Source organism: Symphalangus syndactylus, chromosome 21 (genome assembly GCF_028878055.3).
Source record: "Symphalangus syndactylus isolate Jambi chromosome 21, NHGRI_mSymSyn1-v2.1_pri, whole genome shotgun sequence".
Taxonomy (NCBI): Eukaryota; Metazoa; Chordata; class Mammalia; order Primates; family Hylobatidae; genus Symphalangus; species Symphalangus syndactylus.
In genome coordinates this window covers 28,982,011-29,981,627 of record NC_072443.2, presented here as the reverse complement: position 1 = coordinate 29,981,627, position 999,617 = coordinate 28,982,011, and the positions used below count along the sequence as shown (strand labels likewise).

General features: G+C 36.2%; 2 protein-coding genes and 3 long non-coding RNA genes across 29 annotated transcripts; 3 read left to right on the top strand and 2 right to left on the bottom strand.

The window, feature by feature from the left end:
• Positions 1–308,717: 308,717 nt before the first annotated feature.
• LOC134735474 (uncharacterized) lies at positions 308,718–310,089 on the bottom strand. Its single transcript, XR_010118627.1, has 2 exons — positions 309,871–310,089; positions 308,718–309,509 (listed from the first exon to the last, which is right to left on the bottom strand). It is a non-coding gene; the product is annotated as an uncharacterized lncRNA (long non-coding RNA).
• Positions 309,822–578,045, top strand: CBLB (Cbl proto-oncogene B). 17 transcript variants are annotated; one of them, XM_063630593.1, is made up of 20 exons: positions 310,176–310,480; positions 311,616–311,797; positions 325,502–325,752; positions 403,939–404,085; positions 427,611–427,767; positions 433,201–433,322; positions 438,676–438,813; positions 442,610–442,697; positions 445,991–446,122; positions 460,162–460,365; positions 476,537–476,722; positions 478,437–478,802; positions 487,598–487,692; positions 495,705–495,851; positions 499,360–499,454; positions 499,568–499,699; positions 502,617–502,757; positions 510,812–510,931; positions 549,565–549,683; positions 577,906–578,045. In XM_063630593.1, the coding sequence occupies exons 2-20, from the start codon at positions 311,630–311,632 to the stop codon at positions 578,023–578,025; spliced, it is 2,928 nt and encodes a 975-aa protein (XP_063486663.1). In that variant the 5' UTR covers positions 310,176–310,480; positions 311,616–311,629; the 3' UTR covers positions 578,026–578,045. The 17 variants fall into 17 exon arrangements, with proteins under 17 accessions (XP_055116442.1, XP_063486662.1, XP_055116437.1 ...); XM_063630594.1 differs by lacking the exon at positions 577,906–578,045 and adding an exon at positions 576,421–576,957; XM_063630592.1 differs by lacking the exons at positions 310,176–310,480; positions 549,565–549,683; positions 577,906–578,045 and adding exons at positions 309,828–309,886; positions 522,061–525,866.
• A 16,107-nt stretch (positions 578,046–594,152) lies between these two features.
• On the bottom strand, positions 594,153–804,308 carry ALCAM (activated leukocyte cell adhesion molecule). Of its 9 annotated transcripts, none has more exons than XM_055260233.2 (16): positions 801,021–804,308; positions 649,949–650,049; positions 646,408–646,627; positions 639,015–639,079; positions 637,369–637,456; positions 636,215–636,397; positions 630,945–631,072; positions 629,248–629,380; positions 625,392–625,504; positions 623,447–623,582; positions 623,201–623,338; positions 620,479–620,607; positions 618,553–618,591; positions 618,147–618,264; positions 599,103–599,215; positions 594,153–596,578 (listed from the first exon to the last, which is right to left on the bottom strand). In XM_055260233.2, exons 1-15 carry the CDS (start codon positions 801,091–801,093, stop codon positions 599,128–599,130), a joined length of 1,752 nt encoding a protein of 583 aa, XP_055116208.2. In that variant the 5' UTR covers positions 801,094–804,308; the 3' UTR covers positions 594,153–596,578; positions 599,103–599,127. The 9 variants fall into 9 exon arrangements, 8 of the variants coding, with proteins under 8 accessions (XP_055116208.2, XP_055116209.2, XP_063486667.1 ...); XM_055260234.2 differs by having other exon boundaries at positions 620,479–620,611; positions 623,205–623,338; XM_063630597.1 differs by lacking the exon at positions 801,021–804,308 and adding an exon at positions 798,923–800,337 and having other exon boundaries at positions 620,479–620,611; positions 623,205–623,338.
• Positions 804,309–906,894: 102,586 nt separating this feature from the next.
• Positions 906,895–950,065, top strand: LOC129471524 (uncharacterized). The gene is made up of 3 exons (XR_008653620.2): positions 906,895–906,971; positions 942,563–942,610; positions 949,917–950,065. It is a non-coding gene; the product is annotated as an uncharacterized lncRNA (long non-coding RNA).
• A 19,469-nt stretch (positions 950,066–969,534) lies between these two features.
• On the top strand, positions 969,535–971,955 carry LOC134735403 (uncharacterized). The gene is made up of 3 exons (XR_010118449.1): positions 969,535–969,563; positions 969,943–970,045; positions 971,922–971,955. It is a non-coding gene; the product is annotated as an uncharacterized lncRNA (long non-coding RNA).
• The last annotated feature ends 27,662 nt before the right edge of the window (positions 971,956–999,617 follow it).

The window sequence follows — 999,617 nt, the reverse complement described above, 5'->3', positions numbered from 1 at the left end:
ACAACCTGAAAATCAACATGTTCCAGACTGACCATCTCCTCTCTGGAAATACCATGATATTCTCGGCAAAATGATTAAAGTTTTCAGTATCATTTTCAACTTCTCCTTTAATTGGGGTATACAATAATTACATCTTTTTATTGTGCTCCACTTCTCTTCCTTGGTCCTTCATAGTGTAGCATCTTCTATAATGCACACAGGAATTTTGACCTTTTTGGAAGTCACAGACTCCATTCAATAATCAAAAGCTTATGTATCCATCCCCAGAAGAACTTTATTATGAATACATTATTTTATGGGGATTCATACTCTCTACCCTATAAAATGATGCGTAGCTAACTTCCTTTCCTCCAACACCTCCTGCAAATTGGTGATCAAATTTATCTTCCTAAAACACGGTCTTTATCAAGTCATTAGCCCACTCAAAAATTTTTATAACACTCAACTACATAGAGAATAAAATGGAAGAGTGGCATGATGTTTAACATATGTCAGGGTTTATATGGCTCAGCTACTTTATATATATTATTATACTTAATATTCATAATAAACTTATGTGATAATATTGTCTTCGTTTTATAAGGAAGAAATAGAGAGTTGGGATCCAAATCCAAGTTTGTCTTACTTCAAAACTTCTGCTTTTTCTCTTACTCCAACTTGCCTTCATTATGCCATTTTGTCTAAAATCCAAACAACTTTCTTAATCTGGCACAAAGGGTTATTTCCCAAAATTTCTTCCAACTTTGTCTTCCATCTTCTCTTTTTGTAGACCCTATTCTGACTGGAATTATCTTGTTATTCTCCCCTAAAACTTGCCTTTCATACACATGCTCTTTTGTTTGTTTTGTCCTCATCTTAAATAGGAAGGAAAACAAAGACCTTTGCTCCCCTAGTCCAATTCCTTGTTATTTTCTAGGGTCCAATTAAATCATGATTTCCTCTGTCATAACTTTCCCTACGAACATCTAGTTGGTACTTTTAATCATACACTATATTGTCATTTCCTTTCAGTATTTTTCCTACAATCGTTTTGTATTATTATGTAAAATGACAGTTTTTTGTATTCTCCCATCCCATTAAAATGTAGGCAATTGAGGGAGCTATATAATTTAATTTACAAATAGCAGGGGCTTTCTATATTTGTTGAATGAGTGACTGTGTATGTATTCATAAGTGACCCATTTTCCTGGCATTAACCCCAGCCACAATTATTTAATCTTTATTTTCTCTAAGTTGATCTGTTTGTGAATTCTTTATGAAGCAGAATAGCAAAGATTCTTGATTTTTCCTTTAAAATGGTATTAAAGCATTCACTTTAACCACACTGGAAATATATATTGAACTAAAGAGAGCCCTTCACTTAAAAAAGTGGAAACGGAAATTTCACTCAACTCTGTGGTTCTCAAATAGGCCATTAGGCTTTTCTTCTGTCAATACCAATGTTCCTCAATCAGAATAAGAGGTTGTTCAGGCTTGCCTTTAATAAACAATAGAAGTAGATCCTGTTCACATTTGAAAATCTGTTAAGTCATGTGCTTAACGTTAACTGGTTAGGACATTGACATGGCATGTTGAGAGCTTTGTCAAACATGCCCACAGGTTCACCATTTGCATAATCCTAAATGGAGTATTCCCATTAGGGGAGCTTTGTGTAGCTGTAAGCAGGAAATATGTTATAGTACTCTTATCAGAGGTATAGAAAAAGAAAACTTTTTTTCCCAGAAATCATATAGTAAATCAAGGACCGGGCCTAATATGTGAAGATTGCTTCTTTTCTTCTAATTTAAATGTCACAGAATTTGTTCTGTCCTTATATGTAAAAGAATTGGGCCCTCTAAAGAGAACCGAAAAACGGTAAATGTTTGACTCTTCTTTATTATTTTTATTTTTCAACTTTTATTTTAGATTTAGAAGGTTCATGTGCAGGTTTGTCACAAGGGTATATTGTATGATGCTGAGGTTTGGGGTATGAATGAACCCGTCACACGGGTAGTGAGCATAGTATCCAACAGGTAGTTTTCCAATCTCTGCTTCCCCTCCCCTTCCCCTTTTAGTAGTCCCCAGTGTGTGTTGTTCCCATTGTCCATGTATATCTAGTATTTAGCTCCCACTTATACATGAGAACATAAGGTATTTTGTTTTCTGTTTCTGTGTTAATTCACTTAGGATAATGACCTCCAGCTGCATCCATGTTGCTGCGAAGGACATAAATTTGTTCTTTTTTATAGTTTCATAATATTCCATGGTGTATATGTACCACATTTTTCTTAGCCAATCCGCTGTTGCTGGGCACCTAGGTTGATTCTATGTTGATTGTATGCTTTCACTATCGTGAATAGTCCATCTATGAACCAAGCAGTGTACACTGTGCCCAATGTATAGTCTGTTAACCCTTGCCACCCTCCACCCTTTCCCCTGAGCCCCCAAAGTCCAATATATCATTCTTATACCTTTGCATTCTTATAGCTTAGCTCTATGTATTAATGAGAACAAATGATGTTTTGTTTTCCATTCCTTAGTTACTTCACTTAGAATAACAGTATCCAATTCCATCCGGGTTGCTGTGAATGCCGTTATTTCATTCCTTTTATGGCTGAGTAGTATTCCATATATATATCACATTTTCTTTATCCACTCACTGACTGATGGGCATTTCGGCTGCTTCCATATTTTTGCAATTGCAAATTGTGCTGCTATAAACATGCATGTACAAGTGTCTTTTTCATGTAATGACTTCTTTTCCTCTGGGTAGGTACCTAGTAGTAGGATTGGTGAATCAAATGGTAGTTCTACTTTTAGTTATTTAGGGAATCTCCACACTGTTTTCCATAGTGGTTGTACTAGTTTACATTTTCACCAACAGTGTAAAAGTGTTCCATTTTCACTGCATCCCCGCCAATATCTATTTTTTTTTTTTAATTTTTTGCTTATGGCCATTTTTGCAGGAGTGAGGTAGTATCACATTGTGGTTGTTATTTACATTTCCCTGATCATTAACGATGTTGAACATTTTTCCATATGCTTGTTGGCCATTTGTATATCTTCTTCTAGAATAGTCTATTCATGTCCTTAACCCATTTTTTGATGGGATTGCTTGTTTTGTTCTTGCTGATTTGTTTTAGTTCTTTGTAGATCCTGGATATTAGCCCTTCATAAGATGTATAGATTGTGAAGATTTTCTCCCATTCTGTGTGAGTTGTTGGTTAACTCTGCTGATTATTTCTTTCGCTGTGCAGAAGCTTTTTAGTTTAATTAAGTCCCGTCTATTTATCTTTGTTTTTATTGCATTCACTTTGGGATGTTGGTCATGAAGTCTTTGCCTAAGCCAATGTCTAGAAGGGGTTTTCCAGTGTTATCTTCCAGAATCTTTATGGTTTCAGGTCTTCCATCTTGAGTTGATTTTTGTATAGGGTGAAAGATGAGGATCCAGTTTCATTCTTCTCCATGTAGCTTGCCAATTATCCCAGCACAATTTGTTGAATGGGGTGTCCTATACCCACTTAATGTTTTTGTTTGCTTTGTTGAAAATCAGTCACTTGTAAGTATTTGACTTTATTTCTGGGTTCTCTATTCTGGTCCATTAGTCTATGTGCCTATTTTTACACCAGCATCATGCTGTTTTGGTGACTATGGCCTTACAGTGCAGTTTGAAGTCGGGTAACATGATGTCTCCAGATTCGTTCTTTTTGCTTAGTCTTGCTTTGGCTTTGCAGGCTCTTTTTTGGTTCCATATAAATTTTAGGATTGTTTTTTCTAGTTTGTGAAGAATGATGGTGGTATTTTGTTGGGAATTGCATTGAATTTGTAGATTGCTATTCATAATTGTTTTATAAATTTGGGAGCTCCAGTGCGAGGTGCATATATATTTAGAATTGTGAAATTTTCCTATGGGACTAGTCCTTTTACCATTATAAAATGTCCCTCTGTCTTTTTTAACTTCTGTTGCTTTAAAGTTTGTTTTGTCTGACACAAGAATAGCTCCTCCTACTGTTTTTTGGAGTCCACTTGCGTGGAATCTCTTTTTCCCCCCTTTACCTTAAGTTTATGTGAGTCCTTATGTGTTAGGTGAGTCTCCTGTATACAGAAGAAACTTGTTGGTGATTTCTTATCCATTCTGCCATTCTGCATCTTTTAAGTAGAGCATTTAGATAATTTACATTCAATGTTAGTATTGAGATGTGAGGTACTATTCTATTCATTGTGCTATTCGTTGCCTAAATACCTTGTTTGTTTTTTCGTTGTTATTGTTAAATAGATTCTGTGAGATTTATGCTTTAAGGAGCTTCTATTTGGGTGTACTTTGAGAATTTGTTTCAAGATTTAGAGCTCCTTTTAGCAGTTTTTGTAGTGCTGGCATGGTAGTGGCGAATTCTCTCAGCATTCATTTGTCTGGAAAAAGACTATCTTTCTTTCATTTATGAAGCTTAGTTTTGCTGGATAAAAAATTCTTGGCTGATAATTGGAAGAGGTATCTGCACTTCTCTGTTCATTGCAGCATTATTGACATTAGTCAAGATGTGGAATCTAGCTAAGTGTCCATCAACAGATGAAAAGATTTTAAAAACTGAAATATATATGTTAGTGTGTGTATATATATGTATGTATGTATATGTGTGTCTGTGTATGTCTCTCTCTCATATATAATGAAATATTATTCAGCCTTCAAAAAAAGGAATGCTTTCATGCCTTCCACATGTGACAACATGGATAAATCTAGAGGGCATTATTCTAAGTGAAATGAACCAGAAACAGGAAGACAAATCCTGTGTGATATAACTTACATGTGTAATCTAAAAAAGTTGAACTCTTAGGCACCAGTATTTTTAAAGTAGGATAATTTCTTCTGATAATATGAATTTCCAGTTTTTCCAGAAAGATAGCAAGAATTACAATGCTGGGTCACAATGGCACAATAGTCTGAGGCTAAGGCCCCCTTCAGATAAAGCATGCATTCTTCTGTTTACCTCAGTGTCTGCTCAGCACAATTTATTCACTGCTAATACCCTCTTGCTCCCTGCAGGTACATCTGTGTGTGACATGTATGTGTGTTTTTCAAAGAGCAAAAGTCTTTATAACTATAGAAGCATATTGAGATAAAGAAAACTATAGCTTTTTAAAGACGGTAAGAGAGTCTTCAAAGGCTATTTCCTTTTGTGTTGCTGACTTGCTTGACTTAATAAAGTAGATATGAATGTGTAGAGAAATATAAAAAGAAAATAAATTCAAAGAAGAGTGAAATGAGAAAACCCCTTTTATTTTTGCTTCAAATTTTCCATTCCTATATTATCTAATTGAAATTATTACTAATAGTTTTATATACATCCTTCCATATAGGTTTCTAAGTGTGTGTGTAGGTACACACATACATGCATGCATCCACCGTTTACATTAATGGTATCAGAATACACGTCTTATTCCATGACTTTTTTTTTACGTAAGAATAGAGCCCTTTTCATATAAGTACATATAAATCTGCTCCAAATTTTGATGGCAACATAATATTTAAAATGCAAATTATTAGTTTATAGAACCATTCCATCACTGATCCACATTTAGGCTGTTTCTGGTTTTTTACTTTTTGAACAATAATAATATGACCATATTTATTCATATTTCTTGATGCACATTTGTCAGTGTGTATGCAGGATGAACTCATCTTAAGTTGTATTATGGGGTCAAAATAAGTGCATGTTTTAGAGTCTGATTGATATGGCTAGACAAAAGAAGTTAATCGTTAATCCTTGCCAAATGTTAAAGCCTTTCTTCTGATGTTTAGGTGAAGTATGGATCTGGTTAGATTTTGGTGAGGGCTCCCTAAATATAGTGTGACATTTTCATTTGATAAGAATATTTGTCTGGGTTATGTTCTCCCTGTGTGCAAATTTAAACTGTTTCGTGTCAAAAAGAACGGCATCCACTCCTAGCTTCTCTCCCCTCCTTCTGCCACACACATAAACTGGTATACCTCTCTCTGAAAAGTAGACTGGACATCTTTTACTTTTGATGAAGATGACAATAGAGACATAATTGATCTTCATTGCAACAAATCAGATGCCTAGAGGAGAAGCCAAACGGTAGAGATACAGGGCTCTGTGCCAAAAATCCTAAGAGGCAGGAAGTGCCCTAGGATATGCTCCAGCTGCAGCGGAAATGTGAGAAGCCTCAAATGGTTAAAAGGAAATAGCCTGCTGAAGGAGAGACGTGTGTGTAGCAGGATGTGTTGCTACAAAGAATTTCTCTAGCTCTTTGTTGTTAATTTAATACTGTGCATATCCATTTGCTTTTCACTGAATTTTACTGCATAAGACAAGAAAAAGGCTATGGTATATAGACATTCATTTCACCTCTTCTGCTGATGCCACACATTTGCATCTTACCTGTAACTTCCCTGTGAAAACACCACTGAAGAGGCAACGAGTTATAAAATGGCTACTTTTTTTCCTCCAAAATAATATTTCACTAATACCTGTGTTTGGAAATTCATATAGAATTCTAATTACACAGATTTATTATGAAATGTAATATTTATTCTAGGGGAAGGTATATCCTATTATTCAATAATAGTTTTGTCCAAAGGGCAAATATTAACAGAGATTAATGGATTCATCCTTTTAACATTTATACAGTGTGGGAAAGGGCAAATAACATTATTCTCATTAAAGATTACTATATTTGATAGGATAAGTACCAGTACGTTTTGAGCTTAACTGAACATAATTTATGAGTGTAGAAATCTAAACTATTCATAACAATAGCTTTTATTTGTGGAGTATCAGCAGTTCGTCACATACCCTAACTGGAGCAACATCAGCAACCTTGTGAGTTTTGCAGAATAGGTGCTAAATCTGATTTGCCAATGTTGCCTCAAGTTCATTTGTAAAAGGTCAGTATACAAATGAATTTAATAAGCAATTTTGAGATTAGAAACCTGAGAGGTTAAGTGTATTACCCAAGACCATATTAGTAACAGACCAAGGCCAACATTACCACAGAGCTCAAGGGCAGAACTACTTACCTCCTACTTGCTTTTATTTTCTTTCTTCAGAGAGAATGTGTTCTTTCTTGTGAGGTTTTTCTCTTGCCCACCCTGTCAGTAACTGGCATTAGAACTTCCAAACCACTCTCCACAATGAGAAACTTTTCCTCATACTAAATTATTTGCTCTGCTTACTGTCACTTGGCATTAGCTGTGTTGTTTTGTTTTGCTCTGTTTTTTGTTTTGTTTGAGACGGAGTCTGGCTGTGTCACCCAGACTGGAGTGCAGTGGAGACATCTCAGCTCACTGCAACCTCCAGCTCCCGGGTTCAAGCGATTCTCCTACCTCAACCTCCCAAGTAGCTGGGATTGCAGGTGCACACCACCACTCCCGGCTAATTTTTGTATTTTCAGTAGAGACAGGATTTCCCCCTTTTGGCCAGGCTGGTCTCAAACTCCTGACCTCAGGTGATCCACCCGCCTTGGCCTCCCAAAATGCTGGGATTACAGGTGTGAGCCACTGTACCTGGCTGGTTTCGGATGCACTGAAGAAATAGTATTTTGAAGTTGTAAATGATAAAATACACATGAAAAGTTGCAACAGAACTGAAACAAAAGTGAAGACAGAGAATAAAATACTAGCTATTAGTTTTTAATGAGTTCACACATCTACCTCCAGGAAAACTTGTTGGGGTGAAAAGAGTTGTATCCAACTTTGGGTTCAGTTCTGGGTTTTGCATTTCTAGCTGTGTGAAATACAAGCAAAATATTTTTTTAGCTGCTTTGAACCTTAGTGTCTTCAGTGATAAAATAGGAGTGACGATAACTATGTCATTAACATGTTTTTTTAAGAGTTAAGGTAATGTATGTAAAATCGTTGTACCTTGTGAGTTCTTAATAAATTGTAGCAGTAATTAATAAAGTATGAAACCAGATTGCTGAATTGATTTACATATCATATGATATCTAGAATACATTGTTAATTAGTAACTGATTTACCAAAATTTATAGGGGCAGGGAAACAGTGAGTACTAAGACTTAGCAAGTATTCACTTAACTCAAAGGATGCTATACAAATCTCATTTCCATTAGAGTGTGATGTTCGATCAGGGATCAGTAAACCACAGCACACAGTCCAAATCTAGCATGCTGTCTGTTTTTGTATTTCTGAGAACTAAAACTATTTTTTATATTTTTAAACAGGCAAACCAAAAACACAGAATATTTCTTCACATGAAAATTATACAAAAATCAAATCTGAGTCTTCATAATCAAGTTTACTGGAACATAGCCACACTTACGCATTTGTCATGCAAGGAAGCTTTGGCATCACAATGACAGTCCTTGGAACAGAGATCATATGATCTGCAAAGCCTAAAATCTTTACTTTCTGGCCTTTTATGGAAAAAGTTTGCAGATTCTGTACTAGAATATTAGGTCACAGAAATTTCCCAGACACATTATTTCTGTATTTAAGAAAGAATTCGACAAAGCAAACATGCCATCTGTCTAGCATAAGCGCTTCCTCTCCGTATGCTGAGCTAAATTCTGAAAGATGGCAGCCCACCATAGATTATATTCCCTAGGCCTCTCTTGTCTAGATGGGCCATATGACAAGTTTTGCCAATGGAATGCGAGTGAAAATGATGAGCATCCTTTCTAGACAGCGGTTTTAAGAAGCAGATGTTCCTTCCAGCTAACTGAAGCAGAAGACCCAAAGACCCTAAGAATGACAGAACCATAAAACATAAGGAGCCTGGATGCCTGGATCACATGTGGAAGAGAGATACGCACCTACTGAAAACATCTGGTTTGTACTGTTGAGTGGCAAATGAAGTTCTACTGTTTAATCATTGAAACTTGGGAGTTTGTTAATTATAGCTATTAGTATTTTCCTAACTAATTGACTTCTCAAGCTATCCTCCTAGAAAAAATACAGAAATATAGCTGAATAACAATACTTGAATGAATTCAGAGATGAATAACTGAGCCCAAACATGGTTGATTAAACAATTAATGCCAAAATGGGCAGAATAGGTATGCCACAGGGATTTTCTATCCTTGGCCCTATTCTGATGACCAATTCTATGAAAATTAACAAGAATTTAGAAATGTTTTGAAGGTTTTCTGCCTTTGGAAGAGTTATGTTTTTTTTAGAATCATTGGGACAAATTTATAAAGACTTAGTCAGCTTAGTATAAAGAATAATTAAAAACTAAAAAGAGAGACAGTTGCCTGAAAGGAGCTACTTTGCAATATAGTGTGTCCTCCACAAAGTGGTCAAGCAGTGTATGAAGAGCTTTCATTATTTTGGCAAAAGAGAGTTCATAATTACTCAGGAAGTTGAATTAATAATTCCTTCAATTCCTCCTAACTTTTGATTATTTAATTTCATCACTAAATGTTTTCTTGTTTTAATCATAGACTTACTATTTAGTTTCAGGAAATAGACAAATCGACAAGATGAAAAGACAACTCTGCCACTGATTTTCTGTAAATTGACTATATTCACAGGTCATAAATATATAATCCAGGAACTCTTGATTAAGTTATTCATTCTGTCATACAGTAAGGTACAATGGAGAAAAGAAAGATAATTCAAAGGACTGGCATATTTGTTATGATGTATTCATCTGCAAGCAAGATAATAGCAATTGTATTAAGTTGCTTATGTGATAAGATACTTAATAATTTCACATCAAAAAGGTTGACCCTAGCTGAAACCACATTATGAGAACAAAGTTAATATCATATGCATAAGATGTATTAGTAATTATGTATTAATAAATGTATATGACAACTGATATCATTTATATTCTGATATGATACACTGGGAGGGGATCATCACTTCTTTGTTTTTCTGGCCTAAAATGCATAGTCCATCATGAGAAAACACTGGATAAGCTCAAATTATGGGACATTCTAGTAAACAATTGACTAGCACTCCTCCAAAGTGTGAAGACCATAAAAGACAGTAATGATGAACAAATTGTTCGCCGGGCATGGTGGCTCATGCCTATAATCCCTAGCACTTTGGGAGGCTGAGGTAGGCAGATCACCTGAGGTCAGGAATTCAAGACCAGCCTGGCCAACATGGTGAAACCTCATCTCTACTAAAAATACAAAAATTAGCCAGGCATGATGGCAGGCACCTGTAATCCCATCTACTCGGGAGGCTGAGGCAGAACAATTGCTTTAACCCGGGAAGCGGAGATTGCAGTGAGCGGAGATGGTGCTATTGCACTCCAGCCTGGGCAACAAGAGTGAAACTCCATCTCAAAAAAAAAAAAATTGTCGCAGAAATAATGGACTAAGGAAACACAACAATTAAGTTATATTTGGGATCCTGCATTGGATCTTGGAACAGGGCAAAAAGAAAGATATTAGCAGAAAAACTGGTAAAATCCAAATATCTACAGATTAGTTAACATTATTATACCAATGTTAATTCTTACTTCTGTACTATGGTCATGCAAGATCTTAACACTGAGGGAATCTGGCCGAAGGCTATATAGAAACCCTCTACTAATTGTACGACTTTTCTGTAAGTCTAAAATTATTTCAAAATGAAAAGTTAAAGGAAAAAAAAGACAAAGTTGTCATTCCAGATACAGCATAATAACACAGGAACATCATCAGGGACCCAAGATTTTTTTCTACTTCTCCATTCTGCCACCTTTCCATGTTGCTTTTTGTCTCTAGGCTCATTTGCATACTGGATGCTTTGCTCTCCACTGTACTTCAGATCCACGTATCTACATCCTGTTCTGTTCCCTGGAAAACAGCCTTCTATGAGTTAAATCAATTGGACATCCCTGTCCTATGGCTTATGTTAAGGCAATGCTAGCAGATGAAAGTGCCAGAAGAGTCAGAATTTAGGTAGATTATTCCCCTGGCTCTTTCCATTTTAGGCTAAGGTTTGTAAGAGCCTGAGGTCCTTTACCTAAGACCCTGATATCAGGTCTTCCAGGGTACCCCTCTCCTAAAGCTGTACTCACATTTCTGGTAATCATTCTCTCCTCTTGCATCTTCAGCCCTAGGGTGCTATCTATTCCTGCAGTTCCCTTTTACCCTGCTCACTCTTTACAAAATTCGTAATTACCTTATTTGCATGTGCCATCTCATTCTTGCCTGATCATTCTCTGACTGATGCGTCGCCTCATAGTAACAAAATAGTCCATGTAGTTCCAAGCATCATGTCGTCTTTCATGTAATTAGAGAGGCAAGAACAGAAAACGTCTATGAGGCATGAAAAAAAGTGTCTGCTGTATATGGCTTCAATTCTAACTGTGTCACTCACTGGCTTTATCGTATGTCTGGCACACAGTAGGTATTCATATTCACTATCTTGTTAATAGAAAGTTAATCCTGTTGCTCAGCATAAATACTCTAGAATCATACTCACTGTCTTTCTGACCCCAAAGCCAGTATCAGCTCTGCCTCTAAATATGTCTACATTCATCCATCAGTTTTCATTCCCTGCACCATCACAGTCCTAGTTCACTATCTGTCCTTTTGATAATTGCATTTGTCTCCCTGCTTTAATGCTCCCTTAATGCTCCTCCTGCACTGCGCGCGCGTGTGCACACACACACACACACACACACACACACACACAATTTTCATAGTAGGCAGAGAAGTCTTTTAAAATGTAATTCAGATTATGTGACTCCTCTGCCCAGAACTCTCCCAATTCACTGACAGTAAAAGCCAGTCAATGGCTTGACAATGGCCACAAGATCCTGCAAGATCTGCCTCCTTCCACTCCTTACCTTCTTTACCTTATCGGCTATTGCTTTCTTCTTTATATGCTGTTCAGCCACACTGGGCTCCTGGCTGTTGCTGAAACATGCCAAGTGTGCTCCCACCTCAGGGTCTTTCCTATTTCCTCTGTCTGGAACTTTCTTCTACCAGATACCTTACTGATCTGCTCCCTCACTTTCCTCTGGTCTTTGCTCAAATATCAGCCTTTTCTGATCACCCTAAATAAAATAAGTCAAAACTCCATCCTTATCATACCACCGCCAGGACTTCTTATTCAGATTATTTGCTTGTTTTCATAGAACTGAACAAATTTATATATATATATATATATGTGTGTGTGTGTGTGTGTGTGTGCTATGTGCATGTGTGTGCATATACATATATACATGTGTATATACACACACACATTTTGTGTCTCTCATTAGAATACAGTATTCTTACCATCAAAGATTTTGTTCAGTGTTATATGCACAGTCCCTAGGATGGTGCCTGATACATAGAAGATAATAAATATTTGTGAAATAAAGGAATGTATGAATATTAATTGAATGCAAATCTGTACAAATACTTTTTAAAGGTTATTTCCCTGCTGGGATTTGGGAAGATTTCTTCATGTGAAATAAGCAGAGGGAATTTGAACTAAATAACTCCACTGCCTACTGAAGAAGCTGCCCAGAAAAGAGAAAGTTGCTGCTCATTAAATATTCTTTCAACGTTCCTCTCACAGAGCCAACTTGAATGGAGACTTCCTTAGACAACCAGAGAAAAGTTTTATGGCTACAGTAAATAAATTTTTATTGCTATGTAAGCCAAAATGTAAGCAGGAATGCTTAATGATACTCTAGATATACCTGGAGGAAACTTTTGCCGTACTTCATACATTGCTGACATGTCAGCTACAACACTTCACACTTGACTGAGGCACTATTAAAACAATTATCGAGTCATTAACAAGAGCTTTTAAGACCAGTTTTGAAATCACACTAGCAAGAAAATTTGCTTTGATAGTCATATTAGCCCCCAGTGTGGCCTGGACTTGGACAGTTTTCAACTTCAAGATTCTGTCTCCTGGCTTCTTATCTATTTATCCCTTTGATTCCTGAGAACACTCCAAAGGCAGGTATAAACTTTATTTCAAATGTCATTAAAACTTCACCCATCTAGGCCTGAACTAATGGAAAATTAGTTTGAGAATGTCTTTGATTTTGAGTGTCCACATTCTGACCATTCTGAGAGCTAACAGGGACAGAAAAATTGGAAAAACCAAAGGACAGTCCCTCTTTTATATTCTCAGGGACCCAAGGACAAGATTCAATAAATATTTATGTCCCATCTTCTAAAATCTTTTATAGCAATTACTATCACCTGAACCTCAGACACAGTTTCCAAGTTGGTATATAGTTGATCTTTTCATACTTGATTAACTTTATTCTGCTTACTCCTCTCAAACTTGGGGACTTCTCTCCTCTCATCTCTAACATCCTAATGTTCACCATCCTTCATGCAGACTATGGCTATCCTGAAACATCCAGTGAGACAGCTCACTCACCTTCCTCACCCACGATGCCACACCTAGTCCAAATTACCTTATAACCCCTACAGGCAAAAGTTCTATCTTTTCTCTGTTAACTAGGTATGTACAGAGAGGAGCATATACTCGTATCCTAATCAAAGTAACTTAGGCAGATTATAAATTACTATTAGGGCTAATCAGTGAAATACATATTTGCATTTTAAAGAGGAGGCCAACAAAAATGAATTACCTGCTGCATAACCTCCTATCTCTGGGGAAAATGGTACTTTTTTTTTTTTTTTTTGAGACTGAGTCTTGCTCTTTTGCCAGGCTGGAGGGCAGTGGCATGATCTCCACTCACTGCAAGCTCCGCCTCCCAAGTTCAATCAATTCTCCTGCCTCAGCCTCCCGAGTAGCTGGGACTACAGACATGTGCCACCATGCCCAGCTAATTTTTGCATTTTTTAGTAGAGACGGGGTTTCACCATATTGGCCAGGATGGTCTCGATCTCTTGACCTCGTGATCCGCCCATCTCAGCCTCCTGAAGTGCTGAGATTACAGGCGTAAGCCACCATGCCCAGCTGGAAAACAGTACTGTTTTGTGTTTTCTTTTACTCTGACAGAAATCAAAGATACACAATGACACAGAGCCTAGTTAGGAAGATTTTAATTCTCTCTTTATAAACAAAAAACTAAGCAATAGCCATTATTATCAGATCTGTTTATCCCTGCCTTTCCTCCCCTGCCCATCTAAAGTGAGATTCTTTACAAAACACCTGCCATATAGAGATACAGGGTGGATATACATGCCAAAGTGATTGAGTACAATGTGCCTGACACCTGACAGGAAGTGGGAAAGAAAGGAGGACATTCTGACCCCTCTAACGCTTTCAATAGGACACTCTGTTGTAACTTTTTTACTCATTTGGGACACTGAGGAGAAGTATCTTCTTACTTATTTATGGAAATGTGAAAAAATTGGCCAATGTGATTTCTAAACAGTCTTTTTTTAAACAGAAAATATATATCCATTATTCTCCCTTATTGCAGAGACACAGCCCATTTCAGCAGGGAGAAAAATTTTTGCAGAATCTCACTTCATTAAAAAGCAATAGTTGAAGTCTATTGCAAGTATGAAGACTCAGGCCCCATTTCGGTATTTTCCATAGACTCTTGCGAAACAGGTAACAAGTACATGCTTGAGTAGGAAAGTCTTTTTTTTCCCACATCAACTTTACTACCAGTACATTTTTTCCCAAAGAAAATAACTGGGTACGGCCGGGCGCAGTGGCTCACACCTGTAATCCTAGCACTCTGAGAGGCCAGGGCAGGGGGATCACCTGAGGTCAGGAGCTGAAGACCAGCCTGGCCAGCATGGTGAAATCCTGTCTCTACTAAAAATACAAAAATTAGCTGGATGTGGTGACGGACACCTGTAATGCCAGCTACTCTGGAGGCTGAGGCAGGAGAATCGCTTGAACCCAGGAGGCCGAGGTTGCAGTGAGCCAAGATCACTCCATTGTACTCCAGCCTGGCCAACAAGAGCAAAATTTCATCTCAAAAAAAAAAAGAAAAAAGAAAAAAGAAAAAGAAAAGAAAAAGAAAGAAAATAACTGAGTAGAAATCAAATCTTAATATTCTACTCACAGAGTCTTGCTGCAATCAATCTCAACTCTTACGGAAACTAATATAGCTCCCCAGTGCCATTTCATCCATTTCTTAGACTACCTAAAAGATCTACTTCAGTACTTTCAAACATACAGGTTGTTTAAAGTCTCACTACATTTCAGAGCAAGTGATTAAATTGCCAATGTAACAGTTGATTCTTAACTTCCACAATTGTTTACAGAAACGAAACATTTAAAAACATATCATTTTTAGATAAGAATGTTCCAAAATTTAAGAATCGAGTAGTTTTTTTTTTTATTATCGTTTTTATATCCTGGATGTAAACAAAAAGGTGGCATCCTAAAGTCTTTATAGTACACATATTTCTTTGTTATCCTTCAAAACACATAATTATTTGACACATGTTAATTATTTTTTTATGTGATAAAATAAGCTGTATTAATTATCTGGTGCTATATAAACATTATCTTAAATGTAATGGTTTAAAGCAACAGTAAATCTTTGTTCTCTCAGTTTCTAGAGGTGAAGAATTTAGGAGCAGACTAGATGGGTGGTTCCAGTTTGTGGTTGCAGTAAAGGTGCTGGCCGGGGCATAGTTATCTAATGTCTTAAGTAGGGGTCTCAGCAACATAGCCGGCAAGCTGGTGCTGGTTGATTATAAGAGGCCTTAGTTCTTCATTTTGTGGACATCACTATTAGACAGCTTAAGTATCCTCCTTAAATGATTGCTGCCTTTACTCTGAATAAATTGCTTAAGAGACAACAAGTGACAATGTCCTAGTTATGGACTGAATGTTTGTGTCACCCAAAAATTTATATGTTGAAATCCTAACCCTCAGCATGAGAGTATTAGCAAGTTTGGCCTGTGAGAGGTAGTTAGGTCATGTAGGTGGAGCGATCGTGAGTGGGATTATAAAAGGGACTCTAAGAGTTTTCCAGCTCTTTTTTCATCATGTGAGCATACCATGAGAAGACTATCTGCAGACCAGGAATTGAGTCTCTTAACATGTTCAAATATTATAGCTAACTAGAACAACCAGTTTAGAGAAGAACATAAATGACATGATGGAACTGAAAAACACAGCATAAGAACTTTGTGAAGCATACATAAGTATCAATAGCCAAATCAATCAAGCAGAAGAAATGGTATCAGAGATCGAAGATCAACTTAATGCAATGATGTGTGATGACAAGATTAGAGAAAAAAAGAATGAAAAGAATGAACAAAGTCTCCAAGAAATATGGGACTTTGTGAAAAGACCAAACCTACATTTGGTTGGTGTAGCTGAAAGTGACAGGGAGAATGGAACCAAGCTGGAAAACACACTTCATTATCCAGGAGAACTTCCCCAACCTAACACGACAGCCCAATGTTCAAATTCAGGAAATACAGAGACCACCAGAAAGATAATCCTCGAGTAGAGCAACCCCAAGACACATAACCGTCGGACTCACCAAGGTTGAAATGAAGGAAAAAATGTTAAGGGCAGCCAGAGAGAAAGATTGGGTTACCCACAAAAGGAAGCCCATCAGATTAATAGCTGATCTCTCAGCAGAAACCCTACAAGCCAGGAAAGAGTGGGGGCTAATATTCAACATTGTTAAAGAAAAGAATTTTCAACCCACAATTTCATATTCAGCCAAACTAAGCTTCATAAGTGAAGAAGAAATAAAATCCATTACAGACAAGCAAATGCTGAGGGATTTTGTCACCACCAGGCCTGCCTTACAAGAGCTCCTGAAGGAAGCACCAAATATGGAAAGGAAAAACCAGTACCAGTCACTGCAAAAACAAACCAAAATGTAAATACCATCGACACTATGAAGAAACTGCATCAACTAATGGGCAAAATAACCAGCTAGCATCATAATGACAGGATCAAATTCACACATAACAATATTAATCTTAAATGTAAGTGAGCTAAATGCCCCAATTAAAAGACACAGACTGGAAAATTGGATAAAGAGTCAAGACCCATCAAAGTGCTGTATTCAGGAGACCCATCTCACCTGCAAAGACACACATAGTCTCAAAATAAAGGGATGGAGGAAGATTTACCAATCAAATGGAAAGCAAAAAAAAAAAAAAAAAAAAAGGCAGAGGTTGCAATCCTAGTCTCTGATAAAACAGACTTTAAGCCAACAAAGATCAAAGAAGACAAAGAAGGGCATTACATAATGGTAAAGTGATCAATGCAACAAGAAGAGCTAACTATCCTAAATATATATGCACCTAATACAGGTCAGATTCATAAAGCAAATTCTTAGAGAACTACAAAGAGACTTAGACTCCTACGCAATAATAATGGGAGATTTTAACACCCCACTGTCAATATAAGACAGATTAATGAGTCAGAAAATTAACAAGGATATTCAAGACTTGAACTGAGCTCTAGACCTAATGCATCTAAAAAACAACTACAGAACTCTCCACCCCACATCAACAGAATGTACATTCTTCTCAGCACCACATCGCGCTTATTCTAAAATTGACCACATAATTGGGTGTAAAACACTCCTCAGCAAATGCAAAAGAATGGAAATCATAACGAACAGTCTCTCAGGTCACAGCGCAATCAAATTAGAACTAAGGATTAAGAAACTCACTCAAAACCGCACGACTACATGGAAACTGAACAACCTGCTCCTGAATGACTACAGGGTAAATAACAAAACTAATGTGTCCAGAATTGGTGGATTCTTGGTCTCACTGACTTCAAGAACGAAGCCACAGACCTTTGCAGTGAGTGTTACAGTTCTTAAAGGTGGTGTGTCCGGAGTTTGTTCCTTCTGATGTTCAGATGTGTTCAGAGTTTCTTCCTTCTGGTGGGTTCATGGACTCGCTGGCTCAGGAGTGAAGCTGCAGACCTTCACGGTGAGTGTTACAGCCCTTAAGGCAGCGCGTCTGGAGTTGTTCATTCCTCCCGGTGGGCTCATGGGCTCACTGGCTTCAGGAGTGAAGCTGCAGAACTTCACGGTGAGTGTTACAGCTCATAAAGGCAGTGTGGACCCAAAGAGTGAGCAGTAGCACGATTTATTGCAAAGAGTGAAAGAACAAGGCTTCCACAGTGTGGAAGGGGACCTGAGCGGGTTGCCACTGCTGGCTCGGGCAGCCTGCTTTTATTCTCTTATCTGGCCCCACCCACATCCTGCTGATTGGTAGAGCCGAGTGGTCTATTTTGACAGGGCGCTGATTGGTGCGTTTACAATCCCTGAGCTAGACACAAAGGTTCTCCACGTCCCCACCAGATTAGCTAGATACAGAGTGTTGACACAAAGGTTCTCCACGTCCCCACCAGAATAGCTACATACAGAGTGTCGATTGGTGCATTCACAAACCCTCAGCTAGACACAAGGTGCTGATTGGTGTGTTTACAAACCTTGAGCTAGATATAGAGTACCAATTGGTGTATTTACAATCCCTGACCTAGACATAAAGATTCTCCAAGTCCACATCAGACTCAGGTGCCCAGATGGCTTCACCCAGTGGATCTTGCACCAGGGCTGCAGGTGGAGCTGCCTGCCAGTCCTGCACCATGCGCCCACACTCCTCAGCCCTTGGGTGGTCGATGGGACTGGGCACCATGGAGCAGGGGATGGCACTTGTTGGGGAGGTTTGGGCTGCACAGGAGCCCATGGTGGGGGTGGGGGGAGCAGAGGCTCAGGCATGGCAGGCTGCAGGTCCTGAGCCCTGCCTGGCGGGAAGGCAGCTAAGGCCCAGCAAGAAATCGAGCGCAGCACCAGTGGGCTGGTACTGCAGGGGGACCCAGTATACCCTCCGCAGCCGCTGGCCTGGGTGCTAAGCCCCTCATTACCCAGGCCAGCAGGGCCCGCCGGCTGCTCCGAGTGCGGGGCCCACCAAGCCTATGCCCACCAGGAACTCCAGCTGGCCCGCAAGCACCAGTGCAGCTCCGGTTCCCATTCGCGCCTCTCCCTCCACACCTCCCCACAAGCTGAGGGAGCCGGCTCCGCCTTGGCAAGCCCAGAAAGGGGCTCCCACAGTGCAGTGGTGGGCTGAAGGACCCCTCAAGTGCTGCCAAAGTGGGAGCCCAGGCAGAGGAGGCACCGAGAGCAAGTGAGGGCTGTGAGGACTGCCAGCATGCTGTCACCTCTCATTAAGGCAGAAATGAAGAAGTTCTTTGAAACCAATGACAACAAAGACACAATGTACCAGAGTCTCGGGGACACAGCTAAAGCAGTGTTTAGAGGGAAATTTATAGCATTAATGCCCACAGGAGAAAGTGAGAAAGATCTAAAATTGACACCCTAATATCACAATTAGAACTAGAGAAGCAAGAGCAAAAATTCAAAAGATAGCAGAAGACAAGAAATAACTAAGATCACAGCAGAACTGAAGGAGATAGAGACACAAAATTCCCTTCAAAACATCAATGAATCCAGGAGCTGGTTTTTTTGAAAAGATCAACACAATAGATAGATCACTAGCCAGACTAATAAAGAAGAAAAGAGAAAAGAATCAAATAGACACAATAAAAAATGATAAAGGAGATATCACCACTGATCCCACAGCAATACAAACTACCATCAGAGAACACTATAAACACCTCTATGCAAATAAACTAGAAAATCTAGAAGAAATGGATAAATTCCTGGACAAATACACCAGCACAAGACTAAACCAGGAAGAAGTTGAATCCCTGAATAGACCAATAACAAGATCTGAAATTGAGGCAGTAATTAATAGCCTACCAACCAAAAAAAAGCCCAGGGCCAGACAGATTCACAGCCAAATTCAACAGGAGGTACAAAGAGGAGTTTGTACCATTACTTCTGAAACTATTCCAAACAATAGAAAAAGAGAGACTCCTCCTTAACTCATTTTATGAAGCCAGCATCATCCTGATACCAAAACCTAGAAGAGACACAACAAAAAAAGACAATTTCAGGCCAATATCCCTGAGGAACAGTGATGCAAAAATCCTCAATAAAATACAGGCAAACCGAATCCAGCAGCACATCAAAAAGCTTATCCACCACAATCAAATCGGCTTCATCCCTGGGATGCAAGCCTGGTTCAACATACACAAATCAATAAACGTAATGCATCACATAAACAGAACCAATGACAAAAACAACATGATTATCTCAATAGATGCACAGAAGGCCTTTGATGAAATTCAACATCCCTTCATGCTTAGAACTCTCACTAAATCAGGTATTGATGGAACATAACTCAAAATAATAAGATCTATTTATGACAGACCCACAGCCAATATCATACTGAATGGGCAAAAGCTGAAAGCATTGCCTTTGAAAATCAGCATAAGACAAGGATGCCCTCTCTCACCACTCCTATTCAACATAGTATTGGAAGTTCTCGCCGGGGCAATCAAGCAAGAGAAAGAAATAAAGCGTATTCAAATAGGAAGAGAGGAAGTCAAATTGTCTCTGTTTGCAGATGACATGATTGTATATTTAGAAAACCCCATCATCTCCTCCCAAATTCTTAAGCTGATAAACAACTTCAGCAAAGTCTCAGGATACAAAATCAATGTGCAAAAATCACAAGAATTCCTATACACCAATAAAAGACAAACAGGGAACCAAATCATGAGTGAACTCCATTCACAATTTCTATAAGAGAATAAAATACCTAGGAATACAGCTAACAAGGGATATAAAGGACCTCTTCAAGGTGAACTAAAAACCACTGCTCAAGGAAATAAGAGAGGACACAAACAAATGGCAAAACATTCCATGCTTATGCATATGGAGAATCAACACCGTGAAAGCGGCAATACTGCACAAAGTAATTTATACATTCAATCCTATTCCCATCAAGCTACCATTGACCTTCATCACAGAATTAGAAAAAAACTACCTTAAATTTCATATGGAACCAAAAAAGAGCTCATAGAGCCAAGACAATTCTAAGCAAAAAAACAAAACAAAAAACAAAGCTGTAGGCATCATGCTATCTGACTTCAAACTATACTACAAGGCTACAGTAACCAAATCAGCATGGTACTGGTACCAAAACAGATATATAGACCAATGTAACAGAACAGAGGCCTCAGAAATAATGCCACACATCTACAACCATCTGATCTTTGACAAACCTGACAAAAACAAGGAATGGGGAAAGGATTCGCTGTTTAATAAATGGTGTTGGGAAAACCAGCTAGCCATATGCAGAAAACTGAAACTGGACCACTTCCTTACATCTTATACAAAAATTAATTCAAGATGGATTAAAGACTTAAAAATCCTAGAAGAACCATAAAGACCCTCGAAGAAAACCTAGGAAATACCATACAGGACATAGGCATGGGCAAGTCTTCATGACTAAAACACCAAAAGCAATGGCAAGAAAAGTCAAAATTGACAAATGGGATCTAATTAAACTAAAGAACTTCTGCACAGCAAAAGAAACTATCATCAAAGTGAACAGGCAACCAACAGAATGGGAAAAAATTTTTGCAATCTATCCATCTGACAAAGAGCTAATATCCAGGATCTACAAGGAACTTAAACAAATTTACAAGAAAAAACAAACAAACAACCCCAACAAAAAGTAGGTGCAGGAAATGACGAGACATTTCTAAAAAGAAGACACTTATATAGCCAACAAACATATGAAAAAAAGCTCATCATCACTCTTCATTAGACAAATGCAAATCAATGAGATTTGAGATACCATCTCACTCCCGTTAGAATGATGATTATTAAAAAGTCAGGAAACAACAGATGCTGGAGAGGATGTGGAGAAATAGGAATGCTTTTATACCCTGAGTGGGAGTGTAAATTAGTTCAACCATTGTGGAAGACAGTGTGATGATTCCTCAAGGATCTAGAACCAGAAATACCATTTGACCCAGCAAACCCATTACTGGGTATGTACCTAAAGGATTATAAATCACTCCACTATAAAGACACATACACACATATGTTTATTGCAGCACTGTTCACAATAGCAAAGACTTGGAACCAACCCATATGCCCATCAATAATAGACTGGATAAGGAAAATATGGCACATATACACCATGGAACACTATGCAGCCATAAAAAAGGGTGAGTTCATGTCTTTTGCAGGGACATGGATGAAGGTGGAAACCATCATTCTCAGGAAACTAACACAGGAACAGAAAACCAAACACCACATGTTCTTACTCATAAGTGGGAGGTGAACAATGAGAACACATGGACACAGGGAGGGGAACAACACACACTAGGGCCTGTCGGGGGGTGGGAGATTAGAGGCGGGAGAGCATTAGGAGAAATATCTAATGTAGATAATGGGTTGATGGGTGCAGCAAACCACCATGGCACGTGTATACCTATGTAACAAACCTGCATGTTCTGCCATGTATCCCAAAACTTAAAGCATAATTTAAAAAAAATGTTGTCTACAAATTGGGTTCTACATTATTTTAGTACTTTTTCATATAGGAGTTACAGTGAAAATATTGTGCACACAATTAGCAATCCTGATTATTTCATTCCAGCATACATGCATCCTCCTAATTTCATCTTTTTAAAATAAAGAAATAATAAAAATGAATAGTATCTTTAAAATCTTAAATGTAAACAAACCTTTGAGATCAAAGAAAATCTTCCTCCACTTCATCACTTCCTTCCAAAAAGATAAATGAGTTTCTCCACTACAAGAGGAGCAATGATTTTTTTAAAAAACAATTCTCTGCTTCATCTCTTCAAGTCTTTTTATTCTTCAAAATGGTTGAAAGGTAAAAGTTCTCATTGGAACTCATTGATCCAAATAAAACTTTGGCTTGAAATCTTTGAAAATTTTCAGAAAAATAAAAAGTTTTCCAGATACGGAGAACCAACCTTGTTCCTTCGGGAATTAACCATGATTACTTTACTTGGAGGGTTATTTCACAACTCAATAGATTCACTTCCAAGAAAATTGTCTTGGTGTTAAACCTCGTTTGTTTTTTTCTTCTTCTTTCCATGACACCTACCATAGTGTTCTTTTATTTTGTGAAGCACCCTGCAGGGAATGGAAATGCTTTGCAATTTAAAACTATTTGAACAAATTCAACATGGAAACGAAGGCCTTCATACCAGACGTTACATTTAACTTCAGTCATTTTCCTGCGTCAATGGTGATGGTCAATTTCAGTATGGATATTTACATTTAGTATAAATTTGATTCCAAGAAATCTCTAATATTGCAAGGGGTTTGTGAGAACACTTGCATACATGGATTAGTAGTGTTCTACTGCTTTGTTTTATGTTTCAATGGGTATTTTTTCTGTTCTCTGTGTTTGGACAGCATTCTGAGATAGTCATCTAGTAACTAGACTCTGCTCTGCTGTATTGGGTTCTTTTGGTCTCTCCTCATAAATCACTCTCTCTAGACCCTAGAAGACTCTTGTTTTTCTTCTGAACTCATTCCAGATTTGTTTTTCTTTTAAATTTCTTCTTAATTTTAAATAATGAAGTGAGTAGCCCTCAATGTTGTATTTCAGAGTTTCATTGAAAGGAATCTTGTATATTTTTGGCTGCTTGCCTGATTTTATATATATACATCCATACAAAGAAGAAGTAGTATATAATAGAGTGAAAAGAGCACAGGACACAAAATTAAAAACCTGGTTCCAGACCTAGCTGTTATACTGGTTTGCTATGTTGAGAAAATAACCTAATCACTCTGGTCTCCCCTGTCTTCATTTATTCACCCACTCATTCATTCAAGAAGCACATATAAGGTGCTTAGGGATGCAGCCATGTATAAGATAGGCTAGGTTTCTGCCCCACTTTAACTTATATTCTAGTGAGGGTTGGCAAATTATAAACTAGTAAGAAAAACATTTAGAATCTTGAGATTTGATATTTGCTTTTAATGAGTGTCTTAGTTCATTTTGTATTGCTATCAAGAAGTACCTGAGGCTGGGTAATTTATAGAGAAAAATGGTTTACTTGGCTCACAGTTCTGCAGGCTGTACAAGAAGCATGGCATTGGTATCTGCTCGGATTAATGTGAGGACCTTTATGCTGCCACATAAGGCAGAGAAGGTAGAAGGGGAAGTGAGAACATGTGAAGAGAAACCAAAGCCAAGGGGCATCCTGGCTTTATAACAACGCACTTGGAGGGAGACTAATCCCTTTCCCTCAAGAAGCAACCCAGTCTCAAAAGAGCAAGAACTCATGCACTCCCATGAGAATGGCACCAAGCCATTTACAAGGGATCTGCCCCTATAACGCAAACACCCCCTACTAGGCCCCACCTCCCAATACCACCACACTGGAGATCATTATTTCAACATAAGATTTGGTGGGGACAAGCAAACCATATCTAAACCATAGCAATGAGTAAACATGGTAATTTGTTAGAAGATGACAGGACTAAGAAAGGGGACTGTGTTTTAACAGATGAACACAAAAGCCATCTCCGAGAAAACATTTTTTGTCCTGAAATCCAATGAGTAAGAAGGATCCAGATATGGGAAGGGTCAGAGAAAGAACAGGAAGAACCGCCAAATAATTATAAATTTAGTTGCTTTTACGTTTCCAGAATATAATTTCTATTACAAGTACATCTCTGCCAAGGTCATAGTTTAAAAAAACTTTGTAAGCAAACTTGATTACACCTTACCTGTACACCTCTGTGGGAAAGGCATAGACCTTATCCATATACTTAGACTTTAGGAAATGAACTATGAAATGGCTAATGTTCACATTTCACCAAAGGGAACTACCTCACCATCATTGGCTAAGAAATATGAGATTCTCCAAAGCCATCATCGTGCTTTCTTTGAGACATATCTGTACTTTCACTTTTCCACCTTTTCAACTATTTTTTTCTATTTATTATTTCCTATCTTTCCAAATTATGAAAAAACTTCATTAATTTTGACTTGTTGAGGGACAAATGTTTAAGGTTGAGAAAAAGGGCTAAAGTAATTATTAGAAATTAGAGATCTGGATCCATGTTGACCACTAAATAGGATGAGAACTTGGACAAGTTATAATTATCTGTGCCTCAGACTGGGACTCCTGAATGACTCTCTTTTCTACCCGCCTCTATAAAATCCCAGGCTCCTTTCCTTTTCTGGTCAAGCTGTTTCTCATTAATGAATGTTGTCTTTATTTCAATAACCTGAATAAAATCTTTTTTCTAGTTGTCCCGTGCATTTTATCTTTCACAGTTTGATGCCAGGACTCAGAGGGGATTAGATCTCATCTTCAGATCCCTATTTACTCCACCCTGGTAAGGAGGCCTCTCTGGCCCCTTGGTGCTCCATTCCTGACTGGCAGTCCAGGGACCCAGTGGTGTGTCCTACATCTGGTCTTGTGCTCTGTAGTCTCGTCTGTTGGTTGTGTGGTAAGGATTTGATTTCATTTTTATTCAGCACTTACTTGATTTCTAATGCTGGCTTCTTTTTAAAAAAATTAAAATAAACCAATTGACCATTCATTTGGTGATCTCCAATTAATGGTTTGTAGAGATTTTGTCTCTGCTGGGTGAAAGATGACAGAAAATCTGTTTTTTAAATCTCTGTGTATCTATTATGAGCTTAAATCAAGTAAGAATTCAGACCCACTAGAAAGAGAAGAGCTTTTTTTATATAAATTTTGTATTTCTGTTTATGATCAACTTATGAGTAAAATTTTAGAATTGAAGTTACATCTGTGTGTATAAAGTATGTTTATATGTCTATAATTTATAAAGCCCTTTCCCTCTCACTGTGTGGAATATTTTCCTAATTCCACATGGTATTCATAAGTTAGATTGTAAACTCTTTTATATTAAAGGAATCCTATTCTAATTGGCTTTGAAAGAAATATGCACTTACATAAATTAATAATCCTAAAATTCTCAGAAACTAAGAAAAGTGAACATCTTATAGTTTCAGTGTGCAAAAAAAAAGATATTATAGAAACTAGCCTTGAAACATTTTAACAATTCAAGTTAATATAATTCAAGTAAATTTTCATCAAACAAAACTAGTTTTAAATTTTTGGTTTAGTGAAAAAAACTTTCTCTGATTTTTCAGCACAAGTGTAGTATACCTAATTTTATTTTACTTGAGTATATTCTTCTTAAACTTACATACACTTACTGAACAAATAAAGTAGCATTAGTGATCCTCCCACCTTGGCCTCCCAAAGTGCTAGGACTATAGGCTTGAGCCACTGCATCTGGCCTAGTTCTCCTGAATGTTTAAAATTATGAAAAGTATAAATTTGTGTTTTACCTAATTAAATCATTATTCTGAGAAAACTTTTTTCACCATAAATTATGTTTTATAATAGAAAAGTTTGAATACAATCTCCAAGATCTTTGAGTAACTTGAAATCTTGACTCAATACAACCTTTCAAACTAATGTTTTCAATTTATCTCCCTTTTTCCTGACTTGGCCTCATTTAGAACTAAAATCTGAGTGCACAGATTCTCATTGCCTTATATCCTGCTCATTTCCCCATAGTCTACAGAAGCCCTGAAATATTAACTTCAAAATATTGTCATCACAGTAGACCATGTCTGGGCTGGATTTCTTCCTGGGCAAGTCTCTAACTAGACACAAAAAAAGTCAAGCAAAAAGGTTGGGTCATCCATGACCTTCTGCAAGAGATATGGACAACATCACCAAGAATATTGACAGCCTAGCTCAAGAGCTACGAGAAACTCAAAGAACACTGCTTTACAACCAAAAGATTTTTATCCTCTGACTTCTTGGAATCCACTGGATTTGTTACCCTAAGTGGTTCAGCTCCTGGCTCGCTAATACAGTCTTTTATATTAATATTTCTTTTTTATTTTAGATCTCTCTTTTTTTAGATGTCTAATCTTCAGGTATCTAAAACAACTCAACTTTGCTGCCATCCCTCAATGGGTTGTTTAACTGGTTTTACAGGACACTGTCAGAAGTCTCCCTGAAAGACTGTATCTTTGGCCTTGCTTCATTCACCCCACTAAGGTTTATGACTACCTCTCAGTTGTTCAGTGATTAATGATGTTTATCTTTGAAAAAGGGAGAATGAAAATGTTGAATGTCACCTGACTTTTGTACTCTTTGAAAGTAGTGATGGATAAGAAACTGCCTCACATTTTCATGTTCTGGGAAATCATAAAGGACTACTCTGCCCTTAAATATAAGACCCATCTCCATGCATTCTCTGCAGTCCTGTAAGAACTGTAGTTACCTCCCTTGTTTGTTTGCCTCTATAAAACTCCAGTCCTTCTTCCTTTTTAGTTGTTCCTCATTAATGCACATTTTCCAGGCTGCAGTAGCCCGAATAAAATCATATCTTTAATTGTTCAGTGCATTTTGCCTTTCAAAAACTTCTCTAAATGCCATTTTTTTCACCTGTGCTTCTTAAATATCTGAAGATTCACAAATACATTGCAAAAGTTTGTGTTTATTTAAATTGGTAGTGGAGTTCCTTTTCAATATAATTTTTCAAACAAAAAATAATTATTTTCCCCTTTATAACTGAACAGATTTTTAGGACCTCAGAATGCACTTCGAGTATGCACAACAGGGAGTAGGAATCTTGTTAACATGCTGTTCTCTCTCTCATGCTTGCATTCTCTGTCTCCGTCTCTCTCTCTCAGTATGTTTATCACTCAGCTGAACACTACTAGAACAATTTATACCCTAATGGACGATAGTCAAAGACCATAATCACAAGGAACACTTAATGTTGAACAATAAATGATTATTTTGCAAATTCACCTCAGGGATCTTCATTATATCTATAAATTATATCCTTCAGATAAAGACCATCACATGCCATATAATAATTTCTGTAGTAATTTAAAAATATACATTAAAAAGATAAAAGATGGTACTGATCATAGCAGATTTGGAAATAAAGACTATCCATAACCACAATATATTTCATGTGGAAAAGTGAAAGTAAATAAAAGGCTGAAATCCTCTTTCATCTCATCAGTTACCAACAGAGCACAGAATTTTTAAAGTTGAAGTGTAAACTAAAATAATTACAAACGGCAGCTCACAATGTCAGCTTTGTTCATTTTTAATACTGAAAATCTTTATTAAAATATAACCTTTATTTTAATGTATATTTGGCCCTAAAGTCAGATTTGATATAATGTCATTCTAAAGTTTATCAGTAAGTCAAGCTTTTTCTAATGTAATTACTTTGAAGTTAAATAGTTTGATAACTATTATTAAAGTTTATGCCAAACCTTAAACACTATCTTTAATAATTCTAACCTAATATAAATGTTTTTTCTAAAAATCATATCATTCAGGAATGATAAAATAGTATAAAAATCCATAACATGAAGCCTTTCAGAGTATGTACTACAGTAAAAGATGCTTGAGGCAAACACATATAAACAGACTCAGATGATAAACACAGAAGGTCTTCTGTAGCCATAACTCTATGAAAATGCCATTATAAACATGTATAGCAAGTAATTTATTTAATTGTAACCTTTTTAAATAAACATAGAAATGAGTTGTGATAGCATGCATTATTCCATCTAGTTTCGCTGCTACAATTACATTAGGAAGGAAAAAATATGAAAGTTTAATATAGGGTGTTCTCTTAAGTAAATATTCCCTTAGCTTTTACACTCTTATTTTGCTGCCTTAGTACTTCCGTTTATGAAGAGAGATTAATTTCAACTGAATCATAGCACTTTGATTGCAAATTCCTATTTAGATAATTGTGAAAGAATGAGATTTTATGTTTGTTTCTATTTTGAAACCAAGAGATATAGTTCCTTTGCTTGCTTCAATTTGGGGGATATTACTATTAAATTTTTGGCACTCTTTTTTAGCTTTATTAAATTGTTGGCACTCTTTCTTTTTTAGCTTTATTTGTAGTAACTCAAACTACAATCTTATTTCCAAATCCCTCGTGTACCCAAGCACAGTACTGAAGTCTTTAATGTAGACCCTCTTTATTTCTTCTTCCCAATCTCTTTCTCTTTATTAGGTTTACCTTTGGGCATTGCGTAGCTTGCAGTATTTGGCCAGTTTCCTACACCTCCGTGGAGTTTATGACTTATTTATGAAAACTGGCCTCTCTAGAGTTTTTCACAGCATTTATTCAAATATCCTCTTTATATGACCACAGAAATCGGTAATTTGGCGAGTCACCAGGCATGATTAATTCTTTGTGTTTTCTGTAGTTTCTATGCACTGAATATTATTAACGTTTTGTTTCTCCAAAGGTTTAGACACCACATATATTGAGGCCCAGTCAGTACTAGAAAGAGGCTCTCTGAGAAAGATTTGAAAATACCACACCCCCGTTTCTTTCTTTCTTTTTTTTTTTTTTTTTAATGAGACAGAGTCTCACTCTGTCACCCAGGCTGGAGGGGGGTGGTGCAATATTGGCTCACTGCGACTCCGCCTCCTGGGTTCAAGTTCAAGTGATTCTTGTGCCTCAGCCTCCAGAATAGCTGGGACTACAGGCCCTTGCCACCATGCCTGGCTGATTTTTTTTTGTATTTTTAGTAGAGACAGGGTTTCACCCTGTGAAACACCCTGTGTTGGCCAGGCTGGTCTCAAACTCCCAGCCTCAAGTGATCCGTCCACCTGGGCCTCCCAGAGTGCTGGGATTACAGGTGTGAGCCACTGCACCTGGCCTCACATCCCCGTTTCTTATCTTGCACTGGGAGATAAAGTCCTCAGCCGTGAGTCTTTTTCATATGCTTGTTGTTGGCCTCATGTATGTCTTCTTTTGAAAAGTGTCTGTTTATGTCTTGAGCCCACTTTTTAATGGGGATGTTTGTTTTCTTTTCTTGTAAATTTGTTTAAGTTCTTTAAAAATGCTGGATATTAGACTTTCGTCACATGTGTAAGTTGTAATTTTCTTTCCATTCTGTAGGTTGTCTGTTCACTCTGTTAACAGATTCTTTGGCTGTGCAGAGGTTCTTAAGTTTAATTAGATCCCATTTGTCAATTTTTGCTTTTGCTGCAATTGCTTTTGGAGTCTTCGTCATGAAATCTTTGCCCATTCCTAGGTCCAGAATGGTATTGCCTAGGTTGTCCTCCAGGGTTTTTATAGTTTTGGGTTTTACATTTAAGTCTTTAATTCATCTTGAGTTAATTTTTGTATATGGTAAAGGATGGGGTCCAGTTTCAATCTTCTGCATATGTCTAGCCAGTTATCCCAGCACCATTTATTGAATAGGGAGTTCTTTTTCCATTGCTTGTTTTTGTCAGCTTTGTAGAAAATCAGATAGTTGTAGGTGTGTGGCCTTATTTCTGGGTTTTCTATTCTGTTCCTTGGGTCTATGTGTCTGTTTTGTATCAGTACCATGCTGTTTTGGTGACTGTAGCTCTGTAGTATAGCGTGAAGTTGGTTAGTGTGATGTCTCCAGCTGTGTGTTTTTTTTTTTTTTCTTAGGATTGCCTTGGCTATTTGGGCCTTTTGTTGGTTTCAAATGAATTTTAAAGTAGTTTTCTCTAGTTCTGTGATGAATGTCATTGGTAGTTTAATAGGAATAGCATTGAATCTGTCTGGCTGTCTTATTTCGGAATGACAGTCTTCAAACTCTGAGATTCTTTCCTCTGCTTGGTCTCTTCTGCTATTAATACTTGTGATTGTATTATAAAATTCTTGTAGTGTGTTTTTCAGCTCTATCAGGTTACCTTCTTTTCTATACTGGCTATTTTGTCTGTCTGCTCTTGCATTGCTTTATCACTATTCTTAGCTTCCATAGGTTCAGTTTCAACACACTTCCTTAGCTCAACGATCTTTGTTTCTTTCCACGTTCCAAATTCTATTTCTCTCATTTCAGCCATCTCAGCCTGGTTCAGAACCCATGCTGGAAAGGTGACGCAGTTGTTTAGAGGAAAGACGTCTCTCTGACTTTCTGAGTTGTCAGGGTTCTTTTGCTGGTTCTTTCTCATCTTTGTGTCCAATGTTCCTTCAATCTTTGAGGTTGCTGATCTTTGGATGCTTTTTTTTTTTCTCTTATCCTATTTGATGGCCTTGAAGGCTTATAAGGTGGATTGAGCCCACTGGCTTTTTTCCTGGAAGATTTTAGGGGGCCAGCGCTCAGCTCCCAACTCTTGGACTGTGTGCTGTAACTCTGGGGGACTTGTATGGGGCCCCAACTTTGTTCTCTGGCTCCTCGAGGTTAGGAATCCACTGAGTTTGGGAGGTGCTCCCAGATTGCTGGTGACTACATTCCAATGGGTGATGTCAGCCAAAGTGTTTCCTAGTGCAGTGACAGCAGAGGCCGTCCTCGTTCACATGTGCCATCAGCAGCAGTAGTTTCCGCTGCAGCAGGGTACCAGTGGGTGCCGGGGTGCCTGCCTCCCTGCCAGTATTCACGTAGTGGTGGAGGCAATGCAGCTGGGAAGGTGTGGGGGACCCCTGCTGGCAACAGTTTGCGAGTTGGGCTGGTTATCATCTTGGCTCGGGGCAGGTCACTGACTGGCTCAGGTCTGTGTGCCTTGTGCCCCACAAGCAGGAGTGATCGCTGAGGGCCGGGGAGGATCTGCTCTTCTCTGAGCCTAGTTTTACTCCTGTGGCAGTGTTAGCGCAAGGCTGGCGCACAGGTGGGGACCGGGCTGGCTGGTTTTTTGCCCGCCAAGGCTCTGACTGCAGTGGCAGTAGGCAGCGGGAGGATGAGTGGACTACACTCCTGCCTGCTGGCCAGGCAAGGAAAACAAAGCCCACCCACACAGACACGTGCCAAAAATGCAACGCGGGAAGTTGCTGTGGGCCCAGGGGAGGCTGCAGTGTGCGGAAGGAGCCTGAGGCGCAGGTGCGTAGCCATGGGGGCCGCCCTGCTGGAGCCCTCTGCTGGTCTAGCAAGGACCGCCAGTGGAGAAGCTATGAGGCGGCCGCCACGGCACCCCAGGCTTCCCCAGCAAGCAGTCGTAGCCAGGCTAGGGCCCTGAGAGAGGCCAGTTGCCCAAGGTGTTCAGTTCGGATTGCCCCCTCTGAGGGGAAAGACGGCCCTGCAGAGTTCAGGTCTGACAGTTTCTCCAGGGCTAAAGTCTTCTATGGGAGCAAGTCAAGCCTAGGGATATGACCTCCCTGGCCATGCTCTGCTACAGGCGCTCTCGCCCCAAACCCTCTGGGCTCCACATCAGCTGGCTTGCTGCCCCTAGCACTCCTCTAAGCAGCTCTCTCTGTTAACTCCAGTGTCCATGGTGGTTGAGGGGTCTCCTCTTGCCAGGGTTCCAGAGGCCCATGGTGAGAGCGAGTTGCTCCTTGCCAGTTCAACTCACCCGTTCCTCCAGAGTCGTTGGGGGCCAGAAAAAGTCCTGGTGCACAGTAGCCCCAGGTAGAGTTCCCAGCTTTCTCCCACTTCATCCCAGCTTCTGTGTCTTCCCTCCGTTCACTCTCGGTGCCTTCTTCTGAAGATCTGTTAGGAGTGCGCCAGTCATCTTGGATCTTGGCCCCTCGGTGGCAGCTGTCCCACCTGGCTACATCTAGTCAGCCATCTTGCCCTCCCCCCGGTCTTTTAAAATAGGAACTCAAGATTGAACATTTTCGTCTATTTCAGGCAAACAAATCTGTAAATTAGTAGGAGTATAATTGTATACATTATGACTTGAGAAAGATTTCATAATAAATTGCGTGTTTAAGAAGATAATATATGAAAAAGCTTGAGGGTCAATTTTTTCCCCCTCTTTTCCCTTTCTGAACAATAACTAGGTAATTCTATTATTGGCCAAGAACAATGCTTGCATGCTCTGTCTAACCCTTATCCAAATCATGAAATGGCTTTGTTCTTCCCTCAACTACCACTCCACGATGAAGTTAATAAAATATGTCAAGATTTCAATGAATTATCATTTATTGAGTAGCTACTAAGTGCTAAGCAAGATATATGTGTAAAGATCACCATCAGGGTTGTAGCTGATTGAATCCTTGTTCTTAAGGAGACCTACTGAAGACATGGGTTAGTAAACTAATTTAAAAAGAAGTGATTCCAGCATTTCACTATTCTGATTAGACAATATTTTCCTAGAACACTCCTAGAAACATAATAAATTTATTCTTCTTCAAGGTTAAATATTTTTCAAACTACCTTTACATTTTTAGTCTCCACTGACATACTTTGTGTTCCATTAGTGAGTCCAGAAGAAATGTTTGAAATGTAATTTTCTCACTGGGGCCACTTACTTCCAAATTTATTGTTACATCTTATCAAGTCCTCCAAAATAGAACCGGCTTATTGGCAGACATCACCAATGAAATTCACCATTTCTTGCCAATAATCATGAAATTCTTTGAACATATGATTTCTCCAAAGTAATATCGTTTTGGCCGTAGTGTTCAAGTCACTTTGAAAATATGTTTTTCAAGTTTTAGCATATTGATGTTATGCCTAAATAAGGTGACAAAAGTTAATTGATTTGCCCAGGGCCACACCGTGAGCCTAGGTAGGAACTAAGATTAGAAACCTAGTTTCTTAACTCCCAGTTTAAGGTAGTGTACACAAAAAAGAAAAAAGAAGAAGAAATCACACATAAACATAGTTTAGAAGTGATGCATGGCTTGCAGAGCTATCTCAATCACTCCAGGACAAAACTCTAGGAAAGCCCACCAATGCAATTGCTTTCTGTTTTTCACTTTAGCGTCTCACAGTAGAAATTCTCACAGCTGCCTCAGACTTTGTTCTTTCCAAGAAAGTAGTGCCATATTGAAAAAAAAATCTAAAAGGGAAATGTACCGTTTGTACATACAGAATATTCTGGAATAAAAACCCTTCTGCTATAAACTTACAATAATTATCTTAATAGTGCCTTTGTTAAGAAAAGTCCAAATGTGGGTGGAGTGATTTGAATAATAGAACCTCAAGATTATTTTGGGTTCCAGTTGAATCTGGAGGTCTCACACTTCTTCAAGCAGATCCAATCAATGCCTCAGTGGAGCCATAAAATTAATACACTTTCTTTGGGTCTTTCAGATGAGGATACCCCATGGCATAATCCAGTTTCTCAGATTTACCCTTTATGTTCTCTTCCTCTGCATAATCTTAAACCACAAGCCTAGAGATAAGACAAATTTGAACAATGTATGCAGGTAAGGGAGTAGCTGACTTCTATCATTTCTTCCTTTTAGAAAAAGTCCTGGCAATTTGGGGAATCCATTCTGGTTAATCGGGCTCCAGTGTGTTTAGAAAATGCTAAGTTTAAGGATCCAACTTTTAGGAACTTGATAAAATTCATTCTTAATTTTAATATCTTTAAAATGAGGATATTGAGTTAATAAATTCTAAAGTCTATTTGAACTTCAAATTCCAGATTTTTACATACCTCCGAAATAGCATCTAGAATCACAGAATATTTAAGGTGGTAGGGGGTTTGGAGAATATCTGGCCCAATAGTTTTCAAACTGTGATCTAAAGAAATCCCTCACAGGGCAGAGTAATTTTTTGAAGTGAAGTTTTAAGTAAACTGGTTTCTACATCTCGCAACCTATGGAATCTTCCCAATATGGAACTCTTGATTTCATCCGTTTTTATAGAATATGCTTCCTTACCTTAAAATATAAAGGCTTGAAAGAATTAATCTAATCAAACATCTTACTTACAGATGAGAAAATTAAGTCCCAGAAAATCCAGGTAACTCGCCTAAGATCGCACAGTTACGTGATGGCAGAACACGAACCTTAGATCAAAATTGACAACGCTTGTTTTTCTTAGCATTTTGTTTAAAGCAATTTTAATCTTACTGGGTCAGCTCACTGAACTCACAGCTAGTGTTTCTTCCCACTGTGTCATTGTCTAATGCTGGAAAATCCCAGAAAGCAAAGGACTGGAAAGAAGTCTGTACATTTCTGAGTGTGAGCTCATAACTGAGACAGATGAAATGAAAGATTACTCTAAATTCTAAGAATTCATTTCAACAAAATTTCTCAACAACTCGTTTCAGTTAACGATATGATTAACAAGTAATTAACAAATACCACCAGAGTGGTTTAGAGCTCATTTATCTCCTACTACAAATGTGTACTTTAAAGAAAAAATACTAGGAAACTAAAAACCAAACAAACTACATTGAGTTGGTTATTATTTTCCTTCATCATAGGAGGTCTTGTGAAGATTGTACCTGACTTTGAGAATGACAAATATTGTACCCAAAACATTTTATCACACGTCTAAGGGTCAAGAAAAAAAGTAAAATTCAAGTTTGGTGTTTCGTTTGTGAGTGGAAAATACATATAATGGACTTCCTCACCAAAAAAAAAATCCCCTGTAATTTAACATTTTAAAAAAGATGTAACCATTATTTCTACTTAATTCAGGAAGATTCTTAAATTTTGTTTCAAAATATTCACATACACGTGCACACAGCAGTCTCTGAAATCTCTTAAAGCCTTGGGCAGATGAAACTAATATTTTACACAAATATCAATTGCCTTTACTGCTCTTTTTTTTATATAATCTTTTTTTTACCATTTAAAAAATTTTAAACAAATAGTAAGACATCTGGAGCACTTGTGCTTTTATTAGCGTTCTCACAGTGTACCAGAAAATGTCTGAAGGCTCATAAAATGTATTTAGAAAATATGTCAATATTTTAAGAACAGATTTTTTTTTGGCCAAGCTGTAAATGTATTTTTTATGTTGGAAAGTAATTATAAAATCATTTGAATTCACAAAAATTGGTTTCTGACAGAAAATATTTTAAAACTTTTAAAAAATGTATGCTTATGTATCCAATGTTGCCAAATAAGCTTTTATTCTTGGGCTTAGCTTTGGCAAATTCTCTTGATAGGACTCTTGTTCCCTAGACAACTAGCTAATGAAAAAACAGAGAGAGACAGAGAGAGAGAGAGAGAGAGAGAGAGGTTTACATGAGACAGAAGAGGACAGCTTGGGAAATAAATTTCCTTTTCTCACTTATTCAGCAGTTATTCCTCGGGGATGGAAGCATCTGGCCTAACTGATTAAAGCTGCTGCTACCTGCCCAGAGGCAGTTTATAATCCAATTTCTAATCTAAATTCAAGAATTTCACCACTGTGGATAAGCATACACTATCCCAGTGTGAAGAATCAGTTTCCTTGAGAAAAGACTTCGCTCTGAAGTTTTATAACATCCCAGTGCTTGCCTTAGAAGTTTAAAGAAGGTCTCTGTGCACGCTGGGGGCCTGTGAGCTAGCATGGAATTGTTATGTCTTGCAGTCCTTGCACGGTGCTGAGTCGGCTGAACCAGCAGTCTAAGAAAATATGTTGCTATAAATCCAATGGATGTGTTCCTTAAAAGTCATACGCACTATGCAACTGCACCCATACACTAAATACGTACAAAGTGATGCCCCTTGGCTTGGTATCAAGTGTTGAGTTGAAAGTGGATAAACTTGTCGAGACAAACTGCAAAAAATATCTTTGTGAGATGGTAACCCACTGCAGCAGGCTCAGTGCAGGAGAAAATGTGCCTGAAGAAGGCAGATCTGACTGTAGGAGGCACTTCCTGAGAATTCCTGCTATATCTGATGAGAATGGGAGGGGGTGGGGAAGCTTTCCAAGAAGCTATGCATAATTTTCTTAACATTTTAAGTAGATTAATATTTAAAGAAGAAAAAAAGTCTAACGTAGGTCAGACTGACAAATGAGAAAGACGATGGACTGACATTTCCTGGAAATCTAGTCAATTAAAAAATAAAAATAGTGATCAGTCTCTCACTTATATAAGAATTACCATCATAATTTAATAGAAAATTTTAAGCAATAAGTTTTATTTCAAGTATTTGTTTAAAAGTATCCTTAAAGAAAGGAATTGCTCTGTTTATATCTGAATGTTAAACATGACCTTTACATTTTTTTTCTCACACACAATTCTTCCTGAGTCATCAAAGTCTAGGAAATAATTGAAAGATATTTCTCTTTCTGGAATTTTTTAGTGCTTTTCTTCTGGTTCTTGTGTAACTTTAAGGGTTTGGATTAAAATTTCAGAATTGGCTTCAATTCTCTTGTTAAAGAAGAATGTATCTCTGATTTGGGAGGAAAAAAAATATCTGCTTAAAATAAAACAAAAATGTCCTGGGCAATTGAATCACATGTGTTCCTATTATGTCCATCTTAATCCCTCCCACTGTACGGGCTCATCAAATTCTCAACTTTTCCAGAAAATATCCTGAAAAATATTGCTGTTAAGAAAAAAGAGAAAGTAAAATAAATATGCTCAAAATTCGTCAGAAAATCTTCCACCATCTTAGCCATCCTTACTTCTTCTAAAAAATATTTTCTGTGTGACTTTTTTTTCCAGGTTTCTCATTATTCAAGGGGGACGAGCACTCTTTTTTGGGTGTTTCTCTTCATACTTCCATTAGAATATTTACCATATTCTAGGGCAATCCACTCTGTAGTATCACTGAATTGTTTTAGATGATGCATGTTAGAATAGAGAAAAATGAATACAACTTCTTTCTGTTATGTGGCTTATGAAATTGCAAGGCATTAAAACAAAGGACAGATAATAGAGACCTGCCAGGTAAAAAGTTAAATAGATTTAAGCATAAATCCAGTTATAGAAAGAAAATTACAGTTTGGCAAATAGAGTGAAATAATCTTCCTTAACCTCTTCACCAACCTAACCAATTAACTATAATAGTTTGTGTGAATATAATTCTGCATTTTTCCACATGCATATTTTCTAAAGCTGTAATCATTTTGTGTGCATATTTGAAGTATTTGATTTTAATTTATTCCATTGGAAAAAAAAATGTATTGTAATCTACTTTACCAGTTTTCTATTTTCAGACATCTGGGTTGTTTCCAAATTTAAATTTTCTAGGATAAAATCTTGCTGTGATCTTCAGGCTTATAAGGATACTTACAAGTAGGATTATTCAGCCAGGGAATATATTTATTTGCACATCTCTTAATATCCGTTGCCAAATTGCTTCCCAAAGGGTTATGCTTGTCTATAGCTAATGATCTAAGGGAGTACACTTTAGTTGGTATCAAAAGCCTTGTTTTGACCTTAGAGGTAATCAAACAACAATACAATGAACATAATTCTATAACATTGGTTATTCATACTTGGTATAACTACAAGGCTTTTGTGTTTTGAAACATTTAGACCATCATTTTTTTTAAGTATCATGATGATAATTTTACTCTTTCATTCATTCATCCATTTTTACATTCATTCATCCATTTTTACAGTCATTTATTTATTCAAAAGCTATATATTGAGACCTGCAAAAAGGCATGATGCTAAATGTAGTGAAAACACAGTATTGTAAATACAGTGGAAATATAGAGAGATAAAGTATTAGGGATAGAGTAGTGAGTAAGAAAGATCTAGATCAAACTCTGTTCAGATTTCAGTGAGGGACACAAAAATTAAACACACTGTTACACAATTAATTATTATTTCAGTTTATTATATAAACTGTGAAGCTAACTATGTATTAGATATACTGAAAGATAAAACACGATAGCTTTAAATCGGTATTGATGAACAGTACAGTTTCTCCGAGGAAGTTATAGCTAAAATTAATGCAAAAGAATGATGAAGAATGTGCCAAGTTAAGAGCAAATGGATGAGAGAAAAGGCTTTAAATTGAGTCACTATCCCACTGCAAGAACTCAGACAGTTAAACAACCAAAAGTTAGTCCTGAGGAATGAAGCACTAGTGAGAAAGTGGGAGATTTTTAGGATATACGGCCTAGGAGATAAACAAGGAAAAGGTCATATAAGACTTTAGGACCAGGGTAAGGGCTGTTTTATAAAAGTCCAATAGAACTTAATCTAAGAGTCATGGGAGATATATAAAAGTGTTAAGTGGTGGAGTGATAAGATTAGATTAGTCTTTTTAAAATAAACAATTATTCTAATAACTATCTAGAGAATAGACTGGAAGCAGATAAATAGGTAAACATATATCATTTAGGAGACTTTTGAAGGAAACCAGGATGAGATGTGTTGGTAGCTTGTGTTAGGGAAGATATACGTTGGAAGATTCTTAACAAGCTTAGGTGATTGAGCGGATATTAAGAAGAAAGAGGTCACAAAGCTGGTGCCCAGGTTTCTGACATGAGAAAGCGGGCAAGCACTGGTGCTATTCATTGAAAAGGGAATCAAAAGTGAAAATCTTGAGAGTATCTTTATACCATTCAATTGGAGTAGATTTGTTAAGTTAATAGTTGCATATACTTGTTAGAAACTCAGAAGAGGCGTCTTGGTTGAAAATGTAAATATATCATCATGAATGAAGCCATAAGTGGCTGAGAGCATCTGGGAGGGAAATGTAGAGACACGAGAAAGGTGATAATATAGAGTCCTGAAGAATTGAAATACTTGCTCATCAGGTTTAAGAGGAAGGTCTTCCAAAAGAGATTGAGAAGGAAGCAAAGGAGGTAGAAGGAAAACAGAGAGTACTTCCCAGAATCAAAAGGATGAGGCCTTTTAAACCAAAATTGTGGTGAATACTGACAAGTTGACAAGTTAAAACAAGGAATGAAAATATGAAACCCAGATGACCTTCCAAGAGCAGTTTGGATGGCGTGAGATAGCTGATCAGAGTAGCATGGAGTGTATAAATGAGGTGAGAAGGTACACATGGCAAATATGGGAAACTCTGAGTGATTACTTGAACAGACATTTTTAATGTCCAAATCTTAATGATATGAAAAACTGAAGAGTTAACAGAAGATGTATTTTAGAGACTGTTTCAGGTTATGCCACCATTACAGAGGACCTTCATATTTTCTAAGGACTCTACTAAAATATAAGTTTCTTCATGGCCTTGAGGGCACTGACCTACTCCAAGTAGTATTTTTAAATGTCTTGTTTATGATATTGCAAGCTCAAGGAAATGTGACACCAGTAAATTTTGCCTGGAGGAGAAGGTGGAAAGGCTTGGAATATCAGGCAATGTTAAGAGTTATTTATAAGATTTCTTCAGGGACAGACTAATGTACCCTATTACAAGACGAAGGTAGCCACCTTGGCATACTTATATATGCAATATATATTACATGCAATGCATTTACCCATTTCTAGATAGGTACCATGGAAGGTCTAACTTAGGCAGGTCAACCACACAAGGACTCAATATTCTCACTTATTTTCCTGGCATTTTATCCTGTACATTACTTTACTAAAAATACCATTTCTAGAGCAAATACTGAATGTTAAACTTGCAGGTTACAACTACATTGAAGTATTCAATTGTTTAATATATTAATCACTTATTTAGATTTATTTCCAATTTATCACTTGAGATATGCTTTGACCCTGGTAAAAGAGTATTTAACTTTCTGGGCTCACCAAGGATGCCAAGCACTTGGCTATTATTCCTGTGCACATCTTCCCTTCTTTAGGATGATTTTAACTAGCAAGCCTATGCTCTCATCTCTAGAAATCCTTCTTAACCCTTGTCTCTCTTTCCTGGACCTCCTTCTCTTTGCTGGGACAAATGTCTTTTAGTGGCCCATTCGCAAGGATTTTCTGGCTCGGCTGCTTTTGAGCAGCCAGTATTTGTATTTCAAGATACCCCAGCAGCCCTTCCATCTTTATCAATTCCATTTGTTTTCTATTCCATTTCCTCTAAGCTCCCTTTTATTTGTCAACCCTAATTGCTCCCCTACCACTTCCACTCCCTAACCTTAGTTGATCTAGGCTTCCCAAGAGAAAACTGCCCTGTAGGTCATTTGGCATGATAGTTCCCTTCTCTGTGAAATGGTTATAGTCAGAATAGTATTTCTAAGCCTATTTTACAATGGATGGCTTTTACTTTTCATATAAAGTGATACACAATCTAAAATGTGTATCTAAGTAAAGCGCTTTTCACTATAGAAAGCAACTGAACTTTCCAAGATTAGAGCCAACACAAACTATAGATATTTGTCCTTTGACATCTTACTTTCTAATTCCAGATTATCAGAGTAAAGGAATCATTTTTATATCTCACCAGTCCCTTCTTAGGGAAAATGACAGACGCAGGGTATATTCAGAATTAAAATGTAAATGTTATTATGTCACATTTAAAACTATTTATGAGATGAGTAAAAAAAATACATTTTTATGTGGCGAACCACTTCACTGGAACTGTATAATTCTACATTATTTGCTCTTTCTTTCTTTTTTAAAGGAAGCCAATCTTCTCTAGAAAAAACATTTTCCCTGTGCCGATTGGATTTAGAATGCCAACAAAGTTTTGTTTCTTTTCTTTAAAGCATATTTATTTTTAGAACTTTCAATCCACTATTGCAAACAGATGTGCTCTTTTTTTTTTTTCTCTCCATGGAAGCAAATAAATAACCAAGATTGCAATTCCCTTTAAAAACTTTTATAAGAAAAAAAGAGAAAAACAATAGGAGTTTTATTTCAGAATGCTGCTCTGTGCCAAACATCCAATCTGTAAAACATTTTGGCCTGTTGGGGAAAGATATCTCATGTGTGGGGCATCAATCTGTTCTTCTGAAATTCAATTCCAGTTCACAGAGCTTTGATCTGAGTGATAAACACAATTTTCTGAAGCTGCTTATTAAAAGACAGAAATATTGACAGTCTAAATCCTAACACCTGAAACAAAGTTTCATGCAAACAAAAAACTAATAACTAATATTTTTAGAGCCTCACAATGTATCAGATTCTGAGTAAACCATAACATCCACATCATCGCAGTTACTATTTATTTTTGGAGATCAATGCCAATATTACCTGCATTTTACAGATGATAAAATGAAGCAAATGGTTACGCATTTTGTACAAATTATTTGGCTAATTAAAGTCACAACTTGATATAGGATTAAGGTTTTGCCACTCACCACAGACATCTTTCCTCTAAAATGAGCTACCTCCCTCAACTAAAGCATACATTGGATAAGCGAGATGAGACCTAACTGTGAGTCAAATTAGACCCCAGCAATAAATTTTCTTTTAGGATCAGCTGGGGAATCAGATAGAGGCAGAGAAAAATTGGAATCTATCTACTGCATCTGCAGGTGTTCAGGCACTACATTATATACTTACCTAGAGAAAGTTTTTCCAGTGAACAGAAACAATGGTAAAACAGACATCTGCTTGGCATCCATTCAATAGCCATTTACTACGTATAAAGAGAAGTCTTGTCACCTAAGTTAAACAGCATTAAAGGGTCTGTAGTCCAACAACTCCTTCAGGTTGGCTTAAGTCTATGAAAGGTCATTCTTTAACTTTCAGGCAATACGTATCACCTCACATTTAAATCAGGCCTTTCTAAGAGCACTGAGCACTTTCACACACATTATTTCATTTATCATCTCAACATCTGTATGGAACAAGGAAACGAACTTCACTTTTATAAGCCTCACTTAATGCTAGTCAATAGGTTTGCATTTTCAAATTTCTACTTAATTTTTCATGCACCTTCCTAGAAACTAAAATAAGAATTCCTAGATCCTGGTTCTGGCTTTTTCACTAACCAGCTTGGTCCCCTGGGGGCAGTGTCTTAGCTTCTCGGAGCTAGAGTTCAGTTTGGTATATCATGTAGGGATCAGGCTAGGTAAGTTCCAAGTTCCCTTCCAGCTCTGCCACTGTAGGATTCTATGCTAACAGAACATCTGTAGTATTTTGTGGAAAAATTATCTTCAAGTCTGAGGAAATTTGGGGCTATATTGGCCTCTTGAGTTATTGCAATAGCCATTTGCATTGCTTTAGCAACCAGACTTTATCACACCTCAAGGTTCCCAGAGGGCACTGACAGGACTGCAGCTTAGGCCATGAAAGCAGGAAAAGAGGGAAGGAAAAATGAATGAAACCAGAAAAAGAAAGGGAGAATTATTAGAGGGAGAAGGAGAGGAAAGGGAGCGTGAGAAATAGTAAAAGCCACAGTAGGAGATGGGGAAGAGGATCAGGAGAAGCAAGGGTGGGAGGAAGAGAAGCAGAAATGGAGGAAGGCAGAAACAACAGGTAATCGTAAGGATGATGCAGTGGACACTGTTTGTGTTTTTCCTCTATCATTATTATTATAATAATGCCATTGTTACATTGGAGAGGAGGTGGAATTGGTTTAATGGAAAGCATGGACTTCGGAGTTAGCCTAGACATGGTTTCAAATTTTGACTCTTTTCCTGACAAGCTTTATGTCCTGTCTTAGTCCAATGGACTGCTATAACAAAATACGACAGACTGGGTGACTTATTAACAACAAAAATGTATTTCCCGCCATTCTGGAAGCTGGGAAGTCCAAGATCAAGGCACCATTCATGTCTGGCAAGGGCCAGCTTTCTTGCTTGTAGACAGCGCCTTCTTACTGTGTCCTCACACAGGGGAATAAGCAAGGAGTATCTCTCCCGCCTCTTTGATAAAGCAACTAATTCCTTTTATGACCTAATCACCCCCCCCCCCAAAGTCCCATCTCCTGATACTATCACCTTGGGAGTGAGGATTTCAACATATGAATTTGCGGGGAAACAAAAACACTCAGATCATAGCCTATCTCTAGGCATGACACTTAACCTCTCTCTCAAAGTTAGGCTATTTTTTTTTTCTTTTTTTTTTTGAGACGGAGTCTCACTCTGTTGCCCAGGCTGGAGTGCAGCGGCGCAATCTCAAGTTAGGCTATTTTTAATTATTAAAAAAAGGATAACATATCTCCTCTTCAGTATCTTTAAAAATCATAGAATATAAATGGCTTATCACAAAGTAAGTTTATAGTAGTATTTATAACATAAATGCTATATGTTAATTATCCTTCATTTACCAGCATCAATATTGATTAAACCTAACAAAGAACACACCAAATATGCTTCATAGATCTTAGAACACTGCTGCTTTCTTTATCCCTGTCTCTCATATGCCAGCCATTAATTTCTGCCACAACGTATGTGAGTGCTAATGGCCATGGATCTTACATTTTGGGAACGTCTCTCCCTGTTCACTGGTAGAATTTCCTACAGGCAGATAAAGCAAGATATGAAGATAGCACAAGGGCATCATGGAGACTGCTTCTTTGTCCTGTCTGTTAGAACTTTCTATGTCTCTACACACAAAAACATATTGAATGACTTTATAAGGCCACAATCTTAAAAAAAAAATTTTTTTTTGCTTATGAATCTATTAACTTACTTATCTGTGCACAAGTGATTCTCACTTTAATTAACCCCCATTACTATCCTATGTGTTCTAAAAGAAGTGAATATGCATGAGAAAAACAAGCATTTCCAGTTTAGATTTCTTAAAAAAACAGAAAGATCTATGGGGAGATAAATTGCACCATAAGGCTGCTGTCTGAAATGAAGACTACAAGCTACTGCTAAGAGAAGTAACATAATATGCAGCCATCCTGTTTGGAATTAATATGTACAATCTCCTCATATTCCAAAATGCCACACTTGTAGGTTTTCTTTTTCCTGGAGTTTATTATTCATTCAGCTCACAAAAATTATTAAGCTAAGTGAGATACTAATCTTGTCACTAGGGAAAAGGAAAGTTATGACAATCTATTAATATAATGACCTTTGCCCTAAAGAAACTGCACTTTATTTGAAAGTCTTCAAGTGATTTAAGTCTTTCAATTGTTTAACAGTTGACATGATTTAGTTTATAACTATTGGATCAGCCCTAAGATTTCTTATAGCCCTATTCAGTTTATATCACTAAGGTAGATGGCAAGGAATAGTCCAGTACGGCAGTGTCCAATAGAAATAGAATACAAAAAAAATCACATATATAATTTTTAAGTTTTCTAGTAGCCATGATAAAAGGTAAAAAAGAAACAAAAATCATTTTAATATTGTATTTTATTTAACCCAACATATCTAAAGTGTTATCATTTCAACATGAAATCAATATAAAAATATATTAATGAGTATTTACATTTTGTTTGGTAATCAGTCTTCAAAAATCAGTTTCTTTACACTTATAACATGACAATTTGGAGTAGCCACATTTCAAGTACCCAGCAGCCATACATGACTAGTGGCTGGCCTATCGACAGCATACTTCAAGCATTTCCTCTAAGTAACTTATTCATTTCAATTATATGTCTATATCCAGCTGTTCCTGTGCATTTATCCTTACAATCAAATCTGTATTATTTTATGAAACAGAGAAGTTCCCTATCTTCTAATACCAGGAAAGACAAAGTAGGACTTGGTGTTTTTGAGCTTAGATTTTAACCTATAAATCAACATTCTTTCATTTTTCTTACTAACTATATTCGGAAAAGTTTTAACATTTATGAGAAAAGAGCCAGAATAGCAAGACAAAATTATAGTTCTGGACAGGAAATGTCAATGGGTGCTGGAAGCCACTGAAAGAACACCCAGAGTTTAGGAAAGCAGAGAATAGAATTGTTGTGCCCATGGCAACATTTATATGAGAAATATCTCTCTCATTCCCTTTCAAGATCACCAGCAGTGTCACTCTAACATTTATATATGGCTTTGATGAAAATGTGAAATATAGGACAGGGTCTTAAGTTGAAATATTACCATAGTTGACCAGGAGGTAGAGCACCTTCATCATTTTTAATCCTGTTTCTTTGTCTAGCTGTGTTCTTATTTGTGGCTCCTTATAGATGCACTCAGTTTAGATTGCTAAGGTAGGTCTCATAGGTAAGATGTGGAAATGTACCATTTGAATGTTGGTATCACCTGTAATTAAGAACTACGAAAAGTCTGAGGTTTTACTCTGCTTTCAAGCTAGCATGTTAGCTTGCCACAGTTTCATAGATAGTAGTAGATGGCATGAGACCCTTGGGACAGAGACAGAGGGCATAATTATGTGTTCCCATTAGTCCCCCTTGCCTCCAAAGTCCCAGGGGGTAATGCAGAATGGCTCAAGGAAATGCTGTACAAGTAGCGAATACGTGTCACACCTTAGGAATCCTAGGTTAAGAAAATCTCAATCTCCCGAAAGACTAGCTAGTCAACCTGCCCAACTTTTATCCTGGAGGGAAACATTATCTTTATTATCTTGGAGAGCAAACAAATCTTCCCTCTGCCCTAGACAGAGACACATACACTCTCTTTTCCAAGGCTGTTTACCTTACAAACATCCTTCAAAAGACAATAAGGAACAAAGCTATCCATACCTTTGTTCAGAAAATAGGCAGATGCAAGAGCTACCTGTGGATAAATGTCCCCCAACAAACTTATATTAAAGCCCCTCACTGGCCCTCTTATTATCTACCAGATAAACTCCTGCTTTCTTCACTTATTCAGTCTATGTTTATTTATTGCTTTTTATGTTCTATTAGATTTGAAAGATTGTCAAATATTTGCAAAAACCAAGGTCTAATAGATGTAAAAGTTTCAAAAATTACTCAGGGTAAAAATTAAGAGAATTCTGATCATTTCCACAGCAAGGACTTTGAGGAACTAATGGATCTTCTTAAGAGAACTTAGTTTCCCCAAGTTTCTGACAATCATGAGATCTGGATCTTTTTGGGGGTCCAGGTTACACATATTATGTTTACTTACCAGGTGCCCTGATTTGAGGATTAAGTAAAACATACTTATAAAAAAATATTTAGTCTCTTGCTTCCATATGGCATTTTTACATCCTTTTTTTCTGATGGCAAATAATAACACACTTATATAAAGTGGCATTTAACATCAACTGCACTTCATAAAACATGTCTAGATTGTTTGAACTCGTAAACACATATTGAACCCTTCATATGCATGTCAGTTATATTTAAACATATAAAAACCCATTTAATGTACAACTAGTACCCTGATAACTCTGTATAGAATCTAAATTTTTAAACAGCTGTGCAGAAGAGCTCCATAATTTAGGATAGCAAAAGAAGATGGAAACTACATACAATTTTAGCCTTCAGGAGAATTTAGGTCAGTTAGGGGTCATTCTCCAAAACTGAATCAGAAAGGAATTCCAAACTATTGCTCAACTAGGGCCCACTTTGGAAGGGTAAATTTGTGCTGTACTCTGTGATTTGTAGAGACCTCAGAGGGGTCCAGGTTTGGCTCACTTTCCAGCTGACCATAAAGACAACTTGGGAATAGATTGTCACAAGGAAAAGAGTGCTACCCACTAAATGAATCACAGCCCATTTCCTGCAGCTCCTCCGTGTTTTTGAATGCCTTAGTCATCACACTCTTGACTTATGGGAATCAGTTCCCAAAGGTCCCATAGATGGCACTTCTATGGTAGTTTGATAATTTTCTGTCTACTTTAGAATAATCGGCCAGCATTTTAAAAGTCATTATATGCGACTATATGGTGTGTATAAAAGAACAAGGGCTTAAAACTAGGGATCTGGACACAAGTCTTAGTTTTGCCGTTATTTGCCACTGGGCAAGTCACTGAAACTTCCTGGTCTTCTCATCTGTAGAATGGCAGGATAGGTAAAGAGGTTATGATTCATGACCAGTAAAGGCTTTTCCAGTCTTACCTTTGTATTATTCTATCTCATTTAAGACCTGGCCTTGTAAATTGTGTACTAGGAAGAACATATCTAGGCACTTTGCAGCACCTGCTGCTATTACTACTTTATCAAGTAAGTTGCTTGGTGCCCCATTCAAAGAGCATTATGGACAGAGCTAAAGAAATGTGTGTAGCTATTTGTCAGCATGGGTAACTCCTCAGTGACACTTGGATCTCATGACTTACTTCTTTTTTCTTGGGTGACTCAAACTCTCAGGGTCATCCTCCTGGGAGACATGTCACATGGTGATATAAAGCATGCGGCAGATATCATCAGTTTAACCAAAAGGTAAAGGAAAAATACAATCATCTTCCAGTCCACTCATTCTGAATCTTCTCACAGCATCAAAGGAAAGCTCAAAGATGGATTTCTTGCAATTTTCCCCCTTGACAGTGTGGGATACTTCAGTCAGATGAATAATACATGCAGTTGCAAGGAACACAATTTTAAAAGAATCTGGCATTTACAAAGCAGCTTTACTTCTGGAAAGAGTAAAGCCTTTGAATATTCTGTCAGTTTGAAAAGAGGTTCTGTGTCACCCTATCAGGTCACACAAACCATCTGATCAAGTACCATTTGATGAAAGCATTTATTAATGTCAGAGTAAGAAAAATCAGTTTGAGAGATGGAAAAAGCCTAGAGGATTTATTTTTAAGCCTTTGGGAATGAAAAGGAGTGGGGAGATTTCTGTTTCTAGAATGAAATACAATATAGAATTTGGATTCGACTGAATGGGGGAGCATGAGTCCTAAATCAGTGAAGAATTTTTTCCATTTTTTTGTTTGTTTGTTTTTGTTTTTGTCTTTTAAGTCTTGAGACTACTTCCAGGAAGAGGAAATAGATGAACATTCCCCTATTCCTCCCACTAAGAGTACTAAAAACCTTGGGGCACACAAGCAATATGGACAATTTCTCAGACAATAACTGCTCTATCCTAGTCAAATAACACAGAAAAAAAAAACTGGTCCTATCCTCCATGTTAGCAAAGACTAAATGGGTAACACTGACTCCATTCTCTCCTGCCTATAAAAAGGTGTGCCCACAGCCCCAACAGAGTGGTATCAGAGAAAACCAAGTAGAGAGCTGAGACCTTCATGACCCCCATCAGTATTAATGAGCCCAGCCCCCATCCCAGTGTCAATGGAGAACACATGGTAAGCCTGGACTTCCACCCCAGTGCAGCAGCAATGAGGTGCTTCTCCCATTCCTCCCTTGGGCATTAGTAGAGGAGGTCCAGGGGACAGTCAGGACTTTCAACATCACCCGTTAGTAACAAGGACACCTGTATATGATGCATGGTGTCACTGGAAAATATACAAGCAGGAGACTGAAACTCCCGTATCCACCTAGCAGTAAAGAGGGTTTCCCCACCTCAGGTGGCAGTGGAGACTTGAGTGGGGAACCTGGACTTCTACTTCCACTCGGTAGTAAAGAGACAGACTCTGGAGCGCTGTTGGAGAAATCCAGCGACAGCAGAAGGTTAAAATGAGATCCTGTGTCTTAACATTTTAAAAGTGCACATTTCGATAAAAAATAACTCATACTAAAAGCCAGAATGAACATGCTAGCTAGCATCAAGATAACAGAGATGTTAGAATTATTTGACAAAGACTTTGAAGCAGTCACAATACATTTGTTTTAAAAGCAATGATGAACATGCTTGAAATAAACTGAAAACTAGAAAATACCAGCAAAGAAATTGAAAGTCTCAACAAAGACAAAGAAAAAATAAAGAAGAACAAAATGGGAATTTTAGAACTGAAAAATACAACACACAAAATAAAATACTTAGTGGATAGGCTCAATAGCAGGATAGAGGGGCAGAAAAAAACTATCAGTGAACTGGAATATAGAAGAATAGGGAGAAAATAGACTGAAAGAAAACAAGCCAAACCAACCAACCAAATAAAAAATGCCTCCATGACTTATAGGATTATAATACATGAATTAATGTTTGTGTCATCTGAAAAATTGAAAAGAGAGGGGAGAAAAGGTGGGGCTGAAAAAGTATTTAATGGAATAATGGGCCTGGCATGGTGGCTCATGCCTGTAATACCAGAGTGTGGGGAGGCCAAGATGAGAAGGTTGCTTGAACCCAGGAGTTTAAGACAAGCCTGAGAAATATAGTAAGACCCCATCTCTACAAAAAACAGACACAACAAATTAGTTGGACATGGTGGCATGCATCTGTAGTCCCAGCTACTCGGGAGGCTGAGGCCAGAGGATTGCTTGAGCTCAGGAGTTTGAGGTTGCAGTGAGCTGTGATTATGCCACTGCACTCCAGCCTGGGATACAGAGTAGACCCTACCTCAAAAAATAAATTAATTAAATAAAATAAAACGAACAAAAAATAAATATTGAAAACTTCCCAAATTTGATGAGACATACACCTACAGATTCAAGATGCTAAGCAAACACCATATGACAATCCCACAGATAGCCATGCCAAGACACATCATTATCAAGCTTCTGAAAACTAAAATAAAACACTGGAAAAGCAGGGCTGGGCCCATGTCTGTAATCCCAGTGATACGGGATGGGGGCAGTGAAGCGCTGAGTAGAAAAGGGTGTGGTCCCTGGTGAGGGCTCCACCCTCCAGCCTATACCCAAGAATCTAGGTGAGGACAGGCACTCCGGTTTTCACACCCAAATATTGCATTTTCCAAGACCACTCTGGCCTGCCACACCTCCCATCCTATGCCTATAAAAACCCCGAGGCCCTAGAGGGCATGCACACAATTGGCTAGACATCAAGAGGAACACACCAGCAGAAGAACACATAGGCGGTGAACGTCAAGAGGAATAGAGGAGTGGCAGAGCGTACAGACAGACACCAGCAGATGCCAGCAGGCCATCTACAGTGGGACAATGAGGAATCTAGTTAGGGGCAGCCAGACTCCAGGGGAGGAACACTTTCCCGCTCCATCCCTATCTGGCTCCCCATCCATCTGCTGAGAGCTACCTCCACTCAGTAAAACCTTGCACTCATTCTCCAAACCCATGTGTAATCTGATTTTTCTAGAACACCAAGGCAGGAACCCAGGATACAGAAAGCCCTCCATCCTTGTGACAAGGCAGAGGGTCTCATTGAGGTGATTCACACAAGCCACCTGCAGATGGCTAAGCTGAAAGAGCACACTGTAACACACACACACTAGGGCTTCAGGAACTGCAAACGCTCAACAATAGATGCTGGCGTGGGGTTGGAGCCACACGACCTGCCCGTCGGCATGCTCCCTCTAGGGGTTTGAGCAGTAGGGCACTGAAATGAGCCACACTCCCATTGCATTCCCTGTGAAGGGAATAAGGGACCTTTTCCCGTTTCACCAGCACTTTGGAAGGACAACGCGGGCTGATCACTTGAGGTCAGGAGTTCGAGACCAGACTGGCCAACATGGTGAAATCCCATCTCTACTAAAAATACACAAATTAGCTGGGTCTGGTGGTGCATGCCTGTAATCCTAGCTACTTGGGAGGCTGAGGCAGGAGAATCACTTGAAGCCGGGAGGTGGAGGTTGCAGTGAGAAGAGATCGTGCCACTGCACTCCAGCCTGGATGACAGAGTGAGACTCTGTCTCAAAAACAAAGAAACAAGCAAACAAACAAAAAAATCTGTAAAAGCATACAGAAAACCCATCACCACATCTAAAAGGGAAAGATAAAACTAATTTGAATATCAGATTTCTCATCAGAAACCTTGGAGGTCAGAGGGAAGTATCACAATATTTTTCAAGTATTGAAAGCAAAAAAAAAGGTCATCCCAGAATTCTCTATCCAGTGAAAATATCCTTTAGGAATAAAGAGGAAACCTCTAGGATGAAGGAAAACTGAGGAACGTGTGATCAGCAGACCTGCACTAAAACAATGGCTGAAGGAAATTTGCTAAACAGAATAGAAAAAATAAAGGAAAGAAATTTGGAACATGAGGAAGAAAGAAAGTGCATGGTAAACAAAAATATGAGTAAATACAATATGACTTTTGATAGTTAAGTACTGTTACTTGGCCTCTGCTAGTCTAGGATTCCATCATTCTCGTTGCTAAGAATCTTAGATCTGTGATAAAAAGCCCAGCTTACAAAGGAGAGCCACTACTGACCACAACTGACAACAATGTTGGCCTCCTACACACACAGACATAGACACACACACACACACACACACACACACACACAGACTGTAGTAAGTCGGTAAATACAGTGTCCCATGGGCTGACAAGAAGAAACAACTGGGGAAATCTGTGAGGAAATAAAGAAATCAGGATCATGGAGAAGAATAAACTGAACAAATCTTTGATTTTCAGTCTTGATCTCATTGGGAGCTCTGGAGTGCAAATGGCACCACAAAATTGTTCCATCTTGATGCTCAAGACTGTTTACCCTTGATTCAGTTAGCTCTAGCTATAAGCGTCCTCTGAGCAGTTCCATAACGTCCCAGACATTTCAGGGTAAGAGATTTCCCACTGGCCAAGGACAATTCTCCAGAGAAGAATTCAGATGTTAATTATTGCAACACTTACAGTAGCTGCAGTATGGGCACACCAACCCAGTAAGTAGTTCTAGACAGGGCACCAACTGTGTTTACTGTAATTCAGAGAAGCCATAAAAATCCAAGTGGGCTACATGGGGGAAAAAAAGCTATATAGTGAGACTGAACATAAGAAATGGTTAGAGTTATTTAGTAGGTAGAACGGACAAGTGATATATTCAGCAAAGTGATAGAGGCAGGATTGATTATAAAATCAATCTAAAATTATTAGAGAGTGCAGAACTCCAAAATTCAAATATGGTCTAATCAAATGTTATATCTTCTTTTGGTAATTAACATTTTGCTTTTCTCTTAAATATGTAACATAAATTCATATACATTCAAAATTCCAAAGGTACAAAAGGGTACACAATAAAAAAAAAAAATCACCCTTTCAAACTTATTTATTGGTCATCCATTTCTCTTACACAGAGTCAAGTTCCTATCTCATTTCGGAGAAAGTCTATATATAAACACATATTTTATATTTGCCTTCTTATTTACATAACTGTAAATATATGTTTGAGATCAATCCATATTAATACATAAAATTGATAGTTGTTTACATTTCTAACAGTTTTAGGGAGGACAATTTGGCATCTATCAAATTCATAAATATGCCTACTCATTGTGGTCAACTGTGCTGGGAAATATTTTAAATATTTGCTTCTATCCCTATGGGGAGATAATTATATGTCCACACCCCATTGATGTCAGCCTCAACTACATGACTTTCTTTGTGAATAGAAAGAAACTTCATAATATTTTTGCAACTTCAGAATATTTTTATATGACTGCATTATATTTTATTTGGCCAGTTCCATACTGATGAGCATTTAGGGTGGTCATAATGGTTTATTATTACATATAATACAGTAACAAGTAACAGATATCCATGTATATATACCATTTCATATAGTCCTGAGTATAGTTACAGGATAAATTTAAACAAGTAGAACCACTGAGTTAAAGGCTATAGCTTACATGAACCAGATTACACTAAATTATTCCATAATAACAAATGATGTCAAACTCTTGGTAGCTTATAACATTAAAGATTTCTCTTTCACTCATGTTACATCTCTATTGCAGGCTACTTTGGCTTGGACTAAAGGAGTAATCCTTCTCTAGGACATGCTAGGTTTTTGGTAGAAGGAAAAGAGGACATGACTAACCATGTGAGGGTACTTAAAGTTTCTGCTTGGAAATAATAATACATGTCACTTCTATTCACAAAGAAAGTCATATGGTCAAGGTTCAAATCAATTGGGTATGGATATATCCTTATCTCCCCATGGGGATGGAAGGAAATATTTAAAATATTTCCCAGCACAGTTGACCACAAAGAGTAGGCATATTTACAAATTTGATAGATGCCAAATTGTCCTCCCCTAAACTGTTAGAAATGTAAACAACTATCAACAATATATATTTCGCCCATTTCCTCACTGATACATTATATCAGACTCTTTAATCTTGGTCATTTCAAAAGAAAATATATTTTAAAATAACCCTAATTTTAATTTCTCTTATCATGAGTGAAATTCAGACTATATTCGTGTTCATATTTAAGTATGCCTTGGCAGAGAAATATTTGAGAGTCTTCTTTCATTAATAGTCTTTTCTTTTATCTGGATACCACAATTCTATTAATTCAGTCTATGATTATTAATGTTCTGTTGTTTTTAAGTCAGCTCATGTCTACAAACTCCAGATTTTTTCCACATACTGACAGCTGTTAAGCTCAGTCCCTTCTAGCTGACAAGCCTTGTCTATACCATTTTGTATTTTTAGCAAATTTTGAAAAACAAAACACAAATGCGTATTTTTGTATCATTCTTCTGGATAGAATCTTTTTGTATTCAGTCCAACATTTCAACCTATACTGATAAAAATTTGCATTTTTAAAAATAAATTCTCTTGTTAAAAACCAATGTAAGTAGATATGTTGAAAATCCAGGCAAGGAAATAAAATAGCCTACCATTACTCAAGGATGAATATTTATTTTATGACCTTTCTTGTCAGTCAGACCACCTAAAACTGAGTCATCTGGGAATCTGATCAATATGCTTTCTAAGACTTTGTTCAGACACTCAAAATAATTAATAGTGTCAAGCAGGTTTCTGGCTTTTCAAACTCTAGCTTCTTCTCCGTTGGCAATTTTCAAGCAAATGTATAGTAATTAAAATCTAACATCATTCACATAAACTTCTCTTTCCATAATGGGGTGTCTCTTTCCTCAGGGTTTTGGAGAGTGATTAAGAATTATAGGACTGGGCACAAAGTGGCAAAGAAAAGTGGAGAAGATTGAGTTACCTAGAGGTAAAGGAAAAAAGTCAAACAACAATCAATTCTGTAAACTCAAGGTCTGCAAATAGAAAGGACCACCTATGAATACAAATCCTAGAATATCCAAAAATGAGAATCAAAGTTGGAAGTAGAGAACACTTGAGTTCAGATTCATGTAAAGGCAAGACCAAGCCAACTGTTGTTTAGGGGCAGGGAAAACTCAAAATGTGATCAATTGCTTTGAATGTTTAACTTGCTCTTAGCCAGGGAGGATGTCTGGGGCACAAAGGTTTTCTGTCCTGTTTTAAGTGTTCATTGTGTCAGAGCCATCTAACAGCCTCCTGTGTCTCCTCTTCCTTAGATCTAATAGGTGTTTCATAAGGATGTTTACATTTATATTTGCAAATAGAAAATTTTGTAGCGTAGAGTTCTTGAATGGGACATGAAAGACATTGCAAGTTGCCCATTAATTCACATCTAACAATACTTTCTAACTTTGATAAAGTTCAATAAATTTCAGTAGAAGAAACTTCAAAAGTAATACCATTGTTTTAGTTTTAGCTGCTATAAGAAAATACTATGAGTAGCTCAACAACATTTATTTTTTTCCAGAAGCTATGAAGTCAAGATCAAGTTGCCCCCAGATCTGGAGTCTCCTGAGATCACTTTTCCTGGTTTTCACACATGGGTGGGTGGGGAGAGAAAGAGACAGAGAGAAAGAGACAGAGGGAGAGAGAGACAGAGAGAAAGAGAGAGATATAGAGACAGAGGTGGGAAAGAAGAAAGAAAGAAAGAAAGAAAGAAAGAAAGAAAGAAAGAAGAGGGAAGGAGGGAGGGAGGGAGGGAGGGAAGGATGGAAGGAAGGAAGGAAGGAAAGAAGGAAGAGAGGAAGAGATCTCCTATCTCTTCTGATATCGGCACTAATCTCATTGTGAGGGCTGCACCGTCATGGCCTAAGTGCCTCCCAAAAGCTTTCTCCAAATCCCATCACATTAGGGATTAGGGTTTCCAAAATATGAATTTGGGGTGAGGGGGAAGGGAGGACAGAAACTTTCAGTCCATAGCAATCCTGGTGCCTGAATATCAATGTCAAATATTCAGAATCCAATCAGAAGATTTTTATGTAGAGAAATTCGTGCAGTTAAGTCTAAAAACAGGAAGAGATACCATCAAAGGATTCTTGCTGATCCCTGAAGCCTGATATCTTGATCTTTCTCCTTTCAATTTCTTTTTTGCAAATTCTGTGAATAAGTGGTCAGGGTTAAATACAACCTAGACATGTAATTTGTTTTCTGTCATAAGCCCTATGACATTGAAAACAATTTTCTTTGTGTTTATTTCCAAGATAGTTGTCCTGTAATTTTGACAACTACCTTATGCCCTGTCCTTGTAAGAAAAAAGAGTACATAGCAGTTTTCCTAACAAGTCCCTCCTTATATCATTTTCCCACTTCAGAGGATTATAGCGACAGGTGATTGACAGAAGAGAAATCGAGTGTATAAAATGTTTATTTCACAAAATACAGCCACGGATGAGGTCCTGAACTGGGCTGTGAGTGGGGACAGAAAAGAAGATATCTAGGACTTGAAGAAAGGGAAAACTGACAAAATTAAGAAATTAATTGTCTTTGGGGGTGAGGGGGAGAGAGGCAGGGAGAGGGAGTAGTCAAAGATAATTAGGGTTTTGAGTAAGGTGAAAGAAATAAAATAATAGTTGATTTGTTTGAATCCAATGAAAACTTTAACAGATGAACAAAATGTTTGATAAACATCATTGTCGTAATATTGAAACTATAAAACTTGAATAAACTGGATCTCAAATTTACCATGAAAATCTTATTGAAAATAGTTCAAAAAGAAATGCTACTGTAATTTGTAATAGAAATATCTTATATTTGCTATATGGCTGTGCTGGAAACTGGAAGAAATGATTCATTGCATTTTCTCTATTTGCTTTTAAACAAAGAGCCGTACCTTAACAAAACAACTGGAAAACTATAATCTATCAATCTCTCCCACTTTCTGCTTCCAAGCAGCCTGTGAGTGAAAACAATGACTTTTGCATTTTTAAATTGCCCTAAAATATCAAAAGAGCAATATTTTGTGACCCATGATAATTATGTAAACTTTAAACCTTAGTGGTTATAATTGAAGTTTTACTAGAACACAGCCACGTGCATTTGTATGCATACTACCTTTGGCCACTTTCATGCCACAATGGCAGACTTTACTCGCTGCAAGAGAACACACAGCAGCTGACTCTCTTTTCGGACTCAGCCATCCCGCCTGCACCCAGGTGAAATAAACAGCCATGTTGCTCACACAAAGCCTGTTTGGTGGTCTCTTCACACGGACGCGCATGAAATTTGGTGCCATGACTCGGATCAGGGGACCTCCCTTGGGAGATCAATCCCCTGTCCTCCTGTTCTTTGCTCCATGAAAAAGATCCACCTACGACCTCGGGTCCTCAGACCCACCAGCCCAAGGAACATCTCACCAATTTTAAATCGGGTAAGCGGCCTCTTACTCTCTTCTCCAACCTCTCTCACTATCCCTCAACCACTTTCTCCTTCCACTCTTCAATCTCTCCCTTCTCTTAATTTCAATTCTTCTCATTTTCTGGTAGAGACAAAGGAGACACGTTTTATCTGTGGACCCAAAACTCTGGTGCCAGTCACCGACTGGGAAGGCAGCCTTCCCTTGGTGTTTAATCATTGCAGGGATGCCTCTCTGATTATTCACCCACGTTTCAGAGGTGTCAGACCACACAGGGACGCCTGCCTTGGTCCTTCACCCTTAGCAGAAAGTCCTGCTTTTCTGGGGGAGGGACAAGTACCCCAACCTCATATCTCTGTGCCCCGATCCCTTATTTCCACGCCCCAACCTCTTATATCTCTGTGCCCCGATCCCTTATTTCCATGCCCTGACCTCATATCTCTGCACCCCAACCCCTTTCCTGCTTTTCTGGAGGGTAAGAACCCCTGAACCACTTCCCTCCATGTCTCTACTCTCCCTTTTCTTTAAACTTGCCTCCTTCACTATAGGCAAACTTCCACCCTCCATTCCTCCTTCTTCTCCCTTAGCCTGTGTTCTCAAAAACTTAAAACCTCTTCAACTCACACCTGACCTAAAACCTAAATGCCTTATTTTCTTCTGCAATGCCACTTGACCCTAATACAAACTCGACAGTAGTTCCAAATAGCCAGCAAACAGCACTTTCAATTTTTCCATCCTGCAAGATCTAAATAATTCTTGTCATAAAATAGGCAAACGGTCTGAGGTGCCTGACATCCTGGCATTCTTTTATACATCTGTGCCTTCCTAGTATCTGTGCCCAATGCAACTCGTCCCAAATCTTCCTCCTTTCCCTCCCGCCTGTCCCCTCAGTCCTAACCCCAAGCATCGCTGAGTCTTTCTAATCTTCCTTTTCTACAGACCCATCTGACCTCTCCCCTCCTCACCAGGCCGAGCTAGGTCCCAATTCTTTCTCAGCCTCCGCTCCTCCACCCTATAATCCTTTTATCACCTCCCCTCCTCACACCTGGTCCGGCTTACAGTTTCGTTCCGTGACTAGCCCTCCCCCACCTGCCCAGCAATTTCCTCTTAAAAAGGTGGCTGGAGCTAAAGGCATAGTCCAGGTTAATAGTCCTTTTTCTTTATCCGACCTCTCCCAAATCAGTTAGCATTTAGACTCTTTTTCATCAAATATAAAAAATCCAGCCCAGTTCATGACTCCTTTGGCAGCAACCCTGAGATGCTTTACAGCCCTAGACCCTAAAAGGTCAAAAGGCCGTCTTATTCTCAATATACATTTTATTACCCAATCTGCTCCCGACATTAAATAAAACTCCAAAAATTAGAATATGGCCCCCAAACCCCACAACAGGACTTAATTAACCTCACCTTCAAGGTGTACAATAATAGAAAAAAGTTGCAATTCCTTGCCTCCACTCTGAGACAAACCCCAGCCATAGCTTCAGCACAAAAGAACTTCCAAACGCCTGAACCGCAGCGGCCAGGCATTCCTCCAGGCCTGCCTCCCCCAGGAGCTTGCTACAAGTGCCAGAAATCTGGCCACCAGACCAAGGAATGCCTGCAGCCCAGGATTCCTCCTAAACCACGTCCCATCTGTGTGGGACCCCACTGGAAATCGGACTGTTCAACTCACCTGGCAGCCACTCCCAGAACCCCTGGGACTCTGGTCCAAGGCTTTCTGACTGACTTCTTCCCAGATCTTCTGGGCTTAGCAGCTGAAGACTGACACCGCCCAATCGCCTCGGAAGCCTATAGGACCATCACAGATGCTCTGGGTAACTCTCACAGTAGAGGGTAAGTCCGTCCCCTTCTTAATCAATATGGAGGCTACCCACTCCATATTACCTTCTTTTCAAGGGCCTGTTTCCCTTGCCTCCATAACTGTTGTAGGTATTGACGGCCAGGCTTCTAAACCCCTGAAAACTCCCCAACTCTGGTGCCGACTTAGACGATACTCTTTTAAGCACTCCTTTTTAGTATCCCCACCTGCCCAGTTCCCTTATTAGGCCGAGACACTTTAACTAAATCACCTGCTTCCCTGACTATTCCTGGGCTACGGCCACACCTCATTGCCACCTTTTCACCGAGTTCAAAGCCTCCTTCACATCCTCCTCTTGTATCCACCCACCTTAACCCACAAGTACAGGATACCTCTACTCCCTCCTTGGTGACCGATCATGCACCCCTTACCATCTCATTAAAACCTAATCACCCTTACCCCACTCAATGCCAATATCCCATCCCGAAGCACGCTTTAAAAAGATTAAAGCCTGTTATCACTCACCTGCTATAGCATGGCCTTTTAAAGCCTATAAACTCTCCTTACAATTCCCCCATTTTACCTGTCCTAAAACCAGACAAGCCTTACAAGTTAGTTCAGGATCTGCGCCTTATCAACCAAATTGTTTTGCCTATCCACCCTGTGGTGCCAAACCCATATACTCTCCTATCCTCAATACCTCCCTCTACAACCCATTATTCTCTTCTAGATCTCAAACATGCTTTCTTTACTATTCCTTTGCACCCTTAATCCCAGCCTCTCTTTGCTTTCACTTGGACTGACCCTGACACCCATCAAGCTCAGCAAATTACCTAGGCTGTACTGCTGCAAAGCTTCACAGACAGCCCCCATTACTTCAGTTAAGCCCAAATTTCTTCCTCATCTGTTACCTATCTCAGCATAATTCTCATAAAAACACACTTGCTCTCCCTGCCAGTCGTGTCTGACTGATCTCTCAAACCCCAGCACCTTTTACAAAACAACAACTCCTTTCCTTCCTAGGCATGGTTAGCGTGGTCAGAATTCTTACACAAGAGCCAGGACCACACCCTGTAGCCTTTCTGTCCAAACAACCTGACCTTACTGTTTTAGCCTAGCCCTCATGTCTGCGTGCAGTGGCTTCCACTGCTTTAATACTTTTAGAGGCCTAAAAATCACAAACTATGCTCAACTCACTCTCTACAGCTCTCATAATTTCCAAAATCTATTTTCTTCCCCACACCTGACACATATACTTTCTGCTCCCCGGCTCCTTCAGCTATACTCACTCTTTGTTGAGTCTCCCACAATTACCACTGTTCCTGGCCCAGACTTCAATCCAGCCTCCGACATTATTCCGGATACCACACCTGACCCTCATGACTGCATCTCTCTGATCCACCTGACGTTCACCCCATTTCCCCACATTTCCTTCTTCCCTGTTTCTCACCCTGATCACACTTGGTTTATTGATGGCAGTTCCACCAGGCCTAATCGCCACACACCAGCAAAGGCAGGCTATGCTATAGTATCTTCCACATCTATCATTGAGGCTACTGCTCTGCCCCCCTCCACTATCTCTCAGCAAGCCGAACTAGTTGCCTTAACTCAAGCCCTCACTCTTGCAAAAGGACTACGTGTCAATATCTATACTGATTCTAAATATGCCTTTCGTATTCTGCACCACCATGCAGTGACATGGGCTGAAAGAGATTTCCTCACTACACAAGGGTCCTCCGTCATTAATGCCTCTTTAATAAAAACTCTGCTCAAGGCCGCTTTACTTCCAAAGGAAGTTGGGGTCATTCACTGCAAAGGGCATCAAAAGGCGTCAGATCCCACTGCTCCAGGCAATGCTTATGCTGATAAGGTGGCTAGACAAGCAGCTAGCTCTCCAACTTCTGTCCCTCAGGGCCAGTTTTTCTCCTTCACTTCAGTCACTCCCACCTACTCCCCCCCTGAAACTTCCACCTATCAATCTCTTCCCACACAAGGCAAATGGTTCTTAGACCAAGGAAAATATCTCCTTCCAGCCTCGTAAGCCCATTCTATTCTTTTTTTTTTTTTTTTTTTTTTTTTGAGACGGAGTCTCGCTCTGTCGCCCAGGCTGGAGTACAGTGGCGCAATCTCGGCTCACTGCAAGCTCCGCCTCCCGGGTTCACGCCATTCTCCTGCCTCAGCCTCTCCTAGTAGCTGGGACTACAGGCGCCCGCCACCGCGCCCGGCTAATTTTTTTGTATTTTTAGCAGAGACGGGGTTTCACTGTGGTCTTGATCTCCTGACCTCGTGATCCGCCCGCCTCGGCCTCCCAGAGTGCTGGGATTACAAGCGTGAGCCACCACGCCCGGCCAAGCCCATTCTATTCTGTCATCATTTCATAACCTCTTCCATGTAGGTTACAAGCCGCTAGCCCGTCTCTTAGAACCTCTCATTTCCTTTCCATCGTGGAAATCTATCCTCAAAGAAATAATTTCTCAGTGTTCCATCTGCTATTCTACTACTCCTCATGGATTATTCAGGCCCCCTCCCTTCCTTACACATCAAGCTCAAGGATTTGCCCCCACCCAGGACTGGCAAATTAGCTTTACTCAACATGCCCCGAGTGAGATAACTAAAATACCTCTTAGTCTAGGTAGACACTTTCACTGGATAGGTACAGACCTTTCCTACAGGGTCTGAGAAGGCCACTGCAGTCATTTCTTCCCTTCTGTCAGACATAATTCCTCAGTTTAGCCTTCCCACCTCTATACAGGCTGATAACAGACCAGCCTTTATTAGTCAAATCAGGCAAGCATTTTTTCAGGCTCTTAGTATTCAGTGACAGACTAATGGTCTATTAAAAACACACCTCACCAAGCTCAGCCACCAACTTATAAAGGACTGGACAATACTTTTACCACTTTTGCTTCTCAGAATTTAGGTCTGTCCTCAGAATGCTACAAGGTACAGCCCATTTAAGCTCCTGTATAGACGCTCCTTTTTATTAGGCCCCAGTCTCATTCTAGACACCAGACTAACTTAGACTGTGCCCCAAAAAACTCATCATCCCTACTATCTTCTGTCTAGTCATACTCCTATTCACCGTTCTCAACTACCCATACATGCCCTGCTCTTATTTACACTGCCAGTTTACACTGTTTCTCCAAGCCATCACAGCTGATATCTCCTGGTGCTATCCCCAAACCGCCACTCTAAACTCTTGAAGTAAATAAATAATCTTTGCTGGCAGGACTATGCTGAATCTCCTTAGGCACTCTCTAATCAGATGTCCTGGGTCCTCCCAATTCTTAGACCTTTTATACCTGTTTTTCTCCTTCTCTTATTCCATTTAGTTTTTCAATTCATACAAAACCGTATCCAGGCCATCACCAATAATTCTACACGACAAATATTTCTTCTAACAACCCCACAATATCACCCCTTACCACAAAATCTTCCTTCAGCTTAATCTCTCCCACTCTAGGTTCCCACGCCGCCCCTAATCCCGCTCGAAGCAGCCCTGAGAAACATCGCCCATTCTCTCTCTCCATACCACCCCCCAAAAATTTTTGCCGCCCCAACACTTCAACACTATTTTGTTTTATTTTTCTTATTAATATAAGAAGGCAGGAATGTCAGGCCTTTGAGCCCAAGCCAAGCCATCGCATCCCCTGTGACTTGCACCTATACGCCCAGATGGCCTGAAGTAACTGAAGAATCACAAAAGAAGTGAATATGCCCTGCCACACCTTAACTGATGACATTCCACCACAAAAGAAGTGTAAATGGCCAGTCCTTGCCTTAAGTGATGACATTACCTTGTGAAACTCTTTTTCCTGGCTCATCCTGGCTCAAAAATCTCCCTCACTGAGCAGCTTGCAACCCCCACTCCTGCCCACCAGAGAACAAACCCCCTTTGACTGTAATTTTCCTTTACCTGCCCAAATCTTATAAAACGGCCCCATCCCTATCTCCCTTCGCTGACTCTGTTTTCGGACTCAGCCCGCCTGCACCCAGGTGAAATAAACAGCCATGTTACTCACAAAAAAAAAAAAAAAAAGAAGAACATGTGGCTGCAATGGTCTACAATTTTACAACAAATGCCTAAAATATTTATTATCTGACCCTTTACAGAAACATTTGCTAACCTCTGCCCTAATATAAGTTATAGATTTAAAGATAAGTTAGAAAACAAATTTAAAGATAAGTTAGGAAACAATGCCTAAAATATTTATTATCTGACCCTTTACAGAAACATTTGCTGACCTCTGCCCTAATATAAGTTACAGATTTAAAGATAAGTTAGGAAACAATAACACTAGTTGAAAGCCTAACTAGAAAAATCTGTGATTTAACTTGATCACCTCTTCGTTCGTCTATTCACTCAATAAGTATTGACGGTGAGTCTATTGTCTGTCAATCATATGTGAGGTACCACAGATAGAAATGCAAAACAAATTTAAACAGTAGTCTATTTCCTATTAGAGAAACACTCTCAAAATGAATTCTTTTCATTATTTCTGGCAAGAGAATATCAAGGAAATAGACTGCAGTTAGAATAGAGGGCTTCTTCTTAAGGCTCAATGTAACTTGCCAGAATTAGAGTTTGGGCAAAATAAAAGGGAGAATGTGTAGTGAGTCCAATTCATCCCAAATTCATAGATTGAATTTGTATTCACTTAACAACACGTAGCAGTTTTGGCGAATCTAATATATTGTAAGAGATTATATTATTAAGAATCCACTTTCCTCGTATTGATTTGGTTTTTATTTCCAACCCTTTAAACAATTCAGTGAAGTAGGTATCCCACATCATGAGAACACTGAAACGGAATAAATTGCCAAGCTTTTCAAAATAGTGTACTTTTAATATATTTGGTACATTTGAATATAATCTCTCTCATTGTTTTAGCATAAAGTCATAAAATCTAACCCATAAGTATTTATAAATATTGTCAATTTTGTTGGAAGATAGATAAGCATGTTATATTACATGGCACACAATCATCAACTTTCTAAATAAATATTCCTTTTCAACAACTCTTTTCTCTAAATATCTTCGCAAGTCCTCACTTTAAAAAATTACATAGAAAACCACCGATGGGCTTTTTTTTTTTTTTTTTTTTTTTTTGAGATGGCAGAGTCTCACTCTGTCACCCAGGCTGGAGTGCAGTGGCACAATCTCAGCTCACTGCAACCTCTGCCTCCCGGTTCAAGCGATTCTCCTCTCTCAGCCTCCAAAGTACCTGGGACTACAGGCACACACCACCACACCTGGCTAATTTTTGTATTTTTAGTAGAGACGGGGTTTCACCATGTTGGCCAGGCTGGTCTCAAACTCCTGACTCAGGTGTTCTGCCCACCTTGGCATCCCAAAGTGCTGGGCTTACAAGCATGAGCTGTAATCCCCTCTGATGGGCTTTTATTTTTTAAAATAAGTTTCTTATAGAATGACTTATATAGTCATTACATACATGTGCATATATGTGTTTCTTGTGTATAAATGCTACAACATTTCCAGCTAGTTAGATTTCAGTCTTGTTATATTCCAGTCACACTATTTTGAAAAATTTAGGCAAATTATTTTAGAGCCTGAGTTTCCCTATATTTAAAATGGAGGCAATACTTACGCTGCTGAATGATCATAAGAATTAGAAATAAACAAGCAAACATCAATTTATTTTATCAATTCTGTTAATTTCTTAATTTCTATCTATTTCCTAGTTCAGCAAAAGAAAGGAGTTCTAAGACTATTTCAAAGGTAGAAAAAAGGTAATGAAAGAAATGACAAATGGCTACACAATTAACTCTTATGTGGGGTTCAAAAATGGTCATTTAAGTAGGTTGATAAACATTTTACCTTTTTTTTATACATATACATAATATGTATACATGCATATAGTTATATTGGAATAAATATATACCACTCAAACTGTCCTTTAAAGAGGACAATTTGTCTATATATATTTATTTCTGGTCCCTCACAAAACTTCTAAAAAATAAAAGTAAATTGATTTTAAAAAATAACTCACAAAAATAAACAGTATAAATCAAAGCATATTAGGCACAACTTTTTGGAGTATGGAATGTACAAGAACAAGTGATCATGGACTTAGAAGGCCCAAAGATACTCAATACTTATGCAGCAGTGGGAAAGCCAGGAAGCAATCTAGTGGTGCCTCAGAATTCCTGAAATGTAAGAAATGAGTCTGGGTGCATAACCTCAAAGTATAAAACCAGCACTTTGGGAGGCTGAGGAAGGAGGATCACTTGGGGTTAGGGGTTTGGTACCAGCCTGGTCAATATAGTGAGATCTCATCTCTAGAAAAAAAAAATTAATTAATTAATTAATTAGTTGGGTGTGGTGGTGCACACTTGCAGCTCTAGCTACTAGGGAGTCTGAGGGGTGGATCACTTGAGCCCAGGAGTTCAAGGTTGCGGTGCACTAAGAACACACCACTGTACTCCAGTCTAGGTGAAGAGCAAGACCCTATCTCTGGGGTAACAAAGCAGGGGTTGCAGTCCTAGTCTCTGACAAAAAACAGACTTTAAACCAACAAAGATCAAAAAAGACAAAGAAGGGCATTACATAATGGTAAAGGGAACAATTCAACAAAAAAAAGCTAACTATTCTAAATATATACACACCCAATAAAGGAGCACCCAGATTTATAAAACAAGTTCTTAAAGACCTACAAAGAGGCTTAGACTCCCACACAATAATTGTGGGAGACTTTAATACCAACTGTCAGTATTAGACATATCAACAAGACAGAAAATTAACAAGGATATTCAGGACTTGAACTCAGCACTGGATCAAGAGGACCTAGTATATATCTACAGAAATCTCTACCCCAAATAAACAGAATATACATTCTTCTCAGTGCCATGTGGCACTTATTCTAAAATCGACCACATAATTGGTAGTAAAACATTCCTCACCAAATGCAAAAGAATGGAAATCATAACAGTCTCTGAGACCACAGTGCAATCAAATTAGAAATCAGGATTAAGAAACTCACTCAAAACCACACAATTTCATGGAAATTGAACAATCTGCTCCTGAATGACTTCTGGGTAAATAATGAAATTAAGGCAGAAATCAAGAACTTCTTTGAAACCAACGAAAACAAAGAGACAATGTACCTGAATCTCAGAGACACAGCTAAAGCAGTGTTAAGAGGGAAACTTATAGCACTCAATGCCCACATCAGAAAGCTGTAAAGATCTCAAATTGACACCCAACATCACAATTAAAAGAGCTAGAGAGGCAAGAGCAAACTAATCCAAAACTAGCAGAAGACAAGAAATAACTAAGATCAGAGAAGAATTGAAGGAGAAAGAGAGAAAAAAAATCCTCCAAAAAATCAACAAATCCAGGAACTGGTTTTTTGAAAAAAAATTAACAAAATAGATAGACCACAAGCTAGACTAATAAAGAAGAAAAGACAGAAGAATCAAATAGACAAAATAAAAAATGATAAACAGGATACCACCACTGATCCCACAGAAATACAAACTACCATCAGAGAGTAGTATAAACACCTGTGCACAAATAAACTGGAAAACCTAGAAGAAATGGATGAATTCCTGGATGTATATATTCTACAAAGACTAAACTAGAAAGAAGTTGAGTCTCTGAATAGACCATATGAAGCTCTGAAATTGAGGCAACAATTAATAGACTACCAACCAAACAAACCCTAGGACTAGACAGATTCACAGCTGAATTCTGCCAGAAATACAAAGAGGAACTGGTACCATTCCTTCTGAAACCATTCCAAACAATTGAAAAAGAGGGACTCCTCCCTAACTCATTTTATGAAGCCAGCATCATCCTGACACCAAAACTGGGAAAAGACACAACAAAAAAAGAAAACTTCAGGCCAATATCCCTGATAAACATTGATGCGAAAATCGTCAATAAAATACTGGCAAACCGAATCCAGCAGCACATCAAAAAGCTTATCCACCATGATCAAGTTGGCTTCATGCCTGGGATGCAAGACTGGTTCAACATACTTAAATCAATAAATGTAATCCATCACATAAGCAGAACCAAAAACAAACACCACATAATTATCTCAATAGATGCAGAAAAGGCCTTTCATAAAATTCAACATCCCTTCATGTTAAAAACTCTCCATAAACTAGGTATTGATGGAACATATCTGAAAATAATAAGAGCTATTTATGACAAACCCACAGCCAATATCATATTTATTGGGAAGCCAGAAGCATTCTCTTTGAAAGCTTGTACAAGAAAAGGATGCCCTGTCTCATCACTCCTAATCAACATAGTACTGGAAGTTCTGGCCAGGGAAATCAGGCAAGAGAAAGAAATACAGGGTATTCAAATAGGAAGAGAGGAAGTCAAGTTGTCTCTGTTTGCAGATAAGATGAATTTATATTTAGAAAACCTCATCATCTCAGCCCAAAAATTTCTTGAACTAACAAGCAACTTCAGCAAAGTCTCAGGATACAAAATCAATGCCCAAAAATCACAAGCACTCCTTTACACCAACAATAGGTAAGCAGAGAGCCAAATCATGAGTGAACTCCCATTCACAATCACTACAAAGAGAATAAAATACCTAGGAATACAGCTAACAAGGGATGCAAAGGACCTCTTCAAGGAGAACTACAAACCACTACTCAAGGAAATAAGAGAGGACACAAACAAACAAACAAAAATTCCATCCTCATGGATAGGAAGAATCAATATCATGAAAATGACCATATTGCCCAAAGAAGTTTATAGATTCAATGCTATTCCCATCAAACTACCACTGACATTCTTCACAGAATTAAAAAAAAAAAAAACTACTTTAAATTTCATATGGAACCAAAGAAGACCCTGTATAGCCAAGAGAATCCTAAGCAAAAAGAACAAAGCTGGAGGCATCATGGTACCTGACTTCAAACTATACTACAAGGCTACAGTAAGCAAAACAGCATGGTACTGGCACCAAAACAGACATATTGACCAAAGGAGCAGAACAGAGGCCTCAGAAATAACACCACACATATACAACCATCTGATCTTTGACAAACCTGGCAAAAACAAGCAATGGGGAAAGGATCTCCTAGTCAGTAAATGGCGCTAGGAAAACTGGCTAGCCATATGCAGAAAATTGAAACTGGACCCTTTCCTTACACCTTAAACAAAAATTAACTCAAGATGGATTAAAGACTTAAATGTAATATGCAAAAGCATAAGAACCCTTGAAGAAAACCTAGGCAATACCATTCAAGACATAGGCATGGGCAAAGACTTCATGACAAAAATGCCAAAAGCAATTGCAACAAAAGCCAAAATTGACAGATGGAATCTAATTAAACTAAAGTGCTTCTGCACAGCAAAAGAAACTATCTTCAGAGTGAACAGGCAACCTACAGAATGGGAGAAAATTTTTGCAAGCTACCCATCTGACAAAGGTCTAATATCCAGAATTTACAAGGAACATAAACATATTTGCAAGAAAAAGACAAACAACCCCATCAAAAAGTAGTCAAAGGATATGAACAGACAGATCTCAAGAAAAGATATTTATGCAGCCAACAAACATATGAAAAAAAAGCTCAACATCACTTATCATTAGAGAAATGCAAATCAAAACCACAATTAGATGCCATCTCACGCCAGTCAGAACAGCAATTACTAAAAAGTCTGGAAACAATAGGTACTGGCAAGGATGTGGAGAAATAGACACACTTTTACAATGTTGGTGGGAATGTAGTTCAACCATTGTGGAAGACAGTATGGCGATTCCTCAAGGATCTAGAACCAGAAATACCATTTGACCCAGCAATCCCATTACTGGGTATACACCCAAAGGAATATAAATCATTCTACTATAAAGACACATGCACACATATGTTTGCTGCAGCACTATTTACAATAGCAAAGACATGGAACCAACCCAAATGCCCATCAATGATAGACTGGATAAAGAATATGTGGTATATATACACCATGGAATACTATACAGCCATAAAAAGGAATGAGATCATGTCCTTTGCAGGGAAATAGATGAAGCTGGAAGCCATCATCCTCAGCAAACTAACACAGGAACAGAAAACCAAACATCACATGTTCTCACGCATAAGTGGGTGTTTAACATTGAGAACACACGGACACAGAGGGTGGAACAATACACACCAGGGTCTGTTGGGGGTTGGGGGTGAGGGGAGGGAACTTAGAGAACGGGTCAATAGGTGCAGCAAACCACCGTGACACATGTATATCTATGTAACAAACCTGCACATTCTGCACATGTATCCCATTTTTTTAGATGAATTTTTTTGTAAAAAGATGAAAAAATAGCCCAGAAAGAAGAGCAAAGTTATTCCCGGAACACCACGGTTTCAGTCTAGGTCCTGTTGCTCACAGCACAGAAAGCCAATCACTGACACGGAAAGTATTGCCAAGGAAGAAGGATTTAATTGGGTGCTGCAGCTGAGGAGCTGGGAGCTCAACCTCAAATCCATCTGCCTGACCCCGAAAACTCGGGGTTTATATAGCAGGGAAAAAAATATAATATGTGTAAGAAAACAGGAACTAGGGAGGGGCAAAGAAGCAATCAGGATGAATGACGGGTCCAAAGTCTCATTGTCTGGCTGTGGTGATCTCATGAGTTTCAGTTCTTTGATACTTTTTTTTCTCCAGATGCCTGAGGGTCCTTTGCTGAGGAAGGAACTAACATAAAACACATGCAAGCTTCAAGCTTTAAGACGAGAAAGGTCAATTTCTATGTTTATCCAAAAGAACAGTCTATGGGACTATTGGGTCAGTTTCAATGTGACAAAAAGATGAGTTATATGAGATTTATATGAAAAGCAGTGAGTCAGCCCAAAAGGCATAACATACAAATGATAAAACAGAGCACAGTAAATCATTAAATAATCAAGAAAACTTATCTGAACGAAAAGACATGAATTCCAAAGTTGAAAGATTCTATTAATAACCCATTAAGTGGAATAAAAGTTTACCCCAGAGCACTTCAGAGTGTAAATTCAGAACCATGGATTAAATAGAAAATTCTAACACTTTCAGAAAGATAAAATAAGTCACATTTAAGGAATGAGAAAACATATTGGCTTTAGACCACTTAAGAGCAGAGCTAGCAGCTAAAATACAATGAAGACATTACTTTTTAACTGAGGTTAAAAAGATTTGCCTCTTGTTTCCTTTTCCTACCCCAAATGACAGATCAATGGTAAGGAGAGACTGAAGACACTTTCATACTTTCAAGGGTTTCACAAATTTAGCTGCCATGCAACCTTCATGAGAAACTTCTAAAGGAGTGCTCTATGAAAATGAGAAAATAACCAAGAAAAAGGGAGATATGGGATCGAGGAGATAAGATTTTTTTTGCCTTTTTATTAAGGCAAATATAAAGGCAAAGAAAAGTTCCATGATGAAGATGATAGGAGGTACCAGGAATGCAGCAATTCATTGGACAGAAAGAACAAGAATGGAGAAGCTTAGAAGGCTCCAGGAAGATATTCTATAAGAAAATTAGGATGATAGAATTACTTATGTAACTGGGAGACTTTGGGCATCTTTCATTGGTTAGTATATAGAAAATAAAGCTAACGACAAATAAGATGATTATTAACTACATAGGAAAAAAAATGCTTTAAAAAGGGAAAGTAGGGCTGGGTGCGGTGGCTCACGCCTGTAATCCCAGCACTTTGGGAGGCCGAGGTGGGTGGATCACGAGGTCAGGAGATGGAGACCATCCTGGCTAACATAGTGAAACCCCATCTCTACTAAAAATACAAAAAATTAGCCGGGCTTGGTGGCGGGCGCCTGTAGTCCCAGCTACTCGGGAGGCTGAGGCAGGAGAATGGCGTGAACCCGGGAGGCAGAGCTTACAGTGAGTCGAGATTGCACCACTGCACTCCAGCCTGGGCGATAGAGCGAGACTCTGTCTCAAAAAAAAAAAAAAAAGGGGGTGAGGGGGAAGTAGTCACAGTTTATACATAGCTTACCTGTGAACACTGCTTGCATACATTTAATAATTTTTCCTGAATATTCCCAATCAAAATTATCCAATAATTATAGAGTGAAGATAGAGAATTGGGAAGTATGTATGTTTTATCTCTGGAACTTAGTAAGTGAAAGAGCTCAATCCTTTTCTTCAATTGTAGAAAGTGGAAAAGATTAAGAAATAGAAATATTATATTCTTCTTGTTATCAACAATTGTTCTTATTATTTTTACTTATACCAGCAGAGGAAAAATACCAGAAATAACAGCTGAAACAGTTGAAGGTTGCCTCTGAGAAAATGTGAATGGAAGAAAGGGTAGGGGCAATTGCTATTTTTCTTAATAAGACTTGTAGAACCACTTGACCCTTTTAAATATGTGCAAATGTAACTATCATAAAAATAAAATTTAAAGAAAACTTATGATTACACTAAAATGTGTTATTTTTTAACAATTAGAAGTCGATTCATTGACTTGCATAGCCAGGATAATGTTTATGGAAATATTATAGTTTCCCTTAAAATATGTATTCATATTACACAACTTCTTATAGCTGGGCCATTAAAAGATTGTAACTTGGTGCTGTTCTTATCCTTATTATTAATTCAGGATTACATGTGTCCTTTCACCTAAAATTTTGTGATTACCCATTAACTACTTCAGTATGTAAAACAAGCTTTTTTTTTCCCCTCAAATGCCTAATATAAAATTGAGAAAAAATCTAAATGCACAGAGGAATATAAGGATGTCACTATCATCCATAGTCTTCAATTATGAATATTTTTGTTTACTTAAATAACCATGTTGCTGAAATTACAAAAATAAAGAATTATAGAACCAATAGCGAAAAATTTGTAATCATGATGACGTAGGTCCTGGCAAGACCTAGTTGCTTTCTTGTCATATATTAGAACTCAGATGTAACATAGGTAAAAATTTCTGGCTTGGATCAAATGTAGTATATCTATGTAGACTGCTAAAGAGAAAAATAGGGACACTTACCCAGTGGTCCGTGTGGTGATACTTAAAGAATTATTTGTGTATGGCTCTGGGTGTATGTGTGTTTAATTCTTAGAGGAACAAAAAGGACCAAAATGGCTTGGAAATTCTTTAAGTATATTGAATACACGATAATAAGATTGGCCTCTTTTAAAGGGATGTTATTTACTATTGGTCTCCCAAATTAACTGATCTTTTAGAAGTCTTTCATTTATTGTTTCCATTTTATGGTGAAATAATGGAAGCAGTAGGTCATCTCCTTAATCAGAAAAAAATGATTAGTAAAATTTTATGAGTTGTAACACTTAGGGAAAACCAAGAAGATATATACCAGAGAAGATGAAGAGAACAATAAGTAGAACAGACCAGGCTTTTATTTTACCTTTTCTACATCAATAACTTGTACAACATTATCTAATAGTTTTATATTTTTTTCTGTATTCTAAAATACCAGCAAGGAATATCAGCAAGAATCTGAAATAGCAGATTCTCTCTCCTACAAACCAGGTATCAAAAAGTTCAGTGAAGTATTTCAAAATAATAAAGCAAGTAAGAAAAAAATAAAATAAATGGATAATGAGGTGAAAAGAAAATATATTTTCAAATGAGCTTTCAAATCTAGAAAGGACAGTATGAGCTAGATCTTGAAATAAAGAGCAATGGGAGTCATTTAGAAAACCTGTACATAAAAATTTTGTATACTTCGTAGAAGTGAACAACGTGCCAGTGAATCTCAAGTTCAGTAAATATTACCTGAAGTCAAATTATCTGTGAAGTAGGAAAATATGATTCCAAAGTCACTTATGGCTCATTTCTCTGTACTACCAATAAGCATGGTTGACTTCTTCTCTATTGCATGCAACATCAGCACACCTTGAGATCATTTAAGAAGTTACAGGTGGCCCAAACTTATCCTAGCAGCTCTTTGGAATGACGAGTTTTGTGAGGGAAAGCACTTAAAGAAATGTAATACAATCCTTAGTCTATCTATGCCAGCTAAACCACAAATAACATTAAAATAATTATATTGATTATATAAAGAATAAAGCATCCAATTTTACAATTTTAAATAAAATAAAACATTCCTTAAACATAGGTGGCAAATGCCAATATTAATTTACTCTTAGGGTTTCCAACAATGAGACAATGTGACCAAGGTGAATGCAAGAGAAAATGCTGTAATAAAACATAACCAGCATTAACTCTTCTTAAATTTATAATTAATTTTTTATGTTCAGCAGATAGATATTTATATAGACATATACATAAGTGTATATACACACACAGGGTTGAATGAGTCAAAAATTTCCATTAAAATTGTGAAATAGAAATCCATCACCTCTCTCCCTAACAACTGCATTTCCCACACCTCAGAGTTCACTTTCAACATTTGTAGATGTTTCTTTACCTACATATTATCAAATAACGTTGTAATATTGATGCTTTAAAAAAAGTTAAATGTCAATTTGTTGATTTTCCACAATGGGGAATGTGAATTTAGGATTATTTTCACTGACTAACCCTCTCTACTGCACAAATGTTTGCATACTTCAAAGAGAGTTTTAACTTTAGTTAGAGCAATATTCAAGGTTTACATTATTATTATATATTTTTAAATTCTGACTGGGCTACATTTTACACTAGAATTATTTTTCTTTTCTTGAGCAACTCTCTGTATACTTTGTTGGTATTAATGGTACTGTTTTTTGTTGGTTTAGTCTTCTGTGTCCTAACTCTTCCTGAGTTGTTCGAAATTCATAAAAATCGTATCAAGTTCCTGAATGCAACTCTTCAGAGGCCTCTGATCTGCTCCAACTAGATTGGTTGCGATCCATGCCTTGGAAATTCCATGATCCTGAAATTTACCTTCAACTTCAACCTGGAGCAATCTCTTTCTCTCTTTTCAGAGTTGGAGCTTCTATTTCCTGCATCTTGTTTTTCTCACTCTTGATTTACTCTCTCATTAGGGTGAAACAACTTTTCCAGTATCTTTGTAAAAAAGACAGCATGGGCGATAAATTACAGTCATGTACCACATAGAGTCGTTTTGGTTAACAATGAACCACATATAGACAGTAGACTCATAAAATTAAAATGGAGCTGGAAAGCAGCATCCTAGCCCAATGCATTACTCATGGTTCGTGCTGATGTTGGTGTAAACAAACCAGTTTACACAAACTAGCTGCCAGCTGCTTACAAGTATAGCACATACAATCATGTATAATGCATAATACTTAACAATGATAATAAATGACAATGTTACTGGTTTATGTATTTACTACACTATACTTGCATATTATTATTCTAGAGTGTACTTCTTTTACTTACATGAAAAATAGTTAATTGTAATAAACCCTCAGGCAGGTTCTTGGGTAGCTATCCCAGAAGAAGACATTATTATCACAGGAAATGACAGCTCCACGCACGCTTTTGCCGCTGATGACCTTCCAATGGAAAAAAGATGTGCAGGTAGAAAACAGAAAATGTGCAGGTAGAAGACAGATTACTGATGATCTTGACCCATAGTAGGCCTAGGCTGATATGTGTGTTCATGTCTTAGTTTTTAACAAAAATGTTTAAAAAGTAAATAATAATAAAATGCTTTACCAATAGAAAGAAGCTTATAAAATAAGTATAGTAAAAAAGCATTTTCATACAGCTATACAATGTGCTTGTGTTTCAAGCTAAGTGCTATTACAAGAGTCAAAAAGTTAAAAAAAGTTAAAAGCTTATAAAGTAAAAATGTTAGAGTAAATTCATTTTAATTTATTTTTAAAGAAAGAAATGTTTTCATACAATTAGTGTAGCCTACATGTAGAGTGTTTATAAAGTCTATAGTAGTGTACAGTAATGTCCTAGACCTTCTCATTCACTCACCACCCACTCTTTGACTCACCCAGAGCAACATCGGTCCTATAAGCTCCATTCATGGTAAGTGTTCTATACAGGTGTGTTATCTATAATATTTTATATTGTATTTTCTTTATTTAGATATGCAAATACTAATCATGATATTACAATTACCTACAGTATTCAGTACAGTAACATGCTGTACAGGTTTGTAGCCTAGGAGCAGTAGGCCATAGCTTCTAGCCTTGGTGTGTAGCAGGCAACATCATCTAGGTTTGTGTAAGTACACTCTATGGTGTTCATACAACAATGAAATTGCCTAAAGATGCATTTCTCAAAACGTTTCCCTGTCGTTAAATGATGTATGGCTATACTTGAAAGATTTCAAGTTTGAAAATATCTTTAGTCTACCCTCACACTTGACTGGTACAGCTTTGCTGGGTTTAGTAATTATTGATTCAAAATTATTTTTTCTCCACATCTTGAAGGCATTTCTGCATTGTCCTCTAGCTTTAGTGTAAATTCCATACATCACAAGCCTTTCTAATTATTGATCATGTTTATATTCTTTCTGGAAGCTTTTAGAATCCCTTTCCTTTGCCTTCAAGTCCTGAAATTGAATAATTATATACCTTTGTGTTAGCTGATTTTTGGCTATTGTGCTGGGCATAATCTGGAAATTGATATTCTTCATTTCTGACAAATTTTCTTGAATTATCATTTCCTACTTTCTAGTTTTTCTATTGTCTCTTTCCAGATTTTCTGTCAGTTTGATGTTACATCTCCTAAAGTGGTTCTCTATTGTCTTATATTAACTTCTAAAAATTTTTTGTGTCTTAGATTCTTTTAAAAAATTTGTTTTGCTCTATTTCTGAGAATGTTTTTATCTTTCAAGTTTTTCTCAATTGTATATTTCTGCTATTTTAGTTTTTAAGAATAATTCATTCTCTGCTTGTTTGTTTGACACAGCATTCCATTATTTTTCCATGGATGCAACATATTTTTCTTAAATCTGAATTTAGTAATAACACTTATTTTAAAGTTCCCCTTAATCTTTATAAAATCTGCCTCCTCCAAGATGCTTGTTTATTTTTTTCTCTATCTGTTTGTATTATAAGTGGTAGATTAAAAGCTTTTTTAGAAGCACATACACATAGTTTTTCTATTGCAGACTTCACAGTAGGAAGATCCAGCTGGACTCTTTTATTGGGAAACTCTGAATGTTATCATTTTTAGACATTTTCTTGGTCTGGCCAAATTTCCCAGAAAAGAATGCTCCAGAGGGTAAAGTTGTCTCCACTTTTATTACATAAACATTAACTCCTAATCCATAACCTATATTCAACTGTTACTGCCCCTCTCTAATCCAAAGACCATCCTAAAGGTTCTCAAACTGTTGCTTGAGTCCACTGAGACAGAACACTCAGACAAGTCAGGCAAAGAAGACTTTATTCACAGATAGGTAGCAAGGTTTATGGGTGTTTTTTTCTTTTTCCACTTAATTTTAAGAGACAGGATTAAGAGCACAATGGAAAGACGTTCAGTTGTATATTGTGAGAAATTTGACTTGATTTCAACTTTTAAAGCATTATTCATATATACAAGGGCTCACTTGGAGTCTCATGTACATGGGAGCAGCACCAGGCTTTGCCACTGCACAGCCACATTAATTCTCCTCTCTGACTTCTCATGGATCGTTAACTTTGAGTTTGATCAATTCCCGCATTATTGGTATGGCTGTAAGGCCTCCCTTTGGGTATTGTTTTAAGGCCCCTATTTTGTCCTTCGTGTCTTTGCTTTTCTGATTATTTTGCATTTTGTATTGAAGGTCCAATTTTATAAACTTTCAGAATTATATATATGCATTTTTAGTGAGCCCGATCTTAAGTGTAAGGTATTTGCACTATAAAAAAGCTAAAGGAACTCAGGAGACAGTCATAGACTAAAGTAAATAAGGAAGGAAAACTACTTAACCACTGAAGTCACTTTGTCCAATGTACTGGCATTTAGTGTTTTTTACTAAATAGATGTTAGGCCTAGTTTCAGGAAAGTGTAAGAATATTTCCCTTTTACTTTAATATTCTTCACCTTATAGGCTTCAGAATAGTTTTGCTAAAGGGACTGGTGGGTTAAAACAAAAAATATTCAGACTCTACTGGTAAGATGGTGAATTTAGTGCCAAAAGCTTTTAGAGAAGAGTACTTATTAAAAATCAGTGGCCTATGGTTCTTTCATTTACTCCCAGGGAATCTAAACCAGAGGTTCTCAAAAGGGCCTCTAGAAAGTTGGGGGAAAGGGAGAGCCCTGTTGGCTTTGGTTTTCACAGTGACAGAGTAAAGTTACTGAAAATTAATATGGGGCCAAATATCTGGCAATGAACAAGAATAGTCTGGTCCACACCCTCCTGCCTACCATTGTTTCCTTTACCCTAAGGCTGCTAGGAAAATTATCTCTTAAGGAGTAGGTTTAGCTTTAAGGCTACAAACCCACACTTTGTGAAAGGAAAAGAGTCCACAGTAATTTGCTTCAATGAGATTCATTTATTTCTACAATCATGATTCAAACAATGGAGAAAAATCACTTGAACTTTAAAGTGAAAGCTAGGAATATAGGTTTACCCTATCTAGTAATATAGGTATAACCTCGGGCTAGCTATTTACCCTGTCCAACAACAAAAATGAAGATGATGCTGATGTCACTGTAAGAACATCTGAATACCAGAACAATGATAAAGTACACTTGAAAATGTAATCTTATTTTTCAGTGTATAATTTTATACTTAAATAACCATGTGCTGCCCAGCTGCACCAATGCTCAGCAGTCACTAAGGCTGGAAAACAAGGAATAAGCCCAGTTATAATATCAAAGATCGTGGACTTTCCCACCTTGTAAGGATGCTTCTGATTTATAAGCATGAGATTCATGCCTAAGGAGCCACTCAATAAATTAAGAATAAATGATGTATTCGCCTGATGTGTCCTACAAAGTCCTCATTTTAGCCCTTCTCTCACAGCCTGAGGGAAGAAGGGGCTTTTAAACTTTTCCATAACAATGGTCTTTTTCAGAGAGTTAATGAACTACAGATATATTTTGCAATAAAAATGAGACCAGTTGTTTTCAAAACAATTATGTCCTCAATGAACAGGATGCTAGTTCCCCTGCTGCAATTTCAAGGCATCTATTTTATTAAAGCATGCCAGGGCTACCAAATTTCAGGCACCAAATCCTCAAATTGAACAAATATGTATATCTGACAGTTATTTACACAAAAGATCACCATCCCGTAAGTCGGTGTCTTGGGTTCTTGTCCCAAATCTATTTTCATTAGTTTTGTTCTCTGGAGAAAGTAATTTATTGGATCTCAGTTTTCCAAAATGTATAATTAAAAGTCAAAAAAGCGTTCAATGTATGGTATAATAATAATAACCAATGGTTAATATATAGATCAAGCTCTAAGTATCTACAGGCACCAGGCTAAATGGTCCTCTTGTTATATTATTTTATTTAGTTCTCTCAACCATGGCATAAGGTGAAAATTACTGTTTTTCACATAGTAAATGGCTGAGTAACTTCAGAGCTGGTGTTCTTGATCACTAACCTAAACCATTCCAGGATGTTACTATTTGTTCTGAACAGGATAAATTTAATTTAATATATGAATATAAATTAGGAGTAAAAAGAATTCTACAAATACAAGTTATTATTTGAGGTAGTAAGGCAGTGGCCTGATAAACAGAATCTGCTGGTCCAACAAGATTAATGTATTTAATGTATCTAAGGGGGTTGGGAGGTAAAAATCAAATATTATTTGTTATTTATTTAATAGTAAAGACCTGAGACAAGAACAAATGAAGAGCACAGCTAGAGGACTGCCAATGAGTGAACAGAGGAGCCTTTTCTTCAGCTGTAGGATCAGCTCTTTCTGAGACCTACAAAACCACGTGATTTGCCTTTTCTCTTTGGGCACCTACAGGCATTTTATCTCATTTGTAATCCTAATTACTATTAATGTCCTCACCACACCAGTAAACATAGGCTTTCTGGCCATTCACAGCCCTAGGAAAGTGCTCTTGGCAAGAAGGCCAAGGATGGGGAAGGTAGAACCGGGAGAGGATGATGGCACTGTACAACCAGTCACCACTCACAAAACACTGCTGATGACTATGAATTCCTACACCAAGAGATTTTTCTTTGAGTTTCAGCTTAACTATAAATTAAAACATGCACATTTATGACTATAGACTAAATGTTTGTAGATGATTTCTTATACTGAGGCTTTAATGAGCCTCCAGTTTTTGTGAAACGAACATATAACTGAAGGACCAAAGTCCACATAATCCTCTAGGATTTTAGAGCCTGTCTTCTCCAGGTTTTTAAATTCATGACTGGGCAGCTATCATTTGCCATCAGATGTAAAAGACTCCCTAATCTTTCTTCTCTGAGATCCTAACAAGCCACCTAAGCTCCATCTCCCATCACACTCTGTTGGCCAAGTCCTTGCTAAGCCCTGTCAGACACTGCCACAGGACAAACTCCAGTCTGCAATTCACCAGCTGATGCTCTGTACGTTGTAGCATGGTCCTGGGCCTCGTGCCAACATCTCACAGCAGTAATTCTTAATTATTTTTTGACTCATGGACCCATAGAAATTCTAAACCCTATTCCATAGAAAAATGCACACCTGTATATGTATTCACAATAAAATCTTCCATTTCAGGGAATTTGAGGACTTGCTAAAGCTAACCCATGGATCTAAATTTAAAAAATGAAACACAAAAACATGTCTTAGAAACTTTTCAGTGTCTACTGTCCTAGTGCTCAGCTTGGAGCCAAGAGCCCATTATGGGCATAAATATTCCCTGGAAAATAATAATTAAATATCTCTCACATTCCCTACTTCTCCAGTACATACAGTTGATTTTCATTATTCACAATATTTACATTCCATAAAGTTGTTACAAACATTGAACGATTGCTTCTAGGGAAAATTTAGGGTTAGGTTCCGGAGAGCCTCTGGTCACAACAATTCTATTTACCTATCAATACATAACCTTGTCTTATATGTGTAATCTATTTAGATATGCCTCATTTAATATATATTGATGACCCATTAACATTGAACTCACAGCCAACAGCCCTGTAATTCATGCCTGAATGAAGCTTATCTAATATATGCATTTTCTTCCTAAGATACATTACTGCCTTCATGTATTTTGGAACTAGATAGCACATCAGCCCTAAGCCTATGGGTGATTTTAAACAGTGAAATCAACAACAAAAAGCATATAAAGGTGAGAAATATTGCACGAAACAGACCATGAAAAAGGCACTTGTTTACAGTATGAAACAAGTAGGCAGAGTATTGCCTTGTTCAACCTCAACTGGAAACGTGCATAGGACACCTTAAATGTTTTGCTGTACATGCTCACAATAACTATGAAAGCACAAGTATTGATTCTGGTGTCCCTATAGACTGAATGTTTATGCCCCTCCCCTAAATTCATATGTTAAAATCCTAGCCCCAACTGTGATGGTATTAGGAGGTGGAGCCTTTGGGAAGTGATTAGGTCATGAGGGTGGAACCCTCAGGAATGGGATTAGGGACCTTATAAAAGATCCTAGAGAGCTCCCTTACCCCCTTCCACAATGGGAGGTCACAATAAGAAGACTGTTGCCTATTGAGAAAGAAAAATAAAATCCTAAGCCCCTCTAATCAACTGAATGGACACTCTCTCAGCCAAGGGAATCCCAGAGACACCCTGAAAACTGAGTTTTCAGCCATAATGGGATGAGAGGTCAGACACACTTCAGTAGATCCCTTCCTTATTAACCTTTTTTTTTTTTTTTTTTTTGAGACAGAGTCTTACTCTGTTGCCCAGGCTGGAGTGCAGTGGTGCAATCTCAACTCACTGCAACCTCCACCTCCCAGGTTCAAGTGATTCTCCTGCTTCAGCCTCCCAAGTAGATGGGACTACAGGTGCCGGCCACCATGCCTGGCTAATTTTTTTTTGTATTTTTAGTAGAGATGGAGTTTCACTATGTTGGCCAGGCTGGTCTTGAACTCCTGACTTCGTGATCCGCCCACCTCAGCCTCCCAAAGTGCTGGGATTACAGGCATGAGCCACCACACCCGGTCTCTTTATTAACCTTTAACCAGAAATTTCTCCTAAGGAATAGACAGAAACCAACTCCAGAAAACAAAAAGATGACTCATTCTTTTATCACCTTTAGCCAATAATGTGATCAAACTCTCCCATCTTCTTTGCAGTTTTGACATGATAGCTCACCAATTTCACAGTACATCCCTTCCTGAAAACTGACCACTGGGGTTTCCTCTTTTGGCTTTGGAGCCCCCCTCCCTCTGTCTCTGTACAGGGTAGCTTCTTCCTTCTGTCTTCTCCCTTCCTTCTTGCCTATTAAATTCTCCACTCCTTAAAACTAAAAACTAAAAAATAAAAAATAAATGTTAAAAACTGACCACCATCTCCAGACAGACATTGGCCAACTCACAGAGGATGCACAGTGAGGGTTTTTGTGTCCTCCACTTCACCTTTTACATCAAGGAGCCAAAAACTGCACCCTCACATCACACTAATGACACCATTTTTTGAACATGTAACCTTTGAAGCAGTATGAGGTGCCATTGCATGTACATATGTATTTTCTTTCTTAAACATTCATGACTCCTCCTGCAACTTCAGTATGTATATTTGGCCATCTCACTTACCACAAATTCCTATTCCCTTTACCCCTCCCTTGAAGTGCTTGCACTCCGGAGGCAACATTTCCCAGCCTATGGGATGGCCAGCCAGCAGGCTGCAACTCCTTATAAGATATAAAGCTCTCCTTTCCAAATTTATGAGCCTCATGATTCTTCAGCTTACACTATCAACCAGGAAGCAGGACCTCCCCAGTCACTGAATCTGTTGCCACCTTTCTTGGACTTTCCAACACCCAGAACTGTGAAAAATAAGTTTCTGTTGTTTATAAGCTACCAATTATGATTATTTTGTTAGAGACGCCCAAAAAGACTAGGATAGGTTTACAAATAAATTTTAGCAAGTAGGAAAATTCACATATACAGAAGCTGTGAATAATTGTGTGCTCCCCTGTTAATTATTACTCACATTCTACGGGGCTCTAAACATTCCACCTCCTAATGTCAATGCCCTCATTTCCCATGTTTGGAACCCTTCAGTACACTAGGTTTTCAAATCTTGAGATTTTATTTTGGAAAGAACCACCCAAGAAGACACCAAATTTGGCCCAGTTAACCCCTAACATAGTGAGCCATATAACCCAGAGGTCTGCAAGCCTATTCTCTGCAATTCGTGATACTTGGCAACACCAAGCGTATAATTCTTTGCAGTTCCATGCATAAGTCACTCTTGTGAGTTAATTTCAACAGTACTAACGTTTCTCTATTCTTTTATTGAAAAATGGAAATATAGAAATTCTTTAAAGAAATATGAAAAATAATGAAAGTATGACCAAGTGGAAGGCTAAGATATAAGTATGTAGATACAGACCTTGTTGTTCAGTTTTAACTCAATCACTTTATCTATTGATGGTGCGTTTTAATACACCATGTAATACTCGATATTGTTAATGGCCTATCATGACTGAAAGTGAAATAACTGGGGTTTCCAGAGGAGAAGTAAAATTTCTTTCTTAGAGTTTTTTTAGTGTTGTGATTGTGACCCAAGTAACAATTTGCAGTAAATAGAAAGAAGCTTTAAAATATAATTATACTTTGTTTTCTTAAATGAAAATGACACATTTTTTCATTCAAATATAGGCTAAACCTAGGCTTATAATAGAAGCCAACGTTGTTTTATTCCTTTTGTGCCACTTAAAAGAATATCTTGTAAGATGTCTTACGGCAGACCCTTTGTACTAAAACTCCATTAGCAATTCATAGATGACAAAGGATCTGAGCCTTAGATATATGAAAACTCATTATTGTGGCATCTATAGAGGCAGTGTGGCAAAACAGAACTCAGAATCCTAGGTTACACATTACACATTAACAAAGTATCAATAGAACTTGACTCCAGTTCTACTGTTGACCTCAAGCCCAAAAAAGCTAGAGAGCAAACAGAGCCTACAACTTTCAAGGAGAAACACTTGTGGCCTCTTTCTGAATCAACTTCACGGTGACTTAAAAATATTTGTTATGTCAATTGATACAATGATTGGGATACATTCTATTTTCTTATATATTCAAGGTAAGAGCCATCTAAATTTTCATTGATGTTTTCTTGGACAAAAAGACATTTAAAAGACATGAAAAGATAACTGATTTTAAAGGGCAAAAGATTGCAATTAAATTTTTGAGCTTTTATAGTTAGTTCCCTCTTTTATAGGACTCAGTCATAGATTAAATCTTATATTTCATATATTGAAAGTAATGGCAAAAACTGCAATTACTTTGCACCAACCCTCTGCCTTCAGAGTATTTACAGTCCAGAACTGTGCTGTCTAATATAGACACTAGACACATTGGGCTATTGAAATTGAAATTTAATAAGATTAAAAATTTATTTCCTTAGCTGAACTCATCACATTTCAAACACTCAGTAGGTCCATGTGAATAGTTATATTCGATAGTGAAGATTACCAGCACCATGGAAATGTCTACGAAACTGTGATGATCTAGAGTAATGCTTATTCAAAGGCATTAAAATATAAGTGGTAAATTTGGAGTTCAGTTGAATAGTTTAATTTCTTAATTTTGAAGAAGTTAGGGTGGTTTATCATGGTTGGTAATCTCTAAGATGCAACAGTATTTTTCTCTACAGTGGTAGAAAAACTTACATAATTTCTAGAAAAATTTCCTTCCTCTCTTCCTTCCTTCCCTCCTTCCTTCCTTCCTTCTTTCCTTCCTTCCTTTTCTTCCTTCCTGCCTTGTTTCCTTCTTTCCTTCCTGCCTCCCTCCTTCCATCCCTTCCTCTCTCCCTTCCTTCCTTCTTCCAACCTTCCCTCCCTTCCTTTATTCTTTCCATTTTTTCCTCTTTTTTCTTTTCCTTTGTTTTAGTTTCCAAAAAGGATCTGAATCATTCACATATGGGAAAGGGAGAGGGACATTGCAGATTCTCTATTGGGAGGAAATGAAACAATGAGAGGAACACTGGTTCTAAACACTTTCTGTGACTGATACGAGGTGTCCCTGGATTTCTCTACCTGTATTTGCTGCCTGTGAGTGAGTCCTTTCTTTCCTTCTAACCTAATAAAGTTGGCCTTTTTTATTTTTGTGAAAATATTTTCCAAATAAGGGATCACATTTTCTTAATGGCTGATTATTCCATTACTTTCTTTATAGTAGTAAAGCCTTCCTATACTTTTATAGAAACTAAAATTATACCAGCTTCCAGTTTGTGTCTCTGTCACATTTTAGACCTCCTTATGAATTAGTTGAGTTGTTAGTTTAGCACCTAATTTATGTTCGGTAAAATGTTTTGCCACAATGCTGGTCACATGATAGGTTATTAGTAAATGCTGCAGATTGTTTAGAAACTGGAAACGTTATTGACCCTTCTCAAAGCATGACTAAATTGCTCAACATTACAAGGTCCTTTTAAAAGCAAAAATGAAACCCAATTTGCTATTACTAAAATGCAGTCTTTGCAAATCACTTTAAAACTATCATGGCTATAATTCCTGACAAAATGAAACTGCCTTTAATAAGAAATAATATACAAGAAGTACTTATTTTCTGCTGCATAATTATTTCACAACTTTCTTCATAAGTACTTTATTTCTACTCCTTCCCAATTTGTTTCATTGAAATATTAAGGCTCCTTGTGTGTATTAGGATAGTTTCATTGTATTAAAACTTAACTCTTTGATCTAGCGAAGATTTCAAAGTTATACCAACTATCTATGCTTTGTATTAAATGTTTGCATTTGCTGCAATTTTGTTCTTCCTAATGTCTGTTAATTTTTATCAGAGTTAAAGTTGTTTTAACCTATAAGTTGTTAATTGTTCCTGAAATTAATTTCAGGAACAACGTTTCATATAATTTTCTCCGCAATTCAGACAACAATCTTAATTCACTAGTGTAATTGCCCATTTCTTCGGTACAGACACCTTCCAGATTCAGGAATTCAGTTATTCACAGTTCCAGACATTTGCTGTGCCAAGAAGAGGTGCCAAATATAACTTTATCACTTGCTCTCACTCTGACAACTACTACCATCTGTAGTGTATTTTGCCTTCCTAGTTAAAAGTAAATTTATAAAGCACTAAACAAAGGTATTAAAGAAGAATAGGCACCCAGTGGAATCTTTCAGGAGATAAGAGAAAATTTTCAAAATAAAGTCACTTTTGTATGCTGTTGGTGGGAGTGTAACTTGCTACCTTTTTTCAAAGTGCAATTTCACAATGCACAGTCAGAAGCCCATCTAAAGAAGTGTTTGGGGTTTTGTTCCCCTTCACTATTTTTTTTTTTTAAGGGTAGGTACTTGAATAGCCATTTAAGAAATACTACACAGAATGTGTAAATCGAGGATTTTTCTACTTGATGGGACTTACAGATGCTAATCCCAGGTCTAAAATGTGTCATCTCAATCTTACCTTTCTTGTGTCCCCAGGATATTTAACTCTGCTACAGTGGAGGACATTTCCATATTAAAAAACTTATCCTTCTCAAAAACTATTTTGTTTAACTGTTGATCGTGGGACAGTAAATGGAGAACCACAAGTTTATTTGTCAGAGTGCACAAGTATCTGTTGACTATAATTTAGTTATCTTTTTTTTGCATAATCTGGATCATTGTTTTCTACAGTTTGAACCTGGAGACAGAAGTTGTAGAGATTTAATCTGCTGCACCTGAGAAGATTAGCAGCATTATAGGTCAATGTTCTTGACTTGATTTTGCAGATTTTCAGGCTGTTCTGATTCAGTTCTGGAAACAGTCCTTCACAATGATCAAAACCTGAATAAGGCATTCAGGAAAGATGTCCTACACATAGTTCTATTCGAGGACCACTTATAATGGCTCTGGTGATTACTCATTTATTCATCTTTGTAATTTTTACCAGTATAGTACTTTGTGCTCAGTATTATGGTTTCAGCTATAACATTCTTTTTCAAAGAAACACTATTTTTTATATCCCAAATGACAGGTAGATAAGGGTATTAAAATATTTGTCCAAAGTACCAAAGTGGATTTTTCAAATCAATCTTTTACATGTAAATTAAGTAGACTTTAGGTACATCTATTCCACTATAGATTTCAAACTTGCAGCAAAATCTGAAAGTAATGAAATGATTGTTTGAAAGTTCTCAGTCTTTGGATGTTAACCGGCACTGCTTAGCAAAGCTACATGAATTTGACATAGAACACTAATCATCACTGCTCTTAAGAGCCTGGACTTAGCATCTTGCTAATGATTTGATGATTTCCAGAAGTCCTGGTTCTAGACCAGCATCTCCTCACTCACTCTTTAAATTTTTCTTAATTGCTCAGTACATTTTTAAGATGGGATAAATATGAATCATCCCACCATAAAGACAAATATCCTTTTATACCCAGATGTTACTTTTTATCATTTTATTTACTATGACATTAATTTAGTTCTTCAAAAAGAGGGAAGTGGGCCTGGACATAATATTTAATGAGCTGTGTTTCTAATTATAGTTATGAGTTATTAATATGAAATTAATTTTATTGCCTTTGATAAACAATCCCCAAAATAACTGCTTTATAAACAGTAACCCTTCCTCTCTTAGTCAGAAATAATGATTTATGTTTTCCCGTGATTTTGTCTAATAGAATACTGTTTCTATTAGAAAAAGTCTAGTTGAGTATGTTTTTGGTTTTTTTGTTTTTTTAATTGGCCATTGAGACCTTCTAACTACTTTGAAATTTTTGCATTTTGTGGGAACTAAATGATGAGAACACATGGACACATAGAGGGGAACAACAGACACTGGGAACTGTCAGAGGGCAGGGAGTGGGAGGAGGGAGAGGATCAGATCAAGAAAAAATAACTAATGGTTACTAGATATAGTACCTGGCTGACAAAATAATCTGTACAACAAACCCCCGTGACATGAGTTTACCTGTATGACAAACCTGCACATGTACCCCTGAACTTAAAATACAAGTTAAACTTAAAAAAATTGCATCTTTATGTATTTTGTAATTTGATATAAGCTGCCTTATATTATTATTTGAACAAAACAAGATATGTTTAAAAACATAATTTCTTCCTTTTCATTGTCATATGATGATGTCATCTCCTCTTGCAGGGGAGAAGGGAAAGATAGCAAAACTCTTTATATCAAGGTTATAAGAATGAATATTATATTCAAATATTTCTATTAAAACTTTACTTGTGTAACTGCAATGTTCTAGTACAGTAGCAAGAGTAATTATTTATACATCCTTGGATTTAAGACAGTATGCTAAAACTTATAAAGCAAGAATGTTGCAAGGGCTATTAGTTCCAACTTATGTAGGAAATTGTAAATAGCATAACCCTAGAAAAAATTATGACATATTTTATTATAAATCAATTTCCATGTGCCAATATGTGCAGTAGAAACTACATGTTGGGAATATAAGGGGTCTAGAGAAGGGAAGATGCATCGTCTTAGATCTGTTGCAGCTGCTTAAATAATTGCCCTCATGTGAGTGTTTGGGTTATACATTGGCATAAAACCAATAATTGAAATACTTCCAACCTTCTTCAATGTAGAGTCATTGACCCAGAGAGCTGTATGCTTGCCGATGTCAATATCAACACAAGCTCATTGTGTATATAAAGTAGAAAAGAGGTTCTGTATACACGTGTGCTTGTGAGCTTTTATGCATGTGTAATGTCTGGCTTTTGGAGAAGCAGATTGCTAACACAGGAAAAGCAGAGGACAAGGACTAAATTTTCATGTGTTCTAGTTTTGGGTCCCATTAAGTGGATATGTGACCCTGAGTAAATGATTCAAAAACTCTTTCTGACCCCTAATTTCCCTCCCTATCAAAAAAGTTAATAGTACCTGCCTTATCCACTTTAGGGGATGTTTTGTGAGTATAAAATGATGTATGGAAAGAGTTATACAAAGGATAATTTAAAAATAATTTCTCTTCATTTCAGAATCAAAAATGGAAAAATGTTCAACAAAACCTTGTAAGTTACTCAGTCATCATTATTTCACATTTAAGAGGAAAGACTCAGAGAAGATAAATGACTTGACCAAGGTGATAACATTCAGTTATAGGTCTTATGGTTTTCTGATCCAGAAGTGTTTCAGAATTGTAATTTTTACATTTATTCCAGTTGTGTGGGTCTTTTTCCTTGGTAAAATATCTAATTATTTTTCCATATTACTTATAAAGATCTATTATACTAGAAAGAATAGAAATACATTAAATCCCTGTTTATGTAATTCAACATTTTATTCTTGTATTGAATATTTAATAAAGGCTTCTGACAAGAAAAAGAAATATCTGATTTGTTTCAGCTAATGATTAAATGGTAAAAAGTAGATAGAGTACCTCAAAGAAGGAAGGGGGCCAGTTACAGTGGCTCACACCTGTAATCCCAGCACTTTGGGAGGCTAAGGTGGGAGGATTGCTTGAGCTCAGGAGTTTGAGACCAACCTGGCCAACATTGCAAAACCCCATCTCTACTAAAAATACAAAAATTAGCCAGGTGTCTTGGTGAATGCCTGTAGAACCAGCTACTGGGGGGCTGAGGTGGGAAGATTGCTTGGAGCCCTGGAGGTGAAGGTTGCAGTGAGCCAAGATGGTACACTGCAGAAAAGGAAGGAAGGAAGGAAGAAAGGAAGGAAGGAGGGAAGGAAGGAAGGAAGGAAGGAAGGAAGGAAGGGAGGGAGGGAGGGAGGGAGGGAGGGAGGAAGGAAGGAAATGAAAGGCAAAGAGCTTATATAATCTATAGACTAAACATTGAAATCTGTTAGTGAAGATTTAATTTGTCATGCTCTTTCTTTTGAAATACTTTTGTATAAGGGAGCAGTACACAGAATTTGGTATTCTTCTGTCCTTCAGAAAAGTTTTTATTATCTTTGTCAATCTTTCGTGTCAGTAATGGGTAGGTGTATTTCTTGTTTAGGATTAAATGGAATGTTTAAGTCATCATCTGATTCAAATAATACTTTAATCCTTTTATTAAATAAATCAGAACAATCTACACTGCAGCCCAGCACACATCTATATATTCATTAGTTTGGCCAAAGTCATTTGAGCATCTACCATGTTACTTACTCTGTTACATGTTTTTATGGATGCAAATGTGAACCAGAGAGATACTCTGTCCTCAGGAAACTCATAGTTTAATGTAAGAGAATAAAAAGAACACAAGTAGACATAACATAATGTGAAAAGCATGACATACTTTTTTAAGAAAGCAATAAACTAGTTCTTTAAGCCAGATAGGTTTTGTACATGTAATTGGTAGCACAACAAAGGTACAGCAGTGGCAAACCAAGTAGGTGTAAGTGGAAAATAGACTTTCTAAAAGCAACTGGTAGAAGTAACTATTTTCCAATTGCTTCTTTGGACCCTGACCCTTCATACCCCAAACCCCCTACCACTGCCCCATATACCATGTTTGAATTATGTTGCCCAGTTTCATTTTTTACCATGAAAGCAGTATAGACAGTTAAATTGGCAATGTAAGAAATTCTGTATCATTTGGTTATGTCCTCAAAAAAGCATAGAAAATTCTCTTAGAATGTATTAAAATATGTATTTTTAAAACAAAGCAGCCAATATTTGTAGAAAATATTATTGCTTTGCTTTAAGGAAAAAAGCAATTTTACCTACCGTAACTAAAGCAAGGAAGCCTCCAAGGATAAAGTTAACTTCCCGTACCACTACAGAGTTTTAATCTTACCTTCTCTATCAACAGCTTGCATCTCACAAGGGGGGTTAAATCAGTGTGAAAAAGAAGAGGAGCTAAAAAGTGGCTATACACATTACTAGAGTTGAAAAAAGAAACATCTAAAATGTTACAACCCCATAAATATTTCTAACCTATTTTCTATCATTATTATTTTGGATCTAGCGAGATTCTATAATGTCTTCAAAACTAGTTGTAGTACAGTCTATTTGTTTCTGGGAAACAAGGTGAGATTTCAGGACAATCAATGCTGATATTGCTCCACGATGCCTAAAGAAAAGAGAAAACTGTATGGATTACTACAGCTCAAACTCTTTACACTTGGTGTTTGTGCTGGGAAATTTGGAAGACTAGATTTATGTCCAGTTTCATTTACCTTTTATATTTATAGATACCAAAAATGGAAGAAAACATTTCTGCATTTTAAAAATATGAAAATAACTGTGGCAATTTTTTATTTAAATACAATTTATCATGTGGCTAGATTGCAAAACTGAAGACTCTTAGAGAATGAGCACCAAAATGTGTGACTCTGCACATTCCCTATGGAGACACATATGTACTCAATGGTCAGTATTTGCTGGAGCAATGAATAGAGGTGTCCACATCAGCCTCTACACAAAGCACAGATCCCCACTGTAAATGTGAGACTGTCCTTTAACACATAATACACTCTGATATGGTTTGGCCCTGTGTCCCCACCCAAATCTCATCCCACATTGTAATCCCCATAATCCCCATGTGTCGAGGGAGCGACCTGGTGGGAGATTTGGATTGGATCATGGGGGTGGTTTTCCTCATGCTGTTCTCATGATAGTGAGTTCTCACGAGATCTAATGGTTTTACAAGTTTTGACAGTTCCTCCACACACTGTCTCTCGCTGTCTCTCTCTCTCTCTGTGTGCGTGTGTGTGTGTGTGTGTTTCTCTCTCTCTCTTTTTCACCTGCTGCCATGTAAGACGCACCTGCTTCCCCTTGGGCCATGATTGTAAGTTTCCTGAGGCCTCTCCAGCCATGAGGAACTGTGAGTCAATTAAACCTCTTTTATTTATAAATTATCCAGTCTTGAGTAGTTCTTTATAACAGTATGAGAATAGACTAATACACGCTCTTTGACACTCTGACCTAAGTTGGTAAGGGAAGCACCAGAATTGGTTAATAATAGTGATGGTACAGTCCATCATATTCAGGTACATATATGTACCAATAACTCTAAAGTGTTTGTTTATTTTAACTTCGTGTTATATTAAGATGATACAAAGATTGAGAAGGACATTTAACAAGCTATAATGAGTGTATGGTGTGTTTTGATACTAGTCAGTTGCCCCTATTTACAAAGCTATATACACTCCTTAAGAATAGAGATGCTACTATGTGACAGTTTTATTCCTAATACCTGTCTAAGTACCTGAAACACAGATAACCACTCAAATATTTTTAAATAAATACATAAATTAATGAACAAATAAGTAAAATTAAAATGTGTAATTATCAATAAAGTTATGAGAATAGTTCTTTCCAGTATCCAGTTCTCCTCCATATATTTCAAGTTTTGGAATCTGTATCTCATGCCTATTCTTGAAGACACTTTAACGTAACCAAGGCTCTGAGAAATTCTCAGGAAAGGTACCTCTTTAACTTTTCTATCATGTCTTAGTTTGTAGAAAGGGATCAATATTCTTTAGTTCTAGCAAGTGCATTTTCTCCTGCAGCCCAAGACAATTGAGTGGATAGGTGGGCTGAAGAGAAACGTGCAAGGCAGAATGCTTTTTAGGGGAAATTATCTCTATTTGGAGTCTTTATTGAAAATTAATCTACTATTTTGCACATCATAAAACATTCCATATGGTCAAGAAGTAAGATGGCTCACTCAAACAGTTGAGAAGAGTTTGATAAAGAACTATGAGCGAAGGCAGAGTTTTAGGAAACCATCGAGGTAAAGAGTGGTACTCAGGTCTAGTGACAGTAGCATGGTTATATCTAGGACTGAAGGGGCAATCACACAAGGAGGGACATGGGCAACATACCGCAGCCCAAAAGGGAGGGACTCAGCAAAATAAACACTCATTCTCTCCTCCCACCTGGAGATCTTCGATCAGTATTAATAAGAAGCCAGAAAATGAGGAAGTCTTTAATAAGTCCATGAGGTCATTCTCCCCAGATCATGGTGTGTCTGGAGTTGGTTCCTTCCGATGGGTTCGTGGTCTCACTAACTTCAAAAATAGAGCCGCAGACCTTAACGGTGAGTGTTGCAACTCTTAAAGATGACACAGACCCAAAGAGTTAGCGGTAGCAAGGTTTATTGTGAAGAGTGAAAGAACAAAGCTTCCACAGCATGGAAGGGGACCCAAGCAGTTTGCCACTGCTGACTGGGGTGGTCAGCTTTTATTCCCTTATTTGTCCCCTCCCATGTCCTGTTTCTGTCCTATCACAATGCCCTTTTCTCAATCCTCCCTGCGATTGGTTACTTTTAGAATCCTGCTGATTCCTGTCGTTTTTACAGAGCGCTGATCAGCACATTTTACAATCCTCTTATAAGACAGAAAAGTTCTCCAGTCCCCACTCCACCCAGGAAGTCCAACTGGCTCACCTCTCAACGGGTCTGAACAAGCAAGAGTCAGCTATCTCACTAGACACTACTTCCCACCAATCTACCTCCACTCCCACACTAGGCCCCATAGTAGTTAAGGGGGATCTTCAGAGAAATGTAGCTTTTTTATGATGTGGGTAATACTTATGATTTAAGAAAATATGACTAACTCAGTTTTGACTTCCAGAACAGATCAATGAAGAAGTGATTACTCACAATCCAAAAGAATTTACACAGAACTCCTTCTACAAAGAGCTCCCTTAATGAAGTTATGAAAAGGATTTAAATAATTTTAGGTACATATCATTTACAGAGCTCTGATAAGTGGAAATTCACTGCTCATACACTTAGCAAATCTTTGTGAATTATATCTTCCAGTTTCTATGACTCTCTCAGCTATTTCAGATGACTTACTGCCAAAACAATGTAGTCTTCTTGCTTATTTTGCTTTTTTCTTAGTACTAGCTAAATGCTTTATTTATGGAAGTAAGTGTTTAACAGTCTTTCATCTGTTTTTCTTTTGTGTTGAATCATAATAGGGTGAAAAAGGAGGCTATCATGACTTCAGAAATAAAGGAATAGAACACTTGTCTTCTATGACTTCTTCTTCTTCTTTTTTTTTTTTTTTTAGACAGAGTCTCACTCTGAACGGAGTCTCACTCTGTTGCCCAGGCCGGAGTGCAGTGGCATGATCTCGGCTCACTGCAACCTCCGCCTCCCGGGTTCAAGCGATTCTCCTGCCTCAGGCTGAGGAGTAGCTGGGATTATAGGCTCCTGCCACTACGCTTGGCTAATTTTTTGTATTTTTACTAGAGATAGGGTTTCACCAAGTTAGCCAGGCTGATCTCAATCTCCTGACCTCATGATCTGCCCACCTCGGCCATCCAAAGTGCTGGGCTTCTCTTTGACTTCTTGATGGTTGAAGTATAGGCTAACTCCCACGGTTTTCTCTACAATATTACAAAAACAGTAACTAATTGAAAAACGAAGAGAATATGACTGATATAAAAGCTACTTACAGTACTTTAGTGATATTCCTTTATTAAGAAAAGAGGAATGGAGTAAAGGCCCAAGATGAAAATGAAACAGAGGGATTCCCTAGGAATTGTAACCTCAGAGGTTTGTGGATTTTCAGTGGTAAAGTTATTTTTCCCTGCCCCTTTGTCATGCCTCCCCTTATAGTAATTCCATTTTGCTCTTAATAACAAATGTTAGTTTTGACTATTATGCAATTTCTCTTTTATTTCTTTCAGAAAATTAAGATTTCTCCTTCAAAGACAAGGAGAGAGAAATATGCTAAAAATGAGAATAGAGAATAGAGGCTAAAACCAAAATTAGTATTCAGAAATTCCAAATGATGCTGAAATTCCCAGAGGGAAGTATTTATTTATATAAGTATATTCGGTTAATTATTTATAGAAATAAAACTCAGGAAAATTCCACTCTCACTGTTTTTATCTACATACACTGTCCCTAGAGGGCTTGTATGTGGGTTTCCATTCTCAGAATCAGAAAGTCCCTGTTTGTTCTTGTCCTTAATATAATTTTATTTTAAAATAAAATTTGTGAGAGTGGTGATCATACTAATTTTTCTCTCTGTTTAGAAGGCCTGCTATCTTAAAGACTGATTATTAATATTTTAAAAATCACATTTTTTTCATATATATATGAAATACATAAATTTAGAATGCTTTAAAAAAGTTCAAAAGTCAGGATATGTGCTCATTAGGCTGACATCAACAGCTGAAATGACGCCACTCACATCCAAGACTTAATGGCCTTGCTGTCGATGTTTGATGTATGCCAGGCACAACCTTATTCTCCACAAAAAGCCAAGAAAGACCCAAGTAATATTAAACCCAGAGAATGGGAGGCAAGAAAAGGAGAGCATGAAGGTAATCATTTATTTAAAACATATGAAGCTTGGAATTTTCTTTTTGCAATAAAAGAAGAGCGAGGCGGTGTTAAAATGTAGCAGGTTTTTGATGGTAAAAGCATTCTAAAAATATCAAGTGTTTTATGACATTATTTCCCAGAAAATTATAGCATTCCCCAGGCAAGAAAGGCACTTCCTGCATGAGTACTTTCCACTTTTGCACACTCCATTTCTTTTTTCTGTGATTTAAAAAATTTCCATCTGAAAAGTTATAATTTTATAATGGCTACTCAAGTGGAAAGTATGAAGAGGAATCATCTAATGCTAATAAAAATAAGAGTCAAGGTTACAGATCACTCCCACTCACTCTCACATTTTAATGCAATGGCCTTTAGGGATCACTCTGAAAATTTATCATAAAAGAGCATAATAGCAGCCATTACCTATTCAAAAGCAAATGTGAAAACACGGTGGTCTAAAACACTTTATTAAAAAGATTTAGGCTTGTAACAGAGACACACAGCCTTATTGTGCCCTTTGTATAACCAATAATCTCTAGTTCAATCCATTGAAGCAATATTTTACTTAAAAGATTAGGTTTGAATCAACACTCCGTTTATAATGCCTTGATAATACCAATAATCCCTAGTTCCATCAATTGGCTTAAAGAATTTTCACTTTAGGAAAAATAAAAAAAAAATTATTATTTTTATTGTTATCAAATAGGAAGGCCATTACCATCCTTATTACGTACATCTTTCCAGTCTGATGTAAATTGCATGCAAAACTCAAACATGAGCAAGATTGCGATCAAAATCTTTAAGTGTGTTGAACAGGGTCCCACACTGACAATGTTCATTTTCATATTTTCTGGAACAATTCAAAGATTACTCAATTCTAAGAGAAAATGATAGGGAAAGCAAGCCAGAATTCTGGGCTGAAAATTGATTTCATTCTTCAAAACATGGCCTTCTATGTGCTGCAATTGAGTGCCCGGAGATGTCAAAAGGGAAAGAGAAAGATGCTTACCAAAGTTATGAAACCGCTTTGGAGAGAATGACATACAGATAGTCTGTGAAGGTGTTACCCTCATAATATATGACACCCTTGAAAGAATTATTTATAGCTATATTGTTCAAAGCTTTGCCAATCTTAATGTCAGCTATGCTTTTTTCTTCTGAAAATCTACCAAAACATAGTACTAATCTCTAAAACGATATGTAGTTAGATGGATTTGTGACTACACTCTAAAATGGTATGTTGAAGGACTTAATAGTCTCTGCTCCAAATACAAAAGCATATGAGAACATCAGAAATATGATGGAAATTGACACTGAAATGAGTTAAGGCCTACCCTCTGGTGACTTAGAGCTTTTGTGAACAGGAATATTTCAGTTGTAGAATTGGCACAGAAAGTCAGCAGTAATGGGTAACCTTTGACAAAGAAAGGGAAAAAATGATCTGGGGCCAGTGCCAAAAGAGAGAAGGACTGGGATTCAAATGAGAATAACTGAAAAGAAAATTCCTAGGCTTAGCACATGCATTAAAATTCTAGGAAATGCTAAGAGACTAAAAAAAGAAGTAAGGGTATCTCAAACCTCACTATACTGCGTGGAAAAATGAACAAGCCATTGGTGTGTTTTTCCAAGAATTTTGAGTCTATATGTAGATGATGCTATTAATTTTTTATAATTTAGATAGTATTTCCCCCACTACCTTTTTTGTTTTTTGTTTGTTTTTTAGAGACAGGGTTTTGATCTGTCACCCAGGCTGGAGTGCAGTAGTTAGAACTACAGGCATGCACCACCACACCCAGATAATTCTGTTTTATTAATTTTTTTGTAGAAATAGGGTGTATTAGTCCATTCTTACATTGCTATAAAAAATACTTGAGACTGAGTAATTTATAAAGAAAAAAGGTTAAATTGGCTCATGGTTCTACAGGCTGTTCAGAAAGCATGGCAGCATCTGTTCAGCTTCTAGGGAGGCCTCAGGAAACTTACAAGCATGACAGGAAGGAGAAAGGGGAACCAGTGCTTCACACCATAGCTGGAGCAGGAGGAAGAGAGGGCAAGAAGAGGTGCTACAGACTTGTAAACAATCAGATCTCGTGAGAACTCTATCATGAGAACAACACTAGGCAGGATGGCACTGAACCATTAGAAACTGTCCTCATGATGCAATCACCTTCCACTAGGCCCCACCTCCAACATTCAACATGAGATTTGGGTGGAGACAAATCCAAACCATATCACAGGGTCTTCCTACGTGGCCCCAGCTGGTCTTAACTCTTGATCTCAAATGATCTTATCTCCTTGGCCTTCCAAAGCACTAGGATTACAGGTGTGAGCCATGATGTCTAGCCAAATATCAATTTAATTAATATTTTAGTTGTGACTAATAGTAGTTATTCCCAAAGGTACTATGAATGGGGAAGTGGAGGAAATATGCTATCCAGCAATATTCCATAAAATTAATTATCTGGCTGAATTCAGGAAAAAGTGTAAAGATGGGTACATTATATATTGTATATATATATTTAAATCCAAGGTTGATAGTTACTGCTATCAGTTCTTTCATATTCATCATCCTAACAGACCAAATCACGAAGAATGTAAGTCATTTAACTGATATTACAAGCATTCTAAGTGACCCCAATTAAAATCACACTATTATATTCAGATTCAAGCCCCAGATCCCTCATGCAATTTATCATGAATTATATAGTCCAAGGTGTGGGGAGGAATTTGCATACATCACTATGGAAAAGCTATTAATGACAGTTTGGTTATGTTTAAAACCTATCTTGTTGGCCTCAAAAAAGATAAAATATGAATTCTCTTTATAATAAATTTGAATTCAAGAAAGAGGGTCCAAAACTATGATACACATACATGAAAACATTTAGAGTAGGATTTTAAATACATAATTTGTTAAGCTGGTACTCACCAGGAAGCAGTATGTATACTCTAAAGACATGACAATCTGTTCAACGAGGCATCTGAGGAATTGTGCATGTAAGATAAGCTAGAACAATATATGAACTTACTGGATTTGTAGCCAGTTGAAAAAATCTTATGTAAAGAGGATTAAGACAACGTATAGGTTATTTTCTACTGGAACAGCAAGACTCACTACTTCTTCTTGTTTTATATTTCTATATAAATACACAGATGATAACAAATCATCCAGAATTATCAAGAGTCAAGATCAAGACCAAAACCAGCAAGGTAAAATTTAATAAATCTAATATTCTGCATTACTCTTCAAGTAAATCAATTAAATAATTCACTTAGAAAAAGAAATAAGCATTTCAGTTACCTAAAACTCAATATAAGCCAATATATGCAATTGTTTACCAAAAATATTCATAAGACCCCAATCTATACTAAAAGAGGAAAGAATGAACTTAGACCTGTGCACTCAATCTTGGTCAGATCATATGTAGTGTATTTTGTTAATATATGTATTTTTTTATTTTTGTGGGTACATAGTAGGTATATATATTTATGGGGTACATGAGATGTTTGGATACAGGTATGCAACGTGAAATAAGCACATCATGAAGAATGGCATATCCATCCCCTCAAGCATTTATCCTTTATGTTACAAACAATCCAATTATACTCTTTTAGTTATTTTTAAATGTACAATTAAGTTATTATTGACGGTAGTCACCCTGTTGTGCCAACAAATAGTAAATATTATTCTTTCTTTCTATTTTTTTGTACCCATTAACCATCCACACCTCCCCACCTATACCCTTACTACTCTTTTCATCCTCTGGTAACCATCCTTCTAATCTCTATGTTCATCAGTTGTTTTGGTTTTTAGATCCCACAAATAAGTAAAGACATGCAACGTTTGTCTTTCTGTGCCTGGCTTATTTCACTTAACATAATAATCTCCAGCTCCATTCATGTTGCTGCAAATGACGGGATCTCATTCTCTTTTAAGGACGAATATTTACTCATTTAAGGAGGAATATTTACTCTTTTAAGGATGAAAATTTACTCTATTGTGTACATGTACCACATTTTCTTTCTTCATTCATCTGTTGATGGATGCTTAGGTTGTTTCCACATCTTAGCTATTGTAAACAGTGCTGCAACAAACATAGGGGTGCAGATATCTCTTCTATTGACTGGTTTTTCTTTCTTTTAGATATATACCCATCAGTGGGATTGATGGATCATATGGTAGCTCAGTTTTTAGTTTTAGGGTTTTTTGTTTTGTTTTGTTTTTGTTTCTGTTTCTGAGACGGAGTTTCACTCTTGTCGCCCAGGCTGGAGTGCAATGGTGCAATTTCGGCTCACTGCAACCTCCCCCTCTGGGTTCAAGTGATTCTCCTACCTCAGCCTCCCGAGTAGCTGAGATTACAGGCATGCGCCACCATGCCCAGCTAATTTTTGTATTTTTAGTAGAGACAGGGTTTCACTATGTTGGCCAGGATGGTCTCAATCTTTGACCTCGTAATCTGCCCACCTCGGACTCCCGAAGTGCTGAGATTATAGGTGTGAGCCACCGCGCTGGGCCTGTTTTTAGTATTTTTGAGGAACGTCCAAACTGCTCTGCATAGTGGTTGTACTAGTTTACATTTCCACCGACAGTGTACAAGTGCTCCCTTTACTGCACATCCTTACCAGAATTTGTTATTGCCTGTCTTTTGAATGTAATCCATTTTAACTAGGGTGAGATGATATCTCATGGTAGTTTTTTTTTCTTTTCTCATTTAGTATGCATTTTATTTTATTTTTTTTATTATACTTTAGGTTTTAGGGTACATGTACACAATGTGCAGGTTTGTTACATATGTATCCATGTGCCATGTTGATTTCCTGCACCCATTAACTCGTCATTTAGCATTAGGTATATCTCCTAATGCTGTCCCTCCCCCCTCCCCCCACCCCACAACAGTCCCCGGAGTGTGATGCTCTCCTTCCTGTGTCCATGAGTTCTCATTGTTCAATTCCCACCTATGAGTGAGAACATGTGGTGTTTGGTTTTTTTGTCCTTGCGATAGTTTACTGAGAATGATGTTTTCCAGTTTCATCCATGTCCCTACAAAGGACACGAACTCATCATTTTTTATGGCTGCATAGTATTCCATGGTGTATATGTGCCACATTTTCTTAATCCAGTCTATCGTTGTTGGACACTTGGCTTGGTTCCAACTCTTTGCTATTGTGAATAGTGCCGCAGTAAACATACGTGTGCATGTGTCTTTATAGCAGCATGATTTATAGTCCTTTGGGTATATACCCAGTAATGGGATGGCTGGGTCAAATGGTATTTCTAGTTCTAGATCCCTGAGGAGTCGCCACACTGACTTCCACAATGGTTGAACTAGTTTACAGTCCCACCAACAGTGTAAAAGTGTTCCTATTTCTCCACATCCTCTCCAGCACCTGTTGTTTCCTGATTTTTTAATGATGGCCATTCTAACTGGTGTGAAATGGTATCTCACTGTGGTTTTGATTTGCATTTCTCTGATGGCCAGTGATGATGAGCATTTCTTCATGTGTTTTTTGGCTGCATAAATGTCTTCTTTTGAGAAGTGTCTGTTCATGTCCTTTGCCCACTTTTTGATGGGGTTGTTTGTTTTTTTCTTGTAAATTTGTTTGAGTTCATTGTAGATTCTGGATACTAGCCCTTTGTCAGATGAGTAGGTTGAGAAAATTTTCTCCCATTTTGTAGGTTGCCTGTTCACTCTGATGGTAGTTTCTTTTGCTGTGCAGAAGCTCTGTAGTTTAATTAGATCCCATTTGTCAATTTTGGCTTTTGTTGCCATTGCTTTTGGTGTTTTAGACATGAAGTCCTTGCCCATGCCTATGTCCTGAATGGTATTGCCTAGGTTTTCTTGTAGGATTTTAATGGCTTTAGATCTAACATTTAAGTCTTTAATCCATCTTGAATTAATTTTTGTATAAGGTGTAAGGAAGGGATCCAGTTTCAGCTTTCTACATATGGCTAGCCAGTTTTCCCAGCACCATTTATTAAATAGGGAATCCTTTCCCCATTTCTTGTTTTTGTCAGGTTTGTCAAAGATCAGATAGTTGTAGATATGCGGCATCATTTCTGAGGGCTCTGTTCTGTTCCATTGATCTATGTCTCTGTTGTGGTACCAGTACCATGCTGTTTTGGTTACTGTAGCCTCATAGTATAGTTTAAACTCAGGTAGCGTGATGCCTCCAGCTTTGTTCTTTTCGCTTAGGATTGACTTGGCGATGCGGGCTCTTTTTTGGTTCCATATGAACTTTAAAGTAGTTTTTTCCAATTCTGTGAAGAAAGTCATTGGTAGCTTGATGGGGATGGCATTGAATCTATAAATTACCTTGGGCAGTATGGCCATTTTCACAATATTGATTCTTCCAACCCATGAGCATGGAATGTTCTTCCATTTGTTTGTATCCTCTTTGATTTCATTGAGTAGTGGTTTGTAGTTCTCCTTGAGGAGGTCCTTCACATCCCTTGTAAGTTAGATTCCTAGGTATTTTATTCTCTTTGAAGCAATTGTGAATGGGAGTTCACTCATGATTTGGCTCTCTGTTTGTCTGTTATTGGTGTACAAGAATGCTTGTGATTTTTGTACACTGATTTTGTATCCTGAGACTTTGCTGAAGTTGCTAATCAGCTTAAGGAGATTTTGGGCTGAGACAAATCCTCAATAAAATACTGGCAAACCGAATCCAGCAGCACATCAAAAAGCTTATCCACCATAATCAAGTGGGCTTCATCCCTGGGATGCAAGGCTGATTCAACATACGCAAATCAATAAATGTAATCCAGCATATAAACAGAACCAAAGACAAAAACCACGATTATCTCAATAGATGCAGAAAAGGCCTTTGACAAAATTCAATAACTCTTCATGCTAAAAACTCTCAATAAATTAGGTATTGATGGGACGTATCTCAAAATAATAAGAGCTATCTATGACAAACCCACAGCCAATATCATACTGAATGGGCAAAAACTGGAAGCATTCCCTCTGAAAACTGGCACAAGACAGGGATGCCCTCTCTCACCACTCCTATTCAACATAGTGCTGGAAGTTCTGGCCAGAGCAATCAGGCAGGAGAAGGAAATAAAGGGTATTCAATTAGGAAAAGAGGAAGTCAAATTGTCCCTGTTTGCAGATGACATGATTGTATATCTAGAAATCACGGTAGTTTTGATTTGCATTTCTCTGATGATAAATGATTGTTGGACACCTTTTCATATGCCTGTTTGCCATTTATATGTCTTCTTTCGAGATATGTCTATTCAGATATTTTGCCCATTTTTTAATTAGATTATTAGATTTTTTTCCTATAGAGATGTTTGAGGTTCTTAAATATTCTGGTTATTAATCCCTTGTTAGATAGGTAGTGCACAAATATTTTCTCCCATTCTGTGTGTTGTCCCTTCAATTTGTTTATTGTATGCTTTGTTGTGCAGAAGTTTTTTAGCTCGATGTGATCCTATTTGTTCATTTTTGCTTTGGTTGCCTGTGCTTGTGGGGTGTTGCTCAAGAAATTTTTGTCCAGACCAATGTCCTGGATATTTTCTTCAATGTTTTCTTGTAGAAGTTTTATAGTTTGAGGTATTAGATTTAAATCTTTAACCCAGTTTTATTTGATTTTTTAATATGGTGTGAGACAGGGGTCTAGTTTCATTCTGGATCTGGATATCTAGTCCGGCACTATTTATTGAAGAGACTGTCATTTCCTGAATGTATGTTCTTGGCACCTTTGTCAAAAATGAGTTCACTGTAGGTGTGTGGATTTTTTTCTGGGTTCTCCATCCTGTTCCATTGCTCTGTATGTCTGTTTTTATGCCAGTATCATGCTGTTTGGGTTATAATAGTTCTGTAGTATACTTTGAAGTCAGGTAATGTGATTCTTCCAGTTTTATTATTTTTGCTTAGGATCACTTTGGCTATTCTGTGTCATTTGTGGTTCTATGGAAATTTTAGGATTGTTTTCTCTAGTTCTGTGAAGAATGCCATTGGTATTTTGATAGGGATTGCATTGAATCTGTATATTTATTTGGGTAGTAAGGATATTTTAACAATATTTATTGTTTCAATCCAAGAACATGAAATAATTTTCCTTTTTTTTGTGTCCTCTTCAATTTCTTTCATCAGTGTTTTGTAGTTTTCATTATAGAGATCCTTCACTTATTTTACTAATTTCTTGGTAAGGAATTATCACATTATAAATGAGATTACATTTTTAATTTTTTCACATTATTCACTGTTGATATGTAGAAATGTTACTGATTTTTGCATGTTGATTTTGTATCCTGACACTTCACTGAATTTGTTTATCAGTTCTAATAGCTATTTTGTGGAGTGTTTAGGTTTTTCCAAATACAAGATTATGTTATCTGCAAACAAGGATAATTTGACTTCTTCCTTTACAATTTGGATGCCCTTTATATCCTTCTCTTGTCTGACTTCTCTAGTTGGGATTTCTCGTATGATGTTGAATAACAGTGATGAAAGTGAGCATCCTTGTTATGTTCCAGATCTTAGAGAAAAGGCTTTCAGTTTTACCTCATTCAGTATAATACTAACTGTGGGTCTATCATATATGGCTTTTATTATGTTGAGATATGTTCCTTCTATACGCAGTTGTTTAAGTTTTTTTTTTATCATGAAGCAATGTTGAATTTTTTCAAATGCTCTTTCAGCATCAATTTAAATGATGATACGGTTTTTATCCTTTATCCTGTTGATATGATGTATGACACTGATTGATTTGTGTATGTTGAACTATCTTTGCATCCCAGGGATAAATTCTACTTGGTCATAATGAATGATCTTTCTAATGTGTTGTTGAATTTGTTTTACCAGTATTTTGTTTATGATTTTTGCATCAATATTTGTCAGGTATATTGACCTATAGTTTAGTTTTGTTTTTGATGTGTCTTTTTCTGGTGTTGGAATCAGGGTAATACTGGCCTTGTAGAATGAGTTTGGAAGTATTCCCCCCTCCTCTATTTTCTGGAAAAGTTTGAGTGAGATTGGTATTAGTTCTTTAAATGTTTGGTAGAATTCAGCAATGAAGTCATTGGGTCCCAGACTTTTCTTTATTGTTATTATCCCTTTGAATAAACTTTACTTTAATCTGTTATTACCCCTTTGAATAAACTTTCTACCTCTATCTCTTTCTCTGCCTCCTCTTTAAGGCCAATAACTCTTAGATTTGCCCTTTTGAGATTATTTTTTAGATCTCATAGATGTGCTTCAGTGTTTTTTAGTCTTGTTCTTTTGTCTCCTTTGATTATGTATTTTCAAATAACTTGTTTTCAAGCTTACCAATTCTCTCTTCTCCTTCATCAATTCTACAGTTGAATGACTTTGATTCTTAAGTATGCCAATTGCATTTTTCAGCTCCAGAATTTCTGCTTGATTCTTTTTAATTATTTCAATTTCCTTGTTAAATGTATCTAATAGCATTCTGAATTCTTCCTCTGTGTCATCTTGAATATTTTTTAGTTTCTTCAACGTATCTATTTTGAATTCTCTCTCGGAATGGTCACACATCTCTGTTTCTCCAAGATTGGTCCCTGGTGCCTTATTGAGTTCATTTGGTGAGGCCATCTTTTCCTGGATGGCGTTGATGTTAGTAGATGTTCTTTGGTGTCTGGCCATTGAAGAGTTAGGCGTTTATTGTAGTCTTCATTGTCTTGTCTTATTTGTACCCATCCTTTTTGCAAAGGCTTTTCAGGTATTTGAAAGGACCTGAGTGTTGTGATATAAGCTGTTTCTGCTTTTGGAGGCACCCAAAGTCCCGTAATACTGTGATTCTTGCAGACTTGTAGAGGTACCACCTTGATGGTCTTAGACAAAATCCGGGAGAATTGTCTGTATTACTAGGCAGAGACTCTTGTTCGCTTCTCTTACTTTCTTCCAAACAAACAGTCTCATCTCTCTGTTCTGAGCCACCTAAAGCTTGTAGTAGAGTGACACAGCACTCCCGTGGCCACCACCACTATGACCATGCTGGGTCAGATGTGAAGCCAGCACAGCCCTGGATCTCACCCAGGAGATACTGTAACTACTCCCTGGCTACTGCCTATGTTCACTCAAGACCCTGGGCCTCTACATTCATCAGATGGCAAAGCCAGCCAGGCTTGTGTCCTTCCCTTCAGGGCAGCGAGATCTCCCAAGCCCTGGGTGAGTCCAGATATGCTATCCAGGAGACAGGAACCAGAGCCAAAAACCCTAAAAGTCTACCTGGTGTTCTACTGCACTGCAGCTGAGCTGGCACTCACACCACAAGACGCAGCTCTTCCCACTCTTTCTAAAGGTAGAGGACCCTCCTCCCATACCCACTGCCACCACAAGCCCAAGCGGTACTGCAAGACTACTGCAGATGTTCCCTTAAAGCCCAAGGCGAATTCTGCCTGGACTCACTCTTCAGGACAGTGGGCTCCCCTCTGGCCAAGGACAAGTCCAGAAATGCCATCCATGAGTCAAGTTCTGGAATTGGGACCCCAAGAGGCTGCTTGGTGCTCTACGTCTCCGTGGCCATGATGGTACATAAGGTGTAAGACAAATTCCCCTTTACTTTTGCCTCTTCTTTTCACAAGCTGAAGGAGTTTCACCGCACAGCCACCATGGCTGATGATGTGCTGTATCTCACCTGAAGCAGGGAAGACTCAGAGCCTCACTCAAGGCCCTCAATATAGTACCTGGGTATTGCTGCTGGTTATTCAGGGCCCAAGAGCTCTTCAGTAAGCAAATGATGAATGTTTCCAGAACTGGGTCCTTCCCTTCAAGGTAGTGGGTTCCCTTCTCACCAAGAGTGTGTCTAGAAATGTCTTCCAGGAGCTAGGTCTTGGAATGAGGGCCTCACAAATCAGATCAGTGCCCTATCCTGCTGTGGCTGAGCTGGTATCCAAGATGCAAGACAAAGTTCTCTCCACTCTTCCCTCTCTTGTCATCAAGCAGAAGGAAGGGATCTCTTTTGAAGCAGGCTGGGGTTAGGGGAGGGGTGATGCCAGCACTACCTTAACCACCCTGGCTGATGTCTCAGTAGGTCGCATACGCTCCACTGAATCCACTGTGTCTGGGCTCATTTGAGGACTAGAACTTACCTAAGAATTGCAGCCCTTATGGCCTACACTGCCTTTTAAGTTTACTTACAGATGCAGAGTACTGTGGCCCTTGGTGGCAGAGTTTGTGGGAAGTCAAGTTCAGACCTCTAGAATTGGCAATTGCCCTCTGGTTAGTGGGAGTTTAAATGCTCCCTCCATGGATGGGTGTCAGATGAATTTGGTCTGGTCTTCCATTCTGCTCTAACAGGACAGCACTGAGTTCAATGTCTCACAATTGCTGTGTTCGCCCTCCCGCAGGGCCCAGAGATGCTCTTTGCACCATGCCTTGGCTGCTGGAGTTTGTGGACTAGTGGCATTGGCAATTCAAGGATGTTTGTTTTCTCTGTATCGTCTGTGCTTATTTCAGTGATACAAAGATGAAACCAGGTATGAGGAAGGCTCATCTGATTTCTGGTTCTTACGAAGGTGTTTTTTTCTGTGTAGACAGTTGTTAAACTGGTGTCCTTAAGGGAGGAGTGGAGCCTTCTCTTCCACCATTTTTCTTTACCTCTTCCCTGAACTGTACCATGTATTATATTTATGTCTGGTTACCATGTTTTAAATGAACTGTGAAAGAACTGTAGAGACTTTTGAGAATGGTGGCTATAACGCTAAGAGACCTTGACATTTTATGTAAGAAATGTTACAAGAAACTTGGATGTTTATACTGGAATTGGAAATACTTTCTGAGAATATGAAAGCAGTCCTAAAATATAGAAGAGGTGCTTATGAAAGCAAAACAAGAGTTACTTTGAAATTGGTAACCTCAAAGCAAGCACAGACCAACGTATGGAAGTTCAGAAAAAGACTTCATATCAATAACAGAGAACACAATCTTCTATTTCATAATAACATAACAATGAATGAACGCATTCATAACATAATTGTTTTCTTTCAAGTCCATAGGCTCCCTATCACTGGATGATCAAAGCAGGTGTTCTACCAGAGAGAAGATAAAAATGTGGTCTGCAAGATTTCTTCCAAAGTTAAAGTTGTGTTTTATACGCATTTTGATTCTGCTGTTTCGAATGAGCAGCTTGTTCTAGAGTCTATTTCTGTATTGTTTCACTCACCACTGCAGGGTTGTGTGCAGCATTCAGCAGGCACAGGGGACACTAATATCAATGCCAGGGAAGTCACTGAAGGAACAATGATCTGAGGAGACCCAACAGTTTTAAGGCAAGTCTTTGAAGGACCCCTCTGTGTGGAAGCCTCAGATCTGATTTGACTGGTTTGCTGCAACCCTGATGAGTTGAGATTCTTTGAAGTGAGAGGTCTGCAACTTAACTCTTCCTGATGACTTTTTCCTCTGACCAACTGACTTTCTTATCTTATTGTGGCAATGAAGATAAATCCAGTTTAGTTTGTTTTAAAGAGCAATAACAACACTCCCTACTTCATCTCCTCTACACACAAATTCACACAGCCTTTCTAAATGATGCATACCTGGGCAACTTGAGATAAAACTTACCCCTTTCATCTAATCCTTTGTGCTTGTATAATAAATAAATCTTGTAGGAAAAAACTGAAAGCTTCAAATGTTGATGAGCCAGTAACATTCCTCTTTTAGCCACCTCTGAATTTTAATAAATTTAATTTTAATAAACTAGCAGACTATCTTTGCTAGCAGCACTTTGTATTTCCATATTTAAAGAGCATCGTAATGGAAATTGATTTATTAAAAACAATTCCAAGCATGCAGCATCTGATGCTATTTATCATAACAATTGTTAACTGGGTAAGAAGTGTAAGGTAATAGCAGAGATGTTGGATTTTTTTTGCCAGCAGTCCTTGGGAGAAAACTTTTTGCTAAAATTTCAGGGTAGAAACTTTAAAACTCAAAATTATAAGTTTCTGTGCAGGCTAGTGAGAAATTATCTAAGAATAATATTCAAGTCTTTTTCAAAGAATTGTGCGGAATGAGGTCAAGAAAATGACCATAGCATTGTGCCCTTGGGTGATTATTTATTTTATTCTATTGCGTGTTTGTGGCATACTTGTTTTTATTTTTTACTTTAAGTTTCGAGATACATGTGCAGAACGTACAGGTTTGTTACATAGGTATACATGTGCCACGGTGGTTTGCTGCACTCATCAACCCGTCATCTAGGTGATTATTATGGAGGAAAATCATTGTTGTTTAACATTGTCATAAAACACTGAAAACAAGCCTCCATACCCTCAGCCACTTTATCTTTCAGGTAAGAGGCAAGGATTTCCAAAGATAATATAAGTTTTGGAAGCTTATTAGTATAGAGTGTAGAATGGATAATTCTCTCCTCTTATCCTGTGAATCTATAACCTGGGTCTCTATGAGATGATTTGGGGCAGTATCAACTGAGAAGGGGGCACCAGAGGCCAACCAGATGATGCTCTGTTAATTCCACTAATCCCTAACAAGCATTAGGCATGTCGATGCATAAAATGCCCACCTCCAAAGGTAAATGAGCACTACCTAAGCACTGTGTAATAAGTCCTTAAATAAACCTGATCTAAAGTTAATAAACCAATACTAACCTTCATAAAGTTAATAAACCAATACTGATTTTCATTTTAACTACCTATTTTAATTCAATTCAACAAACATTTGATAATTCTCTAGGACATACTTTGGTTGATTTATTTGTTTGATTGTTGCTAGGCTATGCTGGCTTCTGAGCCCTCTCGTTAGTATTATGAAACGGCCTCTGAACCCTCTAGCTCTTCCCGCTCTGCATGCTTCCCAGGCTCACTCTCCAACATGCCTGCTGACTTGCTCTCTTGCTACTCACAAAACACAGAGACTACCACACCTCACTCCTCATTTCTTGAGCTAGATCTACTACCACAAAGAGAGGAAACTTTTTTTTCCTTCCAACTCTTGTAGACCTTTAGGTTTCCAAATTGCCACATGAGGTTTCGGTTTTATAGTCTTGCTTATTAGGTAATTGAAGGAGTTCTATAGAAATAAAATCAAAGAGAATTAAAGGTTACAAACTAATGCATATTTTCCTTATTGATCATAAGCTACTGTCTCAGGTCAGAAAACAAGCTTAAAAATCCCCCACTCCACTGTCATCCTCAGGATGACCTCTTACATAACCTTATCAGAGTCATTTCTTCTTTCTCTGATGTTCTAAGGGCTCTATATTTCCTTGCTCTCAGGAAGCAATGAAACACCTACAAAAATAGAACTCCAGATTAACCCCTTATCTCAGAATTCATAACTGGGGGTATCATACAAGGCCACCAGGACATTCACTTCATTCTCCATAACTCTATGTTAGTTGTAAATATGATGACCTATAACTGGAGAAATAAAGAACCAATGGAGCAGCAATCTTCTCAGATTTCATATATGTTAACTTTTGTTTGAACTATAATCCTGATACTACATACTCGTCTAACCAAAATTATCAACACCTTTTACTCATATATGTTTTCTCGAATGCTTCTCTATAGTTCTGACTCTCCTGTTCATCTTTTCGCTGATTTTCCTTATTTCAGATTATGTGAAAACAATAGAGAGATGCTGTTAAACACTAACATTATCTCTTGATTCTCCAGAGCTAAATCCTAAAATTAACAATAACCAACAATATGACATGATTTTAATAATTTTATATAACATGTAGAGACTCAATTGTTTGTCAGAGTAAAAACCAAGTTAAATAGATTTTATTCCACCAAAATAGTGTAGCCAGGCTACTGAGCACCTATCAACCAAACCATACCTCCTTCCCTCACACCAAGCTGCTAGAAAAACCTTATCAGACCATTTGTAACAGAGTTAATTTATTTTAATTGAAATAAGTAGTTACTGCTGAAAATAAAATAGAAACATAAACTTTTGATGAAAATGCACATTGATGTAAATACCATGTCACATCTGTAGGCTGTTTAAATGTCTCATAAAACGTATTCTAAATGACTATTAGTCATTAATTCCCAAGATGAAAATAATTTAGAATAATAGAATTGAATAATTGAAGCTGAGAAAAACAAAGACAATCAGATAGAAGTTTTCACTGAAAAAAAAAAGTGTTTATACTATATTTAGCATAGATCTCAGAGAAAGAGAGCTCTGTACTTATTTTAAGTGTTAGAAACTGGTCACATTTTAGACTAGAAAATGAAGGAAAAGTCAGATATGATTAAAAATGACATGTGCCTTGAGGATAAAGGCTACAACCCTTTAGCTGTCTGAAATACTTCTGATGCTTGGTTCTGCCAGAGATCTTCAGAATCCATAAAGAAACACTCAGAATGTCAAGATTTTTGAAACTACTCCCATGGGAGGCCTACAAACACAATTTAAAGATCATTGAGCTGTTTCTCTATTGACATCATTTTCTACCGCCACTTTTTTCCAATTGGAAGCATCAATTTTTTAAAACTCAGAAATATTTCATAAAAGCTCATAATGCTTTCTCTAGAACAACAATGTAACTGTTAACAGCACATGATCATCTCACTTTTTAGATAATTTTTAATGAAAAACAGTTGCATTAATATTCTCTTACATCATGGATTTTTTTCTTTATTTCTAAATTACACAAGTGTTTACAAACTTGTCAATTTTATGATTATCTTGAATCTACAAAAACTTAATTATTTACATTTGTATTGCTCTCACATATTCCAATATACACAATCACCTCTATGGTCAAGTAAGCATTACAACTTCCATTTATTTTTTAATTAATAAATTATATCTCTTAGAGTAGTTTTAGTTTGTCCCAAAACTGTTCAGAAAGTACAGAGGGTTTTCATATACACTTAACCCCATCCACACAAAGCTCCCTTTCCCCACTGTCAACATCCCTTAGCAGAGTGGTACATTTGTTAAAATGAACCTACATTGACCCATCATTATCAATCAAAGTCCACAGTATATCTAAGGATTCACATTTGATGTTATAAATTCTATACATTCTGAAAAATAGATAATGACATGCATTCATCATTGTAATATTATACAGGATAGTTTTACTGCCCTAAAAATACTCTGTGCTCAGCCTATTTATCTGTTTCTCCTCCCTCACCACCCCCAACCCCTGGCAGCCACTAATCTCTTTTACAGTTCCATAATTTTGGCTTTTCCAGAATGTCATTTAGTTGGAATCGTATTTTTTAGATTGGCTTCACTTAGTAATATGCATTTAACTTTTCTCCGTATCTTTTCATGGCTTTATATATAGCTCATTTTTTTAGTACTGAATAATATCCCATTGTCTAGATGTGCTACTGTTTATTTACCCACTCATATACCAAAGGATGGTTTGAATGCTTTCAAGTTTGGGCAATTATGAATACAGCTGCTATAAACATCTGTGAGCAGGTCTTTGTGTGGACTTACTTTTTAACTTATGGTATTGGATAAATATCTTTGGGTAAATACAAAGAAGTGCAATTGCTATATTGTATGGTAAGAATATGTTTAGGTTTATTCAAAACTGCTAAACTGCCCTCCAAAGTGGCTATACCGTTGTGTATTCCCACTAGCAATGAATGAGAGTTCCTGTTGCTCCACATTCTTGCCAGCAATGGATATTGTCAATGTTTTGGGTTTTTGCTATTCTAATAAGTGTAATGGTACATTGTTGTTTTTTTATTGCATTTCTTTAATAACATAATCATATGTCATTGAACATCTTTTTATATGCTTACTTGTCATCTGTATATCTTCTTTGGTTTAGTGTCTGTTCAGGTGTTTTGCCCATTATTCAATCAGGTTGTTCATTTTCTTACTGTCGAGTTTTAAACTTTTTCATATATCTTGGATAACAGTCATTTATGAGACATGTCTTTTGCAAATATTTTCTCCCTATGACTTGTCTTCTCATTCTCTTGACATTGTCCTTCAAAGAGCAGAAGTTTTTAATTTTAATAAAGTCCAACTTATCACTTATGTCTTTCATAGATTGTGCTTTCAGTGTTGTGTCTAAAAACTAATTGCCATGTTAAAGATCATCTAGGTTTTCTCCTGTGTTATTTTCTAGAAGAGTTATAGTTTTGCATTTTATATTTAGGTTTATAATGTTTTGATTTACTTTCAGAAGAATGTAAGATCTGTGTCTAGATTCCTTTTTTTTAATTTATTTTTTGACATGTGGATGGTTACTTGTTCCAATGCCATTTGTTGAAAAGACTATCTTTGCTCCATTATACTGCCTTTTCTCCTTTATCAAAAATCACTTGACTATATTTATGTGGGTTTACTTCCGGGCTCTCTATTTTGTTCCTTTGATCTATTTTTCTGTTCTTTTGCCAGTACCACAGTCTTGATTACTGTAGCTTTTAAGTCTTGAAGTTGTTGTTAGTTCTCCAACTTTGTTCTTTTCTTTCAATATTGAGTCAGTCATTCTAGGTCTTTTACCTCTTTATGAAAACTTTTTAAGCAGTTTATCAATTCATGAACAAACTCTCTGGGATTTTGACTGGGATTGCATTGAAGCTATAGATCAGGTTGGGAAGAGCTAATATACTGACAACATTGAGTCTTTCTACCACTGAATATGGAATATCTTTCTACATTTATTTAATTCTTTTTTTTTTTTTTTTTTTTTTTTTGAGACTGAGTCTTGCTGTCACCCAGGCTGAAGTGCAGTGGTGCGATCTCAAATTACTGCAAGCTCTGCCTCCTGGGTTCACGCCATTCACTTCCTCAGCCTCCCAAGTAGCTGGGACTACAGGTACCCGCCACCATGCCCGGCTAATTTTTTGTATTTTTAGTAGAGATGGCATTTCACCATGTTAGCCAGAATGGTCTCAATCTCCTGATAGCTCTCCTCAGAGTTTTGTAGTTTTTCTCATAGATATTTTGTACACATTTTGTTAGACTTACACCTATGTATTTCATTTTGGGGTGGTAATGTAAATGGTAATGTGTTTTTACTTTCAAATTCCACTTTTTTATTGTGCATACAGAAGAAAGTGATTGACTTTTGTATATTAACCTTATACCCAGCAATCTTACTATAATAACTCTTAGTTCCAGGAGTTTCTTTGTCAATTTTTTAAAATTTTTACATAGACAGTCTGTGGTCTGAAAACAAAAGCAGTTGTATTTTTTTCTTTCTCAATCTGCTTACCTTTTCTTTTTCTACAGCATTATCTAGGACTTTTAGTACCATATTGCAAAGCAATAGTGAGAGGGAATATCCTTTCTTTGTTCCTGATCTTAGCAAGAAACCTTCAAGTTTCTCATTATTAACTACATCGTTAGCTTCAGGTTGTTCATAGATACTCTTTAACAAATTGAAGAAGTTTCCCCTGTGTTCCCAGTCTTCTGGGAATTTTTATCATCAATGGGTGTTATATTTTCCTATATGCTTTTCCTGTATTTATTGATATGATCATGTTATTTTTCATCTCTAGTCTGTTGATGTGGTGGATTGCATTAGTTGGTTTTTAGTTGAAACTGCCTTGCATACCTGGAGTAAATCCTACTTGATCATGGTTATACTTCATTATTACATTTTTGGATTTAATTTGCTAGCATTTGTTGAGAATTTTTTGCATTGTATTAATAAGAGAAATTAATCTGTAAGTTTTGTTGTAATGTCTTTGGTTTTGTTATTAGGATAATGCTGGCCTCATAGAATGAATTTGAAAGTGTTCCTCCTGCTTCTGCTTTCTGGAATTGATTGTAGAGAACTGACATAATTTCTACTTAAAATATTTCGTAGAATTTACTAGTAAACTCATTTGAGCCTGGCATTTTCTGTTTTGGAAGATTATTAATTATTGATTCTGTTTCTATAATATATATGCCTATTCAGATGATCTATTTCTTCTTGTCTAAGTTTTGGCAGATTGTGCATTTTATAGAATTGGTCTATTTCATCCAGGTTATCAGATTTGTGTACAAAGACATGTTCATAATTTTTTTATTATTCTTTTAGTATCCATGCAATCTATAGTGATGTTTTTTCTCTCATTTATGATATGAATAATTTGTGTCTTTTCTCATTTTTCTTAATTAGATAATCTAGATTTTCTTCTATGTTATTTTCTAAGAGTTTTATAGTTTTGCATTTTATATTTATGCTAAAGGTTTATTGATTTTATTGATCTTTCCTAATAATGACTTTTTGGTTTTGATAATTTTTTTATTTCCTATTTTTAATTTCACTGATGTCTTCTCTAATTTTTATTTTTTTCTTCTGCTCACTTTGGATATAATATACTCTTTCTAGTTTTCTAAAGTTGGAGATTGCATTATTCATTTTAGATCCTTCACTTTTCTAATATATTCATTCAATCTTATAAATTTCTCTATAATAGCTGCTTTTACTGCAACCCACAAATATTGATAATTGTATTTTTATTTTTATTCAGTTTAAAATATTTGGGGAGGATTTCTCAGTTATCTTTTTGTATTGATTTCTAGTTTCTTTCTGTTGATTGACTTCTGGTATAGTTTCAGAGCAAATATTGTATTACTTCTATTCTGTTGAACTTGTTAAGGTGTTTTTATGGCACAGAATGTGGTCTATCTTGGTGAACTTGCGAAGAATATGTAATCATCTATTGGTTGAACTGTGAACTTGAGAAGAATATGTTACCTTCTGTTGGTTGGAGTAGTCCATACATATCAATTATATCCAGTCAGATGTTGTTGGTGCTGTATAGCTCATCTACAGGCATACCTCTAAGCTATTGTGAATTTGGTCCCAACCACAATAAAGCAAATATCATGATAAAATGAGTCACACAAATTTAATTGTTTCTCAGTACATATAAAAGTAACGGGCTGGGCATGGTGGCTCATGCCTGTAATCCCAGCACTTCGGGAAGCTGAGGCGGGCGGATCACGAGGTCAGGAGATCGAGACGATCCTGGCTCACATGGTGAAATCTCATCTCTACTAAAAATACAAAAAATTAGCCGGGCGTGGTGGCACGCACCTGTAATCCCAGCTACTCGGGAAGCTGAGGCAGGAGAATCGCTTAAACCTGGGAGGCAGAGGTTTCAGTGAGCCGAGATCGTGCCACTGCACTTTAGCCTGGGTGACAGAGTGAGATTCCATCTCAAAAAAAAATTAAATAAATAAACAATAAAAATAAAAAGTAATGTTTACATTATACTGTATTTTATTAAGTGTTTAATACCAGATGCTGGCAAGGACATAGAGAAAAGGGAACTCTCATATACTACTATTGGGAATGTAAATTGGTACAAGCACTATGGAAAACAGTATGGAGATTTCTCAAAAAAAAAAAAAAACTAAAAATAGAACTACCATGTGATCCAGCAATCCCACTACAGCATATCTATCCAAGGGAAAAGAAATGAGAATATCAACTGCACATTTATCCCAGTTCTATTCAAAACAGCAAAGATATGTAATCAACATAAGTGTCCATCAGTGGATAAATGAAGAAAATGTGGTATATATACACAATAGAATACTATTTGGTCACAAAAAAAACATGAAATCACATCATGTGCAGCAACGTGGATGGAACTGGAGGTCATTATGTTAACTGAAATAAGCCAGGCACAGAAAGGCAGATACCACATGTTCTCACTCATATGTGGGAGCTAAAAAATTTAATCTCACGGATGTTCAAAATAGAACAATAGATACTAGAGACTGGGAAGGGTCAGGGGTTGGGAAGTAAAGAGAGGTTGGCTATGTGTGCAAACATACAATTAGATAGAAGAAATAAGTTATAATATTTGACAGCAGACTAAGATGACTATACTTAGCAACATTATTATGTATATTTCAAAGTAACTAGATGAGAGAACTAGAAATGATACCAACACAAGCAAATGGTAAACCCTCAAGGTGATGATACCCCAAATAACCCTATTTGCTCATTTCACATTCTATGCATGTAACAAACACTCACATTTATGTTGTTATATGTCAATAACAAATGCACATATCTTAATTTAAAAATATTTTATGGATGAAAAATGCTAAAGATCATTTGAGCCTTGAGAAAGCCATAATCTTCTTGCTGATGGAAGGTCTTACCTTGATGTCGATGGCTGCTGAGTGGTCAGAGCGGTGGTTCCTAAAGGCTTGCTTGGCTGTGGCAATTAATTTCTTAAAATAAACAATTAAGTTTGTTGCGTTTGTTGACTCTTCCTTTCATGAAAGGTTTCTCTGTAGCATGCAATGTTTCACAGTATTTTACCTATAATAGAATTTCTTTCAAACTATAAGTCAATATTTTCAAACTCTGCTTTTTCTTTATTAACTAATATGTAATATTCTAAATTTTCTCTTTTTTAAATTATTTTAGATTCAGGGGTACGTGAGCAGGTTCGTTACGTGGGTATATTGTGTAACGTTGGGATTCGGGCATTTGTTGAACCTGTCACTCAAATAGTGTACACAGCATCCAATAGGTAGTTTTCAACCCTTGCCGTCCTTTCTGGAGTACCAGTGTCTATTGTTTCCATACTTATGCTCCTATGTACCCATTGTTAAGTGCCTCCTTAAAAATAAGAACATGTAGTAATTGGTTTTCTGTTCCTGCATTAATTCACTTGGATAATGCCCTCCAGGTGTATCCATGTTGCTGCAAATAACATGATTTCCTTCTTTTTTGTGGCTGTGTAGTACTCTATGGTCAATATGTACCACATTTTCTTTATCTAATCTTCTGTTAATGAGCACTTAGGTTGATTCTATGACTTTGCTATTGCAAACAGTGCTGCAATAAAATATGATGCATGTGTCTTTTAGGTAGAATGATTTCATTTCCTCTGGGTAGATATCCAGCAGTGGGATTGCTGGGCTGAATGGAAGTTCTATTTTCCAAATTCTTTGTTGTCATTTCAATGATGTTCATGGTGTCTTCACTGGGAGCAGATCTCATCTCAAGAAACCACCTTCTTTGCTTTTCCATAAAATGCAACTTCTCGTTTGTTCAGGTTTAATCATAAGGTTGCAGTAATTCAGTCACATCTATAGGCTCCACTTCTAATTCTAGTTATCTTGGTATGTCTACCATATCTGCAGTTACTTCTTCTACTGAAGTCTTGAACCCCTTAAAGTCATCCATAAGGTTTTACATCCATGTTCTTCAAACTTCAAACTTAATGTTGACATTTTGGCCTCCTCTCCTGAATCATAATGTTCTCAGTGGCATATAGAATGGCAAATGCTTTCCAGAAGGTTTCAATTTACTTCACCCAGATCCATCAGAGAAATCACTATCTATGGCAGCTATAGCCTCAGGAAACGTATTTCTGAAATAATAAGACTTGAAAGTTTAAATGACTCTTTGATTCATGTGCCACAGAATGGGTATTGTGTTAGCAGACATGAAAACAACATTAATCTTCTTGTATATCTCCATTAGAACTCTTGGGTGACCAGCTGTACTGCCAATGAGCAGCACTGTTTTGAAAGGAATCTTTCAAGGCAATATATCTCCATAGTGGGCTTAAAATATTCAGTAATTCAGGCTTATTGTTCCATTTAGAGAGGACAGGAAGAGTAGATTTAGCAAAATTATCAAGGATTTTTGGAATGGTAAATAAGCATTGGTTTCAACTTAGTCATCACCCGCATTAGCCCCTAACAAGAGTGTCAGCCTGTCTTTGATGCATTGAAGCCAGGCAATGACTTCTCCTTAGCTATGAAAGTGCTGTATGGCATCTTCTTCCAATAAAAGGCTGTTTTGCCTACACTGAAAATCTTTTGTTTAGTCACATTCATCAGTTTTCTTAGCTTGCTGGATAACTTGCTGCAGCTTCTACATCAGCACTTGCTGCTTCACCTTGCATTTTGTTATGAAGACAGCTTCTTTTCTTAAACCTCATGAACTAATTTCTGCTAATGCAAATGTTTCTTCTGCAGCTTCCTCACCTCTCTTACTCTTCATAGAATTAAGAGTTGAGGCTTGTTCTGAATTAGGCTTTGGCTTAAGGGAATGGTGTGGCAACTTTGATCTAACCAGACCACTAAAATTTTCTCCATATCAGTAGTAAGGCTGTTTTGCTTCCTTATCATTCATGTGTTCACTGAGTTAACACTTTCAATTTCCTTCAAGAACTTTTTCTTTGCATTCACAACTTGACTATTTGGTGCAAGAGGCCTATTTTTGCCCTATCTCAGCTTTAGACATACCATCCTCACTAAGCTTAATCATTTCTAGCTTTTGATTTAAAATAGAAGACATACAGCTCTTCCTTTCACTTGAACATTCAGAGGCCACTGAAAAGTTATAGTCTGGCCTATTTTCCACATCTTTGTGTTTCAGGAAATTGAGAAGCCTCAGGAAAGGGAGTGAGTGAGAGTTCTAGAGAACCCTGACGAATACAGATTTATCATCAGAACACGACAGATGGATTCTAGTGACCCGCACCCCCACCAGTTCAACCTGTAGCAGATTTTACTAATATCCCAGGTCCAGCCACCTTACAAATTGCTCCTTTGAACCCTCCTATAGAATTCAGCTTCTTCATTTCTCTTAACTCTTGTTTCCTGCCTTATCTTAAACTGATGGCCTCTCAATTATACCCCAGAGATATGCATTGGATCATCCTTTCTAAACAATTTATTAGGACTCCCTAACATATGTAAAAACAATTATTGGGACCAGATTAAGGAGGAGATGCTATTAACAGCTTGTAGTGAAATAATTGACCCTGACTTCTATGTTTTACAAAAAATAAAAAATAAAATAAAATAAAAAATTGTGCCCCTATTGGGCATATTTACTTTAGTCAGTGGGGCAACTCAGCATGAGCCTCCAGATACTTAGAGACTTGGATAACAGAAGGCCAAAATGGGTTGGGATATTTGACTGCTCTATTGTCAATAGATAATAGATCTGAAAGTTATGATTGGAACAATCATTGGACTAGCCCCCTCTCACTACATCAAAAAGTCAAATGTGAGTTACCTGGTGGGTTCAGGGACTCTGGATTTTTATCCTTTGGCAGAACTTTTGTACCTTGGTAAGGTGTTGCCACTAGTGAAGAAATGATTTCTTTAAATGTGTCTGCTACCCTAGCAATTTTTACAGGCTTCACTGAAAAAGCTATCACCGCACAACAGCACTTGGTAGTTTCCCTTGCCAGGGTAATCTTAGATAATAGAATTTTTCTTGATGATCTATTAACAGCAAGGTGGTGTCTCTATTCTTGCTAATATTAATATTATATGCTGTACCTAGATAAGCTCCTTGGGGGAGGGTGACAAAATAAGAGAGAAGTTATATAAAATAAGAGAACAGCCACCTGGCTACAAGTCTCATGTAGTTCCCCATGGTCATTTGATACTTTCAGCTGGCTGCCTTTAAGTCGAGGTTCATGACTTAGAACCATTACACAGACTGGGATTGTCATATTGCTGTTATTTTTGCTTTATATTTTTCATTTTAAACTTTATGCCTGTTATCTGACATATCACTGCAAAAATACATTTCCTGACAAAAGAAAAAGTTGGCCCAGCTGTTTGAAATGATGGCCAACACCTATGGAACAGAAAAATCAAATTTAACAATAACATCTACAAGAATTAAGCCTGAGAGCTTCTCCTTCTGGCCTTCTTATTATTGCTCAAATGTGGCTAAAAGGGTCTTAACACTAACTTCCAGCTATCCATCACCTCCCTACAAAGTGGAACCATAGCAAACTAACCAGGACATGCCCATCAGAGATCCAAGAGAGAATTAAAACCTGACTACAGGCTAATTGATCAGCAGTGCTTTCAGAAAAAAAGATTTTGGTCAAAAGGAGGAAAGTAAAGGTTGCAGATACCAAGATGAAGTCACTCTTGTCAGACACAGACAAAATAGGGCCAGAAAGACACAAAAGGTTGGGGCTCATGCTTGCATGTCTGAGATACAAACTCTTTCCAAGAATTTTCCTAAAACCCCACAAGAAATTTCTTCACATCTTTCACACATCTCCTCCTTTGCATGGCTGGTACATTTTGCACATATGCCAATATTTCTATGACAAGGTTTATTACTAGACATTAGTTAAGACTGCGATATTCAAATAAGATGCTCTAGAAAGAACTTTTGTCCCATAATGGCACCTCCACCCATGAACTGTTGCCAATTCTGGCTTTAAGCCTTCAGGATCGTGATCTCTGTTTTCAAGCAGCTAATGTGAACTCCTTTTTGCCAGTAAAAGCTTCCCTTTCCATTTCCCTCACCAGATGCACATGTGGCTTGCAGTAGCCACGCATCTGGGTTATAATCCCCTTTTCTAATTCTGGAACAAATTCAACGTATTAAGAGATATTTTTCTCTAATGTCTTTGTTTTAGGCTGACGACTTTATAATTTCTTGTTGAAAGGTGGACATGATATACTGATTAAGAGGAGCTGTAGTGATAAGGTGTGGGGGATGAGGAACATTCTACCATCTTATGATTAGGTCTCAGCATTTTGGGGAGCCTGTGCCTCTAGACTTTGAACTCCAGTGCTTTTCATTGTATCACCCTCCTACATGGGTCAGGGTGGCCTGGGGAACTAGAGTTCTGGGTTTTAATTTCCTCACGTGGAAAGCTAGGGAGAACTAAGATTGGGTATTTCCCTTCCCCCAGGTAGAGTAGGCTCTACTAAAACCCCAGCGGTTTAGGTTCTGATAAAATAGTTTCTCCAGGGAGCAGACCTTGTTAAGAACATAAAGCTCTGACATTTTAAAAAGTGGTTTCCTTTTCCCTCCCTCTGTAGAAGCTCAAGGGAATTTTTCTCTAGTATTCACTGTGAGGACCTGGCAGAGCTCTGGGAGGTAAAACTCACAAAGGTATGTGGGACTGTGGCGACAGGGTCCTCCTGGAGGTTTTAACTCTCAGGGTTGTCTACACCAAGTCCCCAGCAATTGGTCAATTAGCATTCAGTTTTCCCTACCCTGACAGTGGTTCCACAGATTTCTGCTCGTGGGTTTCTGCTCTGAGCAGTAGTTCTTTGCATCCACCTGTATGTCTCTCCAATTTCAAGGGTAGCAGAGTTCCTGATTCCTCGGCTTTTTACTTGTTTTTAGAATAAAGTGATGATCTCTAAGCTCCTTACGCGCAGGACCAGAAACCAGAAGTCGCCATTTCCATTTTAAAATGAGATGCCTAAGAATCACAGGAGGTACAACATGACTTCCCAAAAGTCATATATGTGTTGGAGATAGAATAAAGACCCAAGCCTAGTGACACTAAGTCTGAGTTATTAACCTGTTGTGAAGTTGTGTAAAAGACTTGGATTTTACTTATCCATTTCAGAAAGAAAGTGACTAAATTGGGATACTGACTCAACTTCTTACATTCAGGAAAGAAGGTCATTAAAATAGCATTCTATTCCTAAAATTTTATCTCACTCAAATTATGAAAACTTATCTGCACAGTTTATTACAGTGTGATTCATAAGAAAAAAATGTAAATAGCTTTAATGGCTTTGAAAATTATATATATATATGCTTACAATAAGATATTAAGAATAGAATGTAAAATCAGAGTAAAATGTATATGATATCATATCAAGTGAAGAAAGCTGACATGAAAACTGTTTCTACTTAAAATGAACAATGAAGGTAAATAGTAAAAAATGCTACTTGTGAAGGTTGAGCTTTTAAAAAAAAAATGTGTGATGAGCCAGGCACAGTGGCTCATGCCTGTAACTCCAGCACTTTGGGAGGCCGAGGCGGGCGGATCACGAGGTCAGGAGATTGAGACCATCCTGGCTAACACAGTGAAACCCCGTCTCTACTAAAAATACAAAAAAAATTAGCCGGGCGTGCTGGCGGGCGCCTGTAGTCCCAGCTACTCAGGAGGCTGAGGCAGGAGAATGGCGTGAACCTGGGAGGCAGAGCTCGCAGTGAGCCAAGATGGCACCACTGCACTCCGGCCTGGGCGACAGAATGAGACTCTGTCTCAAAAAAAAAAAAAAAAAGGATTTTTTTTTTGTAAATGTGTATTCTATGGTTTGAATATTCCCCCCAAAACTCATGTTGAAGCTTAACCCTCAATGTGGTAGTATTGAGAACCAGGGCCTTTAAGATGTAATTGGATCATGAGGGCTCTGCCTTTATGAATAGATAAATCCATTTGTGGATCAATGGGTTATCATAGCAGTGGAACTGGTGGCTTTATAAAAAGAGAAAGAGAGACTTGAGCTAGCACATTAGCATGCTCAGTCCCTGTCCACGTGATACCCACTAGGATTCTTAAGGATTCCCTACCAGCAAGAAGCCTCTCAACAGATGGGACTCCTTGACCTTGGAATTCTCAGCCTCTGTAACTGTAAGAAATAAATTCCTGTTCTTTATAAATTACCCAGTTTCAATTATTCTGTTACAAGCAACAGAAAATGGACTAAGAGCATGTAGAATAAGTAACTGAAAGGAATGCATTCATGATACTTTATGGATTGGAGACACTGGAATAGTCTTTTTGAAAAAGGAAAACTTATTTCTTACAACTTTAGTTTAAAATTTAGAATTATAAATGTCAGTCTTGAGAGGAATATAAATGTCATTGTTTACATGGAGGAGTATGCTGGCATAATGGGTGTCAGGTTGTTCCTCTTGCTATAACATGTACTTAAATAAATCACTCCCTGGGGGCCTTATAAAATGGCATTGCATGTTCATTTAAACTAGGTGTTTCTGGTACAACAATTTAGAGAATAAAAGGAATGGAACACTAGGCAATTTCTATAGAAAAAGAAGGATTTTAGTAATGTGGTTGGGGGTGTAAGGCATCATCAATGCAGGCTTTTATTCAACCTCATTCATTCAGCACACAGGAAAAGATGCATGTGCCTAAATCCTGCAGAGTAGATAAGCCTGACTTGAAATGTGTTTCTCTTTGGTATAATGCTTTTTTTTTTTTTTCCAGGTCTTTTTCAGTAATTCCTTGCAGCTTCAGCTCATACACAATGATTCGTTGGTTTCTTCATTGAAAGGGAAGGGAAGGGGGAGAAAACACCACTTTTTAAAGCCAAGACCAAAGAAAATAATTCCTTTTGTGTAAAGGATCAATAATAGTCTCTGTTCATTCTATTTCTTGTTTGTATTTTCTACTGATGTGTACCAAATCTAGACATTTGGTTTTAAGTGCTGTTTTAAAAAATTTACAGAAAAAAATAAAGAAGAAAACAGGGTAATTTTAACCACCATTGACCTACTTTAAAAAAATTCTGTTAATACACATACACAAACAAAACGAAAAAATATTGATGTATGTTTGCATGCCAAAGTATTTACTAACATGCTTAATTTTTTTATCTAGGGTAACCAATGCAATCATAAAAAATGATCAGTTGGAATTATTTTAAGATCAGGAATTTTTAATAATGACAATTATTTATCTGTAGCCATGCCTGCTTTTAATTATTATTATTATTATTATTTTTTTTAATTATACTTTAAGTTCAAGGGTACATGTGCACAATGTGCAGGTTTGTTACATAGGTATACATGTGCCATGTTGGTTTGCTGCACCCATCAACTCATCGTTTACATTAGGTATTTCTCCTAATGCTATCCCTCCCCCAGCCCCCACCCCCAAACAGGCCCCAGTGTGTGACATTCCCCACCCTCTGTCCATCATTGTTCAGTTCCCACCTATGAGTGAGAACATGTTGTATTTGGTTTTCTGTCCTTGTGGTAGTTTGCTGAGGATGATGGTTTCCAGCTTCATCCATGTCCCTGCAAAGGACATGAACCCATTCTTTTTTTATGGCTGCATAGTATTCCATGGTGTTTATGTGCCACGTTAATCCAGTCTATCATTGATGGACATTTGGGTTGGTTCCAAGTCTTTGCTATTGTGAATAGTGCCACAATAAACATATGTGTGCATGTGTCTTTATAGTAGGATGATTTATAATCCTTTGGGTATATACCCAGTAATGGGATCGCTGGGTCAAATGGTATTTCTTGTTCTAGATCCTTGAGGAATCGCCACACTGTCTTCCACAATGGTTGAACTAATTTACACTCCCATCAACAATGTAAAAGTATTACCATTTCTCCACATCCTCTCCAGCATCTGTTTTTTCCTGACTTTTTTTTTTTAATTGTACTTTAAGTTTTAGGGTACATGTGCACAATGTGCAGGTTTGTTACATATGTATCCATGTGCCATGTTGGTGTGCTGCACCCATTAACTCCTCATTTAGCATTAGGTGTATCTCCTAATGCTATACTTCCCCCCTCCCCCCACCCCAAAACAGTCCCTGGAGTGTTATGTTCCTCTTCCTGTGTCCATGTGTTCTCATTGTTCAATTCCCACCTATGAGTGAGAACATGCGGTGTTTGGTTTTTTGTCCTTGCGATAGTTTCCTGAGAATGATGATTTCCAGTTTCATCCATGTGCCTACAAAGGACATGAACTCATCATTTTTTATGGCTGCATAGTATTCCATGGTGTATATGTGCCACATTTTCTTAATCCAGTCTATCGTTGTTGGACATTTGGGTTGGTTCCAAGTCTTTGCTATTCTGAATAGTGCCGCAATAAACATACGTGTGCATGTGTCTTTATAGCAGCATGATTTATAATCCTTTGAGTATATATCCAGTAATGGGATGGCTGGGTCAAATGGTATTTCTAGTTCTAGATCCCTGAGGAATCGCCACACTGACTTCCACAATGGTTGAACTAGTTTACAGTCCCACCAACACTGTAAAAGTGTTCCTATTTCTCCACATCCTCTCCAGCACCTGTTGTTTCCTGACTTTTTAATGATCACCATTCTAACTGGTGTGAGATGGTATCTCATTGTGGTTTTATTTGCACTTCTCTGATGGCCACTGATGATGAGCATTTTTGCATGTGTTTTTTGGCTGCATAAATGTCTTCTTTTGAGAAGTGTCTGTTCATGTCCTTCGCACACTTTTTGATGGGGTTGTTTGTTTTTTTCTTGTAAATTTATTTGAGTTCATTGTAGATTCTGGATATTAACCCTTTGTTAGATGAGTAGGTTGCGAAAATTTTCTCCCATTTTGTAGGTGGCCTGTTCACTCTGATGGTAGTTTCTTCTGCAGTGCAGAAGCTCTTTAGTTTAATTAGATCCCATTTGTCAATTTTGGCTTTTGTTGCCATTGCTTTTGCTGTTTTAGACATGAAGTCCTTGCCCATGCGTATGTCCTGAATGGTATTGCCTAGGTTTTCTTCTAGGGTTTTTATGGTTTTAGGTCTAACATGTAAGTCTTTAATCCATCTTGAATTAATTTTTGTATAAGGTGTAAGGAAGGGATCCAGTTTCAGCTTTCTACATATTGCTAGCCAGTTTTCCCAGCACCATTTATTAAATGGGGAATCCTTTCCCCATTGCTTGTTTCTGTCAGGTTTGTCAAAGATCAGATAGTTGTAGATATGCGGCATTATTTCTGAGGGCTCTGTTCTGTTCCATTGATCTATGTCTCCGTTTTGGTACCAGTACCATGCTGTTTTGGTTACTATAGCCTTGTAGTGTAGTTTGAAGTCAGGTAGCGTGATGCCCCCAGCTTTGTTCTTTTGGGTTAGGATTGACTTGGTGATGCGGGCTCTTTTTTGGTTCCATATGAACTTCAAAGTAGTTTTTTCCAATTCTGTGAAGAAAGTCATTGGTAGCTTGATGGGGATGGCATTGAATCTATAAATTACCTTGGGCAGTATGGCCATTTTCACGATATTGATTCTTCCAACCCATGAGCATGGAATGTTCTTCCATTTGTTTATATCTTCTTTTATTTCATTGAGCAGTGGTTTTTAGTTCTCCTTGAAGAGGTCCTTCACATCCCTTGTAAGTTGGATTCCTAGGTATTTTATTCTCTTTGAAGCAATTGTGAATGGGAGTTCACTCATGATTTGGCTCTCTGTTTGTCTGTTATTGGTGTATAACAATGCTTGTGATTTTTGTACATTGATTTTGTACCTTGAGACTTTGCTGAAGTTGCTTATTAGCTTAAGGAGATTTTGGGCTGGGACAATGGGGTTTTCTAGATATACAATCATGTCATCTGCAAACAGGGACAATTTGACTTCCTCTTTTCCTAATTGAATACCCTTTATTTCATTCTCCTGCCTGATTGCCCTGGCCAGAACTTCCAACATTATGCTGAATAGGAGTGGTGAGAGAGGGCATCCCTGTCTTGTGCCAGTTTTCAAAGGGAATGCTTCCAGTTTTTGCCCATTCAGTATGATATTGGCTGTGGGTCTGTCATAAATAGCTCTTATTATTTTGAGATACGTCCCATCAATACGTAATTTATTGAGAGTTTTTAGCATGAAGGGTTGTTGAATTTTGTCAAAGGCCTTTTCTGCATCTATTGAGATAATCATGTGGTTTTTGTCTTTGGTTCTGTTTATATGCTGGATTACATTTATTGATTTGCGTATGTTGAACCAGCCTTGCATCCCAGGGATGAAGCCCACTTGATCATGGTGTATAAGCTTTTTGATGTGCTGCTGGATTCGGTTTGCCAGTATTTTATTGAGGATTTTTGCATCAATGTTCATCAAGGATATTGGTCTGAAATTCTCTTTTTTAGTTGTCTCTGCCTGGCTTTGGTATCAGGATGATGCTGATCTCATAAAATGAGTTAGAAGGATTCCCTCTTTTTCTATTGATTGGAATAGTTTCAAAAGGAATGGTGCCAGTTCCTCCTTATACCTCTGGTAGAATTCGGCTGTGAATCCATCTGGTCCTGGACTCTTTTTGGTTGGTAAGCTATTGATTATTGCCACAATTTCAGAGCCTGTTATTGGTCTATTCGGAGATTCAACTTCTTCCTGGTTTAGTCTTGGGAGGGCGTATGTGTTGAGCAATTTATCCATTTCTTCTGGATTTTCTAGTTTATTTGCATAGAGGTGTTTGTAGTATTCTCTGATGGTAGTTTGTAATTATGTGGGATCACTGGTGATATCCCCTTTATCAGTTTTTATTGCGTCTGTTTGATTCTTCTCTCTTTTCTTATTAGTCTTGCTAGCAGTCTATCAATTTTGTTGATCTTTTCGAAAAACCAGCTCCTGGATTCATTAATTTTTTGAAGGGTTTTTTGTGTCTCTATTTCCTTCAGTTCTGCTCTGATTTTAGTTATTTCTTGCCTTCTGCTAGCTTTTGAATGTGTTTGCTCTTGCTTTTCTAGTTCTTTTAATTGTGATGTTAGGGTGTCAATTTTGGATCTTTCCTGCTTTCTCTTGTGGGCATTTAGTGCTATAAATTTCCCTCTACACACTGCTTTGAATGTGTCCCAGAGATTCTGGTATGTTGTGTCTTTGTCCTCATAGGTTTCAAAGAACATCTTTATTTCCACCTTCATTTCTTTATGTACCCAGTAGTCATTCAGGAGCAGGTTGTTCAGTTTCCATGTAGTTGAGCGGTTTTGAGTGAGTTTCTTAATCCTGAGTTCTAGTTTGATTGCACTGTGGTCTGAGAGACAGTTTGTTATAATTTCTGTTCTTTTACATTTGCTGAGGAGAGCTTTACTTCCAACTATGTGGTCAATTTTGGAATAGGTGTGGTGTGGTGCTGAAAAAAATGTATATTCTGTTGATTTGGGGTGGAGAGTTCTGTGGATGTCTATTAGGTCCGCTTGGTGCAGAGCTGAGTTCAATTCCTTGGTATCGTTGTTAACTTTGTGTCTTGTTGATCTGTCTAATGTTAACAGTGGGGTGTTAAAGTCTCCCATTATTATTGTGTGGGAGTCTAAGTCTCCTTGTAGGTCACTCAGGACTTGCTTTATGAATCTGGGTGCTCCTGTATTGGGTGCATATATATTTAGGATAGTTAGCTCTTCTTGTTTCATTGATCCCTTTACCATTATGTAATGACCTTCTTTGTCTCTTTTGATCTTTGTTGGTTTAAAGTCTGTTTTATCAAAGAGTAGGATTGCAACCCCTGCCTTTTTTTGTTTTCCATTTGCTTGGCAGATCTTCCTCCATCCTTTTATTCTGAGCCTATGTGTGTCTCTGCACGTGAGATGGGTTTCCTGAGTACAGCACACTGATGGATCTTGACTCTTTATCCAATTTGCCAGTCTTTTAATGGAGCATTTAGTCCATTTACATTTAAAGTTAATATTGTTATGTGTGAATTTGATCTTGTCATTATGATGTTAGTTGGTTATTTTGCTCGTTAGTTGATGCAGTTTCTTCCTAGCCTCAATGGTCTTTACAATTTGGCATGTTTTTGCAGGGGCTGGTACCGGTTGTTCCTTTCCATGTTTAGTGCTTCCTTCAGGAGCTCTTTTAGGGCAGGCCTGGTGGTGACAAAATCTCTCAGCATTTGCTTGTCTGTATTTTATTTCTCCTTCACTTATGAAGCTTAGTTTGGCTGGATATGAAATTCTGGGTTGAAAATTCTTTTCTTTAAGAATGTTGAATATTGGCCCCCACTCTCTTCTGGCTTGTAGAGTTTCTGCCGAGAGATCCGCTGTTAGTGTGATGGGCTTCCCTTTGTGGGTAACCCGACCTTTCTCTCTGGTTGCTCTTAACATTTTTTTCCTTCATTTCAACTTTGGTGAATCTGACAATTATGTGTCTTGGAGTTGCTCGTCTCAAGGAGTATCTTTGTGGCGTTCTCTGTATTTCCTGAATCTGAATGTTGGCCTGCCTTGCTAGATTGGGGAAGTTCTTCTGGATAATATCCTGCAGAGTGTTTTCCAACTTGATTCCATTCTCCCCATCACTTTCAGGTACACCAATCAGACATAGATTTGGTCTTTTCACATAGTCCCATATTTCTTGGAGGCTTTGTTCATTTCTTTTTATTCTTTTTTCTCTAGACTTCCCTTCTTGCTTCATTTCATTCATTTCATCTTCCATCACTGATACCCTTTCTTCCAGTTGATCGCATCGGCTACTGAGGCTTCTGCATTCTTCATGTAGTTCTCGAGCCTTGGCTTTCAGCTCCATCAGCTCCTTTAAGCACTTCTCTGTATTGGTTATTCTAGTTATACATTTGTCTAATTCTTTTTCAAAGTTTTTAACTTCTTTGCCTTTGGCTTGAATTTCCTCCGGTAGCTCGGAGTAGTTTGATCGTCTGAAGTCTTCTTCTCCCAACTCGTCAAAGTCATTCTCTGTCCAGCTTTGTTCCATTGCTGGTGAGGAACTGCATTCCTTTGGAGGAGGAGAAGTGCTCTGCTTTTTAGAGTTTCCAGTTTTTCTGCTCTGTTTTTTCCCCATCTTTGTGGTTTTATCTACTTTTGGTCTTTGATGATAGTGATGTACAGATGGGTTTTTGTTGTGGATGTCCTTTCTGTTTGTTAGTTTTCCTTCTAACAGACAGGACCCTCAGCTGCAGGTCTGTTGGAGTTTGCTAGAGGTCCACTCCAGATCCTGTTTGCCTGGGTGTTAGCAGCGGTGGCTGCAGAACAGCGGAATTTTCGTGAACTGTGAATGCTGCTGTCTGATTGTTCCTCTGGAAGTTTTGTCCCAAAGGAGTACCCGGCCGTGTGAGGTGTCAGTCTGTCCCTACTGGGGGGTGCCTCCCAGTTAGGCTGCTCAGGGAGCAGGGACCCACTTGAGGAGGCAGTCTGCCCGTTCTCAGATCTCCAGCTGCGTGCTGAGAGAACCACTGCTCTCTTCAGAGCTGTCAGACAGGGAGATTTAAGTCTGCAGAGATTACTGCTGTCTTTTTGTTTGTCTGTGCCCTGCCCCTAGAGGTGGAGCCTACAGAAGCAGGCAGGCCTCCTTGAGCTGTGGTGGGCTCCACCCAGTTGGAGCTTCCTGGCTGCTTTGTTTACCTAATCAAGCCTGGACAATGGTGGGCGCCCCTCCCCCATCCTGGCTGCCACCTTGCAGTTTAATCTCAGACTGCTGTGCTAGCAATCAGGGAGACTCCGTGGGCGTAGGACCCTCCCAGCCAGATGCAGGATATAATCTCCTGGTCTGCCGTTTTTTAAGCCAGTTTATAAAATGTTTTATCCACATCATCTTATTTTAAGCTGTTTTCAGTGAGATATTTCATTACTGGGAAACATTTACATTAAAAAATCTTTTGTTAGAAATATATGTTTCAACTGGTCTCAGAACTAATGGGAATACAAAACTCTTGATGACTTTTTATTTGTGGATGGTGTTTGGATGTTCTTTCTAATAGTTTAGAGGATAGAGAAATCATAATTGGGATACTCCTTAGGAAGTCTGTTTTATTTAAGCAATTATAGCTAAAAAGACAAAAACTCTGAGGCGTTTTTCTTAAATATCTTCTAGAAAACATTAAAGTGTTTATTGATTGCAATATTTGATATAGAGAAGTAAATCCATGCGTTCAAAATTCCCCAGTTGCTGTAAAATACATTACATTTTCTTTCTTTTCTTTTTCTTTAAAGTTCTTTACCACAGATTTCTTTGTGCTAAAAAGTGCACTGCTTCTTGTGAAAACACAATAAATTCTACTTTAATTGAAGACAGGGTAGCTATTCTCTTTGCTGACCTATGTGCCATTGCTTTCCTCATTTTTCCCTTTATTACCTTTTGTTAGAAGTAATCTGTGCAGATGTTTTAAACATTTATTGAGATTGTTTTATAACCTAGAACATTGTATATTCTGCTAAAATTACCATTGCATTTGGAAAGAGTGTATATTCTACAGTTGTTTGATGTAGTAATCTATTAAATATTAATTAAATTATGGTGATTGGTGGTGTTGTTTAAAGCTTCTATATATATAAAAATCTTTTGTATAGCTCTATCAATTGCTGTGAGAGAGGTTTTAAATGGGTGATTATGCAATTGTCTATTCCTCCTTTTAATTATGTACATTTTTGCTTTGTATAATTTGAAGCTCTGTTTATAATTTTATATCTTCTTAATGAATTAACCATAAAATTATCTTTTTGAAGTATTCTTTTTATACCTGATGATATTTTTTGTTTTGAAATCTATTTTATCTGACATTAATATAGCTACTATATAGCCTTCTTATTCTTGAGGGTTGCATGGTTTATCTTTTCTATCCATTTACCTTCAACTTAACTGCATTTTCATAGTTGTTTGTCTCTTAGAGGCAGAGTATAGTTGAGTCTTTTTTGTATTTATTCGGAAACCTTTCCTATTTATATTTAATTGGAATGTTTGGGTCATTCATGATTAATGTAATTATTGAAATGGTTAGTGTGGTAGGCAGAAAGAGGGCCCCAAAGATGTCCACTCCCTAATCCTCAGAACCTATGAATATGTAACCTTGCATGGTAAAAGAGATTTTGAAGAGGTGATTATGATTAAGGACCTTGAAATTAAAAGATTATCCTGGATTATCTGAGTTGTTCCATTCTAACTTTATAAATTCTTTAAAACAGAGAACTTTTCTTAGCTGGGGTCAGAAAGAGGTATAACCACTACATGGAAGAAGTTTCAGGAAGATGTGGGATAAGATAAAGTTAACTGGCTACTGCTAGCTTTAAAGATGGAGGAAGGCAGCCAAAAGCTGGTGACATCTAGAATCTGGAAGTCATTCTCAGTTTAAGACCAGAAAGAAAACAAGGATTTCAATCTTACAAACTGAAGGAACTGATTTCTACCACCAACTTAAATAAATGGAAAAGAGATTATTTCCTGAATCCTTCAAAAAGCAATGAGGACTGTTGGCACCTTGATTTTGGTTTATTGAGACTCATACCACACTTGTGACCCACAGAAATATAATAATTTGTGATGCTTAAGCCACAACATTTACAGTAATTTGCTAGGCCTACAATAGAAAATTAACATAGATTTTTGGTACCTGAAAGTAGAATGTTGTTTTAATGAGTAGAAAAATGTCAAAGTAGAATTGACTTTGGAATGGGACACTGAGTGGAAACTGGAAGAATTTTGAGAAGGCAGAGAGAAAAAGCCTAGATTGTCTTGAAAAGACTATAACTAGAAATAGAAATATGAAAGGTGCTGCCAGTGAAGACTTAGTAGAAAATGAACAACAAGTTACTTGAAACTGAGGGAAAGGGGATTTTTATCATATTGTGATAGAAAATTTAGCACAATTATGTTATACATTTATGTGTAAAACAGAATCTGTAAAAAAAAAAAAGTGAAACTGAAATTTAGTTCAAGAGATTTTCGAGTGAAATATTGAACGTATGGCCTGGTTGCTTCTTGCTGCTTAAAGTACGAAAAGAGACAGAAATTGAGGGAAAAGCTGTTAAACAAAATGAGGCTATGACTTGAGGACTTTGAAAGTTCTCAGTTACCTACCTTGCAAAAAAATAAAAAAGCACCAAAATTAAGAGATTCATTGTTAGGAAAGAATGCTCTAGTGAGTAAGCAGAGGCATGGCTGCATAATCTTGTGCTAATATTTCAGAAAGATTAAAAGTATTCAGTCATACAAAAGGTTCTCTGAAGAGGTTAAGAGTGTTGCTCACAAATTTTCTTAAACAAGAGAACATTTTAGAAATTGAAGGGTTTTGCCTCCTCTCCCACCCTCCCAGCAAAAATCAAACATATCAACGAGATTATGCAGGAAAATCTGTAGATAAGCCTTTTTTCTAGTGAGTTGAATCCCTGTGACATACACAGGAGACCCACAAAATTTCTTGAAAGTTTTATACCAACAGAAACACTGCCAGATTGAACTGAAAGAGAGAGAGAGAAAGTACCAAATGAAAGAAGACTGCCTGGCCTTCTTTCTATAGTCATGAAACAGACTGATAAAACTATGCAGCTACAAACATGTTCTACTTGTTGTGAAAAAGAAGAATGACTCTGAGGACACAGCCCCAAATCCAGAGGGTGAAGCCTAGTGCCACAGAGGATTATTCCTAGACATTGAAACCAAATGGAGTGTCCCCAGCTAGTAAAAATTACTAAGTTTCTTGAAACCTGTGAATTCTGATTTTAGTTTTTATTTTCCTGATAATTAATGAGGTTGACCATCTTTTTATAGGTATATTTGAGACTTTTGGAAAGGGCCTGCTTACAAGACATAATTTTATTGGGTTTTCTGTCTTTTTATCATTTGTAGAAGTTATGTATATATTTTGCCTATGAATCCGTTATGAATTATGTGTATTTTATATTGCTAAAAGCTTTTCCCACTCTGACTGCATTTTATTCTTTGATAAATGTGAGTTATTAATATTATTGTAATCCAATTTATGAGTCTTTATAGTAATGCTTTTGTACTCTTTTAAAGAAATCTTTTACTACCCTAAGTTCATGAAGATATTTCTCTATATTATCTTCTATAAGCTTTTTTATTTTGCCTTTCATACTTAATCTTTTTATATAGTGAAAGAGTAGGAATCAAGATTCATTTTTTATGTAACTATCTACTTGATCTAGCACTACTTTTTGAAAAGATCATATTTTCCCCCACTGTCACTTTGTGATAATTATGTAACAACAAATATAAGCCTCTTTATATCATCTCTGACCTGTTTTATCTCTATTCTGGTTTGTCTCACCTCCTGCAAATAACATAACGTTTTAATTATGGTTGCTTTATAATAAATCCTGATATTCAAGTTTTTATTCAAAATTGTAGTTGATAATTTTGGAATCAACATAATTTCTAAAAATTGCTGGGATTTTTATTGTGATGGTATTGAATCCATAAATCAACCTGGAGAAAACGGACATCTTTCCAATAGCTTCTTCAGTCTGAAAACAAACTATATCCTTTCACTTCCTTATTTATTTAATTTCTGTCAATAGTTTAGTTATTTTCAGTATAAGAGTCTTATAATCTCGGATGGGTGTGGTGGCTCACGCCTGTAATCCCAGCACTTTGGGAGGCCGAGGAGGGTGTATCATGAGGTAAGGAGATTGAGACCATCCTGACTGACACGGTAAAACCCCGTCTCTACTAAAAATGCAAAAAGTTAGTCGGGCGTGGTGGCAGGCGCCTGTAGTCCCAGCTACTCGGGAGACTGAGGCAGGTGAATGGTGTGAATCTGGGAGGCGGAGCTTGCAGTGAGCCGAGAGTGCGCCACTGCACTCCAGCCTGGGAGACAGAGCGAGAATCTGTCTCAAAAAAAAAAAAAAAAAAAAAGTCATAAATCTCTTACTATATTTTTCTCAGGGATTTAATGTTATTTTACTCTATTATAAATAGTATCATAGGCCAGGAGCATGGCTCATGCCTGTAATCTCAGCACTTTGGGAGGCCGAGGCGGGCAGATCACTTGAGGTCAGGAGTTTGACACCAGCCTGGCCAACGTGGTGAAACCCAGTCTCTACTAAAAATACAAAAATTAGCCAGGCATGATGGTGCACATCTGATTCAGGAGAATAGCTTGAACCTGGAAGGTGGGGTTTGCAGTGAGCCGAGATCACACCGCTTCACTCTCTTCTGGGTGACAGAGTGTGACTTTGTCTCAAAAAAGTAAATGAATAAATAGTATCACTTAAAAATTTTGTTTTCTAATTGTTTATTGAGAGTATATAGAAATAAAATGGCTCAATGCTGAAACCCATTTCTCCACCTCTTTCACCCAACAAACTCTAAAGTCATTGATTTATTCATTAACATGCTCATTTTAAAGCCTCTCCTCATTTTTATGGATAATACATTAATTCACATGGCATAATCTCTCCTAATATATTGCCCCAGTATTTTACCCTAACTAGTCTTCTAACTATTATCTTAGCCTCTGGCTTAATATGCCTCTAATCCATCTTTGTAAAAGCCCAAACTTATCATGTCACTCCCCTGATTTAGAAACTTCCATAATCTACAGCTAAAACTCTTTAACATGCAAGGTCATTGTTGATTTAACCTCCTAACCTATCTTCCACTTAGCTATGTAAATCTGTCATCAGCCAACCATTAGTAAACTACTTCCCGTTATTAAAATGAACAATACTTTTTAAATCTATGTGCTTTACCATGTGCTCATTCCTCTATTGTAATGTCATTTTTTTCTGTTTTTTATTTGCTTGTTTTCTATTTATCCCTTTATCCCTCATGAACAACACAGTGTTTGGCATAGTAAGCACTCACTGATAGCTTATTAAAGAATGCTTTCGAGATAGTTAAGAGATATGTAGATATTGATTGCAGCAATACCTATTTCAAGGGACTAACAGCACTCAGCCTTTAAGAGTTAATTCAAATGGTTGTGCTTCTGAAGAGCCACCCCTGACCCCAAGCAGATATAGTCACTGTCTCCCCAACATGTTCTTTGTATAGCTAGAACAGTGTATATATCTATTTATTAACATATGTCAGGTAATAGTACCTTGATTTACATATATAGGATATCTTAAAAAACATGGGATTGAACCAAAAAAATCCTCTGATTAAAAGCTTATGGTTATGTTGTAGCTTCAAATGTCTGCAATAAATTAACAAAGCTTCTTTTATTTTTCCATTGTGACTTCCTCCATGCGGCTTCTATCCTCAAGGCCACCTGTTGGCCCAAGAAGCCAGCTGGAGTTCCAGTTGTTCAGTCTGTTTTCCAGGTTGCAGGAAGAGAAATGGTAAGTGTAGTAAATGGACATATATCTCAGCTTTCTTTATGAAGTATTCCATATGGTCCTATATTTCTACATGCATGTCATTGGCCAAAAAATAATTACATGACCACACATAGCTACAAGTAAGGATGGAGAATACAGTCTTTTGTTTAGGTAATGTATTGCTCAAACAAGTGTTTACTTAGTGTTGAATAAACCCAAGATGAGTATTGGATTGGCACTTAGCAGTCTATGCTATATCCCTTCCTGTTAGAAGCATACAAGAGATTGTTTTCTATTTAACTCTTTATCCTTGTGAACAACACAGTATCTGACAAAGTAGGCATTCATTAACAGTTTATTGAAGAATACATTTGAGACAGTTAAGTGATATGTAGATATATGGTGCAGCAATACCTATTTCAAGGAACTAACCACACCTAGTACTTGAAAAGAAATATTTTAGGCCAGGCGCTGTGGCTCACACTTTTAATCCCGACACTTTCGGAGGTTGAGGCAGGCAGATCACCTGAGGTCAGGAGGTCAAGACCAGCCTGGCCAACATGGTGAAACCCCGTCTCTACTAAAAATACAAAAATTAGCCGAGCATGGTGGCGGGCACCTGTAATCCCAGCTACTCAGGAGGCTGAGGCAGGAGAATTGCTTGAACCCGGGAGGCAGAGGTTGCAGTAAGCAGAGATAGCGCCACTGCACTCCAGCTTGGGTGACAAAGCGAGACTCTGTCTCAAAAAAATAAAATAAATAAATAAAGAAATATTTTAGATTTGCTGAAGACTGAATGTTTGTGTCCCACATTCATATGTTGAAACCTAGTTCCTAATGTAATAGTATTTGGAGGTGAAACTTTTAAGAGGTAATTAGGTCATGAGTACTCTGCCCTCATGAAAGGGATGAGTACCCCTATGAAAGATACCCAGAAAGTGTGATTGCCCCTTCTACCACCTGAGGACACAGTGAGAAAGGGCTGTTCGTGAGCCAAGAAATAGTTCCTTCCTCAGCAGACACCAAATCTGCCAGCACCTTATTTATCTCCAGCACTTTAGTCCTGGAGGCTGAGCATTTCTCAGCTTCCAGTACTGTGTGAGAGTAAGTTTCTATTGTTTCTTAGCCACCAATCTATGGTAGTTTTTTATAGCAGTCAAAACGGACTAAGTCAGGATCTTAACCGTAGTAGCCCAGTTTTGCTTTATTGTTGATTTATAAAATTATAGCCCTGAAATGTTAAGTACTCTTAGCAAATACTGATTTTGTTGATTTGTAGTATATTTAGGCACACTAATCCCTGGGAAGGATTAGAAAAAAAATGGCAAGAAATGAAAAAAAAATGAGGCACTTATGCTACGAAAGTATATATAGACAGTAACTCATTTCAACAGAATTTAGAAACTTTCTCATTTGGAAAGAACTTGTAATCACAATTTGAAATATTTCAATGATAAAATACTATGTAATCTGATAAAATAATGAGATATAAATGGAGAAAGGGACAGTTCACAAAACAATTATTCTTGTCTGTGGTTTCTTTCTGGCATGAGGGTAAGAGGGAGAGTATGAAGGTCACAAGAATTATGGTAGTCTCCTCTTAACCACAGGGGACATGTTTCAAGAACCCCCATGGATGCCTGAAATCATAGACAGTACTGATCCCTCTATATTCTGTGTTTTTTCCTGTACTTATACACCTATTATAAGGCTTAATTTATAAATTAGACATGGTAAGAGATTAACATCAATAGCTAATAATAAAATGGAACAATTATAACAATATACTGTGATGAAAGTTATGAGAATGTGGGGTCTCTCTTTCTCTTAACCTACATACTCATCTGTTTTGGGGACTGTAGTTGACTGAATCCACTGCAGGTAACTGAATCTACAGAAAGGGAAACTGTAGATAAAAGGGGACTACTGTGTAACACCAATAAACTATTACTAAACTGCAGAGTTCTGAAGCTTGATGTGGCTTATTTTTATACAACTAATGCTTGGTCATTATTCAGTTTTCCAAGGGCAATTATTTATTTTGAAACCTTTCAGTTAAGCTAGATTATGTTTTCTAAGTTTCCTATTAATTATCACTGGATTGAAAAGAGTTGAATTATCCTTTCAGGTTAAAAGGAAAGGGGGCATAAAGAAATATAGTTAACTGGCAATGCGTATTATTTGAATTAACCATTGGAAAGCATTCAGACAATTTTACATACAGGAAAGTAATTTAAATTGAATTTTTTTCTACAAACATGAATACACTCTGCTTTTATATTCAGCACTTATTAGTCACCTATTGTATGCCAGACCCTGTGCCAGGTGGGTGAGTCATCCTCTTGCTTATAAAGATCTAAGAGTCAATTAAAAGAGATAGATTTTAATCAAATAACCATGGTAGTGAATGTATAATTATGAACAGAAAATTAAATTGAATGAAATGAACATGATGCTATGACAGCACATAAATAGGATCTTGGCTGAAAATAAGATGGGGGAGGCCCAAATAAGACTTTCCTAAGGACATGATTTTAACGCTATTGTTGAGAAATACAAAGAATTAACTGTCGCATGGAGACTTTGATTAGTCAGTTGTATCTTGTTAACTTATAAAGTAGAAAGTTTAATAAGCAGGATCCCTTTAAAAGCTGGATTATCAAATCATGTAAATCATTGCAGATACATTTTTTCAGCAACATTTGCTATAGAAATGTCTACAAAGTGTCTTTATTTTATTCTGAGGGTTAATATTATAAAGCGTTATTACAATCACTTTTTCCAGCTATATTAGGATTTTTTTCTCATCATTCAATTGTAGTTTAGTTCTTGTTGTATGCTAGAAATAGCAAAAATGCTATCTTCAGAGCTGGTTTTGGAGTAGGCGACTGACTTTAGGCTGTGTTTCTTAGGTTACAAAACATCACTCCTGTGGTTTAGAATGATGCTGTTCAATATGTTAGCCACTAACTACATGTAGCTATTTACATTTGAATTAAACTTTTTTAAAAAGTTAAAAGTTGTATTCCTTAGTCTCACTAACCACATTTCGACTGCTCAATAGCCACACTTGGCCTGTGGCTTCTGTATTGAATGACACAGAATAAATCTATCACCAAAAAAATTTCTATTAGACAGCACTGGTCTAGAGTTCATAAACCAGAGAGGCATCTGCGATTCACAAGAAAATGAAATTTTCAATCATGAAATGGCTATATCAAAATCTGTGCTGGTTTGACAGCTGGGAGCAGAGAAATGCCAGTGACCAGCCTTACACTGATCTATTTCATGTGAGACTCTTACTCCATTTTTATTAAGAAAGACAACAAATAATAAAATGTAATCCCTGGTGAAAAATCAAAGATCATCTGCTAGTAAAGGAAGCAGAAAAAACATATTGTCTTGTGGCTCATTACACATTGATTATCATTTTTCTCAAATACATGATTAAGAATGAAGAATCCACTGAGACAGAATGTAATATCTTCTTTATTTTGTCTTGGAAGTTTCTTATTGATTTCCCTCTGGACTCCACAGAAGATATTCACAGGTACTAACGATTTGTGTTTGCCTCCAGCTTCTAGAAAATAGAGCTTGAGGCAGGGATTAAAGTACTTACACCTTGTTTAGTATGTGAAAGTCCAGGACAGTGAAGATGAAAAGAAACAAGGTAAAACAAGGTGCAAAGTAACATAAAAGCAGTAGTAAGAAGTGCACTTTGTAGAGAGGTAAGGTAGATCATTCAGCAAGCATTTTCACTTAGAATGTGAGGTTTCTCTGGAAAGTTTGCAAGGAGAAGACATATATTGGAACAGTCCATGTAAGGGAGAAATAAACAGACATTTGTCTTCTCTGTTCTCTCCCATCTCCCTTTTCCCACTAGTTAAGGTTCACATCTTGGGGAGCTGACCCCTCACTTTCAAGTGTTATCAAAGAGCGTAACACTCCATCTAAGTCTGCAAGTGAAGGCAGTAGGGTATAGACAATGTATGGAATCTATAGAATATGCAGATCTTAAGATTCACCTTGGACACCAGCCAGATTCAGGAGCTTGGCAAGGGCACTAGCAAAGGGGCAGGAGTGTAATCCAGGATTAATATTGAAGTAAAAAAGTTTAAGATTGTGATTTGGCTGGTTGTATCTTCAAGGATTGAGCATAACTACAATAAGGGGGATGATTTTTTTGATGATGTAATCTTTAAAAGGGTTGGGAATTTTTAGGAAGAATAGAGGGAGAATGTTCTGGAAATGTCATGATAAAGAAAAAATTTTAAATGGAGAGAAAACACAACTACCACTTGAAAGAATCACAGAGAAAGCAGTGTTCTCAGGGAGGAGACTTTTTGTGTTAAGATAAGCAGGGGAATGAAAACTTAGCAAGAGGTTAAACTTAAAGGGTACATCAAGTTTCAGAAAACAGAATAGGGTTCGATGGATCGGGAAGTGTGTAAGCCTGGGTTAGAGTGGGAGAGGTACTCAGTTTCATGAGAGTGAGTGTTTAGATAACACTTAGGGAGGACTTGGGGGTTGGGGGTGCCTTGCAGTGACTGACAAAAAGAGGCATTTGAGTCTTGAAAAGATTGATAGTCTCTGTGGCATATTGTGTGGTGGGGCAGTAAGTGTTGGGAGAAGTAGAATGGGAGGGTCTTTCGGTACCATGCACAGCCCTGTGTGTCCATTCCTCAGCCAGGCCCAAAGCCTGGCATTTGCGAGCACTGGCACCAGGAGCACATGGGGCTCAGAAAGCATTGTCTCCCCAACACGTAGGTCTTCTAATAGCATAATTGAGACATCAGAGAAGTCTGTCTGCTGGCTCTGAGAGGGGTAATAGTGGGAGGGATACGGGTGCACTATGTGCTAATGTATATTTTCAACAATATTAACATTTGTGTGTATCACAGTTGAGAAATATTTACCACTGAGTTATATGCTGCTATCTTACAGAAAATAGCAAGTCTTTCAGCAAAAACAAAGAACCATCTAAAAGTCCTGCGGTAACCACTTTCAGATTGATCATCCAAATCGTGAGGCAAGGACTCTGGTAATTTAATCACTCCTGGATGAATGAGAATACAGAAGTTTTCAGCTTCTTTTTTGGGGGGTGGGAGGACAGTGGAGGGACTAACCTAGAAATCCCCAAATGGTATTATACAAGAAACAGAGATTTTAAATAGAAAGAAATGTATACTTATTTTTCTGGAATGAATTCTCATGCATTTATTATAATATCTCTAAACATCATAACAGAACTTGGCATACCAAAATATTTAAGTCAAACATAGTTACCAGAAAATATTTTTTCTCATATTTTCCACGTCTTTGACTTTTTATAAGAATGTTTACAGAGAAAAGCACATTCTTTAGAGAAAGCCATTACAGAATGCATAGGGTATTATTATTACATACGTCTTCAATGTCTCCATTTGTGCTAATCAGAATGCATGGGAACATGAGCTACTACAGTCCTCAGAAAATTGCTAAGAGCTTATAACATGTATAGATATTAATACTCTTTGTAGAAATGGAAGAAAATTATGTTTATCGCAAGTGACTTTATGTCCCTTCCCAGGTACATTAAGCCTCTTTTTAAAACTAAATAAAAATTATGTTTAGCTCAAGTACCTTTATATCCCTTCCTGAATATGTGACTATTTTCTTCATTTTATCTGCAACATTCAGGTTCTGTTTAGGCAGCTGAAACACCTATTGTCCAAGAATTAAAGAAAACATAAAATCAAATTGCCATCATGCTATCAAACCCTTTTGCTAATATAAAATTTCCGAACAAAGACCTGAAAGGATATATTCTTATGTGGCAAACATATTTAAAGTCTGCTTTAACAATCTAGAAAACAGAGAACAAATGTAGAGAAATCACAGGATGCATGTTAACTGCAAGCTACTGGCTCCCACAAAGAGAGGCCAGAATTACAAGCATGTGAGGTGCAGTAGAGGTTGGGACAAAGATCTAGGAATGTTTATAGAAAATTACTCTCCCTTGAAACCAGAAATATTAAAAAAGCATTTTCTTCTAATAATTAAATGTATACTCAAGCAAGTAACATGATACAACTAAAGAGTGTGCTGACTAGTTGTAAACACATCATCATATAAATATGCCAGTGGGTTTGGCTTATTATTTCATTTGTTGAAAAAATGTTAAAAGTCAGAGAAAAGGTAAGTAAATACCACACACATACCTGCATCCACTACCCAGGATGATAAATATTAACTTTATCTCATATTGGCTTCTGACATGTTTTCATAAAATAAATGAAATTATCATGAATCAACTTCATCCCCTTTTCTCCCCACGATCATTCTACTTCTTGACTATCCAGAGGCAACTACCATCACAACTTTGCGTATTTAATCAGTTCATGCTCTTACACTCCATTTCATATATATGTAGTCACTATCAAAACATTACATATTTCAAATTTTCATAAATGATATCATGTGGAATCATTTACAAATGTTCTTTTTTTAATTTAAATTTTTTTATTATACTTTAAGTTTTAGGGTACATGGGCACAACGTGCAGGTTTGTTACATTTGTACACATGTGCCATGTTGGTGTGCTGCACCCATTAACTCGTCATTTAACATTAGGTATATCTCCAAATGCTATCCCTCCCCCCTCCCCCCAACCCCACAACAGGCCCCAGTGTGTGATGTTCCCCTTCCTGAGTCCATGTGTTTTCATTGTTCAATTCCCACCTATGAGTGAGAACATGCAGTGTTTGGTTTTTTGTCCTTGTGATAGTTTGCTGACAATGATGGTTTCCAGCTTCATCCATGTCCCTACAAAGGACATGAACTCATCATTTTTTATGGCTGCATAGTATTCCATGTTGTATATGTGCCACATTTCTTAATCCAGTCTATCATTGTTGGACATTTGGGTTGGTTCCAAGTCTTTGCTATTCTGAATAGTGCCGCAATAAACATACGTGTGCATGTGTCTTTGTAGCAGCATGCTTTATAATCCTTTGGTTATATACCCAGTAATGGGATGGCTGGGTCAAATGGTATTTCTAGTTCTAGATCCCTGAGGAATCACCACACTGACTTCCACAATGGTTGAACTAGTTTACTGTCCCACCAACTGTGTAAAAGTGTTCCTATTTCTCCACATCCTCTCCAGCACCTGTTGTTCCCCATGAAGGACCTCTTCAAGAAGAACTACAAACCACTGCTCAATGAAATAAAAGAGGATACAAACAAATGGAAGAACATTCCATGCTCATGGGTAGGAAGAATCAATATCGTGAAAATGGCCATACTGCCCAAGGTAATTTATAGATTCGATGCCATCCCCATCAAGCTACCAATGACTTTCTTCACAGAATTGGAAAAAACTACTTTAAAGTTCGTATGGAACCAAAAAAGAGCCCACATTGCCAAGTCAATCCTAAGCCAAAAGAACAAAGCTGGAGGAATCACGCTACCTGACTTCAAACTATACTACAAGGCTGCAGTAACCAAAACAGCATGGTACTGGTACCAAAACAGAGATATAGATCAATGGAATGGAACAGAGCCCTCAGAAATAATGCCACATATCTACAACTATCTGATCTTTGACAAACCTGACAAAAACAAGAAATGGGGAAAGGATTCCCTATTTAATAAATGGTGCTGGGAAAACTAGCTAGCCATATGTAGAAAGCTGAAACTGGATCCCTTCCTTAAACCTTATACAAAAATTAATTCAAGATGGATTAAAGACTTATATGTTAGACCTAAAACCATAAAAACCCTAGAAGAAAACCTAGGCAATACCATTCAGGACATAGGCATGGGCAAGGACTTCATGTCTAAAACACCAAAAGCAATGGCAACGAAAGCCAAAATTGACAAATGGGATCTAATTAAACTAAAGAGCTTCTGCACAGCTAAAGAAACTACCATCAGAGTGAACAGGCAACCTACAGAATGGGAGAAAATGATTGCAATCTACTCATCTGACAAAGGGCTAATATCCAAAATCTACAATGAACTCCAACAAATTTACAAGAAAAAACAAACAACCCCATCAAAAAGTGGGCAAAGGATATGAACAGACACTTCTCAAAAGAAGACATTTATGCAGCCAAAAGACACTTCTCAAAAGAAGACATTTATGCAGCTAAAAGATGATGAAAAAATGCTCATCATCACTGGCCATCAGAGAAATGCAAATCAAAACCACAATGAGATACCATCTCACACTAGTTAGAATGGTGATCATTAAAAGTCAGGATACAAATGCTTTTTTAATTCAACATTATATTTTTGAGATCCATTGATGTTGATAAATGTTAATTGTAACAATATACCACATTTTATTTATCCATTTCTCTTTCGATATCATTTGTTTCTGATATTTCATTACCACAAATTATTCTACAATATACAACTTTATTTATATCCTTATGAAATGTCCAGGACATTTTCTAGGATGTACACTTATGAGTAGAATTGCCGAGTCACAGGTAGAAGCATCTTCAGTTTCATGCTAGATTGTCAGATTATAAATTGGTCCTTAGTCTGTACTCTTTTCCCAGTACACAAGAGTTTTTATTTATCCCACTGTAAATTATATTTGGAAAGGTCAAACTTAAAATTTTCTCTCTTATTGGTGTAAAATAATGCAGCATTTTAAACTTTTTATTTTCTTGGTTATGAGATCAAGCATAATTTTAATTTTTTTTAAACATTCAAGTTCACTCTTCACTGAATTGCTTTCCGTGTAGATGGTACACTTGTTTACTAGGTTGGTTATTCATTTTTTCTTGTTTACTTTAATAAATTCTTTTTACCATTATAGCTACCTATTTTTAGTTACATAAGTTAAAAAAATTATCTTATATCTTTAGGTTTTATGTGTCTAATTGATCTGTGTTTCCTTCATGACTTTTTTATGTTGTCTAAGAAATTATTTGCTTCCACATTGTAAGGAAAATAGTCAGTTACATATTCCTCTCAAAATTTTAAACTTTTACTTTTCAGTCTGTGGTCTTGGATCCAGCAGGATTATTTTGGAGGGTACAGTTCATGATAGAGAATCTCATTGCATTCTTACCATCTGTAGAGCCAGTTGACCCAGCACCAATTACTGCAGTGCTCACCTTTTCATGATTAATTTGTACTGTTGCCTCTATCACACTTTGTGTTTCCTTGTGGCTGTAGGTCTCTTTTTAGATTCTTTTTATCGACTTCTGTCCCAGTTAAATATTGTTCAATACTGTGGCTTTAAATGTGGTAGGTAATGAGCCAAGCCTTTCTTCTCTGTTTTTCTGCATTTCAAATTCAACTTAGAATATAAAGAAATACCTGAGACTGGGTAAGTTATAAATATTATAAAAGAGGTTTATTTGGCTCTTGGTTCAGCAGGCTGTACAAAGAACATGCCACCAACATCAGCTTCAGGTGAAGGCCTCAGAGAGCTTTCAATCATGGTGGAAGGGGAATGGGAGCTAGCATGTCACATGGCAAAGGAAGGAAGAGAGAGAGAAGGAGCTGCCAGGCTCTTTGAACAATCAGACCTCAGGGTAACTAATAAAGCCAGAGCTGATTCATTACCTCCAGAAAGGCACCAAGTCTTTACGAGGGATCCACCCCCTTGCCCCAATACCTCCCACCACACTTCACCTCCATCATAGGGGATCAAATTTCAACATGAGACTTGGAGGAGACAAATATCCAAACTGTATCAGTTGGTGAATAATTTTCTTTTCTCACAATGTCTTTACCTGGTTTTTCTATTATGGTTATATTGGTCTTGAAAAATAATTTGAATAGTTTTTAGTTTTTAGAACAGTTTTTATTAGGTAGTGATTATGTATATATAGACTATTTGATCTTCTAGCCTTGATCTCTTCTCTTTTTATCTTCTTTTTTCAAGAAGGGTGAAGAGGATGAATACATTTTCTAATGGTTATTGTTCTCTTCAAGTTTTCTATGTTTTATTCATTTTTATAATATAAATATTTTCAAAAAGTTCTCTTGGGCATTAATTTTATTATATTATTCCTTATAAGTTTTAAATTGCCACCATCAGTCTAAAAATACTCTACTTTTTCATTTTCTAGTATTGGTTATTTGAGCTTCATCTTTTCTTCAATTGCCTTGATTAAAATGTTCTTTTATTTTTCTTTTCTAAAAATACAGATTTTGATTTTCATATCTTCTCTTTTAATGTGTGCTGCCTTATTTTTTTCTTAACTTTGTAATTTGTTTCTCCTTCTTTCTTGGCTACATTGCATGCTTTGTATGTATTTTGAATATATATTCTATTTATCAGATATAATTGAGTTATTTATTGTATATATTTTATTTTTTGCCTTCACCTAGCTTTTTAACATTACCACATAGCTTCTTTATGTTAATTTTTTTCTCTTCTTTTTCTAATTTATAAATGTACACCAATAAGTGTTCTAATTACCATTCTAACCATATTCTACACATTTCGATAGGTAATTTTTTTTTCTACTATTCACTTTTAAACATTTTGGTATTTCCATTGTAATTTCCTCATCAAACTAAAGGTGATTTACACAATGTTTGTGGGCATACATGTATATTTTAATACAAATAAGTAATTTTGTTATTGACACCATTGCTCTGTGGTCAAATAATACAAGTATTTTTTTTTGGAATTGAGATTTCCCTGGTGGCTTTTACTGATTGATTTTTTAAATAGGTTGCACATGTGTTGGAAAGAAGGTACAATATTTATTTCTTTAATGTAGAGTTTTATAGGTAGTTAGAGACAGAAAAACAGAAAAATAATGCTGTTGCCTACATTGCTTATATTTTCTATAGCCGTGATAATATTTTTCTAAATCAGCTTTATGGAAAATGTTTTAAAGACCTCACTATAATTGTAAATTTGTTCATTTCTTTTTTATAATCCTGTTAATTTTAACTTTATTCACTTAATTTTATATCCTTAGGGTATCACAATTTATAATATTTATATGTATATTAGTGAATACTCATTATTATAGAGTGTCTTATTCTTAAGGCTTTTACTTTAAATTCTTTTTAATAATACCGCTATTTGGTTTTGTTGTGCCTGCTTTTTAAAAATAAGTATTCCTTATTATTCTTTATTTTTTATGTCTTTTATTTCAAATGTTCTGTATTATTTGGCTTTATTTGTGTCTCTTAAGAGCAGCATTTAAAGTGAATATTTTAAAATACATTCCTATATATTCTGTTATAACAAATGAGTGAGCCGGGCGCGGTGGCTCACGCTTGTAATCCCAGCACTTTGGGAGGCTGAGGCGGGTGGATCACGAGGTCAGGAAATCGAGACCATCCTGGCTAACACGGTGAAACCCCGTCTCTAAAATACAAAAAAATTAGCCGGGCGTGGTGGCGGGCGCCTGTAGTCCCAGCTACTCGGAGAGGCTGAGGCAGGAGAATGGCGTGAGCCCAGGAGGCGGAGCTTGCAGTGAGCCAAGATTGCACCACTGCACTCCAGCCTGGGAGACAGAGCGAGAATCCGTCTCAAAAAAAAAAAAAAAAAAAAAAAAAAATGAGTGCATTACTGATTTTGACTTATGTCTGGCATGTTATGTTTCCCTTTTTTCCTTAATTTTCTCTGGGTTTTTTTTTTTCTTACCTCTTGCTGTGATGATGCAATTTCCTGATTTTTTTCTGTTATTCTTTTTGTATGTTTCACTTATATGGATTTATTGACTGTATTTCTATATTTTAGTGGTAACATTAACATTTTAGATACAGAATTACCATGTAATAATTATCTCTAATAATGATTTACCCGAGTTTGTTTTTTTCTTTATTATTATCAACATTAATTTTTTGTTTTTTATAGGTGAGAGGGAAGGTCAGAGAATTTGAATCGACCTGTGTCACTTAGCAACAAGGAAAACCCACTTTCAGCAAATGAACTTGCTGAAATTCAATATATATCCTAAACGTTAAACTTTTCTAATAAATTTAAAGCATTTAGTTTCTCTTTTCTCCTCTCAAACCATATGCTATTATTTCTATCTAGAATTTTAGTTTTAGATTTTTTTGAAAAGAAATAAATACATTCAACAAAAATTACTTATTTAAATAAAATGTACAAACATATTTGATCTTTTTTTCTCACAATTGCTAACTGCATTTTTTGCCTTCCATACAAGTATACTCTTCTTTTTGCTAAGTAAATGCTTCTGAATTTCCATGAGTAAAAAATTCCTTTACTTGTTTATGTATTAAAAATGTTTTCCTAATGCCTTTACTCTTGAATGATTGTTTATAGGTATACATAACTGTAGTTTGATAATCTTTTCCTCAGCATGTTGAAGCTATTACTTCATTGTCTTCTGATCTCTACTACTTCTAAAGAGCTATCTGTTCTCATTCTAATTATTAGAAAATTTATTTTTCTCCCAGAGAGGCTTTATGATTTTCTCTTTAGCTATAATGTTCTCCATTTTTGTGTTTGTCAAAGTATTGTTTACTTTTATTTTGCTTAGCACTTGCTGTGCAGTTTCTAAATGAAGATTCAGTCCTTCAATCTGGAAATAGTTCTAAGTCACTTTATGTCTTTAAATATTGACATTTTATCTTTTGATAATTTGATAGGAAAAAAATCAAGTCAGACCATTCTTCAAGACTGTCATAACTTTGACGTCATATTTTCCCTTCCTTCTATTTCTTTTTCATTCTGTAGGTCAGTTCCTCAGTACTCTTTCTAATTCATTAATCTCTCCTTTAGCTCTGCTAAACTGATGTTAACCTAACTTACTCAAGTTTTTGGTTTTTATTGCTTTTTAATTTTAATGATACGATTTTTTATTTCTAAAATTTATCTTTAGAACTTGAATATAGACACACGTTTTTGAAACATAACCATTTTGGGTACTATAATCATTTATTTTCTTAATTTATACATTTTAAGATCTTAAAAATACATACTTAAATTTTTCTGAAATTGTGCAATCATAATTATGTCATCCAGTTAACATCTGCTTGATGGCTCTCTTTCATGATTTCTTTTTATGCTTATATGCTTTGAAATTTTAGTGGTGCTGCTACAATGTTCCTTTCTTGGTTTCCTTGTTTGTTTTGGCTCAGTCTCTCCTTTCTCACCTCTCCATGTGTGGCAGTTTTACAGTTGTCTCTACCTGCCTTGCCCTTGTATTGGCACCCAGAGCTCTCAGAATGCAGGGATATTATGGGTGTATTAGCTAGTTGGGGACTGGCCAAGCTTTGGTGAAGCACCTATTTGTGCTTCCTCCCACCTACTAGGCAACAACTTATCAGCCTCAGCTTTGCCTCTGAACATGGCTGGCCTGGCCTAACTCTCTACATCACACACATAATCTGACTCCATTCTCCCACCCGTTTTGATCCTCAGAAGTTGAAAGCATGAACATTTCTGCTACTTCCTTGTCCTGGAATGTGGTAGGCCTGTGACTTAAACCACATTTACTGCCATGTGTTTTTATTCTGCTTCTGGTCTTCAAAGATGTTTATCTTCCTTTTGCTTGTAACCACGTCTTTTAAAAGTATATGTGACATATCTTCTATCTTTGCTGTGAGTTTCTGAGGAGGAGCAGAAAAATATTCTACAGAAACTGCCAGTGCCAGCTTGAACAGCAACCTCATTGCAAGTGGCTCTATAAGAGCAAAGGCCATCAGTAACAGTTACAGATCTAATTACAAGTTTACATGAAAACCTCAGCCCATCACTGTTACAGTTCTGAGTGCACTTATTTAGCAAGGGAAAATCACCTATGTAATATGGTTTCAGAGTATTGATTAATCCCTTTAACACAGTTGCATGCTAGTGTCTGAAATTTTAGGAAGCGTTTCATACATTTGACATAATATTACAAATAGTTTTATTTCTCCTGGTAAAATATACATCTCCTTGTGTTTGATATGACTTTAAGCTTTATGAATCATCTGTGTCCTACTGCCTTGTTGTAAAGCTATTTGTCAAATTCTTTCCTAAGATTAAGGTTTGATTAGAAAGACAGAAAGAATATGAGGAAACCTTCTGCCTACCATGTAGAGTTGGATGAGAAATTACATTGCTTTTCAAAGAACACTGGTATTGGAGTTAGTAAAGAAGAGGGGTCCTGACTTACAGCTGGACAGATCATCTTGGATAGATTTTTAATTTCTGTGAAATTCTATTTTCTTAGTTTCTAAAATGGAATATTTATGATGATTACATGAGAAAATGTATGTAGCAGCACTGAGTATATAGTAGGTACTCAATAAATGTTAGTTCAAAGAAAGTAAGAGACAGAAAGTTTACACCTGGAGCACCAAAGAGGGTTCCCAATCCATCTACTTAGTTTTGCTTTTCTCAGTCACAAATCTCATAGAACGAGTCTCAAAAAATAAGTTACGTTTACTGCAAATCAATTATCTAGTCATTAATCTTAGGGAAGTACTTTAACTCTGAAGATTTTATCATCATAGCTTCAGAGGAAAACATTCAAATTGAGTAGACTTGAATAAACCACTGATTTGTCAGTGAAGTCAAAGAATCTGAATAAATTCATTTTAAGTGTACATTCATTATTTTCAATGACAATTAGTTTTAGGTGGAAACTCTCAACTAACACTTTTGCAAAGACCAAAACAAATCACGTTGCAGAACGATTAAGGAGGCAACAAAGAGCAACTGAGCTTTTTCCTTGTTAAAGACATTTGCTTTTATATTAGTCCTAAGAGAAATATCATGGCCTAGGAGATTGCCATTGAGCTAAATCTTACATTACACATTCAGATATGTTTAAGCTCACAAAATAGCTCCAAATCCCATACTACTCTTATCACATAATCATAATTAATTGCTATGGTATCAACATTGAGCCTAAAGGATAGTAATAATTCTATCTTATATTTTCATAGTTCCTTGCAGTTTTCAAAGCACTTTTATAGGCCTTATCTGATTTGACCTCACAATAAGACTATGAAGCAGGAATTATTATCTCCAGTACACAGATAAGGAAAATGAAGTAAAGAGAAGTGAAATGATGTTGCTCAGTAATTCAGAGCTCCATCAGCTACACTGTAGTTGGCAGGGCTGATCAAACTTTCTAGTGCCTAACACAGTGTCATCTACACTGTAGGCATTTACATTTGTACTTAGGATATAAAAGTAAGATTTACTGACCTGAATATTATACAATATATTCAAAATTCCCAAGATTGCTTAGAGAATTTACATTATAGACTACCATTAAAATGCATGTTTTGGGGATTTAATAGAAATCAGTGATTTCTAAATCTCTCTCTTGAGAAATTATCTTCTGCATGTTTTATTTCAAGGATATCAAGCACTTCACCACTTATTTTTTTTTAACTCCAAATTGGCAATGAAAGCAATTCAGTATTGTACAAAATGCAACTTCATACAGTTCTCTAAAGCCAGCAATCAAGAAAGAAGACACCTCCTCATTCTTAATTAAGTATAACATGCCCTGATATGTTATACTTATGTTCAAAAAGATCTTATGAGACATCAGATACTGAGCTCAAATAACTATACCAAAGGATTAAACCCAGAGCTTGCCTTAACAAGAAGTTCAGATTTGTTTGGCTAAGACATTACGCATGCATGATGACATGTTTTAAATATACCAGTGCCTCTTGAGCAAAAGGACTGTTGTAATATTTACAATATTATAATATCGTAAATTTGTAGCAGCACGTATTACTACTACGGGTTTATATTTCGGCGGTTTGAACTCCAGCAGGTCTTGAAATTATTTTTATAACTTTAGATTAGGTGCATTTCCTCATGTCTTATAAACAGTAAAAATTATTTCTATCTATATTACCCTTTCCCTATTTTCTAAATTACATATTTTGGCCTTATTCATCTATGTTTCCATCCATGAGTCTTTCATATACCAGTGTTAATTTTATTGTGAGGACATAAGTCAATATCATTCCAAGAAAAACATGCCTGATACACTCTAACAAAGTGAGTGCTACTACTTCACTTAATTACAAACTCCTATCCCCCAACAAACAAAAATAACAAGGAAAATTCTGCTCTTCACATTTTCTTCTGGCACACTGTGTGATCTGAAGAAAATTCCATTTCCTGCAGTCTGGCATCACATTTTAAACAAAGCCGCACTGTGACTTCCACAGGCTTTTGGCAATTTTGCCTTTTTGGGCCCCTTTTTTATTAAAAAAAAAAAAAAGTTTTTAAATGATATTTTATGACTGTATTGGCACTGAGATGAACATATTGATATTGCATATTAGAACTTTTTTATCTAAAAGTTCATCTATTTCTGATTTTAAAATAAATTAAAATATTTTTGTGACACCCTAGAGGTACTCTGGGCTCCAAACACTATGTCTGCTATTTCTAATAGATAAGTCAGCACTGATTCTAATCCTTGGGAAAACAGATTTTTAAAAAATGAATTTGACAGCAGTTTTCTTAAAAATTCTATTTATATCGATGCTCTTCTTAATGTTAAAGTCTCCGAAAAGTATTTGGGGCTTCTTCAGTATTTAAGAAGTAGTCATCTCCACGCAAATTTAATCAATACAAAGATTATTAATTTATATAATTTCACACAAAAAAAGCCTAACATTGCCTTACAATCTGCTGGAACTACAGTAAGAGCCTTATATGCATTATTTCATTTAGTCCTAACTACCCTCAAGAGGTAGATATTATTATTGTTACTTGCATTATACAAATACTGAAACTAATGTTCCGAAGAATAAAGTGGTGTGTTCAGTGTCCCACAGGAAGCACATGGTAGAGGCAGAATCTAAATCAATGGTTGTCTGAGCCTTACCCACAATCCCTATCCCAGTTGGTGTTTAATATATTATTTTGATGATTGTGATATATTTGAGTTACTTTTACAATGTAACGTTAAGTTCTTTTTTAAGCATATTTTATTGCTAAAATTGAAACAAAAGATAATCTTCTTCCACTGTTTTATATCATAAGGAGGAACAAAGAGTTCTAATTATATACAGCCTACCTTGAATCCACCCTCATACCTCCACACATAAACATATACCTGTAAGTGTGCCTTACACACACACAATCTCACCTATTCTTCCCCAAACATGGGTTGTGAGATCTTCACAGAATATTCTTTCTTTTACTTTTATTTCAGCAAATGTCTTTAGTTCAACTTCTAAACCCTATACTAGGCATAAATAATGTAAATATGAGAAAGACATATCAGGAAAAAGGAATAATTTAAACTTCTTTTATTATTTTGACAAAGGAGTCATATCAGTTTCCAATTCTGCTGGTATCTATAACTCATTAGCTCCAGGCAAGCTCTCTTCGCTAAAAATAATGAAAAGGATTGCATATTACTTGACAAAGTGAAAAGAGAGGATAATCCAAGGGGGCGGATTCGGAAGCTGCGGGATGAAAAACTGTCACCAACTAATGGCCTGAATTTGCACTGACTGTTAGGTCTGGGTATTGTGATGATCCTATCCAGCTGATTCAAAAAGAAGCATGGTGGATAGCCTTGATAACTAATGCTCAGTCAATGCAATTGTAACTAAACTTCTGTTTTTATCCAGAATTCTTTTGGTGCTCTAATTCACATGCACTGTTTTACTTAGGGGATGCTAACAGGCCGTAATGGGTTTTTGGCAATATCCATTGGCTTTGAGAGGGGGAAATAATGAATAGGTAGACCACTTACCATTCTGCAAAGGCTCAACATATAAATTTTTAGACATATTTAAGCAGAACAGAGGTAAGTTCAGATTATGTTCATTTTATTTCTTGAATATGTACTAAGGGGAGGATGATGCTTTAAAATACTTGCACTGATTTGTGAAGCTGTGTTTTCAAGTTCTTCCTGAGCAAACACTAATATATTAACATTATTTGTATAGGTGGTAAAATGTCCAAAAAGCAGCAGAATGCTAATTGTACTTATTCCCTCTTCCTTTTTATTCCATGGAGGCAGGAGTAATCTGCTTCTGGAGTGAAAGACAATTCTGAAACAAATTCCTCTAACCTAGGGAAGGGAAGTCCTATGTTTCAAAAAAAAAGAACTACAAAAAGGCAAATAAAGGATTCTACACAGGAAATAACTAAGTCTATGTAGGTTCTAAAGAATTACTTTTTCTCTTAGCCATATGTAGAATTTCTTTCTGCAGGCTTATTTTAAGATATGAGCCTTTCCAACTAGAAGTTGGAATAAAACTCACATATAGAATGGACTAAAAAATTAGAGCATGATGATACTGCAAAAGTTTTCCAAACTGTAAATCCCTGTGTGCTGAATTATTGAATTGCACTTTGAGGGCTGAGTTAGAAGAATGTGTGGTTTATATCTTTAGACCAGGCTCATCCACACTGAGCTACTGACCATCTTCCATTCTCCTTCACAGTTAATAATTTGGACTCAATCATCTTGATCATTCTGGTCTCTTATCCTTGGCTACAAAACTTATATTTTATAATACACAAATATTTTTTAAATCAATTGCAATCTAAGAAAAACCGTAATGTAAATGAAATACTATTAGACATGCAGAAGTTTTCAAAGGTAAAGATAATTATCCAAATTAGCCATAATTTAAATATGAACACATGAGTGTCAGTAAATTATTAGCTGTCATGTATTCTTTGTTTTCTATGACAGAGGTATATACTATTAGTTTATCTACAATTTTCAGAGAATTACCTAAGTTCACATAGCAAAATAGTGGCACAGCTAGGTCCATTGTTATAACAAAAAAAAATGAGTGAGAAGAAAACTGAATTCAATAAAGTGTGAACTATCAGGAAAAAAACAATAAAAACAACCAACAATATGTAAACAAAACCAGAAGTATTAGGTAAATTAAAAGTTAGGTAAATTAGTATCAAAAAGATAGTGCGTTTCAAACAAATTCTTTTCTTTTTTTTTTTTTTGTGACAGGGTCTCACTTTGTCACTCAGGCTGGAATGCAGTGGCGTGATCTGCTTACTGCAGCCTTGATCTCCTGGCCTCAAGCAATCCTCCCACCTTAGCCCCCCAAGTAGTTAGGACTACAGGCACACACCACCATGCCTGGCTAATTTTTTTGTATTTTTTGTAGAGACAGGGTTTCACCATGTTGCCCAGGTGGATGCGGTGCACATGCTCCTTCACGCCTCTTTTATAAGGGAACTAATCCCGTTCATGACATAATCACCTCCCAAAGGCCCCACCTCTTAATACAATTGCATTGGGGATTAGGTATCAACATATGAATCTAGGGGGACACAAACATTGAGACCATAGCAGCTTCCAATCTTACTCTGCATATTGGGAAGGTACAGAACAAAATGGGACAAAACATTGCTCAGATGTGTGTTCCTCACAGGAGATCCTAGCCTATCCCGAAAGATGTTAAAAGTAAAAAAGTGATTTGAACTGGTGTTTAGGTACCTTTCATTGCTACAGATGTCCATCCTGATAATTTAATCAAAACATCTAGCACTTTTTACGTTGAGAGATAAAGAGCACACATAATGGGAGAATAATGCGTTTTTCCCCAGTGGAGCAAGAACTAATGGCAAGAAACAGCATATTGATTCAAATGGGAACAGGACATGTTGTTTGGGACAACTCCACTTGGGAATAATGGACAACCAAATTATCTTCATAATTTAAACAAAATGAGCTCTTGCTTTTTCCTATAAATTTCTCTCCCTTTCATCTCTGGGTTGGCTCAAGGAGAACCCCAGGACTGAAAGCCCTCAACTCCACTTCATCCAACTAGATGGATGCAAGCCCCGCATCTTCCTTCCTCTGTTGTCTTGCTCCTTAAAGCCAGGAGTAACCCTTACCAGCTAGTTAGCACTATCCTTCCAGATTTCTATTTACTGTATCCGATGTTTTAGGGTGAGAATACTTCTGTCCTGTCTCATTTTCTAGTAGTAGATGTGTGTATCTTTTTTCCCAATAAATTATTGCCTTAATAGCAGGAAGTGTCCATACAAAACATCCGAGTTACTTTATACATAATATCTCTTGATGTGAATAAAAATAAAAAGTTCCTGTCAGTAAAAAAAAAATCCAATCTAGTTTATTACTAATTCTTCTATTTTTAAAGATTTACATATTATGAGTTCTTACATATGCCCCATCATGATTTTTTTAGTATAATATTTATCCTCCTTCAATACTTCTCGTGCCTGAAATCCTTCCCCTACACAGCCTCGCTTTATTGCTCCTACCACTACTGCTGCTGCTACTGCTACTATTATTACTGCTACACTGTAATTATTACATCCTTCACCACCAGCAAGGTCACCACTACTATTACTGCTGGAACTTGTCCTTCTAGTCTCAGCTTTATCTTAAGTTCCAGACAGCTAAGTCCTCCAAATCAGAGCTTTCCTACCAGTGCTGCAGCATTACAGGAACTGCTGATATGCTGTCATATTGGTCTCCTTCTCCTACTATTGATCTCATCGACTAATCATATGCCATTACATACTATCACATCAAATATATTGTATCTGGACAAGAAAAATGTTGTGGACCCTGCTCTAACTATTCACATAGCTTTCCTTTTTCCCTTTCTTGCATGTGTCAAAATTATTGCTATGGTTGTTTAAAACTAAGCAGGGAGAAACAACAAGGGGAAACACTTAGGCAGTGACTAAGTTCCCCTTACATAGGGCAGTACCACAGTGCTTAGCAAAGTGTGTGGCACCCAGTGAGCGATTAATATTTATTTGTTGAATTAGTAAATAAAGTGGCCATCTCCACATTTCACAGCCACTGTAAAGACAAAGAGAATCATTTGGAACCCATCCACCTTTTCAGGACAGTTTAAACTACAGAACCAAATAAGTAAGCCCCATGCTGATTATCTGAGGGTAGGGGATTTCAGAAAACAGCAGGGTTGCTGAAGAAAGAGAACAAGGTAATTATAACTAAATAGAGACTAAACAGATATCAGAAAGCATTAAAATGAACCTACTGATTAAGAACAATGAGTGTCTTGCTTAGCTTGTCATAATAGGTGGGGGAGTCGAACTGCTGATGTATGGGAAAGGAAGAGGGGAATTTTTTTTTCTTTTTTTTTGAGACAGAGTCTCGCTCTGTTGCCCAGGCTGGTGTGCAGCGGCACAATCTCGGCTCACTGCAACCTCTGCCTCCCAGGTTTAAGCGATTCTCCTGCCTCAGCCTCCCAAGTAGCTGGGAATTTTTTTTTTTTTTTTTTAACAAAGGAAACCAGAAGGGACACAAGAAACATACATTAAGTTTTCAGTACCTCCATGAAGTTCTGCCTAATTATTTTAAAGACAGGCGTATTGACATATAATTTACATATAGCAAAAACTCCCCCTTTATTGCATACAGCTCTATGATTTTTGACAAGCACAAAGAGATGTAACCATCACACAGTCAAGATAGAGAACAGCCAGGCCCGGTGGCTTATGCCTGTAATCTCAACACTTTGGGAAGCTAAGGCACAAGGATCACGCCAGGAGTTTGAGATCAAGATAGAGAACATTTCCATTGCCTCCAAAATTTTCCTCATTCCCCTTTGTCAGTCTCCTTCCTCTATAGGCACTGATCTGCTTTCTGTCACTACTGCTTTTATTTCTCCAGTAGGTGATGTAAACAGAATCAAACAATATCTAAACTTTTAAGCCTGGTTTACTTCACTTAGCATAATGCATTTGAGGTTCATCCATGTTTTTGCATTTATCAGTAGTTCATGTCTTTATTTTACTTTATGGAGTAGTATTTCATTGTGTCAATATATAAAATTTATCTGTTCAGCAATTGACAGACGTGGGTTACTTTCATTTTGGGGACTATTATGATCACAGCTACTATAAACATTTGAGCCCAGGATTTTTAGTAGACACATGTTTCCATCTGTCTTGGGTAAATACCTAGCAGTACAATTGCTGGGTCACAGGATAAGTATATGTTTCACTTTATAAGAAACTGGTACCACAACAGAGACATAGATCAATGGAACAGAACAGAGCCCTCAGAAATGATGCCGCATAGCTACAACTATCTGATCTTTGACAAACCTGACAAAAACAAGAAATGGGGAAAGGATTCCCTATTTAATAAATGGTGCTGGGAAAACTGGCTAGCCATATGTAGAAAGCTGCAACTGGATCCCTTCCTTACACCTTATACAAAAATTAATTCAAGATGGATTAAAGACTTATATGTTAGACCTAAAACCATTAAAATCCTACAAGAAAACCTAGGCAATACCATTCAGGACATAGGCGTGGGCAAGGACTTCATGTCTAAAACACCAAAAGCAATGGCAACAAAAGCCAAAATCGACAAATGGGATCTCATTAAACTAAAGAGCTTCTGCACAGCAAAAGAAACTATCATCAGAGTGAACAGGCAACCTACACAATGGGAGAAAATTTTTGCAACCTACTCATCTGACAAAGGGCTAATATCCAGAATCTACAATGAACTCAAACAAATTTACAAGAAAAAAACAAACAACCCCATCAAAAAGTGGGCAGAGGACATGAACAGACACTTCTCAAAAGAAGACATTTATGCAGCCAAAAAATACATGAAGAAATGCTCCTCATCACTGGCCATCAGAGAAATGCAAATCAAAACCACAGTGAGATACCATCTCACACCAGTTAGAATGGCCATCATTTAAAAAATCAGGAAACAACAGGTGCTGGAGAGGATGTGGAGAAATAGGAACACTTTTACACTGTTGGTGGGACTGTAAACTAGTTCAACCATTGTGGAAGCCAGTGTGGCGATTCCTCAGGGATCTCGAACTAGAAATACCATTTGACCCAGCCATCCCATTACTGGGTATATACCCAAAGGACTACAAATCATGCTGCTATAAAGACACATGCACACGTATGTTTATTGCGGCACTATTCACAATAGCAAAGAGTTGGAACCAACCCAAATGTCCAACAACGATAGACTGGATTAAGAGAACGTGGCACATATACACCATGGAATACTATGCAGCCATAAAAAATGATGAGTTCATGTCCTTTGTAGGGACATGGATGAAACTGGAAAACATCATTCTCAGTAAACTATCGCAAGGACAAAAAACCAAACACCGCATGTTCTCACTCATAGGTGGTAATTGAACAATGAGAACTCATAGACACAGGAAGGGGAACATCACGCTCCGGGGACTGTTGTGGGGTGGGGGGAGGGGGGAGGGACAGCATTAGGAGATACACCTAATGCTAAATGATGAGTTAATGGGTGCAGGAAATCAACATGGCACATGGATACATATGTAACAAACCTGCACATTGTGCACATGTACCCTAAAACCCTAAAGTATAATAAAAAAAAAAAAAAAAAAAGAAACTGCCATTCAATTTTCCAAAATTCTGCCTTAGTTTTATTTTCTTAAATTCCTAGCATTCTATCTTCAAGGGTAACTGTTGGCAAGGCTAAGGTTTGCAGATGGTATATGACAGTTGTAAGGAAAAAATAGGATGCACATATTTGATGGGAAGGAAAACACAGATGACACATGTTTTCTGATCAGAAGGTACTGGGTATCTTCTGATCTGTCCTTACATTCTATACTTGGAAGACGCAAGTCAGGATGATATCCAGGCGGGACAATGCTGCCTGTCAGCTACCATCTGCAAATATCCATTTCCCATTTCCCCGCTCCTGGCTCTATACTCAGCCTCAGCACTTCCCTGTCACACACACACAGCCTACCACTATACACCATCCTGGCTCTGGGTTCCATCAAAGGAATGGAGGGTGTGATTCTAAACATGTAATTTATGCCAAAAAAAAGTAATTATGTCTCTTTGACAGTATTAACAATGTTCCTAGAGGTTCAGGAAGAAAGGAAAAGAAAAAATGAAAGAAGAAAAAATCTTACTCATATTACATTATTATTATTTTTACCTGGCACATTTCCTAACTCTAGCTGGAACTGAAAAAGCATGTGCCAAATGCAATTTTGTAAAGTGTTCATGTTTGTGGGTGTTTCTGCACTGCCTGGAACCAGGAAGTAGCAAAAGTCTTAAAATGTAAATGAGTTCCCCTTTGAGCTTTCTAAACCAGTTTTACAGTATTATTTTGCCAAACATTATTGCTACCCAAAGCTCTAACCCCAAGTCTCCTGAGATACAATTTCAAGCAGGATGGACTTACATGAAATCAAAGATTAATGAAGACTGGGGTGGGGAATGGAGAATGTGTCTCTGCTTCTGATTGCCGATACTGTCAAAACCTTGTATGGAATTTATAAGGCAAACGCCTTCAGGAAGAAGGGAAAAGAATTTAAGGGACAGATGAACATTGTCCCTAGAGATCTTGAAGCCCTAAACAGGTTTACTGATCTTGTGTGACTTGAAAGAGTAAATTATCTCCTATCCATGTATCATTTTTGAAATTGGCATAGGTTAGATGGGGCCCACATAACTTGGTGATGATAGAGCCCTTTAAAATATCTCTTTTGACGAGTAACTCTTCAGACACAGAGATTGGGAGTCATACTTTAGTCACCACCCATGACCTACCATTTATGATTTGTAGACTACAGCTGTTTGTGAGTGATCTTGGATGAGTTGTTTTAACAGGAGAAGTTGAGCAAGTAACTTACAGGCTCATTGCTCATTAATTCCTTCCTTAAACTATGTCAGAGATACAAAAGGCTGTCTAGAATTTAATAATTGTAGAATAGTACTTATAGACCTTATGAAAAAGGGATAAGCACAGAGAAATGAAGCCATTGAGAGTCTGTCAAAGAACAGAGTGAATTTCAAAAACAACCCTATGTTTCATTAAAACTTTATTTATTCAAGTTTAATGTACTTTGAAATGAATTTGCATTTTTAAGGAACAGAATGTATTTTTATCTTCATCAAGGACATACCACCTCAGAAAGGTCACTTATATGCTGTGACAATGTCAAGGGGGTTCTATCCGAAATTTGGCATGCTATTAAATTCTTGTTCCATAAAATCCTCAGGATAGCATCTTACCTTTATAATGTAACATGGCTTTTGATCAAAGACTTTTTAAAATACATCTTGCACTTCAAGCTCATTTATTCTGAATATACCCATTCTTAACTCTTATCAAATAAACACATGTAATAAATTTCCTGAAAGTGCACAGAGTGAGAGAGATAAGAAATTAATTTATTTGCTTCTGAAATGATCTTAAATGCTCAATTATCTGTCATGTCAAAAGTTGGGCTTACAAACTTATAATTCCAGTTTTTTTGACAAGGAACTTATATTTTTTGTTTAAACCACATGGTATTATTTTAGAATATTTTCTGTTTTATTATTACAGAGTAACAACATGTTAGACACTTGAGAAAATTTAAATATTATTTAATTCAGTGGTGTGCAAAGTTTGGCCTGTGGGCCAATCACCTGTTTTTATAAATAAAGTTTTATTGGAGCCCAGATCCTCTTTCGTTCATTTAAGCAGTGTTTATGGTTGCGTTCATGCTGTGGTGAGTGAGTAGAGACATAGCAAAGGAAACCTCATGGCCTACAAGCTTAAAACACTTACTGTTTGGCCCTTTAATAAAAAGTTTCCAGTTGATCAGTTAGCGTATCTCCTACATTTTACAAAAAGGAAAAAACACAAAATATTTAACATTTTCCATTAGTATTTGAGACAATACCAAGAAAATAGATCATCATATTATGAAATCTTATAATGCCTAAATATATGCTGGTTTGCTTTACATTAATCTATATGTAAAATATTACTTCATACCCCTTGCATTAACATGGGGCTAAACTAGTGTATCCCCTAAGAAAACACCATTGTCTCTGTGCTCTGTGTCAGAGACTGGATGTAAAAGTCTCAAGGAAACTACAGCTGTATAGTAGTTAATGAATTTGAACATTATTTGTAAGTCAAACTATTGATCAGAAAAGAGTGGAGGACTTTAAAACAAACTAGTCATATGCAATGAAAAATCACGTCTCCCCCCTTGTTGTAAAGATTGCAATAAAGTAGAATGACATAAGTCAACAACTCTCCTTGTAATGCCTCTCCTTTTTTCAGTCTAGTAATGACAAAAAAGACAAACTGGACATTTGGAAGAGCAAGTGGAATGTACCTCAGATAAATTGTAAGCTGGCAGCTTTCTCACAGGGAGACTGGACCCATACTTTAAGAAAGCCTACAAAAGCATTTGACTTCAAGGTACCCTGAAGCCAAGATGTATAGGCACTGTCTTTAACTTAAGGACACCTGAAAAGGGCTTTTAATGCCAGCTCAACTTGTGGTAAAATCATACTGTAGTGTCCATGAATGGCGCCCATTGAGTTGTGCAGCACAAAATTCATGTGAACGCATACGACAGTACTATTTCTGAAATACTGGCACTCTCACTTTAACTATAACCAAAAACTTTACAATAGGGACTAATAGAGGTTTACAAAATAAAAGTAATTACATACATAAAAGTATAGTTGGCATTACTGAACAATCATTATGGGCCCTTAAACACGTGTTTCAGTTCACTGAAATTGAGTTGCTATAGAATGACCTCACTATTTTCATCATGGTTACCACAATTCCGCCCAGCACCAATCTCAAAATTTTCTCTTGCATAATACAAAATATAGGTCTAACTCCAAGTTATGTTTATACTTTAAACAAAGGCAGTTAGCATCATGAATTTTTTATAATCTTGAATTTTTTTCTTTTTAGAATTTTACTGAGGTATAATTTGCATACAATAAAACATACCTATTTTCAATATACTGCTCGATCAGTTTTAATAAATGTGTATACCTCTGTGATCATCACCACAGTCAAGTTAAAGAAGATTTCTGTCCCCTCAGAAATCTCCCTTACTCTTTTGCAATTACTACTCCACATCCCCAGAAAATAAAGGGTCTGCTCTCAGTCATCACAGATTAGCTCTGCCTGTTCTAGAAATTCACATAAATGAAACAAAACTCTATGTACTTTTGTATTCACCTTCTTTCACTTAGCATATTTTTTGAGATCCATCCATGTTGCTGTATGTATTAGTATATCATTTTCTTTCATTGCTGATGTTATTTATTTAAATGGACATATCACAATTTGTTTACCCATTCGCCTGTTGATGGACATTTGGTTGCTTCTTATTTGGGGCTATTATGAATAATGCAGCTACAAACATTCATGTAAAGTCTTTTTGAGAACATATGTTTTCAATTTTTTTTGGTAAATAACAAAGAGTAGAATTTTAGTTTTAAGTATTCATCTGAAGTTTTTGATGCTTATTCTACTTTTTTTTTTTTCTGCCAAGGAATTCTGTTCCTTATCCTTCACATCCATGTTCCAATTTGTATTAATACTTACTGAGATAAAATAGGATGAAATGTGATATAAATAAAACTATATGGTCAAAATTTATACAAAGTGAGAAAGGATTTCTAAAATATCTGTTCTTTGTTGGTACATATCTACCAAATAGCTTTGCTAAAAACCTCAGAGCAAAATACAAACCTAGGAGACTCTGATTTATATGAATTCTTCTTTCACATGAACTCTCTTTTATTTTGGAAGGATTGCAGAACAAAAATGAAACTCAGGGGGTTGTGCAAATTCTGAAAAGAAAAGGTTGCCCCAAGTGTGAAAGAGGTGAAACCCTCTGAGTGTTCTGGAATCTTTATGACACATTTTCTTGACCTATATGGTGTGAAACCTTACTTATTCTCGGCAGGAAAAAGAGATAATATAACGAAGAGATTTGTGGGAAGATAACATTTAAATCTCTACTATCAAGATGACATTGAAAAGGTCTAGAGGATGCCCTAGTTGAGCGTAAGTACTTGTAGAAAACCAAAATGATCCCTTAAACTTGGGACACATTATAAGTCAACAATAAAATAATGTACTTAGGAATCATCAACACATGAGTTCTTATATTTAAGAATGTGACAAATTACAAGGAAAATGAGATTTTACCTTACTTGCAAGCTAACAATCCTGCCAGAGTTTCTGGGTTCTGGCAGAAGACATGAGACTCCTGGGTAACACAAAGGGTAGTATTATTCACAGCAATATCAGTAGCCAGAGTATCAACATTGTTCTATCTTCCTGAGCTTCAGTTCCCATAGAGAAATGTGAAGAAAACCAGGTGACATCAAGCAGTGGGTTGCATTATAGGAGAGGGATTCTGAGCTTAAGGAATACAAGTATTTCATAATGAGTAGTAAGCCTCCCTAACATTTGCCTTTAAAAGAAATGGTACCTTTATTGCATCAGACAATAAACAAACTTGTCTTTTGCATGAGAGATAGAGCCCCATCCACTGGAGTTGGCCATAATTTCTATGCTGCATTTTTCCTATCATTAACACTTTTTAACACCATAAAGTCTGTTGAATTATATGACCCAAGCAGTATGCTGATTGCACTCATTGTAGTCTAGACCTACTCTGGGCCCTACTCAAAGCTAATAGCTTTCCATGCCACTGGATATTTGGGCTGAAGTAGTATTTCTGGGTGTAGAATGGGCTGCCTCCAGAACCCAAGGAAGCCTACAAGACTATTTTGTGGTAGGAGAGGCAAGATGCAGCAATTTGTCTTTTCCTTTGGAAAAATGTTCTAGCATAGCCCTGATCACTAGACCCTTTAAACCTTCATTGAATCTATATAGGATTTATCTCCCACTGTCTGAAGTGTCTAACTAAGTTTGTCAGCACACAAGCCACCTCTCATTTGCCCTGTTGAGTCACCGATGCAACAGAGTAGTTCTCAAAAACAATCCTGTATCCCAGGGTGAGGATGGGTTTTGTAGCAGAGATTGATATAGCCTTTAAAAAGGAAAGGAAGCAAGAATAATGGTCCCTGTCACATCTTCATTTAATTTGCCAGCCTGGCCTTTGCAGAAAATAAATGGATCCTGGGAAATGACTGTAGATTACCTCGTACTTAACCATGAAGTAGCCATGTTCACAGCTGTGCCTTTCACACTATGAGAGATTTACCCCAGGGACCAGGGACCTAATGTGGGTGCTAGTCCAACTGCCAGGTATACCAATTCCATTTATACACTCAAGAACTAGAGAAATGACTATAATGGGCCTGCTGGGAGCTGAACTTGGGCCAGTGCTCTATTTATTACCTGGCTCCCATAGCCCAACTCTAAAAGGGGAACAGCAATGATTTTTAAATCTTTAGAAATCAGTGTTAAGACCTTGTGTTCCATAACTCTTCCCAAATTAGACATACACCTGAATAAATGGCCATAGGTCCCTCTGGGGAAGGACTGGGGAGTGGGAACAAAACAAAGGATTATGAGTTTTTATTGAGGAGACCACCCTTAGCCCCATTCTCCACTGTTCTTGATTTTTGCTCTGTTTTGATATTTTTGTTATTATTCATGTTAAGCAACACCCTACACATACACAGATTACAATTTAGGCAAAAACTCTGATTCCCATGCAGATTTCTGGAGTTTCTTTTCTCAACATAGCTTTCTCCTACCTCCTACTTTGTTCTGCAAATTCAAGTTGCCTCTGTCTTCCCTATCTCCAGTCTCGGTCTCCTCAACTCAACAGGCACAGTATGCTTTACTCGAGATCTGAAAAGAGGCTTCAGACAGAAGTTCACTTTGTATGCTTCTTTTTTTGCAGCAACTACAGATTTGTTTCCTGCTGTTCATTGTCTGACAACAGATGTCTCATATATTTTATCCAGTATTCTACATGTTTATGATGAGAGGTTAAGTTCAATTCCAGTTTTTCTGTGCCTGGAAGTAGAAAGTCCTTTCTTTGAACATTGACTTTTTAACCATAGTAGTCAATTGATTTTGCAATTTAAATAATTTTAAAAGTTAGCATTCCTTCAATGGTTTCATGACAGGAACATTATAAGTATTTTTCAAATTGTTTATGGTAATTCTCTACCCTAAGTCACTTGCTCTACCTTCTCTAATTCCTCATTCAATTCAGAGCTATATAAATAGCCTATATTTACAAACTTCATAGGGTTCATATTACCTGAATAGATTATAATGTCTCACCTCAAGTTGATTTTTCTTTCAACAATGTTTGTTTAATGAAGTTTGATTGAGTCAACTCTATTCCAGACACAATACTTGGCATTGCCATTAGACTCTGGGATCTTTCCAATACATTCTGATACTCAAACGATTTTCTAACCCTGTCATTCTTAGCCTGCCTCTATTTCCCACATCTCTTTTAACAGTCTATAGTTCTTTTCCTTTGTTCTAATTGGTTATGTTGGACACAATTCAAGTTTTTACCTCCTAAAGAATTAAGCTCCACCCTGAATTGCAGTGCATTTTGCTGATACACTGAAATTCTCATCCATTCTTTCTTCTAAGCTATCTTTTCTGAGTTTGAGGCCAACTTCCCACCTTTGCTGTCCTTTGGAAAGACACAGTAGAGAACAGGTTGCATTTGATGCCTGGCTCTTGGGAGAATGTGGGTATAATACTTAAACTTTCTGGGTGTCTGTTTTTCTATAAAAATGATGATACCAGTATCTACTTCAGAAGGTTATTGTGAAGATTGAGTTTACAGACATAAAGCACTTAGAAGAGTATCCGATCTTGCATACAGAAAACACTCAATAAATATTAACTACTATTATTATTTCTTAGAATCTTGAACACCTGGCTTCAAATTTGTGTTAATTTTCACACTGCTATAAAGAAATACCCGAGACTGGGTAATTTATAATGCAAAGAGGTTTAACCGATTCACGGTTCTACACAGCTGAGGAGGCCTCAGGAAACTTACAATCATGGCAGAAGGTGAAGGGGAAGCAGTCACCTTCTTCACATAGTGGCAGGAGAGAGAAGTGCAAGCAGGGGAAATGGCAGGAAAGAGAAGTGCAAGCAAGAGGCTTATAAAACCCTCAGATCTCATGAGAACTCACTCACTATCACGAGAACAGCATGGGGGAAACCACCCCCATGATCTAATCACCTCTCACCAGGTTTCTCCCTTAACACCTGAGGATTACAGTTCAAGATGAGATTTGGGTGAAGACACAAAGCTAAACTACATCACTATTATATGGAGTTCTGATCACCATATGACTCTACATTACTATCTGCTATGCCTTAGTCATAAGTTTAGATACTCTAAGTTTCAACCAATTTGGAAATAAATTTTATACTTGGGCCCTTCTTGAACTTTTGGCCCAGACCCTTATGGCCCTTTTCAAAGTGAATATCTATAGTTGGATTGCTTTACCCTGTCCTTGACCCCTCCATTTTCAGCTTACTCTGTGCTAGTTTTCAACCCTATGTCTCTAAGGGACTGGTACCATCTCCCTCATGAGACAACCCAACAGTAGCAATAATGTCCACAAGGCCACCATGAAGCCAGCCTTTGGATTCTGAAGTGGCAGCTAAGGCCCCAAAGTCCCAGCTGTGGTTATATGCATTTTTTAAAAAGATGAGAATAGAGAATAGGAGGTAACAGGCAAAGCAAGTAAAGACTTGTGTATTTAGCCCTAAAAGGGGAAAAAAAATGAGCAAATAATTCATCTTGGTCAGAGCATGCGCTGAAAAAATGTGGTACAACATGCAGTAGAAGTTTCCATAAACTACACTGTAATTATACAATCTGTACCTTGAGCCTGTTTGAGAATCACATGGATTTAGAGCATAACTATAGCTAACTATAGCTAAAATTTAAAGTCTGTGTACACAAATAAGTAAATCAGTCTTATTTTATTAATAAAATGAATGTTTATACCCAAGTATAAAGCACTGACTTCTGCCTCAGCTGGAGGAATTATAAGTCAGTAACGCATCTTTTAAATCAAGTGCACGAACCATTCATCGTCTTCTGAGATTCTAAATCAGTCATGTTCACAAAGCAGTTGCATGACTTGGAAACAACTCCCTAAATGAATAAATCAGTCACTTCCAGATATATGAATAAGTGACATAACCCATAAATCACATGACTACATACTCGTGCTTCATCAATCAGAAACTTTTATTTATAACTGAAAATTTGAAAATGCTTATTGTGAACAATTTACTAAACCCCCATCCCAAATTCCCATAGTACTGTAAGATGAAATGCATAAGAAATGCAAACGTTTTCTTGTGCCAAATAGTGGGTGGGGGGGTTTGCTAAACAGTGAATGGATATGTTTATCAGGGTTTACTAGTATTTGTGCTTGTAGTAACATTTCATCATCTCCATATACAGGAAAAAGAAAAACCTGTTTTTTCTCTTCTCTGCTCTCACAACACTTCTTGTCACCATAATGTATGGATTTTTCCACACCAAAAAATTCTCTGATGCTAACTGGGTGTCCTACAATTTAATTCAATTTTTGTCCTTAACTTCAGTTATCACAGATGCCACAGGTTGAGGGGTCAGTTCCACAAGACTACCCCGACTTCAGGTGTCAGTCATAAGTAGCAGGTTCCTGGTTATTCCCAAATTCTGTCCAACCTAGTTACATATTGGGGTTCCCACAAAGCCCTTCTCTGTTTCATAATTTGCTAGAGCAGTTCACAGAACTCAGAAAAGCACTTTACTTACTATTATCCATTTATTATAAAAGGAACAGTCAGATGGAAGAGACAACTCAGGAATAGTCAGATGGAAGAATGTATTGGGCAATATATGTGGGGAGAGGCTGGGAATTTACACATTCTGTTGGACCATGCTACCCTCCATGTGTTCAGGAATCAGAAATCTCTCCAACCTCTGTTCTTTCGGGTTATTGTGGAGACATCATTACATAAGCATGATTGATTAAATCATTGGCCATTGGCCATCGGTGATTGACTCAACTTTCAGCCTCTCTCCTGACCCTGAAAGTCCAGGAATGGGGCTAAAATTCCTAAACCTCTAATCACAGGATTTGTTCCCCTGGCAACCAACTCTCAGTCTGAGGTTACACAGGAGCCCCCAGCCTTTCGTTATCTTATTAGCATACAAAAATTATATAACAATATCACATTCCCATATGGAAAATATAGGCAAGTACGACTAACTAATCCACAATCATACCTTTAGACAGTGTCTTTTGAGATATATGAATATAAATGTATCAACTATTGGAAATTATTTTTTTGAGAGAATGTTTTTGAAACTAGGTAATGTAATTGTAATTCAAAGTAAATGTTAATCTAAATAATTATGTTCATAGGATACACTAATGTTCCAATTAGTGTATCTCAATTTTATTAATATAATCATGTTTTATGTTTGCATAGTCTTTTATACATTTATTCTCACAGTTTTGTTGGTGGTTATCACCATTCAATAGACGAAGAAAATATCTAAGATAATTGAAATCCAAAATTACTTTGCAATTCAGCACAACTAGAATTTAGGTTTTCTGTGTTCTATTTCTGTATTCTTTGTTTCACCATGTTGACTTTCATACATTTTACTGCCACTAGAAGGGTATGGATAATTTTTCATCTTTTTATAAATGTATAAAATTTACTGATTAAGACTCAAAGTTTATTTATTAAGCTTAAAGTTTACTAATTTAGGCTTATGAATACAGGCCTAGAAGTGTCACCAACACTCTGAAGCACTTACCAACTCCTAGTTTTTAGTATTCTAATAATCATAAAATATTTCTTCATACATCATTTTACATCTGACATGAGCTGAAGCTTGGATTTTGCATTTAGGATGACAAACGGCTCATTTCTGGATAGATTCCCTATAAGTCATTACAAGTTCAATGACTTTTGTCATTGAACAAAAACCACTATTGAGTGAATTGAGTGATGGAATTTCATACACCTTTAACTGTATGTAATTCACCTGACTGCATAATCACAAATTACTGATAATTTAAAATCTATCCAAATGTGTCCACACATATTAGCTGATGATCAGGCCACTCCACAAGGAATGTCAGGCCACTCACTGTGCTTATTCCTGTGGCTTAATGTGGGTGAAAGTTCGAATAATTCCAGTTCTCATTATCAAACAGATAGCTTATATAAAATCAATTCAGAGTTTAGCAAGGAATACTAATTTTCTGACCTCATAAAGAGTACAATATTCAGTGTATACCGTAAGAAATACTAATTAAAAGATATTTTTATTTATTGGCTTGGGCATTACTTTGACTTTTACCATTCCATTTTCATTTCACATTTTTTTCATTAGAACTGTTGTTTTAATCGGCTTACAGATTGTGTTTTGGAAACTCTTTCCTTCTCATATCAGGTATCATTTGGGAAAGAAAAAGTGAAAACTGTACTACAAAATTCACAGTATTAACTTCAAAGTATGGGATTTAGAGTTAGATTCTTTTTGAGTTGCTGCTTGGTAATTTGCTAAAAATAATAACGATTCCTCCCTCATATCTCTGGAAGGGCTTTATTACACACTCATTAAATTGTGCTTAGGTAGCATAACTATATGGAGTTCAGCATATTTCAGTTTATCAACAGAGTGAGTCACTTTGGAACTGTATAGACTATGTGGGATAGGGCAAGATTGCTGGGAAGACAGAATTTACTTCTATTTCCAGTTTAGATGGTGGGTTGTTTTTGGTTTTGTTTTTGTTTTTTATCTTGGGCATGTCACTGATTCCTCTGGTCTGTTTCTCTGTCTTTGAATTGACAATTTGATTTCCCCCTTCATGGTTCTTAAGAATATTGTGAGCAAGCATTAATGAAGTGGATGTGCTCTGAGTTCCTCAGATAAGACTACGTAAGTCCAAAAGCTTGTGACTGAGTCATGAGAGGGTTTAGGGATACAAGATTCCATTTGGTGTACATATTTAAAGGAAAATAACCTGTTTTACCAGTTGGGAATCTACTGCTTTTAAGATCTCTTGGGTAAGTTATAACATTTACTTCAAACCTACCCCATGTATAGCTTTTCATTTCTCTTTTAAATTCCTATTGTTCTTTTCTTGATAGAGAAAGCATACATCTCATCTTTATCTTTGACAAACTTTTTCAGTAAATGCAATTCCCCAATATAGTGATCACAATTATAGAATTTCTATGAAATTCTTAGATTTGATAAAGTTTCTAGAGAACTTTAGCTCAAGCTAAAATGTGTATGATCATTGTGCTATGCACATAACAAATCCTTGAGAAATAACAGTTAAGTCTGGATTAAGTTGAGGATTTTTTTAAACAATAATTTTATTGGGAAGTTATTATTAATGAAGTTATATTTTGGTAAAATGCCACTAGTCCACCTGATTTATGATATCTAGGCATTCCAGCATCTATGACAGGATTTTATTTCATAAGACTCCATCTCCACCCCTACAACCCAGGAGGCAGACTATGAAATAATCATCATTTGCCACCTCATCCTGTCCATCTGGATGTCAGATGGAAGCAAAGAGATCCATAGCCCTTTGAAATAAGTGAGGTGGCCTGGGTAGCATTTCTTAATGCAACCTATGAAACCAGGTTTTAATATCCACATCTTTGAACTATTACCAAGTGGATAATGGAGGCCACATTTTCCTCCACAGTCACTCTATTACCACATCTTCTAATTCATTATTCTTTAAGTACTTCAAGATAGTTATAATAGAATTAAATTTTATGTAATGCTCTTCATCATCCAACAAAGCACATTGCCGAATCATCTTTAAGCCTTCGACCTTTTCCCAATGAAAACACTTCCCTTGCGTGTACTTTCACTCTGAATCATCAGCCTATGTCAACCTTTGCCTCAATCTGAATTTTTATTCTTGGAATGCCTGCCCAAGACAAAGGAAGAAAAGGAAAATGAAGAAAATGGTAAAAATAAATGGAACATTAAGCAAAAGCAGCATAGCTCCAAGAAAATCCTTAGAAGAATATAAAGCAATTTGTCAGTTCTTAAAATTAAAAGCTATCTATCAAATATCATCCCAGAATATTAATGTCTTGAGAAAAGCTTGACATAACTCCTGGATAGATATTTTGGAGTCAGCAGCATAGTTTCAGTCCTCCCTGCTCCAAATTCATTACAGGATTTCACTTCTTGATTATTTATGGCTGTTTTGGACCATGTAACTAGTCCTGGCAAATGAGGTGTGAGCAAAACTGAAGTATGTCACTTCTGGGCTATTATGAGACTCTCCAGAGCAGTCTTTTCCCTCTGCTAGAAAAGGCAATATTCATTATGTTGGCTGTCCAATTAGCCAGCATACCTGAGAATGCATGATAAGTACCTGGCAATGTGCAATTGTCAAGGAACACGAGTAAGAAATCAACTTTTATTCCTTTAAGGCACTGAGATTTGAAGTTGTGTTTTATGGCAGCATAACCCACACTATTCTGACATTATAGATACTCACTTTTGTTAAGAATAATAAAAGGAAAGTTCTTAGCAAGTACTTTTTAATGCTTTGAGAAACTTTCAATTTGCATTTTCTCTAGTTCTTAGAACTTTATTCGACATAAAATAAACAGATGGCTTAGACTCATACAATAATGCTCATTAGATTTGTGGGGATAATGTGAATTATTCTCATGTAGTTATTTATTGAATATTTTATGGTATTCAATAGATTTATTCAGTAGCTTCATCTATTTTCAGAACATCAGTCAGTTTTAGCTTAAAAATTTCTACTTACATAATGAAATGGCTTCACTTGTTCCCAGGCAGCTGATTTGTCTCATATAATATGATGTTACACAAGGGTTCACCATTGTTCCCTGTTAATGCCTTATTTGGCACACTGCAATGTAAGAAGCCAGGCAAAAACTTCAGTGAGGAAAAATCTCGAGTCTCCACCATTATCCCCACTTCGTTTATGAGCTCAATGGTCATGAACTGGAAGAGTTGAAGAAAGAAACAGAAATCCACAGCGTGATCATGTGATCAACCTGACCAAGAGTCTGCTCAGAAGAGGATACCATTAGATGACCATTTACACGAAATGCAAATAATCTCTCATTCCGGCATTATTTCAAGAGATCCATTCACGAGTCTTCCCCCCAAATCTTTTTTTCACCAAGAGGATAACTTACTCTGAGTTCCTGTCCATGTGGCCTAAGAAATTCCCTGTTCGTAAATTATGATAACCTGTATTTCTGACAATTTCTCCAGTTGCAAAGTCTTCCACTTTGACCTTTCTAACATAGATAAATTTTTATCCTTTCTGTTAATACAGATCAAGTAGGGAATTAATGAAGTGTTCATCTATTTCAGTTCTAGAAATGTAATGATCAATTAGTTATTGCCAAAAATAACTGCAGATCAAAGTACTTCTATTACCACTTTGGCTCTGCTGCCTGTTAGAGTAACTATTATAATCTTCTCCCTTTTCATTAAGTGCTGCTACTTTGCCTCTGTTACCAAGGGACTCTGTAACCCCATTGAAATCAGACAGTCTGTTTCAGTGTCACTATTTCTCATGTTTATCCTTGGTCTACAGAGAACAGGCACTACAGGGTTTCTACTAATGTATTTATCTATACTAATTTATTTATCAGTTCTGTGGGGGAGGGACTATAAACTAGGACCTTTCAGAAAACAGAACTACAGGGTGACTGAGTCAATTGCCTCTCAGAGATAATTTACTTCAGCCATCCTATTTCCCCAAGTTTCTACATTATACTAAGGAAATTCTGACATCTCTATTTCTTTTCTTTTTTTTAGTAAATTTTTTAATAATTTCAACTTTGATTTTAGATTCAGGGAGTACATGTACAGAATTGTTACATGGACATATTGTGTGATGCTGAGGTTTGGGGTACAAATGATCCCACCCAAGGACTGATCATAGTACCCAGTAGTTTACTTTTCAATCTGTGACCCTTCCTTCCCTCCCTCCTCTAGTAGATTCCAGTGTCTACTGTTGCGATCTTTATGTCCGTGAGTGCCCAATGTTTAGCTCCCACTTGTAAATACGAACTTGCAGTATTTGGTTTTCTCTTCTGCATTAATTTGTTTAGATAATGACCTCCAACCACATCCATGATGCTGTAAAGGACTTGATTTTGTTCTTTTTTATGGTTGTCTAGTATTCCATGTTATATATGTACCCCATTTTTTTTATTCAATCCACTGTTGATAGAGACCTATGTGTATTCCATGTCTTTGCTATTGTGACAAGTGCTACAATGAATAGACAAGTGCACTGGTATCTCAGTTTCACTCATCTTAGGCCAATATGGAGCCCAAGTTTTAATCAATCCACTGAGAAAACATTTAGCAGCACTCTTATTTTCTCAAACTAGAACTCTAAATCAAGAATTTTGAGTTAAATAAGCTCTAGTTGTATAAGCCCATATTAACAATAACAAGCAAAAAGCCTATCCAAATATGATATCCTTCCCATCATTGTCTATAATCTCAGAGGCCATTTTCATAAATTCTCCAGATTTTTTCTTGCTATATTAGCAAAATGTTGCATTTATTTTTGGTGTGGAACCTGGTTTATTTTGTAAATGACTCCCTAGGTTATATTGAAACCTGACACAATTTATAGGCCTTGAGGTAAAAAATGGAAGTAGACATATTGAAATGAGAAGAATTTGAATTCTCTTGCAAGATAATTGTTTCAAGTGAGGCATTTACTGGATGCAAAAAAACTAGACATATGAGTGAGAGAGAGAGGTTGCTTCTGCTGGCATAGGAGGTACATTGACAGGAGATTCAGGGAATCCATAGTTGTCCAATTTACCAAAGCCATTGATTAACTTTCCAGATCCTTCTCATTTTCAAGAAGTAAATTAATTTTTACTCAAGAGAAGTAATGTAGTTATGAATGTGATCTGCAGTATAATTCAACTACCCTGGTACAGTAAGTGTGATGAATGTGGGGACTGATAACAAAAAAAAAAAAATGACAATGAGGTGGCAGTAGCACACTGTGAGCTTAAGATAAGCATTATCTGGGCAACACTTTAACAGGTTTTGGGGTAGAGAAAAAGACCTCAGAGCATGAGAACATCCAAGAGATACAGCACAGAGACCACTGTTCATAGTGAGACAAGGGCAAGAGAACTCTAAGGAGAAAGAGAGAGATCAGAGAGGAGGCTTATGTTTTAGGTAATGTTCAGCAGTCCTACAGTGAATCTCTGGGGAGTCCAACACTTCCAAAGGTTAGAATTGGCATCTTTTATGTCTACAGGGTTTATCTTATCTCTGCCTAGTAAGTGTTTGGTACATTTTCGTGGAATATGGAAAGCCAAGAGGCTCTAAATGGCTAAAACTCTGCACATTGGGGGTATGTTTAAAACAACTGGATATATATGAGTTAGCGTTTAGTGGTGTCAAACTTTTGAGTTAACAGACTTCAGCCTGTTATGAAGAAGTAAACAACATATGGCCAATATACAGAGGCCATCTTGGGCTCTTTTATATAAAACCTGGAAAACAGAAATTCAGACTTCTGAATTTGGACTTCTTCAACTTTGCTGATGTAAGAGATAAGACATCATCTTAAGGCAATCATAGAAATGTCTTGGCTCCCTGGTCATATTTTGATGCATTCAAAGCTCTGCAGTATAGTTTGAAGTAGCCATTCCACCCACACAGTCTTTTTATGCTTGAACTACTGTTAATGGACTATCACAGCAGTCACTCAATCTAGATAGCTTTGTCTTTAATAGGACTTCATTCTAGGATTATCACAAGACATAATTTAAATGTTTTACCACTGGTTGTCATGGAAACAAATCCTATCCGTTAATGATAATTAGACCCTGGCCACATAGTCAGATATTAAGATTTCTTTGAATATTGATTACCGGCAACCACCTGATGAAGTAATTATTGTGTAACGCAAATTTCACCTGTAGGTAGATGACAGAATTCTGCTAAAGTCTGAATGTTTGTGTCCCCTAAAATTTATAGGTTGAAGTCGTACCCCCAAGGTGATAGTATTAGCAGGTAGGGCCTTTCAGAGGTAATTTGGTCATGATGATGGATGGTGCTCTCATTAATGGGGTTAGTGCCCTTATAAAGAGATTTTTAAAATCTCATTTGTCACTTCCACCATGTGAGGATGCAATGAGAAGGCACCTTCTATGAACCAAAAAGTGGGCTCTCACCACACCCTGAATTAGCTAGCACTTTGATCTTGGACTTCTCAGCCTCCATAAGTGTGAGAAATAAATTTCTGTTATTTATAAGCTACCCAGTTTCTGTTTTTTGTTTGTTTGTTGTTGTTGTTGTTGTCGTTATAGCACCAGAAATGAACTAATAAAAATTCATTCTAGTTAGTTCAAGCAGATAAGAGCTAACAGAGGAAATTAGATGAATAAGAAATTGTAGGAGAGGGCAAAGCAAGATACCCACATAGAAGACTTGACCTATCTATCATCCCTCCCACAGGAACACCAATTTAACAACTATCTACACAAAAAAGCACCTTCATAAAAACCAAAGATCAAGTGAGCAATCACAGTACCTTGTTTTAGCTTCATATCACTGAAAGAGGCACTGAGGAGGGCAGGAAAGATAGTCTTGAATTACAGATGGCACCCTTCCTCTATGCTCCGGCAGTAACCACATGGTATAGAGAGAGAATCTGTGTCCTTGGGGGAGGGACAGCACAGCAACTCTGGGACTCTGCATTCAACTAAGTGCTGCCCTGTCACAGCAGAAAGCAAAACCCGGCTAAAATCAGCTGACACCCACCCATGGAGGAAGCATCTAGACCAGCCCTAGGCAGAGGGTAATCCCCATCGCAGTGGCCAGACCTCGAGTTTTGGCAAGCCTTGCCATCACAGGCTGAAGTGCTTTGGGGTCCTCAATAAATCTGAAAAGAAATCTTGCAATTCCTAGGCAAGTCCGAGTGCTGTGCTGAACGCAGAGCTGGTGGACATGAAACACCATCCAGGGCAGCTAAGAAAGTGCTTGCATCACCCCTCCTACAACCCCAGACAGCACAACTTGCAGCAACAAAAGTGACTCATTCTTTTGGCTTGAGAAGAGGAGAGGGAAGAATAAAAAGGACTTTGTCTTGCGTCTTTGATACCATCTCAGCCAGAGTAGGAAAGAGCTCTGGGCATAGTTGTAGGGCCCTGATTACAGGCCATAGCTCCCAGATGACACATCTAGACATACCCTGGGCCAGAAGGGAACCCAATGCCTTGAAGGGAAAAACCCAGTCCTGGCAGGATTCACCACCTGCTGACTAAAGAGCCCTTGAGCTCTGAAGAACCAGAAGTAATACCCAAGTACTATGCTGTAGGCCTTGGGTGAGACTCAGATGTGCTGGCTTCAGGTACCAGCTTGGCCTCAGTGGGGTAAAGCACTAAGTGGGTTCCTGGGGTCCCTGATTTCAGGCCTTGGCTCTTGGACAGCATTTCTGGACATGCCCTGGGCCAGAGGGGAGACCATTGCCATGAACAGTGAGTCCCAGGCCTGGCAGCATTCACCACCAGCTGACTGAAGATCCCTTAGGCCTTAAAGGAACATCAGCAGTAGCCTGGCAGTAACCCCAATGTATCTGTGGTGGTGGTGGCCATGGAAAGAGGCCCCTCGGCCTGTGGAAAGGGCTGCATCTTGTGGTTTAAGAGGCAGCTCAACCACAGTAAGATAGAACACCAGGTAGAATTCTAAAGTTCTTTTTGCTCTAGTCCTTAGGTCCTGGATATCACCTCTGGACCTACCTGGGGCCTAAGGCAACTCACCACCCTAAAGGGAAGGAAACAAACATGACTGTCCTTACCACCTGCTGACTGAAGAACTCTAGGGCCTTGAGCAATCGTAAGTGGTAGCCAAGTAGTTGTTACACTAGACCATCGACAACACCCAGTGCTGTGCTGGCTTCAGGTCTGACTCAGTCTCAGTGGTGGTAGACACAGGGTGTAAGTGTCACCACACCCCCAGCTACATGCAGCTCAGTACAGAAAGAGAGACTCCATTTGCTTGGGAGAAATTAAGGGTAAAAAAACAAGAGTCTCTCTCTCTGGTAATCCAGAGAAATGTTTTGGATCTCATCCAAGAACACCAAGGTCCTATGTCTACGAGTCTGCAAGAACCACAGCATTACTGGGCTTGGGGTGGTAACCAATGCAGATATAACTTAGATCACAACAACCAAGTCCCTTTGAATAGCAAGAATGCCTTCCTGAGAAGGAGAAGTACAGACAAGCCCAGACTGAAAAGACTACCTTAATTCCCAGAAACCAACAAATATGTATAAGCATCAAGACCATCCAACAAATCATGACCTCACCACATAGAATAAATAAGGTGCCAGGGACCAATTCTGGAGAAACAGATATGTACTCTTTCAGACAGAGAACTCAAAAATAGCTGTTTTGAGGAAACTCAAAGAAATTCAAGATAACACAGGGAAGGAATTTAGAATTATGTCAGATACACTTAATAAGGAGATTGAAATAATTAAAAAGAATCAAGCAGAAATTCTAGAGTTGAAAATGCAATTGACATACTGAAGAATGCCTCAGAGTGTCTAATTAGCAAAATTGTTGAAGCAGAAGGATTAGAGCTTAAAGACAGGCCATTTGAAATACACAGTCAAAGGAGACAATAGAAAAAAGAATAAAAAGAATGAAGTATGTCCACAGTATCTAGATTTAGTCTCAAATGGGCAAATCTATGAGCTATTGGCCTTAAAGGAGAGGTATAGAAAGAGACAAGGGTAGAAAGTTTATTCAAAGTGATAATAACAGAGACCTTCCCAAACCTATGGAAAGATATCAATATTCAAGCACAAGAAGGTTATAGAACACCAAGAAGATTTAACCCAAAGAAGACTACTTCAAGGCATTTAATAATCAAATCCCAAGGGACAAGAATAAAGAAAACTTTCAAAAGTAGTGAGAGAAAAGAATCAAATAACAAACAACGGAGCTCCAATACTTCTGGCAGCAGACTTTTCAGTGGAAACTTCACAGGCCAGAATGGCATGAGATATTTAAAGTGCTGAAGAAAAAATTTTTACCCTGGAATTTTATATCCAGTGAAAGTATCCTTCAAACATGATGGAGAAATAAAGATGTTCCCAGATAAACAAAAGCTAAGGAACTTCACCAACATCAGAACTATTCTACAAGAAATGCTAAAGGGGGTTCTTTAATCAGAAAAATAAGGATGTTAATGAGCAATAAGAAATCACCTGAAGGTATAAAGAACTCACTGGTAATTAGTATGTACCCAGAATAACACAAATTGTTATAATACTGTAACTGTGGTGTCTAAATCACTCTTATCTTAAGCAGAAAGACTAAAAGGTAAATCAATAAAAAATAACTACAGCAACTTTCCAATACATAGACATTACAGTAAGATATAAATAGAAACAACAAAAAGTTAAGAAGTAGGAGGGAACAAAGTTAAAGGGTAAATTGTTATAGTTTCATTTTTGCTTGTTTGTCTGTTTATGCAATCAGTGTTGTCTTCATTTTAAAATAATGAGTAGTAAGATAGTATTTGCAAGACTCATGATAAACTCAAACCAAAATACACAACACATACACAAAAAAGAAAAAGTGAGAAATTAAACCCTACCACCAGAGAAAATCTATTCCTTCTTTTCTTCCTGTTTTTTTAATGAAGACGAAGACTGCAATACAACCAGAAAACAAAAAACAAAATGTCAATTTCTTAGTTATCAATAATAACATTGAATGCAAATAGACTAAACTCTTCAATCAGACATAGACTGACTGAATGGATTAAAAACAAAGACCCTGTGATACGTTGCCTACAAGAAACACGTTTCACCTATTAAGACTCACAGACTGAAAATAAAGAGATAGAAAAAGACATTCCTTGTCAACAGAAACCAAAGAAGAGCAGGAGTAGCTATATTTATATCAGACAAAATAGATTTGAAGACAAAAATGATAAGAAGAGACAAAAAAAGTCATTATATAATGATAAATTAGTCAACTCATCAGGATGATATAACAATTATATTATATAACAAATATATTAGATGTATATGCACCCAATACTGGAGCATCAGTTATACAAAGCAAATATTATCAGATCTACACAGAGAGATAAGACCCAATACAATAAGAGCTGGAGACTTCAACATCCCACTTTCAGCATTGGACAAATCATCCAAACAGAAAATAAACAAAGAAACATTGATCTTCATCTGCACTATACGTGAAAAGTATCTAATAGATATTTGCAGAACATTTCATCCAAATACTACATAATACACATTCTTCTCAGGATATGGATCACTGTCAAGGACAAACCATACATTAAGTCATATAACAAGTCTTAAGTATTCAAAAAAACTGAAATAATATTAAGCATTTTATCTGAACACAATGGAATAAAACTAGAAATCAATAATAAGAAGAATTCGGGAAACTGTACAGACATATGGAAATTAAGCAATATGCTCCTGAATGATGAATGGCTCAATGAAGACATTAAGAATGAAATTGAAAAAATTCTTGAAACAAATGATAGTGGAAACACAACATACCAGAACCTATGGGATACAGTGAAGGCAGTACTAACAGGGAAGTTTATAGCTACATGTGCTTACATCAAAAAGGAAAAATAATTCAAAAAATAGCCTAACAATACATCTCAAGAACTAGAATAGCAAGAAAAACCAAACCAAAAATTAGTAGAAGGTAAGAAATAATAAAGATCAGAGCAGAAATAAATGACAGTGAAATGGAGAAAACTAAACAAAAGATCAACAAAAAAAGCTAGCTTTTTAAAAAGATAAACAAAATTGACTAACTTTTAGCCAGACTAAGGAAAAAAGAGACAAGACCCAAATAAATAAAATCAGAGATGAAAAAGGTGACATTACAAGTGATACCACAGAAATCTAATGGATAATTAGTGGCTTACTATGAGCAACTATAGGCCAATAAATTGATGCTTTGATAGAGACTGATTGCATTGAATCTGTAGATTGCTTTGTGTAATAGGTACAGTCTCTTCAATAAATGGTGCTGGGAAAACTGGATATTCATATGCAAAAGAATGAAACTTGATCCTCATCTCTAACCATATACAAAAAGCAAATAAAAATGGATTGAAAACTTAAACCTAGGGCCTCAAATTATGAAACTACTGAAAGAAAACTTGGAGGAAACTCTCCAGGACATTGGGTTGGCAAAGATTTCTTGAGTAATGCCACACAGGCACAGGAAACCAAAGCAAAAATGAACAAATGGGGTCACATCAAGTTAAAAAGCTTCTGCACAGCAAAAGAGACAAGCAACAACATGAAGAGCCAACACACAAATATTTGCAAACTCCTCATCTGACAAGGAATTAATAACCAGAATGTATAAGGAGTTCAAACAACTCTCTAGGAAAAAATCTAATAATCCAATTTAAAAATGGGCAAAAGATTTGAATAAACATTTCTCAAAAGAAGACATATATATGGCAAACAGGTATATGGAAACGTGCTGAACATAATTGATCATCAGAGAAATGCAAACCAAAACTACAAGATATCATCTCACCCCAGTTAAAATGGCTTTTATCCAAAAGTCTGGTAAGAGCAAATGTTGGATAGATTGTGGAGCAAAAGGAACCCCTGTACGCCATTGCTGGGAACGTAAGTTGGTACAATCACTATGAAAAAGAGTTTGGACATTCCTCAAAAAATCAAAAATAGAGCTACCATACAATCCAGCAAGCCCATTGCTAGGTATATCACCAAAAGAAAAGAAATACATATATCAAAGAAAATCTACACTCCCATGTTTATTGCAACACTAAGTCACAATGGTGACTTGGAAGCAACCTAAGTGTCAATCAACAGATGAATGGATAAAGAGAATGTGGCATATATACACAGTGGAGTACTATTCAGCCATAAAAAGAATGTGATCCAGTCATTTACAACGACATGGATAGAACTGGAGGTCATTATGTTAAGTAAAAAAAGCCAGGCACAGAAAGACAAACATCACATGTTCTCACTGATTTGTGGGAACTACAAATTAAAACAATTGGATTCATGGAGATAGAGAGTAGAAGGTGGTTACCAGAGGCTGGCAAGGGTAATGAGGCTTGGTGGGAGGTGGGAGGGAGTAGGACTGGTTAATATGTACAAAAACTTGTTAGAAAGAATAAATAAGACCTGGTATTTGATAGTACAACAGGGTGACTATAGTCAATAATAATTAATTTGTACATTTAAAAGTAACAAAAATATTACAATTGGATTGTTTGCAACGCAAAGGATAAACACTTGAGGTGATGGATACCCCATTTTTCCTCATGTGATTACTACACATTTCATACTTGTATCAGAATATCTCATGTACCCCACAAAAAATTAAAAAAGAAAAAAAAGAAACCATAAAGGAACAAGCTCTACACTAAGTTCTGAGAAACTATTCTCACTTTCCAGAATCCCTCTGCCTCTATCTTAAGAGCACTAATATGGAAGGCCAAAGATTTGAATGCTGTTGCTGCTCCTGAGTATAAAACCACTTTACAGGCCGGGCTCAGTGGCTCACGCCTGTAATCCCAGCACTTTGGGAGGCCGAGGCGGGCAGATTACTTGAGGTCGGGAGTTCAAGATCAGCCTGAGAAACCCCATCTCTACTAAAAATACAAAATTAACCAGGCATAGTGGTGTACGCCTGTAAACCCAGCTACTCAGGAGGCTGACGCAGGAGAATCGCTTGAACCCACAGGCAGAGTTTGCGGTGAGCCAAGATCACGCCATTGCACTCCAGCCTTGGCAACAGGAGCAAAACATCTTCTTAAAAAAAGAAAAAAACAAAAACTTGTGTCATGATCTAAGACAGAAAAATATAAGAATGCTTTATTTACCACTCTCTCAACATGACTCAGGTCATAATGTTTTTGGAGATTGTATCTGACTCATTCATTCATTCATTTGTTCCATCTTACAATACCTACTGTGTACTTTATTACTATTCAAGGTGTTGGAGATACAGCAGTGAACAAAACAAACAAATTCCTTATTTGTAGAGGCAGGCAATAAACTAATTTTACTATATAAAATTCTTTATGTAGTAGGCCATGTGGTAATAAATGATTTTAAGAAAATTAGGATAAGAGGGAAAGTAGTGTTATAAAAAAGGACAAATTATTATTCTATATACCTCTATCAAACAAAACCTCAATGATGTATGGTAATTATGGTAACATTTGAGAAGAAACCTGAAAGAAGCAAGGAAGCAAGCCATAAAGATATCTGGGAAAATAATATTTTAGGAAGAAAAAAGAACGCTTTTAAAGGCTCTAAGGCAGGAATGCACTTGGTATGTTCAAGAAACAGCAAATAAGTCCAGTGGAGGAGGGGCAAAGTCAGCAAAAGAGTTAGTGAAAGATCAGGAGGTTAGAGTGGTCCTGAGTAGTCTGGATTGGGTGGTGCTTTTTAAATCGTTCTAAGAACTTCAGCTGCCTTTCTGCATGAAATACAAAAACATTAAGAGACTCCAAGGGAAATAGTGACAGATTTGACTGACATTTGGAATAATTTCATTCTAACTGCTCTTTGGAGAATAAACTAGTCGAGTCAGCAAAGAAATAGAGAAATGAGTAAAGAGGCTACAGTAATCCAGTCAAGAAGTTATGATTCATTGGACCAGGATAGTGACAACAAAAGTAGTAAGTTGCAGTTTCTGAATGTATTTTGGAGGTGGAGCCTATAGGATTTGTCAGATGTAAGAAAAAGTTATAACTCAAGAATGATATCAACACTTTTAGCCTGACAAACTAAAAAGATAAAATTGTCACTAACTGAGATGATGAAGACGGAAAGTAGAACATGTTTGGAGTAAGGGAAATATTGAGAGTTCCATTTTTAACATGTTAAATTTAAAAAACATAAGAGACATCCAGTAGAAATGTTAAGCTGGTGGTTGGATGTATATTTGGAGTTCATGGTTAAGTTAGTGGTTGGATGTATATTTGGAGTTCATGGGAGATGGCAAGTCTGGAGATATAAATTTGGAATTTATCAACATTCACAAAATTTTTAAAGCCGTGAACTAGATAATATCACCTAGGAGTGAGTGAAGACAGAGAGGGGAGGAGACCCAAGAACTGAGCCCCTAGATACTCTAAGGTGTAGCATTATGGGAATGGAGGAGAATCCAGCAAATGAGACTAAGAAAAACACCAAGAGTAATATTCTAAATGCTAAGTAAAGAACAAGTTTCAAGAGAAAGTGGTATACTGTTGACAAGTCAAATAAAACAAGAACAGTAAATTGACCGTTAGATAAAGCTGTGTTGAAATTATTGGTGATTTTGACAACTTAGGAGAATTATGAGGATGGAAGGTTGGTTAGAGTAGATAAAAGAGAAAATGAAAGTAAAGGAAATAGTAGACAATAAATATAGTCACCACGTTCAAGGCACTATAGCTGAAAAAGATGTAGGTCCAATGAGTTCTTAAAATAAGAGATATAAAATGTATATATTCTGATTTAATGATTAATATAGAGTGAAAATTTGGTGATGCCAGACAGAAAGCAAAACAAAAGTAAAGGAGATATTTGAGAAGTCAAAAGGTCACAGAAAACAAGTGAAATTAATCTAATCTAGCAGGAGACGAGTATATGGTGATAGTTTGAAAAACCTTTATTGATTGCCTGTATTTTCTCAGTGAACTAAGGGTGAAGATGCAGTGCGGGGGATGGAGGAATGTCGTTTTTGAGGTTTGAGAAAAGAAAGCATGTTATATTCCATCTAGGTTATAGTGAATAAAATGGTGAAATGCAGAATTTCAAGGCAGCACAGAGTGCAGGCGGGGTCATGAATTTAAGTAAGAGTAGTCAGCATTGTTGTTTGATTTTCTACAATCATTTTTTGCTACTCAAATGCTGGCAAAGTTTAAAGAGTGTCGCATTTAATTGGCATTAGCACTTTTCCAAGTGAGTATGAAAGAGAAATACAGGAGCCGAGAGAGTGGAAGTCATAAGCAAAAGTGTTCTTAGAAAGATGAACTGTGCAATAATCACAGGAAATTGATAGTATCATTGGATTTTGTCTTAGTCGTAGAAGATTCCTGCAGTGGAATAATAGAAGAAGTGTGCTAATAAGATAAGAAGTTAGAAGTTCTCTGGAACTGTGAACCCAAACATATTGAAAAGATTATCTACATGGATATTGAAATCATTTGAGTTACAAAATATGATGTGTTAGAAGGAATGACAAGAAAGCCAGGAGCTGAAACCATCAAGCAATGTCAGGATTGACTCCAGGGTCTGAGAGTGGCTACAAGAAGAGATGATGGATAATATATTTTGGATAATGCAATTATAAAACTGAAATTGAAAAACTTCAAATGAGTCTGCAAAAAATAATTTTAAGCTTTCTAGCCTTCGTACACCAGAAAGGGTTTAGAACAAATGTTAGTAGGTGAGTCCAAGTGTCCACCACAAATCCCATTAAATTATATGCAGAATTCTGTGTATACATATATTTAGGGTTTTTTAGAGGATGTAGGTTTATAGCTTTATTTATATTTTGCATTATTCCATGATTTGGGAAGTTTTTATAAACATTTATAAATATTAAATTTAATTAATCATTTATTGGGTGCATATTTGCCACTGTGTTTGGAATTGAGAACCACAGTTGTGTAAAACAGAATCTTTATCAAAAGACTTCTTAGACTCTGGTTCTCATGGAGTAGGCATGAGGATAATTGTGAGTGGAAAAGTCATGTTACAAGGTTAATTTGGATAAGTGCTAGTTGGAGCAGAAGGAACATGCTATAGAATTATAATTGAAAAAGTCGTTCATTATAGCAAGGTTATTCAAGAAGCCTTTATGGGAACAATAACCTTGAATTAGACCTTAAAGAAAAGGCTTCTATAAATAAAGAGAAGAAGAACAATTCAAGCTCAAGAAATGGTATTTAAAAGTCATAGAAGCCTAGGATTTCCTTCTACCCTCCAGGACGACAATAAACATAATATGACTGAATTTTAGAATTCCTTGAAAGGATGCAGTAGAAGATGAGTTTCTTATTTTGCCATTTCAGGAAAGGTTTGGAATACTACATAAGGGCATAGAGACTTCTGTAGACAACAGGAAACCACTGAATATTACTTGAGACCACAAGTGACATGTGATATGATCCAAACTGTGATTTAAGGGGGAAAATTCCAACAGCAGTGCATAAGATGAATTTAAAAATCAGGAGATTAGAGGTAGGGAGATTGTCATATGATTCATGCTATAATATGTATTTAAAATTGTGAGGTTTAAATTAACACAATAGTAGTGAGCTTTTGACAAAAGGATACACACATTTAAAAAACCATAAGATAGAATCTATAGTACCTAGCTACTGATAAACTAACTTGGGTGGAGGGAGGGTAAAAGGTTTAAGAAAAGAGAAGAAAAATAATGATTAGCATTTCTAGTTTTTTGAGACTTGGTCACTGGTAATGCCATTACCAGAGAAGAGACTCAGTATGAAAGACAGTTTCAGTGAATGCTAAGAGTTAAAGTGTTCAATCTTAGTACATTTTAATCTTTAAAAATGTTTAATCTTAGTATATGTCTCTATGTTAGCAGGAAATTTAGGTTTGGAATTCAGGAGTGAAGAATAGAAATACAAATTACATGGTTCTATACAAATTTTAGGATTGTTTTTTCCTATTTCTGTGAAGAATATTATTGGTATTTGAATACGAATTGCATTGAATCTGTAGATAGCTTTGGGTAGTATGACATTTTAACAATATTCATTCTTTCAATCCATGAACACAAGATATCTTTCCATTTATTTGTATCCTCTTTAATTTTTTCATCAATGATTTTTGGTTGGCAGTGTAGAGATCTTTCACTCCCTTGGTTAAATTTATTCCTTGACATCTTATTTGCTGTTTGTTAGCTGTTGTAAATGGAATTGTTTTCTTGATTTTTTTTTCAGATAGTTTACTATTAGTTTATAGAAATGCTACCAAATTTTGTCTGTTGATTTTGTATCCTGCAACTATATGGAATTTCTTTATTAGTTCTAAAAGTATTTGGTGGAGTCTTTAGAGTTTTCCATATATAAGATCATGTTATCTGCAAACAGGAATAATTTGAATTTGTATGGAACCACAAAAAATCCCAAATAGCCAAAGCAATATTGAGGAAAAAAAATAGCTGGAGTCATCACAGTCCTTGACTTCAAAATATGCTACAAAGCTATAGTAATTAAAACAGCATGGCATTGGCATAAAAACAGACACATAAATGAATGGAACAGAATAGAGAGCCTCAAAATAAATTCATGCATCTATAGACAACTGATTTTCAAAAAAGATGCTAAAAACTCACATTGGGGAAAGGACAGTCTCTTTAATAAGTGGTGCTAGAAAACTGCATGTTAACATGAAGAAGAATGAAACTGGACCCCTATCTCTTACCATATACAAAATTCAACTTGAAATGGATTTAAGACACAAGTTAAGACCCAAAATATGAAACTTCTAAAATAAAATATAGGGAAAATGTTTCATGGCATTGGTCTAGGCAAGGATTTTTTAATGAGACCTCAAAAGCAAAGACAAAAAAGCAAAAATAGACAAATAGGATTACATCAAACTAAAAACCTATACACAACAAAGGAAACAATCAACAGAGTAAAGCAGCAACTTACGGAATGGGAGAAAATATTCACAAACTGTACATCTGACAAAGGGTTAACATCCAGAATATATAAGAAACTCAAACAACTCAATAGCAGATAAATAAATAAATAATTTTATTAAGAGATGAGCAAAAGATCTCAACAGATGTTTATCAAAAGAAATACAAAGTACCAATAGATATATTTTTAAATGTTCAACATCACTAATCATCAAGAAAATTCAAATAAAAAACCACAATGAGATATCATCTCATGCCAGTTAAAGTGGTTATTACCAAAAAGATAAAGAGAACAAATATTGCCAAGGATGTGAAGAAAAGAAAATTCCTACACACTGTTTGTGGGATTGTAAATTAATACAACCATTATGGAAAACAGTATGGAGGTACCTCAAAAAATTAAAGCTGGAACTACCATATGATCCAGCAATCTCACCACTTGATATATATTATATATATAAAAAACATACATTTTATATATATGTTTTTTATATATAATATATATTAAAAAATCAGTATGCCAAGGAGATATCTGCACTTTCATATTTATTGTACCACTACTCACAATCGCCAAGATAGGGAGGCATCCTAAATGTTCAAAATGGATGAATGGATCAAGAAAATATGGTATATTTACACAATGGAATACTATTCAGCCATAAAAAAAACAATGAAACCTTGCCATTTGATGAACCTCAAGGACATTATGTGAAATGAAATCAGCCAGACACAGACAGACAAATACTACATGTTCTTACTCATATGTAGCATCTAAAAAAGTTGATTTCATGGAAGTAGTGAATTGAACAGAGGACACAAGAGACTGAGAAGGGGAGGAGGAAAGGAGTAAGGGGGACAGGTTGGTGAATGGGCACAAAATTACAATTAGAAAGGAAAAATAAATTCTGGTGTCCTGTTGCATCATAGGAGACTGTAGTCAACAATGAAGTAGTGTGTATCTCAAAACAGCTGGAAGAGATAATGTTGAATGTCCTCACCACAAAGAAATGATAAATGTTTGAGGCGATGGATATGCTAATTACTCTTATTTCATCATTACACAATGTATGCGTGTATTGGAACATCACATTGTACCCCATAAACATGTCTAATTATTACATGTCAGTTAAAAATAAGTCTTTGAAAGTGAAAAAAAGAAATACAGATTTTGAAGTCTTTAGTTTTGAAGTGATAGTAAAGCTATTTATTTCATTGGATAATTTAGTTCTGGTAGAAAATGTAAAACACAGAGAATTAACAGAGTACCTCGGAGCTTAATAACAATAATAGTATTAATAAAAATACTTTCCACCCAGGCTGAAGTTGAGCCAGCACTACACAAACAGACAATTTCCTTTGTTTACAGGCCAGTGGCTGTTTTCACTGGTTGGTGCATCTGCCCCGATTTACAGTGCCTGTTACACACAGTTGGTTAGATATTTATCTTCAGCTACCATGGACTGAAAATCATTATATTTAAGGAAGATCCAGTGGAAACGCCTGAGGATGAACAATCAGTTAACTGATAGGAGGAGAGCGTTTTAAGAAGGCATCAAACATATATCCTGATTAGGGGATTACTGGTAACAATAAAAGCAGTTGCAGTAGACAGGTGAAGGCATCACCATCAGATTGCCTCACCATTTGCATGATTGTGTTTGTGGTGGGATTGAGACAGCAAATTAGAATAGTATTTTCACAAGTCGATGAGGAAAACAAAAAAAGACATGCTCAGTATTTTCTTGGTTATAAGTTTTTTTAAAAAACCATACTCAAATGACCTTTTACAACAACAGCAACAAGAAATGGAGCTAGAAGAGTGTGGAACAGTAACTGAACATACCCAGCCTGTAAACACACTTCTGGCAAGGCTTGATGCAAGGTCTTCATGATGTAATCAGGTTCCAGTTTCTCCTTTCCTATTGTTCCTAGGGTCATATCCTAATTGGGTTTCATGAAAGAGAGGAACCACTTTCTCAAAATTCCTAGCAATATTTTTAACCTCAGGTCCTTGAGCTTGAGTCAAGCATACCTTTCAGTTCATGACAAATCGACATTGGCCCTTTCAAGGCTCCTTGCTTTAAGTATTATGTGTGTATTTATCTATATATTTTCTGTCATATGTACCAATACCATTTGTGTACCTGTTTATTGTATTGTATTTTTGCAAAATATGTACTATTTGTATAATTGTGTTTTAATTTACAGTTTATTATATATCCTACTGTTTTGCTAAGCACTATGTTTTTAAGTTCCAATTATGTTACTATTGAACATCTATTTATTCCATTTGCTGTGTAACACCCCACAGTATGCATCCATCATATTTTTCCCCTGTCTCTCAATGACAATCAGGTTGCCTCCAACTCCACTTACCACAAACAACTTATTTTTTATAAATATCATGGGCACTACACTGCAGCAGGCACTGTTTTGTGTACATGGGACACATCAGCAAATAAAACAGATATTACTGCAGTAAACATCATGACACTTGGCCCCTTGTGGATCTGTGAGAAAATTTCCCTGGCATACATACTTAGGAGCACGAACTACAAAATTCTTAATGTTTCAGATTTAATTTGGTAGTATGCCCTGTCCATGTACCAATTACTGTGTTAAGGAGACATGATGGGCTAATTAGCTTGGCTAAAACTGCTCACTCCAGAGGTAGTGGGTGGGGTTGTTGTGGATTGTAGCTCACTTAAAGCAAATGAGGATGGGAGCATCTCACAGAAGGAAGTAGGGGAAAGTAGATGGTGAATGAATGCTGAATAGCAAATACAATTGATGTCTTCTTTGGAGGTGAAGACAATTTGGTAGGAAAGCCCCCACCATCCTTATGCCCAAAGGACTTGAATACCTTATAATGAGAAAAACTATTTTGATATATACAAACCAAAACAAAACAACAGTGTATCTGATTCAGTACTCCTGGAGAGCACCAAGGTTTTGCATTTCTATCAAACTCTCAGGTAATATTGATGCTGCTGGTGTGGAAGCCACATTTCAAGGACCACTTGTCTATTCTAAAGTTTAGAAGATACTAAACATCATAATCTACCAGTGCTGCGAGGATCAAAGGAAATAGTATGTATTAAAGTGCTTGGTAATCCTAAACATCCAACTTTAGAAATGTTGGTTATTACTATTTCCTTTGTTATGTGACTCTTTAGATAAATGATTACACTAATCTTTGATGAGATTTCAAGAAAAAAATGTAATGAAAGAATGAACAATAAGCTTGATGAGTTAAAATTTAAACTGCAGTTCTTTCACAAATTTCCCAGTGAGGTTTTTGGTGGACTTGTGTTGATTTTCGCTAGAATCCCCAGAAAGACTCTGTAATCGTTTATTTAATTTACTCACAGGGTGAGGTCAGAAAGCTCACTCCTTGAAATATAACCTAGTAAAATCAATATAAAATGGATAGGCTCAGCCATCTATAAGATAGTATGTGAAAGGGATATTAATGAGACTAACAAGCCTTTTGCAAAATGATCAAGTCATCTCTTGAGTGTAATAAAAACATGGAGTGCCTCAATCAAATTATGGTGACCAGAATATATTCACAAGGCTACAATTTAACCACGGGAGAAGGAATCTGTGTTGCTATCTGCTTAATATAATGATGGGTTAAAAGTAGGGAGGTGGTCTGCATGAAGAACACAAAAACAATTGGGCAATAATAATTTATTGATGTATATCTAGCACTGTCGAGATATGTGTCTTATCTGGTGGACATAAAACATTACAGAGGAATAGTTTAATAAACAACAAAGAGAATTCATTAAGTTTAACCTTAATGTAAACTTAAATTAAGTTTACAGCAAATAGCTGGTAAGACAACGAATAAGTGATTCTGTTAAATTCAGCTATATCCTGGTGTGGTGTGATGGATCCCCAACCAGGCTACCTAAGGGTGTATGCCCATTGCCTAAAACCTGAAGACTGAGTGATGAGCCAGGGCCATGTTGCCCAGATGAGGAGCAGGTGTCCCTGAGAACCCACACATCCCAGAGAGTATCTGAGAACCTACCAAAGAGAATAGCCTAATCGCTCAAACACGTAGGCAAAGAGCCAGAAAATTAGCTTAAAACCAGCTAGGACACAGGAAGTAGTGCTGAACCCTAGAGCTGTCCTGCTGCCATCCAGAAGAGCCCTGTATGCAGGTCCTAATCAACTCATCTACTCATCACAATTGATTTGTCCAAGTTATTCTTTGGTTTCTCGGTTCCTTCGCAGTTTCAGGGGCTGTAATAGTCTCAACGTTTTCTCATAGCATCTTGTTATTTCTTTGGCCTTCTGGATGCCCTGAGATAGAAAAGGTGGTACCTGAATCCTAAGTACTGAGGTTCTCTATCCCACATTACCAAAAATCTAAATATCATTTCCCCCTTTCCTTTTCTTCCATTCAGCTAGAAGCTGGATCTCTATTACATTGACTTAGAGGAAGTATGTGGTAACTTCTAACCTTTTAAAAAATACTTTAAAGGTTGTGAAGGAAGTAAAGAAAAAAGGAATTCTTTAAAATAAAAAATACATCTCAGAGAAACAAGAGATAGAGAGGGCTTAGCCTATTTCATTGCTCCTAGAAACACATGCTCCTGGGCTATGGTCTCTGAAGTACACAACCTCTGACATATTGACAATCTGGTTAATGACAGTGCATTTCCAAGAATGTATTCAATTTGGAGTTGCTAACAAGTTTGTGTTTCTGGGACTGCAAAACGAAGGGTCCACACCTCCTTCCCTGATGAGGTTACACCAGATTTATTACCACCATGGGTATCCCTGACTTAACTCCCTTTTTCCTTTAGTGTTTATTAGTGCAATAGGTTAGTGTATTTTTTTTAATGTTTACTATATTTGAGCTATATTTACTATATTTACTGCACCTTCCAAATTGGTGAGCAAAATATATGTGCATTTTCAAAAGCATAAATATTGTAAATATGATTGTGAATCTCCGGTTACAAGTAAAGTTCTTCTACCGTAAGTGAATATGTTAATGATACTAATTCAGAACATCCATCATAATGCATTTTATATGATGTAGTAATATGCAAAAAAGAATAATAAACCACATCCAATTTCTCAAACATTAATTATGAGGCATTACTAGGCAAATCATCATGATAAATGTCTGCATTTGGGGGCCATCTAGTTAAGCACCTAATTCTTGAGAAATATGTTAGTGTCAAACATAGCTCCATAATTAATTATAAGACTTCTACAATGTCAGAGAACTTAGACTTATTTTGTTTGGCTCCAGAGAGCAGAGTAAGGGCCAGCAAATGAAATTATAAGGAGTATTTTTTTATTATTATTATTATTATTATTATTATTAGAAAGACAATTCTAAGAAAAAGAACTGTTAAAAAATTGAATGGACTTATGTAAAACTGAAAATCTTCAAGCAATGATTGTATGATTACTTCTTGGTGATATTAAGGATGTCTGGATATCACATAAGAAGTAAAGTAAGTGACAACCAAGATCCCATGACATTCAGAATCTACGTTTGTAAAAATAGGGTCTGAAGGGTTTCTAGTGGTTTGACTCCATTTAATGCTAAAATTCAAAAATCTAAATAAGCCTATAAAAATGTGCCCTGAATATAATTTTATTCTCATATTAATCCTTTTTCTTTCTTGTATTATCCCCAAGGCTTCTCTTGTATGTATGAGAAGCCCCAAGGCACGCCAAATGCTTTGCTCATCTCTGTATTCACAGCGCAGTGCCTGGCATATTGTTGGCACTCAATTATTGCTGTTAAATGAAGGTTGGAGAATATGTGGAGATATTAACATACATTTTTTCCTAGATATATTTCCCTTCCTGCCCTTCAGCTAGAATGAGTCTTCATTACATTGACTCCGAGGAAGTATGTGGTACATCTCAACTCTTAGAAAAATACTGCAAGGATTGTGAAGGCAGTAATGAGGAAAGGGGGGATTGGGGGAAATTTAAAAAAATGTCTTGGAGAAGAAAGAGGAATATGGGGGCTTAACCTGTCCCGTAGTCCTAGAAACAAATTCTCCTGGGCTATGGTTCTCTGGAAGTCAGAAACAGGGCCTGTCCCCTAGTAGTGTAACTAGCAGGCAGAGTCAGGAAGCATGCGGTGACATCCCGGGAGCAGGTAAACAGACAGGCCCATGGGCTTATTCTGTCTCTCTCCCTTGATTCTCTGAGCTCTAGCCACCTTGGCCTTCTTTATGTTTCTCAGCAGGACTATGATCCTCCCTATCTAAGGGGTGTCACACAGGCTGTTCACTTGGACTGAGATTCTCACATTTTTTTGCTCCTCTCTCCTTTGGAAGTAGGAGTAGCCAAGAGTCTCTTGACCTGAAAGAGTAGGCAGACAGGAACAGTATCTCGTGCAGACCAGAACAACTGACATTGAGTAACCCTCAGGGTGGACCAGAGACCAAGAGCCACAGGCAACGCATAAGGCCTCAGAAAACATGGTCCAAACCTGGAGAAGAGAAAGAGGCATAGGAGGAACTGAGGTTAACATTTTCCAATGGCCCATTAAATAACAAAGTCAGAAATTAAATGGTAATAGAAAATAAAGGGATTCCTCTTTTATGCCCAAGTTATAGTCTGAGATTTATGCCAACCACTAGTGGATGAAAAGATACTATCAAATTAGATAAGAAGATATTGAAAATTGCAAGGCTTATATTCATTCAGTGTCTAATGTTCCTACTGGGCATTTGTGCTAATTTTTTTTAACTCACTGACTGAAGCTCCACAATGTCACACAGTCTTTGCTTATGAATTCTGTTTTAGTTAGTGATAGCACAATCCAAACTATATTGTGAGAAAGTTTATAAGAATTTCATTGATGTTGTGTGGGCTCCCTCCCTCTCCACCTTCCTATAATAAAATATAAAGTTTTTTTAAAAAATGAAAAGACACCCAGTCAGTTTAGCAGGCAGTGGACAACTGTTTAATCTTTCTTGAAGAATGAATGCCAAGTTTCTGTCTTGAATATGTAGTATAACAAAGGTTTCTCAATCCTCCAGTGAATACTTGTTTAAATGTTCTTTAAGCTGAAATTTTCTCAGTATTTGACCTAAATACTCCCCAACTGCAGCACATGACAATTACAACCTATTCCTTTCCCCTTGTCAGGAAGAAATAATGGCTCCCTGGCTTCTGTTTAATATCTCCTTATGTCATTATATACCCTGGTTTTATCTTCCCTCTTGCATTGTGAGTAGGTCGACATTGCTCACATCCCTTAACCTTGACTTCTCACTCTCAACCTTTTCTGCTGTGTAGCGCGTGAACTCTCCCACTGTCTTTCATTTTCACCTCAAGTGTACAGCTATCTCAGCAAGCTGAGGCTGCTGGGATCTCGCTGGAGATTAAAACTGAAGGAGACCTATTAATCCCAAGGTGGCACTTCTGAATTTTAAAATCAATTTGAAATGATCAGCTTTATCAAGTGCTTTCATGAGGTTTCCAGAGCTGTATGAATTAAAAGCATCTTGCTTCACAGCATGACAGAAAGTCCCTGTTGAACTTGAAGATTGCTGAGGACTGTGAAATACTTGACTGCTTTGATCATGTCACTCTTTGCACAAAGGCTTTTTTTTCCTTACCTAAAAAATAAAGTCAAATGTCGCTTGGGACTGAAGGTCCTATACCTTAGTCTGTCCCTGCTGCTACAACAAAATACCTTAGAATGGGTAATTTATAAACAACAGAAATTTATTTCTCACAGGTCTGGGGGCTGGGAAGTCCAAGATCAAGGCACCAGAAGATTCATTGTCTGGTGAGGGTCAATTCCTCATAGATGGTGACTTCTATATGTCCTCACATGGTAGGAGGGCACAGTGGGTTCCATAAACCTCTTTCGTAGGATGGACATGAAGACGGAGCCCTCATGACCTAATCACCTCCCAAAGTCGCCACCTTTTAATATTATTGCATTGATACTAGTTTTCAATATATGAATTTTGAGGGGACAGATACATTCAGGTCATAGCAACCTGGCTCCAAGATTTTTCTCCACTTTTGCAATATATTACTTCTTGTACAGAAGCCTTTATTCCATTTCACTGTACTAATCAGTATAGGTTCATTCCAGGTTATATTTATACGTTCATATTTAGGACATAATTTACTCAGCACATTAGTTGTATTTTATCTAGTGCCATATAAGCCCATGTGCTGAGTTGTTATATTTATTATTCCTTTAGTAAAATCACACATCTTGAGGATAAAACATACTTCCATTGCTTTGTTATTTTAAAATGACCATTTTGAAGGTAGTTTTGGTGATTTTAAAATTGGTACAAAGAAGGGATAAAACATCTTTTTCCAATATGCATATTTTTAGCCCAAATGAACAGATCTATTTCATGTAAGTATCTCTTACTCTTCTGATTAATGCTATTATGGTCAGTATATCACAGGTGAATTTCCTGAGGGTACCCTGTAGACAAGGGAAATGAAAGATGAAAGTGAGGGCCACTTTGAAGAGAGTAGAAAGGAGCATAGTTTCCCCATTCTACCAATCCATTTACATTTCTATTCTTGTGAGGGTCTTTTTTAACGGTCACTCGAGACCTATGAGTGAGGTTGACTCTACATTAAAATGCCATTAATAATATCAAATAGCAAGGCCTACTTAATATCAGCTCCCCTAGCGAAGAAAATGCCTCAAAGGGAACATATTTCAATGAGCCAATATATTTCACACTAATTCAGGACAATTGTGCCCATTCAGGAGTTAATCCAAATGTACAGGGGCCAGAAAATTCAGCCTTATGTAAAATAACAACATAGACCATCTGGGACAAGCATTTGATTTGGATTTTTGTACAAGGTAGGAAACGAGAGGAAAAATTTCTGCACTTTGGAGATTTAATTCTTGTGTTGGATAAAGGTCAGAAACCTCAGTGGAAAATCACTGAAAATGCCTAGAAAGTTTCTAGCCAATTTACATTAGCACAAAATGGGATCAATGTATTTCAATCCTAGTCAGAGTTGTCACAGAGTTTCTTTAAATGTTTAAATTTTCATTTTCAACTACTTTGTCTTACTGTCTCAGTAGATTTAAAAGTTGTTATTAAGAAATCATTAGGGCTATGCTTCACATTTTAAACCAATTTTATTTAAAGACAACTAAGATATCACATTTGGTTACAGCTGAATGAATAATAATTGAGGTATAAAAATTATAAAAAAGCATTTTTAGATAATCGCTCTACTGAATTATATCAATCTTATGATTCTATAGTTCTTAAAGCAATTAATTGCCTTTTTTCAAATAAATTGTATTGTGTGCATTTGAGGTTTATAACATGATGTCAGAGGATACATATAAATAGTAAAATGGTTACTGTAGTGAAAGAGTAACATAACTATAGTTTCACATAGTTACTTCTTTGGTGACAAGAGTAGATGAAGTCTACTTATTTAACAAAAATCCTCAATAAAGTATAATTTTATTAATTGTGGTCCTCATGTTGTACTTTAGATCTCTACCTTGTTAATCTTATCTGTATGCTACTCTGTATCCTTTCACCTACATTAAAAGCAATTAATTTTCCTGTTTTGCCAAAGAATGTCAAACACATCTAGTGAAACATCTAAGAACTGAAAATTGTATTAACAAATTTTGTTTTCGAGCAGTGAATGCTAGATATTCTTAGCCATTTTAAATTGTCACTAAGTTTACACAGATTGTCAGAAGCTAGAATTGAAGATGATATTAGGCTACCCTTCAGATTTTTGGAACTTTTTACAATCTTCAGATTTTTGGAACTTTTTACAATCGTCTTGGCAAATTTAGGGAAGACAATAATTACAATACATATTACAAATATATCACAAAGGAAGAAATATGTCTTCATAAACATGCCTTTTCAATATCTGTTTTCTGTAGATTTCAAATATTCTTTTTTTTTTTTTTTTTTTTTGCGATGGAGTCTCACTCTGTCTTCCAGGCTGGAGTGCAGTGGTGCGATCTCAGCTCACTGCAAGCTCTGCCTCCTGGGTTTATGCCATTCTCCTGCCTCAGCCTTCTGAGTGGCTGGGATTACAGGTGCCCACCACAACACCCAGCTAATTTTTTTTTTTTTTTTTTTGAGATGGAGTCTTGCTCTGTCACCCAGGCTGGAGTGCAGTGGTGCAATCTTGGCTCACTGCAAGCTCCGCCTCCCGGGTTCACGCCATTCTCCTGACTCAGCCTCTCCAAGTAGCTGGGACTACAGGAGCCCGCCACCATGCCCGGCTAATTTTTTTGTATTTTTAGTAGAGACGGGGTTTCACCGTGGTCTCAATTTCCTGACCTCGTGATCCGCCCGCCTCAGCCTCCCAAAGTGCTGGGATTACAGGCGTGTGCCACCGTGCCCGGCCGATTTCAAACATTCTTGCAAAGAAAATCATTTATCTTGAAGTTGCAAGTGACTTTTAAAATATTATATATATAATATACATTTTATATATATGTCTCATATATATGTGACACATATACCATTGCCATAAGTAAAATGTAAGCAATAAATTTAGAGTTAAAACATCACAAAGTGTATTACTACTTTTTTTTTCAAATGGAAAGGAAGACAAAATGAAGACTAATACAGAAAACTAAGAACTGCCTTAAAAATATATATATATGGATATAAAAAGGATGAGCATTTCTAGCAGTTTGTATTTAAATTACTGACTTTTAGGAAAAGTGTATTTTCAGGTAGAATGAGATGTATAAGTGTACTTGAAATGTCTGCCTATCTTCAATATTTCTTTGAGCCTTTTAAAATAGAAAACTTGTTAAGGACATAAATCTCTAGGTTGCTAGTAGTTTCATTTTTTATTCCTTGGCATTTCTCATCCTGCAGAATATTTCCCTTGTATAGAGATCTGATATGGTTTGTCTGTGTCCCCACTCATATCTCATCTTGAATTGTAGTTCCTGTAATCCCCCACATGTTTTGGGAGGCACTCAGTGGGAGGTAATTGAAATCATGAGGGCAGTTTCCCCCATGCTATTTTCATGATAGTAAGTTCTTACAAGATCTGATGGTTCTATAAGGAGCTTCCCCCTTTGTTTGGCTATCATTATTCTCTCTTCTGCTGCCTTGTAAAGAAGGACATGTTTGCTTCCCCTTCTGCCATGTTTGTAAGTTTCCTGAGGATTCCCTAGCCCTCTGGAACTGTGAGTCAATTAAACCCGTTTCTTTTATAAATTACCCACTCTCAGGTATGTCCTTATAGCAGTGTGAGAATGAACTAATACAGTAAATTGGTACCAGAAGTGGGGTGTTGCTGTAAAGATACCCAAAAATGTGGAAGCAACTTTGGAACTGGGTAACAGGCAGAGGTTAGAAGAGTTTGGAGGGCTCAGAAGATAGAAAAATGCAGGAAAGTTTGGAACTTCCTAGAGACTTCTTGAATGGTTTTGACCAAAATGCTGATAGTGATATGGACAATAAGGTCCAGGCTGAAGTGGTCTCAGGTGGAGATGAGGAACTTGTTGGCAACTGAAATAAAGGTGATTCTTGTTATGCTTAAGCAAAGAGACTGGTGGCATTTTGCCCCTTTCTTAGAGATCTGTGGAACTTTGAACTTGAGAGAGATGATTTAAGGCATCTGATGGGGAAGAAAAAAAAGTCTAAAAGGCATAGCATTCAAGAGGAAGCAAAGCATAAAAGTGGGGTTGGAGCCCCCACACAGAATCCCCACTGGGGCACTGCCTAGTGGAGCTGCAAGAAGAGGGCCACCATTCTCTCGTCCCTGGAATGTTAGATCTACCGACAGCTTGCACTGTGCACTTGGAAAAGCTGCAGACACTCAGTGTCCACCCATGAAAGCAGCTAGGAGGAGGGCTATACCTGCAAAGACACAGGAGCAGAGGTATCAAAGGCCCATGAGAACCCACCTATTGCATCAGTGTGACCTGGATATGAGACATGGAGTCAAAGGAGATTATTTTGAAGGTTTAAGATTTAAATACTGCCTCATTGGATTTCGAACTTGCATGAGGCCTGTAGCCCCTTTGTTTTGGCCAATTTCTCCCATTTGGAGTTGATGTATTTACCCACTGTCTGTACCTCCACTGTATCTAGGAAGTAACTAACTTGCCTTTGATTTAACAGGCTCATAGGTGGAAGGGACTTGCCTTGTCCCAAAAGAGACTTTTGACTTGGACTTTTGAGTTAATTCTGGAATGAGTTTAGACTTCGGGAGACTGTTGGAAGGGCATGACTGTGTTTTGAAATGTGAGGACCTGAGATTTGGGAGGGACCAGGCAGAATGATATGACTTGGCTGTGTCCCCACTCAAATCTCATCTTAAATGGCAGTTCCCATAATCCACACATGTCATGGGAGGGCCTCAGTGGTAGGTAATTGAGTCACGGGGGCAGTTTTCCCCATGCTTTTCTTGTGATAGTAAGTTCTCATGAGATCTGATGGTTTTAAAAGGGGCTTCCCTCTTCACTCCACTCTCATTCTTCTCCCTCCTGCCACCTTGTGAAGGACATGTTTGCTTTCCCTTCCACCATATTTGTAAGTTTCCTGAGGCCACCCCTCCCTATGGAACTGTGAGTCAATTACAACTCTTTCCTTTATAAATTACCCAGTCTCAGGTATGTCCTTATAGCAGCATGAGAATGGACTGGTACAAGATTTTTATGATGCATTAGAATAATACGAAGAAGAAAGCCACACAAAGTGGGGAATAGAATAGGAAGCTATTCACAAGTATTAAGTAAAATAAATGAATAATGAATTAGCTATTTAATATTAACTTAATATCTCTTATTTAGAGCTTCACCAAACTTAGTAGTAGATGTTAAAGATGTCCAATAGATTATTCCAGCCATCAAGAAGTTTGTTTATTCAATAATTATTTATTATTATGTTTATGAATTGGCCATTGTCTAAATGCCACACACCATATGTAGCCTCTTAAGATGCAAGTCTAAAAGTCTATTCTCTGGAAGCTTAAGGCTGGCAGAGAAACAAAAGAATGAATGTGCCTGGGGCAGAAGTGAGCATTGTGAAACCCAATGGCGGAGTTGCATCAGAATGTGAGTGCAGTGGAGTGAGGGAAGTGCAAGTCTCAGTTGTTGGACAGTAAAAGAAAGCCCCCTGAAGGGGTTGACAGCTGGGCTGAGTTTGAAAGAGGGTGTCAGCCAGCCAATGAAGGTAGTGGGAGCACTCAGTGACAAAAGATAGTATGTGCAAAGGGGCCAAAGTCAGAAAAAAATGAGATAAGGCTCAGAACTGGCAAATTGATATGTGTGGCTAGGCTTGAACATGAGAGGCCGGGAATGGCAAGAGATGAGATTTATGCCTCCGTGTATTTATTCCTTCATTCAAAAAATATATATTGAGAAGTGACCATAGGTCTGCACTCTTGATAATATTGGGGATACAGTGGTTAATTAGACATTCTCTGACTTAATGAAATTTAAAATACATCAGGTCAAAAAAAGTTTTAATTACTCTGTCTATCATGGTTAACAGTTTCCAAAGTGCCTTCATATCTATTACCTTATTTCATCCTTTCATCAACCTCAAGATTAAAAGAGGCATAGTCACTGTCTAAGATTATAAACTAGTACATGACCAACAGAGGCTTGAACTATGTTCTAACTTCTATTACCATTTTCACAACCCATCTGTCCTGTGGCTATGTAGTTCCTTTTTTAGTATGCCCCATATTTTTCTTGTTTTTTTTTTTTTCTTCAAACTAAAGGCTTCAATTACTCTAATAGAAAAATATATATTTTCTTTTTTTTTTTTTCTAAAATAAATTGGAGTTTCGCTCTTGTTGCCCAGGCTAGAGTGCAATGGCACAATCTCGGCTCAATGCAACCTCCGCCTCCTGGGTTCAAGTGATTCTCCTGCCTCAGCCTCCCGATTGGCTGGGATTACAGGCACGCACCACCACACCCAGCTAATTTTGTATTTTTAGTAGAGACGGGGTTTCTCCATGTTAGTCAGGCTGCTCTCAAACTCCCGACCTCAAGTGATCTGCCCGCCTCAGCCTCCCAAAGTGCTGGGATTACAGGCATGAGCCACTGCGCCCAGCCCAAAGATAAGTATTTTTTTTTTTTTTTTGAGAGTCTCACTCTGTCACCCAAGCTGGAGTGCAGTGACATGATCTCAGTTCACAGCAACCTCCGTCTCTTGGGTCCCAGTGATTCTTCTGCCTCAGCCTCCTGAGTAGCTGAGACTACAGGTGCACGCCACTACGCCTGGCTAATTTTTGTATTTTTAGTAGAGACAGGGTTTCACCATATTGGCCAGGCTAGTATCGAACTCCTAACCTGATCATCCACATGCCTTGGCCTCCCAAAGGGCTGAGATTACAGGCATGAGCCACCGCACCCAGCCAAAGATATGTATGTTCAAAGATAAGTCATTAACAACTTTTGCAAAGGAATCAGTAACAATGAAGGCCATAAAACACGACTTCTCTGTGGCCTCCTCACTGCCTTAATAAAAGAGATTTTGTTAAATGCTTTTCAGCTCTATGAACATGTAAAAATCCACGTGTGACTACAGATGGTAGCCTGGGCTCAGTTGTACCTGTTGTTTGAGTTTCTATAGAAAGAGAAGCTTGCCATTTAAAAAAATAGGGAAATCAAACAATGAGAAGATTCTTAATATGGAGTTTTCCCCTTGGCAGGGGTAAGTTGTGTTTTTGCATCTGTGAATGGCAGCCATTGTAATGAACCATAAAATATAAATTCTCAAGTCTGTCAGATAAAAATTATACCTGAATTTAAGACATATTTCTAATGTTTACATAGTAAGTTTCATTTTTTACAGATATTTTTGCAGTCAGTGTGTGTGTTTGATTAAATAATGTTTAACCTATTTCTAACATAGTTTTCTTCTTGAGAACATTTTTTGAATAATTAATAAAATTTTTAGTTTACATTCACCGCAGCCTCTAACTCCTGGGCTCAACTGATCCTCTTGCCTCAGCCTCTCAAGTAGCTGGGACTATATGTGTGTGCCACCACACCCAGCTAACTTTTTAATTATTTTGATTTATTTTATTTTTTGCAGTTCCATTATTTTTCCCAGTCTAATTGGACCCTTAAGAGAGTCACAAAATGACATTATTTTCTAGCAATTTCTCACTTAATTACTAATCACACCCAACACATAACCAAGACTGGTCTTAAACAGAGGATAGAGAAAAAGAATACTGTATGCTGACATATGAATTTATATAGAAGGCAGTAATAAACTCCAAGAGACAGTATTTTGGGAAATAAAAATCACAGAAAGGCGGTGTCAGGCTGAGGAACATTGAAATGGGGGTCTAGCCCCCTTTGTTCTGATCATGACTGTCAGTATATGGTAGTAGATAGGAGAGACTTGGCTTCCAGCTCCCCTTTGTCACTTAAAATCTATATAACAGACAGTCAGAAGCTCTCAGTCAAGATAGAGTAACAGGGACTAGATTGAGTCTCCTACCTGAAACAATCATTAAAATCCGACAAAACATGTGAAGTAAATGTTCTTCAAGACACTTGACGTCAGGCAACAAAAGACAGAAGTTGAACAAGGTAAGCCCTACTTTTGCCCTGCTATAGGCAGTAAGACAACAAGGGAAATAAAGTTGAATCAAAATAAAATTCCAGGGCATGCATGTCAATGTACGGTGATAGAGCACAAATCAGTGATTGCCCGGGGATATGTGTGTTGAGAGAGGGGATTGCAGGAAGGAGGGGTTAGGCTCATGACGGAACTTCGGAGGATGATGGATAAGTTCAATACCTTGATTGTGTTGGTGGTTTACAGATGTATACACATGTCAAAATGTATCAGATTGCACATTTTGAATACGTGCACTTTATTGTCTGTCAGTTTAATAAAGCTGTTTTTAAAATCTAGATGCCTCTGGGCAAGTTACTAAACCTTGACTTTACAAATCTGTAAAATGGTAATAACAACCTATCAACTTTAGAAGTCTATTGCTTGGATTAAACGAGTTATTTGTGTGTTTAAGAGGCTTAACACATTACTTAGCACATTAGAAGGGCTCGGTGAATCTCCAGACTTCTTTGCAGAGGACCAAATGGTATCTATTATCCTTCCTTCTACCCGCCACTGACAGTGGATAGCACAGTGTACATAACCATGAACTTTTATCATGCCCCATAAAACAAGTCATCACTATGGCCCCTCTGTGAGTTTGTTGGCAATAAATCAATCTTCTGGCATTGCTGGGCTGTCTAAATGCTTGGCTGCAGTAAATTAAGTCTTATGTGCTGTTCCTGCCCTGTTGCCTGTCTGTGGGAGCCAAACTTCTATTATGCCTAGATTTCTGTTGGACAAAGTGACAGGAGCAGGATGGAGTGGGAGAAAGCTGCAACCGGAATAACTCTGACAGGAATTTTGATATTCTAAAACTGAAGTGAAGGAATTCACAATTCACGAAAGACTCGAGCTTCAAGGCTATCTTTACCAGCTAGTGCATATTTTGATGATACTAGAAGACACACCTTTGTGACAGACTGTTGTGGACTGAATTATGTCCCCCCAAAATGTATGTATTGAAGTCCTAAACTAGTACCTCAGAATGTAACCATATTTGGAAATAGGGTTTTTCAAGGAGTAGTTAAATTAAAATAAGACTATTCGAGTGAACCATAATCCAATATGACTTGTATCCTTATAAAAAGAGGAAATTTGAACACAGGCAAGTACAAAGGAAAGACACTGTGAAGACACAGAAGACAGCCATCTGCAAGCCAAGAGGAAAGGTCTCAGAGGGGCGAAAAAAAAACCTGCCATCACCTTTATCTGAGACTTCTAGTCCCTAGAATCATGAGAAAATTCACTTCTGTTGGTTAAGCCACCAGTGCATTGCACCCTGCTACAGCAGCCCTAGCAAACTAATATGTAGACTATCTTTATTGTTCTTAAAAACTAACATTGTCTCTCTCCTAGTACTGTTACTGGATGGTCTTTGTTCTTAGAGCTCCCAAGATGGTGGCAGGCCACTCCCAAGATGGTGGCAGGCTGTTCCCAAGATGGTGGCGAGCCACTTCCAAGATGGCAGCAAGCCTTTTGTTCTTTGAACTGGGGTTCTTGGCCTCATGGATTCCAAGGAATGCAATCTTAGGCCATGCGGTGAGTGTTGCAGCTCTATTAGAAGCCGTGGGTCACGAAAGAGACTAGTGGAACCCAGCAACTAGTGTTCAGCTCAATTAGGATGAACCCAGGCATTTAGCTGCACAGGAACAATGGCGAGCCTCTAGCCTGATCCAGAGCGGCAATGGGCAACTCACTGGATCAGAAGTGCAGCAGACACCCTGCCAGATCTGGAAGGGTGGAAGTCAGTGGCAGGTCTGCGACGGCAGTGATCAGCAGTGGTGGACGGCGAGCAAAAGCTCACCGGAACAAACACGGACCAGAAGAATGTGCAGTTGCAAGATTTAATAGAGCAAAAACAGAGCTCCCATACAATGGGAGGGGACCCAAAGGGGGTTGCCACTGCCAGCTCGAATGCCTGGGTTTATATCCCAATAATTGTCCCTCCCTCTGTTCTCTCAGGTGATGGATGATTGACTATTTCTTTACCTCCTGCTTTTAGCCTAATTGAGATTTTAGCGAGCTCTCTTTACTCCCTGATTGGTCGGGTGTGAGCTGAGTTATAAGCCCCATGTTTAAAGGTGGATGCGGTCACCTTCCCCAGCTAGGCTTAGGAATTCTTAGTCAGCCTAGGAAATCCAGCTAGTCCCGTCTCTCAGTAGTGCCCACCATCTCCTCTTAAGCCCAGTGAACTAACTATTTTGCTTTGGAGTACTCATTATATCTAAATATATTATTATGTATGCATAAACTACCCTGAAAATTTCTCAATCTACCGTCTGTGTCTTCGTGTTTGTGATTTTTCCATTGCTAATGCTTTTCTGGCTTTGCCTGCTGCTAATTGTTTTTCTTGGAAGTGTTATTCATTCTTTGGCCTGGTACCATGCTCATATTAGGAGCATGGAGTTTTCAGGAATCTTCTTCCTCTTTTCCTACAAGTAATCATTCTGGCTTACAGACTGAAATGTGTTCCTCCCACGCATTAAACTTATGAATGTTAAATTTGTGGAGCAGTAATATACAAATCTTCCTTGAATAGCATCAAGCAGGTTGAAAAATGAGTATATGAATTGCCTTTTTTTGAAAACTAAATATTTTATCTGTTGTTTTAATTAATAATTTGAAGTTATATTTTAGTATCAGTCTTGGTACCCAAACTGAATAAAAGTAATAACTGAAAAGAATTGAAGTGGCGGAGTCTTTTTGCTTAGTATTTTAAGTCTTCTTGAACAGCTATAACTTTGAGGAGGTTGTGAAAGAAAGGGAAAGGAGAAGCAGAAGGGTTTTAAAGGAGCAGGGAGAAAAAGAGAGTCAAGTTAGTGGTTAAAACCAGTTGCTCTTCCCTTTGTAGTTATGTTCTCTACCTACAATATGTTTATACCAAAATGTTTGACGTTTTGTCTGCTGCATATTGTTAGTATATTAGTAACAGTATATTAGGAACAGGGACTACTGCTTACACTAATGATTCTCAAGCCATGATTCTTAAATCTTCTGCATCAGAGTTACCTAACATGTTGGGTGAAAAGGCAAATCCTAGGCCCATTCCAGATTTCCGGAATCAGAATCTTGAAGGTATGGCCCAGGAATCTGTATTTTTATCATTCTTTCAAAATCTTTTTGCTTGTTTGTTTTTTTCAGTCTGGGGACAAATTTTTTAAATTCTATGACAACAGGGAAAAGTGATTGTTATAACATTCCCCAACTAAAGAGAAAAATGATTAAATAGGTAGAGAAAAAGGAAAGTGGTAGCGCATAGAGTGGTAGCAACAAATAGTGGTATTTGTTGGTATTCTATAGGTGTTATTTTAGAGAAAGAAAGCAGTGTGAAGCTGGAAATAATTTCTTATTACAAATAAGATAACTACTTCAGAAACATATTGTTAATAGTTCAAAGTAGTCAAGAGATCAATATTGTTATTAAGCTCAATATGTCTAATTATAACTGAGTTTTATGATATTTAACAGTGATCTTTGATAATATTTTAGGCTATGACATAGAGATGGATTTTTTCCCTCGTAAGTCAAAAATTAAAATACGTAATTATAGAAAATGCTTTGAACAAATAAATATATGAGTTTTCTGTTTTCCCAGAAAAAGGAGAGCTTTATCGGTTGGGATTTTACAAATTACAAGGACATTTTCAGGAACAACAACAAGAAGTTAGCAGCTAATTATTGTCTCCTCTCAAAAGTAATAGGTTAGGGCTATCACTGATAAATCATCCTGTACTATGCAGACAGGTATGAACAGCTGCTCTGATTTTCTGAATCCAGTGTTCACTCTGCAAAAGTCACTATTAGTATTACTGCTTACTGGTTCTTATAACAACTATGACATATCCAATATCATGTAATAAAAAGTTTCTTTATTCATTATCTAACTTGTTCTTTAGGAATCTAAGCCTCAATCCATCATGTATTTCCTGATCCAAGTTACTATCCTAGCAAGTCTTTGGGCTCATACCTCATTTGCCAGTTTCTTTATCCATAAAAGAGGGTTGGAGGCATTCCCATCTGCTAAAAGACTACTCTGACGTCAATTAACTGCCTGAATTTCTACATGCCTCCTCTTTCTGAAATCTCTATGGCTATGTCCCCCAAGACATTCAATAAAACCTTATTCTTCTGTATTGGACCCTTCGATGCTTTCTGCCAGCTTCAACTACCAACTTTCCACAGATTTCTGTACTAGTCAGCATTCTTCATAGAAACAACCAATAAGATGTGTATATGTATATAAAGAAATACAGATTTATTACAAAGAATTGGCTCCCACGATTTTGGAGGCTGGCAATTCCAGAATCTGCAGTGTGGGCCAGTGGGCTAGAGGTGCAAGAGAGCCAGGTGCAGCTCCAGGCAGTTGGCTGAAGAATTTCCTTCTGCTTGTTCTATTTAGTCCTTCAATTGATTGAATGAGGCCCACCCACATTATGGAGGACAGTCTTCTGTTTAAATGTTAATCTTATGAAAAACATCCTCAATGTTGACACATAAAACACCTTCAATGTTGACACACCATCCCATTGTCCCATGCCCTGTGCCCCAGCCACCTTATTCTGCCCACATAACTGGATTTTATCTCCCAGGCATATAATGGGTTAATTCCCACTTCCAGTGTCTATCTCATATTCAAGGAAGGTTGAAGAACAGCTCCTAACTACTCCCAGTCTAACCTTTCTGCTCTGGGAAACCAATTATGCCAAGTTATGTGACACCTGAAGGATGGTAAATGTTTTTTTTTGCATTAATGAATAAGTGACATAAGTGGCATTACAAAAGATGAAGTTCTATGTATGTGTATGTGTGTGTGTGTGTGTGTGTTTAAACCCTTTTTTATTTATTTAAAAATATACAACTCTCTGAATCTGATTTAGCAAAAGAATAAAGCCCAATTTCTATAGAAGCACAGAGAATGAAGAAATTTACTCTGGCTTTGGGATATGGAGTAAATGATAGAATGACTGGGTAAACTGGTGGTTCCTAACCAAGGGAGATTTTTTTCCCCTAGTTGTCACTTGGTAATGTATGGATACATTTTTGATAGTCACAGCAGAATGCATAGATAGCTGCCCACAGTGCCAAATTATCTCAATTAGCCAGGCGTGTTGGTGTGCACTTGTAATCCCAGTTAACTCAAGAAGCTGAGGCAGGAAGATCACTTAAGCTTAGAAGTTCAAGGCTGCAGTGAGCTACAATCATGCCACTTCATTCCAGCCTGGATGACAGTCAGATCCTGTCTCTAAAAATAAATAAGCAAACAAAGAAAAATCAAATCATTTCCGGCTCCAAATGTCAATAGTGCAGAGGTTAAAAAAACAATACCAGAGAGAAAAGGATAATATTTGAGCTGGGCCTTTAAGAATATTCCAGTCAAGGATGGGCGCAGTGGCTCACGCCTGTAATCCCAACACTTAGGGAGGCCGAGGTGGGTGGATCACGAGGTCAAGAGACAGAGACCATCCTGGCCAACACAGTGAAACCCCATCTCTACTAAAAATACAAAAATTAGCCGGGCATGGTGGCGCTCCTGTAGTCCCAGCTACTCAGGAGGCTGAGGCAGGAGAATCACTTGAACCCAGGAGGCAAAGGTTGCAGTGAGCTGAGATCGCACCAATGCACTTCAGCCTGACAACAGAGACTACGTCTCAAAAAAAAAAAAAAGAATATTCCAGTCAAAACTGTCAAGGAAGAGTCAAACTTTGTAAAATACTTGAAGACATTTATTCTGAGCCAAATATGAGTGACCATGGCACATGACACAGCCCTCAGGAGGTCCTGAGAACATGTGTCCAAGGTGTCAGGGCGCAGCTTGGTTTTATATATTTTAGGGAGGCATGAGACATCAATCAAATACATTTAAGAAATACATTGGTTTGGTCCAGAAAGGCAGGACAACTCAAATCCGTGGTGGGGCTTCCAGGTCATAGGTAAATTTAAGCATTTCTGGTTGACAATTGGTTGAGTTCATCTGAAGACCTGGAATGATAGAAGACTTGGGAAATGTTCAGGTTAAGATAAAAGACTGTGGAGACTAAGGTTCTTTTGAAGTCTTATAGTGGCTGCCCTTAGAGACGATAGATGACAAATCGTTTTCTATTCAGATCTTTAAAAGGTGCTAGACTCCTAGTTAATCTCTTTAGGAGTGGAAGGACCTGAAAGAAAAAGATCTCTATATTAATAGAGATTCTTTACAGATGCAAATTTTCCCCCACAAAAGACAGCTTTGCAGGGCATTTCAAGATATGGCAAAGAAACATGTTTTGGGGTAAAATATTTTTATTTTCTTCCTTGTCTCATATGTTATGACAGAGTCAGGTTGGAAAGTAAGTCATGATATACGGGGTTACATAAAACCCATCTGATGATAATTTATGATTTGTAAGACATGACTCCTCAAACCTCTTAGAGAGGAATTTGGGCAAGATAAAAAAAAAAAAAAAATGGCCGGGCTCGGTGGCTCATGCCTATAATCCCAGCACTTTGGAAAGCCAAGGAAGGCAGATCATGAGGTGAGGAGATCAAGACCATCCTGGCTAACATGGTGAAACCCCGTCTCTACTAAAAATACAAAAAAAATTAGCCGGGCGCGGTGGTGGATGCCTGTAGTCCCAGCTACTCAGGAGGCTGAGGCAGGAGAACGGCGTGAACCCGAGAGGTGCAGCTTGCAGTGAGCTGAGGTCGCACCACTACTGCAATCCAGCCTGGGTGACAAATCGAAACTCCGTCTCGAAAAAAAATAATAAAAATACAAAAATAAGAATTTAGTCCTCAAAAGAAATGCCATAAACAGATGAAGGGATAACAAAATACAGAGATAATTTAGGTAACTATGGTCAAATTTATAAGTGGAGAGGAAATGGAATATGGTAAGTTCAGAAAGGTGGGTTGTTAGGTTTTAGAGCAGTGCTTCTGAAACTTTAGCATGTATGAATCACCGGAAGATGTGTTAAAACACAGATCAGTGGGCTCCACTCTCTGACATTTTTATTTGATAGGCCTGGAATGAGGTAGAAGAATTTGCATTTCTAACAATTCCCCAAGTGTTGCTGATACCACTGGTCTGTGACGTACGTTTTTAGAGTCAGAGATGCCTGAAATGATGTTAGGAATTCCATTTGTAGACAAGGAGAAGGCCATTAATCAAAGGAATTATTTAGGAAAATTACTTGAAAGGCAACACATTGGACACATCGTCTCTGGGAGAAAATTAGTAGAGAGAAACAAACCGACTGAAGGTCATGCCCTGAATGACGGAACCACTGGAATCCCCTCACTGATGACTTGGGAACTCTGGAAGACCTGGGGCGATGTGCCCATATACATAATTCTCTCTGGACCACAGCTGTGTAATTATGGTTTGCCTGGAGTTTCGTCTTAGCTAGTTATGCACCATCTTTGATTCTTTGTAATGAATCTCCTGGGATAAACCCTAAGCTGACAGCCTTCAGACAGGCTGCCTGGGCTGCACTTAATGAGTGGGATTGAGGTCATGAGAGCTAGGTGACAGGGCAAAGAGAAGCTCCCTCAGATAGCCAAATCACTTGAAATTCTATTTTTTTCTGGGTCAACAAAAGAGCAGGAGATATTGCCTCCACTCCTGCCTCATCCCATTTCCAAATTATGCTTAAGGGGCTTGGATAAATCCATATATCAGAAAGCCTTTTTGCAATAATGCAATTTTGCAATAACGTAAGATTGGAAGGATGTGTCAGAAAAGCTATTTTTAAATCAAACATGGTATCTAGGAATTCTAGTAATCACAGGGACTCAGTTTGAACTGATTAGACTACTTTTCTAAACCGAAATTTATCTTCCTGGCTGAAAAGTGTTACTTGTTTATCTATGATGCTTGATACTACCAGCCCTAGGGCTTGGGAGGCAAAAAAAAAAAAAATGTTCCTTCTAAGTAACTCATCGACCCTCCTGAGGATAAGGAGCCCTCATCAACAAGCTGAAGTCTTGCAAATGCACAAGCTGGAGGCTACTTCCTCCACAGAGAAACTCTTCTGCCTCAGGGCTTCTAAACACAAACAGGAACTAGAAAAAAAAAGAGACAGAGAGAGAAAAAAAGTACCTTATACATTTTTGTTTCATTTTTCCTTACCAAGCTTTCCATCCTGTTCTCAATAAAGGAACTGCATCTCGCTCTGTTGCCCAGGCTGGAGTGCAGTGGTGTGATCTCGGCTCACTGCAACCACCGCCTCCCGGGTTCAAGCGATTCTCCTGCCTCAGCCTTCCAAGTAACTGGGATTACAGGTGCCCGACACCATGCCCAACTAATTTTTGTATTTTTAGTAGAGACTGGGCTTCACCATATTGGTTAGGCTGGTCTCAAACTCCTGATCTTTGATCTACCCGCCTCAGCCTCCTAAAGTACTGGGATTACAGGCATGAGCCACCACGCCCAGCCGGAACTGCATACTCTTAACTGATGGTGAGACCAGCATCTTCTGACCACAATGTTGCCTCACTCTAATCATGTTTTGGTTTGTTTTTTCCATTCAGAAATCCTATGATCTATAACCCTTCTCTGACATGTGCTTTTTGCCTCACCTCAAGCTGCTACAATGGATTCATTTCTTTATACTCTGACAGATACTGTAGATACATTAACAAATAGAACACTAACTTGATTTTTCTATAAAATACACATATTATTTTAAAGTCCTTACTGGAGACTTTAAGTGGGAAAAAAAATGAAGGAACAAACAGAATAAAGAAGGAAGGAAAGAGAGAAGGAAGAAAGCAAGGCAGGCAGGAAGACAACTAAAATTAAAACTATTAACATAGCAAGGTAGTGATTTCGTCCAAAACTCTTTAGTGGTTCTGGAACTTTTCTGTGTGTAATAACACCTCAGATACTTCATTTGGCTTCTACTTTTGGGGCCCCAACCCTAGAGATTCTGACTCAGTAGGTCTGAAGTAGGTCTCCAAGGTCTACATTTACAACAATCTCCCCAGGTATTTCTGTGTTGCTAGGCAGGGGAAACTGAGATTGTCCTTAAAGAACGCTCAGGGTGAACAGCCTGTGCCTTTTGTCAAGTTTTTTTGCCAGATGAGAGGAAGAGAAATGATAAACAGCAGCTGCTTAGATTTGAAAGTCTGGGGAAATAAGCACAGGTGGTAGGAGATTTACCAACCTTCTCCTGAGGTTCCTAGCACCAATATGCCCATCTGCTGTGGGCTTCCCTCACCCAGGCAGGCACTTTCTTAGTCCCCAGCTGTCAGACTGCTTTCTCAGACTCCTCCTCACTTCCTTATGCCAAAGCCTTTTGTTATATGGACTGAATTATGTTCCCTGAAAACTCATATGTTGAAGCCCTACTCCAATGTGACTGTATTTGAGATACAGTAAAGAAGTATTAAAGGTTAAGTGAGTTCACAAAGGTGGGGAGTTAATCCCATAGGACTGGCATCTTTATAAGAAGAGGAAGAGATGCTCCTGGGGAGCACACAGGAAAGGCTACGTGAGGATGCACAGCAAGATGGTGGCCTTCTGCAACCCAAGGAGAAGGCCCCACTGGAAACCAGCCCTGCTGGCACCCTGATCTTGGACTTCTAGCCTCCAGCACTCTGAGAAAATAGTTTCCTGTTATTTAAGCCACTCAGTCTGTGGTATTTTGTTATGGTAGCTCAAGTAAATTAATACACCTTTCTTCAAAGCTTATTTAGGTATTCCTCAACCAAGAAACCCTCCTTCTAGGCACAAAAACCTTAACAACCACTTCATTCTCCAGTTTCAAGGGAGTTCAGGTCCCAGAAAAGTTGTGAAATTCTATTTAAAAACCCCAAGGAAATTGGGGCTGGGGATAGGGAGGTGCTCAAAGGTATTATAAATTTTCTTTCAGCCACAGCATGTACTACAAACAGGAATTTTGTGTTTTGTTTTCTAATTTCATTGCCGTTATTCCATTGTTTCCATAATGGATCTGAGGTAACAAAATGGCTAAGAATTAATCATGCAGTTCCTCTAGGCCATTGTAATGATGCCTCTACTTTGAGTCACATGAAAAGTTTTTGGACAGAAGAAAGCAGAAGAGCCACGTAACTTATGTTTTAAAATACTCACTGGATGACTATGTGAAGAATGGTCTGTAGCAGTCAAGAATGGAAGCAGAGAGGCCAGCTAGAAGGCTATTGCATTACTGACAGATGACAATGATTTAGACTAGGATGTGGACTGGTGTAGGGAATTGGTTGGGTGCTAGATATTCAGCAGTTCCCTTTTATGTTCAGGGGATATGTTCCAAAACCCCAAGTGGATGCCTGAAACCACAAAGAATACTGAACCCTACACTCTGGTTTTTCCTATACAGGTATATAGGTATATAATTTATACCTACAAAGTAGGCACAGTAAGAGATTAACAATGGCTAATAATGTAATAGAACAATTATAACAGGATAGTATAATAAAAGTTATGTGAATTTGATCTCTCTCTCTCTTTCTCTCTTTCTCAATAGCTTATTGTATGCAGCATTTTCAAACTGGGTCCACCACAAGTAACTGAAGCCACAGAAAGCAAAACTACAGACAAGAGTGGACTACTGCATTTAAAAGGTAGAAACAACAATCTTTGCTAAATATTGGATGTGTTATGACAGATAAATAGGAGGAATAAAGATATTAGAAAAGTGGTGAATTTAGTAAGCCTATTTATTAGCTACTTTAATAAATGACTAGAAGCATCTATCTGTCTATAACAGTTTACAAACCAAAACATTAACAACGGTCATCTCTAATGATATAACACAGGAGACATTTATATGCTATACTTTGCTTATTTCTAATAAAAATGTATCACAAATAATTTTTAAATGTTGTCGATACATGAAAAATATTGTCTGTTTGGTTCAGGCATGGTGGCTCACGCCTGTAATCCCAGTACTTTGGGAGGCCAAGGCGGGTGGATCACCCGAGATCAGGAGTTCGAGACCAGCCTGACCAATATGGAGTAACCCCATCTCTACTAAAACTACAAAAATTAGCCAGGCATAGTGGCAGATGCCTGTAATCCCAGCTACTCTGGAGGCTGAGGCAGGAGAATCGCTTAAACCTGGGAGGCAGAAGTTGTAGTGAGCCAAGATTGCACCATTGCACTCCAGCTTGGGCAACAAGAGCAAAACTCTGTCTCAAAAAAAAAAAAAAAAAATTGTCTGGCCATTTGAATTTTATGAGATTCAAGATAACAACATCTCTATTGCAAGGAGACCTTTCTGACTTATGAGACTAAAGGAACAACCTAAAGAAACTAATTCTATACCTTTATTTAATTTGAGTATAAAAGACACTAAAATAGTGCTATATGTTCAAATGTTTTAGTGGTATTAGTTTTTAAATTCTACAGAATTTTGTCTGGTGAATGAAATAACACTATGAAAAAAGAATAATAGGAATGCAGTCTATAAATCTTTTTTGAAGAAGCTTTTCTTTTCTTATGTAGTATTGCCTGCAGTCATTCTCTGGATCCTAGAGATAAGATCAAAAGCATGACTCACTCTTACTAGCAGAATTGAATGCAGTTCACTTTGAAGTAAACTTTGAATCTTGTCTTTGTGTTTTTATAAGTAATATATATTCACACACATCAATAATACTTATATTAATGCACACCAGGTTTGTGGTGGCTTTACTAACACTAATGCAGAGGATAAAAAGATGTATGAATAGCATATATAAAAGAGAGGAGTCTTTTATACATGATATTCATATAACAGGTTTATCTTAGATTCATATAAAGTCTTTATTTTGAATACCACACAATATTTGCAGACTATTTTTCTCAAATCTCTATGTATATAGTTTCACAAGAAAAAAAAAGTCTTGAATGACAGGGGTATTCTTGTTTTAAGAACTTCTCGCAAGTTATGCTATTAGTATTAATAAAGACTTCAGATTTAAAAAACAAAAAAAATTATAAAAATATCTTGCTTGCAATAGTCCTACCATGAAACAAGAAAACCACAAGACACCTTAAAGTCCCCTTGAATTGTATTTCCATTGAAGAAATAAAATCTTAACCTTGGGAAGGTTATAGATCAGCAAAGGAATGAATACATGACAGGAAAAATTTAAAAGTCATGATTGGGAAGTAAGGTTAGGTTAAAATTTCCAAGGAAAGTTGTTTGCTATGGAGCTGAAGGGATTATTATCTAAACAAATGCCACACTTATATTTCTGAAAAGATCATGTAACAATAGATACCAACATAAAATGCTAGAAAAAGTATCAGATTCCAAAAAAGAAAGGAAAGAGCCAAATTTCAAAGGAGATAAGACATGTTGACTCAAAAATATTAGCAAGTATCATGAGGGTAATATAATCTAAAGTAAGCTTTCAGTTTTTATTGATAATTCTTCCAGATCCTGATCAAAGTAAACTTTTAGAAAAAAAGAAAAATCATGTCACAACAAAATGCTTTCTTAATATATAAAATAAATAATGAGGGGGGTGGAGCCAAGATGGCCAAATAGGAACAGCTCCGGTCTACAGCTCCCAGCCTGAGCAACACAGAAGACGGGTGATTTCTGCATTTCTGTTTGAGGTACCAGTTTCATCTCACTAGGGAGTTCCAAACAGTGGGTGCAGGACAGTCAGTGAGGCCCACTGTGCGCAAGCTGAAGCAGGGAGAGGCATTGCCTCACTCGGGAAGTGCAAGGGTTCAGAGAGTTCCCTTTCCTAGTCAAAGAAAGGGGTAACAGATGGCACCTGGAATATCGGGTCAGTCCCACCCTAATACTGCACTTTTCCAATGGGCCTGGAAAATGGCACACTAGGAGATTGTGTCCCGCACCTGGCTCAGAGGGCCCTATGCCCACGGAGTCTCACTGATTGCTAGCACAGCAGTCTGAGATCAAACTGCAAGGCGGCAGCCAGGCTGGGGGAGGGGTGCCCGCCATTTCCCAGGCTTGCTTAGGTAAACAAAGCAGCCAGGAAGCTTGAACTGGGTGGAGCCCACCACAGCTCAAGGAGGCCTGCCTGCCTCTGTAGGCTCTACCTCTGGGGGCAGGGCACAGACAAACAAAAATTCAGCAGGAACCTCTGCAGACTTCAATGTCCCTGTCTGACTGACAGCTTTGAAGAGAGTAGTGGTTCTCTCAGCAGGCAGCTGGAGATCTGAGAACGGACAGACTGCCTCCTAAAGTGGGTCCCTCAACCCCAAGCAGCCTAACTGGGAGGCAACCCCCAGTAGGGACAGACTGACACCTCACTCTTCCAGGTACTCCTCTGAAACAAAACTTCCAGAGGAACTATCAGACAGCTGAATTTGTGGCCTCACGAAAATCTGCTGTTCTGCAGCCACCGCTGCTGACACCCAGCCAAACGGTCTGGAATGGAACTCTAGTAAACTCCAACAGACTTGCAGCTGAGGGTCCTGTCTGGTAGAAGGAAAACTAACAAACAGAAAGGACATCCACACCAAAAACCCATCTGTACATCACCATCATCAAAGACCAAAAGTAGATAAAACCACAAAGATGGGGAAAAAACAGAGCAGAAAAACTGGAAACTCTAAAAAGCAGAGCACCTCTCCTCCTCCAAAGGAATGCAGTTCCTCACCAGCAACGGAACAAAGCTGGACAGAGGATGACTTTGACAAGTTGAGAGAAGAAGGCTTCAGACGATCAAACTACTCCGAGCTACAGGAGGAAATTCAAAACAATAGCAAAGAAGTTAAAAACTTTGAAAAAAAATTAGTTGAATGGATAACTAGAATAACCAATGGAGAGAAGGGCTTAAAGGAGCTGATGGAGCTGAAAGCCAAGTTTCGAGAACTACGCGAAGATTGCAGAAGCCTCGGTAGCAGATGCAATCAACTGGAAGAAAGGGTATCAGTGATGGAAGATGAAATGAATTAAATGAAGTGAGAAGGGAAGTTTGGAGAAAAAAGAATAAAAAGAAATGAACAATGCCTCCAAGAAATTTGGGACTATGTGAAAAGACCAAACCTACATCTGACTGGTGTACCTGAAAATGACAGGGAGAATGGAACCAAGTTGGAAAACACTCTGCAAGATATTATCCAGGAGAACTTCCCCAATCTAGTGAGGCAGGCCAACATTCAGATTCAGGAAATACAGAGAACACCACAAAGATACTCCTCGAAAAGAGCAACTCCAAGACACATAATTGTCAGATTCACCAAAGTCGAAATGAAGGAAAAAATGTTAAGGGCAGCCAGAGAGAAAGGTCGGGTTACACACAAAGGGAAGCCCATCAGACTAACAGCTGATCTCTCTATGGACAGTCCACAAGCAAGAAGAGAGTGGGGGCCGATATGCAACATTCTTAAAGAAAAGAATTTTCAACCCAGAATTTCATATCCAGCCAAACTAAGCTTCATAAGTGAAGGAGAAATAAAATACTTTACAGACAAGCAAACGCTGAGTGATTTTGTCACCACCAGGCCTGCCCTAAAAGAGCTCCTGAAGGAAGCATTAAACATGGAAAGGAATAATCGGTACCAGCCCCTGCAAAAACATGCCAAATTGTAAAGACCATTGAGGCTAGGAAGAAACTGCATCAACTAACGAGCAAAATAACCAACTAACATCATAATGACAGGATCAGATTCACACATAACAATATTAACTTTAAATATAAATGGGCTAAATGCTCCAATTAAAAGACACAGACTGGCAAACTGGATAAGGAGGCAAGACCCATCAGTGTGCTGTATTCAGGAAACCCATCTCACGTGCAGAGACACACATAGACTCAAAATAAAGGGATGGAGGAAGATCTATCAAGCAAATGGAAAACAAAAAAAGGCAGGGGTTGCAATCCTAGTCTCTGATAACATAGACTTTAAACCAACAAAGATCAAAAGAGACAAAGAAGGCCATTTCATAATGGTAAAGGGATCAATTCAACAAGAAGAGCTAACTATCCTAAATATATATGCACCCAACACAGGAGCACCCAGATTCATAAAGCAAGTCCTGAGTGACCTACAAAGGGACTTAAACTCCCACACAATAATAATGGGAGATTTTAACACCCCACTGTCAACATTAGACAGATCAACGAGACAGAAAGTTAACAAGGATATCCAGGAATTGAACTCAGCTCTGCACAAAGTGGATCTCATAGACATCTACAGAACTCTCCACCCCAAATCAACAGAATATATATTTTTTTCAGCACCACACCACACCTATTCCAAAATTGACCACATAGTTGGAAGTAAAGCTCTCCTCAGCAAAGGTGAAAGAACAGAAATTATAACAAACTGTCTCTCAGACCACAGTGCAATCAAACTAGAACTCAGGATTAAGAAACTCACTCAAAACCACTCAATTACATCAAAACTGAACAACCTGCTCCTGAATGACTATTGGGTACATAATGAAATGAAGGCAGAAAGATGTTCTTTGAAACCAACGAGAACAAAGACACAACATACCAGAATCTCTGGGACACATTCAAAGCAGTGTGTAGAGGGAAATTTATAGCACTAAATGCCCACAAGAGAAAGCAGGAAAGATCCAAAATTGACACCCTAACATCACAATTAAAAGAACTAGAAAAGCAAGAGCAAACACATTCAAAAGCTAGCACAAGGCTAGAAATAACTAAAATCAGAGCAGAACTGAAGGAAATAGAGACACAAAAAACCCTTCAAAAAATTAATGAATCCAGGAGATGGTTTTTTGAAAAGATCAACAAAATTGATAGACCTCTAGCAAGACTAACAAAGAAGAAAAGAGAGAAGAGTCAAATAGATGCAATAAAAAATGAAAAAGGGGATATCACCACCGATCCCACAGAAATATAATCTACCATCAGAGAATACTACAAACACCTCTATGCAAATAAACTAGAAAATCTAGAAGAAATGGATAAATTCCTCTACAAGTACACCCTCCCAAGACTAAACCAGGAAGAAGTTGAATCTCTGAATACACCAGTAACAGGTTCCGAAATTGTGGCAATAATCAATAGCTTACCAACCAAAAAGAGTCCACGACCTGATGGATTCACAGCTGAATTCTACCAGAGGTATAAGGAGGAACTGGTACCATTCCTTCTGAAACTATTCCAATCGATAGAAAAAGAGGGAATCCTCCCTAACACATTTTATGAAGCTAGCATCATCCTGATACCAAAGCCTGGCAGAGACATAACCAAAAAAGAGAATTTCAGACCAATATCCTTGATGAACATTAATGCAAAAATCCTCAATAAAATATTGGCAAACCGAATCCAGCAGCACATCAAAAAGCTTATCCACCATGATCAAGTGGGCTTCATCCCTGGGATGCAAGCCTGGTTCAACATATGCAAATCAATAAATGTAATCCAGCATATAAACAGAACCAAAGACAAAAACCACATGATTATCTCAATAGATGCAGAAAAGGCCTTTGACAAAATTCAACAACCCTTCATGCTAAAAACTCTCAATAAATTAGGTATTGATGGGATGCATCTCAAAATAATAAGAGCTATCTATGACAAACCCACAGCCAATATCATACTGAATGGACAAAAACTGGAAGCATTCCCTTTGAAAACTGGCACAAGACAGGGATGCCCTCTCTCACCACACCTATTCAACATAGTGCTGGAAGTTCTGGCCAGAGCAATCAGGCAGGAGTAGGAAATAAAGGGCATTCAATTAGGAAAAGGGGAAGTCAAACTGTCCCTGTTTGCAGATGACATGATTGTATATCTGGAAAACCCCATTGTCTCAGCCCAAAATCCCCTTAAGCTGATTAGCAACTTCAGCAAAGTCTCAGGATACAAAATCAATGTACAAAAATCACAAGCATTCTTGCACACCAATCACAGACAAACAGAGAGCCAAGTCATGAGTGAACTCCCATTCACAATTGCTTCAAAGAGAATAAAATACCTAGGAATCCAACGTACAAGGGATGTGAAGGACCTCTTCAAGGACAACTACAAACCACTGCTCAATGAAATAAAAGAGGATACTAACAAATGGAAGAACATTCCATGCTCATGGGTTGGAAGAATCAATATCGTGAAAATGGCCATACTGCCCAAGGTAATTTATAGATTCAATGCCATCCCCATCAAGCTACCAATGACTTTCTTCACAGAATTGGAAAAAAACTACTTTAAAGTTCATATGGAACCAAAAAAGAGCCCGCATCACCAAGTCAATCCTAAGCCAAAAGAACAAAGCTGGAGGCATCATGCTACCTGACTTCAAACCATACTACGAGGCTACAGTAACCAAAACAGCATGGTACTGGTACCACAACAGAGACATAGATCAATGGAACAGAACAGAGCCCTCAGAAATATTGCCACATATCTACAACTATCTGATCTTTGACAAACCTGACAAAAACAAGCAATGGGGAAAGGATTCCCTATTTAATAAATGATGCTGGGAAAACTGGCTAGCCATATGGAGAAAGCTGAAACTAGATCCCTTCCTTACACCTTATACAAAAATTAATTCAAGATGGATTAAAGACTTAAATGTTAGACCTAAAACCATTAAAATCCTACAAGAAAATCTAGGCAATACCATTCAGGACATAGCCGTGGGCAAGGACTTCATGTCTAAAACACCAAAAGCAATGGCAACAAAAGCCAAAATTGACAAATGGGATCTAATTAAACTAAAGAGCTTCTGCACAGCAAAAGAAAACTACCATCAGAGTGAACAGGCAACCTACAGAATGGGAGAAAATTTTTGCAACCTACTCATCTGACAAAGGGCTAATATCCAGAATCTACAATGAACTCAAACAAATTTACAAGAAAAAAACAACCCCATCAAAAAGTGGGCAAAGGACATGAACAGACACTTCTCAAAAGAAGACATTTATGCAGCCAAAAAACACATGAAAAAATGCTCATCATCACTGGCAATGAGAGAAATGCAAATCAAAACCACAGTGAGATACCATCTCAGACCAGTTAGAATGGCCATCATTAAAAAGTCAGGAAACAATAGGTCCTGGAGAGGATGTGGAGAAATAGGAACACTTTTACACTGTTGGTGGGACTGTAAACTAGTTCAACCATTGTGGAAGTCAGTGTGGCGATTCCTCAGGGATCTAGAACTAGAAATAACATTTGACTCAGCCATCCCATTACTGGGTATATACCCAAAGGACTATAAATCATGCTGCTATAAAGACACATGCATACGTATGTTTATTGCGGCACTATTGACAATAGCAAAGACTTGGAACCAACCCAAATGTCCAACAATGATAGACTGGATTAAGAAAATGTGGCACATATACACCACGGAATACTATGCAGCCATAAAAAATGATGAGTTCATGTCCTTTGTAGGGACATGGATGAAACTGGAAAACATCATTCTCAGTAAACTATCGTAAGGACAAAAAACCAAACACCGCATGTTCTCACTCATAGGTGGGAATTGAACAATGAGAACTCATGGACACAGGAAGGGGAACATCACACTCCGGGGACTGTTGTGGGGTGGGGAGAGGGGGGAGGGACAGCATTAGGAGATATACCTAATGCTAAATGACGAGTTAATGGGTGCAGCAAAACAACATGGCACATGGATACATATGTAACAAACCTGCACATTGTGCACATGTACCCTAAAACCTAAAGTATAATAATAAAAAATAAAAATAAATGAAAATATTTGTCTAAATGTTCTAAATGTTTGCCATATTTTTTTCTTAATGGTGGGAACAGAGGATGAGGAAAACAAAAAGAAATCATTGCTTGCAATAATTCATAATATGGTACTTTCAACAGTGATTTACCAAACTGACCACAGGTTGGGCTATAAAACAAATTTCAATTAAGTTAAAAGGACTCAAGACATGCAGAACATATTATCTAAACACAATGGAATTAAATTAGAAACTGACAACAAAGAGATATCTGGAAGATCCTCCAAATATTTAAAAATGAAATAACACACTTCTAAACAACCAATGGGCAAAGAATAAACTTAAAGGGAAATTAGAAAGCATGTGTTAACTAAGGAAAAATGAAAACAGGACATATACAAACTGTGGAAGACAGCAAAAATAATGATTACAGAAAAATGTATGTCAAACTCCTCATATTAGAAAACAGAAAGGTCATAAATGAATGGTCTTAGCTTCAATCTCAAAAGTCTAGAAAAAGAAAAGCAAATGAAACCCAAAGTAAGCAGAAAAAAGGAAATGATCAAGATAAAATTGGAGTTCAGTAAAAGAGACCAACAAGAAAATGAGATCAATAAAATTTATAAACCTCTAGCCAGTCTGTTCAAGAAATAAAGAGAAAATAAATTACCAATATCAGAAATAAAAGCAGTAACATCACTACAGATTTTACAGATATTAGAATATTAGAATATATCTATAGATATTAGAATTTCATATTAGAAGAAAGAATAAAGAAATTGTACAAGCTAAATCGGGACAATAAATTTTTAAAGTTAGATTAAATGGACAAATTATTTGAAAGATACAAACTACCAAAGCTCAGTGAAGGAGAGAGCGATAAAAACTAAATAGCCTTCTATCTATTAAAAAAATTAAATTTGTAGTTCAAAACATTCTCAGAAGGAAACCTCCTAGATTGCTTCACTGATAAAATCTATTAAGTATTTAAGAAAGAAACAATACAAATCCTATATCAGTGTTTCCAGATACTTGAAGAGCCAATAATACTATAATACTTACCAAGTTATGCATTGATTTCAGGATTATTCCAACAACAAATCCAGGCAAAGACATTTAAAAAGAAGAAAACAGCAACCAATATTCCTAATAAACATAGATGCAAAATTTTTTAACAAAATGTTAACCAATCAAATTAAACAATATATGAAAAGGATAATAAATCATGGCCCATTTTACTCCAGGCACGCAAGTTTAGCTTAACACTCAAAAATCAATCAACGTATTTCTTAATGTAAGCAAACAAAAAAAGAAAAAACATATGGTGACCTTAATACATGTAGAAAAAACACTTTTCAGAATACTATGTTCTTTCAATTATGAAAAAAAAACTCAACAAACTAGGTATAGCAATATGTTTTTTTGATTTGATAAAGGACAGCTACAAAAAACTTCTAGCTAACATAAATATCAAATTACTGGTGAAAGATTGAATCACTTCTCCCCTGTGGTCAGAAATAAGAAAAGAATGACCACTCTCAACACAGTGAACATTGTACTTAAGGGAATTAGTCGTTTCAATATGCAAAAAAAAAAAAAAAAAAAAAAAAAAAAAAAAAAAAGGCATCTAGATTGGAAAGGAGGAAATAAACTGTTGCACAAAAGATTGCGTAGAATTTAATGTAGATGATATTTTTAAATTTACTATAACTTATATGTAAGTTTAGCAACTGCAGGATACAAAAGCAATATACCAAAGTCAGTTGTATGTCTATACAATAGTAAAGAACAATTAGGAACAATTTACCATTTACAGAAGCATTTAAAAACATGAAATAGTTGGGAATAAATCTAAAAAAAAAAAAATACATGCAAGCCCTGTACGTTAAAATCTACGAAGCATTGCTGAAAGATATTTTAAAATATCTAAATAAATGGAGAGATACATTTGGTCCATGGATCAGAAGACTTAATATTGTTAAGATGCAAGTTTTCCTCCAACTGACCTGTAATTACAATAAAATCCCAATCCAAATTGCAACATGCTTTTTTTTTAAAACAGAAATTTGGCAGCAAATTTTAAAATCCACAATGGAACTGTAAAGAAGCAAGTCTAGCCAAAACAACTTTGAAATAGAAAAACAACATAAGGCTGGGCACAATGACGCATGTATGTAATCCCAGCACTTTGGGAGGCTGAGGCAGGTGGATCACTTGAGGTCAGGTGTTTAAGACCAGCCTGGTCAACATGGCAAAAACCCATCTCTAGTAAAAATACAGAAATTAGACAGGCATGGTGGCACATGCCTGTAATTCCAGCTACTCAGGAGGTTGAAGCACAAGAGTCACTTGAACCTGGGAGGCAGAGGTTGCAGTGAGCCAAGATTGTGCCATTGTATTCCAGCCTAGGTGACAGAGTAAGATTGTGTCTCAAAAAAAAAAAAGAAAAGAAAAGAAAAACAACATGAGAGGAATTACAAGAATTACTTCAAAGACTTTAAGACTTACCTAAAAGCTATAATAATCAAGATATGCTGGCATTGACTCAAAGATACATAGACAGATTCATGCAAAAGAATAAAGATTCCAGAAATATATCTGATATATATCAGATATGGTCTGGCTCTGTGTCCCCACCCAAATCTCATTTTGAATTGTAATCTCCATAATCCCCACTTGTGGAGGGAGGGACCTGGTGGGAGGTGATTGAATCACAGGGGTGGCTCCTCCATGCTGTTCTCTTGATAGTGAGTTCTCATGAGATCAAATGGTTTTATAAGTGTTTGACAGTTCCTACTTCACACACCCTCTTTCCTGCCTCCATGTGAAGAAGTTCTTTGCTTCCCCTTTGCCTACCGCCATGACTGTAAGTTTCCTGAGGCCTCCCTAGCCATGCGGAACTGTGAGTCAATTAAACTTCTTTCCTTTATAAATTACCCATTCTCAGGTATGTCTTTACAGCACTGTGAAGATGGACTAATACAATACTCAAACATATATGGGCTACAAATTTTTGGAAAAGGTGCAAAGGCAATTCTGTGAAGAAAGGATGGTCTTTTCATCAAATAATGCTGGACCAATTTGATGTCCACATACCAAAAAATGATCATCAATTCTTAACTTTCAACATATTTACAAATTAACTCTACTATATCATAAACCTAAATGTAAAACCTAGAATTATAAAGTATCCAAAACAAAACATAGAAGAACATTTTTTGATATCAGCTAACCAAAGGTTTATTAGATATATCACCAAAAGCATAATTCATACAAAGAAAAATAAGTTAGACTTCAACCTTTAGAACTCCTTTATAAATATATTGCAGAAAATAAAAAGCCAAGCCACAGAGTAGGAAAAAATATTGGTAAATCACATATCTGATAAAGGACTTGTATATAGAACTTAGCAATAAAAACAACAAACACTGCCCCCCCCCCCAAAAATAGGAAAACTATTTGAACAGACTCTTTACCAAAGAATGTACATGATGGCAAATAATCACATGAAAAGATGTTCAATATAATTAGATACTAGGGAAATCATAATTAAAATAAAAATAAGGCAGCACTTATTATATTGTCTATCATTTAAAAGATTGTCTATTCCAAGTGTTAGGAAGTAAACCAAATGGAATTCTATGCACTGCCAGTGGGAATGTAAAATGGAACAACCATTTTGCAACTAGTTTGGCACTTTTTTGAAAGTTAAACAGACGTTCAGTTTCAGCTCCAATATGTATTGAGCTTAGAAGTAATCACTGTCATCTTTACAACAAAAGTTATGCTGCCACCTTGAAATCTGAGAAGACCATGAGTAGATGGAGTCACAGATGAGATCTGCTTACCTGGACAAGAAGCTGCTAAAGCCATAGACTGGTAGAGACATATAACTTGTAATTTTGAGGACTTGCTGGAGGCTGAATGTAGACTACAAAGAGTCTAACATTCTGGCAGTTTGATTTGTTTTGTTACAGAAAACAAAAGACAAATAGGAAACAGTCTTAAAGAGGCCCCCACACTTTTATGGACTTTTCTTGCAGGGATCCCACCAGATTTTCATAGTGAAGATATGAGAAAGATCCCCTCTTGGCACCATTCAGGGGAAGGGAAGAACAGCCAGGTGAAGTGCATCTAGAGCCTTCTCCATAATAAAGGCCTGCTCTACAAGGAAAATCATTTCTACTTCACCATCGCACAACTCTGAACATTTGTCTAGCTAGGGGAAAGGAATTCCTATAAAGTCCAGCCCCTATCAGCTTTATGAGATACGACTTCAAAGTAGATTGGGAATGCTGCAGCCAGGGAAGTTAGTAGGCACAGGGGAAACAAAGCTGTGCTGTTGGAGTAGGGAGAAACATACTGGAGAAGGCCACATTCCTAAGACTCAAGGCCAATAAAAGACTGAGACTTAAGCAGAAGATTATAGAATGTCCTCTCTCCCCCACATCCGCAAGTCTGCATTATATGACAGTGATGTACAGCTGCAACGTTTAAAGAAACAAACTTTCTCTGAGGAGTAATACATAAAGAAGGCCCAAATCCAAAAGGAGAGCTCAAAGTAAGAGCCCTAGAAAAAGCTGAAGTCGCTAGTAGCTAGCCACAATAAACATTAAATACAGCTCAACTCCTAATCAGATTAACATAAATCCTCACTGAAAAGGCCTATTTACCTCTCTTCCTATAACCTGATACCTGTCTAGTTTTCAACAAAAAATTACAAGTCATGTCAAGAGACAAAAACATCAAAAAGCATAGTCTGAAGAAACAAAGCAATCAACATAATCAGATTTTGATATGATACAGACGTTGGATTATCAGATAGGCAATTTAACTAACATAATAAATATGTTAGTGACTCTTGGGAAAAGTAGTCAACATGCAAGAATAGGTGGGTAATGCTAGGAGAGAGGTGAACATTATAACAAAGGATCAAAAGAAAATGCTAGAATTCCAAAACAGTAAAAGAAAATTTAAAAATACCTTTGAGGGGCTCATCAGTAGACTCAACATGGTCAAGGAAAGAATCCATGAACTCAAAGATAGGTGAGCTGAAATTTCACAGAGTGAAATGGAAAATGAGGAAAGAATGAAAAAAAGTAATTAAAAAGAATAGGCCATCCAAGATCTGTGGGACAATATCAATTAATGTAACATATGTATAATTAGAATACCAGAAGAAGAAAGAGAATGGTGCAGAAGAATATTTAAAATAATAATAGCCAAATATTTTCCAAAATTATTAAAGTCAATAAACCACAGACCCAAGAATCTCAGAGAACTCAAAAAAACAACAAAACCATCCAGGCGTTTTATATTCAAACTCCAGAAAACAAAAGACAATTAGAAAATCTTGGAAGTATGGCAGAGAAAACAAGTCATCTTAACTTTACAAAAAAAAATTAAAAAAATAAGAATTATAGCTAAGTTCTCATCAGAATCCATGAAAGCAAGAAGAGAGGAGTGAATTATTTAGAAGTTTTGAAAAAAAAAATCTTCTTAGAATTTGATATTCGAGATAAAGGAGAAGAAAAGACCTTCTCAGATAAATAAAATCTGAGGGAATTTATTCCCAGCTGACCTTCCCTATAGGAAATATTAAAAGAGGTTCTTTAGAAAGATGAAATATGTAGTTCTGAAACTTGGATCTACATAAAGAAAAGTTTTAGAGGAAGAGAAAGGTAAAATAAAATATTTTATTTTTCTCATTCTTAAATGATCAAACAATAACTGTTTGTTTAAAGCTATAATAGGAACAATGTATTGGGTGATTGTAACATATAAATAAGAGAAATAAATGGCAGCAATATCACAGGATCAGAAAGGAAGAATTGAAAATACTCTGTTACAAGTTACCTGCATTACATGTGGAACCACAGAGTGATATTTGAAGATAGACTTAAATTTTCTAGAAATGTATATTGTAAACCCTTGGGCAATTACAAACAATTTTTTGAATAAAATATAAATAATATGCTGAGATGAGATATAAAGGAATCACATAAAATGTTAATTTGGCCAGGTGCGGTTGCTCACGCCTGCAATCTAAGCACTTTGGGAGGTCGAGGCAATGGATCACCTGAGGTCAGGAGATCAAGACCAGCCTGTCCAACAGGGCAAAACCCTATCTTTACTAAAAATACAAAAATTAGCCTGGTGTGATGGTGGGCACCTGCAATCCCACTTACTCGGAAGCTGAGCCAGGAGAATCACTTGAACCCGGGAGGTGGAGGTTTCAGTGAGCCGAGATCACACCACTGCACTCCAGCCTGGGCAACAAGGTGAGACTCTGTCTCAAAAAAAAAAAAAAAAAAAAGGAAAAGAAAAAATATGTTAATTTAAAACCAGGAAAGGCAGAAAAAAGATTGGGGGAAAGATACAAGAAAAAATGAAAAAAAAAAAAGAAAAACAGTTCCAATGATACATTAATCCAATCATATCAATAATCACTTATATGTGAATGATCTATATACACCAAAATAAATGGTCAATGTGGATAAAAAGTCAAGACCAAACTATGTGCATACCAGAAACCAACTTTAAATATATAGATTCAGATAGTTTAAAAGTTAAGAGGTGGTAATAAAAATACTATGTTAATATGCTAACTGAAAGAAAGCTGAAGTAGCTATATTAATTTTAGACAAAGCAGACTTTAGAATAAGGACAATTATCAGGAATAAAGAAAGGTATTTATTACATGATGATCAATGTATCAATTACATGAGGCAAAAACTGGCAAATCCCGGTTAATGGACAGCCTAAGAAATACCTGACCATTATGTCTCAAAACTATCAGGGTCATGAAAAACAATGAAAGTCAGAGAAACTATCATAGCCAAGAGGAGCCTAAGGAGACATGATGACTAAATATAATGTGGTATCATGCATGGGATCCTGGAAGAGAAAAAAGGCCATAAGTAAAAATTTTTTAAAAATCTGAATAGAGGGTTTACTTAATAATATTATATAAATATTAGTTCATGAGTTGCATATTATATTAATGTAAGATGTTAATGATAAGGAAAGCCAGATGTGGACTATATATGAGCTTTCTGTACTGCCTTCACAATTTTTCTGTAAATTTAAAACTCTTCTAAAACAAAATGTTTATCTAAGAGAATGTTAAGCATACACCTACTATAGGATCCAGCCATTCCACTCCCAGTTATTTTCCAAAAAGAAATGAAAGCATATGTCTATACAAAGATGTATATGCAAATGTCATACCAGGTCTATTTGTAATAGCTCCAAAGTGGGAACAATACAAGTGCTCATCAGCCAGCAAATGGATAAACAAATCGTGGTATACTTATATACATGCAATGGAATACTTCTCAGGGATAAAAGGAATGAACTATTGCTTCAGGCAGCATATATAAATCTTAAAATAATTCTGCTGACTGAAAGAAGCCATGCAAAAAGAATCGTGCAGCATGATTCCATTTACTTAGAATTTTAGGAAATACAAATTAACTGTAGTGTCAGAAAGCAGACCTCAGGTTGCCTGAGGATAGGGACAGGGCAGTGAAAGCAAGGGATTATGAAGGGATTTGTTAAAACCTTTGGGGTGATGGATATGATCGTTGTCACAGTTGTGCTGGTTTCACGAGTGTATGCATATGTCGAATGTTATCAAATTCTACATTTTAAATATGGATAGCTTATTGTTTATTTAAATACTTCAATAAGGCTGTTAAGTTTACCTAATTATTTGATAATATTTTAATAACAAGTTGAAATTGATATTGAAATTTATAGTAAAGAATAATAATGTGTCATGGTAAAGAAATAATATTAGTAGGTTGGTTCCATTCAGATGTCTTTGGAAAAATTCATCCTGATCAAGAGCACACCTCAGTATGTTAATATTTGGGGTTTTGTTTATTACTTGTTTGTATAAATTATTTGGTGATTTAAACATCCGAAGATAACTTGATGCTTTTCTAAAAACAGAAATGTTCATGTAGTTTACTGAAAAAATTATATTTCCAGAATTAGGATTGTCATTACTAATGCCTTAACAGCGTCAAAAATTTCCTTTAATTAACTCCACAGGCATGTTTAAATGAACAGAAATTGACATACAAAGAATGTCTCTCTTTTAAAAGTATTAACTGAACTAGAAGTTCTGAAACAATTTTATTTTAATGGAAGTGCTCAAGATTTGATGCCAAGCCTTCATGCAAAGTCAGGCAGAGAGCTGAGAACTCTCTGTTGAAAATACAGAATATTAAGGCTGTTTCACTATCTTTCCCTAGAACATTAGCCTAATGTAGCCCTGGTGCAATTCTGGATGGAGAATGGAAACAATATATTATGGGGGAATGCCTTGCATTAAATTATTTACTATTCTTACTTTAAAAATCAGCCTCCTTACATAAAAAAGGTGAAAGAGTAAGATAAATGCTAAACTCATCCAATAAAAACTATTACTATGGAGGACTTATGACAAAAAAATAAAAATAAAGCGTTTTATAAGAGGAAACAGAAAGAGAGAAAAGATGCTATTGTTTATATTTATACTATTCATATATTTATATATACACTATTTATATATTTATACTATTGTTTATAATTATAAACAAACTTCATGGTCCCAGAAACCTGAATGATGAAGCAAAAAAGGAAATAATAAGCAAATAGAAAACCAGATTCTAATCCTGAGACACAACGTATCTAAACACTAATCTCTCTAGAACTTGAAGGGATAACACTCATTCCTAGAACAGTAATGAACGTTTTCTTTGTTAAACAGGAACGGAATTGCTGCTGACAGAGGGAAGGGACCTTACCTTCTGGAAAAATATGGTTTTAATTTGGCTAAAACCCACGTCTGATAAATTCTCAAAGCACCTTGTGGGCAATTTTGTTCTTCACAAGATGGATGTTTTGAGTGACAAAAGGAACTCTAGGCCTAATTCAGACCAATCATGAGGAACTGTTCCATCTGCGACAGAAATAGAAACCACAGGCAAATGCAAAGTTGTTCGCTTAAAAATAAGAGGAATACTGGGCATAGAATAGGTGCCTACTTTAGGAAAGCACTTTTCAAAAAGTTAGGGGCTGATGTCCATGCCCGATTCAAGGAGAAAAGTTAATGCTAACCAATAAAATTATGACTATTAACTGCAAATATCTCTTTATGAGAGAAAAGAGCGAAAGATAAAAAAGACAGCATGATAAATTGCAATGTCTGTAAACACACACAAGATGGGCACAGGACGCACCAGAATGAGCAAGACAAAGCCTGTAAGAAAAATGTAAGACAGTGTCAAGAATAAGCTGCAACTACTGAGAAAAATTAAGGATGACAAAAGGACTTTTCTTAAATACTTGCTTGATGCAAGAAGAATAAGAAAACACAGATCTGTCCCTTAAAGCAGCAATGTTAGTTACAACGACTAGAATGTAAAACCCTGTATCTCTTCCTTTATCTTCGCTGTATAAACTACACTTTACTGAGTTGATCTCCATGTGTCAGGTATCAAACTAAGTACTTTTAGGCAGATTATTTCATTTAATCTTTAAAATAACCCACCATGATATGGATATTGTTATCATTCCTTTTCTCACAAATGGGGATATTGAAATTAATAGAGGTTGTATATCGTGTCCATAGTCATACAGTTAGAAAGCATCAGAGCCAGGGTTTGAACTCAAGTAGCCTAACTATAGAACCCATATTTTTAATCACAATACAGTATTTTACTATCTGTTCCATCAAAAGAAATCATTTTTCAGAGTGGAAATGATAGAACATACATGAGGATAACAGTATTTAAGTCCAAGATACCTGCAAAGCATCTAGACACTTTAAATTTAGACTTTTAGCTCCTTGGCCAAGATTAATTACCTTTCAGGAAACTAAAACTACATACCAATGAGATCACTAGACCTCTCACAATGATCTATGAAGAATAATGGAACAGCCATCTGGTATCTAATGGCTAGAGTCAGATAAATGGTTTCTCAATAGCTTTCCAGAATAATGGGAAATTTGGTTTTGCATTAACAATAGGCTACGTATGTTATATTCATTCTAGGAAAAATTATAGATGGTTTATTAAAAAAAGTAGCTGCTCATTAAAGATCAAAACGTGTTCATTAAGACTGAGAAATGGCAAATGAAACTATATTTTAAAACTAAAAAGATAGTAAAAATAAATTCTAATGCTAAAAAGAAAAAAAGAAAAACAGAAAAAAACACCTCCTTTTGATAAGAGGAAAACAATACCAGTATTTGTAGAAGGTAGGATAGACCATGGGCCAAATCGTACACTCCAGGTCATTTTTAAGTGGTTGTGAAAGTTCATGAAAAGAGTTTACTTGTTGATCAAACTCAATCAGAAGAGTTTTTTTAATGTCTTGATTCAGTAATTTCATTTCAGTCCTTTCTGGATCAAAATTTGTATCTACAAAGATATAAAAGACCCATTTAACTTAATTAAGGGTGATTAAAGAGAAAGAGAAAACAAATGCATAGTTTTCCAAGAAGGATTTCTATACTATTTCAACTGGATAAAGTGATGGACTAAATCTAACCAGATAAAATATAATAAAGATGATTTTTAAAAAATATACACTTTAGCTAAAAAAAACAGGAAATGACTGCACTGTTACAGGATGAAGGGAATATGGTATCCCTGGGGAGTGCTCAAAAATGTCATAGGTTCGTGTCAACATGAATTCAACATGAGTCAGTAGAATGCTCTGCACTGGACATGCCATAAAGAAGTGTTGCCTTCAACCCTGGCCTTCAACATGTTAAAAACATCGGAGGAGGTTGACTGGGACAAGCTAGGTCAGGAAGAAAAGCACATGAGGAAACCTGAAAAGGAAAAACACTGAGGCTACCTTGCCTTGAGAAAGTGAATCTTCATTAGTTATAAAGTTATTGGGTCCAAGCAACAGACACTCCAACTCAGATTGGTGTGAACTATAAGAAATTGTATTTTTGTAATAGGAAGCTCAGAATTAAAGTAGCCTTCAGATAATGATGGATAAAAGCATTAATCCCAAAGAAGACATCCAACAGTCTTCCTATGGCTCTCTAATGAAAGAGAGGTAAAACTTTATCCAAAATATTTCTATCACGACTGCATTGGTCAGAATTGTGTCTCAATGCCATTCCTTGCTTCATCACTTACAAAGGAATGCAGCAAGTCCTATACTAGCGACAACACCCTGGAACTAATAACCAGTTAAGGATAACTTTATATATATATGAGGGGTGATGTTTCTTTGAGGTATAACCATATATGAGAGAGATAATACATATTTAAGCAAAATTCAGAGCTCTGTTAGAAATTAAAAAAAAAAAAAAGGATACTAGTCAAGTCCACCAAACAACTCCTAGTGAAAACCTGATTGTAGATTTCAATTTAGGAGTTGCCATATAGAAATACATCCTGTGACTTGAGAGGAGGGAATGTAAGACTGCTGTTTGGAAGTTAAAGGTGAATATACAGCAAGCCAATAACAAACAACATTTGTTGCATAATGAATGAGTCCCTTATTTTACACATACATGCTCTCTGGAGGGGGGAAAAAAAACCTCCACTCTATGCCCTCCAAAAAGTCTTCCAACCAAAGACCAGCCCACAATTCAGGTTTTGTTCTGCACAAAAGCATAGCCAATGAAGTGAATGGATCCTGAAATTTCAACCATTGTCAACCTACAAATTCCAAGCTTTCTGGTCATGAGGGCCCAGATCAGACAAAGATGCTCTGTATTTGCCAACTTACTCCCCACAGTATTAAGATCTACTGAGAGAGACACCTTTCTGGAATATGCACAAAGACGTCATGTGTACTAGTTAGCCTGACAATAATTCCAATACTAGGTTTCAATGATTGAAGTTAATAACTTACTAAAATAAGTTAGAAAGAATAGAATTGCAGTTTCAAAATAATTACAACAAAATATTTTAACACTTGACAGTTTTCAAAGCTCTTTTCCATTTTTAAGTAGGTATTATGATTATTCTTATTTTATAGATGAGGATGCTGAGATCCAGGTTTAAATTTAACCAATTAGAAAATGGTAGATTTGGGTTTTCCAACCCATGTCTTCTTGATTCCAAAAATGTGCAATGATAATAGGAATTATTCTTCTCCCTCTTCTTCCTCCTCCTTTTTTTTCTTCTACTGAGTTTACAGGTTTTTTTTTTTTTTGGTAGCAATACTAAAATATTTTTATAGTAATACTTATTGTCAGACCTCTGAGCCCAAGCTAAGCCATCATATCCCCTGTGGCCTGCACATACACATCCAGATGGCCAGTTCCTGCCTTAACTGATGACATTCTACCACAAAAGAAGTGAAAATGGCCTGTTCCTGCCTTAACTGATGACATTGTCTTGTGAAATTCCTTTTCCTGGCTCATCCTGGCTCAAAAACTCCCCTATTGAGTACCTTGTGACCCCCACTCTGCCCACCAGAGAACAACCCCCCTTTGACTGTAATTTTCCTTTACCTACCCAAATCCTCTAAAACAGCCCCACTCCTATCTCCCTTCGCTGACTCTCTTTTCGGACTCAGCCTGCCTGCACCCAGGTGAAATAAACAGCCATGTCGCTCACACAAAGCCTGTTTGGTGGTCTCTTCACACGGATGCGCATGAAATTTGGTGCCATGACTCAGATCCAGAGACCTCCCTTCGGAGATCAATCCCCTGTCCTCCTGTTCTTTGCTCCGTGAAAAAGATCTACCTACGACCTTGGGTCCTCAGACTCACCAGCCCAAGGAACATCTCACCAATTTTAAATCAGGTAAGCGGCCTCTTCTTACTCTCTTCTCCAGCCTCTCTCACTGTCCCTCAACCACTTTCTCCTTTCCACTCTTCAATCTCTCCCTTCTCTTAATTTCCATTCCTTTCATTTTCTGGTAGAGACGAAGGAGACACGTTTTATCCATGGACCCAAAACTCTGGCGCTGGTAACGGACTGGGAAGGCAGCCTTCTCTTGGTGTTTAATCATTGCAGGGATGCCTCTCTGATTATTCACCCATGTTTCAGAGGTGTCAGACCACACAGGGACGGCTGCCTTGGTCCTTCACTCTTAGCGGCAAGTCCCGCTTTTCTAGGGAAGGGGCAAGTACCCCAACCCCTTCTCTCCTTGTCTCTACCCCTTCTCTGCTTTTCTGGGGGAGGAGCAGGTACCCCTCAACCCCTTCTCCTTCACCCTGAGCAGCAAGTCTCGCTTTTCTAGAAGGGCAAGTACCCCAACCTCTTATCTCTGCAGCCCAATCCCTTATTTCCACGACCCAACCTCTTATATCTCTGCACCCCAATCCCTTATTTCTGCACCCCAACCTCTTGTCTCTGTGCCCTGATCCCTTATTTCCATGCCCTGACTTATCTCTGTGCCCCAACCCCTTATATCTGTGCCCCAACCCATTTCCCACTTTTCTGGAAGGTAAGAACCCCCGAACCCCTTCCCTCCATGTCTCTACTCTCTTTTCTCTAGGCTTGCTTCCTTCACTGTGGGCAATCTTCCACCCTCCATTCCTACTACTTCTCCCTTGGCCTATGTTCTCAAAAACTTAAAACCTCTTCAACTCACACCTGACCTAAAACCTAAATGCCTTATTTTCTTCTGCAATGCCACTTGACCCCAATACAAACTCGACAGTAGTTCCAAATAGCCAGAAAATGGCACTTTCAATTTTTCCATCCGGCAAGATCTAAATAATTCTTGTCTTAAAATGGGCAAACAGTCTGAGGTGCCTGACGTCCAGGCATTCTTTTACACATCGGTCCCTTCCTAGTCTCTGTGCCCAATGTAACTCGTCCCAAATCTTCCTTCTTTCCCTCCCACCTGTCCCCTCAGTCCCAACCCCAAGCGTCACTGAGTCCTTCTAATCCTCCTTTTCTACAGACCCATCTGACCTCTCCCCTCCTCGCCAGGCTGCTCTTCGCCAGGCCGAGCTAGGTCCCAATTCTTCCTCAGCCTCCGCTCCTCCACCCTGTAATTCTTTTATCACCTCCCCTCCTCACACCTGGTCGGGCTTACAGTTTCGTTCCGTGACTAGCCCTCCCCCACCTGCTCAGCAATTTACTCTTAAAAAGGTGGCTAGAGCTAAAGGCATAGTCAAGGTTAATGCTCCTTTTTCTTTATCCCAAATCAGATAGCGTTTAGGCTCTTTTTCATCAAATATAAAAATCCAGCCCAGTTCATGACTTGTTTGGCAGCAACCCTGAGACACTTTACAGCCCTAGACCCTAAAAGGTCAAAAGGCTGTCTTATTCTCAAAATACATTTTATTACCCAATCTGCTCCCGACATTAAATAAAACTCCAAAAATTAAATTCCGGCCCTCAAACCCCACAACAGGATTTAATTAAACTCGCCTTCAAGGTGTACAATAATAGAAAAAAGTTGCAATTCCTTGCCTCCACTGTGAGACAAACCCCAGCCACATCTCTAGCACACAAGAACTTCCAAACGCCTGAACCGCAGCGGCCAGGCATTCCTCCAGAACATCCTCCCCCAGGAGCTTGCTACAAGTGCCAGAAATCTGACCACCAGGCCAAGGAATGCCTGCAACTCAGGATTCCTCCTAAGCTGTGTCCCATCTGTGTGGGACCCCACTGGAAATCGGACTGTTCAACTCACCTGGCAGCCACTCCCAGAGCCCCTGGAACTCTGGCCCAAGGCTCTCTGACTGACTCCTTCTCGGCTTAGCAGCTGAAGACTGACGCTGCCCAATCACCTCGGAAGCCCCGTAGACCATCACGGACGCCGAGCTTCGGGTAACTCTCACAGTGGAAGGTAAGTCCGTCCCCTTAGTCAATACGGAGGCTACCCACTCCACATCACCTTCTTTTCAAGGGCCTGTTTCCCTTGCCTCCGTAACTGTTGTGGGTATTGACGGCCAGGATTCTAAACCCCTGAAAACTCCCCACTCTGATGCCAACTTGGACAACACTCTTTTATGCACTCTTTTTTAGTTATCCCCACCTGCCCAGTTCCCTTATTGGGCCGAGATATTTTAACCAAATTATCTGCTTCCCTGACTATTCCTGGACTACAGCCACATCTCATTGCCACCCTTCTCCCCAACCCAAAGCCTCCTTCGTGACTTCCTCTCGTATCCCCCCACCTTAACCCACAGGTATGGGACATCTCTACTCCTTCCCTGGCAACCGATCACATGCCCATTACCATCCCATTAAAACCTAATCACCCTTACCCTGCTCAACGCCAATATCCCATCCCACAGCACGCTTATCACTCACCTGCTACAGCATGGGCTTCTAAAACCTATAACTCTCCTTACAATTCCCCCATTTTACCTGTCCAAAAACCGGACAAGTCTTACAGATTAGTTCAGGATCTGCACCTTATCAACCAAATTGTTTTGCCTATCCATCCTGTGGTGCCCAACCCGTACACTCTTTTGTCCTCAATACCTTCCTCCACAAATCACTATTCCATTCTCCATCTTAAAGATGCTTTTTTCACTATTCCCCTGCACCCCTCATCCCAGCCTCTCTTTGCTTTCACTTAGACTGACCCTGACACCCATTAGGCTCAGCAAATTACCTGGGCTGTCCCGCTGCAAGGCTTCACAGACAGCTCCCATTACTTCAGTCAAGCCCAAATTTCATCCTCATCTGTTACCTATCTCAGTATAATGCTCATAAAAACACATGTGCTCTCCCTGCTGATAGTGTCCAATTAATCTCCCAAACCTCAATCCCTTACAAAACAACAACTCCTTTCCTTCCTAGGCATGGTTAGTGCGGTCAGAATTCTTACCGCACCCTGTAGCCTTTCTGTCCAAACAACTTGACCTTACTGTTTAACCTAGCCCTCATGTCTGCGTGCAGTGGCTGCCCCTGCTTTAATACTTTTAGAGGCCGTAAAAATCACAAACTATGCTCAATTCACTCTCTACAGCTCTCCTAATTTCCAAAATCTCTTTTCTTACTCACACCTGGCGCATATACTTTCTGCTTCCTGGCTCCTTCAGCTGTACTCACTCTTCATTAAGTCTCCATGATTACCATTGTTCCTGCCCCAGACTTCAATCCAGCCTCCCACATTATTCCAGATACCACACCTGACCCTCATGACTGCATCTCTCTGATCCACCTGACGTTCACCCCATTTCCCCACATTTCCTTCTTCCCTGTTTCTCACCCTGATCACACTTAGTTTATTGATGGCAGTTCCACCAGGCCTAATTGCCACACACCAGCAAAGGCAGGCTATGCTATAGTACAAGCCACTAGCTCGCCTCTTAGAACCTCTCATTTCCTTTCCATTGTGGAAATCTATCCTCAAAGAAATAACTTCTCAGTGTTCCATCTGCTATTCTACTACTCCTCATGGATTATTCAGTCCCCCTCTCTTCCCTACACATCAAGCTCAAGGATTTGCCCCCACCCAGGACTGGCAACTCAGCTTTACTCAACATGCCCCGAGTAAGATAACTAAAATACCTCTTAGTCTAGGTAGACACTTTCACTGGATAAGTAGAGTCCTTTCCTACAGGGTCTGAGAAGGCCACCGCAGTCATTTCTTCCCTTCTGTCAGACATAATTCTTCAGTTTAACCTTGTCATTCCCTTCTTTCAGACATAATTCCTCAGTTTAGCCTTCCCACCTCTATACAGTCTGATAACAGACGAGCCTTTATTAGTCAAATCAGCCAAGCATTTTTTCAGGCTCTTAGTATTCTGTGACACACTAATGGTCTATTAAAAACACACCTCACCAAGCTCAGCCATTAACTTAAAAAGGACTGGACAATACTTTTACCACTTTCCCTTCTCAGAAGTCAGACCTGTCCTCAGAATGCTACAGGGTACAGCCCATTTAAGCTCCTGTATAGACGCTCCTTTTTATTAAGCCCCAGTCTCATTCCAGACACCAGACTAACTTAGACTGTGCCCCAAAAAACTCATCATCCCTACTATCTTCTGTCTAGTCATACTTCTATTCACCATTCTCAACTACTCATACATGCCCTGCTCTTATTTACACTGCCGGTTTACACTGTTTCTCCAAGCCATCACAGCTGATATCTCCTGGTGCTATCCCCAAACTGCCACTCTTAACTCAAAGTAAATAATCTTTGCTGACAGGACTATGCTGAATTTCCTTAGGCACTCTAAATTAGATGTCCTAGGTCCTCCCAATTCTTACACCTTTAATACCTGTTTTTCTCCTTCTCTTATTCCGTTTAGTTTTTCAATTCATACAAAACTGTATCCAGGCCATCACCAATAATTCTAAATGACAAATGTTCCTTCTAACAACCCCACAATATCACCCCTTACCACAAAATCTTCCTTCAGCTTAATCGCTCCCACTCTAGGTTCCCAGGCCGCCCCAATCCCCCTCGAAGCAGCCCTGAGAAACATCGCCCATTATCTCTCCATACCATCCCCCAAAATTTTCACCGTCCCAACACTTTACCACTATTTCGTTTTATTTTTCTTATTAATATAAGAAGACAGGAATGTCAGGCCTCTGAGCCCAAGCTAAGCCATCATATCCCCTGTGGCCTGCACGTACACATCCAGATGGCTGGTTCCTGCCTTAACTGATGACATTCCACCACAAAAGAAATGAAGATAGCCTGTTCCTACCTTAACTGATGACATTGTCTCATGAAATTCCTTCTGGCTCATCCTGGCTCATACTGAGCACCTTGTGACCCCCACTCTGCCCACCAGAGAACAACCCCTCTTTGACTGTAATTTTCCTTTACCTACCCAAATCCTCTAAAACGGCCCCGCCCCTATCTCCCTTCGCTGACTCTCTTTTCGGACTCAGCCCGCCTGCACCCAGGTGAAATAAACAGCCATGTTGCTCACACAAAGCCTGTTTGGTGGTCTCTTCACACGGACGCACGTGAAACTTATTTCTTTTTCTTTTTCTTTTGAGATGGAGTTTCACTCTTGTTGCCCAGGCTGTAGTGCGATGGTGTGATCTTGGCTTCCTGCAACCTCCACCTCCAGGTTCAAGCAATTCTCCTGTCTCAGCCTCCCAAGTAGCTGGGATTACAGGTGCCTGCCACTAAGCTGAGCTAATTTTTGTATTTTTAGTAGAGACGGTGTTTCACCATGTTGGCCAGGCTGACTTTGAACTCTTGACATCAGATGATCCACTCACTTTGGCCTCCCAAATGGCTGGCATTACAGGGGTGAGCTACTGTGCCTGTCCAGTAATACTTCTTTCTTTTTTTTTTTTTTTTTTTTTTTGAGATGGAGTCTCACTCTGTAGCTCAGGCTGGAGTGCAGTGGCGCCATCTCGGCTCACTGCAATCTCTGCCTCCCGGGTTCAAGCAATTCTCCTGCCTCAGCCTCCGGAGTACCTGAGACTACAGGCACGTACTACCATACCTGGCTAATTTTTGTATTTTTTAGTAGAGACGGGGTTTTACCATGTTCGCCAGTCTGGCCTCAAACTCCTGACCTCAGGTGATCTGCCCACTTTGGCCCCCCAAACTGCTGAGATTACAGGCATGAGCCACCGTGCCCAGCCAATACTTATTTCTTAAATCCGTAAGATCTTTAAAAGCAAAAGTCTGTCCCTCCCATAGTTTACTGCTCGCTGAGGATGTTTACGCTTTTCTTTGCACCCAGAAAGTATTCAAATATCACAATAATGATCTCTTTCCAGCATCTGATTTATATATATGTTCTGATTACGGATCTGGTTCCAGGAAAAAAATAGATTGGATATCAGCTCCAGGTTGATATCAACTCCGTTTTTACATTTATATAGTCCCTTACATGATGACCCAATGTTGAAAAAACTTACATTAAGAATAACTTTATAAAGTTCACGTCAAGGATTCACTGTATCCTGGATTTATTGCTAATATATCTGCTGTCACACAATGAATTTCTTCAATTTCCTTTTCTTTATTAAAATATTACATATATCTAAGTAAATCTTAGTACCTCTTTACTAAAAGTAAAGTTGAAGGGCAAAAAAGACAAGCTTTTTAGTACAGCCAAGTCTACAGGTCAAGTTAATATTAAGAAATAAAAGAGAAATAATAAAAATTGCAGCATGACAGCAAAGGCTGAGAAAAGTTGCGTAGAGAAACAGTAGTGTAAGGGAGACTTTTATTAATGACTGCATTCCTTTATATATTTTAAAATTTATTTAAACCATCAAATATTTATTTAAGTGAATAAATAAGTTTTGTTAAAAATTGATACAAATAATAGAAAGATAAATAAAAAGAAAAACAAAAGAAGGAAAGAAGAAAGGGAAGAATGGAGGGAGAGAAGAGAGGAAAGAGTTTGTTGAGAATACATTTTGCTTAGGTACCAAGTGATCGCAGTTATCCAGAAACCTTAAAAAGCTATCAATTTTTGGAGAAATTTTAGAATGTATTTTCAGATTATCCAGGTTGTTATTGATTTAAGACGAGAGTCAAGATAGGAAGTCAATTCTGGAAAGAAGAGGAGAAATAATGCTGGGATCTTTAAGGATTTCTGATTATTTTTTAGTGCCTTGGGCAGAGACCTCACAATTGTACTTTCAAGGGATGAGAAATGAAAATGGCCGGGTGCAGTGGCTCACACCTGTAATCCCAGCACTTTGGGAGGCCGAGGTAGGTGGGTCACGAGGTCACGAAATCGAGACCAGCCTGACCAACATGGTGAAACCCCCTCTCTACTAAAAATACAAAAATTAGCTGGGCGTGGTGGCACGCGCCTGTAATCCCAGCTACTCCGGAGGCTGAGGCAGGAGAATTGCTTGAACCTGGGAGGCGGAGCTTGCAGTGAGCCGAGATCATGCCACTGCACTCCAGCCTGGTGACGGAGCGAGACTCCGTCTCAAAACAAATAAATAAAAGAAAAAGAAAGATAGAAAATAAAACAATTCGCTAAATGTAAGCCAGCTGAGATGCTCTGAAGAGAGTGTACCCTCAATCTAAAAATTAAAATGTGTAAGAGACTCTCTGGGACTCAATGGAAAGTGATTCACACTGAAAAAGAAGCATAATTCTGGACCGAGTGTAGACTACACCACCACAAAGTGATTCCACCTAAAAATGGGACATGGGAAGATAGCTTATGTGATTGTTATGAGATATACACTGAAAGTGCCTTGACAACATCCACTATGTATTCACCTACAAAATCCGGATACCTCAACAGGATTTCACAATTACTTAATAGAGCAGGATAGTAATGGCATATTCTCCCTGTACATGTGGTAACAATAAAAATCTGAAAGTTCTTTAATATTAAGGATCCAAATTCTACAAATAATTCCATGAACAATTCTGCAAACTGAAAATTCTGTAATATTTTGTAAAAATAAGGAAACTGTATGAAAAAGAACGTGTTTTATTCCTGTCAGAGGCTACATGACATGTTTAAGATATACCTATAGAAGGAGTTCAATTTATTTTATAAAGGCCTACTGTTTCATTTCTCGAAATGCTAACCCCCAAGAGAGCAAAGATTAATAATATATACTTCCGGGCCCGGCGTGGTGGCTCACGCCTGTAATCCCAGCACATTGAGAGGCTGAGGTGAGCGGATCACCAGGTCAGGAGATTGAGACCATCCTGGCTAACATGGTGAAACCCCGTCTCTACTAAAAATACAGAAAATTAGCCGGGTGTGGTGGCGGGCGCCTGTAGTCCCAGCTACTCCGAGAGGCTGAGGCAGGAGAATGGCGTGAATCCGGGAGGCGGAGCTTGCAGTGAGCCGAGATCGCACCACTGCTCTCCAGCCTGGGCAACAGAGCGAGACTCCATCTCAAAAAAAAAAAAAAAGATATACTCTGACTCTTGGGAAAGCCTCAGTCCAGTGGAGGAGACAGATATGTAAACGTCTAATGTCGATGCAGAGTGCAGTGGCAGTCTCCACACACATACCTGTCTAAAACCAGTCAAGGAAAGAAGGAATCTGCATTCCAATAAGCCTCCTCCAATGATGATTCCAGACTCCTTAAATATCTGTCCCCAAGAAATTGCCTTATACTTGGGCCACTTAGTTAGAAATACCTAAGCAGAACGCAATCATTTTATTACATGGAGCCTGAAATTGTGCTCTTCACCTCTTCATTGCAGACTATGGTCTATTCCTTATTTCAGCCTTCTGTTGACCCAGGCCTAACTCCTTAAAAACATTCCAGGTACAGGCCGGGTGCGGTGACTTATGCTGGTAATCCCAACACTTTGGGAGGCCAAGGCGGGCGGATGACCTGAGGTCGAGAGTTCAAGACCAGCCTGACCAATATGGAAAAAGCCCGTCTCTACTAAAAATAAAAAATTAGCCAAGAGTGGTGGTGCATGTCTGTAATCCCAGCTACTCGGGAGGCTGAGGCAGGAGAATTGCTTGAACCTGGGAGGCAGAGGTTGCAGTGAGTCGAGATCAGGCCATTGCATTCCATCCTGGACAACAAGAGTGAAACTCCATCTCAAAAAAAAAAAAATAATTCCATGTATAATCCTCCATCTCTTTCACCTTCTGTAGACTGATGCAAAATAAATAAAAAATAAAATAAAGTAAAACAAATCATAGACACACTGGAGAAAAGTAGAATATATTTGTTTTGACTGTAATGAACCTCATTTCATTAGACAAAAGAACAATCTTATCCAAGTTACAGAAACAAATGTTAACAGGTAGAGAAACTGTTTTTTGTTTATCTGAAAGGAACTGCAAAAAGTTGCATTTGCACCAAGTATTTGCCTTCAGGTTTAAAGCCTGAATTGTCAACTCTTACTTAAAATTACTGGTGAGTGATCAGAATAGTTAAGGAATTTAAAAGCAATTTTTCTAATTTCCTTTCTTAGTTCCACGAAGAATGGAAAAATACAAATTTAACTGCCTTCAGAATCACCTTATAATTTAATTTGAGTTTTTGTGACCACAAGGCATTCTTTGCAATAAACTAAAATGACATGAAGGAGAACAGTTTCTGGTAATTGATGATTTTGTCTGGAATTTTAGGTTGTATTTCTAATTCTGCCACAGGGTCATCAGATTCCATTATGCTGGGCAAGTTACAGTTTGTCAGGCAGTTTTGTGGGGTGGCGTATTAATATTCTTTTAAAATACGTTTTTACTATGACAGGGGAACTCCTGTGGACACTTATAGGACCCAGAGTATGTTTATGTGCCCTGTATTTTATCTTTATAGGTGCTCTTTTTCACCTTTTCTGATTCTTCTAGCTGACTCTTTGTCCCAGATGCTGCCCATCTGGCTGTTGTGTGCAAAGAGTTGAAGAGGTTTGGAAAAATTCCCTGGCAGAGTGGCACTTAGTTTCTGTCATCTAGGATGGAAATATAATTACTATGTTAACATAAATATATCCCTTCTAGAATATCAAAATGTTTTCAGGCTTTAGCAATTATTTTAGATATTACAAATGACGGTGGTTCTACTCTCAAGGGAGTTATCATTTCTTACCTTCTGTAAGAGACAGATATAGTCCATCTTAAGGCTTAAATATTTCCAATAATATATAGAGAGGAAACAGCTTTAGGAGTTTTAAACACAAATCTAAAGTACTTAACAAAAAATAAGCTTGCAACAGAACAGTAGCAGACCCTGCCTTTGTCAAGGACAGGCTACGCAACTTCCTTTCCATAACTGTTCATTAGGCAGCCAAGACCACAACTTTCATTGACTTGTTAATTAGTTGAGGCTTAAATATTTAATTTTAATGATTTACTGCTTTTTTTGGCAATAACATTTTACTTTATCATTACTCACATACTACAGCACAATTTCCTCTGAAAAGATCTGTAAAAGTAATTAAGGACAAGTACATATTTTTCATAACTTTACTAAGTGGTGGGAGATCTCATAAGTAAAGGAAATTGATGAATTGAAGAAGCAAAACAGATGGTAGAGCTGCATACGTGTGCCAACACACTCCAGCCTGCAGTCTGTTCCAGATTTTGCTAAGGCCAGAAACATAGTGAAAGTAATACCAGGAGCTCGATCCAGCAGAAAAGGCTCATAGTCCCCTTGGGTCCTTAAAAGCAAGCTTCCTGGCTCCAACACAAGTAGCCCTATGTGAAGCAGCATTCCACGGAAGTGTTGTGTTTTCTGACCTTCTGGAAATTTGTATGTTAAAGCATATGGTCCTTTTCAAGGGGGAGAAAATAAAAGTCCTCTGTAAATAACTATAAAGGCAAAAAATGGATACACAGAGACAAAATGGTTCTCTTTTTTCTTATTTGTAGCTATCAATATTTTCCCTATTTGTAATTAAGAAGCGATTTCCTTTTTAAAAAATTAATAGATAGCGGATGCTCTGCTAATCTCTCAGAGTCACAGATGATTAAAATGAGAGTTCTGCTCATAGGTTCTTCACCACTTCAGTCAGCTAAGAAAAGCTTTGAAAGAACACTATTAGGACAATAAGAATGATGGTAAACTGTCTTGAAAAAACAAAGTAAATCAAGGTAATTTTCTTTTGGCTTCTGGATGTTCTTTCAATTGTCAAGATGGTGGCAAATTAATAACTGAACAACAAGGGTATCCCCAGCTCCTAACAAAGATCATTTTTTATTAGTGTTCCAATTAGTGCCTTGTGAGTAAAGGACACTTAAGTCATCAAAAAAATGAATATGGAACAAAAGTCAGGTGATAGTGGATTTTCATATGTAAACTGTTGCTGAATATTACTTGTAACAGCAAATATTTAGAAAGAAACTAAATATTCAACACTATGAGATTGGTAAAATAAACATGTTATTTTACACATTGCACTATTTTTAAGCAGTCCAGGGAGATATTTTATATAAATAGTAAATAAAATGGGTGTCTCTATTTTGTGCTGCTATAACAGAATACTTGGGACTGGGTAATGTATAAAGAACATAAATTAATTTTCTTACAGTTCTAGATGTTGAGAAGTCCAAGATTAAGGCAATGGCATCGAGGAGAGCCTTCTTGCTGGGTCCTGAAGAGGAGAGCAATACCATGTCCTCACATGGCAGAAAGCGGAAGAGCAAAAAGAGAGAGAGAGAAAAGAGAGAGAGAGCAAAATCCCTCCATCAAGCCCTTTATAATGGCATTAGTCCATTCATGAGAGCAGAGCACTCATGTTCTAAACATCTCCCATCAGACCTCACCTTCCAACACTGTTGCATCGGGGATGGATTTTCAACATGACTTTTGAAGGGGACAAAAGCATTCAAACCACGGCAATTAGAAAATGCATGTGGTATACATTAAGTGACAAAAACCTAAATGAATTTAGTGTAAACTGTTCTAATGTTTGTCTATCTTCCTTTCTAAGAACAATCGATTCCAATAATGATTTTAGATAACCACATCTTGAAGTGGCTCTTTTTCCAAGGCTTGAAACAACAAAACTGAGGGAGTGAATTAAGGACAAAAATCTACTTTTAATTTAAGAATTTTTAAGAGTGACTGGAGCACAGAGGGCATTTATAAGGGTGCTTACTAGGGAAGGGGGCATCGAGTCACCACTGCTTTGGTCAAATTGTACTTCAGTCAACAAAATCTTCATGAGTTCATGGAACAAATCAAGTAATTGGGGATCCAGCAGAAGTAAAGCATGACAATCTAAAAGAATAATGGACCCATCACTGACTATACATTGTAGATAACCAGTCCATGGATGTGTCCCTGCATTGGAACCCAAGATTAAGATTTGGATATGGATGATGTATGCCTATATAAATCTTTTTACTTGATTGTCTACACTGTCTTAGTAAATCAGTCTGTTTTTTCTACATGCCTTGTGGAAAGTACACTTCATTTCATCAAAATAAATAAATAGGCTACGGAGATTTTGGATAAATTAGTCCTTAAAATTATCAATTTAACCCAGAAAACACTTTATAACCTGATATGGTTTGGCTGTGTCCCCACCCAAATCTTGAATTGTAGTTCCCAGAATTCCCATGTGTTGTGTGAGGGGCCCGGTGGAAGGTAATTGAATCATGGGGATGGGTCTTTCCTGTGCTGTTCTTGTAGTAATAGGTAAGTCTCATGAGATCTGATAGTTTTATAAAGGGGAGTTCCCCTGCACACACTCTCTTGCTTGATGCCCTTTAAGACATGACTTTTGCTCCTCCTGTCTTCCGCCATGACTGTGAAGCCTCCCCAGCCATGTAGAACTGTGAGTTCATTAAACCCCTTTCTTTTATAAATTACCCAGTCTCAGGTATGTCTTTATTAGCAGCATGAGAACGAATTTCTACTCTCATATAATTTTTAAATTATCTACTTAACATGCTTATTAGAAAAATAAAAAATGATTATTAGGATAAACAAGAATAAAAAAATGTGAGAGAGAATATACATAGTACCAAAGACAGACTTCGTTCATTTTTAAATTAGTCATCTCTGGCCACCTCATTCCACCAAATCCCAGAGAGTATTTTCTTCCTGTTTCAGAAAAGTGGACCTAAGAGAGATGAGAGTCTCATCCAAGGGATTCACTGCCCTGCCCTGGAACCCAGAAGAGGAGAGTTAAGTAGATAGATTTATGCTTTGTAGTTCAGGATCAAACTGAGCAATAGCCTCTCTGTAAGCTCACACTTTCTCTTAATCAGAAACTCTTATTAATACTCCATAAGGTATCAATAATTTATTATAATGTAAATTACCATGTAATATAAATTACTTTGTTCATATAATCAGATCAATACCAAGCATAAACATGTATAAAAAGGAGTCTTCACTGGGGACAGGTTAGAGCAAGAAAAAATTAGATAAAAAAATGAAGAGACCTGAGATGTTTCCAGGAAGGGCAGGTCTATTCTATGTGAATCATGTGAGGATTTTGAATCTCTATAGGCAACCAGAAGACTCTGAGAACCTGAGGGTTGGAAGATAGGCATAGACTGGGAAAAAGAAAGGAAACAAACCACATTTTACTTATTTTTTTCTGAGAGCCGAAGGCCAGTTTTCTGCTGAACATAATCTTTAATCTTTGACAAGCTATTAATACCAGGTGTCAAGTAACCACATTTATTAAAAATATGATCACAATGAGAAGTCCCAGCAAGCAGAGCCTAGACTTTATTCATCTTTTTTAGCCATGGCACATAGTACTAAGATAAAGTTGAAAATAAACAAAGATGAATAAGATGGTGACTTCCTTCAAGAAGCTTACTACCAAAAGGAAGCGATATACAGAGACAAAATGGTTCTCTTTTTTCTATAAATTAAAGTTTATAATAGGCATGTGTGCAGAGTACCACAGTAATATATAAAAAAGTGTGAGAGTGAGTGATCGATTTGCTTGGGGGAGGCAAATTAAAGAGAGACTTTATAGAGAAGGTGATGTTTGATGTTCATGTTGGGAAAAGAAAGAGCATAGAGTATCCCAGACTACAGAAGAAATGGTGTAAACCAAAGTCTTGGGTCTTACTGGGCTCCAATTGTACTTCCAGATCTTTATCATTTGATTTCAGCTCTTAACTAATATAGTAATTTATAAAAAATCTTCTCCAAAAATAATTATTAGACAAAGGTTTGCATACCCATAATGGTTATTCAGGCCTATGTTCATAAAGTATCCATCAGATCAGGGCCTATACCATCAATCCACAAATATTCCAAATGTTTCTGAGACTGAGACATGTATCTGGTATTATTGTCTGTCTTTCAGAATAAATGAATAATTAGGAATAAAATTTGCTTCTCCTAGATTATAAAATGAGTCTGTGACACCTTGTGGTTCTCAGTTCAAGTCATGTTACAACTTAGAAAGTTTCTTTATGCTAAACTATAGGTGGCTGTGGTAATAGATTTACTAATAGACTTGTCTTTGTGAATCTTAGTTGATGGCTGTTATTTCCTGGCTATGAATTGAACTTTATCAACAGTAATTGTATAATCATGCCAAATGATATGGTAGATACTCTACAATACTGACCCTTTGAGAAACAGTGGCACCGTCCATTGGCAGAATGGTATTTTTAAAGTCAAAAGACTTACTGTAGCAGTAACAAGCACATTTATAAGTATGGTGTCATATATTTGAAATTCTACCCACATTCCTAATGTGTCCTTTGGCAACTTACAGTATGTGAGTACAGATCAAAAGTTTTTTTTTTTTTAAAGTCTAACATATTCTTTAAAATGAATTTACAGAATGTTTACTTTCTTAAGACAGTGACATATGAGGATGGAGCAACTGTGTGTTTGACTTTCTGAAACAGCATTTTGTAAAGTAGAAATCCCTTATTTGGTGTGCACACATGATAGTGAAGGCAGCTGTTGTGAGGAGTTCTGTGTTTCTCTGCCAAACCTTGATGTTGAAGTGATAAGAGTATTAGGAAAGTTAAATGCTTGTCTTTTTTTTGAGTACATGCCCATGCATATTTCTAGTCTCTGCTCAAAGAATCGGATATGTTTTTTAGGTAAAGGGAATGAGTGAAAAGTAAGTAAATAGACCCAAGTCCTTAACCTTCCACTGTTATACCAGCAACTTGATAAGCAAAGGCTAAGAATTAAAATCCTTAACGCTGCATAGAAATCACTTTTTCCTAAAATTTCTACATGAGAATATAATTTTACAAAAACTTTAATATAGAAATCACAAAGACCATCCAACTCAACCACCCATTTAATGCTTTGGGAAACTAAGGCTCAAAGAAGTAAAGTGACAGGACCAAAGAGCCAGGATTGGACACTTTTGGATGCCAAATGTGCCAGAAACAGTCACAGTCATCTAGCCCACATGGTTGTCACCAAGGGCTGAATCTGCTATTCTAAATTTTAGAACCCAAGTCAAAAATAATCTCTTGATTGCAACATCCTATATGCGTTATATAGCAATTAATTTCTCATATTCTTCAAAGTTATAAATAATTGTCCTTTTTTAACAAACATTTATCTAGTACTTATTATAAGTCTAGCATTATATTGTAAATAAAAGCAACATGATCCCTGTCCTCATGGAGCTTAAAACACTCTAGCTATAATGGAAGATAATTACATCATATGCTATCATATGATTTCAATTTATAATAAGTGCTATGAAGAAAAAGAACAGTGGGAAATGAGATAGCATAATGAGAAACTAGTAAGTTATTTTAGACTTGATAGGTGAGGCTTCCTTATTAAGGGACATTTGAACTCAAATTGCAAAGATGAATAGGTGCTAGTCTGATGGAGAGCGATTGACGTGGGAATTCCTGGCAAAGGGAAAGCACATACAGAGGTCTTGGCATGTTGGAGGCACTAAAGGGAGGGTAGTTAAAGTGGAGAATGGAAAGTCAAGGGCAGAGTGATGAGATGAAATTGAAGAGGCAGCAGGGACTGGATCACATAAGGCTTTATAGGTGGTACTAAGGAGTTTGAATTTTATTCTGAGTGCAATGGAAAGTTTTTGAAGCAATTTTTAACAGGAATGTTAACATGATCCCATTTACAATGGTAAAATGCTCAGCATTTCTGATCAGCATTTGATAATCGCTTGGGTTAACACATTGAGTCAATATGTGGCAGCTAGAATCACAGAAACTTTAACGTGGACCCTTTTTGTGCCAGATATTGTATAACTCCCACAAGTATGGAGACCCAGCAACCACGGCAGGCAACCAGACAGATGCTGAGTGGATTCCTTGGCTTCCAACCTTTTACTCAATTACTTCCTTCACTGTATCTACACATGGGCTCTTTCTCCAGTAACGAAACTTTGTATTCCTTGTCTTGCTTTCAATCTCATCTCTCCCATCTTCTGGTATTCTTATAACCCTACAGATTTTTTTTTTTTTTTCTTGAGACACAGTCTCATTGCCCAGGCTGGAGTGCAGTGGCGCTATCTCGGCTCACTGCAACCTCTGCCTTCCGGGTTAAAGCTATTCTCGTGCCTCAGCCTCACAAGTAGCCGGGATTACAGGTGCCCATCACCACACCCGGCTAATTTTTGTATTTTTAGTAGAGACGGGGTTTTGCCATGTTGGCAAGGCTGGTCTCAAACTCCTGACCTCAAGTGGTCAGCCTGCTTCAGCCTCCCAAAGTGCTGGGATTATAGGCATAAGCACTGCGCCCAGCCCCAACTCTAGTGATTTTGACAGTCCTTAGCATATAGTACAGCTAATATTTTTATGCTTGGCAAAGGAATAAGTAGATGAATGGATATTATTAGTGGAAACTAGGATTTTGCTATCAATAAAGAATACCAATCATTTTATTGCCTAGTGATGAGGAAATAAAAATTAAAACTATAACTTAATTATTATTGTCTCTGATTAACTAGATGTGTTGAGCAAAGTCTTTACAGTTTTATCCTTTTTTTTTGAAATCTTCCTAGTCCTCCTTCAATCGAAATTATTGTTGCTTAATTACTGATTGTATAACGCTTTAGAATCAAACGTGAGACACTGTAACACGCCTTTACATTGGATACTCTGTCCCAGTCTTTGAAAAGTACTTCTGAGGTTTGATTTCTCCTTTGAGATTTTGATTTGACTTATGACTCCCCTGACTCTTTGTCGAACTTTTTTTCCTGGAATGAAAGAGCTGTCAAATAGTCATATCATTAAAGGTGTCATACAACCTCATGAAAATAGTCTCCTGCTGTCTTGGAATGCTTAAAAATGATGAATATTCATGTTTCTGTTTTCCTGGGGTCGTTTATAATGCTGTGTATTTGTGGTCTCCCTGCTGGGATTCATTTGACCTTGAGATAGCACACGTTACCAGAAAAGAACACATCCGATGCATCTCAACTAGGTTATGCTTTTTTGTTGTTGTTTTGCAAAAAACAAGCTTAAGACTTTGTAGGGTACTATGTTTACTTTCCTAAGTAATTTCTATGGTAAATTGACAGTCTCGTATTATCAAGTGATATTTTTTTCCCAAGGTCAGAATTGATGCCTGTCTATGCACTAAGCAGATAAAATTTGATAAAACTGTAAATAAATGCAATTTATTTTCTGTTTCATATCACTTGTTTGGCTCTCTCGGCATTACCTACTGCCTGCCTTCCTAAAGGAAAACCTCCACTGCGTCCTTTGTCTCACTCCTTTGGGATTGTGCTCTCTGTTATCTGTCACCACTGGAAATGATTTGGATCAACAAATCCCCTAAAGTGTTACTGATAGTGACTCAAAGCATAATACTCTAAGAATATTGATATTTTACTAAGGGATTTGTATAGAACTAGATGTTACCGAAAGAAAAAAGAAAAACTAAGAAATATTTCTTAAATGGTAGCCTTTCAAATGAGGATTTGAACTGGAGCTAGTCTGGATCTGAGTAAGACTGCCTTCCTAGTGCCCCTCAAATCAAACTAGGTAAGTGCATCTCCATGCCAACCCTCGGGAGGGGAATCAAAGCAAGTTGTCTCTTTCTTGTAACACAATCATTAAAGTGGGAAAATTGTAAGATCTAGAATCAGGTTCGTTGCCAAGTTCTAAACAGTTGGCTTAGTCTTTAAAGTGTGCGGATATGTGTGTAGGCTTTATTTAATATCATTATTTAATTATAGCTCTGCCACATACTATCTGTATAATCTTCTTCAGGTTACTTATTCTCTATGAGACTCATTCTTCTATAAAATATAAGCGATAACAACAACCTCAATTTAATTTGAATGTTTAAACAAAATATGTATAGCAACATGTGCAGTGCCTGACACAAAGTAGGTAGTCAATAGATATGAGAACACTGCATTGAATGAAAAACAACTTCATTTATGTACCCTGTTTCCTTGAAACTAGCATAAACAAAATTTTATATTTATAAATAACATAAATAAACTAATTCTACTATAGGCTAAAAATAAACAAGTTGCTAGAAATATGTGCTATTTTAAACTGATTTATCGCCTTTCTTACTTTAAACAATACTTACCAAAAAAGATGAAATTAACTTTAAGATATCAGAAATACATTATATATACTACAAAAAAAAAACCATGTCAATTAAAACTGTAGTGGTAACAAAATAAATCATCAAAATTCAACCCAACACTGGTATATAAAAATTTTCCATAGGCATATGAAATTTTTCTGTAGGTATATGCAAATTTTCATCTTGAATGTTGCTTTGGAGTTTTATATACTAGACCTTCAGACAGATGAGAAAAGTAAATTATTTCATGACAAAGATCTATAAAAGGGAAGTACTCTGCTTCCTGTGATCCATGACTAACATTGGAAATTGCTTTTCCAGATGTATAAAACAAATTGTCATGCTTGTATTCCTTATACTCACTTTAGGGAAGAGATCTACAATTTAAAGTGCTCCTCTACAACCTCTCTATCACTGACTTTCTATTTTCAGCTCAAACTGGAAAGAACTGAAGGCTCTGATGGTTAGAAATTTCTTGCATACTGTGGTCAGTTAGCATGGCCAGGCCTGCTGTAAGTCCAGTGGCATATCAGAAACAGGACATAGAGATAGGTAACTGCGTCACAGCAAGGAATTTCCTCCTCTATCCTGATGTTTTAAAGTGTAGCAGAACCAGGGCCTTGAATTCTTTGACCTCATGGATTCCTAGATTCATATCAGCTGCAACAACTACCAGACTTAAGATCTGGCTCCACAAGGAAATAGCAATACATTAGAGAGAAGTTTCCACACTTATCCTTACCCTAAATATATTATTTCCACCTCTTTTTGCGGACATAGTAATAAGCTGAAGAGAAATTAATCTGGAAATAAATTTAAGCCATCAAGCTGTGATTCTTCAAACTACGGATTCTAATACATGTTGAGACTTCAGTGTATTTTCAAGCTATATTTAACCCTTAAATTAATATTTGTTGACCAACTGATTGAAGGAAGGAATGAACAGTAAAAACAGAACCTATATAGTACTTCAAAACAGGAGATGTGTGAGGGTGCAGAGAATTCTGGGTTTAGAAGCAGTGATAGAATGAGGATTAATATATGAAGGTATAGAGAAGTGAGAAAAGGCAGGGCTCTAACGGAAATACTGGAAATTATATCTGGAGAAGGAAGTCTCATCTCACAAATGAGGACAAAGTGCATACAGTAGTATCCTCTCATCTGGAGGGAATAAGTTTGGAGACCCCCAGTAGATCCCTGACACAGCAGATAGTACCAAACCCAATTGCCATGAATTAGAACAAGTTTCCGTTCGTGTCTTCTACCCACAAATGTAATGCTTTTTCAATCTTAACTAAGCACTTATCACGCACTGTGGCAGTAACTTGTAGTTTTAGGTGCCACAGCAAAAACGAACACAATTTTTTTTTCCTTCTTCACAACTTCACAAACAGATTTGTTCTTACCATAGATTTCAACAATCTCAGCATATGACTTTTTTTCTTTCCTCAAGTTGAGAACTTCCAGCTTTTCACTCAAATGAAGCACTTTAAAGCTCCTCTTTGGCATATCCAAATTAATAGCATCACCACTTCTGTGCTTTGGGCCATTATTAAGCAAAATAAGGGTTAGTGGAACACAAACACTGCAATATTGTGACAGTAGATCTAATAACTGAGATGCCTACTAGGAGACTAAGAGGTGCATAGCATAGACAGTGTGGAGATGCCAGACAAAGGGATGATCCACATCTTGGACAGGATCGAATAGAATGGCCCAAGATTTCATCATGCTACTCAGAATGGCATGCAACTAAAGACTTATACATTCTTTATTTCTGCAATTTTTCATTTAATACTTTCAAACTGCCATTGATTACAGATACCCGAAACCATGAAAAGCAAAACTTCAGATAAGACAGAGCTACTGTAGAGTACATTTGGGTTAAAGATAAAAGCAAAGGTGTTCAAATAGGACATACTAGAAGGCTGTAGTGGAAATGAAGGAATGAACTTATTTAAATGTGAATACAGAGAGGAATGGTAGAGTCTCTTTTTGTCCTTGGAGAAAAACTTAATAACCAAGAAAAAGATTGGTAGTTGTAAGTTAACTTGGAGACTTAGAGATAGGGATGGAAAAGAGGGGAAGGGAAGGAAAGTATAAAAGTTTAACAGGCTACAATGTCCCATGAGCCACGTTCATGTTTCATAGCTTCTAGAGGCTGCAAATTAAAATGCTTAGAGGAGACAGTTAATGAGTGACTACGGCCTAATGATGAAACAGAAAAGTATATTCCCTTCTTAAGGTAGTAGTCGATACAACTCCTATAATTGTTTGCCATACAGGAGTGCAGACTCAAAGAGAAGCCAACAATTTAGGTTTGCTGAAAAATATTTTTACTTGTAGGTTTTGGAAACTGATTCCACTTTTATAAAAATTGTTTATGATGCATAGCAACATGGATTTATAAAACACAGAAAAAAGAAATGGATGAGATTTATAGCAAAATATCATTTCTATAAATTTTAAATACATTCACATAAAAACAATGCAAATATTCTGTAAGATTCCATATATAGTGAATGGCATAAATCAAACACATTAGTCCTGCCTTGGTTACAGGAGACACAACTGACTATGGGAAATAAGAGGGAAATACTATTTTTTTTTTTTAATTAAGAGTTCCCTATAGGGACAAATTATAATAACATGGTATGGACTAGAAATATGATTACCTAACTTTCTGTACATAAGATCTAAATGTAGATAAATAAATATTATTAAAATAACACACACAGTAATGGTGTCTGCTATAAAATAATAATATAAATAAACAATAATGGTATTGATTTTTGGCCCAAAAAATATAAAGACCTATTCTGTTTAAATAGACTACAAGAAAAGTTCTAAAAGAAGGAGCTTGTTAAACTAAGTCTTGAATCAGAAATTTACCAGAGATTTGTGAAAGATAAGGGCCTTCCATGAAACACATTGTACGCACCAGGAACTACTTGCTGGAGCTGATTATTCCTGCAATGAGGAAGTGGCTGTGGATATGATGATGAGTCAGGTATATAGGTAAGGCCCATGTCCTGGAGGCTTCATGCATACTAAGAAGTTAGGAGTTTATCCTCTAGATACTAAGGAAACATTTCTTCATTAAAATACAATACTTGTAAAATTTCTTCTTCTCTTTTTTATCCTCTACCTTCAGAACAGTCTCTTGAGACGAGCAGTCTCTTTATCATCATTTAGCAAACTTGGAGGTCTAAAGATTAATATAAGAATGCTTTTGTGTATATGCATGAAAATATTATCAACAATATGTATTCACAGATCTTATTTCATATGGAAGAATTTGTCCAGGTAGTATAATTTTCCAAGCCCTGCTTTATAAATTCAATACACTATTCATCAGTTCTCCTCTGTGAATTTAAACCTTCTAATATATTGTGCCAAAAAAATACTAGACACACAGTTTTATTTTTTATATATTAAATGAAGCTAATATATTTCTATAAATGGAATTGTGTATAGGATCCGGATGAACCCAATATCTCAAAACTTTTAATCAAATTAATAATCATGAAAATGGTGATTTTATTTTTCCCTTAAAGTCTACATTAACTTATTAATTTGAGTGTGGTGTGACTACTGCCTCAGGCTAGTACTGTATAGAACAATACATTTCTCTAAATTACATTTTACTTTTTGCAAAGTTATCTTTTAATGAGCATTCTCTCTAGAAGTATTTCTGAAAATTAGCTTTTATTGAATGATAAATGCAAATGATGAAATCCTGGATTGCAAATATAATTATATTAAGTACACAGAACACCAACTATAAATTTTTTCTAAGTTTTTTAGTTGAACTATTAAATGTTTATTCTACTCCTTATTAAAATAGATTTAATTAACATATTATTTAAAAATCTATATAATAGACTGTTTTTAGCAGTTTTGAGAGATAATATAGAGTTGATTGGGTTTCACTGCACCACTTACTATTTATGTGACTTTTACTTAACACTGCCTCAGTTTTTTATAAAAGGATGAGAAATATATGGCCTACCTCTCCAGGTTATTGTGAGCCTGAAATTAACTGCTATATGTAAAGATCTTAGAACACTGTCATAAAATAAATGTCAGCTACAATTGGCCACATGTAAAAATCGAATTATCATTTAAAAGGGTACATTACACTTCTTACAAGTATTACAAAGATACTTATTACATGCATTTGTAATTATGTTCATCATCTGCTAACAAGCATTAATCATTTATCTCATCATTTATATTTATAACTAACAACTTTCCAGTGGAAAGGTATTATCATCACAATTGGCATTAAATCTGTTATATTATGAATGCTATAGTCTACTGTGTCATCAAATAAAGTGGAATTTCTCTCTTTGATGACCAATGCTCCCTTCCACAGAAATATGCACATATTTCATAAATACTTCTGATGGTCAACGTTAGAAGAGAATATTAAGAAATATTACTTTCTATAATGTGTATTATAGAAAATGTAATAATGACTATTTACCATGGCCCAGGTTCAAGCACCAATAAAAATCGCCATATTTACAACCTAGAGATGGAAGGGGTCTTTCCAAACCAAGAAAAAGAAACACATTGAAGAGGTCTTTCCAAACCAAGAAAAAGCAACACGTTATAAAAAAAATTTTTGTATGCAAAAATATATGAAATTTGATAGGCAAACATCAGTTTAGAAAAAACTGAAATATAGATGACAGATAAAAAACATCTGTGATGCATAAATAAATTTTGCAAATGATTTTTAGAAGTTTAACAACCTAAATGATATGAAGGAAAAGGATATGAACAGTCAATTCACAGAAAAGCAAATCCAAGTGGTTGATAAACACAAAACTACACATCTTTTGTGACGAATGTGGGCAGCCAAATATACAACTATGTGTGTCTGTGTGTGGGCACACTCTCCATCAATCCAGAGTGGGGATATGGGCAGCCATGACAACTCTCCTATGTGTCTCTATGCACACTCTCCGTTAGTCCTGAGCAACTCACATATGAGGATATTCCTATGAAATCTCCCCAAGTGGTCTGCTTCACCATGAAACCCTCTCCCAACAGAAGTTAAAGAATGGAAAGAATAGGACCAAGAAGTAGGAGGAGTATAGAAAGAAAATACCTTTTTATCTCTAAAACGAGGTAAGCACAGTACTTCATGAATTGGGACCACAGAAACTGAAAGAGGAAATTACCTTTAGGCTGTTCCAACCTAGGACAGAGGAGTAGTTAGGATCTTTGAATTGTGCTTCCTCTTGAGCAACTTCTTCCAACAGAAACAGGTGGCAATTTTCTTGGTGGATTTTGTGACCTTCTCTGTGACTATAATATTAATTCCATTATGATGTATCTATGTTTGCATTTTACATTCATTTTTAAATATTTGCATTTTTAAATATTGACTGTCCCTCATTCTCTTTTTCTGGAACTAATATTAGACATATACTGAAGCTTCTCATTCTATCTTCTTCCTTGTCAATATTTCTCATTTTCTTATATCTTTGCAATTTGATCTGAATTACCAACTGTATATTCTAGTTCAGTAATTCTCTGTTCACTGTTCTAGCCTATTCCTTAATTAGTTAAATAATAATAATTCTAATAACACTAATTTATATCTTTTTTTTTTTTTTGACATGGAGTATCACTCTGTCACCCAAGCTGTAGTGCAGTGGCGGGATCTCAGCTCACTGCAACCTCTGCCTCCCAGGTTCAAGCGATTCTCCTGCCTCAGCCTCCTGAGTAGCTGGGATTACAAGCACGTGTCACCATGGCCAGCTAATTTTTTGTACTTTTAGTAGAGACGGGGTTTCACTATGTTGGCCAGTCTGGTCTCAAACTCCTGACCACAAGTGATCCTCCTGCCTTGGCTTCCAAAAGTGCTGGGATGACAGGCGTGAGCCACTGCACCCAGCCTTCAATAGGTTTTTTATTTCTAAGTTTTCTAGGATAGTCTTTTTTGAGTATTTCCATTATTATTTTGTGGGTTCTATTCCTTCCTATGTCTCTTTGAAGAATTTAAGCACACTTATTTTAAAATCCTTTCCAGATTTTTCTCTGTCTCATCTGTGGACTCATAAGATTATAATTTTTTATATGTTTTCTTCCTTACTTTTCTGTCTTTCCCTCCCTCTCTCCCTGCCTTCTTTTCTTCTTGCCTTCCTTCCTTCCTTCCTTTTGAGGCAGAAACTTGCACTGCCACCCATGCTGTAGTGCAGTGGCATGAACATTCCTTACTACAACCTCAAGCTTCTGGGCTCAAGTGATTCTCCTTCCTCAACCTCCTGGGTAGCTGGGACTACAGGCAGATGCCTCTGCATCCAGCTATTTCTTAAATTTTTGTTTTTTGTAGAAACGGGGTTTCACTAGGTTGCTCAGGCTGGTCTTGAACTCCTGGCCTCAAGTGATCCTCCCACTTCAGTTCCCAAAGCATTGGGATTACAGGCATGAGCCACTGTGCCTAGCCTCATGTTTTTTCTAATTATCATATGTACTTTCCATGTTCACAGACAGTTATTTTCTATCAGATACTTGTGCATGGGTCTTAATGGCCACCCTATGGGATTACTCCAAAGTTGCCTGTCAGGAGTGTACAGAGATTACCAGCACCAAACAAGATTTTAAATTATGTTAGCTTTTCACCAGTATGCAACATAGCTTCTGAGTTACAATTTCTCTAGAATGACTCTTCCCATGCTTTAGGGCAAAGCGCTTCAGGCCAGGAGACAATTCCCCTGTCTTCATGCACAAATTAGGGCAGCTCATTCACAATTGCGTTTTTCTATGCAGAGAATGCATTCCTGCATTAAGCCATACCCAGTCCAGGAACTAAAACCTGCCTTATGCCATACGCCAGTCCGGGAACTAGAAAGTTTCCAGGCTGCTAGAGAAGTTATTTGTAATGTGACTTGTGAGAAGAGGGAAATAGAACATATCTTACTTTATGTGCTTCTCCCCATTTATGTGCATCCCCCCAAAATTCCAAGATCTAGTAGGATATAAGGTGGGGGTGTTCTGGCTTCAAGGACTAATGAGAACAAGGCAAGATTCCTGTGTTAGAGAAACTGGGGCTGGTTATCAAAGCAGGAACTCAGACACGGAGAAATACAAAACAGGGCCTCTGGGCCTCTTTGATTGAAATGAAGGCTCAGTATATTAGTTTGCTGAAATTCTGAACTAAAATTACCCCCTAAATATATACTAAAGCTTGGGACAAACTCACCAACAAGTGTAGGTTGAGTGTCTGTAATTGAGAAGGAAGACTGGCTAAAGAGGCAAGGACCCATGCAGGTCATTTATTATTGTGTTAACTACCTTTGGATTCAAACTTTTTTAAACTTAATGAATGGAACAGAGTACTGTGAGCACTAAATTTTTTTCACATATTTCTGTGATAATATTTTGTGAAATGCAACTTTATAATTGATTGTAATGTAAAAAGATTCAAACCTGTAATTTCAGACTTCTGGATTGAGAGACTGTGGTCATCATGAAAAAGACCCTCAGTAAGAGGGAATTCTTCTTTCACGTCTTATGAATTTTATAGAATATTTGAAAATAAAAATAAAGGCTTATTATTGAATTATTTCTGGGAGGGTAGTCTCAATTCATAAACACTACAGTATTAAAAGAATGTCAGGATTGGAGCGATGGCAGAATACGAGTTCTTTGGCTCCATTCTATCTCCCCACCCCATTCCATGCCCCCGCCCCTCCTCACACACAACCACAGAATCTAACCAGCAACTATTCACAGACAAGAATAGTGTCCCGAATATCCCATAACTTGGGAGTGAAGCTGAAACACCTCCACTGGACTGCAGCACCAAGGAAAGCTGTAATCAAATGGTATAAAGAATGGTTCTCTTTGAGTGTACCAGACCTCCCCAAAGCCAGCCCAGCACCACACATGGAGAATTCCTCTGGAACCATGGTTTTCACAGTAGGAAAAGTGAGGTAAATGGACATTCAGCTTGTCTACCATTGTAGGATCCACTCTTCTTTCATCCCACAAGAAACACTGGGAACACAGGCAGAGTCAGACCACCTGAGATGAGCTAGAAACAAAGAATATAGGTAGAGCTCATGGGTAGAGCTCAAGTGTACAGAACTTGGTGGCTACTCCACATTCCAGGCAAGGGAGGCACCACACCAGAGAAACTAGCCGAGAGGATCACACTGCAGAAAACATAGTCCATAATTATTCTAGGCTCAAATCCTTAGCTCATGTCCCCACACAGCCTGAATGCTCTTCCCAGGTCTTCTATATGCCCTATTTAGGAGAAGCAAAGGTGCTAGGCAAGCTTGACCTAGGAAGGCAAGCAGAGGCTCCACTCAATCAATAGGCACTCCCAATGACCTCACCCAGGCAGAAAGACTTCCATCTTCATACATCTCAGAGTAGTGTACGGGCTAGAACACCATGAACCAAAAAGTTAGGCAGCAGCTTCAACCAGCCAAAATGCCTGCCAAATGATCCCACCCAGCCAGGGAGACTCCCACCCACATGGATTTCCGAGAAGCAAAAGGACTAGACTGGGTTGACCCAGGAAGTCAAGTAGTAGCTCCACTCAGTCAAAAAGCCCACCCACAACTGCGCCAAAGCAGGGATACATTCATCTTCACAGATTTCAATCCTCAGTTACGCATTTCTAAGGATTAGAGCCTCTGGCCCTGCCTGTCCCAAGCAGAGACTACACCTTCTAGGAGCCCAGTTAGTACCTTTATTTGATAGCAGAGCTTAGCCAGTGGTCTCACTGGACAGCAGAACCTAGCCAGTGGCCCCAACAAACATCAGAGCAGAAGGAGGGGCTCAGTCAACTAGAGAATTCAACAGGTCTGCCTGTCCAGGGTCATAGCAGCAGGCCCTTCCAGAATCACAGGCTAGACTAAACAGTGAAGGCTTATCCCTGACAAAGAACCTCTATAAAGCCTAGAGAAGAGGCTGTTTCCTCAAATGTGTAGACAACAATGCAAGGACACAAGAGTTATGAGGACTCAGGAAACATGACACCTCCAAAAGAAACTAATAAAGTTCTGAAAATAGACCTCAAAGGGAAAGGGCATCTATGAAATTACTGACAAATAATTCAGATTAACACTCATAATTTCAGTGAACTACAATAACATATGAATAGAACATTTAATAAGATTAGGAAAACAATATACAAAAAAGTGAGAAGTTTGACAAACAAATAGAAACAATAAAAAATAATCTGGACATGGATGGAGCTGGAAGCCATTGTCCTCCACAAACTAATGCAAGAACAGAAAACTGAACACCACATGTCCTAACTTATAAGTGGAAGCTGAATTGTCAGAGCACATGGACACAGGGAGAGGAACAACACACACTGAGGCCTGTTGGGGATTGTGGGAGAGGCTAGGGGGAGAAAGAGCATTTGGAGAAATAGCTAACGCATGCTGGGCGTAATACCTAGGTGGTGGGTTATAGGTGTAGCAAACCACCATGGCACATGTTTACCTATATAACAAACCCGCACATCCTGCACATGTATCTCAGAACTTAAAATGTAAAAGAATGTCTTTTTGGGGTTAGTTTCATGATTTAAAAAAAAGATAGAAATCCTTCAGATGAAGACTACAATAACTGAACTGAAGAATTCAATAGAATGTTTCAAGAACAGACACAGTCAAGAAGAATGAACCAGTGAGCTGGGGGATAGAACAGCTGGGAAAGCAAAAAGACAAAAGAATGAGAAAGAATGAAGAAAGCCTACCAGAATTTTGGGACAGCATCAAGAGACCAAACCTTCACATAATAGAAGTTGCAGAAGGAGAACAAAGGGAAAAACGGCCAGAAAGCATATTTAAATAATATTTGGCTGACAACTTCCATAATATGGAGATAGACGTCAACACAGACACAGAAAGTGCAGAGTTCTCCAATTAAATTCAAGCCCAAAAGGAGTATACCAAGGTACATAATAATCCAACTAACAAAAATCAAAGAAAAAGATAAGATACACATCACATACAAAAGACTGCCAATATACTATCAGCAAATTTCTCAGCAGAAACCCTGCAGATCAGGAGAGTGAAGTGATATCTCCAAAGTGCTGAAGAAAAAAAAAAAAAATCTGCCAACCAAAAATACCCTATCCAGCCAAGCTGTTTTCAGAAATGAGGGAGAAATAAAAACTTTTCCAGACAAACAAAAGCTAAAGAAATTCGTCACCACTATACCTGCCTTACAGTAATTGCTAAAGGGAGCTCTTTAAATTGAAACCAAAAGCTGCTAATTAATAACATGAAACATATGAAAGCATAAAACTTAATGGTATAAATAGGACCATATTCAGAATATTCTAGGACTGTTATAATGGTGTCTAATGCAATTTTATTTTCAGGAGAATGCTTAAGATACAAAACTGTTAGAGAAAACAATAGCTAAAATAAATTTTCAAGGGATATAAATTGCAAAATGATGTAAATTCTAACATAAAAACCTAAACATGGGGAGTGGTAAAAGTGTGTAGATTTGTTAGACACAATCCAAGTTGAATTATTATTAGCTTGAAATAGGCCATTATAAGTATATGTTATTCACATAACCCTTATGGTAACCACAAAGCAAAAATATTCAGTGAAAGCACTAAACAAAATAGAAAGGATTCAAAGCAAATCACTACAGAAAACCCCAGCAAACCACAAAGGAAGACAGCAAGAGACAGAAAGCAAAGTATCTACAAAACAATTGGAAAACAACTAACAACATGGCGGTCCTCAGTCCTTACCTATCAATAACTACCTTGAATGTAAATGCAAGCCCAAATATATGGTGCCTAGAAGAGACATCTTTAAAGTCACACATGGTCTGAAAGTGAAGGGATGGAAAAATAATTCTACACCAAGATGAACCAAAAGAGAACAAAAGCAGCTAAACTTATTTGAGGCAAAATTGACTTTAAGGAAAAAAAAAATTTTTAAGAGACAAAAAAGAACATTATACAATGATAAAGGGGTTAATTCATCAAAAGAATTTAAAACTTGTAAACATATATGCATACAACATTGGAATACCTAATTATAGAAAACACACATTGGAGGATCTATCTAAAGAAAGTGATAGAGTGCAATACAACAATAGCAGGGGACTTCAATACCATAATTTCAACAATGGACAGATCATCCAGATAGAAAATTAATAAGGAAACTTTGGATTTGAATAACTCATTAGATCAAATTGACCTAAGAGGCATGTATAGAAACATCCCATCCAAGAGCAACAAAATACATATGCTTCTCAAGTACACACAGAACATTCTCCAGGATGGATCATATGTTAGGCCACAAAGTAAGCCTCAGCAATTTTAAGACTGAAATTATATCAAGTTTTTTTCCAGCCACAATGGTATGAAGCTAGAAATCAATATTAGAAGTAATTTCAGAAAATTTACAAATACATGAAAATTAAACAGCATGCTCCTAAAAAGCCAATGCAGCAATGATGAAATTAAATAAGAAATTAAGTATATATCTTGAGACAAATAAAAATCGGAAAAATGGGACACAGCAAAAGCAGTTCTACAAGAAAAGTATAGCAATAAATGCCTACATCAAAGAAGGAGAAAAGTCTCAAATATAAAACCTAACATAACACCTCAAAGAAGTAGAAAAAGAACAAACTATGCCCAAAGTTAGCAGAAGGAAGTAAATAATAAAGATCAGAGCAGAAATAAATGAAATAGAGACTAAAAAATAACTTAAGAATCAATTTAACTAAGAGTTGAATTTTTTAAAAGAAAGTAGTTGACAAATCTTTAGCTAGACTAAGAAAAGAGAAGACTCAAATAAATAAAAGCGGATATGAAAGAAAAAACATGATACCCAAGGCCACAGAAATAGAATCATAAGAGGCTATGAACAATTATATGTCACAAGTTGGACAACCTACAAGAAATGGATAAATTCTTAGACAAATAAAACGTACCAAGACTAAATTATGAAGAAACAGTCAATCTGAATAAGCCTGCAATGAGTAAGAAGGTTAAATCAGTGATTGAAAAGTCTCTAATTAAAGAAAATCCCAGGACCTGATGGCTTTGTGGCTGAATTCTACCAAACGTTTAAAGAATAACTAAGACCAATCCTACTCAAACTCTTCCCAAAAGTTGAAGAAAAGGGAATACTCCTAAACTCTTTTTACAAAGCCAGCATTACACTGATATTAAAACCAGACATAAACATTAAAAGAAAAGAAAATTACAGGCCAATATCTTTGATGAACACAAATGCAAAAATCCTCAACAAAATACTAGCAAACAGAATTTAACTATATATTAAAACAATCACCAAACACGATCAAATAGAATTTATGCCTGGAATGCAATGATGGGTTGAACATACACAAATCAATATACGTGATAACATCATATTAACAGAATGAAAGAAAACCACCATACAATCTTCTCATTAGGTGCAAAAAAGCATTTTACAAAATTCAATGCCCTTTCATGATAAAAAATCTCACCAGGTGCGGTGGCTCATGCCTGTGATTCCAGCACTTTGGGAGGCCGAAGAGGGTGGATCATGAGGTCAGGAGTTCGAGACCAGCCTTGCCAACATGGTGAAACCCCGTCTCTACTAAAAATACAAAAATTAGGCCGGCATGAGGGGCGTGAGTCTGTAATCCTAGCTACTCTGGAGGCTGAGGCAGGAGAATTGCTTGGACCCGGGAGGTGGAGGTTGCAGTGAGCCAAGATTGCACCACTGCACTCAAGCCTGGGCAACAAAAGCAAGACTTCATCTCAAAAAGACAAAACAAAACAAACAAACAAACAAAAAAAAAACAAAAAACGCTCTCCAAATTAGATATACAAGAAATGTACCTCAGTACAATAAAGGCCAATTATGAAAATCTCACAGCTAACATTAGGCTTAACTGTGAAAACTTGAAAGCCTTTTCTCTAAGGTCTGACCAAAAGAAGGCCCACTGTCATCACTTTAATAAGGTATTAATAAAGAAATTATTGCCAGAGCAATTAGGCAAGAGAAAGAAATAAAAGACATTGAAATAGGAAAGGAAGAAGTGAAATTGTCACTGTTTGCTGATGACATGATCTTACATAAGAAAATCCCACAGATTCCACTGAAAAACTGTTAGAACTAAAAAACAAATATACTGAGGTCACAGGATACAAAATCAAGACACAAAAATCAGTAGAAGCATTTGTATGCAGTAATAACAAATGATTTAGAAACTAAAGAGAACAATCCCATTCACAATAGCTACAAAAATGAAATATTTAGGAATAAATTTAACAAGAGGGTAAAAGACCTGTACACCGAAAATTATAAAACATTGATAAAATAAATTGGAGAAGATATAAATAAAAAAAATAGTCTGTGTTCATGGATTAAAAAAATAATATTGTAAAAAAAGTTCATACTACCCGATGTGATCTACAGATTCAATGCAATGTCTATCAAAATTCCAGCATCATTTTTCATAGAAATAGAAAAAACAATGCTAAGATTCATGTGGATCCACAAAACCCCCAAATAGCTAAGGCAGTCATATGCAAAACAACAAAAATGGAAGTATCACCCTACCTGATTCCAAACTATACTACAAAGCTATAGTAATTAAAACAGCATGGTTTTGGCAAAAAATAGACACATTGACCAATGGAACAGAATAGAGAATGGAACAGCAATGAATTCATACATATACAGCCAAGTGATTTATGCAAAGGTGCCAAGAATATGCAATGGGAAGATGACAGTCTCTTCGATAAATAGTGTCGGGAAAACTGAATTTCCACATGTAGAAGAAAGAAGTTGTACTCTTATCTCACACTATAAAGAACAATAACTCAAAATCGATTAAAGACTTAAATGTAAGACCACAAACTGTTAAACTACTAGAAGAAAACAGGGGAAAACTACATGACTTGGGTCTGGGCAATGATTTTTTTTGATTTGGCCCCAAAAGCACAGGCAACAAAAGCAAAATTAGACAAATGAGATTACACCAAACTAAAAAGCATCTGTACAGCAAAGGAAACAGTTACCAGTGTGCAAAGATACCTATTGATTGGGAGAATATACTTGCAAGTCATACACTCAATAAGGGGTTAATATCCAAAACACATAAGGACAAACAACTCAATAGGAAGAAAAAAAATCCAATTAAACAGTTGGAAGTCCACTTCCACATAGAGTATGCAAGTATGCAAATAAAAGTTGCATGTAAAAGGTTTTTTGATCATCTGCTTTCTTTATGATTCAAACCCGGCTGTTGTGTAAAATGGTATTGTATTAGTCTGTTCTCGTGCTGCTACAAAGAACTGCCTGAGAATGGGTAATTTATAAAGGACAGAGATTTAATTGACTCACACTTCTGCATAGCTGGGAAGTCCTCAGGAAACCTACAATCATAGTAGAAGGGGAAGCAAATATGCCCTTCTTCACATGGTGGCAGGAGAAAGAAGTGCTGAGCGAAGGGGGAATTCCTTTATAAAACCATCAGATCTTGTGAGATCACTCATTATCATCAGAATAGCACAGGAAAAAATGCCCCCATAATTCAATTATCTCCACCTGGTCCCACCCTTGACATATGGGGATTATTACAATTCAAGGTGAGATTTGGGCAGGGACACAGAGCCAAACCATATCAGGTATGTTAGGTTACATCTAGATGCCAAATAATGTTGCTTTCAAGGAACTTATGACTTGAGGAGTGAAGTCATAAACCAGAGAAGTTTAATTGATTATACAAGGCAATCTGTGGTAGGTAGTAAATAGTCTGGAATCTCAATGGATTAATTCAGAAAAGTAGAGATTATTGATCATTTGCTTATTGTAGAGTTGTAAGAAAGTTTGACCCTATATGTAAGATTTAGTGCTATTACATAGCTCTAAGCTACAGATTCAAATTTCAAGAATTTTATTTACTGCTTTAAACTATAGAATTGCTATCCCATCAACAGATGATAGTAGGAATACCAGTCACCTAATCTGAAATGTAAAGCATGAGTTAGAGCAGACATTCACTATAGTACCACATGTTTTCCACTACCTTTTTTTTTTTTTTTTTTTTTTCGAGATGGACTCTCACTCTTTCACCCAGGCTGGAGTGCAGTGGCACAATCTCAGCTCACTGCAAGCTCTGCCTCCTAGGTTCACACCATTCTCCTGCCTCAGCCTCCCGCATAGCTGGGACTACAGGCATCTGCCACCACGCCCGGCTAATTTTTTGTATTTTTAGTAGAGGCGGAGTTTCACCGTGTTGCCAGGATGGTCTTGATCTCCTGACCTTGTGATCCGTCCACCTCGGCCTCCCAAAGTGCTTGGATTACAGGCATGAGCCACCATGCCTGGTCTTCACCACCATTTTTAAAGGTAAAAACTACACATAATAACATTTCATGGAATCAATTATTTTTTATAAAACAACACTAATAATGTAAGAATTGCTTGTTTCCTGTTAATAATCTTTTTCAATAATCTTTTATTATTGCTTCAAGGAACAATGTTAGTTTCTGTCAGTATCAGTTTCTATCATACTATACATAACTATTAAGAGCCTTCTATTAGCTAGAAATTATCTTTATCTTTCTAATTTGTTTCACCCTGAATTCAATTATAAGCTAAATAGCCATGTCATTTCCAGCAAACCCACTGTCAAAAACCCTTAAAGGTTTGCTGATCTGCTAGCTTTGAGTACTTCAATGTACCCAGAAGTAAAAATTCTGATAACTATCTATTTTGCGGACTATTTCAGAAATAAACTAACACATGTTTAAATTCTGTTCTCTTTAACTTCCCTTTTTCTTTTGTCTGTATTAGTAGTCAAAATAATAATGGTTAACATTTATTGGAGACTTGCTGTATATCATCAATATCGCATTTAGTCCTCATAATAACACTGAGTTTGGTGCTGCTATCACGTCTCCTATGTTACAGATAAGGAAATGCAAATATTGAGAAGCTAAATAAGCTGCTTAGGGACACACAGCTCATAAGTTGAAGATCCAGGATTTATAACCTAGCCAGCCTAACTCCAGAGCCCAAGCTTTTGTTGTAGGACTTTCTTCTTAGTTCAGCTAAAAATGCGGTCCTTGACATATGACCCTGAAATATTAGGCTCACAGACATTTTGACGGGTGAGGAAAATGGAATTTATTGGGCAAAAAGGGAAAAAAGGGGAAACAGGGACTCTCAGCAGAGAGAGACCCTTGATACTCTATGCTTCCTGCCTCGCAGATTGAATCCCAGGTACCACCCAGGAAGAGGAGGGGGCAGGCTCCACCCCTTGCACTCAGCCCTAACTTCCTGAGGCTCCACCCCAGGGTGCACTCCTCCCAGTGCACAGGCTGGTCAGAGGCTCTCCAGGGTCCCCTTTATACTTGGCTGTCTCGCTTTCACCACTACATGATATCAGACCAGACTGAAAATGTTAACTTGAGAGAGATTGTTCTTCTCCAAAAATAAAGTATTTTGCTTTATAAGGCTAACAACACTTCTCTTCTACTTTATTCCGTAGACTAATCTACAAACATAAGATAACAGCATTTGGATATCATGGTGCTATTCCTAGTAATATCTTATCATCAGTTTGACCAACAGAAAAGATAAATACTAATGTTAGATTTTCAGCCCTCCTACTTTCCGCCTCACTTCCCTACAATCCAATGTAATTAATGTTAATGAAGGGGAAGGCTGAGAGTTGTACATGGAGAAAAGAATGAAAGGTTAGTTGAGAAGGAAGAGAAAGGTAAGCAGCCATTGGAGTGTGTATTTGGGACAGAGTTTATTTGTGTATTTATTTTTAACTTTGGATAGAAGAAGAAGAGAGACACAGAAGGATGTCTATAAGAGCAGAGAATTCTAGAATCTTTCAGTCTGTGATATATTACAGGATATAAGGAATCCTGTAGCTCACCTCAACTCTCTATTTTGTTAAATTTTGATAGACTTCATTAGACATTTAGGTTGCTCTGTTACACACACGCACACACACACACACACACACACACTGAACTAGTGCTGGTATTTCTTCTGAAGGATTCATCAAGCGGAACATGGACATCTTCGTCTCCACTTAACTTCTGTTTTTTTTTTTTTCCCTCCCACTTAACTTCCGTAGTTAAGCATGGAGTTAGTTCTACAGCAATGCTTTGTGAAACAACCTATACTTCTTAAACAAATAAGAAAAACATAGTAAAACTTTATTCAAGTTTTTGAGTGGCCCCTTCAATCTAATTTCCCAACAAACACTGTAACTTATATTTTTTCTTCTTCACAAACTTTCTATAATCTTTGGTAATTCTCTTAAGAGCACACACTACCTGTTTAAAAATAATAACTTTTTTGTTTTCACTAGAACAGAAATTAAGTGAAAAGTGACTAATGAGAGAAGATCACCCTAGAGAGATAAAGATCACTATAAATGCTAGATAATATTATACTTTTGTTCAAATTACTCCTTAGATAGCCATATTGTGTTCAATGATTTTTCTTTAGTTTTAATCCCTGGCCAAAGCATCCTTTAAAGCCCCTTGCATATTTATTTTCATCTGTCCTTGACAACTTTGATTCTCCAGTTTTGTTTTCCCCCTCCATATTCTCTCAGACTAACAGGCCTCTCCTACAATCTCTGCTATCTTTTGTATCCCCAAATCTATATCTGATTATCTAAATGACTTTCAGATTACCCTCAATTTCCTTGCGTTCATCTTCCTCTTCTGCCCTCTGCATTAATGCTAAAATATGCCTTCTGTGCTCCTATAACCTGGACTCTGAGCACAAGTGCAGAAAACCACCAAACAAATCAAACTATGGCCATCTTTAGTACACAATTTCAAATCTCAGATGGCTCCTGTGTACCAATAGTTAATGTTTTTATTTGTCCTTGGTCAAGTACCTCTTCCATTCCTGTCAGTGATTATTCCGGATCCCAATCAGTCTCTCTTCTTAAGTTCTCTGATTAATTCTCACAATCTTCTTTCTCAGCAGAAAACCTTGATTCCAACTGCACTGATACTATTGGAGCCTTCAGATATGATCCATGTCAACTTCCAGGCTCCAAATATACAAATCTGTCTATGTATTGAACTCATGGACATGGAGAATAGAAGAATGTTTACTAGAAGCTGGAAAGTGTAGTGGGTGGGGTTTGGGGAGGGAGGTGGGGATGGATAACGGGTACAAAAATATAGTTAGAAAGAATGAGTAAGCCATACAATTTGATAGCACAATAGGGTTACTACAGTGAATAATAACTTAACCGCACATTTAAAAATGACTTAAAGAGTATAATTGGATTGTTCGTAACTGAAAGGATAAATGCTTGAGGGGATGGATATCCCATTTTCTATGATGTGCTTCACATTGCATGTCTGTATCAAAACATCCCATGTACCCCATAAATATATACACCTTACTATGTACCCACAAAAATTAAAAAGAAAAATATAGAATATTGCATAAGAAAAAAAGACAAATTATGTACTTTTTTTGAGTGATGTTGTTAACAGATAAAAAAATCAACGAAGTCCCAGCGCCATGGCTCATGCCTGTAATCCCAGCACTTTGGGAGGCTGAGGAGGGCGGATCAAGAGGTCACGATTTCGAGACCAGCCTGGCCAACACAGAGAAAACCCATCTCTACGAAAAATACAAAAATTGGCTGGGCATGGTGGCGGGTGCCTGTAATCCCAGCTACTCAGGAGGCTAAGGCAGGAGAATAGCTTGAATCTGGGAGGCTGAGGTTACATGGAGCCGAGATCGTGCCACTGCACTCCAGCCTTGGCAACAGAACTAGACCCCTTCTCAAAAAAAAAAAAAAAAAAAAATCTATTACTTAAATTTAGTAGCTGACGTGAGTCTATCTAAACTTTCAATTCCAGTTTCACTCATTGCAAGACTGTCTCTAGTATCAATGACAACAGCACCATTCATTACCAACAGACTTATAATATTTTAGATAATTAAAATGCTGTGTTGCATAAAAAATAGAAATTACCTTTTGTTTAACACATATCTCCAAAAATGAGCTCTTAGATTATATTTTATTTATTGCTTTAAAATGGAAAAACATCTGAAAATTAATCCATACATGTCAAAAGTTATAAAAATGAAAAGAATTAATTAAATATTATCAGAGCTTTAATTAAAAAAACCCAACTATAATTGTCAGGATCCAATCATTTTCTATGCATTTTATAATTTTTTTTTGAATATGATAGAATCTAAGAAGTGAGTTTGATGTAAGGAGTATTTTAAGACTAAGGATAATTGTTGCCAATGTAACCAGGTAACGTTTAAAACATCCTGGATCCTTTATTCCAAGAGCGAAGAGCTGTAGGGTGTCAGGGCATTTTAGAAACCCTCAGTGGCATTTAGAAACTCTCAGAAGGAAGTAGTGTGGTGACTTTTATGTTTTAATGTTTCCAAAGGCTTTCAGAATGTCATGTGATAAGAGATCAAAAATTTTTGCAGCAGCCGGCTTTCCAGCAGCTTGCTTCTGCTTTTTAGCATTGAAGTACATGAGACCTTAGTCGATAAAAGCCTCTCAATATTTACCAACCACGAATTTGCTTTCTATATTTTTCCTTCCAAGTGAATCCCAATATCTTTAGGATGCCTATTTAACTTCTCTGCTCCACAATGACTGTCTTCTTTGATGAAGAGTTATTAATTGGTATTTGGCTTTTAATATGAAAAACGAGGTAAACAGAATTACCAGGAGAGGTCCTAATGGTACAATCAAGTCAGAGTAATGGACAGAGTTTCCTGGTGGATTTCTAAAGGAATATAAGCAAATAACAAACAGTTTACTTGAGGGATAAATTTAACATTTTCTAAAAGTTTACTCTGAATATTGGTTGTTTAAAAGTTTACACATTTTTCCTGCATTTTTGCCAGTTAAAAAACAACTCTGCCTTTGTTTGATCTTAATATGATTAGGATAAAACAATATTAAATAATTTTTAAAACGTTATAGTTTAAGAAACAGAAATGCAGGACTTATACTTTCATAATTGTTATAAGCTGGAGCAAATTATTATACCATGACCTGATTTTAGTAGTTTTTAACGTGACAAATTTAAGATCCAGTCTTTTACTGAATCATTTTGTAGAATTAAAATCTCTCTGAAAAACATTGTGATGCCTTTAGATTGGACAGCGGAAAATAAAATGTGTCTCAATAAGTACTCTTGACCTTTTAAGGCTTCAGGAAGTATGTGGAGGTAAGCACTTTCCTGAGGTGTCATCGTCTCTGAGGACAGAAAAGGGATCCAGCTGCCAAGTGACGTTCTAATTCTCATGGTTGGGCCTGTTGTCTGGAAAAAGAGTCATGCCCCATTTAGTAATTCCAGTGTTTCTTCCTCTTCCTGTAAAGAAGGGTGTGGGAGTAGGGAATATTCATTCACAAAAAATGGAATAGAAATATGTATCCCGTGGGAAGGAACCATTTATAGAACTGTCTAAAAATATGTATTTGGGCAGGTCAGATGATATTTTGCAATATTACTGGATGACCATTAAGTTTGTACACTGGCTTTGAATATGTGTTCATTTCTGAAGCAGGAGTCATTCTGAAGTACTAGGAAAATGGGGTTGCCAAAGAGATAAACTGTTAAATGGCTAATTTCTTTGTATCTAGTTCAAACCAGTTCCCCCAAGCAGAACTTATGGATATCTGAGAAATTAAAAAAGTAATAGTCTACTCAGGATTCCTTACCAATGATATTATCCTTATAATATAGTATTACAAGTTATAGTCTTTTTTAATTTAGTACATAATTTTATGACTTATTAAATAGGTCATAAAAGTTACTGGGCAACGGAAAACTAAGATATTGCAGGAGAAATCCGGGTCATAGAGCTCATTCACCACAGCTGACTAGAAAACTGATCATTCTTGGACTCTGATTGCTGATTTGGGGCATGGAGAGGTTTTCTTCATCACCATTATAGGGACTGTCTGAGAACGGGCACAGGTTGGAGTGTAAGAAACACAGACTGTACACAAAAGCCTTGGTTTCCACATCCCTACCCCTTGTCACACATCCACTGGGTGACCTTGATTTTAACCTCTTTAAACCTCAGTTTCCAAAGCAGGAGTGAGAACTGAATAATTCATCAGTTATTTTTTTTCTGGCTCTAGATTCTAATTTCATGTTTTATTATCTTTGGCTCTCCGTCAGTTGTGAAAGAAGACTGCATTTTGCTTGTGTTCTAGATAAAAGAAGATTTTCATGTTCATTTAAGTCAATATTTCAACAGAAAATTAACTACAGTTTTATTTTTCAAAAGTGATCACTAGACTTTCTGGCTTGCATATATTTTTATCTGGGAGACATGTGATGTGTCATGCCCCATCCTTTAGAGAGAAGCAACAACTAGCTTAAGGGTCAAAATGGAGAGGGCTAAGGTTGCACTCTTTCTGAGATGATGGTCACTGTCTGCATGGGAGGCTGTTTTTTCTTCCTGGGGGTGGAGTCAGGTCATCCCCACTCTTTACCACCTCATTTCTTTAGCCTCTGCAAGACCATCTCTCTATATATGCAGGTATATATAGGTGCTTTTCTTTATTGAAGCATGATGTAATTTAAGATGATAATCAAACAAAAAAGGAGAGAAATTAAGGCTTTATGTTAAATAGTATATTTACAGTTTCCAAAAGGAAATCACAATAAGAATTGAGTTACTTACAAGGAGTCCAGTCCTGGGCATCTCCCCAGATACTTTCTAACCATATCTTTCTCCCCACTCCCCATAATGAAATCAATGGTAGTCTCTTCTAAGTGTTTCCTGTTCTAAAGCTTTTCTTGGCTAATCTTCATCAATTTTTTTTTCAGGAAACTTTAGCCTTACCTATTTCTTGATTATATTCTCCTTCCACAGTGCATTTTCCCAAATATGAGTCATAAGTTCTGGATTCTTGAAGAGGAAAAATTTTATTCATATAATGAATAAATATGAACGAACTTCTGGAATGATCCTTTCTTAGGATGGAGTGGAAAAGTAAATAACATCATCTCCAAGTTAATGTCTTTATCTTTATTCTAAATCAGAAAAGTGAAGATCATGTTCTGTTACCACTAGGGAACATATCCAAGTCACTCAGCACCAAAGTATGTTAGCAACAGTGAATTAGTATGGGTCTGCAGCAATCTCAGTTCTTGCCTCCTCAGAAGGAAGAATTCAATTAAGGGGCATAAGACAGAGAGACTGAGGCAAGTTTTAGAGCAGTTGTTAAAGTTTATTTAAAAGCTTTTGAACAGGAATGAAAGGAAATAAAGTACACTTGGAAGAGAGCCAAGTGAGTCACTTGACTTGGGGTCTTATACATTGGCATTTTACATGCACAGGGGCCTGCCAGCACTTGGGAGGGGCTGCATGTGCATTGTGTTTACTGGAGTTGTACACATGCTCACTTGAGGCGTTCTTCCCTTACCAGTCAAATGTTCCTATAAGGTCATGTAGCAGTTAAACTCCATGATTTTGCCTCTGAGTGCACATGCTTGAGCTCACTTGCCCAACTCTTGAGATCTTATCAAGAAGCTGCTGATCACCAGTATTGGGTTTCTATCTACTGGGAGACTATCTTTGCCTGGCACTGGCTGTGACCAATTACTATTTTAGAGACACACTTAACAACCACCTGACCATCACCTGATGGTTGCCTGACATTCTTGGTTGGTATTGGAGGAGGTGGCTCTCCTGCCCTGCTCATGTCTGACTACCTACTGTACCATTCAAATGAAGAGATACTATCCTGTCTTTTCCCACTCTCCTGGTCATTTGGAGGTTTCTGTCCTATGCGGAAGAAGGAGGGGATGCTACATGAAAGTAGGTCAAAGAAAGAAGAACTTAGTAAAATCCAGCTTTAGCAATAAAATGCAGGAGCCAACTAAACCATCATATAAGCAGAGCCAAGTTTTGACTGCAATGTCAACCACAGAGAGTAACTTTGCTGGAATGGCTAAGGGTTTCCAGTGGTCTGGTGGTGAGAGAGACAAGTTAGGCCTAAATTTTGCCAGCTCTGATTTCTGTGTTTTGAATGCGTTTCTTGGAAGTCAAATCTAATTATCTTATTTCCATGGACTATCTTCTATCAAATCACTGAAGTAATCTCTAGTTAAATTTCGGTTCTAACATTTAATATACCTGGCATCTGGGTAGCCAAAAGATTGCTTTACCATACGTATTAGTCAATTTTCACACTGCTATAAAGAACTGCCCAAGACTCGGTAATTTATAAAGGAAAGAGGTTTAACTGACTCATAGTTCAGCATGGCCTCAGAGGCCTCAGGAAACTTTCGATCATGGCAGAAGGTGAAGGGGAAGCAAGACACTTCTTCACAAGGTGGCAGGAAGGAGACATGCCAAGGAAAGGGGAAAAGAGCCCCTTATAATGCCATCAGATCTCATGAGAACTCACTCACTATCATGAGAACAGCATGGGGGAAACTGTCCCCATGATTCAATTACCTCCACCTGGTCTCTCCCTTGATGCGTGAAGATAATGGAGATTACTATTCAAAATGAGATTTGGGTGGGGACACAAAGCCTAACCATATCACCATATACAAATATGTTTATTTATGAGGTTTATTAAGTGTTGTTTGGGTTTGAGAGTACTAGTCTCTCCAAACACCGACAAATTCTGTACCAATTTAGAAATAAATAGAAGGGGCCAGGCACAGTGGCTGACGCCTGTAATCCTAGCACTTGAGAGGCTGAGGCAGGTGGATCACTTGGGGCCAGGATTTCAAGACTGGACTGACCAACATGGTGAAACCCTGTCTCTACTAAAAATAAAAAACTTGGCCAGCATGGTGGTGCACCTGTACTCGCAGCTATTCGGGAGGCTGAGGTGGGATAATTGCTTGAACTCGGGAGGTGGAGGTCACAGTGAGCTGAGATCGCGCCGCTGCCACTGCATTCCAGCCTGGGCGACAGAGTGAGACCCTGTCTCAAAAAAAAAAAGAAAAAAAAGAGAAAGAAATAGAAGGGCTAACTGCAGATAAAATTATAGTATTGATTTATATCTGATACAGCTAGATTAGAAAATCACTCTTGTACCTGAGACCACAATGGGTTTCTTCACATATGCAGGCACTGGAACTTACATGTGTAGATAGTTGGGTTTGCAAAGCAGGCATATTCTTCATTAGTTGCGCCACCTCCAACTACACACAGAGCTCAAGAGGAAAGCCCACTTATGGTCAATAAGCATGAGCATATTGATGGTGGCCATTAGAAAAAAAAAAGTGTAAATCAATGTAAGTCAGTCTCCCACTATCACACCAGTCATATAAATCACTCTTCCTACTAAAGAAAACATCAAGTGAGAAGCAAGAAAAAGGTTAATGGTTTCTTTGCAAAATTATCATTTGAGTCTAAGTTCTTGTTTTATAAACTAAATAGAAGATGGAAAGGGGGAAAGGATGGTTTCCCTTACAATGGTAAGAAGGTCAGTAATTTTCAGCAGATTAACCCGAATTTATACCATGAATGTTAATTTTCTTAGATTAATGATTATAAAATCTGCATCCTACCTAATAATTTTAATAGCACTGTTCTTTGTTTCTTTCCTCAGACTTTGTGGTAGATTCATTACTTTATTTATTAACAGATGCTAGGGATACAGTGGTATCTTTGAAGAAAGCAAGATATTTCAGGAAAGAAACAAGTGAGCAAAGAGCTTCAATATACTGTGGACAATGCTGCAATAGAGGAGAAGGATGAGAAGGCTCCAGAGGTGGTGATACTTAAAAAGAAACTTGAGGCTGGGCACAGTAGCTCACCCCTGTAATTCCAGCACTTTAGGAGGCCAAGGTGGGCAGATCACCTGAAGTCAGGAGTTGGAGATCAACCTAGCCAACAATGTGAAACCCCTACTAAAAATACAAAAATTAGGCAGACGTGGTGGCAGGCCCTTGCAATCCCAGCTACTTGGGAGGCTGAGGCACAAGAATTGCTTGAACCTGGGAGGCGGAGGTTGCAGTGAGCCGAGATGGCGCCATTGCACTCTAGCCTGGGAGGCAAGGGTGAAACTCCGGCCCCCACCCCCCCAAAAAACTTGAAAGATGAATAGCCATTAAAGGGGCAGGCAAAGAGAGGGGAAAGCATTCGAAGCAGAGACAGCAACATGCCTAAAGTTGTGGAAAAGTGATACTGCTTCAGGGAGCTTCAGGGAACAAGAGTGGTTTGCCTGGAAATTAAAGGACATGGGAAAGTTGGATTTCTTCATCTGCCTCAATTATTATTGTGCCACTTCCTTCCTAGGACAGCACTTAATACTTTGATGCAAATTACTCCTTAAACCCTCTTTCCCCTTCTAGATCAAGACAATAAAACAAATATTATTCTTCTTGGCTTTCTTATTCTTTCGTGGTTTTCTCCTACTTTCACAAAGAGGAAAGTACATTCTAAGACTGTGATTTGTTTCTTTATAGCCTTTTCCTTAATGTCTGTTGGTGAGGGGTTGGTTCTTATACATTTATATTTTCTTGTGTTTAAAGGGTAAGCACAATTTTTCCATATGTATATTTTAAATTATTTACTATTGGGCCAATCCTTAGGCATATTTGCAAAAATTCTGTCTTAGAACTTTTACTTGCCCAGCTACACTTTAAATTCCGTGAAATCACAAGAGAAATTGTCTCATTAGGAAAGCACAGGTAATAATTGGACTATACTTGAGAATTCAGAATATATAAGGAAAACAGTACAAAATGTGATCATGGAAAATTAAACGAGTGTCACCTGATTAAGAGCCTTGAACTCTTCATAAAGAAGTCATTTGAAGGAACTAACATAATCACATCTGTGTCTTAAAAACATCTGTGGGGAATGACTTTCAGAGGAAACATTGAAAACATGGAGACTAATTATTAAATCCTACAATATTTATGGGAATACGTTACTAATTTTTAAGTAAAATGGGGTTAATGGGTGGAAACAAAGAGAAAGAGGAGTGGGTTTAAGAGTTGTTTAAGAGTTGTTTGGAGGTCAGTCTCACAGGATGATGCTCAAAAGATGGAGTGAGTGAGGGTAGTGAAGTATAGAGATCTTTGCTGGGGTTAGAAACACAGCAGGAAAAGGAGTTGGGGCAATGAGCAAGAAAAAACACTGAATTTAATTTTAGACATTTTTAGCATTAGGCTTCTACAGGACAATCAGATCACAATTCATTTGGAACATTTTCAAAGCTTATATAAAAGATACATTGGGAGTGGAACTAATTTTTCAAAAACTGACAGAAATTACCTCAGAAGTGGAACTGCTGTGTCAAGTGTATTTGGTGTGCAAATGTTCTCTTCTTTTTTTTTGTTTTCAACGAGTGTGATTATGTCAGTTATTTATGTGGTTTTCTATAATCTTACTAACGTTACCTTTACATTGGGGCAACTTAGAGTAGACTAAAGAGCAATTAGAGAAATGCTTCTGCAATCAAAAGTAGGATTTTAAAAGGCTAGAGGTGGAATATAAAACAAAAAATTCTTAGCAGAAAGATAGACTATTTCTGTCAAATCTCCTTCACTTCCCTCTCATTTGCTTACTCAGTGCCAGGACATATTTTTATTCTGTCAAATCTCATGTAATGTTTCAAATGAAACATTGGGTTCTGACACTTCAACCTATATTCTACAATAAGATAAAATTTTCATAGTTAGGATCTCTTTTTTGCAGCTTCTAAAATAAGAAGAATTGAAATAATAGAAGAGAAATGTATTCTTAAATATATAAATCCAGAAAATGGCCAATCTCTTAAGATTTTATGAATAGTCTACTTTCATGGACTATTATCAAGAATTTTTTTTTTTCTTTTTTTTTTTTTTTTTTTGAGACGGAGTCTCGCTTTGTCGCCCAGGCTGGAGTGCTGTGGCGCGATCTCAGCTCTCTACAAGCTCCGCCTCCCGGGTTCACGCCATTCTCCTGCCTCAGCCTCCCGAGTAGCTGGGACTACAGGCGCCTGCCACTACACCCGGCTAATTTTTTGTAATTTTTAGTAGAGACGGGGTTTCACCGTGTTAGCCAGGATGGTCTATGATCTCCTGACCTCCTGATTCGCCCGCCTCGGCCTCCCAGAGTGCTGGGATTACAGGAGTGAGCCACCGCGCCCAGCCATTATCAAGAATTATCTAAGAATTACTCAAAATTAAATTGCAATTATCTACATGACTGAAGATAAAGTCTTAAAATGCTGTATTTTTCTTCAGGGCATTAAAAATTAGCAACTGTATGTTCTCTGCATCTCTCTTGATTCATGTAGGCAATGTCATCAACTGCTACAGGAAAGCTATTCCCATGCATTAAATATTGCATTTCCCAAAGTAATAAAATTGTATGTCACAACTTTTTTTTCCAGGTTAGGCAGATTTCATTTTTCAGATGATATTCCCAGGAGACCTCAATTTTGGCAGCGCAAGAGAAGGATGAATTGATGATGTTTATCTAAATGCCCAATAGTCTAAGAAATGGAAAATATATAGATAAAGCCTATTACAATATAGAATTCTATCAAAGCTATGAATTCCTAATTAATAACTTTAAAGTTTCCTGAAGAAACTTTTGCCCTGAAAGAATAGATAGACCAATATTCCCTATCACAGCATATAGGCTTTTTTTTTTTTGAGATAGGATCTCAGTCCCATCACCCAGGCTGGAGTGCAGCGGCACCTTCAATGTTCACTGCAGCCTCAACCGACCTCCAGGGCTCAGGTGATTCTCCCACCTCAGCCTCCCATGTAGCTGGGACTACAGTTTCATGCCACGACACCCAGCTACTTTTGTTGCTGTTGCAGTTAGAGATGGGATTTTACCATTCTGCCCAGGCTGGTCTCAAACTCCTGGGCTCAAGCTGTCTGCCAGCATCTGCTTCCCAAAGTGCTAGGATTACAAGTGTGAGCCACTGTGCCTGGTGGAGACCCAATTTACATAAATATGCTGTGTGTTGAAAATGAGCAAACAACTGAGTATTAAATCATAGGTTCAATATAAAGTAATGATTTGGGTGTCTCAAAACAATAATTTGCTAAAGAAGTTAATTTTGTGTTAAAATGTATACTATTTCATTAGGCATATGGAGTGATAAGTTTATTTAACTAGGCTTTAATAAAAATAACAATATACATAAATATTTTAGGTAATAATTTTTTGGGTAATAATAGATTTTTTAGGTAATAATAGATTTTTTAGGTCATAATACCTAAAAAAATCAAATGGAATAAAGGAAATTAAACAAGAATTGTCTTCCTTCCACCCTGCCACCCAGCCCTCATCTTTTATAGCTTCCCCAACTTTCTCTTCCCCAACCCACCAAGAAGAAACTACTGATATCAGTTATAAGTGTTTTGTATATTCTATTCAAAAAATCCTTTAGATATACAAGTTTATATGTTATCTATCTATCTATCTATCTATAATCTTTTTAGCACAGATATCCTATTCTATAGTCTAATTTTGTTTGCACTTAATATATCTTTAGTATCATTTCATATTAATGAATAAAGAACTACATTTTGCTTTTTATATTGCAAGCTTGGTGTTCCTCCACCACACGAATGAGCCATAATTTTATTTTATTTGTATAGATTTAAAGGGTACAAGTGCAGTTTTGATGCATGGAAATATTGTGAAGTCTGGGCTTTTAGTGCAACCATCACCCAAATAGTGTACGTTGTACCCATTAGGTAATTTCTTATCTCTCACTACCCCCATATCCTCCCACCTTTCTGAGTGTCTAGTGTCTATTTTTGCACTGTGTCCATGTATACACATTATTTAGCTTCCACTTATAAGTGAGAACATGCAGTATTTGACTTTCTGTTTCTAAGTTATTTTACTTAAGATAAAAATGAGCCATAATTTTAGAAATGGCTTTTTCTTAAATATTACACAAGTTTGGTTAGAAACTGTGCTGGCTTTTAAAGGCTCAAGAGTAAAAAATTCCACCTGCTGTCAACTCAATCTCAATTCCATTGCATTTCTCTGAAGAATTTCATAAACAAAGGAAGAGTTCCCCCCAAAATGTAGGGGTCTCAGATACTCTGCTCTGCCTCAGGGAGCTTTAAAATCTTGAGGAAACAGGCTCCCAAACACTTAGATCCTTGACATGCTAAAATGAAAAAGTCAGTAAAATTATTGATGGATATTTCTTCCATCTTAACATTTAATCAGTACTTTCAAAATGTTTTATGTTGAACATGTATTAATTCAATACTTGGTGTTTATAAACTTCATAATGAAATAAAGAACTTTAAGAAGATTGTAAAGTCAGGGAAAATTTTTGGTCATAGGAAGTTCCTCCATTTGACCACTCACACAAGTCATAGATACCATCTGTAGGCCTCTGCCTATTGCTTAATAAAATGGGATTCTTAAATCAGCAAGTAAATTCCTGAGATAGTCTATGGGAATTTCTTGTGTCCTTCTCAGATTCTTATTTTAAGACCACCAGGGGGAATTATTTACCATAATGGAACTTAGGGAGAGAGTGCATCTCAAAAAATTTACTAAGTTCCAAGCTTGTAATGTCATAAATCCACAAAGTCAACACCTACTAAGAGAGCTCACAAAGCAATGTAAATAACAGAGTGTAGAGCCCCCACTCTTCTCAGCCACTTAATTCTCAGAAGCTCCACAAGCTGACATCCAAAGATTCAGGCTTCTCCAAGACATCTTGGTTTAAGACATAGCTCACTTCTCTAATTTAACAAAATTTAAATTGTTTGTTTAAATTTTTTAAGTTTTTAGTTTTTAAAAATTCTGACCTCTTCACTACCCCCAAATTCAGATTCTTTGTGGGACTTTGTCTTTCTCAGACGATGCTTTTCTATTTGTTTTCCTCTTTACTCGTGTACTTTATCATTTAACAGCATTTTACTGAAAATATTACTGGAACTTGATAGTGTAGAACTATATTTTGAACGGTTACAAATGGAGGAAAATAATTTAGTGTGTCTGCAAACATACTTCATTCTGGTAGAAAAAAAAATACCTAATCAAATTCGGTGTAGCTAGTACCTGAAGTGTGTCACCTTCCCAATAATACAGCCTTCCTTGTACTCCATGTTGACCCAGGATATCATAAAAGTTTCAGCCTGGGTTTCCTTCCCTTAGATGCCATTGCATGTCGACTCTACTCGAATGTTTCACTGTCTTACAGTAAGGCCTACTGGATTCAAAGCCAGAGACCAGGGCCCTTTCCCAAATCTAGATCCTGCCTCCAGGACTTTCTGTCCACAAATATGCTGTGTATAGGAAGTTCTCCTAACGTCCTGCACTTCAGAATTATCTGCAGTACTGCTTCACCCACTGGGCTAAACCTCCTGATATCAATCCACATATTACACTTATGGGTCTTGCTATGCCCATCAGGTACTATGCATTGGGCCACCCATTGGGACAGTCATCTGAGGCAGCTCTGTAGCAAAATGAGTTTGCCTAGGTCCTTCCCCACTTTAAAGATAAGTCTTTGGCTGGAACTTGGTTACCCATTTCTTAACAGCTTTCATTGTTCCAGTTGTAGCATATTTCATTCCTGAATCTACCTGAGTTACCAAAATAATATTTGAGGAAATCCTTCATAACAACTAAGTCTTCCTTTTCTGGCCAGGTACTCATATCCTGGGCTGGCAGTATTACAGTTGATAAAGCCATGTTCTCAAGGAAGATATTCTTGATTCCCCAAAGACAGAACTGATTGCCTGTACTCTGTCATAATACCTTCTATTTACACAAACAAGCGCTTTTCGTATTATATTGTAATTGACTGTCAAAAATTGTGCCCTGCTCACCATTATCGTAGTCCAGTGTCAAGCACATTGCCTGGAATTTAAAAGTGCTCTGTAAATATTTGCCAAATAAGTAAATAAATGAAAGTTGGAGCTTAAGGAGAAAGAACAATCATAGAGAAGGATATGTGAACAAGCAGAGAGCAATAGAGATGCAACATAATCACCACAGATAATTTCTCCAAAAGAGTGTTTATGTTAGATGTTAATCTGGCAGATAACCATGAGGAAACCTTGTATAAACTTGCCCATATATGGCAATATAATAAGTGGTAATGAGTGAAATGGATTCTGAACTAAAGAACAGGGTAATTTTTGAGAGAAAAATGTGTTATAAAGAATAGTTGGGGGAAGGAATATAAATGCATTTTATCACAGATTGTTTCATAGGCACTAACATGCAAGATGGCAAAATGATATTAAAAGAATAGATAATCCTATGTGCCGTGTGTGTGTGTGTTTCTTTTTAAAGTAATGGCTTTAATGAAAACAACCATGATACAATGTTAGCTGGAAACCAATGATGTAAAAATGCATACATGACACAAACAACACCACAACTGCAAAAAAAATGTGTGGGGTGAAAAAGAAGGGAAAGGTCTCAAAATAGCAACAGAAGATGTGTTTGTTGAAAGAACTGTGGGTGACGTATTATTCTTTTTAGTATTTTCCAAAGTCTTATTTAATAAATGTATATTACTGTACTCATTTACGGTTTCTATCCTTTTTTACATAGCTTAATTTATTGAACATAAAAATGTAATTCCCATAGCAACTGGACAGGTTGCAAATCTGTTTCCTTGAGTAAATATAACATTAACTATTAACTCTTTCAAAACAATATGAATGAAACTCATCCTGAAATAGTTGTTAGTGCCAAAACCAATCATATCACCATGCCTTTAAGATAAGCACTAATTATTTTCAAAGAAAAATATTTTAATATTTTAAGATATATGAAGACAGAGGTTGGCATTTTTCACTTCTCTATAACAAGTGTCTCCAAGAAGTATGAGTACCCAAACATGTTCAATAATGGTCCTTATCTATCCTTTTCCATCTACAAATGCACAACCATGTATGCATACGCATAAACACATAACACAGACACACATATGTCAAGGGTCATATATGAGTCCAGAGCTAGTTTTGAAAAGGGAAAAGTATATAAATAAGGTTTAATTGGGCAAATAAACTATATAATCTCTATAAGCATACTCTGTATAGGGGTCAAATAGAAGATTAAACAATATATCTGTGGACATATTTACGTGTATATGTATGAAATGTATACATATATGTACCCTTGCATTCAAGGATCTAAGTATATCATAAAATATATCAGATTAATTATTTCTTTACTTTTTTTTTAAAATAGTAGGGAAACTGAGATACTTGATACTAGCACAACTTTTACAGTTTAAATTGTATCCATCTTGCTTTTAATAATAGGGTTACAGAATTTTAAAAATCAAATTATAAGCATTTGTATGAATAAAATAGCTATTGTTTCTGGTCATAATATCATAACTAAAATCACAGACAGTATGACTTCAGGCAAATGTCAATTGAAAGATGGTTCAACTTACATTAACAGAATATTGACCTCCGGAAAAATTAGTAGAATATCAATTACTAGAACATCCTCCTTTTAATTGTAAATATTCATTATCACCAATTTGTGCAAAAAATATATCTTGAATTATAATAGCTTCTGTAATGTATTTTCTGGCTTCAATAATTAAGTTTCAAACCCACAGAAATTAATTGGGTTTGATAAGAGAACTTCATAGAATATAAATTTTTCAAATATAGATGAAATAATGTAATGAGGTTAAAATTTACTTTAAGACTTATTTAGAAAATATATACATATCAGAATATCATAAGAAACCCATAGAAAAATTAGAATTTTGGCGAGGTGCAGTAGCTCACGCCTGTAACTCCAGCACTTTGGGAGGCTGAGGCGGATGGATCATGAGGTCAGAAGATTAAGATCATCCTGGCCAACATGGTGAAACCCCGTCTCTACTAAAAAAACAAAAAAATTAGCTGGGGTGGTGGCACGTGCCTGTATTTCCAGCTACTTGGGAGGCTGAGGAAGGAGAATTGCTTGAACCTGGGAGGTGGAGGTTGCAGTGAGCCGAGATTGTACCACTGCACTCCAGCGTGGGTGACAGAGTGAGACTCTGTCTCAAAAAAAAAAAAAAGAGAAAAAAAGAAAAATTAGAATTTTGCTCTTCATGTAGCTGATAAATAAGATATGAATTTTATTAAATCACTTATAAAACATTTAGACAATTGACTAACAAATAACAAGTTAACATTTACATTGTAGTTTTTTCTCATCATAGAATTTTGTTTCTTACTTATGTCACACTCTGATTCTAGTGCTAATTATCCCTATGTAAGTGACTTTCCAATATGTGGTGATTCAAGGACCTAGGGTTCTTCCCTTTTGTCGCTTCATCTCATAAGGTCTTGGAGCTCCTCCACATACATTTGACAAATGGGAGAAAAGAGCATAGGGAAGGCACATCTACATACTTTGTAAATACATTTGCCCAGAAGTGATACCATGTATACCACTGCCACTCACATTCCACAAGCAACAACTAATCACACAACCCATTGTGTTGCAAGAGTAGTATATGGTCCCAGGCTAGGAAGCCACTTCCCAGCAAAAACTCAATACTACAGAAGGAAAATGTAAATTTTGGTGGATATATCATCATATGTACCTCCCTAGCAATGATAATAACAATCTTTTATTAATATTTGTTTACTTTAAGAAAGATATTATATTATTTGATGTGCTTAATATATATAATTCAACAACCCTATGGGCTAAGAAATGTTCTTATAACTATATTATACATGAGGAAATAGGCACAGGAGCTATTCCAGAATATTTTTTATGAAAGGACTTTCTTATGGTAGAAATTGAATCTCACTGTAATTTTTCATTAGAAATGATAATTTTCACTTACATATAATATCAAAAGGTAGTGTATATGTAAATATAGATCACAGAATAAACATTTTATTTTAAAAAGTAATGTTGGATGTATCATGAAACAATAATTTTCCTTTTTATAGTCAATCCCACTTTTTTCATATATAAATCTGTTGATTAGTAAATGTTTTCAAATAGTGCTTGTAACACAAACACTAAAAATTCAATTGCTGTATCATATGTTTCTATCATGTGAAGGGATAATTACCAAAACTAGTAAAAAGTCAATTTTCTTTATATACCAATACTTCTAATTTGAACAATTTTAACCCAAGGACTTTGATGATTTCTATCAGTCTGCTTCAGATTTGAGCAAATTAGGAACAAGTTTACTATTTACTTGATGAATTAGCAGCCTGCTTTTGGCCATTAAAACCACATTATTTTAGAATCATTAAAAATTTTCAAAATTGCTGAAGTTATAACTTGTACTAGAAGATGTTTAAGAGAACACACACATATTATTTTTCTTTTCCATTTGTACACATTGTCATCTTTCATTCTTTTATTGGTCTTAGCCAAACAATTAAATATCAAGGTTCATAATACTTGTAATTCTACCGAGTTTGAATTAATTAGGTTTGTATTTGGTTACATTCAACAGAGAACACATCCTATAGGTGCTTAATCAGGTAGGTTACTCATTTTTCTCATATAAGGAGTTATCTGACCGCAGTGGTCCAGAATGGTGCAGCATACTCATGATGCTGTCAATTCCCCAGGCTCCTGTTTTTCTGCTCCCACCATCTTAAACGTATAGTCTTTCTTACTCATGGTTACAAGCTTGATCCTGTGTTCTAGACAGAAAGCAGTAGAAAATGCAAATGGCAAAAGTGTTTTGTCTTAGCAAGTTTTACGTTTTTTAATTAAATGGCCCGGGCCTTCCTCCTGCATCCCACTGTCTAGTACTGGGTCACATAGCCACTTGCAGCTGCAAGGGAGTCTGTTTTTAGCTGGATACCTTATTGGCTGAAACGAAAACGAGAGTTCTCTAAGGAACAAAACATTACACTAGTAGTGGCATATTTCAATTCTTGAGAACCACATCTAACATTTTGACAATTTCTTTTAAATTTTATTTTTAAAGTTAAGACAAAAGCATGCAGCCAAACTTTCCTGAGTGATAATAATTTATTCTCTTGACATCTTTCAGATATTTTCAAATATACTACAAAGTTGCCACTTAATACAGCATATGCTTTGCAAAAATAGGTTTATTGCAAAAAAAATAGGTTTATTTACCTAAAAAAGATAACTCAGATAGGACTTTGATCCATTAAAAGTTCTGGTCCAGTGAAAATTTAATTTTGATTTTTTGAATAAGTTATTATGTTAGTCTTGAAATGCATTTTATTGCTTTCAGTCATATTTTCAAGTCTTATCAAAATCTTTTGCTGTGTTATTTATTTTAGACTATGTTTTGAAGAACTTGTGATTGCTGACATACACTATGTGTCCAAATGCTCACAACATAGTAAATCGGTATTAAAGTAGAAATAATAAATATTATCCTTTTATAATTACATTTTTATTTTCATATATTTTTTAAACTGCTTTCTTTCTGCTTTATTTCAGGAAATAAGAATAAACAAGTCAGTCTTACATTTTATAGAACCATTATGACTGTATTTTCAAAAGACGAAAGCATAAATTTTACTTTGAAAAGCTAGAAAACAATACTGGTTGAAGATGTAGCTGAAGCATGTAAAGAAGATATGATTTAGGCTGGGCGCAGTGGCTCACACCTGTAATTCCAGCACTTTGGGAGGCCAAGGCAGGCGGATCACGAGGTCAGGAGAGTGAGACCATCCTGGCTAACACAGTGAAACCCCGTCTCTACTAAAAATACAAAAAAATTAGTTGGGCGTGGTGGTGGGTGCTTGTAGTCCCAGCTACCACTGCACTCCAGCCTGGGTGACAGAGTGAGACTCCGCCTCACAAAAAAAAAAAAAAAAAAAAGATATAATTTTGAGATCATCTCTGAATTTAGAGATTATGCCAAAGCAGGCCTTATCATGGTGGTGAGTTGAGACCTAACTATACACACAGGAGGGCCAGTCTAAGAACTCCTTACATGTGGTCAAGAAGTTGGTAGTTTACGTCTCCCAGCTCTGTTCTTTATTTAGTCTTTAAGTAGCTTTCCTTGAGCAAATACAAAATAAAGAAAATAAGAAAGCAGAATTTATTTGATCAATAAAAAGTAGTACTTCCTTTTTTGGTCTATACATTGAGAATTATTTCTGGCTTAAAAATATACAAATTGGTATTAACTCACTCCAGGTAAAACCTCAGGAAATACCATTGTTATTATTTCTGATTTATGTTTGAATATTCCTTAAAAATTGGAAAAAACTATGTTTTCAGGCGTTAGCATCCTGTCTTCAGATTCGATTCTTTGTGTCAGGCCTCTGAGCCCAAGCTAAGCCATCATATCTCCTGTGACCTGCACATATACATCCAGATGGCCTGAAGCAACTGAAGATCCACAAAAGAAGTGAAAATAGCCTTAACTGATGACACTCCACCATTGTGATTTGTTTCTGCCCCAACCTAACTGATCAATGTACTTTGTAATCTCCCCCACCCTTAAGAAGGTTCTTTGCAATCTCCCCCACCCTTGAAAATGTACTTTGTGAGATCCACCCCCTGCCCGCAAAACATTGCTCCTAACTCCACTGACTATCCCCAAACCTATAAGAACTAATGATAATCCCACCACCCTTTGCTGACTCTCTTTTCAGACTCAGCCCGCCTGCACCCAGGTGAAATAAACAGCCTTGTTGCTCACACAAAGCCTGTTTGGTGGTCTCTTCACTGGGACGCGTGTGACACTTTGTAGATGCTCTCAGCCATTTTCACATATAAGTAATATCTGATATCCTTTATTACCTTGGATTAGAATCCTACAGAACTAAGAGAACATTTCAAACTTGCCCATTTTAGTAAATTTAAATTCTCCCTGGTTTAGACTCAATATCCATTACTGTAAACGGCTCTACACATAGACTAAAATGAGTACTTAGTCAATTCTCCTACATCTGTTTACATGGACAGCAATAGAAAGATACTAACATCATTTTTTAAGCGTTTCTAATATGTCAAGCTCTATGTTAAGTACATGGATTATCTCATGTAATCTTCACAGTAGTCCCATCTATTACCATTTTTCAGATTAAAAATCAAATACAAGAGAATTAAAACAACTTTATCAAGGCCATAGCATACAAGAGACACAGTTAAAATTCAGGCACCAACAGAAAACCAATAAAGTTTACATCTAATATATCTAATTTAATAATAAAATTCACATGAAGTCTGGAGAGGTACATGACCAGAAATGTGGCTAATAATTTCCAAATCATTTCTATCCTGCTGATATATGAGCTACAGTGTGAAAGTTTTGCTTAATCTTAAAATGGAGCTGGGGGCGGGAGGGGAGGAACCTAAAGGAAATGATTATGTTAGGGAGAAAAGTGCCTGGTTTTTGAATCATGAAAAAAAACGAGTTAATACTACTTTGAGTGATTTTAGATTTGAATCAAACTTTACATTGACATTCCTGGATTCTAAGAAAAATCAGGGAAATATGTTTGATAAAAACTGTTCAGCAGGTATGAGTATACATTAGTATATAGATCAATAGCTTTTCTTAATTATTTGACTTTGAGCATACTGTCTGGATTCTAAAGGCAGAACAGGACAAGAAGAGACAGAGTAGCATAAGGAGGATCTGTATTAAGTCTACAAGCTAAAGATAAGTTGTTTTATTTGATGATTCTCAGAAGACCAGATATTATCCTAGACAATTCTAAGACTAATCCTAGAATGTAAATAATATTTAGAAGTAGCCTGAGGTCCTATAATGTGTATGTGTGTGGTGAGGGTGTGGGCGGGGGTTGGAGGGCTGCTGGGAGAGGTAATGGAACAAGAGGTTGCCTCAGAATCCTCCATCTTCAGAAGCGGTTTAGGCTGTACTGAGGCAGCTTGCCTGCCAGTAACTTTTGCTGCAGACCTTAGTCTGGGAAAACATTTAATTTTGTAAGGTTGGGGTTGTTTTCTCATGTTACTGAAAGAGTGAAAAAGTAAAAGGTTTGTGCCTTGGGGTTGTTTGCCCAGACTAGGAACTGTGACATTAAACTCAATCCCATTTTAACTGTCTCATTTCTGACATCTATTCCTCCAAATTGGGATTTACTGATCTGTGAATGTCATAACATAACCAGTAAACTACAAAACAAATTTAAAGAGAAAGATTAGATACTGAGTTCACATTTTCTAGATACAGAAAGCGAAAGGGGGAGGCTGTCAAGGATGTATGCAGAAATATTTTCCTAACATGATTTTAAATGTTTGATTTTTAAATTTTTATTTTTAGGTAATTTGACAGGAAGTTAAAGAGAAGTAAAGCAACTGGAAAAAAAATTCACCTTATAGCAAGAATTTCAAATGAAAATTTTTTGAGTTCTGCATTATAAATCACTGGGTTACTTTACTTGGAAATTCTGGTTTATAATGAATTAAAGGATTAACTTATGAGGAATAATTCAATTGATTTAAAATTGAGTTAATTTAATAAGTGAGCTCATTTAACAATTTTTCATAAAGTTCTCTTTATATGTGGCTTAAGTAAGTTTAGTAATGGCTGTGCAGTCCAGTTTGGCAGCCATTAGCCACATGTATCATTTAAATTTGCATTTTAATTCAATAGAATTTAGGATGCAGCTCCTCAGTAGCATTAGCCATCTTTCAAGTGTTCAATAGTCACATATGGCTAGTGACAATCTCATTGGAGAGCCAAAGAGAAAGATCACTTCCATGCTTGCCGAAAGTCCAACTGGACCGGAATAGTGAAACAGCATGGCCTCTAAATTTAGATAGACCTCAATTTAAAATCATCAGCTGAGGTTAATGACACTTACAAGTTAATTTATCTGTGTCACAATTTTAATGTTTAAGTCACAGGCAGCATTTTCTGCATCATGTCATTGTTGTTAGGATTAAATGTTGTGACAGTCTTAGTTCAGAATGTCCCCATTTAGGAAGTTTGTATTGTGAGAAATTAAAAGGATGGGCTCTGGAATCAGGCCTGTGTCTGAACTGGAGTCTGCTCCTCAGCAGATATGTGATTTGGGCAAACTACTTAATTTTCTAAACACCAATTCTTTAGATTGAGATAACAATACCTACCACATAGAGGCGTTGTAAGAATTAAAGAATTATCTGAGAAAATACAAGTAAAATACTTTACATAATGCATGGTACCTATTAAATAGTCACATGCTAATAAGTGTTCAAAATGTGAGTTACCTGTCATACTCAAGGCAGACTTGTACACCACAAAATAACTTCCATAAATTTCATAAACTAAAACATAGAAACTATAAAATGCTGCCAAATATAAAAATAACAATAATAGTAATAATTGTCACTGCTGCAATTATTAAAGAATAAGATATTCCAGTAACTCGATTCAGCCATTATTAAAATAGAGTCTTTTTGTCAACATTTTACTGATTGTCAATGTTTTAAATAATGCTTTCTATCTCATTATTGTTATCTTGGTTCCTTCACTTAAGGGAGAATAAATTAACAAATATATGTTTAACTTACATTAACACAAACTCAACGTTTGTGTTAACATAAAGAATAGGATTTCTTTACTGTTATTTCATTTTAAGTGAATAACTATCCTTTGCCACATACTAAGGTATCTTGAGAGATAATAGCTTGTCTCCTTACCACACCTCAATTTTGAAAGATGACATTCACTCTAGGTCCTATGACCACAAGAGTTAAATTTTAAAATGGTCCACAGATGGGATTATTTTATTTTTAAACACTTCCATGTATGCACATAAGCACATTAAATTTACTTCACAGAAAGGCCTTAAGTGTTTTAAAACTCTGTTTGGAAAAGCCTTGAAATTTGAAAAGGAAAGCTTTCCATGCATTGGTTGGCTTGTGGTTTTACCAACATGATTTTTATATGTGTAGATTCTTTAGAGATGGTATTTAAACTTTATATTCTATACTTTTACATTCTCCTTTTAATCTATAAATCTTTTATACTGTGTGCACTTTACTAATCACACTGAAATATGAGTGTGTGCATATGGCTTGGAGCAATGAAGTATTTAAAAGACATTTAAGGTAAAAAAAATCTGTGTAGAAAAAAATGTAATGCTTATATGGTTTATGCAGAAAGAATATTTAAAATGGAAAATCAAGGCTACTTTAAAATGTAGAAGAGTGTCACCAAAAAATTTGTGCAAGGCATTTGGTAGAGCATAGGTATAATTGTTAAAAATACTATGTTTTCATTTAAGGTTAGTATGCTTTTCAGAAAAGAGGAAAACATCTATATTGTTAGCAATTCAAAATTACAGTTTCTAGGTTGACTAGCATGGAACTGAATACTATAGTGAGTTGTCCTGGCTGAAAATGTCAGTAACAGCGACATTTAATGCCCTCAAGGAACTGTAGGAATATAACTGTTGTAGTAAAAACCACTTAAAGTTTTCCAGGGCTATTATATTCATGCTATCATATGTGCTACTAATTAGATAAATTTTTATCTTTTTCCAGTCCTTTACCAGTTTATGAATTTCATGTCATCTTTGAGTATAAAAAAGTATACATTTTTAACAAGTGTTTATGCTCACTGTTCCCAAATAATACTCTTGTGACTTTGTTGATTTTGGGGAAAAATGAAGTACTCTTTTTTTTTTTAAATTCTTTTGCATAGACGGGGTCTCACTCTGTTGGCCAGGCTGGTCTGGAACTCCTGGCCTCAAGCAAATCTCCTGTCTCAGCCTCTAAAATTGCTGAGATCTATCAGCATGAGCCCCAGTGCCCAGCCTGAAACACTTAGAAGGCAAAAGAGACATGCTTCATAAAATGTTATTTCTTGGCTCTCTTTTCAAAAAATATATGGAAAAACTGAAAGAATATAAAATACATAAGAAAGTGTTTATTACTCATAGACTAAATGTACATAGGAAAAATAAAGAAATAAATGAAGCAATTAATGAAGCAATTAATGTAACCATCTCTTGAACATCATTTGTGTCCAAATTCCCGGTATTAAACACTGTAGTCTACACAATGATAGATAGGAAAGAATCCTGGATTGCAAGAAAATAGTCCAGAAAAGGAAATAAGGCATGAACTCAAGCTACTATATGGTAAAAAGTTTTGTAGTGTTTCATTTGAGGGAGTTATGTCTGTCTGAAAGAATCAGAAAAGATCGTGGAGGAAGTAGAATTTGTGCTTGAAGGACAGGAATCCATAGGGAAGAAGTTGTACAGAGAAAGTCTTAGAAGTGGTAAATGCAAGGCATGTATCGAGCACACAAAATAGTTCAATTTGACTGGAATATAATCTGTAAAAAAGAGAATGTTTAGAAGTAGTTGGGTAAACGTTCATCGAATCAAGATCATAGAGAACTTAAATGCTGGATACTGTATTGAATAGACAGACAGTTGGTACCCTAAAATCATTTTGATGATAGGAGCAACAAGAACATTATGTTTGGAAGACAAAAAGAAAGACTGATACAAGAAGAGATTATATGTGGAATCCAGGTGGGTTATTTTGTAATAGCACAGGGACAGGATGGGGAGCACCTCCCTGCACCAGGGAAGAGCAGTAATGGCATTGAGAAAGTTTATAGGACAATATGCTCTAGAGGCAGAATCCACAGCACCTGGCAAACATTCAGGGGTAGATAACAAGGGAGAGAGAGAGAAGCCAAGTAAATCTGAAAATTTGGGACTGGCGTTTGAGAGATGATGCTAATGCTATCAGAACTGGAGAAATCAGAAATGTAAGAATTTGGGGGGTGGACTGATAAGTTGAAATGATGAGTAATTTTTACTTATACTTTTAAGAAATATTTATTGATATTCTATTATGTGCCAGAAGCTATGCTAAATGCTGGGGATGAAATGCTGAGTGCAAACAGATTACAGTTCATTGAGGAAGACACCTTTGATGCTTGACAATACAAAGAAATGTAAACATGAAAGTAACAAATGTGACAAGCACTTGAGACCAGAGAAGAAGTGTTTATAGTGCTTCTAGGGAGATTGTTTCACCCATTAAAATGACTCTTAAACTGAAATCTGAAGAGTAAGTAGAGGGAGTCAAATACAAGAAGACGGCAGCAAAAGACCTTCTAAAACAGAGGTCATGTGTATGCCGCTACAACCATGACAGGGCCAGGCGTGGTGGCTCAGGCCTGTAATCCTAGCACTTTGGGAGGCCGAGGCAGGTGGATCACTTGAGGCCAGGAGTTCAAGACCAGCCTGGCAAACATTGTGAAACCCTGGGCATGGTTGGCGCACGCCTGTAATTCCAGTTACTCGGGAGGCTGAGGCACGAGAATAGTTTGAATCTGGAGGCAGAGGTTGCAGTGCGCTGAGATTGCATGACTGCACTCCAGCCTGGGTGGCAGAGCCAGACTCTGTCTCAAAAACAAACAAACAAACAAGCAACAGCAACAACAAACCCACTACAGAATCTGATGGAGAGGAGAAAGAAGATGGTTGTCTAAGACGTGGAAAGATGGCCATGTTGCTGGAGCAGAGAGCAAGGGGAGAGGAGGTGCAATCCCAGAAAAGAGGCAAAGAAAGCTAAATCATGTACAGCCTTATAGTTTGTGTTAAGCTAGGAGCAAGAGGATGACATTGAAAATTTTTAAGCATGAAAGTACCATAATCAGAGGACAAAGTGGTAATACAGACTGTGTGGCAGTGAGAAACAGGGGAGAAGTGAACCTGTTTAAGAATATTTCAGAGGAAAAAGGGTAGGGTTTTATGATATGATATGCATTAGAGAGAAGTAAGGGCCAGGGTAATTTCTATGTTTTTGTATTACCCAAGGGGATAAATGATATGAGCATCAGTGGAAAAGGTCCACATAAAAAGAGGAAACTATCAGCTGAGTTTTAGACATACACAATTTAAGCCAATAAGATAATTTCCAATTTCCAAGTAGATACACCCATAGCTATTAAAAATGAAGAATAGCTATTTCCGAGGTTGGGGAAAGATGGAGATAAAGACGTGAAAGTTGTTGGCACAGAAATGGTAGTTGAAGCCATTTGAGCAAATGAAATCCTAAAGCAGAATACAGAATGAGATGAGAGAGACCAAAGACAGAACTTTAAGAAATATCCAACATAAGAAAATAGAAGGAAGATATTCCCAAAAGATTGGCAGGGAAGAAACAATCACAGAGGTTGGGAGTAGAAGAAATTGAATAATAAAGCTCTATGGAGTTTCATGAAGACCTAATTACCCATATTGTTCATGTATAATCCCTTTTATATATTTAATGATATGAACAGCATCAAGATGTACAAACATTGACTTTGGTTGTCTAGACTCCCTCCCTCCAAAACTTCAAAACACACACACACACACACACACACACACACCCCTGTTCCCCTGCTGTGTTAGGTAAGTATGAGGTAAATGGTTATGAAAGTTACTCTTTATTATCCTCAATAATAGGTCTGTATTTAGACAAACAGATTCTTGATATATTCTATTAAGATCTATGAAAAATAGAAATGAGAGAAAAATTATCTCTAGCATCAAGTGTCAAGAAATTACAGCTATTATTTGTCTTATTGACAATTTAACTTATTGAGATATTGTGGCATGCAGCCAGGTTAACGCAACAATAGACAGTATCAGCAATGTAACAACAAAGTCACTGGGCTTACACCAAAACTATAAAAGGATATTTGCTGTATTGTTCTTGCCTTTGGAATGCTCCTTCCTTCCCTTCCTGTTTTGTTGCTGCAATAGGATGTCAGCTCAGATTTACTGTCATTATTGTCATTTGGCCAGTGAATATTATGAAATGTGGTAGGCACTTAACGAACATGCAGTCTGAAGTCTGACTCCTTTAAAGAGTTTATCGGATTGGCTGAATGTTCTTGGAATCTGAATGTGACAATAAGGCTTGTCTCTTCCCCCATGTGAAGTGAACCCTTCAGAATGGCTTTGTATCTCAAATAAAAGTTATGGCTTTTAAGAAATACAATTTACTTTCTCAGAAATTTTCAAAATTAGTCTACAGCCTAAGGTAGCATCCAGAAATTCCGTAAGAATTTCCCTAAAAACAACAAAAATCTATCTTCATGAGAAACAAGCATAAGACAGATTTCTTAACCTCTGCACTACTGACATTTTAGAGAGGGTCATTCCTTGTGGTGGAGGTTTGTCCTGTGCATTGCAGGACATTTAGCAACATCCCTGGCCCCTATCTTCTAGATTGTAACAGTACCCTAACTCCTACAAGAAGCGATAATCAAAAATGTCTTCAGACATTGCCAAGTGTTCCCTTGGGGGTAAAATCACTGCAGGGTGAGAACCACTGGCGTAAGAGAAGTATCTTAATGGAAAGCAAAAATGAGTAGAATTTGTAAAATATATATGGTATAATCACAATTTAATTTTCCCTTTTCACTTTCTATCATTATATGGTACAATTGTACCTAAAGAATAAAGGCAAGCCTTTAAATAGTAAAATCACCTACTAATAGTAAGAATTTTCTAATCTTTCTTATCATAATGAAAAATTAGGTAAGCTCTCTGAGAGGGTGTTTGCATTTTTTCTGTTTTGGATTTTACATACTAGTTTTATTCATTCATTTATCCACTCATTCATTCAATAAGTATTTCCCTTTATGCTCCAGGCAATAGGTGTTGGAAACAAAATAATGACTGAGATAAGCAAGGTTGCTGCTGCTCCAGCGGAGTTTAAATTCTAATAAACAAAAGCACAGTACACAAATAAGATTCAGCTAAGCAGAGGATCAATACAGTTTGATGTTATTGAGCAAGGATTGGCAAACTATGCTGGCTTGTTTTTGCAAATAAAGTTTTATCAGAACACAGCAACACATTTACTTATATATTGTCTATGACTGCTTTTCTGCTCAACACCAAGGTCAATTAGCTGTGATAGAGAACATATGGCCTGCAAAGCCTAAAAATATTTGCTATCTAGTACTTGCAGGAAAAGTTTCCAGACTCCTGTAATAGAGTGAGATTGGGTGGCCATTTTTGATTAATTGGAAAATAACATTTTGCAAAGATGATAGCTACTAGACATTTAAACTGATAGCTACTAGAAAGAATCAGGCCTGAGAAGAAGAGAAAGGGAAGAGCAGGAAAGGAGAGGCTGGAAAGAAACCCCTAAGGCAAGAATGAGCTAATGTGGTTGAGAAATAGGAATGGTCAAGAGATGAGGTAGGAAAGATAATGTGAGCCAGACCATGCAGGGCTTTGTAGGTAATGGTAGAGATGAAGATCTTTACTCCAAGTGAGATAGGAAGCTGAGTGGCATTTGAAAGTTTTGCGTGTTGTGACCTAAGTTACGTTTTAGCTGGGATATTCTGGCTGTTCTGCTGAGAATAGAATATAGGAAGGCAGGAGAGATAATTTAGGAGGTTAATAGTCAAGCCAACAGACAATAATTTCTTGAACTGGACTATTAGTGAAGACGGAGAGAGGGAATGAGTTTGGGCTGAGTTTTAGAAACAGAATTTACATGACTTGTCAGTAAGGTAGAAATGAAAGATAAAGAAACAGAATCAAGAGTAACCCCTCGATTTTTGAATTAAATATGTGCAGGAGGAAATGGGCTTGAGGGTTTATAATATCAGAAGTTCTGTTTTGGGTTTATTAAATATTCATGTAGAAATATCAAGTAGATATAGAGATATAAGATTCCGGAGTGGCAGGGAGAAGTCAGAGTTGAAATTAAATATTCGGATGGTATTTAAGACCATGAGAGAGAATGCGGTCATTTAAAGAGATGTTGCAGGTGGAGAAGAGCAGACCAGAGGACTAGTCAGTTTCCCACTGAGAAATTAACTACCAGAGGAGGATGCAGCAGAAGACAACAAGAAGTGGTGTCTGGTGAGAAAGAAGTAAAACTAGGCAAGTGTGTTGTCCTGGAATTGTCATTCGATGAATAGAATACCCCATTCTTTCCAGACCAACTATTTATGTTCCTACTTTACAAGAAACTGAGAGTTAATAAGATTGGGTGGCTGGTCAAAACTAGTATAATCAGTGGAGTGAGGACTAAACTCAGATCTTATTCATCTTACATACAGAGCTCTTGTGGCCATGAAAGAGACCTGAGGTGGATGCTTGGTTTTTGTCTAGTTAGCACGTCTTTGAGGAACTATCTCCTCATTTCATCCTCATTCCATGTGGGTGGAATGAAGCCCCCTAATCAGACCTTCAATCTTATGGCTCCAGTAACTGTTTGGGGTATGAATTAATGATACAAGCCAGGCTAATCAATTTTTTTTAGGAATTTTTTTGTTTTTTTTTTGAGACAGCGTCTCACTCTGTCGCCCAGGCTGGAGGGCAGTGGCGCGATCTCGGCTCACTGCAAGCTCCGCCTGCCGGGTCACACCATTCTCCCGCCCCAGCCTCCCGGTAGCTGAGACTACAGGCGCCCGCCACCACGCCTGGCTGATTTTTCGTATTTTTAGTAGAGACGAGGTTTCACCGTGTTAGCCAGGATGGACTCCATCTCCTCAACTCGTGATCCGCCCCCCTTGACCTGCCAAAGTGCTGGGATTACAGGCGTGAGCCACCGCGCCCCACCAGGAATTTCTTTAAACTGTGGAGTAGGACACTACTTTGACAGGGATAATAAGCTGTGAGAATGATGAAGGCCTTGAACTGCCAGTGTCTAACTTGCTACCAAGTGGGGGAGGATACTGCTTAAACATAGGACCAATGCTGAAACAACATAATAGTTGTGTGAGCATCTGGAAATTCAGCTGGGCCTGGGGATAAAAGCACAACTCCCCCAGAGTTGTGCTCTTCCCTCATTTTACTTAAACTGGTTTGCATTGCGTTTTTACCATTTGAACTCCCATAATTTCTAGTACAACACTTTGACTTGTTTATCGGTGTATACCAGCGTATCTCCATCCGTACATAAAAGATGCTTAATAAATATTTATTAAATAAAATAGAAAATGAATATTTAATAACATGCCTTGATTTAAAATTCAATCATTAGTTTAGCTATTTAACTTTCAAAGGATTTTAAAGGCTTTTCCTCCCATTACTAGACAAAGACATTCAGTTTTCTGAGAAAACATAGTTTCAACCAAAATTGTTGATCTTTTCAAAATGTCAACATTGACAAGTAAATAATTTAACTATTTTTTAAAAATTAAAGTCACTCTCTTCTTTTTTCTCTCCCCTTTATTTTCATAGTTTGGTGAATGGACAAAGAAGAATTTTAGGACAACATTCACCTAATGGTTTCAGTTGCCTTTCTCTCTCTCGTCTTTAAAGTGTATTATCCCATTTAACTTTTTTCCTACGTTTGTTCCCCCTTGGGTTCTCACTTGACAAACTGATCTTCAATCTAAGTGTTTATAAAATTCCTTTTGTATCTCTAAGTTGCAAATACACCTTTAAGCTTATGAAAAATAAGTTAGTATGACTACTGATATAATCAGTGTTGTCATTTTATTATAATTTTTTTCTTTTAAAAATTGTGAGTGAAGATTATTAGAAATATGAGTCTTCCATTGTGTGGGGGAGGAAATAGAATTTTCAATTATTCCTCATTTTAATAGAATCAGAATGAAAAATCTGACTTCTCTAACTGTAAATATAGTGGCAATAATCTTCCTGCTAATTTTTCCTTTCTGAAATTACTGACACTGCTGCCATTTTTATTACCAGAGGGAAAGTAATCCACTGTTTTCTGGGACTACCTTAAAGAAAAAAAGTCATGAAATTTTAGCACTCTCTGGAATTTTTACTTTTAAGTGTCCACTTCTAGGGCCTATAAATATTCTGATTCTACCTACCACAGTCTCCACACCTGTAATGTCTTAAATCAGAAACTGTAACAAATCTGGTTTGTGGCTATGAACAGAGTGGGCTCCACTGAAATACATGACCACCAACCTCTACAGTTAACTTTAGTCACTGCATAATTCATTTTTACTACTGCTGTGTCTTTTCTGCTTTATCAAAAGTTATGATTTCAAGTTCTATATGTACCTTTTCTGGCTTAGTCTGAACTAGCTTTTTTTTTTTTTAATGTGTCAGGTTATTAATCAAATTTATACTGTTGTAAAAGTTTCCTTTACGCTCAGCATCTCTTCCTGCCCCCGCAATTTTTCACTATTTGGATCAAGGTAGCATTTACTGAGTACTTATTTTCACACATTATGCTTTGATTACTATATTTAATTTTTTCTATTTTTAATGTAGATTTTATGATACAAGCATCACTGAGGCCTCTGAGATAAATTCCACCCAGTTGAGTTCATTTCAGACTTCAAGTAAACATTTTTGTTTCCACAGTGATAAGCTTCTTTATTTAGTTAAGAATTACATATTAGAATCTGCTGTGTATGAAAGAACACACATCTAAATTATACAAGCATAAGAATATTTTCATCAAATACTGATTCAGCATGTCTCTTCAATTATATGTTGTATGTGAGTTTATTATAAAATGACTTCTCTTGAATTTCGATTTCTTATTGAAGCTTAACCTTCGATGACACCACCAAAAAATGTTGAGCCATTCTTCATAAGCTTATCCATTTCAGGCATTAGCTAAATGTCATCTGGTGACTTCTATTACATAAATGTTGAATCAGTAAGAGAAATTATCTGAAGTGGATTTGAAGACTCTTCCTTTGATTCTAGTGAAGAGATCCTTTAAGGTAGACTTGACAGACTTTCTTAGATTTGGGTCTGCTACTATGGTAAATGGTCCTATTGATCACTAGAGTGTGTGTGTGTGTGTGTGTGTGTGTGTGTGTGTGTGTGTGTGTATATGTGTGTATATATGTGTGTGTACGTTTTAACTGATGGGTTATGAGAAAGTTATAATTAATAACTTTATTTAGGCAATCAAAAAGATGGGTAAAAAAATTAACTAAGTAGTATTTTGGATGAAACAGACTCGAGCTTAAACAAACCAATGACCTGACAGACCACATCGGTGGTAGAAAAGGCTGCCTTAATAAATTTATTATGTGTAAAATGAACAAGTCTAAATATGCTTGGTAATGAGACAGTATCTGCAAGAGTATTCATACATGAATGTTATATTTTAAGAGAGAAATACCAGAAAGTGAAGAAATAGAAAGCAAATACTTTGAAGACCAGTTTAAAAAACTAAGACAATTTATCCTAAATAATAGAAGGTATAGGAAACTTTACGTTGTCTTTTTTTTTTTTTTTTTTTAGACGGAGTCTTGCTCTGTCGCCCAGGCTGGAGTGCAGTGGCGCAGTCTCGGCTCACTGCAAGCTCCGCCTCCCGGGTTCACACCATTCTCCTGCCTCAGCCTCTCGGAGTAGCTGGGACTACAGGCGCCCGCCACCACGCCCGGCTAATTTTTTGTGTTTTTAGTAGAGACGGGGTTTCACTGTGGTCTCGATCTCCTGACCTCTTGATCCACCCTCCTCGGCCTCCCAAAGTGCTGGGATTACAAGCGTGAGCCACCGCGCCCGGCCTGTTGTCTTGTTAATATACTGTAAAGACCTTTCTACCAAAACGTACATTGCATTTCTCTTTATGGCCCCAATTGGGACAATTGAGGTCACTGAGGCATGTCTAAGTACACAGATTTTGGCTGCTTGTAAGGAACAGCTTTCTTCCCATAAAGAGAAGTATCTAAGTGGGAACAGAATACTCTTTGTGTTTAAGTAAAGGTTGTTATATCACAAAGTGGGGTTGTATTTGGAATAAAAGCATTGAATCTTCCTAACCCAGAGATTTTACTCTATCCTAAGCTATTTCCCCATCTATCAAACCAATGATTATTTAACCAGATATTGTTAGGAATTGTGATATAACCCCAATTCTATTCCCCTTCTTGACTTCCCTATTTTTTTTAACAAAGATATGTATGTTATATACGTATCTTTGATAAAAGTATATATCTATATCTACATATATTTATAAATAAACGTTCTTTTTTACTTCTTTTCTAAATCATATTCAATAAAATCAAAGTTGTGATCCTTTTTCTTTAAAACGTATGTCTAATATTCATTATTTTTAACTTCTTTTCATTGCTGGAGCTGCCACATTTTCCCAGATCCTAATCTGCTCAAACCCAAACCAGGTAGATAGCCTGCTAACAAGAGCCCTTGCTACCAGTATCCTCATTTCTATATTTTCTTAGATACTCTACCATACCAATCATACATCTCTTAAATAATAATTTTATTTTATCTTTTACCTCTTTCCCTTTTTAAAATTTCCTTTGACTACAGAATTGGTACAAACTCCCAATTAAAAAATTCAAAAATTCCCGTAACTTAATTTAACAGTGAGAATTTTGTCATTCTCACTGTGACCTTTCTGGTATGGGGGCTGATACCTTTCTTTCCTAGGGACATCGAGACTTGATTATTTGTGTGCACTTCATCCCCCAATTTTAACTCCCATCTCTGAACTTCAATTTCCTTCACTCAATATCCTGGAAGGTCTAGCATACTTTCTCTCTGGTGTACTTCCTTACCTCTTGCCCAAGTTAAACATCCATTTCTGTCTTACTTTATAGTAAGCACTGTAGTTACATATTTATGTACGTATGTGTTGAATAAGCTGGTAGCACTCAATTTACAGTGTGTTTGAAGAAGCTCCAGATTTATAATATATCCCTGTTCGTTTTTTTTTTTTTTTTACCAATAATATGGTTTAATTGTGCATATGTAATCACAATTCTACAATAACACTTACTTCCTACAACATTAGACCCTGAGAAAACGTGGCAATTCTCTGTCAATTTGGAAAGGAAGCATTCACCTATGAAAGAAAATGCTTCCATCAGGTACTTCAAGGTTGAAGAGGCAGAGGATAAGCTATCCACAAGGAATTTGGAAGAGAAGCTTGTTTCGAAGTTGGATGAGCCATGGTAAAATCTCAAACAGTTTGTTATTTTTAGCTCTGCCAAGAAATAGCTAATTTCATGCAAGAATTATCTTGCATCTGACCCAGAGCAAAGACTCCCTGGCTATTCTTTGTATATACTGATGCAATGGGAGAATTGTTTCATACTTTAAAAACCAGGTAAGGAAGAACTTGAGAAAAAGAAAAGAGAGTTGTAGGGTAGGTAGGTAAACAATTTTGCTTTTCTTTTTGGCAGACTTATTTGTAACTGAAAAAGAAAAGACTGTCAAGATATTTGGTAACTAGGAAGAACTGAAGTGGCTATTTTCCCCCCAAATTTTTATAAACCTCTTCTTCTAAGTCAGGTTCCTTTAGGAAACTGACTAACTAGGTAGTTAGGACTTTCTTTCTCTGCTGTTGACATTCAACACAAACAATTCCGTCATTTATCCTTTTATGTATATATATATATACTTTAAAAATCAATGTTTGCAATTTTGATTGCCTTCTCCACAATATTCTTGAGACTTGTGAGAATAAGATGAAGCATTAAAAATAGGTCATTTAGAGAGCAGGCATAGGGAATGGAGAAGTGTAGGAAATCAACTGTTTCATCACCCCAGTCCCTTTCCCAAGACTGCCTTCTAAAATGCTGCCTTTTATTTTCAAATTCATTTTTCTTTATATTCAGTTCACCTTAGCTAGTAAGAAAGGCTTTGATCTATATTTTATTGGTATTACTTATATGAATACTCCTTTGTATTATATAGAGGGTATAAGCGACACATATCTCCTGACCTCACCCTGCCTCTTGTCCTTGCCTGCTGGTCATGAAATTATATTTAAAATGTACCTCTATTTCTTCCTTAATACCAAAGGTTAAATAGCAACATGAAGCCTCCTTCATTTTCTCTTTTTATGTTGGAAATTGAGGTTTTCTAGTAATCATCAAGCAAAATAAAAACAAAAACAAGACATGACAGAAAAAAAAAAACGGTATATAAGTAGACTAAATGAATTCCTGTTGGGGAGGTGTTTGACTGCGTGGGGGTGCACATAATCAAAATCATCAATCCTACCCAAGCATGACACTGGCATAAAACACTACCAAATGAAGACATCCTGTTATTCCTGCATAAAAGGTAACTATTTGGGAAAAGATAACATATTAAGCTCATATAACTGTCAGTGGGAGAAAATTTGTCATAATTTTTCAGCAGTCAGTTGGAGGAAAGAAGACTGAGAGAAGAGGAACTTGCCTGGAAAAAAAACGTAACACAATCTAAGTACAATGTGTACAGTGTGGGTGAGCTCTGACATTAAAGAGCATAGCGTCATAGAAACTTGAAATTGGTTAAGTAAAGAAGGCCTGGTCAGATGGGCTTGGTCAGATTTGTATTTCTAAAGATAGAAAAGGTACAGTAAAAATATGGTATTATAATTTCATGGGACCACAGTCATATATGTGGTATGTCATTGACTGAAATGTTGTTATGGGGTGCATGACTGTATATCTGTGTATTGCCCTTTTTATAGCAGAGGTCTCCTTTTTTCCATTCTGATAGGGTGACATGCCCTTTAATCTCTTCCTTTTAAAATTATCTCTCAACATATACACTCTTTAAATTTCTCATTCCAAGATCTTGCTCTCTTCTTTCCCCACATGACCTGCATTTATGTACAGGTACTATTTAAACTCTCTTCTCCACGTTTCTCATGTTTCTCTTCTCATCTCCAGTTGTTATAGCCTATGAATGTTTTGCAAATAAAAAATTTTTTTTGAGTCAGGGTTTCACTTTATCACCCAGGCTGGAGTCCTCTGGAAGCATCCAAGCTCACTGCAGCCTCAAACTCCTGTGCTCAAGTGATCCTCCAGCCTCAGTCCCCCGAGTAGCTGGGTCTACAGGTGAGCATCATCATGCTCAGATATTTTTGTATTTTTTGTAAAGGCGAGGTCTCACTATGTTGCCCAGGCTGGTCTCAAACTCTTGGCTTCAAGGGATCCTCTTGCCTCAGCCTCCCAGAGTGCTGGGACTATAGTCATGAGCCACTGCGCTTGGCCTGCAATTTTTAAAATAAATTGGAACTCTTTCCTGTATTGAAACTGTTGCTCACTCCACAGAAACATGGAAATCTCAACTGTTTTTTTTGTGTGTGTGTATGATTCTCTATTTTGTCCTTTTTTGTCTGTAATATCTTTTTCTTCTGTTATTCTCTGAATGTTGTTCTTCAGGGTTCAATTATCATCTCAGTGCTCTTCTTATCCTATATGATCTCCTTTTATGGTTTAATAACCTTCAGGTATTGAACTCAATTGTCAGTGTTGCCAAACCTGTGATCATTTATATTCGATCATCTAATAAACATCTGCTTATTCCATAGATGTCTTAAATTTTCCATTTTTAAAATTAAGTTCATTCTTTCTTTCCCTGAAATAGATTGTTCTATAATATTCTCTATGCCAGTTGTCGAGGCTTTCACCCTGTAATTAAAACTAGCACACTGGCAGTTATTCTTGACTCCTCCATCTTTTGCACAGCTCATATTTCTGTAATTATCAAAGACCACTAAATTAACTAATCAGTGGTTCTCAGCCTCCCTTGCTAACTAGAATCACATGGAGATCTTTAAAAATATGTTAGATCAATTAAAACAGAATCTCTGGGAGTAAAGCCCTAGAATTTGTTTTTCTAATGTGCAGAGAGGAATGGAAACCACTTTTCTCAGATGTCATTTATTTTTTACCTCTGCCCCATTTCAGGTCCTCATCGTCACTTAATGGGTATCTCCTATATGTGGCCACTCTGCCTTCAGTCCTATCCCCTCCAATCCATTATCAACCTGGCCATTAGGGTAAACATTCTCAAACAGAAATGTTACAAAATCGTCTCCCTTGCCTCTTCTGTTTCTATTATATACACTCTCCCCTGGCTTAAAATCCTTCAGTATCTTCCCTTAAAAAAAAAAAAAATCAAATCCTAGCTCTTTAATTGGGCACATGAAGCCATATTTTAACTTAGGCATCACTTGCCACTTTTTGCCTTTTGTTTACTGTTCTCTGCTTCCCACAAAATGGACTTTTTTCCTATTCTCTCTTCTTTTTTTTTCTTGAGACCCAGTTTCACTCTTGTCATCCAGGCTGGGGTGCAATGGTGTGGTCTCGGCTCACTGCAACCTCCACACCCCGAGTTCAAGCGATTCTCCTGCCTCAGCCTCCCGAGTAGCTGGGATTACAGGTACCCACCACCACGCCCAGCTAATTTTTGTATTTTTAGTAGAGACGGGGTTTTGCCATGTTGGCCAGGCTGGTCTCGAACTCCTGACCTCAGGTGATCCACCCACCTCAGTCTCCCAAAGTGCTGGGATTACAGGCGTGAGCCACCACACCTGGCCTCTTATTCTCTCTTCATACACAGCTTTCTTTCTTTTATGGCCTTGTTTATGAGCTCTCCTCCGACTGGAATGATCCTCCTGTGATTAACTATTAATCCTATTTATTGTATATGTCTTGGTTTAGTAATTACTTTCTCCAAGCTGGGTTGAGTGCCTTTCCTCAGTTCTCATAATGACCTCTGCCTATAGAAATTACTGCTTTTACCACTTGAGTTTATAATAAACTCTTTATGTTCCTTTCTCTTTGGAAACAATGACTGGTTCATAATCATCTTTGTATATCCTGATGTCCAGCATAATGCTTGGAATATATTAGATACTTAAAAAAAGGCATATTAAATAGATAAGTGAATAAGAAATCAGAAATTTTATCAGAAATTTTAGCTGATTGATAACATAAAGATAGGTGCCTAATAAGTTTTGTCCCCTAAAACAAACAAGATAATTAAAATAGAAAAAGATAATTTCCTTTACACTGAGAATAGGAACTTGAAAACCAATAGGGAAGACTTTCTGTAGATTTGCAATATATTAGATCTCTATTGGCATTGTTAGAGTTACTTCTGTAGATCATTTTCTTCTAATTTCTATATTTGTTTTGGATCTTAATTTGCCTTCTTGAGTAGAAAAATGAACATATAACTGGTCTATGTTAATTTTATTCTGATTAGCAGTTACTTTTCATGTAATTACATGGCTTTTATACTATAAAATAATCTATGAATTTAGATTTATTACCTATACCTTTTAGGGTTCAATCACCCTGGATAAATCTGCCAATTTCCCGATCTGGCAAACTGAGTGATGTGATCAGTACCAAGATCCCCTTCAGCCTTAAAATTTCTGAATTTATATTGTTAATTAAAAAATAAAAATACAAATTCAATGTTGTATTTATTTGGTATTAATCAAAATGCATGGGGACTGTAGAGACACTGTTATAACAAATTCTAACTTTACATTCTTCACAAAAATCTTGAGGGAAAAGAAAATTGTCCATATTTTTTTGAATCATGGCTTCTTAGGGAAACACAGGAAACGTGAGAGGGGCATGAAAAAATATAGAACTGAGACAAAATAGTAGGTTTACTCCAAGTTTACAAGTAGCAATATTTAATGCTTTGGTATAAATCCTCTTTATTACAAAGAACAACTACCAAGTAAATCATTGTGTGGAAAAGAATTGATTTGGGAATCAACTGTCTGGGAAAGAAAATCACAAAGAAGTGATTGTGAAGACATTCATTTGTTCTTCAGATATGTAACTGTTTAATCTGAAGTACACTTTAGGATGGAAAACTATTAGGAACGTTTCTTGCTTAATTTTGCCATTCTCCGCTCTGGCTCTGATATTGATTGTTCAGGATTATTGAGCACACATGCTGTAATGAGAATTGTATATAATTTACTATATATACTTAGATATGATAGACATTAAAGGATATATGTGTCTAGTAATAGCAGATGCATGTTTCTGTCCACTAAAGAAATGGTTACAGCTTTTAATAAATATGGCTAAGGGAATGATGTTATGATTACGTGTGTTTGTGTGTGTGTGTGTGTGTGTGCATGCACATACTTCTTCTAGATTTCAACTGAATACACAAAATTATCATTATCTTACACCATTTGCATTGGGATCTTCAGTTTTTCCTTCAAAAAGTGAATTATTAATCATATATTTAACTTTTAGAGTATTATTGTGGTAGGACTCGCCAGTTTCTTGCTACAACATCTATTCATCCCTTTCTCTTTAGAAACAAACTAGAATTTTTATATGGCTTCCCATAATAAAAAACATATTGCCTTCCAGATTTTGCAGCTAAATTTGGCTATGGGACTAAATTCTGGCCTTGAGTTGTTTAAGAGAGGTACTTGTGAGAGTTCTCTGAAGATTGGTCAAAGGAAACTAACTCAGATGGAAGGTCCATTTGCCCTCCTGCCTTTCCTCTTAGCTTTTAGCCTGAAAATCAGTGGTGATGGCTGGAAAGCCAATAGCCATCTTGGAATATGACGTGATTCTGAAGGTGGGAAGCAAGGCTGGGATGGTACAGAATAAAGATAGGAACTTCGGTCCTTGAGAAAACTGTGGAGCCACCATATCTACCTGTAATTCCTACTTTCAGACTTTTTTCTATGTGTGAGAGATTTATCTTATTTAAGTCATTGCTATTTTTGTTGTTAATATTGTTGTTGTTAAGCTAGCATTCTAGTTGAGCCCAAGCTAGGACTCAAGAGTCTGGTTATATCTGATGAGTCCCTGGATCAGCATCCCTCAATGCCAACTATTAAATGTAATGGGTTAATGATGAATGGAACTCTATTTCATGTAACAAAGAACAACTTGTTATGCCCAAATATTACGAGGTCATATCGCTCTTGTTTCTCTCTAACCTGAGATTTGGGTCCATGTTCTCTATGAGAAATTAGAAATTTCTGTTGTGGTATTCTGTTTTTGTGTTAGGATGGTCACTGTAAATCTACTTAATAGTAAAAATAAAATCTTGCTTGGAATTGTGAATTAAATGAATTCTGCATTGTGCAGAAACAGGAACAGCATTATATTTTGTATGTAATACTCTTTAAACAGTCAATTCATTTATTCAATTAATATTTTTGAGCTATTATGGGTTACATAAGTTATGGAGGGGCTTTGTTATTTAGTCAATTCATCTCCAATATCTCAGGGGTCAGTTGTGAATTTAGAAAAAATAGAAGAAAAGAAAAATTAAAGCAAATGACAAAAGTCTAAATATTTTCCTCAAATAATTGTCTTTTTTTTTTCCTTAATGTCTTGTGTTTACAGACTGGAATTTAAGCTGCATTTTTCTAGATGGCACCAGCCTATTGGTACATGTATTAATGTCAAACAGTAATGCTCAAATTACACGGGTTCACAGCTGTCTCTACATAATTTCTTAAGTATTCTTGCCACAAAGTCTTCCCCTCTTTTCTGGGAGACCTAGGGGAAGGGTCTCACATGTCCTTATGACCAGTTTGCTCACATTACTCACTTACTAGCCACTCTCGTGCTTACAAGATCCTTCATGTAGGAGCTCCACCATTCTGTCTCATGTCAGGATCTTCCAGTAGAACACTGCTGTCCCATAACAAGGCCATATAGATGTTCTTTATAGGTTACAATTTCCCACACTGCTAACTGATGCTGCATTCACTTTAAACTGCACCCTACTGGGGATTGACTTTCCTATAGAAATGAGGTGACTATTTATCTAGCCAACTCTCTCAGCTTGAAGTACTACTGCCTATGTCCTGAGTATCATAAAGTCTCTTACGGAAACATTTCTTTGTGTTCTTATTTATAGTCCTGAAGCATGCATCTTTCATTGTGCTTTATCTCTTGTGTCTCTATTGGAGGCACCCGGGGCATGAAGTTTTATCCCAGCAGTTATTTATTCCCTGTGCACATTTACTTTTTCTAGTAATTGGCAGGGAGGACTTCTACTGCCCCATCAGTTTATCAGACAAAACCAAACTCTGAATCCAAGTTTGAGCTCAACTGGGAACCCTGCTACACCAGAACTTAACTTGGATTCCAGATTGCTTGATAAAATAGCTAGCTGACGATAAGCTATAATTTCTTGACTACACACACACACACACACACGCACGTACATATGTACATACAGCAGTTCCTCTCATCCGCAGGATATGCCCAAACCCACAGTGCACGCTTGAAATCTCAGAAAATACTGAACGCTATATATACTATGAGTATTCCAATACATACACACCTATGATAAATTTAATTTATGAAGTAGTCACAGTAAGAGATTAATAACAATAACTATTAATAAAATAACAATATTTTGTAATAAAAGTTATATAAATGCGGTATCTTTCTCTCTCTCAAAATATCTTCTTCTACTATACTCACCTATTTTCAAACCCTGGTTGTCCACAGGTAACTAGAACCAAGGAAAGTGAGATGGCAAATAATTGGTGAGGGATGCTAGCATATCTCACATACACATATTTGAAAATATGTCAAACCATATACCTCAAAACCTGTAATTTATATCAATATGATATGCTTGATACCATAGGCAATGCCATTTTCTCATTAAGTCAACTCTTTCAGTTGCAAAACACCATATAAAAGGAATGGCACATGCTATAACATGTATTTTGGTATTTTACATTTATCCAGATATGAATATAAGTAATATACTTAGTTATAATGTTCCCTTAAGCCACTGTTTTGCTACATGCTTCTACACACTAATTCTTTTAAAATTTATTTTAAACGTAACACAGTTTTTTTCTTCTACAGTCTCCCCTTAGTAAATGTAGCTGCTACGACTATGAGTAAAAGAGATATGGATGGGTGGAGGAGATATGGAGAGGCCAGCACTTTTGTAGATAAATGAATGTGAAAACAAGGAACTACTCTTTAATTACTGGCACAGAAATAATGACAAGGAAACAAAATTACTTCCTGAATCACACTTTATCACCTGACTGGTTGCAAAGGCACATTTTTTTCTGTTTTCGTCAAATTAAAATCTTAACCATGTAAATTCAAGGCTGTAAAGGACAACTCAGGATCCTTCATAGTAATAATTACAGCATTAAAATTCTTATTTGCTAGAAAGTGATTAGAACCATTGAGAAACATTTTATCAGGTTACGTGGTTAGAGAAAGATTTGAAAAAACAAAATCAAAAACAAAAAATCCAGTGTAAAATATCAGAACATCTGAGATGTCCAAGCTGAAAAGTGTAACAAACGCTATCAACTGTAGTGGAAAGAAAGTTCCAAAGTGTGAAGTCCAGAGCAATTGTTGGTAGCATGAGTGGTGGGATTGAAGTAAACTGAAATAAATGGAAGGCATTTGTTTAACCTATGATCTTGCTGAAAGACAAGTCCCAGCACAGTAGCTTTCTCCTTTAAAAACTAGCCAGATGTCGGCCTTTTTAAGAGCACAAAGCATGGTGCCCCAGAAAGAGGTAACAATGCTGATAGAGAATGGCAGCGACAGTAAGGTTGTTTTTAAATGGATAGAAATCTGTGTAAAGGTGACTCCGACAAAACACAATAGCCGTCTCCTCCTCAGTCATTTAGGCAGAAACTTGCACTAAGTAAAAAGGTGCAAGGTATTTATCAGCAATTCCAATTATCTGGTACTTTTATTGCTCTGGCATGATTAGCAGAGACTGGCCAGCGTTGTCAACTATTTGCTTTTTTCATCAGCCTGATGTTTGGTCTGCAATCCGTCTAAAACTAACAGCAAAAGAGAAACTCAGAAACTTAGGAAGTTTTAGTTGGCAGTCAGGTGTCACCCCTAGCCTACTCTGTGAGATTTATTCTGCATTTTAGAAGCTCGGTGGCTGTTGCTCTTTTTTGATAGCCAACAAGAAGCAACGTCATAGACCTGTTTGGCTGATGTCCTGGGTAGAAGGGTTTGGCAGCCCTAGGGAGATGAATTTCTCCAGCGTTGGGCCCGCCCAGAGCGGAGAAGCAACACCCTTCCAGCCACTACTCTGTTGCTATGAAACAAAAGACTAGGAAGGTAAGCGAAGCAGGAAGTCCCGCCTTTCAGCCCCAGATGGCTTTGGCTCCCGGTCCCGACGCTTACGCCCACCTGCCACCCCTCATTGGTTAGCTCCTTCGTGCCTTGCATCCCTTCGTCCATTTCCTTTCCCGTTTCCACTTTCGTTCCCGGGCGAGTCTAGGCCCCTCATTTCTCTCCGAGTCCAATTCCTTTCTGACGTGCTGCGAGCGGGCCTTCCTCTGGGGCCATTGTGTACTGTGGAGGACGTGGACCGGGCGGCAGCGCGAGGAGGACGGACGCCTCCCGCCCATTGGCTGCACCCGCTGTCGGGCGGTGCGCGGGTGCGCGGCACTGGCCCAGCGGCGCGCGGCCCCGCCTCCGCCCCGCCCCGCCCTGGGTCCTGTGTTGGTCACAAGGGTGGGGTGTCCAGCGAGCCGTCTCCTCCTCCTGCTAGTGCTGCTGCGGCGTCCCGCGGCCTCCCCGAGTCGGGCGGGAGGGGAGAGCGGGTGTGGATTTGTCTTGACGGTGATTGTTGTGTCTCCACATCTTGGAGGCCTGCGCGCTGGGTTGCTCCTTCTTCGGGAGCGAGCTGTTTCAGCGATCTCACTCCCCGCCGGGGCTCCCCACACACACTGGGCTGCGTGCGTGTGGAGTGGGACCCGCGCACACGCGTGTCTCTGGACAGCTACGGCGCCCAAAGGCAAGGAGGGAAGGGGTCGCCGGGGAGGCTCTACACTTCTTGCCGGCTCGGGGGCCCGGGGGTAGCCAGGCGCGGGCCAAGGAGGAAGAGGGGACAACCCTGGCTCTCAGCTGCCGTTGCCGCCGCCGTCCAGTTTGAAGTGGGGCATTTAAAGACCAGAACCCGCAGGCCGGGGAGGAGGGAGAGGGAATCCAGGCAGACGGCGGTGAGGATTGCAGCCGGCGGCCGGGAGGCGCGTCCACCCAGGCGCCGAGCACAGTGTCCCTCCCGCGCCCGAGACGGACGGGGCTGCGGGCACGGGAGGGACACTTTGTCCCCTCCCAGTCCACCTTCCTCCCGCAGCTCAGACCCGAGGGGCCGGGAAGGGGCCTGAGCAGGGAAGGGACACAGGCGTCCTGAAACAAAGCTTTGGGTGAGAGCAGAGGCGAGGAGCAAGAGAAGTGAACTCCTCCTTTCCGTGGCCGCTCTTGTCAGTTTTCTCTCCGTCTCTTTTCAAATGGGCTATTTGTGTGTTATTTCATTTGGTTCTTGGGAATAACGACTCACCGCGTTGATTTAAAGAAAGGTGTTCGTGTGTCCGTACTTAGTGGTTTTAGTGTGGGACATGTCCTGCGCCTTTGTTGACAACAGAGCTGTCCCTTAGGTTTGTGTAGAATAATTTTTATGTTTATATAACTTGGAGAAATCTAACAGTGAAAGTGAAGTTTCTGCGTAAGGCTCCCAAAATGTATGATAGGAGCTTCAGTTGCTCTAGTATTTTGAATTGGAATTACGGCAGGAGGGGAAGAACATTCTGTTTTTATCTAGGTGGAGGAAACCTGTTTAAGTTTTTTTTTTTTTTTTTTTATGAGTTGGGTATTAGTTCAGCCTTAGCTACTTGAAACGTGAGCAGGATGCATCTTTAACTCTTAGTATTGTAAAAGCAAATCTAGGATCATTGCTCCTAAAACTACTGTTTGTAAAGATTGAGAGTGTAAATTCACAAGCTTATTGATAAAGATGAATCTGGAACTTTTGGTTTTCTCTCATTGGTGGAGGAAGATGCAGTGGGTACAAGTTAGTCTCTTTAGTTTTCTGGTGGGTAAATATTTTCAAAACCAACTAACTTTTCTTTTTTTAAATCTGCCTTTTAAAGAACTAAAATTCCAGATGGCAAACTCAATGAATGGCAGAAACCCTGGTGGTCGAGGAGGAAATCCCCGAAAAGGTCGAATTTTGGGTATTATTGATGCTATTCAGGATGCAGTTGGACCCCCTAAGCAAGCTGCCGCAGATCGCAGGACGGTGGAGAAGACTTGGAAGCTCATGGACAAAGTGGTAAGTTCTGACGTTGCCTGTGCGAAACACTATTCACTTTGTCTGTGGTTTCTCCAGATTTATTTATACTGTTAATTAATACCAACCATTGTTATGGCAACAGTCTTTTGATTTCAATTCATCATTTTTCTTACTTCAACTCTGTGTTTTTTGAAAAGTTGGATTCAAAGACTTTTTTTTTTTTAACCTTTTATCCTTTCTACTCTTTAAGGTTCAGAGTTCCTCTACATGACTCAGTATGCAAAGTTTTACCATTAGCTGCATTTTGTTAGTGTATGGCCATAGAATGCTTGGAAGTGTTTGTTCTGTCTTCTGTGAGGTTGTGTTACTCTTAGATAACAAAAGAGTACAAGCAGGTTATTTAAGTCTTTGAGCACTCATGACAATCATCTGGTATGATACTGAAAATATTTACTGGGGAAAGAAACAGATTAGTTCTTAAGTGAAGAAGCAGTATTTGAGGGAGTTTCCATTTTCATCTTTGAGAATTCATCTTCATTAAGAAACTTTTTTTGTTGTTAATGGGAGAGTTAACAGTTTCTTTCATCTACTATTCCATTTTGAAACAGGAAACCTTTCGATGGCACATTGTTTATTGTGAAAGGAAAATTTATGTTGGGGGTGGCGAGGCTGAGAGTATCAGAAACCTCTGTGGTTTCTGCATGTTGCTTTCAGACAAACTATAATTTCACAAGAAGAAATCAAGATGGGTGTCAGTATCCAGAGAAGTCAATCTGAATACCTTACAAAGATTTACTCAGCAACTGTAGCTGTCAGTATCCTACCTTACTAAGTATGATTATAAAATAAATTTAAGATGTAGCTTGCTGCTTTGCAAAAATTAATAATTCTTTTTTTTTGAAGCAGTAACACTGTTCTGGATTTATTAGTAAATGTTTGTAACACGTTATGACTTTATTTCGTAGATATCTGGAACTAATTATAAGTTTAGTTGATGCAAGACTCAGTATCTTTATAACTGAAGAAATGGAGGTTTTAAAAAAAAATTTGTAGGGATGTGCCAGAGCATCCATGAAATCATGTGGTAACATTCATCTTTGCTTTGATTTGCTCCTGTCTGTAAATATTGGCTACGAAAGCCACTATCAGTAGTAGTAGCAGTATACGAATGTGACAAGATTTCCATTATTTTCATTTATTCTGATGGAAAGGACACACAGATGAATGACTGGCCTGTCATTCTACAGGCAATGGTGCCAAATGCAGAGCCAGAATATTTTTGCCAGATAAATAGCCTTAGTTTTGGGCTTCAATGTGACCTATTTAAGCTTCTGCCAATTTATTCAAATTGTTATATTAAAGTGCTCCAGACAGAACGACGTCATAGTGTCAGAATATTACAACTTGCTGCTTGGGGTTCAGTTTTGATTTTAGCATTGGATACTTTAGAATAAGGACTATTCAATTGGAAAAATAGCATATATTTGTCAAGCACAATGCTGCCTATCTTGTCTTTGCTAAAGAGTGTGCATTTGAAGGTCACTCTCACTGCCTAAATCATTAGTTGGGGTAAGAGAAGGAATTCAAGGTTTTTCTCTAACTTACCTGCTACATAAGTGGACAGCAAATGGTTCAACTTCTATAAAGGGGCTGTTCTTTTTCCCCCACCCTCCATCTTGGAGTGGTCAGTATTTGTACATTTGTGAGTGTTAGGACATCAAATCAAAAAGATTTATATAAGGAAGTGGTGAGCTATAGTTACTATAAAATTATTTTTGAAACATTAAAAATGATGTACACAATTTTGGTCTGTAACTGGTTGTTAACATAAGTTTTATTCACTTTTAATTATTTCACCATGAGTTATGGTAAAATAAATGGTTATTTGATCGTTAAACATCTGCTATTGTTTATTTTATTAACCCTTCTGTGGGTTTAGGTTTAGTTTCTCCAATTGAGAAACTTGACTCAACAAGGAAATCTATTATCAAAAGTCTCTACTTAGTGGGATGTGGGTGCGGGTGTTGGCAAATGTACATTGCCTGTTTATCTTCATTATTTGTCGAAGATGAAAATGGTTGTGTTCATTTGTGAATGTACCCAGGGGCTTTGTGGAGAGAAATCACATAAATTATTATGAAAGAATTCAGTATGTTTATTTTTACTCTTAAGATACAGTAAATAAAAAGGCGTTGGTAATTACTAATTGGCAGTATATAAGTGTGTAGTACAGAAACATCCCCCTCTTTTGTTTATCTTTTCTTATTTGTTAGTGGTGAAGGAAGTGGCTCATAATACCAACATTGTCCTGATGATTACATCAGGAACTTTATTATTAGTTCTGAAGTTAATCCCTTGACACATTACCTTTTTAAAAAAATACTGCAATAGCATGAATTTAGTTTGTAAATAACAGAAAATAGCAATTTTCAAGTCTAATTGGTAGGTATGTAAAAGGCAGAGTTAAGTGTATAGTTAATATTTTTTTCTTATGAAGCCTCTTTGTAAGGGTAGATCTTGGAAGTATAAATATGAACACAAGCTTCAATTTCAGTGTGTTTCAGCTACTAATAAAGTAAAATAACTATTTTTACAGGGAATAATGAAGCAGTCTTGGGTTGTAGGGGAAATATCTAGTGAGTATGTAGTTTTACCATTTCTTGGCCTCTAGAATTTAAAATGGTCAATTGAAATTGTTTCCAATTAATGTTCTGTTTTCAGAGGGCAGGGTTTTGCTCTAAGGTCACTGAGAATGGGAGAGTGTAATTGCTCTGTTGTGTTCCTTATAAGATGTAGAACGTTTTGTAACAGAAAATCAGTAGCACAGAGTTAGCATAGTCCATGTTTTGAGGAAAAGAATAGTAGATAGTAGCATATCCCAAAACATCCCATTTAAACAGATTTTCTGGCCTTAGTTCTATGTGTCAGTGTAATTTGATAGCTGACCCAAAAGCACATCAGTGGATGCTTATTTGATACAGTGATAGAAGTATTAATCATGAATACATATCTAGGCTCAAGTGCGCCCAGAATGAAGTGTGGAGTCTGTTCTGAAGCTACTTAAGAGACAAGGTTTCTTAAACACTTAATAAACATTTTTTGAGGGCCTACTGTGTTTCCACTGAGTGCTTGTTACTGGGGATATGAAGCTAGACAAGACATAATCCCGCCTTTGACCTGTCAAGGAACTCAGAGAGCAGTATCAGAGCCAAACACATAAATGGATAATTGCCATGTAGTATGGAAAGGGCTGTATTACAAACCCAAAGTACAGTGGGAACAGAGTAGAGAACATCCTCCTTGTTTTTCTGGCCAGTGTTCAGACGGTTTTCTGTCTGGATTCTGCTGGCCATTGCCTTTTGGGAACAGCATTATTGTGCTCTTGTTGGAAATGCTGAGGTGAGAGTAAGGAAATGATTACTAATTAGTATGGTTGGAATGATAATTTATTAATGTGAGGTTCCTGAGCATGGTTTTCACAAGAATCTTAGCCAGGTGATGGAAAATAGAAGAAACAATTTTCCATCTAATAGATACTAAATGTAATGAGCATACATGGATGCTCGGAAAATTAGAAAATAATTAATTGATGCTAAAGAGCAAAGCACGCTGAGTACCTGCCTCAAATTTTTGTCTTGCTGTCCTTGTCATTTATTTTAAATTACATTACCGAAAGAATTTAAAAAGCATTTAGGAAGTGATGATGCCCAGTAGGCTTTTCCTGCCTTTTGCCCTCAGTCTATTTAGTACATTTTTCAAGCTTGAAATATAATTCATACTCCTTTTAATTTAATTGTGATCATAATATATTTTAAAGTTTGTCAATCAAGGATGCTTGGATTATATATAAATATTTTAAAGAATACAAGTAAACTTTCTTTTCTAAGCTGAGTTCCTCATATCTCTGAAAGATATTCCATGTGGAGTAAAACAGGTTTTAGATGCCTATTGTTTGTGTTTACTGATTTGGAGACTCTTAGCTTCCTAGAGCCTTAAAACAAGGGATATCATTCATTTGAATTATACTTCTTGACATATTTCCTTTTCCTCACTGAAGTTGTTCCACCTTAGCAGAATCATGAGTCGTAGTAGACTTGGTTAGGGGATAATAACAAATTGTCTGGACAGTTTTGTTTAGTACTCAGTTCAGTTTTGAATTTGTGTTGTGATAAATGAAGTGATCCCAAAGTTTGGTACATGACTTCTAAGAAAAGCTATTGATAAAGTAAAGGATTTAAAGGAATCCTACAAAGACTTACCTTGGTTTATCCCTGTGATATAAAGCATTCATATAATGTAGGCCTTAATCAGTTAGTAATCTTTTAACTAGTACAAAATTTTTAGCATTCAGATTTTGAATCTATTTCTTTCTTCTTTTTAAAAGGTGCTTTATGTGCTGTCTGTTGATTTCATCATTCTTTTATCAAATCTCAACTATGGAAAGACAGACATTTCCAAATAGCTATGCCATAGAGTAAAATGTAGTAAGTGCTTTAAGGTAGTATAAATAAAGTGCCGAGACATAGTATGTGGCAGAGGTGAACCGTTGCTTGCTAAGGGTGAAAAGTTGGTGTAGAGTGAAGCATGGAGGAGGTACTGTCCGGCTCATGGGTTGGATTCCAGTGTGATGGAGGACATTTCGGTTGAAGGAATGATAGATTGTTGAGTAAGAGAGGGGAAGTTAGGGGAAGATGATAGTGGTTTTAATTGCTTTTGTCAAATAATTTTGTCTTAATTTATTTGGTAGAAAACCATTGAAGGCTCTTAATCAGGGAGGGAAAATATCAGGGCTGTGCTTTGATAGAATTCTTACTTGACTCTGTAAAGCTTGGATTAAGAGAAAAAAACTGAAAGCAAGAGTAATGATCAAGAGGAATTAAAACAGTCTGGGCAAGAAATAATGAAATGCTGGCCTAGATAATTGGAAGTAGGTATAGCAAGTGTTAGTTCAAATGTGGGAGGCATTTTGGAGGTAAAATCTACAGGTCTTGGTGGCCCCTTAGAGTTAGAGGATGAAAGAAGGTGCAGTGAAAGTGACTCTTGAGGTTTTCAGCCTAGTTGACTCCGAAGGCAGTGATGCACTTAATGAAGCAAGGAACATAAGAAGGAAAAGAGGAAGTGTGGGGGTTAGTTTTTGGCCATGCTAAGTTCACCATGCCAGGGTGAATTTCATTTAAAGTCAGAAAATTAAGTGTACAGTTCAAGAGAGAAGTAGAAACAAGAGACACATATTTGGTAGATATTCTTATAGAGATAGCATTTCATGCTATAGAACTGCCAGAGATTTCGGAGGAAGAGTAGAGGGAGCAATTCAGAGAAAAAGTCAGATAATTGAATTTTGGGGAGTTTGAGGGGTGTAATTCAATACCAGAAAAGGAAAGAGAATCCTACGTAGATTAATGATGAGAAAGGTAGAATTAAACCATTATGATTTCCTAGGTAGAAACAGCTTTAAGAAGAAGATAAAATCTGAAGTTCTGATAAAACTAAGTTCAAATTCAAGTGGAGAAAACCAAACGGGGTGAAAAGTTAAGAAGTCATTGAATTGTATGGTTAGAGGCCATTACTGACCTTTGTAGAGCAGTTTAACTTATGTGATGGGGCGAGATTAAAATGAGTATGTGGATTATTTAAAAATTGTTCTAGAACTGTAACAACAATGAAAAGGAAGGGAGTTATGTTAGCTTGAGGATTTGAACATCATTGAAATAACTGTGTGTGGGTGTGTATGTATGTATGTATGTGTGCACGCACCATAGGAGAGGTTCAAAGACTGGGGGGAAAAAAAAAGATTGATGGGAAAGGATGTAGTTAGGGAATGACCTAAGATGCAAGGGAAAAAGAAATAGTTGAAGCAGTAGCATTCTAGATTAAACTGTGGGAGGGAAAGACTAGGAACAAGTAGAAGGGTTAATTAATCTTGGCAGATAAATGTAACTTCCACTTACGCAGGAGGAAAGCAAGGGAATATACAGAGAAGTTTTGAGAGAATTTGTAAATTTTATATTGGTTTGTCAGGAAGTGATTTAAGGCATAATATTTATAATGTTTAAACCATGTTTTTAATTTTGTATCATGAAATATGTAATATATATATTTTAACTAGTCTTCTAGCAATTAAGTGGGTAAATAGGTAAAAAATTAAAATGAAAATCAATTCTCATCTTTAATATTAAGTTCATCTTATTATACACTTGCTGTGACTTAAAGGATGCCACAGTGCTATTTTTATCCACTCTGCTTGGGCGTATATTAATAATATTATTACCTTTTAACTAAGGTTTCTTGTTTTTTGTTTTTAAGTATTTGTAGGTTGCTAATTTTTTCTAGTAATGAAAGACACATTTTGAAAATAGCCAACAAATTTTATAGGTTTTTAACATAGTTACATTTAGATAATTGTTGAGCTTATATTATCTTACAGTATCAATGAAAAAAGTATTAATAGTTATAGTATTCTACCTGCTAAAAGGTTTAAAAAAATATTAAAGCCCTACATCTTTTCCTAAGAGCCTCTTGGGTTTGAAGAAACCAGAGGATTCCATGTCAGCTGACAGGAACACTGACCTGGGCTTAGCCTTATTTCTTGCTTTTCTGCACAGAACATTCCAGGCTTTTTAAGGGTTTTAGGCAGCATGAGTAACTTTATGAGCTAAAAGAACTTCTAAAAATCGTGATCCTCAACAAACTGTTCAGCGCCCTTGGTCTAATTTTCATACCTTTGCAAAATCTGCAGGGATTTTGCCTTGTGATGGAATGTAAAATATGGAAGGGAGAAGAAATATTAAGAAGGAGATGGGGCTAACTCTGTTCTGGACACAGTGCATAGCACCTTACATTTCCTCTTGTAAGAATTATAATATCCTAAGAGGTTTCCCAAAGAAGAACCCTGCCCAAGATTGTAAAGCTAGTAAATGTTAGGGACAGATCCTAGATTTGCTTGATTCTAATGTCTGTGTTCACAGTATGAAGAGTCAAGCACACTGCTCCATGGAATAATACGATGCTTCCTTTTTCCAAAGGAAGTAAATCAAAAGGGCATTTCCCCTCCTCCACTCCCATATTTGATATTATAAAATTCTTCTCCAAATTTTGTACTCATTTTTAGGCAGCTTTATTCAATATAGTTATGGATATCCTATTTGTAATATAATTTTCCTGAGAGGTTCTTCCTTACTTTGTTTGCTTCCTCCTCCTCTTCCTCCTTTCTGCCATCAAATATTTATTGCATATCTACTATATGCAAAGTTCTATATTAGGTGATAGAGAGAGACCAATGAGAAAGACTGTTCTTCACCTTTAAGGAAGTTCCATTCTCATTTGGAAGAAAGAGAGTGAACAGAATACACAATTGATATTTTAATTACAACTAGTCAGTTCTTTAACGTTGCTTCTTAATGTCAATCTTCTGAAGACATCTTCGTGGAAAACCATAAAGGTCTTGGTAATTTTCTCTAAATTCAGCTGTGCTGGACTCATGATCAATTTTATATGCCAACTTTGTTTTGCCCAATTAATGTTCTATGAAAAAAGTGTAGTTTTTATACTTTTTTACACTTTACATTTTTATACTTAGTAAAATACATTTTTATAATTTTTATATTTAGTAATTATTTGCTGCATTAAAATGGAAAGAACCCAAAGAACTCTTCGTTACCTGTTACTATAAAGATGTATATATATACTTTTAGGTAACTGTAATAAGAAACCTCTTCTAACATTTATAGGAAGAGGACAGGGCTTTCTTTTTTTTTTTTTTTTTGAGACGGAGTCTCACTCTGTTGCCCAGGTTGGAGTGCAGTGGTGCGATCTCGGCTCACTGCAAGCTCCGTCTCCTGGGTTCACACCATTCTTCTGCCTCAGCCTCCCAAGTACCTGGGATTACAGGCACCCGCCACCACACCCTGATAATTTTGTTTTTGTATTTTTAGTAGAAACAGAGTTTCACCGTGTTAGCCAAGATGTTCTCGATCTCCTGACCTCGTGATCTGCTCGCATCGGCCTCCCAAAGTGCTGGGATTACAGACGTGAGCCACCGCGCCTGGCCCAGGGCTTTCTATATTGTTTTTAAGAATGAGGCAGTTCACTTGAGAGTATATTACTTGATTCAGTATAACTGAATGCACCATGAAGTGAGATGTGCTTTATAATGAAAGTCTTACAGTATAGGCACAATTCCTTACTGTTGAAATTTTCATTTTATTTGGTAAAAGTTCTTTCCTATGTTTCACAGGCTGGTTTGAACCTTGTTTGCAAGGAATGTACTATGATCTAATACATTTTGATTACCTTTTGGCTGGAAGTTTTAATTAAGGCGCAGTCAGAAAACTCTTTAAATGCAAGATTATTCCAAGAATAAGTAATGACTTGGAAAATTCTTATAGCATTAGTAAATCCTGTTTTTGTATTTGTGCTTTTGCTTTGATATGGTTGAATATATGTATATAAATACATATTTATGTATTGGAATGCATAGCCAATGTATTAATAATATATTTTTATTCATGTGAAACAATGCAGACTACATGTACAGAGAGAGTCTCCTTAAATATTTCTAATACATTCAAGCAAATACAAAACTCAGTTGTATGTTGGTATGGAGACAGTTCCTGATTCTCAAGTCCAGCTATCAGGGTTCTGAGCAGTAACCTTAGTTAGGTTCTAGTTCTGTATTTCAGTATTGACACATCAAAAGGACTTGGTCCTGGTGATTTCCAAATTTTTTGAGTCAATGGCTGTAGTGGAATTTTCAGCCTAATTCCAGTAGTAAATGTTTTGCCTTTTAGTTCAACAGAAAAGAGCAATATTGCTATCGAACCAATTCTTTTATGCACCAATTGGTGCCCTAAAAAGTTCATCATTTTATAATGTGACTACAGATTTGTTCTTTATCAAAGCTCTTCTGTGTTAGTACCAAGCTTCATTCTAGGAAGCAATTTAGGTATTTCTAGAAGAGCTGTAACCATTTGAATCTGAACTTGACCCTGGTGGTGAGCTTGGTTCTCTCTCTAATATACTGCTTTTAGAAAAGCAATTTTTCTTTCCTGGCTTTTGCAGCTCCTTGCACATAGCAGGTACTCAATAAATATTTATTGAATGGAATTGAATTTGACCTGCTTAGAAGTCATAGTCCTGATGTAGGGTTATTCAGTTTTGGCAGAAGCTGTCATAAATCATAGGGTTTAATAGTAATCCAACTGATGAACTGCGCACTCAGTGGCGTACAGTAGTTCAGCATTGTATGTTGCACTTTCCCAAGTGCAAATTTAGAAAACAGTTTAGCCTACAGAGCCTTGATGAGCTGACTCTGGCCTATTTCAGATCTCTTGTACTACTCGCTCACAGCCTTTCTTCCTATGCTCCGACCTTTTAGAATAACTGCATTTACTCCTCTCTTAACATCCTTGCTCTCTGGTGTCTCTTAAGTCTTAGCACACTTCTTTGCCTAGAATACTCCTTTTGGCAAATTTAAGTATGTATTTCCTGACACTCTTATGTGGAGATGAGTGAGCTGCTGCTTTTCTCCTGTAGCAGTTTGTTCTTGCCTCCATCATAGCACTAAATTCTCCTGTAATTCTTTACCTAAGCCACCAGTCTTTCCCACTAGACAGCTGCTTGAGGGCAGGGGTGTGATTTATTCCTTTCTGTGTTCCCTAGAGCCTGAAAATGCCTGCCACATAAATGTTTGTTGAATTAACAAATGGGTCCTGAAGTTTATGTAAATTTGCAAATGAAATGAAATAAAAATGTAAATGAGTTTAGCAGGGATCATTAATTATATGCCTAATTTTAATTAAATTGTGATATAGTTAGAAAGATCAGCCCGAGATTCAGAAGATACAAGCTCTTGTATTGGATTAATGATATTTTAATGGTCCCTTAATCTTTCTAGTTCTTAGTTTTTTTAAATCTGGAAATGAATGGATTGGGTAGAATCTTTACTAAGATCCCTTAGAGCAAGAATTACATTGCTCTTAAGTTAATTATAGAGAACTATGTCTCTTCTGCCAGACTCTTTGCATCTCTTTGAATCAGGAAGTATGTTCTAGTCATCTATAATTTCTTAGCACTAAGCTCAGTACCTGGCATATAGTAGTTCAAACAATTTCCACCTGATAAAGCAATAAATTCCCACATGGAATTACAGTTTAAAATAAAGCAAATGAGAAAAAAGTTCAGATAAAGAATAGTGAATTAAATATTTGTAAAATGTAAACGTTTCTGTCAAAGAATATTTATGTGGAATGTCTGGAAAAAAATACCTGACAGAAATTTTGTATGTATCAGTTAAAAAGTTCTCTAGTAGAGGAAATGAATTTGAAGCTGCCTGGTCCCCAAACTAGAAGAAAATAATGTATCAGTCTGTGACATGTTACACCAAGTTTTATGTTGCTGAAATTAAACTATGCCTGCTGTAGAATGTTGGTGGCAATATTCTTGGTATTTATGTATACTTGTGATAGTATTTTTGGTTTAAATAATTTAAAAACTATATTCTTTTTCAAGCAGGATTTGTTAAATAATTGGCATATTTGGGACTTAATCTTTAGGGCAGAATGAACTCTGATTATACTAATGTATCACATATTATAAAGGGGGTAAAAAAAGCTCTGTCAGCCCTTTTCACTATAGTTTTGTAAAGATTTCCTGTTATTTAGTAAACGAGATGCCATCTTACCTTTCCAAGGACTTTCTTGGAGATAAAAATAATATTATTACTTTTTAACTAAGGCTATACCTTTGGGTTATTAATTTGAATACTTGATACTTTAGAGTTCAATTGTAAAAATAAAGGAAATAATACAATCAAACTATTTGTGAAAAAAAAAATGGCAGTCAACCAATCCATTAATTTGTTGGTTATATACTCAACAATTCTGCTTTAAGGCATTGTTTACAAAGAGGAAGAATATAAGATCATGCCCTGGGTTAATGTGAAAAATATTATCTTAAATTAGAGGCTGATGGTTGGAAATTTGAACCAGATTTTTCTCCCCATCTACTCCCCTCAAAAAAATCCCCGATCCCCAGTGATTTCTTTTCTTTCTTTTTCTTTCTTTTTTTTTTTTTTTTTTTGAGATGGAGTCTTGCTTTCTTGTCCAGGCTAAGTTCAGTGATGTGATCTCAGCTCACTGCAACCTCTGCCTCCTGGGTTCAAGTGATTCTCCTGCTGCAGCCTCCTGAGTAGCTGGGATTACAGGCACCTGCCACCACACCCAGCTAATTTTTGTATTTTTAGTAGAGACAGGGTTTCACCATGTTGGCCAGGATGGTCTCGAACTCCTGACCTCATGATCTGCCTGCCTCGGCCTCCCAAAGTGCTGGGATTACAGGTGTGAGCCACTGCGCCTGGCCAATTTTTCTAAGAAAGTAAGTGTGATAGTGTGTATAAGAGTACTCTTTAAATTTGTTGGTTCCTTGATTTATTGTGTTTGTTATGCTTGAAGTTATTATAGTTCAATTGTTTATTTGTCCCAGGCACTTTTATGGGTGCCCAGGGGCAGATCCGTGTTTTATGCCCCCTGAAACTTATATAATTTGAAAGAATCTTTCTAAATATAAAGAATACGAAAGTACAAACATCAAATTTTGTATGAAAGTGAATTTTTTTGTAGAATGAGAAAAATCCACAAAGCACTATAATTTTTAAAAAGCTGGTATATCTACAAGTGATTAGAGAAATAATCTAGACTAGTTTTTGGCTCTGTACATTTTATACTTTGATTATCTTCCATTACCACATCTACTTCCAGTTTTGGGTGCCATGAAGCACATTCAAATTGTCAGATTTGAATTGGATTTCACTGTTCCCGTGGTAGGCTAGTCAGCATTGTGGGCACCTCAGGTGTTTCTAAAACCATCTTTAAAGTTCTATTACAGATTTTAAAAATATTGTATTTATTTAAGGTGTATAACATGATACTTTGATGTATATACACATAGTGAAATGGTTGCTGCATCAAATAAATTAACATATCCTTCACCTTCCATAATTTCCTTTTTGTGGTAAGACCATTTAAACTCTGTTCTCTTAGCAAATTTTCAGAATACAGTATTATTAGCTATAGGCCTCATTCTGTACATTAGATCTCCAGTCTTAATTATCCTACATAACTGCAAATTTGTACTCTTTGACCACCTTCTCTCCATTTCTTCCCCTCCCCATCCCTGGGGCCCACTCACTGTTCTACTCTCTGTTTCTTTGTTGCTTAACTCCTTCTTTTAAGATTCTGCATATGAAAATGAGATAATATATTAATAGTATGTTCTTTCTTTGCCTGCCTTATTTCAGTTTCATTGGGATTGCTGACAGTAATTAAACCATTTTACAGGAGTGACTGTATGCCTCACATATACCTTCCACTAAACCCAAAGTAAATGTATCTTCAACTCAAATTTCCTTTAGCCAGATTCTAAAAATACCCACAGCCACTCCAGTGCCACCCAACAGGAGGCTTTAGCCAATTATGTTTAAGATATTATGCTCTTAGGCCGGGTATGGTGGCTCACACCTGTAATCCCAGCACTTTAGGAGGCCGAGGTGGGTGGATCACGAGGTCAGGACTTCGAGACCAGCCTGACAAAGATGGTGAAATCCTGTCTGTACTAAAAATATTAAAATTAGCCAGGTGCGGTGGCAGGCACCTGTAATCCCAGCTACTTGGGAGGCTGAGGCAGGAGAATCACTTGAACTTGGGCGGCAGAGGTTGCAGTGAGCTGAGATCGTGTCACTACACTCCAGCTGGGGTGACAGAATGAGACTCCATCTTAAAAAACAATAAAATAAAATAAGATATACTCTTGACAATTTTACAAAAAAAAATATAACAAGGGCCTTAGAAGAGAGCCATGTATCTTTATGATCTTTATGTGAACATTTAACCTTTTGTAAGAGTGCTGTCCCATTACACTACATAATGCTATTGTGCAATTCTCAATGATTTCATTTGAAAGTTATTTATGTGAAGAGTTCATTATGCCCTTTCTGGAGGGATAAGAATGTGGTGGACTAACTTACTCTTGGCTAAATCACATGAACATGTAGAATTGAATACATTAGTTGGATTACTACCTTCTCTGGCCGGCAGAAGGTACTTTCAGTTCTGCAGGCAGCCCCTGAACGCCCCAGTGGTTGGGCGGCACCTGTGATGGGATGACTGAACCGTTATATGCCACATGTTTATAGGCGTGGTAGAGAGTATGGGGAGGTGGAAAAGACAGGTTCTGACCTGACACACATTTACTACTTAATACAAATTGCACCTCTTTGTTTTATTCTCCTTGGGGTTCAGGAACAGTACACCAAAACACTAATTAACAATGAGACAGCAACAGCTGGGAATTCAATGTAGAAAAATAGCATGTAAATGTGAGACATTGGTTGTCAACAGAAAAGGCCCATTTCCTCATTTTTATTAAAAAAAAAAAGACTGTCGGTGATATACAGTGATTAGCATACTGGAGTTCTTTTAAGCTATCCACAAGGAGGTATCTTAGAATTAAACTTTAGAGGTTCAAAGTAAGGATATGATATAGAAAAGATTGAATGGTAGGAGAACAGAATAGGATTTATTTATATTATGACAAACGTGACTATTTGTCAGTTAATAAATTGAAGGTAGTAAGTTAAGATCATAATTTATATTATGGAAAAATGAAGAAATAGGACATGGTTCTATAACTTTTTAATTTTTCTGTGAAATAAAATATTATGATTTATTTTATTTTTATCTTTGTTTTTAGGTAAGACTGTGCCAAAATCCCAAACTTCAGTTGAAAAATAGCCCACCATATATACTTGATATTTTGCCTGATACATATCAGCATTTACGACTTATATTGAGTAAATACGATGACAACCAGAAACTTGCCCAACTCAGTGAGAATGAGTACTTTAAAATCTACATTGATAGCCTTATGAAAAAGTCAAAACGGGCAATAAGACTCTTTAAAGAAGGCAAGGAGAGAATGTATGAAGAACAGTCACAGGACAGGTAAGAAGAATATTTCAGATGTTTTGGTGTAAAGGTCATTTATGTTGCTTTTTGCTTAATAGTTAACCTAAACGTCACCATGTAATTGTTTTGGGGTAAATGTGAGTCACTTTGTATATAGTCATGTGGTACTTAACGATGGGGATACTTTACAAGAAATGCATTTTTAGACAATTTCATTGTTGTGTGGACATGATAGAGTGTACTTACACAGAGCTAGATGGTATTACCTACCGCACACCTAGGCTGTATGATGTAGCCTATTGCTCCTAGGCTGCAAATCTATACAGTATGTTACTGTACTGAATATTGTGGGCAGTTGTAACACAATGGTAAGTATGTGTGTATCTAAATATACCTAAACATAGAAAAGGTATGGTAAAAATACTGTATACAGGCTCATGCCTGTAATCCCAGCACTTTGGGAGGCTGAGGCGGGCGGATCACTTGAGGTTGGGAGTTCGAGACTAGCCTGACCAACATGGAGAAACCCTGTCTTTACTAAAAATACAAAATTAGCCAGGCGTGGTGACACCCACCTGTAATCCCAGCTACTCGGGAGGCTGAGGCAGGAGAATCGCTTGAACCCAGGAGGTGGAGGTTGTGGTGAGCTGAGATTGCACCATTGCACTCCAGTCTGGACAAGAAGAGCGAAACTGTCTCAAAAAATACTGTATAAAAGATAAAAATGGATAACTTGTAATAACCTGTGTACCATGCATGGAGCTTGCCAGACTGGAAGTTGCTCTGAAAGTGAGTGAGTGAACGGTGAGTGAATGTGAAGGCCTAGGACTGTTACTGTACACTACTGCAGACTTCAGAAACATTGTACACTTAGGCTACACTAAATTTATAAAAAAAATTTCTTTTCCAATATGAACAGCCTACTGTCACATTTAAATTTTATAAACTTTTAATTTTTTTTTAACTTTTCGACTCTGGTATTAACAATTAGCTTAACAAAAATATTTTCTTTCTGCGTTATTCTATAAGCTTTAAAAATAAGTTAAAAAATGAAGTTTTTAAAAAAATTTTATAAACTTTTTTGTTAAAAACTAAGACACAAACACACACATTAGCCTAGGCCTGCACAGTGTCAGGATCATCAATATTATTGTCTTCCACCTCCACATCTTATTCCACTGGAAGGTCACACAATATGTAACTTTTTCAGGTTGGCTTCTTTCACCTAACAATTTGCATTTTAGCATGGAACAATAACATGCATGAGCTCTCATCTGTGATAACAGTGCCTTCAGGAATACCTCCTGAAGGGCCTGCCAGAGGCCGTTTTACTGTTAGCTATTTTTTAATAAGTAGAAGGAATACCCTATAAAATAATGTTAAAAAGTTTATAGTATAGTAAATACATCAACTAGTAATATAGTCACTTATTATAATATCATTATCAAGTATTATGTGTTATGCATAATTGTATGTGCTATGCTTTTATGTGACTGGTGGCACAGTAGATTTGTTTACACCAGCATCACCACAAACATGTAATATGTTGCACTATGACCTTGTGATGACTATGACATCACTAGGGGATAGGAATTTTTCAGTTCCATTATAATCTTATGAAAGCACTAACATAAATGCCGTCTGTCATTGACTGAAATGTCATTACGGGGTTCATGACTGTATTTGCTTTTAACATTAATAGCTTTATGTGAATTTACTTATGATAGTAGCTAGTTCATGAGACAGTATTCTCAATGTTTTAATAGACTTTATTTTCAGAGTCATTTTAGGTTTACGGGAAAATTATTCAGAAATTACAGTTCCCATAAATCTCCTCCGCCCAAGCAGTTTCTCCTATTCACATCTTGCATTGGCATGGTGTGTTATAGTTGATAAACTATTGTTGATACATTATTATTAACTAAAGCCTAGAGTTTACATTAGGGTCCACTTTTTGTGTTGTGCTGTTCTATGCTCCATAAATGCATAATGTAATGTATCTACCATTACAGTGTTATGTAGAATTGTTTCACTGCCTTAAAAACGCCCTGTGATGTACTTACTGTCTCACTTCCCCCCCCGCCCCCCTGCCCCGCCAAACCCATGGCAACTGCTGATCTTTTTACTGTCTGTGCAGTTTTGCCTTCTCCACAGTGTTACATAGTTGGACTCACACAATATGTAACTTTTTCAGATGGGCTTCTTTCACCTAACAATTTGCATTTTAGGTTCCTCCATGTCTTTTCATAACTTGGTAGCTCATTTCTTTATGCCACTGAATAATACTCCATTGTGTGGTTGTACCACAGTTTGGTTTTTCACTCACACCTTGAAGTACATCTCGGTTGCTTCCATTTTTTGGGTAATCATGTATAAAGTTGCAATAAATATTTATATGTAGGTATTCATGTGGATTTAGGCTTTTAACTCATTTGGGTAAAATACCTAGCAAGATTGCTAGATTTTCAGGGTATGCATAAGTTTGGAAAGCACATAAGAAACTTTAAAGAAAGTTTGTAAGAAACTCCTTGACTGGTTCCAAAGAGTCTCTACCCTTTTTCATTCCCACCAGCAACGAATGACAGTTCTCGGTGCTCCACATCCACACCAGAATTTGGTATTGGAGACAAGTGTTTTAAAGACATAGTTTGATTGAATCTGCGGATGTGGTAGATGTGGGTGGGAGATGTAACTTCCATCTGTGTATTTTGACTTAAGTGAGAAACTGAACTGGGCTGGCAAAGACTGAATTGACATCAACCAAATCCTAATTTTATAGCCAGGATTCTTCATTTAGAGATCCTCATTCAAGTGTTATTGTTTGGCCATTTTAATGTTAAATTTCAGGATCTATCTTAAAGCAAAATAAAGAAAATGATAGAGCTTTCCATTTCTGGGCTATTTTAAATATATATGGAATATTTGTGATAGTGATAGTTTATTTAGATTTCCAAATTTGAAAACCAATATTAATGAAAATATGTAATGTCTTAACATGTTAGTTAAATTTTAGTATGAGACTCTTAATATCTCTGTATTTAGTTTTCTGACATATAGATAAACCTTTAAGAAACCTCTAATATTTCTTTCAGGTCAGAAAAACTAGCCTCATAGGGTTGTAAAATAGAAAATTCAGTTTTGGTGGTATGTGGACTCTAAATTTTCTATGAATACTGGCCAAATACCCATAACAAGTAAAACCATCAAATTCAAACATAAAAAACCCTCTTCCAGATGTAAAATGTCATAAATAATTATATATTTATAATTTATAATTTTCTCTCTCAATTAGTGATGAACCCAAACATACTCATAGACATCTAACCAATTATGTAACTTTGGGTTCATCACTTAATATTCTTGGGCCACAGTTTATTCATCTTGAGGGTGGTGAATCTTCCAGTTGCCTTTTAGCATTAATTAATGCTCTAAAATTCTCCAAGAATAACAAGAGGAGTTTGAGTTGCCACAATGTAACAGAAGTAAGGTAGAGAAATATTATAGTGATTATTTATTCTTGTACACTTTTCAAGAACTGCTAACATCTTGGGAAGCCAGATATTTATGTTAAATTTTTATTTTTCACATTGTATTTCTGCCATTGACCTAATAAAACTAAGTTCTTTACAAATGTCTTTATAATTATTTCTTGAAATTTAGTAGTTTTGAAATCCTTCCTGATCCAGCCAAGTCATCCATTAAATTTTACTCTTTAGGGTATCAGTAGTTTGACAAGGTATATAACTTCTTTGACTAGGAATTTGAGTGGATACAGTGTTTTAATTGGATGTAATCATATATGATGTGGTAAACTTGTATCCCCCTTTTACATCTTCTGTGGAAACTTGAAACATTTTCCAACTCAGTAGATGTTTTATAATTTCCATTTGATAATCTTGATAGTTTTGCTTATGTGGAAACATTTCATGGGAGACATTTAAGTTTTGATTGATAACATATAGATTCCCATAGATTTTGATAGCTCTCATAATGCTGACTGTTCACAATGAGGTCACTCATTCTGTGTATTCTTGCCTGCATTTTAAGTGTCCAAGAGAATTTTGTTCACTGTCCTAAATGCAACCCTAAGACAAAATTTATTAGTTTCTATGCTGATATAGCATATCCTTAATTGGATATTACTGTCATCTTTGTTCTGTTTACTGACAGTGTTCTGTGGCCAGCTGTGTTTATGCAGAATTTACATTTGATAAATGTTTCATAATAATTCATAATAATGTACCATTCTTGGTACACCATAACAGGTGCATAAACTTTGGAACTGTGTTTCTTTTTCTAGTAATATATTTGGACACATTCACTTCTAGGTTCCCTTAGGATTCCAAATGCAAACTGAGTCTAAAATGTGCCATTGCACACGGAGCTCTGAGGCATTTTGCTCTACAGAACATAGAAGAGTCTTCTTAGCGTGTTTTCATTTACAGAGTGGCCTCATTGTGAATAGTCAGCATTATGAGATCTGTCATCTATGAAAATCTATACATTACCAATCAGAACTTAAAAGTCTCCCACGAAATGTTTCTACATAAGCAAAACAATCAAAGGTAGTTAGGCAACAAAGTATATGATTTAGTAGAATGACTCCACCTAATAGGTATGACAACGCTGGTTACTGGGAATATTATAAATTCACTAAAGAATTGTTTCTTTGATTCTGTAAGTAGCTCACTAGGGACATTACTATAATTGAGCTAAAAATGAAGGACGGTAATAGTAGAAACAGTAATTTGGAGTTAATTGACTTAATCAGTATTACCTCATGTGGTTCTGCCCGCTTTATTGAAGAAATTGTGCTGGATGAGTACATGAATCAAAATGCATATTTTAATGTTCCTGCACCTCTGTTGTGTCAACAATAAATGTGGAATTGTTATAAATTTAAGGGGAGATGCGAAAAAATTTAGGTGTCAATTCTGAACTGATTGCTTTTTAAAATTTTAGTTGATCGTTAATGATGAATGAGTAGCCCGAATTTTAAAGCAATTTTATATAAATGTAATAAATAGAAAAATAAGTAAATGGCATTCAATACATTTCCTAGTTACTTAGGTCCTGTGTAGAAGGAGGGAGGTAGAAATTATAGTCACATAATTGTATATGCTACTGAAATAGATATTTAGGGCGCAGTGAAAGTCTTTTGCCTTGAGAGTAGATAATGATTTCTAGTAGAGAAAAGGCATGAGCAGGCTGCATGCCTCCCCTGACTGATACAGTAAACCTTCATCTTTTATATCATTTTTCCCAAATTGTTGTTGTTGCTGGTGTTCTTTTGTTTTGTTCTTTTTCTTTCTTTCTTTTTTCCCGCAAACAGTTCAACATCACAGTGAGCTGGTGCTCCTCCAACTGGGTGTCTGAACCATTCTGAGCTGACATTTCTGGGAAGAGTAATTTGGTGATTTCTGGGAAGCATAAAGCTTGCATGTGTATGTGTGTATATGTGTGGAGAGAGGGTAAAGAACATGTGGAGAAGTCTGTAGTTTGAAGCACAGAGAAAAGGAGAAACTTTAAGTATTACATTACTTAAAGTTTTAGTAGCACAAGTAAAAATGGATGTGAAGGTTGTCATTGCTAACAAATGTATAATTGATAGGAGGTACTTCTATGATTTGACTGGCAGTTTCATCAGTTAACCATTTTAATAGTAAAATTTATTTTATCTGAAAAGTATGTGTTAATCAGGTGCTCTGTAAGGTCTGGTGTTGGCCACTGTGTTTTTTAAAACACTGAGAAATGATGGCTGAAGGATACTGAGATTTTCCCTATTTTTGAACTGCTTGAGTGAGCCAGGGTGCTACAACCCATTTTCCTTTCCTGCACACTGCTAGACAACCACTGAAAAAAAAAGTCAACTGAGGTGGAAAAAATAGCTCTGCCTTTGATAGACTGTGAAGAAAATAAAGATTAACAAAAGCTCTGGCCAGAGAGGAAAACATAGATGTTGCCTTAACATTAATGTCATTTCAGAGCCCTTGAATCATGCCTTAATAACCAGTGTTGTAGAAAAAATAAATGACAAAATGGGGTGTGTGTGTGTGTGTGTGTGTGTGTGGTGGAGGGTTACATGTTTTGTAGTTAAAAAAAGTATTCGACGTAGAAAAATTAGCTCTAGAAGAAGCTAGCCTTTATTTAAAAGGCTTCAGGAGCATCAGGCAGAAATATTTTTCTCCATTGACCATTTGGCTAAACAAAGAATAATTTGTAATCTGCTCCATTAATAAAGTGCCTTTCCCCTTAAAGGAGTACAGATCACTAGGCTTGCTGTTTCTAATTGTGTTGGTTATTTACAACATAGTATACCAAAAAACATTTTGCAACTGGTACGTTGAAGATACGTGGTTAGGAGTTGAATCAAAAACAACAGCAGCAACAACAATAACAAGAGCAACAACAAAACAAAAGCTGCAAACAAACCTACTTTATTTCCTTATATTACTGTATGACATCATTGCTTTGAGTAAAGAATAAAGTAGTATTAATTTAAATGCTTAAATTTATATTTATACAAATGTTGATAGCATGGTCATTGAAATAGTTCTGCAAGTCCTCATAGGTTTTCAGTTCACCATATGAAGAGATTGATCTGTATGTGTAATTTTTGCTTTAAGTGGTAGTTTTAATAATTACTGGACCTCACAGTTTAATGGGAGTGTTTATAATGCTACATCAGTTACCACATTTTCTCATAGTCAGCTCTGTATATTGTGAGAAGAAAATGAAAAAAGTGCTGTTTAACTAAGTACAGGAATGTGGAGCCAGGAAATCTCATGCTCTGATGCCATTTCTGCTCCCAGTGTTTTTTGTAACTTTGGTTGGCTTCCTGACTCCAATTTACATTTTTTCAGTTGTTAAATTATTTTCTGGATATTCATAACATTTTCACCTCAGACATTTCTGTATCACAAATGAAAATTAAGTTGTTTCAGACTAAATGCTACTGTTGCTACCTCAGTGTTAATTTTTCAACTTTAGTAGTAGTTTCTAGTGAAAATATTGTTTTTGTTATTATAATAATTATTTGCAATAGAATTAATCTTAAGAAGGTTTGTCTTTTATAAATAAATTATACTATATTAGATATCTTTCTATGAAATATGTAATGATACATGAAAGGGAATGGCTTATATTCATCATTAAAATAATTTTACATTTAAAAAATTGACCAAGTTTTTCTGTTTCTCCTTTTTTTGTTTACTAATGGTGAAAGTTGCAATTATTTTGAATTTGATGAGGACAAAGGACAAATTGCAAGTAGAAAATATTTCTAAATAAATCAAAATAGGCAACTAACTTCTTTTGAACACAAGTATTTTGATATAAACATATACATTTACTCATTTTTTCTATGTTTGTTTGCATTCAAGGCATTTTTTCTTTTTAAATGGGAAACTAGAGGAATGAAAATATGAATTTTTGATACTTCAAAATAATAATTATTAACTTGGATTCAGAAGACAAATAGTAATCAATCTGTTATGTAGAAGTATGTCTGCCAGACAGGAAGTAGAATTTGCTTTAGAAAGCTTGAAAAATCTTCTGAGATTGATTTATTGTAAATGAATAAAAAGTTTATCTTGATGAGAATGTTTTTATGCGTATTTCAAGCATCTGAGTTATGTGAATAGACTTTGCTAAAGTTTGGAAATGAAGGGGCTCATTTCTTTAACACACCATGAAAGTAGAGGCCACAAGAAAGTTATTTAGACGAATGTTTTCAAAGTTAAACAAAGGGAGTCTGTTAGGGGAGGCAGGTGAGAGCTTGCAGAATCTTTGACTGTTAAGGACTTCATGGCCCTATGTATTTGTCTAACTGCACCCCTGCTGCTTAGCTAGCTAGATACAATGTAATTTTCTTGTTGATTTTTCAGTGAAAAGTGAAAGTTTTTTTTTTTTTTTTTTTTAATAGCAGTTTCCTCTCTAGGGTATATTTTACAAAATACAAAAGAAAACAAAATTATTCAGATGTAATTAAAATGAATTCTACCATTAGCTTTTAAATTTTAATAAAATGTTTACTTGTAATACATTTATTTGCTATTTATTTCATTTATTTAGTTGTTTTTGTTTTCTAAGCTCCATGTTAATACCGTTCAGCCCCCAACTGCTGGTTTCTTAGTAACTAAAACTTATTTAAAGTATTTTAATTTCTTCTAAATCAGTTTATATATTATACACGTATGATAGTTGGATATTAAAATTGGGGACTTTTTTCCCCCACAGATGAGCATTTGTTAAATGTTTATGTATTCCTGAGAATGATACCAATTATTATATATATTAAGCAAACTCACAAGACTCAAGTGAACTTGGCTTTGCAGTGGAATACCTTTTATGTTTTTCAGTCTTAGGTAGCTTATTAAAATCGATGTTTTCCTTTCAGTAAATATCTGGTGACATTAAAATTTGATAATTAAAATCCAGAAGCACTCAAGAAAGAATGCCTGCTTTTAGTTTCATAATAACAGTACTCCCACAAAGAAAGTTGATGAATGATATCTTTCAAGTGGCAGAATTGTTATTTAGTTAGAGAAAGCTCCTTTGGCAGTTTCTTACAAAACTAAATTAAAGTTTGTTTATAAAACAGACAAGCTACAGTGATAATCCTATAGCCTCAAGAGTGTTTGGAAATCTAGCCCAGGAAGAGTGTTGTTTTTCAGTGATTTAACAAAGAAGTGGAGTTTCCAAGAATCCAAACAGATTAGCATTCAGTGCTAATTGGGTAGGGTGTAAAATAGTATTCATGTCTGATTGTTTTGATGTGAAGTACTTCATAACCATTCCATTTTCTAAATCTTTTAAAAATATTAATCTTTTGTCTCTTCCGATTTATTGTTTGAGCATGAGTTTTTGTTTGAGCATACATGTATACATCAATGGTTCATAGATGTGCTGTAAACAGCAAGACACACGAGATCATTACAAAAAGTGCCCTTTATAGATTAAAATAATAAAGAGAGATTGAGGCTGTGTTGTTCAGTGGAAACATTGAAGAACAAATTAAACTGAAAGATAATTTAGATGTTCTATTGAAATGTATTACTTTGAACATCTGATCATGTGATTATAATATACCACTTTCACATATAATCACAAATGTGTGACTGTATTTGTTTCTTTGGGCTGCCGTAACAAAGTACCACATACTGGGTGGCTTAAATGAGAGAAATGTATTCTCTCACATTTCTGGAGGCAAGAAATCTGAAATCAGGGTGTCAGCCAGCAGGGCCTTGCTCCCTCAGAACCCTCTAGAATAGGTAATTTCTTTGTCTGTCTCAGTTTCTGGTAGCTCCAGGCATTCCTTAGCTTATGGCAGCATAAGTCTGTTCTCTGCTCTATCATCACACAGTGTTCTCTGTGTATGTACGTCTGTGTCTAAATTTCCCTCTTATGAAAACACCAGTGATTTTGGATCAGGGCCTGCCCTTGTGACCCCATCTTGACTTCATTACAGCTGCAAAGACGCTATTTTGAAACAAGGTCATATTGACAGGTAGGATTGAGGTTAGAATTTAAACATATCATTTTAGGGGACACCATTCAATCCCTAACGGTGACCAAATATGGCAGTGTACATTTATACTAAGGAGGGGAAGAAAGTTGAAACTTATTAGAACATGTCATGGAAGTTTGAAAAACTTGGATTAATAGAATATAATAGCAAACAAAATTACTTATGATTATTTTTTGTAAAGGTCTGTAGCTGAAATAAGTTTTTTTCAGGTGTGTAATGCATGGTTAATTTATTTATGCATTACTTTTTATAAATATATTGGAAAACATGGCATATTCTACATTTCCCAATAATACATTTTTATATTTATTGATATAATTGAATTTGTAAGTACCTTTTTATAACATTCTTACTGATTTTAATGTATAAAGTGTCATCTCTCTTTAGAAATTATTAATAATAAAAATATGTACATTTATTTACATTTATAATATTAATAGCCCTGGTTATTTCTTAATAATCTCTGTTTTCTTTAGTTTTGTAATAATCTCTGGAGGATTAATTAGAATAGTTAATTATAACTTATTAAATCTGTTTATAAAGTTTTCTCTATTGCACATAGAAAAGAAATAATTGGGAAGTGTTTTCCATGTTGGTGGCAAAGAGAAGGCAACACCACATTCACTTTGTCTTTAGTATTAAAATATGAAGTATTAAACATGATTTCAATTCAAATTTTAGGAAATCAATTTGAGGATTTTAGTTTAAACAAGAATAAATGATTGTTTCCGAAAGTGGCATGTTGAATGGTTTAAACCATGGGTCAGCAAACTGTGCAGAGCCAGATAGTAAATATTTTAGACTTTGCCAGATGGTCTCTGGCAATTAGTCAGCGTTGCCTCTGTACTAGGAAAGGGGACATAGACAGTCTGTAAATTAATTGACATGGCCGTACTTTGATAAAAATCTATTTACAAAAATGAGCCAGACCAAATTTGACCATTGGGTGGTCCTTAGCCAACCCATGGCTTGAAGTACCAATCTAATTTTTGGAGAGTAAAATTTTAAAACTATTTTATCAACACCAATCCATCATATAAGTTGCATTATATATAAGTTTCATCAACACAGACTGAGTATATAAGTTGGCTAAAAGTAACAATACCCATCTAACAATACAATACTGTCAGTGACCCAGGCTCTTTCTGGCTTATTGTAATTCTTTTCCTTAGCATGTTGGGTTTTATCTTCATTCTGTTCCCTTCACAGTTGTAGAATTCCTCCTGCAGCCTTATTTTTTAAGGACACAATGCAGGAAAGGGGAAGGGCGGCTCCACACGTGTCTGTCTTCTTATCTTGGATTGAAAAGCTGTCCCAGTACCTTTCCTCCCACTTGCTTCTCTAGCAGATTCTCTTCGGTATTATTTAAGCCACTGGGTCACTCCAGGTTACAAAGGTAGCAGTATATTGAAACTTTGAAATTTCAGCCTCCATAGTAAAGAAGGGCAAGGGAGAAAGGGTGTTTGTTTAGTCAGTCTAAATTGCCAGAAGAGATAGCCAGATATCCACAGACACTCTTTATTTAAACATGGTATAACTTGGCTTTAAGGCATATTTCTTTAAAAATATATTGTGAAGAACTATGAAGAGCCTGAAGCTACTTTGCCATACTTTCAGTGCTAGCAGAAGACAGGAGAATATTTGGTCAGGGACAATGAACCGTTTGTTAGTCACAGAGGGACAGCATTAGGCGAGGGGTCATCACTTGTGCCAGGTCACCAACCCTCAGTTTCTATAGGGAAGTATAAAGGGCAGGAGACACTTGCATGTGCAGTGGCTGGCATTACAGACAAATCCCAAGCCCAAGGACCCTGAATTTTTATAATGGACAGTAAACCTGCCTGACTCTTGCCCTGGAAGGAGACATTATCTTTATTGAACTGGACTGTAAACCTCTTTTTTTTTTTTTTCCAGAGGAAAACACTGTCCCTATTATCTAAGGCTGTTTGCTACATAAATGTTTCTTAAAGGGTAATTTGAAAGGCTGTCAGTATCTGGTTTCAAGACATGAAAAAATGTGAGAGACCTATAGATACTTCTCCCCAAAATACTTCTGTTCTTTCTTGGAAACCGTAATGTATCTCATGTTCTCAGTTTTGAATGCTACTTAAGAGTAAGGATATTGATTCTATTTTGGATTATTGGTAAGCTTAAAATCTTGGGTTCTGGGCCAGGCGTGGTGGCTTACCCCCGTAATCCCAGCACTTTGGGAGGCTGAGGCGGGCAGATCACGAGGTCAGGAGATTGAGACTATCCTGGCTAACATGGTGAAACCCCGTCTCTACTAAAAATACAAAAAAATTAGCTGGGCGTGGTGGCGGGTGCCGGGAGTTCCAGCTACTCGGGAGGCTGAGGCAGGAGAATGGCGTGAACCCGGGAGGCAGAGCTTGCAGTGAGCCGAGATCACACCACTGCACTCCAGCCTGGGCAATACAGCAAGACTCTGTCTCAAAAAAAAAAAAAAAAAAAAAAAACTTGGGTTCTGCCATTTTAATATATATAATAAACTATGTATTTGATATATCTAATGTGTATATCAGAAGTCTCACATATATATGAAATAATGTGATCTCCAGAACAACTGTGGAAACTTTGTGGTGTAAACATTTTTTATTCCTTTTTTTTTTTGAAATGAAGTCTTGTTCTGTTGCCCAGGCTGGAGTGCAGTGGCACGGTCTCGGCTCACTGCAACCTCTGCCTCCCAGGTTCAAGTGATTCTCCTGCCTCAGCTTCCCAAGTAGCTGGGACTACAGATGCACGTCACCATGCAGAGCTAATTTTTTTTGTTTTTTGTAGAGATAGGGTTTCACCACGTTGGCCAGACTGGTCTCAAACTCCTGACCTTAGGTGATCTGCCCACCTCGGCCTCCCAAAGTGCTGGGCTTACAGGCATGAGCCACCGTGCTCGGCCTACATTTTCTATTCTTGTTTGCATACTAGAAAAAAAAAACTTTAATAATTAAAGAAAGAACAGTTTTACAAAGACTGTTTCATTTCAAGCTCATTATCCTTTAAAAGATAAGACGATTCTATTTTCTTCTTTTTTTTTCTTGAGTAATACTTCATTCACTTTTCAACTTTGACTACTGTAACTTTAGTTTTAGACCCAAATAATTGGTTTGAGTAGGTAAGGAAGGTTGAAATTATGTGATATAAGAATGATAGTATTTATCTTTGTTATCGGTGTCTAAACCTCAGAGATGAGCACCAGGTAGTCCAATTCCATTTTCCTGTGTGGAGAAGCTAAATAGATTGGAGGTTACATGACTTGACACGCTGGGATGTGCATATGATATTCATGTGTGATATATTTCTAAATGAAGTCTCATTACCAGTTGGCATGTCTGAGCCTGCAGCTGTTGGCATATGAAGGGTATCAGAATTGTAATGCCTTTTTCAACTTTGTTTCAGGAGGACTCATTTGAACAATTAGCACATTTTATGGTTGTGAAAATGAACTGTTGTTTTTTCTCTTCATTAAACCAGAATTAATATTGTATGTCATCTGGTCAGTCGATGCAACTTTTTTTTTTTTCTAACACGATGCTTGTATTCATTAAATTCAGAAAGACTATTTAAAGCTTTATTTTTTAAGCGTACCTTTTTCTGTAAATATCTCTTCCTTTCTCACTGTTTGTATATATACATGTGTGAAATATTGCTTGTAACTTTTTAAGCATTTAATTTGTCTTGATGGGCACAGATTTTTAAAGAGGAAGTAAGAAAGATTACCTAGTTTTTTCTGAACTATATTAATGATAAAGCATCTCAGCTCATTTTACAGATGCTGAAAACCCTTCACGTTTTGTTCTGAAGGTTTTTGTAGGGCATATTGATTTTCTATGATTGTAACAATATGTGGAGCCGTCAATTTTATTCTTTTTCCAGAGATTTCAGAAAATTTTAATTTAAGATTTCCATACTGGTCAGCTGGATCTCATTTATCTGATTAAAATAGATTTGCATGGATAAAGTCCTAAAGGAAATTCTCCTTACCAAATTTTGTGTGAATTTTTTCCTCTTTAATACTAATTTTAGTTTGTTCTCATTACAATTGCATATGTAAAAAATATTTTTTGATAAAGAAACTGAAACTTTGAAGTTGATAATTTATCACAGTACTTTTTTCCCCATTATATCAACACTTGGCAAACTACAGACTGTGAGCCTAATCCAGGTTGTATTTCCTTCTGTGAGTAAATTTTCAATGGCAGAGCCATGCTCATTTATTTACTTACTGTCTGTGGCTACACTGGCAGAGGTAAGTAGTTCCATAGAGACTATCTGGCCTGCAGAGCTGAAAACTTTTACTCTCTGGGCCTTTAACATTTCTGATAGCATTTTCATAACAGTCTTAAAAACTTGGCATTTTTAAACTTAAATACTTTTTTCTTTTTGCTGTTTTCTTCTCTACCCTATCTCTGCCAACAGTTCTTTGTGAATTACCATTGTGATTTCTAAAGGCAAAAAAATGGTAGGTAGTCAATGACTGATAGCTATAGGCCTATGAAAGTAACATTTGCTATCTTGTCTCAATATTCTGATATATATAATCATTTTAAAACATATAAATTTAGGCCTTTTTTGTTTTTGTTTTTAACACAAGATATGCCACTAATGTCTGACAAGCATTTAATCTAGTGGCTTTCCTGCATTTTCCATGGATCAGATGCATTCTAATCCTCTGAAATGATTATTAAGTACAGATTCCCAGCCTTTATATAATGCCTGCTAAATTTACCAGTTGGGATCTGCACACAGATATTGGTAAATAGTGCCCTAGCAGTTTCTGACATTCTGTCTGCTTTCAGAATCTACATGAGTCAAATTATCTTTTATGTATAATCTTATCAAGGACTATTGAGGTGCACAGGTGGGGATAGAATCCTGGATGTGTTCAGAACTCTTTTCATTTTACTAAGCTTCCTTTATACTACCAGAGGAATCCACTTCCAGTCATGAGTCACTTAGAAGAGGGGGCCAGGCATGGTGGCTCATGCCTGTAATCCCAGCACTTTGCGAGGTCAGGAGATCAAGACCATCCTGGCCAACATGGTGAAACCCCGTCTCTACTAAAAATGCAAAAATTAGCTGGGTGTGGTGGCATGCGCCTGTAATCCCAGCTACTCAGGAGGCTGAGGCGGGAGAATGGCTTGAACCTGGTAGGTGGAGATTGCAGTGAGCCGAGTTCGCACTACTACACTGCAGCCTGGTGACAGGGAAAAAAAAAAAAAAAAGGATACATTTCTGTAAGGTTTTTAAAGGAGTTTTGTTGGAAAAGATGGATTGCAATTCTCTTTTTATGTTTTTCTGAGATTAGCCTAATCACTATCCTTAGAATTTACCTTTGCTTGCCAGCCTTTTATCCTGCCCCTTTTTCCTCACTTTTCTTTTTCCGGTTTATGCAGATATTCTTTCTTATTCCTGGCATAGCTAACACTCCCACTCTATCCCCATGACCATCCTGGCTCTGATTTTCTAATCGTTCTAGCTAAAATGTATCTTTTCCTTCTGACCATAGCATTTATCAAGGCCTTTCATGTGGCAGTTAATGATACATTGTCAAATATTGTTATCTTCTTAAAATGGTGTTAGGAGCCTGGGTAACAGAGAGAGACCCCATCTCTACAAAAAAATAATAATAAAAAAAATAGCTAGGTGCGTTGGCACATGCCTGTGTTCCCAGCTACTCTGGAGGCTGAAATGGGTGAGATTGCTTGAGCCAAGGAGGTTGAGGCTACTGTGAGCTGAGGTCATGGCACTGCACTCCAGCCTGGGTGACAGAGTGAGAACCTGGCTCAGAAAAAAAAAGAAAAAAAAAGGTAATAGGCCATGTCTTTCCTGTATCTCCCATGGTATCCAGAACAGTACTTTATACTTGGCTAACACTCACAATAATATATGGTTATTTCTTTAGAATTACTATAGGACGATTTGAAAATCCTGATATATTCCTAGAATATGAGCTGCTGGGGCCTGGAGGGAGGCAAAAGAGACATGTTACATTGGGAAGTGTTGAAGTGTCTGAAGGCTTGTTTTTAGAATTTGTAGGTACACTCTGAATGTCAGCTTCTTCACATTTGGGAATGAGTGCTGGCGATTTTAGAAGAAAAGAAAATGCTCATAAGAATAGTAATATCATTATTATTTATATTTTAATTATAAATATTATATTTCAAAGCAACTCTTAACTGTATGTATTCTGAAAATAGCTTTACTGTAATAAAACGTTCTTGAACAAAGTTCATGAAATTACTACAGTTTACGAGTACTTCTTTAATGGAGTGTCCTTGTAGCTACACTTAGTACCTGTAAGATAAATTCCTAAAAAATTCACATTATTCTGCCTACTCTCACAAACTACTCAAAGCAATGAGCGTATTTCACAGCTTTCTTATTGACTTATTAGTTCTGTATCTGAGCTCCAATGAGTGTTTTCACTTCCTCTTATTCTTATATTAACATTTCTTCAAAGACTGTTTTTGTTTCTGTGATGTGTTGTACTTATGACCCTGAATACACAGGACTTTTTGGCAACTGGGGAATCCTCCAAAAATGTATGCTTTCGACATGAATAGTCCAGTTTCATTTGGTATGTATTATTGACAGAAGTGCTTCATCCTCTTTATAGCTCGCTGTGCGGCAGATGGTTGTTACATTATTCAGGACTCTTGAGGGAGTGCATTAATACATGTGCACAATTTTTTTTAAGTCTTATTGTGGGAATTGTCTTGTGTCCTTGTTGATGGAATTCCTTAATACAGATAAAGATTTCCAAACTTGAAAACTAGTTTTTAAATTTTAGCTAAGGCTATTTTGTATTTATGTATTGCTTAACTGCTATCTCTTTTTCTTTCTTTTTAAAGTAAAGGTCGGACGGTTGGATCTGATATTCTTTCTATAAATGATTTTTCTTTTTTTTTTTTTTTTTTGGTCTTGTCTTGTTTTGATGTGAGCATATCAGCTTTGAGGGACATCTGAGATATTTTGAATATGTAGGCAGGGCTTTTAAAGAAAGGAATTACTATTTTCTTACATCCACCATGCAGACTTAGACTTGACAGGAAAACAGAGGCATGTGTGTTCTCACTGTGTATTATCATTGCGCCCCCTCACATAGCTGTTAGGGTTTGTCAGCAGTTTGTTTTGACTCACTAGACCAAGGGTGGGGGTGGTTTTGTGTGTTTTTGTAAGTTAACTAGTGTGGGATGTCAGTAATCTCAGCTTTACCGTTTTAGTTGGCCATGATCCTTTCATGTAAGAAACAGTCACATTTGCCCTATTTCTCAGGCCATACTGTGGTTCTGAAACTTGCCCGTAAATATTTGTGAAATCATTTTTCTTTTCTTCTAACTCTGGAGGTCAAAACCCATCCCTAAGATATACTCCTGTTTCATGTTGCATCTACGGGGTGTTCATAGTATGTCCCTAGACTAATTTGGGAACCTCCTTGAATTACTTTTTAAAATTTATCTGGATAGTTCTTACACAATTAAATTTAATTTTTATTTATTATAGCAAGATAGGGGACACTCCCAAATCCACACTTCATTTCCTGGGAGATCATGTTAGACCCAGATAACTATGCTAAATTATTTTGATCCGGATAAGCGTGTTGGAAAGAGAGGATGGGGCTGCTGGACTTCATTGAGAGGGTCTTTTGGTTTCAGAAACCATTAGTGAAGGAAAGGTGTACTAGGCAGAGCTGTCGGAACCTTGTTACTATTTCTTAAGAGAAGTGGTACCTCTGAGAGTTTTGTAACATGGTGGTCTTCCCACATCTTTATCAAGACATTAATTAAGGTTGTGAAGTAAAGCTTTAGAGGTGAGACACAAAAGGCAAGCAGTGTTTACCTCTAATCACTTAAGGTAACCTTTATATTGGAAGATCAGTGTAGATGTATTGTGTCCCAGATAACATTCCATTATGTAACTATTCTTTATTTACTTCCTCTGCTGTATGTGTGGCATCATTCCAGCAGCAAGTTTAATCCTTCTTTGTATGCATTTATTGTAAACTGTCATTTATGTGGGATTAAAATAACTGGAAAGCCTAAATAACTGGAATTCTTGTAGCATGTTCGGTACTTGACATTTAAAAGAGAGACAGATGGCAAATAAACAAGGTGAGAGTAGGACTTTATTTGCTGTACTACAATCTCAAACTCTTGTCAAGAATTTTAATTAGATGTTATTTTAGGAAGCTTTCAATTTACTGCAGGTCATTGAAGCTTAGAAAGAAGCAGAATGTACACCAAGTATTTTAGTATGTTAGCAATCCACTGCATTTAGTTAATCTGGAGCTAGTAGGTTGTATTTTTAAGAGTGTAAACATTTTACTGGGTTTCAGTGTGACTTAGAGTAAAATAATTTTTCTGTTTAATTTTAAATCATACTATTTTAAATTTCTAAGTTGGGCTTCAGAATCAAGTTGGTTGAGTTAAAGATTTAAATATTTCTCTGATGTCTTCCCCTCTCCTTCCTACTAAACTGGTGTTCATTTTTCTTTATGGTGATCATTTCTAATTTCCCACAGCTTCCCTGGACATTTCCTTCACTGTGAGATAGTAGTTTTACACATCATTCAACATCCAGTTGTTCAGTTTTCATGAAAAGATTTCTGAGAAATCTGACTTCAAAGTTACTCTCTTCAAACTGAAGCTCATTTTTAGAACTATTCATGATATAGGAAAATACATTCATAACTGAAAGCTTTTTTTGGGTTATTCTTTGTAACATTACATGCCGCTTTTCACCAGTGGAAAGAATCTTCAAGAACCTGGAAAAAGCAATTCCTTTTTGAGGTTAAAATGAAGATAAAGAGCCTTGAAAAATGGCTGGTGCTAATAGTTCATGGAGGTTAATAAGTGATATGTGAAAGGCAGACTGTCCTGTAGTTGCAAAATGTTACATACATAGTTTGTACACCTTGTCAGCTTTGGGATAACATGAAGTCATAGTTTAATTGGTAAACAAGAAAAGCTTCCAATAAAGTGTCCGATGGATGATCTTTTTCTTTGAGACTGCAGCATTTCTAGGGTATCTTGTGATACAGCAAGGTAAAAGCAGGGCAGATCTTCCCTATGATAAATCTGTGCTCTTGTCAGAGTTTAACCTAGTCCTTCATATTTTGTTTCTGAATACTTGAGTTCATTTTTATGTATAGTGGGGAAGATTTTGTTTTTGATTTTGACTTCTGTCATGCTTGCTTGCTTGCTTACTTGCTTTCTTTCTTTTTTCTTTTTTGAGATGGAGTTTTGCTCTGTCGCTCAGGCTGGAGTGCAGTGGCACAATCTCGGCTCACTGCAAGCTCTGCCTCCTGGGTTCATGCCAATCTCCTGCCTCAGCCTCCTGAGTAACTGGGACTACAGGCGCCCGCCGCCATGCCCGGCTAATTTTTTGTATTTTTAGTAGAGACGGGGTTTCACCGTGTTAGCCAGGATGGTCTCGATCTCCTGACTTCATGATCCTCCCGCGTTGGCCTCCCAAAGTGCTGGGATTACAGGCATGAGCCACCGCGTCTGGCCCTATTTCTTTATTTAAAATTGACAAATACATTTATGGTTGTACGACATGATGTTTCTGTATATGTATACATTGTGGAATGGCTAAATCAAGCTAATTAACATAGCCATTACTTCTCATACTTTTTTTTTTTAATCGGTGAGAACATTTAAAATATACCCTCTTAGCAATTTTCAATATACAGTACATTGTTGTTAACCTCTTGAACTTATGTCTCCTGTCTAACTGAAATTTTATATCCTTTGACCAATAGCTCTTCATCCACTGCCTCAACTGCCCACCCCTACCCCAGGAAATTGTGATTGATATATTTTTTAAGGATGTTGAATTAATTGTTTCTTTTGCAGTTAAAAAATATATTAATAGTAAAATGGGCTAGGTAGAGGTTTTTTCAGAGGGCAAGTTAATTCTGGACCTGACAACCTTAAGATCTGGAAAAATAGTTACTCTCAAATTTTTTTTTTAAACAAAAGGTTTTACTTAATTATCAGGTTCTAATTCCCTTAGGATACTGGTCGTCAGTGATTGTTTAAATGTCTCAGAGGAAACTGTTATATAAAGTTTGGAATTTTCATTTTAAAATTTGTGTTGTTCCAAGATTTCAAAACAGATCTAATCTAAATTATTATTGATGTTGAATGATATAAAAGTATATTTAATTTTAGAAATTTCCATTAATAATAAAATTATTCAAATTATAAGGAAAATACCCAAGAATGTGAGTTCTTTTCAAACCAGAATTAAACTCATTTATATTTATAATGCCCCTAAGTACTGAAAATAAATACTAACAGCATTTCTTATTCAGAAAACAAAACTGGTTGCAAGCAGCAAGAGAAAATATCTTGCTGAGTGTCACTTTGAAAGCCAAATGAGTTGTAAAAAAAAGTAAAAGTTCCTAGTTTTTATTCTTACAATAAAGTTTCTAATTTTGTCTTTAGTTTTAACTGATCATAGAAATTAATAAGCCTGTCTGTCTCAGAGAGAGGTATTTGTTCTGCCTTCACTATTCTGCCTGAAGCAGGATTCTGGAATGTTCTTCAGAATCATGCAGAATGGGTTGTAATTATTTGCTACAGAATGAGTTGCAATATTTGGTAGTCTTCAAATTCATTCTCATTATTCAAGATTATATGATCAAAATGAATGGAAACTTCAATGGTTATAACCTAGAGAAGTAATAAGACAAAAAGCATTATTTACTCATATGAAGGGTTTATCATTCATATTTCTTCATCAGCTACCTTTCTAGCTTCATCTCACGACACTCTCCCTCAGGTCTTCCTTCTTTATCCACTCACATCATTTTTCAGTTTTTCAGGCCTTTAGGACCTCCACATCTGAGGCTTCATGTGCCTGATTTTTTTCCAACTACCTAACACATCCTTCGTATCATAACTTAAATGTCATTTCCTCAGAGAGGCCTTCCCTGACTGATCTCATGGTATTCTGCTATGTTCCCTGACTGATCTCATGGTATTCTGCTATGTTCTTTCCAGTACTTGTCACAGTTTCTGTTTCTTCGTTTTCTTCACCACTGTCACCACAGTGCCTACTTCATTTCCAACACGGTGTAGGTACTCAATACAGATTGAAGGAATGAAGGATAGATAATGCACTCATCTTGAGCTACATCCTATTTAGTGAGCACCATAAAACTTGGCAGGCATCATTAGACCTTTATATGGACAAGAGCTGTTGATGGTTTGTTTTTGTTTTGTTCAGTTTTGTTTTCTTTCTGGAGATGGAAGAAATTTAATAGTGATAAAGCCAGAGAAACTTAAGCTGGACCTGTCAATCTGGTATGGTCGAGAGGTATTTATTTTAATCAGCTGTGGATTGTATTTTCATGTGACATTTTAAAAAGGATGAAAAGGGTCTTACAGCCACATGCATCATTCTTTTGCCTGCTGATCCATAATTAGAACCAGCATCTAGAATCTGTTTTTGCATAGAACTGAAGTATCAGAGTTACAAGTAAAACCACTTTCCACAGTTATTTGTTGTACATTAACTGCTGAAGATTAGCATATTTAAAAGTTTTACTGAGAAGCACATAATTGGAACCTGATGTTTGTTATTTATCCTGATTCATGTTATATTTTCTTCTTAATGGACATTAAAATTTCAAAATTGCTATAACAAAGGTGCTATTGGAGTAGTTTCTTAGTTGTATATGGGTTGTATATTGTATATGGGAATCTTTTTATGGTACTCATGTCTTTTCATCAAAGAGATGAGTAGTATTCGGGCATTACCTTATACCTTCTTTAAATAATTTTCATCCATTGCTTTAATAGTTACATTATGCCAGCTTTATTTTTATAATTAAAATTTTTTTTTTTTATTGCCTGTTGTATCAACCTGAAACTACTTTGACTAGCATTTTGGCTGCAACCTTCTTTTCTTAACTATTCAGTATCCCTCTGTGTTTTTTTATTTGGTTCCCTTAATTGGAAATAATTTAAAAAACATAATGTATTACTTTCTTGCTTACTCTTGAATAACATTTAAACTTCAGCCTCACTTGTCTAATTTCAGTTCTGAGTTATATTCTACTTGTTGCCTCCTCAAATTGCTTTGCCTTCCTGAAAAGTTTTTCTTTTGATTCTACATATTTTTAGGTGAGGGATAAAGATCTAAGCATAAATATCACCTACTTAGGTGGGTCTTTTTTGACCATCGTATCAAATAGGTTGTCACAGCTAGTATTGTGAATATTTTCTGATGATTTATTTTCTCCTCCAACTAATTTTAATGGTCTTTCAAAGTATAATTGAAGTTCTCATTCTTGAAGCATTTTCTGAATAATCAACTGCTAGAACTTGAGCATTTTTTAGCTTTTACTTTTTGTCAGAACATTGTAGTTGGTGGTGTAGAGACAGTTCTATCTTGATGCGTCAGGTTCTCATTTCTACTTGAGGGAAGCTCAGAGTTTTCAGGAATCACAGAGGATGGCATTTGAGCTCGTCTGGGGGTCTGAGCCCACCTAGAGGCCCCCATCCTTTCAATGGGAAAATGTATTTGAGCTATTCCCCGAGCTAATGCTCAGGTAGGAGATATAGGCAGGAAAATATGTCATGGAAGATATTTTAAAGGAATGGCAGTATATGCCTAGCTTAGAATACAATATGTGAAAGCATATTGTATTGTGGTTCTTTGGTGCTGGGTGTCTCAGGAGTGGAGGAATTGAAGGATTGTGGTTTCATTTTTATATTTTTTCTCTTCTGCTCTTCTGATTTTTCAACCATGAACATGGTTATGTTTATGGTCTGGTTTGAGGGAAGTATATATCAGAAAAAATAAAACAAGAAAGGAAGTTACTCTGGTTACCATGCAATTTCATATTTAAATGACAAGGTTTTGCATTTTGGATATTTCATGTCAGCTGTGTCTCCTCAGCTAAATTCTAGTCACTTAGAAGTTTGGTGTCACTGAATTGTAATTTTGGTGCTTCCCATGTTTTATATTTACACTAGACTACATGCTACATGTACAATGTGCAATCAGTTAATATCTGAATGAATGAATTGACCAACTTTTGAGAACAGAGTTTGACATAAATTTGGTGGTTTTGGGTTCATTGTGCTTTAATTGAGGGAGAAGTAGACATTGTACTTCACATAAGGCTACTCTTTAGATAAGCTTACCATTACATGGCGTGTGTCTTACTTTCTTACTTGATAATGGCTCTGTTTCTGAAATTATATAAACAGATTTTTACTGTTTTTAAACTTTACAACTTAGACTGTAAATTATTTACTTATTTATTGGAAACAAACTTTTAGATACAGAAATTGGTCTTTTAAGACAACAAAAAATACCTAGTTTTTAATCTGTCTCTTGTCTTTCATGACTAAGTCTGACTGATCTTTCTTGTTATATGATGCTTTATAAGATTGATTCTGTATCTGGGTTACCAACACTTTCTGTAACAGAAGAAAAACATTCAGATCCTTATAGTGCTGAGTCAGGGGAAATTATTACATACAACAAAGGAAAAGTCTTTGATAGGAAATATTGCTTCCGGTAGGAAATTAAGTACAGAGTACAAGGATCTAAATGTCTGTCATATAAACAATGGGCAACCTTATTAGGCAATTTTGGACACCTATTACATGGCTTTATGTATTTATTAGTAGTAGGCTTTTCTCATCATGGTTCATGGGAATTTATAAGGTAACGATACCCTGGACAGCCTTCCAAGATGTTTTGATGTTGGCAGCAATGCATTACTGGGGCAGGGGCAGGGGAGGAGGTAGAAAGTGTGATAACTCTACATCACTCCTTCTTCTTTGCTCTCATTTATAACACCTAAGGCATTGGAATTCCCCAGAGTAAGAATTCTAGTGAAAAGGGAAGCAAATAAAATACATCTGACAGTTGGGATCCTTGGGTTTGTACGTGTGCTGACTAATTACATATGAAATGAGATATCCCCTTAAATTAAAACTATTTGAAGATAGCACTTCAAATATATATAATAGATGATTTACACTTTTTATCATGGCTTTCAATAGCAAGGATTTCTCTTGCAGTAGGATAATTAACTAGAAATATAAGGAAATGTTTCAAAAGTATAATAATGTAGAAGAAAAAATAGAAAAATTTGATTTTGGAAAATCTCCCTCCATATTATGAAGATAGCTGCAGTTTTTTTTTTTTTTTTTTTTTTTTTTGAGACGGTCTTGCTCTGTCGCTCTGGCTATGGTGTGGTGGCATGAACACAGCTCACTGCAGCCTGTACTTACTAGGTCAAGCCATCCTCCTGCCTCAGTCTCCAAGTAGGCTCCCAAGTAGATGGGACTACAGGTACATGCCACTATGCCCGGCTAATTTTTTTATTTTTTGTAGAGACAGGGTCTCGCCATGTTGCCTAGGCTGGTCTTGAACTCCTGGGCTCAGGCATTTCTCCTGCTTTGGCCTCCCAAAGTATCAAGATCACAGGCATGAGTCACCACACCTAGCTGATAGCTGCAGTTTTGTGTGTGAGTTGATCTTCTTGCCTTTACTGTGGCAAAACATCTTTATGGAAAGACAAACAGTATTCATTACATTTATTTTACGTGTGTATTCAAGAATGTTTATTTTTTTCATAAGCTACAAAACCAGATTAGAAAAGTAACTTGTATTTCCTAAAAGTAGGCATCTTTTAGGAGCTATATGAACTGGGTATTTTTAATTTTTTTTTTCATTACTTTGGGGAATGTTTCAGGATCTCATCAGCAGTTATTACACGGGAGGACAGGGGATTAAAAAAAACAAAATTGATTGTTAATGAATTTTTTGTGTGTGTGTTTAGGAAGAAGGAAGACTGTAACTTAAAAAGAGTTGTGGAAAATTATATATGTTAAATATTCTGGTCTAGAAATGTGGTATAAAGTTTCCCTAGAAGCTTCTGTTCCACTGTGGTTGAAATGTTTTCTCACCTTCTTGAACTGTCTTTGTAGGTGATGTCATGAAATGTCTCAAGAGAATGTTGTGTAAAACTTCCTTTGACCTTTCTGGACTCAGGGCTGAGCTCCTTAGACCTACAGTTTCTTGTTAAAATCAAGTAGGTTGTGTTTGAAAAATAAAGTTTATTTGTAAAATTATTTCAGTTTGTATTTTGTGTATAATCATCTCTCTTATAAATATATGACTCAAGGAAAGATAGTATTTTGCCCTAGGGTCAAGCGTGAAATTATTTAAACTTATTAGTGCATATTTATTTCTTTTCTATTTTATGCTAAAAAATGTGTGGAACTAAAATTGGAAAAGATACTTATTTTGTTAGTTTAGAAAATGTTTAGTATTTAATATAATCTTACCTTTCAAGTATTTTGGCATCTATCTTAATATTTTCTCCTTTAAGAAAAGACAAAAATTAAAAATCTTATTCTAACTTAGTTTAGTCCACTCAGTGAAACATCATTTAATATTTAATGAAAATTATTTCGTCGTTTCCTTTGACGTCTGTGTTAAAGATTGCTAATTGCCTCCAAAATCCATTTTGTCCCTTCCTATCATTATATATTTCCCCATTGTTATCCATCCTTAATAAAGATAGCATTTCCTGGGTTCACATGTTGCTGATGTGGCCCTGTGAGCAAGTTTTGATGAATTGGATGTGAGTAGAAGTTAGCTGTGCAGCTTCTAGATCATGCCCTTAAAGGGAAGCCACATGCCTGCTTATTCCCCTTTTTCCTGCTCCCTGCTGGCTAGAATGTGAACAGGGTTATGAGTCATCTCAGCCATGTGAAGGAGGGTGATGGAACAGGGATGGCAGAACTTCAAGGCGGAAGGAGCATAAGTCCTTGACTTCTCCATAGACTAGAGCTGCTTTGCTTAGGCGAGAAGGAAATAAACATCAGCATCAGATAGTATTATTCTGTGTCACACTTAGCCAAAACTGTGTATAAAATACATCACCATGCTGACAGAATTCACCATTTCTGCTGTCTTTTTTTGAGGTTTAAGTTTCAAATTTGCATAATATGTGAGGCATTTTCATGTGAAATAAAACATTATTAACTATATCTTGTTTCAGAGCAACCACTGGATTCATGATAATACTGCTTTTATATTACACAGTTATTCAGTATTAAACCATTTTGTGACTATCTGTAACTGTTAGATGTATGACCCATTTGAGGCGTAAACAGAGTGCTGTCTCTTGGTAATCTAAATTTCCTGTCTTAAATCTTTGTGTCTGCTTTGCCTTCCTTTCTTTGTCTTCCTCCCTCATGTCTTTCCCTCCCCTTTCTGCCTTTGGCTAGTGTCTGGGCCAGTGCTGGTAAAGTGCTCCCTGGCCAGTCCATGGGAGTTCAAGGACCTTGACAGAGACCAGGTGCCTGGCGTTACTTCTGAATACACGCACACTGGTAAAATTCAGTTACTTGCTTGGGGAGTTTATGAGTTTATATTGTAATGGATGGAAAAATGCCCTGTGCTTTGCAACCTTTTAGACTAAGTAATAACACTTACAAGAAATTGTGAGTGTTATGGGAACCAACTTCTGTGTGGGAGATGAGTACGAGGGAAAAAAAAAGTTTCATAATGATGAATGAGAAATTTTCAGAAAGCATTGTTTGGTTTGTCATTTTCAGTCCAGAAGGTTACTTACATCATTACTCTGGGGATGGAATATAGCTTCACTGAATGACAGCATTTGTTTCCAGGTTATTTAGTTATGTTTCATTGTGTTGAAATACCCTATCTTTGCCAGAATCATTGTAAACTATGTGTGAAGCTCTAGGGGGGGAAAAATTGAAAGGAGTGCCATATTATATTACAGGAACAGTGCATGTCCTACTCTTGGTGTCCTTTCAAAGCCCTGTATTTGTGGCTGTGCTAAATTCCATCACATTCGTTATGCAGAGCTGTAAGTGTATGTAAATACCACGCATCTTGCATTTTGAAGAAAATCGGGGAGTGAACACACATAGTCTTTCTTGCCTGGGGTTCATTTATGTTTTAAAATTCATTTTATATATGAATGAGAAAGTTGAGGGAACATTTCCTTTCATACCAACATAGAAAACCCTCTAATACCACATCACCTATCTCCTGGTCTCGGGAGCAGTAATGGGATTTTTCTGGGTGCATTGGCATCATGTGTATCATTGCTCTTCTGTTTATGTTCAGAAGCCTTTTCTGCCAAGGCTTCCACAATCTTCTGACCCCAGCAGTGGGCACATCCTTGTAGATGTCAATGTAAGTCTTTATATTATGAAGAGTATTTGAGAGAATGGTACAAGAGGATGAAAGGGTGGATGGAAGTTGGGGGCAAAATAATGGAGGGCTAAAGAATATAGATTTGATCTTACGAAAGCTGTCCAGAAACCATTGTGCATTCTTAAGTAGTGAAGTGGGACCATTTAAAATGCACATGAATGATTAGTCTAATATAGTTTGTCTGATGATGGTAAAGACTGGAGAGTGGAGTAAGAAATTTGTTGGATTTTATGCCGAAAAGCTAAAGTGTTTCTAGGTTAGCATGTCTTGTTTAATATTTTATCTTTTTTCAAAATGGAGATCATGTTTTATACTGCCTTGTTATATGGTTTTATTACTTCTTTATGAATGACTTAATAGAGCATTTTGTGTATGTAGTAAATATTTGTGTGTTCGTTTCTCTGATCAAGAAGCTAATGGATTATTTTGAAGTATCTACTATTTTGTAGCACTACATGAGTTGTACAATTAACTTGAGTCCCCGTAAACAAAATTGGGGACATGCTGGATCCATGTCATGCTGTCATGCTGGAGCTGTGTCATGCTGGAGCCGTGTCATGCTGGAGCCATTTCAAACTCCAGTGTGCTTGACGGTAAATTTCAAAAGTCAAGGAAATTGTTGTTAAGGAGCTTAATTGAAGCTATCTTTTCAAGAATTTAAATCTCACTAATTCATTTTGTTTAATTTTTAGAAATTTGTATGTCATTAAAATACTCTCAAAAATGCTGTTCTGATCTGAAATGAAATACGAGTGTAAAAATTGGGATCTATCTTTCGTACATTGTTTATTGTACTGGAAAATGAATACTTAACATTAGTCTGTGGTAGTGATATCATGCTATTTTATATGCAAGCCTTTATATGTTTTCATCAGGAAGAGTCAGGCAAAAGCAGACAAAAATTTCAACGAATGGCAAAGCACTTTGTACCTTTAAAACAATTTAATGAGGAGTTGTTTTTACTCTAAAAGCTGAGGCAAGAGATACATGGCAGTAAAATCTGCTATTGTTAATCTACTGTAGTCTCAAATTTTTATTAATTAATTTATTTATTCATCAGTTCCTTCAGTGATTATTTGTTGAGCACCTACTCTGTCCTGGCACTGCTTAGTCGCAGAGGACAATTATGAGTTACTGAGCCTAACTCCTCTCCTGTATGGATTAGAGAGTGAACATAAAATATCAGGAAAACTAAACAATTTTTACATTTCGCTTTGAATGTTTTTTTACTTTCCTCTCCCCTTCCTTTCCCCCCTTCTCTTCTTTCTCTTTCCATCCCAGGTCCTCCTTTTTCTCACTATCTGAGAGTCAGAGGAAACAAGAAGATGGGAATTTGGAGTTGAAGATAGGTGTAAGGAGACAGTTTTCCCACCCTGGTTCTGAATTTTTGCGCAATATCTGATATGGCATTAGCTGCAGAACCATGACATGATTTATTTCTTTTTTTCATCCCACTAGTATATGTTACAGGCTCTCAGTGTGCCAACCTTGTTTGAGGCACAAAGGATTTAGTAGTGAATAACCTAGATGCAGTCTTCATGGAGTAGACACTGATGAAGAAGGTAGACCACAAGGAAATCAGCATATACAAACATGCTATAATTTCAGTTAGTGATAAATCCTATAAAGAGGAATGATTTAGGATATGAGGAAAGAAAAAAGAGAAGATGCCTTTATAGTAATGCTCTAGGTACTCTTCTGATTACACTCTAGGATTGTGTATAGGGCTCTCTTATGTCCTAACACTTTTGCAAAGAATGGGGATATGTTTCTTTTAGTAGGTCTACGTCTAAACAAGAGAAGGTGGAATGATGAGATCTCCCTCTCAGTGGCTGGAGTGAAGTGGAAGGGTATAGGAGACTCCCCTTTCCTGAATGCCCTTGCTGTCTCATCAGGGTCACCAGATGAGGCTGAGCTGTTAGCTTCCCTCTCCAAATTATCATTTCTGCTACCTCAAATCCCACAGTTGGTATCAAAATCGTATTTTAAGATGTTATTACTATAATTTAGTTGTGAATAGGAACGGGTTATGTGATAGGCATCAGGGAAGGGCACAAAGAAGAAAGGGGCCCAGAGTGGGGAGACTGCAGTTCGCTAAAGTCAGGTTGACTCTACTCCGCAGTCCTCCTGACCTAAGGCTGTGTTGATGATATTCAGTCCTCTTATGTGACAGAAATATGTGGTACTTGGTTTAGGTTCCAGGTGCATATTTGTTAACTAAAGTTGCCTTGCTTGGCGTGGTAAAAAACTAGCCTATAGTCCATTTTACAAGCATGAGCGGTGAAGGTGTTTAAGATTTGACTTTGCATCCATGGTAACAGTCTCCACCAATAGTACATGTTACAGAGCCCTTTAGGCCTACAATTGTGTACTGTAAAGACAGACTGTAGCGACCTGTCTTTCTTATCAGGACCCCACCCTACATGGATCCTTGAAGAGTGAGCAGGACTGCAGAAGGAGTTCAGGTGGATTTGACAACTTATAAACCTGGAATTTGGGGGAATGCTGAGGCTTCAGGAAGAAAACACCAGTAAGCTTAAGATTCCCACTTCTCAGGAGGACTGATGATGGGGACGAAAGTTAGGAAAGCAGAGGAGTTTTGGAGAACCTATGAGTTCAAAAGGGTGAAGTAGGAAAGGTGAGAATGTGAGGGAGAAATGTCAGAGTTTATTTGGATTATTTTAAAGAATAAAATAGAACACAGTGGGGAGATTCAGAGTCAGCTTGGTAGGGTTGAGTTTGAGGGCATAAGAAGGAAGAGAGTGATGGAGACATTATAAGAATGGAAGCTCGAGAGAGCCATGTAGGTGCTTTGTACTCTGGTATGGAGAATTTCTGGGTGCAGAGTTCATGGACCCTGGCGAGTAAGAGCTCAACACAAGAGATTAGTTGCTACTTAAAATAAACATGATAATTGTGGCCCAGACAGAAAAGCCTCCTCTTTTTCAAAGGTTAAAATTGCTGAGGTACATGACTCAGACCTTGCATAGCAGTAGGAAGAGTAACCAGCAGCAAAGCAATAAGTTGTTTATCAAAGGGTGCTGGTGACTGAGTCAGGGGAGGATTTGGAATAGAATGATTGATTTGGAAGTAGGTTAAGCTAACCAAATAAGGTGAATCTCCTGTGTGTTTCTTAAACCGATTATTTTGAACTCAAGATTCTCTTCTAGTGTTGTGAAAATAGTTTGTGATATGAAAATGTATATGCTCAATTGCTGTGACCACTAAGGGAGACAGGTATAGCAAGAGAAATAATGGTTCAGTCTGGAGGGGAAGCCATCCCTTCTCGCCCTTCCCCTACGTTGTGTGGATGGAAGGTCTCCAAGAGAAGCATCTATGAGATTAGGCCAGGGAGCCTTCTGTTTCAGGGCCACCCCATTCTGTGTGGTTTTGTTTGTCAGTGACACGGATCCTAACAGAAACAGCTGTTTCAGTGAAGTTCAAACTTGCCATCTATTTTCAGTAGAAGCAGGAAGAATGTCAGAGACAATGTTTGCATTTTAGGACCTTTTATAGGAGCCTAAGATAAAGCTGTTTAAACCTTCTGTCCTCTGTCATTTCACTTGTCAAATTCAAGTAGAGCCTTTTAATTTCAACACACTTAACTTCTCGGGATGAATAGGGCATTGAACGGATTCTATGAACAAGTACTTTTCTGAGCGATAAACAGGAACAAAAGCAGCACAAAGATAGCATGTCAACAAGGTAGGGTGTATTGTGAGAAGGGCAAGGCTTGAGAGCCTTCTCTGTGCCATTCTGGGGAAGCAACTATATTTGTTTCTTTGATTTAAGGAGCAGTGAAGTTATAGATAGCAGAAAATGCTGATGTACCTGAAGGCCATTATTCACTTCTGTAGACAGTGCTACTGAGTGAGATGTGAATGATATTAGTAATATATGTTCATTAATTAAATGTAGCTTTAAAAGAAAACACAAGATGGAAAAGTGAAACAAAATGGATAGAGTTGTTTGGGTACTAAGAGTAGTAGAGTAGACTGAAGAACATTTAAATGGGAGGCGGATTTTCCCATGCATATCTAAAAAGGTCCTAGTGTTATCCCTTCACTCTATTTTAGATCTGTTTATTTAGTTTGGCCCTGAGTGTGCTAGAAAAGATACTAACCTCCCAGCAAATGTAACTGAGTGGGAACATTATTTTAGTTCACTTTTAAAAGAAGAGGGAGATCTAATTCCTAATACCCAAAATAGAGAGTACTGGTTAGTTCCAGAATTGACCAGCCATGGAAAGACATAGAAACTTTGCCTGTTAGAATGCTCATCCTAAGAATAGGACCTGAACTATTAGAGGTGTTAGATGACTAGAAGGCCTTAGATCCATTAAGGCATTTTATTTCTTTCACATTCAGCCAGTTTTCCTTGAGCAGCTTTTCTGTGCCTCTTGCATTTATAAATACTTAAACATGTTATCTCATTCAAAAGTGTAATTTGTTGATACATTGGTTCAACACTGCCATTGTGTATGTGTGTGTGTGCACCATATATGTTCATATTATAGTTGCAGATGAATAAAAGATAGATAAATAATAATATAAGTTATTTATAATAGTGTCAATTGGTTAAATAACTTACACATCCATATAATGAAACATTTCCATTTTTAAATATAATGAGCCATATTTATATGTGCTGGTATGGAACAAGCAAAAAAAATGTTAAGGTGCAGAAAGATGTGTTTAGTATCATAACATTGAGGCAAACAGATACACACAGATGCAGACTTCACATCTCTGTTCATTTATATTTGAACTATGAGAAGAAGTGAGAAGGGATGAAATCATGACCTTGAAAATAAGAAGCTGTTTCTTCCTCTGAGGTAGGAGGGAAAAGAAGTTGGGTAAAGATATGAAATGATGAAACATTAGTTGAGGAAGAAAGGACAAATCAGTGAGCACAAATCCTGTTTTTGTTTTTATAAACATTTCAATCCTGGGCAATCTTGAGAAAGCCAGGATCATAGGTTGGATGATTGCAGTACTTTCTTGTGTATTCAAAGAGGAAAGTCCAAATGCACATTTGGCACTGGCACTTCTGAAAAGCCCTGACCTTTGTAATCAGGTTCTTTTTCTACCTGCCCTGCAAAGATTTCTTTTTGTTTTGTTTTGGCAATAGTGTTTATGTGAACCTGTACCCTTCCTGTGAAATTTTAACTTACTCTATAGACTGGTTTGTGTGATGGGCTCCTACCTATTTTAGGACTAGAAAGGACTGATTAGATCGTTTGCTCTGGCACTTGGCCTTTAGGAAGGTGAATGTGTAAGCCTTTGAACTGTTCGGCATTGGAAGATTTATGGATCTCTTAGGCAGTTGTATCACCATTTGAATAGTAGGTGATAGATAGATAGATAGATAGATAGATAGATGTAGATACAGATATCTGATCTTTAAAGGACCAGGATTGTAGAATAATATTAGCTAGGTATGTAAATTATTTTGTGTTTGGATGGATTTTGTTTTTGGATGTAAGGGACAGAACAAGTACATGGATCAATTTTCTTCATCCTATAAATTTGGTAAAACAGAAACAATATGATGTTTATTTCTTATTTGGTATTTGTATAAAAAATGTAAGTGTTGGGGATCATTGTCTCTTATGGTACCTCACAACCCATCACTTTATATCCTACCTTCAATGATAGAGGTAAAAGATACATTTTTTTAAGCCAGATTTTACAAATTTCCATTAAAATATTGAATTTTTAGTTTTTATAAAACTAAAACTTTGAGTAAAGAACAAAAAGGAACAGAAAATAGTGAAGATAGAGAACGAACTTCCTAGGACTTTTTAAGCAAAAGGAATATTCAGTCTAATAGTTCTATTTATTTCCTAGAAGTAGTACACAGTCTAGTTTTTCTCTTATACATTTTCTTGATTTTATGGTATAAAATTTAAAAAAATTCTGAAGAATTTCTTTCTGTGCTCTTTGAGGTTTTGCATTTTTATCTGGTGTGTGTGTAAAATTCATTCGACTTAATTATGGGAGGGGTTTAAAACAAATAATACTCTAAGCTGGGACAAGTTATTTTCCTTAGTCACTGTAGGAACAAAGAAAGAAGTGAGTGGCAGAGTAGAATTGCTTTTGTTGAGCATGAGCTTTGATATCTTGGCTGTACTATTCATTTACACATTACAAATATTTTCTTGGATTCTAAGTAAATGTTACCCCTGCCCCCGAACCTTGCTTCTACTACTTTAAATTCTTTCTGCTAGCTGCTTCTTTCTGAATCCTAATACAGGGGTCCTTAACCCCTGGGCCACAGACCGATACCGATACCAGGAACTGGATGTACAGCATGAAGCAAGTGGTGGGCGAATGAGGGCAGCTTCATCTGTATTGACAGCTGACCCCCCTACCGTCGCTCACATGACCACCTGGGCTCCGCCTCCTGTCAGCTCAGTGGTGGCATTAGATTCTCATAGGAGTGTGAATCCTATTGTGAACTGTGCATGTGAGGGATCTAGGTTGTGCTGTCCTTAACAGAATCTAGTGCCTGATGATCTGTCATTGTGTCCCATCACTCCCAGATGGGACCGTCTAGTTTCAGGAAAACAAGTTCAGGGTTCCCACTGATTCTACATTATGGTAAGTTGTATAATTATTTCATTATATATTACAATGTAATAATAATAGAAATCAAGTGCACAATAAATGTAGTGCACTTGGATCATCCTGAAACCATCACCATGCCCCCGGTCCATGGAAAAATTGTCTTCCATGAAACCGGTCTCTGGTGCCAAAATAGTTGGGGACTGCTGCCCTAACACATGTAGGGTAAGTGGGATTTCACATACAGGTATAAAGATAACATTTTCATTTTAGGAATATATTCTTCCATATAATAATAGGAAAATTGTGTATCAATGAAGTTTTGGAATGGTTTGATACTCTCTATGTAGACAGCGAGTCCAACTGAAAAGGAAGCATGGTGTCCATTGAATGAATTTTGCTTCTTATCAATTCCTGCAAAGTTCTGATGATATCACATTTGTAGAAATGAGAGCAAAGATACAAACAAACGAAACAAAACAACAAAATACTACTCGTCACTTTTGAGGAAAAATTGAATTGTTTCTATACATCCTACTTTCCCTTCATTATGTTTTTTTTTTTTTTTTTTTTTGAGAGGTGGAGTCTTGCTCTGTTGCCCAGGCTGGAGTGTGGTGGCACGATCTCAGCTCACTGCAACTTCCTCCTCCCGGGTTCAAGTGATTCTCCTGCCTCAGCCTCCTGAGTAGCTGAGACTATAGGCGTTTGCCACCACGCCTGGCTAATTTTCGCATTTTTAGTCGAGACGGTCTGTTGGCCAGGCTGGTCTCGAATTCGTTGCCTCAGGTGATCCACCCGCCTTGGCCTCCCAAAGTGTTGGGATTACAGGCGTGAGCCACCGCACCTGGCCTCATTATGTGTTTTGATGAATCTGTTAATTTATGCTCCAACTTAAATATTCATACATACTTTCCTCTTCAAGTGTTTTCACCATTGTTGACTATATTTAACTGATATATTAAGCTAGATTTAAGTTATATCTAACATTTTGCAAAGTATGCTTGAAGCAGAATGGAGTTATTGTATAATTACACATAAGAGAAGTTCTATTTGCAGATTCACAGATGCAATTATGAAGTTAAGTCAGAGACAGTTGAGTTGAAACAGACTTTTTCACTATAGTTTTGCTTACTCATGTAGCCATTTTATTTTTTTTTACAAATTAATCTAAATCTCTAGACTTTCATTTTTCTATATCCTATATTCATAAACTACTAAAGGTTTTGAAGTAATAGAATAGGTTAAAATAGCTGCATACTCTTAGAATTTTGCATAAAACTAATCTTCGCAATCTGTTTTCCTGAACATCTGTATGCTTTTCATATTTAATTTATTGTTTGAAGAATTCTTGAGTTTCTCCTGTGTTTAGAGTTAAGTGAACAGCATTTGCATTAAATTCAGTGGTAATACACAGTTGCATTATAATATACTTACTATAAAAAGTAAAAATTATTCATGATTTTTTTGCTGGTAAGTTTGAGTTTTTAACTTAAATTAAGTTGCCTTAATTTCATAAATTTCAGTGCAATTTCTTAGCATTTTTATTGAAGTGAAGAAGCTATGTAGTCATTGTGCCTTATTTTTAAATTGCTCTGGTACTTTCAGTAGGGAATATTATTAACATGAACCCCATTTCATTACTTTTTAAATGTCCTTCTAATTGCCCTAACTGTATTGTAAGTACGTGGAGATTTTATGTCTCAAGCCTTCTTTTTATCAGTGTGGATGTATAATCTCCATAAATGTCGATTGGTAATGATGATGAGCCATTAAAATTAATAGCTTATTTGCTAAATTTGATGCTTTTGTTTTTAAGTCTAGGATTCGATTTTACATGATTAGGCCTATAAATACATTTTATTATTGCAAATTTATTTCTGTCCATTCTTTGGAATAATCATTCTGAGAAGTTTCTTTGGGATAAGTTTTCACTAATTTTGATGAAATTTGTGGTGTTTTTGAAAAAGCCACTTTAATATTATTGTGACATATTTAAAGGAAAGCACATGGATTTCTGGAAACCAGAATTTTAAACAACATAATATAATTACATCTTTTGGGGAAAAAATTGTTTATTTTCAGTAGTGTGTTTTATTCCAGGAAGCAAGTTTCATCATCATGATTTAAAATAATAAATTGAAAGATATAAAACTTAATAATGCAAATTAGCTTTTGTTGGTTGTGACGATGTACTTTGCTTTATGTGTATTTATATAATACCTCAGATACCCAAAATACTTATTAAATACCAGCATCTTTCTCACATTAACCTGAAAACTTACAGTAGTCACTTTTCTGCTTGCCTTTATTGCCAGACTAGTGGCATACACAACTGTCTTTTCTCACAACTAATGCCTTCAGTTATTTCTTAGATATGAGCTTAGGTATGTTACAGTTTTCAAAACTTGCTCAAGTAAGGCTTCATTCGGCGTCATTGTTAACTCAGTGGCTTGGGCTCTGTTGCATCTCCCAATAGTTTTTTAGAATATTCACTACTCTAGTTTTCAGTGACATTGTCTGTCTTGGTTCTTCTAAACTACTTCATGTGCATTCCTCTTGTAGGGTTCTCATCCTCCTAAATGCCGATATTCTTCAAGGCTTCTTCTTTTAGTGTCCTCAAGCTTCAAGTCACCCATGGCTACTCATCCTTTTCTTCTATTTACCATCTTCAGTTAGTCCCGAGTCCTAGAATCTCCTCTCCCTGAAAAATAATCTTTGCTGCTCCTTCTTGTCCCCTGTTCTTGCAACTGTGGTATTTCATCCTTCCCTTACTCGTGATAAGATTACTGATAATGGCTGGCCTTCTGATCTCTTGCTCTCCAATGTGCTAAAGCTAGAGAAGTCTTTAACACTTTAATCCCCTTCTGGGCATTTGCTTTTCTTGCAAAAGATTAATTGTCTTCTTTTTAATGTGGTTTGTTTTACATATGCTGTCTTATTTCTCACTACTCAGGACTTGTCTTCATCTCATTTTCATGCCTTCATAATTCTGAAAACATGTCATGCTAATTCTTGTCTCTGTGCTTTTGGTCATGATTTTTTTCTCCCACTCATCTGGAATCCTACACACCCAGTTCCTGTCCCAGCTCTTCCATGAGGCTTCAGGCCTTGCTGATTTCTCCTTTTGCTGAACCTGTCTTCACTTTTAATAGCATGAATACTGATGTATATATATCAAAACCCCCCTTTTTTAATCATTACTTAGAATTGTGGTAGAGTTGTCACTAAAGATTAAAAGTAGGTTCCATTGATAAGAGACCATATACTTTTTGGCATCCACTGCAGCAGTGCTGGGCCCATATTTTGGTGCTCAGTAAAGTTGATGATTGATTTAATTGATTAAATAGGTGACACTTCAACTTTCAAATAGAGACTTTGTTTTTAAAAAGTACTTAGCTTTATATTAGTTGAACAGCCGTGTACATGAACATGTAAAGTAGAATTTACTTTATGCACTATTTACTCCTATAGTTCTAAAAATACTGCATTTTGCTTCTCTTTTTTTGTAAACTGCTTTCTGGGTGCTTTTATTATTTAAAAATGTATTCTTTATCATAGGGATTAGTGAGAAGTATTTATGAGAGTTCTGTTAATGTACCTGTAACCTTAGGTATACCCAGGAGCTTAACATTGCAAAAATCAAGCTTTTGAAGAAAGAATAGCTTAAGTGCTGAATTTGAAATTGCCTGCTTAGTAGTTTTCTAAATGGTTTAGAAAAAATTAGTTGACAGGTTTGTTTCAAGTGATTTTGGAGCAGCCAATTTGTTCGTTTTTTAAAATTAATAAGGGCAGTCAATTTACTAATTTTTACTAATTTCATGGTTTTGCAAAGAGAAAAACAAGATCAGATGACATCATTCAATTTTTTTTTTCTTTTTTAAAAACTATACTGAGTTCTGGGATACATGTTCAGAATGTGCAGGTTTGTTACATAGGTATGCATGTGCCATGATGGTTAGCTGCACCCATCAACCCATCATCTACATTAGGTATTTCTCCTAGTGCTATCCCTCCCCTTGCCCCCTACCCCCCGACAGGCCCCAGTGTGTGATGTTCCCCTCCCTGTGCCCATATGTTCTCATTGTTCACCTCCCACTTATGAGTCAGAACATGCGGTATTTGTTTTTTTGCTTTTCTCTTCCTGTGTTAGTTTGCTGAGAATGATGGTTTCCAGCTTCACCCATGTCCCTGCAAAGGACATGAACTCATTCTTTTTTATGGCTGCATAGTATTCCATGGTGTATATGTGCCACATTTTCTTTATCCAGTCTAACATTGATGGGCATTTGGATTGGTTCCAAGTCTCTGCTGTTGTGAATAGTGCTGCAATAAACATATGTGTGCATGTGTCTTTATAGTAGAATGATTTATAATCCTTTGGGTATATACCCAGTAATGGGATTGTGGGGTCAGATGGTATTTCTGGTTGTATATCCTTGAGGAATTGCCACACTGTCTTCCACAATGGTTGAACTAGTTTACAGTCCCACCAACAGTGTAAAAGCATTCCTATTTTTGCACATCCTCTCCAGCATCAGTTTTTTCCTGACTTTTTAGTGATCACCATTCTAACTGGCGTTAGATGGTATCTCGTTGTGGTTTTGATTTGCATTTCTCTAATGGCCAGTGATACATCATGAAATTTGTTTCAGTTTCATTGGAACTGATAGAAATTGTCATTGATATTCCGTTTTAATATAAAGTCATTAACAGCCTTTCATCCTGTGTTTTTTGCTAATCATCCTTTGAACAGAATGGATGCTTTTATCTTTACTTTCACTACTACATTCTAAAAGAACAAAGATATTTTTATCATTCATTCAATAAAGAGTAGGTACCTACAGGTGTACAAAGCATTTTTTCTAGATTTAAATCTCAATCTGCGCTGGAGTTCTTAAATTAGGGCAATAATGTAGGTTTACAAAAGAGAGTATGATTTTGCATGAAAATGCACTGGGAATTGCTTTCATAGATGTATAAACAAATTCTGAAGAGAGAGAATTTCTTATGCCTGACAGGGCTAATTACAGATAATTTTGTGAAGGAGCTAGCATTTGAATTCATCTTTGGAAGCAGTTGGGATATTAGTGGCTAAGGATGGAAGTGGAGAGACTGTACTGTGTGAGACACGGGAGCAGGAGATACAGGGTGTGTGGCATTAGGGGGTGGGGGCTGGGTAGAAAATTTGGCTCTGGAGATAAGTGGGACCATATCTGGGAGGTGTCTGAATCTTAGACTATGGATTTTCTTCTCATATTCATTGGACATGAGGAATAATTGAAGAGAATTTTCATGACCAGAGGTGTGTTTATGAAAATTTGTCAGCACCGTTGAGTATAAATTGGAGCATCATGAAATTGGTAGTGAGGACGGTCCTAAACAAGACGTTGTAGTAGTATAAGTAAGAAATAATTGAAGCCTAAACTGAAGATAATGGCAGTAGGAATGCAAAAGAAGGAATGGACACAAGAGTGATTTCAAGAGACTCAGCAAAACTTGCTGCCATATTCATTTATATTTCCATGAATCCTTTTTGTCATTCTTTAAGTACATATTGTACAGGTACACTATTCTCCTTCAGTATATTCAGTGGTGGAAGGTAATTGATTAAACGATTTTAGTTTTGTAGCATCAAAGTCTGTTTACTATTGTGACAAATAACTGAGTTCAGGTTTGTTACAGAATTTAAAAGAGTTAAATATACCATTTGCATAAACAAAACAAAAGGGAATCAACAGTCTCAGTAATACTGATTAATGATTTAGGTATATTGGTAAACCCTCTTATCTGGGTTCTATGTTGTTAGTTTTATTTTCCATCACATTTTATTTTTGTTATCTCTGACGCACATATAAACATAAAGCACACAAAAGCTTTAGTTGGGAGAATTTAATTCTGTCCGAAATTCTATTCGGATTTTGAGTCTCACTCTTTGATTTCTCAAGTTCTGAGTCATGAGTGTTTGGGCATAAAAACCTGATGATCTTTTTTAAAATTTTCATTAGAATTGAACAAGCAAACAATCAGAATTGCTTAATTGAACTACATCTGAAACCAAATTATAGAGGTAGTTATAATTCTATCAACTTTTTGTGTCCTACGATCTTTCTCATTAGACAAGTCTGATAGGCTTTGTAAGCAGTATGTAAGACAGGTTTTCGCTGAAATGCTGCCAGTGTTGAAGAGGAGAACAGCTGATTTTCCACAGTGAGAAAGACAAGGAAACAGTCACAATTTTTTAAGATTAGTTGAGGAATACCATACTTGGCTTCTTGTTATTGAAATTTTTTGGTGTAGGTCTAACAATAAAAATCTTGTTAATATTGGTTCCATATGTATAGCTGCTTACTTGTTTCATGTAATACTTTCATCACAAAAAATATATATCTAATATTTCTGTGATAAATTATAAATACAGTATTGGTTTTGGTCCTTGGAAGAATAACCTTACAAACCTTTAAAGACTTTTAATTTTTATTTTTATTTTCTTTCCAGCTTTATTGAAGTATAATTGACAATTGAAAGACTAGTTGGTAATTGAAATTAGGACTCATTTTCATAGTCAGACAATGTTAATATTTAGGAGAAGAAATGATGATTTATTAATAACTTTACTCAAAATACCATTGCATAAAAATTATACATATAATAAAGTGATTAAGGGGCACCCACTTTTTATTTACTAATAACAGAATAATCAATAACTATTATTTGTAAAGTGAATTTTCTTTTATCCCCATGTCTGTCATTCTCTATTCTTAAAATATTTTCCTCTGTGAAACAAGCCAGCTAGGATAAGCCCCATGTTTTGTTTGATCTAGTTAATTTGACTTCCTTCTGTTTGCAATGTGTTATTATAAGGTGAAATATTTTCTGGAGTTATTTCTTAATCATTTTATTACTCCTCCTTCTTGTAGGGAAATGGCGTGCCATTGTTTCCTTCTTTTGTTTGCTAAGTTATCTGAATTTTATCTAAGCTGTAGTTTAGGTGGGTTAGCTTTAATAGTATTTGAAATACTGCTTTTGAATTAATATACTGCTTCTTTACTTCACCCGTTAAAATGTACTTTACCATTTAATTCTTTTAGTAGCACTGAGACATAAATAGGGCTGAGGATGATTTTATTTACATTTCCTAGATAAGAAAATTGATGGACTATCAATTTAAGTAACCCCCTAAGGACTAAGTTGAAATGAGAAATTAGGACTGACGTTAAGATATTGATTTTATTTCAAACAGCATTCAAGGAGAAGGTTAATAGTTATTTTACATAAAATTAATATAGAAATAGGAAGCACAAAGAATAAGCACCCCACATTTCTGATAGATACCACATCTAAATATCACCTATAAGATCCTCCTGAGTCTAGCCCTTATTACTTTTGTATCTTCATCTCACAGGGTTTCCCTTGTTTCTTTGCTGCATCCATGCTGACCCTTTTTTCCAGTCCCTTTGCAATTGCTCTGCCTCCTTTTAAAACAAAACTTTTGCCCTTGCTCATTTCTACTTTGTGCTGCCATTCCTTCTTCTTAGCATCAATAACTCCATTTTGCTGTTTAAATCTTATCTTCCTCAGAAAAGATGTTCCAGACTTCACCAAGTCAAATTCCTTTGCATAGCTCTTGGCACAGTTGTGGTGTTACTTTTGTGTGCATGTTAGTTTTATTCCTTCCTTTCTCCCACTGATCTGTAAACTCAGATCAGTGGGATGTGACTGGTCTGTTTTTATTCATTCTTGTGCCCTAGGTGACTAATAGCATAGCCATTGAGACATAATAGGTGCTCAGTAAATATTTGTTGGATGAGTGTTTGGGTTTAAGATAATATCTTTGCAAACATTTGCAGCATTATCTTTTAATATTTATAGCTAGCCAGTCATATATGCCAATTTCTGCATCTACCTATTTGTCCTCTTTAACAGTATATGCCACTAGCAGCAAAGCAGTAGTATGGATATTACTGGCAGGTTTAAGTCATTGATAAGTAAGTTAAAACAACAAACAAACAAGAAGGGAAGGGAGACCAAGTATTTAAAAAAAAAAAAAAAAAAGGAAGTGGGGCCAGGTGCGGTGGCTCAAGCCTGTAGTCCCAGCACTTTGGGAGGGCAAGGTGGCAGATCACCTGAGATCAGGAGTTTAAGACCAGCCTGGTCAACATGGTGAAACCCCATCTCTACTAAAAATACAAAAATTAGCCAGTGGCAGGTGCCTGTAATCCCAGCTACTTGGGAGGCTGAGGCAGAAGAATCATTTGAATCTGGGAGGCGGAGGTTGCAGTGAGCCGGGTTCGTGCCATTGCACTCCAGCCTGGGGAACAAGAGTGAAACTCCATCTCAAAAAAAAAAAAAAAAAAAAAAAAAAGTGATTTTCGTAGGGTTGTAGAATTACAGAGCTTGATGGAATACTGGGGTTTATCTAGGGAAATCTCTCTGTCTGTCTTCTAAAGCTTTTTATTTTGAAACTTTACCCAGTCTGCCTCAGTGTTAACATCTGTAGCACAATATCAATAGTAGGAAATTGACATTACTGTCATCCACAGAGCTCATTCATATTTCTCTAGTTATGCATGCATTGATTTGAGAGTGTATGTGTGTGTGTAGGCCAGTCATTTTTAAGATAATAGAAGTTTATAGAATTGTTTCCGTGACTTACTCAAAGCCACCAGGCCATGAGGTGAAATAATTGGTTTTTAAACTCTGTATTGCTGTCTGCCCAACAGCCATGAATTCTGTCATAAAATTCTACCAATATCAGGGATTGTTCATTAGCATTAGTGCCAGATTTAGACTAATCTTACAATATTGAAAGATATTAACTATGCCTTTTAGCTAACTGTGTTTATAATGACTCAAAAAATTTAGTTCTGTCAACTTGGATCTATGTCAAAAATTAGAATTAAAATCCTTCTTTTGTTTTTGCCCAGCAGGAGTTCTCTACTATTCAGGGAAAGGCCTAATTAAGGTTTCCTGAAAAATACTCTTTAATCACTTGGATTAGAATAAAAAAATGTTTTTAATCACATACATATCTGCTAATGCTTTTCTTCTAGTATCTAATTGCTTTGATAATAAAAAGTAGTAATAAAACTGGAGGACTAATGGATTTTAAACATGTAGTTTCTATACTGCACATATTATAAAATATGTACACTTAGTGCATTAAGTAGTATCTTAAACTTATACCTATGAAGTACTTACGGTCTAAAATTGATCAAGAGGCAACCTTACTTAGTATTTCCTGGAAGTAGCAGGCATTTACTCCTAACAAGAAGTACAAAGAAATTAATATAGAGTTTGATTGAGCGTTGGAGTCTGATTTTTAAAAATCAAACTCATTTCTGTCTTGCAAATAATTATATGTAATATTTCCTACTTTTTATAATTATAGAAAAATGACAGAACTATAAATTATTTTCTGAATCTATGGAATATTATTGATTGGGTCAGTAAGTTATCTATCATTGGACATAAACAGAAGAGTATATAGGTTTCCCTTGATTTTTTATTTTGAGGTTTAGAATTAAAGTCTTAATGAAGATTAGCTATTTCTTCCCTAAATGCTTTAAGTTATACCCGTGCAAAAACCTCTGATTTGTTTTTGTAATTTCACTAAAATAGGCTAGTTGGTGGGCTGTGGAGTATGTCTTAGGAATTTAAAATAAAAATAAATATTAAACTGCTTAAGTGAATCTGGTTCACGCACAAAAAATCCAAGAATTTGAATTTTTTACCAAGAAATTTTTTAAAAAAGATTTTGGGCCAAGAAACTTTTATTTTAGTAACAGTATGCTATGGTAAATGCAATTGGAAATGTAAGTAATTAATTTTATTGAATAAAATAAGAGCAAAACATTTCCCAATAGAAAAATCTCTTTGAATTGGCACTATTTCCAGCCCAATTGATTTTAAACAGGTATAAATTCATAGCAGAACCAGTTTAACTTAATTTGTAGAGCTCCTATCAAGCAGGTCCCACTGTGTACACGTTCTGTCTTTGGTGGAAGTGTTAGTTGATAGTTCATCTTGAAGCCAGTGGACGTTTTAAAGTTTCGTTTTTTCTTCTAATGTTTACAAATACGTTTCTTTAGTAATTTTAGGCTTGCTAGTTTGCTATGCTAGCTTATATTTTGTTATTAGGGAGTGCTGATTCCCTGTTTCTAAATGTCCCATCTTTTTTTCTCACTGAATTTTTTCACTTCAGAAACGTGATAATGGGACACTAAAACCACGTGTAGTTTACCATTGCTTTATTGTTATTCTAGGTATTATTAAACAGTGTACATGACCTTTCCCCCATCTGATCCCTCGTCTGTTTGAGAAAGTAGATAACCAACCAGGATTTGTAAAGGAAAACAATAAGAACAGTGTTTGGCAGCTTGCTGGGTCAGCTTGGGGTTTATACATATTTCTTTCTCTCAGACTTTGAGTTTATGACTCCACCAATCGTAAAAAAGAGTAAGCATAAAACAGATCTTTTAGTAGATATTCTGGGATTAAAAACAAATCCAAGATGGTAATGAGGTTATTGTTTTGCTTGTGATTCTTGGTAGACTGTATGTATGTTTAAAAAATACGTCTCAAGGTGCTGTTTGTAGACTCATGAGTGGCTGGCTCTGTGATGGGAGCATCTACTGAGCTGGTAATATAGCCTCCTGCTAATCATCTGCCAGCTTCTAAGCTGCTCAAGGAGTTAAATGACTATTGATACAATTTTTAAGGAGTGGAATTCCATTCTTGTCATTCAGTCCATGTTAATAATCTCCTATGATGAAACTCAAGTGTTGGGTATATTTGTTTCCTGAGCTCCTCATAGACAGAATATGTGTTTATATACATAATACTTTTTAAACTACTTCTGATGTTATTATAACAAGGTTAAGTATAGTAAAACCAAAGTTATTTTTTAAGATTTGCTTTATGTGTGTATTTGTCTGCTTCTATCTGTTTCTCTGTTTCATTGGTTTATCCAGATATCTTTCTATACATTCACTGCTGTGTCTCTGTTGCCCAGATGTGTGCATGCAGGTAGCTGAACTCAATAAATATGAGCTAAGTGAATGAATGAATGTTCCTAAATGGTGGGTTATTTTGTCTTTTAAGCAGCTGACAGTGATTCTGATCTTACAATCTAAAAGCTACAATTAAGTTAAATAATACATAGTATTAGGAATTTTTCTTAATTTATTTTCAGTGCACCTATTTTTGAATATACTCTTGCATTTATCCTAAAGTGGTATTTAAAAACTGTTACAGGAAAGCATTTGTATCAGTTATTTCTATAACTGGTTTCTATAAATCAAATAAACAATGAATACTTATTTTTTTGAAGTATTTGCAATGAATAATACCTATTAATGCTATTCTCATCTTCAGTATATTTTAACCTGAATGCATATTACTGTTGGTGGCTCAAATAGTGAGATTTAAGTTATAGATTTTGTTATCTACAAGGAACAGTTATTATATGTTTACTATTTGCAAAACAAAAGAAATATAAAATATGACTCCTGCCTTCAAGAAACTTAAGAATATAGTTGGATATAGTGTAATGACATAAGACAGCCTAGTATACAGCATGAAACTGGCATAAAGTTTATATTATGAAAACACAAATCTTGTCCTGATGGAATTTGAGGTGAATGAGTACTTGGACAACTTACCTGTAAAATAAAGACTACAAAACAAATACACAGACAGGTCCTTAGAGAAACACATATTACTAAAGATGTGGGACAGGAATAGTTTAAAGTTCTTTTATAAGTTTTTGTATTATGCTAAAGATTTTTAAAAATAAATTTTCTTCTTTAAAGTTTGTAGGTATTTTAACAAAACATCATTTTATATGAAAAATGGCTTTGTAGAAGGTTGGAAAGTTAACTTAATATTTTCTTTTAAAATTTATATGGAAGATACTTTTCATCTTGGTTTTATAAGGCTCAGTTGAAGACAAGTGTTAGCACTGAAGCTTAAATAGTCAAGCTGGCCAAACAGCCAAAGGATGAAGAATATTTTTTAGGAAAAGTTCTGTAAACTTAGGTTCCTTATTGGTGGCTTGTTTTCTAATTTTATAACATAGAGCAGTTACATATTTGGTACCTACACAATGATAGTGTAATGATTGAGCATTCACTGATGCGTCAAGGGATCCCAATTCTAGTCTTGTTTATATTTCCAACTAGCTGTATCATGCAAGTCCTCTGAGTTCCTTTACTTATCTAATAATTCATGGAGTTACACCACACCATCTCTAAGGTCTTTTCCTTATGTTGATATATTAGATTCTACTTCAAAAGAAGTTATTCTGAATAATCTTTGCACAAACTCACAGTATAGTCTTGAGAAGGATCTCAGTTTTGTTTTGCTTTTTTTTCTTTAAAGCAAATAAGGGCTTTTAAAAATAAATTCTCATTATGTTTTGTGCCATATATATAATTACATATATAATTATAAAAATATATAAAAATGTATGATTATATCCAACTCTGATGAAATTATGTTTTTCCATTAAATTGTATGTGTTTCTCTGAACATAGCATTTTACTTCACAAATAAAACTACGTATTGAACTGTTAAAAGGGCTTACTGGACACATACCAGATTCTCAGGATTCTTTTCAAGATTATATTGCTAGTTAGTGCAATAATAGAATCACTTGTAGTGGAGAATATCTCTACCTACGAGGTCTGGACATGTTGCCCAACCTGTTGACGAACTCTTGGGCTCAGGTGATCCTCCCATCTTGGCCTCCAGAAATGCTGGGATTACAGGTGTGAGTCATTGTGTCCGGCCATATCACAATTTTTTGAGGAAAAGTAGAATCTTTAAGAAACTAAGTGACTAATCTTTCTCCAAAATTTAATCTGGTAAAATTTATTTAGGTGACATTTGAATGTATTAGCAGAAATTTACTTGAAAAGTTAAAGTTTCCTTTCATATAATGGTATTCTATTGGATGTATGTGTGATGTACTGTTCTGAGTACTAACTGACTTAAATGTTTAATTTGGTGTTACTCAAAATTAACTTATTGCTATAGTTAGATAGCAGTGAATGGGCCTAAAAGAACTTGTTCGTGTCCCTGAGCAGCTCAATAACAGTAGTCTAGCAATTCATATGATTCCATTTTTAGTTTTGTAACAAAAATGAGTTGCTTAAAAAAATGTTTTTTAAAAAGTTTTGGAAGCAACAATGAATGTTTTACACAAATCAGCCTCAATTAAATGTCTTTAATTCTGGTAAATTAAGATTTAGTTTTTTAAGTATTCCGTATTATTGACCAGTATTTTAACAGTTTTTGGATATTTTTGCCATATCTCCTTTTTGTGCATTTCTACCCATCAATTTGCCACTGAAAATTAAAAGTAACCTGTTGCAGGATAGTATTTCAATGAAAAAAAAATTAAAAGTAACTTGGTATGACATGCCTGCTTCCTATGGCATGTCTGTATTCTTGGAGTTGGTTTTCAGCCAGCTATTTGGCAAAGCTTACTGAGGAGTTATGACTCATCATATCTTTGTGACCTTTAAAAAGAATATCTACTTGCTGTAACAGATAGGGATCTCATACAATTTCTGTTTTTTTTGTTTTGTTTTGTTTTTGAGGTTTTAGTATTAGGTCACAAATCCATATAAATAGTTACCACTTCTATTTTTGTTTTGAAGTAGAGTTTTGTGAATATTTGAGAATATAGACAGCTTCCCATTGAGGACTGTATTCCTTGTCCAGAGATTTCATTTCAGTGGTAAATATGGTTAAGTTTGTTACAAGGTATTTACGTGAGTATGTACAGAAGTGTATTCATCTATGGATTAATTCAACACGTATTATATGTAATGACATCTTAAAGTGAGAATTAAAAATCTGTCTGAATTACTGAGATTTTAAACCCAGAATCAATTTCATTCACTTTGTTCTTTCTTGAGCAAAATGTCATTTTAAAGTGAAAATTAAAAATCCCACTGAATTTCTGAGTTTTTAAACCCAGAATCAATTTCATTCATCTTGTTCTTTCTTTAGCAAACTTTTCTCCTGTAGAGTTCCCCATATGTAGACCATGGGAGGAATAGGTACTGTGGGAACATAGTGGTTCATGTGACTGGCTTCCTATCCTTAAGAATAATTTTTTTCTGTTTTTTTTTCTTTCCCTTTTCTCCCTCCCTCTGTTTCATCCTTTCTTTTTTCTTGAGAATAATATAGTGGAGATATGTGAATATAATTCAAGGTAATAAAAAAATTAATGTCCTACTACTGATGCTGGCAAAGTGGTATGCGGCTTCAGAGAATAGAGTGATTAATTCCAGTTTCAGGGACTGGAGATAGTTTCACTACGAGATGAATGGATTTTGATAAACACCCATGTGAGGGAAGGCTCTTGCAGCCTGGAGCCATAGGACATGTAAAGGGTTTTTAATGAACCTGGCAGTTGAGGGAATAAAATACAGTAGTATAAGAATTTGAGTCATTGGTTGGGTGGGGCGGCTCACGCCTGTAATCCCAGCACTTTGCGAGGCCAAGGCAGGCAGATTGCTTGAGGCTAGCAGTTTGAGACCAGCCTGGGCAACATGGCAAAACCCCGTCTCTACCAAACATACAAAAAATTAGCTGGGTGTGATGGCACATGCCTGTAATCCCAACTATTTGGGAAGCTGAGGCACAAGAATCGCTTGAACCTGGAAGGCAGAGGTTGCAGTGAGCTGAGATCGTGCCACTGGGCATCCCAGCCTGGGTGACAGGGTGAGACTCCCTCTCAAAAAAAAAAAAAAAAAAAATTGGGGGACGTATGTTTTGAGGAGAGATGTAATAAGAAATGTGGCTGGGATTTTCTTGTTTGGGCTGGAGAGAATGAATGCCATGCTCAGAAATGCGAACTTTATAAAAATTAGGGTACCATTGGCATTTATTTCAGGAGGCAAATGAAGTGATCCGACCTGTGCTTTAGAAAGATGATGGTGGCAGAGTATGGAAAATGTGTTAAAGGTGATAGATTGGAAGCAGTGGAACCAATAGGTGGCCATGGGCTATTGTTTGCATAAGTGATGGTAAGGGCCTGACCTCTCAAACAGCAGCTACTATGGTGGTGGGTATGGAAGTTACCATGCAGTGAAGAAGAGGAACTGATAAATATAATGTTGCTTATTTTTTTTTAGATGGTTGGTATGGAGGGTATTAGAGATGGGATACTCTCCCACTGTGGAGTGAGGATAAAGGAAGGCTGTTCTACTATAGGGGAATATCTAAATGGATTCAAGGATCCTTAAAGATCCTTGAAAATAAAGAGGAGGTAAAAACTAAAGAGAAATAGAAACAAAGAATGGATATAACTGATGTTGGGAGCTGATGAACTTTAAAGACAACAGTATCCAACAGAAGTATCATGTAAGTACAGGTAAATTTAAATTATCTAGTAGCTATATTAATATTAACGTAAAAATAAGCAAATATAATTTTAACAATCTATTTTATGTAACCTAAAATATTTAAAATATTATGTCGGGGTGTATTCATTGTAACAAATTCTTAATGAGATATTTTACATTTTTTTTTTTTTTTTTTTTTTTTTGAGACAGAGTCTCGCTCTGTCACCCAGGCTGGAGTGCAGTGGCGCGATCTTGGCTCACTGCAACCTCCACTTCCTAGGTTCAGGCGATTCTCACACCCCAGCCTCCCAAGTAGCTAGGATCACAGGCGCCTGCCACCACGCCCGGCCAATTTTTTTTGTATTTTTAGTAGAGACAGTGTTTCACCATCTTGCCCAGGTTGGTCTTGAACCCCTGACCTCATTATCCACCCATCTCAGCCTCCCAAAGTGCTGGGACCACAGGCGTGAGCCACCACACCTGGCTTTACATTTTTTTATACTATTTGAAATTCAGTGTGTGTCTGCATTTAGAGCCTATTTCAATTTAGAGCAACCACATTTGAAGTGCAGAGTAGCACACATCCTGAGTGACCACCATTTGGGCATTTGAGATTTAAGAAGTCAGTTTTTTAAAGTCCTCTATGATTTTTATGTGTATATTAAAAATGTTGAAGCTAGGCAGTTTAAGTGTGGAGGCATTAGAGTGCCATGTGAGAACTAACTTCATAAAGTTGTAGCCTAAGAGAAAAACACACAGACTCCTGAGTGAATAGAAGAAACTTACTCTCAACATTACCCTAAAAATCACTCCTGTAATTGAATGTCTTGCTATTTTCATGAACTGTTTCTAGTTGACAATGTTATTAAGCCAGCAATGTATTTTTTGGGGGGAAATGTAACTTAAAAATTATAGTGAAAAGGTAAGTGACCCCTTCAAGGAGTATAACAAATTTAAGTTCATTCTATTATCATCAAGAATGTATACCCAGCTTTATCAACTTTGTTATATTAATCAACTTCCAGATTATTTTGATTTTCTACTGAGAATTGACTGCCTCCTTACTCCCACCCCCAGTTAGAATATTGGAACAAATAACTAAAACTATTGACTTCATAGATTTCGAGGATGCAGAGTGGGGCTCAAGTGAGCCACAACTCCCTGTGCCTTACCTGACTTTCGACTTGAGAATGGTGGAAGTTATAAACAGTGCTTTGAGTTAGGCTTCTTTTTAGTAACTTTTGAATCATGAGGAGGTAGGTGGTCCACTCCAGGAAAATGAACTCTGAATGTCTTTATGCCACCCTTGACACTTTGAAAGGAGCTGTATTTAATAGCAAATAGCACTTACGGAGGAGAATCTGAGACATGCAAACCGCCATACAAAGATAAATCAACAGGAGCTTGAAAAATAAATTGCAGGCCTCATAAATTCACAGCCTCTCTTCTCAAATACGAAGCCTAAAGAAATAAGTAGAAGTTCCATAATTATTCTGCAAATCGTGTATTCTGAATCTCTTGGGTAATTATCACAACTAAAAATTATGTATTACAATAATCACAACCAGCAAATTACCTGAAATTGCTTGCTCAGTGAATATCTTTCAGGAACCAAAATTTGTACATAAAATGACTATGCATGACTGCTATTTATAATGGAGCACTTGTTAGTATTGGCTGTGTAAAGACTTCTCTGATTTCTCTAATTTAATTTTCATCAACACTACGGTTTTAAATAGTACCTGCTTCAGTATCTAAGCAAAGTGATTTTATTTTTAGAATAAAGCAGTTAAATTACACTGGTGTAATGGAACACTATATCAAAATATATACATACATGTGTATAAATTCTAAGAAAATACTACTTAATTCATATGTTAATCCCTTTGCTAACTTCATTACAATTTTTTTCCATTATTAAATGAAAATTGTCTTCTAAATGTTTTATGGAGTTCAAATTTAGTAGTTGAATCCACTGATGACCATAAAATGTGTGAGCCGCTTCAATAGTTGTTGTATCCTGAAGTACAGATTGAGGGTATGTCTAGATGGAGCCAGCTGTACATCTTCCTCTTCTAAGCTTCTCTCCCAAAACATAGGGGCAAGTAAATGATTTTTATAGGTAGATGCTTTTAGGATTTGAATATTTTTGTCATGTATTGGTGTTAGCTGTGGGTCTGTTAGAAATCCTGTGGGACCTTCATTGGTGTGAACATTAGTGTATGGGACTTCCAGTCTGATCTTTGGCACCCATACAACTTCCTCTTAAGTTTTTACTTGGCAACTCTGGAGAATACTGGTTCCTAAGCTCTTTTGGCTCACAGATACCTTTAAGAGTCTGATGGTGACCTAGGGATTCTCTTTACCAGAGAGATGTACATAAGCATGTGAGCGATTTTGCATAAGGCCAAGGAGGAATTAGTGAGACCAAGAAGCAAACTGGGAACTGTTCCAGCTGGAGAGGACACTGGTGCCTGCCTGTTTAGGTAACTGCAAATCTTGTGTGTGAAAGCTACAGTAAGAAATGAGGCTAGAGGCAGGGGCCGAGTAATGAAGAACAGAATCTGACATCCAGGTTGTTGCAGGTATCTTTGGGTGTATGAGTTTCTCCCTGGGGTATTTCAGATTTATTTCATATTAGTGGCTTGCTTGTGAGATTTTTCTTGAAGGTTATTACAGTGATTCAGTGCGTTATTGTTGGCTAATTGACGTTTTTATCATTTCTGCTTTAAATGTATATATACTTTCATTCGCTTATTTGAACAAGGCTGTTCTCAGTCCCTTTTAGAATCCAGGCAACTTCCTCATCTTTCCCCACCATCCTGTGGATCTTTCAGGATTTTTCCAAGGTTACAGCTCAGTGTCGTGTTGACAGGCTGGAGCTTGTCACCATTTCTAAAGTATGTTTTTGAATGAATTCAGTATCCTTGATTCTTATCCCAAGGAGTTTTAACACACTTTTTGTCATTGTTGTTGTTAGCAGTAGGCTAACGTAGAATTGTAGCTTGCCCATGCCAAAGCAGCAACAACAGATTGCAAAGGAATCTTCAAAATGGGCAGTGGGCAAGGCCCAAGCCTGTTTTAGGAAGTTCCCTAGCTGTTCGCTGTACCACAGTGAAGAAGAAAGTGAAGAAGACCATTTCATGTAAATGAATGCAGTGATGTGGGTAAGCACATCAAAGGTCTTCGTAAAATGAAAATTAAAATTGTTCAGACCTGTCTTAATGCTTAATGCTTACTTAAAAGTCTAAATGACTAATTTGACTAGCCATTTGTTAGAGGATTACTCATTTTAACCTTTGAGTTCATTATACTTAAAGTAGCTAAACACATTTTAAATAATCTGTAATACATTAAAATATTAAAAATATGATATGCTTTCTCATTAAAAATGCTATCTTTTACCACTTTTATAAGTAGGGTATTTTGCACAGTGATTAAGTATCAGTTTCCTATACCTAGGTTTTATAAGCTATTAAAGTTATAGACCATTTATCTGTTAATAATGGCTGCTGCTTCTTTTTATGCTATTTTCCTGAGTGCGTTAAAGGTTATTTTTATTAATTAGCCAGTATTTCAGCCCACAGTAAGGGTAAATCCTCTCTAAAAAATTTGGTTTTCAGCCTGCTCAACTCACAAGCGATTAAGAAACAATTGTGAGAATTCATTAGTCAAATATTTAAAAAATATGTTTTAAGTCTCTTCCCGAGATTTTTTTTAAAGTATGCTGAGATAGCCTTCTCTCACTTTCTCCCTCTTACTTTCACATGACATATAAGCCAAATGGATCAGTTCTTTTTGACAAAGTGTGCATTGTACTGTCGTAATTTGTTTTCATGTTTATTATCTAAATTCGATTTGTGTAGCAGTTTGGTAAAACCCAGATTATATGTATGTCTTTTCACTTTGTTCTTTCTTTCTTCCTGTGGTAATTTACTATAATTGTATTTTCCCAGTAAGTCAGATCATATTAGAGACATTATTCCTTAATTATCGGTAGGTGTCCTTGGAATATTGCTTGGCTCACAGGAAGTGGGTGGGGGGGTTTATTGTATATTTTGTTTTCCTAGAAATTTTTATGTAATTCTAGGTTATTGTCAACAACCTGCTTGTAACCAGACAAAACCTTGCTATTTAAATAAGTTTAAGGCTAGTTGTTCTGTCAAACATGTGAGTCTTGACAGTGAGTCTCAGTCATGGTGATACATCAGAATCATCTGGCGAGCTCTTAAAGCAATACCAGTGCTTTGGTACCGCTAAGGCTGTGATTGAATTGAGCCAAGATGGGCCCTGGTAATGGTAGGCTCTACAAGTTCCTCAGATGATTGCGATATGCAGCTCACCTTGGGATTCATTGTGTGTTAGAAGGAACTAGAAAGCATCCTCCTACTCAATGGTTTTCAGCCTTGGCTCACATTGGAATCATCTGGGGGAACTGAACTCTCTAATAGCCATGTCCCTTCCCCAGAGGTTTTATTGATTCTCTGGGATATTGGTCTGCACATGGGGATTTAATAAAATAGCCAGGTGATTGTAACATGCAGGTAAGTTTGAAAACCACTGACCACCACTTCTGTTTTTCAGATGAGGAATTTGAGGCCCAAACCAAAGAGATTAAGTGACTTGTCCAAGATCCACAGAACCACAACTAGAACTCACATCTTCAGACTTGTTATCAAATGTTTTTGCCAGGACATCACATATTTTTAAGAAAATGTGGGCTTTGGTATTTCAGATGTACTTTTAAAATTATGTCCCTGGCAGCTTAGTCTAAAAAATATGTTTATTTTGTTTATTTTAATGCTGGAAATATGAAAGGACGTGACTAAGATCCAGCCATTACCTTAGTTATGACATAAGAGACCTTAGGAGCTGAGAATTAGAAACATTCATGTATCCTATAACTTGTCCACATTTTCTGGAAGCAAATCAGGGAAATAAATAACCCAACTGAAATTTTCTTAGGTTAGATTAACTCCATGTCACTATTTCTATAGCAGGAATTGTAAATGCCTGTGTTTATAACATGGGTCATTCTCTAGGGGAATGTTTAAAAAAACATTGTTTTCTGGGTTATAGGGTGAATATAATAGAAATTTTGGAAATATATGAGTATAAACAAAAAAATCACTTGTATGTAATCTTATCATCCAGAGATAACAGCACAAATGTTATGTTGTGAATCAAATGGTGAAATGCCTTTTTAATGCTTGTTATGCGGGTGTTTTCCAGTTGTGCATAGAATAACTTTATATGAAAGGTGCTGAAACACACTTCCATGATGCAACTGTTGCCTCATCTATTTAACAAATGGTACTAATTGTGCCTACTTACGTAGTTAATAAAAATGTAAAGATAGCTGAAAGGTAGCTTTTCCATGCTCAAATGTACTAATTGTGCCTATTTACGTAGTTAATAAAAATGTAAAGATAGCAGAAAGGTAGCTTTTCCATGCTCAAATGTTCTCTTACATAACGTCTACCCAAAATATCCTTGTTTGTTTTTTCCTGCCCTTTGTTTTGCTAATTTGCTCTTTTATTTTGATAATACTCTCTTAATGTTTTTACTTTTTTCTTCATTTTCTTAACTGCAGGGATTTCTTTTTTTGTTGTTGTTCTTTGTCATTATTTACCATGTGTTTCTTTCTCTCACTGCTATTCATTATTTTCCCATTTCTATTTTTATTATTCTGGTCATTGTTATACATTTCATTTTTCCATCTAGATACTTTGTTAGATCTTGAAGGATTATCAACTAATTATCATCCTTGAGATCTCGTCTTAACTTTTAATCAGCATTGATATTTCTTTTAAAAGAAACAAGACCCTTTACTGTTCTGGAGTCCAACTTAATTAGTCAACTTTTGTCTTTCTCTGTGATGCTCCTGCCATCCAGAACAACAGCATAATGCCTGACCCCCCTGTCTCACATACATATAAGGCAGGCAGTTAGGAGATTTTGACATCTGGGCTGCAGCTTTTCATTGAAAATCTTGCAGAAAATCTTGTGTTTGCATAAATGCATATCACTCAAAATAAGCAGCAAAGGGGAAAAAAAAGAGTAGCTCTTGGGTTTTAAAAGAGGAAGCTTACTTCCCCTACCCCCAGTCTCAATATTTAACATCTGGTTCTGACTAAAGATGGGGAGGAAAAACAGACTTAAATCTCCATTTATCCTGTCTTACCACCAGTTTGATCACTGATAACATTTCTATTTTTATTGTGGTCTGTATGGTCAGATGTTTTTGTTAATGATTTGTAAGGGAAGATAATGCCTTATATTTCTCTGAGTGGTTATAATGTAACATGCCAACATTTCAAATCTCTAGATAGGGCTAGATTTAATCGTTATTTAATGGAACTTTGAAGGAAATAAGTTATTGCTGGACCTCATGTGTTTCTGTCTTATTTCAAAGAGAAAACAAAAAACAGAAACCTTTAATCTACTGATGATATTTATTTTATTTTAAAATTTTAATTTATTTCAACATTTGAATAAGTAATACATTCAGATGGGCAGAAGTGAAACAGTCCTGTGAGATACCTGTGTTTTTCAAAACTCCATTTTAGAAAAGGAATTTACTAGGACTTTATATCTCTTCATTCAATATAATTTCAAAGAAGAATTGTTGAAAAGTAGATATGTTTTGCCATTTGCTGAGAATATTCTGTACGTTAGCTTGTCTCTTACAAAAACTGAATGTGTTCCTACTTCTGATAATGTGTGTCAATTTAAAATTTGGAATGGCCAAGATAAGTTGCTCTGCATCTGCCCTTCATATGGCTCCTGAGCACAGCTCAGTGACTGGCCCTTGCAGTGCTTCTACCATTGTAATGGGTAAAACCAGGGGAAACTGCCTTGCTCTTGAGCTTGAATAGGTTTGTCAAAAGGATAGAGCTTCCACTTCTCATTATTCTCCTTTCTACTTTGATGGGCAGAATAAGGGGATGCTCATGGAAGAGAAATTCACACCCATGAAAAGCAAATTGCCCTGATGTCTGAATCACATTACAAATTTGAATTAAATTACAAACTTAAATCAAGTCTAATGTTACCTACATTGTTGTACATGCCATCAGAAATTCAAAAGCATTTTATTGGAAAACTGAATAATTATTGAAATCCAGAATTTATTATGTAAACTTGGTGGTTAGATTTTTCTCTTTCTCTTTTAACCTTTATTTTAGGTTCAGGAGTAAATATGTAGGTTTGTTATACAGGTAAACTACATGTCATGGGGGTTTGGTGTACAGATTATTTCATCAGCCAGGTAATAAGCATGGTTTCCTATAGGTAGTTTTTTGATCCTCTCTCTCCTCCTGCCCTTCACCCTCAAGTAGCCCCTGGTGTCTGTTGTTCCCTTCTTTGCGTCCATGTATTCTTGGAGAGAACTAAACATCAAGTGAGAGCTTATTTGGTTTTTTGCTCCTACATTAGTTTGCTTCAGATAATGGCCTCCAGCTCCATCCATTGTGCTGCAAAGAACATGACCTCATTCTTTTTTATGACATGCAGTGGTGTATATGTACCACTTTCTTTATCCAGTCTACCATTGATGGCATTTAGGTTGATTCCATGTCTTTGCTATTGTGAATAATGCTGCAATAAACATATACGTTCACGTGTCTTTATCATAGAATGATTTATATTCCTTTGGGTATATACACAATAATGGAATTGCTGGGTGGAATGGTAATTGTTTTAAGTTCTTTGAGTAATCAAGATTGCTTTCGCAATGGCTGAACTAATTTACACTCCTACCAGCAGTGTATAAGTGTTCCCTTTTCTCAGTAGTGTATAAGATTCCCTTCCCAGCATGTTATTTTTTGACTTTTCAATAATAGCCATTCTGAGTGCTGTGAGATGGTTCCTATTGTGGTTTTGATTTGCATTTGTTTAATGATTAGTGATGAACGTTTTTTCATATGCTTGTTGGTTGCACGTATGTCTTCTTTGGAAAAGTGTTTGTTCATGTTCTTTGCCCACTTTTTAATGGGGTTGTTTTTTGCTTGTAAATTTAAGTTCCTTATAGATTCTGGATATTAGACTTTTGCCACATATGTGGTTTGCAAATATTTTCTCCCATTCTGTGGGTTGTCTGTTTACTCTGTTGGTAGTTTCTTTTGCTGTGCAGAAGCTCTTTAATTAGGTCCCATTTGTCAATTTTTATTTTTGTTGCAATTGCTTTTGGCATCTTCTTCATGAAATCTTTGCTAGGTCCTATGTCCAGAATGGTATTTTCTAGGTTATCATCCACACTTTTATAGTTTTGGGTTTTACATTGAAGTCTTTAATCCTCATGAGTTGATTTTTATGTACGGTGTAAGGGAAAGGGTCTAGTTTCAGTCTTTTGCATACTAGCCGGTTTGCCCAGCACCCATTTATTGAATGGGAAGTTCTTTCTTCATTGCTTGTTTTTGTCAACTTTGTCAAAGATCAGATGATTGTAGATGCGAGGTGCTATTTCTGGGCTCTCTATTCTGTTCCATTGGCCTTTGTATCTATTTTTGTACCAGTTCCATGCTGTTTTGGTTACTATAGCCCTATAATATAGTTTGAAGTCAGGTATTGGGATGCCTCCAGCTTTGTTGTTTTTGCTTAGGATTGCTCTGGCTACTTGGGCTCTTTTTTGGTTGCATATGAATTTTAAAATAACTTTTTTTTTCTTATTCTGTGAAGAATGTCATTGTGGAAGGAAGACGAATTTTAAAAAATCATGGTGTTGGCCTGGCGTGGTGGCTCACGCCTGTAATCCTAGCACTTTGGGAGGCTGAGGTGGGTGTATCACAAGGTCAGGAGTTGGAGACAAGCCTGTCTCTTCTAAAAATACAAAAATTAGCCAGGCATGTTGGCGGGCGCCTGTAGACCCAGCTACTCGGTAGGCTGAGGCAGGAGAATCACTTGCACCCAGGAGGCAGAGGTTGCAGTGAGCCGAGATGGCGCCACTGCACTCCAGCCTGGGCGACAGAGTGAGACTCAGTCTCAAAAAAACAAAAACAAACAAACAAATCAGAGTGTGATGGTATTCACCATACAAGTTGAAAAAAACATAAGGCAACTTTCTGATATTAGCCTCAGTTCATGGACTTTGTCTATTTCACGTTGAGCTTTGGGTGACAAGTTTTGACAGAAAGTAGAGGTTCCTCTCCTGTGGTCATGAGCTTCTGTTTCAAGGAGTTAATGTTAAGGGTGCAGAAGTCTCTTTCTTCTTTATCCAGAGAATAAGGGGGAAAGAAATAACATTTTATACACATATACTCAACATATAGCTATCCACATATTTATGCATATTTATAGTCATTAATATGTAATACTTCCACCTATCTAACTAAATATCTGTTTCTTAGATAAAGGAAATTATATGGTGTATACTTGTGTTTTTGGTTTCTTTCGATCAACATTATGATGGTTAGTTTCATCCTCATTGCTGCATATTGTTGTACTTTGTTATTTTTCACTGCTGTTTAGATTTCTAGTTTGTGACTGGTTCATAATTGATCTGCTATTGATGAACATTTGTTTTGAATAATGTTGCCATTGGCTCACACCTGTAATTCCAGCACTTTGGGAGGCTGAGGTGGGCAGATCACCAGGTCAGCAGATCTGGACCGTCCTGGCCAACATGGTGAAACCCTGTCTCTACTAAAATACAAAAAATTAGCCGGGTGTAGTGTTGCGTGTCTGTAGTCCCAGCTACTCAGGAGGCTGAGGCAGGGGAATCGCTTGAACCCAGGAGACAGATTGCAGTGAGCTGAGATAGCGCCACTGCACTCCAGCCCAGCGACAGAGCGAGACTCCATCTCAAAAAAAAAAAAAAAAGTTGCCATTATTCAGAACAAGGTTCTGTGCATGTCTTTTGGTGCATATATGCATGCATTTCTTCTGGATATATGGAGTAAGATTGCTGGGTTGTTGGGTATGTATATACTCTGTTTTGGCAGAATATATGTATGTATTTTTAAATGTAGTTTTATATATTTATGTGGTATCTGTTATTAACATTTTTTAGTCATTTAATAATGAGTTGTGGCTTAATTGTTTAGCTCACAAGAACGTCTTACCTACTTGTATTGGGGATAATACAATGAGGTATGCATAGTTTCAGTGGAACTTGTAGTTCAAAGACTCAATTCTAGCCCCTAGTTGGTTTGTGGCATTGGGTCTGTCACAGCCTTTAGGTTTGCAGTTTCACCTTTATAAGTAAGATGGAAATCAATAAATGATCTCTGAGGTGACTTCCATCTGTACAATTCTGTAATTATTTCAAAATATCCTAAAAGAGTTACAGAAGTATGCTTTTTAAAAATATACTGCTTACTCTGAGGAAACAAACTGCCCTGTAAGGTTAATGTCAGATTATATCATTTTTACAGTAATTAAGTAGTATTAGGTTAGGCAGAAATCTATTTGGATTTTTCAGTAGCAAGCCTGACTTTTAGTAATAGGCTAGTTCACATAAGACAAATATTAAAATAACAGTTTTTTTCTTTATATGGTAACAGTTGTCAAGAAATTTAACAGAAAATATTCATAATTAAATTAAAGCACTACAAGTGTATTACTTACTGTTAAGTAATTTGATGACCTGGAATTTTATGCCCAAAGAAATCTTTGTATTTTGTGTTACATTTTCAGTTGAGTTCATTGAGTCAGATGGGCATCATCAGTCTTGTTTTTAGTGTTGCATGGGTATATTTTAATAATTCATTCTTGCCGGGCACAGTGGCGCGTGCCTGTAGTGCCAGCTACTCGGGAGGCTGAGGTGGGAGGATCGCTTGAGCCCAGGAGTTCTGGGCTGTAGTGCGCTATGCCGATCGGGTGTCCGCACTAAGTTCGGCATCAATGTGGTGACCTCCCGGGAGCGGGGAACCACCAGGTTGCCTAAGGAGGGGTGAACCGGCCCAGGTCGGAAACGGAGCAGGTCAAACTCCTGTGCTGATCAATAATTCATTCTTTTTCTCATGGCCTTTTCCCATATATAAACTATATTTGCAAGTTATTTTCAGAGTTGGAAAATAATGAGCTAATATTTTCATACTTCATATTCATAGATGAATAGTTATTAACAGGCCATATTTAATTTATTTTTGTAAGAAGCTTCTTTGTCACCCCTTTTTGCATTTCTTTTTCAAAGTTTGTAGTGTATATTGAGTTCAGTTCTTCACCCGTGATTAGAGGCATGTGGATGTACTGCAAAGTGGAACAGCTACACCTCGGATTTTCCTGAGAGTTGCTCCTGATGAGTTCCTTAGCACCCATTTGTGACCTGGAACTGGAAATTATAATAGGCATTTTAGTGAATCTTTCATGAAATTCAGTTTATTTCACTTAAATGGATACTTTTTTTTCGTGAGATTTTTTTCCTTGTTCTTCTTTTGTGAAAATATTAATGACAGGTAAATAATAGATTTTGTGTTAATGGTGTTATTTGGTGAACTAAATAAGAGTCCTATGTCAATCCCTTTCCCTTCCTTTTTTTTTTTTGTTAAACATTTTAGCATCTCTTAAAGCATCTGGAAACCAGAGGTTTATGGAAGGAACACCTTCCTCCATCAGTTCCTTATGAAAAGACTTGCTTCCCTGCATCACAGCTTTTCAGAGCCCCTTAGTTCATTTTACCCTTGACTTATTACTCCAGGGCCAGCTTCCCAGAGGGTGCTGGACGGCATGCTTGTGTGCTCCACCAAGAGTTCTGCCTTTCGCTTTCCTTCTCTCAGGTACCAGAATGTAGCAGCGTTTCCTGTAGGATTCTGCAGCTGCTCCTTTCAAACCACTCTCTGGCCTTGTTCTGTGATGTTGCATTCAACATCCCACCACAGACTGTGTCAAGTTCTTTCTCTTTTGATTAGAGGTTCTCATGACAAAATAAGTTAACAGTGCTTGGAAAATAAGTTAACAGCCTTGGAAAACTGACATTTTCCAAGGATATTTATGCTGGTGGAAGCAATCAGGGAGGCCCTGATTGCTCTTTAATTATTAAGTTACAAGGAGATCCATAACAGGAGGAAAAATCAGTTCTAGAGGATAAAGCATTTTAGTGGTGCATTTGGAGAAAATACTTTTTTATTTCTTTACTGGTTGGTCTTACCTTTTTAAATTTTTTTCCTCCTTTCCTGATCTTGAGGATAGAAGTAGACATGGCAGGAAGATTGTTTGCATTTAGGAATCTCAAAGGTTAATGGCGATTGATGGAGTTTTTTTTTTTTTTTTTTTTTTGAGAGGGAGTCTCGCTCTTTCACCAAGGCTGGAGTGCAGTGGCGCAGTCTCGGCTCACTGCAGGCTCCGCCCCACGGGGTTCACGGCATTCTCCTGCCTCAGCCTCCCACGTAGCTGGGACTACAGGCGCCCGCCACCTCGCCCGGCTAATTTTTTGTATTTTTAGTAGAGACGGGGTTTCACCGTGTTAGCCAGGATGGTCTCGATCTCCTGACCTTGTGATCCGCCTGCCTCGGCCTCCCAAAGTGCTGGGATTACAGGCGTGAGCCACCGCGCCCGGATGGAGATTACTGAGGGAAGAACTAATTTGCTCCTTTCTCAAATTAGGCAGAGGTGAGCCACACTTAGACTGAACTTGTGATGTGCCTGGTCCTTTTCCATTTCTTGTAGTGGGAGGAATCAAGGAAAGAGCAGCCCTTTTTCTGACCTTTGGCAATCTTTTGACCCATTGGAAGAATTTAATTTTTCTCCCAGGATAGAAATGTGGGGGTGGACTGGGGTGTGGTGATGAGGGAATTATCAGTCTGATGTTGATATTTACAAATGTGAAAAGTACACGCTGTCCCAGGACTGGGCTGTCAAAGACTAGGGGATGAGTACTTCAGGGTTATTGAGCAAGAGGGATGACAAATGAAAGTCCCATAAGTAGTTGCCCTTGAGGTCTGACCTGAAAGAGAAGCTAACTCACTCTAAAACAATGATGCTCCAGTCCAGTAGTGACGTTAGCAGCCTCCCTGCTTGGGAGGGACTGACTGATAGATATGTGGTTTGGGACAACAGAGAGGAATTGCTTTCACAAATCTTTAAATAAGTACTGAGATCTTGAAGATGCTTTAGATGTAGTTTTACCTAGAGGCAGAGCAATGAAAAATAAAGGATCTTTTGAGGTTCCTGCTAAACCAGTGCTTTCAGACATTAAACATGCATAAGAATCACCTGGGGATCTTATTAAAGTGTATATTCTGAGTTAGCAGTTCTGGGGTAGGACCTGAGATTCTGCATTTTTAACAAGCTCTGAGGTAATTGCTATGCTGATGGTCTAAGGACCAAATTTTGAGTGTTATTGTTAGACACTTATTTAAATAAAATTTAAATAAGATTCACCACTCCGTGTAGTTTTTCCTTCTTTACACTTAAATATGAAAATGCTGTAAACAATGAAGATATTGTATTATTCCTTGTGGCATATATAAAATGTTATGGAATGAACATGATAAAAATAGATATTAATAAAATCCAAATTAAACTTATCAACTAACATAATGGAAATAAATGCTGATCAGAAACCAAATGCTAGGCCACCCATTGCTATTTACAGATATCCCCATATGGTACTGTATTCATGTGTGTGTGACACCAGATGTCTGGAAAACAGATTTTTGTGACAAATTTTGACACAGGAAATTTATCTTGCTCCGTAAAACTTAATGGAAAAATGTAATGCTTAACTTTAGTCCATTTTAAAAGAATGGATTTCAGTGTAGTCCATAGAATCAAGTGGGGTTTATTCTTGCGAGCTGCTAGGAGTCTCTTTATCAAGAGAATTACCTAAGAGAATGTCAGCGAGTGGCATGGTATTTGATTGGTTATTGATAATGTGTGTTTTGACTTTGCCATATTCAGCTCAGTATTCTATTTTAGATGATGAATAAAGGATATATTTCTTTACTACACTAAATATTTATCGGATGAATCATTTCTGGAAATGAGGGAATTAACTGTGGTATTTTGAAAGAGAAACACATCTTTTCAGAAGTACATCAACAGTGTGATTTCTGAATGTGTTTCAAATGGTTAATACACCCGGGGCTGAGAGTCTGCCAAAGTAGAACATCTGCTTCTAAGACACAGGCTTCTGGTGCATTCTTCTCTGTGCACTATTGTTTTCGTTTGCTTGTTTTCTCAATTTGTTAAGTCTAGATTATATTTCATAAGGACACAGGGAAGAAACGCTCCTCATTTGTTATCTTACAACAGAGAAATCTTCAAGAGATCTTTTAAATTTGGGTAAAAATCTAAGAATTCCTAATGATTAAATTATGCCTGGTGATATGTATTATTGAAAGCGGTTTTCTGTTTTGAACTCCCCACTCATGCAGTTCTCCCTGGTGGAAACATGGTTGCACATGCAGACCTCTGAATTCCTGAGCAGCATGGGTAGAAGGGGTCCTGTGCTGGTGCAATGGGCAGCCTGGATGGGGAGGCAGGGTCCTATGTATGATGTGTTCTTGCTCCCCTATCAGCCTCTTTCCTGAATACACATCACTTCTATCCCTGCAGTCTGTCATATTGCCAGACTGATCTACATCTGTATGCCTTCATCTGCCAGGCTCGTTGCCTGGCACGTTCTTCTGCATTTGCTGTGCTCCTCTTAACAGAGTTGAACACCTCTCTTTAGTTCCTGTGTTTTGGAAGCACCTTGAATGACCTTAGTTGTATAGTTAGAGTGTATGTAATTGTGCGTTTTTATATCTAAGTAACTACTAGACTGTCGACTCCCAGAAAGCAAGGACTGAACTGGTCTTTATCATATATTTCCATTACCTAATGTAGTGGCAGATTTTAGCAGGTCCTCAAAAAAGGTTCATTGAGTGAATAAACTTTATTAAAGTCGATGGAACTCCATATATGTTGATTATAATTTTCATGCACACAAAATCAATCTGAAAACAGGGAGAACTGATAGTTGTGTAAGTAAGCTATACTTGTAGACAAGCAGCAAGCTGTGACATGAGTAAGATGTGTAAGAAAATGAAAAGATTTTCTAGTGCTGCTTTGCAGCCTGATCTTTGTGGATTATTTGTAGCACTTTTTCCTCTATTTTAATATTTAATTCCTTAAGAAATAATTAAGCAAGAAACCATTTTAAAAAGAGTACACAATCTTCCTATCATTTTAATGTTTAACAGAAATATTAAAATTTGTTTTTAAAATTATTTTCTTATTTTTATTACGATAAAATGATCAGTATCTTCAGGAGAGGAATAATGGTTGATTCTGGTGCTTACCATATAGATTAAGTCCTGCAAGTCTTGGCTATAACAATGCATCTATTGAATAACCATTTCACTAATAGCATTACATAGGTAGACAGGTACAGTGATCTGTTAAGCAATATTTTTAAATGTCTTCTTAAAAGTATTGTAATGATAGGTCAGGTACAGCTGGATGCCAAAAGAATTATGCTAAAAAAATCAGTATGTATCTTTAGTGTTGATAAGTAGGATTATTAATAGTGCTTGACTTTTAAACAGAGACCCCATTGAATAGACTAGACAAGCCGACATCCAGGATGAGTTCTTATCTAGACATATGTCAAATCTAGTTATGTTAAATTGTCTTCAGAAGACATATAATTTAAATGGCAGCTTAATTAAAAGACACTGCTATTAGGTCTATAAACATTCTATGTCTTTGCTTACATTTTACTACATACAATGTCAGGGGTTTTTCTACCTTTGAGAACTTAAAACTTGTAGAAATTAAGTCTATTGTCAGTAGAAATCAGTGGATTAGCTTAATGGTATTTTCACAGTTCAGTTCATTGTGTGGTTATCTAAGTAAATATGTTTTGGGAATTAATTGCAGTAAATGCCTTCTGATTCAAATCTGGGTATGCTGCTTTCCAAATAGGATAGTACAAATTTCTTCTAAAAACCTTTCCTGGGTGGTTTTTGTATCAGAGAAAATATAGAACATGTAAAATTTATAATTTCTGATGTAAAAATTACTTTGTTTAACAAGAATAAAATTCTTAAATAAGATGTTTGATACTTTATACCCAGCTTCATCACTTATTTCTGTTCTCAGAGAGAAAAGAGTCCTATCCTTTCAAGTTCTTTTCAAGTGCTAGTATTGAGTATCGTGATAATAATAGTAGATTGGTAGCTCTAATAGTGCTAATAACAATTAACATTGAATGCATAATCTTTTTCAGTTTTCTAAGCTGATTATTTACTGCTGTATAGCAAACCACCCCAAAATTTCGTGGCTTGATTTAACAGCAATTATTATTTGTCGTGGTTTTGTGGGTTTACCAAGTGTTTCTTCTGCTTCATGTAATGTTGGTTGGGACGCTAGTTCAGCTGGAAGGTCCAGTGGCTTTACTCTCATGCCTAGCATTTGGTACTTGGCAGTTGGGAGCGTACTTGGGTCTTTCTGCCTGATTTCTTGGGCTTCCTCAGAACATGGCAGCTAAACGCAAGAGCATTTTTAGAGACAGAGGCAGAAACTGCCAAACTTGTAATGCCTAGCCTCAAAAGTTTATGTAGCATCATTTCTACCACATTCTATTGAGTAAAGCAAGTCACAGGCTACTTCAGTAAAAGGGGAGGGAAATAGACTCCTCTGTGTTGGGAAGAGTGCCAAAGATTTTGTGGCCATTTTTAATTTTTTACAAATCGAGCTAAGTACTCAATCCTTTTCAAAATTAGCTAAGTACTTTTACAATGTATGTTTTAGAGATCAGAAAACTGAGACTTAAAGAGGTTAAGTCAGTGTCCAAGGTCATCTAGTTATTGAGTGGTTTAAGCTTTAGAGCAAGCTTGTCCAACCCGTGGCCTGGCCCAGTACAGCTTTGAATGTAGCTCAACACAAATTTGTAAACTTTCTTAAAACATTATGAGATTTTTTTGCGACTTCTTTTTTTGAGCTCATCAGCTGTTGTTAGTGTTAGTGTATTTTTCTGTGTGGTCCAAGGAAACCAAAAGATTGGACACTCCTGCTTTTTTTTTTTTTTTTCTCTACTTTAGAGTTGGAGCTTTTCACCATTGTAGTATATTACCTTTAATGGTATAGGCAGATAAATTTGTCCTTCTGCTCCAAAGCCAATATCTGAGCATAGTTTTATTTATGTGGGGGGATAATTCTCTTTGCAGTCAGACTGAGATTATAAAGGTATTTGGATCACATTATTGAGGAGCCATCATGTGGTAAAAGTAGCAGTCTTTCCAGATTTGGAAATTTCTGAGTTGTTGGGTGAGATGAAAGGTAAAATTTTTTTTTTTTTTGAGACGGAGTGGCTCACTGCAAGCTCCGCCTTCCGGGTTCCCGCCATTCTCCTGCCTCAGCCTCCCGAGTAGCTGGGACTACAGGCGCCCGCCACCACGCCCGGCTAATTTTTTGTATTTTTAGTAGAGACGGGGTTTCACCGTGTTAGCCAGGATGGTCTTGATCTCCTGACCTTGTGATCCGCCCGCCTCGGCCTCCCAAAGTGCTGGGATTACAGGCTTGACCCACCGCGCCCGTCCGAAAGGTAAAATTTTTACATCTCGTGTTATCCTGTGTCTACTACAAATATTAGCACATTGCCTCACCAAGAGCAAATAAATAAGTCAGCTTCTTAAACCATAAGTTTCCCAGTGGGCATATTCCATTCTACTACAGTTTATATTTTTCATATGGTTTCAGTATTCTAGTGTTTACTATTCATTAACATGAAACACAGATTTTAAATTGCCTTTTTAAAAATTATTTCTGCTGCTTTGTGGCTTTCTTTGTTTTGAGGGCCAGTGTTATTCATGGAGTTTTCATTGTTGAAAAAAAGAGAAAAAGAAATGTCAGTGATGCCTGTGATGGTAAAGAACAAAATAAAAGTCAAGGCTTTCAAATATACTAATTGAAAGTTTTTATGCTTACGGTAATTTCAGTTTTCTATGTTAGATTCTTGGCATACTGCCTTCAGGATTTCTTCAGTCTAAGACTGAGGCATATTGAGGAGAGTCTGTAAGTTGAAAACATTATATAGCCTGTTGTACTTTCATGTTAGCTGTAAGTTGTGAAATGGATTCGCAGTTTTTGCTTAAAGCATATAGACATTTTAGTGCCAGACTTATCTAGTCTCCTGCTGATCATAATAAAAGTGGTAGATAGCCCCATAGAATGTTATGGGGCCACAGAACGTATGTACCACAACCCCCTGGTTTTATAGAAGAAGGTTTATATAAGAGAAGCCTTCACTCTTGTTCATATCATGGAATAGTGTGAAGGGCAGAGTTGTGTCTGGAAACCTGGTCTGTCAGCACTGTGTTTTCTTCCACTGTGTCCTAGTGTTTCTTTAATTAGCCTTGTTATTAGAAATGGAAACCAAGTCTCCAAGAAGGTCCTATCACCACCACTCAACTGTAGAACAAGTTAAATCCAGCTTAACTTTTGCATTTGTGAAAATCTTAGACCTTTAAAAAATGCATAGTCGTCATTGTATTCAGAAAGTTTAAGACTTTTATAGTGGTTCAGGGAAATTGTACTGCTGAGAACTAGTAGGTTATTACAGCCATGTTTTTCTATGATTACTTTACTTTTTATTTTTCATTTTGAAAGAAAAATACTACCTGGCATAGTCTCAATGCTTTGAATCATCTAGTTGGGTTTGGCTATACACGTTTCTTTCATGATATTATATGACAAAGAATACATGTGATGTGCTAATTTATCTACATAACTATTCTGAGGTTTCTTGCTCCTAATAATAATTTAATTTTAGTTGCATTTTTTAGGAGACTATTATAAAGGGAGGAGATAAATCATGAACTGGATTTAAGGATCCAGATCCCTCCTTCTGTTTAAACCATTTTTAGACTGCGGATTTAAGTGTTTGAGCTTTCTGTTGTCTGGTTTTTAATTTTAAAGACATGAAATTAGAACTAAGAGGTTTTTCTTTTGGGGAAGGGTGTGGAAAAAATACTGGTGTGCCATTTGTGAATGTACTATGGGGGAAGGACTAACACTTTTTAGAAAATTGGGAATCAGTGGTCATGCAAGTGGTTTGGCTTGAGTGCCCCAGAGATGCCTTCTCCGTTTGAAAGCCGAAGCAGTGTGGTTGCCAGTGGAGCCTTTCAGAGGATGGGAGACATTGCAGTGAGTCTGGAAATCTATTCTGTCTCCAGTAGGCACATCTCAGGTTTATCAGAGACCATCAATATAATGGCTTTTTAATGACATTTTTGTTTCTTACTGAAAATAGGGCAATTTAAAGAATAAAAGAAAGAAAAACTATGATAATTCTACTAACCAGAGGTTACTATTGATAATGCCTTTTTGTATATATCCTGTATTTGTTTTCCTATTTACACATCATCTATAATGTGCTATTTATAGCCTTTTAAGAGAACTAAGATTGTACTGAGCATACTATTGATTATCCTGCCTTTTTCACTCTACACTTTCATTTTACCCACTTTCCCCCTGATCCTCTTACACAGTGTTATGTGTGAGAATAGATTTCCAGACTCACTGCAATGTCTCCCATCCTTCAAGGGCCCCATTGGCAACTAGGCCGTGTTGGCTTTCAAACAGAGAAGGCATATCTGGGGCACTTGATACGCACTTGCACTGCCACTGGTTCCCAGTTTTCTATGAGGTATCTGTATCAGATCATGCCTAAAATGAGTGGGAATTGCTTGGCAAATTTGTGCTTGTTTTTATCTTTATATTTGCACATACTGAATAAAGATAATTTTAATCCTGGGGAAGAAGTAGAAAAAATCTCATGATTTTAGTTTTCTTCTGTTAGTATTGCATGACATAAGCACCAGAGAGATGACTTTTTCCTCCTTTGGTTCATTTGTATTTTACTTGTCCTATTCCAAAAGAACAGTATTGAAGTGAGACACAGGTATCAATAAGGAAAATTTCCAGAGCCAGAAGAAGGAAGGAACTGTCAGGGAACAATTAGTGTGATGGGAAACTATGTTATGCTTCCTCAGAAAGTATGACAAATATGTTACATTTACTTGAGTTTCTGGAAACTGCACATGAGGGATATAGCATTAATTTCCTTTGTCTTGTTGGTATTCTGTTTTACCATTCATGAAGAAAGAAGAAAAATGAGAGAAGATAAAAGGTCTCAGAACTCACATAGTAAAGATATTTTTCTAATTTAAAGTCAAACTCCAGAGTTTCAATTCTCCATTGAAGTGGGTTTTGGTTAAAAATTCTTTTCTGTAAACTAATTTTATAGGCTGTTCCTATCTGTCTGTTCATTAGCACTGTTTTGGGGTCAGCAAATTATTCCTTATTTATAGTTTAAAAATTCTTTGAAATTAACAAACCTTTATTGGATATCTATTTTAAGAAGTTGTTACAGGTATAAGACTTTTTCTTCTCTAACAAAGACATGTGCTCTGATAGAGATGAAACACGATATCTATGTAAAATAACCATGGTGCCCTTCAGGGAAACCTTTGTGCCCTGGCTGATAAAGTGTTGTGGCATGTCACATATGGGAAGGGATAGGGAAAAGATTCCATGTAAGTATTTTGACATAAAGCTGGTGCATTTGAGAATTCAACAGGCTGAGACATAGAAACATTGTATCAGAGTGGGGTGAAGGAATGGCTTAACTCAAGGAAAGCAGACCATTTGGATAGCTTAGGGAGAAAACAGAAGTAGTGTGAGAAATAGTAGAAAGGACACTAGAAATACTTGAGGAAAATATTATTTTTCCAGAGTTTCTAACTATATTCTATTGAGTAAAAACAAAACAAAAGCCATCCTTGATTTGTCAAAAGTGATAAAAATGATATAACAAGTAGAAGCAGGATATTCCTGCTGGGTTTGGGGTAGAACTTGGAAAAAAAACTGACCAATTACGTCTTTTTGATCCATGTATTTAAAATTAAGGTGGGGATCAGAAACAATAAATATGGATTAATTGACTCCATTCAGATTGCCACTTCACTGTTTTATGATAGACTACTGGGAATAGCAAATAATAAGAAACTTAATGTAGATTTGTTTAAAAAATTTGTTACTACTGTTGTTTCAATGTCAAGTTTATTTTGCTTGTTGATAAACTGGTCTTTTATCACATAACTCTAGGTCATAAAAGTATAGTTTGAATTTCCAACGTTTCTAATGGTTCTTTTTCTTTTGAAAAATAATCAAAGATAAAGTTCTGCTATGTTCTGGTTGCTTCTGTATGAATCTCATAGCAATCATGATTTTCCATTGTGTTTACAGAACTTTAATTGTGTTTTATCGTAAAGGAATGAAAGAATGTATTGTTTTTTCTTTTTTGTCTCAAATAATGGAGTGGTCTACATTTTAAAGGTTTATTTTACGAAAGGATACTTGTTACAGATTAGGTTTCATCAAAAGAAGTTCAATACTAAAGACAAGGAGTTTTCTTTTTTTGTTTTTTTTTTTTTTTTTTTTTTTTGAGACAGAGTCTCACTCTGTCGCCCAGGCTGGAGTGCAGTGGCACGATCTCGGCTCACTGCAAGCTCTGCCTCGCGGGTTCACGGCATTCTCCTGCCTCAGCCTCTCCGAGTAGCTGGGACTACAGGCGCCCGCCACCATGCCCGGCTAATTTTTTGTATTTTTAGTAGAGACGGGGTTTCACCGTGGTCTCGATCTCCTGACGTCGTGATCCGCCCGCCTCGGCCTCCCAAAGTGCTGGGATTACAAGCGTGAGCCACCGCGCCTGGCCGACAAAGGAGTTTTCTTTATTGAAATAGATATTGTTAAGCTTTTAAACCAAATGAAAGTATGAGTGGTCATATTATACTGAAGTAGGTTTTCATAATAAATTTTCCAGATAAAACCATTTGTTGAAATCATCAAAGTGATGTTAATCCTGCTTTTACATTGATGCAAAGTTAAAATAACTGACATTAAAAAAGTCATTTGGGAAGCTTTATTGAATAGATTGAGATAAGGTTTATCCTTCTCTTCATGCATACTGCTGTTACAATTCCAGGAGGTTTCAAAATCCACGTGAATGACCCCATTCCACCTTCAAGCTGTCCAATTCCTGGCCTGATTCACCTTCACTCTGCTGTAGCTACCAGTTGCAGGGCCAGCTGCATTTTGGCCAGAACTGCATCACCCTGGAACTGCAGCACTCTCTCTCTTCTGATTGCCATCTTTTTCTGGTTCCATCTCAGCTTTATTCCCACTGCATTGTTCTTTAACTTTGGAGCTCTCTAAATCCCTTAAATTCATTGGGTATAGGATTCTGTCATCTTCATCTTTGTAATATCAGTGCGTTGACTAAGCCTGGCATATAATAGGCACTCAGAGATTTGAAGAATAAATGACTAAATGATTGTATCAAATACTTGCCCATCGTTTGCTGTTTCTGAATTGTATGAGGCCATCATGATAATTGATGATCTTAGTAATGTAAGAATATGATTCTCTTACCTTAGTAAGAGAGCCATCAGTTTATTGGATGATAATTATATGGAAAAAGAAGAAATGCTGCTATGATAAATATTTATATTTTTAAACAGAAGTGGTAAGTAGAATTAATAATAAATAACTTGCTTATTGAAGGTTTTCAAAAAATTAAATGCATCAGGGTCTTACCTACATGTCTTATGTATTTTTATTCAAAATTTTTAGAAATGAGGAAACAGAGGTTAAGTAACCTTTTCTTTATCTTTAAGGAGACTAAGGATATTAAGCCAGTACTAACAAACTTAAAGACTAAACTCGTCAATATGTAAGATACTAGAAAAATTAATCAGAATATATTTTGAATATCTTGTGGAAGCTTCTCAAAGGATATTACATTGAACATGATAGGCTGGCATGTTATTTCATGTTTTAAGTAAGGCATTTGTAAGTTGTCCATTTAAATCTATTTATTTTAGAAAGCAAATATATTTGTCTTGTAAACAGCATCCTTATTTTGAGGGATAGCTTCTTGATGTTAATAAAACTTTGTAGATAACATGTTGAAAAGAATACCACAGGCCAGGTGCAGTTGGCTCACGCCTGTAATCCCAGCACTTTGGGAGGCTGAGGCGGGCGGATCACTTGAGGTCAGGAGTTCCAAACCAGCCTGGCCAACATGGAGAAACCCCTTCTCTACTAAAGTACAAAAATTAGCCAGGCGTGGTGGCATACACCCTCTGGAGGCTGAGACACGAGAATCGCTTGAACTCTTGAGGCGGAGGTTGCTGTTAGCCTAGATAGCACCACTACATTCCAGCCTGGGCAACAGAGTGAGACTCTGTATCAGAAAAAAAGAAAAGAAAAGAATACTACAGAGAGATGGAGAGATCAAAGAATGCCCAAAGTTATCTCTCCCAGCCAGAATTTTGGGTGTAACCTCCCTAGCTGTGCTAGTGGTGGATGAGGTGTTTAACAAAGGAAATGTAAGATCTTCCTTTAGTTGCCAGTTCAGTGTAGTTTTTTGGAAATAGTTTACTAAATTTCTTTTAAAGTGATCAGTTTAGTATCCAAGAAGTAAAATGGAGCAAGTTGAAAAATTGTCCTTCTGCCTGTGTTTCAGTTTAGATTGTTCCTAGGCGCACTGCTGACTTCTCTTACAACTTTGGGTAGATTCAGTCTTTATTGATATTTGAACTTTTAATATCTGTTGTGTATTCCCCTTAGATAAGTTTAGAACTTTAAAGCATTTGGGCAGGGGGAATGGGTAAGGATCCAGTTTTGTTTAAGACTCTCAGGACCCATCTCAATAATAGTATCTATTCCCATGAGAGAGAAATGAAAGGCAAGGCTTACATCAGCCTAGTCTCCTCACTTAGGAATCATACCATTCCTAAGGTTAGAAACAGTGTGAAGTAAGTCTCTGAACCCGTTTTGGAGGGCAGTACATCAGAAATACAGTGGAAATTGCTCTTTAGCTGGATGTGAGTTTCATTTTAAGCAGCACTGTTTATATTCTTTATGTCCTGCCTTTCTTTTTATGTTGAGTTTGTTTCACCTTGTAAAAATTAAGAAGAGCATGTTCTAGCTTTTAAATGTGAGAATTGAATTATTAATAGTTTTTGGGTAAAAGTATCACCTCCCATTTCTTCTACCAAAAGCAGCACATTCTCACAGATTTGCACCTCACTGAAAATAGTCATTTAAAGTTTTCACTAATTCAGCATTTAAAGCTTTTTATTTCCTCCTTGATTTATAACACAGCTGTTTCTTGAATAGAAAAAACTCAAGGACTACATGCAATCTAATTAGATTACATTCTTTGTGTGAGTCTCCCGCATTTAGTGGAGGCTACTAATCAAATCTTGCTGTATTTTCTATTTGTTTTATGAATTTAATTCATCATGTCAAGATGGCTATAATTAGAGCAGATTACTCCTACCACATTTTATTATGATGATCTCTCCATGTCTTTTTGTTTCATACTATATGATAAATTCATTAAGGGTAGCATTGTGCCATCCTCCATCAAGCGTTATATGCTTCCTTTGTGCTTATGATGTTGACTGTAGCAACCTTAAACTGTTAAGACTTGTTTATAAACAGTGAAGCTCCATCATTCCAACAGAGTCAGCATGCTAATTCACTCTAGTTCAAATCCACATTCTTCTAGTTGAATCCCCACAATGTAACTTGACATTTGGAGAAACTGATTCATATCATTTTAAAGAAATATGATACAGGTGACAGAATCCAGGATGAAGAGGTACCTTGTTGCTTAGGTGATGACATTGTGGACTCATTTCACATCTCTCTTTCTCTCTTTTTAATGTAGCTCTTCTCCCTCCTTGGTTTTTACTCCTCCCTCCCTCTTTCTTCTTCAGGCCTCCTCTAATGTTAACATCTTTGGCAGTTTGGCCAGTGTTGACAACTACTTTTTGATTATTTGGTATTTTAAAATATTTGGTATTTTAAAATACTTTTATTGGCCGGGCGCGGTGGCTCACACCTGTAATCCCAGCACTTTGGGAGGCCGAGGTGGGCGGATCACGAGGTCAGGAGATTGAGAACATCCTGGCTAACATGGTGAAACCCCGTCTCTACTAAAACTACAAAAAATTAGCCAGGCATGGTGACGGGTGCCTGTAGTCCCAGCTACTCTGGAGGCTGAGGCAGGAGAATGGTGTGAACCGGGGAGGTGGAGCTGGCAGTGAGCCGAGATTGCGCCACTGCACTCCAGCCTGAGTGACAGAGCGAGACTCTGTCTCAAAGAAAAAACAAAAACAAAAACAAAACAAAACTTTTATTGTAAAATTATTTATTACAAACAAAATCCCATGCAAAGCAAATGAATAAATGTGATGGTTAATGAAATACATGTGGAAATAAGTAGCTTCTCTTATAAGTGAAAGAACTGATGTCGAAAATTCCATGTAAAATTAATTAAAAATAAAATTACATTTATTAGATTATTGAGTCTTTTCTTTCTGGGCAGATTTTTATTTAGTTAGTTGTTTGGGGATTGTTTGGATTTTAGTGTCAGAAATATATTCTTCATAAGTATCAGATTCTTTATAAAGGCAGTCATCATTTTAGGGCTTATGATGATGGGAAATCCCATGGGCTTAGGGAAAATTGGCTAAGTATGGAAAAATTACATAATAGAAAAAATTCCATCTACAAAGATGTGTGATTGTTTCTTTTCTTCTCCCTATGTCTAGATGGTTAGAGATGATTGTATTCTTGGATTGTTTTATTTTCAAAATTGAGAGGTTTTTTTTTTTTTTAATGAGTATCAGGCTGGGCACAGTGGCTCATGCCTGTAATCCCAGCACTTTAGGAGGTTGAGACGGGTAGATCACCTGAGGTCAGGAGTTTGAGACCAGGCTGACCAGCATGATGAAACCCCATCTCTACTAAAAATCCGAAGTTAGACGGGCATGGTGGCACATGCCTGTAATCCCAGCTACTTGGGAGGCTGAGGCAGGAGGATTGCTTGAACCCAGGAGGCAGAAGTTGCAGTGAGCCGAGATCACACCATTGCACTCCATCCTGGGCAACAAGAGCAAAACTCCATCTCGAAAAAAAAAATAGGTATCAAAGGATGCAGAGTGGGATGGAGAATAAAGAAAGCACATACTACATAGCAAAACATTGTAAACAAAAAGAAGTCACAGCGTCATATAAAAAAGAAAACGTATTTGCTATGATAACAAATTTAAATGAAATTAGATACCAGAATTAGTTTTCGGTTCTCTTTTTTTTCCTTTTAAGCTCTAACAGAATGAGTTTGTCAGTTCTTTTCATACCTTGGTGTCGATTGCAACCTCTATAAATATGTTAAATAATGGATTTCTAAGATAATTATTTACATATATATGGAGTATGTGTGAGCGTATAAGTATAAAGTAAATATATTCTGGAATGTGTATGTATATATGCATATACATATATATATTCAAATATTTTTAACAATATGAGCTTGAGTTTCTTTCAAGACTAAAGGCAAAATGTATTTTTTCATTGCCTTATTTTGTGCAAAAAGCATCATTCTCAGTAAACTATAGCAAGGACAAAAAACCGAACACCGCGTGTTCTCACTCATAGGTGGGAATTGAACAATGAGAGCTCATGGACACAGGAAGGGGAACATCACACTCCAGGGACTGTTGTGGGGTGGGGGGAGTGGGGAGGGACAGCATTAGGAGATATACCTAATGCTAAATGACGAGTTAATGGGTGCAGCACACCAACATGGCACATGTATACATATGTAACAAACCTGCACATTGTGCACATGTTCCCTAAAACTTAAAGTATAATAATAATAATAATAATAATAATAAAAAGCCAAACAAAATTGTGGTGATCCATTTGCAGAAGCAAGAAAATAGAAGTATATACACATTTTATAATCAATCAGTGAGTATTGATATAGGTATTGGTGATTATTAGAGCTTCTAGACTATAAAAAATGTTACTATGTTTCTTTTAAAGTTTAGTGTCTACATAGCCAGTGGATCAGATACCCAGAATGGGTGGGTAATCACTGGCGTTGTGTTTCAGACTTTAGATCTAACAAGTAAAAATTAAAAAAAAAAATTTGGATATGATTAAAGGAAAAGAATCAAGGGGATGGAGTGCAGCCAATTCAGAAAATAAAGAACAGTTGGTTTACCCTAATTATAGCCATCTTGATTTTTCGTTTTTCTTTTGTATGTATCAATTGGAAGTTTGGTAAAAATTAAATCTTTAGCCCAATTATAAATGCATTGCAGATTTCCTAAGGTGACTGTATACTTTTCTTAAACTCAAATCTTAAAAGTCGGTTGTAGTTTGTATTAGCCACAAGTCTTTCCTTTGATATAGTTTACTTTTTATTTTTTAAAACTGAATATCTTATATCTACCATCATCTAAATTGAGGATATGTTAACATAAATGACAAAATCATATTGATATGATTTAACTGATTAACAGAAATTTTACACTTGGATTAGGATGAGTTGTGCAAAAGTGGCTGAATCTAATAAAATGATGTAACATTTATGTATATTATAATGAATTTTGCAGGTTGTTTATGGGCACAGGTGAAGCATTAAAACAAGGCCTGTGTTATGCCCTCCCCGCTTTCATCAAAAAGCTTTTCTTAGATAAGTTATGGAAATAGATGTTTTTTTTTTAGGGAAGATGAATTTATTGATTTTATAGAATATCTTACTGCATTCTTCTTATTACTACTTTTCCCACTTTTGATCATGGGTATCTTTATTCTGTATTCATCTTATACAGGAAGTTATATGTCTCCTTTGTAAATTAGAAAGGGCGTCACCCAATGATTTTATTGTCAGGTGCATATTACATGATCTCCTTGGTAACAAACATGAGTTTTTATTATTAGTTGACAGTTGTTAAACACAGATACATGAGTAAATATGGAGCAAAGAAACACAACTTTCAATGACAAAGGTCTGTTAATACATTGTATGGTTTTATAGGTTGCAAATTTGATGACTTTCTCTGTGTTAATTTTCCTCTATATTTTTTATTGAGTCCTAACACACTTGCCTTCACTCACATCCCAACACACACATAGAGACACACACACACACACACACACACACACTCTCTCTCTCTTTCTCATATATACAGGTGCACATACACATGCATAATAGCTGAAGCTTCAAAATGAAAACATGTGCAGAATGTACCTATTGATTTCTGGTCATTCCGAGCAAAAGGGAATATAAAGAAATAAGGTTTGTTTGAAACTGGGAAATTATTTAGTATTTTGTGTTTTAATTGCTTCTTAACTATCTAGCACTAGTAGTTTTATGCCAATTAACGTAATATTGAAAATTTAAGAAATGTTGGCAAAGATTATAGGTGATTGATAGTACTGTTTTGTAGTATGAAGCATGGTTTAAATCTTGTCAGAATCCCCAGAACTTAACATGGAAATTAGAATAGAGGTGACACCTGTATCTCCATTCTAAACCATTTTGTCATACTACTACAATTTTTTCCTTCTAAAACAGACTTCATCAAGTCTTCAGAATTCTGAATCCATTAATCCATTTGACTCTCCATTTATTTCTTTTCTCTTTCATTTTTTGTTTTTGAGACATTGTGTCACTCTGTTACCCATGCTGGAGTGCAGTGGTGTGATCATGTCTCACTGAACCTCTGCCTCCCGGCTCAAGAGATCACATCAGGCTCCCTAATAACTGGGGCTTTAGGCATGGGCTCCCACACCCTGCTAGTTTTTTGTAGAGATGAGGTCTTGCCATGTTGCCCAGGCTGGTCTCAAACTCTGGGCTCTAGCCATTTGTCCACCTCAGCCTCCCAATGTGGTAGGATTACCGGGGTGATTCACCACGCCTAGCCTGACTCTCCATTTCTTACAGCAGTACCTCTTAATGAGGAAAGCACGTTAGAATTGCCCAGGGGGCTTCTAAGATATGCATATATCTAGAACCCTTCCTCAGAAAATCTGATATTTAGGTAGGAGTGGCAAGTATGTTTAACAAAAACTGTGCATTGATTCAGATGCCTCTTTATGTCAGGTCCTAATAATTAAAGTTTCTTACTCTGTCTCATGTTATTTTCTCCTGTTACCCTCTGCTCTGCTTTCACCATGCCAAAAATGATATAATGCAAATATGTTTTCATTTTATACTTTTGTATTAATACTTTTGTACATGCTGTTTCTACCGCCTGAAATACCTTTTACTTCCCTCTCCATCCTCCCTTTCTCTCCTCTCCAGGTCTTTTATCTGTCAAACAGTGAGTTTTCTTCCTAGATTCTCCTCTGATGGCAAATCTTTCCTTACTCCCCCAGGTAGAAATAGTCACTCTCTTATGTTTACCATTTATATTTGATTATTATTTTTTAAGTGTCCATCTCTTCCATTAATCTGTGAGCTCAGTGAAATTATGTAATTTATCTTATTTGTGTATATGTTGAATGAATACATGGATAACTAATAAATTGACATCTGTGTTAGGAATTTAAATGTACAATGTTTTCATAAATGTTGTTTTTCAGGGCAGCGTTAAGTTGAGGTTTTCATGATCAACCACCAAGACATACGTTGATACATACATAACATTATTTGTCTTAATATATATTACCATAAAAATTTGTATGCATGTAGGTGTTTATTTCTTATCTTCGTTTTTTTCCCTTGTGCCTACAGACGAAATCTCACAAAACTGTCCCTTATCTTCAGTCACATGCTGGCAGAAATCAAAGCAATCTTTCCCAATGGTCAATTCCAGGGAGATAACTTTCGTATCACAAAAGCAGATGCTGCTGAATTCTGGAGAAAGTTTTTTGGAGACAAGTAAGTAAAAATCATTTTATAGCTGTGGATCTATCTTTCGAGGGTTACTGTATCCTCCCTCCAGTTGGATATGGTATATATTTTACTTGAGTATTTTGTGAATGTATTTTATTATTTTTGATAAGCATTTTGATTGATTGGTAATTTTTATAGCCACCAAAGGTATGCCTCAATAATGCAATAGTTTTTTAGTCACTAAGTAAATATCATACAATGTTATTTATTTCATGAGCATTCATTGAGTTTGTTCTGAGAAGCAGAGGTATGTAAGAGTCTTTATACATGAGAAGCTGATAACTTCTTATAATTTAATATATACTTAATATACAAAATAAAAGGTAGAAGGGCATAGATACTTTAAAAAAATGGCATAAGTAAATTGCTCTGACAGTTTAGAAGGGAATAGTTGCTTTGGGATCAGTGATCAGGGACTGCTTCCTGGAGGAGGTGGTATGTTAAGCTTGGTTAAGATCTGAAATCGAGGTGAGAGAAGGCTCTGGCACCCTGATCCAGCCTTTCTTTGTTTTACTGCATAGAGATTATATATGTGTGAACAAGATATGAGGATAATGTTATCACAAAGATGTAGTCTGTTGCAAAGTAGCTAAAGATGTTTTCTCTTAGGTATGTCCTACAGAGACCCAGATTCTGGTGAGCTTGGTAGATAATGGAATTGAATATCTAAAGTCAGCATAATTTATGTAAAATTTGCAAAACTTTTGTCATAAATGTCTCAGTAAAATGATCAAGAATGAGCATCAGGAGGCAAGTGGTTTCCCCAGTAACCTTTTAAGAATTACCTTTAATGAGAGCGCATCCTCAGAACGTCCTAGAATGTAGGCAGAGCCCTGGCTGAGTAAGTAAGGAGGAAGTATGATTGCTTACATAGATTATTGTTTTAATCTTGTTTCAAAGGTTTGTATTTGTCCTTTAACTGATGAAATTCGACATAAAAATTGTTAATATACACTTTTTTTAGTACTTTGATATGGTGAACTGCAATATTGGTTTTCCTTTGTTTGTTTATTTTTCTTTACAAAGTACTGTGTTGACTATAGTCACCACCAAGATTGGAATATACCTACATAGAGTAATGTACATTTCATTAAGCACACAATTTTTTTGGCATCCAAAATATTAAAGCCTATTTCCCACATTATACTAAAATGTATTCTGAATTATTTTTAGGCACTAAAGGAGAAAATGCCATTTTTACCATTAACATGGAAATTCTGTGTTGTAGCAATCTAGTTATTTATGATGTTCATATATTCATTCAGAAATGAAGAATTTGGAAAAAAGTTTATCCTTATCTGAATTAGAATAGCACAGACAGCTAAGACTATACTAATTAAATATTTATTAATTGTAGAAAGCAGAACAATCTTGCCAGGTTCAGAGTGTAGGAACTGAGAGGGTTTGTTTCTGGTAGTTGCAGTTCATGTATTAACGTTGTAAGCTTAGTTCAAACAGTCGGTAACCTTCAAAATAAACTTTCTCTTAAAGTTTTAAGAAAATATATAGGACAAATTGATTGTGGTATTTCTTTCTGAAAACTGAAAATTCTGGTGAGTTATAAAATTGTTTACTTGTCATAAGGTCAATAAAAAATGGAAATATTGCTCACAGGTTTTTTTAAGAGAGGAGTTTACTTTGCTGGCACTTCAAGCCACAGAAAATTATGCATTTGAGACATCTTTATTTCCCTTTATTTATAACCACAGACATCAAGGGGCTGAAATTTCTGTTCAACTGCTACATGAGTAAAATCACTACTACATCAAATGAGGGATTCTTGAAATAGTGATTAGATACTTTCCCTACCTCCAAGTCTTTTCACTTTTGTCTGCTGTTTTTACTGAATTGAGAAAGCTGCTTAATTTTTCTTTAACACTTTTAATTTGTGGATGACTGCCAAATTTCGTGCTCCTTTTGGAACTTATATGCATTCCCATAGTCATCCAAATTAACGATTCCTCTATTAGATAATTAGAGAAAGTTTTTTTTATTCTTCCTAGGTTTTTACCTTGTGGTTCCATAATATTTTATTGAATGAATGAACATATGCATGAATAATGTGTCTCCTTTTGAAAGGTTGAATTTTTTTTTTCATTATGCTCTAATACTGTTTGTATTTTCCCAAAACTTAGTTCTCCTGTGGGAGCATGCCTGTCATTTATCTCACTGTTCATTGAGGCCATATGAGAATGCTTTCATTTAGCCTAATCAGTGCCTTTAAACTTGAAAACAGCATTTTTTGCTAAAACAGAACCATTAATCCATTCATGAGGGCAGCGCCCTCATGATCTAACCACCTCTTAAAGGTTCTACTTCTTAATACAGTCACAATGGCAATTAAATTTTAACATGAGTTTTGGAAGAGGCATTCAGATTTTCAGATTCCCCGATGGGGATGTGTACTTGGAGGCAGGCTCTCCCCTTCTTGCACTCTGAGGACTTAAGAGTTTTTCACCTGTCTCACGTAGTAGGCTGTAGCCTACCAATTCTTTCACAGGGTCTGTGGATTCTGTTTTCCTAAGTTCCTGCGTTTGTTCTTTGAGAAAAAATTCACACTGAATCTCTGCACATTATTCTGTCCTTCCAAGTGGGAGAAGCATGCTAACACTGCCTCCAGTCTGCCATCTTGAAAAAAAACAAAAAAAAATTAGCATTGAGAAGATTTAGACATAAATTTCCAAACAAATTATAATTCAACTAGAAACACTGATTCTAACTCTTGAATCTTCTTATGTAGCGTCTCCTCTCCATACTTAAAGTTCTCTTCTTCAAATTTAAATTCATACTGTGCATTATCCCAACAACCTTCTGATTAGTCTCCCTGTCTCCAGTAACAACCTATCCAATTGTTCTTAGGGGACCAGCGAGCTCTCTAAAAAGCAGAGCTAATCATTCTAGTCTTTCGCTTGAAGTGTTTGCATGAATATTAATTCTAGGTTAAAGTCTAAAATCACATTAACATCACAAGCTTTAGAAACTTTTTCGCTGGCTTTTTTTTTCTGCTTATGATTTCTGTATACTTAACTCATCTGCAAAGAAACAAACGACTCAGTACTGTTCATATTTTCTAACGTATGTCTCATTTTTTACTCCTCATTGTCTTTGTTTTCTTATGTTGCATTCACTGCTTGAATAGGCAGTCACCCATGCCCTACCCAGTGTTGCCACTTTGGAAGCTTTACTTTAGTACCCTAATGGATGTCCCTACTGTGTGCTGCCAGGTACCTGAGCTCACATCTGTCATAGTAGATTACAGGGAACTGCTGACATGCCCCCATTTCTCAATTGAGAGGTTTCCAATAGACTAGAAAGTTTCTTTGGAGGCAGAGACTGCGTCTTACTTATTTTTGTATTTTTGAGCCTGACACATTTCCTGGAATGTTTAGGCAATAATACTTTTTTTTTTTTTTGAGATGGAGTTTTTCTCTTGTTGCCTAGGCTGGAGTGCAATGGCGCCATCTCGGCTCACTGCAACCTCTGCCTCCTGGGTTCAAGCAATTCTCCCACCTCAGCCTCCTGAGTAGCTGGAATTACAGGCATGCACCACTATGCCCGGCAACTTTTTTTTGTATTTTTAGTAGAGGTAGAGTTTCTCCATGTTGGCCAGGCTGGTCTCGAACTCCTGACCTCAGGTGATCCACCCGTCTCGGCCTCCCAAAGTGCTGGGATTGCAGACGTGAGCCATCATGCACGGCGGCAATAATAATTGTTAACAGACTACATGAATAATTGCATGGATGGACGATGTCTATCCTCTACTCTCAATTTCCAATGACTTCATTATATACAAATTGATCTCTTTTAAAATAATCAGTTCCTACATTTCTATTCCTTAGATGCCTCTCTTCCCTCTTTCTTTTCATCCGTCTCAGAATTTTGACACCTTTCTTTAAGTTCAGCTCAGAAGTCCACTTCTCTGAGTTTTTCTCACACCCTTCTATGTGATCTATGTTAATTACTCTATACTTTGGTTGCGGTTGTATTTTAGACACATTTATATTGTAAAATGTGTTTACTATGTAGGTCTTTCTTGCTTGATTGCAAGAGTCTTCAATGACTTTCTATGCAAAAGTTGGTGAAAACAGACACATTTATTAGAGTTACTGTATGTCAGATTTTGTGTTCAGTGCTTTCACATATGCTAGCCTCATTTTCAATATAATTTTTAAGCTACTTTCTAAATGGTTGTTGATTGAGTCTTTTACATACCATATACATTGTAGACATTTAGTAGTTGTTAGTTTAATGTATGAGTATAGGATGCAACTTTTCTGCCATTTACGCTCTCTCTTCCTTTACTTATGTTCTGTTCTTCAGTCAAATTGGCTTATTTGGCTCTTTCCTGACACATCAGCAATTATAGGTTTCTATGTCTTTGCTCACATTGCTCCTCCTACTTGATGATTTTTAAAATCTCTGGCATGAAAATTCTTACTAATCCCTCAAAGATAATTTTGCTCATGATTTTTCCCATTAGTGTTATTACTAGATCTCTTCTTAAACTTAGCTAAGCTCTGGCTTATCTTCTGCATTTACTATTTTTATGGTTTTATTACAATTATTTGTCTAGTTGTCTACTTCCCCCTAGACTATATGCTCCATGAAATCAAGCTTATTTATTCATCTTTGTATTTCTAAAGTAGCTCAGCACAATGTTTTATATACAGGCTTTCAGGAACCATTGTACATTTAATTCTGATAAGTTGAGAAGTAAGAGGAGTGTGCATTAGCTTGTGTATGTGTGAGATGGAGCCTGCTTGCTTGATTGATTGGGAGACAGCATACTTAGGGTTTGGCATGCAGGCTCTGGAGCCAGATTATCTGTCCCTGGACAGGGTCTGACTGCAACATTTACTCACTATGTGACTTTGGGGAATCTAGTTGGTTTTTCTATGCATCTTTTTCCTCATTTATAAAATGTGGATGATACTAATAATACCTACCATCAGTGGTTGTTATGAAGGCTTAAAATAGCTAAACCTTACCTGTAAGGCACATAAAACTGTGTCTAGCATATAATAAACATTCTATTTTGTGGAATAATTAACCAATTTAAACCTTTAAAAGTGGTCCAAATTCTCTAAATAATGTAATTTACATTTGACTTTGTATGTAGGAGATTTCATACTCTGTAGCCATCTAAAAGCAAAAAAAAAAAAAAAAGAAAAAGAAAAATTTTAAAAATTATTTTATGTGTATGCCTAGATGAAGGTAGAATTGAAGATAAGAAACTGTCTTGGTTACCATAGGGGGAAAATGGTCTATTTGTAGCTCAATTTATTGCCTCTCTGATTGATTTCCTGCAACAGCGATAAGGGCCTTCTTTGGTTTCCTGTATTTTCCTTTCACTTTTAATATGAAACAAAGGAAAATACTTTCTTTACCTTTCCAGTGAATGAGATATATATTCTTCTAGCATATTAACTAGAGCAGTTTTCCCTCTAGGTAAAGAAAACACAACTTAATTATATTAAATTAAAAGAAGGGGTACACAGTAGAAATTAAGAGTTTTTACAATGAAAATTTCTAGCAGATACTGTAAAGAGAAAGAAAAAAGAACTAAAGTAGGATTCAAAGAATCACTAGTTAATATTTCTGCTAGTTAGCTACCTCCCTTTGTTGCCTGTTAAAAAAAATTTCAGGTATCTTTATGTCAATAAGGAAAATAAAAACTTACATATCTATTGGAGGCCTATTTTGTTCAACTCATTGTAACAAGATACAAAACAACGAAGATGCCAATTATAATTTTCTACCTATAAGCAATATTCAATTTGGGGAAGACAGGATATAAAAAGAAGATAAATACTTAAATTTAGCTCTGTACCATTAGAAAATCACATAAAGAATGTCACAAATAATAATTTATTAGTACACGCATACCTTAGAGATATTGTGGGTTTAGTTTGAGACCACTGCAATGAAGTACATCACAATGAAGTGCATATTGCAATAAAGCAAGTCACATAGATTATTTTTGGCTTCCTAGTGCATGTAGAAGTTGTATTTATACTATACTGTAGTCTGTTAGGTGTGCAATAGCATTATGTCTAAAAAAATGTATGTATCTTAACTAAAAAGAATTGCTAAAAAATGCTAACAATCAGCTGAGCCTTCAGTGAGTTGTAATCTTTTAGGTGCTGGAGAGTTGTGCCTCGATGTTCATGGCTATTGACTGATCATATACTGAAAGTTAAGATGGCTGTGGCGATTTCTTAAAATTAGGCAGCAGTGGAGTTTACTACATCAATTGATTCTTCCTTTTGTGAAATATTTATCTACAACATGCAATGCTGTTTGATAATATTTTACTCACAATAAAGTTTCATTCAAAATTGGAGTCAGTCCTCTCAAACCCTGCCACTGCTTTATCAACCAAGTGTCTGCAATATTCTAAATCCTTCATTGTAATATCAGCAGTGTTCACAGTGTCTTCACCTGGAGTAAATTACATTTAAGAAAGCACTTTTTTGCTTTTCTATAAGAAGTAACTTTTCGTCTGTTCAAATTTTATGAGATTTGCGTCAATTTAGCCGCATATTTAGGCTCTACTTCCAATTCTAGTTCTCTAGCAAATTCTACGTCTACAGTTACTTCTTCTGCTGAAGTCTTGAAATCCTCAGAGTCATCCATAAGATTTGAAATTCACTCCTGTTAATGTTGATATTTTGGCCTCCTCCCTTGAATCATAAATGTTCTTAATGGCATTAGAAAGGTGAATCCTTTCCACGAGGTTTTGAATTTTCTTTGCCCAGAGCTATCACAATATATGACAGCTATAGCTGTAGGAAATGTATTTCTTTTTTTTTTGACTTATTTATTTATTTATTTATTTATTTATTATACTTTAGGTTTTAGGGTACATGTGCACAATGTGCAGGTTTGTTACATATGTATCCATGTGCCATGTTGATTTCCTGCACCCATTAACTCGTCATTTAGCATTAGGTATATCTCCTAATGCTGTCCCTCCCCCCTCCCCCCACCCCACAACAGTCCCCGGAATGTGATGTTCCCCTTCCTGTGTCCATGAGTTCTCTTCTCATTGTTCAATTCCCACCTATGAGTGAGAACATGCGGTGTTTGGTTTTTTGTCCTTGCGATAGTTGACTGAGAATGATGTTTTCCAGTTTCATCCATGTCCCTACAAAGGACACGGACTCATCATTTTTTATGGCTGCATAGTATTCCATGGTGTATATATGCCACATTTTCTTAATCCAGTCTATCGTTGTTGGACATTTGGGTTGGTTCCAACTCTTTGCTATTGTGAATAGTGCCGCAATAAACATACGTGTGCATGTGTCTTTATAGCAGCATGATTTATAGACCTTTGGGTATATACCCAGTAATGGGATGGCTGGGTCAAATGGTATTTCTAGTTCTAGATCCCTGAGGAATCGCCACACTGACTTCCACAATGGTTGAACCAGTTTACAGTCCCACCAACAGTGTAAAAGTGTTCCTATTTCTCCACATCCTCTCCAGCACCTGTTGTTTCCTGCTTTTTTAATGATGGCCATTCTAACTGGTGTGAGATGGTATCTCACAGTGGTTTTGATTTGCATTTCTCTGATGGCCAGTGATGATGAGCATTTCTTCATGTGTTTTTTGGCTGCATAAATGTCTTCTTTTGAGAAGTGTCTGTTCATGTCCTTTGCCCACTTTTTGATGGGGTTGTTTGTTTTTTTTCTTGTAAATTTGTTTGAGTTCATTGTAGATTCTGGATATTAGCCCTTTGTCAGATGAGTAGGTTTCAAAAATTTTCTCCCATTGTGTAGGTTGCCTGTTCACTCTGATGGTAGTTTCTTTTGCTGTGCAGAAGCTCTTTAGTTTAATGAGATCCCATTTGTCAATTTTGGCTTTTGTTGCCATTGCTTTTGGTGTTTTAGACATGAAGTCCTTGCCCACACCTATGGCCTGAATGGTATTGCCTAGGTTTTCTTGTAGGATTTTAATGGTTTTAGGTCTAACATTTAAGTCTTTAATCCATCTTGAATTAATTTTTGTATAAGGTGTAAGGAAGGGATCCAGTTGCAGCTTTCTACATATGGCTAGCCAGTTTTCCCAGCACCATTTATTAAATAGGGAATCCTTTCCCCATTTCTTGTTTTTGTCAGGTTTGTCAAAGATCAGATAGTTGTAGATATGCGGCATCATTTCTGAGGGCTCTGTTCTGTTCCATTGATCTATATCTCTGTTGTGGTACCAGTACCATGCTGTTTTGGTTACTGTAGCCTTGTAGTATAGTTTGAAGTCAGGTAGTGTGATGCCTCCAGCTTTGTTCTTTTGGCTTAGGATTGACTTGGTGATGCGGGCTCTTTTTTGGTTCCATATGAACTTTAAAGTAGTTTTTTCCAATTCTGTGAAGAAAGTCATTGGTAGCTTGATGGGGATGGCATTGAATCTATAAATTACTTTGGGCAGTATGGCCATTTTCACGATATTGATTCTTCCAACCCATGAGCCATGGAATGTTCTTCCATTTGTTTGTATCCTCTTTTATTTCATTGAGCAGTGGTTTGTAGTTCTCCTTGAAGAGGTCCTTCACATCCCTTGTAAGTTGGATTCCTAGGTATTTTATTCTCTTTGAAGCAATTGTGAATGGGAGTTCACTCATGATTTGGCTCTCTGTTTGTCTGTGATTGGTGTACAAGAATGCTTGTGATTTTTGTACATTGATTTTGTATCCTGAGACTTTGCTGAAGTTGCTACAAATACACCCTCCCAAGACTAAATCAGGAAGAAGTCGAATCTCTGAATAGACCAATAACAGGTTCTGAAATTGTGGCAATAATCAATAGCTTACCAACCAAAAACAGTCCAGGACCTGATGGATTCACAGCTGAATTCTACCAGAGGTACAAGAAGGAACTGGTACCATTCCTTCTGAAACTATTCCAATCGATAGAAAAAGAGGGAATCCTCCCTAACACATTTTATGAAGCCAGCATCGTCCTGATACCAAAGCCAGGCAGAGACACAACCAAAAAAGAGAATTTTAGACCAATATCCTTGATGAACATTGATGCAAAAATCCTCAATAAAATACTGGCAAACCGAATCCAGCAGCACATCAAAAAGCTTATACACCATGATCAAGTGGGCTTCATCCCTGGGATGCAAGGCTGGTTCAACATATGCAAATCAATAAATGTAATCCAGCATATAAACAGAACCAAAGACAAAAACCACATGATTATCTCAATAGATGCAGAAAAGGCCTTTGACAAAATTCAACAACCCTTCATGCTAAAAACTCTCAATAAATTAGGTATTGATGGGACGTATCTCAAAATAATAAGAGCTATATATGACAAACCCACAGCCAATATCATACTGAATGGGCAAAAACTGGAAGCATTCCCTTTGAAAACTGGCACAAGACAGGGATGCCCTCTCTCACCACTCCTATTCAACATAGTGCTGGAAGTTCTGGCCAGAGCAATCAGGCAGGAGAAGGAAACAAAGGGTATTCAATTAGGAAAAGAGGAAGTCAAATTGTCCCTGTTTGCAGATGACATGATTGTATATCTAGAAAATCCAATTGTCTCAGCCCAAAATCTCCTTAAGGAAATGTATTTCTTAAATAATAAGACTTGAAAGTCAAAATGGTTCCTTGATTCTTGGGCTGCAGAATGAGCACTGTGTTAGAAGACATGAAAACAGCATTAATCTCCTTGCACATCTCCATCAAATCTTTTGGGTGATCGGGGCATTGCCAATGAGCAGTACAATTTTGAAAGGAATTGTTTTCTCTACACAGCGTATCTCAACAGTAGGCTTAAAATATTCAGTAATCCAGGTTTTTTGTTCCATTTGTAGAGCACAGGAAGGGTAGATTTAGCGTACTTCTTAAAGGACCTAGGATTTTTGGAATGGTGAATGAACATTGTGTTCAACTTAAAGTCACCACTTTCATTAGCCACTAACAAGAGTCAGCCTGTCCTCTGAAGCTTTTTGTTTTTTTAAATAAAGAACAGAAATTTATTTCTCATAGTTCTGAAGGCTAGGAAGTCCAAGATCCAGGTGCTGACAAGTTGTCTGGTAAGGACCCACTTCCTAATTTATAGATGGCCAAACATCTTTTTGCAATATCCTCACATGGTAGAAAGGGTGAGCAACTATCAGGGGGCTTTTGTTTTTTCTTTTTCAACCTTTATTTTGGAGGTTGTTTAGGGAGTACATATGCAAGTTATTGCATATTGCATGATGCTGAGGTTTGGGGTATGATTGAACCCATCACGTAGCTTTGAAGCTAGGTATTGACTTCTCTCTAGCCCTAGCAGTTTCTAGATAGCATTTTCTTTCATCTTAAGGCTGTTTCATCTACATTAATTATCTGTTGTTTTGTGTAGCCACATTCATCAGTGATCTTAGGTAGATCTTCTGTATAACTTACAGCTTCTACATCAGCACGTGGTGCTTCACCTTGCACTTTTATGTTAGAGAGAGCTTCTTTTCTTAAACCCCATGAACTAATTTCTGCTAGTTTCATACTTTACTTCTGAGGCTTCCTTAATTCTCTGACCCTTCACAGAATTGAAGAGAGTTGGGGCCTTGTTTTGGATTAGGCTTTGGCCTAACAGAATGTTGTGGCTAGTTTAACCAAACCACCAAAACTTTCTCCATATCACCAGTAAGGCTATTTTGCTTTCTTATCATTCATGTGTTCACTGAAGTAGCATTTTTAATTTCCTTCATGAACTTCTTTCCATTCACAACTTGGCTAACTGTTTGGTGCAAGAGGCCTCACTTTTGTCCTATGTCAGCTATAGACATGCCTTTCTCACTAAACTTAATCATGTCCATAATTAGATGTAAAGTGAGAGACTTGTGACTATTCCTTTCACTTGAGCACTTGAGGCCATTTTAGGGTTATTATTTGGCCTAATTTCAGTGTTGTTGTGTCTTAGGGAATAGAGAGTCCCCAGGAGAGGGAGAGAGAAAAGAGAACAGTGTTGGTGGAGCAGTGAGAACATATACCATTAAGTTTGCTGTCTTACATCGGCATGGTTCATAGTGCCCAAAAACTATTGGTTTCACACAAAAAATACTGTTTTGAAACTGAAAAACTGGGAATGATGGCAACAATAGGTATGAATTGTGATATGGCAGCAATTGGCTAGACCTCGGTGCCAGCTGTTTTTCTTAGATAATCTCTCCTCTAATTCATCACAATCCTTTCCTGGACCTCTTGACTCATTTATATTATCTACCTGGTCCCCAGATATTTGATTTTTTAATATCTGAAAGCCATTTGGAACCATTGGACTAATAGTGTCTGCCCCTGGATTTATGGAGGTCCTGTTCTTAATCCTCTAAACATTTGTTCTCTTCTCTGCTGGATGTGTCTACTTGGGTCAATAAAGAGAGAGAAGGTCTCCTTCTGGAGCAAGGATCTTAAAGCCTTGTAAAATAGAGGTAGTATTTCTCCCTGGGTCAAAGGATATGCATTATCCATTACAAAATATTTGGGTTCCTTAAGTTCTAGGTTCTACTCCAGAATCAAATCCACAGTGTACGCAGATGTCACCTGGCCCTCTTTGCATTCTTTTAGGAGAATTTGTGTTTAGGGAGCAAGTGCAAGAAAATGCTGGTACTCTAGCCACTGCTCTTGCTGTGAGTAACAGTCCTTTGACTCTGACCCAGTCCTTTGACAGAAACCCAGTATCTTCTGCCACTATACATGAAACTGTGATAGGCCAACTTCTTAGCTTGCAAGCAGAGTAGAATCTCATATTCTTTGGTTTTTTAGAATCATGTTCTGCTGGTAAAGAAACTGTGACTTAATAGCAAAGTAAATAAAACTTACTTATATTAGTCTGTTCTCATGCTGCTGATAAAGACCTACCTGAGACTGAGTAATTTATAAAGAAAAAGAAGTTTAATGCACTCACAGTTCCACGTGACTGGGGAGGCCTCACAATCGTGGTGGAAGGTGAAAGGCACTTCTTATGTGGCAGCAGATGAGAGAAAATGAGAGCCAATGTGAGATTTATTCACTACCACAAGAATAGTTTGTGGGAAACCACTCCCATGATTCAAATACCTCCCACTAGGTCCTTCCTACAACATGTGGGAATTATGGGAGCTACAATTCAAGATGAAATTTGGGTGGGGACACAGCCAAACAATGTCATTCTGCTGATGGCCCCTCCCATATCTCATGTCCTCACATTCTAAAACATAATCATGCCTTTGCAACAGTCCCCCAAAGTCTTAACTCATTCCAGCATTAACTCAAAAGTCCACAGTCCAAAGTCTCATCCGAGACAACAAGAGTCCCTTGCACTTATGAGCCAGTAAAATCAAAAGCAGGTTAGTTACTTCCTAAGTGCAATGGGGATACAGGCATTGGGAAATACGGCCATTCTGAATGGGAGAAATTGGCCAAAACAAAGGGTCTACAGGCCCCACACAAGTCCAGAGTCCAATGGGCCAGTCAAATCTTAAAGCTCCAAAATGATTTCCTTTGACTCCATGTCTCACATCCAGGGCACGCTGATGTAAGAGGTCGGTTCTCATGGTCTTGGGCAGCTCCACTTCGTGGCTTCGCAGGGTACAGTTTCCCTCCTGGTTGCTTTCATGGGCTGATGTTGAGTGTCTGTGGCTTTTCCAGGTGCACAGTGCAAGCCGTCAGTAGATCTACTATTCTGGGGTCTGGAGGATGGTGGCCCTCTTCTTACAGCTCCACTAGTCAGTGCCCCAGTGGGGACTCTGTGTGGGGCCTTCAGCCCCACATTTCTCTCCCACACTGCCCTAGCAGAGGTAGGGCTCTGCCCCTGCAACAAATATCTACCTCCACAAGGGCCCTGCCCCTGCAGCAAACTTCTACCTGGATACCCAAGCATTTCCATACATCTTCTGAAATCTAGGCAGAGATTCCTATACCTCAGCGTCTTGACTTCTGTGCACCCGCAGGCTCAAACACCATGTGGAAGCTGCCAAGGCTTGAGGCTTGCACCCTCTGAAATAAAAGCTTGAGTTCAACGTTGGCCCCTTATAGCCATGGCTGGGATGCAGGGCACCAAGTCCTGAGACTGCACAAAGCAGCAAGGCCTTGGGTCCAGCTGATGAAACCATTTTTTCTTCCTAGGCCTCCAGGCCTGTGATGAGAGAAGCTGCCATGAAGACCTCTGACATGCCCTGGAGACATTTTCCTCATTGTCTTGGTGATTAACATTTGGCTCCTTCTTACTTATACAAATTTCTGCAGCCAGTTAGAGGTTCTCCTCAGAGAATGTGTTTTTCTTTTTTATGACATTGTCAGGCTGCAAATTTTCTGAGCTTTTATGTTCTTCTTCTTTAAACATAAGTTCCAATTCCATATCATATCTTTGTGAATGAATAAAACTTAATGCTTTTAACAGTACCCAAGTCACCTCTTGAATGCTTTGCTGCTTAGAAGTTTCTTCTGCCAGATGCTCTAAATTATCTCTCTGAAGTTAAAAGTTACACAGGTCTCTAGGGTGGGGCAAAATGCTGCCAGTCTCTTTGCTAAAACATAGCAAGAGTCACCTTTACTCCAGTTCCCAACAAATTCCCCATCTCCATCTCATTCCACCTCAACCTGCACTTCATTGTCCATATCACTATCAGCATTTTCGTCAAAATCATTCAACAAGTGTCTAGGAAGTTCCAAACTTTCCCACATCTTCCTGTCTTTTTCTGAGCCCTCGAAACTGTTCCAACCTCTCCCTGTTATCCAGTTCCAAAGTTGCTTCCACAGTTTTGGGTATCTTTACAGCAGCACCCAACTCTACTGGCACCAATTTACTGTATTAGTACATTTTCATGTTGCTGAAAAAGACATACTCAAAACTGGGTAATTTACAAAAAAAAGAGGTTTAATGGGCTCACAGTTCCATGTGGCTGGGGAGACCTCACAATCATGGCAGAAGATAAAAGGCACATCTTACATGGCGGCAGAGAAGAGAAAATATGAGAGCCAAGCAAAAAGGGAAACCCCTATAAAACCCTCAGATCTCATGTGACTTATTTACTACCACAAGAATAGTATGTGGGAAACTGCCCCCATGATTCAATTGTCTCCCACCTGATCCCTCCCACAACATGTGGGAACTATGGGAGCTACAATTCAAGATGAGATTTCGGTGGGGAGACAGCCAAACCATATCATTATTAAAGTTAATGTGTAGGGGGTTGGTGCAGTGGCTCATGCCCGTAATCCCAGTATTTTGGGAGGCCAAGGCAGGTGGATCACTTGAGTCCAGAAGTTCGAGACCAGCCTGGCAACATGGCACAACTCTGTCTCTACAAAAAATACAAAAATTAGCTAGGCATGGTGGCACATGCTTTAATCCCAGCTATTTACGAGGCTGAGGCACCAGAATCGCTTGAGCCTGGGAGGTCGAGGTTGCAGTGAGCCAAGATCACGCTACTGCACTCCAGCCTGGGTGACAGAATGAGACCCTGCCACAAAACAAAATGAAATGAAAAACAAAAACAACAACAATAAAGTCAATGTGTAGGTATTTACATTTCGGTAATAGACTGCTAATGATTGATCTTCCTATTCTTCCTTATTTTAAATGTTGGTTATTAATAGGAAATGCAATAGTTGTTTTTCTTGTATAGATTTGTTTTTGTTTTGTTAATCTCAAAGGAGTTATTTAAAATATCAGTAGTTTTATTAAAAGGACGTTTTGATGGATTTAATTATGCACAACAATATATGCAGAGTTTTTTCTTTCAGGGTTTTAGAAATGTTATCAGAAGCTCTTTATTTTTTGCCTCAGTTTATCTTATACATCTAGGAGACTTCACTCATTGGTTGTTAATTTAATTGGCTCATGTTGGAGACTTACAAGGAACTTGTTTTATTATTGACTTTTTTTGTTTGTTTGTAATTCTGAGCTCTTATTGCTAAAGGGAAGATCATTTTAAAGCCTTACTTAAAGCTCTCTGGCAGCACTTTCTAGAGTATGAAATTTTTTTATTTTATTTAATCTGACTTCAGCGTATCACAGGTATCTTGCATAACCCATAAGCTGCTGTATCTCATGAATTTATCCTGTATTAGTGAATTTTCAGAGAATATACACTGAAGAACAGTTGTACTTTAGAAAGAAAAGAACAAGTATTCATTGTTTAAAACCTGAATCTTTCTATTTTTTACAGTCAGTGGTTTCTAAGTGGAAAAATTTTTAATGGAATTTTTACACATTATTATGGATTATACTTGCAGCTTCTCTTCCTGTTCCTTTCCACTAAATGAACTTTATTTTCTAAGCTGGAAAATAAATAGAATTATGTACAAATAATTTTATGACCACAGCAAATTTATTGTTTATTATGTTCAAAGGTTAGGATGTGAGACCAGCAGTTAGAAAGCATTAAATCTATCATGTGAACAAAATAATTGAGAAGATTAGAAATAATACTAAAGACACTATTTCCTGTGTTCCTGCAATCTTATAAAAATATGATTCTAGATTTAGGCTTCAGAATATGAATATGTGAAAGATATTTGTCCATTATACAGAGAAGTAATGATGGCCCCAGCTGCCCGTCTGGAGCGACTGCTGCAAAGATGCTGCAGTAGGGGAGGCATGGCCAGGGCTGTGTGCTCTATGGAGCAGGTGGGATCTGGGAACAGGCAGAAGCCCCACCCTCTTCCAAGTTGGGGGGTTGGAGCCCTATGCTTCCAAGAGCAGCTGCAGCTGTGGACCTGGGCATCCCTACACTCTTGGGGGCCCGGGAAGTCCCCCTACCCCAGCAGGCTTGGAAGTGCCTGTTCCTGCTGTCTGGCCTCATCCTGCTCCTAGTGCCTGCTCTGGGATGGCGCAAAGCTGTGGCCAAGCCTGGGCACTGTTGTGACCTGGCTGGGTGTGCACACACTTAGGGTGGCGCTGACATGCCAGCCCCCTGCCACCTTATCCCTTTCCAGACTTTGGGACCAAGGAGCACTGGAGGGAGGCCAAGGGGGTTGGGCTGAGGGCAGCTCCACATGGGCCAGCAGGTGACCCTCCACAGAAACAGCTGGGGCACCTGTAGATGACACGATTGGTGGCAGCAGGAGGCAGACAGGCTCATGGGTGGAAAGTGGCAGGTCCCCATTGAGGCCCTACTTTCAAGACAGGGATGGTCTCAGCCTCAGGAGCGGGCTGTCAGTTCCTGGTGGAGTTCACAGTGGGAGTGAAAACTTATGGTGCTTTTTCTGGGCCTGCCCTTGGACCAGTCAGCACACACTTCTCCCTTCTGAGCCCATGAAAAACTCCAGACCCAGCCAGACTCACACAGACATCAGACTACCAGCTGCAGGAAGAAGCTACCCAATTTGAGTCTCTTTGACTCCTTGGGATGATCTGCCTGCAGAAAGGAGCTACCCACTCTGGGTTTCCTGAGTGCTGTTCTGCTGCTCAGTAAAGCTCCTTTCTGCCTTCCCACCCTCCAGTTGTTTGTATACCTCATTCTTCCTGGACACGGGACAAGAACTCAGGGCCTGCCAAATGGCAGGACTGAAAAAACAGTAACACAAACAGGGCTGAAATGTGCCCACCCTCCACCCCTTCCACTCCCCACATTGTGGGCAATGAGAAGGAAAGAAGAGCTGTGGCTCTTTGGGGAGCCCACACCTACAGGCTCCCTGAGCTAGGCTGTGGTGCCCCATTTGGGGGTCTGCAGTTTCTGGAGTCTCCAAGATTTTGGGTGCCACCGCGTTCCCCTCCTCCAGACACAGGTGCCCACAGTGGAAGCCACTTGCTGTGCATCAGATCTAGCCACTGGCTTGCTCAGAGCTGGTGCCTGTGCTGATGCCTGGAGCTGCCCGCCCTGCTACAGCAGCCAGTGTGCTTGGCTGTGCGCAGTGGCTGGACTCCACGCTCACTTGTTCATGCACCACTTGCTGCTCTGCATCTGACTCGCCCTTGGCAGGTGTGGGATCTGTGCTGGTAGTGCATGGTGAGCGTGGCCTGCCAGGTTGAGTCAGTGGAATGAGCCCAGCAGGCCTGAGCAAAACTCGGGTAATGGTGCCACCAATCACAGAGGTTTCTGGCTGGAAAAGTGACACACAAACAATAAGTGACAGTAGTGCTTATCTGCACTAGAGACAAAGTGTTATGAGCTTTTCGACAAATAAAAATTATCCAGCATAAATACCCAGCATCTATGTCTTTATCAGTGTCAGGAATTTTCATGTATAAGGAAGAGTGGTTCAATCTAATTACGAATATCCTTGGTAACTATGGTTACCATCCTATCAAAGATGACTTGCTGTATGGTGACTATGTGACCAGAGTGTTTTGATATGCTGTTTCTGTGGGTTGCTGGAAAACAATTGCTTTTCCCTTATTGAAAGAACAGCAAGAGTAATAATGGCCTCACAAGAATCTATCTTCATATTCTTAAAAAATGGAGTCATGATAAAAGAAGGTTGGATTTAAGGAATAACTATACAAAATGTCAACAGACTTAGGAATCACAGCACTAATATTTTGTGTCCATAATGTAATCAAAACATATCAAATATGTTACAAATATCCTATTATCTTCTGAACAAAGCTTGCCCTCTGTTTAAAGATATAGACATTGAACATATCTTAGTTGATCAAGGTGAATTTTCTGACAACATTTACATAAAATTAGAAATAGAATTGGGCTACTGAATATAGAACATATTTTCTTTTTGCTTAAAATGAGGATGACAGTATATATTCCTGAGCTACAATGGATCTTAAACACCTGCCACCACTAATACCAGAGCAACAAAACAAACCAACAATAAACAAACATGTTGATTTCCTTGTTTGTATTATGGTAGTTACTTTGTTCATTCCCACGTATCTGTTTTTTAGTCTTAGATTTTTAGTGTAATATTTTTTAAAATTTAAATATATAATTGAAGTTTAATGTACATGAGGAAAAGTACACAAATCATAGAGTGAGAAATTTTTATGAAGTAAACATATCCATGTATATGCTACCCAGATAAAGTAGTAATACCTTACTACCTGCATCTTGGAAGACGCCCTCTCTCAGTGCGTCAGAAAGTCTCACATAGTCACCACCCAGTAGTTCTGATACATGGCATCATAAATCATACATAGTTGAAATCATACTAATTATACTCTTTTGGAAAATACTGGCTTCTTCCTCTCTTTATGGAATTCAACTCTTTACTTGCATGTAGCAGTACTTTGTTCATTCTCCTTGCTTCATTGTATAGCTGTACCACAATTAACCTATTCATTCGATTATTTATTTATAAATTACCCAGTCTGAGGTGTTTCTTTATAGCACTGCTAAAACAACCTAACACAGAAACTGGATATATAACATCAATTATAATTTATAAAGAGGTTTATTGGGCTCGTGGTTATGCAGGCTGTACAGCCATGATGTTAGCATCTGCTTGGCTTCCAGGCAGGCTTCAGAGAGCTTTTGCTCATGGCAGAAGGTGAAGCAGAGCCTGCATGTCACATGTGGTGAGAACAGGAGCAAGAGAGACCAAGGGGAGGTGCCATGCACTTAAACAACCAGATCTTGTAAGAACTCACTATCGTGAGGATGGCACCAAGGAGATGGTGCTAAACCATTCATTGGAAATATGACCCCATGATCCAATGACCTCCCACTGGGCTCTACCTCCAAAATTGAGGATTACAGTTCAACATGAGGTTTGGGGGGAACAAATATCCAAACTCTATCATCCAGTGTTTATATATGGGTACATAAGTTTCTAAAATTTTAGTTTTGTTCCATCTATTTTTTTATGCTTGTACCAATGCCACATTGTCTTAATTAATGTAAAGAGTATATACTTGTTAATGTTCTTAGTGAAGATTACCTTTTTTTGTCCTTGACTCTTGCATTTCCCATAAAGTTCAGAACCAGTTTTTAGTATCTACTACAAAAAATACCTCCTGGGATTGTTTATTTGAGTTATATTAAATTTTTAGACTAATTTGGGAAGAATTGACTCTTTGTAATATGAATCTACCATTAAAGTGTTATTTACCTTTATTTATGTTTTTTATATCTCTGTGTATGTGTGTATGTTGATATTTGCCGTGCTCATCTATTGTTAGCTTTATTTCTATTTATTTGGGACTTTTAGATAGCTTTATAAAAATTAAATGTTTAAAGTTTCATTTTCTAGTTATATATAGCCAATAGAAGAACGACAACTGATATTTTATATCAATTTTGTATTCAGCAACCATGTTCAATTTTCTTATCTCCTATAGTTTAATCTGTAAAATTTTTGTATTTTCTACATATAAAGCTATGTCATAAGCAGACGCTGCTTTGTGGTTTTCATTGATTCTTCTACGATTATATACATTTAAAAGTTTTAGTACATCTTCTATTCTTTTAGTACACTAGAGCATATTAGACATATAAAAAGTTAAAAACCATGAACAAATTCAGAAAATATATTTTTAAAATCACTTATCCCTTCCACAAGCCAGTTATTAAATTTGTGGTATCTCCAGACATTATAGTTTAACATTGGATCATAAAGGACAAAATTTTAAAAATACTATTTCCATTTAGTAATATCCCATGAACACTTTTCCATGTCAATAAATATTTTTCTGCACAAAATTGTTACTAGTGAACGTATTTGTTTTCAAATATTTTGCTCTTATAAACAACACTGCATATAAAAGACTTGTGGATGGGCCTTTGGCTGCTATGTATTTTTTGGACATAATTTCCTTAGGTGAAATCCCTAGAAGCAGATGTTTTTAGTCATAATGTATAGGCTTTTGAAATTTGTTTCCAAATTGCCTTCTAGAAGTGCTGTGTAAATTCTCATTCACACCAGTAGTATACAAAAGTTCCTGTTTGCAAACACCCTGGCTTCTGTTGATGTTCACCCTTTGTTGTATGAAATGTTTTTCATTTTTTCCTATCAGTTGAAACTAAAACCCTCTAGCCTTTTATGAACTAGTGGTTTCATGAAAATGTTTTACCTTTTTTTTAAAAGAGATCATTCTCCTCACACTTTCTATTTTCCATTCCTCTTACCTTTTTCTTAAAATTGCAGGGTTTTCAAATTAGAATATCTAATACACTTCTCCACATTTACACAGGAGAAAACAAGCGTGGAAGATTAAGTGATTTGTCAACTACTGACCAGCTGACACCTTTCCAGATTTATTTCCCTGCATCTGATTAATCCCATTTTCTTTGAAAGGATACTGTTTTTCAAGACTTTAAAGAGGATTACTATTGTTTTTTGATAGACAGACTAGAACTCATTATCTAATAACAGGATTGTAACATAATCTTATTTATCATGTTCTTATCTCATGACATTATATGAACAGAACTATCACTTTAACAAAAAGTCATCAATAGATTTCTGTATAATAGATAAGTGGTAGTAAGCCATCAATAAATAGCAGTTCTTACTCTTATTTGAAATAAAAAGATCCTGAAATTATATTATTATTACAGGTGCATGGCTATCCATTGGTCATGTATTCTATTCTTTGTAGATTGACAGTTACTATACTTGTTCACTGTATTTAAAAGTGATTCAGCCTGCAACTTAAGTAGTTTATAATTGTAAGGGTCAGTAGAATATATTGAAAGATTTTTGGATTAGTGAAAACTTGGAGTTTAGTTGGCCCTTTTATTTTCTCTCTCTCTCTCTCTCTCTCTCTCTCTCTCCCCTTTTCTTCTTCCCAGGTCTCTGCCAGCACCCTGAAATTTCTACATTTGTAAAACAATTTGCCATTGATATTTTGTCTCATTTGCTTCATCTCTAAAGGAAGAGGTAGCAGAAACCACCACTGTCTTTTTGCAGAAGTTTAAATAGAGGTGTGAAAATTCATGCTTTCTGGGTTCCCTTCCTCTCATACACCTCAGAAAAGAATGGTAGCCACTTAGTCTTAAGAAAGTTTAGAGCCTTAGTGCAACAGTTTAGAATAATCTAATTTTTTTTGTTTGTTTTTAAAGACTTTGTTGTTATACTCTATTTCTATTCTTCATTCTTGAAATCCCCTTTCCCCTACCTCTGTTCCCCAGCCCCACCTCCTATACAATAATGGTTGTTTTGCTGAGGTGATCAAAGGAGGGGTATCTGTTGCACAAACATTCATATATGAAAAGTTAACAAAATAATGCCCTGGCTTCCTAATCCCTATTACTACCACTAATTAAGATTCCAGTGAATGCCTCTTTGGATCTGAGGTTTATCACAAGTAATCTGACAAAGTTTCATTTACACAAGTACTGTGGAAATGTAGCTTGTCCTTTTGTAAATTGTTATTATGAAGGGGTACATTAGACTAAAATTTTCTTAAGTTCATACATCTCGTATAACTGGCTCTGGGAAATCACTGAGTGCTCAAAAGAGTTATAAATTGAATTCACTGTAAATGCTAGATGAGAATAATTTTATAGTAACATGTGGAAGATGTCTATTTGACCTTTTTAAAAAAACTTTATATGTTATACACAAAATAAATATTGACAATTTGACCACTTTACGTTGTATACTTTATATATGAAACAAAAATGCTTTAACTTCTTCATACGAAAAATAAAATTTATACTGTTGTGAAGTCAGTGGTTCTTTGATCATATTTTTTTACTCTGAGTATCATGATCAATGTCTCTTTTGTGTGTTGAGTATTTGAAACTTTAATTTGGAAAAGAAAAGTGTACTTCTTAGACATCAGTTTTATGGTAATTATAATGAAGCTGGACATAATTGCATGTTTATACTTCATTGTAAATCAACAGCTTCCTAATATTCATAAAAGTGTTCCTTGTTTTTTTAAAACAGCAGCATTTTGTTAACCTTAATCAGAGCCTGACGTATGTTTCTTCTAAATGGCATCTGATGTGGTATCTCTCCTCAGTTGTCTGTGGTTTCCTGTTTTTTTCATACATAGAGAAAAACTTTTTGAGGTATTAAGCCTCATATTTTTCTTCTTTTAATGGTACCTCAAACCTAAACTCTCTTATAAATACAGCATAGTGTTGTCAACCTGTCTCACCATTAATTTATGCCACTTCCCACAGACTGCTTCTCTGGAATCCCTCCAGCCCTTGCTGTGGATCCATCACCCAACTAGCATGTCCTTACATACCCCACTCTAGATTCTTTAGCATTACAGGTTTTACTTCTATCCCTAAAGTGTGATCTTCAAAGACAAAGATGTTATCTTTATTTCTATAATTGTATTTCCCCAACAATGCCTTGTTTTAGCAATGAGTAGATATAGTAGGCTCTCAAAGTGTTGTCTCTAGAGCAGCAGCAGCAGCCTCAGGGAACATTTTATAGCTGTCAATGTTCAGGCCCCACCCCAATGCTACTGAATCATAATATCTTGGGTTGAGGATCAGGCTATGTTAACAAGCCCTTCAGATAATTTGGATGCATGCCAAAGTTTGACAAACACTGCTATAGAAAATCATTGAATGAATATCAAAGTTGTACCTTTATGGTGATATCTCATTGAGAGGATTGATATAGAATGGGGCCAGGCACAATTTGGTTTATTCTGCCTGAGTCTTGTATTTCAGAGATACTGGTAAAGGAAACCTAAGATTTAAATATTTGCTGTCTTATAAGAGGATGTTATCTTATAAGAGGGACAGCTTTTATGCTATTCTGTTGTAAAAATTGTAGTTTAAATTTTTAAAACGGAATGATTTATTTCTTCTGCCGAATTAGGAATAGGCATTATTCTGAAGCAGGAAGGTTAACTAAGAAATGCATCCTGGGTGTCACTAATTTTCATGGTGGGAAAGAGGGTAGGTGAGTTGGAAACTGGTCAGATAGGGATAGGTTGAGAGACGTTTCCTTAGTTACCATTCTGTGCTCTTCTAAATTTTTTGAATCATGTAACTACATTACATGTTAAAATTTTGTTGAATGATACCTAGTCAAAATAAAGTAATAAATATTGAATAAACTCCCATGATATAACCATTGTGGTTGGTTTAAAAAATTAAGTTTTTCTTTTGTATTAATATGAAAAGTTAGCTAACATATGCTTTTCGTCTCTGCAGAAAACATCAGGGTTGTGGCAGAAATGTCTTGATGGCTTTCTACCTTAGCCTTCTTGAATTGGTTGATGCATATTACTCATTTGTGCAATGAATAAAGGATTTCTATTATTATATGGACCCATCATCTTATGACTGTTTTTAGAAAATGAGAATTTAATCTTGATTCATTATTAAATAACCTTGTATACACACATGAAGAGGTCGTGACACTTAAGACTTTGACCTAATACCTTTTTTTCAGATATGTTTCTATAGCTATTTTGATAGCCTAGGACTGTTTGAGAGAAAATTAATTTAAATTTTTGTCATATTCTTAGCAAATGCAAAACAATTGAGTTAAACAGAACCCACTACATTTGTTCTGAAATATGAACAATATTCTCAAATATTTGTCTGGTAGTACAAATACAATTATATTAATTTTATTATTGAATTTTGCTGCTTCAAAGGGAGGTATTTCTTAAATGACACTTGATTCAATTATTTCCCTTTTTTTCCACCTTGCACAGAACTATCGTACCATGGAAAGTATTCAGACAGTGCCTTCATGAGGTCCACCAAATTAGCTCTGGCCTGGAAGCAATGGCTCTAAAATCAACAATTGATTTAACTTGCAATGATTACATTTCAGTTTTTGAATTTGATATTTTTACCAGGCTGTTTCAGGTAAGTTTATACTTGCTTAGTCTATCCATTCCCTTCTTCTCTCTCCCTGTCTTTTCTCTCTGTTTCTCTCTCTCTCTGTCTCTCTCTCTCACACACACATATAAACAAACATATGGAAAATAGTGTCATTCCTATTAGTCTGTAATTTTATTGGTATGTTTGGTCATTGCTAAAAGTTTAGAGTGAGCCGTTTGGCTTAAGTTTGGAGTATCAGATGTTGTGAGCCTGGTGCCTGCTTGTCAGCTTTGAGAGGATCCATCCAAAAGAGCTTTGTTTTAAACTCTCTACTTAGTTTCTCACTTTATTTTGTTGATCTTTTAGCACAATGATGGATAGAATGCAACAACTGCAGGTGGGCATTTGCCAGCTAGATCTAAAATCTTTCCCTTTGCCTTCTGTGTTTATTAGGTCAAAAGGGAAATAGTAAACTTAGAAATATCAGACTGTTCTGTATAGGACAGAACTATGTCCTGTACCTATTTTGTAAACTGTTTTGCACATTCAACCATGTGTAATGAACATTTCTCAAAGTCAATAAATATTCTTCATCAGTTCCTTTGTCATATTCATTTAAAATAGTATGTCAGTATTAAAGCTCTCTTTTGAAAAATTTAGATCTTTTCCCACATTTTCTCTAATGTAAACAACTTTAAGATGAACATTTTTGTTGTGCTTATTGTTTTTCGTTTTTAATTATCTTCCATAATTGTTTTCACATAGCAAATTAGAAGAAGTAGCATTATATAGATACTATCATTTTCTTCTTTTGCATGCCTTAATGGAATTACCTTAAACATGAAGACTTGAAATTTGTGTTTTGAGTTTGACTCTGCCACTAAAATGTATATCATCTATGGGATTCAGTTCAAGTAGTCACAAAATAAAAATTTTCTGCTTGACATTTTTATGAGTTGGTAACATAAATTATATAGTAAATGAGGTAAATTGATCAGACTGGGCTTACTTATGTTCTGATATAATTTTTTATCATTTTAATCTGAAGTAACTGATTCTCTTTGAAACATGCTTTCAACAAATATCAGAGTATAATGTTGGTTTCATGTTTTTCATGTTACATGAACTTCTCTGATTTATAATTCTGCTTGGCACTAGCTAGTAAGGATTGGATGACTGGTTTATGTAATAAAAACCACAATGCACAGGATTAGCTTTTAATTTATGAAGGAACCCATTAATAGAAGAGAGATTAACTCCTGTAAACAATACATATAGGATGTGAAACCACATCTCTACTAAAAATACAAAAAATTAGCTGGGCGTGGTGGTGGGCACCTGTAGTCCCAGCTACTTGGGAGGCTGAGGCAGGAGAATGGCGTGAACCCGGGAGGCAGAGCTTGCAGTGAGCTGTTATCGTGTCACTGCACTCCAGCCTGGTCAACAGAGCGAGACTCTGTCTCAAAAAAAAAAAAATAAATAAAATACATATAGGATATATTTCACTTTATTACAATTTCAGAATCATAATTCTACCTTGTATATAGGGTAAGCAATTAGATAAATCACTGATGAAAGTGTGCTTTTGCTTATTTTAAATTTTTTAAATTCGTGATTATTCCCTTGGTGTATGTATGATAGTTTGACAGTTTGTTTTTTCAAAGATTTTAAGATATATTTTAGAAAAAAAAGTTACTGATACTGGTCATTTTATAATGGAACCTCTCCTTTCTTTAAAGGTTTCTGATAATTTTACAGAATATCTTATTTATTTAACATGATACAAAGACATTCTAAATATTAAGAGCTTTGCTTCTTCACCTTGTCAAGGAAGAGAGTAAAAGTAATCTTCCTACATTAAACTTAACTGCTCATTCTAGGAAGTGAGTATATTTTTGTGGTGAGCCTGGATGACTTTTTACTATGGGTATTAAATTCTAGAATTCCTTGCAGTTATATATTGAAAGTATGAGGGCAACTTAATGTTGGTTAAACACTTACCTAAACTGCTATTTAATATGTGGACATATTTTCTTATAAGCTGTTTTACTTTAAAACAGCGCAAGTCAACTTTAATACTCTAAGGAATATATATCTTATTTACTTTCACTGGGATGGGAAACGAAGGGGCTATTTTTAAGTCAAGCTACTGTGAAAAGTTTTATATCATAAAATGAAAATCTTACTTGGGCTAGGGAATGCCTAATCATTTTAAAAACATGATTACAGAAGCAGCTGAAGAACTCTTGTTAGCCCCTGTGTATTTCTGAGATTCATCATTCCGTTTATTTCTATGCTCTAATCAAATGCTTTGAATATAATCGTATGTGTGCCTTAAAATATGATAAAATTGGTTCTGTGTATAGAGAAGTAGATGGTTTAACTTTTGCTGATCTTTTATTTTTATACAACTTTAAAAATTAAGTGATTTTCTTAAATGTATTATATTTATGAAATCCTTACATTTATATATTCTGTATGAAAATATGTTTTGCTAATACTGTGTGACTGCAGGAACATACATTCAGCTATAGCCACGATATTAGTAGTTAATTGGCAGTGACTTCTTCTGACTAAATTATTGGCAGTGGAGTATTTAGCAGAATGGAAACTGAAGGTGAGCAAGGTACACTTAGAATTTGGGGTCTGAAGTAGAGAAACTAGCAGAAGGTTTTGAAGAAGGAGCCAGTGGTGGTGAGGGGCAGGAGATGAAGTTGAGAATTGCAGAGGGAATGAAAGAAGTAAAAATGTTTGCTTCCTCTTGGCTTTCTTTCTTATATGCAGGCAGAACCTGAACAAATACTTGGGAGTCACTGGAGGGATCTTATTGTGGTCACCTTCCTCATTTCTTCTTCTTCCTTCTTTCCTTTTCTTTATCCTTCTCTTTTCTCTCAAAGTCACTTAGAGATGCTGGAATCAGCACATGGTAATATTAGTCCTGGAAAGAAATTATAGGGATTTTGCTTCTCCCTCCCTTCTCCCTGGGGCTGTTGTTCCCCTTTTCATCTATATCCCCACTGTTAGAAAAAATGGGGTCACTGAGAAATGGGGCACTACATTTGGGGGTAGCAGGATAAGGATGGAGTATTTTAGTAGAATATCCTAGTGACTATGGAATGTGTAGCATCAGTGGAATAGTGAGGAAAATCAAAGGAGAGGAAAGTCCTCAGTTGTAGCAACAAATTATATAGAGTGTCTAGGCAGACCAGCCAAGGACCCTCTTCCAACTTAAGTTGTAAGTCAGTAACTGGCTCTTCTTGAAAATAGTAGCATTTGGGAGAATGGAGGAACTTGTCTTCTTCATTCACTTCATTAATTTCTATAGTCATTTAAAAGTATCTAGATAATTTTACGTTCTTGTATACAAAAAAATTTCTTTAATCTGAAAAAGAAAATAAAAAAAAGTTATTCTCCAAAGCACTTTGTTTTGCCTTTTTTAAGCCAGTAGTCGTCGAAATACTTTAAAAAGAAAAAGCACGTAAGTATTACATGTTTCTGTTTTGAATGGGCTGCATACAAGGAAAACAATACACAGACTCATTCTATTACATAAATATTTTTGCAGTTAGAAGCTGGCCCTCTGGATCATGTACTAAGAAATGATTGCTAAATACTGTAGCAGTTGGCTCAAAACTCCAACTTAATTTTTTTACTTGTATTTTGATCTGTGCATTGGTGCTCTATAAAGTTTAGCATTTTTTTCAACCACTCTTCCACTAATTTGTGTGGACTTTAATGGAAGTGACCCAAATATTTGTTTGGTATTTCTTTCATCCTTGTCCTTTATAGATGGGTAAAACAAAACAAAACAAAAAATAGGGTCTAGAGTAACAGTTATTGCTCAGTTTTTTTAAAATGTATGCTGTCGTTTTCCAAGTAATGTTTAATGCAGTTTTTAGTCATGCATTAGGAAGAAAATTAAAAACATGCATTTTTTTTCAACCTCTCATATTATTATTCTCTAGAGCGCCTTTCTTGCCCAATTAGGTATTTTAGTGTGATGGGGAAATACCCCAAAGATTTTACTTGTTATGTTGAAAAAGGCTAAAAAACTTCCTTATTACTAAATCATTCTTTGTTATCCTCATCTCAAGGGATATAATCCTTGCAGAATTCTGCCTTATAAATTTGTAACTTGCTTAACAATAATGAGGAACATGTCTCAAAACAAGCAAAAGCAGGAACTTTCTACCAGTAATCATGTCTAGGATGACTGTTTTAACAGCTTTAACATGGCAACGTAAAAATACTTTTTTTTTCTTTTATGTAGAAGATTTAATAATCTGGCACATCAGATATAGAGTATGCTGCCAGTTCCTTGGAATAAATGTAGCTTCAGCCTTAAAAAAATTGCAGAGATGATTCATCCACACCCTTGAGTAAAGTTGTCTATCATTGACTGCCTTTTTTCTCTTGCCCTGGTAACTGGAGAGACAACTAATCAGATTAAAGAGAGAATGATACAATGGTACAAACCAAATACTTCTGTGAAAAGTTTTGTTTTTATATAACTCACTTTTAAACCCTAAACCTTTCCTAAGCTTATAGTTAGGTAAAGTTAAGCCAGATGTGACTACTGTAGTGTTAACACTAGCCTTTTACACAAGTCACTATTTAGAGGATCTGTTCAATGACAATTATCCCTGGCTGATTACTATTATCTGACACTGCATTGGTCCTGGCATCCCATGGGTGAGCAAGACAGGCATGTCCCTTGCCCTTACGTAGCTTGTGGTTAATGTGTAACCTTTGCCAAGTCACGGAAGTTCTATGATATGGTTTCTTACTGTGTAAAATGAAGCAGTTGTTAACAAAACAGACATACAGGGAGGTGAGGAATATGGCAAGAGGTAACAGTTTTAAATATGCTGGTCAAAGAAGGCTTCGTTGAGGAAGTGACATTTGGAGACAGGAATGAGATGGGTATTTGGGGGAAGAAAATTCAAGTAAAGGCATCAGCAAATACAAAGTCTCTGAGGGGGAGGAGGGCTTTTGTGTTCAAGACAATAGCAGGCTGGAGAAGATGCAGAAAGTGAGAGTTATAGCAGATGGAGACAAAAAAGGGAACTGCTGGGGATCAAACCCTGTAAAGTCCTTCTAAGCGATATATGAGGACTTTGACTTTTATTCAAAGTTAGAAGGCTTTGAACAAAAGAATTACTTCATTTGTGTTTTAAAATGGTCACAAGTGCTGTAGTGAGAATAGGCTGTGTAGAGAAGAGATTTTGTGGTTTTCTTTTTTGTTCTCTGTATTCCCTTACTGAAAAATCTGTTTTCTGCCTAATCATATTTCTCTAAAGAACAATAGACTTGAATGTCTACTGTTAAGTAACAAAGGTTGACCTAAACTACATAAGGTCAGATTAACTTTTAAAATATCCAAGATAATGTCAAGTGTATTAAATGGTGGTTCAGTATGTAATCAAAATATTTGATATTCTCTAGATACTAATCTCTTTTAATTCATTTATTTTTTAGCCTTGGGGCTCTATTTTGCGGAATTGGAATTTCTTAGCTGTGACACATCCAGGTTACATGGCATTTCTCACGTATGATGAAGTTAAAGCACGACTACAGAAATATAGCACCAAACCTGGAAGGTAAGACTTTTTAGCAGTAATATTATGTGATATATCCAAAGATGAAAAATTCTCCATGGTTTGTTCCTAAGTAAGTCAGCAACACCCACTGATGGCCTGCTTGGGAGGGGGTTAGAAAAGGTAAAAGACCAAAATGGTGCTACTTAATCTAATCCTTTAAATTGATACATTGTGCTTACTCTGAAACTTGGTATTCATAAAGTGAAAGGGGATATGGTCTCCTTTCTGTTTTCATGATATCTGTATTTATGTACAAAATTGAATGTATATATTTGAATACTTGAATACTGTGCTAAAGAACAAATAAATAGAACAGTCTTATGTTCATTAGGGTATTTTTAAGACATTCATTTAGGCTCTCTGATAAATTTAAGTACATATACATGCACATGAACACATAAATATACATGTAAGTTTATGAACAAATACGTGTATGTACATAAGCATATATAAACCTATTGTTATAATCAAAACCAATTTCTTATCCTTGAAAACTTTTTTCATAATACCTCGTGTCTTATTATAGCCTCAGAATTTATATTTTATTTTCCACATGATGAAACTAAATGAGACTTGGAGAGGTTGGTCAGCCCCTGTGGCTTTGGCCAAGAAATTACACCTTATTAATGGCAAATCTGGGTCCAGAAAATCTGTCTCTTCCATGATTCAGTGCATTTTCCCATGTATTTCATCTAAAAATGCATTAGGCACATAGTAGGCATTTGTGCTATGGCAGGCAGTATGCTGAGTACAGCACTAGGGATATTAGAGACCTGCTCGTCAGAGTCCTCATGTTTCAGATGCTATTCCAGTATTCATTAGTGCTCTGATTTTCATATAGAGAACATTTCATTTTAGGGATGAATTTGGTGCTGGTTTTTAAGACTACCTTTTTTTTCTAGTATCATTTTTATTTGATTTATGGTGTATATAATGTTTGTACTTTATAACATTTTTGTTTTGTTTTGTTTTGTTTTGTTTTGAGATGGAGTCTTGCTCTGTCACCAGGCTGGAGTGCAATGGCGCGATCTCTGTTCACTGCAACCTTCGACTCCCTGGTTCGAGCAATTCCCTGCCTTAGCCTTCCAAGTAGCTGGGATTACAGGCATGTGCCACCATGCCCAGCTATTTTTTGTATTTTCAGTAGAGACGGGGTTTCACCATGTTGGCCAGGATGGTCTTGATCTCCTGACCTCGTGATCTGCCCACCTTGGTCTCCCAAAGTGCTGGGATTACAGGCGTGAGCCACCACGCCTGGCCAAAACAGTTTTTTTTTTAAGTGCAAGCCAATAGTGCTGATTTTTTTCTTCTCTGCCATAATGAAAATTTCCATATTTTTGTCTTTTTAAGAATTTATATAGTATATTTGAAAAACGAGCTAGTGAGTACAAAAACAGTTTGGCTTTCACTGAAATCTTCTATTTAGACTAAGGAGAGTTAGTTCTCATTGTAACAACGAGAGAAGGTCAGTTATTTTGCATGTTGACAGTGGTTTAGATGAATGATTTTGTTTCATTCAAAAATCTCTCATGATCAGATTTTTCCGTAATTTTTACTCTCTTGAATGACATCATATAAAGTATCTTTCTTGCTCTTGGCATATGATGTGAAAAATGTGTTGTGGTTGGAATTATGCAATCATACGAAATTTAATGTGAGTTATTTGATAAATGTTCTTGTCCAATCATAGAAATAATGAGGGAACTGAGGCCTTTATTTTTGGTTTTGTTTTCTTGTTCAGTATCATGGAGAACATGAATTACAATGTTGAGAACAGCAGCCAGGTCTCATTACTATCTGGAAAAGTTCTCTTAGTAAAAAACTACTGCCCTCTGATAAGAATATTTATCATAAGACCCACCAGTAAACTTATCTTCAAATGCATACAATATATACATTTTATACAGCTTTTTTGCATATCAATCACACCTTAAAAAACTAGAATAGTGTCCTCTGAGAAAAAAAATCCTATTTTCCTTCCTAACTTGCCATGTAATGATTTTTTCTACCAAATTTTAGGTAGCTAATGATGAAATAAATAATATGTAACAAATTATAATGTGTAAAGTATGACATGGGTACTAAAGATGTGTTTAGGAAAACACCCTTAATGAATTAAAAAAAACTGTAGCAAATATTTGCTTTGCAGAATATCTGTGTTTAACATTTTTTTTTTAATCTTAGAAAGTGTTTAATGTCTTTGACTTAATAGTATAGAAAACAATTAGATTTACTTCAAGGACATTTTGGCTCCTTAGGTTGTGCTTTATTATTGGGGATCCATCTGACAAAATATGAGTTACGGGGTGAAGATAGTAACATTTGGAAATCTAAGTGAAATATTCATTAGGTGACGAGTGGCGTTGAACCCTAAACCACCTCGTCAACATGAAAGATACTTCATTTTGGCCGGGTGCGATGGCTCACGCTTGTAATCCCAGCACTTTGGGAGGCCAAGGCGGGCGGATCACAAGGTCAGGAGATCGAGACCACGGTGAAACCCCGTCTCTACTAAAAATACAAAAAAATTAGCCGGGCGTGGTGGCGGGCGCCTGTAGTCCCAGCTACTCGGGAGGCTGAGGCAGGAGAATGGCGTGAACCCGGGAGGCAGAGCTTGCAGTGAGCCGAGATCGCACCACTGCACTCCAGCCTGGGTGACAGAGCGAGACTCTGTCTCAAAAAAAAAAAAAAAAAAAAAACATACTTCATTTTATATGCGCATATATATATATATATATATATTTTTTTTTTGAGACAGAGTCTCACTGTGTTCACCCAGCAGGAGTGCAGTGGTACTATCTTGGCTCACTATAAGCTCCACCTCCTGGGTTCAAATGATTCTTATGCCTCAGCCTCCTGAGTAGCTGGGACTACAGGCATATACCATCATGCCTTGCCAATTTTTTTGTATTTTTAGTGGAGACGGGTTTTCGCCATGTTGGCCACGCTGGCCTCGAACTCCTGGCCTCAAATGATCCACCTTGCTCAGTCTCCCAACGTGCTGGGATTACAGGTGTGAGCCACCACTCCTGGCCCCAATTTGATTAAATTAAGCATGTTGTTTTAAGAGTGCAAGGTGCTAAAAATAAGCCAGAAATTCACTTGAGGTTGGGAAGGGGTAGCCACCAGCCAAAGGGTCAGCAGCAAATTAAATGGAATAGGAAAAAGGTGCTTGACAGGAAGAAATTGTTCTAAAATGCCCTTGGCTCTTGCCAGATTTGCTGGTATTACTATCTCTTATATACATGAATTGCTTGAACCTTCTGTATAATAATAAGTTTTAGAAACACCATCCCAAAACAATGTTTAGAGCAACAGAAAAGGAGATGAATTAAAAATGTGAGCAATTTCACAAGTATGTATTTCAGTATCTACTAGATTGATTCTTAGTATATGAATAAATTTGGAATTACATTTAAAATTACTAGCAATGCAGATGTGTAATTATTTTCTTCATGTTAATATACTCTATAAATTTTGCTGAGATTCATAGTACACAGATTTTTAAGATTTTAACTTTTGACTTAATTTGAAGGAATTTTATCATATTAATTTTTTTATGTAACAGTTTAATAATGTTCTTCTGAATTATAATTTATAGTGACTTTCTATTATTTTTGGCACTTCTCATAATATAGCCGTAAGTCTCCGTGGCATTGTTTTATCTGATTTTGATTAAGAATGCCAATAATTGACAGATTGATATCCTATTTTCAGTTTCTCTAGGGATATATGTTTTTAGACTTTTTTGAAAAGTTCTTTCCAAAGATTCTATCACCAATATAAAGTTTTTAATATTTAAAAATCACTTCTTTTTTAAAATTCTAGTTTGTCCAAAGATGAAATTACACCCTACTACTAAATATACAAGTTAATTAAATCCAGTGACTACAGCCATTATGTGTGTTAAAGTGTGTCTTTCAAGTTACATTTATAGTACTTGGTCTATCAATGACTAAAGTATATTTTGACATACATGTGTCTGCCACATACATACAGCAGCTAGAATATTAAAATATCGCCAACAGATTTAAGTTGGTTTGTTTTTGATCTGCTTAATGGATAATAAAATCCAGAAGGATATCCTGATAGAAAGATTGAATGCAGTACACTCAAATAAAGAGAAATGATCTAAAATGAAATAAGTACATAGATAGCTAAATGAATACATAAATGATAATAATGGATTTAAAGCCAAGTTGCTGCCTCCTTTTGTTGGATATTAGTTTCAAGGGACTTGATTTGATTTATATTTTTGAACTATCTTAACTTCCCCTTGTAAGATACTGAATTTGACATGGTTAGATGGCAGCCAGGAAATTACCTAGTTTGCACTTTTGAGCTTTAGGGATGAATGGCAGGAATACCTGAAAGAAAAGTTACTGTTTTTTTAAAAGTTGGCCGGGTGCGGTGGCTCATGCCTGTAATCCCAGCACTTTGGGAGGCCAAGGCGGGCGGATCACGAGGTCAGGAGATCGAGACCATCCTGGCTAACACGGTGAACCCTGTCTCTACTAAAAATACAAAAAAATTAGCTGGGTGTGGTGGCGGGAACCTGTGGTTCCAGCTACTTGGGAGGCTGAGGCAGGAGAATAGCATGAACCCGGGAGGCGGAGCTTGCAGTGAGCCGAGATCACGCCACTGCACTCCAGCCTGGGCGACAGACTGGAGGCTCTGTCTCAAAAACAAAACAAACAACAACAAAAAAAAATACAAAAAATTAGCTGGGCATCGTGGCATATGCCTGTAGTCCCAGCTACTCGGGAGGCTGAGGCAGGAGAACCGCTTGAACCTGGGAGGTGGAGGTTGCAGTCAGCCGAGATGGCACCACTGCACTACAGCCTGGGTGACAGAGTGAGACTCCATCTCAAAAAAAAAAAAAAAAAACTAATTTTAATGTCTAAATTACAAAGGAATATATTGAGTTCTACAATAGAAACTGGCTCAGTTTTTGTCTGAGGTAGGCAAATTAAATTTAAATTTTTAATTATTTATTTTATTTTTACATTCCAAGAGTGATTTATTTTGTAGCCATTCCATGCCATCAGCATTTCCATACACCGCATCCTGATGATGATGGTAAAAAAAATCCCTAGATAGTTTACAATCTTGTTTATTTTCTTATATATGTATCTGGAAGTATTTAAATAAAAAGAAATGATCAGTGTTTCTCTTGTAAATTGATAAATGGAGAAGTACAATGTTAAAAATAAGTTAGAAGATAGAATATGAGGAATATTCAGGAATTGTAAATGATTCTGTTTATTCTTTTGCTTGGAAGAAACCTAACAAATTGTTTAGTATTGATTTACATTCTGAATGTAATTAGATGTGATTTTCTTATGTTTTGCAGCTATATTTTCCGGTTAAGTTGCACTCGATTGGGACAGTGGGCCATTGGCTATGTGACTGGGGATGGGAATATCTTACAGACCATACCTCATAACAAGCCCTTATTTCAAGCCCTGATTGATGGCAGCAGGGAAGGATTGTAAGTATGAGAAATGGAAGTTGGAGTGCTTATGATTCATGAATTTGAAAAATAAAGATTGCTTTGTGATGGCGAAAATGTATAGCGAGGCTGCTTTTTATGTTAACACTGAGAAATAATGAATGTTCCTTAGTTTTTTGTTTATCTTTTTATATAATCATTTTAAGGTAACCTAATTATTTGAAACTATGTTATAGCAAATACATTTCAACTTCAAATTACAACATGAATTTTTATCTTTCATATGATAAAAACTTGGGACTTAAAGGTAGTTTTAAAATGGATGTAAAACTGTTTTTATGTTAAGAGAAAATTATTTAGAATAATTAACTTCTGTTTTTTCATATAACCCTTGGATTACTAGTTTCATTTTTTCTTTCTTTTTTGTTTTTTGTGATGGAGTTTCACTCTGTTGCCAGGCTGGAGTGCAGTGGCGCGATCTCTGCTCACTGCAACCTCCGCCTCCTGGGTTCAAGGGATTCCCCTGCCTCAGCCTCCCAAGTAGCTGGGACTACAGGCGTGCACCACCACGCCCGGCTAGTGTTTTGTATTTTATTAGAGACGGGGTTTCACCATGTTAGCCAGGATGGTCTCAATCTCCTGACCTCATGATCCACCCGCCTCGGCCTCCCAAAGTGCTGGGATTACAGGCATGAGCCACTGTGCCCAGCCAGTTTCACTTTTTTTATTTTGATTGTTAGTGCCAGATTTTCTTTTCTCTTTCTTATCTGTTTCTCCCTCCACCCCTTCCTTTTCTTTTCTCTCTGTAGATCTTTCCTTTTTCACACTAATAATAACTCCATATCCTAGGACTATATGTTAATAGCTAAGTTTAGTTTATCTCAAGCTATTCCTTTTTAAAATTTAAAAATAAGTAAGTTCCCCTTTGTTTTTTAGATTAATGATGAATTCTCCCCCACTCACTCCACACACAAAGTATGGACAATCTGTTGGGCCCCTTCATAGTAAATATGTCTGATTCTTTTTATTTGTTTTATTCACATGCCATTCCCTTTGTCCTCTCCTTGTATTCTCAGTGCACTTGATCATGCTGCTTTTTCTTCCCCTCTGCCTTGCTGGGTAACTTAGAGATGCTCGTGATCAAATTCGCTGCAGTATGAATTCTGATAGAAACCTAGAAGGAGAAAGTGCACCAGAGTTAACAAAGAGCAAATGATTTGAGTTTTACCTTTTTCAAAGTAATTGCAAAAAAGAAAGAAAGAAAAGAAAAAAAGTGATGAGATTTATGCAAAGAAAAATTAGGAATTTTTAAAAACTTATGAGCTTTTGGGTGGGAGTGGTGGCTTACGCCTGTAATCCCAGCATTTCGGGAGGCCAAGGCAGGAGGATCACTCCAAGCCCAGGAGTTCGAGATGAGGCTGGGCAACATGGCAAAACCCCATCTCTACGAAAATGCAAAAAAATTAGCTGGGCATAGTGGCGCGTGACGATAGTCCCCGCTACTCTGGAGGCTAAGATGGGTTAATCACCTGAGCCTGGGAAGTTGAGGCTACAGTGACAACATTGTGCCACTGCACTCCAGCCTGTGCATCAGAGTGAGACCTTATCCGAAAAAAAAATAATAATACCAACACACACAAAACCTTTCAATAAATTAGTTACATAGTAATTGTATGGCAAGTTATGGTACCAAATGTGTATTTCTCTTTCTTTTTCCTTCTAATTTTCATAAATTTGCTAGTCTCGGTTATTTATACCTTTCTTCTAATGCATCAAAGCTTTGTGTATAGATTTTGATTTACCATGATTACAGATTTTTTTTTTAAGAAAATATACTTTAAAGTTTGAATTTATAAGTAGAGGGTGAAAGGGCAAATCTGTAGATGGAAAAATTTTGATATAGCTTTTTTGAATTATTCCTTCTATTTTTCAAATGTCATTCAGAGTCACAAATTTTAGTATTGTAATCAGTTGAGCAAAGCCTTTAAACCCTGAGCACAATAACTCCTAAGAGTTGCACACACACAGACACACACACACACACACACACACACACACACACACACGTATCTCCAGAGGGATTTAGCTAGTTGATTTCGAACTTTAATAATATATTAGGATAAAATAGGATTTACGAATTAATTAAATAAGGTTTCTCATAACGTCAGTATAGGATATCATCTTTTCCAGCTACCATCTGGGTCCACTGTATTTCCTTATATTAATAGTTAATCCAATATTGTATGGCATAGTTGATACAGATATTTATTTTGATAACCACCCAACATTCTTTACTCCTTCAATGCCATTGAAAAGGGCTCCCTGCAGTATATCCTGGGTGTACGAAGGACAGAAATCATCAAAAATGATGATTAGCATACCACAGGAAAGGTTAAAGGTTCTTTTTAACCTTTTTAACCTATCAACAACCTCCTGATAGGTTAAAAAGAACCTTTAACCTTTCCTATGGTACCCTAATCAGGATTTTTGTAATCTTTAATTTCTGAATTCTTGCTAGAATTTCTTCATATTATTGAAATGTGATACATAAAATTTTATATAATTTTTTTTAAAATGGCCAATTTTTAGGATATATAAAATAGTTGCTTATCTTCTTTGGATTATCATTCCTCATTTAATATTTGTCAAATTTTGTAACACACCCATAAGGACATTCTAAATTTGTATCATACTCAGCTGTAGTAAACTCCTTTTGCTAAATCATAAAAAAATCATCTCACTGATTTGTCCCTTACTATGTAAGAATTATCTGTTCTTTAAGTTCACTTTTCTGGTTTTCCTGGGTAAATTCTAACACTTAACATGGTTGTAGACTCCTCATTCAAGGATAAATATTTTTTGTTATTTTAAAGAATAGATTTGTTATAGTTTTACCCTTCAAAATATACATACTACAGTACTATATTCTTATTGTTTTAAGAAATTTAGTATAGGAAGATGTTAAACAGAATTAACCATAATTTAATAAACTGATGAAACACAGCAGTGACATTACCACTTTTTTAAATTAAAAATAAGTATTTACCAACACAGTAAATTTTATTTTTTAATTAATTTTTCAATAACAAGTACAACTTCTGATTTAACACAGCAAGAATGCATTACTACTACAACTTTTAGTTCAGATTTCAGTTTTCCCTGATAATAGAACCTTGTATCTATAGACCATTTTGTGTTTGTAGTGTTAAGTCAGTGAAACATGGAAATGTAACATTTTCTAATTTTTTAAAATGTGTATGTGCCTGTGTGTCTGTGTGTTTGCATATGTGCACATGTGTTTGTGTTAGGTGAGGGGGAGATGAGAGAAGAGATATGGAAACTGTAGAAACAGGAACACCACAGAAGTGTTTGAATAACTTAAGAAAACTGTGGCCTTTAATTATGTTTTTCTTTCCATGTGGTATTAGGCATGGTGTAAAATGATACCATTAACATTTCCTGTGCCTCAGATGAAAGATATAATAGTTGCAAATAGGTATATCTTCAAAGTGTTTGGAATACAACATGATTGATCAGCGAAATAAATTCTTAACTTATATAAGAGACATATATTACAGGTATTTCATTGAAAATGGTTGCTTAGTGGGTTAGGCTATATTCATTATGTATTTCTTATATGAAAATAATTTCTGCATTTTAAGCGTCCTAAAAACAACATAATAATTTGGAAACATTGAAGTAATATGTTATCGATATGTTACATAAAAAGGAAACATCCAAATGTATGTTTGAATATAGAACAATTTGATTAAATATCCTTAAATGCAATTAAAACTTGTATATTTAAGGTAATAAAGTTTCTGTTTAAATTCAGTTATCTTTATCCTGATGGGAGGAGTTATAATCCTGATTTAACTGGATTATGTGAACCTACACCTCATGACCATATAAAAGTTACACAGGTAAGGATAATTTCTAGAAAAGTATAATTAAATAATTATCCATAATGCCCTTGAAATAAATAAGACTCTCATAGTGTAGTTAAAATCATGCACAGGTATTTAATACAAAATGTACTTAAGGAATTCTAAGAGTGTTTAAGGAGAAATTATATTACTTTCTTAGATTTTTTGATACAAATTTATGCTGTTAAAATTCTTGCTTTCCATATAGTATTGGCATTTGTATGGGGGAAATAAATAAATCCATAAGCAGGTAGGTGGTTGTAAGGAGAGAGCCATAGTTTAGAAAGCTACCAAAAAAAGATTAGAATAATTATATGCCTTAGATTTTAGAGTCAAATGGGTAATTGAAGCCTGTTGAAGATAACAATTATGTTTTTCTAAATCCATTGCTGGCAACCTCATAGATTATGAATAGGAATGTAAGTTGGTAAAACCTTTCTTGAGAGTGATATTCAGTAATTATAAAAATCTAAGTGAAAATATCTTTTCACTTTAGATTCTATATATGTAATAGATCTCATATATATCACTTACACATGCACACAAAAATCTGTACAACAGATATTTACTGTAATTTTTTTGTAAAAGTGAAAAATTACAAAATACTAAAGTTTAGTAATAGATTAAATAAAATAGACTACTATTCTCACACTATTGTGTGAAGTCATCAACAGGAGGGAGGTAGCTCTACATACGCACATGGGAACTTCTGCATCTTGTACTATAAAATAATTCCATTTATGTAAAGTACAAGTAGGTAACATTTCATTTGGTAAAGTTACATTATGTACGTTCAACTTCTATAAGGAAATAATTAATTAATTGCTGTATATGAACATGTGAGTATACTTTTTAAAAGATCAAAAAACACCAAACTGGTAAGAAGATTTAACTGAGGAGGTGAAAAGGGATTGAGCAGTCAGGGAGGGGATGAAGGGAGAACTTGAATGTTTTATTTTACATTCAGTCTAGTTTTAAAATATTTTATATTTGAGATATGTTCATGCCTTGTGTAATAAATAATAAAAATCTAAGAGAAAAAACAAGAGAAGAATTACAGCTTTTTTAAAGACAGTAGATAATGATTTACCTTATAATTCTCCAGGTTTCAGTTCCTATGGTCTTTACATCATTATGTGAGACATACACATTGACATTTATATGTACATATTGTACATGTAAATTTAATAAATTATTGCCTTTTTTTTTTCTTTTTTTGAGACAGAGTCTTGCTTTGTCGCCCAGGCTGGAGTGCAGTGACGCGATCTCTGCTCACTGCAAGCTCCGCCTCCCGGGTTCACGCCATTCTCCTGCCTTGGCCTCCTGAGTAGCTGGGACTACAGGCGCCTGCCAGCGCACCACACCTGGCTAATTTTCGGTATTTTGTAGTAGAGACGGGGTTTCGCCGTGTTAGCCAGGATGGTCTCGATCTCTTGACCTCGTGATCTGCCCACCTCAGCCTCCCAAAGTGCTTGGATTTACAGGCGTGAGCCACTTTTTTTCTTTTCTTTTTTTTTTGAGGCAGAGTTTTGCTTCTGTTGCCCAGGCTGGAGTGCAGTGGCGCGATCTCGGCTGACTACAGCCTCTGCCCTCTGGGTTCAAGCAGTTCTCTTGCCTCAGCTCCCAAGTAGCTGGCATTACAGGCGCCTGCCACCACTTCCGGCTAATTTTTGTATTTTTAGTAGAGATGGGGTTTCTCCATGTTGGTCAGGATCGAACTCCTGACCTCAGGTGATCCACCTGCCTCGCCCTCCCAAAGTGCTGGGATTACAGGCATGAGCCACCATGCCTGGCCATGATTGCCATTTTAAATTTAATATATGATTACCATTTTAAAAGTTATGTAGTGATCCTGTATTTTCAAATATGTGTGAAAGGATACTTAGGAAAGGCAGTTCCTCTTTATAAAGCCATTAAAAAAAATCTTTGGAAGTAATAACATTCCCTTAAATTACTCATAAATATTCTTACTCTTTAGGTTGCATTGAGATCTGCATCTTTGATTTTAGCTTAATGTAATTTTTTTTATAATTGCATATTTGTCCTTTGGACAGTCATAACCAGTATCAATACTTATCTATTATTTCAGGGACATCAGCAATTTATAACTTACTTTGAATTACTTTAGTTTTGTTTCTTTTCCATTTTTATGTATTCTCTCTTGTCTGTTTCCTTAAGTTCCCCACAAAATTTTTGTATATTCACACATCATAGTAGACACAGTTTATGTGTATGTGTACCTGCATGTACATGCATATGTATCCATGTATGTTTATGTATATATATATTTTTCTCACCAGGATTATAATATATTTTAGTAGGCTGTGGACTAAATATTATTTATTTATCCTACTCAGTGCCAGGCACATTGTAGTCACTTACTGAACTAAAAGTTGCTTTATTTACCCAAATATTCGTTTCATAATTCCTTTTCTTTGTATTCCTAACATCTTTTTTCATTATTTTTTCGAATTTACCAATTTATTTGTATTTTTGTCACAAAGATCTTTTCAGTATTTGAATTTTGAAAATGTTACTGTGTCAAAATGTTTTAAGCTAAAAACCCAATCAATCAAGAACATTGCAGTTTTAATAAAATGGTTTTTGGTTACTGAAGTGATTTGTTTTCTTGACAGTGTTAGGGAAAGCGTATGCACTTTTTAGTCAGAGGCTTTAGAGTTTGAAGCAAACAATTTAAACTGATTAAGCCCCAGGCCTAACTTTTGTTAAGTTCAATATATCTTCTTGTGCTTTGGAGATTACGTGAAATAGTTAAGTGTGGACCACAGTGCCTGGCACGCGGGAAGTGCTTGGTAAATGTCGCTTTTCTTCCATTCAGGAATTTCTAAAGATATTGAAACAATAAAATTTAATGTTTAGCCAAGTATCATTTTTTTTCAATTTGACAGTTAAATTATATGAGCATGTGGCATTTATAAAAAAGATAAAGTCATTTTATATTCCTATTTTAAAACCATAGATTTTGTCTTTTGAGTCACCGTGACTATTGAAGCAAGTCCCTTCCTAAAGGAACAGTAAAGGAACCTTAAATAATATGAATCATTAAGAAGCATGTAAGATTGATGACAAAAATTCAAACCTTTTTAAAATGAATTTTGTAGACCAAATTGTGATTATCAATTCAAAACATGTCTCAAATGGTAACAAAATTCTGACAAGATCAATTGTGAGATATTGACTGTGCGTCATTTTATTTGGGAAAATTTGATACTAACAATTCATGCTGGAAATACATTAACATTGCTTTCTCCCTCCTCCCCAAATTCCAGGAACAATATGAATTATATTGTGAAATGGGCTCCACTTTTCAGCTCTGTAAGATTTGTGCAGAGAATGACAAAGATGTCAAGATTGAGCCTTGTGGGCATTTGATGTGCACCTCTTGCCTTACAGCATGGCAGGTATAATCATTAGCAACATGGATGTCTTTCTTATATGTCCTACTAATATTTCTCTTTTCAGTTTTCTTAATGGTTTAGGAAGTAATGCTGGTAAGTGCTTTATTTGAAATGATTGTGTAAAAATTTTATATGTTTAAATGTATGAATTTTATTATATTAGTCATCAGTAGTTCTACTTCTGTAGTACCATGGATTTCCGTATGTTCACTTATAGATATTACCAACTAGACATTTTTATGCCATTGATAGGTCAGAATCTGTTTGTAGTAGGTCAGTTTCTGAAGCCAAGTAAACCCTAGTAGATAAATCTTATTTTGATATTTTCAAGCAAACTTCTTTACTCCTGAGGAGGCATGGTTCCTGTCTCATATATACTCCGTAGTGCTGAAATTGGAGAATCAGACAGGAAGTATCTCTCAAACACTTATAGTTCCCACAGAAACAGGCATTAAAGTTTCCTATGTACTGAAGTATAATCTCAGGCAAATTGCCTTCCTGTCTGCAGCAGGCATTCAATAAATATAAATTGATTTGATGTTTTATAGGAAGGTCTGGAGAATAACTGGTTTTCCCAAGGACTTTCTTTTTACTTTTTTTTTGTTTTTTTTTTTTTTTTGAGACGGAGTCTTGCTCTGTTGCCCAGGCTGGAGTGCAGTGGCGTGATCTTGGGCTCACTGCAAGCTCCGCCTCCTGGGTTCATGCCATTCTCCTGCCTCAGCCTCCCGAGTAGCTGGGACTACAGGCACCCGCCACCGCGCCCAGCTAATTTTTTGTATTTTTAGGAGAGACGGGGTTTCACCATGTTAGCCAGGATGGTCTCGATCTCCTGACCTTGTGATCCGCCCGCCTCGGCCTCCCAAAGTGCTGGGATTACAGGCGTGAGCCCAAGGACTTTCTTATATTTCTTCATCTGTAACAAAGACTGGGGATTTTTAAAATGGATCTTTGGACAGATTTCCAGTTTTGAGTATTTGGAGGAGTCATGGAATATTTTGATCAAGCCATTTGGAAACTGTTTGACATAGTTATATTAAGCTAGAAGTATATTGATAGGGCTTAGAAAGCAAATAATTAAATTTTCTAGCCTTTAAAAAAGATTTTCGGTGAAGCATATAGTTGACACTCCTACCCTATTTCTAAGCCCTCTGAGTCCTTGATTTTCTTTGTCCAACCCTGCGTCTCTGCATGACTTGAGGAAGGATGGACATTGAGGTTCATGGAAGGGGGCTGACAGACTCAGAGGGGCATTGATGCCTGCCGAGCTCCTTACTTAGTAATAAAATATAATGATTTTCCCATTTTCATAGTCATAAAAGGGCCTGCTTCTTCTTTTGTGAAAATTTTTTTAATGGATCAGGAAAAGAGGAAGAATTAGGAAATGAATTACAGTTGATTTATATTTTCAAAGTCCTTTCTGAATGCCCAGAGATCTTTGCTACCTCAGTAACATTGTTCAAAATCCTATACTTCTCTTCTTCATATGCATTTGGCTTATATTGTGTTTTAGGTTTTTCTTTATATCTTCTCCCTTATTCCTTTTATCCCTTCATGATGTTGGTGAAATTTGCGTATTACAGGGAGATGCTGAGGGAGATCATTCTCAACATAGATACTTGATTTCTATTTAAATTACGTTAACAGTAATAGTTCTGCAAACTTAGCAGTACCTTTTAAAAACTGCATTCAATAAATGTAGATATGTTGGTAGAAGACAGAATTGTTTGCAAGTTTATTTCAAATGTGTCAGTAGGAGGTATTGTAGAGATACTGACTCAGTGATAGATTGTCTGTAATTGGACTACTTAGGACTGGTGTACCTGATAATCATTCAGTGTTTCAGGATACATATTAAACTAACAAAGAAAACAAACTGTATTTGTCACCCTTCTTTGCCTTCAGGGTGGTAGTGTGGTTTTTACAAGTACAAAGAAACTAAAAGCCTGGCATTTCTGAAGAAAATCAGAATAATAGGCTGATACAAATTCCTAACACTCTGCCTCCATGCAGGGCTTGTGTATTTCAGCCATTTTCCTTGGGGCTCCAGTCTTAGAGCATACACATGCATACATGTTGCAAGACTTCACATCTGTAACTCAATACTGTACTTAGTATTTGGAGGTTAAGTTGGTTAAAAGTCAGAAGCTGGCCGGGCGCGGTGGCTCACGCTTGTAATCCCAGCACTTTGGGAGGCCGAGGCGGGCGGATCACGAGGTCAGGAGATCGAGACCACAGTGAAACCCCGTCTCTACTAAAAATACAAAAAATTAGCCGGGCGTGGTGGCGGGCGCCTGTAGTCCCAGCTACTCGGAGAGGCTGAGGCAGGAGAATGGCGTGAACCCAGGAGGCGGAGCTTGCAGTGAGCCGAGATTGCGCCATTGCACTCCAGCCTGGGCGATACAGCGAGACTCCGTCTCAAAAAAAAGAAAAAAAAAAAAAAAAAAAGTCAGAAGCTGCTATTAGTTTGACAGAAACATTTGTTTAGTAAAATTTTTTTTTAAAGCGTCATACAAAATAGTTTACTGGCCAAGCATGGTGGCTCATACCTCTAAATCCCAGTATTTTGGGAGGCCAAGGCAGGAAGATCCCTTGAGCCCAGGAGTTCGAGAACAGCCTGGACAACATAAGGAGACCCCATCTCTATAAAATAATAATAAAAATAATAAAATAATTGTTTGCCTTGCAGCCCGGGGTGAGTAGAAAAGTATGGCTGAATGTAAAGCAACAAATATTTTATTTATTTTACTTTCTATATACTTCTTAAAAGAAAGTTTATTTATTCTTAGTAAATAAATACTACGTTTACTTAAGTCCTAACTTAACATTGTCAGTAGATTCTTGGAAACTGCAACTTTGAGCAAAGTGACGTACTGTATGCCGTAGGAACCTTAACTCTTGTTTCTATCAGTTAGCCTGGGGTAAAATGGACTTCATTATACTGTAAGTTGTTTCACTTAAAGTCTCAATTTCCAAGAACTAATTAACAATATTAATTAAGGACTTACTGTATTTGTTAGGTTTGTGAACTATTTGCAATAGGTTCATTATGTGCGAAAGGCATAGGAACATTTCCTGGTTGTCTTTCTGTATTACTAATGCTGTGTCGTTTTCATCACCACAACATTTCTGTGTGTTACTGTGCATTCTCCAAATTGGTGTAGTTCCTCTTGCTTGTTGCTTATCAATTCCTTGAATTATTTCATGATTTTTAATATTGGTCTAATGACCTTATATGAAGATATGTTCAGTAATGTTGGTAAGTTGTTACCATTTACCATTTCTCTTTTTCACTCTCAGCTACTTCTCAGTTTTACTTTTAGAAATTAAGGAAGTACATAAATGTCAAGCTCTGAAAATTGTGTTTAGTTAAAATTTTAAAAGTTATGTGAGAGAGTAATAAAGTAGATTACTAAGTAAAGTAGAAACAAAAATGACAAATTCAAAACTATTCAGAAGGTTGAAATAATAAATTACATTTATGTTACTAGACAGTAATATTATTATCTTAATCTGATCATTGAATTTTGCACCTAAATTAATGAAAAATATGCAAACCATTATTTTCAGTATTATTTTTGAATTCTCCTCACACAAAGCAGCTCATCATTAATAAGCATCCTCCTCACACATTTTGTATGTGTTTCTGTAAGCTCTTACCTCATTATGTTCATATTGTAAATATTTCCATATTTATGTATTTCCTTTCTAGAGTGTGGATTACTTTACCTATTTTAGAATCTCTCTGCTAGCATGTTATCTGCACATTGGTCATTACTCAGTAAATACTTATAAATTGCATGCTAGGTAATGTAAAAGAAAAGGAAGTCTAAAAGTACATTAAATAAGAAGACAGTATTGTAGATTGTGAAAAGCTCTTACAATACTTTTCTGAGAATTATTTATGATCTTTTCAAAGACCTTTTATCATACTCAGTATCTGAGAACAAATCCTAGAATATCTAAGGCTTAGTTCCTTTTGTTCCATTCACTAGCTATTCTGTGGTTTCCTTAACTTTTTACATTGTGATTTTTTCCACCCATTCTTGAACCATGTTATTTTACTTTTATCGTGTGCAGTACTACCAGCACTAACACAGAAGCAGTAAGACTGCATTTTTATCGCTGTTTTACACCAAAAAAAAATATGCACAGTAATCCCCAGTTCACGTTTTCTCTACCCCTAAAGAAAATTGTTCTTAGGTCAATAATTCTAAATTGATATTTCACAGTCTCTGTATCTCAGTGGGATCTTACTGGTCAAAGGAAGTTTCAACTTTTGAACATTTCTACTTTTGGATAATCTAAATATTTTTACATTTAGATATAGTCTTCACATAGTAGTGCTTCCTGCCAACTAGCATATCTGTTTTGGCAGCTTTTGTATTATTGCATGAACAGCAATGTTTGTTGATCATTAAAATATGTTATTGCAAAATGCCTCTGGTATTTAATAAAAATAAAAGTCGTATAATCTAGTTGAAGCACAGTTGTAAAACATTAGATATGCTGAAGGTCTTGTATCTGTAATCTCACCTAGCTGTGCTCACTTGACTTAACCTAATTGATGATAAATATGTCAGTAAGAAGAACAAAATTATAGCACACTTCATAGTTCCGCAAAATATTGCCAAAAGTGGTATCTAAGCTTGTAGATATATAGAGAAATGTTCTCAAGGTATTAGGTGTCTGGACTTAGATTAAAATAACTGACGTCTCTCTTTTTCAATTTTTTCCTCATTCAAAAATGATACTTTAAAGACATTGTTTTTGTTTTATATGATTAAATTTGCAAGCTTAACTGTGCACAGGAAGAATTTGTTATTTTGCTTCTTCCTCTTACTGGTTTGGTAGAATCAAACCAAGATTGTTTCAATTATCATTTTCCATTTATTTATTTATTTAGGAAACATTCTTTGAGCAGCTGCAATATCCCATGTTCTGTACTATGCTCTGAACTAAAAAGAACTCTGAGACACAATCCTTAGTCTCAAGAAGTTAAAGTTAAAATTAAACCTGAAATTTCTGTTGAGGGGCATGGTATTAATAATTACTTAAAATGAGTATCCTGTTATCCTTCCAATTTAATTATGGCTGCTAGACATTTTTTGTTACTTTCTACTATGTTGGTTGGGCATGCGGATATGAATATGATTTTAAAGGCTGCATGTCTGCCAAGAAGCTATGATAAATCAGTTAGAATCCAATAGGAAATATTAAACCCTGACCATAAATCATACTATGCTCAGCAGTGTGCATTTTTAGCAAGTCATTCTTCACCAACTTTTCCTTCCATCTGATGCCCTACTTTGGTTTAATTGAAATTCATTAGAGACTTAAATTTTATGTAATTAACAGAAAACTTAAGAAATGCACAGTAGCTGTGTCAGTAGTTACAGGCTGCAAGTGGTTACTCTTTAATTGCTGTCATAATGGCCCATTAGTCATGCCTCTCAAGAGGTGTCAGATGCTTTTTTCTCTTTCTGAAACATCTGTGTTATTTAATAAATTGAATAAGCAAGCAGAGTTTGCACAGAATACTAAATAAGTTGAATAATCACCTTTCTAGAGACATTCTTTGAAGTAATATTACTCTGTGTGCAACATTTCTGTGCTACCCTTAGTAATAAAACTTGGAGAGTTGTCTTTCACATCCACGTGTTAATGGGACATTAACAAAACGTTTATCTTCTCAACCCTGAACTTCTGCACATCTTCCTTTGTGAGGTAGTATATTATGCAGCAGTGATTCTGCAGCATTACCATGTAAGGTTAAAAGTTAAGGAATTGTTTTCATTCTGTGCTTATTTCAGGATCTAGAAAATGGCTTTTGATTTGTAGTTCTCCTTGAAGAGGTCCTTCACATCCCTTGTAAGTTGTATTTCTAGGTGTTTTATTCTCTTTGTAGCAGTTGTGAATGGGAGTTCACTCATGATTTGGCTCTCTGTTTGTCTATTATTGGCGCATAGGAATGTTTGTTATTTTTGCACATAGATTTTATATCCTGAGACTTTGCTGAAGCTGCTTATCAGCTTAAGGAGATTTTGGGCTGAGACGATGGGGTTTTCTAAATATACATTCATTTCATCTGCAAACAGAGAGGACATAAAGAAAGAATCAATATCATGAAAATGGCCAAAATGCCCAAAGTAATTTATAGATTCAATCTATCCCCATCAAACTACCATTGACTTTCTTCACAGGCTTAGAAAAAACTACTTTAAATTTCATACGGAACCAAAAAAGAGCTCGTATAGCCAAGAAAATCCTAAGCAAAAAGAAAAAAGCTGGAGGCATCATGCAACCTGACTTCAAACTATACTGCAAGGCTACAGTAACCCAAACAGCATGGTACTGGTACCAAAACAGATATGTAGACCAATGGAACAGAACAGATACCTCAGAAATAATGCCACACATCTACAACCATCTGATCTTTGATAAACCTGACAACAACAAACAATGGGGGAAGGATTCCCTATTTAATAAATGGTGTCGGGAAAACTGGCTAGCCATATGCAGAAAACTGAAACTGGACCCTTTCCTTATATCTTATACAAAAATTAACTCAAGACGGATTAAAGACTTAAATGTAAGACATAAAACCATAAAAACCCTGGAAGAAAACCTAGGCAGTACCATTCAGGACATAGGCATGGGCAAAGACTTCATGACTAAAACACTAAAAGCAATGGCAACAAAAGCCAAAATAGACAAATGGGATCTAATTGAACTAAAGAGCTTCTGTACAGCAAAAGAAACTATAATCAGAGTGAACAGACAACCTACAGAATGAGGGAAAATTTTTGCAGTTTATCCATCTGACAAAGGGCTGATATCCAGAATCCACAAGGAACTTAAACAAATTTACAAGAAAAAAAAAACCATCAAAAAGTGGGCGAAGCATATGAACAGACACTTCTCAAAAGAAGACATTTATGCAGTCAACAAACATATGAAAAAAAAGCTCATCATCACTTGTCATTAGAGAAATGCAAATCAAAACCACAATGAGATACCATCTCACACCAGTTAGAATGGCCATCATTGAAAAGTCAGGAAACAACAGATGCTGGAGAGGATGTGGAGAAATAGGAATGCTTTTACACTGTTGATGAGAGTGTAAATTAGTTCAACCATTGTGGAAGATGGTGTGGAGATTCCTCAAGGATCTAGAACAAGAAATACCATTTGACCCAGCAATCCCATTACTGGGTATATACTCAAAGGATTATAAATCATTGTACTAAAATGACACATTCACATGTATGTTTATTGTAGCACTGTTCACAAGAGCAAAGACTTGGAACCAACCCAAATGTCCATCTATGATAGACTGGATAAAGAAAATGTGGCACATATACACCATGGAATACTATGCAGCCATAAAAAAGGATGAGTTCATGTCCTTTGCAGGGACATGGATGAAGCTGGAAGCCATCATTCTCAGCAAACTAACACAAGAACAGAAAAGCAAGCACTGCATGTTCTCACTCATAAGTGGGAGTCGAACAATGAGAACACATGGACCCAGGGAGGGGAACATCACACACCAGGGTCTGTCAGGGGCTGGGGGGCAAGGGGAGGGATAGCTTTAGGAGAAATACCTAATGTAGATGACTGGTTGATAGGTGCAGCTAACCACCATGGCATGTGTATACCTGTGTAACAAACCTGCACGTTCTGCACATGTATCCCAGAACTTTTAAAGTATAATAAAAGAAAAAAAGAAAAGGAAAATGGCCTTTGAGCTCCTGAATGGAACAAACCCCAAACTCTGTTCTTCATATCTTCCTTCCAAAATACAAATGGATATCTTTGTCAGTTGGATATGCAGCTATGTTTTGAATTACTGCCGAGGACTTTAATTCAATTAAATGTAAAATTAATTTTCCTGTGGTTTTTCTTCCTGTATATTGTTTGATATAATTTAAAAGAAAGATATCAGCGTATTCAAAATAGTAATTTACCAAAAAATCAATAAACTCTGATTTTAATGTGGAATATGATTAAGGAGATTTATAGATGTTCCATATGTAGAGAGTGTTGTTGGGAAAATGTATATAGCTGTCTGAGAGAGGTGAGAAACAAGTTCAACTGATCACTTTTAAGGCAATAAGAAATAATCTTTGGCCAGGCGCAGTTGCTCTCGCCTGTAATCCCAGCACTTTGAGAAGCCGAGGTGGGTGGATCACATGAGGTCAGCAGTTCAAGACCAGCCTAGCCAACCTGGCGAACCCTGTTTCTACTAAAAATACCAAATAACTGGGCATGATGGCAGGAGCCTGTAATCCCAGCAGCTTGGGGGGCTGAGGCACAGGTGAATGGCTTGAACCCTAGAGGCAGAGGTTTCAGTGAGCTGAGGTCACAGCACTGCACCCCAGCCTAGGTAACAGAGCAAGATTCTGTCTCAAAAAATAAGATAAAATAAAATAAATATTTTACTCTATCTTCCTTCAAAGGTGACCAGTCTTCACATTTCTAGCCTCAGTGAAATTTTATAACTTAGGTACTACAAATAGAAAATAATACTTGCCTTTACGAACGTTTTAAATGGGCACTTTTGTCTTTAACCACCCGTTGTGTCTTTTGTGTAAATGTGATTAAATTTTGGAGCTTCCCTTTCACATTGGGAGTAATAAAGAAGCTGTGAGAGTTGTTCAAATACATTATAGTAACATTATGAACTAGAGTGATGCACTAGAAAAGGAAAGGAAATGATGGATATGAGAAAATAAAATCTAGTAGAATAAGTGCTTGATTCTTAAGTCTAATGACTAAATTAGATGGATGCCCACTGTATTGTAGAGTGTGTGGACAGTAACAGATAATGGCACTTTGGAAACATTTTCAGGTGACTCCAACATGGATCTTTTATAAGTGTTTTTAAAGTTGACACCATTTTTAAAAAGTGTTTAGAATGTAGACTTATTCTAAATGACCAGCTCATTCTAGACCAACTTCATGCATTAAAAATTTAAATTGGATTCAAGCAACAAATGTTTAAAACAAAAAGCTTTTACTATGTAAAAACGTATCCTCAGAAATGGTATAATTATTCAGATACATTTTACGTCTTCCTGTTAAAGAGCTGAAACTTTTCAATTAGAGCGAACAGAATATTCATTGATTGTAGTAGTTTTTTTAGTTTTGATATTTGCAATTTGAGCAAAATAGTTTTAAATTTTTTACATTTATGAATGATCAGTAGTAGCAACCGGCTATTTTTCACCTTTATTTTAACCTTGGCTATGAATCTGAGGTTGAAAAACCACTACATGCTGATCCTATAGTGTACTGTTGAAATGATTAGACTCTTGAAATAGATCCCCTTGTTGTGATTTCCTACTTAGTATTGCTTGCTATGTGACCTTCATCAAACTAGTAAACCACTTTTTCTTGTTGGGTAACAATAATTGTAACTACCTTATAGGATTAAATGAATTAATATTTAGAGAGTGCTTACAACAGTGCCTGGAATTTTAGTTATTATTGTTTCTAATAAAGTGCTTAGGAGATATCCCATATTTCCAGTTATGATTAATCTATGCGCACTGATAATTCTGCAGGTTTAAAATTGTATTCATTTCATTACAAAATGGAATTTGTATAGAGATACGAGTTTTTTCAAATGTTAAGATATGTTTCCTTAGTTTTCTTATTACATTTATTCTTGAGACTATTTTTATACTAATTATGCCAACTGGAATTTTTATAGCACTTTATAAAGCTTTAAACTAATTTATCTCACTTTCTCTTTATGGTGTCTCTAAATGTGCATTATCTCATTATACCCTGTAAATAAGATGCAATGAATTGCCCAGTGTCACACAGCTGTAATTGGGGAAGGTAGAAGTCCAGTCCAAGTATCCTAATTCAGAATGTCTGTGCTCCTTTTCTGATTCACTATGCAGGCTTTTATGGGCCTCCCAAATCAAAACTAGAAGAGTCGAGATTCACCAATGTCTTTTTTCCTTGTCCATCATAAAACAAACCAGAAGCAAAGATCTCTCCTGCTCTGGGGCATTTTGTCTAAGATTACTGTTAACTATCCTTCTTTATTCTTTCATTCGTTCTTTCAGCCAGAAGTTACTGAGTTTCTGTGGGAGATACTGTGCTTTGAAAATTCTTAGTATGGATCCAACCTATTCTCAGTGCATTTATATACATATATTTTTTCCAGTTATAATTGCTATGTTTAAAAAAAGATTTGTGGCAACCTCATAGCTACATGAAATATAGCAAGGTAATATAAATTAGAAGTTATTGATAAAGGAAAAAATACATACATATGCATACACATACAGTAAAAATATAAAATGCATTCCAAAATGAGACTTAGGAGGCCCTATGTGTATACCCTACAGCCCTTGATGTATATTACATATGTGGGAAGGCATAAAGTGATTGACCTTAAGTCAAAGTATGCCTCTAATAATCATGCTGAAAGCAAATATTTATACTATATATAATGCTATCTTGAAAAACATTTAAAAGAAGGTATTTAAGATACAGTATGTCTGTCTTAGCAATATTTAAACAGAGTATAGAAGGTGATTGATACATGATGATGATGAGATGGTACTAACAATATTCATTTGGGTTTTTACATAGAGTATTTGTGGAGAATGGAGTATTATGAAGGTTTAAAATTTTTTTTCTGTTTGTTTGTCAATGTTAATTATCTGAGTTTACCTGAAGTTATATTTTAAGTAATGTCACTGACATACAGTATTAATGGTTGAGATGCGAGTCTGAATTATTTTACTGTATTAGGAGAAATGACAGAATTTAGTTTCAGCTGTGTATAGTATTCACTGATAACTTTTGTATCCTTTGGTTTAGAAGTATTTCTTATTTGAGGAAGTGAAACCTACTGAGTCATTTAGAATAGACGGAGTGCTCAGTACTTCCTCTTAACATTCACAGAATGGTGGGAACTAGAAAATGAGTTATTTATTGGTCTTTATTCTCCATTAATGCATATTATTTGATCTTGTATTAAGTATACATTGACAGAAACATTATTTTAATTATTGTATTGAAGATATTCTTCGTGTGTATTTAATCAACCACCTGACAGAAACTAGGGCAGAGTAACCAAAGTAGCATTTGAGACTTTATGGTTAGACGTCTAATTTGCATGTGACAGTAGTCCGTTTATAAAGTGTGATGGATGAAGTCATATTAGAGTAAGTACCATTAGAGACACATTCAGTGTGATCTGTGTTTTTGCAAATCAAAATTAATGTTCATTGTAGCTGTTTGTTGATCTGTTGAGTAATGTAAACTCTCAACAACAAAGCTGAAGAGAAGATGTATTTTGTGATATCTACTCTTATAACAGGTACTCTTAACAACATCAGTAATTTGTATAACATTAAATTTTCAAGTAGCGTAGAGAAAAATCTAAATTCAGTTTTAGATGAACAGTTCTCTGTTTTTTCTTGTGCTATAAAGACACAATTATTGCCTTTCACCTCCTCCCCCTTCAAAACTCAATATTTTCAGTTACCTCTTATGAGGAAATAGATCACATAAACTGGAAGTCATCCTTAACCAGAGCAATATGTGAGTTGACCCTGGAAGTTCAAAGAGAAACTTATGTAGCCTGATAGTGTGTCTTGCACATTCTATGCACTGTACTAAAAAATAATGTGACTTTCATGATTTCTATTGGGTGGAATAATTTTTAGTTATGATAATTGCACTGAAATTAGGTCTTTAAAAGGTTCTTAGTTTTTAGTTATGATACTAAAATATTTACCAATGAATTTATATAATGTGTAGGAGATACTTCAAAACGATCTAAGAGTGAAAGGAACAAGAGAACATATAGATGGAACTGGATTGGGGATGAATTGATAATTGTTGAAGTCGGGTGATAGGTACATAGAAATTCATTATAGTTTTCCCTCAAATTTTATGTGTATCTGAGATTTTCTATAATAATTTTTTTTAATGTATGAGTAAATTAAGTGACTATGTAGGTCTCAAAGTACTGCTTTCCATTCTTCATGTGTTAAAGGCAGAGGGACCATCAGATCTTCAGATCTTGCTTTCTTTTTTTTCTTTTCTTTTTTTTTTTTTTTTTTTTTTGGCACGGGGTCTTACCCTGACACCCAGGCTGAGGGCAGTCATGCTATCGTAGCTCACTGCAGCCTCAAACTCCTGGTCTCAAGCAAAGCCCCCAGCTCAGCCCAGCTGGGACTTCAGGCGTGTATCACAACACCTGGCTAATTTTTTAAACATTTATTTTTTGTAGAGACAAGGTCTTGCTATGTTGCCCAGGCTGGCATAGCTTGCTGTTAAATAAAACTATCTTTTTGAAATTGTCTTATGTAAATCTGTAAAAGTATTCCACTATAGGCACCTAATATGGATCTCTTTTGACTTTTATAACAAGGGGAGTTTTGCCTGGATGATAATATATATTGAATATAACTTTAAATTTAATATTCTTTTTATAAGAGAAAGATTTTGCTTTTCTTAAATATTTACTCCTGTGTTAGAAAATATCATTGCAAGGAGGTTATCAAAAATAGAAGAATTAAATCTTGGTTTTGTTACCTGTAAAATGATGGAGCAAATAATATTTAATGTGTTTTGAAGCCCGCTGGACATGAACATGTATGGTGGTAAACCTTGAAGGATTCTATATTTATATGTCTGTATTTCTTTATACCACGTTAGTTCAACTATTTTACCATTCCAAGTTTCTTTTCCAAATTATGTACAAGCAGATGAATAAGAGAATGTTGCAGTTGATTTTTCTTAAGCAAACTCATTGTTTTTTGTTTTTTGACACTTTGTTTGGCAAAGCAGGTTTTCAATTTGTTGAGATGAATGAAACTTAGAAAGAATAAACCATCACAGGATCTGCCACAAAGTAGATGCAAGGTAGTTGTTCAGTGAGAAGAGAGTGAGAGAGTTATTCCATCCTTGATCCAAACATCACTGTTGGGCAGGTAGATCACTAATTTCCTATTAAACCAAGTGGACAGGACAGTCCTGAATTAATTATGGAACAGTTTCTTTAAAGACGTCAGCTCTCTACATCTGTTGTCTTGCCACTAAAATGATGCTATTTCATCCCATTTCTCCCTTAAAGTAATTTTGTGATTTTTACCATTTTTAAATAACACATTGCTAAAGTCAGGGTATAATGCAAAACCAAAAATCGGGTGGAGAATATCATATACCATCTTATCTCTAGAAAGCAATGTTGTCTGTAGGGCAAGAAAACAGTGTTTTTTTATTTCCCTGCAATTTGTGAATTTTTAATGTAGTTAGTTTTGAGAAATGAATGTAGGAAACTTTGAGCAAAACATCCAATAATGACCAGTAAATACATTTCCAGCCCAAAAGTATTTGCACAAATCTTTTTGTATCATATTGTTTAAAAGCAAGATAAGGGCAAAACTTAATATCCCACAGAGAACTTTATATTTGAGCTGTGTGTCAGGATGACAGGCTTTCAGGACAGATGATGGCTTTTGGATATAAATGTACACATTTTAGTTTTTCCTAATTGTGTATTAAAGATTTTAAAATACACAGGCAGTTAAAACAAATATTTAGCCACAGTTAGATGCACAAGTATTGTATTTTTCTCACCGATACTACTGCTTTATTATGAATTTTTACCAAAATATACTTTTTTATGGAATGTTTAGTCAGTACTGCTCTCTTTTCGTAAGGAGAGATATGATTCAATTTCCAGTTTTCTTCAGGAGTCTAATGCCTTGGTACATTAGAATAATAAGTGAACAATCAGGAAAATAAAGAGGTTTCTTTTCTTGGGAAAATCAAACTTTTTTAAAATATGTTTTTTTCTTAGGAAACTGAAGATACTGACCATTTATTATATATTTTGTTGGCTCCCTGTTCTATACCCACTACCTCTTCAAGAGAAATCATCCCCCACCTCCTACCCCAAAAACTTTTTTGGGGGATGCGACTTTTATAGTTGTAGAACATTATTAGCATTTCCCAGTACTGTTTATTTTGAACAAAACCAATCCATGCATTTTCTATTTGTTTAGGAGTCGGATGGTCAGGGCTGCCCTTTCTGTCGTTGTGAAATAAAAGGAACTGAGCCCATAATCGTGGACCCCTTTGATCCAAGAGATGAAGGCTCCAGGTGTTGCAGCATCATTGACCCCTTTGGCATGCCGATGCTCGACTTGGACGACGATGATGATCGAGAGGAGTCCTTGATGATGAATCGGTTGGCGAACGTCCGAAAGGTAAAACTAGAAACATGGGTTTAGTTAGGGTGATGTGACCGTATAAAAAAGAAATGATGCCGTCATAAGTGGAGTATGACTGAGTGTATTTGAGTTTAGAAAAGACGCACACACACATACTAGCCTAGCCCTGTACAGGGTCAGGATCATCAATATCACTGTCTTCTACCTCCACATCTTGTCCCGCTGGAAGGTCTTCAGGGACAGTAACACACATGGAGCCGTCATCTCCTATGATAACAATGCCTTCTTCTAGAATACCTCCTGAAGAACCTATCTGAGACTATGTTACGGTTAACATTTTTTCGTAAGTAGGAGTATACTCTGAAATAATGATAAAAAGTATAGTAAGTACATAAACCAGTAACATTCATTTATTATCATTATCACATATTATGTACTGTACACAAGTATATGTGCTATACTTTTATGCAACCGGCTGCACAGTAGGTTTGTTTACACCAGCATCACACAAATGCATGAGTAATGCTTTGTGCTACAACATTAAGATGGCTATGATGTCACCCACCAGGCAATAGGAATTTTTCAGGTTCATTATAATCTTATAATATCTTATAGGATCACCATGATATATGTAGTCCACTACCGAAATGTCATTGTGCAGGGCACAACTACTATAATGTTGACAGGCTGATATAATCCTAGGTTGAGAGAGAACTAGATTCTATTCAAAGTACTCTCATTGGTTTTAAACATCATAATGAGAGGCAATGAGAGTGTTTGTATAGAATTAAATGTCATCTAACACTGGCAATAGCAAATCTGTGAAGAAAATTTAAGAAAGGAAATTATTAAATTTGGAAATGGTGAAACTGAATTTGATTAAAAGTATTTTTTGTTCAAGTCTAGAAGAAGTGTCTGATAAGAGTTTTTTCTTAATGGGAAGGCTGTCTCACTGTTTGGCTTCTAAGAGGTCACATAAGATTTACTTTTGTGAATTTACCAGAATCTGAGTTTGCTCATTAATGTTGTTGACTCAGAAAAATTTACCTTGTCAGTTCACTGAGAATGGATGGTACTGCCCAGTTTAAGTTTATATAACCAGGTACACAACAGACTAGTCAATGAACCAGAATGCCAACTGATTAATTTGCAAACCGGAAATACGGTGGTCAAGAGGGGTAGACTCTTGGATATCAGGCTATTCCCTGTACAGGAAGATACGTGAAATCCTAATTACTTTCACAAATTTTTTGCTCTCAAAATCAGAGAAATGGGATTGAGTGGTGTGAAAGGTCTCCATATATGGTGCCACCCTTCCTCCTGACTTGGGCAGACATGGCTAATCAGTTATGATACTTATTGCCACTGAGTTCAGACTTGGCCTACAGAGCCTTTTCAACACAGCCCTGAAGATCTTCCACTGTAGTTCATTAGGATTTGGCAGGTAGCATGAAACCGATTTGCCATTGTCACTAGGTGGAGTGATGATAATGTGTAATGGCATCAGATTGTATTCACCGTATTCATCTATCTCTGCAGGAAGGAAATGCTTGGTAGTGGAATTTTGACAAGGCATTTCTTTGGGTTACTTCATTTTTAGGGCTGTGTTCAAGGTTTCCTCTTGGGAAACTCCTGCATTTTCTCCCTTCCAGTGTTCCATGCTGACCAAATACATTCCCTTTTCTCCCTTCCAGTGTTCCATGCTGACCAAATACATTCCCTTAGGATATTTTACATACAATTTTTTACACAGGAAGATATGTTACCATCACCAACATGGCTACTCTCAAATTTTGCTTTTTTCTGGAATGATTTTTATTATTTATCTTATTGGTTTTTCATAAATGTTATAATTTAACACTCAGAGAAACTACACATGATTTCACTCTTTAATCCTGAAAGATACAGTTTTTATTAATAGTTTGAATTATGTGATTTTTTTGACCTAAGAAATGGAAGAAAGAAAGTAGTTATTCCTCGGAAATCCTAAAGGATGAACAAGAAAAAATAATCTCATATTGAAACAGACTTGAGACTTGAGTCTCAAAACAAAGTTAACTTAAGGAAGATGTGGAATAAAGCACCAGTTCTGCTACAGAGTAGTAATGGGATGCTAGGCAAGTTATATAACCTCTTTCTTCCTCAGTTTACCTCTTTGTAAAACAGAAAAATATTAGTAGCTTCTCTGTTGGGTGTTGTGATGATCAAAGACCTAAGAACCTAGAAGAACGTCAGGTAACCAAAGTCATAAATGCTCACTATATTATTACCAATGTTAATTAATAATACTATGTAATACATATTCTAGGATATACTCCATAATCTGAGTTAGTAGAAATCATTTTATCACTATGCATGTGAGAGAGCCACATATGGGGAGTTGGTGATATTGATGTACTGTTCCCCAGAAGACATAAGTTTGAATGCTGGCTCTACAATGTACAAATACAAACAAATCACATGACTAGTCTGAGCCTGATTTCCTCTTCTGAGAAATGAGAAGAATAATACCTCTCTAAATTGTTGAAAGAATGACATACGTTATTAATGCTGGTTTTATTGATTTGTGACCCTTTTTACTGCCAGTTAAAAATGATTTTACATTTTAAGTGGTGTATATTTAAATTCCTATATAAGTACCTACAAAATGTCCTTGATTTTACATCTTGTCCTAAAATATTCACTACCTGGCCCTTTAAGAAAAAGTTTGCAGCCCCAGGTCTAGGACTAATAAGCATTTAAAGAATGCTTATTGAATGGATGGATAATGGAGAATGACAGAAAAGTATTTGAGATACAACAGCTCAAGTAGTTGAAGTGCTCCAGGTAGCAGTGTTCTTTTTAGCTGTGAAGACATTTCAATTTTCTTTTCTAAATGGGTTTTCATCTTCAATGATCCATGTCAGAGGGTGGGTCTAGGCTTTAAGAGAAATTTTAAAAAGAATTTTTGTATACCTTACTGCTTGGGAGAAAACAGTATTTGCCTTATATGAATTTGGGAAAAGTTGCAGTCTCAACCTGCTTTCCATTGAATTAAGTTGAAGCTTGAGCCTCTTTTCAGTAGTGGCACTAACAATCGAAAGGAAATGCTGGGAACATAACATGAGAAGCAGAATGTTCCAAGGTGACTCTAGTGTTTCTCCTTGATCTTATCACCCGCTCCCAAGACCATTCATATTCTCTGGCACACTGGTGAGCTTTCTGTCAAGGGAGCTGAGACATTTTCACATTGATCCTTTCTGTTTTTTACCCTACAAAGAGTAGAATGATGATCTCAAGCATTATTGTCCTAGAAGTCACACTTCAGTAGCTTATTTGGCAGTCAGCAGTGTCATTTAATAAAGCTTTACTTCACTACAATCTGTTATACTTTCCTATGGGAGTTAGATAGTTTAGAAATTTATATCACTTGTAATTATTTGTTTTTAAGTTGAAGAGGTATATTTCAGTTAAATGTCTTTATGTCTACTTATCTGCCTCTAGTCAATTAAACTGATTGTGACTTTTATATCATTTCATAAATGTGTACCACACTTAATTTTCAGTAAAACCTAAATTTTTATGTAGATACGAGCATAATTCTTTCTGAATAATTTGGAAGAATATTGCTATGATGTTATGTTCTTATAGTATTTTTTTTTTTTTTTTTTGAGACGGAGTCTCGCTCTGTCACCCAGGCTGGAGTGCAGTGGCGCGATCTCGGCTCACTGCAAGCTCCACCTCCCGGGTTCACGCCATTCTCCTGCCTCAGCCTCTCCGAGTAGCTGGGACTACAGGCGCCCGCCACCACGCCCGGCTGATTTTTTTGTATTTTTAGTAGAGACGGGGTTTCACCGTGGTCTTGATCTCCTGACCTCGTGGTCCACCCGCCTCGGCCTCCCAAAGTGCTGGGATTACAAGCGTGAGCCACCGCGCCTGGCCTGTTCTTATAGTATTTTATGTGTATTTCTATATCAGGAGTTACACTAAATTGTTATTTAAAGGACTGTCTTTTCTGTTAGATTATTAACACTTAAGGCCAGGGACAATGCCTTGTATTTGTGTTCCCAAGCACCTAAATGCACTCAATAAATATTTACTAAGTGAACTAATAAATGCACACTCTTGCACACATGTTCCTTTAGAGCAATGACCTAATCTTATGCATATTTTAAACTTTGTTCCAACCTGAATACTAAATATATATATACACAGAGCATCAAACTAATAGATTTTATCCAGTTTTTTCTTACAGGAATGGTTATAAACAAATGTCACATGGTCTTTTTGACACAGTAGTTCTTCTACCTGAATGTTCTTCCTCTGTTTTTTAAATCATTCTTTTGTCATTCATTCATGCATTTGCATTCATTCACTCATTCATTTATTCATTTATTTTTAATTAACTAATGAATTAATTTAGAGCTGGAGTCTCGCTTTGTTGCCCAGGCTGGAGTGCAGTGGCACTATCTTGGTTCACTGCAACCTCTGCCTCCCTGGTTCAAGTGATTCTTCTGTCTCAGCCTCCCAAGTAGCTGGGATTGCAGGCACCTGCCACCATGCCTGGCTAATTTTTGTATTTTTAGTAGAGACAGGGTTTTACCATGTTGGTCAGCCTAGTGTCAAACTCCTGACCTCAAGTGATCCAGCCACCTCAGCCTCCCAAAGTGCTGGGATTACAGGCATGAGCCACCATGCCTGGTGCCTGGACTTACTCATTTATTTTTAAAACATTTTATTCTCTCAGTTAAAAGAGTGACTGCCAGTGATTGTCCAGCAGAATGGTTCCATTGTTTCTATCTGCCATTTTGAATACTCATCTTTTTCTTCTTTTATGAGCGGGCCAATGACAATATTGTGAAATTTTCTGCCTATCTTAAGCATATTACATTCTTTAAATGAGTAATGCTGCATCGTAACATGGAAACCTGCTTTGATTGTATATTCCTGTTACCATGGTGATATCTCACAGCTGGAGTTCATAAATAGTAGCATACTAAACATATAGTGTATTTCTATTATTTCTTTTATAGTTAAATGTGTTTAATAATGCTAATCCTTACAGAAGCAATAGAACCTAAAAGTCTGTACTACATACTTTTTGATTCCCTCTTTGATAGAAGTTATTTCGTGATTCTAACTAGAATATGTTTTAGATTTTGCCTGAGTCTGTATCGTTGCCTGAGTTTTCAAGCTGTCAGAATCCTGGGATATTTAGATCTGATGTGAGCCCTCAGACAAAGTCCAGGATGTGACTGGTAAGATCACAGCCTTCTGTCTGACTTCAGTCAGATCAGAGCTAAAAAAAGAGTATCTGTTGCTACCCAGCAATTTGCTTCATTTTGCCAGAGGATTAAGAGGAATCTTAACAGTTTTTCACAGTATTAATCACCAAATACATAACATTTACATTTGAAATAAATAAAAATTTGCATATAAAAATAAAATATTGACAGACTGAACTAGTGAATGAGCCCGGATTAGTTCTTATTGTCTTAAACATTGTATTTTCTTAAAATAATATTTAAAATCTTAATGAATGGCCATATTAGAACAAAAACGGGTATGAACAGAAAGAAGTCAAGGAAGTTATTCTTTTTTATGCATTCTCCTTTATTGCCTTCTTCAATTATAATACATCTTGCTAATTAAAAATTTAACATGTCATCTAAGTATTGCATTTCCTAATAAGTGCAGGGGTCCCCAAACCCCAGGCCATGGACCAGTACCAATCTGTGGCCTGTTAGGAATCAGCTGTGCAGCAGGAGGTGAGCAACAGGCTAGTGAGTGAAGCTTCATCTGTATTTACAGCCACTCCCCATAGCTCGCATTACCGCCTGAGCTTTGCCTCTTCTCACATCAACAGTGGCATCAGATTCTCAAAGGAGTATGAACCCTATTTTGAACTGCACATGGGAGGGATCTAGGTTGTGCACTCCTTAGGAGAATCTAATGCCTAATGATCTGTCACTGTCTCCCATCACCCCTAGATGGGACTGTCTAGTTGAAGGAAAATAAGCTCAGGGCTCCCACTGATTCTAAATTATGGTGAGGTATATAATTATTTCATTATATATTACAGTGTAATAATAATAGAAATAATGTGCATAATAAATGTAACACATTTGAATCATCCCAAAACCATCCCCTTCCCCTCCCTGCCACCGTTCGTGGAAAAATTGTCTTCTACGAAACCAGTCCCTGGTGCCAAAAAGGTTGGGGACTGCTGCTGCGTAGTATTCCTGATCCTAAGGAAAGGGGTGTGTGTACATATCACAGTGTTTTTGCAGCTATTTTTAGGAGGGTGTTGCCTTTTTATGTTGTCTATTTAAATCTGAATCACAGGATTAGAGTCCGTATTGGAGCTGTAAGGACAAAAATTACAGCAGAAGTGAAATACAAAAATAAAAATAGACATTCGAAATGTAGAACATGGTTCTCAACTATAGGCAATTTTACCTCTTGAGGGTATTCAGTAATATATGGGGACACTTTTGTTTTTTGCAATGACTAAAGGATGGCAAATACTGCTGGCATTGAGTGGGAAGGGCCAGAGATGCTAAATATCCTGCAACCCATGGGTGGTCCTACCCAAAAGAATTATTCTGACCATAGTACTAATAGTCTAGTCCTCACCACTCCCTTCCCACAACATTTAGGTAGAGTCATGAGTGACAGTAAGCAATCCGAAGGCACAGATTTGTTGTTTATCATTTACTCGCATTCTGTTTACTGATCTTCTAAAAGCTCTTCATGCAAAATAGTGGTATTTTCTTTATTAGCATGTGATTAACAAAAGAAACAACTGCATCATCCAAGTACTGTGTGATATCATAGGATACCTTGAAGACATTGTTACATATTTCTCAAAAATAACTTGAATACATAGTATATTAGAAGAAGCAACACTTGAACTCTATAAGTTTTGAGTCCACTGCCTCTGGTAGATTGTCAGCTCCTTGAGGACACAGGCTTGCTTTATTCTTCTTTCCATTCTTAGAGCTTTGCATGGTGCTTGATACACAGTAGGCCCTTGAGAAGGACTTTTTTTTTTGGTGATCAGTGGTGACACTGTTATTAATTGTTATATTCTTAAGTAGAGCTACCCTCTTGGAGTGAAACTGTCTGGGCTCATCTTCTAGTTTTCCTACTTAGTACCTATGTGCCTTGCTTTATTTAACACCCCCTCCCACTCCCCTTCCCTTAAATACTTTGTCCGTAAAACTCTGCCTGTTTAAGATTAAATGAGTTCATATATATAAAAAGCCATTAGAACAGTGCTGGCACATGGAAAATGCTAAGTATTAGTTGTTAATTAATATTATTTTTAAAATAAATTAACAGAGATGAGGTCCCACTCTAATGCCCAGCATAGTCTTGAAATCCTGGCCTCAAGTTATCCTTCCACTTCGGCTTCCCAAAGTGCCAGGATTACAGGTGTGAGCCATCACACCTGGCCACATTTTTTATACTAGTGTTATTTAAGACTCCTGAAATATTGCTGTACTTCTAAGAATTAAGTTATTAGTATTTTTGCATTGTCTATGGAAGTTTTCCTTTTAGATATTGATATCATTCCATTAGGAAGAATTAGATGCCAAAATTATATTGGTTACCAAGCAATTGGTTGTATTTCTTTAACATATTAACATCTATATAGTTATAATTTCATTGCATGACTACATTAAAATAATTTACTGTTAAACCATACTTCAAGTTTGAAACTCAGAAAATGGAAACTTGTCAACGTGTCAGCTGAAACACTATTTTGAGGATTAAATAATTTAGATAAGGTTACAGTGTTCTTACTTTCTGTATAACTAAGTTGAAATGATTAAGTATTATCTAAAGTAGGGTGAAGAACTACAATAACCAAATAGCAATTGCTTGTTCCAACCAGCTTTAGCTGGCATTTGGAGAGCGATAAGGGTTTCACATGAAAGCATTTTTTCAGTGACTGAAATTTATTCCTTTAATTCTCAGAATGTTCTTGTTTCTCGGCCATTTTTATGGAAATATTTCTGAATTATATGTCACCCTTCCCTGCCTTCTCAAAATTGGTTATGTAGCTGAGTGAACCAAAGGGCATAAGAAGCCACTATAGTCAACACGACACATTTCTAGAAGCTCACATTTTGCTACAAGATTTGAGGGTAGCTTGCATAAAGAGAAGAGAACCATAAATTTAAATTAAAATCACACATATATTTGGACCAGGATATAAAATTTGTGTAAATGTTTAAAGTAAAATATAAAACTTTAAAGAAATTTCAAGGTTATGGAGGCTGATCACAGGCCAGGAGATCAAGTCTCTCTCATAAGAAGGTACTTCAAGGAGAAGCAGTATCATCACTTGTGTGAACAGTGTTTAATATTTCAGTAGAGCAGTGCCCTTAAGGTTATCCCCAAGTGTGAGACTGCACTACTTTAAAGGAGACCTATCGGCAACTTTGTTGACCACTTCCCTGCCAGACCTCAAAGAGAAATCAGCTCTTATTCCATTTGGTGTTTCTTAGTATATAGGTTTCTGTTTTCCTCCGCTTCTTTATTGCTTCTAATTTGAAAATTTCCAGAAGTTACTAGTGGAACATAGACAATAATTCAGCCTTTGAATTAGTGAACTTCATTTTACACACAAATCAAATGTCCATATTCTTAGGAAGGTAGCAGGGTGCCTACATTCTGTTTCTGTAGGAAGAAGTAGAAAAAAAAACGTTCCTCCTGCTTCAGAGGACTTTCCTGTTTCATTCTGGGTTTCTCCCCAAATTATTGTAGGTTGAGACTTCTAGAAGTATGACCAGGGGTAAGCAGGAAATGATTGTATTGCTCTAACACAGTATTCTTCACATAAGCTTTTGTTTATTATCTGTGGAGGTACTCCAAAATAGATAACACAAATCATTTACTTAAGCTATAATTCCATATGAATATGTGTGTGTGTAAGCATTTTTGTAGCATATACCCTCTCTGAATAGTATTCTGTATAGGCTACTATTTTAAATACTCTTTTTGTTTTGTTCACAAAATAAAGTGAAAAAACTAAGAAGAGAATAGTAGCAAGTAAAATATGCTTAGCATATTTTATCATGTGATAAAAGTTTTATCAATGTCCTTCATTAATTTTCACGCATTTATAGAAAAACATTGACTCTCTGAGTCCTTCTCATCATCCTTATTATAGTACATGTATATGCCTTGTTCAGATATGGAAATTCATTAAGTAAAAATCTTGTTAAAAGTATTATAAAATTGACTTTGATTATCTCTGGGACTGTCAGAACTCTCATCTTATTAGTAATTGGAGAGGTTTTCTCTTGTCCTGTTTTTATAATAAGCCTGACTGTGTTTGAAGTTTCTTACCAAATGTTTTGCCATTTCCATAATAATGGATCTTATTAACGTTTTTATAAAATGGCTCTTTAAAGGTGTGGATAAAATGAAGAGTGACTAAAATAGAATGAGTCTCCAATTATTATTGGTAATTGCTGAACATAATGAGATGGGCTTTTGACTACTTTACTTCTTAGAGTTTTTCTGTCAGGATTTTCTGTTAAGATTGAAAATGTGGATTTCTCTGTTCCTCATGGTAGTTATAAAGGATTCTGTGCATTTTGCCAGAAAAACAAATAATAGTATTTATTAATTTCCAAAGGAAAAGGATGAGTATGTAGACGTAAAAGAATCCAGTGTGGTCTTTGAATTTCTAGAACACCAGGATTCTAGTTTGTAAAAGATATTCTCATCTGTTACTAGGATTAAAGAACTTAAGAGAAATTGTTAGACAAATATACTGGTGTGATGATAATACAGGATGGAATCAGGGCTGGCTCAGCCCTTGGATTTGGAAAGAAGCTGAAACAGATAATTTATCATAAAGTTTTAGAAACAAGTGTAATACTAGAAAAATGTGAGAATCACCTAAAATCAAGATAAAGGCATGAAATGATACTGATCAGTATCTTGTAACTTGAAAGGATGTTTCTGTCTTTCCCAACTTTTGCAGTTACCTCTACATAAGGATTTTGGATATTGTGAATAAATTCTATACAGTTAATTCTGTGTTCACATTCTACTTTCTATGCTTTATGACTTAATTTTTCCGTACTTATATTTATTTGTCTTAAGAGTAGAGAGATGAACATGAAGGAGTGACAAAGAAAGGAACTCATTTAAGCAGTGCTCAAAAGGACATTATACTTTAGTCATTCATTAACACATGAAAACCGGAAGAGCACAGGCGAAATCTCTACCATGAAAAAGTCAGAAAAATTAAATTGCAGAAAAAGTAGTGACAGCAATTATAACAGATAGAAAGAGGTTGACTATCCTAATATATAAAGAGCACATTCAAATCAACAAGGAGGAAATTAGTGGATATGGGGACAAAAAAAACATAAAAAGCTAGTGACCCAAAGAAGAAATACACATGTCCAACAAATATTGCATTTCTTTCAAAGTATTTGTCAAGGAAGGAAGGGCAAATTTAAACATTGGTATGGCCCATTAAAATGACAATCAAGCATCAAAGCAAACAAAAATATTCTTTGCATTTGAGTTTTGTGTAATGGTAATTATCACACATGGCTGGTGAGAGAATAAATTGGTTTTACCATCTGGACAGCAAAAGAGCCTTAAGAATGTTCATAAATTCGACATGGTTACATGTCTAGTATCTTGTGCTCAAAAAAATTCTATGATTCTTTCCTTAAAAACTAGCACATATATAGTTAAAGATTTCTTTATGATACTACTTTATAATAAAGAAAACTTGAAAACAGCTTAAGTGTTCGTTGCACAGGAATGGTTCTGTAAATGCTGGTACATCCATATATGCATACTTTAAAATTATATTCACGAAGAATGTTTACCATCAGCTAATTTTTTTTTGTATAATGCTAACAAACATTGAGTAGACTTAACATAGTGTATGTGATTAGGAACCATCACCAATGGCTGTATGTAGGTGTTCTTTAAAATATCTTTATATTTCCCTATAATTCCAAAATTTCCTAGAGTGAAATTATGTTCTTTATAATGAAGAGAGAAAAAGTGAAATAAATAGAAAATTGAAAAGACACAAGGACAGAACTGCCAAAACCAGTAAAACGTATTTTTTATGGCAAACCGTTTGACAACATGCATACCCCTAAATTTATAAGCCTAATCCAATTCTTAAACTACTTTTCTTGTTATCATTTGTTGTTTTTGTGTTTAAGACCCTTTCTAGGTTAAAAAGAAAGAGACTAATCATGTTAAAATTTAATTTTAAGTTTGTTTTTTTAAAGGTCAGTGCTAATAATAGCAAATAATCCAAGAGGCATTTCTATTTGACTTTTGAATGCATTTTTACTTAATTTAATTATTTGGTTAGATATTTGATTTTTTTTACTTTTGCATTGTTTAGAGCTGATAGTGGGAGGAATTGTTGGGGCAAAATAAGAAATAACAAGGGTGGGTATTTTGTTTAAAAATAACTTTAATGGAATTACCTTTTGGCTGTGTAGATGGGCAAGCTTTGACTGGAAATTTGGAGATAATAGATTACATTCTGTCCCTTTTACATCAAAATAATCCATTTTCCTAATCATTTCATCTAAATAAAAATATTTTACTTCGGCATTTATTTTACATAATGTTTATAAATGTTTTACATCAGCATTTATTTTATAATGCATTATTTAATTTTATTAACCCATAATGTTCTGTCAAATGGATTAATTTTATTCTTTGTCTACAGATAACAACACCAATAGGTGGTGACATTTTCAAGACTGCATAGCCTCTTTATAACTGAAATTTAAATATAGGAGATCTGTGGTTTGAAATCAGGTTATACGTTTATTTATATGATTACTCAAATGAAAAAAAATGGTTCTTTATAACCGGTTGGCATTAGAGCTTAGATAGCCGTACTTGAAATTTACATTTTCTAATCAAGAGTATCCATATGAACAAAATACTAACTGTTGTTATTCAGAATTTAAATGAATCCTTTGCTACTTTTCTACCCAAGATGTTTTATACTTATGTATTTGGTCTGCATTTTTATACACAATGGAAGCAGTAGTGAATAAGAGGATCAGTGGACAAATCAGTAAGAGATAATTAGCACAGTTCACAGTCTTAGAATTTAAACCTGAGCCAGGGGATTGGTTCTGTGTTTGTTGTTATTGTTTTACCCCAACAGCTCCCTTTATCACCTATCATATGTAGAAAAAGATAAATGGCCTGGGTGATTTGAGCTGGGGATTAGAACTGTGGAAGAAGGCCCAGAAAAGGGTGGAGGAAATGTCTGATAAGGAGTCAATTTAGGGGAGAATATGAACTGGTAGACTGAAGATGAATTCCCACATTCAGGTCCCAGCTATAGAGGCATTTGAATTACCTGGTGATTACCTGTACAGGGGAAAAGTCTGTTACTCTAGAATTTAGTCTTTTAAAATGCAAAAATAAAAATAAAAAATGCAGATATTACATAAAGACAGCATTGTCTTTTAAAGGAGAAATAATTTCGGTCTACACTGAATTGATCTACTTTGTTTTTTTTTATTTTCAGAAGGATAAAAAAGAGCAGACTTTTTATTCTTTAAAGTGAGCTGATAAATTTTGATGTCCTGAATTTTTAATATCTCATCCAAAAAATTAATTATCGACTGGATTGTGCAACATTGTGCTAGATTTTCTTTTTTTCCGTAGACTTTCAAATAGGAAGGAAAAAAATACAGTTTGTGATGACTCAAATAAATTAAAAGTGACCTTCTATATGAACATTACCTACTAAAAATGTTTACAAATCTTCATAGTGTTTGAATTTTACCAGCAATAAAAGTTAACGCAAAGCTTCAGTACGCTAATTGTGTAATTGTTTTTAAAAATAGTAAAAGGTTCAGCAAAGAATAATGCATTACTATCAAAAGAGCATTGTTAAATTATCTACTCTTAGGTAGGAATTTTACTCTAATTTAGGAGAACTCAGGAAAATGAGGTTTGGTGAGTTTAGTACATATAATCAATAAAGATGAAAGATATTTTGCTTTTTCACATACTCTCCATAAAATCCTTCTAACTAAGCCAACTTATAGATACTGTGTTGCTTCTAAATGAATTAATTCTTCAAAAAGACAGTATATAATCACCTTCAGAACACAGTATGAATTGTGCTAAGCAAGATATGCTTCCAATTACATTCACAAAGCTTCAGAGAGCCTGCTCGTCTGGAAGTATCTAAAAGTTCAAAGTTATTACTTTGCCGCACACATTGGTTTGGATGTCTGTTCTGAGGATTTTCATTATACTCTTTGAGTATCTAACAGGCTCTTCAACACATTTGAAATCAAGTTTACCCCATTTAAACATGCTAGAAATTTAGTGACTGCTTAAATATTAGTAATTAATCCAATCTAGGGTGAAAGTCAAGTTCTAATACTGATGATGGGCTGTTAGCTCTATCACAATTCTGTGTCTTGTTTCAGTTAATGAGAGAAGTGGGAAAATATTTGCAGAAAAAAAGTGCTTGGAGGAGCACAGGTCTCATTCAACAGTCTTTGCAGTGTGTACATCTAGCCCTGAAAAGTGTCTTTGCAAGTAACTAAAGAACTATGCATTCTTTCTATATATAAAAAAAAAATTGTTTGGGCTAGAAACAGTATTGATAGCTTTGCTTCTTGATTCTTCTTTGTAAAGGAGAGTAGCCATATCAACAAAACATTTTTTCAGGTAACAGCTTTTCTAGTTCTCAGAGAATATAATTTATCCTAATAGAAATGGTGGAGAATTAGATGTCCTGTGACAATTGCTGATCTACAGTATCAAGATTCTGTGATGCAAATAGCTTTACACGAGGAATTTTTTCTGATCTATGATGATTTTGGGATTAGTTTTGCTCCAGAAGGTTCAAATTTATGGAACATGTGAGGCCCTGTGACTTTCTGGGTAGAACTATTCTTTTGTTAAGAATCACTGGCTGTACTAAAGTCAGTTTGTGACTATAGAGATTCTTTATTTTCTCCTTCAGTAACAATTGAATTTTTTTGACTTACCATAACAAAGCTAAAAGAAAAGAATCATTAACTTTTTAAAAAGAAATGTTTCTTAAAATTGTCAAATTATGTTGAATTTTGTTGAATGATTTTGTTATTCGGCACCAACAGAGACAAAGACTTTGCAGTTTAGTAATGTCATGACAATATTCAGGCATATCGGAGGTATAGTCTTCTGTTTAGCTACTCAGATTTTTTTATTTTATTATTTTTTTAGGGACAGGGTCTTGCTCTGTTGCCCAGGCTGGAGTTGAGTGGTACAATTATAGCTTACTGTAAAGTCAAACTCCTGGGCTCAAGGAATCTTCCTGCCTCAGACTCTTGAGTAGTGGGACTGGAGGCGTGTACCACCACACCGTTCTAATTAAAAAAAATAAAAAATTAGTAAAGAGGAGGTCTTGCCATGTTGCCCAGGCTAGTCTCAAACTCCTGGCTTCAAGCAGTCCTCCTGCCTTGGCCTCCTAAAGTGCTGGCATTACAGGCATCAGCCACCAGGGCTGGCCTCAGATTTATTTTTAAAAAGTCTTTACAAAGGACGCATAAATTTCCAACTATATAAATGTGGGCTGTGCAGTGACTTCCTTGCAAAGAGTATACTATGGGAAGGAGGAGAAAAAAGAAAGAAACTTAACAGTGAAGAAGTCTGATAAACAATACCACAGTCAGGTAATTAAGGTCAACAACAGCAGTGGTGAATCATGTTGATAGCATGGATCCTTGATATGATGTGGTCAAAATGACACTTTACTTCCGTGGTCCTACTCCTCAAAACTTTTAACCCCAGGCTAATTATTTTTTAAAATTAGACAAATCCCAATAAAGGAACATTCTGAATAATCTCTAACCAGTACCTTACAAAACTATCAAAGTCATCAGACACAATGGATGTCTGAGAAACTGTCACAGCCAAAAGGAGGGTAGGGAGACGTAATAATAAAAACTAATATAGTATCCTGTATGAAATCCTGGAGAAGAAAAAGGACATTGGGTATAAACTAAGGAAATCTGAATAAAGTATGGATTTTAGTTAATTAACAAAAGCCTTATACAATGTAACTAAGTGTGAATGCGAACACAAATCTATTATCTCAGTTAAAGACAGACTAAATGATAAAGCTGCTGAGTTCATATTAAATTGTCAAATGATGACATCAGCAATTTGTACAAAGGTAAGTAATGTTAGGAGGAAAATGGCTTACAAATAAATTTAAAACTCTATAAATACTAGCATTCAGAAACAGAACAATATCAAAGCATGATAGATGGTGTTGTAAACATCAAGCCTAGATCTTCAAAGAGCTAGTAACTTAGACTTGAAAAGGAAACTGCCCAGTATTTTAGAACAGAATATTGTTTATCCTGTTAAGGCTACTTGATTAACTGTATGGCTTTTATAACAAACAGAAATTAGGTTATGCTGCATTAAAACACATAGACACAAATACACAATGTTATGCAATAGGAAGTGTTACGTACAAATTGAAATACTTACTGGCTTTTTGATGCTACTTTATCTACCAGACAATATGGAAAACTTGTAGTAACAGAAACTTAATCAGTTTTTGCCAGAAGTACAGACAGACTTTCCTAGATATAGTTCATTGTGTTTCAAGAAAAATGTTTAACTTGAGAATCTTTTCCATGTGTAGTATTAAGGAAAAAAAAATAGGCTTAAATCTGTTTGTTTTAAACACACAATTATTTTTTTAAAACCCCACCTGATTTAATTGGTTTGCAGGAAAATAGACTACATACAAGATACATATTTGGAACAAAGCAATAGCTAAGTATTAGAATGTACAAAGCTCGAGCAAAAAAATTTATAATGTAAAGATCCAGGAGCAATGTGCATTATTGCATTATGTGTTTCTGGCTTCCTCATAAAATATAGATGGGTTTCTTGAAGAATATCTGCATTTGATTGTCTTTATACTATACTTTTGCTGTTCTTTTTTCTTAGCCCCTTTCTGCAATATGTAGGAAAAACTTATCAATCTATTCTTTTCGTAATACTACCCTTGAGGGACAGTGTGAACTATTTGCTTCTATTAATCAGGGTAAACTAAGGGAATTCATTTTAACAAATGTATGGTGCCAGAAACCTTCTTCCAACCAAATGTATTCTTTAAGAATAGAGAACACTCTGCACAGCTAATAAACAGCCCCATCTTTCTCTTTTTCTGTTCTAGTGCACTGACAGGCAGAACTCACCAGTCACATCACCAGGATCCTCTCCCCTTGCCCAGAGAAGAAAGCCACAGCCTGACCCACTCCAGATCCCACATCTAAGCCTGCCACCAGTGCCTCCTCGCCTGGATCTAATTCAGAAAGGCATAGTTAGATCTCCCTGTGGCAGCCCAACGGGTTCACCAAAGGTAGATCAATTTTATTAGAAACACAGATAAAAATTTTGCAAGACAATTATTGATTGCTCAGATTCTTTTAAATTCCATTACTCATATTTTCTGTGCTTTTAATTGTGAATAAGTTTGATGAGTGTCTCATTTAGTTTATGGTGAGCCCACATTCATATTTCTTGTTTTATTACTGTAAAAGTTACACATAATTTTTGCAGAGAGAGAGCATATGTCTGTAGCCCCATGATTTGCCAAAATAAGTAGCAGAGTAAATATAGTTGTTTTGTGAAATAGATTTAAAAGGTCATTATATGCATTAAAATAATTTGCATGCTGTTATCAAATGATATTTTACGCCCATTTTTATAGTGCCATGACAAGAAAAATGTGATGGGATATTTGCATAAGGCTTAAGGTGTGACAAATTATCACCCTTGTTTCAAGGTGACTCAGAAGAGGGAATTATATGTAGTTTTTAAACCTGGGGAAATTAATTACAATGAATTGCGATATTTGCAAAGTAATTATATTACTGTTTAATATTAAAGACATAATTCTTACTCTACAGTTAAACCTACAGTTTATTTTACCATGTGGATTTTTTCCTCAAATTTGATAAGCGTAAGATTTTAAAAATTAATTTTATTTGGTAACATGCTCTGTTGTCTAAAATTTGTTGGAAGCACAATATATTTAGTAGTGTTTGATTTTCCTGTATTACCAGTTAACTTGGCTTTAAGATCACACATTATTAGAATATCATTTAGAATTATGTAAACACAACAGATTCCTTTTTTCTCTGCTGCTTTCTAACATTAAAATTAGAAATCAATCATCAGATTAACCATGTAAATAAAAGTCAAAAGGTATGAAAAGCATACACATGGGGTGGGGGGAGGGGGGAGGGACAGCATTAGGAGATATACCTAATGCTAAATGACGAGTTAATGGGTGCAGCAAAACAACATGGCACATGGATACATATGTAACAAACCTGCACATTGTGCACATGTACCCTAAAACCTAAAGTATAATAATAAAAAAATAAATAAATAAATAAAAAAGAAAAGCATACACATTCAATTCATTGATCTATAACTTTATATTTCTATGGAAGAATCAGCCTGATCTTTTAAAACACTGTAAGAATTCATAAAATTGAAGTAATTCCATATGTAGTGCTGCTCTGTTACTTGTGATCTTTTACTATTCTGGTAATAACTGATAAAGAAGCAGAGCACATTTGCCCCCATATCAGTTGTGCTGTATCACAGTGATGAAGACAAAAATAAAGAAAAAGCTTTTAATCTTCTAAAAATATTACAAATATTACAAATCAAGTTACTCTTTAAAAAAACTAAAACAATGACGTTTCTCCTCTCTCCCAAATCATAGAAATGTGCAAATAAATTATTGACATATTCTTTTAATGTCAAAGTCATCATATGATTTTGATCTTCTACTTGTTTCTGTAACATTTCTATAACTTAACATTTGGATTTATGTACTCATTTCTACTTTTTCCTAATGAAATATATTTATGAGTTTTTTATTCTCATTTAAATTTCATTAACTGGTAATAAAAGAAACTTATTAAAAGATGGCACAGGAATCTAGTAAAACTCCTTGTTTGGCTTAGAAAATTAAAGCAATAATACACTAGTTTGGAAGTTCTTTCAATGCATGGTACAACCTTTAATTTTGTTTTTTTTTTTCTCTTCTGTTTCTTTAGTCTTCTCCTTGCATGGTGAGAAAACAAGATAAACCACTCCCAGCACCACCTCCTCCCTTAAGAGATCCTCCTCCACCGCCACCTGAAAGACCTCCCCCAATCCCACCAGACAATAGACTGAGTAGACACATCCATCATGTGGAAAGCGTGCCTTCCAGAGACCCGCCAATGCCTCTTGAAGCATGGTGCCCTCGAGATGTGTTTGGGACTAATCAGCTTGTGGGATGTCGACTCTTAGGGGAGGGCTCTCCAAAACCTGGAATCACAGCGAGTTCAAATGTCAATGGAAGGCACAGTAGAGTGGGCTCTGACCCAGTGCTTATGCGGAAACACAGACGCCATGATTTGCCTTTAGAAGGAGCTAAGGTAAGAAATATGCAAAGCAGAAGCTAGAGAATCTGCTTATAAATGCTTCTGATGGTCAGCAGCATAAAAGGTTGGGAAGTGGCTTTTTTTGCCTAGCATGGCACTTCCCTGTAAGTCTTTAATTATCCCCAAGTTATAAATAATCAGAAGCTCATTAAAACTTGAACTTAAGTCAGGAGGTTCTAAGTAATGATTTAATTTTAATGTGAAGACACTAGACAATTTGCCAGAGATTTATTTCACCTTCCCTTATTTCATTTGCCAAAAATTTCTTCTATTAACAACTTAGTGGTGGTATAATCAGCACTGCATTTTTTTTTTTTTTTTTGAGACGAAGCCTCGCTCTTGCCCCCCAGGCTGGAGTGCAGTGGTGTGATCTCGGCTCACTGCAACCTATGCCTCCCAGGTTCAAGCGATTCTCCTGCCTCAGCCTCCTGAGTAGCTGGGATTGCAGGCACCTGCCACCACGCCTGGCTAATTTTTGTATTTTTAGTAGAGACGGGGTTTCCCCATGTTGGCCAGGCTGGTCTTGAACTCTTGAGCTCAGGGGATCCGCCCGCCTCGGCCTCCCAAAGTGTTGGGATTACAGACGTGAGCCACTGCGCCTGGCCAGCACTGTATTTTTAACAAACTCCTTTAGTTCCATCTAATTTTTACAAGTTGTGTTACTATACATGTAATAAATCAGTTGTTGGAGTTAGTTATTGTTGCCTGGGACAGTACACATTAGGCAGCCAGGTAAAATGAACTTCCTATATACTTAAAAACACTAAACCAAGTTCACTCTTAAAAATCAAGCTCTTTTCCCAAGTTCTTTTCCCCTAAAATTGAGAGATTCTCACCCTTGTTGACTTCTCACTTGAAGGATGTTACCACTATCATTTATATGTCCAGGAAGGAGTTTATGTGTACAGGAAACTGAAGAGACAGCAGCAGAAATCATTTACTTTAGAATTTTTGATAGTTCCTTGGCAGAGGTATACTGTAATAATTTCTGGTATTTGGTTCCAGGATGCTTTTGACTCTGAGATTAGATCCTTGCCATCTTCCCTCTACTGAGGGAGGCCTTGGCTCTTCTGAAGACGATGATATTAAAGTGATCTCATCTCTGTAGACCTTAAATTGATATTTTACAGAAGGTAGTCTAGTCCTTCAGTATAATGGTTAAAGTTGGTGAGTTCGTCTTATAACATATTCAGGATATAAGGAGGAAGTGTGACTTGCACTCAGCTCCTCTGTGTGTGGAGGTACAGTGATAATGAACACTTTGTATGACAATATTTAACCTCAGTGATATGGGGTAGCCAGGAAAGGAAGAGTCACAACTCAGTAGCACAGCATTCAAAACAAAGGCAAGGAGTGGTGGCAGTTTGCTGTGACTCTTTGCTGGTGACTCACCTTGGTACCTTCAGTCTCATCTATTGTAAATATGAGGATCTCTGTAGGTTTCCTCAGGGTCACCTAAATATAATGTAAGTGTAAGAGAACATACAAATAAAACCAATTTTATAATGATCTCTGTCAGTGGGGAGCTCCTCCTCAAAAGAGTTTTTCCACAACCTAGAACGCTGATTGGAAGGACCTGCCATTCATTTTCAAAAATTTTCAGTGTTTTTTTTTTTCCCCTTTAGCCTTTACTTTTTATTCACATGTGATCACACTTGTCTTGGGAAGAGTGTTAGAAGAAGCTGTAATTAACTAGTTATATCTCAGCAGCATGTTATAATTTATTTTCTAAATGGACTTCAAAAATACTTGAAATATAATAGTTGTTATAGCCATTTCATTGAAGATACCTTGTTTCAGGGTTCTTTTAGATAACATGTTATAGCTTTAATGCTATTATAAATTTGCCCTCCTAAGCTCTAGAAAACTGGCTGTTAATTTTTTTTATGAGATGTTACCCCAATTTCTTAGGTTATTGGTATGGAATACTGTTTTTATTTTGTTAACTATAGGTATGAAATATTAATTGTGAGTTCAGTTATAAAAACATTCCTTTAAATATTTCTGTGTGAACTTTCATGTTGTGATCATTGATACAGATTAGTATAACAGAGAACATTGAGTGAAAATTTTATCTCTTATTGAAAGCTAAACTTTAATATTGCTTAGGTCTCTCTAAATAATTCTCATTAAGATTCCCTAAGTTCTAATCTCATATATTGTGTGTATTTATATTGCAATGCTAATATCCTCCAGTTAATTTCATGTTACTCTTAGATTTGGTGTTTCAACCAAAATTAGACTTCTAAGATTTCTAATTTCAACCTAATTGTTTAACTTCTGGAGTGAGCTGTAAAGAAGAATTTATATATAGTTGATGCATTGAATGCCACAAAACTATAAAACAGACCATGTCTCCTCTTTTATTACTGTTATAAAGGAAAAATGATTCACTTCGTTAGATCATAGGGCATACCAGAACTTACATAAAGTAGAAAAGGCCTAATTCCTCTTCTCATGTCATTGTTGGGAGACTTAAGAGTTTGGCTTCAGCTAACAACTGACATAATCACTTAGGATCCTGTAATTCTCAGTTTCTGTGATCCTGGGTTGGAGTTTGTTACCAGGCTCCAAAATCAGGCCTGGATTTCACTTTCTCCTCTAGAATATACTGGCTTTGTCCCCAACCTCACTTATTTTCCTTATAAATAAAGTGGAACTTTATTTTATTCCTTTATATAAAATGGAATAATAACAATACCTGGTATCTAGGATAATAGTTAGCTTCCAGCTATCTAAATTTCTATACCCCTTGGTTCGGGAATAAAACCAAAAATAACATCTGTATATGGAGTGTCAAAATAAGTTGTAACACTTGGCATTTTTATTCAAAATAGTTGTCTGTTTTTAAACCAAAACATCTTCTCTTTGTTTCACTCCTTTTTTCTTTTATTTAGCGTAGTGCCTAATGAATGCTTGGTAAGCACTCAATAACCAAGTTAATAACTTGGTTAAGCATTCAGTAACCAAGTTAATAACTCGGTGCTTATAATATAATACTTACTTGGTGCTAGTAATCTAACACTAAAGCCAGTGGTGGAGACAAAGGAGTATATGTGCTTGGGTTTGAGTGTGGGCAGGTGTAGGCCAGGAGAGAAAAGGTGGAGGGAGAAGATGGCCGTGATTACAAATGGACAGGTTTTTATGTATCTTGCATAGTTTTCTTGTTTAAAATAGGATTTTTGTTCCTCTGCAGAAGAGTAGTCATTTTAAACATGTAGATCATATACAATAAGAAAAGGAGAGCAGGTGAAGAGAAAGGGGAGATGTTTTGATTTTTTAAGAAGACTAAGATTTTTAATGAAAATAGTAGATATTATCAACGTATTCTCACCCTTCATACCTAATAGTGCCATTTTTTTTTGTCTTTATCATTGGATTAAAGAGTGTGGAGATTTAGATATTTGGAGGCTGTTTTATTCACATAATTCATCAGGCCCCTAATATAAGCAAATGCACTTTTTTTTTTTTTTTTGGTCAAATAGTAAAAACTGCCGCTTAGGTTTAGTAGTTTTCATTAGCGACAAAGCTTCAAATCTAATAGCATCTTCCCATTTTAGAGATAAGAAAATGTAGATAAGTACTAAAAATTTAAGTGAAAACTAATTATACATGTGGAACACAAGGGAATTTATAAAAGTCAATACCCGGTCAATGGGTGAGGACTCACTTCCCTTCATTACTCGTCCTGTCAGTATGTCAGTTCCCATCATCCAGAAGAACCATTTGCCTTTTCTGTTTGCATTGTCACTAGAACAGTGAGTGATAGGGGAAATGGAAATAAATTAAGCTCTAATTACTCCATTTGGTAATTGTAGAGAGCTCTGAGGAAAAAATTATTCTAGCTCATAATTAAAATGAAGTCTAAGAATTTTGTGTGGTATTCGTTTCCTCCCTTGACTCTTCCCTCCTACCCAGCATAATCAAAAGCTAGCCAAGGCAATGCTTCATTTGAAATGTGGGTCTACAAGCTATGAGCTACTCAGTTTATTTATCTGATTTTGTTGGCAAGAGATTTCTATCCTATAGCATTGTTTCCATTCTCTGAAAGTCTCAGATTTTAGTCACCTTATAAAGCTGTTCTTTAATAAACATCTTGTTGACTAGATATTTATTGTTGTTGGTGGTTTGTTTTAATTATCTGAGCAAAATAATTCTACCAAAGTGTATTAAAATATGACTAGAAACTTGAAATGTATCTACTTATCTCTAGATATTAACATCATACCCAACTGTCATTATTTGTTCTCTTGAGGCAGTAAGAATACTGCTGTTTCTTATAAAACCATCTTGAACTGGTCATGTTACTTACAGTGACATTGTTCTAAAGATGACCTTTGTATGATAATCTTTTGAAGATGCTGCAAGATAAATATATCAAATGATTTCCCTTTTTACAATTGTGGCTTGTACTTTTGGTGGAGAGGCACATGTTTATATTCATGATCTTAAAGTTATCTATAAATTTCAAGGGCTGTCTTTCAGAAAATCAGTCCTCTGTGTGTACTGGTTTCATGTACAGTCTGATGCTGAAGGACAAAATACAGGGATACTTTTGAGGCAGCATGTGTAGGGGTTTTCATGTGTAGGATAAGGTAAAGCCTTGTGTTTTGTAAGATTTTTAAAAAATGTTTTTCTTAATTGTGCTAAGATTTTCACAAAATTGTTTTCTCTGTATCTCAAGGGTCCCACATGTTTTAATCTTCAGTTTTTAAACAATATCTGAATCATAAGAAAACATTTTACACTTTAGGATTAGATGATACCTTGAGGCATTTAGAGAAATATTATTCTAACATAACCTAGATTTCTAATAAATTATACAAGCCAGTTTATACTTCTTTCACAAGTCTACACTTCCACTATTGTTTTCTTAGTTCTTCAACCTCATTACCTAATTCAGCTGTATGAGTACCTAGGATGTTCAAGACACTCTGGGGAATACAAAGAGGAATCAAGCACAGAAAAGCTAGTTGGGATGAGCCAGGCATGTGATTAAGAGGTAAGGTATATGAGAAGCATCCAGAAAATGTGTGGGATCCCCAAGAAGAAAAAAAATTCCAAGATGCAGGACTGGAAAAGGAATAAAGAAAGCTTCATGCAAGAGGGTCACTGGCTATAGACATTAAAAGATTGGCAGCTGTTGTTTTTGTAGGTATGACAGAAAGGAATAGCATGGAGGTTGGAGAATATGTATAGTAATAATGTAGTCAGTTTTGGATGGCCTATAGCATAAAAAGAGTAGGCAGATGAGTTAAGACCATGGCAAGGTAAGTTGAAACCAATTATGAAGTGTCTTGAATTCTACATTAAGTAATCATAATTTGGTAGGCAGGAAAGAACATTTAAAGTTTTCTTTTCTGGCAGAGGAATGCTAGGAACAGAATTGTGAATTTAGAAGATTTAAATTGGTAGCATTTCCAATGCAATTGTGATAGATTTCGGACAGTGAGCTAAGAATGCAGAGGACAAAAAGATGTTTCTTAGTTGAGGATTCAGTGAGGTTTCAGTGTGAACTGCTTCAGTTGATACTATCAGTCTGTACATTTGAGGAACTATAGTTCTTTTTTACCATTTGCAAACAGGTTTTTCAGATATCTAGAAAATATATAAAGTATTTATTTTTAGCCCCCAAAGTTGTGATTTATTGTACTCACTCAGGTAGTGGCAGCTAAAATGATTTTTGGGTGTAATGAAATGGTTGCAGGTGAGAACATGAAATTCAGAATGACATAATGTTAAATCTTGTCCTCTAACCACTGTCAGTAAATACGAACAGCCATTTTAGATGAACGGAAACATGATCATCACTTTATAAAGTACCTGCACATTTAGGTCCTTTGTTTTCTCAATCTACTAATTAGGAAAGGACTATACAGAATTCCAAGTTTTGTATTAAGCGTATTGTCAACTCTTAGTACATATTTATGAACAGTTTACAGGAATAACAGCCATTAAGCAAATTATATATATATATGTGTATATATATATGTATGTGTATATATATATACATAACATATATACATATATATGTTCACACATATTTGCCGAGAGTATTTCGGTAATAATGAGTTTCTTTCAGCTAAACCTAAGGAAAGTGATTTCACTAGTTAATACTTCCATTAATAGGCCGGGTGCGGTGGCTCACGCCTGTAATCCCAGCACTTTGGGAGGCCGAGGCAGGCGGATCACGAGATCAGGAGATCGAGACCACGGTGAAACCCCGTCTCTACTAAAAAGACAAAAAATTAGCCGCGCGTGGTGGCAGGCGCCTGTAGTCCCAGCTACTCGGAGAGGCTGAGGCAGGAGAATGGCGTGAACCTGGGAGGCGGAGCTTGCAGTGAGCCGAGGTCGCGCCACTGCACTCCAGCTTGGGTGAGAGCGCGAGACTCTGTCTCCAAAAAAAAAAAAAAAAAAAAAAATACTTCCATTAATAAGTACATCTGAGCCAATCAGCAGTCAATATTAATTTAAGCCTCACTGTGTATAAAGCACCGTAAAGCATATGCTATAAAATGGTAAAGGAGTAATAGAGTTTTTGTCCTGAAAGAGGCCCAGTGTGGCCTAAATTCTCCTTGACGAAACGTAAGTACACAGAACATGAGCAAAATACTATCAGATGCCAAACATCAAATTAATGGTTCAGAAAAGACACTACAGCATTTCAGTGGCCATAGAAATCCTTTAGTTACTATACATCAGTAACAAATGGTATTTCTGAAACAGTTAGAAAAAGTGCCATTTGCATTTTAAAGCAGATTAATGGATTGTTTCAAAAAATTAGGAACAAGTCACTTAATTTTCTTAGGTATTGCCCTCCAAGAGTAAGTTACCTCATTAATTGTACTTTGTGGTTTTACTAGTGATAGACATCATTGCCTGTATGACTTGTCTTCATGAAATTTAATAGTAGTACATAAAAATATGCAAGCTCTGTTATTAGTATTTTATTCTCATTTACCTAATGTGCAAGATGAAAGCAATTTCAATACCAGTAAATGTTTGAGTGTATTGGTATTTTTTAAAGATATGTTCACAATGTTCTGATTATAAAATTATGGTTGGTTTATTGTTAAATTAGAGCCAATACAGCTGAAACTATTATTCCCATATCTCTCTTTTATTTTATTGTTGCTGAAATTTTATTTAGCATCTATCTATGTTGGATGCTTTGTCCTAAAATAAACTATTGCATATAAAATCCACATTACATTTTCCCAAACGAGCTTTATATGTATTTGTAACATGAATTAAGGAAATTTGATTGCAGATATCTTACATTGTATCTATTCCTGCAGCATGCAGAGAATTCCAATGAAGAATGACTTCCAGTGCTCAATATCACAATGAGCATTTGTGGTTTGATATGTGTATTTGTCTGTTAAAAGGCCTTTTTTTATGTTAAAGGATTTTATTAAACTTCAAAATGATTAATATCTATTAGGAAATTTCTTCTTTCTGGCACACTTCAGAACACTTTGCCTTGTTCTGTTATTTGGCCACAGTCAAAAGCCCAGATAAAATCATTGTATTTAAAGGTAATATTTTGTCATGGTATGGCTACAGTATATTGAGTCTAATGAGGGGAAACATGAAAAAAGAGAAATTGGTACTAAAGCCTAGGACCAGTCTCTAGTGAAACTTTAATGCTATAAAATTTGATTTTGTAGCTTTGAAATACAAACGTTGATACATTTCATATATGTTCTTTAAACTTGTTTCTTTTCTTATTTTAAGTTGATAGGTAAGGGTATGGTCTTTTCAATTTTGTGTTCTAAAGCTTCCGCATCATTTTAGAAATATGATGGGGGAAAGTAATTGGTAAGTCCTTGACTGAATTATCTAGCACTGCTCAAATTACTTTACATGTATTTAGCCCCACCATCAGGCTACCTATTAAATATGAATTAATAAGAGTTTGTAAAATAACTCCATGATAAAAATCTAATGATTGCTTATAAGTCTTAAAATGTGTTCAATCTTTTCTTGTGAATATGTTTCTGCAAAATTATCCTCTCATAAACCCGCACCCTTTTAAGTTGCTGTAATTTCAAATTGTAGGAGAAACAAAGAACAGTTTTTCAGACATTTTCTATAGTGTAACAGAAATCCAGACATCAGAATTTCCTAATTCAGAGTAATTGAACCCTGGCTTTGGATGGTCCCATATGAGCAAGTTAGAAATTGTGGTTTGTGTGTTCACAAACTGAAAATTTTGTTTAAGTTTGCCTGCACTTGGAAAGCCAGAATAGGTCTCTAGTTATCATTAGCACAGAAGCTTCAACCATGAAAGAACAAAGGCACTTCTGATTATATTAATGTACTGTTTCATCAGAAAGTTTAAGAATGTTCCATTCACCATGGAGAAATATAATTTAGAGCACTTTAGTTTGGAAGGAATTAAAAAAAGAATAACATCAGTGCTGTTTTTTTCTTTACCCCTTATAGAGAATGCTAACTTTTCAGTAAAAACTGATCATAGTTGGTGAATTTTACTATCTACCTATTTAGCCATTAATATCTGTATCTGATATATATAAATTATAGTATTCCCTCTCAGTGTTTAAGAATCATGGTGTAACATTTTTATTTTTTGTATAAGCTTGAACCCCTTTGGGCGGTGGTGAATCATCAGTGTGGTGCTACTGACTCCTGAATAAATTGAATGACATTTCACTTGTTTAAATATACTGAACTTACATATTGTCTTCAGAATGGTAGAGGAGCTATGGCTTTAAGGTCCTTCAGAAGTTAAATTCTTGGAAACTAACCATTTGATTTACTTTCAGGTCTTTTCCAATGGTCACCTTGGAAGTGAAGAATATGATGTTCCTCCCCGGCTTTCTCCTCCTCCTCCAGTTACCACCCTCCTCCCTAGCATAAAGTGAGTTTTGTTGAATTTGGAGATCACTTGTCTACGCATCAAGATATGGTAAAGAGTGGTTTTGAGAGGCTCTCAGTACAGACACTACATGGTGAATAGAAAGTCATTGATAGTAAACAGCCAGCTGTATTTACAAACTAAATTACCATAAATTAAGATCCTTCCCGATACTTTGCTGGTAACCACAACATCTGTGAGACTTACCTAAACTCTTGAGGTTACATGGAGCAACAGGGAGAGAAAGCTAAGTATTCCTTGTATCAAAGAGGATAGAGTAGCACAATGAGGTATCCGTTCAAATTTACCTCTCCTCCTCAGAGGTACCCCATTTTATCTCAGCTTCCCAGTTTGACATCGTAAAATAATCTTTGGTTCTACCAGTTTTTTCATTTCTCACATCCGTTCAGCTACTAAGTCATTTTGATTATTCTTTTGGAGTTTTTCATATTCCTGTAATCTTCTCCATTGCTATAGCTTTGCCTCAGAGCTGGACAACTGAAAGAGTCTTTTATCTGATAATCTCATATGATCAGAGATTTAGTATCAATGGGTTTACAGCTAGTAAAATGAGATAACTGGGTATCTCATTTGAAAAATGGGGCCCCAGAGGCACACTAGATATCTCTCATTGATACCTTCCCAAGTTAAACCAGGATAAATTGGATATCCCAATTCTAATTTTCCTGCCCTTTATATGAAGTCAGGATGTCTGCCTTTCCTCCAGTATTATTTTGTTCACTGTAACTGAGTTCATTTAATTTAAATTCTGCCTTCCCCAGGTCACCTTCCCACTCAAAAACCAGCGTTGTTTCCCCTTTTCCATTAAATTAGCTCTATACACTTCTGCTAACAGTAAGATCCTACAGAATTTTACCCAACTAAAATATTTTTCAGTGATTCCTAATACTTGCCCTGTAATAATATCTGAATTTTTTTTCTGGCTTTGTGAGATTTTTATGCTGTTCTCCTGTGCTTCACCTTTTCCTAATCTGTATCCTAAAGGTCCATATCTCAGACTCTATTTCTTTGTGAAATGTTCTGTGACTTCTTCAATTGTAATGATTAAGACTGATTCACATTCCTCTTCCTGCAGTTTATTTTCTACTCATTTAATTATATACTCTGCCATACTGTTTTCTAATTTTAATGTGGCTCTCCAATTGAAAAGATTACAAGACTTTGAGGACAAAAACTTTGTGTTCTCTATCTCCCATAACATCTTACTGTATTTGATATATACTAAGTGAATGATTTGCATATAGTAAGTAAGTACACAGAGAATACGTGGATGCTTGGTCGATTGATTTAAATTTTATCTGCTGAGGTCCTTATTTCCAATTGAAAGTCTTAGAGCTTCTTCATTCCTTCATCTGCAGTTCACTGAACTCCCACTATACATATCAATGCAAAAGAAAAATAAGATAGATCCCAGCCCCCCAGAAATTTACAGTCTACTTTAGAAAATAACATTAATGTATATGAAATCACTAGAGAATGGTGTGCACTAACATTTATAATGCTAACTTAATAGTTTCAAATGAGTTTGGAGGAGAGGCTGTTATAGACTTTGTGAATGAAGGATGTTTCATGGAGGGATGGGCGTTTCATGGAGGGATGGGCATTTCATGACTCAAGAAGTACAGGCACACAATTGGGAAAGGCAGAATATGAGAAAAAACAAGGGTGTGAAATTTGGCATCATTCAGGGGATGGTGGGAAACTCAGCGAATTAGATCATTCTCCAGTGGGAACTTCTCTTGGAATGGCGAGATATTTAGCAGACATAGGAGTTGGAAGCAATTACACATACTCTGGGTAGTAGGCTCTAAATCAGTGACAACATATGATGATATTCTTGCCCTAAATGAACTCTGGATATATGTGCATGTAATAAAACATCTAAGCTCAATTATCTCTGATAACTCAGAGAAATTAGAAAATGAAATCTTGCTAATTAGAGATTAAATTTTCACATTCTGTTTATTAAATTCATATTGGCAAGCGAGCTGGAAGTCCTTTGTATTTAACATTAAATACCTGCTTCTCCTGTAAATGAAGCAAGAATAACAAATTCATAGTAAAATGTATTTTTTCTAATACTTCAGTTTGTAAGTGCATCTAAAATTAGTCATACTTTCTCCCTATTTACTCTTGATATTTCCCTCAGAAACAGTGCAGTTGTTTCACTTAACTAGAGAAATATTTTAACAGTGCATGCTTGCCAGCAAATTAGTTTTCAATTTTGCATGCAAGTCAGCCATAGTTAGCAATACAAATGCTAGCTTTTAATGGCACATTTATCTCTCCAGTTTATTTTTGTTTCTGACTCTGTAGGTAGCAGTTGTTCACTGTAGACAATATGCAAAGTATATAAAAGAAAGAAAAAAGTGAGATACATAACCATAAGCATACACATATGCTAAATATCAATGTCCAGAGTTTTAACATTTTGACATTTTTTATTTAAACTTGTTTTTACCTTATTTAGATTATATTGTAGAGGTAATTTTATGCCTTCCTTTCTTAACATTATCATAAGCATTTTTCTTAATTGTTTAGTTATGCATTGTGTTTATTACAAAACCAGCATGGAATGCTGATGTGAACAGTAGAATAAAATCAGACTGTGTACCACACCTGACTCAGCCATTAAGTATTTGTCTTTTTTTTTTTTTTTTTTTGAGATGGAGTCTCACTCTGTCACCCAGGCTGGAGTGCAGTGGCATGATCTCGGCTCACTGCAACTTCTGCCTCCTGGGTTCAAGTGATTCTCCTGCCTCAGCCTTTCAAGTAGCTGGGACTACAGTCGTCCGCCACTGTGCCCGGCTAATTTTTTTATTTTTAGTGGAGATGGGGTTTCACCATATTGGCCAGGCTGGTCTCGAACTCCTGACCTTGTGATCCGCCCACCTCAGCCTCTCAAAGTGCTGGGATTACAGGCGTGAGCCACCATGCCCAGCCTTTGTCTTATTTTTAACAGGAAAACTTCTCTGGGCCTTTCCCCGTCTGGTAGAAGAGAGGATCAGTTTAACTTAAATTATCTCCAAAATCCTTTTGAGATTCAGCTTTTTAGGTTCTATACAGTGTGTTTTTTTAAAGGATACTGATGGCAAACCTGGCAATAACAGTGAGTCAAGAGTCCTGGCTCTGGATGGTCTTAGAACAGAGGTCTTAGCAAAATGCCACTCACAGAAATAGGAATGTCGGATGTTCGAGAATTCATTTCCATCTTAGACTCTTGGTGCATGTTTGAAAATCAGGCCAAAGCAAAATTACACACTGCTACCAAACATACACTTTGTTTTCTCACAAATGTTGAAAACTCCAATGTTAAATCCAAGAATGTCAAAGCTAGAATTTACCTTTACATTTACACTATGTTGTTATAAATATTTACTGAGATAGAATTGTTAAATATTTGATATTGTTTACTCTGATTTCCATTTACATGTCAGAGGCTGCTCTGTGATAGTGTTTCCTTTCCTGTTAAACTGTATCTTTGCAATTATTTGACTTTTATTGTGTAATTTGTCTTGAGACCTACAAGAGTATGAAATTTACTTCTAAATTTCAGATTGTTGTAAAAGCAATCTGAAATTATTTGTATCTATATACTTAATTTTTCTAAATTAATGTTTTTTTCTAAGTGGTTTCTGCTTAACATCTTTGACACTTAGCTATAAATATAAAATTTTAAGTAAATCCTAGAAACATGGGTAATTTTTTTTTGGAGGGAGAACAAAATAATCCTATGTGGATGCTTTTTATCGTTTAAATTATTTATTTACTAAATTATATGTATTTTGAAATAATTTGATTTTTCAAAATTAAAACTAAATGATACTCTGAATAGTTAAGGAAATATTTATTTTACTTGACACACAATAGGTTGGCAAATGAACAGAGGCATTATTACAAATAATAATGGAGTAATTACTTCCAGGTAAGATAATGTTCTGAAATGCTGAGGAATATCTTTTTTTTTTTTTAAGAATTTTTTTTGTGTGTGTGCGCCTTGTCTTTTAGAGATGGACCTTTTGTACTTTTGATATATTAAACTTAGGCTTTCAAATAGCCATGAACCAATATTACTTGGTTTTGCATTTTTGTAAGAAAGGTTTTTTTGTTGTTGGAGGTGGTATTATCTATTTTTATGAATATATATTCTTATAATATATAATTTTCTAAAGAGATAAGTGCTTATATTTTTGGTTCCATAAGCAGAGAATACAAATTTCACCTAACTGTCCTATTTTCATTCAGTTGCTTTACTGACTAGAGGTTCAGTGTGTACAAGATGAAATCCTTTATCCTCTTTGGAATTTAAGCTCTAGTTAGGGAGAAGAGAAAGTAAACAAATAACTATATTGTATATTGTCAGCTAGTGGTAAGTGCTAGGAGGAAAAATAAGCAGGGAAGAGGATAATGATAGAGATGTTTATACTTTAGATGAGGTCATTAGGAAAGACCTCTCTGAAAGGCTAATATTTGAACAGAAAGTTGAAGGAAGTAAGGGAGCAAACCATGAGGTTATCTGTGTGAAGAGCACAGAGGCTGGATAGAACACAAGTACAAAGCAGCTTCAAATCTGTTTCTCCGATTTACAAACAAGTTAGTGAAAATGCTTATAAGTAAAGCTTATCTTAAAGCTTGATAGTATACCACACAGACTTTTTTTTGATGTCATGAAAGACCCTTGAAAATTAGCATGTATATGATAAAATTTAGTGTTTTGAGGAAATGATTTATATGTGGCACATGTGCAAAAATCATTTCAAATATAGCTATATTTTGTTTTGTCTCTTCTCTGGACTATTTATTTGAGTTAGACATTTTTCCCTGTTAGGATTGGGATAATGTAATATAAGAAATATGGCGTAATGTATAGGGCAAGCTCTAAAGATTCTATTTTAACAGAAGATATTTTTCGTTACTTGCCTTCAGATACTATTAAAGAAGATAGATTCTTATATGTAGAAAACAAGCTTACTAATTAAGCATAGCATCGGATACTATCTCCTGTGCTGGCCTGAAAATTCACTTGTTTCTTGGTTTGTTTCAAGTGTGCATATGTAGAAGATGAATGTATTTATCACTGAAGGCTCAAATAACTAACACAATGAATTTAATAACTGTCCAGGTTGTGGGGAGGGTGACTATGCATCTTTGAGAGTGTATGTCCCTGTGTATTACCAGCGTATTAACTCAGTAATAACAGCAACAGTGCAGAACACCCTGGGAATGTAGGATGAGAATATAAAGGGATTGCAGTAATAAGTGTAATGGTAGGCTTTAATGTGGAGTCAGCCAAATACAGTTCGTTTAGCTTTATTCCTCTGGTATCCTAAAAATTTCCTGTAAGTTTAGTCAATGACTGAAAATTGTCCCATGCCCCATAAGATAGAAATTTTTTCTACTGCCAAATGTCACATATATGAATAGATAATGACTAAATATAAATCTAATTATTTTACCTGTTATTTAGTAGTAAGTAAAATTAAACCTGTTTTTTTAATGAGTTTGTAGAGGAAAATAAAACCCCACGTGTAATTCCAGATGGTATAATTAGTTACATGACTTTAGTTTTTTATTTTGCTATTTTATATACAACTTATGTATCTCATTTGTACCATCCTCTTGTTATTTTTTTGTGATAGAAACCAGTTTTTTTCTCAGAACTGGGTATGATTAATTTTTAATAAAAACTATGTAATCTTGAATAAAATACACTGGAATGTTATTCTTATAAATTGGTTTATTTCTAATCCGGATAGACTATTATACTGATACTAAACATTTTCATTAAAAAACATAAGCAGAAAAATAAAATCTGAATCTTTAGAACTTTATTAAAACGGTGATAAATGGGACACCTAAGTATTTTTTTTCATATTTAGATACAAACACCACTTGAAGACTATTTTTTCACTTCTAGATATAATTCTCTAAAATCCACGTAAGCTGACAATTTATACTAGTAAGTTTTAGCAATAAGCCGTATTATTCCATGAAGTATTAGATGAGCTTTGCTTTTCACTTCATTCTGAAATAATCCACTGATTTGTGGCAAAGCAAAAGAGTGGGGAAATTACTCAAGAAATTCTCTATCAATTAAAGTAAAATATCAAACTAGCCACAACATATGTGATTTAAAAAATTGTCCATTGTTGACTCATAATGAACTGCTTCTTTGGAAACTTAAATGTTTGGAGGGAACCTGCAACAGGTAGATTTTAGAACATTTCTGATACGGAATAGTTGTTGAATGTTTAGTGAAAAATAGTTTTCTTTTTACATAGTGTATGCTTGAATTGCATAGAAAGAAAGGGATTCATTATAAATGAAAGTATCTTAGGCATAGAAAGGTTGTACAGTATATATTTCTCATTTCATTTGGTAATAGAACCCATTCTGGTCCTTGACTTAGCTAAACTGATGTCTGTTTACAGGAATTTATGGAAAAGTAATATTATAAGTCTCTCCCGGCTCCAGTGCCATCAGATCACCATTTTGCATCCCATATACTTAACTGCCTTTAATTGGAAAGTAAATCCTCCAAAGTTAAACCATAATAGGTGTAATAATAGATTATTATTAAGGCCCTTAGCTTATGCTGTAGGTAGTGACATTGGACCTTATGTCACTATGTCGCTGTGCTTTTGTCTCCCTGTAACGCTCATGTGAATTCTAAGGTTGCTCAAACAACAAGAATTTAAAGATCAGTATTGAAATTTTTTTCAAAGATAGGTGTCAAAAAATACACTTGAAAAATCTTAGTTTTTCTTTGATCTTTGAATGTCCTAGAGACTTAGATAATATGGTTGAAACTTAAATCTTTTGATTTTTCAAAATGCCTTCTTGTAATGGTCACAAAGAAAAGCCCCTGAAATTATTTCCATTCTGACTAATAAAAAGAAATAAAAATGAATGTTAATTCAGGCATGTTTGTTTAATATACCAAAGGCCTCTTGCTCCCTCTACAGAAGGTGCTTCAAAATTGCAGTCACTTAGTTTTTTTTTTTTTTTTTTTTTTCTTTTTAAATTGAACAGATTTCTCATGAGGTTCATGATGATTAACAAAAAGATTTGGATCCATGTGTGTATTTCCAATGCCTTGCAATCTAGTTGGTCGTCCCAAAGTGAATCAGGTTGAGTTTGTGCATTTCTGCCTTGGCGTTTTTCATTGGCTTCAGCCAGGGTTAGGTTAAACTCCGGTAGCAACAGCTATGAAAATCATTATGTTTATGTTTGCCTATTTGTTTGGGTTTGTTTTATTTGGCTTATTTACTGTTATGGATAAGTGAAATACTTAATGTTTTTGATATTAGGTGATGGTTTTACTCACTTTGATTCTCTTTTATTTAGCCAGGGAATTTAAACCATAAAAATAATGTACTTCAAAGACTTAAAAATAAGTTCTCTCATTATCTACGTCTAATCATTCCATTCATTTTTAGCTCTCAGTTGTTGGTAGGAAGAAAAACCTAACAACTTCAACTATAATGTCACAGGATAGTTAAGTTTTACAGAATTAAACTGGATATTTTTCCAACTATAGATAATATTCACAAGAGACAAAAAGTTTGACCATTCTATAAAGACGTCTTTAATATATAAAACGACCATGCTTATTATTTTAGCATCATATTTTACCCATTTAATTTAAATTGGAACAATACTAATATTTTAATAGCTTTGGTTTGAATTAATTTATAGATTTTGTCTTACAAATCCAACATCTTTTTATTTTATTCGACAGGTTACTAGTTTTTCCTATTGTGCCATTTAAAATTGTGAGGATGAAAATTCTTTTATCCCATCAAGGGTCTTAACAAAAGATTGAAAATCCTTTTCATTTGTATTTGATATAAGAACAGCTTCTCCGATGATACTCTGTAATTGAAAAATGAACATAAGTGATAAAGTAGCTTCTTTGACTTGAATATGTCACATCAGACTTGCCTGTTTTGAATATTATGCTTAAACTAGATTTGATTTTTTTCCCCTGGTAGGTGTACTGGTCCGTTAGCAAATTCTCTTTCAGAGAAAACAAGAGACCCAGTAGAGGAAGATGATGATGAATACAAGATTCCTTCATCCCACCCTGTTTCCCTGAATTCACAACCATCTCATTGTCATAATGTAAAACCTCCTATTCGGTAAGAATATGGGCAGATTTTTGTCACTTACATCTGCATAAGCATTATCATTTGTAGTGTTTGTTTTTAAACAGTTGATTCATGTCTAGTTAAAAATCCTTGATTTCCAGCTCAAATCCTTCTCTTCCTGTATACCATTTCCAGCATTACTTTTAAAGAAAACTAAAAGATGCAGATTTCTCATTAATCAGGAAGTCACTTTATTTTATCAGTTCTAAGCACATATCTCATGAAGAAAAATTAGTGCTCAGAAACTAAGGTATTATTCTGACCTTCCTTAGAATTTTTCTTCATGATGTAAAGACTAGTATAATTTATATTCATTTTCTTTCTTGATGTACTTGCTACCTACTTCTATTCAGATTTTGAAGAAGTGGGAAAAAAATACCAAGGTGTTTCCCTTAATTTTTTGTTTTTCTATGAAGTGCTATTTTAACCTTCCTTTAGATCAAATAAGAATGTGAGGAATAGGCCAGGCGTGGTGGCTCACGCCTGTAATCCTAGCACTTTGGGAGGCTGAGGCGGGTGGATCATGAGGTCAGGAGTTTAAAACCAGCCTGACCAACATGGTGAAACCTTGTCTCTACTAAAAATACAAAAATTAGCTGGGCATGGTGGTGGGCACCTGTAATTCCAGCTACTCAGGAGGCTGAGGCAGGAGAATCACTTGAACCCAGGAGGCGGAGGTTGCAGTGAGCCGAGATCGCGCCACTGCACTCCAGCCTGGGTGACAGAACGAGACACCATCTCAAAAAAAAAAAAAAAAAAAAAAAAAGAATGTGAGGAATAATGGGGGTTTTTTCCTTACTTTTGTGGCTTATTCTCACTTACATGGGGATAGCCTTGGTCTTTGACTTGGAAGCTCCATTGAGGTAAATAAGAGTTATTAATAGTGGGTTGTTTGTATTGAAATATTAGTTTGTCTTTAAGTAAAAGCATGAGTCTGCATTTATATTATTGAATTTATAAACTGAAATCTAATATTTCTGGGTTTGTTTGTTTTACCTGACTGACATATATGAGGTACTCAGTACTCCCAGCTACAAAACTTACTTTCTGAGTTCTGGTTTCCTTTGTATAACGTTCCTGGGGCCATGCTTGGCACATAGAATAGGGCTCAAGTACTGCTGGTGGCCCTACATTCCAGCATCTCTCCATGACTGACTGAGGGATAGGGGAGATGGCAATTACTTCAGTCATCTGTGCCATCTTTACTTAGTGTGCCATTTCCTTTTGAGGTCAAGTCAATCAACTGAAAACATTTAATAAGTACAGTGTTCCCTTCTTTTCCAATGAAAAACTAAAAAATGTTTTAATGTGTTTCTTCAGGCATCTCACTGAGGTAGAAAATGCAGCACTTGGAAAGAGAAGCACATTTTCATTTTTGTCTGTCTTAATAAGTGACCCTGGTTAGAATTGTCAACATTCTGCTGAATTATTACCCAGAATTATTAACAGTCTACAGCGCAGGACTTTATTTTTTTAAAAGCAAGAACCTAAACACTCCTTGCTATTGCTGGTGTTTAAATAAGACATCTGTTGATAAAATAGTATCATTGAGAAGACAAAGAAATAACGAGGAGGTAATTTTATGTATCAGAAGAACCAAGTAGCTAGTGATGTATTTGAGAACAAAAGATATTCCTTCTCATCAAATATAAGTTGTTAACAATTTTCGGTTCTTTGGCTCTTACAAATGTGCAGTAATTTTTAAAAACTAAAGTAGGATGAGCTTTTTTTGGTCTCTTTGGGAGTCTTATTTTTTTTCATTGCTGGATAAGTGAGGAGTATAATTTTAATACATTAAATTTTAATTGTTACATCATATTGGATGAGATTTTTTGTGGCAGAGCTCCCAAATCTTGAAAATAAATTTGAGTTATAACCATCATTACCATTTTTCTGTTGTTACAGATAAGTAATAAATGTTGATAATCTCTAAATGTAATTGGAGTGAATTCTTTATCTAATTTGTTCTTGAAAGCTGATGGATGAAGTATCTTCTTTTGTGCTCTCCAAAGAGCTGTTTAAGCTTAACACTTTCTTTCCCTGTGTGTATTTTTCCCCCTTTGGAACATCAGGAGAAGTGAATTGTCAATATGTAGAAAAAGTGACACAGTAAATGAGTAATTCAATTTAATTTCAGTAAAAATCCATCATTATTATGAAGATTCAATACATGATAACTATTTTTAAATGAACTATATCTGGCCCCTTAAAGAGAAGTGGCCACCAGAGAGAATAGAAATGAATTTCAGATGAAGCGTTCTTGCATTATCTAGTCAAATATCCACCATCTCCTCCATTACATATGCACTTTTACTTTACTCTAAAAATTCAGAGTAAATCAGAGAAAAGTAAAATCTCTGATTTCTATAGCTCTTTGTCAGTTGATTGTTATAGAGCTATATACTGAAGGCAAAATATGCTCCCTATCTTCTCTTCCTGCTGCTATCTTCCCATGGCTCAATTTTAGCCATTGTGTTCATAGTATGATTCCAAAGAATTAATACCAACAGTTTGGCTGGGTGTAGTGGCTCGTGCCTGTAATCCCAGCACTTTGGGAGTGTGAGGTGGGTAGATCACTTGTGGCCAGGAGTTTGAGATCTGCCTGGGCAACATGGCAAAACCCTGTCTCTACTAAAAAATAAAAAAAATTGGCTGGGCGTGGTGGTGCACACTTGTAATCCCAGCTACTTGGGAGGCTAAGGCATGGGAATTGCTTGAACCTGGTAGGCGGAGATTGCGGTGAGCCAAGATCATGCCACTGCACTCCAGCCTTTGCAACACACAGACACACACACAACAAAACGAAAAAAGCCCCAACAACTCAAGCATACTTTTCTGGTAAGTGGTACCCTTTACAAACACATTAAAAACTGTACTTGTCATGTACCCAAGGCCTTTGTTAAAGTCATTTTCTGTAGTGTCAGAGGGCCAGAATTTTGTTCTTGGCAGTGGTGAAACAGTACCACAAGCTCTAGTTCTTTGAATGTTCCTGTCAGAATTGTAATGGAATTACTGAAAGTTTAATAATTTTTCTTCTTTTATGGGCTGTAGCTTATTTTTATTACAAGGAAATTTTAAGTTACAGAAGCAAAAATATGATATTAAATACTATCAACAAATAATAAAGTCATTGAGACTGCTGTATGTTTTTGCCTTGGCACATACTTCTTTTTTTACTTCAAAAACGACCAGGTTCTATTGAATTCTTCTACAGAGATAAGTTAATTTTACATATGTGTTTAGGATATCAACAATTTTTGTGGCCCTTGTAATTCTTGGTTATAGTTTAAAAAAAGACTGTGTTCCTTGAGATATTTACTTCTACATTTTAAAATAAGGGATGAGTATCTTGATGTTATTACTAGTAATTTTCCAGAAAAGAAAAATATATGTTCAAACTTTATTAAATGAACAGGAATGCTAGTTCCCTCTACCTCTCGAATTATTTTTAATTGGAAAGTATTCTCCTTATAGGATTTTACTCTGAACTGTCCTTTAGGTCTTGTGATAATGGTCACTGTATGCTGAATGGAACACATGGTCCATCTTCAGAGAAGAAATCAAACATCCCTGACTTAGGCATATATTTAAAGGGTACGTATAGAATATAATTTCCTTTGTGATGTACATCTTAATGGTCAGAATTTAAAGGCAAAATGTCATGCCATTGTACTGAAAATACATTAAGGTTTTGTGTTATCCTCTAGGAGATGTTTTTGATTCAGCCTCTGATCCAGTGCCATTACCACCTGCCAGGCCTCCAACTCGGGACAATCCAAAGCATGGTTCTTCACTCAACAGGACGCCCTCTGATTATGATCTTCTCATCCCTCCATTAGGTTGAAACCTTTAAAAAAATTTTAAACAACCCACCCCTCCTTCTTTTAATTTCAGAATTTTCAGAATTCAGAGTTCAGTATAACACAGACATACTGAGTTGTGAATTTGCCTGAAATTTGAATGGGTTCTCCAGGTGCTGGTGACTCCCAAGTTCACAAGACCGTTACTCCATGTAGATGATTAAAGTAGTAGTGTAGTAGTTAGGCATTAGTCATGTTTTAAGCAAGTTGTTTTGTCCATACTAAATGTAGTCTAAAACCACATGAGAACTTTGTGCTCTAGTAGTTTTGAAGTGATGACTTGAAGTGTTGAGATTTTCTTTAAGTATAATAATTCTTAATAAATATGAACTTGCTTTTCTTGCAGCATGAGCACCAATTCCACTTATGCTAATTAAATTATGCAAAATTAAATAGTTGTATGTAGAGAACTGATAATAAATTCTGTTTTATTCTAATCATTACAACTATAACACATTCAAAAAAATCTCAATTTCCTTATTTCAAATTATAATATGAAGAAACATCCTATGTGTATTTGTGTGTATCCACAGGTGAAGGTATATGTAGGTGTGTATATATGTTGAAGTTGGCTGGTGCCCGTGTCACTGTTACTTTCATTAATTCTAATTAGGAAGCATCTCACCCTGTTTTTAGAAGACAGAATGTCTGCACACCTTATGTAAGGCTTCACAATAACAAGTCACTGTAACAAAAAATAATATATGATAAAAGTAAATTTACAAGGTCTTCTGAATTGGCTGTTAGGCCACCAGAAATACGAAATGAACCTTTCCATTTTCTCACAAGTACTACTGACTAGTATTGTGAATGACACAATTGCAGTATCTTTCGCTCCTCTTCTCTCTGTAGTTCAGGACTTTATGCCTACCTACATCAATTACAAAAACCTCCTAACTCTGTTACCTACAGTCTTTCTCTTCCTTCCACTTCTTCCTGCACACTGGTTTTTGACATATTACCCAGATCTTCATCACCCCGATAAGCATTGTTCAGTAAAGCTTTCTGTGGTGATGTAAAGGATCTGTATATTTGCATATGGGTTAAGTGTGATTATGGAACTGACTTTTCATTAAATTTAAATAACCATATGTGGATGGGTGACTGCTTTATATGACAAAGTAGATAGATTTTCCATCCTGTCTTTTTACCTTGACCTTTTTCTAGGTCTTCTTATGCGTGTCATTTTTTCTTCATACTGTTTACTCTACTTAGATGATCCTGTCCTTGCATTTGATGAATAAATTTTTGAGCCTTCTGATATCCCAGGACTTCCTTTTCTTCAACACTTCACTGAATACCACTTGTCTACATTTCTCTTTCCTCATCCAATGCACATGTCTCTTTTACGGGACCAATCAAACACTTTCACTTGTAAATCATACCTATTTGTGAGCTTTTTTTTAAGCTCCTTTCATGGAATCTCAGCTCCTTGAGTCAGAGCCTTATAATTTTGATTTTCATATCATGCATGAGCCTGGCCCGATGCCTGATGTTTAAGGGCTGAAAAAAGATTTGAATAAATATGATAATGTAGGAAATAGCTGAAGGTTAAAATGATAGCAAAACTCTCTCTCCTGCATCTTCAGATGTGTTAATAAGAAAAATATGATGATTAAAAAAATTAGTCTGCAAATTTTTTCTAAAGCAAGTTCAGTAAATAGTAATATCTTTTTTTTTTTTTTTTTTTGAGACAGAGTCTTTCTCTGTCACCAGGCTGGAGTGCAATGGCACAATCGCAGCTCACTGCAGCCTCCGCCTCCTGGGTTCAAGCGATTCCCCTGCCTCAGCCTCCCGAGTAGCTGGGATTACAGGCACGTACCACCACCCCCAGCTAATTTTTTGTATTTTACTAGAGACGGGGTTTCACCGTGTTGGCCAGGATGGTCTAGATCTCCTGACCTCATGATCCACCCACCTCAGCCTCCCAAAGTGCTGGGATTGCAGACATGAGCCACCACGTCCAGCCTCATTTTTCTTTAAATATGTCATTATGTTTAAATCATTCAACTTAAAAATGTGAATTTTTATTATTAGAATATGTGTTTATGTATATCCTGTCTCATTCCTAAAGTATTTTGAGATAGCTTACAAAACATGTGCTTTTTTTTTTTTTTTTCTTTTTTTAAGACTCAAGGTAATGAAAACTATGAGTAGAATAGTAAGGTGTGGCAGGGGACAAATAAGTAGATATAAAAGTATGCTGCAATATTCTAGTTATTAAAGCTGGGAAATATGCAAATGTAAGTAGTGCTTGGAACCAGAGAAGGTTCTATATTTAGCTGTTCTTCTGTAGCTAAATCTGATAAATTGAAAAATATCATATTTCTCTGCTCTAGGTATATTTTATGTATATTTTGACAGCATATCAAATATATGAAACATTAGGTTAAATAAATTAAAATCCAGTGGAATAAACTATATGGGATAATCTAAACTATTCTGTGACATTAAATTGTATGTATTTGATGTGATTTTACAGTTAAAGGCTGTGAACTCTTTTTGTTACACAGAAAATCCTGTTTTCATGGTGTGACTGATAATAATTTTTAGTTCAAACTCTGAGTCCTAATATTATAAAGGTTACAAGTGAACTATGAGCTGTGTCATAAGTTACAATGCTACTTTTTATAAAAAGGCCTGATAGAAAAAGTTTGCATGGGTGTGTTTGTATGTATGTATGTATGTATGTATATGTATGCATGTGTGTATTTCTCTCCAGACTCTCCCACAAAATAATTAGATCCCATTATCAAAGTTGGTGAACTGCTGGATAAACCCTGCGAGTGAAATTCTTTATAAGCAGCAAGAGAAAATCAATTATTACTTTTGTTTGATGCTGTGTATTTTGATTAATGAAGTTCTGCTGCTAATACCGACCTTTCTTTAAATGCAGGTGAAGATGCTTTTGATGCCCTCCCTCCATCTCTCCCACCTCCCCCACCTCCTGCAAGGCATAGTCTCATTGAACATTCAAAACCTCCTGGCTCCAGTAGCCGACCATCCTCAGGACAGGATCTTTTTCTTCTTCCTTCAGGTAGGAGGGAAAAGCCAAAGAAAACTATTCACTTAAAGCGAAAATATTTCCAAAACCATACTATCAAATAAATGCTAGTGATTCATTAGTCTCTACCTCCGTAGCAGAACAGAAAAATCCCTAGGTGGTAAAAGTAGCAATCGTGGGTACGTTTGTTTGTCAGTTGATTGGTTTAATGCCAACAGAATTACAGAGATGGAAAGAGCAATAAGGAACCACAGAATGTAGAAATGATGCTATAGGGATTGTCCAGTCCAGAAACCTCCTTATGTTACAAATGCAACCCTGAGAACCAGAACTGCTAAGGGGTAGGCTAATAGTAATGGGAACAATATTTAGACTTTGTCTTCCGATTCCCAATGCAATGTTTTTTAATAGGTTTTTAAAATTTTACTAGATATGCCTTAGTGTCATAATTTTGTTCAAAACATAAGATTTTGGTAAATTACATTGTTATAACATGAATAGAGAAGTTTTTCTGAAATAGCTGCATTTTATAGTTTTGTTGTGATATTTTTAATGCCTCAGTGTGTATCTACTCACTAATTATTGGTATTCAAAGGAAAACTAATTTTTTCTTAGTAACTAATATTATGTATATATGTATATATTATATAATATTTATTAGTTTAATATTAGTAAACTAATTTTTTATATTAGTATATTTTAAAATTTCAAAAGAGGATCTGAAATAAAAATGAAGACTTAATAAACCATCTGTTGCATTAGTTAGAATTATCAGGAAAAAGAAAAAAATTGTTATATGGAATCTGCTGATACTAATTAACAGTTCCAGTCTGTCTTGTTAGTGATGCTGTGCCCTGCAACCTTTTCCTCCTGGACTTGATTTGGGAAAATACAGGGTAAAGATGTTCTTTTTTTCACAGTTCCTTACATTTCTACATGAGATAAATCATGAAAATCTTTAAAAAGTGCTCAGTTTGTCCTTTAGCTACGTATATGCCTCATGGAAACTTCAGCATCTTTATTCCCAACTGATTCCCTTATTAGCTTCCTCAGTTGATTAATGGTCATGTCTACCATTAGTTTTTCTTAGTGTTTTTTTTTTTTTTTTTACTTGGTTTGATAGTTTAGAAAGTTTGAAGAGATTTGATAAGACAGACAAGCTATGGACGTACAACTTGGAATACACAACTTCACTTTCTTAAAGTGGTTTATTTTTCAAGAATAATCTTCTGCTTTTACATCAGTAAATATTGATTGAGCCATTCACTGTTTACCCACTTGTGATAGATGCCTCCTGACCTCTGGAACCTTATGAGTTCACTGGATTCTGCCAGTTAAAGCACTGGTGTCATAACCCATTCTGGTTCAAGCAGGAAGTATACTATATGAGTCCGTTTTCACACTGCCATAAAAGTACTACCCAAGACTAGGTAGTTTATAAAGAAAAGGGGTTTCATTGATTCACAGTTCTGCATGCCTGGGGAGGCCTCAGAAAACATACACTCACGGCAGAAGCGAAGGGGAACCAGGGCACGTCTTACATGGCAGCGGGTGCAAGAGATAGTGAGCAAGCAGGGAAAATGCCAGACATTTATCAAAAACCAGATCTCATGAGCACTCGCTGTCATGAGAACAGCATGGGGGAACCACCCCCATGATCCAGTCACCTCCCGTCAGTTCCCTCCCTAACATGTGGGGATTACAATTCAAAATGAAATTTGAGTGGGGACACAGAGCCAAACCATATCATAACTGCTTGGGCTTTTATTCATATAGTTACATGTAAATGCTGCTGTGTTTTGCTATTTTTTTTCACTTATTCAAAACTTTGTCTTATACATAGGCTTTAACATGATTTTTAGAACAGTGAGTCGTTCTAAATCTTAGTTACTTAAACTTCCTGATGCTAAGTTCAGGATAGTTTCTGGCTCTCCTGTCACCTTTTATATGTGTAACTTAAGCCCCAATAGATGGAACTTTGATGATGTGGCTTTTTTGGCAAATAAAGTCAAGCTTTCCAAGAGCTATAATAGAACATTTTACACCAATACACACTTTTACCTGTTTTTGTCAAAAGAATTAATTGTAAAAGGTTTTAGTTATTCATTTTATCTTAATTGTTCATTTCCTTTCATATAAAATCTTCATAAAGAAACCCCTCAAGATTAATTGCTAAAAAAATTACTGGTTTAAAATGAAAATGTCCCCTCTTATTAGCTAAAATGCAATTTTTATAAACCATTGTATTTATTTTATAGATTTGCCTGTTTTGTGTTTGCTTGGCTGCCAGGGAGCTCAACAACAGCTATCCTTAACTTAGAGTGTCAGGCTAGCATGGGGGTCAGGGCAATGTTTTTCAAGCCTGTTGACTCTGTCTTGACTTTCATTAATAGCTGGACATATTCTAATTCTCTTCCCAATAATGTCAACATCCCTTATAATAAGTATTTCTTAAAAAAAAAAAAAAGGCAACTTTTTTGTTTCCTTTTCCAATCTTTCATATCATTTACATGACAGAGTTCTAGTCTGGTACCAGATCCTTTATGACTTTTTATTTATTTATTTATTTTTGAGACAGGGTCTCACTCTGTTGCCCAGGCTGGAGTACAGTGGTGCGATCTCAGTTCACTACAACCTCTGCCTCCGAGGTTCAAGTGATTCTCCTGCCTCCGCCGCCTAAGTAGCTGGGATTACAGGTGTGCACCACTACAGTTGGCTAATTTTTTATATTTTTAGTAGAGATGGGGTTTCGCCATGTTGGCCAGGCTGGTCTCGAACTCCTGGCCTTATGTAATCCCCCTGCTTGAACCTCCCAAAACGCTAGAATTGCAGGCGTGAACCACTGCACCCAGCCCCTTTATGACTTTCATTGTGACAATTATTTTGATTCAAATTTAAAACCATGTATATTAGCATTCCTCCTTTTCAAAAGAAATATTTCAATATTTTAATGCTATTGCATATCATACAGCATAAAGGTTTTTTTGGCTGATAAATGAGCATTTGAGTACTGTTTTGCAAAGTATTTAGTACATTGTACTGTCTAAAGAAATGTAAAAGATTCATGATAGCAGTTCTCCCTAAGAATTGACTTTATTAAGAATATGCTATAAATGCTAAAGTTTAACTCAGTAGTTTTAGAATTATAAAAGGTAAATAAAAGGGCCTGCAAAATTTAAACAAACTCTGTGAACATTTTACCATTGTTTTCGTTGTTCAGACTGTAAAATCTTAGTCTGGTGTAATGATACATCTTTTCTAAACATTATTGAGATTTGGTTTCCTGAGGAAATAATTATTTCTGATTAAAGATAAATGATAGGTATCTTAGGAAAAGAGGTTGAATTTTCTCATGATATTATACTAAGTACCTAATCAAGCCTACATTTTTATTCCAGCATTCAGTGCCCTGCACAGTTGGGCCAGGTTCAGCTTTTTAGCCTTATAGCTCATTGACTTCTATATAGTAGTGTTTGTCAAATTGCAGTGTCCTGTGTCTCTGCAAAAGTGCCTCAGTACTCTTGTAGGATCAAGGGGGCAGGGCAAGCAGAGGCAGGGCTCTCATTCTTCTTTTATCTCTTTTCTATTTTAGGCTTTCATGTAAGATTTCTTTTGGCAGAATAGTAATGCCTACAGCTGTACATGAGCCCTCAATTTTGGACAGGCCAATCATATCTTAACAAAACCTGAAGTCCTCAACAAAAGCTTTATGCTCTTTTGTCTCCAATCCCAAGGCTACCACTAGTGTATATGTGCTTTTCTCCATATTACAAAAAAGTACTTCCTTTTTGCTGGTGGATTGAAGTAGACACCCCTCCCTCTACTTTGTGCCAGGTCAGGGCTCAAGAAACAAAGCAAAGGCTGTATTTAAGTCCTGCTCATAACCATAACTAGGTGTCTTTGTGCAGTGCACAAAATACAGTGTTTTTGTCAGTCCTTATGCTACCTTTATTTCGCTGTTTCTCTAACCTGTAATCTCACTTGAAGATCTTATCTAATCTTAAAGTCACAGTTCAACTCTGAAAGCTAGCCAAATTGACTTTATTAAAGATAAATGGAAGTTTTATTCTTGGATCCAGAAATGCAACCGCATAAGTAAAATATGAAGAAAATCCAGATCATTAGCAACAATTGTTGAAAAGGTTTTAGGGGTTTTGTTGACTACAATCTTTATAAAGCATCATTATGATGAGAAAGCGCATGCTATTTGGGGCTTGAACTCACAGAATTCAAATCTGAGGAGTGAAGTCCTCCACAGTACTCAGCCTTTGTGGATACCACTGTGTTCAGATGTTGAAGCATTAATGGGCTAGAGCAGCAGCCTCAAATTGTGTTCTCCGGATTCACAACATTAGCATCTCCTGGGGATTTGATTTAAAATGAAAATTCAAGACTTAATAAATCAGAAACCCTGGGAATGGGACCCAGTGGTCACAAGCCTTCCTGGTGATTCTGATGCATGTTGAAGTTTGAAATATACTGGGCTGGGGTATTCTCAAAAAAGTGCAACCAGGATGATAAAGTAAACTAGAGTGGATTAAAGGAACTGAGAATTGGCTCAGAGAAGAGAAGACCTTGAATGTAGATGAGAGTTGTCTTCAGTTACACTATTTGGGAAAGAAGGATTATATTTCTTCCATGTCACTTCAGAAGGTAGGAGTAAGATCAATGGGAAATGTTAAGAATGAAAATTGCATTCATCTTACAAAGAAGTTTCCTAAATCATTACGAATTGTTCTACCTTGAGTGTAGTGAGTTATCTGACACTGGAGGATTTAAACCAATGGTAGATCATTACATACTAGAGATATGAACATGAGCTAAAGCATGAGGGCAGCAAAGAGGGGAGAACTTTGTTTCACCTAAATGGCTCTTCAAACCTTTTCTAGCATTAGTTTCTGCTTTGATATACTCTATTAAAATTTGGGGGATAATTGATAGATCTTCCAGGTGGTTTATGAACGGCCAGGGAGGAAATTTGCCATTGTTCTAATTATTTAATTTTATTTGCCTCTGTTTTTACATTTGGTAAAAATTTGGAAGTGTTTCAGATAGTGAAGAAAAAAAAGAATTAAGAAAAACATTCCAGGCCAGGTACGGTGGCTCATGCCTGTAATCCCAGCACTTTGGGAGGCTGAGGCAGGCAGATTGCTTGAGCTCAGGAATTTGACACCAGCCTGGCCAACATGCCGAAACTCCAACTATACAAAAATTAGCCGGGTGTTGGTGGCTCGCGCCTGTAGTCTCAGCTACTTGGGAGGCTAAGGCAAGAGAATGGCTTGTGCCTGGAAGGCAGAGGTTGCAGTGAGTCAAGATTGAACCACTCCACTCCAGCCTGGGTGACAGAACAAGACACTCTCTCAAAAAAAAAAAAAAAAAAAAAAAATCCATACTTCCTCCTCCTATTCATTGATAAGTATCCTTCCTTTTTGTTTTGTTTTGTTTTGTTTTGTTTTTTGCCTATGAGTATGTAAGTTCACATTTATGTAAAATTTATTTCTCATAGTATATGCTATTTATAACCATTTTCCAGTTAATATGTCATGAGCAATAGATATAGTTAAATATTTGTACACAATATAATTTTTATTGATATATATTTCCTCATTTCTTTTTTAAGTAGCAAACCATTTCCTCCCAGTCTTCCCTTAGTTTTTTATAATCTCTCAAATAAGTGTTAAATTTTCAGTTTTGCTGTGCTATACTATAAATCACAGGCAGTAGTACTTTGGTTTTTAGAACAGATTAGTCTCTGTATGTGTATCCATTTATTTCTCAAACACTTATTATTATATAAACGATAAATTGGCTGTGATAATTTCAGTTTGTTTTAATCCTGTGGATATAATATTTTTCTTTAGTTTTTGAAGAATTTATTTTAGAAAAACTTTATTACTTTACAAAGTTTTCTTATCAGGGGACAATTGGTAATTATTGTACTCTATGTAGCAATTGTGTTGTATCTAATGTCTTTCCCTTTAAAGCCTGAATGCTTCCAACTTTATAATTTGCTTTAGAGAGCCCAGTTTACCCTATGGCTGACAAATAGCAAACTTAGGATATGATGCAAGATAGAACATGATAATGATTCAAAACAGAACCATAAGCAGGTATTTTTGCTATTTATAATAATATTTTGAGTGTATCTAGTACCTTTTAAATAATATAGTTCAATGGAAGAATATAGTAGAGTGGTATATTTTGTAGTCTATGTATGGCTCTGAAATGTTTCCAGAGTTTACTTTTTAACCTTAAATAAATAGATGATTAGAAATAGCATTAAGTGTATTTGACAAACCTATAAATTTCCCGTAAAGAAATAAGCAAGTGTATGTATTGTAAAAGACAATCTTTCCTCTGACTTAATGTTATATCGGGGCATTTAGAGTCTACAAGAACCTGAAGTAAATTTTATGAAATATCTAGTTCAAAATCTTTGGGAAATTTCAAAATTTATGCTGAAATCACCATATTTGTTTCCTTTGGTTTCTCTAACAAACCAAAAGATCAACATTGTCTCATGCGATTTATCTTCTCATTCCTTCCTAAAAATATTTCTGGAAAATTAATGGAGTTGGACCATCAATTCTTCAAATACTGAAAACTCAAAATCTAAGAGTTATTTTAATCTTGAAATTAATGAAAACAAGTTAAAGAGCCTTGTCTAAGTCAAAAAGTCCTCGGCAAAGCTGGTGGTAATATTATACTCCAAAAAAGGTGAAAAGATAATGGCTTCAAACCCTGCCTTGCATTATCCAGTCAAAAACTAATATAAAAATAGGCAATATTTAAGCCTATGTTTTCATCGTAAATAATCAAATACTTACATATTATTAATGTCTAAGGGAGTGGATTTAAAACAATGAAATTCAATCAGGTCTTCTTTAATATTTACAATTTTTGCTTTACATTAGCAGTTCAGGTTTCACTGATTTTAAATTTGTGAACAATCTGAATTTGTGTGGATTTATTTGTGGTAGTTAAAAGTAAATATTAAGTGCAAGCTATTTGCCAAGAGTGTTCCAGGTGCTATGTTTGATTTAGGAGGTATAATTCAAACATGAGGAGTAGGACAAGATCCCTCAGATCCCTGTCCTCAGAAGAATTGATGGTACTTTCAGAGATACCGACAACATAAAAGTACTATGAGGGGAAAGCAGCGGTGCCTGAGGTGGGAGTGATAGCTAGATAAATTATTAGTGAACCAAGGTTTTCAGATATAATGTTCGTCTACTCAAAAAGGGAATCAATTCTCTAAGAATTTAAACCCATATAATACTATGAATGTTAAACCAGTTGGGTTTATGGTCTTAATGATTTAATACAGCAACACTGACAAAATCTCTTTTTTTTTTCCCTTTAATTCCAGTTAGTAAATATAATATTTTTTACTATTTCAGATGCCCCGTCTCTGACTGCCAAGGTGGTAAATTATCACATTTTACTGTATATTCAAATGTTAATTACTAAATGGCATAATTTTAACAATTAAATTTACTATTTTGTGAGCCAACTAACAACAATGATGTTAAGCATAGGATGCCCAATATAATAATAAGCACCTTGTATGTACAGAAGATTTTACACACACAAATTCATGTAATCCACACAAATCTGAAGTTTCAGGTCTGTTTTACAAATTTTGTATGCCCAGTGCTTAGAGAGATCAAATAATTTGGTAATACTCTTATAGGGAGGATCCAAACCCATTTTTTTATGTATATTTGTTTGTTTTTTGCTTTTACTTTAGAACAGTTTCTATGTATTGTACAGGTTGGATTGGGACAGAAAATAAAATTTAGAAGCTGTTTTTATTGTCAACAATCTTAAATAAGATATCTGCAAAATATAAATACAAAACAAGTAGTCTTTATTATCTGGAAATAAATGTGAAGAGCATATTTAAGCAAGTGATGAATAAATTAGAAAATATGCAGGCAGTAAAAAATGGTTAATATCAGTCATGAATTTAATTTTCTAATTTATTTTTGAAAGCCGTAATCTTCATAAAATAATTCTAGAATTTTTTTCTTCAGCCAATCAACAGAGGTCATCCTTTTAATTTGAAATTTGTTTTTATTTTTAAGATCCCTTTGCTGATCTAGCAAGTGGCCAAGTTCCTTTGCCTCCCGCTAGAAGGTTACCAGGTGAAAATGTCAAAACTAACAGAACATCACAGGACTATGATCAGCTTCCTTCATGTTCAGGTGAGTTGGCTGATAACAGTAACAATAATACCTTACTGTTATATAGTGCTTTTTGCTTTTCAGAACACCTTCTTATTCATTCTATAATTTAATGAATGTTATCCACCCAAGAAAGTATTTTGATCATCTTTGCATTTTGCTTATAAAGCTTGCATTGTGAGAGGAATGGCTACAGAGCTGCCTCATGGAAAAGAAGAATATCAAGCTTAATATTATCTTTGATCACTCAGTGGAGCCACTTCTTTGATTCAAAATGTATTCATTATCTGACTTTCATTTTGTCTTAGATTTAGGAAATGGGGAAAATCTCTTTGTACATTGAAATGCTGTTTTATAGAAATCTCTATGGAATTAATACTGGCACCAAACTATTCATTTTCTTAGCTTATTTAGGGCTGCAACCAGTGCTCCACTGACAGCCATCAAATAGAAGGACGTACCATTTTTGTAAATACAAGTCATACTCACAACCATTAATAATGGAATGCTGCTTCTTTGCTTCTCGAGGAGGCTTTCCCTGAACATATCTAAATAGCCCCTATCTTCTGCAGTCATATTCTTTCCTTTTTTGCTTTATTTTTCTTCATAGCACCCATCACTACCTAAAATTTTGTTATTCAAAATTCATTTGCTTGATTGTTGGTTATCTGTCTCGTCTGCTAAAGTATTAACACTTTGGAGATAAGAATGTTGTTTGGTTCACTGCTTGTCCTAGTCAGTTCAGGCTACTATAACAGAATACCATAGACTGGATTGCCTAAACAGCAAACATTTATATCTCACAGTTCTGGAAGCTGGGAAGTCCAAGATCAAGCTACCAACATTCAGTGTCTAGTGAGGACCCTCTTCCAGGTTCATAGATAACTGCCTTCATACTGTGTCCTCACAAGGGCAAGGGAGTGCTCTGGGATCTGTTTCATAAGGAAACCAATCCCTTTCATGAGGGCTTCACCTGCATAATCTAATCATCTCCCAAAAGCCTCCCCTCCAAATATCATTACAAAAGGGATTAGGTTTTAACATACGGATTTGCAGGGAAGAGGGCACAGACATTCAGTCCATAGCATTACTTTATCCTCAAGTATCCAACAGAGTGCCCAGCACATGTCTCTTAGATGGATAGTTGGGGATGGATGGATGGGTGGATGGATGGATGGATGGATGGATGGGTGAATGGATGAATGGATTTGAGTGGACAAACAGGCAAAAGGAGGGAAGAATAGCTGATGTCTGTTTTAAACTAAATGCAAATATCTGATAAGCAATATTTTTGTCTCATATTTGTGAATATCAGAAGTTTTCCTATATGAACTTTCATCTTATTTCAAAATTTTTTTAAGAAAACCTCAGTTCATAGAAGATTTGCTAATACTAATAGCAATACATTCTGAAACTTCTGAATCAAGATAATTAATGAGCTGTTTTAAGAATTGTCAGTACGGTAGTTCTTATGTGCTCGATGCCATGCATGGGAGATGCAGAAATCCCTGTGTAGTTTTATATGTTTAAATGCTTGCATATAACTCAGGAAGGCATAGAAAATCTTTTTAATCTTTTCAAATTTTGGCCAGTGTTCTCTTACCAGTTTATTTCTAGTCATTCTAAGGTTTCATATGTATCCATGAGTACTCTGTAATTCCAGTCAAAATAATTTGATGACAAAACATGAAAATCAAGAAAGAAAGACAATATCTGACAGCTTCTGTATAACATAAGGAAGCAATTTATTTAAAAGAAAATAGCATTAAAATATAACTTTGAGCAAAGTGCTATGACTGATTTAAAATAACATATTCAGTACCACCAGTTCTGGATTAAAAGAAACCTATACTTCAGTTACAGGAAAAGTTGTAGCCAAAACACAGTGTTTTCACAGCTTCTTTACCGTTTTCTCCATAATAAGTGGGTGTTGTAGAGCCCAGAGGAACATCATTCACATATATGATTTCAAGCAGTATGGATCCCGATTAGCATTACACTAGAAATGTCTGGAAGAACTTCAAATCACAAACCTTGTTGAAATATCCCCGAATAGCCATTTGCCAGAGCCTGAACTGGCTTTTACCTAAGTAATAAAAGAGTCCTGACTGTTACTCTGAGGGCCCAGCTAGCTGTAGCATCAAATATTTCAATCTACTCCCTAAATTCTCCTTACAAACACAGACAACCACAGAAAATAAGATACTTTTTTCCAACAGATGTTTGTTCACATGAAGTTCACAGGCCTACCAGGCTGTTCACTAGTTTATTTCACATCAGCAGAGAGACGGAGCTTGCCTTCTAGATGAGGTCTTTCCATTCAACCCTTGAGACTGAATGCATATGTGCCTTTAGGATTCTAATAGCTCTTATTTTGCAGTAATTAATCTTTTTATTAAGGCCTTTTTAAGATGACCAAATGGGGGTTCTGGTATGATTGCTCTGCCTTATGAATTCAACTTCTGTTATCATTTATGGCTGTCTAAATAATTGATAGTGACTTATTTATGAATAGGCTTCTATGGAAAGTGTATTTCTAAAGAAGTTTAAAATGTAGGTTCATTGATTTTAAAATATCTCCCTTGTTTTCTTATCTAAAAAGTATGTCTGCATGTATATGTATGTCTACATATATAAAGAGCCTTCTAAATGTTTATTCCTCCCAAAGAAAATATTTTATGGTTTTCTTAAAGTTTTTTTAAATGTATCTTGAAATTTAAATATATGAACGTATCATAGGTAGTCCAGATATAAGAAGAGCTTACCAGCCCATGTTAAATTCACATAGACCTGTATATAGGACAAACATTTTTGCTAATAATCTGCTTGTTTCTTTACATGGATGTATTATTCACGTGGGGCACATGTCTCTTCTGTCTATGTGTGAAGTTTTACAAATTTCTCAGTTTGCTTTTCTCTCGTTGTAAGACATATTGTACTACAGTTTGAATATCATTCTTTGAAAACTCTAAAAGGCTGTGTTAATGAAGTGCACCATTCACTCTTGAGGTGATTTTTCCTTTTTCTTTTTTTTTTTTTTGTTTTGAGGCGGAGTCTCACTCTGTCGCCCAGGCTGGAGTGCAGTGGCGCAATCTCGGCTCACTGCAAGCTCCGCCTCCCGGGTTCACGCCATTCTCCTGCCTCAGCCTCCCGAGTAGCTGGGACTACGGGCGCCTGCCACTGCGCCCGGCTAATTTTTTGTATTTTTAGTAGAGACGGGGTTTCACCGTGTTAGCCAGGATGGTCTCGATCTCCTGACCTTGTGATCCGCCCGTCTCGGCCTCCCAAAGTGCTGGGATTACAGGCGTGAGCCACCGCAATTTTTCATACTGTTAGTATTTAGAAGGAAGTTCAAGGTAACACTTGAAAACAATGCTTGATTTTAGCACAACTCAAATGCGTTTGAAACCATTAAAAGACCTTATTGCCAAATAAGCCAATCTCATTATAAAATAAAGGAGATCTCATTACAAAAAGAATTAGTTTCAATACTACTCTTAGTTTACTAGCTTAAAGGAGAATTGATGGAATGTTGAATACATTTTATATTAGGACCAAATATTCAATAGTTTATCTGTTAAGATCTCAATTGGAAATCATGGCTTCACTTCACACAAGGGTTGGAATTTTAAGGTAGATTATGTGTCTTTAAGATTTTGTGTTTCAGCAAAGGAAATGGCAATGTTGAGTTTCCCACAGTTTAGCTATGTGAAATACTGAGGCTTACGGACAGCTTCAGTTTGAAAGCCAGAGAACCTAGAGTTGTTTTCCTTACAAATCTAATATTAAATAACCATTTTCTGGATATATTTAAAACAGTATATGTGAAGATTTTTTTATTTGTAATTTAGTTTATTAAATCATGTCCTTCTATAGGCAGTATTTCTTTTTTTTTGAGACGGAGTCTTGCTCTGTCCCCCAGGCTGGAGTGCAGTGGCGTGATCTCAGCTCAGAGCAATTTCCGCCTCCCAGGTTCAAGCAGTTCTCATGCCTCAGCTTCCTGAGTAGCTGGGATTACAGGCACCCACCATCATGCCTGGCTAATTTTTGTATTTTTTGTAGAGATGGGGTTTCACCATGTTGGCCAGGAGGGTCTCGAGCTCCTGACCTTGTGATCTGCCTGCCTCAGCCTCCTAAAGTGCTGAGATTACAGGCATGAGCCACTGTGCATGGCTGGCAGTATTTCTATAGCAGTAGTAATTCAACCTTATGGCATAAAAATGAGTCCCAGAATTAATTGATCCAACTTCTAGTAGTATAACAAAGTTAATTATAATGTGTTTCAGATTTCTTTTATTCCTTGATCAATTAAATGTATTTATATTTTTTTCTAATTCTGTTATTGTTATAGTTGAGAAGGTCAGTAGTCTAAGAGTTTTGATGTCTGTCCCAAGAATTGTCACTGGTTTACTAAGTAAATTTAGAAAGTATGTTTCAGATAATATATACAATATTATTTTATCTAATTAAAATGTGTTAAGCTTGTTAAGCATTTACTATAGTCCTGATGCTTTGCTAAGTATTTTAGAGACAGATATATAATTTTTTTTTTTTTTTTGAGACGAGTCTCACTCTGTTGCCCAGGCTGGAGTGCAGTGGCACGATCTTGGCTCACTGCAACCTCTGCCTCCTGGGTTTAACCAGTTCTCCTGCCTCAGCCTCCTGAGTAGTTGGGACTACAGGTGCCCACCACAACGCCCAGCTAGTTTTTGCATTTTTAGTAGAGACGGGGTTTCACCATATTGGCCAGGCTGATCTCAAACTCTTGAGCTTGTGATCCGCCCACCTCGGCCTCCCAAAGTGCTGGGATTATAGGCATGAGCCACCGCACCCGGCCAGATACAGATATATGAATTTTATATAAGTAAGTTAATATTATATATAATTGTATTTGTATAGTTATGCAATAAAATATAAATATTCATGTTATTTTATTTAATAATGTATATTTTATATTATCTGTTTATACATTTATATATTTAATATTGTTATACAAATATATGATTATATAATATGGTATATTATCAATATAAATATAAATTTATTTTTACTGTGTAATATAGAAATAGATATAATTTTATTTCTCCTAACCACTCTGAAATATATATATGTGTGTGTATATATATATATTATATATTATATATTTTATATATATATTTTTTTTGGGGGACAGAGTCTTGCTGTGTCACCCAGGCTGGAGTGCAGTGGTGCAATCTTGTCTCACTGCAATCTCCACGTTCTGGGTTCAAGCAATTCCCCTGTCTCAGCCTCCCAAGTAGCTGGGACTATAGGCAGTTTTTAGTATAGACAGGGTTTCACCATATTGGTCAGGCTGGTCTTGAATTCCTGACCTCAGGTGATCCACCTGCCTCAGCCTCTCAAAGTGCTAGGATTACAGGCGTGAGCCACTGCGCCTGGCCTGAAATAGATATTATTAATGTCAATTTATAGAAGGAAGAAAGACATAGCAAAGGTTAGTAACTAACTCAAGGTACTGCAGAAAGTATAAGCCTGATAGAATTTACATCAGTTTCAGTTTTTTAAAAATTTGTTAATAAAGTTTATGTTGTTATCCCATCATCATACCAGAATTAAGTTAGAAAAAAATGCACACATGCATCTCACATCTCCAGACTGAGTTTGGAGATGTTCAGTGGTAAAATCATGGTAATAGTGATGGAATAGTAGTGATGACAAAATAATGAAGGGTTTTAGAAATAGTAAAACTGTACTAGAAATTTCAAAATCTAGATTCTGATTATTTTTCACATGACCTTAGGAAAGCCACTCACTATGTACTTCCTATATTTTTCACATGAGCAAAATCGATCTCTCGTTCTCAGTCTTAGGTACTTGCGCAGCTGAGGCCTTTAAGACTATCAGAGGAGATCTGAGACTATTTTGTTGGTGGTGGTGTTTTTTCTAATTATGCACATACTATACACACATTGGAAAATAAAAGGAAATTACAGAGAAAACAATAAGAAAAAGCAATCACTTAAAACCCTATCTTCAATAAGGAACATTATTGCCATTTTCAAGTGCAACCTTTTGATGTTTTGTCTATGCACATTTTCACTTATGATCTTAAGATCATACTCAATATGTCAATTCTATCTCAGTTCCATTTAGGAGTATTGTAAGTATTTTACCACATTATTTTAAAAAATAAATGTCATTTTAAATTATTGTATGATAGTCCATTATTTTTATGTGCTATCAAATACTATTTTTAACATTTTGAAAGTCTAACAGAAACCCCAACTTAATATACAAGAAAACTTTCACATTAAATCCCTTTGCTGTTACCTAGATATACAGAAGCTCAGTGTTATATTTATTGTTGAACATGATCCAGTATAATAGAAAATGGGAAAATGTATTCATCACTACAATAGCATTTGCTTATTAGACACGTCTTTCAAAATATAGAAAAAGAACACCCAACCCAATCTTTAGATGATGAGGGGAGTAATAAAGGCTTTTTGTGGCAAAATAATTGACAGCCATTGAAATGAAATATCCTCAGTTCTTTAAATGGAGGTTGTGTAGATACACAGCAGTGTATCTCACTTAAAAAAAAATATGGTCTGCCTATGGGCCTTTTGGACACTTTTTTTTTCCGAATAAGCTTTCTGTCCCCAGCAATAATGAAAGTTTAAACTACAGATGTGCTTAGTAGACACAGAGATAGAGATATATCTCTATGTACTATGGCTCTTTGGAAGGCCACAAACCATTTTACCATCTAAAATTGTTTTCTTTCATCCCATAAGAACCAGTGATTGCCCCCGCCTAGAATGTATGACCTAGAGTAATCATTCTAGGTATTATTCCAACCATGTTATGCTAATTCCCATGCCATCCAGGAATGTTCTGTTTGTCACTCTGTTGGAGGCTGAAAGAATGAGGGTCGTGATCAACTCAGTATACCACTGGAGGCTATATGAGTGAACAGCAAACTGTTCTCATAAAAGCAGAATGTTGGCAAACTGACAAACTGCGTCTGCTGCCCAGAAGGAATGCTGAGGGCAGTCACGACCCAGGCACAAGTGTTTCTTGTGATTAGGCACATCTGAAGCCTGTTAACAATAATGTGAACCTGTGATCAATCAAGCAGCTGACCAATCATTACTTCCTCATCCCTGCTCTTTCTACCCAATAAATACAACGGGCTATAGAAGCTCAGGGCTGCTGCCTTTGCTCACTTCTTCCCCAGACCCTTTCCGTAAAACAGTTTCTTTTGTTTTTTGTTACCATTTCTAGGTTCTTCCCTTAGTTCAGTCTTGTAACGATGGTCTCAGGTAGTAACAGTAGTAACTGTTGTAATGACGGTCTCAGGTAGTAACAGCAGTAACTGTGATAGCGAAGGTCTCAGGTAGTAACTCTCGTGATGATGGTCTCAGGTAGTAACAGTAGTAACTCTCATAGTGACGGTCTCAAGTGGTAACAGTATTATAGTAACTGTAGTACTGATGGTCTCAAGTAGTAGCAGTGGCGGTCTGCCACATCACTCTGTTCTTTTATATGCTCAGAAAAGGAAAGCTGAATCAAAATTTACTCCTAAACCAGGGCTTCTCAAATCTTTCTTTCTCAAAGAAGAGTTGACAGTGAACAACACAAGGACTGGGACATTAGGTAAAAGAGGACAATATTTAGTTTTTTAGTGCAAGACATTGTTTCTATTTTATCTCAAAAATTTGTGCAAACTTTGTTTTACTCCTTAGTGTATCTGTATTTATTTCAGTGCTTTAAAATATTAATGACCTTATATCTTTTAATAAAACTGGTAACCCAGAAGATGTACTACTTATATTCTGTGGCTCACATTCTTGTACTTATTTTGATACTGCTGCAGTTACTCGTAAGAGTTCAAAAATACCATGAACATGGATGGTAGCACTAGAACAAACACATGCTTTTCCAAAATAACTATTTTTAAGGATGATGTATATTCAGGTACAGAAATTCCATAGGGTTGATAAAATTTATAGTTATTTCAGTGTGCTCCCAAACTGCAATATAATAATCTTTGGTGACCAGAAGATAGTTTCATCTTCATTTCATTGCTTCCTTCCACTACCCTACACATTCGAAAGTGCTAAAGTAAATGAGGACCTGGTGGTGTAATCCACTTTTAGGTACTGTGAAAAAGAAAAGTGGAGAAAGTGAAGGCTGCGTCTGAGCTTTGGGAAGAGACAGAAAGAGTAATCGGTTCTAAGCAATTTGCTCTAATGGTCAGCGTGGAAATGATCTCCTCCTCCCCACTTTTTAACAGCTTCCGCTAGTAGTTCAGGTTGCACCAGATCTTGCTTTTTAATATTCTGCTAGAAGGCTTTCTGTAGAATCGGATACTCACAACAAATTTTGTGTTCTTTCTTCTTTCACACTTCTCTGGCATTCCTGTTATAGTAATTGCTGGTCTATAGCATTTGAGTATACTTATCATTATAAATATTAATTCATTGTTCTTTCTTTTTAATGGTCTCCTCAGTCCATATACTGTATATTACATTAATTCTCATACTACCTGGTTGAAAAGGGGTAAATAATCCTCTAAACACAGATATATAAAAGTAGATTTGGAGAATAGGAATTGTGAAAGTAAATTGCTTAGCCCAAGATCTTAGCAGCCAAACTGAGATTTAAGATTTAATTACCAGTTATACCATTTATTAGAGGCATTCTTGGCTGTCATAGTATTCATCCCACTTGTATACACAGCTGTTCTTTTCAAACATGCCTGGCATTCATATGCACATCTCAGTATCCTGGACAGACAAAATAACAATATTAAAAATCTCTTAGAAAATTACCCGTAGAAAACAAGTTAATTGTTTTCTAAGTCTAGGTACTTTTGTATCAAAGTCTAGGTACTTTTCTCATCTAAAAGTGTTTCCGAACAGACATGATTTAAATGTATGAATTTTTTGGTAATTAATTAAAGGAAAGCTTTCAATAATTTCTAATAGTTTTGAAAATGATTAAAAGCAAAACATAATTTATTGTCCATTCCTGTATGACATAATGAAAATAATAAATAGGAAAATAAATGGAACTACAAAACATACTAAGAAATGCAATTTAGCACACGATAATAGTTTGAGATGTTTAATTACAGATGCAAGAAACAGTACAGATATTAGCAAGAACCAAAAATTGTATTTTCTTATATATGGGCATACTTTAGTATACATTGTCTACAGCTATAATATTTTTTAAAACTGGACATTTTGTTACAAAAAAGGAATAACTTAAAATAAGACTGTCATCATGGCCGGGCGTGGTGGCTCACGCCTGTAATTTTAGCACTTTGGGAGGCCAAGATGGAAGGATTCCCTGAGGACAGGAGTTCGAGACCAGCCTGGTCAACATAATGAGACTTCATCTCATTTAACAAAAAAAAAAAAAAAAGAAGACATCCTATTTGATGTGGAAACAAATGCTTTTATTCTAGAGGCTTTGTTTTATGTATGTTATATTGATATTGCTAGAATTGTATATAGGATGATGTTTTTACAAGTTACCTTCTCCTGGAGAAATATCATACATCTTTTGATTTAGAAAGGAAAAATATTGAATACTACATTAGATTAGCTTTTACTATTTAAGTTTATTATTATTGAAAATATCAGCTTACAGTATCTCCTGAAGCCGTTGGGAAAGTTGCTGAGGCAGCAGGAGTGGGGAGACAAGATGGGAACATTAAGCCTGAGACATTTGGCTTTTAACCTCACATCACCATTCACTTAACTGTGTCCTTGAATTTATTGTTTGGCATTTGTCAATGGTCTAGGAGAAAGGTATTAAATATTGTTGTCTAGATAGTCTTAAATCCGTAAATGTATTTCGTGACATAAAGTTGACATTTTAAAACGTATATATGGGCCAGGTGCGGTGGCTCACTCCTGTAATCCCAGCACTTTGGGAGGCCAAGGTGGGTGGATCACTTGAGGTCAGGAGTTGAAGACCAGCCTGATGAACATGGTGAAACCCTGTCTCCACTGAAAAAAAAAAAAAATTAGCCAGGCATGGTGGCGCACGCCTGTAATCCCAGCTACTTGGGAAGCTGAGGCAGTAGAATTGCTTGAACTCCGAAGGTGGAGGTTGCAGTGAGCCAAGACTGCGCCATTGCACTCCAGCCTGGGCAACAAGAGTGAAACTCCATCTCATGTATACGTATAGTGTGTGTGTGTGTGTGTGTGTGTGTGTGTGTATTTTTTGTCTAGGCTTTTGAGATAAAGTGCTATACATAACCAGGAAATACATGATGAAAGTGCCCTGTCAAGTTAGCTAGCCCATAACCTGGGGCCTTTTCTTTTTTCTTAAGGTTACTCTCCATTCATGGGTGCCAATGTCATTGGTTTAAATTGGAGGCTGTATTATCACCAAGGGACTAATCTAGAACCCAATTCTCTACTCCTAATATTTCTTCTAGGTTTGCTTTTTCTTGAGCAAAACTTCCTACATTGCAATCTGTATAAAGTATTTGAGCAAAGCACCAAGTTTCCTTCCGTTCAACCTATTGACTAACAGTAGAGTCAAAGCATCTACTATTTTGTTTTTTTTCTCTTAGCATCAGTAAGGCACAGATTATTAACTTGAAAAATCAGCTAGGAAGATGCTACAAAGCATCTGTTTTAGAGCAGTTCTGCTGTGACGTGTATGGAACTCAAGACCTGTGGGGACGTTCTGCCGTGGATATTTGTGAGCTTGTGAACATAGTTGCCTCTCATAGAAACCTCCCAAGATTGTTCTTCTGGAGAACCATCAACCAGAGCCTGTGCTGTAGTAGATTGTGAACTGTATTGCTAAACAAAGTGAAAGCCTTCCCCTTTTAGGTAGTTATTTTAATTATTTTTTCTTTATCTCTTTGACCACATGTGGCTTGAAGAATAAAACGTGGAATAGAGAAGGAAATGTGTAAATTTCTCAGTGGAACTACCAACACACCGTACCTTAATTTTCTGTTGTTCAAAACGAGGATAATACTACCTATCCCAAAATAGTATGGAAAAATTGAAAAAAAGTTTATTTGTAAAGAAAACAAGAAATAATATTTCCATAGGAAATGAGATAATGCTGTTATGTTATCTTGCCTTCATTTTTATTTCACTGTTTAAATAGTATCTCTTTAAAAATCTACACAGATGGTTCACAGGCACCAGCCAGACCCCCTAAACCACGACCCCGCAGGACTGCACCAGAAATTCACCACAGAAAACCCCATGGGCCTGAGGCAGCATTGGAAAATGTCGATGCAAAAATTGCAAAACTCATGGGAGAGGGTTATGCCTTTGAAGAGGTGAAGAGAGCCTTAGAGATAGCCCAGAATAATGTCGAAGTTGCCCGGAGCATCCTCCGAGAATTTGCCTTCCCTCCTCCAGTATCCCCACGTCTAAATCTATAGCAGCCAGAACTGTAGACACCAAAATGGAAAGCAATCGACATATTCCAAGAGTGTGGAAATAAAGAGAACTGAGATGGAATTCAAGAGAGAGGTGTCTCCTCCTCATGTAGCAGCTTGAGAAGAGGCTTGGGAGTGCAGCTTCTCAAAGGAGACCGATGCTTGCTCAGGATGTCGACAGCTGTGGCTTCCTTTTTTTTGCTAGCCGTATTTTTAAATCAGGGTTGAACTCACAAAAATAATTTAAAGACGTTTACTTCCCTTGAACTTTGAACCTGTGAAATGCTTTTCCTTGTTTACAATTTGACAAAGTTGCAGTTTGTTCTTGTTTTTAGTTTAGTTTTGTTTTGGTGTTTTGATACCTGTACTGTGTTCTTCACAGACCCTTTGTAGCGTGGTCAGGTCTGCTGTAACATTTCCCACCAACTCTCTTGCTGTCCACATCAACGGCTAAATCGTTTATTCATTTGGGTCTCTGCCATCCCCATGCCTTGCCCAGGTCCAGTTCCATTTCTCCCATTCACAAGATGCTTTAAAGGTTCTGATTTTCAACTGATCAAACTAATGCAAAAAAAAAAAAAAAAAGTATGTGTTCTTCACTACTGAGTTTCTTCTTTGGAAACCATCACTATTGAGAGATGGGTAAAACCTGAATGTATAAAGCATTTATTTGTCAATAAACTGCCTTTTATAAGGGGTTTTCGCATAACATAGAGGAGCTTCCCTTTTTAGTTTAAGTTTTGTAACCTTTAATTCTCCATATTCTCATGTTTGTCATCCCAGGGGTGTCACAACTATAAAAATCTACAATATTAGAAAGCAGCTACTATAGATGTGGAAGAGATAACACTTGTATAAGACAATGCTGTACTGAAGTTAAATAACAAGGTCCCCTGATACTTATGCCTGCATTACTTTGAGGGATGCTGAATGAGAGGGCCATCTCCCTGAAATAAATTAATAATTTTCAGATAAAATTATGGACATAACATACCTTTTCTGAAGTGGAATTAGAGTTCATTTCCCATTTAAGTGATTACACTCTAGCTCCTAAGAGCTGTGGGAACCAGTTCATATTGCAGTGGAAACATTAACTCTTTGTTGCACTGTTAAGTGTCAAGGCTACTGTGGCAATGTTTTTTGCAAAGTTCTCAGTAATTTCCTCTCTGCAATCAAATTAGAGTTCATATTTAATTTACAGATTCTCTCATTCATTGCTCCACACTGCTTTATCAAATCAGGTGAAAGAAATTAATATAGTTTTGCCTTTTTTACAAAATGGTGGTTGGTTCTTTAGACACCATGTTATTACTCTTAATAAATCTACAAATATTTATTGAGCATCTATGATGTGCTTGGTGCTGTTAGGCACTGTGTTTTTAAAGCGCAAACTCTCGAAAGCTGATTCCAGCGTAATGTTTTATTTTTGTTTTTCTGTATTTTTTATGACAAAGTCTGTCTGATAGACAAAGCCTGGAAGGTTTCCCCCAGAGCTTTAGAATTTGGAATTAGCTGGTTTTCATTTCAAATGAGAAATTAATGGAGAAATGAGATAAAATCATCTCTGTGTAAATGCTTGAACCCACAGAAAGTTTTCTAAATACGGACTAATTCTGGGTTTGTGCATATTTCTGTGTCTCCTCTTTTCACTTCACATGCACCACGATATACAAAGATGGATCAGAGAGTGAGCCTGCCTTCAGGACCTGAAAGGACATGACTGAACATCTAGTAGATCTGGTGAAAATTAATGTTATACAAAAGACACGTCACGTAGACTAAGTTGACCCTGGGAGAGGAGTTAATACATTCCTTTGCAAAGTGACATGTGCCCTTTTTTTTGACAGTCTGACTTTCATGGTATGAGATGAGGACTCACAGGCCTTGGGTAATTTCTGCTTTTGTATGAATTTTTTCAGATGGTTCTGAGCTGGTTATGTCCCTGGAGGGGAATTTTTCGTTTGCCTTAGATGTTCTTCCCATGAGTAGGTATATGAGTGAAGTTTCTTACACTTTTAAAATTGCATTGGCAAATTTTCTTTTGCTTTATGAACCCCTGTTTTGTCATTATGATTTTTCACTTGTTTTAACAGTTTCAGATGTCACCTTGGAATAGCACTGTTTATTTTGGCCTTTTTATGATTGCTGATGATAGGTACAGTCTAAAGGCCAAAAGTTGCCACTTCATTGTGATAACATTGTTATAACATTCCTAATAGATTAGAGAATGATGTAAAATAAGAATGTTAGAGAACATAGCACATTCTCATTCAGTTTATAAATAATATTTGAAAATTTCCAGTGAGAATTAAAAAAGAAGGACTGGTGATGATACAGCAAACCTGGACCTGAAATCTAGGGGGAGTGGAGGGATATCTATTTTGCAGAGAAAATTTACCAGCCTCCAGCAAAATCTCTGCATCTTGTACTCAATAGCAACCATTAGTATTGTCATTTAAAAAGAATGAATCAAAAATTCATACAGAATGGAATGAAAAGAGGAAAACTTTCTATTAAACACTGTCAAGAAAGACCCATTGCTATCTATCACCTATGAAATTAAACCTAAAAATTTTTTTTTTGAGAAAATAATTAAATTTTTTTTTTTATTGTAAAAGCGACTGCTTGTTGATGTTTGGAAGTGATCCAGACTTTGTTTCACTGTGATCCAGAAACTTAAACATTCCTTCCATTTGTCAAGATTTGGTAACAAATACTTTTTTTAAGGCAGCATTTCATATAATTCATAAAATTAAGACAAATTAATTTATTGATATGTGGCCAATATCAACCCTTTTCACCCAACCCAAACATGTTCTGGAGGTAGAAGGACTTATCCTCAATTATATTCCAGTAAATTTATCTCCATAATCTGTTTTTTCCCCTAATGTATGATATATCCTCACCAAATTTTTCTAGAATTGAATAAAAGCAGTTTTTGCTTAACTTGAATTTCCTTCCACAAATACGACCTTCAGCTCTTCCTTCTCCGTTTCTCTTTTGCCCACATCACAAATATCTTCATAATAGAGCCCTCACTGCAACTTAAAAGGGTCCCATTTGTTAACTCAGCATTTCATATACCAAGAACACTTGCAAAGATTTCTTCATAATGTGATTTTTTAATTCTTCAGTTCCAGAAGCATTTCCTACAGTTCGAACGTTATTTTTTCTCTCAGATTTTCAACCTGAAGCTTTGATTTGCACTGAATTAACTTGGATAAAATTTTAGTTTCTCTCTTCAGCTAACAGATTTGGAAGCAAATTACAGTGTATTTGAATAATTCAGGTACTACCTGTTGACCTGGAATTTTAGTGATTCTGGGAAAGTTTTCCAGACAAAGACACCAATAGAGTGAAGAGTTTTTTCCCCAATTACTATTTTATTGTTTTTTAAAATGCCTTTTTAAAACTTGTGTAATGTGGCAAAATAGTCATATGTTCAATTAATTTATATTTTATTCATTCCTTTTCAATTCTGGTTATTATGTAACCTCAAGTACTTTATCTGTTCTTTTAAAGTATTTTATAAAATGAACGTTAACTAAATGCAGAGTTGGTACTTTATTTTTCAAATGAACACAAAAATTTTAGAGGATTTCTATGTTGTAATTTTTCTTCTTCATGTCTAATTGAACAAGGTGTGCAAGGTGTACCCATCCTAGGTAATTTAGTTATTAAATACCAAAATCATAATTTTAAGATAGATAATAGATAAAATTGCTCCTATGTCATAGATCTGAATGTCAAAGGTGTATCAAGGTTCCAAGTAAGAAATATCATATCTTGGAAATGCTGAAAGTCTTCAGGATGATGTACTATAATATATACTTATAATTCCTGATCAACAGTACCATCTGGTCTTCAAATTCCTCATTTCTTAAATAATTTTTTCACTGATCAGTATATAGTGGGGAGAGAACAACAGAGATAACAATATTAATAATTGCTTTTATATCAAGAATCATGGCAGAATATTGTGAAACTAATTGTTACATGCAAAGTTCCGTGCATAGTAATAACAGTTACTTCCTGGAAGCACATACCATGAAATGGAAGATACACATAAGCAAGTAATTCCAATACAAAAATGTGTGTACAATGTACCACATTGTACTAGAATTACGTCTGTATGATAAGTGCTTGAGAACTAATTATTGAACCCTTACTATGTGTAAGGAGCTTAGTGTCAAAGCATTTAATGCTTTCGACAACCCTGCCCCTTTTAGGACTGTGGAAGGAAAGTTGGGAATTATGTTTCTAATAGAAAGTTTGACAACCCATAAGACTAAGTAGTCTTGTAAGCCTAAAAGGAGCAAGGATTTGTTGTTGGTATTAAGAAAGAAATTCAGAGTTAAAGCTTTTCAAATAGGAAGAGCACACATGATAAAATATTGTTACTTAAGCAAAGGCGAGATGCCGCTCATCATCACTTCAGTGCTTTGAGAAGACGTTCTCCTCTCCTAAAAGCCCGCCCCGGAAACCTCTGTGGGACTCATTAAAAGGCTGGTGGCAGAACTTCCATTCCTGTGTCCTAAGAGTCATCATAAGCAAAAGAGGATGGACTGGAGGGTTACCTGGGAAAAGTGAGTGATGAGTGAAAATGTTCTGGGTTTGGTCCACCTCTCCCAATCCAACTAATGATAGCTCCCAGAGAACACCAATTATAGATATTAGGGAACTGGCATTTTATTCTATTAGAGTCCACACAGTGGACTTTCTGATCTGCCATCTGTGGTTACTAGAGCAGAGCAGAACAAAACTAGAGAGGAGTCAACAGTGAATCAGGTGATAAGCATCCCCACCATTGGGAGAACAAGGATACATCATACGCCCCTGGGACAGACAGAGCCCTGTCAAGGCAGCTGAGCTGGAGTTGCCTTGGCAGGACCCAAGAAGGCCACCTGCCAGCCACAGTAACCCAAGCAGCAAGAGACTTTGGGGTATACACTGCTGGACCAGGCACAAGGAAATGAAGCCAGTGGATATCTGATGTATCTGATGTGTCAGACACTAACCGAGTGGCCTCCCACTTGAGCTTGGCAACAAAGTCCACATTTGAGAACTTACTACATGGGCAAAATACAAAATCAAACATGCCCTGCAATAGCACTTGTAAAAAGAATTTTACTCCTTCCCTTAACTCTTCTTCCCCTACCCCAATCCCAAAGAAGCAGAAATGTAAGAATGAAGAGGAGTAGTAAAAAAAGGGTACATCTTGCCCCTTCTCTGCTCCTAGTCCCTGAGGTTAAGGGCTGCCCAACACTGGGAGACAGTGGAGAGGCTAGACTGAATTAGAATGCAGGTGATTAAACAAGGAAAGATAATTAATAGTCAAAAGAAGTTATTACAGAAAAAATCTGAACATACCATGTTGGCAGCCCACCAGGTTCAAGGTGTTTAGTAAATTACTAAAAAAAACACAGACATTTCATTTCAAGTGAACTTTAGTGGTTTCCTTAGCTTAACAAAAAGTATTTATAGTCAGATAGCCATCATTAGACGGTCCTTATCTAGGGAGATGTTGTGGGATGGATAGATGCATTTTATTTCTCTGGAAATACTTCCTGCCTGGCAAACTCAGAGGGCTTACCCCTGGAGATGCAAATTCTGCCTAACCCCTCCCAGTCTTTTGAGCAGAGACCCTCTCCTCTGTCCCTTAGCAGTGCAGGGCCCAATCTCACCCGGTTCTCCCTTCACTGCAAGCATTGCTTCCCCCTCAGTAAACTATCCAAACCTCCTTTGTTAGCTTGTTTATGAAGTAAATATCAGCGACATGAAATAAAAAGTCTGGCAGCAACTTCCTTAGGACATCGGTGACTGTCCTGAAACTACTCTCAAAAGGAGCTGTACGTTTCCCTAAAGAACCATTCCAATGTAAGATGCAAAGTATCCTTGCAGAAAATTAAACTTAACCACAAGTGCCTAGGCCCTAGGCTATTTAGACATGAATCAAAAACAGCAGTACCAAGGCACTTATTTGTATAAATGTTTAATCAAGAGTGATGCTTAATGTCTATCTGGAATTTCTTGCAAAAAAAGGGAGGATAGATGGTCTAAAACAAGAGTAATATATCTCTACTGGGCATTTTAATCAGTGCTAACATAATTAAATATTTATATAGCACTTTGGGTTTGGGAACGTTTTCTGTTTGATTTTCAAAGTTGCATTTCTTAAAATTCTTGTAAAGTAGGTCCATTACACTTGATAACTTCTCTTTGCACATAGAATTTATAAATCAGAGAACATGACTTTCCCTGAGTCAGTCAACAATTGACAAGCACTAGAATTATGATCGTATCAATTAGTCCCTCCTCATGCGTTAGATATTAACAATAGACCTAAAAACAATTAGGGAAGATCTAAGCAATCCTGTGGGCAAGAAAGAGAATTTAAAATGAGTATGTGACTTTGACCTCCTACTATTATCACATATTGCAGGAGGTATCACCCAGAAAGACAAGTACATGTTGACATGATTTGGCTGTTCTCCACCCAAATCTCATCTTGAAATGTGGTTCATGTAATCCCCACATGTTGTGAGAGGGACCCAGTGGGAGGTAATTGAATCACAGGGGCAGTTACCCTCATGCTGTTCTCGTGATAGTGAGTAAGTCTCAGGAGGTCTGATGGTTTTATAAGGGGCTTTTCCCGCTTTGGCTGGGCACTTCTCTTTGTTGCCGCCATGTATCAGAGGACGTGTTTGCTTCCCCTTATGCCATGATAGTAAGTTTCCTGAGGCCTCTTCAGCCATGCTGGACTGTGTGTCAATTAAAACTCTTTCCTTTATGAATACCCAGTCTCAGGTATGTCTTTATTAGTGTGGGAACTGACTACTACATGTTAAACATGACTAATACATGTAAACATGTTACTTATTGACTAGTTGGGGTGTTTTTCAGCACTAATCATGTAAACAAAATCACGTAGTTGAAGCTGAACTACATAATGCACTGCAAATTTTGCAAAGAGATCAGCAATTTGAAAGTGTGGATGAGTTAAGCAATCTGCATTCTAAAGTGGCTTAGCGCTATGGGTCTTTCTAGTGCCATTTTTAATGTGTGTAAGTACCTATTTTTAAAATTAATTTACTGTTTACTACGAAGAGGAAAGGAAAAATTACCTTACTGCTTGCCATTTTTCAGCAAAAGAAAAAGTGTTCTAATTGCTCGATTCAGTAAAAAGGCTATTAAATAGGGAAGGAGAACAAACAAATATTCTCAGAGGTTAAATCAAAAAAACACCTGTTTCATTTGTGAACCTTTAATGTGTAGGCACAGAAGCAATTTTGGCAGCCATGCTATTAATCTGTAAGAGGCCATAAACTTGTCATGGTAAGGACACTGCAAATTCAACTTGAATATATTTTGCTTTTCACATTAATGACATATAAGGACACTTAAGCCTCTCATCATCACTTTAGCACCTTGAGAAGACCAATGTTCTTGTTCTCCTCTCAAAGGACCATTACCACTTCAATGTGTGACTTATCAATTCTTTGTGATACTAACCCCTAAAATTAAACTCTCTTGAAGTTGAAGATGACAACAAGAGCCCTTAGTTCCCTTTAAAGATCACACACTTTCACTCCACCTGGAAAATTTAGAAGTATTCAAACCCTTCAATGTTGATTAAAATCAGATTCAAGCTCCATTTTCCTCAGGAAAATGGCCAGCGTATTTGATAAAACATTAAAGGGAGAATGCTAACTCACAGACTAGATCTAGCAGTGTTGTGGTTAATTGTGTGTTTGTTAGCTAAGTTAAACTCTAGTGTCCTCAGATTTTACTTTATGCTCAAATCTCTTAACCTAGAAAGTTAATATATGCTTCAGCATGTTGTGAAAATCCACAGGTGAGTTTAAAAGACCTTAAATGGCTTCACTGATGCTCTCCACATTTTAAAGTATGCATTCTTAAATCCATTGCACTTTTTACAAAGATTAGGAACCAGAACTCCCTTTCAATGGTTGTTTCCCAGCATTATTTATTTATTTATTTATTTTTTAATTATTATACTTTAGGTTTTAAGGTACATGTGCACAATGTGCAGGTTTGTTACATACATATCCATGTGCCATGTTGGTTTGCTGCACCCATTAACTCGTCATTTAGCATTAGGTATATCTCCTAATGCTGTCCCTCCCCCCCCCCCACCCCACAACAGTCCCCGGTGTGTGATGTTCCCCTTCCTGTGTCCATGAGTTCTCATTGTTCAATTCCCATCTATGAGTGAGAACATGCGGTGTTTGGTTTTTTGTCATTGGCGATAGTTTACTGAGAATGATGGTTTCCAGTTTCATCCATGTCCCTACAAAGGACATGAACTCATCATTTTTTATGGCTGCATAGTATTCCATGGTGTATATGTGCCACATTTTCTTAATCCAGTCTATCGTTGTTGGACATTTGGGTTGGTTCCAAGTCTTTGCTATTGTGAATAGTGCTGCAATAAACATACAGCATCATTTAATATACTGCTTCTACATATAATTCCAACTCATCCAGGTTCTTAGAGGGAAGTTCTAGAAACTTGGTTGTCTCTATGGGAAAAGCCTTCAGAACGAGTTTCTGGCCTCAACATTGTTTACCCATAACTTCAGAGGTCATTAGTCCATGATTTCATTCTACTATTATCTTCCTTGTCAATGGCAAGACTACCCAACATTCTGTTCCTGTTCATATTTTTATGTATAGTTAGAAACAATTAAGTTTATTTTAAAATATATAGTCTGGCTGGGTGCAGTGGTTGCATCTATAATCCCAGCTACTTGGGAGGCCGAGGCAGGAGGATCGCAGAAGGCCACGAGTTTGAGGCCATCCTGGGCCACATAACAAGACATTGTCTCAGAAACAAAATTTTTATTTTAAATTAGCCTGGCATGGAGGTGCATGCCTGTAATCTCAGATACTTGGTAGCCTGAGGTGGAAGAGTGGCTTGAGCCGAGGAGTTTGAGGCTGCAGTGAGCTATGATCACATCACTGCAGTCCAGCCTGGCAATAGAGCAAGACTCTCTCTCTCCTATCTATCTATCTATCTATCTATCTATCTATCTATCTATCTATCTATCTATCATCTATCTCTCCCTCTCTCTGTTTACACACACACACACGAGAAACACATATATATATAGTTTGCCTACCAATAATTCAAATTATATCAGAGAATGTTCAAACTTTAGCTCAAACTATAATTAAAAATGATGCCAGTTACAATCCCATGTTTCATTTTTACAAGTTCAGCATCCACTGTTGAGTGCTGCAAAGGCAATTGCCTCACTCAAAAATATCTCTCTGACGGACTTACTGTCTAATGGAGTGGAATGTATGCATTAGCCCAACAAAACTTCACACGAAGAATCTTTATTGACAAACTTTAATGTTATTAGAGACACATCATTTTACATTATTGCTATCTCTTTGTTTTTAAATTAACTCTGTGTTTGTGTGTGTTTGGGGTTGGGCTGTATAATCTGAAATTAGTTTAAAGGAAAACTACTCTGCAATTCTAGTTCTGTCGTCACTGATGACTCCTCACAGTGAGGACAGGAAAGATAATTGAAGTCTTTGTGACCTAGTTTCCTTATCTATAAGGAAAAATAGAAGTACTGCCTTGCAATTATTTAAAAGAACTTGGGAAAAGCTAAATGAGCATTATCTTGAAAAGTCCTGAAAACCAATTAATAATATATTGAAAGATATATTGCTTTGACCACTGTGGATGAGTGCTCTAGTGTATGGTTAGTGATTCCGTCTTTACGTGAAGAAAGAAGGCATTTGGGGTGAGACAGTTACTTCCTCATTTGAGGCACCCCTTCAATTAATCAGCGTGCAGCAAATCTGCTCTTTAGTCAGTGGTAAAATCGTGGCAGCCTGCTGCGCCTGCCGTCTTGACACAGCAATTACTGTGTGAGAACAAGACATAATTATCAATCACTAGATGCTGAACCAGTGGCAACCCCCTCAAAAGGGAGTAAGTCAGAGAAAATGGAAGAAAAAGACAGAGAGACAACTGCACAGAGCAAAAGGGAGCAGGAAAATGCAAAACACAGGAGATAACGCTCTGCAGGAGTATAAAGATATTAAAGGGACAGAGAAAATATGGTACCAAAAATGCACTGCTGGATCACATTTTATGTGCAACAGGCACATTTGGCATATTTAGCATATTTGATTAGCATTAATCAATAAAACTTACAGGGAGCTTCGGAATTAGTATGTGAGACTGCGATTTATTTTCCACCATTAGAGGTGCAAAATGAGAGCGGGACTAGTTTTAAGGAAAACAGTGTAAAGTAGGACAAGGCCATTCTGAAAGATCTGTCAGTCCTTTCCATTTAACTCAACACACATTCATGGTCTCTTCAGTGTCCCATACCATACAGGATAATGAAAATGAGACATAGTCCTTGCTGCAGGAGTTTAGGATCTGGGGGTATAGTGGGAAACATTCATAACTAGAGTGTTAGGAGTCAAGTGTGAAGCACGGACAACATCTTCCCTATTGATGACACTTTACCCAGAGGATAAGTGCTCTACGGGTACCTACCCTCACCCACACCCTTTATGCTAGAGGTCCTTTTAGTCTTACTCTTTTGACAATGCGCCATGCTCTGGAGTTTTCTTTTTCTCAGTGTTCATATCCAAAAACTTCCCTGGCCATGTCTGCAGAACCATTGCCCTCTGCTAGCCAACTACTAGCTAAAAGAAACTGTGTAAAGAATGTAACCTAGGAATTAACATAGGGACTTCAGAGTCGAACAATATATTACTGGACTGCATCTGAATACCTTCATAATCTTTGACAAGTTTCTTCTCTGTAAAATGCATAATTATTGCATTTACTACATAAGGTGGTAGAAAGGATTAAATGAAATATTAAACAGTTAAAATATTAGTTACTGTTTTCTATTTTGGGAGTTCTGTTGGTTTACCAGGGCTACCATAAGAAAATATCACAGACTGGGAGGCTTAAACATCAGAAATTTATTTTCTCCCAGTTCTGGAGCACGGAAGTTCAAGGTCAAGGCACTAGCAGCCTTCGTTTCTCCTGAGGCCCCTCTCCTTGGCTTGCTAATGGCCGCTTTCTTGCTGCCTCATCAGAAGGTCCTCTTCCTGTTAAAGCATGAGCCTGTGTCTCTCTGTGTGTCCAGATTCCCCTTGTTATAAGGTCTTGCTCTGTTTCCTGGGCTGGAGTGCAGTGTCACAATCATAGCTCACTGAAGTCTTGACCTCCTGGGCACAAGCGATCCTCCAGCCTCAGCCTCCCAAGTAGCTGGGACTCCAGGAGTGTGCCACTATGCCCACCTAGTTTTTCAGATTGGATTAGGACCTACCTATATGTCCTCATTTAACCTTAATTTCTCTTTCAAGCCCCTATTTCCAAATGCCATCACATTCTGGTGTACTAGGGGTTAGGTCCTTAGCATATGAATTTTGAAGGGACACAGTTCAGCTCATAACAGAGAGTATAACATGCTTATAGTAAATTGTATGCATACACCCACAGAAACACACACTCATACTTGCATGACTGTGTCCTGTAAGATGATTTTGCAGTTTTTTTCTACACTCCAAATACTCCATCATGTACCTTCCCCATCAATACCATCTTCCCTTCCAGAAGTATTTTTTGACTTCTATCATGAGAGAGAAATTTTACCCATCCTTGAACTTTATATAATGAAATCATACAGTGTATATATTTTGTTGTCTGGATTCTTTGAATCAATAACATTTCTATAGAATTTATCCACATGGTTCCATGTAGCAGCAGTTTGCTCTTTTTAATTGCTATGTATGTATGAATATACCATAATTTGTTTATTCATTCACCCAGTGAAGGGCATTTGGGCTATTTCCTTTTTAAGAGTATTAAATGCTACAAATGCTCTCATATATGTGTTTTATGGAACATATGCATTCGTTTCTCTTGAATGGTAGTGCTCATCTAGAGATATATTGGTTAATTTGCAAACATTAAATTTTCTAGGTTTCTTTTATTTTTTCTAGTTTAAGTTTAATGTAGTCAAAAAACATACTCTGAATTATTTCAGTCCTTTAAAATTTTTTGAGATTTGCTTTGTGACAATGTATGGTCTTTTTTGGTAAATATTCCATGTACACTGGGAAAAAGTCTATTCTGCAACTATATAGCACAATTTTCAATAAATGTAATTGGTGCCAATTAAGTCAAGTTAGTTCATTTTTTTTTCCCTTTTGAGACAGGGTCTTGCTCTGTCTCCCAGGCTGGAGTGCAGTGATGCAATTATGACTCACTACAGCCTCGTCTGCCTGAGCTCAAGCAGTCCTCCTGCTTCAGCCTCCCAAAGTGCTGGGAGTACAGGCATGAGCCACTGCACTAGACTTCTTTTTTTTTTTTCATGACTTATATGTCTTTACTCTTTGGTGGACTGTTAAAATCTCTAATTGTGCTTTTCTCTATTTCCTTTTTTGTCTTATATGTTTTTACCCTTTGGTGGACAGTTAAAATCTCCAGTTAATTATGCTTTTCTCTATTCCCTTTTTTGTTTTCACCTGATTTATATATTTTGAATTTATGATATAAGATATATACAAATTTGGGCTGTTTCATTTCCTATTGAGTTGACCTTAGTCATTATGAAATATTCTTTCTTAAAGTTTGCTTTTTCTATATTAATAAAACCATATTTATTTTCTTTTTATTAATGTATTTATGTACAACTGTTCAATATTTTAACTTTCAATTATTTTCTCCACATGTTTAAAGTGTGTTTCATGTGTGTGTGTATATATATATGTGTATATATGTATATATGTGTATGTATGTATATATGTATATATATGTATTATATGTGTAATTACCTTATCAGCCAGTATGATGATCTTTGCCTTTTATTTGGAATATTTAGTTCAGATAAATGCCAGTTAATTAACTACATACTTGGGTTTAATTCTACTGTCTTTCTATTTGTTTTCATTCATGCGTTTCTTTTTCCCTTGATTTCCTTTGTATAATTCAGGCTTTTTTAATTATTCCATTTTTTCCTCCATCATCAGTTTTTTGTTTTGTTATCTTATTTTATTTTATTTTATTTTTTTGAGATGGAGTTTCACTCTTGTCACCCAGGTTGGAGTGCAATGGCGTGATCTCGGCTTACTGCAAACTCTGCCTCCTGGGTTCAAGTGATGCTTCTGCCTCATCCTTCCGAGTAGCTGGGATTACAGGCACTCGCCACCACACCCAGCTAATTTTGTATTTTTAGTAGAGATGGGGTTTCACCATGTTGGCCAGGCTTGTCTCAAACTCCTGACCTCAGGTGATCTGTCCTCCTTGGCCTCTCCAAGTGCTGGGATTACAGGAGTGAGCCACCATTATCAGTTTTTTAATGATACAGTCTTTAATAATTTTCTTGATAGTTACTCTCCTAATTTAGAGATTACAATACACATTCTTTACAACTATCAAATAATTAAAACATGTTTTTCCATTTTAAAATTGAATTTTTCTTTGAATTGCTTTTATAGATTCCAGGTATCTTTTGAAACTACAAATACAGCCCTATGTTTTCTTGAACAAATTAATTGTATTCATTTTAAAAGTTTTCTAAAATACGAATATCTGAATCATCCATACCATATGTCCCTTTCTACATTTTTTTTTTTTTTGGTTTAGCTTATAGCTTCTGATTGGATGCCAAACACTGTTAAGAAATTGCAATCTCTGCCTCCCGAGTTCAACCAATTCTTCTGCCTCAGCCTCCTGAGTAGCTGGGATTACAGGCGCCTGCCACCACGCCCAGCTAATTTCTTTTTGTATTTTTAGTAGAGATGGGGTTTCCCCATGTTGGTCAGGCTGGTCTCGAACCTCTGACCTCGTGATCTACCCACCTCGGCCTCCCAAAGTGCTGGGATTACAGGCATAAGCCACCGCACCCGGCTTCCTCCCTTCTTTATGGCTGCTTTCTGTCTGGGATTTTACACTTCTGGCTGCCATGATGTCTACATCCTCAGTCCAGTTAAATTGATGTGTTTTGTTGTTGTTTGAGCTCTAGTCTCCTGCCTAGTTGCTCTGCAGTACCATTACACACACACACTGTCTCTCTCTCCCACCCCTACTCCTTCTCTTAGTTGTTTTCTATTGGCCAGTGTGTTGATCAAATACCAGCTACTCTATCATGAACAGAGCAAGTACTCTGGGTTAAGGTTTTTAATATATTAATGTGTTTCCCCCAAGAATAGACTTGAAATGTAATAGTAGGTAGTAAAATACTAGGCTTTACTGCCCAGGTCAAATAGTGTTCATGAGTGTAGATTTCTGGTATTATGGCAGTCCTCAGGGAAATTCTTAGTGCTTCTAGGAATATTATAGATAGACATGACCATAATTATAGTATTCAGGTGATACATTCATGAAATAGCCTCTTGATTATCATATATCTATGGTTTCGAGAGAGTGTAGAGTGAGAGAAAGGATGAATAAATAAACTGAGAAGAGAGTAGAGAGTGGGTAATTATGTGGAAAATGCATGTCAAATAAAGGCCATGAGATCAATTAGACATTTATGGAGTACCCTTATATTAAATGCCTATACTAGGCACAGTGGTAAAATGATAAGAGTACTTATTTGGGGATGGTTGACCCCAAGAAATTTATAATACTATTCAGAAAAAAGATTAAATGGAAAATTGAGAATAAAATTTCAGGTGCTATATAGCAGTTTAGAATGGCAATAAAAAGATTTCTGAAAGAGATACAAAGTAGAGCTCAGCAAGTATATATTGAGCTTAATCCTATCTACATTTAAAACAAAGCGAAGTTAATAAAACAAATAAGCAGGATGTTTAATTCTAATTATCAGAAGGATAAAAATTTAAAATTTCTGCACATTCCAAAAACGAAATAGGGTCAACTGGCACTTTACCACATAGGGTACTAGGAAAGAAAACACTAGTTTGCACACCCTAAATAAAGGTGTATTGTTCAAATGAGAGTGTTCTGTTTTTCTCTTTTTTTAAATTTCAAATTCTATGGCTAGCAGGATATTGGTTAGCAGTATTTTAGACTTGGTGGGGCACAAGATTTTTAGGGCATGAAGGCTTCAGGACATGTTATTTGAAGTAGGATTAAGGTTTAATTCCATTTATGCATGGCTGCACCCAAGATTTACTCAATCACAACCTCAAATTATGTTCACCAAGCTCTAAAAAGGTTTCTGATATAGAGCCAGGTTTACAATCCACTGTTTTATACAGGAATTAAATTATAACTCCTTAATTTACACAGTGACATTCAAGGACTGGATACAAAACACCTCTGCCTGATTGACATCATCAGTAAGATATTTTGTTAATCAAAATATGTAGTAAATATATTCTGCCAAAAATTAAATTAAATCGATAACTCTAAAGATAGGAAAGGATTAGGAAACTGTGACCATTTTGAATCTCATATCTATATTATGTTCATATAAGAAGCAATTTTTATTTTTGATTCTTTTAAAAATATACAATTTCTGGTCAGATTATTGCTTATGAAACTGAAACATTTCCTCTTAAAAGTAAGTAGAGATGCTGAATACAATAAAACAAAAGTAATTTTGAGTTTATAATAGAACTTTTCAAGAAAGAAAAGGAAATCTCAAGATGCAGGAAACAAATAGTGAACTAAAAACTAGAATAAAAAACATGAGAACATATGTTGTGGCTGCCCAGGGGTCCATTATTCTGAATCATGGAAGAGCTTGTTTCATAAAGCTCATGCCTACATGGACAGTAGGTAGGCCATGGGCCCATGCCAAGTAAAAGCTAAAATTGAGATTCCTATATAAAACTACAATCTCAAAGCGCTAAAATTTCAGCAAAAGGCAAATTAGGGAAAAGCCTGTGCATAAACACAGGGAGTTGAAGGGGAGCATACCTGTCTCTACCTAGACTCTAGAGAGACAATAAGTATCCCTTGAAAAGCTAAGTTATGAAAATTTTGCCTATTTAGATATTGAAATTATAACACCCTAGAGTTCCAGGACCTTTAAGTCAATCAATTATTCAAAAATGGTTCGTGACCAGTAATATCCCTAAAATTCCTAAGAGAAACGTTGAATTCCGCAATCCAGATCATCCACTCTTCGTACAGAAACAAAGCCCCACTTTGTATAAAAGTGCTACAAAACACATGATATGGTTTGGCTGTGTCCCCACCCAAATCTCATCTTGAATTCTCATGTATTATGGGAGGGACCTGGTGGGAGATTATTGAATCATGTAGGCAAGTATTTCCCCATGCTGTTCTCATGACAGTGAATAATTCTCATGAGATCCGGTGGTATTAAAAAGGGATTCCCCTGCACAAGTTCTCTCTCTCTTTGCCTGCTGCCATCTCTGTAAGATGTAACTTGCTCCTCCTTGCCTTGCACTGTGATTGTGAGGCCTCCCTAGCCATGTGGACCTGTAAGTCCAATAAACCTCTTTTTTTGAAAATTTCCCAGTCTCAGGTATGTCTTTATCAACAGCATATAAATGGACTAATACAGTAAATGGGTACTAGTAGTGGGGTGCTACTGAAAAGATACCCAAAAATGTAGAAGCAACTTTGGAACTGGGAAACAGGCAGAGGCTGGAACAGTTTGGAGGGCTCAGAAGAAGACAAGAAAAGGTGAGAAAGTTTGGAACTCCCTAGAGGCTTGTTGAATGGCTTTGACAAAAATGCTGATAATGACATGGACAATGAAATCCAGGCTGAAGTGGCTTGAGATGGACATGAGAAACGTGTTGGGAACTGGAGCAAAGGTGACTCTTGTTGTTTTAGCAAAGAGACTGGTGGCATTTTGCCCCTGCCCTAGAGATTTGTGGAACTTTGAACTTGAGAGAGATGATTTAGGGTATCTGGTGGAAGAAATTTCTAAGCAGCAAAGCATTTGAGAGGTGACTTGGGTGCTGCTAAAGGAATTCAGTTGTATAAGGGAAGCAGAGCATACAAGTTTGGAAAATTTGAAGCCTGACAATTCCAGAAAATTCCATTTTCTGAGAAGAAATTCAAGCTGGCTGCAGAATTTTGCATAAGTAATGAGAAGCAGAATGTTAATCCCCAGGACAGTGGGGAAAATGTCTCCAGGGCATGCCAGAGGTCTTCACAGCAGCCCCTCCCATCACAGGCCAGAGGCCTAGGAGGAAAAGATGATTTCGTAGGCTGGGCTGAGGGCCTCCCTGCTGTGTGCAGCCTAAGGACTTGGTGCCCTGCATCCCAGCCACTCCAGCCGTGGCTAAAAGGAGTCAAGGTACAGCTCGGGCTGTGGCTGTACAGGGTGCAAGCCCCCAAGCCTCAGCAGCTTCCACATGGTGTTGAGTCTGCGAGTGCACGGAAGTCAAGAATTGGGGTTTGGGAACCTCAGCCTAGATTTCAGAGGATGTATAGAAACACCTGGTTGTCCAGGCAGGTGTTTGCTGCATGGGTGGGGCTCTCATGGAGAACCTCTGCTAGGGCATTGCAGAATGGAAATGTGGGGTTGGGACCCCCACATAGAGTCCCTACTGGGGCACTGCCTAATGGAGCTGTGAGAAGAGGGCCAATGTCCTCCAGACCCTAGAATGGTAGATCCACTGACAGCTTGCACCGTGTGCCTGGAAAAGCTGCAGACACTCAATACCAGCCCATGAAAGCAGCCAGGAAGGAGGCTGTATACTGCAAAGCGACAGGAGCAGAGCTACCCAAGACCATGTGAATCCATCTCTTGCATCAGCATGGCCTGGATGTGAAATATGGAGTTAAAGGAGATAATTTTGAGCTTTAAGATTTGACTGCCCCACTGGAGTTTGGACTTGCATAGGGCCTGTAGCCCCATCATTTTGACCAATTTCTCCCATTTAGAATGGCTGCATTTACCTAATGCCTGTACCCTCATTGTGGCTAGGAAGTAGCTAACTTGCTCTTGATTTTACAGGCTCATGAGTGGAAGGGACTTGCCTTGTCTAGGATGAGACTTTGGACTGTGGACTTTTGAGTTAATGCTGAAATGAGTTAAGACTTTGGGGGACTGTTGGGAAGGCATGATTGGTTTTGAAATGTGAGGACATGAGATTTGCGAGCAGCTAGGGACAGAATGATACGGTTTGGATGTGTCCACACCCAAATCTGAGCTTGAATTACCATGTGTTGTGGGAAGGACCTGGTGGGAGGTAACTGAATCATTGGGGCAAGTCTTTCCCATGCTATTCTCATGACAGTGAAGAAATCTCATGAGATCTGATGCTTTTAAAAAGAGGCGTTCCCCTGCACAAGTTCTCTCTCTCTTTGCCTGCTGCCATCTACATAAGATGTGACTTGCTCCTCCTTGTCTTCCTCCATGATTGTGATGCCTCCCCAGGCATGTGGAATTATAAGTCCAATAAACCTCTTTTTTTCGAAATTGCCCAGTCTCAGGTATGTCTTTATCAGCAGTGTGAAAATGGACTAATACAACATACAATGAGAAAACACCAAGAAGAGGAGTCAGAGTCCCAGCAACCATGAGGGTTATGTAAGCAAGAATTTAATTGATAGGATATAGTCTGAAAATAACACAGAATAAATGTGGATATATAATTACTGAGGCAAAGAAAAATGAAATCTATCAATGTGAAAAGGAACAATAAAAAATATTTGAATAAAGATAAAATAGAATATCTAGAAATAGAGATTTAATAATGGGAAGACAGATTATAGGAAAGTAACCAGAATACAACAAAATTGATAGAATAAGAGACCTGGAAGACATAATTAAAAGGCCCAACATAAGCTGAAAAGAATTCCAGATGGAGAAAATGGAGAGATTTGTGGAAAGCCACTGCTGAAAACATTAAGTGTGTGAGAATGTGATAGAAACAGTGAACTAAGTGAAATCCTACATTTGAGAAGCACGAAAATGCCAAATCAGGATAAATAAAAGCAAGCTCATATCTGGATACATTATAGTAAAATGCACAAAAAAAAACATGAAAAAGGGGTTGAAATAATATGTACCAAAAAGATCACATGCAAACAGATAAGTAGATTGATAGAAAATTTCTAAAGATTTGACTTCTGCTTCCAGTGATGAAGACAACGAAAGCAAGACTTAGCCTCCTGATATAAATAACCAGAAAACTAGGCCTGAGTTTGGAAAAAGTATTCAAAAATGTTTGAAAAGTATTGAAAAAGTTTGAAAAATAACCATGTTCAGATATTAAGCAACAGTTTCCAGACTATAGGCAAAAAAGAGAGTGTGGCAGTCTTATGAAGTTAAGTTGGCAATCAGTGCTAAAGGAGACCAATGCAGGTGAAATCTGTGGGCAGAGGTCCAGAAAAGGAAAGAGATATGCAGAAAATATATCCCAGATACCTGCATTGGCTTCTCCTTGAGTGTTTGCTAAGGACTATGCCACACATGCGTAGAGTAAAACTCCACAAAGCACACTGAAGGATGACCAGGGAATTGTATAAAGAGCAATTTCCAGAGCTCACCATGGGCACAGGGTTACTGAGCTCCAGTCAGGCACAGTGGAATGTCCCCAGTGGTCATCAGGTCATTCAATGGAACCCAGAGGCATCATGCCTTAGTAGTAGGCCTGAACTATCTAGGCCCACTAGAACAAAGTTAAAGCAGGATTCAAAGTGATCAAACTCATCTGTAAGTAGCTTGATTCCCTGATAAAAGAATGCTCAGCCCTCTTTAAAATTAGACAATAAAATCCAGACCTTCAACCAAGTAATCATCATAATGTCCGGCATCCTGTCATAATTACTAGATATGCCAGAAGCAAAAAATGCAACTCATAGCCAGGGGAAAATTCAATTAATAGAAACGGATACAGAAATACCAGAGATAATGGAACAAGCATACATTATAATAGCTATCATAACTATATAGAAAGAAAAATATGAATAAAATTAGATAAATGTTAGACATTTTAAAAAAATCAAATGAAAGTAAAAATTTCACTGGATTAGTTTAAAAGCAAATTAAACACAGTATTTGAAGATATATCAATAACATATATCCAAATGAAGCAGAGAGATAAACTGAAAAAGAAATATTAGTGACCTTAGTTTAATATCAAGTATTCTAATATATATGTTATATATTTATATATACACATAATTACATATAATTATGTACATAATTAAGCTATTTATATATGTGTATATCCTAGGATATATATTATGTATTATATATACATAATCATACACATATATGTGATTCAATATATATTCGATGATTATATATATATATTATATATATGTATATAGCCTAGGATAAGGGCAAAGCCTAGCCTGAGGATAAAGTTATATATGTACATATAATATGAATATATATATGCACAGAATTAGAGACATAAGGGGAGAGGAGGAAGGAACATAAAAAGTATTGCAGAAATAGGCCGAGCGCGGTGGCTCACGCCCGTAATCCTAACACTTTGGGAGGCCAAGATGGATGGATTGCCTGAGCTCCAGGAGCTGGAGACCAGCCTGAGCAACACAGTGAAACCCCGTTTCTACTAAAATACAAAATATATATATATTATAATATATAATATATATATTATGTAATATATATATTATATAATATAATATATAATATAATATATATATTATATTATATAATATATTATATATAATATAATATATATATATTAGCCAGGCCTGGCAGCGTGGACCTCTAGTAGTCCCAGGTACTTAAAAGGCTGAGGCAGGAGAATTGCAAGAACCCAGGAGGTGGAGGTTGCAGCGAGCCGAGATCGCTCCACTGCACTCCAGCCTGGGTGACAAACTGAGACTCTGTCTCTGAAAACAAACAAAACAAAATACTGCAGAAATAGTCTTTGCAAAAATTTGAAATTTGGTAACAACTATAGACCCTGATCTAAGAGGCTCAACAAATTTATGTAAGATAAATGCTAGGAAAACCATACAAAGGCATGCAATTTTTAATTCTGAAAAAGAAATATTAAGAGAATATCTTACAGGCAACTTCCTTCCGCCACAGCAAGAAAAAGAAACAACATATACAGGACAGTTTTTAAGCGATGAAATAAGCAAAACTTCAATCTAGAAAATGTGTATCTAAAAAAAAAAGAGAGAGAGAGATGACTAAACAAAGTCTTTCAGACAAACGAAGGCTGAGGTAATTCAATTTAAGCCCGAGATGACACTTCCACAAGAATATCCAGAGAGTGTAAGAAATTGTAGATTTATAGTTGGAGACCATTTCATTTGATGCACAAAAGACAAGATGATGTTATCTGATATCTTGGCTATACACATTATCATTTCAAATCAGTGGGGGAAATCTGGGCTATTTAATACATGGTTTTAGAACAACTAACATTATTTTGAAAAAATAAAATTAAATCACTATTTCATACAAAGCAAATCTGAGCTGGAGCAGAAACTTAAACATGAAAGATGATACCATAAATGTGCTAGAATACAATATGGAAAAAATACATTATCTTGTTCTGGCCAAGACCTTTTGAAACAGGACATTAAAAATCCAGAAAACATGAAGGGTAAAGTATATATATGGGTGGGATAGATGGACAAATGCATAACTCCCCTATTTTCTCTCCCCACCTTCAGAACAATTTTAGAAATAAGGCTCACAAGCTGTAGATCAGAACAGCTTCGTTACTGATTGAGTTCACTGGAGAAAGTGACTTTGTTCCTCTGCGAGTTTGTTTTCACAATGTGATATACTGGTCTGGATGTACCTGCGGGGAAAACTTGGGCCAAGAGGAATAGAAGATCTCCCCAACAGATAAAGTTCATACATCTGATTACCTAGAATAAAGATAAACAACCACAGACAGGGAAAAATACCTTCAATGATTATGACTAGTGGTACTAATCCTAAATTCCCACAACATGTGGGCTGTAAGTGACTTTGGATTTTATATTTCTCGTGCCTGGAGTAAGCATGTGGCTGAGCTTTTCTGGTTGTTCCTTGCTTGACTGACTCCTTGAGTGAGACAGTAATCAATGCTTTCTTCCCAATTTCTCTTTCATCATCCAATGAAAGTGGTTTTCCTAAATCACTGGTAGGTGCTTTGATTTCTCCAGGGCGGTAAAGAGAGCAGCTGACTTACAGATCTCTGTTATTACTGACTACACTCTTTCTACTCAGTATGGATAAGTAAAACTCTGCAAGAATGCATTCCAAAATACTATCATGGTATAGTGGTAGGATAATCGTTTATTCTTAATTTCCCCCTAAATCTGTTTATTTCTGTCATCACAGGTCACAAAGACCCTCAAGTCCCACTGGCTCTGAATCTCATGGAATTAGATTAAATTATTAACTACCTTGTATTGTTACAGGCCTTAACCAACTCCTGGGGCATTTGGCTTTCACCCTTGCTATGCTAAAACTTGGATGAATAAAGGTCTCTCTCACACTATTGCTTTTATAAAAATTAGTGATTTTAGTATATAAGTAGATGATTCTTCCAACACCATGGCCTCCTAGCTCTTTGATCCTCTCTACTCCAATTATCTTGTCTTCCATTCTACCTTGGCCACTCACACCTAGGGTCACACTCTGGACCTTGTCGATGCTAGTAACAACAACCTTCTATAGTCTCAATTTCATGCAGCAATTTATCTGATCACTAGCTCCTATCTTTCTAATTCACCTTCTCTAATATACTGGGTCCTGATTCCTCAGTCTTCTCAGTAACTCCAGTTTATTAATTCTACCACCTTGTCATTCTCCCTCACATCCTTGATGTTCTCTTTCTCTCCTTTCACAGCTTAAATTCTAGGCCAACCATTATAATCCCTTCATTGCATATCCTCTCCATTCTCTTGCCCCTCTCTTGTCATTAGATTTTCTTGGCACAACTAAGTCCTCATTAAATCAAATTTAAACACTGGTTAAATCAAATTCCCTGCCTACTCCGTGTTTACAGCCATGCAGCTACACATGGCAAAAGAAAGGTTTCAACATGCCGACTAGTCTTACTTTAAAAATATGATCCCAGACTTCAAGAAGGCCTTTAATGCGGCCAGAAATCCTGCCTATCTACCCAGACTATTTATTCTCACTGTTTCTTAGATGAGTATTTTATATCCTTTCTCTTTCCTTAGATCTCCCTAATCTCCTGCCCCACCTTCACTCTAGCTGATTGTTTTACTTCCATGGCACTGAGGATACGAGAACATTGAAGCAATCAGTAAAACCTTCCTAAGACTGGCACTACCACATCTGCCCACCTATGAGCCTCTGCTCTCGTAGACGCAGCCTCCCCACCTGACACCACAAAAGAGCTCTTTTTGCTCTGGTGTAAGTTATTCCCTCTATATGTGTGCTAGATTTCATTCTCCTTCCAGGCCTTTTCCTAACAATGGTGGGGTGTAGGAAAAGGGTGAAAATGTAATATTCCCCCCGACCAAGTACATATGTGTACATCATATGATATACATATATGTATATGTATATTCACATATAGTAAAATAGTTGTCTTGATAAATGTCATATATTATATATTATATGTATATATGTATGTGCCTATATAATAGTGGTGAAGAAGACACAAACATGAATAAGAAAGCAAATTTAAATTGGTTTTTAGTAATGTTTGAAAAGAAGGGATAATTTCTCTACTCCATAGCAAAAGAATAAAACAAACATTTATTGAATGTTTGCTATTTCCCAAGCAGAGGGCTAAGGTCTTATGTCATCTCATTTACCATAGAAACAAATGCATAGAAGGAAGCTAAGACTTTGAGCAGTTAAATAACTTGCCCCTGATCACACACGTAATAAATGGCCAAATTGATTTTTCTCCCAGGATTGTCTGATTTCAAAGCCCATGTTCTATTCACTGTGCTATGAGAGAGAAACACCATAATTTCCTGGATGACTGGTCCTAATGAAATTTCTTAAAAATTTTCATTTCAGGACCATGCTTTGTAATGCACAGCTCTGTGGCATTGAATCAGGAGCTGACGTGTGGGCCTGTTAGGACCCAGCTCTCTTTGCCCGTGTTGGAATGCAGCATGATGGCTGTCTTTTGCTAACAAGCTGCCTGGACAGGCCCCGGAGGCAGACGTATTTCAGTTGTGGGTGAGCTGATTCCTAGATGTATGCTTTCTAATCCATTTATAAAGTGCTCTGAGATTCCTCTGGATGAAATGTGTCCTATAAATGTAATTTGTAGGTTTATTTGTCCTACAGTTTACAGCTGCCTGGTGATTTAATTCTCACTGCACTGTATTTTTAAAAGTATATTTAAGAGCATCTTTTACCAGTGGAAGACTTTCTAAATTGCTCTTTCAGAAGTTTCCAAAACAAAAGGTAACTTCTACAGAAAATTTCACAAATAACTATTTCTTATCTCTGGCCTTATTTGTGATCAGTGCTTTAAACTTCTTAGCCATCCCTCTCTCCTCCCAATTGCTATGTTGTGAAACAACCTTTCAGCTCAATGTAAGGTAGAGGGAATATGTCTTTGCCTCATTCTAAATTCCTTATTCCACAATTTAAAAACGCTAATGTTTTCTTCAGTGAGAAGAGTGGCAAAAATATATTGTGAATGTATTTATTTTCTGAAAGCATGGAAAGAAATAAACCTGGCCTCTTTCCTGTAGGGGACTGCAACTTAAGATGCAAGGGAGGGTAGTAGAAAAATTGCACCTATCATGTTAGCATCGGGAGATCTGGTCTGTAGCTCCACTCCTGTAACTGCATACAGTTTTATAGTCCTGAGCAAATCACGTCAGTATTCTGAGACACCATCAATATGGTGATATAAGGCAGGAGCAAGCACAGTTTTCTCAAGTGTTGGACATTTCATGACTTTATGAAGCTTGTAAACTGACATTAATATTTGTAGACAATCAGGTAATATTACGATGCACTTAGGTGGATACTATTATACAGTTCATTGACTGAAACATTCATCATTTATGTGTGTGTATGTGCATATGTGTGCACAGATTTTAGGGTTAAAGGGGGCTTTATATGTCTTTCAACCCCTCATATAATGCTGAAACATTCTCCCCAGTAACCCCAGCCGATGGAGATCCAACCTAGTTTAGCTTGACCTTCCATTTTAGGCCAGTCCTTTTCTTAAATTTTCCCTGTTTTTGACATAGGTTTTCCATAATCTGAAAGTGTCTCAGTCAATCACTATTGTCCTTGGTAGGCAACATCAGCACAAGAGAGAGATGGTGGAGCCACAAAATTAGTTCCTTGGATTTCATTTTTATGGCGAATTTCTTTTTCTAAGAGTGCTTTAAACTTTACCTACAATCCTTAAATTGTAATGAACTGATGAAATTGAAAATCGAAAAGGTATTGTCGCCAGCTGTTCCTGTGTTTTCTATTACTTTTGGCTCTTTGCACTAAATGTTTTTGAAATTAATGTTCAGGTATCATTTATTAGGTTTATTTTCGATCTCCCTTGAAGAAATTAACAGCCGCTCTATACATAACAGCAATTTAAAGTGGGCAAAGAGGACATCAGAGAATATAGTTGTATAATACATTTTTGAATGAATGAATGATCTCAGTTGTAGGCATGAAACTGGCAGGTTAACTTAGAAATGGGGGCAGAAAATCATTGAGGTAGAGGATCTCATCTTCCCAAGTGCAGTGGGAAGTGCCTCCTCACTGGGAGGCATCCCTAATTCTTTGCAAAATTGAAGAATTATCCAAAATGCTTCTCATTTATCTTAATAATAAACTCAGTATAATTCATCTGCCCCATTCTTTGGGGGTTTCACTATGTTCTTAGATGTGAATAATATGAAGGCCTTTATCATAAATAAAAGATAGAAGCATCACTTTATTGAGACCCAGGATGGATTTCTTTGTATTTAGTATTTGACTGCACGATATCTAAATCTGAGTGAAATAAAGGCACCTGACTTATAAGGAAGGTTTAAAAGGCACATATAGGTCTATTTAGCAAAGTAAATGAAAAGTACATCTGTATTTGAATATTGCTCACAAAGAAGAAAGAAGGATAAATTAGTTATTTCATTATAATATAACCCAGGAAGATCTAGGGGCCATTCATGGGCATATAGGTGAGTCAAGGAGTTGGGATGCAGTTTCCTTTGTTCATTCACTAACTCAAAAAATATTTATTTTACAATTCCCACTATGTGTCAGTCTAGGTACAATTGCTAGGTATAGGAAATACAGTATTGAGCAAAAGCATATAGGGTTCAAACTTTCATAGATTTGACATGGAAAGACACTATTCAGATAATCATGCTAATCAATATAACAAACTGACGCACTTTCTGAGAAAGAAAGAATGAGTCATAGTCCTAGGTTCAGGATAATCAGATGTGCACACAGTGACTTTCCAAATGTGACCCAATCAGCCAGTCTGGGAATTCCAGGTTGAGACATTCTTATTCCTCCCTCTTCAGACAAAGGCCACAGAAATTAGATCAAGCAACTTGAATCAAGCACCACTGTTTAGCTTTCCAATGTCCTCACTCCAGAACTACAGGGAGAGGGTATACTAACATGCCTCAGTCAGCCTCCAGGGTGAGGCAAAGTTGTGGCTAAGTGAACACTTACTTCCTCCACTCTACTAGGAACCCAGAGGTCCAGTGAGGTGTTGGAGCCTACTCCTGAAGGTTCCCAAGAGCTGATTATGCACATCATGTCCCATGTTCAATGGCATCATGTTGGTACCCTGAAATCAGACATGCAGGGAGAATTTAAACTCCAAAAACAATAAGCACTACAAATCAAACAATAAACACTGCATCTGGGATTGTCTGACCTGGTTTGGATTAAAGGAAGTAATTGATGTTATACCATTGAAAAATAGTTTTGCCCCCCAGAGAGCTGTTTTACCACCCACCACTGCAGGGTTCCCAAAATCTTATAAGTGTCTTAGGTTCTACAAGAAGGAATATCATCTATGAGGTGTAGACAGGTTGATTAATACAACAGGTCTATAGGTAGCATTTCTACTTATGGAATAGGGAAGCCTGCCCTGGCCGACCAATTTTGAGTGCTGGATATACCAACACAGTCTTTGAAAATGAACTCAGTGCCCTTCAAAGCAGTCCTTTCCCAGTCTTCTGACCTCATACTTCCTGGGTGAAGACTCAATTAGGAAGACTGTGAGATGGCAAGGGATTCTGTCATTTATAATGGAAATTATAGGACACTGGAAACACAAAACTCCCACATACGTGTCAAAACAAGCAGGATAAGTCCTTAGCAAAACAACTTTATAAGGGCAGGTCTCCATCTCATAGACTTTTTAAATTTCTTTTTTGCAGATGATGTCTCACTATGTTGCCCAGGCTGGAGTGCAGTAGCTGGTCACAGGCATGATCACCCTGCACTTCAAACTCAAACTCTCCTCCTGCCTCAGCTTCTCCAGCAGCTGGGACCACAGGTACACATCACCACACCCAGCACGATTTCTACTTTTGATAAAAATTGTGGAAGGGCTTGCTCAACCATCAATCCACCCTCCTATTTGTGAGATTAGAAAGCTGAAATCTCTATTTCCCAGACTTCCTTGCAACTTAGATTATTTATGTTAATTAGATTCTGCCCATGAAATGGACTAGTTTAAGTTTTGGAAGTTTTAAGAGGGGCAGAGTTTGTGGAAAAGTGAGATTTTCCTGAAGCAATGTTCCCATGTCCAATCTCTCTCTTTTTTTTTTTTGGTGTTAAGATTCAAAGCTTGAATCAAAACCTCAGGGTTGTTCTTAAACTCAGCTCTAGTAATGGCCTCCAGTGAAATACACTCTTGTGAGTCAGTCCTATATATATCTGGAAATCATTCCTACAGACTAAGCCTAGAGCATTCTGGCTAAGCCCTTCTGATGGTTTTTTTTTTTTTTTTTTATCATTTAATTATCCGTTTCAAGATTTTTCTTCTGAATATAACTAGAGTGGTTTCCGTTTTCAATACTGATAAGATATTTGGAGCAAGAAGTTAACACTTAGGAGTAAGCATCTGGGATTATCTGACCTGGTTTGGATTAAAGGAAGTAAGGATGTAATACCATTAAAAAATGGAATACACAAAATAGATGGGGTACACATGACCAAATAAAGTTACTTAAATTATCGTCCACTGTCACCTGGTATAAAGGTTAGGCTTTGTTAGAACAACAGGTTTTTAAAGTAGGCTTGTTTGGAGACAAAAAGGAATACAAAGTGTAAATTGGTCTGAAAACTTGTGATTGCAATCTATATAGGAGGAGGAGAGGAAGGAAAGAAGAAAGGAATGGAAAAGGAATTAAGGAAGAAAGAAAAGGAAGGGAGGGAAGGAAGGAGTGAGAGATAGGAAGGAGGGGAGAGAGGGAATGAAGAAGGGAGGGAAAGATGGAGGGAGAAAAAGAGGAAGAAAATAATTAAATCAAGGTTTTAAATTCTTAGCTTCAGGAATTGATAAGGACCAGGAGACTTTGTGACTACCCTAAAATGATGTCTTATCAGGATGTTGTAGCTAAAAGTCAAAGGCAAAGTCTGATCATGTAGGCTGCTGAAGCAGCTCTCCCATGTAATTTAGAGCATTTTTTTAGATACAGGTGGGAATCCATAGACAGATTCTAAAGAATCTGAGTTATCTGGCCCTCCAAATCTATGGTCCTCCCATGTTAGCAGTAGCAACTCCTCTTCCTTGTCTTATGAGGCTGATTCTACTCTGTTTGTAGATTCTGTAAGCCGTCACTTGGGGTAGTTTCCTTGAGAAAAAAAAAAAAAAACAACTTTTCTTGTGACCCTACCCTCAATGTTATTGCTTTTTGACTTACAATCAGACCCCAGCATGCCCAGGGGGTGCCAAACAAAGTCTTCAATGGTATGGGATTGTTTTACAGCAAAAATTTTCAAGATTTTGCTAATTTCCTTGCAACAACATGAGGAATATATGTCACAATGGATCCCTGAGGTTCTAAATTAGGGAAAAAGAACCAAAAATATTAGATTAGGTGAAATTTATAATGTGCCGGCATTTTCCAGAGATTCGTAAATCAGTGGGTGAGCTTAAGCATTTGAGTGCTTCTGACTCAAGGTTGTCTCGTATGGAATGATGTAAACATTCAAGGAAGGTTTTAGTATACTGTAGTAAGAGGAATACAAAGATTTAGGATGGTGGGAATGATGGAATTGATTTATTTTCTATGTTACCCATTCAGCCTGTAATTATGTCTGTTATGGGACCCAGAGAACACACTCTTCACCAAAGCACTCAGAAATGCAAAGTGAGAGATATTCCAGATTATCATAAAGCTCTGTAGACACTGTTCCCTGCAGGCCAGCATTAAGGTGGGAAATGCTGCCGTATAAATGGTCTGACTTATTTCATTGAGTTAATGTATCTTAGAAATACGACTGTAATAGTTCCATGTGTCAAGTTGGCTAGGGTTTACTACCCTGTTACTTAATTAAACACTGATCTTGGTGTTGCTGTGAAGGTATTTTGTAGACGGGTTAACATCCAATATTAGTTGACTTTAAGTGAAGAAGATTATCCTTTGAAATCTGGGTGAGCTTCATCCAAAGCCTTAAAAACATAACTAAGATGTCCCTGAAGAAGAAGAAATTCCACGTGTGGAGGGCAAAGTTGGCTCCTGCCTGAGAATTTCCAGCCAGCATTCCTGCCCTACAGATTTCAGACTGGCCAGCAACCACAATCACATAAGTCAATTCTTTGAAATCTCTCTATCTCTCCTGGCCCCTCTTTCTGCTGTAGTAGAAATCAAGTCCAGAGTGGTAATCAAAATGCTTTTGTAATTAGAAATCACTGGCAATGGATTAAAATAATTGGGCAGGAGATTGTTGCCCTACAGATTTATGTAAAATTAAGACAAAAACAAAAACGGAAAACTATAGGTTTGGCCTGTGTACACCTCACTTGAATTGTTATCACTATAATTAGCACTTCTTCCCACTTTCCAGACCTGTAGCAATTCCAGACCACTTTTTCTACAGACATTTGAATGAAGAGATAATATGTCCCCTTGACATTGCCACACGTATGTAATGTGAAGTTTCTTTGTGGTCTTTCCCAAATTGTCCTGCGGCTATTTGTTAAAGTTACTGTCAACTAGGAAAGAGCGATAGTCAGGCCCTGGGAAGCCAGAACACCATCACTAGACAAGTCATACCAGGGAGTTAGGGCATAGGGTCAGGAGATAAATGGAACAGCCTGACTCCATGTCAGAATAGGCCTCATGAGTTTACAAGTACACGCTGAGATTATTTTCCTTGTTTCTGAATGCATAGTTGGTGTACACATAAACTATAATCAGCAGAATCCTAATAAATGCTCCCTGACCAATGACGTAAAGGTTATTAAAAGAAAAGGGGCATATTTGAAGCCCCTAAAACAATTGTTCTTCTCAGATCCAATACTGAATTTTTGGGGAAATTGCAGAAATGAGTACCAATGTCAAAGTTTTGAAAAGATACAGGGGTGATGTTATGGTTTAAATTGTGTCTTCCAAGACATATGCTGATGTCCTAAGCCCCAGTATGGGACTTTATTTGGAAATAGGGTCATTGCCGATGTAATTAGTTAAATTATGATGAGGTCATACTAGGGTACAGCAGGCTCTTAATTCAATATGACTAGTGTTCCTATAAGAAGAGGAGAGAGACAAAGAGAGAAGAATGTTAAGACACAGAGGTGTGCACAGAGGAAGAATGCCATGTGATGTGCTAAGCAGAGATTGAGGTGGTGCACCTGCAACTAAGGAAAACCAAGAATTCACGGCCACCACCAAAAGCTAGGAAGAGGCAAGGAATCCTCTCTCCTACAGGTTTCAGAGAAAGAATGGCCCTGCCAACACATTTATTTTGGACTTCTAGCCTCAAAAACTCTAAGACAATAAATTTCCAGTTTTAGACAAGTTTGGGGGTATTTTGTTACAGCAGCCCTAGGAAACTAAGACAAGTTCTATTCTTTCACATCTTCATTTAACTTTTCTGTTTTACTCCTGAAAACAATAGATAGTTCTTGGAGAATGATATTGGAATATCTTAACAGGTCAGGTTGTCATGGATCTTGCATTCTTGTGGGGACAATGCACCAGAGAAAATAAATAAATTATATAAAAAATATATCAGAATCGATAAGTGTAAGGAAAAGTAGAGCAAGTTATGAGACAAGAAGCATGTCCATGGGAGGTGGGGGGCCTTTTAGAATCTAGAGTCAAAGAAGGTCTTTGTGATAGGTGACATTTGAGTAGCTACTTAATTGAGAGTGACCCCTGTACCTACATGGAGGAAGGACATTCCTGATAGCATGGAAATTAGTATTAAGCTACTCTCTTATTTCCAAGGTCTGATCCAGTGGCCAGTGAGTGAGTTTTCTTTAATTAGGTCACCTTATTACCAACACGATTTTATTTATCTGCCTCTTAAACATCTACAAATTTCTCTGTGGCCAGGCTCAGTCCACTCACCAAAATACAATTGCTCTTACCAGGTATTCAAAAGCCACATTTCTAGAACATGAATTTGTCAACTGCTGTCTTTCACTATGCTCTCCTGCTACGTGTTCCACTTGCCTTATTAGTCTCCCTCTTCCTGTGACTGATTGTGCCCCCAAGGGTCTGTCCCTGCCCAAAGTGTCTGCTGAGTTTCTAATTATAAATATCTTTTTACAGCTTGGCATGGTGGCTCACACCTGTTATCCCAGCACTTAGGGAGGCCAAAGTGGGAGGACCTCTTGAGGCCAGAATTTCTGAATCAGCCTTAGGAAAAGAGTGAGACCTCATCTCTACAAAAAATGTAAACACTAGCTGGGTTTGGTGGTGCATGCCTATATCTCCAGTTATTCAGAAGTCTGAGGCAGAAGGATCACTTGAGCCCAAGAGTTCAAGGCTACAGTGAGCTATAATGGTTGCCACTGTATTCCAGCCTGGGCAACACAGTGAGGCCCTGTCTCAAAAAAAAAAAAAAAAAAAAAAATTTGAGAAACAAACCTCTTTATACTACCTTTCCTATTCTGATCTCCTGATTTCAGTCCAAGGTTGGCATCTCGGATAAAGGATAGTAGGCATTTCAAGCTTTTTGTGTCTGCACTTTGTAGATAATAGTTTGTGCTTGCCTTGAAGCATTGATTTGCAGAGGCAGAAATCCTCCATTGCAGGGAGTCCACAGTATTCAAAAAATTGGTCAGTATGATTACAGAAATACCGTGGAAATGTTCTTATTATAGGTCTATGTTTATTCTTGAATAAAATGAGATTGATATTTATATAGTTCATTGATATTTATTGATTTTTAAATTTAAGAATGATGTATTATTTTAAACTCCATGAAGAAATGGATATTCTTTTTTACAGTTTTCTCTGCTACAATATATGCAAATCCCAATTTATGTAATAATCATCCAAAAGTTTTATCCTGATGATCTGTTCCATAGATTAATGACAATAGCCTTCTAAACTTCCTGTTTCCAGTTTCTGACGTCTCATCATAAAATACAGACTACTTCCTATTTAGTACAGCATTGGTATGTCAGCTTTCACTGGATGACCAACTACCCCAAAACTCAGTGATTTAAAATAACAATCATTTGTTTAGATGAGAGAATCTTGGGTCAGCTGGGTGGTTCTTCTGGTCTGAGCCTGCTTTGCTGATTTCTATCAGTCTTTCATGTGTTTGAAGTCGACCGGCAGATCAGTCTGTGGCTGAATAACTCAGGGTGGTCTCATTGGCTGTCAGCCAGGACTACCAGGAATAGTTGGGTCTTGTGTCTCATCAACCAGCATATTAACCCAGGCTTCTTTGCATAGTGGTGGCAAGGTTCCAAGAGCAGCAAGCAGGCAAAGTCCCAGTGTTCATTCTTCGTGCTTCCTAGTGAGCCATAGGCCCAAACTAATCAAACGGTGAAGCCTGGCTTCAAGGGGTAGAGAAACAGATATCGTATGTTGCTGAGGAGAGCTGCAAAGTCGCATTAAAAAGAGGTGTGCATGAACACTGATAGAAGTTTTATTCATAATTACCAAAAATTTGAAGCAACCAAGATATTCCTCAATAGATGGATATATAAACAAACTGTGATACATCTAGCCAATGGAATAGTATTTAACAATAAAAAGAAATGAGCTATCACACCATGAAAAGACATGGAGGACTCTTTTTTTTTTTTTTTTCCTTGAGATGGAATCTTACTCTGTCCCCCAGGCTGGAGTGTAGTGGCACAATCTTGGATCACCGCAACTTCCTTGTCTCAGGTTCAAGAGATTCTTGTGCCTCAGCCTCCCGAGTAGCTGAGATTACAGGCGTATGTCACCACACCTGGCTAATTTTTGTATTTTTAGTAGAGACAGGGTTTTACCATTCTGGCAAGGCTGATCTCGAACACCTGGCCTCAAGTGTTCCCACTGCCTCGGCCTCCCAAAGTGCTGGGATTTTAGGCGTGAGCCACTGCGCCCGGCCAACATGGAAGACTCTTAAATGCATTTCACTAAGTAAAATAAGCCAGTCTGAAAAGGCCTCATATGTTGTGTGATTTCGATTATGTCACATTCATTTTTTCTTTTTTTTGAGACAGAGTCTCGCTCTGTTGCCAGGCTGGAGTGCGATGGCGCAATCTCGGCTCACTGCAATCTCTGCCTCCCAGGTTCAAGCAATTCTCCTGCCTCAGCCTCCCAAATAGCTGGGATTACAGGCGCACCACCACACCCAGTTAATTTTTTTGTATATTTAGTAGAGACGGGGTTTCACCATGTTGGCCAGGATGGTCTTGATCTCCTGACCTCATGATCCGCCCGCCTTGGCCTCCCAAAGTGCTGGAATTACAGGCATGAGCCACTGCACCAGGCCAATTATGTCACATTCTTGAAAAGACAAAACTATAAGACAGTAAAAGATGAACGAAGGCCAGAGGTTTGAGGGAGGGATGAATAGGTGAAACACAGGGAATTTTTAGGGCAGTGAAACTGTTCCTTATGATACTTTGATGGTGGAGGCATGACATTATACATTTATCAACACCCATAGGATGCATGACACAGCATGAGCCTTAATGCAAACTATGGACTTTAGTTAGTAATAATGTGCCAATACTGGTTCATGAGTTGTGACAATTGTATGACACTAATACAAAATCATAATAGGAGAAATCATGTGTTTTCAGAGTGTAGGGGGAGGAGAGGGAGTACCTGATAAATCTCTGTACTTTCTGCACAATTTTTTATAAATCTAAAATGCTTTTAGAAAAAATAAAGTCTATTTGAAAAGGGGATGGGGAGGTTGTGTGCATAAAGGGATGAGAATAATTTCTGACTACTTTTGCATTCTATCACAGCACCTAAAATCATTCAAAATTTACCAAACCTAATTCTCCAGATTCATCTCCTAGCCATCTCCCCTTGCCACTTGGTCCAGAGACCTAGAAACCCCAACCCATTCCCTGAATACAGTTGAATTTCTATGCCCTGTTGTGTCTTCTTCCCTTAGCTGGGAGACTTCAACATCTTCTTTTTCATATATTAAACTTCTTTTCATTTCTTCTCCAGACTCCATTACTTTTTCCATGAATCCTGTCAGCACCCTGTAGTCTAAAATAATTCCTTCTTCCTCCGCATTCTGACAATGTCCTACCAGTGCTGTATTATTTATCCTGGCTGGCCTTTTATTATACTCAGTTTTCACATCTGTTTCTATCTATTCTCCTTGAGGGCCAGTCCCTTGTCTTAATTTTGATTCAACTATAATGCTGAGCACAGTGCAAGACACATAATTGGAACTGACTGAATGTTGACTGGAATTAGCAATTAAATTTAGAAACGATGTGGTAACAGCCATGGAAGTCTTGAATTTTGCCTTAGACAAAAAATCTAAGTAGTTTGGATTTTCTGATCTTTCTTCACTGCTAATGACTCAAATGGCGTTTTATTTGTAAACTATAAAGAACATTGTGGAAGAAGTTATTAACTGATACAAATGATAAAAACAGTATATGGTTTTATTTAAAGTACGTGGTAGAAAAGGGAATCAAATCTATTGCCTATAAAAACTATCATATTTCACTTATGGCTTGTGGTAAAGGAAAATATATATAAACTATCAGCTATTAGAACCAGCAGATTTCCATTGCAATTGACATTACTAATATTATAAACATTGCACTAGGCATAGTTTCATATGAATGAATTTAGTGATCAATACAGTACCACTTGGGGGTACATTTTTCTTTATTACCATGACAATTGAAAACAGTGGGGATTTCAGTTTCTAATTTTAATTGATAACTCAATGGCCTTTCCCCCAGTATTGAGCTCTCATTGTCCAAGGTCTGCTCACTTTTTCAACATCATTTCTGTGCAATTGAAATAAAATGATCAATTAGTCTTTTAAGCACAGCATCTGTGTTTTGAGGGCAAGTTGAGAATGAAAGTAAAAATCAATCTCCTGGATGAGTCTCAGAGGGGCACTGGCTTTTTCCCTTCAGGAACTTTCCCATCTCTGAGCACAAGGCAACTGCCAGAGTTAGGGCAAAAGTGACAGATAGGTGTTTAAGTTCAGTGTAGGACCTGCGGTAGAGTTTTCAGCTGGTAACAATGGACATAACTGAATGCAAATCTAATGCTAAATTAGTTGAGAAATACACAGTGACCTAAGAAGAGTGATATCTAATTAGTGTTACACACCTGGAAGAGAAAGCAAGCCAGGAGCCTAACTGTTTAATACATACAGGATGTAACACTGTCACTATGGGGGATGAGCTGAGCTGTGATAGGAACGGAAGAGAGAGAATCTTCATTGACAGGATTCTTTTTCCTCTTCAAAACTAAGTAATAGCTTCACATATTTCCCTGGGTTTTGTAATATATACTTGTCCATACCAATACTTGTAGGGATATCCTTCGTGAGTACTGTTTATTTGCAAAATGGCCCTCAAGAATATATGCATTTTAAAGTATATATATATAAGGCTAATATAACTAAATAATAATCTATAGTAATAAATAAGAAATAGTCTGTGGTAATAAATAATAGTATTAGATTAATGGATGTAGCTCATTATGTAGAAGAAGATGATCAGGATCATGATGTGAGTAGACTCAACTGGCTGTCAATGTCCCATATGACGGCTTTACCCAATGGAGTGGAAAAATGCTCAAGGAAGATACGCCAAGTTGAAAAAGATCCATGGCTTCACTGTCACCCCAAATTTTCATTAAAAATATGCCCTCCTGTTGTTTAGTTTCAAAGATGGAGACCAGAGCTCATAAGATTTATTTCATCACTATCAATACCAGATGACTGTCCAAGCAGTCATCAGTATTCCTCCCACCTGAAACACACGCACACACTCTCTCTCTCTCCAGTCCCAAGGAAAAGAAAGATGAAGTTTTTCACATCTTGAATCAGAGTAAAAATATTTACCTCATTTTGTTGTGTTGATTATTAAATGAGCCAATCTTTATAAAGTGCCTAGCACGTGGAAATCTCACAAAAATGCCTGCTGCTGCTGCTCCTCCTCATCGTAGTCCCTATCATCCTCCTCATCCTTCTTGTCCTTCTCTTTTTACTACTAATACTACTGTGTCTGGCTCCAAAGTATTATATAATTAGGTATTAACAAGTATGCATAATGAGTCAGCTATAGTATACTGAAAGCAGCTGATCTTGGAATTAGACCAGCATGGGTTCGAAAGCCACTTACTGACCACAACAAGAGTTTGGCTAACTTACTTATCCTCCCTGAATGTCCATTTCTTTATCTGTAAAATGGGACAGTAATATTTGCCTCATAGGATTGCTGTAAGTAATTAATGCAATGTGTCTAGGAAGTACTAGGTGATTAACAAATGCCAGTACTTTTGCCATTTCCTTCTAAACCTCCACTATGAGAGTCTCCACTCTGGACAAGAGGATGCCACACTTGAGTAAGTGGGCTGTAGCCCCAGACATCGTTTCCTCCTCTGAGTGATTGATGGAAACATGTTATCTCTTTCCAAGCAGCAGTTGCTGTTGACTGCCACACAAGTGTTCCCTGGAATGTGCTGTTAGCAGATAGTGATGTTTATTGCCCACAGTCAGCTGACCATTTCTCTGGAGGAATGAGGAAACCCGAATAAAGTGGGTGAACCAATGCTGTCAGCCAATTCAGAATATGGTCCTAGATGGATACAAATGTAATCACTCCCTGACTACACCATTTCCAGCAATTTGATATGCTTACACAGCCCTGCAAAGTCCAGTCATTATCACTGCACACCCAAAATGTCCTAATTTTTATGTTTATCTTTAAAGCCAATTATATTCTTAAATTTGTTTTGCAGAATTTCTTCCAGGATGTTTCCAGTCGTTCTGGATTTAAGCTGTTGCATGTCTTTTAATCTCTTCCCACAATTCCTTCATATTCTATCTCCCACCCAGGTGTTTCATGAGATTGTAAGTGAATACTAATGTGAGTCCTTTGCTAGTCCTTCAAAGAGGCAGAATAACCTTGGGAGCATGGGCATGGGTTTTACAGTACATTATGGTCCTTATTGTCTATCTCCATGGGACCTACATCAGTTTAGCCTCAATTGTCTCAACTGTGAAATGGAGATTGTAAAGCACACTGGTAGAAAGAATTATTGAAGCTTAATTGAATGCATAATAGAAAATGGCTAGCACATGCTTGATGCTCAATACTTTGTAATACTCAGAATACTTTTACACGTATAGACTTGCTTCATCTGTCTTGTGGATACACCTTCTATTAAAAACTCTTACTCTGAACTTTTTACACATTTTCCTATTTTTTTAAATTGCTACCTTTTTTTTTTAATTGCTAGATTCTATCCTTAACTAGGTCTGTCATAAATAGAGAAAGGCTTATGGTGAGCAAGCGACAGTGGACACTTCTCCAGTTGTGTCTCTGTGTGTGGTAATGGGACATGGGAAGAATGGAGCCTTCCTGGGGAGGAAGGGGCCACACTATGTTCCCACCTTGTGTAGGAACATAGGCGGCTTGACAAACAAGAACATTTCCTGGGCACCCACTGGGCTCAAAGCACCTGATTAGGCCCGGTGAGAGATTACAAAGGAAGGAGAAGATGGGCCTTCTGCCTGGCTGCTTCGCCAACGAGCTGCTTAGAAGCCTGAGAGAAGCAGGGGAGTCAGGGCTGGCTGGATGTTGTCACACCACAATGCGTTGTACTCAAGAGGAGCTAATTTTAAGCTGGCAAGTTGTCCTATCTGTTAGCACAGAAAATATTCATTCCTGGGGTAAAGGAATTGGGAGTTAACCAGATCCAGGGCACCCAGGGGCCTTGTAAATCACAGAGCTGCTGAACAACCTGGCAACTCCATTGAGAACAGTGAGAGCATATATTCCAGCCACTAAGGAGCACAGAAGCCTTTTGTAAGCCAAGTGAAGGTAGATGCTGTGCAATTGGTCCACAGAGAGGACAAAATCTAGGACAGCAGTTACCATAAAGCCACAGCTAAAGTTCTGTTGTCTTTATTTACTCAGCCCTTCCTTTAAAATTTCCTGATTTGTCACTGTCATTTGTGAATATTGCCTGATGAAAAGGAAAATCTGTTTCTCCAGAGATGGGGCTGGGAATAGACAGGGGAAGCATGTAGTCTGTGGAGGCTGAGCATGCTCTTGGGTGCCGCTGTTGTCGAATCATTCCTCTGCCTGGCCAGAGAAGAACTCTGAAGAGCAGGCTGTTCCACTTGGAGATAATGTGGGGCATGATTTCCCCTGCCGTCTCAATTATTTCTGAAATGCAAACTTGCAAAGACCAATTCACGTACTTGTGTTTAGGAAAACCTGAGCCCTCCCAAACAGTCATGGGCTTTGTTCTTCTGGTTTTCTTCTGAGAGTTTCACTCTCCAAAGGATAACTAGATTCTTGTAGCAACTAAATTGAAGCTGGAAGATTAATCCAGGTGGCTTACATGTCAATCACTTTATAGAAGCCTTTGAAGGTGGATGTGTGACAAGCATATCTAATTATTTATAATGACACTTTTATTACTATGGCTCTTTTCTCCTAAGGATTTTCTGATTTCAGAGTACTTTAGAAGGTTACTGCTATTCATCACAGCACATTTATTTAAAAATTGGAGTGAGATGTATGCAAATAAGCAAGCTGAAACTTCTTTTAAAATTATATTTTATGTTTCTATTATTACATTTTTATTTGCCAATACCGAATATTTTCTTTTACAGTTGAATTATATTTATTCTTTCAAAAGCAAATTTCAAAGTTGTAACTTAAAGTAATAATTGAAGACAACCAACAGATTCAGTAATGCTTAGAAGCAACTTTAGTTGAAACTGTCTTTGAAAAAATTATAACAGTGAGGCAAATCTAAACTGGTTTAGATTCTTGCTTCTAACCTCGCAAGCTAACTGCATTTGTTAACTTTAAAACAAAGAGGATAACACTCCCTTCCCAAAACTAACCCCCTCCTTGCTTGGGGACCAAAACCAACTTTGGAAGAGTTATAAAAGGCCATGAGGTTAGGGTTACGGGAGGGGCCTGAATTCTGCTAAGATGTGTGCATAGTTCAATGATAACCAGCCATTGTTCCCTAGCTTGCCTTTCTATAACTGTTTGCTACACCAGAGGTCATATGATTTGTAACTTCCCCTATCGTTCAGATAGATAACATTACATTGTCACAACCTAAGATTGGTCTTTGAGATATTTTTCAGACTTTTGCATTCTGGCAACCAACTGACTCTACTCAGACCCATAACTCATACCAAGGAACTGGCTCAACCAGTCCTGTAACCCTTATCTAGAAATAGACCCAGCATGCCAAAATAATATGAACATTCCTGTGACTTCATCCCCAACCAATTAACAGCACCTATTCCCTAGCCTTCTGCCCACCTAATTATCCTTAAAAACCCTAGTCTCTGAGTTTTCAGGGAGGTGGATTTGAGAAATGTATCCTGTCCTACTGCTTGTCTGGTCCTGCAGTTATTAAACTCTTTCTCTGCTCCAACACCACTGTCTTAGTGAATTGACTTTATCTGTGCAGCAGGCAAGAAGAATCCAGCTGGGTGATTACTTATCGTAGGAGAAAGAAATTCAGGTTTTATACAAAAATATCAGATTTAGTTTAGATGTGCTGGTTAATAAAATATTATTTAACTTTCACAGCTTTGTGTCTTTAAATATAAAACAAGGATGACATATACTTGACTTAATTGTGGCTATAAGGATTGAAAGTGATCAAGTGCATGAAAACTACCAAGTTAAAGAATTTATAATAGTTTTTTTTTTCCTGGATAAAGAACATATGGAAACTAATGTTCACAGGATAGCTTCGAACAGAGGTTCGTATTTGAGATCTATGGATAAGAATTCAAACATGGCAGAGGCGCTCCTCACTTCCCAGACGATGGGTGGCCGGGCAGAGGAGCTCCTCACCTCCCAGATGGGGCGGCCGGGCAGAGGCGCTCCTCATTTCTTCCCGGACGGGGTGGCCGGGCAGAGGCGCTCCTCACTTCTTCCCGGACGGGGCGGCCGGGCAGAGGCACTCCTCACTTCTTCCTGGACGGGGTGGCCGGGCAGAGGCGCTGCTCACTTCCCAGACGGGGCGGCCGGGCAGAGGCACTCCTCACTTCCCAGACGGGGCGGCCGGGCAGAGGCGCTCCTCACTTCCCAGACGGTGGGTGGCCGGGCAGAGGCGCTCCTCACTTCCCAGACGGTGGGTGGCCGGGCAGAGGTGCTCCTCACTTCCCAGACGATGGGTGGCCGGGCAGAGGTGCTCCTCACTTCTTCCCGGATGGGGCGGCCGGGTAGAGGCACTCCTCACTTCTTCCCGGATGGGGCGCCCGGGGAGAGGCGCTCCTCATTTCTTCCCGGACGGGGCGGCCGGGCAGAGGCGCTCCTCACTTCCCAGACGGGGCGGCCGGGCAGAGGCGCTCCTCACTTCCCAGACGGGGCGGCCGGGCAGAGGCGCTCCTCACTTCCCAGACGATGGGTGGCCGGGCAGAGAGCTCTGCCCATCGTCTGGGAAGTGAGCAGCGCCTCTGCCCGGCCGCCCCGTCCGGGAAGAAGTGAGGAGCGCCTCTGCCCGGCCGCCCCGTCCGGGAAGAAGTGAGGAACGCCTCTGCCCGGGCGCCCCGTCCGGGAAGAAGTGAGGAGCGCCTCTGCCCGGCCGCCCCGTCTGGGAAGAAGTGAGGAGGGACTGTGCCCGGCCGCCCCGTCCGGGAAGAAGTGAGGAGTGCCTATGCCCGGCCGCCCTGTCCGGGAAGAAGTGAGGAGCGCCTCTGCCCGGCCGCCCCATCTGGGAAGTGAGGAGCGCCTCTGCCCGGCCACCCATCATCTGGGAGGTGAGGAGCGCCTCTGCCCGGCCACCCATCGTCTGGGAGGTGAGGAGCGCCTCTGCCCGGCCACCCATCGTCTGGAAAGTGAGGAGCGCCTCTGCCCAGCTGCCCCATCTGGGAAGTGAGGAGTGCCTCTGCCCGGCCACCCATCGTCTGGGAAGTGAGGAGCGCCTCTGCCCGGCCGCCCCGTCCGGGAAGAAGTGAGGAGCGCCTCTGCCCGGCCACCCATCGTCTGGGAAGTGAGGAGCGCCTCTGCCCGGCCACCTATCGTCTGGGAAGAAGTGAGGAGCGTCTCTGCCTGGCCGCCCCATCTGGGAAGTGAGGAGCTCCTCTGCCCGGCCGCCCCGTGTCTGGGTAGAAGTGAGGAGCTCCTCTGCCTGGCCGCTCCGTCTGGGAGGTCTACCATGGAGGCCAGAAGCAATGTGGGGGCTGGACGTGGTGGCTCACGCCTGTGGTCCCGGCACTCTGGGGGGCGAGGTGGGTTGATCACTTCGGGCTAGGAGTTCAAGACCAGTCTGGCCAACTTGGCGAAACATGAAGAATACAACAGACAAACCAACCAACCAACTCAGTGACAACAAAACAGGTCTACCCTGGAGTCATACTCTAATTTTTTCTATTTTCCTCCCTTTCTGATCCTTTATCCCACTTTCTTTTTCTTCCTCTTCCTTCTCCCTCTTCTTTGTCAAATAGAGGATTGAGTTATTATCACTGATCCATATAAAGTCCCTCTCTCATTTATTTTAACTCCCACCCCCCATTTCTATTCCCCGACTTCCCATGTGCAACCTTCCTAATATGTTTGATACGCATCTTTTTGTTTGTATGTATTTTTAGAAAATGTTTATTGTTTTTGTATGCAAAAAAAATTAATAAAAAAAAAAAAGACAAAAAAAAAAAAAAAAGAATTCAAACATGGACTTCTTCAGGAAGTCCATTAGTTCCCTAAAATGATGTGTAAAACTGTGCACAAGTGTATGTTGACTCTCTGTATTGCAAGTGACAGAAACTGAAATCTTAGTAACTTATCCAAAAGAGAGCTTAGGCCAGGCACAATGGTTCACGCCTGTAATCCCAGCACATTGGGAAGCTGAGGCGGGTGGAACACTTGAGGTCAGGAGTTCAAGACCAGCCTGGCCAACATGGTGAAACCCTGTTTCTACTAAAAATAGAAAAATTAACTGGATGTAGTTCTGGGTACCTGTAATCTCCGCTACTCAGGAGGCTGAGGCACGAGAATCACTGGAACCCAGGAGATGGAGGTTGCGATGAGCCGAGATTGTGTCACTGCCCTCCAGCCTGGGTGACAGAGCAAGACTCTGTCTCAAACAAAACAAAACAAAACAAAAAGGAGCTTAACAAAAGTACAATGGGAAGCCTGGGTATTGAGAATAGGTGGAACCAGGGCCTGGAATATAGCCAGGTTGCCACTTCAGCTTAGTGGCTTGCTTTCCTCCTTCAGTAGGCATTATTCACAGCTGACCTACTAATATATGCTAGGAAACATAAATTCAGATGATCACATCACTCACAGGAGTGAGAGACTGAAACTGATTTTCTCATTTCCCAAGTTAAAATTCCAGGATAAGACACCACTTGTCATGTCTTGATCAGAACCAACCACTGTGACCAGGAGGCAAGGTATTTAAGATGGTAGTGGTGATCAGATGCAAGATATAATTAAATAAGAAAAAGAAAGATTCTGAGAAAGAAAAAGGTGCCTGGGTCTGGTCCTGAGGTAAAAAATTATTTTGTGGGAATTCTTTCTTTGATTTTCAAATGTTTTGACTTATCATAGAAGGACCACATATTTATTGATCTGAGAATTAAAAGAGTGTTCCCTGTTCCATTGTGGCAGATATTTGTTAAAGAAATGCAATGTTTCTGTGATTATGTAAAAAGTATTCATTTACCTCAGTCCTATGATTATAAAATTCATGCAAAGTATTATTTATTAATAACCTTCATCCAATCATTAAACAAATTATTAATATTTAACAAATAATATTGTAATTGAATTGTATAAAACTCTAATAAAGCTTTAGTAGCTCTTAGTGGGCATCCTAAGCTCTGTAAAAAAGGTTAATATCTGTAAATAGATGTCAATATTAAATAGTAATAAATATTTAAATACTGTATAGAAATTTCTTCATTATTTATTATTATTTGTTTTGAGACAGAGTCTTGCTCTGTCGCCCAGGCTGGAGTGCAGTGGCATGATATCAGCTCACTGCAACCTCTGCCTTCCAGGTTCAAGTGATTCTCCTGCCTCAGCCCCCTGAGTAGTTGGGATTACAGACACATGCCACCATGCCCGGATAATTTTTGTATTTTTAGTAGAGACAGAGTTTCTCTTGTTGGCCGGGCTGATCTCAAATTCCTGACCTCAGGTAATCCACCTGCCTGGGCCACCCAAAGTGCTGGGATTACAAGTGTGAGCCATTGCATCTGATCACCATATACAAATTTGAGCTAGACACTTTCAGAAAAACAGTTGACAGCTTGCTGAAAACATCCTTGTAATTTGGGATGGTTAATTTTGTGTGTCAATCTGTCTAGGCTATGCCGCCCTGTTGTTTGGTCATATATCAGTCTCTACGTTTCCTTGAAGGAAATTTTTAGATGTGATTAACTTTTTAAAAATCAATAGACTGAGTAAAGCAGCAGAGTGGCTTCCATAAAGTGACTGGGGCCCATCTAACTGTTTGAAAGTCCTAAGAGTAAAGATTGAGGTTTCCTGAACAAGAAGCAATTCTGCCTCAAGACTGCAGCATAGAAACACTGACTGAGTTTCCAACCTGTGAATTTTAGGCTTGAGACTGTAACATCAATTCCTTCCTGAATCTCCAGGATGCTAGCCTGCTCTACAAATTTTAGACCTAGAACTTACAAGCTACTGTAATTGTCATAATTGTAAATGTATACTCATTTTCCCTGAGTATCTTTCATGTACACATGAGATATGCACACACACACACGCACACACGCACACACGGCATTGTATATAATGCCTTCTACACACACACGCGCACACACACAAACACACACGCTTTTCTGGTGAACATGATACAGGGTTATTCCCTTGACTTTGATCCGCTTCATGGGCAAGCAAACTGGAGTGGCTCATTTTACTCAGCCTGCCACTGGCCACTCCACGTGAGAGGGAGCCTGCGAGCAGGTGAGTGCGGGAACCAGAGCGAAGGAGCGCTGGAACCAGCTGGTTGCTCCTCTCTGGCAAGAGCTGCCTTTGCGCAGGCCCCGCAGCAATGTCCAGGCGCCTTGCTCTCTCAACACCCAGATTCTTGTCTGGTATCCGGGAAGAATCGGGTCACAGGAACGGACTGAAGGGAGTGTATGCGGAGGATTTTATTGGGTGATAGTTCTCCGCGGGATGGGAGTAAGAAAGGGGATGGTGCGGGGGAAAAGGTGCTTTTCCCTGAAGTCGCACCGTCTGAAGTTAGCTCTATCCCTAGTCTCCGACGCTCAGCCGCTTGTATTCCCAACATTCAGCAACTTGTATTCCCGCTGTTGAGCAGCTTGTGTTGCTCTGCCAGCTGGAATATTTTATGGGCACAGGTTAGGGGTGTGGCAGGCCAAAAAGGTAACATTTGGGTAGAAAAATGGGGTCAGCTGTTTTCACTTAGGGCTGTGATTCCAGGCGTAAGGGTGGGGTTAAGCTGGGAACCCAGCTGTTCTGTATCAGACATACACATATATAATATATGGGAAAACAAATAGGACATATATATACATATATATCCATATTTATGTATACATATATACACATATATACATATGTGTATATATATGTCCTATTGGTTCTGTTTCTGTTTCTCTGGAGAACCCTAATGCAAAATACATAAAATATAAACAGTATATAAAATTAAGAAGAAAAAGCCAATAACTCGAGAAGAAATGAGCAAAAGTTATTAAATTGATTAACATAAAAAGAAATGCAAAATATATTTAATTTTGCTTAAGAGAAATCACATTAAAACTAAATTAAGATGTGTTTCTTACACGTCAGAATGGCAAAAAAAAAAAAAAAAAAGAAAGAACTGCCCAATCATACTCATTGGTTGTGGGAAAACAGGACTCTCATACATTGCTGGTATAGGAGACCAGAATACGTCACTCCAAAATATGCCTTTTAGGCATAAGGATTATTTTGAGCAGATTATATAAAGACACCGAAGACAGAAATGCTCTGAAAAGTGAGGTTACCATTTTGTAAGGGAAATTTAGATTTATAAGAGAAATCTGCATTTGGAAGGGTGTCTCCTTGTCTGTATCAGTGAGAGAAGGATGATTTAAAATTCACTAGAGTTTCTTATCAATAAAGAAGGCACAGAATTAAATCTGCATAACAAACTTATCCTTGCTTACTGTACTTTTCCTGGTCACCTCCCCATAAACAGCCTCCCCCTTTCTCTTTAATTAGTTTAAGGGGATGATTATATTTTAGTCTGAACTCAAAAATTGTCTTCTTGGGATTTACTTATTTTCCCCAGTTTAATGGTTAATACTGAGTGTCAGCTTGACCCTGGGTGTGTCTGCGAGGGTGTTGCCAAAGGAGATTAACATTTTTAACATTTGAGTCAGTGGGCTGAGAAAGGCAGACCCACCCTTAATCTGGGTGGACACCATCTCATCAGCTGCCAGCGTGGCTAGAATATAAAGCAGGCAGAAAAATGTGAAAAGACTAGGCTGGCCTAGCCTCCCAGCCTACATCTTTCTCCCATGCTGGACCCTTCCTGCCCTTGAACATCGGACTCCAAGTTCTTCAGTTTTGGGACTTGGAGTGTCTTTCTTTGCTCCTCAGCTTGCAGATGGCCTATTGTGGGACCTTGTGATAGTGTGAGTTAATACTTTATAAACTCCCCTGTATATATATGTGTGTGTGTGTCTATATATATATATAGACACACACACACATATATACACATACGTGTGTGTGTATATATACACACGTATATATACACACACACATACATATATACATATATACATATGTATATATATACCTATGTGTGTATATATACCTATATATACATATACATAGGTATATATATGTATTTTTATATATAAACATATACATATATATATGATCAAACAGCAGGGCACCATAGCCTAGACAAATTGCCACACAAAATTAACAATCCTAAATTACAAGGATGTTTTCAGCAAGCTGTCAACTGTTTTCTCACAGTGTCTAGCTCAAATTTGTATATGGTGGTCAGGTACAGTGGCTCACGCTTGCAATCCCAGCACTTTGGGTGGCCCAGGTGGGTAGATTACCTGAGGTCAGGAATTTGAGACCAGCCTGGCCAACATGAGAAACCCCATCTCTACTAAAAATAGAAAAATCATCCAGCCGTGATGGCACATGTCTGTAATCCCAACTACTTAGGGGCTGAGGCAGGAGAATCACTTGAATCTGGGAGGCAGAGGTTGCGGTGAGCTGAGATCATGCCACTGCACTCCAGCCTGGACAACAGAGTGAGACCCTGTCTCAAAAAACACAAACAAACAAACAAACAAAAATTTGTATACAGTATTTAAATATTTATTACTATTTAATATTGACATCTCTTTATAGATATTAACCTTCTTTACAGAGTATACATATGTGTGTGTGTGTGTGTGTGTGCATATTATTAGTTCTGTCCCTCTGGAGAACCCTAACTAAAACAGATTTTGGTACCAGGAGTGGTTCTAGAGGAACGCAATATTAAGGATGGAGTTCTTTTCTTTGTTTTGAGGTTTCTGGAGTTGGCTGTTTGATGTGATTAGACTAAAAAATGCTGAAGACTCCACTTCTAATAGTATGGAGAACACTGAGAGTCCTTGGTGTTAGCTGTTTAGAGAGTTATGCCAAATAAATGCATTTGACACTCCTGACTCACCACTCTTGAGAGGCAAGGAGTTTAGTGACTCTATCCGTAATACCTTTGTCCATATGTAGAGAACCAAGGAACATAATTAAGCTGGTTGGTTGCATCTAAATTCAGTGGAAAAAATGATGGAAGAAAATGGTGAGCTCAGGGATTCTAACTCTTGGCTTCAGAAGCAGATACTAAACCTCAAATCTGCCAAGATTGTCCTGAATGAGAGTCTTATCTCCTGTAGAGAAATAGCTGAAATTGTGGAAAAACAGACACAAGCTTTTATCATGCAAGTGGCTGACTTGCAATGAAAGGTACATGCACAGCCTCGCCAGGTGTCTACTATTAAAGTAAGGGCATCAGTTGGAAAAGAACGGGACCCTGCAACATGGAATGGGGATGTATGGGAGGACACTGATGAAGCTGGGGACACTGAGCTTGTAAATTCTGGTGAAACTTTTTTGCCAGAAGAAACAGCTTCCCCATCCCCAGTAGTGGAAACATCCCCTCTACAACCGGACTCATGCTGCCATCAGCCTTTCCACATTTGTCTGAGGAGATAAACCCTGCACTGCCTGAGGCAACAGCGATGGCCTCCCCTGAGGCAGCTGCCACGCAAAATAATGTTGACTGTCCTCAGGAGCCACCCCCAACACCCCTGTTTGCTTCTAAATCTATAGATTGAAGTCCCAGTGGGCCCTAGAGGTGAGGTTGAGAGTGTGACCCATGAGGACGTGTGCTACACTCAAAAAGAACTGCTTGAGTTTTCTAATTTATATAAACAGAAATATGGAGAACTGGCATGGGAATGGATATTAAGGGTGTGGGATAATGGTGGAAGGAACATAGAGTTGAATCAGGCTGAATTTATTGATTTGGGACCACTAAGTAGGGACTCTGCATTTAATGTTGCAGCTCAGGGAGTTAAAAAAGGTTCTAACAGTTTTTTTGTTTGGTTAGCTGAAATATGGATTAGAAAATGGCCCACTATGAGCAAGCTGGAAATGCCTGATTTCCCTTGATTTAATGTATAGGAAGGGAACAAAAGCCTTAGGGATATTGGGATGGTGAACTGGATTAGTCACTTTAGACCTACTCATCCCAGCTGGGAGGGTTCAGGAGCTATACCCTTGACCAATGCATTGCAAAATAGATTTGTGAGGGCAGCACCTGCATCTTTGAAGAGGCCTGTAATTGCTCTTCTCCGAATGTCAGATCTAACAGTGGGAACCATAGTCGCTCAACTAAAACATTTAAATACAATGGGAATAGTTGGATCCTGAGGTGGCAGGGGCCAAGTGGCAGCACTCAGCCATCAAAGGCAAGGTGAGCGTAGCTACCGTAATGGACAGCATAGGCAAAGCAGCAATCAGAGTAGTCTGACTCCTGTAGAGCTCTGGCATTGGCTAATTAATCAAGGTGTTCCTAGGAAGCCTGCTGCATTCCTACTTAATTTATATAAGCAGAAAACTTCTAGGGCAAATGGACAGAATAATAATTTGAAACAGAATAAATAAATAAAAACAGAAAAACAACCCCTCAATCAATTTCCAGACTTGACCCAGTTTACAAACCCAGAATCCCTTGAATGAAGCGGAGGCCAGGTCTCCTTGAGGAAGGACCCATTACACTACTGACAATTGATGCTGTTGCTCTTTCTCCCATCCTTCCTCAAGATCTCTGGCCTTTTACTAGTGTAACTTCACTGAGGAAAGGGAAATGACCAGATATCTTGGGGACTACTGGACACTGGCTCTGAGCTGACGTTGATTTCAGAGGACCCAAAATGTCATTGTGGCTTTCCAGTTAAAGGAGGGGCTTATGGAGGTCAGGTAATTAATGGAGTTTTCACTCAGGTCCGACTTCCATAGGTCCAGTTGGTCCCTGGATGCATCCTGTGGTCGTTTCCTCAATGCCAGAATGCATAATTGGCACAGACATGTTTAGCAGCTGGCAGAACCCACACATTGGCTCCCTGACTTGTAGGATGAGACCTAGTATGGTGGGAAAGGCCAAATGGAAGCCATTAGAGCTGCCTCTACCTAGAAAAATAGTAAATCAAAAACAATATTGCATCCCTGGAGGGACTGCAGAGATTAGTGCCACCATCAAGGACTTTAAAGACATAGGGGTGGTGATTCCCACCACATCCCTGTTCAACTCTCCCATTTGGGCTGTGCAGAAGACAAATGGATCTTGGAGAATGATAGTGGATTATCGTAAGCTTAACCAAGTGGTGACTTCAATTGCAGCTGCTGTAACAGATGTGGTTTCATTGCTTGAGCAAATTAACACATTCTTCTGTACCTGGTGTGCAGCCACTGCCTTGGAAAATGCCTTTATCTCCATTCCTGTCCATAAGGCACACCAGAAGCAATTTTCCTTCAGCTGGCAAGGCCAGCAGTACAGCTTTACTGTCCTGCCTCAGGTTATATCAAATCTCTGGCTTTGTGTCATAATCTTATTCAAAGAGACCTTAATCACTTTTCACTTCCAAAAGATATCACACTGGTCCATTACATTGATGATATTATGCTGATTGGATCCAGTGAGCAAGAAGCAGCAAACACATTGGACTTATTGGTGAGACATTTGCATGCCAGAGGATGGGAAATAAATCCGACTAGAATTCAGGGACCTTCTACCTCAGAAAAATTTCTAGAGGTCCAGTGGTGTGGGGCCCATTGAGATACTCCTTCTAAGGTGAAGGATAAGTTGCTGTATTTGGCTCCTCTTATAACTAAGAAAGAGGCACAATGCCTGGTGGACCTATTTGGATTTTGCAGGCAACACATTCCTCATTTGAGTGAGTTACTCTGGCCCATTTATCAAGTGACCCAAAAGGCTGCCAGTTTTGAGTGGGGTCCAGAGCAGGAGAAGGCTCTGCAACACGTCCAGGCTGCTGTGCAAGCTGCTCTGCCACTTGGGCCATATGACCCAGCAGATCCAATGTTGCTTAACGTTTCAGTGGCAGAGAGGGATGCTGTTTGCAGCCTCTGGCAGGCCCCCATAGGTGAATCACAGTGGAGGCCACTAGTATTTTGGAGCAAGGCCCTGCCATCTTCCACAGATAACAACTCTCCTTTTGAAAGACAGCTCTTGGCCTGCTATTGGTCTTTGGTGGAAACCAAACATTCGACTATGGGTCATCAAGCCATCATGTGACCTGAACTGCCTGTCACGAACTGGATGCTTTCTGACCCATCTAGCCATAAAATGGGTTGTGCACAGCAGCATTCCATCATCCAATGGAAGTGGTATATATATGATTGGGCTCGAGCAGGTCCTGAAGGCACAAGTGAGTTACATGAGGAAGTGGCTCAAATGCCCACAGTCTCCACTCCTGCCAGCCTGCCTTCTTTCCCCTAGCCTGTACCAATAGCCTCATGAGGAGTTCCCTATGATCAATTGACAGAGGGAAAGAAGACTAGTGCCTGATTCACAGATGATTCTGCATGATATGCAGGCACCACCCAAAAGTGTACAGCTGCAGCCCTATAGCCCCTTTCTAGGACATCCCTGAAGGGCAGTGGTGAAGGGAAATCTTCCCAGTGGGCAGAACTTTGAGAACTGCACCTGGTTGTGCACTTTGCATGGAATGAGAAATGGCCAGATGTGTGATTATGTACTGATTCTTGGGCTATAGCCAATGGTTTGGCTGGGTGGTCGGGGATTTGGAAGAAGCATGATTGGAAAATTGGGGAAGAGGTGTGTTGATGGACCTCTCTGAGTGCTCAAAAACTGTGAGGATATTTGTATCCCATGTGAGTGCTCACCAATGGTTGACCTCAGCAGAGGATTTTAATAATCAAGTGCATAGGATGACCTGTTCTGTGGACACCACTCAGCCTCTATCCCTAGCCACCCCTGTCATCACCCAATGGGCCCATGAACAAAGTGGCCATGGTGGCAGGGATGGAGGTTACACATGGGCTCAGCAACATGGCAACTTCCGCTCACCAAGGCTGGCCTGGTTACAGCCACTGCTGAGGGCTCAATTCGCCAGCAGCAGAGACCAACACTGAGCCCTCAATATGGCACCATTCCTCGGGGTGATCAGCCAGCTACCTGGTGGCAGGTTGATTATATTGGACCTATTCCATCATGGAAAAGGCAGAGGTTTGTCCTCGCTGGACTAGACACTTACTCTGGATATGGGTTTGCCTATCCTGCATGCAGTGCTTCTGCCAAGACTACCATCCGTGGGCTCACGGAATGCCTTATCCACCATCATGGTATTCCATACAGCCTTGCCTCTGACCAAGGCACTCACTTTAAAGCTAAAGAAGTTCAGCAGTGGGCTCGTGCTTATGGAATTCACTGGTCTTACCATGTTCCTCATTATCCAGAAGCAGCTGGATTCATAGAACCATGGGATGGCCCTTTGAAGTCACAATTACGATGCCAACTAGGTAACAAGTACTTTGCAAGGATGGAGCAAAGTTCTCCAGAAGGCTGTGTATGCTCTGAATCAGCATCCAACATATGGTACTATTTCTCCCATAGCCAGGATTCACGGGTCCAGGAATCAAGGGGTGGAAGTGGGAGTGACCCCACTCACCATCACCCACAGTGATCCACTTGCAAAATTTTTGCTTCCTATTCCCACAACATTACATTCTGCTGGCCTAGAGGTCTCAGTTCCAGAGGGAGGAACGCTGCCACCAGGAGACACATTAGGGCATCTCTTAGTATTATCATGCCCTGTGATTAAGGTCAATGGGAAACTACAACAGCCCAATCTAGGCAGGACCACAGATGGCCCAGACCTTCAGGAATGAAGGTTTGAGTCACTCCACCAGGAAAAAAAACCACAACCTGTTGAGGTGCTTGTTGAAGGCAAAGGGAATACAGAATGGGTGGTAGAAGAAAGTAGTCATCAATACCAGCTACGACCACATGACCAGCTGCAGAAATGAGGACTGTAATTGTCCTGAGTATTTCTTCCTTCTTTTGTTAAAAACATGTCTGTGCATGTACACTTGTACTAAGAAAGTATCTTCATTTTATTTCCTTTTTCCTTTATCATATGACATGATTTATTGACTTCATATCATCATTTAAGTATTGGTAACTTTATGTAATAGGATTTGGGTTGGGGATTGGTGGATTTCCAGTTATATGAAGGATAGTTGTATTATGGTATTTATATTTATGACCTTATTATTGTCTTTATTTGAAGATTATACATCATCTCAGGAGACGTGTATGGGTTCAGGCTGACAAAGGGTGGACTTGTGATGGTTAATACTGAGTGTCAACTTGAATGGATTGAAGGATGCAAAGTACTGATCCTGGGTGTGTCTGTGAGGGTGTTGCCAAAGGAGATTAACATTTTTAACATTTGAGTCAGTGGACTGGGAAAGGCAGACTCACCCTTGATCTGGGTGGGCACCATCTCATCAGCAGCCAGTGTGGCTAGAATATAAAGCAGGCAGAAAAATGTGAAAAGATTGGACTGGCCTAGCCTCCCAGCCTACATCTTTCTCCTGTGCTGGACCCTTCCTGCCCTCGAACGTCGGACTCCAAGTTCCTCAGTTTTGGGACTTGGACTGTCTTTCTTTGCCCCTTAGCTTGCAGATGGCCTATTGTAGCACTTTGTGATAGTGTGAGCTCATACTCAATAAAACCCCCCTCCTTTATATGTGTGTGTGTGTGTGTGTGTGTGTATGTATCCTATAGTTCTGTCCCTCTACAGAACCCTAACTAATACACGTGGGTATCTTTCATGCAGTCATGAGGTAAGCATGTTAATACATTTCTGTTTGTTTTTCTCTTGTTAATCTGACTTTTGCTACAGGGATTTCTTCCAAACAAGATTGCAGAAAAGGCAGGGAAAAAATTAATTTTTCTTCCCCTACACTGCTGAGAATAAAAAGTGATACAACTCTTTGATGTAGTACTTGGTAATATCCAGCCAAATTGCTTACACATTTGCCCTTTTTTTTTTTTTTGAGACAGAGTCTTGCGCTGTTACCCGGGGCTGGAGTGCAGTGGTGTGATCTCCACTCACTGCAACCTCCACCGCCCAGGCTCAAGCAGTTCTCCTGCCTCAGCCTCCCAAGTAGCTGGGATTATAGGTGCCTGCCACAAAGCCCAGCTAATTTTTTGTATTTTTAGTAGAGACAGGGTTTCACTATGTTGACCAGGCTGGTCTCAAACTCCTGACCTCGTAATCCACCTGCCTTGGCCCCCCAAAGTGCTGGGATTACAGGCATGAGCCACATTTACCCTTTGACACAACAATTTCACTTTAGGTATACATCTCAAACATACACTGGTTAAATAAAAAAGACTTAAAATGTGCACGAGACTATTCACTGAAGCTCTATTTGTAATATCAAAAAATTGGACACGTCAGGTTGGGGCTCAGAAACCAATATGCCACAATATGGTGGTTTTTTTTCAGGTAGACAGGCATGAACAGGGCAGGAGAGTCATCTCCCCAATTCACTAGCAATGTCAGGTGATGGTTTAGCAATGATCACATTGCCTTTCTAAAAGTGATAAATTGGAAGCCAGCACCAGGGAGAGGCCATTTCCTGGTGGTCCACACCTGCTGCACTAAAATGTTAATTGATTGCAGATGTCAGGGAGAAGCAACTTCCTGACCATGTGCATTAAGAGACAAAATGGTGGAGTATGACCTTCTGGGCACACCCCACAGGAAAAGGGAAGAAAGCTTCAGATGGGCTTGTGTACCACTTCCTAGACATGCTGCACCTACTCACTTCCCAGGTGTAAGAGGGCACTGTGCATGCTGGCAGCCCACCGTAAGGGAAGAATCATGGGAAAGGGGTTGGCCTATAAAGTGCTAGGATCAAGGTTAAATACTGCACTTGTTCTTCAGGTTGCCCCCTTGGGTCTCTTCCAAGAGTATGTTCTTTTCCTCTCTTTCCTGTTCTAAAGCCTTTTAAAATACATCTCCACCCCTCATCTGAAAGTTGCTGTGGTCTCTTTTTCTTCAGTCGAATTCTTTCTTCTCAGGAGGCAAGAACTGAGGTTGCTGCAGACCCATGCAGATCCACAGCTGGTAACTCGGATACCTGTCACCAGTAACATTTTGACGTGCTGAACTGAAGAAACCCCAAAATCTCTATAACCTTCCCCCAGCCCCACACCATTTCTCTGAAAGAAGCTGAAGTTCCTTTATCTGTGTAAGATCCAGACTCACCAAGGAACAACTGTTTTTTCTTCCCCTCCCTATTATCTCATGGTCTACTGCAGAAAAAAGCAAGATGTGACCACGCCTGAGTAGATTCTTTTATGAGCATCTGACTGTCTCCAAGGGTTATTTAAATTCTAAAGAAGACTACTTACAAGTTCATGTCTGTTCCTGGATTCAATCTTTCTCCCTAGCAATTTATTACCCTTCCATAGAATTCTTCTTCTTCCCGTCCCACAACCTACTTTATCAGGATCCAAGTCCCCATTCTTTCTGTAAACTCAAGATTGTATAGAAGCTTTTGTACCTCATTGGGAAGTTGGGCCTTCAGAATAAAGCTCCCATGTATGAACATTAAATAAGTGTGTATGGCTTTTTTCCTATTAATCAATCTGCTTTGCTTCAATGATTTTTCAGCAAACCTTTAGGAGACCCAGAGCCTATGGGCCCCAGGTTGACCTAAAAGAAAAAGACTAAGGCACAAAATATAATTCAAAGAGTTTACTTAAGCCAAAGCAAAGACAGCTGCCCAGAAAACTCAGAGCCAATAATCTTGGATATGAACTTTATTTCTCCTTTGTTACAACCAAGCTTTTAAAGGTTAAAAACAAAGAGAAAGTGGGTTGATACAAAGTTGTTTGTTAGGAATTCTTATTGGTTTGCAGAAATAACATCACTTAGTGATCGACTACATAGATTATTAGGTTATAGGGTGTGTGGTATAGTCTCTGGTATGGCATTATTAATTTGAGGCAAAAGCAAGCTGTTTCAAGAGATGGATATACGGTTCAGTAAGGTAATAGGACATGATTGCTGTCTCATTTTCATGTTTCTCTGGGCCTGATAATTTAAAAGGACCTACATTTCTCTGATAAAAGTTATTTTCTTTTTTAGAAACAACCAAAACAACCAATAGGGAACTGATTAACTCAGTCATGGTGTAACTGAAATTACCTTTGCAAAAATTATGACAACGTGAGAAATCTGACATAGCTGACTCCATCTTGCTTCTAACCTCACAAGCTAACTGTCTTTACTCATTCCTGGGCATAGGCCAAGCTAACTATTAGAGGAATTTAGTTTATGTTTTAACTTTAAAATATGATAATAGTCCCTTCTGAAAATAACCCTTGCCTTGCTTGGGGACCAACACCGCGTTTGTGAAACTAACAAATTGGCTACAAGGTTAGCATTACAGTTAAGCAGTCATGTAGCCGGAGGTCCCAAGATTTGTAACCTCCCCAATTGTTCCTACAGATAACATCATTATGGTAAAATCTAGGACTCATGTTTGAGGTATTTTTCAGAGCTTGCATTCTGATGGACCAGCCGGTACCACCCTGACGAGTAACACATACCAAGAAACTGACTCAACCAGTCCTGATTTCCCCACCCAGGAACTGACTCAGAGAAGAAGACAACGTTGACCCCCTGTGATTTTATTCCCCTGCCCAACCAATCACAGTAGTCCTCATTCCCTAGCCCTTTGCCTGCCAAACTATCCTTGAAAAACCCTAGCCTCTGAATTCTTATAGAGGCAGGTTTGAGAAACATTTTCCATCCTTCCACTTGGCTGGCCCTGCAATAAATGAACTCTTTTCTCTGCTGCAACACTCTTGCTAGTGTCATTGCATTGGCTTTTCTGGAAAGTGAGCAAGAAGAACCCACTGGGCTGTAACATGATCGCAGAATGGGGCACCATGCAGCTGTAAAAATGAAGGAGGCTGATCTCTACATACTTATATGAAGTGATTGCTGGGATATATTATTAGGTGAAAAAAGACAAGGGGCAGAATAATATTAAGAATATGCTATCCTTTATGTAAAAGAGGAGGAAATATGGAAACAAGAACATACAAAAATACGTGTATATGTATGTATGTATCTGCATGTGTGTATATATACATATATATGTATACGCATGTGTATACATACATAATCACATGCAGATACATGCATACACACATCTTACATGTATTTGTTATATTTTCTTCTTTTTAAACTTTTATGTTTGAGGGTACATGTGAAGGTTTGTTATATAGGTAAACATGTTATTTGTTATATTTTCAAATAAAAACAATTGAAGAACAACCAAAAACATCCAATATAACGGTTACATATCAGCGAAGGAAGCAGGAGACAGATTGCAGTATAAACTTGTGTTGTAATTTTGACATTGAAACCATGTAAATGTTTTATATTAGAAAAAATTTAATAAATTAAAAAAATTTTATTTAAAAAACAATAGAAATGAATAGAAAGAAAAAATAAATAGAAAGAAAAATTAAAAACAAATATAAACTCAACCATTGGATAATAACATAGAAAAAAGTTCTATCAGGTTAAAAAATTTCAAGTGTCAAGTTTTAGTAGTACATATATTGTTACTTTAAAACTATTATAGGTATGTTTAAGATAAAATGAATAAGTAATTACATTGATGTATTTAAGGAAGGAGATTTTCAGCATGAGAAAATTGAAAAGATATACCTATATAAAGTAAACTAGATTAAATAAAAATCTTCAGTCTTGAATTTGAATGACAAATTCATTTTTTTCCCTTAAAAAACTTCTGTTTGCTTACTCAAGGAGAATTCTTACGTTTTCTAAAAATGATTGCCACTAAAATATTCTAGGAATTTTGGTGAAGTAGCTGATCTTAACTAGGCCTAGGGCAAAAAATGGGAAGATAAACCTGGGACATCTTATTGCAATAGGAAATAAGGAATTTATCTAGACCAGTGGTCTCATAGAACAAAAAAACAGAAACCAAATGGGAAGGGCTCCCTCCCATTGGCCTAAAATAGGACAACTGAGCATCAACAACAATAATGATTACCAATCATATAATACACAAAATATATAAGATTCCATTTGTTTAGTAAGAATCTCAAGAAAAAATTACTCCTTGGTCTCCATTTGGGGTTCTCTAGATCCAATCTCTTTACTCTAAAAATTAATAGAGGAAGAACCAAACATCCATTTCCTGTTCCTATGCAAGCTGTGTTTCAGGTAACCAAGTAATTAACTTTGCATGCTCTTCGTTATGGAAGAATCTCCTTTAATACGTGCAGAAAGAATGATGGAATTAGAAAATGGCGTATTTCAACCACTGAATTATCAGTGGAAGTCATCAGTGTATGCCAAACCGTTAGTTAAAAGGTTAATGGAAGTCTTCATGAGGGAATGATCGGTCTGACAGCATCTCAAACCCCAAATCTAGTTGTCAGTAAAAGTGGGACAATCAAACATCATATGCCTGCTGATATGATACAAAGGAAACCAGGTATTACCACCTATGGAGGCTCTTTACCTAAATAATTGAAACTAAATCAACTTAAGCATCCCAAACTGTAAGTTAACAGGGAATACAGGGTAACAAATGAGTTGAATATGGAATGAGAAGCAGGATTTGAAGTTTGACATAAGGAGGGAGGGTTGCTGGGGAAGGCATTAGAAGTAGGAACCAAACCACAGAGGCAAAGAAGAAGCAAATAGTTTCTGTGGCAAGTAACAGGCATTGAGGCTGTGTTCCGGAAGTCGCTGAATGCCTGGCAGAGAAATGTGTAACATAAATAAATAAAATTAACAGTAACCACTCTTAAATGCTTTCTGTGAACCAGGAGTTGGGTTTGTTGTACTGATTTACTTACAACAATCCTTTGTGGGAGGCATTATTTTAATTGTTTTACAAATGGACAACCTGAGGCCTAAGAAAAGTAAAATAGCTTAGCCTTGGGTACCCAACACTTAAACACAGAGGCGGTTTCAAAGGTTCAATGCCATTGCTTTCTCTACCGTAGAACTGCAAATTCACTGAAGAGAGAAGAGTAGACTCTCAAACAATACAGGTTTGAACTGCACGGGTCCACTTACGCACTGACTTTCTCTGCCTCTGCCTCCCCTGAGACAGCAAGACCCTCATCTTCTCTGCCTCCTCAACCTGAAGTTGACGAAGATGAGGACCTTTATATCATGATCCACTTCTACTCAATAAATAGTAAGTATATTTTCTCTTTCTTACTATTTTCATAATAACACTTTCTTTTCTGTATCTTATTTATTGTCAGAATACTGTACACAATAAATATAGTGTACAAAATCTGTGTTAATCAACTCTTACTGTTATCAGTAAGGCTTGCAATCAACAGTAGGCCATTAGTAGTTAAGTGTTTGGGGAATCAAAAGTTATTGGTAGATTTTGGACTGCCTGGTGTAAACTACAAATAAAATTCTAAGCCCCCCAACTGATGGAATGGACCCCTTTTCTCAGCCAAGGGGAGTCCAAAAGAAACCTGAAAAGCTAGTTCAGGCCATTATGGGAAGGTGGGGTGGACATGTCTCATACTCTCCTCCCTTTGGAATTCAAGCACAGCTGATCAACAATAACATTAAAACAGAGATCTTAAGACTGACAGAACAAACTCTTTGTAGCAATAAGATACCAAATTCCAAACTGACTCTCGTATAGCATCACAGGACAGATAGCAAGCCCTGAAAGAAAGAAAATATTTTAACCCAAAATATATTTCTTTTATATATTTTAAAATGGCCCTGCAAAGCTGTCTCTTGGGGGAGAAATTTACATTCTGAAGAGAATCCCCTTCCCTTTTCAGGTCTTTTCCTGATCCTGAAGAGGTTAGCTGAGAATCTAGTACCTATTGAAAGTCTGAATAGGAAACATTCACCATCTATTGCCTCTAAGGGCAGTCCCTAGTGAGACTTCATTTACTTAATAAGAACCTTGGCCTCCATAGCCCTCATCTTATCCCAGACACTCCTTTCTGTTGATTCCAGGTCTTTAGATAATAACTTAACTCCTTCAACCAACTGCCAATCAGAAAATCTGTGAATCCATTAATGACCTATCAGCCTCCCTTGTTTCAAGTTGTCCCACCTTTCTGGACCAAACCAATGAGTACCTTGCATGTGTCAATTGATGTCTTATGTCTCCCTGAAACTATAAAACCAAATGAAACCAAGCTGTAACCTCACCACTATGGTCACATATTCTCAGAACCTCCTGGGGCTGTGTCACAGGTCACAGTCCTCACATTTGGCTCAGAATAAATCTTTTCAAATGTTTTACAGAATTTCACTTTGTCCATCAATGCTGGGTGGGGATTGGTGCCCTTAATCTACCCACTGTTCGCGAGTCAACTGTATTGCTTATACTTTTCTAGCTAATGTGAATCATTCTTTGTGATTTATCCTTGGCTTAGTTATTATATACTATATATCATTGACTCAGAATGCCAATTGTAAGACTCACAATTGTTTTATGTAGTAGGAAAGAAAAATGTTGTTAATCAAGCTATAACACATTCTTTTATTTATCACTTATAATTTTTGTTTTCTACCTCTTGAAAGAGCTCTGATGGTATTGACACGGACAAGAGATGGAAATTCTGGGGAGAAGAGGGCAGTTCCCGGGTAAAGGCTCCACCCTCAAGCCTGAAGACTTGTGGCCCTAAATGAGGACAGGCATTCTTGTCTTCATGCCAAAAAGTTGCCTTTTGGTCCACCATGCCCCCTTTCCTGCATCCATATAAACCCCAAACTCTAAGCTCCAGAAGCAGACCAGCAAGCCAGCCGAGCAGCAGATGGACAGCAGAACGATGAGGCAGAGAAAGGGAGAAAAGGAGGAACATCTGAACACTGACAGGAGTTCAGCTAGGGGTGGTCAGAGAGGAATCCGGCCGCTGGGCAGCCCAACTCCAGGAGAGGGTCACCTTCCCACTCCATCCACCACCCCTTCTGGCTCCCCGTCCATCCTGCTGAAAGCCACCTCCACCATTCAATAAAACCTCACATTCATCCTTCGAGTCTGTGGGTGACCCGATTTTTCTGGAACACTGGACAAGAGCTCAGGATACAGAAAACTGTCACAGTAGCCCTCTGCTCTCGCGAAAAGGCAGAGGGACCATTGAGCTGGTTAACACTCAAGCCACCTGTGGACAGCAAAGCTGAAAGAGCTTTGTAACACTGGGGTTGCAGACACCCACCCCTAGACACTACCTCGGAGCTGGAGCCGAAAGCCTGGCCAGGCCTCTGCACCTGCCAGTCTGCGTGCTCTCCCTGGGGGTTTGAGCTGCTGGGCGACAGAACAGGCGAGCCACACCCCTGTCGCACATCCTGCTAGGAGAATCAGGGAACTCTACCGTTTCGTATTATTTAGACACTAGTTTTTAATTGTATATATTACTCTTGCCATACAAATAATCAACAATATTAGTAAACTATGTTGATTAACAATTCCTAGAATTTCTCACAATTCTGAGTATGACTCTTCCACATTGCTTTTCAGTTGACAGTCACCAAGTTCTATGCTTCTCCACACATTTTTCTTTGTCCAATTAAGGGCCAACCTGTAACTAAAGACCATGAGTGCTGGGCTCTTAAGTCGGTTTTACAATGATTTTGAGAGATTCTCCCTTAGAATTTCATTTGGAACTTGCTCAACCAGCTTGATCCATGCCCTTCTCATCTCCACCCACAACATTTGTATCTTATAGATTAAAAGAGTGTCCTTAATTTTCCTCCAACATTCTGAAACTTAATTTTGCAAGTTTTGATGCTGGAGCTTTTGATTTTTTTTTTTAACAAAATAATAACCATATTATGATTGCTGCCAGGCAAAGTAAGGGTTCATCAGCATAACTTGCATCTCAGTTATAGAGAGGGTAAAATATGAGAAAGAAAAAGGCAGACCTTAGCATTGCTGAAATATGATAGTTAAAAAAACAATTTGCTTAAACATCATAAGCATGTGGAAAAAACTCATTAGTGTAATGAGCAGATTGTTGAGTTACATGGTCTCCTCAATTACTACGTGTTCTGTGATATTTCTTCCTCTCTTCCCCTGCCTTCTCCCCTTTTTGCTTTACTTCTTTCCTATACTTATTTACTGAGGGTCTATCATGACCAGATATTTCTTTTTTTTTTTCATTTTTTTCTGAGATGGAGTCTCGCTCTGTCACCCAGGTTGGAGTGCAGTGGAACGATCTCGGCTCACTGCAAGCTCTGCCTCCCGGGTTCACACCATTCTCCTGCCTCAGCCTCCCGAGTAGCTGGGACTACAGGCGCCCGCCACCACGCCCGGCTAATTTTTTGTATTTTTAGTAGAGACGGGGTTTCACCGTGTTAGCCAGGATGGTCTCAATCTCCTGACCTCGTGATCCGTCCGCCTCAGCCTCCCAAAGTGCTGGGATTACAGGCGTGGGCCACCGCGCCCAGCCATGAACCAGATATTTCTAAGTATAGGTGCATGGAAGTCATTAGAAAATAAAATAAAGATCACAACTTTATTCAGCTGAATTTTAGTCTCAGAAGTATTTGGATAATTATAGGGAAAAACAAAGGCGTTTTAGGTGAATGGGCTATTTTAAGTAAGTCAACAATGTTGAAATAAAAAATATTTTTTCATACTATGGAATATAGACTCTTCAGAAAGTACTTTTCTGAGCTTCACATTCCTTATTTATATGAATAGATTGTGTGTGTTTCTATGTGTGCATTACACTTTAAAATCTAAATACAGGCTGAGCACGGTGGCTCACGCCTGTGATCCCAGCACTTTGGGAGGCTGAGGCAGGTGGATTACCTGAGGTCAGGAGTTTGAGACCAGCCTGGCCAACATGGGAAATCCAGTCTCTATTAAAAATATAAACAAACAAACAAAAAAATTAGCCCAGTGCGGGTGTCCTGGTGCATGCCTGTAATCCCAGCTACTTGGGAGGCTGAGGCAGGAGACTCTCTTGAACCCAAGAGGCAGGGGATGCTGTGAGCTGAGATGGTGCCACTGCACTCCTGCCTGGGCAACAAAATGAGACTCCATCTCAAAAAAAAAAAAAAAAAAAAGAAAAACAACAATACACACACACACACACACACACACACACACCCAAAAAACCTAAATGCAGATGAAGCTACCTTCTATAGAATAACATGTATTCTTCAAGGTGAACAAGAAAAACTGCCTAAAATGATGATCAGTGAAATGCAAAAGGGAAACTAGCATGGAAAATGAAATTTAAATGAGGTTTATAAAATTATCTTGGTTATATTTCTCTAAGGTGTTGTTTGTAGCCTAGATGACCCTCTCATTTAGCACATGAGTTCTTGTTTAACCAAGTTGCTTTTGGAGTTACTTTACCGTCATTCAGGTGTGTTCTGAATTTTCTTTTTCCTCCTTAAATCCACAGAGAATATGAATATGTCGTTCCAGAATTCAGAGGCATTTCGAACTTGAAGTATTTCTTTGGATTCTTCATATATGACAAAAATCTATTATTTGGTATGAGAGATATTTTTTTCTTTTGCTTGAGATCACAGGCTAAAGAGCATATCATTTCTCAGCAATTTAAATTTAAATGAGTTAGTGTGCTAACTTTGATTTGCCTCTGTTCCTTCACAGCCACATATAGTAGTTTGCATTAATCAAATTAATAATAAAGGGATTAGAAATTGCTAGTTTCTAAGGGAAGAACATGTCAGTGGTATTAAAAGTTGCATTTGGAATGATTATGCTTGCATATTAATTATAAGCTGGCTGGGATGCAGAGGAATTTCAAGAAAATGATAGTCTAACCATGTGTTGTTTTAATTTCAGGAAAGATCCTTTAAGAAATGAATTGCATTGTGATGTACTTTGTAATCAGCCCATGCATTAATTTAGATAGATGACCCCAAATCCTTTAAATCCACTATCACTGGCAATAATTAAAAGGACTCTATAAGGCCGTTTACTAAGTTTTGTATCAGGACACAATGGAAGATGGATTTGTTTACAAAATTGTAATCGAATACAATAGAAAGCTCATCTCATTAGTTGTAATGGCGATTGGATAATTTGTGCCATCCACTACATGGTTTGTGTGTAAGACTTGCATAAGAGAAGAAAAACAGGAGGAAAGGTAAGAAAGAAATTACCACTAACAGTTCTTCTCCACAATTGCCTAATTTCTTTCGGCATTCTAACGGATGTTACTTATGGCTCCATATTGCAGGTGATGATTTTTCCTTTGTTAAGCGTAGGCATAAAAGTAATAATGTGGCAAAAATTAGCAATTGTTAAATTTGTTGCTGTATTGTTCACTCAACGACTTTCAATCTAAAGAACTAGATCCCCAAGCAAAAAGGGCCTTATTTTTAAGTTCCCTGCCTCTGGATGGGAACTGAGGCAGAATTCCTAAGTTTCTGGCCCACTCATAGATAATAAACAGTTCTATAGTCACTTAAAATCACAAAACATGGACTCAAATCAATAAGGGTGTCTGAGCTATTAATCAACAATTCAATCTTCATTGTAAGGTGTGGCTTTTTTTTTTTTAATTTCTTATAACTAAGGCTTGGAGACAGAAGTGAGATCTGACTGCTCTTTTTCTCCATTCTCGCCCAGTGCTTGCTTTGCATCTGCAGCTTTGATTCTCTCAACTTGAAGCATAAGAAAGGAGAAGGGAAAATAGTAGGGAGGTAGGAAGATTCTTGTTTGATGACGCCCTCAAGATCTCTTATCAATGAGGATCTTTAAAGCTCTTTCATTAAATTATTTAATTTTTTTCTCCCAACATAGAATGCCAGGTTATATAGTCAAAATAGACTAGGATACAAAGAAAGCAAATAACTAAACTGAATTGAAAATTGAAAGAGATGATGTCACCTAAATGTCACACTGTCAATCTTAGGTGTACTGAGCCACCTGTGTCCACATTGTTTTTAACTGCTGTAGACAAGGATAAAGTAAGATGAACTCATATACACTGAGTGCCTACTGTGTAGGTGGTAACTGTTGAGACGGGATAGTTCCCTTGACCCCCTTTGTGGGTGGGAACTGGGATGGCTTGTTTTACTCAGCCTGCCACTTGCTACTCCTTGAGAGAGGGAGCATGCGATTGCACAGCAAGTGTGGGAACCGGAGGGAATGTACGTGGGAACCTGCTGGTGGCTCCTCTCTGGTGGGAGCACGCTCCATGCGAGCCCTGCAGCAGTGTCCAAGCCCGCACCCTCTTGGCATCTGAGTTCTTGTTCATCCAGGAAGAATCAGGTCATGTGAATGGATTGAAGGGTAGTGTATGCTGAGGAATTTATTGGACATTGGATGTGGCTCTCAGTGGAATGGGGAGTTGGAAAGTGGATGGTGTGGGAAGAAGGTGATCCTTGCCTGAAGCCTCACTGTCTGAAGGTAGCCGTGTCTATCCATAGTCTCTGATGCTCTGATGCTGCTTCTCCGCTCACCACTCAGCAGCTTGTATCCCCAATGCTCAGAACTTGTATTGCTCTGCTAGCTGAAGTCTTTTTGTGGGCACAGGATAGGGTTGTGGCAGGCCAAAAAAAAAAAAAAACATTTGGGCGGAAAAATGAGGTCAGCTGTTTTCAGTTAGGGCTGCAGTTCCAGGATTAAGGGTAGTGTTTAGCCAGGAGTCCAACCATTCTGTATCACTGTGATCTTTTAGCCTATGATAAACTTTGACATTGCAATCTACCCTACTGACAGAAGCACAGATTTGACTTTAGCTAAAATGAGAAATGATTCATATATGTGGAGATAATTTCCAGGAGTAACTACAAACAGCCAGGCCAGTATTTGCATAAAGATTAATCTATTAGACCAAATACCACCAGCAAGTAAGCAGCTCTCAGAAACTGCTTTCCCAAGACGGGAGAAGATACTGCTTGTGACTGTCATTAAAAAACAAAAAAACAAACAAACAGAAAACAATTTTTTTGTTTACTGTCTCTAATTTGGAACATACCCTTTCTGTTGAATTGGGTTTCTCTGCTATGCAGTAATCTAATCTGTACTTAATAGTGGGTCCCACAGTCATTTCCCTTTTTTATAATTTTAAACAGTGTGTATTAGTCTCACTTGATCTTAGCCAAAAGGCCGAGAAGCGATAACAGTGTGTATTAGTCTCTTCTTATGCTGCTCATGAAGACATAACTGAGACTGGGTAATTTATAAAGGAAATAGGCTTAACAGTTCCACATGGCTGGGGAGGCCTCACAATCATGGCGGAAGGCAAAGGAGAAGCAAAGGCATGTCTTACATGGCAGCAGGCAAGAGAGCTTGTGCAGGGGAACTCCCATTTGTAAAACCATCAGATCTCGTGAGGCTCATTTACTACCATGGAAGAGTATGGGGGAAACTGCCCTCATGATTCAATTATCTCCACCTGGCCCTGCCCTTGACACATGAGGATTAATTGTTACAATTCAAGGTGAGATTTGGGTAGCAACACAGCCAAACTATATAATAGAGTTTTGCTCTGTTGCCCAGGTTGGAGTACATTGGTGTGATCATAGCTCACTGCAGCCTCAAACTCCTAGGCTCAAGTGATCCTCCTGCCTCAGCCTCCTGAGTTGCTGGGATTACAGATGTACACCATGATACCTACTTTCTTTTTTTTTTTGGGTAGATACAGTGTCTAGCTGTGTTTCTCAGGCTGGTCTTCAACACCTGGCATCAAGAAATCCTGCCACCTCAGCCTCCCAAAATACTGGGATTGCAGGTATGAGCCACCATGCCCAGCCCCCCTTTTCTCTTTAATGTGTGCATTTTATCCTTTAAAGAGCAACAAGCTCTGATACAATTAGTATTGCTGCCATCCTACAGATGATGTAATTGAGGCTCAGGGGTTTAGGTATTATGCTCAAGACCTCACTTCTAATAAATTGTAGATCCATAGTATTCATTTAGAAGTCCAGTCAGAGTCTGCTTATTTCTAAAGGTCATGGTATTTCTATTAAATCATTAAGTCCATCTGTCCCTCAATAATGCCTTGTGCCCTTTGGGAACACAAGAACAAAGTATGCCTGTCTCCCCTCTCATTGTTGTTACTGTTGCTTCATCCAGGATATGGTGGATAGTCAGAATCCGAAAGCTTGCAGGAAAATGGGTGAGGATGTATGCATCTGTACATGTGTTTAATAACTACTTCCCAAGTACATGTCATTTAAATAAACCATCCATATTATTTCCACCTCCTTTCCCTGAACCTTGTTGCTGAGCAGTTGTATAGGTCTAGAGAATAAGTGCCTGAAATGTCGAAACATAAGGAAAAGGTTAATGAAAGCAGTGAGAAAACTTTTTTGATTTCTTTTAGGACTGTTGCCAGTGATCTTTTAGATTCATGTCTCCATTTAGTGTCTGGACACCTGAGTGCTTGCTGATTTGTATGATTGTCCTAATGACCAATGACATGAATTACTGAAAACCTAATTAGGCCTTTTGAGCTTACAGTATTTTTTAAGAGACTCTGACATTTGGTGAGGAATGTGGTGTCAGCAGAATCTCTTGCCTGAATATAATTTCTAATTTGAGGAAAGGTATTGGCATGTAATTATGTGGGCACAAAGAAAGAGCAATTGTACGAACCTATCTTGAATGATGAACTTTTGGAACAATGGAAAAGGGCAAATGTGGCCCAGCCCAGGCAAAACACATCACATGCCCAGTCTGTCAAGAGACTTATGTGAGGTTTGTATACTTAACAATGATCTCTAAATTGCTACCTGGCATTACTACAATAGATTTTTATTTATTGGTACTAAAGTATATTCAATAGCATATTTCTATATGTTGAGAGTTTTGGGTCGTGAATGTTGGTGCCAGAAAGCTCAAGGAGGAAGGAAGAATTTTGATAGCACAAAAGACTTACCAGTGGAGTTTTAATAAAATGTCTCTGAATTTTTATGGAATGACTGTTCTTGATATTATCATAACCAATAAGTCAATCAGGAACTCAGTTGCCTGTGAAAAGGTGTACTAGTTATTGTTGCATAATAACAATGTAAAAGTGCAATGGCTTAAAAACGACAATTATGTATTATTGTGGCCCACATGTCTGTGGATTGTCTGAGAGACAGCTGATACAGATTGGGCTTTAGTGACATTGGCTGGACTTGCTCATGTACCTGCAGATTGGCTAGGAGCTCTGCTCCAGACTGGCCTTGAATGAGGCACCTTATGTGGTACAGATGTGCTCTGTGTGTCTCTCAACCTCCTCTTGGCATTAGCAGGGTTATTTGCTTCTGTTTTTCTCATGGCAGTGAAAAATACAAAAGGGCAAGAGGAAACACAGTAGGCAGTTTCAGGCTGAGGCTCAGAACTAGTGGACTATCACTTCCATATGATTTTGTTGGCCAAAGCAAATCATATGGCCCAATGTAGAATCAAGAGATGGGAAATGATGCTCTGGCACTTTTGTGGGAGGAGCTGCAAAGTCACATGGCAAAGGATATGGATATAACTAAGGGTAAAGAATTAGGGCAACTAATGCAACAAATGGATCATCAAAGAAACAATAGTATGCTTTCTGCAAAAGCTTTTAACTTAAGGAGGCATCTTCTGGTACCTGCGCAAATGGGGCTGGAGGGAAAAGACTTACACTGTGGTAGCTTCCTCTAAGAAGCTGCTGCCTCCTCAGTCCAGAGAGCCATCCCTGCCCACATGGGACTCACCTTAAAACTGAACACAAACTTCCCACTTTTGTCGAAGCCCTGGGAGGGAAATGGAGAGAGGAAAATTTTCTTCTCTAAGAAGAAAATGTGAACCAGGGATAAAACCAACTGTGTTGACTGGTGCTGATAGTGAGTCACATGCTTCATTACACAAAGGCATCTTTCAGCAAATGCTCAGTTAATTGCTATTAAAATACATGTGATTTAAATCTGGAAATTCAAGCTGATTTGGAGACCAAAATCATAACTGAACCGCTCCCCATACTCATCCAAGTTTCCAAACCTCAGCTGCTCCATTCTGGACTTGAATTTTTAAAATGGAATGAGAACTATTTTGGTAAAGCTCACTTGATTTTGCTCCCAACCACACGATTTCCCCATTGGATCAAAAGCTTGGAAAAATCTTTTAAAGGAGAAACTGAGAAGCAGGTTTCCCATTCACAACTTACACACGCATTCATATGCGATATCCAGTAATAAGAGTGAGGAATGATGAGGCTGAACCAACAAAAGCTGCCCCGCCTCTGCACTGGGTTTTCTTTGGTGCAATGCCAGGTACTACTGGGCAACGATGCTGAAGAAACCAATGTAAAGTTCACTCCATCAACATTATAGAAACTTCATGAAATCAACTGTATTTCTCAATCAATGTAAACCTTTGAAATGGACACTGATTACATACATTACTATTATTATCAGGACAACAAAACATATAGTTAAATGCTGTGGTGATAACTGTGAAGTACATATTTGATATTTGAATGAGTTTATTTTATTACATTCAAGAAAGGTTAAACTCAAATTAACAGAAGAGTAACAAAGCCACTACAGGCAATCTTTTAATGACATTTCTCTGTAAACAGATTCATCAGTTAGGAACATGGGGGCAGATTGATCTGTTGTTTATGTGGTGTTGTTGCTAATGTGACCAAAAACCCATCATCTTTTACACAGCTTGTATGCAGCTATTAGATTAAAAAAAAGCTCTCTAAATTAAGAAATATTATAAAAAGATTACTACTTTTTGTAGTAATTTAAAATATTTGTAGCAAATAAACCTACAAATATTTCAAATAGTCCTTCTTCTTGGAATCAGATTCAGCAATAGGTTATGATTATTTGCTTTCAGTTAGAGACTATTTTAAGGACATTTGTAGACAATTATAATCAAGCTAAGAAAAAGAAATTTAGTGATTACCAACAATGTAGAAGCCCAAAATTTCAGAGCAAACTTGGTTTTTAGAAATGGTTTAGCATACAAGGAATGACTCTGCTTAGATATAAACCTTTTTGTAACAGAAATATTCCATTTCCTTAATAAGTCATTCCAGGGAGAGTTGTGAATCAGTTTTCAAGCAGTAACCACATCTTATTTAACTAAAAATGTGGCTTCCTTACTGATGAGAATTCAAAGAATTACACAGAGCTGTCCCAAACTGCTATCTCTGTGCAAGTGAACCTCTCAGATGTCATGTGAATCAAGCCGTGAATTTAAACTGCTAATTGAAGCTAAAATTATTATGGCCGACCTGAGAAAGTAGAATCGAAAGAAAGATATTTTTGGGAAATCTTAAAATTTTGTTTTGGTTATTAACTCCAAAATAGTGCAAATTGAGTTGCTGACAGCATCCAAAGGTACCTTTTTTTTTTTTTTTCACCCTAAGACAGAGTCTTGCTCAGTTGCCTAAGCTGGAGTGCAGTGGAGCGATTACTGCAGCATCCACTTTCTGGGTTCAAGTGATCTACCCACTTCAGCCTCCCAAGTAGCTGGAACTACAGACTTGTTCCACCACACCTGGCTAATTGTGTCTTTTGTAGAGATGGAGAGATAGGGTTTCACCATATTGCCCAGGCTGGGCTCAAGCAGTCCTCTCACCTTGGCCTCCTAAAGTGTTGGAGATACAGGCATGAGCCACTGTGCCAAGCCCTAGATTTTTCTTTTTTTAATCAAATACTGTACTTTCTGGAGACTATAGCCTTTGCTCTCTGATAATACATGGTCTTTCAAAGAATGTAAAACATTATTTTGAGCCTCTGTGATATTGAGGCTCTCACTTGTTTCTTGGTAGTATAGAGATTATATGATTAGGTTTACTCAAACAAATTTTGTTGCAACTATGAGGTCTAATACACTATTGGACCTTTGACTTATGAATGCCTTCCATCAAAGCATCATGAATCTTTCCACCTCTTAGCTGCTTTCCATTTTTGACAAATATTTTGTAGTCCTTCAATTTCTTTTCTGATGAGCAAATCCTGTGTTCTCTCTTCAAAAAAAAAGGGGGATAAAATAGTCCATAGTGTGTGTGTGTGTGTGTCGTCTGCCTCTGTGTATTTATGTGCATGTGCATGCATCTATATACCCAATTGAAGATCTTTTCTCTCATTTAGAGGCTTGATCATTACAGGGTAAAACCTTTCCCAGAGATAGCCAATATAAAGGGATAAGACAACTTGAGAATGAGATCTGCTTTTGGAGTCATGTGCCTAGGTATTCATTTTCCAGTGAATATTTGTGCATGTGAAAATCATTTATCAGGAAAAAATATGAGAAGCAGAATTAGGATAAAAAGAAATTGGATTAGAATGAGGATGAACAGGTGAAGATAGAGTGCTAAGAAAAAAATGAGCCCCAGTTTTCTGGCTTCATGTAAAAATAGAGTATTTTCAAGAAAGTTTTAATGAAGAAGCCTACATAAGAAATATATATTCAGTGTTTAACTGAAGTATTTCCTACTGTGAAAGTATAATGTTTATACAGCCAAATATACTGCACTGACTTTTCAAATAGTAGTTAGTTCCATTTAATTCTTTAGATATAAGATTAAAATGCAGCTAACATTTATACCGTCATATATTGTTTTCAAAGTAGTTTTAATGTCTTATTTTAATCATATTACCTTGAATATCAATGGCACTAGTTACTAGAAAAACAAATAGGTTATTTAATGCTACTCTATCTTTTTGTTAGTCTCTCCAAGTGTAGACGGATGTATATTCTTATAATGGGATGATAAACAATATAATGAATCGACCCTGAACTTCAGCAACTTGAGAATGGGTCCTGGCTCAACCACTGTGTATCTGGAATTGTGCCAAAGTTATTTGCATTGAGTCTTCATCTTTAAAATAGGCATCACACCTCTCCTCTCAGAGAAATTCAATAAAACATTATTTAAAACATGCACCAATACAGTATCTGTCTCATAATAGGCACTTAGTATGTAATAGCATATGTGATGTTTAAAAATATGATGTGGAATATATTATACATTCTGATAACATGTCTAATATGTTTAATCCAAATACTGTAGAAAAATTATGCAATTTTGCCCTTCTGAATGATTTAAATATCTCAGAATAATTATTCTATCAATGGTATAACCAGTCCACATGTCAATTAATGTTTTCCAATTTTACATATTATGAAAAGAAGCATTGTTTAGAGGAGCTTAGGGAAGTGCGTAGGCTGGGGCAAGGATTCAGATCTACTTTGATACCCAACTTATCTACTTTGAAGCTAAGGGCATTTGGGAATTATGAAGTTTCTCTAAACCTCAGGTTTTCAGCTGTTAAATGAGGGGGATATTTAGTACTATTTACAACTGTTAACTGTTAGCCGTTAATGTATGAATGACCCTAGCACATAGTATGGGCTCAATAAATGTTAATTTCCTTCTCTTATGAACACAACTGGCTCTACCTTATTTTGGAGGGAATATATTTTCTGAAAGTTCAGGCCTGGGTAATTCCAAATGACCATCTGAATAGAATGTTATTGGCAGAAGTGAACAAATATGAAACTGTTCTCTTAATTAAGGTACTAGGACAGTTACATGGGACACCCAAGAGTAAATATGATCCTATCATTGAAGACAGATGCATTATAGAATCAATCACTGGTGAAATCTAGGGACTAGCTAAGGCAGCCCTCCTGACCTAGTAGGAAGGCATGGGGAATTTTATTTTTCTGCACTCCTTCTCCGGAAAGATGGAGAGTCACAGTGAGTTTTCCACTATTTGATAAAGACAATCACTTTCCACACATGAACATTCTACTTTAGACAAGAGTCAGACAGCTGTGAGAGACCTGTGAAGACATATTTCAGTTTTATTATCTTTTAGGCATAGACGGGTATGTTAATCCATTTCCACAAACAATTCCTATAATCACATATAGGGAGTGAACCTTGAACCTGCAAAACCTGTTTCCTGTTGCCAAAGAGTTAAATTGGAGAGCCGAAACCTCAAAAGTCGAGGATTTGGAATTCTTTTTCTTCTCAGCATCTTCGTGCATGTGGCTGCCATTAAACAAGTAAGCTTTCTTCTTTATCCAGGCACTGATTCGATGGCAATAATGTTGTCTCTTTTTTCCCGGCAAACTTTCTGCTTTCGGTCCAGAGCTCTGAGTTTCTCATGTTCTGCTCTCGAGGTTCTGACAGCTGTTTTTGGACTTAATTAACCGTTGCAAGTGGAAACCAAGAAATAATTGTGGCATAACCCTCTTTCTATTGTCATGTTGCTTCTTTCTGCAAATATATCTTAGAAGTTAGACTTTAAACCTTTGATCTCTCACACCAAAAGAAAAAATAATATTTATATGGAAGTAATTTTATTTTAGTGTTTGTGATTTATTGTGGAGAGCAGGTGTTTAAAAATTTTAGAATTTCTTTAACAAAATTCTAAAGAGAAAATAAAAAAGAAATCACAGTATTTACAGAGATAACAGAATGGCTTAGCCATGCAAAACAAGTAACTTTGGTTTTTCCCCTTTTACTTTGGTTTAAATATTGACCAAGATTCAATTTTCTTTCCTGCCAAATAAAACTTCAATAAAAGTTTAGAGGCAAAATAACATATTTTCTTTTTTTTCCCATAATATTTTATACAGCATCGAATCTAAGAATATTTTATGCATTTAATCCATACCAATGCACTACAGGAAGCTTTTATTAAACGGAGTCACTATTGCCCAGACAATAAATGGTTTACAAATGTACAATAACACATGTTTCTAAATAATGCAGAAGTGGCAAAATATTATTCCTATTCTCATCTGACTTTAATTTTCAATTTATTTTTCATTGCCTTCATAATTTTTTGTTTCATGAGTCTAAGAAACAAACACCAGTTTTCCTTTTCCTTTCAATAACATAGTTCTATACTAGAAATCTGATGTTCATGTATCTTCCCTTTAAAGTTGTGTAAATCCTGGGAAAGAAATCGCTGTGCAGTATTTTCCCAGAAACCAGGCTTCTGCTTGAAAGAGCAAAGTTTAAAAGTCTAGTCACAAGTAGCCCATATCCAGTCTACTTCAAAAAGTTTCCATTTTTACTACCACCCTAAAAATTTCCTCAAGCATAAAACATGTTTATAAAGTTACAAATTTGAATGTAACTAAAGATACATAGACGTTTTATTATTACACTTTCATGTACTGCTTGATAAATTATGTATCAGTTAAAAACACTAAATTATCTCAAGGTGCATTCAATATCTGTAGGGTAGTTAACAAAAACACACACGAAAAAAATATATATTCTATATTCTGTGGAAAATAACACAGCTTTGATAATGACCACTGTTAAAAACTCCAATTCTGATTGATATCTTTTTAAACATGAAATAGGTATAATTTTAAGGCAGTGGATAACCCAAAGGATTTAACACCAATTTGTAATTACAGTGATTTACATTGTGATCTGTGAAAATGGGAATGTTGACCATGATTTTTCCAAACTGTCTCTCACACACGCTTGTGTTTTTTCTTTTGACAGAAAATAATTTATTAGCAGGTGTCTGTAGAGGTAAGTGCTGCCAAATTCTGTTTTATGTCTTTTTCAGAATAGGTAAAATTGTCAGTTTGGGAGTACCGTTATGTATGTGTGTCTATATGCATCTGTGATTTACTTCTGAGAGTCCGCCGGCGGCGTATCAAAGAGTCGGCTCCTATGGTGTCTATCAGTCTGACTCTCGGGCTCCCCTCCCTTGTGATAAAAATCACAGTTTTTGATTAGGGCAATGTGAGTGTCCCCAGTCTTCACAAGCTGCCACCTTTGGGTTTTAGGTGCTTGTGAGAAAGTTTGGGGCATTACTGATAGCAATCAGAATCAGAAATGTACCTGCTCAGATTATCCATATAAACAATTGAAATAAAAACATTACATTATACATCAGATTAACAGCAACTCCCAGAACAAAGCTTACAGTGTATAAAAATAGCTACGTAAAAAATTTACATAAAAGGCAAACCAAAAAGAAATCCTCAGTGCAGACATTTACGGAAAAAAAATTGAACCAAACACAACATATGACCTATTATCATGGCTGCCAAAACTTGTTCTTATTGTTTGTAATTAAATTTCATTTGTTTTACTTGAGATAATTCTCTAAAAACCTGTGACAGCTTGGTAGAATGAACTGCTTAATACTTGAACCATGAATTGCTGTCAATGTCTTTGTTTATGTCTTAAATACAATCCACGTTCATGCTTCAATTGGTCTATATGATTTTTATCTCTGAAATGAAAAAAAAGCATAATTTAGATAAGCTGCCAAAGCAATAATTTTTTAACATCAACAGATACTTTGTACCAAAAGTAATTTAGTAAATTACTTTACAAGAGGGCCTTTTATAAAACTCCGTTGTCCCCGAGCCCATCTATAATCTCAGGCATTGCTGCATCCTTTCTACAAATAATTTTTGGAATTATTCAGTTTTCTTTTTTTGTAAAATTAATACTAATATTACAAGTTTTTTTTTCAAGAAATTATTTCATTGCATTTCTCCTTTAGGTTAAAAATACACTCATTTCTTCAAATCACACTATTTTGTGGGATTTGTCTTCAAGTACAGTTTTTCATTGAGAAGTTACTCTATACAATTTTGAAGAAAACAGTAGTTAAAATCTGTGTTTACAAAGGACTGAGGAAAAGAACCCTAGAGAAGTGGAAAAAACAAACAAAAAGTCATGTGGGAATGCTGCATACTTGACCTCCAGTGAAAGGCGAGATAGAGAAGCAATCCAGTTCTGATTTCTTTCACCCCATCAGTTTAAAATCCTGGCTTTCAGATTTTAAAAAAACAAGTCTTATTTCAATTATTCTGTTGTTCTCCCCTGTGTGTATCCTTTTAAATTCAGTACTTTCCCACGCCCCATCCTTATCATGGGATTAACTTGGATGACCCACTCAAATTGTGACTTGTGGTTTATTCATAATGAACCTGAGGTTTACTGTGGTGGTTGGGGCTTTTCATGTCATATTGGTAAGCTATAGTAACAGTTATTCTAAAAGACATTAAATAGTCCAAATGGCTCTTCTATTTGCTTGGTTTAAGGGAACACAAATAAAAAGAAAAACCTCAAATTGCAGGTGGCAATGCCATGGAAACATACCTCTTTTGAGATTGTCTTAAAAATCACACACAGCGATTTTATATGTTAAATATATGTAACATATGTAACAGACATATGCCTCTACATATGTGCATATAGATACATGGATACATATATACACATACACATACATATACTACCTATAAAAGCATATGCGTTTATGTATACACACATTCACAAGTTTGTTAGACTTTTCGTTAAAATGATTTGGGATATTGACTGTATAAATACACTCACACTTTTATCAAATACCTAGATTAAAATTTTTTATTTTTTTATTTTTATATTTTAAGGCAGAATCTCATTCTGTCACCCAGATTGGAGTGCAGTGGCACCATCTCGGCTCACTGCAACCCCCACCTCTTGGGTTCAAGTGATTCCCCTGCCTCAGCCACCAGAGTAGTTGGGATTATAGGTGCTTGCCACCAGGACTGGCAAATTTTTGTATTTTTAGTAGAGACACAGGATTTCACCACGTTGGCCAGGCTGGTCTGGAACTCCTAGTCTCCAGTGATCCACCCGCCTCAGCCTCCCAAAGTGCTGGGATTACAGGTGTGAGCCACTGCACCTGGCCTAAAATTTTCATATTTTAAAATTATTTTCATAATCACTTATTTAAAATAAATCTAAGGTATTAGAATCTGTTCTTACTGAACCCAAACACCAATTCAAAAAACAAAGCTGCTTTGCACTTAAAGTTTTTGCATTAAAATATAAAATGCTAATTGAATGTTAACATCTCATAGTTGGTTTTTATTATTCAGAGGATAATGATTATTTTGTGGAGGGAGTGGGGGAAACTGTTAGTTTCCACTCTTCCGAAAACACTTTCTGAGTCACGAAAGTTTCCTTTCGAAAAACTCTCTTCCTGTTTTGAAAGAATGTGGAAAAATAGGAACGTTTTTACATTGTTGGTGGGAGTGTAAATTAGTTCAACCATTGTGGAAGACAGTGTGGCGATTCCTGAAGGATATAGAACCAGAAATACCATTTGACTCAGCAATCCCATTACTGGGTATATACCCAAAGAATTATAAATCATTCTACTATAAACACACATCCACATGTATGTTTATTGTAGCACTGTTCACAATAGCAAAGACTTGGAACCAACCCAAATGCCCATCAACGATAGACTGGATAAAGAAAATGTGGCACATATACACCATGGAATACTATGCAGCCATAAAAAAGGATGAGTTCATGTCCTTTTTAGGGACATGGATGAAGCTGGAAACCATTATTCTCAGCAAACTAACGCAAGAACAGAAAACTCAACATTGCATGTTTTCACTCATAAGTGGGAGTTGAACAGTGAGAACACATGGACACAGGGAGGGGACCACCACACAATGGGGCCTGTCAGGGGGTGGGGGGTTAGGGGAGGGATAGCATTAGGAGAAATACCTAATGTAGATGACGGGTTGATGGGTGCAAACTACCATGGCACGTTTATACCAACGTAACATATCTTCACGTTCTGCACATGTATCCGAGAACTTAAAGTATAATAAAAAGAAAAAAACCATCTCTTCCTGTTTTGAAAGCTGTAATTATGGAGCATCTTAACATAAAGGATTTCGTCTTTAAGGACGTTTCCTACTTGCTAGGGAATTATTTCTATGAACCTCGTACAGACTACTCACCTGGACAACTAGGACAGTTTCTCTCTTAGGCTTCAGTTTTGTGATTGTTTTCTTCTAACTTTTTGTTTTCTTCCATATTACCGAGGTCCTTGTTTACATGTTTTGATGCAGTCCTGTAAGAGAATTAAATAAACTTCATCATATTTACACATACATGTTCAATTTTTATATTTAATTTTAAGATTTGAATTAATGTGTCTTTGAAAAGCAAATGTTTTACAGCAAACTGCTAGGCAAAAATTTCCACATCTGTGAGCCTTGACTGATAATGGAGCACATTCTACTGAAATTAGCTTGGTGATGGGGTTCCAGTAAATGTATGCTAAGAGAAAAAAAAATCAATTATTTTGAAAGCAGACTATACAACACTTTGTGCATCATGTTTTTAGCTAGGTTATTTTTCTCTCGACTTTCTGGGAAGTAACTCATTTGATAGTGTAAATTTTTGTTCCAAGCGAATTTTCTCCAAAAAATTTTTCTTAAGGACATTTCATGAAGGCGTTTTCCCTTCTGGTGTTCCCTATCATGTATCCCAGTTGAGCTAATGCCCTATGTCTATCTTTATGAATTCTGTTTTACTGAATACATCAACAACCAGATTATTGAGAACAACTTTAGGATAGAACATTGGCAACAGAAGCTATAGCAACTCTACCATGGCTGGTTCTCAAGTTATGGTCCCCAGACCAGCAGTTTCAGCATCTCCTGTGAACTTGCGAGAAATGCAAATTCTCGGGCCCTACACCAGAACTACAGAAACAGAAACAGAGACAGAAACAGACACCGTGGGGATGGGACCTGCGATCTCTGTTAAACAACTCCTCAGGTGATTCCACTGCCTGCCACAGTTTGAAAACCAATGCCTTAGCGGCTACTTTGATTACCTATGCCTAGACTCTTACTCGTTAAGACATGAAATCAGGTTTTCTTAATTACACAATTAAGGTTTTGTGGCTAACTAGGAGAAACCAGAACAAATGGTAGCTGTATGTCCAAGAGTGCACCCCTTCACCTTCCCTCCCTCCCTTCCTTCCTTTCCTCCCAGCATCCAGAATAAGAGACAATTGCAGACCATTACATGCCCTTGCAGTCTACTTCCTGCCCAAAGGCTACTACAACCTGAATTCTCACATAACAGTTTTACCGGCTATTGTAATTTGTACATAAATGGAATCATCTCACATTTATTCATTTGTGTTTGCCTTTTATTTAAACTCAACCTTAAGTTTGTGACATTCATGTATAATGGTGCATATGATTATAGATTGTTCATTCTCATTGGTCTATAGGATGTCATAGGGTGAATAAACCATAATGTATTTATTTATTTTACGGGTGATTGCTATTCTTGCTCTTTCTTTCTTCTGGAATTTCAATTTTATACTAGCTTAGACATGTGTGTGTCCACATGTTTCTTATGCTCTTGTTGGTCTTGGCTGTTCTTTTTCCTCTGTGTGCTCCAGTCTGGGTGTCTTCTATTGATGTTTATTCCAGTTTCCTTCTCCTGTGCTCTGCTGTGGCCCATCTGTGTTAAATTCATCCACTGAAAACATAGTGTTGAATATTATGTCTTTCAGTTCCCAAATGTCAATTTGAATCAAATTGACATTTGGGAACTGAAAGATATAATTCTTTTTCTCTTTTCAATCATTGCATTTCAACGCTCTACTCCTTTTGTCTCTTTTGAGTATCTTTTCTTACACATTTTCTTATATATTTATAGTTATTTTCATTGCCTTATCTATTAACTACAATATTCAAATAATTCAGTTGTTGTTTGCTTATCTTATCTACTTTTTCTCTAGATTATTGATTGTATTTTCTTGACTCTTTGCATATCTTGTCCTTTTAAGTTTTGCTGACCCTATGAACAAAAGAACTGTAGAGACCCTACAGAATGTTATTTTCTATCAGCTATGGCTCCCCCTTTCCTTTGTTAGGCTAAGGGGCTGATTACACAATTCTATCAGGTTATTGACCTGTGTTGGAGCCCCACTGCAATTTTAGTAAAATTTGGTCCACCTTTGGCTTGCCCCTATTCCTAAGGCATGGTTCTTTCAGGCTTCTAATTGACATCCTAGAAAGTATCCATTTCTTTAGCTCAAAAAATGCAAAGAAATCCAGCTTTTCCCTTCAAGCTCTTAGCTCAGTTCTCCATCCATCTGCCCCAAGGAAACAGTGAGATGTGAGAAATCTCTTTAGTTTCCTTGACTTGACCATAAACTCTTTGAGAATAATAGCCGTGTTTTATTTATATTTTATCCATAGCACATAATACAGTGACTAGAACATGGTAGGCATCCAAAAGATCATTATTCTACTAAGTTGAACTGACGTGATCCTTTATGTCTATTTCCTTCCACTGTTCCTTAATATATTAGTGTTCACCAATATGAAGTCCATACATACCCAGCTGCCTTTTTTATAAGCAAGTTGACAAAATACTACATTGAAATGACAGAACTTGAGTGATTCTTAATCCAACCTTTCCAGATAGTTCTGCACAAAATTATATTCATAAACAGGTGTTTGATTATTCTAATAGCTACTAAATATATATCCTAATAACTATAATTTCTATAAATCAGTAAGATATTGTGGCAATTTAAAAAAGCCACATAATCCCCAAAATCTCTTCTATCCTCTCTTTTTTCTTCCCCTTGTCTTCTCTCACCCCTCTAATTTTTTTCTCCATCCCGTTCCTCCTTTCTTTTTCTTTCTACTTCTCCTTTTCCTTTCTCTTTTTGTCTGTTTTCTTTTAAACTCACTTAACTGCCACTCCTTTCATCTAAAGTAAGAATCATAACTTGTTTGGAGCAACTAGAGAGTGATAGATAAAAAAGTCAACATTCAGTTGGTAAATCCTAAAAAATAAAATTAAAAAAAATCAACAATGTAATACATCAGGACAGTGACTACTGTAATATAAATTGCAATTTTAATTTTTTTAACCTGCCTTGACCTGTATGGTAAGAATAAAGCCATATTCTCATTGAGTGTGCAAATGATTTCACAACCTTAAAATAAAGCATGGACTACAAGGAGTTCTGTTTTGAGTAATACTGAAAAAAAAAAAAAACCAAGGGTACTTTGTTAACTCTTATATTTATAACAATTATAAACCCTCAGAAAAGTACAGAATGAAGTACGTGAATGTATTTGAGAGTGATAAAAATAAAGTAGAAATCGAAAGAAAATTTTTTATGGCTTTTCCTCTGAGGGCACTTCTCAGCTTGGAAGGCATGGACTAAGTAGACCAAAAGCTGGAAATCAAGGAAGAAAAATCTTAGAAAGGAGAGAGCCACAGGGTGGCAAGAATTCCAAATTTGTGTATACGCTATGATAAGCTCCTTGGATGATCCCCTGAGTAGAATATGTGGGAGAAATTTCAAAGAGCTTAGTGGAAAGCAATACCAGAAGGCTTATAAGCCTGATAGATTTTTAGGTACTACCCACACAGTTTGGAGTTGAACTTCACCAAGCCAGAAGTGCTTTTGAAACACATCAGTCTTTGTACTGAAACCCCAGAATAACCAAGAAAGACTATGTGTCAAAACTAGACACAGGCTGGGCTCAGTGGCTCACACCTGTAATCCCAACCTTTTGGGAGGCAAAGGTGGGTGGATCACTTGAGGTCAGGAGTTCGAGACCAGCCTGACCAACATGGTAAAACCCCTACTAAAAATTTTTTGTCTAAAATTTTTGTCGCTACTAAAAATACAAAAATTAGCCTGGTATGGTAGCGTGTGCCTGTAATCCCAGCTACTTGGGAGGCTGAAGCAGGAAAATTGCTTGAACCCAGGAGGCGGAGGTTGCAGTGAGCCGAGATATCGCACCATTGCACTCCAGCCTAGGTGACAGAGCAAGACTCCACCTCAAAAAAAAAAACAAAACAAAAACTAGACATTCATCCTAAGACAGACATGGGATACAAACCGTAAAATTAACCATCACAGGGCAAGGTGACAGTAGAGTAATTAGCCAGTAATCTAATTGTCTGCTAGGAAAAACAACTCATATCCTTTAGAAAAATATAACAGAAATTATAATCTAAAACATCACCCACAAAATCTATTATATAATAAAAAAGTTACAATACATACACAGAATAGAAAAATGTAAAACAAAGTCCAGGGAATGTCCTTAGGTGACGCAGATTTACAGATTTTGGAATCAGCAGGCAAGAATTTTAAGTCAATTATATAATATTCACTCAATGGCTTAAAGGAAAATTTGGTAACAATGAGAGAGCAGATGGAAATAGCAGCAGCAAAAAATGTGAACAAAAAAAATTCTATGACTGAAAACTAGAATAGTGATATTGAACGATTCATTAACTGCTCTTAACATCAGATTAGAGGTGGCACAAGAAAGCATCGGTGAACCTAAGGACAAAATTGTAAGTTACAGATTCTGGAAAACAGAGAGAAAGAAAACAGTAAAAAAGTGAGGAGATGGTGGAGTCCAAGGCAGTGGAAAAAAAAAAAGTGAGCAGATCTTCAGTGGCCTGTGAGATGATAGTGTGCTGTATTTGAAGTCAAATAGAAGAGAAAGAGAATGAGGCAAAAATATATTTGAAGAAACAATGAGAAAATTTCCCAGATTTGATGAAGTCCATTAACTTGAAGATCCAAAATGCTCAGAAGTCCGGAAGGAGGAAATGCAAAAGGAAAAACACACTTAAGTTAATCATAGACATACTAACCAAAAGCAAATATAAAAAAATATTTGAAAGTGCCACGGAAAATTTGTCCAGGAGAACAGTAACATAAATAACAGGTGATGTCTCATCAGAAAAAAATGCACACCAGAGATAATTAAACATCTTTACAATGCTGAAACGAAAAGTTTTAAACTCAAAAGATCCTTCACTTAAAGGCAAAAGAAAGACATTAAATTAAATGAAAAGAAAGTAGAAAAAAGTATCACCAGCAGACCTTTCCTAAAGGAAGCACTAAAGCAGGTTCTTCGAAGCAAAGTAACACCAGATGGGAACTCAGATATGTAAGAAAGAATAAAAAAATACAGATTGTAGATATGTAAAATATTTTAAAAGACAACTAACAGTTTAATATATATGCTTTATATGCATATATATGTAAAACATAGTTGATCTTTATAATATATGCAGATAAAATTGATGTGACAATAATAGCAACAAAGACAGAGGAAGTTAAATGGGATTATGCTTCAAAAATCTTAGATTTTTAACATGAGTAGATTGTTTTGAGTTCTTATTGTAATCCTTATAGCAACCACAATAAACGAACACAAAGAGGTATAGTTAAAAGGCTGGTAGAGGTATCAAAATGTAATACTAAAACTCAATTAAGTAATTCAAAAGAAGGCAGGATGGAAAGACAGAAGATACCTAGAAAACAGATAGGGAGGTGGTCTTACATATAATTGATAATTATCAGAGATAATGACAGATATTTCATAATTACAAAGGTTTCATATATAAGGAAGTTATAACAATTGTAAGTATATGTACCTAATAAAAGTATAAAGTAACAACTGACAGAACTGAGGGGAGAAATAAACAAATATACAATCTTTATTGAATGATTTGTTATCACTTTCTCAATAATTGATAAGACAGTTATACCAACATTTAATATGTATGATCCTGATGAAGTAAATAGTACAGTTGTCCCTTGGTATCTGCAGGGAACTGGTTCCAGGACCTCTTTTGAATACCAAAATCCACATGTGTTCCAGTTGCTTCACTGGGCTAGCTCTCTTGCCATAAACATGTACTTTTAAGAAAAAGAATAAAAGAACAAGTACTTTCTGTCACTGGACAACAGGTAGCAAAATACTGTGATCTGTGTGATTTCTAAGAGAAAAGCCACTAGTTGCACTCGATGACAATCCAGGCTTTGTGCCTGGAAGTATTTTCTGGTGGTGCCAAAAATGAAGACCCAAGCAGAAAACAGAGTCTTCACTGAGTTGAGGAGGCAGAAATCATACTTGGCCAGAAGAAGATGATGAAAATTGCAGGAAAGAGGTAGAGTTATGCAAAGAAAAGAGCATGAGAAATTTATGTAAGCATTCCTTTGATTCCTTCTCCAAGTACTAATTTGGATACATCCATCATAATCTAGTTTAAAACCAAGCTCCAAAAAAAGTTAAGCTGATCCATAAGTAACTTGGCTACCTGCCAAACAAAATTCAAAACAATGTAACATCCAAATTTCCAACATCCAAATAAAAATTACTAAAGATACAAAGAAATAGAACGATGTGACCTATAATTAATTAGGAGAAAAAAATGAATTAATAAAACCCTACAAATAATTAAATTAGTAGGCAAGGATTGTAAAATAGGAATTACAGAAGTGTATAAGAATTTAGAGGAAAACATTAGTATAATAATAAGAGAAAGAGAAGATTGAAAATAAAGTTGAATATTTAGAACTGAGAAACACAGATCAGAAGTGATAATTTCATGTATGGGGTTACTAGAAGATCAGATACTGCAACTGAAATAAAATCAGTGACAATTAGGTTATAGACATAGAAATTACGCAATATGAATCTTTTCAAAAAAGCAAAGGCATTAAAAATTGAGACAGGATCTGTGGGACAATTTCAAGCAGTCTAATATATGTATATTATGAGTCTTATGAAGAAAGAAGGAGGGTAAACATATATGTAAAAAAATTGCTGAAATTTTTTCCAAATTTTCAAAAGCAGCGAAAAATAATATCCAATTACTTCTTTTTTTCTCCAGAGATGGGGTCTTGCTCTGTTGCCCAGGCTGGAGTTCAATGGTACAATTATAGCTCATTGCAGCCTTGGACTCCTGGACTCAAGCGATCCTCCCACCTTAGCCTCTATTTTTTTTCTTTCCAGACACAGTCTTGCTCTATTGCCCAGGCTGGAGTGGAGTGGTGTAATCTTGGCTCACTGCAACCTCTGTCTCCCAGGTTCAAGTGATTCCCATGTGTCAGCCTCCTGCATAGCTGGGATCACAAGCATGTGGCACTATGCCTGGCTAATTTTTGTATTTTTAGTAGGGACAGGGTTTTGCCATGTTGGCCAGGCTGATTTCAAACTCCTGGCATCAAGCAATCTGCCTGCCTCGGCCTCCCAAAGTGGTGGGATTACAAGTGTGAGCCACCCACCTGGCTGATCTCCTTGTGTAGCTAGGACTACAGGTGTGCATTACCACACCTGCCAAAATCCAACTACTCCTCATTAAAAACAATACAAGCCAGAAGGCAATGGCACATCTTTAGGGTGCTCAATATTCTAAGAAGTATCAACCTAGAAAGCTGTACCCATGAAATTAGCAAACAAAATTAAAAATGAAATACGAACATTATCATAAAAATGAAAACTCAGAATTTACTGGCGGTAGACATGCACTCCCAGTAATGTCAAAGGAGGTTTTTCAGAATAAAAGTGACAGACAAAGGCTCAGATCTACTAAAAATAAGTAGAGTGCTGGAAGGAGTAAATAAGTAGATACAAAAGAAAGTTTTCTCATAATTTTTAATTTTTAAAACAGATAATAGACTGCAGAGCATAAAATAATGACTGTGTTGTGAGGCTTAGTACTTAGAAGTAAGATAAATAACAACAATGGCACAAAATACATGAAGGGGAAATAGAAGTGTATGCTTGTTACCTTCTTACATGTGAAGTGATTTTGTATAATTTTAAAAAAGTAAGTAAGGGTAAGAAGATTTAAACAAACTATTATTCACCTTAACCTAATCCTAAATGACAATTACACAACACTACACCCATAAGCCCCCACAAGTTTTTTTTTCAAGTGTCCATGGAGTATTCACAAGGAAAAACTGCATGCTAGGCCAAATAATAAATCTCAATGTACTTCGAAAGATTAAAAGATTATGTAGTAGGTTGTGTTGACAAAAAAGAATTAAATGAGAAATGTTTGGAATTTAATACAGGTCTAGTCACTTGACTTCAAGGAAGAAACCACAGGGAAACATTAACCGAATGAATAAGAAAACACAACATACCGATGTTTATGGAATACAGGTAACAGTGCTGAGAGGAATTTATAATTTCAATGCTTGTCTTAATAAAAGAAGAAAGGCTAATACTAAGAATCAAAATTTTTATTTCAAGAAATTAGAGAAAGGAGAGAAAGTGGAAACCGAAATAAGAAAAAAGGAATAATGATAAGAGCAAAAAAATAAAAAATAAGCAACAGAGATTAAAAAAAGCAAAAAGTTATTTGAGGTCATTTTGAAAATCGATAACATCCTATAAAGACTAAGAAAGATAAAATAAAAAATAACAATATCAGATAACAAAAAAGGGTTATCACTATAGAACCCATAGGCATAAAAGGGATAAAAAATTCTACCAACTTTTTTTTTTTGCAAAAAATGCCAATAATTTAAATGAAGTGGATAAATTATTGAGCAACCAGCCAAAATTTATTCAAAAAGAATCAACCCTATATCTATAAATTGAAATTCAGCCAGATGCCGTGACTCATGCCTGTAATCCCAGAACTTTAGGAGGCTGAGGAGGGCGGATCACCTGAGGTCAGGAGTTCGAGACCAGCCTGACCAACATGGAGAAACCCCATCTCTACTAAAAATACAAAAATTAGCCAGGCATGGAGGCGCATGCCTGTAATCCCAGCTGCTCTGGAGGCTCAGGCAGGAAAATCATTTGAACCTGGGAGGCGGAGGTTGCAGTGAGCTGAGATCGTGACATTGCGCTCCAGCCTGGGCAACAAGAGTGAAACTCTTGTCTTAAACAGAAAAAACAAAATAAAACAAAACAAAATTACATTTTGTTTTGAAGCAAGTTCTCATGAAGAAAACTCAAGTTTCATTATTGAATTCTATCAAATATTTAATGAATTAGCAAACTCGGAAAAAGAAGAGGATGGGGCCCTTTTATCGATCCACTTTATAACATCCACATTATTCTAGTACCAAAACTTGATGGGAATGTTATAAGAAAAGAAAATTACAGACCAATATTCCTCATGAACATAGACAAAGGAATTGTTAATAAAATGTTAGTAAATAGTATCCATCAATATATAAAAATTATGATACATCGTAATAGACTGAGATGTATTTCAAGAATGCAAGACTGGCTTACCATTCAACAATCAAAGAATGTAATTTACCGTATTAACAGAGTAAACAGTATGATTATTTTAATAGATATAGAGGAACATTTGAGAAAATTCAACGATTTGTGATAAAAACTACTGGTAATCTAGGAATAGTAAAAAAGCTATTCAACCTGATAAAGGATACTTTGTAGTAAAGAATTTTTTGCTTCATCCAAAGAGATATCTGACCTTTGTTTTCAGTTGCTGGGAGGCAACATCTAAACAGTTGGAATTTTATGAGTTATACAGGTTTTCTTATCTATGCTGCTCCCTTAAATTACACCTGATAGCTTATGCTAATGAGATGTCTCAGGGCAGGGCCTTCTACACTAATCAGTCTTAGGGTGGGGTATAATGACATTAGAAAGACCAATCGTAGTTTAGGGAGGGAACTTTGAGCTATGTGATATCAGCCTGACCTGAGGAGGAGACAGGCTGGAGGTTAAGTTCAACCAATTAATCATGCCTATGTAATAATGCCTAGTGAAAACTCTGGATACTAAAGTTTGGGTGAGCCTTTCAGGTTGGCTATACTCCATGCTTTTGTTACACATCGATGCTGGTAGAATAATGTATTCCTGAGGACAATGGAAACTTCACATTTGGAATCCTCTTAGACTCTGCCCTATTTGTTTTTCCCTTGGCTGATTTTTAATGTAACATTTTCTTGTAATAAATATAATCAGGAATATAAAAATTTTAGTAAGTTCTGTGAATCTTTCTAACTAATTATCAAACCTGAGGATTATTTTGGGAAACACCAAAACTTGCATTTGGTGTCAGAAGTAAGGGTGATCTTGTGTGTACTCTTCCCTCTTACTTTGTGGTTGGACCCTAACTCCTTGCAGTTGGAGTCAGAGTTCTTGGGCAGACTAGGTAATCTGGAGGACTATACTCTTAACTCTGCAGTTTAACTAACTCTGGGTAGGGATATACAGCTAACATCATACATAATAGTTAACTGTTGAGCAATTTGCCCTCTAAGACTGGAAACACGCGAAGTGTCCATTCTGAACATTTCTATTCAGCTTTGTATTGGAGGTGCCTATGAGTGCAAAAAAAGCAAGCAAAAGAAATATATGGTATATAAAGTAGAAGGGAAGGAATAAAATTATCTCCATTTGCAGATGCAATCATTGTTTACATAGGAATCCACAAAACAACTAATATGACTACTAACAAGGTAATTTAGTAAGATGGCAGTATACATTTCCACATGAAAAATTAATTGCATTTTCACATACTACTAGGAACAATTGGAAACATTACAAAATTAATTGTATTTATAATAGCTGCAATATGTATAAACATTCAGGAATAAACTTTTAAGGACATATCAAATGTCTACATTTAAAATTTGAAATATTACTCAGAAAAAAATTGAAAAGAGCCAAGTAAATGAGGAGATATATGATCATGGATGTGAAGACCAAATATTAGTAAGTTGTCAAATCTACCCAAATTCATTTGTACATTAAAAGCAATGCTAATTCCACAAAACTTTTTTTGTGGCACAGAAATTAGCAAGTTGCTAAAATTTATACGAACATGCAAAGAAATAAGATCTCTGAAACAACCAGATTATCACAGTTGAAAGTCTCATACTATTATGGTAAATTAAGTTTTGACAAATATGTTAAGGCTGAAAGAAAGTCCTTTTAACAAAGTGCTGGAATGGCTTGATAAATAGATATAGCAAACCCAAAAACCAAACAAAATCCCACCTTTATCTCACACTAGACACCAAATTTTAGATAGATCATACCCTTCAATGTCAAAGTTTAAAAGTTTCTAGGAAATAACACAGGAAAATACCTTTGCCACTTTGGGATAAGCAAAGATTTCATATAGTAGACACAAAAAGCACTAACATAATAGGAAAAATTGATATGCTGTTCTTCATCAAAAGGAATAATTTCTGCTTATTAAAAGACAGCATTAAGAACAGGAAAACCAGGCTACAGACTGGGAAAAAATGTTCAAATATATCTACATATGTCAAAGGATTTTAATACAAAATACGTTAATAACTCTTACAAATCAATTACAGAAAGACAAATACCAATAAAAATCATAGGCACAAGATTTGAATAGTCACTTCGCAAAGGAAGATATAAGATAGCCTATACATTTATGGAGCTTAAAATTATTAGATCTCAAGGAAATGCAAGTTAAAACCAAAACTAATTATTAATTCACACCACATAGAATGGCTAAAATTTAACAGAATAACACCAGATTTAGGCAAGGATGTGAAGGAACTAAAACTCTCATATGTGACTGGTGGGCGTTGTAAGCAGGATGACTATTTTGGAATCTGCATGGCGGTTTCCCATAAACAAATGTCTGCTGGAAGATCAAGCAATTCCACCCCTAGATTTTTACCCAAGAGAACAGAAACATATGGCCACAAAAAACACTTGTATAAAAATGTTTATTTTAGCTATAGTATTCTGAGTAGCCCAAACTGGAAACTATCCAAAAGTCCAAGAAGAGAATGGATTTTAAAGATGCGGCATATTCTAATGGTTAAACACTATCAGCAATATAAAAAAAGAAGCCATTCATATATGTGACAACATGAATAAATCTCAAAAACATGTTAAGGGGAAGAAGCTCAATATAAAAGAGTACCTTCTCTATAATTCCATTTGTATGAAGTTCAAGATTAGCCAAACAATCTCTGGTCATAACAGTTAGCACAGTGGTTTCCTAAGGAGACAGGGATGATGGGGCTGGACAAAAAAGGAGTCTAAGGGAACTTTCTAGGGTGATGTAATGCTCTATATCTTGACAGGAGTAGTAGTCACTGCTATATACTGAATGTTTGTGTCCCCCTGAAATAGATGATATGAACATCACATGAATAAATTGTAAAGGTGGAGCCCTTATGAATGATATTAGTGCCCTCATAAAAGGGACTTTGGAGAGCTCTCTTGCCTCCTGCCATCGCATGAAGTTATAGCAAGAAGACGCCTCTATGAGCTAGAAAGTGGGTCCTTACCAGACACTAGATCTGCTGGTGCCTTGATCTTGAAATTCCCAGTCTCCACAACAGTGAAAAATAAATTTCTGTTTTTTTTTAAAGCTACCCAGTTTATGGTATTTTGTTATAATAGCATATATATATATGTGTATATATGTATATGTATGTATATAATATATAATATATACATATGTGTATGTAATATATGTATATATTATATATGTGTATATGTGTATATAAATAAGTATATATGTTATATGTATATATGTATACATGTATATATGTCATATATGTATATATGTGTATATATTATATATACATGTATTTTATAATTTATAAAATATAAATTATGATGGTTATTTTAAATTTTCCTCATCAGTGCCTCTTTTAATAACCTCAAATATGAGAGAAAATTTAAATTACAGGATCATAGTAAGTTAATGTGGGAAGAAGCACTAAAGGTGACCCTCTAGTCTAAGCTGCAAGGCAGAGAGGGGTCTCGGCCTTGGGGTCTGCAAGCCTGAATTATTATCCTCATGTGTTAAGTCTGAGCTCCAAGATCTTAGACAACCCCTCCTCTTAAGCATGCTTGTTCATCTATAAATAGGGGAAACAACAGGGTTTCCTCATAGAGCTGGTGTGAGGATAAATGTGACAGTGTATGTGAAAGCAGCTGGCAGGTTACATGCAGGGACTCACCAAATTGAAGGTGAGTCAGGGAGCTTAGGCCAAGGCCATAAAGCTACTGAGCAGCAGAAGAGAGTTTAAATCCAAGTCTTAACTCCTCATTCTGTGTAATTCCCTTAAGCACAGTGCCTTTAAGGGGCTAAAGTTACTTTCAAATAACTTTTCAGAAGATTTAAAATCTTTTTTGGTGAGATTTTCCCAATATTCTATACTTGTTTTGAGATCTCAAAAGGGGTAGGGGACTGCTTTGGGGGTATCCCCTAAGTATGCCTTTAATTGAACAATATGTAGTGAGAGGATGGAGGAGGCAGGACAAGTGAAGGGGATGACAGTGGTGGTTGCAACCAGTAAATCACAATCTGGCTAGTACCATTTGGAAAAGTCCAATAAAATACTATAATAGAATTTTGTATTTAGAAAACCAAAGCAATACTCACTTAAAATAATTCACACATAAAAGAGTACATGAGATTTTAGGTTTTCCAAGCAGGCTTTCGGTTTGTATAACAAATTGAAAACTCTCTTAGAGGGGGTGTGAGGAATCCTTATTTCTTGCTAGTTAGAGGAGTGTTTTCCGTGAGCATCCCTGCCTCACACCACAGAAGGTACCACAGCTGTTGGTATTTAGGACTGGCATCTTGGCAGTGTAGCATTACCACTTCCGGCAAACTGGCCATTGACACCTGTACAGGTAGTTAGGGTCATGCCCAGCAGTATGGTTATTTTTTCTCCTTCTTTGGTCATAGCTCAGTAGAAGGAGTGTCCCTTTGGGCCAAGTTTAATGAAAAACTAGAGGAGGAGAGCAGGACACTAATCCCCACTGAGAGTTGTAAGCAATTTCTTGATTGAAGAAGGAAATAGAGAAGAATAAATAGTTGGTCTTATTAATATAACTTACAATTTTATAATCTTAGAATTTCTAAGACTCTACAAAGAAATTCCTCACTAAAATTATATATCTTTAGAATTTCTAAGACTCTACAAAGAAATAGGTAATGCTTGTGTCCTCAGTGAAAACAGAAAATGGCTTTTCCATCTTGGTCAATAGTGAATATGACAACCATTAGGAAAAAGGCTGAGGGATCAAAAAAAACGCAACTATACTGAATGTGCATGAAAACAGGAAGTCACCTGCATACACTCAGCATCACAACTCAAAATGTTTCTTTAGGGTAGATGAGGGGACACATACAGCCTGTCTCATGCCAGAGAATGGGACTTTTTTGTTCCTTCACATTTGGAAAACATATTTAAAACAAGTGTGATCTTTTTTTTAAAAAAATGAAATGAATATATAGAGAGGAAATTTTGAAATATGAACACATTATATTTTGATGCAAGCCCTTTCTTCCTTGTGGAAACTTTCAGGTCACATGCAGTAGAAGAGGAGAGGGCCATGGATGGTGCTGCTGTGTGAGCAGCCGGTGACCCTGTGATTGACTAGATGGAGACTCTGGCATTTCCACATTATTTTATTTCCTGTCAAGTCCTCTCTATTATTTATGGTTTGATAAGATAGTGAGGTATTTTCTTTTCTTCCTTCTGGCAGCTTGCTAGGTCATGGGTAGAGAAAGAGAAGTCAACGTTTGGATTAGTCTGACTTCTCATACAAGTGGAGAGAGAGGCTGTGTCAGCCTGCCCTTAAGATCATACCCTTTCCTCCATAGTACCAATTAAATGCCAGCAGCCAATCAAAGTCAGAGCTAAAATTTTAATTCCAAAAAAGTCCTAGTAAGGCAGCACAATAGATTTGAAAATACTATATGGAATTTGGAATAAGACACTACTTATGATATCTTGAGCAGGTTAATCCCACTGAGACTAGATACTACAAAATGGGGTTAATTGTATGTACCTCATTAAATTGTTGAGGATTTCAGTAAAAAATACCAAAAAAAAAGAGAAAAACGGTAGGTTCTCATGTAGTGATAAATGAGAAAAGTCACTTAAAATGTGCTGTAAGTGGTCCTCCAGCACTATCTTTTCAATTTATTCAGTGAGGAGTCCCTCTTCCTTTATGAGAACATATATTTGCTTTTAGCTGAGTATTGACTGGGAAATAGAATTCGGTTAAAATCAACTTTCTTGCAAGATCCTGTTCCATATATTAAGAGACACCAACAGGGAGGATTCTAGAAAGGCTTAATTAACATTGTTAATTTTAACAATGTTAACATAACATTGTTTATTGAGGTTTCGGTGTTGCAGGCAAGTCCTCTTTAGCCCTTCAGCCAATTTAGGATTGTCTCTGTTTTCTTCCAAGTAAGTACTGGAATAATAAAGCATCGTGTAAGGCAGAACAAACAAAGGGTATTTCTGACTTTTAGATTTCCGGGTTATTTATATATTACACACTACCTTTCATGAAAATAGTCTCGAGTTCCATAGTTGCAAAAGGTAAATCTCTCAGTAAATTTCCAAGATTTATGCAATGACTATTTTGAGATTACAAATGTTTGGTTAACACTTGCTTCCAGTTTAGTTTTAAGAAGTATGGAGGTCAGAGTCTCTTAAATACAACCAACCTTGAAATTATGGTCCTAATATATTTGTGAAGAAGTTTGTGGCTACATCACTCTGCCTTTACCTTTTTCCTTTAACTTCAGCTCTTTTAATTTTTCATTAGTTCTTGTACTATGAGATATGCAAGATAGGAATGGATCTTAAACAGTAACACTTAACTTCCTGTAGAACTAAAAACCATGTTTGGAGGACAAGGATGAGAGAAATGGAAAACATAGTAGAAAGTAACGACTGAAATATCTCTAGTTCTTCAGTGTTTTTCTACCTGTTAAACAACTAGATATAGGGTGGACTAATTAATGCCTTTTCCTGACTCTGATAGTTAATACCCTACATACATGGAAAAAAAAAAAATCAGAGTCATCTATTCTCATCATCAAAACATCTTCAGTTTTTTTTTTAACAAGAAATTTCCATTGGGAAGTTATATGGATTAAAACAGCAAAAGAGTCATGAGTCCTTACTCCTAAATGAATATGTCATTTCACAATGGGAAAAGAACACAATTGCTAAGTCTTTCTTGCTCCAGTTTTCCATTTTGGAAAATTATAATAAAAATATTTAGCTTCTATTAGTGGAATAAAGAGTGAATGCTGGCTAAATAGCCACTAGGTATATTAGCAAATGTATTCTTAAATTCTACTAGAAATAAAAGATTGTTTCTCTTATCTTTCTCCAATGACTTTTAAAATTATCAATGCAAAGAACTTCGCTAAATGTTGCTAAAATTTCACTGCTTTGCTAGCTGTATCACAAAAATGGCCTTAGACATTCTTAACTTGAAAGATCTTATTATGAATCTGAACTTACTCTGGATGAGCAGCTTGAAGGGTTAAGAAGACTAATTCATATTCCAAAAATGCTGGCTTATTTCAGAAGGCACAAGCAAGGAATAACTAATCAGGAATGCAAAGCACTTAGCAAATCTGAAGTATTCCACAAATTCTTAATAAAAAGCCTTGATGCTTCAGATGAGAATTGCAATTTATTACTTTGATTACCAATAATATCAACTCTGTCAGAGTTGGTGAACTTTTCAATTAGGTAACAGTTATTTAGATGAATGTTCAGGTCAGGTGGTAGAAGTTGAGCTTAATTTAATGAACTACTTTAAAGGAAATGCTTGAGGCTTTCACCTAAAGACACCATGAAGTCAGTGTCCAGCATGTATTTATCCATCATTTTAATTTGGGGTTACCACATGAAGAAACAAATGAAAGAACACATACACACACAAATTTATTTTATTCATAGAGGGACAAATGGTGTCTGATGAGATACTGGATGTTGGGGGTGCTCCAAGAATTTAACATTTATTTGACCCTAATGTAGAGAATTATAGTTTTTTTTCCAGCTAATTTTCAAGATACAGGGAAATTTTATTTTCATTATTTTAAGAAATAAAATTACTGTGGAGTATTCAGAAGTAATAATAAAATGAAAATACCCCAGAACACAAGCTGTTGGATTTGTGAGTAAATTGTCATGGATTATAAAGGGAGGATAAGGTTTCAATATCAGGAAACCTGTACACATAGAAGGAGAACTTCTATAAAATGGATGTTGCCTCTGGGCAACTGTTTGCTTTTCCTTTCACTTACATAGCACAGGTCTTCCGAATTTTCTATAGATGCCATGGACACAAACCCATGTGAAGTGTTTATAGGTAAAATGTTCATTGAGAAAAAGAACATATTTGTTACCAAGTTGTGATGGTTAATTTTATGTGTCAACTTGACTGGGTCGTGTGGTACACAGACATTTGGTCAAATATTATTCTGGCTGTGTCTGTGAGGGTGTCTCCGGGTGAGATTAACATTTGAATCGAATCAGTAGGCTAAGTAAAGCAGATTGCCCTCGTCTATGTGGGTGGGCCTCATTTAGTCAATGAAGATATGAATGGAACAAAAAAGTCTTAGGAAGAGGGAACTTCGTACCTGACCACTTGAGCTGGGACATTTTTTCTTGCTTCCAGTCTGGGACGGAGACATTAGTTCTTCCTGGGTTTTAGCCCATCTGGGTTTCAGACTGGAACTTACACCTTCCTGGTTCTCAGGCTTTTGGACATAGACTGGAACTACACATTAACTTTACTGTGTCTCCAGCTTCCTGACTGCAGATTTTGGTACTTCTCAGCCTCCATAATCATGTCAGTCAATTTCTTTTAATAAAACTTTCTTTGTACACACACACACACACACACACACACACACCCTCTACTGGTTTGATTCTCTGGAGAATCCTGACTCATATACCAAGTATTGGTGTGGGCTGCTTAAGACTAAGGAGAGAAAGGCCAAGATGAGGAGCAGTTGTGCCATAATGTGAGAGTGGACATCGTGTGCATCAGTGACAACACACAACAGGAGAAATGTTTCTGCCTAATGTGGCACAAAATAAAGCAAGTGAGAGAAAGTATGGTCTACTCCTTAAACACAAAGATTCTAAAACATCACTGCCTTAAATCAAATAACAATTCTGTGCCTTACAAACTATGTAACCTTAGGCAAGTCATTTAACCATTCTCTGCCTCAGATTTTTCAAATGTAAAATATGAATAATAATGGTATGTACTTTATAGATGTGCTGTGAGAACATGAGCTCAATACATGCTCATGCTGCTATGTGACTTCAAAATTTCAGAGCTTCTGCCTCCCTTGGATGGCAGCGCCATTTGAATATAGCTTCATTGGAATTGGCATCTTTACAGGGTGAGATCATGGGTCCTGATTTAAATCTGATTTTTCTTTTGATTTTCTTTTAAGTCAACTTTCTTACGTTTTTTAAAGGGGACATATCAGACATAAGGAAAATATAAAATTAAGTCCGAAGTTCCACTAGCTATAGACATCCCATTGCAAAAATTAATTTACACATTTATAAGATAAGGTGGTTTAAAACCCATGTTTGAAACTAGCAGCATGCCGCAGAATCACCAGTGAAACTTTTTAAAAGTGCAAATGCTGGAATCCCACACCTATCAATGGTACCTGAATCTAGTGTTGGCAGTGAGATGATGAGAAGTATAAGGCATGTGTGTATGTTAAGAATGTTCGTTGGTTCATCGGATTTTCCTTATAAACCACTGTTAGATAATTTGTAAGGTTCATACTATCTGTAATATCATAGAACTAATAACGTTTAACATCTCTAAAGCATTTTTAAAGTAGTCTTGGTACTTTGACTAATCCATTTTTAAAAACTCAAGTTAACATAATGACATGTTTTTCTCTGATATAGACTCTTATATGGATCAAAGTCAACTAACCAGAATATGGGAGTAATAACAATAAGATAATCAGTAGCAGCTTCGTTGCTGGCCAGATGTGTCACTGCAAAGACACCTGGCAGTCCCTACAAGATGTACTAGGTACTTTTAATGAACCTTCTCCAACCTCAACCAAAAGGTCTATGGTGGTTGACCTTTAGGAAGTATATGCTTTAAAAAATTCACTCAAGCACTGAAAAAATCAAATAATTGAATTCAGACTATTGATTGAGACAAATAAAGGGACACATGTGAAACAGTATCCCAGGCCATGTCCCTGACAAAGGCAGTGTAGTCAAAATTAGTTGAAACAAAATATATAATCAACCTGATTTGGGGGATACATCTTCCTTATTGTATAAATTATATGCACGACTGGAGTGAGCAAAATTAGCACATTGTATTTTCTCCCAGTGAAAGTCAATGACAATGAACGATGAAGATCTTTTTTCCACAACTCACTTTGACTTCTTCATGTACAGCCAGTAGACGACACCAGCAACAAGGGCAGCAAGGAGGAGACCAACAACGATTCCCACAATTAGTTTTGCCTGGTCATTCACCTTTTCTCTGTTTTCATCTGCAACAAAGAAGAAAAGTCCATGCAATTACAGACAATGCCAACGATTTTCAGAAAGTCAATCTAGCTATTACTTTGTATTAAAAATGACTAAAGCTCACTACAGTAATTAACATGCAAACTTGTGATTTTTAAAGGGTAAAATTTTAGCATTCTTACTGTCTTGTCTGATTTGGTATTTTAATTCAAGTCAAAATTGTGGACAGCTAAGAAAATTACTTATACCATGACACTTCATAAATCTTGAGCTGATAGTCAAGGAAGAAGAGTCGGCAGCATAGTACCTACCACTTATCTCGTCTGCCTCATCGTGTTCTGGAATACTTACTGAAATGAAAAATGTTAATATGAAATTAAAAACAAAATTTGTTGATATATGAAAGTCACCTTTACCATTATAGTATGATGTAATAATACTCAAAGATAAAATGTCTATTCTATAGCTAAGAGTAAAAAAAAAAAATCACACTTAATAAAGTATGACCTTGCCTACAAAGAAATTAATCTTGTTTTAAGGAAAGGAGAGGAGCTACAACTGCAAAGATATTAATCTACCATAGAAAATTTCATAACTGATGACCTATAGAATTAATCTGAAATCCATATTGATTTTTCCACTATCCACCACCTTTTAACAGTCATTAGTTTTTAGGGAAACAAGTTGGCACCTAGGAAGTCTACAGTGTGGTGTTTATCAACTTTTCTCAACTTTCCTGCCCGATATATGAGAATTCATTGTCATCCTCTAGTGCCAAGGACTTACCACTAGAGATGTTCTCAAAGTAGTAGGAGTAGAGGTTAAAACTGGGGATACCTCCGAGATTAAGAAGCAACATATATGATGTTTGCAAAGCCCTCCAAGTGACTCTGATAGTGCCATGTTCTTAGTCCATTTTAAGAATTACCACTGTGTTGAATTATTATCTAATATTAAACTCTATAAATAATCTTCGAAGTGCATGGGCATGCATCAGAACTGCCAGTGACATTTGATAAAATGCAGATTCCTGGACCTCTCCTCATACATGCTAAATTGGCATCTCAGGAGGTGCTCCCTGAATTTGAAAACGACTGTATTAAATGTTGATAAAGTCACTGCAAGGCCTAGAAAACTGAAGCATACCATTCAATGGGTTAACATAAAAAGAGAAACTTGTGTTCAAGAAGAAAGGGTAGGTTCTCTTCCTAGGTGGGACAAATCAATATTCACTGAATTGCATTCTGAGAAGTCAACGCTCCTATTTTAGAGTTAAATTTGCTTGATTCTTTTCTCCTGTCAATCCATTAGGCCTTTATATTCCAGTCATAATCTGTGAGGGACCATTATATTTTGACGATTATTTTCTCCTAGCTCTTGCTAATGCCCAGCTAGTGTAGTCCTAGCCTGCTAACGTCATACACAGGTTTCCAACTGAATGAAGAATAAAAGTTTGGCAGGTCAGTTAGCATCATGTCCAGAACTGAGCCTCCTTCTAGGCCAGTCCTGATTTAAGGTTGACAAAGCAATAGGAACAACTATAGAATTGAAGATTATGGACAATTTCACATTAAATGACAATTGTTTTCTGAAGAAGCTGCTGTTGGTATGTATGTATTATCCTGATTTCAACATCGACAGATTTTTCCACATTCTCTGAGATTGTTTCACTTATCTGATTTTTGGCTATAGTTTAAATATGATATGACAAAAGGAACAATTTTGTAAACTAGATTCATGAATTCTAAAATCACTCTTGCGAGTTTGCTAAATGACATTAAGCTTGTGGCATTCTAGTACAACATAAGGGTAGGATAAATACCACAAAGAATTAGAAGGCAAAATAATAGATCAAAGGGAATTAAAAATTTACCAAATTTAAAACTGTCACAAAAATGTTTTAAGATGATCTTTGAATTATCTCCACTCTGAACATAAAGCATGAATTAAATAAGAGAACCTTATTTTTTGTTCTCTGTTGCTTTTGGGAACTATTCCTTTACAGGATAAGGCCTCTGACCCATAAAACATGAAATGATTTAACTGTCAAGACAAGGATAGTACAAGAATGGACAGGAAAAAAGAAAAAATAACCTTATGATGATGATACCAAATGCAAAATAAATAAATAAAACTTACCATAATGCAGTACAGGAAGATGGAATTGAAGATTTTAAACTAATGAAGAATAACTTCAAATTTTCTTACTTTTGTAATGCCAGAAATAAAATACTCACTAGCAGAGACATTCAAGGAGTTTACTGTTCTCTCCAGTTGGTTTTCTGCTGTGCAAGTTAATGTAACATTCTCTTCAGGGGAAATGATAATTTTACTATAATACCTGCCATTGATATAAGGAGATTCCTCTGTCTGAAAAAAGAAGAAAAAAGGTGGGTTTAGAAATCAAAATGGATTAAAAAGCATAGGAAAGAGTAATTATGACTGTAATAGGATAGGCGTGGTGCTGTATGGAGTATTCCGGTGTTCAAAAGCTATGTAAGATCATAGATCAAGACCCATGTGTGCCAATATCTACAAAGATTAGTAAATCCATAATGAATTTTCTGTGTATGTTTCTTTTGTGAATTCTAATAATTAAGTTAATTAAGCTCTTCTTTTTAAATAGAATCTCAGGTTTAGTCAATATTTTGGCCTGACGATACTTGTTTCAAAATAATTAATTGGTGACTAACCACCAACTTTCCACCAATAAATATATGAATTTAATTATTTATAAATTTAGTCACTGTTCTTCACTGTGGGAATTAATTCCTTTATCTTAAACCATTATATCAAAGTATGTATGTATGTATAATTTGCTCACGGGTACGTGAAACCATTTTTTTCTAAAGTTTTCTGTTGTAAATACAGAGGATGGATGGTTTTTCGGTGATTGCTGTCCCTCTGATGTGTGTGAGGTGTTAATGAGGGTAATCACTGCATTTAATTCCTTCAAATATAAAATACAATTTACTTTAATCTCATCCCTAAGATTTGACTCCTAAACCCAACAAGGTTGAGACAAATAATGTACTTGCACTCTTTTCTCGGTCATCTTATGAACTCATTCCCTACATTTTTCTCTTTCTATATTGTTTGCTTTCTCCTCAACTACACGGTAAGTGCCTTGAGGACAAGAGCTATTCTCCTGTTTTGGGTATCTTCTAGTTGCTGGGGGTGGAGGAGGGGCAGAGATATCTTGTAGTTGTAAAATAACAGATTCACCATGTATCTGAGAAGGGAACAAATAAAAGATTATGGATGCATCAGCACAAACCCAGAACAAGAAAAATAACATATCACCCAGTGGGCCAGAATCAATCTTTCTCCTTGACAATGAAAGATGGCATTATTATTTTTATCCTCATAGTAAATTTACCTGCTATTTTTTCACTTCGTACTAGCATTTTTCGTCTGAGTTTCTTGCTGAATCTTTGTTTTTGTTACTTTAAACTCTACAAAATACATTTTCTCATTTCTAGGATGGCCTTTTAAATCTTCATATCTTTTCATTAATCAAAAATTTACTGTGTGCTTATGTTTCTGTTTTCTATGTCTGTATTACCAGTACCTGAAGGTTCTTCTTTGCTGCACTTATCATTTAATTGAACTAGAGAGCAAAAACAATAGAGTCGAAAAGAAACAACCATTTTTGATGCTAAAAATAGATCTGCACATTGTTGGCAATTTAGATGGTTCAAGTCTTTATTCCAAATCAAGAAAACTGTATTTTCCTAGGTTTAAGGAGCCCAGAGCTTCTTTGCCTCCTCTTATATGCTTTCTTACTGTGTGTCCCCATCACACTTAACCAAATCAGAAGTCATTCACTTCAAGTGTGCCTACTCTTTTGAGGGCTTTCTATATCTAGAGTTATGCAGCTATACATGCATCATCTATAGTTGAAAGAGCCAAAATCCACTTTGCACTGCAAAACTGCATGGCGTAAGGTGGGACAGTGGCCCAACTTCCCTGGACAGAGGAAGAGTGGAGATTTTAACTTAAAATTAATTTGCAGCTCTTTGCTTTGTATATGTCTTCTCAAATTTCAACTGGGTCAAAATCTGAGAAGCACAGAAGATTCAAATAATCCATTGGTACCTCTGGGTGCTCCTGAGAAGCCTTTACAGATTATACTAAGAGGGAGACATGAAGACTGTTGTAGAGAACAATGGAATTAACAAGTATGTCAGCAACCCAAGCAGACTGGCAATTTACTGGGATTACAGTTCTGAATCCCTAGTGGTAGACGAGATTCTCATCTTTCCTTTAGGGGGAGGGTCAAAGACTTAATAGTAAGAGAAAATAACAGGTAGTGTTAACAAATCCTTAACCCTTTACTATTACTAAAATAAAAAGGTACAAATATTGAGGTCTGGTTTATGACCCTTTTGTTCAGAAAGGCACATCCTAGACACTATATATGTAGCTTGCCTTATTCTGGCCCTAGCACTGCATAGGCATGTCAGACCACACATTCATAAGCAGTAACTGTGTTCTTCTCCACCATCCCTACATGAGGACATAGTTTTAAGAAGAAATAACCTCTAATGTGCATTAGTTGAGCACAGTATTAGAGTCCACTTATACTGAGATTCATGAGCTTATTTTGCAGAAAAGTGTATATCTTAATGTTTTAATCACTCAAATTTCAGGAATGAATGATCATGAAGTAATACCCAATTTATATTCTTTTAAAAACAGATACTGACCATGACACAATGATTCTTCCCTTCTCCATGGCCCTGGGATAAAATTTCTCTTTGAGCCATGTTCTTCCTCTGGGAAAATTAAGAAGTTAGCAAAAGCTTCCTCTGAGCATGTACTGCAAACTCTATGTGGTAACAAACCAATCTATACACTGCAAATTTTATGTGGTAATAAACCAACCTATAGCGTAGGCTCGTGAAGAAACAAAAAACACATTGGACAAAGTGCAGCATAGAACAAGAAGACAAATACTTGCTTGGTTTATGACGCTTCCACTGCCAGTAATTGTCCATTGAATGGCTGGCTTTGGAAAACCTTCCACATGGCAGATTATTGTTTTAGATAGTCCACTGGGATCAGTTTTCTTTGTCATTTTTATTTGAGGTTTGCCTGAAATATCATTACAATTAAAATAAGATGTTGAACTGAGATCATAAAAGAAACCAGGTATAAAATTCTCAAAGAATAATTTGATTTAGTGCCCAAGTATTTTATTACCTTCTACAATGAGAGTCAATGACTCTCTTTTCTTTAGTCCTTCAACCTCCTGCAGAGCAGTTTCACAGACATAGTTTCCAGCATCCTGATAATGAAGACTAGAAAATGACGGGCTAGATCGAAGCCTGATGTTATCCTGATTAAATAAAAAGTAAATTATCTCATGTGGCAGAATTAAAATTCTCAGTGTATTTATTAGATAATAATTAAGCCTAAAACGATTCCTCTGGGAATAATATAAATGCAAACTTCTTTTTCTTAACTTCAGATGCTTTCAAAATAGATTTCCTTTTTCTTTTGTGGTTTTAGAGTCAGACATGTCAGATTTTTATTTCAGGCTCTTTCATTTACTGAATTTATAATTTGGAAAGCGTTCTATTCCAATTTCTATGAACAAAGAAAATGTAACATTTAATTTTAAAAAATCACCTGATATACAGAAAATAATCCTATTACGTCAGGAATTGAAATGATCATAAGCAGGCAACTAGACACAATCCTAAGATTATGTGGTCTTTGTCCATTAGGATATTTTTTCCCATTCTCCATTAACTAACCAATAATCAGGGAATACTGATCATCACTATTTTGAATACATGAGCTGTTCATGACAGTTCATTCATAACAGTGATTGCAGTTGATGTAAAAACAGTTTAAACCACAGTAAACTTAGTTTCTCTAGTCCTACAGTAAAACATGCAGTGAGTGTTCAAATGATTATGAATTAGTCTAGTTGCCTAGAACTTGTCTAGCCTTGTGATCACTGATTACTACAAACATATCATGCTAGATTGCAGCACAGGAAGTGGCACTTTATTTTAGTGAACAAGTTGTGATGAGGCTGTGGCTGAAAGAGAGTAGAATAAGAAACTGAGCTCACAGAGTAAGACAACAAGTAACAGAGGATTGAGTGTTAAAAAGGATCAAAAAGCAGGCAGTAAAGCAATACAAAATAATTTCATCAATATATTTCCATCAAAAAGAATCTCTAGAAAAAATATTTCTCCACAGTTTCTTATAAAGGTAATTCTTGTCAACTCCTATTTCAAATGGTATGTGTGTTTTCTAAACCCACCATGGGTTAAGGGTTCTTGTCACATGTTATGCTCTGGTAACAAATGCACTGGGAGTTTGGATATACTAGCCAAGTGTTTAAGTGAAGGGATCACAATCACAACCTTTTCCTTTGGTGATAACCTTGTCTCAAATCACCAATTATCAGTCACACTTCCTTACTCTAAAAGGATAGCCAATGGCCTACATTTCAGACAATTACAAGAGTATAAGTACTTGTTCAGGAAATACTGAATTAACTCCTACTATGTTCCAGGTATTCTACTATAGCTCAGGGATAAAAGGGATTGCTTTCTAGGAGCTCTTGATCCAGTGGAACCTGTTTTCAGAAACTTAAGAGTGGTCTCAGCAGCAGAGAGACAAAAGGTGTCTTATCAAAGCATAGTATTTATACTCAGTAAGGTCTGGCCTTGAGTCTTTACTCTGTCAGTTACGAGCTTTCTGATTTCTTTCCCTTCCATTTCTTTATATGAAGAATGTGGGGAAAATAATAATCTTTATATTTCACAGGGTTGTTGTAAATATCATGTAAGGATAATGTGGGCAAAAACACACTAAACTGTTAAGCCCTGTGGTATATAACTATGTTCGTATGTGCACACATGTGTGTGGTGTGTGTATAATTAGTATATACACATAATTGACATAACACCCCAAACTAAGTTTCAGAACACCAATTATGGATGTCAACCTGTTGAGCACCTCTAAAATTTTATTGTTATTTTATTTCTCTTATCAGAAACAGAGAGAGACAGAGAGCTGGTATATAAACACATCCATGAATATATCTACTTGAATACAATATAAAGGGCATAAGAAACCTAAAAAGAAATCAATCCAAACAGCAGGGTAGTACCAAAATATTGCTTACTTTCATCCATACCACAGTTGCATTCCTGCTAGCGGATATTGTGCATGACACGGGTAGGGCATCACCAATCTGTCTGGTCACTTCTCCACTTGGGTTTAAGGACAAATCCAAATCTGTGAAGCAGAAAATCTGTTCAAAATGCTAACTCTGAAATGTAAGATAGTCAAAATATTTTGGAGAAGAAAAGATGAAAGAAAATAAATTTCTTCTAACTGCATTTGAACATTCAGAACTGATTTATATGACTAAAATAACTGGACAATAGCATGATTAGCCTAGTTTTTCAAGCCAGCCTTGAGACTAGTTTAGACAAGAGAATGGTCAATCTAATTGATTATCCATTTATTTGCAGTTAACATGATTGATATTTTGAGGGGATATAAATATTCCCCTAGGGTCTATCACCTTAAGAAAAAAAAATCTTAAGTCACTTCTGGAAGAAAATAAAGATGATGACTAGGTAAATATTATATAAAGAGACAGTAAGGCATAAATGTTGGAAAATCAAGCATCTTTAGACAGCAAGTGATAAATTGAAAAACCATGAGATAGTAGTTGTGTTTCTTCAGAGAGAATTTACCATAGCAGCAAATATTTTTAAAAAGTGCTATCGCAAGGACAAAAAACCAAACACCGCATGTTCTCACTCATAGGTGGGAATTGAACAATGAGAACTCATGGACACAGGAAAGGGAACATCACACTCCGGGGACTGTTGTGGGGTGGGGGGAGGGGGGAGGGACAGCATTAGGAGATATACCTAATGCTAAATGACGAGTTAATGGGTGCAGCACACCAACATGGCACATGGATACATATGTAACAAACCTGCACATTGTGCACATGTACCCTAAAACCTAAAGTATAATAAAAAAAAAAGTGCTATTCCATTTCTCATCCAGTTGATGGAAAACAATTTTTATAAAAATCTTACTGTCGTAGTCTGATCTGTATGAGAAAATTCCAACTCAATTGAACAAGTATTTATTGTACAGCTACTACGTCCCAAGCACTGATGAGAGATGCAGAGATAAATAATGACCTTATAAGTCAATGAGGTAGAGGTACTATGCTGACTATAACACACAGCCCATAAAATCAGCACCTAGTAGCAAACCTGACACTGATTTGGAGTTCAATAAATATTTGTTGAAAGATGAAAGGCAGGCTAGAAACAGAGGTACAAATGAAGACTTAATGGAAGTATAGAGAACAGAGCCAAACTGGGTTTCAAAGCAGTAATAAAGGCTTTGTAAAGGGAATACTATATGTTCATGGCCTCTGATGGTTGAGAAGGACTTTGATAGGGGAAGATGCAACGAAAACTTTGGTCACATAAGCAAAGGCAAAGACATGAGAAAGCTTGGCAGATTTTGTAATGGTGAGTAATTGGGTATAAGTGGTGACAACTCATGGAAGTTAAACTCACACAATTCATTGAGACCAGACTGAAGAGGACCATGCTTGCCACACTAGGAGTTGTGTCTTTGTTCTACAGTATGAAGACTTGCCATTACACTCCGAGTTTCTCCTTGGTTTAATATGTCATAACTGCAACTTGTTGACTGCAACATCATTTTTAAAGTTCGTCTCTCCTATCAGACTGAAAGCACCATGAGGGTAGTGATTGTGACTTGGTTTGTCACTGATATATCCACAGTGGCTGACACATAGTAGACTCTCAAACATTACTATTGAATGAATGAAGGGAAGGAGCATGCTTTCTCAGTTTCTCATTAATATTAAACCATGTACCATCATATAGAAAAGTGGAGTTTCCTTGGAATATTTGGGTGAATTGTATTTAGATGAAAATTTTATTCTGGATGAGTTAGAAGTTTTTGTTAGCTGGATAGTTAATTTTCCAGAGAGGAGATAAATAATTTTACAGGACAATGATGGACTTTGAAAGCTCTGATGAAGACTCTATGTGTGCATATATTGGCAGGGAAACAGTGACTTTCATCAGCAACTAGGAATTTGTAGGCTGTGAGACTTGATGAGCAGTCTATTCTGCAAACATGTGCAAGAATGGGTTGGTGCTTCTCTACCCACACTTCCTTTAGACATGTTTGAAAAGGAAACAAATCTTGTTTTTGGAAAATAAGCAAGCAATCAAAGATAAGTGGGTAAAAATAGGATTTTTATGTTTCCATATAATTTAGAATCAGATGTTGATTTACTTGAAATACTTTTTTTCAGCTTTTGAGGAGGAACAGAGTCAGCAATAGAGTTAAAACCCAGTGTTAGAGTCTACCTGTCAAAACCAAGATGCATTTAAATCTAATTAAATGCACTAAAATCCAATTAAACTTTTACACACTTTTGTTTAATTTTCCCCCATCACAGCTAAACATGTAGGCATTACGTGGCTGCAACTAAGTCTTTTGCTTTGTCAGTCTGCCATCTATCCTTCCCTGCCTTATCTACAAGTAAAGTAAATAAGAGCCCTCTTCTTTTAGAGACCTGTGTACCTTGCATCTCTTAAAAATAAGCACATCACACCATCTCTAAGGCACTAGATTATTGATTAGTGGCCCAAAGACATCATGAGCAATGATAATAGAGAGCTATTCCACATATGCTTCTATCTGCTGGCTACATTCTCTCTCTTCATTATTTTATTTTATTTTCATGGAACAAGACTGGATAATATTGTTATACTGGAAGCTACTGCTTTCTCTGTAACTAGCCCCTGATGGTAGACACATTCAAACCCAAGCAACATAAGCAAGGAGTAAATGGAGAAATGGCCCAGCTGTGAACATAACAGTCCACTATTTTTACAGGGCTCTCAAGGGAGCACTCCAAACATCAGACAATCAGAAGCAACCATCTGGTTGCTTTATTCCCCAATGCACCCCCCTGTATCTCTCTCAAAATTTTAGCTCATATCCCACATGTTTTTAAAGTATTATGAGTCAAATGAAAGAGTTAGAACTATGTACGCAAGAAAATTTCTAAAGTCTCTTTATACTCAGTGGGATTGTAGTGGATGATGTCTAGAGGAAACCTTATTAATGGTACTGTCGAGTGCAAAGGACTTATTAGGAAGTTTGTACTATACCTCCAAGCAAGACTGACATTTGCTCAAAGCACTCTGAATTCTAGTGTCACCAGGGTGTGGTATGAATTAGTTTACCATTTTCATGATTCATCAGGTACATCAATAATATGGACTGCCATGAATTAGAACATAAAGAACTCAAGTTAAATGTCTGGTATTTATGTGTGTCTTTTTCTGTCACACCGAGGCAAATATAACTTTTGGAGTATTTGGAGATCAAAAGCAAATTAAAGGTTAAACAGTTATGTCCACAGTGATTTTCAAGAGGTTCTGTTTCCAGAAATTTCCTACCCCTCTATATAGAGTACATTCAGCCAATAAATAACGTCTAATGATCTCTACTTCCTGTTCCCAAAACTGAGTCTGTAGTAACTTTGTATTGCCTGAGTTTGGGTGTTAAATTTATTCTGTAACACAAATGATAATGCCGGGTCAACTGCAAAGCTGGTGCACTTCAAGAACATGGAAATGTTTTCTTAAAATATACAGAGTTGTTTCTTTAAGGTCCATATGAGTATTGTTCATTGACGCCACAAATTGAAGACACTTAGGAAGAAGATGGAGATGTACCACTGCCAAAAGTTGCAGTTATCAGAGCCATGCAAGGTTTCAATATTGCAGTGCAAATCTGGACAAAGGTGAGCTTATCCTGATGCTCTCTCTCTACTGCATCTATTACAACCAAGTTATTTAAGAAAGATATACCTGCAGTTCATTTGAAAAGATAGCTACATTAAGCTATTAGAAGCCTTTGAGGTGAAGCTGCTGATGAGGAAGTAGGTGACTTACAGTGAACTGTGATGGCTGTTGAAGCAATCATGCTTTTTTTGTCTATCAGGGAACACTTGTAGTCTCCTGTTGCATTGCGCCTCACATCTGTCAGTGTGTAAGTATTTGAGCTTCTTATTCCTTCGGGCTGTCCCTTTTGATAGAGGCAAAATGTCAGATGATTATACTTGGTCGCTACAATGAGAACAGTTGTATTTCTTGATGAAGATAGCATTTTATCAAGTAAGATAAAAAAGGGAATGTGTTTCATAGATCACGCAAAAAGAGTACAGTTTGTGTTACCAACATCTGATTCCTGGGCAAATAATTAATATTTTGGATCGTAGGAATTTGAGAGCTGATTTATTTTCTATTGATTACTTTTATTTTATTGACAGCATGGCTTTTGCTCAAGTTTCAAGGGCATTTTTAAAAAGTCCAATGTTTTATTTTCATATTTATGCCTATGTAATTTGACAAAAATATTTGAGGCAGCTTAAAGGAAATACGCTATATATACAGATTAAAAGAAAAAACATAAAAGGAACGAAAGAAAGAAGGAAGGAAGGAAAGTAAAAAGGAAGAAAAGATGAAATGAGAAGAATGAGAAAGAAAGAGGGGAAAGGAAGAGAGAGAGGAGAGGAAAAAAAAGAAAATGACGAAAGAAAAAGAAAAGAAATTAAGAAATTAATTAAGACTAGGAAAAATATAGATGATATAGGAATAATATATGTTAACAAAGAAAGATATTCAGCAGATATTATTGCTAAAACTGAGACACAAATTTGGCCCTGTCATCCCTGATAGCCAAAGCGGAAACCTAATTAGTTTTAAATTTTCCTTTGCAAAGGAAACAAAAACAGCAATTAATTTATTAGGAGAAACAAAGTTTTCTGTCAGCATAAAGAAATTACTTATACTAGTCTTCTGAATAATGTAGTGAATGACATTCTTAAATACTAATGAGTACTGTGGTAGATGAAATTTGTAAGCACATCCCTGCAGTAAATGCAGTATTGAGTTGCATTACGGCTTCCCTCAATGTGAAAGTGATGTCAAACACAAAGATACAGGAGAGCAAACAGGCGTCCTCAGAGAGAGCTCTCTCCTTGTCTGCTTCCAGATCCTTATGACATGCAGAGCACATCCGAGAGGAATTTTCCAAAGTATCCTCTATGCATATCATTTCCTTCAGCTATGATATGGAGAAAAGTTGAGGAAATGGCATTTCAAGATTATACATAATGACAAAAAAAGAGCCATAGCATTATCCTAAATATAACGTGCAACAGAACTATCCCTACTTCAGAGGGTTAGAGGTGTGTTCGGGGCAATGTTGTGGGCAGATTTAGAATCCACATCAGTTCATCCACTGTCATCAGTTTTCATTTTGGAGTTATCTGCTTCTGAGGAGCAGATTCTTACAGTTTATTTGGACAATTAAACTTTAAGTTTTTGCAATTATGGTTTCCTGTGGTTGGCTTTTTTTTTTTCTCTTTGTCCTTGAAATCTCTCAGCATTGAGAAAAAAGGCAAGAACACTGGCAGGTGCAGAAAAAGCTTCCACATGACATTTTATAGGTGGTGTCTCTTGTCGCCAGCAATAACATTTTTTCTCACTTAATCTTTCCATGTAAGTACAATTCTTCATGGCAGCCAGAAGTCAAACAACAGGATAAAATGATAGTCATCCAACTGAAGTAATACTTAAGCACTTACTGGTAAATAAAACAAAAATTCCTCTGGGGGAGGGTTGCCATTCCCTAAGCATTTAAGAGTGATGTTATCCCCTTCTTTGATGGCATTTTTTGGTGGCAGCACTTGTATTGTCACCTGCTCTGTAGGATCTGTAAGAGTTACAGACACAAGTTAACCATTTTTGTCAAGTACCGAATTACTCTGTGCATACAATGTAAATGACTAAATTATACATAATTTTCTTAAGAAGCTAGTAATGGTAATTGCTTAAATATACCTTTTTATAGAAGGATTGAAGCTAATAGCTACTTGCTATACAAGTACTAATCTTAGTTAGGGCAAACTACAAAGAAATCCTGTTACATAAAAATCAATTTCTTCTTAGCAAAATGTCTTTAACTGAGGTAGGAATGGTGGTAATTATTTTATGTATAAAAGACCATAGGAACAATCAAACTGCATGGCTTTATTACAGGGAAATTTAATTACATATTATATGAATCTTATAGTTTGGAAGGACAAAAATCAGCTAGCAAATAGCTAAAGCTATTAGATACCACTGTACTCATATTGCATAATAATATTTCATATGAAAAAAAAAAGAGGAGACATGAGCTAAACAATACCAGTAAGGATTTCGGCATGCAGGAGAGAAGATCTGCTTAAAAAAAGATGAATCCTATGAACTGACGGAGACCCTTGACACGATCAACAGGACTGTAAATGTATTGTAATTTTGTCCTGTTCATTGGAGCCAAGATGCAACTTTCATTCCATTTTGGTGATATTTATGGAGAAAATAGGGCTAAAGGGTATGCTTCAGCACTCAATGGTAGAATGCTAACGAAATTAAATGCTGGCTACAGTGAACCATATCTAGCAAACAGGAAATAAAATGAAGCGGTGCTGGCAATTAGAAATGATCCACTAACGTATCCATTTGTTATATTGCTAGATAATACAATGAATAATAAATTTTGAAATCATATAATGCAAAGGTATGTTTTATAGAATGTTTTCCACAGGACTTAATAATTATTGAGGCATGTGTATATATTTCCAAACTGGTGACACTAAAAATTATCTATGAAAATCTATTTTTTTTATTAGCTAACAAGTGAAATGAGTAAGTTATACTTTTGGAGGTTTTGTTCTATCTCTTGCAGTCATTTATTTACCTTTCTATAGATAAAGTGCAGATAAAAAAACTTTATAGAAGGTTGTTATAGATTGTTTCTTTGCCTTTTCTCTATGCTTGGGCATCTCTGAATATTTGTCCAGTATATTCTGAGGTTAAACGGTGATTGATTTAATACACTTCTTATTTGTTTTTCTGGATTTGCCTGAAGTAGTTTCCTAACCAGCAATTCCCGGTGAGGTTGAAAAGTAAATAAAATCTGGTTTTGGTGCCCTGCTGACCTTCCGTTTCTGGGCCTCTCCTGCTTTTCTTACTTGGCCCTTCTCTGACTAGTGCTCATGTTTGGCCTGTGGCTTGTCACTGTGGCACATCTCTGATCAAGGCTGACACAACAGAACAGCCAGGGATGGCAATCTCTGACTTCTTTCTCTATTTTAAAACTCCCCTTCTCTGTATTCCCTTTTCAATAGGCTCCGCTTTGTATTAGAGAGTCATCAAAGGGTTAATGTAACACATTTGCGTTTTGACAGTAACTCTCTGCATGTCCACTAACATGCTTACCTCAAAATTAATGATCCCTTGCTCTGTGTTTGCCCCTGACTTTGAATTTTACTCTGCCCATTAGTAAATCATCTTTTTGCCCATTACCCTGGCTTTCTCCTTTGCCCTCTCTTATCCATTCAGTCACCATGTCTTGATGATTAATACTTTACAATATATTTTGGGACTGATTCTCCCTTTCTATTCTCACTAACACTTCCTTAGTCCATGTCCTAATTAACCTACACCTGAAGCAATGCCATCAAATTTCACTTGGTTCCTCATCTTGAGTCTCCTTCCTTTTGATCCTTTCATATATATTTCCTCTGAATCAGTTTTCTGAAGTAGCACTTTGAATATTACAATGATACTCAAAATCTGTTACACATTCCCAACATATGAAGATTAAAAATAAAAACTCCTTAGCCTGGTATCCACAATTTGGCTTGAACCCAGCTCAAGTGAGAGTCTTCTCTCTTACTCTGCTACATAAACCCCTACAAAATAACTAAAACTGTCTACTGAAATTTTCTTTTCATGTATTTATTTATCCTACAGTCCTTCTTCGTTTATTCATTTGTTTGGCATCTATATTGTGCAAGCCTTAAGTGCTGGAATTATAAAGTTGAAAACCCTGCCTCAATGAACGTTTCCTCTATTTGTAAAGACACCAAACTTAATAATTAAGAGTATGACCACATAAAACCTGCATATGACACAAGCATAGGGATCCTGGTAGCCATCGATACATGTGACTAGGAAGCTTCCTGGAGGAACTGACCCTGGAGCTGGGTTTTGACACATAAATGGGTGTTTGCTAAATGATAACGGTGGGAAAATGACAGCATATGCATAGGCATGTAAGTATTACTCTACAGAAGGAATCTGGAAAGTAGAACAGACCACAATGGATACAGGCAGTGATGAGGGCTGAGACATACTGTAGGACCATGGCTGAAATGAACTCAAGGCATATTGCAATTGGGGGAGGGGGAAGGATATTAATCTGAGAGCTCTGGGGAGTCACTGAGAAGTTTTTATCACATTTGTGTTTTAGAAAAATATTTCTGACAGCAGTTTCGATGGCGGTTTATTTGGGGGTGAACAGAGAATGGTGGGCAGACAAGAGAAATACTATTTTGCAATTCATTTGAAAAATACTACTTTGAAATCCATTGCAGAAATACCGGCAATGAGGAATGGTGGCATAAATGTAGGCAGTGTCAGAAGGCAGAAATCAGATCAAAACAAAGATTAAAGAGCTAGATTCTCTAAAACCTCATTACTGATTGAATAGGGTAAGAAAGGAGTGGACTGGTACATTTGTCTCTAGCTTTCTCAAGATGAATTGGCCAATTTTTTTTTTTTCTTGAAATGGACTCGTCTCTCCTTTCCATTTAGCGATCTCCTTCTGTTCTCTGAAGTCTTCCTAGAGCAGTGGTTCTCCACTCGTAGTCCTCAGATCAGCAGCATTAGCACCATCAGGGAATTTGTTACAAATGCAGAGTGTCAAGCACCTTCCTACACCCACTAAATCAGAAACTCAAGGCCAGGGTGCAGTAATCTGTGCTCTAACAAGTCCTTCATATTCTTCTGATGCACACTACAGTTTGAGAACCACTGTCCTTGCGCATCTGAGCCCTCAAGACTCTTAATACTGAGTTCCTGAGGCTTTTACCCTTACAACCTTGCATTGGCAATTTCCTTCTGATGTAGATGTCTTGTTTCTCTATTGGAGTAGTACACTCCTTGAATGTGAGGACTGTCTTAAACTGCTTCTTTGTGCTTCGTGTTTTCACCATGAAGCCCACTGTGCTTCTTAAAATCCATGCCAAGTGCACCTTACACAGCCAGCATGATAAAATCATTTTCTTCGCATCCATTCAAGAACTTCTCTGTCTACCCAACTGTGCATGCCTCACACTCACAGATGTTTCTGTTCTTTCTGAAGCCAATTTCCCAATTCTTATTACTTATCTTGATGTTCTCTCCTGTCTTGTACACCTACACTTACACCAATATGGTTTATTTCTAATTGAATATTTCTAACAGAAAGAATTCTGGGCTGGGCTTGGTGGCTCACACCTGTAATCCCAGTACTTTGGGAGGCTGAGGTGAGCAGATCACCTGAGGTCAGGAGTTCGAGACCAACCTGGCCAACACGGTGGAACGCCACCTCTACTAAAAATACAAAAATCAGCAGGGTGTGGTGGCACATGCTTCTAATCCCAGCTACTTGGGAGGCTGAGGCAGGAGAATCACTTGAATTCAAGAAGTGGAGGTTGCAGTAAGCTGAGATTATGCCACTGCACTCTGGCCTGGGCAACAGAATGAGACTACGTCTCACAAAAAAAAAAAAAGAAAGAATTCTGCCTTCATCTAAAAAAAAAAGTTTGATTTTAGATAAGCTATACATAATGAAATATTAATTTCTTGGGTTTAAATCAAGTTGAAACTTATTTCCCAAGTTTAAGGCAAAACTACCTTTTAATATTAGGGCAACTTTGGAAGAATTTCACCTTTGTTCCCATATAAGATATTGTGCCCTAGGGAGCCAAAAAAAGAAATGTAGGTGAGGTGATTCTCTCGAAAGGCTCAGCACGCATTCCTGGCTTTTCTCTAAAATAGATGTAGAAGTGCTAGGTTACTGTAGAACACATGCCAGTATCACAAAAATTTTAGATAAATTAATAATAAGAAGAAAATCCTTTATTGCATTCCCCTCCAAATATCTTCAGCTCTATGTTTATATTGTGATAATGACCATATAGTAATAATAATAAAGTACTTAATAATGACAATTTAATGTGTGATGTAGCATGCTATTTTTGATTTGTGATTTCACTTACTCTCTATAACAACACTATCAGTTAGGTATTATATTTTTCCCATTTCAAAGTAAGAAAACAGATGTAGAGTAATTAAGCTACTTTTCAAGAAATGGTAATTGATAATGCTGGGACTAGAATTCCAGCATTTTTGCTCCTAATCATTAGATTATCTTGGCACCTGTCTTACAAGGAAAGCACAGCAATGGAGAAAAAGATTCTATTCTAATATCTACAGCTAATTTAGGGCAAGAATCTGTGCCTCACTTTACTAACTAAAATAATGACGTTAGAACAGATGACCATGAAGATTCCTTTGTAGACAAACACTCTGTTTCAAATACACAATTTAGTTAAGTAAAATGTCTTGTAATACAACATCCTATCAAACTTATGCAATTGATCTCATTATTAAAATAAATTTCTTCATTAAAATGGTAATCTCTTATTTAGAAAGCCAGTCAGTCATAAGTCTATATCTGTCTATCATTCATCCAGAAAATGATCAGTTATAGACCTTATCTTTAAGGAACTTAGTGTGTAGTGGAATTCAGAAGAGATACTCATAGATAAAAAGTAGAGAGTGAAAGATATTATAGGATGGATAAATGTTTATTCATGCTATGGTCTCCTAAACAGGAAGAGATTATGTGGGTGCCATCAATTTGGGGTGCAGATTGGAAGCAGAATTCAAAGAATAATTGGATTGGGACTTCAAAGATTAATAGCATTTGAATATTATTTCTAATACATTAAATAACATAATTATATATTGAATTACTTACAGTAAATATCAAATACTGCCTGTTCAGAATGAATTGTTTTCTGGCCAGATGGCCCATAATATGTCACAGAGCAGGTGAATGGCATTTGTATGTCAGCCTTGGTTGTCTTGTACTCCAGGGTGGAAGTCATGGTATAGAGCTGAGTCACTGGGTCCATTTCCTTTTTAAAAATTATAACCACCGCTGAAGAAAATAAAGAACACTGATGATAGGGTCTTTCATCTGACAATCACAATCCTTAACGAAACAGCACCACACCTTTGAGAAGTGGTTTTTTCCTTCTAACTGTATTTAGCAGGAGAGAAAATTGACATGTAGTGAGGTTAGATGTCGTCTCAAAACCGTGAATCAGAGACACAGAAACAGAATCCTGGAATCCCTTTTCCCACTCATGTAATTAACTTCTAGATCATGCCATATACAGAAATTATTTTCTCTACTCTTGATTCTTCTGTACAAGGGCTGAAAATGATGTTTAAAAAATCACATATTAATTTAGTACATACTTAAAGTAACAGAGCATAAGAGTCATAGCTCAAAAGAGGGCAACATATTTAGATCCTGAATAGTTTAAAGCGCGGGTCTCTAATCCCCAGGACTGGTACTGGTCCACACAGCAGGAGGTGAGCAGTGGGCAACCACAAGAAGCTTCTTTTGTATTTACAGCCACTCCCCATGGCTCACATTACTGACTGAGCTCCTCCTCCTGTCAGATCAGCTGTGGAATTAGGTTCTTATAGGAATGCAAATCCTGTTGTGAACTGTGCATATGAGGGATGTAGGTTGCATACTTGTTATGAGAATCTGATGCCTGATGATCTATCACTGTCTCCCATCACCCCTAGATGGGACTGTCTAGTTCCAGAAAAACAAGCTCAGGGCTCTCACTGATTCTACATTATGGTGAGTTGCATAATTATTTCGTTATATATCACGATGTAATAATAATAGAAATAAAGTACACAATAAACATAATGCCTGTAAATCACCCTGAAACCATCCCCCCACCCCGATCCAAAGAAAAATTGTCTTCCATGAAACCAGTTCCTGCTGCCAAAAAGGTTGGAGACCACTGGCTTAAAGAACACCTAGAAAAAAGAAAGTCAGAACAGGTCCTCTGAATGTACTCCCTGTCCCCCTGCCCTCATACCCACCTCCTTCAAGGGGATGTAGCACTTTTCCATTCCTGTACCATGTGATGTTGCCATCTGGATAACTGTCTTCTGAAATGCAGTCACCCAACTGCAAAATAAAAAGGCAATGTTATTACCTTGGTTCAATCAGGGGCTGTCAATTTGGAAACTCCAGAAACTCAGGCAATGCAGAGTTATTCCAAAGGTTTCTTGACAAGTTTATTTTCCAGCACTGACAAAAGACTGAATGTATGCTCTCTGGTATAAAAACAATGTCTTTCTAAGACGTTTTTAACAATTTATTTGAAAATATACTTTGACCATTTTTAAATGTGCAATAGATGGTGTCACTATTATAAAATCACATTCATTTGAAAGCATTGCCAAATTCATTTTGACACTATTCATTTTTAACATTAACCAAATAACATTACTCTATTAACACTGACTATTACTGACTATTACCATGAATCATAGATCTTCATACGGAAGAATAATTTGGTGTTAAAATGGGGCTGCCTCTCCAGTTTCATACTACATATATTTCAAGATGATATATATTATCATACTCTATAATTCCCTTCACTTTCTTTAAATGTATTTTAACTTTAATATTTCATATTCATCAAATAATTTTATGCAGTAAAATTTAACATGACGCAAAGAATGTAGAACTTGGGTTTCTACCTCCCAACAAAGGAAAACTTTCTTATTTTAGTTACATTATTATTCAATATGGAACTCCAACTTTGTCCCCCACTTTAATACAGTTTTCCTTCACATATCTGTTAATGCGTTGTTCGAATCTGATCTCACCTCTTTACTTCAATCTTTCAGTAGCATAATTTGCCAACAGAATAAAGTCCAAACTCCCTATTTAGTATGTAAGATTTGTCATGATCCAGCTTTTCTTTGCCTCTCCAGATTCATCTCTTTCTATCCTTTCTTGTTTTATGTCTTGGCACCCAGTTTCATCAATGCCAAAATCTGCTGTTTCCCAAACACACCGTTCTCTTTCACATCCTATTATTTCATATTGTTGGAAAGCCATCTCTACCTTTGGCTTGGCGAAAATCTATTCATCTTTCATCATTCTCTCTCTCTATTTTTTTTACACAGGGTCTTGCTCTGTTGCCCACAATGGAATGCAATGGCACAAACATGGCTCACTGCAGCTTTGACCTCCTAGGCTCAAGCAATCCTCCCTACCAGGCATCAGCCTATCAAGCAGCTGGGACCACAGGCATGTACCACTATGCCCGGCTAACTTTTAAATATTTTTTATAAACAAGGTCTTGCCATGCTGCCCAGGCTGGTCTCGAATTCCTGGGCTCAAGTGATCCTCCCACCGTAACCTCCCAAACTGCTGGGCTTACAGGCATGAATCATGCTAATTGGCTTTGGCCTTCTATTCAACAATCCATTAATTCAAATAAGAAAGACTCCTCTTTCCAGAAATGACCCCACCTTCCTTGATGTCCCCATGGTCACCTGACACTGTGAGCATGTTGTATCCTCTGTGCCTTGTGCATAATTTCTGATTGGGAGCTGCAACACTGTCATCTCCACAAGAGCAAAGCCTATCTTACTTGTCTTGGAATGTAAGGTCAGAAGAAGGCACTTACAACACTGGCTAAATAAAGGTATCAATCAAAAACAATTCTTACCTTTTTTAGCTGCTCTGTTTCGAGAAAGAGTGCTTTGCTTACAATTTCAGGTTTAGATGGTTGCTCTAAAGTTAAGCAGAGAAAGATTTTAAGTACATATGTAAGAAAAATGGGACTTCTGTGATTTGGTTTACACCAAAAACAATTCATTTACTCAATACAGAAGAATAAGCAACAGAATAAAAATAGATTTCGTTATACAATCTGGATTTAGGGAATCTATAGATCTACCCCTTCAAATATTTGTTATCTTAAATGTTATTTTCAGTGCTTGTAATTCCTTTGAATAAAATATCGATAATGCTTTCTGAATGCTTTATAAGTGGTGAATATGGATTTGATAGTGAAACAAGGGCTAATGTCCTACATAGGATATATTGTCTCTAATTGATTACCATGAGCACTTCTTACTTATCAGTAACTTCCAGTTCATTAAGTGAAGACATTAATTTACACGAACCAGAATCACAAAGGTTCTTGTTTAAAATTCAGATTTCTGAGCCCTATTTGGCCTACTGAATCAGAATTCCTGAAAAAAAAAAAAATCCCATAACTCTACATTTTAAACAAGTTCCTAGGGGATTCTCAGTCACCATAAAGTTTGAGAAACACTGTTCTAAAATCATGGGAAATAGAAAGCAAGTTAAGGAATTTATAAACCCAAATTTCCGAAATATCTCTGACTTTACCTCTTAAGCCAAGTCACAATATGAAACTGTAAATGTGAGAAAACCTTTCAAGTGTGGAACCTGAGATGATGGACAAAAACATTTTAAATATAGGAAGTTCTAAGAAACATACATTTTAATAAAGACTTCAGGAGCAATTGATTAAAAGTTGCAGCAGCAATTTATTATTCAAACTGATTTTAAGTTATTTTATTCTTAGCTGCTATTTCCTATCAGTGATGGATTTTACGCTTTTTAAATAGCTCCAACAATTAGTTTATACAAAAAGTATATTGCCTCATTGTCACTGATTTTTGTGAGTCTCATGGACCAAAATTATTCTATTTTCTTATAAACAAATGTATTTAAACAATCAGCTAATTTTTCTTTTATATTGTTTACCACCTAATACCTTTAATTTTGATTACCAAACTAAACTAAATTGGCTTTTGTATAATTATTGCTCAATTTGGAATTCAGTTATTAGACATGTTACCTCCCCAGATCATTATAGAAAACAAGTAAAACGACAAAATGTCTCTGGGGTAGCAAAATGGATATCTTTAGACTGTATGAGAAACAAATGTAACCTTCTTTAGGTTAATATCTAGAGTTAATTTCCCCTCATAAACATGTTTTACATTGGATATTAGAATAATGAACAAAAATAATAAATCCTCCCATGTGTTGAACTCGTGCACTTTAATTATAAGAGGGCCTACTTAACTATTAATTCTAGAAATATAATTCTAGAAATATAATTCTAAAATATAATTCCACAAATACAATTTTCACAATGATTTCTAGTTTCCAAATACACTGATTGGGAACAAAGCATAAGCAAGATAGAACAATAGAAAAAATAAATATAGAAAAATAGGAAGACACAACAGAGAAAATTAACATTAACGCAAACTAGAAGTGACACTTGACTACCGGATTGGTAGGATAGTGACTATAAAATGATAAAAAGTTGACCAAGAAAAAAAGCTTCTCAAAATAGACACTAGTTTCTGGGAAACATATTGTGTGGGGGTTAAAGTCTTTCACATAAGAGTAAACCTTGACATTATCAAGTCAAAGTTTTCTGGAAACTGAAATCAGTTATTTAGTGACACCCTCTCTGAGAGCCCAATAGATGTAATATATGCAGTTAATTTATGTGGCCAATGAAGAGTCAAAATGAACAGAAAAAAAGGTCAAAACATTCTTAGTTTCTCCTTCAAGAGTATTATGCCTGGAATATGTGGCGATATTTGACAATTCTCCCCATAAATTTAGGTTCTAAATAGACAGATTTGGTGGGTCGCTTTGCCAAGTTTCACTACTTTCCAGTTCACCAAAGTAAAATATCAAGACTGTTGTGCACATACTCTTTCTCTAATAGAAAATGTATACCTTTGCTTTGTAAACCCTGTAATGTTTTATCAATGCACCCATAATCATAAACACTTTGTATTTCAATGTTTGGTCCTTTACTCATGGTCATGTGTGTTTTGTTGCCACAAATGCTTTATAAAATTCCTTATTTTTTCAATGAAATGAAACTGTAGCAAACCTTAAGGAAACCTGATGAAAGGATGTTTAAAGTTTAATCATGCTTACTTTATGATTCGTCTGTTTGGAAAAGAGGGTCACAGAGAGTATTGTGATTGTAATGGTAATACTTATTTCATTTTCCTGAGTTATTTTCTCCTTAAATGTTTGTTTCGAGCCCTCTATATTAACTATGTATCTTGAATGTAATTTTCTTTTATATTAGGTTGTAACAATTGATGAGTATTAGTTGGAGGACCATAAAAGAGGACATGTACTATTTTAGCAAAATTGCATATTGATTCCAAGGTGTTAAAAAAATAGTCTATGTGAATTATATCTTAACATGATTCAAAGATTCATAACCAAGTATAGAATTGAAAGGAAAAGCAATGCTACTCATTTACTTGTATCATTAAAGTAATTTAGTCAAGGGCAATGATTTAAGCCAAATTTTGCTTCTGAATCTTCTTGACTAAGTTTCTCTAAATCACTCAACTGAATATTTATCAAATGGAAAAATCATGCCTTTGTTTATTTTCTTTTTTGCTGACCTGGCTATCTTAAGTAGTTAGAAGCTATATCATAATAGGGCCACACTATGGTAGCTTAAAATTATACAATAGGGAGATTAAAAATATCTTACAGTGTTTATTCTAAATCCGATAGTAGTTTACAAGGGGTGTGTGTGTGTGTGTGTGCACGCATGTGTGTGTTGGAGACGGGGGCAGCTGATATTCATGGCAACATGTAGTATGTGCCATTATCTTGAACAATGATATATAATGCTAAGACTCAAATGGTTTCGGTTTTTAATAATTTTGTTTTAAGCTCAGGGGTACAAATGCAGGTTTGTTACGTAGGTAAAGTTATGTCATGAGAGTTTTTGTACAGATTATTTCATCACTTAGGCATTAAGCCCAGTACCTATTAGTTATTTTTCCTGATTCTCTCCCTCTTCCTACCCTCCTCCCTCTGAAAGGCCCCAGTGTGTGTTGTTCTCCTCTATGTGTCCGTGTGTTCTCATCATTTAGCTCCCACTTATAAGTGAGAACATGCAATATTTGGTTTCTGTTCCTGTGTTAGCTTGCTATGGATAGTGGCTTTCAACCAAATAAATTGTAGGGCTTTCACTAATACCCATTAAGGGCTGATCATATATAGTGAAAAGTTAAGCTACATGTAATATTTAGTGCCAATTAAAACATTTCATCAATAGTGCCCTTACTTTTCCCTCTACTTTTCTTTGTGTTTTTTATCATCTGCAGTTATATGGGAGATTTTATAGCTGGAGAAGAAATTGTGGTAAGTGGCTGGGGAGTGGTCAGAAAGAAATATACTGAAATAGACAGGCTCTTTTGTTCTAATACCCAGACTGTTGCTAGTAAGAGCTATGAACATTAGCCTTCAAATAATCTAAAAATCAGCAACCTTCTAAAATGTATATTTTTTGGCATCTAGCCAGCTCACAGAAAGGTGAGAATGTATTGAAGAAGGCACAACTGCTCTGTATTACCCACAGTGTTCTAGTATTACTATAAAAACCCACACATAGGATAGCTCAATTTAGTAAGAGAGGAGAGCAAGTGAAGGCAGATGCAAATGGTCGTGTTGACTCAAAACTGCTCTTCCCAGTACTTTGTCAGCAATCACCCCTCATAAATCATGAAGTATTTTAAGCAAACTACTGTGGGCAAAAGGTATCTTTTATATTTAAATAATCAAAATGAAATATCTGGTGTAGATCTCATTGTTGAACAGATCATTTTCTGCTTCTTCCCCCCTCAACACCCCCCAAAATTTTACTTTTAAGTTGAATGACTTTTAGGAGGAGGGTGAAAGCAAAGACATTTAATTTTGATAAAGCAGTCAGAACAGTATCCAAATGGGAGGAATCCAAATAAAAGCTCTGAAGTACCTCTGTGTGAAGCCACTAAACACAGCCCATCATCATCATAAGACCTGGTCCATATGTACCACAGAGCAGACTCCATGTCTGCAATACCACAGAGCACCACCAGAGTAGACTAGACTTGTAATTAGCACAGGGTGTGGTTTTCAAATTTTTTTTAGAGCTGGAGCCACTCCTCCATTTTTTTTTTTCCATGAACAAATTATCATGAAAAACTTTGAAATGTTGAAATAGACTGAAGTCTCACTAATCGAGTAGAAATAGCTCCTCACCTTCCTCAACTGTCTTCATTAACTCCTGAAGAAGATCCTAGCATCAGAATGGGAAAACCTCCCGTCTCATCCAAAGTATTCATTTTACTGATGAGGAGTGAATCCTAGCCCCAGACTGGTGAGGTGACTTGCCCAAAGTCAGAAATTAGCAGCAGATCTCACAAAGTAAGGTCTCCTGGTGACCCGCTCAGTGACTGCTCCATCTCACCACCAACAGCCTTCTGGCTCTCTGGGTATCCATTTGACTTCTAGACCTTTTTCACAATCACTAGAATGAATCTTTGGGCACATTTAAAGGTCGACACTTGCTTCTGAATGGTTTTATTAACCTCAAATGTGCACTGAATAAAAACACAGTTTGATTTTGATGCCATTAAACTAAAAGAAAAAATCTGATTAGTGGTGACTAAGAATGCCACTTATTTGGATTTGGGCTGATTTATAGGTATGATTTCTTGCATATGAGGAATAGCTTAAAATTAAATAAGCAAACCTACATTAAAGATAGCAAGGTCATTTGCCAGGGGCTCTACTTTGAATAAAAACAATTTGACTTAGCTCATGAGGATGGCAATCAGCAGCAGCCTGATCTGAGACTGGCTCCCATTAACCACACTTGATTCTATGGTACACAGTGCACGTTGCTAAGTGATTCAACAGAGGGAAACAGAGGACTGATTGATGGGCTTAGTAACTCTTAAGTGACTGCAATATATATATGCAGAGAATGAAAGTCTCCCTGTCACAGCTGCTTTTTGCTTCACAGAAAGTGACCCAAAGTAAATTCATTGAAAACAAAACAAAACAAAAAAAACAAACCAAAGCCCCTATATGCTTTTTGTAAACATTGTCTTTATCGTAAGCTTTGCTGCTCATTTTACTGGATTTGGAGGGTCTCACGATTTTTAGTATAAAATACCATTTTCAAGAGTGTGTAACTTGTCTATGTAAATTCTCCCTGGCCCACAGCCTGGAATGCAAATTCTGTTTCTGAGAATCACTTTGTTTTCAACAACATCAAAAAGAGAAGGAAGTAGGGGGGTGTTGGCGGTAGGTGGGGTGTGAGTTTGTTTTCACAATAATAGAAATTCCCTGTATTCCAAATCAGCTTATAAATTTTATTGAATTAGGCCAACTGAATTTTTTTCAGATTTCTGAAAAATCAGATTTGGGCTGATTTACAGGTATGATTTCTTGCATATGAGGAATAGCTTAATTTTTTTTTTTTTTTTTTTTTACAAAAAATGTTTTGAAAACTGTCACAAATAATTCTTCCAAATGAAACAAACTGAATTTTCACAACTCCCTTGTATATTACCATCTCAGTGTAGGAAAATTTTAACACCTTAAAAATGAAACCTGACAATGACAAATTAATACACATAACCATTAGAGTACTGTGACTTAACCTCTGTAGCTGCTGTGGTCCATTTCTGATGTCTGGTTATATTATGACATTATATCTATCACCAAAAAACTTTTTGATTACTCACTTTAGAAAAGTGTCCTGAGCAGTGCACTATTCATCTTTCTAATAACATGAAAGTGAAATAGAAGAAAATAAAAAAAGTACATGGGCCACTGGCAAATGCAGGATGCAGACTATTTGGGATGTTTTATGGAAACGGGCATGAATGCAAACACTTGGTAGTTGGTTTGATTCATAAAACGATCGAGAAGTGTGGATGGTTTCTGGAAAGTGCCTTCTAAGCTGAAAGGTAATCAACTGAAACATGTAATATGCTTTTACAAGGTTCTTCTGGGGAACAAAGGTTTCCTTTGATAGTATAAGCATGCTTCGAATCTGCATCATGAGCCCATAGGAGCTTTGAAGTCCGTATAAATACTTGAGGGACAGACCTACTTAGTTGCACAAGAGAAACAGGAAAAATCCACAGTTACTTGCTGTAGTTGGAAGGCCCTCTGGGTTTCTTTCTTCTCTATTTATTTTAATAATTTCTAGGCGCTGTCAAGTTATCAGAAAGCAGAGGGGAAAAAGTTGTAAAGTGAAACCTTCTTCCCTAATTAAAAAAGACTGAAAGACTGGCATTCTGAAACTTTTGAGACCTGTTTCATTCTCTGTAGTGTCTAAAATATTGTGAAGTAACAGAGGTGGGACTTTTTATTTCAGTTTTAAAAGATGAAATACTTTAATTATAACTTCTCAAGTCATTCATTTGCACAGCTGTTTGCACAGTAACATTAACTATATGCTATCATTAGGCAAAGTAATTTTGTCATAGTGACTATAATTATTCCAAGTTTCTTCTACAATTTTCTCTTCTTCCATCCCTACTCTACTTTCTCTCCTTGGTGTATCCCACATAAGCATTCAGGGTGTGGTGAGTTTTTTAAATTTTAGGACAATTTTTCTAAACCAAGTGAATACTTTTTGAAATCTAAATCAATAACCAATCAATAAAGGTCAGGATGGAAATGTATCTATATCTCTAATATATATAATATATAAAATGTTTATATGTGGATACATATGGGATATTTATATATGTGGATATATATAAATGGAAAATTTATATCTCTGTTAAAATATAGTTTGAATTTGCTTATATTTTATTATTATGTATCAAAATGGCAATTTCATTTGGTTCAGCCAAATACATGTATATGTAAGCATGATATACATGATTACATATGTATCATATATCTATGTATGTATCACACAACACTTATTTGTACATGTCAGTAAAAATTAAGATCACCTGCTAGTTATCAGTAGCAGTACTTCATAGCTCATGACATTTTTACATGACAAAGTAACAGAGAATATCATTTTAGTTCCTCACTGCAAATCTCCTATTTGAATTTCATACTCTTTGTTTTCTTTGCTGATAGTATATATGAGCAGAATGAAGATCTCTTTAAGTCCCCTTATATAGATACCTGCTATAGAGACACTACAGAGAGTTCAGTCTTCTTTCTAAAGAACATGGTCTGGTACTGGCCATCGATCCCACTTAGCAGTGACACTGCTGCAGACTACTTACTGAACACCTTGACTATTGTAGGTGCCTCAAACACGTTGTCCTCAGTTACTAGCATGCACACAAATCTCTTTTCATCACTGATCCTTGCATTACTGATAGACAAAGTGTAGTTTTCTGAGAGGCTCAATCTGTCTTTGTATTCTGGTACATCGTCGTACTGCACACTTTTCTTTGTAGAGGACCTGAAGGCAATAAATACTGGGGAGCCATCGGGCTTTTCCTAAAAATTAAAATAATAATACATTTAAACACAAGCATATTCAGATGTTTTAGGATTACATTCAAAATAACATTTCCTTGGCCATATTCTACCAATATCTATATTTTTTGTCTATGAAGAATAATTTTTATACAAGTCTCACGTAAATATTTGAATACAGAAAATCCTTCATAAGATAGAAGCCATACGATCTTTTACAGATATCAATTTAAATGAGTAAAAATGAAAGGGTAGATCTCCAGGAATCAGATTTTTTTTTTCATTGAGAAGATAGAATTATTAACTGTTTTGAAACTTACATGGGCTGTATGTGTTTAACATAAAATAAAACATAGATAAATGCAAACAAAGGTACAAAATGATGTTCAGATAACCATCACGGCAGGTATACACTTGAGCTGCAAATACTGGTTTGGATATTTTGGGCAATTATCTTTGGAATATTCTTTACTTTAATCCACCTATTTTAAATGTCCACACCTCTAACCAAAACTGATGTAGCTGACCTTTATACATAGAGTAGTTCAACCAGTCTTGATGGAGAAACAGTATTTACCCTTGTAGAATAATTATGTCCATTAAGGAATGAATCAGATTAACTAATACAAGCCATAGTTTTGCTGAGTCATAACAATGAGCTCAAAAGTCTTTCATACAAAAACATCACCAAAATAAGATGTACTTTGCATACACAATTATGCCAAGAGCACTGAGACATATAATGCATTTCTTCCTCTGGTCCCACAAAAATTTTCTCACCTAATAAGCAATTTAATCTAAAATCAGGGGCAGTCCCTTCTTTATGTACCCTACAAGACCTTTGAGAAAATTAAATGTGATATATGTTATAGTCCGTGACAAATTTTAAGATTCCATGGAGGATTCTGTTTTAAGAATTAATAATATCAATTACTAAGTTAATATTGGAGTCCAAAAGTTTTATTTGCTTAAATATCTGAATACATCAATAATATTCTTCCTAACTCTTTTAATCACAGGTTTACAGTGCAAATCCTCGTCTTAAGTCATTCCTTCATTATGCAAAGTATGTTAGACCACTACCTTATTCATCCCCTTATGCAATAAATAATAGTTACTAATTTTTGAGCACTTAACTATATGGCAGGTGTTTTCTTTGGGCTTTCTATGCAGTAATTGGTTTAATATTCATAACAGCCTTATAAGTTAAACTTCAATATTAGCCTCATCTACAGACTAGACCATGGAGGTTGAGTTTGGTTAAATAACTTCCCAAGGTCTTGTCTGGGAAATCTTAGCAGAGCAAAAATTTGAGCTTAGAGCTTGGCCTCATTATGGTTACACTGTACCACTCTTGAGAGCCTTCAATCCCTCTTCTGCACCAGGCAACTATGGCAGATAATGGTGAGGCGGTGTCAGGAATAGTGTTGGAAAGAGTGAACAGGGAGCTATAATCTCCATTCATAGGGAGTTTACAATATGATCTGGGAGAAATCAGGCCATTTCTTCTCTATGTTTACTTCGGCTCATTTTTCCAAAACTTTCCTTTGTCTTTTAGGTGGTTACATTAAATTAGGGCATATATGCTATTTCTGCAAATCAAGATTGACTTTAGAGCATATAGTGCCTCAAATGTATCTCAGTTTATTGCTGAAGCCTTTTGCTTAACTAAAAATTTGAAAATTGCCATTATTGTTTGATTTCCAGTGCCACTGTGCCAGTTCAGTTTAGGTGAACCCTACTCCCTGGGTAAATGCTACTCCCTGGGTTATAGTTAGAATTTTCTATGATCATATAAGTTTGCCATCACCTGACTCCATTTATTTTGGCAGCAAATTTGATTGAACAAGTGCATTATGTGGTAGTCCCCAGGCACTTGGAATTTTGATGGCGCTAATAGACTCTGTTCTCAGAGGCCTTAACTTCAAATTTCCACATTTATAGGAAACCGGAAATAGTTCAAAGTTACCTCGAGTGAACTGGATACTAAATAGAAGGAGGCTACAGAGAAATGCTGTGCTGCCTTACCACCTTCCTTTCATTTCCCACTCACATGAGCATAGTATGGTTAGGATTCTGCTGCATCACAGATACGAGTTCACTTTGTTGAACGATTACTACACGACAAGTACTAGGTAAGTATTTTGATATCAATTTATTCGGGTACTCTCAAAACACTATGAGGAAGATATTTTTATCTCATTTTATGGATGAAAAAATAGGGATTAATTCCTCTGCCCAGAATCTCACAGTGAGCACAGTGTGGAACCTGTTGATTTCAGAACCTATATTTTAAAAGACTGTGTTAAATCACCCCTGGAGTGCAAGTTTAAGCACATTTCTTACAGTGTGTTCTGCAGAATGTTTGTTCTTGGAGATGTCTGAGGAAAAAAGTTGTGTGGTCAAATAAATCTAAGCAATGAATCAAACTATGACCCTCAGACAATTCTTAATGAATTTTACATATGAAAGACTCTGAGAAGTGATGCAATAAACTTTTTGTAAAGTATTTGACCATCAAATTCTTTTCCTTTGCAAATACCTTTTAACATTTCAGGGAGCTAGGAAAATTTTGATATTGTGTCCAGGGAAACGTATCTACTTGAAGCTTGCAGACTGTCATGAGTCTCCTGTGGTCCAGCAGTGGGAAATTGTACCACGCAAACACTTTGCATTAATATTGATTAATTAAATTGAGACATTTTATTAGTCAAAGTTACATAGCCATTCCACATCTCCCTACCAGGATCTCTACCCTCCAATTCCAGACCCATTTGTACCTTCATACCTGAGAAAATTTGATTTTACTATATGCAAGAAATATAGGAAAAAATCAACATTGTTAAATATAAAAAGGACTTATAGCATCAACACGTTTTTAAGGCTAAATGCCAGAATCAAGCTTGTAATACTGATGATTAATTCCGAAAAACTGTCTAAGGCTCTATCTACTGATATATCTTGTCTTTGCAATAACCACATCAAATAGAACATGAGCAAATGAAGAAAGGTTGCCATCCTCCACTGAGGTCAGTCCTGTAATCTACTGATTTTATTCTGGAACTCTGCCTTTTTCTTTGCCTCTAACACTTAAGGTGGAATCTTTCAGACTAATACGTTCTAAGAACTATATGTTTATTGGCATTATTTTAAAATATCATTTGTTATGTAAGACAGGAATTATTTTTTGCCATATTCCACACATTAATTTTACCTTCCTACATTTGTACTCACAGTTCAATATTGCACTTAGGTTAATTTGAAATTCACAGTTACTCACAGAAAGAATTTTATTTAAAAGGACAAGGGCAATTAACCAAGTCCCAGGTAGGTCGCACTTACATATTTCCATTTGCCAAACATGAGATTCTGAGGTACATCAAGTCGGCAAGGCATGATAATGGTATCTCCATATGCTGAATTTACAGTATACCATCCAAGGCCTTTTGGGGGGGGGGGTGGAAGGAAGAGAGAAAGAGAGAGAGAACAAAATTTTAAATGTTTTCTTGAAATGACAAATAACTTCAAGATGCATGTCGATGAGGGTTGTCATCTGCTATAGTTTTATTTTAAATGGTATACAAAAGGTATGAGACTAGAATATATTTTCCGTTCAAAAATTACCACCTTTCTATTTAGCTACTGAATCTTTGAATCCTTGAATATCACACAATCAAAATTTGTAGATCTCCAATTTTACCAGAGAGCAGAAAAGTGGTATATTCCAAAGGAACATAGTGGAATCTGCAGATGAATTATCTTCTTTACTGTATTTCATAGAAATAATTTCCACCATATTTTATAGAAACGTGGGACTACACAAAGACTAACATGATTAAAATTCTCAAAACTAGCCTTAACTATATTTGTGTTTTTCTTTTGAAAATATTATCAAATTTTTCTTCTGTAAAATTCAAAACACTATTAGAAACTGAAAATTAATACACATAAGACCACAACTGAATTTTATTTATAAGGGGAAAGTGGCTTATTTTGTAGTAGTATAAATTAAAATACTAATTTAATTTTGTATAAAATATTAGCATAGTAAGAATTTATAGTATGAACATGCTTCATAAGGTGCTATTTACAAAGTGATTATGCGAATTTTTGGAAGACAATATAATTTAAACCACAATTTTGTACATACAGAAAACTGCCTCATCTTATTTAATTCTATATTAGGAAAAAATATAAATAATAAATAATTAAAATGTGGAAAGAAGCAATTATTGCATATGAATGAAAAGTACTATTCAAATCTGGATATATTTATGAAGGTTAAAAATACTCAGGCATTTAAATTGGTAATAGTACTTGGGAAACATTTCAATTTTTTAACCTTATTTTATTTACAACAATCTTTAAAATTTAGAACTTTCACAACTGGATATCTATTAAGGTGTATCATAACTGGGTATAGAGTGTGAAGGGGCTATTTTAAACAGTAGAGAAAAAAAAACCAAATGATATTTTGTCCACCAGGTGGTGCTAAAATGCAAAGCGACGGCAATCTGCAACACAAATAAAACCATCTTCTGACTTTCTGAAGAAACAGGACTGGGAGGATACCATGTTTCGATTGTTATCTATCAATCACCACGTATACCAAAATTTCACTTAAGGTGAAGAATTTTGCCCCAGTGAACAGAAACATAACAAAGAACACACACTTCATGTAAATATGCGACATAATAGTTTTCAGCATTTTTAACATTGTTAAGACAGAATACAAAATATGCAAAGTGAGAATGCATTTTCATTTACTACTTGAGACATGAGGTTTACTCCAAATTGCTTATCATATGTTCAGTCTCATAATAAAAATTATCTCAATAATTTTAAAATTGTTTTGTGTTTTCCACACAGCAATTATAATCCCTTTTAACATCAAACCAAGAATAAGACTGTAAATGAAGAAATTTTTTTTATTCAACTTTGTTAAAATAAAAATAAAGGAGGTTTAGACATGTGGCTGCAGACATGCAGACTAATAACATTTAGGAAATTGCTTTATTGCACATTACATTACTTGTTCTCTGTGATATTTGGCTCCTAATTGTGGAATTTCTGCTGTGTGTATTAAGACTTGTTCATACACTTCACAGGTAGAAGTCTGCAAAGCCAAGGAAACCATTTTGTAATTTCATATTTTGTTTTTTCATCAGCTTATAACAAGGCACTTGAACATGTAATAATTTTGAGAGGATCCATCTCTATACCTTAATTTATGTCAGGGCATGCACCTGTAATTGTCTCCTGTTATTTGAAATCATACCATCCTTTGGCAACTAACAGTGTTTTCATGATTGGCCAAGGAGTGAAAACAGTTTACAGAGCTTAGGTACCAATGAAGTGAATCCTTTGCCAGGTAAAGGAAAATAAGAAAATTCCTTTCCCAAGAAATTAACGCTTTGCCCTTTCTCACAGACCATTTTTCTTTTCTCTTCTCTATAGAACTTTAATGTGCTGCACATACATAATATTTTATAATAAGTCTTAAAGCTGTATGAATTTCAAGTACATAGTGTATTGGCATGATGAAAGCACAATCAGAACAGGAAAGAGATCATGTATTTTTAAGCTTTGTATCTCCAGAAACAACAGGTAGCACCTAATGGGCACCTACTGAAATGACTCTGGAGTTCTTTCCATTTTGGTTATCAAATTAACATTTTGGAAAATCAGACAGCAGTTGACAACACTGGAATTTTGAGAATTCTCATTTCTGCCACATACTCTAAAGCCATTCATATCCTATCTTGGATGCGTAGAGAACTCGGATTTTGATTTTGGGTGGCAATCTCTGTCTTGAGGAGAAACAAACAGCAAACACATTTTATAGGAATTCACGGATGGAATGACAACAGAGAACATTCTCCCTCCCTTTAAAGAGAAATTAAAGATTGATTACTTGTGCTCCCTAATTTGCAAATGATACCATGAAATGTCTCTTTCCTCACTTGTGATAACCATAAAGTAAAAGTTGTTCATTCAAGTATTGGAAATTCATGAATGGCGTCTTTTAATGACAGCTCCAAATCCAAATCCAAATCTTCAGCCAGGAAAGAACTTTGAAGAGCAGAACAAACACAAAGAGATAAGATACCACACTAGACAGAGGGCAGTAGGTAAAAAGTCAACAATTATAGACATAAGCATCTTCCGCAGGCCTGGGGCAGAATGAGTGGCAGTAAGTTGGATGGCATGTTAGGAGCCATAATCGTGCTTATTTTAGAATCAATTTTCAAGTTTGCTATAATAATCAACTTCTCTCTTCTTGTAAGAGTATACTGACTCCCAAGTTCATCTGATAGAAGGACTGAAGGCTTGCATCTGTGGGAGAGCTAACATCTCATGCCCCCTAGAGATAAAGTCACTACAAAGACCATTGTGATTTGGTGATAAATTACGTCCTAATTTCTAGTGATATCTTAATCTTTGAGATGAAGTGTCAGTGAGACCCAAAGTACCTGTCAACTCGAATGATTCTGTTTACACTTTTCATAGAAGAAAGAGCTTTTTATCTTGGAATTGCCAAGTCTAAAAATTGAGTTTAGCTTACTAGAATTCCCTTGCAATTTTCTCCCTGTAATATTTGTTAGTTAAATTATTCATTGTTTTGTAGCCTAGAGATTATCGGGCACTACCGGAAATATAGAATGCCTGTGACGTCCTTCTTCAAAGAGGCTAATTGTCAAGTGTAAACCAATGTGGGAATGCATAAGTGTGTTCAGTATGTGTTATGGCTATGTGTATAAGCACAGGTGAAAAGAAACTTTAAATTGGACTAGGACCTTCTGTATTAAATGTGTTCTATATATTTAAGACATTTTATGACTTATTATTACTGTTGGTATTAAAATATCTTAACATACAATAAGACATAAAAATGTGTCATACTTGAGAAGCAGTGTGTAATTATTTAAGCATTTTTAAATAAAAGGTTATTAACCAAAGGTAAAGAACAATAGAATTACACAGGTTACATAGAAGTATTAATGGAAATTCAATGCGGTGAGCACAGGAAAAGAAAAATCTCTTAAAGAAGTGTTTCTGATATATGGAATCTCAGGCAAGTGACCATAAAATATAAGCTAGTTACAGTAATATGTTTTATATAGAAAATTATTTAAAAGAGGCACTGAAAACAGACTCTGGTAGTGTTTTGAAGTTAGGTAAACATTTTATCTCTAATTGAAATAATAAAAATGTAATTTTGGCCATTTTGGGGACAAATGCTTTTTTCCATAAAACTAATTTCCAAATTCAAAGGAATCATTCTCTTTGCATTCCTGACATATAGACATTTGAATTGGGGTAGATTAAAATTGAAATGCTACCACATTTCAAACAGAAGAACATCAAATAATATAGAAAATAGAATGAGAATTACACAGTCTATTTTCACATGCTGTAATTTAGCATGGTCAATTATTATTTATTGTACCAATACATTAATAGCATCATCATCCTTAAAAGAAGTTTTAAGCTCTAGCTCTGCTAAGTGTCATAAAAGGGTTAACTGCAATTACAATGGACTCAGAAATTATAAGAACTGAAGTCCAGTTTCACAAAAATTTTACAGAGATTTATTTGAACAAATGAACTGTCCCTGAGGAGGTAGAAATGAGAAGTTTGTCCTTAGAAATTACTTTCATATTTTTTTACTAATTTTGACAGATAGACATGCTAATGCTCCTATTTGTTTCACTAATGAATTAGAATATGTACAACTCTAAAGAAAATGTAAATATTTTGTAACACTAGTTTATAGCGGTGTTTCTCAACCTGGTCACTATTGGACCAAATAAGTCTTTATCATGAGAGTGCTGTGCTGTGTATATTACAGGATGTTTAGCACTAGCCTTGCCTCTACCCATTAGATGACAGCACCACTCTTCCCCCAGTTATGACAGCCAAAAAGTCTCCAGGCATGACAAATATCTATTGGGAGGCAAAATTGCCCACCAAACCTTATGCAATTCAGAATCACTGGTTTAAACCTTCAGCCATTGGTTTATCACATGTGAGTAAACTGGGTTTCCAATAAAGGAATTTTCAGAAAAATAGAATCTTGCATAGGACTAAATAATCACTCAATACAAGTGAAGGGATAGAGGCAGAATGATACATGATAGTATCTGGTTATTATCAAATTTGTTTGCCTCACAGAAACATATTAAACCACAATGAGGGATTAATTCCTGACTTTAGGAAGTGGATTCCCAATCTCTTTACAAAAATGACAAAGATATTTTGTTTTAGCAAGTCTATTTACTGTATCACAATCAAGGACAAATTATACATACTATATACATATGTATACTGTACTTTCTAAACCATACATTTCACATACATCGTATTTAATCTGATAAAATATCATAGTTCTACTTCTACTGATAGAGTGAAAAAAGTATTTTTTTCAAACCTGAGATTTTATGATTCAATCACATACAGTTATCTTATTTCTCAACTTCTCCCATACTTTATTGTATAAACAAGAGTTTAAGATTATCATCAAGGTCGTGAGATATACAAAGTAAGTTCTCTGTGTGTGCATTTGTGCGTGTGTGTGTGTGAGATACAAAGGGCTATAACTGCCAAGTAATTTGGAAGGGATGCTGAGTGACAGAAGTTACCTGATAAAATCTAATGTCATTTTGTGAAATAGAAAGAAGGGCTTTTTCTCGTTTCTTTTTCTTTTAATTTTCCTTCAACAAATGGGGGTAGTTGGAGGCCAATTTGGGTCTGCTGCATCTGAAGTAAGGATATGTTTGTTCAAAATTCATTTTCTGCATTGCCTTTCTCAAGTGTTATACATTATAATGTAGATATAATTGAGTAAGGCCTACAAATAAGACAATTAGTAATTATTCCTTCCTCCTCTCCCTACCACTTGGGCCACTGTGGAAAAATCTTCAGAGGGAAAATGCCCATGTTACTAAATTATAAACTAGTAGTTTATAATTTAGTAGTACCTAGGATTATGTTTTAAGATAGGTACTCTTTATTTTACTTCCAAGTTTGATATAATGCTCTAAATGTTTATCTTTTTATTAAACTATAAGCCAATGTAATAATCCATTTTTTTTTTTTTTTTTTTTTTTTTTTTTTTTTTTTTGAGACGGAGTCTCGCTCTGTCGCCCAGGCTGGAGTGCAGTGGCACAATCTCGGCTCACTAATAATCCATATAATGTCATAGAAAGAATTACACAAACAATAAAGTTTTAAAAATACATTATTGATATTTACTTTGCTGTGAAGAAAATTACCTTCTTAATTTACCTTATCCTGATAGTTGGTTATTCTACAAGCATGAAATGATCTATGATAAGTCACAGTTTCTCCCAATTAGTTTAGGTTTTACCCCATCTCTACCTAATTTTTATGGTTCCTTGGCCCCATCCACTCTGTTCAGATTCCTATGTTCCTTTAAGGCCTATCTCAAATATCATCCAATCATTCAATCATGTATCAAGTATTTATTGGACACCTGCTACAGGGCAAGTTTTAGGTGTGCTTTGTGAAGAAAATGTATAAATAAAATACCAAGGCCTTTTCCTTAAGAAACAAGATGAAATCAGTGTGAGGTTTTTGGTTGGTAAACCAAATGCTGTGGGACTGTATAGAAAGGAATCCCAGCAATGAGATTGAGGATATTGGTAAAAGCCTCTTGGAGGAAATTTCATTTGACCTCATCACTGAATTGAGGTTTCTATAGATGGGAAGATAGGAACTACCTCAACAGCACAGTGCATGAGAGGCACTGAGTGACGCTTGGTTTTCTCTCTTAGGGCAAACTCATTTTTTATTATAACAATTTCTACAGCGTAGATCTTTGATCTTCATAAGGAACATGTCCTAAGACTGGCAGTTTTCCCAAATTCATGAGTGCACATAAAATTTCTCTAATAAAATGCAATAAAATGTTAGATCTCTATTTTCTCTTTACTTTCATCATCAACACTAGCATTTGGATTCCTTTTGGGGCCATTTTTAAATTATAAGCAAAAATCTTATTTAGAAACGATCAAAAAGCAACAGAATTGATTGAAGTTGTGAAACCTTATTTTTATTTTTTGAGTTGTCTCATGAATTTTAAATCAGAATATGTGCCGATTCTACTGCACTCATTAGCATTTCTTAACTTGAGATCCAGGAATGAACTTTAAGGCATCTACTATACTATTCTTTGAAATTTTAGGGAATACAGCTACAGGGTAGTGAGAGAGGAGCGCTGTGGTGATTTGAGATTAGTGTTCCCCCAACATTGTCCCCTCTTAAAATTGTCTCCCCAAAAGCTATTTTTGCTTTAAAAAACATCTTAATGGAACATATTATAGATGGAAAAAAGTACACAGATCTAGACTTAGATTTGAAATGTCACTAAAAGCACTGGGCTTTAGGGTTTCCTTGGCAATGATCCTCACATTCTTTGTTCTGAGCAGGAGACTGAGATTCCACATACTTGTCCACAATGAAACCCCTGTGTTACCAAGTCATCATTCCTAAATGATGAGTATTTTTGGCCAGGCTATGGGGTCTATGCCAACATGCTAAGGCACAGGCCCTTAAGTGGTGATGAACTTAAATAAAAAACACTTAAAAATACTTCATGCTCTGTATGCGTGGGAAGGGAGTGCTTTGGGGGGGACAGGCAGAAAGAATACAATGAATCAAAAAATCTAGATTTTGTATGTAAAAAGAACAATTGTCTCTATTTTGTTTTAAACTAGATTTTCATAGTAAGGAGGACTAAACAGGAGAAATGTTTAAGTATGTTTTTCTTTATACTATATATTTTGCTCAAAAACATTTATGTAATTAATAATCTGTGTTAACTGAAGTTCCGAAAGTTGACTATTTCCTACTATCATATTTCTGATTAGGATTTGAGGCTGAGTCCTTAAGGTGCTCATGTAAGTGAGTCCTTCACTCAGATAATTAGTCAACACAATAAAAATAACCAGCAAAGTATGATTTTCCTTCTGCTCCCCTCTCCCCTGATTCATTTTCTCAATTTAGTTCTTGCTAAATAACTAAATTTTCTTCAATTTAGTCTAGATTCTGATCCTGTTGACTGCATTTGGGAACTAGCTTAACTGGAGATGTAGAAACTTATATTTGAAATATTAGTTATATTAATTCAGGCTAAGTAATGCAAAGGAAAGATGAATACATTTAGATTCTATTGCTCTGTACATTTTCTGAGCATGAAAATCTAAGTTTAACTATTTTAGGGTATCAGTTCTACTTAAATAGAGAAAAATTACACTTTCCTGTGCATTTTACCACATAAGTTGTATTAAAATTGTGAATACAATTCAATTATTTTAGCAAGAAGAAGAGTGTACTGCATTCGTAAAAACATTATCAACAGAAAGGCAGGCATAATGCTTCCCAAAGGATCTTAATTGAATCATCTGAAGTAATGGAAGCTTTTGGAGTTTAGAATGAAGTCTGTCTGCAGAAAGAACTCACAGTTATTGTGACATTATTAAATTTGTTTTCTGCAAATAGTTTAATGTCATGACAACAAAAAGATCTCTTGATTTGAGAAAATCAAAGCTGTCTTTGATAACACTCCCAAACTCCAAAACAAAAAATTTCTAATTGCTTTAATATCCCTCAAAATGCTTTAGAAAAAATATATCACAAAGACTTTTAGCCAATAAGATCATCATTGTTTTCACAGAAAGCGTCTGTTAATAATAGCTTACATGAACTCTATTGCTTTAGCTTTTAAAGTAATATTCAATAGTATTAAAATTACAGACTTAGAAAATGTTGTGTTATAATTGAGGTAGTGAATTACCAGGGATAAAAAAGTGCATTATTAGGACTACTAAATGAGCAGAGTAGTAGATTTCTGCTTCCGAACTGGTTGAGTGATCTTGTCCAGTATGCTGGCTTCTGGTATATTCCACATTGAGTATCTAACCTCATACTGAAAAATGTTTATATCAGTTGAAATACCTTTTTGCTCTTTTCTTCACATGAATCACAATTAGCATTGCCTATGTCTCCTGAGGATATAGATTTGTACAATCAAACATGGTAAGTAATAAAGGTTAAAAAGCTATTTAATAGGTTTTTCCACATATTTGGTGCAGCTTGCTGGCTGATTTCCGAGACTTAGATTTGTGTAAATTCCATGCTTTTAATTGACAGCTCCCTGGAGGGGTTGCAATATAAGTTAAGGTCATAGGAAGAAAATTACGGCTTTCTATGGCATTTTGTCCTTTCTTTAAGAACTGAAGTCAGCTTACTATAAGATCTAGTTTTCTAGCTTTGAGGAGAAAGGAGAGATGGAATGTTTATCCAAGATAAATTTTTGAAGGAGACTAAAAGCACAGGAAAGAGGAAATTAAAAATAAAACAAATAGTTGTATACACTTGGGAAATCGGTATAATCTGCTATCTGAAGATAAAATCATCTTTCTGCCTTAAGAGATGGTGTGTCACCTCAAGGACTGAGTGAGAATGGAGAGTCACGCCCATTGTAGCTTGCCCACAATGGTAGCCCAGTGGGGTAACTCTGGAATGCATGAACTTAGAGAGTCATACTGACATCTATTAATATTTTAACAATAACTTTTCATGTGTTCCATTTTTCCTGACAGTCATTCTTAATTGAAGAGTGGGAGGAAAGATGGGAAAAAGAACAAGATAATTTAGGAAGGCAATGAGTAGAGATGAGAAATATAGGAAGCTGTATCGAAAGGTAGTTTTATCATTTCTAAGGGTATGAAATCTGCATCTGAAGGTGCCTCCAGTTTTGAAATTTTCCAGTACTCCCAAAGATTTTAACTCTTTGAAAACTTCATTTTATATCCCAGAGGCCAAATGTAATTTTTTAGTGTCTTATATTTATTCTGCAATTTAGGAAATGGTTAAATGCACCCCCCAGAAGAACTTTTGGAAGACTAGCTATCACAAACAAGGTGGTAAAACATAAACAAAAACACTGGATGAGGAAAACAAGTTCTTACAGCAGGCCAAGGGCAGCTATAGACTGATGACACAGGAACTTGAACATGTGGACAGTGTTACTAAACCCTGACATGAACCCCTCCTCTGAGAATGTGCCTGCTCTCAGTTGGTTTCCCACGCTTGGTAATATTTGCATTCCGTCTCACCTGTCTCTGCTTCTCCTCTTCACATCCTTAGTTAAACATTATTAAATAAGTGGTTCATCACTTTTGTTTATTGTTTAGGGAAAAAAAGTCTCTATGAGGTCGAGTGGACATAAAAATCTTCCTCATAGATCCCCAACTGCTGGGAACATAACTTACCAGACTGCCGCATTCTGTCTATTACCAGATTTGTGCTAAGGTTACACTTTTACCAGCTGTTCCCAGCTAATAATTGATGCAACAAGTACACTAAGACAGGCAAGTTTATTGGTTACAAGAGACTCCTATGAGGGCTGACTATAGCTCACGGATACCCTGATTCCCTGATGAACCTTCCTTAGACTGCATGACAGTCAGAACGCTTCCACCCCACCTTCATATCCTCTCTCTTTCACTTGGGACCATCTTTACTCTGCGGTATGCTTATTCTCCACACTGACCACCCCCATCTTCTTCCTCATTTTTTCTCGCATAGGTGTTTTTCCTAATACATTCTTTGTATGTTAAATCCATTTTGACATCTGCTTTTCAGAGGATCCTAACATCTGGGGGAAATTAGGCAGATCATAACCATATTGACCCACTGACATTAGTAGACTATGAAATTCCAGGAAATAAAGATTTCAGTACTGATGTGATGAAAAAAATCCCACCTTAATTTAGTAAGGGGTTAGTTAAATTAAAAATAAAAAATATACAAAAAATGAGCTTAACATTGATTAAAGATTTAAATGTAAGACAAACCTTAAGGCTTTTAGAAGAATGCATAGGGGAAAAGCTCTTTGACATTGGACTTGGCAATAATTTTTGGATAAGACACCAAAAGCACAGGCAACAAAATTAAAATATGCAGGTAAGACTATATTAAACTAAAAAGCTTCTACACAGCAGAGGAAACAACCAGCAAAATAAAAAGTCAGCCTATGAATAGGGAGAAAATATTCGTAAACCATATACCTGATAAAGGGTTAATATCCAAAGTATGTAAGGAATTCATACAACTTAGTAGCAAACAAAACAAAACCCACAGAGAAGCAGATAAAAAAACAGGCACATGACCTGAATAGGCACTTTTCCAAAGAAGACATATAATTAGCCAACAGGTATTTAAAAACGTACCCAACATCACTCATCATTAGGGAAATTAAATCAAAATCACAATGACATATCATGTCATACCTGTTAAGATGGTTCTTACCAAAAAAATGAGAGATACCAAGTATTGGTGAGGGTGTAGAGAAAAGGAAATCCTTGTACGCTCTTGGTGGCAATGTAAATTGGTACAGCAATTATGAAAAACTGTGTGAAGTTTCCTCAAAAAGTTAAAATAGAACTACCAGATAATCCAGCAATCCCACTTCTGGGTATATGCCTAAAAGAAAGGAATCAATACTGGGATGCCTGTACTCCCCTGTTCGCTGCAGCATTATTCACAATAGCCAAGATATGGACACAACCAAAGTGTCCATTTATGGATGAAAGGATAAAGAAATTGTCTATATAGATACAAACACAATAAAATATTACTCAGCCTCAACAAAGGAGACCCTGCCATTTGTGACAACACAGAGGAACCTGGAGAACATCATGCTAATTGAAATAAGCCAAAGAAAGACAAATGTTACATAATCATACTTACATGTGGAATCTAGAAAAGGCAAATACACAGAAACAGAGAGTGGATGGTGATTACCACGGGTGGGAAGATGTCGGAAGTGGGGAGATGTTGGTCAAAGGCTACAAAGTTACAATTGTATAGGACACACAAGTCTAGAAATGTAAAGTACAGCATGATGACTGTGGTTAATAATAGTGTATTGTATACTAGAAATTTTCTAAGAGAGTGGATTTCAGGTACTCTCATCACACACAAAAAATGGTAACTATGTGAGGAGAGTGATATGTTGATTTGCTTAACTGTAGTCATCATTTTACAAGGCATATCTATATCAAAACCTCATGTTGTATAAGTTAAATATATATAATAAAAGATTAAATAGACCTAGAAATACATTAAAGCAATTGGTAATAATACTGAATGTTTTTATGGTGTTTTATAGTTTGCAACATTCTTTTATATACATTGTACATTTTTGCATTTGGGCTTTACAAAAGTACTGTATGATAAGCAAAGAAAACTGTATGATGAACAAATATTATTATCCTTCATTTTACCAATAAGAAACTGTTCTCCCTGCAAAGTCAAGAGAATAAGCCAATATCATGAAGCCAGAATGTGATGGAGATAGAGCTCAAAATGAATTCTCAGCTCAAGTCCAATTCTCATCACTATTAGATATACAAAAAATGATTCCATGTCCTTATTTCATTTTATATTGTGGATAATTCAAGAATATTGTTTTGGAAAGTATTAAAATGCTTTTCATATTTAGACAAATATTTTAAAAAACATATACGTTAGAAGGACTAGAAAGAAAATGAACTAACATATTTTATCACTTCTTTCTCAATGGGATGCTATGTAGCAATTTGGCACTTGCTCCCAGGAAATACAAGTCCTGTCCACGGCAGCTGTTCTAATTTTCAAAATAAAATAGAAAATCATGAATATTCAAGAAGATAGGCATCTTTCAGATCAGGAACCAGAAGTCTAATGAGGCTTTTTAATGTAGGTGGGCACTCAGGCTACAGGCAGAGGAGCCTTATACGCATTTCTAATACCAAAAACAGCAGGGGTAGCACAGTAGACCTCCAATAAAAACGTACTGAATGACTAAACGGCAAGGCTCAGATTAAAATCTTTCTAACTTAGAGACCTATGTCTTTCCTCTCTATCAAAAACACTTTTCACAATTAACGGCTTTTCAAATGAGTTGCAAATTTATGTCCACACAAAAACCTGAACAAGAATGTTCATACAAGCTTTACTTATAACTGCTAAAACTTGGACAAGATGTCCTTCAATAGATGAATGAAAAAATTGTGGTAATCCAGACAATATTATTTAGCAATAAAAAGAAATGAGCCAGCAAGCCATGAAAAAAACACGAAGGAACCTGAAATGCATACTGCGAAGTAAAAGAAGCCAGTCTGAAAAGGCTAAATACTGTATGATTCCAACTATATGCCATTCTGGAAAAGGCAAAACTACGGAGATAGTAAAGAGACCAGTAGTTGCCAGAGTCTCAAGGGAGGGAGGAAAGAATGAATAGACAGAGAACAGGACATTTTTAGAGCAGTGAAATTATTCTGATATGATAAGGAATAAACATTATTAAGTATTTGTCAAAACCCATAAAATGTACAACACAACAGGAAAATTTAATGTAAGCTAGGGACTATAGTTAATAATAATGTATCAACATCGGCTCACCAATTGCAACAAATGTACCACACTAATGCAAAGATGTTAATAATAGGGGAAACTAGGGGCAAGGGGGTGGGGAGGCAGGGAATTGTGGGCATATATAGGAGCTCTTTACTTTCCATTCAAATTTTTCCACAAACTAAGAACAGATAAAAATAGTCTATTAATTAAAAACAATTGATACATACAATTTCTTCAGCCTGTGCAATATATTCTACATTTAGACAGTCTCATCTAAATTCCACTGGTATAGGGAGAGGCAAGGACACAAACATCTTCAAGGGCAAAGCTTTGGCATCCATTAGCAGAGGTGATTCCAGTCTAGGCAGCTGAATCCCCAGGCAGATTTCAGCAGGTGCTGACTTTCCAACAGCACCAAAACCTTTGATGAACAAGAGTGTCTTGAGTAGCTGTGCTGAGGCTTAGCAATTGCTGTTTTATGATTATGTTTTTCACATATTCCCAATCCCACTGAGGTGCTAATACATTTAGTTCATCTTTCCATTTTAAAAGACACAACGGCTTTGATAATTTGTTCATGGTTACTGCTTAGGGAGATAATGACACCCAAAATTCCCCTAACTGAATATTATTATATAACGTCTTTGGCTCTGCTATTTTTAACAGCTTTTAAAGACAGTAGTGTCATTTGGGTTTAAAAAAAAGTTCACTGTTCCTACTCATTCAAGGAATACCCGGTTATAAAGATGAGCTGTAAGAGTCCTAGCAGGGCTTCAGATTATATCATGTATTTAGTTTATGAATCTCATTTTGTTATGAATCTATAACTGAAACAACTCCCAATGCTCCCCCCTAGGAAGTAATTAATTGGGAACCAAACAAACAAACCACATGGAAAAGACTGAAATACTTTGTGTTACTGTCTGAAAATCCAGTGGTAATTTTCAAGTTCACTCCCACCTGAGTCCTACAAAAATATGCTATAAGTGTGTGTTCTTCAGCTACAATTTTACCTCTCTGTGTATTTACAACAGGTGACAAGAACACCACCCCTGGAATAAATTTAAAACACTTTCTTTATGTTTTGTGAATCGCAGGAAGCCTCAATATGCAAATATAACTATTAGTACATGTTTAATTAACAGGCATATATTAAATACTTCTTAGGTAAACAGTATCATTTTAGAGAGTTTGTTATGTAGAAATCCATAAATTTGTGTTTCTAATTTTAAAAACAGGGAGCTGTTCTACAAAGAAAATTTCCAGTACAAAATCTTATTTAACAGTCACCAAGGTAAACACATAAGATCAATAAAAATCGCTGATCATACTTTGATACAATTATACTTCAGAAAGATATAGTTATGGAAATTTTCTTTTTGTTCTAAAGCCTTTGTAGCTATGACAATACTTATAATGATTTATGTGGGAAAGCCAATAAAATCTTTTGAAAATGAAAAAAATTAAATATATCCGAAGAATAGTGTAGGTTAAATCTTTATCTAATATTGTTGATATAATCCAAAGACTGTAAAAGACATATGCTAAACATCTGATTAGAATTTAATAAGTTATTTATTATTGATCTGTGCCAAACAGTTCTCAATATTTTTTCTAAGAATGTTTTTCTGTGAAAATATTTTTATTTTTTAAAGTAAAATTTCCTTAATCTAAAAGGCTCTGATTCGTATTAATTCAGATAAATTGGACATAAAGCTATTGAGTGGCTAAAATGTCCAGATACTATACTCCTGCTGGACGTATGGTATGGTTTGGATTTGTGTTCCCACTCAAATCTCACGTCTAATTGTAATCCCCAATGTTGGAAGAGGGGCCTGGTGGGAGGTGGCTGGATTATGGGGGTGGATTTCCCCCTTGTTGTTCTCAAGATAGTGCCTTCTCATGAGAGCTGGTGGTTTAAAAGCCTGTGGCAGCTTCCCCCTCACTCTCTTCCTCCTTCTCTGGCCATGTAAGATGTCCCTGCTTCCTCTTCACCTTCTGCCATGATTGAAAGTTTCCTGAGGCCTCCTCAGCTGTGCTCCCTGTACAGCTGGTGGAACTGAGTCAATTAAATCTCTTTTCTTTATAAATTACTCAGTCTCGGGTAGTTCTTTATAGCAATGATAGGACGTTCTAATACAACATGTAAATATAAATAAGCTACATCTTCCAAGGAGATGAAAATCTAGAAGACAGAAATGAAGCACAATTAGCAGCAAAGCGTAGCAATTAAGTCATTGTTTCTGGCCTCAGACCTGGCAAGGATGAATCCAGCTCTGCTACTAATAAGCTAGGTGACTTCTAGCGAGATACTTAGCCAATATGCACTAATGTTTCCCAACTGTAAAACTGAGGACAATGATAGTGATATGGACGGGAAGTGCTGGGAAGGGAAGAGCGTGGTCCCTTTAAATGATACAGAAGGGGGAGGGGAAGTTCTGGGTAGAGGGGGGCGTGGTCCCTGGCTAGGGCTCCACCCCCAGGCCTGTGTCCCCAGACCTAGGTGAAGACAGGCATTTTTGTTTTCCTGCCCAAATGTTGCATTTCCCAAGACCACCCTGGCCTGCCACGCCCCCATCCTGGGCCTATAAAAACCCTGAGACCCTAGCAGGCAGAGACACACAGGTGGTCGTCCGGAGGAGCAGCACGTCGGCGGGGGGAGGGTAGGGGGAACGCACAGGCAGCCGGACGTCAAGAGGAATGTTTTTTTTTTTTTTTTTTTTGAGACGGAGTCTTGCTCTGTCGCCCAGGCTGGAGTGCAGTGGCGCAATCTCACTGCAAGCTCCGCCTCCCGGGTTCACGCCATTCTCCTGCCTCAGCCTCTCCGAGTAGCTGGGACTACAGGCGCCCGTCACCACGCCCGGCTAATTTTTGTTGTATTTTTAGTAGAGACGGGGTTTCACCGTGGTCTCGATCTCCTGACCTCGTGATCCGCCCGCCTCGGCCTCCCAAAGGGCTGGGATTACAAGTGTGAGCCACCGCGCCCGGCCAAGAGGAATGTATTGACAGGCACCAGCAGGCCGGCAGGCTGTGGACTTGCAGGACCAGAAAGACGCGGAGTTTGGCGGGGGCAGCTGAAGCAGAGGCTAGGCCGCTGAGTGGCCAGACTCCAGGAGAAAACCTTCCCACTTCATCCCACTTCTGGCTTCCCCCATCTGCTGAGAGCTACCTCCACTAAATAAAAGCTTGCACTCATTCTCCAAGCCCATACGTGATCTGATTCTTCCGGTACACCAAGGCAAGAACCCGAGATACAGAAAGCCTTCTGTCCTTGTGACAAGGTAAAAGGTCTAATTAAGCTGGTTAATACAAGCCACCTATAGACGGCAAAACTAAAAGAGCACAAGATACTGCCATAGGTTCGGAGCCCCATAACCTGTCCGTCTGTGTGCTCCCCTAGAGGTTTGAGCGGTGGGGCACTGAAGAAGCGAGCCACTCCCCCTGTCGCACGCCCTGTGAAGGGGACAAGGGAACTTTTCCCCTTTCAATAGTATCATGCTCATAGTGTTATCATGAATATACTAAATTAATAAGTATAAGTTGCTTTAAAAAAGTGCATTTCATACAATGAGTGCTGAAAGTTATTATGCCTCTTTGGCTTTTATTTATTGGAATAATGGAGATTATATGCCAAATGTTGCAGGAGCAGAGGAGGGATTGATGAGTAGGCTGGAGAAGGCTTTGCCTGGAATGGACATTTATAATGAATCATCACAGATAAGAATTTCTTCAAGTGGAAGGAAGGATGAAGGAAACTCCTTGCAAGAGAAAGGCTGGAGCAAGGATATAATCATGTTCAGCCAGTGTGGCTGAGGTTTAGGGGCTGTAGGAGGTGATGGAAGGAAAGGCACCTGGGAAAGAAGCAATGGGGATGATACTTTGAAAGCCTTAAATAATAGCTTAAAGAATTTGGACTTTATTCTGTAAAGAATGTGGAGTCAAAAAAAGGATTTTTGGTTCATTTTAAGGATGGCAGTGAAGTGGTCAGATTTTTGCTATTGAAAATTACCTATGGCAGCAGTATGAAGGCAAGCTAGCTGGAGAAGGGACTCGGGGAAGGTAATCGTGTTAAAGTGTTTAGGTTATGTACTCATAGTGAAATAGGGCAGGGGGAATGAAAAAGAGGCACAGTGAAAAGGAGACAGGAGACATTTCTAAAGTAGAATCGATATGAGCCTCAGTCAGTTTGCTGCATTTTTCAGCTACAAAGTTCACATTTCCCAACATAACTAAGTACACAGCTCACATGAAAAACAGCTAATACCAAGTCTCTGCAGAAGCATATCATACACTATGTGTGAAATCACACACTCACTAGGCAAATAGGAAAGCTGTCTTTTTGTGTTAGCTCTTTGGAAAAGCTTGAGACTAAATAAGTAGAACAGTCCAAAGCAAATATTAACTCTGGTGGTGTTGGGTGCTTGGATTTCTAAACGCAAATTGTTAATGCAAAATGCATTTTGGCTTTAACACATACGAGCCCTTTTTGCCACACACTATAAACTACAGAAAGAGAAAAACCCAAAGCTGGAACTTCAACTCTCCTAAAGAAATATTGTTGTTTGTTTTCTTAAGCTCTGTGCTTACCAGTTTGAGCTTGGAAAGGGTAAATGCAAAAATAAAATGTTAATAACAAGTCCTGTAATATTGTGTTTTTTAATCAGTACTAATTTTTCTTTTTAAGAGAAGTTTCTGAATTTATTTGGGAATCCAGAAGTCTTTCTGAAAACACTGATGAGTAGATCAAGGACCTCATGTAAAGCTCTGATACAAAGTACAAAGCCAATTCCAGGTGATAGTGTGACCAAAGATAGTTGCCAAAGAGTATGGCTGGTCAGCTTTGGTTACTAGTGAATTTCAGTTTTGACTTGACATGCAATGCTTTCCCTACACAGGGAGGCAGTGGGAAATATCACTTATATGTCTTCCAAATACCGCTTTCAAAAGTTATTGGTAACTGAGAGATAGCAGTCTCTGATGTTCCTGTCTTTCTTTCCCAGCTGTACAAAAGGGTAATTGAGCAAACTGTGCCCTGGTCTGCCGGGAAGTCAATCCATCCGACTAACCTGCAGCTGCCTGGCTGATGGCCTTTCTCCTATTCACCATTCATTTGCTTTTCTGTACTCTCCTCAAATGCCCTGGCTCTGGGAAATGATTTCCAAAAGCACGGCCTCAAGCCCTGAAGAACATGGACTCTGATAACTACCCAGGTCTTCATTCTTATGATGCTGTCTGCTACTAATGTTAGGTAGTAGATGGTAAGATATTTTTTAAAAAAATTCAACATAAAATATCTGTTTTATAACTCACACTTGAAAGAACACTAGTGTAAAGAGACTAGAGAAAACAAGGTTCTTGTTTCATCTTAACCTCATTGTGACCTTGCTTTCTTGGGCTTCAGTTTATTTATGCATAATATAAGACAAGGCTTAAATATTCTAGGATTCAGATTCTCCAAAATGAGAAAAAGCATACAGTTAGTTTTCAGTTGGAATTTCTAGCCCTATTACTTTTATGCCTGGACTGGCAAAAAGATGGTATGTCAGATTTCTTATTTTCATCTTATAATTTAATTTGCTGTTGGAGTTTTCAATGAATATTTTAGTAACTTGACATTGAACAAACTTTGATTTTGGTTTCTAACTCTATATCAATTGATAAGTGTTTTTAGCTGTAACTTGAGTTTGCTTTAGATTGATTGCCACTATCACTCAAGAATTATTAAACATTTTTATTGCATGCCTCAGCATGTAATATGTTTTAAGTATTGGCATGCACTATGCTTTATATCTTTCCAATACTACTATCATAATAAGCTTATGAGGTTAGAAGCCATGCTGCATGCTGGAAATTCTGATCCACGCATAGTACTGTTTCATTTAAATAGGGAACAAAATGAATTAATATTATTCATCTTAATTACTACCATTATGGATAAGAAAAATTAACTACATTTCAAAATCAAAGTAATATTTTATGTATTCAAGATCACTCAGATATGATTTTCTAGGTATTTGAAATCTAGATTCTTATACCTTATGGATTTTTTAAAAGATTATTTTAGATGGAGAACATTTGGAACATTTGGAGCATCTTGCATACTCTTCTGATGTCAAATAAAATTACATGTCAAAATACCATTATATAGTGCTTAAGATTTCACTTTCCAATTACATCATCTGTTAAGCCAAATATTATTCAGAATGTAAATAAACATCTCCTTGATAACTGTTATTTCTATACCACATACTATGCTATAATTCAGTGAGACTTTCAGGAATTACTGAACTATTTCAACCTACTTGCCAATATACTAAACAGCCCCACCACAAACAGTATTTTGAAATTTCTGTGCTTGTTTACAATGATTTATCTTTTCTCTCACTATTCCTGTCAGTTGTCAGTCACTCTTGCTAATGATAACAGCCCGCATTTGTGCAGCACCTCAGAGTCTTCGAAGCACTCGCCCATTTATTGCTCCCTTCTGTGATTGTCTCATAGTCCCTTTCCAGTTTGTCACTAACATGCCAGGCCTTTGAAAACAACATAATCAAACTTTAAAAAAGATTCAATGTAAAGAGTAAACAGTCTCTGTGAGAGGGGCCCAAGGAGTTTCCTTGTGAATAAAGTTTGGTTCATGGACATCAGCATTTATTTTGACTCCTCAAAACCTGGCTGTTTCCTGCAGAGCTGGGCTCTGGATGGTTGAGGTTGGCAGATATGAAGACTCCAGCTGTAGGAAATATTTCTGTTATTGCCCTTTTATAAGGAAATGTTTAGTGATTCCAAGATGTACATTTGAAATGATAAGTGACCTTGGAGATAATTTATTGCAGTCACTCATCCTATAACTAAAGAAGCTAAGGACCAGAGAATTTAAAGTGTTGAAGATAGTACCGAGTTAAGGAAATGGCTCTTGTGACTCTTAATCCAATATTGTTTTTATGAACACCCCATCATGTATTTGTTCTAAATAGTCTTGGTATTTTAAAGATACTGAGTTTTTGTAAATTTGCATGGTGATATGAAATGGAGATACTATATTTCAAGTGCATTACTATAACATGCAATGGAGCATGTAATAGAAAATTAACTTTCGTAAATTAAATTTTAAATGTTGTATCAGTATTTTCTCCATAGTTGCTGAAGTTGGAGAGGAAATATTTTAAAAGAGATCTTTCGATGTCATCTAAACACTCACCACAAACAGAGCTTGCATCGTAAAAATACAGAATCCTAAGAAAAAAAGAAAGAAAAGGGAAAAAAGAAGAGAGATGGTGAGTGAAAGAAGCTAGGAAGGAGATGAGAAAAGAGGAAGGAAGAAGGCAGGCAGGCTTACAGGAAAAGTTCATCATTCTTTGTATATTAATATGAAGAAAGTATGGCAATTTTTTGTGTGTTTGTATTGTGAAATAATGTGAAAACTGTGGTGGTAAATCAAGTGTAACACTTAAGAAATAATTTGGGAGACAGTAACTGATATGAGCTCTAAACAAAACCTGCAGTGAGGACCTGAGTGGTCTGTGAACAAAGCCAATCTACTGCACACTGAACTTCTACAAAGAGGCTCTGAAAACAAGGTGAGGTAAATTGCAAGAAAAGATAGCAGATATTACATTAAAGGCTCCCATATTTATTAAGGGTACGGCAATTCTAAAATCTAATTGTGAAAAGCAGTTCTCCCTGAGGATTCCTACAGTTAATTGGAACAGGTGAGAGAGAATGTAGACGAAAGAGGTAGCCATATTTGAACTTAGATAGTTTTGGGTAAGCTGTCTGTTTGGTCTAGAAATCACATCAGCTTTCCAGGAGAGTACCATGAGAAAATGCTTTTGGTTCTGTTTGCCATCCCTGCTAATGTTTACCCTACTTAATCATTTGCATTTAAACTTGATAGACCAATTACATCAAACAACTACCTCTCCGCCCCAGCAGATTTTAATCAACAAACAGAAATTAATTTGTATGTAGAAAGACAGACATGAGCTGATTTATAGAATACAGTTTTAAGGCAAAAAATATTTCTTTAGCAAGATAAGATTAAAGGACTCTTCTCTACATGACTGGAAATGAAAACCATGTTAAAGTTACATGATATTTTTGGCCTGGAATTTGGAAAGAATTAGTAAAACAAACTTTATTACTGAGCCTATTTACTAAACTGGCAATATTATAGTATGAAAGAGTCACATAATTTCTTCCTTTTTGCTACAATTTAACATTCTAGTTTGATCTTTTGCTTTAAATGGTAATTCACTTAAGTTTTGGTCTCCTCTCACCTAAAGTCACTTGCTCTTAAGGAATATAAAGCATATGTATATGTAAAATTATTTTCTAGTTCTTAGATATTAAAGATATGGGGTTGTCACTCCACAGGGCTTTGAAAAATTCTACTATGCTTGGGTTTTTACAGTGATTAAAATATTATTTCTCTTTAGTGGGTACATTTTAATCACTGAACTCAGAAGATATCTAGTGATATTGTACTATTGTAATTTGTTGTCATTCATTTGCCTAAAGAAAGGTGAGATAAGTTATATCCTTTGTATTGCTGAAAAAATACATCATTTTGAACATATATCAATACAATAAGCAAAACTCTGAAATACATTAATATTTATATAACTTCTTCAAGAATTTTCTCACACTGTTTTAGCAGTTCGTGATGGAACTAAATCTATTAGAAAAAATAGTAAAGACATTGTACAATATCTCATATTGCATTCTTGTATCCCATAAAACAATGGGAATTTAGCAAGGAGTCAGGGTCATCTTAATTATTGAAGTTTTCATTTGAATTTCTGTTTTATTAATGGATCACCGTGTGCCCCTAAAGGTTTTTGTATTGGAATGTTTTACTAGATTCCTTAACAGCCATTTGCCTCTCTTGGATAGTGGAGCTCCAAGCACAAAACTTTGAAGTGTTGTAAAAAGCAGAACACTCCTGGAATCTTTACAAATAGAACAAGACTAATACCTTATGCCCACATGATACCAAGGCAAGTAAAAGTATATTATACTAATAAAGAGAAAGATAATTAAAACACACATGCGCACACACACACACACACACATTTGGCAGGCTAACAGACAAAACATGGTGGTGTCAAGGATACCAAACCCAAGACAAATGTCATTATTCTTCTCTATGTAGTGTTGAGACCTGGGTCCTGAATTTCTTAGCACATTATTCACACGTTTACTTTTTAGAAAACTTCCCACTTATGCTGACATTTCACATTGTGTTTTGTGTGACCAGAAACTACAGAATACAGAAGCAGAATACTATAAAGAGTGGAGGAAAAAAACAGCAGTTTGAAACTCAAACGTCCTGGTTTTGAACCCTGACACCAGACTTCCTAGCCATATGACTTTGAATATATTTAACCACTATACCTCCCTATTTCACAAACTGTAAAGCAGGGACAATCATACCTATCTTTCAGCATTAAGTAGATAATGAATGTACGATATCAGTAATCTGGAACATGGTGGGTGCTTCACAAAGGACAGTCCAATTTCCCCTTTCTTTTTTTTTTTTCTTTGAGACGGAGTCTCGCTCTGTCGCCCAGGCTGGAGTGCAGTGGTGTAATCTTGGCTCACTGCAAGCTCCACCTCTTGGGTTCACGCCATTCTCCTGCCTCAGCCTCCCGAGTAGCTGGGACTACAGGCACCTTCCACCATGCCCAGCTAATTTTTTGTATTTTTAGTAGAGACATGGTTTCACCATGTTAGCCAGGATGGTCTCAATCTCCTGATCTCGTGATCCGCCCGCCTCGGCCTCCCAAAGTGCTAGGATTACAGGCATAAGGGACCTCACCCAGCCCCCCAATTTCCCCTTTCAAACAGTAACAGCCAAAAAATTTTGATGGGCAACATATGGGTTCAGTGACTATATCTTCTAAATGCAAACTTGGGATATAATCTTCCACGTATGAATGCACTTACCATGACAGCAGCACAAAATATTTGAAACTACGAATGTCACCACAAAACCATGATGGGCGTTTATTATGCTATGAGGAATGTAGACATCAGGAGAGTATCCAAGCACATTTATTTTTAAAGAAATTTGATTTGCTAACAACCCATGCAGTTTCACTTAAAAAAATAATAAGCAAGGCTAACTAGTGCACAATACACATTCAGTAAGGCATTTTCTCTAAAGAAATTACATGCATTATACAATTCATGTTATTGTGAATTGTAGTGCTGGCCAATTAGGAAATTTATACAAATATGAAGGCAAAAGAACTTAAAGTTCCTTATCATCCTAAATGGCTATGGAAGTCTTCTCTTTTCTTCTCTATTTCCTCTTCCTATATAGTATTTAAAGAAAAATTATTTCTTGTCTTCAGTATATTCTGTGACCTTTTAAAAATCCTATTTTCCTAGTAAAATGATTCATAGCTTTTTAAAGAAACTAAGAAGAAAACATTCTTACGGTTTTGGGGGTTTAGGTGAGAATACACTTTATATGAATTCTTTTCCTTAAGGGTACCATAAACTTTCTATTCTGCATTGATTATATTCAAAAATAGAGTAAAGACATATTTTCTTTCCCTGTTAAGAATAGTTAGAATGAGGTAATAGGGTGAAAGAAGAGATGGAAAGGTCCATTTAATTATTTCCATATTTGAGGACTAATTTTATTACACTTCTTCATTGCTCTTTTTTGTCTCTTTTCTATATGTTCCACCACACACACACACACACAGACACCTCAATTGGACTATCAGAATATCTAACTGCACCAATGCACCAAGCAGAATGAGAAGTAATTTCTTCAGGATGGATCTCTTCTATTAAAAAATGACCTCACAATTTACTTTAAGATAATCTTATCTACCTCAGTCACTCTGTTCTGTTAATGTGCCTAACACCAAGAATGTCAAAAGACCTTGCAGAGAACCAGTGAATGAGAGGGGGCGTGCTGAGTGACTTCTGGGGTGACTGGTACGACAAGTCCAGCAAAAGCGAAGACAATGAGGGAGATACAAAATAGGCATTTCCTCTTCAGTGACTGAGGAGGACAGAAAGCTTTTGTAACAGCCTGTTGAATGTTAGCATTCAAAGTATTAACTTTCCTTCCTCTTTCCGTCCATCCTTATCCCATTTTTCTCCTTTTCTTTGCACACTACAACATAAGAAGCAAAGCTCTCTGTAACTTCCTGTAACAGAATTGACTTTTCTGGGGAAATGACTCTTAGTCCTTTCTGAATGGCTTTAAGACCACAATGTAAAATATTATTACATAACAAAGATATATTAAGCATTTTGGTTCCATATAAACTAAAAGATTTGGCTATAAAATTATTCGCCTAATTTGAAAATGTAAGATATATTCCTCTATGTGAAAATAAGTATTTAATTATAGGAAACTACAATGTATTGGGGAACTTGAGTATTGTTATGCTCTGCAATGTTTCACATATAAAGAAGGCCTTTTCGGCTCATATTTATTTTCTCATACGTCCCTTAAGTTTTCTGACAGCAGAAAAAAGTGAGTATTTTAAAAATCCACATACTTCCAAAAACAGCTAAACTGAAGCTATCAGCATTTTTCCTAAGCACTTGAAACTTATAATGAATGGAACTATTTGGGCTTTGAGAACAGCCAATTGTTGAAAGTTAAGAAAAAACAAGAGAGAGAAAGCAGAACTAATTTAGTTTTCTTTTGTAAAACATCCATGTGTATTATTTATTGTATTCTACAATACTGTGATTTTCAATTCCCTTAACTTTTCTTTTACTTTTTAGGAAGAACTATCAACCTGTTTCTTCTTTAATCATTAATTTGCAGCCATAGGTAGTATATGGCACTTTGATCTTGTTTGCTAATTTTAGACATAAATGGATTCTGAGTGCATGCTGTGTAAAATGTATTATTCCATCCTGCTTTGCGTACTTTAAGTAAAACCTCAGGTTCTTCATATAAAAATAAGTTCTTATTTATGTTGCTGTTATCTATTTTAAAACTTGCTGTCTCACTATCTCATCGCCTGAGTTTGAATATGTCATTTTTCTGAACCAGGACTCTATCTTTCACAGATTCTCTTTCTGTCTATACCCATCTTCATGCTTTTTTTTTTTTTTTTTTTTGTCCCTTTGTGGAACAAAACAGATTTCACCCTGTTCATTCTTCTAGTGCTCATCACACTAAAAGGTCCTGCTTGTACTGTAGTTTTTATCAAAAAGTTTCCTACTTACAGAGAATCTGAGATACCAGCAGCCCCTAAGTGGTTTCAAGGGCTTTCAGCACCAAAGAGGAAAACAAGGAGCTAAATTACTTTCTGGATGCTCCAGATTTCTGATGTGGAATGTGGTATCATATGCAGTGCCAAAGAGTCCACATAGCTTTCACAAGCTCATCACCACAGATGACACAGATTAAGTGGTGTTATTTTGGTAAGGAGTTTATAAAATGTTCAAAGCTTCCAGGCAAAAAGATCTCTCTCAGTCTGTATGAGTAAAGAGAAAGTTAGGCTTTAGTGCACCAAGGGGAGAGGAGGTGTCTGGGAGTTGCGATAAGAATAAGATTAAGATAAATGGGGGCATCATAAGAGTAAAGGGAAAACACTGGGCCAGGTGCAGTGGTTCACGCCTATAATCCCAGCACTTTGGAAAGCTGAGGCAGAAAGATCACTTGAGGCCAGGAGTTCAAGACCAGCCTGGTCAACATGGCAAGATTCCATCTCTACAAAAAATGAAAAGATTAGCCAGGTGTGGTGGTGGGTGCCTGTATTCCCAGTTAGTCAGGAGGCTGAGGTGGGAGGATCACTTGAGCCCAGGAGTTCAAAGCTGTAGTAGGCTATGATCGTGACATTACATTCCAGCCTGGGCAACAGAAAAAGACCCAGTCTCTAGAAAAAAAAGAAGGAAGGAAGGAAGGAAGGAAGGAAAGAAGGAAGGGAGGGAGGGAAAGAGAAACAAAGTGAGAGAGAAGGAAAGAAGGAAAGAAAGAAAAGAAAGAAAGAAAGAAAGAAAGAAAGAAAGAAAGAAAGAAAGAAAGAAAGAAAGAAAGAAAGAAAAAGAAGAAAGAAAGAAAGAAAGAAAAAAAAATTGTTGTCTGACAAAATCAGCAGGATGTCTTTCTTAAGAGGGAGCAAACCTTGTTTTCCTTCTTAGGTGAATGAGTTCCTGCTTAGGCCGAAAAAAGAGAAGAAAGGAAGAAAGGGAAAAGAAGGAAGGATGGAAGGAAGGAAGGAAGGAAGAAAGGAAGGAAAGAAGGAAGGCAGGCCCATTATAAAACAAAAGATTCATTGTTATATTCTACAATATAACAGGCTAGTGATGTCACATTTTATTTTTCCCTTATAAAATACCAGGAAATACCTCTGATTAAAAGAAGGTTGAAAACTGATGAGTTTATACTGAACATATTGGATTAAAGAAAAAAAAGAAAATTGATGACTTTAGAAAGGAGGACTAATTTTACACAAAGTATATAATAGCTTTTTTTTTCCCCCATTGGGCCCATACATCTCACAGAGATTTCCTCATTGACCCTTCTTTTCAGCATGCAGTTAGTAAAGAAAAATTAGTTTCATTCTATGGTAGAGGAAATGAAAATAAGAAACTCTTAAATTGTTTTGAGATATATGTTTTCTAATAATTTTAAGCACATCATCTTTATCCAACCAAAGCAGTCCTGGGATCATATGCTGGCTTTACTTAATTTACAAGTGATGAGCTTGAAAAGCTACTTAAAATATCCTAAACCTTAATAATAATGGGGATAATAATGGCCCTTATTTCTTAGAGTTGTTGTGAGGCCAAAAATAAGCTAATATAAAGTACTTAGCAGAGAGCCTGGTACATCAGAAATTTTCATTGCTGTTGTAACAAATTACCACAAACACAGTGGCTTACACAATACAAATTTACTGTCATGTAGTTCCTGGAGGTCAGAAGTCTGACATAGGGCTCACTGGGCTAATATCAAGGTGTCAGCGGATTGTTACTTTCCGGAGGCTCCATGGGAGAATCCATTTTCTTACCTTTTCCATTTTCCAGAAGCTGCATGCGTTCCTTGTCCTGCTTTCTGCCTTTTTTTTTTCAAAACCAGCCATACTGTATCTACCTCTTCCTCACTGCGGCCAGGAAGTGGCTCTGTTTTAAGGCCTCATGTAATTAGTTTGAGCCCAACTGGATAATCCATGATAATCTCCTCATCTCAATGCCCTTAACCTTAATCACATCATAAAGTCATTTTGCCATGTAAATTAACATATTTCAGGTTGTGGGGAATGGAATGTGGGCATCTTTGGGGAGGTCATTATTCTGCTTACCAAAGCCTGGCACATCAGAATGTGCTCAATAAATGTGATTATTATTATTATCACCATCATTACTATTTTATTGACATAAGCATGGTCATACCCTATAGATTCTTATAACTTAGTTATTATTTAGGGACTGAGCCTCTGAAAATTTCTTTGATGAGGACTGAGAGACCAAATGATGTGAAATTATTTGCAAAAGGCTATCCAAGCAGTTAATTCTGATTTTGTATAATTCATAGCTTCTGATACAACACAGTGCTTTCCTCATACATACTACAGTGCTGAGAACAGAACTATAAAATGTACACCTAATATTTACATATAAGTTGAAATTTAATTTGTATCAAACCTAAAAAATATCTAAAGTACTTAATTTGCATAACTGAGAAAATAAAAAAACAATAATTTTTCTACTTTACATATAAATGCTCTTAAAAATTCATTAGGTAGAATGCTTATAATGGCTAAACTATATTAAAGTCAGGTTGGAATTAAGTTTGGAAAAAGTGAAATTTTAGAGCACAAATGTCATATTTCTATGTTTATCTTTTTCTTTTCTTTCCCCTTTTTTGTTTCTACAGTTCTGAATGAATATACATGTTCAGTAGGAAAAATTAATATCCCAAAAATAGAACAACTGTTTTCATTTCTAATTTATGATAGCATTACATTGCTAACATATTATTACATTTTTATCTTCGAAGAGTTTCCATATTAGTTCAAATGAGCTACCCACCAAAATTATTTGACATATGTTGGGTTACAGTTTGAAAATGTCTATCCGTATACCCTGCTAGATGGAAATAAGCACAGACTAATGATATCTTGCAAATAAAATTTAAATAGTCAAAGAAATCACTCCTAATCATTATATTTTTTGGCAATTATGCATTCTGTCTTTTTACTTTGGCACCCCATGGGAAGAGGTTCCTTCATTAACAAAGGAATTGGTAGTATCTGACTAAAAATCTGTTCAGAAATTAATTTAGCTATTTGAAATTTGCATATGTGGTATTTCTGGTTTAGATGTGATATGGTTTCACTGTATCCCCAACCAGTTCTCATCTTGAATTGTAGTTACCATAATCCCCATGTGTCATGGGAAGGACCCGGTGGGAAGTAATTGAATCGTGGGGGCAGTTACCTCCATACTGCTGTTCTTGTGATAGTGAGTGAGTTCTCATGAGATTCAAAGCTTTTATAAGGGGCTTCCCCCTTTTCTCAGCTCTTATTCTTCTCGCTGCCACCATGTGAAGAAGGACATGTTTGCTTCCCCTTCTGCCATGATTGTAAGTTCCCTGAGGCCTCCGCAGCCCTACTGAACTGTGAGTCCATTAAATCTCTTTCCTTTATAAATTGCCCAGTCTTGGGTATGTCTTCATAGAAGAGTGAAAATGGACTAATACAGCAAATTGGTGCCGGGTAGTGGGGCGCTGCTGTAAAGATGCCAAAACATGTGAAAGCGACTTTGGAACTGGATAGCAGGCAGAAGTTGGAACCATTTGGAGGGTTCAGAAGAAGACAGGAAGATGTGGGAAAGTTTGGAACTTACTAGAGACTTGTTGAATAGCTTTGACCAAAATGATGATAGTGATATGGACAATGAAGTCCAGGCCTAGTGGTCTCAAATAGAGATGAGGAACTTGTTGGGAACTGGAGCTAAGGTGACTCTTGTTATGCTTTAGCAAAGAGACTGGTGGCATTTTGCCCCTGCCCTAGAGATCTGTGGAACTTTGAACTTGAGAGAGATGATTTAGGGTATCTGGCAGGAGAAATTTCTAACCAGCAAAGCGTTCAACAGGTGACTTGGGTGTTGTGAAAAGCATTGTTTTATGTATTCACAAAGATATGATTTGGAAATGGAATTTATGTTTAAAACGGAAGCAAAGCATAAAAATTTGAAAAATTTGCAGCCTGATGATGTGATAGAAAAGGAAAACCCATTTTCTGAGGAGAAATTCATGCCAGCTGTAGAAATTTGCCTATGTAATAAAGAGCCAAATGTTAATTGCCAAGACAATGGGGAAAATGTCTCCATGGCATGTCAGAGACCTTTGTGTCAGCCGATCTCATCATAGGCCCAGAGACCTAGGAGGAAAAAATGGTTTCGTGGGTTGGTCCCAGGGTCTTGCTGTTTTGTGCAGCCTTTGGACTAGGTGTCCTGAATCTCAGCCACTCCAGCCATGGCTAAAGAGGGCCAAGGTACAGCTCAGGCTGTGGCTTTAGAGGGTGCAAGCTGCAAGCCTTGGAAGCTTACATGTGGTGTTCAGCCTGCAGGTGCACAGAAGTCGAGAAGTGAGGTTTGGGAACCACTGCCTAGATTTCAGAGGATATATGGAAATGCCTGGATGTCCAGGCAGAAGTTCACTGCAAGGGTGGGGCCTTCATGGAGAACCTCTGCTAGGGCAGTGTAGAAGGTAAAACACAGAGTTTCCATTGGGGCACTGTGAGAAGAGGACCACCGTCTTGCAGTCCTCAGAATTGCAGATCCACCCACAGCTTGCACTGTGTGCCTAGAAAAGCTGCTCAATGCCAGACCATGAAAGCAGCTAGGAGGGGGCTGTACCCTGCAAAGCCACAGGGGCAGAGTTGCCCAAGGTTATGGGAACCTACCTTTTGGATCAGCATGACCTGGATGTGAGACATGGAGTCAAAGGAGATCATTTTGGAGCTTTAAGATTTGACTACCTTGCTAGATTTTGTACTTGCATGGGGCAAGAGAATGTTCAGAAACCGTATCCTAAATCCTAATCTATAACCTGCTTTCTTCCCAACCATTCCTCCCAAACAGCACACAAACAACACACATGCACACACACACACATACATACACAGTGCTTCAAATATGAACAGGAAATATACAAAAAATAAAGAATCATAGAACACAAGTGTGTACTTAAGAAAGAACAATACTTTTACTTCTATTTTCAAAAGTACTACAGGCTAAGAGGATTCAGTGGTACAAAGCAAATCTGAACAGATATCTTTATTTATACACCAGTTTCTTTCCTTAACAGTTACAGCTATTTTATTCAGCACAGTCACTTGACGTCACTCTTCTAGTACAAGGCATCAACTGAATGCTTGTGAAAGGGTAGGAATGGAAGAGACTTGAAAGAGTTGGTATTTAGAAAATGTGAGGTAATAAAAACTTGTCTACCATGCCTCAATAAGGAAGACACTTGCAACCTAGAAACTCTCAACAAAGAAAAACTTCTGCAAGAGAGGCCACTTGCAGCCTAAGACATAATACATTTTTTAGCCTCACTTCTCCAAACTTCTTAGTTACTTTGCTAGGTAAACAAAATATCTTAAAATGTACATTGGAATCAGATCTGAATGGTAGGAACTAATAGGAGCAGCACTAATTCTACTTTCTAAAGTGTTAGTGGCATGACTGGAATGTGAAAAATAACACAGGTGAAAATCAGTAAATGGTGATATAGATGAACAGGTTCAAGTAATACGTAAAAAAGAATATCCAGATCAATTTTATATTTTTAACAGGAATACATTTTTTTCTCTATGTCAGGACAGTATTCAGACAATGTAGCTTACATTTAATACAATAAAATATATTGAATTATGCCTAAAGGCAGCATAAAAATGTGTATTTACACTGGTACCTCTGCTATGTATTTTTCCCTGGATGATATGATGTCCTGGATGAAAAATATTTCAAAATACCTAAAATATACCCATTTAATTATATAATTATATTAACAAAACATGCTTTGATGTTTTAGATGGCAATTTTTCTAAAAGGCATTGAACACTCCACTGATTTATCCATCAAACTTGATAATATGTTGAATATAATCTATCCTATTTTTGATGATATGTGATCATAACTATTGTCCTGTATTTAAGAGAATGAATCAGCTCATACAAAACTAGTTCTGGATAACTATCATTGTCAACATGGCCAAAAGTTTGACTTTTGACTGAACAATTATGGTATATATAAATTTGCTTTTTTCACTGTAAGCCATTGGAATATAATATATACTTGGATATGAAAGCAAAGTGGTACTTACTGATATCAAATGAGAGCTTGTTAGAAATAAAAATCTCAGCACCCCACCCTCCAAGACCTACTGAATCCAAATTTTGATAATATTTGCACTTGATTTGTATCCACATTAAATTTGAGATGAATTGATTTTGAGCATAACACTCTCCAACAGAAAACTCTCCAGGGATGAACTTCCATTACTACCATCTGTGAAATCAGGGTTTTATGTTCTTGGATCTCAACTTTTCCCTTTAATACTCTTCAGTCCACCTTCATAGATGTCTTCATTTTATAACACACTCTTAACCAAAATTTTGTCTTTGTGATAAACTCTCATGCTTTAAACAAGTTTGTTACAGATAAATGGATCCATTATTCAACTTGGTTTAGTATCATGAATCGTAGGTTCCTAAATCCTTAAGGAACATTATAAATCATCCAGGTTCAATCTAATCTTACATTTTGCAGAAGAGAATACGGGAGTCCAAGAAGGTGAAACGACTTGTTTACCACATTAATCAAGCATTAACATCCTGTACTCTATCTTAATCACAGGTCTACATATTCATTCATTCCCTCCTTCCTTCCCTCCTTCCTCCCCTCCCTCCTTCCCCCTCCCTTTCCTTCTTTCCTTCCCTTCTTTCCTTCCTTTCTTTCCTTCCCTTCTTTCCTTCCTTTCTTTCCTTCCCTTCTTTCCTTTCCTTCCCCTTCCCTTCCCCTTCCCTTCCCCTTCCTTCCTTCCTTCCTTCCTGTCCCTCTTTTACTTTGTTTTCTGTTGAAATTCATGAATTCACTCTTTTCCCACACATTAGTGTAAAAGCTGTTTAATAGATTTATTCTTCTTTAGATTCCTCTAAAATGTCTTTATCCAAATTTGTAATAATGTTCCCATTTATTTGTGCCTCACAGTTCCACCTTTGCTACTGTACCTATATCTAAATTAAAGCTTTATTAGTTTTTAATGGAGCTCTCCTGGTCTCCATTTCTGCCTGGATTGGCCTTTATATTCAGACTGGTGGCATTCTGCTCAAGCTCTTTCACCACTGATGGCTGTCTTAGTCTGTTTGTGAGGCTGGGTAATTTATAAAGAAAAGAGGTTTATTTGGCTCACAGTTCTGCAGGCTGTATAAGAAACATGGCCCCAGCATCTGCATCTGGTGAGGGCCTCAAGCTGCTTCCATTCACAGCAGAAAGGGAAGGGGAGCCGGTGTGTGCAGAGATCACATGGCGAGACAGGAAAACGAGGGTTGGGAAAAGTGCCAGGCTCTTTTAAACAAGAAGTTCTCCCAGGATCTAACAAAAGTAAAAAGTCACTCACAGCCCTCAATCCCCAGAGAGGGTATTAATCTATTGATGAAAAATCTGCCCCCATGACCCAAACACCTCCCATTGGGTCCCACTTCCGACATTGGAGATCATATTTCAAAATGAGATTTAGAGGACTGAAAAATCCAAACTGTAACAGTAGCTTAATCTAGGAACTCTCATGCAAGCCCCTTGGTCATTGTTGGCTCAATCTGGGAACTCTTCTTAAACCAGCAACCTAACCTTTCCCTAGTATATAATTAGCTCCCCTGAGCTGGTTTTGTTTTCTCGCTGAAAGTCTTTGTAGTCTCATTTCTGGGGTTAGAACAAAAAACTCAGTTTTACCTTCTACCCTCTCTGACCCTACACTTACTCTTAAGAAGTACTAATGTTAGCCATGACAAAGTCAAAATTGCTAGGAAAATATAATTTCTGGTGAAAGAAAAATAATTTGATAACTCTTCTGTTTCTAGTCCTCCCATTTTGAGATCTCCTACAACTCTTAGATTACTTGTCCATTTTCAATTTTTTCTCTATTACTCCTGTGTAGCTGATAGAACTTGGGGGCAGAAACACTTCATTTTCTTCTTATAAACCTATGACATAAACTAGAGAAAAGAAAACAGGGAGTTGGCTCCACAAATTTGATTTTAGTCTTGGCCTTATGTTAGATGTACACTCCTTCTATTAGATGGAAGTTCTGTGCAGCTAGCCAAGGGCAGAAACCACATAAAGATTTAAGACTAGACCGTAATTGATAATAAAAAGTATTAATTTACCTGGAATCTCCCTTGGGCATAACTCTCTATAAGCATCTGGGAGATGGATGTGGATAGGAGAATAGAATGGGAAGGATCCTTGTTATCCAAAATGACAACAGATCCCAGAATTTTTTTCATGGTTAGTTTTTTTTTTTAAATAGTTACTCCAACTCAAAAATTTCCAACTCTTGCATCTTAACTGGTTTCACCAAATAAAAACTTGTCTTTTTATACAGCTTGTAGATAAATCTCTTGCCAAACTAGGCAAAACTCCTCTTCCTTCACTAGTAACCCATTTTGAATCTTAGCATAGCAAAGTGTCTAAATAAATAAATAAATAAATAAATGTCTTATGCTCTGTGCAGAGAGATAGCCGAAGAATAATTCACTGCTGAAAATAATAATTTAAATGCAAGTATTTATTTTCGAAACATAATTCATCCATTTAAAGTTGGACTTTATGCTAACCAATTTGAAAATTACTGTTGAAAGATAAATGGAAGCTATTTCTTGAATCAAGTTTTCCATCTATATTTTTATGAATATATTTGCATTGGTTAACTGTAAGAAGCTGACTTTCCTATATGTCCCCTATCTAGTGAATTAATTTAACTGTCTGTATATGCATTCTGTTCTGTGGTAAATTACATAGTAAAAAACCAATGTAATTATAATGGATGCATGCTTGCTAAAATGTATAAGTTGAAAAATGTCAAATGATGTAAAACACATTCTCCCCTTTTTAAAAACAAATGCTAATTCCTTCTAATATGGACTGTATTGTACAATTTGTTCTCCTCATTTAAGAAAAATTATGGAGTTACAGTTAAGTACAATATAAAGATAAAATTTAAGTTGGTTGAATGCCCATTTTGAAGGTAGAAAATATATCAAGCCTTATAAACTGGTACAATAGTCTTATTCAGAGAGCAGCAATTTATGTGAAAATTCAGTAAGTGCTACAACACCTCAAATAGCTGAGTACAGTAAGCATCCATTATGTATGAAAGCATTTTTAAAACATCAAGCTGCACTTTAGAAGTATCTTTCAGTATATTAGGCTCTTCATTCAATAATTTGGACTGGTATCTCTCCCAGTAGGACTATCACTAATGACACTGCCCAGTGGGATGCCATTTTATGAAGCATGGAAGGATCAATGCTTTCATCTGAAAACATTAAATTTAAAAAGGTTCAAGGTTACTATAAATAGGCTAACCCTTTTAATGATTTAGTTAATAGTTATAGAAACAACTGTTTAATCCAAAAAGTTTCATACCAATAACTTTCTATGAAGAAATCTGATCTTGCTGTTATTTTGGCAGTTGGTAAACCACCAAGAGGAACAAGTCCTTGCTTAACTCTGATTTTAAGAACTATTCTTTTTGGTAAATTGATGTAATTTGTGTCCTTTTCTACAGCAGAGTCAAAGCTTAACTTTGCAGGCCATTATTTTCATTCATATAAATTTGTGCTTTTACTAAATTGACCTTACAAGCTATTGAATTAACATATATCATCATTCAGTGATTAAATCAACTAGGTAGAAAAATATGAAGCAGTCATTTTTGAGGTAACAATCATCACTTACAGGCAATATCATATTGCTTAATCTAAAACCGAAGTATATAAATATATAATTTCATTAATATAATGATTTTCATACAATGAGAAAGATGATAATAGTAATAAATATTTACTATGTGTATATTTATTAAATAAATGAATAAATGATAGTTGATCAAACTTTTCCACTTATTATTATAGACCTAATGCTTAAATTTAACATTTCTGTGTTAAAATGTACTCGTTAGATACATTTTTTTGCATTCTAGGAACCAAATTCATATTTTTTGATTATGCAGTGGACTCTTTCTCTCTGTCACACACATGTGGATGTGCGCGCGCACACACACACACACACACACACAATGTAGTTCTGTATGGAATCTCAAAAATAAACTAGATTATCTACTAGCTTTCTTTCAGGACTATAATAAGATTTCTTCCAAACGCATATCAATGCAGTACTCAGAGAAAAACAAGGGCATTTTTTTGAGCAGGAGCAGTCTGTATGTGGGTGTTGATGCCAGCCATTTGGACAAAACATCCACAAACATCTTTTCATGATGCATTAAGGACACAAGATTTGGTATTACCAGACTGTGCCTACTTTTATTTCTATTCCCTTATGTAAAGCATAGTGTAGTTTTTCTTCATAATTCGAAATTTGATAGATAAAAATTGAACAATGAATAAAAGGTTATTCTATTTTAATTTTTGAACAAATATTTATGGAACCTATCTGAATATTTTAGAATGTTTTCAAGATTTGTATTATTTCCTATCTCCCACCAAAAAAAAAAGAATTCTTCCAGACTTTAATTTTGTCTATGGGCTCAGTGAAAAGTGTTTGCTTTCCTAAGGTACGAGCATGTACTGGTTCACTAACTTCCCAATTGTTTTTCTGGCTGAGAAGAGCTTTTATTCTGGTGGCACATGTCCATGACAGCTGTTTATTCCACATGTTTCCATTGAAAGCATATTAACCTGAGCAAATGGGGATAATTATCACAGTGTGAAAATGCCTTTGGATGTTAATGATTCCTCTTCTGTCCTCTCTTTTGATTGGCCTGACCCTCATATTACTATGTGTTAATATCTGTAGATCTTCATGGTACCAAGGACATTCGGAAAGTCATCCACATTGACTTTGGCTGAGAAAGCTTGAGCTTTGGTAAATATTTTTCAATTAGGTGTGTAGAAATCAATCAATAGACTATTTCCTCCCATGACCATATGTATTAATATTGACTAGTAATAATTTGATTCATTGACCTTTTGGTCATCTGAAATTAAATTATTGAGATTTAAACTTTTTTTTCTTTAAAAGCCTGGGTATGGCAGCATGCCATTTAGATGTAGCTGGTGAAAGGGAATATCACAGATATCTGGATCATAGATATTCTTGATTTGATTTCCCAGTTTAAATATATATCTATATATAACAAAAATTATATATAAAAAGTATATGTAACAAAAGTAATTCATCCAGTAGAGCAAAAATGGCAGTAGTTACTTTGTAACTTTCCTAGTTGTACTATTTCAGTATTTCCTCACATGGCTGATTTTCTTATATATAATATGTATTTGACATACAATGGCTATATTTATCTACTTTTGTTAGGAAATTGCTTCTGACCAAGAACGCTTTCCTTTATACCTCTAATACTGTATGTAATATATTAATGTTAGGTGACAGTTTTCTGATCATTTTATCAAATATCTTCATTTTACAAATAAAGAAAAAACATGATAAGGAGACAATAAAAGACTTGTCTAAGAACACGTAAGTTGTTAAAAAGTACTTGTCACTTAATTGCGTTTTATATAATCACAGGCAGGTTAAGCTCTGGTATTCTATACATAGCAAACTATAAATCTGATAGAAATTGTTCATTATTATGTGTAGTTCATCTCATCCCTTTTCACCACAATGCAACTTCTGTTTACATGTGTTCTATAACACACATTCCTTGTTTGATCTCCATGGTATCTTGATCTCCTGCATGATCCTTCTCTTGCTCTGACTTCAGCTGTTTAGATTATACCAACCACATCCTTTTTTAGAGGGATCTTTTAAAGACTGCATATCCAGCTTCGGAAACACTCCTATGTTCTAGCCCCACATTTGCAATTGCTCACAAATCCTTTTCACCTGGATGTTTCACAGACATTTCACAGGCACAAACAGAACTAATTGTTTTCTTATTTTTCTCACCCTATGATTCATAAGCTTCTCCTTATATTTTCTATTTGGTTATTAATTTGACCATCTAAACAAGCAACAAAATTGGGCACTTGGGAGTCACCCTGGATTTCGCTACTATTCTCAGCCACCCGCATCTAATCAATCACAAAGTTCTCCTAATATCTTTCTTTTACTGATATCTGGTATCTGTCCTCCCACCCTTTCCTCTCTTTACCACAGCTCACTTTAATGCCTAACACATAGTAGGCACTCTGCAAATATTTATTGATGAATAAATAGGACAGAAATGAGTACATGATGACTAAGATATAGCTTCTCCCCTCATTTACTTTATTGTAACAAATGAAGAGAGGCAAAGAAAGAATACATGATGCCTGCTATCTTCCAGCAGTGGGCATATATGAGAGGTAAATTTCCCCAAGTTGGAAGTCAAAGAAATCTTTCTGAAAAATGAAAGCCTAGGTAAAATCTAAATTCATTTACTCATTTATAATCTAGTTGGTTTTCTACTAATCCCCTCAGATTGAGAATCGGGGGAAAATTGGCTGGGGACAAAGGGAAATTTAGTTGTTTCTATGAAGACCAGTCTGGCTTCCCTTCTCCTCAGGTAGCCGTGACTACTTACATGTTCTTGGATATGATTTTTTTCTAAAGCACCTCAGATCTCTGTCTTGTATAATTAGTGACTCATAGAGAAAGACTTGACTCCACAAATTCTGAAATTTGTGATTACAATCACAAATCCTGAAACAATTAACTAGCAAATTACATTACTTTTTAATATAAAATTTATAGAACAACAGAATTCTAATGGATGTTGTGTTTTAATATAAAGTATAGGCTGAACAAATACACTTTATCAAAAGCTATAGGATAAGCTTCAGTCTTACCCTTCTTGTGTGGTGTGTTCCAGTTCTGGCCTGGTCTCAGACATGTGGTATCATTCAAAATGAACAGAATTGTCTGGTGGTTTTTATATAATATATTTGTTCTGAAATGGACAAACTATACTAAAATAATGATAGTAAAAATAATAATAATTCAAATTTTCCTAATATATTCTCTGGAAACAAAAAAAGCTCTTACTTGAGATTTTTGAAATTTTTCTTTTAAAATATGAATTAAGGGCCAGGAATGGTGGTTCACACCTGTTGTCTCAGCAGTCGGAGTCCAAGGTATGCAGATCACGTGAGGCCAAGAATGTGAGACCAGCCTGGGCAACATGGTGAAACACTATATCTACAAAAAATACCAAAATAAGCCAGCGTGATGGCACACACCTGTAGTCCCAGCTACTTGGGAGACTGAGGTAGGAGGATAGCTTGAACCCAGGAGACAGAGGTTGCAGTGACCAAAGATCGTGCCACTGCACTATAGTGTGGGCGACAGAGTGAGACTCTGTCTCAAAAAACGTAACATAAAATAAAATGTGAATTAATATTAGTGGAAAATGATCAGGTTTCAAGTAATATTTCTTGGCTCTTTTGTTAATTTGTTTTCCATTAAACTTTCTTTTTTAGGGTTAATTAGTCTACAGCTATGAAATCTGTTAAATAATACTTTTATTGACTCTCAGATTACCTGATATAATTCAGTAAACAGCGAAAAAGCAAATAAATGTAATTCTCATTTTGAAATTAAACATATAAACTATTTATCTTTAATGAATTGGCCAAATAGCTCAAATAACACCTTTATGATTTTATAAGGAAAAAATTAGGAAATACCTAAGTAACAGATAAAGAAAAAGCATAACTTTAAAAAAAATTCAACTTATTTCTTTTCCTCCAAAAAAGAAAACCTCTGATTCCTAACTCTGTCTTAATTCACATAATGTAATATGTGGAGAAATTCAACCAACAAAATCTCCTCAGTTTGGTTCCTTTTAGTAAGGACATCATTTAAAACTGTATTTATGGACTTCTTGTAGAATTAGTCTTCTTATAAAAGATAAGAAAAACTTACTAATTTAAAATTACATACCATCTTTAATCTTCATTTTACTTATTTTTAAGTCCTTTAATACCTAACGTTACATTTTTAACTTGGTGACCTATAATCAGCACTACATATGTTCTATGCTTCAAAACAGAAGTTTAAAAAATAAGCCATCAATTCCATCAGTGAAAAATGAAATTGCAGTTGTTTTCCAGTATAGGAAGACAAATAACATTAAGCTGTGAATAATCAAAGTCTCCCCTGGTTCTGCTTGCAATCAGTGAGTAAGATTTACAAGTTGATTACAGTCTATAGTTACAGACTCAGTTTTTGGTTTGGGAAAACAAAATATTTTTATGTGTCTTATATAGGAGCCAAATCTAGTGGCATTTGCTTTATTAGCCCCATTAAGCAATCTGACTCCACCATTTTTTTCCTTAACTTTCTGGGTAAAAGATACATTTCACTTTTCACCCTAAGGCTGCTGACGGTTCCTATTTTTGTAAACACTGCTAGTAAAAAAACAAAACAAAACAAAAAACTTCTTATATCCCAAGGTTGTGCTACTTTTAGCCTCTCTGGGGGTCAACAGATAGGGCAATGAGAGGAGTTATGCACTGTCACAGCCTGAACAGAATCTCATCAATCAGACAATAGGATTTCACTCTCTGGTGTCTTCTTTCCACTAGAGTGGAAACAAAGGAAAGAATCCCTTAGAAAGCAATTCTGCTGAATTACTTTATAAGATCAGGAAAACAAACAATAGTACTTATATCTCTAGTAAGCATTTTCCAACATGGATAAATTGTTCTCAGAAAATACTTTTTATGTGAAATTTTACATAAATTTTACAGGAAGTTCAAAGTAATAGCAAATAAAAGCTTAAAAAAACTGAAGTCTAGCTTTCTGCTATGGATGGGGAAGAGAAAAGTTCTCACCCCAAGATCTGTTTTGCTACATGTTAGCCTAGCATGTCCCTACAGCAATTCCAGATGACTGCCATGGTGAGGCCATGCTTTGGAGGGACTTGCATCTGAGCACTATGATTTTCTGTTGAGTCAGAAGTGCAGAATTCTGTTTCATTCTCAAACCACCTCTTAGAAACTATTTCAGACTTCACAATATAAACACACCACGCTCGGAAACATACACACCTGACGCACAAACACTCCAGCAACAAGAGCTTTAAAAAACACCAGCTAGAGCAGAAATTTATTTATTTATTTATTTATTTATTGAGACAACATCTTGCTCTGCTGCGCAGGCTCTGGAGTGCAATGGCGCGATCTCGGCTTACTGCAACCTCTGCCGCCCGGGGTCAAGCAATTCTCCTGCCTCAGCCTCCCGAGTAGCTGGGATTACAGGTATGTGCCACCACACATGGCTAATTTTTGTATTTTTAGGACAGACTGGGTTTCACCGTGTTGGACAGGTTGGTCTCAAACTCCAGACCTCAGGTAATCCACATAAATTTGAGGACAATGAATGAATAAACTTTTAAATTATTCTTATTTCAACTATGTGTTTTTTGGGGGGCATCATTAATTTGTTTGTTAACAGATTATGCCAAAATATGTATATTCAGATTGTTTGGATGGAAATTAAGGAATGTAAAGATGCTATAAATAAAAGCTAACCTATTTTGCTTTGTGCTTTGTGTGTAGGGAGTGGTAGACTGGTCACAAATAAATTGAATTCCCATAGTATAATATATGGTTCAAAGCTTTGCAGACATAAATGGTAGGTGTAATTGGATTTTAAGGGACTGATAAACACCATGTAAGTTCATAGGGAATGGTTATTTAATTCAAAATCTCAACAGCTAATTTTCCAAAAAATCATGAAACTGACAAGCAGATGCGAATGAACTGGGAAGTTGCATGAAGGCATGCAGGCAGAATAAATAGTATATGATGGTCATTATAAAGAATGTTAACAAGCTAAGGCAGACTTCATATGCAATGTTTGTATACATATAATATCTGTCAAGTGGTCTAAAAGCATGTCTGAAGCTCATTGTCTCTCTTTCTAGAAAATAATGCAAAAAGCCAGAAATTCATATGTTCCATTCGCTTTCTGCTGTGCTCCAAGCATTTTCATGTCATTAAAATATTAGCAATTTAAATATTGTATTTTATGTATGATATTTTAGTAGTTATTTTGATGATATTTAGGAAGGTTTCTTAAGCTCATCAACTAAAAAATAAACTATCTCCATTCACCATGCTGACTTTTGTTAGTACCAGTTTTAGATAGTTATACTTTCTGACCTTATCCTGTAGTATATATTTGCCTCATTTTGGTAAGGTTTTTCTATTAATAACATGAATGACTAGAAGAGAAAGTTACCATAAGTCATAAATATTGCATATACACAAACTACAAGAAATGTTTTCTAGTTTTGTTTTTACCAAACATAATGAAAATTTTGAAGTCAGATAGAATATAAATTTTATTTAAAGAAGAGTTTCCTATGATCTTACTATGAAAATACTTATTATTTTAGATATACTTCTATCAAGCTCTTTTATCTTGTTTCCTCAATCTGTTATAGACTAGACACAATATATTCTTTTTAAAATCCTGTAAATGTTCAGTGACTGGCTTGATGATACACCAGTAAAATAGAAGGGTGATAAGCGGCACTAGGAAAGTTATACATGTTAATTATAGAACTTAAAAACCAAACCAACCTGAGATTATTTTTTATAAGCTCAGAGAAATCTAAATCATCATTCATGCCTCCCATAAAATATTTATTTCCAAAAAAAATCACAATCTTGAGATTTCTTTTCCAAAAGCCCTTTCTTTTTATTATCTCTTTAAGTATTATAAACGGAAACAAAGTAGTTAAAATATATTTGCAGAGTTTAGTTTTTACCTTTAGTAATGACTAGAAAAGCTCTTATTGTACTGATCCTCTCACAGATAACTATAACACATGAAAAAATTTAAGAAACAACTGCTCAAAAGCACTGAAATATAACCCGTGGAAGATTCTATAGGGTTGTCAATTCTTGGAAGAAGTGGCACTGGTGAGTTTCTCTGTGTGTTTGTGTATGTGTATGGACTGCACTGGGAGTCGTGGAGATAACTAAAATCTCTGTTAAAAAATCTTGACTTTCTGACTTGAAGAGGGGCTACCTCAGCTACTAGAAATTTTGTAAGGGGGAATCCTGGAGAGGAGAGAACTATAGAGGCAATGCATAAAATTCTGTAAATAAACTCTTCCCAAATTTCTGTCTGAACCTCAATCACATATGCATGAACAGACTCCAAGAAGCCTCTAGAAGATTAAAAGAATGTAACAAAAATTTAAGCTGCTGCACAAGAACAGCAGCCTTGAATCTAACTTAATTGGCTGTTACAACAAATACACAAAATTCAACACTCTTGAGATGAATTTAACAGAATCCCAAGAAGTGGTAACATAATATTGAAAATGTCAAGGATATGATAAAAAATTACTAGATAGTAGAAGAAACAGAAAAATATGAGCAATTTTCCAGGGAAAAAACCAAGGGAGAATGATCCAAAGATAACAAAGATGTGAGAATTAGCTCACACTATTTTAAAATATTTACCAAACTAGTCTCATGATGTCAAGGGAAAAAATGGCTTATAGTGAATTAATATAGAAAATATATTTCTGAGAAATGGAAATTATAATAAAGGAACCAAATGGAAGTCTATAAGTAAAATTTAAAATATGTAATACTGTATATTTGAAATTAATACCAGAATAAAATGACTGAAGAATCAGTAAACTTCGAGAGATAAAACATATTATATCTAAAAAATGGAAAAAACATTAAAAAAACACAGTGCTTCAGGAAGCTGAGCATTGATATCAAAAGTTGTAACATAAATGTCTTCAATCCAAGAATGAGAGTAGAGAGAGAATGAGGCAGAAGAAATAATAGTCAACATTTCCCCCAGTGTGGTGAAAGACACAAATTTACAGATTTAAGAAGTTCAGTAAATCCCAAGCAGTTTAAGTAGAACAAAGCCAAACTTAGGCACAGCATAGTCAAACTTCTAAAAAACAAAGACAGAAAATACTAAAATGGGCAAGAGAAAATTGACCTATTACACAGAAGAGAATAATCAGAAACAATTAAGGCAAGAAGACAATAAATCAACATCTTTAAAGCATTGAAAGAAAAATATCAATCCAGCTAGAATTATGTATTCAACAAAAAATATTTTACAGAATGAAAGCAAAATAAAGATATATACAGATATACCTATATTACTAGAAATGCTAAAGTTAGTTCTTCAAGCTGAAGGGAATTAATACCAAATGGGCTCAAAACTTCTGAAAAAAATGAAAAGCATTAGAAAAGGTAAATATGTGGGTAAATATAAAAGGGAATTTTCCTTTTCAATTTTTCTAAAACACATATACATTTGTATTAGTTCATTTTCATGCTGCTGATAAAGATATACCAGAAACTGGGAAGAAAAAGAGGTTTAATTGGACTTACAGTTCCACATGGCTGGGGAGGCCTCAGAATCATGGTGGGAGGCAAAAGGCACTTCTTACACGGTGGTGGCAAGAGGAAAAATGAGGAAGAAGCAAAAGCGGAAACCCCTGATAAACCCATCAGATCTTGTGAGACTTATTAACTATCACGAGAATAGCATGGTAAAGACTGGCCCCCATGATTCAATTACCTCCCCCTGACTCCTTCCCACAACACATGGAAATTCTGAGAGATACAACTGGAGTTGAGATTTGGGTGGGGACACAGCCAAACCATATCAACATTTGAAACATTTTAGACATGGTACTTAAAATGGGAAGAAACTGTATATATATTTGGAGACTAAACGGAAGAACAAAGTGAACAAATGATTTCTAGGTTTCTGGCTTGAGCGACCAAAGGTGGATATGCCACTTACTGAGATGGCAAATTTTTTGCTCAAATTGAGCTGCTACGGGATGATTTTTTTTGTTGTTTGTTTTATTCGTTTTATTTATTTTTGTACAGGGATAATATTTAACTGGCAGTTGAATAAATATACTAACTGGAACCAGTAAAGTATACTAACTGGAGCCAGTAAAGAGATGGCGAAGATGGAAAAGACAAAAGTCTATAAAAGAAGATGGAGTACTTACTGGGATATAATAAATTTAGGCAAAAACTATGAGACATTCTGAGGAAAAATTTAGGTTTGGACATGAGTGAAGTGTTTTGGTTTAGAGGTATATATTTGAGCATTATTAACACAGACATGACAATGGTAGTCATGGCTGTGAATGAAAATATTTAGAGGAAGAAGAGAGCTGGTACAGAAACATATACCGGATGCTCAACGAATTCCAGCATTGGAAGCGTAGGTAGATGAATGAGCAGCAAAGGAAACCCAGGATTAGGAAAGAAACCAGTATTGTGCCCTGTGTTGGATGACAAGAACAAGGTGTTTCAAAGAAGAAATCATCAATAGCTTGGAATGCACCAGAGAAGGCATGAAAATGAAAACTCAAAAATCCCATTGGATTAGAAATATAGGCCATTGTTGGTCTTAGGAGGAATCATTTTCATGGAGGGCTGAAACTTGAAATAGAATTAGACCCTCAGGAGAAAGGTATGCATAGAAAATCAGGATGTGGGGACATATCAGCAGCTATAGATAGCTATTTACAAAAAGTTTGGGTGTAAAAAAGGAAGGAAGAAGAAGGTGATAGAAGAGTTGGGGAAGGTAAAGTTATGGAAATCTATTTTTTTCTTAAATGGGACATTTCAGAGCATGATGGGAGCCAGGATCCAGTTCAGAGGGAAAGGGTTACACAAGTGTGTAAAGTTCCTGAGAAACTGGGAAAGCGATGACAGATATGAGTTACCAGTTTTAAAAACTAGTCCAATAATCAGAAACAACATTAAAAAAGTGTTTTTCCTTAAACTTATTCAAATAATCAAATGTTTTGCCGAGCATGAAATTTATAAAGTAGTTACATTTGATGCTAAAAAAATTTTACTACCAAATTGTGTGTTCGTGATTAAGTCTTCTGTGTTTAAAACTTATGCGCCAGTTAATGAAAAGTTACAGATATATTTTGTCTACTCAGTAAAGACCATTTTAAAGGGAAATGATAACACAGCCAGCAAATTAGTTTCAAGCAAGTACACAACTGAAACAGATGAACAGAACGCATATTGCAATTTACTGTTTTATTTTTCTAAATTTACCTGAGTGATTTCTCCTCAGAGCAACCAGAATATTTTTAAAATCTCATTTTAAATTTTGTTAGCATATAAACTAAATTCCATGGAGGATATTATATAGAGTTATCTGTACCATTTTAAAATGCATTCATTGAGGAAACTATAAACTTAAAACCTTCTACATTAATAGACTATGCTTGACAGTTGAAATTCAAAATCCAGGCTTCAAAACAACCCCCTTAGCCTATTGACAATGTAAGCAAATATCAAGGAGAAAAGTAGGTTAGAAAAAGGCTTGCCAGGTTTTCAGCCACTGCAGGGACTAAATGGGTGACGCTGGCTGTATCTACAAGAATATGGCAGAACTATTTGAACTGTACGATGAGATGAACCCACTAGCCACGTCTCAACCACACAGTTGTTAGATAATTAAATTTTTTTTTTGCTCAAATTGAGCTGCTACAGGATGTTTTTTTGTTGTTTTTTTAATTCATTTTCTTAATATAGGGATAATCTTTAATTGGCAGTTGAATAAATATACTAACTGGAACCAGTAAAGCATTTTATATGTGACCAAAAAAAAACAACAACTAGTAAGCCAATAGTGGTTTAAAGACAGTAATTCTTATAAATAAATTATAATAAGTAAACTATTAAAATTTTTAATTTGAAATTGTGGTATGTTCATTGTCAATGATCTCATCTTTCTTCATTTTAAAAGTAGTAGATGGATATCACTTACTTTCATGCGTAAAAAAAAGAGATTGCCCTTGAATGTAAAATGATAATAAAGCTTCTTTTCTATCTTTCTTGCTCTCTCTCTTTTTCTTTTTCTTTTTTTTTTTTTTTTCGCAAGAAAAGGCTTAAGCCTGAATATTTCCATTTGTCAGTAAAGGCAGAGCTTTTTAGCAAATTAGACCAATAATGAATGAAGTTACATAAGGTTGCAGTAAATCTCTTAGGTATTAACCTCATGTTCTGGGGACAATTTAATCAGACTGAACATCCTCTCATGCAACCAGAAAAAAATATATTCTCATAAAATTTTTCATATAAAACCTCAATCTATTCTAAGAATTACTTTATGGAAGAAGTCAGACCACATACACAAACACACAAAGTTGCTTCATGCATAACACGGAGAGGATTGACATGCACAGTGCATATCAACAGTTCTATTCAGTGCCTGATTACATCTTTAATTCAAAATTATGGGAGGGCAAGTAAGAGAACAGCATCAAAATTCTTGTAACAAAGTCTACATAATCTATTTGATGTTGTTGGAAAAACAGCATATGCTTTGGGTAATTGCTAAAACCTCAAAGGATACTTTCCCAATTACTGAGAATGAAACCAAATGCTACAAAATGTAGCTACTACCTGTGGTAGTGATAGACCCACAGGCACTGATGGAACCACAGGTACATATTCATAATGATGGAGTTGGTAATTATGTAGTTGTTGACCCTTAAAAGCATGGCTCAACCTTGGCAGTAATCTTTTGAATAATTAGATGTGACAGACACAAGAAGGCAGCCACCTTAACTTTAAAAAAAAAACAAAACTGTCTGGCTCCCCCTTATTATCAGCAGCTCACATTGTCTAGTGGCTTAATTGACCTAAATACCTTTCTAGGACTTCAGTGGGTTAGAGTGGTGTAGAAGATGGAATGTGCCACGAAATCCTGTGGACGGGAGCCCTATACACACACTGCTTAGTCATAATATGCTTTGAGAGAAACTCTAAGCATATAACAAAGGAATTCACTAGGGCCAGACTGCAGGGTTTCTGAGCTGCGGTGTGTGTTAATCTGAGATTTATGGTCATGCACATTGTATGAAACTTGTCGTAATACTTGAGTAATTTTTATCCAGCTATGCTTACCAGTTTGTATTTAAGCCTAGGGTAGGCAGATAGCTGGATTTATAGAGGTTTGGGTTTGCTAAGTAAGAAAAGTGGAAGATAAAAGGGACAAGAGAGTTATAGTTTGTAAGGATCTAACTATAATAAAAGACCATGGGATACAGGCTGGAGAAGGAGGCAGTAAGAACATGCTGGTAGAAGGGAGTCGGATGTTAAAAAGCAGGATTTTCTTGTAACATCAAGACTTTTTGAAGTAAGGTAATTAAAGTAAGCTAGACATATATGTTGTTGTGGTCCAAAAATGGGCTGTTTGAACCCATGATTGAACTGCAAATTAAAACTCTTATTTGGTTAAACATGCTTGAACTCCACTTCTGGCTCTACTATATTAATATATACATATATTTTTTACATTACAATATTTGGGTACACTTTATTTTTATATGGGTTAACATTCTGCTATATTTCATTTCATTCATTTTGAGAAACTGAAAACAATGAGAAATCAAGGGTAATCGGTAGGTGATTTGAGGGAAATTTCCAACCAACATGTGAATCTTGCAGTATGTATTTTTGTATTAAAAGAGAATAGTTATTAAAAAATTACTATGGGCCCACCTTATTAGTGTTATTATCTTATATACACACAGCACCTTATATTTTACTAATCATTTTTATACATTATTCTATTTAATCACCCTAATTATATTTTGAGTTAAATATTTTTATCTTTATCCTTATTTTGCAGATGAGAAAGTTGAGGAATCTTGAGAAGATCAGACAGTAGTTGGTGGCAATAAAATACCACTGTACTTGCGAATGTGTGTTCTAGCTCTCACTACTTGAAATATAACCTTTGGTAAATTACTCAGTGTTTTGATTTTCAGTCATCTCAATCCGTACAAGAATGTTCCTTGCCTGGAACAAGAAAGTGCCTGAAAATGATCTTTTCATGTTTACAATCCTATTTGTTCCTCAATTTCTAGACCCATAAAACAGGTATATTGTCACATTGTTTTTCTTTGTTCTAGACAGAATAAGAGGAAATGAGTTACATACACTTAAGTTGATACAACAATTTAAGAGGGTGCTAGCTGCTGGTGTCCTGCTTCACTGCAGAAATGATAACCTTAGGATTATCAAGGCAACTTGTCCTCCTATTAATTCTAAAGGGGTATGTGATGTCATGTCAAGCCCTAAAAGATTTAAACTTTAGAATTTAAAGCTTTCCCAGTCTGTCTTCTTCCATAAAGGGAAGCAATTAGGGAAATGAATTCTTCTCAGGTATTAGTGATTCCTATGTATATTGCCTTTCCCAACCAGAAAAGTTCAAATAAAGAAATTAATTCATAAAGGAATGAGCATCAGTAGCACTGCCTAAAAAAAAAAAAAAAACTAGGGCTACATGAGGGTGATAATCTATTCAGCCATAAGAAAGAAGGAAATCCTGTCATTTGCAGCCACATGGATGAACCTGGAAGACACTGCGTTCAGTGAAATAAGCCAGGCACAGAAAAACAAATACCGCACAATGTCACTGATATGTAGAATCTAGAAAAGTTGATCTTACAGAAGTAGACGATAGAATGGTGGTTACCAGAGGCTGGGGTAGTCAGTGAGAGAGAAGGCTGGGGAGATGCTAGTCAAAGAATACATACTTATAGTTAGGAGGAATGACTTCAAGTGATCTGTTGTACAGCATGGGAAGTAGCGTTAATAATGACATACTGTATTCTTGAAAAATGCTAAGAGAGTGGATGTATAAGGGTTTGGGCCATAAAAATGATAACTATGTGAGGTAATGCATTTGTTAATTAGCTAGATTTAACCATTTCACAATGCATATATACTTCAAAACATCATGTACATGATAAATACATATGATTTTATGTCAATTTAAAATAAATTTGAAAAAAACCAAAAAGTTGTTTTTCAGGATTAATCCAATAATATCACTAAAAAACACAAAATGAATTCTTTTCTTATTACATTGCAGCTGATCAGCTCCAGCACCAATTTTGTGAGCTATCTCACCATAACAGACGTCACCCCAGAAGATAACTAATCTAAAATGAAGTCGTATTTATGTAGAAGCTCTCCACACCATCAAATTTGTCTTGCTAAACTTGACCCCTTTTATTTGGACCCATTTTCCATTTGTGTACTTTTTTGTGGGATAATAATCAGGCTTTTTACAACCAAGAAGTTCTTAGAAAATGACATTTTTCCATCCCATAAATTTCCTTTTCCTACGTTTACTTTTTCTTTCTCTTTTAACAGTTTGACCAGACTAGATTTAAATTCTGGCTTCCAAAAAAGAACTATTTAGTTAGTGAACAATAAAAAATTGTATTCCCCACACTTTCAACTTTGATCTGTTCTGCACTATAAAATCTTCCAAGCGATATTCAAATTAAATGACGATAAACCAATAAGTCGACCTACATGTATAAGAATAAATGGCTCTCCTATTGTTTTCTTTCTCCTTTCCCCAGTTTCATTCCTTTTTGGCAGTTGAAGTTGAGTGTAAGGACAGGAAATTAGCATAAAAATAAATGTAACCTTTCACAGAGCAGCTTGAAGGTTTAAAAAAGTATACCCTAACAAATAGTGCAATGCTCTGGAAATGGGATGATCTGACTCATTAAATTTCCTCATGAATTTAAAGTAAACTAGGGAGGAAAACATTTTTAAAATTTCAGTCCTTATTAAAAATCTTTTGAAAATGATTGAATCCCCTACTTGGCTTATTAAGTATAATCTATGGACGATAATGAACATATTTGATGAGTTAAATTGTGCAATTCAGAATCATCATTATAAATATCGATTCTTATTGTACACTTACAGGTTGTCTTAGGAGTTAGAACTGATTATTCTAATCTTCAAAAAATGCCACAGAAGGTTCTCTTGTGAATAAATCCTGTTTATTGCTCTCTTTTTCTCTTTCTTTCAAATCCGAGTGTTACAAAATGCAGATGAATGATAGTTAATACTACTTATAATAACTTTATACCAACTTTTTAGGTATGGACCATTTTCAGTTAAGAGGTCAATTATTTTAATTATAATTTAACCCCTAAACACTTGTTTCCTAACTTCTACGAACATCGTTGCTTATCCTATTAATTAAGCCATTGCTTGACACCAATATATTCAGTATTTACTGTGACACAAAAGAATAATTTACCATATGTGTTTTTTTGAGTTATCAAGTAAATGCATAAACTCTTTCTCATCTTGGCCTTCATACTTGATTGCAGCCTTCTGAGACTTTAGGTAGCAATTGAAAAATGCGTGCCTTTCAATTTAAGTAAAAATTGTAGACAGAAGTTAAACCCATAATTACACCCATAATTTGCTGAATAGTTACCAGGTATCAACCATGCTAATATGTGTGTATGTGTGTGTGTGTATATATATATATTTTATATATATATGTATATATATTATATATGTATATATATTATATATGTATATGTAATATATATGTATATATATTATATATGTATATGTAATATATATGTATATATATTATATATGTGTATATATATAAAGTGTGTATATATATATATACACACACACACTTAATATAACATACCATACACACACATATATGTATATGTGTGTATATAAATGTGTATGTATGGTATGTTATATTATGTTAATATTATATATTAATATACAATATACCATACATACATGCATAATATTGTATTATTAATATTGATGCCCCATGAGGTAAGAATGATTATTTCTGTATTTATAGATATGAAAACTGGGGCTCTGAGAGGTGAAGTAAGCCAGGGAATTTAAGTTCCAATATGAGATGATGATTGCACTGTCAGCTAGAATGGTAAGAAAAAGATTCCTTTACAAATACGATTGGGTCCTAAATGTTTGATAAACTGGGATAATATGAAATAAATTTGAGGGATATTAAAAGGACATATTCCAGAAGGTGATAACAGCAGTTAAAAAGTTTGGAATGGAGTTCTGCTTTCAGAGTTTCAAATAGACCAACATCCCTACAGATACAAATTCTAAACTACAAATTGTAGAATGAATATGTATATATAGTACATTTTGTACAAACATTTAGTTATTTATTTGGTCCTCAGACAAAATCCTGTAAAAACAAGAAACTCACCCAAACTCACCTAGGGCCATTCGTTTTCTAGGTTTTGTCTTTTAATTTTTTTTCTACTTTCTGTTTACTTTTGGTCTGTCTCCATTGCCTTCAATTTATATAAATAATGTTCACGGTGTTACTGGTTTAAAAGAAATAGAGTTTGGAACCACCATAGCACCTGGAAAGCGAGGAGAAGAAATACTGAAAAAGAGAGAACTGGAGGGAGAAGAAGGACAAGTGCTGTGTGTAAACTCTACCTAATATCTAGCAGAACTCTGAACTGTGCAGTACAGACTCTTAAAATACTAAGGCTAAAACATCTGAACAGAAATTTCAACTGCTGCCTAGCACAGTGGTCACAAAGTATTGAATTGATTGCCTTATTAAACAAACAAGTATCAACAACAAAAAACCCGCAACACTCATTGGGGGAATATAACAGAATCCAAAGTCTCTACAATAATTCACAATATCCAGTGTATGATACAGAATTGATACACATATGAAGAAGCAGGACAATGCTCACATATAATGACCAATCAAAAGAAACTGTAAGTAGGTAATGACCAACCAAAAGAAACTGGTTCTTTTGAAACCCAAATACTTGAATTATTATGCATGGATTTTAAAGCATCTAACTATGCTCAAACATAAGCATTCATGCTCAAGATTAATAAATAAACAGCACATGAAATCAGAAAAATAAAAATCAAATAAAGTTCTAGTGTAGAAAAATACAATACCTTAAATAAAAGGTTGCAGGGGACTTACAGCATTTGTTCAAATAAACATGAATGCATATAGATACGCTACTTCACATTTTAAATACAAACACACCACAAAACTGAACTGAACTGAACATTATCTTTATGTACTCTTGGTCATTGCATATGGACCTGCGCAGCCTTAGTAGTAAGGAATTCTTTTTCAGAAAGGGAATAGAAATGGCAAAGTAAATTATACCAGCAACCTCACGTGTACTGCCAACCAAGGACATGAAACCACCATCTTCTTCATGACATATGTGTGAGCTGATTTTCCTGCAGTGCTGACAGGCTGAACAAAATGATGTATATTCTATATTCTTTTATGACAAATTAATATTATTGAATGGATGCTAGTCAAGACTATAGATACAGTCTGACAATTAAAAGAAGAGTTTACTATTTATCACTTGGGAAGAATGTGGACCGTCAAAGCCATGCCATCAAATCTCAGCATTACTATTGAAGCAACCAATGCACCAATGATTGATTAACGAAACTTTTTACTAATTTATTTTTATTAAGTGGCAATTAACAAGGTGGCTTTATTACATATTGTATAATTATTTATCTTGGTTCGTAATAGTGCCAGAGAAAGAGAACGGCAAAGCCGAGAGTTTGGTAACAGATTCTCTCATTATTTCTTGACTAACTTGCAGGTACATGTTTAGTCTGAATCAGACACTCCACTATTGCTACACTCAAAATTTGTTCTTCCACATTAGTATATCATATTATAATTATGTTTTTATTGCCTTCATCCCACACCTTACCTAAATTTCTTGAGAGTTGATATAAATTACCACTTCTTTTTCATGGGGCAAAACACAACCACATTGAAGGGATTCCTCAGATTTGATTCCCATTTTCAGTTGTCAACAAAACTGAAATACTGAACACAAGAAATGAAAAATAAGGAAAGAAGTTTTATAAGTGCTTGAAGGCAGTAGTGGTAAAAATGTATAGTATTACATGAGCCACAGTGCTATTTTGCAAAATGAGATACCTCATTTTAATTGTTTTTAAGTGTAATTTTAACTATGTACACTGAAGATACAAAATAAGTTTCAGGGTTTGAAAATCATCAGAAATTAAAGTCAGTAAGAACCAACATGAAAATGTAGAAACCACACCCTAATCACTTCTGATAATTTTAAGGTATCTCCAAACCTCATTGAAGATCCTATAAAATTTTTCTAATTAAGTACTTGTCCCAAAAGTTTAGGAGTCAAATAAACTAAGAATGTCATCTTCTAAGTAAGATTATAATATGAGAAGTTAACAACTTATTAGGAGTATTTAAAAAGGAGAGCCGTACAGTCAAAATTTCCCTGTGTGCCTCTCACATTCTCCATGAGTGAGGCTCTTTAAGGCTAATAATGTTCAATACCAGCAATCCACACAGAGACATTTCTAGGTGAAAGAAGATCAATCCATTAATCCTGTACTAGATGAAAATATCATCCTTTGTGTAACTCCATGTTCATGAAAGAACTATTTAATTTGTAGGCTGACATTCTGAAGGAATCTACCCACAAGTGCACCAAAGTCTTACTAGATAAACATTTCTGTTCTCAATAGAAATGATGAAAAAGAAACTAATATTTACTTAGCACATAGTATATTCCAGAGAGGTTTCTAGGCACTTTTCATACATTGCCTATGTAATTCTCACCAGAGTCCTGAATATGTATTATACTCATTTTAGAAATGGGAAAAATAAATTTAAAGAGATTAAATTACATCTCCAAAGTTACACAGCTATTAAATGGTAAAGTTGAGAATTAAACTCCATTCTACACAGTTGCAAAGTCCCTTCTCTTTCTCTTCTGCCTGCAAATTGATAAAATGCCATTTTGCTCTATAAATCAGTTTCTGACAGCTTTACTTAATGCAAGTCATTTCTGCAGAGCCTGCTCACCCTGTGTGGGACTGATAAAATCAAAAGCCTAACTTGTTCAAGCTGTTGAAACTAGACACTGAGTCTCCTTGTGAAAAAAAATCCAACATCCAGGCTTCTAGCATTAGAAGCTAAAAGTCAAATATCTGCTTGCTCATTTGAACTGGATCTAGATAGAATCAATTCAGGTCATTTGTCACTAATTAATATGTGCTGAAACAATGTTCTAAACATTCAGGGTTTATAACCTTTTCATTCTGCATGTCTCAGGGATACCAGAGTACAGTCATCTCTTGATTAAGTTAGATGGACAAGTTAACCTTTGGGCCACATCCTGGCACATGAAAAAGAATGATTTTGATAACTAATGAAGCTGGGAAGAGAAGATTAAAAAAAAAAAATCCAGAAAGAACAAATTGATATAAGAAAAGCACTTAAACACTTCTTGTACAAGGAACAGAATCTTCTGAACATATGCAGTCTTAATAAATCAGTAATCGTTAAACAAAAATGTGAAGATCGCACAATGTTAAAGAATGCTTTTGCCCGATCTCTTGCCCCTGATTGCTGAAGTGGCTGCTATTTACACTTAAGCGTGTAGTGACACTGGCCTATTCATCCACGCTTTCTTGGAGAACATTCAAGATGCACAGAAAGACACTTACTAGGTGGAGCAAGCACTGGAAATTAGGGGAATCTAGCTAGACCCACCAGGACAGGAGCTCCTCCAAACTGTTGAGCAGTGAAGAAGGCATAATCATGGAGCAGGGATAATAAGTCATCATGTTCTTTGAGCTAGAACTTAAGGGCCAAGAAATAAATGGTAAAATATATTTAAAAAAATAGTTATTTTTAAAATAGAAACTGTGTATAAGGACTGCTTTCAATAAAAGATGAATGCAAAATTAATGTTTTATGGAGTAGATGACAATTTAGAAAATAGCATCACTGTTAGCGAAGTCATTGTAGAGCTGCTTCTAGGGCAACAACTGTCTTTTTCTTGCTGTATCATTCCTCGTGTTTAAAGTCAGAATCTATTTACCTCTGGCAATGCACAGCGGTCTAGATTTCTGGTCAGATTTAATCGGAAATATAGATACTTTTGTGAAGGATTAAAAACTAAAAATTTCAAATTTTTTGAAAGAAGATTTTATTAACAAATACATACTAATGTTTATCTACAATACCAGTAGGAGTAGAAACTTAAAAAAACCAGTAGGAGGAGAAGTAAAACATTTCCTAAACTTGTTGAGGATTATCAACCATGATAGGTTCAAGTAAACAAGTTAATTATTTAAAGCTGGAAAGAGAACTGAAGTGTGAGCTAGAGGGCTACTTTCAGATTTTGTGCTAAAACTGGTAACAAACTAGTCCAATCCACAAATAATCAGTGAGCAGAAATGTCTTATGCATAGCAAATGCCATTCCTTCGATCCTTACTATTATCTCTTTTTCTCTACATATTTTTACTATGGCTTTAATTTTCATTCCACAGCTGATCTTCTGCTGAACCCATCTTGCCTGTGACTAATATTGACTAAATCATGTCTTCTGATTCTTCTGAACCCACTCCTTAACAGCTCAGAATTTTCTGAAAAAGGTCATGTAACAGTGTTGACTGACACCACTATGAATTTATGTTTGCACACCTTGTTACCTTCAATTCAGAAAAGATGTTTTTACTCTTTCAAAATCACATCGTTGCTATGCCTGCTTTTGAATCTTTTAGCTCTTTCTCACCACAGATCTTTTTCCTTGAGCTCCTGAACAATATACACAAGCCTTTTCTATTTTGACAACACTTTCCTTGCCTCTTCTAACTTCTAAGTGATACTATTTTTTCTCATTTATTTCATTATCCAAATATCTAAGTATATAATCATATTATTTCATTTATATGAAATTCAGACAAAGCCAATTTATGATGACAGAAACGGAAGCACTGGTTTTCTATGCACTGGGTACAGGGGAGATTGACTGGAAAAAGATTGGGTGATGAAGATGTTCCATCTGTTGACTAGCTTGTTGGTTACACTATTGAATGCATTTGTCAAAATCTGTTAAATCCTACCACTAAGATCTTTATGCAAATTATATTTTTAAAATATTCTTCAAGGATGGCACGCATACTAATATTTCCTCTACCAAACTATTGTCTTATACTTTCATCTCTTGTCAACTAATTCCACCATAATTATCTGTATTTAATTTTGTAAATTAAATACAAATTTACAAATTTGATTACTCCTTGCTAAAACTTTTCGTTTTTATGATAAAATATAGCTTTCTATACAGTAGAAAATATACTACATTATTTCAAGAGCCCCCAATGCAATAAAAAGTTGTTATTTGTCCTAATATGCTTACAGTTATGAAGGAGAAAATATAAAGGAAAAACTAGGCTCCTGACTCAAACACACTTACAATCTCTTCGTGGATTGAGATTGTCCTACCTTGAGTAGCTAAGAGTCACCTGTACGTCTTTGTTAAATAGAGAATATTTCTTTTTAAAGTTTTCAGTTTACCTCCCATAACTAAACTCTTTGTATATATAAATTTTATCTGTTTGGGAACCAGGATTATGCACAATATAAAAATATTAACCTATTAATATTTTAAAAATTTGATCCACTAAATTCCATTTCACAGTCAAAAATTCCTTGAAATAGAAGCTTTTAGTAAAAGTTTTAATTTAAAAAAATCTTAATTTTACCAATACTATCTAATAATATAGTCAGACAAGAAAAAAATGCATTTGAGTAGCTAAGTCAGGATTGTCCCCTGTCCCATGCACTATTTAGTCCTCTGGAGGTTGACAGATTGGTTCTTTGAGAGCAGCAGTTATTTCATAGTCACTAAATGTGAAATAACAAGTTGCATATTTCATTAGCTTATTTTAATCTTGCTTGTGGTGAATAAAATATCTGTGCAATATAAAAACCTTCTTTATGAAAGATGCAAGTTTTATAAGTTATCAATCACTCATATAAAGTAATCTGCAGATCCTAGGAAATTGCATTCCTTCTATTGACTAAGGGACTTCAGGGAAAATACTTCTGTAACAAAACAAAATCTCCCAGATTTCCAAATAGCTTTATTATGTCTCTGAATCCACAGCCTCACTACCCTACAGTTAAATTTTATAACACATTCACTGGGAAAAATGTAGTAGACATCTGTGTTACCTCCAAAAGTCGACAAAAGATCATTTAAAGTAATTGCCAATTTTAACCTTTCAAAAGAATTAGTCTAGCCTTATGACGCAGGTGGTATCCATTGAATAATCCTCTTTTTCTCAAATCACTCCAAATTCCCAATTCTTGTAAATTGCAAAGCAAAAATTTAACAAGAAAGTTTTATTGTTCACCAAAATGCCTTAAGAAAGTATGTCAAATTTCTCACTGTAGAAAATTCTGTCTCTAAAGTTATGTAACTTAAAGGTAGCTATAACTTTTGAGTTCTTAGTCTGCAGACTAAAGTTTACTGGAAACAGAAATGGCAAATTAGGAAATACATTTGCGAAGATAAAAATTCCATCAGAACAGGCTGTAAAATGTATGCAAGAGCATCAACATGAAAGAGAAAACCATCTTAATGGCTGCTAGCTGAGATAATGTTGTGCTGATGCAGTAGAAATAGGACTGAGGGAGGTGAAATATTACTAAAATTTCAATACTGGAATGGTCCTTTGGGGTATACCTTTTCTAATCAAAATTATTAAGTGAATATTGATTTGTATCCCTTTTCATGATTGAAGTATGGATTTGTGAAAGGTGCACAAGAAAATAAGGTTAAAATGTATTGTATTTGTTATGTAGTACGTCAGCTGTGAAAGACTAGCTTTTAAAAATAATATCCAAGATACAGATTTAAGATGGTCATGCTGACACTTTATTTTTCTTGTAATATGGATCTGATCTCTCTCAAGTTAAATTTAGAGAGTGCATAGCTAATATTCTGTATGTCTTGGAAAACTGCCTGGATAAGAAGACTGTGAGAAACAGATGGAAAGGTTAGGCCAGCAACATAGTATTTTTTGAATATAATGTCACTATGCAATGAAAGCTTTGTAAGTACATATATTGTATTCAGTCACCTAGGCTTTAACTAATCCCTTTGGGATGGCTTTCAACTGTTTGATGATGTTTTAAAAGTAATATTGAGTTTGAAACATCAACTTAGATGTTTTATTAACTTTCTGTTCTATAATTTACTTTGCTATGGGCAATGAACACTTGAATAAAGTTTTTCTTCCCAGTACTAACTCATATTCATTGGTTAACAGTGTAATTATTTTTAAACACATAACTTTGTACACTGTCAAATATGGATCCTTTGATGCATAATGTACTTCAATTGTAAACCAGACTGTCATATTTTAAAAAGAGCATAAAGGCATTTGCTGAAACTAGAAATCCAATTTTTTAAAAAAATATTTATACATGTATATTATTTCTTTATACAATGAAATGCTACATAAAATATATAATCAAAGATCTGGGGTGGCACACATCAGTTTCACCCTCCTCAAAATAGTTTTCTTTTTTTCTTTTCTATTCTCTCCAAATCCACATGCCACCTTATCAAAGGGCATAAGAGCCAAGGAAACAAAGTATAATAATATTACTTACATTGATTTTAATACTTGTCCCTATGATAAGTATTCAGTCAATGGCTGTTGGATGAAATGTGTTCATTAGATGATCAAATTGCTATTTTAGTTTGGCTACCCGTTTCTAAATTTTATTAGCTTTGGATAAACAAGATATTGTTTAATACTCATTTGCTTCTAGAAATGTTGGCACAATTATTTGCTCTTGATATAGTATGTCCGTATTCAAAATTTTATTTTTTACTATATTTCACCAGGATTATGAAAACTCTCAAATAATTTCCCTGCCTTCTAGAATAATTAAAGTGCATCTAGTGTGAATGTTTATGTAAAAAAGCTGGAGCTGTTTTCCTATGTGGGAGAGCATGTATACAGCATTAATATATACCGTACCTCACACCCTAGACAAGTGTTTGGCACACAGTAGGTGCTCAATAAATATTTGCTTAATTAATTAATATTTCTATGTGTCCTTGTTTTATCCAAGATCAAATAGGAGGTGGTAGAACATGGAAGATAAAACAATAAACCAGGAGTTAGGAGAAATGGTTCTAGTTCTTTCTTTGTTCCCACTAAGAATAAGCTACTCACTGTCTTCCCTAAGTATCATCTCTATTTCTCCCTTGTTTATTGCCAATGATAGCCAATCATCCCTCACGTTTCAGGCAAAGCCCCACTTCTTCACATAATTTTGGTTAAACCTCAACCAACATTGATCTCTCCCTTTTCAGAACACTTACAAGTTTATCCATTGACACTTAATTTTATTTAATTTGACTTCCAGTTATGTAATGGCTTAGATCACTCTTCAATTTCTTAACATGTTACATGTCTTTTATTCCCAATAAGACTTTAATCCAGAGGTCTCAAACTTGTATCCTGTGGGGCTGAATTTGCCTTATATATGTGTTTTATTTGGCCATCCTAAAATTTCAATTTTTAGTTAGTTGCAGATATTCATGTGACATTGAATGAGCAAAAATATAGTTTTCCAGTTTCTCTTGGAAAAACACCAAATTTGGTCACATTGGCCCGCATTCTTCTTTGGCAGTAATCAACAAAAGCTTAATAGTTACTGCCCCTTTTGTCCAGGCACATATTCCTATCAGCCTCCACCCTGGTTTTGCTTTATGTATGTATGTTCTCTGTCTGGAACATGTGAGATATGTGAGATTTTAACCCCTGTATTATACTTCATAGTAATACATTCACCCCAACACACACTACACACACCCACACCCACACCCACACACACACACACACACACATTTACTTGCAATCTCTAAAAAGTCCTGAAGCTTCCATCTATATATCTCTTAGGCATTTCATATTCAAGATGTTTAAATTGAAAACATGTATCTAAATTGTAATTTATCATTTTATTTCCTATATATCAGTACAGTAGTAATCAATGAAAAGAAATGTGAAAACTAATCCTCCTTTAACCCCTATCTTCACTAATGGCATGTTGGGTAATTAAAAATTGAAAAGCCCTTTTCACTTATTTTTCTACCTCTCTGTACCCAAATATTTCCCAAGTTCTGTCAAATTTACTGGCAGAGAGAAGAGTTATGATGGGAGCAGGGGTATTCATTTCCTTCTCTGTGTTTCTTTTGCCTCTGCCCTCAGAATCTTCACTTGAAGAAAGCGTACCCTTCTGTCTTTGAGTCCTTGTCCTGGAAATTAACAGAATCCCACCAGGAAATCATTTGACTTTGACTCCAGATTCCAAACACCAGAGTCAATTTACAGTCAATAGTGAAAGAGTTGTTTTAGAGCGTAAATTCACTTTCTTAAAGCCTATGAAATAGCGCTTTGAAACATTTACAATGATCTAAGAGACAATTGGTGAAATGTTTTGGCACCATCAAGTCTGGCATGCAGCCATCAAGACAAGCAGCATTTCAACCTATATCCTGAGTTGACTTTCTCTATTAGAAGCACTGCATGGGAGAGAAACAGGAAATCTGCGCAGCACTTTTAAAGGAATGTGGTAAATTATAAATTAATGAGGGTTTAGTATGGGAAGGGAATAACATCTGCAGAAGAGCGGATTTCATAACGACAAAAGGGAAAAAAGGTTTCCCTTAATAAAACATAACCTTTCTGCATGCACAATCAATTCTCAATTAGTCATACCAGAGAGAGTATCCACCACATACTGTCAAAACTGCCTCACTTTGACTGCTTCCTTCCCCAAACACAGTTCTGATTCTGCTTCCTCTCACCTAAGATGCTTCTTGAATTAATGTTTCCAGCAATTTTTTTCTGTACTTTTTTTGTCATCAAAAAATCCAATTTATTTTTTATTTCTGTGGTACTTCTACTGCATTATACAGCTTTCCCTTCCACAGCCTGCTGTCCCATCTCTATGCAAGTCTATTAGTCTATTAGAGTGGGTAAGAAACCAGAAGAGAGCGAGAACTAAGAAGAGAAATGATTTCCTTAGAAAGTTCTGTAATTCCTTCTTTAAATGCCTTTATTAATCACAGAACGATGTCATCATTTTAGAAGTTCAAACAAACTACATGGAAATTTGTTGGAGTACTTACAATTCAATTCAATAATTATGGATTGAGTACTTACTACATGCTAAGCATTTTTCTAGATATCATATTAGTAATAACTCCCTGATCTTCAAGGGCTCACAATCTAATCAGAAGGGAAGGTAGAAGGCAATTTTGCAAATAAACATGATACAATAGGGCTTGGACCATGGTAGTGCCATCAATTTATTGCCCACCTAAAGCAGGCAGTTGATAACTCAGTAATTTCTTCAGTAGACATTAACTGAACATGTACTATTTGTCATGGACACAAGATGAACAAGATAATACCCCTGTCTTCCCAATCTATTAGAAAAAATAATGCAAGGACACAAACAGTTACAAACGCCATGATTAAACTTATCACGTAAGTATAGAAAACATGGCTATTTGAGCAACGAAACAGTCTCTATCTCTGCCTAAGGATGGGGAGAAGTGATGAGAAGTCTTTACAGAGGAGATGAGTCTTAAAAGGACAAGAAGGGAAGAATATTTCATGCTGAAGCGCCAGAATATGCAAAGAATTGGAAATATGAGAGAATATTCTGCATTCTGGAAGAGTTCATACTTCTGGATAATAAATGTACTCATAGACTATGAGTGGGGGAAAGCTGGGAGTTGAAGCAAGGAAGAGACAATCCTGGAAAGATTTTGTATGTGTTGTTAAGCACCCAACACAGTGCATAACACATAACAAAAATATGTGTGAATAATCAAGTGAGAAAAGAATTTGGCTTTTATTCCAAGGTTGTTAGGTATTTATAGAAAGATTTGCATTTATGAAAGGTATCCAAAAGATGAGTGTAAAGGTTGGATTAGAAGGGTTGAGATTAATGACAGAGAGACCAAACAGGGTATTTCTGCAATATGCCATGTAAGATGATATAAGCCCCCAAATAAAGAGACAGCTAAAAAACAGGAGCAGAGCTATTTCAGAAGTGAAATGGTGTAGCTTGTTGAGTAACTGGATGTGGAGAGGTAGAAGAGCTCTCAAGTCAGAAAAGCAGGTTTAATATCCACCTTAACCATCTCATACTCATCAGAATGTATTCAGTTAGGTCTATATGAGGTACACCATATTTTTACTTAGATAATTTTAAAATAAGCTTAAATATCTAGTTTACTAATCTAACACATTATAAATGGAAATTTTTGAGTATGTAAGTATTTGGAGAGTCGTAAGAAGTGATAGCTAATAGCTTAATCAAGGAAAGAGGCAATATCAAAGACAAAACATCCAATTAGAGCAGCCTTTATATCTGGCACGATTAAAGCCATTTTACATTTCTCTGCATGCTGAAGTAGGATCTCCCTTGGCGCAGGTACAGGTGCATGCCTGCGTACCCTACAAAAGTCAATGTCATACCCAGTTCCATTGACAGGAAAGTAAACTGCTCCATATTTAAAGAAGCAACGTAGAATCACTGTTCTCAAGATACATTAAAGTAACTTCAAATTCATCATTGCTTAACACATGTCAAGTATTTGGTTGAAATAATAATTTCCTACACTTGTATAATGATTTGCAATACATCTATCATGCTAAAATATATCTCTGAATGAAGTGAGGCCCCTAGTTGCAGGTGTTAAGTTGCACTGTGTTAGTTCAACTATAAAGCTGGGTTTTTTTTTTCCTCCTGAAGTGTGTGTACAGTAGGAAAAACTATAAAAATAGCTCTAAGAAACTAGTTTTTTAGATTTAGAATGAGCATGTTTATTAGGAGGAGCTCCATTGGAAAGCCCCACTGAGGAGCTTTCAACACTATGGAGGAGAAAGATAACTAAACATTCAGGATACGGATGAGGGATTTTTGAACAGTGTTTTCAAAAAGAGTTAGCCAGGTGGAGAGTAGTGGAAGGACATTCCAGGTAAAACAGAGAACATGTGGGAAGCTGTGGAGACCCTGGGAAGTTTTGTTCAGTGCCAGAAATGGTTCTGATTCTTCTGCACCTTCGAACACAAACAACTGCAGCCCATTTGATATCTCACTGTTCTGGGGCTTGCTAGTCATGTGTGCCTTCTTCCAGCATATGGGCAGCGGTTCACAACATGTACTTTGTGTACTAATATCGTCCCCAGCTTCGTCTTATTCATTCTACTTAATTCATCAGTGTCCTGATTTCTTCATTTTCTTAACATTTTTTAAAAAATCTTTTTTTTTAAACTTTTAGGTTCAGGGGTACAAGTGCAGGTTTGTTACATAGGTAAACTTGTGTCCTGGAGGTGTGTTATACAGATTATTTCATCACCCAGGGATTAAGCCTAGTACCCATTAGTTATTTTCCCTGTTCTCCCTCCTCCCACCCTTCTCCTTCTAATAGGCCCAGAGTGTTCCCCTCTGTATGTCCATGTGTTCTCATCATTTAGCTCCCACTTATAAGTGAGAACATTCAGTATTTGGTTAAATGCTCATCAATGACAGACTGGATAAAGAAAATGTAGTATATATACACCATTGAATACCATGCAGCCACAAAAAAGAACAAGATCATGTCCTTTGTGGGGACATGAATGGAGCTGGAGGCCATTACTCTTGGCAAACTGACACAGAAAAAAATCTTTTAAGATGTATTTTAAGGAATATTAAGTCCTTTAGCATAAGGCAGAGCATAAATAAATAACTCTAATGGAGGGTGGAGGACTCACAGTAGTAGTACCATGAATTAAAACATAGGCAAGTAATCCTAAATGCCTGAAAGAGCCTAGTACAGCATCTGTGTGTAATTAATAGGCACGATGATCACTCCTAAGTCACTAAGAAACAGTTTAAACTTTGCATGTTCTACATAAAAACGTACATTAATTTAAAATCCTCTGATCATTTTTAAATGGTTAATTTTGAACTTACAAACCTTCAGATAAAGAGAAAACTTGCCTAACTAGAGGGTTTTTTTTTCTTTTTTACCTGAAGACTATGGCTTCATTATACGCAGAAGCTCTTATGCATTTGTCTTAGAAACAGCAATTTTACAAAATATAACATAGCCAAAAACATCTATCTGTGAACTCTACTGTACTAATATTAAGAAAACATCACCCTTCCGTACTTGAATGAGTTTAGGTTGAATGTTACATCCACATGTTAAACGATCAAGAGGAGTCCAAGGTAATTCTATGTAGTTGCTTATAAGTTTTATTCAAGACTGAATAAACAATTATCACACAAACTAAGAATTTTTTTCTGTGAATACATAGAAAAACAGCAGGAAAGGAAGCTTTGTTCCTAATATAACATTGAAATCATTTTTAAGGGCTCAATTTTGTGATTAACTTATTAGTGTCAATTTACATTTTGTCATTGACAATTTGTAACTTTTCAAGCCATTCTGATACAGGACAGGGGAGCTTAGCCCGCAACTGTTCTTGGCTTTGTCCAGCAGAGAATTCAAGGACAAGCTGGTGGTAGGGTAGAAGAAAACAGTTGTATCGAGGCAGCAGTGTAAACAGCTCTGGCAGTGTTACAACTCTTGCGACTGCTCCTGCAGAGAGCAGGGCTACCCATAGGCAGTGTGCTGAGAGTAGCAGTTCAGGGCAGGTCTGCAATTACATTTACACTTACTTTTTTTGTTTGCTTGTTTTGTTTTGTTTTGCTTCGGGTGGAGTTCGCTCTGTCGCCCAGGCTAGAGTCCAGTGGCGCAATCTCGGCTCACTGCAACCTTCGCCTCCCAGGCTAGAGCGATTCTCATGCTTCAGCCTTCCGAGTAGCTGGGATTACAGGCCTGGGCTGGCTAATTTTGTGTTTTTAGTAGAGACGGGTTTCCCCATGTTTACCAGGCTGTTCTCCAACTCCTGGCCTCAAGTGATCTGCCTGCCTTGGCCTTCAAAAGTGCTAGGATTACAGGTGTGAAGCCTGGCCTACTTACTTTTAATACAGATCAAGGGGCGGTTTAGGTAGAAATTTCCCGGAAAAGGGTAGTAACTTCTGGGTCATCGGGTTATTGCCTGGAAAGGTGGTGGTCACTCGCAGGTGCTGCCATTGCAGTGGTAAACTGACATGACACACTGGTGAGCATGTCTTCTGGAAAGCTACTTCCGCCCAGTCCTTGTCTTAGCTAGTCCTCAGTTTGGTCTGGTATCTGAGCCCCGCCTCCAGAGTTGAGTCCTGCCTCCTAACACAGTTCCATCTGCACTTTTATGTTTGTTATTCGCGTGTACCATTTCTACCTTACCTGTTTATATTTTGAACTTATTACCTCTAATAAATGTTTTCTTATACAAATCATAACTTGGTAAAATCTCACTGTACATATAACCAAGCTTATTTTAGAATAAGTATTATCAAAGACAGGTGTTTGCCTTAACCTCTTCCAGTAATTCAACAAGAGTTTCTTCACATAAGCCATTCAGTTAATAAATTTTAGTGAGCATGTAGGCCTGGTGCAGTGGCTCACGCCTGTAATCCCAGCACTTTGGGAGGCCGAGGCCAGCGTATCACTTGAGGTCAAGAGTTTGAGACCAGCCTGGTCAACCTGGTGAAACTCCGTCTCTACTAAAAATACACACACACACACACACACAAATCAGCCGGGCGCTGTGGTGTGGCGCTTGTAGTCCCAGCTACTCGGGAGGCTGAGGCACGACAACACTTGAAACCCGAAGCTAGAGGTTGCAGTGATCTGAGATCGCGCCACTTCACTCCAGCCTGGGAACAGAGCGAGACTCCATCTCAAAAAAAAAAGAAAAAAAAAAAATTAATGAGCATCTAGTATGTGCCAATACTGTTCTAGGTGCTATTGAGAAGTAAACTAAACAATGTTGAAGAACTTATTTGTAATATCTGTTTCTAATTAGATAGGACTGGAATACAGGCAGACCGACTCAGGGTCGACTTCCTAAAACTGTGATCTACTCAGTCTCCCCTGTCTAAAAATGAAGTTAATACAGATGAAAGCATGCGGACAGATGGGGAGAGATAATATTCTGATTACATATTTCAGTACCCAGATCCAGCCATGTCTAAGGCCATCTGTACACTTGTACTTCCTAGTACTTCATGCCAAGAAATTATCTTTTTGCTTAAAATAGTTTGTTTACTCTTGGTTGCCACTAAATGAGACCTATCTAATAATCTTTTGGATAATTTTGTGCAATTCGTCACTGTGGATATGAATAAGGCATGCTTTTATACTGTTGGTGGGAATGTAAATTAGTTCAGCCATTGTGGAAGACAGTATGGCAATTCCTCAAGGATCTAGAACCAGAAATTTCATTTGACCCAGCAATCCCATTACTGGGTATATACCCAAAGGAATATAAATCATTCTATTATAAAGACACATGCACAAGTATGTTTACTACAGCACTATTTACAATTGTAAAGACACAAAACCAACACAAAAGCCCATCAGTGATAGACTGGATAATGAAAATATGGCACATATACATCATGGAAGACTATCCAGCCACAAAAAGGAATGAGATTATGTTCTTTGCAGGGACATGGATGAAGCTGGAAGCCATCATCCTCAGGAAAGTAACACAGGAATAGAAAACCAAATACTGCATGTTCAACTCTCACTCATAAGTGGGAGTTGAACAATGAGAACACATGGACGCAAAGAGGGGAAAAACACACACCAGGGCCTGTTGGGAGGTGGGAGTGAGCGGAGGGAACTTAGAGGACGGGTCAATAGGTGCAGCAAACCACCATGGTACATGTATACCTATGTAACAAACCTGCACGTTCTGCACTTGTATCCTTTTTTTAGAAGAAAAAAAAGATCAAAAAATGAAAACAAATTATTTCGCAAAGATATTGGTAGGGAGAAATCTTGCTTAAGAAAATATGAAGGTAAAATTGAGAATATGAGTAAAGCCACAAACCAGAGGCAGATAATACAACTTGTGGTGCAGACACAAATCAAGGACTACCCTGCTATAAGCAAATGAAAAAGTCAGGACAAGAGTGATGGGAGTGTATATGGGGTGAAGTTGGAACCTGGGGAAGATGGTAAACCAATGCAGTGTCCTAAAACCTTTTAAATTATGCTGTTCAAATCTCAAATATCCTTGCCAATATTGTCTTATACTCGATCTACCAATAACCAAGAAAGCTGTATTAAAATAGTGAAGGATTTATTAATGCCTCTTCATAGATCAAACCGGTTTTGTTTATATATTTTGAAGCTGTACTATTTGGTAAATATAAGTTTTCAATTGCTATGGTCCTAACAAATTGAACCTCTTAGCATTATTTAGTGGCTCTCTTTATCTTTTCTAATGCTTTTTTTCCCCTCAAAGTTTGTTTTGTTTTGTAGATCTGCTTTCTTTTTGTTAATATTTTCCTGACATATTCTTTCCAGTCTTGACATTCAAACTTTTCATGTTCTTGCATTTTATTTAGTTAGTCTCTTGTAGAAAGGAAATAGCTGGAGTTTGTTTCTACGCAGTCTGAGGGTCTTTGTGCTTTAACAGGACAGCTTAGTCCATTTTCCTTCTTTCTTGCTTTCTTTTCTTTCTTTCTTGTCTCTTTATCTTTATCCGTCCTTCTCTCCCTCCCTCTCTCCCTCCCTCCTTCCCTCCCTTCATTTCCTTCATTTCCTTCCTTTCTTTCTTTCCTTCCTTTCCTTTCCTTCCTTCCTTTCTTCTTGCTTCCTCGCCTTCTTTTTCTTTCAAGATGGGGTCTTGCTATATTGCCCAGGCTGGTCTTGAACTCCTTAGCTACAGCAATCCTCCCACCTTAGTCTCCCAAGTAGCTGAAATTACAGGGTTGCACCACCATGCTCAGATTTTTTTTTCCTTTATTTTGATTACTTACTTGTTTGGATTTATTTCCACTCTCTTATTTCTATTTATCCTTTCTATTCATTCTGCCTTTCCTGTTTTACACTCACCCTTCCTACCTCCTTTGGATTGACTGTATTTTTTCTCTTCCCCATCCTAATTCTCCCTGTACATGTTTGGAATTGATTAATTAAAGCTCTATGTCATTCTTTTGAACAAAGTTTAAATAGCATTTTTTTTCTCCAAATATACCTTGACCTCAGGATGCCTTAAATCTGATCACCCACTCTTCTAGATTTACATGCTACTTTTGTCCATTCTATGCTCTTTGCCTCCAACAGACATTAGATATTATCATTATTTAATAAATTAAATGTTTTCTTCATTTTCTGTACAAATTTACCAAAATACATATTCACCATCTATCCTTGCACACTCCATCTATTCTGTCTGAGACATATAGAAAAAAAGAATTTAAAGTTGTGCAAGGCAAATTAAAAGTACTCAAGTATATGACAAATATTACTATTATTATCATTAGTTTTCTCAAAGAGACTTATGGCACCCATACAATTAAAGAAACAATGCCTTATGGTTTCATATGTATTTTGCTTTGGAAGTCATTTACGGTAACAGATGATTGATTCAAAGTGTATTAAATCCCTCTTAGAATGCTAAGTGTGTCTATGTGAAGTAGTGGGTGAAAATGAAAGTTGGCCTAGAACATTGAGAAGGTAAAGGAGGTGGTATGAGATTTGTGCTGCAACTTCTACCAAAATGTCCCTGCTCTGGAGAGCAAAGGGAGTAATGCTGAGGAATTATCCGGAGTATCAGACAATAGTAAGAGAAAAGGAAGAAAAGAGAAGTAGAAGAGAGATATTTCAAGCTTAAATGAAACAGATGAGGAAAGAACTCAACCCAAGATTTAAGTCTTGGGGTATCTCAACCATTTCTTGAAATCTACTCTATACTATGTACATAGCACCTTCAAACTGGTAAGTTTTCATGGAACTATTATTGGAACTATTATTAATAACATTATGGAAGAAATAGTGCCCAGAAAGTAGTAAACATATAGCATATTTTTGATTCAAAGACACATATGAATGTGTATCTATTGTGCTTCCTTTGTTAGTAGGAGATGTGATATAGAACATAATAGACTAGTTTGATTTTAATTAGCAGGACATTTTAAATCCATCATTTAGAAAATGAGGGTAAAACAATCTGTTTAATGAAAGTAGTATACTGCTGTTGAAGTGTACAAACTGTGCCACCATTCTCTTGGTGGTTTTCCCCCTCTATTTCTCATTAGTTGCAACTCATTAACATTTTCTGACAAATGTAAATCCTATAAAGCTGATTGGTTTGATTAACTTAATAAAGAAAAAAAGCCAGCCACTTATCAAGTTTCACTTGACATTGACATAAAGTCTTTATGTGGCACAGTTCCTGGATTTTGTCATTTGAAATGGGACGAGGGATTGCTAATAGGATGAATAAGGTGGCAATGCAACAGATTAATTAAGCAGCTCTCAGGAATGATATTGAAAGGTAACTGATTAATTGAACATTGAAGCCATCTAATCAAATAGTGAAACAATAAATATGTTTCCTCAGAGATAAATTATGCATTCATTAGCATATTCATTTATACAGTTGAGTTAACTCTTTGTGTGCTTTTCGTTTTGCCTAGTTGGAAATAGCCACTTGCTATAGATTCTCTTTCTCTTCATTCTAAAAATGCCTGGAGAACCTGCCTGTATTTCTTCAAGATTTGAATAACTTACTTATTAAATATGCAAGCTTTTTGTTCACAAAACGGTAAAAAAATTCACTAAATCAATGATTTGTCATCTTATACAACCTGCAGCCAAGCAGACCATACAACAGCACTGAAGATAAATCAGCAAGAAACTATTTTATGCTGAACCTAGAGTTTAATAAGAACATACAGTTGTAGAATCATTAATGCCAAGGATCCATCAAGTTATTCATATGTAAATATGCAAATATGCCTTTTACCATGTAGAAACATGTTTTTTTGTTTTTTTGTTTTTTTGTTTTTTCCATGTGAGCCTACAGAGAAGATGGTCACTTCACAGCTATGAAGTTTCAGTAAAATAAAGAGTGGATCTGAAATCTCAGGGCATCTGGGGAAGATAAATTCAAAGAGCCTAAAAGCAGTTCATTTATACTCAAGCTGTTTCCCTTTTGCCTAAACTGAAGCCCTGCCCCCATTGTTGACACCCGGGCAGAATCCAGTTGCCACAGCTGTGCAGCTCAATCAATAGCAAGGGTCTGTTCCCTGTGCCTGTGGATGCTCATCATCAAAAGATGTCTGTCACCCTCTTGTCCATAGGCGAGTTCCCTGCCAGACTGGAGGAGCATAGCTTCATGGGGGAAGGGCATGAAATCTCAGAGATAAGAAACATTGCCTTGTCAGCATCTGAACCCTGGCAGCTTCTAGTCCTAATGCAGAGTCCTGACTGAATTCCTGTGTCAGTGACTTTCTTAAAGAAATTTAAGCTCTTCCTAAGGCAAAGCTCTCCAGGAGAGAAGTCCTGTTAATACTTCTACTGCCACAGATGTCATGTGGAAAATTGGATGGAGCCATGGTTACTCATCGCTCTAGGTTGGAATTGGCTAAAAAGGCAGTATCATGTATAGAGGCAAGATGTTACAGAGCTGTTAGCTGAAAAAAGATTTGAAAGATTATTGGAGTGTTTTTTTTTTAATGGAGATTAAAAAATGCAAGGGACATTCTTTTTAGCTCAAAAACATTTAATTATTTTCTTATAGCTTAAAGTTTTAGCTTAAATGCATATCAGATCAGTTACTACAGTAGGGTTAGTGACTGATATTCTTTAGGGTTTTATAAAAGGTGGAAATGTGGTAAAAATCTATACATGAAAATTGCTTTAAATTGAAAAGACAAAAAAGACCTCTAAATCAGGACCAAAATGATTTCAGGACTTCTCTGAAATAATTACAGTTCAGGTTCAGATGAACTTTAAGTAACTAATGTGTCTTATTTTTATAAAACAGGGTTTCCACACCATTAGAAATCATAATCCCAACTGTTTTTTTGTTATTGTTGGTAGTGAAACCATACATCAAGGTTTCATGTTAGACACATCCAACTGCAGAAATCTAGAGATCTATATGAAAACAATACAATCAAATTTACTAAACCTCTAGTATCTTCCTTTTTATATTTTTGGCCTACTCTTGAGAACATTAGACAGAAAAATAGGTATAGCCTTTTATTTTCTTTATGTGTTTATTGATAATAATGTCATGAAGGAAGATTGAGCCTCATTCTACTGCCAGCATTATTTGATAACAAAAGCAAAGCACTTGTCAAAAATATGCTACAGTTTCAGAATTATATTTACAAAGTTATAAACGCAAACTTATCTTCCCCCACCTTTTTAATTTGAGACAGGTTCTTGCTCTGTCACCCAGGCTGGAGCGCAGTGGCATGATTATGGTTCACTGCAGCTCGATCTCCTTGGTTTAAGCAATCCTCCTGCCTCAGTCTCCAGAGTAGCTGGGTGGTAGCACCCCAGATGCATGCCACCAGGCCTGGCTAAATTTTTAATTTGTATTTCTTGGTAGAGATGGCATGTCCCTATGTTGCCTAGGCTGGTCTCAAGCTCCTGGGCTCAAGCCATCCACTTGCCTTGGCCTCTCAAAGTGCTGAGATTACAGGTGAGAACCACAGTATCTGTCTTAGCTTCCTCTTAACAGGACAGGTGGTGATTTGCCTTTAAAAATACAATCTCTAAAATTCTGAAATTTACTCCTGCACTAAAAGTACTACTCTTTTTCATCTTGTCGTCTTAGCTAAACAATCTTTTTTTTTTTTAGTATTTAGGATACATTGATTTTAATTTTTAACTCTAAGTTTAAAGGAGTAACATATAATATATATATATCACATTTCTCTTTACATTTTCAGAAACCTTAGTATAACAAGATTACCATTTTTGGAATTTTGTTTTCAAGAGACACATAATAATAAATATATTTATGGGGTATATAGCGTGATGTTGTGATACATGTATACATTGTGTGAAAATCAAATCAGGGCATTTAGCATATCCATAACTTCACAAATTTATCATTTTTTTTGTGGTGAGAACATTCAAAATCCTCTCTTCCAGCTATTTGAAATATACGATACTGTTAACCATTGTCATTCTACTGTGCAATAGAACACCAGAACCTATTCTTCCTATCTAACTGTGACTTTGTACCTGCTGACTCAATTTCTCCCCATCTTCCTCTTGTACACTTTCCAGCTCTGGGAGCCACTATTCTGCTCTTTAGTTCTATGAGATCAACTCCTGTAGATTCTACATGTAAGTGAGATAAAAAGGAAGGCCTTTGTCTTTCTTTGTCTTGCTTATTTCACCTATCATAATGTCTTCAAGTGTCATCCACGTTGCCGCAAATGACATGATTTCATTCTTTTTTAGGGCTCACTAGTATCCCATTATGTGTGTGTGTGTGTGTGTGTGGGTGTGTGTATACACCAGATTTCCTTTATCCATTCATCCATTGGTAGATACTTAGGTTGAATCTATATCATGGCTATTATGAATACAGCTTCAATAAACATGAGAGTGCAGCTATCTCTTCAACATATCAGCCTAATTTTCTTTGGATTTATACTCCATAGTGCAACTGCTGGATTTTACGGTTGTTCCATTTTTAATTTTTTGAGGAACCTACATACTGTTTTCCATAATAGCTAATACTAATTACATTTCCACCAGTGTATAAGAATTCCCTTTCCCCACATCTACCAGCATTTGTTATTTTTTGTCTTTGTGATAACAGTCATTCTAATCAGTAAGGTGATATCTCACTGTGGTTTTGATTTGCTTTTCCCTGATTATTAGTGATAATGAGCATTTTTTCATATACCTTTTGCCATTTGTTTATCTTCTTTTGAGAAATATCTACTCAGGTGTTTTGCATATTTTTAAATTGGATTAATTGAGTTTTTGCTATTGAGTTCCTGATACATTCTATATATTACCTCTTGTCAGATGAATAGTTTTCAAATATTTTCTCCCATTCTGTAAGTTCTATTTTCACTCTGTTGAGTGTTTCCTTTGGTGTACAGGAGCATTTAAGTTAGATGTAATTCCATTTTGCTATTTTTGCTCTTTTTGCTTGTGCTTTTGTGGTCTTATCCAAAAAAATCCTTGCCCAGACCAATGTCATGAAGCATTCCTCCTAGGTTTCCTTCCAGTAGTTTTATCATTTCACGTCTTACATTTCAGCCTTTAATCAATTTTGAGTTGATTTTGTACATGGTGAGAGATAGAGGTCTAGCTTCATTCTTCTGCAGGTGAATATCTAGTTTTCCCAGCACCAATTATTGAAAGACTGTCCTTTCTTCATATGTATACTTGGCACCTTTGTTGAAAATAAGTTGGCTATAAGTGCATGAATTTATTTATATGTTCTCTATTCTGTTCTGTTGGCCTGTGTGTCTGTTTTAATGCCAGTACCATGCTGTTTTAGTTGCTATTAGCTTTGTAGTGTATTTTGAAATCAGGTGGTGTGATGCCTCCAGATCTGTTCTTTTTGCTCAAGATTACTTTGCTATTTGGGGTGTTTTGTGGTTCCATATGAATTTTAGAATTTTTTTTCTATTTCTGTAAAAAATTTCATTGATATTTTGATAGGGATTGAACGGAATCTGTAGATTGTTTTGAATAGTATGGACATTTTAACAATATTAAGGGTTCTAATCCATGAACGCAAAATATCTTTCCATTTATTTGTGTCTTCTTCAATTTTTTTATCAATGGTTTTCAGTGTTTTACTGTATTGATCTCTCAGTGTAGTAATCTTTCACCTCCTTGGTTAAATTTATCCATAAGGTTTTTTTGTTAGTTATTGTAAATCGGATTATTTTCTTGATAATTACTTGTTCATGTATTAACTAATATTTACTGTATCTGAATATTCAGAAATTGAATAGTAGTACAGCTTGATTAATTTTATTTCTTCAATATTAACTTCTCCAATATTTTGTTGTTGCTCTTTGAGCTCATTATAAATAGCATTATGATTATATCGTATAGACTAAGATAAATGAAGTTCACTTAAATAATTTGTTTTACATATCATACATCGGATAAACTGTTGATTGTCTCCTGGATGTACTTGGAATGTATGAATCATTAAACATACATGCAAATTTGTTTCTAGGGATGCTTTCAATTCTCAAAAGTCACTGTTCAGATTTGTTAAGACAATCCAAGTTGGTGTCATTATTTATTATCATATAAAACTGCATTAGTGGTTATTTAACTAATTGACTGCTTTTCTTTAAAAAAGATAAAAAGAAATAGGGAGATGAAGAGCATGAATACTCTTTAAAGTTTTACACAAACTAAAATAGTATTATTAAGCATTTTGGTTCTAATTGTGAAGATAATCACCTTGCAAGCTACCCTGATTCAGAAGTCATGGTGTTTTAAGTTATTTTTTTCATCTTTGAAACAAATTTTAGGATGTATTTTGAGGTCCTTTCAAATTGATTTTATATTATGTTGGTGATATGGTTTGGCTCTGTGTCCCCAACCAAATCTCACTGCAAACTGTAATCCCCATAATCCCCATATGCAGAGGGAGGGACCAGGTGGGAGCCGATCGTATCATGGGGGTGGTTTCCCCCATGCTGTTCTTGTGATAATGAGAGACTTGCCATGAGATCTGATGGTTTTATAAGGCAGTTTTCCTTGCTCTTGCTTGTTATCTCTCTCCTGCCACCATGTAAGATCTGCCTCTTCCCTTTCCACCATGATTGTCAGTTTCCTGAGGCCTCCCCAGCCATGTGGAACTGTGAGTCCATTAAACCTCTTCCCTTGATAAATTACCCAGTCTTGGGTATTTCTTTATAGCAGTGTCAGAATGGAGTGTAATACAGTTGGTCAATATTCTTGCTTACTAACAGAAATTGAATTGCAATACCAGTGTAAAAGGAAACATAACCACCTCCATTTTGAATATATTATAAAAAGTGGCATTTCTTGCTCTATGATGGACACACCATGCATTTTTTAAAGGGCCCTTTAAGAAACTAGAGGTGATTACTTTTATTTGAAAGGTATAATATAAGTTCAGCACTTATACTGTGCTATAAAATTACCCTAGAATTTCTTTATCATATAAGAAACATTATTAAAACCTCAGTCTATGTTTTTTGGCATTGTGACAGCAGCCCTCCAAAATTTGGTGTGGATTGAATGAAAGTAGGCATTATAGAAACATTTGATTCATCTCTCTAACACTGTAAAAGTAAGAGAGTTTTGAATTCAGTTCAAAGGATGAAAGCTATAACTGGCCTGATTTAAAATTATTCATGTCAGCAAATTTATATGCAGAACCATTTGAAACCTGCCTGTGCCTTTTTAAGTGGAAACGAAATTTAGTTCTACATTTGTCCATTGTTTAATAAGATGTGCCTACATGTATATGTTTTATTATAATTTAAAGGAAACCATTTTAAATTAGATATATATTTTACGGGTTTAAGAGTCCATTATTTTAGAAAAACTCCAGTTATACTTTTTGTTAATGAATTCTTAAATTCTATTGTATATATCTTATTATTATTCAATGTCTTTTAGATACCTATGGTTTTATTCATTGGTTCTCAATATTTTTTTCAGCTTTTGGAAAGCTCGCATGCATAATATACTTCAGGCAGACACACTGCACCTTGCAGAGTATGGTTTTCAACACAATGGAAATGAATAGAACAGAGAGGAGACATATCAGGATCTGGAGAAAGCTGGGGAGTCAGGAATGCAGTTAGAAAAAATATATAATTTAGCCCCTGGGAATATAGGCATGTCCTCTTGAGAGAATTAGTGATTGAATGGATAATGTTTCCATTTCATTTTCCAAATAATACACATAACATGTTAATGGTATGCTTGATCTCTTATAAAGGGTGCACCCAAAATAGAAACACAATCTCAGCTGGGCGAGGTAGCTCATCGCTGTAATCCCAGGGCTTTGGGAGGCCAAGGTAGGTGGATCATTTGAGGGTAGCAGTTTGAGACTAGCCTGGACAATATAGCAAGATCCCCATCTCTATAAACAAAAAATTAAATTAGCCAGGCATGGTGGCCTGTAGTCCAAGCTACTCAGGAGGCTCAAGTGGGAGGATCCCTTGAGCCCAGGAGTTCAAGGCTGCAGTGAGCTATACTCACTACACTTCACCATGGGCAACAGAAAGAGACCTTATCTTAAAAAATATATATACTTAAAGTTGAAGGAATCAGTTTTATTAAATGTAATTTCTTTTTCTTTTTTTTTTTTGAGACAGAGTCTCACTCTGTCACCCAGGCTGGAGTGCAGTGGTGCAATCTCGGCTCACTACAAGCTCCGCCTCCCGAGTTCACACCATTCTCCTGCCTCAGCCTCCCGAGTAGCTGGGACTACAGGCGCCCGCCACCACGCCCGGCTAGTTTTTTGTATTTTTAGTAGAGACGGGGTTTCACCGTGTTAGCTAGGATGGTCTCGATCTCCTGACCTCGTGATCCGTCTGCCTCAGCCTCCCAAAGTGCTGGGATTACAGGCGTGAGCCACCGCACCTGGCCGAATTTACTCATTTTTTAAGAGTAACTCTCGCTCTTTTTAAAAATCTTTTTTTCTCTCAAATAGTTGATATTTTTCTCACTTATCCTAAGAAACAAACTGAAAAGGTATTTTAAATATTCACTTAAAGTAAAATAAATATGTATAAAAATTTACTTGGCTAACATCCTGTAATGCCTTAATATATTTTGAAAACAATAGTTCATTTTACTTGAGCCCATATTATGTCTAAGAGGTAACAGGGCCCTAAGTGTGTCCTGATACCTCAAACCTGAGGGAGAAAAAAGAAGTATAAAGGCCCAAGATAGATTGGTTCTAGTCTCATTCTAATATAATAATCGCTACTTAATAATATAAAATCTCATCCAACCTCAAACCCAGCATTGACATATCTCCAATTGTTTACTCTTCCCAATAAATACACAACTGTATATACAAAGAAATAATATGTAGTGGTATGCACTAAATTCCTTTGGAGATTTTTTAAAACTAATGTTAGACTATTTTTTTAAACTGAAAATAGATTCTAAATGCTATTTGAAAGGGATAGCTGCAATGATCTATGTGCAAAGGCAACACTCTTGGAATGAATATATTGCCACTCAGGATAACTCCTTGAAAAAATGCAGCATCCACTTAGATATTTAAGTGAAGCTGAAATTCTTAAAATACCAATCTTGTCAACTAATTCTTTTATCGTCATTTCTAAGTGTTGAGAAGAAATGTTAAGCTCTTATTTATAAAACTTATAAAGAGGATTGGAGTTCATTATAGGGGAAAAGAATGTTTTATAGAAGCTTAGATGATGTGTGGAAAAACAGACATTGGAAGGTGAATTATGAAGGGTATGGAACACTATTTCACTTACTGATTACAGGATTTATAAGAAGTAAGTTGGGAAGGATGCACAGTCAAGGTCAGTTGCACCTTTAAATATAAGTTCACACATTACTGATGAGCTACAGCTCCATATGTTTCCTACTAAAAATCCATGAAGCCTTTTTCTTTCAATTGATTAAAAGCAAAGGAAAGTTGACAAGGGAACTAATGAGCTATATATAATGAATAAGGTGGCAATGTTCTCATCTAGTCAATTTTCCTTTTTATAAAACTGGGAGCAGAAACTTGATTTAACGCATTGCTATAGACACTGAACTAGTAACTTAAGCCATGGTAGCAATTATTCTGTTGAGACCATTTAGTTACCATAGTTAAATAAACTGTGCAAACATGAAAAACTGAATCAATTACCTGATTCAGAACTAAAAAAGAAAATGTAAACCCACAAGAAAAGTTATATATTAAGAACTTTCATATTTCCTTTTATTCTTGTTTGGTCAAGAAGTGCCATTGGCCTTTGGCAAATACTCTGTTAATAACCGAGTGATTATGATTGATGTCTAGAACCAAGACATAAAGTCAGATCTTAATTTACATTAGCTCAGGCATTCTTGGACGGAGGTTCTAACTCCTAGAAATACCCTAGGTGAAACTAAAAATCAGTTGAAGTTTCTTTTCAGTGCTTTTTCTCTGCTCTAGCTTCACCTTTCTGTCCTGTTTCCATGCCCTCATTCCTTTCCCCAAGCAGATTCACCAAGACCCTAAGGGCCAGGACTACCAGAGTAACTCACATCAGTCCTTCAATGCCTGAAAAATATATCCTCGGGAAGAAGATCAGAGATAGCCTAAACAGAAAAGAAATTTGTTTGGTTATCCCATGAGGTAATTAATGATTAAGTGTTAATCTACTTAAGTTTCCTGACTGACTTGCTTTTAAAAGGGAGGTGTTAACATAAAGGGATCTTGATTAGTGACAAGAGGTGGTGGACTGCTAACAGATTCCCCAGGGCATGTGGGAGATAAGAGGTCAGTAATTCAGCAAATCTTTAATGACTGCCAAGCACTACACTGCCTTTTTTTATTATTATTATTATACTTTAAGTTTTAGGGTACATGTGCACAATGTGCAGGTTTGTTACGTACGTATCCATGTGCCATGTTGGTGTGCTGCACCCATTAACTCCTCATTTAGCATTAGGTATATCTCCTAATGCTGTCCCTCCCCCCTCCCCCCACCCCACAACAGTCCCCGGAGTGTGATGTTCCCCTTCCTGTGTCCATGTGTTCTCATTGTTCAATTCCCACCTATGAGTGAGAACATGTGGTGTTTGGTTTTTTGTCCTTGCAATAGTTTACTGAGAATGATGCTTTCCAGTTTCATCCATGTCCCTACAAAGGACATGAACTCATCATTTTTTATGGCTGCATAGTATTCCATGGTGTATATGTGCCACATTTTCTTAATCCAGTCTATCGTTGTTGGACATTTGGGTTGGTTCCAAGTCTTTGCTATTGTGAATAGTGCTGCAATAAACATACGTGTGCATGTGTCTTTATAGCAGCATGATTTATAGTCCTTTGGGTGTATACCCAGTAATGGGATGGCTGGGTCAAATGGTATTTCTAGTTCTAGATCCCTGAGGAATCGCCACACTGACTTCCACAATGGTTGAACTAGTTTACAGTCCCACCAACAGTGTAAAAGTGTTCCTATTTCTCCACATCCTTTCCAGCACCTGTTGTTTCCTGACTTTTTAATGATCGCCATTCTGACTGGTGTGAGATGGTATCTCATTGTGGTTTTGATTTGCATTTCTCTGATGGCCAGTGATGATGAGCATTTTTTCATGTGTTTTTTGGCTGCATAAATGTCTTCTTTTGAGAAGTGTCTGTTCACGTCCTTCGCCCGCTTTTTGATGGGGTTGTTTGTTTTTTTCTTGTACATTTGTTTGAGTTCATTGTAGATTCTGGATATCAGCCCTTTCTCAGATGAGTAGATTGCGAAAATGTTCTCCCATTTTGTAGGTTGCCTGTTCACTCTGATGGTAGTTTCTTTTGCTGTGCAGAAGCTCTTTAGTTTAATTAGATCCCAGTTGTCAATTTTGGCTTCTGTTGCCATTGCTTTTGGTGTTTTAGACATGAAGTCCTTGCCCATGCCTATGTCCTGAATGGTATTGCCTAGGTTTTCTTCTAGGGTTTTTATGGTTTTAAGTCTAACATGTAAGTCTTTAATCCATCTTGAATTAATTTTTGTATAAGGTGTAAGGAAGGGATCCAGTTTCAGCTTTCTACATATGGCTAGCCAGTTTTCCCAGCACCATTTATTAAATAGGGAATCCTTATCCCATTGCTTGCTTTTGTCAGGTTTGTCAAAGATCAGATAGTTGTAGATATGTGGCATTATTTCTGAGGGCTCTGTTCTGTTCCATTGATCTATGTCTCTGTTTTGGTACCAGTACCATGCTGTTTTGGTTACTGTAGCCTTGTAGTATAGTTTGAAGTCAGGTAGTGTGATGCCTCCAGCTTTGTTCTTTTGGCCTAGGATTGACTTGGTGATGCGGGCTCTTTTTTGGTTCCATATGAACTTTAAAGTAGTTTTTTCCAATTCTGTGAAGAAAGTCATTGGTAGCTTGATGGGGATGGCATTGAATCTATAAATTACCTTGGGCAGTATGGCATTTTCAAGATATTGATTCTTCCAACCCATGAGCATGGAATGTTCTTCCATTTATTTGTATCCTCTTCTATTTCATTGAGCATACACTGACTTTTTTTTAAAGAGAAAGTTCCCCATTTGCTGGGCCTTTGCTAAGTCCTGAATCAGAGACAAAAAGGAGATACTCTCCAATTACTGCCTTTGAGAAGTTATAACTTGGAGGTTTTTCTCCAAGTCCATCCTCTCTTCTCCAACTTCATCACAACCTCAAAATTTAAGCAAAATATGACAAGCCTGAAAAGGCCCTTTGTGCTACTCTAGAATGGGCAGTAGATAATCAATGAATATTTTGCTTATCGACATTAGAATTGTGCAACCAATACTTTCTTTGTTTTCTCTTCTCAAGTGCTACCTCCTAGGAGGAGAGTTCCCTTCCTAGTTCATGTTCTCTTGACTTCCTTGACCCTCATTTGACTTAGATGGTATGCCTTTGTATTTCCATAGCCAAATTTCCCCAAGATGCTTTCTCTAGTTCTGACTTGGTTTTTCTTGGTCCCTTCGAAAGCTTTAGCCTGATCACGTTAATTTTCATTGATTACTAGAGTTCCTTGTAAATACTAAGTGGGCTTTACATATTGTTGAATGGATGGCGTGTAAGTGACATTTTTCCTTTTATAAAGTGTTTTCTGACAGAATTCATTTATAACATTTATTAACCTTACTTTTTATGATATTCACAGAATAGAACAGAAAATATCTCTATAAGCACACTTTTCCTCTTACATTATAGCCAAATATCAACAACAGTAACAACAATGACAACAACAAATAGAACAGTGTCTGCATCACGGGGATTTTGCACTCCAAGAAATGACTATACTTTTTGCCCTGACCTTCAGCCTGGAAGACTCCTTCAGAACTATAAATAGGCCACATAAGTTAACCCCCTCTGCCTTGGGATTGAATTCATTCTGCTCTCTGAATACTTGTGTCCTGATCTCAGTGCACATGACATTTTAGATTTCAGATCAACACTTGCTTCAATTTTCCAATTTAGAATGCCAGAACTTCAAAATTTCATACTGAGCCCCGATTATTCACATACCCAATTCCCATAATATAAGGCACTTTCTTTCCAAAAGATCATAAGCTTATTTCAAAATTAGACCATTTCTTTATCTGTATCCTAGTAACTGTAATTTGTGGAGCACTTACCATATAGCAGGAGTATTCCATATGACTTTTTACATATGAAAAATAAGAAACCAACATAGGAGGTTTTTTTTTTTTTTTCATGCTTAAAAACCCTTTCATGGGTTAAAAAAAAAAAACCCAAAAACTGAGGCCTATGTCAATTGCACAAGCCATTCAAATAATGACTGCTCTGGGATTCTAATCCACTCTGTGTCATCACCACTATGGAACTTTGCACTCAGTATAGGTCTATAACTTAAATAATTAAATAGAATTTCTTCTGAGACCTGGTTACACTTCCCACTCTAAATTAATGATTCTAAAGTTGTTTAGATCCTGACTAGGGAGAAATACAAATCCTCTATCATTAATCCTAACTCTCTAACTCATTACCCTAGCTACTAGCAACTAGGAAGCCATAGTTTCTGCTTCCAATTTTGATTATTCGCTGACTAAGGCCCCCCAACCATCTTGCTCTGGCAGGAAGAGCAAATGCTTTCACCTATTTTGCAACTGTCATTACCATCCTGATTTCATATACCTTCGTCTGTAGTATTATAACATTATTTCTGCTTCTTCCTTCCTCCCTTCTTTCTCCCTTCCCTCTCTCCCTCCTTCCTTCCTCCTTCCTTCCTTCCTTCATTTATTTATTTTAAACAAGATCTCACTCTGTGGCCCAGGGTAGAGTGCAGTGCACAATCCTAACTCACTGTAGTCTCAAACTCCTGGGCTCAAGAGATCCTCAGCTTCCCAAAGTGCAGGGATTACAGGTGTGAGCCACCACATCTGGGCTATGTCTCTATACAATATCTGTAGCAACATGATTGCTTCATCACAGAGACAAGTATTTGACATTTTTGTCATTAGTCAACATTTGCCAGTGACACTTGTAAAATTCAAGTATTGAAAATTTCAAGAAAATAATAAAACCTATATACCTAATAAAATGTTTGCATAATAATTAGATAATTCATTATTATATAATTTTGTTATCTATTCTATGGTGAAACATTTTCTTTTTAACATTTATCGATTAAATCCTCCCTATAAGGTACTGAATAAATACATTATTGAATTATAGAGATTTTTCATGTTTTTCTGAGACGTTTTAAAAGCTTAACTAATGTTTTAAAAATAAAATTATTTGTGTCCCTCATGTATAAAGGTAAGTAAGTAAAATGCCAAGGAGTCTGAATTATGAACAATAGATTATGTCAGCAATATGGGGGAATTATGTAAAAAGCAAATATGTTAAGTATAGTATAAAGTTGTATAATATGGTACAAACATATAGTATAGACTATATACTAGATCAGTATATAGTCTATGAAAAATTAAGGTTTCTCCGTCATACCCAATAGCAGAAGAGCAATAATTGGACTATCAAGCTCATACTTTAAGCAAGATCACATTCTTTTCAAAGGACATGACAGATATGACTAAATTTTTAGAAAGCAAAGGCTATTAGTGGGCAGCAGAGGGCAAATTCTTGCCTTCAAGTTGATTTTACATTATAGGAGTGATTGTTTAGAGACTTATTTATTTACCAATAAGCTTTAAGTTTAGGCTACACCGTTTCCTTTAAAATATAAATGTGGCCTAAATTTAAGATTGATAAAAATATACATTTTCCTACTATAAAATATGAGAGTTTAGGAATCTCTTCTTATTTATAGCTATAAAATAAGTTGCTTCTAATTTGTATAGAATAGTTTAAGTATGGTATTTTGAATACATTTAAAATTTTAAAAGGAGTTTTACACCATTGTAATAAATTCCTGGGGTAGATTTCAAAACAAAAACTTTTCCACATTAGATTATTTTCTTTTTCTTCCTTTGGAGGAAAAAAATGTACAGTCAGAGGAAGAAGCTATTATCCTAGAAAGATGATATATGTATTAGGACAGCAGTCTCTTAAATATTATAGCCAACTGGATTTCCCTACCCTCTATGTACCAAAGGGTTCATGTAATATAGTTGAATTAATCAGAATATCTTTATGCATTAAGCTTTTCTTCCTAATTATTGTGGATGAAATGTCCTAATGTTTTAATCTTATTTTTGCCATGAAGTCTTATTACTGTTATAGAAACATATAGTATTTCAGAAATTGGGAAAGGCTTATAAAAAAACAGCTAAAGATTTCTCCAAAAGGTATAGGAAAAATAATCAAAGCAAATAATTACTTATAATAGATGATATAGGTTTAAAAATATATAATTACATTTTTAGATATTCCTGTTATAGGCAACAATCAGTTGTAAGTAGAATAAAAAAACTAGCAATTTTGAGCTCCTCAAAATTATAGAGGATGAAAGTGAGAAATTAACCAAGCAAATCCAGTCTTAGACCATATTTGAATCCAAATAATTCCCACATGATGAAGTATTTTACACCAATATTTTTGCCAGAGGTCAACATATATGCTGTCTCTCCCACCAGATTGAGAGTTACATAAGGACACAAGAATTTTTTGTCTGTTTTGTTCACATCAGTATTCTCAGTGTATAGGACACATGGTAACACTTCGAATACAGTTGTTGAAAGAATGGTCCTTCCTTTTCTGACTCTCTTTTTCTTCCTGTATGACTTTTGTTTGTAGTGGATATCTATTGCTTGTGACAACCTAGCAGTCATTCACTCTTCTGGGAATAGCACCTGACTGTCATTGCATCATCACTCCTCCCCAGTACTCAGTTTATGCAGTTCAGGAAAGTTGACTTCATTCCCCACTCCAACCCTGACCAGCTCAAGAGATGCGCACATGCTTAATTTGGCTAGTAGAAAGAGTCCATCTTATTGAATCATAAGATTGATTTAGATGGACATGTGAGCTACACTAAACTAAGAAGACTCAGTTGAAGAACTTTTGCTAGAACTACTAATTAAAAAAAAAAAGCCAGGCATGGTGGCTCACGCCTGTAATCCTGGCACTTTCAGAGGCAGAGGCAGGCAGATCATGAGGTCAGGAGATCAAGACCATCCTGGCTAACATGGTGAAACCCTGTCTCTACTAAAAATATAAAAAAACAGCTGGGTGTGGTGGCAGGCGCCTGTAGTCCCAGCTACTCGGGAGGCTGAGGCAGGAGAATGGTGGAGCTTGCAGTGAGCTGAGATCGCGCCACTGCACTCCAGCCTGGGCAACAGAGCAAGACTCTGTCTCAAAAATAAATATATAAATAAAATAAAATAAAATAAACTGTTTACATTGAAGTTGTTGAATGGATGGATTTTAATCCCTGCCATCCTAAAAATACACTGGCAAGAAGTTGTCCAAATGAAGTCAAGGCAAGGGAAAACCAAACTAATATGGTTTGGCTCTGTGTCTCCATCCAAATCTCATTTTGTAGCTTCCATAATTCCCACGTGTTGTGGGAAGGACCTGGTGGGAAATGATTGAATCATGGGGGCAGGTCTTTCCTGTGCTGGTTCTTGTGACAGTGAATGGGTCTCATGAGATCTGATGGTTTTAAAAACGGGAGTTTCTCGGCACAAGCTCTTTCTTTGCCTGCTGCCATCCATGTAAGATGTGACTTGTTCCTTCTTGCCTTCCACCATGATTGTGAGACTTCCCCAGCTATGTAGAATTGTAAGTCCATTAAACCCCTTTTTCTTCCTAGGTTTGGGTATGTCTTTATCAGTAGCATAAAAATGGACTAATACACAAGTGAACCAATGGTAAGATGTGCATTTTGGCATCATGTAGGCTCTGGATTCTAGGCCTGCAGCCAGTCCTACCCCATTATTTCTAAGTTTTATGTGATCCAATAAATTTCATTTTTATGTAATCTAGTTTGAGATAGAGTCTTATTACTTGCTACTGAAAGAGTCATAACAAATGTATCTTCCAATACCATTTTATCAATTACTTATGGCCCTATAAAGAGTAGAAATGAATAGCACTGTGCTGACATTGAGTCATATGATAGCAATGGAAAGAAAATAGTGACAGTCATAGTGTGCTCTCAGAAACGTCCAGCAGGGTTTGTGTCCTCCTTTTATTTACTCAGGAAAGTACACGGATTTAAATTCAGAAGCAGTAAGAGTGGATTTTATTTTACTGTTAATAGCTCTAGGCGACATGTTTTTTGTTGTATGACTTGTCACTGGTTGCTTCAGCACTGCTGACTGTAGGTATGAAGTCACTTATAATTAATCTTATATTTTTGCCAGTAGGAAACAACCATAAGCATGGTTTAGAAACAGATTAAAAAATACATATTTTAGAAAGTGATCATGTATTAAATCATATAGAAGCCTAAAATGACCTGAGGAGTCATTAACCTGCATGCCCTTGTTTTACAGTTGAAGAAAGTTAAGGAATTGCCTGATGCCATATCATTGATTAGTAGCATAGGCAAAGACTGTAATATAGCAAGCCAAACAATGATTTCACTTATTTTCTTACAACAGTTTCTCTCCAGAGACTTGCTCTTAAATCACATATATAAGGATTTTAAAATATTAAGTTCAGAATGCCTTTCACATGAAGAAACTGGTTGACAGTTTACATATACATGTATAATCACTGGGAGGAATGGCAAGAAATTTCATTAGGTGCTCAACTAAATAAGACCTCATTTAAACAATGATTTCATGAGCACCTTCAAAATTCCAATATAAACTTACCCATGAGTTAAGAAATAAACTGCTTCATTTCTAGAGAATTAACCATCTTTAAGTCAATGAAACATAATTTATCTAATGCTACTTTAGTGTCCTGACAAATTTAATTTATCCCTACTTATTAGTAAGAACAGGTCTATGAATTACTTTAGTAATTGCCCAAGAGGATAAAAAGGCCAATGTAGAATACATTTACATATATTAATATACAAGATTTTTAGTGAAAAATGCAAAATCTGAGGAAAAATATTCTCATATTTTTGAAGTAAGGACAAGCCATTTTAAATTAAAATCTAATTTAAAAGAAACAGATGTTAGGAAAGCTAAGTTTTAAGTGCAGGCATATTTCATCCTAATTTACCATGGGCTACAGAAAACTGAGATAATTAGTTAGTATGAAATCTTATGTATTTGAAATTTCCCCCAATATTATACTTGTTTTTCTGCATGTTTTCTCACTCCAATATTAATCATAAAATATTTTATAGTCAAACTAAATGATCACAGAATGTGACAAAGAGTGCTTTGAAGTTCTTGGATGAAAAGCTCTGTGTTAACACAACACATTATTAGTTCCATAAATACCAAATAATTTAAAAGGGAAAGTCACTTCATATGGAGAATAGACAATATTTTAAAGTTGTTATGAATCATGAAATTCTTAATGTCAAGGATACCTTTGTCTTATATTTTCTGACCAGTCTTATAATTAAGCCCTTTCCTATATCCCCCTTGGTGGGACAATGAAATAAGTGATGTTTTGGGGGATGGACATCAGAATACAAAAAAAAAAACTCCGTTGATCTTAATTACTCAGTCTTCTTCCTGGCAACAGACCCAGAAGGACTATTTTTGCAGTGGGATAGACTTTAATTGGTAGATTCAATCCCTCTGACTAGTTCATCAGATATCCATTACAAAATTTAAATGCACTGTCTATAATCCAGTGTTCAGTGTATCAGCTTGTCTGAGAGTGTGCATATATTTCTTAAGGTGATAGAAGCAAGGTCAAGCTACGCCTTCTCTTTAGTCCCATTGGAAAGAGGTAAAGGAAGAATTTAGTGGCTTGGACATCACTGGTTTTCAAATATTCTATGCAATATAATGTTCAGGATCTTGTAGTGAAACACTTTTTGGCTGAACTACCAGAATGTTCCACTAAGCCAAGGCAAGTTCTGATTGGAAAACAGCACATTGAACATCCATTTATCAATTAGGCCTGTTTCTCCTTTATTAACTTTGGCTTCAGGATTTTGGCACCTAGAATGGTGAAAAGCATCTGGCAATAGCAGAAAAATTAAACTAAGAACAGTTCTTAGAAATCCTTGTAGCCTGATTATTATAGCCATAAGCAAGAGTTTTCATTGTCTCTGAAAGGAGGAACAAGTGGTATTTATGCTAAAGTTTAATATTTGCAATCCTGATTGCTTTCCTATGTGGCCACTTCTTAAAGTCTTCTGAACAAAGTTCTCCATCTTAATATACCTGAAAATCTTTTTACTGTTGATATTAGTTTGGAAGATTGGTTATATCAAGCTGGTTAATATATGCTCCTGTTACGTTTCACAGAATATGATTAGAAAAAGAGTGTATATAAATCCTTGTAATAACATACAGGTTTGTGCCAGTCATTTGTTTTGCTGAAACTCTGCAGGACAATTTCCTTTCTAGCGTGCATTTTGCATTCTATTACGCAAAAGAAAACTATTGGAGTGGAGTACTAAGTAAGTAAATGTAAAAGTGTACATCTTGGAAGGCAGGAGTAAGGAGTTAGTAAGGAGTTTGTTATGTGTGAAGTGCTGTGCTAAGTTTGACATTTTATGTAACATTTAATTTTCATGAAAACCCATATGAGGCAGACAGATTACTTCCTTTTTACAGATAAGGAAACTGAGGATCAGAGAGATTAAAAAAACAAGAACCTTTTAAATCAATTTTACAAAAGAGAAAATCAGAATATCTACCTAGAGCTCCCTGGATCTGAAGCTCACATCTTTTTCAAAACAAAATGCTACCTCAAACATAAGCAGCTTTCTATGGGAAGTGTAATAGAAACTGCTTCTTCCAGGATTGTATTTAGAACTTGAGATATGAACATTGAAGTTTATGTTTAATTACATTTCATACATTATTTTCAAATGTTTTAAGAAAAAGGGGACTTATTTCAGAGGATTTTATTTGAATTTTTCTACAGAAAAAAATAGGATTTGATATGCATGAATTCTTAAAGCTTAATTTAAACAAACCCTAAAACAAAAAATTTGCAAGTTGTATATTTTGCAATTGTCAATAACTCTATTTGAAAGAGCATTTCCATGGAGACCTCATTATAAGTAAGAGTTTATGCTTTACTGAATATTCTCTAAGAATAGAGTATTCATATGTCTAATTCTGTCATAAATGTATATGGAAGAGATTTATAGACTTAGCTTATTCTTTCGTTTTTTCAGAACTGTTCATTATTACAGCTCAAGTTTTGCTGCATGAAATCTTCATTCATATTGGAAACATATTCTGTTAAAAAGCATTTGTTCAATAAGATTTCATTATAATCTAAGATGCATGCAGAATTGAAAAGTAAATTATTATCTTATACTTTTAAATGATTTGGTCGTCAGTTTGGGAAAACAGCTTCTGAAATATGACATAGTTAATGATAATGCTGCACTTCCACTCACTGTCATAATTCATAACAAAAACAGGGTGAAAACTGCTTACAAAAATAATAAACACACACCCATGAGAGCTTAGACACGTTCCTTTGTATAGTTATGCATGGTAGATTGATTGCTTTAATGGTCTCTATTCTTTACCCGTTCCTGTAGACACTATATTTGCCATGTGACTTTACAGTTTCTGGCACCACGGAGTCACAGTCTATTTCCCCACTTCTTGAACTTGGGCTCACCTTATGTTGGCCTTTGGCCACTGTAAGGATAGCAAATGGGATACAAGCAGAAAGCACTTACGCATTTTGCTTACTTGCCTTTGCTCATCGCCATGAGAACAAGCTCAGGCTGTCCTGCTTCATGATGAGAGGCAACCATGGACCAGAGCTGAGTTGCTCCACTTATGCTGCCTGAGGCATTACTAGCTCCAGATGACTCCCCCTGTGACCACTCCACCTCTGCCATATACACATATGAGTGAGCCCTGCCCAAGTCAGCCAAACTTAACCCAGATCAGCTTATCCCCATAGATTCATGAGCTAAATACATTTTCATTGTTGTCTGCTGCTGTTTGGTGGTTGTATACAACGCTACATTACTGTGGCAATATCTAAATTATATACCATGTCTCCTCTTTTTTTTTTTTGCTTCGAAGGATATAAGTGGAGATTTGCAATTAGGGATCGAGTGCCTCTTAATAGAGTATACTTTCTATTTTTAAATTAAGAAATGGCCCATGAGCATATTTCTAAGTTTGGGTTCACATTAAATTACCATTAACATCTACTGTGTTTCTGGCATTGTGCTAGAAACTTCCGACCATAAGTAGTTCAAAAGATAATCTCTGAAACTATTTGAGCAACCAAATAGAGTCGTAATGGACTATAATTCATAGTATAAAATAATATCCATATTCATGGGACCATACTGATAGGATGATTAAATAAATTTTAAAATGGAAGATAATAGATAAGTCTCTCATTCAAAGCATAAATCCAAATAATTTAAGTAAATGCTCCACACTCAAAAAGGTGGAGGATAAATATTCACTCCTTGGAAAAGCAGCTTCTGGAACATGAGGTGTGAGCTTTGCATAGTGACTTCCTTCTGAAGACCACAAAATGAAAAAAGGGAAGAAGCATAACTTCATGGTGGAGAAATACGGCAACACCAACTTAGCCAGGGGATCAAGGACAGTAGTAAATCATGTTAACAGTAAGTACCCTTGATTTAAAGTGATGAGAATGCCATTTTGCCTCTGTTGTTTTCCTCCCAAAAACCAATAACTGCTATCCCAATATTATCATAAGAAAAATGTCAGACAACTTCAAATAAAGACATTCTGATAAATACCTGACCAACACCCCTCAAAACTGTCAAAATTATTTTTAAAAATGTAAAGTTTCAACAACTGTGACAGCCAAGAACTTAGAGACACAATGACTAAACATAAAGTGGTATGTAAATGTCACAGAAAAAGGACATTAGGTAAAAACTAAAAAAGAAAACTGAATAAAATATGAATTTTAGTTGACAATAATATATCAATATTATCTCATTAACTGTGATAAATGTACTATAAATATGATATTAATATAGAAGAAAGTGGGTATAAAGTATAAGGAAACTCTGTACTAGTTTTACAACTTTTCTATACATTTAAAAATATTCAAAAATTAAATTTCTATTTAAAAATACAGTGTCTATGAAAATGTGTTGATATAATGTGTGTTTATTAAAATTATCATACATTGCTCTACTGCATAGATTTAAAGTTGTGCAGGACTGGTTATAAATAACCTTTTCGTTTATGTATTATTAATTTGTTTGTTTAACTTTGATTACAGAGTAAGGCTCTCTTGAACTTTCGAGCATAGTTTTAAAAAGTTCAAAAATTTATAATTATCCAAGCATTACAATATAGAAATGAATTTTAACATATTGCTAATTTAATGTAGATCAATAATAAACCAATACTATCTCATTTTTAAACATAAGTTTTGTAGGTGAAAATAATTCATTTTAATTCTAAAATGCATTTAAATGAATGGTTGCATGCTATTTTAATGTAATTTTGAAAATAAAATGCAAGTTGCATAATCAGTTGGTGTTCATTATATTTTCTAAAATTATTGTTAAATATCACTTCTTGTCACATTTTCTCTGGAGAAGATTAAAGTAGGGTCGCAGGGATACCAGCTGTTTAAATACTTTTTGTTTATAGTGCTAGCTTAATAAATAACCAATTTGTTTAACAATTATAACCTTTATTCAGCTGAAAAGCTTTCATGGAGATCCCCTAGACGTGGAACATCATTTTTTAAATACTAGGTCATTACCTTTAATAATTTGATAATATAAATGTTCAAACTAGTTCATATGCCTGTGGCTTAAAAAAATCAAAATATCCAATGGGCTTTGGTAAGCAGGTCTAAAAGATAAAGGAAGCAGGTGTAGAAGACATTTAATAAAACATCCTTCTCATTTTTATTCCTTTTCTGTTTGGTTTCTTGGGAATCTCTGTTTGACAGTGAACTCCAGTGTATTTGCTTTGGGCAGATGCTTTTATTCTGAGTCTACTGATGTGGCAACCAAAAGAAGGATGACAGAAAGTAAAGTTGAAACCTAATATTAAGTTTCAAAAGCAAAATAGAATTTTTGCAGATGGAATTCGAGTTTAAAAAATTTTAAATGGTGGCTTAATAATTATTATCTAAACGGGCATGATATAGAGGCATAGATTATTGATTCTGACCATAGGTTTTATAATGAATCACAGTTTGATTTTTTTCCCTGTAAAAAAGAGTATCAAGAAAAATTCATTGAGTGTGTTTCTTTTGTGCCCAATATGATGGTTTTATCAAAGGTTAATGGAGAAATGTAAGATACTAAGGCATAAAGATTAAGGATTCATTTTTTCTTTTTTAAAGGGCTTATTCATACCAATTCCAGTATAGTAGCACCACATTGTTTTTCTTGCATGTCCTCACAACCACATTTTTCAGTTTTAATATAGTTTTCAATTCACTTCAGCAGTAATGATCTAACTTTGCTTTGGATAATGGTTCACACAACAACTATCATGTTTCTTCTACAGGAGAGGCAAATAGTGAACTTATTGAGAGATATGTAAATGCAGTGTTCTTGAATTACCTTTTGAAAGTGACAATTCTGAAATACTTACCAGAGATCAGGACTGTAATGTCTATTCTTTGCACTTTGCTTAATATCTAGTTTCCTCATTCATGAAATTGGCACAAAATTAAATAATAGTATTGTACTCATTTCTAGTATTTATAATATATCCATTATATATATAGTATTTAAAAAATACAGAGTACTCAATCTCTTCCAGGGCCAGAAAAAAAGAAATATTATGATATATTAGAAAGATGAACTTTTAGAAAAATCTTTTCAAATTAGTGGTTTAGGGCTATAAGGGTGAAAATTAAAGTTAAATGATAGAAAGAAAATTGTTGATGTGTATGAATTTCTTTTTAGACTTTATTGTTTCCAGTCTGGTTAAACTTCATGAGGATCACTGTTCTGTAAGAAGGATATTTTAACCCTGGAAAACCTTTAGGTCAAACCATCTAAACTTCTAATTCTAAAATTGCATGATAATATTTACTCAGTCATGGGGTATTTACACAGGATATGAGAGTAGTGTGGTCCCAACAACACAGAGCAATTCCCAGCCTTTGTAGAGATTCAAATATTTAGTTCAGATATTTTGTGATTACAAATGAAGAATTAAAAAATAAATTAAACATGTTTTTTTCTTTTTCAAAATTTTTGTGTGAGTAGGAGCCAAATATATATTACCTCAATCCAGCTTATTATTTCCTATTTTATTTTAAAAAGTATAATAGGTTGTCTCCAACCTTGAAATGATTTTTCTGGAAACTTTCTCTGTGTATCATTTAAAGGTGTTTTCCAATGGTAAGAACTTTGTGCATATAGTGGTTAGGTTTTCAGAAGAGCCTATGGAAGCCAAAGAGGAATATTAAAAAGCACAGGTGAGTTAGGTTATGCTGAGCCCAGATGAAGTCCAGAGTATATCTAAAAATCGGAGAAACTCTATGAACCCTCCCTGCCCCAAAGACACCCAAACTCTACCTACAATTTCACAGAGTAAAAAACACTGTGCAGCTCATTTAAGGACTATTAGAAGCTTAGGGGTTAAGAGCCCTTGTCCTAGGCAAGGTGTCAGACGATGGGGAGGGGGTGGGATAGATGAAAGACACAGTGGATACTGAAAGAGACTAGAGCTTCCTGTCTGCAGGTTCTTTCTCTTTTCCTCCCCCTTTAAATGCTAGCTTCAGCCCATGGTGATGAAGCAGTGGGGACAGGGGGCCAGAAGTGGCAGCCATGGAAGTTTTAAGGCAATCTAGAATCACATAGAAATGTGATTCTTTTGATTTGACACTAGGTAAAAAGATCATTTAATTTAACCTTCTAATTTTACCAGTTAGAACACTAAGGCCCAGAGAGCTTAGATGACTTGTCCTAGGTCACTCAGCAAGTTAAAGTCACTAAATATAGTTGAAAAATACCCTGACTCTCACCCAAATTAAGTGTCCAATTCACAACTTTAACATGTGAAACATAGATTAGACAAAATGGGAAAAATAAAGCTTAGTTTTGCTGTGACCTAAAGCTAGCATTTGCTTCTACTGAAGGGATAGGTCTCCCATGAAAACTAAGAATATACATGAATACATGAAATCATGTAACCATCTCCATTTGAAAGAGCGCCTGTTCACTCTTTAAGAGATGAACAAATCACCAACCACGTAGCCAGTTAGGTAAAGATTATTGCACAAGTTTTGAAAAAATATTTTGCCCTTTCAATGATCATGTGATTGATACCCCAACTCTACAGAATCTACTCCACTTTAAAGTAAAAAAAAAAATTAAAAATATGCCAGTGAAAATCCCTAGTAGCAGCGGTATTAATATTTTTGCTACATACATATTAGTGGCTATTTAATTTATGCCTACTTGTTATAAGGTTCTGCATGGTACATTTAAAACATAAGCTTACAGTTAATCAGAAGCTAATTAAAAACTTTCCACTAAAATTTTCTGTGCATGCTTTTATCTGTAGTTTTACAGGAGTAATTATATGATTTTTACAGTGCAATCTATTTAATTTTTGTGATAAATTATTTTTTAAATCATTGCTGGAGAATGGAAATCATTTCTCTGGGATCAGAAGTGTTTAGCGAAGGCAAAAACATAAGACATCTCCAATGCAGGAGTCTCCTTTGAAAGACTGAGAGGTTCCACTCTGGAAAATGGGGAAATTTTGCCTCCCTTACCCTGCTCAAGCCTAGGTATATAACACACACACAGGCACACACACAGAGCAAATAGAACCAATGTATCATCAAACATGGCACAGCATAACCTCATGTAAATAAAATATTTTTTCATAGAGATTCACACTTATGCTAAAAGAACTATGAAAGAGCTCAATAATAATGAAGTACAAAACAAGATTTCAAAGGTTCTGAATTTTACAACTGATAACTCTGTTGTTAAGACAACCTGAGGCATCTTTGAGTCCAATTCTCCTCATCTCTAGAATGAGAATCAAAATAGCTAAATGGCACTCATAGGTTGGAGGCAGTATAGTGAAATTGAGAGTAAGGACCTTCATGCAAAACACCCCAGAGTTCAAGTTCTAGTTCTACCACTTACTGCATAGTGCTAAACACAAGGGCAGACACATAGCATGTATTCCATTTTGATTTATTTACTAGGTGAAGGAGGCCAGTCTCTCAAGTCAGAAAGTAAGGTACTCATTCCTCTTATTCATCTATTATAGTCTATCAACATATCATTTGTTTCTTATAAATATCTATGGTTTTCTGGACATAGTTTTATTAGCTGACACCATTTTAGTATGGCTGTGTGACCTCACACCTAGATTCCAACAAAATCATCCTCACTTGTCTTGCTAATCTTGTCCCCTTCCAAACAGATTTATCTTTTCCTGCCATCTTAAGACATACCTAAATATAATCAATGTCTTCAAATGTCAGCCTCAGCAAATTCCTATTATAATGCCTGTCCTTTCAGATTGTCTCTAAACTGGCTATCCAACTATTCAACATTGCCTACCCACAACTCTAAAATCAAGAGGGGTAAATTCTCAGTAGACTACCATAAAACATTCTCATTCCAACACCAATATGCTTATGCTCACAATATTTATTTTGCCTGAAATATCCTGTCATCAATGTAATGGAAAGAACATGATTTTGAAATTCAGACTATTCTAAGAGTTCATCTGAATTCTGCTAATTTCTTAGATGTATAATTTAGGATAGCATGGCTCCTTGCAAAATGAGAATAATAATAATTACCCAACAGGCTTATTGTGAGGATTAAATGAGAATACAGTAATTAATATTATCTAGGATTTGATACCATAACATGGCTCAGGCTTCATTTTATTCTTTATGCATGTATTTATGTATTTGATACCCACAAAAACCCTACGAAGTAGATACAATTTCTCAGACACAAGGAAATTACAAAATGGAGAGCTGAAGGAAATTCCTAATAAATAATATCTGGCTTCTAACCTGACACTTTTAACCACTAAAAAAACCCCACCTATCTAGAATAGTGTACATGGCACATGTACCAAAAATGTTAGTGAATGAATGAGTAATCTGAAATGTCAATGAAAATATACATTAAAAACATGCTAGCTAGATGTCCCCCAAACTATTCAAATAAGGGTAGCTTATTTAATTCAAGAGAGAATAGTCATCATGAATCTAAGTTACTGACTATATGATTAGGCTCTTTTCTCTAGCTGTGCTTCTCTTCTGTAAAATGTATGCGAACTTTCAACTACAAGCTCAAGAGTTTATTAAAGTGGTGATTGCGTTGAACTTTAAATACTGAGTTCCTTACGTTATAGAATGAGAAAACATCAATTTATAGAATAAAATGACAGATGTGTGCGTGTAATTTTCTAGTGAAATATTTGCAAGTGTTGTGTTACAAACTCAAAGAATTTAATACTCATCTAAAAGAAATCTTGGCCGGGCGCAGTGGCTCACGCCCCTAATCCCAGCACTTTGGGAGGCTGAGGCGGGTGGATCACGAGGTCGGGAGATCGAGACCATCCAGGCTAACACTGTGAAACCCCGTCTCTACTAAAAATACAAAAAATCAACTGGGCGAGGTGGGGGGCGCCTGTAGTTCCAGCTACTCGGGAGGCTGAGGCAGGAGAATGGCGTGAACCTCGGGGGTCGGAGCCTGCAGTGAGCCGAGATCACGCCACTGCACTCCAGCCTGGGCGACAGTGAGACTCCGTCTCCAAAAAAAAAAAAAAAAAAAAAAATCACACTCCGGGGACTGTTGTGGGCTGGGGGGAGGGGGGAGGGACAGCATTAGGAGATATACCTAATGCTAAATGACGAGTTAATGGGTGCAGCAAACCAACATGGCACATGGATACATATGTAACAAACCTGCACATTGTGCACATGTACCCTAAAACCCAAAGTATAATAAAAAAGAAAAAAATCTTGGTCATTAAAGAAACAAACAGAGTCCTGGAGGAGAATTAGACAGAAACACGTAACAGAATTTCAGGAAGACTTGATTATATGATGTTTTCTTTTTTTTTTTTCCCCTGAAAGAACAGATGTTTAAAAAAAATGCCTAGTAACTATGATTAACTATTATCCAAAGTTAAAGAATTATTCAATATTAAATTTCTAGGATAACTGATTAAGCCTAATGTTTTTGTTAAGTCATTGGCCCTGTTTGTTCTGCACTGAAAGAATCTGTACTCAAATGAGACGCCGTAGACATCCTAACAGTCATTTGTCACGATATTTATTGTTTTCATAAGCCCTGAAAAAGTGCATCAGATATTTTTATTGAATGGTGGGAGGGAGAAGATTTCTCAAAAACCAAGGATATTATAGTAGTGAACTAAAGACATTATAATACAATGTTTATAATAAATTATTGCAATAAAACTCTTACTCTAAAGACTTTGATTCACCATCTACATTATAGGAATGCATCTCTTATACAAAATTTCTATTTCATCTTGCTCTTTCAAACAATGCACTAGTGACCAGCTGTTTCTTTCACTGCTAACAGTAGGAACTTACATTAGAAGATTCCAGTAAAATTATATGACATAACTATACATTATGTTGTAAAATGGGATAGTTACTATATTTTCAAAGCTGAACTAGTACAACTGATAGTTATGAGTGTAATCGTTTCTGAAGAGCATGTTCAGTTGTTCCACTATGTCATTCCCCAGAGTAATGACTACACTTTCTTTCTGTCCATTAATGCTTTTCCTCACTCAAACATTTTGTATCCCACTGACTCTTCAGGAATAGGTTGGAGAATAAGTTCATCTGGCATAATTTCATTATTATCAGTGGCTTGAACACAGGTTGTTAGAAAAAGCTGTTCTATCTTATTATTATTGAATATTCTGCTCTATAATACAACAAAGAAATCCAATACTGTACCATAATGACAACATTTAGCATATTGCACACATTAAATGATTATGACAGCCCCATAAATTAAGGAAAGGCACTATTTTCTCCATTTATCTTTGTGGTCTGGAAGAGTACACTTTTTTGCCCGAGGCTATAAAATATCTCAGGGGCAATGCAAAAAATCAGAAACATTAATTGGCATACAAAAGTGCATTAGTTCAGGTAAAAATCCAGGAATAAAAAAAATTTTTTGCCTGAATGCATTACCAGTACCACTGGAAATAATGTTGGAATCATTAGTTGTTTTAAAGTACTTTTATCCACTCATTATATGAAAAAGACATGTGCACAGGTATGTTTATAGCAGCATATATAGCAGTATTTCAATTCACAGTTACAAGGATATCGAACCACCCTAAGTGCCTATCGACCCATGAATGGATAAAGGAAACGTGGTATATATACACCATGGAATATTACTCAGCCACAGAAAGGAACATAAAAATGTTTTTACTAGCAACTTGGAAGAAGCCAGAGGCCATTATTCTAAATGAAGTCACTCGGGAATGGAAACTCAAATACTGTATGTTCTCACTTATAAGTGGGAGCTAAGCTATGAGTATGCAAAAACATACAGAGTGATATAATGGACTCTGAAGACTCCGAGTGGGGAAATTGGGACTGGGTTGTGGGATAAAAAACTACATATTGGGTATAATATACATTACTTGGCTGACTGGTTCACTAAAATCTCAGAATTCACCTATGTAATTCACCCACGTGAAAAAAAGAAAACTTGTACCCCAAAAGCTATTGAAGTAAAAAAAAATTAAAAACCTCAAAAAAAGTATTTTCATCTTAAAGAGGCTAAAATTGTTCAACACTGAGACCCCAGAAGTGGAACAAAATGTTTTAATCTCATCAAAATTTTGACTCAAGAATGAACAAAATTCTATCAGAACCATTTCCTTCTTAAGCCTTTATCAGAATAGAAGAGGCTGAGGAAAAGACTAGATATAATTAAAAGTAATCTATTTGTGTTCTTTTTTTAAAAATAGAGAATTATTTAAATTACCAATTTTGTTGGCATTTATAATAAATGTTTATTATGAATTGAATATGTGGTCATTGAAATTTGGTATTACCAGTGTTATGTTCATCACAAAGAATTAATTTGCTATGGACCACAAAAGAACCATAGCACAAACGCAATTCTCCTTTTCTATCAAAGCTGCAATTTGTCTCCTCATTTCTATATGTTTCCCTCTTATATTTAATTCAATCAAACAGACAATTGGTGGTGATTATTAACTGTGTAAATGGAACGACTTGCTCATTCTCTGTGAACCTATTTGTTCATCTCTCCAAAAACTTAACAACTCTTACCTGAGAGAGTTATTACTACTATTAAAAAAGATAGTATAAGGAAAACATCTAACTCCTAAAAACAGTGCTTTAAGTGCTGCCTGAGGAATAAAAAGAAATATTTACTATAGATCATTTTCTCATAGGTTACCAATGCTTAAAAAAAATTGCCCTGGAGTTAACTTTTTACCAATCCATCATTGATTTCCTTGCTTAAAATACAACCAAACTGTGTCTAAGCCCTTAAATACTCTTCCTCAGAGATTACAGATCTTACTCTTTTTACTTTCCTCTCTTCAGTAAATATCCCTTCTGCACCTCCACAAAGTCATATTGTTCACTCATTTATGTTCCCATAGCAATATCTCCATTATAACTGTCAATCTCTGTGCATTATAATTAGGTGTAAATATGCCTGTCATCTCTGCTACTCTGTCAATCATAAAGAAAAGTTGGTTCTTATTTGTATCTAGATCTTTAGAAGCTGGTAGCTGCCTGGAACACGGTAGACTTTCTCTAAATGGTGGCTGAACTGGCTGGACTAGGAGTGACATTAATAAATGTCCTGTGAGCTAACGAAGACGTTATCATAAGTTATTCTTTGATAGGACAGACAATTTCCAAAATTCAGTAATATAATTCCAAATAACTTCATCTAGCAAAGCAATTCATTCAGCTTCATTTTCTAATTAGCATATTTTGGCTGAAGTTTAGATGCAGCATTTCTTCACGGCAACATTCTCAGAGGCAAAATTGGGTTCATTCTTAGTAGATACCAGTGTGTAGAACCTGTCATTTTCTTTAAAAAGAAGAACGTTGAAATGTGTTCAGTGCCTACATAAGTAATATTCTTTATTTCATTTGCAGAATTCTACATTAAAAGATACTGAGAAGACCAATTTTTTAATAAAGGCGTAGAAGAAAGGGATAAAGAGAGAAAGGAAGAGAGAGAGAGGAAGAGGAACATCAAAGGGTGGCTCTTTTCAAGAGGTTAGATAAGGCAACCATCTCTCTATGGTAAAATTGAAATACTACCTTTTAGAAAAAAATTTTAAGTGTTTTATATTTGCTATTTTTTTGACTTAAAAATATGAAGTAACATTTGCAATTCTTCAAAAATTCCAAAACAGTTTTCTTATTTGTGCTTGTATATATAAAAAGGCTTTATCTCTTTCTCTGACCCACCCATCTTCCATCTATATATCCAGATAGAACCGTGAAGCTAGCTGTGCCAGGCACACAGTAGGCACTCAACGAATATTCATGTTGGCAGATGGAACTGAATTTTATGTTTATTATTTGACCTTCTTCAGAATGTGAATCATGTGATATTATAATAACTTGTATATCACTATTATTCATTCATTCTCCAGGGAAATTTAATTTCTTATAACCACCTGCTTATTTTGGCCATGACATACTGTTAAGTTTCAGATAAGCAGCAGCTACTTCAATTGGAAAAATAAGACTCCTCTGGGACAACTAATACTTTCTAGTCTGCCATATTTTTAAAAAATTCCCTTTGGGAAATTTTATTACCATCTATTTCAAGGCTTAACAAAATTTTGCTCTTTATATTCATTTTCCTTCTTTGTCCCTGGACTTTCCCTGTCAAAATGACTGTGAAACATTGTGCAGTTATTATGTTCTCTGTAATGCAGTTTGGTGCATCACCTCTGCCAGCTGTCAAGGTGAATGCAGTTTAGCCCTTTCCTGATGTACTTCCTCATTCCCCATTAGTGCTCTAGAACCATTAGTGTTTCCCTGACTTTTGTTCTTTGTTTTCACTTTTATTAGTTACGTCTTGTATAGTCAGAATGTACCTGTTTCTACACTATTTTCTCAAATGCAGCAATGAAAAGAAGTGGCGTCAATCTGAATGTGACTCAGAAATCAAGTTGTCTATTTAACTTATAGACATTCCAGAATTATTCTTTAAATTCAATTCCTTTGGCCGCACTGTAGAGTTTCAGGAAGTAGATGAAGAACACCTACTTTAAACTATAATACTACATTATTTTTAAATTATGGGGGAATTTATTATTTTGTATACATAGTTATTATATAATAATTTTTATCCTGTATAATATAGCATATTCTTTTAACAAGCTATAAAAATCAGAGACCCCATAGATGCAGTGGTATTTGGAGGCAAAGGAAAATGATATTAAAAGAAAGTGGGATTTATCAGTTGCTCAAATAAAGCACAGAAAATGGGATTTGATAAGGAAGGTTTATTTGTAAGAAAGAAAAAGAATGGTAGAAACAAAAGAGTAGGAAAATAAGAAATTCGGTGAAATGTTTTGGGGTTTGGTGTGAAAGTAACAGAACTCAGGAAAGTTCCATTTGTGACCAGTAGTCTTTTTTTTTCTACAGTGAATATCTGGAAAACTATAGAACCTGAAGATAAAATTGAATATCTGTAGTATCAATCACTGCTTTTGTTCTATATTTTTAAAAGCGTATTTCACCCCTCATTTTACTTTGGTCACAGTCTTCGAATGTAACCACCCACTACCCCAAATTCTGAGGGAAATGCATCAAATTAACTTAGTGGCAAGACAAAACGACACAAAATGACACACACCAGGAGAAAAACATAACCCAATTCTTCAACCATTACAATCCTCCGTTTTAGTACATGTTACTCTACAAAGTGAATTTGAACTGTCATTAACTGTTTTTTTTTTTCTTTGCTTTAAATCTCGTGGTAGTAAAAACTGATTGAAAGAGGCACATCTGCTTGATCTCAGATTTAGGGAGAAATGGTGCCATACTCAACCTCTCAGTTGTTTCTTAATATAGAATTAACTTCAAAGATGTTAAGAATTTAAATTCTTACTCCAGTGCTAACCAACACACATGGTGCCCCATGTGAAAAACTGAAATCTAATTTAAAAATGGACAGCTGGTGAAGATTGCATTTCAATATTTCTAAAACCAAAAGAGTTACCTCTTCAATGCCTTTGTTCTGTTTTACCTTTGCATATCAAGTAAGAGACATTTTAAAAATACACAAGATTTGCATTAGAGCTTATACTTGGTGAATTTAAAGGCCTTTGTAAGAAAGACCATAGCCATACATTAGTAGGAGGAAATGAGAATGTAATGAATTTTTTACACAGGGTGAGTCAGCATCAATGTGCTACATAATCACATCCCTCAAATCAATCAGCAAAAGGACAATTTTTTTTCCTGATACTTTTACCTTTAGATCACTGCATCTCCTTCTCAGATTATAGCCAAAAAAAAAAAAAAAAAGAATATTCATTCTTGAAAAAAAGGGGCAGTAAGTCCTCCATTTCTAGGGACACTAAAATGGTTTGTCATCAATCACTCCAAGAATATTGACAAGAGGGACCAAATTATCCTCCGTATGTCCTAAGAGAAGATACAATAAAATGTCATGAATGCTTTACACTATTCAATGTTAATACTACTACTTTGGAAGAACAAGTTTATAAATGAAAAAAAAAGAGGAAGTAAAATTTATAGAAAATATACTCTATGTTAAGTGCATTACCCATGTTTCCTTATTTTATTCTTATAAGAACAATGAGGAGACTATAATTATCTTACCGTTTCCTGACGGAAACAAAACAAAATCAAAGAAACAAGGCTAAAGAATTTGTTCAAAGTACTAGAGGTAGCAAGTGGTCATGCTGGGATTTCAGCTTAGGTCTGAATGGTTAACAAAGCCTAGCATCTTCTCACTATAGTTTATTCATCGCATTCAACAATTATTTATATAATATATATAATATAAAATATCTATTTTTCATCTATGTTATATATACTTGGACCAAACTGATGAAAACAATGGAATTGTCTCTATTTTCAAGGAACTTAAAAATTAAATGCCAGACCCTGAATAAGAGAATACAACACAGAGAATGTAGTGTAGAAGTAAAAAATTCTAGAAATTTTAATAAGTCAGCAGTGGGGTGAAATGGAAAGACATCAGGAAAGCTTCTGGAAAAAAGTCACTAGACCTGACGAGTAAGGTTACCCAGGGGAAATAAGAGCCTTCCAGGAAGAGGAAATGGGGTGTGTAAACGTCTTGGGTGGAAGTGGGGCTGGGGGACATTTCTGAAAATAAGAAAAGTTCAGAAAAGCCAAAGCTTGAGTACAAAGGTGATAAAGAGGAGAAGAATGGCACAGGGGAATTAGGCAAAGGACATGTCATGCTGGGCTTTTATTATAGCTCATATCAAGGATTTTAGACTTCATATTAGAAGTTATGAGAGGCTACTGAAACACTTTAAGCAAGAGGTAACATGATCAGACTTAAATATTCCAAAATTCTCTCCAGCTCTATTATGAGTATGAATTGCAGAGTATGCAAGGGAAATGTAGGGAGATGAGTTAGCTATTGCAGTAATTCAAGGAATTATGAAAATGAATTATATCTAATTTATTAACATTTATCAGTAATTCAAGGAAGAAATGACGGTGGCTTGAACTTAAGAATATGGCAATGCATAGAAATATGATGAGTGAAGATGTGTCAATGATAATTCAGGACATTGGTCTAAAAATTGGTCGAATGGTGGTAACATTTATCAAGACTGGGAACACAGGATGAGGAGCAATATGGAGCAATTGCATAATAACGGTTACTATTATCAATAATAATAATATGCAATTGCTGAACTATTACTGCGATCCATAAACTGAGCTAAGTATATTATATGTATTATTTATGGTGTGATTTTATATATGATTTTCTCACAACACTGCTCTGAAGCAATTATTCTTATTATCACAATTTTATAAGTAGAAAAATTAAGAACTGAAAAGTTTAGTAAATTGACCAATATCAAATAGTTGGAATGTAGCAATGCCAACTATATAGGGTGTATAAAAAAATGTGTTAAGGAGATACTAAATGTTACATTTGGAAAAATACAGCTTGAGGCACATTAAAATCTTCCCTTAAGGGTATAAAGTCTTACAGAGGCATCCTAATGACTAAGTATTCTGCAGTGTAAACAGTGATAAGGAGAGTCTTATCCTTAAGACTTATCCTTATCCTTAAGAGAAAGAACAAAGTCAAGTTGAGAATGACAGATGCAGCAAAGAATCAGGAGCCAGATAGAAGCTAATAAAAATGGGCTGAATTTGGGGACAAGGAGAGAGTTGGAAGACTGCCCCAAAGAGCATTATCCAGCATATCTGCTTTGTCTTAGCAAATAAATTGTGCATAATATACCTGGTTGTCTTAAATTATAGAGATACAATGGAGAATGTCAATTTGAAAAAGCCAAAAACAAAATAATAAACTTTCTTTAGGCCCCAGAATATTTTAGTTTCTGTATGTTTTAACTATACAAGCTACATATAGCATGTCAGCAAAGCCTAGAAAATAAATAATCTTTGTAAAGTGTAATGATATTCATTTACGGTTGCATCAAAGCAAGCCACTGGCAAAAGTATAATAAACAAACATATTTTGACATAAATCTGTGGAGGTAACTCGAAAAGAAAGAGGGCACAGAAAGAAAAAAAATATTTTAGGAAAAATATATATCACTTTATCAGCAATAAATAAAAGGTTATAGATTAAAAAAACGAATTTATATGTGACCAATTTGATGCAACATGCTCATTGTTATGGTTTCCAGAAGAGAACCAATAAATGTTTCTTTGGCTGATATTAATGTGGCTTTGGGGCTGATCATCAGGTTGTTTTCCTTTAAAAGAAAGCTGTTGTCAGTGGACAGAAATGTTTATTTCCTATGCAAAAGCTAATGCTGGGGATTTATTATTTGTTGGTCTCAGCTTATCTTTTACTTTACACAATTTTTGCATGTCTTTTATTTGCTGTGCTTCCAAAGACAGCATGGAGGCATCTATAAGATTTATTTGTATCAGGAAAACCATATGTTCCATAGTTGTTCTTTTTGAGGCACTTCATCCCAACTAATTAATCCTTAAAACTCTCTGAGACCAAAGGGATGAAAGCAAGTAATTCATGTTTACAGAGAAAGCAAATTGAGATACTTTCCTGGAGTCTTTCAGTAAATAAGCACGGGAAAATGGACATCTATCAACTCTTCCAACATGTGCTCTAAAAAGGACTATGCTGCATGTTCAGGCTGCTAGACTTACAAGTCATTCGAAAACTGTTTAACAGAGGAGCCCAAACTATCCATGCTGGCATAGATCTCTTGAGTCTGCTCTATTTTCACAGCTGAGGCTCTAGGTCAGACGATATCTGCTTTTTCCCCTTATCTTCACATTAACTTCCTAAATGCTCTCCCAGCTTTAAACTCACTCTCTGCAGACATATCTTAAACAATAGCATCAGGATTATCTTTCTCAAATAAAAATTGGGTTTTTTTCATTTCCTTGGTCAGAAGCCTTTAATGTATTCCCAATATATACAAAATAAGATCACACACCTTGGCCTAGAATTCAAGTCCTTCTTCAATATAATTATAACTTAGGCTTTTAAAATTTATTTCCCCCTATACTCTGACCCTTAGCTCACTTTTCACAAATAAACATAACTGCACATACATATAAGCACACCAGCACCCTACATTTCAGTACCCGGAACATACTCTGAGCTTTCTCAAATCCAAGTCTTTCTTTGTTCATGCTCTTTTCTAGGAAGCGTTTAAACTTCATAGCAGCCTCCTCTTCCTTTCTAGGTCACTTGCATAAGGAGGCTTTCCAATGCACTCCATTAAGACAAATCTGTATTCCTATTCTATCTCACAGTACTTTATTTTTGTTTGTTTGTTTTTGAGGCAGGGTCTTGCTCTGTTACCCAGGCTGAAGTGCAGTGGCATGATCTTGGCTCACTGAACCTCCATCTTCTGAGCTCATACAATCCTCCCACCTCAGCCTCCTGAGTCCCTAGGACCATAGGTGCACACCACCACACTTGGCTAATTTTTGCATTTTTTTTTTTTTTTTTGTAAGATGGAATTTCATCATTCCGTCTGTTTTGCCCAGGCTGGTGGCAAACTCCTGGGCTCAAGATATCCTCCAGCCTCATTCTCCCAAAGTGCTGGGAATACAGGTATGAGCCACTGCACTCGACCGTTTATGCATTTCTTCATATACTTTTACTGACAACCGTAAATTAACCTCTGTGTTTCTGTCAATCACTGGATTTTAAGTCACTAAGTAGCAGAACTATATCTAATTTATTAACATTTATCATCCCCCTTTGCCAGCAGTGAACATGATGTTTTGCATATAGTAGGCATTAAATTTGCTAAATGGAACTAAATAATGTTTGATAAATAACATCATGGCAAATGACCATATTAGCCCTAATTATTTATTCTTCCATTTAGTGAGTGCAAAACTTTAGTCAAAAACATTAAACATACTATTTTCTAATTACCTTATTTTGCATTATTTAATTGACAGAAAGTGTAATTAAAAGGAGGCCTCTAATGGACAAGCACACATTGCAATAACAGCAGCTGTGGACACTTTACTTATTCAGTATTAAGTCTGTTCTATGTCAACTATGGAGATTCTTGACATTGTTATATCTGTACTTCCAAGCGACCTATTAGCTAGCTATCAATGATCTCATTTTACAGATTACAACTGAAGTTCAGAAACAGGCTAGGTGACTGATCCCACATCCATCTACTATGCACCAGAGGAGGAAGTAGATATCAAGTATGTTTGACTAGAGTCTGCGCATATTCTAGGCTACAGCACAATCACCCAGGTCTGTAAGATTGGAATGATATGCAAATGTGTAGAGAGAAGATGGAGACACTATTTTGTATTCTTATTTACAAGCAAATGTATCCAGAAATTTAACACCAAAAGAAATACTGTACAAATACATCCCTCTGTAACTGTCTAGCCTATACTACTTAACCTAAACTATATGGTGTTATCGCATGCATTTTAAATCATATATAATAATTACAAAATGTTATCTCCACTGACACCTATCAAACATCAGCCACTGTATGAAGCACTTAATTCACTAATTAATTTAATCCTCACAAGGACACTGAGATAAATAATATCATTATACACATTTTACAAGCGAAGAAATGGAGAACTTAGAGATGTTGCTAACCTGTACAAGGTCACATGTCACTATGCTAGTTGGTGGTAGAACTTTTGTTTAGAACTGGGTCTACTTGAATGGCAAGATACATTTCTTAACTACATGCAAAAATTAATAGAACCCAAGCAAAACTAAAGCATCTAAAACTGTTAAATTTAGATAAATATTTAATCATTTTGGTTATTATATGATGAGTGATTTATTGGCACAACGTTTATGATCATTTACTTTAAAATCTTTCCTTGAAAGAAATTCTATTTAATATTCCTATTAACACACCCATCAGTTCTTATTTTGTATCTAATACAAAATGTTAAGCCTATTGGATGAACATTATGTATTTTATATTTTTATTCACACATTCTCCAAGTATTTTCCAAAATTAGGTGGCTAGGAAAATTTTTTCTTAAGTTAAACAATACGTCATTTGCTTTCTGTTCATGTTGACTTCTGGGGCTCAATGTAAGTCGTTTTTCTTCTGAAGAGCGTAACACTTAAAATTGTAAATCATCTCATGTGTAAAAGAAACAATATGACACTTTCAACATTCCGATTCTGAATTACAATCTTCTACTTCCCAAATGCGAAAGTACAAATACAAGATTAATAATTTGCCTAAAACGAAGTCCGTGTGGATCACTAATTTTACTAGATTTGAGTATAAAATCATTCTCCTTTATTTTACCTCTAACAGTGTTACAGTGAGAGGAACACATCTGTTTAAATTTCAAGTACTGCATTTCAAATTAATTATAATTATATAACTCAAGTATTATCTATCATATCAGTTCACAATGAGAATAAAGCACATTTGTTTCTAATTCTTTTTGACCTTGATGTTCTTTTGTTTCACCACAGTCTTCAAGGTTATTAAGACAGAATCCTGAAGGAAATCGATGTCCTAATTATTTGGACACATAGCTCTGTTCCTCCCATTCTAATATATTAAACATTTAAGAATTACTTTATAAAACCATAGTCCTGAAAATGACTCTAGAAGTTTATCCCTTCTTTCTCAGGGTTTTACTTATATCATTTTATCCTGATGCTATTAGTCCTGACATTAAATGCCTCTAGGGGAAAAGATTCCATTTCCTCCTTCAGCAACCTGTTTCAGTTCATAAAAACGCCCTTATCAGTATGAGATTTTCTTCCCCTTTGCTCCTGTTTACAACATAACTTTTTTATATGTGATTAAATCATTTCTTATACTTTTCATCTTTAGAATAAAAATATTCTCCTCCGTAATTTTAGGTTATACTTCTTTTCTAGGTTATGGGATCCTAAACACAGAGGACTGTAGAGCTTTCTCTCTGTTCTCTCCAACATCAGAAGCTGTCTGTGGCAGCAGGTGCCTAGTCACCTGAGGATTTCTGTTGTCTTTTAGGCTGGAAGAAGTCCTGTTCAGCTCTCTTCAAATGACTACACAGCATCTCTAAACTTTGAGCACTGCATATTTATTCTCCCTTTGTCCCTTTGCTCATTTTTGATGAATAATATTCTCATAGACAGTATTCTCTAAGATGGGAATTACCCATGCTACAAAGAGCATTATGAAAATTAAATGAATTGAAATGTGTAAAGAGGTCAGAACAGTGCCTGCCACATAGTAACAGTTAATAAAATGTTAGCTAATGCTCCTGCTGCCATTGTTACTATTCCTATTATCCTAACTGCTGCTGCTGCTACTGCTACCACTTCTACTGCTACTATCACTGCTACTGCTATTTCTACTGCTACTTCTGCTGCTGTGGCTGCTGCTATTATGCACTGAAAAATGTACTTTCTTCTACCAAGTGGGACATCCAGAAGTGAACTGGAATGCCTTAATATATTGAGGATCACTTCCTCCTAACTCCCAGCTCCTCTTAATTGCACAGTTGAGCTGGGTTCTCCCTGATCAAATGATCTCTAACACAATTATCATCCACTTTATAAAGATACTGCAGCAAATTTATACAGATCAGGGACTCTAGGTTCTCTGGCCCTTCACTCTTCCTGAGATCTGACAGTATGTCATTTTGTAAGAGCTGCATGAATGTTCTTGCAATACCATGAATAATTGAAAGCTCATCTAATAGAAATATCTTTCAATATTATATGATGTTTACCAACTCCATTAATGGGTTAGGAGAAGTATCATACACACAAGTATAGAAAATTCTATGGAAAAACCAAATACTGAATTCCTTAAAGAGGTCTATAATGGGAAAAATTACACTTTTCTCTGTAAGTTGATGTCAAAGGGTGTTTTGAATATAATTAACATTTCATAACAATTTTTATTTTCAAAGTGCCCCACAATCATTTCTAATATTTATTCTTCATACAAACCCTCACAAGAGAGTATTGCATTCATCAAACATTTTTTCACAGATGAAGCAATTTAAGAATGGGTCAAAATGTGATTAGATTTCACAGTCTCTGAGTTGCTAGCATGCTGTTAAGTCAATTGAATTCTGCCTGCCTCAGAAAGGTAAACAGAATAAACTAGTTAGCATTTAGATTTACAAATGTATCAACAGTGGATCATAAAACAAGTTAGCAAAGCCTATATCCCCAGAGATACAGACAATACAGTGGTTCATGTATGTATGGTGGTTCATGTGTGTGTGTATATTTGAGTGTTTATGTAGTACCACATAACTACATAAACAAAGTGGTACTACATAAAGACTCAAACATATGCACATACATGAACATGAAATGGACATCAACTCTTCTGACTTACTTCACCTTAAACCAATTCTAATTTTCAGATAGATTTTATGGTAGACGTCATGGCAGACACTACCTTTTTTCCTCCAATTTAAGACAATTTGTCTTTGTGGTTTTTAAGGTGGTCTATCCAACCTGCCTTTCCCATTGTGCTAATTCTGGGTGACTCATATTGGCAATCTTGGAGACAACCTGCAAATAGTATGGGTAGTCAGGTGGTCTTGTTATGGCATCAAAAGATGACTATGAGAGTAAGATAAAACCAGTATTGTAAAGATAAAAGGGCCAAATTCAAGTTCATGTTGGTACTACTATTTTTAAAGATAGGGATAAATGTCATGATACATTTTCCCAAACTCACAGAATGTACAACAGCAAGGGTGAACCCTAATGTAAGCTATGGATCATGGGTGATAATAATGTGTCAATGCTGGTTCATCAGTTGTAACAGAGTACCTCTCTCATGGAGCATGTTGATAATGGAGAAGGCTATGCACATGTTGGGAAAGGGGATATATAGGAAATCTTTGTGCCTTTTGTTGAATTTTGGTCTGAACATAAAACATCTCTAAAAAATAAAGTCTATTAGAAAATACAGATCGATCTGGCCCAAACTCGTTGTTTAGCTCCTATTGGCAATATGTGATACAATAATTCATTGATTGTTAGGACAGGAAATTTCTTTTTTAATTTTTTTTAATTTCTATAGGTTTTGGGGAACAGGTGGTGTTTGGTTACATGAAAAAGTTGTTCATTGGTGATTTCTGAGATTTTGGTGCGCCCATCACCTGAGCAGTGTACACTGTACCTAATGTGTCATCCTTTATCCCTTGCCATTCCCCAGCCTTTCTCCTGAGTCATCAAAGTCCAATGGATCATTCTTATGCCTTTGCATCCTCATAGCTTAGCTCCCACATATGAGTGAGAATATATGATACTTGGTTTTCCATTCTTGAGTTACTTAACTTCGAATGATAGTCTTCAATTCTATACAGGTTGCTGTGAATGTCATTATTTCCTTCCTTCTCATCATGGCTGAGTAGCATTCCATGGTGTGTGTGTGTGTGTGTGTGTGTATACGTATATATATATATATATATATGTATGTATATATACGTATATACATATCACATTTTCTTTATCCATTCATTGACTGATGGACATTTGAACTGGTCCCATATTTTTGCAATTACAAATTGTGCTGCTATAAACATGCATGTGCAAGTATCTTTTTCATATAATGACTTCTTTTCTCTGGGTAGATACCTAGTAGTGGGATTGCTGGATCAAATGGTAGATCTACTTTTAGTTCTTTAAGGAATCTCCACACTGTTTTCCATAGTGGTTGTACTAGTTTACATTCCCACCAACAGCGTAAAAGTGTTCCCTTTTCACTGCATCCATTCCAACATCAATTATTTTTTAATTTTTTGATTATGGTCATTCTTCAGGAGTGAGGTGGTACTGCATTGTGGTTTTGATTTGCATTTCCCTGATGATTAGTGATGCTGAGCATTTTTCCATATGCTTGTTGGTCAACTGTACATCTTCTTTTGAGAATTACCTATTCATCTCCTTAGACTGCTTTTTGATGGAATTGTTTTTTTTTCTTGCTGATTTATTTGAATTCTTTGTAGATTCTGGATATTAGTCCTTTGTCAGATGTACAGATTGTGAAGAGTTTCTCCTACTCAGTGGGTTGCCTGTTTACTCTGCTGACTGTTCCTTTGGCTTTGCAGAAACTTTTTAGTTTAATTAAGTACCAACTATTTATCTTTGTTTTTGTTGCATTTGCTTTTGGATTCTTGGTCTTGATGTCTTTGTCTAGAGAGGTTTTTCTGATGTTATCTTCTAGAATCTGTATGGATTCAGGTCTTAGATTTAAGTCTTTGATCCATCTTGAGTTGATTTTTGTATAAGGTAAGATGAGAATCTGGTTTCATTCTTCTACATGTGGCTTGCCAATTATCCCAGCACCATTTGTTGAATAGGGTGTCCTTTCCCCACCTTATGTTTTTGTTTGCTCTGTCAAAGATCAGTTGGAAGTAAATATTTGGGTTTATTTCTGGGTTTTCTATTCTATTCCATTGTTCTATGTGCCTGTTTTCATACTCGTGTCATGCTGTTTTGGTGGCTATGGCCTTATAGTACAGTTTGAAGTAGGGTAATGTGATGCCTCCAAATTTGTTCTTTTTGCTTTGGCTATGTGAGCTCTTTTTTGTTTCATATGAATTTTAAGATTTTTTTTTCTAGTTCTGTGAAGAATAATGGTGGTATTTTTGATGGGAATTGCATTGAATTTGTAAATTGCTTTTGGCAGTATGATAATTTTCACCATATTGATTCTACCCAACCATGAGCATGGGGTGTGTTTCCATTTGTTTGTTTCGTCTATGATTTCTTTCAGCAGTGTTTTGTAGTTTTCTTTGTAAGGTCTTTCACGTCCTTAGTTAGGTATATTCTTAAATATTTTATTTTTTGCAGGTATTGTAAATGAGGTTGAGTTCTTGATTTGATTCTCAGCCTAGTCACTGTTAGTATATAGCAGAGCTACTAATTTGTGTACATTAATTTTGTATCCTGAAACTTTGGTGAATTCATTTACCAGTTCTAGGATCTTAATAAGTCTTTAGGATTTTCTAGATACATAACCATATCATCAGCACACAGTGACAGTTTGACTTCCTCTTTGGATGCCCTTTATTTCTTTCTCTTATCTGATTGCTCTGAATAGGACTTCCAGTACTGTGTTGAAAAGAAGTGGTGAAAGTGGGCATCCTCGTCTTGTTCCAGTTATCACGGGGAATGCTTTCAGCTTTTCCCATTCAGTGTGATGTTAGCTGTGGGTTTGTCATAGATGGCTTTTATTACCTTAAGGTATATCCTTTCTATGCCAATTTTGCTGAGGGCTTTAATAATAAAGGGATACTGAATTTTGTCAAACGCTTTTTCTGTGTCTATTGAGATGATCATGTGATTTTTGTTGTTAATTCTGTTTATGTGGTGTATCACATCTATTGACTTACGTATGTTAAACAATCCCTGCATCCCTGGTATGAAGCCCACTTAATCTTGGTGGACTATCTTTTTGATATGCTGTTGGAATTGGTTTGCTAGCATTTTGTTGAGGATTTTTGCATCTATGTTCATTAGGGATACTGATCTGTTGTTTTTTGTTGTTGTTGCTGTTGTTATGTCCTTCTCTGGTTTTGGTATTAGGGTGATATTGGCTTCATAGAATGATTTAAGGAGGATTCCCTCTTTCTCTATCTTTTGGAATAGTGTCATTAGGATAGGTGCCAATTCTTTGAATGTCTAATAGAATTCAGACGTGAATCCATCTGGTCCTGGACATTTTTTGTTGGCATTTTTTTATTTACAATCTCAATCTTGTTGCTTGTTATTGGTCTGTTCAGAGATCCTATATCTTCCTGGTTTAATATAGGAGGGTTGTATGTTTCCAGGAATTTATTCATCTCCTCTACATTTTCTAGTTTATGTGCGTAAAGGTGTTCATAGTAGTCTTGAATGACCTTTTGTATTTCTGTGGTGTCAGTTGCAATATCTCCCATTTCATTTGTAATTGAGCTTATTTGGATTTTCTCTCTCCTTTTCTTGGTTAATCTTGCTAATGATCTATCAGTTTTATTTATCTTTTCAAAGAACCAGTTTTTTTTTCATTTATCTTTCTATAGTTTTTTGTTGTTGCTGTCATTTAAATTTCATTTAGTTGTGTTCTGATCTTAGTTATTTCTTTTCTTCAGCTGAGTTTGGATTTGGATTGTTTTTGTTCCTCCAGTTCCATGAGGTGTGACTTTAGATTGTCTATTTGCGCTCTTTCAAACTTTCCAATGTAGGCATTTAATGCTATGAACTTTCCTCTTAGCACCACTTTTTCTTTTTCCTGGAGGTTTTGATAGGTTGTGTTGTGGTAGGTCAGGTCTCACTAACAGCTGTTTCAGTACTGACTGAGTGGTTAAGTTAAATATTAAAAGCCAGTGCCCTTATACAATGGCTGGGATGTAACAAAAGCCCATCAAGAGTTTTGCCTAGGCCTTTCCTGGGTCTTAAAGCATGACAAAATAACGAAGGAATTCTTAATAGGACTCATTTAGGACTGAAGTTTTATTGTGGGTCTGAAGAAACTTCCCAGGCCTCCACAAACAAGTTTATTGGGGGTCTGAAGGAACTCCTCAAACCTCCATGATTTAGCAGGAGACAAGATAAGGGTAATTACCCCAGCATCTGGACCCATGTAGATTAAGTTAAGACATTTACTGAGGCTCCAGAGCAAGGTCGTCAGGAGTTAGACCTTAGTTACAGATTAAAAGAAGTTGATCACTGTGTCTTTAGACGAATGCACACTTACACATAGACATATAGCCTAGAAAGTATATAAGCTCTGGAAAACTTTATAATTTTGAATTAGTCTAGTGATAATTTCCAGGCCTTCTCCCTGTAACTGGTTACAGAAATAAAAACTCTCTTCCTCCCCAGTTTATCTGCATCTCATTATGGGGCTGTGAGAAATAACAGCCCATCTCTCAGTTTGGTCTGGGGACAGTGTCACTATTATCATTCAGTTAAAAGAATTTTTAAATTTCCATCTTGATTTTATTGTTGACCCAATGATCATGGAGGATCAGGTTATTTAATTTCCATGTATTTGCATGGTTTTGAGGGTTCCCTTTGGAATTGATTTCCAATTTTACTCCACTGTGGTCTGAGAGAGTACATGATATAATTTTGATTTTCTTAAATTTACTGAGACTTGTTTTGTGGCCTATTATATGGTCTGTCTTGGAGAATGTTCCATGTGCTGATGAATAGAATGTATATTCTGCAGTTGTTGGGTAGAATGTTCTGTAAATATCTGTTAAGTCCATTTGTTATAAAGTATAGTTTAAGTCCATTGTGTCGTTGTTGACTTTCTGTCTTGATGACCTGTCTGGTGCTGTCAGTGGAGTATTAAAGTCCCTCACTGTTATTGTGTTGTCATCGATCTCATTTCTTAGGTCTGGTAGTAATTGTTTTATAAATTTGAGAACTCAAGTGTTAGGTGCATATATATTTAGAATTGGGGTATTTTCCTTTCGGACTAGTCCTTTTATCATTATATAATGTCCCTCTTTGTCTTTTTTTTTTTTTTTTTTTTGAGATGAAGTTTTGCTGTTGTTGCCCAGGCTGGAGTGCAATGGTGTGATCTTGGCTCACTGCAACCTCCACCTCCCAGGTTCAAGTGATTCTCCTGCCTTAGCCTGCCAAGTAGTTGGGATTACAGGCATGTGCCACCACACCCAGCTAATTTTGTATTTTTAGTAGAGACGAGGTTTGTCCATGTTGGTCAGGCTGGTCTCGAATTCCCGACCTCAAGTGGTCTGCCCGCCTCGGTCTCCCAAAGTGTTGGGATTACAGGTATGAGCCACCCAGCTGGGCCCCCTCTTTGTCTTTTTTAACTGCTGTTGCTTTAAAGTTTGTTTTGTCTGACATAAGAACAGCTACTCCTGCTTGCTTTTAATGTCCATTTGCATGGAATATCTTTTTCCACCCCTTTATCTTAAGTTTATGTGAGTCATTATGTGTTAGGTGAGTCTCCTGAAGACAGCAGAAACTTGGTTGGTGAATTCTTATCCATTCTGTCATTCTGCATCTTTTAAGTGGAGCATTTAGGCCATTTACATTCAACGATAGTATTGAGATACGAGGTACTATTCTATTCATTGTGATATTTTTTCCCTAAATACCCTGTTTTTTTTCATTGTGTTATTGTTATATAGGTCCTGTGAGATTTATGCTTTAGGGAGGTTCTATTTTGGTGTATATAGAAGATTTGTTTCAGGATTTAGAGCTCCTTTTAGCAGTTTTTGTAGTGCTGGCTTGGTAGTGGCAAATTCTCTCAGCATTTGTCTGGGAACAACTGTATCTTTCCTTCATTTATGAAGCTTAGTTTCACTGGATACAAAATTCTTGGCTGATAATTGTTTTGTTTAGGAGGCTAAAAATAGGACCCCAATCCCTTCTACCTTATAGGGTTTCTGCTGAGAAATCTGCTTTTAATCTGATAGGTTTTCCTTTGTAGGTTACCTGATGTTTTGCCTCACGACTCTTAAGATTCTTTCTTTTGTCTTGACTCTAGATAACAATGACAAAGCAATGATATTTTGCAATGAATTTCCCAGGTGTTCTTTGAACTTCTCGTCTTTGGATGTCTAGATCTCTAGCAATTCCAGGGAAGTTTTCGTTGATTATTCCCTCAAATATATTTTCAAAACTTTTAGATTTCTCTTCTTCCTCAGGAACACCAATTATTCTTAGGTTTGGAGGTTAAACATAGTCCCAAACTTCTTGGAGGCTTTGTTCATTTTTTTTCCATTCTTTTTCTTTGTTTTTGACAGATTGGGTTAATCCCAAAGACTTGTCTTTGAGCTCTGAAGTTCTGTCTTCTGCTTGTTCAATTCTATTGCTGATACTTTCTAGTGCATTTTGCATTTCTCTAAGTGTGTCCTTGATTTCTAGAAGTTGTGATTTTTTTTATTTATGCTATCTATTTCACTGAATAATTTTCCTTTCATATCCTGTATCATGTTTTTGATTTCATTAAGTTGGACTTCACTTTTCTCTGGTGGCTCCTGGATTAGCTTAATAATCAACCTTCTAAATTCTTTTTTCTGGCAATTCAGAGAATTTTATCTTGGTTTGGATCCATTGCTGGTGAGCTGATATGATCTTTTGGGGGTGTTGAAGAACCCTGTTTTGTCATATTACCAGAATTGTTTTTCTGATTCCTTTTCATTGGGGTAGACTATGTCAGAGGGCAGATCTGGGATTCAAGGGCTGCTGTTCAGATTCTTTTGTCCCACAAGGTGCTCCCTTGATGTGGTGTTCTCCCCCTTCTCCTAGGAGTGGTGCTTCCTGAGAGCCAAACCATAGTGATTGTTTTTGCTCTTCTAGGTCTGGCAACCCAGTGGAGCTACCAGCTCTAGGCTGGTACTGGGGAGTATCTGCAATGAGTCCTGTGATGTGATCTGTTTTCGGATCTTGCAGCCTGCTCTGGTGAAGGTATCAGGGGAGTGAAGTGGACACCATAAGGGTCCGTGGTTGTGTTTTTATTTAGTGCACTGATTTTCTGTTGGTTGGCCTCCAGCCAGAAGGTGATGCTTTCAAGAGCGCATCAGATCTGGGTGTGGTGGTTCACACCTGTAATCCCAGCACTGTGGGAGGCTGAGGTGGGTGGATCACCTAAGGTCAGGAATCCGAGACCAGCCTGGCCAACATGGGGAAACACTGTCTCTACTGAAAATACAAAAATTGGCTGGTCATGGTGGTGGGCATCTGTAATCCCAGCTACTTGGGAGGCTGAGGCAAGAGAATCACTTGAACCCAGGAGGCAGAGGTTGCAACGAGCTGAGATTGCACAATTGCACTACAGCATGGGCAACAAGAACAAAACTCCGTTTCAAAAAAAAAAAAAAAATAGTGCATCAGCTGCAGTCCTATAGAGAAGATACAAACTTGCCCTAGGGACACCTGGTTAAGTATTCAGGTTTCTCAGACAGTGGGCAGGGCTACAGGGCTCCCAGGAGATTATGATCTTTGTCTTTGGCTACCTGGGCAGGTAGAGGATGACCACCAGGTAGATGCAGGGATAGATGTGTCTGAGCTCAGCCTCTCCTGAGCAGGGCTTGCTGTGGCTGCCATGGGGGATGCGGGTGCAGTTATAACTCCAACGGAGTTACATTCCCAGGGGTATTATGGCTGCCTCTGCTGAGTCATACAGGTCTCCAAGGAAGTGGGAGAAAGCCAGCAGTCACGGGCCTCACCCCGCTCCCATGCAGCCTGCAGTCCTAAAGGCTGGTCTCACTCCCACCGTGCCCCACCAACAGCACTGAGTCTATTTCCATGCAGCCAGTGACCAGGGCTGAGAATATGCTCCAAACCGCGAGACTCCCCATTGAGATAGCAAGCTGACTCAGTTTTTCAGCATCTCATGGAGCCTGCAGCAGTGATACAGTTCCTTCAAGGGGTCTGTGGATTCTCTCGGCTTTCCTGGTATATTCCTGCTGTAGTTCTTGGAGCAATGGTTCACAGTGAATCTCCACACACTGCTCTGTCTGTCCGAGTGGGAGCTGCAAGCTAGTCCTGCCTCCTATCTACCATCTTCTAGTTGCAATATTGACGTTTCCAATAATATGACAAAGTATCTAGATTTGGCACATTTCTTGATGGAATATTTCCATTGAGTATAAATGAAATCACTATATTATCTAAGAGTAAGCTGTTTTATTTACTTTCTGTATAAGCCTTATCTTGACATCTATGATGGGGAGGTTTGGTAAATTTTCATAATTGTTATTTCTATCACTCACTTTGCTTCCTGTTTGTCATCATTCACTATCCCAGGTTGCTATTTTTCTTCTCTGTTTTTTTCAAGCAGTGGTTCCCAATCATGGCTACACATTAGAATCACCTCTAAAGCTTTTAAACAATACTAATGCCTGAGCCCCAGGTCTAGAAATTCTTATTTAATTGTCTGTAGTTAGACTCAATTGTTCATATTTTCAAAACTTCCAAGATGATCCTAAGGGCAGTCAGCGCTGAAAACCACTGATCTAGAGGAGAGTTTACTTTGCTTCAGAACACCTAAGTCACGTGGACATTCCTTAATAATGAGAAAGACAGGGGACATTAAAAGGGCTATACTATGGGGGTGGCAACTTTACTCAACTTCTTCAACTTAATATGAAGAAGTCTTTCTAAAAGAGTCAGAATGATTTAAAAAAAATTTTTAGACACACTACAAGTTCTACAAAGGCAAGGATTATATCTATCTTAGTGATTATTGTATTTTCAGGTGTTGGTAGTTCCATGCTGATAACATATAAAGACTTGATAAAAATTTACTGGATGAATGAATGAATAAACAACCACACTGAGAGCAACCATCAGCTTAGTGGAAAATACAGCATACTTCTTATGACAATGCTATCTGACTATCATCTTCTCCTGAACATTTTGTACTGCTCCTCTACTGTGTTGCTCCTGCGTCTCAGCCCCAAAAGAAACTTCCCAGGTAGTTGTGTATAGGAGTCAGCAAAGTTCCTAAGATTCAGTGGTGATCTTTCAAATACTAGATATAAATTACAGAGATAGTACATAATTTCAGTTTTATTTATTGTCTACTTACAGTTATTTCTATTCCACACAAAAGGGGATCATCAGCTACTAAGGTGTGGGTGTTCCTTGTGGAATTAGTAGCCAATTTCTAAGAAACAATCAATGCCTGTAGCAGTTCCTTATTATACACTAATCTAGGTTCAACTTCCATGGAAAATACACTTCTGGTATAATTCTGATTGTCCAGAATTTGTTTGCTTTTCCTTTATAATACAGTTTTGCTTTTCTTTAATAGTAAGAGTCTTTAGTAATAGTTCGATTCTTGAGTGCCTACTTTGTGTACAAAATAATTTAATACACATTTTAAAAATTTAATTATGCCACTAACTTTATAAAACAGGTATTACCTTCCCCATTTTACAGATGGGAATTAAAGTATCAAAAGACTGAAGTAACTTTCTCAAAAGCAAATGACTAGCTGGTAACTGAGTAGAACTTTAATCCCTGGTCTACTTAACCTCAGTCTCTGAACAATAGATTAGTTTCTCTTCTCTTCCCTCAACCAGCAAATCCCACCACCACCTCCAACAAGACTACATCATTCCATCTTCAGGGAATCTTACACTTGAGTGTTTGGTATTTCTTCACTTCTGTCTAGGAATAGTTCTTTCTCTTTATGTATGTCCTGAGGGTCTTTTACTCATCTCTGAACCTGAGACTAAAAAATGTTAAAAATTTTTATTATTACTGTATTACTGTTCTAAATTTATAGTATTCTAGAATGACAGTAATAAAATCATTATATAAATGCAAATGATACATTATGCTCAGCCTATTAAAGTTCTCCTTCACAGTATCAATGAATAAAATTGAAATTTATTTTAAATTTCTTTTAAAATATTTCATACCTGCAAAAATGAAGATATTAGGTTTCTGCTTGTTATTTATAAGTTAAATGACATATTAAATGATGTTTGCAGCAGACTTTTTTAAGGCAGTTTTCAAAACCTAATAGTAAAGTATCTGTTTTATCAATGGCAGATAAGAAATGCTATAAGAAAAATACTTTATCATCTTATTAATGATCCAAACAAGGGCTATCTGCTTTTCTCATTCTTCCTGTGTATGTTTAAAAGCATCTGTGCCATTTTATCAGCCTTAACAGGACAATGTAGTTACCCCTTCCAACTATTATGCTTATAACCTCAATTATTTAAAAACAGGTAGGGACAACTTATAAAATCTGTATATAAGAATAAAGGTATTAACAACTCAGTGACAGAAAGTAGGTGATGATAGTCAGGGATGGGGTAAGGAAATTTAGAACAACGTTTGCTACTTTTTAAGAATAGTTTTTATATGAAGGGATGTAGGCTGTCTGCTAACCAAGTTAATCTTAGCCAGTGGGTAAGAATGCTCTGTATTCTAAGGCCAATGGTGACAGCTGAAAAAGAGCCAAAGTTTTCCAAACAGAGTGGCTCTTGTTGTCTTTGTGTGAATTGACTGGATCTTGGATTTTCCAGGGAGGGCAGGTTTTCATGGTTTGAGTGGTCAGAAAAGGATAGCCTGAAAGATTGGTCCAAAAGCATAAAACCATCAGGATATAACATTAAACCACTAAGAGATTATGAAATTAGCATTAGTTACAGTAACTGGATATAGTCTTTTGCTTATTTCATTCACTTTTTTTCATACTGAAATCTGATAAGAAATTAAAAGAATTATAGACAATAAATCTAGGCCTAATATGTGTATTTATATGCAACAATGTACATTTATTGCCATTAAATAGTCCCTCTTAACTACTCTGAATTGCTTTAACTAGTTATTTGATATATGGGTAATAATAAAATTTATATTCTGCTATAATATGACATTTTAATTTATACTTTCAAACTTACAAAATTTAAAAGGAAAGATGAGTATTGTAAATATACCAACAATCACTACACTAGCTTTTAGAAAGCTAACAGGCATGCAATTTCCTTTGAAGCTAAAGTGTAAAGAAAAAAATAGTCAGGTCAGCAAATATTTACTGAAATTTGCTGGGTACTATGATGCATACAGAAATGATCAGTGTCTGAACTATATCTGAATAATTTCTGTTAAACCTGAAATGCAGTTATTTTTGAAATGGAAAAGACCACCAAACTCAAGTAGCATTTTAAAAAAATGACAAAAATCAGTTGCTATCTGTGTTTTAAAGGAATTTCAAATATGCCTTATAAGAAATTCACATTAGGGGCTGCATTTCTATGTATTTCGAGTAAACTAACCAAAGTCACTTAAGATTCACAACGAAAAGAGATGAGAGTAGAACAAAATAAAAGAAGTGTGAATGTAGTAAAAAAAAAAAAAAAATCAAAGAAAAGGAAGAAAAGGCTTATGAGTCCTAGAAGGGTTAGAACACTTTTTTTTTCTTGCTCTTGGCAGAAGGAACAAAGTAACAAGCAATCTCCAGTGCTAAGAAAAATGTAGACATGAATTAATGGCGATTAGAAATTGGTAAATATTACCAGCTTCTTTATAAATGGCTCTCCTAAACATGCTATGGTTAATGGTTGAGGGTACAAAAGATATGACTAAAGCAAAAGCCATAAAAGAGGCTTTTATACTAAGGAAATAATTTATACAATAAACACAAGCGTAGTCATTCCAGCTGGCATGCTGCTATCCATCTTAATTATTGCAATAAATGAACCACTGGCCATCGCATTTAAAAGACTATGGAAAACTGGATGGCTACCAAAAGATCAGAAAGAAAAGCTTTATGTTAAAATAAAGAGATGATTAAATTGAAAATCAGGCCATAATGCTGATGATACATTTTCACTGGGCTAAATAAGGTGGCATTGTCTTTGAAAATTATATTTACTTGACCTCCTAAATTTCTCAGTAATTTAATAAGCAACTATATAATTTGTGCACTATCCACATGCCAGATTGTATTTACAGAAAGCATTTTTTCTACTGAAAAAAATGAAAGAGTTGGGGCTGCAGTGGGCATGGGTCAGCACAGCATAGGCTAATTGAAGTTTTGGTATATAGACAGCACTGCCTCCTCTAGGACGGCTGTTCTCAAAGTGTGGTCCCAGGACTGGCAACATCAGCAACATATGGGACCTTGTTAGAAATGCAAATTTGGAACCCCACTTCAGAAATACCGAATCTGAAACTCTAGATGTCAAGCCCAACAATCTATGTTATAACAAACTCTCCAGGTGATTGAGAGGCACGTTCAAGTTTAAGAACCACCATTCCACCAAAACAAAAGCTTCATAGGACCATGTTTTGTTTATCACTGCATCCCTAGCATCCAACTTGACACAGTAGCTAACCCATGGTAGTCACTCAACAAATATTTGTTGAATAAATTAGTTAAGAAAGCTTTTATTAAAAAGTGAATTTAAAATGATATTCTAAACCATTATTTTACATATTTTTAGTGTTGTCAAATAAATAATAACATTTATCAAACAGAAGTTCAAATTTTTAAAAAAATTCATTTTATTGGTTCAGTTCTTATTTGCATTTAGTCAAATTGTATTTGGAAAACAAAGTGTTCTTTAAAAAGGTATATGACAATCATTACATAAATAGTTTAGAATTTCTGGATGAGTGGTTAATTTGTTGTGTTTTGTTGTTATTGAAAATTGGAGGGAGGGTTATTTGAGGAAAGATTGATCATGAAAAATGGAATGTACTACCTATTCATGAATATATTATGTTATGTTAAATGACAAGAAGTGGTAGCTATAAGTTTAAATTGATGTGTTTAAATCTATTATCTCTATACCTGGTATAAATTATTTTTTAAATTTAGTCACCCATTTAAACTTACAGTTATCACTTTTTGTTATTTGACATAACATAATGTACTTATATAATTTTGAATTACATAGCAACTCTGGCACTTCGACTAGGTTTACTTCATATATACATGTGTACGACTTGCAGAAGATACACTTTATTTTTTCAAAAGTAATGTTTATAAGGAATAAACAAAAATCAAAACTTAAAACAATAGTATAATATTTATCTGTAAAGTTGAAACTCACATTGCCAGTTAGTAAGGGAACAAATGCCAAGAGAAAAATTTATTAATCTCAAAAGGCAGAGTAATGGCCTCATCATTTCACAAAGCACAATTTCAGGAGACACACTTTATTGTATTTCTTTTGTGTGAATTATAAACTTTAGTAGAAAATGGGAAATAGTCAAAGTAATACATTTTAACTGTAGCACACCAACTGATATAGCCTCACAAAAAAAGGTTATTTTAAAAAATTAATTCAATTCATCTACAATAGGAAACCTGTCACCATAAGCTGAAATTGGATAAAAGTCCACAGAGAGTTAACACTTTCATGCCACCTAAAGGTATACATACGCTTTTTATGAAAAATTACTATCTCGCATGCTAACATTTAACAAAGGAACTATAAAACTGCTAAGAAATGAATCCAGAGGCTATGGTCTTTGGAAAGGTATGGTAACCTTTAAGAGGGCAATCACTTTTTCCTAAATACTACTTGCAGAGTTAACCATCCCAATAATCACTAACACCATGAACATCAAGGACAGACACAGGACTGGGCAGTAGGGAAGCTATGGTTCCACCATATTTTTACTGTTAGATAGTAGATATTGCTGAAGAATGTCCAAAACTTCATTAAATCCACTAGAAATTAATTCTACTTAAAAACTCACTTTGTACTAATGCTTTTATTTATCTTTTGTTTCTACCTTTTAGGAAGAAGTCCAGTAAGTTTCTAGTAATCATGTCCCGTTTCTGAGTTTTGTCTCTTTCTCCAGATTTGAGACATTGCCCAATCAATCCCTGTGCTTTTCCAAGTTCAGTTTTGCCCTTTGAGTCTGATCCTTCTTTCCTTTCGGCCCCCACAGATATTCAGATCTCTTCTATTTCAAAGATTATCAGGAAGATCATACCTCCTAGCTCCTAAACCTCCTATTTCTCTCCTTATGATTATCACTAAGCTCCATTCTCTGTCTTCACTGTACTCCAGTGATTTGCACAGCTGCCACATCCTTGAATTGTTGAATATAGACACAGTATTTTACTCATTTATTCAGCACCACAGTTATAACTTGCTTATGATGGGTGTCTAATAAATATTAATTTAATTAAATTAAGCAAAAAATGCTATAGTAGGCAATTATGATTTTGCTTGCCCAGTCTGCTTTATTAGCACATCCCGGGGCTTCCTGAAATTGCACAGAAACCTGTCAAATTCCCCTCCTCCAGTCTTAGTTGACTGGTCCTAAATGGACACCTGACCCAAGCTAAGCCAATCAGAAACCTTTCCCTGTGAATTCAGAACTAGGAAAACTATGTTTATTAAACGGAGGAGAACTGAATCCAGGAGATATGGGCTGCCATATGGCCTTAGAATCAAAATGGGATAGTCTTCAGAAAGAGGGAAGGCAAATGAAAAGAAAGAATAGCTGAGGAATTCAGACAGACAGAACTGACAGCCTTCGTGCCCTTAATTTAAATTCGTTCTTGAGATCTAAGTCCTATCTTCATTATAGAGATGCATATCTTACTATAGCTCTGTTACAGAGATTTCTTGTTCCCTCGTTATATGTCCCCCATGTTTGCTTAAGCTAGATCCTGTTGATTCCTGTCATTGCAATAAGATAATCCTAAATAACATGGTGTCATAAGTCATATTGAATTAATTGCTTTTAACTTAATAGTAAAAGAAAAGCATGTTTTCACGGGAATAATCTAAAATGGAGAGCTGATGTAAAATAATCACTTGACATCAAATAGAAAAAAACGTGTCACATGACTGTACATACAGAACAATTTAGTAAGAAAACATCTCTGGATATAAGAAATAAGAGCTCATTTGTTGCTGTGAATTTCTCTATTTCTGTGTATTCTCCAAGGACAAAAAGTTCTCGAATCTTCATATTATACTTTATAGGATTACAGTAACACTGTATGAAACATCATCCCGAAAAAGTTGCATTGAAGATTGTTCAACCTGAAGAGTAAAAACATATTCCGTTGTGGTCACTAAATATATATTTTAATGGAAAGATCTTGAAAGGCCCAAAATAACTGCTAAAAAATTTTAATACCACAAATCTTTTGTTAATAAGTTGGCATGGCAGTCATTTGATGAAAAGTCAAATCATACATGTTGATTAACTTAAGATAAACTTTGAGAATAAGTTTATGGCATGAGGTACATGCTTTATTTACTGTGCTTACAAAGTTAGAAATTACTCCGTGAAATACGGTCATTATAACCTTGCTTGCATTTTATTTCACCAATTATAAAACTACAACTATTTTCCACATTAGTAGAAAAAATGAATACATACAACCAAACCTTACAAGTCTGCTATAATAGGCTCAGAAAAAACAAAGGCAGTTTTTGTAAGCTACTGAATTATCTAAAAAATTTCCCAAAATATAGTCATTGGCTTGCCATGCTTGTTTTATGGCTGCAGTTAATATTAAAATGGAAAAAGAAACCACATTCCTGCCTAAACAATTTTGCAGATGTCAATAAATCTATAGATTGCAGGAGAAAATTGGAGTTGTGTAGTACTAAACAAAATGTAACTCTGAAATTAAAAAAAAATATTTTCAGGAGTAGTTTATGGAATATATTACATGTCTTGTGTTTTCCCAAAAATAGTGAAAACTTATTAAAATTCCTTTGGGACATAGGTCTGATTTATAAAGCCAGACTAGCTGGAAGGCATCTAAGGAAATCCCTGCAGTTTTGGTAAATGTAAATAACAACAAAGAAGCAGCGACATTTCTATGGGCCTGTTGAAAAGAGAACCAGGGATTCAGAAAAGCCTAGGCACGCGGGAGAAAATGCAGTCATTTCCAAATCATGACGTGTTTGCTCTGCAGGAGATAAGTACCTCAACATGCCTATGCTCCCCTCATCCCTCGCATGTCCCTTCCAGGTACCTATGTATGTCCTTCTCAGACACAGACATACATAGGTAGTAAGTCATATGTCAGGGAAACATGGGGCAAAGTAAAATGCGAAGTAAACAAAATTAACCAATTACTTTAAATTATTCTGTATTTTATTAGTGGATTCAATTGTCTAAGAATAAAATTTTAATATTTTCAGCTTTAGGGGGCCTACAGGCTGTTATCATACTTAGTCAAAGTACTATAGTACTTGGCTACTAGTGAAAAGTACCATAGTACTTGAATACTGATGTGGACCTCTTGAAATAATGGACTCGAAATATTTTGTAAAAATACACAGGCAAAAAATAACAGTATTTTGATATTATTGGCTGCTTTTCCAAATTTTCAATTATCTTTATTTGAATGAGCTTAAAATAAAAATTTAGATAATATAAATTCCAAATCATGTGGAAATCTTACATGTATCTTCATGGAAATAAATAATAGGGCTTTTTATATTTATCTGTTTTGTTCTTCTGTTGTATTTTGACTTATAATGCAGAATTATGGTTATAGAAGGTACCAGACATCAAATAATCCTAAATCTGGACACTGAACTTCATTCATTTAGTATATTTTACTTCTAAACACTGCTTTCCAAATGCTGGTTTTCCAAATGTCTCAAGTCAGACATAAGATTAAACGATTTCTCTATACCAGGAGTTAGCAAAGCTCATTTCTATTGTGAATTCTAAGAGTGCGTGTAAGTATATACCATTCCAAAATGAATTTGGTTGTGGTCTAATTATTTGGATCACAAGAATTTAGGAAATACTTCTCCAGAAATACTATGCTACAGCTTTTAAAATAAACCATTCTATTAAGTGTAGTTCAACAATCTTGAGTGTCAAAAAATTATTATTGATACAAAATTTAAATTCCTTATGGTATGTTTTCTTCTCATACTTGCTTGCCATCACATGTATAAATTTATTTCTACTGAAGAATATTTGCAATTCTGTTAACTGTATGTTTGGGTGATTTTTTTTTTTAGTAGATATCCTCTAGGCTTACATTGTTACATTTGTGAATCACTTCAAAACATCAATCAAGAAGCAAACTATGCAACTTCATCTTAAATGTGATTTAACTTAAACATAGACTAATATTAAGAATGGCAATAAAAATGAAAGATCATTTTAACTCCAGTATGTTTGTAGGTTTATTGTAACAAATAAGAAAAAAATTCACAAGCCTAAGGAAGGGGAAAAGAAACGAGCAACACATAAAAATGAGTACAACTGTTATCCTAAAGTTTCATAGGAACTATAACAAAAATTCCTGATTTCTCAATTCATAATAAATACATTACTATGTGAGAAGATGTATCTTGTCTACAGTTTTGGTAGTAATACTGTTGTTACAATAATTTTGCACTACAATCAAACTAGAACTCAAGATCAAGAAACTCACTCAAAATCACACAACTACATGGAAATTGAACAACCTGCTCCTGAATGACTCCTGGGTAAATAATGAAATTAAGGCAGAAATCAAGATGATCTTTGAAACCAATGAGAACAAAGAGACAATGTACCAGAATCTCTGAGACACAGCTAAAGCAGTGTTAAGAGGTAAATTTATAGCACTAAATGCTCACATCAAAACGTTAGAAAGATCTCAAATCATAAACCTAACATCACAACTGAAAGAACTGGACAACCCAAAGCAAACAAACATAGAAGCTAGCAGAAGGCAAGAAATAACCAAGATCAGAGCAGAATTAAAGGAGACAGAGACACAAAAAAGCCCTTCAAAAAAATCAATGAATCCAGGAGCTGTTTTTTTAAAATAATAATAATAATAAAATAGACTGCTAGCTAGACCAATAAAAAAAGAGAGATCAAACAGACATAATAAAAAATGATAAAGGAGCTATTACCACTGAACCCACAGAAATACAAACAACAATCAGAGAATACAATAAACACCGTTATGCAAATAAACTAGAAAATCTAGAAGAAATGGATAAATTCCTGGATACATACACCACCCCAAGACTAAACCAGGAAGAAGTGGAATCCCTGAATAGACCAATAGTAAGTTCTGAAATTGAGGCAGCAATAAATAGCCTACCAAACAAAAAAAAAGAGACCAGGACCAGAAGGATTTATAGCTGAATTCTACCAAAGGTACAAAGAGGAGCTGATACCATTTCTTCTGAAACTATTCCAAAAACTGAAAGAGAGGGACTTCTTCCGAACTCATTTTGTGAGGCCAGCATCATCATGATACCAAAACCTGGCAGAAATACAACAAAGAAAGTAAAACTTCAGGCCAATATCCCTGAAGAATATTGATGCAAAAATCATCAATAAAATACTGGCAAACTGATCCAGCAGCACATCAAAAAGCTTATCTACCACAATCAAGTTGGCTTCATCCCCAGATGCAAGGCTGGTTCAACATACATAAACCAATCAATGTAATTCATCACATAAACAGAACTAAAGAAAAAAACCACAATAATTATCTCGATAGATGCAGAGAAAGCCTTTGATAAAATTCAGCATCCGTTCAATAAATCAGGTATTGAAGGAACATACTTCAAAATAATAAGAGCCATTTATGACAAACCCATAGCCAATATCCCACTGGATGGGCAAAAGCTGGAAGCATTCCCCTTGAAAACCGACACAATACAAGGATGCCCTCTCTCACCACCCCTATTCAACATAGTATTGGAAGCTCTGGCCAGGGAAATCAGGCAAGAGAAAGAAATAAAGGATATTCAAATAGGAAGAGAGGAAGTAAAACTGTCTCTTTTTGCAGACGACATGATCCTATATCTAGAAAACTCCATCATCTTAGCCCCAAAGCTGATAAGCAACCTTAGCAAAGTCTCAGGATACAAAATCAATGTGCAAAAATAAGAAGCATTCCTATACACCAACAATAGACAAGCAGACAGCCAAATCATGAATGAACTCCCATTCACAATTTCTACAAAAAGAATAAAATACCTAGGAATACAACATACAAGGGATGTGAAGGACCTCTTCAAGGACAACTACAAACCACCTCTCAAGGAAATAAGAAAGGACACAAACAAATGGAAAAACATTCCATGTTCATGGATAGGAAGAATCAGTATAGTGAAAATAGCCAAAATACCCAAAGTAATTTATAGATTCAATGCTATTCCCATCAAGCTACCACTGACTTTCTTCACAGAATTAGAAAAAAACTACTTTAAATTTCATATGGAACCAAAAAAGAGCCCATATAGCCAAGATAATCCTAAGCAAAAAGAACAAAGCTGGAGGCATCATGCTGCTTGACTTCAAGCTACACTATAAGGCTACGGTAAGCAAAACAGCATGGTACTGGTACCAAAATAGATATATAGACGAATGGAACAGAACAGAGGCCTCAGAAATAACACCACACATCTACAACCATCTGATCTTCGACAAACCTGACAAAAACAAACAATGAGGAAAGGATTCCCTATTTAATAAATGGTGCTGGGAAAACTGGCTAGTCATATGCAGAAAATTAAAACTGGACCCCTTCCTTACACATTAGACAAAATTAACTCAAGATGATAAAGTATTAAATGTAAAACCCAAAACTACAAAAACCCTAGAAGAAAATCTAGGCAATACCATTCAGGATATAGGCATGGGCAAATATTTCATGACAAAACATCAAAAGCAGTTGCAACAAAAGCAAAAACTAACAAATGGGATCTAAGTGAACTAAAGAGCTTCTGCACAGCAAAAGAAACTATTATCAGAGTGAACAACCTACAGAATGGGAGAAAATTTTTGCAATCTATCCATCTGACTAATGTCTAATATCCAGAGTCTGCAAGGAACTTAAAGAAATTTACAAGAAAAAAGCCCAACAACCCCATTAAAAAGCGAGCAAAGGATATGAAGAGACAGTTCTCAAGACACTTAAGCAGCCAACAAACATATATAAACAAAACTCAATATCACTAATCATTAGAGAAATGCAAATCAAAACCACAGTGAGATACCATTTCATCCCAGTCAGAATGGCGATTATCAAAAAAATCAAGAAACAACAGATGCTGCAGATGCTGGCAAGGCTGTGGAGAAATAGGAATGCTTTTCCACTGTTGGTGGTAATGTAAATTAGTTCAATCATGGTGGAGGACAGTGTGGTGATTTCTCACAGACCTAGAACCATAAATACAATTTGACCCAGCCATCCCATTTCTGGGTATACACCCACGGGAATAGAAATCATTTTGTTTATAAAGATACATGCACAGGTATGTTCACTGCAGCACCATTCACAGTAGCAAAGACATGGAATCAACCTAAATGCCCATCAATGATACGCTGGATAAAGAAAATGTGGTACATATATACAATGAAATACTATGCAGCCATAAAAACGAATGAGATAATGTCTTTTGCAGGGACATAGATGAAGTGAGAAGCCATTATCCTTAGGAAAGTAATGCAGGAACAGAAAGCCAAACATCACATGTTCTCACTTATCAGTGGGAGCTGAACAATGAGAACACATGGACACAGGGAGGGGGACAATACACACTGGGACCTGTTGAGGGGGTAGGGGGAGGGACAGAATCAGGATAAATAGCTAATGCATGAGGGGCTTAATACCTAGGTGATGGGTTGATAGGTGCAGCAAATCACCATGCCACACATTTACCTATGTAACAAATCTGCACGTCCTACACATGTATCCTGGAACTTAAAATTAAATGTAAAAAATAAAAAATAATACTAATATTGCACTAGTGGCTTATTTTAAAATAATGTACACATCATAAATATTCAAATCAGATAAAGTATATACTTAAAAAATAAGAAGGCTTCCATCCTATCTCATATTCGCAGGCCTCCCTTTCAGAGATGCCCATTATTAAGGTTGCTGTGTGTTTTTTAGAAAAAAAAAAAAAAAAAAAACTATGTATATATGAGCATACAAGTAGGTATATGGTTTTGTGTGTTTCAAAACACATTCTGTTTTAAGCAAACATACCACACACTGTTTTGCATATCTTTTTTTCTTACTTTCAACCCTGTATTTTTAATAAATAAGGATAAAGAAAATTATAGTGGGATAATTTTCTACATAACAGAAATTTTTTCCTCTTTTCTATTTGAATGTGTCATATTTGTCATATTTAGTACACCATACCTTCCACTTTTCTTGTATAAATAATAAATAGCTAACATTTCTGAAGTCTGTTCTACTTGCCATTCACTTTGCTCATTATTTTCCAAAAATTATCTCACTTTGTTCATTCAACAAAGAATTCATATAAATACTATTATTCTCCTCATTTTACAGACAAAGAAATTGGCTTAGAGATTTTACTTGCCCGCCACTTAAGTTACTTGTTTCAATTATTCTTTCTTCCATTTTTCTTTCATAAAATCCTTAACATACTCATTCAATCTTTACTATCTAAAATGTGACTGTAAAATCTCATGGTTTGAATCCTCAAGAGCTAAAGATCCACAGGGCGTGATTAGGACCATTTGGAATCTAATTATTAAGTTCAAAATATACCAATTACGTATTTTTTTAAAAGAAAGAAATATCTGGTTTCTTAACCCTAATAAGTTTTCCTAGAAAAGTATTTCTATAACTGAATATTTAGTGAAGCTTCAGGTCCAACATCCCCAAAATAAAAAATCATAAAGAATTTGAACCAGAAGGAATCTTAAGTTACAGTTTATTCCTATTAAGTTACAGATAAGAAAAATGTTGCATTTATTACTAAATTTATCACCGAATTTACCATCCTTTTATACTAAACTAAGTTTAAAGAGACAGCAGAACATCTCTGCTTGGAGTATGGTATATGAATAACATTTTGTAATAGTGTAAGAGGTAGAAGTCCCTGAGTCTTCCTCAAAAGTAGTATTTCAAATTTGAGGAACTGGCTTTTTCCTTGAGCAATTGCATGCTGTTTTGTTTTTGTTGTGGGACAGTTGTCTGTGGAGATGAGGAATCATGGATCAGTGTTCTCATCACAGCTATTAATTCAACTTTTACTTCTTCCTTCTCCAGGTCTTTTCGCTTCTTTACAACAACTTTATTCTATAGGTTTAATCATTTTTTTTCTCTGAACAAAATCTAATTTCTCTATATTATAAATGTAACATTAAACTCTCCTGAAAAGTTTGTTCAGTGTTAAATAAAGGAGAGGTTGTACCTCCTTGTCTTTATATTTTCCACACTCTGTTACTGCTTGTTTATACTGTAATGCATTTTTATTCCTATGTCTCAATTATTTTATTTATGGTGCACGATGACTGGGAAATCTCAATCTGCAAAATGTTACATGCTTAGTGCTTCATTATGGATACTGATGAGAACAAAAAAGTAAAAATATTAAAAAAAGAGATAATGCAAACATTATTTTTATTTGGCAGTAGAATAAAGTCTCACAATCACACGGAAGGGAGCCCACTCAGTTGTAGCTTAATGTCGTTATTGTACAAGCAAAGAAGCAGAACAGAAATATGAAGTGATTAACCAAAATCTCAGGGCTGCTGGTAAAGGCAGGACTGGGTCTCCTGTTTCCTTCTCCAGCCTTTCACATTGCTCTGCCACTGATCACTACTGAAAGCCCTCAGCAAGAAGGAAGTTCCTGGTCTCAATTATTAACTTGACAATGATCCTGGTAACCGTTACTGATTCAACAATGATGAACCATCACTCATTACTAAATATTTTTCCATTTAATCACTAAATAATAGAGTTAGTGAAGCAGACTATTTACATAGAATCTGTTTTCTTAAATTCTTTCTTATTGTATTGTTTGTGAAGCAACTATATTTAACAATGTAGGTATGTAGTGAACAAGTACACACAGGTTCTGCTGTGAGAATCAATGTTTTTTTTTTTAAAGTTAGTAACAACTTCTGTATCCTTCAAACATCTAAATAGAAAAAGCTAATAGATTGTGCAATGTTTCCAGAAGGCAAAGTAAACATGCAACAAAAAAGTAAAGTAAAAGATGATCTTATGTTTGAAATGTTTCTGAGCTTTGATGGTTTCTTGATTGTGTGTGTGAGTGTGTGTGTGAGGGTGAGAAGGATTATTTATTTTATTTTTATTTCTGCCTGTCCTTCCCTGTAGCAGGAACCTCATTCGGAAGCTCAGCCTGTGAGACTACTACAGACTGCTGTGGAACATATAATTAGTCCTCAGTTATTCTAAAGATTTATCTTGTGGAAAAAATCTCAAGATTTCTATTTGGAGAATGACCTGGGGTAAAAAGAAGAGACAAACTGAAAATTTGTCAGTTTGAACTGTCACGAACATTCAACATAATATTAAGTAGGGTGAGACTGAAACTATTGGGAAAATAACGTTTATTGAGTAATTTGCTCATGCTATCTTTGATGGGTGCTTTCAGATGAAAGAGTTAAGATCAAAAGAATAGCATTCCAAACATTGGGGAGTATGCTTGGAAAAAGAATATAATGATACTAGTTATCTAGTCTTTCCTGAATTAGCGCTTTGCATCTAAACATGTATGCTTCTTTTAAATATGCCTAACTTGATGGGAAAGAATATACTTTCCACACAAATTTAATTTTAAATGAAAAAACCTTCAACTCACTAAGGAAACAATTACAGATACATATATATATATATATTTACTGTGGTATAATGACAAGCCTAAGTCTAGACTGTCAGGAAGCAGGGTCTAATGCTAGAGACCCATGGGGAATAGGGATAGGAAGGTGGGGAATAGGGATAGGAAGGTGGGGAATAGGGATAGGAAGGTAGGGTATAGAGAAACATTTGCACAAACTAGACATTTAGGGTAATGTCTACAGCCAATAAGAATGGATTTAATTGGGCTCCATTTTTTAAAACAAAACAAAACCAAGAAATCTGTAACTAGAACCAAATCCATTTATGCTGGCCTTGAGTATTTCTATTCAGTTGGCCCATGCATAAACCATTGTGCAGTTGATTCAAAACAGATGTAGAAGCACCTGTTCTAACAAAGACATTTTACTGATTCACTTCTGTCTTCCTAACTCTGCTTTTCTAATATTAATTTATTCTTCCTTCAGATTTGTTTACCCAAACTTCCCTTTTTAGAATTTGAGAAGTCACCTACTTGTGTCTCTGTTATACTCATTTCTTAATTTTAACTTCCTCTATAGTCTTGGAAGGTGAACTCTTCGAATCAAGAGAAGCAGAAGCTCAATGCCCAAGTCTTATTTCAGGCCCACCAATGCTTAAGTTTAGAGCAGATCATTCAATAGTATGTGCTCCATTGGCCCCTGAGGGAGTAGTTTTGAAAACACTGGTTTTCTAGATTCTCACTGGTTCAGTTATGGAACTGAACCTATATAGACAAGTCTTCAGCACCCACCACAGATCTGAATATATTCAAATGCACTCAGTTGAAAGCCAACATGTGCATGGCATATTTATGTAATTTTACTATTAAGTAATGTTCTTTAGACTATTTAACTGAGCTTTAGTTTCACTATAGAATTAAGCAGATGAATACAATTGAGAATTCCTAAAACTTAATAAAGAACCATAAATTCACATCTGCTGTTGTAAAATTTGACACACATTGTTAAATATGGACAAAAATGCTCTGGATTTCAAGACATCTTTGCATCAGAATTTCTCTGTAGGAAGTTTCTTTCCAGCCATTGCTCTTCCCACTTCAAAATAAGAAATTAACTGAATGTTAGTTAATGAGAAGAGGCTCAAATTTGGGCTTACTAGAATGTATTACCAATTAAGTGTCATGGCAAAGCAGTAAAGAAAATTTATTTTACATCATGATGCTACTGGTCCACATAAACAGTTTGTTGTAATTTTAAATAGCAAGTTCCTTTTCATGCTGGCTTTTCATCTTATCTTTCTTTCCTCTCTGAAGAGAGGTCCACTCATTCCTCCCCCCTTTCTCATCAGTACAAGCTGCTCCTTTAAGCTTCACTTGTCCTCCAGCTTTTACAGAATACTCTCTTTTACAGGAATCACATCTTTTACTATAAAACTTGGCTTTTCAATCTAATCCTATTTACATATACTAAAATAAGGCTTGTTAATGATGAAAATTATTTCATCACATTAACCCTAGATTCTATTTCCACGGAAAATTGAGAACTCTATGTATTTTTATATGTTTGTGGAAAGACTATTTTGTTGGGTGACAACATCATGAATGTGAAGCCTAGATTACATGCCAAGAATCCAGGAACTAGACAGTATTGTCTTAGAAATGGGTGGCATTTTTTCAAGTAATAGAAAAGATTTTTTAAAAAATTGTCATGCAGCCTCTTTGATTAATCCAGAATCTTAACTGATCACTGATATGGCCCAATTAGGTTTATATATTTCAACAAAGAGATAGTCTTGCTTACTTGGCTTTATTTGATAATGCCTTTGCTCTGGCTACTTCTTGATACATAAACTATACTGCATTCAAAGTCCTATATTTAAAAGGCTGAAAGTGAGATTACAATTTATAATTTAAAAAATTAAAAAGAGTCACAGTTTTTAAACTTAAAATTGGTTATACAAATATATTAGCCATTCTTTCATAAAGTACTATTTTACATGGAGTACAGCAGGTATTTAATAAACGAGAGTTATCAGTGATAATGTGTTGTATTTATATTGGTTTATCTGGACAAGTATTTTTAATAATATAGTAGAAAAGTCTTAGAATTTCTGGGCAAGAATTCAGAAGACAGCTTGCCTCGGAGACCAAAGAAGTAAAAATTTACTAACAAGGTAAATTGGGAAGGTAATACGGGAATTGGCAGAGTAAAACCATGATATAGAAGTTAAAATTCTGAAGGACTGGGAAGGATCAAAAGTAAAGGCAAGAAATAAAGCAAAGCTTATAAAAAAGGACTTAAGTTGAAAGATTATAAGAATTTAAGATTATTTTGTCCAGAGAAGTGACACCAGATTTAAAACTATTAAGTTTTCAGCTATTAAATACCATTGAATAATGAGATCTGTGATAAATCCAATTCTGCACTGTTTTTATCAGTAAAGACCTATTTCTTAAAATGATATGTTGGTTTCAAGAGCACAAGTTTTATTTTTCAGTAAAAATGAAACATCATTCAAATTTATATAATTTTGTTAAGTTAGTGACTGAACTTTAAAGTTCTCTTTCAATAGTCAATAGTTTTGTAAAAATAAAACCAGATTTTCTCCAAATTTTCTCTAATATTTTACTCTTAACAGCATGCAAGACACGGTCCACAGTACAGATGTATTTTCAGTGGTACAAATATATTAAATACTGCCTGCATGACTGATCAATCTGCTTATGAAGTCTTTCCTATATTATTTCTGCTAGATTATGAGAAATGCCCTGATCCAAAGGTTTAATCTATTAATTACAAATAGAAGAACTAATATTACCATTCATTCACTTCTATTTTGAATGTACGTCTACAATTATCCTGTGGGAGAAAAAGTCGTTTCAGTATCTTCACAAACCTACAGTTTTTAAAATAAATTAGTTTAAATAAATTTCTATAATTCTCGGATGATCTCACATTTAATGAACAGACTATGTTCAATATCTATGGAAACTCAAGAAGAGTACTTATGTTAACTTGGATTGGCACTCGGAAGAAATCTAACTTTATTCCATTTGTTTTAACATTTAATTTGCATAGCACGGGTAGAATAAGGCAAATTCTGTTTAGGACCATATTTTAGGAGAGTTGTCATTCCCTCAATTTTTAAAAGAAATTGAAAAATTTTCTCAATGTAGATATTTCTTATTCAAACAATATTATATGTTGTTGTTTAAAATAGGCTTCATTAATAATTAAGAAATGTAATTTTGACTAATGCGTTTATTCAATTGTCATGTATGTACTGAGAATGTACTATGTATCAGTAGACTAAGAAATCTAATTTTGACTAATGCATTTATTCAGTCATCATGGGTACGTACCGAAAATGTACTATATATCAGTAGACGCTGGGGAGAAAAAAGATTAAGTAGACACAGCTCCTGCCTCCAGGAACATAAAAATCCACTAAGGGAGAGAGACAAGAATAAATAGGCAATAAATTAAATGAACTCTGGAACTACAGAGGACAGGCACCTTGGAGAGATCAGGGAAGAATTTCTGGAGGAGATGGCATATAAACTGTGTTCTGAAGGATAGGGATACATGTTATTCAGGCAAAGAAAGGGTGATTGAGAGGGTGTGAAGCAAAAGGTATTCTTGAATAAGACAGAGATGTGAATAACAACCCACCCAGGAAGCATGAAGGGCGTGGCACATTTAGAAATATGGCTAGCGCATGGAATTCCATGAAAAATTGTTCTGAGAAATGTAAGAAAAACTTTAAATGCTATATTAAGAATTTACTATTTTACCCTGACTATATTGGGAAGTGTCCGAAGTATTTGAAGCAGAGCAGTTATAAGAGTTGATTCAGATCTTATGTCACTCTGATGGCAGAGGGGAGAAAAGATTAGAAGGGACTAAACAAGTTTGAGAAATACGTTAGAAAATGTTTATTTTTTTTGATTTCTTAAAATATGATCACTGGGCCCTATTTTATTCTTGTGTAGACTCTGAATCTACAGAGTCTACATAAATGTCTTTCGAGCACACTCACTTTTATACTCCTAAGTTACCTATGGCCTACTTACACTAATGACCTAAAACAATTGCTTTTAGACACTGTAAACTACAGGCTGCAAAGCATCTCATTTTTAGCTTCAAATTAACTTTTAAATTTATATTTCAACCTCAAGATTGCAATGCAATGATGTTTCATTATCAGATGGGAACTATGACATAATGAATACGATACTAACAATTAATGGATAAAGTCTTGGAGTTTGTGAATGGATTATTTGTTTTACAGAGTGAGTAGATTCAAGGTTATACCCAATAAATAACATGACATCACTCTCATTCATATTCTCTTTTTTGAGTGGAAAGAAAGGTAGAGTGGAGAGGAGCTACAGCTGGCCATTTTATAATTCTGAACTTGTGGCCTCTCTTCTTTATGTATAATATCTATGTGAATCAGTTGGGTGTATAATCGTATTTTGGGGAAGTGGGAAAGATTAACTGAGATTTAATCTATTTAAATACTTGAATAATACTAACAACTCTTAAGAGCTTACAATTGACAACTACACTGTTTAATGAACTTTATGTGTATTAATTCATTTAACTTTCACAGCAATCCTACAAGACAGTGCTATTATTCCCATTGCATAGATTAGTACAGAAGAGAGTTTAAGCAACTTCCCCAATACCACCCAACTGGGAAATTGGAGAATGGAGACACAGGTTTCAAAACTAAATAATTTGGCTACAGACACCATATTCTCAAACTCTAATCTATAATGGCAAGTAAGCACAATAAAATGCGCACTTACTTTAAAAAGTATTTTAAATTGTGATTTGTTAAAATTGTGATGAAGAACCCACAGGCCTTTATCACAAAGCTCCCTTCCCGGTATGGCCATCGTGACAGATAATCTAATTTCAATATGAGATGTTTTAAATCTGTTTCTGTGTTGACAATTCTTAAATATACCAGAGAACTGAACCATTTCATTTACTGATATAATTTTAGTAATAAATTAGTAGGTCTAATGTGTGATATTACACACTTTTCTATAGAATGTAATAAAATCATTTCCATTTCAAATTTAAAAATGAGGCAGGTCATCGAATTTTTTTTTCTTAATTAGACTTCGGGTAAAATTATTTCTCAACACTGACTCAAATATACAAGTGTGTGTGCATATTCTTCTTCTAAATCAAAGTATAGTTTCGAATCTTGGAATTTTTGAGCTGTGTAGAAATCACACGGTACAATACTTCCATGAGAAAAATGAACCTCATAAAAGGTAAACGAATTGTCAGGGTCACATACAAGGTGGATAACTCCCTTATGTAGAAACATCTTAGGAGATGTCTTATAAAATTGAAACCATTTAAATTTTTTAACCATGTTAGTGGATTTGTGACAAAATTATAAATTTTTGAACAAAACCCAATAACTTCTTTCATCATAACAAAATTAAAAGGTAAAGTAATAATAGATAAGATGATGAATATCAATTTAGCTTGAAAATACAATTTGGGGTTACCTAAATCAAGGGAATATATGAGAAAATAAAAAAGAAAGAAGACCATTTCCATGTGTGAGTATAGACTGTTTCCATGTGGAAATCTGTAACCATTTGGCTAAAAATCTAGATTTCCTCTACTATTCAAATATGTAATAGTTTTAACTTAATAGCCACCGCAAAATTAATATGAAAACATGCATTATTTTATCACTAGAAATGAACTTTGTTCTCTTTTGATGCCTTGGTATATTAAAGTATGCTTCTCAAGAGTATACCTACTTTAATCATGTCTAGTGAGTTATTATGTAAAAGGTACAAAGAACTAAGAACTGGGGCTTTAAAATACATATTATTTGTGGAAGCATTTTTTTAATTATATGAATAGAAAAAGATACTATTCACTTTCCAAAATATTCTTAATATTAAAATTACAGGTCTTTAATAATGTTCAGTATTAAGGGGAATTAGAGGTCATTGGAAAATCATAATAAATGGAAGCATCCTACAGTGCTCATAAAAGGAAAGTAGTGGAGCTCCCTCTATTGAATTATACTTGAGAAATAACGTATTTAAAATCATAATTTTATTATCAAAATGACCGCGTTGTAACAACCGGAAATTTTTCTTTCTAAGTTCTAATATTTTCAAATTACGGAAACACATATAATGTCAATTTCTGAGAATAATATAGTGCATTACATATGTCTTTATTATTTTAACACGTGTTTTTTTCTCTTTTTTTGTTTGGGGAAAATTACATTTTAAAGCTATAATTTTCAATTATGTTCTTTTGTTTTTCCTGAGATGATAAAACTGAAAGGTTACTTGACATTCATTGAGATTGTGAAACATTCTAATAAAATATACTTTTCAGTTTAGTTATGGAAGCCGAAAATGTATTCAGATGGAACTGAAATGTTTCTCAATCAGTAAAATAAAGTATTTCACAAGTTTTCCTGATGTGAATAACTGACATTATTAGGTTACTGAAAAATGTGATTCATAATGATTATTATTTGGTTGAGTGTCTACAATGTGCCAGGCACTGAAAAACATAATATAAATTCATTACCTTCTTGAATATTCCTACCAAATGAACTTGGTAATACTGCTATCCTCAACTAACAAATGAAAAAAACAGACAAAAGCTAGAAAGCAAGCTCATGCTCTGATCCATAGCCCAAGCTCTTGAGCTCTTATATAAAGAAATCTATGCTGTGCATTGACAGTCTGGAGTCTCTGAGCATAGACAGTTCATGAAGATCAAGCAGAGAATAGGTCTTCTAATACCATGGAGATACGGCCATACTGTCTACCATCAAATCACTACTCAAGCAGTTCAAATCATTTCTAACCAAACACTTTGGATGGATTCTAGAAAATGATAACCTCCAAACCATACCCTGAAACCCTACTCCTTTTTTACTATTTTATAATTTCTTTTAGAAAGGAGGCATTTTCTAACAGCAAAGAGGAAAAGAGCTGAGTGGATAAAGGTTTTGTTTTAATAAACAGATACGTATTTGCCATTCTAGTATGATAAGAGAAGCTATTTAATCTTATACTAAACAAGCATTTCTCGAGAAAAAAAAAAAAAAAGAACTATTTGAGAACTAGCCAGCATCCATTGAGGCTGGGTGGAATAGGGGATTTATGTAATGGAGTAAATCCAAATATATATTACATTTTACCCTTAGATCGGATATCAAAACTATTATTCATACTTAGTCCATGACCATCTCTGCAGAAATATAAAACCTGTACCTTATAATCACCATAAAAATTCTTCTTAGAAAGTGTCGTACCTATCACCAGGTAGGGAAAATGCTTGCAGAATAAAGTATAAGTGCCCCAAATTTGAACATCTAAACTAAATACCAGGCAGAAACTGCTTTATTCATTAAATTACAATATGTGCATACAAACATTACCTCCATTATGAATATTTATCATTTGTTTAAAAATATTACTTTCGGCATATAATTCTTCAAAACCATATATATACTACTATTTTTTATGTAAAGGTGACTAAAATAGATTTTATTCCTACTTTCCTTAATGGGTTAAAAAATTACAGGTGAAAAATATTTAATGGCACTGATTTTTAAAAAATATTTGTAAAATATTGTACTTTTTACCAGCTTATAAAAAATTCTAACAAGCTTTGTTGGAAGAATTGTTCAAAAGATGATTTACTTAAGCCTTAAACTTGTTGGAATAATTGTTTGAAATATGATTTACTTAAAAATAACTGAAGTTTGTTTAGTAATGACTATTATACAGGGTTTACAAAGTGGCATTACTCAGACCACCCATACAATGTATACTGTACCTACAATGAACTAATACAAATATTTGGAACCATTTCTTTGTGTTGAAAAGCAGTATTAAATTCACTTATGGCTCAAATGTGGCTGCCTCTTAATCCTGATTGTACAGAGTATGAATCTTACAAAATGGAAGAAGTGATGGCTTATAATTACACAGTTTATGTTCTAAAAGTTAGCAATCTTATGTAGAAAGAACAATAATAAAAATTCATGGTAAATACCTGTCTTTTCCCATTTCTGGCCCAATCTCATATATAATAAAGTTAGGCACCAACATAGCTTTTGCCTTGTATGTGAGTGTATATGCCTACTACTCCTATAATTCTAACTTTTCCAATAAGCTTTAAATAAATGAAAACCAACTTATGATATTGGTTAAAAAGAGGAATGTAATAGTACAGATTTATGAAGAGAGTTTAAGAAAGAGGCATTATCTTACTTTTGTTGGGATGTTTTTTAAAGATGTGTACCCTTTGAGCAGTAATTTTAGAATTTCTTTCTAAACGAAAAACACATACTCTTTGACTCAGTAATTTCACTTCCAAGACATTTTACCAACAACTGCCACCAATTGCTTACATGGACAATAACATGTATTAGGATGTTCACTGCTCTAGTGTTTGTAATAACAAAAGATTGGAAACAACCTAAACTTCCAGGAACTTGTGAAATGGTTAAACTAATGATGATAGTACAGTAAAATCCAATGCACCCTTTCTAAAAATGAGGTAGAGCTATAGGAGCTGCTATGAGACAATTTTTTAATCTCCAAAATGTACTGCTAAGTGAAAAAGGAAAGGTACAAAATGATATATATCATATGTTTCCACTTTATTTTTTAAGTAGGGAGGTATACATACAAATATTTACTAATATGTGAATATTTCAATAAGACAAAGACATCCTCTTCTAGATCCTACAACTGGCAAGTCAATTAGGGAGATTACAGGAAAGTATTTGAACAACTTCAAAGAATCCTTGGTTTTTGCCTCAACCGTCAAAACTTCTTTAGTTTTCCTGAAAAGGGATAGGCACATTTTCACCTCCAGGAGTTAGAAACCATGTTTCTTACCAACTTAGCATCCTCAGTCACGTTATTTCCTCAGCCCACATCCTTTGCTAGATTATTCCTCGGCACATAGCTCAGACATCACTTACTGCAAGACATTTTCTGAGTTTCTCTTAAACCCCAGACTAGATCTGGCCACTTTGTTGTAAAATGCTGTTCATTTGTTCTTGTGATATTTACCAAAATTTCTAGCAAATGGTTGTATAGTTAATTAATTGATATCTGTTTCCCTGAGAGAACATAACATCTTTGAGTGATAGGATCTTGAATGTATAGTAATTAGTTTATTTCCATATCCTCAAGCACAATGTGTAATACATATTGAGCGCTCCATTAATATTTGTTGAAAGCTGTTATATACGCTGAATGATCAATTGACATGAGTTTTAATTCTGGATTGGCCAACAATGTGACCTTAGTCAAGTAGTTAAGTAATTTTTAGGTTCTTTACAGGTCAAAACCTTTAATCTATGAGTTTAGGCACAAACGAAACTGAAAACACGTCACTAGGAATTGTGGTTAATTTGCTACTGAATTTTAGGTAATCTCTTAACCTGTGGTTTCGTTTACTTCAGCTCTCAAATGGAGGGCTAAACAAAAAGAACATCGAAAGAACATTCTCATTTTTCCAACAACCCTTCTTTTACCATATTTTAACTTGTGACAATAAATTTCATGCCTCTAATCCTTCAGAATTCATTCTCTCTCTCTCTCTCTCTCTCTCTGTCTCTCTGTCTTTCTCTCTCCTCTCCAGCCCCCAATACACACAAACTCACAGACACTGAACTTTCCATAATTTAGCTCTGGAGAGAGTTAAGGTTTTAACTCTAAGCGAAAGTATTCTTATTCAACACTGCTTGAGCCTCTCAAAAGGCCGTATGTTTTGCCCAAGGATCTAGAAGGTGAAAATTGTTAATACAGGGTCAAAGTTTCTGCAATAAGCGTCTTTGCTGTTATCACACCCTTGACTACAACTGTGTCCTAGCCATACTGTTGGTGGCCACATCAGGTCGCCTTTTCTGACTGATACAACTTAGTTTACATGTACAGAAGAACGCTGGGGCTTCCTTCAACATCCCTGATTTTTTTAAGAACCAAATTGGTAGTGTGATTACTGAGAAATCTCATAGAAGAACAGAATGGGAGTCGTACAATTTGCTGCAAAAGGAATTCAGGCTCATACTGAAACAGTTCTTCCCTAAATAATCCCGTAGCTAAGTGTAGCTCCCAGGTGAATTTCAAACAAAATTATTCCCTTGGCATCTGAGGTCAATTTAGTTTCCATTCCAAACCATGGGATCCTTAATGTTTCAATCTACAACATTCTGGAATTCTAGAGGCTACAACCTCACATCTTTCTTTCTTATACCTGACATGAAAGGGGCATGTAACCCATTAATGATATTTCACTGTAGCTGATAATTAAATTTAAATGGGTTAAAAATATGCACTTGGTTAGGATGAAGAGTGCATTTATCACAGTGAAGTACTCCAAGACATATAGACAGACAAGTTACAAATTATTGTAGAGCCTGTATAATATGTTATCCAAAATGCACTTCTGAAAATGAAAAAGGATGCCATTAATAATTGTACCAGCTCATGAGGCATAAACCAGGACAGTCTTCGGTATACCAAGATGTATGAATGGTCAACCTACTAATAATGTGCATATTAAGCAAGATAGCACCAAAAGATATAAAAGAAAGAAAATAAATGTCTATAATAGGTAACACAGAAGTTGACAACGGTGTCACCTGGGGAATGGTTAGCTGATTGTACCACAAACAAGCTGAATTTGGAAGGGTTCAATGTGTAGGTTTCAACCCTGAAAACTTAGAAGCTTCTTTTGGCTGCTTACCAAACGTTTTCCCATCTTTTAGGGATGAATTCTCACTAGCCAAACTCCTAAACCAGCTTATTGGTATACATAAGAGCAATTATTGCCAAGGGAATACAATGCTTCTCTTCCAGCTAGTGCATCCTCTGACTGTAAACTGGCTATATAAGAAGTCACATTGGGCTCAGTGTGGTGGCTCATGCCTGTAATCCCAGCACTTTGGGGGGCCGCGGCAGGTGGATCACCTGAGGCCAGGAGTTCGAGACCAGCCTGGCCAACATGGCGAAACCCAGTCTCTACCAAAAATACACAAAATTAGCTGGGCGAGCTGGTGGGCACCTGTAATTCCAGCTACTTGGAAGGCTGAGGCAGGAGAATCGCTTGAATTTGGGAGGCGGAGGTTGCAGTGAGCAGAGATCGCACCATTGCACTCTAGCCTGGGCAACAAGAGCGAGACACCGTCTCAAAAACAAAAACAAAAACAAAAAACAAATATCACATTATAATTAGATGATTTCTTAGTGACCATGAAATTCCAGCATGGGAAAGTTTACTATATGACTTGAATATTCAGAGGAGCATTATGTTCTTTTTTAAGAAAAAAAAAAAAAAATGGAGACGGAGTTACACAATATTGGCCAGGCTGGTCTCGAACTCTTGGCCTCAGGTGATCCGCCCGCCTCGGCCTCCCAAAGTGCTAGGATTATAGGTATGAGCCACGGAGCCTGGCCCCAGAATTAGGTTCTTATAATGAGTTTTATCTATCTCAACAAAAAGCTATACCTGCTAAGGAGACTGGGCAAGTCATGTCTGCCAGTTAGAGGGGCCACTTACTTTCACCATAAAAGAAAATGTTTGGATTCATTAAGTATAATAGCTTCAATAACCACATTTGGCCCAACTCCTCTACTTTTTCTATGTTTCTCCAATGACCAAAGCCTTTTTCATCCTTAATCACAGGTCTTTTACGAATATACATGTTCTTTTCTTTTTGTTTTTCATTAATACTACTAAAGTGCCATCAGGTCTTGATGGCCTGTCCCACTCTGTTCTTTCATGATGGTTTTATTTTCCAGTTCAATTCCCAGTGAGGAATATTATATCCTCAACTCCCAAACTCCTTGGGAAAATTTCTTAGTAATCCATGAATGTCAGGTGCTGCCATATGGACTTTAATTCTCTACATATGCATTGCTTCTACTGTATTTAATGCAAAGAAAAAATGTGAAGCAGCTTTTAGGTGTCAAGCTCTTCACTAGACTTGAGGATACATAGACAAAGATGATATTTGGTATTCAAAAAATTTATGTTCAACTGAAAAAAGTCACTAATGTCATAATAGAATGTGATAAAAACTACAGAAAAGACAAGTACAGGGAAAAGGAAAAGGGAAAAGTTATGACTCACTTTAGTCATTATCAACGTTCCAATGTTGACTTTGCACCAAAGGCAAGTAAGTACAGGAAAGTTTTTTTTTTTTCCATTTACAGTTCAAATAAGGTAACCTAGACTCTCTCTAAAACTATACAGATAGAGAGGATAAAAACCTACTTACATCAATTTCTAAGGTGAAAGTATCTTTGAGATTTATCTCCCTCAAGAAAACATTGTGTTGGAGTGCTGCTTGATATCTTAATCTACAAATTCAGTTAACTTCTCTAGTGAAATCATCACAATAAGTTAAAATAATCAAAAATAAAGTCTTTTTAAATTACAAGTTCCAATCTTCCTAACATTTATGGATTTGATATTACTGTTTTTCACTGTTTACCGTAACCCCACAATCCATTATAAGTAGTAATTTTTTCTTCTAAAAGCAGGTGTGTGAAAATCCTACTGGAGAGTCAACCTACCTGGCTGCTAACCCAACTCATAGCATGAAAAGGGTATTGCTTTATTATTCATTTATTCATGGAAACTCATATGATGCAATAAAAAATTTGCTTAAGAAAAAGGGCCAGGTGACGGTAAAATTTTTCAAAACTTGAAATGTGATTTTGCAGAGCTAAACAAATTATTCATAGTGGAAGTGTCATTGAGCAAAGGCCAGAAGACTACAGCAATTGCCATGGTCATAGTATGTTTTCCTGTGAATGAACATCAAGAGTCTATAATATTTACAGGATTTGAAAAGACTGCAAAGGTTTAGTTTCATCTCATAGATGTTTTTAGTCTTACATGGGCCAAGATTTTGCATCAGTTCCTTTAGTGATACAGAAAACAGCTAAAACAATAATAATAACGGTAATAAAGAAGAAAATCAGAGAAGCTGGACAGCTGTCTAATTTCTGATTAACCTATTCCCTAGCAGTTTAGTTTCATTGTATTGAAGTACTATGAATTCTTAGACCAGACAAGTAGAGACACGTTCATTGAAGTACCTCAACTCAAAATCAAATTAAGTAATCCTTTGGTTAGAAGATGTTGTGGATTGTACACAACTCTGGTATCCCCTTCAATGGAATGGATAATTAAGAACTGACTGGATAAATAAGAGAGGAAGCATTAAAAGCTAATTTCATTCTTGGAACATAGACTACAATAATGGGCTATGATAATAGGTTAGCATAAAACAGTTACTGAATACCACAGCACATTTGGAACTAGGCATATCTGAAATATATAAGGTATTCTACTCAATAATAAGGGAGAAAAGAGAATGTAAAATTTATTATTTAAGCAGAGAAATTAGCTACATGAAAATATCAGTAATTCCAAAAATATGGTAATGACTTATGTACTATAGGAAGACTATAATAATTGTAGGATTTAACCTTACCAAATAGCCTGCAGTATCCTCTTCCTGAATATAGAATATCTATTTTAGTCTTGAATTTACTCTCCACAAGGAAAGGAAAATTCTAGCCTAATAAAAAAAGTAATCAAAAGTATAAATGATTTTTTCCATTTCTTATTGAAAATACACTGAGTTGAAATCCAAAAGTAATAACCAAATAAATGTTATCACCCACCACTCCCAAGAAACCATTATTTAGTATTCCAGTAAGTTAGTTCATTCTTCATATGTCACATACATGTGTCACACACATGATGTGTAAGAAATGAGATGAGCCTCTGTGAAAATTCAACAATGAAGAATAAAATTAACACATTGTGAGAAATTGCATTTAAGTTTCTATGTATACATTGAGACAGAGACATATTCTTCTATCATAGCTATATCTAAGTGGATCTTCTGCATATCTGGGCTATAAATTTCATGTGTCTACTTGAGTGAATACCTTCAGGGAGCTAGAACTCTTTGATGGTGTTTTATGCTAAATAAATGGCCAGAACAGAAAGAAGTGTGTTTGGAAATGTAAAACATGGTTATTATAAAGCATTTAAAATACTATCTGACAAACTGCTGCCATCTTACACCAAGTAATACTGACAACTTAGGTGGTACTAAGTTTTACAAAGGCCCATGGTTAGTGGCATGAAAATTTGATGGAGAAAAGGAAAAAAGAGAAAAAAAAGAAACATCTTTCCATTATCTTAGCAAAATGATAAAAGTGATAATTAAGTGGAATAAATTAAAGAGTGCTATTCTATTAACAATATAATAAAAGCCTTAATTAATATAGCATGTTTTACTTAAAAAATTTGAAATGCTGAGCAAGGGAATTACTAATCTCAACACAATCAGAACCACACATTGCACAGAAAGAAATTCGCAGATGGGAAATAAAAAAGAGCAGAAAAATAATTTTCCCAAGGTCACAACATTCTTACATGACATAGTTAAAAACTGAACACATGAATACTGACAATAATATACAATTTTTCTAATAACACAAGACTATTAAAATAGGTTTTTATTAATTTTCTTCTTTTTGATAAGTCAATGGTAGACATGCGTTTTCATCTGAATGTCTATGAAAAAAGATAAGCTAGTTTGAATTTTCTACAAAGTCAAAAAAGGTTTGGAATCTGGTAAGACAAGATATTTTGGATTTCTACAAGTTTTAAAACAATAGAAAAATATTACTATTTTCTATTTCCTTCTGTCTTGCATTTACAACCATGTTGCAAATCAACTTTTTTGTTGAGCAACTTTAGGATGTACAATATGAGGCTTTGTCATATGAATATTTAAGCATAAACCATCACTTACATCTCATTCTAGGTACTATGTATGCAGTTTATATAGGAACAGGTTTGCAGGAGAGATGGGTTACACTAGCAGGGCTTTATGAGGCCTACTATCCTTTCCTACTTTTCGGTCCTCTTTTCCCAGGAGAGTGGAAGGCTAATTTCTCTCCTTCATGCTTTTTTTTTTTTTTCCCCCTACTAAGGCTGGGAAGAGTAAGCATAGATGTTATCATGAATTTTTAAAGGTAGAAAAAAAAGGAAATTAGAAATTGGGGTCCACAGATACTTTTCCAGTAATACAATTTATATGAATTTTGTCTAGACTGAGATCCTTAGAAAAATAGTGTTGAAAAATGACTCTGCCTGCCTAAATTGGTTTTTTACCTTAAGACTTCAGAAACAAAGAGTTTTTGAGCTGGGAGACATTTCGGAGAGTAGGTCTTTAGTCTGTCTTTTTATTTTATATGAGAAAACTGAAGCCCAAAAAGGTTAAATGATTTGCTCAAGTTCCTGAAGGTAGATGTCCTGAAGAAAGCCTAGAAAAGCAATTTACTGCAAATAATACTCCATTAAATTGTAAATTGCTATTGGATTAAATAAATCCTTAAGAAAAAAATATATATTGGCTGTTAAACAGTTTTTAGTTTTTAAATTAATCAATTTCAATAGTCCTACATCAATAGTCTTTGAAAGGACATTATTTGAGTTGATGCTTTCCCAAGTCCTGTTGAGATCAATTGATATGTTTGAAATATAATATCCCACTGAAGAAAGCTTTATGTGTGCTCATGTCTTAGAATGAATCTTATATCAGTGAGATCAGTGAGCAATTATGAAAAATCCCATAGAGGGGTTCACACAGATGACCCAAGTGAAGAAAGAGAAGTGAAGAAAGAGTTAACTGCAGCGCCCCACCTCCTTGTAAATAATCCAGAAAAGCCTTTTTTTTTTTTTTAAAGCAATACAAAATGTCACCACAGGCTGACGCTCTTTCTACAAGAATAATGAGATTATTGCTACCTCGGATGTTGAACACACACTTCATTGCCTTTATCTCTGAATTCAGTTTTCGTGGTTCATATATTTTTCTCCTCCTTTCAAAACAGGTAACGTGGCACGCCTAAAATATATCAATGACTTTGTAGCGACTACAGGTCGAAAGACCCGGGGAAGCAGATTCACAAACTCGAGTTTTTGACCTCTACAACTGGACACACACTATTAAAACTGCTCCGGAAATGAAGGGTGGCCGGCAGGGAAGTCAGTTACCCCCCCTCAAATGAAGCCGGCCATTGGCACCGCGCCCTCACCGGGCTCTGCTATGCAGAGGGCTCCGAAGGAGGTGCACTTACTGTCCGAGACTTGCTTCCTCAGTGTAGACACGGCGCCTTTAGTGCTGTAACCTTCCCTTTTAAAACACACTGATACTGCAATGAGAATTTCGGCAATGCCAGCTCGGTAATTCACCGAAACCACGGATCTGAGGGTCCAGGGCATCGGATCCTCAGATTCACGGTGGCTGGCTGCGGTGAGCCGGGGCTAGCCGCTCGCCGAAAGCGCGCAGCTCGGTGTCCCCTGGACACACTAGCCTGTGGCGCCAAAAGAATCACCGTGAAGGAGGTCTGAAAGCGGAACTTTCCCCCTTTTAGCAGTTAAATGTGTAGACAAACCTATCCTGCGACGTGGCCCGCCTGTGACGGCACATAAAAGGAAACTGGTTATGTGCCTGTGGTCAGGGGTGTGGACGAGGGTGAGATTACATTCTCCAAGTCTCGAGGGGGTTAATCGGAAAATCAACTGTGGGCGTGTGGACGTTTGCATCTTACAAAGCGACATCACCCTTGTCCTCCCTTCTTGACTCATTCCCTGGCTCCAAAGTGTCCTTTCCTCCATCGGACAGTGGAATCTCGAAAAAGTGAAATCCACACTGTGCCAGGCCCAAGGGGGTCTCGCCTTTCCACCTACCTCCACAGCGTTGTTACACTAGGACACTTGCTTTAAATCCGGTTGAACTGTGGTTTCACAGTCCCCGCCCCACAGCCCGAGATTTGTCAGGGAACGCAGACGCCTTTTTTTTTCCCTCAGCCTCAGAAACATCAGGTGAGCTCATTACCTCACCCAGAAATGTAACTTTAATAAAGAGATCTGGAGAGGGCACTCCTCCCGCCCACACACACAGCAACGGCAGCAGCAGCAGCTCACAAACACTTGTAATCTCTTCCTCAGGCTCTGGCCCCCAAACCCCTCTCCCCGCCAGTTCTGGGAGAGATTCAGAGGCTATCAAATCTCTTCTGTGACCTGAGCTTGCCGACAGCTGAAGGGATGTTCACGGATTAAAGGAAGTGAGATTTTTCTTTGATAAAAGCTAAAGAAAAAGCTAAGAACAAACAGGCCAAAATATCAGGAAGTAGAAGTTTAACTGGCAACTGTCTACGCAGGGATAGAAATAAAACCTTCAAAGAAAAAAAATCCCCTAAATTTTCAGTTTAGGGGAGCAAAGGAACCTGCTGCTCTGTCAGGCAACTGTGAGCGCCCAGAATACCCTGTCAGAACAACTTGTGTCAGCCGCCAGGCGGGCCTGAGGATACCAGGGCCAGGGGACGTCCCCGAGGGTGTGGAAAGGGATTTCCCGCGAGATATTTTAGTTGTTGGGAATTTTGCCTTTTTTTTTTTTTCTCTCTGTCTCTCTTCTAAGACTCAGTACAGAACTGAGAACTGAGGCTCTATGAGCAGGTCCTGGAAATTCACAAGGCTCTCACTGAGGTGTCTCCCAGACCTAGTTACTAATTCCTGTTCAGGCTGTGTTATCTGCCTGCTGTCACCCTTACACTCACCACCCGCCCAGACAATGGACGGGGACCGCAGGGGGGAACGTTGAAACCGCGATTTTAAGCATTAGCAGGTTTCTCAAGGGGGGTGGGGGGGCGGTGATTAAAGTCCTCTCCTTCTCTACCCCTCCCATCCCTTCCTCAGCTCACCAAGGGGAAGTTACTAGGGGATTTATTACGAAAAAGTGCCGGCGGTTATTTCATCCGAGAGCTAAGCGAAAGAAAAACTGCTCGGGGCGCAGTGACGTGGACTTGGATACCCAGAGACAGGAGAAACTGTCAGAGGGCAAGAGTCCGCCGCCTATCTGGGAGCCGCAGGGACAAGGAGAGAGCGTCAGGCGAATCCTGCCCACGGGCCCCTGCAGCCCCAAACCCGGAGCACCAAGTTCTTGGAGATTCACCCAGTTTCCCCAGCTTGATGCCCAAACTTGAGCCAACTAGCCAAGCCCAAACGTGCGGCACAGGTGACCGAGCCGGGGACAGCTCTGTGCCGGGACAGCGGTCCCCTTACCTCCCCCACGCTCCTGGGCGCACTGCCTCGGGGGTGCAAGGCTGGGACGGGGACCTAGGAAACTGCTCCAGGCCCAAGTCTGTCTGGGGCTGCTACCAGGCCCTTGCTCACCTGGCCTGAAGACGGTGGCGGAGATCAAGAGGCAGAAGAGCAGACGGCAGGAACTGGCCCCCTTGGATTCCATATTCCTCCTCCTTCTTGGTGGGCCACTGACGGAGTCCACGCCGCAGGAGGGGGCGTCGTCCCGGGCCCCTCGGTGCCCGCGCGCTGGCGGGTCCCGAAGCAGGGGCAGCGTCTTCTCCCAGACACACCGTCCCCTGGGCTGTGGCGCTGCACCTTCGGGTCTCTGCCGCACGCAACTTTCCACCACGCAAAGCCCCCAACTCCTCCTCCCGCCTGGTTAACACCAGCCCACGGGCCCTTCGGCTGTTCCTCCGGGGACAACGACCCTCTCTTTCCAGGAGACACTTGAGTAATTCGGAAAGGTGTAAGCGGTTGTTTTCGCTGGTATCTTCGTTTATTTTCCTTGTCTTGGAATGATAATAATAATGGCAGTGGCAATGTGCTTGAAACGCCGGGTGCTAAGGACTCGCAGGAGGCGGCGACAGGGGGGCGGCGTGTCTCCTCAGGTGGCAGCGGTGGTAGCAGCGGCAGCGGCGGTAGCGGCGGCAGCGGTCTCCGGGCTGCTCTGAGTAGAGGGACTGAAAGGCGTGTGTAAGCTGCCTCTTTCCTCCTCTGCCCGCCTCCTCCCTCCCTCCCGTCTCCTCCCCACTTCCCCGGACGCAGCGCAAAGCAGGTGGTTGAAGCGCGGATCCGCAGCCTAGAGGCGCTGCAGGACTGAGTCCGAGCCCTGAGCCCAGCTCCGGGATCAGGGAGAACCGCGTGCCCCTGTCCTGGCGCCTGGGTGGGCGGGGCTTCACCGCGGCTCCGCCCCCAGGTCCAGGTCCGCCAATAAGAAGCAAGCACAGGAGCCGCGCGCGCCCGGGAGAGCCCTGGGACTAACACTTTCTGTGATGTTGCAGCGCCCTAGTGATAAGGCCTCTGGCTTCCAACTGCCCACCCACCCTCGCTGAGGTTTAAAAACCGACTGCCCTCTTCTTCCACCCATACGCCCATCCCACTGACTCATTCCTCAGAGATTTTTGTCCGCCGTGCTGCTGCAGCCTTCTGTCCTGTAAAGAGAATAGTGCGGCAGGGCGGTGGCGGCGGGGAGCGAACCTTGGGTCCAAGAGCGGGAGTGAAGGGAAAAGGAAGGGGCAGGAGGAAGTGGCAAAGGTGGTAACTTGCTTCTTGGGAGTTAACAGGAATAGCTACTGGTTGGCAGGGGCAACCCCTGTACTGGACTGATTCCTCCTGTACTTTTCGAATCTCTCTCCTCCCCCTGCTCACCCCTACCACTCCCCTCACACCCGGCTGGCATAGACTTGGTTTTAAAGGAAGACTACGTGAGTCGACTGCCCGGTACCAACAGAAGATATTTGCTTTTCCCGGGGGAAATTAAATCCGGAACCTCTAAACCGTACTTCGTCATACGGATTTTCCCAATGTCTACAAAAGCCCTCTAGAGAGCGTGTCACTTTTTTACTTTGAGTTAAGCGGTGATTTTAAGTTATAGACAGAAAATCCTCAAATTATTTCAGATTAAAAGCCAAGTCCGTCTTGGTCCGTTCCCGAAAGCCAGGCACTCCAGAAGATGGACAGGCTTCTCAGGCAATTTCTAAAAATTGAACCACTTCCCAGGCGGAATATCGGGAAGCTGTGTCGCTTTCAAATCAGGCAGAGAGCATGAAGGAATATTTTCCTCTAGAACACCGGGGTGGAGCTGTCGGAGCCCTAAGTGGCTCTAAATCAGGGATGCAGGATCACAGCTCTCATCACCAAAGAATAATAAAATCTTGGTCCCTGAAGCACTTCGCTGGGGCATTAAATAGCCTTTCGTGCATCACAGGGTCACCCTTTTGTGAGATTGGTCCCCAGCAGAGGATGCCTGCCAACTAGTAATCGTTACATACTACACTTTCATCAGAAGACTGCGAGTTACCAGCGAGATTGGAGACTCGCAACACACAGATACACACACACACACACACACACACACACTGATTTTTAAAAGTATTTATCTTTTAGTGCTCTAAACTATTAAGCCCTATCTTCAGCTGTGATTTTTCTCAAAAGCCTGCTTGTCCTGTTCTTCCAGTTCTCCTTACATTAACAATATTCTAGAGTAGAGCTTTTATACTATATTTTTTTCCTCTCAAAATAAGTAGTTTCTCCCACTTGGTTTAAACATTAACATTTCATTTGCATCTTATGAATCAACAGGAAGGCTATCGCTAGGAGGCAAATGCCTTTTAACTCTATATTCCTTGAGCTAAGTTTGGCTGAAATGCTAGCATTTTCATGGACTCCTGTAGAATTCCTTTAGGGAATTGTTTTCTTTTTCACTGTGGTTGTTAAGTGGGGTGTATTAAAATAAATCGACCTAACAATATATTTAACCTAGGTCAGCAAACCCTCTATCTGACCTCCTCTATTTTACGGTGGGAGTTAATGCAGCATAATTGCTTAAAGGTAGATTTGCAAAAGGAAGACTGATTTGGGCCCTGACACTAACTGTATGATCTTGGTCAGCTCACTTAACCTCTTAAAGCTTCAGTCTCCTTTCTTGTAAAAAGTGATAATATTGCTAGCCCCATGGGATTGCTGTGAAGATCAAATGAGACCAAACACACAAACACACACGTGGAATTCTGGGAGCAACTGACTATACAAGTATGTACATATTATACTTATACACATACACATGCATGTATATGTGTGCATATGTATAATATATATTTGAATGTGTAGTCCATTGCTTCCAGAATTGTTTTTAGAAAGGAATGTGTCCTAGTTTAGGAAAATGCTTTGATAAGCCACTTGGAATAGTAACTCCAAAGGCTATTGGTCATGAAAAAAATAATGGTGAAACTGCTCTATATTAAACAAAATAATAACCATTAAAATAGAAATTTGGCCTGGGAGTGGGAATGAAGGCAACCATACAAAGCATGAGTTTAGAAATGTTCAAAGGTCTTTAGATCTATTAATTAGCAACACTTAACATGTTAGAATATTCTAAGCAATTTATATGAATTAATAGATGTATTCTCCTCATAAAAAGGTATATTGAAGGAGGTGCTATTTTCATCCTCATTTTACTCATGAAGAAACTGAAACCCAGAGACTCGAAGCAACTTTTCCAAGGTCACGCGATGATTCATAGCAATGGTAAAGCCAGGGTTCTATCCCAGGCATTCTGATTCTTGAACTGAATTCCTATCTACTTTGCTCATCACTATCCACTTTGCTTATCAAAAATGCATAACAATAAATGTATGGCTTTTTTGGTGGGGCGATTGATTTAAACATAAGTTCTCTCATCTTTTCACACACATTTTCATTAAGGAAATTTATTAATAAAGCAGCACACCCTATCTGCATAGGCCAGATACAGTGCATATGAGATGACAAGGCCATTTCTAAACTGAAATAATGTAGCATAAGCAAGAGCTCAGAGTTAGAAATAAACATGAGAATGTAAGCTCCACAAAGTAATGTAATTGAATTAATCTTTCAAAATCTACTCAATGTGGGATTGGATCCATCTTACTTAATTCTTGAGAGGAAGAGTGTTTCCAACTACATGTAGATCACAGTCACTTTTGTTACAATTGAGAATACATAGTATTCCAATAATATTTATCGTATAGTTTAGTCATGCATCAGAGCATCATAAGGGTACATCTTGCTGAAAGGGAAAAATGAATAACATTTATCCAGGAGGAAAAAAATTTCACGTTACCTGGCACATGAGAAGAGCTTTATATTTTAAGTATAAAGGAATTCATCATCAATCAGGATGATATGCTCAAAAGCAGTGACATGGTACCGGAGGCAAATTTCCTACTTACGGTCTGTTGAGATCAGGACTCAGGATTCTCAAGGCTCAGGCCAGGACCCCTTCCCTGTACTAAAATATTAATCCCATCAGTATGTGACAACATAGCCAAGTCAATTGTGTGTGCATTTGAAGAATAGAAGTAGTTTTTCTCCCCTGATTAGCACCACCAAAATTTCCACTGGAGATGAAATGTCAACAAAGATAGTTTTGGAAGCTGAAAACATTTGTTCCTACCACTGTATACCATTGTGTTTTGTTTGCCTTCCTACTCCTTGAACAAAATTGTATGCAATTCCAGAGCATGCAACAAATCTGATTCACTCTTCTCTCCTTCAACCCTCACCTAAGGTGAATGCATGTTCAGCCATACTTAAAAATAGATCGGACACCTGATAAATTTTTGTGAATGAATGATAAGTGGTGACAAAAAATACCTAATAGAATATAAACCTTCAAACAAACTTACAAGGGTTCATGATATGAGAAAATGAAAGGGGTTTCCATTGGGTCTTCAATGATTGGTCTAGGCAGACTAAGGTTTAGGAAAGGCAAAAATAATGAGTCAAGTCCTAGTCAACAAGGTGATAACTATGAAGTATAAAGTGAGGAAACAATCTACAGAAGAAGGGCTGTACTAAAATTATATGCCATCAATTAGAATAAAACAAAGTGGCCCATGCTGGGCACAGAAACCTGATTAGTAAAGGTTCTAAGTGACCAGGCAAGGGCTTAGGCTAATGTACTGATGACAAAGATTGAAATAAAGGCCTAAGTGGGATTTATATTAAGTCTAGGAAGAAACACAGTCTTAAAGAGGCACAGAGATTACATCTGTATAATATAAAATTCTGTTTTATTTCTAGACTTCAAGTTGTTTTTAAATAAATGATTTCTAAAGTTATTGTATCAAATACACATGGAGGACCTCTGGGTATATCTCTTCCCAAGTCCATTGAATTTTATTGTTTAATTTCAGTTGTTAACAGTGTCATCTGTCAATGAATTAATATAATTCTGCAACTCACCTTTTCAATAATGCTAGCTAAAAAAGACATATCACTGAAGCTCAGGAGAGTAAAAACTTTCAAAGTCTATGATAAACATTATGTTCTTATTTCACAGAATGTTCAGTCTGGGTACAAAAAGAAATGCATAGCTATTTCAGTTGAACTAGAAATCCACTTAGTCATATTCCTTCCTGTCTCAGACATGAGGAATGAAGAAAGAATGTAGCTACGCTATTTGACTATGAAACTTACACTATATTAAATGAATTTCAAAAACTCTCAGTGTATTAAAAACTCATAATTCGTGGGTGATTTCAGTAAGTGAATAAATTTAAATACAAAAAGTGTAACAGTCTGGGTTTACCCCTTAACTTGAGGATTTCTCTTCAAAGTTTTCCCACTTTCAACTGAAATAAGCAGGTCTTTTAGTTTTGAGTAAGTAGATAATGACTCAAGGTATGGTTATTTAAATGTTTGATGCCTTAAAAGAAATGCCAACTTGAATTATATATTTTCAAGAAGTTTCCCAGAGTTATCTCTCATTTCTTTGATATATATTTATTACCCATTATGATCTGCAATAGTTCTATTCAGGAATATGAGGTGAATATATAATGACTGTAAAAATATGAAAATAATATATATTTGATTTTCTAAAGCAAAAAAGTCACCTTGGATCTAATGGATTTCTAGAAAGTCTAATTAATTAATTAATTACTAGGCCCCAATTTTCCATACAATTTTCCCCTTAAGTAAGATAGTTAAGTTCACAGGAAAGTATTAACAAACGATTGTTGGACAAATGTATGTTTTTGCTCCCTAAAGAGCAAAAACTCTATTATTGATTAACAAAAAAAGAAGTATTAATAACGTGGAGTTAAGGATCACTGATCATATATTATAAGCAAGAACTTTAGAATTTTAATGTTTTTCAGGGCCTTAGAAGGATCTTAAGTGAACTATTTTCAATACTTAAAAGCAACCCTCTTTCTTCTAATATATGCATACTCTGAAGTCCAGTTTTATATTTGCCCCTTGTTCAATTTATTCAAATCATGGTAGTCTCTTCACTGCTCCTAAATGTACTTTACATACTCCCACATCAGTGCCTTTGCACTTGCTCTTTCCACTCCTTGGAACTCTTTTCCCCAAGTTATTACTGTAGCTTACCTCCTCATTGAAGCCTTCCATAAACAAGTATTTAAACTGTCAGTCCCAGCCCCCAAATTCCTTTTCCTGCTTCATTTTTCTCCGTAGAGTTTATCACCATATAGCATAATATCCATTTAACTCATGTAGTTTGATTATTGTCTGTCTCTCTACTAGAATGAAATCTCAATGAGGACAGAAGTTTGTGTCTGTTTTACATTCTTCCATATGTTTAAAATAGTCACATAGTAGACACAGGAGACTATTGGATTCAAAAAGTCAGGTTCATGAATACATGAATTATTGTGCAAGGTAATTAATAAGCTGATACAGGTGGGGCTGTTTGGACTGAATCTTGATAAGCAGCATGAGGTTTCACCTCCTCCTGTAGACACTCTAAGGGTTTCCAGGACAGTTAGATAAACCACTGGAATAATCTAACTACTTCATATAGCATATGAGGTAGGTAATTGAGGTCCCAGGAGGCAGAACACTTAACCAAAATTAACACAGCTATGGGTACCATTCTTGTTTAAATGAAAACTACGTCTTTCAAGTAGGGTAAATATACAAGATACCCTGTAACTTTTAAGTCGAATTCTTGGGATAATAAGAAGACTGAATGCATATCAGACACCATTAATAATTTCAAATACGGCACATTTATCCAAACTCTTTCAGAGCAAACATTCTGAATGATGTTCTGTATAACATTTCACTAAGGCATGATTGTGGATGCAGTACCAATATTGCAAAGTCTACAGACTTAGTTAAGTATTAAAGAATTTAAGCCTCAGTGTTCTTTATACTTTGTTCTTTACAGGGTGAATTTGGCAAAATTATAATTCTAAGCAATGTATTCCACAAACACAGATGATTCATAACCAATTCAGCTAACAGTGCTATAGGACAAATATTTAATTTAATGTCCAGCATTTTAACATTACATGGAGGTGTTTAATGTGTTTACTTTTCTTTGTAAGGGAAAGAAATTCACTTAATAATTGTACCTCAAGGTGAAAAGCTTGTGAGAAAATGCAATACATATAAAACAGTTATATAAGCCAATGCATAAAAAGATTTATAAACATGTATATGCTTTCATTGAAATCACCAGAATTCTGTGATGTGTTCTAGATGGTAAGGAGGTAGATGAAATTATTTCAGACCTTGGCTTCTGGTTTTCAAATGCTGTTAAAAGTAGTTAATTGATATACCTCATAAGGAAGATTATTTGTCTTATTATGGAGAATGGCATCGAAGTTACAGAGTGAAACATCCTGTGCAAGAGTGGTTAATGTATTCAATTAGAAAAGAATTTCCAGCTGGTTGCAGTGGCTCATACCTATAATCCCAACCCTTTGGGAGGCTCTCTTGAGCCCACGAATTTGAGACCAGCCTGGGCAACATAAGGAAACCTCGTTCCTACAAAGCCAACCAAACAAACAAAAAATTAGCAGGGTGTGTTGGTGTGCACCTATACTCTCAGCTACTTGGGAGGCTGAGGTGAAAAGATTGATGGAGCCCGGGAAGTGGAGGCTGCAGTGAATCCTGAACTGTGATAGTGCCTAGGCAACAGAGCCAGTCCCTGTCACACACACACACACACACACACACGCACAGAATCTACAAATGGTATACTTCTCAACTAATTTCTCTAGAATCAAAGACATTTCAAAAAGTGCATAGTCCAAGTTTATTCCTTGGATTTTTCAGGACTGAGGCAAATATCGAGGCTGGGATTAAATGAACACTAGATGTAACCTCTGAAGCTAAAGGAACGCCAAGGGGAAGCTTGAGATGCACATACAGAGTGGGAATCACATCATTTAGCCAGACTCAGAAGGTGGGCCTTAGTTACTCACATCAGTAGCTTTGTCCCACACCAGAAGCTGAGTCATCTTCTATTCTCAAGCCTTCCCTCCTACTGCCTCCAGCTCCTGAGATCTTCCCAGAAGGACTCAGAAAAACTCCCAAATTACCCTATCCTGAGGTAGCTCTACCCCATCTGCATAAATTCCCGCTGTGAAATTTAAGTTGAAGTAACTTTTTCTAGTGATGATTTGTCCTTCCAGTTTGAAAATGATCAACATCTCTTCTCTCCTTTCTTTTCTTCCCAGCTTAATGCCTTATCTTTGGCCCGTTTTGTTAAGACTTACCATGTTGAGCTAAATAATAAAGCCATGATAATTTATGAATGAAAGAATGAACAGTGAGTGTATTGTGGTCTGTGTGCCAATGAAAGAAAGAGATGTCCAAAGAGAGATGAGTCATAGGTCAGAGAAACAGAAATAGAATAAGTTAGCTTATCTTAGAATATAGGCCAGGAAAGAAATTTAGCTCTTAGTAATTTCCCATTACCTCCTCCTTCCCCCTTTTCTTAAAAGTTAAGGAGACATTATTTTAAAAGTTAAGGAGACATTATTTGTATAATCCCAGCCAGCCTGCAGGAGTTTAACATCAGGTAAGGAATTTTTTTTTTTCTGTAGTTTTTGTAATGAAAGCAACAAAACCCAACTCTACACAGCCTAAGCAAAAGAAACAAAGATGGGGCCAGACACGGTGGCTCACACCTGTAATCCCAACACTTTGGGAGGCCGAGGCAGGCGGATCACCTGAGGCCAGGAGTTCAAGACCAGCCTGGCCAACATGGTGAAACCCCACTTCTACTAAAAATACAAAATTAGCCAGGCATGATGGTGCGCGCCTGTAATCTTAGCTACATGGGAGGCTGAGGCAGGAGAATCGCTTGAACCCAGGAGGTGGAGGTTACAGTGAGCCAAGATCGCACCATTGCACTCCAGCCTGGGCAAAAAGAGCGAAACTCCATCTAAAAAAAAAAAAAAAAAAAGATGAGGAGGGGACTTACTGATTTAAATCACTAGGAGTTCCAGAAGTGTGTATTTGTTTAAGCATAGCAGGAGCCAGGCATTTGAGCAAAGTTTTTAAGGTTCTTTGTCCTTCTTTCCATATTTTAGCTCTACGTGCCTCTGGTTGTCTTTATTTTTTCAATTTCCTTTGCTTCAGCCCGGCTTCCTCTATACTGAAAACATGGTTACCTGAGGATCTGAGCTTATAGCCACAGAAACTGAAATCCTTAAGACAGCGAAAACTTCATGGAAAAGGTTTGATTGGCTCGGCCCATTTTTTGAGCAATTTACTGTGAACAAGCGGATCCAGTACCATGATTGATCAGGTAGTCCTGTGTCCACCCCTGTAGCCAGGGAGCAGGAGGGCATCATGTTTGACAGCACCTCAAAATCACAGGGACAGAAAGCCATTCCCCAGTGAACACACAAAAATGACAGACATCCACTTCATTTTCCTGATATTATTTTTAATTGATTCTTAGGACTAATAGGCTTTTCCATCCAGATTGTGCACAACAGGACCTTTTGATTAGCAGGGGGGAAAATAGAAATATACTACAACATGGGAAACCTAATTTTATTTTCATCCTTTCCTATTTTAAAGGGCTAGATTATCAGCTCAGAGGGAAAGAGCGCATTATTTGTAGGTACCAGATAATGTTTTTTTCTCCTTACTATCCTATGCACTATCTAATTATGCGGGGAATAACGGAAGCACTGGTGTAGTTTTATACATAGAAAGATGTGAAATAAAGTGACAAAATAGATATCAGAAGTATTTGCAAATACATTTATTTCCCGTGGATACAAGGTCAATATAAGGTACACTCAAACAGTTTGACAATACAAGCAGGTTTTGAAGGTGAGTTACTCTTTTAAATTTCATTATAAATTTTTGCATCAATATACCAACTTCATCAGTTTGCTGTCATCCTTGCTATAAAGAAACAAAAAAGTAGATTAATAGCCAGAAATTCATATCAGTTAATCTTTTTTATTCAACTATTCCTGATTTCAGTCTTTGAGGTATGTTTTCAGTTTTTGCAGTCATCAGAACAAGTGCCTACAAACATTTTCAGATGGAATAAATCAATATTTTGGTCTTCTTCTTCAAGAAAATTGCCAACTCTTAGGAATGGTCATTTTAAGGAAGGAGCTGCCCTCAGCCAATCCTAAATCATTCTTTTCATTTGATCTAACCACACTTAGTTTAATCTGTCTATCTTCTTCAAATATAATTATTTGAAGAATAATTCAATCCCCACTCCAGCCTTTATTCATTATCCCAGCTTTCTCCAAAAATTACCCACTCTCCCACTTTGCCTCTAAAATATTGCTCCAGCATCTCTTCCTCCATGGTACAATTGCATGCAGGAGGCTCTCCAGAGCTGATGGTGCACATCTCTTCTCAATGCAGCCTCCAGTGATGTCATGTTGGCAGCTTGAAATCTGCCACTGTGGCATTATTTATGCCCTGCAGAAATTGGAAATTGCCAAATACTACAAATAAAGGCTTTTTCTCTGAGTGCTGGTTGTTAAACATTTATTAGTACAATACTGTCCATGGAGCTGACTTTTGTCTTCACTGGCCACTCTAACAGCAGCAACACAGTGCATAACAGCCTGAGTTTGGTGTCAGATAAACTGGAGTTTGAGTTCTGGCTTACCTATTTAGAATTTGTGTGACACTGAGAAAGTTATTTCACCTCTCCAAGTCAGTTTTCTCAAATAAAATAATACATGCAAAATCACTGGGATAGGAAAGTGCTGATAAACCTTAGCTGTTTCTCAATAGCCCCTAATCCTTCATGTCTAAGCCATAGAAAGTTTCGATTATCTGTGTCTGTAGTTGCATGTTAATATCATTTATATTTGCTCTCTCTTTCACCATTAAAACCCCTCAAGTTTTAAAAAAGATCATCATCATATTTTGTTTAGTGTGTTTGGTAGGCAATGAATCCATAATAAATTCTGCTTTAGGGGATATTGGTAGAGTAGGCAGACAGTCAGGGATGTGTGCCCAGTGATGCTTGAAATGCATTTAACAGAGTATAAAGGCAACAATGGCTGGTGAAGAGAACAAGAGATTAAGAGTAAGGATGCCTAAATTTCAATCTCAGCACATGGCGTATAAAAACTACACAAATTGCGAGATTAGATAACCATAATTTTAAATCCCTGTTCTATCTCTATCTGTGTAGCCTTCATCAACTTTTTGACTTTAGCTTCCTCTTCTGTTGAGTGCAGTTAACAGTAGCTTTGTACTTACCCTGAAAAGTCGTTATGTGGGTCAAATGTATTAAAGAATGTTAAATGTGTGAATAGTAGTCTCTGAATAAAAGGTGGCTGTTATTCTTCCACTAGTTGATTGCATGGTTTAATCTTCCTAAGCTTCATAGACTTTAACTATACCTATAGAAGTAAGAGGGCTGGTTTGGTGCTCTCTTAAGAGGCCTCCTTGTTCTGAATGAAATTCTTTGTACCTAAAGCCTTTTATTCCAGAAACAGAAGTCTTATTGCCAATATTCTTTGGAAAGCAAAAATCTCTTTTTTCCAGTTTCACTACTCCCAGCCCAGGCCCTCATCACCTCTCATATCTATACAGCAAGTTTAAAACCAGTGTCCCTGCCATCTGGCTCTTCTCTTTATTCTCCAGACTTCCCCTGCTCATCCTAACACAAACAGACAGACAGACACAGACAAATTTGATTATGTCACTTCCTTTTCTTTAAAATCTCTGCTGGAGTCATTTAATCTTCACAATGAAAGCTACACTTAATAGCAAGATCTATAGAGTCCTTGACATTCTTGCCCCTAGTTGTATATTTGCCCCTTTTTGGTTTCACAAAACATATCACAACACTCTGTCATGAACTCTACGCTTCACTCACTGTTTTCTAAACATACGATGGCAGACTTTCTCAACTGTTTAATTACATATGTTGTTCCCTCAGCCTGAACGTACCTCCCACTCCCATCCCTTTGACTGGGTTACTCCCACTCATATTTCAAGACCCACCTCACCTGTCAAATTGTCTGTTAAGCCTTTCCTGATTCCCCCAGGCAGTGTTAGTCACTGCTGCCACTGTATTTCTACAGCTTTAGCACTTACCTCTTTGATATATTTATCTGTTTACGAGTCTGACTCGTCCACTAAAACAGTGACTCCTTAGAAGGGATATACCACAAGTCTGGAGTCAGACTGTCTGGTTTACAACCCCCTGCATCAACACATGTTAGATGTGTGCGTTTGAGGAAGCTTCTTAGCTTCTTTAATCCTCCGTTTTCTCACCTACAAAATGGAGCTAATATGCTGCTGATCTCAGATAATCCTTATATTATTGAAATGACAAAACACATGTAAAGCTCCTACGTCAATATATATTAAGGACTTAGTTAATATTATGAAAAATGGTCATGATAAAGATTGCTATAATGGAAGAGATAGTAAGGCAGGGGGAGGAGAGAAGGTGATGCAATAGAAACCTCATTTATGTTTTTAGCACCTTGGCCTCTTCTCAATGTCTGGCCCGTAGTAAGTGCTCAATGCATGTTTGCTGAATGAATGCTTGTGTGATACAACTTTACAACACAGCCAAAATGTCAAATTCCAGCTCTTTTCTCATATCTGATTCAAGGAAGTTGAATTAACTTTTGGGATCCCAGAAACTCTAGTTCTAACAAAGAGGAGAAATTAGATGAGGAAAAAAGAAGATGGGGGAGAGAAAATGGCAAGAGCTGGATTGGAGGTGCAGAGTATAAGTATATAAATCAAACTATCCTCCTTCACAGCTTTGCCTCAGCATTTTAGATGGTTTTATTGCTGGGGACTGAAATAGGCTTTAAAGAAAAGAGTGAAGATGTGCGGATTCCAAATCTAGAGAGCAGCCCCACCATAGGCACCAACCCAGGGTCTAAAGACAGTCAAAGCCAAATTCCTTTGATGTGCTCTGAGAGCCTGCAGGCAAAATAGCAACTCAGCAAGGGGTTGGAATGCAAGTGGCATGGAATGAAAATGTGTGTTCCTGTTACAGGGCCAAGGAAGGGAAGGACAAACCTCACCTATTAAATAAATCCCTGGACTGGAAAGGACTGGAGCATTGGGAGTGGAAGTCCACATTAGCGGAATAGTATGTTCTGAAGGCATTTGAGCAGATGAAAACCTGATACACGGGACATAAAACCTGAGGAAAATTATTTCATGGGAACGGTAAAAATGGTGTCGGAGAGAGTAAATTGGGCAAGGGAGAAGAACGGAGGAGAGGGAGAGGGAAGTGCTGCTGAACTTATTTCAAAGAAGAAGAAGAAAAAAAAGATCTCTTGTTTTTCATTAAATAATGGATGCTCTCCAGGCCAGCCAGAGTCGCTGATTCTGTTTTGCGCTCAGTGGAGGAAAAATCAAACCAAAACAAAACAAAAAACAAAACGGGAAAAGATGAGCGTTTCCTTTTCCTCCTTTCTTCCTCCAACCGAGTTCTTCCTTCAGCCCCAGGGCCCGCGAGGGGGAGGTCTTTTTCCTTTGCTGCCCGAGGTTTGCGTCCTTCCGGGGCCCAAGCAGCCCGAGTTGCGTTTGATCCCGAGACCGGACAGGCGGGGAAGCTGGCTCAGTCTCTCCCTCCTGGTTTTCTCTCTCCTCTTCCCGCCGCTGCTCTTCTCAGCGGGCACTTGCTCTCTCGTGCGTCTCCGCACCCGGCGGTTTGGAGCAAGGGCCATTGATACTTCTGGGGGATTGGGAGGGTCCCAAATGGTACCCCAATCCTTCCCCTACAAGGAACCGTGTCTTTATGAGCGGAGAGTGATTTCGATGGCCGAGGACCCTTGTCCTGCATCCCGCGGAGCTGACCCAGGACCGCTGGGTGGGCGGCGCTCTAGCCCTGGATGCGCTGTTTCGGAGCCTTCCCTGACGAGGCTGGGGCGACACCCGCGCCCGGGTAAACTGTGGCTCCTGCCTTGTGTAGAGGAGATCTTGGTCAGATTGTGGTTCCCGCAGATCGTCCTGGGATTCTGTTCCTCCAAGTGAAAGGCCAAAGCCCTGCCTTGCTAATAAATCATAAGCCGCTGACTCATTTCAGGGAAGTAGACAGACTGACTTAAGTAGACGAGTGTCACAAATATGCTAAACACAATTAGCAAATACAGGCTGGTCAATTGCCATTATCACTGGCAAGACGAAGTCCAAGGTTTTCCCATATATTTTCCTGGGGATATTCCTGGTACCCTCCACCCCAATAAACGTGTATTATAAATGGCACTGTATTCTTGATAGTGTTGTTTAGAAATGATGATTGCACTTAAATCAATAATATGAACCTACCAAAATTAAATACGACTGTTTCTAGTTAAAAAGAAATCCACAGCAATCAAGAATGCATAAGTTCTCAAATTCTAATAATTGGATTGCTCCTCTAGAAACTGTAGACAGGGTTGTGAAATGCATGGCTACAGCTGAGTGGATTGCACAGCGAAAGGCCTGTTCAAGTCTTAGGGCTTCTGGGGGATTGTTTTGTATGTATGTGAGAATGCTGATCTCTGCACAATTGATACATAGAAAGTTATTGAATTGTTGTGGGAAACAAAATCATAAGAAATCTTTTGGCAATATCTGAAAGGTAGCATTTAATTCTCTGTCATTCAAGAAAAAGGAGCCGTTCAGCTTTCAAAATGTATCCACATTATACAGTCAGCCAATAAAGTATAATCCCCATTCAAGCTATTAGAGTACAACATAGGGTGACAGTGGGATTTTTAGCTTGGTTAAAGCAAATAAAATACGGTAGAAGGAATGAAATCAAACTTGTTGAAACTTGGATTTGCAGAAATATAAGGCAGCTTGGAGAAGATGAATTCAGGTGGAAAATGACCTTTTGATTATGTTCAGCAAGGCATTAGAATGTCATGAGAAATGCTGGAAAGGAGATTTATTACCATAAGCACAGTTGACAAGTTCCATTTTGTCGAGTCTCTTGGATGGAGGGAAGAAACCAGCATTTCAGGAGGTGGTTAAAAGAGCTCTGCAAAGTCTTCAGTAATCCAGGGAGACCCAAATACAGAAGAATTCTCTTGCCCCTAGTCTGTTTAGAGACTCGGAGAACCCTATTATTGGGTTTCCACCACAGATATGCTTATTCCTTGTCAAAATGTTTGTACTAGGTACGTTGTATGAGTTATAAGATGGACCGGACCAACATATGTGTGTATGTGTGTACAGCCAGGAATGTATTTTCCCTGGACCAGTGCCTTGCACGTACAATCTTTCCAGACTTTTCCCTTCCTCATTAAGTTTTATAGTTTTATATGTATGTGTATACACACACATACACACACACACACATATATATATATATTCAGAGACCCAGAGAAGAAGAGGGCATCAAAAATATAAATTACTTTTTGTAATAAGATGAAGCTACATGTATACACTCTTTTACATTTTGAAAACTGCATTCACATTCAATGACTCATTAGAGACACACATCCACTTTTTTGTGACCAACAGGTCTAATATTAGAATTCCCATTTTCAAGATGAGGAAATGAGGATAAAATAAGAGAAGTGATGTGTCTAATGTCCTTTTCATTTTGCTACAAGACCTTTCACAATACTTGTGATTCATAAGCATGACCTAAATCCACATGAGACTCAACACATCTCCCTTTCATGGCCGTTTTCCTTCTCTTCTTTTTAATTTGCATATTTGGTTAAAATCCTATACAATTTCAATAATTCTACATATATACCAACTTTCTTTGTTTTATTTTTCTCATTAGCCCTTATGACTATTTAACATACCTTAAATTTTACATATTTATCTTTTTCGTGTGTTGCCTTTCTGCCACAGAAAATACACTCAAAAAATATAGGAAATTATTTTTAGGGGTAATTATTTTTAGGGGTAGGGGAATACTATTTTCTGCTGTGTCTCCAGTGTCTAGAAAAATGCTTCACAAATAGTAAACACTCCATAAATATTTGTTAAATCAAGCCATGCATGAATGACTCCATACAAATTGTCCATTTGGATCTAATTAACATCTTTCTGCCAATGCTTTCTGTAAGGAAAGAGTGGTATTAATTACTTGCAAGAAAAATAATGAAAGTAAGCTCATTGCAAGACTCTTGATACTTGATGGGGGAAATGAAATTCTTTCTTTGTTTTCCTTAGTTCTTTCTGACTATTAACAAAATGCAGTGTTTGGAACCTCATGTGACGTGGCCAAACGATGCCTCTGGTAAGGCAAGAAAAATTTTTATGAGTCTCATGTCTTTACTGTCTCCTACTCCTCATCACCTTGCTTTCATGTGTATATAAACTTCAGGCAATATCCCTTGTCTACGACCAGCCAGGAATGTATTTTCCCTGGACCAGTGCCTTGCACGTACAATCTTTCCAGACTTTTCCCTTCCTCATTAAGTTTTACCTGTCCCTTTTCCCATTTCTTCCACTGTCTACTTTCCTTACTCTTTTAGCTTCCAAGATATTACATTTCAATTTTGTTAGAACCAAGTAGCCTTAGAATTGGATGGACACACAGTATGGCTTCTCTCCCAGTGCAGCAAATCTGTTTTACAGGATTGACAAGTGAGAAGCAGTGTGGGTGAGAACTCACTCTCTGGACACAAGACAGATGTGCTTTCTGCCTTTTACAAAGGCAATTATTTAACCTTTTAAACTTCAGACTCTTCATGTAGAGAATAATGACAAAATAGTTCTCATCTTCTAGTGCTGCTGTGAGGGTTAAATGGGAAAATGCAGGCAGAGTGCATGGAATAATTCCTTGTCAGTAGTAAGCACTAATATATATTAACCAATACCAGTAACGTCCTTGATAAATTATCTTTCAGATTCCATTTCAGTGCCATCAGTATTGGGGAAGGAGACCACTACTTTCTTGAGTTAATCGGTTCTTTTTAAGACAAATTCTCCAACTGCTATTAAGATTCTTTGTAATAGCCTTAGTCTATTTCCTTATAACTTCTGTCCATTGGTTCTTGGTGTTTACTTAGAGAAATATAGGAAAAATATGTGTCATCTCTTTGATAGGGCAATGTTTAAAATTTTTAAACACAATTATTATGGCCTATCAACGTCTACTCCATTGCATTCTAAGATTTCCCAGTCACATCAACTGTTGTGTGTATACACACACACACACACACACATATATATAGTGGTTTCCCACCTTGATACCAACCTGACTGCTCCTCTTGTGATAAACCCCAGTTTACCTACGTACCTCTTCAAGAGTAGCATTGAAATTTGATGCAAGATCCTAATTGTTGTCTAATGAGCACAAGCCACAGGGGAGATATTATCTCTCAAGTTCTGCACATCCTATTCTTAATGGAGGCTGAGATCTCATTAGATTTCTTAGCAACCTTGTCACATAGTTGGGGGCATGTCTAGCTTGTCAACCAAAAGTTAGAACTCCATGTCTCTTTCACATGAATCACTGATAAACTAGCCTGCTCTGTACATGAGTAACTAAGAATGTGTCTAACACCAAGGTCTAGCATTTATTCCCACTAAATCTCACTAAGGAAACTTCTAGAGACAGTACCTTCAACCTGCTCTTCACAAACTTTGTTTTTCCCTTCTCAGTACTTATGAATGGTGGTATTCACATGAACTACAAATGCTCATAGGCACACCCATGATTATTTGGAATTCCCGTCTGCCAGTTGTAACTCCACCCTTTACTCTTCTATGGAAAAAAGTATATCAGAACTCAAGTGAATCAACTAATGAACCAAATTCAGAAGGCAGTGGCCTAAAGCTTTTAGAAGAACTTAGGTGGAAATCTTTATTATATGGGGGAAGAAAAGAATTTCTTATGCATTGTCAAAACAAGAAAGAAAGCACAAAAAATAAAAGAAGACTCTAACACATTTGACTTCATTAGGATAAAAACCTCACCAAGATACCATAAAGAGAATGAAAGATAATGCAAAAAATGTAATGGACAAAAGACAAGCACATTCACCCAAATTATAAAGAATTCTTCTAAATTACTAAGGAAAAGACAATCAAATAGAGAAATGGCCCAAAGACTTAAACATGTACTTCATAGAAGAAGAAATCAAATCAAGCAAAAATCACATGAAAAAGATTAGCAGTCAGGGAAATGTAATTTAACACTCAATGAGATAGCATTTGACACTCACTAAAATTATAAAAATAAAAATGACTAATAATGCCAAATGTGAAGGAGTAGTTACAATAATGAGAACTCATAATCTGCTGATGGGTATGGTTTTATTTAACATAACAACAGTTCCAAGTGAATGGTCCAGTTTTAGAAGTGGCTTCTTCTACACAGTCATTCAAGGATCGATGATTCTTCTATCACATTACTTGGTCATTTTTTAGGTATTGTCTATTTTTGCATGGTCTATCAGCTGGATTGCAGGCATGTCTGTGTCCCAGAGTGTGGGAAGGGGAGCGAGAATACAGAAAGTATATATCAATTTTTTAAGGCCTAGACCAGAAAATGTCTTATCTCCTTTTCACGAGACTCCATTAGCAAGAACTGAGTCACATGGCCACAAACGGCTGTGAGAAGGCTTGTAAATGTCTTCTCCAGCCCTTTATTTTTATGAAATAAGAGAGGAATGAGCAATTCTATTCCTAGAGATTTGTTTCCAAATATGGACCAGGAGTTGTTCAAGAACAATATTCTTAGAACATAGAGGCATTGTTTTTGTAACTAAAGAACCTGGAAATAATTCAATTACCTATCAACAATAGACTGAATAAATGAAGTGGGGTATACAATAAAAACCATATATAGCCATGAAAATAAAATACTGTTATACATCAGTATAGATTAATGCTATAGCTATGCTAAAAAATAAGTCAAAAATATATACAGGATGATGCTATTTGCATAAAATTAAAAAGGGCAAAATTTGAAAATATAATATTTAAGGATATCTATATGGATGATAAGCTGAAGACAAGTAAGATAGTGAAACCACAGAAGTCAGGATAATGAGTGACTGTCTTTTGAGAGGAAGGAAGGAGATGAGATTGGGAAAGTCATTCAATAGAGGCTTTGCCCTATTTCCTAACTAAAGGTGATTACATCAGAGTATTTTCCACATTTTAAAATGTACAGATATGTTTGCTAAAATTTTCTGTGTATATATTGAGCAACAAAACTTTTTGTAACAAAACAAATTTAAAAAGTAAATAACTTTAAAAATCATACATTTTCAGTATATAAGTAGCTACTTGTGACATGTAATTGGCAACACAAGTGTCAAGACAACGTAATTGTTGCTTTTCCTAGAGGATGAATTTGCAGTGGAAATTTCAGCCATTTTGAGCCCTACTTCAGTGAAGATATCTTGGGGATGTTGAAGAATGAGTCCTTCTTCTATCACATGATGCAGGCTCCTTCTTTCTCTCTTCCATCTTCTGGGTAAGTCAACTCATTCTGTGCCTACTCGCATGCAAATCATACAACAGTGAACAAACTTCATTCAAGCGTGTAAGAACATTTCTGATTTTAAAAAGTAGTAAGCTACAATGGACTGAATGTTTGTGTCCCTCAAATTTTACATGTTGGAATCCAATTCCAAACACAATCGGACTGTATTTGGAAGTGAGACTTTTGGTAGGTAATTAGGTCATGAAATGGAGCCCTCGTGAATGACGTCAGTGCCCATATAAAAAAGACCTCAGAGTGCTCTCTTGCCCTCCTTTGCTATGTGAGGAAATAAGAAAAGGGCAGTCCACAATAGGAAGAAGGCTCTCCCCAGGACTCACCAGGCCAGCACCCTGATTTTGAACTCCCAGTGTCTAAAACTGTAACAAATATACAATTTTTTTGTTGACTTTAAGCCACCCAGTCTGTGGTACTTTGTCATAGCAGCTCAAACTCTGACACAAACATATGTCAGTGTTCTCATCAATTCCTTCAGTGCAGCAGAGTGATAGGAATATGGCTGTAGAATCAGGGTGCCTGGGTTAAGATCTTGGTTCTGCTGTGTCACCATAGACAACCTTCTTAATCTATCTAAGCCTCCATTTCTTCATCTATGAAACGATAATTTAAATAGTACCAAATCTTCAGGGATATTGCAGGGAATAATATAATGTATAATGATTTTATACATGCCTATTTTGTATTAAGTGCTTTAAATGTTGTTAAAAAGTACTATAATAGAAATTCTTTTCAGTTAGCAGTTGGTTAATACCAATATATGTAGAAATGTCACATACTGCATGGCCAAATAAAGTCTTTTAAATTTTGTGCAAAAGCTAGTTCTAACATGTGGTAGCCTTGGTATGTAATGGGCACTCAATAAATCTTAGCTCCTGTTTACTTTAAGGTATTCAGAAACTTTGTCCTGTTTCTTTCAATATGTTATTACCTATGAGTCTAGTAATTAGAGCGAGAAGTTATAATTAGGACATAGGCCTTCATATAAGAGAAAGTCAATATCTCTATAGTGTTGTGAGTTTTTGTCTTAAAATTTTTGCTGCCTTTGAGTTCAGACTTTCAAGTGGTCAATGATGTAAAATAAAATTATGTAAAATTAAATGGGATAACTATTTGTAAGTTTCTAGTACTGTAACAGCATGTTATAGGAACTTAGTGCAGTTAACTTTTCTCCTCATTTGGAGTTGCTTTAGATACTGCATAAAACATTGTAAAATATATCTTTAATATATTTTTGTCTTTGGAGTTTGAGTCTGATTTTTGGAAATAGCTAAAAGCCACTCAGAGCCAAGTATGGTGAATAATGTGAGAGAACAAGTTGTGTAATACCATTTTTGGTAAAAAATGAGGTATTATAAAATTAATGAGACTTCTTCTTGTATGGTTTATAAACTGGCTCTGAAGGCAATTCTAAAAAAAATGTTCCACACATGGTTTAGGCAGTGACAGTATCTTTGGAATAATTTTAAAGACTGCTTTTTATCTTGTCAGGCCATGTTGACATCAGCCATATGCAGTACAGCTATATTAGTTATTAAAGTATTGAAATAATTTTCTACTTATTATTAATAGCCTTTTTCTTGAATTCCCCTAAATATGGTTCCTCCAACTGCACAGCTGCTTCGGCCCCTTGACTAGGTTAACCCGTGGTATGGCAAGGGGTCTCTAACCCTGTTTTAGTACTACAGCAGTATTGATTATGATCGGGATGTAGAGCTATTCAGTTTGCTAATTATTTTGAATGTCACTACTGTCTGTCATATTGTCTGACCAGCAATTTTATTGCCTTGGCATTGCTCATTTGGATGTTAAGGATGGGTAGCTTGAAAAACATAAACAACAATATCTTTCTGGGATGACTAGAACAGAAAATTAGTTCTTCTCTGAAATACCTGGTCATGGTAGAAATTCTGTTTTTAATCAGGTGCTACATGCAGCAGATTAAGACTTCATATACCTCACATCAATAAACAAATGCTTTGCCACTGCAGGATAGACAGAAAATAAACCTGAATACTTCTAAAGTTATTTCCAACAGCCTCATAATTGTTAAAGCATTCTAATTCCAGTGATTGCATGGGATTTCTAGGTATGATAAAAAAAAAGTAGAATAAACTCCTTGATGCTTATAAGGCAGATAGCACAGATCAATCAAATTGAGAGATGTGGTTGGAAAAAAAATCTTTAAAAATCCATTTAGGCATTTATGGTCCATTTACTTTCACAATTTTCAGTTGTTCCCCATTGTACTCACTTCACTGATATTTTTATTGGTCACAAAATGGTGATTGTTTTATTTTTGTCATAAAATCCCCACCTTATTGACAATTTTCGATTAGACTTTCACTTAACATTAATTGAAATTGCTAGCGATTGACATCATGTGATCATACATTCAGGTTGCTGCAGCAGTTTACCTACAATAATCCCAAAGAAGTCGTATAATGAAGTTAATGATATATTATAAACAGCAAATTCATGACTTTTTTTCATATGTTTCAATGTTGGAGGTGGGGCCTGATGGGAATTGTTTATACCACTCAGTTCACATGAGATCTGGTTATTTAAAAGTATGTGATACCTCATTCCCTCTGTCTTGCTCCTGTTCTTGCTATGTGATGTGTCTGCTCCCCCTTTGCCTTCCAGCATGATTGGAAGCTTCCTGAGGCCTCGCTAGAAGCAGATGCTGCTATGCTTCCTGTATAGCCTGCAGAACTGTGAGTCAATTAAATCTCTTTTCTTATAAATTGCTCAATCTCAGGTATTTCTTCATTGCAGTGCAAGAACAGCCTAATACAGTGAATGAGGGAAGTATCTGCGTATAGAAATGACATTCCTGGAGTAGTTTCATCAGTTAAAATTTTGGAACTCTTGGTTGCAGGGCCTGTGGTAGCCACGCCGAGAGTGGGGGTTAAAGCGGTCAAGGGCCCCGTCCCTCCCGCCTTAATTTTTAACTTGTGAGAACTAGATGGCAAACAATATGCACAGGTTTTGGGGCTCTTTTTTTAAGATCTCTCTCATTTTAAGAAAAAGAGACACTTTACAAGCTAAGGAATGAAACAGTGTGACAAAAACGCCAAAGTCCAGACTGATACTCTTTCCCACAATGCTGTGTTTGAAATAGCTGGTGTAGACTAATAAAACAAGGAGAAATAAATGGAAACAGAAAGATCATTTTATGTATATTGCCATAAAGGCAATAAACAAATATTTTGCTTGGCTTAGAGTCTTTGTTACAAAGTCATAGAGCCTAGTCAATAATATGGCTCTCAACACAGCAGCATGTGGAAGTCCTATGAAGCATTATATAACTTTGCTGGTTTCTTCTCTGGGGATATAGATTTTGTGTTTATTTTAACAGTTAATGGTTTCATTACTGAAAGAAGAATCAAAGTAGAATTATATTAGTTATTTATTGCTGTATAACAAATTACCCCAACACTTAGTGTGCTTAAAACAAAAGTAAACATTTGTTATCTCTCCGTTTGGGGGCCATAGTTTGAGGGTGGCTCAGCTGCACTGTTCTGACCCAGGGCTTCTCATGAGACTAAGGCAGCATGTTGGCTGGGACTACCCTCAGATGGAGGCTGAGCCTGGAAGATTTGCTTCCAAGATGTCTCACTGACATGCCTGGTAAGTTGGTGGTGTTTGTTGGCAGAGGCCTCATTTCTTCCCTGTGATGGCCTCTCTTTTGTGCTGCTTGATTTTCCTTGTGACATGGCTGCTGGTTTTGTTCAGAGTGAGCAAACCCAGAGAGGAGACATGGTAGAAACAATGATTTTTATAACTTTGCCTCAGAAGTCACATTCTGTTACTTCTTCAATATTCTATTGCCAAACAGATCAGTCTTATCACTCACTGTGAGAGGGAACTATGTAAGGACATGAATACCAAGAAAAGATTACAGCCCAGTGCGGTGGCTCATGCCTGTAATCCCAGCACTTCAGGACGCCAAGACAGGAGGATTGCTTACATCCAGGAGTTCCAGAACAGCCTGGGAAGCATAGCAAGACCTCTTCTCTACAAATGACATGTGCCGGTCATCCCAGCTACTAGGGAAGCTGAGGTGGGACTATGTATGCATGTAGTCCCAGCTACCCAGGAGGTCTAGGCTGCAGTAAACTGTGAATCATGCCACTATACTCCAGCCTGGGCAACAGAGTGAGACTCTGTCTCAAAAGAAGAAAGAAATATATATATAATTTTGGGAATCATCTTGGAGGCCAGCTACCACAAATATGGAAAACTTCAATGTAAATATCATGCACTCAAGGGATGAACAACGGTTATATTTTGTCTTCAGTTCTCCATCTTCCTTATAGATTTCATTAATATTGTATCTACTAACATGACCTCATTTAATTCCCACCACAAAGAACTGTAAGCAAGATAGATTACTGATCTCATTTTCACATGAACAAATGGAGGCTTAGAGTGATAGGTAACTTATACATACTAGATTACACAATTAATAAGTGATTGAATTAGTAGTCCAATTCACTGCCACTCATTGATTTCTATTTAACACAATGCAATAAAAGACAAATAAGTTGGCGGACTGCCACTATTTGAGTAATAAAGTATAAATAGAAAATGAGGTGGAGTTAGAGGGTTTATGCTCATGTCTTAGATACTACTCAGATCTTGCTTGAATTTCTCTCAAAATTAACAACTCTAGCTGTTAACACCTGAGCTAGACTAGTTTCCAATGTCTAAGCAGTAGCTTTGTTTGCTACAAACTTGATTTTGCCCAATTCTTAGAGTCTTAGATACCAAGACACTCAATTTAAGTTAATGAACGATTGATAGATGCATCAAAATTCTAGGTAATTCACTTATATATGAAATATAATTATCAGGCCAATTAGGTATTTGCTTTGATCTAACTAGCACATTCTGCCTCTGCAGGAAATTATTTAGTTAATTCTGTCAGTTGGTATAATTTAGATGATGCTACTGTGACAATCCCCAAATTTCCTGAAAAAGATTGATTTCTTATATATATTTAAACTTTATCATCAGGGTAGTCTTCTCATTGTAGTATATCAGGGAAATATGCTGATGCCGACCCTATGTCACATGCTGTCTGTGACAGATCCAGGATTTGTGGGGTCTTAAGGTTTATACTGCTTTAGATGCACTTTTTAAGATATCTAACGGCCGGTCGCGGTGGCTCACGCCTGTAATCCCAGCACTGTGGGAGGCTGAGGTGGGCAGATCACGAGGTCAGGAGATCGAGACCATCCTGGCTAACATGGTGAAACCCTGTCTCTACTAAAAAATACAAACAATTAGCCGGGCGTGGTGGCGGGCACCTGTAGTCCCAGCTACTCAGGAGGCTGAGGCAGGAGAATGGCGTGAACCCGGAAGGCGGGGCTTGCAACGAGCAGAGATCGCGCCACTGCACTCCAGCCTGCGAGACAGAGCGAGACTCCATCTCAAAAAAAAGCTACATAACACAAAATTACAAGTTTTAATAGCTTCACAATAAATCAGCCTCATGCTTCAATGATTGCCATGTCAAGGAAGAGGAATATGGTGAATCACATACTGACTGTTGTAGCTTCAATCTAGAGGTGACACAGTCCAAATTCAAAGTGGATTGGGAAGCACAATTCTACCATGTGTCCCCAAGCAGGGAGCTGAGAATATTTGGTAAACAGCACTAATGATTACCACACTAATCAAGAAGCAGAGGCTGGAGAAATACATGATTTAAATGCATAGTAGCACCATCTTTTATACTTCGATGTGTCTACTCATACAAAATGTCGTTAGCTACCCCCCCAACAGACTAAAATCATCAGTTAGCTTTCTGTTGTCTCCCTTTTAAGGATTGCACAAAGATGGGTATAGGCAATGCTTGTTTCAGGAATTTTAATTTCTATTTTTTTTTCAGTGATCAATTATTTGTCAGATTAATGCAGTCTTTCATAAACATGATATTACCTTTATCAAGGTATATGCTGGTTTTTAAAAAAATCTTTTCATGTGGCTTTGCTTATAATCACTGTTTTTATATATTGCTTTTCTAGTCTGTTGCAAAATTGTCTTACTTTCAAATTCGTGGAAATGTGCTACCTAAAATACCTTCTAGCATTATTATAATGATGCCCAGAACCCAGTTTAGTAAGTATGATTTCTCTGAGTAATGGTTGCTATTATGAGGGTCTGAAAGAATCATTTTGAATTAGGTTTTAGTATAAAGAGAAAGATGTTTATTTAAAGTTGAGCTTTGGTTTTTGATTGGATATACTGGCACAGTAGGGTACAGAGAGAATATTCACAATTGACTACTGTTTGTGAAACACAAAATAATTATATTTTGTAGTGCATTAATATACCTATAACATTATTTGAAAGACAAATCTTTATGTTTACTTGCAATTAATTTGGAAGTATGTTAAAAATTAGATATGTGCTTATGTACATGAACATATTCATGTCCATCTCTCAGAGCAATTCTAATAGACCATTTGTTTTTCTGTACTCAGCTCCTATCCATCTACCTTAACAAAAACGGAGCTGTGGTTTGGATAATATTCAAAAGAATGACAATAGTAATCTTAAAATGTATTTAGTTCCTAGTAATGTAATAAGAAATGATGATTTATATTAATGCTACTTAGCTATGACATTTCCTAGCATTTTATAAAAGACAATTTACTTTCTTTGTTGTTTGAGTTATACTGAACTTTCAATTTCCACTACAATAAAAGGGAGACTTGGCATAAATTGCATTAAAAATTAATGGTAATGTTTAAAATGTATTGAGTGTGGTTCGTACTAGACACCATGCTAGTTTATGTGTTTAATCTCGATGAAACTGCCTAATGACTCTATGAGGTAGATCTAATTTTCTCCATTTTATTGATGAAGAAGGTGAGACTTGAGAGGTTAAGGAATTTGGGATTACACAGCTAATAAATGATATAGCAAGCCGACCTCATTCAGAACTTCAATATATTATTTCATTAATTACATTTCCCTCGTACTCTTCAAATCCTGAATAAATGCGTGGCCAGTAAGAGAGAGGTAATTAAGAGTCTTGTACAATGAGAAAATGGTTCTGTCTAGATAATGTGCAAATGGAGTTGATTTTATGTTTAAAGAAATAAAAAAAGAAACACAGAACAAAAAACTAAATATATAAATAAAGAGTGCTCAAATATAGTTAATAGTAAACTAGTCAGAACTTAATTTTCATTGGAATTAAAATCCTATTTGAATTTGTTCCTAACTTTCTAAGCTATGATTATAGGAGCCAGCTATTATAACATGGGAGTAAATGTAGCATCTGTGTTTTTGAGATACTGCCTGTAATTACTGGTAGGGATAGGGATATTAGAAAAAAAACCTGTAAGATTTATTGCTCCTTCTTTATGAATGGAGAACTAAGTGCAGATTATTTAGAGTTTGCTTAAAATATCAATGAATTAATATTATTGCAGTTTTTTTCCTGTGTTCCTCATACTAATATAATGAAAAGTATCTAGAAGGAGTAGGGAAAGAAGAGGAGAAAGATAAATTCAAAACCACAAGATATATTTCATAAAAGTAATTTCTCTCCCAACCAACCCTAGCTTTTTATTTATTTAAGTGCCTGCTAGTTGGTTTCCATAATTTCAGATATTTTGTAGTAGAATATATGCAAACTGTACATTATTCAAATATTTATTTTACAGGAATGTGCTTAATGCTATTAGCAATTCATCTGCATGTATTCCCAGTGTGTTTGAGATTCAAGTATGAACACGTATAACAATAGTATCACATGACTAGTAATTAATTGTTTAAAGGACCCTTTCCCCCTTCAGACAATAATTATTTGACAGATTATATGGACTCCCAGTTTGCAGTTACAATGTCTTTTCCACGGTGCTGATGCAACCCATAGCTCATGTGTCATCTTCCTTCACTTCCTTCACAGCCTATAGTTGTGTCTTACTCTTAACTCTTGAAGCATGATTATTTGTAATATTCATTTGTGTCACTTTTGTTTTTCATTTAAATTTCCTAAACAGAGTTACCACCCTTCAGATCACAGGAAGTTAATTGATATATTGAATGTATACTTTAAAAAAGTACTTCCTGTTGAGGCTTGCAATTAATGTTTGTTGAATGAAGAAACAAAAACGTAGAAATCATTTAGCCAACATAAAGCCACTTCAGAACTTGTGTTGATGTTATGCACTTTAGGCCAGTAGAAAAGAATAGAAACATATATTAATTTATTAAGGATTTTTTAACCAGAAAAATTATAGGTTAAAAAAATAGTAAGAGTTCTTTGGCACTTTGCTTCTTACAAAGCAAACAAAAAGGTGTGTGGCAAAAATAACCAGAAAAATTATTATTGAAAGGAGACAGCACAGAATTGCAGCATTGGTAATTTTTGCTCAATGTTCCATAAAATACAAATGCAGATTCTTTTAATAAAAAAGTAAAAGTGGAAAAACACAAATGTCAAACAAATTATTTATGTCAAGCTTGAGAGTTGATAGCTATATGACTTCCTGCACATTATTAAATTAAGTCACTGGTTCATTTTTGAAAATCCATTTTCTAGTTGGTTCAACAGATGTTTACTAGTCAGTTTTAAATGGAAATGCATATTAAAATAGTTCAAATTATTAACATGCAATACAATTTGTCCAAAGACGGAAAACACTGGATAGAATGGCAATCTTGGTATGTTTCACTGAAAACAGGATTTTAAAAGAGTATAAGCCACTCTTATATATAATAGTGGGGAAGGAAGTTGGGATGAAAGTCTTATTTTTTTGCCAGAAACTTTGTAAGTGTCTTTGATTATAGTCACTCATGGTGTCTTTCACTGGTTAAAGTTAGTCTCATGAGGTGTTACCTCTCTCTGCACTTTTGGATTTTTCCCTGGCATTTACAGGGAAGGGCTGCACTTCATCTAATCCCTGAAGTAGTGAGAAAAACCATCATTTCCAGCTTGATATTTTGTTCATTATGAATTTTTGCATTAACATTGATGTTTGGATATATACCTTGGATTTTAAAAAATATCTCTTTAAAATATTCTTTTTACTAATTACTGAGTGTATTACAATCTCTTAAATTATGTACCTAAAGCAGCACCTCACTTGCCTCACTGAAATCTCAACCTGCCAATGCAAGCTTATATTCCCACGTGTCTGGTTACTCAACACAGCATGAATTTAAAGTGAACAATTTGCGTATCATCGGGTGCAGGACCTCAAAGTCACCAGGCTCCAGAAAAAGTCAGAATCATTCATTTTTTAAATTTCTTCACTTATTCAAAAATAAATTCATTAATTCAACAAATATATATTAAGGTGCTGTGTGCCAGTAAATGCTTCAGCAGATGGTTGCAAAAATTATAAACTAAACATATCAAAATACATAATTTCTGTTGTGATGTCCTACAATAACTGTTTCCTGGAAATTTGTATTGGTATATAAATAATCTGTATGCCTTCAAATATATATATGTATATATCTATGCATATAGTCACTCATGGTGCCTTTCACTTATATATATATATATATATATGTATGTATCTAGAGAGAGAGAGCGTGATGCATCAGTTCCCTTTTAAAAGTAGCAAGTATGTCTTGTAATACATATATGACATACTTGTCACTTTTAAAAGGGAACTGATGCATCATGCTCAATTACATACTTTCACATGAAAATTACCAACTTATAGAAGAATATTAAGAACAGTCTATGTAGTTCCCTACTTTTAAACCATAGCTCAATCATCTTTCCGTTAAAAACAATGAAACAGTTTGGTTGACAGTAACCCCACATTAAAGTATAGACTCTATTGTGGAATCTTATGTACTACTCTTCTAAATTTTTCTTTATACATGCTAGGACTTCTATTAAAATTTATGTTTCTTTCAGTTTTTGTCTTAGTCCATTCCTGCTCCTATAACCAAATACCTTAGACTGGCTAATTTGTAAAAAGTATACATTTATTGCTCACAGCTATGGAGATGGGAAAGTTCAATATTAAGACACTGTCAGGTTCCATGTCTAGTGAGGGCCGAGTCACTGCTTCCAAGATAGTGTCCTGAACATTGTATCTTCATTTGATGGGAGCATTGAAAAGAGGTGAACACTATGTGCAGCTTCTTTCACAATGGTCTTCATCTCATTCAGTAGGGTAAAGCCCTCATGACCTAACTACCTCCTAAAGGCCCCACCTCTTAATACTATTTCATTGGGCATTAAATCTCAACATGTTGATTTTGGAGGGAGACACATTCAGACTACAGCAGTTTGGATATTTCTTTTATTCTTTACTTTTTAAAAAAATGTGCATGTTACATGAGAGAGAAATTGAATTCTTTGTGAGCTTAGGTGTAACACACATACAGGGAATGTATATTTTTAATGCACTATTAATTATATTTCAAAGAGAAATAATGATAAAGTCCAGAGAATGGTAATGGTTCCTTGAGTTTCCCTGTAGATCAACTTACCAGGTAAAAACACTGTATAAAACTAACTTCTAAGTGTACTAAATACTAAGTATACTACTGTAATTCTTTCCAAGGAAAAAAATAATTTGAAACAGAAGTTGATTCATTACTGCAACACATAATTATTTAAAACTAAGCTCTAATTTTTTCTGAGTTGATATTGAAGACACTATATACTAGATAATGAACAGATGCAGACTTGAATGAGTGACTGAGAACATATGTTAAAAAGAAACTCAGAAAGATACACTAGATATTATTGGGAATTTTAAGTGGATTGGGGAAAAAAAACTTTAAAAAAATCACTGGATTTTTATCACAAAGTAGATAGAAACAAGATAACATGATAAAATAAAAAGAAATACCTGTAACAGCAAGCTGCTTCCCCTTATGCTAATTGACCCCTCTGAGTCATAAGTTTTTGAAAACCAGTAAACAAACTTGCAAAATTGTGGTAGTTGATTATGTAGCAGAATCCAGAAAGAAAGAAACATTTTTTTCTATATATTTTATTTTCAAGGGAATAAAGTGAAAGTTGAGGCATTGGAAGGAATGATAGTAAAATAATCGATCTTAAATTGGCCTACCACTTTGGTCTTATGAAGCATAAATATATTAAGGTATTAAAATAAGAAACTAAGTATAAATCCCCCAAATGTGACAAAGTTAAAAAATAGATAAGGCAATAAAAGTAGCAGTAATGGTATTTGCTCTGTTATAGACTGAATGACTCAATGAAATTTAGGATAAGAATGTGCAAGACATGTTGCTGATAATGTGAATCTCCTGGGTGTGTTTCATGTTTCCTAATTTCCTTTTGACGAGTTATTTTGTGTTATAAACTACTATTTACTGTAAGAAGACAATGTATGGATATTACCAGTATATTTTCTTGTGTGATTTAGATTCTTTGTACATTGTTGATAATCAGCCCCGATTAATCAAAAAGAATTAGTAAAGTTAAATCTACTCACATATCATCCCTGTTTTTATGTTCATATTCACAAGAATTGGCACAAAACAAACATTTAAGTAATCTCCGATTCACTTGCTTTTTAAAATATAGATTATAGTCCAATTATTGGATAGGTAAAGCTTCATTTTTTTTTCTACAGAAATATATTCAGTTTTTACAGACTTAGACATTTATTAAAAATAGTACTACTTGGTGAAAATTTGTTTCCATAGAATTTCTCATTTTCAATACATCTATGTCTAGTGTAATATAAAACAGGAGCATATATGATACAATGTAATAAATAATGAATATATATTACTTTATTAGCAGGAAATTATATTAATTGCAAACATTAAGGGAAATACTCAGAATATATTTCATTGTGACTATTACATGTTTGTCATCATTTTTAGTAATTTAAAGTTTTTAGAAAATAACATTATTAATTATAATGATTTCTATAATCTCCATTTTAAGAATAATTTAGGGAGAGTATTTTTTCTTTTACTGCTGATTTATTTCAAATATCCATATACTATAATTTACAGTAAAACACTTTAAAGATAGCATATTATACCGTTAATGAAGTTGTGTCCTTGTTGTACACACAATTAGTACATACACACAGTTCACCCGGAAGCTTAGTGATAACTTGTATATGAAATGCCATCCTTGCTTTTTAGCATCAGTCTAATAATTGCAGGGATACTTAAAAAATTTTAGACAGCAGAAAAATTTCACAATTATTTTCATTTCAATTCCAATTACTTTACCATGGCTTCAAAAAACCCCTTTTAAAAGACCAATTTTTGAGAAACCATTAATACTAAATCATTAAGCAATTTATAGAAAAAGAAATTAGTGGGTTATCCTAAGGGAGTAATCTTAGAAGCAGCTTTGTACTCACTCAGGTGTAGGATCCTGGCAAATACTATCTTGGACAGTATTTTGGAAACTTCTTGTACTTTCTAAATTTAAAAACTGTAATAAATCAAGCACTGAAGATAAGAGATCACTACATTCTGCTTGGATTGGGCTTGGAAGTGAAAGCCTGGATCACGCAGCTCACAGAAGCAACAGATATTGGATTTGGCATGTCCAGTGAAGCTAAAGGACATACTACCTCTGAAAAGACAAATTAACTTACATATTACAGAAGAAAGAAAAAGTATGTCAAATCACCGATTTCATGTGTATAGTGTTGGTAGACCAGAAGATGACTTTTGGAATAAAGACTCTCAGAGATTGTTATAATACCCTTCCCTACTTTGTTAAAGATTTTTTTTTTTTCAGACTACAGGACAGAATTTCCCCTTTTTCATGGTGAGAAGATTGACATGGTTCTCACAGTTCGTTCAAATAATAAGAAAAAGGCTCATCCTTTCTCTCACACACAGTATCCTTATCTGTCTCCCCAAATAATTCATCTGGCCCAGTGAGTTCATAGTCTTAACGTTGGACCAGTCACTGTGTCAGGGTGAAGATGTACTCTACTTGGTATCCCTGGTCCCAGGGAAACCAATGCTTAATTAATCCTGAACCACAGAAATAGAGAAAAGTTACCTCCCCAAAGGAGGGAATAAGGGAAAAAATGAAAAATTAAAAGGTGTATTTTCCAAAGATGAGCAAAATCTCTGAAAGCAACTAAAATTTGAAAACTGAGTCATTGATAGAATAATTTTCTCCTTCATCAAGACAGTCTAATTTGTTTCAAATTTTATTCCCTATCAAATTTTGCCATGTTGAACAATGATACAGCTTTTTCATCTCCAGAAGAGAAAATATAATCATCTGCCTCTACATTCTTAGATGCTGCATCATTTAGTGGGGGTAAAGTAACTCAGAGAAAGATGAATGGAAGGCAGTCATGGCTGATTAGCGACCTGTGCATGGTAAATCAGAGTAAACCAACTTCAGTTAAGGTCTTCTCCACTATCCACAGCCCTGTGAAAGCTGTATTTGGTATCAGCAACTTGCGTACAGATTTTAAGGGTTGATACAGGAAAGAAACAATAGAGTCTTTGAAAGAACAGTGGTATGTAAATTTTCCACGCATAAGGAATAGTCTGAGTGGTGTGCCAAATTTCAATTCTAAGCTTTCATGGAAGATTTGCTAGAAAGCTCTACGAAGATCACTTCTCTCAGAAACATACTCCTTATTACCTTTTCCTATCTTAACTTTCTTAAATCTGACTTCAGTCTTTACCAGTGTACTGAAACTGTATTGTGGTTTCCTTCTTGCCAAATCACAAAACATTTCCTCCGTATTCATATGGAAGCTGCTTCTTTAATCAGTATCACTGATCTTTTCTTGCTCTATTTCTACAGCTTTGTTAGAACCAATTCAGTGGCCCTTTCACAGTCCCTTACCATTGATTTTTTATTGTCTAGCTAGGAGTATTAACAAGGACCCAAGCTGTAAACATCTTTCTTCTTTCTTTTTGTCCATTTTTGAAAAAGCCCCTCCTTCCTTCACTCCCTTCTTTCCTCCCTCCCTCCCTCCCTCCCTCCATTCCCTTCCCTTCCCCTTTTATTTCCGTTTGCCTTCCCCCTTCCTTTCCCTTCCCTCCTTTCTCTTTTTTATTTTTTCTTTCCTAGCTCCCTCTTTTCCAACCTCCCTATGAACCTAAAGTTTGCTGTTAGTTTAGTTTTTAGTGGTAATGTTTCTTTAAACAAATGTCCTTGATGGATAACTGTAGCTCATACGTGTTTAGGTAGTATTTCAAATTCATATTAGCCCTACATTTTTATCCTATTGGCCAATTCCACTTGAATGTCTTATAGCATTGCATCAGAATAAGCTAGATTAAAACTAACATTATCAAGAAAATTGTCACGATGATACTCTTCATTTTTGTCATTGTCATTTGCCTACAATCAGATTCTCAGCTCTTGAAAACTATTCTGCTTCGATATACATCCTATTTATTTATATTCATAGTTGACACTTAATAATTGTGCATGTTTATGGGGTACAATTTGATGTTTTGATACATGTATAAATTGTCTAATGATCAGTTCAGGATAATTAGCATATCTATCACCTTAGACATCATTTCTTTGTGATAAGAGCATTAAAAAACCTCTCGTCTAGCTATTTTAAAACACACAATGCATCATTATTATCTCCAGTCATCCTCCTATGCAATAGACCACAAGAATTTATTCTTCCTAATTGCAGCTTTAAATCTGTTGACCAATCTCTCATCACCTACCCTCTCCATTCTCTACTCTACTACTACTCAACTTTCTGCTTTCATAAGAGCTATTTTATAGATTGAATGAGATCATGCAGTATTTGTCTTTCTGTGCCTGCACTATTTCACTTAACATAATGTCCTCAAGTTTCATCCATGTTGCAGCAAATTACAGGATTTCATTCTTTTGAATGGCTGAATAATATTGCCTTGTATAGATATACCACATTTTCTTTATCAATTTATCTGTTGATGGACATTTGGGTTGATTCCATATTGTGGCAATTGTGAATAGTACTGAAATAAACATAGGAGAGCAGGTATTTCTTTGACATACTGGTTTCATTTCCTTTTATTAAATATCCAGTAGTGAATTAATTGGATCATGTGGTAGCTCTATTTTTAGTTTTTTGAGAAACTTTCATACTGTTTTCTACCATGGTTGTACTAATTTACATTTCCTGAAGCAGTGTAAAAGAGTTTCCTTTTTTTCCAAATCCTCAACATTTATCTTTTGATTTCTTTGATAGTAGCCATTCTGACTCAAGGGAGGTGATACCTCACTGTAGTTTTGATTTGCATTTCTGTGATAATTAGAGATGCTGAGCATTCTTGCATGTATTTATTGGCCATTTGTATGTTCTCTTTTGAGAAATGTATCTTCAGGTCTTTTGCCTATTGAAAAAGCAGGCTATTTATGCTTTTTGTTGAGTTGTTTGAGCCCTTTATATAGTTTGGATACTAGCCCCTTATCAGATGTATAGTTTACACATATATTCTCTCATTATGTAGGTTATCTCTTTGCTCTGTTGATTGTCTCCTTTGTTGTGCAGAAGCTTGTTGGCTTGATGTAATCCCATGTATCTGTATTTGGTTCTATTGCCCATGCGTTTAAGGTTTTATCCAAATCCTTGCCTAAACCAATGTCATTATGCTCTTTCTCTATGTTTTCTTCTGGTAGTTTCATGTTTTGGGTCTTACATTTGAGTTTTTAATCCATCTTGAGTTAATTTTTATATGTATTAAGGAATAAGGGTCTAGTTTTATTCTTTTGTATGTAGATGTATAGTTTTCTCAGCGCCCTTTATTGAAGAGGGTGTCCTTTGTTCTGTGTATGTTCTTGGCACGTTTGTCAAAAACAAGTTGGCTGCAGATGCATGGGTTAATTTCTGGGGTTTATGTTCTGTTTCATTTTACTATGTATCTGTTTTGTTTCTGTTTTTATGCTACTACTGTGCTGTTTTTGTTGCTATGTCTTGTAGCATATTTTAAAACCAGGTACACACATCTTCAGAACATTCCTTCCAATAGCTCTAGAGTACACACATTCTTCTCAATGGCCCATGGGACATTCTTCATGATAGATTACATGGTAGGTCCACAAAACAAGTCTCAGAAAATTTTTTATTTTTATTTTTATTTTATTTTATTTTATTTTTTTATTATACTTTAGGGTTTTAGGGTACATGTGCACAATGTGCAGGTTTGTTACATATGTATCCATGTGCCATGTTGATTTCCTGCACCCGTTAATTCGTCATTTAGCATTAGGTGTATCTCCTAATGCTGTCCCTCCCCCCTCCCCCCACCCCACAACAGTCCCCGGAGCGTGATGTTCCCCTTCCTGTGTCCATGAGTTCTCATTGTTCAATTCCCACCTATGAGTGAGAACATGCGGTGTTTGGTTTTTTGTCCTTGCGATAGTTTACTGAGAATGATGTTTTCCAGTTTCATCCAATTAAAATCATATCAAGTGTTTTTCAACCACAATGCAATAAAACAAGAAATTATGACAAGAATTTAAGAAACTTTGCAAATACATTGAAATTAAACAACATTCTTCTGAAGAATTGATGGGTCAATGAAGAAATTAAGGAGGAAAATTTTTAAGTTCTTGAGATAAGTAATAACGAATACAACGTATCAAAACCTGTAAGAGATAGCAAAAGCAGTTCTAAGAATGCAGTTTATAGCAATTAATTCCTACATGAAAAAAATGGAAAGATCTCAAATAATCAATGTTACAACTCATAAACTAAAAAAAAAAAAAAGAAAAACAAATCAAACGCAAAATAAGTAGAAGGAAAGAAATAATAAGCATTCAAACATAAAATAGAAAACTAAAAAAATTATAAAAGATCTTTTCTTGAAAAGATAAAACTTTGAAATCTTTAGTTAACCTATGGAAAAAAAGATATGACTCAAATAAATAAAAGCAGAGACAAAAAGGAATCATTACAACTAACACTACAGAAATACAAAGGATCATTTAAGACTGTTTTTGTTTTTTTTGTTTTTTTTTTTGTGACAGAGTCTTGCTTTGTCAGCCAGGCTGGAGCACAGTGGCATGATCTCAGCTCACAGCAACCTCCGCTTCCCAGGCTCAAGCAATTCTCCTGCCTCAGCCTCCTGAGTAGCTGGGATTACAGGCATATGCCACCACGCCTAGCTAATTTTTGTATTTTTGGTAGAGATGGGGTTTCATCATGTTGGCCAGGCTGGTCCCCAACTCCTGACCTCAGGTAATCCACTCACTTTGGCCTCCCAAAGTGCTGGGATTACAGGCATGAGCCACCACACCTGGCCCATTTGAGACTATTAGGGAGAATGATATACCAACAAATTGGAAAATTTAGAAGAAATGGATAAATTCATGGTGGACACATACAACTTACAAGATTGAGCCATAAAGAAATAGAAAATTTGAGCAGACCAATAATGAAGAAAAAAATTTAATAACAAATATTGTAAAGTTGCAAGATACAAAATCAACATACAAAAATCAGTAGCATTTCTATACACCAACAGAGAATTATCTGAAAAAGAAATCAAGAAAGCAGTTCCTTTTGCTAATAGCTACAGAGAGTACATAGGAATAAATTGACTTAAGGAAGTGAAAGATCTTTACAATTAAAATTATAAAACTTTGATGAAAGAAATTTAAAAAGACACAAAAAAATGAAAAGATATCCCATGTTCATGGATTAGAAGAATTTATAATGTTAAAATGTTCATACTACCCCCCAAAAAATCTACAGCTTCAATGCAATCTCTGTAATAGTAATGAAAATTTTTCATAGAAATAGAAAAACCAATCCTAAAATTCCTATGGAAGCACCAAGGACTCTGAATAGCGAAAGCAATCTTAAGCAAAAAAAAACAAAACTGGTAGCATCAGTATAAGTTCTTTTGCAAAACAAGCAACAAGCAATTAAACAAGACCGTTGGATTGATCCTTTGAAATGTATCTCAGAACTCACAGCTTTCAACTTTGTCTGATGCTTATCATCTTATGATAGTACCAATGGTTATAGTTTCCTAATTATTCTTCCTGTCATTATTTTCTTCCTTTTTCCATCCACCTTATATATATTATAAAATCCTTCACATGAAAAATTTATGTAATGCCTAGTATGTAAAACACTGAATTAATCATGTTATTCCCAATTGTTATATATTCCAATAATTTCTCTTTGAATTCAAACTCCTCAATGGGGCATTTAAGATGGTGTGCCATCTTGTTGAGATTTCTGTCTATAGTTTGGCCATGCATTTGCTTAAGTCAAATTCTCTTCTTGTTTAAGTTCAACAATAAAATTATATTTTAATTTTATTTTTTAAATTTTATTTTCTTTAATTATTCTAGCCATCATGTCTCCTGTTTCTCTTAAATCTAACAATTTGTGCCACACATTTAATATCTCTCTCCCATTCCATATATTATCTATTCTAAAATACTAATTTAATATTTACCATATGCTAAATAAATACATTAAATCCTCAAAATATTCCCATTAGTATCTCTAGTCTAAAATCTAAGAAACTAAAGCTTAGAATGTTTAACCAGTTGTCCGAAATCAATAAGCAATACATCTAAGATTCAAGTTTTGACTTTAAAAGTATGATTTTCTAGTATATTATACTGAGGTGTTTCACCTTGTATTATTACAAGGTTTTTTTTTGAGATGTAGTCTCGCACTGTCACTTGGGCTGGAGTGCAATGGCGCAATCTCAGCTCGCTGCAATCTCCGCCTCCTGATTTCACGCGATTCTCCTGCCTCAGTCTCCTGGGCAGCTGGGATTACAGGTGCACACCACCACACCCGGCTAACTTTTTGTATTTTTAGTAGAGACAGGGTTTCACCATGTTAGCCAGGCTGGTCTCGATCTCCTGACCTTGTGATCCACCCACGTTGGCCGCCCAAAGTGCTGGGATTACAGTCGTGAGCCACCGTGCTCAGCAATTTTTTTATTTTTATTTTTATTTTTATTTTTTTTTAGATGGAGTCTCATTCTGCTGTCCAGGCTGGAGTGCAGTGGCACTATCTCAGCTCACTGCAACCTCCGCCTCCCAGGTTCAAGTGATTCTTGTGCCTCAGCCTCCTGAGTAGCTGGGATTTACAGGCACATGCTACCATGCCTGGCTAGTTTTTGTATTTTCAGTAGAGATGGGGTTTCACCATGTTGGCCTGGCTGGTCTTGAATTCCTAACCTCAAGTGATCCATCTGCCTTGGCCTCCCAAAGTGTTGGGATTACAGACATGAGCCACGACGCCCAGTACATCAGCAGTTAATATAATCTTTGATGAGGAGAGTGTAGGAAAAACATCAATGCAATGAATGAATGGATGAATATTTTAAGATTTTAAGTCTAGTGCTCCCAATAATTTAAGTTGCTTGGGAGCAACTAAACTTAAAATCTTAAGTTTAAATTTAAGATTTCAAGTTTAATTGCTCCCAAGCAACTTAAAATTTCTCTTCTTGTCTTATACTAATGTATATATCTTTAATGGCATTATAACTGTAAACATTATAATTGCTAGTGCTTATTGAAACTTTAGTAGTGGTTATATGGTACATATGTTTTCTTATTTAATCATCAGAAAATCCTCGTTAAATCATCTTTTTTGTTTTTTTCAATTTACACTTAAAGAAACAGAGGTTCAAAGAAGTATAAAAAGTTGCCAGTGGGTGCACAGTAAGTGCCAGAGCGAAAGATTATATGTGGCTACACTCACTTCTTATTCTTGTCCACTTCACTATGCAGCTTTGCAATAAATATTAAATGATTAAATACATATGCCCTCTTGAGCTCTCCTGGGGATTTCAAACAACTGAATGCCAAAAGTTATCTGAAAACAAGCCTGAACACATCGTTTACCATGTAAACTGACATGGCTGACTCTATTACAATGATTCATTTTGTCTTTGGTGGTGTAGCCCATGTGGTGCCCAAAGGTGTTATTTTCCAAGTCAGTTTGTCTGAGTGACCATTTGGACCTTTCTTGCTTTCTCTCTGAGAATGGCTGAAGCCATTACTGCTCTACTGTGCTTTGACTACAGGGTGAGCTAGAAATCACAGGAAAATGTGTGCATCCTAAATCAGTGTGCATATTTTGTGAAAATAGAATAAATAGGTAAAATTACTGCCTATTTATGTATTTGTGTATCTATACAACATTTGTTACAGTCAAATTGTAAACATGAGCCACGTTTGTGAAATTTGTGTCTCAAGTTATTACAAGTATACCTTGGAGATATTGCAGATTTGGTTCCAGACCACTGCAATAAAGCAAATATTGTAATAAAGTGAGTCACACAATTTTTTTTTGTTTCCCAGTGCATATAAAGTTAAGGTTATACTGTACCGTAGTCTATTAAGGGTGCAATAGCATGTCTAAAAACAATGTACAGACCCTAATTTAAAAGTACTTTATTGCTGAAAAATGCTAACAGTCATCTGAGCCTTCAGCTAGTGTCATTTTTTTGCTGGTGCAGGGTCTTGCCTAGATGTTAGTGATTCCCGACAGATCAGGGAGGTGGTTGCTTTAATGAAGGTTGGGATGGGTGTGGCAATTTCTTAAAATAAGACACCAGTGAAGTTTGCCACATTGACTGACTCTTTCATCAAAGATAATCCTTAGAATGTGATGGTGTTGATAGCCTTTTACTCACAATAGAACACTTTTTCAAAACTGGAGTGAAACCTCACAAACTCTGCTGCTGTTTTGTCAACTAAGTTCATGTAATATTCTAAAGGCTTTCTTATAATTTCAACAAAGTTCATGGGATCTTCATCAGGAATAGATTCCATCTCTAGAAACCACTTTTTTGGCTCATCCGTAAAAAGCAACTCCTCTTCTGCTCAAATTTTATCATGAGATTGCAGCAATTCAGTCACATCTTCAGGCTCCACTTCTAATTCTAGCTTGTGCTATTTCTACCACATCTGTAGTTCCTTCTTCCACTGCAGTCTTGAACCAGTCAGGTCTTCCATAAAGGTTGGAATGAACTTCTTCCAAACTCCTGTTAATGTTGATGTTTTTATTTATTCCCATGAATCACCAGTGTTCTTAATGGTGTCTAAAATAGTGAATTATCTCTAGAAGGTTTTCAATTTACTTTGCCAAAATCCATTAGAGGAATCACTATCCATGGCATTTATATGAACTATACTCCTTAAATAATAAAACTTGAAAGTTGAAATTACTTCTTGGTCCATGGGCTGCAGAATGTATATGGTGTTGGCAAGCATGAAAACAACATTCATCTCCTTATATATCTGCATCAGAGCTCTTGGATTACTAGGTGCATTGTCAATGGGGAGTAATACTTTGAAAGAAAATTTTGTTTTCCGAGCAGCAGGTCTCAACAATGGGCTTAAAATATTCTGTAAACCATGCTGTAAAAAGTTTTGCTGTAATCCAGGTCTTAATTCATAGAGTACAGGCAGGGTAGATTTAGCATAATTCATAAGGCCCCTAGGATTTTCAGAATGATAAATGAACACTGACTTCACCTTAAGATCACCAGTTGCATTAGCCCCTGGCGAGAGAGTCAGCCTGTCCTTTGAATCTTTGAAGCCAGGCATTGACTTCTCCTCCTTAGCCCTGAAAGTCCTAGATGGCATCTTCTTCTTCCAATAGAAGACTGTTTCATCTACACTTAAAATCTATTGTTTAGTGTAGTCACCTTTATCAATTATTTTAGATCTGGATAACTTGCTGCAGCTTCTATATTAGCACTTGCTGCTTCGCCTTGTACTTTGGTGTTCTGGAGACAGCCTCTTTCCTTTAATCTCACGAACTAACCTCTATTAGCTTCAAATTTCTTCTGCAGATTCCTCACCTCTCTTAGCCTTCACAGAATTAAAGAGAATTAGGGCCTTGCTCTGAATTAGGCTTTGGCTTAGGGAAATAATGTTGCTGATTTGATCTTCTATCCAAACCACTAAGATGTTCTTCATATCAGTAATAAGGCTGTTTGGCTTTCTTATCATTTCTGTGTACATTGAAGTAGCACTTCTAATGTTCTTCAAGAACTTTTTCTTTGCATTCATAACTTGGCTATTTGTTGCAGGAGGCCTGACTTTCTGCCCATCTTAGCTTTTGTCATGCCTTCCTCACAAAACTTAGTAATTTCTAGATTTTGGTTTAATGGTTTAATGTGAGAGACGTGCAACACCTTCTTTTTGTAATGCCAGCTACTCGGAGGCTGAGGCAGGAGAATTGCTTAAACCCGCGAGGTGGAGGTTGCAGTGAGCTGAGATCATGCCACTGCACTCCAGCCTGGGCAACAGAGTGAGACTCTATCTCAAAAAAAAAAAAAAAAAAAAAAAAAGCCGTATCTTTTAGTCGGCTTTTGTTTTAAGTTTAAGCCATAGGTTGGAGTGTTGATAGGAAATGTAAAATGTTATAAAATACTTGAAGTATATGGAACCAGTAAAATTAAAAAAAAAGAAATATATGGAGCTTCACATAAGTACTTTAGAGTATCACAAAGCCTTTGTTTTCAACTTGCTATTCTATTACTGAGTCAGAGAAATTGTAAGTAGCAAGGCCAAGCTGTTGACCAAAAGCGAGGATTTTCTAAACACCAAAAATAAAAAAAAAATCACTGAAGACAATAATTATTAAGTGGAAGATAATGACATTATTCTTAGCAAAATAACTCATGGAAACTTTTGGCACACAGAATGTAACCAGGTAATTTGTTCTGTTTTCAGGACCTGTTTTCCTGCTCCTATCACAATGAGGAGTGTTTTTCTTTTTTACTATCACTTAATATTGATAGTTAATATCAAAAAAATCACAATCTTCATATCATCCCATTTACATTTGTATTTCTAGGTTAGTGAGTAATGAAAGTAAATAATATTGTGCTCAGTTAAATGTTAAAATTCAAAAGATGTATAAAACATGCAAAATAGTAGTATATCCAATATTTATGAGCAAAACTGTTTGGCTGGTGTACATGACATTAGCATTTTTCAGTGATCACAGAATCTCAAGCCAAAAAAACAAACAAAAACTGTTTAATGCAAATCAAAATATTTCATTCAGTCAAATCTAATAAACTGAATATTGGCAGGCAGGGTGGAGACCTGTGGAGGATACCAGAGAGTGTGGGCGACATTGAGATATGCACACACAACTGTAGCAATTTTATTTGAAATATTCTGGCTTAGTATCACTTTATTTCAGTTCTAACTCTGCAGTTAATGTTCTAAGCTTTTAGTGCACACGTCTACATGATAAAAAGTATGCCAGAGCTTGTTTTTAGATAACTGATGCCAGCAAAAGCTGTGCTAAAGAGACACACAGTGAAAACCTATATAAGAACAGATTTGAAAACAGAGAAAATATTATGATATTATGTTGTGGTCTGTTTCAACACATTTGTTGTTCAGGGAGATTTTGTGGCATAAAGATGACATAATTTATTAAGATTTATTGTTTGTCAGAAACATACAAAATGCTTCAAGTTTCTATTTCTTATTGCTGTGGTGAAATGAAATGAAATATAAGTGATGTGTCTACCCAGTTTGGACACCAGGGTATAGATATGCTGGTTGAATCCAACACAACTGAATACTTCTCCTTAGCAAGAGCTGAAGTTTTTTTTTTTTTTTCTTTTTTTTTGAGATGGAGTTTCACTCTTGTCACCCAGGCTGGAGTGCAATGGCACGATCTCGGCTCACTGCAACCTCTGCCTCCCAGGTTCATGCGATTCTCCTGCCTTAGCCTCCAGAGTAACTGGGATTGCAGGCACACACCACTGCACCTGGCCAATTTTTTGGATTTTTAGCAGAGATGAGGTTTCACCATGTTGGCCAGACTGGTCTCGAACTCCTGACCTTATGATCTGCCCGCCTCAGCCTCCCAAAGTGCTGGGATTATAGGCGTGAGCCACCACACCTGGCCTCCTCTGAAGTTCTTTTTTTAATCTCAGGATTATACAATGACAACAAAGGATTAGTCAATAAATCCACTGTGATATGATTTGGATCTGTGTCCTCACCCAAATCTCATGTTGAATTGTAATCCACAATGTTGGAGGTGGGGCCTGGTGGGAGGTGATTGGATCATGGGGACAGATTTACCTGTTAGTACTGTTCTTGTGATAGTGAGTTCTTATGCGATCTGGCTGTTTAAAAGTGTGTGACACCTCCACCTCATTCTCTTCTTCCTGCTCTGGGCATGTAAGATGTGCCTACTTCTCCTTCACCTCCCGCCGTGATTGAAAGTTTCCTGAACTCCCCACCAGAAGATGTCATGCTTCCCGTACAGCTGGCAGAAACGTGCAAATTAAACCTCTTTGTCTTTATAAATTATCCAGTCTTAGTTTTTTTTTATAGCAGTGTGAAAACTAATATATACTATAATCAATTTTATAAAACAGCAGTTAATACAGGCATAAATATATGAATCAAATAATCAACATAGATTTGTAAAAAATAAAGGATATCTGAACATATCTGAATATTAGTGCCAATATTTAATGATGAAGTAATTTCCTAATGTGTTCCAGGACCTTTATAAAGGTCATATGTAATACGTGACTTTTTATAAATAGAGAAACTGAGATTTAAGGGGGGGAAAAGAAATTTGCCAAAGCTCACATCACTGGTTTACTAGAGTCAGATTTTGAACCCAGATCTCTTTGTAGCAAACCTCATGCTCAATTCACTATACCTCACTGCTTTCTGCACAAAATCACTTGCCAGTCACTTAGTGACTCTGCTAGTGTTTCTGTCCAGCTTTGGAACCTCTTATATATTCTTTGATCATCTTCTTTTTGTTTCTTTAATCAATGTTATTACTGCTATCTCACGTTATCCATAGTGGTTTGATCCAAGTTGATATGTTCACTGTAATGAACTTATTTTTTCTATTTAAATTTGCTTAGAATTCAGTCCTTAAAATGTTAGACTTTTGGCTTCAAAAGTAGAGGCCATAGTGCTATTGCTGTTGCTCTTTCTTTTTCTTGTGTTTTTACTCAAATCACAGCATACATGAAGCCATATATATTCTGTGTCTCTGAATGTTTTCTTCTGTACTGAGCTACTGCTGCCCTGGAAGAGTTTGATAGTAAGAAGACTGTAGATCATCTTTTTTTTTTTTTTTTTCCTCTCTCTCTCTCTCTCCCCTCTCCTCCCCTTACACTTCCTCTCTTGTGTTGCCCTCGCTTTATTATATAGGGAATTACAGATCTAGCTGCCTAGGGACTCTCACACTTCTCATCTGAAAGACCCACTATGACTCATCAAGGGTTTTTTTTTTTTTTTTTCCAAAAAGAAAGGTGTTTGCCATCATGTTTTCACTGAAGCAGATGTTTTTTTCTTTCAGCTGTGTTGTAAAGGGGAGTTTGTCAGCTGAGTTGCCAATCTCTTTTGCCTTCATCCTAAGCAGCCACAAAGCCTTGCCCTTGTAAGAATGAGGGCTCCCAAAGGCTTCACCAGTTGTTTGGTTAGTTTCTGTGAAGGATACTGATTAGAAATAAAAGAGCCAGAAGCTCTTTAAATTAGCTAAAGCTAATTTAAAATATTTTAAATGAAATATCTTCAAGAAATACGTTAAGTGATTCCACCTCTTATATGTCCCCAGAATTATTACAGGGTTAAGCAGAGAATTTGTCTCTCAGTGATTCATACAGATACAACAAAGGAGGGACATGGCTTAAAGGGTTAGTGATAGTGAAAGAATGGAGGATCACTGCTCATTATACTGATTTCATTTATGTATTCTTTCAGAGATTTTCCACAATGTGTTTTCATTTTGAGGGTTTTTTAAGCTACAAGATAAATTATAATAGAGTTCATGTCATTATTTTGACTTCCTCATGAGGATGGGAGTGGGGATTAGGGCTGGGGATAGTCATCTGTTTTGAGCACATGGTTGCAAGGAAGAAGGTGGGAACCCAGATGAAATTGGAGCACTGAGATGAGGAAGGTGGCATTGTTGAGTAGAGTTGGGAGTCAAGGGATAAATTATTAATATATGCTGAAAATTGTATCTCTCCTACACATGTTCTAAGGAATAAATCTAAAGGATTATCTCCAACTAAAAGCCAAACACTATTTCTTAATAACAATCATCCTTTTTTAGTTGTTTGGCCCAATTCCAGAATTGGGTATTATCATCAGAGTTGAAAATAATCACAGTCTTTATACTCTTAATCTTGTCCTTCATACTGCTGTCAATGAATCTAACCAATGGACAGAAGGTTAAAATAGAGAAACAGTTGCTTTAGTTTTGCAGGTAACGTTCTGAGACCAAAGAATTATCACAAATCCTCTCAACTGTCTTTTAGAAAGAACTGTTGATAGGAAGGCTTAAATAAATTTTAACTACTCTGCACTTAAACCACATCTTCCAACCCTGTTTCTTGAACAAGACCTCCAGGAAGTTGAAAAAACACAAATAAAATAAAATATAATTAAAATAACTGGCAAAGTTAGACAACAACTCAAATGGAATTCAGATGAAGTCACACATAAATGTATTAGTTTTAAATTCTTTTATGAAATAACTCATTTATTTAAAAAATGAATTAAATCAATAGGAGGTCTGGGCTAAGCAGTCAGGCCCAATCTAATAATGAAGATAGGCTAGGGAATACTGTTTCTCATGGAATTACTTCTGTAATATGAATGATTGATTGAAATCATCTAATGATGACTAAGCATATCATTTGTCTAGGTTTTACAGTTTTATGATGTACTCATTTACATTTTCTAACTTCCAGGATTTTCTTTAAGACAGATCCAGTAACTTCATTGATTTTAAAATTTAAAGCTGAAAAAGAGCTTAGAAAAGTTTTTTTTTCAAAAGGATATCTCAATCTCAACACTGACTAGTTGGACCATGTCTATGTTATTGTAATAAAAAATTCAGACATACTTTCCTTAGGATAGACTCAAAGTTTAGTGTATTTTATATTAATGAGAAATCTTTTACCTGCCCAGAATTAGAAAGCCATTTTCCTGATTATTTTCTCAAAGTGCAGTACTAACATCTTTGTCAATGAATTTTGACTGATTTTTGACCTATTATCTTTCATAATGCCCATGTACATATAATTCACTATTAACTGTTAATACACTATGAATAGATAAATACAGAAATTGTTTATAATACAAAAAGTGTATAAAAGTATAATTGAAGTTCAAATGAATGGTATTTTAATCTTATAATCCTTAATTTAACCTATTCTATTGAACTTCTATTTCAAATTTTTCTCTTACACATTTATCAGAGAAAAACAAAATAAAACCCCAAAACCTTTGTAGTAATGGTAGTGGTTGTAGTCCCAACTGAATATTCCTTTCAGATCTTAATTGAATGTTGTCTGAGCAGGCTCATCATAGATAACAGTTAATTTCTTCAACTACACGGTCCTGAAAACCTGAGCCAGTCTCATCCAAACTCAGTGGTAGTTCCCAGGACTTTTGCTTGTCCATAAGGGGAATTTAGATAAATCCATGTCTGTTCCTATAAAGAAAAAAAAATGAGATTCAATTCTATATCTGCCTGGGACTCACCTACATATAGTTTACAATGTTTCTCTTGCTGAGAATATGACAGGCTTCTACACTTTGAAAACAGATTTGCCAGCTGCCTCAATGCTTGGCATCTAAAGCATTAGGATTTCTTTCTAATAAACAAAACATAATATTGCTTCTTCAGGCTGTGTCAGGAAGTCTAATCAAGAGTTGACTGTAAGCCAACACTTGCCACCAGCTCTGTTGAGATATAATAATGGAGGCTAAAAATATATTAACTATTCATTTCTCTAAGTTCTCTTAGTCGGGTCTCTATATCAGGTCAGGTCAGCTCGAATAACACATCTGAGTGATATTAGCTTGGTTTCTTTCAGAAATACTTTCACAGATATATGATTTAATGTTATGCTGCAAGCTTTTATAGAGGGTCAACAGAAGACATGTCCACCTCAAAAATGTTTCTTTGTTTTACTTGAGAATGGTAGTTGAAGACGTAGTCCGTTATGTGACTTAGAATCTCTTATATAAGATTCCATGTGATAAAGACTTCCTAAATTTAAGATTGAGGGAAAATTTTTGTTTTGTTAGGCAAAGTTGTGTTACTTTATCGGCAACTGAAAGCCACATAAGACATCAGGTCTCATAATCATAGTACATAAGCAAAAAGAAAACAAGACACAATAAACAAACAGAACTTCAAAAAATTATTCAAAATAAAGCTCTTTCTATTGTAACTTAACAAGAAGTCTCCCAGAATAACTTCTCGAAGCTGTAAAACATTGATTTTGAACAAAACTCCGTTTCCTACCCCACCATTTAGGGTAATGAGACTGATAAAAACAAAATGGCAAGTGAGGCCTCACAGAATGATGTTCATTAATCCCCCTTTACATAAACTTCATGGGAAGCAGTGGAGCTTTTCTGTTGAGTGTTAAGACTCTGGAGAATGACTTTCTGGGTTTAATTAAAGCCCAGATCACTCTCCTTATTAGCTGGTGCCTTGTGCTAATTTACTTAATCTGTCAGTTTTAGCTTCCTATCTGTAAAGTGGAAATAACAAAATGCCTGCTTCCTGGGATTTGTGGTGAAGATTTCCTGAGGTAATTCTTAAAAAATACTTGACGACAATACCTAGCATGTTATGTTCAAGACTTAGTAACTATGGATATTTATATGTGAATATTATAGGTGATGATGATGATGCTAAGTATGGTGACGACAATGATGACATCACTGAAGGTAAACCTAGATGAGGACAACTCTCTTTCTTTACAATCTTTTAAATTCATATCATACGGCTGCATCTTTAGCTTCCTGCTGAAGAAACACCTGCCCTCAGAGTCTGAAAAGCCCCAAGTAGGAAGAATAAAGACTTCCTCAGGAATATTTCTGCATTATAATTTCAGGAAGAAGTATAAAAAGTGATAGAAGTTTTCATTCTCTAATTGTAGGAATAAGACAGACTGATTGGCTTTCCTCTTTGAACCGCTTGCCACCTCTGCAAAGACAAGTATGTCTGGGTTAATTTTGGATAAAATAAAGGGCCAAGCTCTATTTTGCTTTTTGAGGATAAAGATGAAAGGGGCTGTTTGAAGTTTATGCTTGTTCTACCTTGCATCCTAAGAATAGATGGGCACACAGGGATTCATGCAGAATCTCCAGCCACAGTAACAGAGTGTCCATTTCCTGGAGCATTGGTTCTCAGACTTTCTGGTTTCATGACTCTTTTACTGAAAAATTATTGAAGATGACAGTTAGTTTTGTTGATGTGGGATCTAGTCATTGATATTCATTGTATTAAAATTAATTTTGAAAAATGAAAATATTTTTTAGCTCATTTAAAAGTAGCAATAATTTTAGCCCACCATGTCTTAATATTGTGAACATTATGTATTAATGTAAAAATAATTATTTTTATGAAATAACTATTTTGGAAAGCAAAAACACAATGAGCAGAGTGGAATTATTTTATATTTTTAAAAATTTCCTTATTAATAGAAGACAACTGAATTCAAATATCTACTTCTGCATTCAGTTTGTTGTTTTGATTGAAGTAAACAAAATAATTCTAGTGTTACAAAGACAAGTACATAGTTGAATAAAGAAAGTGTATTTTAATAGCTTTTTACAGCAATTTTGGGTATTCTTTTTCACACTACATCAAAACTTTCCAAGTAACAGTTAGTTGCAATGAGAAAACTGAAATAATATGAATGAACTTTTTTATCCTGTCACATCAGAATCATTAGGCTATCTTTGCATATTCTGCTATGCCTTATTTTGTAACATCATCCATTCCTCATTTGGAAAATGTTGGTCCACTGAATTATGCAGATCTTCCAAATGCTGAAACATTTTATTATACATTTTTAAATAGTAACATTAGATAATCTCATTAGAAAAGTTTGTATTGAGAAGCTGTCAAGATTATAGTTACAGATTTAAGTTTTCCAATATTCTGGCTTTGCTTAAAATCTCAAATTTTATACTTGCCAATAAGTACTGTCAGTTGTTTCCTTCAAGTGTCAGGCACACCGTGTTCATTTTTGAGACAATGTCTACCAAATGCCCAAGTCTGAATTACCACAGTTTGTATGTTCATGGTTCCTTCAAGTAAACTTAGTCCTCCATGAAAAAAGCAGCTAGTTCAGCTTGCAACTCAAATAATTGCACACGACCTCTTCCTGGAGACAACCTTCATATGTGTTATAGCAAAAGCAATTTAGATTGAAAGTCATGTACTCAAGAGTTGGGATAAAATAAAATCAATCTTTACTGAATTATTAAGGAAACTGAATTATTAAGTGAAACTGACATACTTACTGCAAGTGCATAGCAGGGACAAATGTAATGACTACTAATTCCATTTGGTGCTTCTGCTTTGTGTGTGTGTGTGCTTAGGTATCAGCAGTTTCACCCATTTTGCTTTTGCAGCAAAAATGCAAATATTAACACAGTGGAAAAAGCACACTATGTCTTTGTATTGTTATGAACTGCTGTGAAACCATTACATGTGGAGTTGGGATTCAGAAATTTGGGACGAGGATTCAACCAAAGCCTCTGATTTCCTACCTTTTAATATATCAGATAGATCATGCCTTCTAGTTTCTCATTTTAGGCAACAAGACCAAGAGGACCACAAAGACTCTGAAGTCACTTTCTTATTATGTTTTAGTGTTAATTTGTTTGGTAGGTATGTATTTTAAGAAGTATGTGTGTCTCCATATAATTTCAGTGTATTTTAAGAAGTATGTGTGTCTCCATATAATTACATAACAATTATATAATTTTACAATTTTATTATATGGACTGTTATCGACTGAATTCTGTCTCCCTCCCCCAGATTCATATGCTAAGTCCTCAGTCTCAGTATTGCAGAATGTAATTGTATTTGGAGATAGGGTCTTTAAGAGGTAATGAAGTTAAAATGAGGTCATTAAGGTATCCCCTAATTCGTGGACCAGTGTTGTTATAAGAAGAGATTGGGACATAGACACATACAGAGGGAGACAATATGAAGAAATAGGCAAAAGATGGCAATCTACAAGCCAAGGAAAGAGGTCTCAGAATAATCCAACTTTGCTGACACTTTGATCTTGGACTTTGAGCCTCCAGAGCGGTGGAAATAAATTTCCTTTGTTTAACCACTGATCTCTGGTACTTTGCTATGGCAGCCTTAGAAAACTAATATATGGACTACTAAAAGAATGTCAAGCATCAGTAAAGAAATGCAGAAGGAGACCAAGAGTAAAGTGTATTTGATCATTCTGAAAAAAAGGACAGGATACCAACTGCAGCCACTTGGCACTCGTAGCCCGTTTCCACTGCCCGTTCTTCTAGGGCTCTCAAATTCAGCTTAGTCCTCATGCTCCCTAGCACAGCTCCCAACTCCAAGAACACACTTTTCACACAAATAGGCTGTATTTTCAAATACTAATTTTCTTAAAAACAAAACCTCACCAACACTAATAGAATCCTACTGCTCCCATATATTATAGGTCCGACAGCATTCAGCTGTCAGTGTAGGATACTCCAAATCCTTGCTATTCAAACTGTATCTGCAGACCAGCAGCATCAACATCATCTGAGTTTGTTAGATATGCAGAGTCTCAGATCCTACACTAGAACTACTGAATTAGCATCTACAGTTTTAAAAAAATTCCCATGTGCTTCTTATGCATGTAAAATTTGAGAAGCACTTTCCTTAAGGAATATGTCTAGAAACATGGCATTTTCTTTTATTGGATTTGAATATTTTATAAAAAGGCAGGACTTGGAATTTTCTAAAATAACGTGCAATGTGTGGGAATTTTCCAGACCACATGCCGTACAGTTGTTTTCGAAATCATTTCTACAATTTTTCAGTCACCAGGGTATGTTTTGCTTGACATATGACTTCTCTTTTCTAGTAATGACTAGGACATGAGGTGGTCCTGCAGGAAGCAATGACATTTCTCTTTCTGTGTCCATGCTTGATGGGGAAAAAGCATTTATTACAAATATAGCTGAAAAGAATGGGAATTACTTCTGTGCATTTTCAATAATTGAAAAGATTTTTTTGCACCTGCTGCTTCTATTGTTGTAAAGTATTTAGTGAGGCTAACCCCAAATCTACTATACATACAATGTGCTTTGAGTACATATTTTCTTGTTAGATCATTACAAAGTTGTGTGCCTATACTGAACTGCCTCGCAGACTAGTTTGTTGAGTTTAGACTGGAGTCCAGCTATACACCACAAAGTGGTGAACAGCTGGATGTCTTAGAGATTTCTCCTGTACCTTTTACAGATCAGGACTGAATGTATTTTCCCAAGAAGTATGCTGTAAGACTATGTGCGCCTGCTGGAAATATCTCCTGCCAGCAGTAGTGTTCAATCTGGACATATGTATTTACTTAGTGAAAGCACTTGTCAGATGATAACACCAATGACAACCTGTCAGATTGAAAAAAAATAAAGGGTTTTTCATCTTCATAAAGTGCTATCTATTTTGAAGAAGTTGCCGGCTATATCACTTTATTTGTAGATCTTAAAATAATGTGTGCTGGCACTACCATTGTAATCGATATTTAGGCCTGCCATTTGCTGTTTTATATTTTAATGACAATCGTAGTTTTGGGCAATAATTTCCATGGGGGAAAATTACATCACTTATTTTTGCATTCTTAAACTGTTTGTACATTGTGAGGATGAATTTAAGCTAAGACATATAGTGGTGTTTTTTTTCTTCTTTTTTTTATTATTATACTTTAGGTTTTAGGGTACATGTGCACAATGTGCAGGTTTGTTACATGTGTATCCATGTGCTATGTTGATTTCCTGCACCCATTAACTCGTCATTTAGCATTAGGTATATCTCCTAATGCTGTCCCTCCCCCCTTTTTTCTTTTATTATTATTTATTTGTTACAGTGGTATTCTATGATAGAGATGTTCACCGTTAATCCCACAGAGTGTGACCTCCATAAATAAAAATAATAGTCTTTCTCACCCACATATACTGATATTTGGCAAGCAAGCTGGTCTAGCTCATTCATGGAAACCCATGTCATCTTTTGTGTCCTTCCAGATGTTCCCAGCAGATATTTACCAAAATTGTGTAAATAATAATGGAAGAATAAGAGAGGTATTTGAGATCTTTCATAGAAACTTTAGTTGAAGCTTGCTTTTGTATTTGCAATACAGTTGTTTCTGAGATGATGCAATCACTAAACATTTGAACAATTACAGCATGGTATCAGCTAATGATCACTGGCATATTTTAAGCTTGACAGTATTCATTCTGTATGAATGGGCCAGCCTTGGAATATGTAATGTAGTTGTACAGGATTCCGGTGATTTTTCACTGGTTGCATTTTCAATAGCTGTACTTCTAAAAAAATAAATACAAACACATGGCAGCAGGTTACAACTTATTATTAAAATTTTCTATTTATAAAAATAATGACCTTAGGCAAATGCCATTAATTATACGAAGTTACCAAACTCCTCGAAATTATTTTCTATGGAAAAATCCTAAATCATTAATAGTACATTTTATGACTTCCCTAGGAATTTGCATTAATGTGCAAGTTAAAAAATTTATATCAACACAAAACTAAAAAAAATACAATGAACAACCATTTTCCATTTTTTAAAAAAACAACTTTTATTGAGTTATTAGTGATTGGTATTGAATACATACACAATAAAAATCACCCTTGAAGAGTACAAGTTGATAATTTGAGACAAATATATAGAGTCGTGTAACTACCACCACAGTTGTTATGTGGTGAATTGTGTCCACCAGAATTTTTATGTTGAAGGCCTAACCCCCAGTACCTCAGAATGTGACTGTTCACAGGTAGGGTCTGTAAAGAGGTAACGAAGGTTGAATGAGGTCATATGGCTGGACCCTAATTCAATCTGACTCGTGTCCTTATAAAAGGATCCATATTTTGAACGCACAAAGAGACACCATGAATGGGCCTGCACAGATAAATAACCACATAAAGAGGCAGCAGCAAAAGGGTGGCCATCTGCAAGCCAAAGAGCAAAGCCTCAGAGGATACCATCCCTGCTGGCTTCTTGATCCTAGACTTTCAGGGACCCAAACTGTGAGAAAACAAATTTCAGTTGTTGAAGCCACCCAACGTGTGGTATTTAACTATAGCAAACGAATACAGCAGTTATCATAAAGAACATTTCCATTAGCCCCGAAGTTCTCTTCTCCTTCTTTGCAGTCACTCCCCTCTCTCCACACTTAGCCCCTATTAATCACTGATCTGATAACTCTCTCTACGGCTTTGCCTTTTTCAGACCAGAATGCTATACAGTATGAAATCATTCACTGTAGCCATCTGAGTTTGTCTTCCTTCTCTTAGAATGAAGCATTTGGTATTGACCCCCGTTATCGTGTATTAGTAGCTTGTTCTTTTCTTATTGCTGCATATTATTTTATTGTTCATATATACCACAATTTATCTAGTTATTCCAAAGTGCCTGGACCATTTTGCATTCTATCAGCAATATATGAGAGTTTCAGTTGCTCTACATCTTCAGTGCTTAGGATTTTCAGTCTTTTAAATTTTACTAATTCTGGTAGTTGGGTAGTGCTGGAGTTTTAATTTTTATTTCCTCAGTATTAAATATTTTGAGCATATTTATGTAAACCTACTTGCTACTCGTATATATGTTCTTTGATAAAGTGTTCAAATGTTTTGCCCATTTTAACTGTTCACATTTCCTTCTGGTAAAAGTTTTTTTTTTAACATATTCTGAATATAAATTATTTGTTATATATATGTCAGGTGTGTACAACATGATATTTTGATATACCTACACACAGTGAAATGATTATTACAGTTCAGCAAATTATATTATCCATCACCTTCCATTATTATTTTTAATGTGTGGAAATAGCACCTAAAATTTGTTCTCTTAACAAAATTTCAGTATGCGGTACGATATTATTAACTGTAGTCCTCATGCTGTACATTAGATGTCCGGATTTATTTATCCTATATAATTGTAAGTTTATACGCTCTGACTTTTCTCTATGCCCTCTCTCTCCCTGCTTCTGGTAGGCACTGTTCTACTCACTGTTTATATGTATTTGACTTCGTTTTAGATTCGGCATATAAGTGATACCGTGCAGTGGTTTTCATTCTGTGCCTGGCTTATTTGACTTAGTATAATGTCCTCCAGGTTTTTCCGTGTTGTTGATTTTTAAGGCTAAATAATATTTCATTGATATATATGCCATAATTTTTTTATCCATTCATTGTTGATGGACACTTATGTTGTTGTTTCCATATCTTGGCTATAGTGAGTAATACTACAATGAACATGGAAGTGCATATATCTTTCCAGGTCCTGATTTCAATTACTTTGAATATACCCAGAAGTGGAATTGCGGAATCATAAAGATAGTTCTATTTTTAATTTTCTGAGGCACCTCCATACTCTTTTCCATAATGGCTGTATTATTAATTTATGTATTCATTCATTTATATATAAAAACGTGCTTACTGACACTTATCTTTAACTTTTTTGATAATAGCCATTCTAACAGGTTGAGGTAAAATCTCACTGAGTTTTTGACTTCCATTTCCTTGATGATTAGTGATAATAAGCACTTTTCCACATATCTGTTGGCCATTTTTTTTGAACACGTGTTGTTAGTGTTTTTGTGGTTTAAATTTTTGTATTTGTATATTTATATTTTTTTGTCTGGCTTGTTTCACTTAAAATAATGACTTCCAGTTCCATCCATGGTGCTGCAAATGACACGATTTCATTATTTGTCATGGTTAAATAGTATTCCATTGTGTGTGTGTGTGTGTGTGTGTGTGTATACATGTATATGTACACACAACACTTTTTTTAATCCATTCATCCATTGATGGACACTTAGGTTGATCTTTGCTATTGTGAATAGTGCTGCAATAAACATATAAGTGCAGGTATCCCTTTGATACATTGATTTATTTCTTTCTCTATTCTGTTCCATTGATCTATGTTTCAGTTTTTGTACAGCACCATGCTATTTTGGTTGCTATAGCCTTGTAATATATGTTATACTTTAAGTTCTGGGATACATGTGCAGAACATGCAGGTTTGTTACATAGGTATACACGTGCCATGGTGGTTTGCTGCACCCATTGCTCGATCATCTGCATTAGGTATTTCTCCTAATGCTATCCATCCCCTAGCCCCCCAACTCCAAACGGGTCCCGGTGTGTGATGTTCCCCTCCCTGTGTCCATGTTTTCTCATTGTTCAACTCCCACTTCTGAGTGAGAAAATGCAGTGTTTGGTTTCACATTCCTGTGTTAGTTTGCTGAGAATGATGGTTGCCAGCTTTATCCAGGTCCCTGCAAAGGACATAAACTCATCCTTTTTATGGTTGCATAGTATTCCATGGTGTATATGTGCCACATTTTCTTTATCCAGTCTATCACTGATGGACATTTGGGTTGGTTTCAAGTCTTTGCTATTGTGAATAGTGCTGCAATAAACATATTTTTGCATGTGTCTTTATAGTAGAATGATTTATAATCCTTTGGGTATATACCCAGTAATGGGATTGATGGGTCAAATGGTATTTCTGGTTCTAGATCCTTGAGGAATCACCACACTGTCTCTCACAATGGTTGAACTAATTAACACTCCCACCAAGAGTGTAAAGCATTGCTATTTCTCCACATCCTCTCCAGCTTCTGTTGTTTCCTGATATTTTAATGATTGCCATTCTAACTGGCGTGAGATGGAATCTCATAGTGGTTTTGATTTGCATTTCTCTAATGACCAATGATAATGAGCTTTTTTTTCATATGTTTATTGGCCACATAAATGTCTTCTTTTGAGAAGAGTCTGTTCATATATTTCACCCACTTTTTGATGGGGTTGTTTTTTTCTTGTAAACTTGTTTAAGTTCCTTGTGTAGACTCTGGATATTAGCCGTTTTTCAGATGGATAGATTTAAAAAATTTTCTCCCATTATGCAGGTGGTGTGTTCACTCTGATGATAGTTTCTTTTGCTGTGCAGAAGCTCTTTTAATTAGATCCCCTTTGTCAATTTTGGCTTTTGTTGCCATTGCTTTTGGTGTTTTAGTCATGAAATCTTTGCCCATGCCTAGGTCCTGAATGGTATTGCCTAGGTTTTCTTATAAGGTTTTTATGGTTTTAGGTTTAAGTCTTTAATCAGTCTTGAGTTAATTTTTGTATAAGGTGTAAGGAAGGGGTCCATTTTCAGTTTTCTGCATATGGCTAGCCAGTTTTCCCAACACCATTTATGAAATAGGGAATCCTTTCCCCGTTGCTTGTTTTTGTCAGGTTTGTCAAAGATCAGATGGCTGTAGATGTGTGGCATTACTTCTGAGGCTTCTGTTCTGTTCCATTGGTCTATGTATCAGTTTTGGTACCAGTACCATGCTGTTTTGGTTACTGTAGCCTTGTAGTATAGTTTGAAGTCAGGTAGTGTGATGCCTCCAGCTTTGTTCTTTTGGCTTAGGATTGTCTTGGCAATGCAGGCTCTTTTTTGGTTCCATATGAACTTTCAAGTAGTTTTTTCCAATTCTGTGAAGAAAGTCATTGGTAGCTTGATGGGGATGGCATTGAATCTATAAATTACCTTGGGCAGTATGGCATTTTCACGATATTGGTTCTACCAAGCCATGAGCATGGAATGTTCTTCCATTTGTTTGTGCCCTTTCTTATTTCCTTGAGCAGTGATTTTAGTTCTCCTTGAAGAGACCCTTTGCATCCCTTGTAAGTTGTATTCCTAGGTATTTTATTCTCTTTGTAGCAATTGTGAATGGGAGTTCACTCATGATTTGGCTCTTGGTTTGTCTATTATTGGTGCATAGGAATGCTTGTGATTTTTGCACATTGACTTTGTGTCCTGAGAATTTGCTGAAGTTGCATATCAGCTTAAGGAGATTTTGGGCTGAGACGACAGGGTTTTCTAAATATACAATCATGTCATCTGCAGACAGAGACAATTTGACTTCCTATTTGAATACCGTTTATTATTTTCTCTCGCCTGATTGCCCTGGCTAGAACTTCCAATACTGTGTTGAATAGGAGTGGTGAGAGAGTGCATCCTTGCCTCGTGCCAGTTTTCAAAGGGAATGTTTCCAACTTTTGCCCATTCAGTATGATATTGGCTGTTGGTTTGTAATAAATAACTCCTATTATTTGGAGATACATTCTATCAGTGCCTAGTTTATTGAGAGTTTTTAGCATGAAAGGGTGTTGAATTTTATTGAAGGTCTTTTCTGCATCTATTGAGATAATCATGTGGTTTTTTTTTTTTTTTTTGAGACGGAGTCTCGCTCTTTCGCCCAGGCTGGACTGCAGTGGCTCTATCTCGGCTCACCGCAAGCTCTGTCTTCCGGGTTCATGCCATTCTAATCATGTGGTTTTTGTCACTGGTTCTGTTTATGTGATGGATTACATTTATTGATTTGCATATGTTGAACTAGCCTTGCACCCCAGGGAAGAACCCAATTTGATCGTGGTGGATAAGCTTTTTGATGTGCTGCTAGATTCAGTTTGCCAGTATTTTTTTTAGTATTTCTGCATTGATGTTCATCAGGGATATTGGCCTGAAATTTTGTTTTTGTTGTTGTTGTTGTGTCTCTGCCAGGTTTTGGTATCAGGATTATGCTGGCCTCATAAAATGAGTTAGGGAGGAGTCCCTTTTTTTCTATTGTTTGGAATAGTTTCAGAAGAAATGGTACCAGCTCCTCTTTGTACCTCTGGTAGAATTCGGCTGTGAATCCATCTGGTCCTGGGCTTTTTTAGTTGGTAGGCTATTAACTATTGCCCCCCAATTTCAGAACTTGTTATTGGTCTATTCAGGGATTCTGCTTCTTCCTGGTTTAGTCTTGGGATGGTGTATGTGTCCAGGAATTTATCCATTTCTTCTAGATTTTCTAGTTTATTTGCATAGAGGTGTTTATAGTATTCTCTGATGGTAGTTTATATTTCTGTGGGATCAGTGATGATATCCCCTTTATCATTTTTTATTGTGTCTATGTGATTCTTCTCTTTTTTCTTCTTTATTAGGCTTGCTAGTGGTTTATCTATTTTGTTAATCTATTTTATCTATTTTGTCAATCAAAAAACCAGCTCCTGGATTCACTGATTTTTTGAAGGGTTTTTCGTGTCTCCATCTCCTTCATTTCTGCTCTGATCTTAGTTATTTCTTGTCTTCTCCTAGCTTTTGAATTTGTTTGCTCTTGCTTCTCTAGTTCCTTTAATTGTGATGTTAGGGTGTCAATTTCAGATCTTTCTGGCTTTCTTCTGTGGGCATTTAGTGCTATAAATTTCCCTCTAAACACTGCTTAGCTGTGTCCCAGAGATTCTCATACATTGTGTCTTTGTTATTGGTTACAAAACTTATTTATTTCTATCTTAATTTTGTTATTTATGCAGCAGTCAGTCTTTCAGGAGCAGGTTGTTCAGTTTTCATGTAATTGTGCAGTTTTGAGTGAGTTTTTTAATCCTGAGTTCTAATTTGATTGCACTGCGGTCTGAGACACTGTTAGATCAACTTAATGAAATAAAGCAAGAAGACAAGATTAGAGAAAAAACAATGAAAAGGAGTGAACAATGCCTCCACAAAATATGGGACTATGTGAAAAGACCAAACTTACATTTGACTGGTGTACCTAAAAGTGACTGGGAGAATGGAACCAAGTTGGAAAACACTCTTCGGGATATTATCCAAGAAAACTTCCCCAACCTAGCAAGGCAGGCCAACATTCAAATTCAGGAAATACAGAACGCCACAAAGATACTCTTCGAGAAGAGCAACCCCAAGATACATAATTGTCACATTCACCAAGGTTGAAATGAAAGAAAAAATGTTAAGGGCAGCCACAGAGAAAGGTCATGTTACCCACAAAGCGAAGGCCATCAGACTAACAGTGGATCTCTCTGCAGAAACCTTACAATCCAGAAGACAATGGGGGCCAATATTTAACATTCTTAAAGAAAAGAATTTTCAACCCAGAATTTCATATCCAGCCAAACTAAGCTTCATAAGCAAAGGAGAAATAAAATCCTTTGTAGGCAAGCAAATGCTGAGAGATTTTGTCACCACCAGACCTGCCTTACAAGAGCTCCTGAAGGAAGCACTAAACATGGAAAGGAAAAACTTGTACCAGCCACTGCAAAAACATACCAAATTGTAAAGACCATCAACACTATGAAGAAATTGCATCAACTAATGGGCAAAATAACCAGCTAGCATCATAATGATAGGATCAAATTCACACATAACAATATTACCCTTAAATGTAAATGGGCTAAATGCCCCAATTAGAAGACACAGACTGGCAAATGGATAAAGAGTCAAGACCTATTGGTGTGCTGTATTCAGGAGACCCATCTCACATGCAAAGACACACACAGGCTCAAAATAAAGGGATGGAGCAAGATTTACCAAGCAAATGGAAAGCCAAAAAAAAAGCAAGGGTTGCAATCCTAGTCTCTAATAAAACAAACTTTAAACCAACAAAGATCAGAAAAGACAAAGAAGGGCATTACATAATGGTAAAGGGATCAACACAACAAGAAGAGCTAAGTATCCTAAATATATATATGTATATGCACCCAGTACAGGAGCATCCAGATTCATAAAGCAAGTCCTTAGAGACCTACAAAGAGACTTAGACTCTGAAACAATAGTAGTGGGAGATTTTAACACCCACTGTCAATATTAGACAGATCAACAAGACAGAAAATTAACAAGGCTATTTAGGACCTGAACTCAGCTCTGGACCAGGTGGACCTAATAGACATCTACAAATCTCTCCACCCCAAATCAACAGAATATACATTCTTCTCAGCACCACATGGCACTTATTCTAAAATTGACCACAAAATTGGAAGTAAAACACTCCTCAGCAATCACAAAAGAACTGTTGGTCATTTTTATCTCTCCTTTGGAGAAATGTCTATCAGGTCCTTTGCCCATTTTAAAATCAGGTGGTTATTATTATTATTATTTTGCTATTGAGTTGTAGCTATTTCTTATATATTTTGGATATTAACCCCATTGGAAATATGAATTGCAAATATTTTCTCTCAGTTCATTGACTGGATTTCCATTTTGTTGATTTCTGTTTTTTTTTTTTTTTTTTTTTTTTTTCTGTGCTGAAGCTTTTTAGTGTAATGTAGTTCTACTTCTTTGTCTTTGCTTTTGTTACCTGAGCTTTCAGTGTTATATCCAAATAATTATTGCCAAGCCAATGTCAAGGAGCATTACCCCGGTGTTTTCTTCCAAGAGTTTCATAGTTTTATTGATTTCTTCTTTCAATAATCTATTTATTATTGAAAATAGGATATTGAAATCTACTGTTTTAGTATTGCAGTATTGCAGTCAATTTCTCCTTCAGATCTGTCAACATTTGCTTTATATACTTAGGTGCTCTGGTGTTGAAAACATGTTTATTTACAATTGTTGTATCTTCCTGTTGAGTTACCCTTTAATCATTATGTAATGATTTTATCTCTAGAGAAAGTTTTTGGCTTAAAAATCTACTTTGTCTGCTGTAAGTATAGCCACTCCTGCTTTCTTTTAGTTACCATTTGAATGGGATTTTTTTTCCATCCCTTTACTTTTAGTCTATGTGGGTCATTGAATCTAAATTGAGTTTCTTGTAGACAACATGCAATAGAATTTTGTATTTTTAGCCACTTAGCTACTCTGTGTCTTTCTACTGGGGATTTTACTTCATTTACATTTAATTATTGATAAGGAAAGATTTACTGTTGCCATGTTGTTAGCTGTGCTCTGTTTATCTTGTGTTTTTTGTTTTTTTTTTTAAATCTCTCTTTTCCTCTCTTACTGTCTTTTTTGGTATGTGTTTCATTATTTATTTGTCTGTTTGTACTGGCAGGCTATGATTTCTTTCTATTTTTCTTTTGTGTAGCTTGTATAAGGATTTTTGTTCCTAAGGGGTCTACATAAAATATCTTAGTTATAACCGTCTATTTTAAGCTGAGAACTTAATTTCCCTTGCATGCAAGACTGTCCACTCTTACTTATATTCCTCCACATTCTATATTATATAAGTCACAATTTACAACTATCTAGTCTATGTTTTAATTAACACAATTTAGTTATAGTTGTTTTAAATACCTTTGTCTTTTCACTTTTATAGGGGGATTACAATTGATTTAGTCATTATTGTTATAGTAATATAATTCTTTTTTGCCTATATATTTACCTTTGCCAATGAGTTTCTTACTTTCTTATGCTCTTGTGTTGCTATTTAGCATTTTTGCATTTCTACTCAAAGAATTCTCTTTAGCGTTTCTTGAATGGCAAATCTAGTAATGATAACTTCTTTCAGCTTTTTTTGTCTGAGAAAACATTTTTCTCCACTTCATTTCTGAATAATACATTTGGTGGGTATAGCATTTTTAGTAAACAGTCTTTTCTTTTTTCTTTTAGGTGGGGTCTCTCTCCTTGTTGCCCAGGCTGGAATGCAGTGGTGAGATCGTAGTTCATTACAACTTCAACTCCCAGGTTCAAATGATCCTCCTACCTCAGCCTCCCAAGTAGCCCAGACTACAGGCAAGTGACACCATGCCCAAATAATTTTTATTATTATTATTTTTTTGTAGAGACAGCATCTCACTATATTGCCCAGGCTGGTCTTGAACTCCTGGGCTAAAGTGATCCTCCCACCTCAGCCTCCAAAATGCCGAGAATACAGGCATTAGCCACTATACCTGACCAGTCTTTTTCCATTAGTACTTAAAATATATTATTTATCTCCCTTTCTGGCCTGCAAGATTTCTGCAGAAAAATTCACTATAGTCTTATAGAAGTTTTATTTTAGGTAATAAGTTGTTTTTCTCTTTCTACTTTCAAATTCCTCTGTCTTTAACTTTTGACAATTAGATTATAATGTGTCTTGAAATCTTGGGTCCCTTTGGATTCATTTTATTTGATGTGCGCTTCTTGGATCTGGGTTTCTATTTTATTTCTTAGGCTTGGGTAGTTTTCAGCCATTATTTCTTTGCATAAGCTGTCTTTTCTTTCTCTCCTTATTCTCCTTCTCATATTACAATATTGCATACATTGCTCAGCTTGATGGTGTCGTATATATATCCCTTAAGAAAACGATCCACTTATTTTCTTTCTATTCTTTTTATGCACCTCAGATTGGATAATTTCAAATCACCTGTCTTTAGGCACACTGATCCTTAAGTCCACTCCACCTAGTCTGCTGTTGAGCCTTTGTATTGAATTTTTCTGTTCACTTATTGTATTCTTCAGCTCTATAATTTCTGTTTGGTACTTTTTATATTTTGTATGTTTTGAAATTTTCACTTTGGTCTTGCATTGCTCTCCTGTCCTTCAGTGATCATCTCTGTGGCCATTTTTTTTTTTTTAATTTTCATTCACGTAAGTCAGATATCTTCATTTCTTGAGGGTTGGTTGTGGAGGTTTATATTCCTCTTTTATTTGTAAAAAAATATCATTTCTTTATTATCCTTAGTTCTTTGTGTTGGCTTCTACTCATTAGAAAAGAAAACCACATCCCCCAGGTGTTTCACACTGGTCCTATATAGAAGGTAGACATCGCCAATCATCCTGGCCAGAGATTCTATGTGCCTCTCAAACCTTTGTGTTTGTCTAAACAACTGTCTTTATTCTTATTGCTCCCTCAAGAGACTAGGGTGTGAAAAGTATTATCAATGCCCAAAGACAGGCAAGACAGAAGTCAGTTCCTTGTGATGCAGCTGGAAAAGTTGAGGTGTTAGATATGTGTGCTAGTAGTTTCTACCTTCAGGGAGAAGCTGAGAGCTGGAGTTTATCTCTGACTCACTCTGCATTAAGCTGAGGAAGAGATCTGTGGCAAATACCTACACTTTCATTTAGACCACACACTCCAAGTCTGGGGGAATAGCAAATGGATGTGTGCTGGTTGAAAAACCACACTTTTCTCTGTCATGTGGGAGAGTCGAGAATGCAGAGTCCAATCAACTACCAGAGCTAGGTGATTAAGGAGACAGTTCCTCAAGTAGGAGCTGTAAAATTTCCATGTTTAATGTGTGCACAAATTCCTTCTAGAGATAATTTGAAGACCTAGACTTATTGCTGGAGCAAGCCCGGGAAGAATTTGTGGGAAGTGATTCCTTTCCTGTTCAAGCTCCTAGAGGTCCATGACTTAGTTGCTTCCTAGGCTCTCAGAGGTAAGCTAGTTAAAAGCCCGACCTTCCAGCAGCAGCTGGGAAAGTGTGCAGACAATCCTCTTCCAGAGAGAAACTGGGACCTGAGTGTTTTGGTAAGTTGTCTCTGCACTGGTCCTGGGGATTATAGTCCCTGACAGTGCTTGAATTCTGGTTTAAAATCACTTTTTTGTTTTATGTTGTAGAAAGACTCATGAATGCTGAGTCCCTTCCATTCTCAGAGCTAGATGATTTAAGAGCAAAATCCTTTGGGAGGATATAGGAAAATTGTGGCATAATATCCATGGCCTAAACCCTTTGTTTCTGAAAAAGAAATTGAGAGTTGGGGATTCCTTCTGATTCTGTGGCACAGTGCCCAGGGCAGAATTTATACCTGAGAGCGTCTCAGTTTTTCCTACCCATATCCCTGTGGATATTTTCTCATTGTGTAAGAGTTATTCAGCTAGGTTCTAACTTTCTCTGGGAGAGAACTGATCCATGTGTACATGTTCATTTGGTGCATCTGAGAGAAAATTAGAAGCCTCCAATTCCACCATCTTGCTGACATTGTTGATATAATCTTTTTATTAGAACTTGCCATTCATTTTCCATTTGTTCTATCATTTGTTTGGCTCTTTTTCCTAAAAAGAACATTTTTTATTATTTTATTTTCTCTTCACTATTGGATTATTAGTTATAACTCCTTTGTAAATTGTTAAAGCTTACTCTGTGGTTAATGATATATATTTTCAGTTTTGCCAAATGACATCAAATAATGTTATACAACTTCACATATAATAGGAGTTTTACAGCAGTATAGTTTCGCCTATTCTCTTCCATTTTTTTGTGCTACACTTTCCACACATTTCTCTTATAAGCATATTGTAAAACCCACAATACAGTTTTCCTATTTTTTTCTTTCTTTTGGAGGGGGTGTCAAATTGACTAGATTATGGGGTACTCACATAGCTAATATAGCATTTATTTTCAATGCTTTATTAGGCACTGATCCTGTCCCTCTTCTGTTGAAAGGGAATTCAGGTGGTTTTGCTTTTGGTTAGAATGATTGGGTTCCAGGTGTGTCTGTGAGGGTGCTTCCAGAGGAGATTGGCACGGGAATTGGTAGACTGAATGGAGAAGATCTGTTTTCAATGTAGGTGGGCACCATCCAATTGGCCAGGGGTTCAGGTAGGCCAAAAAGAAAGAGAAAGGGTGAATTCTTGCTTTCTATTCTAGAGCCAGGATGGCCTCTTCCGCCCTTGGATGTCAGAACTCTGGGTTCTCTGGCTTTTGAACTCTGGGAATTGTGTCCTGGAGTTCTAAGATTTCTGAGCTCTGAGAGTCCACCAAGGCTCTCAGGCTCTCAGGCCTTCAGGCTCAGACTGAGAGATCACTATTGGCTTCCTTGGTTCTGAGGCCTTCAGACTTAGACTAAACCACACTACTGGCTTCCCTGCTTCTGAGGCTTTAGACTAGGGTCAAGCCATGCTCCTGACTTCCTTGATTCTCCAGTTTGCAGATGGCCTATTGTGGAACTTCTTAGCCACCATAATCAAGTGAGCCAATTTCCCTAATAAATCTCTTCCCATATAGCTGTCTTTCTCTCTCTATATATAAACACATTATATCCTATTCGTTCTCTTTGGAGAACCCTGACTAAAATGACAGCCAATTATTTTTTAAAGAGATTAAACATCACAAAAATATATTTTTATATTTACCCATACTTTTGCTACTCTCAGTGTTCTCCATTTATTTATGTCAATATAAATATCTGTAGAAATTGTACTCTGTCTGAAGAATATCTCTTAAATTCTTTTCTTGTGGTGCAGATCTGCTGTCACTAAACTATCCATGCTTCTGTTTTTTGAAAGCTATTTCTTTTACTTTTATTTAGAAAGATATATTTCCTGGGTGCAGAATTCTGCGTTGATAGATTTTTTTTTCAGTTCAATAAATATTTTCCTTTATTATCTTCCAGCTTACATAGTTTCTGATGAGTTAACCTTTTGACATCCTTTTGTTTCTCTGTTACAATTCTTTTTACTAGCTGCCCTCAAGATCTTCTCGTTATCTTTAGTTTTCAGCCATTGTACTATAATGTGCCAAGGTAGGTTTTTCTCATATTTATTTTGCTGAGATTCTATGATCTTAGATACATGGTTATTGCTTTTCTTTCACTTCAGAATCTTGTTGGCAATTTTTTTTCAAGTATGTCCTCTGCTCCTTTCTTTTTTGTCCTGCTGGGACCCCAATTTTATGGGGTTTTTTTCTTTATTTGTACCATGTAATATTTTCCCATAACTCTGGGTTGTTCTTTTCTCTTCATCTCCCTCTTCACTTCTCAGTCTCTTTCCTTATTATGTATCTACTGATCTATCTTTAAGTTCACTATACTTTATTTTGTCTAATCTGCTGATAAAATTTCATTAGAGGAATTCTTTACCTCTGATATCATGATACCTAGAATTTTCATGTGGCTTTGTTTATAGTTCCGATCTCTCTACGGAAATTACCACTCTGTTCACACATGTTATCCTCCCCCAACTAGATGTTTTAACATGTCCTTTGAGGTTATTTTAACACTTCTGTCTGATAGTTCCAATGTTTGCGTAGTTTCTTGGTTTGGTTCTGTTGTTTTTTTGTAAGAATCAGTAATTTTTCTTCTTCTTTTTTTTTTGGTGTGTGTTTCAGTTATTGACTGTATGCCACTTTTTTTGTAAAAAAAAAAAAAAAAGAAAAAAGATAGAACAAAGGATATAGCATTTGCCTGGAAATCAGCATACCTTTGCAAGTGGCAGATTGTTGTTGCTTTCTTTTAACTTTTAAGTTCGGGCATCTATGTGTAGAATGTGCAGATTTATTACATAGGTAACCATGTATCATGGGAATTTGTTGTACAGATTATTTCATCACACAGATATTAAGCCTAGTATCCATTAGCTATTTTTTCTGAGCCTCTTTCTCCTCCTACCCTCTGCCCTCTGGTAGGCCCCAGCGTGGATTGTTTGCCTTCATGTGTCCATGAGTTCTCGTTGTTCAGCTCCCACTTAGAAATGAGAACATGTAGTATTTGGTTTTCTCTTCCTGTGTTAGTTTGCTAAGGATAATGGCCTCCAGCTCCATTCATGTCCCTGCAAAGGACATGACCTTGTCCCTTTTTATGGCTGCATAGTATTCCATGGTGTATATGTCCCACATTTTCTTTATCCACTCTGTCATTGATTGGCATTTAGGTTGATTCCATGTCTTTACTATTGGGAATAGTGCTGTTGTTGCTTCTTAATCATGTGTTCTGAGGCCCATGGTAGTGATGCAGAAGTTTCTTAGTCAAGTCTTGGTCTTAGGCTGTCACTGTATACTTGGACTTAAGGGTTAACACATTGTCAACATTTTTGCACATTCCTTCTCCTCTTCAACCCCTATAGCAGCTGAACTCTGTTTTGCATCATGGAAGGCCTTGCACATGAACAAATTTTCTACCCCTTTCCTAACATTAGTGGCACTCTGCTTTGTATCTATGCAGAATCCTTGACCCAAGCAGTTTCCTATCCTTCTGCAGTAGTAGAGGCTTTTCCTTCTATTCCTCCTTCACAGGAAGAATACCTTCTGGTGGGACCAGTAGCAGATCTTTCAGCTCTTTCCTCAGTTGCAATTGGCTCTTGCTTATACTCCTCCCTCAAAAGCAGCAAATATTTCCTTTGTTCCCAGGGGTTGAAAGGATTTCCTGTCTTTCCAGCAGCAGTCTATGCTTTTGCTTTTTTTGAAAGAAGAGACTGGAAAGCAGGTGAGATTTTGTGCCTGTGTGCCACTGAGAAAGCCTTTCTCTGGCCTTTGGCTCTGTCCCTACCTAACCTTTCTTACGAACTTCCTGTGGATTCTGGAAAAGAGCTGGTGAGTAGGTGCAAACTTCTGAGGCTTATAGGCATTGCAAACTTTCATGCGAACCATGTTTCACTCTTACATAATCATTGTAACTTCAGCAGTTTTTTTCTTACCCATTTTTCATGGTTACTACCTCTTCTTTCCACATTCTGTGAAAAGAAAACTTCCTATGTTATATCACTGCTTACAAGGACTCGCCAACCTTGAAATTTGATTTATGTAGTTGGCTTGCAATCTCAATTCTCTGATGGGCTCAAGAATAGTTATGATGATAGAGAGAGTCCTGCTCTTTTTTCTTATTAGAGTAGTAACATTGTTCTTTTGTAGCTTTCCATATCCCAGGCATAGTGAAATTTACCATGTTCTGTTCTTGAAATAAGTTTTCAATATAAATTATATCTCATTTTGTATGCTGTGCTCTATAAAATTTTAGTTATATCCTTATTTGACAAATTTCACCGTGCCTTGAATATTCTAAGGATATGTATAAATAATATTAATAGGATAACTTTTTTTGAAATAACTTTAAATTTTATCATTTGTGCAAATGTGTGTTTTTAAATATGTTGTTTTCCTTCAAAGTGAAGAACATTCACCCAAGAATTCCCGTTCATGGTCAATTCAATAGTTATTGAGCAGTATGTGCCAGGGATTATGCTAGGAACTTTTATAGTATATATATTTTGTTATAAATGTCAGCCTCTGAATGAAATTTTGTTTTGGATTTTATATTTTGACTGTTTGTGTTTGTTAGGAGAAAAGAAGCACATGAATGGCCAGAGATGCATTTAACTGTGAATAATGAGAAACTGCATTCTAGGATCCTATCATGTGTCTCTAAATATCCTTTTTTTATTCAAAAGAAGATCAGCTTATTTTGTAATGCTTCTTAAGAGTAAGGAGTGAACAATTTGAAAGCTGATAATTAATAAAGTTTGAACTACCTGGATTTTAATAACTTCTAGCAGAGCTGTTCCATTTATTAATGTGAGTACTTGATATCTGATTTTATTGTTATTTTTAATGAAAAAATGTTTTTTGCCCCACAAGTTCTTGTGTTAACTGTTATGACAGGTTACACAAATAATAACTCAGATTTTATCTTCAATAAGCCTGCTTTCTGGGAATGACTATAAAATAGAAACATTAAAAATTAAAAAAAGGAAGTTTTATAACAATAGTACTGTTAAGTAGTTATATGGATTCAGAGAAAGCAAAGATAACTGGAAAGAAAAATGTTTTGTGGAGGTGGTGGCACTTGAGCTCCACTTGAAAGCTGGACAGGATTTGGAATATGTAAGAATGGGTGAGACAGGAGAGGTGCGAGATGTTTAAAAAGAGGAAAGTGCTTGGCCTATTAGCAAGGCAAGCTGTAAGGCAATTTTAATAACCTAAGCTGGAAAACTGTGTTGTACTTAAATGATGGAGAATTTTGTATGTTAGGCTAAGTTTCTGGAATTAACATCATAGGCTATTGTAGACTTTGGAGCACAGAAATAATATAATCAGGGTTCAGTTTCAGGATGATTAACTTTGGCAGCAATGTGGACTGAAAGGAGGAGAGATTGGAAGTGTTGGGAACAGTTGTTGGCTGTATATACATCTCAAGAAAGAGGTGATCAAAGTTTGACTATCGTAAGGAGAGTGAAGTGAGAGAAACACGTGTAAAAATATTTTAGAGATAGAATCTGGCAATTAGTATTTGCTTAATACAAACTAAAAAAATAGTGTTCTGTCAGGTGTCGTGACTAATGCATAATGATGCAGAAGAATCAAGGAACTTATGATATGCTACATCACACATTTGTACATAAACATAATACAAAGCAGAATGTGATTAGAAACTTTAAAAGGTTACATAGAACTATAAGGATGCGAGATGGAGAATGCTCATCTATCTCATCTTCCTTCAAACTCCCGTTGGAAAAATATACAAATTAAGAAAAATAATAAAGCCCAAATTACTAAAAAAAGAAAGGAAGCCAGAAGACAGTAGAAATGTTGGAAAATAGAATTTGGAATACAGAACCAGTAGGGAAAACCATTCAGGAAACACGGTAGCCTGAAGCATTAGAGGTGTGAGCTATTATTTCCAAGGTTGCCCAAGAGGAAAACCTAGTGCTGTCAGCTTTACCATTTATGAGTCCTGTTAAGGAAATAGATGTACACAACTCTAAATGAAATATGTGCCATCTATCTATTCCCATTAACAGCCCTTGATGCATCAGTATGAACAAACTCTTGGGGAATATTCATAGCATAAATAAAAATATTCAAGTAATTCCTTGGAAGAGGTAGGAGAGAACTTAAAATCATCTGGGAGATTTGAGAATATATTTCACTAGTAAAACTAGAAATAAAGACTGTAATGAGAATGAAGCAGAAAATATAAAGAGGTCTTTGAAATTAAAAATTTGGTTACCAATATTAAAAATACAATTAATGAATAGATACAATAATAGACTGATTAGGGCTAATGACCCAACTGGTAATCTGGAAGTTAAAACGAAGGAAATCTCTCATAACATAGGTGAAAATGCCAAAGAGCAGGAAATATGAGAGAAGGGTAATACGCTATTGAGGACGTTCTACAGGGCCAACAGCTTTCTTGTAAGAATTCCAGAATCAAGGAACAAAGGCAATGTAGGGGTGAGCGTGGTTTTTACAATTAAAGAAATGTCTCCCATTAATCCTAAAATTTTTAACCATAAAAATATTTCTTGAAAATATAGCCTAGAAACATGAAAAAAAATGAATGCAAGATTAACTTGGACATCAGATTAGGAAACTGACAGCTGGTTGTCACTTGGAAAAAGCAAAGAAAAATAAAACAACAGAATTAACTGATCAACAATGGAACAGGAAATAGCGGAGAGTTGTGGAGGGAAAGATGTGCAAGGCAAACAGAAGGAGTTAAAGCAAACAGGGAGTTTAAGTTCCTGGAAGAATAGCGGAAAGTCAGGAGAAGGAGCTGGGGTTATAAAATGGAACCATAGCTAACATCTCCATTACTTCTTTTATGGTTTTCCCAAAATGTTCCCAATTGGCTGATTCTGTGTTGTTACTAAAAATTGTCACAACGAACCGTGAAAATTAAACATTTTATTTTTAAAGTTATATGAGTATTTCATAAAGTTGTCTATGTGGCAAATTATAATCGTTGCCATCCACAGGTAGCCACTGCTATTTTTAGCGTCCTTTTAAGAAAATAAATTGTCTTTATTGATGCCGTGTATCCTGCTTTTTACACAATCACATTTTTAATTATTATGAACCCCCTCAACAAACTTAATGTGTAATGTCTGCACGATATTCCATTTCACATATACTATATAATTGAGATAGCTGACTCCTAACTTAAACAGTGGTTAGTTGGGTCAGAAAATGATGAACATTCATTATCAGAAAAAAATTGAGTTGAAAAATTAGTTGTTAACTACTGAGATGTTAAAACCAGAATTTGGGAGTTTTAGGAAAAGCTGAGTGTCTCTGTGTGAGTGATCACTTACAGATAAGAATATTATGTATTAACCCTGTAAAACTTAGAAAATGATCTTGATAGTTTTAAAAATATTTGACTGCTTTAGGTTAGGTTGCACCAACTCAGTCTCACTATTTTTCTGATCTAAGGTAACATGCTAATAGACTTGTCTTTCTGATTTTTGTATCCTATGCTTTTGGCAGTAAAGCAATTTGATAGAGAAAGTTTGGCTTGATTTTTCCCTAACCAACTTCAAATCCCAATTCCCTAATTACCTGAAAACACATAGTAATTCATTTAACAGTTATTACATTGTTTCCAGTTTCATAATATAAATAAAATTACTCTGAATATTTGTGTGTGTAAGTCCTTTTTAAGCTATTAGTTTACTTCACAAGAAAATATTCATAAAAAATGGTTTTGTCAAAGTTATTATACATTTCCTGATCATTTTCTTTAAAAATATATATACCAGGTTTTCTTCTAGGGTTTTTATAGTTTTGGGTTTTACATTTAAGTAAATCTTGAGTTAATTTTTGTATAAGGTGTCAGGAAGGGGTCAAGTTTCAATTTTCTGCATATGGCTAGCTGGTTCTCCCAGCACCATTTATTAAATAGGGAATCCTTTCCCCATTACTTGTTTTTTGTCAGGTTTGTCAAAGATGTGATGGTTGTAGATGTGTGGTCTTATTTTTGAGATCTCTCTTCTGTTCCATTAGTCTGTGTGACTGTTTTTGTACCTGTACCATGCTGCTTTAGTTACTGTAGCCTTGTAGCATAGTTTGAAGTTAGGTAACGTGATGCCTCCAGCTTTGTTCTTTTTGCTTAGAATTGTCTTGGCTATATGAGCTCTTTTTTGGTTCCATATAAATTTTAAAGTAGATTTTATAATTCTGTGAAGAATATCAATGGTAGTTTAATGGGAATAGCCCAGCAATACCATTTGACCCAGCAATCTCATTACTGGGTATGTACTCAAAGGAACATACATCACTCTATTATAAAGATACATGCATATGTATGTTTATTACAGCAATATTCACAAAAGCAAAGACATGGAATCAACCCAGATGCCCACCAATGATAGAAAGGATAAAGCAAATGTGGTACATATACACCATGGAATACTATGCAGCCATAAGAAGGAACAAGATTGTGTCCTTTGCAGGGACATGGAGGGAGTGAGAAGCCATTACACGGTAATATAAAATCAAATGCTGCATGTTCTCACTTATCAGTGGGAGCTGAACAATGAGAACAGATGGAAACAGGGAGGGGAACAACACACACACTGGGGCCTGTCCAGATGGGGAGTGCAGGGGAGGGAGAGCATCAGGATAAATAGCTAATACATGTGGGGCTTAATACCTAGGTGATAGGTTGATAGGTGCAGCAAACCACCATGGTACACGTTTACCTGTGTAACAAATCTGCATGTCCTGCACATGTTTCCCAGAACTTAAAATAATAGAAAAATATATATATATATACCAGCAGTGTTTTAGGGTTAATTTGATTTCAAATGCAATAAAATTGGTAATTCACATTTTAAATATCTTTGTTAATTTAATTGGAGAATTTGTTATTGTCTTAATTTTCATTTCTTTGATTATGAATTCATGTGAATTTTTTTCATATATTATGTTCTAATTGGATTTTCTTTATTAACGAATAGTACATTTGTATTCATTTTTCTAGTAATCAATTTGTATCCTGATTTTTTTCTTCGGAAACCCATATAAGCTTTTTATTCATCAAGGGTATTAAATACAGTTGACATATCTGCTGCAAACTTTCATATTTGTTCTTCATTTAACTGTTATTCTTTTTAAAGACTAATTGACTTTTCACTGTTGTCAAATCTAATGGTAATTTCATGTAATTTGATATTATTTTTAAATAAGAAAGTTTTATTCTCTTTTACAGCTTGCATAAATATGTACTTTTTCTAAAAATTTGAACTTTGTTTTCCCATTAATTTACCAGCCACCTGGCATTTATTTTGATTAGGTATAAATTGAAGCTCTAAAACGCATTTTTCCAAGTAACTAGTAAATTGCTCTAGGACCACATTTAAATACTTTTATATGAATTTGTTTCAAATTATTATTAGTAATGATAATGTCTACAATTAGATACTTATATTTAAAAAATTTAAAAGAATTAATGTTGGAAATGAAGTCTTCCACCTATTCATGTTCTCAAATTTTTCAGCTTGCTTTTGCACCACAACCATTCTTACCATTTTTATTTGCATGTTTTCATTTAATTGTATGCAAATTTATGCAGTACATATATATTATTTGAAAATTTAAGTTGATAGCATACTACACAAGCTGTTACGGACCTCAGTTTTTTTCCACTTGAAAAGTACATCTTGGTAATAATTCCATATCAGTTTCATCTGAACTGTCTGATTTATTATAATAGCTTCATAATATCCTGACTTATCCAGTCCTTTATTGACAAACATATATTCTATATAGAGTCCTTTATCATTTCAAATAAATCTTTAATTATAAACCTTTTAAATATGTCACTTTGCTCACATGCAATTATAGTTGTGGGAATACTTTTTAGAAGTTGAAATGCTGAGTAAAATGTTGTATGGATTGTAATTTTGAATGATATTTTCAAATTGCCCTCTGTAAGGGAATACTGGTTTACTTTCCCCCGTTACTGTTTATTCCCTGAGTAACAAAACTTTTGATCTTCATCTGTCAAAACAAAATAAATATCTTGTTTTATTTTGCATTTATTTTACTATGAATGAGATTTTAACATCTTTACATATATTTAAAACCACTTTTATTTTTTGTGGAAAGTTTTTTTCTATATGTTTCAAGAATTACCCTTTTCTTCTTTTAATTTTATTTATGCTAAGTTTTGTCAAGCAGATTTTTTGTTTATTATTGTAGCTTATTATATAATTTTTTTCTTTACTGGTATCTAGTTTCATTGTTATACATTAGAATGTCATTTTCAATCAATAATAAAAGAAGAATTCTTCCAGTTTTTTGTTATATATAATTAACTTTTTAATTAAGATTTAAACTTTGATAATATGAATATATTTTATGTATAAGGTATGATAGATTATAACCTATTTTTTTTTACACATTTAACCAAGCACTCTTTAATGATCAAATTATCTGTTTTCCACTTATATGGGATGCCAGCTTCATTTAACATATAGTAAATTGTGTCTTATAATGAACTATATTGTTTTCCACTGTTCTTTCTACTTAAGCATCAATACTACATTATTAGATAAGTATAGCTTCATCATATATTTAATATGTGATAGAATTTACTGATTTGTCCTTCATCAAATGTTCAATTCTCATATAAAATAGGGTCTGTTTACAGGCTTTAATTTTATACGTTGATTTGTCTCTTTTTGTGCAAGTTTTATCCTGATTCGATTTTAGTAGCTTCAGATTCTTTTGCAAAATTTTCTTAGTGAAATTTCCCATTGTTTTTACTGTTTAGTAATTTTTTCTTATTTCCAACTGCTTATATTACTAAATGCACTCAAATGTTAGCTTTTTTAATTGAAGACAATTTTAATAAAATCTTAGTAGTAATTTGGCTAATACAAGGAATTTATCTGAGAAAATTTGGCATCTTTTTATATTTGTACTATCTTATAAGAGAAATATGTCCAGATCATGAGGCTAAACCTTTGCCAAATCAATCTGAATATATCAGTAAACGCTTACAAGCCCTTGGTGCCATAGAGATCCAAGGAAATAAAGGTTGTGAGTGCCTATAACAGCCACTCCTGAGTCTCCTTCTTGACGACTGACTTTGATTTCCCAAATGAATTCTTCTATATCCTGCAAGAACACATTCAACATTCCATATTTTTCCTGTATGTGATTTATAAAAGTAAGACAGGTTTTTTTGAATTTTTTGGATTGCTGTTTGCTTCTTTTATTTGCTAAAAAATTACAATCTGGTTTTTGATCTATTCTCAATGATTATTTCTCACCTAGTGGAAAAAAAAATAGAGCCAAGCAATTAATAACACGAGAAACCTCAGAGCCTGCTCTATCACAATTCTCTTTTTATTAGTCTTCATAGATCTTGAAGGAAACTATTAAGGAGAAGCAAATATCAGTATCTTTTTCTATGTACAAACCACCTCAAATCTTAGTGACTCTAACCAACAACCATATATTTAGCTCACAATTTTGTGGCATGGCTATTATTGTCCGGATTCCACTGTGCAGTTCTTCTGCTGACCTTGACTAGATTCACTCATGTAACTGTAGTCAGCTGCCAGTCAAATAGGCAGTTCTTCTTCTGGGGTTGACAGACTGTGGATTAGGGCAACAGTGGATCACATGTGCCTTATCATTCTGCAGGCTAGCCTGAGCTTTTTTCATATGATGCCAGTGGCAGAAGTCCCTAGAATATCAAGAGAAGATGCTGCTAGTTTTCTTAAAGCCTTGGTTTGTATTTTCCTAGTGTCAATTTCATGCATTCTATGGATCAAAACAAATGACATGGCCTGTCCAGATTCAAGAAACAAGGATATAGACTTCAACCCTTTACGGCAGTGGCTACAAGTATTGTGGCTACATTTGCAAACTGCCACAAGCAAACACAGGCTTAACCCATAGGCAAGTAAACTGAGCACAGGTCCTAGAAGATTAAAGGGTCTGTGCTTTCTGTCTACTAGCAATGACGTTATATCCTATGGGTGTATCATTTCACCCAATGACTCTGCCTGAGGAAAGCATTTTGCAGATCTATGGTGGAGCCAAAATTCTGCATTTCTAACAAACTTTGAGGTGATGGTGATGCTGTTGGTCTGCAGAGCACACTTTCTGTAGCAAGTCACTAGAGTATTGCTACTCAAGGTCTGGTTGGTAGCTGGGCAGCGTCAGTATTACTTGTAGGAAATGCAGGTTCTTGATTCTCTTCTCTAACCTAATGTCTCAAAATTTTTTAGAAAGTCTCCTAAATCTGTATTTTAACAAACTTTCCTTAGGATTTTGATGTACACTGAGGTTTGGTAAGCACTGTTCTAGAGAGTATCGGGTAGAAAATGAAGGAGTGTAATTGAGGAGTAAGAGAATCATAAGAAATCTAAATCGCAGGACCTATGTAGCGCATGCACGATTTGTTCTGCCAAACATGAATTCAGACCTTTTGAAGAACACATATAACTACAAAGAATATTTCCAAACACCAAAAGGTAGACATAAATGTAATGCTTGCCTGGGAAGAAAAGGATGAGTAATGATCGTTGGCCAATACCTGGAAAATAATTACCTGTTTCTTTATATTTTGGCAGCAGTCTAGAATTGACCATCCCCGCATTATATTTTTTATTAATGTTCTCATAGTGAACATTGAAGGAAAGCCTCTCTTGTGTATGACTGTGAGTGTAATCAATCAAAGCTCAGGCATGTTTTATTACTGTCAGCTATGATTTGTTCTTTTCATTTTCTTGTCATAGAATTCTGATAAATTCATTCAAAGTGGCCCAGAGCAGGTCAAATAATACAGCAGTGCCATCATAGCTTAAATATTGTCCAATATGCCAGTCTCCAGCACAATGTCTGGCACATAGAAGATATTCATAGTGAACTTGAGAAATTATATAAAATTTATGGAAATCTATGATATGCACAATTGAAATTTAATCCAAAAATTAAACTATTTGTTGAGGAGTTTAAGTATTCAGTTGAAACACAGTTGCTTCATTGTAGTGTAAGTGTGAAGCAGTATGATGGAAAAATAAGGAAATATTTCAATTATAGTCCAGATTTTTCCTTATACTTTGATATTTGTCTATGCATAGCCCTTCAGCTGATTAAGATATGACATCTTCAAACTATTTAAAATTCTTTTTTTAATTAAACCACTGGGCCACATGAAATATACACACTATTTGTAGTTATCTGTAGTTCTTTTCAGAGTTTACAAAAATAATGGTCTTTGATTTATCTCATGTAATTTGTATCCTATTCACCAATATTGATTTGATATTCGAATCTTGGTAAACTATTAAGACTCTACTCACACTTAAAACAACAGTGAAGAACACCAGATATAATTTCTTATTGGCTGTGTCATCTTAGGCAAATCAGTTACCCTCTCTAAGCTTCTTGATATTGCCTGTTATTTAATGAAGATGCCTGCAAGATATTCATAACTAATCTGAATACCACATAAAAATTGTCCTTTTTATGAGTAATCTATTTTTATCCCATGGTTATGGTGAGTAACTGATTTAGAGAGCTAGGTAGAGAGAGAGAGAGAGAGAGAAAATGTAGCTATGTTACCAACCTAGTAACAGCATTGACTCTCATTTTTCTCATCTTTAAATGTAGAAGATTTATTTAAATATAAGCTCCTTTCTGATAAATTAACAAGCTGTTGTTTCCAAATTTTGTAATTTGATGAAAATTTAGAAAGTTGAGTGTGCAGGATTTTTCTCTCTATAACTGTGCTGGCTATTATTTGGCTAATTCAAAATATCCAGGGATTAGTTTTTTAGTTATTATATTAGGCATTGTGTAGCCATTTCCTCAACTACTCTCTATTTTCTTTCACGCCCTTGGAATGAAAAGGCTAAGTGTGCATATCATCAACAATTGTTTTCTGAAGTGTTCAGCCAATGCTGATGCTTATTCAAAATTATATCTTTGTGACTTTGTCCCAACTATTTTGTATGCCTCTTACATTCTATTTTTGAAATGACTGAGAGACTAAAGGAAATATTTATGAAGTAATATTTTAAATTTCTCAAATAGGTTCAGTATTTTGCTGCTTATTTGTTGCTTATAATTTTTAAAATTTGGTTTTTCAAAAGAGATAAGAAGAAACACTAATAAATTTTCTCCCCAGAAATAATACATAATATCCACCCCCTCTGGAGTATCTTTCTAATCTCACTGATTTCAGTCATATTAATTTTCAGTCTCCACAAACCAAAAAATTCTAATGGAAAATCTTTACAAGTTTTCATATTAGTACATGGTAGAATATAAGAATGACTAGAAAAATAGCAGATTAAAGAATCCATTCTATAAAAATTATAAAAATAAACCAAACAAGGCATCTTAATTCTAGGAACCGTATTTCCATACAGTAGATCTGGAATATATATATATATATTTGTAACTCACATGCATTTATTTCAAAAAATTTTCTGAAGTATTCATTGGTTTTTCTTTTTTATTAAAAAGCCAGGATAGAAAAAAGTTAAGAGAAAATCCACATCTAATAGTAAGAGATAACTAGATCCGATTTCCTTGGAGTGACATGTTTCTTTTACATTAAAGCATAGTATCAGTAAGACCAAATCTTATTCCATCATCAAATGAAGGGAAAGCACTGCCAAATCTTAATTCTGAAATTCCTACCTTTTTCTTTTTGGTTAGGCTTTCTCTCATTAAAAGCTGCTATTGGTGGCCTGTTTAGGTACATTTTGCTAGAAGGAAAATATTGCAAGAGAAGGTGGAGAGAAAGGAATAGAAGTTAAGACCAGACCTTTTGCCATGGATCATCCTGCATATTATACACGCCCGAGTCTGCTCTAAACAAGATATTGAAAATTAGCAAGGGGTAATTCACAAGAAAGTGAAAATTAGCAAGGGGTAAATTTTACATCTTCATTTTGGTAGCTCACAACTTATAATGCTTACAAATTCAACATGACATAAACTTGAGGAGTTAAATGTATGACTCCTGGGTATATTTTCTTTAACTAGGGTTCAGTGCTGATAACATACTATTATTGTAAAAATCATTACTTTAAAATAAAATTTATGAATATATCTGTTTCCATGCATTGTCGACTGTTGACACTTTTTAGAAGAACTCATATAGAGGGATTCCCATTCACCGTATCTTAATTAATGTAAGCTGTCAAAGTTTCAGCTTTTGCTAGATTCTATTTGATTTTTTTAAAAAAAGACTAAATAAATTAAAGTTCAGTTTTCTATCTCATCGGAAAGAGAAGTGTTTATTGTAGCTCTGTATTCCTTGAGTTGTCTCAGAAATGCCTGCCATAGTGTCTGTGCTCAATTCATTCTTCTGTAGCTTTGGATGCACAGAAATTCATGATTTCATGCAGTGAGGGAGACTCCTCGGATTTTTTCGTGCTGTTTTAGCAAAGTTGGACACTCACTACAATAAAAGCACTCCTGTGTCCACAGAGAAAGTATATTATTTCAAATAGCATATTTCGAAGAGAGCCTTTTATTTAGTTTCCTTTGTGTCCTCTCTGCTGACACCATTCTATTAGCAGTTGCAGAGTAGGTGATGGCATGGGAGGTCCCCCATAGTGCATCGCGTCACAGCGTGGATGTTCTACATGGCTGTTTTCTTAGAACATTAAGCTACTGTCCTGGAATTACTTTTCTCTGAAATTTTTTTCTTTATTATCCTTAAATTCTAGTGATTTTTTAGAACTTTGTTGTTTTAGATTAACATTTGTATTAACTTTTTTCACTTAAAATGCAATACTTTTAACTTTGCTTGCTGGTCTTTGAAATCATGATAACTTGAGAGGGGCAGATAACTCTCTAGACCCTGAAGTAGTGATAATATCACCTATGTCCACTTTTTATCTTTTGCAGAGGTAGCCAGACTCTTGAATATTGAGGCAGGAATGAACTAGGTTCATATAAGTACAGCAGCTTCAGGTGGATTTAGGGGATTATAGGATGATAGTTTAAATATGAGGACAAGCCTTCTTAGAATATAACATCACTGCCTGGAATGACACATTTGCTAGAAACAGATGATATTCTCAAAAGAGTGATTGAAGAGAGTTTAATAAATAAATCATTTACGTGTGTGGACAAAATTAATAGAAACTAACATGGATGGTGAAGCACCCTGGGACTAACAATGCAAGAAAATATTATCACCCTTGAGCTTGAAGGAAGAGAGAAAGGAGTCCTTATCAGAACCAAGGGAGGGGACTGCTTGACAACAGCTGTGGTCTCTGATAAAGGAAATTGTCTCTACTGATGTCTCTCTTCCTGCTCTTTGATCTTCTATTGTCTTCCATCAACTAAACCTAACCAGAAGCTACAAAGCAAAGAAGATTCTCAGAGCAAGAAGGTGAAGAAGTTTAGAGGGTGTCTCTGGTAGGACAGAGTATCCATCACAGAATACCTCTTTTGTCCTTCAGCATCCATTCTTGATGCTTTTTCTGAATGAAAATTCTGTGTCCCTTACACAGGAAACAGAAATTCTAATCAGTGACTATATCATTACGCAGTAATGTCAATTCAGTCATACTTCCCCCAGAAACATAACACATTGACCATCGCGAGTGTGCTTCATAACCCTTACTATCTACCAGCACTGTGACTGAGGATTTTATCAGTTTGAGAGACACAACTCCCAGAATATAACGTATTGGTGGTTCTGTTTTTATTCGATTGTTTCTATTGATCAGGGATATGGGTAACGGAGAACTAAGGGGTGATCTAGTGAATTCTCAAGTTTTAGCCATAACCTTCCTTGCCATCATTATGAGGCAGGAAGTTAATTTCCACTTGGCAGTTGAGGTCAATCACCCATTCAGCAGAATGTTGTCTTTCTCTCCCTCCTGGTTTAATGATTAATATAAAATGGCCAGCTTCCAGCCTCAGGTTCCATTTAATACAAGCGTTAACTGTGCTCCCCTAGTGGAACTATGTCTCCCTTAAGCACAGGACCACCAAATTCACCAAGTTCCATATTTCAGGGACCAGAAGCATACATTTCTTAAGTGAATTATTTGGGGTAATAATAAGAAGGAGTCGTCTCACCTCCACCTTTTAGGTTCTATATGGGTTACACATTTAGACTTCATCTTAAAGAAGTATAAACCTAAGAAGCCTCACAGGATGGCTTGCTGGATGTATAACTAATGAGCCCTTAAGCAACCATTCTACCTTTGTATTATTATTCTTACTTATATAAATTTAAGGAGTTCAAATGCAACTTTGTTACAGGCATATATTATGTAGCTGTGAAATCTTGGTTTTTAGTATATCCATCATCTGAATAATGTATATTGTAACCATCAAGTAATTTCTTGTCACCCTTTGTCCTTCCTCCCCCACATCCTTCTGAGTCTCCAACGTTTATCACTCCACACTCCATGTCCATGTGTACACATTATTTAGCTCCAAATTATAAGTGAGAATATATGGTATTTAACTTCTGTTTCTGAGTTGTTTTGCTTAAGATAACGGCCTCTAGTTTCATCCATGTTTCTGCTAAAGACACGATTTCATTCATTTTTAATGGGTGGATGGTATTTTGTTATATATATGTGTGTATGTATATATATACACAAATATATAAAAGAAGCATATATATTATATATAATATATAAAATATATAATACATATAAAAATATATAATATATATAAAATATATATAATACATATAAAATATATAATATATAAATATATAATACATATAAAATATATAATATATATAAAATATATATAATACATATAAAATATATATAATATATACATATATAATACATATAATATATATTTTATATATAAAATATATATTATATATAAAATATACATTATATATAAAATATATATTATATATAAAATATACATTATATATAAAATATATGTAATATATAAAATATACATATTATACGTAAAATTAATATATATTATATATAATATATAAAATACATATAATACATAAGTATACATTATAGGTAAAATACATATAATACATAAATATACATTATATGTAAAATACATATAATACATAAGTATACATAATATGTAAAATACATATAATACATAAATATACATTATATGTAAAATACATATAATACATAAATATACACTGTATGTAAAATACATATAATACATAAATATACCCTGTATGTAAAATACATATAATACATAAATATACCCTGTATGTAAAACACATACAATACATAAATATACCCTGTATGTAAAATACATATAATACATAAATATACACTGTATGTAAAATATATATAATATAAATATACACTGTATGTAAAATATATATAATATAAATATATACTGTATGTAAAATATATAATATAAATATATACTGTATATAAATATATATAATATAAATATATACTGTGTATAAATATATGTAATATAAATATATACTGTGTATAAATATATGTAATATAAATATATACTGTGTATAAATATATAATATAAATATATACTGTATATAAATATTTATAATATAAATATATACTATATAATGTAAATATATACTGTATATAAATATATAGTATAAATATATACTGTATATACAATATAAATATATACTGTATATAAATATATAATATAAATATATACTGTATATAAATATATAATATAAATATATACTGTATATAAATACATATAATATAAATATATACTGTATATAAATATATATAATATAAATATATACTGTATATAAATATATATAATATAAATATATACTGTATATATAGTATAAATATATACTGTACATAAATATATATAATATAAATATATACTGTACATAAATATATATAATATAAATATATACTGTACATAAACATATATAATATAAATATATACTGTACATAAATATATAATGTAAATATATACTGTACATAAATATATAATGTAAATATATACTATACATAAATATATAATGTAAATATATACTATACATAAATATGTAATGTAAATATATACTATATATAAATATGTAATGTAAATATATACTATATATAAATATATATACTGTAAATATATACTATATATAAAATATATATAATGTGAATATATACTATATATAAAATATATAATGTAAATATATACTATATATAAATATATAAAATGCAAATATATACTATATATAAAAATATATAATGCAAATATATACTATATATAAAATATATATAACGCAAATATATACTATACATAAAATATATATAATGCAAATATATACTATATATAAAATATATAGTATATAAATACTATATATAAAATATATAGTATATAAATACTATATATAAAATATATAGTATATAAATACTATATATAAAATATATAGTATATAAATACTATATATAAAATATATAGTATATAAATACTATATATAAAATATATAGTATATAAATACTATATATAAAATATATATAGTATATAAATATATACTATATATAAAATATATAGTATATAAATATATACTATATATAAAATATATAGTATATATATACTATATATAAAATATATAGTATATATATACTATATATAAAATATATATAGTATATAAATATATACTATATAAAATATATATAGTATATATTTATATATACTATATATAAAATATATAAAATGTATAGTACATATTTATATATAGTATATAAATATATACTATATAAAAAATATATACTATATATAAAATATATAAAATATATAGTATATAAATATATACTATATATAAAATATATAAAATATATATAGTATATAAATATATACTATATATAAATATATAAAATATATATAGTATATAAATATATACAATATATAAAATATATATAGTATATAAATATATACTATATATAAAATATATAAAATATATATAGTATATATATACTATATATAAAATATATAAAATATATAGTATATAAATATATACTATATATAAAATATATAAAATATATAGTATATAAATATATACTGTATATAAAATATATAAAATATATATAGTATATAAATATATACTATATATAAAATATATATATATATGTGCCTCATTTTCTTTATCCAATCATCTGTCAATTGACAATTAGGTTGATTCCACCTCTATGCTATTACAAACGTTACCAGGTGTCCTGACTCATGCCTGTAATCCCAGCACTTTGGGAGGCCAAGGTGGGAGGATCACTTGGGCCTAGAGGTTTGAGACCAGCCTGAGAAACATAGTAAGACCCAACCTCTACAAAAATAAAAATAATTAACTGGGCATGGTGGCCTGTGCTTGTAGTCCCAGCTACATGGAGGCTGAGGCAGGAGGATCATATGAGCCCAAAAGTTGAAGCTGCAGTAAGCCATGATAGTGCCATTGCACTCCAGTCTAGGCAACACAGGGAGACCCTGTCAAAAGAAAGAAAGAAAAAGAGACAGAAAAAGAGAGAGAGAAAGAAAGAAAGAAAGAAGAAATAAGAAAGAAAGAAAGAAAGAAAGAAAGGAAGAAAGAAGAAAGAAAGAAAGAAAGAAAGAAAGAAAGAAAGAAAGAAAGAAGAAAGAAAGAAAGAAAGAAGAAAGAAAGAAAGAAAGAAAGAAAGAAAGAAAGAAAGAAAGAAAGAAAGAAAGAAAGATATGAATGCAGCTATCTTTTTGATATAACTATTTTCTTTTGGATAGATAAGATATCTTAATGGGGTTAAAACCTCAGAAGACTCCCAGGATGGTTTCTCACATGTACAATTAATGAGCCTTCAAATGACAATTCCACTATTATTTTAAGCCAGTTGTTTATTATTGTTAAGGCACCTGGTAATATGAGTGTGTGCCAATTGTCACAACTTTTTCAATGGAAGTTACTTTCCCAAAGGTGACATTGTGGGGAATGCCACAGTGAAAGAGAAGACACTGTCTAACTCCAGAGATGATGAAGGTGTCCAAGGAAAATAGCCACGCACACATTGCAGAGCATCATGCACCCATTGCAGAGCATCAACAGAACAGGAGAATAAATATCATGACTTTTCTTTTCTTCCACCTTTGCATCTCCTTCTGGCCATACTCATCCAGAAACCAGAAGGCAAAGGAGCCTGTTTGATGCAGTTTATAAAGTCAGTGTCCAGCTTATAGGTACAGAGTTGGGTAAAGAAGTGTGAAGAATGAAGCTGAAGAGGTAAATAGAAAACTTTCTAAAACCTAAAAGCAGTTCATGAAGTAACCAGAGTCAAATCTAGATGTAGCCACAATGCTGAAAGCCTTTTTAAAACTCTCAAACTCAATACACCACATTGAGTTATTATGGAAGATATCTTTATGTCAGAGAACTTGACTTCAAATATTTTATCTCCCATTGATTAGTTGAGTAACCACAGAATAGTTCTTAAACAATCTGATGTTCAATCTTAAAATATTTTCAAAATGGGTACTGTCTACACTCTAAATCAGTGTTCACTGTATAGGGTTGTTTCTCCCATAGCCAGGGTTTATGAGTCCAGGAATCAATGGGTGAAAATGGCAGTGGTACCACTCACCTTTAGGGATACCCTAGCAAGATTTTTGCATCTTATTTCTGAGATTTTATGCTCGGTCAGGCTGAAGGACTTAGTTTCAAAGTGAAGACTCTTTCCACCAGGAGACACAACAATTATTCCTTAAACTGGAAGTTAAGATTGCTACGTGGCCACTTTGGGTTCCTCCCGCCTCTGAATCAACAGGCAAAGAAGGGAATTACTGTACTGGCTGTTGTAACTGATCCTGCTTATCCAGGGAGAATTGACCGCTACTACACAATGTGAGAAAGAATGAGTATGTGGAATACAGAATATCCCCTAGCACTTCTCTTAGTAGTATCATTCCCTGTGATTAAATCTAGTGAAGACTACAACAACGAAATTCAGGCAGAGTTACTAATGGTGAAAAGTGTCAGAAATAAATGTTTAGTTTACCAGTTTACCCCACCAGGCAAAGAACCATGACTAGTAGAGGTGCTGGCTGAGGACAAAGGGGAAATGAAATTGATAGTAGAAAGTAATTATAAATAACACTATGACCATATGACCAATCGCAGAAATGAAGACTATAATTTTTGTGAGTATTTTGTTTTGTTATAAATATGTATATGTGTGTTGTTAAGCAAACATATTTGTTTTCTTTCTTCTCTTATCCCCTTATCACATAACATAAGATACATTAACTTTACATCATAGTTTTTAGGTATTTTTAAGTTTACACCATATTACTTAAATTACAGAGTATCAAAGGAAGAATGAACGACACCGAAGGACTTTGTATCCTCTTCTGAGGGTTAGTTTGTTAGCTTTTTGTTTTTATAGACAGTGTCTCACTCTGTTGCTCTGGCTGGAGTGCAGTGGCACAATCATGGCTGACTGCAGCCTTGATCTCCTGGGCTCAGGTGATTCTCCCCCTGCCTCCCAAGTAGCTGAGACTACAGGCATGTACTACCATGCCCAGCTATTTTTTTGCGTGTTTTTTTTTTTTTTTTGTAGAGATGGGGTTTTGCCTTGTTACCCAGTCTGGTCTCAAACTCCTGTGCTCAAGCAATCCACTTGCCTCAGCCTCTCAAAGTGCTGGTATTACAGGCGTGAGCCACTGTGCCCTGCCTAGCATGTTTTCATTTGTACACAGGACAGTTCTATCGTGTTAATTGAAAGTATGAATTCACTATTGTCTTTATTTAGAGATTAAGTATGGCTTAAGTACATGTGTGTGGGTGCCAAGCTAACAAGGGGTAAGCTGTGATGGTTAAATTTTATGTGTCATCTTGGCTAGGCTATGTTGCTCAGTGTTTTGGTCAAACACTAGTTTAGATGTTGCTGTGAAGGTATTTTGTAAATGTGATTAACATATGTAATCAGTGATTTTAACTAAAGAGATTGCCTTTGATAATGTGGGTGAACATCATTCAATGAATCAAAAGTGTTAAGAAAAATCTTGGTTTCCAAGGAGTACTTTACTTCCAAGAAGGAAGTCTGACTCATGGCTACAACATAGAAAGCCTGCCTGTGTCTCCAACCTACTGGTCTGCCCTAAAGATTTGAAATTCATGACTATAACATCAGCTCCTGTGTGAGTTGCTAGCCCGCCAGCTGCTCTGTAGATTTCAAACTCAAGACTACAACATTATTCTTGTCTGAGTTTACAGCCTGTTGCCCTGCCCTATGGATTTGGGAGTTGTCAACTCCCACAATCACACGAGCCAGTTCTGTAAAATCTACATATATCTATCTATCTATCATCTATCTATCTATCTATCTATCTATCTATCTATCTATCTATCTATCTATCATCTATCTATCTATCTATCTATATCTATCATCTATCTATCTATCTATCTATCATCTATCTATATCTATCTATCTATCTATCTATCTATCATCTATCTATCTATCATCTATCTATCTATCTATCTATCTATCTATCTATCTATCTATCTATCATCTATCTATCTATCATCATCTATCTATCTATATATGTATGTATGTATGTATGTATCTATCTATCTATCTATCTATCTATCTATCTATCTATCTATCTATCATCTATCAGTTATCTGTCTTATCATCCTATTTGTTGTGATTCTCTGGAGAACTCTGATACACGTACTAAAAGTACCTTTATCCTAGAGATGTGCACATTAAAAGAAAATAACGTATGTAAGTGTGATGCAAATTGTGTATTTTAGTGCACACAACAAATAATCTAACTCGAATTGGCATACGCAATAAATGTATGTTAATGGTTTATGTTGTAGAATATCATTTTAAAAGATGGGCTTGCCAATACATACTCCACAATGCCTTTCTTTTTTTATTATACTTTAAGTTTTAGGGTACATGTGCACAACGTGCAGGTTTGTTACATATGTATACATGTGCCATGTTGGTGTGCTGCACCCATTAACTCGTCATTTAACGTTAGGTATATCTCACAATGTGCTTCTTATAACGTGATATTGACCACTTCCATGGAAATATGGAAGTTTATATTTCCTTTCCCTAAAAAGTGGATACACTTCTCCAAGTAAGAGATGCAACAGAATGAAGCAGAGGAAATCTTGCATGAATTTTGATTAGGTCATAACAGACAACATAGCTTTCTCTCTCTCTCTCTCTCTCTTTCTCTCCCCCACTTTCTCTCCCTCTCTCCCTCACCTCCCTCCTCTCTCTCTGCGTGCTTTCTTTTGGAACCTAGCTACCATGGTGAGACAAAGCCTATTCCACATGGAGAAGCCGTGTGTAGGTATTTCAACCAGTGATCCCAGCTAGTTCCCCAACTGTCAGCCAGCATCAGCGTCCAAATGCACGTGTGAATAAACTTCAAATGACTCCAGCTCACAGACATAAAGCCTTTGAGTGTTTCAGCTGAGGCCCTCTAATTATGAATCAGATAAGTTATCCCACGGTGTGCAGTCTGAATTTGGACTTATTGAAAACATAAGAGATAATAAATGCTTATTATTATTTTAAGGCAATAAATTTTAGGACAATTTGTTATTCAGCAACACATAATGAATACAATTTGCTTCACTGAAAAAAATCAAAAGGTAATATCAAAGATTGGCTCTATTTCTCTGCAATTATTTTTCTAAATTCTGGTTTCCTTTGTATATTGGCTTTATTCACTCGTGGAAGAAAATAGCTACATTTGTTCCACTGTTTCACATCTGTATAATATATGGTTCAGAGCAAAGAGGTCACTTTTGTTCAAACATTCCCAGGAGAGAGCCTGACATTAAATATCATCTTGAATCCCATGGCCACCCCTCAAATAATCTTGGTATTCAGGCATTTGTAATGTAATTATTGTCATATCCTGATATATTTAGCTCCTCCTCAGAATTGCAAAAATTTTCAAACCTATATCAAGAATTCTTAAGAAAAAAAGAATGGATACTGTGGAAGCTACTACAGATTTGCACCATAAGTATTTGGCATAATATTTCATATATGGAGTTTCTTTTATATGATGGTGATTTTTATTACTTTCTTCTTGAGTTTCTCAATTATTGGGTCAAGTATTTTCTTATGTATTACCTTGGTATTCATCAGTTACCAAATTTTTTTATTGCTATCTCATTCAAAAGATAAAAACAATGCCATTATCCTCCAATCTTTGCACTTTTAATTTTAAGGCTATTTTTATAAAGCCTAGTAAATGTGCCTATCTTTAACTGAATTAGTTACAACATTCATAGGCTATGTTTAAAATTAAGCCATTCTATACATTCTTTCTGGGAATTGTCTTCAGAATACTTGGCAATGTTAGGTGGCAGCGTATGTTTAATGTTGGTAAAAGCAGAATTATTTTAGCAAAGGTCTGGAACAGTTCTTCAAATTTACAAAAGGTACACCCTGCATTGGTCCTAGAATAGCATCTAATAAGTTTAGAAGGAAGATACCTTGTGGTAAATAACATAAATACTGTAAGATATGTGGAGTTAGTAGTAAGACTATTTCATAAATTGTGTTTGAAGAACTTTAGTTTCGTGGGAAAAATATTTACAGGTTAAATAGGTTTGGAAATTGCAATGCACTGTATTCCACTTCTAGAAATTTAGAATCCAGATTAACATATTAAAGGCTTCAGAAGTTCTGTAGTGAAAGAATTGTTTAATTTTACTAGCCTAGCTTTTCCCAAGCAGGTTTGGAAAGAAAAAAATGGATCATTTCTTTTTAAGAGATAGTCATCATTAAAGATGGAAATAACATTGTGATGTGTACTAGGGAGTCATATGATAAAATATGATTTATTACTAAAAAAATGAGCCTCAAAGCAAGAAGTTGGTAGTTGAAACCTTAGAGTAGTGAAAGAGGTGAAGGAACGTAGGCAATGTGAATGTCAACTTAAAACAGCAATTTCTAGTTTGAGCTAAGAAGGAGTAAACCCACTCCACCCTATTTCTTCCACTGAAAACAACTAAAATTCCTGGACAGATTACACAAGGCAACTATCTGATGACTCTGAAAAGTAAGTAATACCAGACAGATTTACTAGAGAAATCAAAATCTGAAAAATGGGCAATACAGTGGTAAGTTTCCTGGATTTGTTTTGTTTTGTTTTGTTTTGTTGAGACATGGGTTTTGCCATGGTACTCAGGCTGGTTTGGAACACCTCACCTCAAGTGATCCTCCCCCCGCAGCCTCTCAAAGCACTGGGATTATAGGCATGAGCCATCACCATGTTTCCTGGTTTGTTTTGTTTCTCTTTCCCATATCTCTGGGTTTAGATTTTAGGTGCCCTAAACCATGGAATTTCACTTTGTGCATTGACAAAGAAAGCTCCAAGAAAAATCCTCTTTCATAGTAGAGGACTGGGGAATGGGTTTCTCTGAGATAAAAAATGTGCATGTAGGAGAAAATTACCATAATTCTTCTTTCCCTTTTTACTCCTCTAGCTCTGACCCGAGGCAAGCCCCATTTATGAAGGTGCGCTCCTGTGTTGGCAGGGCGACAGCAGCAGTTGCATAGGTGCTTAAAATTCTGAGAGAAAATTCTCTCTCAACAGATGAATTTGGAAAAGAAATATACATGTTCTAAAGAGTGTCAAGGGGATACCATTATTTTTATTCTCTTTTTTACTCACTACTTTGTCCAGAGGATGATTCAGTCATAAGCAGTGTGGACAACATAATGAATTTGTAGCCAGGGTCTAGGAAACGAGCCCCTGGAAACCAGAGAGTGTGAGGTATACTATAGAGAAGAGATAACTGAATATTTTAAATTTATGTATGAAGCCTTGGGCTAATCCCTGGGCTGCACTGTGCAATGGAAACAAAGCACCATAGAAATGCTTAGATAATTAAATTATGGTGTACACCACTGCCCAGGTCCCAGACTTGTCCCTGGGTGGTACACATTGGAAGTGGGCTTGCAAAGCAGCTTACAAAAGCTAAACTGATATTGGAACCACAACTCACAGAAGGCAGTGATTTGGGAATTGTAACCTGAACCTAACTGGTTTGATTGCATACTAACACAAAAAACAAACTAACAATATTCTCTAGAGGCTTTTTACAGTACTTACTATACGTAAAATGTTCCAGAATTATTTGACATACAAAGAACCAGAAAAGCCTTAATTCTCTTAAGAGAAAAGATGATTATCATATGCCAACCCCAAGATGGCCCTACGTTTGGAATTAGTCTCACCATTTTAGTCTATGAAGTAAGATAAACCCTCTGGAAATGAATGGAAAGGTGAACGTTCTCAGCAAAGAGATAAGTACTACAAATAATCATATGACAATTTTAGACTTAAGAAGATGCAAAAACAAAAAAAGTTTATTAGAAGTTCTCAGTGTATATGAGAGAGTGTGTATTTTGAATTTGAATATATGTCAATAAAATTGTTCAAATAGTATAGGAAAGAAAAAATAGCATAGGAATAAACTGAGTCTTGGAGATTTGTGGAACAATATTAAAAGGTCTAACACTGATGTCATTGAAGATTGAGGAGACAGGAAAGAGACCAGTGCAAAAAATAAAAGAAATACTATTTTAAATCATCTAACATTAAATAAAGGACATAAAAAATTTACAGAATCAAGAGCCTCAATGAACCCTAGCAATATAAGCAAAAAATAAAATTCTATATACATAAAAATCAACTGATGAAAACAAAAGATAAATAAAAAGTTAGTAGTCTTTGAGACCACAAGAGAGTGAAACAATATTTTTAACATGATAAATACAAATGATTATCAACCCAGAATTCTATAACCAGTAAAAACATCTGTTAAGAATGAAGGTGAAATAAAGACTTTATTAAATGAAAGAAAACTAAGGGAATTCACTGGCAGCAGACCTTCTCTAAAGAAAAAAAGCTAAATATCTTTTGGCTGGAGAAAAATGATAAAAACATAAAAATTTAAGAATGAAGGAAGAGCAGTAGAAATAATAAATGTATGAGTAAATATAATCCCTATTTTTATTCTTTTTAGTTTCTTAAACTATTTATAATGCTTGAGAGCAAAAACATCATATTGTATAATGGAGTTTACAATTGTGTGTATGTGTGTGTGCCTGCCCATTTGTGTATGTGTATATATACATATACATAGACTCACACACACACACACACATATATATGTGATTCATATACATTAGTTTTCTATTGTTGTCATAAAATTACTACAACTTTGGTAACTTAAATAATACAGATTTATTATCTTATAGTTCTGTACATCAGAAGTCTGACAGGCGTCTCACTAGGCTAAAACCATGGTTTTGGCTGTATTCTTTCTTGGAGCCTGTACAAAACTATTTTCTTGCTCACTCAGGGTGCTAACAGAATTCAGGTTATTGTGATTATAAGACTGAAGTCCCTATTTCTCTTTTTCATGTCAGGTGAGAGCTGTTCCCAGCTTCTAGAGGATGCCTACATTCTTTGGATCATGGTCCCTTTCTGTCATCTTCAAAGTCAGCAACAGCGAGTCAGGTCCCTCTCACACTTCAAATCTTCCTCTTTCTTTTTTTCATTACATCTCTTTGATTGCAGCCAGGAAATGATCTCAACTTTTAAGGATGCATGTGATTAGACTGAGCCCATCCAAACAGTCTGGGATAAGATTTAGGTCTTTGTTTTAGTCTATTTGGGTTGCTATAACAAAATGCCCCAGACTTGGTAATTATAAACAATACAAGTTTATTTCTTACATTTCTGGAGGCTTGAAAGTTCAAGATCAAGGTGCTGGCAGATTTAGTGTGTGCTGAAGCGTTGCTCTCAGGGTGCTTGGATCCAAGATGCTTCCAAGATGGCACCTTGTTGCTGCATCCTCCAGAGAAGAAGACAAACGATGTGTCCTCACACTGTGGAAGAACAGAAAAGCAAAAAGGGACAAATGCTGTGTCCTCACATGGAAAAAGAAACGGAAGTCCCAGGCAGCTTTCAAAGGTCTCCTTTATAAAGGAACTAATCCCATTGGTGAAGGCAGATCCCTCATGACCTAGTCACCTCCCAAAAGCCCCACCTCTTAATACGATCTTCTTGGGGTTGAAGTTCTAACATAAAAATTTTGGAGGGACATTTACATTCAAACCATAGTAGTCCTTAACTTTAATCACACAGAGACCCTTTTGCTTTGTAGGTTTACATATTAATAGGTTTCAAGATTCAGGGTGTGAATATCTTTTTGTGTTATCCAGGTTGGAGTCTCATGTGAAGGCTCAACTGGGAAAGCTCACATAGTTCTCATCAGAGTTCAGTTACTCATGGGCAGTTACTGTCAGGTTCTCAATTACTTACAGGCTATTAACCAGAGGCTGCCCTCAGTTCCTTCACACATTGGCCTCTGTACCATGGCAGCTTGCTTCATTAAAACATGCAAGTGGAGCAGGCAATAGTGAGAGATTTTCAGCAGGGTGAAAGCCAGAGTCATTTATAACCTAATTATGGAATTGATATCCATCCCTTTTGATGTGGTGTATTCATTAGAAGTCAGTAACTAGGTCCAACTCACACTCAAGAAGAAGGGATTATACAAAGGTATTGTATTAGTTTTTCACTGTAGTTTTGCAAATAACAGCAAAAATAGTGACTTAAAACAAAACACATTAATTACGTAACAATTTTGCAGGTAAACATTCTGACATTCGGGGTTCTCTGCCTAGACAGTCTCTCAGAAGGCCAAAATTAAGGTGCAGTCTGGGTTGTTCTCTCATCTGCAGGCTGTATGGATGAATCCACTTTCAAGCTCATTCATGTCATTGGTCAAATTTACTTTCTTGTGAGTTTTGGCCCAAGGTTTCCTTGTTGGTAGTCAACTGGGGGCTTCTCTTAGGTCTTAATACCAACTCACATTCCTTCTCATGTGCCATCAAAGGAAGAGATGTATCCTCTTTTTGGACTGAAAGAATTAGTATTGTTCAGATGTACTGTTTACCCAGATTGATCTATGTTGAAAGCAATTCCAATCAAAATGATGCCAAGAATTAGATGTTAAAAAGCTGATATAACATTTCTTTCTTTGGACAGGAGAAGGAACTGGTAGAGACAAAATTCTTTTAAAAAATCACAAAGTTTGGGGATCCACTCTATCTAATTTTAAGATTCACGCTAAATTTACAGCACCCAAAATAGTGTTGTATTGGCAGAAGAATGGACAAATAGATCAATGGAAGAGAATAGAGTACCAAAATAGATGTATACAAATAAGATTGATTGCTATTTGACAAAAATGGAAAGACAATGAAAAAAATGATGTTTTCAAAAAATTATGCAGTGCAACTAGAAATATACATGCAAAAATATAAATCTCAATACATATCTCATGCCTTTATATAGAATTAATTTAAACGGGTGATATGCCTAAATGTAAAATTGTAAAACATGTAGATAAAACATAAGAGAACATTTTTATGACATGGGGTTAGTCAATATGTTTTTAGATACCCCAAAGGCAAGATACTTACAAGGAAAAAATGGATAAATTTCTCTTTATCAAAATTAAAACTTTTTCACTGCAAAAGACACTGACTGTTAAGAGATTGAGAAGATCGAGAAGACTGGAAAACATATTTTCAAATCACATAGTATCTGATAAAGGGTTAGTGTCTAAAATACGTAAAAAGCATTTTAAAACTAAATAATAAGAAAAAAGAAGCTAAAAATGGACAAAAGATTTGGAGAGACACTTTACCAAAGAAGAGTCAAAAAAGTTTGTGAAAGATATTCAAGAACAGTAGTCATTAGAGAAATGCAAATTAAAACCACAATGAGGTAGTACTATGCAAAGAGCCCCTGGGCAGCGGCTGGTGCAAGCCCCAGAGTTCAAAGGCTGAAGAACCTGGAATCTGATATCCAAAGGCAGGAGGAGCAGAAGCAAGCTTCCAGCACAGGAAGACGAAAAAGGAGCCAGAAGACTCAGCAAACAAACTTATTCCACCTTCTTTCGCCTGCTTTGTTGTAGGCACACTGGTAGCAAATTGCATGGTATCCACCCATATTGAAGATGGACCTTCCTCTCCCTTTTCACCAACTCAAATGTCAGTCTCCTCTTGCAACACCCTCACAGACACACCCAGAAACAATACTTTTCCAGCCATTTGGGCATCCCTCAATACAATCAAGTTGACACCTAATATTAACCATCACAGATAACAAAAGCTTTTGAATACACACATGTGCACATGTATATACACATATATCTTCAAATAATTTAAAATAGAAAAGGCCTGCTTTTTGTGTTATTAACATGAATGGCTTGTTTGTTTTTTAATAGAGCTGACATCATATCCATAGAAAAGGAATGTACTCTAGGGGATTTGCACATCGAGGTATCACCGAAGATATTTTTAATATTTGAGATTCGTAGAGAGATTTAATGTTTTACTTTTGAAATTTAAATATTTCATTTTCCCTAGTTATACTGGAAGGATTTCCTTATAAATGTAGAGAGTTTACAAATGAAGTTAGGTAAATAAGCCCACAAGTGCATCATATAGTTGCATCTACAGTCTCTGTATTTCATTTCATTACTAAGCACCATTGTTCTAGTTTATATAATTCTTCCGTTTCTCAAAGTTTTAAAACTAAAATGATTCGTATTTGTATAATATTAGTCGGTTTTCACACTACTATAAAAGAACTACCTGAGCCTGGGTAATTTAAAAGAAAAGAGGTTTAATTGACTCACAGTTCCGAATGGCTGGAGAGGCCTCAAGAAACTTACAATCCTGGTGGAAGGTGGAAGGCACATCTTACATGGTAGCAGGTGAGAGACAGAGTGAATATGGAAAGGTTAAGAGCCCCTTATAAAACTATTAGATCTCATGAGAATTCACTCACTGTCACAAGAACAGCATGGGGGAAACTGCCTCAATGATTCAATCACCTCCCACCAGGTCTCTACCTAGACATGTGGGGATTATGGGGATTACAATTCAAGATGAGATTTGGGTGGGGACACAGACAAATCATATCAGTATTCTACACACGTGAACACACACACAAACACACACACACACACACACACACACTGTCTATGTGCTTGCATGCATTTCTTTTGGGGATTTAGTAACTATAGTAACTGGCTAACCTGGCTCTAATTTGAAACTGCATATATTGTGTGATCTTTTAATATTTTTGAAATGACTGTAGTCCTAAGAAGGTGAACATGTTTCATAATATTGGGCGGTTATTGTACATTCAGTTGACAGGAAAGACAAAAAACTATCCCACATTTTCAGCACAAAGGTAAAATGGATGGAGGTAGCTGATCAGGGCATATTTTGGTGACTTGCAATATACAAGACATCATAAACTATGACATCATATTTGGTGACTTGTTATCCATCTAAGAGAGGGAGAAAAAAAGCACCAAGACAATATTGTAGCATAATAATGAATTTCTTGCTGCTGTCAGTTCTATTTAACATCTTTTTTTCTAAAATATTACATACATATTTTATGTAAATTAGTATATTAATGTATATACATAGTATATTTTTGAGTGGAAAAATTTGCATATTTTAGTTCTATACTTTTTAAAAAATCTAGATTAGATCTAGAGAATTTTCCTTTTGAAAGATTTGGTTCCTTTATTCTTAACTTTAGCAAATATTTATTGAATATCTCCTGTGTACATATAAACTGTGGTCATTGTATTCAAAGATTTAATAATTTTAAAACAGTGATAATTTTCTTTCTTTTAAAGCACCTCTTCCCCACAAAATAGTCTTTACATTTCTTAAATTGAAATTACCTAATTATAATATCTTCAGAGAAAAGTCATTATTTCTCAAGCATGTAGAGGACAGTAGTTTCAATACTTTCCCTTTGTCTTTTGTGAAGTAGAGATATATTCATGGTATTAGTGTTTTAAGTGTCTCACATTGGCAGACATAAGATGGTCCGAATCAAGGTGTGCAGAAGAACTATTTAAAAACATATTACCTTGCCAGGTTAAAAGATGCTGCATAATTGTGGACTATTAGGAAACAATAGGGTCAAATTTAAGTTGAGTTGTGCGCAGTGACATATGTTTAGGAGCAAATGACCTAGAGAGAGAACAGTTCTAAGTAAAAGTAAATTACTGCTCTATTTTGATTGATTTATTCACTTCTTCATTCATGCAATAAAATGTGTGGGTACCTACATACTATGTATCTGTCTTGGCCAGTGTTTCTTCGTCATGGCTACATGTTAAAATTATCTGGGAACCTTTAAAAAAATTTTTAAAAATTTTTCAGATGCCTGAGTCCCAGACTACGCCTATTGTAGCAGAATCTCAGGATGCCTATGGTGGTAAGCCTAAGGAATCTATAATCCTATAAATTTCTCTAGGTGATTCTAATATGCAGCTGGGGTTGAGAACAACTGGTTTAGGCCTTTGGGATTCCCAAAATTAATGATCCTGTTTGATTAGTTTATTTTTTATTTTATTTTATATTTTGTTTGAAACAGAGTCTTACTCTGTTTCATAGGCTGAAGTATAGTGGCAAGATCTTGGCTCACTGCAATCTCTGCCTCCTGGTTTCAAGCAGTTCTCCTGTCTCCACCTCCCGAGTACCTAGGGCTACAGGCAGGTGCCACCATGCCTGACTAATTTTTATATTTTTAGTAGAGGAGGAGCTTCACCATGTTGGCCAGGCTGTTCTCAAACTCCTGAACTCAAGTGATCCTCTTGCCTCGGCCTCCCAAACTGCTGGGCTTATAGACTTGAGCCACTGCACCTGGCCTGAATATTTTAAGAACATAAAAGACTTACAAGTACCTACTACATTTAAATTTCTTTATGTAAATTATTTTATTTTGTTTTAGAAGCCAGGCTTTTCTGAATAACATTTTCCTTTTTCTCTCTTAATTTCATCTGTTAATTGTATTTATTTATTTGTTTATTTATTTATTTATGTATATTGTTTTAGATTCAGGGGGTACATGTGCATGTTTGTTACATGGGTACATGGTAATGCTGGGGTTTGGGCTTCTATTGAACCCATAGCTGTGTAACACTTCCTGAAGCCAAATTTTAAGGTGGACCTATCATTGTATGTCGATTGAATTCTGAACAGGAAATTTCCTTTTAGTTACATGAAGTCATTTTTGTCCAATCTTCACCTAGGTCACAGCATCAGGGTAATTTGTTATTTTCTAAAAGGGTTAATGCAAAAGGCACTGTAAGACTTGTTTTCCATTGGGGTAAAATAGTGTCAACACTTACTTTGAAGCTCCCTTGAATTAGACTGAATGAGATTACAAGTATTGAACGTACTATACTTTTCGAAGGTTTTTTTTGGGTTTTGATAATACTACCCTTATTATGTTTGTCATTAACTATTTATTTAGTTTTATTAAAATGGAGAAATTCCAAAATCTAGTGCCATGTTCTAGAAATTATAGCAATGTTTTTTTCTCTTTTTAATCTGTAAAAGTCAACTATGTGTTTAAAAATATCACTGGGTCACAGAGGAAGATCTCATGTTCAGAAAGAATGTTTTCATCAAATTGACTTATGCTCATTGATTTCTAAAGCATCAATTTTGAGAATTTGGCAGTTCTCCATAATTTCTTCCTGAGGAAGCTAATTCATTCAGTTGCTCAAGCTGGCAGCATTTGACTGCTCCTTCCAAAATAAAAAATGAAAAATTCGTTTGAAGCTGTCGATAAAGTATGAGCTGTATTTTGGTTAGAAATCGAAGCCAATGCATAGTTTATGTTATCAATTACCTGAGAGTTGAAAATTTCCTTTTGTTTTGTCATTCTTGACTGTGTATATTCATGAATTTGTTTACCCATATTAATTCATAGAATTTAGAGTATTATATTTTGTTCATTTCTATTGTTTTGTTATGAATCGTAATTATTCTACATGCATTTTTAACCTAATTTGAGATTTTAGAGCTTCATTATTATTCAAAAATAAAACAAACATGATCTATCTTATAGATTTACAGAAAACATCTTAGAACTTGTAGGTAGAACTTGCAGGTAGTTATGATTATTCAAGTTCCCAGTTTGAAACACGATGTCAGCCATCCATCAGCACTCCTTTTATGTCTCATTTTCACATACGTGCATGTAAGCATTTTGTATTCTTTTTATTTTTTGGTTGTGGCTCAGTGTGCTGAATCTTATAAGACAAAAATTCTGTAAACATAGACCATACTCTAATTCCAAATGATCTGTCTTGCTAATATACACCAACTCTTGGGGAAATAAAAATACACTGTATTAGAATTTATGCATGATTAAAATAATCTCTTTGCTTTTCATCAACTCACTGTTTACTACTCAAAAAGTATTAATTTTATATAGAGGAAACATTACACTAATGAATTATTCAAGACTTTGGGTTGTAAGCAATAGAAACTAAACTCAAAGTAGCTTAAGCAAAAGAGCATCTCCCTGAAAGCTCTGGTCAAAATGTCCTGAGGGTTACTCTTGTTGAGTTCATGTACCAAACCTTGAACTAACTCATCACAGAAGAAGAAATATTGTGATTGGCCAAATGTGTTCAGAGAGATGGGTAGGTGAAAGAAGACTAACTTTCTTTTTCCAAAATATATTTCCCTAAGAGAGAATCTGATAACATCCTATTACTTAAGTAGTAAAAAGTGATGTTGGACTGGAAGAAAACAACCACTCTCCATCAAATAGAGTTGTACAAAAGTAAAAACAAAAACCGATCTTCTAGCACTAAATTACTATGACTTTAGCTTACTTTTAAATTTTTATCCTCACCCATTAAATTCTGTTAGAAATCACTAGTTTCTTATTTTACCTGTAGAAGATTATAGAAAAAATTCGACAATTCTATAAAACATGAACTTTTTTAGAATATGCATGGATTTTCTTGATTTTCAAATGGATCAGATCCAAATAATGATGCTACTTTTACAAAAACTCATGAATAGAGAAACAACAGATTAGCGTATTTGATAAAATGTAAAGTAAAAGCATTAGCTAGAATGGTGTTTTATGCTATTTTGCTTTTCCGTATTTCCCTCAATTTATCTCCTATTTCCATTTTTCTCACTTTTTTCCCCCTTCTCTAACAGTGTTCTTTGTCCGGAACTGGAAAGAATCATTCTATAGGAGATGTAAAATAGGCTTTTAAAAGTAGAGGTTAATGTAAATTATCCTTTTAGGTTGCTTCTGTTTTTTTCTAGTTAATTGTTGTTAGATATTCTATGTTTGTGCTATGAAGCTATGACATCATAGGCTTATATTGTAAAAGATTTAAAAGTAAAGTCTTACATATAAAGAATGACCTAAATAAATGTACTTTAATGAAGAAATTATTTAGGAAAATGTGGAATGTATAAGTCAGATGAATCACTTAAGAAAGGATATCTAACTATAGCAATAATCTGAAAGACTCTTTAGCTGGACTTAAATGATGATGAGAAAATAATTTTCTGAAAATTACTGAATCTACTCTTTAAAGAAAACTATACAACATGTTGTAAGCCTATAAAACAAATAGCATAAAATATAATATTCAATGCGTTCTGAAGGATATATAGCAGATTCTGGTATCAGTCTCTAATACATTATCTCAGTGAAAGTATGGTAATACTATTTCTTCAGTAGTGTGGTTAGTAGAACACTAACTGTGTTGATCTTGTCCATTCTGTTATGACTTATTCTTTTCTCATGACTTATTCTTTTCTCATGACACCTTGTCTACGGTAATATGTCTTCTTCCAGCTTTAGGGCCTTTATTACTTCTACCATTTTTTTTTTTTAGTGTAACTGTTAACTTCAGCAATAACTCTGCGGCAGTATAGCTCTGTCACTGAAACCTAAGCGCTCTGCATCTATGTGCATTGGGGGTGGGGGTCTTCATTAACTTTCCAGAATAAGAAAAAGAGTTTCTGCTGGCAACTGTTTTGTATGTATGTGTGTGCGTTTGAAGAAAAAAGGTTAAAAGTCCTTTAGTAGCAATTAGTCTAACATGAAAGCAGTTTCTCCACTTATACCTTGACACTTTTTGTGTAACACCATCCAATGTCTCCCAGGCAATGGTGTTTTGGAACACTACTATTTCAGTATTTAATATTCCAAATCTGCATGTGCTGGTAACACTGTATACCTCATTTAGTTTTCTGTCCTTACATTGCCCCCATCCTCCAGGCACTTTTTGGGATGTTCTTCACTAATTTTTAGGAGGAGGATGGTTGGAGAATAGTACACAAGCATTAGAAAAAAGATGTGGATTTCTGGAGCCTTCTCCAATGGATTTTACTAGGTGCTGTAAATTCCTTGAAATATTGCACAGAATTTAACAATTTAACAATTATGTACATTAATGATTAATTCACAGATTCTTAAATGGGCCCTTGACCCATAAAGGATTAGAGGCTCCTTAAAAAATGTCTTTAAAAAAATTTTTTTTTTATTTTACTTTAAGTTCTAGGGTACATGTGCATAACGTGCAGCTTTGTTACATATGTATACATGTCCACGTTGGTGTGCTGCACCCATTAACTCATCATTTACATTAGGTATATCTCCTAATGCTATCCCTCCCCCCTTCCCCCACCCCACAACAGGCCCTGGTGTGTGATGTTCCCCTTCCTGTGTCCAAGTGTTCTCATTGTTCAATTCCCACCTATGAGTGAGAATGTGCAGTGTTTGGTTTTCTGTCCTTGTGATAGTTTGCTGAGAATGATGGTTTCCAGCTTCATCCATGTCCCTGCAAAGGACATGAACTCATCCTTTTTTATGGCTGCATAGTATTCCATGGTGTATTTGTGCCACATTTTCTTAATCAAAACCACAATGAGATACCATCTCACACCAGTTAGAATGGCCATCATTAAAAAGTCAGGAAACAACAGGTGCTGGAGAGGATGTGGAGAAATAGGAACACTTTGACACTGTTGGTGGAACTGTAAACTAGTTCAACCATTGTGGAAGACAGTGTGGCGATTCCTCAAGGATCTAGAACTAGAAATACTATTTGACCCAGCAGTCTTATTACCGGGTATATACCCAAAGGGTTATAAATCATGCTGCTATAAAGACACATGCACACGTATGTTTATTGTGGTGCTATTCACAATAGCAAAGAATTGGAACCAACCCAAATGTCCATCAATAGTAGACTGGATTAAAAGAGAAGTCTTTATTCATAAAGTTTGATGTTTTGAATCAGTCCTATATTGGTTAACTAGAAGGTTCCTTGAAATAACCACACTAAGAAATCAACTCCTTGATCTAATTTTTTGGTTTATTATCAAGACTTTATGTATTGATAATAATTAAGATTTTCCTCATTTCTAGCCCAAAATTTCTCAGTATATATTTCATGAATGATACTTTCTCTTTTATGTCATAAAGAAAGGAATTTAATTACCTTGAAGATATGCCTTGCTACATTTCTATCCTAATGTTATCAGTGTTTTCAGTTTTGATCTTGTGGATTTGAATGTAGATTTTTGAGAATTTTAGTTTTATTTTACTGTGTTGTGTGTGTTGTAATATTCTAGAGATTTCACTGCAGTGTGAGCCTGTCTTGACCTCCACCAAAATCTTATTCCATTAAAAAAAGATCAAGCCATTCTTTTTATTAACATGGGGATCACCACATGGTGCTAAAAAGAAATCAGATTCAATTCCCACATGAATGTTTTTCTTCCTCTTAAGGTGATGTTACTTACATAGCACTCAGTTAAAGTTCTTCACTAGTCTCATTTATTATTCATAATGTTCTCTGTTGTTAAGAGGGTCTGACATGCTGGGGCTTCACCTCAGGGAAATGATCCCATAGAAAAATGAAATGAATGATTCTGAATAAATGACCTTAATAGATAAATTGGAATTACAGTGTAGACTTTTCCTCAGCTCTTGGATGACTCCAAATTCTCCATCTTCACTCTCCTGGCAGATATTATCCTTCAAGTGTATCTGAAATTTGGCTTCATTAAAATGTATCAAATTAAAATATAACAAATGTACTTTGCACCCAATAAGAAGGAAAGTAAACATCTTTTGCCTGAGCTCAAGATGATTCTATTACATTTACTGGAAATTCAGAAGTGGTGATTCAAAATATCACAGTCAAAAAGAAATTTCCAACTTAGGGCTGAGTTCAAAAACTGATTCAACTAACTGCTTAGTAACCATTGCTAACTGATCAGTGGTATCTGTTAAATAAAATCAAAGTGGTGTTATATATATAATTACATAATACAAAAACTAAAGTTTAAAACAAAGTGTATTTTTTATGTGTTCCTAGCAACGTCTTTTTTCTATTTTTAAATTTTGAAATCTTTTATTGACAAATACAAATTGTATATATTCAAGGCATACAACATGATGATTTGATACATGTATACATTGGGGAACCATCATTGTAGCTGTGTGACATCAGACAAGTTATATTACCTGGCCATCTCCTTATGTTTAGGGATAATAATCTGCCCTGTATGATAATCAGAAGGAAGAACATATGATGAAATTGCTTTGCAAGCTGAAGCATATTACAAATTTTAGTCTTAACTAATTTTATATATACACACCCATGCATATATATATATGTTTTTAAGTTTATGTGAATGTGTATATATACATATAAATTTGAGACTAATGCAAAGGGGAAAAATTTCTCTCTTATAGATAATTTAGTGGTGGGTGTAAATCAGCTAGATTAGTAATCCTGCTTCAACTATGGAGTAGCTGGAAGGATGAAATCCTTTAGGCTTTTCTTAGAAAAGAAAGTTCATTTCATAGACAAGGTGGCTGGGAAGCCGAGCCTGAAGAATTCATTTCTCTTCCTCTTCCCTCTCTGGACCTGATTCCATGGCAAGGGATGTCCTTGGGAATTATTTCATCCATGGAAAAGCATAATGTTCAAAACCATTTCTATGGTTTTTCCGGTTCTGATCATGAGAAAAGCCTTTAAAAGACTAACTTTTTTAAAAATATATAACTTACCTTTTCTCATTGCTTCTTCGTGAATAGGAAAATCAATATTTTATTCAATCTATTCTTTTAATTGTAAATATAATCACTTGATGGGCTTTTCCCGGTCACGGCATAGACAAAAGCAATTCAGTGAGCCAGTAGTACTGCAGGAAAAAAAAAAAAAAATTAATTAATGTAAAGCTTGCCATGTGGAAGATGGAGTTTATTGTTAGTCAAATTAGTCTCCCTGAGAACTCAGAGGCTAAGGTTTTTGTGGATAATTTTTTGAGCAGGGGGCTAGAGAATGGGTGCTGCTGCTTGGTTGGGGATGAACTCATAGGGGTGTGGAAAATGGTCCTTATGTGCTGAGTTCACTTTTGGGTGGGGGCCACGGGACTGGATGAGTTGCAAGTCGTGAGTCATGGTCCAAATGGGATTAGTCTGTTGCTAGAGTGCAAAGATCTGAAAATCATCTCAAAGAGCAATCTTAGGTTCTATAATAGTGATGTTATCTACAGAAGCAATTGAGGAAATCACAAATCTTGTGACCTCTGGCCACAGGACTCTTGAGCAGTAAGGGATTATAGAAATTATGCCTACATTTTAGCAGAATTCAGACCCCTCCTATACTCTTAATCTCCTGGCCTTCCATTTGTTTTATAAAGATAGTTCTAAATCCTTGAGCAAGAGGGGGTTTAGTTTTAGGGAGGGACTATTATCATCCTTGTTTCAAAGTTAAGCCACAAACTAAAATCCTCACGTTTAGCTTGGCCTATACCCAGGAATGAGTGAAGACAGCCAGCCTGTGAGGCTAGAAGCAAGATGGAGTCAGCCACGCTACATTTCTCTTGTTGTCATAATCTTTGCAAAGCAGTTTCGTAATTAATGAATTTTTCTATGAGCAGAGTAAGTGTTTTAAATGAATGCTACTCTCCTACCTTTATTATAGGCTTTCTGTTTACTCTTCGTATTTAAAACATTACAATTTTGGTAGGAATAAAAACTTAACAGGTGAAGGTGGATGTTTGAATTCAGGTAATTCCATGTAAGTATAATGTTTTACTATCTAAAAAGTAAAGAGCAGATTTCCGACTCAAACCATTGAAATGTAGGTGACAGGTATAATTTTAATTTTTATATAAATTATGGTGTATAATATGTGAGTTACATTGGTTTAAAGGTAGTGAGAAAATCTTTTAATAACATATTCTAGAATTTTGCACTTGCTCTACATCTTTTCTCCCTTGTGAATAAAGCCAACTCAGCATTCTTGCTCTCACTCAAATGCTCTCTCCACACACATAGATACCTGTGTGTGTATATACGTATACATATATATACACACACACACACCTTATATATACACCTTATTTATAAGGCTGGTATTCTAACAAATATAAATATACAACTATATATATAATATAGTTACATTATATATATTATTATATATAGTTAAATATAACTATATTATTATATACAGTTACATACATATTATATATAAGATATAATATATATTATATATAGTTACAGTTTATATTTAATCCAAATCCAATGAGCAAGAAGAAAACCCCTAAAATTATGTGTATATGTGTGTATGTAATTTATAGACTGATCTAGGTCAGATTATTAGATACACACCTTAGATTCCAATGTGTTTAAAAATTTCCTTTTAAAATTGTAATAACAGCCAACTCACCTTTCTCAGGTTATTCTCTCATTGTTTCTTCTTTTGTTCTTCAAATTTCCATAAAGCACATAGTAGATTTCTCTTTTTCTCTGATTTACATAATTTTTTCTGGTCTGGAAAAATGTCAGACCATTACAGAATAAGGCAAAAACCCATTGATGCTTATATCATCCTGCAGTCAGAAAGCATAAAACTTTTAGAACTAAGTATTTGGTCTGAAAAGAACACACTTGGATCCAAATCAACACATAAACCTGTAGGATTAAATGAATTGATTTTTATTTTCTAACAATATACTGCATATTCAAAGCCTCATCATTAGCGGAGAGTGAAACTTAAAAGAGGATCCTTCCTTTATCCCCAAATAATAAATGTGGTTACACAAGAATGTTAATGTAAGGGACTTTTCTTTTTCTTTTCAGGTGGTGATAATTGGGAAAGAAAAAAGAAACGTAAATCCATTTAGTAATAGGAACCACCTTCCATGGCAAACTAATTGCATATAATTATCTCTTTCTTTTCAGTTTCCAGATTTGATTTTATGTAAATCAGATGACTGTCAAACAAAGAGTCTCATGGCAATAGTGAAAAAAAAAAAAACTTCTTTAAAATTCTTTCTAGAGTAATCGTATATATATATATAATTAAATATATATAAATATATGCTTTAATTCTGATGTTTAACCTCCTCTTTGTGGTTGCCTTCTGTGACTTGGCAGCTTTTATTTTAACATTTCTGTATTTCAATTGGCCCTTGTAAGTGAAATAGATAATTTCCAAATGAATACATAATAAGAAGTAATTTAGTATTTGTTTGAACTGCTGTTTCTTATTTCCAACTTTCAGGATAATACTAGCTCTATGCATGTGTTGAAACTTCACTTCTCAGCTTCCCAGAACAGACACGCTCTCAAGCATTCTGTCTAACTGTAAGTCTGATTACAAGTGAACTTGTACTAGTTACATAAAATCTCTGAGTATTGGTTCAGAAAATATAATTAGCATCCATATGTAGCTAGAGATACGCTTCAAATACTGAAAAAGTATCTGGGTCCTAGAATGTAGTCTGGCCTCTTTTGTACCCAAGGTCAATATCACTTTTTTCTCTGGGTCAGTCCAGGCCCAACTGGGTAGAGATTTCCAACTTTGTTCTTATTAATATTCATATACAAAAATAGTTGCTTGTTTATGTAGAAATTACATGTACACATACATAGTTTTAATATTAGCTTTATTAAGGCATGATTTACATATCATGAATTTTACACTTTTAAAGTGAATGAAGTGGTTTGTAGTATAATATATTGCAGTCGTGTGATCATCACTACTATCTAATACCAGAACATTTTTATCACGCCCGAAAGAAGGTTATTTCCATTTTCAATCACTCCCCATTTCCCTTTCTATACAGGTCTTTGGCAGCCTTTAGTCTACTTTCTGTCTGTATAGATTTGCCTATTCTGGACGTTTTATATAAATGGAAACATGTAATATGTGTGTGGTCTTTTCTTATTCAAATATGTACTTTTTGACTAGATGAGAGACCATTTTGAAACTTCTCCCAGAATGAATGATTCCAGGAGAAAGTCTAGAGATAATACACTTCTAAAATCATTAGAAAATGTTTCCTATGGATACATTTGCAAAAGTTTACTAAGATTTATGTACAAGAGTATCTTTGTATCTTTCTGTGTAGTATCAAAATCATCATCAACAACAACAAAAACCTAAAGTTGCTTTCAATAGCGTACAGATTAGAGTTACATATCCACACAATTTCATGTGGAACAGTCCTCAAAAGACTGATCTAGGTCACTATAAAAACAGATGGGATAATCTCTAAAACAGATTTTCATAAAAGTGGAGAACAGGATGCTTAATATAAAATCTTTCTATGTGAAATCATAACTGATATTTATTTTCTAACAATATGCTGCATATCCAAAGCCTCATCATTAGTGGACAGTGAATATATGTGTGTATTCAGTTATGGTGATTCTTCATGCCCAGAGTCACTTGAAACTGCAGAGAATGATTTCTCTTGAGGAAAAGGCTGAGGGAGTGTAAGGAGAGACAGATTTTCACTTTTCATTTTCTATCGTTTGGGTATAGTTTCTATTTTTCTAATCTAATATGTATATTTCTCACACTTTTTTTGTCTGCTAACAAATATAAACAGAGTTATCTGAGTAGTTAAGTTTATTTTCTGCATAATAAAATGTTGTATTGAAAAGAGATCTGTATACCAAAACAATAAAAATAAAAACAAACAAACAAACAAAAAACCATGGGGTAAAGGCTGACTGAAAGCTGGCATCATAAGCAAGAAAATTACATATGAAAGATAACATAGCAATGTCCTTATGGCTATGCCTCATCATAGCGCGATCTAAATAAAATAGCTGAACTCAAAGACCTGCTCATGGCAAAATTCCAGGGTCATTTTAGGAGTTGAAATTCCTCTCTGGAGTTGACTAGAATTCTTAGACCCTGGCCTGTGTCCTGCCTGACTTGTGTCTCAATAGCCTATGGCTAATATCTGGGGGGTAATTTAGAAACTGTGCAACTTAATTGAACTCAGCAAAGCCAGGCACCTGCTAAAAATGAAGTTTTTAATATTCTCTGAGGGTTTTCAAACAGAAAGCCTGAGAGAGGAAAATGGCACCCTCGTGGAAGATTCTGTGCCAGAAAATCATGCCCCCATCCTGTACTATAGTTAATCTGACTCTAAAGCATTTGTCATTCAGTATATGTGTTGGCCCATTTGATGCTGTGGCCACCGCCCTCAATCCAGAGTTGATAGGAAGCACCCAGCCGACTGTCCTGATTATAGTTGGTGCTCTGGGGACTCCCTCCAAACTCTGGTTAGACCAATGGTCCCACGTCTCCTAGAAGGGGTGTATAGAACTAAGCTAACATTATGGATTTGTGAAGGTGGGTGAGAGGAAATTGGGACTAACTATAATTTAGATATGGTTAATTTCTGTGGCTGTGATGGCTGAGTGGTTAAGGCGTTGGACTCAATACGGTTAATTTCTGTGCAGCATCGCACCTTACCCAGGAAATACCTATTTCCTACTCTTTGCTATCTAATTGTGCAAACTCATTAATGTTAATGCATTAGAGCAGTGGCGCTCCACAGCGTGAATTTGCACTCCACCCAGACTCCCCAGGGGACAGTTGGCAATGTCTGGTTTTGATTGTAGCTACAGGCAGGTGCAGCTGGTATCTAGTAAAGAGAGGTCAGGGATTCTGCTAAAATCCTACAATACACAGACAACCCTAGCACAGAAGGAATTATCCGGCTTGAAATGTCAACAGTGCCACAGTTGAGAAATATGATATGGAGATTTGCATATTCAGGAAGTCTTCTGAAAACCTTGCTTGAATTATCACTTGGAAATCTCTCAGCCAAAATCTAGATTTTTTTTTTTTTTTTTTTTTTGGTGGAATATCCTCTAGAGTGTAATTTCACCAGTCATACCTTGGCAAGTCTGAGAAAATGTTTCTTTTTACTTGGCTAATGTGGCTATATACTCAGAGGGGTTCTTCTGGGCTATGACAAATGCTCTCTCAGGTCTTCAAAGAGAATTAATCATGTTGTCTAAATTTGCCAGAGACAAGAGCAGCAGAACAGGACACGAACAGTTTATCTCTACCTAATACTTCAGAATCTGTGATACTTATCTGTATTCCTTCTACCTCAGCCAGTGTCTGTATTTCAGTCTCACTTTTCTTCTGCTTTTTTATGGTACTTTAAAAAATTCTGGAATCTCTTTTCTTTTACCTCTGTCTTCCCCATCATTCTGAGTTTTTCTCCTTTGTTTTTAGTTTTTTGCCTGTTTTGTCTTTTCCATTTCTCTTTTCTCTTCCTCTGATTTTCTCATATAGTATTCCTCCCTTCTTACATGTTTTTATTTGTCTTGTGTGTTAACTTCTCTCCATGTGTATCTTTCCTCAACGTTTGCCTTCCCTTTTTCATTCTTTCTGAACCCTTCTGTCCTTTTTCTTCTTTAGTTTTCTTTCTTTCACGTACTAAGAGAGCTAACGCATAAATGAGTATTTGTTTTGCTTATTGAATACAAATTTTAGCTCTCAATTTATATTCTTTCTAAAAGAAAAAAATCAATTTATAGTTCTTTAAATTGTAAGATCTTTAAAAATCTATCATAAATATCACTATATTTCACTGTCTCCAGTATGAAGCAATGTAGCATGGGCCCTTGTATAGGACACATAGATTTTACCTTATAAACACTTAATGAATTTAATTACATTTTTTTATTGATGTACTTATTTCCACCCCATCACCAATTTTACCTATTAATTTTAACACACATGCCCACACCCCACATGCAGGCACACTAAGGTACTGAAAGGGTGCACTAATGATGGTGTTGTTAGGCCCTATTTAGACTTAATGATGAAATCATCATGGGTAGGAATCCTTTTTTTCTGCCTCAAATGATAACAAAGGCTAGCTGTCCATTTCTCCTATGTATTGAGCTACCATTGGCTGCAGATTTCTTGAACTGGCCTCAGCTTTAATCTCAAATCCCGAGGGACTTTGTAGGCTGAAGCCTTTCAACCTTCATTGTCCTCAAACAGTTTCTAAATGGTGGCAAGTCCCTAAATTCTGAGAATGTGTTTAAAGCTTTGAAGTGTATTTCACCTTCTCCATAAAGGCAAAGACAAACAATGACTTGAAAGGTGACTTTCTAGCAGGCATGCATCTCCCAGACTGTGGTTACTCTGCAAATTGTCCAGATCATATTGTGTAGCGCTTCAGGGTTAAACATGTACTCATGACTCAAGAGATATTGTTGACCTTTTATTGGTTGAAAATTCATTACGTTTAATAGGTTATACTTTGACTATAGTTTAAAAATCTAATAATGTTGTGCTTTTCAATTTTCTTGATGCTTTGCAAAGCTCAGCACCTTGAAAGCTGATGATTTTTGAGTTGGCTGTTGCAGCTACAAAGATGTCATATGGAAAACATCCATGAGGCCTGTATTTAATCCAACTCCAGTTTCAGCAGCACTGAAATACGTTGTTGCTCTCAGGCTCCTAGATGGTTAAACTTACTGGGGTTAGAATTTCTAAAATTAAACGGGGGAAAATGCCATGTAGGGGTGACCTTTTGAAAGAAACGTTCCATGTCTGAGACCTAAAGTAACTGACAGAGCGCATGGAGCCATAGAAGTCTGACAAGAAAGCATTAAAAGGCATCCCTGCTGAACAAGGAATCTCTTTCTCTTTCTGTTTTTTCCTTTTGTGCTGCTAATTGATGACTTTCTCTATTGTTTTCAAAGAAATCTTATGGCCATAGAATTTGAAGCATTGCTATTCATGAATAGACAGAATCTGACAGCAGGTATATTCATAACACGGGGCACATTGTGAAGGTAACAAGAACTACTCTCTTTTAAATTTATATCTTGCCCAGGCAATTTACTTTACGAAAATATGCAATCTATTTTCTACTATGATTATTTTAAAAAAACTTTACTTCAGACACTTTCCCAGCCTGAACTAAGTGTTCCATATTTTAAAGCTTCTCATCTCTCCACCTTCTCACCCAAGGCCCCCTCTGGAACACTAATGGCAATTTTTGTTCCACTTTAGATAATGAGCATGATAAGCTGCAGGTTTCAAGAGGATTTGTGCTATTGGTTGACAAAAACAATGAAAGGGAACCTGGACTCATTCCCGGTTTCCGTGTAACTATTTCCTGGAAAGTTTAACATGTAGCCATTAGCTTATCTCAGCAAGGAATGAACAGAAATTCCTAGTCAGTATAGTTTAGGCATATTCAATAATATTTTAAAGGAAATGATTTGCTTCCCTTTCCAGGGATTTAAAAAAAAAAGCAGCTCAGGTATTAGTCTGGTTCACTAGTTCAGAATTAGGATCCTATTACCAAAACAGAGGCAATACAGACCATTTGGGTGACAGTGGCTAATAGTGCACATGTAGCTCTTGGAGCAAGGCAGACAGACAGATCCAGCAACCTTTGTTCCCCATGCAGATTTTCTGTCCATCACCACTCCTCAAAGAGCAAAACTATTTCTCAAAGATCTCTAACTCTGACCTAATTCAGTGCTGAAAAGCGATGGGGAGAATGCCCTTACATCCTTTGTGGTAGTTCCTGGTGGGTACACCTCTGTCCTCCAGAAGCTTATTTATCTATCAGACTGCCTGTTACTCCATTTTTTAAAACATTGTCACATTTAATGTTACTCAGTGTTTTACACTGTTACTTTATTTACATCTTTTTTTTTCAAACTAAAGAAAAAGACAAAGAAGAAAATTAACATCATTCATATTCTCACCACCCAGTAATAACTTGCCTTCTGAGAAAAAAAGTTATATTGTTATTTATAAAAATAATTTATGCTCGTTGTAGAGAATTTAAACAGTACAGAAATGTACAAAATAAAATTAAGAAAAAAGCAATCCCACTATTTGAAAATAAACCTCATTATTCTAGGCAAACATTATATAAGACATAATTCAGATAAATAATAGAAAAATAACTTTAGAACTATTGAACGGTACTGTAGAAACTTTGAAAAATAAAATAAGATTGATTTTACTTTTACTTGAAGTCAATAAGCAAAAGATACTAAAATAAAATTCAAAGAATTGCTGAATCTCAAATAAATTTACAACAGAGGATTTAAAAGAAATTCTCCTTAAGGAAAAAATTATGAAAATAATTACAATTTTTGAGTTATATTTTTAAAAGAACATGTTTATAATTGGAAACAATTGAAGCCATGCCATGAAAGAGAAGAATTTAGCACTTTTGACACATCTCAGCTTTCCTATCCTTATATTCTGGCTCTTATCACTTAAACAATTGATTTTGAATTTTCTAGGATTATAGAATTCAAATCTAGTTTTGCAGTCATAATTCTCTTGTTATTCGGTAATTTTATGTCTAAATGGGTCAGCTTCACGCACACAAATATTTCTGTTTGTTCCTTTTCTCTGCTCAATTCCAATTATTCAGAGTAATGCCTGGAACATAGTAAGCACTCAATATATATTCAGTGGGATTTTATTTGTTTAAAGAATATTTTTTGAGTTAAGTGTCTATATTTTTATAGAATGAATTTAGTGTTCACTTCTATGTCTCTTACTATAATATCTCTATTTCTCAGGTATGAATATTAATTCCAATCTAAAATTGGCTGATTTTATTATTTTTTTCTTGACGAGGAGTATAGGTAGCAAATTTCTGAAAATTGTTTTTTGTGTTTAGTAATGACTTCTTGACAGGTTGCTTGAGCCAGGAGTTCAATGCCAGCCTAGGCAGCTTGACAAAACCCCATCTCTACAAAAAATATAGAAAATTAGCAAGGCTTGGTGGCACACACCGATAGTCCCAGTTACTCAGGAGGCTGAGGTAAGAGAATCACCTGAGCCCAGGAAGTCGAGGTTGCAGTGAGCCATGATTGAGCCACTGAACTCCAGCTTGGCCAACAGAGTAGGAGCCTGTCTAAAATAAATAGAGACTTCTTGGCATTGATAACTGAATGGTATGTTGTGTGGGTATATTGTGAGTATGTTGGGTCACTTCGTATACCTCAGCTAGTTTTGCTGTATTTGAGTGTTGATGTGAAGTTTGAGGCCAGCCTGATTTTTTTTTTTTTACTCTTTTGTAGGTTAGTTTTTTCTGCCTTGATATGTATTTAAAAGCAATTTTCATTTTGCTTATCATTAACTTTCTTCATTAGAGCCTTTAACATTTTAATCCTAGTTATTTTAAGTTCTCTGTCTTATATTTTCTGTATTGGTGTCATATCTGGGTCTAGTTGTCCTGATTCCTTTGGATCTTTGGATGTGATATTTTGTCTTGCCTTATCATATGCCTAAAATTATTTGTTGATAGCAACCCTCTCGTGTAGAAGAATAGAGATGGAGATAACTAGATTGTATCCCTGGAAGTGTATATACCTTTTTTCTTTTCTTTTTTTTTCTTTTTTATTTTTCCAGTTTTTTTTTTTTTTTTTTTTGAGGCAGAGTCTCACTCTGTTGCCCAGGCTGGAGTGCAGTGGTGTGATCTTGGCTCACTGCAACATCCACCTCCCGGTTTCAAGCGATTCTCCTGCCTCAGCCTCCTGAGTAGCCTCCTGCATACCACCACGCCTGGCTAATTTTTTGTATTTTTAGTAGAGACGGGGTTTCATCGTGTTAGCCAGGATGGTCTCCGTCTCTTGACCTCATGATCCGCCCGCCTCTGCCTCCCAAAGTGCTGGGATCACAGGCATGAGCCACCGTGCCTGGCCAATATACCTTTTTTTTTTTTTTTTTTTTTATGAGGCCTTTAAAGCAAATGTTTAACTTCAGCTAATCTGGAGGTGGGTTGGACTGGGGTTTTGTGGTTGCCTTAATTATCCTTGTGGTACCATAGGCATCGAATACCTCTTGTATTATCTTGTATTTAGCATGGGGGCTGATATTCCAGTGGTTTTCTCTCAGTGTTGCTCCACTCTTAACTTTTGGTCACTCCTTTGTGCTGCATCTCTGGGAGAAAGTATCTCCATGATCTTGGTGCAGTATTCCATTGATATTAGTCTGATAATGGAGGGGGAGGAAAATTGCATTTTTTATTATTCTGATTAAGCTTCAGTTTTAGGCAGGCACTGTATTCCTGAGTGTCAATGCCGTGACCTTCTTTGCACTCATTTCCCTCCCTCAGCTGTAGCTCTGGGGCCAGCAGTCATTTCTGCTCCTTCCTCGGAACTAAAGATTTTTTTTCTCTCCCCTTCTATAGCGGTAATGGGTTTTACCAGTGCACTAAGAGTGGCAGATTATATTGCCCTTCCCCTACAAATTACATCTCTTATTCCGTATAGTGATGTTTGGAAGGGTCCCAGTGAAGACTTTTATCATCCCTAAACTACACCATGAAGAGCAACTCTTCAGTACTCTCAACAAGTTGGGCCCATGTAACAAAAGTTGGCAAGAGGGTGCAAATTCCCCCTGTATTTTCAGCTCCATGGATTCCCACACTCTCTTAGCAACCCACATTTACCTCCATCAACTTGTTAACTATTCTAGCTAAATTGTTCTCACTGGATTGAGTTGTGTCTGCCTCAGATAAACATGTGTTCTCATACCGTCTATTTCTGCAGGCTCCTGTCTCTTTGCGATCCTGGATCATCTTTCCCTAACCCCCCTTATCCTTCTCAGCAGGAAACAGAAGCCTGTCTTTTTATCTAAATACTTATTGTGTCACTGAAGTTCAGTTGTTCAGTACAGTATGTCTTGGTTTAAAGAGTCTACATTAAATTTTCCTGTACGCTCTTTTAATCCGCAGTTTTCTGTTTTTTCAAAGGAAATTTTCTTGAACCATCATTGAATGAAGTCTGTTATTTATTTATTTTATGGATAGATTTCTACAGGAACAATGCTATGGTTTGGATATATTAATAGTTTGCCTTCACCAAAATTTTATCCCCAGTGTGGCCATTTTGGGAGGGGGGATTAGTGGGAGGTGTTTGTGTTGTGGTGTTATTGTAGATCTCTCATGAATGGATTGGGGCTGTGTTCACAGCAGTGAGTGGGTGCTTGATCTCTGGAGGCTGAATTAGTTCTCAAGGAATAGATTGCTTCCCGTGAGAGTGGACTGTTATAAAGTCAGGAGCTCCTCAGTTTTTCCCCTCTTTGCACATGTGTGCTTCCCCTTTGAATTTCTCTACTATGTTGTAACATAGCATGAAAGCCTTCTCTGGAAGCCAAGGCCATGCCCTTGAGCTTTTCAGCCTGGCCAACCATTAGCTAAATAAATCTCTTTTCTTTATAAATTATTCAGTGTCAAGTAGTCTGGATTAGGCTGTTCTTGCATTGCTTTAAGACTGCGTAATTTATAAAGAAAAGAGATTTAATTGGCTCGCAGTTCTGCAGGCTGTACAGGAAGCATGGCGCCGGGATCTGCTCATTTTCTGAAGAGGCCTCAGAGAACTTTTACTCACAGCAACAGAAGGTGAAGAAGGAGCAGACACATCACATGGAAAAAGCAGGAGCCAAAGGCGGGCAGGGGGCAGTGCCACACACTTTTAAATGGCCAGATCTCATGAGAACTCACTCACTATTCCAAGGAAAGCACCAAACTATGGGGGATCTGCCTCCTTGAACCAAGCATCTCTTACCAGGCCCTACCTTCAATATTGGGGATTACAATTCAACATGAGATTTGACAGACAGATATTCAAATTGTATCATAGCCTGTTTTTAGCAACAGAAAACAAACTAAGAGAGACAGCAGTTATTATAATGGAACATTTTGCCTGATTTTTAAATATAATTCGCTTCTGTCTAGTTTCTTGAAACTATTTTTTAATCTACATTTAGTTTGATGATAATATTTTCCTTCTCAATTTTTCAAATTCTAAATGCCTTCATTCTACTGCTTTCTTTGTGCTAATCTAACTTATTTGTCAGTTACATAGTGATGGTGTCAATCTTGTCAACTCACTTAAAATTTTTATTTAATTTTATTGTATTTTTCCTGAAACTTTTATTGTAACTTCTGGGGTACACTTGCAGGATGTGCAGGTTTGTTACTCAGGTAAACGTATATGCCCTGGTGGTTTGCTGTACAGATCAACCCTTTCAAGCCACTTTAACAAAACATCATAAACTGGATAGCTTATAAAAACAGAAATTTACAGTTCTGGGGGCTCAGAAGTCTAAGATCAAGATGTCAATAGATGCAGTGTCTGATGAGGGCCTGCTTACTAGTTCATGGACATCCATCTTTTTTCCATGTCCTCACGTGGTGGAGGGAGCAAGGCAGCTCTTTGGGGCCTCTGTTATAAAGGTAGTAATTCCTTTCTTGAGGGCTCCAATGTTGTGACCTAGTCACTTCCCAAAGGCCCTTCCTACTGATACTATCACTTTGGTGATTAGGTTTCAACATATAAATTTTAGAGGGGGCCACAGATATTCAGACACAGAAGATTATTTTAGTTTTCAACTTTCTTTGTTGTGTCTTAAGTCACTCCTTTTTATCTTATTCTTTTATTTCATTATCCAGTCTTTGAGTGTTTGTTTTACTGAATCAATGGATTTATTGTTTTTGTATAACATGGAGGAATTATGAGGAAATTTCTTCTTCTCTGTAAGATTGACTTTTTTCTAGTTTATGTTCTTTGTCTTGTTTGGTACATTTTTCCTCTTCTTTTTAATGTAATGTACTTTCATGGTATATTGCCATGCTCTGGCCAGAATCCAGATACCACCTGAACCTGCTTGCCTGATGAGCATTACCCACTTGTACATTACGTAGTACATTAAAATTTTCCCAACCTGAACTCATTATCTCCTTCTATCTCACTGCTATATATATATATGTGTGTGTGTGTGTGTGTGTGTCCGTGTGTGTATTGTTTCTATTTAGTGTATCTTGTTTAAAAGCACTATCAATGATCTACTTTCTTAGAAACCTATGAGTAATTCTTGAATCTTCCATTTTCTTCATCCCCAAGAGGCTCTTGCTATTATTTAGGCAGGAGATATGAAGCCTGATTTTAGGCACTGGTAGCCTTGATGTGTAAGAAAAGATAAGTGTGGGAAAGATTTGTGACTTACTTGCTGTATGACTTAGTCAGGTAATTTAAGTGCTCTAAGCTTTACTGTTTTATTTTTAAATGGGGATAATATTAGACTATATCTCATTATGGTGAAGTTTATGTGATTACTCAGGGTCTTCATAGTGCCTTTTTCATAGATACTATAATATGCCTCACAAAAAATTAGTAATCATTATTATATATTCCAAGTTAATTAACACATCAAAAGTCATATAAGTAATAAATAGCAGATAAGAGATTAGAAGCTAGGCCACTTGGGTTCCAACAAACTATTTTTTTTTCTTATCATGCAGCATTGTTTAGATTGGAAGGAACAGCAGACTGGAGGACAGATGAATGCCAATCCAGCAATGGGTCAGTGTATTTCTGAATTGGATGCATGGGGCTTTTTAAATTGCCACAAAGCAAAGGAAGATGCTATTACCTGAACTTTTCAATATTTCCTGGCCAAGATATCTGAGTTTGTCTTGACTTTTCTTGCATCTGTGCTATCCACAATAAGAAAGCTTGCTCAGAACTCATCCTTTTCACATACACCTATACTAATAAATCAGAGAAGCCAAGGCTTGTCATCACAAATTTTATTTTTCCCACCCGGATTAGTGGGCAGATTGCCAAATGCGCAGTGATTTTATGCCCAGGAAACCTAAAGAATCGTAGATCAGTTGGCAGACAGACTGCGAAACATGGAATGTTTATGGCGATCTGTGTTGTACAATCATATGAGATAGATTGCATATATAATGCTCATCAGTGTGGAATCATCTGGGGAAGCATCTGCTAAATTTTGTTTGCCAGCTTGAGGAAAAGATATTGCCAAAAGGCTGGCAAAGGCATTTATGCTCTTATTGTATGATGCAAATTTATACTTTTTACTGTGACTCCTGGAGTGAAAGTGAAGCTGCACCTCCCCAGAGAAGTAACCACCAGGCCACACCCACCAATCTACACTCCACTGAGATGCACCATATGCCACAGGATTCTCAAGGGGTTTGATGGCAGAGAGCTTTATACTAACAGAGTCATTTTCTTTAATGCAAAAGCACAGCTGGAAAATATTCTTCTTAAGCAATAAGAGCATCAAAGTGTGCATATTACGTGTACTCCTAAGGACATGAGTCTACAGCTGTGGTACTTGCAAGGATTTTTAGAGGACCACACAAATCTATTGATAAAAGGAAAAATACCTTCTGAGATTAGAATGATGCTAGTTTTTCTTTTCCCTGCTGATCTTTCACATAAATTACATATATAAAATAAATTATTCATTATGAAAGTGTACCTCTGGAAATGCATTTTTAAAGAAACTTATCAAAGCATAAACTCAGGCTCAGACAGAACCGTAGCTCATTAGAAATTGCTAAATTACAGCTTTTTTTTCATCCATATGATTTGAAGAAAACTCCTTATGGTTTCCAGTACAACATAGAAAGCAAATATTTTTTTCTGTCTGGTTGTCTTCACTGAAAATATCTCTCACATAATTTAATCTACTAGGAATAAGGCAGGATCTGAGGTTAGGAATCTCATGTGTTTGTGTGTCAACTGCTTCCCTACTTGGGAAGCACCGTGTGTTAGAGAAATACCCTTTAAATCGTATTTTAATTCAATGTGAGTAGTGACCAAGTCATTTTCCACAGAGATGGTAACCTTTTGTTCACTTTTTTTCCAGTAGTGAATTCCAACAACATATTAAGCCATTAACCTGGTTTCATCCTCAAAGAGGTCCTGATCAGTTAGAACAGTGGTCATTTTTTTTTAACTTATAAGAGATCTATTAGCTCTCTGAAATAATCTCCTTTAATGACCATTCCTGAGTTCCCTTTCCAGGCCGGGAAATATATTTTTGAGTCCCTTAAGGTTTTCAATATCTCACTCTTACTTATCTCAAATTTTGGAGGAACCATGTTTTTACCCTGATTTTTCCCTTTTTAACAAAAATAATAGTTTTCCCATTCTCTTCCTTGTATTTAGTAATGGCTTTAAACAGATCTTCATCATTCAATCCACAATCAAGATTTTTTACTTCCTTTAATAGTATGACTCCATTTTGAAACTTCTTGGTCATAGATGAATTAGGGAAATGTTTCTTCCTGATTTGTCACTGTGTTATAAATGTCTTGTCATGAGCCAGTTGCATATGGCATAACGTTAGTCTAGATTGCTCTACCAGTGTTGTGACTGTACTCATCTTTCCTAATGTTCATATCTAAACGTAATACAAGGTGATGTCTTGTCCTGATCAGTTTCAACTCGTTCAATTAAGCTTGGGCTTTATAGAATCTGACTTCCTTCCTGAGTGTTTTAGAAAAGACAGGATATTTGGCACAAAGCTACATTATAAGGTTCTTCTTGTCTGCACATATAATCTCATTTGAATCAACTAATATTTTATAATGTTTGAAAATTTGGAATTATAATATTAGCATATATATGTGAAAGATTGGCATGTACATTATATTGAGTGAAAAATTTGGGGACATGTTTTGAGTAAGAGGTTAATTTAATGACTGGAAAATACCAGATATTCCATTACTCATCCATCAAAACATAAATGCTTTTGTACAACTTAGGGATCTGAAGAATCTTATTGTCAATGTGACAAGGTCAGCAGATGCCCTGTAACTGATTTAATATTTTAAAGAGTTATAACCTCTGACCAATTTTCAGAGAAATATTAAGTTGTAGGCCATTTAGTAACAGTAAATTACATTTTAAAACTTATTCAATGATAACTGATTAGTCTAAAAGCAGAAAATTTCCACTAATATAGAGGTTTAACCTCTTTCTTTCCTGCTCTTAGATCGTTATTTGTATGTCTTATTATGCTACTATACTTGGAAAATGCTATAGGTAACATACTTAAAAATAATGGCTGGGCTTTACATATATCTGCCAGAAACTACAAGAAGTCTAAAATTAATACCCATTAGGAAACAAAACTCTATAGTTTGTAGTATGTTCATTCAGATTGTTTGATCTAGGAAGTCATTAAAATATGATTCTTTCTTTTCATTTCCACTACATTAAATTCTTGTTTAGATTGATTACAATTTATCTTTCTTGTTGTTTTATGTAGCTATGGCTTTTCCCAGAGTGAAAAATGAATTTGTAAGCAATTATAGAAGTCAAGGCTTTGAGGATTAGAGGGATTATTTTAGTCTTTGATAAATATAAAAAGTCATGATGACCCCCCATTAAAGGACAAATAGCACTTAAACTCTTCACCATATGGTTATTGGTTATATTCCTAATGGGTGTACCAACTAGATATGAAAAATTAGATGACATTATCAGGAAGAATCAGTGCAATTAGGATTGTGGATGATTCTGGAACCTGTAGAAAAGATCTTGTATTTATGATGTTTCTCATATCTTCTTTACAAACTAAATTTTTATTTGCCGAGAAGTTTCCACATCACTCCTCCCTCCAAGCCAACATTAGCAGTTAAGAGATTGTTTTCTCCACTCTTCAAGTAAAATATAGCAGTTAGGAAGTTACTATTTTCATATAACTTCCAGATCTTATACTGATTTTTTGTTGTTGCATGATGATGATGTTCACTCTGTGTAACCCCTAGAATCAACAACAACAAAAAAAGCATGGACAGATTAATCTAGGAAATCCTTGCTAATTATCCTTCCATTCTGTGCAAGTCATGGTATAATGAGCTGTGACATACAAAGGGAATAAATGACAATTCTTTCTTTTAAGGAGATCATAGCCTATAATTTTGCACGGGAAGCCTTCTTGTATGAACAAATTTCACATGCATAGCACTATGTATGCATCAAATCAGAGTTCAATGACCATTATCTGTGACTGCCTTCATGTTACAACAGAAGAGTTGAATAGTTGGATCACAGACCACATTTGTATAGTCTGCAAATCCTATAGTATTTACTATCAGGCCTTGTTCAGAAAAAGTTACTGGACCCTTTTTCTAATGAGTTAACATAAAAAAGTCAGGGGAAGTAAGCTTGTTTTATAAAGATAGGTTCATTTATAGACATCATGACTCTAAAGTAATTGTGGGATATCTAAACATAAATATATGGTAGATAGTTGATGAGACTCTAGACCTTACAAATATGTTCAAGGCTAAGCCTATTGTTTTAATCACCATCCAGCAGAAGTGCTATAGTTAATATATTATAATAGAAAATATATACTCTGATAGAGATCTGTAATGATGAATAAGAAAAAAAGAAAAGCAGAAGTCTGATCTGAAGGCTTTTGAAATCTTGGAAGTATACTTCTGAGTACTGAAAATAGCTCACATTATAGGAAGTCAAGGAATGAGAGTTGAGAATATAAAACCATATTCAGGAAGTTTGGTTGTAAACAGCTAGAAAGAAATATGAGTGTAACTTGAGGAGCTTACAAGTCATATGAAGATTTATTTCAAGATGAGGGATCCAGACAAGTGAATATTTCAAGGCAGACAGAAGAATTCACTGAAGTAAGAATGATGAAATATTTTGGAGAAAGGAAAGGATAATTGAGTGTATATGGAAGACCCCAAAGGAATTGGCAGTGGATAGGATTTAGAAACACATATGGAGGGGTGTATCAGACAGAACTCTGGTTACAAGTGACTGAAACCTAATTTAAACTAGTCATGACCAAAAAGAGGAAAACTTTATTGATCTTAACTGCTCTTCCCCTGCTTTCACTTTCTCTCTCTCTCTCCATATCTTTGCTTCTATGTGTCAATTTTAGTTTTTGAAACTAACTGTAAAAAAAAAAAACCATGATTTCTCAATTGCTCTTACACTCATATCCCTGAAAAGTCTCATCCTGAGAAGAAAGGCTATGTTTGGTAAAATTATTTAAAAAAAACGCTCTCTGATATTCTGGTATGTTGTGTCTTTGTTCTCATTGGTTTCAAAGAACATCTTTATTTCCGCCTTCATTTCGTTATGTACCCAGTAGTCATTCAGGAGCAAGTTGTTCAGTTTCCATGTAGTTGAGCGGTTTTGAGTGAGTTTCTTAATCCTGAGTTCTAGTTTGATTGCACTGTGGTCTTAGCGACAGTTTGTTATAATTTCTGTTCTTTTACATTTGCTGAGGAGAGCTTTACTTCCAACTATGTGGTCAATTTTGGAATAGGTGTGGTGTGGTGCTGAAAAAAATGTATGTTCTTTTGATTTGGGGTGGAGAGTTCTGTAGATGTCTATTAGGTCCGCTTGGTGCAGAGCTGAGTTCAATTCCTGGGTATCCTTGTTAACTTTCTGTCTCGTTGATCTGTCTAATGTTGACAGTGGGGTGTTAAAGTCTCCCATTATTATTGTGTGGGAGTCTAAGTCTCTTTGTAGGTCACTCAGGACTTGCTTTATGAGTCTGGGTGCTCCTGTATTGGGTGCATATACATTTAGGATAGTTAACTCTTCTTGTTGAATTGATCCCTTAACCATTACGTAATGGCCTTCTTTGTCTCCTTTGATCTTTGTTGGTTTAAAGTCTATTTTATCAGAGACTAGGATTGCAACCCCTGCCTTTTTTTGTTTTCCATTTGCTTGGTAGATCTTCCTCCCTCCTTTTATTTTGAGCCTATGTGTGTCTCTGCATATGAGATGGGTTTCCTGAATACAGCACACTGATGGGTCTTGACTCTTTAAAAGCAGTGTGTAGAGGGAAATTTATAGCACTAAAGGCCCACAAGGGAAAGCAGGAAAGATCCAAAATTGACACCCTAACATCACAATTAAAAGAACTAGAAAAGCAAGAGCAAACACATTCAAAAGCTGGCAGAAGGCAAGAAATAACTAAAATCAGAGCAGAACTGAAGGAAATAGAGACACAAAAAACCCTTCAAAAAATTAATGAATCCAGGAGCTGGTTTTTGAAAAGATCAACAAAATTGACAGACCGCTAGCAAGACTAATAAAGAAGAAAAGAGGGAAGAATCAAATAGATGCAATAAAAAAAAATGATAAAGGGGATATCACCACCGACCCCACAGAAATACCAACTACCATCAGAGAATACTACAAACACCTCTACGCAAATAAACTAGAAAATCCAGAAGAAATGGATAAATTCCTTGACACATACACCCTCCCAAGGCTAAACCACGAAGAAGTTGAATCTCTGAATAGACCAATAACAGGTTCAGAAATTGTGCAATGATCAATAGCTTACTAACCAAAAAGAGTCCAGGACCAGATGGATTCAGAGCCGAGTTCTACCAGAGGTACAAGGAGGAGCTGCTACCATTCTTTCTGAAACTATTCCAATCAATAGAAAAAGAGGGAATCCTCCCTAAGTCATTTGATGAGGCCAGCATCATCCTGATACCAAAGCCGGGCAGAGACACAACCAAAAAAGAGAATTTTAGACCAATATCCTTGATGAACATTGATGCAAAAATCCTCAATAAAATACTGGCAAACCGAATCCAGCAGCGCATCAAAAAGCTTATTCACCATGAGCTAGTAGGCTTCATCCCTGGGATGCAAGGCTGGTTCAACATACGCAAACCAATAAATGTAATCCAGCATATAAACAGAACCAAAGGCAAAAGCCACATGATTATCTCAATAGATGCAGAAAAGGCCTTTGACAAAATTCAACAACGCTTCATGCTAAAAACTCTCAATAAATTAGGTATTGATGGGACGTATCTCAAAATAATGAGCGATCTATGACAAACCCACAGCCAATATCATACTGAATGGGCAAAAACTGGAAGCATTCCCTTTGAAAACTGGCACAAGACAGGGATGCCCTCTCTCACCACTCCTATTCAACATAGTGTTAGAAGTTCTGGCCAGGGCAATTAGGCAAGAGAAGGAAATAGAAGAAGTCAAATTGTCTCTGTTTGCAGATGACATGATTGTATATCTAGAAAACCCCATTGTCTCAGCCCAAAATCTCCTTAAGCTGATAAGCAACTTCAGCAAAGTCTCAGGATACAAAATCAATGTACAAAAATCACAAGCATTCTTACACAGCAATAACAGACAAACAGAGAGCCAAATCATGAGTGAACTCCCATTCACAATTGCTTCAAAGAGAATAAAATACCTAGGAATCCAACTTACAAGAGATGTGAAGGACCTCTTCAAGGAGAACTACAAACCACTGCTCAGTGAAATAAAAGAGGATACAAACAAATGGAAGAACATTCCATGCTCATGGATAGGAAGAATCAATATCGTGAAAATGGCCATACTGCCCAAGGTAATTTATAGATTCAATGCCATCCCCATCAAGCTACCAATGACTTTCTTCACAGAATTGGAAAAAACTACTTTAAAGTTCATATGGAACCAAAAAAGAGCCCGCATCGCCAAGTCAATCCTAAGCCAAAAGAACAAAGCTGGAGGTATCACACTACCTGACTTCAAACTATACTACAAGGCTACAGTAACAAAACAGCATGGTACTGGTACCAAAACAGAGATATAGATTAATGGAATAGAACAGAGCCCTCAGAAATAATGCCACATATCTACAACCATCTTATCTTTGACAAACCTGACAAAAACAAGCAATGGGGAAAGGATTCCCTATTTAATAAATGGTGCTAGGAAAACTGGCTAGCCATATATAGAAAGCTGAAACGGATCCCTTCCTTACACCTTATACAAAAATTAATTCAAGATGGATTAAAGACTTACATGTTAGACCTAAAACCATAAAAACCCTAGAAGAAAACCTAGGCAATATCATTCAGGACACAGGCATGGGCAAGGACTTCATGTCTAAAACACCAAAGGCAATGGCAGCAAAAGCCAAAATTGACAAATGGGATCTAATTAAGCTAAAGAGCTTCTGCACAGCAAAAGAAACCACCATCAGAGTGAACAGGTAACCTACAGAATGGGAGAAAATTTTTGCAACCTACTGATCTAACAAAGGGCTAATATCCAGAATCTACAATGAACTCCAACAAATGTACAAGAAAAAAGCAAACAATCCCATCAAAAAGTGGGCGAAGGATATGAACAGACACTTCTCAAAACAAGACATTTATGCAGCCAAAAAACACATGCAAAAATGCTCATCATCACTGGCCATCAGAGAAATGCAAATCAAAACCACAATGAGATACCATCTCACACCAGTTAGAATGGTCATCATTAAAAAGTCAGGAAACAACAGGTGCTGGAGAGGATGTGCAGAAATAGGAACACTTTTACACTGTTGGTGGGACTGTAAACTAGTTCAACCACTGTGGAAGTCAGTGTGGTGATTCCTCAGGGATCTAGAACTAGAAATACCATTTGACCCAGCCATCCCATTACTGAGTATATACCCAAAGGACTATAAATCATGCTGCTATAAAGACGCATGCACACATATGTTTATTACGGCACTATTCACAATAGCAAAGACTTGGAACCAACCCAAATGTCCAACAACGATAGACTGGATTAATAAAATGTGGCACATATACACCATGGAATACTATGCAGCCATAAAAAATGATGAGTTCATGTCCTTTGTAGGGACATGGATGAAACTGGAAACCATCATTCTCAGTAAACTATTGCAAGGACAAAAAACCAAACACTGCATGTTCTCACTCATAGGTGGGAATTGAACAATGAGAACACATGGACACAGGAAGGGGAACATCACGCTCCGGGGACTGTTGTGGGGTGGGGGAAGGGGGTAGGGACAGCATTAGGAGATACACCTAATGATGAATGACGAGTTAATGGGTGCAGCACACCAACATGGCACATGGATACATATGTAACAAACCTGCACATTGTGCACATGTACTCTAAAACTTAAAGTACAATAAAAAAAAAAAACTGAAAGGAAGTAAAGAAAAAAAAACACCCTCTCTGTTTGGCTCAATTTGATTCACATGCTGTTCCCTGGAAAAAACCACCTAGGCCTTATCCCACGATGAGTGAGGATGCAGAATCTTCTCAGTGCCATCTTAAGTCATCTGTCCACCCCTCAGAGTAATCACTGTTGCTCGGGCAATGAGGTATAAGTATTGGCTCCACTCACACCAGCTGTTGTCCTCTAGATCTAGCACTGTGTCCAAGATAATGGCAGGGTTCCAATTCAAAACCCTTCTTAGAACAAAGAAAACGGAGAGGTGGTGGATGATACAGGTTTCTCCCTTGACGTAATGGTTATGAACTGGCAGCCACTGTGATCTGCGACTGTTATAATTAAAGCTGATTGTCATGAGTATATTCCTTATTGGCTTGATTGACTGGTTGTGGCTGGTGTCTATTCTGATTGGTTGTGGAATCTGTTGTAATTGGTCAAAACTGTTTTTCGAATATTTTAAATATCATTTCTGTTTATAAGAGGACAGTCATAGAAATAAATTATGTCATTTATATCTTAAGATAAGGAAGAAAAAAAGAATTGCTATTAAGATAGTGCTTTAAAGTTGAAAATAAAACGAGAAACCTTACTAGATTGAACTTGAAGAGAAAATGTACTAGCAGGTCAATTTTATTTCAAAGACAAATTGCAACTCTATACGTGAATACAAGACTGAGAGTTGGCAGTGATTGCTTTAAGCCCTTTCATACTTTATTTCATGTAAAACTCACAAGAATCTCTGAGACAGGTATAGTTGACCCCTAACAATATGAGAGTTAGGGCCGTCAACCCTTGCACAGTTGAAAATCCTTGTATAAGTTTTAACTCCCCCCAAATTTAACCACTAATAGCCTACTGTTGACTGGAAGGCTTATTGATAACATGTAACATAAAGTCAATTAACACACAAATATACTAGTATCTATGTATATTTTATACATTCATGATATAATTTTTTCTTAATTATTAGGATATTTCTAGGCTACGCAATTAGTCTGCAAGCTTTTTCAAATTGTGACAAATCTCCAAAACACTTTCTAAAATATTTATTGAAAATAATCCACATTTAAGTGGAACCACATAGTTCAAACCCATGTTATTCAAGGGTCAATGTATTATTTGTAATTTACAGGTGGAAGGACTGAGGTTTGCAAATCTCTTACGTCAAGTCACTATGATCTGTTGGTACCAGAACCAAACCAAACCTGTCTGATCACTGTATTCTTCTGCCTTCCCTACAAATCAAATAAAAAACTGAGTTGACTATATTTTATTTTCTTTCTTTGTCTAATTCTTTTTCATTTTTAAACAAAAGCTTTTAATTTTGTGATACTTTTAGATATACAAAAAAGTTGCAAAGATAGTCAGTTCTTATACTTTTCACCCACTTCCTTCTTAGCTAATATCTTACAAAAGCGTGATACTCTTGTCAAATCCTATTCCTTTTGTCAAATCAATGCTAAAGAGAAATTAGCATTGCTACATTATTGTAACTGGAGACTTTATTTGGATTCTGCTAGTTTTCTCCACTAACATCCTTTTTCTCTTCCAAACCCAACCCAGGATATTACATTACATTTGGTTCTGCTTCATTTTTCCCATTTCTTTCTCCTATTTGTCTCTCATTTTGCTCCAACTTTCCATCCTCTGGTCACATATTCTTTTTCCTTTTCCAGATTTTCTTTCCTTTCCGCCTCTCATTATTTTATTTTATCTGATTATTTCTTGCCACATTGATACACCCGGAAAAAAGGAAATATTTTGAAGGGTATTGAACTAGCTTGGGAAATTTTGTAGTGGTTTTGTGAAGAGTTGTTTAGCATGAAATTTTTGTTTTCGTTATTGTAGTGTTGTAATAAATTGAGAAAAATTGGGTTTCAAATCTATATCAATACAACTCCCTTTAGAACCATGACTTAAAAGAGTATATTTGTTCTTACAGTTACTAGTTGAAATCCGATTCCCCATAAAATAAAATGTTTTTGAAAAAACAGATTTAAAAACCAACTTTTAGAACAAATGGATTTTTTAATTGGGGATTTCCATTGTACCCTATACTCTCGAAAATATTAATGCCTGTGATTACATAGATTTCTTGTTGGGCTAGCATCTGTTCATTTTGTAGTTTGCTCTGAGAATTAATCAAAATGCCACAGTACCAAGATAGAGTCTTAAAGCCAAAGCAACAGGCATGAAATTCAGATTCTGATGGTAAATTGAAGGCAGGAAACCCAGCATCTCAGTAGACAGATACAAAAGGCATTGCATGTGATCAGCCTGAGGACAAAAGACAATTTTTACTGGGAATTTTTTGAATTTTCAAGTGAGAGATTGGTACATTAAAGTGAAAGTGATTGTGGGAGAAATTGTGAGGAGTAAACAAAATTGTGAGGAGGTGAATGACCTTTACCATATCTCAGTTAAAGATAAAAATGAATACTGGAGAAGTAAGGACCACGAGAAAAAGGAAAATTACATTCCACATTACAGAAACTCAAGGCCTTTCCATTTTATTTTGTTATGATTTATCTGAAAACAGAAGAAAAATGATCCTATAAACAATAAAATGTCAGTATCGCCAAAAGAGGAAGAATTTTAAAGCAATGTTATTTTCCCTTAAAAATGGTGGAGAGTCAGTTAACTGGTTTAAGGTGACATACATAAGTGATGATGCGGCTCGCAATGAGCCTCTAGGGACATGCTGTACTGTAATTAGATTGGCACCCTTCACAAAGTCGCTTTCTCGCTTGCTCGCACGCTGAATCTTTTAATTTGGTTAGCTTATAAGTGGTTCTAAAAAAACCCCACACACATTAAAAAGTTTCCCATCTCATGAGCCCTGCAATTTAATATGCATAAAAATTATCACCATCTTTTGCTTATTTTATTTTTTTCCAAGACACTGATTTTAAACTGATCATCTAAACTAACAGTGCTCACAAAATACTGTACAAGCGATCCCACCACGTGGATTACTTTTATTATTGGGTTTCTGCAACAGTGGGCCTCTGTTTGGTCCTGGAAGGTAGTGCTCATATGCATGCTTCGCTTGGTGTGACATATTTCAAGTAATGTTAGCACATAGCAGATAGACAACTTTTTAATACACAAAGTCAGGTGTCGGCAACAACAGATGCCTGAGAGAAAACAAAGAAGCTCTCAGGTAGGCTGGATGTTTACCATATAGAATCAAAGGGTGAGCAGAATTTTGAAGGAAAACAATATCATTCTTAGCAAACTAACTCAAGAACAGAAAACCAAGCACTGCATATTCTCACTCATAGGTGGGAGTTGAACAATGAGAACACATGGACACGGGGCAGGGAACATCACACACCGGGGCCTGTCAAGGATTGGGGGGGCTAGGGGAAGGATAGCATTAGGAGAAGTACCTAATGTAGATGATGGGTTATTGGGTGGAGCAAACCACCACAGCACGTGTATACCTATGTAACAAACATGCACGTTCTGCACATGTATCCTAGAACTTAAAGTATAATAATTTTTTTTTTAAAAAAAGAAATTGTGTGGCTGTACCTTACTTTAATTTTTCTCTTTAAATGCAAGGAGAAGATACAGAATAGTACAGGACTTCCAGGAAGTGAAAACGATTTTCCAGCTAGATGTGGTTTAATGGAAATTGTCAGTGATACCACTTGGGAATGAAAATGTGTGCTATCTGTTTGCAGCATCAGAAGGAAGGCAGCTTTTATTATGCAAGAAAGAGCTGCATGTACCCAGTGAGGCTTGCAGCTTTTATTCTAATTAACCCTGTTCATTGCGTTGGCAATCTTTAACATTCTTTGGGCCAATCGCTAGTGGGAAATGATGTGATTAATGCTAGGAATCAAGATATAGGTAGTAGAAATTCATCCTAGGAACTCACATGAGCTGTTTCAGAGAAGACTTTAGAGTAGAAGCTCTAAAAACATCAATAGCATGAAAGATACTAGAATCAAAATGGAGTCATTTGTGTTCCAAAACAAAACACACAAACAAAATCCTGACAAATACAGCCAGGGAAGTCTGTGAAGAGAAGGTTCTCGTGTTTATATTTCTGTTAAGAAAACCATCACAAAAGACCGCAAAAACTGCAAACTTGCACAAAGACCACTGTAATCTTACACAAAAAATCACTGCTGCAAGGACATCTGCCCAGAAATTGCCTGCCCAGCCTCATACTGGTGTCATCCTTGTTATTGATTTGTAGCCAAGATTAATTATCTCAAAGCAGTTATGTAATTCTTCTCATGTTTCCTTTAAAAACTTTTGTCTTCTTTTATCTCCTGAATATGCACATAGTTTACTATGGTATGTGTAGTCCCATTGCAATGCTCTATTCCCAAATAAATAGCGTTTTCTTTTCTTTTTTTTATTTTATTTATTTATTTTTATTATTATACTTTAGGTTTTAGGGTACATGTGCACAATGTGCAGGTTTGTTACATATGTATCCATGTGCCATGTTGATTTCCTGCACCTATTAACTAGTCATTTAGCATTAGGTACATCTCCTAATGCTGTCCCTCCCCCCTCCCCCCACCCCACAACAGTCCCCGGAGTGTGATGTTCCCCTTCCTGTCTCCATGAGTTTTCATTGTTCAATTCCCACCTATGAGTGAGAACATGCGGTGTTTGGTTTTTTGTCCCTGCGATAGTTTACTGAGAATCATGTTTTCCAGTTTCATCCATGTCCCTACAAAGGACATGAACTCATCATTTTTTATGGCTGCATAGTATTCCATGGTGTATATGTGCCACATTTTCTTAATCCAGTCTACCGTTTTCTTTTAGATAGTCTCTCTCTGTTTATTATTTAGGTTAACAACAGAAACATTATCAGTAACCAGCTTTTATCCAATGCCTACTATGTATCAGAACATAGGTATACTAGCTCCTTGCTGCCCAGACCAGCACTGTCAGCCTAGCCTCACCCGGAAGTGGCTTAGTCAGTTCAGGCTACTATGACAAAGTACCATAGACTGGGTAGCTTATAAACCACATTCTCACAGTTCTGGAGGCTGGCAGTTCCAGATCAGGTGCCAGCATGGTAGGGTTCTGGTGAAGACCCTCTTCTGGGTTACAGATTGTCAATTTCTCATTGTGTCCTTACATGGCAGAAAGAAGAGTGAAGAACTGTCTGGGGTCTTTTTTATAAGGGCACTAGTTCCCTTTATAAGGGTTCTACATTTATGTGTTTACCACCTCCTAAAAGTTCTACCTTCTAAAACCATTATATTAGATGTTAGAATTTCAACATATAAATATGAGGAGAGCATATTCAGTCCGCAGCAGGCCTCTTGATAGAAATGCAGAATCTCAGGCCCCACTCCTGACTTGCTGCTTCAAATTCAGCCTTTTAATAAGATCCTCAGGTGATGCACCTGCACATTCAAGTTTGAGAATCACTTCGGAAGAAGCTTTACAAAATTCACCTTAAGATTTATTATTTAAGAGGCCACATTTATGTCTAGAATAAAGGCTAAGCAGGTGTTTCTTGGAGAGCCCAATGTATAAGTAAATCCACCTGTGAGACTTGTAGATTTTGGTGTGTATCCTCATTACACAGAAGCATGAGCTGCTAAAATGTGAGGTTGCTCACTCAATATTCTAATCTAGTACTTAGTGTAATATTTAGAGATAGGGTATAGTCTGGGTGGTGTAGCTGCTCTGTCCTCTTGCTTTAACATTTTTATACAGGAAAAATCATGAGGAAAGAATGGGCTATGGATGGAATCACAGAAGGAAAGATTGAAGGCAGTTGAAATGAGAGGAGAAAGAAGATGCATTCTTTTGTTTTGGAAACAGTAATAGGCTTAAGAGCAGAGTATGCTCATCTGAGCCTGAAGATAATATTTTAATATTGACTGGCAGAATCATTGTCTCCTTAGTGACAGCTTCCATGAGTTTCTGCCACTTCCATAGCCTCTTGTGAGTGTGAATGCATGGGTGAAGATGAGCGATCTTATGGAGTAAAGAACGCCACTGATTTTTCATTTAGTCTCTGTCTTCTCTGCAGACCAGAATGGCAAGCCTTTTTACTCTCTATTTACATTGAACATCTTTAGCTTTGCAAGAAACAGATTTTTTTGCAGCAGTGCTTTTATTGGTAGTTTTTGAAGTAAAAAATTGCTGCTTTCTCCTCAAATTTCTTTTGTTTCTATTGACTTAATGGTTTTCTTTCTTATTTTTTTCCTGGAGTCCCTTCTCATGTCACTTATTTCCTAGTAATAAGTGTGCATTTACCTGGAGGCAGCAGCAAAACCTAACTCTGGTCTACAAGTATACAAGCTCTGGGGGAGGTGGTGGGAGGACATTACATGAAGGTAAAAAAAGCAAGATGAAATTAGAAATGAAATAAGGTGAAGTAATAAGTAATGAAAAGGGGAAGGAATACTCAACCATAACTAGCTGAGGAAAAAATGATGGAAAAATTGTTACATGGTCTCAATATTAACTATTTCATATTTGAATGTAAAATTTTCATGCCTACTTTTGCTATTATCCCTGACAGTCAATGAACAGAACATAGAACACAATTTATTCGAAATTGTAGCAGGTATGGAAGAATATTCCAGCTTTCCTCTAGTTCTTCTTCCTCATCACCTTCTTCTGAAAGAATAAGCAGAGCACCGTAACAGAGTGGCTTCTCGGGAGAGATTTATCACATACTTTCGTTCTAACTGGGCTCAAGTCTGTAATTTGGATCTGTTTCATCCTGTCATTACAGAATGAGTGAAAATAGGGCCAAAATGAGCGAGAAAATTTGAGTAGTCAGCAAACCATAATATGCTCAGTTCTTCACATTTATGAAATAGAATTATTTTCTGCATCCCATCTGCCCTGATACAGTGTCATAAATTTGGATTATATGTCAATTATCTAAACTTACATCTCTGTGTTTTCTTCTTTGAATATAAATGTGAATTTTAATTTAAAGCATTCTTATACACAAAACTTCTCATAAGAGCTTTGTTTTAACCACCATTCTGGGCTATTTCATCCTCAAAAACATCTTTGGTTTTTTTTCCCCCAAGGTCATCTGTTTCACCACATTGCTGGAAATAAAGCAGGATGTATGGTTCTGTTTAATCAAATTTTATGCTCTGCTGCCTCTATCTTATGCCCTCTGTGCTAATTGATCAAGTTTTCAATTAAAGCCTGCCATCTTTGTTTTAATTCTTTGTTAAGGTTTTTATCCCATTAGATAACTTCATGAGGGCTGAGCTCCTACAAAACCCTCTTATCCCATCATTTTATCTACCCAGTGTGGAGTTGCTTTGTGTGGAGAACATACAGTTCTTTTTTACTTCATCACATTTCTCACAGTGAAATTTCTCCTTGGATTGGCTTTGTCTACATTCAGTATCTTTAAAATTTTGATTTATTTGTTCAGGAGAGGATTAATTTACTTCATGTATTATCAGGGATTTTTTTTTTAATTCTCCTTGTGCACTTTTCAGCTGTCTTGTTCAGTAGCAATTAAGCAAATTAGAAGTATAGTCTCCTAAGCAGAAGCTAAAAAATGACTCTAGTTAATAAATGCAAGGCATGCGACACTCCCTTTTAGATAGGGTGCTTCTCTGTGAGGTCTCTCTAATGAGCGCTCACCCTACTTGATAACCAAACCCATTTTATTGTTTCCATAGATCAGTTAAATGCTAACACAAATATATGTAACAGCACATGTCTCTGGTTATACTGATTACTCACTATTACACTTGATAAGCAAAGTTTGCCCCAAAGCTGCAGTAAATCAAATCTACCCTGAAATTTACTAACAGTGTATTTAAATGTAATAGTTCTTAAAATCAATACTTTAAAAAAACAAGGAAAATGTGTTGACAGGATCAATGTAAATAAGTTTTGTCTAGGAGGGCTTTGCTCATTGCAAAATAATTCTTAATTCCAAAATGTGGAATTTTAACTTTAAATCTAATACTTTCAACCCTGCGGGAGAAATTCAGATGACACCATTTCATGGAAGGCTGTGAAATGCATGACAGGCTGTATTAAAGGTTTACTGTTTAGAGGTTTTACAGTATGAAATTCTCAGTTTATGATAATCTTCAAATAAAGTGTGAAAGCCCATGAAATACATTTCTTTTGCCTGCTTAAGGTACAAAGAACAGACATAGTTTCTTACCTTGGTTTCTGCATCTTGAAACAGAGCTCATGCTCCGATTGGCCCCATGGCTCTTGGCACTCTTTCTAAGACATGCTGTGGATCTGTGAGCGGTGGGTTTTGGAACACATAATATTTTGCTTCTACAAATATGTTTTAATGATTCAGAACCTAGTGATAATTATAACAAGATTTATTTATACTTTCACAGGTTCTTTAATTTTCACTCACTGCCTGATAAGGATTTTACTTATTGCCTGGATCAAAAATGCCAAAGAGCAATTTTAAAAGATAAGTACATCTAGAATGCATGGAATATGTGTTGCTAGTCATCACAGCTTCTTGGAAATTGGAAAATTAAAAACAGCAACTTGTGAAACAATTTTTAACCACATTCAAGTTTGGGGAATCGGTAAAACTGAACTCTAAGCCAATGTGCGTTTAAGGATATTTTCTGGAAAGGGATCTAGAAAGCTAATTAAGGAATAAGTTGTGTAACCTACTCTAAAACTTTCCTATATTTTAGGTAGATGTATACTTATAAAATTAAAACCAAAACAAAAACCCGTAACTGAGCATTTTGCCAAGAGTCTAACTTCCCATTTTATAAGAATATTCTGAAGTCTCCAGATATAAAACTGCTCAACTATCACAGTGGATGCTTGCCTTAACGAAAATCATTTTGTTTTAAAAATTTATGATGTGTAGTGGCTGATCAAATTGAACTATATCATATCATAAATTCAAAACCAATTTCGTGTAAGAATGTACATTATCAGTTGAAAAGGCATTTTCCCCTACGTTGAATTGTTTCTAAGGCAGAGATTTTCCCCCTTCAGGGTGTAGCGGAATCACTTGGAGATTCAAATTCAATTGATCTGCAGTTGGATCCAGGAATCTGTATTACATGCAGCCCCCCATCATTTCTTTTTTATTTTTTTATTTTTTATTTTTATTATTATTATACTTTAAGTTTTAGGGTACATGTGCACAATGTGCAGGTTTGTTACATATGTATCCATGTGCCATGCTGGTGTGCTGCACCCATTAACTCCTCATTTAGCATTAGGTATATCTCCTAATGCTGTCCCTCCCCCCTCCCCCCACCCCGCAACAGTCACCAGAGTGTGATGTTCCCCTTCCTGTGTCCATATGTTCTCATTGTTCAATTCCCACCTATGAGTGAGAACATGCAGTGTTTGGTTTTCTGTCCTTGCAATAGTTTACTGAGAATGATGGTTTCCAGTTTCATCCATGTCCCTACAAAGGACATGAACTCATCATTTTTTATGGCTGCATAGTATTCCATGGTGTATATGTGCCACATTTTCTTAATCCAGTCTATCGTTGTTGGACATTTGGGTTGGTTCCAAGTCTTTGCTATTGTGAATAGTGCCACAATAAACATACGTGTGCATGTGTCTTTATAGCAGCATGATTTATAGTCCTTTGGGTATATACCCAGTAATGGGATGGCTGGGTCAAATGGTATTTCTCCCCAATGGTATTTCTAGTTCGAGATCCCTGAGGAATTGCCACACTGACTTCCACAATGGTTGAACTAGTTTACAGCCCCACCAACAGTGTAAAAGTGTTCCTATTTCTGCACATCCTCTCCAGCACTTGTTGTTTCCTGACTTTTTAATGATGACCATTCTAACTGGTGTGAGATGGTATCTCATTGTGGTTTGGATTTGCATTTCTCTGATGGCCAGTGATGATGAGCATTTTTTCACGTGTTTTTTGGCAGCCCCCCATCATTTCCTCACTCCCCATGTCATTCTGATGCAGCTGTCTATGAAGACCCTCAGAGTACACTGAGAGGAACATGATTTTAACATGTCAATATTCCAGGTTAGGTTAAAGACCTTGAACTTCACCTACTTACTGCAAGATGTTGGAATATTAATTCTTTCGTTAATTTTTTTGGATTACATTACCAAAAACTATTGAATAGCATCTCCCTTTTTCTTTGTGGTTCAATTTCAATTTGTTAATAACCTAGAAAGTTAGCTCAACCTATTTTCTTTTTTGAAAAACTTCTCAAAATGACCATCTTCTCTAATTTTTACTCAAATGAACCTGTTTTTGAAGGGATAAATTATTTATTTTCTGGGTTTAGGTGGTTGGTTTTCTGGGTGTAGGTGCTTGCAGTGATCCTTATTGGATAAAAAGTGCTATGCTTTTGGGTGCACATCCCGTCTTTTCTATTATTTACTCTCATGAAAAAAAGCAAATAATTTCCATGTGACTTCTTTAATGTTAGCTATAACTTTATGTTCCTACTTCATGAAGGCAGGCTGTTTTTCTTGAATGTTTTAATTTGAAATAAAGTGACAGTTGCAGATTAGTTGTGTTAAATCTGCATTTGTGCTGTGGTTCCCTACTTGCTAGTTTCACTGTAAGCTGGTAAGGTACCATTTATTTCCTTCAACGACTGGGGACAACTTTGGACCTTGGAAGCCCAACGTAATTAACTGGAAGGAGATGAGAGTAGTAATTGAGAGCTGGTCTTGACTCATGCCCATAGACATGCTGAATTGCATTTCATAACAGGGAGCTGGGGAATTCCAGATTCTTATTTCTGATAAAATTCTTGACACTGAATGTGCAACATATTCATGTTATTCTTCCCATTTCTCTACTGCTATATGCAGGTAAATCTCATTGAAGAGCATATTAGAATATGCCCAAATAGCTCTATGCATTCAGGTACATGGACATTTCCATTCTTACTTGTTTTTTGAAGGGTGCATATAAGAACATCTCTGCAATGCTTTTTTGGGGGGGGGTGGCATTGGGATTGCTCTTCAAAGAACTTTTCTTTCCCAATAGTCCTGTTAATTAATTATGTTATTCTAAGGAGGTTTTAGATTTGAAATGACAGGACACTTCAAGGAAGTGGTTGAAGATAAATCCATTAGGTACTCCTTCTTCCCCAGTCTTAGGGCAGCCAGCCTGGCTTCTCTAGTTCTAGCCCCAAGCACAAAAATACGGCTTTCCAAATCCCAGACTGGAGTTTGTCTTCACCACGGAGACTGAGTGGGATATGACTTAAAAAGGAATATGAGGCTTATTTTCTTAAGTGCTTCCCCAGAAAACTTATGTTCAGACCCTCATTTCCTTCTGAGCTGTTCCAACTTTTTGAACTTCTGAGAGAAAGGAAACTATATAATGACAGGGGAGAGTGAAACTAGGGAAGCAGGGGAATGCAAATACCAGGAGAGCAGCAGATCCTCAGAACAGGGTTTTCTGCCTAAGGATGGTGGTTTATTTTGTCCTATAGTTTCTCATATGAAGTGATTTGGGAGAAAGAAAGAAAACTATATAATGACAGGGGAGAGTGAAACTAGGGAAGCAAGGGAATGCAAATACCAGGGAGAGCTGCAGATCCTCAGAATAGGGTTTTCTACCTTTCTAAGGATGGTAGTTTATTTTGTCCTATAGTTTCCCATTTGAAGTGATTTAGGAGAAAGATGTTGGTAAATAATAGTATGAATTTGAAGGAAACTTTCATTCAGCAGTTTGTCAAAAGGCAAAATGATTAAATGCTATGTTACCGTAAATTCAGGAATGTCAAACCCTCCTTCAATAACACAATGGATGGAACTAGCCGTGGTCTTGGGATCAGAAGAGAAGCCAAGGCTGGCCATGTGGGTACAGAGTGTACTAGGCAGGTCAGCTTATTTCTACAAGCCTCACTTTTTCATCTATAGAAGTGTGCTGTCATGATCCTTCATGGTTCTTAGCCCTAAAAGTCTAAGATTATAAATAGGAACTAATTATTTCTCCTACTTCTGAGGTTGATAAGGGCTTCTCCAGAATAGATGCTTGCTGGCATGCTTCCTCTGAGATCAGAGGCACCAGCCCTAATGCAGGGTGCATGGGTAAGCTTTAGTTGGTTTGTGAAACCAGAAGTGCTCATGTACATCTAATGGATGAGTGTTCACAGGCATTTTCTGGGGATCACAGGTTTTTGTTTTTTTTGTTTATGTTTTTTTTAATCAGATTCTCAAAGGAAGTTATGACCCCAAAGAATTGCCCTAAAAAGGGAAGTGTTAGAGAGTCTATGAGATCCTTCTAAATAAAACTGGACAGGAACTGAAGTGGTTAGGCTCATACTTTCCTACTTCCTTTCTGGTATAAGCCAGAATTCAAAATAAAAGCTTGTAGGAGATATTATTATCTTAATGGAATTCTAAAACATATTGTACCAGAAAGAAAAAAATGTATTCAAGCCAAGCAAATCAAACAACCTCCCCAATGATGGCCGTATGTCAAAGGGACACAGAAGCCACCAAAAGAGCTCCCAATGGCCAGTGCTAAAACAATCTGGGCAATAAAATTCATGTAGTATTGAATCATAATCCAAAGTACAAAATAAAGTTCTATAAGCCTTATGCTGACTAAATAAATGATTGGACAAATAAATAAATTCGGAAGAACAGGCAAATCTCCTGTGATTTCCAAATAATTAATGTAGGTACTCAACTCTTTTAGAAGATAGAGGCTATTTTCCCAGTTCTTAAGTGGAGGCTAAGCATAGTGACTTTCTTCCAAAGAATTCAGTATGGGAACTGGAGAAAAAAATCAACTTTACAGTGGAGAAACTTGAAAAATCATATCTGAAGTCAGATAATCCAGGTTGACATCAACAGTGGTAGGTCATATTGACAGTATATGCCCTTGATATTATGTGATGAGAATAGTCATTTACCTCTGTGGTCTTCCTCCTAAAAACACATTACCCCTGCCCAATAATGAGAAAAAAGTAAGACAAATCCCAATTAAAGGATATCTACAAGACACCTGACCAGTAATCCTGAAAACTCTCATGGTCATAAAAAATACAGAAAGTCTGAGAAACTGTCACAGCCAGAAGAGCCTAAGGAAACATGACTACTCAGTGTAATATAGTATCCCAGAAGAGAAAAAAGAACAAAGAAACCCAAGATCATCTGCATATAGTACGGACTGTAGTTTGAAAAATATTGTGTGTTTGTATGTATGTGTGAACACATCTCTGCAAATGTAATAAAATTTATTTGGAATGTGATATTGTGCCATCATTAAGGGCAGACTCTAGGGGCTGATTTCTAGGGTTCAGTTCCAGGCTCTGTCAATAATTTTTAGCTGTGTAGCTTTGGGTAATTATTTGACATCTCTCTTCCTCAGATTTTTAAATGTAAATTTAATACATATAAAGATTTTAGGATAGTATCTAGCCCTTAGAAGATGTTCTTTTTTCATTATTATTACTTTTTATTATTTATTTATTTTTTAGAGACAGGGTCTTGCTATATTGCCCAGGCTGAACTAGAAGTTCTGCCTCAGACTCCCAAGTAGCTGGGAGTACAGGCATGTGCCATCATGCACAAATGTTCATTATTATTATTATTAACTGGAAAAATGAAATAATGTGAAAATATTAGCTTATATATCTGCCTATACAGGAACACTTGTGTTTAATCATAAAGATTATAATTAACATTTATATAGTGTTTTATAGTTTATAAAATAATGGCATATATCTATTTTTTGGAGCTTCACAACATCACTACGAGCTATTTTGTTACAATACAATCTCTATTTTACAGATGGAGAAACCAGTTCAAAGAAGTTAAGCTACTTTTTGGAGATCATAGGTAAATGCCAGAGTGGGGATGACATATTCTGATTTCAAAGCCCAGGTTCTTTAAACTGTGTAAGGCTGCCTTTTAGGAAATATCTACTTGCAAACTCTCCAGAAGTTTTAAATTAAAAAAAGTCCTGAAGATACTGCTCCAAAATTTTGTTCTCAACATTTTATCACATTATTTTTCAGAGCACCCTTACAGCGATAAAAGAATAAACACTGACTTCTATATTTTGCAGATGAAAAAGCATGGCTTTAAAATTTTTGTTCTTTTCACATCAAGAATTTGTTAGAGTCTGTGAGAAAATCTACCTTAAAGTAGAACAAGTTTTATTATTTGCTCCAAAAAGAATATGTGCTATACTCTATGCTAGGAGTTATAGGCAATACAATAGTGAATACATTAAGATTATTGTCCTCAATAATTTGGCTATGTATTGTTTGGTTCTTCTTTTCATCTAAACCTAAATTAGGCAATATATTTCTCATATATATTCTAGGATTAGTTTAATGTATCATAACATTGTTGTATTTTTAACAACCAAATATTAGACAAAAGGTAACTGTGAAGATTTTAAGTTTTAAAAAGACAAATCAAATTTGTACAGTAAAAATTTTGCTGTGTTAAAAAGAACATAAAAATACAAAGTTGTATAAAAATGGGACTTTTTGAAATTACATGCATGCATTTGTATATAATTCACTATAAATATATATGTGTATAAAACACACATATATATTTTTTGGCATTCTCAGACCATGTATGCAGATATCGTGCAGAAACACAATCTTGAAGGCATCTGAATACAGGTGTTTTGCAAGAGCAGCTAAGGGAAGAGGGAAGCCCTATTGGCAATAAGTAGCATATTTATTAATTATTGTGTAATGAATTACCACCAAACTTAGTGGCAGAAAGCAACAAAAAATCATTTCCCAGTTTCTATGGATAAGGAACCTGGGTGCATGCTCCAGTTGAAGGTTTCTTATGAGTGAAGTTTCAGTAAAGGTGTCAGAGTTGGGGCTGTGGTCTGATCTGGTGATGATCTGATGGTGCAGCTGGGGAAGGATCCGCTTCCAAGTTTGCACATGTGGTTGTTGGCAAGATTCAGTTCCCCACTGACTGTTGAGATCCTCAGTTTCTCACTGACAGTTGGCCAGGGACCTTCCTTAGTTCTTTGACACGTGTGTTTACCCTTGGGGCAGCACATGGTGTGGGAGCTGACTTCCTTCAGAACATGGCAGCAAGTGAGTGATGAAGAAAATCAGTCATTTTATAACTTATTTCTAGAAGTGACCTAACATCACCTCTACTTTTTTTTCTTTTTTCTTTTTTTGTTTGGTTGAAGTTCATTGTTAGGTCTAGCACATATTCAAGGGGAAAGGATTGCACAGGGCATGCATAGCAAAAGGTGAGAATCACTGTGAGTCATCTTAAGGGTTGCCTATCACACATGCTTAGTTTGTATAATGAAATATTGGAAAACACTGAAGGAAAGTTATCTTGGCCCAAGAATACATGAAGGTAGGGGGAGGTGGAGGCTTTATGAGCCCAGTTGACAGGTTGTATCCAGATGTCTGGGTGGGTCGTGGCAATGTGGCATCTTTTGTCTAGTTGCAGTATACAGAGTTGAGAGATATGTTGAAGCCTGGATAGCTATTTAGCAAACTCATTGACTCTCATTCCTGGGCACACAGCTTAGATCTTTCTTTGAAGGTAGGTGTGGACATGCGACTGATTTCTAGCCAGAGTAATGTAAATAGAAGTTATATGCACCACATTCAGGCAAGCACTAAAATCTCCCATGCACAATCTTTCATGTTTTTTCTACTTCAGCATGAAAAAGAATAGAGATGATCTCAAGAGTGACTTTTTAAGATCCAAGTTGAATATGGTAGAGCCTGAGAAGAAGGGAATCTTGGCACATGACAGGAGAGAGTCACCTACTGATCCAAAACACCATGTGAGAAAGAAATAAATTTCTTCTGGATTAAGCCACCACCGATATGCAGCTCATTGTTTATAGGAGCTAGCATTACTCAAACTACAAGAGCCAGATTATCTGAAGCAGCAGTCCTGAACCAAGCAGTTAAGCTCCAGTAATGCAAAAGAAAACCAGAAATGTAAGAGGCTGGCTAAATTAGCTTTTAATCCAAAATACCTAGGATGGTTCTTGGCCTAAAGTAAGTTCTTTATAATTTTGGTTAAATGATAGATACTACTCAAGTTAGTCAGTTATTAAAGGGAGCTGATACATGTAAGGTTTATGAGATAGCAGAATTAATTTGAGCCTAGAGCAATACCCTACATAAAATTTCAGATGAGGATATTTTTGTTTTGTTTTGTTTTGCAGTTGTTAATGTGTTGCCTCTGGTTTGGGGATTTGGAACTAATTAAACAGGTAAGAAAATGAAAGGCCCCCGTTAGGAGCTTTAGAGTGACATATTAGATTTAAGAGCAAGAAATTTAGAGGCACTGACAACACTAATAAATTTAGTTTACTAAAGACTTACCTTCTGCAGTCAGCTTTTATTGGGGGCCCAGATATATTACAGCTCTGCAGTTCCATGCAGCATCTTAAAGACTTTTGATTCCTTTAGAGCTCATATAGTATTTTGTAGACTGGGTCTATAGTATGTATTTATTCTCTCTTATGTTTGTTTAACTGTCATGTGTTGACCACCTACTATGTGCAAGGAAATATTAAGATGTATGGGCTGTATCTTTGAGGATTTAAGTCTAAGGAATTTAAGGAAAACAGATGTTATCTGTTTATAGGCATGCTTTAAGGAGTAGCATCTAAAGTGCCAGCATTATCAGCATAATACTTGTAAAAGAAATATAAATAAAAATAACAAAAATTGATGTTAATATTCATCTAATTTTCCCTATTATTACTACACTTCTTGCTCTCAAACTCTGTATATTCACATACACAAAATACTTTTTCCTTTTTAAAATTCTTTTCTAGCATATTTTCTTGTACATTTTTCCAGTTGGTTTGTTACTGAAAAAGAAAGAAAATGACACATACCAACCACATGGGGAATCTTTCTGTGTTGTTCTAATGAAATGTTATAATTCTGTAACCAGCAAACTTTTGCTTCTTTGTATGTGGCAAATGATAAATCTCAAGGAGCCAGACATCTGGCTGGCACCGTAGGGCAGAGCAGGGCAGTGCAGGATCTCTCTAGCCTGGGCAATCTGGAAGAGGGAGGTGAAGCACTTAAGAAGGAGGGCCTCTCTGTGAACTGAAACATGTCCTGTGGGTTTTCAGAACAGTCACAATCATGCTGAGGACCAAGATTTAATGGAGAGAAGGAAGGTAGTTGTAGTTTGATAATTGCTCTTCTATATTTATGCCACTTCTCTATTTTGTTGTTGTCATCACTGACGCTGCTATTTCCTCTATAGCTCTCTAAGCCCTTAGCTCATAGCCAGTACCTTGAGCACTTATGTCATGCTTGGCACTAGTCTAAGTGCTTCACTTAACATTGTCTCGTTTAATACATATAGCAATTCCATAGGGAAAATATTTCTGTTGTCTTCATTGTACCAAAGCAGGAAGTAAGTGAAGGTAGGTCTAACTGTTGCATCTCTAGTAAATGATGTGGTAGTCGGATTTTCATGGCTTGCCTCTTGATAACTTTACTTTCTCAATATTACTCCTTCCTTTTTCTAAAATTCTTTCGGCTATTAAATTTGAGAATTTCTCCAAATACCCAAACTTATCAAATCACCTATTGATTTTGATAACTTTATTTTTTCTCTCTTCATTACTAATTATAAGGAATTTAGAAAATAAACATAAGCAAAAGAAGAAAACAAAAATCACCCACAGCTCCTTCATCCAAGAGCAAACAGTGTTATCACCTTTGATAGGTGTGAAATACATATTAACACATGCAACTGACATTCACTGGACATCTCTTATATGTTAAGTCTTTATAGATACAGAACTTTGTGAAACTTTTTCAACTTTCAAGTCACAGATACACATTCATGATAATTTAACCAATGATCTGTTGAATGGGTAGAGAAAAATAGAGAAACAGAAAATGTCTCAGTAGCTATATAGCTATATACCTTGTGAAACTGGAACATGGTTTAGGAAGCAAAGACAACTAGTTATTTAATATTAATTCTAGGTAACATCTCCCCTGATGTTGCTGCTCCCTATGCTATAAGTCCATAATTTCTTGTGAGTGTTTTCACAGCCTTCTCTTCTCCTATTATACCTTTTCTTTTGTCACCAAAGAAATGTCTTCTCTCCCCACTCCTCTTTATTGCTGTTTCTTTTTTTTTCTTTTTCTTTCTTTGTCTTTCTTTCTTTCTTTCTTTCTTTCTTTCTTTCTTTCTTTCTTTCTTTCTTTCTTCTTTCTTCTTTTTTTTTTTTTAGACAGAGTATCTCTCTGTTGCCTAGGCTGGAGTGCAGAGGCGCGATCTCAGCTCACTGCAACCTCCACTTCCTAGGATCAAGTTCAAGCCATTCTCCTGCCTCAGCCTCCTGAGTAGCTGGGACTATAGGTGCACACCACCACGCCTGGCTAATTTTTGTATTTTTAGTAGAGACAGGGTTTCACCATATTGGTCAGGCTGGTCTCAAACTCCTGACCTCAGGTGATCCACTTGCCTTGGCCTCCCAAAGTGCTGGGATTACAGGTATTGCGTTTTCTTGATTGTAACTTCTTTTGCCTCAAGATGTCTGACTAGTGTCTTTTCTCAATATGTATCTCTTTTTCTCTTCATCCTTCTGTTATGTTTTTCTCTGAGTAGTTTACATTTAAACCCTCCAAGATATGAGCTGCTGATTGACTGCCCAAACACCTTTTAGGCTAGGGTAGAACATCCCTAGTGAGTGGAGGTCTCATACCAGATTACTCTCAGGTAGAGTAAAGTTATCTTGGATTGGCTCAGAGTCCTGGTTTACAACTGCTGGTCCAACATAATTAATAGCAGCATCTCTTTTCACTGTCAAAATTTTCCCAGTTTGTATGATAAGTCGTATTATTATCTGGCTCATATGCTACTGGTAAGACAGTAAAGGACTGGTTATCAGTTCTTCAATAACAGATCCAAGAGAGAAAAAGTCAGTGAAACTGCCATATAAAGATTATTCTAATTAGACTGATAACAAAGAGACAAAGAATTAATTCTCAGAATTCTAATTGAATAACATGATTAGTAAAACAGAATTAACCGTTATTTGTAGAGAGCATAGAAGCAGAATGTGGAAATGCACTTGCTTTTCAAGTGTACTAGAACCCTTTTCAAAAGGATCACATGCTGGAATTAAAATGTATGCAAGCGATTTTTAAAAGCTGATATCCTACGGGTTACATTTTAGGCTACAATACATTAAAAATAGAAACAAATAATAAAAATGGAATTAAAATGAGCCAAATGCATAAAAACATTTTTAAAAGTGTTTTTAAAAAGTGCCTAGGTCAGGGAAGGAACCCAGAGCAAGAAAATGCAATGAAAATATACATACTATAGGTTTTAAAAGTATGGAATGCTGCCAAAATAGCACTTAGTAAAAAATTTATTACTCAAAATTCCACAATTTGTATAGAAGTAAAGCATAATAATAATAAAAAACAATGAACTAAGCCTCTACTTAACATATTCAGAAAAATAATAAAACATGCCAAAAGGAAATAATAAAAAATAAAATTGAAAGTATATGGGGAAAACAATGCAAAAGGAATCCAATTTACAATAAAGTAAACATTTAGTAAATATTTAGGAATAAATTACAAAGCTACAAATGATGCAAAAAACGACTAAGTTTTATTGGGAGAATATTGAAATAAACAGAGAGGCAAACTATATTTCTGAATATAAAGACTATCATATTCTAAAGATGTCAGATGTTCACAACTTTCATTATAGCTTTGGTAAAGTCTCAATGAAAGCATAAACATGACTTTATAAATGATAATTCTAAGAATGCCTCTGGGAGCATAAATAGGTCAGAATATCAAAGAGTTTTCTGAAAAAGAATTGAGAGTTATTAAATGTCTGTGTCTAGAGTAAAATGAAAATAATAAAACCAAAGCTTCCTTTTAATGAAAATAAAACAAAATAAATAAAAGTCAGATTTACTGAAATTTTAAATATAAAATTTTATTTTATAGAAACAAAGAAAAAAATGACTGTTGACTAGAACGTTATAGTGGTCACTTTGTAAGTAGAGAGGTGATAGAAGATACCCAAATGGAAATAGAACCACAGATTATACCATAGTTTTTAGCTTCTATAAAAAGATCGCAACCGGCTGGGCGCCGGCAGTAATCCCAGCACTTTGGTGGGTGGATCACGAGGTCAGGTGTTCATGACCAGCCTGGCCAAGATGGTGAAACCCCGTCTCTACTAAAAGTACAAAACTTAGCTGGGCCTGGTGGCAGGTGCCTGTATTCCCAGCTACTCGGGAGGCTGAGGCAGGAGAATCTCTTGAACCCAGGCAGGAGAGGTTGCAGTGAGCTGAGATCGCAACATTGCACTCCAGCCTGGGCGATAGAGTGAGACTCCATCTCAAAAAAAATAAAAAATAAAAAAGAATGCAAGCTAAATTAAAAACTGCAGATACATTGCAACTAAATTAAAAACTTTCAGAAAAAGTGAAAAAGCTTTTAATCAGTATTATATAAAGTGTTTGCTTAGCATTTTGAGAAAATTCTGGACAATATAACAATTAATTAGAGGATATTGTAAAAGAGTTAATTAGCTCAACAGACACTTACTGAACAAGTAACCTCTCAGGATACTAGAAAAATATCATCACTGCCCTCGAAGTGCTTTGGAGCTGTTAACCAAGTAGACACGGCCAAGACATGCAAATTAGGAGAGGACTATTAAAATATTTTATACCGACTTAACTGGAATAATAAAAATTCAATATAAATCCCTAGTATACATGAGACTTTTTTAAAACTGATTTATTCACATTTCAGGTATCAATTATCAAAATCTATTTAAATTTTTGTAGTTTTAAAATTTCACCATAATCCACATTAGCTGTTGAAAAATTCAGAAATGTATATTAGCAAAAAGAAAACATTGCTAATAACATCCAGTAATAACTATAGTTAATATTTTAATGTACAGTCTTTCCAACTTTTTAATGCATACTTATGTACTTACCAAAATAAGATCATAAAATTATGTTTGTAATCTGTCTTAATATTTTATTATATATTATTCATACTACTCTTATACTTACAAATTGTAATTTTCCTTTAATCAAATTCCATAGTAAATATATACCATAATGTATTTGACTAATCCCCTCTCCTTGTTTAAGATGTTTCCAGTTTTTTCTTTTTGTCTAATACATTCATCTAGTAAACACTTATTCTATTAATTCCCCTAGGTTTTGTGAACAGAGTAATGAACACAGCAGATGTTGTGCCTTTCGCCATAAGGGTTATATTTTAGATTGTTGTGTCGTTCACCTGTGCTCTTTGGCTACAACTTGATGAGGCATGCCCACGAGAAAACCACATCCCATTTTGCAGCAGTATGCCACCTTCCAGAGGGAATGCTGCCACCGTCTCCCACCTCTACCTGTGGACCGCAAAGCTTAGGCTCTCCAGCTTCTCTGATTTTACTGAACCTCTCACTAAAGGCTAAGAGAAACGTCTGACATCACATTAGTCATCTTTTATTCTAGCCTAGGGCTGAATTAGATGAATTTGAGTTGTTTCCTATCTTCAGGAAACTGTTAAGATCCAATTCATCATGGCTAACTTCTTTATTTCCTTGATCATCACCAAAAATATGATTTCCTGGCAGGCATCAAATTGATTCCCACATGTACTGTATTTTTCAAATGCTCAGTGATGCTTTTCTCCTACCTCGACTTCTTGCCTCTCTCCATCCTCCCAAACCTCCTCACAGAGTCTTATTAATTTATCATTGTGTTATAAATAAGTTTACCTATATCCATAGACACTTTTCACATGAAATTTTTATTTTATTTTTTTGAGGCAACCACCACCAGCCTCATATAGCTACCTGTTTTCTCTAATACTTACTATCTTAAGGATGGATGTACAATTAGTGCTTGCAGGGTCATCACCATATATCATTTTACATTTTCTTTTGACTTCCTTCCCTTAGGCAATAATTTCAATTTGTTTAATTTGTTTTTGTAAGTGTTCTTGTGAAAAATATGCTTTCTGATGTATACCAGTTTTTAATATATTAAAAAGTATTATGTTGGATATTTCATTCTATTCTTTTTTCCAGTTAGTACTACATTCTTAAGGTTCCTCAGTGTGGCTATGTAGAATATCTACTTTCATTTGTCTTGAACCCTTGCATAATGCTCAGTAGATTCTATATTTTGTATTATGCCTATTTTCTCTACCAGTAAGGAGTGCCTAGATTCCCTCCAACTACTTGCCAAGGCACATAATTCTGCAATAAATATCCTTTTACAAATGCCCCTTAAGGAATTTTGTGAGACTTTCTTTGGGATGCAAAGAACCAGAAATTGAATGGCTGAATAATATGGTGTAAATATACCTAATATGGCTAAATACTGCCAGATTGTCTTATCGCTAGCTCTACTATAAGAAGGTTCCTATAACTCACACTTCCTTTCCACTTTTTGTATTATTCTTTTTTTTTTTTTTGAGACGGAGTCTCTGTCGCCCGGGCTGGAGTGCAGTGGCCTGATCTTGGCTCACTGCAAGCTCCACCTCCCGGGTTCACACTGTTCTCCTGCCTCAGCCTCCGGAGTATCTGGGACTACAGGCTCCCGCCACCACGCCCGGCTAATTTTTTGTATTTTTAGTAGAGATGGGGTTTCACCGTGTTAGCCAGGATGGTCTCGATCTCCTGACCTCGTGATCCGCCCGCCTCGGCCTCCCAAAGTGCTGGGATTACAGGCGCAGGGTTTTTTTTTTTTTAATTTTTACAAGTCTAAGAGACTTAAAACGTTATTTCATTTTGCTTTTATTTTGTATTCCATGGATTAATAATGAAGTTAAACATCTTTTTCTACATTGTCAGCCTCTGCGTTTCTTCCTTTGAGTTATATCTTCACAACCTTTGCTCATTATTTTTTGGAGGGGCTCTGTGATTTTTGTTGTTGTTGTTGAAATAGAGAAGTTTGTAGTAAAATTTTGATATGAATCCCTTGTAAATTTAGGATTTAAAAGTAGTTTCTCCCATTTCATCATCTAGTAATTAATGCTTTTCTTCATGTCTTTTGTCTTACAGAAGTCTCTATTTTTGATAGAATCAAATCAAACATCAAATTCATGTTTTTGCCTTTACGGTTTTTGTTTTGGGAGTTTTGTTTAAAATTTCTTTTTAATTCCTAACTTTATACTTCAAACTAAATTTATTATCATGTCTTTCACAAGTAGATTGTTAATTAACCGGAGTTTTATCTTTTTACGTGGTATCAGGTGGAGGTCTAGTTTCACTCTTCTCTGTAGGGTGAACTAGTCTATCAAAACCACTGTGGTAGTCAGCCTCTAAAACAGGCTCCAATGATCCACGCTTTATGGTATTTACTCCTTTGTTTAATCCCTTCCCGGTAAGAGTGGGCTGTAATCTAGTAATTTGCTTCCAACCAACAAACTATGGCAAAAATTTTGTGATGTCACTTCTGAGGTTAGGTTCTAAAAAATCTGGGACTTCTGTCTCATTGGCTGTCTTCTTTTTTTCTCTTTTTCCTCTGGGGAAACAAGCTGCCGTGTTGTAAGCTGTCCTATGAAGAGGGCCACATGACAAGAAACTGATGCAACCAACAGCCATTGAGGACCTGAGGCTTGTCAGCAGCCATTTAAGTGAGCTTGGAAGTAGATTAAAATGACTGTAGGCCTGACCTCCACCTTATTTGCAGCACTATGAGAGACCCTGATGAAAGGACTTGCCTAAGCTTATCTGAATTGCTGGCACTTAGAAACTGTGAGATAATAAATGGTTATTGGTTTAAGTTGCTAATGTTAGGGGAATTTGTTACGTAGCAGAAATCTCTAATATACCATTTAATAATTTTATTGTCTTTTCTCTATTGAATTATATGTAATCTTATCATTGAATCATTAATTTCACCCATTTATTGCTATAGATTTGCTGTATGCCCATATGTAATACAGTATTTCCCCCTGCTTCACCTTCTTTTTATTTTAAAGTCAACTTTGGTATTTGTTAATTTTTCTTCTTCATACTTTTTAGAGTAAGTTCACTGAGTTTTTGAAATATAGTTAGAATTTGATTTAATCTGCATCAAATTTATTGATAAATATGCAGAATTTATAACTTTATTTCACTATAATTTCATCCAGGAGTCTGGAATGTCTTTTCACTTATTCAAATCATTTTCCTTTATTGGAACCTTAAAGTTTTATCCATAGAAATCTTGTATAATCTTTAGTAAGCTAATTCTTAGAAAATTCATACATTTTGTTATATTTTACAGTTGGTTATAAAGAAATGCTAGTACAACCACTATGGAACACAGTATGGAGATTCCTTAAAGATCTAAAAGCAAATCTACCATTTGATCCAGCTATCCCACTCCTGGGTATCTACCCAGAAGAAAAGAAGTCATTACCTGAAAAAGATGCCTGCACACCTGTTTATAGCAGCACAATTCATAATTGCAAAAAATAGAGCCAGTTCAAATGCCCATCAATCAATGAGTAAACAAAATGTGGTACACACACACACACACACATATATATATAAACATACCATAGAATACTACTTAGCCATAAAAAGAAATGAAACAATGGCATTCACAGCAACCTGGATGGAATTAGAGAACATTATTCTAAGTGAAGTAACTCAGGAGTAGAAAACCAAACATCGTACGTTCTCACTCAAAAGTGGGAGCTAAGCTATGAGGAAGCAAAAGCATAGGAATGATACAATGGACTTTGGGGACTCAGGAAAAAGGGTGAGAGTGGGTGAGGGATAAATGACTACATATTGGGTACAGTGTACACTGCTCGGGTGATGGGTGCGCTGAAATCTCAGAGATCGCCACTGAAGAATTTATTCATGTAACCAAACACCACCTGTTCCCCCAAAACCTACTGACAAAAAAGTAGAAAATAAAACTTTCTAACTAAAACAACAACAAAAGCCCAGAAATGCTATTGCTTATGGTCATTAATTCTTTTATCCTGCAACCTCTCTTATAGTGGTTGTCTGTTGGCTGTCAGAATAAGATAATAATTAATAGTTTGTCTACCTGTTGATTCTGTTTTCTCTTGCAATATTTATACCATGTTGGTTGTTTTCTTCCTGTTTTTATTGCTGTGTATCAAACACTCCAAAATTTAAGGCCTTTAAAGAAAAAATAAAATATTTTGTACATTTCTCTGGGTTGACTTGGCTTACTTGGTTGAGTTTTGTCTTTGGTCTTTGTGTGGTTATAATTTTGGTCTTTTGTATGGTTAGAATGTTGGCTGGTGTTGCAGGCATCTGAAGCTTCACTGGGATAGCTATTCAAGGTGGTTCATTCATATAACTGACAGTTGATGTTGGCTGCCAGCTGGGATTTCAGCTGGTATCTGCCTGCTATAGCTTCTATATGTAGCTTCTTCAAGTGGCTTAAACGTCTCACAACATAGCAGGTGCATTCTAAGAGTAAGTATCTCAAAGGTAAATTTTATAGTAGGTCAAGTTGGAAGAGTATGCCATATTCTATTTGTCAATGAAGTCACAGAGACTTTGATCATTCAAGGAAGTGGAAAAACAAACTCTGTCTCTTGGTAGGGAAGTAACAAGATCACATTGCAGACGCCTGTGAGTAGAAATTATTCTTGTAAATATCTATAAAACGACAAATTGTATATTTTATTATAACATTGGACAGAACCTCCAATACAATTATAAAGAGCAGAATTGATAGTATCAGCATTCTTTCTGACCTTAATAAAAATAAAGTGCCTCTATTAATTGTTAAATTTTTACTGTTGTTTTTTTATGTACTTTAAGTTCTAGGGTATATGTACACAACATGTAGGTTTGTTACATATGTATACATGTGCTGTGTTGGTTTGCTGCACCCATTAACTCGTCATTTACATTAAGTATTTCTCCTTATTCTATCTCTTCCCCATCCCCCCACCCCACAACAGGCCCTGGTGTGTGATGTTCCCACCCTGTGTCCAAGTGTTCTCATTGTTCAGTTCCCACCTATGAGTGAGAACATGCAGTGTTTGGTTTTCTGTCCTTGTGATAGTTTGCTCAGAGTGATATTTCCTGCTTCATCCATGTCGCTACAAAGGACACAATAGGTGCTGGAGAGGATGTGGAGAAATAGGAACACTTTTACACTGTTGGTGGGAGTGTAAACTAGTTCAACCATTGTGGAAGACAGTGTCTCAATTCCTCAAGGATCTAGAACTAGAAATACTGTTTGACCCAGAGATTCAATTACTGGGTATATACTCGAAGGATTATAAATCATGCTACTAGAAAGACACATGCACATGCATGTTTATTGCAGCAGTATTCACAATAGCAAAGACTTGGAACCAGCCCAAATGTACTTCAATGATAGACTGGATTAAGAAAATGTGGCACATATACACCATGGAATACTATGCAGCCATAAAAAAGGGTGAGTTTGTGTCCTTTGTAGCGACATGGATTTTTAATATATAACTTTTACCAAGTCATGAAGTTTCCATGTATTTAATTTGTATACAGTTTCAAAATTATTAATAATTGTTTCTTGAAATGGTTGTATTACTCAGAATTCTCTAGAGGAACAGAGCCAGTAGCATGTATAGATATAGATATAGATATAGATATAGATATAGATATAGATATAGATGATATAGATATAGACACAGAATATTTATTATGGGAATTGGCTTATGCTATTATGTAGGCCAAAAGTTCTGCAACATGCCATATGTAAGCTGGAGAACTAGGAAAGCCAGTGGTGTAATTCAATCTGAGTCAGAAGGCCTAGAAAATGGGGGGATGGGGTAAAGGTGGAATTTAATGGGTGTGTTTGCGGGGGTGGAGGGTGAGTTCTGATGTAAATTCCGTAGTCCAAAGGTCCAAGAACCAGGAGTTCTTATGTCTGAGGTCAGGAGAAGATGGATGTCCCAGATCAAGAAGAAAGACAATGAATTCTCCCTTCGTCTGTTATTCAGTCCTTCAAGGCATTAAATGTGCCCACTCACATTGGTGACAGTGGATTTTCTTTACTCAGCTTATTTATTTAAATGCTAACGTCTTACAGAAACACCCTTACAGATACAGTCAGAAATAAGGTTTTAACAGCTATCAGGGCATGCCTTTGCTAGTCAAGTTGACATGAAATTAACCATAACAGTAGTTTATTTTTTTTTCTACTTAGTTCTGTTAATTTGTGGAATCATATTGGTAGATTTTTTTTTATTTTGGACCAACTTTTATTCTTGGAAAACTTTTCACCTATTCATATTGTGATATTTTCAAATATTCTTTTGCATTGAGTTAACTAACACTTTCTTTAGAAATTTTTAAAAATCATTATACATAATTAATCTGCGCAACTTAAAAAGTTTGGATGTAAGTAAACACATTGGAAAAGATCACCACAATCAATGCCATAAGACTATCTATTGCCTCCAAAAACTCGCTCCTGCCCTCTTATTTATTATTATTGTTGTTTTCTTGTGATAAGAACACTTAACGTAAGATGTACTCTCTCAGCAAATTTTTAAGTGTATAATACAATATTGTTAGCTGTAAGCACTATGCTGTACGGTAGAGCTCTCAGACTTATAAATCTTTTTGTTTTTGTTTGACTAATATCTCCTTGTTTCCTCCTTTGGCACTACTGTTTCACTCTCTGCTTCTATGAGTGATTATTTTAGATTCATCATACAAGTGATATCGTGTAGTATTTGTCTTTCTGTGTCTGGCTTATTTCATTCAACGTAATGTCCTCCGAGTTCACAATTCCTTCTCTTTTTTAATGCTGAATAAATATACTTCGTTGTATGTATATATCACATTTTTAAAATCCATTTATGGATATTTAAGTTGTTTCCATCTTGATTATTGTGAATCATGCTATAATTAACACGGAAATGTAAATATCTCTTCAAAATCTTGACTTAAATTCCTTAGGCTATGTATCCAGAAATGGGGCTACTGGATCATATGGTAATCAATTTTTACCTTTTGTAACTAAGAATAAACTTAACCAAGGAGGTGAAAGACTTATACACTGAAAACCATAAAACACTGATTAAAAAAAAAAAAAACAAAGCAGATACAAATGAGTGGAAAAGACATCCATACTTATGGATGGTAAGAATTTAATATTTTTAAAATGTTCACAGTATCCAAAGCAATCTATAGATTCAATGTAATGCCTACCAAATCTCAGTGGCACTTTTTACAGTAGAAAAAACAATCTTACAATTCACATGGAACCACAAAGGACATCAAATATCCAGAGCAATTTTGAGCAACAAAAATGAAGCATGATACTGGCATAAAATCAAATATATAGACCAACGGAACAGAGAGACTAGAAATCCTACTATACATATATGGTCAATTGATTTTTGACAAGGGTGCCAAGAACAGACAATAAGGAAAGAATAGTCTCTTTAATAAATGATGTTGGGAAAATTTCTATACATGTGAAACAATGAAACTGGACCCTGATCTCATACCATACACAATAATCAACTCAAAATGGATTAAAGACTTAAATAAACTAGAAACCATTAAACTCCTAGAAAAGAAAAACAAAAACAGGAAAAATCTTCAAGACATTGGCATCAGTAATGATTTCTTGGCTATGACTTTAAAAGCATGGGCAACAAAAGAAAAAAACCAGATAAGTAGGGTTATATCAAACTAAAAGTTTCTTCACAACAAAGGAAACAATCAACAAACTGAAGGACAATCAACAGAATGGGGGAAAATATTTGTATACCGTATATCTGATATAGTTAATATCCAAAATATATAAAGAATTCTTATAATTCATAGCTCAATAACAAAAAAAAACCCTCAAATAACCTTGATAATAAAATAAACAAAAGAACTGAATAGACATTTCTCCCAAGAAGACATACAAATGGCCAAAAAGAAAACATTCTTAAGAGAAAACAATGAAGAAAAAGATATGGATGAAACTGGAAAACATCATTCTCAGTAAACTATAGCAAGGACAAAAAACCAAATACCGCATGTTCTCACTCATAGGTGGGAATTGAACAATGAGAACTCATGGACACAGGAAGGGGAACATCACACTCCAGGGACTGTTGTGGGGTGGGGGGAGGGGGGAGGGATAGCACAGGAGATATACCTAATGCTAAATGACGAGTTAATGGGTGCAGCAAAACAACATGGCACATGGATACATATGTAACAAACCTGCACATTGTGCACATGTACTCTAAAACCTAAAGTATAATAAAAAAAAATAAAAAAAAGAAACGTCAAAACAATTAATGACCAAAATCCTCCAAAATCTCATGTAAAACATTTACTTGCATAATGAAGAAACTTGATATACCCCAACCAAGATAAATATTCACAAATACTCCAAGGCATATCATAGTCATACTTCAGCAAGCCAAACATTAAGAGTAGATCTTGAAAGCATCCAGAGGAACAAAAATTTGCATAAAGGTAATTAATCATATAATTAAGGACTCACTTCTAACCTGAGACTGTGATGGCTAGAAGATATTAGATTGACATATTCAAAGTGCTAAAAGAAAAAATACCAAATAAGAATTCTATATTAAGTGAAGCTATCGGCAAAAAATAACAGTTACGAATACTTGTTGCCAGTGGGCCTGCTCTGCAAAATGTTTAACACAAGTTCTTCAGCTGAAAGGGAAATGATATTGTATAGCAACTTGAACCTATGCAAAGAAGTGAAGAGCACTGGGAATGCTAAACATGTAGTGAATAGAAATGATAGCATACATTAACAGTATACATAGAGTACGTGTATATATATATATATATATATATATATAATATGGTAATTTTTAAAAAGACATATGATCATTTAAAGCAAAAACTACAACACCGTTTGTGAATTTATATCCTTATCTAGATAGATAGATAAATAGATAGGCTATATATGTCAATAATATCAGTAAAGATTGGTGGAGGGAAAGATGGTCATATACTATCATAAGTTTTCTATATTTTATTTAATGTGTTTCACTATTAACTGTATGTATTAGCATAATGTAAATGGGATTATTTTAATACTTAAATCATTAAAAATAATTCAAAAAGTTGCAGATAGGCAAAAATAAAGAAACTTAAGTAGATATTAAAACTAAGGAAGGCAGGAAATGAGGAGCAAAGAAAAATATGTGATATATAGAAAATGAATAGTAAAGTGATAAACATAAATAAACTTATATCTGTAATTTATGTACACATGAACTAAAAGCTTCAATCAAAATTCACATATTGACTGAGTTTAAAAGCAAGAACCAATGATACTTTATCTTGAAGAGATGCACGTAAATAAAAAGACATAAATAGTTAAAGGACGAAAAATTACATACAATACCAATACTAAGCATGAAAATATTGGAGTGACAATATTAATATCCGGCAGCATTTACTTCAAGACAAGGCATCTTGTTGATGCCTTGTTGATAGAAACAAGACACCTCAAATAAGAAAAGGATCAAAATATTGGGAATAAAGCAATTACCAATGTATAAACACCTAATAATTTAATTGTTTCAGTATGTTTGTGCTGCTATAACAAAATAACTCAGACTAGGTAATTTATAAATGATATAAATGTATTTCTCATAGTTCTAGAAACTGGCAAGTTGAAGACCAAAGTACTAGTACTTTGGTCGGCTGGGGAGGGCTGACCTCTGCTTCCAAGGTGGTACTCTGGTCCTAAATCCTCTTAAGAGGAGGAACTCTGTGTCGTCACATAGTGGAACGTGGAAGAGCAAGTCAAAGCTGAATGCTGCGTGAAGTAATAAAAAAAAAAAAGAATCCTAATCCCATTCTTGATGGGATAAGCCCTCAGGACTCCTTAAAAGTCAGTTCTTAATGCCATCTCATTGGGTATTAAGTTCCAATACCTGAATTTTGGAGGGCACACATTCAAATCATACCATAAAGCTTCAACATACATGAAGTAAATATTGAAATAACTAAAGTGATAAATCCACAAATCCACAGTCATAGTGAGAGACTTAAAACAAGTCTCTCCATAATTAATAGTTCAACTAGACACCAAATCAATATATAAAAATCAGAATGCATTGATCAACCATATTTAGCTAAATGATATTCATAGAATACTCCAACCAACAACTGACGAATATAATTTTAAGTGCACACAGAGCAGTCATCAAGGTAAACTTCATAGTGGGCCATAAGAATATCTTAGTAGACTTCAAAATATTGAGATATTATAAGCAATATTCTCTGACCACCACAAGATTATGTTATAATCAATAACATATGTAGAAAATACCTCAATATTTAGAATTAAACATTTCCATTTTACACAACAAAGAGAAGTCACCAGTTTTTTAAAAATAGATTGCATAAAAATGAAAATACAGCAGAGTCAAATTTGTGGACTACAGCTTATCTTTGTTCAGAGAAAATTTTATATTTTTAAATGCTTATATAATAAAACAAGAAAGTCAATAATGAATGATTCCATCTTGTAAAGCTGAAAATGGAGGAGGATAAATTAATTCAATATCATGTGGAAGAAATAATAAAGGTAATAGCAGAAATTGGTAAAACAGAAAATAGATGTCCAATAGAGAAAAATCAATAAAAGTAAATGACGGTTCTTTGAAATATCAATAAAGCTGATAAAATCCTAAACTCATATTAGCAAGCATTTCCAGAAAAGGGCTAAATGATATACTCCTTAGGACTTACTGCCATGAGTTCTTTGTTATAAATACGCAAGTTTGTTGATGTAGCATAAAAGCAAGCATATATTGGGTTGTAAATAAATGTGCACAGATGTTTTCCAATAAAACTTTGTTTATTGACACTGAAATTTGAATTTTATATAATCTTGGTGTATTACAAAGTGCTTTTCCACTTTTGGTATTTTTTCAAATATTTAAAATTATAAAAGCCATTCTTAGTCTGTGGGTGATACAAAAACAGGTAGCAAGATGGATTTGCCCACGAATTGTGGCTTACCATCCCCTGTTAGAAAGATTTATCATAATATTTAAAAAGAAAGCAATATTATAAATATCAGGAATGAAAGAGAAGATGCTAATACAGACATTAAAATCTTTAAAACAATAACAAGTATTATTTACAACTTTACACTAATATGTTGACAACTCATTTGAACTGGAAAAATTCTTCAAAAGTAAAAATTACAAAACTGTCAATAAAATAAATAGAAATCTTGAATACCTCTAATTAACAAAATGTATTGTATTCAAAATTTAAACTTTCCTGCTAATAAATCTCAGACCCAGAGACTTTCACTGGTGAATTCTCAAAAAAAAAAAAAAAAAATTGTACAAAGAAAAAATGCCAATCCTACATAAATTATTTCAGAAAATAGATAAGTAGTGAATACATTCCAACTCATTTTATGATATCTGTAATCCTCTGATACCAAAACCAGACAAATATATTTCAAGAAAAAATTATATGTTAATATCTTTCATGAACATAAATAAAACAACTTTAACAAAATATTTATGTATTGAATCCAGCAATATAAAAATTATGATGCATCAGAAAGATCACTTGACCAAATCACTATCTATTGAAGTTACACATTTTTGGCTAGCTGGGAATTAGAAGGAATTTCCCTATCCTGATTAAAGACATTAATGGAAATTATATAGGTAACGTAACTTAATGGAGAAAAACTCTTTTTTCCTCAAGAGTGGGACCAAGACAAAAATGTCAAGATATCTATTGACAGTCTTAGTAATTTTGGTAAGCCAAAGATAAGTAAAAGACATATAATTGAAAAAGACCAGAAATAAAAAACTAAAATATCTCAGCTGGTTTTGACAGGTTGATTTTAAAATTTAAATAGGAATGCAAATGAAATAAATAACCAATTCAGAAAGAACAAAGTTGGAGGATTCACAATACTGGATTTCAAGATTTTTAATAATGCAGCCGTAATCAAGGTATATGTGGTATTTGTAAAAAGATAAATAAAGATTAATTTAAAAACATAGAATCTAGATATAGATCAACATGGTAAATTGATTTTTGAGAAACGTGCTAAGGCAATATAATGAGGAAAGGGCATTCTTAAAAAAAATGCTGGAACATCTGGCTAGTAATGTTAAAAAAATGAACTCAGTCCTGACTTCATATTATTTAGAAAAATTAACTTGAAAAGGGACATACATAATAATACATTAAACTTTTATAAAAATAAAAACATTGGTTTTCAAAATACACCATTATAAAAGTAAAAAGGCAAACCACGAAAGGAGAGAAAATATTTATGTTACATTTATCTGGCAAATAACATGTTTCAAGAATATGTAAAGCATTCTTAAAACTCCTAAACTTTTAAAGTTTTAAATAGAACAAACTAATAAAAACTAGACAAAATATTTAAATGAGAACTTCACAAAAAAGATATATAAATGGCTAAAAAGTAGATGAAAAATATTCAGCATCATTAGTCACTGGGACAATGCGAATTAAAACCCCAATGAAATGTCATTATATACACATTAACATAGCTGTAATTAAAAATCCTAACAAGAGTAACATTGATGAGAATACGGAGAAACTAGAAACTTCCTCGTACACTTCTGGTGAAAATGGGAAATTACACAAGCACTTTTAGAAAACTATTTGTTAGTTTCCTTGTAAAGTTAAACATGCACTTACCACAGTATCCTGTACTTTCACAGTGAAAGCATCTGAACACACAAAGATTTTTACATCAATGTTCATAGCAGCTTTATTCTAAATTGGTCCAAAGTGGAAAACACGCAAATTTCAATCACTGTGTAAATGGATAATCAAAATGATAGTATATTCAAGAAATGGCACAGGACTTGGCAATAAAAATGCATCAGGCATACACATAACACATATGAGTATCAAAAATAGTATCCTCATTGAAAGAAGCCAGACAGAAAAAAGTGCACACGCTATAATTCCATTTATATGAACTTCTATAAAATGCAGACAAATCTACAGTGACAGAAAGCAGATCATTCCATTTTGAGGGTTCTGGGGTGGAAGAAGGAACTGACTATATAAGTGCATGAGAAAATTCTTTTAGGGAGAGAAAATGTTCTGTATCTTATTGCAGTAATGGCTTTAAAAATGTATATAACTGTCAAAATTCATTGAATTGTACAATTTAAATAAGTTCAGTTTGTTGTACAATATACAGCAATAAGGTTAATTGAATATAATGTTTGAGAAAAAATCTAAATGTCTTATATGGGGCAATGTAAATATAGTTATATATCCATATACATGTTTGAACATTATTTGGCTATTAGAATTGTTTCTAGAAAAAGTTTATTGTTTTATAATCTTAAATAAAAAATAGAATTATTCCAGAAAATATATAAAGAAAATGTTATTTACCTCCTCTCAGGAAAAAGATCCAGAAGGATATAGTAATAATAAACATAAATACCCTGAAGAAGGCCCATTAGGAAAGTGGTTAAATATTGATTCATTGTTTTAATGGAATACTCATAACAGGGCAACTTCAAGTAAGTAGATACATAACGCTTAAGCATATATGATATTTCCACATATATTATTTCATAGATTTATTACAATTATGTGAAATTGATGTGTTTTTACTTTTTGCAAATGAAGTATGGGTAACTAGATTAAGTAACTTTCCCTTATGTTGGTGCTTCTATATATTTCTAGTTAGAGTGTCAATTGCTACATTTTTAAAAAATTACTTTTAAAGAACTCTATATTCAAATAAAAATAATACACAAATAAAAACAATAATCTTTTATTTCAAACAAAACAATCATCTTTTCCAGAAATGTCATTTTTCATAAATTTCTATAAATATAAATGTTCTGAGGATAAATGTGCCTGGATATTTACTGCAGCATTGCTTATAAAGATAAGATACTGGCATCAGCACAAATATTCAAAAGGGAATACTGACAGAGCAAACATGCATTCAACGATGCTTACATAAATGTAGTGCATCCATACTATGGAATATTATACTGTTATTAAAATATGAATTACTTTTATATAAGTATGTATGTTTGTGTTTAGGGGAGGAGTGTGGATAGTTAAGTCTCATTATTTGCAGATTCCGTATTTGCAGATTCATCTACTCAATAAAATTTGCTAGTAATCTCAAATTAATACTTTAAGCATGTTCACAGCCACTTTTGGACATGCACATGTGCAGAGTGGTAAAAAATTTCAATTGCCAATGTACATGTTCCTAGCTCAGACTGAATAAGGCAGTAGCAGTAGTTCTGCCTTCTCATATTAAGTCTTATGCTGTAAATTAGTGTCCTTTTGTAGTCTATTTAATGTCACATTTTTCACACTTTTTGTGATATTTTTTGGTGATTTGCTGTGTAATATCTTCCTGGAACACTGTGAGAAGTGCTGTCCAGCATTCCTAAGCACAAGAAGGGTATGATGTACTATTTGGAGAAAATATGTGTATTAGAGAAGCTTTCTTCACACATGAGTTGTGGTGCTGTTGGTTGTATTCAATGTTAATGAATTACCTGTGGAGTAAATAAGGTACCTTGGAATAGAAACAAACATTAAAACAAGAATATAAGTTGATAAGTTGCTGAAAATTTTGTGTTAAAAACTTGAAACATTATTTACTTGCCCAAAGTCAAAGAACTAATAACTAAAAATTGTATTACCACTTTCTTTCAATAATTTATTTATGATTTCTAGCCCAGGATTTATTTCCACTACAAGGTATTATCATTATCACTGATGCATAGGTAGATTATATCAATATTTAAACAAAATGAACAAAAAATGCTATGTTCGATGGTAGATGTGCCTATAAAGGAGAATTTTGTGAGTTGTAAGTAGGGTTATATATTTATTCATTTGTTTTTCCCCTTTAAAGTTAATGTAAGGTAAACGTAACAGTAGACAAGGAAGAATCTGAGGGTAATAGTGGAACCACTATATGGATTTTTAAAAATATCCTGTGCTTTGTATCTTACCCTGAATTAATCAGGATAATAATTTATAATGACTACCTCTTATTGAGTACTTGTTGAGTCAGCCACTTGACATATATAATTCCATAGCTTTTCAGATGTTAATTTAAGCTTCATTTCCCCTTGAATTTTCTTTATCTATTTATGAAGGAGGCCTGCTCCTGTTTAGTGCCTCAGACGAGATATGAAGGGCAGAAGGTGGAAATAGTCTGCACACCTTACTGATTTTTATGTTCCGTAAGTCAAAGCCTTGAGGAAGATTTAGATAATTTTCAGGTTAATTCAGGCAGTTTTTGGTGGCTCATGCGAGATACTGTTAATTTTCTCCAATATCTCTTTTACCCTTCTTCCATAGGAATAGTTACACTTTTAGTTCTAGACATTTCTGCCCAGAAATAATAATGTTATTTCCTATACTTCTATGCAAATTAGGTTTGGACACGTGAATAAATTTCTTCCAGGATAATGTATTATACTCCAGATCTGGGCACTTTTCTTCAAAGTCAATCCGCATGTACACTTTGCCTCTATTTACTGCTTTGCTTCATCTGTCTTCCTGAATGTAGGCATGATAGCTGAAGTCAGTGTGGCCATTTTAGTCCATGAGTTTGTCTTGGTAACGGTGGTCAGGAATAGCAGAACAACACAGTAGGAAGATTTATTGTAGCAGATACATCCTATCACTTCAGGACAAACCACTGCTGACATCTGCATAAGAGAGAATTGTACTTCTATTTAGCCACTGTCATTTTGGGTTCCTGTTATTCACAGTTTAGCCTATTCCTAATTAATACATGGGTATAGAGGTGTGATGGGGGTGGGCGAGGAAAAGCACTTGGAAACAAGCAGGGAAATTAGGTACTTTTCACACAAACCATAGAGGTATTGTCTACTACCTGGAAGTTGAGATTAGCAGAAAGAACCTGCACTCTTTCTAAGCCTGCAAAAAAGGACTACATGGTAAATCTATGAGGATGGACCTGGGCAGCTTCACAATAGATGTTTATAACCAACGAGTAACAAAGAAACACTATAAACTCTGTGGGCCCTATATGTCATAATTCTGGGAGCCATTTTAAAAACACCCATCATAGGATATGTAATTATTCCTTTTTAAAAGAATAAAATCCACCTAGTGCCAGTTATATGCTATATATTTTGCATAAATTATTTCATCTAATACAAGAACTCTAAAGGTAAGAATCGATATTGATTAAGAATAATTTCAATATTATTGATAATACTGATAAAGAGACCAAGTACTAAAGAATTTAACTTGTTCAAGTTTACATAGCTAGAACAATCACTGCTGAGCTAGCCTTTAAACATAGGCCCATCTCTTTCCAAGCATCTTCTATAATTGAAAAAATATAAAAACATCACTAAAAAGGAAAAATAACTTTAAACGTTTTAGAAAATATTTAAAAAATACTAGCAAAATCAAAATAATTGGATCTTGAGTATCTGGTTATAAAAAGATATTATATGTAAATATAAATATATAAACACGTATATTTTTTATTTATGCATATACACGCATACAGACATCTCATATGCACACACAATGGCACTTTAAACACTTCATGGAGAAAAGGAATTAACATATAAAAATTAAAAATATAAACTTAATTTCTCAACATAAGCTCCATCAAGTTCGAGGCACTTTGGTAAGCAATAATATCAGCCATTTAGTTCATCCCTAAATAACTGAGGTTTCTGGGAATTTAACCATGCCAATGCAATCCTTTTACATTATTAACTGAAGAATAATAGGTGTCTCTTAAAGATTTTTTAGATTAGGAAACAAAAATAAGTCAGAAGGAGCCAAATCAGAACTATAAGGCTGATGCCTAATTATTTTCCATTGAAACTCTCATAAAATTACTCTTGTATGAAGAAAGGAGTAAGCAGGAACATTGTCATGATAGAAGAGGACTCTCTGGTGAAACTTTTCTAAGCATTTTTCTGCTAAAGTTATTAACCGACTTCCTCAAAACACTCTCTTAATAAGCAGGTGTTATTGCTTTATGACCCTCTAGCAAGCAAAATGCCTTGAGCATCCCAAAAACCTATTGTCATGATCTTTGATCTTGACTTGTTCTCTTTTGCTTTGCCTGGACCACTTTCACCTCTTGATAGCCGTTGCTATAATTGTGCTTTATCTTGAGGATCATACTGGCAAAGCCATAGTTCATCTCTTATTATTAGTTTTCAAAGAACTCCTTCAGGATCTTGACACTGATTGTTTAAAATTTCCATTGAAAGCTCTACTTTTGTCTACAGCTGATATGGGTGTAATGGTTTTGTCACCCATCAAGTGAAAAATTTACTTAACTTTAATTATTTAGTCAGAGTTGTATAAGATGAACCCCTTGAGATGTCTGTGACATTGACTGTTGTTTCTCTGTGATTGTTGATCTTCTTCAACTAAGACATGAACAAGATGAATTTTTTTCTTGCAAACTGATGTGGATACTCTGCCACAGCCAGCTTCATCTTCAACAGCATCTAATTCCTTCTAAAATGAGTTATGCATTTGTAAACTGATTATTTCTTAGGAGCATTGTCTTCATATACTTTTTGTAAAGCATTAATAATTTCACCATTCTTCTAGACAACATTCATTATAAATTTTATATTTTTCTTGTTTCAATTTTAGCAGAATTCATGTTGCTCTGATAGGGGTGGCAGTAGTTTTTTTCAAACTGATCCTTTTCTGTGCTTCAAACTAGATCGTGTTCAGATGCATTGTAACAAGTTAGTATACATTTATTGTGGTGAAAAAAATGTTTTGAAGTCCATATGTAGTTTTTTCCTAATGTGCATTTTTCATGAACTTTTTGAAGACCTCTTGTGTAAATGAATTACATACTTAAATAAATTTCCAAAAAAAAGCATTTTAGTATTTTACATACATTTTAGTAATTTAGAGGCAGATCCTTGTCTGGTAGATCTCGTGGTCTAGTATCATTATTAGCAGATGAAATAAAACTAAATATAGTATTTGGACAGACACTGAGTAGGAACTTGTTCCATAACATGACAATACATAGAATGAATAAAAATAACTTATATCTTGATGTTTCCTAAATTTAAATAATCTGGCTTGAACCCCTATATTTTCGGTAGTATCTAGGAAACAGAATATTAGTCATGCTTATTGGTAGTTACTGCTTCTTTTCCAGAATCATTCAAGAGTTCTGGGAGATTTACCTAGCCCAGAAAAAAGAAATTGGAAAATACTTCTAATTTTCTATACATCTTAATTGCCACTGTGATCTTCACTGCACATACCAGTGTGGTACATTCCAAGGAAGAAGTTCTGCTCTTACTGGACCAATCTTAGACACAGTTATTTTCCATTCTCAGTTCATAAAGCTGTTCTACTTAGTGTAGATAACTACCTCAGTGTATGACCTGGGTGTCAAACATTCCTCCTAGCCCACGCTAGGTAGCAGCAACCCTTCCTCCTAATTATGGCAAGGGTCAAATGCTCCTGCTAATATGATAATTCCTTTCTTTGCTGATGTGCTGGAATAAGAGACTCAATCTGATAGTAGTCATGGCTGCCTCTATTGTGTCCTCTTGTGGAAGTATCATTCCTCTCAGATTGAAGACTTCCAGCTTTAAAGAATCCAGATATGACAGGAAAGAAAGCAGAAATTCCAAGTGGGTTGTTGGAATTGAAGAGGAGGCAGATGAGTCACTTGTCTTGGTTCATGGACCCATGCATTTTGTCTAATGGGGATACAGTACCATACAGTGGCCATTTGGTTATGCATCCTGAAGGATATTGCTCTATCATTGCAGGTTGTAATTCCAAGCTGATATCTCACAACTCTGAGTTCATTTAATCACTCTTTCTGGTCAACCACGAATGAATTGTGAGGTATTTTGTATGCAGTCCCTCCAAATGCTGTTTTTCCTCACCTGCTTATTTCCAATTCTCCAATCTTTCTTCTTCAGGTTCCTGGCCAACCAGTCAAGTAATGAGACACTGCCCATAAATCCATATAAGTTCTTATCATGGACAAATTTTCTCTTCACAAAATGTAGCTGAGAGGAGGATTCTGGGAAAGGGTTGGAGTAGAAAGCACCAGGAATGTATTTCTGCAATTAGATAACAATTGCATAGGCAGAATCTGTCTAACGTAACTGTTTTGGAACTCGAGAGTCTATTGAAGGCTTGCAATTTTTAGGGGAAACCTTGGACAGTAAATTGAAGTTAATTTCAGCTCTTAGCACAGTAGCAGCTACCCATCCTCCACCCCAAACTCCGTATCAGGCAGCTGTGCACATTCCTGGGGCAGCTTGCACTGGATACTAGAAATATCCATTGGGTGCAAAAAGGACTCTGTCCTCCAAACACTGGAGATCTGCACTGATCACTGGCTGATGCTTTTAATCACAGAGATGCAGACAAAAAGCAGGGGGACATTGTTTTTGCACCTCCCCCCATTGTGCATGCCACTCCTCCTTTATCTTAAGTGATGTTCAGAGGATTTAAAGGTCCAGTGTCCTCCCTACTTTCATTTTTACCTTTTTGGGAGCCAGACATTAAAGAATAGGATTCAAAAGCAACTGCACATGGGGGAAAATTAGAAAGTGGCTGAACATACCCAGCAAAAGTGACAGACTCAAAAAATACAGGAGACCTTAAGTTTATATTGCAGACTGATCCTTGACTCAAAGATAGCCTACAACAATTTAAAAATAATAAACACAAATATTAACAAAACCCAGCAAACCCTGGGGAAGGGAGGAACCTGATTTCCAGATCATGAAATAATATTATATAGAATACTAATATATAATTTTTTTTTTCAAATGTCCAGTTTTCAACAAAAAATAATAAGGCATCCAAAAAAACCCCTGGGACGTATAGTCCATTCAAAGAAAAAAATAAATAAATCAACAGAAACTGACCTTGATAAAGATCTATGGCAGATCTACTACACAAAGACATTAACACAACTGTCTTAAAGATGTTCAAAGCAGTAAAAGAAGATGTAGAGAACGTTAATAAAAAGATGGATGAGCCCAAAGAAAACATTAATAAAGAGATAAGAAATCTAAAAAGAAACAACAAGAAAAATGTTGGAGTTTAAAAGTACAATAACTGAAATGACAAATTCACTACAGGTATTCCAAGGCATATTTAAGTAGGCAGAAGACAGAACCACTGAATTTGAAGCTAGAACAATATAAATAATAGAATCTGAGAAACAGAAAGAAAAATAATTCAAGAAAGGTGAACGGAGCATAAAGAATCTTTGGGACACTCAAGTGGACAAATATATGCACTGTGGCAGTTCTCGAAAGAGAAGAGAAAGAGGAGAGAATATTTGAAGAAGTAATGGCTAAAACTTTCCAAATTTGAAGAAATACATGAAAATACACATCCAAGAATTGTGACAAACTCTAAATAAGGTGAACTTAAGGGGACCCACATTGAAACACATTATAATAAAACCTTCTTGAAAGCAGCAAGAAAGATTCAATGCCTCATATTTAAGTGATCTTCAATAGAATTATCAGAGTCCCAGCTACTCGGAGAGGCTGAGGCAGGAGAATGGCGCGAACCCGAGAGGAGGAGCTTGCAGTGAGCCGAGATTGCGCCACTGCACTCCAGCCTGGGCGACAGAGCGAGACTCCGTCTCAAAAAAAAAAAAAAAAAAAAAGAAAAAGAAAAAAAAAAAAAAGAAGAATTATCAGATATTTCTCGACAGACACTTTGGAGGCCAGAAGGAAGTGGGCTAGTATATTCAAAGTGCTAGAACAGAACAACAAACAAAAAACAGCCAACCAAGAATCCTATATTTAGCAAAACTGTCCTTCAAAAGTGAGCGGGAAATTATGGCATTCCCAGATAAATAAAAGCTGAGAGATTTTGTTACCTCTAGACCTGTGCTGTAAGAAATGCTCAAAGGTGTCCTGGAGGTTGAAACTAAAGGAGACGAGAGAGTAACTTGTTTTATAAAGCCACTGAAAGATGAATGGATAAGCAAAGTTATATAAATACAATAGATTATTAATCAGCTTTAAAAGTTATGCATATTGTAGTATACGTTGGAAGAAATTTTGGAATATTATGCAAATTGAAATCAGCCTGTTTTTCTTCATTCCCGTTACAGTACAATAGCATCAGTTTTCAGCTGAGATTGACATATCAAGCAGATCAATTCTATGAATCAAGCGTAATTTTATTCTTATTTTTTTTTTATTTTTATTTTTGTAGAGACAGGCTTTTGCCATGTTGCCCAGGCTGGTCTCGAACTCCTGAGCTCAAGCTACTTGCCTGTCTTGGCCTCTCAAAGTGCTAGGTAAAAGGCATGGGCCACTGCACTTGGCCATTATTCTTTCTTTGATAGGTGATCATAGAGAATCTTGTATATGGCCAGAGGTATGAGCTAAGGGAGACACATAGATGCAAAAGTGATAGGTAACATAGGAGTCTGAACCACTTATTTGTGTAGCTAATTTGTACAGTCTGAAACTGCTCAAAATCAATCCTAAATGTAGTAATTGTGTCTTAAGATAGTATTACTTCTGTCTTAGGCTGGATTTCTACTGGGGTGTTTCCAATTTATGACTTTGTGCAATTGGGAGCAGTGAGTTTATTATGGACATTAATGTGAGAATTTCACTAACTGTAAAGCATGCCCATTCTGATTTCACATTCAGAAACTGAAAGGCAATTACAAATCTGTCTATATAAAACAGAGTGGATCAGATCTCCCATTATTAGATAACCCTGTAACACTTACTCTAATAGGTGGATCATAATGGAGCTTTGGATCTTTGAGTATCCAACATCCTTTCAAAGAAATTGCTCTTTATACAGTTTATATTTACTTAATAGAAGATAAAAGGGCTCTTTGTGAAGACTGGGGAAATCTTAACTCTATATACTTGCTTTTTTATATCACCAAAGGTGCTGTGGTTTGGATCTGTGTCGTTGCCCAAATCTCATATTGAATTGCAATCCCCAGTGCTGGAGGTGGGGCCTGTTGGGAGGTGATTGGATCATGAGGGTGGTTTCTCATGGTTGAACACCAACCCTGCCTTGATGCTGTCGTCGTGATGATGAGTTATCCTGAGATCTGGTTGTTTAAAAGTGTGTGACACCTTCCCCACCCTGCCACTCTCTTTCTACTGCTCTGGACATGTGTAGTGCTGCCTCCCAATTCCGCCATCATTGTAAGTTTCCCGAGGCCTCCCCAGAAGCCAAGCAGATGACAGCATTATGCCTCCTTTACAGCCTGCTGAACTGTGAGCCAATTAAACTTCATTTCTTTATAAATTACCCAGTCTCAGATATTTCTTTATAGCAATGTGAGAATGGACTAATACAAAAGGGATCCAGCCTCTTTTTACATTGATGGCTTCTGAGTATGAGAAATTTCGGTGTAAAATATTTTTAAAACATATTCAGTGCTCTTTTGACAAAACTAAAGTGCTACTAAACAGATTTTGATAAGTAGTTTCAAAAATCTTTTCAATCCCTCCTGAATTCATGATTCTCTTTCTCCCATTGAAGATCAAATTTATGATGTATTTTTTCTTGTTTTCTTTCCAGTTAGGTGGTTGTGGTTTTCAGCTAAATATGAAAAACAAATTCCAACTGGAATAGCCTAAACAGTAATTAAAATTTACAGTCTCACATAATGGAATGTTGTAAGGTGAGAGGCCCCAGAGCTAGTTAATTAAAAATGTCATCAAGGCAAAGAGACCTTCCATCTTCATCTTCTGTTTCGTCAGTGTATTGGGTTTTTCCTCACCTGGTCCCCTTTGTGATCACAATACGGGTGTTGTGGTTCCAGGCCTTAGATGCAGATATGCCAATGTCAGCATGTACATCTGCCTTTATATCAGTAAGGAACTTCCCTCAGAAGTTCCTAGTAGAACTCCTCTCATGTTTTATTGGCCAAAATTGTTTCAGATACCCTTATTTAAACCAGTCATTTGAAATGTGACTTGGGGGTTTTATAATTGGCTTAGTCCAATTAAGATTTAACCCTGGAGTTGGAGACAGGCCACTTTCCCCTGAATTTAAAATTTGAAGAAAAGAGTAAAAAAGAAACAAAGCATTTCACCAACTCTTCTAAATTTACTTAAATCTTCTTAAATATTATATTTAAAATAACACTACACATCGCCAGCAGGTATTTACCTTAAGGTATGACCTGGGACAGAACCACATGACTTTCTGTCTTCTTATGTACTTGATGTGTGCTACAATGCAGGACAATGGCTATTTCGTTTAAAGGAATAAATAAATTAATAAATAAATCTCGACCATTTTTCATGTTTATTAACATGAGAACAAAATGCTAACCTTTTGATGGAAAGCTCATCACAGTAAGCTTTTCTAATGTTGTCCCACCAAGTGTGGCAATCCAGTTAGGAAAGTGAATGTATTTGAGTGAGTCTGTTGGCATCATTTGACAGCAAAAACAACAACAAGTGGTTGTAAATTATGCAGCAGATACCATCATTAGCACCTCCTCCACATCCACATACTCTACTGTAGAAAAGTAATTTTTCATTGTAAGAGACTTAACTAATCTGAATGTGAGTTACTTTCACATGGACTTTGAAGGTAAGACAACAGGACAAAATAATAAAATGGCTGTGTATCCCAAATGCTGCATGTATGGCTGGAAACTTTCAAGGCATCCTGAAAACCAAGTTGCTTTCAGTGTCCTTAAGGTGGAGAGGATTCTGGTGGTGTTATTATAGTATTATTTTGTTTAAGCCAGGTACTAAATGCATGAATTTGTCAGACAAACGACTGCTGACACGAAAGATTAAAGAATATTATATTTTAGAATGTGTTCTGCCTATGTGAGTAGCACAGAGTTTGATGACTGGGTCTTGGTAAACATTTTATAAAGACATAAATAAGCCATTTGTGACTTCAAATTGCAACCCTTTTGAAAAACCTGAAAGCTGTTTCATAAAGGAAATGCCACATTTATCGCAAGTCAGTACAAAAGAAAACACTTGTCTTTTCAATATCTTTCACAAAGCTATATAGTTAGTAGGCTCTTCAGGTTTAAAATAGTAGCCTGATATTTTTGTATAATTTTATCTTGATTACTAGCTATCTATGGAGCTAATAGAAAATCAAATAAGGTTTTGAGAAATCAAAGGTTTCCAGCATTCTCCTACTGTATTAAAAAAAAGAAAGAGAGAAAAGATAAAGAGAGAGACTAAAAAAAAGAAATATAAAGGAGGTGATATGAGAATTGCAGATAGTAGTTAGCTATTTTCCTTCCGGCTAAAGGGTTTAAAAGACAACCTGTGAGTCCATATTTTTATAGCTTTCATTTGCAATATACAAAAGTATTATTAGGCAAGCAAGTAAATTGCTACATATATCACACGTGGGGCAAAATTCTTCTTTTTCTATTACATAAATATACATCTTGAACAAAATCTGGTAAGACATTAAATGTTGGCCCCAAAGTGTCTGTCTGCATTACCGCAGCCTATATCAATAAAATGAAATCTTAGGTTTGTGCCATGAATCTTTATTCACATTATTATTTGTAGGTTGACGACTTGCTGAAATGAAACTAGGAAGGCTGGTCAAGATTTTTCTACTGAGTTTTCTTCATGAACTGTGGAACATATGGCATTGCTGTGACTTGAGTGGGAAGGATCCTTTTTTTCTCACTCCCTGCTATGGTATCTTTTCTTTGGGATCTTTGCAGGGTCAAAGAAGTTTAAACTGATTTTTCTTCAAGACTAGTGTTAAATGAAGTCTTTGTAATAACCTACTTTTGCTGTTTTGTTTTTTATTTTCCTATGAGAAGGAAAGGACATATGGTAAGAAGAGGATCATAAGCGAATTAGTTATTTTGAAAAATAAATGACCATCTCTTTGATTTTAAGGCAGGCTGTCTCAGAACCAGTTAGCATCTATTGTTACAGGTCTTCAGAGATAGAAGAAGAGGAGATTTTAGCATGCAGTTACCTATTGCATCATTACTATGGTATAACAGCATTAAAATCAAAGTGAAAGGGACATTTCAAGATAAGAGAGATGAACCTCCTTAACCCCCAAGATAAGAAGGATGAAAGAGTAAAGAGCCAAAGCATTTATTAATGGAAAGCTGACCTTCTTCTCAATCTTTTGTAAACTTGCTCACTCATTTTTGTCCTCCCCCACTTCTACTCTGCATTCTGCAGAGGTAAAACCAGCCATTATTTTTTGTCTGCTTCCCAAATTTAGTCATGGGTGACCAAGCTATGCTCTTTTTGTGAACTGCAGCACTATTAGCCTAGGAGAGCAGAAGGGCTGCTCAGTTTGAACAAAATGTCACGTTTACTATAGAGCTTGACCCCTTCACCTGCCAGAATGACTAGTCTTAGACACAGTTCCTCTAGTTTATCTGAAGTTAAATCAAGATCAGTTCTTGGTCTTAATCTTTGCAGATTTAAAGCTAAAAAAAGATAGAAAAGTTACTTTGACTTAAAGTCTACTTGATATGAAGCTCTAAATTGGTTCTTTACCTGCTTTATGGATAGCTATGAACAACTTCCTAGGGAAATTCTTACATTTTCTTAAACTCTATGTCCCAAGCTCCATTATTTTTCATCACTAAGTAACCCTTGTTAACAATTTGTGCATTTGTGCCAACTACATTATTATCCTCCAGGCTTCCTAAATGAACTTGTTTTTCTTTATTCTCTTTCACCTGGTGTATGCATAGTTTCCAAGATTGAACCATTATTCTTTACAAGACCCCTTATATTTGTACCTTCCTCCCCATTCACACCTTTAGCATTGAGGTGTAGACCCCAAACTCACAGGTACCATACCCTTCAACCTGATCTTTATCTCTGGTCTCCTTTCACTTACCATATTTGCTTATAAAATAGATGCAATGGTTATTATTTGATAAAGTCAAAATCCTGATCAGCAAGAGATACTCAGGGGTTTCTTGGTCTGGTTTTATGAAAGATTATATGGTGACACTGAGCAAGTTAGATAAGCTTTGGTGCCCTTTTTTTGTTGTTTACTATTACCTGGATTAATGGTCTACCTCAGAGAGTCACTACAAGGATTTCAAGGAGACTATTTAAAGTATCTATCATATGGGGAGCAGTACATGTGTTTGCTATTTTTTAAATCTGTTATCAGAAAATAAAATCCACTTTTATGTTTATTGTTTAAAAGTCTAGTAGGTTTGTATCAATTTCTGGATACAAATTCCTTAGTCTAGTTGTACAGGCCTTCTATTAAGTTAATTCATCTTTGATTAATTATTTTCAATACTTTGCATTCTTTAGAGTAAACCTTCAGTCATACTCCCTGTCCTCCCCTAGAAACTCAATACCAAATTCCACCTTTGTAAATGTTATCCCATTTAAAATCCAATGCCCCCTATACTTTTGTTTGTTTGTTTGTTTTTGGTTTTGTTTTGTTTTTTACAATTTGGCTTTGCCTCAACTATTCCAAACAATATTTTCAGATAAGTTCACCCCACAGTAATTTTTATGTCATTCCACAATCTTTTTAAAAAATTAAGCATACAATTTGTGCTAATCTCTTCTTCTGATTTAGATGTTTGTCACAACATTGCTCTCTGATTTTTGCATTTATGGAGGTTTTCTCAAATAGATTATAATTCTGTGAGGGTAGGAACAATGCCTCTGTCTTCTTTTGCAAATTCTTAGTGCCTGTAATAGTGAAGTATGCAGTAAGTAATAATAAAGATTTGTATAATTTAGGTAAGTAATGGTTTGAAAATTTTCCACCTAGATTCCTTTGTATATACATTCTTGGAAACAGTCCAGGACAAAAAGAAAATGAAATTTTAATTCATTTTGTCTTATAGCCTTTCATGGCTTAAAATAGCTAAATAAAAATAAAATTCCCTACTTAAGAAACTGGCAAACTGAAGAGTACAATTTTGTAAAGATAGAGAGGTTTTGGAAGATTTCTTTTAACCTTGTATGAGGATTATTTTTCTTTTTTCTCCTATAGTTCTCAACTTCTTGCCTCAATTCTCTCCTCTAAGCAAATCCTGCAGAACTCTCCATAATGAAGTCCATTTCCAACTTCTGAGCTCATGTGATTCACTCTCCCTCTTAGCTCCTGTAGCCAAGCCACACTGACCCCTTTTCTTTTCCTTGAACATACCAGGCTCTTTGCAGCTACTTCAGGACTATTGCATTTGCTGTTCTGTTTGCCTGGAATGTTCTTCCTCTGATTCCAGCTGTATCTACTGCTTCTTTACATGGTTTGGGCTAAACTTCAGGGTATATCCTCAGGGATCACTTCCCTCACCACTCTGTTCAAAGGAAGATCTTGACCCCTTCCCATTACTTTCTGTCATAGCACCCTGCTTATTTCTTTTATAGCACCAAACACAGGCTGAAATAATTATATCTACCTTCTGCTTCCTTGTTTGTTGCTGTTTTTCTTCACTGGTGTGTAATTCCACAATGACTGGGACTTTAGTCTCTGTGTTTATCACTCTATTTCTCGTACTTTTAAGAGTACCTGACATAGAGTGGGCACTCACATAATTATTGAATGAATAATAAGCTATAGTTTAAGCAACAAAATATATGTATTACCTATTCAGGTATAAAGTAAATATTCTTAAAAGGGGATGTAGTGAGGTGAGAATATGAAAAGCTGGTCGCTTATGAATTCTCCACAGAGAGAAAAGGGGTCTAGAATGAAGTTAGTCTCATATAATAACTCAATTACTTTGATAAAGCAGGGTTTCATTTCTACCCAGCTGTGAAAGCACTAATGGATCCTGGGTATATGTGTTTTTTTTTCTATGCATTTCCTCCCTATTGTATAACAGATGAAATGAAGAGAATTATTTTAATAGCTGCTAATGTTTTTAAGCAAAAGTAAAACACGTCTTGCCCTCAGAGCTTGCCAGAATTTCTGATTCACTCTGCCAGTCAGTACAGAAAGGAAATAAAATTTAACCCTGCAATTCCTACAGACTCATGTTGATGTAGAAACAAAACAATGTCTTAGTTTATGGTGTAAGAACTTATGTGATGACATTTAATATACAAATTACATACATTGATTAGGGCAACCTCTATGCTTTCTTCTCTGACCACTGTACATCGTTTTTCTTTTATTTACCATTAATTATTACCATCCATGTTTATCTCTTGCTGTCAACTCTTCAGTCCTCTCAGTATACAGTTCTTGATCTCCAGTAGTCTAATACTTACCCTTTTCTCTGTGTGTTGGTTGATGCTACGTTCCCTGACTGGATTATTAATTTTATTTCAAGGTTTGGTCCCGGTCCTATATCTTCTGTGAGTTGTCCTTTTCTAATATTATTTTGTTATATTTTTCACTTGTGTCCTTAATCATTTGCTGTATTAGAGTTTTCTACTTTTTTCAAATCTATGTGTATTTTCTCTCTAATAAAATTAAAGGTTCTCTAGGAAAGAAATCATTCCGTATATTTCTTTTTCAATCATTATAGCTCCTAGCACTGTCTGAACCCTGCCTGAACAGTGTCCTAGCACTTTCACGTGTGGGTGCTCAATAAATCTTTACTAAATTAAAGAGAATTATAAGCAGCACGGAGAGACTGGAAGGTAGAAACCTACAGTGTCTACTAAAGCTTCATCGGGTCTATGTTTCTAATATTTTTGCTCACCAAATCCTTGAAGAGAACTTCAAAGAAGTTATAAAACTAACCTTTTGTCTCCTTTTTCTCTTCTTCTAGAACTGGAGATGTCAATAAGAATGACTATAGGGCAGGCCGGGCGCGGTGGCTCACGCTTGTAATCCCAGCACTTTGGGAAGCCGAGGCGGGCGGATCACGAGGTCAGGAGATCGAGACCACGGTGAAACCCCGTCTCTACTAAAAATACAAAAAATTAGCCGGGCGTGGTGGCGGGCACCTGTAGTCCCAGCTACTCGGAGAGGCTGAGGCAGGAGAATGGCGTGAACCCGGGAGGCGGAGCTTGCAGTGAGCCGAGATTGCGCCACTGCACTCCAGCCTGGGTGACAGAGCGAGACTCCGTCTCAAAAAAAAAAAAAAAAAAAAAAAAATAAGAATGACTATAGGGCAACAGCCTAAGATGGGAAGAGAGCAAAATTTTAGATATTAGCTAATTGAAATTATTCCCATTAGTCTGAATCTTGGGTTAGGGTTCTGCAGAGAAATAGAGACAATAGGAGTTAGATCAATTGATCAATAGATAGATATAATAGATAAATATATGAGATTTGTTATGAGGAATTGGCTCCCTCAGTTATGGAGGCTGAGAAGTCATGATCTACATTCTGCAAGCTGCATTCCCAGCTTTTCACCAGGAAAGCTGGTGGCATAATTATTCATTTTGATTCTGAAAGACTGAGGACCAGGGAAGCCAGTGAAGTACATCCCAGTTTGAGGGCTGGAGACGAGGAGGTGAGATATCCCAGCTCATACAATGGGAAAGGAAAATGGAAGAATTCCTCTCTTCTTTGCCTTTGGTTTTACTGGGGCCCTCAACAGATTAGATGATGCCCACCCACACTAGGAGGTGGGGGTGGGGGGCAATCTACTTTACTAAAACCACCCATTCAAATGCTAATCTCATTAGAAAACACCCTCACAGACACACCCAGAAACAATGTTTTCTCTGGGCACTCTATGGCCCACTCAAGTTGACAGATAAAATTCACCATCATAAATCTCTAATTGTGCTAATTTTGCTCTTCTTGGAGAAATATGCACATCATCCACAAGACACAACTGAAGCTAAAGAGATATTTGGCAATATCTCATATTACAGAAATGTGGTCAAAGAGATGAGAAAGACATAAAGACCTCTCTGTCCTAGTCTGTAGTGTATATTTGAGAAATCTGCCCATTTGTGTTAGCCTCTGTCACTGCTCTGGGCTCTCAAACAAACATGTTGATTTGGAGATTGAATTTGTCCACTATTGGTTCCTTTAGATCTCATGTGTAGGAAAACTTTGTCTCTCATAACAATCAGCTTTCTATATGTTGATAATGGGAACAGTGGAAATGCTGGCTTTTTCTTTCTTTCTCTTGGTAGACAGAAAATTTTCATAATACTATAGGGCTTTTCCTGAACTGAGATTTTTTGCCATAATATTTTTATTTCTCTACTTCTCCTTTACCCAATTTATTTTTTGTGGTGAGTTATTTCTAAAAAGCATATTGTTGAATTCAGTGTTTTTCTAAATTTCACCTTCAAAAAAATTTTTAGAAGAAAATGGGGCAAAGAGTATTATTTTTAAAAAATTTGGCCTATGATCACAAGCAAGTATTCCACTTGATATTCAAAATATAGTGTAAGATTTATTACACCGACACACTTTCCCTCCTTCTCTGCTCTAGACCATGCACTAAATGTTGCTATACTTTGAGAATGTGTCTTTGCAGTGGGGTCTCTCGATTACTCTGGCCTTGAGAAGAATTGATCTCATATATTGTATATATATTTTATTATCATACTTTAACTTCTGGAATACATGTGCAGAATGTACAGGTTTGTTACATAGGTATACATGTGCCAAGGTGGTTTGCTGCACCCATCAACCTGTCATCTAGGTTTTAAGCCCCACATGCATTAGGTATTTTTCCTAATGCTATCCTTCCCCTTGCCTCCCATCCCCCAACTGGCCCCAGTGTGTGACATTCCCCTCCCTGTGTCCATGTGTTCTCATTGTTCAACTCTCACTAATGAGTGAGAACACGTGGTGTTTGGTTTTGTGTTGCTGTGTTAGTTTTCTGAGGATGATGGTTTCCACCTTCACCCATGTCCCTGCAAAGGACATGAACTCATTCTTTTTTATGGCTGCATAGTATTCCATGGGGTATATGTGCCACATTTTCTTTATCCAGTTGATCATTGATGGGAATTTGGGTTGGTTCCAAGTCTTTGCCATTGTGAACAGTGCTGCAATAAACATACATGTGCATGTGCCTTTATAGTAGAATGATTTATAATCCTTTTGGTATATATACAATAATGGGATTGCTAGGTCAAATGGTCTTTCTGATTCCAGACCCTTGAGGAATCACCATACTGTCTTCCACAATGGTTGAACTAATTGATACTCCCACCAACAGTGTAAAAGTGTTCCTATTTCTCCACATCCTCTCCAGCATCTGTTGTTTCCTGACTTTCTAATGATTGTCATTCTAACTGGCAAGCGATAGTATCTCGTGGTTTTGATTTTGCATTTTTCTAATGACCAGTGATAATGAGTGTTTTTTTCATATGTTTGTTGGCCACATAAATGTCTTCTTTTGAGAAGGGCCTGTTGACATCCTTCACCCACTTTTTGATGGGGTTGTTTGTTTTTCTCTTGTGAATTTGTTTAAGTTCCTTGTAGATGCTGGATATTAGACTTTTGCCAGACGGATAGATTGCAAAAATTTTCTCCCATTCTGTAGGTTGCCTGTTCACTCTGATGATAGTTTCTTTTGCTGTGCAGAAGTTCTTTAGTTTAAATAGATCCCATTTATCAATTTTGGCTTTTGTTGCCATTGCTTTTGGTGTTTTAGTCATGAAGTGTTTGCCCATGCCTATGTCCTGAATTGTATTGTCTAGGTTTTCTTCAAGGGTTTTTATGGTTTTATGTTTTATGTTTAAGCCTTTAATCCATCTTGAGTTAATTTTTGTATAAGATGTAAGTAAGGGGTCCAGTTTCAGTTTTCTGTATATTCCCAGAACCATTTATTAAATAGGGAATACTTTCCCCATTTTTTGTTTGTTTTTGTCAGGTTTGTTTTTGTCATATTTGTTAAAGATCAGATGGTTGTAAATGTGTGGTGTTATTTCTGAGGCCTCTGTTCTGTTCCATTGGACTATATATCTGTTTTGGTACCAGTACCGTGCTATTTTGATTACTGTAGCCTTGTAGTATAGTTTGAAGTCAGGTAGCATGATGCCTCCAGCTTTGTTCTTTTTGCTTAGAATTGTCTTGACTCTACGGGCTCTTTTTTGGTTCCATATGAAATTTAAAGTAGTTTTTTCTAGTTCTGTGAAGAAAGTCAATGGTAGCTTGATGAGTATCTGGCAAGATGGCCAAACAGGAACAGCTACAGTTTGCAGCTACCAGCAAGACCAATGCAGAAGGCACGTGATTTCTGCATTTCCAATTGAGGTACCTGGTTCATCTCATTCAGACTGTTTAGACAGTGGGTGCAGCCCATTGAGGGCAAGCAGAAGCAGGGTGGGGCATTACCTCACCTGGCAAGCCCAAGTGGCTGGGGAGCTCCCTCCCATAGCCAAGGGAAGCTGTGAAGGACTGAGGAACTGTGCTATCCTGCCCAGATACTACACTTTTCCCATGGTTTCTGCAACCCGTATACCAGGAGATTCCCTCAGGTTCCTACACCACCAGGGCCCTGGGTTTCAAGCACAAAATTGGATGGCTGTTTGGGTAGACACTGAGTTAGCTCCAGGAGTTTTTTTTTTTTTTTTTCTTTTTCCCCCAGTGACGCCTGGAACCCCAGTGAGACAGAACCGTTCACTCTCCTGGAAAGGGGGCTGAAGCCAGAAGTGACCTCATATTTCCCTGCAGCGCCACAAAGGCAATACTCACCAAGTCATTAATTTCAACTAAAAGGGAGAATTGAGAATATCTGTGCAATGCCAGTAAGGGAGAGATATTTTTATTTCAGCAGTAAGGGAGAGATATTCTTATTTCAGCAACAAGATAAAGAATATACATTTATGTGAACTACCTGAATTCAGAAGCTTAACTGGCCAGTTGGGTGGAATATTTACTTCAGTTCTCCTGATAAGCAAGCCCTGAAGAGAGATGTTCAGAATTAAGGTGGGGCAGACTAATGGAATCCTCACAACCTTGAGCGATACAAATCCTGCTGTACTGAATCAGACCAAGAAAAACACAAACTTCATTTCTGTGTGCAGAAACATTAAGGTATCTTCATCTAATATTTTGTTTGCACCATTCAGAATCCTTTCTGCTTGATCTAAATCTAGTCAAGAGCATATCCCAGGGAAAGAATTGCCCTATTGAGTCTCTTAGGGTGAGAAAAATCTATATTGGAATAAACATTTTGATAAGCATTATTATGCTGATGTAGTAGTGCCTAATTTATACAACATAGTTGAGAATAAATGGTTTCAAGCTAGTAAGTTTTCTTGATAAACCAAATTGTCCTTTACTCATCACAACTTCAAATTTTGATCACTTGAGATAGAAGTCATCTAAAAGGTATTATATACTGATTTGCCTTTCTCAACAGAGCATAATGATTATTATATACTCATGTTATTAATAACCAAGAGTCATCAAAATGAATAATAGTTATTATTTGGTGCTATGATACAGAGATATTATTAACAGTCTGAAGTGAGCTGAACATTCTTAGTGACTCACTAGTGTGATACATTGGGGAACTCAGTATTCTTATGGCATGATGTGAGAGAATGCCATTCAACAAATGAGAAGTTGAAAGGTTAAGTGTTTAAAGCCTAGAGTTAATATTGAGGTGCAAACAACTTGTAGATATATTTGTCTCTTGAGATCCAAATTCAATATTGCTCTGCTGTTTCAAAATGCCTCTGAGCTAGCTTCCCATTTCTCCTTAAAATTAAAGCAAATACTTGAAATGGACAGAACAGATATAAAAACAACATGACCAAAAGGAAGATGGCTTTAGCTTGTCCACTGCTTTCCATTTTTGACTATGTCCAAATGCAACATTCAGTGAAAATGTTATGTTCTTTCCAGAGTTGCAGTAAAGGTTTTCAGCTATTGTGGAAGCCCTTTACGTCACCCGTCAGAGTCATTAAAGTAGTTTTGATTAAATGTCTGTTACAGGGACACTTTCTTTTGTGATTTACCTCTGGTATAGTTTAATTGATGAACATATAGTATCATAGTGGGTAACAAACAATCCCTTTGAAAGGAGAAAAACTTGGCTTTGCTGTCATGTCCCTTGACTGATTTTGGGTTCGTTATCCTTCTCCTGATAGAACTTAACATTTTGAATAATAGTATTCAGTGAGACTTGTTATGTTGCTATCCCAACTGACTTGCTGCAGCCTTTAAATTATTTTTTCACGGTACATTTTAAATTTAAGAAAATTTTGAAACCCAGTGTTTTATCCAGCTATTAACATAGCATCCCTAATTTCACCACACTCATTCATAAATGGAATATTGCTATCCTTTGCAGATTGCAGACTTTTTCCTATCTTTGATCTGATTTACAGTGTCACGACATTTCTTGAGAGCAAAATGCTCTCTTTGTACTTAATGGGAGATAATTTTAGGGTAATAAAGAGAAGTAACAATTTGATCGGAGAGAACTGTAACCTGACAATAGCTCCTTGCTTTTCATCACACTCCAACTTGGTCTTTGCTAAATATCTGGAATAGAATTCCGTACATTTTTTGTTTCCCAGAAAGGCTTACCTTTCTAATAGCATTGAAACATGGCATTGTAGAGGAATGTTCTGTGGTGTTAACTTGTGACAGCTTTTCTCTGAACCGCAAGCCCTCTTAAATGAGAGACAGATAAAACTGTATCATCTATTTCATTTTCTCTAATTCTTTTTTTCCCCTTTGCCTCTGGAGGAAAAAAACCTGGAAAATAGTTGGCAGCACATTAAGGACACAAGGCAGAGAAAAATGTAGGTTCCTGAAATGTTTAAGGGAGATGGAAATCATCTACTTTTGGGAACTGCCTAACAGAATTTACCTGCTGCATTAGTTATCCAAATTACCTCTTTATTTTATCACACAGACAATACAGAGCTAAATTGTTAAATGATGTGCACTTTTTTTTTCCAAGAGCAAGATTGGACGTTTAATCAGGTCAATAATTATTCATGCATTAGCACAGTCTTCTTCTTAAAGTGTAACAGTGACTCACTGAGTATATAGTCATTATTACTGATTAGCAGGAAATTATTTTTGCGCATCAGTGGTTCATGTGCAAACAGCTAAATTTATGATGCTGAGTTATTTAACAGTTGGACCATGTGAGAACTCTGGTGTTACTGTTGTGATTGAATCTTTATACATATACCAGTAGATAACTATTAGAAAACTATCCTGCAGAGTAACCATTGCAGTTAAACTTGGTATTAACAGATCCCACTTTCTGAAGTTGGATACTCACTGTGGATATTCATAATGCACTTCCACATAAAGTTCCCTTAAAGATGAATTTATTTGATTAAAAAATAAATAGGGGAGAATAAGTAAATAATATGAAAAAGAAGGTAAAATTTAATCAATAGGGAATAAGTAAATAAAAAACAAGAATGAGAAGAAAGAAAAAGGAGGAATGAGACAGATATAATTTCACTTAGTTTAAATTGTTAACTTTTTGACATTTTATAAAATATCTGAAATTCTCTTTGGTTTACACAACTGTTTTTAATGTTAGGAATGGCAAACAAACAAAACAATCTTAAGTAAAAAGAACAAAGCAGAAGGCATCACATTACCTGATTTCAGAGTATACTACAAGGCTACAGTAACCAAAACAGCATGGTACTGGTACAAAAACGGATAAATAGACCAATGAAACAGAATAAAGAAGCCACAAATAAAGCCCACATTTAAACCACCTGATCTTTGAAAAACATGATAAAGATAAGCTTGATAAAGATAAGCAATTGATAAAGATAAGCAATAAATGCTGCTAGGATAATTGGCTATCCATATGCAGAAGAATGAAACTGGACTCCTACCTATCATCACATACAAAAATTAAGTCAAGATGGATTAAAGACTTAGATGTAAGAGCTCAATCTGTAACAGTCATAGAAGAAAACCTAGGTAATACTCTTTTCAATATCAGCCTTCATGGCAAAGAATTTATGGCTGAGTCCCCAAAAGCAATTGCAACAAAAACCAAAATTGAAAAGTGGGACCTAATTAAACTAAAAAGCTTCTGCTTGGCGAGAGAAACTATCAAGCAAGTATACAGACAACCTACAGAATGGGAGAAAATATTTGCAAACTATGCATCTAAAAAAGGTCTAATATCCAGAATCTATAAGGAACTTAAACAAATCAACAACAAAAAACAAATGGCTCCATTAAAAAGTGGGCAAAGGACATGAACAGGAACTTCTCAAAAGAAGACTTACACATGACCAACAAATATTAAAAAATGCTCATCATCACCAGTCACAGAGGAATGCAAATCAAAACCACAATGAAATACCATCTCACAGATGCTATGGTATATAAAAATCAGACAGAATGGCTTTTCTAAAAAGTCAGGAAATAACAGATTCTGGTGAAGCTGCAGAGAAAAAGGGACACATACATGGTTGGTGGGAATATAAATTAGTTCAGCCTCTCTGGAAAGCAGTTTGGAGACTTCTCAAAGAACTGAATGTTGAAATACCATTTGACCCAGCAAGCTTATTACTGAGTATGTACTCAAAAGAAATTATCATTCTACTAAAAGGACACATGCACTTATATGTTCATCAAAGTGCTATTTAAAATAGCAAAGATTCCAAGTCTTTGCTATTGTGAATAGCGCTGCAACATGTGCATGTGTCTTTATAGCAGCATGATTTTAATCCTTTGGGTGTATATCGGTAATGGGATGGCTGGATCAAATGGTATTTCTAGTTCTAGATCCTTGAGGAATTGCCACACTGTCTTCCACAATGGTTGAACTAGTTTACAGTCCCACCAACAGTGTAAAAATGTTCCTATTTCTCCACATCCTCTCCAGCACCTGTTGTTTCCTGACTTTTTAATGATCACCATTCTAATTGGTGTGAGATGGTATCTCATTGTGGTTTTGATTTGCATTTCTCTGATGGCCAGTGATGATGAGCATTTTTTCATGTGTCTTTTGGCTGCATAAATGTCTTCTTTTGAGAAGTGTCTGTTCATATCCTTTGCCCACTTTTTGGTGGATATATGTTTGATTTTTTCTTGTAAATTTGTTCAAGTTCTTTGTAGATTATGAATATTAGCCCTTTGTCAGATGGGTAGATTGCAAAAATTTTCTCCCATTCTGTAGGTTGCCTGTTCACTCTGATGGTAGTTTCTTTTGCTGTGCAGAAGCTCTTTAGTTTAATTAGATCCCATTTGTCAATTTTGGCTTTTGTTGCCATTACTTTCAACCCAAATGTCCATCAATGATAGACTGGATTAAGAAAATGTGGCACATATACAGCATGGAATACTATGCAGCCATAAAAAATGATGAGTTCATGTCCTTTGTAGGGACATGGATGAAGCTGGAAACCATCATTCTCAGCAAACTATCACAAGGACAGAAAACCAAACACTGCATGTTCTCACTCATAGGTGGGAATTGAACAATGAGAACACTTGGACACAGGATGGGGAACATAACACACCGGGGGCCTGTTGTGGGGTGGGGGTAGGGTTGAAGGATAGCATTAGGAGATATACCTAATGTAAATGACGAGTTAATGGGTGCAGCACACCAACATGGCACATGTACACATATGTAACAAACCTGCACGTTGTGCACATGTACCCTAGAACTTAAAGTATATAAAAAAAATAATAATAAAAGAGCAAAGATATGGAATCAACCCAGGTGCCTATCAATGGTGAATTGAATAAAGAAAATATGGTGCATATACACCATGGAATACTACACAGCCATAGTAAAGAACAAAATAATGTGCTTTACAGCAACATGGATGCAGCAGGAGGCCATTATACTAAGTGAACTAAAGCAAAACCAGAAAAACAAATACCACATGTTCTCATTTATGTGGGAGCTAAATATTAGGTACACTTAAATATAAAGATGCGAACAATAGATGCCGGGGATACTAGAGGTGGAAAAGAGGGAGGGGGGCAAGGGCAGAAAAACCAACTATTGGTTATTTTTCTCAATAACAGGGTGACTGTTTCAGTCATACCCGAAACTTCAGCATCACACAATATACTCTGTAGCAATCTTGCACGTATACCCCCTGATTCTAAAATAAAAGTTGAAAAAGGGAAAAAAAGAGCAGGCAAGTTTTACATTTTATTTCAGTCATTTTAACACAGAAAATATTTCAAGAAGAAAATGTGCAAAATATTAGAGTGGGAAAGTAACCATATGTCTTAAAGACCAATATGGTCACTTGATACTGATCTTGATTTTGATCTTGCTTCATCTCTGTTTCCTCCAACTCTGTCAACTCAGAATAGGATTATTTTAATTATAATTTTTTTTAAAAACCCATTAGAAATTATTTATCAATTTTGTAAAATATCAAGTCTATGCTCGCACTGTTTATTTACAGTTGGTTTGTTTGAAGCAGTGTCCAAATAAAGTTAAAACCATGTATTTATTTTTGCACATTTTAAAATTTATCAAATTAAAACCACGTATCTGTTTTTGCACATTTTAAAATTTGTAAGTTAACCCTCCTATTACTTTTGTTGTGATTTATTTGTTGAAAACCAGATTATTTGTGTGTCTTGATCTGATTCAGGCTCACTACTTTTGGCAAAAACACTTTATAAGTAGTGCTGTATTTTCTGTAAAGAGACACATAGTATCAGGTTGTCTCTCTCTTTTGAAGACACAGTCAAGTATTTTGTTACCTTGAGTGGTTTTTTTTTTAATGTAGGAAAAACATATTAAATGCTTGCTTATTCCTTCCTATTTACCCTAAGTAATAAATTAGTTTTCTACCATCATCCAAAGTGATTAATATATTTTCCAAATCTCATTTTTGCACATATGGATTTTAGCATATTTGTCATCAATTTATTGCAGTTTTGGTTTTTATTCATAATCAATTAGTCCATCTTCAGCATGAAGAGACTTTTCAATTTGTCTTTTTCATCCTCTAGAAGTGACCACAGTGGTTTTTGATGGACTCTTTGCTATCAGGCTCATCTTCAACACTTCTTTTTCCAAATCTGGCATTAGCCATTACCTCAATGATTTCTGGTTCCTTTTCGTGAGAAATGGTATTTTGAGATTAACATGGAAAATTAGGGCTTTTTCTCTGCTTGACTTTAAACAACATTTCCTTATTGTTCTGGGACATTTTGTCTTGGACAGGTTTATGAATATCATTTTTAATATAAAATAAGCCACAAGTGGATAATAATGTTTCTAATTCTAATTTATTATTTTGGGTTTTAATTAACTTCATAATTTCATAATTGCTCTTTTGTATATTTAATACTTTATAATGTTGTTTTAACAAATTATATATAGTTTTTTTTTTCTTTATCTCCTTCTGTCTTTAAGGTAAATTCCATACAGAATAGAGAAGTAAAAACCACTATTTTTAGTCACTTGAAATTATTTTTCTTTGTTGGTTGAGCTAGTAACTAAGTATATGGTAAGTGTGATTTTGTTTCTGAATTTGGAGGTTTGCCATTTTTTATTTTGATATAATTTTATCTTATCATTATAAAATATTTACATGGTTCAAAACATTTCTATAAAGTAAGTATATTCACAGAAGCCTAACCTCTGTCATTGGTCCCTCAATCCTATTCCTCTCATTCTCATAGACAAGCATTTTACTAATATTATGGTTTAACCTCTCATTCTCATTTGAGACTAAAAAAAACACACACATAGTCATAGGACATATTAGATAAATGGTAGCATGGCTTTCTTTATTAACTTAACATTAAATTTTGAAGATTACAGCTCTTTCTCAAGCTATCTCTTCTTCCTTTTAATGGTTGCATATATTCCATTATTTGAGTGTACTAGAGTTTATTCAGCTAGTTTGCTATTGATGACCGTGGGTTTCCGTAGAATTATAAAAGTTATGCAATTTATAACTTTAATGAACATTACATATAATAAATTATTTTGCATAATTTTACCAATATTTTTTGCCACAGTACTTCGTAGAACAGATTCTTAGAAGTGAAATTTCCGGATCAAAGAATGAATGTATATGTAATTTTGCTATATATTGTCAAACTTTTTACCACCATTTTGCATTCTCACTTCAATGTATGAAAAGACTTGTTTTCCCACAGCTTCTACCAACAGAGTGTATTATCCATCTTTTGTATTTGTACTATATTGGTAAGTAAGATACAGTAACCCAGTATAGTTGAATTTCCATTTATCTTATTAAGAGGTGATTTTAAAAAACGTTTAATAGGTTTTTGTGTTTATTCTTGGAATGTTATAGGATCACATCTTTAGACTGTTTTATATATGATTGTTGGCATTTTGGTTTTTCTCGTCAAATAAATTTTTATGTGTTAGATCTTATGGCAAGTTCCAAAAATGACTGTACTCCTTCATTCCTTCCTGTACTCATTTCCTCTATAATGTTACTTTGCAGCTCTTCCTATGAAAAGTTGGAGTTCAATTTTCCCTCAATTTGAACCAAGGTTAAACTTGGGATTTATTTTGGCCAATAGAATGTAGCAGAGATGACCTTGTTCCAGTTTCCTGCTTAGGCCTCTAGAGAACTTGCATGCGTCTCTCAGTTTCTTGGAGCCCTGTCTAGCTACCACGTGCGCTAGCACTGACTAGCCTGCTAGAGGATGAGATGTTACATGGAGCAGAGACGAGCCATCATTACTAAGTCCAATCTAGACCTGGCAACATGAGTGAGCCTGGCAGAAACCAGAAGAACCATATATCCCATCCACAATTCTAACCTCGGAACCATAAGTTAAATCAATTATTTTTGTTTTAAACCTTTAAATTTTAGGGTGCTTTGTTATGCAGCGAAAGTTCACACAATATCAGTTCTTTTGCCGTTAATGGTTGCAATCATTTTCTTCAGTTTGTACATTGTTTTTATTTAATGGCTATACAGGCTGAGTTTTTTTCCTTTGCGTATCTATTTTCATTTTAAATTTGCTTTTTATTTTTACTTTTACTTCCTCTTGCTGTTTTTTCTTCCGTATGCAAACATAGTTTAAATGATAGCAATTGTTTATTTATTTAATTTCAATTTTTATTTAAGATTCAGGGGCAGGTGTGCAGGATTGATACAAAGGTGTATTGTGGGGTGCTGAGGTTTAGGCTTCTATTTATTTTCAACTCTTTCCCCTCTCCTACTGCTCCTCACACATACGCCTTTTCTATACAGGTCTCTTAAAGCAATAATAACTGCCTACTTGCCTTCCATTTTCTGAAATTTAGTTAACGTCTCTACTCCGCAATTGCTCTAGTTTTCTTCAACTTTGTGAGTCTAGTCTTTTATTTTAATTGCTGCAATTTTGTGGTATTTGAGACAGAGCAAACATACATACATGTGTTAAATTCATAATGCTTAACCAGATAATTCTAAGTCCATTTCTTTCATAAGCAAAAATCAGGTGCTCAAGAATCCCTCCGGAGACAGGCTTGATAATAAAGCCTATATAGAATTTCAGAAATGGAAATTCTGAATTCTATAAACTCTCCCTAGTTTTTTTTCATATGTCTGCTCTTCATAGATTGGCCTTTATTAGGACCGGCTTATTCTAGAATTATATCTTTCTGGCTTTCTTCTTTTTTTGTATTCAGTATTAGAAATGTGTTGTTATTATCTTTTCTCTCATGCCTTGCTTGTAACTCTCTTTCCATGGTAAGATGACCTGTTGTCACAGGGCCACAGGCGAAATCCAGAACTTGATAGCTGAATGCTTCTTTAAGAAGTTAATGTAAATGGGTCCAGAAGGCAGAGTATATTGCATATTTAATTTCTAATGTTCATATAATTTGAAACACATGGAAAGCATTTGGCAACATGTAGAAATATCAAATGGATTCGTTGGAATGGAGAATTTAGTTTTGCAGAAATTTGTACATTTTATACTGTGATACTCTGCCTGTGATGCTTTCTGGAGAGAAAAAGATTTGGCAAAATTATGCATAAAAGTCTCTTTTGTATGTTTGTCATTAATTTTTTTTCAGTACTTGCTTTGTTAAAAACACTAAGCAAAATGCCTATTTACAGTAGCTTTGAAGCTAAAACAAAACAATTTCTAAAGGTAGAAGAAAAAAATACATTATTTTACCCTCAGAAAGATGTACAAAGTATGCTTTTAAGTAAACAATTGATTGCTAATTACCTGCTGGCCCTGTTGCTAAACCAGTATTACCATAACCACTATTATTTAGTGATGGAGTTCAGGACACAGTATCCCAAAATATGGTACCTTGGCATGTGAGAAAACAGCAGGAGCAGGAATATCATTTTCACTTTCCCTCTGCCCTTTTCCCCAGAAGCAGGTCATAAAACCTAGGAAAGATTTTCTGACCTTCCCCTGAAGTAGATCATTCTAGAGGTGACCTTTCCTACACCTAGAGGAAAAGAACATCCTGTTCCCTGAAGACACAGGGACACACGAGAATCTGAACAAACAGATCTTGTTATGTTTTCTCCAATTTAATACGATTAGATCCTACTTTTATATCCAGTCATACTTCTCTGTGACTCTTCACTTCATCAAACTTAGCATAAAAAAATACACAGATTTACACATTTCTGTAATGGCTCCTGTGTCACGTAAAACTCACATTAAATACATATTTCTGCTTGTTTTGTGTTAGAGGTGCCCCCGCCGTGAACCTAGGACAGGTGAGGAAAAGATATATTTTCTCCTCTAAAGTTGGAGAATGTCTGCTTGTTCCTGAGTGAGACTACAGAAAAACCTTGAAGTGCGTCATTTTTGTTTCCAAGTTGGCAACTTGTTCTACGGCTTCACCTTTTGCTCTTTTTTTGTTTTGGACTAGCAAATCTATTTATTCCTTATGCATTTTTTTGTCTAATTAAGGAATCAAAACTTTAGATTCTTGAAGACAGAAGGTTCATAAATTAACCAGGCTTAGAAGAAGGATATTTTCGCTGTTTCTTTCCTTAAAATGTTCTGGGCTTCTTACTCCAATCCTAGAGGCACCTTGCCTCTGATCACGGAATCATTTGCTTCACACTGATTCATCTTAAATTACTTCGTTTGCATTCCATACATGTAAAATTTTCCAGAGTAAGTACTTCAAAATGTTATTTTCTATGTTCTATTTTAAGAAAACAATAAAATACAGTATTATCTTTTGTTCATTTGTCAAATACTTCTTCTCTTTACTTACTATCCTCACCAAATTATATTGATGCTTTTCTTCTCTTCCAGACTGTGTACTCTAATATGAATACGGATTTTGGTTCTTTTAGGTCACTGTTATATCTCCAGTGTCTAACATCCTATTTCTCACATAGTAGGCACTCTGTAATTAATTTATTTAAAAATGCTTTGACCCCGCCTTCCATAAAGGACACATACTACTTGCTCTTTCTTTTCTACATTCTGTAATATAGATTTAATATTTTAATTACTGGAACGGAGATGAAAAATGATTGCTGTGTCTTATCAACTGGAGTGGTATATGTTCATGGAATAACAATAATGGTAATGTCTTATTTCACTGATTTTAAAAATACCTTTTCTTCTTACATTACACCATCATTGAAATTGGAAAGCATCTGCAATGATGATAGGCCATGATTTAATTGGAAACTCCTTTTCCTTCCTTTCTCTCTCACTCCCTTCCTTTTCTCTCTCTCTCTTTCTTCCTGGATAATAACAAAGTGATGATATGACTTAGAATTCATATGGACGTGTATTTGATTAAAATAACACAGCTACAATTTGTTGAGCTCCTGTTGCATGTTAATGTTCACAAAGTCTTATTTTTTTTCCATTTTACAGATGGGGAAACTGAGGCCCCAAAGTTAAGTAACTCACTCAAAGTTATGTATTTGGCAAATGATGGCCTTTGAATTGCTATTGCTCTAGTCTGAATACTGTGCTCTTTACATAAACAAAAGATGTATCTGTTTACCATATGTAAAGTATACCTGGGCAGAACTCAAAAGTCACCAGGAATAGAATCATAGTATAATTGAAAGAAAATTTCCTTCATTTTGCAAAGGAGAAAAGAACTACAGATAGGTAAAGTGATTTGTTCTAGGTAATAAAACTCAAAATTTACAGACATGGGTCTAGGACAAATTCATGCATATTTATAGTAATAAACACTACAGAAATGTACAAAGAAAGAAGAAAGATTCCAACTTTAAGACATAAAGCATTTGTTCTCCAGTCTTTCAAATAAGATCCAAACATAGGGACTACAATATGGGCATCTCTGAAAGCTTACCTTGAAAATTATTTTGGAAGTCAAAAGGAAAATATTGCTTAATGTGTAATTCTTCTAACCTGTCTCCTGCTACCTTTATTATGAGAGGAAGCATTGATATAGATAACATACAGAAAGGCTTGAATATATCTACCGTGTACTAGGAGTTCATCATGCTTTAACTCATTTAATATTTAATCACAAAGTTTGAAGGTAAAGAGTAACTACCTTTGTTGCTATTTTATAAATGAGGCTGCAATAATTTAGAGAGTTCAAGCAACTTACCAAAGGTGAAAAATGGAACAATTGAGGACTCAGATTCTTCATCAGTGAAGGGTTAGGTCACTCAAACCTCACCTGGCTAAGGTTCTGGCAGATGGTAGAGGTAATACTCAAAGGGTAATGACAGAACAAGCCAAATATATTAGTTAAAATCCTATTACCAATTACAGAAATGAAGACTGTAGAAGATTTGCATATTTTTATTTGACTACATGTACATGTTTATCTGTACATATGTGTTAGATACATGCGTTCATTTAAACACTTATGTTTGTTAACCATTGTTTTTCATCTCTCACTTTTCTTTTTTATATTATATAGATGATATTGATGGTGCAATTTACAATTTAGTCACTAGGTCAGAATAATCAGTGGTACTGCTACTGAATTTGAGAAGCAATTAATGCAGCCTGGGATGGATACAATGACTTTTTGAGCTGTTCCTCACTTTGAGAGAAGAATAAAACCTTCTCTTTTAAGAAGGATCACTATACAAGTGTTATGTAGCATATAAAGTTGTTCTGTTGTTGTATGGCAGTCAGAGTGTGAGTAGCAGGGAGCATATGGAAACTGAATCAAAGGAGTGGGCTGTGCTCCTTATCTGTTTATTGCCTCTCAGCTCCAAATTCATCCTTTTTGCCTGCTCTGTGAAAACAGATCTGGGCCCTTTATCAACTGGTATAATGTTAAGCTTTGTCAGTACTGAGTGATGGAGAGGCAATGTGGGAGGAAAGGACTGCTTTCTGGTTTTGGAGTGCTTGTTCAGTAGGCTCTCTCACAGCATGAATAGTTTCTTCATTGCTTGGCTCCTCTATGGTGGGCAGCTTCCTCAGCACCCAGTACCTTCAGTGTATGTCAGGCAGCCACAGCCAGTGGCCAGCAGCTTCCACTTGGATTGTTTTGTAGTGAAACGCACCCCTTAGTGAATAGCTTTCACAGAACTCTATAACAAGATGCCAGCAAGTTCTGCAAGCTAGGCACCTGAGCAAATTCTCCATCATTCAACAAGTATGGCTATGCCCTCTCCTATAAGGCCTGTATCCAAGCCCTAGGGGTAGTGACTGCTTCTTATATTTGCTATTGATATATTTTTTAGATTTCATTTCTTGTTTTTTATTTTATTTATTTTTTTGAGACGGAGTCTCACACTGCCACCCGGCCTGGAGTGCAATGGTGTGATCTCAGCTCACTGTAACCTCCACCTCCTGGGTTCAAGCAATTCTCCTGCCTCAGCCTCCCAAGTAGCTGGGATTACAGGCGCCCACCACCACACCTGACTAATTTTTGTATTTTTAGTAGAGTTGGGGTTTCACTATGTTGGCCAGGCTGGTCTTGAACTCCTGACCTCACAATCCTCCCACCTCGGCCTCCCAAAGTGCTTGGATTACAGGTGTGAGCCGCCATGCCCAGTCTCCTTTTATTTCTTACTAGTCAGTCTGTCCTTATCCTGATCCCTTGTTATAGGTAAAATTTCATTATACTAAACTATCTGTGTTCAAATTACTGTGTTGTTTCTCTCGTTTTATTAGACTCAAGACTGTCTGACCAGCTGGGCCTGGTGGCTCATGCCTGAATCCCAGCACTTTGGGAGGCCAAGGCAGGCGGATCACCTGAGGTCAGGAGTTCGAGACCAGCCTGACCAACATGGTGAAACCTTGTCTCTACTAAAAATACAAAAATTAGCCAGGTGAGGTGGCGAGCACCTGTAATCCCAGCTACTCAGGAGGCTGAGGCAGGAGAATCGCTTGAACCCAGGAGGCAGAGGTTGCAGTGAACTAAGATCATGCCATTTCACTCCAGCCTGAGCAACAAGAGTGAAACTCTGTCTCAAAAAAACAAAAACAAAAACAAAAAAAAACTGTCTGATCTCAATTTCCATGTTTTCTGACCACTAACCTTTACAACCACTGTTCCTTACCATTTCACAGACAAGATAAAACTGATAACATTGCTCTAATGTTGCTCGGAATATTTTTAAAAGATATATAATTAATACTTAAGGTAATAAAATTTTAGAATTTCAAGGTAGGAAAGAACTTGAGAAATTATTTGGTCCAGTATTTTTTTTAAAAGATATTGAAACCAAGGCCAAAACAACTGCAATTGGGCTCTGACACATACTTTGTGATTTTTATATCACTGTTGCTTATCACAGAGTAGATATTTTGTGAATGTGAATTCAATTAAAATGAGGGGATTTACTTAGGACATAGTTATTGAGTGCTGTGCTTATAGCTACAGATGGAATGATAATTGAGACAGATATAGCTTTTACAAAACTTCAAGAAGTTTTCCGACAAGTAGCAAATTTGGAATCAGAAATATAACTTTAGTTAAACCTATGCCCTTATTATTGTGTGAATTCTGAGTTGAAACTGAAAGTTTTGTTTTCTTTGTGCAGTCTTTGCACTCATGTCTAAAGCTTTGTAAGAAATTTCATGGGTACACGTTTAAACTTAAATAAGTGTAACTCTGATATAGTATTACAGCTGTTATCTTCTGGAACATCATTGTTGTTATTGTTACTTCTAAACGCTCAATTTCCTAAGCACAAATATGATTGTTTATAGTTTTACTTTTCATTTATGGGGTCATTATGCAAGAACCCTGACGTCTTTAGATTTTAATTTTGTAGAAACTTTCTTACTCCATTTTCTAGAATGATGGGTGACAGGAAATAAAGCCATAAACTATTGAGGTCTGATTGTGAAGTACTTTGAATATTTAGTTTATAAAATGTTAATAATAAACCTTGGCTGAATTGATTTATGAATTTTAATAATTTTTAAAAACCTCATAGATATCTGTCTTTTGAATATCTTCATAAATATATCTTTGAAATTGTTGTTTGTAAAAACCTACATTATTTATTTTGTTAGTGTTAGGTCACTATTCCTCCCCCTTTGGAAGAGTTGTTAGAATACACTTGAATCCATTAATTTCAGACAAACTAAAGATGAATTTTAATCAAATGGATTTTTTCTTTTAAATTCTGGGCATAGAGCTAGGAATATAAGTTTGCCATCTTCATTAGTGGTTGTGTTATTTTATATTTCATATAAATATCTTTTCCTAGCCATTGGGGAGAACTGTGTATCAGAATATTTCACAAAACCTTATAATGAATTCTACCTTTAAAAGTCCAGAATTATAACATTGAATATATTTTACACAGATTCTTATTTGCCTGATAAAAAGGTTTTTATTGCCTTCTACAGCATTCGTTAGCAGTCATGCAAACTGAAAGAGATCAGTAACTAAGTGGCTTTTACTATAATTTTGTAATTTTGAAAGAAATTGAAAAGCAAAGGAAAGTGAAAGCTGTTGGGCTCTAAAAATTTTTAAAAATACTATCATTAAATAGTGGTTTTGATATTCCTTTGATTCAAGTAGTAGTTTACCATAAAATCTTAATTTTAACCATTCACTTTGTGTCTAGCATGATCATATTTAAATTCACATTAATACCTAAATTATTAACATAAATTTAAATATCTAAAACGTCATGAACATTTTTGAAAGTATCACCTTGTCTGCTTCATCTTCTTCCTCTGCCTTATATTAGAGAACCTGTATATAGCATTTTAATGTATTTCCTTCTATTTTTTTTCTAGGCATTTTGGGGCTATAATTAGGATTATACTTTACAAAAAGTCAGTGGTATAAAGTTTTTATATTATATTACATTTTTGGCATTTTTCATCAGTGAATTACCTTCAAAAACCTTAATTTTAATCGTGTCATATTTCACCATATAGAATGGCACCTTTTAGTTGCCAGTATAAATAGATTCCCAAGTGACTCCACAGTTTATGAAAGAGGTAGGCAGTCTCATAATGAACTGTGGCAACACAGGGGCATGTTGTCGTGCTCTAGGGAAGGCAACAAGCAGAGCCACTGCCAATTACATTCTCTACTCGTGAGAGCACAGCCCTCTGCACAATAATTGGCCTGAGAAAGAGAGAAACCTGCCTCAGTAGATTGGTTCATTTAGTGAAAAACAAACAAACAAATAAACAAACAGAGGCAGAAATTGGTCCTACCCCCAACATGATAATTGCTAAGTATGTAGTCTATAAAAGGAACAATGAAAATATATGATTATATAAATAATTTATGGAATATCCATCATTCACCTATACAAGTAAATCAATATTATATTTTGATCTTAATGCACTAAGAATGATGCAATCTTTCTTTAAATTCTTTTCTTTATTTAGCCCTCCTCCCAATTTTTACAATGGGGTGATGGCCACCAAAGTGACCTTCAGGTTATCAGTATACCTGGTTTGTTTTAAATGGCCAATCAAGATTAACAGTTAACTGCTCTCAAGAATGTTTAAATTTTCATTAAATCTGAACTCTTTCTTAGAGTAAAAATGTTCACAATAGCAAATATAATGTTAAGTAGAGAGGAATTTTCTAGGATGGTGAGTTTTGTTTTATTTTTCTCTAGTAATAATGAGAGACAGAATTCTCTAATCCAGCTTTATTGCTTTTGGTAGTATAATGATGTTGGCCAACAGGCATCCAAGTGGTACAAATCAGTGGAGGTTGATGAGTATTTTCAAGACATTTATTTTGCATATTTTCATACCTCATCATAACAAGGTCTGTGAGTAATATTTAGATTTGAAAAACCTTTTTAAAATGAGAAACATTCATGATTATTTCTGGCCTTAGAGTTCAAAATAGATATGCTACTTTGAAAGTGAAAATTAAATGGAATGTTAATGTATCTATTCAAATGATAGAGCAATGTAATGCTTTTTATGAGATATTATTTGAAATATATCTTTTCTGAGGTAATGTTCTCTATTTATATAATGGCAATTTTATATTCTTAATAAATATTTGTGCTATTTGGCTCCTACTGAGTATCTTTTATTGAAGTTTACTGAGATGCCTAAATTTACCAGTTTGATTTTTTTCTGGGGGTGCAATCAGACCCTGATTGTAATTTAAGTTGAAACCTTTTTTTCGTAATTATTTTAAAGCTGACTTAATAAAGGAAAATAAAAAGCACTGTACATGTGTGTGGGAGAAAGAGCAAGAGAGAGAGAGCTATGAAAGGTAAGGCAACATTTAAAAATAGAGTCTATTGGTTTATTAAGGAAAAAGAATTAGCTCATAAATGTTAACAAACGATGATAACAACTCATGTAGGGCTTTAAAATTTAGTATACATTTATTCTCTATCGTTCTTACAGTGTGCAATAATTTCAACAGGATGTATTTATTGCTTGTTTGTTTATTTTTTGATGTAAGATTCACTTTGGGACCAAACATTTTGCTGCAGAAATGAATCTCTCTTTTTAAGGTATATGGCCAGATTAATATACGTTTAAAAATTTGCTTTTTAGCTGAGATTAATGGCTATTTTCAGTTAAATGAGAGAAACAATACAAAGTGAAAGAGATAAATTTTTGCTTGACTGCTATGTGATCATCTTTATTGCTTGAATGAATTTAGAGCTCTTCTAGTCCAGTACTTCTTCTTTTACAGATGAGGATCCCTATGTCCAGAGAGATGGTCTGACTTTCTTAAAAGCTCACTAGAGAAAAAGTTGGGAGTCAGAGATGAGGCCTATAGGTCTAAGAGTATTGCTTAGCTAATACTCTGTGAAGATGTGTTTGTTCCCTTTATTTTGTTTAATGAAAGCCCTTGTGTATTTGTAGGTTTCGTGCAAGCAGGTACTCTATCACAACAATTTTTTTATTATCTATTGGTGATGAAATGTGTGGCAAACATAAATATTTTCACTTTCTTGGTTAGTTAAAATTATCATTAAAATTCATAATTTATAGAGTATTTCCAAAACAGCATCTTTTAAGTATGAAAATAAGAAGTAAGATTTTTGCTTCTGCCATCCAGAAACAAATAGCATTGCCTTTTGATTATTACTACAAATAAGGAACTAAAAATGCTGATCAGGTCCTGTTCTAAATACCACTTGAAATTTTTTAAATGACATCAGGTAAGTCCCTTAAGCTATTAGCACTTATATTTCTTCACTGCAAAAAGGTGATAATAGCTGTCTTCTGGATGTTAACCTTTGACCAACAAACCGTGCACACATTGATTCTTCTTTTATTGGAATATTAAGTTCTTTGATGTGTCTGTGTTCATGACAGGGCTGAATATTTTTTAATATCCCTGCAGGGCTGTAGAAATAAGATGAAAAAGTAGATGAAAATTAATCCTCAGACTGAAATTTTGGTTATTACTGTGACTTTTCCTAAGAGTCATTTGAGCAATGTAGCTATTAGAGGTAACCCTAGAATGGAATGTACTCATCTAAGTCTGTGTCTTCCAAAACATGATACCCCAAATTGAAACATCAGCATCATCTAGCAGCTTGTTAGAAACCAAAATCTTGAGTCTTACTCCATGTGTGCTCAATCAGAAACTCTAAGTTTGAGGCCCATCTATCTGTGTTTTAACAAGGTTTACAGGTAATTTTGATATATATTAATATTTGAGAGCCACTGGTATAAACTAAAACAAAAACAAATTAAGATAGACTTATGGAAGTTAAACCTCTCAGACTTAGGAACAGAATTTATATAAATATATACATATTTATATGTGTATATATACATATTTATATATACATATAAATATGTATATATATATTTATATATATACATATAAATATGTATATATATAAATATATATATATACATATAAATATGTATATATATAAATATATATATATATTTTTTTGACGTCCACTCAGGGAGACAAGAGACTGTGTTAAGCCTAGGTGGGTTTTTATCTTAACTTTAATGTATCACTAAAAGTGGTGAAAGAACTCAGGAAATTTGACAGTTTTGATAACCAACGATTAAAATATTGAAAAAAAGCAGAAAAAGGTCGTTAAGGAAAGCATGTTTGCTGCTGAGATGTTGGTATCAGAAATCCAGTAACTTTTTTCTGCGTACAAATAAAAGCTAAGAAAGGGTATAAGGCACATGTTAAAAGATTATAATCATTTGAGGGCACTACTCATGCTCAGCATTTGTTTTTATAAATAAAAGTTTCATTTGGTATGAAAACTATGATAGATCTTGAGATTTAGTTCAGTTTTTTTGTGAGATTAAAAAGAACAAAGAAGTTGAAGAGATTTAGTTCATTACAAAGCTATTAATGCTTTATATACTTTATACTGGTAGCAAATTCTTTTTTTCTTTGGTAGCGGAAATTGCTTGTTTTTCCCCCAGAGAAGATGAGTTATAAAAGAAAGGTACTACAACTTTTGTACTTTTAACATAAAAAGTACAAAATTATTTTTATAGTTGTGGTAGTTTAAAATAGGTTGCTGATATGAGCATTGTGGAAGAATGATATTTAGAAAATGTAGCCACAGTTTGGTTTGAACATTGTTGGCTGTATACCAGTGGTTCTCAAAATAGTTGTTTTGAAGAGATGAAGGGCAAAGTGGTGAGTTAGTCAGAATAATCTGGAAGTCTTACATTAAATAACTCATGTTCCTCAATGCTATGCACCCATAAAGAATAGTGGCCTTAGATTATCTTAAGTCTAACAAAATTTTTCTTTAGGAATGTCTTATTTGTGTAAAATATTACATATGAATTCAACATTAATATTATGTCTTTCTATAAACATGCAGTAAGAAGAGAAACTGAATGTTTCACACTGATTTTGGGGGGTCTCTTTTGTAACTAAGATATATAGAGTTTTTTGTTCTTGTTGTTTTACTTATAATTTTTTTTTTCAAATACTTCTTTCACTTCTCCCAAATCAAACCATAAACAACACTAAGAATGAGACTGAGAGCTGGAGAGGTCAGAAGGCCTGCCTTGGCTAATCAATAGATATTTGCAAAAAAAGACACTTCTGCATATGAAGTCACCTACTGGTTGTTTAAAACCCTACT

What these genes read in the sequence shown, in the direction of transcription:
- CBLB (XM_063630592.1), top strand. Translation starts at nt 309,835, where the DNA reads ATGGCTTTGGCTCCCGGTCCCGACGCTTACGCCCACCTGCCACCCCTC. An exon ending in GAAGAACAGTCACAGGACAG is followed by an intron (nt 325,753 to 403,938) that starts GTAAGAAGAATA and finishes TTGTGCCTACAG; the next exon opens with ACGAAATCTCACAAAACTGT. An exon ending in TGCCTTTAGAAGGAGCTAAG is followed by an intron (nt 478,803 to 487,597) that starts GTAAGAAATATG and finishes ATTTACTTTCAG; the next exon opens with GTCTTTTCCAATGGTCACCT.
- ALCAM (XM_063630597.1), bottom strand. Translation starts at nt 799,067, where the DNA reads ATGCCCTGGACCCTCAGATCCGTGGTTTCGGTGAATTACCGAGCTGGC. An exon ending in GGCAGTATTTGATATTTACT is followed by an intron (nt 631,073 to 636,214) that starts GTAAGTAATTCA and finishes TAACTCTTACAG; the next exon opens with ATCCTACAGAGCAGGTGACA. An exon ending in ATTGACTCTCATTGTAGAAG is followed by an intron (nt 623,339 to 623,446) that starts GTAATAAAATAC and finishes ATGATATTTCAG; the next exon opens with GCAAACCTCAAATAAAAATG.